A 1,029,425-nucleotide genomic window follows, 5' to 3' on the forward strand; every position below is an offset into this window, starting at 1 on the left:
GCCTGGAGAAGAGAAGGCTCCAGGGAGACATTATAACAGCCTTCCAGTACCTAAATGGGGCTACAGGAAAGATGGGGAGGGACTCTTGGTCAGGGAGTGTAGTGACAGGACGAGGGGTAACGGTTTCAAACTGAAAGAGGGTAGGTTTAGATTAGATATTAGGAAGAAATTCTTTACTGTGATGGTGGTGAGGCACTGGCACAGGTTGCCCAGAGAAGTTGTGGATGCCCCATCCCTGGAAGTGTTCAAAGACAGGTTGGATGGGGCTTTGAGCAACCCAGTCTAGTGGGAGGTGGATGTTGGAACTAGATGGTCTTTAAGGTCCCTTACAATTGTAACCATTCTGTGATTCTATGACATAACCCTCCTGGCCTCCGACATGCTGGTCTGGGCACAGATGGTGGCTGCCAGGACACTCTGCAAGGCAGCGGGGAGACTTCGTGTTGCTGTTTATGATGTACAGATGAGGCCAACATCTTTTGGACTCAAAGCCCAGTGGGTTCGCCAGGAGTCGCAGAGATGCTGGTGATAAACAGGGCTTCTGACAGTACAGCGCTTGGTTAACTAGCGGGGTCCACCAAAACAGTCTGATAAGCTTCCATGTACATCCTGTTTGACAGCACAGAGAGAACAAACAACACAAAGGACATCAGTCGCACTACAGTGAGGAGCCACAGCAGCTGTGGGTACGGGAGTGCATATGGAAATGCAGGAGATTCACTAGATTTGCTCCTGACAGTCCACCATCATGGAGCCAACAGTCACCAGTGATTTCAGGGAGACATTTCTGTTTCAAACATGCAATTCTTACACCTCCTGTTTGGCTGGGACACACCCATTAAGTGTCTTGCTGATAGTCCGGAGGCAAATTGGTCAGGAAGCTTCGAAAATCGATTACAGTGTTCTTGCTTGTGCCTTCTCAGCAGAGGGCAGCCATTGAAATCTCATTGGAGTAATCAACTTCGTGGCTTAACTGTTTCGAAGTCAGATGCCGTGTAGAAAGATCTAAACTTAATGAAATTTCTTGTTAACTTTAGGAGTAAAGAAAAATGCGTAATATATACATCAAAAATATTGAATATACTTTTCAAGAAAGAGATGCGCTCTCTGAGGTCAGTCACTTCCTACACTAGGTAGGAGCTAGGAGAAGGAATACCTTTTTTGAGTTACACATAGGCATTTTAGTTCATGATCCTGTAGACTTTAATGACTGAAATCCACAAAGCTGTTTTCAAAACACTGGGCTTTTTGATTAAAAGCATTTCTGAAGTAGCAACAAAGGAATGCAAATCTTAATGAAGCCACACATTACCCCTGTGAGGTGGACAAGGATAAAGCTCATCACCATAACTCCTGGGGGGGGACACTGCAGTTGTTAAATCAAAGCACAAAGCCAAGACATGCAACAGTTTACAAAAGCAAGTGATAATGTTCTGTACAGCTAAACCTTGAGGGAAAGTTTAGAGACACTAAGAAATTACCTAATTTGGAGCTGAAATGAGGCTTCTGCAGTTGTCGTATCTGCAGTCATAAAAAGATTCAATAAGTAGTAACAAATCTCAGTACTTAAATCTCACTGCTCTTCTAAGCCAGTACCCCTAACAGGAAAATATCACCTAACACTTTTCCCAGGGCATTAACAAATACTGGATCAAGAGGAATATGTTAGTTATTGATTCCCCAATAGTACTGGTGACCACTTTACAGCCTTGCTCCTTCTTTCATCTGGACCAATATAAGCATGGCATAAAAAGTGGCACGTCTTACGTACTCATGTAACAGGAGGGGCACTGTTCATCTGGGTTTGAACACAGTTGTGTACCTGCATGGACAGCAAAAGGAGTCAGTCGTCCATAACTTACTTCCTTAACTTCCCTTGAGTATAGAGCAATCTTACGTTCTTATAGGACAAATGAGGAAGTGGAGCAGACTGGTTGTTTGCTCACCTAAAATCTAATGCAAAGTAAACTGGACTTTCATCCAGACCACCAAAACCATAATTTCTTCTATTGCAGCAGAATAGCCTGGTTCCTCATGGGAGATGAAGAGGCTCACAGAGCAGCAGAGGACACCAAGGCCTAGGTCTCCAGAAGGACCAAGTAAGCAGACATGTGTTTGTCCCAGGGGAAGAACTGTGGGGCTGCAGCCACTCCAGGAGACTGAAAACACACAAGGGACAATGTTGCCACACTCAGACAAGACGTGAAAGTTCACAATACCTTCTACAGTCAACTCCTCCTTCAGGAAATATAAAGCTCACACTCTACCTGTAGTCCCTTAATCCAGTGTCACCCCACCCCATGCCAGAACAGGGAAGCAGCCATGACCCCGACCAAGATTTCCCATACCAATATGCATGCCACCCTCATTTAGGAGGCTTTGTTTGGTGTACTCAAACCCATCAGATGTAAGGCTCACCGAAATCACCTCCAATGGGACTACCAGAAATGGAATCACACGTTGTCACTGTGCCCTTGGCACAGACAAAGCTGGCTGAATGCATGCACTAACATAACAGCAAGGCTTTTCTGTGTGGAGCTTGACTGAGTTTTTATATCCCTCATGGGGTGTCATTCTTCTGTTAGTATCATCTTTCTGCTGATTTCATTCAGCCTGAAATATAACCAAGTCTACTCATACTCATGGCATACGAATTCAGTACAATTTGTTTAAACACAAAATGAAACATGCAAAGACACTTCCACTGGCTTCAAACAACAGCTTTGTTACATAATCAGCACAGAATATTTGCCTCAGACTGACTCCCCATTGATGCCTACAGATTTTAGACCTTTGCTTTTGGAATAAAACTCAGCCAGAATAAAATGCTGTACAAACAGCAACTAATCTTCACAATCTCCTTGCCAGAGCAGATACATATTGTAAAGTCTTTTGTACATATGGCAACACCAAGAGGTTGAATGACAAGCCCAAGATATAATCAGTAAGGAAATACAAGAGCTGGATGTTCCTCCAGGCCAGCTTCCCTGCAATGGAAGAGGCAGCATCCAGAGGAGACCCTACACTTCAGAGGACAGCCCGGTCTTGCTGAACTGAGTGGCATTGCCTCAGAATAATAGTTTGTGACTAATATTTTCATGGAACATTCTGTGTAACTTTTTTTGAAATGGAAATAATTCGCTATTTATGAAATATTTTTTTTAAAGGGGTTGCTGTTACGTCACAGTACAAATTCAGTGAGTATTGCTCATTTCTAAGCTACAAAGGAATGCAAGTGCTTAGGAAGAACAGAATGAGCATCTGAACAAAGAACATGATGTTTTCTGTTACATTTGGACCAGCTTTACCTGCTGAAGCCCTTTCACAAATCACATCGGCAACAAACTGATAATTTATGTGCCAAAGTTTGCCACCTCATGAATTAGAATGAGCTGATTTTGTATCGCTGACAGTTATAGTCAGTATGGAAATCACATGCGAGTTGTGTTACTACTATTGTTACTATTCCTAAACCAAAATAGGATTCTTTCTGCATTGTTTGCCTAAGAGTGGACAAAATGCACTTCCCGTTTAGCCAAGGATTTTAATGAGGGATTTTCCAGCATTTGGGGAAATGTGTGATTTTTTTTACTGGAACAGGAGACTTAATCAAAGCAATGCTAATCACACAAAATCCTCCCTTCTCATTCGGAAAAGTTAGATTCAGTTTCAACTTCTGCTGATCAAGGAAATGCTTGAACTCGCTCGAGCCTGAGCTGCCTCATGAGGTCTCTCAAATCCGGTCATCCTGGCCTGATGCAGTTGTGCAGCTCTGGTCATGATACAGTCCCGTTCTAGACCACTCGTTTTCCCATTTCTTCCTCACCGAGTTTACACCCCAGGCCCCTCGCTCTGTGCATTTCTGCTCCGGAGCATGGTCTGTGGGGAGGGCAGCGGGACTGCTGCTCGTCGGAGCTGCCCGAGCTGGCGGGCGGAAGGGACGAGGAAGAGCCCGGGGCTGGCCGGCTCCTACGGCTCTCCCGGCCCGGGGCAGCCGCCGCGCTGCCCCTGTGGCTCTCGTCGCCCCCGGAGCCGCCCTCGTCGCCGCCGCCTCCCGCCCCGCGCTCCGGCCGGGCAGGTGCGGCGGAGGAGCGGGTCTGGGCTTGCCCCGACGGCCAGCTCACGAACGGGAAAACTGGCTCGCCCCGCGGGAGCCGCGCCGGCGGCTCGGGGCAGAAAGGCTTCCCCGAGGATGCGAAGGGGAACAGCTACAGTGATGCTGACTCTCCCTGCCGGCGGGTGCCTTGAGGGACGGAGGGGCGGCAGCCGGACGGGGTGGCGGCTCCCCGGTCAGCCTGCCCCCGTACAGGTAGATGCCGGAGGCAGAAGCCTCCAGATGCCTGGACGCTGCTGGCCAGGGAGGGAGGGAGCACCTTAGACCGAGTCAGCCGTGCACAGGAAAGTTTCCGTCATCCTCTTGCACATACCTCTCCGGGGTGTTGTTATATACCGCGGTTATCTCGAAAGGCAGAGTCACAAGTACATACTCACCTGATTTTTGAAACACTTTGCTTGGGGCAAGATGCGAAAGAAACATCTCGCACACACCAGCCTATTCCTTCGTCCCTCACTAGCATCTCGCTGGAAAGGGGACCCGGACGCCCCAGGGCACAGGTCTCCTGGGGCATTTCCCTCAGTTCCGCTGAATTGGCATTGCGACGAGCAAGAAAAGAAACAGTCCATCTGGTGCTGGCTTCCAGAACCCCCTGCGAAGCCGGACCTCTGCAATTCTGAAGCGTCACAGAGCAAAGATGTTTAAGACTGTAAAAAAAAAAAAGCCAAAAGGTGGGCAGACTAAGGGTTTGCTGATGGCCAGCCGGGAGAATGCTGTTATAGAGACCTTGATCCTGCAGCGGTTTAGCTTTGTAACCGGGGAAGTAAGTGCCCTCACATATATAAAGGTTTGTGGATTGGCGCTAAAACGACGCACAGCAAAGTCTTCCCTAACCTCAAGCGTTTCAGTGACCCTGTGTTTGCCCCAAAGCAATGCCGCTTCCTTTGTTCAAAGGTACACAAGTGCGCTCTAACCTGCGTCTTCCAAAATCATTTAAATTGTGATTTATTTGAATCGATCAACTAAATCAAATACATTTTATAAGATAAAAAATGCACACAGGTTGAGTCATAAATATTAATGATGTCTGATTTGTCACCTCCTTACTTATGTAAAGAAAGCTGGCCTTCATTACAATTACTCATTATAATTCACGTTGTCCAAATATGGGTTTATTTTTGGAACTTTGGTATTTGATGGTTTTGCACGGATTTTCAAATTGCTCGGGTCCAGTTCCTACTCCCCTGCTCCCACCCACCTGAAGTTAAGATCCCTGGTATGAAAAATTATACTACAGACCGTGTAAACATAATTACATATCGGCAGTTAAAAAGTCTGTCCCCAGTAGAACAGACTGAGGGGTTTATCAGATTTTGCAAGTTACGCCGTTACACGGAATCCACACTTAAAAGCTGTCGTTATAATTATCAAAATGCCAAGGGGGTTGCTTAAGATAACTTTCAATAATCCTCTTATTTTTTACCCTAGTATGGGTTGCCCCCAGTCCACGCTAGAATGATTAAGAAGTGCTTGGGATGTGGGGGTGGGGGTAAGTGTCAAAGAAAAATCGCCCAGCCACGCCAAGGTCCACCCACTTCCCCCGCGCTGCTCTATAAAAGGGAGCGGTGGAGCGCAGCTCGGCAGTGGTTACTTCAGACACACAAAGAAGGAGTTCTCGCTCCTTAGGAAACCCTGCAAGTTCGGATCGCTACTATAAGAACATTTGTGTCAGTGGATTATCCTCACTGTCAGGTAAGAACTATTTTTTTTTTCCAACAACAACAACAAAAAAGATACAGGGGAGGTGGAGAGGAAGTAAAAATCTACTAAATCTGGACTGTTTTGAAGAGCTTGGCGTTATGCTGCAGAGCCTTGCACTGGCTCTTGGCATCAGCTTCAGTTTACAACATAAGATCCAGAACAAGCTGGTTCTGCGTGTGAAGTGGGAAGATGAGCTAGCAGGGGATAAACTTCCAGGCAGCAAAACACTTGCTGGAGTTTGGAAACGATGCGTCTGATAGCCAGCTCTCTCTGATCTCATGGGTTTGCTAAATCCTAGTGCAAGCCGCTGGGGGTATTCTGGAAATCCTGCTGGTTTTCAGCTGCCTCTGCAAAGTAAAACTCTCGACAAACGTAAACTTTGGGGGCTCTGTTATTTACTTTGTGATAAGTTGTTAAGCAAATATTAGCTTCTGGTTCATATCGCACACAAAGTCCCCGGTAGCCTGGGGGCTCTCCGAGGGCAGGAGCTCTCTGGAATCACCAGAAATAAAGGACAGACCTTACTTGACTTTTATTAACAACCATGCTTACAATTCTTCTCTTTTCCCTCCACCAGGAGTCCAGCCAGAATGAAACTAGTTCACGTAGCCCTGCTCTGTCTCGGCTCTGTGACCTTCTTCGGGGTGGATGCTGCAAGGGTGGACGTAGCGACAGAGTTCAAACGAAAGTGAGTATCGGAGCGCGTCCTCCTGCCAGCGCCCAGCCCCGCTCGTGGAGCTGCGGAGCCTCCGCGCCCCCGCTCCGGGCTCCGGCCGTGATCAGAGGGACTGGATTCCCTGCGGGAATTGCACCGCTCCTTAAAGGCCTCATGCCCTTTCAGGAAACATCCAAAAAATAAAATAAAAAAAATCTCGGCGCTGGCAAGGATTATCGCCCCCTCGATTCTATTTGGTTTGGCTCCCGCCCTGCAGACTTGCTCTAACAGGCTGTCCTCTTCCCTTGCGCTCCTTTCAGATGGACGAAATGGGCACTGAGCCGAGCGAAGCGGGACGTGAAGCTTTCGGGAGCGCTCCGAGGGCTGGGGGCAGCCGCCGACGTGCAGCTGCTCATACGGACCCAGGACGTAAAGGAGGATCCCCGAGTCTCGCATCCCAGGTAAATTCCAGCCCTTTCTGGGCTCGGGCACTTACTCGAGGCGGTGGAAAGTTTCAGGGTCCCCTCGTTTCTGTGTGGCTAGGCTTACTCTCGCAATAGACCCCCCAAGTCCCGAAGACAGGTCCTGCCCAGGCTGCACATCGCGCTGAAAGCAGCCTCCCGCCCCTCTTTCCCCGCGCTCTTCAGCTGGCGGGAGATAGCAGCGCCTTTGCTGTGAAAGTCAAATATAAATAGTAACTTGAGCTCTGGATCCATAGATAAAGTAACAGCCATAAAACGGCGGGGCCTCTCCTGCCATCGGCAGCAAGCTCTGCTCTGCGACCAGATCGCCGCTCTCCCGCCGCCCGGCGGAGGGCAGAGCCGGGGGGTGGTGGTGGGGAGTTTTGCACCGCCGGGACGGGCCCGCCTCCAGCCTGGGGGCTCCCTGCCCTCCCCGCCCCGGGCCCACCGGGTCCCCTCCTCCGGGGCCCCACTACGCTTTTCTCATGCCCGCTCTCTCTCTTCCTTCCTCGCAGCAGCCGGGAGGATGCTCACATCCGCGTCAAGCGCTACCGCCAGAGCATTAACAGCTTCCCCCACTTCCAAGCCATCCGCACGGGGTGCCGGTTCGGGACGTGCACGGTGCAGACGCTGGCCCACCAGATCTACCAGCTAACCGACAAGGACAAGGACGACGCCGCCCCCGCCAGCAAGATCAGCCCCCAGGGCTACGGCCGCAGGCGGCGCTCCCTGCCCGAACGTCGCAGCCGGCCGCGGCGCCCCCGGACGCGGCGGGCACAGCCCTTCGCCCCCGTCCTCGGGGTCTGAGCGCCGGGCTACCCGGCCGAGGCCGTCTCGGACGGATGGACTGAGACACAGACGCTCCGGAGTTCCGCCGCCGCTCGGGAGCCGCCGCCAGGATTCGTGGAGAAGCGCCTGCCCGGGCGGGACCCCGGCGCGCCCTCCCTGGGCCGGGGCGGTGGAGCGGCGGGCCGCGCCGCCGGGGCCCGGCAAGGGTAAGGGGCGGCCGGTCCCGCGGCCCGCGCCCGCGCGGGGAAGCTGTGAAGGCCGCGTCCTGCTGGGACTGCTCCCCCCCGTCCGCCCCAGCGGCGGCGCGGCCACTGACTCTTTACCCTCCCCGGGCGAAGCACCGCCGGCTCCCGCGCCCGCCGCCGCCTGGGACTGGAAGGCGCCCGGCCAGCGGCCGCCCGGCCCGCGGCCGCCCGAACCGCCGCTGCTCCGCCGGCCGCCATGTCGCCCCCGGCCCCGCCGCTGCACCCGAGGCAGGGGCCGGGCTTTCCTTGCCGGCGGGCTGCGCTCAGAGCTGCCCCGGCCCCGTCTGCCCCGAGGAGGGGCTGCTCAGGGGAGCCCCGCGGCCCGGGGGACCCGCCAGCGGGCGCCGGCCGCTGCGCGGCACCCCTCGGGCCCGGGGTCCGCGGCCCCGGCCTCGGCCTCTGCCCCGAGTATTTGAGGGTTTGCGTTCAGCCCTCGGCAAGGACAGGTCGCCCACATCTGCTCTACCCTCTGCGTTATCTGCACCCGGCAGGGAATCGGACACTCACTAGTCCCTGCGGGGACTGCGATATACTTGAACGTCACAGAGAGGAAAAGTGCAATTGTACGTGGTTTTTGTTAATTATAAGTGCGGTGTGTGTGGATCATGAGATACGTATCGATATTTAAGATTGTCCTGTGTCATGTCCTGTTTGTATCTTTTTTTTTTGGAAAATATATTTTATTTTTATACGTTTTATATATATATATTGCATAAGGGCATTTTAAAACATTGTATCCCCTCTATTTTTCATATCGTGAATGTCAAATGTTAAACTCTTTTTCCATACCTTTTTTAATCTTGCATTCCAGACTGGTGAAAGATGTAGAGAATGTATCAGCTGTTCTCCATGGGTAATATGTGAAATAAAATAAACACTATTACATAAACCAGTTCTGTTATGTTGTCTTTAGTGGGGGCAGGTGGTCAAGATGAATGATTTCTTACTTTGTTCAGTCTTACCCTTACTGACCTAGCATGGCAGTTCTGTGACAGACTAAAACTCTTCAGTTACAGACTTTGTTAGTAGCCACCTTATCTAGGCAAATCAAGTAAACTCACAAGTAAGCATGCGTCTTAAAATCCCAGGGCAGATCTGTTGGGAAGGCTTTAAGGCCTTTTCTGCCCACATGTTCCAGCCAGGGCTGAATCGTGTCACAGCTTGGATTGATAGTGCAAGTTTATTTTTTGCCCTAATTAATCAGAGAAACAACTGCACACTTCAACATTGCACAACAAAGTAACAGATTTATTGAGGGAGCGTGTTCCAAAAATGGTCATGGCAGCTTCCAAGGTTATTTATGTTGAAGGATTTCCTGGGCCACAGTTCAGGTTAAAGTTAAACGGTGACCGGTTCAGTGCGGGCAGAACATCTTGGATAAAAGCTTAGCATTAGGGATTTTGTTGTTTTGTTGGTTTTTTTTTTTTTTTGTTCAAAAAACCCCCAACAAATTCCAACCGCAGACCAGAAAACAAATGTGAAACTGGACCTTATTAATGTACCAACAGCACCATCTATTGGTGTCTACTCTTTGCAAGCCAAGAAAACAAACCTAAAATCTAAACCGGTGCATTTGGATAAAACATACAATTTCTCCTATTTTACAGTGTCTCTGAACATAGTTAACATACACAGGAGAGGCCTGGGGAACAGCAGCACTAAATGCTGCTACAATAAATGAAGTGGGCATATTTTTTTGCCTAATACTAAATGCCTAGTGAACATACATTTACAAGAAAAATTCAAAAGAACTGGCAATTACGCCTTTCCAGGAATACTGCTGCAAAAATCTTGGGTAGGAATCCAGCTGACTAGCTACCTGGCATACATTCAGAATTATTTTTCTCCCTGAAGTTTTGAAGTTCTGCTCAGAATTGTCTATTTTTAGTTACTTTCCTAAACATTTTCAACTAAGAATTTTAGTATCTGGAGAGGTAGGTTTTCCACTTGAAAAGTTCTTTTTTTAAAAAATGCTTATATAGTGACACTTTCCAGTTTTAATTACCATCTCTTTCTTAACAGCTGGAAGAGAATTTACCTCTCTACTGCTGATGGCCTTTCTGATCCAGATTTTGTACTATGTAAGGGGTGACAGCAAATGCATGATCTTCAGCACAGACTATAGCTGCCAGCTGAGAAACAAGCAGGTGGCCATTCTCAAATCATGAAAGATCTTGAAATTAGAATAGTTGCTGCTTATAAGTTTTGGGGTGCTTGTGGTGGGAAATAAAAATGTATAGGTGAAAGCATGATCCTACTTAAAGTATATAGCTCAACCAAAATGACTTCAACAGAACCATACAATTAAAATAGCTAAAATATTTTACTTATGGGTTACACAGCTATGATCTCTGTCATCTAAACTTGTGGCATAAGGCTGGATTGGGCTATAAGCATGGTTAAGCATGTACTTGCCAACTAGCTACTTCTGTTTCTATTGATCTTTTCTTCATTTACTGCCAAAACCCAGTACCCACTTAAAATAGCTTTTCTTCTCTCTGTTCCCTTGCACTGTCAGAAAACACTTCACCCAAAGCTGAAAGATCCTTGGACTAACCCGACAAGGCTAAAACCAGCAAGCTGGTGCTGGATGGCATAATGCCGACACTACTGGAGACTGGTAGTTCAAAGTTCCATATTTCTGTCTGGAAGGATCAAGAGCACCACCTGCCGTGCTTGTAGGGAGAATCAAAGCTCCGTAATTGCAATAAACAGCAACTAAAGAAAAGAATTTTATTTTTTTTTAATTCCCTCTATCCCCCCAAAAAATCTTTGAAACGATGTCTTTTAAAGTGTAAAGACCAAGCTCTTTCTCTTGCCCATGCAGGAGACATCATTGAAGAACTTTGGCTAAGCATCTTTTCACTATGAACATCCCTCAAAGCAAAACGTTGGGCACTAACCTTTAAACAGTAGTTGAAATCTATACTGAACTAGACTAACATCTCTGAGGAGTGCAAGGATTTTGAAACCCCTGAGGTTTCAGGGAGAACAAGACTGTGAAACAGTATCAGCCCATGAAAGCAAGCTTCCTCTTAAAGTCCTACAAGTTCAAGAAGAGCTGTGTGCTTAGGTCAAGACCAGATTATGCTCTAATTTGACAGATGGGAAGTGGAAGATGTTCTCAAATGCCTCCAAAACCAGGAGCATCCGTTTACACACCTTAGTTAAAGTATTTGTTTCTAAGAACAGTCTGGTGCCTCAAAGGCCAACATTTCAAAGGCTGCTTAAAATATGACTGTAAGTTCATTTCAAACAAGGTTCTACATTAAAGTTAAGTTTTGCAATGGTAAAAATGTATCAGAGCAGGAATTCATCCTTGTCTACCAGTCTGTTCAGGAGCAGATGCCAAAGGAGTGGTCACCATTCTCAGCAGAGCCTCCACAGTGAAGTGTCAGGAGAGTTCATGGAATATTCTTTATGAGTTATTATTTTGTTTTGTACCTACCCTAGAGACACCCTATGGCAAAGAAAAAGTGCTTTACTATAGACAATTTTTTATTACCCAAATAGATCCCAAAGGCTATTTTTAATCTCAGAAAGATTTTTGTGGCTCCATTATTAGTGCTATACGGAATGGTGGCAAGGGGCCTAAAATGCTGATATACAAGCACTTTCCCATAAAGTCCTAGTGCAGGTCCCCTAACCTGGAAGAGGGAAACAATTCGTTTTCTTTCTCCAATTTGTACCACAAAACTTACTTTTAAGCAGCCACATCACATGGAAGACTGCAAAAAATGCTTGTTCTCCAGTTACATCAGAAAGTGGTCAAAGAGTTCTGCCACTGTTACCTAGGAACAACTTTTACTGTATCCAAAAAGTAGAGACACTGGTGTACTTTCAGATGATTATCAAAATCTGCAAAGCATCTTGGCCCGTGCTAATAAGAACTGCAGTCAGGTGCCAGATATAAACTTTTTCTGCAAGTACAATGACAGAAAGGGGAATACTAATGAATACTTTGGCACATATGAAGCCTTTTCTGGCTCATTTAGTACCCAAAGGACAGCAAGTCATAATTAAAGCCAATAATGGCAACTCCAGACAGCCATCCAAATATTTTCCTTGTGCCGTCAATACACCGTTTTATATTATCTCACATCATACTTAAGTAGTGTAGAGCACACAGGCATCAGGAGAAAAAATTCCAGCATGACTGAGTACAACCAATAACTAAATCCAATTACGCCTAACTAAAATTTGTTTATTGTGTTCACAAGGATTTGCTTTTATTATCCAAATATTTCTTAAAGAACAGTGTTTTTTCACCAAATAATTTGTTTCAGCTCTGAAATATTTTTAATTTTTAAATACTTAATTCTTTGCAGCAGGGCCATGTAGGAGAAGGACCATAATTTGTTCATGAGGTAAAGAACTTTGCTATGTAAAAGCCTTTTTACTACATGCTATATACACTGGTCAAAATGCTCTATAACTATAATGTCTCCAAATGAGAAACAAATGGTACCATTAAGACTAGAATCAATGTTAATGATTGGATAAGACTGGAGTGTTTTGCTTGCAAAATTCCCAGCAACAGCAACAGCAATGAGGAGGCCAAATGAAATCTTTTCACTGTTTGATTCTGTGATAACTTTTACCAAACATTTAACTAGACCTCCTTGAGTCTCCCGTCCACTTACAAAAGCCTGGGTTTTTCCAAAGTCAGGAAAGATCAGGCCAACCTAGCTGAAGGCAAATGTTTTATAATAAATTCTGACTCGCAGAATAGGTTTGCAAAATAAGTATTCCTCCAATATTTTCAGTCAACTATCACTTCCCAGATCTGTCAGTTTGCAAATTACATGTAACTTTTCCAGCAAATATAAAATGGTTTATATTTTCTTCATACTTTGCTAACATGGTGTTAAAATAAACAAACAAATGTCTGGGTCTAAATCTCTGGCATCCAGTAGTATTGGCAGAAACAGGAGAACAAACATAACGGATCTTATCTGTTAGTTCAGGAGCAAACTAAGCAGTTCATCAAACAAACATGATTATTGTCCTTTTAATAGGTGGTTACTGTCACAGGAGTTACATGAAACTGAAACACTCAAAGACTAAAAGGCCACCATGCAATTCACCCCACTGCTGTTACAGGAGAGGACAAAAGGGTGTGTGGGTTCCTCATTTCCCCTTACATGACCTGACTCTACTGTGGCTCTCTGCTAGAAAGCAGTAAACTCTCAGAGGCCACCACACTTCCCTGCCTGTATATAAGGACTCAGGAGCAGATCTGAGTCTGCACGCTGGAAGAAGACAGCTGCACCCTGTAAAGTAAATTTGTTCTCTTTAAACACAAGGAAAAAGTGATGGATTTCTAAGTCACTTTTTCTAAGACATTTTTTTCCTGGGGCAGTGCAGCTCTGCATCTCATTCTGCATAAGGAACGAATTCATAGTCTGGCCCTTTATTGATAAACAACATGAAAAATATGCAACTGGCATATATCATTAGTCTCCTTCCTGCCTACAGACATCAGACGTTCTGGTGGTGATGAACTGGTGAGCCAGATAGGAATCTCAACACCAAATCCCAGGCCTGAGACTGATCCCATCTAATCGAAACAAAATTTCTACTGAGTTCATCAGGAAAAAAAATTTAAGCCCCAGCTTTCTTTCAAAAACATGTCTATTTTTATACTGAAAGATTGTATTGTAAGTTTTGCTTTATGCTTCATTTATTCACAAGTTCTGAAGACTGAAGAAACTACTAAAAGGTAGAAGTAAGGGACTGGAACTCTATCAAAAAGAGGTAACTCAAATCCAGACTCTCAGTTCAGTCTGAAACGAGTTCAGCAATTATGATCATTGCTGCTCCTCTTAAGTGGATGTGGTGCTGCTGGCAATGACAGCTTCAACAAACATACATGTGTCAAGTGCAGCACTAAATGTGTTCATGAGTGGGGATTGAATCCCAGAAACTTCCAGTGTTCTCGTCCAAAACCCAGACTTCATTTTTTATTTAATGTCATAGGATTTTGTAGTGGTTTAAACACTATGACTTTATGTAGTAGCATTTCCTTCCTCCTCTCTCTCTTCTCTCTACTTTAAAAAAAAATAATCTCATCACCTATTTTGAGGCCTCAGAAAAGGTTGTATCCAGACAACTAATTCAAATGAGAGAGTAAGTGGTGAACATAGTTCACAGCAGAAATTGTCAGTCAAAGCTCCTGTATCAGTCAGAGTGTACGCGCAGACAGCCTATCACTTTGTGGTAATATTTGCACAAGGCAATCAGTATCTATTTAATGAAGGATATAAAAAGATCTGCAAAAAGAAGTGATTGCTAGAGACAAAGATGATTTACTGGGTGATAATTCACATAATCTCATCCCAATCTGATTTCATTAACTCCTGGTAATGGGGGAAAAAAACCCCTCACATTACAAGTGCACGAGGGCTATTAAACCTGATTTATTGTTTTAACCACACTGCAAGACAGTCAGAAACAAATGATACGTTTTTTCCATGGAATGTTGTTAGAGTACGTGTACTAAGATATTTTTCTTCTTCTACTAGTCTGGCGCATCTGTACAACTTTGCTGCCATCTGCTGCCTTCTAAAGAAAAATAAATCACTCTCATATAAAATTATTGCTGGATGTCAAAGTGGCACAGTGCTGCTGCCTGCAGGGAGGCCTGTGTTTAAAAGAATTTTATATCTGGCCTGGGCTGGTTGCTCACTATGCTGAGTAAGGCAGAGACTCACATTTTTCATTCCTCCTGGACTTTACTCAGAAAAAGCAGGAACAGCACAATACCTTTAGGTATTCTGAGGAGATGGAGAAAGGAAACTATTCTATTCTTTCTGTTGTTCTGAGCAGGCTCAGGGGTTACTCTTTGCCAAACAGATGCCTGGATACTTCTATCCCGATACCACTTTTGCCACTGTGGGCTACCAAGAGAACAGTGAACATAGCGTTTTTTGAGAAAATGATGTTTTCAAGGTGTGACATGAAGGGACCAAAGGAGAACACTGGCTCTTGTGTGCTACAGGAATTACCTACTTACCTATTTACTGACAAATAAAGAAGGCTGAAGTTAGAAAGACCAGTACTGCCTTTTCAGGACCACTCATAATTGGAGATATGTACATATGCTCTTCATTTCTAGACAGAGAGCTTTTTAAAAGGCAGGAATCAGAACAGTGTGATTGACCTGTTTCTCCCATCTATCTAAATAAGACATATAAGTCATAAACAATGCACCACCTCAGTAGTAGTTAGGTGTGAGCTGTTAGCTTCTACTATCAGAGAACTGAAGTTGTTCCTCTAACTGTTACAAACAATGCAATGACATTTTTATATTGGATTGAAATCACAGTTATATTTACTCTGATATAATCATGTAAGCTACGTACTTAGTATAATACAAGTATTCTTATTTTAATAAATAAGCTGCTGCAAAGTGTTTTATTATAACACATAATCCAACAACATTTACCTAAGAAGGAAGTAATATATCGGGTATGAAAGGCTTCTTCAAATTCTACCTGACGAAGCTAAAGACAGTAGAGATGACTTGTAAAGATTGTAAAGATCTTGTCTTATGTCAAGGATTTTTTAAATTTTATTTTTAATCCTGCTGAGTAACTCAAACAGGCATTGAAATATGAGCCTTCCATCAAAATATTTCTTTTCATCTCTGTGATTGTAGAGTTTCTTCAAAAAATCGTATACTATATGATGCCTATATACAACATTCAGCTCTTTATTCACAGAATCTTCATGGTTGGAAAGGACCCTTAAGATCATCGAGTCCAACCAAACAACCTACAATCTCTGCCCTTCAGAGCATGCCCTGAAGTGCCACATCTAGACATTTCTTAAATACCTCTAGGGATGGTGACTCAACCACCTCCCTGGGCAGGCTGTTCCAGTGCCTGACCACTCTTTCAGTAAAGTAATTCTTCCTAATATCTAATCTAAATCTCCCCTGCAGCAGCTTCAGACCATTTCCTCTGGTCCTGTCATTATTCACCTGGGAGAAGAGGCCAACACCCACCTCTCTCCAGCCTCCTTTCAGGTAGTTGTAGAGGGCAGTGAGGTCTCCTCTCAGCCTCCTCTTCTCCAAGCTAAACATGCCCAGCTCCCTCAGCCTCTCCTCATATGACCTGGCCTCCAGACCCCTCACCAGCCTGGTAGCTCTCCTCTGGACACGCTCCAGCACTTCAATGTCCCTCTTGTACAGAGGGGCCCAGAACTGAACACAGGACTCGAGGTGAGGCCTCACCAGTGCCCAGTACAGAGGCACGATCACTTCCCTGCTCCTGCTGGCCACGCTGTTCCTGATACAAGCCAGAATGCTGTTGGCCTTCTTGGCCACCTGGGCACACTGCTGGCTCCTGTTAAGGTGGCCGTCCACCAGCACCCCCAGGTCCTTCTCTGCTGGGCAGCTTTCCAGCCACTCTTCCCCAAGCCTGTAGCGTTGCTTGGGGTTGTTGTGACCAAAATTCAGGACCTGGCACTTGGCCTTATTAAACCTCATACAGCTGGCCTTGGCTCATCGATCCAGCCTGTCCAGGTCCCTCTGTAGAGCCTTCCTACCCTCAAACAGATCAATGCTCCCAAACAGATCAATGCTCCCACCTAGCTTGGTGTCATCTGCAAACTTACTGAGGGTGCACTCCATCCCCTCATCCAGATCATCGATAAAGATATGAAACAAAACTGTCCCCAAAACTGAGCCCTGAGGAACACCACTGGTGACCAGCCGCCAAGAGGATTTCACCCCATTAATCACAACTCTCTGGGCACGGCCATCCAACCAGTTTTTAACCCAGCACAGAGTACTCTTGTCTATGCCAAGTGAAGAGTACACTTATCTATACCACGATTCGCCAGCTTCTCCAGGAGAATGCTGTGGGGGACGGTGTCAAAGGCCTTACCAAAGTCCAGATAGACAACGTCCACAGCCTTCCCCGCATCCAGAAGGCGGCTCACATGGTCATAGAAAGCGATCAGATTGGTTAAGCAGGACCTCCCTTTCCTAAACCCATGCTGGCTGGCCCTGATCCCTTGGCTGCCCTGCACTTGTCATGAGAGCTCACTCAAGACGGTCCTCTCCATGATCTTTCCTGGTATTGAGGTCAGGCTGACAGGCCTGTAGTTCCCTGGATCCTCCTTCCTTCATAATGGGTTTAGAACAAGTAGTTGAAATGGTACATTTTTTATTTACCTCTGTTTTGGAATCAGTGCTGGTTAAATTTTCTCTATACTGGATATACAGTGATTCACTAGTTGGTTCATTTAGCCCACCCAGCTTACATATTACATACTCTATCAACTGTGAATGGTTACAAACACAGGAGTGGAAATGTTGTATGAATGGGGCACACTTGGAGCATGGACCTTCAGCCAGGAAGTTACTTTTGCCTGCATCTTTGCTTCCTTGCCTCAGGACAGGCAACAGTTATGTTCCCAGGCCAGAAAAGCAACTTCCCTCTGCCTAAATCTGTAAGGCCCCAGGTATGGCTGCAAATAAGCTGAGGCACTGCAGTTAACTACTGGCAGTTCAGGCAGAGGAGTGGGAGACAAGACTAATGAACAGGGTGAACCACCATTACCCAATAGGTGAATGCGTACACACAAATATAGATCATGGAAGCAAAGAAACACATATGTGTAAACATACCTACCCAGTAAGGCATGCCGTAGGACTGGTGGAAAAAGGCTTGAGAAACTTAGGCCTACTGTCACCTACAGGACACATCATTAGTAATAACCACACAATTGACAGATGTAGAAGGGCAAGAATCAAAGCTATTGCCAGCCCTCTTCCATTAAAGGCTGTTTACTGGAAATCACGGGAGGCAGGCCCCTCTGTGAACAAGCCCAACAAGACTCTAAAGAACGGCATAGAGCAGCCAGGGCATCCTTGCTACAGTCTTAAAACAAAGGCTTGTGCAAAAACTAGTCTAAACAGTTCTTGTCCTGCACAAATATCTGCTAGGGGATGCCAGATCTCAGTCCAATTACTATTTTGAAATAGTAACTTTTATATATATGTATGTTTGAAAAGGGCTTCAAAATGATATTCCAAATTCTGTTCCACATCCAGTTTTGGTTTCCAGTAGGATTATGTTCTGCTCTCTGGTTAAAAACACAGCACTTTGAAGCTACCAGTCACTGAATTAGTCCAGACCTTAACTCTAGCAGCTTTCATGTATTCAAAGTAAATGTGACTGGAGAAAAAAACCACCAGAACCCTCAATGGAGAAAGGGACTGGAAAAGCCCAGTGCTTTAAGAAAGAGAATCAGCCAAATCAGAGATGCTGGGGGCGAAAAAGTGATCTTTCGTCTCAGTGTTCAGCAGCAGTCAGAAGTCAATATCATAGAATGATAGAATTGTTAGGGTTGGAAGGGACCTTAAAGGTCATCAAGCTCCAATGCCCCTGCCATGGGCAGGGACACCTCCCACTAGATCAGGCTGCTCAAAGACTCATCCAGCCTTACCTTGAACACTTCCAGGGATGGGGCTTCCACCACCTCTCTGGGCAACCTGTTCCAGTGTCTCACCACCCTCATGGTGAAGGACTTCTTCCTAACATCCAGTCTGAATCGTCCCATCTCTAGTTTTAATCCATTCCCTCTAGTCCTACCATTACCTGACATCCTAAAAAGTCCCTCACCAGCTTTCTTGTAGGCCCCCTTAAGATACTGGTAGGCCACTGTAAGGTCTCCTCGGAGCCTTCTTTTCTCCAGGCTGAACAACCCCAACTCCCTCAGTCTGTCCTCATAGGAGAGGTGCTCCAGCCCTCTGATCATCCTCGTGGCCCTTCTCTGGACACATTCCAGCACATCCATATCTCTCTTGTAGTAGGGGCTCCAGGATTGGACGCAGTACTCCAGGTGGGGTCTCACGAGAGTGGAGTAGAGGGGAAGAGTCACCTCCCTCGACCTGCTGGCCACGATTCTCCTGATGCAGCCCAGGATACGATTGGCTTTCTGGGCTGCTAGTGCACACTGAAGGCTCATGTTGAGCCTCTCGTCTACCAACACCCCCAAGTCCTTTTCTTCAGGGCTGCTCTCAAGCCAGTCACTGCCCAGCCTGTATCGGTGCTTGGGATTGCCCCGGCCCAGATGGAGGACCTTGCACTTGGTCTTGTTGAACTTCATGAGGTTGGCATGGACCCACCTCTCCAGCCTGTCAAGGTCCCTCCGGATGGCGTCCCTTCCCTCCAGCGTGTCAGCCGCCCCACACAGCTTGGTGTCATTGGCAAACTTGCTGAGGGTACACTCTATGCCACTGTCCATGTCGCTGACGAAGATGTTAAACAAGGCCAGTCCCAGTACTGATCCTTGAGAGACTCCACTTGTCACTAGCCTCCACTTGGACATGGACCCATTGACAGCCACTCTTTGGGTGTGGTCGTCAAGCCAGTTCTTTATCCATCAAACCCATATTGTATCAGCTTGGAGACCAGGATGTCATGCGGGACAGTGTCAAAGGCTTTGCTCAGGTCCAGGTAAATGATGTCAGTTGCTCTCCCCTTGTCTGTTGATGTTGTGACCTTCTCATAGAAGGCCACCAGGTTTGTCAGGCACGATTTGCCCTTGGTGAAGCCGTGTTGATTATGCCCAATCACCTCTTTGTTATTCTTCTGTCTCAGCAGCGCCTCCAGGAGGATCTGCTCCATAATCTTACCAGGCACGGAAGTGAGACTGACTGGCCTATAGTTCCCTGGTTCATCCTTCTTTCCCTCTTTGAAAATGGGGATTATGTTTTCCCTTTTCTGGCCAGTGGGGACCTCACCAGACTGCCATGACTTTTGGAATATAACAGAGAGCGGTTTCGCAACCTCATCCACAAGTTCCTTCAGTACCTGTGGATGTACCCCATCAGGTTCCATGGACTGGTACACTTTCAGGTTCATCAGGTGGTCACAAACCTGATTTTCACTTACGATGGGCAGTTCTGTCCAACCCCTGCCATTGTCTTCTGTGACTCTGGGAGTGTGGCTGGAGCCCTTGCCAGTGAAGACTGAGGAAAAGAAGTCGTTGAGGACCTCGGCCTTCTCCATATCACTTGTCACCAGCTCCCCCGTTTCCTTTCTGAGGGGGCCCATGCCCTCCCTAGTCTTCTTCTTACCATTAACATACCTATAGAAATTTTTGCTGTTTCCCTTGATCTCGTTGGCTAGATTTAATTCTAACTGAGCTTCATCTTTTCTCACCAGGTCTCTTGCTGTTCAGACAGCTTCCTTATATGCCCCCCATTCTAGCTGTCCTTTCTTCCACTCCTTATAAAGTTTCTTTTTGTGTGACAGTATGTCCAGGAGCTCCCTGTTCATCCAGGCTGGTGTCCTAGCATTCTTTCCTGCCTTCCTCTTTTTCAGTATAGTTTGATCCTGGACACGGAGAAGGTGATCCTTGAATGCTGACCAGCTGTCCTGGGCCCCCCTCCCTCTAGAGCTTTGTCCCATGGCACTTTGGCCAGCAGATCCCTGAAGTTATCAAACTCTGCTTGCCTAAAGTCCAGGGTCATAAGCTTGGAATATATCCTCCTAGTTGCCCTGAGGATCTTAAATTCTATCACTTCGTGGTCACTGCAGCCAAGGTTATCCCTGAGGGTCACGCTGGTCACCAGCCCTTCCCTGTTTGTGAGAACGAGGTCCAGCATAGCACCTTTTCTTGTTGGTTCCTCTACCATTTGGAGGAGGAAGTTGTCATCTATGCATTCCAGGAACATACTGGATTGCTGGTGCCTTGCTCTGTTGTCTCTCCAGCAGCCGTCAGGATGGTTGAAATCCCCCAAGAGGACCAGGGCCTGTGAACGTGAAACCACTTCTATCTGCCTATGGAAGGCCTCATCTGCTTGGCTCTGCTTATCAGGTGGCCTGTAGCAGATCCCTACTGTAACATCACCTTCCCCTGTCTTCCTTTTAATCTTAACCCATACACTCTCAATAAGCTCCTTGTCCTTCCCCATGTGGAGCTCCATCGATTCTAGCTGGTCACTGATGTAGAGGGAAACATCTCTTCCCTTCCTACCCTGCCTGTCCTTCCTAAAGAGCTTGTATCCGTCTATCCCTACATGTCAGTCATGGGAATCATCCCACCAAGTTTCAGTAATGGCCACTATGTCATGGCTTTCCAGCAGCATAGTGGCCCTTAATTCATCCTGTTTATTTCCCAAGCTGTGTGCATTCGCATAGAGGCACTTCAGCTGGGCTGGCCATGTCACCCTCTTGCGTGAATCCCCCTTGATTCCGTTGGGGTGTCCTGGTGCATTGTCCCCAACTTGCCTTAGGGCAACAAGTTGAGAGCCCTTACTAGGACTCCATCCCTCTGCCCCTGATGTGCTGCCCCACTGTTTTTCACAGGCAAGCATGAAATTATTGACCCCTTCCCCCTTCAAATCTAGTTTAAAGCCCTATGTTGGCTTAATATGTTGGGCATCTTCAGAAAGATTACTGAGAATGTGACAGAGGGGTCACTCTGGAACTGTATAAAACCTCAGTGTACCTCTACCTTGAGTTCAGCACACAGATCCGATCTCTACATCCCAAGAATGACAGTGGATCTACAGAGGGCAGAGAGAAGAGCAATGAAAAGGGTCAAGGGGATGGAGTGGCTGAGGAGAGCCTCTATTTGAGGAGAGACTAAAAAGGCTGGAACTCTCCCATTTGGAGAGGTGAAGGCTGAGGAGTCGTTTACATTTACAAAATCATTAAGGTGCTAGATAAGGTGAACGCAGAAGTGCCATTCATCAAAGCCTGCAATATTACAATGGTGAGGGGGGTACTCACTAGCAGGAAATTGGTTTAAAATTGATTAAAAAAATCCTTTTTTTACACAGCAGTTAATGAATTCCTGGAATTTCTTGTCCTGAGAGGCTTGGAAGTAGACAGCATTAAAAAGTCCAAAAAAAAAAAAAAAGATATGTCCTAACAGTATCAAAATGAATACTATAGGGAATACGCAGATGTATGCTCTTTAAAATCCTTAATCCAATGATACAGGGAGAGTATGAGGAGAATAGACCACAGGAAGTGGCCGGGTTCACATGATGTCCTAAACAGTATGACCTTTCACTGCAGGAGACAGTAGGGGCAGCACATTGGCCTAGACAGACTACTGCTTTACCCAGTCAGACATATTTTATGTTATTATGAATAAAGCTTCTGTGTCGAGAATCCCCTCCATGTGAGAAAAGCCACTCTATTGTGCTATATTGGGAATGTGAATGGTGCCAGTGCTGTAGCAGATGACTGGAAAACTGGCTAATGAGAGCATACAGGTATAGAAACATCCGCACAGTAAGAGGTACCAACAGGACTGTTCAACCTATGTGTACACACACCCTCCAGCAGCAGCTTGAAACTCTCTAGGACCACAAGGTTAGAAAAGAGTTAACTCTGTGAGGCCTTGCTGTGTAGATAACAAAAGAGAAAGACACACAAAATCTCTGGACATGAGGCAGAACAATTTGCACTGAAGGGCCAGTAATTGTAACTACTATCACAAGTAGTTGGGAGGGTTATAGAAGCAACTGACCAGTTTAACTACTTCAAGGGTGCTGCAGAGTGGAATAAAACATATTAATGAGAACTATTGTAACCATGTTCTGCTTTCTCTCAATTGCTGCTTGTTTGGTAACAGTGGTTTAATACTTTTCTTCTTGTCAACCACTGTAGCAAGAGAATTTTGACTTCAGTTAAGAACAGCAGAGGTCTGCAATGCGCTCTATGAATATAACTGAACTGAATGATATTCAATAAAAGAAAAAAAATGCATGGGCAAGAAGCTTAGTCTTTGCTTTCATGTGTCTTGCATATTTTTGAAGACAAAAGTTTTTGTTGATTAAGGAATTTTACTTTTACCCTGCTTTCTCACCAGCCTCTCTGTTGATGAAGGATGAATAGGGAAAGTGTTGACCTTTCTCTGTATGTTCCAGTTAATAAATACAAATAACACTTTCTTGTATCTGTGCCCAGTTTGGATAAAACAGAGTCTAATAGATACTGTATCCCAGATGTTACATCTGATAATTAGGCAGCTTTAAAATGTAACATAGCCGAATGTTATTAAAACCACAAAAATAAAATTAAACCTTCATCCCTGTCATATTTTTTTTCTGCAGAAAAACACAGATTTTCCCTTGAAAAGGTCAGTTTAAAGAAGAAACATAATGATTTAGAGGAAGGTAACTTTCAACTCTAGCTTGTCTGTGTTAAAATACTTTGCAATAAACTGCTCATCAGTTGCTTATCATAGGCAAAACAGTCAGCTGGTAAGCTCTGTTGCTTTTGTGTATTCTAACACACTTCTAGTATGATCCAGAAAATCCAGGCAAGAGGTTATATATGTGATCACATGACTTTTTATCTTAAATGGTTTCATATGTGGTATTTGCTCTAGTTATTTGACATGACTCAAGTTGACCTCGTTGTTTGTATGCTTGAAAGGGAACAATTATGCAACTACTAAATGGTATGGAAGACAGCAATGCCATACATGACAGAAAAGAAAGTAGGAATGTAATGTCTACCAAACTGTCAAAATGTTTTACACCAGCATAATAGGTATGTTTTCTTTGTATGGTCCTATATTACAGAACAATGAAAAAGCTAACATTCATGCTGGTAAATCTGGGTTAATCAAGACATATCATAGTTCTTGTAGTCATTTGGAATGTACAAATTTTGTGGTTCTCATTTATATCAGAACCTGAATATTTTCAGACAAGTTCCATGTTTCCCAGAATAACAAAAATTAAAATAATTAAAACAGGCAATAGTGGCACTAAAAAAGCATCTTGTGACAATGCTGTCAAATTATAACAAACATAAATGATGCATATATATCTTCAGTTATGAAGTCTTTATACATACTTAATGTGAGTTTGGCAACATCTTGAAGGAGGATGTTGAAGCAAGTACATCTGTAGTTTTATCAGTGGTTTTGTGAAAATCACTGGTGAAATAACATAGCATTAATTAAAGCCAAACAACACACAAACACTATAACTTTCTTTTTCGTACTGACCCTCTTCTCACAGAAGCATTGGTATTAACAAGTTACAAAAAGAAGGATGGAGAAGTCCTGGAAAATTCACTGATATCTGTTTAATCTGATTTTGAAGTTCTGTATTTTAGTTTTCCTGGCACATATTTCAAGTTTTTGTAAGCGAACACATGTAATATCTTATGAAACTGCAAGGCATCCTCTGAAAACTATTTTTCTAGATTTCAAATCACCTTGAAGTCTTTGCAGAGGTTTTTGTTGAGCAGACAGAAGTTACAAGACAAAGACGTTCTATTGTTCTGAAACCTCTGACTCCAGTCTCATCTTATCAAATGTCAGTAGCTAGTGAGTGACTGAATGGACAACACCCAGCTGAACTAGCACAGCAGGCAGCGTGCTAATGCTTCAGAAGGGTGAGCACTTTCGGCTGATTCCATAATGAACCAACTTAAAATGGGTGGCCACAGGCTGCTGGAAGTACTTTAAGACGACATTAAACTATGCCATAATTAAAGAGTTTATTAGACATTCTGTACTGATTCCAGTGTCCTCACTAAAGCACACACCTGAGGAATTGCATGCTGTATTCCCAAGTTATTCCTTCTGTTTCAGTATTCTCTATTCCCCATTCTACAGGTCTCTGGGGATGTTATGCATGTTCAAGAAAGTGCTCCAGTGAAGTCCTGGAGAAAGGAAACTTCATAAAAAAATAATAAATATCTTTGGCTATTGCACAAATGCTCAATCGAAAATATGTGCCAGTTTGCTACCTAGCATAATAATCTTTCCTTGTCCTACTAGCAGAATTGTTGATGCATACTGAGAGGACAAGAGCCTAGAGAATATGACAAAGTATGCTTTTGGAGCACGGAGGCTGCTGTTGCCAGCTCTGAGGGAGGCAGACATTGGTGCCTGAGGTTTTATTAAAGTTTCCCCGGATGCTTGACAACACGATCTTGCCTCCAGATACCGTGTTTCTTTCAATATGTGAGTAGGAAGATCAGTTTTAATTAGCATGACTTTAAAGCTGACCAAAGCAAATACCAATTACTGTCAGTCAGCATGGTGATTACAGCTACCTCAGACACACTGCAACAGAAGAGTTGTTGCTTTGTTTATGTGTTAGAAGTGGATGCAAAGGAAAGCAAACATCATGTTTTAGCTTACAGCCTCGGAATCAAGAGGAGAAAAATATTTTTTCTTACCATGACACATTCAGTGTTTTGTTCTGGATTTCTCGGAATTTTTCTCAAACAGTGTCACAGACATGAGAGAGAAAAGTAAATCATAGAATCACAGAATTGCCTAGGTTGGAAGGGACCTTTCAGATCATCTAGTCCAACCATCAACCTAACTCTGACAAAAACCATCACTAAACTATATCTCTAAGCACTATGTCTACCTGTCTCTCAAAAGCCTCCAGGGATGGTGCCTCAACCACTTCCCTGGGCAGCCTGTTCCAATGCTTAATAACCCTTTCAGCGTCAAAATTTCTCCTAATATCCAGTCTAAACCTCCCCTGGTGCAACTTGAGGCCATTTCCTCTTGTCCTATCGCCTGTTACTTGGGAGAAGGCTGAGCAGAGTGCCTTTGTCCCCCAAATAGCTGGTATGGAACTGTATCAAACTGCAGTTTTCACAGCATAGTCTTAGAGCCTTGTGTTCTGTTCAGCACAGTCTGGTAGTAACTGTTCTCAGTTATATCCCTCACAGCTGCTCTTTCCCAGTCTGAAAGTGATACCGCACTTTGGAACCACAGTGTTTCCCACTGAGCCCAAAAGCCCACATTGGTTCCCCGAGGTCGTACTGCCTGACAGTGTTATCCTGAGCCAGAAGGCAACTATGTTCCCAGGCACACGCTGTCAAGCTTTTCCACTTAAAATAGCATTCAGCCTTTTAGGGCTCTTGCTCTGTAGCAGCAATGAGGGGAGTATCAACACTTCTGCACATTTGTAGTGCCCATTAGCCCAGGTGTTCTCTCCTAAATTCACTGCTATCACACAATCCATTCCTTGTTGTAGGTTTCAAAATTATTATCCCAAGTAGAATACCTTGAGAAGGTAATGGTTTTCCTGCACATGTCTAGGTCATTCTGACCTAGCCCCTTTCCTGTAATATTGTCAGACAACTGGCTAACTGCCAATGTGCTCAATGAATTTAAAATGCCATTAAGAAGATTATGGTCTGTGTTCAGTCCAGATTTCCTCCAACTCAAACCATTGTGAAAATGCATGGAATATTTAAATTGTACTTGCTTGTACTGTGCTGACATAGAGTAGGATTTTTGTTTCTGTCGAATCCTGTCTGAAAAGCTCCTCCAATCCCTAAATTATTTTCATCCATGTCTAACACGGAAGATTTTTGAAACAGCATGTAGCTAAAAAGGGAAGATGACATAAAAGTGTATGACAACTTTCCAAATGACAAATTACAATTACTTTCTTGCCTCACTGCCACCTATGAAGAATGTGGCTACAAAGATAACCTAGAAACGTGAATATTAGTCTGCAATACAGCTGCACTCAACTAGATATTTAAGTAATTACAGAATTAGAAAGCTGAGCCTGTATGATGGCACAGTCTGTGAGCTTGTGGGGACAGCTCTCTCCCTGACTTGTTAAGTTGCCCCTTTTAGCAAATCCTTACTCTTCCTGGGTTTGGTGACAGATTGTTTTTTTTTTCCTGTACTACTGTGTACCTGACATGCATTTTGTAAAGTAGCAGGACTCACTGGGCAAGGAAATAGTTACCACTAATCACATTAAGGCAAGAGAAGGAAACAAGGATACTCTGGGGAATTTGGGAGCCAAGAGGCTACACCTTCATGGATTATGTCATCTCCTCCAAGGAGCAATCGCTGGTCCCTGAGCCAAGCAGTTTTATGTGGTTCATGCCCACTCCGCTACGTTGCCATGCAGCATGGTTGCCTATGCCTGTGCTGACAGTTGGGGTGTGGTTGGGCAACTGGGACTATCTGGATTAAAATCATCCAGGGTTCAGTCTCTAAATGAGAATATGGAGACTCCAAAACAAAAAGAGCTAGGAGGGGTCAAAGACCTGAAGAGTGGACACTGGTAGCAGATAGGCAAGGAGAATGAGACAGGACAGACATAACACAGATTAGACAACGTGTGGTAGAAGTCAGTTCTCAGGGGAGAGACCCAGGAATTCATTAGACTGTAGGGGAACACAGTGTGTTGTATACACTTCTACAGAACAGCAATACAGGTTTCTTGTGCAATAGAAGTTGTGCAGAAAAATAAATGCAAATAATAGCATACACTATGTATAACAGTGCCTAATCCAGAAGATCTAAGAAGTAGTTAGGAGATGATATATGTGGTTAAAGATAACTTTTATTGATAACAAAAATTAACTAACTTTATCTAAGAAATTATAAGATGTATAGAATCCCAGAAGATCCCCATACTTAATATTAAACTTATTTAGGTGTGGACTTCTCTATAAGTTTGTGGAATGTTCAGCTAGAGACATAAATGTCTATCTTCATTTGTTTACTGTCTAAGAACAGCATCTGTGCTCCTAAATGGATTCCAAAGCACATAGTTGCTCAGAACTGACCTTTGAAAACCCTAAATGAAATCTGCATGTGTATGCCAGTGTTTAGGTGTTACTGTTTAGCTTTGGAAAAAGCTGGTTGGAAATTTAAGAAAATGGGAAATGCATCAAGTTAGAATCTTTTTCCTATTACCTCTTGTAGGAATCTGTAGTCTTTGTGAACTCATGTTTTTCTTCAACAAATCTGCAAATAATTTTCAAGGAAACCAAAAATACTGTGTTAAGGTTCCAGGACTATCTGTTTCTATTATTTTGTTTATTTTCCCTCTATATACAATTATTAAAAAAAATAGGTATATATACATGGTTAAAGAGGTTAGGTGGTGCATGCAGATATGCCCTCGCTTGGACAGAAGACTTTAAAATTCAAAATGCCTTGAAAGGCAAAGTGGTAAGAGAGAAATAACAGTTCATAAAGACTGCTATATATTACAACAATATTATTTTTAAAAGTCATAGGCTTATGGTTTACCTTGCTGAATTAAACAGAATTAACAAAATGGAGCTCAGTATATCTCCCACAATCTTCAGTTTTTCCCCAGAAAAGTGCCTTTTCCTGCTCCCATGTTTCTCTTTTGTTCTTCACGTGCCATTTGATGGATATCTTGCCTGTCTTTTTTGGTTACTAGAAGGCACTAGTATAAGAAAAAGTATACTAGGAAAGAATACAGATTATACAGAGAAGGACTTCCTGGTCTCACTGCAATATCAAGGCACACTTTAGCCTTGATCAGCTATGGCAGGGAAGAGGCAAAGCCTTCACTTCACCTTGAGAGCTGTAATCTCTGTTTCCCCTGCCACTAGCCGCTGGAAAAAGCCCGTGGCTGATACTCTTTTCTTCAGGCAGCATTGCAGTTTGTCTAACAGTATTTTGCCAGGATGGACATTTTTACTCAAGCACTAAAGAGAAACGTCTATTGCCTGCAAGCACCTTTCAGTGACATGTTTTCAAGCAGTTAGGCAAAAAGTATCAGGGAGTACGTGGGTTTTCAGAGGCTGCCAGGCAAGACAAACCACCCCCTTCCTGAGGCTCTGGTGACTTGCTTATGTCCTGCTGAAAGCTCTGCAGGAAATGATGAGACAGAAACCAATTTCTTCTGGCAGAGAGCAGTTAACCTTTGGAAATCTAACTTGTATGTTATAGCAAAGGCTTTGACTAATATGGTACTTTGAGGGAATCTTTGTGAACACAGACACAATGCAGTCAGTTAAAAGTCTTCAATGCCAACATTGACAGACTCTTCTTAGTTGTGGACTAGAAGTCGCCCTGGGCTCCTGAAGCAGAAACCCAGCTCTCTCTGTCCTTATTCTAGTTGCAGATATGTAGCTTTCCCCTAGTCAGTGCTTCTGGCAAGGAAATTGTTACTCTTGCAAGAGTGGAAATGGGAAAACTTGCATTTCTCCAAACTTGTCTGGATAGTCAGGAGGACTCTTCTAACAGACTGCCAGCTGGACCAAGAATAATGGAGTTCCAAGGTTTAAACAGTGGTCTGCTCTGGCCATTCTTGACGTAAAAAGATACTTTTACTCCCCTCCAGTTCAGTCCTCCCACTCTTTAATTTTTTGGTTCCCTTTCTTGGACTTCTACAGATTAAAACCAGAAAACAAACAGCATCCCTTCCCCCACTTCAGAAGAACACTTTTTTCTGCTTTTCTTGGCTGAGTGCTCCTTTCACACTCAGCGGGTATCCTTGGGATATCTCCCAAGGCAGGCTCTGCACAATGGCCCAGCACCAACAACCGTGGCTATCTAGTGCCTAGCAACACTGGCATGACCTCGAGGGGCTTAATTTTGTAATTGCTGTCTCTTAGATAGTATCCGAACTCAAACCAAGCTCCAAGACTCATAACCACACCAAAATCTCCTGAAAGGAACAGACACTCTCACTGGCCTCAGTTCCCTTTCTGAAGGTTCCAAGATACAGAGCCCATTTTCTTTGTTTTTCATTCATGCAATAACAGGAAATCCCAGAGAACAGAACAAGAGATTTCATTGTTTCCCAGAACTGGTAGCACCTTGATGGTTAATTTGGTTTAGACAGAATTAACTAAAAAAACCCAAATAACCACCCCCCTCATTCAGCTCTATGGTCTTATTATTAAGCAGCAATTGCAAATTTACATTGACCTCACCGGCGCCAAGATTTCATCCCAAACACATTATCACTGCAGATGACTATGCACCACTGCGCTGGAGATCTGTGATCCATATTCTCAAATTTTTCCTAAGAGTTTGAAATCAGAGATCACTTGCCACGAATATATTCTGAGTAACATCGGTGAGGAACCACAGTGTTCTAAGGTAGTTGATCTCCTTCACAGTAACTGATTCACAGCGTAGTTAATTTCTGGATCATACTAGTCATTTAGATACCTTAGCACTATTTCAAAAGCTGGCAACTTGATACTTGAAATCATATAATTCGTAAGTATTAGGGGAGCATATTCTGGTAGCACTTCCAACTTCTGACCAACAACTGAATAGTTTGGCAAATGTCCTTTAGACACAGAGGACAAACACAGAGTTTGGACAAGAACACACTTCCGTTTCTTGGCCATGTCATGATCTTTACAGGAATAAAAATGCATCAAGCTTAAATGAAGTCCATCACAACATTTCCATAACATCTGTCCAATAGCGTGGTGGGTTGACCTTGGCTGGCTGCCAGGTGCCCTCCAAGGCACCCTATCACTCCACTCCTCAGCATGACGGGGGGGAGAAAATAACATGGAAAAGAACTTGTGGGTCAAGATAAAGGCAGTTTAATAAAGCAAAAACAAAGGCCACATGTGGAAGCAAAGGAAAACCAAAAGATTTATTTTCTGCTTCCCATCAGCAGGTGATATCCAGCCATTTCCTGGGAAGTAGCGCTTCAGTATGCATAGTGATTGCTCTGGAAGACAAATGTCATACTAATGAATGCCCCCCTCTCCTTCTCCTTTCTCTTAGCTTTTATCCCTAAACAGATGTCATATGCTATGGAATATCCCTTTGGTAGGTTTGTGTCTGCTGTCCTGGCTATCTCCCCTCCCAAGATCTTGCCCACCATTAGGGGTGAAGAGGGATGTTGGAAAGACAGCCTAGGTGCTGCGGGAGCACTGCTCAGGAGTAGCCAAAACACTGGTGTGTTATCAACACTTTTCCAGCTACAAATACAAAGTACAGCCCTATGAGGGCTGCTATGGGGAAAATTAACCACCTCCCAGCCAGACTCAATACAGATAGGTTTGCCAGTTCTCTGGCCCTTTAGAATTTTGGAGGCAATATTCAACAAGTAACCAAACTTTTGGTTACCTATATTGATTTGCTGCAGATGAATGATTGCCAGTTGCCATGATAAATGTTAGTATTTTCCTCTAAAGTTTGCTATTTGCCCTCTCTAATATGTGATGGTGTTGACTCACAAACACGGGCAGATTTAACGAGCAGACAGTGGCGTTCAGCTGTCTATCTTTATGTCTGTTCTTTGCTTTCCACAACAGGGAAATGGATTAATTCATCCAGCCATTTCTAAAGTGTTCCACTATAAAATCAGGACTGATTCTGATTATGTTATAGAATGTGGTGATTTGCAAGGATTTTTGCGTGCAGTTCAACTGTCCCTGCAGAAGAGGTGACAATCTTTGGAAAAAGCAAGTCATAGGTCCTGGGAAGGCCTTCACATCCAAGCTGAGTCCCACTGTGCTGAATCCCACTGTGTCACTTTTGGGTGTTATCAGCTGTCTTCATTTCTATACAAGAAATTAACAGCATATTGTTTATGAATCTCAACAGAGGACCTACTTTCTCCAAAGACTTGGGATATGAATAATACCTCTCTGTGACAGACCAACAGTGACAGTCATTCTTAGACTATTTACAACATACATTGGCATTTAAAAAGCAGTGGGCAAGTGTTGAACTTATGCTATTCAATTGTTAATTCAAAGTGAAATACATCACCAGATCATTCTCATCTAAAACATAAAAAATATACAACTGGACTATTGCAATTCAGCTTATATCAGTATTTGAATATAAACACAAACTAGGTCAAAATTGTTTTAAGCTTTTTATAAAGGATCTTTGCAACATTTTAACCACATAACCTAAAGGTTATCTATAACTAAGGTTTATAATTAGACTAGATATAGTTTTCAGATTTTGTTAAGCCTTAGTTTATTTAATGGAAAAAAATACCCACAATTAGGACTGGACCATCACTTTGTAATCTGCCCTGAACAAAGTAGTAGCATGGAGTTTTCTGGGTCCTCAAACTAAGAAAACTGCTGTAGTCTTGCATCAGATGAAACTGAAGTCTCTTTAGTGCAATGATCTTAGCTAATTGTGGAATACAGTGAACCAAAGCCTCCTTGGCAGTTCTGCAGGGCCTGCTTTACCTCACTTACCTGTAGGATTAAGCTCAACAGAGAAATAAAGGGGACACTTTACACTCACTTACATCTCCATGTAGGGCCATGATAGTAGACCTTAAAGGACAGCTCATTAATTGACATCAAGACATCAAAGACATGGTTGGTTCTTAACAGCTTTTGAGTGATTAACAAGGCAAGTTGGGGATTAGAACCCACATCCCCCACTGCCCATCCTCAAGTCCTAAACAGAAGAGTTGTCTTACTGTTCATTTACATAATAAATGAGGTTCTGGATCTCTCTTTAATCAAAATTTAGAATCACACAGCTTATTTGGAATTATGAAGAGAACTGGGGGTGTGATTGATCCCACGTGCATATTGGGAAGTACATAACATACTGCAAAGTTATAAAATACCTGGTGATTTCTATTTGTTTTAAGATTAGGCAATATGTGTGTTTGATTAACATTCCAACTTAAAGCCCAGTAAGCTCACCGCAAGTTATGTAAGAATAATTTTAAAGTATTTAATGAAAGAAATTATTCCCCATTAAAGGAACTGGGAAATTTCTAAATGCCTTCATATGTCAGACAGCTAAAAATATTTTATCATAGGAATCACAAAACTTACCTCTAATGTTCAGGAATTCATGTTTATTTCTTCAGTAAAATGTCATTCACAACAATACCATATTAATGAAATATACTACTAATTTTCATAACAAAAAAGTACATACTTATAACTAAATTGTAATTACATTGTATTCTTTAGCATTTTGTTGAAGGCAGACTATTTTATAAGCTTTCATTATTAATGAGGTTAATTTAGCTTAATTTTCCCATCACATATAAATGTATCTTAATTTTTTTCTATTCAGATGTTGAAGTAATGGGAATTAATCTTCCAGGATCACATTCAAAGGAGGCTTACTCACATTTGCAGACAGGGACAATAAAAGTGACTTTGGCCATTCTCAATGCCATTCCACATGATCTGGCCCAACCCAGCCATGAGGCTTATGGCTCCAATAGTAGGAATGGCTGAATTAAATGCATATCCACGCCTTCAGCAGTCTCAAATTGAAGACCGATCCTTTCAAAGATAAAACCAGAAGCAGGACTCACTAATACACCCATCTGTAGCTGAAGTAGAGAACACTACCTCCATTAAGCACTTTCTGCCCTAGGGACTGTAAACTCCAAGAGAGGAAATGCATTTGAACAGGCCATCTCTCAAGAGTTTTTACAAGAAACCTGGGGGTATTCTGACAACTGAGGTACACCTATAAATTACTGCCACAGTTTGTGACAGCAGATAAGCACGAGTAACTCAATTTACAGTCCTGTCTCCAGCCTCTAGATCTCTTTTAGTTCCCCCACATCTCTGAATTCCTGTCAGCATCAACTTAGAAATGCCTCCCCCTAAGTGATGTTATGTTCTGAGTAATTCTTGCTGCTCTCCTGGCAGCGTTGTCACCCTCTGCAGCTGGTTCCCTTTCCCTCTGCTCCAGGATCATTATCCAGGTCAACCCTTTTCTTGCTGAATGGACCTTGCAAACTCCCTACATCACGCTGTGGCAACTAAATCCACTTAGGAACAAGTCAGATACATCCCACAATATGCAGTTCCTGTATTGCCTCATGCATCAGATACAACGCCCCTGAATTGCAAGAGCAAGAGACTTAATTGATTCAATTTTAATTTGGAAATCTCTTTCTAGTCTAATTTTCAAAAGGTCATATTAAAACAAAATCTAAGATGTGACTGCTGTTACATAATGGTGTAAGTTTGCTTCCCTCCCCTAAATAGCCTTTTAATTTCATTGGAATTAGTTGCATAAAGCAAGCTGGACTTAGTTCGAGTTCTCCCTTCTGTGGATTTTTAGCTTTAAATTAGATATCTTGTGATTTTTTCCGATGGGTATAAATATGAAAAATAATAAGTAAGAGCTATCGAAGATACTTCAACAGGATCAATGAGATGGTAGGTAAATGTTGAGTTGAGTAGGAAGAACTTATCATGAGGTGGTAGGCTGAGGAACTATTTCTTACAGGACTGAGTAGAGCTCCGTTCCTGGGATTTCTAAAAGTAATCTCAGTGCAGGAGCATAAGACTGAATGGGTCTCAGCAGTTAGGAGAGCACATTACACATTTTTTGGAGTAAAGTTCTAGCATATTCTGTTATTTTTATCAAATGATATTTGCTCTCAGTTTTCCAGCTAATTAATTTTATTTAAAGGTAAATAAAATGTTCCATGTTGCTTTGTTTGTTTTACCATAGCTCTGTAATTGTTGTGTTTGCTAAAATGGTGTTGCGTTCAAGTATCAGTGAGATGTGGACTGCATTGCTTCAAACAGAAGGGCTACTGCTCACCATCTTCATGATGTGGTTTGCATTGAAGAAAAATAATTTTGGCAGGATAAGATGACCCAAGAGGCCTATTCTATTTTATTTTTCATTACTTGATTTTTTGTAATGCATTCTCTCCTACAAATAGATACTTAACTGGATTTGGACCTACATTTAGCATTAGTGGATCTCATTCCCTTTACTTTCTCTGGTGAGATCAGTATTCTGCTGTGATTCACAGAGCTACATGGGTGTGAAAGCAGTTTGAGAAAGAAGAGTTGTCTCACAGAAGCTGAAGGAAAGAAAATGCCCAAATCTGATTGAAACCCTGTGAGAGCTAAGCCCCAGACTTTGGTCCTGCTGTTCTTTTTTTTTTGCCTTTTATTCCTTTAGAAAGGAATTCAAGGACCCTGGGTGGTAGGAAAGCAGAAGGATTTAGAGATGACCTCTACCTCACAAACTGATGATTACTGGAATGCAGAGAAAGGGTGACTCAATACCTGCCTTGTTCTTATGCACTTATGTAAACACCCGTTAGTTTTGCTTTAGTTGCTGTGATGTATACTAACTATATCATAATGCAGTTCAATGCTGCTGTGACCAGCCCACCAGTTTTTATAACAAGACACTCTGATATTAATCTAAAACCAGAGTATAAATCAGTAAACAATGTAAAATTCACAACCATTTTCACTTGCAGAAGTATTCACTGGAGGACAGAAACCAATGTGAAACCCTTAAGCAGGACCTTCCCTAAGTGATTTTGCAGGGCAAAAGAAGGAAAAAAAACAAATGCAGTATATAGAACAGTTCACATCTTGCAGATATATCACATGGATCCACATAGACCTTGGGGATGCATTTTTGTGCAGAGTCCCTGCACACCACAGAGCCCTATGACCTGATTTGAGGAAGTCTGTGTCTGAGGCGTGTGATTTGCTCAGCAAATAACAATTGAGCTGCTATTTTTAAGAGAGATTTTCCCCATGCTGAGGATGCTACAAGAGAATCTTAGCACTGGACCTATCAGCATTTCTGCAGGGCTGGTGGAGGCTGCACTACTCTCCTACAGAACTGGAGTGATTAGTGGAAGGGACCACTGCTTCTGTTGGGCAAAAGAGCCACTCGATAGCTAAGTCGGTCCTCTGTTCTACCCCCTCTGAGACCATCTCTTCCCTTCGCCGTTCCCTCCAAATCATTATTTTTCTCTTCAAGGACTGAATTATGGCGCCCTGCCTGTGTCCTTGTTAAGATCTCAGCTAGAAAAACGCTTTTGCTTAAGCAAATAACATCACGGGAAAGGCCATGGCAACGCAAACACTTGTTTTGCCAGAACACATTTATAGTGGATGGGTGGGTAGTTCAGATGGCCATGAACACTTAATAAAGCTCATTTTTCTAGTAATTCCCCAAGGCACTTTCTTCAAAAAAACTATTATAGACAGGCATTTCAGTGGAAACTGCCAGACTTAGAACAAATATGATTACCTTCCTTTCATAATTTTTTCCTGTCACCTTAGCAATCTAGGGAAGGCAATTTCTAGTCTAAATAAATTGGATCATATTATGCCTTTTCAACTACTCAGACTTTTCTAAGTTTTATTTTTGCATCCAAAATCCTAATAACAGCCTGTAACACATTTACATTCCTGCATTCTTGCCTCTGTTTTGTTGGGTACACAGTATTCCTTTTTTTTTTCTCTCTCTCCCTTTGGTAATATAATCATTCCTCATTTTTCCAGATTTGGACAAACAGAAATGTTTTCAGCCTCAAGTTAGTGTTTAAACAACAACAAAAAATGCACCTTTGGCCTTCAGGCATGAATTTAAATCATTGAACTGAAGGCAGAAAGAAGCAATATGAAATCTAGGATGAGGAAGTCAAAGCTGTCTAAGAAATTTCACAGGTTCAGAGAATTTAAGGCGAAGATGAATCAATAGATCTCTTAGTTTGACTCCTGTTTGTCAAGGCCATTACGTTTTACCCATTTATTATGGTATTGAGATCCACAACTCTGTTCAAGTGAAGAATTGCTTCTAGAAAAGTACACTGCTTTGTAGTGAGAACATCAAGAGTTAGAAAATCAACAACTTCCCTGACACAGATTAATCATACACACTGTTAAAAAGCACACCTGACTTCTCATTTGAATTTGTATGACGACATATGGCATGGAATATCCCTTTGGTCAGTTGTGGATCAGCTGTTATTGGGCACCAAAGCCAGATCAAGTCGTGTCCCTGCTGCACTTGTACTGCTTCTTGTAAGGCTTGCTCTCCATTGGTTCAGGTAGTTCCTGCTATAGCAATTCCTATAACATGCAACTCAAATCATGAGTTACAACAATTTAAAGGTATATCTATTACAATCTCCACCCCAGTCCCTTTGGGCCAGGTTATAGGGTTTAACATTGCAATGAATTCCTCCCCATGCTCCTAGCCTGGCTAGCAACAAGGGGTTCCGGCAACATGCAACCCAAATCCCAGGTTTAATCTTGCTCACAATTTCTCTACCTCCTCCCCCAGGGTACTATTTTCTAGTACTTTTACGTGCTTGAGTCCTTTCCACTTCATATACCCATTTATACCACCTGGCTTCTTTGGGTTTCTTTGTTGAAGTTTCATTCCCCTGCAGAAACACTTGGAGTAAAAGGTTCATCTAACCTCCTTGACTAACTGTTTGGTGAAACTATAAGATTTAAAACAAAGGACTCCCTTTTATTTCTAATCTCAGATAGAAAGGCTTTTTTAGCAAATGTGGATATACATTCATACAGAGGCATTAAAAACACACCTAAACATTAAAAAACAGGCAAAAGTTTCCATTACATAGATAATATTTCCTCAATTATTACAACTATGATTAATTATATTTTTTGATCAAGGTGATATTTTCTCAGCTCCTGAATTATGAAAATAAAAGAAGGAAAACTTCTGTAAAATCACTTCAGCTCCTGATCTTGCAAGGATGTGCAAAACCCATCCATGAATTGTGTGGGAAGCTGACAGATCGGGGGCACACCTTCTCAGTTAGTATCTCAGGGCAGGTCTGATAGAGGTGGCTCTGCTTCCCTATTCTGTCCTTATCGGCTCTTGTTGCACAGAACAGGTCCTTGCCATTTCACCTGTTTGACAGCTTGTGCCACACGTGTGGAAACAACATAGAATTCTATCACAGTATTTAAGTCTGCTAGAAAGACAGAAGTGTCTGCTACAGGGAGGGAAACAAACAGCAAGTTGCTTTGTACTGTTCAAAACAGATAGAAGAAACACTTCTTTCAAAGGACAGTTGGACTGAAATGTCACAGAGTTGGGTTTTGACATATTGTGACTAAATGAAGCAAGTAATGAAAAGGCTGGCAGAACAAACATGGGCATGCAATGGAGAAAGTATTGTCTTGGCTTTGGGACCTACGTGAGGGAGGTGCAAAGTCATTCTGCAGAGAAGGCCAAATTCCATGTTTAATGACTGCTTGTCTAAATTTAGGACTATATGATATGCTTATCTACAGCAAGATGCACACTGATATCAGTGGGGTACTGGCATTAAGATCAAGGGGATAAACTATCCTTTTGTACTGTGGTAGGTAACTCAGGCTTACCACCACACTTGTTTCTCAGTTGAGGAAACATTCCCACCTTGACCTTCACTGTTATTTCTGCACTTTGATTTTCTTCTATACAGTTTTCCTTTTGCTGCTATTAATTCCCTTTCAGACCCCTTTTCCATTTGTTTTTTTTTTTTTCTTCCATTCCCCTTGGAGTTTTCCTCCCTGTAATAACTGCTCTTTCTTCTCATGTTTAATTCTAATTGCCTCCAATCAAAAAGTTTTGCTAAGTATTCCAAATCATGCCATTAAATTTAAAGTTACCTGTTCAAAGACAGCTAATGCCATTCAGAATATTATTTCAAGTTGCCTATTTGTAGAGTCCTGAAGAAAATGCTGCAAAAGTTTACAATGAGTTCATGTTTAGAATATTGTAATGGATTTTTTTCTCTCCAGGGAAAGTGATGGGTGTAACCACCGTAGCATAAGCTATTCCACAATAGTTGCTCTTAAATAACTAGTTGCAGCTTTTAGAATAGCTAAGAAATAGCTTAAGCCATGAGAGCTGTATCAGTCAACTTCCTTGTGTAGACAAAAGCTTTTGTAAACAGGACAGCTTGGCACATGATCTACTGTAATGTAAACTTAAATTCTGGAGAAACTGGATATATCATGGGTTTGTGCAGTACATCAGCTGGGGAAAATAGAAACACTCCACGGACTCAGATAGGTCTTTTCTTGTCTCTGTTTTCTATGAACCACATTGTTGGCTCTTCTCTGTCCCTAATTGTTGTATTATGATCTTTCTGGCCTCCAGCTCTTTGTTCTAATGATTAAACAAGACTAACATTTTTTTTGAGGTCATAGTGATAATATGATAGTCCCTTTGAAGGGATTCAGTAAACAGAATACAGCAGTAATGCATAGTGATATTTTCAGAACCTTAATTTTGACTTTTGGCAATATTATCAGTGAAGAAACCCTAAGTATTTTTAAAAACTTTAAATATATAGTGGGCAGAAAACCCACCAATAATAGCAAAATAGGTTTATAAAGCACAAGACTCACTCACTTCCCTTTCTTGAGCAATTACAAGAAAATTTCACTGGGCAACTACAAAAACAAGTACAGCTGTTAAGTGATTCCTTTAAAGGACAGCATTCTTATTACATAGTCCCTCCTGTCTAAGATGGCCATCCAGAAGTAGCTTCCAAAATAACTAATATAATTCTGTCTCACTTTGAGATTCCTGGTAAGCAACTGATTTTTAGTAGTTAGTGTTGGCCATGTGGAATTCAACTCGAGAATGCTTGACACCAGCATTCTTAGGCACGTATACGGACATCAAAAGAAAAGGGTTTTTTTGACAGTGTTTGCTTCTTCTCGTGGACTGTAAAGAATCTTAGAACACTGGCTTAGATTTTGACAACTATCTTTCAAACATCTAAAGTTAGGTCAGTTAAATTCCCGTGCCTGAAGCATGTTCTACCTTTGAATTACACATATGCTAGATTTAGCAATGAACATTAGGATTTAAATGAATCAGTGCATGCTGCCTAAGAAAAGCATACTATTAGACTAGACCTGGACAAAGAAAAAGAAGAAAAAAAAGAAGGAGAATGATTATGGGACAATGATTTCTGACATGGACCTGGGAAGAGGTGGTTTGTCTCAGAAATATCAGTGGCTCTTCCTGGTGTGACCTCTTTTGTCCTCTGTTCTACGTCTCCCATGGCAGCAGAAGCTGTTAAGTTGTCTCAGTCATGGTCCCAGCTCTGCTTTGACCACAGTTTTTTCTGTATAGGGCAGCAAAATTTTGTTTTGCCTGTTTGTTGAGCAGTCATTAGTTGATCTGCACTCACCTTCTTAGGTTACATTATAAGAACAAAGCCAGCCCAATTATTTAGACAATAACTATAAAAATCATGTTTCTTTTTCTCTGGAAGTTATCCATAGAGCCAGAAAATGACAATGTGAATATGTAATAAGGGAAATGACTGTGGATGACAAATGTTGAGCAATTATATCTGATCTCACCATGAGAAATGATGAGTAAAAAATCAGTGTGAATTGTGTACTTGTCTGTTGTGTGCATGCATGCATGCATGCATGCTGATTACGAGGAAGAGAGGTAACAGCCACTGAAGCTTGTTGCAGCATTTTGAGGAAAAAAGTAAGAAACCTGCAATGTGGCCTTTTCCCAGCTTTCTGACTGACTCCAGAGCACTGCATTGAATTTGATATGCCAGACTGTCAAAAAGAAATTTCACAGAAGAAAGGCCACACTACAGAAAAGAACTGATGAAGTATACACCCCTGAAGCAGCAGGCAGCAAAGGAGCACAGGTATTTGAAGAGTTTAAATGCCAAGATGAAATGAAAATGTATAACTAAAAATGTTAATATGAAAGTGGCAGAGGCTAAGTATCAGAGAAAACTTTTTGACTAGTCTTGGGTGTCTTGGTGAAGTAATACAAAGTAATACAAATCTCCACATACAATTTTAACACTGTTAATTCTAGCACCAATAACTGTACAGTTTGTAAGAAAAAAGAACTGTCAGGGACTAACAGGAAAGACTATGAGCTGTTTACCCTTTCTTGACCATTGAGATAGCACCTAGATCTTGCTCTAGCCCACAGAACTCCAAAACACACAAAACTGTACATTTTTAATTTAAACACTAGGTGGCTCTGTTGGCTTTTTTAAGTACAGCATTTCCCAAATCTGCACCAGTTTTGAAAAGTAGTTGCGATTCAGAGACAGTTCTCCATTGACAGTCATTATGGACTACGTAACTTTTTCTAGAAGAGCCTCTATTGTGAATGATCACAAGGAAACATAGATATTGTATATATAAAAATAAATAAGTAATTTGTCTTCAGCCTTTGATCAACTTGGAACTGACAGCCAGCTCAAGGGACAAAAAGGCACCGGTTTTCAGTTTCTCCCCTGTGTTTTACTGTATTTTCACAGTTAATTGTGCCCACAGGATGCCTGTGTGGTGACTAAGGAGGGGGAAATGAAGGCTACGGATTCTGGCTCCATGCATGAAGAAAGTTGGCAAAAGTGGGTTTAAACTGTTGATATGCTCTTCCAATTCTTGAACCACTTTGCACCCATTTGTGTCCTATTGGCAGAAGAAAAACTCTGTCCTTTTTGTCTTGAGCTGGTTACAAGTAACTCAAGACACTGCTAAGGCAGCTATGGATCCCTAAACCATGTAAGCACCTCTTCCTTCCCACAACACTGCAAAATGCTGAAAAATTGTCCTGAGGGATTATCCTTGGGATCATTCTTCCAAAGTGATCATCCCAGAGCTGTCCAGGCTGACCAGTAGTCAGATAGCTTCTTTTCAGAACAAGGGACCCAAACCAGCCTTAATTTGGGGGAAAACTGATTCCACATTATCAATCAGCAAAATTAATGACTAATTTCATTTGGGACCGTGAAAACATTTTATATGTCTTTCAGAGGTGTTGCAGATATGCAATCCTTTCTCCGCTAGTCTTTAGCCACAAGTAGCATACTTCCTCATGTCAGAAAAGACATGGATGCATTTTTTTCTTAGCAACCTTGCAACTGTCACCCTGGACTGGGACATAATAGTTATGCCTCCTTTAAAACTTTTTTGTTCTTCCCTGTTGAATTAATGAATGGAGTATTCATCACTGTAGAATTCATCACTGGAGTAGTCCTTGCAGGGTATTTTGTCAGTCATCAACAGCTATTTTTTGTATGAACAAATTCAGTACATCATGAACTGTTAAAGCATATCTGGAAAAGCAAAGAGACAGAATGTATGTGAAGTTTACACTTGCTTTTTTATCAAATATCCAGTTTCAGTACCAGATTAATAAATGAATGTTTGCATACAGCAAATTTACCTTTACCCATTATTTTGGGGTAGCATATATATAACAGTTTAAAATTTATATTTAATTTATATGAAATAACAACACAATCTGAGTTTTGAAGAAAGACAAAATCAAATTGAAAAAAAGCAAAGTTGAAGAAATATCAATGTGATGGTCTCTTTTTTAATTATCTACTAATTTATGTTCTAAATTCCTCTGATATTTCTGTTTTGTATACAAAAGGATGACAAAATTCAGAAAGTAATTATTAGGGAAGCCAGCCAATGAGTTTAATAGCTCTTTATTTCCCCCACTTTTGCCTAGACCTGAGAAGACTGGCTGTTCCCCTACTCTCTGCTTATGCCCACTGGACTGTACAGAGATGACAGGTACGAGCCATTCAAACAGCTGACTAATCTAGTGGATCACCTTTCATTTAATACTTTCTTTCACCTGCTCCAGTCTCTATTGGCTACCTGAGACTTAAAGAGATTTGTCCACATTTGAGCTACTCCCTGTAGAAAATACTTATTTTTGGCTGCGTGATCTAGCCAAGAGTTTATTACGTACAGAGACCCTCCCCACAGGTCCTTTGTGTTTCCATGGTAGCACAATATGCCTGAGTGTGGTAATCTACGGCACATTCCTTTGGCTTAATAGTGCATTGCTATGACCTGTCTAAGCATCAGTTAGAGGATGTCTTTGCAGTATAGTGGGAGCAGACGTGAGCTTACGCTGGCTGTAGTCTTAACCAACAAAAGCTAAGAGCTCAAAGAGCTGTGCTATATCCGGTCATACAATTTTTGGATCAAAGGCAGATGGATCAAAGCTGGCTCACATCCCCCTGGCTCGCAGTGCACAATGAAGCTGTAGAACAAGCTCACTACCATAGGATGTTGCGGACACCAAAATAGACATGGTTAAAAATGGAACTGGACTCATTCTTGGAAGACATTCACTGACTGATGACAATCAGTTAGGATAGTCCAGATTCCACCCTCAGTTCATAAAGATTATAATGCAACACAGCAGGTGAGGCACAACAGGAAAATGATTGCTCTGACACCATCTACCTACTAAAGTTTCTGGTCATACTGAATTTTTCTTATAGGGCTGGCTGGGCATTAGCAACAAATGAAAATGGAATGGGGTATGAAGGTGTACGGTAAAAAATGTGTAAGTAGAGAACCAGAGCAAAACCCTAAGCAGAGCACCCCTGTACACCAATCTTTCAAGTTATCCATGGAATTCAAGGCCTTTGCAGGGAGAAAAAAGGCTAGCAGAAAGGGGGGAAAAAAATCAAACTTATGAGGGGCACTAAATCAAAAGGGAAAGGTATGTAAGAGTTGCAGGATCAAAAATTAGGATAGAGGGAATTGAGTGAGGCATCAAGCATAGAAGCCCTGACAGCATCTACCACTCCTTGAAAGTATCCCAAGTGTACACCACCTGAAGATGCTCTGCTTATACACGAGAGGACAAGGGAACAAAAACAGGACCCACCATCTCTGGGATCTCTCCTAGTATCTGCTAGAGAGAGTACTGAACACAGAGCTCTTTTATCTAGGCCTGATGGCACCAAGTGACTTGGAAATCTAACTTTGCACACAAACATTGGAATAAGGTCCTCTGATTGCAGCAGCAGCTGAAACATAAAGCTTGAGATACACAGAACTTTATTTCCCTTTGTCCATATTGGATTAAGTTCACTCTTCGCAATAACTATGAATCAGTAAAGCCTTTCTCAGACCCTCAGAAAAGGGCACAAATATGACTTAGGTATGTGTGCTGGTTTTTTGAACAGAAGCGAATTTCCTCCAGGTTAAGGAAGAGATGGGAGTTTCACAAAATTGCCTGAGTGAAAAGTACCACAGCAGCAAACAGGCCATTGAAGTCACTCTGGAACCAGAGAGAGATATATCTCTAATAACGCAAACACTGCTTTTCCCTCCTTTTAATTCATACGCACTAATGGCACAAATAAAGAAGTCTCTGATAGGAACGAACGGTTATGTAAGGTGAAACCTGCGTTCCTTGCGTCGCCTCTGTTGACATAAGGCCGGCGCGGGCAGAGGCGGCAGGGAGGGCGGCGAGCTGCCGCCGCGCCGCCGGTGGTGCGGAAGAGCTCGGCCCAGGCCCGCCCGGCCGGCAGCGGAGCGGAGCGCAGGGCGCGTCCCGGTGTGTGACAGCGGCGAGCTGGTGGTGCCCTCCGGCGAACCGCAGTTACAAACAATGAAATATGTTATTTTCCCACTGCCTAGAGGGTAGGAAAAAATGACGGAAAATTTCCCAAGCTGTAGATTCCCATACCTAATATTTTAGATGAGCTTTATGGAAAGAAGACAGGCTTTTCTGAGTCACTTTGTGTATAAGCATAGGCCTGGCTATAGCAGTTTTTACTCAGGCAGGTTGGATGAAAATAATAAAGCAATTCCTACCCTCCCCCGGGTGAAAGTTTAAGTTTCTACATGAAAAAAAGAACATTTTGGGTTGGCTTTCTTGCCAACTATGCCTGCTTAGCACTACACAAGCAATATAGAGAAGGTTTATTTGGGCTGTAAATGGCCAGTAGGAATCCCCATGTACAAATGAATTCCTGGCTTTGGAGGTTTGCTCACACTTGTAAAAGCCAAGACTTGGAAAATACACTTGAAAAACAAAGAGAAGATGGGGGATGTTCTGGGGACAGGGAAGACTGCAGTAGCAACACCTACCCCTGAGTTTATTTAAAGCTATCTAACCTTTGTGTAAGGTTATGTCTAAACTATATCTTGCATTTCCCAGTTTCCGGGCACAATTGTGTGCTCAACCTGCATCACACAGATATCTGTTATTTGGGAAAGAAACTTCCGACTTGAGGGCCAAACAACCCAGATGCAAACGCTTGTCACAGATCATCATGAAAACCATAATGGTCATCTAAAAGTAGTACATATAAAGAACTGAATATCACTTAATGGAACTTTTGCATTTCCACTGCAAACACAATATGTAAGCCAATTTAAAAAACACAGTTTAGAATTGAGTACTGTTTTTTGCAGAAATTGAATGATTCAGAATACTTTTTACTTCAGGTGTTTCCCAAATACACCCCAGAGTTCCCCTTTGTGAGTTGTAATTACACTGTTTCATTATTTATCATGCACTATCAGTGTCTAATTTATTACACTGTTGCTTGCTGAATATTTTATTCTATGTGCATTCTGAGTGAATAAAATTCCTCTTAAAACAAAGCTGAGTAAAACAGCACTGTACATCAGAGTGGTGGTTAAAACGCATTTCATCTGCATATCACATAGCAGATGTGAAATGTAACTTTCAGAAAATTCTCCTTTTTATAAATCAGATTAAAGGTCTTTTAGCTCCATATACAGGTTTGTCTAATACAGTCAGATCTCTCTTTCTTAGAACAGTTCCAGAACTTCAGATAAATTTTGTATAATGTCAGAGGAAGGCAGTCTTCCATCAAATATAAATACTTGCAAAGTGCAAGCTAAGTATGTTTGAGATAAACTGGCTTTAAACCAGCATTTTTACATGGCTGTTGTGACCAAAGCAAGGCAGTTACTGGATGCCAGCAAAGAATTTGCCAACTGGCTGGAAAGAAAGCTTTCCAAATATCCAAATGACAGCTTACAATTCCAAACACAACAAAGCGTCCCATCTTGCTTGTAAACCTTTCTTGTGCAACAAAGTATTACAGTATATTCCATTTATAAACTCATGGAAAACTTCTGTTATTTCAGACTCAGATTATTAGGACAGTGCAGATACTTTCCTAGGTTATTTTTAAAGCAGTGACTGAACAGTCACATCCTTTCGTAATTTCTGTATTTCACACTTCCATTTCAGCTTTTCAACAATCAGATTTGTATTTGCACACTATATTTATTTTATTTTATAATATACTACAGGACAATTATACTCGCAGGCATCCTTTCAGAAAGGAGAATGTTATTTGACTGAAAAAAAAACCCACCAAAACAAACCAAGAAACAAGATTCCAAACCTACTATCAGTTCTAATGTCAGTGCAAGTAATTTTGAAAATATTTTTCACTTTATATATGCATCATTGTATCGTGTATGTATATACTCCGAACACCCACAACTATCCAAGGTGGAGTTTTTAAAAAATTGGCCTAATCAAAGTTTCTCCTCCCTGTTGCCCCTCTCATATACTTTCTCGAATGGCCTTGAGCAGTTTCCAAAACACAGAAAATTTGCTACTTATATCTAGAGTAGGAACCAAAATTTTAGATTTACAAATTCTAGTTTAACTCAATACTGAGAAAGACATGATCATCTGTATCAAGAGTTCTTTAACTGGGTCTAATTCAAATACAGGACTCATATACACGATAAATTTCTACAAGCTTTTTGAAAAGCAATGGGTAAGAAAGATGATGCTTTTTGATTTGCTGATTTTATAAAACAGAGAGATATGATTTGCTTTGTATCATTTCAGTCACTCAGTGGAATAATTTCCTCCCTTTTTGAATGATTACAATTTTCATCTATCATTTTGTTTAAAAATTTGAATCATTCTTCCTTTCTAGTAAAGAGCATTTGATAATGTGACTCAATTACCTTTCACATTTGATACAAACTTCCCCTCCAGCTTTTGGAGATTATTTTATTTAAACATGTTTTTTGACGTTGGAATATCAGTTACTCTTCAGTGAGTAAATGCATGTGTGCCAAGCATATCATTAACTGAACTGATTAAAGATCAGAAAAGCAACTACTAGCTCTAATATTGCTTGGATGCCACTAAAGGGTATGTTATATATTGAAATATTTCATTTGATCCATTAGTTGTTTTGTTATGAATATCAGAGTCAGCAATATGAATCTATTTTTAAAAATGATTTTGAAGTCCATTAGCTTTTAAGACACTGTTCAAATGAAAGCAGATGATTTATAACAGCTGAAACAAAGTCAAGTGAGAATGAGACCATTGCCTAATTTTGATGAATGTGCATTCCAGCTTTAATCATTTCCCAGACAAGATTTGTCTGTTTCTAAGTATAAATATTCATAATACAGATGTATATTTAGGGTTTTCTTTATTTTACTCCATTCCTCAGTAGATGTTGACATCCAAGCAAATCATCAAAACTTCTACTGCATTTCCTTTTGTTAAAATAGACTGACTGTGAAAGAGCAATCCAAATACCACGTACACTGGAATAATCATGAATTTACTACTGCCATCAAAAGAATAATTTCTAAAGTAAGGCTTAAAGTGAGCTGAACGCATAATAGAAATACAGTATTTAAAAAATAATATAAAGAAACATAATCATTTGTAACTTTGTAGTAAAAGGAAGGTGATAAAGGATAACTTTTTCTTGTATAATAAGATTAAAAAGAAAAAAATAAATATATTTTCACATAGTGCAAAAATTTACCTGAGAGAACTACTGCGTGCTACACAAAAGAAGTAAACTGAAACATAGATGGCTTCGGAAAGTACTAACATTTTATAACAGGAATCAAAACATTTAAAATCACTCTGGAGACACTTGCACTACTTTCAATACAGTGTATAAAAGTATAATCTACCCACAGACTGACCAGGCAGGAAGACTCCTTCATGGGACAGATGGCAAGTGTTCAACAAGGTGTTGACTGACATCACTGGGGTGTTCCAAGTCTGTATGCAAAGTTTAATGCTTTATGTTTGCAGGTGCTAATAGAAGTGTACAGCAACACCTGCTTTTGAAAATATACTATTTCCTTGTTGTCAGCTTACTGTTACTTCCATTTCCCACAGATATATGTGAATTGTTCATTATAAGAACAGAGATAGGACATGAAAATAGACCCACTAGTCAAGTGAATATTCTGAACGCATTTTGTAAAATAACTGATCATAGTAATTGCTTCTGCAAAATGTGAGAGGACCTGAAGTATTTTCTTGTTAATTTATTACCATTACGCTATTCTTACAATCCATCCTGATTTTATTACAGATCTTGCAATGGTATTTTCTTAATGCTCCAATTACTATAGATGCATTTACTAAGTTATGATCTCAGTTTGCCTTTAAAGGTTTCCAACTTGTTACAAAAGGAAAGCTCATTTAAATAGTCATGGTCACCTAGAACAAGTGTCCTACGTCCTTATGGATTTGTACTTGCTTATAGAAGGTTTTTCTTTGTTAAGGCATTTTTAAGGTCTCCCTTCTGTGTGAATTCTCTGGCCTTCATAAAATGTGAACTCACATGCAATGTTTTCTTCACTTGGGGGATACAGAGCTGCCTGTTTCCATGAAATAAAACTGTAGAAACTCAGTTATCTTTGATACTGTTATTTTTGGTGGTTGGTGGTTGGTAGAAAGCCAGCAATAGCACAAGAGGGAACTCTTCCAGGCCCTTGCATTCCATGGTTAGAAGAGAGATTAAATCAATTAAGTCAAGAACCATTTGCCAAGATGAGAAGAGGAATCCAAGAAGCCATGTGATACCTGAGTCCAGCAGACAGGGTACAGTTATGATTAGAGGGACACTAAGGAGCCCAAACTGCCAGGCAAACTCCATGATGGGAAGCAGGCAAGTTTGGGCAAGTTCAGGCAGGTGGTTGGGAGAAGGACTTGGGGAACAGGAGAAAGGAAGCAGGACTAACAGATCAGCAATCAACGGGCGTACTGAATGGCCAACAGCAACAGGTGTCCTTTACTCATATATCATGTGGGTAGGGCAACCGTGAGTCAGATTTACAGACACCTACAGTATGTAGTTTCCTGGGTGGCAGATGGCTTGTCTGGGTGTAGCCTGGCAGTAGCTGATGAAGACGTTCAGAGTTACTGTGGGAGAAACATGCACACACAACATAAGCCTTTTTTTCCTACCTAAGAAACACTGTCTATTTTTTTAGTATTATTATTAGTATTATTATTATTTTAAAATACTTCTGAAAATTATTTTGGATGGCTGACTCATTTTCAAATGCTTTGGATTGGTACATGTCTCATACAATAGCTGCAGCCATAATTCTTAGCTTTTTTATGAGCACATGAGGGTGATTGTGTTGATACTAGTGTAAGAGTCAAAATATCTGGCCACCTTTGTAACTCAGATTTCACAAACTTTTGCAACTCTTCTTTGCAACTCAAACTTTGTATGGTCACCTACTTTCTTTTCACATCCACTTCTTCACTATCTGTGTGAAGTAAAGGAATTTCTAAAGCCAAAACCCCCTGAGGGTTATGAATGGAGCACTTCTTCCTTTACCAATTTGGGAGGGCATAAGGGGGACAGCACACTTGCCACAGAACTACCTGATCCTTCACACGTTCCATTCATCTACCTTTACCCTGCTTGTCTTTTTACACAAAAGACCTTGTTCTTCAGTTGCTACATTCCCAGTACTTCCCTGCACTGAAAAGATACTTTTATATTTAAATGTCTCCAGATTGGACTCCAAGTATTGCAGCCCAAACTTACCATAAACCTTAGGATCCTTAGGTCCCTAGACCTTTCAGCTTCAGGGACTGATATCTCTGACATATTAAGATCCTCATTCCTGCTGAGTCATGCTTGTTTTGACCTTCAGTTATTTTTCTTGGGCTCTTTACCTGGTAAGTTTATTTTAATTTTTTTGTTTGTTTTAATATATACAAGCACCTGAACGGTGTCACTATACTGAAGGACGGACATCGTTGAAAACACTTCTGACAGGGATACACCGTCAGCAAACTTATTTGTCGGGTGTCATCTCTGTACCAGCCTCAGGACGTTCTGGTCTCGAACCAAAGTTTTCTACACTAACGCCCTTTCTGAGGAGGAGTTTTGAAATAGGCGCTTGCGAAGGCGGCACTCGCTGAGGCGAGCTCAGGCGGACTGAGGTGGGTCGGGGCCGGGCCGAGCCGGGCCGGGGCGGCGCGCTCCGAGGTAGCTCCCTCCCACGCCGGCGAGAAGACATGTGACAGCGCGACTTCTGTCTTGAAGCCTCGGAAGGGGCCGACTCGGATCCTCCGGCTCCCACCGAGACCGCGGCCCCGCAGGTGCAGCGCCCGGAACGGTTGCCTCCTTCCGGGAGCAACAAGCCCCGCGAGTGCGAGTCGCCTCAGAGAGGTACGGTCGCGGCGCGTGCCCCACCCCGCCCCCTCAGGGCGACCGTTAACGGCCCCCCGCACGCTCGCCCCCCGCGCCAGGGCTGGGCGGAGCGGCGTGAGGCGGGGCGACCTCCCCCCCCGCGGGTGCGGCGGGGCGAGGGTCTGGTGGGGGCTGTCCCTCACAGCTGGCTCTTCGCCCGGTAGGAGGCTGTTAGCCTGTACCCGCCGCAACCCCCCCGTCTTAGCGCCCTTCTTCCGCCTGCTGCCTACCCCCCCCACCCCGGCCCCACCTGCTGCGGAGCCGCTCCGGGCCGCGATGCTGCCGCCCAGGAGGCAGCCGGCCGCCCCAGCGGGGCCGGGGGCGCGGCAAGCGGGCTCCTCCACCCGGGGGCCGCGGCGGGCATAAAGGGCCGGGGAAGGGGCGGCGCGGCACTGCGGTACCGGGGCGGCCGGTCGGCGGGTGAATGCGGCAGAGGGGAGCGGCGGCATCTGGCGGGAGCAGCTCCTCCCTCCCTCTGCCGCCGCCGCCGCCTCCTCCTCCGCAGGCGGATTCTGACAGAGTCTTTCCAGACGGCGGGAGCGCCGGTGGCGGGGCCCGGCCCTGCCCCAGCATGGCTTTCCCTGGGGCGCTAGGTAAGTCCCGAGGCAGGAGGCAGCGCCGTGCCGGGATGGCCCGGGGTGGTGGTGGTGGTGACCTTGGCCGCCGCCCCGGCGGGGACGGGCCCTGGGCGGCCGCGTCCGGGGCTCCTGCGTCGGGAGCGGCCGCCGGCCGGGCCCCGCGCCCGGCCCTGCCCCACCTGCGCCTGGTGACGGGATGCGGCTCCCCGCGCTGCCAGACACCGACCGCGGGGGTTTGGAGGCGGCTGTTGTTTTCATGGCGTGTGCTCATTATATATTCAAGCTCATTGAATCCCTGATCGATAATTGCTTTTTAAATAATCATTCCATCATTCTTTATGCAGCATGTTGTAAGACAAATAGCTTTCTTGTCTTCCACAAAGGTGCAGAGCTACAGAGCAACCAAAGCAGCCTTTCTGTGGGAGAGAGAGATATTTAGGAAAAGAGCATTTGCTGGGTGCTGCATTCACACCCCCTCCCCATCCCATGAAGATGTGTAGTTGTCGCTCTCCCAGTCGCTTACCTTGGGTAATGGACAGCACTTCTATAGAAGGATGCTGGATACAAGATCTTCATCCCTCTTCCAGTTCAGCATGGCATAGCTTGCATGAGTATTGCATGAAGTGCCTCATGACTATTTTAGGTTTATTAAATTAATTTCAGTGACATAAGCTAGCAGTGATGTGGGTGAACCTACCTTTCAGAGACTTTTGTGCCTTAATCTCTTATTTGCTTGAGTGGGGAACATGAGATCAGGTCCTGTAAGAAAGAAAAAAATCTTTGGTCTCAGTAGAGGATCATACTTGTATCTATACATTCTGACTCTTCGCTATCTTATTGTAATGATTTAAAATACAGTATGGTTTCTTATGTCATGTATTTCCTACTGCATTTCTGTTTCTGATCACAATTCTCTAAGAAAAAGTTCATTTATACTAGTAAAATCCTCAGCCAATGATAAACATACAACCAATTGATTTTTTTCCTGTCCTAGTCAGCTAGTACTGAAAATATTTTAATTGCTGATTTAGCAGCAGAAGAAACATTATTATTCCACATTTTACGATTATAGCTAGCACTCTTATTATAGTCGAGTAACTATAAAGACTGCTCTTGCCTGGCTGAAGTGGTCCAAAAGGCCCTAGTTGCTGGCAACTGTATGTATGGCAGTTACTGTTGCTGACAGCTGTGTTCATTGGGGTCAGTGGAAAGACTCCTATGACTTCACTGTGGTTTGAAATTGAGAAACCGAATCTAAGTTTGGATGCTTCTAAGACATCATAGTGCATTGTCATTGAATCATTCAGCTACATGTCTATGTATTTTTATATTTCTTATGTAGTTATACTTGATTTTTATGAAGACTTAATCCCAAAACAAATACTCTCCAGACAGAAAAACTGCATAGAGTCAGATCCACAGGTCTTTAAAACCAGTGATGTTTTTCCCCTGGGCTGTGAATTCATTATAAAATAATGCAGGTGATCACTAAATTGTCATGTTATGGTCCAATGTATCTCTCGTCACCTTTTCATACTATATTTGCTTTTAGAATAAAAGCAAAAATGTTCTCAAAGCAACTGCGAAAACAGGTGGACATTAATTAGAATCTTTTAGGCTGAAAACAACAGGATCACATATCAAAAAGGATCACATATCAACATGTGAAACTTGCAGCATGCCTACAGAAATACTGTGATGGTGGCCCTGATAATTTATGCTTGGAGTGATTAAAAACTGCCATGCTCCATGCTGACTTTCAGCATACATCATGATTTAAATGAATGTTATCTTATAAAATACATTTGCATTATTGTAACCAAAAAGGATTCTGAAATGCCAGTTTTGGACCCAGACTTCTCATTCTGGCAGCACTCGTTGTGACATGTTCGTTGCTATTTTTAACTTATGTTATAAGTATTTAATCTTATTTGTTACAAACTCCATCATACTGAAGGCATTCAAAAAGCTTTATAGTACATAATAAATAATGCTGGTCAGTAGCTTACAAGGACTGTATTTTTTTCTCCTCCAGAATGCTACTAGATATGTCACACTTTGGATTGTATGAGAATGAAATATAAATAAAGCCATGAAGCTACAGAAGAAACACTAAAGATAGTATTTTCAGTAGTGCTGCTGTAACAAAATGGAACTATTTAGTGATGAAAGGCTACTTAAATAAAAATATAAAACATATTTTTTAGAAAAATAATATTTAAATTCCAAGTAGAAATTAAAGTCCATATCCTGTCTCCTTTCCACGTACAATTCAAAAGCAGGATATGAACTACTGAAAACAAATGGGGGGCGGGAAACAAAAAGCCATTGAGTGAACTACACCATACTTGCTCCTGTTGAGCAACCATTTTACTTCACAGCAGCTCCATGACTTTCTTATTTGTGGAGAGGATGGGGTGAGGTAGAAATGTGAAACTGTCTTTTCTAACTTGGTTTAAAGTCACTGAGCAGGGAAGAAAGCAAGCAGCTGAGTGAATGTGATTTCTAAGTTCAGAGCAAGTACATACAGCTACATTGTATCGCAAATAATAGTCTGTCTGGTTATGTGAGTAAGTGGAATCTACTGGCAAATGACTACATACATATTTTAGGATTTTGATGACTATACCAAGGAGTTCCCAATTCACAAATTGGCATGGCTCCATAAGTAAAGATGCTCGGTGCATGCCTGTGGTTCTTGTGTACTGCATACTAGTTTAAATCCTGTGTAGCTGTTCTACGTTATTCTGCTTGTGCTCTAAGCTCTTAATTTTGATAGCCATACCATGAAAAAAAACCCCAGTCTCTTTATTATGTTATTCTCTTTGGTATCTTTATTCTTCCTGTAGTTACAACTTTTTCAACTGTTTTCCTTATTAGCCGAGATGCCCAGACAATTTCCAAAGCTGAACATATCTGAGGTTGATGAGCATGTGCGACTTCTAGCAGAGAAGGTATTTGCTAAAGTTCTCCGAGAAGAAGACAGCAAAGATGCCTTGTCACTATTCACTGTGCCTGAAGACTGCCCTATTGGGCAGAAAGAGGCCAAGGAAAGGGAACTGCAGAAGGAACTGGCAGAACAACAGTCTTTGGAAACAGCTAAAAGGTTTGTTCAGTAGTTGCTTTCTTAGTGGAAAATAGTCTTTTGAATGAGTTTGAGTTAATATTGAACTATCTGGCAAGTAACATTCTGCCTTTTATTACTTCAGCAGAAAGGTCAAGAGCAGGTACCAAGGGCACCTGTGGGATGTCCTTCCTTGCTGTACAGAAGGTGTGGGGATGGGCCCTAGGGAGCTTGGATTGGTGAGGTTGTCTCAGCTGCATTTCCAGCAATAGCATAGATATTGCTTATGCAAGTTTAACAAACAGCATATGTGAGTAGAAGTGAACACAACCCTAAGACTCTTTAATGTAAAAAGAGTCAGAAAAAGAAACATTCGTCTCCACCCCACCCCACCCCCCGGCCTTTATTCTAGTTTCATTCAGAGAAATGGAAAATTTTAATACAGTGAAGATGACAGTGGTAAGTTACTTCTTTTAGTCTCTGTAAAAATAGATGAAAGCAAAGACTTGACATTTAACATCAAGGAAGAAGGTGAAAAGTATTGGCATAAAGAGGTTATTAGTAGGTTTCTTTAACTCACAGAGATAAAAATCTAACCACCATCAACCATGAGCGCACATTTTGAGTTTCCTCAAAAAAGAAAAAGTACAGTCCACCTTTAAATTGCCCCTGAATCAGTCGCCTATGAATCTAATGAAGTCAAACTTGATTTGCTTTATTATTTTCTTCTGTCAGAGAAGTAGCCTTACCCTGATAATTAGCCCATTCTAGTATCTTAATTTCAGTGGACTGGCTAGACTATTTCCTAGAGTCATGCAAGCGCAGCACCAGTCTGACACCAAATGACTTGGATGTGTACAGACTCATCAAAAAGCAGACCAACAAGGAAGCTTTTGAAAGTGATGGTTAACCACATGTGCCCAGTTAGCTGCAGACAGTCAGTTGGGTAATGCTTGGCATCATATTTCTGGAACAGAAGGGAGAAGAGTGGGTTTAGTTAGATTAAGGTATGATGCATTGATGATATGAGCTGAGACTTTTGGTTTTAATTGTGCAAGTGGGTTTCCCAGTTGGCATGTTCATAAGCAAGCATGGAAGGGAAAACTAGATGTTTTCAAACAACTATTTGGTATATCTTTCATTCTGAACTAATAAGCTTCACTTTTAATTTGGGAAATTGTCTTACAGAAATATATCCTGTCAAGCTGTACCTTAAGTTTTGCACAAGTTTAACTGTGGGAAGTGGGATATTATATGTATATTGTTTACATGTGGGAACAGAAGAAGTATTCATCCCTGCCCTACAGGACTGAAGTGTACTTCAAGAGCAGTTATATGGATAAAACTTGTGTTGTTTTCAGTTGCAGTTGATCCAACACTGCCTTTCAAGAATTCCATACTGATTTCAAAGGTGGCTACAACTACTTAAGAGAGGATGGAATTTGGTCATAGGGTGTTAATTGTACTGGCACTGCATGTTCTTATTCTTCATAATGTCACAGAAGTAATACGCAACTTCCAGAGAGTATTCCAGTATTTCGTTTTCTTTGCTAGTGGTTCTTACTAATGTTTTAAGGCTTTGGCATCTAGTTTATGAAATGAGGGAGTATTTCCACACTGCAAAAGAAAGTGATATCACAGGTAGTTTATAACATTATATTTATTTATTATATGAATATTTAAAATACATTTAAATACATTTAAACTGAGTAAGGAAAAGTAATTAAATCTTTAGAAATATTGCAGAACTTCACTTGAGGGTATTACAATTACTTCAGTGAAAAATACAACATTCTTTTTTAGCTGGTTTGTCTGAGGTACACACCTATAACAGTTTTGCTGAGAAAAGACAAATGTTTTTAAATCTAAGGGGGTTAGCCATTTAGTGCTCTGAGGGGAGGAATGGACTTGTGTATCAAAGCCATGCTATGTTATTACTCTGATAACCAACATTAGCCTTTTGCTCAAGCCTCATCAGACACTGCCTAAGGAATAACTATGTGCTCATCCTTTTTTCTTACAAATCTAACTGAATGACAATGTATGAAATTTTGTCTGACAACTAGATGAGTTTTTAAATCCTGCATGTTTTGGAAAGAATGGAAAGTGTGTGTAATAGCATGATAACTTATAACAGCTTACTCTATGTAACATTCACTTGTTTCTGGCTGATACTTCCTGATTTCTGATGCTGCTAGTCTCTAAGAATCAACTCCTGCTAAAGTATACACTGTGATGGCATCTTCCTTCTGTACAGTGACTTGCTGAAACTGAGTTTGTAAGAAGTGAAATAAAACAAACCTTAGGGCATTTTACAGTGATTGTAAATAAATCATGGCATATTGTATTTGCGTGGAGCGTAAGTGCAGTTGTGTGTAGCATACATGATGTGAAATGTCAATAGAAAAAAAAGCTAAAAACACAAATATTTTGTGACCAACATTTTTCCTGTAGTATGAGAGATTTCATTTGTAAAAACTTCTTAGGGAGTGATTTCTTTGCTGTAATCAGTTTTCCAGAGTATTCAATATTTTATACCATGGCTTATTTTATGCTTTATACCATGAATTTGTAGGAAGAAAAGTTTCAAGATGATTCGATCCCAGTCTTTGTCATTACAAATTCCATCTCAGGAATGGAAAGCACCATCATCCAATCCTGTTCTGTCTCCTGCAACACCAGTTCTTCCAAGTGCTTTTCTGCCAGTCCAAGTGCCATATGATGTACCAGAGTTTCAGAGAGTTTCAATTAGTGGGGACTACTGTGCGGGGGTAAGAAACCATTTATTTTTTTTTTTCCCCTTTCTGTATCTGGGGAGTCCCAAACGACAAGCAGTTAATGTATAAAAAGTGTGAAATGCCAGTATATTATGGCTCTCTGCAACAGACTGTAAATTGCTTTGTGAACACATTGATTAGTAAAACAGGTAAAGTCAAGGTCAGGTTGTTTTATGCTTTTTATCATAAAAAATAAATCAAATAAAAACCTTAGGCATTAAATAAATGGGTAACATATGGTAGGAGAAAAAAATTTGCATATGTGTGTTTTGTGCATTGTATTTGGACTCTGCTTCTGTCATTGGCTCTTTGAGACCTTGGGTAAGATCCTTATGGTCAAGCCACATACACTTACATTTCTGGAAATTCAGTCTCCTTGTTACCGGTGTGGATTCCGTTTGTTGCTAAAACTGCTGCTTTATTGTCGTCAGTATTTATCCAGACTTTCCTTTCAGGTTACAGTTGATGATTATGAACAAGCTGCCAAAAGTCTGGTGAAAGCTCTTCTCATCCGAGAAAAGTATTCACGTCTTGCCTACCATCGCTTCCCAAGAACAACATCTCAGTATTTGTGTAGCATGCAAGATGAAAAATGGAAGGTTGAAGATGAAGTGTATCCAGGTGAATATCCTTTTCGTTCCTTATAAAATACAAAATTAAACCCATGCACTGCCGTAGTAAAGGTAAGTTGGATTTTCCTGATGATCTCTTCTGAGTGCCTTTGCCTCTGTAATCTGTTAGTAAGTGGTAGAGAATCACCGATGGATCTAAGTTATAAATCCTGTGTCTAATTTGCAACTTTGAAGCTGTCAAAAGCTTAAAAAAACCCCAAACATATTAGACGCTCATTGATTTTTATTTTTTTTATTTATTTTTTTTTGGCAGCAAATGGGATGGTAAACAATACACTTGTGTTCCTCCAGGAAAAAGATATATGGATATGGTTTAAAGTGAAAAGTCATTCCTCCTGATCTTGGCATGCCGAAATAAAAGGGATTATGAGCTCATCTACATTGTACATTGAAGCATGATACAGACATGCCAGTTAGCAAGCCCTTAGTCAGTAATTTCATAGGCGTGGTACGCTTACCAGGTCAAGACTGGAAGCTATATTTGTTGGGCATTCTGCTTGTGTTAATAAACTCTGATATCAATGAGGTTTATTAGGCTGAATGTGTTCCCCACTGTGTATGTCACAAATGATGCTTGTCACTTAGATAAGCTGTGTCTTGAAAGCTTTGCTTGTGCACTAAACTGTTTGCACTGCTAGTTTTTGGATTAGCCTGTAAGGAGCAACCTTTGATCTGTACGGATATGCCACTGTAGATGTGTCCATGTGGACAATCCAATGTATTCTTAGCCACAAAGTGACATTTAAAATCAATTACCCTCTAGCTCAGTGGTTGAAAGAGGGTGAATTGTTTTCAAGTGTTTGTTATACAGAAGGAGTATAAAGAGGACAGTGCATTGAATATTCAAGACAGGAAAGATATTTTGGAACAGCTGCCAGGGAGATATTTCCAAGTTATTATTAGGTTAATAACTTTTTTACAGTTATGATTTTAAACTTACAACATAAAAAATAAAATCTCATTACACAATGTCTTAATTAGCAGAAGTTTGCGCTGGATAGTTATGAATATTACAGATTATAACATACATTCAGTTTATAACATACATTCAGGTGCTCTAGGTGAATAAAAGGACTGGTTAATTACTTTTCTGCCTTGGCTTAACTGTACAGGTAAAAGACGAAATCTCAGTGATAAGACTGAGCCCAAGAATGTATTTCAGTTGACATAAATGAAGTTGAGACACTTATTTTATGCTAGTTGCATTAGATACTGTAAAAAAAGCAATGAACGCTCACTAGCATGAGTCTTGTCATGTTTGAGTCTTCACATAAGCTGAATCTCCCAGAAGTGTGTGTGTTTACCTGATTCTCAGAAAAAAGAAATTGTAATTTTGTAAAGGGATTATAAAACTGTACTGAACAAATTCCAACTGTGCTTCTGGTACTTTCTAATTTTGGTCATGATTGGAAGTCCAAGTGGAAAACTAGAGTTGTGTTGTACTATCTCTGGCTTCTGTGCTTTTGGTTCTATTCAAAAGCAATTAAGCATAAAAATAAGGAGTTTTATTTACAAAAAACCCTCCAACTAAACAAAACAGAAACAAACAAAAAACCCCACAAACAAAAAAACCCAACCCAATCAAAACAACAAAACCAACCAACCAGCTAAATCCCAAAAAACCTTCAAACCAACCACTGCCTTGGTCAGAGTGAGAGCACTGAGTCTTAAATTATTACCTGCTCTACCATGAGCTGAAGTGTATTTGCTGCTAGTTGAGGGAAAGATGAAACAGTGCTAGTAGGTATGTACTAGTCTAGCTCATTGGATTGTGGGAAGGGCAGAGGGTAAAGAAGTAAAGCACAGCCTGTTCTTTTCTGACTGATGTTTCACTATGAGAACAGCTGCATTACTATGTGCTTAAATACAAACTTCCAAAATTACTATGGTGAGTCAGAAAGTGAAAAGAAAATAATGAAGGTGGGTATGAAGTCAACAACTGTTTTATTGTTCAAAAATCTCAACTGTATTTTCAATCATCCTAATTTAAATACTGCTGGAAATTTATTCTGAAACTTGTGCCATCATACATTAATAAAGAGTAGTATTAAATCTATTTATACATTGGTTCAGAGAACTCTAATAATGTATAATATTTGAATTAAGGTAGGCACTTTGCTTAAGGAGGGACTGCAATGACAGCATGTTAAAATAAAACTGTGTTGTAACAACAGATCTCTTATAGTAACTGAAAATGTGATTTTAATGAAAGTATTAAGATCCGCTATAAATGAAGCATTATAGGATCAGAAAGTCCTTTTTGTAATTATTTTGCCTTTTGTGTAAGTTATTTCTTCTAAATGGAAATTTATTTCCAGATTTCCATTCACCCCCAGAAGAAAATGAAGATCCTTACAATCTTGATGATGCACCAGATAATCTGGATTATGTTATCAAGATAAAAGGTGGCATTCCCTTTGTTTATGATAACAAAGAAATGATGGAACTCAATGAGCCTCGGAGTCTGCCATATCCTGACCTGGAGACCTATACCCTTGACCTGAGCCATGTTCTTGCTCTAATTGCAGATGGTCCAACGTATGTTTCTCTTTCTTTCTTCACTCCCCCTTTAGGCTGATGGTTACCTTTAGTTTGATACTTCTCACTTTTGTGATATTTAATTCCTCAATGTACTCATTCTACAGTAGTGTTTTGTTTCACCCTTTTCAGACATTAATGCATCATGGAAAGACTTAAAAGGAGAAAAAAAAATGACAGCCAAACCCACATATGCCTGTATTTCATTTCTTTAGTTTCTCTGCATCAGCTGTGGCAAAATGAGAAGCAGTTAACAGAAAAGCAAGAAATTTGCCAAATGTTCCCATTTAAGTCAAATCTGACACAAACTTCTTGAGGCATGGGAACTGCAACTTGAACCTCACCTCTTTTATTTTGTTTTGGCCTATACTGAATTTGAGGTTTTTGAACAATTGCCTGGAATTCCTTCAAGTCTGTTCTGCTTTTGCTGCATGAAGAGAAACCCTGCATATGTAGAGTATACAGAACGACTCAGCAACATTAATATTCAGCCTGATTTATTCCAGATGTCAATTAACTGCTTATGTGCTGCAAAACTGATCCATGCATGCACAATTAAACTAGGTCTGAAATTTCCCAGAACCGTCAAACTCCTGGGAAATCTCTAAAACCCAGAAATGCAACTACTCTAGTACAGTAGCTGACACACTCATAACAAAGCAATGTCCTTGCCTAGTGCATAACAAAACCACATGCGTCCAGTTTTTAAGTTTACTTCACAACTGAGGACTGGAAATGTCAATGTTTCTCGTGGCCTCAACACTAGAAAAGATTCCACCTAGGATGGAACAAAGCAGGAACCTGGATTGTTCTTCTGAACTATTTGCCCTGCCTGCCAGCACTGCATTCCTAGTCCCTTGGCCTTTGAGAGATCATCAGTTCCATTGTGACAAGTTAGTCGCACCTGATGCATTCTTTCCCCTTTGAGTCTGTGTCTGACACCTGCAGCATATTCTGTCTGCCTTGTGCATTGATAGTGGCAAAGCAGATGGGCTGACCAGAACTGTCCTGTTCCCTAAGCATTTTTTCAGGAGCAAAAGCCTATGCTTCCACTAGCATTATCAGCACTCCTGCTCCAAATCAAAGCTAGCTTGAGTATGCTTGTTTACAGTATGCAATGACTAAATGCCTTTGCAGTTTCTTTTTCCATATTCCAGAAGGCAGATGTGGAGAAGATTAAAGGACAAGGAGGAAAAACTTGAAACAAAAGTCATACTGAAGACCTTTTCTTTTTCAGCTTTTGGTAACAGTGTTTATCAGGAAGCCCTAAGTAAGAAGAGCCTTGGTAGGATGTTAGAACACTCAGCACCTTTGTGAATGTAGGAGCAATCATCTGCTCCTTTCACTTCTTCAGATTAAGCTTTTGCACGCTGATTGACACTCCCTGATAAATACACACAAACCAAAAGGAAAAAGTCTTTTCAGTAATCCTGTTGCATAAGCTCTTCATAGGGTATTGTTTCCCTGTTTGCAGCCAGTGCTGTCCGGTCATTTATGTCTACCACACGTGGGGCTGCTTGGAGATCAAGAGCCCATTGTTCTTTAATCTTTGCTGTTCTTAAACTGGTGAAATCTCACCCCTATTCCTCAGTCTTCCAGTGTCATGAATAATAACCCAAAAAAGACTTCTTGCAGGGGGAAAACAGGTCTTGATCAGTATCAGATACAGTGAGACTGTGTTTGAATTGGACTTTCAAATCCATAATGGGATTTGTGTCCCACTGAAAGGAGATTGTCAACAATAAAGCAGAAAAAAGAAGGCTATTACATTAATAGTGCTACAAAAATATTGTAGATTCAATAAGAATTGACAGATGGTCAACATGTTGTTGGTTAAAAATAGAATGAGAAACCTAACAGAAGATGAAAGTGAAGACAGAGGAGTAGGCAAGCAGGAACAAAAAAGCATTATTTTTCTAAAAAGATCATAAGAAATTATTTTGGAAAAAAGTATTTGTACACAATATATGTGTTTTTAAGGCATAAAAAAGGAAAGTATATTGGATATTACCTTGGCTTCTTATATTCACATTGAAAAATAAACTCCAGGGATTTCTTTTTTTGTTCATTATTTTCATAGTGAGTAAATCTGGATTATAGCTTGTTTCTGTTATATGTGAGAAAAAAAAAATATATGTATATAAAAATATGCCCTATTGGAGGTATGGTTTCAGAGTAGTAGCAATTGACATCACATTTTATTATAGGTTTTATGCTTTCTCTGATCATCATTACCGAAAGAACTGCAGTGGTAACAATACTCGGACAACTTAAAGGACATAATATTGTTATGTAGAGTTCTGTTTGGGGTTTAACTAATAACTTTGGTCTGAAATTATATCGGACATTGACTTATATATTTGTTAACCAGTATGATAAGAAGAATAGATTTGTCTTGGTCTTCATAAAAAAAATAATATTTGTCTTTACTATGAAAACTCTCAAGTTCTTTCTGAACTTGAAATGCAAATATTTTTAAGTTACAGTTAATTTTTTGTGTTTTCTTTTACAGAAAAACATATTGCCATCGGAGGCTTAACTTTTTAGAATCTAAATTTAGTTTACATGAGATGTTAAATGAAATGTCAGAATTTAAAGAACTAAAGAGCAATCCCCATCGAGACTTTTATAATGTGAGAAAGGTAAGTGTGAAAAGGATTAAAGGCGTGACATTGTTTTTAGTAGGAGTTTCGGTTTCGGCAATTTTGCTTTTCTTGTCTGAGGTGTAGGTGATATGCATGAAGTGGTGTGTGCATACCACTCAATTGAATTACGTTATTTTAAGACTATTAAATTTTTTCTACATGGGAACACTCCAGGAGAATTAACTTGAATGTAAGTGGGTTAAATGAATTATGCTAAACTCATCTGCTAGAGTTATTCAGAATCAAAGGGGCTTAATTGGATATAGATTGCTTTAAAGGAGTGAAACAGTTAATCAAATGAAGCTCACTTGGATTATGAATAAAAATATCCATATGGAGGCTTAATTCATTTTAATTAATTCACTTAAAGACAGTTAAGTGCATTTTCCTGCTTCCGTGCAGGTAAGTCATACTAGACTGTAGTAGGAACAGCTGTATATATTTTGGAGAAAAAAATTCACTTCATATAGAAAATAGGTGTTTAAATACATGTCAAAAGAAAAAAGACCTCCCACAGAAACTGAACGGAGGGTTCATGCTGACATCAGTATCTGATAAAAAATGTCTGTGAAATATTAAGTAAAAAGATTGTTATTTGAGTTGTATTCTTAGCTGCCTCTGAGATCCACTGGGACGTAATTAGGAGGCAGGTAGGGTAGTTAAGGAGCTGATTTTGTTTCCTGACATATTCACACCCAAGGGAGCTGCATTCTGTTCAAAGCGTGAAAGCAAGAGTGTTACGCTGCTTCATTTGCTTCCCTTTCCTGAAGTTAAAAGGAAGTTACTGGAGAGATAATGCTTCGGTTTGATAGGTGAGATTTCTTCACAAAGCAGTAAATGTTGCAGGTGGTTTTAACCACTTCAGGTCCATTTTGCATTGTTGGTATATGCAACTGGAAGAGGTGGTCCTTATTTTGTAACTTCAGGGTTCAGATCAATACTTCAGTCCTTCTTATAATGTTTTGCTTAGCGCTGATACATCAGAAAATCCTTTTGGCTTTTCTCTATAGTGTCCAGTGTGCTGGCTAGTGAATGTTTGTTGCTATTGTGGTAGTAAACTGTCAAATACAAAATCTGCTAAACAGAAGTGTTTGATGAATGTACCCCTGTCTATCACAAGGCTAGAAGCAGATGAGTTTTTAGCTAAATTCTAATGAATTTCACACATTTATCTGTTAAGCGTATGGATGGGAAGATCTGTTAGCTAATTCACTTAAGCAGGACTCAAGTGGCAGAGACTTGACTCCTAACTTGGCAGTTTTCTTGCATAACCCTGAGCAAAATATTTACTCCATGCCACATTCAGATAAAACACTTCACTAGCTGACAGAAATTAATAATAAAATACATGGTGTCTGAGAGGTGTGAAGGACAGAGTTTTGAATTGGGTAACTGCCTAGACAATCAATTTGATTACTGAGAAGCTGTAATTAAGAGGATGGTACTTGCGAAGTTGGAGATTGTGATTTAAAAGCAAATGTTTAATGTCTCTGGGCATGTCTTAATTATTTTCTAATTATCTGCTATTAAACAGGCCAATCTGCAAATGGATTCATGTTATTCAAAAGCCCAAAATGTGCATAACTTCCCCTTTGGCAAGACCCAAATTCAAAGCAACAGGAATAAGCTTGCTCTTCTCTGGCACAGATCATTCCTACTGCTAGTTGTTGCTTTAAAAATTCTTGCTGCACGGAATTAATCTTGCTTAAAGTAGTATTTTTATGAAGCAAGCTTTCAAGCAGTATTTTTATCAAGCATTCCCTATGGAAAGTAGACTTCATTGTAGATAGACTTCCTGTAAGCCCCCAAATAATCTTGTTCTTCCTATGTCTTGCTAACTCAAGTAATGTTTGGATCTGTAACCTCCTGGAAGTGTTTCCTCCCTAATAACAGTATCAGCAGCAAAACTTATCATTTGAAACAGGTACTTCTAGGGCCTCTATTTTCAGGATGTCTCTCTGTTAGTCAGTCCTAAACAGTATGTACTGAAAAGCAAGAAATCAGAAAAGCAAGAAATAAGATTCACCTCCCAAAAGAGCTGTTAGTGAAGTTGTCTGTTACATCCCTCAGACACTAGTGTAGAGATCCTGGTACGATCTGTTTGCTTATATAAAAGAGCCAAAGTAACGGATGGAAGATGCCAGAATTATAAGAGTTATGAAGGTAGTGGCAAGGTCAATCAGTGAACATGTATTACTGCATTTAGAAAGGTACAGTAGAAAGCTGGCCAGCATTATTTGCTGGCATGACAATCAAAAGTTACTGGGTTTTCTTTCCCCTTCTCTCTGTGCCCTTCCCGTGTTTTTTTTTTCCTGGTTTAATAGGAGTTCTCCTTCAGTGAGCTCGTCTAATAAATCCTAGGATAAGGCTCCTATTAAATAAGGGAAATGTATGTGTATGTCTTATATATTGGACTTAACCAGAATGCAGCCAAAGGTACGCTTTGCACTGATCAAGCTGGAACGGGAAGATTGCCCTATAATAACCAGACAAATATTTCTCTAGACAGACAAGAATCCATAGGTGGTAAGACAGTGTGGCTGGCCCCACTTGGCTCCCTGCAGGAGGTGGACAACTGTCTGTGTAGGAGAATGCTAGCTTTAGAGAATACTCTTGAGTCTGCTATCAGCAGGGCTCTCCCACGTTCTCCAGCTCATGCATAGCAAACTGCAGTCAACACAGATTCTCCACATAACTCCTGGGTTGCCTGCATTAAGCATGAAATTCAGTAATAAGAGTTTAGCTTTGCAGCACACAAACTCAGAACTGAGTTTTAGCCTTTGCCTACTAGGGTCTTGCCTTCCAAAGCAAGTATGTGCGGTTTGTTTGAGCGGGGCTTCCGATAGACCACTGTGCCCTACAGCCTCACATAATTCAAAACCTATAGTTCATTTTTTTAGCTGAAATACACCTTCGTAGTAAAGGACCTACACCTGAATATTACTTTACTTTTATTAAAATGTTACTAATTGCAGGAGGCATTTACTGTGCTTTCTTGGTCTTGGGGCTGTTGTTACTGAACTTTGGTTTGTCTCTATTGTTCTTTCTAGGGGGGAGGTTCTTGCCTTTTTAATTTTTTTTTTATTTTTTAAAATGAAGCCAAGATACTTGTTTACCTAACATGTATTTGCTCCCTTTATGACATATCTATGTACTGCCTTGGCAAGTGTCCTTCACTGCAGATAGCTTTGATACAGTTTTCTAAAGATGAAAAAATGCCAGCCTAAGCCTCCTTCCATATTTTTTCTCTCTCTAGCCATTATTTCAGTGTGTCAGCAAACCAAACCTGAGAACATGTCATAGCAGTGACTATTACACATCATATTCTTCTGCTGACAGCCTCAGTAGCGCAGATGCCTAGCCTCGTGTGGCAGCAGAGCTTTGGCTCAGGCCAGGGTAGCTGCGTATGGAAGATCACAGTTTCTGGAGTGGCTTACACAGCCCTGCTGAATTCTTTGTTGCAATAGCTGGCTGCTGCTTTAAGATATCGTTTGATCTAGATTGTTGCAGCTGATTTTTTTTTTTTTAAATATTGGTTAGACAAAAAGGAAGTAAATTCTAGCTTTTGATTGTTGACCATAGGGTTGAAATACCACTCATTACTTCCAAGAAAAGAAGTTAGAGTGAGTTTATGTACTTCTAAATTCTATAGATCTCAGAAAATACTGAATTAAATTAACAGATGTCTGCTTTTTAAATGTATGATTAAAAGCATCCTGAGTGAACAGTGAATCTATACCTTAACTTCCTTGAAATTTGATTCATTCTGAGGTTGCTGCCACCCCCTCCCCCCCGCCGAGTAGCTACTTACTGACTTTGGTGATGAAACGGAAGTGATACTGAATGGGAAGACTTACGGGTTAGCGCCAGTTTCAAAGGACAGGAATGGCTCTGTGCACCTCTGTTACCATTACCACTGGGCCTTACCACTGTCAACTGGCGGTAAAGCTGTATTTTTGTGCTTTGAACATACTGTGCATACTACTTCTCCCCTCCTATCCTGCAGAGATGCTGAGTTAAATTCTTATGTCTATCCTCAGCCTTGAAAGTGAGCACAAAATCATCAGGCAGAAAGACATCAATCATTATAATGCAAAAATTCTGTAGAGACCATAAAGAAAGCTTTTCCTCTATCCTTTCTTTTAGTAATTAAAAGAAAAGAAAAATAGATTTGTTTCTCTTCATAGCAGTTTATTTCTGTATTTGTGTAAATACAAACATTATAGGGCTTGATCCTGTGCATTTTGCAATGAGTACAGCCAAACAAGAGGCCGGAGTCACAGGGGTTTGCATCTCCTGTCTCTCCTGGTTTCTGGGTTGCCTTGGATGGCATAAGTATGATTTAGACAAGCTCCTGAGGGGCTCTGCACAGCTCTATGGACTATTTCAGCTGCCAGGAGCATTACTGTGCTACCCTAGGGCAGAGTATTTTGTGTATTGTGCCTCTCATGCCTATTACAGAGCTGCAAGGAAAGAATCAACCTCATTGTATAAAGCTGTTGCATCCTATCTGAAAAGCTAATGCAGTTTGGTGAGCAGGGAATTTAGCTGTGGGATGTGGAATTATTTCCCTTCAATCCAGCATTGAGGTAATGGCTGCAGAGGATTCAGTGTCAAGTTCACAAAGCCCATAGCTATGGGGATAGAAGTATTTACGAGTTAAAGTCCACGTGTTTAGAAAATCAGGTAGTTTGCAGCTGTGGATAAGACTAATCTATGCAATGGAAAAGTTCAGTATCATTAAAAGGGCTGCCCTCGGCATTTGTTTTTGCTGTATTTATCATATTGCTCTGAATCTAGAGGATATGCCTAATGCAGTGCAACGTTCAGGAAGTGTAATGATAGGATGAGGGGTAACGGTTTCAAACTGAAAGAGGGGAGATTTAGATTAGGTATTAGGAAGAAATTCTTTACTGTGAGGGGGGTGAGACACTGGCACAGGTTGCCCAGGGAAGTTGTGGATGCCCCATCCCTGGAAGTGTTCAAGGCCAGGCTGGATGGGGCTTTGAGCAACCTCATCTAGTGGGAGGTGTCCCTGCCAATGGCAGGGGGGTTGGAGCTAGATGATCTTTAAGGTCCCTTCCAACTTGAACCATTCTATGATCCTATTTCTGATGTGCATAGATAAGCATCTGTAAAATAGATCTCTGATGGTATTTTGTGGAGATTTGAGAGACAGTGGGAGGGAAGAGAAGAAATCTGAGAATGTGAGGGAGACAGAGTGGTTTAGGGAAGTTGGTGCTGGTGAGACGTGCTTTGGAGGGCAATGGGAATTCCTTCAAGCTGTAAATTGTACACAGATGTAACCATCTTGACTGAGAAGTACAAGCACTTAATCCACAAAGCCTGGGGGCAGAATGGCATGGGTGGTCAGGTCAGTAAGGAAAGGAAAGGGATAGCCTGAAGCGAGAAGGTGCAGTGGAAGACAAGCTGGCTTCATTACATGGCAAATTGCTGAGTGAAGGGAATTCTACCATCCTTTAATTGCAAGAAAACTGATTTCCACCGTTGCTTGAATGAGATGATGGAATTAAAAGAATTAATTAATTAGCGCCAGTTTCAAAGGACAGGAATGGCTCTGTGCACCTCTGTTACCATTACCACTGGGCCTTACCACTGTCAACTGGCGGTAAAGCTGTATTTTTGTGCTTTGAACATTGTGTTAACAATTAATTTGTTAAAAAAGATGAGTTCTCTGAAGGCGTATTATGTGTTCCAAGACAGGCTTCTGTCAGTCATTGTGTTTCTTCTTTTCATTGAAGATTAATGTGACCTTGAGTAAAAGGTTTCCTCCTAGGGGGAGGGGAGAAGAAGAACTGCAACAGGAAATTTGGCTAAGAGCATGCAGATGAGGTTTTTTCCCACTAAGAGGAAACTGGGCTGGAGTGGCCCTGTAACAAATGCAAGCAGAATGTTTGCAAATAGAAGCAATAGCCCCTGCTTGTGGCAGGGGCTTGTTACTCATGGCCCAGAAAAGTCTGAGCTTACTTTATGTATTGTATGAAGAACAAAATAATAACAGCTTAAAATGGGACTGGTTTTGTCTTTTTTTTTGTGGGGGCACAAAAAGCAAAGAGGGCATTTGTCAGCCTTATATGAAAACCTGTTCAAATTCTTTTAGTAGATGCCTTTCATAATAAATAACAATGAAATTAGCAGCAATTTCTTAGCATGATAACATTTCAAATAATAATAAAAAAATCCCTAACCAAATCACACCATATAAGCTATGTCTAAGGATTCTGTGTTTAGATACTTCATTTAGATAGTGAAAACGCACAAAAGCATACACAGGAATTAATTATGTGCTAGGGTAGGTCAAAGCTCAAGTCATTAAAACGTTCCAAAAAGTTGCATTGCTTCTAAAAAACAATGAAGAAAAAGCTGTGTGATAATCTAGAAGACTTTTGTTGTTATTGCAATTGCTGCTTACCTAAAGGTCAAAATATACTGGGTAGTTAAAAAAGGTAGCCAAAGTACTGCATGTTTTCTGGAAAAAGCATGAAAGAGACTCCAGGAAAGTCTTTTAACTGTCGGGAAATAAATATATTTAGGGAGAGGGAGGAGGGGGGAAAAAAAAAGGAAAGGAAAATTTTGGTTCTCAGAGAATAAGCCTGATGTGGTTAGCTCAGCTACGGAGCTGTGTGTGTAATATGCTTGTGGGGACTGGAGAAGATTTCACAGGAGCTTACTGAATTGCGGGGGCACACTTGGGACAATTATTTTTCAAAGGGAAGCAGAACTTTAAAAGAAATGTGGTTATTCCTGTGTCATGTGATCCTTGCATACAAGCAAACAAAACGTCTCCTTGCTTTCCATCCCTGCCCTCCTAACAGTAGTCAATTCATGTTGATTTAAATAAAGAGGAAGTGTTGGGTTTTGCTTTTTTTTAATCTCATTAATTCCAGTAGCTGAGCCACCACTGGAACTACTGCATTCTGAAATTCAATAAATTACACTTATTTAGGTTCCCTATACCTGGTATTCTATGCTTATGACTTGCTTTTCCTGAATGTTAAGAGCTTATAGCATCTATTAACTGTTATTTCAGTCTCCTATAGAAGCTGACCAAGCCTACTAGTTTGTAGTATTTCACTGGTCCAGGAAGAGTTTATAGTAAACAATATTTGTTTCTAAAAGAGAAGACCTTTATTAACCTGAGTAAGCATACATATAATGCACTTGGGTTCAAACGTCTATACAACTACGCTGAGGAGTGTAATAATATGTTAAGCGGAGCTGCTTTTACTATTTTAGACACAGCATTGTTTACTGTGGATTAGTAATGTACTTCATGTTGTGTACTTCAAGACAGTAATATGTTTCTTGCTTTTTCATTTAGCTTTAAAGTGTCTAGCATATTTGAACTAGGCAGCGATTAACAATTAAATGTTAATATTTATATCCTGGTCTTTAGTCATGCTATTAACATTCACATGGAGACAGATGTACCCTTAGAAGGCTGCAACTACTTCTGTATGTATAAACTGCAAATTAAATGACTATATGCACCAAGTAAAACATTGGCATTTCTGTGGGCTGTACGTCATAGCATAAGATGAGGTTTACTTTGCAGGAGCATGGCTGTTACTTACTCAGGTGCTCCAGGATCTTTTTCCTACTGATCCTTAAAAGCAGATCAGGATGTCAACTATTTTTGGTGTTGGAATCTGAAAGCTGCAGACATAGTCACTATGCAAAGGGGAACGCGCTGGTCTCGTGTCGTATGTGTCCATGTTTGCAGTTTCTTGGACAGAGGAGTCCTGGATGAGAGCCCTTGCTGAGATGTAGGTTCAGTGGTGCCTTACAGCTGGTTTATCTGAGAATTCCTTCTCATGTGACTTCCTGGATACAGGCTACGTTGGTCTTGTTGGGAGAGTGTCCCTGGGAATGCTTAGTTACTTGCATTTTAAAAAGCACAGTGCAGTGTGTTCAAACTGTTCCAGTGTAGTAAGTATCTTTAGGAACTTGTATCTAATGTCAGCATCCAACCTTCGGATCTTGTTATGTCATTGTTTGTGAGATTGAAAAGCCCACTGTCTGTCTTATGGTCTCTTCTGGAGGTACAAATACCTGTGTACAGTTGATCAAATTAACTCTCAAATTGCACCTTGAAAGTCAAACAAGTTTCATTTTTACAGTGATGTGGCAGTGTGGATTTTCCAGCTCCTATTTCTTTTTGTGACATTTAATAGGATTGTTGTCAGTATTTGGTTTATTTAAACTTTTAAATGTAGACAGCAAAACTAGGTGCATTCTGACAGCTGCATTACCAATGTTATGCAGAAGCAAGATTATTTTTTATTTCTGCTTTGAAGCTCCTTTCTTACTCTGTATGAGGAGTTAGGGCAGCCCTTTCCACTACAGTTTCACATAAGACTTCATGGAAAAGCGTTACTCACAATGATTCTAAACAATCTCCTACCAATATGTAGGACAGTACTGTGTGGTGCTTTTTAGACTTATTATCTGAACCATCCTGTCCCTGTTATACGTCATCTTGAGACTTGCATTACAAACTGTCTTGATTCCTACTCCTTTGGCAGAACCATTCTGCCAGTTGGTCTTGTAAGACTTGTCTCCAGTTCACGCACAAGGCCAATGTTAGACATAGTGAAAGCTGGTGATTGCTTCTAACCACATGCCTGCGCGCACGGCCATCTATGTGCAGGTAGGGCCTGGGCTGGAGGAAAACGGGAAGTTCAGCAGACAGGCTGCAGCACTGCCGCTTCGGGGTAAGCTGAAACTGCTTCTGCAAGGATTTGTCAGTCTGAACTTGAAGGCAGTTTCAGAGTCTGTCAAGCTGTCCCCAGGGCTGTTGTGCTCATTGTCAACTGTGAAATCTAATCAGAACAGTCGTTTGGTTTGTTTTGGTTTTAAATTGATAGGAATTTATTGGTAGAGTAACTTCACTGTTTTGCCTAGGACATGCATTAGGCTGCTTTGTTGTTCAATCAGAATTTCTCAAGGAAATTCAAAGCAAACGGACCCTGGAGCAGCAGCTCTGCTGCTCCACGCATGGGATATTGCTGTGCTGTTACATTCCTTAAGGCCGTTATCCCAGCTAAGGCCTATTCTTCCTTTTCACGTACTTGGTCCTTAGGACCTGCAATTAGTATTACCTGTCTTTTCAAACAAGAAGTAGTTGGGGAATATACCTGGTTTTCTTCTATACTTTATGGGTGTAGTTAAGATAATAAATCCTTGACTGCAAGGAACTGCAACAGATTAATTTTACGTACCTGCTGGAGGCACCTAAGGAATTACACATATTGAAGGGAAAACCTAAATCAACAAACCAACTCCCAGGTCTCATCAGTTGTTTCTTTGGTTTATGTTCTAATACAGGCTGCTCAAATAGCAGTGCAAACTTCTGAGCAATAGAAAAGCGTACCTGTGGAAACCATCTGGTTCTTGTCAGGAAACGTAATCTGAACCCAGGTTCTCCGATTTGCACTTATAATGTATCTTAACTTGTTGAAAGTGTTCTTATTTAAATAGGAAACTATTAATAATTGAGGGCTATTTTATTTATAGTTCTGCTTATTGAATAATCCCTTCAACCCAAAACCTCAGGGTTCTAAAACATTTTGACTTGCTTAGGCACTAATCCATTTTTTACTTAAGGAATATTTTAGAAGGCTTTAGTCATTGTTGTCACTGACATAGATACTTTGCTAATTTAAGTTTATCCATATGAATGATGAGCATGATTAACCTTTTGATTTTAGGTTGATACTCATATCCACGCTGCTGCTTGCATGAACCAGAAGCACTTATTGAGGTTTATTAAGCACACGTATCAAACGGAGCCTGACAGGATTGTTGCAGAGAAAAAAGGCAAGAAGATGACTTTAAAGCAAGTCTTTGAAAGCCTTCACATGGACCCTTATGACCTCACTGTAGACTCTTTAGATGTCCATGCAGTAAGTTTATTAAAATGACAAAATAAACGAGAAAAAGCTAAGTTTTCTAAGTGTGAAATTCTGATTTGTGCAGTTTTTGCATGATAACATATTAAATCAGAATTTGAATTAATACGTTACTTTGCATGTTTGAAGGAAGTTAGAATAGGCTTTTTATTTTTCTGTGCCTTTTATTGCTAGGCAATTTATTTTATAAATTATTTTGTGTACTTAAACCCATGGTTATTTGTTTTTTTTTCCTCTCCAGGGTCGTCAAACATTTCATCGATTTGACAAATTCAATTCCAAGTACAATCCAGTTGGTGCCAGTGAGCTGAGGGACTTGTATTTGAAAACTGAGAACTACATTGGTGGCGAATATTTCGCTCGTATGGTCAAGGTAAATAAGTGTCAAGCTTTTCCAGCTGTAGAGAAATGAAGGTTTGTAAAAGATTTGTAATGCCACAATTGTACCTACAGCTAACACTATGGTTAAACGATTCCAAGTGTTGGACTTGCTGTAGCAATTCGTCAGAGACAGACCTCTGCTAAGTCAGCCCTTGCTGCTTTCTAAATAATTTTATGACTTAGAAACTCATACGCGTAACCTGTGTATGAGTTCAAAGCAGAGTTGTGTGCTGTTTCAAACTAATGGAGAGCAGCCAAGTGTCAATTCACTGGCTTAATATTTTGTTAGGATGTAGCTGGCTCGTGGTAGCTGCTAGGGAAGTGCCTCTGCATAAATCTATCTCTGCACATGCATGCACAGGCTTCAAATTAATTTCTTACAACAAAAGAATTAGTAGTTTTCATGAACTAGATGTCAGATCTTAGATGTAGAGAAGTGCTTGTCTAAATTTAATAGCCTTAAAATTGCTTACTACCACAGATTCTGGGTCAGATTCTCCTTTGGTCTGCATATTTTATGTAGTCGTTTACTGCAGTTTAAATAGTATGATTCTGATTTACCAATTTTAAACATGTCTTACAAAAGTGCTAGTAAGAACTGCACAAGAATATTGTCCTCTAAATCTGGGTGTTACAGTTAGCTATACTCAAATGATATCTGAGGTGGCTTGCCAGGAGAATATTTAGATGCCTAAAAATAATGGATTAATAGACAGGAGATTCCCTTTATCTTTAAAGGGTGACAATACAGTTATGTCTGGTCTGAGGAAAAGACAATGATAAATATACTACTAGCTGTAAATGATCTTCAGTGTCCTTATTAAAGCAAATATATTTATTACTCAATAGGAAGTAGCCCGTGAACTAGAAGAAAGTAAGTACCAGTATACAGAACCCCGCTTATCCATTTATGGACGGTCTCCAGATGAATGGCTGAACTTGGCAAAATGGTTCATTAAGCATAAAGTTTACTCCCCTAATATGCGCTGGATAATTCAGGTTCCCAGAATCTAGTAAGTAATCAGGAGCTCTTGGTAATTTTAATAGTTTGAAATCATACCAATGATTTGTTTTAATTTCTGATATTTTTTAGATGGTTTATGAGCTGTCCTGTAGTTCTATTTATAAGCAACAGCCTGGGAAATTTATTCTTGACCATTCCTGCAGTTTTCCTGACAGTCTGGGGGTGGAAGACAGGAGATGGGGTTTGACTCTACTCTTTATAAAGTTATTCAAAACTACTGTGTATTATTTGTAAGTCTGAAGATACTAAAACCAAAAATTACAACTGGGTGAAATTAAACTGCATTCAAAGGCAAGTTAAAATATGATTTAGTAATGAAAATAAATCCACTCTTGAATTCCATAGAGGAGTAGAAAATGCTCTGTAAAACTGTTATCATCAAACTTCCTCAAGATCAGTGACTAAATGACAGTGAGCTTGGAAACGAAACCCAGATTGCCCATTTGCAAGCTTAAATCAGTGTCAGTTTTTCTTAGGTGCTTATGCATCCTTTGGGTGTTTATTAAACGGTTCTTTGTTTCTAATGCCATATATTTTAATACAGTCTTCCATGACGATTTTGTCAACCTTAATAGTGGAGCTTCATATTTTGAAATCGCATAGTTGGAGTATGAGTAAAGAATGAGCTGTCATGATCACATATATCCCCCAGAGTGTGTTTCTCATTAGGGAGAAAGTTTCTCTCCTTTAACTTCTTAGGTACATAGCGGAATCAACACTTTAATTAAGTCATGCACTTAATGACACACTGAAGTGCTGTTCCTCTTTTCTGAGAGTCTCACTAAAGCAGAACATTCTACTTTCATTTGGAGTAGTTACAACTTCGGAAAACAAATCTTTCATGAGAGGTAATTCCTTATTTCCCCTATTAGCACTTGGATTGCTGTAAAGGAAGGGGTCACTGTTCTTGAGACAGCATCTACCCCTGCATACTGTCTCTATTTTTGGAGCACTTGGGAGCTTCAGCAGAGCCTGGATGAAGCAGGGTGCCAGGCAGTGCAGGAAGCAGAGCACAGAGATGATCCCTGCCCTGACATAAACTTTGAATTTCTGGATCCTGGTAGAACTGAAGCTGTAGAGTACGTGCAAATAACAGAAAATAGTAAAGTGAGGAAAAATATAAACTGGTTAAAGAATGGTTACAACTGTGTATATTTTTTTTTTTCCATTCAGTGACATATTTAGGTCAAAAAATATTCTGCCTAGTTTTGGGAAGATGTTGGAGAACATTTTTCTACCTTTGTTTGAAGCAACAGTCAATCCCAAAGACCACAGAGAATTGCACCTTTTCCTCAAATACGTAAGTATGTTTGGATTTTCTGTGTCACATGAAATCGATCCTCTCCTACTCATAAATTTTGTTTCTCCACAGCTATTTGTGGACATTAAAAAAAGCTTCCCTCTTCATATATTACTTGCATTATTGTTTTAAAGCCCTGACATACAATTTAATAAAAGCCTGGGTAAGGTCCTGTTGTCAGGTAGTTGCCATTTATTTCCTTTGAAACAGCTCAACAGCTATTTATTTTTCCTCTCAGTAATCCTCTCTATAAAGAATGACCGAAAAACGTTCACATGCTCTTATGCAGAGGGAACGTCATAACGCAGGATGTGTGTTTTGAGTTTGCCTCTGGGACTGGCCTCCAAGAAGGAGGCAACTGGAAGGAAGCGTTGTGTAGATCCTGATGGGACTCAGGAGAGAGGTGGGGATGTAGCTGCTGGGATGTGATTAAAAGAGATATTTCTGAGTATGCCCCCAAACCATAACTCTGAGGATTGCTGGGAGCTTCTGGCCTCCAGCTGCTTTTCAAATAACAAATCAGATGAGTTTCAAGGATTGTAATCTGGATCTGAGGGAGTCTTACGGGCCTGTGCCCCCCACAGGAGTCTGAAGGCTTTTGTGCACCTGGGCCTCCTATTTGTCTCAGCAGAAAAAAATGGGTGAAACTTCCTCTGAGAAAACACGTTATTCCTGCTGTCTGCATGGTATGGCAGGAGGGCAGAGCAGCAGGACTGCTAGAGTAAGGAGGGAAATGAAAGACTAGACGCTTTGTACAAGCAAGTCCTGAAGCAAGAGTCAACAACGCCAAAGTTTGCTTCTTGAAAACACTGATTTCTGTGAATCTCTTCTCCCACCAGGTGACTGGCTTTGACAGTGTTGATGATGAATCCAAACATAGTGGCCATATGTTCTCTGACAAGAGCCTTAACCCTGACCTCTGGACCAGTGAGAAGAATCCCCCGTATAGCTATTATTTGTATTATATGTACGTGAACATCATGTTGCTAAACAACCTGAGGAAGTAAGTAGTCATTTTTCTCTTTTACAAGCTTCCAGAAAGAAAAATCAATGATGTTGGTCTCAATCTAAGTCAGCGTCTTGATCACATATCTTTTGAAGCAAAGTTTATCTTGAATTATTTTAAAAAGTACAAGAGGAGTACATGAGTTATTTTGAAAACATTAACTGCAAAATGAATTCAAAGGAAATATTCAGAAATTGTAAAGGCATGTGCTAATATCTTCATTTGACATTTATGTATCTTCTTGTTTTGTGAATTCCTTAAACCTGAATATATCAAACAAAGCAAAAGAAGAAACCCCACAAAATTGATTTGACCTTTGCTTAGATTCACAGTGGATTTCCAAATACAATGTACCTCTTGGTAGCTTGTTATCTCCTGGTAATTTAAGAGATACAAACTTACGTTGTGAAAAATACTGGTTTAAGGGCTGCTGCTGTTATCAAAGATGGACAGAGGAGGACGTAATTATAAGCTGCATGTCTAGCTAACTTACTTTAGCATGCCTGCTGACTCATTCAGTTTTACTACTTTTGAGACTGATGCCTATGCAAGTAATGCAGGGAGTTATGATACTGACTGTGAGATCATGACTGTAAAAGCAGATTTTGGCATCAGGCTCAGTAACACCTGAAATTCAACTTGAGGTTCTGTTCCTGACTCACTGTGTGATCTGCACAACTGACTCAAATTGAGGCCCAGTAAGGTTATCCGTTGGTATTACAGTGTCATTGCTTACCTTGCAAAAATGTGGTTCATTATTATTTATAAAACGTTTTGGGATTTTCTTATAGGAGGTACACAGATTTATCATTTTCACAGGTCTTATCCAAATTAACATTTAAAATTTTACTTCTTCTCTCCTGCTGCTACCTCAAGCACTTCCTTCTCTACCACACTATATAATCAAAACTCATAATAAAAACATCCACTTTAAAGTACATTGTACCTTCAAAAAACAGGCCTAGTTGTTAGTTTTAGTTCTATAATGGAAAGGACACAGTTCAGCAGATATCTTTCTCCTGACTTCCTTTACATTCTCTGTAGTCTACGTTTTTTTTTCTTTTCCAAAGACAGAGATTCTGACAGAATTTACGAGTTTCTTTTCTACTTCAAGATCATTTCAACTACTCTTTGAAAATATCCCTAGATAATCACTAAATATTCTTACAGCGAGGTGACATAATGACACAGTTCATCAACGAGTCAGTATAACTGTTCACTCTGTTAAACATACTATTTGAGGCATCACAAGACTCTTTTATACTTTTGGTAGTATTAGTGAAGTCAGCAAGGATGGATTACATCCTCACATTCAGTGTTACTAAACATCCATCCTAGAACTGCCTTACACTCTAGTAGTCCTTGTTGAAATTCTTTGTTTTGAACATCTCCAAATACTTACGGGACATTTGTCTGCACTGAATAACAGGGTCCGCTTTAACCTAAAACCCAGCTTCATTTTTAATATAGATGATAAAAATAGTTCTAGAAATTATAGTGTGAAATCTATTGTAATAACTAACACTTCTAGGTAATCTCTGTGCTACTGAGGGTGTGGTTTTATGCTACACTTAACCTGGTGAGATGGCAGGTTGTCGTCACACTAGACAGTGTTAGCTCACCCTTGGCAATGGGCTTCCACTTCTTCCCTCATTTTGAATCTAGGAATGATGCAGCCACACGTTGCATTAGTTCACTTAGCTTTCTGACTGCCAGTTTCCTCACCTGAAATCAGTTAAATAACTGCTCACCCAGTAGCTAAAAAATTGCTAAATGAGATGTAATGAGGAAGGAAAGAAGGAGGAAGACACAAATATGTCAGGTGGCGGAAGGGGCTTGGATAAAGGGGCCTGCCCCTTTTGATAGCAGACCACAGGTAGGCTGGATACATGTCATGTCAAACTGTATGAGAATGTGTAACTTTTTTTTTTTTTAAATTCCCATATTAACAATAATTTTGTACAAAACAGATGAAGAACAGTGCACTTCTTGTTAGTGGAACTTGCTTTTAATCTCCTTAGGGAAAGAGGCATGTGTACTTTTCTGTTTCGACCTCACTGTGGAGAAGCTGGGTCTATCACACACCTTGTATCTGCCTTTCTGACAGCAGACAACATTTCTCATGGATTGCTCTTGAAGAAGGTATTGCTTTGTTGCTCACCTAAACTGATCACTGTCTGCTTGGACATCAGTCACTGGTTCAAACAGCAGTCACCAAATTGACTTTATCTGGGCAGTCCCAAATTAATTTTCTTAGCAAGTTACAAGTAATTCTTCGCTTTGATCAGAAATAAATAAGCTCAGCTGAACTTCCTGTTTCTTATTTAGCCTACAAAAATAAAACTGAACATTTTAAAGCTATGTCTTTATAGGGAAGATCAGCTGTTCAGATATGTCAAGGACTTCATGGCACCTGTTTTCGTTTACTCTAAGCAGAGCTAAAATTACATGGAAAAACCTGCTTAGAATTGTTACTACTCTCTGGTTTAGGTCCCAGAAGAATTTAAGGAAAGCTCTAAATTCTTCTGTACAGGGACAAAGGTAATCTTCCCTGATCAGATCCCTGTATTTCAAGGTTCATTCACAAGTTCATTAAGGTTTTGATTATGTCTGTCTAGAGTAACTGGGATCACTTGATCAAGAAAGTTAACATAGCTGTATAACACAGCAATATTTTTATACACACCTTGATTGTTGTGACAGGACAAATGTTATCATTCCTGGCATATCAGTTAATAAAAAAAACATCATGCAACTCATCCACAGGCCATTGTTTTGTAATTAAAATAATTGGTCAGTGGGTGGCAGACTTGAACTGAGTGTATTGAAGTATTTTGGAAAGAGTTCTCTTGTAAGTTGGATTTTCTGGTTAATATTGGAACATTCTCTCTGTATTTCTCAACATATCCAAGAACAAAGAAAAATTTTCCCTAAAATCACGTCTGATGTTACATTCAGCACCAGTAATTCCTAAAATTAGACCCAGACAGAGCACTACTAGGGCTGTATGTGACTGAAGTATTCTCCTCTTCACTGTCTCCTGCTTAGCCTGGTGCCATAACCTGGCATAGCAAGTAGTAGTAGTAGTAATAATAATAATAATAAAGAACAATGGCACTTGCTCGGTTCACAGGCTGGTTAAGCCAAAAATACTAATAAAGATGAGGTGACTACAGATTATTTATATTATGTGTAACAGCAATAGATGACTTCTAATAAATTAGAACTAATTCTGCTCCTAAAATTTACCTATTGGATTGCAGTTTTGAAAATAACAAATTGCTTAGCAGTTCTTACACATCTCTTACCTGTGACTTTCAGGTTTTGAGGGAAGGTATGCAGTCAGTATCAAATGCAGTGCCCTTAGTAGTCATATATACTTACTAATCTACAGTAATATTAGTTACTGTATTTTTAAAAAGATAGCATATATGTTGAAAGATGTAAATTATTTTTATAAAGATTAGTAATGCTTAAAATTCAGACTATTAAGTATTTTCTAAAGAAGTCAGCATTTAGCGTCAACCTCAACTTTGCTGTTTCTGTTTTATCTAAGGGAAATCCTTCTTTTTTTCATTATCCCATAGTACTATTAAATGCTGATTGTGTTTTGTTTTGCAGAGTCCCGTCCTCCAGTATCTTTATTATCTTGCACAAATACCCATTGCTATGTCTCCACTCAGTAACAACAGCCTATTCCTGGAGTACTCAAAAAATCCACTACGGGAATTTCTACATAAGGGACTTCATGTCTCTCTCTCCACGGATGATCCTATGCAGTTTCATTATACAAAGGTAAGAACTGCAAAAAGCACTTGTCTGAATTTGGCAACAGTAGCACATAGGCCCAGAATGACCTGAAAGCTATTTTATATCATTGCTTAGGATATCATGTCTTTCAGTCACTTCATTCATTATTCTTCCTCATTCTCACTCTACTACTCACTGTTAGGTTTCAGAGGGAAATGTCTGATTTCCTAATTATGTTTCTTTTGTACTCTTGCTTCTCCAGTGTTGGCTGTTGAAGTATAGAATGAAGGATGAGGCTGAAGGGAGGTTTGAGCCTTCATAAACAATCCTCTAGAGTGCCAGGAAAGTCCAGTTTCCTTACTAATAAATCTGGGGAAGTACATTACAAAAACACAATGTGGAATCTCTGAAGATGACGTATGAGCTGTTTGCTCAGTGAAATGAAACTGATTCTTGCCCTTGGGAGGCCTGGCAGGACTGAAGTGCCTGGTCACTGGTTTTCCTGCTCCAGTTTTGCGGTTGGCACTGACTTGAGTCATGCTGTGCCTTAGAGCGGCCTGTACATTGCTCAATTGTCTATGTTCTGAAGACAAACTGAGCTCTGGTGTGCTTCACCCAGGCTTGTTCTGGCCCATGACACGTCTCCGCTAGAAAAGACAGAGAGCTTTTGTGGGGGCTTTCTGCACGGATGTAATGCAGCACCAGCCGAGTTGCACATAGCGTGGGAGATCTCAGCTGTGACAGCCCACTAGAGTCAGACCCAACTTCCATGTGTGGAAGGTCAGAAGTGAGAAACTGCCCTGCTATCTGTGTAGTATTCATTAAAGATTTACGACAAGATCCTCCAAGGTGTTTATATACCCTGGGATCTCATTTGAAATTGCCTAATAAATGCCTCTAAGGATCTGGACTGCAGGCTGCAATTTCTCAGACTCAGATAACCCAGTGCCTATCACTTATTTAACAGTTGCCCTTGGGAAATTTGAAATAAACAATTCTGTTCGTTAGTAATTGTGATGTTAAAGTCTTAAATCTCTAATTTTTCACAGCTATCTAAAGAGCATGTATAAATGCCTTAATTAGTAATGAGTACATATGCCATTTACATCTTATTTACATATAATTTAATATTAAACATGTTTTGGTGATACAGGAAGCTCTCATGGAAGAATACGCTATTGCAGCCCAGGTGTGGAAACTAAGTACCTGTGACTTGTGTGAAATAGCAAGAAACAGCGTATTACAGAGTGGATTGTCAGATAAGGTAATTATGGCTGAAAAAAATCTCTTTTGTGAATGTTAGGGAGTGTAGGAATTGGGAAGTCAATAGCCTAAAAATTGAATAGTAAGTGCTTATGTAATATATTTGTGCACATTCCTGTCCTCTTTTCCAGAAATATTCACAAACCATCTGCTATGCAGTTGTATATTAAAAAAAAATATTAATGCTACCTTTTTCCTCATTAGCTTTGCTTTGGAATTCCCAAAACAGGCAGAGAGACCAGGTGCCTGTTTATACTCAGTTCTGCCTTCAGTCCCAAACCTTTAATTATTTGGGTGGTATCCCTTTGCTAGGAATTTTATACATCATGTCTTGCATTGAGTAAAAACAAACTGCCTGTCATAAGCGAGACGTGTTTTTGCTTAGAAGGGAGTACTACAGAAAAGATTCTGGTTTACACAGGCAGTCAGATCTGATTAAATTACTTTTTGGCTTTTAAATTCTGTACATCCATGGCTTTCTCTAGGACTTACTTTAGAGCATCCTCTCTTCTATGTCACTTTCAAACAAAACATTCCTCTCAAGGAGCTGGTACGTGAAGGGGCTTTACAAGTATATTCTGTTGCTTCTTCCAATATTCTCTAGAGAGAACTACTAGTTTTCCTCTTTTGCAACATTTAACTAGCAAAAGAAACATAAGCCTCTTTTTGACCTCTCACGTGAAGGATGTAGTAGTGAAGACCGAGCACTAGCACAAAGGGTTTTAGCAAGCCAGACTGAATGCGCTGCCGAGTAATTATATATATAAACTTTGGCCTTAAAATCGCCGAAACTGGTTAAGACTCTGAGGTAAAGTTCAGCGGCCAGCTGGTTGAAGCTGCTCTTTTTGCTTGCACTGGAGTCATTCAACTAACAAATACTCAGTTATACAATAAATCAAAGCAGTTGAGCTGACTTCTTCCTTTCTACGTTTAATCCTGTTCACAGGAAAAACAGAAATTCTTAGGGGTGAATTACTGTAAAGAAGGGCCTGAGGGAAATGACATTCGAAAGACAAATGTTGCACAGATCCGGATGGCCTTCAGGTACGAGACACTGTGCAATGAACTTAGTTTCCTGTCTGATGCTATGAGAACAGAAGAGATTTCTACTCTGTCAAAGTAGTACACACTCAAAGAATCCAGAACGTTTAGCAGGATAAGATGCTGATTAACATTGAATCATCTGTCTTTGATGCTACCAAGACATAACTGAACAGTACAGAGAAAAATAGAGTATCTATGGAAGGTAAACAGCGTTTGCTGTTATCTTTTATGGCATTATTCTCATTGCAAGAATTTCAGTTTCTACAACCATTAGGCTTTGGAAGATTGCTGTAAATATTAAATGCAAACTCAGAATCATGTAATATTTTGTTCCATGCTGCCTTCACTGTGCACTATATTGTAGTTTGGAAAACAACAGAGAATATTGATAGCGCATCTGTGATTCGCACGCTAGGATTCTGCAGATGCTGACAGTCTACATACACCTGGTTTTGTCCTGATAGTTCAGTAGCAACCATGGCATTTAGCACTCGTAAGTTTAACCCTTTATTCATCAGCAGTTTGTATGGGGTGCATAATTTTGCAGCTACCCTTTCATTCTGGAAGGTGTTCTGACACAGTTTTTATCTTAATGTTTCAGCAGTTATACTGGAAAATAAGAAAAACCAAAATCCTATAGTCTTGCTTAATGACTAATTAATTACTTCCTGTTGTCACGTAGGATGTCTGTGAAAAACAGCAGATTAATGCTTTTTAATCTCGTAAGTAGAAAACATGGTGTCAAAATCATCACTATTGTACATTGTAATAATGAGTCTAATTATATCATGAAAACTTTGCCTTGAAAGTTGAGAACACTTTTTTTATTGCTTTGTAATGGGAATATGTGGATATGCTGGTTCAAATTACTTGGAAATTTATGCAGATAATTTTGGTTGCATGTAAAGAGAAATTTTTTACTTGAACAAAGGAAGTGTTCTTATGAATCAGTGGTAGAAACTCCAGACCTGGGTTCTGGTCCTACTTCTGACATATTTTTACACATTTGTGTTAGTTTGTATTTTAGTCAATTAGAGTTGAATGAGAAATCAAACTATTTATACAGAAGCAAGCCCACTTGAGATATGTCATTTCAAATCATGTTATGTTAAACTTTTTATTTATGACGGAGCAGATAGTAAAATGCAGCTACTGGAATATGTATCACTTTCCATCTTTTTTTCTGCTTGATCATCCTTCTTAAGACACATTCAGAAAGGATTAAAGGTAATAATATGATAGCATCTATGTATTGTACATGCTGCATGTTTCACACCAAAAGAGACCTGAGGCAAGGGGCAGCAGAGGATGTTTGATGCCTGTAAGTCCAACATGACACATGTTAATTTGAAGGCCCGTAGTCCCTAAGGTGGGGCTGGAGCCTGTGGTTAAAGACCTGCGTATCTAATATAATACATAGAGAGGTACCTCAGAACAGTTAATTCAGAATTAATGCATAAAAAGCAAATAATGAATACTGGCCGATCAAGCCTCACTAGCACTAGAACCCTGCATGGTCTACTACATCAGATGTCTCGTGCCACTTGTACTTCTTAGGCCAGACCCTTCTTCTGGGGCTTGGACACCTGCATCCTTCCCTTCAACAGCTGATCAGGTCTCACTTTCCCTTGTAAATGCAGCCAGAGGTAGCAGTGGTGACATCACCAGTACCAAACAAATCATTAATAGCATAAATGTATAAATGCATTGAAGACACATGCTCTTGCCTCAGGCTGTGGCAGTTCAAAGCAATACCTACAAGGACACTTTTTTAATGTACCTGTTGTCCTGAATGGTGATTGCAGGGAAATGGCACCAAAGTAATGGAAGGAGGAATTCCCTGTCACCTCCGACAGCTCTGCAGCCCTGTAAGAGCCCCATAAGTGAGATTAAACCTAAAGCAGCCTGGAAATAAGGCCACTGCGAGGGAGACCGAGGCACAGGAATTCTGCCCATCCAGGTTCCATTACAGGCAGCCAGTGTCACACACAGGGAGCTGCAGTCGTTGCACATGTTCTTCATCCAGAATATGGCTGCAGGCCGGGTGGGAGACCTGACTTGAGCTCTTCAGTGACCTAGCCTAATGTCTGCAGTGTTCAACTAGTGCCAGATTTTGTATTCCTTGTGCAGCTAAAAAGTGTGTGAAACTGTGCTACGCTGATCAACTGTATAATAAAATTGTCCAAAGTTCTTAGTCAACAATGCCTGTTGGCCTCACTGTTAGAAACTTTAGCAGCTCATGTAATGCATTGTCAGAACTGGCGACTGTAATTTTCTTAGGATGAAGTCTGAAAACTGGTTCAAGCATTTTAGCTGCATAAAATGCAGACGTCTTGTTTTCATTAGTACAGCTTACTAATAAATGGTTATCAGCATAACATTGTTTACCTGAGAAAAGCATCTGCATCCAGGCTAAATAAAGAACATGCTTGGTTTGAAGAATTTAAATTGTAAGTGTTGTTTTCTGATAAACGTTGCTTTACTTGGGTTGTTTCACCTGAACAGTGCTATTAGTGCTGCTTTTGCTGTCACTTAGATTTATTTTGTTTTCTTTATGTTATACCAAATTCATGTATGTTTCATACCTTTTAAGCTTTCTTTACCTCAAACACATCAGGTTCTAATAAGTCTGTAGGCTGTATTAAAAAAAAAAAACAAAACCTGGATTTGAGTAGTCAGTTAATGGACAGTAATCAGGATTTTGACAACAATAATAACAACATACAAGTGGCCATGACCACAAGTTCTGCTCTCTGTGCTTCCTTCTGTGCTGCTTTTCAGGATAAATTGGGCTAATAGCACTATAATTTAGGGAGACAAACCAACATCCTCTCAGGCTTCCACCATGACATCTCTTTTGGTCATCTTTTAATTAGGCAAAAGTTATTCTCAAGTTCAGTTCAACTTCAGTTTCTTTTCTTTTTTAAAGTTGCACTTTGGTTCTAATGTATGATGGCTGTTCAAAAGAACCTTGCGGTCTCGGGCTATGTATGTAATGAAGGGCAGAGCCAGTGTTGACGTGCTGCTGACACCCGCGTTACTGTTGTGCACAGTCACTCAAATGCAAGACAAGGCAGTTGCCGATTCCCTCCCCCCCACCCTCCCTGTGTTGAGATCAAACCTCAGCTTGTGTTTTACTCAAGCGGAAAGGGACTAGAACATCACTGTAGGTGGTGATTGGGGCAGCTGTTGCTTCAGAATGGGAGAATATCCTATTTTCTCATCATTTCATTGGTGTTAAGGTCCAAGCATTACTCAGGACTTTCTTAAATCTGTTAGAGCATTTTATTTCACCTAAAATGGTTAATTATGGTTATTTTATGTCTACAACGTACCTCTCTGAACAATTTCTAGTGATGCTCTTGCATTTTAGCAAACTTAAGGCAATACAATTTTTTTCTCGCCCCAGAGACACCTTATCTTCTTATATCATTGTTCTTTACTTGTGGCTAAACCTTTCTGTTCTATTTGCCTAGTTAAAATCTAAGTCTGAAAAAGGTGGGTTGGAGGGAGAGATGTCTGTAAAAACTGCTTTTTCTTTCTGTGCCTGGATTAAATAATGTTTATCTTTTGCCTCTGGTGGAAGCACTAAACATTACACTAATAAATAAATTATAAAAGAATAGGGTTAGGGTTTTTTTTGTGTGTATACCTCTTATTAAAATTGTTAACTGCTCAGAATCTCCACATTTAAGTAGAACTGAAAACCTATGCAATTAAACTGTTAGCAGTACAGATGCCTAAACCAAAATTAAGGACTACCACAGCCTGAAAACTGAAAAAAACCCCAGTGGAGATAGAGAAGATAATAAGCAAGAGAAGGCGCTAAAAGCTTAGCCGACTTCAAGGAATTCAGTGTTAATGAAAACCAACTGTTCCGATTTGTGCCAACAGAGGACCTGGCATTACATCCTCAAGTGAAATTGTACTGCAGGGCTGCCCCCGCTCTCTCCTGGTGCCCTGGCTCCCTGCTCATCCACACTGGGCATCAGGGTAGGGCATGCAGCCCCTCTTCCTCATCCTGGAGCCGCAGCTTGATATTAAACTGAGAGTCAAAACACCTGAATTTGGGAGCAGGAAAGCAGTTCTGACACTTACAGTTGAAACAATTTAAGCAGGACACAGAACAGCTTTATCTGACAAGAACACAACTAAGAAGGCAACAAGTGACAAATTGAAATAGTTACGATCAACATAGACATTCTGCTACAGTCAGCATGAGTTTTGAGGAAAAAAGAAGTTTAACACAAATTACTTTCTTCAGTAGGAAATGTAATGAAGACTTTTAGATGAAGATTAAAATGTCTCTTTCTGTACACAAACCCTTTATTTCTGTACAGGAGCAGCACTCATGGAGCACAAGAGTACGGATTAATCTGTACCTGAAGAACATGTATTTCTCACCCATACCTCTCAAAGCACTACAGACCAATGTTAAGCAGCACAGAGAATAATGTATGTGACAGTGAGACACCAGCACCGCTAATTCATTAACTGTGACTAATGGGTACCATCTCAAAAAATATTTTTTGGAAGGTCTATTAAAGTGGGCTGGAACCACATTAGCATAGCAGCATAGACTGTTGTATCAAAACCCTACCTTGTGCTACATACAGTCAAATTTCAGAAGGGCAGGTTTCTAACTTAAGCTTAATTCATAAAAAAACCCTTGTATTTTTAAATAGCACTTTGAGAACTCAGAGAAGAGTGTTCATTTAATTACCTGCTGGATAGCATTCTTCATTCCACCAGACTTACAGTGCGCAAAGTTCCATCCAAGTTAACAAAACTGATTTTTTTTTTTTTTTTTTAATTTTAGGCCTATAAAACCCATGCCCAGTGTTTAATATTTTAACCTTGATAGTTAGGTTAGTGAGGTAAGCAATAGGTAAGCAATCATCTGCTAATTAACATCTTGACAAGTCAGATACAAAAGCAGAATGTGTTGTCAGATCCCTCACAAATGTAGCATTCATTGGAACATGGCTGGTTCACAGCAAAACCCGATCCTACACAGCAGTTAGCGGAAAAGAACACTGTCCCATTCCGGTTAATTTCAGCTACATGTAGCAACAGGAAAAGAATGTTCAGTCCTTAGAGCATGCTGCCCTACCATAAATTCTAGGCCTTAGAACCAAAAATCTGAAGTGACAATTAAAAAAATTCAGTTTTGAAATTACTAATTTTTAAGACACACTTATAAGAAAGCAGAATTCCATTTACCCACTTAAAATGGGTGAGGATAAAACCTTATGATAAGTTATCTTCAAGAATGATTTAACATCAGAAAACCAAAGAAAATAATTAATTACTCTGCTATTAGTCACAATAGAATTACTTCCATTGCAGAGCATATGTATTTAGTGGATACAAAATTAAAGAATTACCTATATACGGTGTCGAGAATTAAGGCCAGACAGGTTAACATACAGCTCCCACTAATATCAAGCATCTTTAGGCTCCCTGAGGAGGCTACTCTTCCAGGATCCAGCAGGACACAAAGGCCCACAGCTAAGCTGTTCCTTCTAAAAATGATGCCTTTGGCACATCTAGCTACACAGGGCGGGCATTTAACAGTTCAGTTCAAACCTATAGCACAGAGATCTCACTGGTTGCCTTGTGTTTCCAGAACTGGAATGAGTATGGATTAGACAACCTTTATAATTCTACACAGAATTCTCTTCAAAGGAAAGATATGTAAGTTAAATATGCCATTTCCCACCAAAAAAAGAAACATGCACAGTACATTAATACAATGTCTAAACTTGAAACTTAGTAAATATAAACATCTGCTAATTCCTCATGTATGCCTACCTCCTGGCGTGTCAGTCAACTGGCAAGTTTTCCAATTTTAATTTCCTGATCTGTTAATTAATTCCTTTCCCGTTTCTCACTTGGCTTCAAAAGATCCAAACAGATAAACCAAGTAACTAGACAGAGGAAACAGTGACATTAATTATATACTTCAATTCTTATTAAAAACCAAGAGAAATCTGAGAAGAATACTCCAATCCTTAGCATTCTTAAGCTTTAAAATACTACCAGAAACATGATGGAATAACTTGGGTAAAAAGTAAATCACACTTCTGAAAATAAAATATTAAAAAGTCCTTTCCTCAAAGGAACCCGCTCCTCAATACTGTCCTTTTAAGTAGAGTTGTTTGTTTGCTTTTTCCCATCACTGCAAAATATTCCAATTTATTTGTTTTGACAACCAAAAATAGAAGAATCAGAGTCTTTTTTGCAGAACTGCATTTAAGCTGCCTTGCTAATACACACTTCAGAGTTTAAGAGACCTGGCATGCTTTGAACCACAGCACCTGTACGATGGAATTGTATTTAGATTAAAATTCATCTTCCAGACTTCTGTGGTATTAAAGCCAAGAGATTCCTTAAGCTTAAAAGAACCTTGATATTTCTTCCAAAGTAACTTTATTGCACAATTCAAACACAAAGTTTAATATACTGGAATGTCCTTAGCTATTAACACAATCTATAAAGTTTAAATTACAATTTCACATTAAACCTGTAAGAAATCTTCACTTAACGCAAGAAAGTTTAGTTTGTTCTAATGCCCTCCCGCAACAGCTATTCATAGTAATTCACATTTTCAAGGTCTAGCTTCTGGAGCCCATCGCCATGTCCCTGCCAGTGCGATTCCTTTTCCAAAATTGTTTGCTAAATGTAGCACTTCAGACTAGGTAATACCAATCAGTACCAAATTACTAGCTTTTTAGTGTTAATGTACCTATTATCCCATATAACATACAGTACATATATTTTACAAGGCACACATTACAGTACCTACATCACAGCAGTGTGAATTACAGCAACTTAATTAAAAAAAAGCTGTACAGAATACAAAGTTTACTTTTTCACTATTTAAATAATTTCTGCATTAGTTTATATTGTATTGCAAGTGTCATTATGCTGCAATTAACAACCTGTTTGCATCATTACAAAATTACATTTTAAGAAGTTCATGTAAGTGCTCAGCAGAAAGTCAACTTATAAAATCTCACTTCAGGAGTATAATTCTTGAAATACTTGAAAAATAAAGTTAGCTTGAAGCTTTAATTTAGATGCTCTTTCTGTTCCAGCGATACAAAAAGTTTAAAAAATTCAAAGGTTATTTTAAAATTGTGAACATGGACTAATGCAAGCTCAAAAAGCAAACAGAAACCAAACTGGTATGCGATTAGGAATATTTGCAAATATTTTAGTGGAAAATCCCTGACCATTAACAATTTTCAGCCCAAATAAGAACTGCCTTTATGCAACCAAACAGTCCATATATTTCCTGAAGAATATCTCCTTGATATCAAAGGATTAACAAAGGGAAAAAATTAGTTCCAAGCTATATACATTCATAAATGGATTTTTCAATAGTTAAATACAGATTTACACACTAAGCCATACTGGCTTTTAGATGACACACACCAGGAGAGTACATTGTTTATCTGTCTTAATGTCTATGATAAATTTGACAACTGTGCCATAAGTCAAGCTCAAATAGGTGCCATATGCTATGCACATTCCTTAACAAATAGAAGTATCACACAGAAATTCCCAAGATCTGGTCCCCAACATAATTAAATTATTTTGTAGAATAAATAACCCAAATGTGCACATCTACCTGTGCCCACATCTTTTAGTTCAGAACCTGTGATAAAAGGCCTTAGCCTTATCGCATCATCAAATTTTAACAAGTATGGTAATCAAAAATGCAGTCTTACAGGAAGCAAGATTTATGCTGATATTCCCTTGAATGCTACACTTAAGTACTTCTCACTCAATAGCCTCAAGTTGAGAGAGTAGTATTTGTTAATATATAGTAAAAAAAACCCATTAATTAATTCTCTACAATAGTTGATTTACATAACACTATTTATGCAAAAGAGGCTTAAGATAAGTTTCCTGAATACTAACAATTTATTTCAGACTGTCTAAACTCAGTTCTTTGAAGATCTTACTCTGCTAGACGCAAAAATACACTGTTGCACTCCAGTTGTGATATCCCTTTTCCCAAGTTGCCACATGCACATCTCACTCCAAGCAACATTATTAAAGTACAAGTTTCTCTCTGCTACATAAAAGCATATTGCACTTGCAGATATAAAGCACAGCACCCTTACTTAGATTATTACCTTATATAACTCTTAGCATACCTTATACCTCTCATTTCATCACTTCAAAAACCTCAAGGGAAGCAGACAAAACCACAGCATCAAACTAAACTACACCTTAACTACTAATTCAAATAAAAGTCATTCTCTTCAGATATGCCTAATGTTTAACAATTATTTTGGCTGTTCTTGATCAAAAAACTACAAAGAAACTGATTTGCTTTTTTAAGGTTGTGTATGAAACCGTATAATGTTTCCAAGCTAATAAGACTATGCTAAATATCATATTTAAAAAAATATTCTAAGATATAATCTTGTTAGAAGAATAAAGGGAAGTGACAATACATTTACAGAGCTGCCTATACTGTCCAAAACAGATTTAAAATAATTAATACTAAAACTCCTAACAGATCAGATTGAAATCAGTATCTGTAAACACTAAAAGCAGCAACAATTGGCTACTGAAGAACTGGCAGTAGGACATCTTCAAGTTTCAGCAGTAAAATTTCAAATTAATTATCACTATTGCTAACTCATCTTTATCCACATCTGTCACGAAACTAAAAGGGACTGCTTTTAAAGACAAGAACTGTGAGGTTGAGCCATCTGACATGGTTCATCTTCTGTAGCAGTGCACTGTGATCTTCAAACAGCAGTTAGCAGTCGTAGTTGTGCTGTTATAAATTGCTTCATTGAGTAGTCAAACTGCTAATTAATAGCAGAAGTTGTTGTTAAAATGAACTTTGTTAATGATCAAAGAGTTTACTGAAAGTACAGATTAATAATTAAAACTGCACACACATAGATGTCTCATATACCCCGTGTTTTATAAGAGCAGCGTAGATTCACAGCAGCCAAGAAGAGAAGTAAAAGACAAGACTGTGGATGAACGACAACGAGAGGTAAAAACAGACGTCTGGGAAAACGAAAGCTTCAAGTGCTGCTGCTATTATCAGCTTGTTGGCCAGTGTCAGGGTCTGTGAGGTTGGCCCACCTCATCTACCATGTTAAGTATGTAAGTAGCAACATCATCTTCTGTAGGTGCATCTGAGACCACCCAGGAATCACTTGCCCCAGTCACTTGCCGACGGCAGACAGGGCAGCTTCTGTGACGATCACTCCTGTTAGGAAGCCAGAGAAATGAGTATTTTTCATCGACAGTCTCTTCCTGGCCAAAAAAAGCCAAAAGAGCCCCCAAACAACAAAAGAAAAAACCCAACAAACAACCCAGTAAGAACTTCAAGAATGATCGGGTTAACCAGATTAGACCAACAGTACATTTTTTTGTTTGTTTAAAAACTTTTTCTTTGCGAAGAAGATTGGCCAACAATTCTGAAAGTAGCTCCATTCTTTAAGTGATAAATTAGGCATCATGTTCCTTATAATCAGGTTTGCTCAGGTTAAACAGAATGCACCTAGATGTACAGAAAGTTGAAATGGAAATCCATGTCTAAATTAATTCTTCCTATCTTTACTTTAGATATTCAGCTGTGATACTTCAGAAACCAGTCCCCATAAGCTTCCTGTATACAGAGAAAAAGAACCCCTTTTCCTGGGTCATTCAGCCCATTAAATAATTTAGAATTTAGCCCATTTAGAATTGGTCCCTCGCGGTCCCATCCCCCTCCACCGACTAACTCAGGGTCCCAAACAATCACGCTTCTGAGCTGGGAGCCTGTTTTATGTCTAGGTTAAGAATAGATGAACCTTAAAAATTGAATACTGAAAAAGAGTGGTATAACTGGAACTTAGTTAAGAGTTCAGCTGATTCATTAGCCAAAGTAGAATATAATCTGCTCTCCACCACAGTCACTAAACTAAGCACTGTATTGCTGACAGATGTTAAGATATTTTCCCAGAAAGGAGAGATAAGTGTGTGTATATATATATACATATATATATACATATATACACACACTCTGAGATCCAGTGATTTTTACTAGGTTTTCCTTGTGGGAATGTAGTGTTAAGAGTAACTTCCTCGATAAGCCTTTAAAAAAGCCACAAACCAAATTCTTATGCACAAATTATGTGACTTAAATGCAAAATCATTTGCATTAACTAGTCAAAAAAAGCCTTTAACTGAGAATATCTGTATAACCTAATGCTAGACTGCCAGAACAGCTGCCCAATCCTTGTAGGTTTTCTGCATGGTCAGAGAAGAGCTACTCTCCTCCACAAAGCAATTCTCTCTCAGTTTTCCAGCAAATGGTGTATCAAACAGATGCAGAAGCTGAAAAGCTGCTCAGTTTACTACGAAGCTGAACATACATTGTAAGACACATGTTATACATAAATTTGAAGGTGTTGCTATTGAGAAGAAATCTTTTCCTGGAAAAGTCGGATATATTTAAATTAGGAAATTGTATGCTATTTATTTCAAGTGAAAGCATAATATATGGAAAAAAAATCGCTCTGACAGTTATTTCCCAAATAAGTGATAAGACAGTCCAACTTGTCTTCATATTTGCATGGTCTTAAAAACTATTGATTTTTTTCCTTAAAAAGCTTTGGTGAGATTTTGTGAAGCATAACATGCCAGCATCAACATATACCTTTGTTTTCTCTAGTTTCTGAGCAAGAATAATTTAATTTTACAAGAACAGAGATAAGAAATTACAAAACAAATGCTAAAAAGCACTCTCACATCTCTTTTTCCAAGATGAAATTCTTCATAAGATGTTTCCAAATTCTGAAATCTTTCTTTCCTTCTGCTGCAGTCTGATTTTACTCAAGCTTATTATGTATCATATATACATTATCCATCCTCAGACATTAAATTGTATAGGAACTAAGGAATCTGTCAGACCAAACTGAAACATGTCAGATTACCAGTACATACTATAAAATAATGAATATCCTTTTATACGTATTACCATTTATCAATGCATTTCTGGCAGAAACTGTGAGCACATGGCAGGATTAAATCAGCACGCCCATCCATGCAGATACAACATTCCTCTTCATCTGTCAACTGTTTAACCCTGCAGAAGAGAATACAGTATTTTCTCCCAGATAACTAACAGGTTTTATATTTATGCCCTAGCAACCACACTAGTTACTACATTTTTCATAATAATTACTGATGGGCAGAAAGGAACACCTGTGCTTATCTGCAAGGAATATGTAATTTTATGAATGGACTAGTTACATCATCCCAGCCTATGTCAGCAGACATAGCCTCAAGCCACCAACAAACAGCAGTAAATGAACTAAACTAAGTTAGAATATGCATTTATTTTTTTGTGTCGTGGTGCTTTTGGTGTTGCAAGGGCTTATGCAAACCCTTTTTCATATCAACATGGAAGTGTAAGAAGTTGTAACCGTTACATATCCCGTGACTGGCCAAAAGAACAGAAACACTGTTTAATTTAAAGGCAGGAGAAGAATCTGTCAGGCTGAACTATTTCACAATGAACTTTGTCACATTTCTGTGTACTGGCTTATATCGTACATAAAAACATGCATTTCAAGAGGATCACTACGAGAATGCATGTTCACTAATTCCACATGCCACCAAAATGCCAAGAGCTAAACTGCTCATTAGATTGAAAAGGCTGGTTTTAGCTTGCAATACACTCCCCATGATTGCTCCTTCAACTTAGGACTCTTTCTCAAATTGACTGTTACCACAGGTCTTCCAGTTAAGCTTCTAGGTGTTCTTGTTGGAGGGGAAAAAAAAAAAAAAAGTTAAAAAATTAGGTCACTCCCCAGGACAGACATTTTCATTTTATCTGTCTTCATTTTTTCCCCCAGATAATAGATATCTGTACCAAAAGTTCCTAACAGTAGTATCTGTGTAACATATGTATATATATTGCACACTTTACTTCTCAAGTGTGAAAAGGTAGAGAGACTCCTCAGTTTTCACTGCTCTAACTAGACATGTAAAGTTCCCTGATTTTATAGTCATGGCTCACTTCCAAGACAGCCAAGTAAGTTATGAAAATTTTACCTTTTTGAAAAGTCCTGATTTGGGAATCCCTTCTGTGACTTGGGGCACAGAGGTAGCATTGTAGAAAGAGTGGCATTTCAGGAGAGAGAGAGTCCCCCTCAATGACTAGTGACCAGAGCGCTTTCGCTTAGGTATCTTGGGAGCTTGTCAAATACAGAGTAATTTTTTAACTGTACAGATTAGCCAGCTAATGAGCAGCAATTAACATGCTGTTGTTTTATTCTTCAGTAGGTCCTTGGGGTTCTCCTTTTCAATTTGCTTTTTGAGAAATTACTTTAGAGTGCTAGGAGGGTTTTTTTTGTAGAATTACAGATGGCGATTTGCATATAGCGAGGACAACAGTTTCCAAAAAACCTATCTTTTGATTAGCTCACTATGTTCTTTGGACTTGCTCCCTTTCGTTTCCCTTCCCCATGCAACTCTGGGTACTAACCTTTGATAACACTGAATTTTTGAGATTTGCTGGTGTATATACAAACAATTATACTTAAAACGGATGCCCTATTTATAAAGTTTCTGGAACCTAAGATTTAGACATAGGACTAAGTTTCTAAAGAAATGATAAAATACAAGAGTGACAAACTAAGGAAATGCTTGTCTCTTCATTATCAGAAAACGTAAAACACTTATGGATATTTTGGAATGCTCCAAATAGGAAGTGGATGTTCTGGAGAAATGGGGTATTATTCCAGTGGAAGAAGTTAAGATAATAAGAAGAATGAAACAGATAATATTTGCTATTTTTGGACAGTAACAGCTAGCTCTTACAGAGCTGAAAAACGTCTAAAGGTGAGAAGAATTTAGCAAATGGGAGGATGTCATGGAAAAACAAACACAATATTTCCTTGGTGTAAAATACTTGAAGGTTCTTCAGCCTGTATTTTCCTTAATGACTTGAAAAACTTGAATAAGATACAAGTTTACTAAATTCCAGCATATCACCAGCATATTAGAAAAGTATACTCTTTTTTTGTTGTTATTTCTCACTACTACTACCTCAAGCAACTCAAAGTGTGAAAACTGAAAAAGAAACTTACCTAGGAAACCTTACGTCTACTCATTGACTTTAGCAATATATGAAGTTGTTTTGCATAGGCATCTGGGGTTTTTTTGTTTTGTTTGAAGTAAGAGACCATTTCCAGATATACGTGTGTTCTAGCATAACTCTATCTTTGAGAAAAAGCAGGAAAATATGCTTTCCCAAACACGTCTGCAATGTGCTAATTCTAGCATTTTAATAATGCAGAACAGCCAATAATTTAAGATTATTTATTCCCAAACAAGACAAATAGGAAAGTGAATGAAAAGAACACATTCTGCAATCCACTGACCTAGAAGAAAGACTGGGCTCTATCTGTAGAATGTCAACACAGCTGACCTCTTTCTCATTCTAACAGCTGTACGGTTACATTTTGAAGACAGTTAACTAGCTCAGCAACTTGTTTTGTTAAAAAAACCTGGCTACCAGCTCTTCCCTGGCTGATAGAGAGAACTATACTACTTACTACTTTTTCTTGTAAAACCTATCTCTACCTCACTTAAAACCGAGTTAAAACTCTGAACTAATTCAGAAAGTTAAAATTAAAGAATTAGTGGTAGCAACATCATTTCCCTGTAGGGAAAGAGTGACAAGCTTCTTGCTGTTACGTTCAGTTTGAACTGAAGTTATTGCAGGTGTTGACCTCAGTCTTTTGCTTTTCCTATAGCTAACAAAGCAGGATGTCAACATGTGTGAGACAGTTCACATTTTTCCAGTCTTACAAGTTAAATTATTACTATAATTGATGAGTTTCTAGTGGCAACAGATGGGAACCTTCGCATGCCAAAATTTAAAGAGGAAGAGAAAGTTTAAGTGGAACAATAACAAAATCTGTTTAAACAAACACTGTCAAACCTCCTGGATTTGTAGCTGCAGCTGATTCAATTTCCTCCTGTTTCCTTATTCAGGAGATTCAAATATACCGTGTTTATATTATAACTGATCATTAAAACAATTGTTCTTAAACTAAGGTATGGTAGCACAACAGAATTTCACCCAAGTACACCACAGCTCTCGTGGTACAAGAGACAGTGTGCTATCCATTTTGTGATGATACAAAGTCTGCATCTGCCAAGAGCATGCAGTTTTGATCATTAGGTGTTCGTAGTTCAGGTTTTACACAAAACTTCCAAAATATTATGTGATCAGAAGCTAGAGCATATCAAAATACCTTCCCATCCACAAGCTGGCCTGACAAGATGACACAGACATCAAAGTCTCATCAGCTTCTTCAGAAGTACCACTCTGTGCAAGAACTCCTGCTGCTTGACTGGTGATGTCTTTATAAAGTTGAATGAACTGATACAAGTTCAAGATTCTGGAAGCTTCCACGATGCCACTTGTTTTATTTATCTTAAGATATAAGAATTGTGTACAATTACATATCAGATTTTTACTTGACATTGCTCAAAATTCTTTTAATACACTGCAGTTCTCATGGCAGTAGTCACCTTCCCAAGTGTCCATCACTACGTTAAGCAAATTGCAGTCTGCTTCAATAAGAGTTAAGACCTGCAAAAACAGCTGTTTCATCGTGAAGAATACCACACTTAAGATGACATTTTTAGGGCAAGACAATTACCATCACTACTCAAATGTACTAAGTTGTGAGTAGTGAGCGACCTAATGCCTAAAAAATTGGCCTAAACTTACTGTTAGTTTCAAACAAAGTTTGAGAGCTGGCTTGACTGAAACTGCATGTTCAGATTGCTCAGTGGATTCAGGACCATTTAAGGATGTTACTTGATAGGATACAGAGGAGAAAAATCTCCTCATCAGAAAGAGCAAACTTAGTTTGAAGACGATGACAAAACTTACCGAGTTAAACATTTAACTTTTAGATTGGTTTTCTAAGGAATCAGAATATATACAGTTACACTGTCTCAACTAATAATGCTTGGAAGTGCTGGCTTACTTCTACTACTATCAAACTATATAATTCCCAGTTTGTTGTACTATTTGATTACGATCAGTTGATCTCACAAGTTATCTGAATTCATAACTAATGGGCTGTAAGCACTCCACGGGAAGATATCACTCCTTTAAACTTAGTTACGAAAATGTTTTTGTTTATCTGCTTTTTGCAGAAACTTAGAATTTAGACTTAATTTATGTCAAATAGTGTCCACGAATACATCATCTGTATCAAAATATATACTCAAAATATATGTAGCAGGTGTTTGATTTTACCAGCAAAAGTGACAGTCCTCAAATATCTGTACACAAAACCCCCACCAAATTAAAATTTTCAACAATCTTACTTTAGTACATATTATCCGAACGATCACCTTCCAGAAAGCAGAAGAATCAGAACCAGGCTGCACTTCAAACAACAGATGTTTGTCTTGTCCAGAAGCCAATTTTGCAGTACTGTAATAAAGAAACATCAGTTTTACATCATGTGCTAGACATGCAAAGATCAGCAGCCTCTGCCACTGCAGTATTATTTAATGTTCAACTATGTGCTCTTTATACTTAAAGAGATTTTATCAATACTGCCCAGAGACGTGAAATTAAACAGTAATGAAGACAGCATGTCATTAAATATAAAATACAGTCCCTTTCACTTCGAATTGCACAGTAAATTTCAGAAAATGATGTGCAAGTCTTTTGATCCAGCTTCAGCAAGCAAGTGTCCTTTATAGGCATTTTAATTTATATATACTTTCACTGTTTATTACAGTAATCATACAATCTTGTAGTCCAATCTAAAGTGTTTATTTCCTTACCACATATGTAAAAAAAAAAAGCATGAAAGTATCGAAACATGCAGATGAGGTGTATTTTTGTTAGTATATATTAATAATGAAGCGGTCAGGTGAAAGCTCCAGGTGACCCTGAGATTTTTGGCTTTTTGTATATTTTTTTAATGGAACATTGACATAAAAGTCTATTCCATAAGAATCAGAACAAGTTATGTTAGATTCAAGCTGAAGTAAATACTGTAAAGAAATAAAAAAAACCCTTGAATAACAATGATATTTTGGAGCTAATTATACTGATATACTTAGATTTTCAGGCAAAACATGAAGTAGCGTGCTTCAATATCTATTTATGTGTCTACCCAGAAGACAGCTATCTGTTCTTGAAGGTCATTCATAAAAGTATGACACCATACAAGACAATTTCTAAACTGAATACAAATTCACATTATAGTTAAGCATCAAACACTACCAAAAGCCACACACTACAAAGCCCCTTTTCAGCGTGTAAGTTTTCACTTCATATCATTTTATACCAAAAATATTGAGTAAAAATGACAACTCTGTTTTTTTGTTAATGTCTTTTTTACCTTCAATATATCAGTCAAACAAGAGGCAGGCTATGAAAAATCTTACTTATGCAGCCTTTTGTTTGGGATTATCTTGGTCACTAGTTTCAGACAGTAAGGCATGTCTCATCTCTAATGAGGAACAGCACTGCACGTCCACAGGGGTGGGAGAGCTGGTCACAAACACTTCTGTCTCAGGTACTACCTTCCTAGTGCAGCTGTACTGTCTTTATAGGGCTCATATTGCTACCTCCTACCAAAAGTGATGGGCAGAGAGGAAGCAGCTTTGCATCTTTAGGTGGTTGGTAGAGGCAGGAAGAGTAAGGGAGACAGGTAACACTAACAAAAATACACTGCTAAACATCTACCTCCTATGAACTTCTAAGAGAGAAGCAACGCTTGCTGGAAGAAACGTATTGGAGAAAAGTGAATTTAAGGAGGAGAAATGGCTTTGGTTTTGAAGTGTAATTACAACCATAATAGAAATTTTAAGAACTGAAGGAAACATTTCAAAACCAGATGGCCAGTTCTGGCTTAGCCACCATAGGAGAATATATTGCATGCAAGGTCTCTGTAAAACATGAAAAAAAAGAAGGAAACAAAATAAGGCTTACACATCATTAAGTTCAGCTACTCTTCCCAGAAACTCTTCATACGTTAGGAAACCACTTTCTTGAACCAAAGAGGCATGCTTTGCTACTTTTTCTGGCAACTTGTTAATTACAGTTTGCGTGTGGTTTGAAATTTGTTGACCCATGGTAAAGTCTTCACCTCAGTTCCGTAGACAGAAGTTCTCATTCACTTGTAGAGTCTCTGCTAAAAATATTTTAGAGAGTTACATTTGTGTGTTTTATAAATGGCTACTCCCTCATTTTATTTTATTGTAAAAGTTTAGCTGCCCACTAACCAGTCTGATTATTCTATGGTAACACAACTTGAACAGTCAACCCAGAAACAAAGCAGAACACTTAGAAGAGACTGGAATGTGGCATTAACAACTTATGACAAACATATTATTTTGCTTTCAGCAATACTTATATTAAATAGAGATCATTTTTCAGGCAGATTTTTCAGCAACTCCAACACACATATAAATACATCCAATGGAATGGAGAAGTAAATCATAAAATGAGAAAGGTAATATATGACAATCTTTGTTTTTCCTAAATATTTGTGTATGTGAAAGTCAGAATGTCTACAAATAAGCATATCAATGTATGTCTATACACAGACATTACATTAGGAATTAGCCTTCCTACATCAGTCTGACATTAGCAGATCAAAAGAACTCCCACAGCATTCTTACACTAATCCAAGGAATCCACATCAGTAGAAACCAATTTAGAAATCTCCCTTCTGCACAAAACGCTCAACTTTGGGATGTATTACAGAACCCCTCCAACTTATTTCACCTTTCCTTTGCACTCGTATCTTTTTCCTCAAAAGTCTGCATAAGTCTTTATCTTTTCCTCAAAAGTCTGCATTTGAGTCTTTATCAATTTCCTGCTCTTGATCCCTCCCATTTGACATTCCCCCAAAATTTCTCTTCACTCTTTGTCTTGAAATAGCAGAGGCATGCAGATTAAGTCTTTCTGTACAGTGTTTGTTGCTTGTAATGCAAACCAGTAGTCTCACACTCTTTTAAGACTTCTACAGATAGAGATCTGTAATGGCAAGCTAATCGCAGAATATCAGCCTTAACTTAAATATGTAATAATCTGAATCTAGGCGCATTACAAACACCTTATGAGAGATATCACAGAAAAACAGAACTTTATCCTGCATGTATGTATAGCTGCACTGGGCATGAAACTGCTCAGGAACCTGGTCTACAGCTGTCAAGATCTTGCTGCAGCGTAAGAAGAACACAGCACATGTAAAGTGAGTTCACATCAGAGCATTCTATGAACTATTCCGGTGTTTCACACAAGAGAATAAACTTCCAATTTAACGTTTGACTTTTGACCAATTTCTATTCTCAGACCGTCACTTTTCTCCTTCCAAATTAGCCTCCAATCATCTCCTCTTCTGCTATCTAAACCTTGCATGTGGTGAGCACACGCCCATAAGACACACTTGAAGCACAAGCTCTCCGCAGCACACCCTTTCACCCCTCAAACACTGCTCATCCCTCATCTTCCAGCTTCGGTGCGTTCCCTGTAGCTGAAACGCAGCCTTCCTGAGGGAGCAGGTGCCTCAGGGCGTGCAAGCCTACTGTACCACAGGAAAGTTTGGACATAAACAACCCTGCAGCGAGGTCTGCCGAGGTGTTTCCTTTCGTATATCCTCCACGCTCGGAAAGACGGAGACAGCTCGGCTGTACCACGACGCTTCCCAGCCTCTCTGGAACAAGCCGAGGAGGGGCAGGGCGCTGCCGCCCGCCCCTGAGGGCCGGGACACAACGGCTGCCTCCACTCGACCGTTGAACCGTCCTCAACGGCCCCGCTCGAGACAGGCCGCGCGCACGACCCGCCTGCGTCACGCCCGCACGGCCCGGCGCGGCGGGGGGGCGGGGCGCGGCAGGCTCCCCCCTCCGTTCCCCGTGCCCGCGGATAACCGCCGCTCGACCCTTCCCGCCCCGACGGACGCGACTCGCGGAGGGGGCGGCCGGGCTTTCCTCAGGGCGCCCGGGCCCAGGCCTTGCGCATCCCCCCAGGTTGCCATGACCACGGGCGGCGCGGCAGCCCCCGAGGGGCCGCAGACGGAAGGGCCCCGCCAGCGACCTCACCCCAGCGCCCCGGCATCCTGCTCGCCGCCACCGCCCGACGGGGACCGGAGCCAGGCCGCGCCCCGGCAGTCGGCCCGCGGCGCAGGCGCAGAGCGGCGGCTCCCGGCGCGGCTCGGTGACGCCAGCGCGCGGTTCGCGCCGTTGCCAGGAGACGGCGGACGCCGGGCCCGCTCCGGGCCTGCTCCGCTCCGGCTGCAGCAGCAGGGCGCGGGCGGGCCGGGGCCGGGCGGGCGGCACCTCCGGGGGCGGGCGGGCGGCACCCGTGGGACCGCTGCCGGCCTCGCTCCTCGCCCGAGGCCATAGGCGGCCCGGCCCCCGCCCCCGCCGGTAGCGATCCGGGCTGGAAGAGCGTTCAGACGGGGAGTGGAGCGGAGCGGAGCGGAGCATGCGCCGCCCGGACATCCGGTCAGTTCTGCAGTGGGAACGGCGAACAGAGCTGTTCTAAGGAAACTCCTGTAATAGCTTGAATGACCAAAGTGGGGTAACTTTTCCGCAGACGGGCCTTGCTGCAGCCTCAGCAGATCCCCACTCAGTGCTGCACAGCGCAAGGTTCCCAGCATCTGAAGGGACGGACATAAGACTACCTGTACCACTCTCTCTTTCCTGTTAGCTCCGATAAATAGCAATTTAAATGATACTGAATGGAGTCCAAGTGCCTGCCTTGGTGGGATCATCACAGGCCATCACACTCCCCAACCCTGCAGCGACAGCCAGGGTGGGGGGAAGAGAGCGCCAGGTCGGGTCTGCCCAGAGGATGTGGGATCTGGGTGCGTGTGGCAAAGGCCGATGCTCACTGACCTTTTTACAAAAAAACCCTAACATCCATAACCAATAACAGGCCATTTAGGAACAGAAATCGTAGAACATCCTCTAGGTCACCCACACCCTGATGCTTCAAGGTTTAATTCTAGAAGGTTTTTTTGGCTTTTTTTTTTTTTTGTTTAATTTAAAGAGGAGAAAAGGAGTAGTACTTCCCCTTCCTGCCCGCTTCTGTTCACACATAGACACACGTACTTCCCACGATAAAGGCACCCCTGTATTCCAGACAGGGATTGGGCTGGACTGGGAACCTCGCTCTGTTTCCTGCGGGCCAACCACCCCTTGCGCCTAAGGTCAGCAAACATCTGTGGCCTCAGTGTGGGAATCTGAGTCGTGTTACTATCAAATGAATAATACAAACTGTGATCTCCTGCTAGGTGGGATGAATTATTTGTCCGAGATACTTGAGCATAATGCAATTTCAGAGACATCAAGGAACTTCATGGCTGTTGAGAACAGCTCATAAAAAAAAGCATGGCACTTGAGAAAAGTCAGAAACATAATGAAGAATTTCTTTTAAGTTTCTGCTGCTAGCAGTTAAGGGCTTGGTTTTTTGACACTTTCTGTCTAGAACTTAAATAAATGTTTCCTGCTTGCTTTGTAGTGGTACATCCCTTGCAATTCTATTAAACAATGAGCAAGAACGTTTTGTACTTTCCAACTCGAATGTGACTGAGTAGTACTCATTACACACAGGCACTATCAAATACAGTACTTGTTTATTAGTCCTTATAGCTAGCTTTTATTACATACAGAACAGTCTAACGGGTTCCTTTTAGCCTTTGTAGTATTGGCATAAATTGTGTAATTGATAGGTGGGGCAGATCAAACTATGTGCATTGGCCAGGTGTCAGTGTGAAGGTCAGGGTGAAAACTATCTGAGTTTTTAAGACACATCAAAACCCAACACATTTATAGGTTAAGGCAGTATCTTATTATTTCAGATAGTATAGATTTTTTAGAAAGTAAACACTTCAAGGGGAATAAAAGTCCTTATTTGTATCTAAAACAGAAGCCAAAAACTTCCAGGCAGAGTGGAATTAGAGAACAATTTTCCAAAGTTCTTTAGGTGTGAATGAGAATCTGAGAGAAAAGGAAGTTGATACCTGTGGAATAAAGATAATATTGGTAGGAGAGTAATAAAAGATAGATAATTATCTCTTGGTGGTGGGGAAAAGAACAGAGAAACAGGTAATTTCTAATAAAACATGGAAAAGAGGCGGAAGGGAAATTATGTCACAAAAAAGTCCAAAATTACCTGGAATCCACTAGTGTTGCCTGTGTCCTTAAGCCCGTTTGCTGTTCCGACACCACCTTGAAAAGTATTGGCTGTGGCCTTGCCTGATGGCCTTATTTCTGCTGTCTACTCTCTCTGCTCACACGGCACAGAGTGCTTTCATTCTGGTTGCCAGGAGAGATACGTGTCATTACTGCAGTATTTTGCAAAGAGAAGAATGACTTAACTGACTGAGAAAACAAAAACTTACTGTCTAGTGGAATATATAACCACTGGGCAATTTTTAAATATACGTGAATCAAAAATATGAAAGTTCATAACTCAGTATCCTACGCTGTAGAAAACACAATATAGGTGATCAGTTCTATTGCTATTTTATTTATGTTTATTATGTTTTTCAAGCTGCTTGATCTAAAAAGAAACTTCCTTTGCCATAATAACCTCATGCGCATATAAAAATAAGTTATCCAAACCATTTATTCACGAAAATATTTGATAAATTGCTAGCGTTGTTCTTTTCTAACAACTAATTGCTGCTGTAACATTAAGGTTATCTGAACTCTTTTTACTGTGAAACAGTTTGCATAAGAATAAATTGTCCAGACAAACATATCTACCATACTTTATTTTTTTACAAAATACTGTAAACACCCCATACCACTTGAGATCTTTATTATGAAAGCCACACAAATATGTACAAAAGATCTTAAATATAACTCTTGAGATGGTTGGGGTTTTTTCCGTGTCAAATATCTGATGCAGAAGAATGATACAGGTTTTAATAAATAAAACAGTAAATTATGATATGACGAAGATATCTAAGAACGTTATTCATTGCTGTATATATATATAAACATCAGCATCTTTGTACCCTTCTTGGGTATTTGAATGACAGTGGGTTGATCCTTTGATTTTTTACTCACTTGTAAACAGACTTCATTTCTTCTGTTTGTAAACAGACTTTTTAAAAACAGTATGCAACTACTTAATGGAAATAAACTAATCTACATGAGGAAGAGCTACAGTATCATTTTATTTTAGACATTAAGTTATTAGACATTCTCCAACCAGATAAAAAACCCCCTTTTCATTATACATTGATCTGAATTCTGTGCAAATAGTTAACACATTGCATGTCGTTAAAAGCACATTCCTAATTACTTCTTTATTAAAGACGAAAAATGAGCTGTAATATGGATTTTATTTATTTCAAGTAAATAAGATACCATGTTCTTCTGCAAGAGCATTTATAGCTAATGATGTAATTATTAAAAAAACAAGTTTTCATATGTTAAGATAGAGAAAATATTCATTCATGAGTATTTACAATCACCCATGTTTAAAAGCGTTGCTAAGTTCTGTGTGCTTCGTTTTGTATTTCTGTCAAGAAGTGTACATGCTTCCCCTTAAACTTCTGCTTCTAGACATTTTACTGTGGCCTCAGGCTTGGCTTTAGACTCTTCTACCTTTTTTCCATTATTCTTTGTTTCCTTTTCAGGTGTTTTGTCATTTGACTTCGCCTCTTTGAGAGCAGTAGTTTCAACCATTTCTTTTTGCTGATTCTTGTTTGAAAATTGGAAGGTTGTCTTGTACCTTTAAATAGAAAAAAGGATAGTAAAGCAGAAACACTGACATAGTTTGGTAGTATCACTCAAGAAATAAAGTGAAAAATATCTAGAATTAACTTCCTTTGCTATATTCAAGCAAAAGTCTCACAGAGAATAGTGGCATGTTAGATCATTGTGCTTTTTCAAGAATTTTTTGTTTTTTTAAAAACAGACAATGTGTATTCAGGATTCGTGGTACATAACGATGAAGCTTTCTGGGCTAGGATGTGAGAAATGCACACAACTTTTTGATATGATTTAATGATGCACTATGTTGAAGATCTTTATGCATGACAAATGAGCTCAACAACTATTTTTTCCTGAACACAATCATAGTCCAAGAATAAAAACTTCTACCTTGGGTCTGACATAGAAAGAAACAAGAATAAAACTGTGTAAACAGCTTATATACAAACAGACGCACATTTCAGTGTTGCTATTTTGGCACACTTGGAAATTTTTCGCACTAGGTATGATTGACTAATCAAAAGTAGGCAATATTTATCTTTGGTTCCTTTTCTAAAGCAGGGAATGGTAAGAGAAACAAGATACTTTATCTGCACAATAACAGGGTTTAAGATCTCATTCTCTGTGCTACACTGTGATGCCATTGTCATCACATCTCTGCTCTTCAGCTATATATCTAAAGTCTTCACTGCTTGTACCCTAGGAGTTAGCTCAGTCCAACATAAAAAAAAAAAAAGAAACAACTTACTTTTTGATATAGCAAACTGCTAGAACAACGGAAATAATGAAGAAGATGACTGCCAGTACAAGAAGTGCAGTGGGGACACCTAGAGATAACAGTGAAGTAAGCATAGACTTTTTGTATGTACTTAATTCAGACTTTCTAAAGGTTCATGAGCATAAATCCAGATTCTTCTTAAAATAGCCTAGTATAAGAGGTACATACATATCAACTCAAGAACAGAGGTATTAGAAATCTCAAAAGGATAGTAACTCCTACTCATTTTTTCAAGAGAGACTAAACCAGGTATTTAGGCAATCCCTGACAGATGATTGTCTAATGTGCTCATTGGAGGGTTTTTACAACCTGCCTACAGAGCACATTTTTGTGATTACTATCCTTACTGTTAGAATGCTTTTCCTCATATTAAGTCTGTTTCTCAGTTGCTGTATATTAGGATTACTTATTCACACCTCATATCTCGAGAACAACTCCATATTTGGAGAAGAGCAATTCTCCTTGGCTTCTTTTAAGAGCCTGCTGAGTTTTCCATTACTCTGAGCACATAGTGTTTGCTAAGACTCTCTCAGAAATGTATTTACCCCAAATCACATTAACCAGAATGAACTTCCACTGTTTAATATTAAAATATTATCAAAAAGTATAAAAAAATCTTACTTCTACTTAAAAATTATTTTAAAATCCTCTGCCTTATAAGCTTTGCTTTTGCAAAACCGTAACACTCCAATTCTCCCTCCAGGTTCAGGTATATCATAACGGATGCTGGAGTAGCAAACAAAAGAGCAGTAAACAGTTTTACTACTAACATCTATGTAACTAGCTCTTCTGATTAAATAGCTACCATATATGGCCTTTACCTCCAAAGACAGTGGCATCGTTCTTAAAGGCAGCATGGGAAGTGTAGTTAGGAGAGTCAATTGGTGAGTATTCCTCTGGCATTTTTGTAGTAGTCCCTTCTGTTGGTAATATAGTTTCAGTTACACATATTACACGAAATTTTATATTTTTCAGGGATTGTTCTGACTCAGTCACATTGGGCACTGCTGTGATGTTCTCAGTCAAATCAGAGCCTGAATATGCAGTTAAGTCCATTGGTGCAGTTGATGAAGGTGGTATGGCTGTAGTTGGATCTGGTTTACATGAATTAATCTGAACATCTGCAGCATGGAAAGGAAATACATAAGAGTTGTGTTGTATGTTAGTTTTTTACTTACTGTACACACATTTATTGAAATTGTTCCTCAGTCATTCCCTTCTGGAAATTATTATTTGTTTATTCACAAAAGGTTTACCCAAATCAGGCATGCTTATTTCAAACATGTGGCTACAACCCAGATTACACACCTTTTATCCTTACTCACATAGTTAAACACTTTTTTGAGCAAGTGTGGTGCTCTTTTTGTAATTGCATACCAATGACAAGATTGCTCCCCAAAAGTACTCAGAGTAATAATGCATATAAAAAACTATAATATGACCTCCTGCAGAGCAGGTGACTTAACTGCAGATCCATGATTCAAAAATATTTCTACTATATTATGTATATGTTCAAAACATATGCGTGCACTGTTGATACCTGGAATGCTACTTTGAGTTCCTGGAAACAAAAGTAGCCCATAAAACTTTCACATAAATGAGGCACCAGTGTGCGATAAGATGACACGATTCTAATGGGGGCTTAAAAGAAAGAAACTTGAGGCACACTCAGAAATTAAGTCATTTAAATGATGCGAGTGTTGTCTATATAAAACAATGGGTGCAAGTGGACTTTTATGTGTAAATGGAAAAGCTGAGTTCTGAATCAGGCTTATGTGAAAATTCTTTTTTTCTAGTGAAGTTCTATATTCTGTAAAGCTATAAAAATTACACTAAAGTAACAAGCAGACTACAACATAAATAACAGGGAAACGACGTATGTACTGTTCTCCAACTGAATCCCCATGGGAAGTCTGATGACGCAGTTACATTCACAGAATAAAAAGCTAAATGGCAGGGGCTTTTCACTTTTTCCACTACAGTTTTCAAGTGATTTTGGCATTTCTTTGGCACAAAGAAAAAATATTCTGCCAAATGTTTTGGAAAATAAATGCCTAGAACAGGCAACAGTTTGGCAATTAAGATAAAGAAATGCAGAATCATATAAATGTTAACTATAAATTACTTTATTTTCTAACCATTCAGCAAGCCTTTCTTCACATGCTGTAACAGTATAATTTTTTTGGAATTAAAGCTAAACAAAGCAAATAATTTGGAATTACTTGCTACCTCCTTAGCATTACCCAACCTAATCAACATTTCTGATGCAGAATGACACATATTTCATGCACTGAAACACCATGTTGCATAGGAACAGAAGAAATAACAGTACCAATACGAGCAGCTTCTTTTAGAGCATGTTGCCTGAGTACTAATTCACCTACACATTCATCAATAAAAGCTATAGACTGTAGAGAAAAACTCTTGGTCCTTTTGCAAGAAAATACACGACACACAGACACCCTGGTTAAAGATTCAATTTACTGTCTTTCACGTTAATGTGCGTAAATAATCAAATCATATTAAGAGCATTGTGTCAACATTACAGCAACTATTCTTCAAGAGCTTTGGTGGCAGCACCAAATTATCAATGCAGATTAACCGAATTGACCTTTTGTATTTCTCAGAAGCTTTTTTCCCCCTACAGAGCTAAGTATGGCTTGACAACATTTAAGACTGGGGGGGGAAAGGGCCAACAAATTATGAGAACTCACTCATTTGTTATGATTTTTTCATGCAGATATTAAAAAAATTATAAAAAACAAACTAAAGCACAAAAAATGTAGTTGCCATGCTTACATACCTGAGGAATTGAAGCAGTAAACCTTAAAAGTTTTAAAGAGTTCAGCATGCCATGGCACTAGTCCAGTGTTGCCCTTACCACATTTCTGGTTGGATGTTATCCGAGGAATGACAACCAATCCATCTTTCACCCATCCATAGCTACAATAAAAGGCATCAGTCCTTTTAATATTAGATATATCACCAGCCTCAGATGCGGGTAAAGGCTTTCATAAAAGGTAATGAGACACCAACTGACGTCATATACCTGCACGTTTCAAAGCCATGTTTCAAAGCATTTTCAACTTGGTCTTTAGTTGCCAGTTGTAGATTCAGTTGATTACATGCATTACTTGCTTCTGAGAAATTCACTTTCTCCTCAAGGTAAAGTCCTACACCTGTTATCCTGCAAGGTGGAACAATGGAACCTGTAATTTAGACACAAATATTCAAGGTTAGTATTTGAATATTAACATTTAATCCTCATGAAGAATTTAAGATCACATTCAACTGAATTCAATATTGTTAAAAGTTTCTAGCTTGAGGATAGCAGAAAACTAATTTCTAGCAAAAAAGACATATTTTAAAAATAGAATATATTTCCTTAACACAATACTCTAGAAGCCTTTCAAGAGGTTTGGCTATTAGACTAAATGCATATTCAGTTGGCATTTGAGTCATTACCTGGGTCACTTTTTTACTAAAGACACTCTTATTTGTCGTACTTATTAATGCAAAATGGGAAGAGAAATCAGAGGGTTTTTTTCCCCCTTTTTTTTTTAATTAACATGATGAAACTAGCAGTTGCACTAAGGCACTGATTCTGTCATGACTCTTACCAATGTGAGTTCTATCAAAGGTATCACACATAATTTTTCATTGAATTAATATACCAATAAGAAAATACACCTATAAAGATTTCATCATTCTTTATGTTCCTTGTTCCTCCTAAGCTTATTATTTCTTTTCTTTTTCTCTAGGTTGTCATGATGATTCCACCCTACAGCCACTGTCAAGTGTTCAATTTACTGAGTGCTTGGCAAGCAGCAGAAAAAGAAGGGAAGGGATAGGCTGGGTGAATTTATGACGCTTTTCCCCATTCCTCCTCCATATGCAGTTCATCCAGCATTTTTAGATAGCCACAGCTGGCACACCTGCACCAGGAAATGCATAGCTTACGTCTGATTACACCTCTAGTTTCTCAGCCTATGTTAAAGACATAGGACAGAATTCAGGATTTGACACAGAAAAGGAGAAAGGATATTGCTCATTTGCCTCTATATTTCACCGGAAGCATATACTGGAAAAAAGATTTTTTTCTTTTTGATTTACATACAGTAATTGCCATATTAAATGAAACATTTCAACATTTCATTGCAAACATTTCATATGACCAACAGCCATAGGTGTTACTTCCTTGCTCAATATGCTTTTCAGAGTGTGTGCTCACCGGGTATGTACACTAATGAATACTTCATAAAATCTACGCATCAGAATACAGGCAATCCACAAACTCTCGAGGCAGGATGAACAGATGCCTGCAGATCCACCGCATGACTTCTTAGCAACAGAGGTTAAATTAAATTTTATGAATGAAAAGATAGAACTAGCAGCCAAGACACGCCTATGATGAGAAGGGGATAAAGTGATGACTAAGCTTGTGTGGAGTGCTAAAAGGCAGGATTTTCACTCCTGCTCCCACTGGGTGTGGTGGGGTTGGAAATAGCTTCTGGTAAAAGATGCATCTCTGCTGTCTTTACATTGTTTAATTGGACTGATATGTTTGATAGAGCAATCACTGAATTAGGTGGATTTATCTCAGCAGCGATGGAAGCTGTGGCCTCCCATTAAGACTTCCAGATACCCAGTCACATGGCAGCTGAGCCACTGAACATTTGAGCAGTCCCCATAGACAAATAGTGGCTGCATCCAGCCCTGACTTGAAGATAAGACAAGCCCAAACATATTGCATGAGGATGCTCAGTGAACATGTGTGTGTAGATATCAAGGACCTCAAGTCTATCCAAGTAGTCCCAGTGCAAAGATGATTCACACTGTCAAATTTCTTCCTTTCAGCCAGCCTGTCTTCATAAATTTCCTCCTGTATGTCTTCATTTTTGCCAAAGTACTTCTGTGTCAGAGAGGTCAAACACTGGAACAGGCTTCCTAGAGAAGTGGTCGATGCTCCAAGCCTGTCAGTATTTAAAAGGCATTTGGACAATGCCCTTAACAACATGCTTGAACTTGGTAAGCCCTGAATTGGTCAGGCAGTTGAACTAGATGAATGTTTTAGGTCCCTTCCAACTGAAATATTTCTGTTCTGTTCTATTCTATTCTATTCCATTCCATTCCATTCCATTCCATTCTAGATGTTAATTTTCTTGATTCCCTTTTGCTAACAGGCAACTCTTCTGGTTCTGGGTCCCTGAGTAACTCCCTGTCTCAGCTGCTGAGGCACATTCCACAGTTCCACTTCCTTATTTTTCAAGACCCCACTCCACCTCTAGCGTTTATGCCTAATTCCTTTCTCCTCTTACTATTTTTTATGCTCAGATTTCATTCTTACTTTTATTGTTTATTTAGTCAATTATTTTCCTATATTTAGGTTTGAGCTAATACAACTTGCAGAAAATGTAACGTTGAGAATGAAAGTTTCTGAGTGACCAACTTGACAAATTTCAAATAAAGTTGAGCAGCTGACTGAATGGAATTTTGTGAAACCTTAGAAAGTTGCCTAGATAATTGTAAACTGTTACAGTCTTTAGTCATTCAATTACAGGACAAATATTTCTACATGAGAATTGCATGATAGATACATACCGTAACATAAAAATTCAGTACCAGAAAACTAAGTCTTAAGTGATAAGAAAAGTGACTGTAGGACAATGGACCAAAGTTGTACCTTAGAATTCGCTAAGCCTTTTAAAACAAAATGGTGTAGTCAAAGAAATGTTTTGGAAAAAGTTGTCAGCTTCAATCTAAATTCCAGATGGTTTTACAGTGTGAGGAAGAAATCCAAAAAGCGAACAGTAGCCTTTTAAAGTCTTTTTATCACTTCTTAAATCACCTCTGAACTCTGTTCTAAAGATGACTGAGTTTGTACAGGAGACAGACTAATCCTTTAGAAGCATATTATCCTTTTTGGTCCACAAGCTGCACATAGCTGTACTTAAAGCTTTGCTCTATTTAGTTAACCTACTAATAATGGGACAGTTTCCTCAGTATTTGGGTCTTGTGTGAAAAATCTGTTTTACTGAGAAAGGTGGGAAGACTTAAACAGAAGAATCTCACAACAAGACAAAGTTATCCTAGGACAGGAAGAAAATTGTTCAGCTTTTGTAAGCTATGGGTATTGGCTTAATTGTGCATTAGTTCTCTTCTTGCTTTTGGGGGGAAGCTGTTGTTTCTATCTCTTTGCCTTGTGCCAAGCCTTCACTCTGCTTTATTACAGAGAACTTCCTTTGGCTGCTGTTGTCAGGGAGCAGCAAGAACGAGGCTGTTCCACAAGGAAAGAGGAGCCAGGAGCTGAGGTTGACTGCAGCACAGACAGGACGGTGCCCTCACAAACCAGGGCACAGTCCTACAGCACCTGAACAGGACCACAGTGGTGACAGTGGCAGGTTTCACTGGCAGCCCCAGAGAGAGCAAGACAATGAATCAGATGCAGGGTTCATCCAGAAAGTCCATTTGGGAACAGCAGAAGATGATGCTACCTGTAACACATGCCTGAAATCCATCCTGGAGGCAAGGCTACATACAACCTAAGTCCAGAGTCCATCTGTGAAGCCCAGTCAGTAAGTCCCTACAGAAGGGGACAGGGCATGCTACAACACAGCTCGAAGACACAGATGGAGATCAGCCCTGAGCTTAACTGGAGCTCTTGGGCCAATGAGCAGAGGGTTCATGAGTAGATACACCAAGAGAGGCTTGTAAGGGAACTAAGCGGGGTCCTAGCAGCTGGAAAGAATAGTCTTAAGACGCAAGGTCTCCATTTCCCCAGTGAAAACTATTCAGTGGTTGGGATTGCTGGAGGAGACTACTGTTGTTGGGTACTCCAGTCCTGTGGAATTTCAACCGGACTTGAGTTGATCCTCTAATTCACTCAGTCCGGGTTCACTTCAGAAGCCTTTCAGAAGAAAATCAATTGTCTGCAACTATAGTGTATGTTCTTTTGCGTAGGTAGAACAAGCATTTACTCCTTGCAAATTACAGTGAAACATCTGGAAACATCTGATATACACTGAGTATCTGCAGATATCCTAGTAGCTACTGCAGTTAGAATAGACTGTGTCAAGTTGATTATGGAATTTGAAGGAGAAGACGTTCAAATTTCAGTAAAATATAGAAGGGGTGTTATATGACCCTGATTGAAAAAATAGGTTCATATAACAATGTTTGAGAATGAGAAATGAGAAGGGTCACCTAAGAACTGTGTGATAAAGTTGATGTTAGCAATTCCCTATGTTAATTTTTTCAAACAGATAGTTTATACAAAATAGGAACTTTTGCACTGTATTAACCAGAGACAGGCATTTCTGCCCTGGAGATGAACTGCAAGATATCTGCCACGCATTTCCTTCAATGTTGCAAATCAAGACAGTGTCGGGATATTGTCAAATCAGAGCAAAACACTTTGCATTAAATATAGCATTTTATCACAGACGCACAGAACTTGTTTCATGCATGTTTTGCTCTCTGAGGATTGTACAAAACTGTTTGCTGTGGTATTTTATATAGTACAAAATAAAATCACATTTCAATAGATCTGAACTTAATCCTAAATGCAATACCAAATCTTTAAACCAAGCAGCTCTGTAGCATTTAGACGGTAAATAAATTAGAGTAACAATGGAAGTTCCCCTATATGCCAGAGTAGTTTTGATTGCACCGTATTCTCAAAACCCTCTGGTTTCCTATGCCAGAAACATATTTACACACGCTCCCTTCCCCCTATTTTTCTTTGCAAATCTAGCTATTTTTTTCAAGTCTTTTACTATTCAACTAGAAGACTTTAAAAAGTGGAACTTTACATACCTGTTATAAAGTAACTTTGAGCCATGAATGTCATAACCCAGATGAAAAACACTGCGGAGGTAACTCCAAAATAAGTTGCCATTGTCACGAACTTCAAAAATTAAGAAATTCAAGGTGATTTGTCTCCTGTGCTAAGAAAAGTTAAGGTATTGGATACTGTCAGACCACCTTGGAGATGACTTCTTGAAAGTAACTACAGCTGTCACTGCACTGCTTCATAGAAAGAATGTCAGGGCAAATGTGTTGACTGTCCCACTCAGAAGTGAGGTCACTGACTGGAAATCCCTAATCACCCTTTACACTTTCTTTCATGTCGGGCTTGATGGGAAATTTAACTACTGCTGACTCAGAAAACACAGCTGAGGAAGGGAGATAAGACTGTTAGACTGCTAAGTCAGTAAACACTTTGAAAGAAGTTTTTCTTCTGTTATTTTTTCCTGTTTTACTGATTAACAGCTCATTACTCATGTTGTCTATTCATCTGGTAAATAAAACAAATTCTCTATTGTATCACAGCAGGCCAGGCAGGATTTTTCTTTTGGAATTGGAAAGGCATCCATTCACCACTATCCTATTTGTCTTGATGTAGTACTTTTACTTTCCTTTGCTTTAGAGTTCCAATGCAAAAATAGGTACCATAACACAGAGATAACCTGATACCTAGTTTTGAACATATTTGGAGATACACTACTGTAAATGGGATTCCTTGTGAGACTGTAAGGACAGAGGTGGGAGCCAGTCCCTTCACTGCTGCCTTTTGTGAAGTTCCAACAAACAGTGATTCCAATAGACTGATTCAAAACACAGATGATCCTCATGGCTATAACTTAGAAAACCTTCACGAAGTCAGCCAAGAAATGATTTTTTTGCAGACATTCCAATAAACAGGAACGGAGTCCAAGAGATCAGCTAGTTCCCTTTCTGTCAGTAGGATCAGCTGTATTTATGTTATTCCTGACAGATATGTGTCTAACATGTTCTTAAAGATTTCCAGTGATAAATTCCTAGCATTTCGACAAGCACTCTATTCCAATGCTTCACTGTCCTTTACTGTTAAAAGGTATTCCCCAGTCTAAACTGACTTACCCATACTGTGCTGTAAACCTGTAACTTCTTTTCCTGTTGGAAATGGACGTGGAAAAGAGTTTATTACCTTACGTTTTGCAACAATCGTACGCATTTAAAGAGTTATACCTTTGCTTACACTTTTTTTTCAGCTAAGAAACCCCAGTTTGCTCACTCTTTCTCTCTAGCTGAGGCCTTGCCAATGCCAAGTACTGATTAATAAATTACCTGCTTATGCAGCTCAGAATGGTATGAGCCTTTTTTCTGCAACAGGATGATTTTGTTACATCATGCTCAGTTTGTGATTCAGTAAACTTTCAGATGTCCTACATCCCCAGCTTGTTTTCAAGATCCTGTAAACACAAATGTAACAGTAGCTACCTCTTGAAACTGCGGTTTGCATTGTAGAAAGTTCCCATTTGATATATTAAGATAGTATTAATTTTTATCTGTGCACAGGCCCAATCTCTTACAGCAGTATTTAACATGGCTATGGGTATACTGTAACATAGACAGGCATCTACACGGCTGAGTGGAGAATGCTGTGAGTTAATGAAATGGTGCCTCCATTAGCCATAAAGAAATGAAACTTGGGTTGAGTTTGGGCTGTGGTTTGGAACTGAATGTTGGTAAAGCTTCTTGAGATCTTAAGACAACTTTCTTGCTCGAATTTCTATTCACTCCTTTGTGTTGTACTTACCTGCCTCTACAAAGTGATGGCAATCTCAAATACTGCAATCAGACTTACTCTCACTGAAGAAAGTTTTAAGTGGATTCATTTGCATTTACAATGTAGGAGCAGAAACTAATAGTTATTCTGTAGCTGTCATGGACTAGTAGACTGTGGCTGTAAAACACTGAGAATATTAAACAAAATCTTACCACCTCCATGCTTACCTTGAACTGCTAAGTATTTCCTATTATGAAAACTAATTAAAAGCTGGGTTTCCGACATTTTAAAATTGCATGCTAATTGTCCTTCCAAGTTTTAACACTTTGTGCTTATTATCCTCACAGTGGCAAAGTTCCTTCAGTCAAACTCTGTCCATGCTATTGATGTTTAGTAGGATTTTTAGCTGGAAAGATGAGATAAACACCTTTGTAACATGAAACAAAAAAATAAGCTCCTTCACATGGTTTTGTAAGACCAAACTACAGATTAGGAGAGGGAAGAAAGAACTTTAGAATGATGAAGTGAGACTGAAATAACCTTTTTTTTTTTTTTTGTCAGTTTCTTCCTTTTTATATTTCAGCTGTTCCAAAACTTTATGGAAGATCACTTACCTGGACTGTAACAGTATAAAAGCTCTTTAACCTGTTTGTGGGTCTTCATCTTAACTTGTGTGGTGAAAAAAAAGCAGCCCTGTATGTTTAATTAGCATTTGTCTTAAATACTTATAGTAACCTATAAGGAGAATTCCCAGCATCTCATGCCAGCATGTTTTAAAATGCTGATGAGGATTGCTAAACAGAAAACCTTTGATATGGGATAACAGACTTAACTGTTCTGTACAATGATTTCTGAAGGAACCTTGAAGCCTGGACAACTGGAGAGGAAACAGTTTAAAAAAAAAAAAAGTTTACGTGGAAAATACAAATATCAGGGTCTTCTCCTGGTAAGTAATTCCTTGCAAGGTTGTTGCTGTCCCAAAGTTTTTCTCCCTGACACAGACCATCAGATTCAGAAGTGACATTTCTGTTTTTTGTGGAAATTGAGGATTATCTCCTTCTCACTGGTCTGGCAGTTCAGCTCTCCACAAAGCCCAGGCTTCCCAGACCTCCCAAGCCTACAAGAACACAAAGCAAATAAAGAATCCTAACCTTTCACTCAGTCTCCTTTGGTTACAGATCTCCCTTGTGGCTTTCCGTGTTCAGCCTCCTCAGTGTCAGGCAGCCTCTCTCTGAAGCAGGAGTTAAACTCTCTCCAGGATATTTCAGTTTCCTCTCTCATCTTGTTTCTAGCGTATGACAGGGATGTCCCTGCTTACAAACACTTTCTCTATTGAAACAGGAATTTGCTTGCTTCTTCTACACCACTTTCCTGAAGAACTGAAAGACTAAGAACAAGATCTTTGGTATGTGTAATGTGGCACTACGACACACAAGGCAGTATGTGTTTCATAAGAACATAGCCATTAATGTGCAGACAGAGCACACGTAAAAAACAAACCTTTAGGGTAGCAACATTGAGGACTTTGAAACCATACTTTTATTTCAAAACTCAAGTATGTGATACTATACAGTACAATACCAGCACACTTGTGCAAAATCTTACAATCTTACAAATTTAAATATGATACACAAAAATAGTGCCCTTTTAAAATTCCTTTTACTAGAAACATCTGTGCTGTGCAGGAAAAACAATAAACGTGTCTTGTTAAAGCAGAAAAATAAATATTGCACCTCAAGAAAACTATTTCAGTGTTAATAGCATAAATAATAGATCTATTTCTTGTTATCTGATGTGATCTTTGAACACAGACGTTGATTTTTTTTCTAGATAAAGCAAACTAATATCCAACAGATAAAATTACATTTAGAATAGTTTTTGAGCTCAATCTAGTTTCCTATTAAAATAAAGGTGTCTCCTTTAACTAACTGAAATACATAAGCAAAAATATTTCATGTGCTGTTAGTCATTGTGGTTCATTATTTTTAGTGGACAGTTTTGCTCAAAGTAGTTATAAAAAGAACTACAATTTCTTTTTAAATAAACTTTATCTTCATCTTTTCATTGCCATTAAAATCTCTTGCCTCTTTCAGTCCATTCCCTACAATGATTAATAAATTTGTGTCTAAATTATACTTGCCCTAAACATGCAAGTAGTTCAGTTCAAATCAGTATAACTACTTACGGAAATCCGCCCTTGTGCACTAAGTCCACAAAAAGCCAGTCTGCTGAGTTCCAAGAGAGGATGGAGACCTCGTTCACCCACAGACCAAAAAAAACCCAACTTAGCGCATGCTTAACATTAAGCAGTTCAGGAGTCCTATTGGTATCAATAACTTTCTACATGTACTTAAAATAAGGTGTTGGACACACATGAGTGCAGATGTAAACAAGAGCGAATTAATTCAATGATAGGCATTGTTAATTATTTCTCCTCAGTGCAGCCCAACATTTCCACAATCCCATAATGAAATATGTGCCATAATTTTTTGGCATAGGAGTTTGTGAATCTTCAGGACTATTTACCTTCAATTTACCTATTTACCTTCAATTGCCTTATTAAGTTATCAATGCTATTTGTAAAGAATATTAACTTAAAGAAGCTGATTTTAATTAAGTATTCAAAGAGCAACTGACAGATTTCTTCAAATACTGAAAGTACGTGAAATGTCACAGTAGTTCTTCATAGTCAGATATTCTAACTGAACCAAACAGATACTAAGTAATTTGCAAGAAACCTTCTTCTGTCTTATTCTTTACCAATTACAATTTTAGACCAAATGACACTTTCCCATTATCCTTTTTGAACTTCCTTAAGCACATTATTCCTCAACAATATATACTTTAAAATAAAAAACAAACCTCCCAACTGCTTATAGACTTCCCACCCTCCAAAAAAAGGTGGTAGTGGTCTGCTTTTTCTTTAAATTATTATTATTATTTTATATTTTTATTTTATTTCTCCATATAAATGTCTCTTAAGAAACATGTGGCTAAAGATGTAACAAACAAAATTCACCAGCAGGATATTTGTTACTAGTGCCAGATACGTGAATTAAATTTCTGACTGAGTTAGAAACCTGTTTTCTTTGACAGTTAGCTTGAGGTTCAGTGTTTACACAAAAAGAAAACAAGACAATACTAACTTCATCTGAACTGAAATTACAGTACTTCATAACATACTTGTCCTTCAGTTGGTCAACAGACCTGTTAGTCAGAAAATGCCAGAAGAATGCAAGACACGAGTGCAATCAAGTGTCACACTGATTTTGATATTGTGGTTAGATGCAAGCATATAGCTATGGAAAGACAAACATAGATCATCTTCAATCAGAAGTGATGTTCAGCAGGTACATAAGGTATACCTTAAGTGACATGCATTTTGGTCTCAGCCCTAGCTGATGTGGTTCTTTATAGATAATGGCTTCACCATTTGAAATTGCTTGTCTAAAAATTTCAGGCTTTCAGATTCTTGTGTAAGAACTCACAACTCCTGAATAGGCAGAACTGCTAAAAAATCTGGGCAAAAGATTAATCTATCATGTCCTGATAGTTCAGCTTTGAAAGCATATCAGAACAGTTACATACTTGGCATCAGATTCTGAAAGGGAACTACTAAAAAATTGCAGTGATGTCTTCAAAGTCCTCATTCCCTTTATGTCCTGATTCACCTAGGCACTGGTAGGGTTTTGGCTGTGTGCAGAACTGTGTTCCTAGTGCAGATCTCAAAGGATATCTATTTCCAGTATTAGCAGTAGGGCAGAGTCCACTTAGTGTGAACGTCTATATACACAGGTTTGAAGACTTTTTTCTTTTTTTTTTTTTTTTCAATAAAGAATTGAAGATTTCTTCCAACATCCGAGATTGCTGTATTTTGGGCTTAGGCGACACATCCAACCTTCCAGACAGCAACTATTCTTTGTTGTAAATAGTGGTGAGTCTGAGTGGCATACACACACTTCTTGCAAAGTATGTCCCTTTTATATATCAGGAGTTCCCAGATTTATTTGACGGTATCAACTGTGTCACCTACACCTTATTTTATGTTTTGTTGTGCATCCCATTTTAAAAAAAGTGGTGGTCCCATTCTTAGAGTATATCATAAAACACATTTATGCATGTACTTAGTATTCCATTCAAATAATTATACAGTTAATTCCTCTTATAAAATTACTTAATCAGCAAGGCATTTGGTCTGATAATATAATTCTAACCTCCCATAGAAGAGCTTCTATTTCTACCCAATAATCATGAAAAAGGAAATTAATTAGAGTACTTCAACAGTCACCAATAAATTCAGGAAATGCAAAGTAAAGCACTAACTGCAAATGCAGGTTTTACAATTTTCTTCAAAATCATAGCAGAGATAGCAATGTCCTGTGCAAATCATTCCTTTAAATGTCTTGCTAGTTACTGCCACAACCTTATCATGATTCAATATTCCTTTATTTGTATGAGTCATTTACAATAAGAGGACAGACAGGATTATTTATGAGATTGTCATTTTGGCAAGGTATGTTCACAATGTATCCCCCAACCTGCTGGTGTGGAGTAACTGACTTGTCTAACAGATCACACTTAACAACCATAAGGATGACTAAGCACTACCTTTAACAACTGTGTTCTAATATGCATACTTGCTCAGGTACCATAAATACATGGTTGTTCCTTTATTATTCAGTACGTTGCTCATGTTGAAATCCTGAGTTCCACCAGGAATATTGATGGGCAGCAGAACAGCTGGCCTTCCCTTCAGGTCCCTCTGATTTTTCATCACAGGAGTTGTATGAATGGTAGATTCCCAACACCACAGCAAAAATGATTATCGCAGCCACTACAAGCCATACCACATTCCAGTGTTTACACAGTTTGGGGTACAGTATATGTAAATAATTAATGATGACTTCAAGTCTGCTGTAAAATTAAAAGAAAACTGTTATATATTAATCATACACAAATTTATTATCTTAAAGTTTTTAGTTTGAAAACTTTCGTAAATGTATGGTGCACCATCTTTCTTCCAAATACAAACACCCTGCCAAAGAAGAATCAGACTGCTAAGTTCTTTTAAGAAGAGCTGTACACTCAGACGTGGGTGATATTTGCAAGACGGCTGAAGACTGTAAACTTGACTTCTATTTCTCCCACCTGTCAACTGGCAAATCTCAGAACTTGATGTCATGTAAAATTCTGCACTGTTCATAGCTTGTGCAACTAAACTAACCATTTCTTCCTAAGAGTTTAATGACTAGCAAGATGGCTGCCCTTCTGGATATGGCTGAAATCTCAACTTAACATATGTTTATAACCATAATGGTTATGGAATGGAAATAAATTCTTATGGATCATGTAAGGATTCCTACCTTAGCTTGCAATGGTAGGAATTCAATATTTATAATTTATATTAGTAATATAAATTACTATTAATGATTATTATTAATATAGTAAAACTGCTAATAATATACATTATAATACTTTATAATTTATAATTTATTTATTTTATTTAATAAAATATTACTGGCTTTGGCCAGCATTCTATTCATCTGTAACGCAAAAGTCTCTTTACTTTTAACATGCAAGAAATTGCAGGTATATTGAATTGGGTGGTAGAACCACCAAGGAGATTCAATAATTAACGCTAAGAAAAGCTGAACATTTCAGAAAAGTTTTCCAGTTAGGCATTAAATGCTTCAGGTAATAAGCAGAGGATTCAAAAGTTCCCCATACAAAGAGCATCGGGTACAGATGTAAACATGTAATTGCTGAAAGGCAGGAACTCCATCACAGTGCGGTTCTGCTGCATCTAGACAGTTTCCAGAGAGAGTAGACACCTGCCTGTCCAAGTCAGAGCAAGTTCAGCATAGCTGAGGAGCTTGTCTTAATCTGCATTTACTTTGTAGATATACTGAAAGACTCACCTGTGAAGATCCTTTGGGAATGACGTATGGCACAAATATGGGCATCAGATTCCTGAATTACAACTTTCATGAGACAATGTATGCCTACTGAGACATATATTCTGGCATCTAAACAACTTTTGTGGAATTATTTTTTACTTCAAATGATAACCAAACCCCATCAAGATGAAACATCTTGATGTCAACATACAATTTTAGTTGAAATATCAAAATAAAAAATTTTGCATTTTGCAACTATGGTATCTCAGAATATGCCTTTCTGTGAAAATACTGTTATTTCAAATACACTTCCCTAGACTGGAAGAAAACATGTGAAGATAATAGTATAGAACACTTGATTGGGTACCACAAATAGAAAAAAGTGGCTCTTCTTGTAGGGACATATTACACCACTGTCTCACCTGCTTTTCAGGTTTTTTATCTCATCTTCATTTTCACTTTCTTCATGTTCATCATGACTTTCTTTTGGTATCTCTTCATCTTCTTCCTTCAGTTCCTGAAGTTCTTTGGTTTTCTTCAAGCCTTCCTGATAGCTTTAACAGAAAAAAACATTTTTCTTAGTCTAGCATGCTGTATAACTCTGTTCCTATGTAATGAAAACTTAGCTTTTTTTGTTACATGCAATAAAACACAAGTAGCAGTGTTGCAGCACTCAGATGAGTAAAAACTAGCTAAAGACCATAAGTATCGCACACAGAGAGCCACCCTTCCTTAACAGAAGATTTTATTAGCTCTGTTACCAAATTTATCATCTTAAAAAAGAAAAAGAGATTATAGTTCTCAGCAGAGCACAACTTTTGTCTATTGTAAAGGAGTTGGTAAGTATTTCTCTATTATTTTTCAATCATTTTGAACACCCTCTAGATATTTTATTTTCATGGAAAATAAGTGTAAATCAATGCTAAAGATAGATGGCTTGTTGGATTCTGCAGTAAAAGATCAAAATTTTTGTCTCATTCTTCACATAGTACAATGTTCTTTGCTTGACATTTAGAAACAGATCCCAAAGCTGTTAATTTCCCTAAAACATGCTGTGTAAAGCACTTGGTAACACAACCAACATGAGTTTATTGCAAAAGTGGATACCTACTCTTTACGCATTTCCATGTATGCTTTTCAGAATAAACATTTCAGAAAATTTTTTAGGATTATCCTATCATGAAGCTGAACACTATCGACTTAAAACCACCCATTTAGCTCTGAATCTCTGATATAACTGCTCTCCCACAGTTTGGCTAACATTAATAAAAGATGAATGTGAACAGCTATGATGCAAACATAATGAATGAAGCTCACTCACATTGTTTCCCAAATTGCTTCAATTATGACCATTTTCTAGGAGCTCATATTAATTATGTCACTCATTTTGCATTTAAAATTACATTTTAAAAACATACGTCCTCATCTGGTAGCACATATTTACAGATTTAGTTAACATAAAATTTTCCCACCCTTTGTTATACGCTTCCTCTTCTATCTTGGCTTTCGTTTCACGATTGATTTCTTCCAACCCACTCTGTGTCAGCGCAGAAGTAGAAGTTTCACAGTCAGGCTCTCCATTAGTCTTACCACTGCCAAGACAAAAGGAACAGACAAATAGAAAATAACAGCACTGAAATGTATTATATTTGGAGTATACTACTGAACAAGAACAATCACATGCAATTTTGTGACTCCTGATTTTTCTTTAATGTACATCAGAGAAATAAAACATCTTTCAAAAGAAAAAAATTAAACACTAAGCAAAATTTTAGTTTCAAAATGTTGCAATTTAAGAACAATAATTAATATGTTTTTAAGGTATTAAAACTTGCATTTTGCTGCTTCTTCTTTAAAAAAGAACAGAACATTTGTTTCCCAGCTTATCCATGGCATTTATTTACTGTTCTTTAAAATAATTCCCGCAACTTTCTAAAAATCATCTTCGAAATTGTAGCCTACTTCATCAGAGGAAAACAATAGAAATAATACCACATATTAATTTAACAGAACTTCTTTCTTATTTGCCTTTTAGGTACTCCTCTCTGCTGAGTTTGTACATTGAACTGATGCACAGGTAAACAAATACAAACATATACATAGCTTTTGTCACTAAAACTTTTCTTAAGTAAAAGCTTTTAGCAGTTAGTCTAAAGACAAGCCATTACGTGTTGCTGTCTTTCTGCAGTGCTCAGCTGTCCCTATTTATTTAAGTCTGTGACAGAGACTTTAAGTGATTCAGACATGACTTAGCAAATCTATCAAAGTCAAGGTTTAATAAGCTCAACAGTGGACTCTATTTCAACTTCTAGAATCTAACCCTTTTTGTAGGCCTTATTTTTCTGACACTAAAATCAATGGCAGGATAATTCATCCTGATTGATGCCATCTGTGGGCAAAGGAGTTTCTCTCAAGAAGTCATATTAACAGTAGACATTATTTTCACTTGGACTTTAAAGACATTATGAATATAATCTTGAAGTACTCGAATATACAAAACTCTGCTGAATTATGTAATTTTACACTACTATAGCAGCTGTCCCATGCATACATACTTACACTCAAACTTCAATTTCAAGTTCTACTTCTGTTACTTGATAACATGATTTGTTTTCTTAAGATCCAGTAAGAAATATCGATAAGGTGTTCCCTCCCCCCCATGAATTTCTGTACAGTTTCAAAGGATGGTCTAAATTTTGCAGAGTTCTGTTGAATTGTAACAACTAATGGCATAGTTCACTATTTTTTCCCAATTCTTGCATATTTTCATTCTCGGTAAAGCACAGAGATAAAAAAAAGACATAAGATAAATTTTGTCCTGCCTCAGCACTCATCTAAAATATGGGAAAATCAATATTTTGTACTGATGTGAATTCTACATATATTAAAGCTTTTAATTTGCTTGTTTAAAGTATCCTAACAAACTTGAATTTAAATTAGTATTGCAGACATTTTATTGTGGTTTGTAAACAGTCTGAACAACCAAAGTAGTAATAATACTAGTAGTAAAAACAACAACAACAAAAATCAATGTGATGTTTTAGTAAGTTTTACTTCTGAAACATCAGCAAGCAACTTCCTCAGAATGTGCAACATTTCCTGAAAGAGATAAGTATTTGTAAAGGTGACTGAATCTAGGCTGATTATACATATGAATAGACTATTTACACACATAGGTTTGCAAATGCAACAGTACCTGTATCCATAATGGTAACTGCTTACAAGGACCTTGGAGAACAGCTTGAGTATGTCTTCTGTTCTCATCCCAGTCTCACATGTTTTCATATTTCCCATCTTTGTGTTCTACTCCTACAGAAGCTTTACATTTCAAGAACTTGCATAAAATTAAATTATGTGTCTACATGTTTCAACTGTAATAACTTAAAAGGTCTTCCCAGAAATGTGCAGATGCACATGCTTTCCATCAGAGCAATTCTTTGCTTTCCTTGTCCATAAAACTATTATCTTGCTCCAAAAGTAGTACTATTTAAACCCATGGAATGACTTACAGAACTATTATGGAAAATGGATAACAACACCACACCTTAATCCAGCCAGGACATCTACACTAATGGTAAGTAATACAGAGTCAAAAGGGCAATTGTTTTAATGAAAAATATTTTTGCAATTTGTAGGTACTAGAAAACTATAGATATTTTGCTTGTTTTTAGGCTGAAAACCAAAATGTCCTCTTTTGTATCTCTATTTTTTAATTTTAAAATGCAAACTTCTCTGGCTGTTATAACTAAAATCTAACGTTGTTAAAACTAAAATCTCAAACCTAATGCTTTAATTTAGCTGAATGTTCATTTCATATTAAAAAAAGAATTACTACTCGATTTAATCATTGTTTTGACTTCTGTAAAATTCTGATGATCTACTATTATGATAAATTATACTTTTGAATTTCATATAGTTATGTTAATTCATATAAATTTAAAAAGCTACATGATGCTGGATATCATAGTATTTCAAAGTACGACTCTTACTAGATGGCCACACATTGAAAAGGCAAGGGCAGAACACAAACTTCTGTTACTGGGATAGTCAAGTTAAGGAGTATTCATACCCAGGGTTGCTGATGGCCAACTTAGATACAGCATTAATTCCTTCCAGGAAATATATTTTTAAAAAAGCCACATGCATTGCATGTAATACTCTTAGTTTTGTCAAGTTCTGAAGGCAGGCCTACTCAAATGTGTAAATGTATGATCTTCTGCTGCAGTTTTACTTGATGAGTTCTAATGATTATAGCAGGCTCGATTTAGTTCTGATACTGCTTGTAAACTCTTTGAATATGAAAAGAACAATATGATGGTGACATAGTAAAGAACAGTTACCAGATCGTAAATCAACGTAAGCCAATATTGTGTCACTGATTTCAATGCCTTATGCCTTAGTACAACTTCTGCCAGGAAAGATAGGAATTATATACCTTTCATTTCATACCCGGATTTAATAGGTAATGAGATGAACTAGAGAAAACTCACTTTTCTAAAAGTGCTGGCAGAACAGGAGTAGCTGTTAGATTGCTCTTTCCATTACTAGGTGATTCAGACTGTAAGTGAAAAACAGCAATAAATGTTACATCCATGAATTAATTTCAAATGAGTCTTCAGTAAAATGACAAAGTCAATGTGCTGCTTAGGTTTCCTCCCACACCCACGAGCAAGGTGTCTTTAACACAGAGCTTTCAAATTACTCCTACTAACCACAGTAAACAATGGACTTACACACTAAGAAGAATTTTCTGCAAAATTCCCTTCTACCCTGCTTATTTTTTCCAAGAAAAGTCTCTCTTTACTCTATTGCTTCTCTCCATATTAACCTAGGAAATGTATTTGTTAGCTAAGTTCTCAATGGAAAATTTTAAACAAAAATAAATAATAATAAATTATGGTAAACAAACACACTTGGTTCCTGAAACAATTGACCCTGAGTACATAATAACTAAATTGCACAAACAGATTGTTTTCTTAAAACTAAAATGGATTTAGCGTCTCAGCAGCACCTGTCGTTTAAATAGCCCTACATTTTTAACAGAAAACTGCATAATTTCCAGGTTATGTGCCATCTTAGCTCATCTCTGAACCATTGGTATCCCTTGCAGCTTTCTTTCAAAGCATTTATATAGATTCATTAGGTTAAGATTAGATTCTCATTTAATTTATGAAAATTTTATAAACAAAAAGTCAAGGCAAAGGGCTGATAGCTCCACTAATCTCAGAACATGACAGAACTTCTAAATTTGTTCCACATACGTTTCTGTAATTAATTACATACTTTTATGTTTAGTGGACTTTTTGGCAATGAAGAGAAGCAGTCCAATCATCCTCTATGCATTCTAGTTAGAACTTCTCTCCCACAGGGGACAACCATTTTTACTACTTCTTTCCAGTATGTTACTACAGATTAAAGGCAAATTGTGTAAGCTAACGTCTAATGGCTCTGAATCACCAGCTAGCCCTCTTCAACTCTGTCCAAAGTGGATAGATTCTGAAGGCGTATGTCCCTTACACAACAGGAATCACCTTTGTCCATCCTCTTCACTAGGACGGAGTCAAAATAAATTAAAACAATGAAAGAGCTTACATTTTTTAGTAAATTTAGCTTGGTCCTGTGCAAAAGTGGTTTAGACAAAAAGTAGTATCTTTAAACTGCGGGGTTTACTTACCAGGGAAGGCATTGAAGGTATAGGTGAAGCTGTTGGTGACTGACCAGGAATGTTTAAGGAGTTAAATTTAGGAACAACAGCAACACTGACTCTCCTCCGTGGCATATTCTGTGACAAACAACATTTTTTTCTATCATACAACAAGATAGGCTGAAGAACATTCTACAAGTTAATAGGTGTGACAAAGATGTACGTTAATGTCCCTTGGGGGAAAAGAGAGTTAGGAACAAAATTAAGATAAATGGCTGTTAGGGCTGTGGTTTTCCCCAAAAAAGTACTCTAGTACTGTCTGGTATGGCAAGTGCTTTGTGTGAAAAGAGGTGGTGTATTGGGATGCTACTCTTTTCCCTCCACACTGAAAGCCTTGTTAAATTTCATCTTTTTTTTGGACTTCTGTTTCAACTTATCTGGTTCTCATTCTGAAATCCAGTCTTGCCCTCAGCATGCTCTGTACTCCAATTCTTTCAATCCAGCACTCAGAGGCGCTAAAGAACTACAACCCAAGCAAATAAAAATATGAAAAGAAATAATAGAAAGAATATAGTGCCTTTGACCAACAAATTTCATAATGGTTACATTGTGATTTGGCTGTCTCAAATCACTAGTTGTTTTAGGAAATTTTGTAATAAACGATCTCCAACACTTGGAAGTTTTGCAGAAATGGAACACTGGCCGTGTTAAAGTTATTAATTGATCAAGCCAAAACAATCTTGAGATAATCTCTCACTCTGAAAGCTTTGTCAAAACAAACAAGATACTTTGATGCTAACTGAAAAATGAGCCCCACTTAAAAATAACCATTTATATCTAAGCTACTCTGAACATGATATGATAACGATAACAAAAGTGGTATGATCATGGAATCCTGAATGATACAGTAAGTTTTGATCCAATGTTCAGCTTCCTCACTGAGGAACTAGAATAAAGCACAGGATATAAGTCATTCTCTGGAGCACAGGTATGTGGCCTGGAATACAATCCTTCTTAAACAAATAGGTCCCTTTATTATTTATATCTTCCCAGCAAGCATTATTATTGAACAAAGTCATACTTAATCATGTATCCAAAATGACAAAGCACTTGCACTAAATTACATGAACAATATTGAGAATTTAACAACACTATGTTTTGAGAGTGTATGTAGACAAAGAAATTTCACTACATAAAATGTTCACTTCATTTTCTTTATATCGTAGAAATACCTTTCCAACAGTAAGGGACATGGATCTAGATGAACGAGGTACTCCATCTTCTGCATAAAAACAGCAGATAAAGAACAGTCTTAGACTATATGAGTATCTATAAATAATATTAATAGACCCCTAGCTTGTATTTCAAACTCAGATATAGTATATTTATACAAGATCTGTATTGACTGCATATTTATCTGTCATACAGTTCTGGTCTCAATTACACTTGCAAAAGAAATTTGAAATAATTGCAAAAAATCGAACCATTACTATCTTTACTAAGATCAGGCAAAAGCCCACTATTTGCCTCCATGTATAAGTTTTTGCTTTCAGTTTCAGTTTCCAGAAAACTAGCAAAGAAAAGGTTTCATAAAGAAAAAATCTTTTTAATAATGAAATTTTGCCATTATCTGTCACCTAAGAGGTAGCTGTGTTAAAACTGTGCAAACTACGTGTATGTACCTATGCATAGGCCAATGGAAATGTCATTGGATCTCATCAGAATTGGGTAAGCAATAGTGATTTTATGTTACTGTACCGTAGCATTAAGTATGGCTTATATTAAATATTTTAACTGTTATATCTATAACTTTTTGACATCTACTCCTGTAGATCAGAACTTCATTAAGAAGTTTCATGATATTTCACTTTTTATCATTAATAGCACCAACATCTCTCTGTACAGAGGCAAGACAAACCCTTAAATTTTGTTTTTCTTTACCAGATGCACCATAGCTTCTGCTAGAATTCTGATTGGCAAGTTTCTTGAACTCCATTAGTTCAGCATGATCCTTTTCATATGTTCTTTTCAGATTTTCCACATACTGCATCATTACTTCTGTTGCCTTTGACATACGCTTCTCCTAAGGAAGAAAAGAGGGGAATACTCAGGTAACCTCTACGGTTCTTAAATAAATCATTTGCCTCTATGTGTATGTTCCCTGTCAGGGCTAAATCTGGAATAGTTGTTGTTATAGAAATATTGGTACCTCCATGATTGAAAATTCCTAAGCTAACTGGAACACAAATGCACATGCATTCATATATATACACAGAATATCATAATTTATTTTGTCATATATTTATACAGTCTGTCTGTGTGCCTATCTATTAGTTATGTGGTATACGTACATTTGTTTTCAGACCCTCAAAGGTCTTAGTCACTGGCATCAGTCTAGTTACTTTAGTGGGAAGAAGCAACAGTCTTGAACCTAGGAGGTATTGCTGTGTTCTCATTTATACTTGCTTTGTTCTTATATGCTTTATAGTTCCCTGATTAAGCTATTGCCAAAGGTAGGTGACAACTAGATGAGCTTTTCGACCCAAAAAAGTTTTCTTATTCATTCTGCACTGATTTTAAATAAGTTTCTTGTGATGTAGCTATAGTTCTGAATAATAAATACGCTCCTATTGTACAAATGTTGAATAGCTTCATGGGTAATCTTCTGTTCGAATTCTATTTCCAGACTGAAATGGTATCTTATCTGACACTATAACAAACACCTTTAATCTGTCATAATGGTAAATAAAATTCAAATTCATATAACCTCCAGCTATGGCTGAAAAAGAGAAAGAGTGAACGCGTGCAGCCAGCATACGTGTTAGACACCAGGATCTTCTTACCTGGCGCACAGCTCCAACCATCTCAGCACGACTAGATAGTCTAGCAGCTAAGCGCCGCAGAACAGCAATATCCTCCAATAGCTTCTGGTAAGCTTCTCTGTGTTCATAGTGATGCCATAAGTGAGCTGAAGACTGAAGTGAAAATACATAAGCTTTATCATCATGTCTTGCCCGTTTTAGTTCAGATAAAGTAGCCTGAGCCACATAAGCAGGGCAGAGACTGCCCTCTGTCTAGGCAGAGCTACACATTGACAAATTAGCCCCAGAGCAGAGCCATCACTACCACCAGAGATAACCTAGAGAGTGTTGCTGCTCTGTTTCAGACTGATGCTTCACTGCATACTGCAGGCACACTTTTCAAGGAGTTAAAGAGGGCTAAGCACATTTGCAATACTTTTCCTTTTGAAATTAATGATGAATGATGCCTCACTACCTGTGAACTTTACAAATGCCAAGTTTATTTGAACTAGTACTTACAAATGATTATCAAAACACAAAGAACATTTTAATTCACTGTGCACAAGGTGTTAAGAAGGCCATATGTTCTTTCAGTTCCATGATACTTCACTTATTTGGAAAGTAAGACATTATAGTCTCAAGAATTCCAAATATAAAAAAGTAATAAAAATTAATACAGCCTGTAAGTCAAACGGTAATTGCAATTTCTTAACCATTTTTTGTCAATCAATACATATATTTATGCACTGGATTAGTATCATCACTTTGATTGATAGCTCAGATTAATATTGGAAAGCATCAAAGCATATAACTTCCTTGGGATTAGTTACCAAAAGCAAGAGTGAATTTAGATGTTTTATTAGCCAAAACCTTAGTGGACACCTCTTCACTGAATGAGTTTTGAGTTCACAGAAAAGTTTGATATGAGAAAACCTGATACAATTTAGTTCAGACTCACAAGCAGCCTTTGTGATACTGGATGATTCCTATATTCTTAAAGTGCACTTTCAGGATGCCCCAGTTTTGGCAATGGGGTTTTCTTAAGTAATTAAATCACTGTCTTACAGTTCACACAATTTTCCCTCCAACCACCTGCATTGTGCCCTAGTTCTCTGCAATCCCTCACTTGTATTACTGCAAGCGTAAGTCAATGCATTGAAGTGATGTGTGAAAAGAATAATCTCTCCTCCTCCTCTTTTTCGCTCCCCCCTTTAAAAGAAAGGAGTGATGTCCAGTAACTTTGAGAAACTGCATTCGTAGTGCAAACCTTTGGTGCAGAAACACAGCCAAGAGACTGATGAATCTGGCAAAATGACAATTGCAACAACAAAAAATTCTTATCTATCGCTGAAGCTAATAATGATATGTGATAATAAATTGCATCTGAAATTTGACTGCAAGACCCAAGAAAGCATAAAGGAATCTGTTTGAGAAAAACACACACAGAATTTCGGATTTTCATGTTTTTCTTGGCAACTGTAACTTGCTTATTTTCTTGAACAAACCTGAAGTTCATGTAAATCAGCTTTCTCTTGAAGTTGGGTTTTTGAATAAAACATAAATTATCACAAGATTGACAAAAAAATCATAAAGACTGGTAAAACTGTCATTGACCCATAGAACATGTGCCTGTCCTACAGAAATGATGATAGCCTCCCACTGAGATTGGAACAAGTCTATCTAATATGACACAGATTATACAGAGGCCATCGCTTCATTTAATTGCTTGTTTGTTTATTCCATTGTACAGAACAAAAGCTTTTTAAGAATGGCAGTTTCCACTTTGTTATAAATTAAGTAAAAAAGCTTGTAAAAGCCAGACTAGTGTGTGAACTGCATAAAGGAGGAAAAAGCTGATCACATTTGTCCCATGCTGGCAACATGGTTCTTGGTGCCTGATTAACAGAAAAACAGGTCAAATCTAATAGACTTTTTTTTCAGTTTTAAGAGCCTTTACACACTAGTTGTAAAAATGTGCATGTATACAAAATATTATAAAAAATAAACACCTGAGATTTAATAGGTTGTTTCTGCTTGCTCTTCAAACAAGAACAGAGGGAAGAGCAGCAAAACATACAAATTTTTTTTTTTTTCAGGAACGATTAATCTGGAAATGCAGATTTGGAATTTCACATGAAATGATGTAAACACCACAATTTTTTTTTTAAAGTGTATCCTTTCTTACCTGATGATGTTCTTCATAAAGTAAATGGGAGAATCATATGTTCTCCTAACTATTTCTCAAAAGTATGGCAGCACCTCTTATAATATGCAAATTGGGTCTACAGGTATTTCATTTATAATCATGATATCTAAGCATCCCTTCCTTTTTTGCACAAAAATGTTTGCAGCACTTAGGTTGACACATCTCAAAGATATATTTGTCATTTCAGCTAGAAAATCCAGTGAAGGCTGGCAAGAAGGACTGAAAACTACTGTTGGTAAGAGAACATCAGAGGCAGCTCGAAAGAAAGTGTATTCGGGCCCATAAACTGATCCTGAGATTGCATGTATCCCTTAAGTAAAACTTGCTGTTTTCTTTCCTTTCCTATACTGCCTTCTGTTATTTGCAGTTAAGGGGTTTTTCAGGCTACAAATCTCAGGACTCAGGCTTCAGATCATTTCAGTATCTCTCCTAACTGGACACCTCAAATTTACTGCTAAAGAAGGTCTTGCCCAGGAGAGCATGGATCAGTGCTCCAATTGCAGTTCTGAATGCTCTTAGGTTTGTCACAGGCTTATTCCAAGAACTGAACAGCAAATTCATACGATTTTTTCCTGAAGTCTGTCAGATGTAGGGCAACATCCTCTATGTATTCCCAGCAATGGTGGCCCACTCTGGCAGAAAATGCTCTCTCTTGTGTAGAGTGGTAAGCAGCTTCAGCAAGGAGTTTGAACAGCAGAAAATTTAGTTTTGGGGCTGAATTTACAATAGGTACAAGCAAGCATGGCCACACAGGCTTCAAAATTGTGTGCACTTTCATGTACACTATAGTTCGGAAAAAACACTATTGTTGTTTTCTTACCGTAATGGCTGCTTTAAAGTTTTCCAGTTCCTTCTCAGCGTTCTCTTCAGTAAGATTTCTCTCTCTCTCTGCTTGGTTAATTCTAGATTCCAAGGTGTAACTATCATTTCTAAAGGCCAAGGAAAGTTGTACAAATACATTCTGTTTGGATTAAAAAAAGGCATTTTTAAATAAGTGTGACAGTAATGTAAACTTCGAATAACAACTTATGAATAAGGTATGTGTTTAACAAACTTTGGTGCTTAAATAACTATTGAAACAGAAAATTGAAAATATTTTAAAATTAGATTGTTTCAAATATCACTTCTCTTTACTTCCTCTAAAATATGAATAAATCTGTTGCTGCCTTTTTTCCTGAATGTTTTTCTGGGAGATCAGTAGAGCAGAGACAAAATGAAGGAAGTAGCCTACCAGAAGTATCAGAATCACAATGGATCTGTTTTCTAGCTGGACTTCCTCCAAGGGTCCCCAAGGTTTTTAAACAGATAGTCTGTGCAGAGGAAGTCCAGGGATGAGCTCACCATTAGCATTGTTTTACCTAAGGGATAAACACCTACCACTGAAGCCAGCAAAAGATTAAGTGCTAACATTTTTATTCTCTTGCACCCTGCTTTTAAAGATTGTTTCTTTCTTTACCAGATGCATTATTTCTTAGGATTAATACTTCGCAAAGCACAGACACCAACAGTTCCATTAGATTGGAGCAATGTAAATAAAGAACTTTTTCTTCACTGGCATGTGAAAAAAAAAAGAAGAAACACAGCCAGCAAGTTAAAGAGCAACCTACAAAAAAAATTATTGGCTTGAACTGAAAAAGTAAAAATTATGTGAATTAACTGCAAGATATCATCAAAAAAACTGCCCCAAAGCTCCTATTGGCCAATACAAAACCACAACTTAACTCATTTAGTTTCTGGTCTCATTTAATCTCAATTTTTAAATGACTTTAAATATATTATAATTATTTCCAAAATGAATGCATATTTTATTATGAAGAACGTGCAAACAAGTGTTTTGCTTATTTCTACTCTAGGCCTTTTTACAGTTTATGTTGCCCGGGACAATTGCACATATTTCATAAAATTGTTATTTTGATTGAGCTCAATATGGTTTTTTTCTGAGAAATATTTTTGGACACACCTCCCTCCCCATTGCCTGGTTCTAATAACCACCCTTAGACTTACAGTAACCACTTGAAATTAAGGCATATGTCTAAAAAAATGAGTTTAAGGACATACTTACCTCAACTTCTTTTTCAGTAAGTGGAGGGGAGCTAGAAATAAAAGAAAAAAGTCACATTTTAATTAGTTTTGCCTCTAAAAACAAAGCTTGTGTAATATTTTATTGAAAAGAACAACAAAAGGCAACCTTTAAATACTTTATGGTTTCTTTTAGTGAAACCAGTATTTAATTAATTCAATTGTACTTGTTGTGGCTAAACCCTAGGGTGTTTTTTTAAAGCAACAGCACAGTATTACCTGAGTATTAACAAAAACATACCAAAGTTTCTGGCAATCTGCACTACATTGTGATAAACTACAAGTACAAGAGCAGTTGAAACCTCACGATGATGATCACAGATAATCACAGATGGCCAGAATTCAAACCCCAGCTCACTGTATACTAAAATATCCTGTTTTGCCTGCTAACTTTGTTAGGAGTTACCTAACAATGATTCTGACCTTGATCCTGACACTGACAAAATACAGGTTTTGAGTTTTATGAGTTTTCCACCACAAGAATGGTTACTGACTATACAAAAACTAGAAAAAGTTACCAAAATGCAGTTTCATAGAATACTATAAAAGACATGAGATAGACAGACATTATATTGCAAGTTCTCACTTAAAGGCAGTCATCCCATGTGTTTGAATTTACAGGTTCTTATTCCCTGCAATTGTTCCACAACATCAGAGAGCTATTCAGTTTTATGCAAGTGAATAGAGACGAGAGACATCTGAAAGAATTGACAGCAGCCGTATATACAAATTCTAGTGGATGCCAGAGTTGGGGTTGGCAGTATCATGCACTGTGCATGATATTTTCAGAAAATTCAAATATTATTGTAATATTCATTGCACCATTAATCCCAAATATAGAAATCAATGCATCTGGCATCAATAAGCAGCAGATTTTTCTTGTTGGGTAGAATAAGAGTTAGAGTAGTGACTCGAAGAAAGGAGGCCAGTGTGTCCCCTGTGTTGGAAAATCATTTTGTGCCTGAAGTATTAGTACTTATGTTACTTACTGTTATTCTAGGAGGAAGCCTACTAGAAGGAGCAGTCCTTCTAGAAGGAAGTTCAAGCATCCATATGTGTTACGTAACACAACACACAGAATGAAAAAATTTGTGCCTTTCCTTTGGCTGGGAACATTCTGAGAAATTTATAGTAAGAATCAAAAGTTACGTGTGTATTTATTCAATAGGTTAAGCCAACTGGTTAAAGAATACTACCTGAAAAACAGAAGATCTCTATCTTATCTGATCCTCAAAGCCAGTTCAGCATTTACCCATTTTGTACTTAGCTATGAAATTACTTTTTTTTTCAGTATTTGATTGCAATCAAGCAATGGTCTCTTAGAACTTCTTCACCTCATGCATTCATTTATAGAAAATTTTGTATATAACAGTTCCTTCACAACAAATATTGAATATTAATTTCACCTGCACAGAGAACACATATTGACTGCTTGCAATGACTGAAGGCCTCTGGCATTTATAGTATAAAAACGCATGGGTGAAATAAGGAATAGTTTTGATAAAATATGTGTTTGGAATGGTTTTAATGCCCAATAAGCATTTTTGTGTTATGGTTTTATTTCTTTCGAAGAAATATGGAAGAAGCTTATCTTTATTCTAATCCAATACAAAATACAATATTCTCAGTCTTTAAAGTTATCAGTGGTGTAAGGTATGCAAGGCATGTTGTAATAAATGCGTCGTTTGAGCTTTCTTCCCTGTATTTCTTGGGCCAGAACAAAATACTTTCTGAAGTTATAGACTTCTGTATCATTTTAAACATAAACCTCCCCCGAAAAAAGGAAAACTCCACTTAAATCCTGCCAGGAATATGTTAAGTTTGCATAGTAGTAATCTCAAATCAGAATGAAAATTAGTGTTTCTAAAGGTCTGGACAAACACCTGGCAGGTATAGTCTATCATGACTCCACTGCAGAATAGTATGGACCAGAGGATTCCCTTGCTATAGTTACATTGCCTTGTGCAACAATAGCTCTAGTTTCAAATGATCTCTTGTATGGTGCTACCCTAGACAACCTTAACATGCAGACATACTGTTTCAGATTGCATAAGGGGGAAAGGAGAAAATCTTAAACCATGGGAGATGTTAAGCAATCTGTTGATAAATGCCTACTTGCACAGGGAATTCACGAGTGAGTCCTTCAACTATGTTTGCAAAATAAACTCCATTTGCCTGAAAAATCACCACCTCCAGAAAACCTGCAGAATTCTCACATGCACAAATTTTACCATTGGAAAGCACTATCTGGCCTGATTATTTTTCGGGGGAGGGGTGGGGTGGGGTGGGGGTGGGGGGGCAAGAAATACTAACATTTTCAACATGATTTTATATCTGCAGCAGGAATCCTGAAAACCAGGAGTGGACAGACTGATAGAAAAATCTGTATAAAAAATGAACTTGTAGCATGCAAGTTAGGTTTCAGGCTTTTATGTAGAACTTACAGTCTAATTTAAACAGTTGGCCAGTTACTCGAAGTTGGTGCACTCCCCAAAATTTTTCAGAAAAATCTGTGTTGCACATGTTAAAATGCAGCAATTTGTGTACTTATATGGATCCCCTAGGAATGGAACTCCATAAAGGGAGTTCACTGGAAACCATTAGTGTGCCTTCCCCCAGATGATGTCTTTCTACTTCTAATGAGCTTTTACCTTCCCGGAAGCGATTTGTGCACACGTAGTTTTCGCAGCAATACATCAGGAATGCTGGGCATGACATCAGAGCTATTCTTTGTCTCTTCCTCTTCAGTGGGGGAGGGGAGAGGAGAAGGGCCTAGAGACATTTTCAGATAAAAAACTTTTATGTTATTTGAAAAGTCATGCATTAACTATTAATGGTCAGCATCTCAGAGACAAATAGAACCTTTGAGCCTGTCTCCTTTTTAAAGTCAACGAGGATTTCACCCCAATTCTGGGAGCAAAACTGAACAACACGAAAAGGTCCATCCCTTCATGCAGAATGTTACTTCCTTTATTGCATATGGTGATACATCACTCATTTCTCCTTTACTGCTAAAGTAAAGATCACCTGTCTTCCTTTTGAGCAACGGCAACAAAAGTAATCAGTAAAATTGTCATCTTTTCTGTAGAAAGACTGAAATAATACGTGCTCTGACAGTCTCTAATGCACTGAAAAATAATTGTTGTATTAGTATTTTTCCTAGAATTCAAACTGAAACCAAATGCATTACTGGTACATCTAACCTAGTATTTTGCACTTGTGTTTTAACAGTACAGTTACACTACTTCCGGAATACTTTAGCTTAGATTTTGTAATAGAATACTTTATTTTCTAAGGCTTTTAATGCTACCTGCCAAGATGAAGTCTAGTATAATGTCCCATACCACAGACTTTGTGGTAAAAAATCTACAATGTACTTGTTTGCACTACATCTTCATTGAAACAGGACATAAAAGTTATAATTGCATTCTCTACTTCTCAACCTTGTATTTAAAATATATTCATGTTACTTAACTTTTTTATTTTCCTTTTATTTCACGTATAATAATCCCCTTATCTCCTACTATCTTACCAGAATTTAATGAAGGACTCTCCTATAGGAAAGTCAGGTTCCCCAGTCTGAATCTCAAACTCGGGAAGATATCTTTGTACAGCTCTCCTTTTCATCTGGCATAACAGAACGATTCTTAGACTTGCAAAAAAAAATGTGTGAAAAAGCTCAAATTTTGTAAATGTGGTGAGCATTAACATGAAAGACAGAAAAGAATAGGAGATTCTTTCTAGCTACATTTTAGTTCTGTGCGTTTCCTTTATATTTAAAAATTCCAGTATTTACTTAAGAACAGTCATGCGTGTCACCATGAAAAGCCAGCCTGACATCACAATGTCTCCAGACCTAATATATCCCACTTATCTAAACTTCTGTAGATGCAAAGTTGTGTTTACTAAGATAATCACAATAACTTGGCATTGATAGCAAAACATGATGGAGCCAGTATATTTGATTCATAACTGTAATAATGAAGTAGCTGGCTATTTCCTATTGTTTAAGCAAAATTACTACTCCAGTTAAAAAGCACAGGGTGGCTTTTATGACAATGTAAGGAAGTAAGTCTCCCTAACAAATTAAGGATTTGACCCCTTACTTGTTTTCCCCACTGGGGACAAGGAGCTGACCCTTGATGTTCTGGCTATCATTTAGATAAGTTAATAGACTTCAAAAAGCTTGTGATGCTCATGAGATCTTGATTGAAAAGCTGGATAAGATAATGCCTAGCTTTTCATAATGTTTTCCTCAAAAGTTTCAAATCTGCCAAAATTATTTAACAGGCTGGTAAAATGGCAACTATTTTACACTTTCAAACAGAGCCTGTTAAATAATTTCTGGGAAATGATATATTAGCAGAGTGACAGAAATAATATTACCATATCTAAGAATCCAAAGATATAGTCACTAAATACAGAAAGAGGACAAGAAGTCTCTTTTAATCTTGTTTCATTCAGACTGAAGATGAGCCTGTTTCCAGAGATAACATGAAAAGTAGTATCTCAGACATTGCCCTGTGTGAAAGAAACTTTAAGGCCTTATGAAACAGTTCCAAAGCAAATCTATGAATTAGCTAAATGAACAGCTTTAGGAAAAATGGAAAATGTCTTTGGATCAAATATTGGACAATCAGTTTGAGCGCCTTTCATATTAACCATCTCCATTTCAGTTAGTGATGTGGCCTTGAAAACACTCTGAACAAGTTCCAACTTAACTACTTCCAAACAAATACACAGTTGTGGTTTAAATATTTTCAATTCATTGCTCAGCACTTCTGCTACTTAGTTCTTCCAGTTATTGAATTGTCCTCAGGATTATATCTTTGCTCTTTATTTCCAATCTGAATCTTTTAAAATACAGCCTACAGGCGTCAAATCTCATTTGCTTGTGTTAGATTGAAAAAAACATTTAGTGCCAGATTTCCGTTTCTTCATTTATGTACAGTTTTAAGCCTTTTTCTTATGAAAAAATCATACAAATTGAGCTATCCCCCCTCCCCTCCCTTATTATAAGGGACATTTTTCCAATCCTTCAATCACATTTATGTCTGTTCTCTGGCCTTACTCTTACCTATCCACACTGACATAGAGCTGTGGACCAGAATTGAACATGCCATTCCAATATTTGCCACACATATACTAAAGTAAAAAAGCAGGAATAAAACATTCCATCTTTTATTTATACTTTCAAGGATCAAATTTATTCTTATGGCCACAGTATCTTGCAGAGGTCACATCCATTCAATCCATCACTGCTGAAATGTTTTTTCAGAAAGTCACTGAAACTTGAGATTGTCCTCCATCTATTAAGTACAAGCTAGACTCTGTTCCAAGTATGTATCTTTTCATTTGGTTGTAATAATACCTACAGTTCCTTCTTGGTGCAGATCATCAAGAAATTCAGGTAGTTCCATTATTAGCCTCGCTCATTCATCATTTACTACAATCCTCCATGACTGCTTCATTACAACTACTATTGCAATTGAAGAAAAAAACCTTTTCCCCCCCTCCATATTAGTCAATTATAAAAATCAGCATATAACAAACAAACACTCCTTCCAGCTTTTATGATACTGCACCTTTTTCCTGTTCAGCTGCTTCACTAAGTTCGGGAAGTTTAAGTCCAACTAAATTTTGATTTCTCATCAAAATATGCTCCTGTTAAGAAAAACAGTAACATTTCTAAGTAATTTAACTAGAAATTTCAATTTAAATATCCCTGCCATGTGAACACTAAATATAACATTTACTTCAGTTAATAAACATAATGGAGATATTTATATTAAGTTATAGTCAGATGCTACGTTGCATGGATACATGTATTCACACACACACTCTTCAATATTACACATTTCAAATTTCACAGATGCCTTATTTAGAAAAATTCCAGGTCATGCAAACAGAGATTTGCAACATGTGCCCCTACTCAAGTAGAAAAATTGAGTTGTGGTAAATGAGTGTTTTAGTAAATGAGAGCAAAAAAAGTAATTTTGGATATAGCCATGGTAGTAAGTAAATATCCCAGAAAGAAGAGAAAATTCAGAAAATCAGATATATGAGACTTTGCCACTTTGCCGCTACTGAATAAATTCAGTAGAATTTATTCACACTGAAGCGTAGTATACTACAGCTGCACTGTTACTGTACTTTGCCTCTACTCCTTACAGGTAGGGAAGAATTTACTCTCAAGGATTAAACCTTGTTATCTTATTTCTCCTTCTATCATCTCCTTATTTTCTAATTTCATATTCTCAAATATGTTAAAAATTCACAAACACCTGCTTTTGTTTATAAGTAGACAATTCCCAATGGAGACAGAGTTCAAATATCACCCTATTATATATCATGTTGTATTAATTTTCTGATTCTAACTACTATTTTTGCTTAACACCTTCTAGGACTTTCAAAATCATATGGCTCAAGTGTCTCTAATCAAAACTTGCAGTACATATACACTGAGAATATGTGTGTTATATAAAGAGGAAAAGATGCCACCAAAAAAAGCCACCATTCCCAAGCAACGCAATGGAAATGAATTAACCAAAGTACAGAACTTGAGGTCCTCACCTGTCAGCCCTGTATTCACCTTAAAATATTAACGGCCAAAGAAAATATCCATATTAGGCTGCTAAGGAAAGTAACTACTACTTTTTTTTTTTTTCTTTCAAAGGTCATTTTTGCTATACACACGTGGTAGTTGTTTTATGATGATGGTTTATCATTTCATGACATTTCTACTTTTTTCAAAACACTGCTCAATTAATTCATAATTAACTGGGCTTAATTCTTAATTTTTACCAATCATTTAGACAATTATTTAACAATAGATTAGTTTGTAGATTTTGTAGTCCAAGTCTGTCCTTCAAGAAGCCGACATATTTGCACTGTGTTAGAATTAGGAACTGTAAGTTTGGCCATCCTCTACTTGCCTCTGCTCTCAGAGACACCCAGTTTTAAAACTCTGGACACTTTCAGACATTTTCTGTGAATTTTCAATAAGCAAAAAATCATACCAAACCAATTTCCTGCTTCCTGATATCTTGCTAATGTAATGTTGTTGCAAAGACTAGTAGTATTCTTGGATGACAGGATTACTGCCCTTGGAAGGGAGAATAACAACCAGTACAGGACTCAAAAAGATTCAGCTGAACAAACTAAAGGTGATTTTTAAATCCAAAGAAAGTTCACAATATGATATGCAGAGGCTTGTGAGCCATTAAACAAGAGTACAGTAATCATCTCCAAACTTCAGTTAAAGATTTCTGTTCATACGTGGGTCTCAGTCCACTCATACAGAAATCAGTCACTTAGTCAATATATTGTGAGAGCCTGTGGATCTGAGGACAATTCCGAAGGAGCAGAAAAAGCATAGTACAGGGAAGCAAAGGAAGTAAAAGAGCACAAGTGACCCTTTTAAAGAGAATGTTGTTACATCCTGAGGAATGAAAGATTCTTCAGATCTAAAATTCTCTTTAGAAATTAAAATAGATCATTTTACTCCCAAGTACATTTTACAAATGACATGATTGTTAATCAACTGCTTCCTGTTTATAGATCATGTAAACGATGCAAAAAATTAGATATATTGTGTTTTAGACCTTTCTGTCACAACAAAAGCAATTAGTACTTTCTTGACACCAGTATTACAATTCTTTCTGGGTCCAAAACCTGAATGCACAAGAGTACACGCACATGCATGTGTGCATACTGAAGAAGACCAGAGTGCAGCTGATGCATATTTAAAGAGAACTAAGGATTATTCCATAGAATTTAGTTACAGGATACAATTTACTAAAGTTGCAAAGGAAAAACACGATACAATACTGTATTGATTTTGCTAAAACTGTTTCCCATTATATTACTGTGTTTCTTGCAATGATAAAAATACTGCTAAGCAAGTTGAAAGTCTAGTAAGACATGAAAATAACTTTAAAGCAGGATACAATCGATGACAAGGACTCACCTCTCTGAGCTTTGTCAATTTCTGCATTCGAACGGGTTGAACTTGGATTTGAAGGTCTTTGAATGCTTTTAATTGGTTGGTGGATTTATTACCAACAACAAAGCTTTTATCTTCCTCAGATGGTAATTTTAAAGGTGTTTTATCTTTCTGTCCAGGCTCCAAGCTGTCCCATGATACAGCACGTAGTAGAGGAGGACGCAGCCCACACAGTTTAAATTCTGGTTTACATGAAACTTTATGGTCCCTCATTTCTGGAACAGGAATTTTTACCTTTGAGTCTATATTTCCTATTCCTGATCCTGGTAGATGGGTTCTTAAAGGAACATCATTTTCTTTTGCTTTCTTGAGGAATGATTTTCCAAGTTCATTTTCACAAACATTCACGCAAGTGTTAAGAGACATTCTGCCACCATCACCACCAGAAGGGGAGCATTTAGGTAAAGTATCCATATGTTTACGTGGATCAAAGTTTTCTTTTTGTTCTGAGAGCTTCTCTTTGGAGTTTTCAAAACCAGCAGAACGAGGAACCAACCTTCCCTGAGAAATCTTTCTTTGATCATTCTGCCTTCGATCGGTTAATCCTTTTGCAGCATTCTGAAAGTAGAGGGACACACATAAAACAGAGAAACAAGAGCAGATTTCTCTTTTCCCCTGCCCAAGCACAGATTTTCACTGTAAAAAGCCATTTCCTTTTCAGGGACTTTTGCTTTTAAACATGTGCTGTTGACGAGAGAAGTAATTTTCAAAAGGCACCTGAAGGAACACTGAATTGGGAATCTCTTCTCTGAACTTTTGAGATAACCTTCTCCCATTCCAGATTCCACTATAGCAATCCTCATATAGCCAAGTTTCTCATCATCTTCATGTAAGATTTGTCTGAGTACACGCCTTTTACCCTATAAAATACCCCAGTGTATCTTACAGCACTGTTACTTTCCTTTGATTGTTTTTCATTAGTCCCTCACCTCCCGAGGGAAAAAAGCACGGGCTTGTACAGAAAATTAAAGCACATATTGTAATTTCTCCATTCTGACTTTGTGTGCAGTACTATAGATTATAATTTGGCTGCCATCTCTACAGGAGAGCTGGCAAAAGAATGTGTGCCTGTATCTTGGCTACTTTGGTACAGAATCTGTATTTTATCTAAGGGCATCTGTGTCAGCAGTTTAAGGCAACCAACACATAACCTAACTGTGGGCTCTGCCTTAGATATGTTGCTACTCCTCTCCTTTACAATTACTGCTCTAAAATTCTGCTGCCATACTGGTTTTCCTAAGTATTGCCTAATCCACTCGCAGCAAAATCTCTTTAAAGGGCCATCTGATATTACCTAAAACAAACTAGGAGGCATTCATATAAACTGCTCCACCAATAGTTGCGTGGAGCAGTAACATCCCATCAGTGGTGTGGAACACGAGGTACAGTAATCTCTTCCACTGAACCTAAGGGGTTTGGAAGAAGATGTCTGTCTAAAACAACAGTATACACCAAAGTGGCTATAGTAGATATTTTTACTTTACTTATGAAGTTATTTAGTATATTGATTTAAATTGAGCTAGAGCAGGGTGCATGATAGGATGTAAAAGCTAGCTGTAACCATTGTCCCCACTACATTTGCAGGTGCTTCACAATTTCTTAGAGCAGTATTGTTTTTCTTTTCACTCAGTGAACAGTCTTTTAGGCTTTTTAACCACATAAATAAGTCACATGTGTGCTAAGACAAACAGGCAGATTTTGTTCAACACTTAATGTGAAACACTTACCTCTGCAGTTTGTCTGTCATCCTCTTTCAGAGTTCTGTTATTCTAGCAAAAATGGAAGGAAAAAGTTGCCTTACCTTTCACATCTATGCTGCAAATGTTAGATATAGATATTAATGGATGAACTTTGAATCTGATTTTTACACTGCTTTTCACATTTATTTATGAAGTAATTCTAGGGATTAGTTCTTTTCCATAGATTAGGATTATATTAGATTTTTTCCGTTTTCTACACTTAACGGGTATTTATGATCCTTCAGTGCTTGTTACCTCATGGATTTTTGTCTTCAGAGTTAACATTTATTAGTCCCTCACTCTGCAGAAAAAACATATCAATAATCCAATCTTGGTATATAAAATGGTATTCAAAACATCCCATTTTCCTCGGGAACTAACAGGACAGCAAGTGTAATACAGTACTGTAATAACCAGGTTACTGTGCAGACTATTCAGCTCTTTCTTACCTGCCCTGGAGATACTGACTCAACACTAGCAGCTGTGCATACATCAGATCCTAGGAAGACACAGACATAATTAGGGCAAATCCTCATGTTTTGCTCAAAGTTTTTACTACTACAGCATCAGCAAACAATTACATGCACAGTTCCATGTAATATATTAAGGACAAATTTAAAAGTGGAAAATAGAAGGAGAAAAAAAATTATCTAAATGATAGTAAGAGAAAGATCATTAAAGCTTGTCAAAACTCCATTATTGAAAAGAATAAAAAAGTACAACATGTAACCTAGTAGCACCACAAGAATAAAAAATAATAATACAAAATATAATTAAAAAAATATAAAAATATATATTGTGGCCATTCATGAGCTTTGTCATATTCAGGAGGAGATGCTTGAATCTGCAGATTCTGACTTCTCCTCAAGAGATATTAAAAATACATTTTTAGTTAGCTTTTATAAGTTAAAGTTTGAGCCTGCATAGATCATTTTACCTGATGGAACTGGAAGAGTGAGAGAGTTGCTCCGAGATGCTACTGGTGAAACTTTAGGACTAAGCGTAGGGGAAACTGCTTCATTAAAACGAAGACAAAAACAAACAAACAAACAAGGTAATTTTACTTTGTAGGTTTGTAGCTTTTGAATTGTAAAAATTCAGATAAGATTAAAACATGAATCTCGTAGTCATCAGTCATCTGTTTATCCAGAACCTGACAAGTCATTTTAATTGCCAAGTTGTACTTGGCAATTAGGAACTTAGAGCAGGTTTTATGTCGTATATCTGCCAGAAACTAAAACAATTCTGTTGATACACAGAATCCTTATTCTACTCAGTTTTCTGATACTGTAAGCACTGCAGAGAAGTAGACACAAGAGAAGGATTCACAAGGAATTTAGAAAGAAAAAAAAGGGAAAATTTAATTTTAAAAAGGATAGTTGTTTTTTTTTTCTCCAGAAAATGTCAAACCAATTTTAAGATAGAACTCTGTTTTGAATTGGTGTTTGAAAGCTAAACGAAAGTCCTACTTCATGATAAAAAGGTATTTTGTCCTAGTTTTCGAACACTTCATATGAAGGGAAAAAAAGTAATTTCAATTGACATTCTAGAACAAAATATTTTATTCTGCTGCTTTTAAAGGAGGATCTGGTCCATTTAGCTTAGTTTAGAACAATGTTCAGAATAAAAGTCTGTGTAATTATGTCTGGGGGGATTGTTTTTTTAACAGTTCAAATCTTGCCGTTAAAATTTCATTTTATGTACAACAGGAAGTTCAGGAAGAAAATCTTCACAAACAGAAATGTGTGACCATTTTTTATATTCCAATGGAGATACTTCATGCTTTCCTGTTACAGTGCTTGCAGTGTATCATTCAGGCACTTAAAAACTTTATGCCATCATCCACTGTTACATCTGAATATAGAGACTGGTCATTTATGCTTTATATGGAACTGTAAGGGCGGGCAGAGGGATTCTGACCTTCAAATTAACAAAGTGTATGTATACAGTAGCAATATATGCAGTACAGTAGATGCTTGTATATGCCTCTGCAAATCTTTGAAGTAGAATATAAAATCTCATTTTCAGAATCTGCACTGACCTGTCGGTGACTCCGGAAGGCTGCTTCTTGACTTTCTGCCTCTGCGCATTAGAAACCTCTCGCTTACTTTCTTTGCTTCTTCTAGTAATTCAAGGTTCTTCTTTTTGTCTTCCTCTGATATTTTGACATCTGGTAGCTGATCATTTACCAGATCAATCACATGACCACTGTTGTCTGGGTAGAAAGTATCAGAATTAGAGCTGTATCTCATACTTCCAGAAAGGTCGTGGTATTTCAGAGTAACAAGTACAAAACATATCTATAAATTTAGCTTTGAGCTTACCTTTAATAAACATTAATGTCTACCAATTTCTAATGTTGCTATATTCTCAAATTTAGAGCAAGTCCTCAAAAACACAAATAATCCACCAAGATTAAGTCACTATAATCAAAGATGCTTTGATATGGGAAACGGGCTTTCACAGCTGTTTCTCCAATAGTTTTTCTAGTGCAGCATTTGGAAGTATAAAGATTTTTTTCTATGCAGATAGAAGAGCTTTTCCCACAAATGCAGAAGCAACAGTAAGGATGCATCTGGTAAAGCTGAAGGCAGAATCTGAATAGCTAAAGCCTGAGAATTATAAAGCTATTTTAGAAAGCAAATCAATCTCTACTATGTGGTGGACCTGCAAGAATTTTCCAAAGGAATTGCAAATGCCATTAGAATATCCAATGTTTAAAGAAGGCATTGTTAGAGATCGATTTTCCTCATGCCCACTTATTGATACGTTAGATACGTGACCCAGGAGAATGCATGGACCACGAACTGAAAGCTGCTGCCCTACACTTACACCTTTAGATTAATGTGCTGTTTTCTAAACAATTTTTAATTAGTTGTGTAAAGAACTCATTAATCTCTGTCTTCCACATTGGTCAAAACCACTAAATTTGAGAATTAATTTTTACAATTCTCCAGGCTTTGATTAAGCAAAGAATGTATCCTGTTGTTGGAAAGGCCCCTTCTGTGTGAGTTTGTGTGAATGGCTTCTATAAGCATCTGGGCTTGTATGGAAAAACAGTTACCTGAAAACAACAGGCCAAAGAAAGGAAACATATACACTGACAAAGTGCATGTTTTTCATGGGTTGATAAACTCTGCAGACTAGTGAGGTTGTTGGATCTGCAAGAACTGATAAATAGATCACAAAGAGTCTGCTCATTCTGTACAAGGCATCAACAGACTGCAAGTCAGACATTTAGTCTCAGGTAACTGTGAGAAAATTTGTGACTATTTGAGTGAACTAACGATATGAGTGAATAAATCATTGTGTTGTGTGAAGAGTTATCTGGTGTTAATAACAACCTCATCACATTAATGACAGCTTAGTGAATAAAATGTGTTCTAAGAGTGACTGTCTCTCTCCCCAGCTTGATGCCTCTATTAGGGAAGAGGGAATTTATAACACTGTTTTGCAATAAGAACTGAAGAACAGCTTGGGTGAGGGGGAGGAAAGTCATCAGGTAATAAGGGAAAAATTTGACAAGAGCCATTACAGAACAATTAGTCTTCAGAAAAACTAAAGACATAAACAAGCAGCAAAAGCTCAGGGGTTTTTGGTTTGTGGGTGTGGCGTTGTTTGTTTGTTTGGGGTTTTTTTGGGGGGGTAGTGTTTGTTTTGTTTTTAATTTCCATAAATTTAGTTCGATTTCAAGGCTGTGAAAAAGCATGCCCACAGCTTGGATATTCTTAAAGCAATCTACTTTAATGAAATACCTGTTTTGTTTCACACTAAATTTGTGTGTTGAAAGTTTGAGAGAAGGGCCTCCCATAGCACTTTCCTTGGGCCAGCAAAAGAGGAGAACTGCAAGGCATGGTAATTTCTATCTTCCTTGAGCAAGTAAGTTCTCTCTAAATTGCAGCACTGCCCCGGAACATATAGTAATTAATCTCCCCAATTTGGTTTCATATGCTAATTTGATGAGAGTGCGCTCCATCTTCCTCCAGGTCAATAAAGATGGAAGGCACAACTAATTTTCTTGAATGGGTTTCAAGACATAGTCAAAGGCCAGCCACAGCAGCTGCAACAGAAAGTAGACTTGAAGCAAAGCTCTGTCTTCAGCGGAATGACATCTGGAAAGGTTTGTTTCTTTCAAAGAACCCTCTCCTTTTGCTAACATCTAGGGAGCATATGAGCAATCAACCAGTCACTACCCTCCGAGCCATACTATCCAACCTATATTTCACCTGTCCAATTATCCACCCATCCAGATCATAAAGTCCTAATTTGGATACCAGATCGGGGGTGGGGAGCAGCTCTGCATCTCTGAATATGGAAGGATAATCATTATTTTGTGTAAGTCTGATTTCTGTCAGTATAGTTCCATAACTTTATTTAGTTTTCACAAGTTTAGTTACCTCTAAAATCAACTGCTGGCAAGCAGGATAGATTTTAAGTGTTCCAAGCTCCCTTAAGCGGATCTGAGCTGATTTACATGGATCTTATCTCCATCTTAGTTTTATAGGACATATAAAGGAAGTTCCCTTTGAATGCAAGCAGCCAAGAAACACATTTTACTCATGAATTTAAAGGACAATCACAAAACTGGAGCAAATGCATGAGAAGTCACAAGGATTTGAAGCCTCCTAACAGTCTTTCAGTGGGCTTTCTCTCAGCTGCGTTTTTATAGGCATACTAATGCAAGTGAGTAGCCAGTATGAAAGTGTCAGAATCACAAACTAGTAAGGATTAGTTCTGACTGTTATTGATACGAATACTCAGCATCTTCTCTCTGAATGGCTGAGAAGCTAACTGTAGTGCAACAATGGAAATACTACTTACATAAAATATTTTATTATCTTATTAAGAAAAAGGCAATATTAAGGATGTTCTGTGCTTCTTAAGGATGTATGTGTGAAACTAGCCCAGGATCCCAGGTGTATAAAATTATTATTGTATATTTTTCATGTCACAAATATCAAATTAATTCCAGCAAACTAACCCTCATAAATCCTCAAAAAGGGAAATGAAATGTGTAATAATACATTAAATTCTGCTGGAAAGGGTTCTGGCCTCCCTGTTTTGACCACCAGAAAGAAAAAAAAAAATAAGGCATATACACTGTTAATAGTAGAGAGAGTTTGGGTTACTTTCAGAGGTACCAATTAATTTTTTTCTTCACGTAGTACCTCTTATATAAGAGAAAGTAGAAACATACCTATAATTTAGGGAAAATAGTCTTAGCTGTAGCTATTTTTCAACCCTAGGGATGCGTGAACTGCTATCATCATCAGATCAGTGCTTCTTAGAAAAAATAGTTGCTGAGACTGTCAGAAATCCCTTTGCTATTGGAAGATTCAGAAATATGCCCCATGAACCCCCATGCCTATGTTCAATACATTGATCAAGAACAACTCCACACATCTGAGTTTCTTAATAAAAACATGTAAAGAGGACTTATTAATCAGAGCCCTATATAAAATCTCAATTACTAAAAGCAATCTGAGTTGATAAAACAGAATTTTCATTCTGAGTATTTTGAGTATCAGAGAGGTACCAGGGCTCTAATGTTTGCTGGTGCTTTATTAAAGAAAAAAAAAAGATACAGATGCATCTGTTTCAAGATGCCTAAGAACCAGGTTTCTTAGTGACAGTAGAAAGGATCCTCCCCTTGAAAAGCCTCTGGAAGTATTGGAATAGTCACCTGATAAGCTTGGCTTTAAGTCTCTCACAAAACCAGTATTTTTATTTTTTTTTAAGGTATGCAACAATCACACAAGTCCATGATTTTACAAGAAACTGTTTTCATGAGCAGCATAAAGCAGTGATAATTGGCTCAAGTTATGTTAATGGCTGGGAGAAAGTAACATTGTTGTAAAGATAAAAAGAATTTTCAAAATTTATTCCAAGACAGATTCTCCCTCACCCCCCATTTTGGTAGGAGGACTCTCTTCAACTTTTACTTTACAGGAAATACATATATAGAGACAAATAACAATCCAAATGCAAACATACCAAGACTAAGAACTGATGGGCGCTTTGCCACTGACTTAACAGGATGAGCATTTATCTGTTTGTAGTATTCACAAATCTGCATCCACACCATTATTCCCCTTGAATAACAATTTACTCCACAGGTAGCTACCAGAAAACTAATAGAAATAATTATGTAGCAAGAGACTCATTAGCAAGTGAAGAAATAAAGAAAAGCTACCCCTGGGTAGCTTGTTTTCATTTAAGGTTTAATCTGATACGATAGCCAAACTAAATAACTTGAGACTTAAGTGTCTGTTAAGATCCTTGCTAAAAAAATTCCAGTTGTTCAAAAGTAACAAAAGCAGTATTACTGAACAGTATTTTGCATACAACAAGAATTTTAAGCATGTATATCTCCAGCTTTCTAAAAACATTAAGCTAACACACTAATCTAATAACTTTATGAAACTAAAAATATGCATATTTCCTGGATCTGTCTGCATGCAATCCACTTATGAACATAAACTTATGATCCCAATTCAACAAGCTAGCAATATTCCCTGTGCATGCATTACAGACAGTATGCACAGGAAAAAACCTGTAGCCAATACAGTCAAACTCTATATTTAAGTCTTTATTGCATGTCACATTTTCTGAGAAAACACCCTAGCTTAAATGAACAATCACTTCTTACCAACAGAAGTCAACGAATTTGTTGGATTCTTAGTGGTACGGTTAGAATGTCTCCTATGAGGACTACGAGGCCTAGAAAGAAAAATGAACAAACAAAAATTATGGGAGCATGCCACCAAAAGAAGTTCTACTTCTCTATAAAAATTTAACATTAAAAAGAAAGCACTTTGATTAAAAAAAGTGAAAACAAAAAGGTTTTATTGCAATTCCTCTCATCTCCAAATAACTGGAAAGCGAGGAAGATTGCAGAAAGAAAAAAAAATTACAGAAATTGCTCTCACAAAGGAGTTCACACATTTGCTGACACTTATCCCAGTTTCCAGGTGCTACAGAAGTTTATTCTGCAGCTTCACTGAAACAGTATGGAGGACTGACCAGATACAAGGGAGGAAGGGAAAGAAGAGAGCTGGAAAACAAGCCTACACTTGCTGCATCTGTTTTTTAGATAGAAAATAAAGTCCAGAAACTCAATTTCCAATACTTTCAACTCAGGACTCTAAAAGAACTGAGCATATCTTATTTGGCTTTAGAAGAACATTTTAAAGACGCTGGTTAACAATATCATGATATGCTAATATCTCAGAATATTATCCTATGACACAAAGTTAGCCAACAATGCCAGACCACCAACAATTTTTGTAAGGAAAGAAACCATATACAATAACAGTAGCTTCACCAGCATCACCTGTTATATAAAACAGTATGTGGTTTAAGTCAATACCAAGATAATATGCATATGACTGGAAGGTAGATTTATCCTTAAAGATACACGTAATATGCTAAGCCTGTCAAAAGAAGATAAGAAGCATTTTCAGCAGCTCATAAAATTCTAAAATGCTATGCATAAAAATAAAATACTTGCAAAAGCTATTAGTAAAAATTTCAAAGTATTCTTATGATCATAAGCCTTCCTTGGAAATTTTCTGCCCCCACAAATAAGCCTTATTATACAAAATGTCATACATTGCAGGTTCATCTTTTGCCAAAAACCTTCCTTCTTCAATAATACACACTTTAGTAATTCAAGGATCATGTAAACAGATTGGTTTTAAGAACAACATAGTTTGTTGCTGCATTTTCCTTTCAATAGACAAAACAATTACAACAGATTGCAAATATTATTGCTACAATTATTCAGCTAATATTGCAATCTACTTTTCAGCATGATACTAAGAATATTGTAATAAGATGATAATATAGCTATTTATTTCTTTAATTCAATAGGGGAACAGACAACACAGGCCTTGTAAATAAGATACGAATTTGCGAGAGTCAACACTGATGGCTGAACATACTTTGAGGAACTTACATCTTTAGTATTAAAAAAAGTATATTTTTTTTAAGTCTTACAAGGATTAATTTCCTAACTCTACATCAGTCTACAAAGTCCTTATTGGTTCAGTGGAAATATTTATATGATTAAAAGCAGCACTACTGATGTACAGATATAATTAGTAGACCACAATTAGGGATTTACATACTGAACTGAAAAATTTCAACAGTGGGAAATACTTCAGGAAACACAAAAATGCTAAGTTGTACTTTTTTTGGTCTCAGTTGCTCATTGACTTGGTCTAACTAAAGGTTAAAATTTGGACAGTATTGTGAATTGCCATGCACAGAACATGAGGAATCCAACTGTTAGTCATCCTTGTAGCAGATGTATGACTGTAGCTCAGACATGCACACCACTAACGATTTGACCAAGCAATTTTTTCCTCACCAGGACATATTTTATTTGCTAGGAAAAGCTAGCAAATTCAAATGTTACAGCTTTTAGTCCAAACTATGTGAAACTTAAATTTACATTGTTGTTTTAGTTAGAAATTACGCTATTCTGAAAGATAAGAAAGTTCATGTAAATTTAAAGTATACTGAGTGAGGCTGGCAGTTATATTCAGTTAGTATCAGTTATATTCCTGTTGTTCCCCCCCCCTCCAACTTCCCTGCATCCAAAAAATCATCATCAAAATGCAAAGACTCTATGATCAAATTGCAAATAGAGATAGAGCAATAATATTTTAGTACAATATACATTTCAAAGCAATATTTTAGAAACACAGCTCCTGGAATTACTGTACAATTTATGCATAGATTGTTAATGTATTATATAGTACCTGTTAACTAGATTTTTATCAATTTCTACATCTGGCGTAACAGCATTCTCTGGAAGAACAATAGAAGGTGTACTGCATGTTGTCCCTTCAACAGTAGTGTCCTGAATGGTTTGTGACAAATATAAAAATGTAGTTAAACAGAAGTTCAAAACACTGAATATTGATGCTCTATGTGGAAAATAATGTGTATTGCTCAATTTAGCTAAAAGAGAAAATGACCGAAGTATGAATTAGCTCTTATTCGAGAAAACAAATGTGATTTAGCAGTCTATACTTAAATTACTAAAAAGACATGATGGATACCTGGAACATCTGTTTTCTTTACAAACTTTTAATACACACAAGCTAAATTCAATAAGCATGGAACTAATGAGAAAGCTTTAAAATGGTAGACAAACTGATTTTTTCACACCATCCCAGCAAACTGTTCCTTTACTTTCGGACATGTACAACTTAGTGAACTTAGGAGCCGAATCCAAGAGTGAAAAGCAGCTATGTATAATGGGGCTAAACTAGGCACACTAAACCTCCAAATGGTACTAGTACGCAACAAAAGCTTGAATAAATGCATTATTAAGTGTACACATGCTATAAAAAAAACCCAGAAAATAATTATAAGGTAATTTTGTAAGTGTTCCACTTGGTTTTCCCTCCCAATACTTGGAAATTTTTTTTTTAAATATAACTGCAATATTTAATAAAATACAATATAATTTTTAGATAACGAAAGAAACTGGCACTGAATATCAATGTAAGCTTGCCTTCTTAAAAAATACGAGAACTTGTCCTGAGAACTTAAGCCCAAACCTGCTATCACAGTGATGCCAATCAGCTGAAGAGAGGGAATCTGTTTCCTGTGAGATGTCTCAATTGGAGATGCATCAAGTTGGAAGAAAGAACTCTGGATTTCTCATACATAGTCAAAAAATGATTACTTCTACCCCAAGCACTATGTTCAGATTCACAAAAACAAAAATTAAATATATAAATAAATAAATAAATCAAGCCCTGTACTGTTGAAAGGCTACATAAGCAATCTGGTGTTTACAGTCAGTCAAGAGGCTGAAAAAAGTGATGCACAGAATCATGCAGAGTGGGCAAAGTGTAGGCATGTGCTAGAAGTTGCAGTTTTTCTTTTCGAGCACAATAATGAGATAAATAGAACATATCACAGCAGTGTGAGTATTTGTAGCTAGAGGGAAAGCTCCCCAAAAGTGGTACAGGACTGCCATCAATCAACTTGTAAAATTTAAAAAATAATTTGTAAATTCTCAAATCCTAATTGCTTCTGCTAGGTACTGGTATGTACAAGTATTTTATTTTATTTAGTTATTTGGAGTCTAAATTTTTTTTTTAAACTACATCCCAAAGTTTCATATGAAATTTTTACTTCAGTTGTCATTGGACTAGAGAATAGAATAGAACAGAACAGAACAGAACGGAACGGAACGGAACAGAACAATTTTCAGTTAGATGGGACCTACAATGATCATCAAGTCCAATACCTGACCAATTCAGGGCTGACCAAAAGTTACAGCATGGTATTAAGAGCATTGTTCAAATGCCTCTTGACACTGACAGGCTCGGGGCATCGACCACCACTCTAGGAAGCAATGCTTTGCAATTCTCTAAAAGGGCACGTTTGCTGTCCATGTCACAAAGCCAATTACATTCAACTGTTATAGATATAATTTTGCTTTCACAGAAAAAACATTTGCTGTCAATTTTGCTCACTCCTTTTAAGAATGTTTACTTACTAGATGTTGATACAAGTGTAATGAATTCAGAATAACATTTATTTTAGTAATATTCATTAAATAGGCAGGTAATAAAAAGCTGTTGAAAAAGCACTAATTTAGGTATTTACAGAATGAAGCATGTAATAGCTGACAGTTTAACAAGTCAACATTTTAGAACAGAGAAAATTAAATTATTTCAATTATTTGAAACAAAGGCCATCAATGAATAAGCCTTTCAGTCATGTACTGTCATGTGGAGATATTAATGTAGTCATAAGGTTTGTTACAATAAACAAGTAGCCAAGAGTATAAATTGAAATGGAATTATATACATCCAGAGAGCTAGCAGTTACATGACTGCTAATATCTATCAGATACAATGGAGCTCCTTTCAACGTCGCTCCCGGTGCTGCATTTTACTCCTGCTGAAATAATGTATTTTCTGATCAATTCAAAGAATTCTAGAAACATTTTGAAAATGGTATAGTATTGAAGTATATAGTATAACCCTTCTTCCTTCTCAAAGGCAATAAAATATGCTTTGGTCTGGACATCTGATTTAGGATTCTTGATTCTGTTGTAAATAGTTTCTTTTTTTACTAAAATAAATACATTCCATGGAGCTCTACACTTCCATACTCATAATTCTCATATGATGTTCCTTGGCAGTTCCTTCTCAGTCACAGGAAGGCAGGACAGGAAACATGCCAAGAAAATAACATGAAGGTTTAAGTTTAAGAAAAATATCTTTGTAATACTGGGAATGTTAGAATGTAAAAGCATAATCTATTGTGATGCAAGTGCACAACCGACATTGTATGATAATAGTTTGAAAGCAATTTTTAGTAGTATTCTTGAAAATGTTATAATATATTTTGTCTAGCAGCCAATGACAAAAATTCAGGGGACTGCCTTGCCCTGCTTGTAGGGCAAAGCAGCTAAGTACACATGTACATTGTTTATACTAATCTCATGACTGCCAAAGAGCAAAAGCTTTGGAATGACGTAACATCAGCCTTAAAGTCACTCAAGTCCATTTTAGGACTCTTAAAACAAGCTCATTAAAAAGAAAAGGAAAAAAAAAAAAAGAAAAAGAAAAAGGCTGTAGCCAAGGCTAGTTCAGGTCAGGTAGAATACATTAAATCATGGTCAGCAGCTATAGCAGTTCAACAGAGGTGAAAACTAATGCCTCCTATTGCATTACATTTGTACAGGAGAGGGGCAGGAAGAGCTAGAGCATGAAGCTCTTTGCAGGGCCAGCTGGTTTGAATAAAAAGAAATCTTTATACTCTGAAGAGTACTCAGGCTGCTATACGCCTGTCTTGGAAGAGAAGCTCTAACAGGAAGCTTAAGCTGTGTCACAGTTGTACATCTGCACAAAGATGATACAGAAGTTTTCCATCTCCTCCCATTGCCTGCCTGTAACTGCCCTCTCCGTGTTAGCTTCCAGACAAGTCTGCTCTTCAGCTATTCCTGACAGCTGCCTCACCTTCTAGTACCAGGGATTGCCTGCTGCCAAGTCTTTGCTTCCTTATTGTCCCAAGCCCTTCTCCCATAAAAATGTAGGGTAAAGCTGCCTCCACCTCTATGGCTCAGGTGGGACCTGATCCACATGCTTTACAAGGATGATCCCGTGCCATCTAGTCTTGCAGGGAGGCTTGCACAGGGCTGAGCAGATGGCATATGCAGTTCGGTCCATAACAGAAGAACCAAGAGGTTCAGCAGGGTGGATAGGTTATGCAGAGATTCTGGCTGTTAAGCTCTAGCAAGCCCTCACTAAGCATACAGAAAAATGTGTTTTAATTTAAAAGTTTTATAATCCAGCCAAATTTGGATAGATTTAAACAGTAATGCGGGGAAATAATCTCTCTGCTAAAAGAGCTACCCTGCCAGGACAGTCAGATGATAAAGCTTTACTTTATACCACCTGAATTCTTTAAAGCACTGGGAAAAAAAAAATATCCTCTGCCACCTGGTCGTATTCTTAGAAATTAATTAACGGTCTGGACTGAATTTCAGAACAAATTTGGCCTGAAACAAATACTTACATGAAAGGCCTCAAAAAGTTATGCATCTCAGAGAGAAGTCTTTTGAGTGAGATGGGGTTTAGCTTAGAGTTTAGCAAGTAAGGTAATGAAATTCAATTGTAACTGCACTTAGTTGAAACAGCCAGAAGACAAAATAAACATGAGGCATCTCCTTCAGAACAAAATAGATACCATGCAGTGATCTGATAAAAGTACAGCACAAATTTAAATAGGGATGATAAAAAAAAAGAAATGCAGAAGCTTGATTTGCCCGGGGACAGGACAAGAGGTAATGGGCACAAACTTGAGCATAGGAAGTTCCACCTAAACAGGAGGAGGAACTTCTTTACTTTGGGGGTGGCAGAGCACTGGAACAGGCTGCCCAGAGAGGTGGTGGAGTCTCTGTCTCTGGAGACATTCAAAACCCGCCTGGACGCGTTCCTGTGTAACCTGCTCTGGGTGACCCTGCTCTGGTAGGGGGGTTGGACTAGATGATCTCCAGAGGTCACTTCCAACCCTATGATTCTATGATTCTATGAATGATGGAGTAATCAGTGTATGAGAAATATTATGAAGATCTGAGACAGATTTTTCTCATCAGTCAGAAGATCCAGTAAAATAGTGTTTGGGATACAAAGAGAGGAGAAAGCTGGAAACAGAAACAGGGATTTTTGATTTAAAAACAGGGAAAGATGTCAGCTCACAACCAACCCTGAAAGTATAGGGAGATTTATAGGCCGCTATAAATCTTAACATAACTGGTAAGGATGTAATTTTCTTTGTTGCAGGTATACATTACACATATAGAAATTACATTTTTAATACTAAAAACCTGAAATCAGTTTTTAAGGGTATCAGTGAAAGCTTATTATAATATCATATTATTCTACATGAAATTAATTAAATTAAAATATGGGAATGACTAAAAATGACATCTGAGTGAAGTAGTTCTATGATTTATGGTGGGAGAAATAGTTCTGTATAAAATATAAAATGTTCAATACTTACTGTAACATGACAGCACACAAACTAAGAGTTCAACAACATACTCTTAATTTCATTAACATTTCAAACAAGGGGATAAAGTTCTTTGAATTAGGCTAACTGCCCTCACACCTGTGTTAATGGGAATTTCACATCTATTTCCCTCAGGAACACTGACCTAATGAATACTTTGATGAATGTTGTTTAGAGGTGGTCAGAATGGCGAACATTGGCTGCTGTAAGAAATACTGAAATGGAAAACCATATTTGTTTTCTCAAAATGAATTTGAGCAATATAACCCAGGTCTTCCCTTCATGTAAAAGATACTTGAAGTGAGCAAGAAACTACATGTGATTTCAGGTGCATTTTCTTTTTCTCAGAACTGTTTTGTGAACATGTGGACATTTGTGCATGCAGGGAAAAGGTGGGGAAGTATCTCCTGAAACAGAATGAGGAAGTCTGACACCAGACAGCACTTTAGATAAGATGAGATTCCAGGCTTGGAAAGCTTTGTTCAATGGCAGAAGACATGTCTGCCAGTTGTTAGTTCCTTTTGATGCCCTCTCCTTGCTTGCAAGTCTTTATTACACCATGATAAGCTATTTTACTTATTACATAGTCATGCTGTAGAACTTGGACTGCAGCAAGACCCAAAAGTGGTAACAGGTATGAACACGATCAAATTCTCACAACATTGTCTAGTTGCAATCCGTAATTTAAGTAGGCTCATGAGCAGTGTGTTGGTTAAAATCCTTCCACTGTTGCTTTGTGCCTAAAACCAACGATTTATCTAAAACAAAGAATTTTGCACAGTTAACTGATTCATGAACTATCACATTATCATAGTTCATTTAAGACCTACCTCTAAAAGGTCTGTATAATGCATTAAAATATTACTTTTAAATTTTTTTTCTTAGATTAGGTGGTTGAAATTCTTCATTTCCCCCATTTGACAAGCACGTTTAGGATTAGATTCATTGATGTCTGCTAGCTTTTTGTACTTGTTCTGTTTGGGTATGTTTTACCCAGCAAGTCTTTTGTATTAAAATACTATTCACATGGGTGAGGTAAAACAAAAAATCTTCTTGACCTAATATACGTTCTCAGCTATTAGTCTAATGAACTTGCATCCATCTGGGGTGTTTATCTTAAGCCAGGAAACTAACACTCAGCACAATGTGCAATTTAGATGGAATGCATGACAAATCAGTGTAGGGCTCACTGTTGACAGTATTTTCCAACAACGTTAAAGTAGCGGATGTTTTCACCTAAACCATAGAATACAATGTCCTCAAATCCAGTGACAGTGATACATTTTTAACTGAGGATGTGCCAGATTATAAATCCTCTCTTTCTTTACACCAGTTTGCATAAAACAGGATGATCTGGATAACCTGTGATTTTGTAATCACAGTAAAGTTCTTTACTTCAGCTAAGCTAACAATTAAAAAAAGCCCTGACTTTATTAGAACATAAAATTACTTTTTATCAGTGGTATAAATTCTTGAAAAGGGAGAAGTATCATCTCTTATTGACTTTTTAAATTTATCTGCAAATAACACATGTAGATGCTGGAAATTTGAGTAGCAAAATGATGAATATGTCTGGGGATCACCCACCCCTTCTCTGTATAGTTCCTGTACATGTTCAGCTACTACTATGGCAAATTAAACACTGAGAAAGTGTACAAACCAGAAAACAGTTTTCCATCTGGCATACACACGTGAATTGCACAGCATCTTCTGTAGAGGCAACACTAGATGTTTCAATACTACTGTGAACTACCAGCCTAAGCTCTTTTCTCAAAAGTTAAAGTTTTCTGTAATAACATCACAAAAGACGTTTTTGGACAGCTTTGATATAAATGGTTCAGAACAGACAGACATATAAGCCTCCAGATTAAACTGATAAACAAGTGCTTGAGCAACTTCAGTTCTCATTCCTTAGTCTATAAAATATTTGAAGAATTCTAAGAATATCAACTGAAAGATTTTGCATAGCTTCATCAATTAATCAAAAACCACCAACACGTATCAATGAGTAGATGTTATTTTATAAACTCCTAAATATACACAAAGAGGTTTCAGACTCAGGTTTCCAATAAGTGTCAGAAAACACATTTGCAAGAGTGCTTACTTTGGCTGGAGGAGAACTGTTGTGTTGTGCCCCTTTTGATTGTCCCTTGTCTTCAGGTAAGGTAGGCATGGTGAACAGTGTGAAGCACGTGGAACTGCAATGCGGATTAACAGGACCATGCACTGCTGAGAATATCTGTTTCAAGTTAGCCTGAAGGCATAAGCGCTGAGAGGCCTTGTGATCTGCAGGCTGTTAGATGCCAAAAACACAAGTAAAATCCGTTTAAAACTCTATGCTTTAACACTGAGACCACTTTATAATAACAAACAGTATTAAGGTTTAAAATTAAAAATGCTATCTTGTGTTTTATTAACTAAAGCTTTCAAGATCAAGTATAACATAGTAAATACATTCAAAATGGACAACCTTCCATTCTTGTTGCTCTTTCCATCTCTCCCCTCCATTTCACAGATTATTTTTTTTGTTACTATGACTGTTTCGGCTGTGACTAAACTACCCTCTCTAAAAATCCTCTAAGAAGAAAACAGCATCCTGAATATCTGTAATATGCCTTTTAGTAACTAACAAAGTCCTAATGCTATAGATTGTGATCTCAGATCTCAAAGAAAGGAGTAAAACTGGAAACCCAGATGGTGGCACTCTTCCTTTGAGCAAAAGCAAGGCCTGGGTGAATTGTGCGAAGACTTTGTGTCCATCTGCACAAGACAACACTGTGCAAGACAATTCTGAAGCAAATCAGCAATAATGCCCAAATGGAAAAAAATAATTAAAAAATCACTGCCTATTAGCTGAAAAAAATATTGTTATTAGTATCAACGGGAGCTACAGCCTTCATAAGGGTATTACTAGCATTAAACCCTGTACAGTAGTCTGAAGATGAGAAATGTTAAGTACTAATCCTTATAGCTACGGTGTAGGCATTACAAGACTTACTATGACACCTACCGGATAGTTAAGGAACAATCCTCATAAATAAATCATTCAACTCCTTGGTGGTGCCTACAGACGACAGACAATGCAGTATCAGAGAATCAGAGACAATCTGGTACGCAGTTTCTGCCAGGACTAATGAGTGCTAACTATATTCCCTTTACAGTTAATTCACAGCTGTGTGAGCTATACACTCAAACGGTAATATAACAACTTCAATAGCATGCCAGGGAGATAAATATACCCAACAAGCAGAGGTTCAACCTCAAAAACACATTATCTTCTCCCAAACAGGAATTACTAATCTCATCTCCATTCTTTTACTGTTCTGGAAATCAAGACAGATGGAACAAAGTGGCTGAGACGGGGAGATGATTTGAAGTTGAAAGGACTTAGCAGCGTTGTAAGATTAACCTTCTGCAGTTTTCCTTTCTGTTTCAGGGAAGAGCAAAGAAATGTATTCAGGAACATGTCGATTTATTGAGGCTAACACTTAAAATTGTTGAAATACTTGTGTTAATTTAAAAAAAAAGAAAGAAAAAAAAGAAACAAAACCATTCACAGGAAATACTGAAGCAGCCTCAGTAGTGACAAGTTCTTCACCTCAGCTTTCACAGAAAAAATTCAGTGTTGTAAAACCTACAGAATGTGTGAAAACTTTGGACCACAGAAGCAGCTAAGGCCCATGCTTTTATTAGATTTATTTCACATTATATTGGAAACTTACTTAATTTTCTCTTTTACTAGAAGATGAATAGAAAGCCACCTAACATGAAATTTAATGCAGAACTACTAGATTGCAACAATGATCTCTATACAAATATTATTGTGTTCAGAAAAAAATAATTATTTCATTGAAATTCTTTGATAAAGACTGTGGAAAAGATGCAGCATATAGGACATCATTATGAAGACTAAAGTAAAGACTTTCTTTGAACAGCGAGCATGATTTTTTTCAGAGAGTACATGCTGCAGGAACAGCATGTTTCAAGCTTTTGTAAACTTTATGAACACATTACAGGTGAATTTATAGCTCTAATGGAATAATTGAAAGCTCATGTTTGTATCGTGATTTTACCCACCTCTGACTTCAAATAAGAGTAAACTTTCTATGAATAAAAAGAAGATTTAAAAATGTTTATTAAGGCAAAATATCTTTAAAGTCCCTAATATGATGGAAAACAGACATTTATGATTATATATATTTTAATAAACCCACAGAGATTAGGCAGATAGCAGTAACATTAAACATCTGTGTGTTTCAACAGTTAAGTATTTTCGTATCAAACAACAGTCACCAACTATTAACAACACATGAAGACATGATAGGAACAAGGTAACTAAAAAAAGTGACATGGACTTGCTTTTCATCTCTGTAACAAAATCCTGGCATCCTATGCAATTTCTGAGTTTGCAAGAACTCAAATTAAAACAAAAACAAAAATGAGAAGATACAAATTTGGCTGTTTATCTAATCCCTCTTCGTGTTTGCCTTATGAATTTATAATGGTTCCGATTGGCTCAACTCAACAGAATGCTGGGCCTGAAAAATCAGGAATGTTTCAAGTCATGGCCAAAGCGTATTTGCAGTCCTACATGGAGTTGTATAAGCTATTGCATCAAAGTGGTTTATTACTGGTTTTAGCTGAGTTCCTAGTACATACGAAACTTAAAAAAGCAATGCAAGTCATATTGAAACAAGAGCTATTAAGCACATCAAGTTTCAGTTCATTTTTCAGATTTAAAAAAGGAAAAAAAAAAAAACTTTAGAAGAAAAAAAAAATTCAACAGGCTTGTCTAAGAATAGAAAGGGACAAATCCCGAGCTGTGTTGTCTTAGAGATGCAGCACAGAAAGTACAGCCAAGGGAGAATGGAGGGTAGAAAGATGAATTTCCGCCACCTTAACAACCCCCAGATTTGGAGGGGACTGAGTTCAGTCCATCTCTGACACAATTAGAACCTTACTCTGTCTTCCTTAAACAGCTATCCTGCAAATAGGAAAAAGCTCCAAGCCTTCATAGTGCTCATCAGTAGGAAAATTTCTTCTTCTGACTTTCCATTTTTTCCTAATATCTCTCCACAAAACTGCAGCACTGAGGACTGTATTGGAGCAGCAAAAGCTTGCATATATTTATTCATATTCTGAGGCTTCTTAAAACAAATGCAGTCTTTGCACACCTTGACTACACAGCTGTAGTCGTCTAAGGTGCCAAAGTAAGGGCTACTACTTATTGGTCTTTCAACAAAATATACAAGGACATAGTTCAATTCATAAGCTATATGATTTAGAACTCCCGAATTATTATTTTTTCAATCTAAAAGCTCGTTTTTAACCTGTGCAGAGTTCTTAAAACCAGATCCTTTAAAGACTTTATAATGCTTAACCAGTACAAACATCACATCTTGTAAATGCAAATGAATATAACCAATGGAGCCACCTTTTTGATCCATGCTTTGCAGGGAGTTCTGCCATTTTCTATATCGATTACTGCCTTCTGATACTAGTAGGAAAGGCAAAGGTTTTTGCCTTTCCTATGGATGGAAATATGATGGAATCTTAAGACACTAGTGAATAAACGTTCTTTTTCCATCACTGCTGAAGTGACCTTATACCTATTTGATTGGGCAATGAAAATAGCCCTATTAAATGTCAGTGAGAGTCAAAATATATAGAAAAAGGGGGCTTCATGAGAATACTCTAACAAGAATTAGAGTAGCTTCTCTGCATCTCACAACTGTAGGAAGAACAGGAATGTCCTTAGAAAATTTATTTCCCTGGAAGTTAATGTTTTTTTCTTCTTCAGTAGAGCATTAGGGAAGAGTACAGCCCTGGAACCTACAGAAATTCACACCTCTATCTACAAAAACAGTTTACAGCCTTACTGAACCCTGAGCCAAAGTGCAGAGAGCATGACTATTCTAGTTCTAAGCCTGACTCATGTGCTAGCTGAACTGCCTTTGGAATCATCCTGCCATTAGCTTTGCCAGCTTTATCTCCTTTCCACAAGCATAAACATGTTTCAGTCAAAGGAGGAAATGATATGTTAACAATACACGCAATACAGTGAGATACCAACTGAAAAAACTGTAATTATTGTCCCTGAAGATACTGAAAGGACAGATTAAAAAATACATCCGCACTTTAAAAAACAGCCAAGATGCATACGCGCATGTTAGCATCCCAGTCACCAGGACAATGTCAAGACTCTTTTGTTCCTTTTGTTAGGCATTGATCAAACTCTGTCTGTCCTACCTCTATCCTAGAAAGGATGTAATGAGATTATTGCAGTGTTTTATCAGAGCAAATGACACCCCCTCCCCCCAGAAAATATTCCAGTCTTTTAGAAATTGTAAGAGCTTCAAAATCACCTTTTAAAAATTAAATATTTGCAGAGATTAACTCACATGTCATAAGAAGAGTGGATGTGGGTGAAGATCTACAACCTTAGTCTGCACGAGTGTTTTGCACCTACAAAATGAGTTTTAAAAAAAACCAAACAATAAATTACTATCCGATTTACCAGATTCTGCTTATTCCCATAGTAAGATGTAAAGAATGTAAAGAAATGTAAGAAATGTACATTTCTTTGTACAATGTACAACGTAAAGAAAAAAAGTAAGAAAAAGAAAGAAGAGAGGATGAAGTGCTTTTTAACATTTTGGTCTGTTATTGTAAACTTACTGCTTAAAATAGTTGGGAAAAGAATGATCCCCTGAGCTCAAATTTGTAGTCAGATATAGATCAGTGAATGCAGAGAACTTTCTTTAACCACTGTGCAGGCTTAGAGTACAATCTCCAGGAAATGGTGATCTGGGAGCTCTATTCCATAAAAGGGAAAAGTATTTAGAGGCCCTTGGCTTTCAGTGTGCTCTCTCTGCAACTCATTTTACCATAGTAGAGAAAGCTAAGTATAATCAGTTAACTTACCCTCTCTGAGTCACGGCTGAGGACCGTGTTAGCGAGGGCTTAGATAAAGGTGCTTTACTCCATCTCCACTGATAGCTTGGCAGTTGACCTCAAATGCTCTGTCACATCACAACAAGGATATATAAAAACAGCAGAAATAAACAGTTAATAAAGCATCTTATTAATATTTCTTGACCTCATACTGCCTACAGTCAAGTCAAGCAACTCTCATTTATCAACAATGGGAGTTGCATACTCATGAACACAGCTGAACTGCACAATTCTGAGCTGCTTTTTGCAACTCTTTTCTTTGTCGTCTTGCAAAGGGGTTGTAAAACATTACCATATTAGAAAGGTATCTTTTTGCACACTTTTTGTATAGCTCTAAAAGCATATAAAATTCATGTAGCATTTTGAATTAGGTTTTGCAGCTTCGAAGTACATAAAACCCACTGAACTTACTTCATTCAAACCAAGCATGAGCAAAACAGGGTGTTTTCTTATGTTTGTACCACAGAATAAGTTTTCAAACACAAAGTGTGGTTATAGTATTTAAGATACGCAAACAAAGTTTGTTGGCATACATTAGCTATCTCAAAAAATTTTTAAAAAACAACACCACAATAAAAAAAAAAACCCAAACAAGACCTATAAAACCAGATCCAGAATATCTTAATAGAAAACTTTTAATATTTTGCACTAGGACTTCAAAATTTTTGTATAATAGAAACATTCACTGGAAAAGAAAAAAGAGAAAACCACAATTACAGTTGACTCATTTACATCCTTACCCTATGTGGCAAGAGATACTACATGGAAACTGGAAGACTATTTATTGTCTGCAACACAGAAAAAAATTGACTGTTTCCTACTGCATCTAACTTCTATGACAAGAAAGTGGTTTTTCATATTAAATACTTAAGTTTGCAAGATATTAGGATACTTCTTCAGTCAGTTTCCCAAAAAACATAGTCATAGCCCCAGGACTAATATAAGGCATCTCTGTGATAACAGTAATGACCTGAGTTGTACCCACATTAATATTCATGCAACTGTACAAGGTAAAATCTGGAAGACAAAGTGGTGTTTCTGTCTATAAGATACAGACCAATGCCGCTGGGGCATGCGAAGTGTATGCAACTACTACGTGAATTTGAAGCATCTGTTTTCATTCTAAGAAGTATTGAGATTAATTCTTGAGCGACTTAAATACCTCTTGACAATCGGAATGCTTCCAGGTTGCAACTCCATAGACAAGTGGTAAATGTGAATAATTCTGTCACAAAAATATTTTAAAGGAAGAAACTAACAAAAGCGTGAGAAGAATACAGCAAACATCCCCCAGCTTCTAAAAAACTTCTGTCTCAAACTCTAGGTACAGTCTTCCTCAGGACTACAAGCTACCCACATAGGACTTGCTTTACAGAGCAGTGTGACAGGAAAGAATCTCCTTTTCTGCTTCCTGTTTTCCTCATAGCTCAGGAACACATAAAACTTGATGGTTATCAATAATCTGCTTGAATAAGAGAAAGGAAAGGCAGAAAGTAAAATGTTCTTTTGATGCATGTCTGGCCTGATCTTATTGGGAGCACTCAGGAGAATACCTCTAGTAATGGCTAGTTATGACACTCTGCTGAGACTGAAAAACAAAAAGTTTGGGGTGAGAGGTGGTGATGGTCCATTACCAACAAGAACAACTCCTACAAGAAGGCATTTGGTTTGATTATGTATCTAATATTTCATATGAGAGTTTCAAGAAATCTAATAACTAACTTCCACAGAGTTAATGGATAATGTTTTCTGGGAGTTATGTACTTAATTGCAATAGAATCCATTCTGGTCCCGGCTTTAGGCTTTTCCCTGATACATTAAGAGAAAAATCAATTGGACCAGATTTCACTAACAAACAATTATTTTAACATAGTTAAATGGAAATTTAAGACTTACTAAAAGATCACAACTGTATCTCAAAATAGCATTTTTCCTGTGAAATACTTTCAGCCAGCTTTATTTGTTTTAAAAATACTTACAATTTTTGTTTTGTTAGCAGCCAGTGTTTAGGTTTACTTCCCTTGCAGCAAAGCAGTCAGAGGAGTCGCTTACAATCTTTTTATTTTTTCAAGAATTCTAGGCTGAATTTTATGCTGCAGACAATCAGCAAACAACTGAAGAATGTACCTATTTCAGAAATACTAAGGACCAGTATTTCACTAACTTTTTAGACTACTAAACCCAGATTAAAAAAAAAAAAAAGATAGGATTTTCTTTTAAGGTAAGTGTATTTTAGGCAGCCTGAAAGGTTCCTGATTCCACTTTTTTTAGGGGCAGTTAGGATTTAACATTGTGTGAATCAAACTTTTATAAATTACTCTGGGTTTGGATGCAGTCTTTGTTTTCAGGTATTGTTTTTATTTAGGACTAAAAAGAATTTACGGAAATGAGGTTATAAGTAGCATTACCTCCCTGTGAAAGCAAATGGGTTTAAGAATTGTACACAAGTTTAAAAAGTTCACAAAAAATATTTTCTGATTCATTTGTAGTTTTTATTCATTCTGGGGTCTTCTTTGAACTAATTGGCTTAAGACAAAACTCCAATAACATAATTTTATCTGGTTAAATATGTGCCTAGGATACTGGACCCAGCTCTCGTATGGAAAGGACAGCCAACGGGAGTTATGGGGAAGGACAGATCTGCCAGGTTCTTCGAGCAGAGGCTTCTCCCCGGTTACGCCACTGCAAGAACCTGGCACTCCCCATATCCCATGCTGGAGACAGCAGGACAGCTGTCGCAGGAGAACAAAAGGGAGGTGACACTTCCTCAGGGATTCCAGACCTGAAGGCTTTTACCCATATGTTCTCCCTCGTTCAATGGCTTGCATCCAGCACAAACTACAGATACATTAATTTAACTGGCAGCTGTTCCCAGGGTCACTTAACTGGCAGCTGTTTCCAGGGTCATTTTTAAGACATTCTCTCCAGAGTAGATGGCCAAAGACTATGTGGCAAAAGAGAACAATGCATGTATCTCTCTCATTTCTTTTTCTTTTCTTTTTTTTTTTTTTGCTATCTACACCATCTGTTTTGTTCTTTTATTGCTCTCCAAGTACTTGCGCATATTTCTTAGCCAAAAGCAAACAAGGTTCTTCAGAAAGTAGAAGAAATTGAAGTGAATATGAAGCCATATTTTCACTCCTTCAAAACATAATAGTGAAAGCCACATATATATTTCACTGAGTTTACTAAATATTTATGCTCAAATCCTTATTTAGAGAAAGCTCTCCAACAATGAACTGGTTAGAGATTTACAATTTTAACTATGGTAGATCTTTTACCTCACAGGAAATTGCCTTCCAAAGTCACATAACCTACACATGAAGAACAAAGTGCACAAGCACGCTACATGCCAGACTAGGTCATAAAATAGTCATAACTGCCTAACAGATGTTACCACCCAGAAGTTTTCAGATATGCCTCCCACATTTTAAATTTCAACTAATCACTCCTAAACAAATTTGCTTTTATCATTTCAGCAACTTTTTCCCCTTGGTTTGTGAAAAAAAAACAACAGAAACCACCCAAAAACCTCCACACACCACAAAAACCACAAGCAAAAAAGCCCTCACAATGCAACCCCCCCACCACCAGTCTAAAATTTATAGATAGCTCTTTCCATAAGTTCTTTTAACTTGCAAACAAAAATTTTACCTCATCCTACTTCTTACTGACCTCATTTTTTTTTTCTATTGGTGGGCTTTCAGCTAGAATGACAAGAACAAGACAACAAGCAGCAGAACTCATCCAGATGGCCTCTAGGAAACCAGCTGGGCTAAACTTTGGGGTACTTAAAAAAAATGCTGAAAAAGATAGTACATGTGATATTAAGGCAAAATCGGGCCACGATTTATTCAGTATTATGCACAAGTTAAAGAATTCAGCCTGCAGTAGCAAATCAGATGACCAGAAGACTGTCATATTTCAAGGCAGAGTTGATATGTTTCTTAACTTGCAGATTATTTTTGATAGACTTTAAGGAAAAGCAGTTTAAAGGAAGAACACGAACATGGAGTGGGTGGATATTTGGCATGGAGAATAAAGATTTCTAAGCATAAGGAACAGCATATAAGAAAGTGTGAAATAAGAGTGGGAGAAAAGTACATTAAGTGTCATTCAGGAGGGTAGTTCACAGGCAATCTAGAGCTAGGAAGTAGCTGGAGAAAAACCTATTGTCTTATAACATAAAGGCAGTGACCTTAAAATAGGGGAAAATCAAAAAAAAGTTGAAAATGATATGCAAGTAAAAAATGTTGCTCTCTTCTCCTAAAAAACTTACTATTTGAAAGAAACATGCAAATTTTTTTAGGAGGCAGCATCAATCTTTGTTCCGTGGTCCTGAACAACCCCTCTGATGCAGGACTTGTGCATTGATAAATTGCCCAACAGAAATTGCTAGTGATAGTAGTATTAAGAACACCAGGAGATAATATTACCACCAAACATGCTTCTGCCTAAATGAGCATCATGTACTTGGTAACACAGTCATTTGTGTTTCTTTTTCTTCGACTCCTCACAGATTTGGAGGAACCTAGATATGTTTCTACTGTCTGGACTGCATGTATTATACATCACATTCTAGTTACACGTTTATTTTTGTCTATGATGTAGGCAGAGTTGGGAACTTGAGACATTATTTTCTCAAATTGCCACTTGACTATATTCTTAGTTAATGTAAAAAGAGAACAAATTTGCTTGTGGGAAGGGGAGACAGATAAAATCAGGGGGGAAAAAATATTTGTGTACTTTGGCGACGATTCATTCTTGTTTAAGAAAGACCTTAAGGTTGTTACGTGAAGTAATATTTTCAAATGCAATTTTTACACATAACCATTCTATAAACTATTCTGTTTTCCAGGACAGCTGGATATCAACTTTATGTAATTTGGAAAAAACAACTACCAAAAGCCTAACTTAGAAACATAAATAAGTTGAAGGCAATTAGGGCAGAACACTATTGCTTAGTGACCCAAGAGTCTTGCTGCTAGTCAAGCAAAAAATTTTCCAAATGAAGATATTAAACAAAATTCTTTCTTTCCCAATTACAAGGGGTAATCCCAGAGGGCACACTTTGTTGAACAAACCAACAATAAACAGCTTGCTTTGGGATCCTAATATGCAACTGAAGTCTTTCAAGCAGGGAGATTATACTAAGCCCTCCATCTTGCATAGATAAATGGCAAAGCAGCAAAATAAGTATTTTATTTTTATTTTATGCTTCCTGGACAAAATCCAATTCACAGTTGCCTACTTTAGTGACACATGTACACATTTTTGTTTGTTGCACTGCAATAATCAACACACCCAAAAGAGAGCATAAATGCGTCCCACTTCCTTGTTTATGAGAAAAGAACTATGAATCCAATTCCACTGAGTTTTTAAAAAATATTGCTGTACAACAGGAAAGGAATAACTATAGTACCAACTTATTCAAATACTCAGGCATTGTGTGGACTTTGCTGACTGCTAATTTGACTACAGTTAACTTATGTTCCTGTATGATGGCCAGACTGGAGGATCAATTCCAAGAATCAAGGAATTCTTTAGGTTGGAAGGTCATTTGGACCAATCTCCTCCTTGAAGCAGGGTCAGCACTGAAGCAACTAGATTAAGTTTCTTTGGACTATGTCCAGTTGGAACTTGAGAACTTCCAAGAACAGAAATTGCAGAATTTCTGGTAGATCTGATCCAGTGTTTAATTACCCCCACAGTAATTCCCTCCCACCACCACCCTGCTGATACATCTGGTCAGAACGTCCCTTGTTGTGCTTCATGATCATTGATTCTCATTCCACGCACCTCTGTAAACCTTTAAGCATTGCAAGACTGCAACTAGTTTCTTCTCCAGGCTAAGTTCAAGGAAAGTTTGTTCCCTCATCATCCCCTCACAGGATGGGTGCCTCCTCACTACCGTAGTGGCTCTCCCTGGATTTACTCAAGTTTTTCAACATCCTGGGGGCCCAAAACCAGTTGTGGTAAACCACATCTGATGAGAACGTACCCCTACTCATCCTCCACATCCACAAATCCACAAATGGATAGATCCTCAACGAACTTCACTTGTAATGCCAGGTGATATGAAATGCCAGTATTATGAACTACATTATTTGAATCTAATTTTTCAGCTGCTTTTTCCACTGATCATGTAGTTCACTCATCTAGATGTAATGTCCCAACTTGGATACAGGGAGGCTGCATACTAGATCACAAGAATCATTGCTTTTGCTAGGAACTGTCCAATTTTATCCCTGGATTACACATTGATCATACAGGCCTAGCTGTCTGTGAAGAAGGAAAAACAACATATATACCTTTTCCCTCCTGCTAACATATAGAACTGTGAATAAGCAATAACATTTAGTAATGCCATCTTTTAGGCTCTTTTGCTGGAAATAGAAAAAACTTGAAAGCCAGCAGCTGCTCATTTCTCTTGTCAATATCTAGCTTCAGAAACAGGTCTTAATAATAATAATTTAAAAAAAAAGACTAATCGTAGAAAGGATAATCGTTCATTTCAGTATTATCCAAAGAGCCGGGGGGAAAAGTTCTTACTGTCTCTTTCAGGTATGATGTCAATGCAGAATCAGGACCAAAAGCCCTGTTCTTGTGCAAAAGATCTACTAAAGTAATACAAGATTTTGCAAACATACTTTGCAGAAGGTATTTTGCCTTTATTGCTGAATCATCTGCTGTTTTCTGTGGGCTGTGTTATTCCTTGCTACTGAAAGTATGCTTATGAGACCATATTAAAAATACGCTGAAGAGTACCTTTCAGATGTAGTCAGACAGTATTATTTTCACACTATGAAGTTCTTACAGTAAGCATTCCCTAACTGATTTGTTTTTAATTTAAATGTAATATTTAAAAGGTGTGATGGGAAGAGGCAGCCTATTTACTGGACAGTTTAACTTACATACTATATAAAGTCAGACTTTCAGTAGTTCAGAGGAAGCTTTTTTTTGTACTGTGATTTAAAAACAAAGACCCACAATATGTAGAGACAGAAAGACCACTCTGTTACTGCTGAATTTAACAAAGAAATTCAATGTGCATTTTATTGGCCAAGCTAGCAATGGATGGGATGACTCTCCAATGAGGTATATTAGCTGAAACAGCAACAAATTACTCAGAGTTGTCTTTCCTCTTCAGCTAATTGGGCTAATTGAGACAGTTGTGAATTTCAAGGTGAAACCAACAAAGAGTATTTGATTTAATAATTTGAGGGATGCATAGATATTCTCTCAGATAGAATGATGTAGTAATTAAGACTGAGGTAAAATAAATACTCCAAACTCCACACTTCATGCAGAAATAGTGTGTTTGCACAGGAACTGTTCCATTAGGTATGCTCATGACATGTCTGTTCTTCTATATTATACAATAAAATATTCATTTGCATTCTTTAGAAGGGTATTTCATAAATGCAGACACAGTACTGATTTAAACCTCAATCATAAATAACATTTGGTGAGCTTTGTGAGATGAACCCTTTTGCATGCAGCCCCTGTTATGGCTTTCCATCCTTTGTTCAGATTTCTGATATGAATCAGTGCATGTTCCCAACTCCCAATGCAAACAAGTCCTTGAAATAAAAAGACTGAGGGCAGCTGAGTTCTGACTGAAACTTTTAATGGAGCAGTAAGTCATATTAGCATTACGACTAACTACACAGGGCCTTCAACCGATTACTTAAAATTAATGTTCTGCCTACTGTTCCCAATTTGAAAATATCAGTATCCCAGGAGGGAGACTTAATTTCAGGTAGCATTTTCAAGCTTCTCTCAGGTAATCTCTGACTGTATCTCCAACTGACACTTAACAGTCCGAGTTAAGTGTCATGATTCTCTCCTGCCCTTAGATGCCAAACTCAGCTACTTGGCCTGAACTGTAAGTAGTCTGATCAAGGAACAGAAAGTCTACCAGAAGGAGAATTCCCAGTGGCTGCAGTCTAGGACCCACGGCCAAAATTACAGGAGAAATAATTTGCCCTCGTTTATCTTTATTTGATATGTAAATGAGGTAGCTTCAGAAAAAATAAACCTGAGATCTTTATTTTAATGTGGGGAAAAGGGAGAAATCATACTGCTTAACACTTCAGAAAGAAGATATTTGCTGACTTGCACAAAGGATGGTCAGAATATGAAAGCAAACAGTTGTTTGTGAGAAAAGAAAAGCAAATTCCCATTTCCTGATCTCAAAGCTCTGCCCTTAGGCTTCATCGGAATCCAAAATGAGGGATGAGAGATTACTGCTAGTACAAAAAAACCACATAAATTCCAGAGCTGCCTTTCCACTATATCTACCACACGAAGTCTTTACCTAGAGAATTCCAGGACTTGGAAAACATGGTAATGCAAAAAAGTGACAATTCAACATTTTATTTTGCAGGTGCCCTTAGAGTAAAGAGCTCTCTTAGACCATCCACTCCAATAGTAGTTCAGTCATTCTATTGCTTGACTTTCAAGATATTAACACTGACGACTCAAAGAATTTAACCAGCTACTGCTGGTTTCCTCACTTTGAGGAAACACAGATGTGTACTGAACAGGAATTACATCGAAATCAGCATTTTCAAATGCGCAACATCAAAGCTAAGCTCCTAAAAACAGATTTAAGTGCATGAAGTATATAATTCCTCTTACTTTTAAATCCTTCTCAGCAGGATTTATGGGTATTCATATGAAAGAAAATGAGGCCTATTTTGGTTACTGGCTAGAGTTCTAGATGCAGGAGCTTTACAATTTGCACTCTAATTTGGAAACTATCCTCATTGGCGAGAAAGTATGGTAAGTCTGCTAGAAAGTATGGTAAGAAAAACAACACCTTTTCATTTTCTTTAGGAGCTACCAAATACAAAACTCTAAGTCTTTAAGGACAGATGGTTTGCTAACTTTATTTTTGCGTTTTCAATGATTGTTCTCCAAAACCAAGAACTAGAAAAGTTAATAATAAAGATCAAAGCTATCAGAATAAGAAAGGAATTTTTATGGATTGACTGGCATGTATTGTACCAAAAAGCCACATTTTTCTGGGTAATTAGTTCAGAACAGAGCTTTGAGGCAAACAACAGCTCTGCTCTTCTGGAATAGCACAAGCCGAATGTAGCAAAATGTTCCTCATGTCCAATTTGTCAAAATCTATCCCTGATAAAATTATTTAGCCAACACCATTCCATCACTGATTATATCCAGGAGTTCATCCAAAAACAATGTACCAGCTTTATGCACAATCTCATCTCATCAACATCTAAAAAAACCTACACTCACAGTTTTATCAGTGTTGCGCACATGGAGCCCCTAGCAAAAAAGTGAGCTTAAACTAGAGAATTACTTCTGCAGGGAAAGAGAATTCTAGACTTCCGAGTTTACATTTTACATACTATGTTTCAAAATTTTGACCTCAAAACCTAAAACGAAAATAAGGGAGGTGAGGAGTGGGTAAAAGGGGCAGAGTTACTCATGGAAGAGTCTTTAAAAGAGAAACAGGACATAACCATGCGTCAAGATTTGCAATAGAAATACAAGATCCCACTCCAGTTGTTCTTGGTCTCCTGTCTCTTCCAGAGTGCAACATCTCTATAATAAGAGCAAGTGAATAATGCACATACTTGCCTTCCAGTCACCTCAGTTTGCAACCAGCAGTTTAGCTCCAGATGCTAATGACTGAGGTTGTAGATATGTCCTGTTCCATTGTAGGTGCTAAAAGTTTGAGAACTCCTGGCAGAGGAGCAAGTTGTCACTGTGGGGGAGAAGCACTATTCACATCTTGATACTGAGCTAAATCTACAAGAGCTCATCTTTCTTAACCCTGTTTCATAGTGCTTTATCAGCTATGCTAGAATTCAATATTGCTATTGTCATCACTGTCTTAAGAAATTGTGATGTATATCTAATTATATTCATTTCATGACTTTATATATACATCAGACAAAATGGTATTCTGTGTTTGCCTACTTATAAACAATTTTTATACAATAAGTATATAGTCTGTATAGATTGAGATTTATTGTCTTACCATTTTTTATTCTTTCCTTATACTGAATAAACTAAACAAAGATGTATTAAAGTAATGGAATGTGGCTACTTTACTTTAAATTTAAAACAGTTGTAGAAAGTTATAGAATTAAAAAAATTCAATTATTCAAAAGATTAAAATATATTATGAAATAAAAAATACAACTCAAGGTAAAATATTTAGAAAATGTGTCTTAAAAGAAGATATAGCAAGTCATCGTAATTTTAACAATACCATAGAACTACACAGATAAGACTAATCTAAAACAGAATAGATGCTGAAATACCAGTGCTTCAAAAGCTTTATTATAAATCAAAGTTATGGGGTTTTAGAATGCCTCTGAACAACATTCTGGCAAATGCGGAGACAAAAAGCTACGTATTAACTACCTGAGGTAGCAGAGGGCAAATAAAAAACCTTATAAAGACTGAGATAAAGGCAAACAATATAAGCAATGGATGATGCTCATTCTTTCCAAACACCTCCTTCAATATTTTGATGCTGACCTTGAAGTGCTTTGCTATTCTGCCAAAACAAACCAAATCTCTCATTTGAGGACTGATTGCTTTATAATTTTATTATTACTTAAGGCTTTCATCCTAGTTCCTAACTTTAAGATAACAGCTGTCCTACATAAGAAATTAATGTAATATTTTATTACTAAATAGATTCAGATATGAGAATAATAAATTCACACAGGGCTGTTCAGCATTGCAAACTTTGCTATTTTGTTGGATTTCCTTACAGAAGTCAGCAAGCATTTTAATGCAAGCAAGTCATATTTTGAAAGACAGCTTTTGACAAAGTTCTCTACCAAACACCTTAAGGAAACTCTGCTCTCACAGGGCAAGAGGGAAAGTCCTCTTGCGTTTTAAGGAAGAAAACAAGGGGCAGGAGTTACATGTCTGCCTTTCTGCTGCAGAGATTGTATTCCCACAGGGGCTGTGGTGTTCAACGCAGTCATGAAGAATCTGGAAAAGAGGGTGTGTACAGCTGATTAAAGATGAGATGGGATAATCTGATCTAAAGCAAGCCAAGGCAATTTAAGAGATACTGAGCAACCGAGCAATAAAATGGCAGGTGAAATACACTGCTGAAAAATGCAAATCAATAAACATGGGGGAAAATAACCATAAAATATACTTAGCTAAATCAGAGCTCATCATTATGTTTTACCAGGCATGAAAAAGATCTGAGTCATTTTGGATAGTTCTCTGAAAATGGCATTCAGCAGCAGCCAAAAAGGCAAAAATCTTAAGAATTAGTAGGAAAGAATAGAAAACAACATAGATTATGAGGATACTATGCCCAAATCTTCAAAACAGTTCTAGTCACATCTCAAAAAAAAAAAAGCAACATAAGTACAAAGGGTACATAAAAGAAAGAATGGTCAGAAATTGCAAATTATTTCCACACAAAAAAGACTAGAGCATTTCAACTTCAAAAAGGGACACTTACGGACAGAAACAGGTTAGAAATTTTTAAAAATCATGAACAGATGGAGAGAGTGGCCAATTAATTATTTGCTCACAATTCCTCACAGGACACAAGTATGAGGGTGCCCAAAGCAGTTATTTGGCAATAGTTTAGGGACAAAAGATGCTCCTTCAGACAGTATATAATTAAATAATTGAATTTGTTATCACAGGAATTTGTAAAAGAATTGGAGTGAGTTCAAAAAGGGATTAGACACATTCAGAGGAGAGGTACAGTGGTAGTTATACAGCCTCTGTACCGGGAAAGCCCTAACCTGCAGATGGTTGAAAACAGTGAGGGTTAAAGAATCTTCCTGCTTTTGGCATGACGTAAACATAATCCTCATGTGGGATTAGGTGAATGGTTTGCATGATCTGGTAATGCAGTTCTAATGTTCACTGGTAGAAGCAGGTTCAATTTCTGAAAGAAATTGATTTAGAGAAAGGGAACAAAGGAAAATTGCTTTGATGCCCATTACGAGTAATTAGCAATGTTGAAGGAAGGGATGGATAGAACAACTGTTTTTCTTAAATTTTTCTAGCCAATACAAGACAGTACATGCTGAGACCACAGCCAGGACTAAGATCCTGCTGCCATAGGATGGTACTGTGCTGGATTCCTAAGTAGCCTTCTTGAAGAAGTAAATATGTCTCAGTCTGAAGAACGTCTGGCATCTCCCTGCTTTGTCACGTTTTAGATTCTTGCATATGAACAAACTTCAGATGTTTTTAAGAAGCTATTTGGGTGGCAGGCCACTGAAAGTATTTTCAGATCTTTAAGATTCATCATACAAGAAGTACTGGATTTCATAGGAGAAAATATAGTGAGCCAGCACTTTTCAAACTTTTCAGTCTTATGTATACATACACACAGTTGCTACCACACACACTAAATAACATTCACAATTTCATAGCTCTGTGAAGAAAACTTTGTTTCACTGCAATACTATTTAATAGAAGCGACAAGTGAAAACCAGTATAGAATCTTCTTCCTCTCCTTTCCCTGGAAGATCAAGAAACTGAGACTGGCATGAAGGCTTACACACCCCTTGATTACAAAGGATTACTGCCATTCTCCATCCTTTTTCCTTCTTATTATCTTAGCCAACCAGTTTCTTCCTTAGCTATCACTTATATTCAGTTGCACAGTGCTGCCTACGCTCCTGCTCCCAACACCTCACATGTGGCTGAGTCAGAAAAAAACATGAAAATAATCTCTTCTCAAATCTGTGGTACAAACTGGGGGAACATTTTAAGATGCTCTTCCAACTCCCACTGTTTTTCTCCCACAGAATCTATACCAGTAGAGTGCAAAGGAATAAATCAAACTCTCTGAGATAGAGGCTGGAAGAATCTCTTCTCTTTCTCCAATTAATATTTCTTTCTAGTTCAGCCAGTATAAAAATCAGGTCTCAGTAAGCAAGGAAAAAAAAAAGATTGGTCTCATATGATGGATGGCCTTCCCCCCTGAGGTTTTCAAATTTTGAAAAAGAAATCAGAAATACTATGTATCGGCCACATGATTTTACTACTCTAAAAGTTATTTCATACTGTAATTAATATTTCTGTTGTATACCTAGTAAGCAGAATCTATAAGAGAAATTCCACAAGGAGATTGCTTTAACACCAAAGAGATATCATTATAACTTTTCATGTGCTATTGCTAGATTCTACATCATAGGCTAACTGTACATAGACAACTAACAGTCCCTGCACAAGATCAAAGCAGACAGACTATATTTAATTCTTGTCTACCAAACTTTGTAAGCAACCTACTTTCTTTTCCAGTAATGAAAAGCACAATCAAAGCTTCCACTCACTACAGAAAGGCTTTGAAGAGACAGACTGTACATTTTGTTTGCTTCTAAACTTCCAAGTTTTCCCTGTTGCTGCAACAGTAAGGTAAATATTATGCCTTTAACCTTAGGGGGCCAGATCTTGCCCTCCTGTTGTAAGGCCTGCAGGACAGGACTAAGCAAGGAAAGCTTACTAACATCAAATTTTGGGAGTACAGACAAGCAAGGAAACATGATACTAAGCAGGGACTGACTCTTGTTGTTAAAGAGCTATTATGCTTCATGCATGGTCTCTGCATGCATATTCCACAATTATCTTCACCCAGAAGACAATTACTCAGAAAGCTGCAAGCACCTGTCTTTTGGGGTGGGGAAAGGGAAGCATCTCTTAATATAAGCACAATAATGGTCCATTAAGGAACTTAAAGTAATTCATAATTACTAAAATCAAAAAGCTGAAATTCTTACCCACTGACATCACCAGACCTTTGCTTGACTACTCAGGATATAGCTAGTATGAACATTTGAGGAAAAAAAAGTCAGATCTTGATAACAGACTAGTAAGGAACTGCAATACTGCCTCCTTTTCAACAATTTTAAATGAAACATCATGTTTTCTAGAAAATTATGTCATTTTCCATGCTTTTACCATATACTTGGGTTCTGTTGTCTAGTATTGCCCTTGTTATCTTGCAGAACATCTCCAGCTACATATCAAAGTGCATACTGGTAGCTACACCTGAAACAGCTCATGAAACTAAGTAAAGCTTTATTTTGAGAAAGAAACCAAACAAATCTTTTCAATCCTGGTAACAATGGTTTTAAAATTTATCATGGAAGAGAAGAGAAAAAGTGGAATAACAGTTAGTATTCATGTAGAATTGGTTTGGACAGGAATATGCTCTTCCAGTTCACTGCCTCTTCAAAGAAGTGGGTCAAACACAGGTTGTATTATATCTATATGGCACACAAAGTATAAATTTGTCAGTAGTGAGAATCTGTCCCACAAAACTGTAGCACTCCTAACATAATACTGATAAATGAGGTCAGACAGGGCTTGTTGACCTTTCTTGCATATGCATTCTCAAAATAGAAATTGCAAATTAATCTCTGAGGATAGAGAATAGCCTTACGTCACTAATTTATTAAAAATTATTTGCTTCCATTAGAGTTTTGCCATATTCCCTCTGTTTGGCTGTAAAAGGAAATTGTTTTAAGAATAATTCCATAAACTACTGCATAATTTTTATATATCATTAAAGCAACAGATTTATTGTAAGGGAAATCGATGTAATTTCAGTCTACCTTTTGTGATTGCTTCCATACTCAGTTTTACAAGTATGCCTTTTCTTATTTAAAAGATTTTATTCCAGTTCTTATCTTTGGCCCAGGGGGCAATTGTTATGAAATGTTACTCATCATCTTTATCACAGATGTATTACAAGTTCAAAGCTTCTGTGATACAAACAGAACACTTTAGTATTGAGCATTTAAAATGGTATATTTTCTTCCAATTAAAAATCATTAGGATTGAGAATTTTATCTAAACAAAATATATCTACACACGTTTGCTACAAAGTAGGAGCAAAATATAACTTCTTCATTTTGTCACTAAGAGGACAATTTATTCAAGGAAAAAGAAGAGGGTTTTGAAACTTTTTTTTACTTTGGCACATAAAAAAGCATTAGAGAACTTTTCAAAAGACAAACGATTTTTCCAATATCCAAAAGTTAAATTATCATCTCAGTATCCCTCTTCCCCATGAAGCTCTCGTGTTCGCAGTTTTGCCTTAGAAATTGTATTTTGGGACCCATTATGAAACTTTCTCCAGTTTACTTATATCGCTTTGTCAATTCAGTTAAAGCAAAGTGAACACTAGCTTTACATTAGTCCTATTATAGTTATTAGAGTTGATATAAAGAAAGCAAAACTTAATAAGCTGAGGAAGTGATTTTATCCTTACAGACAATGCAAATCTGCTTGTACTTGTCAACTGACAATGCTGTTTTCATTCAAAGATTCATTAATTTGGTTATAGCTGGATACAGTTGCTAAATACTGATCTAAGATTTCTTTCAAATGTTTCTACCAAAATCAGTAACACCAAATTTGATGTTCTTGTCAGGTAAGGAGCAAGAGAAGAAAGAGCCTAAAACTACTCCATTCTGTACATCAACTTCAAGAAAAGTATTATTATAATACCACTTGCCTTCAACAGATTGAGAGGCATGAGAATATGTATAAAGGGGACCTTTCATGGAGACTTATTTTTATCCTAGGGCCATTTGTCTCCCTAAATTTTCTGGTTGGTTGGTTGGTTTGTTTTTTTGTTTTTAAGCCACCTTAAGTTCCTGCCCAAAATTCAGGAACTCAGTTTAGTCTGTCTGAATTGCACTCTGGAGGAACCTCTCTCTTCCCAGCTGACTGCAGGGGAAGCCTGCGGAGACAAACTTCATTAGGCTAAAATTAACCTTCTTTTATATAACCCCCTTTCCTGAAGTGACTTACTTCAGATTACCTTCCAAACAAATTGCTTGGGGCAGGGGAAGGAACAGTGGGCTAAAGAGAGATAGCTTCTATCCTTCTCTTAATCCTTAATTTTATTGGCTAAGAAATTAAATTGTTAATAATTATAATCTTAATTCTCTTTATTAGTCTTCTCTATTATCCAAATCCCAGGCTGTAGTTATTGGGAAACCATCTTCCCAATAGTTTTGCCTCACGAATTGAAAGAAATAAGAAAACTAGAACTAGAGTTACTAGGTTTTCTATAAACACGTAATGCATGTTCTGCTAATCTTTTTTCATATCCTTCCTTTATTTCTTCTCTATAATATGTATCAACTGACTACAAACAAGTAACACTTGCCAAGCTAGCTTAACAAACAAGGTATATAATGTCTCTATCTATGCAAAAAAAATATAAATTTAAATCTATGATACTGTTTGATCTGCGTAAATAAGATGATGTCAAATTGTGTTGAATGTGTTTCTAAGGCATGTAAAGATTTTTTCCAACACAAACTTTTTTGTTGTTGTTAATGTTTCTTAGTTAGAACAATGTTTATTTTAATTTCCATGGTGCTTAATGGCAACCCACAAATTAATTTTCTAAGTGTTCCCTACAAGTGTTTTGTTTTTAACTCTCTAGGAGAAAAAAAAGTATATTTTTACAGAACAAAGAGGATAAAGTTACTAACTGAACATGCCATTTTTGTGTTTTTGTTAACGGAAATATTTAAATTTAAAGTAGAGCCAGCTATGATTTTTTTCCAAAATTCTCATTATTCAGTTAACTCAGAAATGATTTTCTGAAGAAACAACAGAAACTAGAAGATAAATAAACAGGGCAAATACAATACTTTCCATAACAATTCATTTGCCAACCTGAGCGAATGGTACCACACTTTGCTGTCACCCATGTGAGAGAAAATCACTTCAATTCTAAATCCATGTTAAGTGTGCTTTTGAACTAAGTTGAAGCAAAAAGAAAATTTCATATGGCTTGTTTTAGTTACAACCAATACCCTTTCAAAAGACCTATTTAAGAACCTCAGAACATTCAAAATACTAACAACATAAATTCTTCAGCTTTTTCAAAGAAACACTTGCTAATATAGCTAAGATTTACCACTGTGAAGAAAAAATTATCATTCCAATCCACTTAAGTGAAACCGGCCTCTGTATCTCACTTCTTCACCTGAACTTGCATTTTTTCGCATGTTGGTATTGTGTAATACTGCTTCAGAATAGGTCCTAATTATTAATTCACTATAGTAGAACTCATCATGTTATCTAATAGTAGCTTCTAAACTAAATCTCACTTTTGTCACATACCCAAACTATACTGCACTTTCTGTTAGCAAGAACACAGTTACATACTGAGTTTTATGTTTTAACTTCCACCCCTGAACATCCACCTAGGCAGAGCACTGAACTCAGTGGGAATTATGTTTGATCATTATGGACAAAAATATAGCTTTTGAACATTAGTTAGGCAACCCACCAATGATTTTTATCTTCTAGTTCATTAACTTCAGTTTCTGATCTGGACTGCAAAGGATTAACATTTTCTCAGACAGTAAGCTATCACTGTTGGCCTCAATAGAAGAGTTATGAACACAGAAATTGGTCTTACGTAAATGTTTTCTTAGCGTTCCAGATCTTCTCTATAGCTTTTATACTATAACTTTTATACCATAACTTTTATACCATTTTTTAATTAACAATTTAATTAAAATTCGTTTACAAAGAGCACTTTAAAAACTAGCAAATGGCCAACATGCATGTTAATCAACCAAAAATTGACTGAAATATTTTTTAAAAATTGTCAGAATAACTAGTAGATGACCTATATAAATCTTATATGCACAAGACGCCAGTTAACTTCACTGGATGAGACCTGCAAATGAGAAATTAGCCCAACTATTTCAAATAACCAAAGTAAAATTTAAAATGCAACCAGAAAGCTAAATATTACCTATCAGAGGAATTTAAGGTCTGGAACTGTCATGGTCAGCATAGTGCTCCGTAGCACAAATGAAGAAAGGATAGTGAAAATTCAGTAGGCTGATGGTTGGAATGCTGTAGGCAGGATCTTCCTGTTTTAAACATAAAAAGAAACAAATTTAATGTTATCTAGATAGAAAAGGGGATTTTTGTTTGTTCAAGCAAAACAAACAACTCCTCCCAAACAGATGATCAAGCAAAAAAAAGAGAACAGGATGCTACCACAGGTTAATTTCTTTCAAATAATCACAGAATAACTAATCAGTGACTAACAGAAATAAAGCATGTAGTCAGTTTGCTTAAGAACAAATCTTATTCTGAACATCTTATTAAGAACATCTTATTCTGCCATTTTTTATTGAAGTTAACTTCAACAAAAAGGGCCTCTAGGAATTTCTAAAGTGAACTGAAGGATGTTAGAGGAGGAGTTCTTTAACAAGATTACCATCTTTTTTTGGTTTTGTGAGCATCTGTTAGTGTTGCTGGCTTTCCCAGTGTTATTTAAAATCCATGAAATCAAGAGGGGGGAAAAAAAAAGTGAAGCACACCTGATCTGACCCATAAAAACAATATTTGCATATTCCAAGTAATCTTCAGAGAAAAAGTGAAGTCTTTTGCTGTATATTTTCAAGAAAAAAAATAAATCTATGACAGGTGATTAAAAGGCTACCTAAAGGAGAAGGTGCAAGTGAGCAGTGTCCATGATGTGGAACTCCTGGAGTTTTGTCAGCCTTAAAGCTTGCGTACTGACCTCATATAGGCACAAACAAAGGGACATCATTAATGGTGAAACTACTTCAGCTGCAAGGAAATTTTCAGAGAACGGACTTTCTTGATCCTCAGCTGCCTTCTCCAAATGACCAGAAAGCAGATGAGGGCTGCTGTCTCTGGATATTACTTTATTCTCCCTGGCTGAGCTTCAAAACATCTGTTATATAAGGGAAGTCTAATTAGAATTGCTGCCTCTACCCGGCTGGATGACATTTATTCTCCATGGGAAGAACCTGTCCGCTAACAACATTCCCATGAGTCTGACTGACATGCTTTAAGAGCAGACTGAGTAGAGTCTATACCCTGTTCTCAATGTCTGCAGAAACCTCAGATCTTTTCCCTTTAGGCATTGCATCCTTGATGGAAAAATCTGCAAAATAGATGAAGGTCTGTTTTAAAATCTAACAGTGCTCTGCACTGCTTTGGAAAGATGACAAACATATGGACTGCTACCAATTATTAGAACTTAGTGTGAAATCACAGGAGAATTATCAGCATGTAGCTTTCATTATCTGTTTCACACATATTTGCAAAAGTTTTCCAAAATAAAGTTAAGATATCGGTGCAAAAACAGTTAGTTTTTTAACATATTCTTCTCTACATTCAGAAGCAAGTTGTTTCTAAGTACATCAGCTGAGAAAACCTGTTCTTCAGGTATTTTATTTTAATGATTTTGCATCTTATCTCCTTCATCATAATAAGCTCACTTGTCCCCTAGTCTCCTGCCAGCATGGAGGGACAAGAGGCAGCATTTAAGCTTCACACATGCCAGGTTGCCAGCTGGCAGATCAAACAGAATCAATTATGATTTCAGCTCACAGTGGTGCCTCTCCCCCTTAGCAGCACTCAGTTGGGTCTCTCCTCTCACCACACCACTGATTTTCACTTATAGGAACGTAATACTTTTGAGACCCTCTCTTGCCAAATTCAGCACATTAGACAAGTTCAAAGGCTACTGGGAGGGAATGAAGGGAGGGCAGGGAAGAAGAGGGAAGGACAGTTGGCTGACACCCAGAATAACAGCACAATCTTTATTCCAAGGAAAACAAGACCAAAAATAGATTTTGGAAGGAATAAATACACAGCTAACACTTAGAGAAGGCTAGTGGACAATATATAATGAAAAATAACAAACAACCATATAATTATTTTTTTCTTGTAAAAAGCTTATGTAGCCATGCTGTCTATTCTACTCTCCCCTCTTCCCCCCTGCACTGCAATAACTTTTGAAGCTGGTGATCACCTTTAACCAAAGCTGACCCAGGGAATGGCATGTATCAGACAGTTTGCATTTCCATGGCAGATGCAAATTCAGGGGTCCAGCATCTGAAAAGGAGACTATACAGAATAGCTTTGAAATATAGAATAAACTGATGTCATAAAAATCATGGTGATGGTGCTATTCGTATGGGACACAGTTCTAAGGAAAATCAGGTTTCTGTATTTCAAGTATTTGACAGTTTCATGAAATAAAAAAGCTACAGTTTATAACTTCCACACATCTCCTCCCATTGCCTTCTCTCCCTCCCCAATTAGGTTATTCATATAACCACAGGTTGTCAACAGTAAAAGTTACATTATTGTAAATGAAGCATAGATGTGCTAATTTTACAGGCACGCTGTATGTAACCACAGAAGCACCTCCCAATCTTGACATAAAAGATAAACACTGGAATTCTAAGAAAAATGTAATAAACAAGTATCAATAAATATTTATGGATCTAACATTTGGACTCCTCTATGAGATCTGTTCAAAAAAACCCAAACAAACCAAAACCGCGATCAGTCCTGTTGACATTTTTGTTTAAGAACAAACCCATTTAGAAGGTGATTTTCCAGCACCCCATGCAGAACAGTTGAGAAGAAAAGTAAACAAAGAATCTGTATAGAGGAAGAAAAAAGTGCATGCTTCCATGTGCATGGAAGTTTGTGCAGCTATAAAGCTACAAAATGTCGAATTTCTCAAGACTTAAAAAAAATTTGAAAATTAAATCCCAAAGATGCTCAAAATTTCTTACAGAGAAATACTGTAATGAAGTTGCAAATACAAGCTAATCTGTAGTAGAATTGAGAGAGCTGCTATTATCTATGCAACACTGCAGCTCTTAGTTTGAGAAAAGCTATAAGCCATGTATAGGGTAGTGGTTTCTTCAGACTTTTTACAAAAGTAAAGTAGCCCAAATGTACTTAGAAGTATTGGAGGATTTAGGTGTGCCCTCAAACTACAGAGTACCAAAGTGCCTCTAAGAATCACTTCAGCTATATGTTTACCAGCATAGTGAACCTTGAAAAAGAACATTAATCACTATCTAACGACTGAAACAAAAAGTAAAAATGGGTATTTCTACTACTGATACATTGTTGATATCAGATCTCTCAATTGGATTGGACTTCAAAGCATATGTTAAGGAAAACACTTGAAATAATTATCTGACTGTTGTGGGTTACCATATTCAAACTAAACAGCACACTGTTACGCAGTTTGAGCCAATCTCATCTGAACCTTGAGGATTCTTCAAGCAATTAGGAATAAAGAGAACAGAACAGTTATATTGCTTTCAAACAAGGTCGAATTTTTCCAAGTCCTTTTTGCTTAACTTGTTCCTCCTCAGTAAAAGAGAGAACAAGGCACAGAAATGACTGAAGTAACAACTGAATTCTGCAACTGAATTTATAGTCGCCAAAATAACATGCCTTCCTTTACTTGCTATGTTTTATGAAGGAAGTTGAATTTCCTGCTCTGTTCAAGAAGCAACTGAATTTTCAAGGCTTTGAACCCCAGAGAGATGCTAAGGATTCCATTAGCTATTATTTCATTTCTTTTCTCTTTGATAGCAGGGTTCCCATAGCTGCCTCAGGAGCAAGGGCGTTTCAGACTGACTATTGTAACATTACACAGAGGAAATCTTCACAGCCTGATGCGCTCTGTATGCGGATTTTCACACTTAATATCATGGGACCGGAGGAATTCTTAAAGGTCAAGATTTTAAGCAACTTCTCGTGCAAGGAAATGGGAAGTTGCTCCAAGTATTGAACTCTGGCACAGAAGTCAGGAAGAAGCAACTGAATTAAGTAGGGATCCAACTTTGACACAGCCACTTTGGGATTTATACAGTTAGGCCACATTTTGCTCACCGATAACAACACAGGGCACCTGGAACTATGTGGCAGCTCTGCCCTCTAATATACTGAACATCTTTGTCATATTCTTAGTCCCACAATCTCCCTGTCCCAGAAAGGGCTGGTAATGCACTATGGTAATTCGTACATGATTTTTGAGATTTTTATTGCTATAGCAACTGAGTGTAGGCATTTAAACATAGCAACAGACTATTTATAGACTTTCTTGGATGTCAAAATGGCATGTTGTTTTATTTTCTAAGCAGATGCTCAGAAGATAAGTACACAAGATGACTGTACAGTACCCATCTTCAAAAGGAAGAAAAAAACCTCCCAACTTCACAACCTCTGAATCATATAAACAGGCAGATAAGCGTAGGGCATTTTAAAGGACTTTGTTCTGAGAAAGCATATCACTAACTACTACCTGAGAACAAGACTAGGCAAAAAACTTTGTTGATTTGTACCTATTTTGCAAAAAGATGTGCAAGAAATTTACAAGGTCCTGCTCTGATCAACTCTGATCTTTACCTGTTAAGCAACAGAAAAAGGGAAACTGTCTTCATATTAAGTGAAGCCAGATTCTCAGGAGCGATCAAAATCCACTGAGACAGACAGTTCATGCACACAGGCAAAGCTCTGCACATTCCTAACACAGCAACAGTGATTTACAAGAAGTGAGAGTTTGACCTGATACGTGGTTTGAGGAAATACAATTCATCATTTTCATAATAAGAAAGGCTAATTTTCTCTGGTATAGTATTTTTCTCTGAGTCCTTTAAGTTCTGTATCATTTCTACAAGCGATCAGTGAAAAACACCACTTGGTGTTTAATATAATTTCTAAACACATTTCTAGCCATGGAAATACCAAGCAGCAACAGGACAGATTTCCTGGAGGATCTTTAGGTATTATTCACCTTTCTGTTATGGTTATATGTCAGTTTTGTATAAAGTGGGATGGTTGATGTTTGCCATTTTACCAAAAAAAAAAAAAAATTTAAAACCTGTTAAACAGGAAATGTCAGACTTAAAAAAATGAATCCAACAGGAAGTGTCAAGAGATTCTTATAAGGGTACAAGGTTGTTAATATTCCAGGGAGTCTTCCATAAGCGCACAGTATATGTTTTGGAAGGGACATTTTAATGGTGTGTTTTATGCAAGAGAGATTCCAAAACAGGTCCCAGAAGCTCAGCACAAGCATAGAAATTGATTTTTACATGTTGAGGTTTTAGAATATATACCACAAGTTCTTCCTCCCTGTCTATAACATATTTTCACTTAATTCAGTGAACAAACACAGAACAGTTTTCAAGTCTCCCAATCTTAAGCTTTAAGTATCTAAGATACTTGGGAATTCTGATTCATGTGCTTGGTTTTCTACAGTCAGCTCCACTGACTACTGCACTTACTAAAAACAGCTTTTAGAGCAATGCTAATAATGATACCTAACAAAGAACAGGAATGGTAAGTTTATTAACTGTAACAGCCCTTAGGGAAGTCAAGATGATAGGCACAACTACACTTGCATAGGAAGCTAAGCACAATATTTAGGTTTGCTTACAAGATTTTTCCAGTCTGAGATGTGCAGAACATCAACTTGTCTTAGCACCTCCTCCTGGGGCAAACTCCACCCTCCACTGCCACTAGGCCCCTAGTCATATCGTGCTGTTTTCATGAGCCCAGGGGTGAGTCACATTCATTCACTATTTGAAAAGACAAATATGGGAAATTCAGTGCTTGAAACTGTGAAGCATGTCTGCATTTTTATACGCTATTAAGTTATTTCCCTTCCTCTCCACAAGCTCTTCAATTTATGGTTAGACATTTTATTTGTAATTTTTCTGTTCAGCAGTTAGAGCACAGTTCAGCACAACTTTGGAATTTTTAACAGGAAATGTTAATTGACATAGCATGCTTTATTATATTCTACTACCTGCACATATACACCTCCTTCTAAAAACGCCTTTTCAGAGACATTTCAGAGAAACTGAGGGAACATTTGAAAACTAAATAATGGATATTTCTTTTCCACAATTTCAGAAACAGATCTCATTCTACGGATCCTACCATTTCTTAGTGCCTCCCTCTGAGTCCAAAACAAGATGGGCAAAAAGGGACCCACTGCTCCTACTCATCTTCTCCTAGATTTCAGACTCTTATTTCCCGCTAACTAACATAGCCTTTACCTTTGTGGTATTCACCAAGAGCCTGATCTGGCACCACTAAAGTGAATGGAAACTTTGCTGCTGATTTCAAAAGCAAAGGCTCAGAGCCAAATTCCCCATGTATAACTTCAGCACTACAAAACATTCTGCAGACTAATATAAACAGTAATAATTTTACTCTGAAGGCAAGCCCCTAGCCCAAAGCAATCGCTATACTTGACCCAGCAGCACAGAATGTGTCTACCATGTGTCCACTTCCAGGATGCAAAACCTTACAACTGGTAACAAAAAAAGTGCACAGCTCCTACAGAAAATGCCTTTCCACCCCCACTGTTTGTTATATCAACTTTTCAAATCCTTTGCTTTTTGCAGAAATTGCAGGAACTAGCCCAGTGGATCCCATTTTATAGCCATGAGATAGCGACTCTGTAAGCGTATTTGCACATAAATTAGGGGACAGCACAGGGATTCTAAAGTATAACTTTATATCATGACAAAACATAACAGAATATGCTTTAGCATTAGTTGGGGCAAGAAAATTTCAGGTTTACATGCACACTTGAAACACGTTACCTGCCAAGTTTGCATGTTTCCCTCCCTGCCTCTCTAATCCTCCCCTCTCCAAGCAATCTGTGTTAGCATAAAAAAAAATTCTACAGGCCTTACTTGTCCAAACCTACAGGTGATCATATTTACAATATTACAAGTCCCTGATGACTTGTGACACCTAAAGACTTTGGGTTTTGTACATTTTAAGGGCAGGTAAAAGTTCTAGCAGATGGTAAGGTATTCTTGATTTCAGGTATTAGTGGTGGGTGGAGTTGGTCATCATTGTTGGGTTTGCTGTTGTTTAAATCTTTCAGATACTTAATACATTTGTTAATTCCTATGTAAAACTGAATTTCTCAAATTATTTTCCAGATTGTAAAATTAATGATAGACACATTGAAATAAACAAAGTAAAGAAAAATCAAGAAAAAGCCTATTATATCTACCTACTGAAGAGGATTAAATCCCAAGATGCTGTTAGAGTCCAAGCTCTCCAACAAAACTTGAGGCTACAAGTCCACTTGCTCTAAGTAACAAACCCCTCTCTCCTTTTCAGAATTCTTTGGACCTGCTTTCCGGGGAGGGAAACTAAGTTGTTATTTCAAAGTGCTACCATAACAGTCACAGTCTTAGTTCTCCACTACACGTGTACATAAGCAATAATTCATCTCTTGAGTCACTAGTTTATAAGCTTACAAGGATCCATCACCCACTCAGATTTCCTTTCTGTCAGTGATACTGAGATCCAAAACATCTCTTTGACCCACTTTTCAAAGGAAGTACAAGCAGAGAGCACATCACAAGGAAATTCTTATGCTTAGTTTACAGGAAGGCTGCAAGTTAGGACAGAAAAGAGATCTTTCTCTGCCCACAAATCCCCCAGATCTTTAAATAGCCCACAAACCTTAAAACAGCAAGAGTTTTTTCCCTTTCCACTCGCAAGCCATTTGATGCTTCTTTTTCCTGGACTTACAGACTTCTCTAAGAACAGCATCTTAGATGAGGCCAGAGAACTCCATGACATGTAAGGAACATATATATATATGACCCTTGAAATGAGAAGCTTTCATGTCCGTCTCTTCTCAGTACCAACTCCCTATACCCCAGTTTCCATACTCTGTCTTATCCAGCTTTTCAAAAAATTATTAGACACCATATTATCATTAAAAGCTGTTGGAAAGCAGATTGATCCAAAGGAGGATGGAAGAAGCTCGTGCTAAAGATTGAAGCTATGAATCTGACTGCCAGATAATCCTTAACTTCTGCTGCTTTGGTCCCAGATAAATAGGACTGTAGTTATTAAAACTGACTGAAACATATAAAAAGATAGGAGGTGGGGAGGTTTGTAGGTTTCATGCCCACAGCCAATTTAGAGCTTAATCCAGAAGGATGTAAAACAGATGGATTTATGTAGGTTAAATACATTGATAATCCTAGGTACTTTATCATAGTGTTAATGTTAACACACAATTTTCACTATCTACAAACAAGCAACCTGTACTTTTTGTATTAAATTACACTTATTGTCATTATAACGTCTTTACTGAAATAAATTTAGATACGGGCGCTATATCATATATTCTAAGTTACAAAATAAAAAAGGACTGTATAGAATAAGAACAATAGTTGCGGAAATGCTACAAGATATCATATATTATAAGTATACACTTAGTTCAGATGTGGAGGAGTTAGACACAGATCAGTTACTCCAGTCTATAAACAAATTTAAAAATAACTTATTAAAACTTAAATGCCTTCTAAATACCATCTGAAGTTGCACATCCTTGCACAAGTTGAAGGGGTACAGAAAATCTCACATGTAAAGTAACACATGCAAGATCAGCAAATCAGAATGAGGGCCTCTGGAGGCTAGAAAATACAAGAATATTAAAAGAGCGAGGATTCTCTAGTACTCAGCATTTAATATATTGGACTGTTTCTTAATTTCCACTGTTCTAATAAACTCAGATTTCTATGGGTTGTATCGTTAGATTATTAAGCTCCAAGTTTGGTATAATTGTTGATTTGGAATAAAATTGTTCATTTAAAACATGAAGGTCAGCTAGGAGATTAACCTAAAAGTAGCAAGCTGTTCGCAAATGATAGTCCAGAGAAAAATAAAAGGAAAATTAAACACAAGTTTTGCAACCAGATCAACAATGTTCTAACAAGTAAGGTTCATTTATCTTTTGACGCTGGAAGAAGTTAACTTCCGTTAAAGTATACAAAACACCTACCATATCAAATATAAATGCAGTAACTGTTAACACTTGCAGGAACACAGTCTATGTTCAGAACTCTAAATTCACCCAATCTTTGCATAGCATAAACTAAAACCTGTCTAATCACTCCACAAAGATGGAAATCTGCTACTGCTGATTGCAGAGAATTTTTCACCAAATGAAACCATGCTATATACAATTTGAAAAATCAACTCACTAATGCGAGTTTTTACTAATATGCATTAGTAACAGAAACCTGATTCTTCAATTTCAGCTATCATTTCCTTGTAATGACCTAATTCTTTCATATTGTTTACATACTGCTGTCTGAAAAAAGCTTAACGTATACATTAGTAAGACAAAAAAAGCGTTTTAATTTGGCAAGAAAATAAAATACACTTCGGTGCAGAGTACCTATCAAACAGCACAGATAAAACTGAAGACTGAAATATCAGTGATTTTTCATACTAAAGAAAACATGCTTTAAAATTTGAAGGTGGTTTGTTTTTTTTTTCTGTACAGCATTTCAATTAGACACAGCTTCATGGTATTAATTTACCTCTAATAGGATTAAAAGCAAACACATACTATATAAAGAAATGGCTGTGGAAGTGTCTTTTTAAAAGATAGGTTCCAGACACGAGTAAGTAATCCATCGAAATGAACAACTCCAGCACTGTTAAAAGCAAGCATGTGGGAAGGAAAGTCATACAATTAAAAAAAAAAAAAAGAAAAAATAAATCTGTTAAATATCTATTTCCCTATAACATGTACTGCTGCTAACTAAGACTCTCTAATGGTCAGCACAATACAGATAATAGCATCTGTGAATCAGGTTGCCTTGAATTACTGACTACGTACCTTGATTAATCAAGTCTCAGTATAATTAACACAGCTTTTTCTTTTTCATTCTTGTATATTCCCAAACAGTATGTAAGAAGAACTAGGTTTTGTTAACTGCATCCACTTTTTAAGCAGCTAAAATTTCAAGAGGAGGTAGAATTTGAAGGGAGCAAGGGGGAAGAGGTAGAAAGAACCAACTATTCAGTATCATAACAACAAGGTACTGTACCTTTAAGGAGGAAATATGGTTCCGTTCTGTTTCACGGCTGAAAAAGAGCTTATTCTCAGTTATAGAGATTACTTACCTAAAACTTCAGTTATTCCTCTTTTTCCCCTCAGGCCAGCCTCTCTTTCACTCTTGGGAGCTTTTACCATTTAAGGTCAATGTTACATCTGGCTCTAGTAACTAAAGCTGAAGCAATTTTTAACTCAGAGATCCAACAGGCTGTCTAACATTAGAATGAGAGTTTAAATTTAAAGTAACTCTTCAGAAAGCCTCGTTCTTGCCTCAGAGAATTACAGAATAAAAGGCTTTCCTATTCTGGCATAAGTACTCTGAGCACAACACGATGCAGACATCCCATTAGCATTCTTCAAGTTCACTGCATATAAGGCTCTACTTACTCATTTCTGATTAAAACGGGCAAGTAGGAAGAACACATGAAATAGTTTACATCATGTTATGTTAACCCTTAGAATTTTTTACTGGAACAGCTGCTACTATTTTTCATTCCCCGCTCCTCCTTTGTTTGGTCAGAACGATTCTAAATTACAGAGCCAATACAAGGCATGTGAACTTTTAAAGAATGCTGGCTCCAGTCCAGTCATGGGCTCTGCTCTCCACTTGCAAAATATGAATAATTCCCATTGAAGTCCACCAAAGTTGCTTGTATCCCATGAGAGAATGTAGCTGCAAACGGAGCATGAAGAGGGGAAAAAAACCAACCCACAAAACATTTAGCACTCTGTATTCAAGTACCTGCAGGAGAATCACATGCATTTGATTCAGAGCTCAGCTCTGGAATGGACATAGATCGTACTCCGGCCCTTTAGCCAATTCAGATTATTTATTTATAAGTATTACAATTACATCCACGGATCCTAAACTAAGAATTCTGCTTATGTCAGGTACTGTAAAGTTGTTAAATATAAGCAAGCCAAACCCTGTCCAAAAAACCTTTCACAATTCAAGTAGAGACAAGAGAGCTGAAGGTGGGAAATGTCAAAAAATTGCACCACAATGTACATAAAATTATTATTGAGTTTGGAGGGGACATATTAGGCTTGCTTTAAGAGAATGGAGCAAACGATGATACTAAATTAACTTCCTTTTGATAATGGCTAGTAAGAGCATCAAGGCAGAATCAGATCACACAAAGGAAAGTAAGGATTTGATGATTTGACTTGGAAAGCACACTCCATAGGGGACTGATGCATGGAAACATCAGGATGCTTGTAGGAGAAGTGGGCAAAGTTGAGTTGATTGCAACATAGCACAGTCCCTGTAACATAAGGATATAAGAAGCTGGGCGCCTCATTTGTGCCATATCAGGCTTGAGTGTGTATTAGGAAGTCTGTTATTCTACACGTAAAACATTCTTTGTCCCCAAAATCAACATAGTAAAAAAAGTTCTGAAAAACTTCCCTAACATTGGCATTTAAGCTTGATCCCAAAATCATGAGAGTAGATAGATGTTTCAAAAACCATTTCAGGTCTTGATGTCCTTTGTCCACTTACAGTCCTTTGCACCATTACTGGATCTCTGACAAGACATTTTAACATATCCACTTTAATCTTTTTGAATTACTATTACCCACAAACTTGAGTTCTGAAATATTCTCTTGTAGCTCAGCAGGTGTACAGTCTTTCATCTAGTTATCTGCAACTACAGAAGTCTTACTAGCATCTGTAATTCATCATTTCTCAGAATTTCTAGGCAACAAGTGTTAAATGTTTCTTTTGTCTGCAATATGTGTTTCTTTTAAATCTGCACACATCCGTTTCACAGCAAAGACTGCTTTAAACCCAGTTTCGGCACGAACAAGTTGCTTACTGCCTTTTAGCACTACCATCCTCTGGGAAGAAGCTTTTTGATTAAGTTGCTCGTCCATTGGTCTAGCACCCTATAACCACAGTTAGCCAGATTTAGCTAAAATTTGTTAAAGTAACGGAGGTATCAAAATATTTTAAAGTTTCTAGAAACTTCATGAAGTCAGCAGCTTGTAAAGGAGATTTAAGCTATTGCCCCTGCTATGTGAGAAACACAGAGTGACAGAGTTTTGGTTCTCTTTTGTTTGACCCATCCACTCAACACCACACAAACATGATCCCTGCAGTTTAGGTAGTAAACAGAAGGTGCTCATGAGAAGGGGAAAATGATGCTTCCATCTTCAGCTCCTGAAACTGCTTGTATATTTTTGTATCCTATAGCATGCTCAATGCTTTAGCAGATGCTTTGCCCAGAGGTTTGTTTAACATGAATGATCTCTGGCCAAATGAAAGTGAAACTTTCTAACTAAAATACAGGTTTTTGAATGAGGTAATCTTAGCATCTAAAAATTAATTATTTTAACTAGATTGTTACCATTGTATAAAGAAGGCACAAGGACATGTAGTATGTAAGTAAAACTTTTCATACCTCTTTTTTGTTTGTTTGCTTTGATCTTGTTTTTTTAAGATCTGGTGATACCAGCTTCTTTTAAAACATCCTAATACAGATGGCTGGCCACATACAGTAGCAGCAAACTCTCCTCCCCTTTCCAACATAACCCAACATATTTATGTTGCCAGTATTAGGGTAGTGTATTCCCCAGGAATAGCATAAAGTTATTCTCTTATAAATATTCTGAAGTATCTCAGAGTAGGTAGATGTGCTTCTGTGGGGGATACATATGGCCTGGCAGTGAGATGTATGTGCCCCCACCAGCCAACTTTCTTTTGCTTTTCACAGCTCTGGGACTTATGAAAGAAGTAGTGCAATATGTATCTATGCTAAGTTACATGACTTGGGCTCCCTAAATTTAACAATTTTTACTTTTGCCTTTGAAGAGATGAACACAATCCCAAAAATACTGGTCATATGGAAATAATTGAGAGTTCTGCCCCTAGGCCTGAAGTGCAAGTAATGTTTCATGCAGGATCTTTGATTTTGGGGCACAACCATTTTCAAGTGTAAACTTTCTTTGAGCAACAGCAGACAAGTGATCTTGCTACGCATTTTTTTCCTAGTTTTGGCTTTAACTGGGCAGTCTGGGATATAAGAACTCTAACTCAAAGGTTTATTTGGGTAGACATATTTGTAGGTGTATACATTTGAGCTTTTGATAGGCTCAGGATAAAGCTGTAAATTCTCCACCATATGTATAGAGTACTGCCTAGAAAATAATTTTATAAAAGAGAATTCCCATATTATTTTGAAGAATTTATGCTTCAGGACTTTAAAATACATTGTATTAAAAATGCTGCTTATTATCCTTTCTGCCCATACATAATTGTCATCCGTGTGATAACAAAGATGCATGCTATAGCTGACAAAGTGTAAGTGGCAAGACATGATTATATGCACTATTCTTTATTCAGTGACTAAAGTATAAAGATTATTAATCAGGCAGGCTAAAAATTTGCAGCAGAAGTGATAATATTTGCACTTAAAACTGGAGTCCTATGACATGATTTTTCACATTTCATTTTAAAAATATCCAAAAGTATTTTTACCAGTTAAGACTTTTGTCCTACCACATCTAGAATGCATTTCTGTCAACCTCAGGTTCGCTTCACAAATGCCAATGAGCACTGACTATTTTGTTTATTGAATTAATTGTATTAGCCATACTCATCCTCTTATTTCTCCTCAACTGTATGGAAAAACTAGTTAACTGAGTCTAAATTTTATGCCCAAGATTTCCTGTGTGCATTCATTTTCTTGAACAGAATTTTTTTTGTTAATTTAAATGTTTGATACAGTATCAGATTTGTGTTTTCTGTGGGTTTTCTGGCTTGTATGTTGCTACCTCTACAGTGCACACAAAAGTCATCTTATTTTATGCTGGTGTCCGTTATGCAGATCTCATTTATGTATGCAACTCTAACACTGTGTGGCAATCTTATCTGCCAGTTCATCCAGACAGGAGAGAAAAACAAAACACGAACAGGTCTGATAAGTAAATACATTACAAAAAATATACAAAGCAAAACATGCAATAAACTTTCCACATCTGGGACTCACTCATTCTGCTGAATACTAAATCCCAACTGGAAAGTAAAATATTTCACCTAAAATGTATGCTGGTTCAACAGGATGGTATTAGTCAATATTCACCCTGCCAGCCAGCTGAGCAGCTATGCTAGATAATTAATGCAAAATGTAACAAAACTTTATGGTACTTCTCATAACATTTATGCAGCAACTTTTCTAGATGAGTCTTTTGAAAGACGGGAGTTTAGCTTCCAACTTTCTACAGCAAAAGCGAAGCACTTCATATGAATCAGAAATGTTAAGTTAAAAGAATATGCCATCGCAGAATAAGAGCCTGCAGAACAAGGAGACATATGCTAGAGTCCAGTCATCTTAAAGAAAACATTTATATTGAAAACAATGTTAATAAAGTTTGCTTTGAGGTCATACAGATGATCCTGTAAACTAGTCCATGTTATGTGGAAAGATTTGAAACCATAGAGAGAAATACTCAAAGTCCTTGCAAAAAACCTACTAATTAAGCCATAACAAGTCTTTTTATTTATAAAACTAACATTTTTCTCAGTCTCAAAATAGCCAGCTAATAGTCTCTATATGAGAAACAGACGAAGTCCAAGAAACAAAATGTCAATCTGTTTACTAGCATTCATTGCCAGATAATCAATAAAATGATCCAAACTGACAAACACAGTTTAAATGGCCAAGTCTTTCTGCAAAAACGTTACACAAAGCATTTACAAAAAACATTGTATGGTAATTTCACATATTCATGTTGTGTCTTTTTTTTTCTCCTTCCTTTAAGAAAATGATTTTAAAAATGAAGTTCCAATAAAATCACCATATTAAGACGTTTAGAATAGTTTACAGGAAAAGCAAAACAGTATCAGAAATTTAAACCTTTGTGGGTAAGAATGTTATTCTGTTTCCATGCCCTTAAAATCTAGCCTGCCAAGAAGCTAAAGATATTACATACTTTTTAGCGCACACAGAGTATTCCAAGGTCATCAACACATTTCACTTAGTCTAATGAACTGTTTTCTAAGGTTCAGCTTTGATTTCTGCTAATAGCAATTGAAACCTTAGCATGTGTACAAGTAATGCATTTAATATATTCTTAAATGATCATCCTGTGTTCTATGGAAAAAACTTTTGGGAAGATGATCCAAATGAAAAAAATGCAGTCATATTTTTGAAAAAAAAAAAAAAAAAAAAAAGTTTTTCAATCAAAGACAATACTCCAGAAGACTTTGACATAATCATGGCCACTGAGTGACAAATTATCCATAGAGAACACCTCCCATCAGAGCCCATTTTCTGTTTTGATTTTGGGGGCGGGGGAAGGGACAGGGGGGCTTGAAAAGGGATCTGTAATAGCTGGATTTCGGGAAAACAGGAGGGATGAAGCTTTACAATAACTTTTCTGGCAATCTTTTTAGAAACCTGAAGAGGTTAATATGCACTATGACTAAGCTCCATCTTACCTTGCCTGTGAGAAGTCAGACAGAAGTGAAGATTTAGAAGAAAAAAAATCCAAAAGCTGACGGGCTTCTCCTTCCACATGGATGTACGCACATATAATAGCATACTACTGCACTCAAAAGTACAAGTGAAGGAGACTAGTACTGCACACTAATCTAGGTCGAAATAGTAAATTATACTTCTTCCTAAATTCAGTATTGATATTGAAGTTTGGACTTCCTATCATATTCCAGTCTAAGAAAAGGGAAATTAAAATATTGCAAGAAGATACTTTAATCCATAGAAAGAAAATAATGACTTTGCTTTTTCTTAGGAAAAGACCACAAGACAGATATTTTTTAGGCTTTAATCTGACATTCCCTTGCTGAATTAATCCTAAATAATAATTCTTACTGCCCATATTGATCCAGAATGCTTGCAGACTCAATTAACAGCCTTAGGTTTTAAGAATTAGTTGCAGGGTGAATAATACATTTACCACATAGTAAAAATAAACTTACCAGGAAGTAATGTGGGAAGCTTTTATCAGGGCCACAGTAACTGATCTCCATTCCAACAGCAGAAAATAAAAATAAGTACAAACCCTGGCCAGAGAATGACTTTGGTTAATACTTGTTTTCAGTGCTGGAATTCCACTCTTTGTCATTTATTCTAAAATTTCCAAGAGCTTGTGAAAAAAAAATAAGGATAGAATACTTATTCCACCTCTACCAGTAGAATTCTAGAGAAAAGCTTTTAACTCACATTTTTGTTGATTTGATGACTGCTGCTGGCAGACTGTTGCAGGGTTCATCAGATGGTTTGTGTCTTTGTACTTTTCCTTAGAGAAGATTAAAGTAGTGCACTGCAAAAAGCAAATAAAAAAGAGTATCAATAGGGATGTCTATAGATAAAACTGTCTGTCACTTGTAACATTGTAACACTGCGGTTTTGCAGTCTCAGTTATTTGAGATGTGATAAAATTGTGATCATTTGGGTTAAAGTGATTGGCTTCAAAAGACTGATTTTCAGCCAGCATGGTTCAACTGTTTCCCAAAAAAAGAGTAAAAATTGTTATATATGCTGAATATATGTAAGAACATTTTTGGAAAATTTGAAAGAAGTTACTTGATGTTTTGCAGAAAAGAGATTCAATCTGTGGATGCAACCATGACTTTTGCTTGTCCCTTTGGAATTATCCCATTTTTAAATTTTTTTTTTAAGTCTCAAGTAACACATTTCTACTAAGTACATGCTAAGAGTTTGGCAGTTTTGGAGTACAACATTCATTAATTTTGTATGTTCAGTGTCACCATATGTATATGTACATAGCTAAATGTTTATCTGCCTCAAAGAAGCATTGTAAGGAGAAAGCTGGGATTAAAAGAATCATTTATTCAACTTTTTCCTAGCTTCTCATAGAAATAGCTGTGGGGCGTAGGACCGGTGCCTCATTTTTTGCCAACGTTCAAAAGGATGCATTTCCAGTGAGAATTTTTACCAGATCACCCTTAAAGCACGCTGCATTTCTGTCATGCCTCCAGAACTGCCTAAATCACAGTTTTATGACTCATTGCAAAGATATACCAGTATCAACGTGAGACTCTACGATATCTTTTCTCTGCTAGCTCCTTTCCACACCCCGCTTTCCATCCTTCCCTCTGATCTAGATTGTATCACCTCAAATCTAAAACCTAATACCCCTTCCTACATTTCTTCTCATACTTCAATCTGACCATAATTTCCTGGTGGGTGTATTTCCTAATGGGCAACCAGGTGACCTATTTTTCTGTATGTTCTCTTCCTAGGATTCTCTTCAAGGTGGATGTCCTAGTTTTAAAAGGCTGGTTCAAAAACACCAGCAAAGTCAGGGTTCTTTTGTTTTAGTTATGAGCAAGACTTTCTATTTTTCATAGACATATAAAAAAAACAGACATAGACATTAAAAAAATAAATGTTTATCAGTTCTTTTAAAAGAAATCTTAAGCCTCTAAGAGCGGTCTTGTATAAAGAAAATAAACACCAAAAAATCTGATAAGCCAATACCCTATCCTGTATTTAAATATATATATTTTTAAAAAACTAATCAATGTCACCTTATGATATACTGAACTTTCACAAAACAAGAGACTGACATGCTTTTACTAGGAAATGCATATTCAGAGTTGGATCATCTCATACTGCAACAAGGCAATGAAACATTCATCAGCGTTGTGTTTTAATCACCAGAGCAAGTGATTCTGCTTTTTGTGATAGTGTTTGCTTTATTTAAAACACGCAATCTTCATCCACAACTGCTTCAGTCCTTTCTCTTACCTACTACCCTGTAACAGAAAAAAAACCACAAACAAACAAATCCAAGCCAAAACCAAAATAACTGCAATATTATTTAGAGATACGTACCTGAAGAAAGGGAACATATAAATAATGGGATATGTGAGAATCACATAACTTTGATGAGATGCAATGATCCTGGAACTCAGAGAGATTAACTAAATATTAAATGTATTAATTAGCCCTGAGTACAGCTACTTTGTATTCTGATGCCGTTGTAGTAAAGTTTAGTAAGAAAAAAAGCGTTACATATAACTATGCCAAAAAGTACACCCATGTATATAAGGGTGTGTCATAGTACCATGCTTTGAAGTAAATGTTGTAGTAGAATGTACCAATATTAATAAGTGCGCTCCTGCAGGTCCCAGGCTGGTAGCAAGCTCATATTACCTCCTTCTCCCTCCAGTAGGATTGGAACAGACTGGAAATAGCTTTTCTGTTTTTATAATAGAGATCAAACGGGGCATGTCGAAAGCCATTCCACTTTTTACCTCCTAGCCCACAGATGTTCATCAGAACATCTGGGCTTTTACCAGAAGGACAAGAACAGCTGGCAGCAGCTTGGCATCTAAAGCCCCCTTCTTTCACCCTGAAAGGGATTCAAACACAAGCATGTGCTCAAATCCGCTGTACAGTGCACTATACTCTAAGGAATGTAGACACAGCATGGACAAAAACATGCCCCAATCCTCCACACAGTGATGGAGATGATGGTGGCATAGGCTTTGACAGATTAATGTTTTCCCCAGAACACGCTGCATAGCTTTTACCAGGGGAGGGAAGAAAACTATTAAGTATTGCTTCATCATCCTCTCCTGACTGACAGCACTAGTTGTATTTGCAGAGGATTGCTTCAGTTAGGAAAATGACTATCAGCATTCCTTTTCCCTGGAAATACTCCCACTGTTTCTTGAGTTAATCACATGGTTTCACAGCAGTTTAGGTGCTGTCTATATTTTCACAAAAAGCCACGTACCTGTCCTAGGTGCCTGCATCATTCTCAAAAGCAGCTTGTCAATCAAAGTTTATGACTCCCCTTCCTCCCTGACTGTGAACTGCAAAGCATTTCTGGTTTACCTTCCCTCTGAAATCTGGCTACTGTACAATACAATTCATTTACACGTTCTTTGTGGAAAAAGCTGAAGAACAAAAGGCAGCTGCAGGCAGAGAAATAAAGCAAGGAGGGGTATCAGTTGTAAAATAGCCAATTCCACAGCAAAAGTGCTGAGTTGTATGACATTATGAGAGAGACAAATTATATCACTATAGAATTATAGCATTCCAGGCAGCCTGAGATTTAAATACAATTCACCATTCTCCAATCTGTTGCTCCAGGCTATGCAAATAACTTCACTTACTTGACATATATTTTTTCCCCCTCAGTTGTAAGTTAAGATGACATTTGTCTTTTGAAACAATACACAATTTGAAAAACAGTTATTTCCTCAAGGAGAATATTCTACCTGACAATTTTCATCCCTCTTCGTGCATTGAAACCCATATTTCTTTTGAACAGTTCTATTAATACTAGAAGGTATTTAACTGTGCAGTATAAAGGAACTTGCTCAAGACACCAAGGAAAATATTTTTTCTTGGTTGATTCCTCAAAATAAATACAATAAAATAACCTCTATACAATATACAATAAAATACGCTCCTCTATAAAAGTCACTCTAAACAATGAAGTGTAGTAGCCCATAAAGAAATTATAGTATATCCTTTAATATTTTCAGATGGGTTGGTGAGGAGAGGTAGTAAATCACAAATTAGAAAATGGAAAATAAAGAAAGCCCCCAAACCCTTTGTCTCTTGATTCACAAACATGAATCCTAATTCCCTACTGAGAAAAAAGCCAGGGAAAATAACTAATGCACAGAGGTAAATATAACCTGCTGGTTTTTTTGTTAAAAATAGCCACTAAAAGTTAACAACCCCTTCTTTTGAAATTTTAGTCGTCTTGGAAAACCACGCAGTTGCAGTTTTGACAGAGGGCAACTATCATTTTAGATAATACCTTTATATCAAAAATATTAATACCTTTAAATCAAAGGTATTAGGCACAAAAGTTCCTGCCCCCCAAGCCAAACAGGGCTTGGGTGAAGAAAAGCATGCTAAATATCATGTTTTACCCATCTACCTTTTAGACTATAGGGACAGCTGCTTTATATAGACCTGAACTACTGATTTCTGCAAAGCAACATTTGGTCCAGAAGGAAAACAACAAAAAGCATGCTGAACAAGCACATGAAAATACTGGGCTTCAAAGTGCTGTTTGTTCATTCTCATATTTGATTCCTCTTTGGGGAAATGCAGAGTTGGGTAATACTTTCTGATAAACTTTTTAAAACCTGCTTTCTATCCTGCTTTGATGCCTCATTAAAAAAAACTACAGTGCTCATTTGGTTTTATTCTAAGACTTATGTTCTTGATATTTACATTTCTCAGACTTGTTTCTTTTCAGGTTTTAGTCTCTTTAGGCTGCTAGTCCTTGTATTCTTGAGTCTATGCTAGACTCTTGTATTTTCTTAACTCCTCAAAGTCTGATCATGTCAAAATGTGTATTGGTATTTGTTTATGTAACTATCACTGTTCTACTTTGTAGAAGAAAAATGGAATGCTGTATCTAGCAGATACATTTTTCCCAATTGATTCAGATGTATTTCTATTTTGACAAAATTTTATAGCTGAAAATATAAAACAAAATCCTTTAACTCAGATTTCTCTTTTCACACATGGTTTCTTATAGTGACTGAGTTTACATCCAACTGAAATAATAAAACTCTGAAAACCTTCAGTAAAAAGCAAACAATTGAGAAAGAACTGCATGAATTGGGGGCGATTCAGTCGATAAGACAGTGAGGTGCAGACAAGCTATTGCAGCTACAGAAGAGAATATGCACAATTATTTGATATCAGGCAATTATACATATAAAAAGTTAGGATGTAAAATCTTATATGATCAGCTTGCCATCTTAAAAAAAAAAAATAAATTAAATCTTAAATGAGCACGTACAAATACCATGCAATTTTACAAGCTACAGAATTCAGAAAACAGAATTACAGAATACAGAAATATAGCTAAGTCAATGCTCTGCATAACTCCAGTCTTTCCCTTTGGTAAGGATACATTAGATAGAGCTAGATATAGCTATATAAATAAGTCTAGAACTACACTGGACTTCTGTAGAAGCTTCAGTAGAATTTGATCAGCTTGAATTTCATAGGGATTCATTCAAATCTGGAACAAAAAAAATCTTTTGTGTTCTGAAATGAAACCAAAAAAACCCAGTTAGAACTCTATTATATAGGTAACAGCAAGAAACAGAAGAGCCTGGAATTCAGCCCCTACCTAAGCTCTGCTTTTCTGCAGTTCTAGATTTTGGAGGGATGGGAAAAGCAATTGCAACAACCACCACCTGAAACAAACAAAAAACCCTAAACACACCTAGCAGCATTTTCCCTGTCAAAACAATAAAACTTAAGAACAACTGAACAACAGGTTCTTATCTGTACGCTCTGGAGAAAATTCCTCTCAAATCCAAATTTGGCAGCTAGTTTAAGCTGCGTAGAGTGACCATAACTAATAATCTATATAAGCCAATTACAATCCATTCTATCACTAGATGACCAAACTATCCTTCCTATACTTTTTATTTTAAACTATACAAACAAAGCCTGCCAGTACTTTTCAGGGAGAAAGAAGCTCACCATCAAATAGAAGAGGCAACAAACAGATGTTTACACAAGTGGCTTGGTGAGTAATCTTTTAAATCACCTGACATCAGGAGGGGGCAGCAAAAAGTGTGCAAAAATCACACAGACATACCCATAGTGATTTGAATTTTACACACAAAATTCGAATAAGATTCCTTTGAATTGTGGAAATAGGCCTTCTTACCAATAGGAACCCAACTGGAGTGATGTGTAATTGTTTTTGCATCATGGACTGGAAAAAAGGTAAATTCATGACAAGCAAAAAAGGCTGCTTAGAAAGTCTTTTCAAACTTTTCAGCTACACTTTTTACCACAGATCATAGGTACACATGCAAATTAAGCGGAAGTCAATGGCACATATGTAATGATTCAGGGAACTCGTCTATGTAACAGTGAGAAATAATAGATCATACAATACTATCACTATGAAAATTGCTCTATCCATAGAATAAGTTCATTTCTGCTAGTACAGTATATATTCACCAAGCTAGGACCAATGGAAAATGCTGAAATTTCTCCACTGCTCTGTCTAAAAAAGTAGAATGTTAAGGATATTGGCTAGAGTTAGAAAGAGCTACTACTTTCATCCTTCTCAGGGAGGAGGTTTGGGGAAAAAAAAAAAAAGAAGGAGGAGTCTCTCGGGAAGAAGTCATGCACTAAGTCCACAGAAACAATGAAAAGGCTAGCATAAGCTTAACAAATCTGGGAAAAGGAAAGACAATAAGAAACAGGCAAAGTAAGCAGCAAAAACCTAGTCAGGATAAAATGTACTAAGCTGAACGAACTTCATGGTTTAGAAGACAGTAACAATGACAGAGATCCTTGACATCTTTCTCCCCCCTAGACTGTTTCAGGCAGATGAGAGAAGACAAAGGCAAAGGCAGATTTATTTCTGTTTTTTCAAAATGGGTATTTTTCATGCCATTAAATAAAGCTTCATGTTGTTTTAGGACTCCCTCAAAACTATTGTTTCTTGCATTGCTTCTATCATTTTTGAAAGGGTTGAACTATAGCCCTTAGACAACGTATCTATGGAGTAATGTGAGGAATCTGTTAGTCAATTACTTGCCCTCAGAGACAAACAAGACAGAAACCCAAACATTCAGCATGTTTCCAAAACAGCTGGGATTTAGAATCCTACTACTGTGAAGCAGCAGCAGAGGAAAAATGCCAGAGCCAAAGGAGGCAAGCATGTTAGTGCATACTGAAATCCTGGGAAGCTTACTGCATACAAGCCCCGTGGGCTCAGTACAGAGTCTAACAAAAGCCTGAACAAGAAGAGTATGACCACATTTATGGCACAATTTCAGAGCAGATTATGTTTAAAACGTTACAAGCAATAAATCATAAGGTACCTCATTGAAGTATATCGTTCGCTAAAACATGCAGTGAATTCCAGCTTATTTCTCAGGTTTTCCAAGAATGAAAAAGACCTAAGTTTCAGCATGATTAAAACCAAGCTACGCTTGCACTATGGAAAAACAAAATGATTCCCTTATCAGAACAGTGCCGCATAAACAGAAGAAAACTCCATAAACCAGAAGTGCTATTTGAAAAGTTCCAGGATTTCCTCAAGTAAAGTTTAGGATTATTTCCCCTCTAAGAGTGACTTAACAGTTACTCACCATTTTACTATCCTTTTTTAAAATACATTGTTCAAAAGTCTAGGCATGCCTTTGGACAAAATAGAATTATTCTATATCAGGTCTGGTTACCAGCAACCACCTCATGTCCCATTTTAGTATGGTAATATTGCCGTGCCTGTTGTGTACACCTTAATTTGCTTGTACATTTTGATAATACATGTTACAACAGGTAAATTTTGTTGTATAATGGGTGACTGGGTCTCCACCCACCTGCAGAGAAATCAACGGTAAGAATGTACTTATCGTTTTCATGTTCAGTCCCTCTACTTAGTTAGATCAACCGATAATCCAATGGATTTTATATGCTGTGTTCTTATGTAGTATTATATGTATGTATGAAGTATGAAGTATTATAACATTTTGTTATCGACACAGTTCTTATAAATTAAGAAAGCTGTGGTACAAGAGGTACTTTTTTAAAAAAAGATTTTTTTGCTAAACGGCTTCTTAGAAGTCGGGGCATAAAATCTTCTTCAGCAAAACTTAATCAGAAGCACTTAGGAAACTGGTAGCTGTCACCCATGCTGTCTCTAGGGCAGAAGCTGGCTGCGAGGATAGGTGCCATTTCTTCACTACCCATACAGTAAAGTGTTTTTATGAAAAACCTCATCCCATCTTGCTGTTACTGGCAATGACAAAACATACCCTTCACCACATGGATATCCCAGTGCTGTTGGAGGGAGGCCAATGTGAGACAGGGAAAAACTACCCATTTACAAATTGCAGCAGAGACAGAAATGTGAAATATTGATACACATATGTACACAAATACACAGGAAAAATTAACCTGCATGTAGAGTACGGTAGATGTGGGTGAAAAAAAACAAAGGTAAGAAAGCACAAGATTGGAAAGACTGAAATATATAAAGATCAGAGCTGCCAAGCAATAATTTCACAGAATGCAAAGCTTGAGTGTGTTTGCTGCAGGAGAATGGCAATCCCTCCCTACAACGAATAGTAAAATTTGCAGATATGTTTGCATTTACATTTGATTTTTGAGCTTGAGATTATTTTAAATAAGGTTCAATAGTTTCTCCACAAAGTCCAGAAATTATGGGGGTTTGTTTGGTTGGTTAGTTTGGTTTTGTGGGGTTTTATGAAGTTTCGTGGTTTTGAAGCTAATTCCCCTCCTCATACCTCTCTTCCTTTAATTGCTTTTTAATTTAAAAAAATTAATTTTCTCTGCTACATTTAGTAACCTTCTAATTTGTCTAGCAAAAATTTCGCCTCCATCTTCTTCCCCAGGCCCCAGTTACCACAGCACTTTTCACAAAAGATGTTCTGCCAGGAGATTTGAGTCTTTGCGCTGACCCATAGAGGGGATGGGACAGGACTCCTACAGATCAAAGGTGAATCCTTGTGACATGCTGTAGAACTGAAGATAAATTGTGGATGTCTATTAAAAATTACTTTTTCCTAATGCTTTATAATGATCAAGCACATTTTCTGATCACTGGCATTAACTTAAAAGGCTTCATTTTGCTATTGTCTGCCACCCTCTTCTCTTTCAAAGGTGAAATAACACAGTTCAACACAGCAGTTGGAAGCCTGGGTGAAAAATTTAATTTGTCTTAATGTGTCTTAAAACCTACCCCCTTGTTTCTTCACACTATCTCTAGGCCAGATTGCAAGATTCCTCTTTGTTCTTCATGCAACTTCAGACTTGGACCAGTACTTTTTGGTGGGCTAAAGATGCAGCAAACTGTACAAACCCCACACTTCACTTTGAAATCCCAGGCTTTCAGGAGGAAGCTGCAAATCTCTCACCAATATAGAGACTCGTCCACAGAAAGCCTCCAAAACAAAACCCCTCTGTTTTCTAGATACTGCATGAAAGGATTTTTAGTGCTGCTAAAATACATATGTACACATACAAGCATATTAACTATAAAATGAGGTCTTTAATTTCATAATTTTGTTGAAAGATTTATTTTTTTTTAAATCTTCTTTTCACCTAACCATGAGAAAAGCTTTATGCTAATAAGATGTTATTTCTGAGCCAAATCACAGGAACCTTAGGACAACTCTTCTGACTGATAGAAGAATTTAACTCTCGCAGGAAACAGGAACAAGGAATGGGGAAAGAAGGGTTGTTTGCATATGCAGTAATGCAAAGAAGGAATGTTAAGCAGACATTGCTCCCAGGAAAGTACCTGAAGTTATTAAAAATCCTGACCACAAGTTAACATATTTAAAAAACAGGGTTACGGAATGTTTTACTGATGAAACATTTAAAGAAAGAAAAAAAGAAATGAAAACCACTTCAGCAATATAATTATTAACCAGAAGAGGAAAAATTTAGAAATCAGTGAAGTCGGATCCAAATATGTATCCCCTAAACCAAACTGCTGAAAGAGAGTTCAACATTTTCTACCCTGAAGACAGATTTTATGCTCTCTTTATTTAATCATTCAGAGAATATTAAAGAAAAACACATGTGCTTTACATTCAAATGATCTGTATATTGCAAATATGCAAATTTAAGAAAGGGAAGTAAGAAATAAACTAAAGACAGTCTTTTTAATGCCTATTAGCTTTTGAACACAGGTGCTGTTTTATCTGCTACAGGATAACTGCATGTTTGTCCTGCAGGAGTAACTATTCTTTTCCCCACAAACTCAATGTCATTAATTAACTTCAAAAAAAAAAAGTCTGAACCTGTGCAGTCCTAATGCTCTAGGCCAAATATAACTAAGCCAACTTCAAGTGAAATACTGAAGACAGTCTGGGCATTGTGATAACTGAATTAGATTTGTGCTGCCTTTGCTGGGCTAGTACTTAAACTAGCTCATTTGTGCTGCCTTAGTACCAGTATGTCACACTCCAGCCTACAGTGCACAGGTGCCACAGTTTTATAAATTCTTACAAGGCAAGTCATCTGAAGAAGCAGCCTGAATTATCCTACTTCAGTTTAGCCCTTGTATAATCTTGTATTAGTCTATAAAACTCTGAGATTTGGTGGAGCAGTATGCTCAGTTAATGACCTGAACATGTTCATTTTTTCAAGTATAAAACCAGAAAGGAAACAAAATATCTGTCTCAAATTTAATCTCTTACCTTGCTGAGGTCTCTCTTGTGTCTTTCATCTATGATGGATTCTTCACATACAGAATAGCTTCTCTGTTCACATTAAGAAGCAGAGATAATGCAACACTTCAAATACACAGATATGACTATTAAACAGTATTTTTGAACTGCATGAGAAATGCTCAAATGGGAAAACTTTGCAAAAATGTTGTCATCCTTATACTCTGTAGAAGCAAGAATATAGCATCTGCATTTGTCTTCTATATAACTCAGGCAACAATATCCTGGCAACCGCATTTCAATGGAACAAATCCAGGTAATTAAAATTACTACATCTAGCATCCATCTCTCTTTATCATCCCACTTGATAGGCCAGATTTACTTATTTGGGAAGTGATGGTCAAAAATCTGCTATATACATTTAAGTAAGATGTTATCTGTCTCTGAGATAATAGGACCTTTAATTTTGTTTGTGACTGTCCATTTAACTGTCTCGTTCACAGCACTATCTTTCTGAGAACTTCAAAAATGAACTTTACTGGTTTGGTACATGTACTACTTTTTAGACATATGCATAGTTTGGTGGATTTCATTAATACTTTACTAATAATCCTGTCAAGCTTTGTATTTTATGTACAAAGCTTAAAAGGATTAAATTCAGTGCACTGATGAACCAATTGATGCATTCATCCTGCATCATGTCCACTCACTCAAACATTTTAGTAGATTCCTAATACCATTAGTCAAAACCTTGGCTTCCACACCTCTGCAACTGCACAACTTAATCCCACTTTGGAAGCCAAACTTCTATTAAATAAAACTATGGAACATGAGTTCAATAATAAAGAGCTTTTGGATTTGCTTTCATTCAGTGGTCTTGTGAGCAACTGCTATGGCCTCTGGGGACTTCGGCAGTCACACTGTTTCTCTGAAAAGGACAGTGAGACGAGAAGCAACTCTGCAGCAAAATACAAATGAATGACTGTTGATCTAGTTCATACCACTCGATCAAAACTGACTTCAAACTGACTGTTGTACGAAGTAAAAAAGTGATCTTGCACTTTGGTTTTTGGATGCATAAATTTAACTGCAGGGATGTATTTTATCTAGATCTCAACATTCAAACTCATTATCTATAAGATTCAATTCTCAACATTAGATACCATGCTATGACCTCACTGTCCTGAAAGAAACACTAGAAGAGATGTTAAGAAACGGGCATTATGGTGACAGCACCCTCATAAGCAGGCACAACAGAGCTGGTAACCCACATCAATGCTTTATGTTTCCTTGCACCATATCGCCACACACCTACCCCAAGTTCCCATAGTCTAACCTGTTACAACTACTTCATTCTCTTCCTAAAAAGTAGCAACTTCATTAACGGAGAGGAAGTTCTGTTCTTGCTTTTTACATCTAAGGCTGCTGGTACTTCCACAATAAGCCATTTTAGCAAAGTCAAATACCCTGTGGAATCTCATGGGGAAGTAAGGAGGGAAAAGAAAGAACTAACTCCCTCTTTCAAGAAGGTTCACTCGTCATTCCCTTTTTCAAGCTTACCTTCACAGCCCTACCTATCACGTTAAAATAGGTTTAAATGCACAATATGAAGTAGATTGGATTCTCTTAATTATATTTTGCCTGGTTAAGAGACTAGCCTAACACAACAGGTCTTAAGTATGAATAAATTTGGCTTTGAATTATGTACAAACCATAGCTTTGCAAATACACACAGATACACAGTGACAGTTTTTTCTCATGGAATCACAGACAAGACACAGCTTTGGAACGGTCTTTCCACATCTGTCCACACAGTTATTCGCTTTTTCTTCTCAAAATTTATCTTACAGTTTACCTTGCCAATAAAGCAAACTTTTTTTTCCCATTTGATTACATGCTCACATTCTACTCCCCCATTACTGTGCTGAAACCCAAGATAGGAAACTGGGAAAACCTTATAGCATTTTCAAACTTACAGCAAGAGGAAAACACACACATACACAACATCCCCTGCTGCCCAAGTGGACAAAACACAACATGCCAACAGAAACAAAATACATTGCTATCAGTTTCTGCACAGAGGACGCCCTTCTAGCGTTTGAAATGGGCAAGAATATTTTCCTTACAAATCATAAAGCAGAGCAGCTTTTGCTACAGATCCAGAACAAATAGCTCACAGTTCCCTCATTTCATCTCTGTAAATACAAAGATTGCTTGAAATGGCTGGGCTGTCTCATCTAAAGAGACCGTAATGGCCTCGCAAAAAGGAATAGATGGGAGTTCAAGGATTCCTTTTATACTTCTACAAGGCTACATTTAATTTAGCTTTTAGAGCACCTTATGATTTTCTTTTCAATAGTTTTTTTTTTTATTATTTGATTTATTGGTCTCATTTCTTTACAGAAACTCTAGTGTTATGATAGTTACTGTCAGCTGTTCTGCTGTGTACAGGCAATTCTTCATGTGGAAAATGAACTGCACTAATCTGACAACAAATGGGCTGCAGCTACCCAGCATGTACATAGATCAAACAACAAAAGAAAAAAAGTGGCAGCACATTTGCAAAGTCCAGTGCAGCAGACGGGTCTTAAATCTATCTTCTTAGAGATTACTAACATATATAACAGACCATGCATTAAAATTAATATGTTAAAAAATTAAAGTTAATAAACTCATATTAAATATGAGTGTAGTAGACAACGTTATGTTGGTTATGCACCAAGTATTGCAATTCTTTAACTACATTTAACTGAACCTACATAGCAGTCCCTGCAACATGCAAAAAGAACAAGCATTACTTAATGAACTTTTCAACTGTTGAACTTTCAACAAGAAGGGAGCAAAAGCTTCCAGTCTGGGAAACATTACTTTTCTTCAGCATTTCAAAGACCAGGAAAAGGCCAGTGAAAACTGGCTGTTAGAACTGTGGGACTCAGTGATCAAAGTCACAATGATCAACAATCACATTTTAAACTTGCTGGAAGTGAAATTTTATCAAGGTTCTCTTAAACAAGTGACGTAATACAGAATAAGCATATTGGTGGTACTCTTATTCAGAAAAGAACAATGGGTAAAAAGGAAGCACCACAAGAGTGGTGCCAAGAGATTGCAGGTAGTATCCAAGCTGTATCCAGTATCCAATAAGAAGGCCAGTTTCTGTTATTATCAGAGCTGAGTGTGTATTCAATAAATATAAATAATAATAATAAATTCAAGATGCAAATACTATTTTCTGTCTACTTCATGAAAAAAGAGGCTCTCAGAAGGAGAAATACAAACATTTATAAACTACTAGCAGTAATTCCCAGGAGGTAAAACTGAGTCTTCTACTGCCACAACACTCTACTAAACTCTCATTTTGATGAGAGCTACACAGCTAAAACTACCAGCAACCAGCTATTGCCTCCGTGTACACTTGAAGAGGCACATTTGCCTGTTGTTTCTACATGTCACTGTGTAGTGAGCACTTCCAAAAGCAAGCCAGAGAAAAGATTGAACATACAGCTGAGTCCTTAGGAGAGAAGTCACTGCTTCATCACCTCCTTGTAGTACTTGCATTTCTCACAGCAAGTCTGACATTCTTTTGAGACTATAAAAGGCAGCAACAGATAAATTAATGCAATTTTTAGAACAGAGCAATAAAATGATTTGAAGTAGCAAGCAACTAAAAAAGGAAATTAAACACCATTACATCAGATGAATTACAAAATCATCTGAGAACGGGTTCAAAATTTAGCCTGCCATATTCTTATATGAGAATATTATTCAGATACATGTTTAGTAAAAAATTTTATTGATTTTTACAACATTTCAAACTTCTTCTAAAGCCTCAGTTCACAGGAAAAAATGATTACACATAAGTCATCTTATATTTTAATGAATGATCAAATATCAGCTATACCTCATTGAGGTTTAAGCAAAGTGTTTTTACCTCACATGGTAGAAATATGTTTCAATATCTGTTTAGCTGCAGGTGAGCACATACTTCATTACTTCTAGCAGCTGATATGTGACAACTGCTGTGTGTTTGAGCCTTGAGAGTTGCCACCACATGCTTTTCAGCCGCCTTCCTACCCAGTCTTCAAACTTTTCAGACAACAGAAGATAACTTTATAAACTTCATGCATAGCCTCGGAGGTCAGGAGTCTGAAACAAATAGCATAAATTCTACAATACCAAATATTCCATCTCACTGACTTGGCTTTTTGGCTTACATTACATTGGCTTACATACCACATCATGTATTCCTTCATTAAAGACGTGTCTCCAAATAAGCAGCACATTAAAAAAACCCTAAGGAATGGGCGAGCTACAATGTCACTGTACTAATTAACTCTACTTCAGATGTCTTCAAAGACATACCTTTCTCCTCAACAAGAGCATATCACTCATATCTTCAGCTCAGAAAAACATGATTAGAAACTACAGCCTTCAATTGTTGCTAATATTGCTTGACACCTCAAACTGTGTTCCATTTTTTGGTTTACGTAATTCTTCATGATTTCATCTATCTTTATGTCCCTTTTCTTAGCTTTCTAACTATTTTCCTCAGAATAAATAACTTCTTTGCACTTTCCAGACAACATGGTTTTCAACTTTTGATTAAATAACTGTTTTTCCGACTCAAAATCTAGAGCTCACTGTTAAACTCAGAACTGTGACTTCTCTCAGAAAATGTGAAAATTTGTTTTGACACTTAGCTATCTATCCCCAGGGGGCTAAAACTGCTATAAGCAAAAGGAGTACTTACTGAAGTAATTCTGAACCATTATGGCTTGCCTGTTTCTTATATGGTACTGTTCCAATAATTAAACCATTTTACATGCTAATATATCGGTGCCTCCCACAGATACAAAGCCAATGAGTGGACTGGGTGTATTTACTATGAACAACACCATAGACATGAAAGTGCCACTGTAAGATAAGGAGAAACTGAATACTTGGGCATAAGATGATAAGTATCTCAGAAATCTGAAGTATTTGCTAAATGGCATTCTATTACTTTGCTTCACAAATTAAAACCACACTGTATTGCTAAAATTGCTTTTGTAAGGCAGAGATTATAAAACTCATTTACATTTGTTGCAAAAAGATTTTACCTAAAAGATACTTGTAAGAAGAAAGTCACATGAAATTTACTCTGCACCACATTTATGCCTCCTCCAGCACAAACAGTTAATGCTAGATCTCTTCTTTCAAAGTGGGCATACTTTAACATTAGTAAGTGCTTTGAAAATTCTACGTGAAATATGCAAGTGCTAATAAATGTGCTCTTTGTTTACAGCATGAAAACAGGAGCTAGTCAGATTTCACTTTATATTACAGACTGCCTTTAACTCAAGTGAAACTGAAAGAGTTGATGAAGAAAGTTTTATTTCGCAACTACAAGCGTGATTTCTGAAAATACACCTATTGAAAATAGAATTATGAGACCTGTCTATCAGGTTGCTCTTTTTTAAAAACCTCTATTATTAAGGGATACTGCATTTTATTGATTTTACTTTCCAGGTTTATTCATGTTACGGAGGATAATGATCAAAACATAAAACCAGCAGTCATTTAAATACTTAGGTTTTGTGCCAGATCCCCAAGTAAAGATTTTATTTTAAAAGTTGTGAATGTCAGCTGCGTAAATCCTCTTCAGCTGAAAGCTGAGGGATGAAAAACATCAGGCCAAGATGTTTTGAAAGACAAAGATATGATTAATAGAGTTTCTTTTTTGGCATAATGCAAGAAAAACTAAGCAAAACCAAAACTGTAAAGTCACTTTTGACGTCTTCTAATTGTAATTGTTCATAAAATTCAGGGCACTGATATAAACTATACAACACATATACAAAGACAAGTTTTAAACTGCACTAGTTAACATCTGCTTAAGAGGCTTTAAGCCTCTTAAGCCTTCTAAAGATCACTTCCTAACTGAGGGCCTAATTTTACAGTCTTTGATTTTTTAAAAAATAGGTTTTGTTTGATAGTTTTTGGGGATACAACTATTACTAATAACGTGCAATATCTGTGAAGACCCTTTTGCATGCTCATGTTCAAAGGAACCATCTCCAAGGGAAAATTATTATAGTATTTGTCACCTGAAAAAAGTGGGTTTCATAATAATTTAAGCCTCACATGTCATTATATAGTTAATAAGAAGCAATATTTTATTCATGCTAAGACAGGAAAAAAGTATTCCCACTCAAAGAATCTTTTCCTCTATTTGCAAAATTCTATATAAAAGTCTTTATACAGATTTAAAGTTATTTAAGTTTGATGAGTATTCTACCTGAAACATTTCAGCACATTAGTAATTTCTAAATTTATTCATTAAGTTGTTTGCTCCTTAAGATATTACGACTTCAATGAGATCAATGAAACATCTATTACCTATTCCACTGCATGCATAATTTTAATTTATTATAGCTAAAGTCCTACAAATTTACATATTTATCAGGTAGTGCTTTTGTGGACGACTTATTTCTGCATCCCACCTGCTGAACACCTGCTCTCCTTTCTCATTGTTTTGAAAAGGATTTAGACCTTTATTGGGCATTATGGAAACCCCTAAGTTTTCCACTATCAGAAAGCCGCAACTGAGCTGCTTGAACCATTTGCATCCTAGTCTACAATTTTCCTTCTACTGCTTTAAATACTTCTCCTAAATTTCTCTACCTGGTATGAAATAGAGATGACACTTGATCCTCGATTTTGGTTTTAGTTTGAAAACTAAAGTTCACATGGCCTGGGAAGATGGCAGAAATAAATTATTCTTACTTATCACAGTCTCACCAATGGTTGGATTTTCTTCTTTTCTTCTACATTGTTTTGACAACTCCTTTGTTTCCTTTGATTCTTCCAAGAGCAGAGGCTGTATTTTGAGATCTTTGCTGCTGTATAAATAGAACAATATTATTTATCAATATTTACTTTCAAGAAATATAATTTATTAACATATCTTCTTTCTCCTTAAAATATAAGGCTGAGCCCTCTGAGCACAGATGCTTACTTTACATCTAGAATGCCACCTTTGCTAGTATTTTTCAGATGTCTTATTTGTTACGTTGTAGTTGATTAGACTTCACACAACAATATCGGAGTCCTTACTTCTATAAACTCTAGGTATTTGCGCAACCTCCACTGAGTCATGCATAAAGAGTCTGCTGGAGACTGAAGCAAGTAAGTGTCATTTATGTTCCTTTGATAGCTCATCTTCATACTTTTAAATATTTAAAATATCTGCTTGGTAAAATTATTGGTAACACTTGGTAAAATTATTTAAATCAATTTCTCCCGAGTTACGTTTCTGACGAAGTATGTCAAGAGGGAGCATGTTTGTACTGCAAGCTCTTCAGGACAGACACAGTATTATTTTTACTATGTCTGGAACAACAATGTTAGGATTTTTGTGCTTTACTGCTAATTAAATAAGGAATTCTGTTGCAGAAGACAGATAGGTCAGTATGATCAAAAGTTAGCATTTTGCCTGTTTCTCCTTGTCCCTCCATTAATTATTGAAGTTGTTTGGATTTGTTTTAAAAAAGCAACAACAAAATTTTCTAAATATATTTTTTGCTGAAAATGACTGAGGAACAAACTTGCATAGCTTCCATTTACTTTAAGTAGAAGCAAAGCTGATGAGAACAAAAAGCCATTTCTGTTAAAATTCAGACCACATATTTTATCATTTATGTGTAGCTGTCCTAACGAAGTCTTTTTAGCAAAGCACCATGCTGGTTATCTTATATGCCAAAACAGTAAAGATGGAAAAAGGCAAGTATATCTTAACAAAATTTTCCCTTTTGACACTCCCCTTTGAAAGTAAATAACCAGTTTTTGCTGCTAAACACTAACTTACATATTCCACAAAATTAAGGTAACAAGAAATTTATTTAGAGGGGAGTTCAAATTTTATAATATGTGGTTACAAATTATGGCAGTAATCCTACATTTAAATGAAATCAAGGCAAAGTCATGCTAGGAATATAGAGATACATATGGTTATACTGACTGGATGTAGGCCTTTTGCATCTGAAGCAGAAGAGAAGGAAAAAAATAATGGTGCTTAGAGCTTAGAAATGTCACAATTCACATTTTCATATGTAGGTAAGACTACCCAGTCTCTACAGGGAAAAAGAAAGGAAGCATTATCCCCCATTACAGAGAAAATGCATACATCTGAGGTCCCATACACTTCAGTGAAGTCTGCAAGAATTTTGCCATTCACTTTAGTAAGAGCTGGATAGAGCCCCAAGTGACTCACTACATGAAAATTACTGTCCTGTTCACAGATTTATTCGCAGTTCACTGAAAAAAAAAGAGACCTTTCAAGATACTCGTTACAAGAAGGAATGCCTGTATTCCCTATTAAATACTTTGATACTGATTCTCACGAATTTACCAAGGAATGTTGGTATAAAATGTATTATTCTCAACAGCCAGATCCTAAGACCAGCATGGTACATTTTGTAATTATTATTATCTATTGTGAGCAGCTTTTATTTATCTTATTCTTCCCCTGCCTTAGCGATGACTCATTTTCTCCTCTCATAAAAAAAAAAAAGCAAGAGTAGTTAAACAGTGGATTAAGTTTCTCCCTTTTCTGCTTGAGATGGTTACTATCTATTAAACCACTTCCTTGAGAAAAATACAAGCACATAGATGTCATGCTAAAGAGTGTGTGATAGGACAACTAAAACATAAGTGTAAAAGTGTGTTTTATCAGCTACAAATAAACTGTTTGTAACACCAATTAGCATTGTCATCACTATGGGGTTTTGTTACACTTGCTGTAACATGATGTATCGCTATAAAAAAATCATCCTGTGATAGTTATGAACAGGAGAAATATTAGTCTGCTAAACAGCAAGAAAACAGGTACAATTCCCTCCTGGGAAAACACAAACAACAAAAAATATTTATGCAACAACAAAACCCAAACCAAACAAAAACCAACTAAACAAACCCCCTCTTTTCTATAAACTAACAGTACCTGATTTCTAAAATTCTATTTAATTATAATTTCTGTCTTTTTCTATCAGCTTGATACATAGACAAATCCAATTGTTACAAGATCTTAGGTTTGAATGTGCTACAGATTTTGCAGTTCAAAATCAGGCTAAATAAAAAAAAAATCAAACCAAAAAAACAACCACTCAAAAAAACCCCCACACAAACAACTTCTCAGAAAAGGACTGTCTCAGGAATCCTACTGTAGTTGGATTCCTTATACATCCGATGCTTTGCAGCACTGTGCTATTAGCAGACTGTTGGACACTTGTTCTATTTCATCTCTGAGTTTCGTCATTGAAACCCAAATGAAGTCAACAGAAGTGTGCTGAGGCAAAGCTTTTTTGGCTCATTTACTAGTATCCTGCTAAGTGGTAATGTCAGGAAGACTATGAGCAGGGGGGAGGCAGGGGAGGCAGCAGTGGCAGGGCAGATAGCTAAGCATTAAATTATTAAAATATGTTTACTTAATCCCATCATGACAGGCTAAACAAATGCTTATAATTTGCTTATAAAGTTTACTGAAACTTAGTTATAATTCTAAACCAGTGAATTTCATGTGAAAGCTTTAAGAATTGTCTTGACAAAAAAGATAGGCAAAAATTTAGAATTTAATTTTATTGCAATATATTTTCAGTTTTTTCTGTAGTTTCTTTTATTTGTTTTGTGTTGATGTTTTCATTTTTTGTTTGTTTTTTTTTACAAAATATTGAGAATTAAACCACTCATGAATAGCCAGCAAAAGGAAGAGGGCAATCAATACAACACCCAGAGGATCAAACTTGTATCTTAATTATGATTTTATAAATTACTGCTTTTTATTTGAATATTACAGTGGCTAGGTCATACAAGGTAAAGAAAAGGCCACAGAAGATTTTAATTGGATAGACTGACATCTTTCATGTGCCATTTGGTACTTGGAAAGCAACTTCTTAGTCGTAGTTCTACTATTCTTCTCTACATATTTCACTTAATTGTATCATAAGTTGTTATTGTTATAAATAGCTTACCATCTGAGCATCTGCTTCTTCATCCACACCAACTGCTTGCAGATACTGTTTCATCTGTCCTACAAGGTATTTGATTGTTCAGTCTCATCATCTTAAAATCCTTGTCTGACAAATATCACTTCTAATGAGGATTCTGGACTTTTTCCCCTATTGAAAATACAGTCAGCTTTACTAACTCTGCTGGTATTTTGGACTCGTAAATGCTTCAGTTACTACTCAATTTCCTATACAGGACATATCTTATTACACTAACTGATAAGTTAGAGGAACACAGATAAGCCTTCAAGCATACAAGCACTTCTCTTGGTCTCTGAAAGCCTTCTCTTTTTACACACATCAGTATAATAAGAGATAATGGTTGTAAAACTTTTTGGTAAAGTTTGAATAAGTTTGCATAACCTTAAGCTTTCATAGAGGCATTACCATTTTTCAATGTGTGTTGCAATAACTTTTTGGTCTTACAAATCACACCCCAATATGTTTGAAAGCAATTTCATCTATATGTAAACACCTTGAAACTGCCTTTCACTGTTTATTATAAAACTGAGGCAAATATCTTTAAGCATAATCCACAATTGATTTTGTCTTGCTTATTCTTTTTCATAGATGCTAGCTGAGAGGATAGAGTTTACTACATTATCACTCTCCCTTCTTCCCCCATTGCCCATCCCTATACCCTCAAATCTTCTGTATACCTTCAAAGACCTTATTGATATAATTGAATCCTTCCATAGCATCCCCCACCAGGCCTAGACCTCTTTTTCTTGCAGTCCTGGAGAAGTGGAGAAGACACAAATCTACAATTATTAAACACTGAGTGCTTCTGAAACTTACCAGTATTTTTCAAGGTCTTTGTTCCTAGGAGATAGCCTTCACAAAATTTATGTATTATGCATTCTGTTTGGTTAATGAAATTAAACACCAGTGCACCAGTGCAAACACTGCTTTCACACACATCTCTATAGATTTACCTGTGCCACCCTCAAGGTCTTAAGACTCTTCACTTTGTAGCCCAGAAGATTCTACTTCTTTCCTCCATTCAGCCATTACCATTTAATCCTCACTAAGTAGCCTACCCCAATATATTTGGAAAAAATCAGATTGCTTAAAAGGCTCTATCAGGACTAATGCTCCTTTGACATCCATTTAAAGTTCTTAGATGTTTGCAAAGACAATTATAAGTATCTTTTTAATTAAAAAAAGAAAAAGTCTTGTAGTCCCTCCAGGTGTGACCTTAGAGTTCCCTCACATGTTATCTTCAGACAAGTGTGCTCACAAATGAGAAAAATACTGTACAAACATAATAAAAATTTACAAAGTCCAGCTTTGTTGAGCAGGACTAACATACAGAGATTACAAGGACATAGTTCTGAAAATTTTTCTTTCTTTTTTTAATAACAACTCTGTTGTTTCATTTTCTTCACAGGCATTTAGAAGTTTGAAAGACTAGCTCTCATCTGTTTTCTAGAACTGGAACTAGGGGCATGGCTGCAGATGACAAAAAGGACACATATGAAGGACAAAAAGGACACATATGAAGGACAAACGCAGATGAGACAAAGAAAAGTGAGAAAAAATACATAAGTTTCTGCAGACACCAGATGAGGAGGATCAGCTCCTTCAGAGGGAAGCTACAAGAGGAAGAAGGGAACAGAAGTCCTAAAGATGCTTGTTTACATTTCAACTAATATTCACAGGTCCCCAGAGGTGCTTTCAGTGTCCTGTGCAGCCTCCAACAATTGCAAATTCATGATTCTATAGTGCAATACAAGCACTGCCAGAATTTAATCCATTACTGCTCCACCTTTCTGCCCTTCCAGAATGCCAAGATAATTCTCTGGAGGATAAAAGCGCAAAAGCAAACCTGTTCTGTGCATTCAATATGACATAAGAAGGAAAAATAAAGTTTAGAAGACTTGGGAGAACATCAGATAGCAACACAGCCACCTTCACAGTTCCCCTCTTAGATTTGGGCAAGTATTACTGAATTTTCCATGTTAAGAACAATGCATTCACATGGGCTATTACCATGAAGCAAATATCTGGCCAGTTGTAAGTTAAATAAAATTCTATGCTTGTGCTAGGCACTTGTTTCCTGCTTAACCACAGGACTTGAGGCAGACAGACACTGCTAAGGTATAAGTTTAAAAAAAAAAGGAGGGGAGAGGAAAGCAAACTACTTAAATAAGCCAATAAAATGGCATCCCCCAAACTGGGAGGCATAAATTTTCACTTCAACTGCATTAGTTAGCAGATAATTGAATGCTGATGATATGCAGTCCTTAAAATGGGGGACATGCAATACCCCTAGTTTGTATACTTTTTGTTGTTCTTTTGCTATAGCCTTACCCAGAAACTTCAGTCAATTAAAAAAAACGCAAAAACAAAACCAAAAAAAACATGAACACAAATGTCCCATGCATTTGCAGGCATGTCCCATGATATTTTGTAAACCATGAGGCAGCACATGCATTAGCAGACATTTACACACTAGTGCCTAGCACTCACATGAATAGAAATGGCAGAATCAGAAGAGAGGCTAGGGCTGTGGCATGCCATTTATGCTTTCATAGGTGCTTCATAACTGAACTGAAAATTCAGTTTCCAGGGTTCATTCCAGGGAAAAAAAGGCACAGCCACAAAAAAACAACAATAAACAAATAGACAGACCCCAGACATTCTTCTGTTGATTTTTAAGATGTAACATGGGACAAGGCACAGTCTGCCACAAGCATACATATAACATTTGTGTCCAACTATTTTCATGCAAACATGAACACTTACAAGAACAAAACGGGTATGGCAGATCCTGTCTTAGAACAGACCTAAATTTCTAGGCCTGAGATTCTAAAAGTCAAGCCCTCAGCTTCCCAAACACATCTGACAAAAAACAACATAAAACAACAGGGGGGCAATCTCCCAGAACAACAACAAAATCAGTTCCACCATGCTTCACCATCTCCCTGCACCACCCTCCCTCCATGTCCTTCTTCAGCAGACTTTTCCTCCTCACCTCCTTTTGCCTGTCCACAAGAAACCAGACTCACCCTCCCATCCCTCTTCAGAAAAGACCATCTATGCTATTGCTTCGTTGTCGCCTTCTTCCAAGCTTTCTGCATCTGGGAAACAAAGCCATTTTAAGAAGTAGTATTTGTTAAACCACAGCCAGCCTCATTCCTCAGAGCTGACCTAATGAGGGAGTAAACATGGTCCAGACAAACAATACAACAGATGCCACTACTGTGTATATTCCACAACGTTGCCTCCAGCTTCTTGCCTGTAGAAGCAGCTGCCTGTGACTTCCTACCCTCCAGCATGGGCATTGGCTTAAAGCCACCTTCATGTAAGAAGTTTTGCATTTAGAAAACTGATTTAACAAACTGGTTAGCATTTCATAAGCATAACAAGAAGGTGTGTTATTTAAACATTCAGCATAGAATTTCATCCATTTCCAGGTCCTTTTTCCCCCCCTTCATCTGCTCGGTAGTAGGTTTGTACTTTTCAAACAAATACACTGTTTGCTTGCAGCACTGCGTATAACATTGTATGCAATAACTCTACAAAGTTGACAAAAGTTTGTGAATATGCTAATAAAAACTTCATTATGTTTGCTATCATAGCAAGACAACACTGATACTGATGCTCATGAGGTACCCAGCTTAGTTCAGGCATGCATTTGGTTTTTAGAAGCTGCAGTAAATTGTCCTACAGTCCACAGCGCTCAAGTCCCATGTAAGCCCTTTTCTCACTCAGACTGCAAAGCATTTTGTATTCCTAATCTTGCCCCCAAAATACTGATCCTTTCCATTACACGTAACGTTTTGGTTGTTCTGATGTCACACAGAACATATACTGTATAGAACATACTAAGTGCATTAGCAGAAAGTATATACTAAATGAGTCTAAATATATGCTAAAATTATAAAATTACTAAAAAATATATACTAAATTAAGTCTAAGGCTTAAGTACTGCCTGATCATGGTCCTATCTTCTTCACAAGTAAGCAGGGTTAGCATTGGCCTTTGAAGGTTTATGGTTTTGAACTGCCAAGTTGAGATACAGCATGCTTGCTGGAGGGTCCTTGAATTACTGTTCTTTCCAAGTCTTCAAACACAGACATGAGAAAATGCTAGAAAAAACATAACAACTGATTTGGCTATCAATAGTCTGTAAAAGTCAAGCTTACTGACACACAGCAAGGTAAGGTAGCCATTGCCCACTGCTCTAGTTATGCGTAAGCTATCCAGACATTCAACCACTAGAGAATTTCAGGTTTATTTTTTTCCTTTTTACAGAATCTCAGGAATAAGAAAAATAATACAACTTTACTTAAGTAATATCAACTCGCCAATCATTCCTCAGTACTGTACCATCTGCTCAGTACTAAATCTCCATTACTACTTGCAGTGTTGCAAAAAATGTCATTAAATATCTGTGAGCTGAGTTAATGGTCAAGAATTTGACTCAAAGAACATAGTAGAATTTACAAACCTTAACCAAGCTCAGAAGCCCATTAGGACAGGCATTGTACGGAACCGAGTACAGACATACTCTTCACTTTTGGAAATACAGCTGTTAAACTAATTTACCATTTCTTAAAAAAAAATGTTGAATGAATGAAAGAAAGACAAAAGACTGGCTTCCTTCCTTATATGGTTGCTATGTGTACATTTCATTAGTAAAAGAACCCATAGATAATCCACTGTTAGCAGTGTCAGTCTTTCCAAAATAAATGGAAAATTCCTACCAATTTTGTTTCCAGACCAGAGGTAGAGCACCCGCATAAAACTTTTCTTATGAGATATACTGATTTAATTTGTTTGCTTTTAGAAAGTTTATTGTAGATAATTAGCTACATGGATTTGGGAAGAAGCACTACATACAGTTGCTTTCAATTCCAGGAATCCAAGAAACATATGTTTATAAATGCCCCTACAAATGTTTATAAGAAATTCTCCCCCTACCCCCAGTTTTTTTTTTAAAGGTTCAGAATAAATTTGGCGAAAGAAAGGATTTTAAATTCACTCTAACTTGTTCTACAAAACAAGAAGCATTTAAAAATCCTTGACAGTAAATTCCACTGATGTTATTTTAAACAATGTTTTTGGAACAAAACTCAAGTTGCCAAAACAAGAGCAGCACCTTGGATGTCATTCTTTTCTGTATAATAATGAACTTAACTCTTCCTAGAAAACTACTAAGGAAACATATGGATGATTTCACAGAGATGTGTCACAAACCAAAGCCCTACAGAGGAAAGTAAAAATAAACCATGTCTTCTCTCCACTCATCCCATTAGAACAGTAAGAGAATATAAACTAAGCAAGAGTGCAATTGGTCATCCTCATGGAAAAGTCACCAAAAGAGTTGCAACTAAATTTTACAATATTAAGATAACAGAAAAGATCCCAAAACTCTCCCTAGAATTTGCTTCAAAGATGAATTAAAGCTTGTCATGAGAAATAGACAATTATGTGCAATTTTTTTTTTTTTGAAAGCATATACACAATAGAATCTCATTTTGCAAGTACAAAACTGCTTGGCAGCCATTTGAGGGCAACATGCTAGGGTTTGGGGCAGGGGGAGAGGAAGAGAAACAGCAAAACACAGGATGTTACGTGAAGGATTTGTAGTGCTATATGCTTGAGTCTAATCAATCAGAGTAACTGATCTCACAAGGTAGTGACTAAAATCAATACTTGGGTTTTTTTAGATTTAGTACGTACTTCTGAAAGCACTAGGGATATGTTCCTTTTGCAGTCTACCAGGTATAATTCAGCTGCTTTCCCATATAATTTCACGTATCTCAACTTTTTTTAATTACTGGATGATACAATGCATGACCTCGCATTCTTTTTCATCAAGGACACTCCAAATACTCACTGCAAGAAGGATTGTCAGCAGGAGGGCTAAAAGTGCTATTGTTTACAATGGTGTTCACCACTGTAGCTTGGGAGTTAAGAGCGATAATTTAAACAAAGGCCATTCATAACTTCCATGTTGTTAAGGCTTCATCAATCCTTCATCATTGTCCTTGATATCCCTTTTGAGCTACATTTTCTGCAGGAGAGACACATGTTTACAGTAGGGGCCCTTCCCACATTAGCACTGCTGGGACTGCCAAGTTGTGAATTTTGTGCTGCTTAAAGCCCAGCTATTATATAGTCTCAGTCAGCAGTCAGAAAAGACAGTATTTGTCATTAGCAGTTGTCCTAAAATGATTTTTTTCTTTTCTGTGCTTTGCATGGCCCCAAGTCTTCCACACTGTACACCATTAAAAACTTGCTACAGAAGTACTTTCTCACCTCCATGCCATCATCTTCCATCACACTCGACTATCATATTACCTTTACAGATATTTATGCCTACCTCTGTTCTACAGCTAGTATTACACTTCTGCATGCTGAATATATAATATTATTGAAATCAAACAGAAAAATAATTCTCTGCTGATGTTCTCTAAACAAAAAATAAAGAAATGTTCAGCATTTTGAAATTAAGAATATTTGAGAATTTTTTAAAATAGTCTTTTTTTTTAAATAACATACTAATTGGCAGAACATTTTCTGACTTTATATTATTCCGATGTGACAAACATTCCCACCCATCAAAGACAAAAGCATCTTATCAGTAATCAAAATATATTGTCTACTCATTTGGATCTGTCTCCAACTTTTAACAGGTATTTTAACAGCAGCACAAAGAGCAGTCTCATGCTGCTTCAGGAACTGGAGATACTGGGAAGCACAGCGCTGATATGCAGACTGGGCCCACCCAAGCTGTGCAGGCCTTGAAGCAATGTAACTGTGCTTATAAAACATCATATAATCCTTGTCAAAATTCTGATCACAACCAAAATATATACCATACCCGAGCTGTGCTGGGTACTGATAACAAAACAGTTCTGGCCTAGTCTGCATTCACCTCAGGTTCCAGCAGCACTTTCTAGCCTTCACTGAATGTCACATCAACTGGTATTTCCTCTTGCAAGAATATATACACAGCAACACTCAAAAATGCATGTGGCTCATGAGGTCATTTGCCTGAGTTAATTTAAACTAATTTGTTTGGATAGTTGCAGGAATCTAAACTGCTGATTTAACTAAACCCCACTGCTTATGTTAAAGGGGTAGGTAGCCATCTGAGAAGAGCTAGAATTTTAGTCAAACAGCTTTCGAACCCAGTTGACTTAATTGGGAGGGAAAAGTGCCTTTAAGATGCCAACAATCTCTTTATGAGTTGTCCCAGTTTATCATCAACAGAAGTAGGCAAACATTTGTGTTACTCCTAAGAGTGAATTAACAATACTCTTAGTATTCACTTTTCTAGAATCAAAAAGAGAATTTAAAAAAACAGATGTTCTCCTTCTTAGCAGTTCTATTTAAAAAACAGAATCACAAATATTTTGTCTGAATAAACATTGTAACTCTTTGTCAAAAAAAGATTGAAAACTACAACACTGAGATGTAACAACATTGCCTCTCAGACTGAAGACAGGAGTAACACATTTGTCTTAAAGTCAATTATACAAATCATTAGTGCATCTAAACGGTTTGAATAAATGTCAGAAGTGCTTTTATGTGACATGAGTGTCAGTAAACTCCCTAACATAGCATTGTTTAGCATCTTAAAATAGACGTGTTCCACAGCTCAGAAGTCTGCAATTTTGTCTCAAATACACTCTTGAAAAGCATTGCAGAATTCACTAGTCTAAAGGAAAATGCTGTATCCTACAAAATTCAACAGTATGCCATTTTAGCCAACAAAATTTTAGCTAATATAAGCAAGCAGACTGAGAAAAGGAAATGGAATTAATTCAAGTAATGATGACGGGCTAGAACTGTGTTTATATTTAAAAAGGAAAATTTCCTTAGTAAAACTTACTGATTTGGAGAAGCCTCTGATTTCTATAAATCTGTCCACAAACTCGATACAGCACATCTTGAAAAAAAGAAGCAATAGTCACTTTTGCAAATTCTTCCTGTTCCTATCTATCTCAGCTCTCCATCTCCACCCTAAAGATGCAGGGAAAAAAATCATACTATTGAGTAGCAAATAGTATAGAAACTTAAACAAAGAAAAGACATTGTTTCAAGAGAAGCTACATAAATATAACCATGCTGGTCAATCTTGCCTTGCAGAAGAAACAGACAAGATACTCATAGGACTTATTTTTTTTTCCAAACTCTTGCCTATTATTATTAAAGTTGATGAAAACACATAAGAGCAATTGTTAAAAATTGTCTGACCTTGTAAACAAAAATGGCTAAACATTTTTTTTTCTAGTATTATTCAGACCAAATTATTACACTTCAGCACTGAGCATGCTTTGCATCCAGTCTCACAATGGGATATAAAAGTGATTTAGAGAGAAAACTAATGTGACTGCAGGTTATTATAGAATACCCAACAATGTAGACACATTACTATGACCATACTGATTGTATCTAACTTTGAATTTGGCTCTCTGAGACATGGATTGACCCAATGACCTTCAGAGACCCCTTTCATCATAAATTATACTGTGATTCTATGAAGGAGAACTGAAAACACATGGCAACACTTTGTTTAATTTCAATTTATTATTATTCTATTTATATCTCAATACTGCCCTCTGCTGATGTTTATACAGTTTGATTATTAGCACAGAAAAATTGTGAGGCTATCTTATGTGAATACTGGGAAGGAAGGAGGGAAGGAAGGAAGGAAGGAAGCAAGCAAGCAAGCAAGCAAGCAAGCATTTGAGGAATGTTCTTATTCACTAATATTCAAATCAGTACAGCAGGCTGAATCTCTAGGTTTACAGCAAAGAACGTTAAGTGATCAGTTTGGAAAGTGTATATATATTCAAGGTCAAAGTAGGTATCTTCTCCCTCATGCAATAAAAGTTTAGGATACCTCACAGCAGCCTTCAGAGCTACAGAAAAACCCTACCCAGGGCATGTAAAAAGCTCCAAAGAGAACTATCAGCCTTCCTTGCTACAACAATAGCAAATACATGCAGGTAACTTGAAGGAGGAGATTAAAAAGGGTATGATGGATAAGCGTCCCAAACCTGGAAGATCAGAGTGATCAGAAGAACTAGCAGCCATTCATCTCTAGATGCCTGAGCTATAGCTTTACCTGTACAAAACCGTGCAAGTGACAAAGAGAACTTAGTAATCTTATTATAATCTTTAGTAAAGAAAAGATTTTGATGTAATTTATTGTCATTAACTCTTGGCAGGTTCTGCTTAGGAGGGCAACATCAAAAATGCTTTTAAGACACAGTTAATATGGATGCATGCAAAAACCAAAACAATACAACACACAACAAAGCCAGATTCTCCAAGCACTTTTCAGGATCATGACTGGCATTTTTAGAAGTTTCTCAGTTGTGTGAGAATTAAATTTTATTAAATCTGCTACAAAGCTTTGCAAAAGGAAGTCAAAGTCTTCCCTTCAAAATTTTCAGTCTACTTAAATTTAATTTCTAAGCAAAATTATTATTTTCTCCAATGCTTACACAAATGTCCAGTTTTTTGAAGTGTTCTACAGAAGTGTTTTGTCTTATTTTAGACATATGAGTGCTAAATTTGTGCATGAGTTGTTTTTTTTTTCTTTTGTATTCCTACAGTCTCAATGGCCTAGTTAATGAGTAATAATAGCCTGTTAGAAATAACCATGACTGAACTTTTCTGAGAGGAAGTAATACAGGTATTTTTATATTTGAGTTAAGATATTAGGAGAAATGTTTGCAGAAGTGACATCACCGATTACATGTATATGAATTCAAAGGATTCATGATTTTCACATCTCCTATGATGATGTTTAAAGCCTTTCAAAAAGCAGCATCTGTTTACAAAGAACAAAACAGGCTGCTCCATTTACATGCCCATGGTAAAATGCAAATTACCCTGAAGGAAAGTAAAAAGACGTATTTTTCTATGTACTGCTGAATGGGACATAACAGCATTAAATATCAGCAAAGAAAATTCAGGCTAAACTCTGAAAAACTTTAACAGCGAAGTTAAGCAATGAAATTAATCAAAAGGGTTGAAGGGTTTCCAACACTACAGTTTCAGACAGATTAATATCAGTATTGTATTCCTTGTGTACAGCTTCTGCACAAAATGTCAGCTAAATTAAGAAAGAAGCATATGTTTTTAAGATTACATTAGAAAACACAGCCATTCTTGGCACTGTTAAAAAAGGACTCAATATTAGAAGTACATATGACTAAAAAAGTGAGAATCTGAGGCATACCTGTCCTTCAAGACTTAAGTCACACAGCTGCCAAATGTACTATGCCTACCAATTTTGCCTACAGGAGTTGCCTAGTTTGTTGCTTGAGTTGTGTTACATTGATTAACACAAAGGATTTATGCCCAAACAATATTTAGTTATTAAGTAGTTAAAAGTGTTCTCTTAGAAGTTTGTGCTTCCAGCACATTAGGAATTACCATACATTCACCTTGAAATTGCAAAATAATTTGCTGAGGTGCAAATGGGAGTCTCTCTTTACCCACTAAGATAATAACCAGGAGTAACTTGTGAAAGCTGCATCTTCCTTCATTTAAATGATCTGATCTGTATGCGTGCATAGTCACTTGACTGATATAAATAAACTTTTACTCATACTTGCAGAGGCAACATAGTTCTGGGAGTTTCTTTACTGGCTTCTGAATCAACAGAATTCTTGACTAAGTTCCAGCAGCAGCTCTATTAGTGGTGATGTGCAAGCCGGAAAGAACACAACTTGACTTTACATCCGAGGCTGAGCTTGAAGATAGAAACACAGTTTTATTTATAAGAATACTGCATCATGGAGGGCAATTACAGCAACAGAGGACTACAAGACACTAACAGTACCATTACTGCCCTTTGGCAAATGAAATCAGCTCTGAACTCCAGGCAGACACCCATATGCAGCTTACTGAGAGAGGCCAATTTCATTCCTCACACTATTCAATTTTACTCGCTTTGAGGATGATAGATATTTTTCTATTTATATGCAAAATCAAGAATTTCCAGGCAGTTTGCAAAACAGCATTTCTAGCCTGATAGCTTGCTACTGCTGCGAACTGTGGCCTAGACTCCATTAACAACATGGGTTGAGAATGTGACGTCCAATATCTCCCTGTATAACCATCCTGACATGTCAGGGAATACTGATTTTAAAAGATACCTCAAGAAGCGGGAAAGGAATGCTTGAAAGCTTACAGCTGTACATTATTTTTCTTTCTAAATGCTGTTACCTGCTTCTAGAAAGTTACAGTTAACAGGTACTTGTTCAGTTAAATTACTTTTAATTAAATATTCATTGCTGCTCACACACCAGTGTTATCCACTTGCCACATGGCTTCAGAAGTTGAGCAAGAAAGTATACTCAGAGCAATACATAGAAATAGGTTCCAAATTGTCTAGTGAACCAGTGCCCAGAACACCTCATCGCATCTTAAAATAACATATGCTTCTGGCTGATAACAGTTACTGGTTGCCTTCCAATCTGAGGCCTTAACGCATGAAGATAGCTAGGCATACGCCTGGTCAAGTTAAGAATCAGTGGCTCTACTTGCATGAATCAAGTTAATTGTAAACTTAAGTTACATGTTGATAGGAGGTATGAAAGCAGTCTTCAAGTATGGCATCCATCCACATTACTTCTCAAATAACTGAACAAAATGTCCCTGGCCTTCTAAGAAAAATGTGGAAATAAACATATCAAGTGCTAGACAGAAACACAGAACAGACATTTCTTAAATAAATTATTAGCTAGACACACATTGTGCTATTCCACTGGAGTTCTAAAGTAATCTGATTTATGTTTTTCATCCACAATGTAGGATGACAAAAAATAAAGTGTTTTCCATTATTAATAGTAAGATGCATCTTAAGATATTATATAGAATCATTGGCATAAAGTTCAAGTTTTAAAAGTTCACTTTTTCCTCTTGGGATGAAATAAATTACAGAAAAATATACCTACTTCACAATTAGTAATTAGATCCAGTAGAATAATAGTTTCCATCTTGAGGGGGGAAAAATTAAAATTACTATTTTTTTTACCCATACAAAGATTATTTTTATCCATATAAAGATTATTTTTTTTCCCCAGGATATAAAGTTATTAGTGTGCCCAACAAAAATTACTGTCAAAAATTAACAAAGAGATGTTAAAGAAACATTAGAGAAGGTGGGAGGGAGGAGAAGGGGGGCATGAAGTTATATGAAAACACACTGGTGAGAACATAAAGTAAATCTTAAAAAAGTCCCAACATCTCTGACAATTAATGCTGTGGTTAAGAGTAAATACTGTTCAACCTGAAGCTATGTATTCTAACGGTGTTTATATTAAGGTCAAAAGAAACATCCATGAAATCTAAGTTCACGGATATGTAAATAGGCAGAAGAGCCAGGTTACTTACAGTTTATATTTTAAGTATATGATATTACACATTAAATAAAATGTACACGTGTGTAAGGAAGGGGAAAATACATATCTCTGTGTACATATACTTCATTTCAAAATACAAGTATTTCTTTATTTTGACATTCCTCCTTTAAAAATTGATCTCAAAAGGTTGTGGAATAAGGTTTTAATAGCTTTAAATGTTTACTCAGAAAAATATTAAAAAGGTGAGTTTCAAAAATCAACACAGCACCCAAACTTCCAAGCTTGGGTCTCCTGTTTACATTTTCAACTGTACATATTTAGAACACTTACACAGGTAGGAATTCAAAGCATTTATGAACTAAAATATCATACCCAGCTTCTGCAACATCCATGACATTCAATCTTCTCCTCATGCAGACTTGGGATTTTGCTCTCCGTGTTTTCAAGCACATTAGAAATAGGCTTTAAGTTTTCAGAAGAATTCTATGTACTGCAAAGGAGATTTATATCAATTTCTAATTCATTATTTTTTTAAACTAGATCGGGGGGTATTTGCAGTCACAGGCTATTGAATAGATTTTTCAGATCTCATTTGTCAGGACAGAGCTCTGCCCACAAAAAGTTAGGGCACCGATCTGCTTAAACATGGTCACTTTAAGTGCTTAAACAAAAGTGGAAAGGGTTCTGTAGAAGAAAAAAAGGGAGACACAGAAAAGTAAATCATCAGAGAAGAGACTATGGATGTTAGACATCAAAATTAATTGTTTTTTCTATTTAATTTCTATGTATAGAAGTCAGTATATAGTTTATATTATAAATCACATTAATGAAAAGGACGTTGAAAACAACCAGCCACCCCCAGGAAACAGAGAAAGATTTGTTGACATGTTCCCAAAAGCTTTATTCAACTTCAGGCTGATTCTCAGGCTTCATCCTTCCTGAGAATTTCAGCACAAGTGTTCATTGTTATTTTTGGAACTCATTTCTACACTCAAGTACTCGCTTGTATGATGTGTTTTCCTTTCCTTAAAGCTTCTGTTAAAAACTTGTTTTTTAGAGAGCATGCACGGATTTCAGAACTAATTGTCTTAACAGAGATACAAAGCAAGGAGGACATATCTTAAAGAAGTCATAGTCCCTCCACTACTTTCATAACATTTTTGAAAAGTGCAATTATAGTAGCAGAATATATTGATTTCTGTACCTATTCTGTAGTCTTTTCTTACCTTCATTTTTCAGTACACATTCAGTACACATTTTCAGTTCTCCATTGAATATGGAGAGCATATTTTATTTTAACCGTTTTATGAAAAATAATTGTCATTATTAAACATTTTTATTATATGTGAAAGTACCTGTCAAAAAAAACATTTTATGAAAAAAATTTTATCAAAAAGACTAGAAGATGGTGGAGATGCCAGATCACAATGTTCTTGGGTTAGCTACTAATATCTCTGTTAGGTCATTTTGATCTGTGTGTTGAAGAATTTCATTTCCAATAATGTGGTATCAGAGTTCAGGAGTCCTCCTGAAAGAAAGTTTTGGCAAAGAATAATCAGTGTAGTCTCCATCTCAAATTTTTTTTTCTTTTAAAAACTTTTGCTCTGTATACATACAAGCTTTTATAGAACTAAGTATTTTAAAAGAGACAGAATACAGAATGGAAAAAGTCCTGAAGTTCATTGTAAATAAGAAAAAATTCATATCTCTCTCTAGGTCTAAATCTGATTAAAATCTGAAAGACACTAATTCTTCCTAGCAAACAGTCTATACTAGAAATTAGTGATGCTTTAATTCTTTACAGCACTTCAATGTCATCTGATACCTCTACGGTCTTTTGTATAATCCTTGCTTGTCCTATTAATTGCTGACATGCATTTTAAATCTGTAATGCTATTGCATAATCCCTGAAAAAGCCTTCACGGGGGGGGAGGGGGGGGCGGAAATAATCTGCTTTTGCTAAGTAGCTGATTGTATATGAGATATTTGTCATTCAAATAAAATGTATCCTTGAACAATTAGGTGTTTATCAATCACAGCTTCCTGGAACAAGTAAGCGTATTTTCGACATGTTGGAACATACTAAGGCCAAAGAAAAAACCTGACTTCAATAGGAAAATGCAAGGCTGTGACTAGAGAAAATACTAAACTTAACTCCACAGTATAAACCCTAACTCTCTGTAAACAGAATGTTGGATAGTGACTCTGAAAACAAGTCGTTCTTTTTGTTGCCTGAAGGTGGCAATAATGATACCATACTTACAAAGTATTTAATTGACAGTTTTATATTTAGAAACTTTGTGGGTTTAAGCATTAAAAAATTAACTTTATAGAACTGCACTTGTCTGCTAACTTTTTATGGAACTATTTGTTTTCTATTAGCCCCACAGAGGACATAATGAAAATCTCCTACATCCTATAGCTTCCTCTGTAGAGTTTTCTAATAGAAACTCTATAAAGCAAGGCAAAACCAAGACTGTACTGTTTCTGTGGTTTTGTTTGTTTTTTTTTAAACACACTTTTATACCTACTAATCAAAGCTAAGTGCACTACACAGAAGGTAGAAGACTATCAGTGTAAAAACTACGCCCCTGAGAAAATATCACCCTTTGAGAACCAACCATGAACCGTAACGGGGCCAGACCAGGTTCTGCATCCACAGAAAAATAAATAGAAATGCTTCCCTACACACCACATGAAGAAGGATACTGAAAAGAAATGCAGCTATGGTCTCAGCTCTACAATATCCTTGGGTACAGAGATGTTACATTTTATGCAACCCAGGCAAACTACAACCAATGGTATAGTAAATAGAAGTAGACCTGTACAAAGCTGAAATGTTTGGCACGCTAGTGCTAGGTAAGAGGATCTGCAGGGTAACAGCTTTATGTCTCTCAGAATATACTAGAGTATTTAGAACAAGTCTAGTGTTACACCACTTTTTGTGAAGTTACTTGCACCTTTTAGGTCTGCAAGGCACAAGAGAATTTTTTAACACTAGGTGATGATGTTAGAAATTAAAATTCAAGTTACTTTGCTGTTAGTGTTTCTGATGCTAGGAATTCAAATAAGCATATGGTTAATAGAAATGAGAGTGCTAATAAAGGCTAGCAACCAGTTAATTGACAAATAGGGATTAGAAAGAAGTCAGTAGTACAGTTAAGCATGAAGTCACCATAACGAACCCCCCATAATCTGAGCAATCTGATCTAGTTAAAGATGTCCCTGCTTACTGCAGGGGGGTTGGACTAGATGACCTTTAAAGGTCCCTTCCAACCCAACGTATTTTATGATTGTATGATAATAAAAGGGGAAATGGTTAGTGAGCTACTACACCACTTAGATGCACATTAGTCTATGGGGCCGCATGGGATCCACCCAAGGGTACTGAGGGATCTGGTGGAAGTGCTGACCAAACCACTTTCCATCATTCATCAGCAGTCCTGGCTAACTGGGGAGGTTTCAGTTGACTGGAAGTTAGCAAATGTGACTCCCATCTACAAGAAGGGCCAGAAGGAAGATCCAGGGAACTACTGGCCTGTCAGTCTGACTTTGGTGCTGGGCAAGATTATGGAGCAGATCTTCTTGAGTGCCATCACATAGCACATACAGGACAACCAGGCAACCAGGCTCAGTCAGCATGCTCAGTCAGCATTTATGAAAGGCAGGTCCTGCTTGACAGACCTCATCTCCTTCTATGACAAGGTAACCTACTTAGTGGACGAGGTAAAGGCTGTGGATGTTGTCTCCCTAAACTTTAGTAAAGCTTTTGACACCGTTTCCCCCAGAATTCTCCTGGAGAAACTGGCTCCTCATGGCTTGGATGGGTGTATGCTTCACTGGGTTAAAAACTGGCTGGATGGACAGGCCCAAAGAGTGGTGGTGAATGGAGTTAAATCTAGTTGGTGGCCAGTCACAAGTGGTGTTCTCTCAGGATCAGTATTAGGGCCGGTTCTCTTTAATATCTTTATCAATGATCTGGATGAGGGGATCTAGTGTACCCTCAGTAAGTTTGCAGATGACACCAAGTTGGGCAGGAGTGTTGATCTGCATGAGGGTAGGAAGGTTCTACAGATGGATCTGGACAGGCTGGATCAATGGGATGAGGCCAATGGTATGAGGTTCAAACAAGACCAAGTGCCAGGTCCTGCACTTGTGTCACAACAACCCCATGCAGCACTACAGGTTTGGAGAAGAGTGGCTGGAAAGCTACCCGACAGAGAAGGACCTGGGACTGTTGGTGAACAGGCAGCTGAATATCAGCCAGCAGTGTGCCCAGGTGGCCAAGAAGGCCAACAGCATCCTGGATTGTATCAGGAATAGTGTGGCCAGCATGACTAAGGAAGAGATTGTAATTCTGTACTCAGCACTGGTGAGGCCCCACCTCCAGTACTGTGTTCAGTTTTGGGCCCCTCATTATTGGAGGGACATTGAGGTACTGGAGTGTGTTCAGAGAAGGGCAACAAAGCTGGTGAGAGGTCTGGAGAACAAGTTTTATGAGGAGTGGCTGAGGGAACTGGGGTTGCTTAGCCTGGAGAAAAGGAGGCTGAGGGGAGACCTTATTGCTCTCTACAACTACCTGAAAGGACATTGAAGAGAGGTGGGAGTTAGTCTCTTCTCCCAAGTAACAGGTGATGGGACAAGAAGAAATGGCCTCAAGTTGCATCGGAGGAGGTTTAGATTGGATATTAGGAAAAATTTCTCCACCAAAAGGGTTATCAAACATTGGAACAGGCTACCCAGGGAAGTGGTTGAGCCACCATTCCCGGAGGTATTTAAAAGACATATAGATATAGTACTGAGGGACATGGTTTAGTGGTAACTTGGTAGCGTTAGGTTAGTGATGGGACTCGATGATCTTAAAGGTATCTTCCAACGGAAACTATTCTATGATTTTATGTATAAACATCTCATGATTTTGTACTTTAAATAGAAAAGCATTCTCACTCCATCTTCAAATACACAACTTGCTTGCAAAACACAAACTATCACTCCTTAAAGCTTTTGCTTGCAAAGCAATTCTTTAGATTTAGGGGACTATCTAACTGAGTAGGACATAATTATATTTATCAGATATATAAGGCAAATACAGCCATGTGAGGAAGTATGAACAACAACAAAAAAGTTACTAATTCTGGCAGCATAACATAATACAGTTTTTAGTAGCTATACAAAATGCTTCTTGGTCTGTAAAAATACGACACCTTCAAGTAAAACACTAACATATAGCAGTAGAGACCAACCATTCTTACAACTCTATCATGTTACATCTCACATTGTTTTATTAAAAAGAAAAGAACTTGCTTTGTAGGAAAAGAATACCTACAGCATTGCTCAAAGTACATTTAACAGAGCCTGCGTCAGCATTCCTTGCCAGCAGAAGAGGATCTCTTAACTCCTTACTGTAGCAAGTTTGAGATACACAGCTAATTCAACAGCTTGTTGAACTAGCACGATATTAAACCATCTAATAAAACAATTTATATACCTATTAACTCCATTTTTAGCACTTTCTAAAACAATCCACCCAACATCTTACTAAATCTGCTTAGTATCTCTTCAAGATGCACACACTATGTCAGGGCCTTAACTGTATAATAAACTTTAATGGGCCTGACCAGCCCCACTTGGTGCATCCCTGCCACACCCCTGCCTACAGCCCAGGAGCCCCATTTAAGCTCAGCCCAGGACCTACAGTCCTGGTCTGAGTTACACTGTAAAAGTGTTAGCTCCATTGTCATGGTCTGGGCTGGGTTGGTCAATGACAAGACAACAGATGCTCTGCCCTACCTCTCACTCAAAGGACAGGAAGGAGATAAAGAGATCTATGAGTTTAGAAAAAACTAAGCTACTTTAATGAAATATTAATAATAAAATAAAAAGGAAATAATTAAATAGATAAAATATACACAAATATACACAAAATCATATCAAGTTCCCAGGAGATGTCACTGGGAAGTGCTTGTCCCAGGGCAGGCACTGGGGAATTTCTAGACTGGACTCAGGATGGGAACTGGATTCCAAAACACAAAGAGCAAAGAGGGTCTTCCTCAGACATCAGTCATTGAAGAAAAAGAACCACCAAAGAAGAAACCCCAGATCCTTTGATCCCTCAGCTTTTACACTGAGCATGGCAGATGGGATGGAACACCCTATTGTCAGTTTGTCCTGTTCACTCCTCCCCACAGGCATGACCCCTCCACAGGGTAAACAACGCAGTCAGCTGACCCTGGCTGCCACAGCAACAAGTGTAAGCAGGAGCCTCTCTCACTGAACAGAAGGTTGCCTCTGCTTCACCCCAGAGCAGGACATCCAGCTAGGTCCCTACCTACCCATAGATATCCTCCTGATGTAGATCTTTGAGGACTGATTTCTCCCTTGACCTTAGACTTGCCCTGTCAGCAAGGACCTGCCCGGCAATTGCTAGGCTGTGTTAGACCCTGCCTCACTGGCGGCACTTCCAGCTTGACCTCAGACCTGCCTCATCACTGTGGACGTGCCTAATGTCTGCCCTGCTCAGGTACTCTGGGCTGCATCTCAGCTGGCAGAGCCCTTGCTCACCTCCTGGGTTCCCTCCCTGATGGAGCAGTGGCCCCCACTGCTCCCTTGACATAGACCACTGAGCTCTTCAAACCAACAACATAGTATCTCTTTCCTTTTCTCCCCTCCCCGCCCCCCCAGCTCAGAATGGGCAGGTCAACAAGTGACTAATGGAGTGATAGTTCTCACTATTAGAATGGAATTAATTTGCATTCTGAAGATTTCTAAAACAATACCTGTCTTTAAAAAAAAACAAACCAGACCTCAAGAAAGAAGTTACTCACTCTGACAATCAAAAGTAAAGAAACTTTGCTACTAAAATACCCTGCTCTCACCACCCAACTATTCTAAATGGAGGCTTATTTATTTAAGCGTACACATCTCAAACATAAATGGTACTTTGCTTGCAAAGCATAGTGGTCAGGTACATAAAGGACTTTTTTATTATTATTAAAGTAGCTTCATTAAGATTAATTTTCATTCCTCAAAAAAGCTTAAAATTATATGTGGTGATGAAGTTTTTAAATATTATTTTTCACTGTCTGTGTAACATATCACAAGTGGAAGATCAATTTGCTATAGATTACTTTTTATTTATATCAGAAGTTTTGATAACAATCCAAGTTTAAAAGTAGTAATTTAAGTTTTCACAATAAAACATTTCAATGAAATAAAAAGACTGCAAGAGGAAAAAAGTTTCTTCTTGAAATACTCCTAAGCAGTCAGAAAGTAAAAAAAAAAAAAAAAAAAGCTAGAAAAATATTTTATACATTAAAGAAGTTCTACATACCTGATAGTGATTTGTTATCAGTGTATATGGAAAACTGCAATTTTCCTGCTTCAAACAATATAAAAGTCAGTAGTTCGCATAGTTGCCTTTTCAGTCCAAATTGCTTCATTAAAATGTTTAAAAAGATGTTTCTTTGTGAAAAAAAACAGCCTATAAATCAGAAAAGTAGGCTTAGGAACTCTATTAATTAGCATCTTTCTCTGCATAACGTTGGTTTTGGCTTTTTCAACAAAAAAATGCATACTTTTTCACTCCTATTAATTTCAACATCATTCCGCTTTCCAGCCACATGCAAAAGTTTCTCTACAGAAGGTATTTATGGCACATACCTCCTCAAAGACCTATATGAGTAGGAGAAATACTAGTTACACTTCATTGGACCAGGTAACTCAGTTCAGAATGAGTAATGCATAAATAAAAACCAGAAGTTGAGATTCAAAATGTTAAGTAATTAAAAATACTACTTGCTTTGGCTTCAGAGAATGGGTAACACTGCAAGTAAGCTAGTCATTACTACTATAATATATACTACTACGGTAATGCACAATTAATTTTTTAAATCTAATTGAGTAATTTAATGCTTTATAGTTGTGACTATCAGTTCAGTCAAAATTCTTGTTATGTCGGTGGTTAGCAATAGGACAAAATCAAGTTTGCTTTAGGGTTTAACAGGCTGTGTTAAGAAATATATCATGGATTTTTTTTTTAATCTTCTTAGTAGAAATGTGCCAGAAGATGTTTTAGTTTTACTACCCTTTTTTTTTTTTCTTGGTACAGCTGCAAAAATAACTAAGATTGGTCACATGTTACTATGCATGCTGTATTTTATCCAAATACATCAGTGCATCTGCCACCATAAGTAGAAAAAACAATTTAGGAACCCAATTTTGCAATGTCTTCTTTACTCATGCACCTCCATGTGGCTGAATGCTTCACACAAAACAAGTTCCAGGATCAGAGCCTAGGTTCAAGATTAAGAATTTTATCAGATTCGGTATTTGTAATCAAAAACACTTAGATAAATTGAAAATAGTTGGTAAACCTGTCATGGTTTGGGCCGAACTGGCCACTGAGATGTAGCTAAAAAACTGTAAATATGTGTTAATAATATTACACCACCTAAGCTAGTCAGGTAATAGGTATTTGGATTTACATGTTATTTGTTTTCTCAACATTATTTGTTTTTCCACAAAGATTGGGAAAATGCACATATTTTAATGCATTTGGTTGGAAATCTTTAGCAATTTTAAAATGATGTGAGGAGAGACATAGCTGGAGGGAGTTGTGGTCTCAAGACCAGAGAGCAACTAGATGCAAACCTATTCAATTTTATCAGTGTGCGCATGTATAAATACATGGTATTATCTCTCGGTATTCTATATTCTATATGTAAGTATGTGATATATATGTATAAATTAGCGGGACTAATACCTGTCTGGAAGTCCCCAGTTAAACCCTCACTCTGGCCTGAGGAGACTGCTCACATCTTAAGAGGCCACCACACAGAAGACCGCTGTGAGCAGCCGTACGGGAGGTCACACAGCGCAATACGTAGTGCTCCGGGCCGGGGCCGGGGCTGGCGGCTGGCAGCGGCCGCTGGCCCGGCCCGCCGGTGCCTCGCCGCTCGCTGAGGGGCGCCCGCGAGGCCGCCGTTGCCGCAGCAACGGGGCCGCGCGCGCCGGGCCGCGAAGCCCTCCCTCCACCTCAGGCAGGGATTGGCTGGTTGCGCCTCGGGGGCGGAGCCAGCCCGCCTCCCCCCGCCCTTGGCCCGAGCACGTCCGGGTCAGTCGGTGTTTGTGAGGGGAAGTGCGCGCAGGACGGGCCGTTGCGTGGTGGCGGCTCGGCGGACAGCGGTGTCGCCATCATGTCGCGGGGGTCTATCGAGATCCCTCTCCGGGACACCGATGAGGCGAGTCGGGGGGCTGGGAGGCGGCGGCGCGGCCTGCTCCCGGGGAGGGGGAAGGAGGGGGTACGCTGTGTGATGCGTGCCGGGGCGCGGGCGTTTGTCGCCTCCTGTCGTAGTTTTGTCCCGGGCTCGAGAGGGAGTGTCGGTTCCTTCCCTGAGAGGAATGAGTTTTTGGGGGTCACAGGTGTATCGCTTTGAGGAAAGAAAACCCCAACCTGCCTTAGCCGGTGCCCCTCGGTGAACGGTGTCAGCCCTCTGCTAGCCATAACCTCGCTGTCCTTGCCCAGTGGCTTGCCGATGAAGGAGAGCCGCTGGTAACAGGCAGGCAGCGTCTCCGGGGTCCTTCGGTACCACACGTCTGTGAAGAAGGAGCAGCCTCTTCTCCCACAGTGCGTGCCTCAAGCATATGCAGCCCTCAGGAGCAAAGACCCTGTTGGGAACAGTATCTAATCTTTAGTTTGTGCTTGTCTACGGTGGCCTTGTCCAGCTAAATTCTCTCCTTAGTTAGTTAAATGCAGATTTTTCTGACTGCACTGATTTGTAAGCAGAGTGTGTGTTTCTAAATTAGCATATAGACACAGATAGAGCAGTTTGTCCACTCTGTAAAGTCAACATGAGTTTAGAACTTTATTCAACTTTATTTAAGGTAGACTAGCACAAGTCAAAGTTAAAAAGATTTAAGAGAAGTATTTGGAAATTTACAGGGTATTATAAAGTTTGCAGTTAAGTCGTTCTGTAGCAGATACTAAATTAATACTGTAGTTAAATAAGGTATTGAAACATACTGCTTATAGATTGAAGAAAGTATTTTGTGAACATATGTATCCATACTCTAACAAATTGCTGTATGACTGCTGTTGAGTTTTTAAGTCTTGCAAAAGGTTCTTTGCTCTCTGTGGGTTACGCGTTGGAGGGCTTTTTTCTCTGACAGAAACTTCTGTCTAAGGTGTCAGCATGAATGGTTGGTGCTGCCATTCAAGTTACCGCTAGGACTACTTGGATCCTGAAGTTCTAAATTAATCACTAAGGATTGCTATAAAATGCATTTTATTTTTTTTTACTGCCCTTTTTTACTCCCGTATTTATTTGCTGTGTTGGTAATATCTATTTCTCATTAATAACTATTTTGGTTTGTAGATGAGGGTTGCCCAAATTTAAAAACGTCATTATTTGTCAAAAAGGAGGTACTGTGCAAGAAAAGCTAAAACTAAAAATATCAATAGTAGCAGAAGTATTTTTGCTGATACTCTCAAGTTCTGCATAGTCAAGATTACAGCCCTTATAAACTGGATTGCTCTAATCCGGTCTTCAGAGAAAGAGTCCCTGCATTGGTAATCAGGGTATAAACCTGGGTACAACTGCACCTCTTCCTTGCTGTAAAATTAAATTATAACACAGGTGACTAATATTAAAGGCAGCATGACTGGGTAGCAAGTGAACTAACAGGCAGTTAAATTGTGGTCCCAAACATCCCACCTTGGGATTATCTGTTCCTTTTTCTTCACTTTCCATATCAGAAGGTTAGACCAACATGGGAAAATAGTACTTACAAAATAATGCTTGTGTGATGAAAAATTGATGCCACTTGCTCATGATGACTATGATTGTTAATGTTCAGAAATTTAGTCTGTTCTTTATAATGTTTGCCACTTCAATAATCTCATCATTTTCTTGGGCATAAAGATGACTTTACTAATGTTCAGGGCTCTGAAATAAGTTTTAGGTATTGATTATCTGTCTGACACCTGATTACTTGGAAGATTTTGACTGTATCCTAGATCTTTGGATTACCTGTAGGAAAAGTTTCAGAATTCAACAGTGTGCAGTCAAGTTGGTTATTAGCTGAACTGTAAAAATTCTAAGCCTGAAGTTTATAGTGAAAAAAGCTGAGTTAGCATCTCTGCTTATTCTCCCTGACTTGTATTTCAAACACTGGGTTGCCTTTTCTGTAATATTTGTGAGAGACCGTCACTTTTGTCTTGTACGGAATACAATACATTATCACTTCTTTCTTTGTCCATAACCTTGTTTAAACACAAATTGTTATGTTTTGTGCTCTGAAATGTCCAGCTTCCTTTGACCTCAGTGATAGGTAACATTATTCATGCTTTGTGAAAATAAAATCGATATTGTTTGGTTCTAGGTGATCGAGCTTGACTTCGATCAGCTACCTGAGGGTGATGAAGTTATAAGTATACTGAAACAGGAACACACTCAACTGCACATATGGATTGCCTTAGCGGTTAGTATCTATACAAACTGTATATTTAAATATTCTATTGAGATAATCAAATAATAATTTCCACTTCCTTACTCTTATGACCAGGGATAACTGAATTCTGAACAGGAACTTAATGGGCTTATTCAGTCACTGATTCTAGACCAGATATTTATAATTTGACATATGCATATTAGGGTTTTAATTTAGTATTTTTTCATGAAACAAAGCTGCTAGAGGCCTGCTTTCTGAGATATTTTTTTTTCTCAATCTGTAGTTTTCCTGGTTTGTGTCTTTGATTATGCATGTCATAAAAAAGGAGGGGGCAGTATCCATACTATAGAAAATATGGTGAAATGTGCAAATAGTTAAAGAAGTTCAGAGGACAAACAATTGATTCTTCACCTATAAATAGCTCTAAGACTTTTGTTTCAATGTAAAAATACTAATTTGGGACACCTAAAGCATCAACATGACATGTTACTTGCTGGGGTAGTATTGTCTGTTAAAACTGTATGTTTTATAGCTGGAATACTACAAACAAGGAAAAACAGAAGACTTTGTGAAGCTGTTGGAAGCTGCCCGCATAGATGGTAACCTGGACTATAGAGACCATGAAAAAGATCAGATGACGTGTCTGGATACTCTGGCAGCGTACTATGTACAGCAGGCTCGAAAGGAGAAGAACAAAGATAACAAGAAGGAGCTCATTACACAAGCTACCTTGTTGTATACTATGGCTGACAAAATTATTATGTACGATCAGGTAAAACCAAAATCTGTTTAAAACTCCATATTTGTAAATTATTTAGTGGTTGGAAAGAAAACAAGTACTGATTCACTGAAGATAGAAACTGCTCAGGCTTTAAAGTCTGTTAGTGTAGTGCATGTAAGCAAACCTTGTGACTATCCGAAATGTGTGTGGTGCCACCAGGAATAATTATCTCTAGCTTGGGACACCTGATAGAACTGTGTCAGTCAACTTTTGGGAGTTGGGAAGGAAGGATTGGTTGTTACTCTCTTGCTTGATAATATGTGAACTTTAGAAGTGGATCATAAAGACCCTTTTTGTTTTATTTTTCTTCCTGATGCAAGAGGAATAAATTAATTGTAGAAAGCCTTATAGCAAAGCCAATTAATCTTTCACATAGTCTGATCTTCATAATTTACAAAGATAAATGTATCAAAAATTTTTTCTCCTTATCTAGAATCACTTGCTGGGAAGAGCCTGCTTTTGTCTCCTTGAAGGTGACAAGATGGACCAAGCTGATGCACAATTCCACTTCGTGCTCAACCAGTCTCCAAATAATATTCCTGCCCTTCTTGGTATGAGTTTATGGGTATTTGTGTGAAAACCTGGTCTCTACAATTGAATTTTGGAATGAATTACATGCTTAAGAAGAGGGTACATACGTGAATAGGGAGAAAGAATGTGATAAGGAAGTGTGCGTTTTTGATCAGAAACACATGACATTACCTTAAGCTTGGAAAGTAGACATAGGTGAAAGAGCTGGGAAAAAATATAATACTAGCTAGCCTCTTCTGAGACCCGTAGGCATACAGCCAGTCTAACTACTTATATTTTCCTGATGATGCCAATGAAGCTGTATACTCTGTCAGAGGTGAAGATACTAGTAGTAAGGGGTCATCGGGCTGTAACACTTGTATTTTAATTTGTTCGCTAATTAGTCTAGTCATAGTAAGCGTCTTTCCTCTGGACCAGGAAAGAATTAAGTTTTTACAGAAAATCATGAAAATGTAAATTTACTGTGTTCCCATGTTTGTTTGGGTTTTTTTCATATAATTGACATCATCACAGATAGCAAAAGTTGTAGTTGTCTGAATTTTCTATTTAGGTTTTTAAGTGTAACTTTTGAAAATCAGCACAGCACAAGTTTACCAGATAATACTTAGGATTTATAACTACTTTGTTTATGTTTCTGATTTATTCATAACTGGTATGTTACAACAGGTAAAGCATGCATTTCTTTCAACAAGAAAGATTATAGAGGAGCCCTTGCCTACTACAAGAAAGCATTGCGTACCAATCCAGGTTGCCCAGGTATGACAGACAGTATTTGCTAGTGGAAGTATTTGCTGTGCTTGCAAGCTAACTCAAGTCTTCCTAATTCAAATACCTAAGGGCTTTTTTGTGATCTATGTCTGTCAAAAAAACGCCAGCTCTCATCATAGAGGAGTTCAGGTATTTGTCGACTTGAAGTGTTCCGTAATTGTTAGAGAAGGAAATTGTGTTTAGGAAATACTTTCTTTTTTTTGCTCATTATTACCTTTTTAAAGAGCTACTAGAAAATGAGAAGTTGCATGTAAGAGAAGTTATAATTTTTTGGGGAGTGAGGGAACTGTTCAAGACTTTTGCAGAACCTATCTGTGAGCTCTTGGAATAAGGGTTAAGAAAATGATGTATTGGCATTAATAATGAAACAAGACATGAAAAGTAAAGTTCTACCTATAGTGCATGATATGCATTTTCCTGGTGTATGATTTTCATAATGGAAAAATCTGGGAAAGCTATTGGTAATGACTATAAAAGCGATGAATGTGATTTAGAGATATTAGTTCAGGGTATTTGGATTAGGATTATAAATACTGCAAAGTCTCTTGAGAGATGTGGTATACTTTGCCATAACCTATCTCGAAAAGAATTTACTACAAAGTTGAGAAGTATTCTGTAGTCTGGTTTAGCATAAGAATCATGGCTGCAAAAGTGGCTTTAGAAATGCAAGCCTCACTTTTAAACATACGTCTTTCATTCACTCCCCTTTTTCCCACAGACACAATGTAAATTCTCTGTGTTAGATCATGGAAGTTAGAGGATGATAATAAATAGCATTTTCTTAGCAGTAGGTCAGTTGATCATTTGAGGAGAAATGTCTAGCTAACTTCTTTGTTGGTCTGTGTTTTCTGAAGGCCTACTAGCCTTTGGTGAACCTACCTAAGAAATTTCTAACCCTTTCATCTGGCAATTTTTTAATGCTTTTCTCTTATTTTTTAATACATTTCCATAAAAGCTATTTTTTATTTTTTTAGTGTCAGAGTCTTTTGGAGATATGGACCAATGTTCTGGGGTGTATGGAGAAATAAAGTCTTACTGATCTGTTAAAGTTTGTTTTGCTGTCAAGTGTGGGAGGCTGCCTTTAAAAACATGAAATCTTTAGATGGCTTTACAGGCTTAAAAGAAATGTTTAAAATTCTGCTTTCACTTTAATTGTTGTCCAGAATATAAAAAAGTCATAAACTTGAAATTTTGGGATTCTGAATGGTGTCATCTTGTTCTCTAGCCGAGGTTCGGTTAGGAATGGGCCACTGCTTCGTGAAACTGAACAAGTTGGAAAAAGCTCGCTTAGCATTCAGCAGAGCTCTGGAGCTAAATTCAAAATGTGTAGGAGCCTTGGTTGGACTGGCTGTTCTGGAACTCAATAATAAAGAGGTGGGTCTGACTTAACAAGAATCCGTACTCACTTCACTTTCTTCTTATCTGAAAAAGCAAACTTTTTATTCTTTGAAAGGTAGTCCATTTTTTAAAAGGGGTAATAGCTTTTGTCATTAAATCATTTTAAATCTGTGTCACTGTTGAATGATGTTATAGATATGTACTTGTGTTGTGAGCAGCACATTCTGAATAACTTTCTCCTGTTGTTAACAATCTTCAACTCTGTTGCTTATAGAGGTGTTAAGTACAGAAAAACAGTCCTGGGTTAACTATTTTAATTAAAATAATAAAAATCTTTGAGATGTGAATGCATGTCCAGTCACCTGAAAAAACAAAAAACGCTGGTTTCAAAGTCTTTCTCTAATGAACAATTGTTGTAATATGTGTAATAGCAAGCCTTACTTCGTCATTTGTGACTCTGGGAAGGTTAACTAAATGAGTTTGTACCCGGGATGCTCTGAAAGTCCTCAAATACTTGGAGACCTCACTTGCAATGGCAGCTCTACTCCAGAGCATCAGGAATTTTTTTTTTTTTTGAAAGAGCATCATGCTTGCAGGAAGGTCAAGGTAAAAGATGTAGTTCCAGGTGATTAGGCCTGGGCTTTAAGGAACATAAACTTTCAAATAAGTGTTAAAGTTGTATTCACGCTACCTTGGCATGCATACCATGTGGTAAAACAAAAAGTACACAAGAACGAATTTTAACTAGGCTGATGAAACTATGATAAAGTGGTGATCTTCCCTCTAGACCTACCCTCTAGATGTTGTATCACTAGAGAAATACATATTCTTATATAGCTTAATTGGGATCATAAGATCTGAGGTGGTTAATCCACGCTAAGAAATTTATCAGTGGAGGATGGAACCTTTAAGTGTTTCTTAAAAAAAAAAATTGTTACATAGTTGTATGTTGCTAAAACTTAGTGTTATGCTATCTGTAGAACATGTAGAAAGATCTTTTGGTAGCACAGAATGGCTGAAAATTACTTAGTTTACTAGGTTGTGGGAAAAAAAATAACTGTTAAGACTTCCGAAAGTCTGAAGAATCCCGAAAAATGTGGGCACAAGAGTTTTCATTTCTAAAACTACAGAGACAACCAAAAATATTTTGAAGTCGAATTTTAATAAATAATTCCATGGGTGAGAAACTAATGAAACTTGGTATCTATTTTATTTTTTTTTTTCCCCTGAAGGTCTTTTGACTAAAGTCAAGGGATGAGCCCACTAACCTTAAGCTCGAAAAGCTGTAATTAAAAGCTGACCCACTCAAATGCCGGTTTTGTTTTTTATAAGAAATTTATCATCTGTGCTTTACTTCAAATTTTTTTTCACAACTTGCACTGCAAAGTTAGTATGACACCGAAGAGTTGCCATGGGGGAGGGAAAATACTTTCTCTGTGGAAAAGATTCTCTCTGAGTTGCAAACTACTAATGGGCGTCTTTTCTGTGCTTAGATATTTCTAATGTTTCTCCCCCCTAGAATATGTCCTGATGAGCTTTGAGACCTCTAACCATGTATTGGATTTGGCTGAAATTGGATATGAGGCTCAAATTATCAGAGAACTTAGACCTATACATAGTGTGATTATAAACCCTCTTTGCCTTTGAAAATTAAACCAAGAATTATTCAATATCTCCTAATCAAGGTATATTGTTATGCTACGTTTGGAAAGATAGTGCCTTTTCAAACTGAAATTGTGGTTTTTATCTGCCTATTGGGCTTCATCTTGTCTCAACCTCATAAAACCTAATCTGTTCAATAAGATAGCTTTCTGCTGGTAATAATTGCAAAGTAAAGCACAGGTGTTACATGATTACTAGGTGCTGTTTTTGGTGTTTCTGTTCAGAAACAAATACAGATTTAAGTTAACATGTTTGTAATATGGATCTCATGGGTGTCCCAAATAAATAGCAATTATTTTATCAGTTATAGATTTGAACTTGTAGGTAAGTCTAAATTTGTACCTATGGAAAAATTTCTTTGAACTGTAAAATTTCTTTAGAAAAGAGTAAGTTGACATAATGATTTCCGTATGTAAACACCACAAACTTCTACCACTTTTTTAATTAGAACTTAAGTTCTAGTAGCTCTTAATTCAACATCTGAAGTTCTTGTTTAGAAAATGAACATAAGAATATTTTCATTTCACTGTTGAACAAATTATGTAAAAGATTGAAAAGTAAACCAAACAGGAACTGGTGACATTGAACAGTAGAGGAAGGCTATCAGGGTGTGAGTGTGAAATGTCAAAGGACACCAAGTATTTATTTTTTTTTCCTTGAAAGTCCTGCTCTGTTTTTTTCTGTGCCTGTGTGGTGGCTTCATTTCACATTTTCTGTCTGTATGCTGCAGGGAAAAAAGCTAGAAGCTGAATTTACTTTTTTTTCTGTGAGCCTGGCAAGATTTTCTCAGAATTCCTGCAGCAGCCTAGACTGAAGAATGGTTTTGAACATGTAAATAAGATACAGCTATTGAGATGCTGCTGATACCTTTCAATGTTTCATTTAGGCTGATTCCATCAAGAATGGTGTTCAGCTCCTCTCTAGGGCTTACACAATTGATCCCAGTAATCCAATGGTATTGAATCACTTGGCTAATCACTTCTTCTTCAAGAAGGTAAGAGGTCTGTGGAATTTTACAGTTAAATACTTGATAATCTCCGAACAGCAAGGATTCTGGTGTTAGATTCAGTCTTATTTCATTGGGCTAAGGGGTGCCTAATGTGGAACTGTTAATCCAGACGGACAAGTGTAAAATTTTTGTATAAACTTTTCTCAAGAAAGCCAAGAAAAGCTACGTTTATGTCTTAAGTCAAGGTCACCTTTGTGTCCCCAAGGGTTTTTTGTTTTGTTTTTATTTTCCCTCTACCACCTCTTCCATGCTTTAAAATATGAAACAGATAAAAGAACAGTAACCACTAAAACTAAATCTGTTGTTATTAATTTAGTCAGTACTATGGCTAACGCTTTCTTGTATTTTCCATCTGTCCTTGTTTGAATAATAGGTCACTTGACCATAAATAAAGTGAAGGATTTCAAATTTCATTTAACTTCCTTTTTTTTCAGGACTATGGTAAAGTACAACACCTGGCTCTTCATGCTTTCCATAATACAGAAGTTGAAGCAATGCAGGCAGAGAGTTGTTATCAGCTGGCTAGGTCTTTTCATGTACAGGTAGGGCAGCTTTTAAAAGCCCCCTTTGAGGTGACACTTAAAAATCTGTGTTATAAAAGTTCATACAAAGCTTACCTGTGAAAACACTACCTGTTCTTTATTTGTGTCTTTTTAATTAGGAAGATTATGATCAGGCTTTCCAGTATTATTACCAGGCCACTCAGTTTGCCTCATCTTCTTTTGTACTTCCATTTTTTGGTTTGGGCCAAATGTACATTTATCGAGGGGACAAAGAGAATGCATCACAGTGCTTTGAAAAGGTTTTGAAGGCCTATCCTAACAATTACGAGACTATGAAAATCCTTGGATCTCTTTATGCTGCTTCAGAAGATCAGGAGAAACGGGATATTGCGAAGGTGAGTTTTGCTTCTGCCCGTATCATACTTTTACATACAATAGTAGAACTTGAAAATCAGACTGTAACTTAAGTTGCATAAAACTCAGGGTTACTCCGCTGTAGGTGTAGAATGTTCTATACTTGCCGTCATGAGAGATCCTCCTAACCATGGAGAGTCACAACTTCTGGACAGAACTGAGAGTCCTACTGGGCTCTGGCTAAAGCAAGTCCAGGAATTTAGAGGAGCCCCAGCCTCACATCTGTATTTGGTACTATGAAGAGGGCAGAATTCTTCCCATATATGTTAAAGTTCTCTGAAGTTAGCTAGTGATTTCCAGAAAACACTTCTCTTAGCTTGTCTGGAAGGACAACGTTAGGCTTTTTTTAAATGAAAGGGGTTTTAAAGCTAATGTTGGGTAAATAAATGCAAAAAGTGTTAGATGTCACTTTTCTGGCTTCTCGTGTTGGTGTAATAGTTTCTACTTCTCTTTAAGCAGGTGTTATGTTCTGTAGAAAAGTACAATAAGGAAGGAAACTAATGCAATGTTTTTTGTGACCAAATTGTGCAGATGTTTAGGATGTTTTCTTTTGCAGTATGGTATATCTTTCTAGTGTTAAGATTAATACATTCACTCTTTCTTTTGATTTTTATTTATATTTTTTAAACAGTTTGTTTGTCCACAAAGAGGCATAATTATTTTCTGCTGGTTTTCAGGGACATCTAAAGAAAGTCACAGAGCAATATCCTGATGATGTAGAGGCATGGATTGAACTAGCTCAAATTCTCGAACAGACTGATATACAGGTACTATTAATATACACTTGGTGGGTTATGTGTGTGCTTTTCATAAGAGCACATAGAGCACATTCTCTTATTTCTTTCGTCTGCTTTCTCTTTGTTTGTAAAGGGTGCACTGTCAGCCTATGGTACAGCCACACGCATTCTGCAAGAGAAAGTACAGGCTGATGTCCCACCAGAGATTTTGAATAATGTGGGTGCTCTGCACTTCAGGCTAGGAAATCTGGGAGAAGCGAAGGTATGTAATTACTCAAAGTTTGAATTGAGTTTCCTGATCACACAGAAGTTTTTCTGTAAGAATATTCTGGAGTGCTTTATTCCTTTTTTCTTTTTTTACTTTAGAAATATTTTTTGGCATCACTGGATCGTGCGAAAGCAGAAGCTGAACATGATGAGCATTATTACAATGCTATCTCTGTAACAACGTCCTATAACCTTGCCAGACTATATGAGGCGATGTGTGAATTTCATGAAGCGGAAAAGCTGTATAAAAACATTTTAAGAGAACATCCTAATTACGTTGATTGTAAGAAACATTTGGTATTTCAGTTCCACAGTTCTCATTGTAATACCAAAAATCTTCCCATTTACAGTGTGTTCTAGTCTCATTATATCTGTCTTCACTTTTCATAGTAGTTTTGAGGCCTGCTTACCTACCCACTGTTTTACCTACGTTTTTTGTTAAAGGCCTGCATCATCCTTATAGTCCAATCTCCAGCATTAAGCTTTCTAATTATTGGTAAATTATACTTCTAATTATTGGTGAATTATAAAAAAAAAAATCTAGCAAAACTAGCTTATCTAGACTTGCATGCCTTTACTTAGTTGCTCCCCGCCAGAGCCTTAGCATCTCAGCGCTTAGGTGCAATCATGGCCATCCACTTGATACGCCCAGGTTCTGCAATTCTGCCTGCATGGGTGGAAATAGAAACTGTTTGGGAGAACCACTTTCTACTGGACCTTGGGCTTCCACCAGGGAAGAAGGGCTGTTGAGGGTGTTAGCACAACTTCTATGGGACATCCTATTTTTTAAGTAGCTGACCTGTGATATTTGCTGTAAAGGTGAGGTGGTAGCCCTTCCTCAGCAAGCTGCAGCACACAGCGTGCCCCGGCCTAATCTATAGCCTCTTCCCTGCTTGTTCTCCATTGTCACCTGCTAACTGATACTCTTCCCAAAGCTTGCGGAGACAGAACTGTTTGAAGTGGAAGGACAAGTATTATGTAACTGATTTATCCTTCTTGGTTTGAGGTTTCTCATTCTCAATCTTTAATTTATGAAACCAATTAAAGACACTTACATTACTTTAACTGTTAGAAATCTGCAATTTCTGTATCACCATTGTGGACAGACGTTTCTTTTCACATGGTGTGTCTCATTATGAATAGAATATGAAAGGTGTCTTAATGTTTGCTGTCCTTAGCAGATCAAGGAAAAGATTACTTTTGGCATTCATGCTTGGCCAATATTTTCTTTGAGATAACTTTAACCTGTTTGCTCTTTTTTAATTTTATTTTGTATTTTTATTTTTAGGCTACTTGCGCTTGGGAGCTATGGCTAGGGATAAAGGAAATTTTTATGAGGCTTCTGATTGGTTTAAAGAAGCACTTCAGATAAATCAGGTTTGTAAACCTTTAAGTGTTTAAAGTTAAAACACTTGAAATATTAACTTAGCTTAAAATTTTATTTTCCTTTTGTTGCATTTTCATTTTGTTTGTTCACATAAACTAGGGGAAGAAGAGAGAACTACCGTAATCTGCTCTCTGTGTGTTTTGTTTGTTGGTTGTTGTTTGGTTGGTTTTTTAAAATATGTAATTCTAATCAAGAAAAATAGCATTTTATACTTGGAAAAGTAACCTTGCAAGGGAAAAAATAGTACTTTTGCAACTTACAGTGAATCTTTATTTAGGACCATCCAGATGCTTGGTCTCTGATTGGCAATCTTCATTTGGCTAAACAAGAGTGGGGTCCAGGACAAAAGAAATTTGAAAGAATATTGAAGCAGCCCTCCACACAAAATGATACTTATTCCATGCTGGCTCTTGGCAACGTCTGGTTGCAGACTCTACATCAACCCACAAGAGACAGAGAAAAGGTAATGGGTATCTGCCTGCCCTGTGTGCAGTTTTATTTATTTAATTTTTGTATGCTGTTAGCTACTTAGAGCCTTTTCTTGATGCCTATTTGGCATCTTGTAAGCCATAAAACTTAGGGGTAGATCTTTTAATACCCCATTATAGAAATGAGTGATCAATTGGAATATTTATTTCTGCAGGAGAAGCGTCATCAAGACCGTGCATTAGCGATCTACAAGCAAGTACTCAGAAATGATCCAAAGAATTTATATGCTGCTAATGGCATAGGTGAATATTAGACTCTAATTTTCCTTTCATGCTGGAATATAGAATTGGTTTTGCAGGGCCTGAACGCTATGTACTAGAGCACAGGAAAGAATAGCTTTCATATGGCAGCTGTGTCACTTAGTTTTTGATGGGGAACTTTAGTCAGGCACTATTTTGTTTTCTTTGGTAGGAGTACATAGTACATGAACCTGGAAGCTTACGCTGTACATATTACTTTCCCCTTAGGAGCTGTCTTGGCGCATAAAGGATATTTCCGTGAAGCTCGTGATGTTTTTGCCCAAGTGAGAGAGGCAACAGCAGATATCAGTGATGTGTGGCTGAATTTGGCACATATCTACGTAGAACAGAAACAGTACATCAGTGCTGTGCAGATGGTAACATCTCTAAACTGAACTACATAATATGTTGGGGTAGATGACTTCTGGATCCTTCTCTGCTGTCATAGCAGCTGGAAAAGCTTCTGAATAATATTTTAACAAGTTATAGGTCTCTTTTGAGCATGCTGTTGGCTGTCAAGCCTAGATTTAAAAACAAACTGCCAAGTGTGGGTAAGGGGTAACAAAGCACCTACTAACTTTTGCGCTTTTTTTTTTTGGTAGCAGAATTAAAACATAATTGGGTTAGAACTGTGCTCTTGGAATTAATTTTTAGTCAGAGAGGTTTCAGTCAGTGTAGTTACTGTATGCGATTTACGTTCAGATGTTACTGCAGTAAGTAAATGCAATTTGGTGCTGGGATTTTTTTTTAATAGCAACACTTCCTATTTTCGTTTTTGCAAATAATTGCATGAATAACAGTTAGAGCTGTCTGAAAAGCTGACTATGCCATGATCACAACGGTTAACATCACCAGGTAATTCATGTTGGAAGAAATCTGTTGAGGTCATCTGCTTCAACCTGCTCAAGCAAGCTAACTTCCAAGTATCAAACTACTCTAACTAAATTGACTCAGTTGATTAAAAACATATAAGTAAACTTTTTAAAAAAAAAAAGCATACATTGGACAGGGTAGAAGCTCAGAACAAACTTGTTTCATTATGATTGAGTCCACATGGAGGCTCAAAAATACTTAATTCAGAACTACTTGTGATGGTATTAAGGAAGAGATACTGGGCCTTTCTTACCTGATCAAAACCTCCTTAGTTGCTGTCCTCCGGTGAACTACTGTTCACAAGCTTTGGTAGCATGGTCAGATTCATTCTGTTGTTTTGAATGAGGTCTGGTTTCTTTAACACCTGTTTTTATTGACAAAAAGCCTAATGAAAATCTGATTTTTAGCAATTGTTTAAGCAGTGAATTACAGTGGGAAACTGGGTATCATTTTCACCTTTTGATTTGTCAGAAAAACATTGTGCTCATTTGCTAATATATTTAAGTAGAAATGTGTTTATTTACTGAGGTGTTTTAATGTTTCCTGGATTCTGCTATGCAGTTGGTACAAGCCACAGTCTGAAATACGCGATATTGGGCTCAAAGGGTGACGAATTGAATTGAATAGCCTAGCTTACTTCAGCCACAACAGTTATTCTAGTGAGTTCTCTACCATAAAGCATACAAATCCAAGGCAGACTTAAACTAATTACAAAATCTTTAATTCTAAAGATGAGTGAAAATTGGGCACTCGCAACACAGTGCAATCCAAGAGTAGTAACTTCAGGCATTACAATTCAGGGCACTTTATGTATTTGAGCTGGAAATAAAAATTACTTTGTATTTCTTACTATTTTGGAGGTTTAGAAAGGGTGAATGATTCCTTGAGAAAAGGGTATGTCAAACAAAAGGCGCTCGTTACTGGAAAGGATAAGTTTCGTAACTGTTTGAAGCTTTAATTCTAGACCGACAAAACCTATAGTAACAATTCTTCTTCTACACTTTAGAACAACCAGATATGCCTTGGTGTGCCAAGTTATTCAGCTAGGTGGACAGAACAAATTTGACAGTGAGTTATCTGAAAGATGTGGATTTTCTTAACTAATTGCATCAGATATTACATTATATATACATCAGATATTTCCATTTATAAAATATCTTGTATTAATAAAGAAAATAGATTCCCCCCTACTGTGGAGAATAATTGAGTGCTTGTAAAATGAGTCGTGTTTGTTGGACTTCATTACAGTAGATGGTACATGCAAAGTATTCTGTTGTATTTTAAGACCTATGGAGCCTCCTGGACTGCTGTCAGTTTCCAGAAAAATCAGGTACTTGCTATGGAATAGCAGAAAGAATTTTCTGATTAGTGAAAAGGAGGCATCTGTGTAGCATGACACACCTCTTTAAAAAAACAGAAGGCATATTGTCAATAATGCTTTTTAGGAATAGAAGCATTTGCTGGAGTTAGCTAACCGAAAGAAATAACCATTATCACATCTTCATTTGATTTTTTTTTTAATTTTTTTTTTTTCCATTTCAGTATGAAAACTGCCTCAGAAAGTTCTATAAGCATCAAAATACTGAAGTATTGTTATATTTGGCCCGGGCGCTCTTCAAATGTGGCAAATTACAGGAATGCAAACAAACTTTGTTAAAGGTACAAGTATAAAACATCATATATCACAGAATAAAATTACTGTAAGTTGATGCATGTTCGTCTCTTTAAATTCAGTAGTCTGGGATTGAAATAATGGTACTTATTCTCTGTATGTCACTTCCATATACCTCTGTATCATGTTGTAGCATATCTTAAAAACATACTTTTTATTTCCAGGCCAGGCATGTAGCGCCAAGTGACACAGTCCTTATGTTTAATGTGGCTTTAGTGCTACAAAGACTAGCTACCTCTGTCCTGAAAGATGAAAAAAGCAATCTAAAGGAGGTGCTTAATGCTGTGAAAGAACTGGAGCTAGCACACAGGTAAAGCTGACTTATTTCTAGTCATTATAACTTATTTTGTTGTTCCCTTACAGTAAATTTGCAGTATAGGCCAAATCTTGTTAGAAGAATGGGCAATGATCTCCTGGGAAACACTGTATGTAATTCTAGAGTTTCTAGTTGGAAAAGAAAGATTGGGCCTCACAAAATTAAGTATCTAGACTTGGCTCCAGAGCCAATTTTGTTTGGCCAAGCAGCCAGTATCTATTTCTTAAATGGTTTTGTATTATTACGACCAAGATGCACATCTTCCTGGAAGAGCATAGTTAAAAAGAATGTTGAAATTATTTTCCAAATTTATTACTTTTTCAATTGTTTCTTTAAGAACAACCTATAAGGCTCAAAAGCTAATCTGTTTATATTATATGAGCCTGGTTTTAATGACCAGTAGTCCTTGAAAACTAATTTTGCCCTTCTGTAGGCAAATAAAGCCTTAAGAACAGAAGCAGTTTCTTAAGTGCTCGTTAGATCTTTTACTTCTCTTAAAATTTAAACCAAAATTCTGGACAGAAAACAGTGTGATTAATCTGATCCAGTCGTCACTGTCTTTGAGAAGAAAGCATTCAACCATTTATTCTGTTCCTAGGCATTGCTGGCATAGGTGGTGTTTGCTTTATGCTTTCCTAGCTCTGCTCTTATGTGAAGGATAGATGTTGCCTTTTAATAATTTTGCCAACTAAAGCAAGTCTTTCATACAAGTAAACACTTCACAATTCTGGTGCTTTACATAACGCAAACTAAACATTTGAACACAAATTCTAACTTAAATTCAGTTAGAAGCCTGTTATTTATCGTTTTGAGAAAGTTGCGTGAAAACGTTTTATTTTGTACCCGGTAACTAAAAATTCAGATGCCTGTCACATTTTGGAAAATATTTTCCATAATCTAAAACTTGAGCAAGGAATTGCTTTTTACGTATTCACAAGAAATAGAGTTCAATATAGCACAAAATCACTTAATTTAAAACGTCTCTGGAATATGGGAAGAAACTGTGGCAACCTTGAAAGTTACAAAGTCGATATCCTTTAAATGAATTGGAGAAACTGTTTTTGAAACACTGATCGTCATAGCTTATCCATGTACCTGAAGGTAAGTTGTATTCGCACGGGCCTGTCACCTAGGTTCAAGGAGGCTGTTCTGGAAGGATTTTTAAAAAAATAAGTTTTCCTTCCTTTTCTTATGCTGGTTTCAAGCACTTAAGCTGTGACAGATAAGGAATAAATCTACTGGGGTCAGCAATGTACTTATTGCTAGAAGCCAGTAAATTAAATCTTACAATTCTCTTTAGACTTTTTCTGGGTTTTTGTTCCACTCTAGAGTGGTTTTAGAATGTTTGAAATTTGGAGAACTCTCAATGTACTTTTATACTGTTGTATTAAAAGGGGCTGCACACAAAGAAAATTCATGAGGTTTCCTCATCTGTTGAGTTTTATAGGATTGTAATTCAGGAGTAAATGCTTTGTTTTAAGGCAAAACTATAATAAATATGTAAGTAATGCTGGTTTTGCTTTGTTTTCTTTGTTGTTTTTTCCTCCAGGTACTTCAGTTACTTGAGTAAAGTAGGTGATAAGATGAGATTTGACTTGGCACTTGCTGCTACGGAAGCCAGGTAAAAAAAAAAAATCAACCACAAAATCCAAAACACAAACCCATAAATAAATCCAGGCGGAATCTTTTTGTTGTGTTTTTTAGTAGTAAAACTGGATTCCAAAATTTCAACTAACAGTTTCTTAGAACAGTAGAAATACAAGTGCAGGGTTACTCCCTGTTGCTGTTTCGTTCTTTTCCTGTCTTTGCTTTCTAAGGTTTTTCTGTAGTCTAAAACTCACAACATGTGGTGGCTGCCATTAGCCAGAGCCTGCAAAACTTCAGCTGTATTAATGGCAATTTTTCCATTGGTGAGAGTGCAGTGACATTTATTTCAACATCTCTACCTCTCACTGTTTAGACTTTAAACGTAATAATCTAACAACAGGTTTGCTTTCATGGAGATTTTTTTGAGGTAGTTCATGGGTCAGTTATTGAAACATGAAAAAATTTTTGTTTTTCAGAGTCTAGTCTGCTTTCACTTTTGCTCAGGGTAATGAGTTTGTACGCAAGCCTATTCAAATCAGTTTCCGTGTAAACTTATTTCTGAAGTTTTCACTCAGTGTGCCCAGAGTTTCATTTATTGCATGTTATTCCAAGATTTTTCACAGCTGTATACAAATATGTCTGGCCATCGTGCACTGTACGTCTTAAATGGGTATCATTAAAGCACTTTGTACAGAGAAGAAAACTTTAATCGTAATATTAGAAGAGATGTCATTGTAACATTAGTTAAGAAAGTATTGAAAGCACCTTCCTTTAATGTTCCATGAGACTTGATCACTTTGTGCAACCTTAACTCTTACACTACTGGTTCTTTTAAGATAGAATTTCTACCTACCTTTCTGATGAGGTTTGCCAGTATGTTGTGAATAAATTCAAGTTCTCATTAACCATAGTTCTGAAGCTGTCCAAATTAGTTGGGATGATTCCTTTTATGTTTGTGTGGGGTTTTTTGTATATGAACTGGCTAAATTTTCAGTGTAAAGCAATACGTTCTGAAATGCTATATTGCAATTTAAAGATAAATTAGCTTACTAGCAAGTGCTTTAGTTTACTCACAAATCTGTAGTACTCTTCTATTGTACTATTTCTAGTAGCTTTTTTTATTGGTGATATGAACGTACTGTTGTGATACATGCCTGTTATAAAACTGTTTCTTCTTGTAGTATGTGCCTGCCACCTTCCTTTACTTGAAAACATTGCATGTTACAGGCAATGCTCTGACTTACTGAGTCAAGCCCAGTATCATGTGGCTCGGGCACGCAAGCAGGATGAAGAAGAGAGGGAGCTGCGTGCAAAACAAGAGCAAGAAAAGGAGCTGCTTCGCCAAAAGCTACTTAAAGAACAGGTTTTATTCTGTTACATTCTGTATACTATATTTTTTTAAAAGTATACTTTATTTTTAAAAAGTATACCTATCAACAATGTATATGCCCCTATTGCTCTGTGGTGGTACCTGGTATTTGTGATAAAATGTCTGGTAGCTATTTTTCTTAGTTGTAGTTCGTGCTAGCGGACTCACTCATTCTTCCCCGTAGCCTCAGAAATAGATTTTTATTTTTATAATGAAATAAAGTTTGTGCCCCGGAAGGTCTGCCATAAAATTTCTGTACTGACAGGCTGGATGAGAAAGCACTTGGTGCAACAGTTCTTTTGGACTCTTGCCTACTCTAGCATAGACTTGTAGAAAACTTTTTTTTTCGCCATGTGGACCTTCTGCTATGACATCGACTGTCAAAAGTCAATTTTCCAGTTTCTTGTCAGCAAATGATTTATCCATTTGCAATTATAATCAGTGCAATGCTGCAAATACAGTAGTAATGGTTGGTTTTCTCTGTTTCAGGAAGAGAAGCGCCTAAGAGAAAAAGAAGAACAGAAGAAACTTCTGGAACAAAGAGCTCAATATGTGGAGAAAACCAAGAATATTCTGATGTTCACTGGTGAAGTAGAAGGATCAAAGGAGAAAAAACGTGGTGGCGGTGGAGGCAGGGTAGAACAGATTTTTTTTTTTTAATTTTTTTTTTTTAGATCTCTTTCGTTTTCCCCTTTTGACATCTGGTCTCTTGCAGTACCCCAGGTTTTTAATTTCAAGCTCCTAGGCTCCACTGAGTGAAATTGCTGAGGTTTAATACTCAAATGTAAAAATCGGAAACTATACTTTAAAGTTCCAAGCATGGTAGCATCACCGAAATCTGTTCTATTCAATTGTTAAAATAACAGAAGATGATTTTTTTTTTTATTATGTGCCAATTTGGAATCAGTTTCTTAATGACATCGATCTAGAGATTATGGGGAAGTTGGCACAAGAAGGTCTGTATTTTCATATCTTTGAAAACATGTTCAGATAGTTTCGATTTTGAATTGTTTTCTGGTAGCTTTTTATGTGGAAGGTGAATAATAGGCTATATTGTGAAGCTTTTATTTATTACAGCGTTCCAAAAAAGGAGCAGGGGAATTTGATGAGTTCGTCAACGATGACAGTGATGAAGATCTGCCCATGTCTAGAAAGAAGAAGAAGAGGAAGGGCAGTGGTAGTGAACAAGATGGGGAAGAAGAGGAGGGTGAGAGAAAGAAGAAGAAGAGGAGGAGGTAATTGATACTTCAATGTTAGACTCCCCTGAGAAACAGTATGGCTTTTAAATAGATTGTCATGCAGTCCTTCATAAAGGTTTAAAATATGAACTGTTGTCAAGAGTTCACATGATTAATTTTTATTTACACATGCAGATTTTAAGACTTAAACAGCCACTCTGCAAAAGAATTATGAGTAACATTTGATCAACCTGACATTTCTTGAGATAGGTATCTTTGTGTGTTAAGTTTTTTTTTTTGATGTTACGCTTTACATCATATAAAATATGTTTCTGTTTAAGACCCCAGAAGACAGATGAGGGGAGTGATGATGAAGAACATGAAAATGGTCCAAGACCTAAAAAACGACGTCCACCCAAAGCAGAGAAAAAGAAGGCTGTAAGTTAAACCCTGAATAACCGCATCACTTTCTAAATATGCATTTGGAGTTCAGCATTACTCTAGACAAGAAAGATCTATTAATGTTGAAAATTGCACAAAACTTTTTGTAGCAAACTACCTTTGAGCTTATTTTTGTCCTCCTCCCCTGTTGCTATAGCTGCTTCAAGGATGAAAAGGATATTTCTGAAGCCATCTAGAATTAAGTGATAGTAAATGGGAGATTTTGATCTAATGACTTCAGAACAACTCTTAAAAGCGTGTCTGGTTTTCTGAACATATGTTTCTGCATTTCGGCACTATGCTTAACCAGACACATGAACGGATAACCATTTGTTTTTTCCCCTGTACAGCCCAAACCAGAACGTCTGCCTCCTTCAATGAAAGGAAAGATCAAATCAAAAGCCATCATTTCATCAAGTGATGATTCTTCTGATGAGGATAAACTCAAAATTGCTGATGATGGGTAAGAACCTTAATTAACTTTGTATGTACTAAAGTTTAAACACGTGCTTTTAAGAGAAACTGCAGTGTTAATAATGAGATAACGTGAAGATAATAAGAAGCCTTTCATTGTACTCACAACATCACTTTCCGTTGCAAATTAATTCCTCTTATTCTGATAAGCTAGCATTACTCAAATCCTGGTGTGTCATTTCATTTTTAAGCTAAGGATAGCATCTTTTAATACTGGTTTCTTTTTCTTTTCCCTGCAGACATGCTAGGAATAGCAACAGTGATTCAGATGATGGGGAACAGCAACACAGTAAACGCATTGTTTCTGATAGCGATTCTGATAACAGAAACAAATCTGGTAGCGAGGCAGGTAGTCCAAGGAGATCCAGTGTCCGCCCATCTGAGGAAGATTCTGACAGTGACAGGTCAGCTAGGAAAAGGAGGCGGTCAGATTCGGAGCAGTCTGACAATGAGTCTGTCCAGTCGGGGAGAAGTCGTTCCGGTGGTTCAGAAAATGAATCTCGCCCAGCTTCTCGCAGTGCTGACTCAGACAGAGATTCTGAGAGAGGATCTGACAACGAGGGCTCTGGCAGAGGATCTGGTAACGAATCCGAACCAGAAGGATCCAACGATGAGGGGTCTGAAGGTGGTTCAGATGACAGTGATTAGACCTAAATTACAGACCATCTTTTTTCAAAATGTTCTTGTAAATATATTTCAGTTACAGGGAAAATCGAATTTTTATATTTGAAAACTGTGACTTAAAAAAACCTTAATGTTTTAGTAAACTGTTGTGAGACCTTCCTGTGATTCTTTTGATTAGCAACTAATGGATGTTTCTCTAAGTTGGCTTATGATGTATTCTTAAATTGAAACTGCTGTAGATGAAGAACAGAATCCCTGTATTATAATCAGCACGCCAAGGATGGAATGCATGTAAAAACTATGGAACATAAAATCTCTGTTTAGGTGGTTCCAGTGTGGCTAAAACTCTATGTTCTGTGCTTACACATGCATAGATGGATCTTAAAATCCTACCAAATGGAAGAAAGAGCTGTGGATATTTATCTTTTTCCTCATTCTGAATAAAGGTCAGTAGGGAGGTTTTTCTTACTTTCTATTAAAGATTACATTTGCCATGATGCAACTCCTCTTGTTTCCAAGAGTTTGTTCTTCTGTTTTTGTGTTGAATCGGGTGAAAAGATGCAGATATTAAAGAAATTTTATAAAGTAATGATGCAGATGTAGGTGAAATATTTAAATTGTCAGGTAAAAAAAAATAAAAATTTAGAGAACTCAGTATTACTTGAGAAAGGTGAAGCTGCCAGTGTCACAATAAACTGTTCCTGCTTGTTTGCTTGGAGTGATTAATTTTTCCCCTTACAAGTTATAAGCAGAAAACCTGAAAATGTTAAATTAGACAAAGGAATGTGTTTTGAGGAAGTAGTCTTATACTTTATTTTAGCTTAAGTACATAGCTTTTGAAATTAAGTCCTTTCATATAATGTGTTCAGGAACAACAATGAAAAATTGGTATGTTGTAGACTAAAGTGGATCTGATTTTTTTCCCCCTGCAGTTCTGAAAATATCAGTATTTTGCACCAGTCCAAAAAACTCTTTTTTCTACCTTTTTCATTGGTCATCAAGTCCTGTGTTAAGCATTTGCTACAAGAAGATTATGTAGATCTGAGTAGCGTATTACTACTGTTTTTAATAGACTGTATAGCCTAAACTATGTTGCTTTGTGTTTAGAAGGTCCGGATTGTCACTACTGATAGTTCACTTCAAGTGCTAACTGCAAGTTAAGTTTCCCATGCTGCTATTTCTGGTTTGCTGTGAGCATTAGCTGTTCTCATTGTGTATGTTTTTTTGATGTGTTTATGGGCTGTTGGTAACCATAGCAGACAAAGCAGAATGTAGAACAGTTGAGACATCTCTTCTCGTGGCCGAGTTTGGTATCGAGCTTCTATATGTGGTCTTACCTAAAATTTACATGCTTGATAACATTCTGAATAGAAGAATAGCTATCATGTTGTTGGATTAGAGCAAAACTGAATCTTAACTCAGTCTTCCTGTTCATATAATTACTTAGGTGGAAGATTTGCTACAATCCAAGACTGAAAGCTAGATAGTTTTGAAAACAAGCACTTGAGGAAAACTTGTAGCCCTTGTAGAAAATTATTCTCCTAGCAAGAGAATCATGACCCAGGTGCTCACCTCTTTCAGAGTCACAAGGAGGCAGTGGATAGATGTACATATGCTTGATGTCACACTGCTTCACTTAGGAAGCTATGAAGAAGTGTGAGGAAATTAATGCAAAATGCAACTAAGGAAAACTAATACAAGCAAGGTGAAACAAGGGGAGCACTAGCAGCAGTGGCAGGTATGACAGTAACCAGCGTTTAACAGTAAGAAGGAAAACCAAAATGTACAGTGCTTACTATGGGATCTTTTCTGCCTCAAATACATCTCCACTATCATAGCCTTCTCTCTCCTGTTACTAATTGTATCTTCCTTCTGAAAGGGCTGAAGGTCTTGGTTTGATGCTATATGTAGCAAAATATATTTTCTGTAGGTAAAATTTAGCTCTTTAAAATGCTGAGTGGGTCTTCAGGTCTAACATCCAGTTGGAGAGAAATATTTTCAGTAAGTGTAAAATAAGAGGTTCCCATACATCTATTGTCTGAGGAGTAAGTGCATTTTTTGAGCTTTCCACAGGCAGAAAGGAGGCTTTTAAGAACAGGTTATGACTTGAAAGGGCTTGAAATGCATGAGGCCAGTCAGCAGGGAAAGAAAGAGGACAGGATGCTTTCAATTCCCTTTTCCCCTGCTTTTACAGAGCAGGAAGGGAAAAAAAAAGTCACCTTTTCTTTTTTTCTTTCCTTTGATGAGGAGGGTTAATGGGAGGATTAAGGTTATGTAAAAAGTCGCATGTTGCTGTAATTGGAGAGAAAGCTGTGTTTTAGCTCTAACTCATATTTTCTAATGCTTGTTTTTTGAAAGCGCAGTGGTGGAATAATATTGCCGTCATTCTCTCTTGGCAGCATTCCTTGCCTTCTGAAGTAGATGGTTGGCTTGAAGCTATTAAATTCCTTTATTTATAGCAGTAATCTATTCCAGAATAAAATGCAGGGAGTTAGAAGTGTAATACTGCCTTGCTATGGAAGTGTTTTATTCCTAGTTTCTGTTATGCATCCAATAACAAGTTGCATGACTGTATGAAAAGAGTGTTTCCTGTTGAGCTCTATTGCAGCTTAGCATTTTGCTTTCCTCACATGTGAGCATGTCTTCACTAGAATACAGTAGAAAAGGATCATGTAGAATTTGTTGTTAGCAAGCAGTTGATTTTTTTAAAAAAAAAAAGTTTTCTCATTCCCGAAACATATACACTAGGCCTTTCACAAAACAAACACTTCAAATGTAAGTTAAAAAAATCAAAGTGGCAGAGTTCTTGTGTGGTTTGAGGGATTCTTTTGTGGGTTTTTGTGCGTGTGTATGTGTGGGTTTGGTTTGTTGGTTGGTTTTTTTGTTGTTTTTCATTGTTTGTTTGTTTGTTTTAATCCACCTACTCAAGTTTTTTTTCCTTTCAAAAACTTTTACAGGTCAGTACTTGGTGGGAAGGAGTAGCTGTCACTAGTAAATAACAAGGCATCTGTGTGTAAACTGATTCATTCACTTTCTAAATGTCCACTTCTGCTAATTTAACTGTGAAAGCAACAGTAGTCTATCTGTATAGAAGCAAGGTGCAGGAATATATTTAGGAATGTACTGCCAAGGAATGCTTTGGAGAAGGCAATACTCCAGGAGCATTACAGCTAAAAGTATATCAGTTCTTTTTATAAGGAAGGGCCGCTTTCTATAGGTAAGTTGCTTTCCATGTTAAATATTTCACTGTTTAGAGCAATGTTTGTTGTAGCAAGGCCTTTTCCTCCTGCACGGATTTAAACTGTTACATTAGGGGTTGATTAATACTGTTGACATACTGTATTAAAGCTTGCAGGCTTTCTGAAACAAGTTTCCTCCCTACTTTTCTTTTGGCAGTTTCTTTGCTCATACGATGTAGTGCTCTGATGATCTACTTGTTCGATAGTAGTAGCTAACTCACAGTAAATGAACCTTGAATTCAGAAGTTACCTGGAAAAATTCCTGCAGCTGGAGCTGCAGTCAGCAAGAATAAATTCAGTATTAATATGGGTAACAAAACAAATTGACAAAATGGTTGTGAAAAAGGGTATGTAACCAAATACTTATTCTTCTCATAGTAGTACTTACCACTCTCCTAATAATAGTCTTCTATTATTTAGCTAAACGCTGTAGTTGCCCTACAGAAGAGGATTTGAATTGGAGACAGAATTTAAGGGAATACCAAATATGGGGATACTTAGGAGAGAAGTTCAAAGTACGTATACTAAAAGCGTGTCGTATTTCTATCCTATCTGTGAAATTTAGTCTACACATGCATTCAAACTTTGTGTGGTTTATACAAGAAATACTTGAAAGTTTAGGATTTTTTTAGTCTCGGCAGAACTTATAGAAGTTACAGTTGCATAGTCATGCAGCTCATAAGATGTCTTTTTTTTTTTTTCCTTTGGTCCATTAACTACTAGAGAAGTTAAGGATGCTCATCATAGTTACATTCTTTGAATTAAGCTCATTTTATTGTCAGGGATAGACCTGTCCCTCTGGGTTGTTCTCTTCCCATTTTCTAATTTTTCCTTTACCCTTAGGCAAAAATGCCTCCTTTCTCTGCAACCTCCAGAGCTTGGGCTTGGCTAAGTATTTGGCTTGCAACCTATGTCCTACTGGCACACTTGATTGACTTTACCTTCTTCCAGCTCCATTTGAAATGATACACGCTGAAGAGTCCATATTGCTGCTTCTAAATATGTGTCATCCTTATCTTATGTATGTCCCTGTATCCCACCCATTGATGAAAATTACAAATACCTTGCTTTAGCCAAAGAAACAGTTTCTCTTTAGCGCTGTAGAGTGAGTGTCATGGGGTGTTTTCTGTTGCCTAGAAGGGTCCAAGTAATGCTCTAGCTCTAAAGGTTTTTGAACCCTTCAGAGTTCTTGGTGGATGACTCTGCTCTCCTGCCTTTCTTTAAGGCTGTGTAAATACCATATGCGAACTGCAACAGCCAAAGCATTCTTGGGCTCGTTGAGGAATATCATGGGTCCACTCTGTTTTTTAGGGCTCAGATCACTAGCGTCCTGTCAAAGGTGCAGTTTACTGGCCACAAAACACCTTCAGTGACAGATAGAGTCTGGAATGTTCTGGCTTAGACCTCTTTTATGCATAAGTGACTTCATAATTTAGGTCACAGAGCTAGTAGTAGAGACCTTAATCTTTGCTAGCTGCTCATTCTCTAACAATAGGACAGAGGTGGAGGTGATGACTGTAGTTGAAGAATCTCTTGCAATGCTATATTCCATCTGGCTATTTCCATAAATTTATTCAGAGAAAAATGTCTTCAGTGTCTTCTTACCTTTGCAGCTCAAGGTTCTGGCTGTACAGGCACTGCTCAATCAACAGACTGCTTTAAGTGGGACTCTTTCAAGCAGAGGCAAGATACTAATAAATACCAGTCTTGATTTTCCTTGTACTGGTGACAGTTTGCTACCAATTTTGAAGATGTGACCATGAAATGATAGAGTTTTTGATTCTGCGAGAAGCAAGGAGAGGGGTCAGCAGGACTGCTACCTTGGACTTGGCTTTTCAGGAGCCTGGTTGACAAAGTCCCCTGGGAGGCAGTCCTCCAGGGCAAAGGAGCCCAGGAAGCCTGGATGATTTTCAAGAAGGAAGTCTTAAAGGTGCAGGAGCAGGCTGTCCCCATGTGCCAGAAGACAAGCCGTCAGTGAAAAAGACCAGCCTGACTAAACAGGGACCTAGTGTTGCAACTTAGGGAAAAAAAGAGGATCTATGGCCTCTGGAAGGAAGGGCAGGCCACTCAAGACGACTACAAAGAGGTAGTGAAGCTATGTAGGGAAAAAATCAGGAGGGCCAAAGCCCAGCTAGAACTAAACCTGGCTTCTGTTGTCAAGGACAACAAAAAAAGTTTCTATGAATACATTAGCAATAAGAAGAGGACTAAGGATTATCTCTGTTCTCTAGTAGATGGGGCCGGCAATGTAGTGACCAAGGATGAGGAAAAGGCTGAGGTACTTAATGCAGTCTTTGCCTCAGTCTTCAGCAGTAGGACCAGTTGTTCCCTGAGTACCCAGACCCCTGAACTAGAAGACAGGGATGGGGAGCAGAATGAAGCCCCTGTAATCCAAAGGGAAACGGTGAGGGACCTGCTTCAGCACCTGGACGTGCACAAATCTATGGGGCTGGATGGGATCCACCCAAGGATATTGAAAGAGCTGGCGGAGGTGCTTGCCAGGCCACTTGGTATCATTTATGAGCAGTCCTGGACAACCGGGGAGGTCCCAGCTGACTGGAGGTTAGCAAATGTGACACCCATCCGCAAGAAGGGCCGGAAGGAGGATCCGGGGAACTACAGGCCAGTCAGTCTGACCTCCGTGCCTGGGAAGGTCATGGAACAGATCCTCCTCAGTGCCATTACACGGCACATGCAGGAGAACAGGGTGATCAGCCCAGTCAGCATGGGTTTGTGAAGGGCAGGTCATGCCTATCAAACCTAATATCCTTCTATGATAAGGTGACCCACTTAGTGGATGAGGGAAAAGCTGTGGATGTTATCTACTTGGATTTTTGCAAAGCTTTTGACACTGTTTCCCACAGCATTCTCCTGGAGAAACTGGCTGCTCATGGCCTGGACAGGTGTACTCTTTGCTGGGTGAAAAACTGGCTGGATGGCCATGCCCAGAGAGTGGTGGTAAATGGAGTTAAATCCAGTTGGTGTCCAGTCACAAGTGGTGTCCCCCAGGGCTCGGTGCTGGGGCCAGTTCTCTTTAAAATCTTTATCAATGATCTGGATGAAGGGATTGAATGCACCCTCAGTAAGTTCGCAGATGATACTAAGCTGGGCGGGCGTGTTGATCTGCATGAGGGTAGGTTGGCTCTGCAGAGGGATCTGGACAGGCTGGACCGATGGGCTGAGACCAATGGTATGAGGTTCAACAAGCCAAGTTCCGGGTCCTGCACTTGGCTCACAACAACCCCATGCAGCGCTACAGGATTGGGGCAGAGTGGCTCAAAAGCAGCCCGGCAGAAAAGGACTTGGGAGTGTTGGTTGACAGCCGGCTGAATATGAGCCAGCAGTGTGCCCAGGTGGCCAAGAAGGCCAACAGCATCCTAGTCTGTATCAGGAATAGTGTGGTGAGCCGGACTAGGGAAGTGATCATCCCCCTTTACTCGGCACTGGTGAGGCCCCACCTCAAGTACTGCGTTCAGTTTTGGGCCCCTCGCTACAAGAGGGACATTGAGGTGTTGGAGCGTGTCCAGAGGAGAGCTACCAGGCTGGTGAGGGGTCTGGAGGACAAACCCTATGAAGAACGACTGAGGGAGCTGGGGTTTTTTAGCCTGGAGAAGAGGAGACTGAGGGGAGACCTTATCACCCTCTACAACTACCTGAAAGGAGGCTGGAGAGAGATGGGGGCTGACCTCTTCTCCCTGGTGACAAGTGATAGGACGAGGGGAAACGGGTTCAAGTTGCGTCAGGGGAGGTTTAGATTGGATATTAGGAAACATTTTTTCACTGAAAGGGTTATTAAACATTGGAATAGGCTGCCCAGGGAGGTGGTGGATTCACCATCCCTGGAGGTGTTTAAAAAAAGGGTAGATGGGGCACTTAGGGACATGGTTTAGAAGTGGCTCTTGTCAGGGTAGGCTAAAGGTTGGACTCGATGATCTTAAAGGTCCCTTCCAGCCTCAGCAATTCTATGATTCTATGATTCTGTGTATCAGAGAATACGAAACATCTCTTTATCCATCTCAACTTTTTCAAGACAGATAACTCTCTTTTGTTCGAACTTTCAATAGAGTTTGAACTGCTCTAAATTGGCTCTGCTGTCTGTATCTGCCATGCTGTACTAAATTATGTCTAGTACGCGTCCCATTCTCACGGGAGTCCGTCTAAGCAAAAGGTAACATTCTTCTGTCTTGTGGGAAGCTGTCCTGGACCAGCTGGAGAGGAAGAATTATTGCCAGCAGCTATTTTCTAGCACTAAAAAGGGAAGGGGAATTATGTCTCACTTGGGTTTGCAGGAACTAAGCATATTCATGCACAAATTCAAGTTGGTGATTTTAGTCAAAATGATCTAGACTTTCTGGAGACATATGTTTTTAACCTCCAGCGTATCTAGTCCTAAATTTCAGCAAGGACATACTTGTTAAGAATACTTGCACTTAATGGTGGTTACAGACTGCTTGTGGGGCATATTTGTCTGATGCCCCTGATGACACACTCATGCACCTGATGAGCTACAAGAAGTTGGAATTTGTATCTTAATATCAGATCTTATCTCTTTCAGAACATTATCACTTAGCTGAGTTTCTATTAAATGCGTCTTATAGATGAAGGCTGTGCTGGTTAGGCAGTAAAAAGCACTTCCCTAGATGTATATCTGGATGCACTGGGTTTTCTGCCCAGTATTTATACTAGTCCTCATCTTCATTCGTCTGTTTTGTTTTACGGTCACGGCATCAGGGGCATGAGTGTGTACTTGCAGCAGTCTTAACCCATAACTCCTTCTTGAAGTGTTACTCGTCCTTTCTTCTTCAGTCTGTAGGCTGTTCATGGTTTGTGCAAGGCGAAAGAGCCTTACAGTCATTAGCGGAGTTACGGATGTAGGGTAATTAGGTGTTGCCATATAAACAAAATGGTGTTACTGTAAGGGATAGGGAAGGAAAGAAACAGAGAGAAACTATGTGTCAGATTAGTGCTTAAAATAGATATTATTTATGGTCTTGCTATTTAATTACTTGTGTCTCCATATCACTGCCTTGGGTCTTCTATCTTGGCTTTCTTTTGCTCTGCTCTGCATTAATGCCCAAAGAGACACTCGCTCTGCCCATGAGTGTTTCAGTTTCCATTGTCTTTAAACAGTGCAGGGGAAGGGATATTTTTTTCAGTGCATATGCAAGAGCTATTGATCTATCCAACCGTAGAACCAGAGAGTGGAAATTCCAACAGTAAAATCAAGCAAAATATACTTTTAAAAAAGTAGAATAAATGTGTCCCAAAAGACATCATTTAGAGACAGAAAATAATTCACGCAGAAGAACAGTGCTCTATGATTGCAGTTGCGGAGTTATTGTCCTGTAATAAGCAGCAGCATTATTACTGGAGTTATCTGCATTCCTAATGGAAAGTTAAGTTTTAATGCGGAGAAAAACATGCCTTGACCCCCTCTCTCAACTGCCACGGGACATCTACATCATGGATCTAAACGGATTTGTCCAGTTCAGTCCACAAAAATCACATGATCCGTGAAGAACCCAAGGCTCACATCAGCTGACTGCAGTGCAAGCTTGTACATAGGAGAAAGGTTGGTAACACCTATAGTATTTACATAGAAATGATTCTCAGAAAAAAATAATTTTACATTTTAACTTGCTCACTGTCTAAATTGCCTACAAATCTTAGCAGTTACCTCCAATTGTCCTTTGGCAGAATGTCCCATTTCTTTATTCCAGATGAAGTGAGGTTAGTGTTTCTATTTTCAGACATTTTTGTCTTTGATGTTACTTTTAAGAAATGTGTAAGAAAGTGGACAAAGAGGTGGGCTACAAATTGTATATCAGAAGACCTGAATTTCATGTAGCGTGTTCTTACTGATATCTATGTGCGGAGGAACGATCACTCAGTCTTTTTTACCCCTTTCACAATTTGTGTGACTTGAATAGAATTTAAGCCACTTTGGGCCAGGATGGTTTCTGCCTGAGTTGGACAGTACCTGAAATACTGGAACCCAGACTTGTTCACATCTCCAGCTGCTGTTTGAAAATCATAGTTTTCACTAATTTTTATGATGGTTGTTTTTAATAATAATGCAGTAACATATTTTGCTGAACTATTGTACTCTTTGTAACCATTTTATTTTCTTACATTTAATTAGATTGTTGAAAGAATGTGTAGTCATTACTGTGGCAAAAAGATATTACTTTACAGAAATAGAATAACACGGATCGGGTTAATGTTTTTCACTCAAATTCTAGGTGACTTGCCCCTTTTTAACTGTTAACTCACAACAAGAGAATACAGTCTCCTGTAATTCACGTCAGACTCTTTGTGTCTGATATGCAAGATCCTTGGAGCATAAATTGTATCTTACTTGATTATAAAATGGAAAGTATCGTTGCCTGATTAATAATAGGATACTATCTCTAACACATACAACAGCCTCTTTCTCCTCCTTCAAAGTAGAAAGGCTACTGAAAATTATCTGGGTTTGCTTTTGAATGGTTTAATTTAAAAAGAAAAGAATATAAATACATAATTTTACTGAAGCCCTGGCCAAGAATATGACAAATGACTAGAATTGTCTCACAGAATGAAACCTTTATCGCTAATAGCTAATCTTCATTGTTGATCTCCACATTGAAGAGAGAGGTTTTGGGCCAGGCGGGCCTTGATTCAATTCCTGTCTCAAGTAAACTGCTACGAAGCTGCTTTGCTTTTACAGAGTACTTTCTGTAGGCAATTAATCAATATCTTCTAGAAAGCTGTGGCTATAGTTGCACAATCACTGAGGTTGCCAAATAATCACATGTGTTTATTTTGTTTGTGGAAACTTCCCATGATGATTTGCTTAAAAAAAAAAAACCAAAACACCACCACCAACCACCAACCCACAAGTAAGTGGGTTGTTGTCCATTGGGGGGGAATAGGACGTGGAACCAAAACCCCACACAAACCCTCCCAAAACCCAGATGAGTGTAAGCGAGCAGCTTGTAAATCACTGGAAGACTGACAGCTAACTTACTCTAACAGGATTACCATGCTGTATTTAGCTATTCTAGTGTCTAGGGAAAAGAGAAGATACTTCCTTGGTGCCTGAAGCATAGTAAGCCTTATCTGGGGCCTGAGGTAACTAGGACTTGCAAGGTTTCAGTTGCTCGGGGGTTGGCACCTGTAACGCTCTGAATGACTTTGGAGGCAGCCCGTACAAAGGGTTCCAGTTGTCCCCGAGTAAGCCTCGTTCCCTGACAGCAGGGGACATGACAGGCGTGTTTCAGCTCAGATGTTTCTTTCAGAATTTCTTGAAGAAGCTCCCCAACTAAACAACTGCCTAGGAAATGTCTTCTCAGTATTTGACTTGTGCTTGAGGCTGGGTTATGGAAACGTTCATCTCCTCTTTTGGACCTCTGGTAGCTGAGGCTGAAGCTATACGCTTCCCAGCAGAAAGCAGAGCTGCGGTTCCTGCATAGTGGAGGCATCTCTGGCTCTGGCAGAGAAATGCTGGGCAAAAGCTCATGTCCAGGAGCAGCAGTGTCAAGAGAAAAAGGAGGCAGCTGTGCTTGAGACAGTTTAAAAGAAGAAAACTTACAGCTGAACAGGTACAGTTTCACATCAAGAATATTTTCAAACAACTGGTAGATCCTGACGTAACTTCTGTTATGTGGATTACCTGGAGAAGCTTCGTTAGACAAGCCTACAAGTTCACAGAGGATGTAATCAGTGGGTCAGAAGTGCAGTCGATGCAATCTAGTGAATGTCTTTCCCTAGATTTACGGGATTATTCTAATATTTTGTGTCCTTTCCCCTGCCCTCCGATTTGATTTAGTTTAATGCCCAATTGTAATCTTCTTTGCTATAAACTTACTAGTCAACTGTCTTATGATGCTGTTAATTGCTATAAGTGCATCCCTTCTAGTAATAGGTAAAAGGATGCAATTCTATGATCTCTTCTTAAGAATTAGTAAATCTGATACGACTAAAATGAGGTAGTGTTACAACTTTTGGTGTATAGGAGAAAAGATACAGCAAGGATGTTTATTCCATAGCCAAGAGATTTCTTTTTCTGAAAGAAGAAATCCATTTGCATCCATCTGATGGGGGTGACCCGTGGAATATGCTCTTTTGTGCATGCTCTAAGTAGCACATGGCGATATATACTTAAAACCAAAACCAAACAAAAACAAACAAACAAAAAAACAACACTGTGAGCAGCATGCAACCGCAGTTTTTCTTTTGAGGGGGCGGGGGGAGCAGGAAGTTAGAGGAAGACACACACTCGCTCAGCTTCTTCCCTTTCACGTGTGCTGGCGTGCACCCTGCCTTGAGAGACAGAGTGTTGTAGCCCCTGGTAGTAAATATGGTAAATCCGCACTTAATCTTGGGAATGATGTTTTCAAACTTGTTACTTGGCAATTTTTTAATTTTTTTTTTTTTTTAATAAAAGCAATCAGTAACAGTAATTTGACAACTGAATTGCTATTATACGACTTCATGTTAACCTATGAAGTTCAGAGATGTAAAAGGGAATGCTCTTGTCACTTTAGTTAAAGGAATTACAGCCACGATTAACGTCAAGTGGAAAAGAATTATTTTGGAAGCAAGTTGGAGTTGCACAGAATAACCACAAACAAAGTTACCTTCGAGAGCGGTTGTGTAGAGCGTGAAAAGAATTAGCTAAAACTCCAGCTGAGAGAATAAAGGGAGGACAATTCTAAATTTAAGGAAAAGTAGGCTTCTCAATTAAAAGGTATTGATATAGAGCTAGTGATTTTTGTCAGATTACAAGATGACTTTACCTACTGTCTGCTTCGCAGGAGTTACTTTTGATTAACACAGTTGTACCTGGGAAGAAGAGTGTCAAGCTTGTGTATTCAGTATTGCCAGCTCGTTTGACCCCCACGCTTGTTTTACCTGGTGCTTTCTCTAAATCCCACCTGCAAGGGTTTTTTTTGTTGTTGCGTTTGGGTTGGGTTTTTTTTTTTTGGTGGGGGGGTGGGGGTGGTGGGAGACAGGTTTTAAAGTGTTTAGCCCTTGTGTTGCAGTGTCAAGTTTGAATGTCCGAAACGAGGTCCCGCAGAGATGCAAAACTGGAAAAGCAAATAAAAACAAACCAGTCTTTATTATGCATCAAGATTTCTAACGCAAACATTCTGGATTTAGGTTTTGATGGACCCATCTCACATTTTTGAATAGTTGGTGTTGAAAATGAGAGAGGAGGAGGAGGGTGATAGCACATGTATAGGGTGATGCATGGAGAAGGATGCACGGATTTATTTGCCTTTGCGTTGATTCTGAATTTCATGAGAGTTGTCTCCCTTGGGCTTAGAGAACTGTGTCAAAGCTACAGGGCGGCAGCAGGTGAAGAGGCTGTGGGGAAAGCCACGGGGCAGAAAGGCAGAAACACTTACTGAAAGATGGAAAAGAAGAGAAGGGGAAAGAATGTGGGTTGTAGATGCACAAATACAGTGTTTTCCAGAAACTCCTGAAGTCTCCAGAAGAAGAAAAACCGATAATGAAAAACAAGAAGACAAAATAAATCTGCATATAATGATTACCAGTCCGATAAAATGAGCATTTTAAAGGAGGTATTTAAAAATACTAATTTTAGAGACATTGAAAGACATTATGGTTAGGTTTTTTAAATGTATATTGCTATTTTTGTTTTTCTCATGTAGATTTATGTATTTCCTGCATCACATCTCATTTTTCTTACAGGTCACCTACCTAAATTTAAAATGCCAATTACAATGGGTTACTGTATAGAGTTCTGTATAGAGAAAATTCCCATGTTGAGTTCTAAGTTTCTTTCCCAAAGATGAGTCAATCTTAAGACTGTCATCAGAAAAAAGAAGAGAAATTTAGGGTTGGATCAATTAGATTCCTAATTTTTTCTTTACCAACAAAAGTGACTAAAAGTTGAAGATAACCTCATTTATGCAGGAAATAAGGTGCAAATTTTTAATAATGAAAGTAATTGAAAATTGGTGGAGATTAGCAAAGTATGAAAGTCTCAGCGTTCCTGGTAGTCCCCTCAGTGGGGTTTAGGCTTTTTCAGAGCACAAACTTTAAAACAAATGATAACTTCTGTGTATTAACCAAAGGGACTAACCCAAACAATTTGAACTTCTACCAATTCTAGAAATCTAGGCTTTTGTATTTCTAGAACGCTGCTAGAAACAGCAGTTTCAGCTGGTTCCACCACGACAGTTTTAAACTGGGTTTCCCCATTACGTTCTCACATTTTATTTTGTCCTATGAAAACACAATAAATGTATTTTTAAAAACTGCGTCTTGATGAACCAACAGGCACCTATTGATGCTAACGCTTTTGAGTTTCAGTTGTGTCAGAACATGGATGTGCCTCATCACGGCAGAGCACCGGGACACCACACAAATTGTGCACTGTGCAATTATGTCTTAATACGGGATTATGGCAAATTTTATTTGTGTAATATAGCCAGGTGATTTAGATTAATTTCATTTATCTTCAGACATCTGAAAATTAGCAGTCTAGACGCCTTCTACAGACCCATGGAGGCCCATGGACTGGCATCCCCAGAGGGCAAATCATCCTGTCCTAAGATAATTATCTCAGGGATGTGGAATGAATCACTTTCTGAGGAACCTGTTTCTGTCTGTTGCCTAAGGAGTGTACAGATGTCTAGACACTCAACATTTGGATAGTTACATTTGAGTAAGAGGAATCCCACCCAGCTACAGTGGCTCAGACGTTATCTTTGTTATTCATTTGAATTAGTTTCCAATTTTAGATGTAATTTACTCCTCTCCTTCCCACCCAAGAACAATTGGGTAGGATTGAGTTTACATGAGCCTTGATCACACTCTAAAACTTAAAGGGAAATTTCCAAGAACAGGTTTGCATATTGCTGGTATCCATCTACCAGTTCCCTTCATATTTTGGCTTTTATGAGAATTTTTTTTCTTTGTTACATTCAGGGTTTTTCCAAATTGTATTTTAGGTCTGCTCTTTCAGCAAATGTCAACACTGAGCTTTTTCTTATAGTGTCAGGTGAACTTAAGAATTCTGGCGCATCTATGAAAGTACCTTATGAACCAGCATCTGACAAAGCAAGGTGGAACGCTCAGAAGTTTCGCGGTAAGTACACCGCAACAGTGGAGTGTGTAACTTCCCCAAACGGAGAGTGTTGCAGTGAGTGTGGGACTCTCCCTCGATGGGTGTAACCCACTGGTACCACAGCGGCCTCAGGCTGATGTATGTGTAAGAGGTATGCGATGGGTTTTTTGGCTTTTATTGCATTATGATCCCTACCAACATTGTAAATCTACGGACCTATTTATCCAATTGAATTTATGAATGGCCTTTCATCATATCTAAACACTTCGTGGTCTTGGTACTGTCATTATATCAATTCTATAGATGGAAAACTATAGGAAATTGCAGGTCACCATGAAAATATTCACTGGAGGCGAAAATGAAGCTGTTGTATTGATCTCGTGAGTAATGTAACCGCAACTGTCTCTGTCCTCCTGAAAGAAGTGCAGCACATCTACCCCAGCTCTCCTTACTGTCACGCTTGGCACTTCCTCCACAAGTCTGGCCAGGGCTCTACTTTAAAACAGTTTTCTTTGTGAAATTGAGACAGTCCTACGCTGCTCTGGTTGGCTCGTGTTTCAAGAATATTTAAGGTTAAAATGTTGGCTGTAGCCCAATACACTTTGAGGTGGTTTTTTTGTGTTGATACTGGGAAGGGGGATTAGTATTAATGCTTCTACTATTAATCAGAATCTGAAACATTAACTCAGCAAGCAACGTAAGCTTAAAATAATAGAGTAACTGAATGGCATTTCTCCAAGTGGAACAAAAGGAATACAAATAAATGGGGATATATATATAATATGTATATAGTGTACATATACACATATACGTGTGTATATAAACATATAGAAAAAAACAAGGCCTGCTTTATGCATCTGGCTCAGAAGGAACACAGAGGTGGCCTAATGCGCATGCTTGACACCTGGTTTATTACTTTGCTGTAGAGACCAACCATTTTCTACACGAGCAGCTATGAAATGATTCTCCAGACTTTTATTTGTATGATGTCACCTTATCGCTGAATCATAATGGCAGTGCAGTATCACAGGAATCTGCAAAATTAATTTCCTCAGAATGTAAATTCCCAACACAGAAGTATGTTAGACGTTAGATTATAATTTGACTAATATATAGGAAAAACGTTGAGACCAATTCCAATTAAATATGTTTTCAAGTATCTGATCACACCCTGAGTCCCTGAGCTGATGCGGGTGACAGTACTAGTCCTGGCTAACAGCAGGAACAAGTGAACTCTAACTAACTTTGGTGTAATTTGGAATTATTTTAAATATTTCCTTCCAATCTGCAAGATCCCTCTCTGAGAAAGGCTGGTCAGTCAGTATTTCACACTCTGAAGTGATTAAATCTTCAACTGCCTATGAAGCCTGAAAGAATATGCAATCATTCCTTGGAAGGTTAAACAAAATCACCATAGAAATGCAAATCAAACCTTCACCTGTATTTCAATTTTAACGCTTATGTTCTTGCTAACTTACCCTTCATTTCTCAAATTTTACTTCGCCCTACCAGAAAGAAAAACATCTGTTTTATAACAGAACAAACTCTATTAACTCTTCATCCTCCACATACTTTTTCAAACCAGTTGAAGGACGGACACAGACTTAAGTGTTTTGCATAGCTTCTTCAATAATAAAATAATACAATTCTGGGAATACTTCACACATCAGGTCCTTCAGGCACTTTCACTGATAGCATAAACAAAACTAAAACTAAGATTTATGTTGTTTATAAACTTCAAAATATTTGAAGATAAAAATCCCACTCAGATGGCTGCTTTCCTCACTCCAGCCTTGTATTTACGCCAAGTGTTAACTCTGTTGTCATGGCTGCTTAGTCAACTCATTAAAAATAACATTTTGCTACTCTCCAACTACCAGCCGTGTGGAATCTGTCAGAGGAAATGGATGGGGGCTCTATAAAATGAATCCAGATGAGCCTGTATCACTTCAACATCACCACGCTAAAAGCTACACCGTTCCAGGAACTCCTTCTAACCTAAAGAATCTTATTCAGTCCCTGAACCTCAGAGGTAAAAGCCTGATTTTGTTCCAGAGAATTCTTGGTCATTTAGAAGTGAAGCTTCTGTAATACCTGGATAGGAGCGGATCTAGGGAGATACTGCAAATGATTTGTATCTTATTAGATCACAAAGTTTTCCATGCAGCTGTTTTTGAAGCAACAGCAAGCTTTCTTTGGATGTCTTGCCTTGGTTGTTCTGGAAGCAGATGCAGAAGAACCCTGCAGAAATCTCAAAGCCATATTGATATAGTCTCCTTTAAGTTACTATTACTAGTTCTATTAAACCCTAATACCTACAACTGTAGATCTGCTGTACAATTCTTTTTTTCCTTTCCTGTTACAGTGAGCAGCTTGTCTTGGCCGCATATGGTTACTTCTGTTTTGCGTTTGAATATATGATATACAAGTAATGTATGAATATGATAATATATATTATATAATGTACAAATATAGATATGCCTATAGGCAGACTTCGCCCCCCTGTACTGAGAACATATCTGCCTGTCTGCTGAACGCTTCTGGTCTCTGGCCAACATCATTCCAGATAAAAAGCAGCAACGTGAAAGTTACAAGATACAGCAATTTGTGAGGGATAATGGAGCACTGTGTGTGACATCTTCACACGTTCTGCCACTAGTATCACATTCTGATTTCCATTTCCCATATTCGTTCAAATCAGAATTGAAGTCACTGGTTTCAAAACTGGCTTGTATTCAATGCAACTAATTACTTAAGCAACTCTTCAAAATTAACATATTTAATATTCTCACGCAAGATGAGAATATGCAAAAAAATACTGGCGCCCAGGCCGTTTTAACTATGGTGTGTACACCTATGCCTCAGCAATTCTGTGTAATTTCACCATAAGGTGGCAAACATCCCCTCCTTTTCCACTATAGCCTGTTCCCTCCTTCCAAGAGGGTGCAAAGCGTTCATTCCTGCTTTATTCTCTCCCAAACACCCTGCCTTATCATCCCTGCCTCCCTAGTTCAGTGTGGTCCCGTGCCCCACCCAGCCCTTCCGCTCTTCACCTGGGCCAGACACCAACCAGTTCCAGGGATCTCCTGCAACAGCCCCACAACATTCTCCAGCCTGAAGGTGATGAGGTGGAACAGGGAACACGGGGAACAGAAGGAACCGCACTACTGCTATTCATCAGCTTTCAAAGCATCAACCTCTTCCTGATTTGTTCTAGTTTAGGGGAAGTGACGTTTTGACAGACTCCAAACCCCCTGCACACAGGGAAAGGACACTCCAACTCACTTGTGTCTGCAACAGTTACAGCCTTAGATGAGCAGTGTTTGAAGCAAGCACTGTAGCAAACAACAGGTAACAGACGTACGTCTCTCCAGGAAGGTGTAAGAGTAAGCTCTCCCCTTCACTTTGCCGCACCAGGTCTCTGGTAACAGATTTTAGAAAATAAGCATGAACTGGCAAGAAACTAATTTTTTATCAGTCACTGCAGCTGCTAGCCTGGATTGCAACATAAACTACGACAATTCATGTTTCAGATGCATTCTAAAAATTTACAGCAACTATTATTCAAGACTGTGCTGAAATTAACTAATCATCTTTTGGATTTATTCACTGCTTTGGAAAAAAACTCAAAATCCAAACAGCATTCGGGGGAGGCTTCCATCTGCTAAAAAAGGAGGTCAGCTAAGTCACACTCACAAAAGTTTTTTCTGTACCCAGCCTCCTCCCCCATGAGGCTTCTTCCTGCAATTTTTCCCCCAAGAAAAATTAATGCCCATGCAGAGCTATGAAGATGTTTTGACTTCTAGAAACTGATCAAAATACTTTAGTGAAATATCCAAACTTAATATGACTAAGCAGCAGGGATAACTGCAGCTTGAAAAACAGCTCTAGTCTTCCTCTGGCATAAGCAGTGACAATAAAGAGCAGTCCAACTATATACAATTATTTCCTGGAAAAGGTGAGAATTCACAATGACTGGTCATTTTCAATAACCAATTCGTAACTTCTCTTGCAGGAACCATTAAATCTGGTATGGACTGACTCATTTAAGTGGCCATGCTGCCAGGTACACCAGGCAACTCCAATACCTGGAAAGGGAAGTTCCCTGAACGGTAACTCCAACCTAGTTCAATATTTCTGAAGGTAAACTTCGTGACACTAACTGGTATGAAATGTGCTCAATACATAAGTTTTTGAGAACCCTCCTGTGAATGTAGTTACGTTATACCTAACATTTAAGTAAATTAATACTAATAAAAGCCATTATCATTGATGAGTTATATTGGTTTAATTTTGACAGTGACTTTACTCTTTGAGTACACTCTATTTACATTTAAAGTACAATGCAACTCATAGTTAAAAGCCACACAAAAGTTAGACCAACTAAACACCCATCCTTTTTTCCAGATTGACGTAGTCACAAGCACTGTAGTCAAGCACTAAAAACTTAACAGGTAGCCGAAGATCAAGATGCTCCCTTTCCTTATCTATGGAAATACCATTTTAATGCACACACTGCAGTTACAAGAGCTATACCAGTTTCAAGAAACCAGATCTGTTCACACTAACTGCATGTAAATTTTGCAAGTGTCTCATGATGGAGAGCAATGCTACAGTTCAGTGACATTTTCTACTGCATATGTTCTATTCCTTTTCGTCATGGTTCTTACAGTTTACTCTTCCCTAACAGGGTTCCTAACTCAGTCAGTAGTTATAGACAAGCCAAGCAGCAAAGCCTCCATGCGTAAGTACGTAAAGATTGTAGTAACTGCATTTTAGACTGGGCAAGAATACAAGGCTTAGTTATGATATTCCAAGGCTTAGTTATGCTATTCCAACCACCTACAGCTGCAGCTTAGCCTTCTCCAAAACTTTGGCAAAAAGAGTTAGTTGCAGGTTCTGGTTCTATCCTCCTGAAGTTTTCAACAGAAATTGTTTTCATTTGCACTTCCTTCTACTATTGCCTTTTTCTCTCACCTCTACAGCAAATTTAGCTGGAAACTAACAGTTAGGACTGTTGTTTTATGACTTGTGGTTCCTCTCTGTCTTCAGCTTTCCAGCACCAGTAAGTGAAGTACACAAGAAGTAGTACGATAGTGGCATGTACCACTAGACTGATCAGCTTGAACAGCAAAGTTTAACACAAATGAAACTAACAACAGAAACACAACCCCGTTATTGAAACAGTATTAATTTTCACTACACTGCATCCTACTACACTCAAAGTAGAACTGCAACTCTGAAACAGCAGAATTTGGAATGAATTAGGAATAAGTGAATCTTGAAACTACATTTGTGCTCCCCTATCCCCATAAGGTTATTTAACTGCAGAACTTTGAGCATACAGGACACCCACTTGAGAAACATCTACCTGAGAATAGACGTGAAGTGACGGTAAACCCTGCAGCCTCTGTAGGTCTGGCATCGATATTATTCTACAGATAAGAAAAGAAACACTTCCATAAATTGAAGTTTGTTCTGCATCATGACAGGGAAGGCCACACCATTAAGAACGTTTTTGGCAGCCCCACCATGTCACTGCTTGCCACTGTTAGACAGAAGTTGCAGCTACATCAGAAGCTGCCAACCGGCTTGAGGTTGGGAGCTAAGTGTAGTCAGCGCTTTCCTTTCTCTCCTAATAGAATCCACAGAAGTATCCTGCTCTCCTGTTTACTGCCAGATATACCACATTTCTAAAACGCAGAGACAGTGTTTAAGCATCATGGAATTTTTGTTAGCAATTCCACAAGTTAAATGCCCGTTATGAATGTCATTTGGTTTACAGAAGCACAGTACCTTGATTTACCAGGCTGCACATCGTACAGCAAGATACTGAAGCATCTGAAGAAACTCACTGAGGGAATCAAACTTGCAAGTCTACAAGAGACCACCACTTCCAAGCGTAGGTTAGGAAGTTTGCCCTGCACAGCAAACTGCCAGCAAAACAAGAGCAGATGACCTGCTTCCCCAGTCATAGCACTTTAACATGCATAAATGCCAACTATCCTTCCTCCCCTTAAATCCTTCCTCCCCTTAAAACAAGCTGGGTTTTGACTTTTAATAGTTTTCTTGTGCTCCACTTTTTCATCTCCCAGGATGCAGAAAACAGTATGCAGTCTAAAGCCCTTCCAGCGCTGGCCAAACCAACTTTCAGTCAAGGAGATGCTATTCTTCTGCTGTTAGAAGTACACCACCATGCAACAGTTAAAGTCTGAATTATCAACAAGGAAAAAAAAGATTTCACTAGGGACAAGGTTCTAGGAAGTAAGGTATGTTGAGTATTTAATAATGACATTTTAAGCCTGTACAATGCAACATAATTAACTTTTGTTGGATTTTTTTGCCAAATTGATTTGAGAGACAGGCAGCTCATAGTCAGCGCCACTTGATTAAAAACATGCGTGTGACCTGGGGAAAATTCAAAGTTAAAAAGCACATACTCACTGATAAAGCATACATTGGACCACAAGGCAAAGTCCTACCATTTCTTCAGCAGAATTTTTTAATTTTCCTCCTGTCACAGCAAATGCGTAGTGTCTAATCTTGTCTGTGACCTTATTTAGAAATAATTTGCATGTTAAGACAACTATTATAAATAGAACCTTAAGATGGTCCCAGGCTAAGTCAACTCCCACTGATGTTTCCTCCCATAAGTAAACTAGCTGTCAGTCAAAGCTTTTCTACTGGGAGACATTCAGAAACAAGTCAAGTATCACAATGTTTATTGATAGATACAAGTATATAAAATCAGGGCATGAACATGTCTTGATAAATTAAGTAGACTTAATTTCAGTACTATAATAGAGGGACCAATTCAAATTTCTCACCATGTCATGTTTCACACCCACAAAAAACACCTCTTCCAAAGGGCATTAAACCACCACTTCAGCTGATCAGTTTTTGTGCAAGTAAACTGTTTCTTTTAAAAAGACTTGTGCACTTGCCCAGGCTCAAGGATATTAAAACCTAGCACATAAAGCCCATTACTAGAGGTAGAAATACAGGCAATATACTATTACGGCAACAACCATCGATTACAGTTAAGGATTCTCTGTAACAACCAAATGGATAATCAAATATTGCAACAACTCAAGTATTACACTGAGCAAAGTGCATTTCTACAGTATTCAGTGTTGCTATTCAGTTTTCTAACTTAAAAACAGCCTATGATAACTGGCAGCAAAGAAGACCCTTGCAACAGACTGCTTCTGCTCGAGAACTTATGATGTAATTATTGCATGCTGCTAATACACTGTTACCTAAACATTAAGGATACTCTAAAATATTTTTATTGTAGACTATTAAGACATACTACAAAAACCTTTTGCAGAGGATATCCTATTGACATACTTCTGCTTTAAATATTGTGAAACATTACAGCGGAATGAATTTTCGCAGTGGTTAGGTCAAATGCAGTTACATCATAGCAACAGTATGTTTGCACAATTTAAGGCTTTGGCTGGTTCTTTAGTCAGCTTCTTCTTCAGATTCTTCTTCTTCAGCAGTTTCCAGCCAGGTTAGCCATTGGTTTACCTGCAGTTACATAAAATTGATTTAAGGCAGCAAGAATTATTTCCTGACTAGGTATTTCTACAAAACAGTGTTTCCCTCCCCACCCCCAACTCATTTTAAAAATCTTTCAGCCACACATTGCACTACCACGTATGTCTCCAATAAAGAAAAAAAAATTTAGTCTATCTTGCCTTACTCCTTCCTGGTGAAATACGCCATGAAGTTTCTAGATATTAATCAATCTTAACCACTGTTTCAAAGTGCTCTCAAGCACTCCAGCAGAGCAGGGGTCACAAAAGACAAACTCTAATACTAGCAAGTTTACCTGGAATAAAGCTTTGCCTTTCCCTGGAAACTCTTGAGTAATATCTTCTTTCCATGCCAAGAAGGCTTCTTCTTCAATGATCTCCATGTCATAGAAATGGACAAAGAAGCGCAGTAACATGCCTATGGAAGTAAATTTAAACTTTGTTAGCTTCATAACCTTCCAAACAGCTTACTTGACTAAGAAATGTAGTGACAAGTCTGAAAGTCATACACAGGACAGATGCAAGCAAACACAAGTTAAGTTTTAAGTTTTGGAGAGCATCTTGATGCACATACCTTTTGGGAAGTTATTGTTGTAGCAGTGCACCTGGAGTGCATATAAAGCACTCACTTGCAGATCAACATGGTCATGGAGGAACTTCTGCATTACTGGCTTGAAGGAAAGAAGCAGTTGTTTTTCCTGCTCTAGCTGCTCTTTCGATGGAGCAGATGAAGAATCCGATTCGTCACTAGGTGGGTTTACTTCACTAGAAATATACTGCAAGAAACTGGACAAAAAAAAAAGGTTTAAGTTCTGTAAACTGATAACAGCTAGATTTCATATTCTGTAACAGTAAGATAAGTACTCTTCAAGTTCTGTTTGCTAGCTATTACTAAAAATACCCTCCCTCCTGCTTGTATTGGCAGTTAAGCAAATGCGCAGTGGGTTAGTATTGTGGTTGACTATGCACCACAAAAATCCTAATTTTGCTTCTGTCTCAAACATTTTAGGAAAAAGAATACACAGGTCTAGACTTCTCTTTCCCAAGCAAAAGCAACACTTCACGCTGATGCAAGCTTGTAGACTTGCTTTTGTTCTCAAATACAGTGGGTGTTTAATACAGGGGAGGTTCACTCAGAGCAGTTTATCTCCCTTGTATTCTGCACAGAGCTACACGTCAGCCTTTACAGAGCCAGTGACTTATTGGTAGCTAACAAAAACATGCGCCTAAACTACATCAAAATGGCATCTCACCTGGTCATCAATATATTCACAAATCCCTTATCTACATGAAGTTTGGGTGAAATGTTATCCTTAATCCACTTATAGATGGCTTGAGGGGATGGATCCGATTTTATTTGCTTTAACAGTTCCTTCTCCAGTTTCAGAAGTGGGAACAAGAAGCTAAGCCCCTTCCCTTCTAAGATCTCCAGCATGCGGTCCTTGTTCTGGTCAATTTCTGACAAGTAAATAAGAGAGACACACTTAAGTGCTGGTGCTAATCAAAGCCTACAATCAATGAATGGTTCATGGGTCTAACCCCCTCTTAAGAATCATGACAATTGATAGCATCAAAATAACCTTGTATGTTATTTTACTCTGGTGTAAAAAAAACTAAAAGAAAAAACATCTTGCACATACTAACATGAGGTGTCGTAAGAACTATGTGCTAACTCTTACCTGGTAACATTTTCTGCATATTCACTTTGCTTTGTTGGAACAATTCCGTTAGCCATTCACGATCTTGTAACTTAGCTAACTGTTGAAGGCAGAGCAGGAAGAGAGGGAAATGGGTGCCACTTTCCAGTGGTTGAGCCAGCTCGGAAATGCTCACCAGTTCTGAAATAATGGCACGGGCTGCAAACTGCGCTAAGTAGGATTTCACCAATGGGATGTCCACCTCCAGTTTGGGGCACTGGTCCAATACGTTCAGGAATGCCTAAGAAACAGTAAACGCAAGTTGAAATTCTGAAGTAATTTTTTTGTTGTCGTGTACAGCAATACTCTAACTACATAGAAGCCTCACATTTCTTTTCTGCACTGAGTAACTTGCTGAGAGGTTCCCCATTTCCAGTTACTGAAATCCTGTACCTACACTTTTTCCTTTCACTTATATCCCTCACAGGTTTGTATGTTATTTTTACCTCCTCAGATCAACAGGCCTTAAAAGTTGCACACTGCCTTTATGCAAGCTAAACATCATGAACAGCCAAGCAGCAAGGACTATGAGCCTATCAGACTGCAGTACCTGCATGAAGTTGTCACTTGTGGCTATTCCCTCCTGCTTGAGTAAGCTGATCAAAGTACTTGCTTTCTCTTTGTCTTCATCTGATCTATCTAGGGACTGAATGATTACTTTGCTCAACATCTCAGGAATGAAGTGTTTTGGAGCTCTCATTTCTCTCACAGTATTGACAGCATCATTAGCATTTCCATTGTTCAGATACTCAGTCACAACAGCTTCCTAGAGGAAAAAATGAGTAAGAATCTAGAGTTAAACAAGCATTTGTTTTTGAAGAGCATGTACCAGGCTTCAGAAAGCACCATTAAATGCTTAACTTACAGTTTGTTTAAGTAGCTCTTCTTTAGAAGGAGGTGGTTTCTTGGTGGTCTTTGCAGGCTTTTCTTGTATAAGCGGTGGATTTGTTTTAAGACCAAGTTGAGGAGGCTGAAAAAGACAGTATTGGGATTTGTTTCTTTGCATCTATATACATTTATATCAAGTTTAAGAACACTAAATACGTACAAAGGCGGATGACAGTCAAATTAGGTTTTCACATATTATTTTTGTATATTTTCTTCATTTTTATGTTTACCTGTCCCAAAGGTGGTGTCTGAGTGCGTGGTGGTTGAGCACTGGGAGGAATCATAGTTATCTGGGGCTGAAGCTTTGGCACTTGGTTTTTATTCATTAGGAAAGACTGAGCAGGTCTCAGGCTAATCTGTAAACAGATCAAGTCAGAAAAAAACTCAAACTGTTTCCAAGTATTCTGACCAAGAACACACAAGGACTCACACCAACTGATCCCACTGAAGCATGACTTTTCTGTTTTTACAATGTTAACACTCAAATACAGATTAAACCACATGTGCACTCGAATTCCCCCAAAAGCACGACTCAATGAATCACAGCTTGCTGCAAGTTACTGATATTTAGTTCCACCGGTTATCAAGATCTGGAATTGCTCCTTTTAGATGCAGTATGTTAAAGACCCAAGAAGATACTTTGCACGTTTGCTGATTTATTTTATGGCCAAGATAAAACTCTACCAATTGCTCAGAAATCAGGATACAAGCCTGGTTAACACTCAAAATAACAATGCTGTTTTCCTTTGCATTTAACATTTTGCCTATTAGCCACTTCTAAAAAAAAAAATTTAGCCTGGTCCAGCACTTCAGGGTTTCTCAAGTTCAGGATTTTCTGAAGTTTTCAGTAAATGTATTGTTATCAATATGATGCATGGGAACTGATGTCAGAGTAGTGTTCTTGGGGAGACGTGGGGGAAGGAAGGGACACCCCAAGAAATTGCCCTCATATCTCATTCTTGCTCATAGGACGCTGGATACCCTAAGGAAAGTGAGGGGTAAGGTGAAAGAGGAAGGGACAAAGGAGGAGGAGGAGGAGGAGGAGAAGGAGAAAGAGTTCCAGCATTAGTCCTCATAATAACGCGTCTTGCTATAATCATTGGGCAATATTTAGAATAGGCTTTAAGTAATGTAGGCATGTAATGTACCTCATCTGCATTAAGCTGTCCTTTCTTAGAAAACCGAGGTGGCATATCCTTCGACTGTCCTTGTTGCTGGGATAAGAGTCCCTGATTCTGGTTATGGTAGAGCTGGCTTTGCCCCTATTTCAGAAAGGGAGATATAGAGAAAGAAGTGCAGATGATGGAGTGGCGTACATCATATGGTAAGTAGTACCAGAGGGACCAGAGGAACAAAGATTCTATTTGCCAGGAAGGGAGAAAGAAGGAGCAGGGGTGGTGGGAGAGTAGCATCTATCCCTAAAAACAGGGCTATCTTTTAAATAAAACACACCATTCTGACCCACCAAAGCCACATGCACCTTTTCTTGCAGTAAAAAAAGTGTATTCCTTGCATCTCTTGCACAATTTAAAAAGTGGTTTAGAATTTTTGTATCAGCTGAGCATCAGTTCTTATCAGATCAGATCAAGTCTTTTAACATAAGCAGACTATAATCCATAACATACGCATCTGTAGAAGGGCTTCTAAACATGCTGAAGTCGCCCTGTGAACAACATCTTCCTTACCTGACTTTTCAGAAAAGATTTGCCTAGTTCTCCAAACTGGGATTGAGCAGAAGGCATGAGGTGACCCCCATGGCCATTGAAAAGTTGGTTTGAACGATGGCGTCCCATGGTGGGTGAAAATCTATCCTGAATAACCCCTGGACCAGTACCAATTCCGCTACCTGCATTAAGGAGACAAAAGACAATTTTAGTTCTTGTTGAATACAGTACAGCCACAGTCATTGCATCAGCCTTGCTGTTTCAGCGTACCTGGCATTTGTCCAAACATATCAGCAAGCCCTCCGAGTGGGTCCCTGTCAAGTTTCATCCTGGGTGGCATAAAGGGTCCCTCCAGAAAGAAGTCGCTTCTCATCCCTTGAGACATAGGAGCAGGAATAAAAACTCCCAGATCCTTTAAAACAGGAATTATAATTTTGGTCAGTTGGGAATAATAGTCCCTGGAAGAGTCAAGTTTTTAGCCCTGAACTATAGAAGTCCAACTGATTTTAACCTGTAACCCCATATAGCCACACACCAAGAACCACTCGTAAGTGCACAGCATTAGGTTTTGTGATGTGGAGTAAACAGCACTAACGATTCACGTTAAAACTCTTAAGCAAAAGCCCAGCACAAGACTTCACATGCAACACTTACTTTTACTGCATCTTGACGGATTTGATTGATAGTCTTTGGTCCATTGTCAAGAAAAGCTTTGCGAGGAACCCAGTTGTGTTCTCTCAACTCCACAGTATCCTTGGAACATAATGAATTATTAGGAAAACATTCAAGACAACTTCGCAAGACAAAGGAAGCGGTAAGACATTTTATCATCATACCTGCAGCAGGAAACGAATCCTTGCTGGCAATTCCTTACTTGACATCAAGGAGCGCATACGGGCAAAGTACTGATCCATTAAGGACTGGGGGAACAAAAAGTGGTATTACAAGTGAGGGCTAATTTTATCAGCATCTTGAGTATCTTTTCAGGAAAGGTGACCATGTTCATGACATCTAAGATCGAGTAATAGAACAGACTGCCCCTTCCTGCCATCTCAGTCTCCTTGACAGCAGCAGAGCTTAAGGAAAGCTAATGCATCCAAGACACAGATGAAAACCTGCCAAAATTCTCATTACTATGACACCATTTCAAGTCTACATTCAGAACTCCTAAGTCAAGGTCCAAAACATATCTGTTGTATCACTCAGTTGTGGTCAGAACAGTTCCTGACCACACCTTTTCATGCATCAGTTAAAGAAACATTCTTACTTTTATGACTTCCCAATGACCCTACCTGCATTCTGGAAAGACATGTAAAATCATTTAAAGAACTGGCTCCTTTTGCTATTAAGGGATTTGATGCAGGAGCAGTTGTTGTCACTCTTGTTCTCAAAGTCAGACCTCAGTTTTGTACTTGTGAATAGAACATTGAATACAGAAGGTTTGGGCAATTTAAGTCTTAGCCATAGAATTAAACTAGTTGACTAATGACTGCAGTGGATATGCACATACCTTGGCTTTTGCATGGTCTAATCTAGGTCCCACTGTCCTCATTATCTGACAGAGGCACTCCAAATCCTCCCCCATATCTTTGAGTTGGACTCTCTTCTTCTTTTCCAAAAGCTGAAATATTAAAGGGGAATTGGGCATTTCAATATATTATAAGTGATATTAGTAAGTGACAACTTTGTACACAGGGACATGCAGAAACATTTCATCTTGTTCTGAAGACAAGAGGACTTGAAAATTAGGTTTTAAGAATTGCTAATTGAAATACTTATTACTCATAAGCTCATGTACTTTGAAGTACCTGTGATACTTCTGTCTAGGCCAAACTACATCTTCACTTGGGTAACAATTCCCATGGCTTTCAATCAAGCCAGTTTTACTTTTTAATCACACCAGAAGACTGTTTATTTCAAACAGCAGGGGGTAGATAATTGACAGAAACATTTTTGTGGTATTTTATGTTCCAAGATTCCCAAAGCAGCAAACACATTTTCATTTTTTAGTTTAAAAGTCCTATTTTGCTCTTAGCCCCCACCCAATCTGAATACTCACTGTTTTGATGCACTTATGAAGGATAGATTCATGAATAAGATCAAGCTTGCCAAGTTCTCCAATGAATTTGATGTTCCCCAGCATCTTGATCTTGGCAATGGCTCTCTGTTCCTCCTCCTCAGGGAGGAGGGGACCATCATGCTTATCATAGACTGGAAAACAAAGAAGCCAGTTTAACAAGGCTGTAGAAAAAGAAGATAAATAAATTGTGTATTAAAAAGGTTTTAAAGCTTACTATCAACATTTCTGGTTCGGTTCTCAAATTCATCTTGAAGTTTAGATATTAAGAGGCGTCTGAATGTCTAAGAAAAGAGAAGAAAGAAAACAATTAAGCAAATCAGTGCAACTATACATACTAGCAAAATTTACATTCCAGATCAAGAGATATACACTCACTGTGCTTTGCTTCTGTCCTGGATGACTCTCTGCTGATGGGCCATCAAAGTTGGGTGCATCTTCTGCCAGTCGCAGACATAGTTGAGCATACAGTGAGCTATACTTGGGCTCTTCAAGGGCTTTGTCTACGATCTAAATAAATTTAGAGTAAGGATGCACTCTTTATTAGGGAAGTTAGTTGCCAGAGACACAATGGAATATCATCACTCTTATGTGATCTAGGAACATCTATTTTCCACTATTTCATCAGACATACAGAAATAATGGATATTGTTTTTACATTGGTCTTAATGCTGAAGCAAAGGAAAAAAGCTATTCTATGGAATCATAGAATTGTCTAGGTTGAAAGGGACCATTAACCTAAAACTGCCAAAACGACCGCTATATCATGTCCCTAAGCACCATGTCTACCCATCTTTTAAAAATACTTCCAGGGATGGCAATACCCCATCTTGCTCTAAGTGCCTTTCATGTAGTTCTAGAGAGTGATAAGGTCTCCCTTCAGCCTCCTCTTCTACAGGCTAAACAACTGCAGTTCCCCCATCCACAACTGCAGTTCCCCCATCCACAACTGCAGTTCCCCCATCCACAACTGCAGTTCCCCCATCCACAACTGCAGTTCCCCCATCCACAACTGCAGTTCCCCCATCCACAACTGCAGTTCCCCCATCCACAACTGCAGTTCCCCCATCCACAACTGCAGTTCCCCCATCCACAACTGCAGTTCCCCCATCCACAACTGCAGTTCCCCCATCCACAACTGCAGTTCCCCCATCCACAACTGCAGTTCCCCCATCCACAACTGCAGTTCCCCCATCCACAACTGCAGTTCCCCCATCCACTCATCCTAAGACTTGCTCTCCAAACCCCTCACACCAGCTTTGTTGCCCTTTGCTGGACACGCTCCAGCACCTCAATGCCTCTCCTGTAGCGAGAGGCCCAAAACTGGATACAGCACTCGAGGTGTGGCCTCACCAGTGCCAAGTACAGAGCGATGATTACTTCCCTAGCCCTACTGGCAACACTACTACTGATACAGGCCAGGATGCTGTTGGCCACCTGGGCACGTTGCTGGCTCCTATTCAGCCAGCTGTTGACCAATACCCCCAGGTCCTTTTCTGCCAGGCAGCTTTCCAGCCACCCTATGCTACCAAAGAGCTTCTGTAATCCTTAGCCAACGAATAGGACAAATCTGAAGTTCATCATCAGAACATCAGTTAGTATCACCGATCTGATCTCAGATTGAACAAAGTGACATAGTTAAATTGGTGCAACAAGAGGTCACCTGTGGTGTATTCTCCAAGATCATTACGCTTCTTCATCAGGAAAACAGGAACAGGAGGGTCAGAGAAGCAGGACTGCTAACTAGCATCTTTGATTATTAAAGAAAACGAACAAAAGACCCCCCTGTTCATGCCTACGAATTCTTGAAGACTTCTAGAACAGGAAGTTAGAGCACTAACTCTACTTCAGAGCAGGAATGGTATTTCTGTATGTTTGAATTATCAAATACCACATTAGCCACATTACTTCTGTATCCCATCAAAACCAGCCAGTATCTTTATTTTTAACATGCAAGAAAACTGTAGCTAAAAGAAATACAGCCAGCTTACCAGCAGTATGACCCCTTTTAGGATGAGCTTAGATTCTACACCCACATTGAGGAGCTCAAGGCATAGCTTGTCAAACTTTTCAGGAGTAAGCTTATTTAGTATGCTAAAGAGAAAGAAACAACAATAAAAATCCAGATTACAGATATTACAAGCAAGCTACAAATAGTTTTAGACCAAGTTTACCTTTATTTCTTAAGACTATTAAGAAAAATCGAAAAATGCAATCTTCCATTCAACTGTTTTTTGAGAGATCTTTATAATTTTAAGCATTATTAAAAAAACATCCTCTCAAGAATTACTTCAAGTTTTTGCTGCTGCTGGTATTATCAGTTTCTGCCTCCTTCCCTCCAAAGGGTACTGCATGCTGACACCCACCATCCCCCGAACTCAAGACCCACATGTCTTCCTTTCCTCCAGCCCATTTATTAGAGATGTATATTGCTAAAAAAAACAGTAAAGAAAGAAAACAATCTTAAAAAGAACTTACCCTCTTACTTTCCTGAAGATTGCATCATGTCGTTCTTTGTCGTTTGCGGAGTCGTCATCTCGTCTAGTGCTTCGTGAAGGAATCCATTTCTGAGCGTTTTGCCCTGGGGTTTTCCCCAGGAACTCGCTGTAAAAATTTTAATATGATTGTTAAACAGAAACAATTAATTTCAAGAACTGCCCTTTTAACCTTCCAGTATTGCCTTACTTAGGCTAATTCTGTTACTAGCTTTAAGAGCATGCACCTACCCCTACCAACACTGCAACATCTGTTGTATAGTAAAGTATTCATTCACTCAGCAATAATGAAAAAGGACACCCAAGAAAACCCTCTGGACCTTTTAAGTTAAATGCACGAAAAAGTCTGTGCACCTCCTATCACTTATGACACGCTTTCAAGAGATTATATTCTATCCTGCCACAGACTGGAAGACGTTAAAATGTCATGAAGTCAGTAAACATTTCTTGTGCAACTTCAAAGATACTCTATTTTCAACTCAGTACTCACCATCAAGCATTCTCTGCCTTTAAAATCATGTCAAATCGAAGAGCAAGATGACATACCTGTTGCTGGCAGTCTTGGGATAGTGCTGAGGTGCACCCCTACCACCTCCTCCGCCTGAAGAAGCACTGTTAAAAACAACCATGTAATCTTGTGTGAGTTCAAAATCCAAATGCTTTCAATTACATGTCAGTTTTTAAGTTCTCCTCAAAGGACAGTTTCCACTGCTAAGTGTTCACCAAACTAAGTGTTCACCAAACAAAAAGCACTGGTACCTGAAACGAGAAGCACCCCCTTCTGCAATCGCACTCTCCACTTTGGCGGCTTGACAACGAAGAATCTTCAAAAGAATAAAATTAAATTGACGGGGTGGGGAAAAACAAAACCTAGAAAGACAAATTAAGTATTCATATTATAGTTGTTATACTGTCAGCCATAATATCTAACTTATAATAAACGCACAAATGTTTGTTAGGAGAAAGGAAACCTTCAAACACTAAACTTCATAAAAGCTAAGAAAACTCTTACTTATATACAATACTCGGGATACCCACAGAAAGGCAAGTTTCATCATTATAACCATGGGGTGAGAAAGGACAGATAAGGGAATCATGCACTGAGAAAGTAAGAGCCTCGAATTTACCATGTCAACCCCCCAAAAACACTTGTAGAAAAAAAAAAGGGGTTTTTTTCTGCTAGTACAGCATAATTAAATAAATCCTTTACTGATACGCTTTACAAACTATGATTAATTATGTCAAGACAAAGTAGTCAAGTTTCAAAGTGGGAAGTAACAAACCACAAAACACACACTTAACATAGTTAGCGGGATGTACTCTACATCCAAGTCTAAATGGCCAATTAAGCTATTTAATAATGGGGAAAAAAATATCGCCCCTCCACACCTCAAATTTTAACTTGCAAGACAGCAGCAGGAAGAAAATTTTCACTGCACTGCTCACGTAGCAGAAAGCTAGTCGCGGGGGCAGAAATGCTTGGGGAGTATGTTAAAAAACACCAACCACACCAACCACCCACACAGGCATTTTAAGGCTCCATCACAGATTTGCTCCGAGACATTACAGTACCGAGTACAGAGTCACCTCCTCGGAAAGCCGGCCTGAGAAAGCCCAACAGAACGCACCCTGACGGGGCGAAGGCGACGGCTGTTACCCCCGCGCCCCGGCGGATCCTCCGCACCCCGCCGGCGCCAGCGCGGACACGAGGAAGGGCTCCCAACATGGCGGCCGCCGCCGCCGAACAAAAGGGCTGCGGGAGCAGGAGGGGCGCCCCCCGCAGGAGGCAATCGCTACCCTGCCGCATGGAGCTGGCGGCTCCGGCCGCACCAAGCCGCCTCCCCTTCCCCCACCGGGCGCCGCCCGCTTCAAGGCTCAGGCGCCGCCAGGAGCCCGGCCGGCTCTTTGTTCTCTGCGAGGGAGACGAGCGGGTTCCGCTCCTTCGCCGCCGGCGGAAAACGGCGCCCTCCGCCCTGGAGGAGGTCGGTAATCTCCCCATCACCACCCCCGCTCGAGCGGCGCCTCTCGCCACCGAAGCCTGAGCGGGAAACACGGGCGAGGCGAGTCTGCTGCCGACAGAGACGGCTTCTCAGCAGTCCGGTCCCCTTTCCACGAGGAACAGTCAGGAGAGTAAAAAACAATAAAAAAAAAAAAAAACCAAAAAATCCTCTCGCCACCGACTCTCGAGAACAAACAACTTCCCCCTCACCGCTCCCTAACAATGCGGATCCTGCAAATCCTAAGACCGCAGCCCGGTACGCGTACTAGAGGCGACTCCCCGCCAAGGGCAAACCTCCGGGGCAGCCGGGGCCCTCAGAGACCGCGTCTGGAGACGAGGATCCTGCAGCCGGTCTGATCTCCCTGAAGGGCAGAGCTAAGAACCGGCACCCCTCGACCCCATCTCTCTCGCTGTAAATGTGCGTCTCTAACCTCAAACGCTTCTGCTCAGGTTCCCCTCCCCGCCTAGCGGGGGCTGCCGATCTCCTCTACCCCTTCGCTTAGCATCCGCAGTGATCCGAAAGCAAACAGGAGAACCGGCCATCGACCCGAGCCGCCATTTTGTGCGGAAGACAGCGAGAAGAAGCCGACGAGAAAATGGCGGCCGCTTCGGGCAGCCGCCATTTTAAGCGGCGGCCGCAGCAGTACCCGCTCCTTCCCGGCCCCAGATCACCATACCGCCAATCCCGCGTTTCTCACCTTCCCTAAGGCCTTGTCAGCTTCCCCGGGTCCCGGCGGCTACCAAGGGCAGGGGAAAAGGCAAGAGAAGGGGGGGGAGGGGAAGGGAGCCGGGGACCGGGGCTGGGGGGGGGAAGGGGGGAGCGCGCGAGACAGGGCGAGCCTCCGAGTCACCACAGCCGGAGCAGCCACGGTCCAACGCGTCCCTCCGCCACCTCCATAGAGAGCCGACCCGCTGCCGCGTCTAAGGCGCACTGAGCCAGCCCCACTAACTTTATTACCCTTCACGCAACCTACCCCACCTCCCTTCGTCAGCCGCCAATCGCCGCGGAGGGCTCCGCCCGTCTTGCCAATCACAAGCGAGAAAGGGGGTGGCCTCAACGGCGAAGTGGGCGGAGGAGGGAGGAAGTTTGGTTGAACTGTGCCATCGCCGCAGTGCAGCATCGGTATTCGCGAAAGCCGTTACGCCACATGGTTGGCGGTAGTGCTGAGGAGGGAAAGGAAACTTGCGCAAGTGGCGTACTCGGTTAATGGCGGCGGCTTGGCTGCCTCCTTCCTCCGCTGTGTGCTCCTGTGCTTCAACCACCACAGAGCATCACTTCTAGAGGCCTAGAGTGTGAGTTACAGTTGATTCTGTCACGTTCACAGAAAGGTAGTTTAATATATGTATTCTCGTAAGTTTTTTTTGGCTTGGTTTTGTGGTTTTTGGGGTTTTTTTAATTATTTAATAAATTTATTTAAGCCTAGGTTTCCCTTCAGTCAGACCACGTTTCAATTTTTTTTGAGGTAAAAAATCAGCTGATTATGGACTGTAGTCCTGAGCTTGCAATCAGATCTGAAGGAGGAGACTTGCCATTTGAGCTCCAAGAGCCTTGTCTGTATGGATCCAGTTTCAGGATTGCTTTCCGGGTTTGGAAACTATTTCTATTGCAGCATGTGCGTTTAGCTATTAACTGGCTTGTCCGTGGCAGGGCGTCCTGCAGGCGATCCATGGACAACCAGAATTCCTGAGAGACATTTTAATGTATTTAGCATGCTAAGCACACAGCTGGTGGGGTTTTCTTGCTGCTGCTCAGTTAAACAAAACAAAGATGGCCAGGCTTTGAGCTGTAGGTGGAAGTTTGAGTCATGAGAGACTTACCAGTGTGAGGTTTTATCCTGTAACAGTCGGGTCACAGTCCCAGATTGTCACTGAGGTAGCAGCTACTTGGACGTTCCAAAGATTCGAAGTTATTTGCCTGAGATGGGGCAGAACAGAAAACAAGAGCTAAATAAACCTGACAACAAACTCCACAAACATCCACATCTGCTTTGTTCACACATACGCCTTCCACTTTCGGTTTGTATGACTCACCCTTCAGATGACTGGGAGAAAGCGATACATGTAACAACTCTTGAACCGTATAGACGGCAAGTCCAAACAAATGATATTGCAGAACTTCCAGTTTCACAGAGCCAACCTCATTCCTAATGCTTTCAACACAGTGTGCTGCCATGTCCCAAGGGTTATATAAGGCCTAAAGGGTGCCATCACACAGGAGTTCTTGTGTCGCATCTTATCTGGGATGAAGTTTGTTCAAGACAGCTTTCCCCATCTCATACCCATAAGCCTTAAGGACAGTTTACCTATCAGACTGTGTTTCGGACAATCTTGAATAAACTACCTGAAAGTAAGTTTTGAGCACATACGTGTTGCATAAGGGTGAGCGTAACTTGACAAATACTTGTCATACCAGAATTTTTATATAATGACACTTCCCTGCATTTATCAATATTCATATTACTGCAAGAGCTTGGACCTCACATGTGAATCTGCAAAAACAGATTTCTGTGCAGAACTCTCTTGAAATCAATGGAATCCAGTTTGAAAGAAGGAGTCAATGGGCAGACAAGCAACAGCAAAGCCAACAAGATTTAAAACAGTATTAAACCCACTTAATATTATTGAAATAAACATTCTCAGAGTAAAAAGGGTAATAAAAATACTTGCAAATCTTAAAAACTGAAGTGAAAGCAAAGATTTTGTTTTGCATTGAATGACAGAAGATTCTCATGCAGTGTTTCCAGCATAAGCATTCCAACACTGTTTAGGGCAGAGACCGCACAAGTGAAAATTAAGTAGAATTTATCTTTTTTTTTTTTTGGGGGGGGGGGGGCATGGGGTTGGGAAGGAAGGGGAGAAGAGAATGGGAAACCTGCAAAACATGGTGGGTATATATTGACAGACTAAAGTATCACCCTTTTTGTTTATTTTAAAAGATACTATAAAATACTTATTACCATAACAACAGAAAAAAAATCCAACATTTAGTTGGTAAGAGAATAGCAGCAAATTATCATTGTTTTCTTAAAACAGTGATTGGTTTTGGGGGACTCAGTCCTGCATTATATTAAGACCAGCAGGATATATGCTATTCCGTAGCTCACACTGATTTTGGCAGGTGGGAACCTAAGAAGTTACTGCGCTTGGCTGCTCATAGCTTTCCCTCACATCTGTGCCACACTTTGTCAGCCTCATAGACCAGCTGCACTAGTACAATTGATGAAGGCAATGAACTGTAGTACAGAGGACAAAAAAGACTGTGAAATGCCTTCTATTTTATACATCTCACCTACTTCTTAAATTCCATAAACTAATGTGGAAGACACCATTATTCATGTCTGAGAATGTATCGGCCCAATTGTTTATATCATTATTCAGCAACAAATTTGCCTAAAGATTTTTTTTTCAATTTGTCCCCTTGACTTCACCAAAAAAAAATAATAATCAGCAAATGGAATTTAATAGCTATCAGTTTCAGTATCACCTTGCACTCATCAGTCACCTTACTGCATTGTCCAGACTCCCCCTCTCCCCGCTTTGTATTTTCCCCCCTCTCTCTCTTCCACTTGCCCTGAACACCAGTGATGCTTTAATTCAAATAGGCTGTTTTACAACTGACATAGTGGTAGTTCTGGATTTGTTTCTGCAAGTCTGAACTTGCAGAATCTATGCATAATTCCAATTTGAGTGCACTGCCACTGGAGGAGAAGGGTTGTCTGTAAAGTGTCATGAGGAACCTGCTGTGTTGCAGACTGTGGCACAGAAACAGGAGCTGCTGGCACAGATGCAGCATCTGGCTGAGAGGAATACCTCTTGCTGCACATATGGCATAGCTCAGAGCCTGGACTGGCTGCTGTCGTCTACCAAAACAACCCACAAAATGTGGGAAGGGAGCTATGCAGAACTGTGAGTTTTTCCCTTACTATTGCCAAGCTGGAATCACCGTGACTTACCCTGTGTAGTAGGTTGCACTGCAGTGATTACAGAGCTGAGCCCTGCTGGGTGGAGATTCCAGACAGAGTGCTGATGACAGGGTAGCTGTAGCAGTGTGGTACTATACCATCTCCAGTAAATACTGCATCTCATCACTGTACTGGTTGTGGATCTGGCTAGGTTGGGTTTTATGCAGAGTGGCCCATTAAAGTTATAAAGACATGCATATAATATGAACAAAAACATCCATGTAGAAAATTACTGCAGAGTAAGTAATTCACTGAAAATTCACACCCTAGTTTACTCCATGCTAATTTCTCCAGCATAATCACCTCCTGCACCTTCTTACTTTCCAATCGTTTTTTTTTTGTCTGCCTTTTCAAGTGAGCCTCATTTTTCTCCAGAGCCATGTATATATAGTTGCTGACCCACCCCATGAATGAAGCAGCTGGCACAAACATTTAAGCAAATGTACTCATACTGTTTATCCTGTGATAGAAGCCTGTCTCAAGGAGATCTGTACTATAGAAAAGGGGCCTGGGGGAAAAAATCCCCGACAAAACCCAAACACCTATATTTTTCATTTAAACATTTTTTTGGCACTTCTACTGAAGCAGAACGCTCTTACTGTCAAACTCATTTTTGCTGTGCAGATGCACTATTATAAGAATTGTTTGCATTGTCTTTTGGAAAAATGCGCTAATATATTGCTTATGTGCTTAATGTGTAAAATATAGCATGGATGGTGTGAAAGCATTGCAGAAAGCTTTGTGATTTTTATCTACAGGATATTAATTGGCAGAATATATATTGGTATTAAACTTCTGAATATCTGTAGAGATGACTTTTAGTGAGGCTGATTTAACAGTCCTCACTGAGACAAGAGCATTCCAACCCTTCTAAACAGTGGTGGGCTTCTAATCACCTGGGAGGCCACTTCTCTTTTCCCTTTCTTTGGAAAATTCTTTGCAGTAGATTTCAGTGAGTCTTACATCTAATAAATCGAATGATTTTGCTTTCATCCAGTTGTCTTCTGAAATGCTGTTCCCTATACCTTAGCTCAGCTCCTGGATTTCCTGCTGCTCAGAACCAGTCCTTTGTACTTTTTTGAGATATATTTAAAAAAATAATTAATAATTTCCTTATTCTCTATTTAAGACCCTGAAGACTTGCTAGATTCTTAAGTATAACAATTAGTCTGGCAGTTACAATTGCATAGGACTATTACAGTGGTTCTTTGTCAGAAATATGGGAGGTATTTGGGGTGTGACTTTATCGTTATCCAGTGAAAACTGCCTAGAATACTCAAGTGTCAGAGATACTGATACTTAATCAGGGAATATTTATACAGACAACTAAGGAAAGTGAGGCAGTGCCCATAACAGTACAGCTTGCTTTGCTTTCAGAGTCCTGTTTAGAACAGTGAATATTTTTAGCTGATATAATTGTACTAATGCATAATCATCATAACTTTCAAAGAGGAGGATTGCACGTGTATTCCCAGAATGGTTTAAGAAAAAAAACAAACAACCAAACCCCAAACCCAACAGTGATTCTTTTCTCAGCAGGTCTAGTTCAATGAAAGCTGTAAGCTGCAAAATTTTTACGTTGTCTAGTCTTCTAAAATGACAGATTTGTTCATATTCTTTAGCATCAGCAGAGTGAGTGTGCAGTACTGCAGTGTTCTGTTTCTGACATTGGTTAGCACCAGCTTTACAATAAAGTAAGAAAGCTTTAAAATTTATCATTTTCATTATTTGCCAAGAGAAGAGCTTTTCTTTTTCCCAACCAGTGCCAGTTCATGTTTGAATTACCTTGAAGCATGTCTATAATTTATAATTTTTATAGTTACTAGTATTTCAATTTTTATATGTTAATGTCTAATTTTGACAGCTTTTAGGCCTCTCCAATATCATGTCTTAGTGAGTTCTGTGGTTCAATTGTATGGTGTTTAAGAAGTAATAATCCTGTATCAGTTTTAAAATGTATTGGCTTGATTCCATTGTAACCTGCCTGTTTAAGAGGTTTTGTGGCAGTCATCTTCTATATGAAATACTTACCATATTCATAAACACCTACTGGAACTGAACATTAATTACAGTTGATTGAGTTGGAAGAGCATTGGAATATCCTATAGCTGCATTGCATTACTCTTATATTTATAAAAATATATTATTGATGAACTCATAAGCATGGATAGGAAATTACTTACTATTATTAAAGTGCTGCGTCACAACAGGAATACAGCACAGAACATTTATGTACTTTTAGCTGCTTGTAGAAAAGGGCTTTTGTTGGATGTAGTAGCGTGTCTTCTTACAATTTAAGGTAATATTCCCATATAATAGTTATCAATGGTTGCTGTTAATACAGTTTCTATTAATGGCAAAGGATAGCATTAATACTCTGATAGGTTTCTGTAAGACCAGATTTTCTGTTGTTTAGGGATCAAAGATCCACTTGAGCTATAAAAAGGATGAGGAAAAGCTACTTAGCATTTTCAGTCATCAAGAGAAAGCAAAAATACAGGGAAATCAGGCAAATAGTTATAAATCCAGGTTAACCTTTTGGAAGTCAGTGAAGTCCTCCTGTTTTCCCTTGTTAACTGACTGAAAAGTTCAAAACCTTTCCTTAATATAAAAAGATGATTACTTGTACGTATGAGCATGTTATTACAAACCTGTATTTTTAAATAGGTTTAAGAACATTAGACCATTACATTACAATAAACAGCATTTCCATTGTTTGACCTATGGTTCCCTTTATTAAATCCACTCTGCTTACAGTGTGTTAAAATAGTTTTGCATTTCTGTAGAGTATTTTTATATTGGCATTCTTTATTCCTTAATCCATTTAAAGCAAGTGCAGCTTCTCATTGAAATTATGTGATTTTTTCCTATTTTAGTGAAATTAGTTTGGTTTCTAAAGAAATTGCATAAAGGAGACTTTTTCCCATTTGTACCTAATTGTTGCTTATACCTACTTTGGACAGAGAGATGGGAGAAGAGAACCAAACCCACTATCAGAATATGACCTAAATCAGGCCAAACATCTGAAGACTCTCAGATAGTAAAAAAAAAAAAAAAGCTGGATCTGACTCTGAAGCTAGCTTTTATTAGCCAGTGGGTATTTCTGGCCCCATGTGGCATGATTTTGTCTAACAGTAGAACTTAAGCAGGTCCAGAGGAGGGCCACAGAAATGCTCAGAGGGCTGGAGCACCTCTCCTGTGAGGGCAGGCTGAGAGAGTTGGGGTTGTTCAGCCTGGAGAAGAGAAGGCTCCAGGGAGACCTTATAGCAGCCTTCCAGTACTTAAAGGCGACTTATAAGAAAGATGGGTACAGACTTTTTAGCAGGGCCTGCAGCGATAGGCCAAGGGGTAATGGTTTTAAACGAAAAGAGGGTAGATTCAGACTAGATATAAGTAAGAAATGTTTTACCATGAGGGTGGTGAAATACTGGAACAGGTTGCCCGGAGCCCATCCCTGGAAACATTCAAGGTCAGGTTGGGCAGGGCTCTGAGCAACCTGATCTAGTTGAAGATGTCAATTGAAGATGCAGCTCATTGCAGGGGAGTTGGACTAGATGACCTTTAAAGGTCCCTTCCAACCCAAACTATTCTATGATACTATGAAAATGTTACATGCGTTCTGTGGACTGAAAATATTTAATTCTCTGGGGCAATACAAGCCATTTCAGCACCATGGAATTATTTCCCATTAGCCAGCTTCATATGTTTAGTGACTTTAGGAAATGAATAATCATTATCAAAAGGTAAAAAGGACTTCAGAGATATACTTGAATAACATGATCCCAATTCTCTGGATTCTCTCTTGTGCAATTTTGAGTAAGAATGGAAGGTCTGAAAAGAAAAGAATATGAAAATTTAGTTCTTTTGCAAGTTCTGAGCTAGTATGGCCTTGCCACCTGGCAACAGTCTCACATGCAGCTGTGGGAATAGCAGGAGTTGCTATTTTATGGTTGGTGAGCAATCTCAGGAAAGGTTACAAGGTGAATGGGGGGTGAGGGTAAGCTGTATGTATGCTTATTGTAAATATCTGTAATCAAAAGAATATCCAACTGGGACATTTTTTCCTGGATTTCCTTGGTAAAAAGGAAGTGGTTTTGTTTCTATTTTCAGGGGGTTGGTGTGTTTTTGGTTGTTTTGTTTGTTTGTTTGGTGGGTTTGGTTTTTGTTGTTGTTTTTTAAGTGAAAGAATACAAGTAAGCATAAATTCATAATTGGTAGTTATTCTGGTTGCTATAAATGGGTTACTGAAATGATTTTAATTTTGCAAGGCTTACAGGCTTAGCATTTGCATGCTGTGTGTCCAAAATGGAAGTCCCATGAATCCAAGTTAACACATCTCCCTACAGACACGTGCTTGTTTCAGATGGAAATAGCTGGATCCCTAGATTGAGATGATATTGGGTTGAAGTACAAATTTTTCTAGAGATTAAGTTCCTAGGTAATTTCTGGTTTCAGCATTGTTTAGATACTGTGAGAGATGAGCCTGCTGGGATCAAAGTATTTAAGAGTGACATAAAAAAACCTCTTCAGCTAATCAAAAGCCCTTATTCTTTCCATAGACTTATAGTACTGTATTTTTTGCAAGTGGAACTCCATTTAGGCCCTAAACAAACACAAAAGGACATAGCCTTGTAACTACTGACTTAATGGTAGTTTTAGTAGAGATTAATTTGACTCAGCATTTTATCCATATTGTATATTTTATTGACTCATTTATTGAGTGCAGCAGCTCTCAGAGAATTAGCTGAGAGAAGAGGTATAGCGTGCTCGCTTCAAATATACTAACTCTGATTTTCCTCTAGCTCCATTAGAAAAAAACAGGTTTATTACTGTTGTTTCCTAAATAACATTGGTGGAAAAGCTTAAGAAAAATAGGAGTCAGTAATTTAAGTTTAAAGCCTGTTCTATTTAAAGGAGCCAGTTTAGTTTGTTCACCTTTGCAGATTAGAAGCTACAGTAGAAAACTTCAGTAAGAGCTCAGCTTCTTACTCCTCTAAGGGGCTAAAGTACCTAGAGAAGCCAAAACATATACAAATTATGTCAAAACTATTCCTGCCAATGGGTATTTCCATCCTCACTTAGCTTGGTAAAAGCTTTCTGGTGTTCCTTATGCTTCTCCTTCTCTTCCTTGGTCCTGATTTTCCTAAGTAATAATACATTTTTAGCCAGCTTCCCATTCATCTCGCTTCCAGCAACTACATTGTAAATATACTCACATTACGTCTTTTAGCCAAACAGGTACAGAATTGTGATAGCACTGTGGCAAATAGAAAAAGTACAAGGCTGGTGGTGTGTCAGCAGGAGAACACTCTGGAAGATGAGTCCAAATGCAGAGTTTATGAATTAATGGAAATTAGAACTTGGATACTTTCAGCCAGGTATCTTAAATTGAATTATTAAATCACTAAGTAAATTAAAAAAAACAAACAGTTAAACCAAATTAATTTTGAGCAATAAGAATGTCTGATTAGAAATACAGCACAGTTTAATAAAAAGATAAGCCACAGAGAAAAGTTCAAGTAAAGCAGTTCACCTCATATGGGTAAATAAGGACTAAAGCTTCTACCTTTAAAGTGGAGTAAAACAATAGCAATATTCAGCGAGTATTTATAAAACTCTTTTCCTTTTTCAGTACTCTAAGCTACGTTTTCCAGTTTCACTTTTCATGTCAATCAGAATCCATACGGAATTGATTTCAAATAGAATATGTACAGACAAAAAATATGCTTATTTTGGTAACACTAATGCTTCCAAAAGGGACAACAAATGGTACATTGCTCCTGCACAAATATTAGTGACATAGGCTACGGTGTATGTGCTAAAACTGGAAAAAAGATCATTTGTGCTGTATTTAGCAGGGACTTCATTTTTGTTCTGTCTTTTTTTTGTTTTACGTGACTTACATTTTCCTCATAAACAAAAGATACGGCTTCCTCATTTTCATATTTTTGCCCTTCAATTAACAGTAGAAGCATAATGCGCATTTGTTTCTTTAACAACAGATTTGGGCGGCATCCATGGATACCATTAATTTCTTCAACGTAAGCATTATTTTCCAGAAAACAGATACTGAAGTTTAGTAGGCAACAGGTGTAGTCACATCAGTTGACTAAAATGAGGAAGAACTAGTACAAACCTAGATTATATTAGGGGTAGGAGATTATCTATTGTCCTACCTGTAATCAACCAAGATTATACTCTTCCTGTTTAACACACAACTGTATCTACAGATAACACATTGCCAAGAGGGTCGCTCACAGAAGTTACTTGCTTTAAGAAGACTACACTTAAAGGGTCTGATGATTGCTTTGCACTCTGTGCATTGCTAGCAGCAGTACAACGTGAAGAGTCAAGGCAAAGAAAGATGCCAAGAACAGTTATACTCCATTTGAATTGACTGGAGGTGAACTTTGGGTGCTAACTGTTTTTTGTGTTGGCAAACGTTGCAAAGCAATAGAAGCCAAGTTATAGAAGACAGATTTTATCTGTAACAAGCTTCATCCTGCCCAAATTGTATCATAACTACTACAAAAACATCAGATAGATAGAATATAGACAAAAAAGCCCAACCCACCAGGGCATGTACTCTACCTTCTAGCAGCTGTGTTTCAAATACTTCTTCTGAAGTTCTTTCTCTACTCTTACCAAAGTTCCATGGACCTTCTAAAGGTTTGAGTGTTATCTTACCTAGATCAGGGCAGCCTCTTTACCCTACCTTCAGCACCTGTGTGAAAGCAGAACAGGAATTTTAACTCTATACTTGCTGGAGATTGTTGACACTTCTCAATGGAAATAAGAACAAAAAGTCTTTTAAAAGAACTCGTAATTCATGTTCAGGTCCAGTGACTGCCCAGATCTGCAGAAGTTCTGAGTAAGATACAGCATTTGAAGATCTGATATGTGTGTTGCTGATATATTAAACTCATTAGTGACTTCCTTCTCTTTCCACAAATCTTTGCAGGACAGATGGGTTTCAGAAGTTATGAGTCTTTATCAAGATCAAGGATATTTCAACAGAAAACACATCCTAGTCAGTATGGCAAAATTTAATCAGTAAATTATTGCTCCTTTATTCAGTCAATTATTGAGCCTTTATTCAAACTGCTGTTACATTGATTTACATGCTTTAGGCAGAAAGAATCTCAAAGAAGACTTAAGGCTTCTTAAAAAAAAATTTAGAACATCACCATGTTATTCATGTTTTCAGATGTAAATTCATATCAAGAATATTATATATTTATCATAGCTGATTAATCTTAATACCTCTTTTTTCCCCCCCACAATACCTGTAAATATTATTGAGAAGTATTCATTGTTTTCTTTGGGGTTTAGCCAGCTACCAAGAAAAAGTGAAACGCTTCAGTATTTATAGCTAGGCTAGCAAGGTTTCAGAATCAGTGAACCTCAGGATTTAAAAGAAGCTTTTGCAGCTAGAAACTTTACTGGAAAGTAAACAAACAAAACTGATGTCAGAAATCCTCCTCATCAGTCTTGCTAGAGCTGTTCTTAAAAGGGTTGGCACTGATGTTTCAAACCGTCGGTTCTTTTACAAGATGCAGAGTTGTCACTTCTGCTGTCCTCGCTCAGAATTGCTGAGCTCTTGAAGGGAAATCACTACTAATGCAACTAGGTCTGCCTGGAAAAAAGAGAACTGAGAATGCTGTTGGCCTCCTTTTGATGTCAGTTGATGATCTGGCCTCATATGATGCCATCTTCTCTGGATGGTGTTATAACCTATTACAGATAACAACTAATTAACTGCAATCTAGAAGATTATGGTGAGACTACTATAATATTGATTCTTGCTATCATGGACTGTTTTTTAAGAGGGAGAATTCAAAGGGATTCGCTTGAAGGACAACATCTTGCCTCACAGGCGGGATATGCCTGAGGTGTGCCTGGCTAAGAGAACAACAAACACAGAAAGTGGAATGGATATTTCCTCCTTACAATGACGGAGTACAACACTTGCTTTATCTCAATTTTAAGTATGGGTGCTTAGACAGGGAATGTAAGTCTCCAAAGCTTTGCTTGCACCAAAAGGTCTTTTTTGTTATTCAGTTGCAGGATTTATGCAGGCCTTATAATTACTAATTTTTGAAAGGAATTCTAGAAATAGACAATGAAAGCAAAGGAAGAAAATAAGACTGCCTAAAGCAGTGTACACCATACTGCCATCTAATTGAAGAAAGAGTAGCATTACTGCCTTGATTATGATACTGTGAGTAGAATTTATGGTGCATTTAGCTTGATAACCCTTGTTATTAGGCCAGGCGCAAAAATATTTTGGGCTACATATCTGTGTAACTTATGTTTTATTATCAAATTTAATTGCTAAGACAGTTTCTTGGCTACTTGCTGGTGTATAATTTAGATAAAAAGATAAAAAAGAGTAGTCACACTTCATACACGGGGTGTATAAATACTCACCAGAGCATCTCCTTTTGATATTCTCCACACTGGAGTAACCATAAGTAACCTGGATCTTGGCTGGGAACACGAGGTATTTTCCTTTCTTGTGCAGTGTGATGTGTTGGAAAATGTCAAATGCAGAATAACCTGGTACAGTCACAATACACCAAGTAAGACACATTGTCTTGTGCGTTGGCAACATGGTTCTGTTTGCAAGCAGTAAGTATTCTAAGTAAATATGTTCATAAATACCAGTTCCTTTCAATTCATCTTACAAATTAGACATGATCTTTGCTGTGCAATTAGCAGCAGATATTTGAATATTGTTTAAGACAATAGTGACATGGAAATATGGAAGTGGGGTAGACAGTGTACTACTTTCAGAATGGAATTAAGAGTTCAAACATAGTATGTTACATTTCTCGTGACTTGTCAAAAGGGATCAAAATAAAATGGAGTGAAGAACAGAGCTCAAATTACAGGTGCACGTGACTGAAATTAATAGCTCAAGCTATTATTTCTTATGACATAGGAAAAAAAGTAAAAGTTGGATTCTGTACTTACTTATAATATCAGAATAGATGCAAAGATGACCACATTGCCCCGGATGAGAAAACTAATTACTTCTGCCTTGGAGGTTTCTATCCAATTTTTTCTTTTTCGGAAACTCTCTGAAATCACTGTTTATACCACAGAATGTGTATGAAACTTGTGAGAATCAACAAGTGATCAGAGCCAACTCTGTGTCCCTATTGCCTCTACAGTTTTTTTCCAATGAGATTATGATTTTTTATGCTGACCAGATGGTTTTCCTCAGTGCCAGATTATTGTGGGGATCTGTGAGAGAGATGGGTAGAGAAGGCTGACTGCACATTTTTGTACAGTCTCAAAATGTCGTATGTGTATAGACAGACCTAAGAGCAATGCTTTTCATCCCAGACCACCTATTCTTTATTGACAGATCTCTGTAAACAGCAAGTATTTTCTGAGGGATGTGTGCAAATAATTACTATTGTCTCTTAGCTTTTTTTAGCATATAGGTGATAGGAGCATAGGTCATCAATTATTAGAAATCTGTAAATGACTATTATACAGAAAGCCCTGTATTGAAACATCCAATCAATTTGCATCTTGGTCAATTAACATGGGATGAATTACCATTATTCATATGTCAAAATTTTCACTTGCCTGTCCTTCATTTTTATCTGCTTTCGCTTTTCTAGACATTTGTGTAGTTTCTATCACTATAGTGTCTGAACAACGTAGAAAAATCAGTAATGTAAATTCCTGTTTTATTAAGACCTTTCATGTAGTAAATACAATTTATGACCCGTTTAAGGGTGTTTCACACTGCTATAACAAAGACAAAGAAGCCACAGTACAAGACCAAATAAAGATGTAGTTAATTAGTCTGTGTAGCAGTCTCTGCAATGGGGGAATGAAGATTAAGAAATAAAGGCATTATCTTCATGGAAAAATGAGTGCTGTTTAAGTACAAAGTTATGGGCTATTCTGTACAAATGTACATTATGGACAGTGAAAGGGTATTTTCATGCCAAAGTGCAAAGCTGTACACAGTATCTCAAACTACCCCTGAATTAAATTAGGGAACGTGTGAGAAGCAGGATATATATGACTAGATGGAAGACATGCTGCTTCTGATACTGCATCTTTATTTTTGTAAAGCACTGCATTGTGAAATGTGATTACACCTTTGGATTTTACTAGGACTGTCTTTGTTCAAAGTAGTTTAATCCATATTCAGAGTGGGAAAAGCTGCCTTTGCTTCCTGTGTAGTAAGAATGTTTATACTGGGAGTTAGTTCTGAGTTGGTGCTGTGCTCTGAATTGAGGCTAGTTTTCCTTTATGCGTGCTTCCTTGTGTAGACAAACCCCGAGTAAGTGCGTCACACAGGATGTCTGTGGAGTTACCCTAGATTTATGCTGGTGTAACAGTACACGAGAGAAAGTTTATGACTTTCTGTCCCAAGCAGACAGAATACTGTTAAGTGACAGCTCCAACAGGATCAGATCTTGGGAAGTACTGTTTTAGAGACTTTGTTAAAGAAGAATGTTTTAAAGAAAGGTCAGAAATAGCAGAAAGAGGAGTCACGTGTCTTCTTTCAAGTTTTAATAATGCATGAATAGTGCATTACAAGTCCACACTGCTGGAATACTATCCAGTGGCCTCTGTTTTCTCAGTTTTAATGTAGACTAATCTATTTAAATTGAGATTGTAAGGGAAAAAGATCAATGTCAGTACTGCTCCAAGAAGTGAGTACTTCCAATCTGTGCTGGACTTGTAGTGTGCTACCTGTCCTTGGCTTGTGACCTTCCTGTCCTACCTCTGAAATACTGAGAGAAGAACATTTGTAATATTGAAAGAACTGTAAATGTCATCAAGTTTTCCATTATTATCATACTGTGTTTTCCAATAAGAGAAATGCCATCGTGTTCATCCAGTTCAATTTTTAAAAAGATCTCTCTCTCTCTCCAGCTTCCAAACCCTATTGAGGGGGCTGGACAAAGTTAAACACAACAATTCAAAAGCCAAATCCATTTTCTAAGATGGAAGTAGACTTTCTGCTAAAGTAAGAATGATGAAAAATATTGACAGAGTGAAGAAATGGAGACTTTCTTTAATTTAGATACTGTAGTTTCTTCATATCACGTATTTCCTGAATAGATTTCACTGGATAGATTTGATTTTTTTCTGACCTAGTATTTCCCTTTCTTCAATAGCCTTATGTTCCTTTTTGTATGATACATTAGATACATTAAATAATTCTATTTCATTCTCTAATCAGTATTTGTTAGCTTACGGGAGTCAGATCTTATTGCTAGGCAACTAAACAAGCAATCTCCATCTTTGTATTAAGCAGTTTGCTTTATCCATGCTTGACCCTATGCTTATCTGTACATACATCTACAAAATTATCTAAGTGCAGCTGTAAACGCCAAATGTAAACATGGTGCATATATTAAGCATATTGAATTTATCTTGAAACTGAGTTCTTAGTAGTCAAAACAGCTTGGAAAAAGACACAGATTTTTCCCTCCCCCTTCTTAGATGTATTTTCCTCACATGCAACTACCTTTAAGGGCAGCCTTGGCGCTGAAAATTACTTTCGTCTCTTGGGATATTAAAAGAGGAGCTATTTATATATTAACCACCACAGTCTATATCTTTTTACATCAAGATGCCTCCATAGTTTTATTAATGTCTCTGTAAGATACTGATTACTGCAATTCTTTGTTTGCAAGTTTTCCAAAGGAATTATGAGACAGATGAGGTAGTTTGAAAAACTAACAGCAGGGCTTCAGCAGATTGTACAGACAGCAGTCTTTCTGCAGTTTTAACAAAGCTTGTACGTTTAATATTTTAATGAGTTCATATCTGCCATCTTGGTGCTTGATTGCATTCCCAGTGCCATTCAGCTTATTTTGTTGATCTTCTAATAAGAAGATGTCCTCAATAACATCATAGCCTTATTACTAAGGCTTTATTCTTTTCTTCAGTGTCATTTTTGTAGCTAGAGTATTAGTGTTCTGCCATAGAGAGAAAGGCTTCTGATATCACATATTGGCATGACCTTTTTTTTTTTTAAACTATTTTATTTTCATTTTTAACCAGTTCATCTCGTGCTTTTAACGCGTATATTTGTACGTGTGATGTGTGAGTCTCAGTTTTAGAATTGTAGATTTAAGATCAGAAGGGACGTGTGGAGGTCATCTAGTTCACAGTCCTGCGCAAGACATGGTTAATTGGAGAGGTTCAGGGCCTTGTCCTGTTTGGTTTTGAACATCTCCGCAGATGGAGTGTGCGCAGCCTCTCCAGGGCCTTGCTGAAGTCCTCAGCCACTCTCGTGGTGAAGATTTTTCTATTGTGCATAGTCAGAACTGCCTTTTGTTCTTCCCCTGCACACCTCTGGAAAGAATCTGCTTGTGTCTCCTCCCTAACTGCACTCTAGGTGGTAGGAAACCGTGTTTGGGTTCCTCACAGCCTTTTATTTTTTACTTGCTTAACAAACCCAGTTCTCTTAGTCTCAGCTCATGTAATGTACTGAGTCCCTTAGCCATTGGGGGAGGCTGCCTCTGGACTCCTTCCAGTTTGCCTTTCTCTCTCCTATACCGAGTGCCAAAACCAGAGACAGCATTCCAGTAAAGGATACTGTGGATGTGGCCTCACAAGTGCTGAGCGAAGGGGAGTAATAGCTTCCCCCCGTATGCTCGCTATGCGTGTGCCAATGCAGGCGGGTGTGTGGTTTGCCTTCATTGCCGCAGAGGTGCGTTGCTGACTCACCGTCAGCTCCCTGCCCTCTTCTGTGCCCGTGTTCAGAAGCTCCCATCCCTGTCAGGGCCTTGCTGTGCTTGGGACCGCACAAACACCATAATGTCACCAAGGTGACAGAGAGGCGAATCTTACAGGCGTTGCTTAGGCATGTTACTGTCACCACCCCTTAGATGAAGTCTTAATTTAGCTGGCCGAATTACTTAGCTGGTTTTCTAAGTAAACGCTTTGGAGAGAACAGGTCCCTTCCAATACCCAGTTCTGTGTTTTGAATTACACTTTAAACCAGCTTGTGATCCTCAGTATCTACAGAAAGAACTTATGGATTCTCTTTTTTTTTATTCTGATTCACTCATATAGGTACACCTAAAGTTGGTTAGTATAAATAAAGGAACTGAACTGATCCATTTTCTGTTCTAATTTTGGTTCAGCTGTGATTAAAGTTGTTCCGCTGTCCTTCCTGTTCAGATCAGAAATAGATTGGTAACTGACTCATGTTAGAAAATATAGCATTTAAAAATAGAAATGATGGCATGCTGGGGGTGAGCCCATGGAATGGGGCTTCAGGTGGAGGTAGGGTTTAAAGCCTTTTTTCTGCTTTGCTGTCATCGCACTGCTGTTATTTGTGTTTCCCACACAGCACCACTGCTTTTCTCACCTCTTCAACCTCGCTGGCCGGATTTAGGAACTGAGGCAATATGGCAAGTACAGTTGAGGAGACGGAGAAAAGCTGTAGGACTGCACTATACTTAGTATTTTAGTGGTGCTGTCGGCTGTGCCAAGGATGTGGGAGGCCGGAAGGGAGATGCTGAAGCCCTCTCAGTCTTGCTCCCCTGTAAGTATGCATAGACAGAGGTGTTTATACTGTGAGACATTGTCATTTTTCTTGAGTGGAGGGAAACACGGGCTGGTGGGGCCGAGCGGGCACTGCCAGTGTGCTGGTGACAGCGATAGCACACTATTGCTCAGGCCAGCCCACCTGACAGTTTGTGGTCATCACATGCCAGTTGTCTGAGTGCACAAAGAATGCAGAGTGTGTAGCACAGGACACAGAATGTGTGGAAATAGATGATCTGAACGGTCCCGTCCTACCTAGGCAATCCTATGATTCTAGGAAATAGAATAAGTTTCTCCCTCCTTTTCTGTCAATTTAAAGTGAAGCGAGCACTTCTAAAGAGGAAATAGTATCTCACTCTTACGTACCTATGCAGCAATTAGCCCCTCCTTGAACTGCAAAAATAGGTGACAGATAATGCTGGTTGTGGTGATGTACGTCTCTGATGTAAACAAAACCGACAACACAAGTGTATTGCATATAAGCCACCAAATAGCTTTCACGTTAAAGAGAGACTTGCATTCTCCCATTAGGAATCCACTAAGCTGTCCAATAGCCACAAAATGATGCTATTATATTTCATATTGTTCACTTAAAAATTTCAGTTTAAATCCCAAGTTGCTACATCTGAAGCTGTATCTACTATAAATATTATTCTTAATATAATATTGTATTATACACTCGCTATTTTCTCTTACTGGTTCTAGCCAGTCTTTTTTTTTTCCTTGTAATATGAGATTTCTGTTGCAGAGTAGCTAGTTCTAAGATATTACAGATGAAAGCATGAAAAGAATAAGTTATTAAAATAATTACAAATAACACTTGAAATGTTAATAATAATTTTTTTTTTTATGCTCTGAGAAAATCCCATATTTTTTGAGTTTAGCTTGGTTTCACTAAAAACCCCTGCTGATTTTGGTTTCTTACAGGACAATTTTCTTAACCTACATCACCAAATCACTAGATTATAAAAACTTGTATCTGTATTTTCTAGGGACTAAGATTCTGTGAAGATATAATTGGAACAGGCTTCCTAGAGAGGTGGTCAATGCCCCAAGCCTGTCAATGTTCAAGAGGCATTTGGACAATGGCCTTAATAATGCGCTTTAACTTTTGGTCAGCCCTGAATTGGTCAGGCAGTTGGACTGGACGATCATTGTAGGTCCCTCCCAACTGAAATAATTCTATTCTATTCTATGCTATGCTATGCTATGCTATTCTAAACATTTGTTTTGCATTTTGTTTGACAGAAAAATTGGGGTTATTTTCAAAAAACAGTTCAGTCTAATAGTTCATCCACGCTTCTCAGCCTTTCCATGGTGCTTTATAAATAGCAAAACTTATCTCAATCATGAGTTCGTATCAAGACTAAATAAGTGCATTTTATTAATCTATCAGATTTATTAGTTCTCTCTCACTGATTAAGATGTGATTTCCAAACTTGCATTTTTTAACAGTGCTTCAATGGAGACATGAAGCTATTTGCCACAAAACATTCTGAAATAAGTACATAGGTCTTTAAACTTCAGGTAAAATGTGTTGGAGTCACAGTATAAGCACAGATTCTAAACATGATGAAAAGAACTATGTAAAGCAGACATTCAGTATATTCGTCGTTGTACACACAGATAACATGCGCGTACATGCATGTAACATGCCAGGCTGTGATTGCTAGAACTTGGAGTTTCCATCTTGAACTTCCTGACATACGTGAATCTAACTTGCATCCATTCCTCCTATGCAAACAAAAAGATATATTTTAAAAACAATTTAATCAAAGGAAATTTTATTAACAGGAAAGCTGAGTTAGAAGAAGGAAATACATCCTGCCGTACAAAATTTGGCTCCAGCCTCCCCACCGCCCTAAGCTAATATTGTCTGTGTCTAAATTAGCAAGTAGCGTTGTGCCGTAAGAGCCAATCTATAGTTGGTGCCGAGAACCTGATGTACACATTATATGCAAGTGGGGGGAAAGGAGGGAATCTGCTTTGAACTAGCTCCAGTTTGTTCCTGCAAACTGAAAGTCCATGAATAGTTGAAGCACATTAGATGGTCTGTATAGTGCGTCTTTCAGCTTTGTTTCATTTGGGAGATATGTAGCTGTACTCTCTGAGCTGTGCTGTATGAAACAAAGGTAAGAGGGAATGAACAGGAGATTCACTTCAAAAGTATACTCCTGATCTGAACTTCAATACCTATGTAGCTGCATCCATTGATTGGATGATTTGAAAAGCTAACATGTTCAGCCAGGCTGTAGGGAATTAGTACCTTCTCCCCTTTGAAAATAAATTATCTTGACAGTCAACAATCCCTATGAAAATTATGCCAGTATATATTCTCTGTGCTAGGATGAGAGAGAGGAAAACATAATAGAATATAAGGGTGTTCACAGTGGAAGCTACTTGTTAGGTTAAAAACAAAGGACTAACCTGGTAAGTTATGACATTCTGTTTCAAAACTAAAATGGAGGGTACATAGACAGACATGTATCTTCTATATATACGATTTTACTATTTGAAAGCCTTCACTATTTACCTTTTTATAAAGCTATAACTAGGAGAACTTTCCCTGATTTCAAGTTTTTTATTCTCCATAATCTGAAAATAATAAATTTAAGACCTTGCATGAAGACCAGTAAACCACTAACTTCTGTAGCATTAGTTGCAGACAATAGAGTGAGACTATTGCTGTTTTTATTCTTCTGAGTCGTTACTGTAAATACTACAGCAGTGAATACAGAGAAATATGATAGTTCTGTAATAATGGTGGAACTGAAGAAGGTTATGTAATTCAAACACTTGTGAAATTAGTAGAATTATGGATTTCTTGCCAAGGCTTGTCTTCTGAGACTGCGGTTGTTTACAGAAGCTCTAGCACAGAAGCCCATGAGGAAAGACGATATGAGGAGGCTGATTCTGCAGTCGTATTCAGATGAAGCAGGACGTGCTCTGAGCAATGAATGCATTCATTTTCATGAGGTAGCCTAATAATGGAATACTAAAGCATGATGGAATCGAACCCTGTATCTTAGAGTTCCAACTGTGTTTAAATAACGTTACACACGATGCTTTCTTGCACTTATGTTTGGTATGGTTCTCATTGGAAACTGGGAACAAAGTATATACCACATAGGTAAAAACAAAAGGACAGAGGCCATTTCATTTTTTATGCAGACTTTGCTAAAAATAGGTAATTGATCAAGTGAGCAGAGGTAATGAGCCATACAGAAATTTGTTACCAAAGCTTTTACAAGCCTTGGCATGATAGCTGCAACATTCATGTAGCTTTAAACATGAGTATTAGTGGCTTTATGTAAAGGAAATCAATCCATAACTAAAAAATCATATTTAAAAAAAATACGTGTAAATGAGCATTCTTTAAACTCAAACTTTCTTTCCTCGTTTCTGAACCACTATGTGTTGGTGTTCCACATGTGGTACTTCCTTCAGCGCTGCGTCAGCACGTCTGCTGGTCAGTGGGAGTTCTGCCAGAGGACAGTCTAAAGCAGGTTTTGCCAACCCACGATTGCAGGTTATGAAAGGCTGGCAGCAGAATGAGCATGGGGTTAAGAGCCATAACGTACTGAGGGAGTTGGCTAAGAGAACCAACATCTTCTTCAGAACTCAGCAGAAATCCCAGATTTGGGAAGTCCCCAGCAGCAATCATACTGCTGATTTTAAGATCATCTGGTGAGCAGCGCTTCATCTGTTTGAGTTGGAGGGGGTTTTAAATTCTGCTAGGTGTCTGTCAGCATCCTCAGCCTCTCATTTGGGAATGAAGAGTGTAGTCTAGCACAACACATTTGAAAAGTCTCTGACCCCTGAGCATTTGAGCTTTGATATCTTACTGTGAATATCTACTTTTTTAACCATACTTAAGGCCTGAGTAATTCTAACCATTGCTTGATTATTAAGCACTACTTGGTCCCTCAGGGTTGTTCTTTGAAAAAAGGCTATGGCACATGTAAGAATTAATTAATTCCCTGCAGGTCTTTGTATTCTCTTCAACTCCCAGTCTGGAGTTCTGGGATTTTCTGGATCTTTCTGCATGTTCATATGTATTCAGCAGCTAAGCAACTATGCTTAAATAAAAAAAAAAAGATCACTGTAAAATACCAAAATGTCATTTCCCTCCTCCAACCTTTCATAGGATAACTGCAACAGAGAGGGTCAGGAATTTTACTGCCAGCTGATTTGAGAGCAAGGACAAAAAATAACTACACAATGTTTTTTGCTTATGTAATCTTTGTTCATTATTATTGACTGAAATGAAGCTTAAAAGTCTGTTTCTTCTGAAGCCTTTTGAAATTGGTGGTTCTCAACACAGGTTTAAGGCTGGAACATCTATCAGCAGCACTGTAAAGATGGTGAATTAGTGCTGCTGAAGTATGTGTGAGACCTGCGAGAGCTCCTCAGTGTGTCTGATGGCGAAATCAGAGGTTACTTTAAAATTTTGGATACAGATAGAGGATAAGAACAATTTCTTTGTGATGTGGCAATTTATGAGCAATGAGTAAGCGTAATATGCAGGTTAAAAGCACCTTTTTTGAGAAAGCGGCAAAGAAAGTATAACATTATGTACCAAGGTCTGACTCCACAAATACCTTTACAAAAAGTATTCGCTGAGCAGTCTTGTAGAACTCAGAGAGGCTTTCCTGGGGAAAATCTATTTGTGCTTAACTTCACTAGTTCCAGAGGGTTGTGATCTGATTATTCAGTTCCATAAAACTTATTTAACTTCAAATATAATTGGATATAATTCCAATATAATTCCATTTGTAACTGGATAATTACAAGTAAAAGCAGAAATAATCAAAAAAGGTACTCAAAAGCACATCAATAACTATATCCTGGACAAGTGAAGTCTTATGGCAGATGTGACAGATGTATAGAAGTAAAGGCAAAGTAAAGCTGTTGCAAACCAGAACACATTTGCTAATTGTTCCACTGTGTATTTTGGACAAGAAAAAAAAACGTGTTTGAAAGTAATTACTAATTTTGGGGGGTCTAAGACAAATGTCACTGCAGTTTTTGAAGTACTCAACAGGCAAGATCACTGAAAGTTGAGGATTTTAAGCACTTAAGGAAACAAACTTGATATTTTTGGAAATCAGCTTTTTCATATGTGCCTAGTACACTTTAAAATCCTAATTTCACTCACCTCTGAGTTTTTTTTGCCCTAACCTTAACAGAATGACCATAGCCTATAATCTGAAAATAATATATTCTGATGATTGATTGTTTTTTTCTCAGTAGTAAAAGACACCATATTTTATGTGCATTTTTTTTTTCTTCAAGGTGATATTTGACATCTGTCAAGTTGAAGGTCCTGCACAAGAGTGGAAGTTATTTTACCAAAAATCAAGTGTTACAGAAATAATTGATTTCCAAGTGTATGGTCATGTTTATGAAGTCTTGAGAAGACCATTTTCATTAATTTCTGTTCCAGAAGGCAGCTGTACATATTTAAGTTTTAAAAAAAAAAAGTGTGAAGAAAACAGACAGGTATGTTCTGGTAATATATACAGATTATAATTACTGATTTGGTTAATGTATTATGTACAAATAAACTGTAAACTCCCTTGAAGTAGAACAACAGCTTTAAAGATACTCTTGCAATCTAATTTATGATATTCATGAATGTTATCATTGAGGAAGTAGAAAGCAATTTTTCCTGAACTTTACCTCCATGAATAATTGTTGACAAAAGGCTCTTCAGGATGAAATGTCACATCTTTTCTTTCCTGGGGCTTGTGATAAGTCATACAATCAAAATGTTAGGGTGACTAATTTTTTGTTAGGAAAGAGTTTATTATGTCTACATGCCCAGAAGGTTTTTCAGATCTCTAGCTGTAAGGCCACAATATGTGATGGAAGTAAAGGAAATGGAGGTAATATTTGTGCCTGCTAATACAAACACTGCTGTACCACCATTTACTAGTTAGATAAAAATTTTGTCTGTGAAGTTCAGATCTGGAACTAAATATCAAAGATGACTGATGTCAAATTTCTTGTTTAGTTTAGGTCCAGTGTTTAGTTCTCTACCATAGTTTTCTATGCTTACAGTGGCAATCCTCACTTGCATAAAAGCAACTTAAAGAGATAATTCTTTTGTTTCTACAGCTTAATAAAATAAACTCAAAGGCAATTTTCTTTTCTCCAATACAGTTATGTCTTTATGGAGTGCATTGCTGCATGAAAGTGATGAGTAGGGTTGTGATTTTTTTGTCATCCTTATAGCCAACCTGGCTAGCATGGCAAATAGTGTAAATTGTAGATCAGGCCTTATTGAGGATTTTTGCAAAGATTGAATTAATTTATTGCAATACATAAAGCAAATGTAATTTTGACTCATCCTGTGTATAAATCACTTCTGTAAGGTATTAGATTGTTCTCAATTACTCAAATTGCCCATATGTTTCTTAGGTTATAAACACATTTTTTTAATATATATAAAGAAGAAGGAGGATTGATTCTGACATTTTCTCAGTTGTGTGCAATGACACTTTTGAAATTGTAACAGTCTACTGCCAACTATGGATGTTGACTCAGGCATGATATTTTCAAAAGGCATGCTTACTTTAGAGACTAGTTTATCATGTTTCCATCTGTTGGATAAATATTTTTTTGACTAAGTGTAAAATCCCAAATACATGTCATCCCAGATGCTCAAGAAAATTTTCATCTGACTGCTGAAAGGCAACAAGATGAGATGGAAAATCCTTTCAAAACACCTGCCAAGCAAGACTGTACAATCCTGTCTCAGGCAACTAGAAACTCCTTCAGACTACATTTGGAATTGTGTCAGAGGGTAGTCACCTGAAATTTTGGACTTCAACAATCCAGAGATTAAGAACAGTAATCCGTGCGACGGTGTGAACAAATCTTACTGATAGATAGCGTATGATTACCCAGCAGGTGGGAGATGTAAATCAGCAGCCTGGAGAGAATCAGGAGTTACCAGAATGGCAGAGAGTTGTACGCTCAAGTGCGTGCCCTCTGCAGCTGAGTTCCAGGAAATCTGACCGTGGGTTATTTTGGATGCTGGATGATAGAAGCCTTTTCCTTGCTGTCTGAGCACTCTGGATGAAGAAATTTGCATTGCTGCTTTTTGCATTTTATCCTACTGGCATTACCAGACAGGATTGACGAGGGCAGGTGAGACTGAAATCCCGTTGTTTAAACTCACAGAGATTTCTCTGTCCCTCACAGCAAGTAGTTGGTAGATAGATCTTGGGATATGTTCCTTCAGGGTTCTAAAAACAGTATGTTCATTTGTAAATACACCTCTTTTTCCCTTCCCCCATTCGCTGAGATAAAATAATGCTCTGGTGGTACATTCTCTATAATCTGTTTGTGGCTTCACTTGAATAGATCTGGAGGGATCTGTTGCTGAAACAGAAGCCTCCTCTGCAACACCTTTCATTGATACTCTGCTTTCATTGATAATGATTTTTTCTTTTCTTTATATTGTGTCTATTGCTGTATTTGCCTAGGAAGAAGCAAAACCAGTTAAAGTAGAAGAGATTAAGTGGGTATGACAGAAGAACAACTTTATACTGTTGACTACTCAACATCAGGTTTGATGAGAGCAGGTAAGGACAATTTTTTTTTTTTTGAGTCAGTTGTGAGTTTTACTTGATGTAGCTACTTAGTGACCCTATGACCCTTTTTGGTGTTATTTTAGTCATGCAATTTTCCTCTTTTCTCTGTCAGGGTAACCTGAAAAGCAGGTTTCTTTTCTTTTGTATTTAAGTTTGATTCTGACCAAGGCAGTGAACAACTATGGTCTTGGTGTAGGTTGCTGCTGTTACTTTCCCAGTCCTTTCCCAGTCTCTGCCTGCAGAATAGGAATGTGAGACTGGAAGTGACTGTTCAAGATCACAGAATCCACCTCTCTGCTGCAGCAGGCATTACATCTCATAAATCACGTTAAAAACAACCAAACTCAGTCTTGAAACCACCCACCTCACCTATACTGAGATATCCTACATTGTTTTAAAAACGCTGTTCATGAACTTCAAAGGCCTCAGCTCTGCTCAGTGCTAGCAGAGAAGGCCTCTCTTCATAATAAACTTCCCCTCCTCTAACAGCACTATTGCTAAGTAAGGTTTTTTCAACTGATAAAATGCAGGGTATACATTAAAATATGGTGTGCAGGTGTTTGTTTCTTTCCAGTTACTCCTGCCAGAATGCTGTTGTGGGACCCCACTGATTAGAAACCTGATTTCTTTGTCCAACGTCCGTGGCTAGTCAGCCTGTGCTTGAGAGGTAGTTTCCCAGCTTATAAACTTGATTGTGCAGTTTCTTGGGCTGTCAAAACTCTTCTAGGGAGGTTTTTTTAAAGCTTTGTTTAAGATATGTCTAAGATTGCTCACTGAGGTGAGTTCTGGGAATGCACAAACTATTATTTTGTCAATATATATTCTGGAAAGAATGTAGGAATAGGGTGGAAGATCTGGGTTGCTAAATGATACTATAGTAGGGGAAGAAATGCTTGGCTTTTCTGAGTGTTACAGGCTGAAGCAGATTACAAAATCCTTGTAAATAGAAATATTTCAGGACACCTCGATTGTGTGTTTAAAGTCAGCATTACAGAATTCTTATCATCCATAGGGAGGATTTAATTTTAGAATGCATTGAAAGGTAGTGTTAATGTCTCTATGGCAGCTTTTCTAATTCAGTGAAAAAAAATAATTGAAGAATGATTCTATGATTTTGTGAAAGGAAATAGCATGAGCCAAGCCTATGTCTTTTGGCCAGAAACAGGAAAGAGAAAAATCTCCTTAGAATTTCTGTTTTCCAGCTTTTTTTTTTTCTGATTCAGAACTTCCATTTTCTTCAGTGATTATCTGAAATTAAATTCTAAACATGTATATGTTTGTCCGTCCTTAGCCGTGCTATTAAATTGTTCTCTGTTCTTCCAGTTCCATCAGATTTCCCGGACTGATATCAGAACAATCTGAATTGATTCTATAATTTATGACTAGTATTATAACTAAAGTGGATTGCTTTCTTTTTAATTTTTAAAATTAAGGTATAAGTAGATTCCATCTTCATCTGATATTCTAAGGATTTATTAATGGCCTCTGACAAGGGAAATAATACGGATTTTTTGGTGAGAAAAAGCAGCATAAGCCATATAGTTCCAGAAATACCTGTCTAGCACTATATTTTTTCTGTTTATGCGCTAGTGATCATGGAGTTGTTCAGGGGAGATTTGTCTGATGGGATAGGATGGGGCTCTTTTCTGTATTCCTTGGGTTGCGTATTGGTGCAGGTCACAGATGCACCAGTTACAGCTGTTCTTAGGGCATTGTCAAAGACAGTTTGATCGAAGTGTGTAGAAGGGTGAAATTTAACCCTGTAAATGGGAGTGTGTACTTCTAAAATTTTAAAATGGCTGCTTAGCGCTTAGTAACTGAGAAACCTCCTCTGAGTCCAATTGTTCATCCACACCTTTGTAACAGAATTGCAGATCGTTTTAATAATCCTGTCTTTCATCCTAATGTCAAATATTGGACATTGCTTCTACCGTCACAGAGTCTGTCAACAGTATTTAATATTTCTGGCTGCAAGGGGTAGCAGCTGTAGGCGGGGCGGGGGAGGCGCTTGAGTGTGGGAAAGTTACAGGATCTGTTCATATATTATTCTGCCACATGATGTCCTCCTAACCTAGGTTAGAATCATCGAATGCTTGCCTCCAGTTTCAACTGTGAAATTCTGTAACATTCAGACATGTATTTACATAAAAGGTATCAATCTTGTTACAGACTATTACTCTAACCATGTAATCTTTTTCAGTTGCTGTATATGAACTCTGAACATTCCGAGTCTGAGCATTATAAATACAGCCTTATAAATACAGCCTTATAAATACCCGTATTAAAATCCAAACCTTAAGTAGCTTAAGCATTTTCATTTTGTTCCTCTGTAAAGAACATAATGCAAACTGTGTTATTTAGTAGTTACTCACTACTTTATACAAATATTTTGTGCTAGTTGTGTATTTTTGCACCAAGGCGTGCTTTGAATGTTGCACACATTATGTGAGAGATGTAATTAGTCTTGTTATGAATAAATGACTTTGAACAAAATTTCTAGTACTTGTATTTGAGGTACGGCACAAATACAGACTTTAAATTTAGATACAGCGTACTACTTGTCCTTTAATTTGTGCTGTCTTATTTCTTAAGTAATTTTTTGTCAAAAACCGAGTATACCTTATAATGCTAATGCAGCGTATTTTTGTGTACTTAGGACTTCATGAATGCTAGTTTTCTACCGGCTGATAAAAGTTGAGGGATAATCTCACATCCTCCTCTTCCAAATAAAGGAAAATATTTAAACTAAAGAAGAATCTCAGGAGCCTTAAGAATTTCGGTGATAGTGGTGAACGCCTGCATCCAGCGGAGGTCAGTAACGCGCCTGATGCAGTGTGCCGCTCAGCGTTGACGCCTCCCAGCTGTGTCACAGTGATTAAATCTAGTGCTTCAGAATATTAACCCAGAAAAAGGACTTGAAAAAACCCCCTGCTTTGTTAGCAGCAAAGTCGACAGATCTGTTTTCTCTCCGTACTTAATCCACGTGTATCTGTGTATATTAATATATGTGCATAGATATGTATTTCACACTGTATAGAAACCAACAGAGATACAAGTAAAACTTACCTCTTCCTGCTCATCTGATCTTTTACTATGGTAGGGATTTACATTGGGCATAAACCATTTTTAATAACACACGTTTTACAAGGTGGCTGGATAGTAGCAAAAGGAAAAATTTCCAATACAGATACCTAAATTTTTTAAAGTTTACTTGGAAATCTGACTATTACTGTGTCCCCTAAATACGACACTGAGACTTACGTCACACTGCAGGGCTCTCTTCTGATATGGAACTTAAGTTTGATCTAAACTTCAGTTTAGAATTTTTAAGTGAACCCATTTTTCAGTTAAAAAAGGAGGAAAATGGTTAAGTAGAATATTATTAGGGAAATTAAATGAACTGTTTTCCATGGAATACTCAGTAATTGGTCCATCCCTCTCCCCTAAATGCACCCAGTACTATTTAAAGTAATTATACTAATCATCACAGTATTTAGACACACATTACATTCATGAAGAAAAATGAAAATACTGTTCTAGCATACCAGTGAAATCTGCTTTGACAAGTTAATCCAGTATTTATTTAATTAAACAATGGTAATAAAATATTTAATTGCATTTCAAGATTTCTATTTCTGTCATCCAAATAGGCAAAAAATTCAGAACTCAATGTATGTCAAGCAATGAAAATGCGTCAAGCACACACCATATCACCATGTTTTATACATTAATGAAAGAAACGGAGATGCAATGTGCACAGGTATAAATAGTTAATTATTTAATTCCCTTTCTGCTATTTGAGGCTAAAGGAAAATGAAAGTATCGCTCTCCTCCCCCAACCCAGCCCTGTTTGTTTCTGAGGAATGTTAATCAGCTTCCTAGTGCCAGCAGGCTACAATCACCAACTACTAATTACTTTTAGATAATGATATTGGTAATGAGCCTCTGGTTCCTCAGAGGCAGTAGACTAAGCTTGACTCAGATCTATTCAGTTATTTATCAAGAATGTTATTGTGACAAGCAACGTGAACAGTTTGAGCATTTTAATGCCAAATATTTTCCTTTAATTTAATAGTATCAACACACCATTTTTTTAGATTTTGCTGAAATAACAGGTGGTTTTAAATTAGCTTTCCATTAAACAATGCTAGTATTTGTCTCCTCGTTAATCCAATTGTTTGATTACTCTCTTGGACATCTTTACTACTTGGGCAGTTATCTAATCACCTGAGGTAAGAACACTTAATTGGGGAAGATTTTTAAATGAACTTCCTGTTGTATTGCCTCTTTAGGAGGTCTGTAATGTCAAACAATCATCTCACACGGCTCTTTTTATGGGATATAGAATTCTCTGGTTTGCAATTAGGTAGGTATTCCGCAAGTGAGGTTATAATGTATTGGTGCTGCCAACTCTGAGGGGTGGAGAGACTAGTTCAGTCTCTGCTCCATGTAGAGCTGTTGCCACAGTTGTCAGATGTGGGCTTATTTTGTATGTTCCAAAAACTTATCCTTAAAATACTTTTCATTGTTATGGCAGAGAAAGAGTACCGTTACTCAGCAGATGATAAGGAAGAATGCTGTTATCCAGCAGATGATAAGGAAGAATGCTGTTATCCAGCAGATGATAACAAATATTGTGGAATGATTTCAAGTCAAGCTGCAGTATGGAAGCAGCAATGAAACATTTTATCAGTTGAGGATGTCAGTTTGTGCTGCCTTTCTCCCTGGTAAGTTTACATTGGAGGAGGATTGTGTTTAATGGGTAGGTGTGGAAAAAATGCTATGCCTGTTTCCTTGTAGCATTGTGCGTTGAAAATGAGACTACAGAAGGCAGAATTGTAACTTATGTGCTTCCTGACTGACCCGTCTCTGCTCCTGCTAAACATTATAGGACTTATTTGACCTTTAATCCCTTAAAACACCAAACCTCTGTCAGAAGATTAACAGTGGAAGACTGTAGCATACTGAAACATTCTGAATTTTGCACTCTTTTTGTCTTTCCATGATTGTCGTCTGCTTATATGAGTTCAGTGTCTTAGAGTGAAAGCCTGAATCTTATTCCTGTTATCAAAAGATTAGGTATATAAAGGCATCATTTTTGTCAAATTCATGTTTAAATTGCAGTTCTGAAAATGCTTGCAAGTGCCTTCTGGTGGCACATGGAGTCTATTTTTGTTTTGCTGTTGTAGTTGAAAGCTCCCTAGTATGACTAAAACTTTCTCAATTTTGACCAGTTAGGCATTAGAAACTAGTGGAATTGTTATTCTTTTGTGGAAGTATGTGGTGAGCAGGCTTCAAGGAATATGTAATTTTATTTATGCCACCAAGAAAATGTGTGATATTTTTGTATTCCACTCAACAGAGCATCTGTCTGAGAAGAGGAATATCTTGAGGCTTTGTTCTGGCTTCCAGTAAAACTTCTATCACTAATAACAAATGTAAGAATCATTAATGAGACACTGAGTTGCACTCTCTCACATGATCCTTCTACCTAGCCCAAGAAGTCTTTAATTGTTTTCCTTACAGTAGTGTAGCTTCTGCTGAATGTTGCAGAATGGTTTCCAGCATGCTTGTTAATACGTTCTCCGGGAAAACGGAAGACATGAATTTGAATTCCCTCATTCTGAGGAGAAAATCAAAGCCAACCTTTGTAGTTCATAAGTGACTTCTAGGCTCTTCCATGAACAATAGAAACTTTTCCTCAAGTTGTGTTTTTCAAGAGTAGAACAGCTATTAGTCAGCTCTTTAAGGAATCTGTGTCTTTCTTAGGGGAGGGAGATCTAGGCTATGGATCTCAGTGAATGAAAATGCTTTCCATCAAACCTAAAAAGATATTTAGAGACGTACTGTTGTCTATAAAACAAGTTTTGTCTATACTATCATTTGGCAATGCTCCTCTTTTCCTGCTGACTTAAGTTCCATCCCTTCTTGAGCCCTGTGTAGGGCGTGTTGCAACTTCTCTGAAGGTCATGGACTTTGATTTGAGACCAAGCACCAAAAGATACCTATTACAGCATCTGTATATAAGCTTTTTAATGTATTTATCACTTTATTCTACTTATGCTTTAACTATTCTTACTTACTGTGGAATCTTCTGCAGCTGCTGTTGAATTGCTTTTATCTTTTCTGTGTCATGATTTTCAATACCCTTCCTCACAGACTGATCTGTTGAAATTGTGAGAGGATAGTAATAAGTAAGTGTTTTAAAACACAAAACACACACCCCGCCAACCCCATAGAGTCCACTCATCCACTTAACAAAGATAGGCTTAATTTAAATTGAAATAAAAAAATAGCAAAAATTATCTTGAATTTCTAACCCTCTGATGACAAGGAGACTTAAATGAAGGTTTCATAAATTAAGTATGAAATTGGAAGTGGTATTAATAGCACTTTGTACTGCTGTTCTCTGTATGGGAATTCTGTGGTAAGCAGCAGTGTTACAGCACTGCAAATGTTGGTACAAAAGAATGACAAATTTTTCTGAGTGTATGAAGCATCCAGCTTTTTGATTTCAGGTTATACTATATCCTCTGTTTGGAAGAACTGCAAATGGAAAAAGCTTGGATTTTTCTCTGTCCCTTTACTGAAAAGGAAACTAGAAGAGCTAGTCAGCAATTTGTATTATTATGAATATCAGGACACATATTACTACATATATAACCCATTTCCTTGTGTCCTGTTGCTGGTCACCAGAGAGAGGAGATCAGGACCTACCCCTCTGCTGCCCCTCTTAAGGAAGTTAGACTGCCATGAGGTCACCCCTCAGCCTTCTCTTCTCCAGACTGAACAAGCAAGGTGACCATTCCTTGTTAAGTCTTGCCCTCGAGGCCCTTCACCATCTTGGTCACCCTCCTCTGGGCATGCTTTAATAGTTCAATGTCATTCTTATATTGAGGTACCCAAAACTGCACACAGTACTTGAGATGGTGCTGTAGTGTAGAGTGGCACAGTCACCTTCCTTGACCAGCTAGCTATGCTATGCTTGATGCACCCCATGACATGGATGGCCCTTTTGGCTGACAGGTCACACTGTTGACTCATGTTCAACTTGCTATCAACACAAACCCTCAGGTCTCTTTCCATCAGGATGCTCTCCAGCTTCTTGTCCCACAATTTGTACATATAACCAGGATTGCCCTGTCCCAGCTGGAGAATCCTGCGCATGCTCTTGTTAAATTTCATACAGTTGGTGACTGCCCAGCTTTCCAGTCTGTTCAGATCTCTCTGTAAGGTGTCTCTACCCTTGAGGGATTCCACAGCTCCTCCTAGTTCAGTGTCATTGGCAATCTTACTTAATGTATATTTTAAGATCGAGATCAGCTGGAAATTTATCATCCCCCCCCAAGTCATGGTCTTCCAACACAAGGCTCTGGGGATCCCAGGGCCCATCATCCGTGTTAAAGGCAGAGGCAAAAAAGGCATAAAATGTCTCTGATTTGTCTACATCCCTATTTGTGAGGTGACTGACCTCATAAAGTAACAGACGAATGTTATCTCTGATCATCCTTTAGAGGAAAGAAAGGAAATGCATAATACTGAGAAATCCAAGTATGGGGGTAAAATGGGAAGACGAGAGGAATGAGGGTGAAATAAAGCAGTTTGGTTCTACTCCCAAAGGTCAGCTAACTTTCCCTTTTCTGCTTGTAAGCGCATAATACACACGGACGTTTTTTCTATTTATGCCACACCAATTTTCTGCTTCCTTTTATCATAGAAATATGAAGTGATTGCAGCTTAGCAAGGTGACAATAAGCGTGTACTTGTTCAGTGAAGAGCTGATGTTTTATCATTTAGGTGTGCCATATTGTTGTGTGTCACACAACATCACCCCCAAGAGAGTTATGATGTGCTTAAATGACAAATGCATCACTCTTTGCCAAACTCCTCACAACTTGAATTTCTATATTTGTTCAGCAAAACCCCTTAATGATGGTGATTTATATTTTAAGTCTTCTGTCAGCTTCAGTTCTCTTCAGCCTGTCTGCTGTGTGAGAAATATAGATCACGAACTTGTCAGTCAGGCAAAGGCAAGGATGTTTTACAGCCTTTTAATTATTTGAAAAGAAGAAAAAAATTTCTGTACACACATTTGTTCAGTAAACTTCTGAGGGTAAAGTTATCTTTGAAGTCTGAGAAGTATAAGAGAGCAAGGTAGTAGCAACTGCTGCGACTTGCAGGAATTCTGCTGATACTTATCATAAAGAACCTATTTAAGTTGACTCTCAAACTTGCATTGCTTTTCTGTTAGCTACCTAAAGGTATGAGAAATTTCTTTTTTTAACCTTCTTGTTCTAGAGAACTGTATGAACCAGATTTACAAAGCTTGCAAAAATTTGTCTTGAGTTCTTTTCTTATTTCAGTCAATGCGTGAATTTTAATAGAACTACTGAACTGGAGCTCTGTTTGACATTTGCATGTGTTTCAGGGGGAAACTAAAAAAAGTTAGTGTAGCCAGGAGTGTATTCTATAAATATGAAAAGACAAAGGAGTAAAGAGATTGCTAGTCACATGAACAAACCATTAATTTTTGTATCCAAAACCAATTATGTAACTTACAGAAAAAGATTTCCATTAGAATATTTTCTAATGATAAAAAGTGATACTATTAATGGGATTTTGAAACTTTTCATATGAATATTGCAAAAAACCCCGGATTATCCAAACAGTGGAAAGAATTTGAATTCCTTTTACAGAAGGTTGAGAGTAGTGTAGCAATGAGCTAAAACTTGCACCAATACTGAACTTGCTGAAATGTCTTTGGTCGCTTTAGCAAGCCACAATGGAACACTTCGGTTGTGGGAACTGAAGTTTTGGATTTCAATAACAATTTTCCCCTAAGGATTTTCAATTTAACTATTGTTGGGATGAGCAGATCTTTAATTTCCACTGAACTGAACTCTGAATTCTGTTTGAAAAGTTTCCATGCAGAGCTAAGTTTTGATACGTTGACCAAGAAAAAAAGAATGTGATAGTGACTGGGGGGTGGCATCTTATTTCTATCATAACTTACAATATTTGAATTCTGCTGTTCCAGTGTACTAGCTCATGAAAACTGTATTTCAGTGTCCTCGTTTTCCCACTCTGTCTTCAGGGCATGATTTTCTTTTTTTTTCTGATATTATTCTCTTGTGGCGAGAGGCTTTGCAATGAAGAAGAGACTAGCCCATAAAAGTTACTGTCTGATTGATCGGGGAACTTGGCCAACGGTTTTAGCGGAGTGTGACAAACCTGTTAGACATCATGGTAGTATATTTGACTCAAGATATCCTACTTTTTATCTAAAAACCAGTTAAATTCCTTCCACCATCCCCCAAAATATTTTTGTAAATAATTTCAACAAAGAGCTTTGAATTGATAAGGGTATGAATGGCCAAGGCTGACAGCCATTTCTGGTTTCTTTGTTGTTAGAAAATATATGGAAGGTGATGCCTTCCAGAAAGGCAAAGCAGAATGCTCTTTAAATTGAAGCAACTATCTCTTTTGCCAGAAGACATGGTGTTTAGCCCTGGATTCCTAAATATGGTATGTATTTTCTGAAATCCTGTAAGATAACGCCCCCCCTTTTTTTTTTTACTTCATTGAGTAAATCTTCCTGATAAAGAAGTACCTTAGCTATTTACTAATGTTCCTAAATGTGTCTTAAAAACTTCTTTTAGTACATTGTGGTGTGTAAGAACATTTATTTTATCGTGTAGGAAAATAAGTAAAATTGTGAAATAAGTAAATTTCAGATGTTTTAGTGTTTTTATGTGAACGTCTCAGATGGCAGATGTCATACAACATGAGATACTACACTTTTTAAAATAAGAAATTAAAAATGAGTGAATTAATCCGAATTAGGATGAAGAGAGTAGAACTCAATGATTATCTGTAAATTTTTTTTTGGTATTATATCCTGAAGCCTGTGATAGCTTGATGACATACTCTCAGTTAAAGGCAGTTTTTTCCAACCTTATTTAAAACATTTTGAAATGTAGAGTAGCTGAAATGGAGATGGATGAAGTTCATTTGACAGTTCGGTCTGGGTGGTATATAAATATTCAAGCTCAAACTCAAGTGTACTAATATTTCTGTCCAACTCTATGCTATGCTATAGCACATATCAGAGTTGTTTTTATGGACCTGTGCAGAAAGCCAGTTTTTCAAAGCATCCACTGTTCTCCAGCTCCTTCCCGGGCTTCTATGACAACTTCTAATGCTGTCTCTTCTCTTTCTCTTCTCTATCCTTTGTAAATTTTATTAGTAGTATTCTCTTGCCTCAATCTTTGTATCCCAGGAGTTGCAGAGATTGGATTTAAGAGGTGTAAAGAAGCATTGCTTGACAACCCATTTAAGAGAACAAAATGACGTCAAAAGCAAAGCAAAAACCCCATGTCTTCACCTTGACAATTGACTGAGAGGCTAAATAAATTAGGACTTTGGCAAGCATGGTTTGCTTACCTCCTTCCTCAAGAAGGTAAAACATATTTTTTCATAGTAAGGCACTTGTGCAAATCTACACTTCATACATCTGTTTTTCTATTTTTCAGTATCTCCTGATGTTTCAAGTTGTTTTTTTCTTTCTTGCCAGAATAGTATGAAATATTTTGACCGTTTTCCTGAAATTGGGTTGTCAATGTTGGAATTTCAATTTTTTGATTTCTGTAAGCATGCATGTGTCTATCACCAACATGCATATCATGTAGAGAGCACTAGCATGAAACGTGGGAGGTCTGGATTTAATTCTCTATTCTTCTTGGTTCAGAGCAGTTTATCTTGCATTACCTGCAATCAGGTAGAGCATGGACTTAAATATGGGTCGCCTGTTTCAAACCATGCTGTTAGACAGGTTTATCAAGCCAGAGCACAAGTTTATGGGAATATATACATATGTATGCCTCCTATGGTATATCTCTGTGCAAAGAATGCAGTGTAAAACAGCATCTTGTGCTAAAATTTCATTTAATCAAAAGTACTCTGTCCATGTCTATGCATATAAATAGCAAATAATTAGTTATACTCAGAATAACTCATTAAAAGTCCATTTAAAGCCATTAAGGTTAATCTGGGCATTTAAAAGGTCATTATCAAGCAATTAGTTTGCTTTCTGTTGAATGTTGGTTTTTTTTTTTTTTTTTAAATGCCTCTGAAAGGGGACTCTGCAGTGGAAGAAACTTTCAGACCAAGCAACAAAAATAAATAAAATGACTTGATGTCTGGTGAAAAGAACCCTCCAGAAAAGCAGATACTAATTTCCAAAAGTAGGCTTTCTTTCTGATAGCCTGTTGTTCCCTACCCCGCCCAATCTTAGCTCTGCAGAAAAGTTATACTTCTGTCACTTTTACAATTTACATTGTGGTTACATTGCAGAAGACCTAATTATTTCCAAGTGATAAAATGGGGGGGGGGGGGGGAAATTTACGTATTCAAATGCTAATCACCAAATTCCAGCATTCTGTGCTGGAATGTAAGGTAGCGTCTTAAGTCCTTATTTCTCACCATCACAGTCCTGCAGAGTAGTATGTGTTCTACGATGTCTTTACAGTAAAAGCATCTCATCAGTGGATGATTTCCTCAACTTGATGTTTGTAGTGAAATAATTAGCAGGAAAATAGTGATATTGATATTTTAATTGTATAAACCTTCAGAACTATCACGGAAGTCAAATGCCTGTGAGAGTACAATGTCAGAGGGACAGCCATTGCGGGGTCTCTGGAGACTCAGTCCATGTATCACATTTCAGTACTTAACTTTTTCATGCTTGGGGTTAGTAAAAAAAAAAAAAATAACAAAAAAACGCCAACGCTTTAATTCAGGAACACAATTTGATGGCAATTTGAGTTACAATAAGATGTTATTAAGCAAACATGAAGTGTTTTGGGCACTGAGTGTGGTAAGAAAGGAGACAGATAGAAATTAGTGTGTTTATACACTGATAGTGCTTTCATATCACCTTCCTTTTTTAAAGATGAGTTTAATCCTGCGTGGAGATCTTTTTCTCATTCTTCTCCAAATTTTGCTTATTAAAACACTTAAATTCTCTAAACGTTACTGCTTTGTACTCTAGAGTTTATGTATGAATGGGTCTGTAAAATAAAATATTTTCACTGGTGTCTTCATACAATAGCATAATGGTATAGTCTACTAAAATTTCTAAAAGTTTCAGTCTGAAAAAATTGCTGGAAGTCCTTGTGAGATAAAGAACATTCTGCCTGACACTTGGACCAAATTCAGCTAATAATTTGGATTTTCAGTCTTATCACTTGTCATGAAATCACTGAAGCATCAACTTCTTTCCCAGATATTTTACTCTTATTTAATTAGTTTCGTTGTGCTGCCATGATGGGAGTGAGTGGAGGCCAGCGCTCTCTTGATGACTCCTCATTGCCATAGTTGGCAGAGGCACACTGGTTTTCATCTTTGAGAGCCGGGTGTCTGACTCAGTGTTGTCTGTGGCAGGCCTTGGTCACTGACTGCGTTCTCTGCTTTTATTTCAGTTGTTTCCAATCTGTTGTCTTCAACGTTTTTAAGTGGAGGATGAGACAAGGAGCTGGCAAGTTAATTGGAAGGGGAAGGCAGACTTTTAAACTTTAAATTCTAGGGAAAGGAAATAGATGTAGCAGTGAAAGAGGGAATCCTGTTAATAGCTTTTAATTGACGTCTTGGCCACTGAGATCAAATAGATGGGTACTACTGCCCCCCGCCTTTCCCCATCCCAAGGAGATAAGTTATATTTTGGAGAACCTGTGTCTGGGAGCAGAGAGGTGTGGGCTGTCCCATGAGGGAGAATGAGCCAGGAGCCGAGAGCAACCATAGCACAGGGAGGACAGTGCCCTTATCGACCACAGCGCAGTCCCACAGCAAGGTCCCTGGGCCCTTGGGCAGCAGCTGTGTGGGTGCAGGTCCCAGGTAAGGCTGGTCAGGGCATTTAAGGGCTGTTGGTGCACTCGAGGCCCTGATGGAAGGTTTATATAGAAGAGATGTCATTGGTGAGCTGGCAAACTTACATGAGTTTTTGTGCAACTGGCCTCTGGCACACTTTGGAACAAGTTAAAATGGCTTAAATTCTCTCTAAGGTAAGAGAAGTATTCCCACACACATACAGATTAATGGAATACACTTTTGCCATTTCTGATACAACATAATGTATATTCTCTCTGGTGAACAATGACTGAGTTAATAGACTGAATATAAAGAACTTAATCTATCAGTGTTCTTCAATATTATTTTTTGCTCTATTATGCAGAGTGCTATGTTATTATAGTCAGAAGATAAAATCAGGCGTACTGTTTAGTCTTCAGAGTTTTTGGCCTTAGATTTATTTTGAATCACAAAACTTATGATTGCAGCATGGATCTTCTTTTAAAAATATTAGAACATCTGATGCCCTCACTTCAATGGTTGAATACAATACAGAGTATTTCAATTCCTTACCGCATAGGCTTGTCAAAAGCTGCTAAGAAAAGAGTAATTAACATTTAGAGTTTTAAATGCTTTCTCTATAATTTTCAGGTCCGAATAAAGTTTTGGATCTAGATCTGATGTTCAGCCTCTGTTTTATCTTGTTGTACAAATCCACAATTATTAGTATGTATTAGTTAGCTTGAGTAAAAGATTTAGGAATTGGGTTTCGGGTTAGAAATAACCAGTCCTTGAGAGACTGTAAACTGGCAGTTTAAGGGGAATCTAGGCTGTAACAAGGCAAATATTAAAATGCAGATGCCTCAAAAGATGATTAAGTACCAAATTAATTGGTACTTTCAATAGTTATGCTATCAATTTCTGTGTGCCTCCTTAGTGTTTGTTCTATCCTGTAATTATGTCTTGTGTTAAATGAGATTATGATTTTTCTGAGTAGTGATTAAGCATAGAACTTAAAAAAAAAAAGGTACTTTCAGCATAATTAAAATGTTTTGCAGAAGAAGTCTGTTCTGTCATGTGTTCATGCCAAAAATGAAACCTGTAACATTTAAATGAAGATCTGAAATCTTTTGAAGACAAACTGTGACTACTTTTTTGGAACTGCTTTTACGACACTTTTCACAGGAGTTACCTCCCCTCCCATTTAAATCAACTCTGCATGGAACTATTTCTTTGTGAATGTTTTGCTGTGCAGGTCTAATGGAGCTATATGCTCTGATGATACTTGTAGATGCTGCTGCAATATGTATATAAGAAACCCCAACAAGATAAAACAAAACAAAACCAAACAAACCCAACAACAAAAAATGAAAAAACCACCCCAGCGTGCCGAAACTTCTTGACACCCGTATGATTCTCACAGAACGCATTAACCCGGACTGTTAACTGTAAGGCAAATACAGATCAAGGCTGTTATTGCTATTTGAATTAATTTGATTTTATTTCAGCACAAGCAATCTGCAGTGACTATTCCTGTAATGGTATTTTCCAGAGCACCTCAGAGATGCTCCCTTTGATTGGCAGTGCCGGAGTACTGAGTACTTCTGGAGAATTTATGCCTGTTACAGCAGCCACTCAATGTTGTTACTTAATGTGCAGTATTCCATCAGGGCTATAATTCACAGCAAATTGAACATATTTCCCACTCCATTTAAAGACTGTTCCATTGTTAGAAGGCTCGTGTCCTCTTTTATGTTTTGTTGTTATTTTTGTGATGGTTTTCAAGCTTTTCCTGGTACCAGCGGCAGATTTATCTTGCTGCTTCTGTATTTCATTATAGTTCCAGTGGAATTCTTGCTGTAAAAGAGTAAGTCTGACTTGCATTCCCTCTGAAGCTGTTTTGACAAGTAAAATACAATGACTTTCTGCGCAATGTTTCAGGCCACGTTCCTGACACAGGGAAAATAATTGAGAAAGGATGGACACTTTAAAAGTTCTCCTTCCTCCTGTTTTTGTGGTGAGTAGTTACAGGGACCCTGTTCAGATTTGTGTGTCATGCCACATGAGGTACTGTGAAAACCTGAAGCTCTGAACTTAATGACTGCTTGTCCCTTAAAGCTTCGGAAGCTTGAGTAAGGATACACAGATCATACTTACCCAGAACTTGTTTTAGCGATACCATAAACTTGCCTTGAGAGTTGCATCATATTTTCTGATTGTTTTTTTTGTGCAGGCCATGAATCTTTGTACCCATTTTTCCTTCTCATATTGTCAGTGCGAGCTAGTAACTTCATGGAATTGCCTTCAGGGACCCTCATTTGTTCTTTTTACCAACTTTGCAGTACAGTTGTCTTATTTAATATATAGTTCCTTCTTTTGGTTTGTCTTTAGGTGGTGTGCTTTGCACTGTGAAATTAAGTTATCTTTTAATATCAAATTTTTAAAATCTGGTTGCACAACTCTTTCTCTACTTTTAACTTGCTGCTCTCTGTCCCATATAGTTACTCTTTCAATTTTTTGTCAGCTTTTACTGACAAACCACTGGGTATATAAAAGCTCAGCCTGGGTTGATGGAAGTTTGATGCAGACACAGTGATCTTTCCTCTCTTTGCTCATTGCAGCATTTGGACCAGAGGGAACCTTATTATTCAGTTGTTAAGAGAGATTTGAGGACCAGAAGCACGCCGTTCTACCTCTTAACCTTTCTTATTCTGTTTACTTAGGAGACTCCAGTCCCTTGTTCTGTGCTGCCTATGTAAGTTATTGCTAATGTCTTGTTGCTCTGTTCCTCTGTTCCGTTCACAACATTGACTTCATAGGAATGGCTGTTGATTTAATGTCCCGGGTTCAAGAATGGGTTATCATTGTTTGTATCTTGAAGCCTGTTTAATCTGATGTGTCTCTTTGGCTACTCAGGTGGCATCAGCACCCCGTTTGTGTAATTTTTCCCAATGTGGTAAGGTAACACATCTAAACACCAGTTTTGTCATCGACTGCCTTTCTGTCTAAATATGTCAAATTCTTACTTCAATTGGTGCAGCATTCACAGCTTTATTGATTTAAATGGAACTATGTTGCTTTAAACCAATGAAAGAATGGTCCTCTGTTTTTAATATATTTTAGTGATTCTTAAACTGTAGCTACAACATACAAAGTAGCCACACAAAAATGTCTGGGACTGTTTGTAGTGTCTGCAATTTAACACAGAATCATAGAATTGCTTAGGTTGGGAGGGACCTTTCAAAACATCTAGTGCAACCATCAATCTAACTCTGACAAAAAACATCACTAACATGTGCTCAATATTTTCAGTACTGGGATCATAATGTCTTTCTACTTTCTGTAACTACTTCTGTTTTTGAGAAGTAGGACTATTTTTTCACTTTCCAGGCTGCTTTTAATTGCAGTGAGACAACAGTAGGCTTTTCACAAACTCTATCAAAAACGCAGACTTATGCTTCTATCCTTAGAAAGACTCTTTCTTGAGCTGTTGCATAAATGTGCTAGATATTAAGGTTGATATATTTTCCACTGAAATGAAATCTTCCACTAAAATAAAGGTGTAGTACAAAAAGAATGAATGCCTCTTCATGCAGCTCCAGCTGCAGGACTGAGGTATAAATGGATGGGAGAAAAAAAAGTGACGATTTGCTTTCAAAGGGTTCAGTAATCAAGAACTATTTTTTTTTCTATACTGAGGAAAATTGCACGCATAATTATAGCATACCCAGTGCATCAGTACACGCCTTTCTATTTTTATCTAGGTTGTCTTCAATGTTTCCTATCCAAAATGTCCTCATAAGACTTATAATCATTCTCAATTATTATAGCCACTATTTCTGTCTCTCAAGAAAGATCTTTCTGATATTTCACATTTCTAGTCATGTTCCTGGTTTAACCAGCCCCATCTTCTCCAATGCAATAATTAGAAGATCTACATGCTTTCTATTTGTTACAGGGGGATATTTCAGTGTTCTGTTTTACTTGATTTCTTGTGTATTTTAAAATACTTTCTATTATGCAATATTGCTTAGTAATGACACTTATTCCCACAGCTGGTTGCCCTTTTAGGAACTGTAATGTTATAAGAAGTGCACATACTGATTACACATGAGATTCTGTGTATGCAGATGCGTACCGCCTCCTCTGTTGCGTCTTTGAGAGGTTGGTCCTTTATGCCTACAGGAACTGCTTTTTGTGGAGTGAAATTCTGCTTTTGGATACTGCCATTTGGTTAGGCTTCCTTTACCACCCTAGTAAGCTCCTACTATAAGGAAATTGGGAAGGAAAATAATTTTACTGGTTACTTATGGAAAGAATATTGTATAGGGTGATTAGGTACGCGCTTACACTACAGTACCTGATACTATGCATATTGTTATAAAAAAAGAATTTGATTGAATATAGTGATTCTCAGTCCAATAAGCCCCCGTTAGATTTTACACATGGAAAGCCAAGCACTGAAAAGGTGTCTTTCCTAAAATAAGGCATGTACATGTTCTTGATTTGTCTTATCTTTTTTTTTATTGAAAAATTTGGAATAATACTCACATTGTAATTACTTCTTTTGATACATGACATCTATTGCAGAATGGTAGAAATATAAAAGTTATCTTTTCTTTATCAATGCTTATTTGATTTGGAAGCCAGGGAATACACTGGGAAAATTACTTGAAGATGTAACCAGAAAAAAGGTAGTGCTTTTGAATATTGTAAAGATGACTACACCAAAGGAAGAATGTTTCTGCCATACCTTATAGGTAGTTATTGTTAAACCTAGGAGTTAAATACTGTAATTTTTATTGGAGAGGCAATATTGTATGTAGGACGATGGTAGTGAGCAGGTGACAGAATAAGAGCTCCTGATTGTGGATTTGAATTTGGCTAGCACTGAAACAGTGTCTAATTATATTGAGTGTGGATTTACTTTGCAACTGGGGTTAGAAGGTAACTTGTAAATTTTTTCAGGAGCACAGAAGTCTTGCAAGAAGCTTCTTACACTCAGCACGTGGTTAATTTGTCTACTTTGTCTTCAATCGGTGCCTGTTAACAGCTAAGTACCTTTATTGACAGGGGCATGGAGACTCTCCCATGCCTACCAGACTTTTGCAGCAGATGCTGTCTGTCTAACAAAGAGATTTTGACTAATTTTTAACGTGAGTTTGCAGAGGTGAGACCTGTTGTGGTAAGAGCCAGTAGTTGAACGGGTATGGTGGAAAGCAAATGCACTAATTATTTCCCCCCCAACCCTTTCCCTCAAGCCATGTTGAATCTAAGATCAAGCAAGGTAGGAGGAGGCAGAGAAAGTGAAAATGGAGCCAGGGTAGTGGGAAGATTTCTTCCCAGTTCGGTCAGACAATAAAGGAATGAGAAATAGTGTGTTGGAACCATTAGGAGCTCTGGAGAGGAAGGGGGAGAACAGCATCATGGATGCTTGTTCTTCCTCCCTATGTGTATAGGAAAAAAGTAGGGAAAAGGATGCTGGTGACATGGAGCACATCTCCCTTTGCTTAAGTAGTCACGTCTCTCACAGGTCACAAATGCAGAGAAATGTACCTGGGATTTTTGGTTTTTTGTTTGTTGGGGTTTTTTTCCCCTTCACTTCCTTCTGTGTATATCCTTTGGTTAGGATACACAGAAGAGTGTATATCCAAAGAGATTAATTGGGGAAACAATCTTGATCACGTACAAGGCATTTGCTTCCATCTTCTACAAAAAGAAATTAATCTCATCAACCTTTGCCTGGCTTTTTCACAGTTCAATTCCATTAGATCAAAATATAGCAGCTTCCATGTTTATAGTATCTCTCTTTCCTCATATATTAATTGCCATTAGGAAGTTGGATAGAGTATTAACAAATATAAATAGTTATCTCTGATAATAAATACCTGTGACAATGTATTATAAGAAGCATGTTACTTTTTTATGTGAAATCTTCAGTCGCTTCCTAGTTTAATAGTTAGCTCTAAGGCAGATAATTTGTTGCGGTGAAACAATGATGGGAAATTTGTCTCTTGTGCCACACCTTGATTCACTTGGCCTAACTTTCAGCCCTGTGGAAATCCAGGGCTATTTGTCATTCTTGCACACCTCTGCCATCGCAGTGACATCTGTAATACAAGACAGACATATCTTTCTGAATATTCATAACATAAATGTGTTATGGTAGGTTTTATCTGAGCTAAAGCTTTGTCCACAAAAGCATGAAGAAAGAGGAGGATATGGACTGTCTTTCCACTGGATGTCACTCTTAGCTTAGATCTATGGTAGCTTAATACTAAGCCATTGTCTACATAAACCTGATACCTGGGGTTTTTTTTGCCTTTTTTTTTTTTTAAGATGGAGTTTTAAAGAGGTTTATTTAACCTCATGGCTTTATGAATTTTTTGTAAGGGAAAAAAAAAGTCCTTAAAATGTTAATGATGATCTGTGTAGTTAGTTTTTACTTGTGTGATTCTAGTGTATTTCTGAATAGGGGATGAATTTGTGAAACGGTAGGGTAGAGAAGCACTTGGGTAAGACTCTCAGGTATCAAGAGTGTGTATTAATATGAGTTAAAAAGTAAATTAAAACTTCCCTGTGCTTGGTAGACCTGATACTCCACAATAAATTTTCTTTTTCATTTTATATTTAACCTTTCCTTATTTAGTCTCTTTGCTTTTTCTTTTTTAATAGAGCTAGCTAATAAAAAGATGTCTGCTAAAACATCATCATTTAGGTATACAGATGTGGATACTAATGGAAAACTTAGTATTGTCTTAAAGCTTTATAAAACTCTGTTCTCATGAATTCTATGTGCTTTTAGCCTCAAAAGATAGATTATATGCTGTATTCATTAGTATTTGTTCATCTTTACTCTGTTTTTAGCAGTGGATAAAATAATGTGTAATAAGAGAGAAAAATGTTACTTGTCTGACATGCCTTTTAGAAGAAAAATCCAAATCCACTGAAGTTAAAGAATTACTTCCACCCTCCCACTCTCCACCCCACTCCTGTGAAAATTGAGGGAAGAAGTCTGGGCATTAACTGGATGTCCAAGGATAGCGCCTTTTTTATTTTTTTCCTGTCTGGGGGAAAAATGTTGCAGCCTGCCATACAGTATTGCCATTCACTAATCCTTGACACTGAAATTCCCAGTTTATAGCTTGCAGAATGGCATCCAGTGATTGCAGGGAGCATTATTCTGTGGACCCAGAAGGGGCATCCTTCCCTAGATAAAGGATGTTCCAACACGCCAATCCTATTTCTACTTCTTACTGCCCTTGGAACAGTAGGATCTCTGTGGATCATAGTGGGATACTGTGGGACTGAGAGGATGCCAATACAGCGTTTGCATCTCCTAATCCTCTGCAGAGCCTTGGCGTACACTAGTTTGTGTTTATCTGTTTCATTTGGAGCATGCACAGATAAAGCCATTCCTTTCTCCAGTGTGAAGTGACATGTGGGAGATGTAGCTTTTCTACAGTCCTGAGACAGAAGTGGCTGGCATGGAGTGGGCAAAATTACGTTCCTTTCCATCATTTGCTTCCCATTTCATACATTCAGTATACAAGAGAGATCTGACCCGAGTAAATATACTCCTGAAAGTCATTTTAGGTTGTGCCAGTGAGCTAAACTGCTCATTAATTGATGTTTTGTAATGCTCCATTAGAAGCAGCAATTTAAAATATATCACACGTAGGTTTTGTTTGCCTGTGTTCCATTAAGTTGTCACAGGATGCTTCTGGATCTGTGGTGTTTTGCACTACTCCTCAGGGTCACACAGAACAGCACACAGCTGTCCCTCTATAATTACATTTCAATGACACAACTCAGATGTTTGACTCTTTGGCTTGATACTAACAATGTCAGCATATATTTGCCACAAACGAGCTTTGAAATTAACATTCCTTTAAGGTGATTTGTGAAGTTCATGTCTTTGATACTTAAATGTCACATTAGTTTGATTCAAAGTCAGAGCAGAGGGGAAAAACATTTATATGGATGCAGGAGCCTCCTCTCCCTTCCCTGTGATGGCACATTACAGTAAACACTTACGTGTGCTGAAAGTGAAGCACCATGTCTGAGTTTGGAAGTTCCATGCTATGATGGCTTTTGCTCCCACAGAGCTAGTTTGAACCGCCGATGCGAATTTGAACAGCTAGAAACAATACAGAGATTAAGTATGCCAATCTGTTTTAACTTACAAGTTTTTCAGTTGTTGGTAACATTTACTCCATGTGTGTCCCGTGGATGCCAAATCAGTGTGTTTGTATTCCAGTCTCATCTGTGAGTTATTGTACAAACATAAGCAGGTCTAAATTATTGCAGTTTATACATGGCCCTTGGCCACCTTCCTCGCCTTGGTCTTTTAGGCACTGGCAAGGCTTTTTTCATGTCAGTGTCTACTAAAGAGATGGATGACAGTTCGTGCATGGTCGCCTGACCCTACATACAGTCTCTGGATGGGGAACAAATGAAAGGATAATTAAAGAGCAAATGGGATGTAGAACCTGTGTTTGTAGAACATCTGCATGAACACCCAGAAACATCCCACCCAGAGACCAGCAACCTGGATTATTTGTTGCAGTATCTGCTCGACTAAATGCAGGGAGGAATCTAGCATCTTTTTCTTTATGCCAAGTGAGGTGGGTTGGTACTGTGGTACTTTGGTTTCATGTTACTACTATACAGACTTTTTGTTCCTGTTTGGAAGAATATACTTTTAATATTTATATTCAGTTTTCTTTGAGTTTTTTATTGAAAATGTTGGCAATGATTAATGTACTTGATGATACTATTTGAGTATTCAGGGTCTATAATTACACCTCATAACCTATGATTTGAATCATTTTTGAGGGGCTATTGGTAAACTTTGCAGCACTGTTTTCATGCCTAGTCTCCTGCTAAAAAGGAGTTGTCCAGTTTAGAGGTAAAAGACAGTACAAGGCAGCTTAAACAAACCATTTTTCACTTAAACCGTTTATCCTCTCTTGAATCCATTAGTTTTCAAAAAAATGTTATACTTTGTAGAAAGCATAGTCTTTCGCATTCATTTTGTAAAGCTCACATTCCCTAGAAGCTGCAGGGTAAGTGACCTCCCAGCTCTAGCTCTGCTCTCTTTCTTGGAGGAACTTTTCAGCAAAACAGTGGCTACCAGTGGTTGAGTCTTGAATTCTGGGCATAGCATATGTTCTAAATACAGATTATTTATAAGGCAAGTTTAACTTTTTAAATCCTAGTTGTATTTTGAAATACAAAATAAGAATTTTATCTTGGAACAGTTATATTCTGAACAGGTAAAGCCTTCAGAGTTGTGCTCAGAATGCCCATTTGGGTCATTCACTAATAATGAGAAGCTAACATATGGTCTGATCAAACAGGCATTTACTGATGAGAAGAGACACTTTGAATATTTAGGCCTTTTTATGCAAATGGAAGAATTACCCTCCTCAGTTTTTTTAATCAGACATTTAATCTGTATAATAGTAAACCTAAACCCCTTCTCTCTGTGTCCATCCATAATTGTTTAATTCTCAGGATGTGTGGTCATTCCATCTTATCCTGAACATATGTTTGCATTAGGCATTGAAATGCAAATTGTTAATGGGTTTGATTGGATGATTATCTCATAATATCAGTTGTCATGATTTTCCTGTTGAAAGGATGAAGTTTGTAAGCATGATCTTCCCTCCTTTTCTCACCTTCCCTCTGGCAAAATAGAGAAACGTGAACTGAATGGCATATTATAGCTATACAAAACAGTTTTTGTATCAATTTTTATAAAGGGAAGCTCTTGAGGGGCTATTTCTGTTGTGTTCACAATACCAGCTACATTCATTTATATGCTCATTAAAACTTTTAAACAAATTATTGTAAATTTTTTTCCTTACATTTCTAATATTGAAGACAAAACTGCACGCAACTGATGGTAAAGAAAAATGGTGTGATTTGAGGGTAATAACACAGATTGTGCTTGGTATTTGCTTCTGTGCTGAAATAGCATCCCTTAATGTATGAATATTGTCTGAAACTTGCCTGAGGGAAGCCTAAGGAGCTGATGGATTCATGCAGGCCTGGAGCTTAGCTGGAGATACAGTGATGCTTTCCAATGCGATCATGTAGATCAGTTGTTCCACTAAATACTACTCATTTGTTAAGTAGCTGATTTGTTACTTTTTTTTAAACTGGAAGAAGTTGCACTCTGTTTTCTTATGTTTGGGGATACGTCTTGCAGTATTTTTGAGTGTGAGTTCAGATGTAGTAGTAGCAACAGTGGACTGTTGTCTAGGCATTGGGAAAAAAAACCAAACCAGATAAACAAAGGCCTGGAAGGGAAAGAGGCTGCTTAAATACAGGCTTAAAAAGCTTCTACAAATAGATGCTTTAAGGAATGGAGAACAGTATAAAACAGTATATACAAAGGACTATGTCTTATGTCTTACTCTGGAAATTAATGGCAAGAATCTCCTTGAATAGCAATGGAAACTAGATTTATGGTTTTTTTTTTTTCCTTGAATCCCACAATGATTCATAAACAAATACTGGAGAGGCGTTTAAATGTTTTTACACTATGGTGACACGTAAGTTTTCCTCCCACAGGTAGTGATCCAAACACAAGGATCAGTAGCACAGTGGGTCTCTCTGCTAGGGCAGGAGTTTGTTGCTAATAGTCACACTGGAAGGTATTGATCCAGCATGCTGTCCCAATTCACGGTGGGAATCATTTTAAGAATGAAATGTACTGGTCTATGAGAAGTGATTTAGTTGATCTCAGAAGAAAACATTCATATGAGGAAATGCAGCACAGTGTTGCTAACCACATCTGTGCTTTCTAAATCATATAAAGAAAGGCTGATGCAATGGTAACTGAAATATCAGATAATTTCCTGGATTGTGTGTAGGAAGAGACTAATAGTTAAGCTATGTTCATGGTACTGTCAATTTGGGCTCTAGGAAATGTGAAACAGAAGGGCACAAGAAATGTGTGTTTGACACGATATTAGGGTATTTAGACACTGAATGTATTTGCAGGCACCTGTAATCCTGTTCTGACTAGCACTTTTAATGACTTCAAAGATTAAACTATTAAAATTAAACTGGGTATAGATGTCAACTTAGAAATGCTCTCCCTGGGCCAGGATTAAGACACATGGGTTTCCCTCGTCCAATAATCGGGTCATTTTGTCATAGGAGATCAGGTTTGTCAGGCAGGACCTGCCTTTCATAAACCCACGCTGACTGGGCCTGATCCCCTGGTTGTCCATTATATGGCTTGTAATGGCACTCAAGACGATCTGCTCCATGATCTTCCCTGCTACCGAGGTCAGACTGACAGGCCCATAGTTTCTTAGATCCTCCTTTCTGCCTTTCTTGTAGATGGGTGTTTTTATTTGCCTTTGCATGCATTCATTTAGAAACAGTCTCTTTTATTTGATGTTTCAATAGCAACAGGTTTTTTTTGGGAGTTGTGTTGTTGTTATTATTATTATTATTTAAACATTACTTGTTTTCTTTTATAAGTTGTCATCATGAAAATTTGTTGACAACCTACTAATTACTTCATGCTGTGGGAAGGTTGTCAGTGGAAAGAGGAGGAAACAGCTTCTCTATTTTGTAGTGGACTACAGAACAAAAAACAGTAACCTTACTGTACCAACATTATTATTTTTCCTAAGATATGGATTTTTTTTTCCCCCTTATGCCTCCAATGAGTGTGGAATTAAATTAATAGTGTAGTAAGAAAATGGCTGAAGGACCACTACTGAATCAAGATTTGTAAAATCAGTTTGCTTAATCTTCTGTCTGTGTTGCATTTCTATTGTTTTCTTCATAAGGAACAGTTAGCACTTTTGTTCTTACTTTATTATGTCATCTATCTCTGGTTACTTTGCTTTATATGTTCTGCAGCAAGTATCTCTGAATTTTTCTCTGTGGTTTTTCTCATTAAACAGTAATCATCAAAGCTGTGTTGCGGAATTAGGGTGTAATTTCAGAGCTTTCTGTGTGTGGTCTTTTAGAAATGCAGAAGTACCAACTGACATAAACTCAGAAGTTTTAGAATCCCTTTCAGGAAAGCTATCAACTTTCGACATTTCTAGTTACTTTTTTTACAGCTCAGAAAGAGATTTGACTCTTCTTTTTGCAGCTCTTCAGTCAGTGTTCTTACAACATTATCTTCATAGAGTTCCAGAGAAAGATAGTCTTGATTTGTTTGACTTTCCTAATTATTTTTTTTTACATAAAACTGTAGGATTTTTTGTTTTTTCTAGCTGACTCAGCTCATAAAAAGAGATTGCCACTGTTCCTAGCCAAATGAGTCAAAAAGCGTATACCACCCATCCTGTCTTCACGCTAGAAGAATCTATCAGTTATCAAAGCAACTTACATATGATCTATAATTTATTTTTTGCTAGTGTAGGCACATGTGAAAACCTACATTCCTGTCTTGTGACTTTAAAAAGAATATTTGTTTCCCCATTCAAATACTGTTTTTCAGACAGCTGTTTTCTGTGTGTGTGTCCCCGAGTTTATCTCCCATTTTTAACAACAAAAAAAATCAAACTGGAGATTCCCTGGAAAAAAAATCAATCACTACTTGATATATGATGCACAGTGGAGGAGAATGTTTGAATGTAAATCCTAGTTGGCATTTCTCTGACATTCTGGGGACATGATTTAACCACTGAGCTCTTCTTTTTACACCTTCAACTCAAGTTTTTCAATTGCCTGGTTTGTAAAGTGACTTCCCAGACAGTTTCATTAACACAGCGGAGGCAGGAGTGAGCATGGGTCAAAGGCTGGTGCAGAAGGATAGGGTGAAGTTTTTAAATGGTGGAGAAGAGAAGCCGCAACCTTTGTCCTCACGTATATACAGGACCAAAATTTCTCCTTATACACAAGGAAGTCCTTTTTCGACAGAAGTTTTATTAAAAGTATGGAAAAATCTATGGATTTTTTCTGATCCCCCAGCCTGCCCAAACATAAGATTTTCTGCTGAATTTTTTTCTTGTTGAACATTTCCTAAACATTTCTGATACCAATCTATACAGCTCAAAAGAAAATGCAAGTAGTGAAATTTGTTTTTATCAGTCAAATGTTGTATCAGACATTTTCACATGAATCTATTTGATAGTGCGTGTGGGGAAATAATGCAGGATGTATTATCTAATTTCTACTGATGGGCAGCAGGAACACTAAGAAGTTTTTACAGTGGTTATAATCTGTAACTCTGGTTATAAAGTAGCATTTGTCATGGTGAGAGGTAAATTCAGTGTCATTGCATTGGTTATTTTACTGATTTTAGTGTTGACATTTCCTTCATTTCCTTCTGCTCTGGTGAGACTTCACCTGGAGTACCGCATCCAGCTCTGGAGTCCTCACCACAAGAAGGACATGGACCTGTTGGAACGGGTCCAGTGGAGAGCCCTGAAGATGATCAGAGGGCTGGAGCACCTATGCTATGAGGACAGGCTGAGAGAGTTGGGGTTATTGAGCTTGGAGAAGAGAAGGCTCTGAGGAGACCTTGTAGTAGCCTTCCAGTATGTAAAGGGGGCCTAGAGGAAGGATGGGGAGGGACTCTTTATCAGGGAGTGTAGTGATAGGATGAGGGGTAACAGCCTCAAACTGAAAAGAGGGTAGATTTAGATTTGATATCAGGAAGAAATTCTTTACTGTAAGGGTGGTGAGGCACTGGCACAGGTTGCCCAAGGAAGTTGTGGCTGCCCCCTCCCTGGAAGTGTTCAAGGCCAGGCTGGATGAGGCTTTGAGCAGCCTGGTCTAGTGGGAGATGTCCCTGCCCATGGCAGGGGGGTTGGAACTAGATGATCTTTAAGGTCCCTTCCAGCCCAAACTATTCTGTGATTCATTGATTGATTTACTTGGGTTATGAAGCTGGCTTGCTGCAACAAGATATTTGCGAAACAGACAGAGCTTAGTAGGATGTATAAGACTCTCTGTGTATAGGGAGGAGGATGTATACTAGACTTCCCCGAGAAAAAGTGATAAATGGCCTGCATTCACTAAGCTAAGCTCACACTTGCGCTAATACACATGTAAAATTGGAATTGTTAAAAACTCTGTAAGAAGCTGGACCTTGTTGTTGAAGTTGCATTGTTTTTTGCGTGAATAGGAACGTTAAAGAACCTAAAAGGTTTGCAAGGAGCTTCAAGAGAAACTTGCTGTCATGAAGATTTTGTGGATATTCTTGCGTGCAGTGATGCATGTCTGGATTACTGCTAATGCTGTAAGAAGCACAATTGAGTCAACTTACATTTTCCGAGTGCGTTGAACCAAGGGACGTTAGCCAAGCTTGCCTGCTGACAATAGCATTACAAGCTCATTTTTCTAGTTAAGATTTAACAGTATTTGCGTTTTCCTTGGCACTATATTAATTAAACAACTGTGATGCTGCTTAAGCTGCAGATCAAGTCCAGCAAACAGGAAAGAAAGTGAATCATAACTAGGCTATTAACTCAGATGAGAGTAATAAGACATTCTAAGCCTATTTCCTATTTGAGTGCTGGGCTTTGAAATTCTTGTTGAATCAGAACAGGACTGAACCGTAACCTTTGCTCTGTATCAGGTAATTCTGATTCCAGTATAGAATGCCCTAAATCAATTAACGTTAACACAAGTAACTAGAAGAGCTAGCTTGGATCATATTTAGAAACTGAAGAATTGCTTGGGCCATAATGACTCAGAAACTGCAGGTGCTCAAGAGACTGCTTGTGACAGGAATGACCTCCTTTATCCCAAATGATCCCAGAAAAGGTTACAGGCAAATGTAGGACTCTGCACTGAGCTAACTAGCTTCCATGTCAGTGGAGTTTAATCAAGTTGAAAGAGCGAGTGCGCAGCCAGGCAACTGTGAAAAGCTTCCTTAAACTTGTGAGATTCATTAACTTCAATGCTGTTCCTAATGGTGCCACTGACAGGAATGACATTGCTTAGATCACTTAATTTACTTTTATAAGAGATCCTTTCATGTACAATCGCAAAGAGTTATTAAAAGATTCTTGTCTCTTACTGGTTTGTAGTGTGCATAAGTAGGAAAAAGTTAAGCTAAACTCTTATTATTTTTATAGTGATTTACATGGCAGACCCTCATGCTACTTTAATGGACGTGTATATGAATATAAATCCTAGAATGATCTATTTCCACCTGAAATACTTTTCTGAAAAATAGTAGTATAGAATCTTCATGGTTGGAAGGGAACTTTGAGATGATCGAGTCCAACCATACACAAAAAAAGCCCTCACAAAACCCAAAAAACCCCCTTAAAATCTCTGCCACTAGAGCATGCCCTGAAGTGCCAAATCTACACACTTCTTAAATACCTCTAGGGATGGTGACTCACCCACCTCCCTGGGCAGGCTGTTCCACTGCCTGACCACTCTTTCAGTAAAGTAATTCTTCCTAATATCTAATCTAAACCTCCCCTGCCACAGCTTCAGACCATTTCCTCTGGTCCTGTCATTATTCACCCGGGAGAAGTGGCCAACACCCACCTCTCTCCAGCCTCCTTTCAGGTAGTTGTAGAGGGCAATGAGGTCTCCCCTCAGCCTCCTCTTCTCCAAGCTAAACATGCCCAGCTCCCCCAACCTCTCCTCATATGACCTGGTCTCCAGACCCCTCACCAGCCTGGTAGCTCTCCTCTGGACACGCTCCAGCACTTCAATGTCCCTCTTGTACAGAGGGGCCCAGAACTGAACACAGTACTTGAGGTGAGGCCTCACCAGTGCCCAGTACAGAGGCACGATCACTTCCCTGCTCCTGCTGGCCACGCTGTTCCTGATACAAGCCAGAATGCTGTTGCCCTTCTTGGCCACCTGGGCACACTGGGGTTGTTGTGACCGAAATGCAGGACCTGGCACTTGGCCTTATTAAACCTCATACAGTTGGCCTTGGCCCATCGATCCAGCCTGTCCAGGTCCCTCTGTAGAGCCTTCCTACCCTCAAGCAGATCAACACTCCCACCTAGTTTGGTGTCATCTGCAAACTTACTGAGGGTGCACTCCATCCCCTCATCCAGATCATTGATAAAGATATTGAACAAAACTGGCCCCAAAACTGAGCCCTGAGGGACACCACTGGTGACCGGCCACCAAGAGGATTTCACCCCATTAATCACAACTCTCTGGGCACGGCCATCCAGCCAGTTTTTTACCCAGTGAAGAGTACACTTGTCTATGCCATGATTTGCCAGCTTCTCCAGGAGAATGCTGTGGGGGACGGTGTCAAAAGCCTTACCAAAGTCCAGATAGACAATGTCCACAGCCTTCCCCGCATCCAGAAGGCGGGTCACATGGTCAGAGAAAGAGATCACATTGGTTAAGCAGGACCTCCCCTTCCTAAAGCCATGCTGGCTGGCCCTGATCCCTTGGCTGCCCTGCACTTGCCGTGAGAGCTCCCTCAAGATGATCCTCTCCATGATCTTCCCTGGTACCGAGGTCAGGCTGACAGGCCTGTAGTTCCCCGGATCCTCCTTCCGACCCTTCCTGTAGATGGGCGTCACATTAGCCACCCTCCAGTCATCTGGTACCTCCCCTCTTGACCAAGATTGTGGATAAATGATGGAGAGAGGCTTGGTGAGCTCTCCCACCAGCTCCCTGAGTACTCTTGGGTGAATCCCATCCAGCCCCATAGACTTATGTGTGTCTCGGTGCAGAAGCAGATCATTGGCTACTTCCTCCTGGATTATGGGTGGGTTGTTCTGCTCTCCATCCTTATCTTCCAGCTCAGGAGGCTGAATACCCTGGGGATGGCTGGTCTGACTATTGAAGACGGAGGCAAAGAAGGCATTAAGTATCTCAGCCTTCTGCTTGTCCTTGATTGCAGCTTTCCCCCCTGCATCCAGTAAGGGATGGAGATTCTCCCTGGCTCTCTTTTTGTTGATGTATTTATAGAAGCTTTTTTTGTTGTCCTTAATGTTAGTGGCCAAGTTGAGCTCCAGCTGGGCTTTTGCCTTCCTAATTTTTTCTCTATATAACCTAACGAGATCTCTGTACTGCTCCTGAGTTGCCTGTCCCTTTTTCCAAAGGTGGTAAACCCTCCTTTTATTCCTAAGTCCCATCAGAAGTTCCTTATTCATCCAGACTGGCCATTTCCCCCACCCTTTAGACTTGCGACACTTGGAGACAGCCTGCTTCTGGGCCTTTAAGATTTCCTTCTTGAAGAGCGTCTAGCCTTCCTGGACCCCTTTGCCCTTCAGGACTATCTCCCAAGGGGCTCTCTCAACCAGTGTTCTGAAGTAGTTGGGATCATCTAAGGTACTAGGTATATATGAATCCAAAATTCAGTTGTTTTCTGATAGTTTTATATGCATGAATTTAATTGTCATTTTTTGTTCTGCTCTCAAAGTTCTTTGCAGTGTTGCTAATGCTGTTTTGTCCATGCTGGCTTTACTGGAGATTGAAGCCTATATTGTTAGTGTGTAGTAGCTCGTTTTTCATTCCATCAGGTGGTCTTGGTGTGACTAAGAAATAAAGGAAGTAGTATGGAATGGGAGAATGGGCCCTAACACTTTCAAGTATATATTTTTAAGATAAAGATTTGGGTTTTTTTTAATATGGTAATTAAAACTAAATAACCTTTAGACTATACTTGAATCCATTGAGATTTGATTTCAAAGTTACTTTTAAGGAAGTTCTGCAACTTAAAATATATGTTCTGTTAATTTAATGGTTTAATACATTTAAATTAACCAAGTAATTCGAAAGAAATTACTTTGCAGTCTCTTTGAAACTTGCTTCCATTGGTTTCTAGTGGGACTTGAATTCTTTTCCAGATATAATCTGTTTCAGGAGAGTGGCTTCATGTTGCAATAATCCTTCTCATTACATTTCAAGGACTTAACTCCTTTTTTCCTTAATAACATACTCTTGGCAACTAGTACAGAGCAGTTTCTCATTTCACTAGTATGCTGCTTTTTAAAAATAACACTGAAGCTCTGTGAAGTTTGCCTAAGGGCACTTCTTGGTGACTAAACTGAGGATTATTGCATATCTGCGATGTTTTCAACATGCAAAAGGGATCCCAAAATCTCTGGGTTTGTTTGTATCGTTTCCTGGACATAAGAAAAATGTCTAGGGGGTTGGAGATCAAGGATGAGAAAACAGAATTTTTTTATTTTTCATTTTTAGCACCAGTTGTTGCACTAAGCATTTAAAGAAAGGCTGAGTAGAGCTGCAGTAATGGTCATGTCAAGAAGTCTGTAATACAGTATTTCCAGATTGATGGTTCAAAACCCTGCAGTACACCCTCGGAGAAATCCTGATGGTTTCTTGCTATGTGAGAAGATTGTTTCCAGTGCTTGATGCTGGTGCATAAATGTCTGTTTTATAGTGTCTTTACAGTGACTACTGTTCCTCAAACACAGTGGAGATGGTATACCGTAGTGCTTTTCTATTTCAGTGCTATTTTAAAAACTGCATTTAAGTAGGTGTAGCTGATTCTGCAGTGTCTGAAAGGACTAAGCCTGCAGGGTATCTCATTAGACTGTTTATGTGGTTTTGTTTGGCTTGGAAAAGCAGCACAGTGAAAGGGGATGTGACAAACTTGCCTGGAAAGGCAGTTGTCAAGCTTCCGATAAAATGAGCAGTCCGCTTCAATTAAGCACTGTCAGAAAACAGTCTTGTTCCATCAAACATGAAATATTAATATTATTATGTTACCTTTATTAATTTGGTCTGTGTTTTTCTACATTGTTTCATTTAAAGAATAATGATTGACAGCCAAGTATGACAGAAAAATGACTGCAGAAGGTGTGAAGTTGGTTACCACTCTTAGATGAATTTAGAGAGAAGCATTTTTTCAGTATACAACTTCTTGATGAGCTGCTCTGTATATTCCTCCATTAATTTAGGAGTTTGTTTTAGCTATGTTCTCCTCCTTCTGAGGTTTTCCCAGATTTCCTCATTCTCCATCCCCCTGCCCCTCAACATGGTTAGGCTGCCAGCCTTGAAGCTAAAGCACGACTCAATCTTTTTACGTCTTCCTGTTCAGGTCAGGCCCAGCTGATTAATGAGTTGTGACTAGAGGATCCTTGGTGGAGGCTATGATTACCGTGATAGCTGTGTGCACTGATTAGAGGAGAAACAGCTGCCTTCTGTGTCCTTTGTTCTGGTGATCCTTTAAAGATTGGCCCTGTGTCAGAGCCTGTTTGCATGTCATTGCTTAGGTATCCTAAAATAGCTGGGTGCAAGCTCCTAGCATACTTAATGGTTTGTATTTGCCTTCATTTAAATAAAAAAAAAAATTAAAAATTCTCCTTTTCAGTTAACCCTGTGTGCTTGAGTTACAGATTTCTATTGCTTAAATTGCTGCATTGCATATGGTTTGAAAAGAGGCTGTTAGCCAAGAGCAGTCTACATTATGGAAAGTGATTCTTTCTGAGCAAAGTGTGAGAAGGGTATCTTTCAAATCAGAAGGTATTTTCCCTATTAGTATCTATCAGTTCTGCAGTTACATGACCTGTGATGCAGATGCTCACAGATGTATTTATACAAGCTCCTTAAAACAGGTCGCTCATAAATGTAGCGAAAAATGTGAAATAACTATGAATATACACATATGACCACTGGCAGTTCTTACTGCTTCTGAGAGTGAGAAGCAAAAGAGATTCTTACTAAAAATCCAAGTTAGAGACTATAAATGCCAATTAAAATCGGCATTTATGTACAGCCAACAACCACGTCAGATATAACTGGATGGTAGAATGCTAAATTGAGCCAGTAGTTAAAGTCAGTGCTGTGATGAATATAACATATTGAATTAGTCATATGCTTTGTCCGTTGAGAGAAAGTGTTAATCTTTAATCTGAATTAGTTCCGAGTATCTCAAACGCATCTTTAGACTGTTTTACAAATCATGCTGTAAGGACCTGGAGTAGCCCTCTTCCTGGTTACAAGGGTTTTAGCTAACAGGGTCTTTATATAAATGGCATGCTCTTGCCAGTAAGTGATGGGGTAACTCTCCTCTAGTTGCAGTGCAGGAAATTCCAAACTCTAGATCAAAATTATTATAAAATTTTTACAAAGAGTTGCTTGTTTTCCATATGGATATATGCTTGCAAGTCTTGGCTTGCATTTCAGACATGTAATCATTCAAAAAAACCAAACCCAAAAATCCAACATCAATTGTTCTGAAGGGAGTTCTGAGTTCTAAATCTGCTTGATGAATGTGTTTTTGCTCTCATTTCATTTTGGGTAACAAGCTTTCTAAGACCTCTGTTCATCTGATAACTCATGCACTGGGTAAAAGCAGCATATTTTAGCTAGTTTCTGTATTATAGTTGGATTCAGCACATTGGAATAATTGCCACAATAGCGTTTAGTTCCCTGACAGTGCCAGGACTCGTAAAACACTCATTAGTCCCTTACAGAAGTGATACTGTTCTGAGGTGGTGGGTAGGGTTATGTTATGAGGTTGCCGGAACGGGCAGAGTCACAGCAATACTAGCATGCTTGAGCTGTCCGTTGGGATGTTCCCTTGCTCACCAGGGAAAGCAGTCATTTCCTCCTGTGTCTCCTAACCACGGGAGTTGGTTTGGGCTGTGTGGCATGGCCAGAACAACAGGTTTTGTTTTATTGTATTGATTTAGGCTGAGATGATTGAGCACAAGGCTTCCCAGCAGGCACCCCAAGGCAGCATGGCGTTCATGCCTTATTATCCCTTTTACCATCTCCTGGCACTCCTTTTTGCTGCCCACATACCTCCCTTTCTCCACCTCCATCTTCCCTTCCCCCACCCCACCTCCCTAATTACTTTTTCCCTGTTGGTCCCAGTTTTGCTGCTTCTATACCCAGATTTGGCACTTCTGCTATGATTTCCTAGATAATCTCAGCCTTTTGCGGTGTTACTGATATGGTCACCTGAACGCTGCTGGCGTTACACAGCTCTGCAGAAAGTCCCCGACACTCTCCTTCACTTATGGATGGAATTCATTTATTCACCTGTTTTTCATGTAACTTCACGTTACCACCTGTGAAATGCAGTCATTCTTCATGGTGCTCTCTCTAACTCCTGTCAGCTTCTCACCTTTGGCATTTTTGCTTGCCATGTTCGGTAGCTTTCCATGTCTTCTGCAGTTGGCAGAAGCTCATGCCAGGGCCTAGCTGGTGACCTAGTCCTTTTCCTGCAGCCCTGGTAGGTATATAAGAGAAACTCTGTGCTTCTGCCATGCCTTTTTCCAGGTGGCAGGACTTCTTGGGGAAAGAGCATGTTTTTTGATCATGCAAGAGTCTACAGAAGATTTTCTGTTTGCCCAGCAACCTGGAGAGGTGAAATAAAACTTTCATGGCATGCCACTGAGCACTGAAACTCTGTGCAAACATCCAATTTGATCTGTTGTCCTGGAACTTGCTTGGAGTAGATATATTGGTCTGTTCTTTTGAACCTGCTGGGCATTTTATGGGAAAATCAGCACGAGTATTTGTGTAATGCTGCTTCACATTTTTATTCTTGCTTCTCCTAAAAAAAATTTTGTAGGGTCCCCGAGCACCTTTGGAAATCAGTTCTTTTAAGAATATGTAGGGTTTACATTACGAAACCTAAACAGACCACATTTGAAAAAAATATGATTTATATACCTTTTCTTAATGTCAATGTATCAGCAGTGACCTCTAATTGAGAACAGTAAATACAGAATCTGACTCTTTAATGGGAATAAGTGTTCCACAAATGGCTAAAATGGGCTAAAGCTTCTCTGGTACTTCATCACTGCAGTTTATTTATTTTAAGGAAAAGCTTAAAGGTTTTGTGGCTCATGGGATTCCTGTTGTTTTAAAAGTCATGCTATCATTTCTACAGAGACGGTTGGTACTTGTTGAAAGATAGGATCAGCGTTCCAAAGGTTTCGCAGACTAAGGCAATGATTCTTTTGGGTGTTCATGAAGATCAAAAGAGGTCTTTCAGAACAGCAGGCAAGAGAAGGATCAGTTACATTACTGATAAGATGATCTGGGTAGAATAAAGGTACATTAATATTCATAGGAGTAAAAAATGAGTATTTAAAATAATTGCAGCAGTTTTACTCAGACAGTACCTTTTCAGCAACTTCAAAGGGAGCAAGATGAGTCCTCTTCAAATTAGTGGACTTTCACAAGTTCGTGTTTTGGGTGTTTTTTTTTTTTTTTCCCTTGGGCACAGACTGTCATGGAAGTCATAGGAGCTACTCCTAACAATACTTGGAGGATGTAATGTTAATCTGTATTTAATGTAATTTGGAAGTAACTTGCTATTGCAATTTGGGAACTGGTAGATTATAGTGTTGGGAGACATTATAAAAGTAACATTATCAATTTGAATAGACACAGATTGTTGTAAGTTTGGTTTGTTTTTATGCCACAAAAGGTAATCATAGAATCGTAGAACGTTCATGGTTGGAAAGGACCTTTGAGATCATTGAGTCCAACCATACACACACCACCAAAAAACAAACAAACAAAAAAACCACCAACAACCTACAATGTCTGCCCTTCAGAGCGTGTCCTGAAATGCCACATCTAGACGTTTCTTAAACACCTCTAGGGATGGTGACTCAACCACCTCCCTGGGCAGGCTGTTCCACTGCCTGACCACTCTTTCAGTAAAGTAATTCTTCCTAATATCTAATCTAAACCTCCCCTGCAGCAGCTTCAGACCATTTCCTCTGGTCCTGTCATTATTCACCTGGGAGAAGAGGCCAACACCCACCTCTCTCCAGCCTCCTTTCAGGTAGTTGTAGAGGGCAATGAGGTCTCCCCTCAGCCTCCTCTTCTCCAAGCTAAACATGCCCAGCTCCCCCAACCTCTCCTCATATGACCTGGTCTCCAGACCCCTCACCAGCCTGGTAGCTCTCCTCTGGACACGCTCCAGCACTTCAATGTCCCTCTTGTACAGAGGGGCCCAGAACTGAACACAGCACTCGAGGTGAGGCCTCACCAGTGCCCAGTACAGAGGCACGATCACTTCCCTGCTCCTGTTGGCCACGCTGTTCCTGATACAAGCCAGAATGCAGTTGGCCTTCTTGGCCACCTGGGCACACTGCTGGCTCATGTTAAGGTGGCCGTCCACCAGCACCCCCAGGTCCTTTTCTGCTGGGCAGCTTTCCAGCCACTCTTCCCCAAGCCTGTAGCGTTGCTTGGGGTTGGTGTGACAGAAATGCAGGACACGGCACTTGGCCTTATTAAACCTCATACAGTTGGCCTTGGCCCATCGATCCAGCCTGTCCAGGTCCCTCTGTAGAGCCTTCCTACCCTCAAGCAGATCAACACTCCCACCTAGTTTGGTGTCATCTGCAAACTTACTGAGGGTGCACTCCATCCCCTCATCCAGATCATCGATAAAGATATTGAACAAAACTGAGCCCTGAGGGACACCACTGGTGACCGGCTGCCAAGAGGATTTCACCCCATTAATCGCAACTCTCTGGGCACGGCTATCCAGCCAGTTTTTAACCCATAATGCACTTTTTAATGCATAAATAAGGAAGGTTTGGGAGAGAAAAATTAATGCTTCTAAAAAGAAAGAGCTTCATCCTTTCACATCTCTCAAGGCATAGTCAAAACATAAATTTATATATTTGTGTTTCTCACAATCACCATCCAACACTTATGTTAATGATTAATTATCCAGACCTTTATTTCACTGTCTGCAACTACCTGGAAGGAAGTTGTAGCGAGGTGGGGGTTGGTCTCTTCTCCCAAATAACAGGTGATAGTACAAGAGGAAATGGCCTCAAGTTACGCCAGGGGAGGTTTAGATTGGGTATTAAGAAAAATTTCTTCACAAAAAGTGTTATCAAACATTGGCTGTCCAGGGAAGTAGTTGAATCGCCATCCTTGGAGGTATTTAAAGTATGAGTGGATGTGGTGCTGAGGGATGTGGTTTAGTGGTGGTTTTGACAGTGTTAGGTTAATTGTTGGACTCACTGATCTTAAAGGTCTTTTCCAACCTAGATGATTCTATGCAGACTGTTACTTCTCTTGATCCCAATATGAATCATAGCACCATGGAAAGACCCATAAGATTGAGTCCAACCTGGCTCTCAGATCTCCTTAGGTTGATGGAAACTATAAATCTCTGAGAAATTCTCAGAAATATTTATGATTGTTCCTTATCTTCTATATAGCTCTGTTGTTTTTCCTGCTTCCTAGAATGATTTTAATATGAGTTGACGTGTAAAAGAAGAGATTAATTTATTAATTTGATTCAGGGCAGTTGTTTTGGGAAAAAATACTGAGGTTTGTCATCTGAAATGTCACAGTTTCTGTCTTGGGAATATTGCCAAGCTCTTATTTAAATGGCAGAGAGGTAGCTTTGCAGCCTGTAGGAATGGGCATCTTCAGATGCAATTCTTCCATAGACTAGATTACTGTTCTCAGCTGAGTGAACTTCTAAAGAGTTATTTTTTGTTGTGTGTGTTCTGAGGCATGTGAGAAAATACATTGTTTAGTATTATTTAGAAGATCAAAATGCTCCAAGGTCCCTACATGTTGGTGATGGTATATGGTCTGCTGTTTAGACATAAAGCCATTAGAAGTTCCTTTAAGAATAGAACATTAATTTTTGCATGGTTTTATTATGTTTTACTACCTTTCCTGTATCAAAGAACATGATGTAGAAGGAACCTTCTTAGCAAATCTATTTATTTTAAGTGTCTTAGCTTGCATATCAGCAAGCAGAATGCATGCCTTTTGGCATATGTTTCCTAATTAGTTTTAATTATTAGGGGGTACTCTAGAAGTTTACTGCCTAGATACATGACTTCTAATGTATTCTGGTAGCACTCATAAAGTCCTCTAAGAGTCAGGGTCTTGCTTTGTGTGCCTACTGGCCTAATGGTTAGACCGTATGTGAAAGGCATGAAGTCTAACTAGACAGAACAGCTGAAAGAAAAAGATTCTTCTTGCACAGATGGAGAGAACAGGGTCACGGGGGAACTTGGTTGCAAAGCTGGATATTGGATTCATATTGCTATAGTGTTAGTACCTTTTCCATCAAAAGACTCCTCTATTTTAGTTCATTTTAGACAAACGTATGTCTTAACTGAGTGTAGAAGTCAGAACAGAGTTCTGTGACAATCATTGTCTATTTTTTTTAAATGATAGGAGAGTATAAAATACACTAGTTTAAATGGCTATAATTACTGAGTCTGTTGCAATTACTAGGAATTAGAATTGGTTTTTGTCATAAGAGCAAATCAGTTGGCTGCATTGATACATATTTTTCATTTAAAAAAAACTCATTTCAAGCTGAATAATCAGTTTTGAGCATGAACTTTACAGTATTTTCAAAGATCTTTAATCTCATGTGATGTCTTTTTCTCTCAGAATTTACTACAGTCAGTATTTTCTTTTTTTTTTTAATGGGCTCTGTACTCAACTTCTAAGGCTAGATACATAAAATAACTCAAGCCAGAAATGGTTTCACAGTCATTAATAATGGATTTGTGCACTGCTAGATCACTTAACCACAAATTTGATCTGGATCAGGCATGAGGAGAGCATCACATTTGTGTTTAATTATTCAGAGCAGAAGATAGGCTATCTATGCCCACAGAAGTCTATGGCATCTTATTTTGTCCCCTGTAAAGCACATATGTCCTGTATGCTTCTTTCTCCAGTGTGTTATGGTATGCTTTGCCTGTTTTGCTGGGAGGATATTTTGAGGTTAGTCTTGAGGGAAAGTTCCTGATGGAGTTGGTGAATGATCTCATGCTGGGGCTAAAATTCAGTACTTGGAGTTGGTTAGGCAAAAATTGTGAAAAAGATACAAGTTGCTTACTTAGTCCATAGTAGATTACCAGATGAAAGAGAACTGCGTCAGGAGACAGACGTAGAATTGATAGATGCTGGAACAAGGTAGAAAGGACTGGAAGATATCCATTCCACTGATACTGAAAGAGTACAGAAAAACCCATGTCTTTGTGCCTGCCACAGTATTGCGGATGTGAAAGCTGATTGAATTCTTTTTTTTTTAACCTCAAGCCTTGATGAATTTCAGATCACAGAATGGTAGGGGTTGGAAGGGACCTCTAGAGATCATCTAGTCCAACCCCCCTGCCAGAGCAGGGTCACCCAGAGCAGGTTGCACAGGAACATGTCCAGGCGGGTTTTGAATATCTCCAGAGATGGGGACTCCACAACCTCTCTGGGCAGCCTGTTCCAGTGCTCTGCCACCCTCAAGGTAAAGAAGTTCCTCCTCATGTTTAGATGGAACTATTTTTCTTAAGCTTCCAGAAGTCTCCTTAACAGATATTATGCCCTTCTTGGGTGGGATTGGTATTCAGAGGTGAGGTGAGGTAAGACTTGCTGATCCTGTTAAAGCCATGTCTCTGCAGAAAAAAAAGCAGGATTGCATGGGCTAGAGAGGGAAGGATGCCTGAGCCCATATCCCAGTGATGAAAGCCCTTACCTGGAAGAGAGCACGTCTGGTTTCTAGTCATTTCTCCACAACTTGTTTATGTATTTTACACTGAATATTCATTGGGTAAAATGCCTGGAAATAGATACCAGTTAGTGATTCTGATGGAGTAGGAGAGATCAGGCAGACTTCAGAGGAAAATTTCAGAGCCTGAGGGGAAGGAGGTTGCTTTTAGTTGGCACATTTGTACGAGATTGGAGAGTTGGGTGCTTTACTGAAAAAAAATCTGTCCAAAAAAAAAAAAGGAAGGCATTTTCAATAGCCATGAAGGGTTTTAAAAGGCTTGTAATTGTGCTTCCAGTGAGGATTAGTAAGGATATTTTATTTTAGATGGGTTCTCAGGTTGTAATAATAATTTACATTTTGCAATAGGAACAATTAACTGCCTATATATGATGACTTTGAGAGACATTTTCAGAGACATATAGATGCCTTCCTTGTAATAGCTGAAGAGGCATATTAAGGACATAACATTAACATCTCTTACAATAAACAGAGTCTTGCAACCGCAGAGCTCAAGGCTGCTTGAAGTGCAAAGCAGGCGCTACAGTATGAGATGTCATGTGCAGCCCTGCTGGGCACTGATGAGCAGCAGTGAGAATTGGATTTCATTTGTAAGGGTACTCCTAGGAAGGCACTTCTCTCTTTCTCTCAGGCTACTAGGCTTATGCACACATTTCAACACAGTAAGTCTTTTTCAAAATGAAATCTGAGAGAGATATGGGAGGGCACCCAAACCTCTCTCTCGTGATGCTGCAAGAATTCCAATCACATGCGAAATGCAAGAAAGATTGAGCCATAGTTCTGCAGTTGATATATTGAATTTCTGCATGCAGAGTGTACAGGGTACCTGACTGCGTGTAATCAAATTGTGTCAGAAAAAATACAAAGTTCAGTGCACTTTTGGATGAGGAGAATCTTCCTAAAGAAGGACCCTTATGCTATATTTCTTCAATTACTCTAATTTAGTTCAGACCTTCAGTTTGTTTAGCACTAATGCAAAAGGCATACTTGAGATAATCATACCTCTTTTTTCAGGGCAATGAAAGTTTGCCTGTGTTTTGCAGTCAATTTCAGATCACTTCAAGTCTATCATGAAACTGGATTTATTATTGAAAGAGTTTTCCAGCAGGGGATTGTACAAATCAAATACGAAATCAATGGACCAGTTCCTATAACAGTTAGCACAGAGAAGGCTGGCATTCTGTAAGCTTTCGGGGGCTGGAGGAAGAGTTGAGAATATGGTGATTTTCTGGAAATTAGTTTGGCAAACAACTTATGAGTGTGTTTCTGTGCAATTCTTCTCACTGTGGTGGCTAGCCTATTGCCATGCTGTAGTTTGATTTTTATAACCTGTGTGTAAACATTGACTTGGCTGTAATTCTGCATACAAGCTCTTGGACTGCCAAAATGCTTCTTGCCATTAAAAACTGCAGTTTTATCAGCTGCCTGCTTTTCAAGACTTCCCACTTTGGAAAGGTGAATTTAGGGGTTTAGGATTCCACTTGGAATCATCTTTATGCCTATGATACTATTCTTATAGAAGAAGAAAGATAACAGCATGAAAGCCCCTAACCTTCTCACTGACCTACTGTAGAACTGACAGAAAAGATAATGCCTGTGCCTGGGCTGTTGCTACACTCTCTGATGTTTTTTACCATTGAAGCCATCAGATCATGGAGAAAAATTTGTACAACAGGTCTGTATTTTCAGTCCTTTCTTAAAGCCTTTGTAATGTTTTTCTTGGGGACAAATTCCATAAATAGCTACATTGTCTTGGCCTTAGAGGAGGTTTGGTGTAGGCAGCTTACTTGGACTGTTCCTGTGTATTACTGGAGGCAGTCTGGACACCCTGTCCTCAGATTTGGTCTCTTTAGGAGTTATTGTAGTCTACCAGGAAAAGTGACGTGGGCTGTGCTTCTGTGACCTTGCATGACATAATCTTGTCATCTCAAGTACATCCTAATTGCTAAAAAATTCCGTGGCGCAGACAGCGCTTCCAGCTCTCTTTAATGGACTGATCTGGCCGTTGCATCATCAACTGCTGGGATAGTTATCTTTAATAGTGCTGTGGAATGTCAGGTGAGAGTCTTAGGGTCTTTTCTTCCACGCTGGGATCTGCCTGAATAATGGACCAACAGTACAGCTTAGTCCCTACCACTGTGTTCTCACCCCCTAGTGTAGTAAGTAGTTCATACAGAGCCATTTCCCACTTGTGTCAGCTGCTGTGTGGTGCCTTCTGTGGAGCTGCTGCATCCCTGAGAGCATGCCTTTTTCCCCTTTTGTTATCATAACTAAATGTTGCTACCCTGAAGTTCAGCCGAGCTTTTCTACTTACTTCCCTGATGCACAGTTCTGGGGAAGTTATGTTATGCAAACAGGTCATGCCTTGTTTTTCCAGGCTTTTTCTACTTCTGTGCATTGTTTTCTGCAGAATGCTCATACAGTACCTTCTTTGGACTACCTCTGAGGTTCTGGAGGAGGATGAAATTTTGCAGAGCCTTCAGAGCATGCTTGCTCTTTCCAGTACTGAATTAGCATAGGGAAGGTAGAAAATGCAGTGTCAAGTGTTGACACTCTTTGCGTTAGCCTATCAAGTTATGTGTCTGGTAATACTAAAAAGTGAAAGAAAGGAAAGAATTTCACACAGAACTGGTAGTTTTCTAGCAGAAAGTTTGTCATTCAGATGGTTTCCTTAATCTTTTCTTCTGCTGTTCTAAATGTAGCAGCTTCCATGCCCAAACTTGTTTGCCATGGGACTTCTAAAAGTCACCGTCATTACACCGCTCCAGTAAAAGAGAGAGATTGTTCTTGTAAAGAGCTTACAAATAACCGTGATCAGTTCATGGCTCTTCAGATAACGGATAGCTCTGTGATTTCCCTTTTCCTGAAAATAGGGTGTAAAGATCCGGAGATAGAAAGTTATAACTTGGCTTTCTGCAGTATGAATGCAAATAATCACTCCAGTTCTGAGGTTACTTCACTGGTACGGATTATCAAGGCCATTCTAGCAAAGACATGTACTTGTACTTTTCTGCATGAGTCTAGAATGTTTTCTGTTACAGAACAAGTGTCAGATTATAATTCTGGTTAGGCTTTGAATACAGCTTTGATGCTAAGACAACTTTTAAAGCAGATAAACTGTACATACAGAGGAAAGAAAGTGTTTAAACTGTGCTTTTTAATGGAATGTATGTGTGTCTAATGGGCTGGGCTTTTATTCCAAAATGTCAGCTTTTGCTATAGATACTCTTCTTTGCAAAATGCTACAGTGCTATAGTACATACTTTCAAAGTGATAAATAAAGCAAAACATTTTATATGGATTAAGCCTGGCTTCAAGCTAAGTATTGCCAATATCACGACTAACTGGCAGAGAGAAAACATACTTGATTTGCTTTATACTTCTCAAATGATTTTTTAGAAAGTGTGCTTTGCTTTATCAAAAGTTTCATTGTATAGACAGGTGGTACTTTTTAAGTTGATTTTTCAGGAACTTGAATTTTCAGAAGCATATTGGGAAGAATGCGTTTATGCTGTGAAGAGGGAGGCATAAGTCAGCCAGTTTGCCAGGAGAGTGATGCAAAGAGGCTTGGAGTTGCCTTACTTTGTGCTGCCAAGACATTCACCTAATTGAAGCCTGACTCTGTTTGTCTCCCTATATTCTCCCTTGTGTTCAGCTTACATTTTCTTTTTGTAGTGATGGTTAGATACTGTGCTTTTGACCTTGTTTGCTTTTTTAGTGTAAACTGAAGCCATCATAAGAACAAAATCCTGCAGCAGTTAACAACACTAATTAGCTAGATGGGGTGGGAAAAGTCTTACTGTGTTGACTCTGGATTCATTTTTGAGTAAACTACCTGATAGATGTTAATATATGTTACCATCTGTGCCACAAAGATATATGATTATTCAGTGCAGTCTTCATCTTCCATCTGAAAAATATATTTGCCTACTCCTCCAAAACTCGGCCTATATTGTATAACATCCCAGATGGGTGTTTTGGATGCCCATATGCTTTGGGATACATGAACTGTATATATATATTGGGACTTCAATTTTTCCATCTTTGTAATAGCGCATCATTACTGTTGTAAAGTCATTGACACTGGGGTTTTGGATTGCTGCCCTATGAAGCACTTGCAGTAAAGCTGTAAGCCACATGAAAATCTTGATTTGGATGCTCTTATGAAGTAGGAATGTATTTCCTGAAAGGTGGTGTTGCTGAGAGTTGCAAACATTTGTGTGATGATGGTGTACAGTAAAGCTTTACACTGAAATAGTGCAAAAAAACCCACCTCTGGTTGAATGAGTTTAGCACTCCGAAGTATGTGGGGAAACTAGCCTGTATGAAAGGGAACATCCTAGTCCCATCAGATGCATATGGAAGAAATCCAAAAGATAACAGTAAATATATTGTAGGTGGTATGACCTAATAAAATACAGCTGAATAATATAGAGCTTTCTAATGTAGTGTTGTTGCTAACAAATAGTGGAGTGAGGGCATAGGGTCATCTACTGTGACTGGCAGAAAAGGTGGCCTGGAGGTTGAGACAGCGGAGTCAAGGGAGCAGAGCAAAAATTAACCAAAAATTTCATTTAACAGCTGTTCTTCCTTAGACCCATGCTGGCTGATTTTGAAAGAGGAGATGGGGAAGATGTTGTCTCCCCTTGTGTCTCTTTTTCGGATGGCTGCCACCTGCTACAGCTCTGGCCTTTTTTTATCCTGAAGGTTAGAAAGTATGAAAATGGGATTATTAGTTCCTCTATCTTGGTACAAATTTTACCTTAAATTGTCCCTGTTTCTAAAACTCTCAGTGCATCAGGATCTATGAAAAATTATATACTCTATGGTGTAACAGTGTCAGATGTATGCTCAGATATAAGTAAATAGTATTACTCCTCTGCGTGCTGTAACATTAGTTCTACTGCCTACTAGTTTGTAGTCAGTAGAATCCAGCTACTGGAACAAAATAATTGGTAGAAAGTGCCCTGAAGAATGAAAATGCTTGCATACAGCCTATTCCAAAACAATAAACAGTTTTGAATCCCTTCTTTTAAGACATTACTTCATCTCTTATTGGATTTTTAATCTTTCTATACTTTCTTTGTACATATAGAACATGTAAAGGAAAGAATAAGTCGATTTATCTCTTGGGCAGTATGCTAGGAGCACAATGGAAAGTGCAATACAATCTCATTCATCACAAATGCTTTCACATATTGATGTATGGCTGGGCCCAAGTAAAACTTTTTTCTTCTGTTGATAAGCAAGTAAGTTAAGTGAGGTTGCATATGTTTATTATCCTCATCTAGAAAAAAAAGTTATCTTAACCCAGAAATTAATGTAATTTAATTCCCTTTGTTTTTGTTTTTTTTTACACATATACTGGGCATTGCTTTTTGTTGCTGGTATTTCCTATATAATTTTGAACCAAAATATCATAATGGGGAAATCTGTCTTCTATGTGTCTTGCAAGATCAATATAACCCTGTACCCCCTTTTTAAACTGCCTACTATAGTAGGGAGCCATTTCTTTGTCACTGTCAACATGCAGAAAGACTACACTAGGGTCCGTGGCAAACTGTATGATGAGCTGTAATATTAATTAAAGAACAGATTTGTTTCTAGAACTCGTTTCTCAGGATATTGCTATTAGTAGGGAATAAAATTTCCCTACTATACCTTGTGTTCCACAGTGGTTATTACAGCAGTTGCCATCTTATTCCTTAAGTTTAAACTAGTATAGAAAAACAACTTGAAAACTGTGATTGATAAAAGAGCAAATTGAAGGGGAACATGTCTGCTCTCCTAATGTTTCAGTCTTCTGATTTGATTTCTGTAAGAACACTCTCCACTAGTGACAGGTAAATCCCCAAACTAATTTACTTACTTTGTCTTCAGCTACTTCATTTAAAACTAATCTTGTTTTGGTTTCATTTTTGTTTTGTTTTTTTCCCCTAAAGGAACTTGTGCACAAGTAAGTATTACACTGGTGGTTTCAATCTTGACCCTTTGTAATATGATGCAAGAGAATGGTTTCTTAACAAAAAAAGAAATTACTTATGGGAATGCTACAAGCAAAATGCTTTCATTTTACACATTGACAATTCAGATGTTAAAAGAAAATGTGTTTGTTTTAATTGTGCTTTGGCTTTTTAACTAAATCAATATGTAGTCTCCACTTGCGTCCTACTGCTGAAAGAAAGAGAAAGACACAAAAACATCCATGAATGGGTGTAATTTCTGAATTTATTCAAATTCCAGAGAAGGAGATGGGAATCAAGTCCTGAATATTTTAGAGAGTTTACTTAACTAATGGGTGTGTGTTGAAAGTGAGGATGGTTCTTTCCCTTTTATTTCTGTCCAGTTCCTCTTCCACAAAGGAAGAAGTTAACTGATGTTCGGCATGCTTTTATGCTAAGTGTTTGGCTTTTTTTAGACAAAGAGATATTGGATAAAATTTGGCTCAACATCTGAACTTACAGCTGCTGTATTTGAACATAGGTTAAGACTTTTTGAAAATCACAAGCTAGTTCACAAATGCTTCTCTCAAGTCCCAGCTGTCGGATTCCTACCCATATTCTTATCTTTATTTATAAATGAGAACTATTTATGCATAGAGTCCATGGGCATGAGATGTCTATAATCATATGATTACACTGAGATATAATGTATGTACATGTTTCAAGTTTAATACATTAATACTGAGGACTAATAAAAGACCAGAAAATTTCCTTCAAATCGAATCTTCATGTATAGGCCTGTTTGGTATTCTAAAGTCTCTTTTGAAGAAATTTTAAAATTTCTCGACTAAATTTAAAAATTAGCTTTTCTTTTATAGGTTACAGATGCATAAATAAAAGGATGTGCTGGTTGCAGAGGTAGAACACTGCTGACATTTTAGGACTGTTATCAATTTGAGAACAACTATTAATTCTGCCCTCTCTTGTCTTTTAAAGTTATTCTATGCATGTACTATGCAGAGCTTTCTACGTATTCATCTATTTATCTCTGTCTCTAGACATGATAACAGTTACTTAAACCCTAGAATTTTAATTAGTTGTGGGAAACGAAAAAAAACACATGTGTATCAGTTACCTCAATTTCAGCAGTGCAATCTTATTGAGATGCATAATTTGCCTCAGTGTCATCTGTGTCAGAATTCAAAAGGATGCTGTAATGTATCACGGTGTTATACATAAAGAAACAGGATAAGGGGGAAAAGGCACTATCCGTGTGTATAGGGACATTAATAAAATTAGATAATCACTTCTCCATGAAGCAATTTCAGAATGAAAAATATCTCCCTCCGCTCTTGCTTCTATTATCCTGGAAGTTACTAAGTGATTTAACTTGTCTTTGGAGCACTTTGTATGTGACAGTAGCTCATCTCTTGGCATTAGCATCCAGCTGTTTCTTGGGAAAATAGGTGACCTGAGCAACAACTAGACTGGAACCCTCTGGCAACAGCTGAGATAGTCTACCACCTGAGCCACAACGCCTAGGATCACTAGTAGATATTAAAGGGGAAATTACACTGTACTTAAGGCATGTATTTCAGTATACAGATTTGTACACTGTGTGATGTATTGTATTTTAAAATGCAAAGGTAAACTTTGGACAGAGATGAATTCTTTAAAACCATATACAAAGGCTGGGAGGACGTGACTGCTCATAAGGTTCACCACAAGGAAAGCTAAGCATTGGAGCAGCCTGCTCACAGAGGTGGTGCAGTCTCCGTCATTGGAGTGTCTGGATAACCACCAGAACAGCCTGGTCTGATCTTACAGCTGACCCTGCTGTGAGCTGGAGGCTGGGCCATGAGATCTGCTGAGGTCCCTTCCACCATGAGTTATTCTGTAGCTCTGTCGGAGTGCCACAAAGTGCTCATAGCCTGACTCAATGCATCAGCATGCAGTTCTTCACTTTGAAATTCTGCAATGTTTTTGAGGTGCGTCTAATTCTTAGCTTTAATACTTCATTGCTGTGACTGTCTGTGCATACACTTAAAGGAAATCAACCCAGACTGTGGGGAACACACAGAGTTCCAAGTTGAGCATGTGAATTTTAGATGGTTGATAACTGAGTCTTTCTGGGCCTTCAGCCTGGCTATGAATTTCACACCAAAGGATGCAAAAACACTGGAACAGACTTGTCTCTCGATTTCTCAGTCTACAACCGTTGATGTGACAAAACCTGTAGAGAGGTTGCTGGAAGCCCTTAAGTGCTTGTTAGCCTCCAGGAGGTGTTTTCCCAGAGAAGGCTTTCTCATAAAGGACTTGCTTCGTTGATCTTCTAACCTCTGCTCTAAATTTTGAATGTAAACCATTGGAAATTGTAAAATTGCATTAATTCCTTCCCCCATCCCCCCATGTCAGTAAAGCTTTTTACCTTTGAGAATTTCTTCAGTCTTTTGCAGGTGGTATATGCTTGTCTCTGATTATTTTACAATTTCCCTCTTCAATACTGATTTCATTACATGGTATAACTTCTACTTTGTCAGCATTATTTTGTCAGTACCAGTGTATATTTCAGATAAATATATCACAGCCCATAATCGTGCATCAAAGAATTCTCAGAATATGTCAAGGATAGATATAAGCAAGCTTTCAAATACCATATTCACTTAGAGCTTGACCTTTCAAAGTATTCCTGAAAGTATTTGTATTTCTGAGCATATTTGTATTTCTGCATGCAGGCATACTTGAAAAAAGGAGGCATGAAAATGCAATGAAAAGCCATCGGGAATGACAAGATTAAGTAAAAATACTTAACAGGTGGTAACTTTTTCTTGAGATTGTCCCCCCCAGTGGTAGATCTAGAGAACTAAAATGTCTCAGAAATTTGGAAACACATCTTCCATTTCAGTAATCCCATTCCTTCCCAAAACAGTCCAGTTTAAGAATGTTCTGTGAATGTCTCTGTTCTGTATGAGAAACTAGTATCAAAGTTACCAGGTATAGAGGAACTTTAAATTATAAGGGACCTTACGACATGTTAGATACTTTTCTTAGCCTTTACAGGCAGCCATATAATTTGATCGTATTCACGTGTGTTTTTGAAGGTGGTGCATGTAAAGTCAGTGTGTCTTCCTGGAAAAAAGGTTGGGCAGTCATGTTTTGCTTGATTTTTATTATTTTTTTAACAGTACCTTTTTCATTTCCTTTCATGTAAGAAAGATCTTAGTCCTGCTTAGTACTATCACTCATTTAAAAACTACTGCTGATGTAGTTAACTCCCTGCCTCTGTTTAGTACTTGTAGATAACGGAATTATTTTGTTTGCCTTTGTTAATCCGGAAACCTTGTATGTGTACAGCTGTAACCCCTGAAACAATCCCCGACTCAGTCATGATCTTGTGTGTCAGAGGAAGTTACTGCAACTGCTAGGCTCTGTGCTGTTCTTTTGGAGGGGAAAAAAAATGCTGAAGGATAAAAACAATGAAAAAGTCAGACAACAGATTAATTTGAAGTTTCACAATTCTTAATTTTGTCCGTTTTCACTCCCTTTTGGTTTTTTTGTTTGTTTGGGGTTTGTTTTTTTTTTTTTTAAATGAAATTCTGGCTTCCTAGGAAAACTAGTTTAAAAGGTTAGTGGGCCATCAGTTCACCCCAAATCTGGTGTCCTTCCTCTGGCTCCATAATGATTCTGAAAATTTACAGTAATTCCTTTTGAGCTGACAAAATTTAAAAGGCCATGCTTCAGACAGAGAAAACTTGTTATAGATCTCATCACACTAGTTTCATTGTGGTAAAGAAGTATTAATCGGAAATAAATTCCGTTAGGGAAAGTAAGATCAAACCCTATGCCCTTTATGCAAGTTCTGTCTGATGCTCTTCTGCCCAGTGCAAAGGATTAATAGTGTGCGGTTTTGTTATTTTTCTTTTTATTCTCTTATTTTATGGAATTTCTATTCTGTCTCAAGAAAATGTCATTATGTCAGCTGCTAGCTGCTGCATTTTTGCTTGCATGCGTATCCTTGGGACCTTTATGTATTTATAGCACAAAGCTAGATTCCCTTTGCTCCCATTTGTATGTGACAGATTTCCATTCATATAGTCTTCTGTTGTAGTCTATTATATTTTCACTCCAGCATGCAGTGTGGTAAAACTAAACAGTACAGGCCACAGAAACCAAGTAGTTACACCCTGTTCTTGTAGGCATCCCTTACAGTTTCCAAGGAAACTTAAAAATGCTAGATAACAAGACAACTCTACTTAAAGGTTACATACTTCCTTTTCAAGACACAAAGAGGGCATCAATGCTTTCAGCTTAGGGGTATTCAAAAGACTGTATGTACAAAAGCTGTTATTTATTTGCATGGCCATAGAAGTTACATAAGGGCCATAATAGAAAAGTGTCATTTACAAATAGTTGACCATCTAGGTCCATACTTGAGACTGCCAAATTAAGAAATTCACTTTGTCATCCTCCTACTAATTCTTGGTGGAGTTTATATTCAGATTCAGTTTGTTTGTGGTAAGGATCTTATTACCTGAACTCAGTTGGGTTGTTATTCCAGCTAGTTCAAATGAGAACACTGATTTTTCTAAAGTTAAAGCACTATATCATAGAAAAATTGAGTCGCCTATTTTGTTTGCTATGATTTAATTTAATTAAATTACCTCTTTGTAGTCTTTCTTTTGTGTAGGGACAGCAACTTCAAACCATCTAGAATTTTTTTTATACTAATAGAAAATATTGTTTTATTTGGAATGAACTAAGTAAATGTAATGTGATGTGACTAAAAATTCTGAACTTCAGAGATACGAATATTTGGAACACTTCTATAATACAATCAATAGTGCCAAAAAACCCTAACTACTTTTAGGATGGAGTTTAATCTGTTTTGGAATAAAGTATTATATTATGGCTCATTGGTTATGATAGCCAGAGATCTTTCAATTCAGTATTCCTGTCTTTGTTGTTGATCTGAAAGTAGTCAGCAGCAGAGATCAGTAGTAGTGGAGCCAGGTAGCACTGTTAAAATAGATGAGTTGTAGCTCATCTAGTGTGGCATTCGCTCTTCAGTGGAGAGCGTAGAAGCAGAAACCAGAATGGTCATATATATATATATATATATATATATATATATATATATATATATATATACACACGTGTGTGTGTATATATATATATATATAAATATATATGTATATGGCATTAATTGCAGGAAGAAATCATGAAAAAGTAAGAAAGTATTGGAGGAAACTAGAGGAGCAGAGTCCCAAAGTGCAAAGAGCATGTAGATTAAAAGCATGTCTGACTGCCGGAACTAGATATCAAACAGAACGTGGAAATACAGAATAGAATTCCTGGACTTAATCAAATAGTAACCGTGGGGTAAACTGGGTACTTGGAGATTGGATTGCAGAGAATTAAAGAAAGAAACCCAACTTGCCATGCAGTGAGAGCAGTCATCAAGTCAGTACTTCTGTGCAGACTCATAGAAGCAGCAGGAGACACAGAAGAGAATGAAAAGGGGACACTGAAGGGAATGATAATGGGAATAAAAGAATGGCCATAGAAAGTGAGAAAATAGCGAAGCCGTGGTAGCACAAATGCCCCCTGCAAGGTGCAGAGAGCATCAAATACGGTGTAAGTAAAAAAGGTATTGGACTATAGGACGTTATTCTTCCAGCAATATCCAGTTTGAGGGCAACTAAAGCATAATCTTTCAGATTCATACAAAAAGAACTAAAAGAAAATAATTGCAACTCTATTGCAAAGTCAGTTGATTGTACCTATGCTAAGCACTTCAATGTATCTGTATGTAATTCTACTGCATTAGTAGAAAAGCTTTAGTGGCATGAATGTTGAAAAAAGTGAAGTTATCAAGGTTTTAGTAACCTGCACTCTTTTAGATTTAGCATTTGCAACTCCTAAATGTACATTTTGCTTTCTGCTAGACCATTGTAGGTATAACAGGATCGCAACTAAAAATACATTCAGAAAATACTTGATTTGGAATTGATGTTAGATACTCTGTTATTGCAAGGATATATCTGATATTCTTTCAGAATGAATGAAGTAGTGACGTAAATTAAATTTATGTTTGAAATTCTTGAAATCAAGAGACTTGGTAAGAGACAGGGTGCATCTGTATTTTCAGAATCCTTATGTAGACAACTTTTGTAAACTCAGAAGTGAATGATTTTATTCCTGTAATGTTCTCATTCACATGATACCTTAAAGAATTTGTTTCATGTTGACTTTTAAAAGGATTGATGTAACTGAATGCTACTGATAATATCTTTGCTTACAGTAGGTAAAACCATGCTTTATAGTCTAATTAGAGACTACAAGTCATGTTGTGCTTGGTTTAACATGCCTGCCTGCTTCTCATTTGGAAATGAGAATGGAAATGGAAATTTCAAACTGAATGATCAGTTTGAAAGTTTAAGTCTATGTTGAATGTTCTTGGCTTGTTGTCCTTTTTTGAAAAAGTAAGAGCCCTTCCTTGCCTTCGGTAACGTGTTACCGGCACTAAGAATGCCACCAGCGCTCCCTGTAAGCATGTGGAGATTTTGGTTGTAAGGTAAGGACTATGGTCCTGTGTTACTGAGGAAGATAATGAGAAAGCAATAGGCAAAACTGGAGGTCGTACCTTCCTCCTCTTTTTGGTCCTCCTCCTGCCCTGGTGGGCTTGGTTTCACTGAATGTAATGCCCATAGGTCCCCTACTCCATAAAATTTTCCCCCATTAGCTGCCAAGCTTCACCTTAATTGTATCACAGGCATTACTATTGCATCTTGCTTCAGGTTTCATTGTTGTTCATTTACTCGCTACTCGTAATTATTACAGTGAAAACAATATGGAAAATGGCTAAAAGGAAAAGCTCACCAAGCTGAAGGGGAGGAGGAGCAGAAAAAAAAGAGACATAATGAAAAAATGGCTAGATATGTACCACAGACATTCATATATTTGCCGTGTTTATTCAGGACTATTAATTGAATAATGAGACATTAAGCGCTCTCCCGCTAAAAGACGTGGTAGTTTGAGGTTTTTTGTTTTGTTTTTTAAATCAAAGACTTTTTGTGGAGAAAATGCATTTGTAGGGATGTAGTTAATTTAATGATACATGCAGCTGGTAAGAATTTTTCCCAAAAGAGAATGTAGGTGAGTTACATTGTGTGTTTTAATATGAGTTTGTTTACAGTTAGTTTCAAGGTAGCAGCAGAAATACACCCCTATGCAGAAGTCTGGAATGTTAACAGTGACAAGCTATAGCAGAGCTACAAAAGCCTGTTGAGGCAGATAGGAAATTGTGCATCACATATACACTACTTTGAAATAAACCAATCATTTTTGGTTTGAATTATTTGCACTTTTATCTATCCTGCTGTCTCTGATGCCTCCTCAAGTCAGGAAAGGAATGGAGAGGGCAGCGAGTGGGCAGAACCTTGATGAGACCAGGCTGCCTGCAGGCTTCACACTGTAGTTCCAACAGCAGGTCAGACACCACGCACAGGGTGAAGAAGTGTGATAGACTGTTCTTTCCCTGAGGAGGATGAAGATAATCTCAGATCTGGACTTTTTTCCAGCCGTCTGGAGACAAGACGGCTGAGGGGGGATCTTACCAACACGTATAAATACTTAAAGGGTGGGTGTTGGGAGGATGGGGCCAGGCTCTTTTCAGTGGTGCCTGGGGACAGGACAAGAGGTAATGGGCACAAACTTGAGCATAGGAAGTTCCACCTAAACATGAGGAGGAACTTCTTCACTCTGAGGGTGGCAGAGCACTGGAACAGGCTGCCCAGAGAGGTGGTGGAGTCTACACCTCTGGAGACATTCAAAACCCGCCTGGACACGTTCCTGTGTAACCTGCTCTAGGTGACCCTGCTCTGGCAGGGGGGTTGGACTAGGCGATCTCCAGAGGTCCCTTCCAACCCAGTGATTCTATGGTCTCCTTCCTAGTTGCTCCACGGGCAACAATAGAATGATTTTTTTTTTATTTATTTTGGACCAGTCATATGCAATGCAGGCTGTTTAGCCCTTAATAACTGTTGTTAATTTATCTGATAGTTTTGTAGTTTTTGTATATAACTGCTGCATTTTACTGTAGTTTTTTGTGCAACTCTTGGCGCACTGAAGTGCCTTCAAATCCCCTTTAAGGTATGCAGTTTTCAAACAGAGCAGAAGCATGTAGGTTCTCTCTGTGTCCCGTCAGGAGCTTATAGAACAGTTACATATTAAAGAGTTATTAGGTTCTGTTTTCCATACGCATTTGCACAGTGGAGAAGGGTATCCTTGAGCCTGTGTGCTGCTTTAAAGATGGCATTTTGGATAAGCTATATGGTGGAATAAGTTCTTACAAATCCACCACATCAAAGATCATTGTAACTCTTCTTTTATCTCACGATTTCACTTTTACTTGCAATCTGGAGAGAGCAATACCATTTTCTTGTCATCAGATGTAAAAAGCAGTACAATATGCAGCAACTGTGCCATCAGGGAGCTGGAAACCTCAGATATTGGCATTCAGAAGATCTCCTCATAACCTGTTTCACCTCTGTTTCATTGAAATAATTATTTTCTTATTATGATTGGATACCGTTGTCAAATGAATCTGTGTCATAGAATACACAATAGATCAGTTTTTCTTTGGAAAAGCAACTTTACTCATACAGTAGGATACTCCATTTTGATGTGAGAAATAGACACTAACTTTTCCTCCGCTGTTATGGATCAGCAGAGGTCTCTAGTAGGTGAATTTGCTTGGGATTGATGAAGGACTATGGAAAAATGTCTTGACTGCATTCATATTTCTATGGCTTTTTCCAGCCATGGCTGTAGAAGAAAGCTGTTAATTTCCTTTTTCACTGAAGTTCCTTGAGAGAGGAAAGTGGCTGTAAGTCTGTCTGTGTGGCTTTGGGGGTGGCATTTTACAAGTTAAGTCAGGATAGGCCTGAGGTGGTGCAACATATTTTTCTCAGAATATGGAAGACAGTGTCCAAAACTTAAACAAGATTTCAGAAAATCCATGTCTGCTTAATTTTCAAACTCTGTTAGAAGGTGACAGAGTGAGTGTAATGGGAGGAAGCTGAGGAGGAGAGATTATATTAAATGTCAGAAATAAACCTCTGTACTATTTTGGAGCAGTTTCCCAAGGGAAGTGTGGGATGCGTCATATCTTTGAAGTTGTGTTTAAAATGAGACAGGGCTAGAAAACATAGTATGGTACAGTAAATGAGTAATGCATCCTGCCCTAGGTGAGAGAAGGAAAATGGGCCTGCTTGGTGCTTTCCAAACCTGATTTCTCAGACTATATGAAATGAATTAAGAAATTTTTTAAAATAAAAATGCTTTATCTGAAAACACGTTCTGCATCCATTCACAGAATATATATCTCTTCTTTGCACTTGTAATTAGTCTAATCACCCATTCCATAAAAGCCAAATGACATTAAATGTTGTTATAACATCACTTGGGAGATTATCTAGCAAACAAGATTGTATCTGTGACAACTCTGATTGTTAGTTTTCAGAAGATGTGGAAAAAAAAAAATCAATCAGATGTTCCTCCTCTTTATATTCGCAGCTGAGTCAACAAGCTGCCGACAGGGTGTTGGCACACGTGAATAAACAGTTTGGTCAGTTATGGCCAATCTTCTCTGCCTGTTTGAAAGCCCTGGGCCCTGACTTTGCTCGTGTCTTTCTGTGGTTGTGTTTCTGCACTTACATAAACCCTTGGCTACTTTAGTGTGGCTTTGTGACTACCCACACGCATCTTATGGCTTTGGGTTGGATTGGAGTTTTTGGAATTGCTGTATTGCTTAAAAAGCTTCAAATCACACTTTAAAATATCCTCTTAAATGGCGTAAACTTAGCTTGCTCCACTAGGCAGGGCAGGTTAGACTTGATTCATGGGAATCCTTTTGATTCTGCCCAGCCCTTGGAGACACCATGCTACTTTATAGAACTTTACAGAATCTTCCTTTTTTTACGCCTTGAGATGTCTACTGGCTTCCTGTGTGTTTGCTGTCCTTTACCTCACGTATGGGTGTATTTTGAAGTATATTCGGTTTGTAAAGGTCATTCACAGGTCTACATGCAAATGTAAAATGTTATTTGTACTTCATACTCTTATTAGACTTCCTAATTACACGAGGCAATCAAAAAAAGTGGAGGCAGAGCCTTTAATCGATACTTATCTCAGCAATAAAAATGTATTGCATCAAACCTATTAAAAATAAATAGTAAAGGTTAGCTGGCTGAATTCAGCATCAATAAAATTAACTTAATCTAAACCAAGAACGCAATCAGTAAATGAATAGCACTTCACACAAACGCACATGCAGATGGGCAGTAGAATTAAAAGTAAGCATATATTTGGCACCTGATCGAGCTGGAAGTCCTCTTATGCTCCCGGCTTTTACTTCAGCTTTATTTTCATAGTTTCTATCCAGAATTTTTATTGTTCATTTTGCTAGGTGAATGTGAATGCAGTTGTGGCTCAATGAAGCTTCTCAAAGATTCCATGAAATCAACTTTTTTCAATTTTTGTCTGCTTCCCAAACATCCAAAATAGAGCAGTTTTTTGTGAATGCGCTGTGATTTTGTGGTGGTATATATTGGAAGCTTTACAATGAATGGGTTGCCTTGCATTGCCCTATTTATTTTTTTTTTTTATTGGCTCCTCCCACTGATATGGAACAACAGATGCCCTCAAGGTTGATAGAACTGGTATAGCAAACACCCCAGCACAGTATGTTTCTGGACTAATAGAAAGCCCAGTTCCTTTGGGAGCTGAAGATGCCATGTATTTTTTGAATCAAATAGCTATTTTCTTAATTGCTAAAGTTAAAACATGCAAGAGGGAGAACTTGTTAGTTAATATAAAGTCTTGAAACAAGTTTTAATAGCTTTTGTGTGCTAAATTATGTGTTATATACCATTCTTCATGAAATCAGAGTCAGTTTAGTTTTGTATCTTTGCCTTGGGTCGTAGAGGTTTGGACCATATTATTTTCTAAATTAAAAAAAATTTTTCATCCTCCTTATTATATTATGGAAGTTCCTCTGCATATCTGTAAATATGATTAAATGACTTCAAAAGATGAATTTAATCTTCTGGGACACTGACATTGTAAATTCTTGATATTCTTTGAGTTAGCAGATCCAGATATTTTTCCAGGAACGTGGACTTATTAAAGATTTTTTTCCCTTAGCTTAACTGTTCTTTTCTTTGTATGAGGACCATAGTGTCAGACATTATTCAAGTAAAAGATGAGCTAGGCAAAACCCTCTGAACGTAATAGTATTAGAATTAGATATGTCTATGGGATATTGTCTTTGATGCTATGTTTTGAAGGCCTGACATTGTAATAAATCTTTCTGAATTCTGTCCTGTTTCTTTATGAACCCATGCTGTGATAATGAATAGATAGAAGACTCACTAATTTGTTTCAGTAAAGAAAGTAAGTAAAAAAATTAAAATTAAATGAAATAAGTTAAAATTGAAGAAATTAATGAAGTTTCTTTAGTATGTTTCATTAAAGAAGACACTGCATAAAATCCTTCTGTTTATATATAGAATGGAAGGAGTGGGGGTTAATTTTGTATACCCGTAGCTTAATGTAGAATTTTCTATTATATTTTATTTGATGTTCTCTTTTGGGACAGTTTTCAGTGACCTTCCAGGAAGAAATTTCTTCCTAGCAGGAATATTTGGACAAACCTTGAGCTGACCAAATATTAACATGCTTATCCAACACTGCTTTCTTGTTCAGCAGCTAATTAAAGACCTCTTTTGGAAAGGTTTTGGTCAGCAAATAGAAACAGTGCAGTTTATCATGAGGGACAGAGGGCTTGAATATTGCTTTAAAATTACTGAATGCACTGAAATTTATGTATGGTATTTTAGATGAAAGTAGATTTTATTGAGATTTATGTTAAATCTACCACTGGCCTAGCAGGGGCGTTTCAGGAACTATTCCATTATTCTTTATCAATAGTTTTACCAAATAATGATATTTTTGAATACTGGCTCTTCGTTACATTGTAAATCTTTATGAGAAAATGCCAAAATCAAAAAACAGTCTGATGTTTTTCATATGAATGATGTGGGGCTGGTACAAGGGCTTGTTACGAGCTACAGAGATCTTTATTTCCAGTCCAGGTCTGGGATTTGGGACAGCTTGGTCATGAATTCTGATTAATACATGTGAAATGAATTTATTTCCTCAGTCTAAGTTCTACTGAGCCAATAATGGGGCTATTTGCAATATGACTGACTGTGATCAGAAATGGAAATCTGCATAGCTATCAATTGTGATGGAAATGCCTTTAGAAATGCAGCCAATAATATTCTAGGGGAGACTTGTGGTATCTTTTGGAAATATCCCTAATCTCTTATTTGCTTACTTATCAAATATCAGAAATGAGTTCTATATCCTGCTCTAATTCTGTCACTAAATTAGTGCTTTCAGAAACTGATCTGAGTAAAGTGGCTCTTGTTTACGTCACCGTGGTTCAGTATAGAATATGGACCGTTAAAGTTGATGGGAACATTAGTGACACACGAGGGTTAAACATAAACTCCCATTGTTACTGGAGATCTTTTGATAGAAAAAGTGTTGCATAAATGCTGAACGCTTTTCTGTTAAACTGGAGATGCTTACCAGCTGTGCTAAAATAGGTTCTTAACGATAGTGGTTATCTGTCATATTTCAAATGGAAAATAGGTAGAATCAAGACTGGGAAAAGATCATAGGAATTAGATGAAGATTGAAGTTGCTATATCTCTTTTTTTAATTAACATGGTTTTACTTCAAACTGAATATTTCGTGAGGATGAAGTGAGACAAAAAATCTCACTTCTGAAGGTATTTTGGCTGTCAGGAAAAAAAATACTCAGTCCAAGTTGTCTTTATACAAAAAGGAAAAATTTGGGGTAACATTTTATGAAATGATGTACTGACACGGTGGCCAATCCTGAGATGAAGCATTTATCCCTGTATTTGAGGTCAGTTTGAGCTGTGGGAGCTCATCAAATGTTTTGAGCCAGTCTGGACTGCATGTTTAAAAAACAGTGCCAATATAGGGCCATAATGGACTAATCAGTAGCCTGTTTGTATGGTAGGTATGTCAGAAGGGGGCAGAATTTTATTAAATTTATGTACTAGCAAGTACTGAGAGTCACGTAATTTGATTACAGAGCACATAAACATTAGGAAAATTTCTTAAAATTATTTGAAGGCAAAAAGTACATCTATTGTTACTCTAGAACAGTTATACCTACAGATTTTACCTCCAATAGTTCATATTTATTGCATACCATTTAACTTGATCATTGAGCAACTGATTGACATTTTAGGGGAATATCTGTGAAGGGATGAACCACTCATTGTGAATCATAGAATCATAGAATTGTTAGGGTTGGAAGGGACCTTAAAGATCATCTAGTTCCAACCCCCCTGCCATGGGCAGGGACACCTCCCACTAGATCAGGTTGCTCAAAGCCCCATCCAGCCTGGCCTTGAACGCTTCAAGGGATGGGGCTTCCACCACCACTCTGGGCAACCTGTTCCAGTGTCTCACCACCCTCATGGTGAAGAACTTCTTCCTAACATCCAGTCTGAATCGTCCCATCTCTAGTTTTAATCCATTCGCTTTAGTCCTACCATTACCTGACATCCGAAAAAGTCCCTCACCAGCTTTCTTGTAGGCCCCCTTAAGAAACGATTCTGACAACATTAGGGCCTTGGATAAGTGATCTATATCAAATATAAGTGTCAGCTAGTACTCATGTCTTCATCTGACTAAACTATTTTTCAAATGGTTTGTGCTTTTGGGGGTGGGGTGGGGTGGGTTAATTAAGAAATCTGCTTGAGTTTTATCACTTATTTCAGTCACTGTCCTGATTGTCCAGGCAGAGCTCAGACTTCAGAGGGCTCAATGTGGTTGCACGAATTTTTGTGTCTTCGATCTTTTAAATCATTGGCCTTGGTTCTGTAAAAAGATCCATACAGAAAGAATTTGAGATATGTTCTTCTGGGCTACTGCAGTCAGTGGATATAGTGTGCTGAGAATGAGGAAAGCAACGCAGGTCTGGCTGTCGGATGGCTGCCCCTCCTGTAGACCAAAACACAATAAATAGAGATAGCAGGTGAATAGAGCAAATGCAAAACAGGGGAGCCTTAGAAGTGAAGGGATTATTTGGTTACATAAACTAGGTAGCTTGATGGATTTGAGAGATGAGAAGATCTTTGTATATTTGTGTAAATAGAAGCATTAGATGACACTGTAAATGAAAAGACACTGTAATGCAAAATTATAGGACAAAAGCAGAATGTTAGACAACTCAGTTGCAGGAATGTAACTGATAAGAAGCATTAGTAGTGACAAAAATCAGAATGTCTTTCTGTGCATTAATGTGCCAAATGCTGTTTGAATCCAGACTGTTTTTGCAGAAAGTACCTATATGTGGTATTTAATTAGAAGCAAATATAACATAAACTCAGCAAGTGACAAGTTGATTTGGTTACAAAGTGATTTAGTTATTGGGAAGGGGAAGGGAACTACATCAACTGGCTTTGGGTCAACATGAGGAGGACCGTGAAAGACAACAGCAGTGACTTTTTTTCTTCCACCTACCCACCCTCACTGAAAGGATTGTTTTGTCTTAACGGAGCAGTTCATTCCTACGTGTAAAAAGCCTTCTTACTGTCCTGCATGCAGTATTGTGTTTGAGCTGTAAATTTCTAATCCCTGTCTAGGATCTTTATCTATCATCTTCAATAATATGGTATATGTGCAGCCCAACAAATGTTATAGTTCCATCAGTGAACAAGTCTTGTTATACTCACACAAAGTAGCATATTGTTTAGACAATTTTTTTGTGGCAATTTCGACTTCAAATAATAGAAACTCAGCATTTGGTACGTTGTCAGAAGGTGTGTCTGAGAAACAATCACTTTACTGTCTTTTGAACCAGAAATAATTGTCATGCTCTTGTGCAGTTTACTGTAATGATTGCATCTGTGTATTAAACATGCATGGGATGCAAGTGGGGGAAATGTACATTATCATTAAGCTGCTTGGCCTGCTAATTTTACCCTGTGATCTTTAAAATAAAGCTTTTACTAGGCTGCTTGTTTCCTTGTGATGAGCATGGCTGTCTCTTTTCCTAAAAACAGTCACTCACAAAGAGAAGTCCAAACTTTGACCATCTCATTTGTGTCTGAATTCTGTAAGACTTGAAGTTTAAAAAAATTATTATTTCATTTTTTCAATTTAACATTAACAAAAGTAGTATCTTGACTGTTAAAATAACAACGTAATCTGTAGCCTACATACTTGACGCAAAATGAGAAGAAATAATTGTTCAATAGAGTAATATTTTGCTCTCATACTGAATCTTGCAGAGTTAGTTATGTCAAGTGATGGTTACTAATGCTGTGAGAATAGCCAAAACCACTGCATGCTTTCTCTTTAGGCTACTAGTCGTGATAAAAAACATATAGTAAATTTCACAGCCTCATAGTTCACCAAATTTGAGTAGGCTCCAAGCACAGAGAGAGCAAGCATTTGTAGTTTCCTTGAGAGGTAAAACTCATGTAAATACCATTGACAAAGTAATGAAATTTCCCCCTCCCCTTCTGCAACAGGGGATGATACTATGTGCTGAAGTTTAATAAATACATTGATTAAAACCAGCCTGGACATTTCAGTCTTAGTCCCTCTAGGTAACTATTATTGCATTTTTCATACTCACAGCTTTAGTTACTGGAGTTTAAAATGCAGCACAAGGAAGAAAGTACTGATGGCTTGCCCTTGCAAGAGATTAATTTATAAATTTTTAATTCAGGGAGTTATTTCCTAATATAGCTCATATAATGTTAGAAAAGTGGAAAAATGGGTATTTGTGGATATACCAATAGGTAAAATACAAAGAAAATACAAAGGGACAACTGTTTTAAATTACAGTATCTAAAGTGAAGGGAAAGCTGATTGGGAAGAGGGTAATAATTTTTTTTTATTTAAGACTTGGCTGGCCATTAAGTGGTGAGATGTGACTTTATAGTACAAACTAATGTTGGGTCTGGAAGAGGCCATATAGCATCTTATGGAGCCACTTATCGACCAAATTCCCTATTCCCTTCCCTACTACGTAACTGGAAGGTGTCCCACAACTAAAATGCAGTTGTTCTTCATGATCTCCTGAGAGCTGCAGACCATGTGTGGGAAATGCCTGCCCTTTGGATGGGTGAACTTACTGTCCTGTGCTTGGCGAGAGGCTGAGGGGGCCTCAAGTTAAAAAAGCCAAGCAGAGGCTGAACACAAGATCCAGTATTCCAAGAGACTGCAAGTGACCCATAGTGCACATGTTTGATGCCTTTTGTACAAAGCAAATACGATCTTGAAAGCCATTGTATAAATGAGAGATTCCACAACCAGAAACTAGAGGATAAATAGAGTGAAGTCTACATAAGCATAATGATAATCGTATCCAAAACAATTTTAAATGTAGAGTAGATTTCTGTAAAGCATACTATTGTTTAGCCCCGCCCCCCCGATCTCTGTACTCAGTCAGATTCTGGATATATTCCACAGAAAAAGTTTATCTTTTTAAAAAGATATTAAATTCTAATTCCTCTCTAAAATTCTAATTCTCTCTAAAAGATAATTCATTATAAAGTGAAAAATTCAGAATTCAGGCTATTGCATTTTGGCCTGGATATTAACCAGGGGAAACTGAAGGAGCAACATCTACACTAAAATAAGTCAATTAAAAGCATTATTAAGCAATACAATAGCTAGCTCTTGTCTGCTTGAAATTTCCTTTGACAACAGATTTTTTTTTTTCTTTCTCTTGATACTCTGAGATACTTACATTTGAAGAAGAAATTAAATGATTGATTGTGGACAGAGGACAGTGAAACTGAGTGCACATCAAGCGTACAAACCAAAGTGCAAGAATGTGTATTGTAGGGAGAGAGAAAAAGCAGGGAGCATATCTTTCATTGGTTTTAGCGATGATATTGCTAAGACATATCTGTTGTTCAAGTGATGATAGTGTTTTGTAATGCAGATATCTCTTCTACTGATGGTGCTACATTTGGCACTCAGTTTTTTTATCTGCTCCACACAAATACATACAAATACGTTGACACCTCATGTTTTTCAAATGGGTTGTTGGAAAATCAGCCTCAGCTGCCCTCCGTTTGAAGTGCAGATGACTTTTGTAGCATCCATCTCAGAGTGACACTTTATATGGTCTCTAACAAGTTAATCTGTTGGTGTAGAATTTTAATGCAGTGTTGTCTTTGTGTAGTTTGACTGATGTTTTCAGAGGCTGATAAGTCTTAAGCAGAAGGAGCCCTCAAAGGAGGAAGGTAAAGATAAGGTGATGAAATCCAACACGCATAGATATGTAAGGAGTAGGAGAGATAGTGGAGGCAAAGGCGAACTCAAGGGCAATATTGAAAATCCTTTAGCATATGCACCAAAAAGCATTTATCTTCTTAGCTGGTATGAATATGCAATAGGCCCTTCCCAAGGGAGAAAAAGCACCATTTTCTACTGTAATATTCAGAATAGTCATAGTAAAAGCCTTATAAAGCAAGTTCAACATGAAATGACATTTATATTAGGGTACCCTTGTCTTCTGCTCGTCATGCTGAAGGTGGATTTGAACTACTTTAAGCTGCTGAAGACTAAGCCAAATACAAGGCAGAAGTTCACCATTGGATTCTGTCGTGTTAGATCATCATGGCATCATTGACTTGGCAAAATTTAAATTTTTTTTAAATTTAAAATTAAAATTTAAATTTTTAAAATTTAAAAACTTTTACGTACAGAAGAAGTCACAGAGAAATGATAGAATGAGAAAACAGAATACTTTAACTCGTATTAAAAAGTAGATGGTGGAGTGGGGTGCCTGTCTCTCACTAGGTATCTGCACTGGCATGACAATACCAGTACCATTTGGACCAAAAAAGGAAAATGTATTCTGACTGTAAATGCATGGAGGGGACAGTTGAGTGAATCCATTCTGATTAGAAAGGGGCATCTCTGAGATCTCATTTCTATTATATTACACATTTCCCCTCTTATTTTGAAGAGGAAATATATCATGGAAAGTAACTAGAACCTGTTAACTTTAGAATAGTTAGAAACGTTTAATTCCATTACCATCTCTTATCTCTGAAAGATTATCTACTCACGCAAAATAATTAAATGCAGTTCCTATCTAGTTTTTGTCCTGGGGAGTTCACAAGAAAAAAATATTTAATGAAATAATTTTAGAAATTCTGAAAAAAGTGGGTTCTGAATTTTACATATGCTGTGGGAAACCTTAGTAGTATGTATACAGTGTCTGGTTGAGAATTCAAGGTAAGTAGTATGAGAGAAATTCTCTTTCACAACCCAAATTGCAGTGATTAAACAGTATCATTGTTTTCTGATAGTTAAATGGACTTCACGTGGTGATCATCAATCATTTGCATCTTTTCCATATAATGTAAAATTGTAAATTGGCAAGTTGGTGATCAGAGGAGATAAAATGCTGTAGTAATACCAAACTATTTGAAGAAGCATTTTAGACTCGTGAAAATAAGTATATTGGAATATCTGTTGGGTAAGATACTGGCACGCTTATCTATCGGAGCTACTGCCACCTTTTTTGTTGCTACATTTGTTGCTTTGTGTCAAGTTATGATGTCAGTAATTACACATTCCTAAACTCAACTGTGAAACTCGAGTTCTCAATTTCCAGCCGAAAGGTTGAGTCCCCCAGACATTTTGTGTGGCTCTTACTTTGTTAAGTCAAATGGTGACTTGTAATTTTGATTTGTAATTCATAGTATCTAAAGTGCGAAGTTGTAGACTGAAGTGGAAGCCATTTGATTAATCTATAGCTATTCTGTGTTAGATGCTATATAACTTTTACTATAGTGTAATGGTAAGGCTTTGTAGTGTCCTTCCTAGAACCATTTCTATGTTACTTTTTGTTTTAGCTACCTAAGCATTTTTAAAATTATTTATATCTGTTTTTCAATATGTATATAAATATTTTCCTCTTCCTTAATTGGAGAAAAGCTTTGGTGGACAATGGAGCATTTGTAATACATTCTGAAGTTCTAGGGTAAATTTTTCTTACTCCTAACTACTTTTTATGTAAGAAATTTTAAGTTTTCACATCAAGACTCAGGATAATGAAGAGCAAACTGGGCCCTGGATAAAGGATACATGAAACTCTATAATAAATAAATTCCTGGATAAAGGGATACACGAAACTCTGTAATTCCACCTTTGCCATGTGAAGGGCTCATCCGTCAAGTAAAATACTCTGCATGATGATTTTGCAGCTGATGGGACTATATGCCAGATGCCATAGGAACAAAAAAAAAAAAAAAATAATGGAGGCACCTATTGCTTTCTGACAAGTCATATTATCTGGAAATCAGAATAGCGGTTGCTAATTGCTAAGGAGAATACTGGAAAGCTATAAATACAGATACAAGTGACACAGCTGTGTGTCCCATTTTTGCTCTGTTATGCCACTGTGGTGAACAATGCTAGCTAAGGCTGCTCTGGATTTGGTTCATCAAGTAGTTAGTCTAAGTTTCAACTTCTCCCTAACTCTTTTCCAGCACAAACAGCATGTGTGAACCTATTAAGTCACTCATGTCCAGATTTGATTTTGGTGAGCTAGTGTTCTAGGTATTTAGGAGACTCTCACAAGACTCTTATTTGTATTTTAGGTATTGGAATACTTTAAAAATACAGTCCTTTGTATTACTGCTTATTACAGCTGTATTACAACAAACACCTCCCCTCCCCCTGACCAATCAAAAAATCACCCTCATCCCCCAACAACACCCACCTGCTTGACTTGAAAACCTTAAGTGGAGGCTAAGCTTGAATATACCATCACACTCAGCAAACATGATGCATCTTGCAAATGGGTGAAACAGTGTGCAGTAGATCACACAGGATCATAGAGTATTTCCAGTTTGAATGGACATCAGGAGGTCTCCAGTCCAACATGCTGCTACTCAGACAACCAGGTTGTTCAAGTTTTTATCCAGTCAGGTTTTATACAGTCTCCAAGGATGGAGACTGTACCTTAGGCAACCTGTTCCAGTGCTTCACTGCTCTCATTGCGGGGGGGAGTTTTTCATTTTCATATGTCCAGTCAGAGTCTCTCTTGCTTCAGATTATGCCTGCTGACTTCTACGCCCACTATGCATCCCTTTGAAGAGCTTGGTTCCATCTTCTCAATGACTTCTTCATCGTATGACTAATGTTGAGCTGATTCGAACTGTTTGACTTAATCAACAAGGTTAAAATTATAATTTTAAGTGATTCAATTTGGAGAGCACAGTGCTTGAGGGAGCAGAGAAAGGAAATAGTTCAAGTACCTGATTTTGAACATTTCTGATACTGTCTGTGTCCTGCTAGTGGAAGGATAGAGGTCACACATTGAAAGAAATCAGTGGAAATACGAGCTGGGAGAACACTGGTCTTTCTTTACTACTTAAACTGAAAACACAAATAAGTAACAGGGCAACCAACGCCAGTATTGATCCTGATAGTTTTTCAGAAATGGCTTGAAACCATGGCAAACTCGCACCAGGTGGGTATTAAAGAGCTGACAAATAAGCTTTTCTAGTGACATTTTTTGTTTATTGTTTCAAAAGTTCATATTGCAATGTGATGGTTTGGCAATGGAACATTGCTCCCCTGTGTGCTTGCCGCTGCTCTGGCCATGCTTTGTGTTTCTCTGAACAGGTCATGAGAAATTCAACTCTCAGCTATAAAGGTATAAGATCAGTGCTTTAGCACTAATTTACTCAAGATCTGCCAAGTTAATAGTATACAAATAATTGTAAACAATTAGATAAATGGATGTATATATATTAATCCAGTGTTTCATAGACTTCTGGGTGTAGCTGATGGGGACTCAACCTTTTTTTTGGGAAAAAATGTGTTCAAATCCTACTTTGAAGCTGGATCCAACAGATGAGCCTGAGGGTTCATCTCAATGCCCGCCTGGGCATTGGTGGGCTACTTTGTCTAATGACTTTGGTGATTAGTACCTTTAGATTTCTGAGTTTCAGGAACACAGAGTATATTTAAAGAACACTACAGAGTCTGTAGAAATATTGTGGACCTTTGTAAAGAAGATGTAAATGATCCTGGAAATTTCATCTTCTTTACCTTTGTTTTCAAAATTAAAATATTGTAGCCTATCTTCAGTTGAAAGTGACACGGAGGAGCATGTTTTCAAATATGTTGAAGATTTCATAAATAATCCATAGGCTGAAGCACTGGCTCCAATACTGCTCAATTTCTGTAAAGAACTTAATAATTTTCACACATTTTAAAATATGCATAGCTGACATGTGGATAGACTCTTCTCATTGTACCCAGCGACAGCACAAGAGGTGTTGGGCACAACCTGAAACACGGGAGCCTCTGTCAGAACATGAGGAAAAACATGGGGTTTTTTTTACTGCGAGGGTACAGGTCACCTCCAGAGGTCCCTTCCAACCTCAGTCATTCTGTGATTCTGTGGTCAGCTGTATTACGCTTCTTAATTCAGTCAAATATAATTACAATTTCACTATTTCTCTACTGGATTGAAACCAACCTTAGTGAAATATTTCTTCTGAGTGAAACATTTTTTTTTCATACCTCTACACAATTGCAGGAACAAAATAATATTTTATGTTCTCTAGCTTGAGAACTTGCAGTATTGAAGTTTAGCCATGTACACACATTTTTTTTTAAGACTGTCTTTCCTATTATTATTCAATATCAAAACCTTTCTCTTGAGCATGACATGTCTTAATAAAAGAAGAGGGTAGGGACTTAGGTAGGCAAAGCTTATTGGTCATTTGAAATCTTTCCAAATTTGAGTGCAATTTAAGATACGGAGATAGTGGCTAAGGAAAAAAAATGTCTGCAGAGACCTGACGTGCTGATTTTAAAATGCCACAGGATTTTAAATGGTTAAAGTATAGAAACACTTCTATTAATTGAAACCGTCAAATAAAGTCATGACAATATGTCATGCCGAAAGAAGTACAAGGACAAATCTGTCTAAACTTGAGCAACAGAATCACTAAAATAAAGGAAAGCAGCTTCAGCATAAAACAAACTATTGAAATACTACTTTTGCTATGAGACAAAGGTAGAAAAGGTGCTATGAGAGTTCAAATTGAGGCTCAAAACAGAGTTGGTTGGTTTTTGTTTTGTTTTGTTTTTCTTCTTTTTAAAGAAGACTAAACAGGGGGAGAAGAGCTACGGAGGTAAATGTAACATGAAAAGATCTCTCTCAGTTTAAAAATGTCACTTTTTAATGGAGGAATGACTGGTAAAAAGAAAATAACAAACTTGCACCTCAACTAGGAAAAAATTAAATGAAAATACGGGGAAAGCATTTAGTGAGCTTTTCTTTTATTGTATCTGGCACCACTCAGTCTAGCTGTGACTTCACAGCACTGCTTTTTTTATTCCATCTCTAAAATGTAAACATACAGGGATGTTTTTCCTTTTGCACTGAGATTCCAGTGCTGGCCATTAGCACAGAGTGATTTTTAGCAAAGGAGAAAAATGGTGGTTTTGAGTACCATCTGCAAGTTGTCAAAACTAACATGCAGTTGGATATAGCCAGTAGGAACAGGAAAAAAAAAAAAGTTACTTTTTTCTGAGCAGTTGATGTTTAATATTTAAGGGGCAAATCTGAAAAAACCTAAAGTTGATAACTTTCATCTAACAATTGATAATTATTTGCCACCACGTGGTCTCTAATTTTGCTTAATTCATGGTTTCTGCAAAATTCTGGGAAATAAACTTCCAAAGTGGTCTTTAGTAGTCACTGGTGGTCTTTTAGTCATAATAGCTGTATCTGTAGTGGTGGTCCTGTAAAGCTGTTAGGTTTAGACTGTGCCCAAACAGGTAGTTCAGCCTTCTCTTCAACTTCAAAAATGCCTTAATTTGCTGTGTGAACTACTCTAACTCACTTAAAACTTAAGTTCCAGCTCTTAATTTCTGATTTTCTGGGAAACTGGGTTTGCACGCAAAGCCAGACTTCCAGCACTCCGTTTTATGTGGAGCCAAAAGAAATTTTATGTGGAGCCAAGAATTAAGTCTTGAGCAGAAGTGCCCGCTTTCAAAGCACGCTTTGACACTTACAAGTCACCCAGACGCCTAGCTGCATTTGGTGTTCTTCTGATCTCTGCATGGTGATACCTTGCAAGCTACCTGTCACTTTTCAGCTGCTTACAGTTGTTTTATCCTTTTTAACTTGTTCAAAGTGGAAGCAAAAATGCAAATCCTTCCAAAACTTCCTCTCCAACTAGACCTATAGATTTCCTGTGATAAACAGTAGCTTTCTCGTCAGTACAGTAGCATCTAGTCTTCAGAGGGTAACTGGAGAGACCAGGAGCTTGCTGGCCCAAAACACTCACTGAATTGTCTGCTGGAAGCATGGCATTCTCTTTCGTATCTTTTTATCTAAGGACTATAAAGTCCGTTGTGCTTCTTAATGATGGTATTATTGATGAGCTGAGCTTAGAATAGCATGTTACACAGGTACAGTGTTACTGCTGGCATTGCAAAATCGTGAGTTCTGCCAACAAGCTTAATACGTGATTTTCTGACGCTAAGAATAACATTGTGTGAATATTAATGTAGTAAGTTTGAAAAGTGAAAGCTAGCTCAAATCCTGTACAGTTTATGCGTACATCTTTCCACTGGCTTGTTCAGAGTAAGTTTTTCAACATGGTGATTTCAGGTGCAAATAGCCTGCATGACTAGCCAAGAGTGACCTGGCTCAGTTTTCCAGAAAGGGTTAGTTCTTGCTCGATTGATTTCATTTGAATTATGTACTAGTTCCTGATACTTTAACTTGTGCAGCCAAAATGCAATTGAAGCAGGAGGAATTAAGCCAGATAGATTCTTACCTCTGACACTTATGCTATTAGCTGAAATCAAAATGTCTTTCTTGCACTCAGGAACAGCAGGAAAGTCACTTGAATACCATCCAAATACCTGAGTGGTTTTACATTTTAGGGTAGTGACATGCTTCTATGTTGCTTTTGACAGCTATTTAAATGAAGGATGAGTAAACTGTCCAGCTTCAATAAAGTTTGGTCTGATACCACGGGTAGAGACAGGTTTGATTCGTAATCTAGAGTATGGGGATTCTTTCTAAATGGTACGCCAGAGATTGTTATTAACGAATGCCACGTATGCCCTACAGCAGTTAAACATACTATATTTCCCTAATCTGCACTTTTGTGGGTCACAAGATAGAGCACTGAAAAAAGTTGAAAATGTGTGTTACTTCCCATTGAAATAAGAGTGGATTTTGAAAGTTGGAGTGCTTTTCCTGTTTCATTCTAAGGAGAACTCATGGCACAGCTTCTTAGTACCACTTTGAAATATTGCTTTAGTACTCACAAAGTCTTTGAATTGCTACCAGTCCTTATGCAACATTGCAGCTGTTGTGTGACTTTGCTTGTTTGAATACTAAGGGTAGGTAGCCATTCCTTTACCGTGAGATTTGAGATCAGGTTAGCCTTTTGTGTATGCCGATAGGTGAATAAAAAGCTTTTTTTAGTTAGTGACAAAAGCATTTTTCAATGATCTGGTAATAGCCCTTCTTCTCCAAAGACAAAGCTTGAGTTTTATTTATGGGCTATAATCTTTGGTACCTCTGCACTTTGTTATCTAATAAAAGAAACTGTAATCCCATCATTGACAGTAGCACAAAAATAATCTACTTGTCATTTGTTTTTGTAAATGCAAATTACAGATTATTTTTTCTTTAAATCCTCAATACTCTTCAAAAGCCAGAGTTTCCCCATTGGTCATTTATTCCAAAAGCTTTTATCTACTTAGAAAAGGAAATCTCATATATGACCAAAAAAAAATTTGTTGAGAAGGCTGTTTTCTCTAACAAATAACGCTTGTTTCTAGTGGCTGAACTTGTCCTGGATGGAAATAAAATTTAACCGTTTGTAAGAAGATCATATTGATTTATTAGAAACTCTTAGCTTTCAAAATAGATCTGTAGACTTGTATGTACTGTTTCCTGAAAAGCTTGTCTTTAATTCCGGAAAACTAAATTACCATTTGAATCAACATGTCTGCTGAAGGGGAGCTAGCGTGGTGAATCCACTGCGCTGTGCTAGTGAGGTCAAGTGATGCTAGTATAATATGGCAAGCAAAGTGTTCAGAGAAAATACTAGGCTCTTATGTTGTAAAAGCTAGTTTCTGAGGCTGGCCTTCCTTAATTGTTAATTGTCTGAATCGTGTTTCTCTCTCAACCCCTGTGCTTTAGTAAATTTCCTCCCGCCTCCATACTGACAATGTCGTTAACGTGATCTCGCCAATGAAGCCTTTTGTATATGTACTGCTCTATACCTGAACAGATGCCTTAATGATGCATGATCTATGCTCTTAAATGAGAAAAGCTTTTCATCATTCCTGAAAAGTCATTCTCTCCTCCTTTGATTAATTCTCCTAATGAGGTTCAGGCTTTGCCTTACTTCAATGTGTCATATATTCCAAAAATAGTTTAGGCGCTGAAACAATTCTCATACTAAAGTATTTGCAGCTCCCTAAACAAAGGTGGAGAAAAGAAATCCACTGCACAAAACCTATTGTGAGTACACCATTAGAGGCTGGAAAAAACAGCAGCGTAAGGGCAGCAGCTGATCTTACAGGGTACGTTCATTAGTATAAAATTAGCTGTATGACGATGCAAGAATCAGTGGAATAGGAGAGGCAAAGGAAATAATTTGAAGAAATACATTAGAAGAAAGTAATTTTTTTAAAGCCCTTCTATGCTCATTTTATAAAGTTGGTAGAGATGGTTCCGTCTTTGATCAGTATCATTTGCAAAATTGGAATTGGAGTATAGGGGTAGCAAAGGGGATGGTACTGGCCTAGAGATGCAAAGCTAATTATTAATTAGAAATTTGAAGGGTTTTTGAAGTGGTGTGAAGACTAATAGACATTTTAAATGGATTTTCAAGTGATGTAGTGAGCAATAAAAGTCAATTAAAGCCTAATGACAGACTGACCAAAAAAAAATAATAATCCTTTAAGCTCTTTCCATCCCCCCCACCCCCCCGTTTTGTCTGGAAACTAAAAACCAATGATCAGAAAGGTGAGAAGCTGGCAAGACTATAGGAGGAAATATATTGCAATACACTGTGGTACACTACAGATATGGGAATTGACTTGGGCTAATTTGGCTGTCAGACTAAACACAAAAAAGCCCTCACAAATCCCCAAAACCTCAAACATTCCCCCTCTCCCTCCCCTTCCTCAGGATTCCTGAACCACTTTATGGTTTGTTCTGTGGTGCTCTTCACATAACGATTTTGGGGATATAGGTAGCCTTAAGACATGGTGAGACTACGGAGGCTTGAACAACCATATCTGTAACAATCATCGACATTCAAAATTATTAGTATCCATGGCAGGCCTATAAGAATGTGGAATTTTAAGTCTTTTCACGCAATGGTCCCAATAGGTCCTAGAGATAAGCAAATATTTTGATCTGCAGCAATATTTAGTTATTCAGCGGGGATGTTTGCTTGACCTGTAATTGAAGTATTATTATTTATATTTAATATACATAAAAGACAACCTAGATTCACCCTATTCAGAACCTTCTTAAAATCTGATTGCTGCATTTAATAATGGTGGTTTAAGACTCTACTCACCACATTTCATGAACATGTATTGAGCATTGAATAGACTATGTAAAAAGAATGATGGTGTTTCATTCATATTTTGCGGCCAAGTAAAGCAGTCCTGATTTAATTTTGATACAAAAGTATTGTAAAACAAAAACTACACTGTACTAACGAAACAGCAGCAACAGCGTTGGAAGAGTAATCTGGACTTCAACTGGAAATTTTATCCCATGGATAATACTTTGTTATTTGTTAGGAATGGATACGAGTGGAGGGAATGACAGATCATATGATATGAACTATAGTTTGCATGAATGGATTGTTGTTTCATGTTCTGAAGACAAATTTAGTGGTTATGAAAGAAGCTACTAGGGCAAACAGCCAACACTGAAGTATATTTAGATGTATCTTATAAATTTTTTGTGTCCTGTTTTACGTATATATTTCTTGTCACTGAGGCATAGCCAATGTAATTAACTTCTGCTGTTGAGAGAGCTTAAGCTCAGAGTCTAGAAGTTTGATCTTTGTTACTTGAAAATCTTGATGAGGAAGCCTGCTCAATGGACTGTCTCAGCTTGTTTGTAAAATATTTGTTGAAAAAGCAAACAGTAACAAATCAGAGAGCAGCAGGGATTAATAGGTCATCTTTGGAGAAGAAAACATTGCAAAAAGGTTTCTGGTTTGAGAGATATACACTTCATTGGGGTGTTTTCAGGCTCACGAAGTGAGGATCATAATTTACAGAATCAGTGTACTTTGCGGTTTCTTAGACTGCTATGCTTGCTACTTCATAACAAGTACATTCCGGAGATGAATACTTTCATACTTTCTGCAATGAGAAAGAAACACGATGAATAGGCATTGATTTTCATCCCCAGTGATGGCATGCAGACTCTGTTAGTATCTTTTCCTCCCATCTTTGCGTGCTCAGTCTCATTTTTATTTTAAGTTCTTCGTAGCCATGTGAAGGACTTCGAAGTTTACATGTGTATATCTGTTTGTACCAGCATACCATTTCCTCTGTTGTGAGCAAAAAGACCAAATCTTTTCCAAACATGTATCAAAACATCTTTACACATTGAATGATGCAAATATGGCCAACATGCAAGCACCCTGTGGGAATTTCAGGATAGATGAATTTCAGGATAGTTCAGACTGACATGTTTCTGCGGATATGCTGAAACTACATCATTACATCTTCCCTTCAAAAAGATCTCACATGCAGAGTGGGTTTTTTGTTTATTTTCCACGGAAAAATCCTGACCTTTCTTATAGGGAGGATTTTAAAATGCTTTAGGAAAACACTGAAATGTTCCAGAGCAGTATGAAACAGGCTTGAAAATGTTCTATATGTGCCCTTCTTCTAAGGAATGAACTGTCTAAAGAAAAAATTAGAGGAAGTTTTTGATATATAGGAACGGCCTGATCATTTTTGCAGAAGACAGGAGAAGCTTGATGATTGCCAGATGCCACTGGCCAATGTTATTGGGATTTAATGTAAAAATCCCATAGAGCTTTTATGTTGATGCTGAGTTCCCTGTCGCCCGATTCCTACCCAGTAGACTGTGTTCCATTTGTGTTATGGAAACTATAACATTGTCACAGAAACTGAGGTCTCAGTCATCACCTGAAAAGGTCTGAGTAGTTTTATTTTACATTAGTGTCGAAAAAAAGAGAAAGTAAATTATCTGACTGTTCCATTAATTTCTTAGAAATGGCCTCTGGATTTTGTTTTAATGAAACCAAAATAAATTTAGTTTACTCTCAGGCTGACTAGTAGCCATTATTCAATATTGTGTATTTCCCACTTAAGGAAGGAGGAAATGAGGGAAAGATACTGCGTAATAGAGGAAACTTAAAACAAATTAAGCTGGAACTATAGTGCACTGATTTGCCCTGAGACTCATTTATATTGTGCAAGAGGACTGGTGGTTTGCTGGTGCACTCTCTGGTATCACTTAAGTCTGAACAGTTTAAGGCAATGATCAGTTTAAAGTTCAGGCTATTTTCTGTATGTTCTGGACCTCTGAAACCTGGCAGTGACATCTCTGTGGATAATGGCACATAACCATGGCTTGTGCAGTTGGGCTGTGTATTGAGTATCTCACCACAAAGAAGTTAATCTGAATCTGTTCTGTCATTTCTGGTGTTTTGCAGTTTGGGTCTTACACTCCTGATCTTTATCTCACATAGTCAGCACTGAACCTCTGTGAACCTTGATGCTTCACCATTTTGGATCCATCTAGGGCATCTAATGTTTTGTCTCAGAGATTGTGAACTTAATTTGACTAATATGGTTGTAAATGTTAAAGCAGTTTCCACAAAATTTTGTTTGAGGACTAGAGTGCTTATAATTTACCATAAAGTTCTGTCACAACACTTAGAAAGTGTTAGGCTACCTGCCAAAATCAGTTAGTTGAGTTAGTTGCTAAATTAATTAAAATGGGACCTAACTAAAATACTAAAATAAAGATTTGCTGTGATATAATTTCTAGTAACTGCATTTAAGTTACTCATTTTTTTAAAAAAAAAAACCCTCTGCTTGCTCTGAGTCAAATCCTGAAATGTTTCTCCAAGACAAAATATTATGTGCTGATGGCAGGTTTGAGACAATGACAAATTTATGAAACCATTGTAAATGTTTATTTGGACAGTCTTAGCCCATCATATGCTTTTACTATGCAAGGACTTCTAAACATACTGATGTGAGTAAATCTTTTTTTTCTGTACCTCAGAGTGATTGCTGTGCTCGTGTTCTAGCAGAAGGAGTTTTGGAGACTTGCGTCCTTTCTCGAAGAGAAACTGTGCTGTTTTGCCAGCCTTGAAGCTGATAAATACGGTCGGTGTTGTTCCTGAGTTCCTCTGGGAGTGGTGGACATATATTTATTAAGATACCAGTATTGCTTGTACTATGATTGTCGGTCAGACAGGTCACTCTTCTTGTGACAGTCTGTTCCAAGCAGGTCTTTTAAACATACTAACCAGTGGAGGCAATATTATATAATTAATTTTCTGGGTAGATTTAGCTTAGTTCCCCAGCCAGACCCTGTGTTTCAGCATCAAAAATGCATGGCAAATTTTATCAAAAAGATGCATTTCCTTTGAGCTGTTACTGTGTTTACAGACATTCCTAAAATAATTAACTCAGATTCATAATGCCTGTCACAAATGACAAAAGTAATTAATTCTGAAATTTGGAGTATGGGCCTTTATGTGGAATGCTTACCTTCAGGGGATTCCGTCTGAAAAATATTTTGGGTCATCATTTATTGTGTCTAATAGCATGCCGGGTTTTGTAAGGTTTCAATTATGATGTTTGAATAATGTAGGAAGCAAAGAAAAAGTAACAGTTCCATGTTTATTATATTAACGTCAGTCAACAGAGAAGGAACGCTGCACTGGGTGCTACAAACATGCTAACTGCAATATTCCACGAAGCCTCCAAACAAAAGTAGGTTACATTTTCAAAACTGGGTGAAAGTTGCTCATGCAAACAGGCAGTTAAAGAAATCAGTATGACTTGCATGCTGAAATACAATAAACACACAGCTAAAAGTTATTTTTACTCCCTTCTAATTCTGCCAGACTGTTTCTAAGACACAAACGTGTATGCAGTGTGTTATGTTTTTCAGGTACTAAATTTATAGTAATGCTTGAAACATGTGGCCAAAAGGATGAAGTCCTTCATAAGCAAAAATACGAAGTTGTAATTTAAACTACTTGCTTCAGACACTGCTATCTGCTGTAAGCACATCTCGGAACAAAACAGAAAGCCCATGTCTGGCTTAAGAAGCAGCTTGATACTTTAATCTTTGCTAAGCAAATTTTTGTAGAGGCAACTGATGTATTTTTCAAGCACCAAAGTGGTTAAAACTGTATGTGTGTGTGTTTGTTTTTCTTTCTGTTCCTGAAGACTCTGAATAAAGTCTGTCTATATTTGCTGTCTATACTGTGATGTATAATTTTGGAGATCTGGATCCATGAGACGCTAGTAATATTGGAAGATTTTTGTAACTTTGTTTAAGAACTGTGCTACTAGAATGGCAGGAAACTTTTCAAAAGCCCGGAGATAGTATCTCCTAATTTAATAGCTAGAGGCAAAGATTTTTATATTATAAATTAGGAAAGCTTAGTCTAATATGACCAACTCATAGTCTGACTGTTTTTAAGTTGGAATAGTTCAGTGGTATTTGCTTTTCCTATGCTTTTTCTTTTCTTTTTATTCTAGACCACCTTCATATTACCAAATTCTGTGGTTTTTTTTTTATTACTAACAGTTGATTTTAAATTGTGATGGATTGTAAAACCTGATTTATTGTCTTTATGCAACAATAATTTAACATGTAGAAATCTAAAAGTTACACCGAGTCTCTACATTTCAAACATGATTGCTTACGGGTAGAAACTTTGAGCTGTGTTCTACTGCCTGAATAGGTGACTTTAACCAGCTAATGACACCTTTTCTATTTTTACCACTTCGTGTACCATTATTAGTAATAGTTGTCATCATTATATTGGATCAATTGCTGACTGTAGGTGACCATGAAACTGTAGTTTTCAGTTCATGAACCAGTGATCACTTGTGAAGGAAACTGCCAGTGTGCAGCTTCTAAATCTTTCAGAACAGCTGAAAATATCTGGCTTTCGATACTGCATTTAGACTCTTAACAAATGTTGCAGCAAGATTTATGTAGAGAAACATTTTTTTTAATGAGGATGACAGGGAAAACTCTAAACAAATATTTTGAAAATGGTTACGTAAAATTAAATAAGTAACTTAGGGGTGAGTTTGTTCAGTAATGTGCTTGAATAAGTAAGTCTGTGATTGCTCGTCCTTCTGAAAAGAATGTGCCAAAGTGCCATTTATTTTATCAAACTGCAGTACAGTTCATGAACTCCAGATCACAAGTACTCTCATGTGAGAAACATGGAAGCTATTTGGTGCAGCTTCTACTGTAGCATTGAAGTCAAAATATACTTAGCAATTGGAAAATAAAGGAACTTCAAATAAATTATTTTAAAGATAACAGACACTAAGAAATGGTTTCCAGCTCTGCAGTAAATTAAGTGGACAAAGAGGAATTTATGATGGATGGTTTGATGAGATGCTGTGTCTCTGGAGTATTAAAAAAAATATAAATCAATGAAAGGATATTAGAGACCATGCAGCAACCATCCTGTTGTCTAGGGATATAAGCTATATGACCCAAAGGCTCTTTTTTTCCTGACATGTATGATTCTGGCTTTCAGTAACTAAACCTATTTCCCTTATGTTTCTCTAACTTTGCCCTGATGTTTTTTCTTTTTTGACATAGGAGTTTTACAAACGCTTCAGTTAAAAGCAGGCAGAGTTAGTGAGAGAAAAAATGTTGTTTAATTAATTTATTTATTTTAAATAGATGAGACTTTGTGTGTGTGTGAGTACCATAGTAAATGCTCAGTCTAAAAAAATAAATTGTGAACACCAAGACCTTTACTTTAGTATGAAACCTAGACAGCTTCACATGTGGGAGCCCACAGAATAATTGTATGCCATTGATCACTAAGAGAATTCGCATTGGTTAAGTGCTTTCCTTCAGTCAAAAACTGGCTCCAGGTAAACCTACCTAAAGTTCCTTTTTTCTGAAGAACAGTTATTCCCAGGGTACATACTTTACAATGAGTATCTTTGGTGTGGGCAATTCCAAGATGAGAAAGTTAGGGGCTAAGACAAGAATAGTCTGCCAATGTCAGCATATTAAACTGCGGAAAGGGCTAACAACGTAACTGTGGCTTCTGCAAGGGATTGTCCATGTGCTGCTTCTAAGTCTTTCTGTATAGGGTAAATAAAAACACGATGCTAGAAAATATCTTGACCCTGTATCACTGTTTTTCTTTCAGTTAACAAGTGAACTAATGCAAGGCCTTGAACCACAGTGAAGGTGCAACTGTATCGGCTACCACCATCCTCAGCAGTTTGTGAAGTTGATAAGCCTCCTACAAAAGACTGAAGAGAATCATGTGCTTATGCCAAAAGGGAAGTAGCAAGTCACTTACTTATATGTTGGAGTATGTAAGAACATACCTGAGTATAAATTTGGTATTTTACCTTCCTTGGGGTTGTATGAGTTGATTGTGGCCCTGTAAATTGGGTTTTTTCTTTTGCTTTGGGCCACCAAATATGCCTATAGTAACTGCCTCAATTCTTCTAGGAATCTAATGGTATTCTAACAGGCTGCCGTTAGAATGGAGGGATGCTTTCTAATGGAGTGAGGGGAAAAGCAAAAGTTGCAATGCATACATATATATATATATATATATATATATATATATATACACACACTTACCTGTGCTGAGCTAAGCACAGTCCATTCCATGGATTCATGTGGTAAAGTGAGAAATGACAGGGAGAAATCATTACTATGACAACCCCACAGTGAGTGTAGGGAACATATGACTCACTGCAGCTTTTTGAGTTCAGTGAGTCAAATCCATAAGCAGCTGGCCTTTTTGTGTAGCTCTATGGGTGAAATGGAGTAACAGTCCATTTATACTCCGGAGATTGCCTGATGTGTTTATAGCAAAAAATATCCAGCGTGTGCGCCTTCACATGACTTTTTTTTCTTCTTTTAAGCATGTACAAGGTCAAGTGATAGAAACAAGATCATGGAATTGCTATATCTTTTTTTCTGTCCGTCCCCCCCACCCCCCCAAGCAGTCCTTTTTTGTATTTTGGGGCATCTGGAACTCTTTCTCTCTGTTAATGTGCCTATAATTTTCAGTTGTCTGATGTTATCCATGGCTCAAATGCTAGAGGCTATTAGTGTTTGACACTGAGTAGCAGATGATAGACAAGGGGGCAGCTGCAGACATTTTACAACAGGAAGCCTAGGCAGCCACCATTTCTTCGTTACCCGTGTGGTAGAATTTCTAAGCAGAAATGTGATGCAGATAAAATACTGACTGTGAAGTGGGTTGTGTACTGTCTGCCTTTTCCGGCCTGAAGAAGGTGCCACACGTGCTTGGAGTCCTCTGTTATTCCTTCCTACTTGCAACACTTTTGCATGGGAGGAGATTAAGGCATGAGAGCCCTTAATTTTCATTTATGAAAGTATTCTTTGACCTTCTTTCAGGTGCCCTTATCCTCAGCCAAAAGACAGTTTTTCTTACATTTTGTTTTAAACAACAAGTAGAAACTTTAAAAGTGCTGTTAAGGACTTGCTGTTCACCTAACAGCCATTTGTCATCAGGGTCATTGTGGTCAATTTGCAACCAGCAAAATACTGACTTTGAGATACTACCTGCAGATTTACATTCCAAAGTAGAACGACTTTGTTCTGAATAAGGAAGCCCGTGAATATATTTTAGGTTTTGTTCCTTCTCAGCTGGAGACCTGTGTTAAAACGCATTGATGGGATGCTTTCTTAGATGCTCTCCTGTTAATTAAATTTGTATATGATTTTTGTCTCAAGATGCGGACGGTAACCTTTATATCAAACGATCCTTTAACTGGGAACTATTTCAGATGTTTAATGACTCTTGGAGGTGGCTGGAATCACCTTGAGTTGTAGAGATGGAGAAGACAAATCTCCATGTAAGAGATTGATGCAGCCTTAATACTGAAGAAAATCTTAAAGGCTTTCAGTGGTCAGATCAGGGTTAACTCCTTGGGACTGCACTGATGGCACTTAATGCTTTGCAGCCTCTGGTATTGACAATTGCATCCACCTTTGGCACAAGGATTTAGTAGTTAAGGCACATTATAGGATGCCTGTTTTAATATCAAATCCTGCTTTGATGTAAAGTGAAGAATTCATCAGCAAAAATACTGTATCGTGACTGCGCATGCTTCTGTACTCGGCCTCTGCTGTACCTGGCCAGACCTGCTGTCAGAGACAGGGTGTAGAATAGATCATTACCACACTTGGTCCAATTTGGTGATTGCTGTAAAAGGACACCAGGATGTGGTAGCAACTTCTCTGCTGCTTTCCTTGGTGTGTGCTGTAAAAGTCTATTTGAGGACAAATTTAAAACTCTGGTAACTGTGCATCATGTGGGATGCTCTTCCATTTTACTTTTTAGTATCTGTTTGAAAGCGAGTAAATGACTCAAAAGAACTAGATTCAGGGATAAAAGCATCAGAGGCCTTGTCACTCTATTCCTTTCCTCTCACTGGAGTTATAAAAAGTGTTATTCAAATGTGATCTAATTATCCTGCTTTACTGTTTAATATGTTCTGCTGTCTAATTTTTGACAATCTTGTCTATGCAAGTATGCTTACTTAATAAAAAAAGCAAAATCAGCGATGAAGAAGGCTCTTAACCGTGCTGTTCACACCTTCAGGGTAAGGGGCCGAGACGTTTATGTCAGTTAATCCTTCACTGAGTGTTCAACAGGGTGCAAAATAGGCATACAGTGCAGTAATCTAAAAGGAAATTTTTTTCTCCATTTACTATTCTGAAAGTAAATGAGTTTATTTTTCAGTGAATGCGGGATTCATCTGAAATTTACATGCAGGGCCCTTTTTTACATAAAGCAAGTAAAAATCCTGAATTATTCATGGTTTTCTCATTTCTTTCAGTTGTTGGTTATCCCGGAAGGAAGGAAACTAGAATTTATTCTACAGGCACTATCTCTTTATTGCTGTAATGGGAACATTGCACTGGTAATTATAGCTTTACTAATTATACTTACTCATTTGTTTAATCCTCATAAGAAGAATATTATTTAAGTCTGGTTTGCTATTTGATGCTGTAGCTAAACTATGAATTGTAAGCAGGAAAGAGGTTAAGTCTGTGTGATCTTGGCCCTGGTTCTCCGTTAGATTTCTGGGAGGTTCCTTCTGAAAGACGGCTCAGTCAATTTTGAATAATTCAAACAGTCAACAGACCTTACGCTTGTACAGTGCAGATACACACGTTACAGGAAAAAATTGTAGAAGGATTTGCTAGTCCTACTACTGGTTACATCTTGCTATCACAGTTGTTTTGTTTTATTGCTTCATTAATAAAATTGTTAATGTCTTCTTGACAAGTTAATTCTCACTGATAAATGTAATGGACTGGTCTGTTTTGTTCTGCTTAGAGATAGTGTTTTCTTTTTTAAAGTAAGAAACAGGCTTGTTCTTTCTTCACAGAGAATACAGAGCCAGATCCAAAATGCTTCTAAAAGGAGAAGGCATTCTCTTTGTTGGTTAAAGCCAACTTTGTATCAGGCTTGTTACTAACAAACCTCAGAATTTGAAGACATTTGAAGACATTTGAAGACATTTGAAGACATTTGAAGACATTTGAAGACATTTGAAGACATTTGAAGACATTTGAAGACATTTGAAGACATTTGAAGACATTTGAAGACATTTGAAGACATTTGAAGACATTTGAAGACATTTGAAGACATTTGAAGACATTTGAAGACATTTGAAGACATTTGAAGACATTTGAAGACATTTGAAGACATTTGAAGACATTTGAAGACATTTGAAGACATTTGAAGACATTTGAAGATTTGAAGTACTAATCCCAATTCTAGATTGGCATCTGATTCCTGTAGTTTTCCTAGGTGAGTTAAAACGTTCTACTCATGAAATATTGAAGGTCAAACAAAATCCCTTTAATTGCTTTAAATTTATATATACACTTGCAATTTATTTGAATGTTTTACTGTGTGCGAACTCAGAATGGCTGACAGTGGGTAAGACAAAGCGCAAGTAATTATACAATGTCATTACTAATTGTGTAAAGTTCAGTGAATTTTAATAATTCTTAAACATGCAAACCTAAATGTACCCAACAAAGAATTTGTTCCATAAAAACCACCATTTAGCACATATGAAAAGGCAGGAAGGGTTCCATTCATGTAACATTGTCCATAGAAATTGGGTAACTGTTACTACACACAGTCAATGTTATTAATAACAAGTCTTTCGTTAGTTGTGACAGGAATTGATGCTGAGACTGCAAATAATTAACTTCTGAATATCCACTGGGCATAAGTTTCAAAGATGGTAATCACACATGAATTTCTGTGGTAACTTTTTAACCCCAAAAGCTTCTTTTCATATTTGAAAGGAGTCAAAATTTTTAAAGGCCAGTTCTTTTATCTGGAGTTAACCTAACCAGTGTTCAGAACACTGGTTGAGAGAGTCCCTTGGGAGATAGGCCTGAAGGGCAAAGGGGTCCAGGAAGGCTGGACGCTCTTCAAGAAGGAAATCTCAAAGGCCCAGGAGCAGGCTGTCCCCAAGTGTAGCAAGTCTAAAGGGTGGGGGAAATGGCCAGTCTAGGTGAATAAGGAACTTCTGATGGGTCTTAGGAATAAAAGGAAGGTTTACCACCTTTGGAAAAAGGGACAGGCAACTCAGGAGGAGTACAGAGATCTCGTTAGGTTATACAGAGAGAAAATTAGGAAGGCAAAAGCCCAGCTGGAGCTCAACTTGGCCACTAACATTAAGGACAACAAAAAAAGCTTCTATAAATACATCAACAAAGAGAGCCAGAGAGAATCTCCATCCCTTACTGGATGCAGGGGGGAAAGCTGCAACCAAGGACGAGGAGAAGGCTGAGATACTTAATGCCTTCTTTGCCTCCGTCTTCAATAGTCAGACCAGCTATCCCCAGGGTATTCAGCCTCCTGAGATGGAAGATAAGGATGGAGAGCAGAAGAACCCACCCATAATCCAGGAGGAAGTAGTCAATGATCTGCTTCTGCACCGAGACACACATAAGTCTATGGGGCCGGATGGGATTCAGCCAAGAGTACTCAAGGAGCTGGCAGGAGAGCTCACCAAGCCTCTCTCCATCATTTATCCACAATCTTGGTCAAGAGGGGAGGTACCAGATGACTGGAGGGTGGCTAATGTGACGCCCACCTACAAGAAGTGTCGGAAGGAGGATCCGGGGAACTACAGGCCTGTCAGCCTGACCTCGGTACCAGGAAAGATCATGGAGAGGATCATCTTGAGTGAGCTCTCACGGCAAGTGCAGGGCAGCCAAGGGATCAGGACCAGCCAGCATGGGTTTAGGAAAGGGAGGTCCTGCTTAACCAATGTGATCTCTTTCTCTGACCATGTGACCTGCCTTCTGGATGCGGGGAAGGCTGTGGACATTGTCTGTCTGGACTTTGGTAAGGCTTTTGACACCATCCCCCACAGCATTCTCCTGGAGAAGCTGGCGAATCATGGCATAGACAAGTGTACTCTTCACTGGGTAAAAAACTGGCTGGATGGCCGTGCCCAGAGAGTTGTGATTAATGGGGTGAAATCCTCTCGGTGGCCGGTCACCAGTGGTGTCCCTCAGGGCTCAGTTTTGGGGCCAGTTTTGTTCAATAACTTTATCAATGATCTGGATGAGGGGATGGAGTGCACCCTCAGTAAGTTTGCAGATGACACCAAACTAGGTGGGAGTGTTGATCTGCTTGAGGGTAGGAAGGCTCTACAGAGGGACCTGAACAGGCTGGATCGATGGGCCAAGGCCAACTGTGTGAGGTTTAATAAGGCCAAGTGCCGGGTCTTGCATTTCTGTCACACCAACCTCAAGCAACGCTACAGGCTTGGGGAAGAGTGGCTGGAAAGCTGCCCAGCAGAAAAGGACCTGGGGGTGCTGGTGGACGGCCACCTTAACAGGAGCCAGCAGTGTGCCCAGGTGGCCAAGAAGGCCAACAGTATTCTGGCTTGCATCAGGAACAGCGTGGCCAGCAGGAGCAGGGAAGTGATCGTGCCTCTGTACTGGGCACTGGTGAGGCCTCACCTCAAGTACTGTGTTCAGTTCTGGGCCCCTCTGTACAAGAGGGACATTGAAGTGCTGGAGCGTGTCCAGAGGAGAGCTACCAGGCTGGTGAGGGGTCTGGAGACCAGGTCATATGAGGAGAGGCTGGGGGAGCTGGGCATGTTTAGCTTGGAGAAGAGGAGGCTGAGGGGAGACCTCATTGCCCTCTACAACTACCTGAAAGGAGGCTGGAGAGAGGTGGGTGTTGTCCTCTTCTCCCAGGTGAATAATGACAGGACCAGAGGAAATGGTCTGAAGCTGCTGCAGGGGAGGTTTAGATTAGATATTAGGAAGAATTACTTTACTGAAAGAGTGGTCAGGCAGTGGAACAGCCTGCCCAGGGAGGTGGGTGAGTCACCATCCCTAGAGGTATTTAAGAAGTGTGTAGGTTTGGCACTTCAGGGCATGCTCTAGTGGCAGAGATTGTAGGTTGTTGGGTGTTTGGGGTTTTTTGTTTGGGTTTTTTTTTTTTTTTTATGTGTGGTTGGACTCAGTGATCTCAAAGGTGCTTTCCAACCATGAAGATTCTATGGTTCTGTGACCTCATAAGATCGTGGGCTGGATCCTTTATAGGAGCAGAATGGCAAGACTGTTGAAATTGGTGCGAATGTGCTGAAGCATACCATTTGAGACTGCAAGACCTAAGCTTCATAAGAATGAGATTCCTATGATGCTGTCATTACTCTGTCTACTCCCTGTGGAAAAAAAGCTTTCTTTATAAAGGAAATCCTAAAATTAAAAATAACAATCCACGTCTCTTGATTGCTATGGGTGGACAGTACTAGTAGATGAACATCGGTCTACTCATTTGATGAAAAAAGACAAGTGCACAGTTCATTATTTAATAAAGCACAACAGTCTTTGTCAATAAGTTTTGAGGCTGTTTCTCAAGAAGCTTGAATTCGTCCACTGAGTTGTATCATATTAGATAGGTAGACTTCTACTTTCTCACTGCAATATTTGCCTCTTAAGGAAACTAGCTGAATGACCACTGGATTGCTTCTTTTCTGCCAGTCATATTTCACATCTTCCTGCAGTAGTGCACTCTTGTGTATGGCAGTTATCTAATTGTCTGTTTTAAAATGGAGTGTATTTATTATGCTTCATATGTTAGTGGAAATGCTTCTTGTATTGGTGTTTGGGAATGTTCTTTTCCCTTTACTTCTTTCATCAATGATTTATCAACTCTGTTATTGCTTGCATGGTCTTTATTATGCCTCCCAGAAGATTTTTCTAGAACCCTCTTTTGCTTAAGGACCACAGGAAAAAGACGAATGAAGCTTAATATTTGATCAGGAATTTACTTTGTCTTTTAAGCAACATTTTGTAGCCACTGGCACATCCTTAATAGTCCCAGAGGGAAACAAAGAAGGTAGCTGATCTAAGTTGGATATGCATTTAGTATCTTGTAATACGCAGTGAAAAGTACAGACTCAGGAAACCAGCCAAATACTTTTCCTAGGAAATCTTCAGAATATGTGACAGCAAGGCTTAGACTTGACAGTACTTTTCTTAACTTTGAGACTTGCATGACCCTCAGAAGCTTCTAACTCTCACTGGCTTGTGTGTCTTTATGTCCTAATTTGTTACAATTGCTGATGTAACCCTATACTTTATCTTGTTTTAACTCCTTCATGGTTACTGCACACGTGGTTTTGCCACTAAAGAAAATACTACAAGCAGTGGTGCCCCTGGGTCCTTCTGCGTATGGAGAGACTTCTGAATGTGTGACTACTCAGAAGAGAGTTGCTGTTTTCTCAAGATCTATCAAGTATTGTAATTTCTCTGGCATGGACTTCCTACTGGCCCATAGTCCTTCTTGTGAGGTAATCCCTCGCTTTTTATGAGGGGAAAGCTGAAGCAGTTATTTGTTAAACCACGTAGAAGGAACTGGTGTCAGAGCAATGCGAAAAATTTCGGATGACGTGTCACTCAGATTGACAGGTGCCACCTCTTCTCACAGAAATCAGACTGGAAGTTGTGCTGAGCATGCTGTCAGAATGGCACAGCCTCTGTCTTTGATGGCATTGTCTACGATGGTGAGAGCTGGGATAAGAACTGCAGGTCACTGGGGGTGAGTGATGTGAGCTAGAGGGGTTCTTTTGGGTGCGAATTTGCATCGTGCCTGTACAAGAATTGCTGCTCTGTGCACCGGGGTGCATCGTATTTTTCTTCCTGCTGGCACCAAGTCTGAAGTGATGTTAGTGGGGTGCCATTCAGGCTGCTCTGCCTTTGAGGTAAATGAAGGTGCTCCATCAGTGAGCTCTCTGCGTGCACGGACAGTGTGCACCTAGGATTGGCAAGCGGCATGGACTTCATTGTGGGTAAAGATACAGGGTGGACGTGTGGTCCTGGAACCATAATGCATACCAAACCCCCACCCCTCCTTCTTTGCACCTCACTACTTGATATTGTAAATGCACAAAATAGCCTGGAATTTCTAGAAGGTATTAATTTCAGATTATGCATATGTGAACAAAAGTGTGTTCTTAAAATTAATTTAACGATTTGAAAAGTTCCTTTGTTCAAATTATGTAGATACTTCTTTTCTGTTTTTCATATTATAACTGAATGACTTTAGGACTTTGAATGCTGTAGGTTTACGTGTTTTCTTCCAAAAACCTGAAGTGGAAGAAACCAAGACTGAGTTTTGAAATAGCGTTGATGAAATATGCACAATAATATTCTTTGGGACAAATTAGGAAAAAATCCCTTAGCTTTTAAACACTGTGGTAACAGTACTAATCAACATGACATGCTGTTGAGACACTCCACAGGACAAGGTTTGCTCTTCTGGATGAATGTACAGAGCTTTATTCCTCAGGTATGTCAATGTATGTGCATCTAGTCCCAGACCACGAGACAAAGACACGCATCTTTCCTCTATCTGTTTTCATTAAAATATTGTTACTCTGTATTTTGATCTGTTCCATGCAGCAGGACAATTTATTTCCTTGTGGGCTTTGTAGCTTTTCTTACATCAGATCCATCTTGAGTGACCTGTTAGCACTTACTCAGTTTGTGCCTCTACATGACCATCACAGTAGTGAAAAAGTACTGCTTGGTATCCGGCACGTTTGTCTAAATTTCCATGCTGTGATTTGCCAGAGGATTTTCTTATAGTGGGGCACTCACCATAGTTTTGGGAACTATGAGAAAGAGAAGTGGATTCAGAGAACTGAGCCCTGATATAATGTGAGGAGGGTAACAGTATCTAATGGGATCATTTCACTGTATAGTATATGTGATTTCTGAAGAAGTGAGGAATGCCCCTAACTCCATCCTGCTTATAGAATATCAGTCAAAAGATCACTACTTGCAACCAAGCAGCAATGTGAGGACATATTCTTTATCATTGTCCTGTGTTTCCACATGCCAGTTTCTTCCCTGTCTTCCACAATCCTGCTGCGTTATGTTCCATTTTCTTATTCTCATCCTCATCAACTGTTCTCAGCTTATCTCCAGTCAGCTTGTCATTTAAGCTTGCATGCTGCCTCCTCCTTGGTACCCTGCCTCTGATTTCTTCTTTTTGAGTCTTCTACTTCCGTTTTTTATATGCTTTAAGGAGAGAAACTCTTACTTCCTGGATGTGGCTCACTATGAATTTTAAGTTGATGATAGCATCCTTTTGAACACCATTACAGATCTAGATGTGCCACCTTCTTCCTTGTGGTAGGGATTGCGAGTGCTGCACAAGCCTTAAAAGAAATTCTATGCCCAAGCATTTGACAGCAGCAGCATTATTAAAAGTAATTCACCTAATGGATCACCTCTCAGGAGCGATGAGACTAAAAGTAATGTAGGAAGTAATCTGTGCAAGAAAGGTAAAAGATCCAAGAGAATGAAACGAATAGCATCATTAAAAAAAATTCTGCTTCAGTGCCTTTAGAGATAATTTGTAAAGAAAGCAGGTTAATGATAATGTAGACAAAGGGTGAGATGATATTGGTTTCTCTAATTAAAATCCTTGCCGTGAGTACAAAGCCGTAGAAGTATGTCAGATCAGAAAACCTCAGAATCTTCAGTCTTTGTTTACTCACTGAACAGGAGCATCATGACAGAGCAGTTTTCTGCTTCTTGTCTCCTTGGTATTCCTTGACACAAAGCTTAAGAAGCCAGCTTGTTTCTCGTGTTTGCCCGTGAACAAATTCTATCTGTGAAAGAAGAAGGTGGAGAAGGGTGGTATTTCCAAAGTATCTGCTTAGACTGCTAACAAGGCTGCTGAGTCCTAGGAGGATAGGAATTACAGCTATTTCCTTTGTCCTGGGCCTATGGTCTGTGCTGTTATTGGCCAGGATTATTGAGAGACGGGAGATTTTTGGGTACCAAACATCTTGAGCATTGTTTCTGAGATGCCCTTTAGAGGCCTAGTTCTTAGAAAATGCTGGATTGCTGCCTTTTCATAGCATCCTGTTCTGTGTACTTCAGGACATTTCTCATGGCTTTACTGCTCATAAATTTATCTTACACCTAGCTACCAGTCAGAGCTGGTTAGCAAAAGTAAAGATGGGAGAACCTAGTGATGCTTTGTCTTTAAACCTCTTCATACAATTCCATGTGATTGGGGAATTGCTGTGTTAAAGGATGATTCATTTTATTTTATTAGGATTTAAACTCTGCCTTGAATTTTTATAGCACTCTTGAATAACACCACTTTTTGACATGTCAGAGATTTGGGATCCGCTCAAAGCAACAATTTGATAAGTTCTGAGCTTAAGCTCTTAAAAGAAAAAAGACAAACATGTTTGTATACTAGGAGAAAAAACTTGTATTTTAGTAGTTCTCCTCTTCTAGCATTTCAGAGCTGTCATAGCTTTGCTTATCTGCTGAGCTTCATCCAGGAAAGAGAAACAAACAGTACTTTCTAGATAGCCTATTATGTGAACAAATACCAGAAGGAGAAGGAAAGATTAAGTCTGCTTCTAATCTTTTACATTGATCATGCTTTCATTGAAGCTGTTGTAAGAGCAAGTTCCTGATGATACTGGTTTGGTTATCAGGTATATAGCTGTGATTATATACGATTTTCTGAGTGGCATCTGCATCTATAGCAAGCTCAGTAGATGACTAGACCTTTATAAAACATAAATGTTTGTTCCTGTGTGCATGCACGTGGGTGTATGTATGGGGAAAAAATATTCTTTAAAGTAAAATGCACTTCAAGTCCATTGTGGTAATGCTGTCCTACCAAGTAAATTTTTAATCCACAAGACTGAAACCAAAACATTTTAATAATTAATTCTCCTGTAAATCTCTGCTTTTAGGAATGGACATTGAGACTATAGAGAAGAAGTTTATGTGTGTACAGTGATACACTATTAAAATTGCAGCACCCGCTGTACTTCAAAGACAAGCTATTCTAAAATTGAATAACATTCTAAAAAAAATCTGTCAAAATGTTTTCACTTGACTACATGTAAGAATTGCTGCAGAAAGGTTCCTATTGTTGTTTTCAGAATTTCGAAGGGGCTTTTAGGCATTTAGATGGGTATATTCTGCTTTTAGTTATATTTAGGGATTGGTGGAAAGAGATGCGTATTTGTTTGTATAGTTTTCTGTGGTACCAATGAATTGGGATTTCACATTTGAGTACTTTGCTGAATCAAGTCTTTTAGAGTAGTTTCTCTTTTCTAAAATGTTAGCAAATGCTAGCTTTGTGCTAATGGAAGCTAGACATTTGATTAGCAGGTTTTCAAAAGTAAAGTGGTAACGCTTTTCTATGGCTTTATTGAGCTAAAAGTAAAATCTGACATGTTATTGCTGCAGCATAAGATCAGAGGATTTTTTTTTTAGCTGCATTTGTTTTTAGGTACTCTGAAATCTGATCTGACTCCATTCCATAAAACTGTCTAGTACCGTGGAGGAAAAATAAATATCTATAACTATTTAGGCATATATGAATGAGATTAATTATAGTTTGTAAATGTAGAGCAACTGGCCGGAGTGTCCTCTTGTACTTCACCTGTCTTGAAAATGGTTTTTCCTATACTGACAGAGCATCAGCATCTCCAATATGCAGTTATAGCTTTCCCCAACTTATTGCGGCCTTTCAATACTTAAAGGGAGCTTATAAGATAGGTGGTGACAGACTTTTTGTTAGGGCCTGTTGTGATAGGAAAAGGGTTAATGGTTTTAAACTAAAAAAGGGTAGATTCAGGCTAGGTATGAGTAAGAAATGTTTTATGATGAAGGTGATGAAACACCGGAACAAGTTGCCCAGAGAGGTGGTAGATGCCCCATCCCTGGAAACATTCAAGGTCAGGTTGTTTGGGGCTCTGAGCAACCTGATCGAGTTGAAGATGTCCCTGCTCATTGCAAGGGGGTTGGACCAGATGACCTTTAAAGGTCCCTTCCAACAGAAACCATTCTATGATTCTATGATCTTTTCTGCCTTTCCTGGGCTTTTGAGTATATTTAAGTACGAATAGCTTAATTGCCTTTTTTTTTTAATGGGACTACTAGGAGGCAGACCTGAAAAGTGGAACTTTTGTACAGATGTCTATTTCGTAAACTCTTGGGAACTGAGTCTATTATAAAAGCTTTTGTTATTGACGTGGATTAATGTTGCTTTTGAATATTTTAAGAAGTATCTCTTCATTAGAGATGCACTAGAATAACATTGAAAAGATTTTATATAGTGAATCAGCTATAGAATATGTTCTAATTCTTACTAAATACTCAGATTTTATTGCCGAATAAAAATGTCTTAATGGTGTAGTTTGTCTATACTTGTTGTATCTGTGACAAAATCTAAAAATCTTTAAAAGACTGTTTAGATCAGTGTATTCTCCTGGGACATAAAGGAACTGCCTATACTGAAAGCTAAGCAGAATCTTTTTTTCTACTCTGCAGAAGTTCAAAGCTGTTTATACAGACAGAGAAGTAATTTTGTCATTAGCCTGTCTCCTGAAATTCCTTAGTATTTTCTGCTGTCCTGTGGAAATGGAAGATTTCTCCCCTTTCACATTACATCTACCAGCCTGCAGCCATGTAGTCTGTACTGACTTGTTTCTCAAGCATTGTAGTCAATGTTGCCTGTCCCAAAGGGTGTGTAGGGAGAGGGCAGTGAGGGCAGTCTAAAACTGGTGGAGAGACAGGAAAAAGAGGGTAACAATTTTTATAGGTCTGTTCCTCTTCATTCTCCCTTCCCCCTGCCACCACAACGTGCATTAGGACACTTCACCATTAGGAAATATTCACTGCTGAAAGTTGCGTTTCCTGGTACACCAGGGATATTTTCTTTTTTCAAAAACACTCAGTGATTTTAGCGATTTGCTGTGTTTTTCAGACAGTGAGGAACTGTCATGAGGAATGACAGTGTCATTCAGGCTTTTTGTGTGCTGTCCTGTAAAGGTACCAGAGTTAGCTCAAAGCTGTCCTTTGTGGTGGTAGCAGTCATGGTGTCAGCGTTTGAGCTAACTACCCTAAAAAGAAGCTTCCTTTTGGTGTCATGGTTGTTGGCTCTTCTGCTTGCAAAACTGGACTAGTATTTTGGAGACATACCAGGTAATTTGAGGATTTTGACAGATGGACTTGGGTGATTTAGTGGGAGCAGTTAGGAGTTCTGCTGTCGCCCTTCTGCATTCCAGTCCTTGCCAGAAATGCTCGCAACAGAAGTTCCTGCCCCAGAAGAGTGAGCTGTTTGCCAGCACTTCTGCCACTCTTTCACAGCTTTCCATCTCAGTTGATGTTCAGTTGATACTAATACGCTATGCAGTGAACTTGGGGAGCAGGGCTGCATGCATGTACCCTGCTATGCACTGGTGTATGGGCAGTAATTTCCTGCAAAGGGATGAGATGGACACCTGGGAACCTTATGTATTTTGAAAGTGGTCCTTACCCACTTCAGTTGCTTAGCTGGAAACCTCTTTGCAAAATATTTATCAAAGTGACAGTATATCATAGTGGTTTTTGTGTGTTCACTATTGCTGTCTTGTAGGTTAATAAGGAATACTAGAGAGAGAAGGTGGGGAGGTGGATGGGGAAGGATTGGAGCACAGAAAATGGAATGCTAATAAGTACAAATGGTGATGTTGGCAAAGAGGTGATGTAATTGCACTTTGATAAGTGACATTTATGGGTTATGAAATATTTGCAGAAAATCTCAGAGGAATAATTGAACCAGACATCTTTCAGTTCTGGTGATCTGTGAGAAAAAGATCCAATACCTTGTGGCTTATAAAAGAGTAAGTATATGCTTCATTGTATAATACAGATCTAATGATGATCTGAGTTTCAAATTATACAACATGCAATTTTGATACATAGATATATAGACTGAGAGATTTTCATTCTGAATTTCAAATTTCTAGTAGCTTTGGATTTCTGCCTATCTTTGTCCCTGTCTAATTCATGTTGTTTCTTTTCCCCCTAGAGACTTATTCCTTATTAAAGACTATAAAAGACCCCAAAAGAGTCATATATGCCTAGCTCCTCAGAGAGGATGAAATAAGAGCAAGGTAAGTGGAAAGATTTCTTTATCAAACTAAGTAACAGACAGACTCAAATTAGGAATTGAAAATGATTTTCTAGAAACTTGCTGCTGTGAGCTGTTGACAGCATGGACCCACCAGCTCCCTGCTTATGGCCAGTAATGGCAGCAGAAATTTTAGAATAATTGGCATGAATGAAATGAAGAGAGTTCCCAACCAATTACCAGAGAAAAATGGAAAAAGCACATGTGCTTTTTCTGTCTGCGGTATTTCAGACTCATTTATTTTCTTGGTATAACACTTCCATTTTATTTCATGGTAACATGAATTCTCCTTCCCTCCTCTTCTTGCAATTTATAGTTAATCCTAAAGTTTTAGTTACGTTCATTTTAAATGCCTCTGGAAAAATCTTGTAGATTTGGATGAGAATCAAATACAGTTACTGTTGAATTCAGTCTGTGGGAGCAGATAAGGTTTTATAAAGCATACTTTATTGATGACACAAACTTCATTATTTTTTTTTTTAAATGCTAATTGTAGTTGACCACAGCTAGTAGTCTAAAAGAAGCACTGTTTCTCATCATTTTCAAGAACTGGATCTATTCCTTATTTGCTAAGAGATGAAGATACAACAAAGTGATAGGTTTTGAATACTGTCCTATGTGCAGTAAATTTGTACAAGGGAACTATAGATCTATGGAGAAGCTTTTGTGAAAGCCCTGAATTTAGTTTCTGTGTTCTCAGCCATTCCTAGTTTCTGGGATACATTTAAAAATGGTAGATATCTTCACCCTTCTATTGGCTTAATAAATGCTTCTGTCCCAAACTCTGAATATGACATGGAAAGCATGCATTTCCTTCACAGCCATTTACATGGTTGTTCCTGCTAGAGTGTTCAGTATTTGGAAATGTAAACGAGTCATCTGGTTACGTGCCAGTTTGTTGATACTGATGGAACATGCCCTTTTCAGAGACAGATGATGCCTTCGTGCTTGTACACCTGTTAATGTCCCCTCAGTCTTCCCCTGGTGTAGTTTCACTGTATTACTCTAATCAGGAACCATTCATTTTGCTCCTGGCAGTGCTGAGAAATGCAAATAGTCAAATTTGACGTGGTAGCTTAGATACCTACATGTTGCTGCCATCTCAGGATATAGCCCATAGGCGTGTCTGAACACTGGGGATAATACAGGGAAGAAAATGCGGGTGCGTGGAGTGTACATCTAGAGAGTTCTGGAGGAGTAGGACTGTTACTTGCTGCTGCTTTCTGTAACTCAGTATATCATTCAAAGTAACACTATTTCTGTTTAAAACCTTGCTAATGCTACAAATGGGTTTTCTGTTTTACCCAAGAAAGCAGTTTAGCCATACATCGTTCTGACGCTTTTCTTCTTCACAAGTTGATCCTCCTAATAATTTGAAGACATTTTTTTATGCTTTTCCCTAAGCTCTTTAAAATTGATCTATTTCTACTCTGTGATCAGATCCATAGTATGGTGTATAACTGAAACTGTAGCTGGCTGTTTAGAACTAAACCAGTTTATTCATTCTTCAAAAGCTGTATGTATTTACCATTATTTATTGACTTGGGAATCATTGGTCCTGATGCACTTTTGAGAAGCTGAACATCAGCTTCTTATTTCATACATAGATCACTGTAGATCAGTCTATATATGCTTATTTGTAGACAAAACCATGGGGTTTGTTTTATTTTGGTTTTAGTTTTTTTTGAATTATAATTTTAGAGATATAGTAGGGCCGAGCAAATAAGCTCTGTTTTGAAATATGTTAAAAGTTTACCCATGTGGGGACACAAGCTTATTTCATTCTCGCCTTCTAAACCTGTACTTGTTGGAGGCTCTTTTTAAAAGAAAAAATTAGTTTGAAAAAATTCAGCTGTCTGTCCTTCAAACTACTAAACTGCTAAGTACAGACAAGAAAGACAAGGGGAAGCTGCTTAGATTTAAATATATTCATGAAGGAAAAGCTGAAGAAAGCTGGGACTAGGAAGCAGGCTAAAGGAGAACAGCGCTTAGTTAAATACTCATATGGTTCCCACAGATTATTAAAAAGCTAAAAAGGCTTTGTGAGCTAATAGTCTGTGTTCTGTGGGTTTGTGCTATTAAGCAAAAGTGTCCTGGGAAAGGGAAGGGAAACTGAAGGTTCTTTTCCCCAGACTGCAACTGCCTGCCACTAAGCCAAGCTTGATTTTATTCAATCTGACTATTGGCTTGGATTTCTGAAAAGGAAATTTTGGAAGCTTGCCTCGTTCATCAAAAATAATTTAAGGTGCCACCACAGAGGCAGGAGGGCTTCTCATTATTGTTTCCTGTATTTTATGATGTTGGCACTCTCCCTGAAATAATTTGAGAATTGCAGATATAATAATATTTTGGATTGTAGAAAAATAGATCTCAGCAATTAAATTCATATTTTATTTTATCTAGGTTTTGGTAATGTGCCTCTTCCTCAGTAATACAACTTTTTCTGGAAACTAAATCCTTACCCTGAACAGTTGCATTATTATGTCAGGCACTTCTGTACATGATTCTTAAAATAAGCAACTTGAACATTTCTGTGTGACAAGAAACATTTTTTGTTCCTGCAGACATTTTCCAACTGAGCTTGCCAGTGAGAACTACAGGAAATATTTAGGAGGTGGGCAGGTATAGAATAATTTAGGTTGGAAAAGACCTTTAAGATCATAAAGTCCAACCATTAACCTAACACTGCCAAGTCCACCACTAAACTATGTCCCTAAGCACAACATCTACCCGTCTTTTAAATACCTCCAGGGATGGTGACTCAAACGCTCCCCTGGGCAGCCTGTTCCATCGCTTGGTAACCCTTTTGGTGAAGAAATTTTTCCTAATATCCATCCTAAAACTCCCCTGGTGCAACTTGAGGCCATTTCCTCTCATCCTATTATTTGGGAGAAGAGATTGACTGCCACCTCACTACAACCTCCTTTCAGGTAGTTGTAGAGAGTAATAAGGTCTCTCTCCCCTCAGCCTGCTTTTCTCCAGACTAAACAACTCCAGCTGCTCCTCATAAGACTTGTGCTCCAGACCCTTCACCAGCTTCATTGCCCCTCTCTGGACACACTCCAGCACCTCAATGTCTTTCCTGTAGTGAAGGGCCGAAAACTGGACACAGTGTTTGATGTGCTGAGTTCAGGGGGATGATTCCCTTGTCCTGCTGGCCACACTATTTCTGATACAAGCCAAGATGCTATTGGCCGCCTTGGCCACCTGGGCACACTGCTGGCTCATATTCAGCTGTCTTTGACTAACATTTCCAGGGCTTTTCCTATATGTAGCTTCATCCCTAGATAAGTAGCTGCTTTGGGGAGAGGGACCCTGACAAATGTAGTCTTTTTAAGTGTTTCCTTTTCTGATTCTACAAATGTGACTCATGCTAAGAAGCTTAATTAGAAATGAAAAAAGTCCTGCTGTGTACTTTGCAACTGCCAGTAGTCTGAGAGTAAAGCTATTTAACTTAATCGCAACAGGCCTGAATATTTTAATTATGAGCAGTCACCAGCTGAAAATAAAGCATGGAAAGCAGCAATAATATAAGCTTTGAATGCTTTAAGCTTAAATGGTAAAACTATTTAAAATCTCTTTTCCCCTGACTGAGAGTGTCAACCTTTTCAAAAATTGAACTGAAACTGGAATTTTGGAAGGTCTGGGAGCAAGACACTGAAGGTTACTGAATCAGAGATTCAGTGATGACTCCTGGGGTGATAAAAGGGAAGCAGTGTTTTCATTCTTTCTCCATGTCATTTAAGAAAATAGTAATGACCCTGTTGTGCCACACTGAAAGTTCATGTACATGAGCATCTCTGACCAAAAGCGAAGGCTGTAAGAATAAGTAAAAGCGGTATTAAAACCTTCTCTGAGTCTTCTCTCTGTCTTCAGCAATTTGCCAGATTTATATAATTTCAGTAATCTTCAATGGCTTTCCATTTCATGAATTTATCCAATCTCACATAAACCTTGTTTTGAACCTGTGTTAATGTGGTATGATTGCTAACGTTAACAACCTGCTAATTAGCAGGCCATTGTCTGCGGCTGGTGATGTAAATGAAAAAGATTCCATTGACATTTGGTACTGTGCCCACTGACATAAACAGAGAGCTTTCCTCAGTGTTCTTAAAAAGATTGAGTAGAAACAACAATCACTCAAAATACATATTTTGAGATGAGGAGACCGCTTCTGGCATGAGAATCGTACAATGTTTCTATAAATTACATAATCTGGACCTGGTGTATTGACAAGTCTGATGAAGCTCCTTTCATGATTAATAGTAGAGAATATAAAATCAAGTAAACTTCAGAAATTCCTCTGAGAGACAGTAAAACAAGTTGTCAAGGAATTCTTGCAAACATCTACTTTAGATCCATGAAGTTCTACTCTATTTTTAAGTACCGCTTTATTAAGAATGCTAATATGTTTTAAGTAACCCCCTGGAAGTCCTCGGTTAACTTGTCGGTAAGAGTGGTGCCGGTTTCCTTGTTTGGGCAAGTCAGTGTGCCATTCTGACATCTGTAATAGAGCCAGAGACAAGGTGTTACTCTAAAAGTATTGGTCTCTTTTGAACCAAGCGACAGTTCTAAGCTTCTTAAGGGACAATCTGGAATTTCTTGACTATCGTGTTACAAGAGAACCACTTCTCATGTTTTTTAATACAGGTAACTTATATGTTAGAGGGCCTTTGGAACAACAAACTATTTCTGAACTGACTCAATCTGACAAAGTTGTCATCACCTGGGATCCAAACTGCATCACAGCAGAGGTGGAGTTTATGGGTATGCAAAGAAATGCCTGCAAAAGATGGGCAGTAGCTCAGCATGAAGAACAACAAGCACTATTTAAAATTCAGCACCTCTTATTCCTTTGCTCAGTTTAACAAGCTTACTTTATCAATATATAAATTAACTAAACAGAAATGGCTTTCAATGTTTAACTAACCTACCTGATGATGACTACTTACATGTGTTCCGTGTTAGGAAAATTCTCTGGGAGCCCCGAAAATACAAATTACTTGGTTCTTGTTGCATTTATTACAGATGAACCATAGGATTTTGGACAAAAATAATAAGAAAACTCATGCTTATTCTTAATTTAGAAAGAGTAGTGCATTTTAAAATATGCTTATTCATGACAAAAGAAACTTAATTTGGTCCTATCTTAATTCTTATGACTAGAAGGTGTTGATTCATTAAATGTTTTGTGGTTTAGAATAAAAAAATCCTTCAAAACCTTACAGATGCCTCAATCATACCCTAATAAAAAGAGGCTTTGGGTAGGATTGTCATTTTCTTGGTTACTTAAAAAAGAGTTTTACCGGTCATTCATTTTCATTAATAAATCCAGTGTATAATGATACCAGAAAGGAAATCTGGGCAAGCACTTGTGGATTCCTTCAGTTCAAGGTTTTATCATTCAGACTTCATCTCTGTCTCACCCTGTGTGTGTCCACTGCTTTTTACTTCTTACTGTTAATGTTGTAAAACAGACGCCTGGAAAGGGAAGCTAGAACACATAAGTCCTGTTAAAAATAGCTCTTTGGGCAGTCAGACTTTGAAAAAATAAAAGAAAAAAGGAGGGGGAAAGTGGAAAAGACACATTCAGGGCCAGTAATATAATCATAGTGTGAAATGGAAATGAAAGCCAGCATTTTAACTGAAGTTCTGTTTTGTTTTCTGTTTTCCTGCCTGCTGTTTTCATCTTTATCATCAAAACATCAAACATGCTCCACTTCAGTCACTCTGTAACTGTGATAGCCAAGGCAGGGTGTCTTTTTAACCAAAAATAGCAAACAGATTGGTTTTTATATATCACTGGAGCTGGAATAATTCATTAAAGAGTGAACGCGCTGGCCTCAAACAGTAAGTAGTATGCATGATTTGGTAACCATTCTATTCTGTATCTCATGGAGGTCAATAATACTGAATCATCTGTCTCTGAAAACACATAAAGGACACAGAGTTCAGTACTTAGACAATAGTACAAACAGTAAGCAGAACCATAGCATAAAAACAAACAACACAAAAAAGGGTGTAACAGATTTGTAACCTAGCTGCTGAAACATAAATAATTACTTGCAAGAAACCTTCTTGTGCCTAGGTTTACTCAGTGTGCAGAGCTCAGGAGATTACAGAAATTATGTCAGATGCAGAAGCTGTAAAGGCTTGTGACTTTTAGATTTTGTCCTAAATGGACTAGCAATAATTATTCTCCACTGCAGTCGGGAAAATTCATGGATTTTCCCACCCAATAATTCAAATGGCATAATTCCACCACCATCATTCGTGAGTTAGTTTTGCACAGTGAATTATTCAGAGACAGTAGATGACAACCTCTCCGGACTGATGAAATACACTGTCATGTGGGAATGGGCCCTGTCAATACATCCTGTCAATTTATGAATTTACTGTGCAGGATTATAATCCGTATTTTGGATTTTCAAGATCTTTCTGCTGTATGTACTACTTTATTCTGGGAGTTCCCTTAATCAGGAATTCCTTTTCTCGTGTTTAGAGCAATAATAAATGTTTCAGTAGGACTAGATAAACTGGATGGATTTGTCTGAAGCCAGATTTGATGACGGCACGCTAGATAATATAGTTTTCATACAATTTTTATTTGCTAAGACATTTTTAAGTAAATCCATGAAAACAGTCTTTCTTCGTAAGAAAAAAACCTGATAAGATTAGAAAGCTGGAATTCTGAGGATGCTTTGTGTTTTCCTCTATGCCCCTTTCAAGATGTTGATGATAATCTGTCTTCAGCCAACTATCTACAATAAAATTCTGTCTTAATTTTAAGAATCCCATTAGTGTATACAAACATGTTATGAACCTGTGACTGTCAGACGTTTTGTTCAAGTGTCAAAGTAACTTAGTTTAAATCTCATTTTCCAAAGTGACGTTGGCAATGACCTTGCATCCCATCTTTCCCTGAGACTTAGAACTCATCTGTAGCTGTGTAAAAGCTATGTGGTGGCATAATGACTAACTTAAAAAGCCATATGTCGTAAAGTGTCTATTTTTCATAATAGAAACAGTCATAACAACTTTGGAAAATGTTGTGCTCAAGTTTTTGGATACTAAGTGATGGGGAGACGGGACAGAGAGAGGGATGGAAGGCAGAGGAATTTTATTTTAATTCTACCAAAAATAGATAAAATTTAGGCTACTTGGTCTCAACTGTTTTCCATTAATATAGATGGAAGGCATAGGACTGGATGTATATCACAGCATTCAGCTGGGGATGATGTGAAGTATCTGTTAGCATATTAACTAAATTTTTTAGGATAAGAGAAGCCTGCTGATCTAACTTAAACAAAGCACAAATATAAGTGATTATAAAATATGTTGTTTTTCCCTTTCCTTGTTTCCTAGCTAATGTGGTGATTGTTATCTGTTCTTAAAATCTAAAAAGAAAAATTTTTATTTGCTTTTAGCTTGCTCAGGCCTGTTCTAAGAGCAATTTCACAACAACTGATTGAACCTGGAGTCTTCCATCCCGTCAAGCACTGATTCTCAATGTGGTATGACTGTATCTTCTGGAGACTGACTGGCCTTCGCATTTCTCTTCCTGAAGACAACCAAAAGGTAAGAAAGGCTATCTCCACATAGCTTCCCAACTGATGCATGAAATGGATAGCTTAGGCTAGCTTCTATAAAGAAGAAAATATCTTTCGCTGTTAGCCCGTAAAGCTTTTTATGTGTGTTAAGATATATATGGAAGTACATGGTCAGACTCTGAGGGTTGCAGAATGATGTTTAGTATTGGGTGTTCACTGAAAGAAATGAAAACTAGAGAAAATTCCTTCGCTGTGCCCTAGAAGATGTTTTTTATATTTTCTGCTCCTTCTGGAGGACTTCTCAAAGAAAGGAAGTAATTTGTCACAAAGCAAAATTAGGATGAGAGAATTACTGTAGGAAAAAGGATGGATTCGCTAATGCTTTGATTTAAGTCAGGAAATGAAATCCTAATTTATTTTCCAGTACTTAGTTTTAAATCCAGTCATGGTTTTTCTGGCAGAACAGCAAGGCCTTGAAAAATGTTGATTTAACAGACACGTATTTTATGTCAATTCATCAATATTTGAAGGGAAACTGGACAGGTGAGCCAGCTGGCATCAAACAAGGACATCAGGCTAGTTGGCTGGGAGGCTCTGTGGTTATCCAGAATGCAGGTCCCTAACTAGCAGCTGTGCGGGCTCTCCAGCGCTGCAAGTTGCCTCCTGTGCTGGCTGCCTGGCTGACGGGGGCTGTGTGGCTGCCCTGTTGCAGAGCAGTGAGGCTCATCAAAGCGATAATTTTTTGTACTTACAATTTTCTTTGTCTGAGGGATCCTTTTGAATGTGAAACCAGCAGGTGCATGCTTAAATGGAGTAAAATTAAATTTATTTTTAAAAGGTGATAGATTAAAGCCAAGTAAAAATATAAGAACAGCATTTTCAATTAGAAATACCTACAGTAGGTATGATGGATTATGCTTATTCTGGCAGTGTGCTTTTCTGTTGTCATTAGACTTCTTGTGGTGAAGACTACAATATATTTTAAGAAACTGGAGTTACTAGAAAAGACACATGAATTTGTGACTAGTACCATTGAAATCAATACAGTGAGTCATAATCTCACAACATCTGCATATATATTAGTGCTTCCTTGTGTTAGATTCAGGGAATTCAAATTAAATAACAGGTGTAAGTGATACAGGAGAAAAAAAAAAGATCCTTAGCCTTGTAAGCTGAAAGCATGTAAGATGCACAGGAAGGTCTTTGAGAAGGAAACATGGTATTTATGCTCTTCTTTTTATTGTATTATTTTTTCCCCATTAAAAAATTCACAGGGCTGGTAGTGAACATTTAGAAAAGCTAAAAGTAGAATTCTTTCAATACTGGCTAAAATGCCCCAATATTACATACAAAATATGTAGTTAAAATTGATTTTGCTTTTCTCTGCTTTGTTAAATCTTTGAAATGGAATATATATTCCTGTGGTTTTGGGTTAAAATAGATATATAGATAGATATGCTCTTTCTGCTGGAATAGCTTTCAAAGAAAATTGTGCATGGTCTTGTTTAAATATACAAATTGGATTCTGTTTCCTTTCAATTTGAAGAAATTAGTGCTGCTCCAGTAGTCATAGAAACTGCAAATCAGAACAGACTGTTGAATGTAACCATCAGCAGAAATTCTGACTATTGAATAATTTTCTTCAGTTCCTACCTACATAGGAATCTAAAAGGACATTTCAGAAGAAAACTTTGTTAGCGATCTATCACATATAGCAGCAGCAATTTGATTGTTACTTAAGTCTTAGTGGTAGCAATTGTTAGGACTTAAGTAAAAGGCTACTCTGCATTTGCTGTTCACTCTCAAATGAATATTGAAATGTGTTATCTGACATTAAGAAAGATCCCTCTGATTTGTAACACGCTACCATTTATGTCTTACAAACCAAAGAAAGATAAAAGTTGCAAGTACTCTTCTACAGTTAGATGGAAACCTTTCTTATGAGCATATGGCCTTATCTTAATACCTTATATTTATCACTGAAGTATAAAAATTTGATATTAAAGCTCTTTATTAAGTATCTGTATAGACTGTCTGTAAAATATGTAAACAAGAATATATGAAATTTGTAATTCTAAATACTGTAGCTACAGACACCGATGAAGTAATTGCATATGAAATTAGTAATCATATGATTATGTGGAATTACCTGATCTGATTTGTATGCTTGACTGAAGAATTATGCACATGAATCAAGCTTAGTAAATAATTCATATTTTATTCTATAGCGAACTAATTTAACATCGCTTTCTTTTTTGCAATTTATGTAGGAGTGCAGTATTCTCTTGAAATTAGCAGTCTTCCAATAATAATTACCAATATCTAGGAATACATTCTGGTTTGCAAACTTCTCAGTGCATAGTAACTGTTACTCATTCAATATTTGAATAATGTTGGTTAGTTCTGATCGGTCATGCAAACCTCCTCCTTTCTCTGTTTTTCTCTCCTGATTAAAGTAATGCTTGGGTTTAGAGTACATGCTTTAAAAACAGGTTTTTTGCATATATTTAATATGCTCCCCTTGCCTCTAAATCACAGCCTTTGATGTCCTAGAGAGTCAAAATAATTGATAGTGGGGAGGGAAACTAAAGATCAGCAGCTTGACTATTGTCCATAGTAAATACCTACAGTGAAAATTAGTACCAGAAAAATGTTTTCCTGTGTTTAACAGTATAATTTGGCTTCAGGTAAATAATTAGATGCCAGTAAGGTTCGCAGTATTTTAGGGCTCCTACTGCTATAAATTGTGCAATTACTGGCATCTAATGATATTGCAGAAACTGCAGTGAATTTATTAATAGGGTATAGGGTTGACTACTGGGGCATGTCAATAAAAGAGAAATCTAAATGAGACAGTTCACTAGCAAAGTGAAGGAAAGTGTGTGAAAAGCCCTTCCATGTCTATATTTGGAACACCCTTCAGAACCTTGGGGTGAAACGAAAAGAATACTAAATGTTGTAAAGGGTTAAATTTCTGTTCCGGAAGGCTTGAAATGTAAAACTCAGCCTTTTGAGAAACCCCTCGCAGTGTGGTGCCGAGTCCTTAAACCTTGGAAAGCAGATGCAGGAATTTGGGTTACTACCTGGATTATTTGCAACATTTTCATAACCAGGAAATATGTCAAAGTGGAATTTGGTGTTAGGTAAGTAAGTAGCAGGATGTTAATTTCTCCCTTGGTTAGATATTGCATTTAATGAGAACTGTATAAACTTTTCATCTTGGAATTCCATATTTATTTCTATCACAGGTTGTCTAGCTAGAAGAAATGCGTTCCTGACAATCTTTTTAAACTGATCCAGAACACAGTCATCTTTTCATGGACTGAGACTGTCCTCATGGATTAAAACTCTTAGTATCATGAACTAGGGCTGCTTCTGTACCAACAAGATACTGTCTCAAGCATACTTGAATTTCCTAGTGAAAATGCAGCCAGGAGTCAGCTGCTTCTGATGGTCTGGTATTCGTCAACATTGTTAAATTCAGACTTGACTTCTGTTTATGCTGGTCTGGAAGCAGACTTCAATCTGTACAGCTGGAAGTATGAAAATGCTGAAGGTTTATTGACAAAAGTAGTCTCTAATACTGAGGTATCCGTTTTTCTGGCTGGCAAAAAGGGCTGCATAGACCTCAAGATCCTTAAGAGGGCGTGGATGGAGTCCAGAATAGGTTGGGATATGCCAGAAAGGATATGTATCCCCACAAGCTATAGATTATTTTTTTTTTATGAGTCAGCTGATCTAGTTGCAATAATTTCCCTCATTAATAATAAAAAAAATATAAAATGTTATTAGTATAGAATTTCTCTGAAAAGGGAAGGATCATTCATTACTGGGAGAGATATTTCAAGTGAAATCAACATTCAGACAAATTCAACATTCTCTTAATGAAATGTATGTTAGCTTTATGGAGTTATAAGGATTTTTGAAAGAAACGTACAAGCAAGTTTTGAAATAACTTTTTAATCTCAAAGAAGAGGTGAAGGAATAATCCCAGAAAAATCTTCAGTTTTGCTGTTGCAGTTCAAATAATGAAGAGATTAAAGAGCTTTTTATTGTGTATCAAAGGATTGACAGCTTGGTGCTCAGACAAAGCTCTAAATTCTAATCTAAGATTAATAAACATGCAAATGCTCAATCTTAAATAGAAAACTTGTAAAAATCCAAGCCTTAGGCTATGTAATTGAATGCTTGTTTGAAATGACTAGCATATTCCAACTTAAGTTGTCAAGCTGTAAAAGTTGTCAAATTTGGACCACTTACAGGCTGTTGCAATTGGAAGATATTTCAGCAAACTACAAGTTACATACATGTGCTTTTTTTGAGATATAGAACCATTCTGAATATCAGGTGAAATAAAGTAGGTCATAAATATGCAAAGTTTAAATTATTTATGGCATAGAATATTTTTTAAAGAGCATGTGCCCACAGCTGTGGCCTCACATACTTCTCTTTTTCGAGCACTGCTGGTCACTACTTCCTATTCTGTACAAGAAAAGAATGGCACTTAGGATTTGCTAGTGCTCTAGATCTACAAATGGCTTTCCAAATGCTACATTAACTCACACAGGTTCTCTGTGATGTTAAATATTTGTTTATTATAATCTCATATTTTTCAAGTAGGAAGGTTCAGTCACTCTTCGAGAGACAAAAAGGGAGAACGACTTGGCCAAGATCACAGTGAGAGCTAGGTTAGTGACAGTAGCACAAAGTGCCACTTTTCAATGCACTTTCTCTGGGATGATGCTTAGAGGTATATAAAATTGGCATGTCTTTTACACTAGGAAAATCCTATGCATAATATAGAAACCTAATTTGCATTTTACATTTTCTTTAAAATAAAGTATCTGATGCAAAGTCATCCAGTACTAGATGGTTTTTTTGCTTTTGAGTATGAATAGATCTAGTTGTGAAGAAAGATGTCATGTATGTTGCAAATATCTCCAAGCATTTTGTTGTCATAGCTGTTTAGCTTGAAAATAGGCATTTCGTTAACAAATTTTATCAACTCTCCAGGCTACAGTCAGGAAGTTCAGCAGAATGTAAGTGACAGTTATGGGTACTTTTTCTTGAGGGAATGTATTCTACCTGTGGTCTTCATTCCAAGGTGTCATTCAAGAAGTTTCTTTAAATATATGAAAGGTTTTAACAGTTTGAGTCCTGGTTCCCTCTGAGATTACACTCTTTCCTATGGTATAGTGGCAGGATGAAATACTTTAAATATGGAGTATACATAGAGCAAGCCAATTTGTAAAAATATTACAGTGCTAAGGATATTATAGAGAAATATTTTGTTGTTTGGCATTCCCATAGAACAAGAGGTCTAACTTCTTCCTTTAGTTTAAGAGGGAGGAAATACTTTCAATTTTCTCAGGTTTCCCAGTTTAGTAAAGTGTGTTCAATTTTATGAAACCCCCCAATGCTTCTGTGAGCACTTTGAGTAGGTTTTATTATTAATGCAAGTCTAATACTTTATTTATGTTGCTTGTTATAAAGCTGCTTGAGGAACAAGATGTACATACATTCAGTGACAGTCTGGCTTGTTTATTTTCAATTTTTTTCTTGAGAGGAAGAGCGAAGGGTGAAAAATCAATTTGCGGACCTTTTCACTAAGAAAATACTGCAGAGAAATTATTCCTCTGCAATCTAGTGCTCATGAAGGGAAGCAGTTTAGAGAAATCTTTACAATGAAGGGAATCTTAAACCCAATGAAGCAGGAGGCTATTAAATCATCCCTAGGTTTGAAAAGGAGGCTTATAAGATTGGAATTTCAGTTAAACAAGTTTGCTGTAAGTTAGCAGTTGAATAATTTTTCTGAGTTTATGAATTTTGGATCAAGAATGTAAAAATTCTGCCTTCCCAAGAGACATAACTGCTAGTGTTGTAGATTCAGGGTTTTTTTTCTGTGTTCCCATTTTGCATTTTTAGAATTCCATTGGGACCTACTCTTCTTGCTGATCAACAACCAAAACATCTGGGTAGTATCAGTTCTGCCCTAAGAGATCTGCACAACTGATCGTTAGCCTGAAACATAGATGTGTCTCTAGCATGTTTCGTGCTTAAAATGTGTGACGTTATGGTAGCCCTTGGTCACAGGTGTGGAAAGGATATTGCTATCAGAAAGAACACTAAAAATGGGGTTGAGTACATTACATTAGCACTTGTCTAAGGACATCGGTTGTAGCTGTGTCAGACCAGATAGGCTGCTCAGAATAGAGAAGTGATGAGCAGTTGCATTAGTTTATCCTCCCTCTGTTTTACAGAAAGGCTTAGGGCTGGAGGCGAGCTGTTAATGCAGCTGTGAAATGCAGAAATCTGCTGACTCTGAATTGTCCAGTTAAAATTTAGGTGGGTAACATTTCCAGTCAAAGCTTGACATGCCCTCTCTTAATTTTTCTTCCCCGTCCACTACTATTAAAGCTATAAAGACCTTTCAGACGTTTTCCAAACACAAACCGGCTTATATTTAGTCTGGGTCATTTCAATCATCTTATTTACAGTGTGGCTTCAGAACCAGCTGTGTCACTGCAGCTAAGAGGAGGGAACTGAAATGCAGCGGGAGGAATGAATGCTCAGGCACAGGAATATCAGGGACTTGTTAACCCAAACTCCAGACGCTGGAGTCAACATCTCAAGACAGCACAGCTGTCACATTTTGTAAGTCACTTGATTTGGCAGTAAATCTGTTTTCCTTAATATATGTAAGTGAGGCAGGGTGAGGATCCTGACCCATATCCCGCCCTCTCTCCTTAAGACTGTAATCTCCTTAGAGAAGGACTTTGTTTCACTGTGTGCTTAGAACAAATTGGGAACTCAGTCTTCTCTGGAGTCTCTGTGAATTTTAACAGATCAAGGAGAATATTTATCTGGGATGATAGATATTTGGGAAATGTTATACATAATATTAATAAACCTGGTTATATAAATATATTGTGGTAGCTTTATGAAGTTGGTCAGTTTCTTTTTGTTTTCCTTAAAGGCAAGCCCTTTATTTAAATTCCAGTTTTATGGGAAAACCTCTTGTAACTGCCCAAGCACACTTCCCAGTTGGTTTCTCCTACCATTTTCCACTTCTGTTATTTTGGGTGACTTTCATCACACCTATTCTTAGAAAATGACTCAACTATTGACTATAAGCTTGTTTTAACAAATAGTGTTTCTGTTGAATCTTTATAACTTTTTTTTTGGTTTTGCAAAAACATGCACCAATGTTGTAGGAGATGTTAGTTTCCTTGTTACAAAATCTTCTGTCTGCTCCACTCCAGAAATGTTTATAAGGGAACCAACACAGCTACCGATGTGCTTCATAGAGAGATCATTTCAGTTCTGTTAGTTTGGGCATAATTTGTTAGAAACAAGGCTGGTTTTCTGCCTGTGTTTCCTTTACCTCTGAGGGGAAAGTGATGTATGCAGAGAAGCATTTCGTATTAGAAATTATTCCTGGTTTTCAGCTGACTGGTTTGAGGCTTGGTACTCTGTCATGATACAAAGATGAGAAGATAAGGTTAAACAAACCTCTCTTTTAACAGCAGGTAAGCCGATAAGCAGCACAGTAAAGTAAGATGGTGACTGCAATGTAAGTGGGATTTTGCATGTGGTGAAACAATTTTTTGACAGTTTCCCCGAATTTGAGAAACAGGCAAGAGAAATAGTGGAAAAAATATCAAGCTTTTTCTATGTACTTTATTGTCAGTGGAGAAGCTATTCCTTATCGTAGTTGGAAAAAAACCATATTCCTGCACAAACTTATGCATTTGAAATTGAACATGAATTTTGAATAAATAAACATGCAAATGCTTAATCTTAAATAGAAGACATGTGTGAATCCAGTCACTAGCTTATGTAATTGAATGTTTGTTTGAAATTACTAGTGTATTCCAACCTGTATGATGCGTTTTGCTGTGTTAAATTAAACAAGCAGTGAAATGAGATGAAGTAATGGAGGACCACTGGTAAATGAAAGCAGACAAAAATATTTTTCATACACCTTGAATATTTTCAAGATGTTAAAATATTTCTCCTGCTACATCAGGCTGAGATTTTCAACATAAAAGTGAGAGGGGATAGCCAGAATGTGGCACAGTGGAGATTTGAACTTTACCATCCAAGGGGGATGGCTCTAAGGTAGCCCAAGGCTTTTTAAATACTTTTTTTTCCTGGCAGTCCTGAGGGAAGCAGAGGGATGAGGAAAGGCAGGGCCTGACATACTCATGCTAGTGCTGAGGAATGGAGGGTAACGTTCTACTGGTGGTAGAAGTCTTTCTATCCCAGCTGCTTGATGAGCTCCTCTTTCACCCAGTGTAGCTTTTCCCTCCCTAGTGGCGAAGGCAGGAGTGGGGAGGGAGTCACCTGGCACTGTGGCGGAGGGGGCTTGGGCCGTGCGCCCTGGCTAGTGTCTTCCTCCCATCACTCCATAGCACCTGCTTTGTCCATCCCTAGAACCAGCCTTGGTTGTACCAAACAGATGCTTTTCTGTTCTCCCTACTCCTGCAGATAGCTATCTTTCTCTATGACCACACACGGAGCATTCACTCACTTTAAACTTCAGTAAATTGAAAAAAATTATCCTTAAAAATCAGCATAATCCAGTATTTTCTGACAAATAAAACCAACCATCTCATTAAGTGGCTCCTGAGTGGTATAGACATGGTGTTAGGTGAAAAGTGAGACCGCATGCAAACCAAAGCTCTGGGGAGAAAAGGGACTGCTTGTAAGATCTCAGATGAATGGTATTTGGCCCTGAGCTTGTATGGCTGTATTTTTAAAAAGGCAGAACAAGTTATGAATGTTAGATTTAAAGCCTTAAATATATGCTTAGCTGTCTTCCTGATATCAGTGTTGACTTATTTCCATTTGCTGATTACATGACTAATCAACATAGCAGCTATTTCTAATACCATGCTGAAGTTTTATTTCAAAAATTTGCTGTTGGCTGTATGCAGTTTGTAAGCAGAAGAGATTCAGTGTTTTAGCAGTATCTTCTTAAATATTAAGTTTAAATAATTAAGTTACATATTTGCGGTGTGGAGTCGTGTATGAATTTTGTGAAATCTGCATAAATCTGGTACCTCAGAGTGACAGTCAGGCCTATTAACATCAGCCAGAGATTTAATTTTTTTCTTGTACAGAGATTTTTTTTGTGGAGAGGTCTAAGTTTTCACACTGCTCTTTCCTCTGATTTTTGAGATGAATGACAGTAAGAAATGCATTCATTGTTTTCAGTCAAAAGGTTCATTAGGAGATCCATATACTTTATTTTCTGAATCCCACTGTTTCATAGTAGCACCTAACCATTTAACAAAAATGTAACATTTCCTTAGAACTAAAGCTATTGGTATGTAAATGAGAAAGGGGAAAAAGAATTGTGTGTCATCTTGCCCCATGGCCTTGTTTGAACTTTGGTGTATTGTGGTATCGCACGTAGTTCATCATGTACATTGCTATTAACTAAATCTGCAGCCAGGAGCAACTTTCATAGTCATCAGCAGTAATTTGCAGAACTGACTGAAAATTAACTTTCTTAGCAGTTTGCTTTAATTTGTTCATTCACATCAAGCAATTTCAACAACACTTGCATTAAGGAAGTGGTATTTATCTCTCATCCTGTTCTGGACAGATTATTATGCAGTTTGACTAATCTTGTAATTCATGTTTCACACACCCATCTTGTCTGAAGATCAGCAAATATTCTTCAGGAAGAACTCAGATGTGACAAGAACCAACAAAGCTGAAAAGGATACACTGTGAAACAGCAATGTGATAACTATGCTTAATTTTCAACAATTGCTTATAATCCTATGGCTTTCCATAAATACTAATAGAGCTGATTATGAATTCATCACTTACTGTTTTGGTTTCTAATTAATGTAAGCTAATATCTTCAGTGTGCTAACCTACAGGATAATACAAACAAGAACTGAAGTATTCTCTATAGCCGCAGGGATAAGAGACACCCCACCCCCCCGTAGTCTTCTAGTAGTTTGCAAAATTTCCAGAGGCTGTAGGATAAAACCTCTGTAGATGTTCATCATAGAGCCTGTCTGTGAAGAGACTAAACCAATTTAATTAGAGTATTTCCAATATGGTGAAGTAAATGAGAGATTAAGGAGGACACAAATGGTGCAAGTGACTCTATGACCATGAAAAAATAAGGAAACAAAGAAAACCAGACTGAATGCGTGGCAACTCTCACTGCTTGAAAAGTTATTTTTGTAGGACATGAGGGCAGTAATACAATTCCTGGAGACAGAGATGCATTTCAGGCTGAAAATGAACAACGAACCTCTTAGTGGTAAAAAGACTGATTCCTTGATTTGCTGTAGAGGTGATCAGAATGTTTCCTGTGAACTTTTTTCTTCTTTGCCAGTGGCCTTTTAATGGAAAATGCCAATATTTAACATTTTAACCATTTTCTTTTTTCATGTAATATCGGTTGAAAATTCATAGTCATTACCCCAACAGTCAGGGACATTCTATGATTCAATGACAGACAAAGGATTTTTAATGTAATTTCTGACCTTAAAGTGATGATTCAGGACATAATTATGATATCAATTTTCATATAAACACAAAATGATTTGATTACATTGATTAATTTGAAACATTGGTAATGTTTCAAAACATATATTTTTTTGAAAATTGTTTTTTTTTAAAAGAAATATTTCTAGTTCATTCACATGAAGCAATTTCAACAATGCTTTCATTAAAGAAGATTCCACTCCATTAAGAAAGACTCCTTTCCATTTTAATTTGAAAAGATAGATTTCTTTTGAAAAGGCAGCGGGTGACAGAACTGACACAGGTTTCCTGGAGAGGTTGTGGAGTCTCCCGTCTTTGGAGATATTAAAAAGCTGTCTGGACATAGTGCTGGGCAACCTGTTCTAGGTGACCATGCTTGAGCAAGTGGACGACAAGATGACTTCCAGTCATTCTCTACCTCAACCTTTCAGTGATTCTGAATTAATTCGTCATCATTGTTTCAGAGTACTCAAAGCAACAATGCCTAAGTGCATGCTGATCATGTAGTATAGTTCTTCGGTTGCATTTCACAGGCCACTTAAGGTTTTGGTTTTTTCCTTCTTTCATTTGTCCATTTCTTTTTGTCTCCATTTTTTTTTTCTGTGTGCCCATTATTTTCCTTCCCTTTCTGTTTCCTGTGTTTCTTTTTTTATTGTTTTTATTGAAATGTGTCTTCTGTCTCTTTCTGAATGCGGTAAGGCTTGTGGCTCTCCTCTGATAAAGAATTTAAAAGCTTCCTCCTGTCAAAGACCAGTCCCATCCTTGCAAATCTCATTCTTGATTCTGAAGAGCTTCAGGGTCTGCTGCTTTGGGAATTAAGGTTCTATCCCAAGCTCACTGAAAATTAGTGACAAAGTTTAATGACTTCAAATGTAGGATCAATTAATCACAAAAGGCAGAAGGAGAGTGATACAGCGTAGCTATGTCATTCCGAAAACCAAAATTGATTTAATGTAAATCCCTTTCTCTTTTTTCCTTATTTTTTTTTCTTCCAGGACATTCTTAAAATTAGAAAAAGAAACAGTGGTCAACTTCCCAGAAAGCCTAATGAAGCTTGCTTTTGAATAATTAATGACAATGGCTGGTATCAAAGCTTGTCAAAATTACAGCCTCCATTCCAGGCTTGGTATACACCTTCAAATAATTTAAAATAATATCAGAATTTGCAATTATCATTTAATTATGCTATTAATATTACCATAAATTTACTGCTTTATCAGTATAGATTTGTCAGTCTTAGAAGTAAAATTAATTTGTTTATACTTTCCTTCTGATTCTGTTTGTTTCAATAAATTGCAATATGTGAGCCTAATCAACCATCAGGCATTCAGCTCAGCTGCATTTAATTTCTTCAGTAGAGCAAGCACCCTACGATAGCTGATGGGCCAAAACAGACGTTTTATTAGTTTACATTCTGAATGCACACAGGATGAATAATTATAAACTCGGTACAGTGTGAAATGTCTAACAAAAAGTGTTGTTTCCCAAAGAATATTGGAAGAGGCAGTATAATAACCTTGCAAATTTATTCCAAGAATTGAATTTTTTTGTGTTCTGTACAAGCATGGAGAGTTGGAAGAGAAAGCTGTAAAAATTGTTCCATACTTACTTCCCTTTTCCTTCTACATGCCTAATATGACAACAGAACATACTTAGATATGAAGAATATGCCTTGAAAATTATATAAATGCAACCAAGATGAGGCAAATCATATATTTGTGAAATAAGCTTCTGCTTATTTTCCTCAAACTGCTCTGCATACTGGCACAACACGATGCTAGACATAAGTTGTTCTAGAAAAATTCTATAATTTCTGCAATGAAATCTATGCAAAAAATTATTATTTTAGAATAGATGTATTAGATAATTTAGTCAGTTTGTCATTATAACTTTTAATAATTTTATAGGCATCTGCCTGTTCTAACTTTTAGAAATTTACTGTAGACTGTTATGATACTTAGGTATCTGATGATCACAATATGATCTGGTGCTGCTTTTAATCAAGAATTCTTTCAGTATTCCAATTTCCTTACTTTATGCCATTTTAGGAGCTTTACTGACTCTGTCTGCTGTAGAAAAGCACTGTCACCTTTATACTATCCAGAAATAGACCCACTAAGGTCACCCTAAGCAGCCAATAGATTCGTAAGCACTGAGTAAGTACTTACAAAAGCAAGACCTTTCAAATAAGGGTTCGGACTGTGCTGTAACTCTTCGTTCTTGTGCCTAGCAACTCTAAGAAGTTTTAAACAGCAGATACCCTTTAGCAATATGCAATCTACAGGTCAGGCAAAGAAAAACAGAAAGGGTTTGTTTCATTCAGTCTTGCTGTGGCAGGACTGTATTCTTCGGAGTATTTTGTTTATGATATGTTGCCTTTGGAGGCAGCCAGCTTCCCTTTGCTTGTGAGTCACTTCTTTTCTATGAGGCTTCCATCTCTACATGTGGGCCAAGTTGGACAAAGAGCAGATGCTCTGAGAATGGTAGGAAATAGGTCGATAAGAACTTTCTCTTAATTTTCCCCTCAGGATTTAAGACTTATGTGCACATGGAATGCACCTTAGTTTTCAATACAATAGGTAAATGTATAGTGCATTAATTAGTCCATGATAAATATGTATATATATACTCTGACCTCTGGGTAAATGCAATGTCACTATCACTGTGGTTGATCCGCTTCACATTTTCTATGGTACTAGAATATGAAAACAGACTGTTACTGTCAAGTTGTTGGCATGCTGTCAGTCCCTAGGGGTCAAGGGCAATGTATGTTTGGAACCTGTGACCCTACTGATTCTACGTTAAAAGCAGTTGAGAGCTACTTTAACCTTGGCTGGGTGTGGGCTATATGCCATCAGTGGCCTGCTGTCAGAGATATTCTGGTCTCAGCTGGTGCTGAGTAGCTCTTGGCTGCAGGAGAGAATCATCTGAATTTCCAAACCTGAAGGACATGGGGCTATTTTGACATTATTATATTGTTTTAAAACTTTTTGTTTGTTTACTTAGCAGACTGAGACAATCCAGTTTAGTTTCTACAGATAACTGCTTGCTGAAATGAAAACTAACGGGTTGTGGGACAGTCAAGAGCCTTACATTGGTATGGCAGTACTTGCCACTGACTCTTCTTCTCCAAGAGGTTTGTTGGCTGAGTCCTGTTTCTGACTTTGAGGACAAGTTCATTTTATTTATTTACAGTTGTAGTTAGTTAATGGACCAAATTTTGTCCCTGTTCAACTTAGTGAGACTTTTGCCATTAGCTTAAAGGTAGCAGGATTTGGTGCTGTGCTAATTATACAAAAACTCTGGAGCTTTTTGTGTGGTGGAGCTGGGAAGAAGGAGAGTGAGGTCTCCTGCACAACAAAAATTTGGTAGCTTTAAAAATACGAGAGCAAAAAAGTACTGCATGTATTTGTCTTTACTATTCTGATTCTCCAAAGAGACAGACTGAATCCTTCAACAGTCGCCCCAGTGCAGACACATACACCCAATACAACCTTCATTGACAACCACAGTTGAATCTTACACAACTGTTAAAAAATGTACCGTTCTTGGTAAAATTTCAGTCAGTTTCAGCGAAGTGATTTCTTTCTTTATTCTTTTAATTTATTTAAATATCAATCTCTGCGTTGTTATGTCACAGGTCTGGAAGGTTTCAATTGGTCAAAGTAACAATGAACAACATGTAGTGTATTTATTTTAACCTAGTATTTTTACTATGTGACACAACTTGTCATTATCACTTCTAAAATTTGTGCAAGCAGTTGAAGTAGTACATATGTGTCTGTGTGCATGTACATATATATATGCTTAGTCCCAACCTGGTGCTTTATGCATAGAAAATTATTTCTCTCTTACCCATGAGGTTATTCAACAGATTATTTATGGTTAGATTGAATAAAATAACCAGAGTGTACGTCTTCTCTTCCCTTTAAAAGTGCCTACAGCATGAAAGATACTGTAATGGATGATGTTTGTGCCTTGCAAGATGCAGTATAAAGTAAATCCTTAACTGGTTTTGTAGATCCACACATTTTTTAATGTTTTTACAAAACTGCAGCATCATCTATTGTCTGCACATCCAGAGAATTAAGACAAAAATAACCTCTTAATCACACTTCCACTGAATCTTTTTTAGTGTATTTATAAACTGCAGGGGGATGAAGATCTCTGTATCTTCTCTTCTCTGCATAAAAGCTGGTAGAAATGTCCTATGTTATTAGCCACTCTAGCATTGCATTTACACTGTAATTTATTTTCAGCTGAGAGAAGGGAGATGATATAAGATGATGTTTTCAATTTGTCAATCTTACTGGTCAATTTGACAGTGTGAGGAAAAACTTCCCTTACTCTCTGATAGCCACTTCAAGGCTTTATGATGAAACAATGCTACTAATGCATCTGGAGCCCTGTGCATTATATTCATGTTACATCTGTTTAACTCCTTGATGTGAAGTGTGGTTAGGAACTTGATTTTCCTGTAAATCAAAACCTTGTTATATTGCTGGAGAGATGTAAAATATTATTCATCCTGGATTAATGTCCTCTGTGGCATCTGTGTAGACTTCTATACTTAAGACACCATTATCATAGAATCATGGAATGGTTTGGGTTGGAAGGGACCCTAAAGATCATCTAGTTCCAACCCCCCTGCCATGGGCAGGGACACCTTGCAGTAGACCAGGTTGCTCAAAGCCCCATCCAGCCTGGCCCTGAACACTTCCAGGTGTTTATAGTTGAACAGAGAGAAGTTGCTGAGGAGGACAAAACTCTGGAAAACTGCTGTCTCATCATTACTGCCTTGCAGGTGCAGGAAGGCCATGGCTGGGCATGCACAGCTGCATCTTATGTTTATTTTGTTTTGCTTTCTACCGGCATTCCATGGTTCTTGGCTGTCATTCTGGTTGAAGCAGATCAGACTGAGAACGACAAATTTCATATTAAAAATAGCTTTTAGACTGCAGGTGAGGAAAGAACCTCTATGTTGTTCTGAGATGTTCACAAGGCACATGCCAAATTAAAGTAGCATGCATGGATATGAAAACGTATCTTTACTTTGCCACTTTTTCCTTCAAAAAACTTTGTGCAGCCTACTTTAGAAGGGTGAAAAGTCTTTGAACTTAACGATTGGTTTTTGGGAGAAAAATGTTCTTAGAAGGAGGAGTAAATGAAAAATTCCTGTAGGATTTCTCGATGTAAATGGTTTGAATTAAAATCTTGAAATACTCTGACTCAGTCCAAAGGAGAATGATGACACTAACATAGCTGAAGTAGTACAGAAGTAATGATAAAATAATACTCTTTGGCTAAGATTAGGGCTTTATTTAACTCTGTTTTGCACATCCTTGCCTTATGATAGTTTTTTAGCTTGCTGTTTCACTTCGCTACATGTGCAATTTGGTATTCTTAGCTGAGTACTATAAGAATTTAGTGGGAAAACAATTTTTAGTCTTATGAAGTCAAAAACCATTTTTTTCTGAATATTTGAATGGACTTCTCTTCTGCAAAAGTAGTTTTCAGGACAGATTTCTGCTTTCTGGGTCTCTGTCATTTTAGCTTCAGAGTAAACAAGTCATAGCTATTATTGATTTATTTTCAAAAATATTTTTTATAGTCACAAATGCTCAAATTTTCTAAATCAATTCATTGATGAAAACATGCATTACTTAATATATAAATTCTAGGAAATATGTGACAAAGGTTTAAGATAAAAAAATACTCATATATACTTAAACTTTCAATCTTACTGTAATAGCTGCTACATTCTGTGTGTACTAGTAGGAGCATATGCAATCCTGCAAGTCATCGTGCACATATACAACTTTATACATTTAAGTAATTGTATTTGCTACAGTGGCATAATTACATGAGTCAGACTATTTGGCTTCCGTAAAAGCCTTTGCAGGGCTTTGATCAGCCCTCAATGAAGTCTTCATAGCGTGGTTCTCATTGAAAGTAGTGGACACACTTCGGTTTCAGCATAGATTAAAAAAAAAATTGGGATGAAAATTTTTGAGATCTCAAGAGATTATAATGTTCTGCATTTTAAAATCTTGCCCTGGAATCTGCACTGCAGCAGAAATTATTATCTATCTACTCCGACACAGAGCCTGAACAGAAGTATACATGCATGGAATTACAGTGAGGAGACTGCAAAAACCTAAAATGCACCTAGGATATTGGAGGAGGCGGAGGGGAAGGGCACATAAGGTCCTCAGTTCAGTAGTGCTGATTCCAAACATGAGCATCCCCTGAGCCAGCCTTCAGTTTCTTAAATATTTTCAGCTCTTTAGCTGCCATATTAATAGTTTATGTTGCCTAGTACTGCAGTACAGTGACTCAGATTTCCCCTTCATTGTAGATACATTCCACTTGACCCGAATTAAATGATCCCGAATTTGACTGCATCAAAATTTTCAATACTTGTGCCATGATCAAATCTGGATGTAATTAAATTAGCTCACATTTTTATATTCTTAATGAAGCAACAATATTGCTCTCCATGTGTGGCTTTTGTTATGCATTTCTAAGTGGATTAAATAAATTCCAAAGTCATTACAAAGATTAGACTAACAACAAACTTGAATCCCCCTCCTGTATGTTGTGGTACTGAAGAAAGGTTTGCATAGGACAAGAGGGAAAGAACAGAACAAGTAAGATTAGAAAAAAAATTCTTCTAACTGGATTGATAAATAAGATATCATTCTGACGGAAAACTTAATATTCTAATGACAGACTCTGTGGGATGCTTACCATATGTGAGGAAAGCATTAGTCATAGTTCAGATGCTTTTTCTTATCCTAATCAAGGATGATATTGGTGGAGACAGGAGATGGAGAATTGCACAGACCTAGTACATTTGGTGCCATCTTAAGTCCTTAAAACATGGGACTACACTGAACTCCTAAGATCCCTCTGTAAAGAAACTCCTTTTCAAAATTAACATCATGAGGAGTAACTAAAAGTGTTTATATTTTCTTAAGGATCTAAAGAGAGACTAGATTTTGATCTGGCTGGTTTTCTTGTTTTACAGTTGCCTGAATCAAAAGGAAATAGCAAATATTTACTGCATGGGGGCATTGTCTTGACAGCAAGTGTTATTTCCTATGTTCAAAGAATGCTGTCATCTAATTTAGGCCTCCGGGGTTAAAGGGAGGACTTCAGTGATCATGTCCCTTACAGGGGGACTGGATGTGGAGAGTTAAGTTATTTATTCAATGTTTTGTATAGTTTAATATAGCCTTAATGCCAATCCCATCTCAAGCCCTATGTTGGCAGAATCTGTCAGACCCTGGTTTATGAAAGTTCTGCAAAAGGGCAGTAAAAGATGGTAAGATTCCCTGTATTGTATGGCCTTAGATGAAATATGTCTAGAAAAGACATCAAGAAATCATATAGCCTATTCCTTTTATCTAAGGCAAGATGTGCTATTCTTAGAGACAGAAATCTGGTCTGCTCTGTAAAAACCTGCGGCTGTGGAAAAATCACAACCTTGCCTTTTACTTCCCTATTCTTTCTATTACTAAGTTTTTTATATAGCATGATTTTAAACACAACCCCTCCCCCTTCTTGCATTTGAAACACATTCTTTCCTGTCTATCTAAGGAGGACATGAAGATTTGTTAATCTCTATTCATAAATTTGAAGTCTTGTCTTCTCTCATTCTTGCCTGTCTAGACTGTAGAAAGACCAGTGCACTCAGTCTTTCCACGTGTCATGCAATGTCTTCTCTTAGGATTCCAGTGCTTACTTCCATTTGGATTTTGTTTTTTTTTTTTTGAAGTCTGGTTCTCCAAACAAGACACATTACTGTAAAAAGCTGGCTGGATTTAGCAGACTGTGTTTAGTGTTCCAATAAAGATCAGCTTAAAATTACATTTGGTTGGGTATATTCCATAGCTGGGGCAATGATTAGTGAAGCAAATGTGTCCGAAGTGGCTGTATCCTTTCTTGGATTCTTTTCCACATTTTGGACTATTTTGTTGCTTCTATTGTTTTGAAATTTCGGTTTTTAAAAAAGTGAAAGTCTGAATATTTTATTTTCTATTTATTTTTTATTTATTCTATTTATATTCTATTCAAATACTCTTTGCATTTTTTAAAAAACGTTTTGCTTTTATTTCTGTGTAAAAGGTCCTATTGATGTGATACTCTAAATATTATGAACTCCTTGTTCTTTGCATTAAAAAAATGAATTTCTTTTTGGTCCTTTTTAATCTCTCATAATCTCATATTTTTCTTCCCAAATAGATGGAAACATTTTTGCTGTGTAATATCTCTGCAGCCAGACTATTTGATATTAAAGATTGATTTGATAGGTCTTCGCAATGCTTCAGCACCAACACGCCTCCATTTGGCTTGCATACTTTTTTCATAGAATCTTCTTCTTGGAACGCATTTGCTTTTTTCCCAGGCTTGAGTTTAACAAGGAAGTGTGTGAGGTTTCCTGGGGAAGCCAAATGCAAGTGTTTGACAAATAATCATACATCAAACAAGGTAAATATTCCCTCACCCCCCCATCCATCCCAAATCTTTAAGATAGTTTGCAGGCTGATTTCACAGCAAACAATAGCATGTCTGTAAAGGTAGCACTTCTGGATAGTTCTGACAATATGTAGAAACAATGAAACTGAATGTTCAGATGTCCGGTAACTTCAGTAGATTTTCATAAAATGTGAAACTATTTTCTGCAGTGTCGTAATTCAGGGTATACCATCTTGATGGCAGTACTATAACAGAGTAGAGACTTTTTATTAATTTTTACTCAGGTAAAATTCATAATGGAATCTGTAAACCACATTCAGCCAGAGCAAGAGCCAGCAACGCTGTGTCAGGAGTGAATTCAGCCTGTAGCGTCCATGGGTCTGTTGGCATTGCCCTCTGGAGAATGTTCAAAGGACAGGTTTTCCCAAGAGCTAACTAGCGTCCAGCTCTTTACTGTTTTCTCAGAACAAAACAGTGAGAAAGAAATAAAATGTCCTTCACATTTGGAGCCCAGCAGGTCAGTATGTTTTGTTTTGGCATGGTCTTTAACTGTTTCAAAATCAGCTAAGCAGTCTGTGATTTCACCTCTGAATACTTTGCTGCTTCCAAAGGAAACTTTTATGAGTTCAAGTTCATGGAAAACCAACCCGAGGTGCAGAGGACAATTGTTTTTGTGATGAACCACATTTCAGAAATTGCAAGTTTTTGGAAGGCAGAAATTACATTTTCTTCCTTCCTTGATTTTTAATCTTTGTTTCAGTCACCCTGGAATTAAAGGAAAATTGGAAATGTTAACAGGCTGGAACAGGATGGATGAGATCAGTATACATTTCACTCCTTGCCTGTGTTATTTTACTCTTCAGTTTCCTTTGATTCTTCAGCAGATACTGATGGAGGTGTCAGATGTTTCTGGAATTTACGTGGATGACAGAATTAACACAAGGGATACCCAATAGATAATACTCAAGAATTTCCTCCTCTTGACAGTAAAACAGTCTTATTTATATTGATTGGTAGCACATTATGTTCTAGTATCAAAGACAGGCTCTGTTCTGAAGAGATATTTAATATTACTATATGTTGTATTATATCATCAAAGTGACTTTGTGATTTAAAGCAAAACCTCAATTCAGGTAGTGCACTAATTAACCACTTTATCATCAGGCACTATAAATTATGTTATGCCTGATGTTGGATCTATTTGTTTTTGGTGGTGTGGGTTTTGTTTGTTTGTTTTTCTTTTTTTTTTTTTTTTTTTTTACAATAGCTAATCCCGTAAAATAGAGGTACTTCTGGTCATCTGTGCTTATATGGTTGATTATCTCTTTTGTTAATTTCCAAGAGTCAAGGCTCTATTGATCAATAGAAATAATAGAATTAAAGCAATAGTAATTTTTTTCCACCAGAGGCTTAATAAAATGGTGTGGTTTTGTTTTCGTTTTTTTTTTCTTTTGCTAACCAACAGCTCTAGAAGTGTGTATGTGTTCAGCGTAAAGCAACAGGCCAGTTTTTACACAGGCAATATATACTGTCTGGCCTACGATAGAAACGGGTAATATGAGTCAACTCCTGCTGAGATCTTTCAGGTGAGGAAGGGACACTGGTACTTTAATATTACAAGAAGCACTGTAGAAGTGGAGCCTATTGGATCTACTGGAGTGAAATTTGTCTATTGGATTTAGTAGCACTGATAGAAGCATTCTTTTGCTCAAGCTAAAATCTTTGTGAGTGTCTAAATAAACCAGATGACCATACGTTTTCTTTTCCATGTCTATGCTGACTTGGTTTTATAACTTTTAAATTTCCATGGCTGTTCTGGTAAGTATCATATTGAATGTTCATGACAAATGCTATTGGCTTTCTAGTTGCACAGCTTTTCACAAGTGCCGTATCTGCTGAACATATTGGCTTGTTTGATCCAAAGTTTAAGAACTTCTTGGTTGAAGATATTTGCTATTCAAGTTATTATAACTCTAAAAAGATTAAAGCTTTAATAGGAATACCTTTAGAACTGAGAGAAGATAGTTCTTTTGAAAGCAGCCCATGCCCTAGAGGGAAGGTCTAAAAGGTTGCACATACCAGTTGGTTCTGAAGACTAAAGAGAGACTGCAAGAAGGGGAAGGCACCTTAAACCTTTAAGTGTATTTTAATTTTTTAGTTGGATGTCTCGATTCCATCCAGGTCAGGGACCTGCATAGTTATGCACTAGACATATAAGGAAGAATTTTCAGTCTTCAACAGATACAGTCTAAACAAGTAGACAGAGCAGATTAATGAAACCAACAGATGGAAGGAAGTGTAGGAAGAGAACAAGGAATAGAAATAGCTGTATATTTTCACATAAATGAATTGGATTCACTGTTCTTGACATATCATTGTCTATGACTGCAGTAGCACTGCATGTTCAATGTAGGTAATTAGTTAGCATCTCTTCAGCCACTAAACCAAAGTTCACATGGCATCTTTCGCTGTATAGCATCCTTTAGTTTTACATTTTAAAATGTTGCTTTGTCCTCAGTGCCAACACGAGTTGCTGACTTTTGAATGTAAAAAGTAATGATTGTGGAAATTTTTAGCACTAGCTTTTGATTTACCTGAAAAATGTCAGCTTGTGTTCACGAAGGGGAACTGACTCTCTGTTTCCAGCTGAATTTGCAGTTCTGCTTTCAAGTGTAGTAAGATACTGTCACAGGATGCTGGATTCATGCCAAAGACCTGAACCACTGACAATACTTCGTTATTTGTACTATTATTTAAGTGACCAAAGAGCTGTAAATCGTTGTCTGATAAATAGAAACACATTAGAATGACGGATATTTCAGTGTTGAGCCAATGTATTGTAACAATATGCAATAGCCCAACTTAGGAAGTGATTGAATCCAAGAAATTCTGCTGGAGATATAGAATACTGTTCTAGTGGAAGAAAGACTGGATAGGCACACTGTTTTATAAGCAAGCCATGCTTTTATATAGAAGCCAGGTTTTACTTGTATGTAGCCTTATATTATTGAATATCTAACTAAACACAATAATGTCAGCAAAAGCTGACAAAATGTAAGAATATTGGGAATTACCTTCATCTGAACTCATAAATTGAGTGTAAGTTTAATGAAGCAAAAAGTGTCAAATCTGTATTCTGTGATTGCTTTATCTATATACACAATGTGAAACAAAATCTGAGTAAGTAGTCCAACGAGTTTTGGTCTATTAGGCTTGCCTTTGAAACCATGAAGAATATAAACCTACCTAGGAAGCAGATATTCCTGTTTGCAAGCTCTTACTTTCAAGAGCAGTTTGTTGTTGGTTGGTTGGTTTTGCAGCTTTTGCAACAGGCACAAAGGATTCCAAGGACACCAGCTTTCTGTTATCCTGATTGCAAGCCTTGCCTATGAAGGCAATAGGATTGTATGCATTTTCTAGGTTTAATTCTTCATATACTTTCATGCCATGTCCTCTTGCAACTTCTCTTCAACCGACCACCCTTGCACCCTATTTATAAAAGTCCTTACATTTCTTCCCATTGTACTAAGTGTCCATGTCTTGCATTCTGTATATGAAGGAAAATAATTGTTCTTCTTCGTCTGAACTTTTTGCCTTAGTTTGCTTTCCAAGCTGTTATGAATAATTGTTCCTTCTTGGTGTTTAAACTAACGTGATGATATTTTTGGTTGTTGATTGTTTAGTAACCTGTTTAATATCTCTTCATTATGACAACAGCTACACTCTTGATCTTAAGTCCTACTTTTCTTCCCCCTTTCTTGGAGCCTGCATAGTATTTTCAGACTTCTAAAGCAGGCAGTTCATCAGCAAGTATTGGCTCAATCTACTTGAAATCACCCTGTTCTGAAAATGACATAGTGACGGCCTTACTTTTTCTATGGTCATCTTAAAGAGTATCAAGGATATAATTTCCTCATTATTTTCATACTGGTATTAAATGAGACGAATTTTTACTTTCTCACACACCAATTTCTATAAACAAGCAGTGGTGCAGTCTCATTATATAGCAATGAATCTTTTAATACTCTGCTGTGATATAAGGACTGTTTCACAACATATTAGGTTGGGGTTTTTTCCTCCTGAAAAACTGTATGTTCTGACGTGTTCGGTTCCTTCCTTGAATCATGAATTTAAAACCTGTTTTTCCAGCACCGGACTAATATGTCTGTAGTTCCAGACTGAGATTCCTTCTGTCTCCACTTCATGCCCTGTTTATTCAGTGAGATGGCAGGAGTCAAAGCTGCCTTCCTGTTATCTCTTGAGATTCTGGACAGTGCATTTGCATTTGTATCCCGAGTCAATAATTATTGTGGAATTTTCTGGATACCTGTGCATGCTTGTGAAAGTTTTAATTAGAGATTATGATATTTTTCACAAGTGTAACTTCAAATATAGTGAAACTAATCTTACCGTGTTTTCGTTAAGTGCATCATGAAGGACGTCATTTGCTAAAAGTTCACTTCCATGAACACACCTTCCTTTATTTTGCAATGTAGTCACTTGGAGTAATTCTTATGATGTATCCTGGGCATGTTCATTACATTTGTTCAAGTTTTTTACAAAACATTATAAGGTACGGAGAATATGTCATCTTTTGTTTCTTCCCTGTAAATATATTGATGTCATCCCGTCTTAATGGGTAGCACAGTGTCCTTCCTTATAGACCTTAGAGCTTATCTGCCCTAGTCTTTCCTCCCTAATAAAAGAATCTAAATTTGCTAATTTTGAGAGGCTCAATTCTCAAAATATGCCTTTTTTTTTTTTTTTTTTTGGCAAGGCTATGATATGATACGTGTTGCCTCCAAACTTTGGAGGGATCAAAACATTGATGCGAATATCCTAATTGTCATCTCTTCTTTTCTGGTGCTTGCTTGAACATTTCTTAAAAGTTCTGCTTTTCATAAAATAACCATTCTCAATTTCTGAAGTTGGGGACAGAGTAGATATATCCGTAATCTTTCCTGTGTTGTTTCATTGTCCTGCTTGAAAAAGGAAAAATATCCATAGGCTGACCTCTTTGAATTAGGAAAAAAAAAATCAGCATCATCAGGAGGCGAGTTACGAGAGGAAAAAAACAACATCCATCATGTTTATGTAGTTTCTTGAGTGATCCTCTATAAAACACCGAGTGTATGCCAGTTTTCATGCTTACAATATCAGGATTATACTCAAGGGCACAGAAAATATGTAATTTCAGGGCTTCTAAAATTTCATATACTTTTAATTAGGACCCATACAAAAATGTGGCAATTCAATTAGAAATATAACTAGATAAGTAAAAACCAGGATGGGGAAGTAAAGCCCCATTTCTGCAATTGTTACTTCACACAGAGATCCTTATGCCTGCACCAAGATTCATGGAGGTCCTTGAGATTCTGTGTGTATTGAACAGAAACAGTCTCAAGCTCTAGAGACTACTTTGATTCAGAGGTTTACAGAAAAATTATGTATGTGTGCACTTCTTGTTCATTTGAGTTAGAAAACTAAACATAAAGCCAATTCTTTCTAATTCCGAATCAAGTCAAGCGGTGCAAACTCAGTTGAATGAATTTTCCATACAATTAGCTTTATCTATGAGACTGTAATGTAACACTACTTTTTGTTATACTTAACACTAAAATGTATCTGCTTAATACACAGGAGTAGTTATGTGGTTTCAAAATTAATAGAGAGAACCTCATTTTACAGAAATCATACTGTATTCTGTTTTGTGCAAGATGGCAAATATTAATTAAAATGCATCAATGTCAAATAATATTTCTGTTAAATTTTATGGAAATAATTTCCTTAAATATATTTATAACTGAGATGTATGCAAGGTAAAAACTATGATTTGCAAACTCTTTGCTCTTTTGAAAGTGTTGTAAACCTTACTGACAGGTTCTAAGCTATGTTAAAGTCATTGGTACTAAGAGATGAATAACATTCAGCTCAAGCACCTTCGAGAGATCCAGGCTTCTGGCATGATTTGTATATAGAAAACAGAACTGACCAGAAGTGCCATTTTCTACCTGACTGTAGTATGTACATGCGTTACTGAGTGATGATTGTTGACTTCAGTGGGACAATCTGCATGCATCAGGTGGGACATAAACTTAGTGTATCAAGTTTCTAATGTGCCACTGAAAACTAAGAGGTGGGTGAGTATTGGAAGGTTGAAGACTAATGTAACAGCTAAACATGCACATCTCAGTTGCTTTTTTTTAGGGAAAAGAAATATGTACGTGAAATACATAGTTCTTAAACCTCACCAGTTATTTTTTTTTTACCACAAATGAACTATTTCAGAGGCTGAAATTTTTCACATTTGCTTTTGGATATACTATATTAAAGCCTTTGTAAAAATCTTTCTATCCTGTATCCTTTCTGTCTGCGTGAGTATTGAGACTAGTGGGCCCGCCCCTGCATGGGTTTGGCTTTGCTAGAAGCTTCCTCTGTTTTTCCCATCACAATTTTTTTCCCCCAGATGTTATCTAGTTTGTTGTTGTTGTTGTTACTTGGTTAAAATTTATTTTCTATGCCAGCTTCCTTATATGGATTTCCTCAGCAGGACACCTGGTTTGAGTCAAATTATACATAAGCATACAGTAGGCTTCTGATTTCCTGGAACAGCTCACAGATGATTATGCTAAACAATAAAATCTTTAGGTTGTGAATAATTTTAATTTTCTGCATTGGTTAGAGACAGTGATTATTTTAATCAGTGAATTGTAAGAAGCGTTTGACTGAATTGATCTAAAAATAACATCTACATATCTTCTGCAAGAATATAGGGACATATCTCAAGATTCCTTTGATAGATTTATTTTTTTTGGAAGATGAGAGTAACAAGTGGTCATATTTTTAGTCAACACTTTAGGGCTTTTTTTCTAGATGTGAAAATAAAAGTATGTAGATAAATGAAGGTAAAGTGCTCAGAGTGCAAAATAATGAGAAAATGATAAAATATGGACAATTACACTAGTATATACACTAGATAAGGGGAGTGGGTAACTTACCACAAGGGCAGTGACTGAGCACTCACTTTTGTCTTTTAGTCCATGTGTGCCTCAGTGTTCTTCCACAGAAGGAGTGCAATGATTCTCTTACAATTTGTCTGTTCCATGCACATACATCATAAGCTTTTCCGTGTAGGGTCTCCCTCTTTCCTATGTGCAGCATTTGGCAGAAGGATACAGTGAGACAGAAGGCCCCTGCGTGCACTTAAAGCCCAAAGATATATTAATGTTTTAGATGGAAAATCTTCATTGAACTTAGTAATAAGACTTCACAGAATCTTACTCAGGATTAGTGTTCATGCAGTTTTCCCACATACATAAATGTATGCATGGAGGGGTCAGCACATCTATGTTCTTTCTTTGCATTGTTTACAGCCTGGTTAGGTCACCAGTCTCTGGGCAAATATGACACCATATATCAAGCTTGTTGTTTTTAATGATAGCCAGGAGTCAAAAGTGCTTTTCTAAGTGGCACAATGAAATGACAGATAGCGAGGAAGCAAATCTGAGAAAGGCTGAGTATCTGAAAATCTGATTGCTTTTTTTCCAGCAGTTACCATAGAATCATAGAACAGTTTGTGTTGGAAGGGACATTTTAAAGATCTTCTAGTCCAATCCCCATTCAATAAGCAGGGACATCTTGAACTAGATCAGGTTGCTCAGAGCCCCAAACAACCTGACCTTGAATGTGTTGTTATCAATCAGTATAAGAAAAGATACTGCCTCTTCTAATTACTCCTGCCTGACTACATAGGTATTCTAATCAATAAAAAATTGAACACCACCTTTTTTGGCAAAGTTGTCACAAAAGCAGAAATACTACTTACCCAAAGATAGTTTGCAGTGCCAGCAATCATATTAAGAAAAGAATGATAAGTCAGCAGATTATCTCTTTCCACCGAGATGAGTTCATGCTGACTCATTGACAATATTGTAACCATAGATTCACCCATTATTGGAGCACATTGAGTTACAAGATGGATCAGAAATAAAAAAAAAACATCTACGACCTTGTTTCTCTGCTCTCACGGGAAAGAAAAACTTCTTTCATTATATTGCTCCCCTGTAGGTCAAATTCTCATAGAGTAGATGTTCAGCAATCTGCAAAATGTCAAGAAAGTATTCCCAGGTACATTTCTTGCACCAAATCTGAAGCATCACTAACAATGTAGAAGCCTTACTGGGACATCGATCACAGTTTCTTTTTGTGATGTAGATCCCATTTGGGTGATCATATTTCACAGCATTACAAGTTTGAAGCCAGATTTTGATTCCGTATTTTGTTAGTTTACCCAGGATATTTCATCTAAAAGGCTATTGACATTGAAAAGGTGCCAGCTGTTCCTCAACAGTTAAACCTGCCCAAAGGTATAGAATTTCAGAGTGGCAGCATAAAAATATGCCATATGTTTTGAAACACAGCTAACTACACTGGCACTGCGTGCTGTTATTTTTGGCTCTTAGGTGCTGGACACCCTGAATCACTTCAGAATCATCATTGCCAGTGAGAAGGATTATCCCAACAGAGAACTTACAGTTCCTCTGATGCATGCAGCAAGAATTTAATCTAAATTTGGTCAAGTAATTTCCATTCCTTAATTTTGCTTGTGTATTAGTTATTCCATTCTCTGGGTATGCAATTTGCATCTCTACTTATCTCTGTTATCACAACATGGAGAATGTCTGTTGAAAGATGCTGTTTCTTCCTTTATGAGCTTTATTGTTCATTCCTAACTGTGAACCCATAGCATCCTCACATAATCTATAACTAATTGTGCAAGACAGACAAGCACCATATTCTATTATTCTTGTTCTAGCAATTAGGATATGTAAATTGCATTGTTCATGGGAATAGAAGTCTTCTCTAGTGAGGGAAACATTTATTACTCTTACAACAAATGTGTTCTCACTAAAAATAAGTATGCATATATGGAAGTAATAAAAATACACTGTAACAGTGTAATACATGTTAAGTACATTTGTACTTGTGTCCCTTTTTGATACAGAAAGATTGTTTTTCAGGCTAAGAGGGCTGGAGCACCTATGCTGTGAGGACAGGCTGAGAGAGTTGGGGTTGTTCGGCCTGGAGAAGAGAAGGCTCTGGGGAGACCTTATAGCAGCCTTCCAGTACTTGAAGGGGACTACAGGAAGGATGGGGAGGGACTCTTTATCAGGGAGTGTAGTGATAGGATGAGGGGTAACGGTTTCAAACTGAAAGAGGGTAGGTGTAGATTGGATATTAGGAAGAAATTCTTTACTGTGAGGGTGGTGAGACACTGGAACAGGTTGCCCACAGAAGCTGTGGATGCCCCATCCCTGGAAGTGTTCAAGGCCAGGCTGGATGGGACTTTGAGCAGCCTGGTCTAGTGGGAGGTGTCCCTGCCCATGGCAGGGGGGTTGGAGCTGGATGATCTTTAAGGTCCCTTCCAACCCGAACCGTTCTATGATTCTATGTATGTCTGTCTACATGGCAGTGTCCTGAAACAGCATTGAAGGCCACTAGTTTGTGCGTTAGTGTAACAGGTATGCTTCTGGGCACACAAAACAATTCCCCAGAAGTGGCTTAGTAATCACTGGCTGCTCGTGTAAATTCAGGTTGTCAGTCTAGCAATGAAAGACAGCTGCGCAGAGCAAAGAAACTGCTATCATGGCTGGCACCATCTGGCCCTTTGCTTAAGAACCTATTGTTCAGGCTTACTAAAATGCAAAACCAGAAATGTTATTTCTTGCACCATGCTTAAACTAAAACCTCGGTTATTCAGAACTGTCACACTCATAACTTGTGGTCACTAAATGATTTCTCAAAAAAAGAGGTAACTATTACTTTGAAATGTGCTCACAGAATTAATATTATAATTAATACAATATTACATTTATTATTACGTTAATAGTGCAGTGACAATCACAAAATCGTAAAGCAGATGAGACCGGACAAATCCATGTGCTTTTAGAACAGCAATATGCTGTAGTACTTCTGTATTTTTCACCTTTTTTCTGATGCAGCTGTTATGGTTTACAGAATAGATCAGAGGTGGTACAAGTGCATTTTCCATGCTTTTTGTTTGAGAGGCTGGTGTGCAGAATGAGAACATGTTGGGAAACCCATGCTGTACGCTACACATACTAGTGCATATGCCATTGCATTTTTAAATTGAGATATAACCCAAGCTGCAGAAATACCTTCTGGTCTTCAGTAACCATCGTGTATCCAGAATAATTTTACTGGAGTTAATTTTGACTAAAAGCATAATTTGGCTTGTAAATTTGGTACAAGATTTTTAGTGGAGATACTTGATTTCACTTTCACCGATTGTTTATTTTGAACCTGAGAGGCAGTTTGGTAAATACCTATGGTACAAATTAAGGCCTATATCCTTGATAGCTGTCAACGGCTAAAATTATAAGAGCAATCTGTTATCAGCTGAAGTGTTTAAACTAGTAGCATTCAGTACCGGTATTCTAGAATGCTGGAAATGGCTTCTGCGTAGCTGACTTTGACTTCAGGCAGAGAGATGGTCTATATGACTGCTTGAAATCAATTCCAGACCATTTTTTTTCATGATCTGTTGCCTTCTTGTCTTCCCTGCAGTGGCAGAAATGCATATTTGCTGCTACTACTTACTAGGAGAACATGTTTTCCAAGAAGTTCTGATCTTGTATTCTGTGAGCTATCATAGCAATGAAAAAAATAGAGCTAGAGATATCTGTAACAGAAATAATAATGATCCTGATTCTTGCATCTTTGCTTACAGATATGGGATGGTATCAAGTAATATAAGCTTCCCATTGCTGGATTCCAAAAATGGTATTTAAAGTTTTGAGTAATGTCATTGATCTCAGTATTAATCCCATGATCTGAAAAAGTTTTCTGATCCCAGAAAACACCCAGAAAACTTCTGAATAATTTTACATAGGAGGGAAATACATGCTATTTTTGAAAACTCATTTAGAGCTAAACTAAGGAAAAAATTAGTTTGTGTTCTGATGAACTTTGAAGCGGTTGTTGCCGTGATGTGTACTGTGGATGAAGCTAACAATATATGGACTGACTGTGATATGTCTGAAATTCTTGGTTTCTATTCTGTAGAAGACTAGCGTATTTAAGACTGTTAAGTTCTGTTGGGCATGTCACAAGTTAAAATCCAGTGTGTTTTCAGTTGTTTACTAACGAACTTTCTAAGAACATGCTTCATCGGGTTTCTGCACTTTGTGTGCTCTACCCTAAGCTCCTCAGTGTTGTGACTGGGAAGAACGATGAGCAGGAGCAAGGAAAGGTATGTTGAGCCTTTGCCCACCTTCTTTGGAGATCTGGGTTTCAGCTTTGCCTTAGCTACTGGGCAGTCTCAGGAGAAAGCAGTAGGCTGTTGAGGCAGGCTTTAGATACTTAGGCAGTGTATAACTTTTGATGTAGCTCACATACAGTTAGTGGCATATACGGAACATTTTGGAAAGCCCTGCACTACAGCAAACAATGTTGTGGCCAAAGGGTCAGATTTTCAAAGGCTGAATATTATCAATCCATCTTTCACCATCTGATGGTGTTACAAGCTACTCAGACTCTTGACAGTGAATTTATGTGGCAATCTGCTTGCTTTTACTTTGTTTCTTCAAGGGGAGCTTAACTCTACTGACTTTCTGGATCCTGGATGTAAACATCTTTCTGAAGATCCTAGTTTAAGCCTTTTGACATACCAAGGATATCTCTTACTTTTCCAGGGTTTTAAAAAAAAGAAAGTGAACTGGCAGAGGAAATAAGTGGAGACAAAAATGAATTAATTTGTATATCCAAATGGAAATGTGTATGGCACATTACTACTACTAGATTAACTTTTCGTAACACTATATAAACCCCATTATTTTTAATTTATTTTTAAAATTTTTCTGGTAGAAGGTAAAGAAAATCAGATAGGTGCTTGTGTGTGCATACATGTATATACGCAAAATGCATCATTTCTGTTTTCTGAAAGTGATTCAGAATGTCAGCTGAGTCAGCACAGACTGAAAGAATATGTTTAATATACATTAGTGCCATGTACCCTATATATAAGATGATGTTCCTAGATCACTCCAGAATTCCTTACTGAATCCCAAGTTTATATGTGTTAGTCAAAAAGCTAGTTGGAAGGAAAAAACAGTGTCCCACCTCCCCTCCTCAAGGAACCTGTGATAACTTATTTACATTTTGATCACATAACTGAAACATGTTTGTGTTCTGTTTTGAAGAAACCAGACACTCCTGCAGAATTTCTGAGAGAGAATTTTTAAATAACCTCATTTAGGACCTTTGTTTTCAATGTGGAGCTAACAAATAATGTAACGATTCTATGTATTCCATAGTTTTTAGAAGAAGGGTTTACACAGACTAAGTGTACACCTAAGAGTACATCATGTATATCTACATTAGCAACTCAGGGTGAAGTAGGGATATTTTTTGGTACACCTTTGCATTGTGTCACTACTGGGATATGCATTCAGCTGTGTCAGTGGTGTGCTCAAAGTGGTTTCATTCCTGGTAGAGCTGAGACTGAAATTGTGTATCTGGTTGCCACCTGGAGGAATCACTTGAAATGTGGATGCGGGGTTCTCCAGCAGTTAGCTGTCATGCAAGGTGTGCACTCGGGTATGCAGCATCCAGTCTAAACTCTTTCCTAGTAAAGATGCGACATGGACACTCTGTCCTGGAATCGTGATAGATTACAGAAAAATGAGCCCTGATCTGTCCCTCTTTGGATACCTCACTCAGTTATGCGGATGCACCATATGTGATATTTAAGTCATGGAATCACAGCATGGTCCCCTGATGGCCGTTACTGGCTGCTCTGAAACACTTCATGGCTGATAAGAGAGGCATTAATGTAGCAGAGTCCAAGATCAGGGGAGGATAAACAGCATAAACAAGTAGCCATTTTCTAAACATTATCTCTATAAGCTTTTGAATTTAGTCCAATAAGCCTGTTAATAAAGACAGGACCTTACAGCATTTTAGAATTGGGTAATATGAAAAATCAAATTGAATCAGTTAAAGGCCTGCGGTAAAAACAATAAGCTACTGTAGAGTTAATATTATTTTCAAGGAAAGTGACTACATTTGACGTGCCTAAAATGAAATGGCGAGGAAAGTTTCAGTTCTAATGGTCTTTTCAAAGTTTCCAGTATGGTCAGAACTAGTTGTTTAGATATTTAGTAGGAGAAAGTAGAGGTTTGTCCTCTGTAGTTTTGAGTGATGTTTTGTGTAATGGATTTGTCAAAGTAGAGGTGAAATGGTAATTACAGGATGAGAGAAAGGAAAAGAGTTGAAGGAACAGGACAACTAGGTGCCAATAGCACAAAGAAACACAGAAAAACCTGGTAACTGCACGTTATGTCTGTTGTGACTGTATGTCCTGCTACTTCAGTGCTAAAACTAAGTTGGGAATTAATAATCTTGTTCCTAGAAAACTGTATAAGGATTATTTCTTGAACAACTTCCTTGTTTAAAAGAAAAAATTCTGACAAAAATGGGTGAAAATGCACAATGAAAGCTCACATTTAGTGAAAATACTTCTAATTCCTTTTCACTTCTGGAAAATGGACAGTTAGATAATATCCCTCTGAGGGAAGTAAGATTCCTTAGCTCTAACAGTATGAGATAAATGACACGCAAAAAAAGATGCATCCTCAAAAGCTTTATTTCCCATCGCCCTCACTGCAGACAGTATAAAGGTTCTTTTTCCCGGTAGGGCTACTTCCACACAGGAAAGAGAACAAGCCCCCTTTTTTATTCTTTAAATCGGTGGAGCTCGGTAACCACTAGGGCATTTACCACTCCAAAGCTGTTGATAATGACTGTCTGTGTATGGCTGCAGAAACCCTCCTTGCTGTAACGTGCTCCATCTGCAGACCAGCCCTTAAACAGCTGTCGGCCTCTGCCTCTTTCTCCAGTTATCTATCATAACCCCCTTGTTTCTTTTTTCTGTGTTTGGCTTTTTATCTTCCTCTTGTCATTCCAAGATTTATTCCAGGTGCCATTTTCTCTGCCACCTTGTTACAAATATTTCTCTAATCTTCCTCTCTCACATCTTCTGTTTTTTTGTTTTTTGGTTTTTTTTTTTCCTTCTCGTGTATGGATTTGCTTATAGTGATTTTTCACTAGCTTTATCACCATAAAAACCTGCTGTGATTGCAGCTGGTACACAGTAGTATCTCTTTCACCATGTTATCTTAGATACCGCTGTGTGATAATCGAGGGTAGATGTTGAGTTTTCGGAGATCATTGTACCTCATGACAGGCTACTAAACTGGTGTTTCAGAAAGGACTGACGGATGCTTCTGTTTCTATACATGGTTGTCAAAGCTGCAGGATCCTGGCAACTGCAGGACACTGGCAGGTATTCAGATGAGACTCAGATGAGAGTGACTGGAGGAGTCAAGCACTTCCCATTATTGGGATAATTTCAGATGGATCCTCCCAATTTTAAGGAAGGAAAACAGTCCCTTAAAAAAAAAAAATCTTTACTCTTAAGATAATTGTAGCAGTTTATCCATTTAGGGCAGCTGAAAGAGAGGACTGGTGAAGTGTGTTCTTAGGATTCCAGTAGCATTCAAAGTAATTATATGGTAAAACTTTTGGCATCTCTGTATTGTGGCATCCTGGGACAGGTCTGCAAACTTCACTGTGTATTTATCCATTAATTACATTGTGATCTATTACTCTTATCAAAAGAAACAGGATGAGGACATGTCTGTTAAACAAACAAAACCCCAGTATCAAACGAAACAGTTCCCTGAGAAGAAATGCATTTGGCAATCCAAAGGATAACATGGAATTCATAGTAAACAGAGCACACATTTCTCAGCAATAGATTAGCCTAAATATACATAGGCAATTCACATTTCACTTCGTAAGTGGTATTGTAGCTGTGCAAACTATTATGCAGAAAAAGACAACACAGTCTTGCTGCAGACAGAAATAAATAAAGCATTTACTTTGGCTGCTTGTAAATAAATGTTGCTGGATTTCCCCAGTGCATTTTCAGAGTTTATTTCTAGAAGATGGTTGAGGTTTGTTTGTTTGTTTGTTTGTTTTTACTGATAAACATTAATACTGGGATTAGAGATGCCAGTTTATTGTCACAGAAAAATACCTTGAGCACCTTGTAGTGTGGGGGCTGCACTGTGGAATTAGGAGTCTTGGGATCTTTTAGTCATTAATCTGCTGTTTGGCTTCAATAAGTCACTTCTGTTCTCTACATTGTGCCTGGTTTTGCTAATTAAGGAGAGAGCGAGCTGTCTTCTGCTAGGTATTAACGTACTACATAACATCTATAGGGCAATGTTCATCTTGGTTGTGACGTTAGTGCAACAAAATAAAAAGTAATCAATTAATCAGTCTATTTACCAGTTAACTAAAGTAGAGGATGACCAACTAATGCTGTTTTTTCTAGTCATTATTATGCTGTAAAACTTGGCAGACCATTGTTGTTCTGACTAGTTAGATGCTTAAGGTACAGTAAGGCTGATAAGTACTGGAGTCTAAGTTATAACTTTGACTTGCAGCTTATTGGGCCATCCTGGCTTCTGTTGTTTGAAAGTTTATCATTCTAATGGCCTATGACATATATAATATAGATACTTGAATGTGTCTTCACCTTAAAATAAACATGCAGAGACTAGACAGGAGAATGTTATTTTACAAGTTGTGTCTTGAGACAGAAAGCCCACAGACCTTAGGTAGTGTAGTAATTGAGTTCAGATGTTGAGAAAATAGTCTAATATTGTGTCTTTTCATGCTGCATCTCTGTAAAAATACCATGATTATTATAATAATCATAAAAATAAATGCAGTGTTGCCATTGTTTAGTAGACTCTACTATCTGCAAGAACTAGGCAGTAAAACAAATTTCATCTGAGGTAGAATTCTTTGCACAGTGAATACAAGCATTTCCATTAAGGCTGAAGATGAGCTACTGTGAAATCCATTTTAAAATATAGATTACAGTTTATGCTAAATTCTTCTGGTTTTACACTTTATTGTTTTCCATTTCTCAGAATCTGAAAGACATGCATCAGGGCAGAATGCCCTATAAAACTTCCTGCTTCAAGAATTCTTGATGGAATTGTTCAGTTCTGCCTGTGCAGTTTCAAATACATTTATTTTCTAGCTGATTTTAAGACAAGTCCACAAAGAGCTAAGCCAAGTGCAGTAGAAAGCAAACTTAGAACTATGTCCTACCTGACTGGTGACTGGGTATCTTGCTGTACAAAAGAAAGTGAGAAATACTTTCTTAAAGCCTTGGTTTGTAGTTCTAATATATTTGTCAGTAGGTAATTTCTGTATTTGGTAGACTCTGCAGGAATACATTAGGATGTAAGGATGACCTTGGAAAATGCACAGCAGTTGGCCAAGAGAGTTGATTGGTGTCAGTAGCCTGGGTTCGAATCCACTGAGTCCTACCTCCATGAAGAGATGTATATGACTGACATAGAGTTCAAGGTACACATATCCTAAAATGTAGAAGGCAGAGAATACAAGAAGCCTGTGATAGACACCCCTGCAGTGCCCACCTCTTTCGATTCTCATTTTGGAAGAAAGTTTGAATACTCATTCTTTCCTTTGGGCCAGCATTGAGTTACTAAGATAAAGGAGAGCATAGAGAGCGCACTGGCAGTAAAATTGAATGGAATGTGCCTTTTTTTTCATTATAGCATGATGATGGTAGAGGCTGGAAAACATTACTGAAAAGAAGAACATGCCAAAGCAACTTTTAGGTGTCAGAGCTCTACTTTATGCCAGAGTTTTAACTAACCGATGCTGTGTATCCTGTGCAGTCAGTGCTGGTTGTGATGCAAAGCTCTTTAGGAAAGTACTGCCTCCCACTATTAGGTAAAATACCATTCTTCTCAACCTAGCAACCTTTCCAGATCCTTTCCAACTCAGCTGTGTGTTCAAGTAAGTGTTGGAGCTGTTCCTCTGATTCTATTATAGTATCATACATTTAATTTTTGAGTGATCTATGAAATTGTATATGATACCTGGATCTGCTTTGCATTCTCAATGTGTTTGGATGTTAAAATGCAGCAGGGAAAATTGTGTTCACACAGCAAGCAAGACCTGATGTATCTTTAAATAATGATTTGTATACCTAATAGCATTATTTGACAAAAAGCTACCCTAACACAATATTTCAAACTTTTTCATTGTACATACCTCTGAACATTTTTCAGTGATGATCTGGGTCTCAATTAGTTAAATCTCATTGGCATAAGCTTCTTTCCTTTGGTGGTATGTCTTTTAGACATGAAAAGTAGTCCATGGATCCTCAAATATCTTCAGACTACAGGCTTTAAAAAGTGTTTGGAAAATAAATTTGTAATTAGATAAAGGATAAGGTTTTCTGGGCATTTCTCTTCAGTGATTGTTATTGTCTCTGATCATACTAGGTGGAAGCAAGACTGGAACTAACGCTCATGATCATGAAGGATCTCACTCAACCTTCATGAGCAGGAAAGTAGCTATTCTGTCTATAGTCTAGACAACTAAACCAGCTATTTCTTGTTAAAGAGAAGGGAAAGCCATGAAAGAATGGTCACACTTTCGACTGTTGGTGCAATACAATGAAGCACAATTGGTTTGATGTGCCCTCCAAAACTCTCAGGTGCCTTTTCACAACCTCCTGCTAGAGCGGCAGGTGGCTGTGATGGAAGTTCTGACTGAGCCTCTATATGCCTGAGGAAGGTGAATCTTAGCTCTTACTCTTTCCTTCCTGCTGTGAGGCACAAGTTGTAGTTCAGGCAGGCAAAATTGGCTTCCACTCGCAAATTTTTTCCCATTTGTTCAAAGACGGTGATTTAGGATAGAACAGTGAAAAATTATTCCCTTCCCCCTGTTCCCCTCCTTCCCTTACAGGGCAGGCAAGATTTCACATGTCTGTCTTAACGACTGCCTTTTTCTGAACAGTAGGTTAGCAAGACGGACCACAGATTCTCAGAACTGTAAAATGCACTCAGTTATCTGCCTTTCTTACCTTTAACAATATTGCATCCAGGAAATATTTAGGGATTCTCATGTAGTTCCTCAGTACTGATGCAATTTGAATTATTAAAATGCATTTTGAATTATCTCTGTGGAAGGTGAGAAGGGATAGGATAAAGTCCTTTATTGCAGGAAGCTTTATGTTGGGCTATCTTTGTGGATATCATTTTCAGAGGTGAGCGTGCCCCATTTCTTCTTTTATCTTTTGTTCTTGAGCTGCAATGGATTCACTGTGTTCCCAGAGAAGGCACAGCTGAGTTTCTCTTTGATGTTCAGCCACGCAACCTTTATCCGTGAGTTTTAAAATATGGCAAAACAGAGCAGATGTTCCAAATGCTGTTCAGAGCCTTTTGTTTTATCTCCCTACCTATTCATCACCATCAACTGCACTGGGAAGATAAGAAGAGTAAGAACCCCATCTTTATACCAGACACACTAGCTCTTAGCAAAGCAAAGGAAAAAGCAGAACTTCGAATGAAGCAAAACATTATCTAGCTCAAGAATGCGTGGGCAGCCTTACTCAGAACACCTGAACTGTGCTCTTACAGCTTCTCTGTGCCTCCATTTCTGTAATGGTTTTAATTGGCAGATACTAATACTTTCCTGCCCACGGGAGAAATATGAAGATTATTCAATGTTTCTAAAAAGCTTTGAAGATGAACAAAGTTGCCCCTGCAGAGCTGTCTGTGATTTCATTAGGATGGTGCAGCAGGGCTGAAAAAATTACCGGTTTATTTTGCTGGCAGTTAGAATAATTTTTGCTGTTCACTGGACAAAAAATTTGGTTTTCCTCACTATTGGATGGGCTGGATTGTCCTGTGAGGCTTGAACCAAAGCAGGAGGTATGTGATGCATAAGCTGTGCTATATGGCAGGTCTGCCAGACAAACTGCGTGTTCTCTGAAGAATCATTCCTGGCTCCCTACATGACCCATTCATTCCTGGTCTTGTAACACCAACAAACTAGGACATTTCTGTACTAGTCCATGCAATGGAAGATGAAGTTAAGGCTCTAGTCTTTTCACTTTCCTGACCACTGGTCTTGTCTTGGGAGAGACTTAAGTAGCAGATCATATCTAACTATTCCTGAAGTCATGCACAAATTCCATGTGTTTGTCAAAAAAAATAACAAATTTTTCTTCTTTTTTCCATCAAGAGATAGAACAGGTTATAATCAGAGCCAAAGTGATCAGCAGATATCTATCCCCTCTTAGTAATGGAGAAAATCACCACCCAACTGAAATATTGTGTCCTTAGAATTCCTGCGGTTGGCTGTGCTAGACAAGCTTGTACTTCTTCATTCTTTCTTTCATTTATAAAACTCTTGTATAATCTTTGTGAGGTGTTTCATATCATCACTAAGCCAGACTCAGATCCTATATTACCGCGGCCAAACTACCCTGCTGGCTGGGTTGGTAGCTACTTGGAAGTACTTATCATAATTGCTCCGAGACACACAAATGTTGCTTGTTTTATATTTCAGGTAGTTGAAATTTATTACTTGGGTTGATGGCAGCAAAGAGTATGAAGTATCAGTGCAGAAGAATATAGTACAGAAAAATATGCTAGCACGTAAAGGTGCAAGCAGCTGTTGGTTTATGGATAGGAAAAGAGGCAGTATAGTTATCAAAATGAGTATAAAATGAGATAACAATGAAGGCAATTTTGATTCACAGATTCATTTAGGTTGGAAAAGACGTTTAAGATCATTGAGTCCAATCATAAACCTAACTCTGCCAAGTCCACCACTAAACCATGTCCCTCAGTGTCACATCTACAGGTCTTTTAAATACCTCCAGGGATGGTGGCAACCACTTCCCCGAGCAGCCTATACCAGTGCTTGATAGGCCTTTTCTTGAAGAATTTTTTTCCCAATATCCAATCTAAACCTCCCCTGGTGCAACTTGAGGCCATTTCCTCTCGTCCTATTGCTTGTTACTTGGGAAAAGGGACTGACCCCCACCTTGCTACAACCTCTTTTCAGGTAGTTGTAGAGAGTAATAAGGTCTCCCTTCAGCCTCCTTTCCTCCAGATGAAACAACGCCAGTTCCTTCAGCTGCTTCTCATAAGACTTGTGCGCCAGACCCTTCACCAGCTTTGTTGCCCCTCTCTAGACATGCTCCAGCACCTCAATGTCTTTCCTGTAGTGAGGAGCCCCAAACTGAACACAGTATTTGAGGTGAGGCCTCACCAGTGATGAGTACAGGGGGGACGATCACTTCCCTCGTCCTGCTGGCCACACTATTTCTGATACAAGCCAGGATGCTATTGGCCACCTGGGCGCACTGCTGGCTCATATTCAGCTGTCTGTCAGACAACACCCCCAGGTCCTTTTCTGCTGGGCAGCTTTCCAGCCACTCTTCCCCAAGCTTGTAGCGCTGCATGGGGTTGTTGTGACACAAGTGCAGGACCTGGCACTGGGCCTTGTTGAACCCCGTACCATTGGCCTCGGCCCATCGATCCAGCCTGTCCAGATCCCTCTGTAGAGCCCCTACCCTCAAGCAGATCAACAGTTCTACCCAACTTGGTGTCATCTGCAAACTTACTGAGGGTGCACTCAATCCCCTCATCAAGATCATTGATAAAGATATTAAACAGAACCGGTCCCAGTACTGAGCCCTGTGAACACCACTTGTGACTGGCTGCCAAATGGATTTAACTCCATTCACCACCACTCTTTGGGCCCAGCCATCCAGCCAGTTTTTTTTGAATTGAAGGCCAGATTGAAGGCAAACTTCTGGTTAACATTTTGTGCTCATAGCTACCAAGAGGCAGCAGTGCCAGTGTTAGAGACAGCGTAAAAACCTTTTTTAATGTCAGTGGCTTGGTTTGTCCAAGAAAGAGGCTTTGGTGCAGAATGAAGCGACAGACCTGTTCAAGAGGTGAATATCACTGTACATCTAGCAAAAGTTTTATATCACTCATACCTATACGGACAATCTTGTATTCCTCAGTTAGGCTCATCTGCCTCCACTGTGGGCTACTGTACTTGACACTGAAGGACTTACAGTGACAATGGTGATTATTCCATCCCTTTTGAGCCTTTTTGTGTGGAAAAAGAACACATAAATTCTTGTTGCATGTTTTCCTCATGTTTCTGCATTCAGTTGCAGTACAAATCTTAATTTAGGAACTCAGTATTCCAGAGACACCAGCTTTTGACAGAGCTATCTGCAGAACTGCAATGTTGCAAAAAAACAGTGGGTAGCATTTATTCTACATTACAGTGTTTTTACTCAGCAAAGCATGAGAACCTCCCTGCTAAGAGTAATGCCGTGTTTTGGAGTTTGAGTAATGTTACCACATAAAAACGTGCATTAACAATCAGTTAGCTTACAAGTGGGGAATAAAGTAGAGATCTGTTATGATATTAACTCATTGGCAGTAATAAAAAATAATTATTCATTATTGCAATCTCTTCTTGACATTTCTGCTGCTGAAATTTTTAGTGGAAGTACAAAATGTTCTCAGATATATTTTAAATCTGTTGATGGGTGTTCAGTTGGTATCAAGCTCTTAGAGCAAGCTGCTCTTCTGGATTGCTGCCTAGTTAATCGGTGATTAATGAAAGCTACCATTTTGTATATGAATTTGGAAGCCTGTGTTCTTGGCATTGTTGAAGTATGTAAACGTCTTCCTCAGATAAAACATGACAGACAACACCTAATATACAAGTGCTTTGTTCTGCTACCTGTCACATCAAGGAAAAGGTCTGGATTCTTAAAGCTACGAATTTAATTGGGAGAGGAGATGAACAGGCAAATACTCTGTACTCTGTTCTTTTTGTGACATCCTCACGAGTCATTTTGCATAACGAAGGGCAAAACCAGCAGATGAGATATATTGATGTCATTGTCCAAAAATATAGCACCTTTGTAAATAAAGACCTGCAGGCTGTTTAAAGTAAACATGTTTAAAAAGCAAATACTGCTTTGTATTTAAAAAAAAAAAAAAAAAAAAAAGAAAAAAGCAAATGACCTTATCAGGTACCTGGCCACAGGTATGGGTGGATATCTGAAAGATATCTGAAACTTCAGAAGAGAGTATTGGTTTTAAAAAAACTCCAGTTACTATTACTGGGTGAAATCCTGGGTGGTCATAATTGCTGGCAAGGTCCTCTGAAATTACTGGGAATTGTGGGTAGTTGACACTTCCTGAATTTGACCCAGAGTCTGTAGGAAGGGCTTCTTTTAACTGTTGGTAATTAAATGGTTATTCTTGCAATGGATCTGCAAGCTGAGCTAATCATAGTGCTGCAATCATTACCTTGCAATTTATTCTTCTTTAGGGCTTTCAGAAGTAGCTCTTGAAGCTGACAGCTGCAGCCTGCAACAGATCAAGTGCTTTATATAGCTACTTTAATGAAAACTCAGATGAGTGTAAGGTCAGTCCCTCCACAGTATGTTCTAATTAGATTTCTACTTTCCTTTAAAAAGTAGATCACATCTGGCCCAAAGACAGAAGCCCATTGTGCCAGACGCGTAATGGAATAGGTGTTGTTTTGTACTTCTCATCTCTGAAAGATAATGACATGGAAAATTCATTCTCTTCAACTCTTTAGTAATCTTCCATCTGTTATTGTATTTGTGTGTGCAACTGGATACAAAAGCTAATCACAAACCTCTGCTTTAGAAGAGTTTTTTGTTAGCTCCCATGACAACATTAGCTTATGCAGACGAGGCTGTTGAAGCAGAAATGTTGCAAAGCGGTGTGGAACGTCGCTCAACTGTATATGCAAGACTGGATTATTAATATCACAGCATCCATATAAAGTAGTTGCAACAAATTTCCAGGCCATTTTCATAGCTTATTTGTCTACTTTATTGTGTTCTCCTCTAGTTCCTTGTAAAGCTGTCTTCACACTTGGAGCAGAATGTTAATATTTCTATCTCATGGAATTTAATCTGAACTCACAGAAGAATTTGGCCCAGTGGTTTTCTAATATTCCTTTCTGAGATGTGCAATTTGGAGAAAGTATTTTTGTCACGTGTGGAATAGCATGTGTTCTAACCCACAAAAGAACAAAAACTGCTTTTGTAATTTTGGAAGAGGGGGTGGAAGCATGGAGGTGGTATTTGGAGGTGACATCACAGACCTGATGGTGGATCCAGAGCAAAAACAAGTGTGTACCAGACTTTTCACTCAGTAACATGTATTGCTCTTTGACGCCAGCCAGCTGCAGAAGCTGTAACAGCAAAATACTAGTTCAAAGAGTTTGTTTTGTGAACAAATGATGCTCTGGAAGGCAATGATTTTATATGTTTTTTCCTAATACTTTGTGTAAACATACTTTGATTCGGGAAGCCTAATTGAAGCATGTGAATAGTTCTGTTGAAAGTAATAAGATTAATCATGCTGGAAACCAACCACAAGGTTAAGTATCTTCCTAAACAGTGACTTCAGAATCTAGAACAACATTGGCTCAGGCTTCCTTGGGGCCCTTTTGTTTTGCTGTAGTACCTCCAGTGGAACAAATATACATAATAAATTAATAATACGATTAATCTTGTTGCCTCCCATGAATGCTGTCCATAAGTCCCCTAAACATCAAAACTTTGTTAGCCTTTTTGATTTTATTCCTCAGTACAGCCATCTCCTCCATTATTTTACCCATATTTTTAAATAGATTCCAGAGCTTATAAGAGTGTTTAATAGATAAATCATCAGTTATTTGTAGGTAAAGGTAAAAAACAGTGTAAAATACATATATACCTATCAGAATGCAGAAGATATAAGTAAAATGAATATGTTGCTGCTAGTTGGGAAGGTAAGTAAACGTTTTACTTATCTCATGCTAAGTTTTATTGTCTGTATCTTTCGTCCTAGAATGTACGTGAATATAGCTTCAGGTGTTAGTGTGGATAGTTGGCATTCTTTGGTAGAAGGGTCTGCCTATCCTTTTTCATCCATTAGATATATGCATGATTGAGGAGACTGTTTGCTCTGCAAAGAACAGCCTCTTTGGAGAAATACCACAGAACCACTTGTGTTGGTGTTAAACGCATACGCGTTCCATACACAGGTAACAGAGAAAGTATTCTGGTTTAGTGGGAGCTGGACAGTTCTACTGTAGCCATCCCCCTTCAAATCTTAGTTTTGTTTTTTGTGAGCATATTCAGTGCGTCTTTATTCTAACTTTGTGCCGTGTGCCTTGATCTGTTTCCTACTCTCAGATTTACATTCATTTCGTTTATACAGTACTAATAATTTAATCAAGAGAACATTCTATTTGCATGTAAAAAATTCAGAGTTTAGGCCTGTGCTGAAAACTTCTAAATACTGAACTCCCTGGGGTATGTAGTCTCCTTCATATGAACACCCTCCTATTAGCCATAATGGCAATGGTGTTCTTGAATACTGTACATCACTTATACTTTAAGATATACATCACTATAATACTATATAGCACAGCTTTGAGTCTTTGCATATCTGCTACATTTTCAAAAGAAAATGAAAGTCCCAGGTTTTAAAGACCCAGCGAGGCACATCAACTTCATTCTGTCATTGAAGACAATGAGGTGTGAGTATTTCTAGGCAGCATTTCTGACCTGATGGCTTGTGAGTCCCAAACTGGGGGTCAGGAAAGGGCATAAGGTATTGAAAAATGATACCACTCTGTTTCTGGCAACTTTTATACATAGATATTTTCTGTCACAAAAGTAACAGGTTATTTAAAAGTTTGAATTGTAAACAGGTAGTCGACCTGAAAACTGTGTAAACCATGCCTAAGCTGTACAAGGTATATGCTTTTTAGGTTAAGTTTGGTTTTAAGTGAAAGGAAAGCTCATAGCCAGTTTGGAAATTTGCGTTTTTCGCAATTTCACACAAGAGTTACAGTTTGTGGTCTGGGCCGAGCTCTCCAGAGGAGACAGACTGAAGACAGAGTCACAGTTTGTGATTCGTTTCATTTTGTGGCATTCTTTTGGCCACATGAAGAATTTTCTGATGGTTGTGCTTCAGTGTTTATGAATCTAACAGTGAGAAACGTACCTAAGGAGCCTACTGCCCATATTAAGCACAAGATCTACGTGACTCACAAGCAATGGATGAGCAATTAATTTTGAGTCAGAAGTAGTTATGGTGTAGGAGAGAAAGAATGTAATTTGCAGTAAAGCTTTTAATTCAATCCTCAGAATATTAAGTAGAACTTTTGTTTTATTTGGCACTTTCAGGGGTCTCCCAGAGGAAGACTAATGTTCACAATTCAGCAAGGTTGTTGATCACCAGTGAGAAGAGCTGGTGGAATAATGAAAGCACAGGAAAAAATTTATTAAAGAGGAAGAGTTCCAGGAGCAAAATCTACTTAATCTATCAAGTTTCAGGTGAAAAGGTGGTTGTAGTAGTCATTATATGAGAAATATAATTTATATGTTCTCATAATGTATGAGAAATTTAATTTTCCTACAGAGGGCTTTCTGAAATCTATCAGATGAAGATAAAGCAAGTTCTGATGTTTGAAACTGACAAATTGAGAATCAGGAGATTAAATATTTTTTTAACAATTGGACCCCCATTTGCCAGGGAAGCCATGGATTATGCTTCCCTGGCCACATCTTAAATCAAGACTAGATATTGCTTCATAAAATATGAATTGCTGGATGACTTTTGCCTTTGACTCTCAACTTTGTACCCCTGCTTTTTCAGTTTTGTGTTATTCTTGACAAGAAAGTAAGTTACAGGTTGGTTACAATGGTTTTGGGTGTGGACTAACGGCCTTTAATGTATACTTGTTTTTCCTTCATGTCCTATTAGGCTTTAAAAAGTCAATTTCTAGAAAGAAGTAGCTAAAACATTCCCTTTTCCTACTTAGGAGCCAAAGCACAATTGCACTGTTTTCTGTATTCGCTGAAGGTTGTGCTAGATGTTTGACAATTTTAATTTAAAGTGGGTTAAACTTTTGCATATTGTTTACAAATTAGGTTCTATAAAACATCCTGTCAATGTGGAAATGGCAGTGATTGATGTGATGTAACATACACACAATTAATACTGACTATATTGCTAATTACAGGATTGACATCTCATTTGCAATGAGATGCTGCAGGTCTCTTGCAAGAAGAACTGGCAGTGTTGTCATGTTATTTCTCCGTTTCCCTCAGCTTGTAGTTTGATGCCCTGTAGTTAAAAGTTTGATGAAAGATGCATTCTCATCTTGTAAAAATCTCTTGCAATGTAAGAAGAGCCTCAGGATGAAAAGCAAAATGGTCACCACTCCCCAAGAATTAAATCTCTCCTGACACTTTCTCTTATCAAAGGAGATAAATTGTGCTACACTATTGTTACTTGCTTTATTAGTTACACTATCTTTCTTACCCTTTCTGCTTTATTTCCCTGGCATGCAGAAAAAGTAAATCATGCTGTTACAGAGGTAAGTTACACAGGCATCTGGCTTGAAAGGAAAGTGCATTTGAAATGGTACATTTTATTAAGAAAACCCCTTATCTGGAAAAAGTAATATACTAAATTTCAGAAGCTGTGTTGTGGAGTGGCCCTTAAAACTGTAGTTACATATAACAAATGCTGGGGTTGGCAGAAATAGACTGGCCAGATGCAATCTCACAGATTTAGTATAGCTGAGCATCTGCTGATTGAGGGAATCCAGTCACTTTGCCTGGCCACGTGTGTATATAGAAGAGCATGGCTATGCAATGACCAGAGCAGGATTATTTGTTACAAGGTTCATAAGGTTTGAAAGGATTTTGAAATAAATACTGTGGTCTGGCACGTGCTGATTAGTGGTGTAGGTACAGAAGAGGGAACAGTAACGAAGCAGAAACACAGAATGACAGCACTAACACTGACAACAGAACCAGAAGCTGCAGGGGAACCGTATGGGATGTTCCCAACGCTACAGAACTGCCACTGTTTCTCAACGGCCTTAATGAATAAGGAAGCCAATGGGATGTAAGCCCAGCAGTCTTGCAGATTTTGCCTCAGGCTTTTTCAGAAACAGAGACCCTATTTGTGTAAGGAAGGAGACTTTTGGCTTAGGTCATTTCAGAGGTACATGCAGACTTTTTGGTATGATTCCACCCTTCATCTATTAACATAATTAATTTAAAAGAGTGATGTATGAACTGTGCTCCTTGTAGCTTATAGAGAGGATCAAAAAAGGGCTCAGTCAAACTAAGCAGAGTCCAGAAATGTCTAGGAGTCTGAAATATGAGGACAGTCAAGCAGAAGCACAAAGAAGACTGAGCTATGCATGGATATCCTAAGGCAGAAACATTTCTATACCTCCAGGAATAACACAGCGTGCAGAGAAGACCTCTGTATTCCCCCAAGCATTCTGCACATCTGCCCTGCATGCAAGGAAGAAGATTCAAGCATGGCTCTTAATCACAAGACCTGCAAAATTAAAAGTATTTTTTTTTCAAGAGATAGAAAGAACCAGCTGCATTACTATTTGCATGGCTTACTTGAAACATTTAGTTTCAATGAAAGCTCTAAGTGTATGCTACCCAGTGGAACAGACTTAAAGCTATGCTTTCTTTTGGCCTTTCTGGTGCTTGCAGCATTACAGTCAATCTTGCAGGATAGTCTTAGCTTGGACTGCATCCTCAACTTGGGTGCTTCCATTAAATGGCTGAAGTTAGGAGGGATGAATCAATGGCTTCACGAGTAGGTAAAAAACCCCAACTCTTTAAAAGATCCTGAGTGTGTTTTTAATAATTGAGGGAAAAGAGTCAGTAGATGTTCAAGTCATTCCATGCCTTACTTAGGACTGGTGGGAACAGTGGGGCACAAAAATGTTGTCTTGCAAGTAATCATTCAAACAGTGGGTGATGTGGTAACAGCTTATCACTCTGATTGCGCTATTTGCTTACAAAATCGATCCAGAAAGGAACTGTGTTTTATACAGGAAACATATTGGGTGTCAGCCTCCCATGTCGTATAACCTTCTGCCTTTCGGGTTCAGTGGTGACAGGAATGGAAAAGAAAAACTTTGGCTTCTCAGAGGCTATTTCACTATTCTCTCTGACAGAATCTTAGTAAGTTCAAATTCTTCTGAGATAGAAAAGTAACTTAAAATATTTTTAACAGCATAAGGTTTGAAATAAGAACAGTCTCTAACAATTGTTATCCTTTACTGGTCTTCCTAATAAGATATGATATGACAGGAATGCTAAATGCCTTCAGCTTAGCAAACGGGCCTCTAATTCCTTCTTCAAAAGTATCTGGTTTACTCATTCTGACAGCTAAAATGTGAAAATAGCCAGTAGGACATATACTGATAGCATTAAAAAATGTCTTCCTTTCCCTTATAGCCAGGATCTGCCAAAAGAAGAATGTACCCTGTATCCATCAGTTCTTTTACTGTCCTTATTAATAGCATAAGGAATGGAAATACCATGGTGTTCAGTGAATTCTCTAGATTAAAATATGCTTACATAGCTGACATAGACAAGAGGTATTTATTAAAGCTAGTGGAAGAAATATGACACAAAGAGACTCAGAATTCTGAGTTTTTGAGTAATTTTATGCTAACTGAACTTTCTGTCCAGTCTTTCCCCAGATGAAGTCCAGTGGAATATAGCTTTAAGATCAGAGGCAGGAAGATAAGGTGCTTATGTTTGCTGACTAGAGTTGTGGATATTTTTAACATGGTAGACTGACATGTTCTAGCCAAAGTAGAGCATAGAAGCTCTGTTTTCCATACATTAATGTTGCTGAACTCACAAAAGCCATACAGGCCTGTCAGGGAAATCACCACTTTTCTTCTTCATACTTTCACAACAGCAGCATGTCATTCTTTTAATCCCTGTAGGGGGATAAATATTTTATGGCAGATTAGCTAACATGACATACCTAATAAGTTACTAGAAAACTAGGTCTGTGGCTGGCAATATTTATGCTAAGCATAGTTTGGGTTTATGATAATGAAAGTGCCTGATGGGGGTGGACCACTGCAAGGGACGTTACTGTAGGCTAGCAGTGACGGATGAAGGTGCAAGAGGTGATATTTAAGAAGTAGAACTGATTGCTTGACCTGAAAACAAACCTATCTCCGTCCCATAAAAGTGAAATGTTTTTCTACTGGGGCCAGCAAATGTAGTATGATCAAGCCTTCCTGGTAGAGGCAGTTTATTATGGTGATAAAAGGAACATAAGAATAACAGTAATAATAAGGAAAAAACCTTCAAATGGAAAAATACAGGTGACTTACAAATAGCAGACGTGAGTGATCAATCTTCATGTTATTTTTGCAAAGTACTTGTGTGCATTACATGTGTGTATTAGATTATTAATGCATGCATGACACATTGTCTTTATAGGCTTGATTTTCCAAAGACTCCTGTGAAAATGCCTACAATTTTAACTGAAGTTACTGAGTAAACTGAAGCTGAATGTGAGTCTGTGTTTGGAGGATGAGCTAAAACAGTGAAGCATGAGAATTAATAGTTTTCTCTATTCTGTTTGGAGACAGCAAGAACCTGCTTTCTGCTACACAGCTCATGTTTGAGGAGAACAGAGGACACGAGCAGTTTTTACCTGAAGCTGTGTTTGTATGTTAGTATGTGCCTGTGTGCAGGTACAAACAGAAAACCCATGTTTTCATTCAGTCTAGCTTAATAAACGTCAATTGGAGCAGTGGTAGTAATGAGTTTGTCTCAAAATTAGGTTTTTGGTGATTTTTTTTTGTACGCTAATACTTGCAAATATGCAGTATATTGAATTTATATACACAATTTTTATGTATGAGTAGAGATGATAGCCCAACATTATGTAAACTGAAGGAGTAATTAATTAATAACAAATAATTAATTTTTAATTAATAATCAATAATTAAACTCTATCTCTAATCCTGACTCGCTTGTTTGAGGAAGTAGGCATTCCAAGTCATCCAGTTTAAATGGGGATATACCGAAATTAGAGGGTTCAGACCTTTCAGTGCTACCCTGTCTCTAAGTGGCCTACTAATCATTTATCTTATGAACTTAGAAGATCTAATTTGTAATGTATGTGTACCTAATTACTGGCAATATGCAGTTCTGGATGCAGAACTGTAAAAGGCAATGAGGCCACCTTGTGCACACATTTCACAGAATGCATCATAGATACAGAAAACCAGCGTATGTACAGCAGGTGTAATGTACGGAGGAACCAGGATGCGACAGAACTTCGCTGTTTGGCATTGTGTTGAGTCATAAAACTGCTTCAGATACACACTGTTCTTTACTTACTTATTAAAAATAATTGCCTTTGAGGATCACACACTTTCTTTGCTCATTGAAATTTAAGACCTAATTGTGAAGAAAGACTGTGGCCAAGGTCATCAACTGGTAAATGAATCTGTTCACATACAATAAGGAACCAACATATTTTATGGAAATTAAAATATATTCATAAAATTAAAACGTTTAAATTATTAAAAATTAGTGGAATTAATAAAACCTATTATTATTATTATTGAAATATCATTATAAAATTATGCAGTTATTTTACAATATTTAGGTAATGATGTAATGGTCACATACAACTTCTAAAAGGATATTTCTAATTAGAATCTTGAAAAAGGGCATTTCTAATTGTAGCTTTTTCTGGGCAGCATGCTTTCTCTTGGAGAATATACAGAAATTTCCAAAGCTTGAAAAGCTACTGAACAAAAAAATGGTAGGATGACAAAGAGGGCTGCTGTCTGCCATCACTGGTACATTCTTCTCTGGGAACACAATTAGGGGCCAGTATACAAGAACGATGGGGAAACTGCTTCTATGATATGGGGGTTAAATAAAGCATTAGGTTCCAGGTCCAGCCTTCTGTGAATACAACAAACGTCCTTCATAGCAGAAGGATGGAGTGTTGAGATACATATACCAATGAAAAATGAACACACTGGTGAACAGATCTATTCCTGAAAAGAATTTCTTTATACATACTATGTAGTAGAAGAAAAACGAGACAGCACACTTCATCAAGCAGTATTAAAATACATATTCATCTAGCTGAGAGTTTTAGGGATGCATTTTTTTAATAGTTATTTCAGTATTTTATCATTTTACCACTGGCTGGTTTGATTTGCCTAACAGGTTTATTTTTTATCTTTCTCTTTTAACAGGTTTTCACCGTATAGCTTTGATCTGGGATAACTGGGACAGAGCAAAGTTTTTAGCAGTGCTTTTCTTACATTGTAAATGGCATTTCTTTACATATAGTACATTCATAGATATATTAAGACACCATTTTTATTAGGTCTAGCCGCATAACAGAACTGGAAGCGCAAGTACTCAAACTGTATAAATTATGTAGATACACGGACCAGCTTTTCTTTCCATTTCCTGAGAATGACTATTTTGGATAGGAATGGCAAATGAGCCAGTGCAGCTTACAGGAAAATCTACTTAGCTACGTGCTATGAGTGGTTAAGTATATCCATACCTATAGTACTTCAGGTCTATGCTTGATTCCCATTGTCCTCAGTGAGACAAAAATACGCTATTTAGTGTTTTGCTGAACTGTGCCCAGCTTCGTTGAAGTGTTTTGCTTCCGAGTTTCTGTGTAAGTTATAACTTAGTGTGGATATCGAAAGGAGTAGGAGGCTAAATATTTTGTTGAATGTGAACTATAATGCATTTGAGTATGAAAGCATTTCAGGGACCTTTCCTTAGTAAAGCTAAAGTTGAAAAGAACACAAGATATTCTCAGTAAAATGAAAGTAGGTCTTAAAGAACTAAGTACCATTTCTTGTTTATAAACAGATGACTGAGAATGTTTCAAAGTTTAAAAATTAATTCCAAGGGCAGAAAATGACATATTTCCATTTTCTCTTTCCTAAAGTGCTAGTTCAGATATAGAGCAAAATTGCTGGGGGAGCAGAAGGAAACACTGGTTGCATATAAAAGCAAATACCTTTGCAACGCTGTAAATGGATTTTTGAGAAATGGAGAAACGGTTACTCAGAGCATACTTTCTCTTAACAATTCCCAGTTTGATGCTTAGCTAGGCCATTTAACATTTTTTAAAGAGTCATGATTAAAATAATAACTAGAAAGGGCTGAATAGTAGAATCTTTCCCAAGGGAAATGCTATTTCAACGTTGTTTTCACCCTGAACTAAAGAAAAAGTTCAAGTATCAAAACTTTTTGCTGAAAGGCTCAGTAAAATCTCAGTTTGACAGTATTAGAATAAAACCCTCTAAATTGAAACGTTTTGATCTTTAAGTTGGTGTCTGCATAGAGAGAGTCCCTGGGACATGATGCTGAGGTGCGGGAGACAGGCTTAGCGTGGCTACGCCGTCAGCTGGCTCAGGAGAGCTGGCATCCAAGCCCACGGGCTGAGTAAGTAATCCTTGCTAGGCTGAGGTGAAATTAAATCATTCTTAGGGTCATAAAACGTTTTGGCCAGGTCATGAAAAAGGGATGGCTGAAAACCCTCCGTCAGGCAGGAGATACAGCTCTGAATCCAAATATCCCCCAGTGCGTGCATGTAAAACTGTAGTTTCTCAACAAAACTGAAACTGTAGAATCGACAGAAATTTTGCTCCATAGTGATTTTTTACAAAGGGTTTACTACAGATTTAAATGTCTTTGCAAATAAGACTTCCAAGATGTTATTCTGAATAAAAACATGTAATTCATGAGGTGATTACTAACACCAAACAAAAACAGTGATAACTGCTTAAACCATTAGCTCAGACCACTGGTAGTGTCGCTGAACTTTCTGAAAAGTATTTTATAAACGGGCACTGTTTGGATATAAAGGTTGCCTAGGCACATTTTTTTTTGTGTCATGGTCTGTTGGAGTTCAGAGAAACGGATGGGGATTGGAGCTGCAGCTGGACGTGGGATGCACAGAGCGAAGGAGCTGCTGCCAGCACCCATCTTTGCCGCTTCTGTGAGGAGACATGGGCCCAGAAATGCAGCTCCAGCTGCCCCGCGGCCTCCTCCCTGCCTGGCGGACATCGCTCGCGCACTGAGATGTGCTGGTAATGCTGAGGGCCGAGAGCTCTTTGGCTACTAGGCCCGTACGCCTTGTTGTAAGAGATTTAGGCATGGACAGAGATAGGAAGCAGCTCCGTGTTATTATCCCCTCAGGGCTGATGATGACCTGTGCTGGAGAGCCTAGCAGAGCCGCAGCTGTGAGGAGAGCAGGCCCCTGAGCAAACTGGGGAGCTGAAGGCAGGTGCGGCTCCCTGCTGAGGGCTGCCCTCCCCAGGCGAGCGCTGGGGACCATTCCGGAAGGTTCCAGCAAGGGACATCCCACCGCAGGTGGCAGCAGACCGCCCTGGGCTGCTCCGGCCAGGGGCCAGAGGTGAGTGCTGAGGGTTTTGTGGCTCTTCGGCCTTTCAAAAGGCTGAGAGCTACCCAGGGAAGTGGATTCAAGCCTGATTTTACCAACCTGAGACAAGCAAGCATGCTGCCTGAGCCTGTATGTAACGTAGGGGTTTGTATTAAGAGCACTTGGGAAATTACTGTAGGAACAATCAGTTCCTGTGTCAGTGTATTAAAGCAGGACACAGGTGGCTGAGTGAGGCAGCCTTCAGCGTGCTGTGAGGCGCGGGGAGTCTGTACGCTCTGTGCACTCTGGTGTTGGCATTTCCTGTTAATAAATCTTCCCTCAACAGCCCCCTATCTGATGCTGCCTCCTGTGCTGCCCTTAGTTATTGGAAGCTGGAGGTAGGCTGTGGTTCAAAATGCATTTGTTGCAAATAGCCATATTCCTAAAAACTTGTTTGGTATGACTGTAAGAGTCCCCAGAGGTGATGGCAGTGTTCTGTCACTGAGCCCACAGGGCCACACGCTGCGGGCTGCCTTCTGCAGTCGGCTCGGCCAGAAAAGTTGTGCTTTATACCCTCCCAGTCCCACCATGTCTTTTCTTTGAAAAGGCCAATTCCTTTGGTAATCGCAACCCTTTTTTTAGACTTCTTTATAGAGCAAAGACTATTAATTAGCCCACATTCGTCTTTTGGAGCATACAGTGTGGCTATAATTGCATGTATGTAGTAGATAGGTTACTTGTCATTTTATTGCAATTAATGCTATTGGAAATACATATATGAAATACAGAAATGCTGCTTTGTTTTATCTGTGGAGGTATGTTAATATCTTTGTGGAGTGACATAGTGGCGTCCTGGATGTAATCCTCTGCCATTCTGGGATTCAAGATCAAGGTGTGAGCATATAGAATTGTCTGTAGTTGAATAGTCTCTAAAGAGAAGGGGTGTTGTGGAGCTGAGCTGTCTCTAGACATGTCTGTGATAGTGAGAGAGGGACTTTTTTCTTTTTTTTTGAAAGAAGTAGAGCAGTAACTAATTTTCCTGTAACTGTTGTAAATTGTCCTCTATAGAATTGCTGAAAATATTATTTCTATTCTGGACTAAATATTTTATTTTAACCTCAAATTTGAGATGTGGTTTGAAAGTAGTTTTATTCATGGAAGCTATTTCAGTTTTATTTGCAGCATTAAAGCAGAATAGAGATAGTAGTATCATATTTTGCCATAGCTGTGCAGGGAGGCAGTCTCCGTGTAGACCAAGATCTTCCTCTTTAACAATGGTAGTACCTTCTGACCTGCTTACCCAAGGATGATGAAAAACTGCATAAACAATTGTATTTACTGCTTCTTGTATGCATAGTGATTTGTTGCTAAGTAGGGATTTTATGGACATTGGGAAAAATGTTGATGATGAAAATAGGGGATGCTGGAGGGGTTTGCTTTTCTCTCCCCCTTTAGAAAGAAATATGTATGTTTTGTAGCATTTCACGTCTTATTGCTTGTTTCTCTAAGCCATTTGTTTCTGTAGGAGTGCAAAGCATTCAATTGTTACCTGCATAGTTGTAGACTGAGTTATTTCAGATGGTTCTGCTGAATAAAGGAAACTGTAAGGTTTATAGGTACAGCTTCTAACAATTCACTGTCTACTGTAATGGAAAGAAGCCTACGGTTTAGTGTATTTATGTATTACCTCCATTCTCCCAGCTTTTAAACTGAGGGTGGGTTAGTGCTGGCATTCTGCAGCCTTTCTATTTTGGCAGTACATCAGAAATGGAGAAGTGACTTTTCACAGAGAGGTTGCAAGGTGGGAGGTCTTGCACAGGCAGTGTGGCTTCAGGAAGTAGGTGGCCGGAGTGCGTTGCGGTAAGGCATTCTGATCACAAATTAGGCTGCTGCTTTTGCTGTGGCTTTAGCGTGCAAGTGTTTTTAAGTTGTAGCCCAAAGTGATGCTGACTTGAGGCAACAGCACAAGCGAAGATGCAGCAAGAATTTTGGCACGGGTTTGTAGAAGGCCCTCAGGGCTAGCCTGAGCCTTGCTTTATTGTCTCAGGATTATTTCTTCTTCAGCAATGGCACCACTTTTTGAGGAAGATAACTAGATTTTTATGGGGACTTTTATTAAAAGGCAAATAGTCAGTTGCTATATGTGTATTTATGTTTCAGGGCCTTGGGTTGATCTTCCCTTAATGTGCCTCAAACAGCATTTTGATGCAGTCACATATAGGCATTCCTGCACAAAGTCACTCTGTATAAGTTTTTTCTCCGATTCTCAAGTTACCTTAATGTTTGCTGCTGACAAATTACTTTTTTCCTCAACAGCTTGATTTAAATGTGTGTTCATATGTCTTTAAAGATACTGGGTCCCTGATGATGTCAGTCTAAATCTACATGTGCAGATCAGATATCTGTATCTGTTTATGTGAGCTTGAATATGTCTATATTGAGGCACTTTGTTTAGTCACTAGGATTCAGTCTGCATTTCTCCTCTTTATGGTGCTGTAAGATTTGTTCTAAAATGTTTGATCTGTTCCCTTAATCATTTAGCTGCAGAAATGCATAAAGAGATCACTGCGGCATTTACACGTTTTGCTAGTACAGCACATGCAAAGAACATGCTCTTTTTTTTGTCACTTGCTGTCTGCTCTGTTGTTTGTACACCTCTTCCCTCAGAGGAGGCAGAGGTTCATTATGATAATGTGTTCATGCATCCAGAGCTACAACTACTTTTGAAAAGAAATTGGCTTTAATTAGGAGCTTTTGTTTCCAAAACATGCAGTAAGTTATTAGCAGCCCTCATGAGTAAAGTGAAGCATGGATTTCCTAGCGTGCTAGTATTCTCTGTTTAACTGCCTATGTGCTTGGCTTCACCTCGTGATTAACATGATGTTTCTTACCACAGAATAGCAGCATGTCTATGAATAACTAGCTGAGGTGCTATATATTACATTCATACCTTACTTAGGTTGTGATAACTTTTTCAGGTGACCGTATCCTTACTGAATCATACAATTGTTACCATACTGAATCTAACCTATTCAATTATTTGAATTATTATTTCATTTTCATTCTGGTTCTTCTTGGTTTGTGCTTTGTAGCACTGAACACATTTAAGAAAACAAGCATTTATTTTGATAGATTGGGAGCTGAAATTTTCTATCCTAAAAGACAGTTCTATAATTCCCCAAGGCAATGAGCCATTGTAGTTCTGGGTAATCGGTTTAGTTCTGTGGAGTTTTTTTTCCTATATTGCAGCACATTCTGCAGATTCTGCTTGAACATTGCTTTATTCATATGATTGGTTTCAACAAAAATGTTTGTGATAGACAGTTACTGTACATTTTTCAGCTCAAATAACGAGTGAAAAACCTATGAAAAGGAAGCCATTTATAAAAAGCAAAACCCAAACAAACAAATAAGAAGACCTAACAGATTTTAGCATGGAGTAGTTAATAGACTCAGAAAGTGTCAGGAAGTGTCACACTCACTGTTACAAATTTGAGACTGGTATTTCATTTGATTTTGTCTTAGCTTCAGTTGTTGATTGATGTGTTTTTCTATATTTGTGGGTTGGTTTCGTTTGGGGTTTTTTGTGGTTTGTGGTGGGGTTTTTGTTTATTAAGAGCCAAAACATCTCCTCCTTAAGGCAGGGTAACGAATGAATTCAAAACAGATTGCTCAGGGCTTTATCCAGTCTGGATCTGAAAACCTCAAAGGGCGGATATTCCACAAGCTCTTTGGGCAATGTGTTCCAGTGTTTGACTATCCTCTAGCTGAATACTTTTCTATGTGACAAGTTATGACCATTGTCTCAGCTTCCTGTCATTCACCTCAGTAAAACCTGCTTTCAGCTTCTTGATCACTTCCTCTTAGGTATGGGAATAGGGCAAAATTACTTGAATAGGAAATACAGTCATCAGTAATAAGTTCCATAGTGATGAAATCCCATTTTTTCTGCCCTGCACAGCTGCAGCAGGAATGTCTTGAAAGAAAATGTGGTAAAAAACCCCAAGATACAGATTTTTGAACATTGATGCATCAAAAATACTAGCATTTATCTGGCATTATGACAGCAGTCATCCTACAGACACAGACAAGAATCCCAGGCAAAGCTCATGTACACTGGCTGTGCAGAAGTCTGGAGATGTGTATGGTGGTTTTAAGCTAGCTAGTTCAGTCACCATTAATGATCATTCTGTAGTGGGGTAGTGCTGGCTACATTGTTCTGCTCAGAGCTTTACTCTGGTATAGTTAATGGTGGGTTTGGGGGGATGCTGTCCATCTAGGTAGATATTTTTGTACAAATTTGAATTGTAAAAAACCTTCAAACTTTCTATCTGTATCATGCTTAAGTGTCACAAGATCCCAATGAATTTCTAACACAGAATGCAAACCAATCTGCTATAGTGCAACAAGTATAGAAAAAATTTGCTATGAAAAATATGAAAGTGCTGAACTGAAGAATAATAATGTTAAGTGTAATTTTCCCAAGGCTACTTCTTCCACGAAGGCAGAAGTCCAAAAAGGGATTAAAAGTAAGCCTGCTTGGTTTCAATTTTGTGATCAATATGTAATAAATTAATTTGTGTGTTATATTGATGATACTCATAGTTCCTCATACGTTCTTCTATAGATATTTTCATGATTGTTTGAAGGTCTCATAAAAAATTCTGCATACATAAGTATATACTATAGTTGGTGCATTTCTGAGAGAATCTGAATGGGCAATCTGAATGGAACTCTTTCTGGATGAATATGTATCGTTAAGGTATCACTTGTATTTTGAAAAAGTGTGTCATAACCATAAGAAAATAAACATCATAAACATAAATGAATCTTTATCATACAATCATAAAGAAATTGCAATGTCTAAGACAAGAGCCAATAACAAGAAGGCATTATAAGTAGGTTACCATGTGTTTTTTCTTAATATTTAATAAAAGCTGTTTATGATAATGTCAATATGCAAGCCTTGATAATTCAAGAAGGATTGTGATATTTTTGAATGGAAAAAACAGAGGTCTGAGAGCACTTTAGAAAGGGACAAATGCATTTTTTTTTTTAAATGGAAAGACAAAAAAAATTCTCACTCCCAAAATATCTTTGGCAAGGTCCTTTCAAGTGTTCTTGTAGGGGTACTTGAGTACTGCATTGCAGAAGTGGGAGCTCTGTTATGGACAACAGAACCTTTTATCTGAAAAACACACAACAAAATTCTGGCTCTTAAGCAGAAGAATATAATAGCCCACATATATTTTATGAGGATGGACAGCGGTTTCTGTCAGCACAGGAAAAAAGTTCCTCAAACCCCTCGATTTGCACTTGGCAGATCTCCAGTTTGTGCTGTGTGGCATGACTATAAGACTGTACTAGGGATATTTATTTTTAAATATCCAGGTTGCTGCCAGGTAGAATAATGAATGGATCTGCAGTAAAATAAGCACAAGATGCCTTTCATCTGATGATGTATGATGGGAAGACTGCTGTCTCCGTAATGTTAGAAAATTTCTGTGCTACTTTGTCTGGTTTTATCTCAGCTGTGCAGAAGGAAAAAATTAATAAAATGAAAGATGTGGCTTCATGTTTAGTCACCCGTCAGTCTTAGCTTCAGCTTGTGAATTTCACACATTCTGGATTTTTTTTTCTCCATCTTTTGCTCTTATGGAACATTTTTTTTCCCGCAAAAAGCATTACTCTTCTGCAAAGTAGGCATATTGGTGTTTCATTTTAATACAGCAGCACTTTCTGGCCATCATTCTGTGACTATATTGGAAGTCACAATCAATGGGCTACTCTAGTAATTAAGCAGTGAAAATTGAACTATTTTGCTCTGTCTCCTTCCTTTTTAGTTTAGTTGCCTTCCCTTTCTGCTGCAAAGGAGGCAGAAGCTGAAGGGAGCTAGTGCTATAGCATCAGACACCTATTTCTTCCTTTCAGAAGGGAGCTCTGTAGCTGATGCTGTGCAGTTGTCTCTCCAGTGCATCTCAGGACCTGATAGGAGAGGTAGGGCAGAGTAGGTACTGATACTGTTTGGTACAAACATGCAAGTGACATGCAGCTTGCAGTTAGCCTTTAATCAGAGCCCAGAAAGTTGATTCATGGATGTTTCAAGTGCTGTCACAATGAAAGCAGTCCTAGAGTAGGGAGGTCATGTTAGTTGAAAGAGTAATCATGCAGTATGTCAGGATTAGTATGTACCTGTGCTGCTAACATGTTTAGCAATGAGTTAAAAAACATAAGTTTGTGAAATGACATCACAAAACACATCTGGAAATTTAGTTTTCTTAAAACTTCTGTGCAGTAGAATATTGTATTGTACTGTAGTCACAGTAATATGTGATTCTGTAGTGTTAACCTCCTCATTTTTGTCCTCTCCAACCAAGTATATTTGTGCATGCATAGTCATCCATGCTGCAGGTTAATGTGGTGATCATAAAAGTGCTCTATAGCTTCAGACTTTCTCTGCCTGGGGAAAGAAATGTATGGTGTAAAGCGTATTTTATACCAGCACAATTGTGGCCATTTTTTGATGTTGGAGTAGTATATCAGTGAAACATCAGTTTCGTGAGTAGAGAAGTCATACCAGTCCCAATTTGTACCTGCAGACTGATGTGTTTACAAAAGAGGTGCCCCTAGCACTTCTATTGCAATTTTCATTTAATGTTTCTCAGATAGAAAGCACTTAATACAAGAATCTCAATTATGTTGTCCCTGGTCTTATTTATGTGTTGAAAATATGAGATTAGTGTTTGTCTTCTGAGAAGTACAGATCATTCCTTTAGCTGAGGAAATGAGTTATACTACCCTTCTCCCTTGCATTATCTATCTATTTATTGCTTTAGGTAGGTTAGACTGTGTCACTGTATTGTTATAACAGCTTTTAACACTTTTAAAAAATCTTTTGATTTAATATTTCAGTATTCAGAAAAAGTCTGAAATATCTTCCTTTTCAGAGGAAGAGCCTAGGTGGATAAAAAACATGACACTTACATTTTGTGGTGTTGTGATATTAGTGCTCTGAATGCCTCAATGTGTGTATTGTAGGGTGCGAGCTTTACTTCTATCATCCATTACCTTAAAATTGAGAATCATTGTTTTGTTTTTATGGCAAACCTATTATGAGTTTATATAATATTACATTTTTAATCATCAGTGCTTCAGATGATACTCCAGCTTAGTGGTAAGATCTTGCTTTGGCTCAACCGTTATTTTCCCAGAGCATATATTAATGCACCTACTAATTCAAAGTTACTGTCACACTAAGAAGCATAATTACAGACTGCATGGAGACTCTTGATAAGAAAATGGGAAAAAATATATCAGCAAGATCAAAGAAGCACCTGAAGTTAATTATAAATTAGCACTGAAGTGTAGCCATCAAAATGCTTTAATTATTGTTGGAGGTTAAAAAAACAGTATGAACTTGCATGTTCATTAACTTTAGACCAGAGTCCTTTCATTGTTTTCATTTACACCTAAGGTAACTGAAAGGTGAATGACTTCCAGCCTAAAAGAAAGACACTAGAGATGACATTTATTAAAGTTTTCTACTGCACAGGAAGGTTATATGTTTTTAGATATTCTTCACATCATTGGTGCCTCCTACAATGAAGGTGATTAGAGAAACTGCATTAAAGTAGAATGCATGACTGATGAGTAAAACTGAATTACTCTGTTAAAGTGTTTTTTTCCATGCCAAGATCAGGAAGGTACCTAAAACCTTATCATCAAGTTTGTTTCAAAGCTGAAGCCTATCAGAGAACAAGTGTCTCTGCCAGCATTGTTCACTGCATCTCGTTACTCACAACCAAAGGTACATAGTGATAGCCAGACTCCAGTGAAGGTCAGAGACGTAGATAACGAGGCAGCCCTTAGGTCAAGGGTTCATGGAATCATAGAATACCACGTTGGAAGGAACCTCAAGGATCATCTGGTCCAACCTTTCATGGCAAAAGCATGGTTTAGACAAGATGGCCCAGCACCCTGTCCAGACGAATCTTAAAAATGGCCAGTATGGAGTAATTTGTACCTGTGTTAACATTTGCTGTCTGATGCCATGGTACCTTCTCTTATGTAATTAGAGAGGTAATTAACCTCATAAATTAATAAGGATTGATGATAACTGAGGAGAAAGCTTTTACGGTTTTGTTTTGTTTTTTAAAGAGGTTAATTCTGTGTCCATAAAGTGATGCTGTTATCCATAAAGTCCCAGTAGAAACTTGAATAAATCCAAGCATTCTGTTTTAGAATCTAGCTTACCAAGAAAGAGATCTATTTCTTTGATAATTTTTCATCACCTTCATATTTAAAAACATGCTTTCTTTCAATTTAAAAAGTATGGTTTTATGCTCATGCTAAATGAATTATTCACAGAGAATAATTTAGCTGATGAATATGGAATTTTTTTCTTGCTTATGAATCTGCAAACAGGTTATAGTTAGAGATTGTTGAAAAATTTTGAAGAAATCAAAAAGTTGTTTACTCTGTTCTCTACTACTGGTTGTCCATAAGATTTCAGTGTAACTATTAAATTTTTTTTTAAAAGTACAATCTTACACATTCATTACACATGAAAAAAAGTGAATAGGGAAGCAAGGATGAATAATGATTTGTAGATGTCTGTTCTTCATGGTGCCCCTGATGGATTTGCCTGAAAAATATTATTAATAAAGAACAAATGATGGACTTAAATGCCTGCAAAACGGAAGAAATTTGACAACTTGACAATTTTTACAACTTTATGCCTCACAATTATTATTTGCTCTGATTTTTGGGGAAAACATAAAAAAATGTGTCTCAAAAATTTTTTTTATGTGAAAGGGGAAGTAAACTCTCAAACTGCACGTCTGGTAAAATTGGAGGCCGACTTCTTTATTTACTATAGAATGTAGGGCTCTTACAGTAATAATATAGGATCACTGTAAATAGATGTAGACTATTCCGTGGATTAGAAACAGAAATATATATAAATAGCCGTACCAGAATGTGATTACTTTTGTGTAATCTTTGATCTCTCTTTCGCTATCTTTTTATCAGCCCAATGCTATCTGAATGTCGTAAAGCTTGTTTACTACCATGGAAAAATCAGCTGTGGAAGCATTAGAATGCCACTCAATATATCCTGATAAAAGGGAGAAGCGTGGCCACTGTGACAGCTCGTTGATCTTCAGTTGCAAGATGCAAGTTACTAGTGGAGTGTTTGTAGGAGATTTGTAAGTGTCTGTGTAAACAACGCATTTAAACTGGTGGTATAATAAACAATGTTCCCATGTATCATAGGTAGTAAGCTACTTCCAAATGCATGGGTGCAGAGTACAACTGGCAGTGCAGCATGCTTTAGGACATGGCTACATACTCTAAAATACGTTCTTCTTTAGGCTAATACTTCTGAGCTTCTGATTTATCACTGTCTCGCTATCACTTATGTTTACAACTCGAGCAGTTGCAGATAGTGGTGTACAATGTCTTTATGTTGTGCCGTAATATTCATAGCAATCAACTGACATGGAATCATGCATCAGATTGAGCCACACTGCAATAAAATCTGAGCAATATATAGTAATAATTCTAATAGCTGAGCTCTGTTTTTGTTTCATTTGACCAATATTGCTAATAGAGGAAAACATATTTTTATTTATTTCTGTGGAACTAGTTATGCACACTTCTAAGAGTGGGATAACTCTGTTTCTCGGTCCTCGCTTTGTTTTTTGTTTCTGGCATTTGCTTGCAACAGCAGTGAGTATAAATCTGCCAGGTGCCCACCTTCTGGCTTTGTGGACCATTTTCACAGTTGTCACTATCAGATATCAAACTAGTCAACTGCAAAAGTGCTACAGATAGGAAAGAACTAGCTACTGCAAAAGAAGCTGGTTTGATTACCATAGATGTGAAAACTGATAGCTCCTAAACTATACAAAACTGAGTTATCTCTGATTTACACTAGCACAAAATAGAATAACTGCAGCGAAGTCAGTGGTGGTAGTTGAGTATCAAATCAAAATGAATGCAATGAGAAGCCCTCAACAGTACTTCTTTCCCTTCTTAAATCCCTGGTGGCCATCCTGAACAAAACTTCCAGTGAAAGCTAAAGTCATTAATATTTCAAGTAGAAAATGTACCTGCATCTGCCTGACTTTACATTCTAAACTAGGGTGGAAGGATGAAAGGTAAATTAATTTGTCTGTATGTCGGTTGATTCACAATAAATGTGCAAATTTGTGGATGCTTGTATTTCAAAACTAAGCAAAAAATATCCTGAGGAATGTTTCTAATCTTCTCAATGTGCCTCTCTAAATTTCTCACCATCTTTGGTATCCTCTGGCTATACTTGTGTCATGCTTTCTTTCTGCAATTTTAATCTGCATTGGTAAGTGTCTTATAATTATCTCGGCAATACAGGCATAGTCATCAAATTTTACTAAAAAGATTTTAAAATAAGAGGTTTCTGAGGCATAGGATGAGCTGCTTATGGTATAAACAAGGCTACTGTATCAAGCTCGTGCTGGCTGCTCTTTCTGTCCTCTCTATTCCTAATTCCTGTAATTTTTCCATCTCTAAGTAGTGTTTACTGAAGGGATTATTTTAGTCAGATCCTTATGCATGTTTCTTTGCCTACTCAATGGCAAGCGTTGTATGCCACATGCATTGGCTTCATTCTCAACATGTTCCAAGTCTTTTTGTCTACTTTTCAGGATGATTTGGTAGATGAAAGTTGTGTTCTTCTGTGATTAATATTAGAATTTGTGAGTGGTTTTTTTTCCTTATTATATTTAACTTTAATTTATTATATTTAATTATTTCTATGGCCACTTTAGCTTTTTGAAACCTATCTGTAAACATTTTAGGGGTAGCAATTTAACACAACTGGATTAAGAGACTTGGACATAGCTTCTAAGTACATCACATTTGAAATAACAAAGACATTTTTTCATTTCCTTCCAAATATCTATGATAGATACACAGAGAAATTAATTGTTTAGAATTTTAATGAATATCATATTCATTTTTCAGTTTGGACAGATTTTTTTTCCGTTAACAAATAACTTACCTTTTTATTAAAAATCTTTAATTTTAGTATTCCAGGCTCGAAATAAATATGATTTAGTTTAATTAATGTGACATATTTAGTTATGCTTGTATCAGGCAGTTATGTGTCCTGGAAAATAGCTTTTAGCAGTAGCATATAATATTATACATTGTATGATATGTAAAAAGCATGTTGCAACTGTCTGAAACACTTAGAGACCCTGATAGATAAACGTACAGTTTGAACTTAAGCTGCCAAATGCCATAGATCTGCAATATCTGCTCTCAGAATGAGCTGCTGCATTGTTTTCTGGTGATTTAGTGCATCCCTTCTAATTAGACAGCTAAATTTAATTCTCCTTTTGTTGTACTGTACACGTGCTGAAAGCTGATGAGCAACAATCAATAGCACTTTCTTTAGCGTAAATGCTTTTAAGGTAATTGCTCTGGAATCTTAAGGGGTTTGGGGTGTTTCATTTAAATCACAGTCTTCTATAGGAGGCTGATTTAAAAGAAACTGGTTTGTGCAAGTGATGTTCTGATAGGCAAGTTTGCTGACATTTGAGGCATGTAGTCAGGACGTAGTGAGCTCTTCTCAGAAACAGTTGACTTCTGTGAATCATAAAGACAAATGCATTCATTCAAACTTAGCAATTTTTCTTTCACCGTCTCCACCCCATTACTTGCAGGGACCAGAGCATCCAGGTTTCATTACAACAGTACATCTTTGCCAGCTGGGAGCAAGGGGCAAAAGAGCAACCAGCAGCTTCCACTTTTCTACTGGAAAGCAGAGGGAAACTTTCCAGTCCTTTCCATGGTATAGTGGAGAAATTCCCTTTCCTTTTGCTCCCTCTTCAAAAATAATAGGACAGATTAACCTTGCCTGGTATTACAGTGGTTCAGTTAGCCCTTAAAGCCAAGTACAGTTATATAGAAATTAGCCTTTGAAGACTAATGTTTACGGCTGCTAGTGAAACATATGAAGAATTTCCAAAGTTTACCTGAAATTAATTTGAATCTGCCTATAACTGGTGTAAATGAGATTCAGTTAGCATATAAAATGAGAAAATTTTGGGGTTTTGAATTTTAAGTCAGGTTGAGATTGGTTCATAAACTGTGGCTCATCACAGCCTACCTGATCCAATTATAACATCAAATAGACTGAGGTAGGCTCTACTTCTACTATGAATACACAAACGTTACTGCCATTAATGAGTATAAATCCCTGAAATGCTTTTAAGTACTCCAAAAAGCAAAAGCTACTTACTGCAATTGACTACTTTGCACGATTTATTGCATCCTCATCCTAAACTAATGACATGTATCTGCCAGTAGAAAGTCAATTAACCATCTCTCAAGGTACTTTCTGTCAGGCAGTACTTTCTGTCACCACAGGAATATGAGTATACTTCAAAATTGGAAGGGACCTGAATGAATGTGGTTATTAGCGAATGCTTACATTTTTATGCATTCAAGATCATGTGATGTTGTAGCTATCCATTAATAGCAAGTAGTATGCCCAGTTTTGTGAAGTCAGTGCAAATCCAGGAAGACTAAGGTGATGAAAGAATCCGCCATTGACTGAAGTTTGTGGGGACTTGATTTTGAAGCATTTAAATGAAGAGAAGGTAGTAGGTTCACAGCCTCCAGATAACTGGAAGGTGTATTTATGTTAACATAGTGGGATTACCAAATGAAGACAGTGAGGCAGCAGGATAATCACAGTGCAGGGCACTGGAGACAGGACTCAGCTTCTTCATTTCCCTAGTACGTGAAGTTACACGGGTAACATGATACAGAAGGGCCAAGGAAAACTATTTAGAAGAGAAAATCTTGGAGGATGGTGTCGAGGTCATGTAATGACATTGCTGATAATCATGATGTCTAGTTTGGGAAAATGGCACCTGACTGAAGTGCTAAATACTCTTTAATCTGGATAGAGTCTGTGGAATTTCAGAGTCCTGTGAATGACCCCACTAAGTAGTAGATCTTGCAGGCTAGTGCCTGTCTGCCTCTTCTGAGCAAGTAGCTTGCTTGGGGCAGAAATAGTTGCTTCAAAACAGATGTGCAGAAGTGAGGAACAAGAGTGCAGATTTCTTTAGGAACTACTGTGAGATCTTAATCCTCTTGCATGTGAATTTTAACTCTCGTGACATAGCTGAAGGCAGCAGGACACAAAGCAGGTAGAAAGAAGAGAATAGTTTCCAGTGTTGTGGGGATCAATTGTGAGGAAACTTAATGGCCTCGTAATCTCTTTTCTGTTTTTCCCTCTGAACATGTGAGGTGTCCTTTCAGGCACTATGAGAAAGAGGCATTGCATCCTCCTGGTGCTTCCTGTTCAGATAGTCAGAATCACATTAAGAGGTTTCTGCCTAAGATGCAGCTGGCTGCATATATGTAGTGTGAGTCTGATACAGAATATTTTTCAAATGATACAGCTTACTACGTATATGTGTGTGTGTGAACAGAGGGAAGTGTAGGATATAACAAGTTCTTGCTTGCTTCAAATGGTATGCATGTTCACATTAATGAAAAAAAAACATCGACCCTTTTCTTTTTCTCAGGTGCCATCTTTGCTTTTGTTGCTAAGGACACAACAAATCAATCCTAATTAGAAGCCTAATTGAACAGTCCAAGGAGTAATCAATATTAAACCAAATGCTCTTAATGGTGATCTGTCAGTTTTCTTTTTAGGAAGCTGCCAAAGTCATATCTTTAAATGCTTCTTTTGAAGTGATTTATACAAAGATCTTCCTGCTGGATTTTAAATCAGGACCTGCTGGAGTATCTGTGTCCTTCATCAGAAATGAGTAGCCTTATTAGTAATCTGAAAGCCAAAATGACTAGGGTGACATCTACTAAGTAAATGAAAACTGCAGGGTTGAAAAATATTATTTAAATATTTAAAAAAACCCAACTCTCTCATTTCAGCTAAATCCCAAACTCTCTATGGGTCAAGGTTTCAGCTGATTTACACCAGCTGAGGATGTTGTGCTTACAGGAGGAGGCAAATTATGAGTTTTCCTTTTCTTCTCTAAATAGTTTACACTAGCGTGTGAAGAAAAGCTAATATGAAGAATACTGTAGTAGTCAAGAATTGAAAGAATGATGCTGGAAAATCTCAACAGTGGTGTCAGCTAACAATCAGTATAAAAAAGCAGTGTATTGAAAGCTATGCATTGGTAGGATAAATCCTTTCATTTTGAAGGAAATTAAATGGAAAATTCCATAGGACTCTTAAATTGTCCTATGACAATTTAAATTTAAAATTAAAAAAAAAAAGGCAGCTGAAATTTTTTCTTAATTTCTTTGAAGCCAGATGTGTGGCAGATCCTTATATCTCTGTTATAGGTGGAAACAATGAACCAATGTCTTGTGAAGAAAAGAAACAGTAAGACTCTGCCCCCCAGCCCAAAAAGCAAGTTCTAAACTTTGAAAACATTCATATTTGTATCCAATAACAGGATTGTTATCAATACCTAAATAGTATGTTTGCTACAGCAATTTTTATTATTTTTGTCATTAAAAATGTGTTTAAAGCTTAAAGAAAGAACTATCCATAGAATCATAGAATCATTTAGGTTGGAAAAGACCCTTGGGATCATCGAGTCCAACCATCAACTCCACTCTACAAAGTTCTCCTTTACACCATATCCCTTAACACCACATCTAAACGAGTCTTAAACACATCCAGGGATGGTGACTCCACCACCTCCCTGGGCAGCCTATTCCAGTGTCTAACCACTCTTTCTGTGAAGAATTTTTTCCTAATGTCCAGTCTAAACGTACCCTGCTGCAGCTTGAACCCATTCCCTCTTGTGCTATCGCTAATTACCTGTGAGAAGAGACCAGCACCAACCTCTCTACAATGTCCTTTCAAGTAGTTGTAGAGAGCGATGAGGTCTCCCCTCAGCCTCCTCTTCCTCAAACTAAACAGTCCCAGCTCCTTCAATCGCTCCTCACAAGAGTTATTCTCCAGGCCCTTCACCAGTTTCTTTGCCCTCCTCTGCACTCGCTCCAGCACCTCGATATCTCTCTCATATTGAGGTGCCCAGAACTGGACACAGTGCTCAAGGTGTGGCCTCACCAGTGCTGAGTACAGGGGGACAATCACCCCTCCCTACAACTGCTGGTCACACTATTTCTAATACAAGCCAGGATGCCATTGGCCCTCTTGGCCACCTGGGCACACTGCTGGCTCGTGGTCAGCCGCTTGTCAATTAGAACCCCCAGGTCCTTTTCTGCCAGGCAGCTCTCCAGCCACACTTCCCCAAGCCTGTAGCGATGCATGGGGTTGTTGTGGCCCAAGTGCAGGACCCAGCACTTGGCCTTGTTGAAGCAAATTATTAATGGACAATCATAATATTTAAATGATAAAGTAAAAAAAATGACAAAGTCATTTGTTACTTTCTTATCTTGAGCATTTTAAGAAGCAGTGGAGTGGCAAATGGGGTTGAAATGTGAACACCATCATGTGTTACCCTTTAATGGAATTACAGCATCGTGCTCTTTCAAAGCTGCCATTTTGAACTTGATGTTAGAGCTCTGAGACATTCCTTGCTGCATAGTTAAGTAATTTCAGAGTGGTTCTAGCTATTCAGATCTTTTTCAGATTTTTGTGTGTATGTGAATCATGAATCACTGCAGTTTTCAATGTTGTAAGAAGAGATTTTTTTTCTTATGCTGTCAAGATCTTGTTCCTGTCCTCTACTAAATGAATTAAATCAAGTTATCACATAAATCTAGTAAATATTTAATCAAGTAAATCAAAGTAATATTTGACAGAACAGGTGTCTCTTTCATAAAAGTACAACGAAGTATTAATCTGACTTTTAATTATGTAGGGCCCTGAAGTTAGTAACTGTAACTTACAAGACTAAATACTTCTGCCAACTTAAAATTTCCAATATAAATGAGTTTCCTTCATTCAGTAAGATTCTTATGAAGGGCGGGAACAGTATGTTCATAACAGCTACTGATATTCCCAAAATACCCTGACTCTGATTTTGAGATGATTCATAATGTGCTACTCGTGTCCAAAGCAGGCTTGAGATAATGGTGACTCATTGAGATCTCTTTGCTATAGGGTGGCATTTTGTGAATGTGATACTTACATTCTTCAGTTAAAACTATGGAAGAAACCTGTTTCGTACTGGGTTTGTTTGTAGTATGATTTTACCTAGAGGACTGTCAGGGAAGAGTTACACAGGTATGTTCTTTGTGACCTTAATGATTAAATCATTAAACTTTGCTAAAACACAGTGAGTTTTATAAAATGAATTATTAAATATGATAACTAAGAACAAATCCATAACCAAAATGATTTTTTTTAATAAAGTCCTTCCTCGAGAGACAGGAAGGATGACAGTCTGCAAAAGCTTTCAATATGTTTAGAGAAACTGGAAAAGAAAGATAATTTAATTCACATGTGGTGAAGGTAATGGAGATGTGGTAGACATCTGGAAAGAAAGAATGGCAAATGCTCGAAATTCTGCTGCTATATCAGGCAAAACCTCTGTACAGGGAAATTAGAAGTTGAATTGGTCTCCAGATGAAAAAATAAGTTATGTAGTAGAAATAATTTTGGAAAATGCCTTTTCATTCATTTAATAGCTCTGTACCTTATGTGCATAAACTGTGTATTGCAATAATATTCAGGGAAATGACAATTATTCACTTATCTCCTTAAGTTTTGGTTTGTTACTGACACTTGTACAGTGTCCTGGGCACTGTATGTAAGTATTTTGATATAAACATATTTGGTAAAGTAACGTGTTAGATTATGGCCAGCTGAAACTTGGGAAATGTAATAAATAAGTCCTCCTTGCCGTTTTAACTTGGGTGAGGCAGCTGGGACAGAAGAATATAAAGGACCCGGAGCCTTGCATCTTGTCAGAATGAGAAATAAGCAGCAGCAGAGGTCATGCATTTTGGTTGCAGATTAGGAGGATGATGGGAACCAGACGTAAGGGACAAAGGCCAGTGTAAGAAAAGTGAAAAACGAGTTGTGCAATACTAGTAAAGACCAACAGGAATAGCAAAATTAAAATGGTGGTAAAGCAAGAGAAGACAGGTCATACAAATTTACACTGAAATCCAGACAGAGTCAGTTGCAGAGGAAGGCAGTGTACACCAGGTTTCTGAGCTTGGCCTCTGTGGTGGGAGTCTAATGCACTATGAAGGCAACACTTCATTGAATCAAGGATTTTATTTTTCATCAAAATGTGATATGATGAACTTTCATCCGATCAGACTGTGACATCTGGCAGAAGGTTGTGTATGGCATGATACCTAGCTCCAGCGCTGGTTTCTTAATCACAATAAACATGGGGTGGGATGGCAGTGGGAGGGGACAAAACTCTCTCACTTTTTCTACTGCAGAGAAAAAAAGTGGGTATTTATGAATTCGATTGGGTAGTTTTCTCAAATAGAGGTAAAAGAGAGAAGATTTAGATTTTTAAGGAGGCTACATGCTTCCTACTATCTCACACCTCGTATTATACAGATGACCTTGTCGGGTGGCATAATAGTGGACTGCAGTGTCTGTCCAGCTTACTGTGTTTGTGAATGTAATGGAATTCTGAAGTTCCTGACTTCTGAAAGATTCCCGCTGTTGGTCCTAGAAGACTGACATTTTCAGACACTCTAAGTAGGGGTTATGGAGGATGGAAACTTGCATGAAAATATAAAAATTTTGCTATAAAAAGAGCGTAGAAAGAAAGATTTTTTAATTTTTTTTTAAAAAAAAAAAAGTCTTGAACCTGTTGTTCAGGGTTTGAGAATTGGGGTGAGTTTATACATCGTTTGAGTATTTTATCAACCTGAAGCAGAACAAATGTATTATGGATCAGAGTTTTGGCCAGGCATATCTGTAACCTGCCAGAATGTGGCCACAAAACATGAGCAGCAGAAGCTGTAGGTGCCAGTCTTTTTCTCATCTTTCTCTCCTCTTCACTGTGTACTTTTTCTTAAAAGTATCATGTTACATGCTATCAGAATCTGACCTTGTTTTCCATCTGTGAACTTGATGTCACATTTTTTCATCAAGTGAAGGAGGAGGCAAGACAAGGATACTGGTCTGACAAAAAGGTGATGTTCTTTCTTTCCTAGGTTTAGCCGCTTTTTTTTCTCCCCTCTTCTGTATACATTTCTGAACATGGAAAAGAATTTTAAAGCACAAGAATGCTAACTCAGCTGCTCAGTGTCAGTACAGCAAAAGGTGATGTTAACTGTTTCACTTCTTGTCAAGGCATGCAAGAACATTCTTTCACTTCAATGTTAATATTTTCCAAAGTGTGTGTAGCAGGAGACAGGAGCAAAGGACTGAAAGACATGCGTAGCATTAGGATGTCAAATGGCTCTGGGAATCAAAGGAAGAACAGGAAGCAAAGCAGTGATTCAAGAAGGTTGCTCTGGTGGCAAATGCAAACTACTCCAATACTGTCCTACGGTGCTACAGACAACTCTCTGGCCTATTCTCATTCCCCAGCACTGGGGCCGTTGTTTAGCTGGCTCACTACTTACCTCACAAATCCTGGCTGAGACACCTGGGCACCTGCTTCTGCATGCATGCTGATCTAGAGAGTGGGACCTATGGCGCAGATAAAGGACTTTGCTCTACTTTATTTTTATCGCCTCTTTGAAGGACATGTGGCATTAGAGGCTCATGGGGATAGTAACTGATGGAATATCAATAAACATTGGTTTTCAATGTTTTGGGCAGCTGATTTTGCACCAAAGGGAGCAGAGAGGAAAGTGGTACTGAGCACTGTGCTCAAAGATAGCGAGCTATGTGCACTGCTGAAATCTTGCCTGCAGGAGTAATTGATTTTCTGAGACACCTATACATTCAATAAACTTGGGCCTTTGCTTATACCTTGCATCTGAAAACCTTTAAGTCATTTAGTATCAGCTAACCATTCACTTTCAGTCATTCTCTACATATGCCTCATATTCTCATGATTTGTTTAGTGCTTATTCTTATGTGTTACCCTAACTGTAAATATACCTCTTGATTTTTCAAGTGTCTCGGCAGTTAATATACTACTATACCTATGAGAGACATTTTCATAAACAAATATGTACAGCAAATCTCATATTCTGCTATATCAAGATATAAAAATATTTACTTCATTTGTTTAAATTCTGTTCAGAATACATTCACTGGGACAGCAGTTGGAGATTAAAGAAATGCATCTGGGGAAATAAAGAACTAAAATCTACAAATCTGACAATGGTACACACCTAGTAACTATTGCAATTTTGACAATGAACAGTAAAGTCACTAAGCAAGAAAAGTTGTGTGTCCTTCGCTATCCATTTATCCATTTGTCCTACTCCTGTGTGCATAGCAATGAAACTAAGGGATCTTTGTTTTCACTTGAGCTTTTAAGAACCCTTTTGATATGTGAAAGCAAACAGTATTTAAGGTAACAGTTGTTGTAACCCATTATAATCCAGAATTCTTTTAAGTAGTCTTTCTTTATGATTTTCTTTATGAAAGCAGTTTGTTTAGCATATATTTATTCTTCACATGTGGAAAAAGAGAAGTGTCTTGTAGTGAAGTAGAATCAGGTAACAGTATCAGTTAATTCCTGAACACCAACACAATACTTGTTGGACTTTCCCTTATTTCAAGGCACATATCCATAGAATTTCAAAACTTTTACAGACCACCCATTGATGCTTATCAAGTTTCTCCTCACCTTTGTTTTCTCTTTTGAGCCAAAAGAGATCCCAGGAAAGAGAGACTCCCAGTTGGTGTATGTTTAATGCTGCAGTCATGTTGCCTTACTGTAGATGCAAAGTCCCGGGAAAGCATTATCAGGAAACATGATAAACTGAGCAGTAACTTAAGGATATATGAAAGCACCTCACTTACTCTGTGCCCCCCCCCCCCCCCCGCCCTTCGTCCCTCCTAGTTTTTCCAGTATTAGGTCTGTATCAAGGTTTTTGCATTTTGTATTGTGGCATTCAAGCTCACTCAACGCTGAAGTCCTATTAGTAGTGCCATCTCAGTGCTTCCTTGCTTACTGTGGTGGCTAAGAAGCTGTTAATGCCATCACAATGGAAAAAATAGTGTGGAGTAGGTCCATGCTGCAGTTAGCAGTATGGTTTTCTTGGTGTGAATTGATTTCCCTTCAAACTATTTCAGTTAGTTTTGTGACTAAATATCTATCTCAGGCAATATTCCTCAGTCATCTTTACAGTAACTCTGAGACACATACAACATATATCTATTCTTTCCACATGACCTTTAAAGGGCTGAATTTTATGCTAATGAACCATCTGGGGAACAGGTTCCTAGAGCAGATCTTTTTACTGAAGAAACCAGGGCTGCAAAATGGTGTGAAGCATTAACTGTCAAGAGCAGCTGCCTGAATTCAGGCCAGAGAGCACAGTCTCTCCTCCACATATTCTTGCCTAAAGCCATGAAGTCCCAAGGGGTGGCTAGAACTGGCCTTTTCTTTCTATCCAGTAGGAGAGGGGCCAGAGGAACTGCAGTGTAGAATTTTTCTCCTTGTCATGCATACTGTAGAGACCTTTTATTTTAAGGTAGTCTTTTTTGTTTATTTCTTTCCTGCATTAACAACAAAGTCTTGTTTTTTTAACATATTTCTTATGTTTATGCCAGTTTTAAGGAGAAGATTTTGAAAAAGCTTTATCCTATAAAGCAAGTTTTTTCAAGCATAAATCGATGCTGGATACACTCAGGTGAAACAGTGACAGATATTCATGAGACGACACTTTCTTGAAGGGATCAAGGCAGCTTTTAACCATCAGTGAAGGGGGTGGAGATTTTTAATGAATCTTGAGTAGTGAAAGCTAATGTACCTTTTGAAAACTAAGTGACTGAAACAGATTGTGCTTGTATGAGGTGATTTATGATTTTTCAGGACTTTTATATAGAAAAAAACCCTAAACCCTCCAAAGAAACAACAAAAATCCCCCATCCAAAACCAAAAAACCCCCAACCCCCTACCTTTTCTCTAGTACTCATTAATCAATGGTATTCACCTAAAGAAACATTGCTTGAATGAAATTTAAATGAGATGTGACCACCAAATATATATATTAGATATGTTACTTATTGATATTCAGCTTCCTTTATTTTATGGTGCTTTTATTCACTTATGATGAAATTGATTATTTACTTAATGTGATGGATTTTTGTGCCTGAAATCTTTTTTTCCAGCTGTAGTAGTTGGCTTAATGGAAGAGACTGTGTTTTTCTACATCCATCACTTCTCTCTCTAAAGTTATTTGTCTAATTGAGTTAGCTGAGGGGTGACTGGAGATAATAATCTGTCCTATCCTAAGAAAAGTCTGAATCTTTAGGGTGGATTGCCCTCTCAATTTACCTGTCACTCCTCACTGACTGTAGAGGAAATACTGGTGGGTGACTGTGATTCCTGAAGTCAGGGGACAGGAATACCCCCAGAAGTGTTAGGTAAATGAAGCCTCTCTACAGAGTGGTCACTTCCTAGGAAGAACAGCAACAGATTTTAAACAGTACGTTTCTGATGCCTGGATCATTACAGTTTGCTCAAGACTTCAACTTTCAGAAATGATTGGTTTTTTCCAGCTTGTGATTGTTCATACTAAAACCCACAACAGAGCTGTGATTCTTATTAGAAAGCATAAAGCACTTACCCTTGGAAATCAAGGCCTCCTAAGGGTATTTCAAATTAGTCATTCAAAATCGTGAATTGTTGCGGGTAAGGACACACTTACCATGTTTCATTTCAGTTACTCAGCAGTTACACATTTAAGTCCCAGGTATTCCAGCGTGTACCCAGGAGCTGCTCCTAGGAGTTTCTATTTCTACAGAGTAGAAAGAGAGGAGAGAGGTTCTTTTGTTATTAGAAATACCTAAAAGTAATATAAATAAAGGTAACGTTGTGAATAATAGATTGGAGTAAAAGGTATTTTGTGAACTCTAGATTTTCAGAGCAGGCGTCTAGTCACTCGCCACATAGTTCTAAGAGCTTCTGAGTTGTCATCAATTTAAATTTTGGGATGTTTCTTTGAGTATCATTTCACTGTCTTCACATGCTATGTTATTTTCAGACTTTGACTTACTGATCCTAAGTACAGAATTGTATTAAACTGCAATGTGTTTGAAGTACAGTTGACATCAAATGATAACATTCATCAAGAGTTCTCTCCGACACTTCTTATTGTATTTCAATGGTCACATTTAACTTCAGGTAGTATTTAATTAGGTTAGATGTTATGGGGCCTGAAGAAATTTAAAATATTGATTCATTCTAAATATTTTCGAAATCTCTAGGTTTTCTGTAAATCAATATAACACTTGAAGGAACCATGTCTAATATCTGAGAAGTATCTTATCAATCGCTCATAGGTTTATATCACTGCAGAAACAGGCTTACTTTTCATAATTTAGAGGAACATCTGTGGAATATGATGTCAGAATCTCATTCCTTATTTAAGGTATCTAAACTTGGAAATGCATCCATGTGCCGAGCAAAAGGCAGTGCATACCACATGAAAGATTTCTTCAGAAGGTCCTGTGTCAACATTATACAAAGCTCTCCAATATATTCACGAGGTCTGAACACCACAGTATTTTTACCTTATCTTTCTGTCTTAATAACATTATTCACTTTAAAAGTTAATTTTACTTTAACCTTTTTTTTTTTTAAATTAGAATCATAGAATCATAGAATCATAGAATCATAGAATTGTTGAGGTTGGAAGGGACCTTTAAGATCATCGAGTCCAACCTTTAGCCTACCCTGACAAGAGCCCCTTCTAAACCATGTCCCTCAGTGCCCCATCTACCCTTTTTTTAAACACCTCCAGGGATGGTGAATCCACCACCTCGCTGGGCAGCCTATTCCAATGTTTAATAACCCTTTCAGTGAAAAAATGTTTCCTAATATCCAATCTAAACCTCCCCTGACGTAACTTGAACCCGTTTCCCCTCGTCCTATCACTTGTCACCAGGGAGAAGAGGTCAGCCCCCATCTCTCTACAACCTCCTTTCAGGTAGTTGTAGGGGGTGATAAGGTCTCCCCTCAGCCTCCTCTTCTCCAGGCTAAACAACCCCAGCTCCCTCAGTCGTTCTTCATAAGGTTTGTCCTCCAGGCCCCTCACCAGCTTTGTAGCCCTTCTCTGGACACGCTCCAACACCTCAATGTCCCTCTTGTAGCGAGGGGCCCAAAACTGAACGCAGTACTCGAGGTGGGGCCTCACCAGTGCCGAGTACAGGGGGATGATCACTTCCCTAGTCCGGCTCACCACACTATTCCTGATACAGGCTAGGATGCTGTTGGCTTTCTTGGCCACCTGGGCACACTGCTGGCTCATATTCAGCCGGCTGTCAACCAACACTCCCAAGTCCTTTTCTGTCGAGCTGCTTTCAAGCCACTCTGCCCCAGTCCTGTAGCGCTGCATGGGGTTGTTGTGTCCCAAGTGCAGGACCCGGCACTTGGCCTTGTTGAACCTCATACCACTGGTCTCAGCCCATCGGTCCAGCCTGTCCAGATCCCTCTGCAGAGCCAACCTACCCTCAAGCAGATCAACACGCCCGCCCAGCTTAGTGTCATCTGTGAACTTACTGAGGGTGCATTCGATCCCTTCATCCAGATCATTGATAAAGATATTAAAGAGAACCGGCCCCAGCACCGAACCCTGGGGGACACCACTTGTGACTGGACACCAACTGGATTTAACTCCATTTACCACCACTCTCTGGGCACGGCCATCCAGCCAGTTTTTTACCCAGCGAATTAAATAGAGTTTGTTTCAAATCAGCCTGCAGGAATAAGAGTGTACATGTATTTCTGGCATCTCTTATTTGCATAGTAATAAAAGATGAGACAGAATTAACTACTACTTGCATATCTTCAGTGTGATGGTTGGTGCTACAGCTAAAGAGAGGAAATTGGTCTTCTGTTGTATTGCTACGTGCTTTATTCCTCAAAGAGTGTTGGTTTTCTTTCTTGAAATCTATCCAAATAGATAAGATAGGAAAAGTAACTAGATGGGTGAAATCCTGAATGTAGTTATACTGATAATCAGTAAAGAATAGACAGTTCTTTATTCGAGAGAACATTTTTCACGTATATCGAATCTCAGACCTCCCATTTCTCAACTCTAAACCTCAATCTTCAAGGGAGACCTACAAAGTGCTTTTAAAGTCTAGAAAGTAAAATCTGTAACTGCTGCTTACTAAAAAACCAGGGCAGCAACAGAAACATTTGTGTTATGGCCCATTTTAATCTACTGATCCCTCTCTGTTGCAAAGATGCTGTTAATTATTTTCTTCTTTTGTTTTATGGGCCTGTTGGATCTTCCCTTTTTAACACCAAGTACTGCTTTGAGCGCTACCTATGTTCTTGCTTTCCTGGTCTTTTTGATTAACCTTAAGCTAGCAGCATAATTCCACCTTTTAGTAACACCAGTTCCACCAATGTAACATCTCATTGACATGAAAAGGGAAGGGCTTTTTTATATTTTCCCCCCTTTCTCCCCCCATTCCTCACTTCGTGCATCTAGCATATACCTTGTGTCGGCTCTGGAATTCAGGTACCCATTCCTGGACAGATATAACTCAAAACCGGTGATGTGGCTTTATTCATTACATAGGGAGAAAAGTACCAGAGAAGAAAAATAATGGACAGTTTCCTGCCATTTTAATGAATTTAGTTGGTGCAGAGAAGGGTACTGGAAACAAAAGAGCCAGGTCAATGAGGGCAAATGGTATAGCAGTGAGGCAGATGAGTCAGAATGTGGGAGGCAAAAGAGGAGTAAGTGGAAAGCTTACTCATTTTATTGCAGCCATCCATCAGATCAAATTATCTTAAACTATAATTTAAGAGTAGTTGCAATCTGGTTAAATAACTTTTCATTGGAATTTAACTTCTTTTTGTCGGCTCTAACAAAGGGGTTCTGTTCTATGTGCTGGACATGCGTTTAAAAAAGAAACTATATGTTTCTTTTAAAAGTGCCTTTTGATAATTTTACATTGCCTGATGTTTTGTGTTATGGGATGGTATTTATTCAGACAGATTATTTTGGCTACATGAGGTTTATTGCTTTCTGAAAAATGTTTACTTTTGTTAAAGAAAAGTCTAATGTTTAACATTTTCTCACTTGAGTATTTCTACGCAAAGTTCAAATTGATTCAGTGAAAGATTGGGCAGATACTCTTCTGTCAAATCTTTTTCTCTCTGAACATGGTTTAGCTATTTCTGTGTTTGGACACACAGAGGTCCATTTCATTTTCAAAAGAGCGGTTAGACTTTGATTAATAATACACACTTACGAGGTTGAAATAATACAGTCATATTTCTGCCAATCTGAACAATATGAGTGGAAACAGACAATAAAAATCCATCATACGTATTTTTGTTACATGTGCACAAGTGAAAAGCAATTTCATGCTGGATCATGCATATGACACTCCTTTATGGAATCCAGCTGGTATCCAGCCCAGAAACTCGGTCAACATTTAGAGAACTTCCTGCAGATTGTTCTGCATGTCTTCCATTGCTGGTGCTGATCTCTTGGATACTGCATTGCATTTTCATGAGCTTATCAAATTGTTTTTTTCTTTTTACACAACAAATCTAGGGTTCTCTTCTATTCTGTGTAAGTAAGCAACTGTGCACCAGAAGATTCTAGTTCTGTCAGTTGTCTTAGGGCTATCAAAATGAGAATTATTCGTTACTATAGACAATGGTATCAGCATCTTTTCTTCAATATTAAACTTTCAAACTTTCCTTTGGAAGTATACATTTTGCAAGCCACGATTATGTATGACAAAATACATATCTTTTAGAGAGTTGCATGCTGAGGAATATGCTTTTAAATACCCATTCTCTATTTTTTCCAGTGACAATGGACTAGAATATAGGACATTTTCCAACTCCTTTTATCTGCTGGCCCAACTCACCCAGTTATGGCTGGATCCTGAGGTGTAGATGAGACTGTGGCAGTTTTCTTCAGTCAAAGATAGCCCACCAAAATAAAAGGGAATCATGGGCTATATTCAAAGTTAGATACGGTGCCAGTCAAGCTATTGCTATACTGGAAGTAGAACAAATATTTGGTGTTCCATTTATTAATGAGTTTAGTAGGTGAAAACCATTGACAGTTCCTCAACAGACAGTGATTTCAAAAAGGGGGAAAGCTGCATGGCAGTGAAGAGTCAGGTAGTAGTTCAAGCTTTTACAAGGTTTTACTGCTGAAATGCTGTTTTAGCAATTTCTTTTTAACCTTTTTATTTAAAAAATAATTAAAGCGAAGGTTGAGCTAGTAATCTTTTACTTCAGATATTTCACACAAAGATGGCTTCATTTCATTTTTGTGTTCCTTGTCACAGATCAAGGTAGCTCATCACAGTTTATAAGAATGAACATTGCATTATAATGCCTGGTGCTGCTCAACAATGTACTCTGGGTAGGATGTTACCCAGGCCAACAAAAGTGCAGAGAAGATCCACAGAAAGCTTCTGTATCCACTTGACCCTTCAGGCTTACTTTGGGCATTTTGTTAGTTCACAGGAGACACCTGAAATAGAAGATTCTGACTCTATCCCGTTTTCTAGAGTGGTTGTACTATTCTAAGTCAAAACAGAAAGGGCTTGGAATGAAGGCACAGGACTTAGAACATGCTTAGTATGTCCTGAGACTGGGCACTCTCAGCATAGTATACACAAATACCAAAAGCTGCTAAAAGAATGTACATTTAAGGTGAGGTCACTTTAAAATGTGTCCCTTCACTTCTTTTCGCTGCAAAATTGTGATTCTTCCTTTACGAGACGTGTACCTGATAAAGTCAGGAAAGGAAACTGGACTGGAGTCAGGAGGCAGGAACTTGTATCTTCCCAGAAAAAGTAGACCTCAAGTAAATTATCAAAATAAAACGCTTTGTTTTGCTGCTAGCAGGTATTGCTTGTGGAGGTAACCTCTCACCTGTGTTCACCATTTCTTTTGGAAGGTTTCCCATATTTCAGTGTATGTTTTTAATCATTTTTTTATTGCCTTTTGAAAGGAAACAAGCTCCATTCTTTGTGTGCAAGTAATTTACAATGTGATGATCTGGACACTGACTGGACCCCTGATTTTCCCTCATGCGCATCCTCTTTATCATGCCATATTGTTTCTCCAGAACTGAATAAAAAATAACATCTGATCTTTTTGACTGCTCTACAGACTGTGCAGGAAAAAAGTTTTTTCACATTTACAAACATGAACCTGCCTACGATATTGTGCTGTTATCTGTAATTTCACTTTCAGGGTAATTGAAATTCCATATGATCAATGATACGGTCTCTTTAAAAGCCTCTGGTAGCTGTGTAAACATTGGCAGATTTCTTTTTTGATCCTGCGCCAGAGGTCTATAACCACTTCCATTCTATTTTTTTACCATTTCATCTGTAACCTTAATCCAAATTATCCAACAAAGTTGCTAATTTCATGTGTCCTTTTTTTTATTAACTTATTAATGTCTTTGTTCACTTATGCTGCTCCTTTCTATTCCTTAACAAGTCTGAGTTTTAGCTAATACATGTTGAAGTTGGAATATCCTAGCCAACTTTCCAATTGTGTATTTGACTACATAATCCATTCTTAAAGAATAAAAATTTCACCACTGCAAGTAGTGTCATAATGAGCCAGTCAACACCATTGAGTCACTATATATACATCTAAGATACAGAATTTTATTCTTCCGCCTTCTACAAATGTTTTCTCTCAGGTATTGTAAATATATTGCATTCATATATTTAATTTGTTTACTGAGTGCTTCTGTACTGTCTTTGTTTGCAGTCCTGCAATGTTCTTACTATACTATACTTTGAGAAAATAGAACTCAGCTCTTTTTAGGAATAACTTTTAGTTGCAGAACTTGGCAGGAGGGAAGGCAGCACAGAACAGAGTGACAATTGTTGGGCTATTTATGTCTCCATTCTCAATTTGTATAACTTTTGGACTTGGATTTGTGGACTTTTTTCTTAGAGAATGAGCCCAGAGAGGATTATGTAGAAAACATGGTGAGTCAAAAGTGCTAATTTATGAGCAGAATCCTGATGACAACTAAGTGCCTGTCCTCTGTTCTCTGTATTTGTATACATAAGCAGCAGTTTCAACCAGAAGAAGCAGATGTTTAAAGCAAAACGGAGTTGAGGACATGACATACTGCCATACAATTTGCCAGTAACTTCAGCCTGGTTCTAGTGACTGAATGCCTATTTACAACTGTAATAAGTTAGATGACCTTCTGAAGCACATCTCCCAGTTTATTTTAATCTGAAAAAGTCCATTTTATGAGCTCCAAAGACTGTTCCATAATTCAAGCTAAAACACCGTAAGTGGGAACAATTGGGATATTTGCTTCAAAAGTATGCTACTGATTTGAACTAAAACATTGATGTAGATGCCTTATTGTGGGCACATGTACACCAAAATCCAGAGGTGTAACTGCTACTTGTAAAGATGTGTCTAATACTGCAAATTTCACTAGAGCACTAATAGTGCAGGTTTTGATAATTTTGAAGTACTAAAAACTTGCAATGCCTACATAAAGGTTTTATTTGTTCCATGTGGTTGACTGTGCTGCCACAGTGGTTCTTTCGTAATCACTTAATCTAGATAGTGATTAAGATGACTAAGAGATGGGTATGTTTGCAGGAATTGCAGATTCACCTATAAATTGCAATGTAGACAAATCTGGAGTTTAACAGTCCTAAAACTGACTCATGCATTAGCCTTTATTCAGCAGCTCAGAGCAGAGGTGCCTTAGAAGACCCACCAGGGCATGCCTACAGTGCTGCTGCTCTTGTGGTGTCTGTTCAGTGGAGAATGTATTCAGGCTTCAGTGCTGCCCATCAGGAATCTCCTCTGAGCTCTACAGGACACATTTTAGCTCTCTGTGCATACAGTAGGTAAGTCTTCCTGCTATTGTCATTATACGGCAGATGTGCTAGCTCTCTATTCGCTCTCTGAATGTGTGGGTATTGGACTCAATTATGGGATCAAGCCCTGAGTATTTAGCTCCCTTATGAATGTTTGACAACCTCCTAGTACGTTGTGCCCAGAATCATGTTTTTTCAACCCAGCTGTAGCACATCCATCAGTCTCCTGCATCTCTTCTGTTCTTCACTGTCTCATTAGCCACTTTAGGTCATGTAACATGCTGCGTCCAGCTATGACTGGCTGTGTACCCAAAATCGTCATTTCGCTCCATTGCTGCAATTCTGAATTAAAATATCTGAACATATTAAATGCTGTCTCTGCTTTCTCTGTTGCTATTTATATGCAGAAGGCATATATGTGGTTAATATGCAGAGTATATATACAGTACCAAGTAGATGAGGAGCTGGTTCTAGTGAGGAAAGTTTGAAGAGATTTGACACAGGATCATCATCAGAAGTAGAACTTTTGTGAGGGTCTTCATCTTTTGTTGTAGGAGATATGTCTTCTACCAGGCATACTGTGAGGGTACGTTTTTAAACAGAGTTTATTTTCCTGGACATGCTTCTAAGGTTCTTATTATGGCATAGAAAAATATAAAAATATTAGGAAACAGTCACCTGAGTTGGATTTCCAGTTAAAATACAAGTCACATAATAAAGTCATAACAATATCATGAACTGTATTACTTTCTTCATAGGAAGGGAGACTTCAGGCTCACTGCCTTCATAAGAATCCCCTAAAGAAATTATCCTTGGTGAATTTCCTCAGACTATCAACCTTACAGGATGTATCTCCCATACACAGATGTTTTTACTCACTGAAGCTGTGTGCCATAGATAAGTATGCTGGACAAAAGACCTTAATGATATGTTTGTTTGTAAGCATTATATGAGTGGCATCATCATTCAGATGAGTATCCAGTGCATGAATAATGTTGGGGACAAAGCTAGAACAGTGTATGTGGAGGCTTCCTTGTATGTATTTCTTGGAATGGGTGGCTTTATTGGGCAGATTGTGATTTCAGAGATAGACAGATAGCCTCCATTCTGCACAGTTCCTTCATGATGAGTCTCCATTATAGCTGCATTTAGAGGGCTTTCTCCAGAGGAAACCAATTTCTGCAAAGCAACTCCTAGCTTCAAGGAGGGTTTTTCAAATTCTAGAGCCTGCGCTTGTTTTTATAAGGAGAGAGGTTAGCAGGGCTGTGATGTAGCAGCAAGCTGATGAAAAAATTGAAGAGAACAGATGTGATGTGCTAATGAACTACATCATTGAAGAGGATGGGCTATCTCACATATAAACTGTGGAGGTGAATTGTGGTTTGAATACAGGATCATTTTTGGAATAAAATCACCTTATTTACCAATGCAAATTTTTCATACATTTTTCAGATACTAACCAAAATAATCATCTGATTGGTAGTAGTATTTCACTTTGAAATCTCAACTATGTCTGAACAGACTGCAGAGAATGCCAAAAAAAGAGGTGGAAGCTTCCAGAGGAATAAGAAATTAAGTTTATTGCAAATACGGGAAAATGGAGAAAAAGAAAACTAAAACGTTTCCTGTTCTACTCTATGATTTTATGAGCATTTTAATATCTTTTCTATTCTCATGTCTACTTATAAAGTCTATTAATGCTTAGGGGAAAAGGCAATACTTCACCAAAGCTGGTAATATATTCAGGCACTTTTGATTACTACTTCTTTTATTCCCACCTACAAGAAACAAAAAACCCCTGAGGAAATAAGCAGTGATTTCAAGTGCTAGTAAAATGCCAAAACTACAGGGAAAGCTATGGAAGTTAGTGACCAGTGAAGCTGCAGTCACATTTTGTTTCGGATTCCTACCTCCCCTCCACCCCCAAACAACCTCTACAAACCCAAACCACACCTATATCAAAAAGCCCCCTATTTTTTCTCCCAATATAAAACCCTTCTCTCCCAGAGTAATCCCTTGAGTGCATTTAGTGGGTTTATGATGCATACGCTGTTTGCATTTCTTTGAATATTTTTAACGATGCCAAAGAGAATAATCAAATAAATTGAGTCAATCTATTCACGTAGCTGTATAGTTAAGGAAAAACAGGGTGAGGGCTGCGTGAAATACAATCAGTACATCTGAACAGGAGTTGAGCTTGGGATCTGAGCTCACATTTTCATCTTGAGATACCTTGCTGTGCCACACCCTTCCTAGAAACAGTGTTGCATTCTTTACATGATTTTAATGTGCAGGAAATAAATTATGGCCCAGTTCGTTTCTGCCCCAAGATGCGGGCAGCAGAAAGATATCTATGCTGTCTTCCATGGGCACAAGAGAACATAATCTTTTAGTAGTCTTTTAGAAAAATAACCTTTCGGCTCTGCACAGTTCTCTATCCAGCTGTGAGCTAGATGTTTTATCATTGTCTACACATCTTGAATCTATAGCTCAAAAAAGACAGGATACTCCTATCTTCTGTTAACTCCATAAGAATAACGTTGGCAGTGTCCTTTGAAAGCTTCATATTTTGTTGTCATTAATCATTATGTTGTCATTAATCATTATGTTGCTCTTAACCTTAATTGCTGGGCTGAGGTGGAAGTCCACAGGTAAGATTTTTGGGGAACTATCAGAACAAATAAAGTACCTAGGGAAATACGAAGTTGAGGGTCAAAGATGGTAAAGAGGGAAGAAGCACAAAGGACACAAGAACAGAGAAAACTGGGACAGGGACAGAGCAGAACCTTATGGAAGAATGCAAGCCTATATACTTGCTGCCCTTCAAGTCCCGATATTTAAACTTGGAAAAAAGAGTTGACCACAAACCGTAGTTGCAGACCATCAAATCACATTCTTGGCCAGTTCAGATCCACATTTGAGTTTGTATCTGTCTATAAAAAGCTCAAAATGAAGCCTAGAATTGAATGTACAAAATGTCTGTAAGGTTTCATGCAGATAAAATTCTCAGGGTTTTTCCTCCTCTGACGATTTTCAAGATTCCTTAACTATTTATTGTACCTAGAGTTTCCCCAAGAGAAAGAGAACCTTTTATTTCTAAAAGGCAAATAATTTTCTGCTTTAAAACATTTATTCAGTGGGACGTAAGCAAAATTTTAGATTAAGTGCATTCTTAAGGTCTTGAATTGAAGCCTGTACGTATGTACTTTAATTGAGTAAAAATGCTTTTCTAATCAAGAATTAAATACATAGTTATGGAACTAATAGTGATCTGGGGTTTGACTTTGTTGACTGAAGAACACTGTTAGTACCATTAGTAGTAATTACACTGGTAGTTATTGAATAATATATTCTTCTGGATTGCATGAATGCTGTACTTTCACTATTCAGATTTTTCTACTGAGATTTAATTAATTTTTTGTTTATTTTCTTTATTCTCTATGTTTTTTCAGGACTTTTCTTCCTCCCCTCTCTCTTCCCTCACAGCCCAGGTCAGCTGATGCTTATATCCTTGTCTGTGACAGAACACTCTTCCTTTTCCGAGAATGACATACTTTTACCTAATTAATGACTATGGGAAATATGTAACTCCTATTTGAGGTTGTATTTTGCTAGTATTTTGGTAAGATAAAGAATACAGAGCAGAATTTTATCTATTTATACAGACTTGAAGAAGCTTTCCAATGCTGTCTCAATTGTTTTAGCATTTTTAATATTTAGTATTTTACAATACTTTTATTCAGAATATGAAGACTATTAGAAAAAATTTAGTAGAAAAGCAAGATTCAGAAAGATAGAAAATAGGCTTTAAAAAGTGATTATGAAGCAGGAATACAAGGTTCCATTTTAGATTCTGTCGGGCTTAGTTTGATATGACCTGATTATTTAATATATCAAAGGAGGTATTCCATGTGGATCTTTCTTGCTCTAAGTTTGAAGAAGTCAGATGTCTCAACTAGTCTGACCTATAGAAACTCTTACAAGCTGTTAGAAAGCCACAGCAAGAGGATATTTGTCTGGGGCAAATGTACTTTCTCTTCACAAATGTTATACAGACTGTGCCAGAGTTGAATCTAATTACTGCAGTATGCCACTCTCAACCTATTTTGTCTGTATTTGTGTCTTCTTGTACTGTTTTGGTGACGATGACGGTCCTTCAAAATACAATAGAAGTACATTTTGTATAGTTTATAAGCACACAGTAGCTGCTGAGACCAATTTGATTATTACAATATCAAATTATGATTATTACAATATAGAAACAGGAAAATGGGGGTAGTTATGCGAATTATACTATTACCTCTTTATAAGCTAACTACTGACAGTAGGACCTTCCACTGTGTTACAAGTTAGCTTTTAGGATCTGTGTCCTTTTGATAGCTCATTATCTGTCATTCTAGTTAATTCAAAGGTGGTGGACATGTTTATAATTTACTTTATTGTATTTTATTATATTACATGAAATACTGTAGTATTTTATACTTTTTCTAGAAATTTTCTAGCCACTTTCTTAATGTCAGAATAAATGACAGCATTGGGAAGATCTGTGGTGCTGTTAGTTTTGCCATGCCAAGGTTCTGTATTACAGCATTGTTTTTATGGAAATGGACTGTACTAAAAGCCAGAAGACATTTTATTATTTTGAACTCTCATGAGAACAAATTCTAAGATCTGTTCTTTGAGACTAGGTTTTGCAGACAGAAGATATTCTGGAAAGAAGTCATGCTAGCATGAGGTCTTTCAGTCTATAATGTTTAGTTACTTGAACCTGAAAACAATTGCATATATCTTATTAATTCCCTCAGTCGTATACATTAAAAATAATATTATGAATCCTTTAGACAGTCTTGCACAGGCTCTGCCTATCCAGGTACAAAACTGCTATGGCAGTGCACTACATGCCAAGGATTGGCACTTCTATTTGTTTTACTACTATAGTAATTACATGAGGAGTTATTAAAATTCTACTGCTACATCTACTGATGTTCCTGGTATTCTCCTCCCTACCTCTAGGGAGTTATCTAAATCTTTAGTATTTTTTTAAAAACTGGAATTATCATCCACTTCTTCACATAAAAAGGTCTTGTATTGTAAATTGATAACTATTCCTAAAAGGGCTACATGAAGCATACAAATTAAAATAAAATTGCAAAGTAGTCTCTTTTTGTTAAAAGTTAGTTGTGAGTTCAGAAGCAGATTAGAAGAAAATTGTAAGTAAATGAGGTATAGGGAAGGTAAGATTGTGGCAAGCAGGTCGAGGGAGGTCATCCTCCCCCTCTACTCTGCCTTGGTGAGGCTGCGCCTGGAGTACTGTGTCCAGTTCCGGGCTCCCCGGTTCAAGAAGAACAGGGAACTACTGCAGAGGGTGCAGCAAAGGGCTACCAAGATGATTAGGGGACTCGAACACCTCTCTTATGAAGAAAGGCTGAAGGATTTGGGTCTTTTCAGCCTGTAAAAAAGACAACTGAGGGGGGATCTTATCAACGCTTATAAATACTTAAAGGGTGGGTGTCAGGAGGATGGGGCCAGGCTCTTTTCATTGGTGCCCAGCGACAGGACAAGAGGTAATGGGCACAAACTTGAACATAGGAAGTTCCACCTAAACATGAGGAGGAACTTCTTTACTTTGAGGGTGGCAGAGCACTGGAACAGGCTGCCCAGAGAGGTGGTGGAGTCTCCGTCTCTGGAGACATTCCAAACCCACCTGGACGCGTTCCTGTGTAACCTGCTCTAGGTGACCCTGCTCTGGCAGGGGGGTTGGACTAGATGATCTCCAGAGGTCCCTTCCAACCCTATGATTCTATGATTGCACCTAAATTACTAAAATATTCCTTTAAAATTATTCTTATTTGAGATTAACATGATAATAATCTCCTTTACAGAGTTGTAATTTAGTGCAAAGTGCATATGAATTGCTGAAATTAATGATATTTGCAGTCTCAGGGACCTATCAGAAGTCATTAGGTGTTTAATTTTTCAATAACCAAGAACACTGTTTTGTCAGATTATTTCAGTTTAAAGGAGGTGAAAAAACCCCAAAGCCTACAAATCCCTTCAAGCTATTTTTGAACTATTCCCAAAGTGGCCTTTTAATTAAAATTTTCAGTAGAAATGATAGCCTGCTGGAAATATTTGTGGAAATAGAATGCATTATAAAATTGAGAGGCCATGATTCTGTTTGCCACTACCCAGAATTGCAGAGTATCAAACCTTACTAGCATTACCAATTTAACAGTGAGTTTCAACTAACACTCAGCTATTTCATTTGCTGAGTGACTAGTACACCTTGGTCTGTATGACTAAGGAAGTCCTGTTTGGAACTCTTCATAACAAATAATTGTGACTTGTAAATTGTATGTCTGGACAGAGTATTTTGACCATGTTTGATAAATATCTTACCTGGAATTTAATAATAAATGTCCGGTCATTTTTAAGTTGGAAAAAAATAATAAAAGCAACATATTTTTCGGTAAGTGTTTGAGGTCAATATTCACACAGATGGTTCTGAATGTCTCAATGGCTGGATTCAGGCTGGATTGTTCTGATTTCTTAGAATGACACCCATTACTTCTGTTGGAGTAGCTGGCAGTTGCAGACCAGTTTACTTCAAGAGGAGTAAACAAGTAATCAAATAAGCAGGATGAATATAAGGATTAGTTTAGACCCTGAAGTCTTTATCCAGAAGAGGTTATCATGTAAATAGACAAGACAAATTGAAGTAAAGACAAAGGGAGAAATAGTATTTCTGTTTTAGAAAAGAAACACAAATGCAAATATAATCAGCACTTTACTTACTTAGATTATTAAGTCTCAATGTCGTTGGAACTATCTAGACAAGTTGCTTGCAAAGAGTATTAAGGGTTAACTGTCTTGTCCAGTAGACTTTTCAGAGTCACCCTGGACACTTGTGATAGCCTGGAGTGTAACTGAGATCTGTTACCTCGTTGAGTGCTTCTCTGAACTGTGAAATCATCCAGCTGTGAAACATTCCTGCTATCTATAAAGCAATGCACAGCATGGCATTGTTCAGGGCTCCACTACCATGAAAACCCAGTAGAGAATTACTGTGAGGAAGGGAACAGCTGATCAGCTTCAGGAGGGAAATGTCCAATTTCTGTGACTTTACAATAAAATGTTCACAGAAAGGTAAAAAGGAAGTCTTAAGCCTGTTGTTTCAGAAGGAGAAATGAAAACTGTGACAATGTGATTTTTTTTTCCCCAGAGATATGTTCAAATTTGGGTTTTAAATTGGAAGAAATTAAAAGAAGAATGTAATGAAGGATGTAGTTTTATACTTAAGAGCTTTTTTGAGAGCTTTTTGCGTTTGATGTTTTTAATCAATTTTCCAAGGAACAATAAATGGAACTAAATTAAAAGATACATGGAACAATTTTTTAATTTGATTAACCAAAGTAACTGTGTGATTAACTATTGTCACTTTTTCTCATGCTCACCATCAATCTCCCTTAGGTACTTTCTCTCTTTCCTGTTACATTCCCTAGTATTGCAAAATATGTTGTCTGCTTCAAAGGCGCCTTAATATGTGGGGCCCGTTATTTTGAACTTGCTGCTAATGCAATAGGAATACTAATATTTCCTGTGATCTGTCATTTGATCTTCTCATTTATTGCTCTGTATTTAAGTTATAAGCTCGCATGGGAATGCAAAAAGCATTCAGAGTTTTTTTGGCACTAAATAAGTGAAATATCAACAATAAATCACAAATATTTGCAAATCTTTCAAGGGATTCCAATAGCCAAAAACTGAAGTGCAGCTTACAAGGTCCAGTGCTAATAAGTAGCTGGTTCTTCAAAGCCGGTACAAGCGTAATGAACACTTGCAATCTGCATTGCAAGCTTTGAGAAGATTATTGTAACCTGACAGCGACAGTTATATACTGCAATTTGCATTTCAATATATGAATAATTCCTTTTAAATATCTGTAAAAAATCTTATCTTCTAAAAATTCGAGCAGTGCCTTTTCCAGTGGTGAGCAACAGCAGCATTTTAACTAGCTGAGTCTCACTAGCTCTGAGACCTGTTGATTTCTGTGGCATTCCACTCACGGTGGGTTTGTCTTACTACCTTCTGGAGCATTTAGGATTTGCTATATCAAGATGACAAGCTGCATAATGAAATTCTTCTGGTCATTTAAAAACATGGACAAACTTTTAAAAATTGTTTTTATGTTCAGGAAATGAAGCAGTATGTTTAGCTTGAGCTGCTAACACCTACACAGTAAAATGAGGCAGTTTTCTTAGTAGAAAGAGAAAATCTTGGACTAACACCTTTGAAAATTACAGAGATGTTCTGAAAAGATTTAAACTGGAAATTGTGCTATTTCTTAGCACAGCTCAGGCATTTTCCTGAAAGTCTTGTATGACCAGTTCCACTGAGCAGAGCGGTCATATGAGGAATGACAGTGTGAAAAACAACTGCCGACCTGCAAACTGTAGTCTTGTTCATTTTCCATTAAACCATCTGATGCCCTGCAATGAATCTCTCATTAACGTACTGTATTTCCACTCAAGAAGGAGCAATGAATGGCCTAAAATCAGTTTGTATCAGTCATTCAAAACAGTCTCATTTTTACTACCAATTCACTTGCCCATAGTTGTAATTTTAAATATATGTTTAAAACTCTGTAAAAGCTTTAAAGAGGACTTGGAGTCCTGTTTATTTTACAGTGTCATCTAAGGCAATACTGTTCCTAATATGGCTCTGAGACTCGCTTATTTCCTAGGCGATAAAGCCTTTTAGATAGGTAATTCAGTCATCAAACGGATGCTAGGATTCTGTGTCAGAACAGAGAACTTTATTTCTGGTGTTAGCTCTTTTCTTGTTTGGGGGTTGATTTGAGCGGTTTCTCTTGAGCATGTGCTTAGTTACTTTCTTGGATCAGGACTGGTGTGTAAGATTTACAGCAAAGCTCCTTTGGTTCTCTGTGAGATTTTGCAGTTTATTTCAATGAACTCTGGGTTAGGCCCATTCAGCGTCTGGGACAAATACTGTAAATACAGATAAAGAGGATGCAGGTTTAATTCTGACCCGTTCCTTTGACCTGCCAGAGCAACTCGCGCTGCTTTGAAACTAGCTCTTACTATTGTGTCTTTCTTTGTCTCTGTTTCTCTAGCTGCAAGCATGAATGATATCTGTCTTGTAAAGTGTTCTGAGAGTTACTAATGTATTACTGTTATTTATTATTGTCTCTGAATTGTCCCTGGTGAATTTCACCCACATGTTTTCATTAAGTCTTCCAGAGAGTTTGACCACTGCAGTCAGAGGGCCGGTGAGAATGTTCTGGAGGATCTTCCTTCTGTTCACACAGTCCTGACATCAGATAGACCAATGCTCTTGGTGCAACCAAATATCCATTGCCTTTCCTCAGGAGTGGAATGCTGGATCTTGGATCAGAAACGTTAGTATTGCAGATGCATTCAGTTGTTGTTATAGTGCAGCAAGTTCGCTGGACTATTATCTGTGTTATATTCATATAGAAGTGTTTAAAGTGATATACACTTTGCTGCGATATCAAATCTGACATAGGTTAGGATTAAAAGTTTCTTGTTACAAAGATCCACAGATGTTAATTTGTTTACTTGTTCCAATAATGAGAAGCTTTTGCTATTCTGGGTGGTGAATAAAACAATAGGTCTTGAAATATAACTAAGGTAATTGTTTTTTATTTATATTATTTTACTATTTAGGCTCAGGTTATGCTCAGAAAAGGGTTTAAACTGAATTAACCTTCTCTACAGTAACTCAAGGAATTTGAATAATTGTATACATAGTTTTTACAACCATCTACACTGAGATGACAAGATTCAGCCCTCTATGCATGATTTCTCTATCAGCCACCTGATACAGAAATGAACGTTTCTGAAGCACACAAGCATCAATCTGAGTTTGCTACCCTTGAAGCAATTGGGAGCTTTTCAGTCAGAGCAGATATAGTCTACAAAATTGAGGAAAACAAGCTCCATGTATACTGAACCAAGAGGACAGAAAAAGTATATGTTCAGTGATAAGTACCGCTGAGGCAAAGCTTCTTTTCATTGCTACTTCTGACCTTTTGTATAGGACCATCTCCCTATAAGCTAATTGCATCAGCTGGCCAGTTTAACTAACAATCTGAATGGCAGCCTATGAACTCCAATTTTGTCTCTGTTTAGGTACTCCTGCCAGACAGAAGAGCAGAAACGTATGTTCGTTCTCACTTCACTTTGTAATTTTGTCTCCTCAAGATGCCTTTTATATGGTAGTGTTATGACAGCACAGGCTATCCTGACAACTGTAATGTGCAGACAGAAAAGATGTTAATATTTTCAAAATGAAACCCTTTCTCTCTTCCCTTAAAAAAGCCAGCATAGATGAAAGAAGTAGCTTGCATGGCTGTCTGTGATGGATTCAAATTGTGATGAGTATTGAATGAGCTGCCAAGCCCTGTACATCACTGACTTGTCTTTGGTAGCCAGTTGCCTGGCAAACTAACCCTATCATATTATTAACCTAAAAGGTATATGACTTGTTGCTTCAGTAAGTAAGCCATAATATTGTGAAAGGTTCCAAAATATCATTGGAAAAGGTCTGAATGCTGTATTTGAGCTCATGTAAAACATACAGGAATTTGATTTGGAATCTAAATCCAAATTTCTTGACTGACCTGTTTGTAAAGGGTTGGTCCCAGAGAATTTTGAGAAAAATGCAGCTAGACAGTTGTTTTGCATCTGCTCTGGAGATTTTCTCTTTTATTTTTGTCTGCTTATCCTGACACTGCTTTTGTGTTCTGTTTAGATGCTTACAGAGGCAGCACATCCCTGTTTTGCAAGCTGTTCTCACTGAAGCTGCCTTTTGTTCATTTTCTTAAGTCTCATCTGAGTCATTAGGCTTATCTTTTTGTGTCAAATGATATACAGAGTGATGACGAAAGGGAGTAATTCAACACTTGTACTTGCCATTTGTCATGTCAGGCAGTTCTCAGCATTTTATCTGTAAGTACAATGAGATTTTTTCAAAAGCAGTCTGCATTTGCCTGAGTCTGTACTCTTTAAAACCAATTACACTTTAAATTCTTCCCACACTATAGAGGCCTTTAGCTTGTATATATTTCTTTATAAATATTTGATATTTTAAAATTATGCATAAGAAACTTATCAGGTTTTTGTATACAGAAGAGTATACCTGCAAAACTTTATGAAGGGATAAAATATATTTCTTTGCCATAGTCTAGAACAATATTTTTTTGTTAAATGAAAAGCTATTTTGAAAAAAAATCTACTTCCTGAATCCTTTTTTTTTCTTTTTGCCATGCTTATCCCACAGAAATCTTGTGCTATGAAAGATAGCTTTTAATTATTTTGCTGTGTGGAAATTGCTTCTTGAAACTGGATGGTGGAATAAGTGCTAATATTTAATTTCTTGTGATCTTAGTTGAAATCTTGACTTAGGTAATAAGTAAAAGGAAGTTTGTTGACTATACAGTAAAGGAAAGGAACTAATTGGTTTGAGGGGAGAACAATCTCTTTGAAGAAGCTATTAAAATGAGAATGGGTAGGTGATAATTTAGCAAAATAGGTGTAGGTATTTGCTCTGATTGAATGAAGTAAGTAGAGAATCGTTCACCGCTAGAAGTTTTCCACCTTTCTATTTGTTTATTTACTGTGAATCCAAACCTTACTTCTAGTGTAAACCATTTTCGCTAGCAAGGAAAGATAGTTATGCTGTTCAGACACAAGGCAGGGGTACATGGCTACCTTTTCCAGCTGTTACAGATTTTCTGTAAGAAAAAGGTAACTCCTATATTCTCTGTCTCTGATTATCCCATTTGTAAAGGAAGATAGAACCACACCGTTTGCTGATGTGGCAAACTCTTAATAGAAGGGACAGTCATTTACAGTATGTTTTTACAGTTTTTTCCTAAGGCTGATCTTCCACCACTTGGAAGAGGATAGGATAGGATGGTGGCTGCCCCTATTCAGACACCACTCCGTGTCCAGAGAAATGAACTCGACCTGTGAGTAACTAAAATAACTAAAGAGGAAAAGGAAACACTCTGCTTAAAGGCAACAGAATGTCAGTGACTACTCTGAGAGTTAACTGACTCTCATAATCAGAATATTCTCTGTGAAAACTGGGATTTTTAAGAGAACAAATTTTCATTTTTTTCCTACTGGTAAATCTGAATGCTACGTTTTGCAAACGTGCCCTTGAAACGTTGCATTTCAAATCAACTAAATAGCAGATGAATCAGAATTTCCATGTTGAGGAAATTGTGGTTTACATCCCTCAAGCCTGAACTGTCTCAAGGATCTTTGTGAATTTCCATTTGTCCTTACTTTCTGCAGTCATAGCATGTTTTGATCGTAAGATAGGTAATCTGTCCACGGAGCCTGGCCTATATGGGAAAAAGGACACAAGAAGTTTCCTAAGTATTCATCTAGTTGTGACATTTTGCATCTAAACAGTTAACTAGATTGAAATCAAACAGGTGGATCCCTTGCTGAAAGTTTAATTTTCATTGAAAATGTTGAAATAAAACTATTCAGTGTTTCCAAAGCAAAATTTTTGAAATTGTCATTCATTAAAAGCTTTGAAATTTGTAGGTGATTGGTGATGGAAGAAAGAATTGAGACGATCATAGGTGGTGCTCCTTTTGGGAGAGATCACATAAAATAAGTATTGTGCTATTTGTCATTTATTTTTTTTCCCAATGTTTGCCAGTACCTCTGACTCACGAGTACTGTTGATCATTTGGTTCTGCAATGGGAATTTGTGTGTATACATGACTTGACTTCATGTAATTTACATCTTTCTCCAAAATAATCTTTTAATACTCTTACTGGAGGCGTTTTGAGCTCCTGACTATCGTTATTCTGTAGAGTTGCCTATGGTATAGCTGTACTCTTTTTTCTTTTTCATCATAGCCTCGTGTCACAGTCTGTATGTTACAGTATTTGAAATAAGTGAAACAGTGTGTGAGGGAGGAAACCTAAGTTTAATCATGCTTAAGGTAGAGCAGTATAGAAATGTCTACAAAACTGCCTTTGTCTGTTAACAGGAAATTGTGTTTATAAGGGTAAATGAGCAATTTTGTACAGGCCTCGGCAATTTCTTGACCTTCGTATGACATTGTTCAGACATTGGAGGTATTGCTGTTTTGTGAGAAGTGCTGTGGCACAATGCCAGGCTGTGAACTGTGCAAGTATCTAACAAGAAGTAGACCTGAGGGAGACAGTTTTAGGGCAGGCTGAGATTGAATCTTACCTCATCCCCTTGAGCCACAAGTATAATAGTTAGATAAAAGACTTTCTTTGAGACCCTTTCTCCTCAGAAATGCTTTGTGAGATGTGACTAGAATCTGTCATTTGGTAGGTCTTCCTTTACCATGTTTTTGATGCTAAGACCAGTTTTCCCTGGTTGAAGACCAACTTCAGCTATTTAATTGTCTTGTCTGTGAAGCAACGCACACTGTCACCTGAGGCTGTCACACATCATTTCTGCTCTGGAGGACCACATGATGGCGAAGGGCCACAAAAAAAGGCTGTAGTCCAGGGAGCAGACTACTCTGAGGAGTGACTTCTCTCTTATTGCTGGATTCCAAGTCCTAGACACAGCTGAGGTGCCAGAAATATGTGAACTGATGGTGTCATGAGGCAAAAAATAGACAAAGAACAAGTGAATGAGTCATATTTTTTGTTTACAAAGGTGATTAAAATCCAAGTATGTTGCATCTTGGAACAGGTCAGCTTACACGAATAGATTCCAGAAGATTCACATTTGTTAGCAACAGTTTTCTTTTGAATGTTATTCATGAGGCAAAGACTTTACTTGTTGATAAAGAGTTTTTTAAGGCATACATTTAATCTGCATTCTTGTGACTGCCTTTTTATTGAGACAAAGTAATTTCTACGTATTTCCTTTTGGTAATTTTTAATATTCTTCTGGTGATTTGTTCCTTATTTCACATGTTGTCCAATGAAAAGATATAGGACTAACATGGGTTTTATTCCATGCTGGTAAAATAACAAAGTGGGAATACTGTTCATTATTTCCTGTGCACAGCTATTGAAATAGATGAGCAAAGAGAGGAGAGGAGCACTTTCCTTAGTGAAGTTCTGTAAATGGTTTAATCGAAAAAATGGCAACAATTAGAAGGGGACAGCAGAGTTTTAAACATTCATAATAGCAGGCTAATGAACAGAGGGACAAGAAGGGGTTAGAAAAAGGATTAACTTTGCTTATCTGGACTTCGTGAGTGCCATTGGAAATGATTACTTCTTACTTAGTTATCTTTTCTCAGGAATATAAGCATATAGTCAAAAATGTCCTGGAAGTCTGTTATCTGGCCACAGAAAGAAGGTGCAGTGGAACTCTAAAGATTTGAGGGCCTAATCCATCCTCTCAAGTGGTCCAGAACTACTCCCTAGCCTTTAATCTGGTGGAGGTCTTGGGCACCTCAGCTGCGTCTAGATCAACTGAAGAAACTTGACATTGCAGTCACCAACACCTACTCCATCTCTTTTGTACATCCCAATCACTAAGAGGTAAAGCCCAAAATCTCTTCTGTATACAATAAGAGAGAAAGGGTAAATTATGTCGTAATTAAACTCTCATCAGACCAGGAAACAAATAGTGTTCACCATAAGTGGAAGGCATGATGGGTTATTCTGATGGGTTACCTGAGAACTCTTTTTTCCATCAGGGTCATGTCCTCTATTCAACAGAAAACCAAATAGAAATCAATTATTGAGAAAGTACCCTGGGTCTAATGAATCCTAGGAGGAACTAAGACCTAAATGGACAATCATAAATGATTACTGGTTGGAAAACTTTTCCTAAAAAAGCCTTTCAGTGAAGTACTTTAGACGTCTTATGATTTACATGATCAAATATTTAGTACAAAATCTCAAATACTCTTCGCATAATAAAATGTAAACTTCCACCATCAAAAGCTTCGGTGAAGTTTTCATGCCAGTTGAATGGACTGCTACCTGTTTTCTCTGTATGCAGGATTAGTTTGGTGGAGAAAGATCTGTCAAAATATTGAGGAGGATGCTACCACCTTTTAATGTCAGGAAGAATTTGAGTTGTTATTTCACAAATCATTGATGCCCTGAACAAATCTATGCAGCACAAAATTTCCATTGTTGCATGGATGCAGTTGTTTGTAAAGTTGCAAAAGCATGTAAGGCTTTTAACTAGTCAACTTATGGCCCGGTTCTTAGAACTTAGATAATGAGAAGAGATAAAGTATTCCAGTACACCTTCAGTATAAAACCTGAAAACTCTATGCTTGGTACACTAGTAAGTCAAGATTTCAGATAGATTATCAGTGAAAAGAAAATGCTCGTCTTATCACATTACTTTTGCAAACTGTAATTATGTATCATGGACTATGTGTAAAACCACCTTTCATCACATGTATTTGTCCTTTTTTGTACTGTGTGGAGCCACTGATTGCCCTTTTTTAATGGGTCTTCACCACGGCTGTAATGCTCATAGTGATACTTTTCAACTGGGTTGTCATAATAATGAAGGATTAGGTCCCAAAGCAGGAGAATCTAGGTCCTAAATTAGTATCTAGACTTTTTAATTATTACAGCTACTTTAAAAATTTTATTTAATAAACACACGTGTGCAAAGGTGCCAGCAGTTAGTCTCTGTGATGGGTAGGTTTGAGGCATTTTTCCATTTAATCTTCGGTTTGAACCATACTGTCTGCGGACTTAAAAATTAAATTCCTGTCATGGTCATCGCTGGATGATTATCATCACTTGAAGTGAATTCTTACTGTAGTGAGGAGGTAGGAAATAGATAAGAAAGCGGTTTGACTCTAAAGAGCGATTTCATGCCAAAGCCAGATTATGATGTACATATTTCTGTTATGCCTAACTTGAGAAGTGAATTAAAACATAGATTAAGGTTTAGATCAATATAAATTTGTCAGCCTCTGGCATTGAAGGTTTTTGAGCCAGAATTGCCAGTGACCATAAAATGATAGCCCCTCTTGAAAAATATTAGATCACATGACCTAGTGGAGTTATAATCCAGTGCCTCAATGTTTCACACTGCTAGTTCTTCAGTAACATTTTGGTGTTTGTGCTGCCTAAGGAGCTAACAACTATTATATTGTCTTAAACCTTTTTAACTTGCATTCTAAATATTTATATTGTACACATATGAACAGAATATAGCTGGTCTTTTCTGAGCATTACTTCTAGATTTAGAAAAAGAAAACCAGCGATCACTGTAGCACTGCAGCCCCAAATACAGCTCCCTAAACATGCAATTTGCAGTGCCTATTCTCGTTTAACCTGGTGAGACGCGTAAATGTGAATTCCCTTCAACTGCTTTCTCTGTTGATATTGCTGCGCAGAAGGCAAACTTGGCAGCTGTATGACCCAGATGCCAAGCTCTGGAAGATTTTCCAATTGTAGAATCTGTCTTGATTGCTCATTGAAAAACAATAACATTTTATGTTGCCTAAATTTTAATTGAACTGTTCTGTGCAGGTAATTATCATGATCATCCAATGTTTTTCTTTAGTAGTAAGTGCAACCATAAATTATTACACTAAGTGTAGAACTTCTCAGTAAACAGGTTATATTATAGACTGATATTATGCAAGAAGTTCTGCAGGATGCTCTTCTGGCTTCAATCAAAATGTGTAAAGGATATGACATTGCAACACTAGCTATTTTAAATGACACTTGGAATAGTCTTTGGTATCATTTGTGAAGGTTCTAGTACTGTGCAGTGCACCGGAACTGAGTAAAGTCATCAAATGATCTGCAGTATTCATAAACCAGATCGGATGGCACTCTTGAATCCCTAAATTTGAAATTATGCATAGATAGCGAACTGAATCTTGTTTCTTGTTTAAATCTACACCTTATGTCAAGCACCTTTCTTGCTGTCTACTTTCATGCCAGGAAGAATTTCTCCCTCAGTACATATATAGACAAGTTTATAGGAAGGTCACTGTTTTCATGAATTATTTGCTGTGGCAAACCTAGTGATTTAAAGCTGTGTAATATTTTTACCAGCAGGTTTCTTGCATTGTTAAGCAGAAAAGAAGAGGAAGGATAAAAAGTGATTGAATAAGTATAAATTGGTGTCTCACAGATACGTGCTGCTGGTAGTTCTGATGGTACAAGGCAGTAAGCATGTTACTTTTCATGTAGATAAAGCGGGTTATTACATGGTGAAGTATTTATGCATATCTTTTCATGAAGATACTATGTTGAAGATTTTGTGTTTTATCTTAAAAGTGCCTATTTTTTTCTGAAAAATGTTAAATGTTACCTCATTGTTGCTGGTAGGAAGTGGAAGGTCTTAGCTATTCATATACTCAGGAGTATTCTCACTCAGCCCAAATTACTCTCTATATTTAAGTGAAGAATACATGGGATCTTCTCATTAAGGTCATACCTCTGTTGTATGTCTACAGCATTATTGAGATAGTTTGTGTTTCGTTTGATATAAAAGTTCCCTTATTTATTAGTAATTCTGTTGATGTTAACGTTCTTTTTGTTCAAGTGAATCCCATGAGATGACAAAGAAAAGCACAGTTCAGGAGAAGCAGAGTAAATCTTGCTGTGAAGTGGGTCAGGTAAGAGCAATGTGGAATCACTGCAAAGTAAACGGAGACTGGAGAACAAAGTCTGTTTCAAAATAAAGCAGGGTTTCATATTATGTACCTATTTGACATGACTGGACCTAGAGCTTAACTTAGATTCAAATATGGTAATAAAACAAAATGTTGTTTATGGGTACGTTGTGGCCAATGCTATGCCTTTTTCAGTACTTTCTTAGTAAAAAAAGTTCTCTATTCTTAGGATAAAAGTAAGAGATGTTCTAGGTCAGGTCGGTAGTTTAAAAAAGGCAGGGAAAGCAGCTATTATTCATGTGAACTTCATTAATAAATGACATCAGCAGTATTTGATCAGTAACAAACAGTGAAATAAATCAGTGCATTGGTACTGTAGCTCTAGACCTGAGCACTCAAAAACTAAAGTGTAGATATCTATCTCTGAGAACTATTAGCTTGATAATCGATAGTGGATGACAGAGAAAGGTTGACAGAGTCCCTTCTGCCAAAAAATCTGGACGATTTCTGAACTGAAAGCAGGTGAAAATAAAGATGAATGTGTGTGGCTCACGTCCACCTTTGACAGAAAATCTCTGAGTCTGATAATGAGCTTGACTGTTTTTAGAATGCTGAGACAGGATGAAATTGTACCAGTTCTGGGTGGAGAAAATGCCAAATACTTTTCAACCAAGTTAAAAAAAATTGGGTGGCCTGTTACATATCAGAATCCACTGATTAAGCCCCTAAATACATTACCGTTGACCCTGAAACTTAGATCCAGACATTTTAGAAAACACCTCTGTGCAGTGACAGAAATATTCAAGGTGGACCTAGCATGTCGCAGTTTCGTTTTGATACTTCTGTATCCAGTGAGAGTGATAAATAGACAAATTAAAGGTGAAAAATACCTGCTAGGTTGTACATTCTATGTATGCTCTCTCAAGACAGAAAATACAAGAAGAGTTATTAGTGGTGTAAAACCATTTTGACCTTGTAGCAGAACTTAGCACAAGATCTGTTCAGTAGGATGCCCTATGCAAAGCAGCTGTAAACAGTTTACATTATTTCTGGGGCTCCCATTCACAATAGGAGACTGTAATTTAACACACATGCTAGTAGGAGGAGAGCCTGGTAAACTCATCTTGTCATGAGTTTGGTGCCAGAATGGAGACTGTGTGAGAATGGTTTCGATGTATTTTCTTCTGCACGTTGTTCCATTTTTCCAAGTGGTGCCTTCCAGGCTGAGAGCTTCAGCACATAGTGTGGTTATGTGGCACCTGATGCACGTTTATTCCTATGTAAATATATAGAGATGATAAATTTCTGGCTGGCTGGCTTGCAAAGAGTAACTTGATTTCATTTCACTGTCTGCAAATTACTAACTGTTGCTAATTTATTACTAGATTTATACATGGCAACACACAGCTAGCCCTTCAAAAATACCAATCTTTGGTACTATGTGGAAATATTGTGCTTGTCTTAATAAATTGCAAGCAGAGGGAAATAAATCCATTTGGCTGTCTGAAAATGGTACTGGCCAAAGGCCTACTAGAGTAAATGCATGGATGAGAAGACATTTTATGACATTTTATCATTACAAGGACTTGGACATAAAGTCCTTGCCTTCTAAAGGGAAAAGTAAATCTAAGTTGCAAGCAATTTTTATGCACTAGGCAATAACTGAGATCTGCTAAGCAGATCTAGCATAACCTGTATTATTTCTGATAATTAAGTGGAGAGACTTCTCAAATATTTTTCTAATATTTGCAACGTAGTTTCAAAGGTCAGTGGTAACAGTTGCAGAAGTGTTCAGAGAGGCAAAGCCTGCCCTGAACCATCCTTTCTCTAAAGCTAGTTACCTTATGTAGCTTGGCATGTTCTCTAGGACCAAGGACTCATTCAGATATGCTTTATCTCCAGTAGACCTTTCCCTAGCAATTAATGAAATTTGAAGGAAATACAAAAACATCTCAGTTTTGAGGGTGGATTGTACTAAAGGGGTTTGATTTGTGTCCCCAAAGTAAAGCTGGATTTTTGCTCCATCTTTCTCATTCCTCCTTCTCTTTCATTCTACCTCTTTTCTACTCCCCAGGAAGAAAAGAAAATAGTATAACCGTGTTACCATGCAAACTAATTTTCAACCATCCAAGTAGCAGCCTATACTACACCGTAATAGTCACATATCATTATAAGCTGTCTGCACTGACGAAAGGGTAATTTCACTTTGCTAACTCAGTCATTTATTGTGTTTCTTCAAGTGTTAATTTTTATAGCACTCAGAAATGTGCTAGATACTTCACAGATATGTATAGGATTAAACGATAATGTAGATAACCCAAAGCACTTGAGTATAAAGAATTTTGCTATATAAACACAAAGTTCACAAGAACAGTTTCTATGGCTAAGAGAAAATGAGAAAAAGAGTTTTTTGTCTTGCAGTGTTTCTTTTTTGGGCAATTTGTAAAGTTCAGATTATTCTTTCTGGGAAAAGTAGCTGAAATTGATGATTTTTGCTGCAAAACTGTGACATTTCCTATTTTCTGTTCATGACTTATTACAGTAATGAATTGACTTGAATTTAACAAATAATAATGAGTTGATACAATTAGATACAGAAGTGTAAAAAGTACAGGAACTGCATAAAATGCAATATAATAAAAGCTGTTGTCTTTCAGAGACTGCATACTAGACTAGGTAGGCTGTTGGAGCATGAGACTTTTACACCCTTTAAAAATTTAAGGCTTGGGTGAAGTCTTTTAGAATTGGATGGGCTAACATAAAGAGGAAAAGTGCAGTATGACCTTTGCAGGAGAATACATAGATTTGTTGCTTATATATCATGTATTACTCATGGAGATATGGTGCTTACTGATAGGCATTGCTAAGCCTGAAAGTCAAGATGGGGCATCAGAAAAAGATTCTTGCACTAGTTATTGTGTTTAGACCTTTATATGGAAGACAGCAAAACAAGGCCCTGACTCCTTTCATTTTTGTTTATGCAGTATGTAAAAATTATGCTTGGAACTACATAGAGTTTACAGCAGAAAATGGTTGTTTTGAACTGAAATAATTCCATCAAGAATTGTGAGAGCTTCCCTTTTTCCCACCTAAAAGTGTCAATAGCCATTTAACCCTTTGCTGGAGAAATAATATGATTTTAAATACACCTCAGGCAGAGTTAGACACCAAGACCAGATTTCCTCTTTCTCTGTAAAGGTTTTAACCACTTACCCAATGAATAAGAAGAGAAAAAGCATCAAAACTTTCCAAAATAAAGCTAGCCCCAGAATATTGAAGAAAAGCATGGTTTGTTGCACCAAAATCTCTTCTAAGCTTTTCCTCATAGCTACCTGAAGTCACCTTGCTCAGCCTGGTAGCTTTAGTGACCTAGTAGATGACACCCTATTCTCTTCACTGAGATGCATGAAAATCAGGAATATTCCTTGAATGTTATAAATCCTACCACTAGCAAGGCCCTGCTACCAAAGCACACCAAAGAACAAGGCCCTGTGATACCTCTGTCTCCCATGAAGCCACCTGTGTAACCTTAAGTTCTAACTTACCTAGACAGATGTGTCCAGATAGCTTGATTGTTCATCAACTCTGATAAACAGAGTTCTGCTAAAGAGAATTGAGGAATTCCGTATGCCTAGCTTTCCCTATGTTTCTTTGTTCTGCGCAGGAACAAAGCTATAGCTGCTCGTTTCCAGTTGAGCTGACAAGTGACGTGACAGTTTGTTTCAGTCAGTATACATTCTGTTTATTCTGTGAGAAGTTAAGTATTAGGCAAGATTTTTCTCTGTTATACTATATAAATTCAGAGATACTTAAACTTAACATGACAGCATCATTTTGCCCTCAAGTCACTGCACTCTTGCTTTGTTTCTATATTGGAGACACCTAAATTTCTTTTCTAGGAATACTAGTGTGCCTTTTGGCATTAACAAGGTTATAATGTTTGGCATCATTAATTGAGCTGCATCACTGCTAGTAACTTTCACGTGTACCTGAGATAATCTATTGTTAGTAGGACCCATTAATTAAGTATGCCTATTTGTTTATAATTAACTGAAGAAATTTATGGCATTAGAGAAACTATTACAGTAGCTGATATAAACACATTCAGTAATGATAGCATTGCTAAGTTTAAATGCTTCCAAGAAGAATTACTGATATTAATACCACAGTGATCACTATTTATGTTTGACAGCACTATGTAGATGTGGCAATTATTAGTTTTATGCTCTCTTAAGTCTACTTTAAATATCAAATTGTACAGTATTAGTATCTTTTAAAAAATGTTGCAGAAAACCATTACGAAGCTTTAAAACTTCGTAGCACAAAATATGCACGCTGCATAATAAAGAACTCACCACACTCAAATCAAAGAGAAACACTTGGATTTATCTTGCTTGTGCACATTCTGACATTATTGTGCACTTAAAGATAAGGTGGGGAACTGTGCTTGTGAAATAACTCATACTAGTAAATGCTGAGAACAAGAAAAAAGAGGAGATCTTGGCTTTAAAAGTGTGAAAAATGGATCTTGCATTTGAATGTATAAGTTGGATTTTTTTTTTATAATTTGCTCATTAGGCAAGTATTTCTGTTTTATCTCAAAGGTAGCAAGAAAGCAATCTTTCATTGTGCTGCTGAAAAAAAGCAGACATTTCAGGAAAGAGAATTACTGCTTTGCCTATGTCTTATCTAAACTAGAAATATGTTTTCCCCACCTTTCCCCCACCCATCTTAATTTACTAATAACCTTAGGTTTGTTACATCACCTTAAGATTTTCAAGTTACTCTTTGTCATGATTAGTGCTTTTAATTATCTTCTGCAAGGACCACAATCTAGCTGATATTTTTAAACTTTGCAGTTCACAGTGATAATAACTGTTAAACATGAATGTAAAATAATTAATAAATGAAACAAATGATTGATGAAAAAACACAAAAAGGAAGCCTACAGAGAGTGGAAGCAAGGACAGGTAACCTGGGAGGAATACAGACAAAATTGTCCAAGCAGCCAGGGATCAGGTTGGAAAAGCTAAAGCCTTGATAGGATTAAATCTGGCCAGGGATGTCAAGGGCAACAAGAAAAGCTTCTACAGGTATGTCAGTGATAAAAGGAAGACTAGGGAAAATATGGGCCCTCTCCGGAAGGAAACAGGAGACCTGGTTACCAAGGATATGGAGAAGGCTGAGGTACTGAATGACTTTTTTGCCTCAGTCTTCACCAGCAAGCACTCTAACCACACCACCCAAGCTCCAGAAGGCAAAAGCACAGGGACTGGGAACATGAGGAGCCACCCACTGAATGACAAGATCAGGTTTGAGACCATCTAAGGAACCTGAAGGTGCACAAATCCATGGGACCTGATAAGATGCATCCATGGGTCCTGAGGGAACTGAAGGATGAAGTTGCCAAGCCACTATGTGTCATATTTGAAAAGTCGTGTCAGTCCGGTGAAGTTCCCGCTGACTGGAAAAGGGGAAATATAACCCCATTTTTAAAAAGGGAAAAAAGAAAGACTCAGGGAACTACAGGCCAGTCAGTCTCACCTCTGTGCCCAGCAAGATTGTGGAGCAGATCCTCCTGGAAACTCTGCTAAGGCGCATGGAAAATAAGGAGATGATTGGTGACAGCCAACATGGCTTCACTAAGGGCAAATCGTGCCTGACAAATTTGGTGGCCTTCTACAATGGCATTACAGCATTGGTGGATAAGGGATGAGCAACTGACGTCGTCTACCTGGACTTGTGCAAAGCATTTGATGCTGTCCACATGACATCCTTGTCTCTAAATCAGAGAGACATGGATTTGATGGATGGACCACTCAGTGGTTAAGGAACTGGCTGGGTGGTCGCACTCAAAGAGTTGTAGTCAATGGCTTGATGTCCAAGTAGAGACCAGTGATCAGTGGCATTCCTCAGGGGTCAGTATTGGGACCATCACTGTTTAACATCTTTGTTGGTGACACGGACAATGGGATTGTGTGCAAGTCCTGCACATGCATCAGGGAAATCCCAAGCACAAATACAAGCTGAGCGGATAATGGCTTGAGAACATCCCTGAGGAGAAGGACTTGGGAGTGTTGTTTGATGGGAGCTCAATGTGAGCGAACTGCATCCTGGGCTGCATCAAAAGAAGCATGGCCAGCAGATTGAGGGAGGTGATTCTGCCCCTCTGCTCCACGCTGTTGAGACCCCACCTGGAGCTCTGGAGCCCCCAATATAAGAACATGGACGTGTTGGAGTGAGTCCAGAGGAGGACCACAAAGATGATCAGAAGGCTGGAGCACCTCTCCTGTGAAGACAGGGTGAGAGAGTTGGGGTTGTTCAGCTGGAGAAGGCTCTGGGGAGACTTATAGCAGCCTTCCAGTATCTTAAAGGGGGCCTATAAGAGAGATGGGGAGGGACTCTTTATGAGGGATATATATATATATAGCAATTGGACGAGGGGTTAAGGTTTTAAACTGAAAGAGGGGAAATTTATATTAGATATTAGGAAGAAATTCTTTACTAGGGAGGTGGTGGGGCACTGGCACAGGTTGCCCAGCAAAGTTGTGGATGCCCCATCCCTGGAAGTCTTCACGTCTAGATTGGGTGGAGCTTTGAGTAACCTGGTCTAGTGGAAGGTGTCCCTGCCCATGGCAGGGGAGCTGGAACTAGGTGATCTTTAAAGTCCCTTCCAACCCAAACCATTCTATGATTCTGTGATTATCCTGAATGCTAGAAATACTGGAACTGAGCAGAAAAAAATCAGGCTATAAATTAGCAAGATTTCTGTTCTGTTGGTCTTCATAGATGGGAAAAGTCATGATGTAGCAATACAAAGGTGAATGTGGATTTACTGCTGTCTTCAAATACATTTGGTTACTGGTATCTAGTTTGCAGGCAGATTGCAGAGTTTACACACTTACACTCTTAATTTTTGGCCTGAATTTCTCAAAGGTGTAAGTGCTGCTAATCCTACTGATTTTGAAGGGATCTGTTCATAATCATCAGTTTTGAATGTCTGATCATTTGAATCTAAAAGAAGCACAGTTAACACTGCCTACAGGAAAGGCTGAGGGTTTTTAGTGGCTAGGCACTTGGGTTTTTTTAGTGTTATGAACTATATCGGACAGTATTGGACATAGTTTTTAAATAATATATTTTTGGAAATAAAAACCAGGCATAAAAATGTATGAATAAGATGGGAGAGATTTTCTTTCCAGTGAATCAGTACTAAATAGAAAGCATATGTCTAAGTTTTGAGAATGTATTTCTGTGTCTATACTTGCATGGATAAGACTAATTATGCCTGTTATACAGGGACAAATATGCTATCTATCTATGCAACAACAGTGCTTCGGCTTCCAGCTTGGAATTCTGTTGAGGCAAAATGAGAAAAGTAAATTCAAAGGCTTAAGGTTAAGTAATATCTCTTTCTCTCTCTGCTATGCGTAGAAACAGTGATGAAAAAGGGAATCTTCTAGTGTTTCTAATACAGACAATTTGGCTATGACACTTTTTTCTGGATTATAAAATGAAAGCCATGTAGTGTACACTGCCTAGAAAAGGAAAAGTGGTTATTGGATGCAGTAGTGACCATGCTTGAAAGCAAAAAATGCCATTGCCTGTTTTTCTATTACCTAACAGCAATAACAGCCATTTCTTAGAAGGACTCACTAAAGAACAGAGCAAGCCAGAAAAATGGTAAAAGGAAAAAAAAAAACAAACCCTGTATGCATGAGACAAAATCATGCAAAAATGCATTGAGATGTTGTGAACTGGATAAATGATTATGTAAATTGCAAACTTAGATTTAAATTATTTTTATTTCCTCCTTTATTCCATAGTTACAGAAGATTATTACCAGTTGTCCAGTTGAAAAAGTCAAAATCAGTATTTTATATGATCTCAGAAGTAAGCATTTGTTCTGTTTTTAGCCCTTGGTCATGCTGTCTTCTCTTGACACATGAAAGGAAAGCTGTTGAAGACAAAAACATGGAAAATTCTTATGTCACAAGATATTTCTCATCTGTCTTGCCAAGGTGTCTATGCAGTTGGAATCTAGAATTTAGGAACTCAACTGAGGAATCAGATTTAACTCACTGGAGAGGAGTTTATGGGAAGCGTCTGATTAAACTGCAGTGAGTCACAGAGGTGGAGGCACCTCTGTTCCTGGACCTGGGAATACCTGGATTGTATGGCTTCACAGACATGTGTCAAGATATTAAAAAATGGAAAAGAACCGTACTGCACCTCACTTAGACCAAGGAAGTCTTCAATTCAGATGGTTCATATGCTTAATATCCCCATAAGCACTCAGTTTTCTTACTTGGAAGTCTGTTACGGACTGTGACTGCAGTTGGGTGTCCCCAGCTGAAGCTGTAGTCTTTCAAGGCATTCAGAAGCCAGCTTCACTCAGTTGCTCTGGGAGAACAGTCTCCCACTTCATAGCCTCGCACTCATGATGGAGCAGAGGACAGGTTTTAGTCTATATTTTTTACTTTCTTTTCCACCTGTCTTCAGTGTCTCACTTTACCTGAGAGGACTTTTCTGATGGAATTTTCCAGCCTCTTTTCAGTGATTCAGCAGCTCACAGCAATCTGAAGAAAATCTAAGCATGTAACACACATCATCTTCTAGGGTTGTCCCTTAAATAACAACTTGAGGGTACACTGTCTCTATGATCAGAACATCCTGTTGTGCCCCTACGCTGATTGAGAGGCTGCTTTATATTTTTACCTTTGTTTAGATATTCGCTATGTGGAAAAGGCAACAGGCAGAAAGAGAAAGTTAATTTTATTCTCTGGAGTGCAATTAGTGAATAGACTGTGATCAAAGACCTAGCACAGCTGCACAAAAGGCTTAAGAAGAAATTTCATTTTTGCATCCTCAAGCTGATAACCCATGCAGAGGGCATTTTCAATATTATGCTGTGGACAAGTGTCATGCCATCTTGCTATGTCCTTCAATATCTTCAAGACTAAATCTGGCAGAAGCAAAATCCTGTGCCCTTTCTTCTGAAAGTTAGTTAAAAGGGAAGGAGATTCATTTCCATTAAGATAGCATCCATTAAGATAGCAAAAATAGGAAGGCACACTCTGGAACCACTGTGCAGCTGTACGCAAACTGACGTGAGGTCTCACGTTGCCTCTTCTCCAGATGTCTCATAGTAAGATCTTGTTTGCTTTGGTTTCCGAACTAAGAAATTTCACTGGTTGAGAATTCCTGCTTTCCTATTCTGCTATCCCATTGTTATTCCAGGGACTGAGTGTTGATGTAGCAAACTGTCCTCTGGCTTTTAAGCACAAAGATCAACCAGTCTACAATTAAAAACACACACAGCATCATGATAGATAATGGCCAGGATTTAATTTAGTTCAGCATATCAATTCTGAGATATTATACATTTTAGAGTTCATTTACAAGTAATACATAGTGCCACGCATAGAGATAACTTGCTAAGCAGGTTATTTCAAGGTCTGAAAGCTCAAGTCACTTCTCATCTTTGGAGCTGGTTGTCATTGCTGCTATCTTTAAGCAAAGCCTAATATCTGACATCACTTATCATACCTAAATAAACAAATGATGAAGCAAGTTCAAGGGGGAACATTAATATTAGGTTCATAGAGAAGCTGAATATATACTGGAGCAGTAATAGATGATTCTTATTTATTCCACACTGTCAGTGGAGATAAGCAAGTTGTGAATATAGCTGTATATGCATAACAGTTACAGATATTTTATTGCTGCATTCACAGGATATTGATATATAACCACTGAAAAAGATTCTGGCAGTGGAAATGAAATTCATCAACTAATTAGCATCAACATCACTTTGGCAAACTGGTACTGAATTATTTTTATAGTGAAGTTATATAAGTAGGGTCGTAGAATCATAGAACCATAGAATCATTTAGGTCAGAAAAAACCTTGAAGATCATCGAGTCCAACCGTAAACTTAACACTGCCAAGTCCACCACTAAACCATGCCCCTAAGTTCCCTAAGTGCTACATCTACACACCTTTTATATACTTCCGGGGATGGTGACTCAACCACTTCCCTGGCCAGCCTGCTCCATTGCTTGATAACCATTTTGGTCGAGAAATTTTTCCTAATATCCAGTGTAAACCTCCCCTGGTACAACTTGAGGCCATTTCCTCTTGTCCTGTCACTTGTTACAGTGGAATGTTTCCCTACCCATGGCGGGGGGGTTGGAACCAGATGATCTTTAAGGGCCCTTCCAAACAAACCAGTCTATGATTCCTTGTGGTGTATTCAGTCTTCAAAGCAAATAAAAAGCCAGTACAGGCTTGATGATTTATATCAGCAGCAAAGCTTATCTAAACTAGTGTTTACTATAGTCAAAGGCAATCATGGGGTGCTTTTTTGCTTATGGACAACTGTATTTCACGGAAAATGGCCTGAGGGAGAAAATGATTCACTGTAAACATCTTATTACAAGAGGAAAGAAAGAACATATAGATACATATATATATATATATATAAATGTAATATATAATCTTTCCCAAAAGCAGCAGCATTGTCTAACAAGTCTATGTAACATCTCATAGTGATTATGCTAAAACATTTGAAAAAGCACGGGAACAGCAAATAAACCAAAAAAAATTGGAAAGGGCCTGTCGTCAGCCTTATTAGAAAGCAAGTACCATTTTCTGCTGACCAACATGGTAAAGAATTACTAGGTAGCAAACTTAGCACTTGGATAATTTCACTAGTATCAACGGAATTTTATTTGCTTATAACTGGGTTGATTTTGGCTCTTTAGTATGTAATGTACACAGACTAACTGCCAGTGGAGAACTTACTGCTGCATTAGACACAAAAATAGAGTGACTCAGGAGCTTACATTAAGCAAAAGAGTTCACAGTACATAGTGAAGCTCTTCAGCTACTATAATGAATGAAGAGAAGTTATGCTAAATCAACACATTCACCACCCTCTTAATTTCTTCTGAAGAGATTAGTCACAAAGACGTATTGAATGTCATTTGTTTTATTTTGCATTTACAAAAAAAAGTCACCTTGCTAAGAAGCAGTCTAGCAGGAGGGCTGACACTGCATTCTACCTGCAAAACAGAGAACACCTCTTTTGTATGGATGTAGCGAACAATTCTGTTATTACAAACAACAGGCATAATTGTTTTCCCACAATATTGGAAGACCACAAATACAGAACAGTAACAAAAAACCCCAACAACTGAGGTATAGTTTTTCCTCTTCAATATTATCCATCCCTCTTTCTCAGGGAGTCTTAAAGTTTAATAATTTTCTACCCTCTCAGTGAGCGTTTGTATTGTATTAATGTTGGGTTGCCACATAATGTTTTATGCAACTTATTATGCACGTTCCCTCGACTTGTTTTCATGCACCTGATGAGCTAGGAAATATATGCACATAAACTTGGTGCCAACACAACCGAAGTCATAGAGAAGCTTTAGCCCCCCGCATTAATTAACTGTTGTGTCATCAAAATGGACAATGAGGAAATAACTTCCTGATTGAAAAATATATGTTGTTAGTGCTGAATGTGTCTCCTCAAATTTGTTGTATGAATAGATTTAACAGTTAATCTTTGTATTCCCTTATTTTTATTTATTTTTCAAAGTTTCTTTTCAACTAAGATTAAGATATACATGTTCATCTTATGAACTTCTTGAGATTCTGGTAAAAAGATATGACAGATATAGAATGTTTTCATTTTAAAAATAATTGCTCAGTCTTAACAGTGACAAACAGCATATGTCTGTCTATATACTGTTAGACATTAATCTTTCCTTAACCTTACATTCCACTAAATCTTTATTGGCCTGCACACTGAATTCATACCAATAGATCATCATTTGGTCATTTTGTCAGCCAAACAGTGCTTTGTCTCTTATTCCCTTGTCAGCCTGAGAGTTAATTACACTATTGTAGTGTGTTGTTACTTTTTTGGTATTTGTGCCTCATAAAAATTTAGAGGCTAAAGCAAAGCAGTAGTTTCTGTTCCAAAAAAAAGGAGGGACTTCACACATTTAACTGCCCTCAAGTCAGTTTAGTTCTGTTGGAGTCCTGACATGAGTAACACTGGTAACCAATGCGGGTACTTGAACAAATATGGCTGTGTGGCAGGTTGACCTTGGCTGGACCCCCCGGTGTCCACCAAGCTGCTCTATCACTCCCCTCCTCAAGTGGAGAGAACAAAAGGCTCATGGGTTGAGATAAGGACAGGGAGATTACTCACCAATTACCATCACAGGCAAAACAGACTGGAATCAGAGAAATTAATTTAATTTATTGCCAGTCAAAAGTCAGAGTAGGTTAATGAGAAATAAAACCAAATCATAAAACACCTTCACCCCACCCCTCCCTTCTTCCTGAGCTCACCTTCTTTTCACCAGATTTCTCTAACTCCTCTGCCTGAGTGGCACAGGGGGATGGGAAATGGGGGTTGCCATCAGTTCATCACACATTGTCTCTGCTGCTCCTTCCTCCTCCCACTCTTCCCGTGCTCCAGCATGGTGTCCCACCCATGGAAGACAATTCTCCACAAACTTCCCCAGTGTGGGTCCTTCCCATGGGCTGCAGTTCTTCATGAACTGCACCACCATTGGTCACTTCCATGGGATGCAGTCCTTCAGGAACAGACTGCTCCAGCATGGGTCCTCCATGGAGTCACAAGTCCTGCCAGCAAACCTGTTCCAGCATGGGCTCTCCACAGGGTCACAGCATCCTTTGAGCATCCACCTGCTTTGGCATGGGGTCCTCTGTGGGCTGCAGGTGGATATCTGATCTATCATGGACCTGCATGGGCTGCAGGGGTAAAGCCTGCCTCACCATGGTCTTCACCATGGACTGCAGGGGAGTCTGGAGCACCTCCTCCCCCTCCTTCTCAGCTGACCTTGATGTCTGCAGAGTTATTTCTCTCACATATTCTCACTCTTCTCTCCAGCTCCTGTGGTGCAGCAATTTTTTCCCATTCTTAAATATGTTATCACAGAGGTGCAACCACCATCGCCAACTGGCTCCGCCATGGCCAGTGGCTCTGTCAGACATAGGGGAAGCTTCTGGCATCTCCTCACAGAAGCTACCCCTGTAGCCCCTCTGCTACCAAAACCTTGCCACAGAAACCCAATACAAACAAAAATATCACATATAAGCCAGTGCCTTCCCCTGGTGTTTTTTTTTTAACTACTGGTATCACAAAACATTAAATAATCTTGAAAAAAATATTTTCCCAGGAAAATCATCATATATAGACAGACAAACAAAAGAGGCTCTGTTAAGTAGTATTTTGTAGTCAGATTTGCCATTATCTTTCAACTGCAGACCTCAAATAAAATTCTTTAATAAAAATATAGAGATTACAGTGACATATGATTTTTTTAAAAGGGTTTCAGGGAAAGCAATAGTAATTAACTTTAAAAGCCAAAACAATTCTATCCACATAGAACACATTCTTGCTTTTCAGCCCCTTCTAGCTTTAGACTGTAATGAGTCTGACCTACACACTTATATTATTTCTTTTCAGTAAAGTCTAGCAGAAGGGAACATAAATCACTAATGGGTTTCTTGTACTGACCTACCCACTTAAATTCAGAAGTTGGGAGGTTCTTAAAAGCAGCAAGCTCTTTGTTGGAGTAGACATGAAAAAAAATTTCATTCCTCAGTCTCTCCAAAGAAAGAGTTCTGTAAGGTATCTCACACTACTGCCTGAACACAGGAAAACTTCCCTATGCACCTCTCTCATTATAGTAAAACAACGCAGATTAACAACATGGATTGCAAACTGCAGAGACCTCCAAAAGTAAGTTATGAAGCAGGGGGGAAAGAGGAGAGTTAAGAGTGCCCCAGGTGTAAGGAGTTAGGTATGATGGCACACAGCTGGGGTGAGGCCACCTGCAGGCACAGCTGCAGGAGACAGTGCACTGTTATAGAGACTGGAGAGCAGTGCTGGTGTGGTAGAACTTTGAAGGAAAAGGTATGGCATGAGAGAGAAAAATAAAGTGTTGATCAATGTTTGTCAAATGATGCATTTGTAATTGTCACTGCTGGTGTGACATAGTAGTGGGTATCTTCTAGTCTTATATTATTCTAAAGCCTAGCTGTCCTGGAAAGAAGACAGGGGATTGGGTGACTCTCTCTATTGGTGCTAGTGACTACAATTAAGACCTCTTGCTCTGGGAGCAGCAGAATTAGCTTAGTCGTGAATCCTCTCCAGTTGAGCCTACTCCAAGACTGAGATGTACATAAAAGGTAAGTGTCATTAGGGCAATGGGGTAGTTGTTACTGAGGATTCCTTTTCTTAAATTTGTGTGTACTCTTATGCTTCTGTTTGTAGTAATTTTCTTTCTCCTTGGTCTGGCCTTTAAAAATGGTATTTCGATTAAGTACTGAGTGATGACCATTGTGTTTCTAGGAGCTGTTGGTTGCATTAGGTTTTTTTGCATTCTTTCAAGTTGAGAGCCTGCTAAATTACTGAGAAGGTGCTGCTTTGTGAGGAGATTGGAGAGAAAAAATAAGATTAGCGACTGATCAGTATCTGGGTTTTGCTTATGTTTGACTGTTTTTCAGGCATTGCCTTCATAATTCTGTAAGTTTCAGAGTGCACTATGAAGTTTGTTTCTTAAATAATGTAACAACTGCTATTGTGTAAAAGTATGCTGAGGTAACTTAGAAAACTTGTAAGCACTGGATAAAGTAGCCATTGTATCAAACTTTAAAAAATTTTTCTGTTATATGCACAAGAAGACAAAAAAATTAGCACAAGTTTCCACTTTGGGTTTTTGTCTTCTTATTCCTTTACACCTAGTAAACTTCTGAAACTCTAATCTACTGAATTACTGCCCCAACAGCAAGCTGTTCAGAGCTGTGCTGTTGATCTTAATAGGGTGATGACCCTGTTATTTGTGGTTCTAGTTGTCTCATCCTAGGTAAGAGAAAGAGGAGATGTTGGCCCACAGCCATTCAGACTTTTTCTTGAGTCTCTGATGAGTACAGAAGTACAAGATGAATTTAAGTATTTAAGTATACGAAGACAAATTCATACATCCAATTTGCTACTCTATTGTGAGAATCTCATGTTTTCCTGTTTCTTTTTTTTTTCCCAGAAGTCTTTCTCTCTCTCTCTTTTTCCTTTTTAAGCTCTCTGAAGTCATCATATTTGTCTTCAAAGTCTGTGATTATGACTACTTCAAGGAAAAGGCTCAAGGAGGGCAAAGATTCTTTAATCTTTGCAGATGCACAGCTGCTGGTCGCTAGTAGGCTTGTACTGCTGATACTGTTATTTTGTACTTATTACGAAAGCTTAGTTTAGGACCTGTGACTTCCTGGTTGGACAATTAATTTAGAAGTAATGAAATACTACTGTAGTACAACATAGGGTTTTAAGCTGTATAAAATTTAATATGTGTATAAAACTATGTCACAATTCTATACTGCTGCTTCTGCATTGGTGCTTTTATGATGTAGTAAATTGTGAGATCAGAGCCATTATTCAGGTGAAATAAATAAGATAGGAACCTTTTTTGGAGATAGCGACTTAATACTGCTGCTATGCATTAAATTAACCATTTACTGACTTGTCCCAGGATGTCTGCTTCAGGTTTTCAAGTGACAAAAAGAAAGTGGAGATTATTTCAACCTGTGTTTTCACGGCCATGTACATGATTTAATCATCTGAATCAAAATGTAGAAGGAAGAAGTTAAATATGTTGCTACCATATTTGGGGATTTTTAACCTACTTCACAGAACATCTGGTAGTGACATGCTCTAACTCCTTTATTCTACAATTTTATCTCAGCTGAATAACAGTTGTGTACATGGTCATGAAAACATGTGAGAAGGAACAATTTTGTTTTAGACTGCTCTGAAAAACCCCCAAACTTATTAGTATGACTTCTTAGTCCAATGAGAAAAGCCTAAAAAATTATTCTTTTTTCAGTTTATCATAATCAGTATATTATGATATATACAGATATACATATATATGATATATATATGTGTATATATGTATATATATTACATATATATGTATATATGTATGTGTAGATGATATATACACATATATATGTGTATATACGTATACACAGAATTTATTTGTTTTACTTGTTTGACATTTATGTTTTTGTGAAAGACAAGAGGAATTAGAAACACAGTGTCTCTTTGAAATAACTCAGCACAATATCTGGACAAAACAAATACAGCAAATTTTCAAGACTTCTGGCCTTGGTAAAGTCATGGTGTTCTAACGGTCGGATGGATCTGATAACCACAGACACAGAGATACCAGTGAAAATGGGCATGATTTGGCCAAATATCTTCTGCTACAGTGTCACGGATGGAGTGATGCACTTGTAAAAGAGAAGCAGCAATGTATTTATTGATATAAAAGTGATTTTACAAAGTTTGATAGTAAATGCGACAGTGGTTTAACAAGATTTGATGCCAGGTACACTTGGTGATTTACTGCGTAGAGGACAGGATCAGACAAAACTCTGTGAGGGAGACCATTCTGCTGAGTCATAAGGTTCAGAAAGGACCTTCTTTGCTTTCTGAAATCCTTCTCAGAGAGGAGTCTAGGTGCAGCTGGATCCAATGCTAGTCCCAGACTTGGTCAATGGTTCATGTCTAAAGTATTATATATGTGCAATCAAGCCTTTATGTTATTTAGCTAAGATTTCAAAGTTTAGCATACCTTTAATCACTTACCAAGAATCTGTTGCAGCAAGGAATCTCTCAGCCTTGAGGAGTAATCTTGAGAGGCGTCCTTACTCAAGAGGAGATGCTGGTGTGCAGCCTGCTGGTGTGCAGCCTGCTGCCATGCAGGAGAGCTCAAAGGGCTCTTGGGATACTTATTATTTATGGGGTAAGATTATTGACTGGTAGTCATATTTGCATACTGACTACTGTAGATGTTAGTTTCTTCCAAATTTGGCTTGAGTCGGATATTGACCAGCACTGTGGTTAGGTGAGTGCATTGCCATGAATTAGCCCTTGGCTATTGTGTCATTATCTGTCTCCCCTGAATCCACTTTGACCAGATGCATCCATCACGACAGTCACTGATGGTTATCGCTCAAGCAGGGTTACGGGAAAAGGTTAGGCTGGGGATGGGGAGCACACCATCGCATACGATCTCCTGATGTCATAGCTCATAAAGCTATTTCTTGGCTTCTCATTGACCCTGGACATATATGAAGGTGCAGGTTTCAGAAATACTTTTTTTTCTAATCAGGCAGTCATTGCTTTCTGGAGACAAAGACAATGAACTTGGTGGTCTTTCTCTAGGTGGCTGTTCCAACGTGTGTGTTTCTCTGTTTATTGGTGGTTTCAGCATGTCCCTTCTACCTACTTCTTTCTCTTCTTTCACAGGCTTCTTTTTTCTTTTCTACACTAAACTATGTATGCTTTTCTGTGTTTTCTGGGTAATATAAAGTATGTAGGTGTGTAATTAAATGAATTAATATTGAGCTCTGTGAGAATTTTAATTTCATTCTTGAGTACCTCTTTCACGTGAACTTAAACGCTTACTTACTGTAAGAATTAAAAGACAAAGTTACAGTAAAATATCCTGGATGCTGAGTTATGGTCTCCAATTTTCTGTGTATCAGAGTTAAATAATGTACAAACATTTCCCTAGACATCTAGGTTTCTGCAAGACAGAGTTAAAGTATCAAATAATAAGTAACTTAACCTTCTGGCAGTAATAAATTCAATGACCCGTCTCAACAATTCATGGATTATTTGGGGAATATGCTGAGGCTCATTAAGAGCGAGTGAGTGATTCCTCTACATAGCTCATTGTGGTAGACTGCAGTTCTCATATGGAGGACTGTTTAGATTTTACAGATACCAGCTAAGGCAGAAAGCGATAATGGACCCAGAGAACTGACCTGCACAGCCGCTGCCTCATGTATTGTGAAACTAAGGAGTTTGGGGTCCTATGAGAGCAGATCAAATAAATGCACACAGAGTTACTGTTGAACAAGGAATGATGGTAATTTTCTGACCCTTGCATAGTTTGCATGCTAAACTATCATTTCATGTAACTTTGGCATAGGAAAATTTCTTTTTTCACGTAGAAAAGTTAAGACACATGAATCCTGTAATGTGAAATGATTCATGAGATGACAGCAGTATTCCATACTGAGTAGTACATGAATTCTGTGAGAGAGATGCCCTTGCATTATTTAAGGCATGAATCCATTTCTTAACTATAATGCTGAATAGATGTGAGACACACTTGTTTGTCTGCCAGTTTCTGGCGAAAAGTTTTGCCTGACCGGATAATGCAGGACTCAGCCTAGAATTGCTGCCACAAAGTAGAGCGTAGAATACAATGAACAGATGTAAAATTCCAGTCTTGGTGGTCTTATGTTATCTTCTCAGATTTTGTAAGCCTCAAGGAAAAGCTTATTAATAAGTGTATTGAATTTTTCTACTGTCTCTTGTTTTGGTTACAAATTTGTTTATGTAAAACTGTTAGATTTACTTGTTGCCATTGTAAAAGCTGGGCAACACAGAAAGGTTCATGTGCTCCAGTTTGGAAAACTACTCAGTCACTTCAGGTATTTTTTTCACCTTTCTCAATCAGAAACTATATTATGTTCATATAATTGCCACGTAATATTATGTATTATGTTCATATATTACCATGTAATAGTAACTCACATTAGATTGACTCGACGTGTTTATAACACTATGTAAAGTTTAATCAATTTTTTATTGAATAAGAAAGCAAAAGCAGCACTGGGCGGCCGGGGAGTCGCAGCTCCGCCAGGCTCGCAAATTGCAAAGAACACGGGTCCCCCTTTTATCTTCGCAGGGGCGGATGTCGCGGCTGCTGAGCACATCTTGCTGTTCCGCGTACGTGTCTCTTTCTAAAGCACAAAGTTAGTTAATATTTTACATAAAGATATAGGTTGAACATACTCCTTCTTGCAAAACAATTTCTTAGGCTCACGCGTGGTCGCACAAGGGCCCCTATCTCTATGGCAACATTGTTCCCTAAACCCTTAGTTTACTCCGTATAAGGCCTAAGGTTATCGCGAACTACAGTTGTTGCCGCATCATTGATCGAGAAATTTTCTTCTCCGCGTCTAGTGGTCTGACCAGGTCTTGCCAAACAGGATGTTCTAATTCACAAGGTAGTTCTATCATGTCACAGCCCTGCTCAGTTTCTATCTTTCAGCAAATTACCCTTAGATATCCATTACAATAGTAACACCTAAACTGTGAGCAAAGTCATTAAACAAATCAACATAAGAACCATGAGCCCTCTTCCAGATTCACAAGTCCTTTGGGTTAATTTAAAAAAACCCCACTCTTCCAGTGTCAGATGATAATGGTGTTCTTTTTAATTCGTTGTTATGTCAGTAAAGTCTTTCAAAGTCTCACCTGAGGTAGACATCATAAGGGATCTCACTTCAAGTGTAAAAAAAATTAGTTTAGTTTATGGGCTGAAAATGTCATTATTTTCATTATGAATGCAAAATGTTTCTACTAAACTTGGAATGTATTATCTAAAACAAAGAATATGGCTAATCTCTGGGGTGGCTCTCACTGTTGGAAGTATTACAGTTTATGCACTACTTAAAAGACATTGCAAAACTCACTTTATTGAATATAAGTTTCAGTTCTCTCTGTAATTGCAAGAAAACTTCAATAATTATATCTCATATGACTTCAGTTCTCCTTCCCTGGATAACAATATCCGGGATTTTTGTCTGGCATATTCACAAGGGACTTCCTTTAGGGGATTTCTCATTATCCTTGTATCTGAAAGCATGTAGTTATATAAATATGGAGACTAGAGTTCAAGCAGACTGCTTGGAAAATACGCTGACTCTGTTTCTTTTAAATTCTTGATTTGACTTTTTATGTGCCTGGAAAAATAATTTGGATGCAAAATCTGCTTCCCTTGAGGGATGTATTTTTTGCTTGGTTTTCAAGTGAAATGGGTGAAGGAGGACAGCTGAAAGTGACTGTTGTGTGCTCATGCAAGTCAATAATTCATTGCAGATTGGCATTGTGTTTTTTCTTAAGCATTAGAAAAATGCAATTTTCTGGAAGACATGCTTTTGTTTGCCTAAAAGTTATGGCTTGGATACGAGAATCATCTGGAGAAGCTCTGTATTCTACATCCTGTTTATCAGAACCGCTCCTTAGGCCCTTTCTGGCATCAAAGTCTGAATTTGTATTGCTGTGAAGAGGATTAAATCTTTCAACAGAGAAAACAAAATCTCAAAAGAAGAAATATTGATATGTTAATTTAAAATAACTTTTAGGTATTTCTTTAGAATTTCTATATAGTAGAGCATAAAGAATGTCATTAGCCATGGTATGTAATTGCAAATAGAAATACTCCTGCAGTGGCACAGTAATAGAGAAGTAATAGGGATTAATGTGGATGAGGAAATGAGATTAGTCCACCTAGAAGAGTATGGAAAAAAAAAGGGATCCATTCAAAGCTGTGAAGGGAATATGGCAAAGTACCATGTTTCGCCTTGTGTGGTACCCCTGGAGAAAGAGAAAAGTCTCTCAAAAGAAGTGTATCTTTGACATAACTCATTAGACCCTAACTCACAGAACTGAGTATATCTTGTATAGCTGAGCAAATCTCTGTTCATATATGCAAGTTTGAAGCCATGAAGTAGTTGGATAAAATGCACCTGTTAATATCAGTAAGTGGCAATGAAAGAGCCACCCAAGAACTCTAACAAAAAGTTTATCTTTTAGCTGAATTAAGCTCTGGATCTAAATTTGGAGAATGGCATACTTGTTTCTAATAGGGAAAGGAGCATTCAGTGCAAATTTCCTTGAACTACAGTCATGCAGTTGTAAAATTTTATAAGTAATACTATAAGACGGATGGATAGTATAAGAGTGGGGAACTTACAAGAATGATGAAAGATATTATTCTTGCCTCTTAGAGTCTGGAATCCAAATTAAACTGACACAACTCGTTAATAATACCTCCAGTCTAGATTTGGGCACAGAAGCGGTTGGTGAAGATGTATGCATTTGTTGGTTTGGGTTTTGTTTTTAAATAGCTGAGGGAAAAGTGAAGGTAAAAAAGATGAAGGGAAAAACACTCTAGACTCATCAATTTAGAAGGTGGTTCAGATAATAAGCCCAGCCCTGGGTATTTTGACAGCATAACTTCCATATACTTCCCTTTCTATCTAATGTTCATGCTGCAAAGATGCTGCATGATGATAATGTATATGGCACCATAATCCTAGAAGGACCCACCTGTCAGTGCTAGTGAATGGTCAGCTTGTAAGTTTTTTCTCACGTGTGCCCTTGTGTTTTGTATTGCTAGGGAATCTGCGTAAAAGGAAAACCTGCATTTCTGAATCAATGTCTTCCTTTTTCCTTTGAAATCATTATCATTTTTTATAGAGTAATTTGAAGTGATTAAAAAATTAGTTCAGATAGATAACAGGCCAATGATTCAATGGTGTCCCTTTCTTTTAATTCAGTGAGTCAGACTCTTCCTCCTGCAAAACAGCATCTCAGATTATTTCTGAAAGAACATATCCTTTTTAGGCCACTGTTTAGAGCATGGCTTAAAATATTTTAGTTAATGTGTGCAGATGCCACACAAAGTCTTATACAGACAAGACATACACAAGACATACTGCTTTAACTTTGTACTCATATTCTTGTTTTAAGGACTACTGAGGAGCTCATATTTTCCTTTCCTTTTAATTTAATTTTATATTAGAAGCCTTTAGAGCTGAAATGGTGGCAGAGTCTAAGCTTCTCTTCACTGTTTTATAAATATTAACATTCATGATTGAAATATGCTTAGTAATAGTCAAATAGTTCTTTTTCTTAAGTAATTTAGTTATCAAATTGACTCTTGACTATTGAAGAGTCTATCGACTCTTCAAACAGTAATGCTTGTGTTTAGTTGCAAACATAGTGCAGCCAAAACAATCCTGGAAGCAATTACATTCTTTTTCTTTACCCAGCTATTTCATTGCTTAGGTGCTTTAGTGTCGTTCATTTCAGTTTTAGGAAGTTCATGTTTGTCATTGCTTTTATTAACAGTAGCATCTCATATATGAGTGTTATTCTGCATCAGACTGGACAACTACTTGCTGATGATTCTACAGTCAGCAGGAAAGTGTGTTGGTTTGGGGTGGTTTTTTTCCTCATGAATAATCCAACAGAGGGAAATCAGGTAATATCATATCTGTTCATCTGGTGGGGATCAGGCAGTACCATTGAGATGTGTTATCAGTCTGTCTTGTTAATGTCTGGAGAACATTGTGCTTTGTATTTTCCATTCACAGAAAATAAGCCATATAGTTTTGCTTTGAAAAGCATAGTTTGGAATAAGGGAGACAGATAGGAAATGAAATAGGGAAAAATATATTCAGGTTCCATGAGAGAAGTTGGTGACTGTTACTCATTCTGTCAGGAATCTTAAAATAAACTTCAACTGGTGAGCCCTATTGCCGGTAAAAGGATGGACTTGTAATCTATTGAAAGTACAACTTGGAGTCTATGCTTAGAATTCTATATGTCACGGAAACTTCTCTAAACAAATCAGAATTCCTACATAGGCTCTAGTTATTGGGATGCTTTTAGATGCCCCTGCCTAAAGGTTAATTTTGCATGAGAAAAATAATGACAATGCCACTCTCCTGTTATACCTAAAATTAGAGGCAGCCTTAATTAAATGAGAACATGCACTCAGTGCCTTCAGCTTTCCAATGTTATCTTTCATTGAGGACTGGGATTTAAGGAGCAGAACATGCTTTCAAACTTCAAATGAATATACTTTCATTTTTTAAAAGAATGCTCTGCTCTTCTGAGCTTTACTAGACCTGTTTTTCAACTTCTTTGTCAGAGCTGAGGATTTTGAAGCCATTAGTATAAGCCAGCCAAGTTTAACCCCTTATGGGAATGTGCAAAGACTAATTAAGCACAAAGAGGAAGAAGCTAAGGGAATCATCTTTCTTTTCTGTTTGATTGACAGTGTAGATACTGGGACCTGACTTTGTTCAGTTTTCCATTGAGAGATCATCAGAAAACTCTGAAAAAGCAACAACAGTAGAGTGTTTGCTCCAAGCAGCTAGGAGATCAGTTTTGTCTGATGTAAGAACATGAAAAGGAAGGAAGGGGGGGGGAGGGTGCGGCGCACGGGGGAAGGAAAGCTCTTTTTCCTCTTTTCTTGAAGTAGTTTCTAAATGATGCTTATAGTATAGTCTCTCAGTCACTTAAAAAAGGTGCAGATGGAATTTTGCTGAAAGTGAATGGGCCCAAATCTCTGGTGTATTAGTTTCCCAATGACATCTAGGTGTGTCCGACTTAGTTCTTTGATTTTTGTGTTGCCGTAGGGGATTTCATTTTTTATGTTGGCTATGGACAATTCAGCTGGTCTGTTGCTGTTCTGAATTTGACAGTATGTTCAGGGGAGCAAACGATGCTCCCACGATAAGCAGCTATATGGTTGGGGTTTTTTAAGTGAGTAAAAATAAAAACTGCTAAAGATAGTGTTAAACTTGAGGCTTTTCTCCTTGGAGCCTATTTCTGCAATGTTGTAGGCCTACCAAATAGATCTAAATTGCTAAGCAAGGCTCGAGTGAGGCAGGCTGGAATATGGTATATCTATTTCATGAAATATTTGAAGGTGCCTTAGAACAAAACCAAGACTTTCATAATTCTGTGTCAAACAGAACATTGACTGATCATAGATAACTTGTTCTTTGATCTGATTTTGCCCAGAAATGCTATGCTAAAGCTGATATACTTTGTGTATAATAATTTTTCTTTAAATCAGAGTTTCTAGAAACATTAAGGTTCTTCTGAAGCAACTTTATTCAAGTGTGTCTGTTTGTGGGGTGGGAGGCTAGAAAAAATGTCCTTAAATGCCTTTGAGAGCAACTGTAGATCAACCCCTGTAAACTATTTATCACTGAGTCCTAAAGCCCTGACTAAGAACTGGTCTGTTGAATCTGCAGCTCTCCTGACATACAGAAAGGAGATAAATGTATTAAATGAATGACTGTTCTTCTCACAGTTGTCAAGCAGATAAAAGGAAAATAGTAATTTTGAACACTTGATAACACCTCCAAAAACACACACCTTTTAGAATCTAAGTATAAGCAATTTTGTTTTCTTGGTTATTTTCTGAGTTCAGTTAAGTGTACATTGGTATTTGCAAAGGCAGCATAAATCCTTCTCACTTCATCTCTTACCTTTGCAATGTCATGCACTTAAATAAAATCCAGTTCAGTCATGATCTTTCAGGGATGCCAGCAAGAGTTGTGAAGGCATCAGGCACTGTTTATACGGGCGGTGCTTTGGATCCAATTTGAAGAGTTGGAAGAAAGGGGAAGGAGGTGGATTCTCAAGAACAAGAACTCTAACTTCTGTTTTTCTACCAGAAAAGAGGCCTACACTCATCTTTTACCACCAGTTTTTCTGTTTACCATTTAACTTGGAGTTAAATTTTCACACACCTGTAAACCCTGGATGCAGTCCAACTGACTTGCTGACGCATGTAGTTGTAGCTAGGAAAGAGCTGAGCCTGCAACAGGCAATAGGGCCCTCCCTGAAAGGGGGAAGAGTCTTTCATAATTCCTTTATACACAAATGGTCTGAATTAGTATTTTATGGCTGGAGTGCTTCCTAAATATTTTATTCGGAATTGGAATATTATTCTTGCTTTAGTAGTGTTGGGGGTTTTTGCTGGATCTGTTAATGATCTGATGAAATTTTCTAAGTCCAATTCAGTGTATGTAGTCAAAACCAGTAAAAACTGATGTGGAATGACCTCTGAGAAAACAGATGCTTAGCTAGTACGTTAAAGTAGAAAAAGTGAGGATTAGATTAGTTTGGGGGATTGCTTTGTGGGGTCTTTTTGGTTTGTTTGTTTGTTTTTGGTTTTGTTTTTTTAAATGCAAGATGTTCAGAATGTGTAAAAAGTGCCAATAAGAGACTGACTGACAAAGGCCTTTACAATTTTTTTTCCCCCTCCTAATGCATATTTTAAAAGAATGTCAAGATGGTACCATATAGTCATACTGTACTTACTAAATATAGCACCTCTTATCAAAGTAGCAGGATAGCAGTCAGGTCAGAATGAGGAAATGAAATATATAAAAATGTGGGGCAAAGAGCTTGTTACAGCCTTTTCTCTCCCTTCCAGATGTGATGTGAAGCTTTTTCTGATTCATCTCTGTTACAGCTTCAGTCATGACATGTAGCTTGGTGTTCATTATTGATAACTATACAGGGATAGATTGTTGCTAGGTGCATTTTCAAAAGCACAGATGCGATCTATCTCGCCTTTTTTATTTCATGTTTTGTAAGTCTAGCATGAGAACATAATTAAATATGCATCATTATACCAATCAAAGCTAAGAAAAATGAATTGTAAATACTATGGGAAGAGTCTGGGGTCTGCTTTTTTTTTTTTTTTTAAATTAATCTGAACCACAGAGTTCAAAGATGTGGCGTCTGAGGAGCTGCGCTCTGTTTTCTCTACTATTGGTTGTACCATTTGTGTCTCTGAAATGAGCATAGTTGTTACCCTTGTGAAACATTATTTAGATTAATTTTGGAAAATCTTAGAATAAGTGCTAAATATCATTAATATTTTAGTCTTCTCATTTTAGTACACTGAACTGTAGGCTGGTATTTGCCAGGTTTGTCAGTATCCTTTCTCTGACTACCCTTCATGGTGTTTCCAAACAGATTACTATTCTGCTTATTTAACAGCAACCAAAAAATGCTGCACTTAAAGAAATGGAAATAAACTGCTGCTATATAGCATTTGGAATATTCTGTAAGAGTATTTGATACCTATACTTAGAAGCTTCATTGGAAGTAATACGCACTTAAAATCAAAGGTAGTGGGAATTCAAATGAATGAAGGCAACAGTTGAAAATGATATGTAGCTCAACAGATGCATGCTTTTCTCTAATTTGAAAGTATTTTAATAGAAATACTAGGAGAGGAAAATCCTGTGTCAGGTGTAGAATATTTCTTTTAAAGAAAGTTGTCAGGATCATGAAAAAAACATAGTTCCAATATGTATGTGTGTGTGTATATAATATAGTGTAAGCTTGTTGGAGTAGTATGTTTATGTTGGGGAAGAGCAAGCTGTTTAAAAAAAAAAAAAAAAAAAAAAAAGGCCAACAAGACTCCCACCAAAACCAAACATTAAAAAATTGAATTTTTGTCTCCTGTGTCTTTCTGAAAGTTCAGTTTGTGATTTGCTCTGTGGAGATCTTCACCCGCTGCACAATATAGGGAAGTACATACCCAAGTGCAGTGAGAACATCTCTTTGTTGATAAGGTCTTAATCTCCAGTGGGAAGTAGCTGACTGGACAGAGATATAGTTGAGGAGTAAGGATTTGCATGTAGGTCAGCTTACTCTGGGGGGCTTTGGAACTGCAATTCAATAAAGGGAAAGCAGGGTCAACTGGACACGTGGGAGTCCTGAGGGGTCAAGAAAATGCTGTTGCTGTGTAGACAATCTTTTGTCTTGATGTGCCCTGAATTTGGAGGATCTACAATGTTGGCTTTTTTGTACTTAAAAAATAGAATTAAAAAAAAGATAAAATCAATCAAACAAACCAAAACCAAAAAACCTTTCCTAAAATGTCACATTGGTTCAAATATATTTTTGAGCTGTGGTGGCAAACTTTTGGCTAACTGTATTGATATCTGCGTTGAGCTAAGTGAATAACTCCCTGCAGAATTGAGTTACACTCTCTTTAGATTGGCACGTAAGTGGGACTAGACTCCCTTTTCTTCTCCAATGGTGTCTTTTGCCCCAGGGTCCCCTTCCTATAACTGCAACGTTGTTGGGCCCAGCCGTCACAGTGATGGATCAGTATGTGGAACTGATTTCGCAGAACCCTTGTCTATTCAGCTTGTATGAGAAACTGGATTAATTAATGATACATCAGCACTTCAGAACTGAAGGCCTGTATAAGGTACTGACAAGGGGCATCCATGCGTGTGCTCAGCATATCCTGGGAACTAACTAAATCTGTGAAGTCTCAGTTTGTGCAGCGGAGATCACTATTATGATTTTTGGGGTGATGTTACTTTATTTGTGACACATCAAACTTAACTTATACCAATAAGAATTGCTGTCTTGCATGTGATTGTAACTAATTTAATCTTGTTTTATATTTCCAAAAGAATGGCAAGAGGCCTTGTAAGGTCAGAAAGCTGTCCCAGATGTGATCTGGGAGGTTTAAATTATAATTTCTTCTGGCTGAAAGAGAGGAAAATTAAACTGTCAATGAAACTGAGATCCATTGCTTGGTTATTTTTTAGAGTGAAACTCCAGACAGATTATATCATTGTCTTTTCTTGCGCTATGCAGAGTTAATAATGGAAAAGCTATTCTTGAGCTATGAGCTACCCCAAAGTCCTCATGAATGGTGTTCATTGGTTCATGTGTAGTCACGTACCAAGTTTCCTTGACTCCCTTGCTGTATCTGCTGCTCTCTATTGACGGGAAAGTGTAATTCATTTCACTCTAAGGTGTGCTTCTAAAATAAAGTGCATGGGTTCCCCCCAGAAGTGCATGTAGAAAACTAAATGAGATGATTAATGTCCTGTTTATCAATGTTAAAATACACATTGTTTTCATCTTGGCCAGTGAACATTTTCTTCTTGTTAAATATAGCTGTCAATTGCGGTGTTCTGTTTTTCTTCACTGGAAGCATTGTCAACTCAATGAAAGTAAGCGTCCAGATCTCAACTGCTTTTAGTGAATTTTGGCTCAAATCCTATCTGAGGTGAGTAGCAAATCTTTTAGATTCCTTAAAGACATGCAATAATATGCAGTGAGAGAGTTTGAACTTGGCGTGTTCATGTTCTTCCTGCATCTAATCCTCTGTTTAATGCATTACTAGTGAAGTAGTCAACAACCGACAAATGAGAAGCAATGTTCTTCCTGTAATCATCAATGGCCTATTCTGGCAATGAATCTGTTCACTTTCTGTGAACTTTAGGCATTTCTAGGTTTTTCATTTACACATCTTTTATCCTTCTTATTTCTGTTTAAATAAATAACATTTTAGTGCTCTCATGGGCAGATATTTTTAGTATGTCAGCATAGACATATACACAATATACATGACTGCAGCATTTACAGCAGCTTGGTTTATTAAGCTAATTGTTTAGGAAGCTGGAGTCCTGGTTTTATTTGGCTCTCGCAGTAAGCCTGTGAATAACGATTTCTGAAACGCTTAAAAAATAATATCAAAACCGACCCAACCAAATAACACAAAAAAACCCACAACCAAAGCAACACAGTTTTGTTTGAAGCTATTACTATTCCAACCTACTTCAGAAGGAAATTGCTGTTTTCATTCTGTGATCTCGATGGTATAAGGCACATCCATTGGCAGAAGCACCACAGTTCCCTCCTGAAGTCCTCAGCTTTGTGATGTGGAGTTGTATTGGTGGTGGCAAAGATTAAACAAGTTGTGTGGGTTTTTGTGTTCCAGTACAACACAGCCTCCTGCCAAGCTGGCTCTTAATTACAGCTTGGGAAAACAGCTTGGTGCCTGTTCCATTTTTACAACTTTGAAGCTCTGCCTTGGTTTACATGGCAGTGTGTGCTTACTTAGTTTTGTTTTGCCTTTTTTAAAAAAAAAAAAAAAAAAGAAAAAAAAAAAAAGTCGTGATGAGATATTAGAAAATATTCTGGAGATGCTTTTAGTTTGACTCCCTATACTAATATACTCTAGTTTTAATATGACAAAGCACTGTTTAGATATCCCGTGGTGATATCTTAGAACTGTGGCACTGTCTAAATACTTTTAAAATTAAAAAAAAAAAAAAGAAAAAAAAGAAAAAAAAACAGAAATAGCTATGATGGGAAGTATCAGAGGAGAAATATGACTTACATATGTGGCAAAGGGCTGTTTTTTCTGAAGGACAGGATCATTTTCAATAAATGCACTAAAATAGGATTTTCACCTTGATACGGCAGAAGTGATATTTATTGTATTTTATGAATATTGGTTTAGTTTTCTGAGCAGGTTGCTTCTAAACTACATAAGAGTTTGAGTCCAGAGATTTGTACTCTAGTGAATAGTTTGGTTTATATTCAAGGTTTTTATTTATTCATTCTAATGGAGTAATAGATTTCATATCCAGCAAGGCTAAAAAATGAGGTCAAACAACAAAGAGTTGAGCTAGGTGCAGACTTGGCACAGGTGTATTCAGAATACAGTATGTGGATTTTGCAGTCTGACTTCATTTCTGTTCACGAAGAATACATACTTCAGACAGTGTATAAACTTTGGCATTGCCACTATTCTTTATTTTTCTTATAATACCACACGTTATAAACCAAAAATCAGGCCTTGATCTATGTGCTCTTTCAACTTCCCAGTGTTAAAGTGTTTCTCTTGGGAAAGTGTCCCACTTCATTGCAGCAGGAAATGGCTTTTATTTCTTTTCTCTGGATCAACTGCTGAGTTCTGTATCAATTGTTCTGCTTTTTCAACCATTTAGGCTTATGAGTTACCCTCTTTCTTTCTCTTTTCTCAGAAATCAGAGTTGTGGCTTGCTTTCTCAAGAAGCTTAGGTAGTTTAATGTTGGAGGCCGTGCAGCTAGAACTCCTGGTTTTAATGAACAATTCAAAGAAAACACCTAGCCAAATTGGGAGAGCATTGTATCAATATCTCTTTTTACCAATTTAAGACAATTTAGAATTAGCCACTGGCATGAGACTTCAGTGAAGCAAGCTAGTAACATTTGGAAGACGATTGTGTAGAAGTTGTGATAAACCATTGCAGATTCTTTTCTTAAGATTGTATTTGCAGAAAACATTAACCACTGACCATTAGTACGTCTAGTCAGCCTAAGGGACACGTTCCAGTGCAATGTGTATACTTCCAATCCAATGTAGTGTATATTTCTTTAGGTGTGACGGAAATAAAGCTTGCTTTCTGTGGAGTATCTCAAATAAGGAAATGAGATACTGAAGTGAATGGTCTGTTGACTTATTCTCCAGTAGTAGTACATCAGTAATGAATTTCACTTTTTATACCTGGAACAACTCCAGGCAGCTAAGGCTGTTGTTTGGGTTTTTTTTAATATATATATATATAAACACATATATGTTTGTTTATATATGTGTGTGTATAAATAAACATATATATATGTTTTATATACTTATATCTAAGCAAAAAAGACATATATTCTTAACACCTTAGTTTTATTTATTGGACAATAGAGGCACCAATATATCTATCTATATATTCAACACTTTAAGGAAATTTTTGAGTCTTCATCTATTTGGATTTTTACCATATCTTTCTTCTAATATTTATATATTGAGGAAATAAGCAGTGCCAGCTATTCTAGACAGATGTAATGCTTCCTGGATGTAGCAAAAATTCCTTATCTGAAAAAATATATTTTTAAGCTAAGAAGCTTCTTTACCAGAAACACAGCAGTAATGCTTTCTTCCCTACTATTGGAGTGTCAAAAACTGTTGTAAACTGTAGCTCATATATTCAGGCCAAGAGTAACTCTTAAGAGTTATTGCATGTGCCCATCTTTCTCCAAGTAATTGTGTTGTATGTTGAGGTCCCTGTAGGCTGTGGTCAAAATGTTTACCTAAATAAACGTAGGTATTTCGTTTTCAGTTTTTGGAAAGCTTTCATTAGATTCTACATATTTCTGGGCTAACAACATCTCAATGAAACCTTGAAAAAGTTTTGAAGAGTATCTTGGATGTGGAATTATAATCTACTGTAATAAATGTGAGGATTTGTTTTTGGAGATTAGAGACTGTCCTCCATGAGCTGACTGATGCTGAAACCTTGCAGTCGTAAGCAGCTAGACTCATGCCTACTCTCCAACTCTGACTCTTCCACAAGGAGAATATTTTAGTTTATTGGGTTTTTTTTTTTTGTTTGCTTGGTTTTATCCACAGGGGAGGGGGGGGAAGCTGTTGGGTTTTGTTTTTTTTTTTTTTTTTATCTGAACAAGGCTCTGTCCAGGCGTGAACAAGGAAGAGTCCCAGCAGAGAATTTGTCACATGGAAACTTCACATTATATTTTCATTGCAAACATCTACTTTTTCCTCGGTGATTTCCAGTCATTCTCTCAGCAAGATAGAAGAGATCCCACAGAGTCCCCGTATCATGGATCTCTCTGACAATTGTTAGTTGTGGTGCAAAAAATCTAATTTGTAATTGTAATTATTGTGGGTGAACAAGGCGAAAGAATCACAAATGTAGGCATGTGGTAGAATTAGGTTTACTCTTTGTAAAACACAACTGTGGCCACTGATTTGTCTGATTTCTCCAATCAGTGTGGCACTGATTGTCCCATTATTTGATGGCTATGTCATGGAAATTGGAGCTGGATGACTTTTTATGATGCTTCAGGGTAAAATAAAGCAGCTTAGGAATGGTGTCATTATTCTCCTCTCATACTGCTGAAGCTCTAGTAGGACTATAACAACTGAACCTTGATTGAAGATTTTGACAGGCCCATCATCTGTAAGAGGAAAATGGACACACTTCAAATTCTGACAGTATAATAAAACTGTCAACTTAAGTAATGAAGAGGGTCATGCCTTGTCAATACTGCAATAGCATTCGTATTCTGTGGCAGTCAAATCAGTGTCTATGGTAGTTTAGCTCTAGTTTTCTTATGGAGCTATGGGGTTTTGTTATTTAATTTTATGACACTTAAATGGAAATGAGGCAGGTAAGAAGGTCTTTCTGTGTATAAGAAGTGGAGATGGTCTTACTTTGATTTTTCTTGGGCCAATGCCTATTCTTCCAGAAGATGCACAGAGGTAGAGGGCTCAAAATGTCTATAATCTGTTTATTCCCTTTTACGTATAGCTGGGAAGGAAACGGTCTTTTCATTTCAGGAGAGAAAAATGAGACTTTCTTTTCTTTTTTTTTTTTTTTTTTTCCTTTAAGCAGTGACAAAATAATGGAAACTTGAAAATTCACAGATGAGATCCACAGTATTTTTTCTCAACATTGAAAGGCTTTTTTATTAGTAATATCTCTTGGACACTAAAAGCTGTACTGAGCTCAGCAACAACAGACAGAAGCAACTGTAGTTCACATCTGTTTTGTACCTCCTTATCTCTAAATACCAGTGGCATAAATGAGCAGATTCTTGTTCTGATTAAGTTAAAACTGGACTTTTTTTTTAACTACTGTTATTCAGAAGAGGGCAACCACAAAAAAACCTGTCCATTTTCAGTCTTTGGGACAAGTTTATCACAGTTGATGCCTCTGACTGGGGAAGGTTTTAGGAAATGAGAAATTTCTCCCAGCCCCTTGCCTCTGAAAGGCACTTATTTCCATAGTTTCTCATTTTCTTTGTCTAAGGAACTTGCAGTATTATAAAATAATAAAAACAAAAAAAATATCCCTGGGGCCTTGCAGATTGCCCTGTTTTCGTCATGTGTAATGCAGAGGGTTGTGCTGTGAAGTCACAATGACTACATTGGGCTGTACGCTTTATACACTTTCTATATTCTATATGTTTTAGTTTTGATTGCAATATTGATTGCCATCTGATCAAAGCCTCGGTCACAGTGTTAGTTAACCCCATCACCACTGAAAACACTCTTGTCAAGAAGTGTACCTAAATGTGCAGCTAAATTTATCTGTTTATGGTGTGTATTGAATTTGTTTATGTTATTTGCTACATACTCTTAGTCTATTCAAATATGAGGAATATTTTCCCCAAGCAGGTGCACGGATGTGGTATTTAGTTTAATCTTTATGGAGTGTGGTTAGGCTTTTTTTGTGAGAAGGAAGGGACTGTCTGGAAAATTTCGTAATGGGGTCTATTTGATTTTTATCTGTTTCTGGAATTAACATAGAAAATAATCTTCAGTGAATTGCCCTGAATGTAACGCTGCTCTATACATTTGTCTGAAACAGAATTTTGTCAAGGGACTGATGAAAGATGAAAAAGGGGAGGAGGAAAGAGTAACTGGCATGGCTGATCAAAGTGTATCAATTCATAAATAAGGAATGTAGCAGGTTCTGAAGATCTGAGCTTGTAGCTCGAACCCCTGGGAAGACTGAGCTGCCATGAATGGCACAACATCTTGGATAATAAGCCAGCATGGTAAAGACCCTGTTTTATAACAAATGAAATGTTCTATGCTACCATGTAGCAGAACTAACTTCTGTATTTTTGGGACTCCATTTCAAAAGATGCATTGTATGCCATTTGTCTCTGCTATACATTCAGGTTCTTATTGTTTTCTCCTCTTCTAATACAGAAAGGCAGATTTGGAAGAAAATTCTGTACTGAATCACAGTGATGAGCTATAGGCTTTAGGTTGTGTATTTGTGTGTGTGTATGTATATCATGTTGCTGTTAATACAAGAGTAGAGATATTATGTCAAACTGTTAAGGCTATTGGGCAGCTACTAATATTCTTCCTAGAAACTACCAAGTATTGGAAAAATATACTTTCCTGTCTCTCAGTGTTTGCACATCTCATTTAAATCTCCTGTGTCATTGTGGGAGCAGGGACACTGTATTAAATGGCAATAGTTAACAAACCCAGTCTGTTTATTTGATATCCCTGTATTGTTTATAAAGACCCGTCACCCCAATTTGTTACTATCTGCTGTGCTTTGGAGTCTTTTTCTTTAAGTGGTGTTGATAGGATTACAGAAGGATAGTTTGTGACAAGAATGTTATAAAAATTATCTCAGTAAGTGTGGATTTTTTAAAAACTTATTCTCAGCATTTATGCAGAGGAGCCTTTTATTTGCTTTAATATACACAGCAACAGAAAAGGAAATGGTGGTGAGCGGTTATGGAGGGAAGGCTCTTAACCATTCTGTACATGTAATGCCTTACTTGGTTTTTAGAGTGTAGCGGTGATTTATTTTGGTTTTGCACATGTCAAAGCATTTCAGTGCTGCCATGTGGCATATGAATAGAGCTAGTTTTGTACAACATGCCACAAGTACAAGAGTAAGTCAAACTTGGTTTTGTGATATCCTCACAGACTGAGCTAAACCTGCATGGCTGTTGTGTACACTGTTTATCTTAATGTGGTTCAGACTCGAATGTCATGCCCTTTTTTTCCACCTCTTTTTCTAACCATATTGTGTATTAAATTTCTGTACTTGTCACCAAGAATGCGTTCATAAGTGTTCCATTAGCCATTGAGTACGGAGATTCAGAATGGGGGCGGGGGGGGTTAAGTTTGGTTTGGGTTGGGGTTTTTTTTGTTTTGTTTTTGTTTTCTTGTTATTAACGGCTTATGTTTTGTTCTTTCAAGTAAAATACAAGCAGCGTATTACTTCTAAGGGCTTAGTGTCTAAGAACAAAATGGTTGCTCTTTGTATACTAGAAGAGTGCTAAAATACAAAGATGCTGAACACAGAAAAGAAGAGGTTTAACATGATACTGATTCAGCTAGTGTATTTCAAGGAGTTCAGGAGGCGACAGGGAAGAATGAGGAGAAGGGCTGCATCTCAGCATTTTAGCAAATTGTAATTGAGTGTCCTAAATGGGCCATTTATTTATTTGAAGGCTGTGGTTAAAAATTTCAGTAATACCTAGTGACTTAAGATTTTCTTTTGAAAATAGGTCACTTTGGTTTCCAGGTTCAGGGTAGGTTGTAATTGCTAAAGTTTTAGTAAAAGACTACTCTTACCTGGTTGAGTGTGCGGGAAGCTTGGAAAGGTGGTCTGTAACAGCTCGGTGCACACGCTTTTGCTTTTTCCTCTAAAACAGGGAAGTTTTCATCATTGGAGGTGGCATAGACAGTAACTTGTATTTTTGTTAGTTTTGTAGTTCCTAAAATGAAGCAATTTCAGAGCCGTAACATCACTTACATGAAGATAGAGCTGATAAAGACAAACCTGCAGTTTATCCATCAGATTTATGGAGCTGTTTGAAACAGTGTGTAACCCCACCCAATAGCACTCTGTAGATATGGATTAGTGCTTGCCGAAGTGGCAAAGATTTCTCCAGGACTCTTCAAAAGTCAGTATTAATTTAGAGCACAGAATCATCCTGAATGCTAGCTTTCCATTAAGAAGAGTTTTATACTAATTTCTGTATGAAGTTCTAAAGTTCAAACTGATCTTTACTTATTTCCTAGAGACTATGCAAGACTTACTTAACTCAGCTATAGGATTTTGCAGTTCATCAGAAAGAATAGTTGAATTGCTTTCAACTGGAGATCAAACAAAAATTCTGCTTGAAAGATTATGTGGGTTTTTCCCTTTATATTTTAGTATTCTATAGAAAGTTCTCGTCTTCCACACTCAGCACTGGAGATATTAGAGTGCCCTAGTACTGATATCACTTGTGTATGTGTGTGCTTTTCAGAATCTTTGTCTTTTTCTGTGTAAAATATTTTTACTTCTCAAGTTTTGATGTAGAAGTCTTACTGTTAATACACTGACAAATGTAAACATTAACAAGACACGCTGGCCTGTAGCACATAGAGTATCTGGGTTATTAATTGACAAGGAAAACTATTGGTCAGCAGAATTCCTCAAAAATGCATTATGAAGCTTTGCTTGGGGATTATATAGCTACTGGTATGGAATCAGAGTCTGAGGATTACAGACTCTGTTTCGATGCTAAGAATAAAAGAGGACAGATGAGTTTTATGTCTCAGTAGCAGAAACATTCCCATAAGATACAAGTTTACTGAAACATGTTTAGAAACTTTGCATTCTTCGCACTTCACAGGATGATACAGAATCCAAAATGAAATTATCAACCAAAAGTCTTATAATGCACAGTACTTTCTAGAATCTGTGTTGAATAGATAGGAAAAGAAAGATTTCTGGGTTGTTTTTTTTCTTCTTCATGTCCTTGTTCATTTAGAGATGAAAGATATTGCCTGCTGTGCCATCCTCCACTTAGACGGAATTGGTTAGGGGCTCACAGAAGGGTGATGAATATTAGAATCACAGAACCATAGAATGATTTGGGTTGGAAGGGACTTTAAAGATCATCTAGTTCTGACCCCCCTGCCATGGCAGGGACACCTTCCACTAGACCAGGTTACTCAAAGCTCCATCCAACCTGGACTTGAACATCTCCAGGGATGGGCCATCCACAACTTCGCTGGGTAACCTGTTTCAGTGTCTCACCACCCTCACAGTAAAGAATTTCTTCCTAATATCTAATCTAAATCTACCCTCCTTCAGTTTAAAACCGTTATCCCTCATCCTACCTCTACATTGCCTGAAGAAATGTCCTTCCCCCTATCTCCTTTAGGCCCCCTTTAGGTACTGGAAGGGTTCTATAAGGTCACCCTGGAGCCTTCTTTTCTCCGGGCTGAACCAACCTCAACTCTCTCAGCCTGTCATAGCATAGATCCTCCAGCCCTCTGATCATCTTCATAGCCCTCCTCTGGACGCACTCCAACAGGTCCATGTCCTTCTTATGTTGGGGGCCCCAGAGCTGGGTGCAGTACTCCAGGTGGGGTCTCACCAGGGCAGAGTAGGGGGGGAGAATCGACCTGCTGGCCACGCTTCTTTTGATGCAGCCCAGGATACAGTTGGCTTTCTGGGTTGTGAGTCCACGTTACTGGCTCATGTTGAGCTTCTCACCAACCAACACCCCCAAGTGCTTCTCCTCAGGGCTGCTCACAAGCCATTCCCCACCAAGCCTGTATTTGTGCTTGGGATTGCCCCCACCCGTGTGCAGGACCTTGCACTTGGCCTTGTTGAACTTCATGAGGTTCACACGGGCCCACCTCTCAAGCCTGTCCAGATCCCTCTGGATGGCATCCCTTCCCTCCAGCGTGTCAACTGCTCCATACAGCTTGGTGTTTGTCAAGCTGTTAATTGTCAGCCTGACGGGTATATTGGAGGTTAGGTCATTGTAGTTTGTAGAGGAAAGGGAAGTCTTCCAGTGGAAGACACCACAGGAGCACAGAAGTAGATCTTCAATTTAAATGCTGCAAGACAAAGACTCTGGGTTTTTATCATCAGTACTTGAGGGTGTTTTCCTGAGGGTTTGGTATTCAGAGCAGTACACAGAGTATAATAAGTAATTTTTCTGAACTGTGAATCATGCATTTCTATCTTCTCAGCTTCTTAGAAGCTGCATCTTCCTCCTGTCCTTCATAAGTTATCAAAAAGAAAATTAAAACTATTAGCCAGACGGAACAGAAATGCTAAAGCAAAGCATGTGTTTACTCTGTTTCTTATCATAGGTAGACTTAGTGCTGTCTGTTCAACTGTCTCCACCCTTCAAATGTCAAGTCCTTTTGCAGCAAACATTGGCAGATACCAAATTGCCAAAGGCTTCGTAGCTGAATGAGGAAGGAGGAACTGGTGTTTAGCAGCTGTTCAAGAGTGCATGAGATTCTCAAGACCTGTGGTTTAGAAGTCATGGTCCTTGTACAGATGGCATTATTGCTATTAAGTCATCTCCCAAGAGTATAATATAATGCATTTCCCTTGATGCCATTCCAGCATATTTATTTGTTTATCTTTAGTGCTCCTTGGATGAAGAAAGTTTTTCCCACAGAATTTTTTTCTTCTTTCCCTTCTTTCCTTCCTCTGCAAATGCACAGTCTCCATCCATGTGGTTTAGAAGTCGTTTTTCAAATTCATTTATAAAAAAGCATTTTCAAATTCTTTCCTTGCAATTGTACCTTTCTTAAATTCTTTAAGGACACTTCTTGGAATAAGTTGTGAAAATACACATCAGGAACACAGGAGAATAAAGCCGATACCTTCATAAATTAGGGCATCATATGGAGGGTCACTGTCTTCAAGTGCATGTTTTTTTCCTTTCTGGACTCCTGTCAGCCTCCCTTCTGAGTGTTTCTCACTTCAGAATAGTGAAGTTGTATTTACATCTTGCTTTAATACCAAAGGCAAGTAAAAGCCTACATTTCTTGCCTGCCCTGTTCAGATCCTATTAATTTATGGAATGAATTGCATAGGAAATCCATCATAAACTTTCAGGTATGAACACAGTGTTTTGTTTTGGTTGTTTTTGCTCTTTAAAAAAAAAGGAGGGGGGAGAACTATTTATTAAAAGAGTAAATTGGAGAGGAATAGGCTATTTGTTTTGTTCCATGTCTCAGATGAAAATAATTGGCTCATTAATCACAATATCAGCTTGGTCATTTTAGGAAGGTCAGGCTGATGAATGAATAGAAACAAGGCACGTCATTTTAAAATTTAAAAAGCAGACATTAAGAATGTCAGTGAAAGAAACTTCAGTAAAAAGCCCTTGACATCTTGTAACTTAACATAAGCAAAGTTTTAGGATTAAATGCCTTTCACGCTTCTCCCACCTTCCCCCTGCCACCCCCTCCATCCCCAGCTCATTTGGAAATACACACTGAAAAAATATATGTATGTATACACACCTATACATTGAGACAGTATCATGAAAAATAATATTCATTTCTTACCTTCAAATTTTTCTGCATGAGTAAGTGTTCTTTTGGCTTTGCTACCTTTCCATGCATCTACTTTTTCTTTCCGAAGCTATCTTCTATTACCTTTGAATGCAAGTAACTGTTGCTAAAGCGGGGAGAAGGCAGAACAGAAACCCTGAAAGCTTTCCACTCTTTAGGTTCCCCTTAATGTTTCAGATGTCATAATTTCCTGTGGAAGGAAAAATTTTGTTTTATTCTCAGCTTTGAAATATCAAACTTTCAGAAGAATATTTTATTATTTTTATATTTATTATTAACTAAAAAAAAGTACTTCGGAAATCTCATCTGAATATATAGAAGCCAGATAATTTATACAAGTGAATAGCTTTTTATATCATGTTTAAAACTAATGTCATGATTTAGAAAGCTTTCAGATGGGGAGGGCCATATCATCTGTCTCTCTCTCCTTTAGGGGATCTAATCTACCTGTGGTTTCTCCCCTGAATGTACACCACATTATTCTCTGAAATCATAGTCTCTACAGCAACATCAACCCCAGAGCTGCAGCACCACAGATTTCACAGCATATCTCATGGTTGCTCACTTTTGCTTACTACTTTTTTGGTAAGCTCAGTACCTGTGTATTTGGTGGCATTTAATTTCAAAGGATGACTGTAGACATAGACGACATACTAGCATGCAATAAGCCAGGGTAATGGATGCCAGGATGATATCCTAGTTCTGCTATAGCCAGTAGGATTTTGGGCAGACAGAATTTTCCAGTTGATCAGTACACAGTGGGAAAAGGTTTTTTTTCCTTTTATAATAACTTAATAGACTCTCTGGAAACACTTGTGCCACAACGAAATATAGTCTTGAGGTATAGGCAGAAGAGGTGGTTTCTCTTAAATTACTGCACACGTGCAATCATGAGAACAGATACATATGATTAAAAGCCTACAACTTTGACATTCATTGGATTATGACTGCTGCTGACAGGTTCTGGAACCAGGTCAATTAAATAATCATTTTTTTTCTTCTTAAACTATGTGTAGCTTCATGGGATTAAGTTATGCATAGCTTCCCTGGTTTTTTATCTGCATAAAAGATTATTAACTAATGTTTTAAGACTAGGTAATTCTTTGACCCCAATTGATGCATGCTTAAATACACCATGTAACTTTCAGTGAGGTACACAAGAGCATGTGCTTAAGTCCTATGCATACTGATATATCCACAACTTCTTACTTGATTGGGAGTGAGCACACTCTAAATTGGCTATTTTTTTTTTTTATAAATTCCCTGAAAGAAAGGCCATTTCAAAGATGAGGGGAGTTGTATTCTGTTTATGGAGCAGCAGTACCTATACACCGCTGTAAAGATACCGTGTTCCTTAATGTTCCCCTAGACAAATCTAAGTGAAGTCCAAGGCTGTCCTATTTGATATATTCATTTAAATTGCTAATTTATAGGGGGAAAACTACAAAAAAGCTATGTACGGTGTATATGAAATGGTGGTGTTATTGATGAATCCTGTCAAGTTAGTTTATGGCACTATACCTGCTATTTATCTGAAAACTAAAGAGAAAACAATTGATAACCTGATTTTGTATATATCTGTGCAGAATAATTGTTTACTCTGTATTTGAAACTTGTGAGTCCCGTTATGGATGGAAGTGGGTAACTGGTGCCATATTTGATCTGAGGAGCTAAGAAGGTGGTATGATATTGTAGAACAGAGGTATGAGATCTTCCTATGGTTAATCCATTGATTCTAACTGTCACTAGTCCAGCTGCAGGGTTTTGAACATGTTAAAATAGCAAGTTGAAAATTAGGCTGATGTGGGAAAGGCCTACTTCTGTACTAAGGGCACAGAACATCAGTGCATGAATCAGAATCTTTGTATTCTGAGGCTTCAAACAGCTTTGCAGGTGAGCCATTTTTGCAAAGGATAAAAGGCAGTTTTTAGTATCTGATTTATAGATGAATCAAGAGAGGATCATGGAGTTAGATGAAAAGAAGAGATATGGGAATTTTGCAAACAATAGTAATAATGATGTTAGAATTCCTGGGTGAAGTGGAAGATAACCTGTAGAGCCTGCGATGAAGAGTTCTGCTTTATGCTCTGCTAAATGGCAAGGGAAAAATATTCACCTTTTGATATTCTCTTTTTTTCAGAGAGGAAGGAAAATGCCTAAAATAGGACATACGATATGAATTACCCTTTGCAAATGTATATAGTGAATTCTTTTTTGGAAAAGAATGCGAAATGGGCTGATTCTCTATCAGCTGCTGAAAGTAGCTCCAACAGTGAGCTAACTTCTCTGCTGTGTAACGCTTTTCTCCCTCCTTCCATGAGAGTCCAGAAGTCTATTTCTGATGTGAGAATTGCTCTGCTCTTCACTGCTTGGAATGTCAGACTTCAGTTCTTCTCTGTTAATGAACCAAGCTTAGTTTGTGGTAGGATGAATCAGCTAGTAATGTTGGTTTTTTTTCCTGCATCTGCAAGGACTATAACTTGTTTTCATGACTCCTCTCTTCTTTTCATTTTTGTTCTCATGTTTTTCACTTCCTTATTGTCTCTCCTTTCAAGCATATCTCAAACAAACCTGGTGAGGTTGTCCCATGTCTGAAGGTTCATTCACTCTTGCCTGTGGTATCACTTAGTCAAGAAAACATTACCTTTTCCTTTACTAACCTTGCTTGAAATAAAGTCATCGAGGAAAAAAATACGTTTAATGTAACCTTTATTTTACTCAGAAGCAAACCAACACAAAAATGAGATGAGAGCCTAAAAATCAGGGTGATTTACCCTTTACTTGAGAAATCTAAGTTAGAAGTCTGTTTTAGAAATTGCTGAGTACCTATTGCCCCTTAGCTGGTGATGGCTAAGGCTTTAAAAGCTGCCTGGACTTCGTAATATCAAGGAACTTTCTATGTAAGTGTGAATTTCACCCACAGTGAAGTCTTCCAGGCTTGATGACTGCTCTGGAAGGCATTGCAGAGGCTTTCCCACAGTGTGGAAAGAAGGAATATGTGGCCCCCTCGAGTAAAACACATGTGAAATCAACACCAGTTCTGCTGAAGCTGAGCTTGTAATAGGATTTGCCAGTTCAGGTACGACAAAGTTGGTGGTATTTGGGTCAGGCCAAAGCTTATGTTATTAATTCTTCATGGCTTTGTTTTTCAAACGCTTGGTTCTCTCTTATTCCATTTACCTAACTTAGGACGCTTCTAGTGTATGGACCTTAATTATCTATTGTCACCTAGTCTTCAGTTTAGAACCTACATAAGGACAAAATCTTGGCATGAAGGAAAAGTACTGTTTTTGTTTTCCTCCTCCTTTCTCCTTTTAAAGGCAACTTGTAAGTCTGGAATATTTAGAGCATATGGATTAAGGCCAAGGAGTTCTGACAGTTCTCTTTGCAGGTCCCCTCTCAGTGCATCATGTTTGACAAATTACTCCAAAATGGGACGGTGCGCTTTTTATTTTATCCTCTGGTTCACCATTTACTACTGTAAATCTAAAGAACTCTTTTTGGCAATTAGTTCTAAGACATGCAAATAATAAATTGCTGTAGTTTACTTTAAAACCTTCCCTATCACATTCGTCGTGTCTGGATGGAATATAAACCCATTGAAAGTATTGAAAAATAAGTATGTCTCAAATAAGCTCACTACAGTAAAGACTCTAGGGGGACCTTTCAATTCTTTATTAATAATGGCTGTTACTTCTGATGAAGGAAATCCTGTCTAATGACAGGAAACTTCATATTAACAAACTGGTTCCTCCTTTCTGATTTTTATTCAAGACTACTGTAGAGGACAGGACTGTATTTAGCAAGAGATGTCTATGCACATAAATCATTCAAAGAAACATCTGGAAATGGTCAACATGGATTTACCAAGGGTAAATCATGCTTGACCAATCGTATACCCTTCTATGAAGGTATAACTGTTTGGCTGGATGAGGGCAGAGCAGCAGATGTCATCTACCTTGACTTCAGCAAGACTTTTGACACTGTCTCTCATAACATCCTCCTTAGTAAACTGAGGAGGTGTGGACTAGACAAGGGGACAGTGAGTTGAATTGAGAGCTGGCTATGTGACAGGACTCAGAGGGTTGTGATTAATGGAGCAGGGTTGAGTTGGAGGCCTGTGACCAGTGGTGTCCCCCAGGGGTCAATACTTGGACCAGTATTGTTTAACATATGCATCAACGACCTGGATGAGGGGACAGAGTGTATCCTCAACAAGTTCACTGATGATACCAGACTGGGTGGGGTGGCTGACACCCCAGAGGCCATGCTGCCATCCAGCGTGACCTAGACAGGCTGGAGATCTGGTCAGAGAAGAAGCACAAGTGTAGGGTCCTGCACCTGGGGAGGAAGAATGTCAGGCACTAGTATAGGTTAGGGGCGGACCTGCTGGAAAGCAGTTCTGAAGAAGAAGATCTGGGGGTCTTGGTAGACAGTAAATTATCCATGAGCAAGCAATGTGCCCTTGTCGCCAAGAAGGCCAACGGAATTCTGAGCTGCATAGGGAAGAGTGTGGTCAGCAGGTCAAGGGAGGTCATTCTGCCCCTCTACTCTGCACTGGTGAGGCCACAACTGGAATACTGTGTCCAGTTCTGGGCTCCCCAGTTCAAGAGAGACAGGGAACTACTGGAGAGAGTCCAGCATAGGGCAACAAAGATGACCGAGGGATTGCAGCATCTCCCTTATGAGGAAAGGCTGAGAGAGCCGGGACTCTTTAGCCTGGAGAAGGCTGAGGGGAGACCTTATTAATGTTTACAAGCATCTAAAGGGTCAGTTTAAGGAGGATGGAGCCAGACTCTTTTCAGTGGTTCCCAGTAACAGGACGAGGGGTAACGGGCACAAGCTGGAACATAGGAAGTTCCGATCAAATATGAGAAAAAACTTCTTTACGGTGAGGGTGACAGAGCACTGGAACAGGCTGCCCAGGGAGGTTGTGGAGTCCCCTTCTCTGGAGACTTTCAAGACCCGCCTGGATGCAGCCCTGAGGGATGTGCTCTAGGCAATCCTGCTCTAGCAGGGGAGTTGGACTAGATGATCTCTAGAGGTCCCTTCCAACTCTGAAATTCCATGATTCCGTGATTTCGTGAAATTTTAAGATCAAAGTGTTCCAGCAATTGTTTAGCCAGTTTCAATGTAAACATTATATTAGTGTGTTTTGCCATTGGTCAGTATAATGAAATGGAGATTATTAGAAAAATACTTAGCTGGTTTATATTCATTCTGAATTGTGTTTGTCACTTCTGTTGATGGACTAAGCATTCAAAGTTGGGTCCTCAAGACCAATTTCAAACTAGATTTTTTGATTTTCTGATTTAACAAACTTTATCTGATCTGTTCTTTGGTGAAGATCTTGAGAATACATAGCTGATTCTGTTTGTGCACCCAATTTCTTAGACGCAAAAGCTTGAGTATTTAGATGACTTTATGCCAAGAGGATTTACGTCGAGTACTTTAGCAACTGGGCAATTTTTCAGTAACTATATGGCTAACATATGGATTCTCCTTGAAGCCTCAAAGTTAATGTTTTTAGATTTGGATTTTGAAAAGACTTTGAGTATGTCAGGTGTTCAGACTGAAGCCCCAACTTTCACATTACCTGGCTGTGCTCAGACTGGCTGTGAGTTTGAACAAGCATTCTCTATCTGGGATTAAGTAAAGTAGGTAAGGTATACCTGTGCCAAAAGTTTTTTAGTCAACCCTCTTTCCTTAAAGTGTATACATCTCTCTGCACTGTGTCATAGCTGATGTATCCAATAGACATTTTAATACTAGTAATTTTCTGGGGTTTAAGTGCTCCGTTTCTCAACCTTCATTCTGCCCTTTTTTTGCATGGAAGGTTAAACCAGGTGTCCATGATTTATATCCTCAAAGGGTCTGACTAGAAGTAGGAAACTGCTGCTGGGATAACAACAGAGCATTCACTTTTAAGATTTTTGTTTGTATACGTGTTCTGGGTTGGTTTGTGGGTTTGTTTTTGTTTTTTGTTTTTTTTTTTTTCAAGGTGGGGGCGAAATACGCAATTTGTCAGGTACAGGCAAGCTTTATCTTTATCCACAGTCATATGCATTGTCCATATACTGCACTGTAGTTCAGAGAAATTCATCTTTGATCCCTTTTAGTCAAGGAGTTTGATGGCTGATGTAGTGTCTGTAACTGTATTTGGTTTTATATAGCTCAGCAAGTCGAGACTTTATGTATGGCTACTGCAAGTACATCTACAGGAGATATTATTTAAGTAAAACTTGCATTCCGCTTTCAAGTATGTGTTTGCCTAAATAGACTGGGGTGTTATTTTTGCTTCAAAGTTATAGTTCAACTATGTATTTTCAGATTGTGTTACATCTCCTTTCATTCCTGCAATTACCATTCTTAAGAAAAACAAGAGATGTCTAATGCCAAATTATTCATTATACAAAAGTTGGGAGAGGAGGCTTGCTCTCCCACCTTTGTTTAATTTGGAATCCTTTTGGACGAACTGTGTTATGGGGACAATGGGCATGGTCCAACACACTGAGCTTGCTGAGCAAGCTTCTATTCTGCGTTGCCCATGGGCATTCCCTCATGTCACATCTCTAAGTCATAAATACTGTTTTCTTTGGAGGTTTGTAATGCTTTGTATGTTTGTGTTAAGTCCGTGTTGTTGACGCTTGTCCTTTTTAGGATTGCATTGAGTAACAAAATTTGAGTTTTTCAGGGGAGGAGAAAACCCTTGGCTTATCTTCTGAGTCCAAGGAGCTGTGAAAAGGTGCAGTTCAAAGATCAATAGCTCTAATCGTTAATGAGATTCCCATTTCCCTCAACAGTGGAGGGCAGCAAGAGTAAATAATTTCTTTGCAAAAGTTCCTTGTAAATCCAGACAGACCAATTTGGGTTTGAATAGATTGAGTCAGACTGGCAAGTGCTGATAACGATGATTCTTTGAAGACTAGATTTTACAGATAAAGGGGAATATGTATTTCTACACATAAAAAGAACACTTTGAAGAAGCCAGTAGTGGTGATAACTGGAAGATCATGCTACCTGGGAGATGGCACACACAGCACAAGACAGAAGTAATACCACAGGGAGATTTTCATCATGCCATAACAATAAATAAAAAAAAAAAAAAAATCAGACTGACAGTGTACATTTGCTACCAATTTTTCTGTACATTCACTATCAACTTTTCTGTCCCTGCCTTATTTATGTTCTTCTGCAGTTACTAGCCTGAATAAAGCATAAGGACTGCAGTTTGCACTGATGTATAGGGTTCGGTCATGGATTATGGATTTATTAAGGATCCTAGCAATAGAAAACATTCAATCAGTAAACTCGCCTTCTGTTCTGAAGTTCCCTTTTTAATCCCTGGAGGCGTTCAAAATAGTGATGATCAGTCATCCACTAACCTATATGAATTTTAATCAATTAGTTGTCAAAGACCATGAGGGAAATGTTTTTAATCTCTCTTTTTAAGACGTAGGAGCTGAGGGTAAGGTAAGCCATGTACATTGTTTGAGGTCATATATGGTCTTTGACAAAAACTCTGCTGAGATATTTTCTCCTACTTCTGGTATAAGGTGGCAACTATACTGCTACTGTAGCAATAAGACACACTAGGCACACTCTGGGGTTTGGTTTTTTTTTAATGGTGGGGTATAAGCAATAAAATGTTTTGGCAAAAGTCTATTAACATTCTTGCCTATGTTAGAGCAGTTTGAGACCTGACTGAATTTTCTTTTTATTTCTCCATACTCTCCCTTCTATCTTCTAACGGTACCCACTTCTGTTTTGGAGGGCTGGGCAGGCTTTTTCCAAAAGAAAACATGAAGACAACTGACTGACAGTACCATTTTACTGTTGAATCCCTTGTAGCTGTTTTGTGGCTGTGCAGAACAGCATAATGAATGAGAATGCATAGTACTTGTAAACTCTGTTTCTCTGACTACCTGGGGTAGGCAACAACAGAAAACATGAAAAAGAATAGCGAAACCCATTTTAGCTTTGTATTTTCTAATTATTAGTACTGGGATGCAACATTTAGCTTACAGGAATTAAACTGCATGAAAACTGGTTTTCATTAGAGTTCAGCCTATGCACTGTATCAGTGTTGTTTGAAACAACTAGGGAAGCAAAGTCCATGAGAAAAAAATCAGTGTTGTTTGTACTAGTTCTCATTGGACTCCTAATGATATGTTATGATTTAAGGAAAATTGTAGTTTCATGTTTTTATCTCAGCAGATATTTATTGGTGCCTAGGATATTGTATTATGCCATGCTACATTTATGTGTCAGAACATTGTTTCTTAGTTGTACCTGATACACTCTGCATGTTTTATTATTTAGGATGATAACAAGTGACTGCCTTCATGACACAGTAAAGTAGAACGTGTAAGATCATAGACCAGCAGGTTTTCAGATTCTGTATATTTGGGTTTTTTGATAGTGACTTATTAAGAAACCATACATATGGGAAAGTAAGGATGAGTGAACTGTGGCACTCAGGTTATGCTTTTGCTTTGTGTTTTATTTTTCCCTTCAGTCCTATTGTGTCTTTGTGTGTCACTGATTGTGTACAGGCAAAAAAAATCAGTCAGGTATTTCGTTTCACTTGAGAAGCACCAAGTTATCTATTCCAGCTCTCAGAACTATACAAAGCAGTACAAACTAGACCTTGAACTATATTTTTTTACTTAATTATTTTCTTATCAGCATTTTAAAGTCTCATTTATAATGTTCCGTGTACCCAGGCCAGCCGTTCTCTCCCTCAGATCCTTGTTCTTGTCCCACAGGTCAACACCCTCAGCTCTCTTTCTCTGCTTTCTGTGTGATCCCGCACCTCATCCTTCTGCCTAGTATGTTCCTTGGAACAAATAATGGATGTGTTCCTATAGTTGCTCCACTTTCCCTTCACTCGCCTCCAGCTCCCCTCCCTTTTCTTTATATTTTGTCAATTTATTTGTGCATTCTTGACCAGCATTTTTCAAATTAGGTGTTCTATTCTTCAGCTGACCTGTGAGCCCAATACAAGTGCAAGTAGATGAATTGGGGCCAGAAACACAAACTGGGGTACTCTTGGGGCAAGTGTGGAATATTGATACATAAAGGAACTTGAAGGCATGTATTTAACCAGAGGGAATTCAGAATCTTTTGTTTTTAGAACCAGTGACATCTCATCAATTTTTATTCTTTTAAACAAAACCCCAAAAAACAACAATGCAACAACAAAAACGGTCTGAAACTAATGAATTTCCTTCCTTGGTCTTTCATCTTTTTATTCCCTTACATCTCTTGACACCAGAGAACTTTTAATCGAAGTTGCCTTTACTTCATTCTCTGTCCTATCATCCTATTTCAGCAGATATAAATAACTCTTTCAAAGGGCTTGCCCTGAGCAATAGCATTTCCTCTTGATCATGCAGGTGCCTGAATTGCTCATCCTGGTTTAATGCTGGGCAGGGTCTTTGTATTTGGGTCTAGGTTTCTCAGCATAAAGGCTCGTGCATTACAAATACTAGTAGACTCTGTCGGGCTGGTGCTGTCAGCTTATTCTCCGCTAGTCCTGCCTGCGTTCAGTAGAACCATTACTGTTTTCTTCTTGATACAGGTCTTGACAGGCTACTATGGTCATAATTTGCTTTCTTTGAAACCTGAAACAACATCCCAAAGATTTGTACGCCATTTCTGCCTTTGTTACCATATTGGCTGGATGTACTCTTCTGGTTTTGTTTCATTGCCCAAGTGGTAACACTTATTTAGAAATACAAGGGCAGGGATGGTTTGTGGCTGGGTATGTGTATGCCTGCCTGCCTGCAAAGAACAGCTGAGACTGCACGACCCAGCCAGCGCCCTTCGTTCTTTGTGTATATGGGGTTTTTTTCCCTCTGCTTTTATCAGCCTTTCAAACTGTAAATTCTTCAGAGCAAGGATGATGCCTTCTTATGTATTTGGAGAGCAGTGGGCGTTCTAAAGTGCTATTGCAATAATATATATTAGAAGCATTTCTCCTCAGACTGAACACCCTGAGACGAGGCAATTCAATGAAGAATGCACTACTTGTCATCTCTGGAAGGTACCAGAGCTCTCCAGTTCTGGATTTCTTGGTGAAATACCACTGGCAGCCCTTTCCCAACAGGCCTGTGCAGTCCATTATATGCCGTTGCTCTGTGACAAAGCAGCGCTGGCTTACAGTGCCGTAAATGCACCGGATGAGTGCACGGGCTTTACAGGCTTCCAGCTGTCTGCAATAAGAATCCAGCACAAGTTTCCATGCACTTCTTACTTGATCGTAAGAGCTTTAATCTATTGTGTTAGCTCTAAGAGAGGAAAAAAAAAAAGATCAAAAGTGCCATACAAGAAATAGATAACCGTGTAACTTTGTATCTTTCTTCTTTCTAATCCCCCACTCCTAGGCCTGCTGCCCCCTCAAAAAAAAAAAAAAAATTGGTGCAAAATTGCAGCTGTCTCCCAATGTGACAGGAGTGAGAAACTATTGCTTTTTTTCCCCCTGGGTTTATTTTCAAAGTCACTTACAAGTTTAGGGTACATATTTCTATGCTCTCAGGGAGGAATTTGACAAATTTTAGTGCTGTGCTCCTGTCTGATTCTAATTCCCATTAATAGCGAATTACAAAATCATTCTGTACTGCTTCACTTACTTTTTTTCCCAACGAAATATATTTGGATGAGCTTGTCTGTCTCTTATCCTAGCAAAGTGTGATTTTTTTTTTTAATTTTTTTTTTTTTTACTTATGTTTCTATCTGCATAATAGAGCATGCTTGTATTTCCCTAGTCAGATGTGTTAACTGATAAGTTTTTTCTTAAAACTCTGGTTTACTGCTTGTAGATGAAACTCAGTATCTATATATTTGGAGGGAATATTAAAATATTATGGTGATGTAAACTGAACATACACTTCAAAAATAATAGTCTACTCATTTCTTACTCTGGATTAGTTCATAGATTGCTGAATGGTCTGGACAAAGTACTTCTCTATGCCTCATTTTAACTTGTTGTACAGTAGAGATAAATTAGTTACCTATTTCATGGGAATGTTATAAAGACTAATAAATTACTTAGGCAGCACTTTAAAGCACTGGTATAAGTAGGTGATGAGTATTAATGGTGAAGATATTCAGATGCACAAATGGCATTTGGAGACTTAACAGCCATTTCTACTTCTGGAAAATTTTCCCCTGGCGATTGGTGGTAGTGATTTGCTATAGCATGTGACCCGGGGGAAGCTACTTAACTTCTCTGCCAAATGGGAAGACTAACGATGCACCTCAAAGGCGTTTAATCTGCAAAAAGCTTTGAAATCCTCAGACGAGAGGGGCACTGTCAGTGAGCTTATTAGAGTTGTTGTAAATCATCGAGATTTTTTTGAAAATGTTTCAGCCTGTGCTTCATCTTGCATGATAAGGATGCTTTCTGTTCCAAATATCAATTTTATTAATTAATTAACATATCCTATTCTATTCTCTGAAGTTGCTTGGCAGAGAACTGGACATGTGCTGAGGATATGATCCACACTTGCCTTAGAAGTGACATTGTTTTATTCTTCATGTTCTTCTTATGTGACAGCTACACACTGTATGGTAAAGAAACTGCAAAGTCAAGCATTCTGGTACTCTCGTTTCAAGATGTTCAGATGAGAAAACTACACCAAATGTCTTATTGGAATTGGAGGGAAAAAGAATTTGTTAAATATTCATTTAACGTGCATCTTAACACACAACATAGCAGCCACTCAAATGTTGACTGGCTGCTGACCATGACTAAATTTGATTACGATGGTTGACAAACACTGTGAGGTCAGTTGTTCAAAATACCTTAGAAGATGTCCAGATCAGAACTGAAAACATTTGGAGTTAATAGAAAGGGGCCAAATTAGCAGCAGCATAACCAAGAGGAAAACTTTCCTCAGCATGGATTTTTGTTCTTCTGGCCAAAATTGTACTTTGAAAAAAGATGATCAGAGAACTTTCCACATCTTTAGCACAGCGCTCCACCTGCTGGCCCCATAGCATCAATTAGCTAGCAGTGTAATTCACAGAATATCAATTGTGTTGATGAACAGATGTTTTGGCATGGTGATGATAGGAACATGCTGCCAGTATTCTTAAAAAGTAGGGCCCCTGAAACCTTTGGCTTGTGATAATGTGCTTCACCAAACATCTGTGGGTTAGCAGAGATGATGGTGGCAGAAGTGGCTTTAATTTTTCTTCTATTGCTTCTATTTCCATCTATTTTTTGAGTAGTGACTATACCTTTATGAGGGTCCGGAGAACATACCTGGTCACATCTTCAGGAATTATATCCTGTAATTCTGTACCTAAGAAATTTTTGGTGAAGCTGAAGCTTGAAAAAGGAAACAGATGCAGTAGAGACATTTTTTGTTTTTAGAAAGATGAGCATGTACTAAGCAAAACCTATGTCAGGGCAGGATTCAGTGTTTAATCAACTATTTAGTGAATTAAGCACTCTATTTCCTTTGAACTACTCCAAACCTTTGTTTTCCTAATGTTTTAACATAAACTTTCACTGAGTTTTTCTTTACAAATTTCCTTTCAAGTCCTTGTAGACTGACAAATTCCGCATACCAAAACCTGCAAGTGTTCTACATTTGGTTTTGCAGAAAGCCTGTAAAGCAAAGTTGGCCAATAGACAATAGTGATTAAAATCTCAATGAGAAAATATTTCACTTAGGCTTGAGTAGCTGTATGTGCCAAGGTCTTAGAAGGAATTCAGAGCAATGAAGCTTGATATTCAGATGTTCTTTGATTTTTTTATTTATTTTTAAACTGTGAGGCCCGTTTAGTACTTCTCCAGAAATATTTTAAACCATGTAATGTCATATAATGCAGCGGTTTATCAACAGTCTGAATTTTGGAAAAAAAAAAAAAAGAGAAAAAGCTTTTCTTTTTTTATTTCTCCAGTCTCTTGACTCCAAGGTTGAAACATTGCTATGTGCCCTTTTGATTGTTTAATCTATGCTAAGTGTAAATACTTCATTATAATAATATAAAATTAAGTTGTGTTTCTGTGGAATTGCTGCTGTACCAAAATGGTCAGCAATTACAAGGTATCATTTCTGAAAAGGTAAATGATTGCTAAGTTCAAATAGCAGTCTCATTTAACATCGTTACAGACATAATTATATAACATCATTAGAGACTGAATCCTTATGTCCATCCTAGGTTCTTGCCCAATCTGTCTGTAGGAAAACTCTGAATGACTATTTGTGTATTGCTTATTTACAAAAATGTGGTGTTCTGATTCAATAGCATATAACTGGAATTAGGGATGTTGACTTAACTAGTCTGGATGTATCACTACAGAGGAATATTTAGAAGCAGATAATTTGGATGTTTAGTAGATACAGCTCACAGAAGAGCATTTATGAAGTGCTTTTGATGCAGAAGGCAGTGGCGTAAGTAACCTAGCCTGTCAGTGCACATTGGACAGCATACAGAGTAAATATAAGCAAGCTAAGGAACCTCTTATTAGATTAGCAGTGTCCATTAGATTGGCTACTGGGAAAAGGGGTTTGTAGAAAACAGTAGTTCATGCATATTGTGTTGTTGTCTCTTCAAATGTATTTGCAAATGCTTTCCTGTATACAGCAGCTACTAATTGCTCTATGTAAATATATATAACAGTAAGACATAATACATCCCATGAAACAATTCCTTGGGGTAATTTGTTGGGGAGTTTCTCCCAGAAGACGACATACTTAAATGCATAGGCTGTGTTTAAATTACCAGTTTGCAGAATACATTTAAAAAAAAAAAAAAAAAAGGCACTGTTGTGAAGTTGTCCAAGCACCTGTGGGAGTGAGGAGAGCAGGGCTAGCTTCGAATTACCAAGTTGTCAGAATGGTTATTTGCGGAACTGTGATGTTACCTACTTCTAGTAACAGCTGGAAAAACCAACTGGATCCCCACTGTGTATAGCTAGTGGCTATGGCACTTGCAGTTTCTAAGGGACATGGAATTACTCATTTTCTAAGGTGCTATGAGTAAAACAGAGTGCAGCACTAAAAAGAATCTGCAAGATGATTACAGATAATTGCCTTTGGAACACTAAATGAAATAATAAATAACCAGAAGGCTGTGCTAGCTAGTTTTCTAAGTGACCAGCTATTAAGCATGTTATATTCTTCCAAGACTTTGCAAAAATTTGTGTGCAGCCCCTCTCTACACCACACGCATACTCACATACTGGAAGTTTTTAGTCACCTTAAAGTGGACTTCGTATTCAATGCACTTTGTATCCACTGCTTAGACCTAACGCTTCACCCTCAGCACCCTGTCTTATGTGTGGCACAGCCTCTGGTAGGCAAGGTGTGAGACTGAATGAGAATCCTTCCCACCATTAAGAACTGTGAATCATTTTGTGGTTTGCGATCTAGGAAGCTGTCACTCCATGTTTCTCCTGCAAGACCTTACACTTCAGAGGACAGATTTGTTACCCCTGTGTGTCTCTCACCTTTTGCCAACAAACCGGCTTCTCCCCTCAGATCCCTCTCTCTGACCCTTTCTAAGTAGGAGGAGTGAGTGTCTGCAGGCGTAATTGTATGTGATTCTCCCTTCCTGGTCTGTTGCAACTGTTTTCAGGCCAAACCAGCAGCTGCGGTAGGATTGCCTGATTGTGTAGAGTGGATTGGGAACAACTGAATCCCTGAAAAACGCAGTCTTCAAAAACAACATAAAGCAAAATTCAGCCACTGCCCCCATTTTATAATCTGGTCGATAAATAGATAAAGGAAAACATTTTGTGCTGTTACTGACCTACTTATGTAGAAGACAAAAATGGTCTCAAGCAACCCGTGAAGTACAAGCAATGTTTTCCTACCAACAAGCTGATGGATGTTATCTCTGTTTCAGTAGAGCCAAATTTCATTTGCTGAAAAACTCTTGTATATACGTGGGCTGAAAGTTGGAGAACCATATACAGGACCTAAGGTATTAATTAGAATTGTTATTTTTTTGAACAGCAAATGGCCATCCCCCTTTTACTCTTGCAGATCTAAAATATATGCTCAAGAGTAACAGCTGCAAAAGAATTCAGCTCTTTACAAAGGTCTACTTAGGAATACTAAAGATATTGCTAGTCTGTGGACAAAAAAGAAATTTTATTCCTAACTACAATTGAAGTTAAAAGCAGTTGTTATGGCAACTATTGCAGTATCTTTATTGGTATTTCTACTGTACCGTTTGGGAGAGGCAACAATGCTGATCTGCATGTGACTGATAGAATGGGAGAACGAGATGCTCCCCGTTGCCAAGTAGTAAGATGAGGATTCTGGTAATGTGTTTTAAGTTAACCTCCCCCCGTCCTGAGGGAACAGGGAAGCAAGGGCTGCCCATAAATGCAGACAGATTGCACACAGATAGACACAGAATCAGAACACTATTTCCAAACCTCTCGGTACCCAGAAGGCCTGGCTGAAAGTACAGCCAGATGGTTTCACATGTCAATCTTGGTAGGGAAATCTCTCTGTGCTGCGCCCAGGGAAGTGTGATGTATGTTGTTTATTGAGTGTCTAGAGGTCCTATCCAAATATCTGAGAAGAGTCGGACAGAAACTGTTGCCTGCGTACTCTAAATGAGTAACTTAAGAATACTCTGCAGCAATGTTTGTATTGCCTCTGTGGATAGTCCCTCAATTGCAGTACCTTCCAGTTGTGAAATTATGTTTGCATTTGGACGTTCGTCTGCAGTTTACCTGCAGACTTGTATGTGCTTGTTGGGCTTCTAGGTTTGACTTGGACTAAGCTTTGTTCCTCGATATTTTTTTTTTTTTTTTTTTTTTCCCTTTATAGTTTTCAACTTTGGTTTACTCTACTTTCGTGGTTGTTATTACGGTAACAGTAGAGCACCTGCAGAGGTCAGAAAGGTGTTATATAAACCATTGTTGTTTTGCAGGCAACTGTTGGCACATATCATGAGAGAGGGATTTCTGCTCAGTTTTTAAAAGCAAGGGTAATACAGATGCTGTTTCTGAGTTAAACACTGGACACATGGTGCAACGTGGAAAAACAGCTAGGGTCAGCATCTGCATTGTGGTGCATTTCTATCTTTAGCATCAGGAGTTCAGCACTTAATGATTGGAAGAATGATTAAAAATGCGTAAGTTGCAGAGGTTCAACAGCTATATGAGTATCAGCACATGCCTGTCTCATCATACATGTTTTTATGCTGTCTTTTATGTCAGGAAATAAACTAACTTTGAAGTATTATATTCTGTCTTTAGGTAGATGAGAAGTTCTAGACCACTTCAAAGACACATATATCATGTTAGTACCACTTTTATAAAAATGATAAAACATTCCCTATGTGTTTCTTTTGTCATATGCTGTGTGCTATTAAAGTTTTCTGTTGGATCAGAGAACTAGAGAGTGGTCTCTGATAATACACCCCAGTTTGGGAGCCAGATACAAAATTTTTCACAAATTATGCTCATGAAGTCCATTTTCTTGAATGTTTTAGAAGGCAAAAGTGAGCTCTGGACTGCAAGCAAACGTCCTTGTTCATCCCATGGTAACAACATCTCTTTAATGAATAACTATGGACAGATATACAGAACCCATAAGTAATGTACTGAAGAAGTTAGACAACTTAAAACGCTCATGTACATGATGGGCATAATGAGGGGAAAAAAACAAAGCTTATTCTGAGCTGTAAAGTTTGGCTTTGTGAATAGGCTATAATATTGAGCAGACTTTAATTTTCTTGTTCTTCAGTATTTGAAATGAAAATAACTTAATCACAAACCAAGGTTCCTTTAGTACAAGAGGCAGAACACAATTAATTACATTAAGGCTAGCATGTTCCTACTTTGATCTGGAAAGATAAATTGATAAAGAAAATTGGAAAGCAAAATGTGCAACACTATATAATCGCACAAGGAGGAAACTGTAGTTGCATCCAGGGATTGCTGGGAGTTGCACCATGGAGCAACCTGAGTCTGTGTCCCCATACCCTGTCCTATTCTTCTGTGTCCCCATACCCTGTCCTTCACTTCTTCGTGAAGTCCCAGCCTGGAAACAGAGGGAATTGCTAACAGATTACACTCCTGCAGCTTCCTTCTAGCAGTCACACTATCAAAAAGGCAAATTAGTGGCCATGATTATAAGAGACTATTGAACTCTGACACAGTTGATAATTTTAAAAATTTTCGGTGATATGTATGTATCGGAAAGTGCTCTGTGGGGAAGTGTGAGGTGTGACTTGTCAGCAAATCTGCTGGAAAATTCAATTTTCTTGCACCTCTGACTCAATAGTAACTTTAATAGTCTGTAGATTCTACAGTTCTTTTAACAATGCCAGACATTGTATTAAGGTAAAAGAAAGGTATGGATCAATAGGCCATAATTCAATTAACAGTCAAGATTCAGGTTTTAATAACTGTGTTCCCCTAGTAAGCATGTGACTCTTCAAGTGATCCCACAGAAATTGACATACAAGAAAAGATGACAGCTCTCTAGCTAATTTGATTATCTAATAATATACATCTTTCATGAAAGGGCATGAGAATGTTTTCCATAAAAGAAATTATCGCTTCTGCAGACAATCTAAAGTTGAAGTGAATAGACAGGCTTCTGAGACAGGCATTGTAAGTGAAGATCAGGTTCGTGACCATCTGATGAACCTGAAAGTGAACAAGTCCATGGCACCCGATGGGATACACCCACGAGTACTGAAGGAACTGGCATATGAGGTTGCTAACACGCTATTATATTCCAAAAGTCATGGCAGTCTGGTGAGGTCCCCACTGACTGGAAAAGGGGAAACATAATCCCCATTTTCAAAGAGGGAAAGAGGGATGAACCAGGGAACTATAGGCCAGTCAGTCTCACCTCCGTGCCTGGTAAGATTATGGAGCAGATCCTCCTGGAGGCGCTGCTGAGACAGAAGAATAACAAAGAGGTGATTGGGTAAAATCAACACGGCTTCACCAAGGACAAATCATGCCTGACAAACCTGGTGGCCTTCTATGAGAAGGTCACAACATCAATAGACAAGGGGAGAGCAACTGATGTCATTTACCTGGACCTGAGCAAAGCCTTTGACACTGTCCCGCATGACATCCTGGTCTCCAAGCTGATAAAATATGGGTTTGATGGACTGACAATTCAGTGGATAAAGAACTGGCTTGACAGCTGCACCCAAAGAGTGGCTGTCAATGGGTCCATGTCCAAGTGGAGGCCAGTGACAAGTGGAGTCCCTCAAGGATCAGTACTGGGACTGGCCTTGTTTAACATCTTCGTCAGCGACATGGACAGTGGCATAGAGTGTACCCTCAGCAAGTTTGCCAACGACACCAAGCTGTGTGGGGCGGCTGACACGCTGGAGGGAAGGGACGCCATCCGGAGGGACCTTGACAGGCTGGAGAGGTGGGTCCATGCCAACCTCATGAAGTTCAACAAGACCAAGTGCAAGGTCCTCCATCTGGGCCGGGGCAATCCCAAGCACCGATACAGGCTGGGCAGTGACTGGCTTGAGAGCAGCCCTGAAGAAAAGGACTTGGGGGTGCTGGTAGACGAGAGGCTCAACATGAGCCATCAGTGTGCACTAGCAGCTCAGAAAGCCAATCGTATCCTGGGCTGCATCAGGAGAATCGTGGCCAGCAGGTCGAGGGAGGTGACTCTCCCCCTCTACTCCACTCTCGTGTAGACCCCACCTGGAGTACTGTGTCCAATTCTGGAGCCCCTACTACAAGAGAGATATGGATGTGCTGGAATGTGCCCAGAGAAGGGCCACGAGGATGATCAGAGGGCTGGAGCACCTCTCCCATGAGGACAGACTGAGGGAGTTGGGGTTGTTCAGCCTGGAGAAAAGAAGGCTCTGAGGAGACCTTATAGTGGCCTACCAGTATCTTAAGGGGGCCTACAAGAAAGCTGGTGAGGGACTTTCTAGGATGTCAGGTAATGGTAGGTCTAGAGGGAATGGATTAAAACTAGAGATGGGACGATTCAGACTGGATGTTAGGAAGAAGTTCTTCACCATGAGGGTGGTGAGACACTGGAACAGGTTGCCCAGAGAGGTGGTGGAAGCCCCATCCCTGGAAGTTTTTAAGGCCAGGCTGGATGAGGCTTTGAGCAGCCTGGTCTAGTGGGAGGTGTCCCTGCCCATGGCAGGGGGCTTGGAGCTAGGTGATCTTTAAGGTTCCTTCCAACCCAAACCATTCCATGGTTGTATGAAACTACATCAGTAAACCTTGACTTGTGCAAGCTTATACATGATACACAATGTTCTTTTCAGATCTTTTCAGATGATGAAATCTCCATGTGATTTAATCTCTCCTAGGAAACTTCAGTCAAGGATTTAATACCTGAAAGCATCACTTCTAAGAAGCAGAATTATTTCAATTTGCCATCCTTGACAGCAGTTATTGATTGTGAGACCAAGTAGACAAAGTCATGCTATGGAACAATACAGTGGTTTAAATATGAACTGTTTTAAGTCTGAAGTGTCATCTTGAATATTTCTGTCTCTTTGCTATAGAATTTGAGAGTAGAGAGCTTTTTCTTCAACTTTTTTGACTACTAAATACACAGAAATCATAACAATAAGATGCCTCGGCAATGTATACACAGATTGGAAAAATGGAGGTGGCATGCATTGCATTTAGCTGCAGGCAGAAGGATTAGGAATATAATATGTAGCCAGCCAATGTGGCTTCAAAGTAATTCAGTTTAAGTTGGGACTATTTTTTTAGAATAGGAAACTAAGACAGATTAGAAAAGTGATACCTGACAGAAATTTGAAGTTACTACTGATAATGGTTTTGTGGTTTGGATTTTTTCTTGTGTGATCTCTACCCAGGTAAAATGTGCTCAATAGCAAAGCGTGTGAGGAACAATAAAAATCCAGGTGATTCACTTCTCTAGCATGATGATGATCTTGCGTCATCTCTTAATAAAAAAAGCTCTCTCCAAATGGCTGCCAATCTGATTAGGTATGTTCAGCATAAACACTTAGAGCACAAATCGGCTTTGGAGAGTTGCTGTCTGTAGGTAACTTCTAATTCTTGTCTCTGCAGTGCTTGTTTTGTACTTTTCAACTGTTTAGAAAGGTGTTCTCAGCCTCCAGTTTGTTTGGTATCATTTTTTGTGTAGGTTTACAGTGCACGTGTGAGTTCTGAACACCATTAAACACGTGTATAAACAGGGGTTATTTGTTGAATTCAGCATGAGCCTTGCTTGAGGGGTACTTTGGGGACCCAGGCCAATTCCTCATAATACAGACCTGGTGCTGTTCCTCAAAGTCAGTGTATGTGTGCTAACTTATACTAGGTGAGGATTCATGCCTGGTACCTCAGGTGTTGGCACAGCAGGTTGCATAGTATTTTCACGCTAATGTTTGGCTCTGGATTTGAGTAAGAACTGCTCAGTGATCTTCAGACTGTAGGAAGCAGCAGGACCTTTCAATTTGTCATTCGTCACTGGTTTTTCAAGACTATCTGTAGACATATTTGGGACAGAAGTTTGGGATGTGTTTTTAATATCTTCTTTCTAATTGTGAGCCTTTCCAGAGCATTTGGAACTCAAGTGATAGAAGACTTGCTCTTCACTATATAGCTGAACAATGTCTAGGAGAATATAGAAAATGATAAAATAATGGTAAGATGACAAAAAATACGATACACAGAAAACCATTATTAACAGAGGCTGGAGATAAGAATGTAGCCTTTGGTGATTTGCTTTGAATTGAAATGTCATCTGCAGCAAAACATTCCCAACTGTTGTGAGAATCACTGTCACAAATGGGCACTTCAAATGCCGGTATTTCATTTCCTGATTTGGGTTTGGTTTGGCTTGTTGTGTCCCCCACTGAGTTTAAAGGTGGACTCAGTCATGGTTTAACCCCAGCCAGCAACTTGGACCACACAGCCACTTGCTCACTTCCCCCAGTTGGGATGGGGGAGAGAATTGGAAGAGTAAAAGTGAGAAAACTCATGGGTTGAGATAAAGACAGTTTAATAAGTAACGCAAAAGCCACGCACGCGAGCAAAGCAAAACAAGGAATTCATTCACTGCTTCTCATGGGCAGGCAGGTGTTCAGCCATCTCCAGGAAAGCAGGGCTCCATCACGCGTAACAGTTACTTGGGAAGAAAAATGCCATCCTTCTGAATGTGTCCCCACCTCCTTCCCCCAGCTTTATATACTGAGCATGACGTCATATGGCATGGAACATCCCTGTGGTCAGTTGGGGTCAGCTGTCCCAGCTGTGTCACCTCCCAACTTCTGCCCTCCCAGACTGCTCACTGGCGGGGTGGTGTGAGGAGCAGAAAAGGCCTTGACTGCTTAGCAACAACTAAAAAGATCAGTGCACTATCAACACTACTCTCTTCCTAAATCCAAACATAGCCCCACACCAGCTGCTAGCAAGAAAGTTAACTCCATCCCAGCTGAAACCATGACAACTCTTAATACTTCCATTTAGATCTGAGCAGTTGTCACCTTCTAAACTGTGGTTCGCAGTTTCCTTATTCTATTCTTCCTTTTGAAAGCTGAATGAAAATTGCATTTACCTCTAGCCTTTTGCAAGTAATAAATATTTGTTGTTTTTGTAAGATGGAAACACATATATTCTTTTAATAGAAAATTCTGTCCTATCATATATGCACTTCAAATGAGGCTCCTTCACCGGAAACAATATATTATGATGCAAAGTATATTTCTGTGGTGTTACAAGAAGTTTTCAGATGGTTTGTCACAAAGATCCCCTTCTGAGACTATGCATAACAAGACTGAATTCAGGTAAAATCGTCACTTCCACCTGACAATGCTAAGCTAATTTTAGTCAATAAACAAAAATACATTGCTTTGCTGTTTCAGAATACAGCTGTGAATGATGTTCTGCACTTTTAAGTATTTTCATGATAAAAGCAAGGGGGGTGTGTGGGGAGAATTTAAGAAACACTACAGCAATTCAGTAGAGAATACATTCTTATTCAAAAGCCTTAATGATTGCCTCCTGAGCTTTTGTATTAGCACAGCTATTTTGTATTCTGGTTTTGAGAAGTTATTTTGACTTAACCCTGTGGAAAACCTTTATCGGTTATTTGAGCAAAAATTTAAATATGATGAAGTTGTGTTCTGCTTTTTTGTCTGTGCTAAAAACTGAAGTAGTGCTGAAGGTATTCTGGATAGCACAGTGATAAAATTGTGATCCAAACCTTTCCTTTTGGTGTCTTGTTTCCATGTCTTTAAGACTGTGGATTGGTGAAGTGCACGTTAACATGGGTTTGGTTGTTGTGGTTTTTTGTTGCCAGTAAAACAGTCAGTATGTGAGTTTGTACATGCATGTTTATGTTTTATACAAAAATTTATATATATACACACATACACATATATACGTAACTTAGGGTATAAAAGAAAATGTGATGCATTATATTGATGTGTGACCTTGAAATCTCAGTTTCCCTTTGTATCTCCAGGATAGCATGACATCTGACAGCTACTTGCTTTTAGTTATCATTTTGCAACAGCCTCTTGATGAACGTATATAGAAAAGGCTCAGTGAAGGGTGTTGACTGATTAACTTCATTTTAGCAAAGACACAGAAGGTAGTACAACTCAGGCCTGATGTTGGTGGATTAAATGCCTCAGATAAATTTTGGTCTTTCAAAAGAGAGAAAACCAAAAATAGTTGCCTCTCCCATAGCAAAAGAGGACAATGCTAAGTCCTGTTCTGCACAGTTACTCCCAAGAGATGTTGGCAAGCCTGGAAAGACCAGGCAGGTGAGGGCACTCTTGAATTCTCTGGTCAGAGGTCTAGCTGGGAATGAATAGGTATGGTCTGTACTCCGTGCTCCTCAATGCCTCTAGCTTTGTAAAAACAAATAGGTAGGAACCTGGATCTCTTCTGAAGACTGTACAGCCCAGTTCCAGAAGTATACCTAGGGATCTCTGATACAAGGCAGACCCTAATCTACTCCCCAAGGATGTGAAGGTGTTCTTTTCTGCGTGTTGTGGTCACGTTGTCAGCACAGCTCCTTTTCTCCTTGTTGCTGGTGCTTTGCCCCCCCCACAGATGTTATGAGAAGACACATAATGGAATTCCTACAGGCGTGACAAACCACTGTATATGATATCCTGGTATGAACAATTTGGCTCAATGATAGCTGAGGAAGTACAGGAAAAATAAATATATGTAATCTATAAATATTTGAAGAAGTACAGTAGGAAGAGGGCTTATGGTTACTTGAAACTGTCAAGAAAACCTCACCAAAATATATTTGGAGCAGTTCTACAGCAGAAGAAGGGAGAGGGAGCTGACTGGATCTTTCTGGTCATCTTCGTCTCTGACCATACTTGGGTGAGGAGGTATGTGGCTCCTGGAACCATGTACTTCTTCGCCCTTAAGTGCTAGCTTTCCCTCTTTAAAACAATTTAAAAAACTTCAATAACAACAAACCAAACAAAACCCAACTATTGCAAAGGTAGATGTTTTTGAGGCAACTGATGATTGAATAATATTCTACAGTGTTCCAGGAAGTGAAGATGAGTTTTATTTTTCACTTAGTATGGTGATTACTTGTATTTTACAGTGCTGCTGCTATATCCATATAATTCCTGTGTATCCAAAAAGGAAAGTGGCAATGAGGCAGTTCATGACTAAAAGTGAGCACATGTCTAGCAAAAGATGGCTATGTCCTTCAGTTATGCTTGTTCTGCTCTGTTTTTCTCTCTCTTCCAAGATAAGAAGCATGTAAAAGAAAATCTGTTCTGAGGCCTTAGGGTCTCAGAAAGCGCATAGCAATGGTGCTGCTTAGAGATGCTCATACTTTCTACTATACCATTTTAGTAGACTTGGCCATAGATTTAAACTCATTTCCCTTTTTCAGTAAGTTAACACAGAAAAATGTTTACTCCATGATACAAAACAAAGGTAAAAGCATATTATAATGCATGTGTTTTACATATAGCTGGATTGTTGTAGTATAAAGTAATGTTTCAAGTCTGGATTTATGGTGGGTTTTTTTTTTCCCCCTCTCAATGTTTATTTTTCTAATTCTGCAGTAGTTACTAGAATTGCAGTGTGATCATATTTAAACCCTTAGTTACCGTTGAGGCATTCCTGATGATGTTGTTCTATTTTAGAGAAGCTGAAGAAAACTGTTCCTCAGTGCAGGCCCCATGGGAATCAGCAGCAGCATCAGAGCTGGTGTGTAGCAGGAACATATGGCTGGATACCACCAAACATGGCTTGGCGAGACTGCACGGCTCATTTTGAGGGTTTTTTTTTTTTCCACTTAGCAGTGAACTTGAGCACACTGCTGCAATGTAATCAGGAGTAACTAGTTGTCTTTGAGCAAATGCTAGATATTCATTTTGGTATGAAATGAGACAGTTCAGAGCCCAGCCCCTTCCTTTCACTTTTGTCAAGTCTTTGCCAGATTATCTCCCTCTAGGGCTCATCAAAAAAAACCCCAACCCACCCCAGAAAGTAACTGCTCAGAGTGCAGCAGGCCTGTAAGCATCCAAGGAGGCCGGTGTGATCCATACTACTTGTTTCTTCTCTTATGGCTGCAACTCCATCCACTGAAGTCTCAGTATCTTTGCTGAAAGGAAGCTTAGTTTCTCTCATGCTACTCTGTACAAGTTCTGTGCTTTTTCTCTGTCTGAACATGCAGTTTCCTCCTCATTCGTCTGGAATGCCTGTGAAAATAAGTCCAGTTGGTCAGTGGCGGAATTTGGGAATGCTCGGAATTTGTGAAATGGCTCTGCATGCCGTGTACCGAGCCTTCTCACATCTGGATACTGCACATACTTCAGTGTGCGGGAGCATTGGCTCATGTGTGTGGCAACGTGTTCTCTCTACAGGGTGAAATTAAAGCTGCTTTATCTTGTCCAGCTGTGGTACCCTGACACTCAGGTTATTGATGTTCTTTCAGGGTTCTAATTTTGATGGGCGTTTTCACTCAGACAGGCCTGAGGGACCTCTGAAGTTGCTCAAGGTGCAGGTGTTAAGCCTGTCTTTATTGGCTGTTACCGTTTCCCTGTTGTCAGCTCAGCATTTTCTTCTCTGAGAAGCAGATGTATGGTAACTATATACAGCAGAAGGTTGAACACATATAATTAATGTGCTATGTGACTTATTAAACAGTCATGAGAAACAATACTGTTAGGTGGTCCTGAATGTGAAGCCAGTCTGTAAGACAGTTTGGCACATAACCAGCTCCAAAGGAGGTTATGACTGTTACTTAAGATAACAAACAACAGAATAAAAAGAACAAATAGAGTAATAAAAAAGAGGGAATTTACATGCAAATAAAAGCAGCTGGAAATAAAGCGGCCCGTAATCCTAGTGTTCTGGTTTATCTCATCAGACTGTTTGTTTCTTCCTCTCCTCATCCCAGTTTTAGCTGAGATGAAGTGATATGGTGTTGCATTCACACCTACTGAAAGAGAAAGGCAGAGTGAATTCATACTTTTTGCTGTGCTCTTGGATGGAGCCATTTTTATCCAAGTCTGTGGTACCCAGGGAACAGTGTATTCAAAAAAAAAAAAAAAAAAATTGTAAGAACTACAGACAATTGGAAGGGAAGTGCAGTCATTGAAATGGAGCCCAACCCATTGAGAAATGTCAAGGGTTTTTTTTTGTATTTTTCTTCCAGTAGCTGCCGTCCTTCTCTTGGAGCTCTTTTACCTTCTTTTTAATAAATTCTCCTCCCTGCCTCACTTGAGCCCTGGGGTTCTCTCTGTGGTTTTACTTAGTAGGTACTGGTAAGGAAAAGTATGGGGGAGTGTATTATACACCCCCGTGCCCCCCACCCCCATATCTGCACACTGGCAGCTACAGTGATCTAGACAGCAGGGAGAAAGGAGAAAAATCCTCCCTTGCTGTAGCTGCTAGTGTGCAGGCGGGACTCTTTACCACAAGTCTGAAGAATACTGATTCTCAGCAGCTACTTGCCAAGATCAGGCTTGGGTTAATGAAACTGAAAACAATGAAACCACCACTTAACTTCCAAACTGATTTCCATGGAGACAGCGAGACAGTAATAGTGTTTGGACTTTTTTATTCAATAAAAGTTTGAGTTATAAATATTCTCCATTTGTTTCCTATTTACAGTTGTAAAATATTTTAGGATAGCCTACCCATCACCTGTCATTCAACATCCCTATAAATGCCATGAAAACATCATTGTGAAATAAAAATGTCTTATTTTCAGCCCACAAACCCAACTTCCACACACTCACAAAATAAAATCAAAGGGACAAAAAAGAGGAGAGAAGGAACCGGGGGGGTGGGGGGCGAGAGGAATACAGTACAGCAGGCAACAATGCAATATTTGCTACACAGTAGCAAAAGAAATGGGTAAAAAATTTAGTCTGCTATGATGACAAGCTTTTCAGGACATTTGTTATAGACCAACGTTGTCCAGTGCATTTCTGAAGGACGAGTTGAAATCCAAATTCATTTTCATTGTTTTCCTGCAATTCCAGGCAACGCTTGGATTTTCTGTTCTGGATTGGACCTCCCTTTAAAGATGGGGGGGGGAAAAAAAGTGTTTGGATTAAACATTGTGAACTTGTTGCATTGCTATTGTGTGATAATATAGAGCACATTCCAATGTCCATCTACTAAAGTCCACCGCTACTGTGAAAAATGTTTCAGTTAGAGACAAGCACTAGGTTGGCTTTGGAGTGAAGGTTCCCTTTGTCACAGACTGCTTTAATCTCTGATGTAATTTAGAATAGCCTCAATTGCTTGGTTACCATTTCAGCAAATGGAGTTTCTAGAATTGAGCTGTGTTTCTGGCCGTGCTTTTTAACCATGAGCCAAAAGCCTTCCTCTTTGCTTCCGTTACCTGGCTTAGTGGCTCTGCTGCACCTCTGAAACGTCAAAAGCAGGCAAAAGAGAACCCGTGCTTTGGCCAGGGGTGTCCTGCATGTAGGCTAAAAAGCAAAAAAATTTTGTTCTTTGAATTCTGAAATGAACTGTTTTTTCTAATCTTATCTTGCCAGTCCTCAGTGTTGACTCTCTGTTCAATTCTCAGCTTAATACTGCCATATTAAAGTCCTGTCTTTACTGTTGAGTTGCAGCAAATCTTAAATCACTGGGGCTATCACACAATAAATTACAATTAAATCATCATGTAGGTGACAAATTACTTTTTCCCTTTAGTTTTGGTTTCACTTGGTTCTTTCAACCCTCTCTCCTGTCTAATAAAGATAATAGTTAATTTGTACACATCGGTGTCTGGGAAGTTTCTTCCAAGTTATACAGAGTAGAGTAATTTGCACAGAAGTCTGAAAGTCTGTCTTCCTCTAGAGTATCTTGGACTTGTGTAGTAGAGAATCAGTGGCTTAATCGCAAATCGAAGAATGGGGTGTAAATCAGTACAGATGAAGTATGGAAAGAGCAGCCACTTTAAATTACTTATTTGTACAATGGGGAAAAATTAGTTGCTATAAAAAAAAACAACCCCAAAATGCAACCACCCAATACCATACAAAAACCCCACCTCATCTGTGTTACGCCTTGCATTAGGAAGTCATAACTGTGAGAAATTTCTATTATAATCACCAGGATGTTAGCATAAATCCCATAGAAATGCTAAGTTTGATTTTTTTCAGAGAAGGCAAGGGCAGCTCATGCTTCTGCTTCATTCCAACAGGCGGCTGGGAGGTCTCCTCTCCTCCTATCCTACCACTAATAGCTAGTAAGTACTTTCTCTGAGAAGTGGCTTCTAAAAACATTTTTTGGGACTGGCTAATGAAATGCAGAATTAGGTTTGAAAGGTGTAAGTCTTAAATATGGGTTTGGGTAAGAGACTGTTTTTCTAGAATAATCCACAAAATTCAAAACATGAGGCTCCCATAATACTCCTTGGTAGGGCTACATGCAGTCTAGATACAGTTTTCACTGCTTAATTTACTAGACACAGGCTTACAGTAGGCATTTTAATATACCTCCATAACAAAATGCTGAGCGAACTGTATTTTCCCACCGCTGTGTAACTATTATTGACACTTATTAATAATGGTAGTTAAATTTGGGTGTCTGATGGGAGCATAAACTCTAAGCTATCTATAAGCAATAAAACTGCTTGATATACAAGAAAGCAGAAGAAACTGGTATGGGAAATTAGTCAAAGCTTCATTATATGCTATTTGTTCCCTTATGCTAAACACGCACCCCCACTACCCTCCCCCTCCAAGTTACTTTGGCCTTCTAAAGCTCATTGTGGTGAGATTTTTTTTCTTTTTTTTCCAAATGAACTCAATGAGCTTTCAATTAGGTCCTTCAGATATAAAACTCTAAGGTAATGGGTATTTTCTCAAAAGAAACAGTTGTTTTGTTTTGTTTCCTTTTAGCAAAACATACGGTCTCTCTTAATGAAACCTGTTGATTATGGGTTTTCTCTGCATAGACCTAGTGTTGCATGGCACCCAGGGTCACCTCCCTGTGTTTAAATTGGGAATTACAGTTTATCACAAGTGTTTCTGCCTAAACCCAAACTGACGTCAACTTCCTTGTGCTTCCAACTGATGCTGGAGAGGCTTGTGTTGCTGTCATTCAAGTTAACCAGTTCTGTATCTTTCATTTATCAGTCAGTCCTTCTCTCAGCTCAGACCTTGCGCTAAGGAAGCAGGAGGAAGATGTTGTCCCGCTTTCTGTCTTGTCAGAAAACTAACCAGCTCTGGGAGACTTGTTCAGCTCCATTACTTGCCTGATTTTCGTACGTGGGATATGAATCTGGGTATAGTACTTTTAGACCTCTCCTGTCATTTCTATCTTATTAGCGTAAGTGAAGGAACATAATTAATTCTCTCCACAGCTAAATCAGAAGCATTATCCTAGTACAACTCTTCTTGCCCGAACTCTGTGACATGAACTCTGTGGTGTCCATCTTAAGAACAGCTTTTATGTTTATGAAGAAGGATGAGCTAGGATGCTCGGGTCTAGCTGGCTTTCATGTCCAAAAGAGCTAAAAATCCACAAAATTGAGTGACTATGACAGCCTGCTCTGAAACCATGGCAATGGGAATGGAAAGTCCCTAAAACAAAACCCCCAAAAGCATAAATAATCCAATCTTGAAGTTAGCCATTGTTCCAATAGGAACCCCAACAGAATAGAAAGTTAAACAGTAACCTAGTAGTAGCTGATAGGATGAAGGTATAGCCTCTAGTTACCTTAGATAATTTTAATACTAAAAATCCCACCTCTAGGAGATTTTATATGTAAATGTAAGACCACCTTAGTACACCGAGCCAGACAGAAATCAGGACATGCACAAACGAGTTTTTGTTATATAACTGCAAGTGACCAATCAGCTATTTTAATGTGGTTTTTTTTCCTTATTACCTTTTTATATAAAAGACCCTACCTGTTTCCTACGAGGTGTGCTGGCTGCCTTAGATCCCTAGCACCCGAATCTGCAGAACTGAAATAAAGACCAATACCTCCACAGAACGTGTTGACTGGCTCGTGCACACCGGCTGAAGAGCCCTTATATTTAGGGTCAACAGCTTCAGCAGCTGGGCGGGGGCAACCACCTTGTTTGTTGTCTGCACTTGGTGAATCCCGTTCTTTGGTGCCTATTTTTCCTCCCCAAGGACGGTGCATGGGGCCTAGTCACCTAGCTTAGCGCACTGTTAGGCAGAGAAGCCACAGCACTAAGTCTTAAATACTGCTGTGCTGAGTTGGAATTTCTGTCCGCCTAACTCCCCTTTGTATCAATGGTCAAGGGTTTCTTTCGCTGGAATGGGCCAAATGCCATCTATTCCCATTGTGGATTTCAGGGTAGAGGAAGGAGGATGTTCACAGTGGAGACAATGTTTTTTCTCTATTCTAAATCACCTAGGTGATTTACATAGGTGTTACAGTAAATGTATTCATGCGAAATACTTTAATAAAGACAGCTACAAAACCAAAGTGTAAACTAAGGAAAAACAAAACAAGCAAGCAACCAAAGAACCACACAACTCCCCCCACCTCCCTCCTTTTCTTCTCCTGATGTGCCCCCCTGTGAAATTCGGCTTCTATTTAATAGAAACAAGTGACTCGGGAGATAAAAAAACTGAGGAAGCTCTTTTTGATGTGCAGCAAAGCACTCTGCAGTGGCTGCTGAAAATCATCCTGCTGAGTACACTGGAGCTGCTGTCTGGAACATAAAAGAGACACCAAAGTTAAGCAGTGGCTAATATGTGTGAATTGAGTGGTGTAGAGAGCACGGATGCTTTTAGCAGCATGATTTTTTTTGCCCACAAAAGAGAAACGGGAAGACTCAAGTCCCGTTAGAAACAGAACAGCTTGGAGAGGTGAGGTCTGTACAGAACCACGGCTTAATCCCTCAGAGAGGCTGCAGTCTACACAGCTTTGGTTCCTTTCAGTAAGCATATAAATGAAAGAACTGCTCTGAAGTACAAGCAGAAGGGTTTGTATAGTGCTTACTTACAATTTCCTGTTGTTAGCCTAGGTAATTGTGTTCATTTTTTCCCCCCTTCCTATGCCTAATGCCAGCCTGTGATAGTGGTACTGGTCTGTTATCTCTAGGGTGATGACAGTGCACCCCACTATATGTTGCAAAGCCTGAACTAGCCATCTCTTAACTCATTAAAGCGCATGAACTGAGTAACTCCACTGAAAGCAAAACAAGCAAGCAGGACTGACGCACTGAAAGCTAACGCTACATCTTGCTGCTCTGACTGGCCTGGCCTCCAAATTGCAGTATTCCTGAGTGGTTTCTGCAATCCGTCATCATTGCTAGCATTTGGAACCCTAAAGCCAAACGCAGACAAAGGTGTCCTTTCAGTTAATTCTTTTTTTTATAACCATTTAGTAAAACTCGTATAAAACAGTCATGTTTACGGCTTGCTCAGCAAAATGGTTTATAGTAATACTATGCTTCAGGCAAAGTGAAAGGCAAGTTGTTTATCTGGTTCGCTTTCCCCATCCTAGGTAAGACCTCTACTTTCTAATTTAAAGGCAAAAAATTGATAGCCTAGGGTAAAATCTTTAATCATGATACATAAAATATAGTTCTATAGGCTGAAACAAGTTAAAGAGGAATTCTGCCCTGAACAGAATTAGGATTAAGATTGTGGATGATGAGAAGGCAGCTCAAAGGCATCAGAAGTCTCAGGAGGATAAATAAATATCCAGGTCAACTATTTTATAAAAATAGACTGCACGTGACAGCACTAACAACTTTGACTGAAAACTTGATGGGGTTTGCAATGCAAATTGAAGCAATGCCTGTGAGAAGCACAAATACTCTCAACTCCTGCTGGTATCCTTAGACACGCATAAAACTTATGGAGTGTTTCATAAGTGTACTTTTAATGTAAATGCTATCTCAAGTCACGCACCCTGCCATGACCAATAGCTATTGGAACGTGCCACAACACGCACAGGGGAAAGCAATACTTTTGACTTCCTTCAGAATTATTGTACATTCTGCCTATCTGCCATGTGTAAGCGATTTCCTTTCAAGTCTTTCACTAAAGCAGAATTTATCCAATAATAACGGCATCTAAGAATACCATTTGATTGTGTCCACAAACCACTGCAGTACAAGGATGGGTGAACGTGGTTGGCAGGGAGGCATTCCCATGCGAGTCTGTAGTACGTAAAAACCAACTTGCTTTTAGAAAGTGTGACACGTTACAACTATATACTTACGTATTCTAGGTTAGAGCTGGAGTGCTAAGAAGCTGTGCAAAGCAGTTAGACAGTCTTTGCTGAACTGTTCTATGGTTTTTGTTTTGGTTTATTGGGTGGTGGTAGACACACAGTTCCCAAACCTCCCCATTGCCATAATAATGTAAATAAACCAGGCAATAAACCAGGATGAGTCCTCTCTGGAATACTGGTCCTTGCAGAACCAGGCTTAGTTGAAAGCTGTCATAAAGCTTCTCTAATGTCTAGAAGGCCTCCTATCCAGAGGGCTACAAATAGGACAAAGCTTTGGTACAGCTTTGGAAATACCAGAGATGGTAAATACAATTTTTTTGTAAAGAAACCGTGTAACCTGGAAGTCCCGCCCCTCCATACCATTGCTACTGCAGAACTGGGCTTATATACCGTGTTATGCTCCCACAGCTAAACAAAGCATGTTCTGACTTCATGACAAAAGATGCATTAAGAAGTTTCCGTAAGCATATACCCAGCCAAAAACTTCTGAACTCATGGGTTTTCTTGCCAAAAATGTCACCTTAGGGTGACATATCTTTTGTGATGAATGATAGACCTTTTAATCAGATGATATTTTACTGGTCGCAGTGTAAAATCTTTTTTATTTCTGGCTGTATTTAATAGACATTTAGCATTATATTTAGTCTCTAATTTTCTTCAGTAAGAATTCTCTTCAGCAAGAACCAAGTAGTTTTCTGTTCTTTGTTACTTGAAGTTAGATTGCCAAGGTTGTGTTTTGATATATGAACAAAAAAGCACTCATCAGGAAAAGACCAGAGATGCTACTTCACGTAGTTTAGGTGTTTTAAAGGAAGGATTCTAATGTGCGTATGTGGCATCATTAAAGCTGAACAAGTAATTTACAGCATCTAACTGACTTGGTCAATTTAGTCATTGTTTGTACTTGGCACATCTGCTAGATATGATCCATGACATTCCGGTCGTTTAGATAGGTGTGATGAGTTCTGTGAGCTGCAGAAAAAGGAATGTAGAAAGGGAAAATGGGGAAGTGAGGTTGTTGCTTTCAACTAAACCAGGGCCTCAGAAGGTAGTAAAAGCTCTGGGCATAAAACTGAAGACAGGGTTTGATCCCTTATAAAAATGAGGGTTACTAAATGAATGCTGGAGGTTGTCAGCATTACTGAAAATCAGACTGATAGCTCTTTTTAACACGTTACTATAAAGCATACGCTTTCATTACAGGGTTTAAACCTAGTTTCTGCTCATCACATCAAAGCTCATGTTATTCTACCTAAAAGAAGAAGAAAAAAAAAATATGGTCCTATCAGCTTGCCTAATCATGGCTATTTCAGAAAAAAGTCTTACAAGGTTAATAAGTATATCCAATCTTGGATCATGTATGCTATATAGACTGCTGCATTCACTAGTCTATAATTTTCTATTTGTACCTCAGTCAGTGACCTCAAATGTTTACATGTTCACTCTACCTTTGAGGCAGAAACTCTAATCTTCACTATTGCTTTGATACGTTTGAATCAAAGAATTATGCTGAGGTGTATATAACACAGATAATCTCCACTCCAAACGGAATGCACAGTCTTCTCATTCACTTCCCCAGAATACTGGGGTAAATTTTCAGTGACTTGTTAGCACACCAAATTTAGTCTAAAAAAAAATTATTTGATTTTTACAATTCATTTTGTCTTTTATGTGGTCACTTCTGTGTGGATGTTGCTGCAGTGGTCACAGGAAAAAGTGAATAATTTATCCCATACAGTAGTTAATGTATTTTCAGTATTGCCTTTGCTTGGAAATATTGGATAATGGTTTTGAGCTTAGAATTTCTGCTTTATAATTGCATAAAGGATATAGGTACGTGTAACGGTATATATAGGTAACTGATTAATTCCTTCTCAATTCTAAAGCAGTATGACAAATTTTCCAACTCTTTGGCGAGCAGGTGCTCTGTAAGTAAAGCAGGCTCTACAGCATACTCTTTGTTGTTCACATCTTTCAAAAATTAATTTTAACTATTTAAATTAAAGTATTCCTCAGTGAAGTATATTATTAACTGTTGCTCTACTTTAAAGGCACTTTGTTCCTAATGTATTTGTTACGACTACTGTGAAAATAAGGTGCATTTAGCTGCTATTATTGTATGAAATATTATCTACAGTACTGTTACATATTAAAAAGGTGTTTTCTGTCAGCTATTAGGATCACTATTTACAGTTAGATAGGCAAGTGAGAATCTTTACCAGACACTTTTAAAATGTGAATTTATTTTTCCAATACTAACCAAAACTAAGTGCTGTGCACAACATGAACTTAGATGGACTTATAACAGGGATCAGCCAAACCATTTCTTAAGGAAAAAAAAAATATATTTTTTTTTCATCCTCCTCGTTTCTCCTCCTGAACTCAGGTTCTGTTGTCAGGCAGCCGTCCGAGCTCTGGTCTTACATCCATTTACTGGTACCCAGTGAGTACGTACTATGAAGCATCATCTGACAATGGAATTAGATGCATCATTCAACAGTTACAACTGTTTAATGTCTATGTCACAGTTTATCTCATTCCACTACCGAGACTTCTGAGTGAGTGTTCAGATTTTACGTAATCATAAATGCTAATTTTTTATATTGCTGCAACAAATTTTTAATACTGTAGCTGTGACAAATCAAATGATGCAGCCTTATCTGTATGTCCAAACTAGGTTTTAGTAACTAGTGGACTGTGCGATCATTTTCTGTTTCGTTTAATCTAGATTGGCAACGTGACTGTGGAGCAGTCTAGGTTCTGAGCGCAGCCCTCTAAAGTTGTAATAGTTAAATATTCAGGATGTGGAAATACACAATATTGCTAAAGAAAATATTTAAATAAAAGCAATTAAACGTGTCAAAAGGAAATGCAGTTTCATACAGAGGATGTAATTGGAATAGAAAACAAATTACAGAGAAACAGCATAAAAATCAGAAACGGAATGTATAGATTTATATCTATCAATAGTATTTTCCACATAAATAGAAAATTTTACCACAGATTTAAATCGGATTACAAAGGCCCATTGTTAATAGCAAGATTAAGAAATAATACCTTGCAAAGAAATAAATTCAAGCCTCCACTGAAATACAATGAAGCTATTCAGGATATGATAGCTGAAAACACAATTTGCTACAGAAAATGATGATAAAACTAAGAAAACTAAAGTGGGCTTTGGAGTAGAATACATTAGCCAGACTAGAAAGATCATTAGGGTTTTTTTCAGAAAGTAAACACAAATCATGACTGTATCAATCAGCAGTGGCCAGGAAATCTTTCTGACATATTATTAGAAAAACATCTGCAGAAACAAATATTCTAGATCTACAATATGATTTTTAAAATTAATTACTGAACACTGTTTCTGGCACGGGGTGGGTGGGAAGTAGTTTAAAAAGGGAATCTTTTATCCATACCTAGCCCTGATGATTATGGCAAAACACAAAATCTACAGCTGAACATATTGTTTGGTTTTGTTTTGGCAGCAAATCCAGATGATGATGCATTATGCTGATCTTCTGATAGCTAGGATTACCTAATCAGTCCTTTGTAGAAAAGGAAAAATTAGCTTTGTGCTATGCAGCTGATAATGATGCGCGTCGCTTTCCTGACTACAGCTGCTGTCCTGAGTAACAAGTTGAACGGACAATTCATTCAGAAATAAAGGGAATGTCTTTTCGACAGTCATAAAAGAGTAAGCTCCAGAAATGCATGTTGACATTTTCTGAAATTTTTTTTCCCTCTGTTAAAAGGGGATGCTGCTTGTGTCTCTCGTGCATCCTCCTTTTGCCACATACTGCCTACTGTCCTACTTGGTAGCATTCAGAAAACTGTAAATGCAGAACCCGCTACGCTGAGTAGTCGCTGGCTATTTAGTGTTCTAACTTCAATACTCTAGAGTTCTGAATTAGAAATTAAGATGTGTTTCTGCACTACGTAAGTTAACAACAACAGCTACATTTTATATCTGCTTCTACTAGCAGTAGTGTTAGATATAGGTAAATCCTCTGTTTCTGAACATCTCTGGAGTCTTGAGTGAAACCTGGCCTATAGAAAGGAATCCAGAGTTAATGCTCTGCACCAATGTTTTCTGCAGGGTAACATTTTTTCTTATACAATCTTTCTTTTCATGGGTTGTCCCATACAGTAGCTGCCTGTGTAGAGAAACAATATTACGGTATAACTAGGAAAAAGAGGGGAGTGCTGGATACATTGGCTTTATTTGCATGTTTTACAAATAGAGTTTGTGAAAAGCTTAGAAAAGTTACCTTTTTGTCTTTCATTCTGAGATTACATATAAACGACTTCTGCAAACAAGTCAGGCTTGATTTATCTGCCTTGATCTAGGCTTGCTTCAAGATGTCTAAAGTAGAAGACAGAGAAAGGCAACAAAGATGCTTTAAAGTGGATGGAATATTAAGATGATGGGGAATTACAAAATATACTAAAATATACTAAAATGAAATAAAACCAGCACTTTGCGTAGGATGTAAATGACAATTTACAGTGGTATCGGACTTCGGTGATCCGATGTGTGATGTATGAATCCGATTCATACATCCGATGTATGAATACCTGTGAATACCAGTGTGAAACTGGTAGATTAACTTTTTAAGGAAAAAAGGATTGTTAGAGGTTGCAAATTTGCAGCAACTACTGTGATTTATGCGGGTTTAGGAAACCTGTTGAACTCATTGTTGCAGGCATCAGTGTTTGATGGCTGCGAACTCATATTCACAGGCATCAGATGTTTTTTGTGGGCTGGGTTAATTTTAAGAGTGCTGATAACACAACTTTTTATAGGCATGCAGAGATGATCATTCAGACAAATCCAATCTTGGTCTTCATGAAGAGAGCACATTAGGGGTCAAGAAGGGAATCCTCCTCCTGGTGTTACGGTGAACTGCTGGCTCAGAATAGAGCTCGTTTCTGCGAAACAGGCAGCGTTGACCATTGCCTGAAGCAGTCTTCTAGATGAGGTAATTAATCTAGTTAATTAATTTTCTGATCTGTGATGCAGGAAATTGTGTATTCCTAGGTTTTGCCCTTTTGTTTGGTTTTGAAGCTATCATCACTTCTGTTTATAGTGCTTTCTAAGGCTTGTTCTGCATTGTTTGTCTGTGCAAAACTCTCATTAACATGTCTCCCCCCCCCTTTTGAGTGTGCACAAAATGCAATGTTAGTTTGCTAATGAAAATCCATTCACAGCATGCACAGCGTGAAGATCATGCCTAAGAGCACTTACTGTCTTATTCTTTTTCTCTTTATGGATGAAAATGTTGTTCTAACAATAGCATACCTAGAAAACTAATGTAAAGAAGAAAAGTTCACATTATATTTTCCAACCTTAGCTTGGCTTAGGGAATACCTCGTTATTCATCTTCAGCCAGAAAAACAAGAAACTCCTTTTGGCACAATTAGATAACCTGAGATTTTTATGCTTTCCCTAGGAAAGACAAGATGTTTTCACTAGACAACTTAACATTTTATTATTTTTACATTATATTTATTGGTTTTGGATGAGAGAAAATACACATTCCTATTTCTTTGCGAGAAGTGAATCTTACTAAAATGTAACTCCTTTGGAAAACAAAAATACTGAATAACAGTTTTATTCCTTTTGTGTTGTGTGTGGTGTAGTCAATTAATCTGGGTTTTCTAATCCGAGAGCTCAATATGAAGGCGTCCTAACTCATTTTAACCCAGAAACTGAACTGCTTGCATTGTCATTATATGCTTATGATTAAACCAATCTCTAGAGACCAAGAAATAAATTGAGTGTCAACTGAAGAAAATTAAGAAATGAATTTGCACTAGTATTTCAATCGATCTGCATATTCTAACATGGGAATTTAAGGTGGGCTCTTTGGGACTTTGGTCACAGTACCTAGCTATTGAAAATGGCTTTTTCCCTCATAACAACACAAATCTGTTAGCTGATTATAATTGATATTGGGAAAGGAATGTCCTTGCAGCTGCATCACAAACTTTGCACAGTTTACTCAGACAATAATGGAAATAATCTCTTTTTTGTCGGTTATACTGGGTATTGTTACTGTCAGGTTCAGGATACCAGACTTGATGGCCTGAATCATCTCACCAAATAACTAACCCTCTTTTCTTCTCACAGACACCATTATTGCATCCTGATTTAATTGCCTTCCAAGTGAACGTTTTTCTTGAGTATTTGCATCTTGGATTGTAGCGTGTTACTCGGTAGCCGAACCTCGCTTACATACATATTGTTCTTGTCTCTATTGGAATTAAAGGTGTGACTTCTACTGACTTGATCAGGACAGAGTTTTGGTTTTGCCTGGGAAGTTAGAAATAATAAAAGATGTATGCTAAAGGTGAAAATACTTCCATCCATCTTGCAGCTGAGGAATGCGGAACTCAAGAAGTGATTGGTCCAGTGATGCAGATGAGGGACCAAGAACAGAGCTCAGATCTCCTGAAACCCAGCCACGTCATTTGGTAAGTGTTGGTTATCAGTCAAATTGTAGAAAACATTCTGGAATTGGCTGTTCTTTTGCATGTCTGTCATTATAAAGCTGTGCAGCACCTTGTCAGCAGCAGCTGTCATCTGCGATTTTTGGATGGAGCCTATCTGGACATCTGAAATTAGGAAAAATCAGGTGGAACTAGAACAAATAATTTCTTTGTAAATAAATTGGTGTTTAAAATTATATGCTAAAATATTCAAATAGGGTATCTGTTTTGAAGGAAAACATGGGTATATGTTAACTTCCTTCTAAATTAATTCAGCACAAGTGTCTTTGGAGCTTAAATGTAGTCCTCAGGAGAGTAAATACTGCATAATGTGATATGCTGGAAAAGACTTGAAATGCACCCACTAAAAGCTCATTTTACTGCTGTGTTCACACACCAACTTCCTAGCTGGCAAATTCTACACCTAATTTGTAAACATTAAAACTTGCTATTAAAAAATTGCTCCAAATATAAGACTAAACTTATAGAATCATAGAACGGTTAGAGTTGGAAGGGACCTTAAAGATGCAGCAATAACTGCGAAAAAATTTAATACCGTTGTTGAAACAGAGTATTATCTAGTAATAGTTGTATTTAGTATTTTTTTCTGCATGTGTTTTGCATATACATTTTCATAGTTAAGTTGAAGTCGAGTAACCAAAATGGAGAAAGGCCGAATGCTTACAGATTTTTGTATTTCTAAATAATTCCATTCCGCATAAATGGGAATAAAGAGTTTGTAGGCTTATAGTAAGACATAGCTCAAGAAGCCCAAAACCCAAATACTCTAATACACCTGTTTTTAAAAAGTGTTTAATATGACAAAAATATTGGTTAAATTGCACATGAATTAGGGACAAATTTACTAGAGCAAAAATAAAATTAAAACATTAGCCATCACTTTCTCATGTCTAAGCAGACCAATGGTTCCAGTTCCTTGTCCTACAGCTATTAACACCTTCTGCAGTTATCCAGTTAGTTAAAATATTAAGTACAGGCAAGCTAGGGTAATATTTGATCAAAGACAGGCAAAGAGTAGCTAAGTATAGAAAAAAGTGCTGCTGATGCACTGGACCCATGCACCGACCCTGCACTGGGGCCCCTGGGGCTTGTGGAAGTGCTCTTTTGTGGTTGAGTTTGAAACGGAACATTTGGCAACAGCAGCTATTTAAAAACCAGATAGCCTCACTAAAAATATGGGGCTTAACCCAGTCTGTTGGCTCAATTAATTGAATAATTAGGTTCTGATTTTCTTTATATTTCTCCTGCAGGATCAAAATCTGTATTTTTTTTAACAGGATCGCAATCACTTTCTGTTCTGAGCTGCCAGGCAGATAGCACTGCATAATTACACAGCAGTATAGCAGTACCGCGTGTCTTACACTGCACGTACATATTGAGTGCATGTGCATCTTTGGGGCTAGAAGTACAGCATAAATTCAAATTCTTGATAAAGTAATGATGCTGTTTTTCTACCCCGTGGCTCTCATAATGGAAGAATCTGAAAAAGATCATGGGGACAAATGTTCCCGTGGTCACACAGCTCTACTGAAATTAATCCCTCTTGTACTCCAATGTCCTTGGCTAATGTATGGGCTGAAAACTAGGAGCGGACATTAGAAGGAAACGGTCTGCTGTGTAATGGTGTTAGCCTCCACTTCTGCACTGTGTACGATCAGCAAGGGGGCACATGAAATCAGTACAGAGATTCTCTGCTTGCTTCGCAGGCCCCCCGTTTAATCCCACCATGCAGTCTGCCCCTGCACTGCCTTACTTGTTTGGGATGTGGTTTGCGTAATGGTTCTAGCTAGCAGTAGTACTGCACATCCTTTCATTTCATAAGATAAAGACAGGTAAGAGTAATTCAGAATGACTGTCTGGAGAAGGCCAAAATCTGTAGGAGGAACAAGATGTAAATGCTTTGAGTAATTTTAATGTCTATTCTTTCTTTATATAGCTACATAGAATATCTATTTAATCTATCTATTATCTAATAACTGTTTAAATGAGATCTGAATCATCATGTTTGTCTGTGGAATACTGTAACAACCGAGTAGTTAATTTGCTCTCGTCTGTCTTCCTTTTCCTTCCAAAGCAATTCTTACTATGTATTTGGGAAATTATACATATGGTAATTACAGTTGTCAGCAACAAATTTCATTTACAGCTTCTCAGGATAGCATAAACCACCCCTCTGAACACTTCTGAACTGGAAAATTCCAGCACTGACTAGAATCACAATTGTCCGTAACGTGTAAAAGCAACATTAGCATCGCGGGCAGACGTGACTGCTGGTGGACGTGGGCACAGGCCAATGCTGAGCAGGGGCTCCGCACAGCCTCTCCCTCCCATGAGGTCTGCGATGAGTCTCCATCGCTGTAGATGCACACTCTTCTTACCTCTCTATGGCAACCACACCGGAAACTGAATTACCAAAATTAACAGAGCTTGCTGTACTGAAAAGAATTCAACACGGAACAGCCTTAAAAGGATTAATCTCTTAGGTTTTTAGCTCTAACCTCATGCTCTTGTTTATACCTCTTTTTACAAAGAGCCCTCACCTGTAACGGTTCTCACAACAGCAAACAGTGACAGCGTCACTAGTTTGGTTAGAAGCATAAGAAAGTGTCACATGCCTATCTGACAAAATATAAACATTAAGACACTTCAAGATAAAGAGTAATTACAGAAAAACTTCCTCCTTTTGCCTTTGTTATGCTGCTGAAGGAGTCATAAAGTGCCTTAAGAGTGCTTTCTGGATGGCCTGCTGTCACCCAGGTGATGTATATAGAGATGAATTTCACTTGTAGGGTACTCATTGTGTCACAGCAATAAATCTGAGAAATCAGACTGGAGACAGAGAAAACTTCTTAAAAAAACAAACCAACAAACACCCCCCTTCCAAAAAACCTGACTGCAGCATTTAGAATGTACCATTTCTTAGTACACAGAACAAATTTAATAGTATCAGATAGTCAGTTCAGAAGAGCATGGTTTTGGCCATAAGCAGTTTCTACTGAAAGACGTCCCAAGGAGTTATCTGTCCAGATGCACTGGCCTCCATCTCCCACCCCTCTGAGCCCCTTCTCTGTCACCCAGCAGACCACGTAACGCATCACTCCAGCAGTCCCAGGGAGAGCAGCTTCACTGGGCACCTGGAGAGTGACTGCCACACGGGTGTGATGCTGGCCTGATGCTTCCCGCAAGCACTGGGTTACCCTGGGGAGCAGACTGCTGCTGCCAACACGCTGCACGTGCACCTCCTCCTTGCCTGGTGTGCACAGGATTAATCGTTTAGTACTAAATAAGGGGAACTTGGTGGCAACTGTGGTTAGTTTTTGCTTTAATAATGGTTCATGATGCCAGAGCAGCTTCCTTGATATCATGTTTAAATTAATATTTTAGTAAAATTGTGACCATTTTACTACCATGTAATTCTTGAAATTCCATCCCCTCTGCCTCGTGCAATTTCTGGTGATCACTTACTATTTTGCTATAAGGTCTAATTTTGTTCTGATTAAAGTAAAAAGTGGTGAGACAGACTGAACTAGGTGAACTGTCAAACATCTAGAAGACTTTTCAGCATAAAAGTATTCCCAAAACAAGCATTTCCCTTAGAGAAGACTTGACAAGCAACCTGAACAATAAAATTCTTGAACGCTACCCCGTTGATGGGAGTCTTTTCAGGACTAATTTACATAATTTGACATAATTACAGTTATAAACACTTGAAGAAGCCTTGGAAGGAAGAATGTCACTGAAGCCTACATTTTATTGGGTCTCTTGCATTTGGCAGCTGTACAAAACTGTGGAGCATGGAAATTTGCTCAGATGGATCCTGATTATACAAACACATCATACAAGATTTGAATGCCCAACGCAACTTTGTCCTGTACAGAAAGATACCACAAAGTCTCCCAAGGCCTCTGTCCAGTCAGCCAGCATGATGGATAATGAAAACAGTTTGAGGGACTGGTGGTGGCTCCCTCCACTATTTTGTCCACCAGATCACAGTGGACATCTGAGTGTCTGACTCCAATTCCCTACAACTGAAGGTAGCCACATAACTTAAAATTTTAACATCAAAGTAAAAGGAAAATTAAAAAATTCAATTTTGATAAATATATATATACACACACGTGTATATATGTGTATGCAGACACACACTGCTAATCAAAGATGCAAATTTAGAATTAAGTAATTCTGTACTAGATCTACAGAAGCAAGGAGACCATTAGCTGAGGATGACCCCTATTTTCTACTTTTGTCATAAGGATTTCTCTCATCATGGCATTTCAACAATGTAAGGGAGGAGGAAAATGTTATCTGAAGAATACTGTTTCTAAAGAGCTGTACAGTCTTCTGTCAACCAGGCTCAAGTCCACATCCCACCACAGACTATCATGGTGCCTCTCAGAATACAGTGTGTTTTGCAGAAAAATGAGAAAGTTTCCTCATTCAAATTTTAAGATACATGTCTGTAATGCAGGGCAAACACTGATCTATGTGCTGCTCGGGGAAATCTAGTTCAACTGGTTTATCCTGCTCTGGTTGGTTAGTCTTAATGCCATTCCCTTTCTGAGACAATTCTCTACTTGCACTGCTATATTTTTAATTACCTATATCATCAGACATTCTTGTCGAACGGCTTGAGAATCCAGAGAGTCAAACCATACTTGCAGCCAAAGGAAGCTGCTATAAAAAGCTATGGCCAGCATCTACATTTTAATTAATATTTCACAAACTTCAAGACTAATAATGCAATAAAAAAAGACTCTTTTCAGATAGACAGCTTCCAGTGTATTCACAGAAAAAACGTCTTTTCAACAGACTAATGGGAGCATTTCAAATGCAGGTGATCAGTTGATCTTGGCAAGCCTTGATTACTCTCATTAGCTTTCTTCCACCTTACAGAACTTACAAGGGCCTGCGCAGCATGCTGTATGGTGAGAAATAATGTCATTTTAATTGCATTGGGTGTTAACAAAATCCTTTTTTTTTAATTATTTCATTTGTCTCTTAATTTATCATAAGGAAACAACTAATTAGCTTTCACTTCTCCAGGGTTTCTTTGTAGAAGACTTAAGTACAGTCCATAGAGTCTAGGTTAACAGCATTGCACCTTCATTGGGAGTTTGTATTTGGAACACAGAATGGAAACAGACAGAAAACAAACCAAAAGTAGTTAAATACTATTTTTGAAGCTTTTAATAGTGAAATTACCAGTGCATTCTACTGCTGTCCCCCAAATCACATCTAACATAATCAGTATTTCAAAATAGCAGCAATGTTCTGGAGTAGAAACCATTAATTGTCACCAACAGGCTGGGGTATGCAGAGCTATCACTGAATAGGTGGCCAGTATTAAAATGTTACTGAAATACTATTTAAATAAATACGTTGATTATACCTGTTACAACGGAACTAAGAATCGAGTGCAGAGATGGCCACAGTGAGGGCTCTCCTCAGGACAATACCATTGTTACAGTTGGAGAGAAGACATAATTAAAACTCTGCCCTTGAGGGGACTGAAAGTAAAAGCTGAGATGTCCTTCCAGGTTAGGGATTTAAGGTTTGCTGCTTGAGAGCTACCCTTTAAACACAAAGATCTTACTTTCAAGTATAAATACAAATTATGTTAATAGTATGCTTTACTGATTACTGTTCAAATGCTCTCTGCACTAATGTAGATGCTAAATAAATTGTATTACTAATGTCCTAAAATATACTGATCATGGCTGTTGAAGTTAAAGAAAGAAACTAATGAGTTGGCAGAAGAGGAATTTGCAAACCCACATGGATGTTACAGAAAAATTAAATGCCATAATAAAATTACCTTAACGGTGAGCCTCAGCCTGTGGGCTGGAGGACACAACTACATTTGTAGACTCAAAATGCAGAGGAGCAACTGTGACCTGTCAAACTTGCACTAGTTATTAAATCTTTCCCAGAAGCTAAATCAGGCACTTGTTTTAAAAAGTATTGTAATTTGTTTTATTTATCAGAAGCAACCGACATGTCACTACCTGACATGGTAAACTTCCAATGTCTTAATTCTTACCTTAGAAAAATCTTACCTTCCTTTGAAAGACCAAATTTAACTATCTTCAGCTTCCAACCATTGGAATCTGTTTTGTCTTCAGGAGATAACCTATGTCCCTCTGGAAACACTGATATGCTTTGAGTCACCCTGCCACTTCCTCTTAGCTAAACCGAACAGTGGTTTCCATAAGCATTATATCACAGAGCATGTTTTCTAGCCCCAGAACTTTTGTGGCTTCTTTAAAGCCTTGATTTCTAAATCAGTTATGAAGTGTGGACACCGGGCCTGGACTCAGTGTCCTATCAGCATTCTCATCACTGTGAAATCACTTCTCAACCTTTACTTGCGCTTCTTTTTATATCTCTCTTACACTCACTCACACATAAAAGTATTTGTCTTTCTAAGTAAGTAACTGCAAAAGTAGCTCATTATGAGGCCGTATCATCAGTGACCCACCACCCCCTTTCTCTGAGTTGCTACTTTCAAAAAAAAAGAACAATAAAAGACCTTTTCTGTTTCTTGTTCCTAAATAGGTTACTTTGCATTACACTCTACTAAAAATAACTTTTTTTTTTGATTTAGATAATTCTGTAACAGTACTCTACCTTAGAAACAAATAATTTATTGTGAACTCAGAAAACATAATACAAGTTTTATAATAACCTCCTGAGGTAGATGACATTGGGATCAAATGTAAACATAGCTTCCTGGCTCTGTGCAAGGAAAGCAAGGATAAATCTAGTTCTGTTCTGTTAGTAAACAGATTACTCACACTTTGGATACAGAAACAGAGCTTTGGAAGTTCCTGAAATGTCTGCCGAGTAACGATTACCTGAGTAAACTGCCAGTAAAGCTTCATTCTCTTGGCTTTGGCATAATTGCATTCAATGAGCCTGGGCCTGCTGTTCACATCCACCAGGCATCTGTTGTCATCATCGTCGATAGTGGGACTCAGAACACCCACATGGAGCTGCTGATTGCTTGTGTAATAAACATTCTGCAACAGGAAGCACAAACAAGATTTGTGGCCTCTAGACAGATGCAGCACTTTTACCAATAAGATAAATATGCTGAATAGCAGTAGGCTGACCCCGTAGTGGCTTTTAAATCATTTCCTTTCACGCAGGAGGCAACACAACAATTATTTAAAAGTTGTTCTAAGTTAACAGTTAACTGTTACCAACAAGTAAATGTTGGTTAACTGCTTAATAGGAAATACACAAACAAAACTGTTGTTTCATCGTGTGCCTTTTCACTTCTGTTTGCTATGGTCATGCACAGTGGGTCCTCAAAAAGCAAGATGTACGCCCTCTAGCAGGACGTGGGGGTAGTCTGAACATTGCCATCAACTCTGCTGAGGCTGTCATCTGAGGCTGACACCTAGCTGGAGAGGTAAGAAACTAAACAGCAGCACAGCAGTTCAGCTCAATCTTTTATATGACAGACAGAAAGATAAATTAAGGTCTTCTACAAACAACTTTGAGGCAGCTAATCGGAATCCAGGATATACAATAAAATGTTATTAGCAGTTGGTGACAGATACACAGCCAGAGAGAGAACAGAATGGCCATGTTTCAGGCCATTTGTTCGCATTTTATTTTGTGTATGTCAATGCACACAGACACAAGAGACTGGAAAAAGGGACCAGACACTGGCTGCGCTGGATTTGTAGCAAAGGAGTACACTCAGTGATTACACTTATGACTGAAGGCATGAGACTATTATAGTATACAGATTCTTTCCACTCTGTTTGACTACAAACACATAAGTGTGAGGTTTCTCTGGAAGAAAGAAAAAGAAGGGGAAGAAGAGAAGATAACAGGTTACATATAAGCCCAGAAAGGTAAGACAGGACTATGCCGGGATTGTCTGTTTGCTAATCACAAATAGAATTTATTTTGCTAAAATCAGACCTTTTTCTTGAGAGGACCACGAGAAAGACGAAATAGCAACATCATGCTTTACGAGTCTCATCTGGTAAGGGTAGGTGTAAAGCTTTGACAACTCAATGGTATCAGAGTTGCAACAGACGAGAGCTGGACAGAAGCACCAAATTAACGTCCCCATCACCTTACTGTATCTATTCTATGTGTCTGGAACAAAAGGGGAGCTGGAAATTATGCTGTGTGTATTTGGGAATCCTTTCTGTTCCTGGAGGTGGATAGTACTATCTCCTGCTATCTGTTCCTTGGTGATGTAGCTTGTTTTGTATGTGCATATTCTTATTTGTGAAAACTCTGATAAAATATTAATTGCAAATAGGAGAGAAAGCAGAGAAAGAGAACAAACCAGGACTCAGGAGAGATTTGGGAGCTTCATGTAAAAAAGCCAACTTTGAATGCTAAAATCAGTCAATGCAGAGATTAAATACAGATCAAAAGAAATGGTGGTATTTCTGCACAAGACAACGTCCTCTGCTGACCCTCCTGGAACACTTCCAGGGCAGATCCACAGCAGATGTAAAATGACATAGTTGCATAAAAGTTTATGAAGTTGCCATTAATGTTGTATACTAATGAAAGGTTTGACCTCCTTCATCCATTTAATTTTTTTCACCCCACGGAAACGGTAACAGAAATCTGAGCTGGCTGAACTGAGGTGAGTCGAGGTTTTAAGAGTATGAATAGAGAAAAGTCGAATAGTTCAGTCATGCCTTACAGGAGAAGAGAAGGGTAAATAAAAGGACCCAGCAGAGCACATTTCCTAAATGGCTGGTTATTACTGATTGAAGTAAACCCTAAGAACTGTGGAAAGACTAACACAACCCCACCCCGATGGACTCCAGCCGTAAGTTAGATAATTAACGTTCCTGCAAACAAAACTGATGCTTCAGAATACCAATAAACATTTAGAATGTGCTTTGTAGAAGGACCAACAGCAACTATTTTAGATATATTTAAGATCTTTCCAGATGCCTTTTTTGGAGAGAGACTGAGGTAGTGATAGAGCAAGGCAATAAGATCAAGATGATCTTTAAAGGGGATCGTTAAGATACATTGACCTATAGATCAACGTTTTCTTGCAGCTTGTTTGCTTCTTACCTAAAATTACTACTAGAAAAATGAGAGCGAAATTGTCAGTTATTTGTATTTTTTACTAATAGGAAGTGATTTGTTACTTCCGTTTTTTCAGCACATTGTCACCACAGAAAACACGTTAGAAGAAAATCAAGGGGGGGGTTGCATTTTTTTGTTAAAGAAAGATACACATCAGTCACTGGAAACAAATGAGCGGGCTTGGCTGGAACTGAGAAGAGCACGCTCTAGCACTGGGCTGCTTGTGCAAAAAAAAGTGGTGTACCTGCAAACCCTCAGGGCTGAGCTGTTTTTATTAGCTCAGTCTCCTCGGCCTTTCACAGAGTGGCCTGAAGGCTCCAGGTAATCTTTTCATCTTCCTGGATAAAGCAATCACAATTCCTACTGCAACTCCACCAGCTTTTTTTTTAATGTCAAATCAGCAATAGTTCAGCGTGAGCATCTTTCTGGGCAGAAGCAGAATGATGGCTCTGGCTGGGGGAATTACCCAATTCTGTTTGTTGGCAAAACTGTGCAGAAATAGAACAATCAAATGCAATTATGCTTAATAGACATAATTAGCAGGTTGTTGCTTATCTTTAATGAGCTCACCCTGCCTGCTAATATCACTTCATTTTTCATTGTGGACCAGTTTAGCAAAAGAGGTGTGAAATCCTGCATTCTCACCTAGTATTGGGAAAGGCACCTTTCAGCTTTTAAGCAGCGTGTAAAAATAAGTTCAAACTGAAACCGACTGTGGTAAGGTGGCAGTTAGTCCTAATTACGTTCTTCCAGGACGGTGCTTTGCTTAGCCAGTAATATGGATATTATTTAATTATTCTCGATATTAATTATAATAAATATTATAGCATCTTATCCAATAATACCATATCTTATTCCAGAATTGAAAACATCACACAACCTGGTAGATTTGACTACGGTGTTTTCCTAATGGACGTATCACATGAAAAGCACAGACCCTCTACAAAGTCTACTTGAGCAGCACGCTAGCAGACAGCAAGGTAATGGTTTGTGTTGCATGTGGTCAAAAAAGTTTCCTTAAAACCTATGGACAGTCCCTGGCTCCTTTCCCCCAACCCCAGAATGAATTTTTTTGTAGTTTGGTCGTTGGTTTTTTTTTTTTTTTTTTAGTTTAAAGATGGTACACAAATTACCGTTCTGGAGTGGGCAGTAGGAGATTAACCAGCTGAGTTGCATGAAATGAATTACCATCTCATAACACTTGTTAGGTATGCACATATATGACTTTCTATTGATCATATTTTAAATTGACCTGCAGGTAAAATACAAAAATAGAAACTTGCAGATTAAAACCACACTCATGTTTTATCATCTTATGTGTAGCCCTGTAAAAACTAGTTTGCATTTGTGATTTAAAGAAGTTGTTAATGAGATAAGATAAATGCCCACAGCAGTACTTCTTCAAGAGGATGCTTTTAACAAGCATCAACAAGTACACTAGCTGTTTTGCACGCCACTTCAGCACAAAATGGACAACTGAGGCACTTTTGTTTACAACCCTTCAGAAGATACAGGCAAAACACATTTTACCAGTACATTTGTTCCTGCGATATTGCAACATCATCATCAACTAACACAACAGGAGAGAAATCTTGCAGTAACTTAGAAAAGTTATTTTTGAACAATCACTTTAGTACTTTCTTGGAAGTCCAAATGACTGAATATTGAATATGGACTATTAAGTCATTAGGGTGACTTTGAAAATTTTACTGGGAACTTGGACCTTTCATTTCTGTTACAACAGCAAATGTCACAGCAGTCGTTCTTCAAGGGACTGGAGACTCAACAGCCAAACATTTGCTTAGCTCCACTGAAGTCAAGACGCTTGACAAATCTATGCTGATTTACAGCCTTCAAAGTTCCTTTGCATTCCCATTGAAGACACAGCCTTCGCAAAACACAACCACACATTTTTAAATCACCATCATATACATAGTCCCGGAGGAGCTACTGAATTTCCACCGGAAAAATACTGCCTGGATGTTAGTACCAAAGCACATGATGAAAAAAACCCAGCTCCCATATTCTGTAACAAAATAAGCCTCCTTGTGTTTCCTGAGTCTGTTCTAGTCCACAGCACTTTACTATCTATTTCTTTCGCTATAAGAGTATTGATGCACAACGATATCTCCTGGCTAACTGGAAGGGAGCACCTTTGTTCAGGAAATCAGTTAGGTTCAACAAAAGGCACTTATCTTCACAAAAAGTGAAACTACAAGGATTCAGCATTACTGTCAGCTAGAAACTCTGTAAAAAAGTATGCAGGATTTGTGATCTGCAAAGTGTCAGCGTCAACATGGGGCCTGAGCCATAGGCACTGCCACATCTCCTTCAGCCACGCTCCCACCAGGTGCTTGTCAAGGGTGGATGAGCGCGTTCGCACAAGCTGACAGGCTGGTTCCGGAGGCTGCCACTTGCTGCCTGCTTTCCCTGCCCTCACTCCAGGTCCAGCTGTGTTCAGTGTCCTCACGAAACTTCCTCCAGAAGCCTGGGGCTCACAGCAGATTCAAGTGATACCAAAAGAAGTTGTTCAAAACAAAACCTGGTGTTATTAATCTAACAATTTGCAGCAAGCAAATGATTAAAGTAACAAAAGCTTCATACCTGGGCCTGAAGAAAAGCCTATCGGTTCCCTTCAAAGCCTGACATAGTTCTCTGCCACAAGGCTTCTGTTTCAGTCTCTCATGTGTTCTCGAAGAACAGCCTCATAACTCGTCACTTTCATAACTAATCTTCCTCTGGACAGTAAAAGGTGAGCTTTTTTGGTGAACCGTTTCCAATTTTTTGCAGAGCTGCTGAGAAACCTGGCCTGCAAATTTCCCTGTGCTTATAAAACTGCATCTTCCAACTAAAGGACCAATTATTCGTTAGCTATCTTGAATTTATTTTCCTAGAGGTGTCCCTTCTAAGGCCATTGCTTCATTTCCCATTTGCTCCACCTAATAATCTGATTATTCACATTAAGACAAAATATAAGACACGCAAAGTGAGATTGGTATTGCATTAATAAAACTAGAAAAAAGGTTCACAAAAATCTTCATAAGGTGAAAAAGTGAGATTTAGTAACGGCATATTTGCTATTTGTTCTAAACAAATATTTTTTTTAATAACAAAATTTATTTGCCCTAAAAAGACATATAAAAGATGAAGACACAAATGAGTGGGAGTTGAGAGCTTCGTAATGACTACGAAACATTAGACAAAACTTGGTGTCCTAAATACTTTTCCCACCTGCATTTCAGATGAACTCATTTGCTGTATGTTGGCTTTTTCTATTTAATATTCTAAGCCTAACTTTTCCCAAAAATTTGCTTGACTATCAGGAAAACTTACAATACAATACAGCGATAAAACCAAAAGTTGTATATAGTACTACTACTCAGGTCAACTCCAGAATAAAGCACAAGCAGCTTCACCCTTTATTTGCCATTGGACCAAGCAGATACTTCTTTCCTGGTGTTAGCGATCATCTGACAAGATTTGGTACCTTTGTTTACACGGGGGGAACGATGCTAAGCACAATTCACAAAATCCCATTAGTACTTCAGTTCCCTCACGATGGCAGCGAGCTCAGCCCAGCCAGCCAGAACGGGCCCAGAGCTTGGGACAGACACCACTGGTACAGCTCAGCCGAGGCAGTCTGGGCCTGGCAAACTGAAAGGTGTCACTGGTCTTTCTACAAAATTACCAACTCGATTGCCACGGCAGGTTTCCTGGAGGGCTAGAACGATAATTTTGGTGGGATACTCACATCTCGTGCTGCGTTGCAGTGGTGCAGCACAGAACACATCCTAAATCTGCCATGAGAGCAGTGAAGGCCCAGGTAATTCAGACAGCTTTTTTTTCCCAGTGAAAATATTTCAAACAACTACATGAAATAAAACCTGCACCAAAAAAAATGTGACGCTGCAGAGTACAAGGGAAGGTCAATGAGCTCTGCTTACCTGGACACAAATACGTGCCTTTGTCCTCACAATGACGTAATGGAGTTTCTATTCACAAGAGGTTTGCCCTAAAAGGTCAAATAGCGATTCCCATAGCAATTAACACTGAAATTCCACTGACTTTAAGCGCAATGAGATTTTTGGCTCCAAGTTTATTATTAAGCTTTGAAAAGCCACCAGAGTTGATAAAGGCTTTGGAGCTCAAGTGGGTTGCCAGTTGCGGTAAATTATTCATAGGAGCTGGTTTATCATGTAGCAAAAAGTTACAGTAAGATGTTCAACTTAACACAAGATGATTATCTGAAGGATAAATTGCCAACTCCCCACTGGAAGTTTAAAGCAATACACACCAATTTTCAGGCTGAAAGCCATTTGTAATCCTTATGGCAGTGTTCCCAGGTGAAATCACGCTGGAGCCTGGTACATGACTCTGCATTTATAATGAGCAAACTTAATGCTCACCACCAGCAGTATTTATTTGCTACCCTGCTTTTGGCATAATAACTATGAGGGATAAGAAACCTGATTCACCACTACTTTATTCCATCTTTGAACCGTATTTTTCTTCATATTAATCCATGAAGTCACTTATTGTCAGGAGTAATATATTAACATATTAGGTCCCAAGTCTCACAGCAGATTCACACTTGACTACAACTCCAGCTAAAGAGCACAGTCTGGTGGATTCCAGTAAATCCAGACTTCACTAACATTGCTGTTACTTGGCTATTTATATTGTTCCTGACTTTTATTCCAGCGGTTCTTGTTACATAAACACATCTGAACGAAAGAACTTTCCAACCCCGATAAGAAAACTCAACAGAATCCACGTTCATTATGAGTAACACAAACAAAAACATCACTAGATAAAAATCAAGTGTATTTCCATTTCCTATTCTTGTAGGGACAGAGAGGAGAAGGGGGTGGGGGGGAGCTGTGTTGTTCTGTAGCCACGATCAACAGCATCACTGTGTCCCATGCTGCCCTAAAAAAAGTACTGCTGAAGAAGTACAAGCATAAGGCTGAGAATTACAGAAAGTTACCCCTGTGCCACAGGTCAACCCTTACAAGATTCATGTTATTTTTCTGAGGTAGGTTTTCAGCTGGTGCAGCCTGGTGATACAACTTTAGAACAACTGTAACCATATCCATGCTGAGGATCTATTCACTATGAAACCTGTCTTACTGATGGGCTGACCAACACCACAATTTAGACTTAAATTGTAAAGTGTGTAAGAAGGAAACTACTCACTATTTCACTTCAGTATTTAGATTTGTATGTACTGAATTAACCCACCAGCATACTGATGATCTGACCTACTTGCTCTTCTTCATGCCCGTGCACTAATTAACTTTTGAATTCTAAAGCAAGAATACTTGATAGCAATAAAGCCAAGGTGCTCATAAACTTTAAATAATATAGTGTGATGCTATAAATGCAGGCTTAAAGACACAAAAATGTTATCGTATTATTTTAATAGAAAACAGAGAGGAACTCAATGGCAAACTTTTAAATTTAAATTCATGAACCTATATTGCAGCGGAATATCTAATTCTGCTGTTGCCTACTTTGGTATTCTGCTTTAGTTTTATTTAAAACAAGCAAAGAGAAATCCTCTTACTTAAGCTCCACTTTTTAAATTGAATGGAACTGTCAGTCGTTGTTTTTACATATGCTTTCAGTACTTAATTCCATAGTTCTCCTAATGCTGGTAACTACAGAATTAACAAGACCTGGATAAATTAAAATTTTACTTGATTCACTTCCTAAAGGTTCTCTTGGTTTTGCTCTTATCTCTACACAAGATCTCTACAACTCTTCCAAGGCAAAAAAATAAAAGGTAGTAAAAAAATAAAAATCAGAACCATTCTGGCAGAGACAACTGTCCTTTTTTTCAAAAGCATGCTGTCTTATGGCTCCTGTGACTTTGCCTGTCTGAATTTTCCTTTTCCCCTCTCTCACAAATCCCTCTTTACCCTTCACGGTTTTCTTTGTGGATTCCTACAGAACCCCACGTCTGTCTTACCCTGTTTTCTTCTCCTTCAACACATACCCACCTGCAAACAAACTCAGCCATTGTCCCCATATGCTGATGCTCTGGTCCATCCTTGACACCAGAGTTGACTCCTCCTGGCCAAATTAAAATCTGAGCTATTTCATTGCCAGCTGTGTATAAGCTTTTGGTGGCTGAGCATCAACAGGTTTAAAAGCAGACTTTTTACCTTTTCACAGCTAGACCCAAGCGCTTCACATTACTGTCACATCCAGGTAATCGCGCATTTCTATAACGCACGTCTTCATCTCGAACCTCTTCCAAAGTCATCAAATCTTGTTATACAGCCTTTTTTTTTTCCCCTGCAGAATCTCTAAAATACACCTTTTCCACTCAAAGTTGACCCTTGCTGGCTTCCTCACTGATACCAACACTCATGCCCTCTTCAAATCCATCCTGAATGCTTCTGAAAATTTGGTTTTCAGGTTGCCTTTCAGGAAGGCAACATCCTCGCACTTGTGTTTTACATGCTGCATAAACGGTTTGTCTTTATTTTCAAAGCCCTTCTCAGCCCCTCCTCTTTTCACTTATCAGCCTAGCAAGTATAAACAGGTTATCTTCCAGCTCCTAATTACATCAGGATGCTAACCTTCATTGGTCACATTTTACAAGGAAATATTCCTGGATGCTAGGAGAAGTACAGCTGGCATCTACCAAGGGACTTATCTTCCTCTGCACGTTCCACGGCATTTCCCTCTTGCTCAGATGTCTCAAAGATTATAAGATATTTATCTATCAAACAATAATTTTGCTGATGTACCAAAAGCATTACCCAAGAATGCTATGTCAGTACCTCACGGCATTCCCTTCTCCCCACTGCCACAATCTCCTCTTCCCAATATTCTCTTTGTAGAATTTAGCTCTTCAAATCAAGGACGTACTTTTTATTATGAGGCTGTAGAGCAATTAATATAATAGATTTCTGGGTCATTACTGGGATGCCCACAACTACAATAATAAGCCTAACGATAAAATAATATGGTGCCAGGGATGATTCAGGTAGCTCACCACTTCTCAGAAAAAATGTACGTGTTTTTCCTAGTGGTATAACCTTCTGAATGTTTGTTAAAATAAATTGTGTTATTTCTACTATTTTACCATTTTCTGCACTGAATTTGATAAAATTTTGTGTCTGCAACTAATAAGTCAAGTCAGGCAAGTTACAAGCAAGTGCCACACCTTCTTAATTAAGGTACTCTACTAACATCTTGATCTCAAGGGTTTGGGAGTTTTTTTTTTTTTTTTAAATGAAGTCCAGTCGTCTTTAATCCTGGATGGTAGTGAGCAATCACTACGGATACAGAGGTCCTTAATTCCTCTTGGCTTCCACAAGTGCTGTGCACTTCCGGCATTTTGTGAAGGAGACAAAGTAAGGTAGTTACATGGACACCTTTGAGAAGAACTCCCAGCTCCTTAAAGACATTACTTAGTCTCTCTGCCTACTGCCTCTCCTGCCTCCACTGAAAGCAATCACAACCTGTTTCTAATTTTAGATGAGCCAGATCTCACCCGTTCTTCTTAGGATCATGCATACATTTGATTTAAGGTTTCCAGAGGTACCACATTGACACCAACATATGCAAACTACAGGAAAAATTGTCCAAAAATTAGTTATTTTGGTGCTGAAGACAATAAAATACTGACATTAAAAGTGAGGCATTATGTACAGAAAGGGAAAATAAAAAGGCAGCACATTTCAACCTCAGCTGGTTAGTGAAAGTCGGATTATCTTTTGTTTGTTTACGCTACCAGCAGGAACATACTTATTTTTCCCAGCAAAACAAAACACTCACAAGAGTTCATCAGTCAAACTTAAGTTTATAAAGCAACCTTCTTGCAAGCACCTTTGAGAGAAGAACAAACTGAAATGCAAACCAAACTGCTCTTAATGTCTTAAAAAGTCTCAGCAAACGTGGTGATTTTGTAGTCCTGCTTCTACAACACGCAAAGGAGTAAATCCCATAGCAAGAAAAATGGGGCTTCAGTCATTCACAGCAAACCTAAAATAAGTCTGATGTAATTCCACCGAAATCAGATGAACTGTCAGGATCCAAGGGAATCTTTCCCCCTCTTTCTTTGCATGTGATACAGTTTATAGATGATATACAACAAGAAGCATCAATACACTGTCCTAAATGAAAACATACACTGATTTGACTCTACAAAGGCTGCAGTCAGAACACGGGTGGAACATCTTGTCGAGACTGAGGTGACGCTGGAAGCTAAAGATCCGGTAGGACTCACTGAATGTAAAACAGTGAAAGGTGCTTCATACCGAGATTTTTTAAATCCCCCCAGGTTTTATGGGAAGGTGGGCTACCTGCCGTTAGATTTAGTCTAGGCTAGCAGAGTGGCTGAAGCCAAGCTATAAAAAACCCACTTAGAGACTTAAATTACAATGGACTAAACATGCTGAAATTAATATGCAAATTAAAGTTGAAGTAATAGCCTAGGACATCCCACAGTCTGTCATGACTCTCTGGCACCAGTGACAAAAGGGAAGCTCTGAAGGTTTCACCTAGTCCTATTAGCAGTGTTTCCCCCAGCAGCAGTTCTAACCTCCCACTTGACTTCCTAACCTCTCGGTGCTTGGTGTATAATCATTATACTGTAAAAGTCTTATTATGCGTATTATTAAACTCGTGAATTAGTTAGGAACGCAATGTGGTGATCCATGAGGAGAGCAGCACTAGCTCTTTGGAGTACAGTGACTAGTTAGAAAAACCTCTGCAGTGCAGCAGAGGACCTCAAAATAAACACCAAAACAAGGAAAAGAATTTTACTTTGTTTAAAGACAGAAGTGCAAGAGAAACTCGGCACAGATGTATGGCACTACCCTAGGCAATTTTCTTCAGGTTTTAGTCTCACGTGGCTTCGGGAATTGTACAGCTGAGATTGTGACATACTGCCATCTGAGAACTCCATCTTGAAGGCTTATTACTTGCAGGTATATTGTGCATTTCCATATACAGAACGCTTAGTGTTGCAATTTCAGTGGTAAGTGGTTCTCTTACCAAGCTCTGCCACTTGAGCTACCCAGTGGATGCTTCTGTAGTCCTTTCCCAGGTTAGAATTAGTCTTTTTTCAGAGTAAAACCCAGAGACTATTAAAGTTTGCAGAGGTTTTGCCTCAGGTTTTCATGTCATATACAGTCTATAATTACAGAACAGGCAAATACTACATATGGCCAACTTTCATGCTCAGTAGCATTATTTTATTAAACTACTCTATAACAAATGAAATCTCTGCCAGGCTTAGCAGCCATACATTTAGTATTTGAAAGAACCAGTGGCACTTCTGATAATATGAATAAATTTTCAGACATCTGATGTCTATGCTGTGATTTCCTTTTCTTCAAATGACTTATGTGACTTAACAGCCAACTTCACAACAGTATATTAATGGAGGATGAGTGAGTTAGAGTACTGATGATGCAGACATGACTGACTGATAGCCACCAGAGAAAACAAAGAGCAGAGAGCACCTCTACCATTTTTTGTTGGCCATTTCTGTCATCCATAGTTGAGCTTTTCTCTTCTTATAAAAGGTCAAAGCATCACTTACATTTCACTTCAAGTTTGTGCTACTTGCTTTAGTAGGTGAGGGACTTTGGTGTGGTTATTGAGTGGATAGGGGTGAAAGGTGCAGACTGGTGCACCTCTCAGTCCCGTGGAGAACGAAGGGAAGTTACTCAGCGTTCCCACCCTGACACGTTCGGTAGTATTTCCCCTCTTAAACAAAGTTAAGCCCATTGAGCTGAGGAAAAGAATTTCTGATATTTTAAATGGGCAGCATCAAAATCAAAGCAAATCCTTAAATACAATAGCCTACAAAAAGTAAACTCATTTTCCCTTAGCTGTAGAGGGTGTATTTCAAGTGACAAAGTCTATCACTTCAACTGATTTGTTTCAATCTTTATTGTTGGTCTCTCTGTAGAGACTGTCAGAAGCTCATGAAATTTTATCCAACCCAATTGTATCCTAAACCAAAATTTCTTTCCTGAAACGTTTTTAAGCCTTCCAAAGCAAATGGAGAAATAAATGTACCTTAATAGAAATGGCACTTTTCCTGCCCACCAAATGTTCTGAAGTAGTGGCTCCGCTGTTTGCAGGGCGACAGCAAATGACACTCAGAGAAAAAAGTCAGCATCTGGAATTTAAATGAGGAGTCTGTATACTATGACCTCATGCAAAAACCGCAGCTTTGATCCTGCCTGTGTTCATGAATAAATTGCAAAGTTCACAAAGCTCTACAAAGAAAATCAAAACGTGTCTCAGGCTGGAATACTGTGCTCACATCCCAGAGATTCCTCCTTTCTTCTGCTCTTCTGGTCCCCAGGAAAAGGGCAAAGAAAAGTATCACCTGATACATTTTCATCCCTGAATGTACTTTTAGTGCTAATGACATTTTTAAAAGGAAAGATGGAAATGAGGAGGGACATTAGAAGTAGCATTAGCAAAGATTTTTTACCATGAACACTTCAGTCTTAAAAAGACTGTCTAGACTAGCAACAAATAAATAAATAAACAAAGCTGTTTAAAAAGCAGAAAATTGCTTTCATTAATGCCAATTCAACTGTCCCAGCTGTGTGGGAAGCCTTACTGTGCTTGACCGAGTGAGCTTCATTTCGTCTATGACAAAGAACACTGCCAACTTCGTATTGCGCCCCTTGCACAAGTCAGGCTGTAAACCTTGGCCAGAAATGGAACAGTAAATACTGTGATATGCAAAGGCACGTTGCTTAAGTGTGCAAATAGTACGATACCTCCCCCCCGTTTTCATTCATTAGGGCTTGATTTCTGGGGCCTTCCATCATACTGTGAAGGCTCACATATAAATTAGTTAGGCCTTACAGGTACCCACAGGCCAAGTAGAAGAGACTCAGCTTTTCTGAGTAACAGCTCATCAGGTGGGTGAGGCAGCACAGTAAAACCAGCAACTCTAAACCCAGGTTGTTTAAATGACCTTCAAGTACAACAGTGAATAGCTAAAATAGCTATGCTAAGCTCCGGGCTGCCGAGGTATCACTAGGCTGTGAGGCTAAGCTGCTTTCATCACGGAAGGCAGATTATGTCACAGATTTTCCCCTGCATTTTCTGCCTGTCTTAGGAGCCTTTATTTTATTATCTGAAGTAGATTATCCTCTAACATATCTGCAGGACACAGACCTAAAGAAAAAAAGCCTTCTGCCTTGCTGTTTAGAATACATACAAAAACTAGGCACATCAGTCACTCATAAGTCACTGAATATTTGCAACATAAATAAAAAACTTCTTTCAGGGCTCTTTTAAGTAAAATCATTTTACAACATCCTTTTGATTGTTCTAAAACAACAACAGTTACTGCTGTTAGCAGCCTCCTAATTTGCGTATGAACAAAAAGACTAAGGGTTATTACATTGTACGATAAACTACTTAAGTGTTTTGTACTATTTTGCACAGCTGATTCTCCCCAAAGCACAAATCTGGGTCCCCACATGGCCCCTCTAGGACCAGATCCTCCCTAGTAGCGCAGGGGTGGCAGTACCCCAGTGGAGCAGGTGACCGGAGATCACGGGCTCTGCAGTCTCCTGCCGTGGGTTTTGGACACCTTACCGTTCTGTGGTAGAGCCCTGCTGGCCTCACGCTGCTTCAGGGAAAAGGGAGATTTCTCCTACACTGAACCTCTGCTTGCAATGAGACTACTACATGGGGAAACCTATTTCACTGAGTGAAATTATGTTGGTCTGTGACATAAATTAAGTGTAGCAAAACCACAAAAGAGCATTTCCAGAGCTAAATTTAATTCAAAGCCACATTAATTATACTTAGCTTTTCCCCCAAACAAAACCAGACTGGAGTAAAATGTTGGATTTTCAGTCAACAAACTGCTGTTCCAGATCCTTCCTTGGTACGCATCTGCAGGACAGAACTACAGCTAACTACAGGCTATTTCCTTCGGCATGCTCCTTTCCAAAAGCGCTGTTGTTATCCTGATAACCAGAATCACAGGAGAGCAATTTGTCAGAGAATCTCTAGTACAACTCACTCCGTGACTTCTACTTGTCAGACTCACAGTAGGAAAGAAACCTGAAGAGTTAAAAATTTCGCTACCAACTTCTTGGAAATTCCGAATGAAATCTCATGGTCTGCTTCAAACTAACAGAGCCCTCTCCATGTGAACCAAACCACATCGGCCTTAAAAGCAGGTACCAGAAAATTTTATTCCTGCAACATTCAAAGAACAACTTGGGAGATGAATGAATGGGAAAGCTGAGGTGACAGGCTACATCCTCATCTGAGACACTGAACCAGAATAATGTACCTGATCCCGATATGGTGTCGAGTGCAATCTGACCCGTTCAGATCTGACTGTAGAGATTTATTATAATTTTGTGCTTGTAGTCACTGAAGGGAAGAAAAATGTTTTGAAGACAGGGCAGAAAAAAATCTGAGTCCATGCAGACCCATCCGTTTTCACATCAGAGAAGTGAAAGCGATGTGTTCACATCACTGATCTAGCTTTCCAGCTTTTAGTTCACAAACCTGGATAAAAAGTTCTTCCATTTTGTAAGATTTGAACTTCAGGCAGGCACAACTGCTGCTAAGCACGCCTTTTCATATACGTTAATGTGCAGGCACATTAACAAAGGAAACCTTTTTATCACAACCTACTACGCTAATGCAGTGGTATTTAGTAATTTCTATTTGAACAATGGGAGATTTCCTCATTTGAACACATTTGAGGACAAATGAAAAATATAAGGATTTGGTTATGCGTTAATATAAAATAGAGGAGTTGACTAAAACCCAAAATCGAGTTGACATTCACAGCTCTGACTTACCATCATCAGCATGATCTCCTCCTTACATCCTGAGTCCTGTCCCTACCCTTTGGTGACAGACCTCTATTCTAAACGCAAAGCAGCATGATCTATAGAAATTCCAGGTTTAATGTGGTAACCTGTCTCTGTTGTCTCCAGTTTTTTATTTAAACTTCATGTTATTTTAACAAAACTTGTGAGTTCATAAGCGGTACTGCTATTTTTTCCTTCCAAAATTGATGCCATTAGTGCGTCAGTCAATGTAAACCTCACAATGTTAAGGCTAATTTCAGAGTTTGAAAGCACTAAAAATAAATGCTGAATGGAATATGGATGCTGAATAAATCACTACATCTTTAACACAGCAAGTGCAACAAAGCTCCAATGTTCACTGTACTGCAGTTCCCTGCTAAACAAATACAAAGTTAATATTGTAGTAACATCTGAATGACTTAAATGTATTCATCAGCTTTTTCACTTGATTGCTCTAAGCCTTTATGGACAGCCAGCTGAGCAGATAGGCTTGGCATAGCAGAGCTATCCCTGTTGAATTTGTTTAATCACACTTTAAAAGAAAGAAAAAAAACACAACAAAACCCAAACCAAAAAGAAACAGGAAGGCAAATAATTAAAGAAACTTTTAAGCAACTTTTTTAAAAGCTATAAGTTTCTTTATGTTACAAAAATTACCAATTTCTTTAAAGGTATATCACTGTTCTTTAACATTTGGTGTCATTTCTGTACATTCTAAATTGAATCAAAATTCAAAGAAGTATTAGCTGTGATTGCCACTTAGTTGGCACGTTAGTAGATTTAAGAGCCAAAGAGGACTATTAGTTTTTTTTACTTTGATCTTCCATATGCCACGGGCTATATACTTCCACCTGCTTACCTCTAAGTCCAATAACTTGTACTGCATTAAGTTATAGTTTCCAGAATAGTGTCGGCTTTGATGACCAGTTGTTACTGTCACTGCTTCTTATGACAGCTATTCATCTGCTCTCACAGGTATATACACTTTATTCCTAATTTGCATCCAACTGGCTTTTATTTCTACCCATTGGTTCTTGAAACAATGCCAAATTAAAGTCTCTAGTATCCCATATTTTCTTTTGGGGAAAATACCTCTACTCTGTAAATATAACTAGGTTTAGATTGAATCAACTCTTGCTAAGAGCTAGTTTGATTGCTGATTTCAAATACATTATCTGACAAACATAGCTCTTTTCTTGCCTTATAAATCAATGCAATTTTTTTTTTTTTCAGAGTTACTCATAAATATTCAATCAAGATTTTATATGAACAAATAATTTCTGATATTTTCTCTGCTTCCTGATTGGACAAATGATGGTTAATGAGCAAGAGTTAAAAAAATCCCTTGTTCAGAGAAAACACACTGTGGACACAATCATTCTATAAACATTTCTGCAAATAACCCTACTCTGCAAGTGGTGAACAATAGCAGCGAGAAACTAAGCTGAAACAGAATTGCTGATCAGAATTTAAATGAACGCTGTGAAAGTAATATGGCTCACGTAATTACAGAGGGAGTTAAATACGCTTTCATGGGGACTGAGTTTGGTCCATGAATTCTAAATGAGCCAGTGGATGACTTCAATTAATGGCATGACATAATAAAATTATCAATAAAACTAAAGAAATTATAAAGTGAATCTTCCATCTACTGTATTAACTACCTTCTCTAACAGTTAATCACATACTCTCAAGAATTGGAGAAACAAAAATCTGACCTTCAGAACTTTGATGAAGTAACAGATGAGATGATAGTATAACATCAATCAAAAGAATGTTTAAATTGACAACCATCCGACAATTACTACAACATCAATCTTCAAGTGCTATACATGTGTTCGAATAACTATGTTGGTTTTATGCTGAATTTATATTGTAAGTGACGATTGGTTTTAAAAACCGCTGATTGAAATGCCAATTTGCAATGAGAAGACACCTTTAAAATATGGATAACTCTGGTAATTGCTACATACTATGCAACTCTGATCTATTTCGAATTAATGCACTTACTAAATGTGAAATGCTCAAATGGTATTAGATTATGAGACACTGCAGGTACCCAACACAGCTGTTTTATTTCTCCAAAAGCATTAATTAAAAAACATTTTCAACTTAGCAAAGGAAAGCCCTGTCCTTCTTTTCTGATTGTACTAGATATTTTTGAGATTAAAATCGACTGAACTATGGACATTTTTACACCTATTCTACCTGGCAGAGAAAGACTGTTAACAGGAAATGGGAAGTTAACTTCAGTTTTAAAAAATATTTCAACTCAACACTAAGGTAGCATATGGAATATCAGGGTACTGTGACTCTGTGGCCTCAGAATAGCCACTTAATACATTTTTCTTATGAGAAAAAAAAAATAAAATACATGGACGCTTGTGAAGTGCCACTGAAATGATTAAGATATAACTGAATAAGATGGAGCACACCTTTCACCAGTCACATCACGTCCAAGGCCAGAGACAGCTACCACTTTCATGTGTGGACAGGACGTACGGCTTCTAGCAGTTCTCAACTGCTTTGCTGTTGACAACAATGCTCTAGCACAAACAAGACCTAAGAGGAGTTGTTCTGTCCGGACATCAAAAGCCACCTCTCGGTGGAGTAAAGCCAGCTCCACCCCAGGGAAGCCAGAGCGTACCGCACCTACAGCCTGCTAACAGACGCCCAAAGCTGGGTGCTCTGCAGGACCCCGCCGGGTGCCAGCACCACGCAGCGCAGCACTGATGTGCTGTCCCAAGGCCAGCACTTCTCTGCTGAAGAGATCACCAGGTGTTTGCAGCCTTGGTGGTACAACACAGCTGATGGTCTCATGCCAGTGAATAGAGCTAGAAGCCATATTCCTTTCTGAAGATATTTGGTCCCTCTGTGGTATCCCTTTATTACTTTCAGAGGGTCTAGTACCCACGGTGAGGGAACAACACTCATCACTCCATACAAGTAGTGCTCATTTTCAAAGTGCTTGAGTGAGATTTCTGAGTGGAACAACTTCAGGCTCCAAGATCAGGGTACCAGCCAACCATTGCAAAAGTCAGCAGTAGCTTCAAAAACACAACAGCCAGTATATCTTGGGGGTCTTAGCTCCAAAGCCCTTTGGCACCAGCTCACTGGGTGTATGTAATAGACTACTGTAAGCCTACACCCCTGAACTGAACCAAGTCTGAAAGGCAGTCTTACGTCTAATCGGCTTAGTGTTCAATGGGAAAAGCACAGAATCTGAATCCAAAATCCAGTGCCAGGCTTATCATCTAGAAGCACAGCAATATTTCACCTTCATGTTTCCAAATATTTTGATGTTTTAACTTGTTGAAATCCTTTCAGCCAAAACTATCCATACCAAAAATTACATACTCTAACACAACAAAAAAATGCCTGGAAATGTATGTGCATTTTTATTTCCCAGATGGGATCAGTTTTGAACTATTGTATAATATTCAAGCTAACAACTCTAATCTCTTCTAAATTAAAACACTACATGAGAGCTTGAAATGCTCTGATAATTTTAAATTCTTAGGCACTGCACTCGCTCACAACAGTTTGTTTCAGTTAACATTTTCAATGCAGTTTTTTTACTACAGATATTTGGGGCAATTGCCTTAAAAACGTGAACTAGGGAGGAAAGTTCTTACAGTGACCATCACAAGCTGAGTAACCACGATTTGAATGCTATAAAATGCGAAGAAATCAAAAGAAGATGTTAACTTCAAATAGCCTGAAACCCAACTCCTTTGATATTCCACTTACCCTCTTCTCCTGCATCTGCCTCACCTATTTAATAAAATGCTGAATAGTTTCCAGTCGAACTATAGAGACAGCAGATGTAAGTCTCTCTCCTCCTTTATCAATAACAGACATATCAACAGCAGACGAGGTAACCAAGACAGACTATAGTGATGCCAAAGCAGGATTTAGTCATATAGAAAGGCAACAGAATTCAAGATGAAGAGGATAAGCCAAGGGCCGAGAGGCAAGTAGAAAAATTAAAGCAATGTGGAAAACATGCAAGGTAATGATAACATGATACACAAAACACAAAGTGGAAATACTTCATAAATTATTAAAAAAATTATGGGAAGAACCTTCTATAATGTACAGTGGTATCAACTAATTAATTTTTCTTAAAACAAAACAAAACAAAAAACCCCAGCAAACTGAAAACCCCCAGCTCTGTCAGCTGTACGATACAACAGGGGAGAACAGAGGTGTTATTAATCCTGTTGTTTCTGTGCACAAGCTCTCTCTGTGGTCCCCAGTGTACTTCTCCATGCCCTCCACAAGTTTGCTTACTACTATTTTTTGCTGAGGTGATGCATTATTCTTTTCTGCAGTAATGTGATGAAAGCTGAGTTTATCAAGTCTAGGTAAATGACATCAGAATTTTTGCCAGTTGAAGTTTCTATTATCTCTATGGAAATTCTGCTTTACTAGGCAAAAGCTTTCTAACTGTGTGTCTTTGATAGCACTTTCTAAGTACCCTTCTGACATAGCTTGTGATCAGCATTTGCAATCTTTCCTCCCATTAAAGGTCAACTCATGCTTCTGTATCTTTTCAGCACATCTTGTAATGTATGTAAAATTGCACCAGTATCTCTACTGCAAAATATTAAATAGTACAGCTATCTTATAAGAACCTTTATCCATTCTCCAGGATTAGCATTTCCATTTTATTTAGAAGAATGGATGATTGAACAGATAATGGCGTATTGCAGACAACCGCTTTTATTCATTCCTGTTGTATTTTGTGGTTTGGTTTTTCAAACACAGCAGTCATTGGTGGCACTGGCCAAATTACCTTTGACTCTTCTGCTGCATCTACCTGCATAAAACAAGCAGCCCTTTCTCAGTCAAGAAAATGTTTATTGATTAGCCACTATTAATTAAAAAAGACCTTTATTGCCTTAGAGCCGCTTTGGCTCCAAGTTTTCAAGTAATTCAAGTTCTTAATGTTCTTCCTTCTGGTCCTAAATATTCACAGCACTCAAAAGAATTGAATTAATTTTTGAATTCTTGCTTTTTAACTGCAGTTTAGGTCCTGGACCCTGAATGTCAAGATTTCAGCTTATAGTTCTATAGTAATATTTTCCTTTTTCATTATTCACGCTCACCTTCAGCCGTGATCCTGTACACTAGGTGAGAATATAGATTTCAAAAGCATCTAAGGCATTTGTAAGTCTTTTAATCCTAGGCCATCCTATTGAAACAAAGAAAAAATTTCTTCAAAACAGAACCACTTCTCCAAGAGCACATAAATGCTGTATGCTCCTAAATGAGCAAATCAATGTTACTCTTCGGAAAAAAATGATAGCTTTTCAACTATTTCATTTCACTATGGTTGGAGTTTCAATTCCAAGCGATCAGTTCTTTCAATTCTCGCAGGCATACACAATGTTTTTTACACTACATAGTTTCAAACACAAAAACAAATAAGCAGCAATATCCATTCAGTTATTTTGGGGATGTAGAAGATACTTCCTCTGATCCAGAATAATGTAGTTCTACAGCTTTTTTTCATTGCTTTTGTTTTTAATCAGTGAAGTGCAACACGCAAAAGGCCTGTTCTATCCTAGGTCTGAAACCCAAAGGAGGACCTCTTGTGCTCATTCTTTTGAATTCAAGTGTCTTTAAACCCTGTGAACGGAGAATGTAGTTCATGGTGTCTGATACTTCCATAAAATGAAGAGACATTGTCGTCTCTGGTCCTACGATCATAAAGACCTACGGTCAGCTGAAAAACAGTCTACAAATCACTCCCTAGTTTATGCTCAGACAATGGACCAAGGGATCAGATACATACTTGTAGTTTACAAGCTAATAATTCAACACCACTGATCTTCACCTGGGAATGAACAACTCTCTTCAGTTTAAGAGAATCTCTCCTACCCGGCAATAGATACTGAATCTGAATGAGGTAAGCAATACAGAATACTGGGTAACTGGCCATATGATCTGTGGCAACAGAAAGCCTCTTGAATCAAACCACAGCAAGTACAGAAATAATATAATTGTAGCAAATGGTTTGTTAAAAAAATTTGTACCAAAACTAGAAACGATGAGCCTGACTCTGGGCTCTGTCAGAGGCGGGCTCCGGCAGGAGGCGAGGAGAAGCACAGACCCCTCTGCAGGGACGCTGGTCTGCAGCGTCTGCAGAGAAAGGCTGCGAGGAGAAAGGCTGCAGCGCTGACAGAATCTCAGCAGCCACACCACAAACCAGGCAGGGCCCAGCGCAGCACCCCGCACAGTCGGAACTGCTCACCAGCGCCAGGGACTGGGTGATGTCCGCTCTTCTGTGAGAATCGGGCCAACCAGCGAAGCCGCATCTCTGGATGCAGCCGCTTCACTTTGTATGAATAACGTCGCACTTGCTGTGGCTGTACAAAGAGAGGAATGGCTGCCCTCTCTACCACACCCCGAGACTTTTTCACTGCGAAGCATCTGGACCAAGATGCAATTGAATGTTTTGTACAGGTCATTTTCCGTACAGCACTCTGTATGTGTCTGCACACATAAAATAATTATCATAAACCAGGTAATTGCTAAATTCTGACCAATGCCTCAGCAGGTCCTTAGAAAGAAATGGTACCACACAGGGCAGATGTCAGATCAGACTGTTACAGACAGACGTTGAATGTGTCTAACGTTTACCTTGAAGACAAGCATGAACATCAACCCTAAGTTTGCATGTGAGTGACAGCTGTTAAAACAGCTGCTGTGCTTCTTTTTATTGCTTAGAAAAGACTCCCTGACAATGTTTATTGTAGACATCTCATCGTCAGGGCAGTGATTTTTCAAGTTTGAAGGGTCAATCATTGATCCACATCAGCAGGTTTTGTTCTGTTCTTCCTTATTCCCCGAGAACCACTGAAGCGGCTGCTGGATGTGGAGCCTTCTGTCTAACTATTGCCTTGCACAGAGCCTTGGTTTGCAATGCTTACTGTGTTTTACACACACGCTTAAGAACAGGGTCCTACTTCTAAATAACAAAAGAACTCTGGTTTTCTGAAATGTATGTATTTCATAGTAGCTTCCTAGAACACTATTTTTGGCCTAAAATAATTACAATTTCACTGTAAGTTTAGTTTTCAGCTGTAGGAGAAAAAGAATACGTATTCATCCATAAGCCAGGCTCAGGATCTGAGTTGTTACAGCTATACGCTGTTCCTGAGCTTCAGAAACTCCTTTATCTAAAACTTTACAGGACAGCAATATAGTGGCACTCTGTTGGCAGCACAATATTCAGTATTTGCATGATTTATATTTTTTAAAAGCAAACAGAAAGGTGTCAAGGAAAGCCTAACCTGTAGTAAAAGACACAATCACATGCTATCTATTAATTTCTCCTTATAAAATGGTATATAACGCTTCTTGGTCAGCATACTTCACATGCACAGAAAGCCACTCCTAAGGGGGCTACTCTTTCTTCTTGGAAATTCCCTTCACACTCCTCCTGACAAAGCACATGGTTCTTCTCCCAGCCTTCCTGGCATTGAGGATTGTCTAATACAACGTGAATTTCATTAGGCGGAGGAATCTAAAGAAAATTTTTAATATTGGAACAGACTTACTCAAATTTAGGCTCTCTTAAAACTCAATTTTCAGATAATTATATTTGTAATATCTCAATAGCCTGAAGATCAAACTAACTTTGCTCTAGAGATGTCTAAATTATTCATTTAAAATAAACTGACAAATTTATTTTTCTTTTATTTTTTTAAATTACTCGCAAATCTATTTTAATTCTTTTGATAATTTTTTGCTGAACATCTCTGAATTGTTCCCTCTCCTAGTTTTTGGAAGTTGGACTGATAACTATACGGTGTTTGTGATCAACCCTGTACTTTTTCACTGGAATATAAATGCCTTCAGTGATAGCTATTTTTACTCATATATGTTCTTGTTTACAAATTAACAAATATCTGTGTATGAAAAACCACCATGCTAACAACTTACTTTGAAGAAAAAGTAGTTTTTATGGAAATATAGATAAATAACATTTAAAAATCAGCACTCGTGAATAATACAGAGTTTTTAGAACTTCATGGGAGTTCTTGTAAGTGCTGTTTCCCGTACTGCACACACTGTGCTTAGAATACAAGATGAAGCTTTCGGGTCAGAGTCTCACACAGTGTAAACTGGCACAGCTCTGCTTGTTGGCACGACTTCCTCTCATTGCCGTCAGCAGAGGTGCAGTAATTCACACCAGACAGGGCTGTAGTCATCGGTTTCGGAGGGTCAGTTCTGCAATCTCTTGCAAGAATATGAAAGGATATGAATGGGTGTCGCTTCTCACCTGCATTTCTTTTCTAGTAATGCTCCCAATCTAGTCTTCTGACCCTGGTCTTCAACTTGAATTCTGCAAAATCTAACTGTTTTTTATTGACTTTCACACCCCTGGATGAGCTTCATGGTTTAACTGCTTATAAATTGAGAAATATATGAGCCGGAAGCTATTGAACAAGGGAACACAGAACTGCCCATTATCCCCTCAATCACAAGCACTTTTCAAGGTAAATCCATACTTAAAATTGACTGATGGTACTTGTTTATTATACAATAGTTGTAAAGTCTCTAATAATGTGGTGTTTCATTCTCAACAAAGAATCTTCCAAATTATCACTCAGGAGTAGTTTTCATGCAAGTGACAGACTGTCACCAGCCTGCCTTCAAGATTACAGGCCTGACTGAACCACAGTCTTCAACACCACCCAGAATTAAGAAGAGAACGCAATCAGGCTGGGGGCATGTACTCACTGCAGCCACAAGCAGCCATCTTTTCCACTGAGTATGGGGACACTGCTGGAGATGGACCTTTTAAAGCCTAAGAATATAACTGAATTGTAGCTTTGCTTCAACAAGTTCAAGAATTAAAACAGTACTTCATTTTTTTCTGCATGAACCACTTAAACCCAAACCAGCAAAAACTACACAACCTCCCATGAACTTTATGTTTTGTACTGTTCTGACAATACTATTCTTCTCTCTTCCCTTCTTTCCATTTCTCTAGCTTACTGCCAGTCTACCTCACCTCCCAATTTTCCCATTTCCCTCTGTTTTCACACTGAAAGGGTGCTGCTTCCTCACACCCCCAGCTGCCTCCAGTGTAGTCTCTTTGGCCAAGAACAACTGGGGGCTGTTATGCTTTGCCTCTGAGCTGTTCTCATGCAACTAAAGCAATGTGATTTCTACCACCACTGAACAATGTAGTAGAAAACTATTTTAATGACTGTTAACTGTTTTACCATGTTCTATCTACTATGTGAGATATTTTCATAGTTGCAGAAGTCAGTTCCGTTCAGCTGTTCTAAGCAGCAGCAGCACTGCACAGCAGAAGAGGCTTGATATGACAGGCTGAGACATACACTAAAAGCGCCTTCCAAACGGTTGACCACCAGCACACCAAAGGTACCAAAACCACCTCATGGCCTTACTTCATGCACATGTAATAGCTGCCCAGTACCCAGGGTGGCTACGAGAAGTAATAGATGCTCAGGTGTAATAGTGACATTTGTGCTGACCAGGTCTGGGGAGTTATGCCAAGATACTGCGTGTTGCTGTACAGATGGGGGTAGTAACGGCAGCGTTGGGTTTGGACAGATAGTGACCAAAGGCAGAAATGGAAGGATGTGATGCTTCAGAAGCAATACACTCCAGCAGCAGAGTAGGGGGAGGATGAGCAACTTAGAAAAGTTATGCCATTCAGATGCTACGACTTAGAAAGACAAAGAAGTTCTCAACAAAATCTGTAATTACCTGGGCAACATTTTGTAATGAAATCGTTCTTCCTAAAGATAAAGTAATAGCAATTCTTCCCTTCAACTGCAAGATCGCCAGGCATTTGGTTATTTTCACTGGTTGAACATGCAAGTTGCACTACTCAGTGGATGGTATCGTAACTCCTGACGTGTCCAGGCTTCTGGGGACCAGAACAAAATACAGCTACCCTGGGAAGGACTCTCTGAAGACAGAAGGAGGGAACAAAACATACCTAACCGTGGACTCTAATTTTTCGAGTGCCCTTTGCCTTTTCAGGCCAAGCCAAATACCCTGCTGTGAGAAATTCCTTCTCATTAGTAATACCAGAGGACTGAGGAAACAGACGGATTATGTTCTGATTTTCCATTCCATCTTACTACAACCAAGATTTGCATCAGTTTCTGTACTTGTAGAACAGTACTACAAAATAAACACAGGTATAAAGCACTCTAAGATACTTGCAGAAATGAACTATGAATATGCTAATGTTAGTTACAGTAGACATACGGAGTATATTGCTGAAAGGTTGGGGAATCTGATCACAGAAATCTTACCATCACTCATTCTGATGTCTACTTAAAATGAAACTCAGGCACTGCAGGGAAAATTATTTCTGATCATTTCTTTGCAATATTTGAGGATATTTCCTTGTAATTTTCTACAGCTTTGTTGCGTGAAAGGGGCAATTGTGAAGCTACACACGATGTTCTTGATATCGTCTGCAAAAAATGGAGCATGGATTTTTAACATCAGGTATGCAGTTTCCTTTCTGTTGACTGCAGTGATTTCCGTCTTGTATAAAATACGCTAAAAGGAAACAGTAGCCGTATGGACAATTCTGAAACTATTATTTGATGTCACACACATCATCTAAGCCATTTCCCATGTAAAAAGATGAAAACCCCAAAACATCTGAAGGAGATTAGTGGGGAAAAAAAAAAGGGAAACTACCCGATTTAGAAGACAGGCCATAGCAGCAACTAAGAACAGCAACTTAAACTGCGTATGAGGGAATGGTTCCTGGCAGCCAGATATATTAATACACATCTAGATGCAATTGTGCAAAGCCCCCCACGGTGGCAGCTCTAAAACTGTAGAAGGTGTAGCTGCAGCAGTAAAACTTTGCACCGGAGCTAAGAATGGCATCACCAAAACCCTCGGGCACACATGCAGTCCTGAATCAGGGGACTAATCTTTTTGACTATTTCGATAAGGACTGCCACGTGGGCAAAATAACCCCCTTCATACAGCATTTCACCACTGCTAGAATAAAATTAGCATCTCACCAATATCTTTTGTGGTTACTGGCAAGTTCAATAAGATTAAAAGGAGTATTTATTCAAATATTTCCAATATCCTAGTGGGACTGTACATGGCTGCAGTCTGCTTAAGCAAGAGAAGCCGGATGTGCAATGAAGATCTCGAAGAAGTATGCCGAGTAATGTTTGTTGGTGCTTTCCCTCTCAATAGCATAATCCCTAACACAGAGAAAGTCTACTCCTCTTTTAAAGAAAGTTCTTGCTCGCTACTGGGATCTTACTTGTATGGGCCTTTTGGGGGTTGTTTTTAACATCGTTAGTTATAAAATTAAATACATAGGAATGGGAAGGAGACACAACACTAATTATAAAAGGAGCAGAATCTTGTCAATGAAAGTTTCCCTTGGCTCTTTTCCCTCTGTCATTTATTTGCTGCTATCTCGCTTATACAGAACTTCAGCTGATATACAAAGGTAGTTCTTGATCTGGTGAATATTCAACTGTGCTAATTAAAGTGACTTTTCTTATTGCTGTTAGTTTTTTAACTATAATTAAAATTTCTAATTGGAATTTACAACCATGCCTTTAGTGTGGTGCTATCACAGATGATGTGCCAGAAGAGAGTTATGGTGCCCTCCCAGAAGATGAAGAATAATGGCTCTGGCTCACAGGTGAATTACACAGTTCCTCAGTGAAGACTGAGGATTAGCTTAAAAACCTCCTGGAGGCAAACAGTGGTTACCACATAATTATGTGACAGACAAGCCACAGCCCATGCAGTGAGCCAGTCTGATGGATGGGATTTTCAGATATTTTTGTCTTCATCATTCATAATTTACTCAAGCATGATGCCACTAGTGATCAATATTAAAGGCCCTCAGCGAAGGAAGCCGGCACAGAACACAGTTGCAGCGTGTGTCACTTGGGAAGGAAGTACAGAATCTTATCTGCACTTCACCAAGCTCAGGCTTCCAGTTCACTATGAGATCCAGGCACAGAGGACAAGACTACCTCGTTGCTCTATGTTTATTTCTGAGATATCAGGAGGATTCACTTGCTGTATAGTCAAATCACATAACTGACAATTCCATGGGTAAAACCACATTCCATAACTTAAGTGGAGCATAGTAGGGTCCTTTTGAGAAAGCAAATTGAAAAAGTAGCCAGAGAAAAAGATGATTCAAACTGGAGGGATTTTCAGTTTCTCCAATCACTCCCACAAATACATCCATTTCCTTTACGTCTCACTTTTGCTTATGTTACTTTTTAGAGTAAGATAATCTTCACATTTGTCTTTGACAAACACGTTCTAGAGCATGTAACATTATTTTTACTATCAAGATTTGCTTAGAAACACTTTCATCTACGCCCATACACTTAGCCACCTGGGGAGATAAAATGTCTTAACCTTCTTGTTTGCCAAGTTAAAAAATCCAGCTGTTGTGTAAGAAAATAGAAAGGTTTGGGTAATTTGAGTCTTTGGCACACACTAGAGTAACAGGACAACAGCACAGAAAGAAAAAAAGGAGCTTTAGAAGAAGGGCTTTCACAAGAACAGGGTTTGGAATTTGACACAGCTGTATGGTGTGAAGGTACATTGCAGATTTGTGAAAATGAGACAGTATATCAAGTAAAAAAGATGTTGCTTCAGATAATGTATAAATAAACTGTGAGTATACATATGTATGTATGTAAAATGTTTTAAAATGCATTGTTTTATTTATATGACATGCACAGCTAAAGATCAGAAATGAAAGCTTTTATCAAGAAATCTGGGTCAGTGCTGACTCCTGTATTCCTTAAAGTCTTTCAAAACGAATAAACAAACTTCACTGTCAAAGTGCTAATATACCAGTGATTCACAATTTATGGCAGAAATAACGTTCTAGGTTTCTACAGAAGAGCTACTAACCAGCTTATGGAGGTATTGTTGCAGGAAAACAATAGTAGGTACAAAATGGTTCCTCCCACACAGTCTACTACGAGCAGCTGCAATACCAGAGATCATTAGACAGACTAACCTGTGGTGTCATTCCATGGCAGATATACATGATTGGGATATTCTCCGTGTCTGGCCCTTGATCAAGGCACAAATCACTTTTCAGGGAATTCTGCAGCTAAAATAAAGAAAAAGAAAAAGAAATCAAGCAAGTCTTCCCTGAGAAAAAGATGGTGTGATTACTTTCTTTTCTTTGCAAAAAAATCATACATAGCTGAGCAAGGAAATATGCAAAGTTAAAGATACTTGTTGCAGTGAAGATACTGAAGAGAAACACCTGGACTAAATTCTTCCTTGTAGGTAATCTAACACTACTGATTTCAATAATGTTGCACAATGTTTCAAGGAGGGTACATTCCAAAAAGCCTTCAGAGATACAAGTAATTTTTGATATAAATTTTTAAAATATTAAGTCTAGTGAGTCTCTGGTACACACTATATACAAAAGACAATTTTTTACCAGGGCAGCTAGCTGAGCTTTATGGATGGAGCTTCAAACATAGGAGAAAGCCCTGTAATTAAACAGCTTTTCAGAATCACCTCAGGTGAGTCTTCTGATTTCTGGAAATAATTCAAAAAAATCCTTTCTGCTGACACTTCAGAGACTTCTGGCCAATTGGTATGCACTAGCTCTTCTTTGCACTATTCTGAGCTAACCCATGCCCAGCAACCTAACTATGAACCGACTGCAAAGTTCTTGGCCCTGTTCATCACAAAGCCCTATATATGACCTGTGCAACGCTGAGACAGGATTTTCTGAAAGTGAAGAGCTAAATTAACGAGCACAGATAGCTGGAAGGTCTTTTTAGAGTGTGAGGCCAAAGATGTGGATTGCATACCCATGGGCATGTATAAAGGTGTTCAGCGGTGTAAGATCAGTTCAGAGAACACGAGAGAATTGTCGGATAGAGGGGATGAAGAGGCGATGTGGTTTGCAAACATGTGTGATTAACTGATCAGTCCTGTCAGCTGTGTACAGAAGCCTCCTTTGAGGAAAACAAATTGATATGCTTAGAAAGGAAGTCTAGAAGTGCGCCAGTATGTAAGAAGTGTGGACAACCCAGAGACTGAAGTCAGGCAGTGAATAAAATCAAAACCATGAACTCATCTCTACAAGATTTTCAACTCCAAACCTAACTCTAAATTCAGTAACAGACAGGACAAATCTTAACATTAAAGGGAAAATATGCATTAGGTATCAATACTGGCCTTATTCTTAGCTTCAAGCCTTGAGATTTAAATAAAGTTTCCTCTCTCAAAGCTTTGTATTTCTTAGCCATAAACGTAACGACGACCATGACTCTAATCATAATCAGACATTAGGCAGCACTCTCTATCCAAACCAAGATAAGTATCAGCCTTATTAATTCATGCCTGGATTCATCATTTCCTTCGGCTTTTCAAAACCTCTTCCACAAACTCAAATTCTAATGCTTGTCCTAGCCCTAATGTTATAACCTTTTCCACAACAATCCCCATTATAAAGCAAGCAAAAAAGTCTGTCTCGATCAACATCAGCATGTGACTTAGCTGGGAGGGCTGACCCAGCAGTAAAACACATACAGAGAACTTCAGAGTCCCAAGCTCTAAAAAAAACCTGACATTAACCCTAATAGCAACTGTCTGGTGATCAGGCGCTACAGAAAAAGAGACAGAATGGTATATTCCTTTTAACACCAGTCCTCTTCTTATGAACCTTGAAAACAAACAAAAAAGAGCTCTTCAGATTTAATGTCTCAAGCTTTTATCCCAATCACAACTCTAAAAATAATTTAGAATATCTGTAGAGAAATGATCCCTACAGAAAACAGAAAAACAAAAAAGCCACTGGCCTGTTAACTAATCATGCTGTTTCAAAATCTGAGGCCCAGGCTCTTAGGAACCTTCTCTTTCCAAAATCTAGTGGCTTTGTGGCAACCAACAATTAACTTGGGTAATGCAGTTTTAGACTACCAAGACTTAATTACAACCCAAAATATAACCAGGTCACTAATCCTTACTCTGAAAAACGGAAATAATTAGTCAATGCTGCCATTTGCTCCCTTTCAAACTTAAAGTGTTGCAGCATACAGAGATAAAAATAGACTACTGAAATTTCGAATTTGCAAAATTATCTCAAACATCAAGCTGAAATCAGGGAGACAGTCCCTGCACTAAATACATCAGCTTCTGGCCCACCAACATCACTTTTTCCTAACTTTAAGCGTACTTCAGAAAGAAATTTGGTTCCCAACTCTTTACTCTGCCACCAACCCTAACCCTAGCTATATGCCACAGCATAAACTAGACGTGAGTGATACAACTATTTTCCTAACTCTCACAGAACAGAAGGAAATTTAGAATTCAAGAAATAAATATGGGTGCTGACACTGTAGATGCCTATATCTAACCCTCACCCCTATTCAGATAACTTTCATAATTACTCAGTATTTTTTTTAATTAATGGTAATGCTATAGTAGCAATATATCTTTTTTTCTACAAAAAAATGAAGACAGTTGATGAATGGAAGCACTTAGAGAATCAGCAAGCAGCTCACTTGCTTTGAAATATCACACCTTTCTCCATTACAAGACAAGCAAGCGAACAGGAAAGCAGACATGATGGAAGATTAGAGATACAAACAATTCTTTTACTAAAAAGACTGGGGCACTTCATCTTTTTGTTTCGTACAACTGTATTTATAAACCAGTAAGCTGTGTATTTCATAAAACACTCCCCCTTTGCCTGTACAGATAGGTTGCCATAGCTGTCCACTACTTCTGTTGTGATAGTACAAATAATGAAACAAGGACTAATCCTCACATCTTTCTTAGCTGATGAGGCTGCCCTCACACTGCAGACAAAAGACTGCATCGCCTGCATTATTATGCGGTACCTAAATATGCATGTTCTGCTGACCAGTGAGTTCAGTATTTCTGCAGATTCTTTTTTTTTTTTTTGTATCTTGCCAGCAAGGAACCTTCAAAGGCTGACGAAAAAGTCTCAGCAGAATATAAAATCATAGGGTGCTTGTTCACTGATTTTCATTTTGACTTACCTGATACGGAGTTAACCCTGAGACTACACAACAAGTACCTTAGCTATTCCACTGTCTTCCTTTTTTATCTAGTGTCACTTCTACCTGCACGCAAAGACTTTTTAGCCAGAGGTACCTACAAGCAGAACCCTGCACCTGTTAGCTGCTACGCCTCCTTCTCCCCAGGGAACTCCGCTCCTGATTAGATCACGGCATCGCTGAGGGCCATTCCACCCAGTCTATGGGAGAGGCTCCCTGCACACAGGTGTGATTTTGGCATTGTTCTGAACTATTTCGGAAGGTAACCATGATCTCATGCATTTAACAACGACTGAAACCTTTGTTGGAAGTGTTTTTCTTCTGTTTTTGATTGTATGAAAAATCAGCACGATAATTTTAACTGATCATCAAAGGGGTCATGGAACTGCATTTGCCAAAACAGAGCAGCTGCTCTACGGCACCCTTAAGGGTCTTCTCAGAGCTGTACTGGCAAACCACACAACTCAGATTTCTGTTTGAGGAGGAATGTCTCAAACCAAATCTTTCACTCGTATGATCTGCTCTTAAGTGTTACGTTTCCTAATTGGGACTTGTATGCAAAAGGGCAACTTTAATTGAAAGGAATCCATTTTTGTGAATATGACACGGGACAGAGAATATAAAAAGGACGTCCTAGCTCTACTTGCTTATTATGGCCCCATATTAACCTGCTATGCTCATCTTCCATGTCATGCACACCTGCCCTCTCTTTTTAGATTGCTGCTTTTCTAGGGGCAAGAATTGTCTCTGCTTTAATTAGCACGGTACAACTCAAGTGTAATTTCAACATAGACAAGGGTACTACACAAGTAATGATAATGACGATCCTAAAATACAGGCATTTGAGGTTCTAAATTAAGATCTGGCTACAGTATTAAGAAGCTTGCAGTTCAAATACTGAGCCTATTTTGTTAATTCACGTGCTGCCGCAAACCTTCCAACTGACAGCTCCAACGTGTCTAAAAAATCATGCCTTGAGTATCTTTGAGTGAAACGCAACCCATGGAACAAACAAAACCAAAACAATCAGGGAGGAAAATACCATTCAGAATACCTCAGCAAAAACTACAGCAGAGCAGCCGTCTCTGTCAACTAACCAGTCTAACAAATTATTTAACTAGTGACTTCAAGTTTATCTGATTCTTCTACTCAGAGTTTTCATGAATTATTTCCACTATACACGTTTCTCCCCCACCTTTTTAGAATGGGAAATGCAAACAGATCCTTACCACTCCATAGGCGACAGTATCTGAATACATTCTCATTTCTGGATACACGCTGACAAGATACCACCTAAAGGTCTTGCACTGGAGCTTTTTCCTCAAGGCCTTCCTCTCAGAAATATCACCAATATCAATTCCGGAGTCCTGCACATAAAACAAAGGACAGAAAAAGCAGAAAAGACATCAGTGATACACTCCCGTGTAAACTGATCATCCAGGGGCTCCCTCATTGCAAAGATGACTATGACCTGTGATAAATACCAGCTTTGGGTTGCAGAGTGAGCCTGTCACCCACAAACACTCCATAAATGCCCCAATTAAATATGATACAGGTCACCGTGGCGGGGTCTCTTTCAAAGTCTGCTTTGGTCAATGGAACTGCTCCTATTGACTGCAGTGGGGTTTAGATCTAGCTTCCAATGAATATCACTGTTGTTCTCTAATTTCCTGGCACTTTCCAAATCCAAAAGTAATTGGCAGTAAGTAGGAAGTTGCCCTAGAAACAACCTTGTTGCCGGCATCCCACTGTGGCCTAATCACTAGTATATGACACTTTCTGGCCATTTCTGAAGCCTGGGTTTACTGCTTCACTGCAAAGAACAGAAGCTCTGCTCACCTTTCTGAAATAGCACTTATTAAATTGCTCTTGTAACGTAAAAAGAAAAGTTGCTATTTTTGTTAAAAGCAATTGCAGAATATTCTCTCCCCTAATTTTTATTCTCCTTTACATTTCTGGCTAACCTAGTTTCTACTTATCATAAGAGCAGATCATAAAGTGTTAGTTTCATAAAGTCCCTGTATATAAAAAAATCAATAATTTATCACACTAAAATCACACAGTGGAAATTTTTAGAGAAGGATCTAAGTGCAAATCCATGGCTGCTATTTGACAGGAAGTAAAATGAGACATTTTGCTCCACACTGTGCACTACCACTACTGCCTCAGAACAAAATGGGGGATAAATACATTTTCACAGGGAAATCCTACAATCTATCTACTTAAAACAACAGCCCTTACTGGGCCTTAAACACCCCAAAGATTTTGTCTGACACCAGATATGATTTAAAAATAACATTGGAAGTATTGAATTTTCTTAAGTTACACATCAAAAAGGTATCTTTATAAGTATGTAGCTTTCTGACCTGCTGAAGCAATGACTGCTTCTTACAACCCAAAGCACTGAATTAACGTTAACCTGGAACAAGTATATTTTATTATGGAAGAATTTTCTAATTAAAGTAAAACTGACTTACAGATTAGCGAAGTATACTAAAAAGTCGGAAACTAAGGCATAACTCAAGTTAATCATTAAAAATGATGACTCCCCCCTCAAGCCCTACATCATAGAACTTCATGTGGAACTACTCCTTAACCAATCATTTTTTCCTGACTTTTCTAGGAAGTGACTAGATAAAGGAATGTGCTGTGTGGTGCTGTAAGACAACCAACTGATCCCGTGGAAACTCCTGCTCATGCACGGCTCTATCTGCACTTTCCAGTGTATCTGCCACTTGTGTGAAGGAAAAGGAGGATGCCAACACTCAACTTCCAGCACTAACAAGGCTTCCTGGGATCAGGTACTAAATTGGTCCAGTGCATCCCAACTCCTTTCCATGAAAGCCGGCAGTCACCAATGCTTTTTCCCTCATAATTAATTGTCTAAGGTAAGAAAGAGCATCCAGGGCCTCAGTAATCACATCCTCCCATGCAGATGGAGAAGGAAAACAGCTCAAAAGTAGCACACTGGCTTTATCACCAGCAACAACTCTGTGTGTTCCCCAAAGCTGAGAATAAGATGGGAGGAAAAAAAAGAAAATAAACAAACCCCAAAGCATAGGGGAGGACACATGGAGAGCACAGTTCTTGCTTCTGGGACTTGAAAAATCTCTCCTTCGGGTTTTAATTGCTTTTTCTGAATCTATTTCTCTAAGTAGTTTGGATGCAGAAATCACCATGGTATCTGAGATCCCCATTTGAAGCCCTCAGTACCTCAGAGCCACCCACGGAGATCCCAAGAGGGAAGTCACAGCACGCCGACAAATGAGTCTAACTCTTTTTTATTATTATTAGCTCTCAAAGACTAAAACCTTTGGAAACATCTGACTATGGGGATTCTCAGAGATCTGGAATTCCTCCACGGAAAAAACAGGTCCTGTGGTTAACAGTTTGGAATAACATATTTCATGGAAAATCACGACTGTTATAACTGAACACATTTCTATTACCTACACTGTCCGTTACCAGTGCGCTATTTCATCAGCTTCCAGATAGAGAATTACTCCTGCAGTTATCCACTTGTGCAACAGAATTTGGCCTTTTGCTATCTGTCTGGCCTCTCTGCATGTCTCCCACAATGATGTTTCGCCATCTTTTTGCCTAAGCTGAACCTAGGATTGATTTGAAAATTGTCCCTCTTTGGTATTTCACCTTTAATTTAATGTTGAGGTAAGCAAAGATGAAACAGAGATACTGCCATCCAGTCTGATATCTAAATTTGACTTAATCCATCCCCAGCCTTTCTCACCCACCATCTCTTTGCCCCCTGCCTACTGGAAGTCTCTATTACAAGTGTCCCACCCACAAGCTTTATGTTATTTTTTTAGGTTGCTCCTTTACACTGAATACTCCCTCTTTCTACTGATGTTTCTATACCAACCAGAGACTGCATTGCTCCTAATCTTTTGATGTATAAAAGAGGACTCCCACTAATAATGAAGGTTTTCTTTACACTGACTGATTCAATTACAGTGTTTGGGAGCATAATTTCATACTGTATTTTCCTCTTTCCCTTAAAAGGCCAGAAGCTTTCCTTAAACACGTACTTGTTTCCCACTGCTCTCAAATCACTTCAGTACTCACAAAGTTTATCACGGGAAAGGAAAACGAAGTCCCAGTGCTTTGGAGCTCTTCCCCAGATTCTTGCCACCAGGCCTTGCACAATGAACCCAAAGACGCTTAGAACAGCTTCAAATAACACAACTGATTTGGGAAACTGGAGCACATGCCAGGCTGTCAGAAAAAAACAGAGCCCCAACACTCTGCTAAGTTCCTCTCTATTTTCCACATGCTGGGTGAACAACACTTGAATGTACCCAGCTGTAAGTCACAGACCCCATCTGACAGAAAAACCTTCTGATGGTCACAAAGGTGCCACACTGTCCCTGAACAGCCTGCAGCAATTACTAGGTAATGAGCAGATTCAGGCTTTATAGGTGTGTGACAACTGTGAAAACTAAGCTGTCTCCCAGTATGTTTTAAATAAGTATGTGGGCATGTGTGTGTTTATTTGATTTCCTACAGTGGTGCGAAATACAAATGAAGGTTCTTTGTGCTACAGGTTCCGTACACACACAGAGTGATAGATTTCTCCCTACAACACAGGCATCTCATTACATTGCAGAAGAGGCTACCGCTATTAAAATCTGATTTAGCGCTTGCCATTTCCAGCGTTTAAGTCTGCACTACGGTTTGACAGCGGTAGCCTTTGTGAAGATGAAGAGAGAATATAATCTGCATTGCAATTTATTCGAGCAGTTCAGTGCAATGATTAGTACATTTGTGGTGGGAAAATGACTGGAGATTGAAGTAGTAAGAAAACTTGCTATTCCTCTTCAAAACTGTGAACAGAATCAGTTTTCAGTACAAGATCTACCGTGCAAACACCTTGATGCACTTTGTGACCTGAAGAAATCAGTCGAATCCACGCACTACATATATTTTTCCTTTGTTTAATAAAATATATTTGTTTCCTTTGCTTAATAAATGAGTTTCAAAATTTATTATAACAGGCTTATTTTTTTCTGACCTATCGGCACAGTCAAGACTGTTATTATTACTTGTTAAATTTCCATTTAACAAGTAACAATAACAACAACTTCTCTTTGTATTCTCCATGAATTTATTTCCAAATTGCATTCAAATCTCAACTTTGCACAAGATTAAGCACCACCACCATCATATCTGTATGAATATTATACAAAACCGAGTATAATACTGTATATCCTGGTTAGCAAAAGGAATTTCTAAATTCTGTCTTAATGCTATGTTTGCATGTCAAAGGATTGAATCAATGAAGATCAACCAGTCTTCAGGAAAATAACTAACAATAAAAAATAAAAACTAAAATTTAAATCTATCAGGTTAATCTCAAATAAAATTCATTTTAAATTGTTTTGATGTAAAATAAGTAACCTTATCTTCCAGAAATGTCTTTATTCTTGTATGCACTTCCGTGTAATTACTCAATACAGGGACACTTAAAGGGTAGACTGCATTCTGTGAACATGGGACTACCTTCCAGAAAGGTCTTCTCCCTCTACCAGATCATAAAGGATTTTTTTTTTCTTGGTGCTTTCATGGTGTTTTATGTGGCTAATTCTGCAACCTGAAAACAGGACAATGTTTTCCCCACTTCGCCAAGAAAACTATTGAAAGCAGCTGAATTAACATCAGCATTCATGTACCTAGCTGGGTTTTGGTTTCTAACCTTTTTTCCATATTAAACTAAAGGAGGAGAAGTACAGCATTTTATTTCTTGAACCAGAAATCACACCAAAACCAGTTTATCTGAACAGCTGCAAAATCACTCAAGAGAGATTGTACAGAGATTTTAGTAAAGAAAAAATAAATTGCCAAAATCCATTTATTAAGTCTTAAATATTTGCCTTTGCTGTCATGATGAGAACTGCACACTGGAAGTCAAAACTGAAATTCAACTACGGCCACAGTTTTCAACCCCTAGGTGGAAACAACCTATTGTACATGGATCCTGAGTATTTTCCAGAATAGGTACAGTCGCCTTTTATCAGAGCCCTATAGCTCTTAACAGTTCATAGCTTAAAAACCACTGACGACAGAAGAACAACTAAAATCCGATATCAAACTGAACTCTCAGGTTAGCCATTTGACGTTACCTTTTCAATACAATGGACCAACCACTGCTCATCTATGGAAAAGAAATCTGAACAAGAACGCCCAAAGGGAGGCGCCAAAAGGGAGTTGCAGCTAGATTCTGCGATATGTCATGACAGCCACCCTTACTCTGATGTGAATTTACTCAAGAGTGACACACCCACACTTGAACTGATAGATGTCAACACCCCTTGCCCTCTGGCAGAAATCCCCTCACAAATCTGGTGGAATTATAGCTCTCTGTGATGGTAAATAAGACACTTAAATTCAAAATAAGATATGTAATATAGATTTGATGCTTCTTTTTTCCACATTTCTGCAACTACTAGATTAAAATCTCCATGAAGAATCATCAGTGAGGATGATGAACTTGACAAGAAATTAATTTTTAAGGAACCTGAAGACAAAGAAATTATTCTAGAATAAGGCAATATATATTTTTATATATAAGCATGTATGTATAGGCATACCTTATGCCTATACGTAGGAGATAAATACATACACATGTGTATACAAATAACAAAATCCTAGCAGAAAAATCAATATTCAGGGAACCAAACCCAAAAGCATCTAAGGCCAAAGCTTGCAAACACTGGTCTTTGTGACTCACCTCCTGGGGTATGTTCCACGCCATATAGACATGGCTCTTAAATTCATCCATCCAGACTTCAGCCACCCTTAGTGCGTTTCTCCGGACATGAGCAGTTAAATCTTCTGTGTATGGTTTATGTGCTCTTTCAATGTGGGCAATCCTGGAGCAGGGCAGAACCTCAACGCTTCCTCCACATTGCCATACCTAGGACAAAAAAAGATTATTCTGCTAGTGAGAGCTCCCTACACCACTGCTGTCCTTTAGTAAATACACTGAAATTGTTTTATTTCTATGCTTGTCATTGTTACAAAGGAGAATAACTACTTGAGACTTATTTGACTATACGGAGGGGTTTTTTAGACAGTTGCGAGAGGAGAGAGTTATTACCTTGACTTACCATGAATTATTACTACTACGTAACTTTACTACAGAATTATTACATTACCAGTAGCCTCTCTTTGCAATCTTCCTGGATCAATTTAGCTATTCTCAAGATTATTAATAGAATTATTTATAGGGCATCCAAAACAATCACGTCTGGGTTCAAGTTTTAATGCCTTGCAGGCATTTCTCGAAGATTGTGCACAGTCCATCTCAATGCATACACGCACTATTCAGAACCTTGACCTAGCCAGCCTTACGTAAAAGGGAAACTAAGCTAATCCACTTTTTAAGATCACTAAGGTTTCAGGTTCTAGGAAGACCGGGAATATAAATGCATCTTATGCTTTGCTTCAAACGTAGCTCAGGAAGGATCAAGTTTATTTCTTTTGAGAAGGAGTTAGAAAGACTAAGACTGCATGGTGAAAATGTTCTATGAACAATTTCAACACACACTATTCTTACAGATTATAATTCATTTATAATGTAGGTTACTGTACCTGCTCAAGTGTGTTTCAGTTTTGCCCACTACCGCAGCTGGGAACGTCCATAATGTTAATCGTAAGTATTGCATCCATTTCTGATTTTCTCTCTTTCTGCTTTCAACAAGAGAGAAAACCATCTTGGCAGCCTTAACAGTCAGTGAAGTACTTAAATTATTCTACATACGGGTTCTTTTACTGTGTGTCTTGTATTATGTAAACTTCCTAACAAGGTCAAGGCAGTCCATTCATAATGGTTGAGTGGATGCTGCTCAGGTGAAAACCCAGATGTACTCAAACCATTTGATCCTGCTGAACAAGTACCTCAGTGTCCCAGAGGCAGATGTACTCACTGAGAAGTGACAAAGTTTGCCTTATGATACTGCTAGCAGAGATTCCTGAGGCTTGCTAACCAATACCAAGACAGCAAAAAATGAGAGCGAGCGTGCTCCTTCCTCATACAGCTCATCCAGGAGAGAGTATATTTTGATCTCCCTCCTAGTGGCCGGGGATGTGGGCTGGCAGAACATCATGTTCTGGAGCTGACCTCAGACCCCTCAGGTTTGTCCATCCTATAGGCATATGCTCTACTAAGGAGGCACTTTGTTCAGTCATTCATTTTATATATTTAGACATCTGGCTTGAATACAGCATTTAGGCATTTGGCAGCTCCTGAGACCAGAAAATGTGGCATGGATTCAGAATGTTTACAAAGCCTTTTCTGAACTGGTGCCTAATTGCATTCAGCATATGCTGGGAGAAGAGATAGAGCCTTGGTTTTCAGAGCTCTCTGGAAGATGAGCTATCCCATGAACCTGTACAGTCGAGAAGGGAGCTGAAAAGACTTCAGCATGTCTTTGTGTCCAGAACTCGGAAAACCGTAAGAGTAAATAAACATAACCATTACCAACATCAGGGCAAAACTGAGATGATCACAAATATTTAAAAATAAATGGGCAGTTGATCTGGCACAAGAATAAATAATCTGGAAACAACATTTGTGTCCTATCTTTCTAAATATCATATAAAGTGGGAAATCCAGCTTAACAATCTAACAAAAATAACGGTTTGACAAACATTTAATTCTAAATGGTTCAGCTACATTTCCTAATAAAGATTAAATGTGAAGTATCATCAGGCTTTGTTCACACAATGCCTGCTTTCAGTCCAAGCCATTTCTCAGTACGGCATCAACATCCAGCTGTAAATGGTTTCAGAGTTACTCATGGTACACTGTTTAAGTTAGTGTCATAAAAGACAAGGAAGATATAGAGAGGGTCGTAACTTAGCCTAGGACAAGACAATTCACACACCCGCATGCGCTGCCTGCTCTGCCTAGCCTTTGCTCATTTTAACTAGGGTAGGCCTCAATCCAAGTCTAACACGCGAACACCAAATCTTTTGTGGGATTTTCAGAATTAGGTCTGAATGCCATCTTGACAACAATTCACAAAAAAATGTGAGCCAAAAATCCACAGTCTATAATGAACTGAATTTCCAAGTAAATTTCTAGGATCTGAAAATCTGAAGAGTGGACTCATTTATAATTTTAATACTGATTCAGTAATCAGTGAAATCTAATTTGACTTTATAATGAAGTCATATGTGTTTTCAAAACACATCCTGAGATGACAAAGTCTTTAATACAGTCTGTAAATAACAATTACCCACTATCTGAATAAACATCAATTAATCAAATCTGGTGGCCACTCCTTTCTCTCAGGCACTGACAGTCTTTGTTCTATTTCCAAAGACTAATTAATTACTCTACAAGAACCACGGATTCACTTAAAAACTTAATGCTAAGAGGGAGTTGTCAGCATAGGTGCTGACAGAACAGGTTGCATTAAACAGCTTCAAAACCAAATCCTATTATTTCTAAACAAAAATCTCCTGCAATCCCTGAAAATGTGATAAGCATACACCAAAACTGGACTAGAGATACACGCTAGTAGTTTTCATATATCAAGATGAATAAAAGTCCTTTAATTAATGACTTTTTAAAGAGGAAGACACGAGAAACACATGTGATCTGAAGACAGGGAAAGCATAAGTTACAGTGTGTGCAGAGCTTGCAGTTACAGCGCTGCAGAAGCAGCACTGCCCTAAGCTGCAGGCCACAAAGCCTTGCAGAGCACTCGCAGAGTGAAAGCAGACGCAATTCTTTATAAGCGCAGAAAGCCCAATCCTGACTTGCTCAGCTGGTCACATCTAGGACAAGCCACAGTACCTTTCCCTCCCGCAAGCGTTCTTCGCCAGTGGGATTACAGTACGGTGAGAAAGCTCTTTTCTCCAAACGTTTGATCGCACTTAGGGAGAGGCCAGTCGCACAGAAAGAAAACGTAGGTAGGCATTAAAGTGGGATTTTCAAATGGGCATGAAACTCTCCTGGAGTCTCAAAGGACTCTGGATTCCCAACTCCCCAAAACGATGTGCAAAATCTCCAGACAAGGAATGAGGGGCTTTGCTAGTCATACACTAAATATTGAACACTGTAGTGAACAGGATACATGAATACTAAACAGTATAACATCATTAACTGACTGCTACAGAAAGCGTTAGCTTTTTTTAATATTCTTCCCTGACTGTATTTAAATAAGGGAATTTCTTGCAGCTCGGTCAAAAACACCCATCCATTTTTTCTTTCTTTCCTTCTCAGACAAACTGTCCACATGAATCTGACCGCTCCTAGTTCCCCCCATCTCCTTTACTCATGCAAACAAACCCCTGGTACTCCAACCATTGCGTTGGAGCCATTGTGGATGGCTGGATGGTTTTTCAAGACATCTATGAAGATGTAAATCTCACACCAGAAGTGCACAGGAGAGACTCATTAATTACTCTGAACCAACACCTTTTGGTCAAAGACAATTTTTAGATTTTTTTAATTAATATTTTAATACTAAGAAATATATTTTCTTGAAGACTCAACTCAGAGGGAAATTGCAAAGCCTTTTAGAGCAGTTTGTTCTTCATCTAATAAAATTCCTGTAGACAAGAGATTGTCTTTATAGTTGAGAAATAGGAATAGCAATTGAGGGGTCAATTCCTCACGTCTTCACATGTTTCCCCTGTGAATTTCACAGCTCTTTTTTTGCTGTCACTAGGAATCTTTATTCAGGCTTCATCCATAGTGAATAGCACCTTTCTAGTTCTCCAGCACTGTTATTTTATGTGATGGCTATAAATAAATACAAAGGTTTAAAATCAGTGAAGCTTTTCCAAATTATCAGCCATGACTTTAGTAGGAACTCTAAAGATAAAAGATCTTCAAAGACTTTTTTTAACCACATGGAATGGTTTGAAATAAGACATTATATCTCTAAGCATTACTGCAATCAGTAGTAATGACAAACCCACTTGTACAAATTGCAAGGAAGAAACCTGATGAATTTCCTGAACTATGGTTAAAAGGAAATGCAGCAGCTTTTCCTGTTGCCCATGAAGATGTTTTACCCAAGATACCAAGAGGTGGAAATTGCTAGCAACAGTCTCAATTTCCTGCTAAATCCCTAAACATACATATACTCCATATGCTTCCATCATTGTGATACAATAAATAGCAACTCACGCTTCATTCTGTAAAAGCATCAACTGCAAAATGGGTCTCAGGCTTTGCCTTAAGGCCTTAGAAAGTTTTCAAGTGTGAGAGACTGCGTATCTTTGGGAGCACTTCTCATGGTTGCTGTAGCCCCAGCAAGGCAAAAAGTTTGCTTTTCTTTGGAGGAATTTCTTGAGGTTCTGGTCCTGCTGATTCACTTCAAACAAACAGTCTTTTAGAAAAAGACCAACTGGAGTTTCCCTTCCAAAGAGCTCTCAGAATCCACTTCACTGTGTTTTCATGCTCCTTTCCAAGAGTACCTTAGAAAGGGCTCTTTATTCTTGAATTTCCTGAGGAGGTTCATATATTTGGTATAGTCCCAAGCAGGGCTTAGAGGGCTTCCTCCTCTTGAAGGGTTCCTTCATCACTAGCAAAAGTTAGTAAAATTCCTTTAAAAAATTAAAGGTGTAAAGGGACAGTAGCAGTGTCCAAGGCAACTTGTACCAGTTAAAAGGTGAAAGACTAAAGTCAGTGAAGCCTATGACCTCAAGTAAGCAAAACAAGTGGGAGATGGTAGGAACATTAAATGAATACAGCCAATCAAGTTGGGGGGAGGAGGGGGGAGGAGTGGGGGGAATGTCCCTTTTACATCTTAAGTTGTTAGGACTTATGTTGAGAATTTGTTCAAGTTTTAATCACTTCTTACCACTAATTTACTGAAGGTACATTTACATGAAAGCTGTAATTGTGGCCCTACATGGGTGTGAATTTATGTTCACCAAGGTTGAAGTTGCCCCACAGAGCAAACAGAAAACACGTGCTTCCCATTGGAAGCGCCAGCAAAGCAGGGAACACGTAAAACTGCAGAGAGAACGTGGATGGTGGCAACACAGATCAGCTGCAACTTCCACTCTGGTAAAGGAGTAAAGGATGGAAGTACTGGGCAGCCCAGTGGGACGGCACAAGTGAGGCAGCAGTAACGTGCCAAATGGCTTCCTTAAGCATTTTGCAAAGGCGTCAGCCCTAATACCGCTGTGCTGTCATCCCTCTTGGTCCCACCAAAGCGATGGCAGTAGTGACAGCATTTGCACAGCCTTCAGTGTGCAGCAGAGACGGGTGACACACATCCTTAGAAACGTCTAAATCAACCTGGTCATAACTCTTTTTAAGGCATATTCCATGTACATCTGGAAAATCTGTTTCACTAGACAAAGGGTCTCCATTTCTATTTAGTTTTATTTTTATGTATGCATCCTTGAGTAAAACCTTTTCAATTGCATTTAAACATATTTGAATTTGCATATTTAATCAAAACAATTACAATTCTGAAGCTGATCCCTCTCTCAAATATTTAATTTATACTTCATTATAAAATGATACAAGACATCTTCATTAAAAGTGTTTCTTTTTATCTCTTTAATCACTGAGTGTTCTTTTCATGTTGTGGAAGCTTAATCTAATAAAAAAATAAACCCTACGTGATGCTAAGCAGTTTATTAGCATGTACTGCATTCATTAAATTTACACAGATCATGCAGTTTCTCCGAGAACTGATGTGACCTTGTTTGAAACCATCACTTCATTTCATCTGCAAACAAAACTTTTTAATAATTAAGTGATTTCTCAAAAGGCGGAAGTAATTTCTGGCTTCTGTGAAGTCTGTGAATGACAAAATTTGAAGAACTCATTAAAGATGCCCTGAAGATAAAAAAAATAGTCAGTGTGAATTAACTACTACAGTGGATACAAAAAAATAGTCACCAATATCTTTAAAATACATTTTGGGGAACAATTTAATGCAATATTTGTGAATCTTGTTAGCCTTTGTCATTACTATTAATTATTTACTGATAACCAATAATGAGCTTGATGCTGTACAGGCAAGTATGAATAAAATATTTTTATTCAATACCACGAGCTAGCTAAGTTTGTGATCATTTTGGGTCTGCATTTTTACTTTGCTGTCTCGACAGGTGACTGAAGAAAGGACAGTGAGAATGGTCAGACACAAAGGTCACTGAAATCAACGTTCACATTTCCAGAAGCAATCAGTAGGTTTTGAATGGCACCCTGAAAGTTTTTGGATTGTCATGTACATTTGGGTATCTGTCTCTGTAAAACCAGAAACTATACACACTGAATTAAACACGTTAATCTTTATTTAGGTCGTATCTCCACTGAAGATTAGGTCATAATCTTCACTAAATAATCGCAGTAGTGACAATAAGTACTGATGGATTTAGCTAACTTTCCCCAAATTCAGCAAGAAACCATGCACAGCTTTGCTTATTCCACTGGTCCCAAACAGCTTCGTCTCACAGCAGAAGTCTACCCAAACAGTAGAATTAAACGCAGAATTCTGGCCTGTGTCACATAAACTCAGGATTAGAAAAATCAGAACATAGGTGGACAAGAGAGAAAGAAAATACACTGCTTACTGAAGCTATGATTATGGTTTACTCCCTGCTTCTAGATGCTGAATGGGTTGGAAAAGAGAATCATGCCATTGGCATGTAGCCCTGCAGAGTGGGAAATCAGGGTGTAACTTAGTTTCAAGAGGTGACTGCCTACAGTCATAGCTCAGAACAGTATGCGCAGAGAAATCAGAGACTGAAGAGAGATTTTTATTTTTTTTTTAAATTCCTTCATATATTTTACTGAAACTCTGTGAGGTTTTTTAGGTTTTTGAAGACTATTCTACTTCTCATCCTCATACAAGCCCATCATAATTTTAGGTAAACTATCTATTTGTGTGCAAGAATAGTTTTTTTCCGTAATGAAGCTGATAATCTTAATGTGAAACTGTAAGCAACCTACAAAAACACACCCCCACAATCTAAAATACTTTTTAAAAGGAAATAAAAGGCTTTAACATAACTAGCTGCTCTCAATTTTAAAAAGTAAATTATCCCTTAAATCTTACTTTTGAAGTCATCGTTAATTGCCTCATAGGCCCCATTTTACATTAATTGTGCCTTTATAAAACACTCTAATTGAAAAAGTAATACATGAAAAGATTCTTTCCATATTAAATTGTCAGTAGTTTCCTTCCTCTTTTAGCTGATTGCTTCATTATGTACTTTTTAAATTGTTTTGTTCTGCAGGGATTAATTTTGCACCTATCTTCATGAGCTGTGAAACTTTTACAATGTATCGTTAAACTATGTATGTTATGTTGCTGGTTTACAATTGCAGGAACTCCTCTATGCCTTGTGTTATTAGGAGATAACGTGCTTCGAGGGTCACTGAAGGCATATGGCTTCATTCAGTTCTCTTTCAAATGTGTCTGTCGTTGCTAGGCACAGCAAATAACTGACACATACGCTACACTGCCAAGTTTAAGTCATGAATAGGAAGTAAAAGAAATCACTTTTAATCTTAAAAAAGCAGCAAACTGAGTAACCAGATCACCACGGGTTTAGTACTCATGGAGCAACTTTGTGCACTTCCCATCTTTTATATTTTTACCTTTCTCTCCCTTACCACAGCTGTACTTAGCTTGATCAGTCTTGTTAATCTTGCACTAATCCTAAAGACTTCATCAGTACCAGAATACCATGCCAAAATAGAATAGAGCAGAGGAGAGGAGAGGAGAGTATTTTCAGTTGGAAGGGACTTAGAATGATCATCTCATCCAACTGCCTGACCAGGGGCTGACCAGAAGTTAAGGCATGTCATTAAGGGCATTGGCCAAATGCCTGTTAAATACGGATGGGCTTGGGGCATTGACCACCTCTCTAGGAAGCCTGTTCCAGTGTTTGGCCACCCTCTTGGTAAAGAAATGCTTCCTAATGTCCAGTCTAAACCTCTGCTGGCACAGTTCTGAACCATTCCCACATGTCCTATCACTGGATACTGGGAGAAGAGCGCAGCACCTCCCTCTCCACTTCCCCTCCTCAGGAAGCTGTAGAGAGCAATGAGGTCGCCCCTCAGCCTCCTTTTCTCCAAACTAGACAAACCCAAAGTCCTTAGCCGCTCCTCACAGGACGTTCCTTCCAGACCTTTTACCAGCTTTCTTGTTCTCCTCTGGATGCATTCAAGGACCTTCCATCCTCCTTAAATGGTGGGGCCCAGAACTGCACACAGCACTCAAGGTGAGGCCGCACCAACGCTGAGCAAAGTGGGACAATCAGCTCTTTTGACCGGCTGGTGATGCTGGGTTTGATGCACCCCAGGATGCCGTTTGCTCTCTTGGCTTCTAGGACACACTGCTGACTCGTACTGAGCCTGATGTGGACCAGGACCCCCAGATCCCTTTCTGCAGGGCACCTCTCCAGCCACTCCTCTCCCCATTTATACTTGTGCCTGGTGTTACTCCATCCTAGGTGCAGAATTCAGCATCTGGGCTTGTTAAATTTCATCCCACTAATCATTGCCCAGTGTCCCAATTATCTAGAACCCTCTGCAAGGTATTTTGTCCCTCAAGAGAGCCAACAGCACCTCCCAGTTTGGTATCATCAGGAAACTTGCTGATGTTTCAACACAACAACACGTTAGCATGCTAATAATGCAACTCTTGCATCCAGACTGTTGATAAATATATTGAACAGAATTAGCCCTAAAACTGAACCCTGAGGAATACCACTGGTGACCGGTCACCAGCCAGATGTAGCCCCATTCACTACAACCCTTTGAGCTCTGCCCTTCAGCCAGGTCCTTCATCCACTGCACCGTGAACCTGCTCATCCCACAGTTGGACAACTTGCCCAGAAGGATGCTGTGAGGGACAGCCTTACTGAAATCCAGAAAAACTACTTCCACTGCCTTCCCTTCATCCACTAGGCAGGTGACCTTAAACAGGACTTCCCCTTTGTGAACCCATGTTGACAGTGCCTGATGATTGCATTATTCTTTAAAAGCCTTTCAACAGTACCCAGTATAATCTTCTCCGTAATTTTTCCCGGAACTGAGGTTAGACTAACAGGCTTGTAGTTCCCTGGGTCTTCCCTCATGCACTTGTAAACTGGAATAACATTGGCTAGCTTCCAGTCAGCAGGGACCTCCCCAGACTCCCAAGACCTTTGGTAGATGATCAAGAGTGGTCCTGCCATAACATCCACTAGATCCTTCAGTACTCTGAGATGAATCCCATCAGGCCCCATGGACTTGTGAATATTCAGCTGATAACAGCTGGTCCCTTACAATTTCAGTGTCCACAAATGGAAAGTCACCGTTCCCACACTCATGGGAACACTCCTCTGACTCAGGGGACCAGGCAGCCCAAAGTCTACCAGTATTAACTTAGTATAGTATATATAGTATATATAACTTAGTATAACCTTATGAAGAACGACTGAGGGAGCTGGGGTTGTTTAGCCTGGAAAAGAGGAGGCTGAGGGGAGACCTTATCACCCTCTACAACTACCTGAAAGGAGGTTGTAGAGAGATGGGGGCTGACCTCTTCTCCCTGGTGACAAGTGATAGGACGAGGGGAAACGGGTTCAAGTTACATCAGGGGAGGTTTAGATTAGATATTAGGAGACATTTTTTCACTGAAAGGGTTATTAAACATTGGAATAGGCTGCCCAGGGAGGTGGTGGATTCACCATCTCTGGAGGTGTTTAAAAAAAGGGTAGATGGGGCACTGAGGGACACGGTTTAGAAGTGGCTCTTGTCAGGGTAGGCTAAAGGTTGGACTCGATGATCTTAAAGGTCCCTTCCAACCTCAACAATTCTATGATTCTATGATTCTATTATTAAAGACTGAGGCAAAAAAAGCACTGAACGCCTCTGCTTTTTATTCATCCCTATTAGTCAGATGACCATCTTCAATAAGTATCTTTCCAATGTTTTCTTTAAGCCTCCTCTTGCTATTAACGTACTTTAAAAAGCCCTTCTTGTTATCTGAACAACGCTGTCCAGTTTCAACTGTAATTGAGCTTTGGCCTTTCGTGTCTTCTCCCTGTGTATACAAACCAAAGCTCTGTAATCTTCCTGTGAAGCCTGACCTTGCTTGCAGAGATCATAATTTTTTTTTTTCCCTCTTGAGCTCCACAAGGAGTTCCCTGTTCAGCCAAGCTGGTCTTTTGCCCCGCTTGCTTGACTTAAGACACAAGGTGCTATGACACATGTAAAGGTATTTGGCCTTTACAGTTTTGACCCAAACGTGCTGGATCCATCCTGGTGTATCCATCCCAGTCATCTACTCAGTTCTGTTACACCACAACAATCTCTTGCTCTCCCACACTGGTCTTTCTCTAATCTTTGTTAGATTACTAAATCAGTCTTGCAGTACTAAAAACTCTCCATGAAATTAAGTTCTAGAGAGATGTCACCTCAGTATCATGTTAAAACAAATATGAAATCTTCACAGACTAGGCCACGAAGAACTGTAATATCAGAAGCTACAATGGCACTGCTACCATGCCATGACTTGAAGTGCAGAAAGATATTAAACATAAGGCTATCTTATAATAAAGCCCTAATTAATTTGCATCTCACTCGAGTCCACTGATTTGTAAGTGCATATTGACTTAAACTGTTTTACTTCTTTCCATACCACTATAAATAACAATTTCCTATCATAAAACATCAAGATGTCTATATTACTGCCCAGTTGGCAACACACAACCACACAGGCACAACCAGAGAAAAAACATCTGTGAGAAATCTCCAAGCGCCTCATCCTCCTTACTTGTAGGGAATAGTTATGCCACGTATTAGCTGATGCTGTATCAATCATTTGCTTTCCTGTGGGAGCAGCTAATAAAATGTTCTCTCCCCAGAAAGAGCAAAAACACAAAAATGATTCACTGGTAATGTTGTCTGTATAATTGCACATGCTGTAGCTGCAGGTTACCTGCTGAGGCATTCGTGGGCGAAAGGGGGGGAAAAAACCAATTATTCTACTGCAGGTTTGACACAAAACCAGAAAATGCCACAGAAAGCCAGTTTCTGTTGATGTCATGACTGACACACATTTGGAGGCATGACAATTTACTTATTTTTTTCCCAACAGAGTTTTTTTTGTTTTTTTCTTATGGAATTACAACTCTGTAAATAGAGAATTCTAGTCTGTGTCATCTTGGAATTCAGGTTGTTAACACAATGAGGCAATAATTCTGGCCACACTGAGAAGCCACTACTGGTTACACAGGGCGCTAGGCAAGTACTTGCACTGTACTTACACTGCCAAAGAATCATTTTTGTCTTGGTGAAAGCGTGGGCTATGAAAAGCATTGGCTACATCTTGTAAGAACTAACATTTGGGTCAATCTTTACAAATTTTTCTTGCAGAGTTCAGTCTAGAAATGTTCCCTTCTGAATTCACAAAACGGATAAAAATAAAATAGACATGTCTATTCAAAGTTTTAATGTAAAGTTAAAAGACAAATCACTATCTTAAAAAGCAGTATTTAAATGTTATCTAAAAGTAGCAACTAAGAACATGCTTATTCTTGCAGTTCTCAGCCCTTCCCTTCAACTTCATACTGTTGAACAGCACCTGTGATCATACACTAAGGATGTTTTCTGTACAGCAAATCATCCCCTACTAGGAAGGGCTATGGTCTACTTATTAAAATAAAGTTAAAAACGAGGCTTTAAGACCACGGCAAGTGAAAAAATGGGGGACATCTGCATTCATTTTCCTGAAGGGAATTTAGGGAAGATCTACTTTGCTCAGTGGAGTGCCATGAAAGGGGACCCGGCAGCAAGGACAAAGAGATGCTGTGCACACATGACACATCCCACTGCTCACTCTCTGTGCAAACAGTCCCGCGATACAGCAGCTCGGCGAGAAATGCCTTCACTTTCCTTGTTCCCTCCTAATAATTTCTACCTCTTGGCACACCAGCCTCTCAATTTTCCTAACACAACGGTTTGTGAGGCAGCATGGTAAATCACAAACTGATTAACATTAAAATTAACCCTGCAGTTTAAAAAAAAGTTACAATGTAAAGGTTTACTTCTGAACTGGAGGTGTTCTGAGACAGCAGGTATGGGGCAGCCATTCTGACAACTATGCTGGCAGAGCCAAAGCACGGGTGTGCTGCAAGAGTCAGACCAAGAGGATGGCAAGAAGAAGGATTCCTCTAGTTCTCCACCGACAGAAAAAGTGTCAGCTTCATGTAAGTTCTATAAACAAACCACCAGACTAACAGGAAATGAAGCATATACATTTATTATAATGTTATTTTATTGCAAATACAACTAATTTCACTATGGCAACATACCGTATAAAAGTAGTGTGCCATACTCAGTCTGAACTATAAACGCCACTTTCCTCCTGGGTCAGCTGATATAAAGTCTTGATATATCACTTAGTGGCAGCAAGATCCGTTCCTTTTCCCTTAAAGAGCTATTACCTTCTAACAAAATCTCCTCCTACCCATTTAACAGGGCCATTATATTCCTGTGAACACAAATTCAGCTGCGAACACAAAGTCTTTGTGACATACGTAATTAGTCCAAGTTAAAGCCTGGGCTTACATTCCCTTGATTCTGATGATGACTTAGTCTGTGACCCGAGGCAAATCACCGAATATTTGTTCAGGCATCCCTAAAAGTGATACAAACACCTTCGTGGTAACAGATATTTGGAAGCTTTATCAAACACGTGGGCTGCTTTAAATGACAAAATGATCGCTACAGGCTTGCTCTTGATAGAAAATCTTCCGCTGACTTCAGTAGGAATTGGAATAGGCCTTTAAGAAGCCTACTGAAAATTAGACTTGAACCATCTAATGCAGGATCTAATTGATTGCATCTAATTGATTGCAATGGATTTGTAAGGGCTTCCATAACTACAAGTACTGCTTGTGCAAGCACAACCCAGAAGCAGAGCCCAAGTAAGGGTGAGAAATGCCAGCCTTGCGCTCACATTTTGTTTCTGCTATAAGGCAGTTACCAACACAGTTTCTGTTTGGTCTCTTGGATAAGCAATGTGATTCCAGTTTGCCCTCCAAATGCAATCTAGTCCCTTAAGAGCACACTTCAACTGGGAATGATTGAACACACACCAAAAAGAAGCATTATTCATCCTAACGTGAATTTAAGAATATGATTCTGAGGCACAGTAAATGAGTCTTTCAAAAATCACAGATAAAGTGACCAAGCTGCTCAGAAAGGATGCTGTCAAGTCTTGCAGCAACCAGCCTGGCTTTATTTTCTTATGGAGCAAACAAATAGCTTTGCAAGAAAATACTTGCTTGAGGAGAAAATACAGCGTTGCTTCTAAGATTCAAAATGCATTCATATTTTGAACTCATCTGTCAGCTTCTAGCTCAAGGCAACAGAACTCCATTAATATTTATTTAATAATATATGTTTAGTATTTTACAAATGTTATTACACAGCCAGAGACAAGAGTAAAAATCTTAGAAGTTAAAATAATACACCAAATTAGAGACAAATAGAGCTGAGTAGAGAAACTAATTCATCAGAGTCAAGAGAATAATCCTCCAATCAAAGACCTTTTTTCTGTGGCTTGTTACGGTTTACCAACAATGGATGCTTCAGATACAGTTGCCAATAGTTGGGGATTTTCTTGCACTCATGTAACACAAATAACTAGATATTTGTACAGATGATGCGGTGACAAAAATACCTCCTGGGAGAGGATACTGAAATAAGTCTCCGTTTCGTCAGGGTCTAATTCCTGTCCCCGCACAGTGAATGTCCCATCAGTTCAGCGGAAAACAAACCATTTCAACATTTTAGAAGTCACAGTAATGGTTTCTCTAGAATGAAAAGAAATCCTAAATAGGCAGACTTTGCTGCTCAGAACCATCTCAGCTGGGAGATTAAATCTTACCTCACATCACTGAAGATGCAGTTGCTAAAAAAGCAAATGGAGACTAAGGCTGTGACTCTGTGCACGGGCAGAGAAACAGTGATTTACCCAGTCCTGTCATCACATGATGCTGCAGCATATGAGTTTGGCTCACAGTAGCATTACATCCTCTGGAACAAAATTAGTAATCTAAGGACAGAAAACCATGCTCTACTGAGCGTGTTTAAGATAAACAGGTAGCTCAAACGATCCTAACTCTTGCTGCTATTTCTGTAGTTGAAAGTAACCTCTCCTGTTCCTGTAGGTGCTTCCTCTTACACGCTTATGCATAAAATGTCCCAATGAAAGAATTGACTTCCAGGGCCTAAATATTGCGAAGAACAGGAACAGGTTGTATTAAAATTGCTTAGAAACTCAAGCCATGAAAAAAATCAAGGAAATTTCATTAGACATCAACTCCATCATATTAGAGGATGTGACACACAGCATATTACTTCTTGGCTAGCCTGGATACCAGGTCAGTTTGGGCACATGGTGTCTGCTTCTCCACCCCTACATGAGAACGCGTATTACACAGCAGAATACTAGATGAAGCTAGGTACTTCTTAAAAAAGGAAAACAGCAATGAAAGATAAAGCATAGTGAGCAATACATAGTCATGGATTGGAGAGCATCATTTTAAAATGGAAACATTATTTATTGCACTGGTACTGTAATGTAGTTTTTGTAGAACAGTTACTTCTTTATTAAGTGATTTATCGTAGGCCTCACAGTTGAAAGCAACGCAAGTAATCTAGAGATGACTATTTGCTGCTGTAGAGACGAAAACATAGTTGAGCAGCAGAGACAGACCATCTGGCCTGAAATCACCTGCTGAATACAGTTTTCCATGTAGTCCTACCCAAAGGAAATGAAAGGCAGCCCCTGGGAGCTGCACCTCTAGGGATAAGTGCACCTGAATGACATGGCCGTCCACCATAACAGGAGAGCACATTTGAAGCAGCCACCTGTATTTTGCCGAGATGTGGTGCATGGCCCCAGGCGTGTGCCAGAAGCAGGTGGCTGAGGGAAGGAGATTTCTTTTCAAGCTTAACATCTGTAGAAATAATACTGTGCTTCCTAGAAGCTCTAATATTGCACTGTACATTAATATTCATCCTGGTATTATCTGGGATATGCTGCGAATTGTAAGAAGAGTTGGTAATAAACTGCTGCAAAATCTGTTCATTACAGCTCAGTAATTTGTTTTGATACAGACTGGAACACAGATCCAAGTCAGGATAAAGTTAGATGAGGCAGCATGCATTATGCTACCTTGCACACTACAATCTGTTACAGATGAAAGTATTTTATGTAGGTCAGGCTCTGCTTCCCTAGAGACAGACAGAAAGCCATAAGGAAATCAGAGCAGTGCTGGGCCTTTTTCCAGTGATCCAGTCTACTCCAAAGTTTCAATTATGCAGAGATTTGTGTCTCTCTGGTCTTGTCCATCAAAGTACTCTTCTCAATCAACTTCTGCAAGGCTAAGTATAGCAGACTGGACAGCATATATCTCATGACGCAAAACCAGATAAAAACTCCTCACACTCGCAAGGAGACAATAGTTTTGTCAGTTCAAAAAAGAAAAGAAAAATCAAAGTGACACTAATTTTCAACTCATCGTAACACTGAGCTGCAAAATCAGTTTTCAGGAACAGAAGGCGGCTCTCTGGCCCTCACAGTCAGGAGAACGGTGATATTAAAAGAAGCAGTCTTGCATTTCTCTCTGCCTTTCCTTAAAACTGTGCTCTAATGTAACTGAGAAGGGACCTGCCCTTGCTGCAATAACACTTTATATCTGACAGGTGGGAAAAAAGAATTTCTGGAACCCAGAAGTAAAAATGAGTATTCTTTGTTATATCTCACAGTCTCAGCCGAGGACTGTGTATTTTTAAAATAAATTCTTTTTTTTTGCTATTGTATAACAGCATGCTTTCATTCTGGCAACCAAAAAGCACAAAATACAAGCTTCCACTAACATTTCATAGCAGAATTCAGAGTTTAATTTTCTAACACTTATCATACCATTTTTCATTACCACCTTTCTATCTAAGAATTTCTATTTTATCAAAAACCTGAAAGATTCTCAAACAGAACAGCACTGTATTTTCAGAATGGTATTTAGCTGTGAAGAGATACAGGAAGAAGTAGACGTATCACACACAATACCGCATCTAGTAAACAGGTGAAGAGTGTACGACGGAAGAAGAAAATATGTGCATTTATGCACTTTATTGATATCTTAATTCCCCTCCAGAGGGAAGGCAGCATAAATGCCTATATATTCCAGTTTACTCCACAGTGGTTTTTCTAATTTAAATAAATGAAGTAATATAGAAAGGCTTTTCCCATTACACCGATGAGAAATCATCCTCCTTACTGAGTCTGAGATCATAGGTAACAGGGAGTTCTGGGTATCATGTCTGCAGAATTCTAGCATACTCCTTCTAGCATATTCTTCCTAGCATAGAATAATACCAAATTCTGTATTTGTATCCCTGTCCCAGATAAATTCTTTAAAAAGATATAGGGGCTTTTTCTGTCTTTTTTTCCCTCCCTCCTCAAATACAATGACCTATACTACTACACAGCTGTGGGTCTCCTTTGCATGCCATCATCCATACATTTTTGACTGTTTTTTCCCCTGTAATAAGAAGCACGCTGTATTTTAAATGCAAGCCACCAGTGTTGGTTGGTTATGCTCCTTACCCTGATTCCCAGCTCCACATTCTCTCCTCCGTATACTTCCATGCCTTCATCCAGTAAGCCAATCTCTTGGAAATATTCTCTATCTACTATGAAGCATCCAATCAATGCAGGACTTCTGGAAGAATAAAACAGCAGCAACCCAAATTAACAGACAGAATATGAATAATTTTATTATTCAGAAATAGATTATAATTGCTGTGTCAAATGGTGCGTCAAGACAGATTCTTAAGGAGGTGTTTCTCATACAGATTTATCTGGCTTTGTCTTCTCATGTTCTTGATTCTATAGTGAAATAAGCACCATTGAAGGCAAATGGACTCAAAATGATAGGACACACATATTCACCGGAACAGGTAGGATTTCAGTGCTTAGAATACTAGATCCAGGAGGCCCAACTTCGTTTCTGAGGCACCAGCCACTCTAGTCTCTGTCCCTGCTAAGTCCTCACGTTTCTTGTCTGTGATAATTAGCAAGGATATCCAAAGATGCCCAGTTTTGCACATTTAGCCAGAAGCTAGGTTCTACAGGGAAGAAAACTTGTGTCTACATGCTCACATAAAAGAAAAGATTATTTCTTGAATAGGAACTTCCAGGTCAGGTTTTGCAATACAGAATCAAGAAATGTCTGCCCTTACCAGCGTACTGCAACACTAGTTCATTGTCCTGAGCCAAATTTAAATGTCACATATCTTTACCGAATAAATAAGCTATATTTATGTCATGACCTGAATTAGCCAACCTCTACTATGCAGAGCCAATCTTAAGAAGGTAAGAGTTCAGGCACAGAGAGTACAATTTTACTTTTTTAGATGCAGCGGAGGATAACACAGAGTAATTTAGCCTTTTCATTTTCTCCTACCTTACAATCCACAATAACAAGAAATAAAAATGTCTTTTCTGATTATTATGCTGGTATCAGGAACTCTGGTAACAACAGGATATTAATTAGCAGTACAGGGGAAACCACTCTGCATTTACTGGGAACATTCAAGCTGCAGGAAGAGTAGACATCTGCTTTCAAACAGATTATAGGATGTCTTAATCACAAATTGTACAATTCTACAGAAATCTACACATTCATGCCTTTAACTTGAAGTGCTATAGCGCCCACTTTGTAACAACAAAAGACTGTTTGTGATGTATTTATTAATGAAGAAAATAGCAGTTAATCTCACTTCAAAAACCATGCTTCTTTCATGACAAAGTACTCTTGCTTTTGGTGTTGCTTTTAAAGTATTTTTCAGAGTACCTGCTTCCCTTTTTTATAATTCTAGAAGCATACTGGAGCCATGATAGAAGGCATCAATCAATACATGTGGCTTTTTTTTGGTTTGTTTTAATTATCCAGCACACACATACTGTGTATTGCACTGAATAAAAGGTGCCAGGGAAAGGGCTAGGGAACAAACCTAAACATCCAATATTCATAAAGGACATTCACTCCGCAATCTTCACATAGAACAGAGTTTTGGGGTAAAATGGAAAAGTAGATTTGCTCTTTATTCTGAGTTTAAATACTTTTAATTTAAAAAGTCATCATAATTAATATTGAGGGTTTGCTTCCCCAGGACTCAGTAGAATACTTCAAGGTATTTTCATGTTAACAGACCTCATTAACACTGAGAACCACTCCTAATGATGTGGAAATTTCCACCCCTTTTTACTTATGTCTGTAGCAAACCTGTGACTTTTTATCTCCTACTTTCCAATTCTGAGGCCTGTTCTAATGACCAGCATGTGGGTCAACGCAGTTCAGGGTGTCTCAGCTGACAACTCACGATAAAAGTTGCCTGTCTGAAAAGACAGAACTACTGGATGAAAGATATCCCTTACACTGACTGCACAGAAACTGATCGGCAATGATGACCCCCTCACGCTGCCACTGCTATTTAAGGTTCTGCTTTGTAGGTGGTGAGAACAGTCTTCATACTTTCTTTCTGCAGAGAGCTAGAGTACAGGCACCAGTGACCTCCTTGGTATGAATGCAGAGCTAGAAGAAAGGCCTGGAATCTCAGCAGAGCTGCTGAGAGGATTCAGAGGCACCTCCTCCTCTCCTGGAGACAAGGGTATTGTTCTGTACCAGGCTAACAATACTCTAGAGAGGATAAGAAAGTACGGAGATAGATTGTACCAAAGCAAGGATCTAATACAGTCTTTGCTCACACACTAGTGGACCAGCATTAACTCCTAGGGCATAACACAGCTGTAAAGCTATGTGACAGTATTATAAAGAATACAGCTGTCACATCAGTTCTGTTTATATAATGCATTTGTAAAGAAAATTCTGTTTCTCGACCACTACCACTAAATTAGCAGGCAAGGCTTTCGGAGAAAGAAGTGCTGCTGAGCATTCAAGTCTACCATTTCACTTCAGCTCTGTGGTTTGCCCCAATTAACAAGGAAAACTATTTCAAAAGATCTACTGGAAACAACAGTTTTCTTGATCTGTAGGGTTGTAGGGGTCAAGGACAAAAGCTGACGCAGACAGCTCAAGGACACTTAACTAATTTAACATGAAATTTAACATTACAGTCAGTAAAACCTATTACATAGCTGAGACCACTCACCATCTGTCATACCTAAATGAGCACTGCCTGCGACACACTAACGTAGGTGACAGTCGCATCTTACCTTATTGGAGCAGTTGTGTTCTCCAGTTTCCACCATGACTTAGGAGGGTTCAGGTATCGGCACCACAGCTCCCAGTCAAACCCCTGCGCTGAGAGGGGATATTCCTCTATTTCAAAATTATCATACTTAATATTATCAAATGATGGAGAAATAACTCTTTTTCTGTTTTCTTTTATCCTAGTGAGCACCGGTTCAGCCCTAAAAAAATAAAAAAAAAAACCATGTTATGACTGCATCTGTAGAAGCACAGCACTGATGGAAACAGCAGCTTATACTGTATATTTCAGGAAGGGCAAAGTCTATAGCTGTTACCCATTCAGAGCTCCCTCTGCTTCGAGATGGGAGTTTTGACAGAGCCAGATCTGCCCCAAAATAACATTCCGCAATATTTTATCTAGGATGCCCTTTTATTAACCTTGATGTGAGCTGCTGAATGGAAGAAAATAGTATCTGCATATCAGAGCATTTACACCCTTGCTAATAAATAATGATAACTTCAGGCTCTAGATATTATCAAGGACTTCAAGATCAGAGCTAATAATAGATCTATCCTAGGGACCAAAGCTCTTGCCTTTTACCATCATTTTTACTCAAGAAGAAACAGAGATAGTAAATCCAGACTGAACAAGTTAGAACATGTGGGTTTAGTTCTGAGCTACTTTTCCACAGAGCAGCAACCTCAGTGCCAAAATGACACTTCTTTGCTTACACTGTAGAACATAAAAGACACATAATATTTTTAATTAAAAGAAGATAAATTTGCTCCTATGGGCAAAGGGCTACATTATTGGAGGAGGTTTTTAACATGAAGTTTTCCAATATAGTTTAAATACATTAGACCAGCAGATAAGTTACACTATAAAATGGATCTAGATTATGTTACACAGCACAAATACAATTTTCATGCTTGTGTCCACGATTATGTCTGAATCTTCATTAAAAATATCAGAATGCTAATTCACCCTCTATTTGCAAGATAAACACCGTTCAGTAATTTATAAACAGCGCTTGGAAAAGGGCTCCTTTGGTCAGAGAAATTCAGACGCACATACCATCCCACATTAAATTCCACATGGGCATCAAAGAGAGCGACTACTGGTGCTGTGGCTACTCTCCATCCACTAACTCGAGACCGAATCAGCCCCTCTTGTTTGCTGTGTCGAACCACCTTGATGAAACCAGGCTTACGGGCATTCACTTCATCAACATACTTCTTTAGTTTCTCCTTGAGTTCTTCTGTGGAAAGGAAAGAATTAGAAGTTACCAAGAAGTATCAGCTCAACCAGATGTAAAAACCTGTTCTTTCAGCAAAACAGGAGTCTTCACACACGGAAATACTCCCTTTCGATTTAGCTACTAAGAATTCTCAAATTGTCAAGTCTAAAAGGAGGCAAACAAAAAGTAGAAGGATCATAAATTATATAGTAATAAAAAATTCCAAGTGTAACTACTTAGCCTACACAACTGACATCAGAATCCTACCACTGTTTAACATTAACATGCCACAAAATCCTCAGTCATGAAGTATCATAGCTACAGAAGTGCATATTATGTTACTGTAGCAACAAAAAAGCTAACTATCTTATATCTCCATAAAAATATGCCCAAGTATTGTCAATGAACTTTCTTTACCAGTATTTCAAGAAAAATAATTAAGAACAAAATGAATTACCTATCCATTTTCCATTTTTCTTTCTAAACCTTGACAGCTCTTTTCCATCTCTACTAAAAAGTCCCATGATTTCTGTTCTTTTCTCAGGAGAACAAAGACCAGTAAAAGTACTGAAGGAGAATCATTCCTAATTAAAATATGATAACTTTTTAATCAACAGCTATCGTATCTATGGTTTAGAGACCATTACATGAGAAAACCCAATAGGTAGATCTGAAATATGCTGTTCATTATTATTACTAACTGAATACGCTGCTCACAATTACTCCTATGTTCTATTTATGTTATGGTACCACTCAGAATTCCCTTGGTGTTATTAAGCTCCCTTTCTTCCTAATCTCTCCACAAATCCAGAAATATCTTTGCTGTGATGCAGAATAATGCCCCCGTGGTAACGATGCTAAACTGGATATCATCAAATCTGCACTAAAAGCTCAATGCTGCCTAGCCCTTTCTGTGAAATCTTGAGCAAGCCACTTAACTTCTCCATAATCAATTCCCCTTCTTTTCAGTCCATTTAGACTTTACACTCTAGAGAACAGCAGTTTTCTTTTTCCCTGCACTTGGCCAGTACCTATAGCCCTGGGGCACTGAGCTGAGGGGAAGTCACGTCAGACAAGGGATGGCACCAGAGCCCAGCAGAGGAAGAAGCAGCACCCAGTAGTCAGTAGTGTGGGTGGGAGTACAACTTCTGTCATGTCGGCTGGCCCAAAATGCTTCCCAATTAAATACAATAGGATTTTTCTTGAGACTTTCTCTTCAATTGTCTTGCTGGCATTAGCGGTGCAATCTGCTCCTAGCTACACATCAGGGGGACATTTCTGCATTGAGCCCAGTTAGCTTCTCAACAGGATAAGCCAAACACTCTGAGAACTGATCGTCTCAAACAGGTCTGGACAACACGCACACTAGAATGGTTAATGCAACAGAAAACTAAAAGCAAGCACACTTTATTAGCCACATTAAATATCCTTGGAAAGAAGGTGGATGCGTCCTCCCTTAGGCTGACAAAGCAGAACAGAGCTGGTTCACAAGGGGTCCTCTAACCCAAGGACTGTTACAACCCATATGACCTTAGTGGACCTGCTTCTCTGAGGATATGGAGGAAAGGACAAGACGGTCAAGTACAAAGACTTACTAAATTTACCCCTCTTTGTAAAGACTCTCAGATAGCCACCAGGCATGATGTTCTTGCAGCTGGTTCCACTGATATTGCAGGACTGTGCATGCTACACGCCTTTGCGTAAATTAACTCTCTACATGGAAGCGAGAGAATACCAAAGAAAAGTGCTGATACTTACAGTTTTTCATAAAGAACAAGAATTACAAAGAAATAATCTGATGACCATGTCCCTCACAGTCCTTAAACTGCAGCGATGTTTTAGGAATGGCCTCAATATATTCCTCGAATTTTCCATACTATATTGCCAAAATCTATTCAAATTGTTTATCTATGACTGCGTCACCTTGAATAAACAGCATGAGGCATTAAGACACATATCACAGAGCACTATTCTACTTTGTGTTATATTTGCTGCGCATTGATCAATACACTTTTTTTTTCCCCCTTATGAAGTCAAAAAATCATATTCAGGTTTTCTATCGTGCTTGTGTAAAGCCACATGTTACTGTTCATCCCCTAACACACAGATCCGTAGCAAGAACAAAACTATCAAACCAACCTCTAGCTAACAGCACTTTAAATTTAGAAGATGACATTTATGTTATTGAAATTGTGCCCATCTAAAAATAGTGCAAAACAGTCCTCTATTCCCAAAATATAACATTGTGGAGGGTGAATACCAAAACATGAAGATCAAAGCTTTGTTCTCAGTGTAAGTGGCTAAGTGGCTGTTCATAGCTTCGCAACACCAGGAAGCTTTATTTGCCACAACAATGCAGCATCACCATTGAGCATAATATATAAAAGGAAAGCAGGCTCTAACCAAGGAATTGAAAATCAGTACCCTTGATGGAGTCACTGTTCTCTCAGTCACCTTCGCGTTTAGCAAGTGAGGTATTCTTACTCCTGTCATGTACTTTTCCTAATGTGGACTGACTTTATAAACTTGATTAAACACAAAATCTTTTTCATAGCTAGCTGTAGTATGGAAATAGGTGGAAATGGAACAGAACCCAAATCTTGGCTTGCCACCAGCATGACTTCAGCTGCACATTACAGCTGTGACATTTACAATACTTCTAAATTTCTGGTCACACTGCAGCTTTTGGAAATGAAGTGGCCTGAAAGAGTCTCAGGGGAACTTTGCAGGCTTACCCACGATCAGGGACTATGAAGGAATCCTTCCCTGGACTTCATTATCAGCCTCAGGAGGTGGAGGAAAGTGCTGCATTTTACCTAATCTTCAAAACTGGCCCATAAGCAGTGACTTACTCTGTAGCATGTACTCTGTAGCACAGTAGACAAAGCAGTATTTTGCAGTCAGGCATTTTCTGGCCTTTGTTATTTAAAACAGATTAACCTTCCTTTGCAAAGGCGGAGTGCTGAGCAGAGCATTTTGTGCACCCTTTGTCTTACAAAACCTATTGGGCAGACTCTCCCAGAAGAAAAGATAAGTCTACTAAAAAAATGTATCATTTTCACTCAGCCACAGGACACAACAGACGTAAATGAAGCTAAAAAAGTCGCTATTTTGGGAAGAACATTAAAGATGCCCTAGCAGGATTTTTACGTCAGGATTTTTGCATGCATTCCCTGTTTTCCTGAGTTTTACATGAGAAATCTGAGTTCAATTATCTGTGACATTTTTAGAGCACCCCACCCAACTGGACTGAATGATGGGACTCTCCCCCTAGAACTGATACACTTTGTGATGGCACTGATGGTCTTCAGCAATATATTTTTAACACATGCTCTGCTTTTTTTCCACTGCAGATTCGTTGCCTGAATAATAAGCAGTCTTTTTCATTAATTATTGTGCTTCACTGCTTTATGCCACCATAGGGAGAAGAAAGGGAATGAGCAAATGTGTCATCTTCAATACACTGCTGATTCGGTTTCTAATTATGGAAACAAACAGGCTTATAAAGATAGATGTGTTTGCCTTTCAGGGCAGAATCTCTCAAATAAGGACTCAATTTGACTAAGCTGAATGAGTATCTACAATTGGAGAGAAAGAGCAGCCATATATGGAACGGGAAAACGGTGCCGATCTGGCGCTTGGAAATCTTGCACTCTACCACCTGTCTCTATATGGTACAGATGTCTGGAGAGCACAGCACAACTCTCCTCATAAATGTAGAAAACATAACGAATGTGCCATAATTATGTTTAATATTAACATAATTAAGTTCTAATACTTCTAGGAGGTTGTTTGTTTGCTTTTAACAAATCCACAAAGATTTTGTTTGTCAAGTTTTCCCATTTGCCAATCAAAGCAGTGATAAAGAATTCAGGCAACTTTGCCTTCAGAAGAAAGGGCAGAAGCAGGGAGCAGAGGAGTCAGAAGTTGTCAGCCGTCCCACAGCTCCAGAGATTGTACGTGAAGGGATCATTTAGTTCGTGAAAATCCCTTCACAAGCCATCTTCCCTTCAGGATATGGTCTGAGAGAACAGTGGTTTGAGAGAGGCCCTGGCAATGGAACTGCTCTCCTTGCAGCGCTGCAGGCTGTTTGGCTGGTGTGAGTGGCCAGTTCTAGCTCAGATGGGCTATCTGGACCACAGTCCTGCCTCCTCTTCAAATGCTGGGGGGTTGTGGCAGGCAACACAATATGTAAAAGATTTCTCACATATGCCCCAGGGAGTTGCTCAGAAAGAAAACCATCTACAGATCATGCTCTTCATCCAGTGGCATGCAACTCATCTACATTTTGAATGTCTCTACCCTCCCTAAATTGGGAAGTTACCAGGCTAGATGCTCAACTATGTAAGGTGCCTTGGCCCCATGGGACTCCAGTGTCCTACAGCAGCTGTGGATCTGTCCCCAGACTTCAAATTTTTAAGTTATTGATACAAACAGTGTTGTCATAAATAAGGAATTGCTGCCTCACATTCATAGAGAAGTAGCTTAAAGAACGACTAAGCCTCACTTTCAGTAACTTCCTTGCTTTAATGTACTCCCATTCTGAGTGCTTAAACGAGTCCTCACATCTCTCAGAACAATTACATTTGTAAAGTCTGACACTCATGATTTGCTGAGACAGATGCATTTTACTGACTTCTTTTTCTTAGCTGTAAGTTTGCCAACAGAGCTAAAATAATAAATAAATAAATAAATAAATAAATAAATAAAAGCTCTCTCATAAGTCTATGCATTTTCTAAAGTCTAAAAGTCCCCGTTGACTTCAGTGCAGCAGAATGCACGCAGGATGTTACTGTCGTCTCTGCAAGGCTTGTGCTTTTACCTTTAGGGAAAAATTTACTTCCATGTCAAAGGCCCAGGAATTACCATGTCCCTCTTTAACCTTAGCATTTGGCACAAACATGGCTTCTTTTACTGTGAAGGGAAAGAAATTATTCTTCAATACAGAATGGAGTGTAACGTAACAATCGTCCTCCCCTGTGCCAGAAACTGTGGATTGACACGTTACATGAAAGGGGCAAAATCCTGCCAATTCATTATTTTTATGCTCTAGCTTTGTGTGTTCATTGAGCTGCTTAGAAGGCACACTTTGGTCCCCAGGTAAAGAACAATCAATGTTGGATATTTTCTTGGATCATAAAGGACATTTCTAAAGGCAAATCATTACAGCAGCTGCAGGCATACAGCACAGCTACTGCCTGTCTTGGAGCCAAGGGACCACTGGTCAGTTTGCTCCTGGCAACAATCCCTGGGCCTTCCTGAACGCCCTGTGCAGCAGGTCAGAATGGATCCACTGCCTTGCACCAAGGCAAAAGAGCCAACTGGCAGAGCACAAGAAGTGGGTACACCATGAGAACTACAGCCATACTAGGAGCACCTCATCAGGTACATCTTGCTTCTGCAGGAAAGGCAGCTAAATTGGCACAAAGACAGAATTCGCACAAACCAACTGATTTTAAACCAAGGTTTTTCCATCTTCTTCATCTGACTATTTGTGGTCCAAAGTCTTAGGAACAGGAAGAATGGTTTTTCCACTCTTCCAATAACAATTTTATAGCCTTTAGAAAAGCTGAATGTATTAACGTAGCTAACTTTCTTTTTGGCAAATAAAGAAAGCCTGTTAAACCTGGTTTGCTGCAAAAAACCTCCCTGTCACTTCCCTCTCAGTCACTCTGTAGGCATACAACCTGAATTCATGGCAGCAGCTAGGCATGTAATAAAAACTGTTTGCTCCACTTTATCTAATAGGCTTGTACATCAGATTATGTCACTTATTTTGTATGCAGCTCAGTGCTTCATAATTTTTAGTTTCCTTTCCTCTGGCCCCTTATCTTTCATGCTCAAGTGATCACCTCTCATCTCTGTAGCAGAAGCAGACAATTCCAAATGGAAAATATTTATAACCAGATAGAGGCATGTCATTTGTAATGCACATGTGTACATAGAATATTTGCAACAGAGGGCAACAATGCACACACAGATAACCAGGGCCTGCTGTGCACACGTATTTAATAACCTCATGTTATCTGGTAAAAGATAAACCACCCAAGGGAAATTACCAATGTGATACAAGGAATTGATTTGGACAGACCTCAAAAACAAAAAAGCAGTATAGTCCTTTTCCTCCATTACTACACCTAACTTGTATTGTTGACAGAGATGCACAATCTAATCTCAGAAATTCAGGCTATCCACATGTAAAGCCAGATAGCGTAATGAACTCTCATAGTCACAACCTTTGCATTCAGCAATCCAAAGTCTCAGCTGCTGTCAAACCTCTCCAGGTCTATTAAGATAAATGAGGCCTACAATAATTCATTCCAGCTCACACCTCGGACTACAAGCCAAGGATTTATTTCGTTTAGCACATGAACGGCACCCTTCTTGCCACAATAAAGGCAGAAAAAAATACACATTTTCCCTCTCAGCCCCTACACACAAAACACACACTCTTTCAATTGCCCAGAAGAATCCTTTCAAAGGGTTCGACGGGGGCCGCTTTGATCTGTTCTCTCACAAACACCGTGTCTATGCATGGGAAGAGCTTAGGTGGACATGTCACTGAATCCTCTTGCTGGTTGTAAGGTCCTGGAAATCTGAGAGCATGAGAACCACGTATCAGCAAATAATTCCACTTCAAAAGAGTAATCAGTAAACTAGCACACCTCCCAACACAAAACAGGCTTTGCAGAAGAGACCTGTGCCAGCAACAACTCCTTGAGCGATCTAGCAAACATGAACACTACTTGTGTTTTGTTTTGGTTTTTTTTTAAATGATGCATAGTTCCAATCCCAGCCATGAAAGTGAGATACCACCCTCCAGATCATTAAGTCCTACCTAGAAATATTGCTGCATCTTAATAAATCCCAATAGTATGAGAAAAACAATGAAAATCTTTTGGAAACTGTGGCAGCTGAATATCACGTTATGGACTGGAGAAAGAAATATTACATCTGTTACTTTTTGTTAGTGCTATTCTCTTGTAGTAATGTCTTTATAATAAGGGCTGTAAATCCCTTTTATTTCCCTTTTATTATTTATTGAATACTGTTCAAAGGGAGTACTCAATTTCTGTCCTAAGGTACATCCTGTTCTAAGTATCAGCGAGCCCACATTCTAGCAGCAGAGTGTCTCTCAACACTTTGCAAGACAGAGAGATAAATTGAGAAGCCAGATGAATCTGCAAGGTCACATCAGAAGTTGCAGATGGGGAGGAACAGAACCTGGGTCTTCCGAATTCCAGGGCAGAACATTAACACTGCATGACTTCCCCGAGGCTGTGATTCTGCAGTTTGAGCCGTGGCCCATATGGAGCCCAGAGAACTCTGTGCAGATGCAAGAGCTCATCCACATCACTGGGTCAGGATTAAGAGGCAGCTGGTATCTGAAGCTCTTGTTAATGTCAACAGAAATGCATTGCAACAAAGGAATTAAACACGGCCCTTACGTTCCCCTAACAACAGGAGAGACTCACACGCTTACCTCTGAGTACAGAGTACAGCTTACCAAGGGTAAGCGTTAACATCAAGAGAGGAAAAGAAAATAATTCTGCTCTCAGGTGAACATTCCTTTGAGCTCTTTAATGAATTTAAGTGTATGCAGCAAGGCAGGACTAATAAAAAAAAGTACAAAGTGTTTTTTCTTAGATTACAAAATTACCAAATTAGAAAGTTCACAACTGACAAAGAAGCCAGTTGGGCGTGTATGTGCTTATAGCAGCAAACGTGCAAACACAAGCTAAAAGTAGAACAGGGACTTCCCACGCACTGTGAATAGTTAACCACTGCCATCCAAACAACAAAGCAAGGCCACAGAGGCTGCTACGTATCTCTTCGTGGCAATACCTACAACCTTTTCAATGGAAAGGTGCTTAAATCTTCAACATATCTTTAAACACAGACATGTAATTATATATTCTTAATTGTTCCAATCAACTTACTGATTGCTGGATGCTTGAATTAATCTCAGCAGGAACACTATTCCACTCTGGTTTACTGTGTATGAGTGATTCCCATTTAGGGACTGTTACTGGATATATTATGACTACAAAAATGCGATCACAACAATGGTTAAACCTGGTCAGAAACAAGAACTATCACTGAAATCAGGTATTTGTATCACATCTGATGCAAGAACAACTTCTGGTGTTTATTTGGATACAATAGTTTTAGAAAGGGATCATAAAGTGAGCACTACACAGGCATCAAGTCTGTGCATTAGAGGTGACACCGTGAATACAATACACTACTGAAATAACCACTGCCAAATTCCGAGTTCATAATTCAATTTCTTAGTGTTCCTGGATTCATTTGTAAAATGACCTTTAAACGTTAAAAAGAAGTGTCTGAGAAATGCATTCTAGCCCCAGCTGGAGAGCAGCTGTTTCCAGGAATCTAAGTGCTTTTTTTTCCCAATATACAGTATTTAATTCTAATCTATTTCTTGGACGCGTATGGAACAGAAAAATCACTATTCAGAAAAAAGAAACTAAATGCCTGAACAGAGCCAGAGCAGACTGTATAAATCTAGAAAAATACAATCTAAAGAGCACATTAGAAATAATCCATATTTCTATAACCATAAGATGCAGCAAGCCACTTGCCGTACTGTAAACTTGAAAAATAATCGTGAGTCCAAGAAACAGCGTGGCAGTTCATGTTATTATAACAGATTCATAAGGAAAAGGAAACTGCCAATTAAAACACAATAGTCCAAGTGTAAGCACTTTATTTCTGGAGTGGATTCTGAGTAAATAAGTTGCATTAAAAATGGAACATGCAAATATGCAGTCAGAAATGTAAGGAACAGAGCTGCTGTCTGAATCAAACCTCTCTCTAACAGCAGGGAAGTTGAAAACAGGACTATAAAAGGAAGAGGAAACAGAAAGTAATCACAGATTACTTCTGGTTGGAAGGGACCTCTGCAGACCAAGTCTTGACTCAAAGCAGGTCCAATTAATCAGTATTAAGTAACATTCATTATGCCAGAGAGCATTAAAAGATAGGTTTTGGTTTTAATAAATAGGACTTAGCCTTGCATGCCACATTGTTTTTTATGAAAATCTTACTTTATATCAAAAATTATAATCCAACCATATACTCATTGAATAGAGCTACTCCTTGGGAGCAAACCAGTAGCCAGCATGCACCAGACCTGATGATACTGTGAGAGCATCCTTGAGGGTCAGGACAGTAGTAACGCTATTTCTCCTTTTGAGATCTCACTCTACAAACTAAACTGCAGTTAAGGAAAAACAAACCACAAAAACCAGCGCCTGTTTTTAACTACATCCAAATGTAGAGTTACCAGCTTTTCTTTTGAATGATTGAATCTTACTCTACCAGCCAGCCCTTACACATCAGATGCAAAATGCTCTATCCATACTCCAGGTCAGAAAGACTGATTTCTTGCCTACCTGTGATCATGTGTGTGAATGCAACATCACAAGTGACATGATAGCATGTGCAAGTTACAATTAGCCCTTGTAAAAGCCAGCTCTCACTTGCCCTCATAATATACCACATAGCCTTGAAAAATTCTGCCAAACACAATGTATCACATCGCACATCCATCAGAGTCTGCTAACCTGTCATACAGAGAAAAGGCAGGACCTACCCCATCACATACCAAGCAAGCAAAGAGCCTTTAGTGTGCACTTCCACTACAACCACAGAAGGAATGTCTCCTCACAGACCACTGCCAAATTCATTTGGGACAATCTGGGAGCTATCTGTTGTGCTATTTAAGTCGTGGGTTTTAATCACATCATTTGACTAATTTGGAAGTTACAATTTCTCCTGTTTGAAACTTCCTAAAAATATGGACAAAATCCAAATAGTTCTTACTCCCGTAAACCACCCATTTAAATCAGAAATTATTTTTGTTTGAACACCGAAAGAGCTGCAGGATTTGTTTCTATCTAAATATAGAAACTGGTTTTTTGGAAGAATCAACTGTGTACATTTCCAAATTAAAGCAACAAATTCTGGCTTGCTTCTTTCCCAGCATATTTGATTACTCCTTGGGAGTAACACAGTGCTGGGACCGTGCCATTTGGTAGCTGTGGAAAACCTCTAAATCTGGCACGTATGATCTCCAGGTAAAGGACTGCTTATTATAATAGTTTATCATCCACTGCTTCCTAAAAATCCCAAACTCCAAGTCTTAATAGAACACAATAGCATACAATTTGCATCTTTAGATGAAATACATCAGCATACAACAAATTATTCCAAGCCTTTCCTCAGCTATTATAGAAAATTTCTCTGTGGGCATCTAATCACATTGTATCCATTAGTTTTAAAGAAATGTTTGGGGTTTAATTGTTATATTACAAGTGTTGTTCATGCCGTGCCTTTCTGCATCAGAAACATGCAAGGGACAGTAGCAGCAACCCTTATGTTTTCTAAAAAAAAAGGGGAGGCATTAAAAATAACCCAGGCATTACCTTGAAACTAAAATTCATAATACCTTTTCAATTCACAATACAAGAACAGCATTGTTACTAGCATCCTACTGCAGCCTGGGAAAGATTTGGTTAAATCCTGCTTCATTGGAAGTATGTTATTTTAAAAATACAGTATGTTAATCTGGCTATTAGTATGCCTCCCAGCAGGGTGGAAGCCTTGCTTGCACAAAACATGCCCATAGAAGAACATACATCAGCCTTTCCTGCTCCCCAGAAACAACCAGCAGTAGCGTCAGTGTATTTTAACATTATAAGCAGGAAAAGTGTCTTTTTACTGTGCTGAGATAGGACAGAATCCCACCAGACTCCCAGCACTTCCTCCTGGAGTGATCAGCCAGAGGCTCAGGTGACTGGGCTGCTCCAGGTTTTTGCTTCACACCGCAGATGGCTGGAACTACCAGGGAAGGACAGTACCTGCTCCAAACTACAGGAAGCAGGCTGGGCTACCAGTTCAAGTTCTCATCTTGTCAGCAGAGCTGGTTGGCGCTGTCTGAGAAAAACCATGAGGAAATGCACAGCACTTCTGGATCTGCTGCCTGGGATTGAGCAGGGAGCGGTCCTCTCTGCACAGGTCACGCATCAACGCCCGACACTGCCGAGCGCAGCAGCTCCTGAGATGCTAAGGATAATGGTCACAGAAAATGGACTGAAATCAAAAGCATGAACTGGGCATTGAAATGACTTAGATCTTGCGAGATCCCACTAAAGAATATTTCCATAGGGGAAGGCAATGCCTAAATTTAACAGTATCATTTAAACAGCTTCTAACTTTTTTTTTTCATTGAGTATTAGGCAAAAAAGAGTCCTGAAGAATATTCTTGAATTACAATTTCTCTTACTAAATTTAGATACATTACGACAGGTTTGTTCATCATTTGTGTTCTGGTAAAGATTACATTAATTTTAGTTTGTGTCCTCTCTCATTATTTTGTGTCATTTAATTTTAGCTCTTTCCTTCAAAATTTACTTTCTAAAGCAATGCTTTAACACCTATGGTCAAAGCAGGAGAACCTCAGGACCCACCAGCCTCTGCCCAGTAAGTACAACTAAGGATGTGTCGGACTTACTGTTCATGTGGAAAACTACGCACGGAGGCATTTCTATCCAGGCCCTCCCCACCACACTTTTCAGATAGCTTCATTTTCTCAATAAATACAGTAAATTTTAAATGTCTTCATGAAGAGCTCCCAGCATAATCTTTATTGACATTATTATTTCTTATACACATTATACTTCTGAATCCTGACATTTATATAAAATATTGCTTGGGAATTTTACGGTCTTTTCCAGGAGATCTTTTTATGAAGGACTGTTAGCACTAAGTACTCTCTGTATCTCACTTAGCTGTGATGTGGTCTGTAGCACCGTAAACCTACCAGACTCCGTTTATTATAGGGATTCAAAGGCTTGAAACTATCACCTCCTATCCAATTCTTCCAGTATACCGTTTGACCTTTCATTGTGAATAACGATTTTGCACAGATAGAGGCTAATTTCGTTGGACTGGATTTTGATTTGCAACGATTTGCAATTTCATTTGCAGTATACCCACATTTTTCAGAATAGTTACTGGCTGACTTCTCAGGTTTAAACCTTTTCACATCTTCAAAAGAATGCTTCTTGCACAGCTAAATTTCATAATGAAATTCCGTGATTAAATTCTCTCCAACTATAAGTATTAAATTTCTACCTTGTCTGCATATTGCAATATGTTGTATTGAAAACCACTTGACAACTTCAGACTGGGTAATGATCTCAATTTCCTATATGGCATTCATCTTAGTTAACCTCAGAGGGTTATTATACAGCTATATTCTTATTAGCGTGTTGCAGAAGGAGACTGCTCCAGAAGGTAGTAAACTCAGAGTTATAGTATTCAAAACTTTAAAATACCGAGCAGCATTATTCCATAGAAATTTTGGTGATCTTTCCAAAGCTCAAAAAGCCCCAGGCATGGGTCTATTAGAAAGCTGGAGAGCAGAAAGCTCCTCCAGGCACGTGACTCTTCCATCTTCAAGGGCCTCACATCACCCCCCCCTTTCTAAATCTGCCCCGCCATGAGAAGTTACAAATGTGTAAATTGTAGTCTACATCGCAAACAAGGCCGAGCTACCTATGTTGGAAAGAGTTAAGTGGCCTAAACAAACTGCAAGTTAACATAAAATTTCTGTGATGTTTTGTGAGTCAGACTAATAAATGTACATGCATGTGACACAGCCAGCCAGCCCAATGCATTTTCCCAGGTTCTCACTCCCTGTCACCAGCACTGGAGATAACAACTATAGCCACCGTGCCACACCTGGAGAAGGCAAGACAGATCAAAATAACATGGACATTTTGGACCCTGCCTTGATCCCAAGACCATCACCTCATCCATGACATGAACCAGCAGGTTACATGGCATCTGATGAAACCAAAGGAGAGCGCTGCCTTGATGTTCACAGCCCTACTAGCACTGGCAAGCTGCTACTTCAATCTATAAGGCAAAAAAAAGTCTATGTAACAACACGTCTACTTACTAAAGTTGGGGTACAATTACACCCAATTTACTGTCATGCAAATCTTTGCCATTGGATAGCAAAGTGGCCCAGCTTTATACAGTCCTTGACCACTTGCATTCTGCATAATATTTCCCCTGAAGAGGTTTATATGCCCCTCAGAAGAGGATGTGCAAAGCTGTTGTCAAAGGAACTGGCAGGGTTTTCTACCAGAGCTACATTTGCAGTCCATATGAAGAATGGGAACCTGACCAGATGCTGCAATTCCAATTAGGGAACTCGAACCAGCAAAAATAAGAAACTCCAGTAAATCTCATAAACATAGAAAGACAAAATGCTTGAGGAGGTAAACAAGAAGTGGTCACAGTTCAAATACTGCAAGCTGAAGACTAGTCAATGTTCCCATCTTTCACCACAGGCAAATTAGGGTGATTAGAACAACTAAAACGCAGAGAGCTAGCAGGTTTCATAACATCTCTTTTAAAAACGTGGCAGATAGCTTTTTCCTCAGTTAGACCAGCCAGAAGTACAAAAAAACCCTAAACCTACTACACAGCAAAAGCAAATAACCTTCTGAAACTCAGAAAGATGACCAACTCTCAAGAAGTTACTCAGTCTTTTTACTGCATGTGAAAACTGTCAGATTTGCTTTTTTTATTTGCTATCTGAGTGAATCTTCTCTGTAGCTAAAAAGTAAACACTCTGGGTGTTAATTGGAAGCATTGGTGAAAACTAATTAAAATTGCTGTGCTACAATCATGCTTCAGAAAAGGTTTTTTGTATCAAATCCTAATAAAGATCTGTTTATCTTGTACATGCTTTGTTTAATCCCTTCAGGTAGACAAACAAAGAACATACCAGCCGTATCTTAACAAAGAGAGGAAGCGGCAATTCTCTTCTGATTAAAGGACTTTCTTTACAGTTAAATCTAAAGCCATTAATTAGGGGCCTTGGTACAAGTTATCCCCAGATACACACAATTCTTAAACAAAGGGATGTCACGATAAGCACTGGGAAAGCATATTCCTAGGAAAGAGACTCATGCAACACCACTTTTGGAAAGGTATCGGCGTGTGCCAGAAGCCACACAAGTAGGTTGGCTCCAGTTGGGAAATAAGCTGTTGCTACACCTTGTGATCAGCTACCTCAAACACACCTGGCAGGTTCTGAAATACTCCACTGATGTCAATTTTTGCTCCTCGTCTCAAAACAAATCTGTTTTGTGTATTGTTCCAATACCAACCCATGTGACCACTGCTTCCATGTGATCATTCCCTAATGAACTACTCTTCCCTGTCCTTTTGCTCTCATCAAGACTATCCTTCCCTAATGATGTGAAACAGACCTGATATTTGATATATACTAGCACGCGCAACACCCTGGCATCAAACGTACATAAAATTGGATTAGCTACGTCTCTTTTTCCTCTCGTCTTCATCTAGATGTAACGTCTATACTCATCAAACAACGCCTTATTTTTCTCCACCCTTCTGCTACTTTGCTTTTGCAACTCATTGATCCCTTTGATTTGATTTACAATGCACTGAACAAAATCAGGAGCAGTACCAGGGCATACCTCTTAAAGGTTCTTCACTATGCTCTTCACTAAAATCCAGTAATTTCTTTCTCTTCATAAACACTTTGTATTTCACTACTACATGACCAATCACCATTAAACCATCTCTATTTGAAAGTGTAAAATATCCACTAGCATAATATTATCAAGTATATGCAATTGAGTTTTACCAGTCAGCAAGTAAAGGCTCTGTCCTGTGAGGACCAGGCACCACAACACGCAAGGACACAGCTACAGTGTGCAGTTCACAGCACACACAGCCACCTGAGCTAGCACTGATGAACTGCTATGTCTGCATACGGAGCGCCGTGCACATGCACTGCCTCCAGGTCTGGGAGCAGTATGACTGATTTACTTGCAAGACTGAGCCTACAGTACAGGAGAGGGAGGAGAGTTTGTAGACATTTAATGTTTAAGGTGGCAATGACAAAGAAATAGTCTTTCCAGTATAAGACGAGAACAGTAACATTTGTAATAGCAGTAGTTCACAGGCAAGTTCACCCTACAGGTTTTGACTGCGTTTCCCTTGGAAGACTGTACTCCAGCCAGACACGTGTTACAGCTCTGGCAGAGAGCTCTGTAATGCCAGAGGAAAGGACCTGGCAGCTACAGTCTTGTGCCTGGAATGCCGAACAAATATTTAGCTATCCTGGACCCAGGCCACGCCGCACACCTTACAGATAAAGGCTGAGACCTCAGATCCACTTCAAATTGTTAAAAGAAGCTCATGCAGAGAGTGGGATGGGCTGCTATGTACAGTATGACATAGCTTTGTGTCTGAGGAAACATGCTGCAGTGCTCTGAATTAGTGGCACTTCCCTTAGATGCCAACCCTACCTGCCCATCTCGCACTCCAGCTGCCCAGCCACCGACTGACGGCGCTGGTGCCTGTGGCGGAGCACACCCTTCAGGCTGACATTACTTACCCCGACCCCGAGGCATGGCATAAAACCACCTGAGTTGGTTCACGCACAGCTACTTCAGGTGTCGTTTCCTTGACAAGTGCAGCATCACTTTAATTTCTCACAGCAATATGTCATTCTTAACATACTACTAACCATTCTCTTTGAATCTGTATTTCTAACAACAACACTTTAGTCGTATGATACACTGCTCTGAAGCTCTATCCTTTTAGTTGTTGAAGGGAAGACATTTTTACAAATCCTTAGCATCTGGCCATCAGAAATACTTGTGTGAATTAAGACAAGAAGAGCAGCTTTGGTGAGAACTATCCAGTGTCTGAATGAAGCAAATACAGTCAGTGAGGCTCAGCTGGGCTCACAGAGCAAAAGAGGTTACGCCCACATATAAAAACGCAGTCAAATTGTTCTAACTTTGTATTTCTAGCTTAAATTTCCAGTCACTAAATCTTTTTCACTAGTATTACAAAGATACTACTGCTGTTGGAGATTTTGAAAACCTAACTGGACACGGTATTGGGCAACTTGCTCCAGCTGATCCAGCTTTGAGCAGAGGGCTGGGGCTAGATGATCTTCAGAGGTCCCTTCCTACCTCAGCCATCCTGTGACTCTGTGATAAGAGTTCACATCTGCCTTGGGGAGAATGCATTCATTTCTTTTGATGCACACCCATCTTCTGATAAAATAAACAAGCAGCCATAGAAGAAATGATACCATTGAGCAGATGGTTTGAGAGCAATACAGGAATTGGCATGCGTATGATTTAGCCTTTGAACTTTTCTGTGAGCTAGCAATGTCCAGCCATAATGACATCAAACCCAAGATTTTAATAATAATATATTTTCAATCTCATAGACAAAGTAAAACCTTGCCAAGAAATCAAGTGAACGTTTCTGAAGCTGTAGGGTCAAGGTTTTAGAAACAGATACCTGAAACTTGACTCCTAAGCCTATGTTATGGGAGTGAATAGAAGTTTTCTGATTTTCATAGATCTTCACAGAGACTAAACACTACAGCTTTCAGCTGAATGAACAAGTTCACCAGTAGTGAGATAATGGGAGTGTGTGTGTTTCACTAATGTTTATGCAACTCTGCGTATCAGTGACCAAGTAAAATTATAAAACCTTTCCACTTTAAAACTATACATATCAGTTAATAAATACAAGTCACACTGAAGTTATTCCCTGTCACAAGTCTTCCAACAGCAACAGTTTGCTAAACAAATCGAGCTTTTCAATTATTTGTTTGCAGATGGTAAATGAGAAAGCATTAATGCGAAGGAATACGGTGGTCTTACGCACCATGGGCTGTTATGCAAAGAAAGGGCTGTGAACCCTTTTACGTATCTTCTCCATATAAAATTCAAATGGATTGCAGAGCCTGACTGTTTGTTCTTTCATATGCAGCAATCTCTGCTTAAAAGCATGTCTCAAAAATTTAGTAGTGTGGACACAGTCAATGTTTACCAACTGTTTTGAATATTACAACATGACAGACACTAAAGATATTTCTAGTTCTGCCTACTGGCAAGCGAACATTCACAGCACTGTTAAGGGCTTTCATCAGAGGATCTATTTTTTCCATATTTGTCTAAGCCTCACAAATTTTGCGGTTAGAAATCATTTACAGTAGAATAAAAATAAATCCACCTAATACAGAGAACTTTCTACTACTGGTTGCAACTTTTCCACCTTCCCTTCAACAGGAAGAACAGTTCCTGAGATATTTTTATGATGGTCAGAAACTGTAACAAGCTTGTTAGAATACGAAATCCCTGCCCTGAAAATCCACATGCTGACTAATGACTTATAAACTGAACCTTAGAGCTCTTCCATTTAAAGACCAAAAATAGTTTGATGAATAGAGAATCAAAGCCTGCAGCGCTGAATGGACTTTGAGAGATCGCCCAGTCCTTCTTCCTGCCCCAACACAGAGCGAACTATGTTTCGATTAATCCTAACAGAAGCTTGTCTCATCTCTTCTTAGGTTTACTCAGCAAATACTGTCCCATACTCTTCATAGATGAATAAAATGAAGCATACAGTAAAGACAAATATATTAACAGTATCCATTAGTTTGTTATCTGGCACAGTTAAAAATCAAAATACCCCAAACCTATGGTGATTAAATCTAGATACTTGCATTTGAAACCATAAAAATAACTGGCTTCACACTAATTACTTCAAAAGCCATGAGCCATAAAACACAACTCTTTCCACAACTCTCCACCGACAAGAATATTTTTCCCTCATAAATCTGAAGACCAAGAGGAACTCTTGAGTAACAAGCCCTTTTGAACATTCATAAATATTAACATATTTTGGAAGGAAAAATCACTGCAACAACTTTGCTTTTAGGGTTGATATTTCAGGCTCACCCTTCGATGGGGGAAATGTAATGACAGAGAGCAATATCTCCCATCACCAAGCCGGAGGGTCTTTTTTTTGAATAGAAGTTCACTGGGAAATGCAGTATCCTCCCACGAGCAATACTGAACAGTCACAGCAGCAGGCTGTGGGGGGATGATAGCTCTAACAAGCTGGCAAGACGGATAGCTGGCTCTAAACACTACACAGTCATCAGTAACATTTAAAAAACAGCTTTTATACAGAGCAGGGAAAAACCGTCCAAATTTGCTCACTGCCAAATCACTTGAACACAACCAAAAAAAAGCAAAGAACTAGTTTGACAAAAAACACTTTAAATACTAAACTGCAGAAGAAATACATGGAAGGTGTTAAGCTATAAAACTATCAATTTCAATAAAAGGAGAAAAAAATATATTTTAAGACTTAGAAGTTAAACCAGAAAAAAATCAAATACAACAAATCACACCATGAACGTAAGTGATTCAGGGAAAGGTATTTTACAGCCAAAAAAAGTAATCAAAATCTACTAAAATCAGCTGACTAAGAATGAGACTGATCTACCACCTCAGACAAAAAGTCAACAGCTGTTTTGCGATTTGCATTGATTTCCCTTTCAGATAAAAAAAAATTCGGTTATTTCAATTATTCTCTATTATGTTAAAAGGAACAGGGTGACAGGAATCTGTATCTTGTCTAATAAACATTCCAGGCAGTTGTCACAGCACCTACAGTCCCTTGGAATTTTTTTTTTTCCCCACGTGTATACCAAATCTGTGGTAAACTAGCACTGTGTTCAGGGAAGCCAAGACATTGATGCTCTTGTTCATGACTTACAGTATCATATGATGTAAATATTTTCATTGACTGTAATGGCATTAAGGAAGATGGGATCCATTATGAGTCTAGCTGCTAAACAGCACCTTAACCAAGGAGTACCTCGCTGTTTCCATAATATAAATCACACAACTACATCAGGCTTACAATCCATTATAAATAGACACAGTTGGCTGTAAGCAATTAGTTAGGCTTAATGATTAGGGTGACACAGTGTTTAGTCCCTAACGAAGAAAACAGGACAGTTAAAAGGGTTAGATACTTTTCAAAAGGGGACTAAATTTTAAGTGAGATTGTCTTGAGCAGACTTGTTCCCATTTTTGCATCTGTGCCAGGAACAGCACAGTAGCAAATGAGTTTACTGACAGAAATGCCAAATAAACACATTGAGAAGCCTGGAACCTGACTCCAGGGACAGACCTGAGCAAGCAGTATAATTCCTCATTCCTCCTTCAGAGGAACTGTGATTTGGCACACTTCGGAGAGGCATTTATTTCCTAGGGAGAAAGGAAAGAATACCTGCATGGCCACAACAGCTGTCTGTCATCACTCCTCCCTGCCCTGGGACGGCTCACCTATTCCAAGCAGCATGCGCAGTGCAGATCCATACCCTGGCGCTCCTGGCCCTCCTGCTCTGGAAGCATGTCCTGCATACTCCTGCGCGCTTACTTCACTTACTAGGTAATTTACCCACAGAAACACGTAAATTTTTGTCTCCTGGAGGAGTTGAACAGTTGGAATCAGAATTGTATTAAAGCACATGTTGCAGAACGTTTACAGAGAAATCTGACAATTTTTGCAAAAGAATACCAGACAGAGCACAGGTGGTGCCTCATGCTACCAAAGAAACACAGAACTATTAGGCAGCTTTGCAGGTACTCTTGGGATTAATGCACAGTACTTATAGTGGAATTTTTAGAAGTGAAGTGCCAGGCCAAGAATCTGTTCAATACTCCTTTCAAAACTGTATGTTTATTCTATATAATTTGTGTATTTCTCAGCTGTCACTAGTCAAGCCCCTTTTGGGATGCTACTGTGCCCTTGGGCTGAAGCTTATGTCAACAAGGGTTCTGCTGTTAATAGGATAATGCAGGCAGTCTAGCCCTCAATTTCAACAACATCTTATGCAAATTATCCAAAACTCACAAACGATGCCCATCCATTTCTAAAACAATTCCTTAAAAAATAGGGACATATTTATTTTATACTTACTGATGTTTTCATGGGCCTTTTTTAGTCTGGAAACTACTGAACAGATAACTGATTACACAGGTAACTACATGATACAACACAAAAGCAGAGAAAACACTTTTTCCCTATCATAGCCAGTTATATAAATCACAGGAATGTCTACTGTAGTGGTATATATGGCACAGACAGAAGTGCAGTTTTTGCATTGATATGAACCTTTAAAAATTGCCAGAATTAGAAATCCACCTAGTTTAACTGGAGATGGGTAGGTAGGGCAAGGTAAGCCAGCAGCAAATTTGGCTTTGGTAACCAAAGTAACCTGCTGCGATTAAAAGTTTCTGAGCGTGGACTGAAACTTATTTGAAATAAAATCCATCTCCAGCATACAGATTTGCCTACTCGGGCTATATCTGGTATAAGTTAAGTGATCAGTGTTCTGGATTAAATAAATCACCCCCATTACTGCTCTAATAAAAAGAAGAAAGTCAGCCAGAGTAGCAGCATAGCACAGGATAGTCCATCTGGAGAGCTTTGCATTTTTCAAGAAAATACTCTATATGAACTCTAACATATACGACACTGTGCAGCACCATAAAAATTAATGCAATTTATGGAATATATTTTGTCATATATCAGGATTAAGTCTCAGTTCATAAGATCCTGTTTGAGAGATTTAAATCACGCACTGCAGTTTTTCATGTTACTTTGATAACATTGATAATCCAATCCCAGGAAGCCAAATGAACTATTGAACATACAGCTTCTTTTACTGTTCTACTAAATAATTCCTCTACTTTCTTCCTGACCTAACGTTGATTGAGCTATTGTGCAGTAATCCACAGTTGATTAAACTCAGTTTGATATATTCTGATACAACAGGCATATTTTTCCGGGGCACTTTCCATTATAAGGAAAGCTGATCATACCTTTTTTACCATTTTACTGTAACCAAGTCAGCTCTCTCAGTGTTCCTAGTTTAGCGCCATAAAATGAAGGTTAGTTTAACAGACCATTTTATTAACTTGCCTCCCCTGAGGTTTTTCTTTTTAGCTACTTTAAAAGACCCATGACTTCCTAATTTTTGTGCCTTATTAAAAGAGTGCTAAACCCAACAAATATTGGACACAGCTAACCTGTGCTGAGCATGCAGTCAGAATTACGCATCTCTGAAAGCAACTCAGGCTTAGTTTTGCATTCTTCTTCATGGTAGTCTCTGCAGGGCAGTCCCTCAGACGGGAGCTCCAAGGAGCGGAAACTTCTGATAAGAACTGACAGGATCACAGTTACATCCATTTAGGAAGACAACTCTTTCTTTTAATGATGAACCATTTCTAGTTCAAGGAGGTGGGATATGTGAGCATCTATACTGACCTAACATCACTGAAGGACTGGCTTTCATTCATTTTGTGGTAACATTCTCAACTAGTTATATGACTTTATGGATAATATTTTTCTATTTCACAAGAAAGAACCTACATCACACTGTAGAACGCAACCTATTAATGAAAAGGGAATTCCTTAGAGGCAGTCAACATCTTTCAAGATCAGACCTTAAATTAAAAACAAAACCCAAAAGCTTTGGATGTTCGGTAAAGCCGTAGTGCTGACATAAGCAAAGAGCAAAAAAGCTCTTCCTATAGAAAAAAAAAAAAGGAAAAACAAACCCCAGAACTTTTACAGTAAGGAAATATCCTCTTTTTTCCTCTTCCATTTTTAAGAATAATTTTGAACTGAGAGCTTTCATGTATCTAATCTTGTTCTTTAGATTTGATATCATGCATGCCTAGTTTAATCACAGCATCTTGAGAAAGGCGGAACACCACAAGTTAAAAAGAGCTGTTTGTGATGGAAGCTTGAACACTACAATTACTGTACCATTTTCACCTCAGGGACTACTAATGTACATCTGCAAAACCAACAGAAAATCCAATTCTACAGTGTGTAGTAAAATGGTAATTTTGACTGCCTAAAACTGGATTTACTGATCCACCTTCTGCTGAAGTGCTCATGCCTGCATGACGCCTGAAGCTTTGTAGAGTATTCCAGGCTGTTGTAGGACCATCTAATAGGGAAACACAGAGAACTTCACATGCCCAATGTATTTTCAAGGATATGAACTACCAATATTTCCTGATAGCAAACTCTCTCCAGAGCTCCTACTGGAGCATACAATAATAGAGCCACTTATTCAGATTGCATATGTGAATTCAAAAGAAGAGGGGACTGGTGAGAGTTTAGTCAGTGTTACATAAAACACTGCTACATTTCAGGCTCAAGTTAATATCAGGGAATATGTAAAGTACTGTTATATCACTGTATAACAACTGATCTTTTCAGGATTGTAGGATAAAACTGAAGTACAAATTCTCTTATTTTATCTGACATGTTTCTCTTCCCATGATCTATGTAATCATTCTCCTGGAACACCATCTATGTCCACAAGTGATGATGCTCTTTTCACCAAGCCACTGAGGTTCCCTGTAACTTCATTATTTTCTGCTTTTCTTCTCTTCTGGAAGACATAATTGCTGTAGCAAAGAGACAAGCTAGAAAAAAATTTCAAAAGTCAGGCACTGCTTACTTCAAATAGCTCCAGCAATGTGCAGATCTAGACAAAAAAAAAGGGGGGGGGGGCAGAGAGAAATAAACTTGACAGTGTTTTTCTTGCCCTTACATAGTCTTTGGGCTCCCCAGGAGAAGGAAATTCTGGACAAGGCTTTGTTTCTCGGTCGTAAAATCTCCCTTTCTTTTACACAGCCTACTTTTTTTCTTGTCTACACTATAGCTAAACCATTCCCCTCTGATACGAAAGCATGTTGCATAGCTTCTGCCTACGGCCTCTCCCAATCTCCCCAGTTTGCCAAAACAGCAGCTATGAATTCCTAACATCTCTGCTCAATTTCTGGTGAAAAGCTTTCCTCAAATCTCTTTTCTAATACTGGACTAAATGGTTTAGATTTGTTCCTAGCTGAATGGGAACCTTCATCATCTAGCAGTTCTCCAGCTTCCCATATCTTGGAGACAGTGTTCCCAGAGACGACAATTTGATGGTCTCAGCAAGAAGCCATCTTGATCACAAAGCATTCCAGAGACCTTCTATACAATTCCGTGCAGTTTTCTCTCACATCAGCGCTAGTCTCAGCACATAAGATCCTGAGTGTGAGACATAAATCATGCACACAGTCACACAACTTTTGCCAGTGTATTCCTTAAGCTTTATCTATTTGTATGTGTGGGAAATGGTTAAAGAGAAGAAAGGTTCCTTTGGAAACTGAGAGGTATCTGATGAGAGAACACAAAACCAGAGCCAGCGCTACACAGTTTCACTTGCAGGTTCAAAACTGATTGTCGAAGGCACAAAGAAGTTTCAAGCGCACAAATACCGCTAAAAAGTAAACTTAGACATTTCATATAAGAGGTAGGCTACAGGGAAATGTTTTAAACTTGTTTCTCATACAGTAATAATAATACTACAAGGCAGGGAGACATGGTTATTTGACACTGAGATGTTAAGTACATTTTTCAGGTACTGACAATGCACTTGTTCATGGTAATAAAAAATGGAAATCATTGTTTATTTGCTGGCACAGAAGTTGTCAACTTGTTTATTTGCTGGTAAATGAGTTGTCAACTTGTTTTCCATTTTAGAAGACCTTGTTTTTCTCTTTCCACTTTGTGCACATAAGCAAGGATTGAGATTAGAGGCAATAGGTCAGTAGGAATAGTCATTCCATAGCATGTAAAACTGATAGACAATGTATTTAACCATAGAAATATCTTTAAAATTCCTAAAACTTCACCGTACTTCGATTATGTATATGGTATTTTTTTCACATTCATAATGCATTAATGCTGTGTGCATCTCATTTCCTTGTGTTTTTTATTTTATTTTATTTTACTTTATTTTTCCAATTATTTCTACTGTATGCAAATCTGCTGGTATTTGTACTGCTTGAAAAGACTGCCTCAAATAGAAGATGGCAGCTTTTGAAACATTAAACAATGATTAGACAGGCATTGGGCCAAAGGAGTGTGTCAGGAGCAAAGGAACAATACAGCAGCCGACAGTAAGCTATCTTGAGAGAACTGAGAGCGCTTAGCAATCCCATCAAGATTTTCTCTGCTGCCAAACGAAAACAACGATTCATGCTGCCATATTATTTAGCATTCATCGTGATTCTAAATCATTTATTGGAGAGTTTACACTGCAGTGCAGACAAACCCTGTTAATTTTAATGAAAGGCAAATTGTCCTTAAGTTGGCATCAAAAACCATGAGAAAGCTTTGGAGCATGTACCATTCCTCTCAGATTAAATTTGAGGGGAAAATAATATTTTAAAAAAATAAATCATCTGTTTATTCACAAATTCCACTGCAAAATGCCATAGAGGTGTGGCAGGAGGCTACCGGGAATACAGCTCCATACAAGTCCGCCAGTCAGAAGCCTTTGTCAGACTGCCAAGACAGCAAGGTTTGCCATGTCCTCTATGAAGCAGGTTGCAGAATTTACTCAAAAAACTAACAGGCTTCTAGACATTTGTGAAGACCATAAAGAACATGAAGGGTGAGTTTTTAGTATACAACCTGTATCTCCTTCCATATGGACTCTCATCTCTATTTCTCTCTATCCAGACTCTCAAAACAGACTTCCAGTAATTGGAGTCAACAAGGACTCTTGTTACGGAGGCCCAATAAAAACAAAACATCTTTTCCAAATAAACTGTGTGAGGAAAAACAAGCAGAAATTTTCACTCTCTCACAGCCTAACCTTTAAGTCTTCATTTTCCCCATGTTAGTTCTATCATTGTAAATGGAAATTTTAGCTTTTATGTCCAGTTTCATCACAGTTTCCAAAAAGTTTTAAATAGAACTTCCCCAAAGCTTTCCAGGCTGCTGCTTAAAAACATACTAGTTACTTTTCCAGTGCAAAAGGAAAGAACATCATTTCAGTAACAGCCCCACAAATAACTAACAGTGAATGACTGAAGTCAAGTAATTTAAAATGTGATCATCCAATATACTTGGAGAACACTTTAAAAAAATAAATGCCAAGCATATCTACAGAAAAAGTATGCCAAAAGAAAAGTCAACATGAATTGATTTTTTTTATTCACAACAAGAATTCCAATATTCTTTGATAAAAGGTTCTGTACTTGAACTTTAGACTTACAGTAGGTTCTGCAATGTCTTTGAAACATCTAGCAATGCCTATACATGTGCCTTTGGTATGCCTATTGGGTGAACATAGAATAGCCTGTAATTTATTAATATATTTTTGCTAACTGATTTTTATTATTTGCTGATACACTCAAATACCCTTAAATACTTCCTTAGGCAAATCTCTTATCATGTCTTGGACACTTCAGCATGTTAAGAATTTTCAGGTTCTATCACAAAGAAGTTATTAAAAAGTGTTCTGGTGCCATATATATATATACACGTACACACACACATACATATATGCACAAACACCTTCCGATATCGCACTGAAGAAGTGTTTGAAATTATCAGCTTTGGCAGGAAGTTTTACCACCAGCTTAAGTCAAGAAATCAGCATTAAATTTATGAAAAGTTATCTTCTTATTCATTTTTCTTTTGAAGAAAAGTATGCTTGGGTTAGGAAGAAAAGGTAAGTTTTAATAAAGTTCATTTAAAAGGCAATTTGTATTTCTTACTTTATATAGGACACAATCTTTTAACTCACTTGCCTAATGCTACAGAATATTTTCCCCATCCCCTGTGAAACTCTCACAATTGTAAGTACCAGAACATCTCAAATACAAATTCTACTGGATGCAAGGAGATCTCAGGATACTTTACAGGAAAAGATGTCAAAAGGAAATAATCTGATCAAACCAGAGTTACCTTACTGACATCAACAAATACCAGCACTTCTCTCACAAGATCTACATGACAGTCACTGCACCGGATCTATACTTATGCCTGCTACTTAGATTTAGTGAGATGTGTTTGAGAATGTTATCAATGGAAAATGTTCAAGCATTCCTGAAGGCAAAACAATCCCACAAATGTGAGAGAGGGGAAAAAAAGCAAACAAACAAAAAAGTTTTTCCAATCAAACAATTTCTCAGAGATCTCTAGTAATTAATTTTAAGGCTAAAATCACAGTGACAGTACTGAGAAGCGGACCAAGGCGGCATTTATTCGCTGTCATTCCCACAGTCAGGGTGCCACCAGCCCGTAGCACTTCCAGTGTGCATGGGGTGAATACCTCATTGCTACCAGAAGAGCTTAAAACTAACCTGTTCTTACTGAATTTGACTACAGCCTCCAACACTGTGGGCCACATATGTTTTCTGACTCACACCTGACACAGGTGATGGTATGTCCTCTATGTTGCCCCAAATTGTTCTTGTAAAAGAATCCAAAATGCCAACATGCAGCTATTTATCATCACCTACAAACTTCAGCTGTACTGTCTGCATTGTGCTTTGATATGATCAGTAACCTGAGAGCACATTTGACCGTGCTCAAACTAAGGATTGTGTCATTAGGGCACATCAGAACAGACGCAGGGATGAAGAACAAGAAAATACTGACTGTGCTCTGCACCACCTGACATATATAACTGCATAACTGAAATAAATACATAGATTGGTATACTGGGATTCAAGCAAAACCAAAACCATCATGAAAAACTGCCAGTATAGCTTTCAGTTTCATTTGCTATATGAAAAAAAGAGAAGATATAAGAAAACTGTAAAACTGCAGCTGAAATCATCCCTGGATTTTGTCTGCTAGCTCCGGTTTTTCAGCATTTCCAATATTGTAGTTCAGATACTCCACTTTACTGCCCTCCATTAGGATTAAACATGGCTCGTAGATACCGCTGAGATGACACTTAAATTAGTTCCTCCCACGCTGAAATCAGATACATTGTTATTCCAATCCTAAAGCTTAGTTTAATGACAATGGGCTTGTCTTTTTAGAAAAATACAAAAAAAAAGGCATTATCTGGTGATAAGGTTTGGAATTGCATAAAATAATTTTTTCTCTATTCTGCTGCCTCCATTAAACTGCCATTATGGAAAATGCTGGGTTTAGATGCAGGTGCTCTGTCCTATCGGACTTGCTATACTGATTCTGACATAGAAAAAGGTATTTGGTTAGACTGTAACACTGCAAGCGTATTAGGACTGAATGAGCTAAATTACCTTGCAGATGGAATAAAAGATGACCATATATTAACTTTCAACAACTGCTGGCTAGGGAAGATTCATTTCATAGTATTATATCAACATTTGAATAAAAAACTCTGATGTCAGGGGACTGCAATAAAAGCTCTGCTGCCCACTGATGACCCCGATGTGGACACAGGTTACGCTATCAGCTTGCACGCACATTGAAATTTTGCTTTTCCAACCATACAAACGGACTGAACTATACTACACTGCAGGTGAGTAAAATAACTGGTTCTTTTGAAAGGGCACTTTGTCACTGCAAACACCAAGTGAGCACAGGCTTCCACAGAGGACAATGGTCTAACAGAGGTGGGAGTTCTCTGGGATGCACCAGAAGAGCCACACTTAGGTGCAGCGGTCCTGCAGCCCCACCTCACTCTCATAGCGCTGGAGCTTCCTAACCCTCCAGAAAATGAAGGCAAGGACCTTCCACATCAGTTATAAAGAATGGGGAGCATGACATTTCCCATCATAAAACTAAGCAAACTGCATGCTGGTTATCCAACAACTTTCATACAACTATAATTACAATGCTACAAAACCCAGAGTCTTGCCTCCAGTGAGGCACCTACCCCCACGTGTGCCTGAACACAAGTCAACATTTGACTCTGAGACAGCATGGAGTTCAGAAATGGGAGAATTAGAAACACTGATCTAAAAGAATACAACGTAATTGTTTTTTAATGAAAGCAAAAGAAAATGGAAAAACATGTCTGAAAAGGAGGTGTCAGAGAGAAAAAGAAGAAAAATGGAAGAATGATAAAAGTGTGCCGCAAGGGAAGGAGCAGAATACTCTGGGGGGAGGAGGAAAGGAGGGGAGTAGGAAAGGGGGTAGGAAAGAAGGGAGGGAAGGATGGGTCAGGTAGGAGTTTAATTAATGTGGCTAAAGGCAAGGGGGAGCTGAATGATGAGATGAGAAAAATGGAGGCGTGCAGTTTATGAGAAAGAGTAGCAAATACTGGGGTGGAGGAGACAGGGAGAAGATAAGATGAATGCCTACCCTGGAATTTGAAAACATGGACAATGGAGACACTGACTGAAGGACACAAGCTCGTTTAAAGAAGGACGAGGTGTATGGAATGGACGTGAGGAAGTAAATGTCCCAAAAGAGCAGACTGCCAGGGTGGAATGAGGAAAGGGAAAGCAGACGAAGAGAATAAAGACCAAGGATATAGACCACCCCGGGCGAAAAAAAGAAGGAATGAACACAGGAGGTGAAAAAGGTATGAAGAGTGATGAATCAAAGCAAAAGAGGGGCAAGAATAGTTGGAACAGACAGCCGCCTTCATCAGCAGCATCCCTCTCTCTTCTGCTCTGTTGCTCGCTTCCTTTTGATATCCTACTCCACAGCCTCTTCCCTCTAAAGCACGGATCAAATACAGTGTCACAAGGACTGACAAGTATGAGGAGAGAACGGTCTGCAGCCACTCTAGGGCACCATCTTCAGGATCTACTGTCCTTATAAAATTCTCACAGTTCCTTTACATTATAGCGGTTCTTGATTTTTTCCACAAGAGTTTTGAACTGCATGGCCAGTCATCGATGGAACATGAAGCAAAGCATCCACATACTCCACTCTCTCACACCTCAGAATAAGAACAACATTCCTCATTCTGCTAACTTCTGTTGACTGCTGAAACAGATGGCCAGCGGACTATGTTTTGCTTCTGGTTATTTTCTTCTTACATATTTTCAGATGCACCCACAGTAGCTGGCACACACGCCAAGACACATCTCATTGCAGCCCTAGCACCAGCACAGAACATGTAGCAGTAAACATATGCTCAAAGAATTGTCTTCATTTATTCAAGTTTCAGTGCTAAATGTTACTATGCAAGTAAAACGCATAGTTTGTAACAACAGCTAATGTTGTTCTCAAATCTACAACACAGACAGATCTCCTGGTCTACAGATGAAATAAATGCTTTTTAGCATCTGATTCCTAACTAGCATTACACAGCCCTCTTTCATGTAAATCCCTGCCAACGCTACTGAAAGTTTGCTTCTGTAAAGACTGTGCAATAATAAGGATTTCAGCACCAAGACCTTTAACTAATGGGAGGAACGAATGCAGGCAGAAAAAGCAAAGCCTTCACAATGCATAAACCATGGCCCAAAAGTGAATGCAGTTTTGAAAATAGTTTGTCTTTTTCCTTGTTTTTAAATGTTTTTATTTGCATTTTAATTTTGCTGACATTGAGGTAAGAGCAGAACAAGAAGCCAAACAGAAGAACAGCAAATCCTAAAGTTTTTCCTAGGAGATTGTTACTAACAGGTTTTTAAAATCGAAATTCATAGTTGTCAGGTCCATAAGTAAGTCATCTTCACCTATTGCTGTAATATGAAATCTAGCATGCATTTGGACAGTAATTTTTAGGTTTATTCATCACTGCTTTTGTCAAGAAAAAAAAAAAAAAAAAATCAGACAATGTTCTATTCCCACTATCTCTCAAAAATAACCACAGAGGAAATATACCTTTCTAATGACAAGGTCTGGATACTGTTTGAAAAGCTTCTTTTTATTCAGTGTTTTGAGGACAACGTTGCAAATCTCTCAAAGGTGATTCAGTCACATCTGACCCACTTTCTACCACTCTGCTAATTCTCTTCCACACTGCAAGTCGTAAAATTAGCATCCTGTGATATCCAGCATTATTACTGCAATTCAACAGCTGTATTCATGGAAATCTCAGGACAAAATGAGAATCGTTAAACTGAACATGTTAGAATATTTCATTCACGAGTAATGATTCAAAGAAAAAGGAAGAAACCTCATGAAATTTGAGCCTCTTTTGCAACATTTATTACTAGCTTTAACATGAAGAAATGTCATAGAGGATGGTAATTATTGCTATAATATAAATTTTTGTAAAGCATACTCTGGACACATTAATTAGCGATGGTTTTTGTCAGAGTTAGGTTGATGGTTGGACTAGATGATCGGAAAGGTCCCTTCCAACCGAGGCAATTCTATGGTTCTACGCTTACTGCCTCCCCATGACACTGAACGCAGCATGGCTCACAATGAGGTTTTTAGAGAGATTTCAAATCATCTTGAAGTATCTTCAAGAGGTGCTTCATAATCCAGTGGGACTCAATACCAGAAAGAAGACTCAAAAGCAAAGACAGGACTCCAGTGGCACAGAAGGTCACCACCCTCTGCCCAGAAGGCAGGATGCAACAAGCCAGAGAGTGAATGAAACACTATTTCAACCAGGCAAGGCTTTTTCTAAATACATTTCTGACGTGTAATTAACTATCAGCAGATGTGGGCATCGTCACATAGAAGTTTTTTTAAAGCCTCTTCTCTGCAAATCCCTCTCCTCAATTGCATTAAGTCAGTTGGAAAACTCTGCTTCTGAAGGCAAAAATGAGTAAATTATTTTATTGCCAAGTTATAAACTAATGAGTGTACTATCTCTGAAAAGCAAACAGTGTTCCTGAGGAGAACGGGAAACATTTTCATCTGACAGACAGCACTTAAAACTACAGTAAAACAGCTGAAAACAGTACAGTTCCTCTATTTCACGCCGATGTCACTGAGACCCAAATGAGGTCCAAGTGAACAACACTGATATTCGGTTTGTTTTTTTCTAGTAAATCTTTTGTTCTTATTATACAGCACACATGCAGTCACTGAAATGCACTTTTTTAAACCTTCAATTAAATATGAAACATTTAAGGGTTATGCTTATCAGAATTCCACCAGAAAAGATGGTATGGTGAAATGCGCACATTAAGCCATGCAAAGGATCAAAACTTTGTGACCTGCAAAATCTATTTTCTGTTTTTAAATGGCAAGCATTGGCATTTTCACATTTTCCTAACTCGAAATATTTATTTTTAAAAGAGAAATTCACAAAGAGATTAATTGGATTCTCCTGAAACATAATTGGGAACTTGAAAAACTGCACTGAGGTTTAGAGAAAGTCATAGATAATTTCCTTGACATACCCCGAAGGGCACAAAATAAAATACTGTAGCTTATATTGTTCAAGACAAATGTACAGACTTCGGCCATACACTTGAATATATCGTTTCTTAAATCAGCCTTCTGGAATGTTAAATTTAAATTTAATTTTAAAAAGCAACTAGTTGTTCTACTGTTCTTTTCTGAGACGGAGATCTACTGAAATTAGGGGTGAATTCAGATGTTCATTACTAGATTCAGAATTTGTCCCACAGCAGTTTACTGTAATTTGCTTTGTTTGTCCCCAGTTTACTGTAATTTGCTTCCCCTCAGAAGCAGGAAATTTTGGTGCCCTCCTCTAGTGCCACTCATCATACCTGCTTTTATTCTAAACCACTATGCTATGTGAATCAACCAAATAGCACAAGAGACTCCAAGTAAAACCCATGTTCATTTGCAGTCTGTCTGATCTCTGTTCTCACTTTTTCTTTCTAGTCACTTCCCATAGCGCGATGTTTCTTGCCTGTGAAATCCACGGCTGTGGCGTCACAGAAAAAAAAAATCTTATATCAAGTTATAAAAGTTGCCATCCCCGGCGAAAGCCTGAGAGTAAACATACCACTTATAATTAGGATTCTGACAGGTCTCTGTGAGAAGCAGAGCCTGGAGCCGGATGCAAGCACAAAGCAAGCCTTTCCCCCTCAGGTAACATTACAGGGAAACCCAGAGTAACCCACTTACCTTACAAGCAGCAACACTCGCAAGCTAAAGAGCTACTAACAAAAACACAGAATGACACTAAACATAAAGGATTAGTTTCAGCAATGCTAGAAGGGAGAAAAAAATTGAATATAGAATATTGTAAAAGCAAAAGTAAATTGTAAAATAAATATTTCAAGATTTAAACTAATAATAGAAAAGCCCATAAATCATCTTTACAATCGCTCCCTTTCCTACCAAACATCCATCCTCTACAAATGGATGCCTATTACCGGGTCTTCAGCATACATTATGGGATAAAGAGGACGGTAAGAATCTAATTTACTACTGCAGGGAAGACATGCCAGCGAAAGGGTTAGAAGAGCAGCAGAAAATCCTGGGGAGAGCTGAATTTTTCTAGGAGACTAAGTATCACTTTGCACAGTGTGATTTTGTAGAGAATGACATGAAACACCAAGCGAGGAAAGCCAAACCAAAGGTTACCTTCCTCTCAATTTCTGTCTTCTGTTTGGGGCCAGGATCCTAAGGATTTAATGCACTGGAGAGTAAGAAAGGCAAACCTGAATAAAAGGCACAGCCAACTATAAAAATATGATACTGCACAGTACCAATACTAATACTAACACAAAATGTGGCTGAACAGGTCATCCTGAAAGATGACGTGGTTCCTGTGATATCTTATATATTTCAGGTATGAAATACTGAAAAAGAATAATTTTGACAAGCCCACAGAGCACAGTGCAAAGTGTATTTGTTAGTGAGCTCGTAACAGTGATGACAGGCTCTCGGAAACACTGATATTTCTGATATTGCTCCGCAATGTGCCCACTGGAATAACTGCCTGTGAATTATAGAAAAATCAGACTCAAACTCTAGAAACCTCTTTTTTCAACCAGTTTATTTTTCTTCTTTTATAGCTGCCTTGTGGCCAGTTCCTCTGTGTCCAGAGGCCTCATGCCCTGCAGCACCAACAGCCATTCAGATTCACTGAGCTCCTGGCATCACATTAACTGTACCTGTCTGAAAGATGCAGGAATGAATTTCTACAAACACATTCCAGAGTCCAAGTGCACCAAAGTTACATTCCAATTTTTTTTTCCTATCAAACTGCTATGTATTGCATGAGGGAGTGCACAAAAATTAACGGCAGCAAGAGTTCACCAGTAAGACCATGTCAAGTGACTGAACTACTTGCTGAAGCAAATTAAAAGTCTACCTCCGTTCACAGGATGTTTCTGAATCACATATATACGTGTGTGTATGTGTGTGCAAGCATCTTGGTTTTGGTTTGGTTTTTTTGTTTGTTTTTTAAGTTGCTCATAGTTTACTGTTTCAGGTGATTCTTCATTTACTTCACTGCATTGCTACATCATAAAATGTGCCATAAATTAAGAATAACAACTCATAAATCTTGCATACCGATTTACCCACACTATTCCATGAGCAGGCGTTTCAAGAAAAGCTTGGTCAGCCCTGGGTAACTCTAACCATAGTAGTATTCACCAGGACTGGAATTAGATTTGACATAAGCCTACATCAAGTTGTTGGGGTTTGTGCGTACTCGAAAGAATCAGGATTTTACTTTTTCCTTCATTGACAGTCAGCAGAAGACGAGATGTTAAAGTGCACAGCCTAGGGTGGGGAACTTACTTACTTGTTTACCAAGAAGTTTCTTTTCTGTACAAATCTTAGACACATTTACGATCAGCAGTGAGTCACAGGATCTAGCTACAGGGATCACGTAACAATGATGGCAAGGATAAGGGAAGCCCTTTTTTCCGCTCTTTCCTTCAACAGGATCAATTCAGATTCGTCCTGTATTTTAGGAGTTCAGAATGAAATCACCAGCACAGCAAAATTTTTCTTTAAGTTCAGAATCCTGTGCTTATTAAAATTTCATCCCTAAAGTTGACAGAGAATAAGACTTGTAAATAATGTCCAGCATGGCCTCAGTGACAAACACCTAGGGCAAGCACTGAGCAACCAGACATGGGCAGTCCAGTCCTTCAGATCACGGAGAGCAAAATCTGAGTACAGACAGTAGAAAAGCAGCAAGGAGGGGAGAGGAGGTGAGGTGAGGGGAGGGCAGGGGAGGTGAAAATCTAAAGAAGATGTCTACGAAATACAGAAAGATGTTTTACACAAGAGCACAGAAGGCATATAATCTTGAAAGCACTCTAAAGTATTAAAACTTCTTGGGTCTTTAATCTATTGTTACACTCAAAATTCTGCTTAACAGACACCTTAAGCATATAGAAACAGCATCCTATCTTTGTACGTGCTCCTTTTAACATGCCCCATTTGTGCATATTTGAAGACAGCCCAGCAAGACTGTGGGATGAAGAATGGAGAAAATACACTAACAACCTTTGAAATGCCATTGGGATGAGGAGGAGCCAGTATTTAAGGATTCTCATGTATGACCCAAACTCTAGGGAAAAAATAGAAAAAAAAAAAGGAAAAAAAAAAAAAAAAGAAGAACCAAAACCTCTTACCATTATTACTGTTATCATCAACTAAAATAATCTCTTTGAGCAGGTGAGCAGGAGTCCGGTCAATGGCTGAATGAATGGAGCGCAGAATCACCGAGAGAGCTTCATTAACAAATATGAATACAATGCTGACCTCAGGAAGTCTGTCAGGAAATGTAAGGTTTCTGCACCTGAAGGAAAAGGTAAAAAAAAAAAAAAAGATGTAAACAGTTAGAAGTCACACAAACTGTTTCAGAGAAATCTATGCCCAGCCATAAGAATGATAAGAGAGCTTTTGTAGGCATGGATCAGAACGTTCCCATACGTGTTCAGAGCACATACAGGCAAGAACCAGATGAATTTCTACCTAAAAAAAGGAATCCCTGAAAACGGTATCCTGAATCTGCCTATGCAACCAAGGCCTAGAGTGAGCTCGCTTTTCCATCCAAGGCCCAAACCACTGAAAATTAGTTTTCAAACCAAATGTAAACGCTTGTTTAAATCCAGCTTCCAACAGCAATTGTTCACAATGTCTTTCCGGACAGTGCAGACAGGAATAAACAGAGTTAGTCCCTTACTGTAAAAAGCACCTTCTTAATAGCCACGTTAATCATTTTTGCTACAGAATCTACCACCTACCTCAGTCAAAATCACGGCCTTCTTTCTCAACTCAATAGTGAAAGATCCAGCTCCAAAGAACATCCTGCTACAAAAGCTCAGACAGACAGTGTAGCCAGAAAAACAAGTAAAAAGATGGAAAACTTATCTGTAAGCTCAGTCAACAGGTTTAATCAGAATGAGGAATACTCTTGTAACCTGATGGATTTTTCTGTGCTTTTTAAAATGTATATATTTTAGCCACATTCCAATTTGCTTATTCAAACAGCCGTATGAGAGTGCCACCCACGACTTCAAAGTTCCTTAATATCTATTTTATTGGGGTTTTTTCCCTCCTTATTTAAAAAAGGATTCAAACTTTGTAATTTTATGAAGAATAGAAAGCCCTTTTCCCAATTTCTATCTTTTAAACTGTCAGGAAAATATTTGCTTTTTATAATAAAGCCACAAGTTAATTAAGTAACGCTAACCATTTTTCTCTGAAACTTTTAGTATTTTAATGCAATGTTTCTAAACAACAGTTAATTCCACCTTTTTCTCAGATCTGAGACTATTTACTAAAATGAAATTAGGCCACAGGCTGACCCAGGCATCATTTCCAGACAGGCTCTGTGGATGGAAATGGTTGATGCTAACGCTCTTCTCTGCCTCCTGACAAGACTGACGTGGCTATCTTCTCTCAAGACGCCTAGATTTGCTACATCCAGGAACTCCTTAAAGCTATGGAAGGCATTACTAACAGCCGATGTTGAGCATACAGAAAGCACGGATGGAGTCAGGATTTTTAAATCATGCTTGAATGTGACTCCTTAACTAAATTTGTTTGAAGAGAAAGCATAGCAGTTTTTTGGGGGTTTTTTTTGTTGTTTTTTTTTTTTAATATTGAAAATTCATCTGGTCAACCAATTTTCTCAATTCAGTGATTAGTTTGAAATTGACGGAAATCACATTAAAGAAGTTATTTAATATTTTAGGTACTTTTCTCTCTGTTACTATATGACAGAATTATATAGACATGTAAAACAGAAAGTAGCCTTGAAAAAGTAACAACAGTTTTAGTCTTAAATAAGATGGTTCATTCATCTTTCAGAAACGAATGAACCTGTTCACAGAGATCCACAGCTTTTTGTTCCACAGCAGCAATACAAGAGAGAAACAATTAAAATGGTGTTTGGATTTACCGATTCCCACTTGTAGCTTGATCTTTTGGCAGCATAACAAATCAACACTTACTTTCCAAAACCAGTTTATATTTCTACTGGCGTGTTAGTTCCCTATTTTCAGGGGTAAGACAGCTTGAGCTTTAAGCATCAGACTGAAAAGTTTTTCTTGAAGCTTTCAGGAGAGCTGAAAGCATGTAACTTTTTTTTAATTTTTTTTTTTTTTTTTTTTTTGAGTACCACTGGCCAGCAGATCAAATACAACAACCGCTTCTGGAAGTGTCATTGTGTCATTTATAATCAATGGCACCCCCATCCCCCTATCCTTTTTTTTTTTTTTTTAACTGAATGCCAATTCATTAAAGATGACTTGTAATAAAATTTCACTACTCTGAAAATCAGATTCTCAAGAAAGCTTACATTTGGACATCTTCTATAACTGGCCTTTAAAAGCAGGTGCAGTCATGATTCTTAGTGGCTTCAGGAGTTTTTCTGGCAATCAAGATTTTCTAACAAGTACTTATCAATAGATTCATGAAGGAAATCTAAATAAAAATCTACATATTGCATCTTTCAGCAGAGTGATATGCAACCCGTAAAGTACACAGCTGCTCAGAAGCACACATACAAAACAGGAAAGGAGACGCTGCCTCCACGAAGCGCTGTGGGCCCTCTGAATGAATCAGAGCCAAAGTATGTTCCTACAGATAGGAACTTGAGTGTTCTTTATTGAAAATAAGACACCATAACAAGAGGCAGAAGGAGCTGCCTTTTCTTCCAGAAGACAACAAGTGCAAGGCAGCACTGTTTTTCTCTTTTTAGCCACTAGTTCCGGAGTTAAAACCTTCAAGCACGACAGAAGAAGTGTGAGTTCAATCTTCTCTTATCTCCCCAGAGAGCTATCTAACTACGTGCCAGCTTGGTGTGATTATGTTCAGCCCCCCTTTTCAGAGGCATTCCACTATCTGTGGAACAATTAAACGTACATTAAGTTGGAGTGATACCAAGAAGTCTCTAGTCTTGTGTTTAGGGCAAATTCCTTGGAGGAAGGACCTGGCTTGCAGTACCCGTTCCAATGGATGTTCATGCATTTTAAACACTGGACTTCACTCATTATGGCTATGTCCAACCTTCCAGATTATAATGCCACAGTAACTCCTGTGATCACTTTTTTCTTTCGTTTGCAAGCTAATATTTATTGTTTTCATTTAAGAAAAGCTGCTTTGGCTGAAGGAATAAAGGCATTTCACAGAGTCTGCAAATCAAGTGTCAGGGCACTTCATTGGGAAGCAATACAGAATCACAGAATGGTTGAGGTTGGAACGGGCATCTGGAGGTCAACCTGTCCAACCCCTTGCTCAAGCACTGTCACCTAGAGCCGGCTGCCCAGGACCTTATCCAGACAGCTTTTGGGTACCTCCAAGGATGGAGACTCTAAAACCTTCCTGGACAATCTGTGACAGTGCTCAGTCACCTTCACAGTAAAAGAGTGTTTCAGTTTGTGCCCATTGCCTCTGGTCCTGTCACTGGGCACCACTGAAAAGAGCCTGGCTCCATCCTCTTTACAGTCCCCCTTCAGACATTTATATACATTGATGACATCCCCGCTGAGCTTCCCCTTCTCTAGGCTAAACAGTCCCAACTCTATATACACACATAAGGTTTCAGATCTTCTTACGGAGAAAAGATAGCTCTCCACACCTGCCTCCTGTACCCTAGAGTGAGTATTTTAACCTCTGAAATCATACATTAAAGAAAGCTCATCTTCTGTGATGAACAGTCTCTTAAAGCACTGCTTAAAAACACTGCCTTGATGACTGACTAGGTGGAGCAGGCACAAATTGCCTTGGGGCTCAGCACTGTCAAATCTGAGGTGAATCTTTGGCAAATGTGAATTTTAGGTGCCACGAGGGTGAAGTGCCATCTGAAAATAGGATTTTCAAGGTGTATATTTCAGGCTCAAAGTGTCTGGGAGGCCCCTGTACTTATGATCATACTAAAATTTTTAAATACTAACCCTCACAGTTTTCCAAAAGATGCTAAGACCATTACAGATCCAGCTCCTTGAAGAATATACCCTATTCATGGCACAGTGTGTGTGGCGTGTGCATGCCATTCTGCATTGACAAAGAAAATTCCATATATAATCTGGATACTATTATTTTGTGGATGTCAACTTATATGCAAGTTAGATGTACAAATTTGCATGGGCATAATGAGAGATTTTTAACAAAATTATAGTCTCCTATTCATCTTTATAAAGCTAGCTCAATTCTGTTTCATGTAATAACTGAAATTTTATCCAAGTTTTGAAAACTGTGCTTCAAACAGACTATGAAGCAGTTAACAGGCTTAAATATAATTAAATAATTTTCAGTATTAGCCTGTAAAGAACCTACAAAACCTGTTACTTAGTGATTCACTTGTAGCCAAAATGCATAGAGATATAAAATGGTCCAGTAAAAAAGGCTACAGCCAATCTATCTTTTAGCTGTCTAGCTTAGGCACAGTAATACCTGTTATCCTCAGCCATACCAATGTACAAAGAAGATAAAAATGAAACTCTAGGAAAAATGATAAGATATGTCACCTATCAGATAAAAAAAACCCAACACAATGATTTTGGAAAACATTTTAAATGGCAATGAAAACACACTGAAAATAGTTCAGGGAAGTTGCTTCCTTAAAAACTAGTTTTTTTCTCCTCTGTCACTTAAGTTAAGGTTGAGATATATGTAAAATATACTTTTGCAAGAAATTAGTGACAAACTACTTTCCAAAAATGTTTATGACAAAACCAGCCCCACAAAACACTGCTTTCCTACCATAAATCCATGCATAAACTGAAACGTTCAAACAAAATTTCTGCTTCTGACATGTTTTTGATCCATTTCAAGGAAACTATTTGTATTGTTTTTCCTACCTGCATTCATTTAAATCTTTTCAAATCAGATCACACTGGAGAAGATTTTTCATTGCCTGACACCTTGTGCAAGACAAGACCAAAGTGTTTAATGCTATGAGTGTCATTTGACTCCCTTTTTTCTCCACCATTGTGATGGTGTGCTCCACCACCAACCTGACCTTTTTCTCCTGTAACCCCATCCAGGCGATAACCACCCATGGTGGTCATAACGGGTGCATCTAGTCGCGATGGCTGCATCAGGCTCGACGTGTTTTTGGGGAGACAGATGACAACACAATAGCCAAGGGCTAACTTGAGCAATGTGCCTACCTAACCAGAATACTGGTACTGTGGTCGATATGCAAATATTACTATAAGGCAATCATCTTACCCCCATAACTAGTGAACTGCCCAAGAGTCCTTTGAGCTCTCCTGCATGGCAGCAGGCTGCACACCAGCATCTCCCCTTGAGTAGGAATGCCTCTCAAAGTTACTCCTCAAGGTTGAGAGATTCTTTGCTGCAACAGATCCTCAGTAAGTGACTAATAGCATGCTAAACTTTGAAATCTTAACAAAATGGTATAAAGGATTGATTGCGCATATATAATCCTTTAGACATAAACCGCTGACCAAGTCTGGGACTAGGATTGGATCCAGCTGCACCTAGACTCCTCTCTGAGAGGGAGTTTAGAAAGCAAGAGGGTCCTTTCTGAACCTCATGACTCGACGGGAGGGTGTCCCTCACAGTTTTGTCTGACCCTGTCCTCTATGCAGTAAATAACCAAGTGGTGTGCCTTGCCAGCAAATCTTGTTAAACCACTGTTGCATTTACTATCAAACTTTGCTAAATCCCTGGTTTATACCAACAAAAGTATCACTGCTTCTCTCTACAAGTGAAGTGCATCACTCCATCGGTGACAACCATACATTAAAAGATAACTACATATGATACAACAGAATAGAATTAGGCTCCCATTGTGTCTAATTTTTTTAGTCTTTTCAAATGGATTCTTTTCAATGAGGGTACATTCCTAAATTGAGTCCATCTTTTCTTTTTTCCGTTCAGGCTCATTTATCATCTTTACTTCCAGCTTGAATTCACTTATTTTTTAATGTGTGTAGAGTTTTTTAAAAATGGATTTTCTTGCCTACATTATTTTTCATATCAGATGATGACAATAAAAATTACCTACTTTTTTTTTTTTAACACAAATCAGAATTAAACACACACACCTCAGATCATGCACAGAATGCAGTGCAGTTTCACAAGTATGTCTGTCTTCCTCTTTATGTCAAGTTTTATGAGGAATAAAATTCCATAATTCTAGGAACAAACAAGAAATAGATAGAATCATAGAATCATTTAGGTTGGAAAAGATCCTTGGCATCATTGAGATACAGAGAAAGGGTGCGTCTATATGTATATAAAACATAGGTGAAGGGGGGAAAAGGGAGGAAACTGTATGGATCAAAATCTTGGATCCATTAAGCCCTAAGAATTGAACGGTTGCGTGGCAACCAGCATCACCCAAGTTTCAATGACAGCTCTGCTTCGGACTCATGTGGGGGCCTCGGACAAGACCGCTAACCTGCCCCTCCACAAAGTGAGGCTCTTGCTAAAAAAACCAAATCCACAAAGTATAGAGCATACTTCATAATAATGACTAAGTGATTTTTAAATATATATTCTAAATATTATTTAGAATTACAATAACGAGTATCATCCCAATGTAGCTAAAAAATTACCTCTAGCAACCTACTCCACTAAATTACATCGGGCTAATAACACTAAAGTAACAGTTGTCATGGTTACCAGAAATTTAGAGAAACTCCTGGTGTTCTATTTCAAGCACAACTCTGGTAAGCGGAGGACAGCATACATTATGAATCTTCTTTCAAATATTTGTCCACAAGAAAATTACATTCCTCTAGAATATATGCATTGTGATAAGACAATTTAGCCAGTCACATTAATATTAGTTTAGCATAACTATGCAGTAAGAACAGAGCAAGAATGATTTCCTGTATTAATAACTTACCTCTGAGACTTTCTACAAATATGTATATAAATTATGAAAAAGAATTATTTTCTGCAATTTTTGAGAACCTTTCACCATGAGTTATAGCGGTATCACATCCAACAATGGCAACAGAACACGGTTTTTGTTCTAATCCCTAAATTATGTCATTTATTCCACATTTTTATAAAAACACAGGATGCAATAAAGCATATTACTAAAACATTTGGGGTTAAGGTATTGTTTTAAGAACATATGTGGGACGGAGCTTTAATACCAACAGAGTACAAATTTCGCTGAAGCACAAGCAGAAATAGAATTGTACTTTCTTCAAGATCTGGTAACATTTTGTCATCAGACAAAATGGCAAACGGAAATTCAAGATGTATGGGAAGAAAAAAATTTCCATTCTGGCATAAATAAAATAAATAGCACTAAAACTCTTGCAAAAGAACTGAGTCTTGTAAGAATACCAGCTCAACTTTTTACGTTTATAATTCCATTTCGTGATCATTCTTCATTCTTTCTTTTGCTATTACCAGTATTTTAAGTGTTAACCGAATTATGCTAACAAGGCTGGCATTGAACAACATATAAAAAGGGCTTTTTTCTTGATCTCTGTGGATTACAGTCCATTACTACAGAACTACAGCCAGTAAAACAGTACTTCTGCTGGAAATCAAGATATCTTTGGTTTTGGTCATCATCTTCTGTTATAAGGGAGCAAAGGCAGGCACACAATTGTGTGAGGAATTTGAATATAGAGTTACCATATAACTATAAGCGAACACGGCTAACTTTTTTTTTTCCTCCTGGCACCAATCCTTAAAAACAAACAAAAAATTTGTAATAAGGAATTATTAGATAACAGACGGGGAACATGCAGATAAGTTCCAAGATTGTAACACAAGAGTGATTAGTTCTCGGTCTCCTAAGCATCTTACAGCATATATTTAATTGCAACAGACAAATTCCCCACTCCTTTTAATAAAAGCTATAGGTCCATTTTTTCCTTGGTATTTAAACCCAAGACCCTTCTCTGAATAAAGAAATAAGAACAGTAAGCTGGGAGTTGATGATCTTGATAAAACTAATTTTTGGAGGAACATGAGAAGAATTCTTTATAGGTATTTGGCCAAAAATTGTTAGCTTCCCACAGTATTATGCCATGGATTATTCTGAGTATGTTTTAGTGTAAATGTGTGCCAAGTGAAAGAACATCCACATGTTATGACACATTAATAAGAGACTGAGAGAGAGAAAACGAGAGAGAGAAAGAGGGAGGGAAGGAGGGAGGAAGGGAGAGTGGGACAGAGAGTGCAAGTGCAGATTATCACATCGCATCTTCTTTCAGTTAAAGGAGACAATAGGGAAGATCAAAACCAACGAGTGCACATCATTATTAACTTAGGTTATTATAGCAGCTTGGAGACTGCAGCTGATTTGGTAACACTGCTAGTGGTATTAAATACTTCTAGAGCAGCCATTTGAGGAGATAAGTTCAGACAGGGCAAACTGAAGCACGGATCAGAATCACAGAGGGTGGCCACTCAGGCAGTACACACCACTGCTATGAGTCCATTTGAAGGCACGCAAAAGTGAGGTAAGAAAAAGAAGGATTAAAGGTAGAGAGATGAGTAAAAGAGAGCAGGAAATATGACAGAATTAAACATCAGATATTTAACACGAATGCTGAATAATTTGGCAGTTTTAAGACTTCCGTCCAAAACAATACAATAGGTAAAATACCAGGCTTTTGTGCTCGTTTTAAAGGATTCCCCTGAAACATCAGATATAACATGCAATATTTATGCTATCTTTCATGAGTAGAAACAAAAGAACTCAGTCAGAAATGAACACAGAGCCATATCTGTACCTAACATAAGCCCAGCAAAACAGAACTGTTCCACTGAAACATCTGGAAGCAAATGCTTATGGAATGCAAGTCTGTAGGAGCTGGCTTTTGGGGAGAAGAAGAACTAACATGCAAATGCCCAGCCTGAACCTCACAGAGGTCATGTTTTTCTTACACCAGTTTTAAGGAAAACCGACAGATTTATATAAATGTGACGTATTGTGCACTACATCCAGGACCACCATAACACTGATGGACATTTTGGACAGATGTACACGCATAAACAGCTTTTGTCCTAAAACACATCACTCTCCTGAACTGAATGCTTAGTGTTTCTCCCTTGTAGTTATATTTGCATTCAGTGGATATCCTGCCTGCTGTTCGTGCCCACTTTATCACAAACCTAATTCTGCTGCTTTTCAAGACTTCTACTATTGTCCCTTCCCGAACTGAGCCTCAAAGTAATACAATTTGGGACTGGAGAACTGTTTGAAACAAGAAGTACTTACAAAATGGCCAGAGCCTTTTTCTGCACAGGAAACGAGACATCTCCTCTGCACTTGTCTAGATGCCAAACAGCACTGACTCAGCGAGGAAAAGGGCAAGTCTGGTACAAGCCAAATGCTATACCACACTATTTAGCAATCTCCAAAGAAGAAAAAACATCTGAGCTTTAAATGCTGTTTATCCCACTCCACCTTTCCTGCCTTTGCTTCTTCATACATATAGTGTTTTTACCAATGCAGAAGAAGTTTGTCTGACTGCAGTTACACTGAGTGAAAAAGTTGCTTTATGCCTACTGGTCAGCCCCTTCATATCACACAGGCTACGCAGGAGCAAAACTCTGCAGAATAGTTCCTCTGCCGGGATCCTGCTGCTCGCCTCTGTTTCCATTACTCCTCACTCTCTCATCACATAAGCAAAGAAGAATGTTATCTCTCTCTCCCACATGTGATTCAGCACAATGGATCAGGTCACAAAAAATTTACAAGCCAACGAAGTAGAATCCTAAGTGCATCCACTCAAAAGGAGATTCGGTACACAGCTTTGGGATCCCTAAACAACCTAAGTTTTAATAATGTCTTTCTGTGTGAGCTTGTTCAACATTTCACTCACGACAAGCTTTGTGGGTACTGCCTGCCCTACTTAAAGTAATGAGCGCAACAGAATTATAACTAACACAGAAGTATTATCCTGTTCCTGCGCACAGTAAGGGCAACATTGCCTTCCTCAATGCTTCCAAGCTCATTAGAGCCAGTAGTTATTTGTTAGTCTGCGATGTAGATATGTTACAGGCTAACAAATGCACATAAGGGTGATAAACAGCAGAGCACGCAATTTCAGCAGCAGAAAATAAATGGAAGCCATGGAAGAGACAGTATATGCAATACTCCACAATACTTCTTGTACTAAGCACTGCGAAAACAGAGCCTACTTCAGGATGGGACAACGACTTCAGGAGGCTAGCCTATCCAGGGGAGTTATTATAATCTGTATGCTAACACATTACTTTGGACTGTGCTGGGGACTCCACAGTGCTAGTGCAAATACTGACAGTGAACAGTAATCAAATTATGCATGATTTATCACAGCACATGAGGCTCATGGCTGTACAGAGGGTACAAACCACTCTGCAGTACCTAAAACATGAGAAGGTCCCACTGCAAGGTGTGACAATTGCCACAGCCTGACTCAACTGCAATCTGCTGGACTTTTCCATCTGACTGATGGTAATTTTTTTCCAGAGAAGCCAGAGTTCAAGGGCTTGGGCAGAGTGCACTGCCCTAACTACTAAATGTAGTCTCCCACCTCTGCATGCCACCTGCGATGGAGGACTGGGCAAGGCCAAGAATTTGCACTCTCCTCCACATGTGTTGTGTCTAAGCAATCTCTAATTGTCTTCTCGTTTTCTCATGGCATTAAACGTTGACAATATCAACCCTAGAAAATCCTCTGCTATAATACAGGGTTATTACATACTTGGAGTGGCCTTTCTCACTGCAGAACCTTGCAAAGAAATGCTGAGCTCCTCTGCTAAGTTATTTTGATGTGAATCCTCAGAGGACTGCAGGCAGAAAGGTGGTCAAGGCTGAGTCATAGAATCTTCATGGTTGGAAAGGACCTTTGAGATCATCGAGTCCAACCAAACAACCAACAATCTCTGCCACTAGAACATGCCCTGAAGTGCCACATCTACACACTTCTTAAATACCTGTAGGGATGGTGACTCAACCACCTCCCTGGGCAGGCTGTTCCACTGCCTGACCACTCTTTCAGTAAAGTAATTCTTCCTAATATCTAATCTAAACCTCCCCTGCCGCAGCTTCAGACCATTTCCTCTGGTCCTGTCATTATTCACCTGGGAGAAGAGGCCAACACCCACCTCTCTCCAGCCTCCTTTCAGGTAGTTGTAGAGGGCAATGAGGTCTCCCCTCAGCCTCCTCTTCTCCGAGCTAAACATGCCCAGCTCCCTCAGCCTCTCCTCATATGACCTGGTCTCCAGACCCCTCACCAGCCTGGTAGCTCTCCTCTGGACACGCTCCAGCACTTCAATGTCCCTCTTGTACAGAGGGGCCCAGAACCGAACACAGTACTCGAGGTGAGGCCTCACCAGTGCCCAGTACAGAGGCACGATCACTTCCCTGCTCCTGCTGGCCACGCTGTTCCTGATGCAAGCCAGAATGCTGTTGGCCTTCTTGGCCACCTGGGCACACTGCTGGCTCCTGTTAAGGTGGCCGTCCACCAGCACCCCCAGGTCCTTTTCTGCTGGGCAGCTTTCCAGCCACTCTTCCCCAAGCCTGTAGCGTTGCTTGGGGTTGGTGTGACCGAAATGCAGGACTCAGCACTTGGCTTATTGAACCTCACACAGTTGGCCTTGGCCCATCGATCCAGCCTGTCCAGGTCCCTCTGTAGAGCCTTCCTACCCTCAAGCAGATCAACTCTCCCGCCTAGCTTGGTGTCATCTGCAAACTTACTGAGGGTGCACTCCATTCCCTCATCCAGATCATCGATAAAGATATTAAACAAAACTGGCCCCAAAACTGAGCCCTGAGGGACACCACTGGTGACCGCCCGCCAAGAGGATTTCACCCCATTAATCACAACTCTCTGGGCACGGCCATCCAGCCAGTTTTTTACCCAGCACAGAGTACACTTCTCTATTGCCATGATTCACCAGCTTCTCCAGGAGAATGCTGTGGGGGATGGTGTCAAAGGCCTTACCAAAGTCCAGATAGGCAACGTCCACAGCCTTCCCTGCATCCAGAAGGCGGGTCACATGGTCAGAGAAAGAGATCAGGTTGGTTAAGCAGGACCTCCCTTTCCTAAACCCATGCTGGCTGGCCCTGATCCCTTGGCTGCCCTGCACTTGCCGTGAGAGCTCACTCAAGATGATCCTCTCCATGATCTTTTCCTGGTATCGAGGTCAGGCTGATAGGCCTGTAGTTCCCGGGATCCTCCTTCCGACCCTTCCTGTAGATGGGCGTCACATTAGCCACCCTCCAGTCATCTGGTACCTCCCCTCTTGACCAGGACTGTAGATAAATGATGGAGAGAGTCTTGGTGAGCTCTCCTGCCAGCTCCCTGAGTACTCTTGGATGAATCCCATCCGGCCCCATAGACTTATGTGTGTCTCGGTGCAGAAGCAGATCATTGACTACTTCCTCCTGGATGTAGTGGTGGGTTCTTCTGCTCTCCATCCTTATCTTCCAGCTCAGGAGGCTGAACACCCTGGGGATAGCTCGTCTGACTATTGAAGACAGAGGCAAAGAAGGCATTAAGTATCTCAGCCTTCTGCTTGTCCTTGGTTGCAGCTTTCCCCCCTGCATCCAGTAAGGGATGGAGATTCTCCCTGGCTCTCTTTTTGTTGATGTATTTATAGAAGCTTTTTTTGTTGTCCTTAATGTTAGCGGCCAAGTGGAGCTCCAGCTGGGCTTTTGCCTTCCTAATTTTCTCTCTGTATAACCTAACAAGATCTCTGTACTCCTCCTGAGTTGCCTGTCCCTTCTTCCAAAGGTGGTAAACCTTCCTTTTATTCCTAAGACCCATCAGAAGTTCCTTATTCACCTAGACTGGACATTTTCCCCGCCCTTTAGACTTGCGACACTTGGGGACAGCCTGCTCCTGGGCCTTTAAGATTTCTTTCTTGAAGAGCATCCAGCCTTCCTGGACCCCTTTGCCCTTCTGTCCTGAACAAGCCAAAGTCCACCCTCCGGAAGTCCAAGGTGGAGGTTTTGCTAACCCCCTCCTTACATTGCTACGAATTGAAAACTTGACCACTTCATGACCACTAAACCCAAGACGACCTCCGACCACCACATCTCCCACTAGTCCTTCTCTGTTTGTGAACAGTAGGTCTAGCAAGGCACTTCCCCTGGTAGGCTCATGTCATATCAGTATGATATAAAAGGGGCTACTAACACCACACACTCCTGTCAGATCACTTAATTCTCCTGGTCTCAACTGGGGCGAAACATATATGAATTACATTAGACTTCGGTTATGTGTATACTTCTGTTGTCTTTCCAACTTACTACACTTCATATATAAATTCAGATGATAGACCAGACCTGAGCCCAGACACGATATGAATTCCAGTCCTTTAGCTACCCGCCCACAAGCCTTTGCTGGGATTCCAATGTCATGCTGACTCTTGCAGAACCGCTGCTGAATGCAGGCTAATGAGCTGGGTTAGACCTGGGCTGACTCCATCCAGAGCTATTGTGGTACCTCTGTCATATCTGTGCTTTCGTGCATTTCTAGTCAGAACAGGAATACCGCAACCAACTAAGGTCCAACAAAGTTGGTTAACTCTGTCTCCATGCCACTTTCTATGTGCTCTCTTCAGACCAAGCTGTCCCTGGCTTTCGTGCTGTGCTGCTTGAGCCTAGTATCTGCCCATGGATAACTTAAATACATCTATATAGACTCTGGAAGTGACTAATGCAATTGGCTTTAAAAATAGGTGCTACAAATCCTAAAAATTATTATAGTGGAAAATATACTCTTGCTGGGTAGGGGTTTTTTCCCCACAGTAGTCATGTGTGTGCTCTCACACAAATGAGAATTTGCATATCAGGAGTGGGAATTCTTTTTTCAGCAGCATGATTTTCAGAATACCCTGAATACCACAGGGTGCCATATATACAGCAAACAGTGTAGGTATTACCTGACAACACTCCTCATTTCCCTCAGTATCAGAATTTAGTACATTTCAGTGTCAGATTACCTACTTGCTCCTGAACCATGATAAAGGATGCGGGGAGGGGGGAGTCTTCCTGAGCTACCATAACTAAGCCGTTATTTTGTACGCATACATCCATAAATACATTGTAATGTCTAACACGTTTCTGGCAGATAGTTAACTAAGGATCAAAAATTTCACAAAAATTAGGATCGTGATTCATTTCTAACTGGAGTTTCTTTTAAAATCCCAATGCTAATTTATTTCTTTCAGCTACAGTAACATTCATTTTCTCTGTCTTTTTAATTTTTAAAACCCATAGCTATAAAAAATTTAGATTTAAATCGTTCAGGAGAGTCATTTCAAAAGAGATATAAGAACAGACACATTTCTGTCATTGATGTCTTGTTACTTACAGAAGATTTATTTTTCCTCTGAATTAGTTTACAACAAAAAAAAAAAAAAAAAGGAAGAGTGTCCTTACAGACAGTGCTAAACTAATTTAACCAAAATACAAATATAACTGTATGGACCTTGATTTCCTTAAAGTCATAATTTCAGCCAATCCACAACATAAATATTTCTAAACTGTGATATATAATAATATATAGCATAAATATATTAAAAATTGCTGAAGTGTTGCCTGGAATAGCGTTCATATCTTTTCATTAATATCAGACAACTTAATACAGGGTAAAACATACTGCTTACTGCTTAGTTATTAAAACATTTGGTTAAAGTAAGTGATTAAGATCACATCTGGATTGCTTTTGGAATTGGCAAGGAACTAAGAAACCTTTCACATCTTGGTTACTGGTTCAATTCAGTAAGTACCCATGATGTTTATTTTAAAGATTTTTTTTTTTTTGTGAGCTGCAAAAAAAGCAGTTTTCCCTCCACTCATTTCCCCATCCCCAGAGCTGCTGTTTGGTCAAAGGATAAGATGTATCACCAAGGCTGAAAAGAGTTGAGCATTAACTGTCTCTGTAAAATGGTCCTACCAGAACAGGCCTCAAATGCACTAAAAGGAAGGTCGTTCACTCCCTTGGTCCCATCCATCTCACCAAGCCACTGTGGAATAACAGTGGATGTATTTACCCTGCCTGACATGCATGATTCCCAGCAGAGAACAGCCCAGTAAAGGAAGCTCCATGGGCTTTCAGCCGCTACACGCTGCTTGACTAAACGGCACATTTCATCACTGGAGCTTAACAGTTTCACCTGCTTACTGATCTTTATCAGACAGCTGGGGGCTTTCAAAAAGAGCACTTATTATTTTCTTGTGATAAAACTGAAATTTAACATAAGAAGGTTGCTCTTTTAGCAGTAAAACACTTGCTGTGTAATATAAATTGTAGGTGAGATTAAGGTTCCAAAGGATCTTGGGGAACTTTTTTAATGGATACTTAGTGGGATTTTAATAGGACTTAATTTGGGCACTCCAGTGTGTCAGGAAACATTTGAAACCTCCAACCTTCATATAGTTGATAGAAATTACTTGTTCTGGCCATCGTATGTAAACTACCTTCTATGTGATCACACAATACAAGACCTCCTGGTGAAAAAGAACTAACAGACTCTACAACTCAGAACCTACAAAAACGTGTTGAACGACCACACTTACCCGTTAGGCCTAAGGTCAGGCAGGGGCCTGTCCAGTGGTAAGCGATCGCTCAGGTAAGCGTTGTAGCCGTAATACTGGAACTGTTTCAGTGCGATACGTCTGTTTTCAGGACTGAGATCCTGGCCCCAGTGAGCAAAGAGAGATGAGTCAGTGAATGCTTCAGCAGGATTTTCTTCCAGTTTTGGTGGAGCTTCTACAAAAGACAAAGACAAAAAGAAACAATTTTAGACTTTCATTCCAACAGGCTCTAGGGTACGTTACTTTAAAAAGCGTGACTTTAGGGAGAACACCACACAGAACAGCACATGCTGCCGGCTTACAGCAGCCTGTAAGTCTTGACATAACATGTCCTTCACCTCTTGTGACAGTGTTAACTATTAGCACTTAAGGCTCAAAATTTAATATTCAAAATACAGTTAAAAACAATTATTTTTCATTACAATCACACTGAAGGCCGGGACTGATAAATCTAAATGAATTAAATTTCAAAAGGATTCTTATCAGACAACAAGAATGTTATTCTGGTTTTATATACAAAGATGAACTATTTAATTTCAGCCTGAATTATCTTGCCAGAAAAAGATTAAAGTTTTGAAGGGGAAAAACAAAGACAAAGGAAGAGAAGAGAGAGTCTGTACAGAACACACAAAATGGCTGCTGAAGTTTTTGTGCAAAATAAGTTCTTTGAAACTACATGTTCAACAGAGAGAAAAAATTCACTGCACTTGGCACCCATGTTTAAATAGCAAACCAGTTTCAGTCACACAATAATTTTATGGTCCAGTTTACCAATCCAGGCTATTTGAATTTACGATGATACTACTGGGATTGCCACTTTTTAATATTTGTGTCATTATAAAATGCTTTTGTTCCACAATGCCACAGATCTGGCTTCTGCAACAAATAGAGAAGATGGGAAATTATATACCTAGAACTTAGTTTAAGAAGATTTCCAGTACAATGAAATCACAGCACTCGTTCTCAATACTGAGTTGCTCAAGAAGTCTGTTCAAGGTGACTTGTAAGGATCTCTGTATCAGTGCTATCTCATCCCTCCAACCAGCCCTTCAGCCTTTACTCGGGTGACTACAAAATCTAACACAGAGAAACCCCCCCTCTGTAAACGCTTTATGATATACAGTACACTAATAAAGAAAGATCAAATGCCTTACTTGACCCCAGTTTGTCATCAGAAACTATTGACTCACAAAGAAAAAAACCCTTGGTTTTCTGGAAGTCCTAACTATTTATGAACAGTCTCCATGGCCATTAACAACTAACAAACTAAATAAAAACTCTCATATCCGAAGAGCTAAATTCACAAACCACAACTCACAGAGACTTAGGTAAATAAAAGAGAATCTTTGAAAAGTCTTCAAATGGGTCCAACAGGCAGAAACTGTGTGCAAAGTCCTCCTCAGTACCCACACAATCACCTACAGACCTGAGAGCTGGCTTAAGGCAGCCGCGTGGAAACACCTAAAGAGAACAGCGCATGTACTAATAGTGCATACTACCAGAATTGTGACGCCCAAAGAATGCCACAAAGCACAGTCTTTGATCTCTTACTAAAAAGAACCCAAAATGCAAAAACATAAATTGAGAAGATTAAGTTGTTTAATCTATTCAAGATGTTTTCCTTTTCCCCCCCGACAATACTGACAGGAAACTAATGACATTTCCTTCCCTGCATTACATTCCAACCTCTGTAAATAGGTAATGTTTTTTTGCTTGTCTAAGTACGGCCTCCCAGCCTGAATCCTGGAATTGGCTCCAGCTCTTCAAAGATGAAAGACACGCCAAACCTTGCTATCACACAGACAAATGTGACAGAGTGGAGCTTGGGAGTTTACATACAACTTTGCAATGGAAACTGAGAAAGCTTGATAAATTCAGATCATTTTAGAAGGTCCTAACTTGAGAAAGGCAGAACAGTTTTTAAATACCAGTCCAAAAATCACAGCAATGGAGAAAGTCACAGGTACCTCTATCTGTTCTTTGACAACTATGTGGTCTCCACAAAACCAACCTGAATTTACAAAAAGAAACTCACAAACTGTCTTCACATCATACGAGATATTTAGATCAGGTATGTTCCCAATCCTGGTGCGTAGAAATTAATGTTGCTTGGCACTTTTCAAGAACGTGTACATTCATGCTAATCGAGGAAACTATGCAAATATTTTTTCAATCTATTCTGTATCTATTGAGTTTTATCTAATCATTTTGTGGGCAAGAGTATTTCTTAAAGTGATCTACGAATCTCTTGCTGCTTTCTGATTGAAAAAACTCTCAGTAATCCAGGTTACTGGACTAAGATTTTCCAGAAATGGATATCTGTGAATTTAGTTTACCAGCTCTAATAAACCACTTGCCAAATACAGCCATTTTTTGTATACTAAGCAAACATGTTATTTCAATACGTTGCTCTACAGGAAAAAAGCATTAGCAAAACTTTTCAATTAAAATTCTAATCAATGGAATTAAGCACACATCTCTGATGACAAAGTCTTTCTTGTCTTTATTTGTCTGAAAACCCTTGAGGGAAGTGACTTTATTCAGGAGGTCTCTCACAAGAAATAAAAACAATTATTATAAGACCATCAGCTGCCTTTTGACTAATCAAAAAGCATACTTGATGACTTAGTCTCTGAAAACAGATCTTGGCCTGAAGTCTCACAGTCCGTTCTTCTTACCACTTGCTTCTACAATTGCAGAATGATCATGGGAGGTTAAGGCTCAAAGGTGAGCCAGTAAGTAGTACTGCCTGAAGCAATACTAAGGTAGGCACATTTATCTGCTCAGTTATTACTAAAAACAAAAGATCAGTTCCATTTTTCCTGTGGGAAGAAAGCTTACCACCCACAGTACGTTGCTGCAAAAGCTAACACAGGGTCTTCTCCACATTAACTTTTCACACCATGCAAAGAGGAGCACTCTACACAGACCGGAGGCTGGTATTAACTGACGCTTTCCCACTAAATCAATCAATTGGTACCAGAGATAAATCACCCAGATGTCAGCTGGCTGGACACCTGGGCTGAGGAAGTCTCCTTCCAGAAGCCTGGCTGGTCATAGCATCAGCGTGGGGTTGGTCACACACTGCTTACCTGAGTGAAAAAAACTCATAGCTTGTTTTCCATGAGCATCTGCATGTCTTTAACTCATACTTTACGGATCATGTTTACTGGTTATGCAATTAACATTATTATGAAATCTATTGCTTCATCTGATCTCATTGACTGCAGCCTCCAAGATGGAAATTCACTCTCCTCTTCCTATTGCTCATTATGTAGACTAAGTCAGAGACACCAATCAGAAGACACAGATTGTACATGACATGGAACCAATTCTCTCCTAGTAATAAAAGATATTTTTATTAGAAATTGAAGCATGAATTAACTTGCATTAATAGTGCCCTTGTAATGAAACACCCAAATGCACCGATTTCAATAGTCTTTTCTAGTGTGTTAGGCACAAATAGCAAGGTTTGGGTTGCAGAGGGACTGCAGGAGTGGCCTCTGTGGGAGAAGGTCAGGTGCTGCCCTATGTCAGATGTAGCCACTTCCCCAACAGACTCACTACTGGCCACTTCTGTGAAAAAACAAAGGGCAGAAAATGACAAGGCAACAAGGGTACAACGGAGCTGCACAGAGAACAACAGAGGAAAGAAGAAAACGAGAGAAGACCAAGGTCAGGAGAGTTGGAGGTGCCCCAAATTGTCTTTGTTTCTTAATACCCAAGTTAGTAATGAAATGTTTGTTTTAATTGGTAATAAATTAAATATATGCTTTCTTCAGAGGGTGTACAACCAAGCAGCAAACTGACAACAAAATGTCTATCCCTTATTATTAAGAAACTGCAGACAAGCAATGTGTCAGAAGTAACAAGACAGACCCTATTCCATCAGAAGTTACGCATTTCCTTTTACTAATCTGTGTGTTCTGCTGTAGTGCACCAGTGTATCCCTTTCCTTCCTCTCCCTTCCTTCTTTTGTTATCTATTTATAACCTATGCTTTGTTAGTTTTTCTCAATACGTCTTTGTCTCTGACAGTTTTCATAAGGCAACTCATACAACTGTTATTCAAAGAACAATATGATTAAAAAAACCTGATCAGACAGTAAGGAACTTAGGACAGGATTTTCTTGATTACCACCAAGCATATTTATAGCATCATTTGATAACAGCTAATAACGGCACAGAAATTGTTCTACCCACCATGAAAATGCAATTATTTCCAGGGTAGTTCAGAACAACCACTTAATTTACAACAGCATTCTTAAATTGCGAAAGGAAGGAAATGAAGACTATTGTATCCACTGTAATTGTAGCAGTCTTCAAGCATCTTGGCAAAATATAATTATTTAATTACCTTTTGCATAATGTAATTATTTAATTACATGGGGATGTTTTCTACCCAACAAATGCATCTCTCTGTTTCAGAACCAAAACAGCACCGATGCATTGGCTATGCAAAGGTTTAGCAGTGGCCTTTCCTCAGTTTTGTCACCAGTATAATTTTATGTTGCATCAACCTATTTCTTGTATATCTGCCATGTAAGTGCTGATCCTGCCCATTCATACTTCCTTATCAAGAATTAAGAAAGAACATGAGAACATCAGAGGCTGCTTCAAGCTTCCGATGGCCTTAACTAATAAGTTCGTGAACTCATGTAATAACATTAACAGCTGGCATTTGGTAGATTAAATGGGTAAGAAACATTGCTGTATTCAATCTAATTTCAGTGGTACCTAAGGCACAATGATACTAAAGCATCTATAAGGAATAATTTTTAAAGCAATTTAGCATCTAAATCTATAATTGGCACTGTGGCTGTTCGTATTGTATTATGATTCATCTATAGAAGCCTTTAAGCTTTAAAATAAATCAGTTGTCCTCTCTTCCAATACAATATCTGCAATTAACAACTACTTGGTTTACAGAAGAGGTCATAAAGACAGCCTTAAACAGTAAGAGTTCAGTACTTCACAAGTCAGTAGACTGCATGTGCTTTATCCTCCTCCGTGTTCCTTAATTTGGACCATCCACTGCTACCAGTAATACACTTTTTTATCTCTTTTTTTTTTCTTTTATTTATTTTCCTAAGCTGTACATTGCATAACTTTTCTCCAGGTTATGACTGATGCTAAATTGTCTCTGTTGTAATGTTTTTCATGATTTCTCATGCCTGTCTCTCCTTGAAGTTTCATCATACAAGAACAGCCCCCCTAGCTGTTAAGAACCATTCTACCAATAGAACCCCAAGGACTTGATGTAAAGAACCTGGATCAAAATATGCAACAGAAAATGGGAGCAGAAAGGCCCATCCCTAATGACAACTGAGAAAATTCTGGTAACATAGTTACCTTATGGTAACTAAACGAATATGGTTCTGCATAATGAATTAGTAATTTTTGTAAAAAAGCCCCTCACTTACATGCATATTGCATACCTCAAAAAGAAACTCTCTTCAGAACAACACTGCTGAGAAAGAAGGGACTAACAAAACAGACAGCTTCAACAGAAAAGCACAATGACATCATTAGCTCTATCTCCATAAAAACCTTTCAAGCTCATTAAGAAGTACTCATTTTTTTCAGCTTCATTCAGATTTATTCCTAGCAAAGGTTACCATGAACATGTTTACAATTAAGAGAAAAGATCAAGCCAGAAAAGGGTTGCAAAAACAATTGCAGGGACAGATTCAGAGATTACTTAAGATTTGTTTTGGTTCTACCCCTCATTTGACTGCAGGCCTACTCACAAAAGTGGCAGTGTTTCATATCAAACATTGTGAAAATGCCTTCCATGGTCTCAGAAGTACTTTACAAAATCTGCAGTGTAAACTTATATGCTGATTTCAGTAATTGCCAGTAACAAGAAGGGATAGGCAGTAAGTCAGCAAAAATACCCCTATGTCAGCTAAAGACATGCAGAAGGCATCAATAATTGAGCAAAACTACACATGCCCAGGTGTATCAGGTCACTCACAAAAGAAAAATGAGTCAGAAATGATGCCAGGATGTAGGCAGAAAGGCTTTGATAATGTGCTCTTCTGAGTTCTCCAGTGCTTGACACCTTGATTTACCAGCCTAAAAAGGAAGGAGCATGCAATGATTGAAGAGTTAATGCAGTAACCACGTCTTACCTTACAAGATGGATTCACGATGCGAATCTAAGTAGACTATCATTAAAGACAAAATAAACCTCAGCTCTCTCTGATGTTCAGCAGCCAGATTTTTGCAAAGTCAGGATAAACTAGTAAATGCTTTTATGAAAGAGTACCATAATTTGATGACTGACTTTCTCACACAACCTCAGCAGCCTTCAGATTCTTGAGGCAATCACAAAAAAGCTCACAGCAACTTTATGTGTTAGATTGTCTCTGCTGGTACTCTGAGAATCATTTCAAGATTTTAAGATTTTAAGTACCAACTTTTTCATAGGCCTAATGACCTCGGGCTCTGTCTCCCAGCACTCAAAAACCCTGTATTCGACTTCTTGCAGGTAGTAGCATTTCAGCTTTCTGTGGAAGAAAGGATGCTTTCATCCTTTTCCTCTACACGTGCCCTTCATCTGTTAGGTAATCTATACCCTCTTGCCAGCGGCTGTTTCTAATCCCAGACTTCCATTGGGTCATAGAGCCGAGCCTTGATACAGTTTTTAGAAGTGTGAAAACTTTACCTAAATTTTGTCACACAGGAAGATACACAGAGGGAAATCCTAATTTCAAAGTCTGTTGTAATTAATGCAACATGTTACCAGCATCCTTAATAATTACAGTCTGACAATTCCTGCCTTGGAAGGCTGATCCCATGCAGGACCCTGCTATAAATCCTCTACCAGATGAATAAACCTCTGAAATGAAAACACTACCTCCTGTTTGTACAGCGTGATTAAACACAAACAGGCAACAGCAGAAGCAGCTCCCCAAGATGCAACACTGCATCAGCCATGGAGAAAAGTATACTCAGAAGACAAAAATCTGAAGTTACAGAGCTTCCCGCAGAAAGGTTATTTTAGGTATTCTCTCACCCCTCAAAAAAATCACAGTACTGCTGACAAGGTGTCAACGTTAATATTGTTTTGTGCTAAAAAGTGAATTTTACTGTTTTGAATATTCAAGTTAATTCCTCTTGTCAGAGTCTAGTTTTGTTCCCAAAGAACTGACTTTAACGAAAGTGCACCTAAGAAAAAGTGAAATATCTAAGTGAGTTAAATTCTGCTACCACTGCTTACTTACAGCTCAGTAAGTCATACTGAAGTTGTCAGGGTTCCTCAAAGAGACTGACAGAGCCTGTCAGAGTCTGTCTGTACAGAGCACGAAAAGCAGTGAAGCCCTAATCTTAAAAAAACATAAATGTGATCCAAACTACATACAAAACACACAACCACCCTGAGAGGATTCAACTCAATACCCAGTCTTTGCATAGTCCAGCACACTCTGTAGTTAGTGTCCACACTGGACAGATCAGACAGACGGGGAATGGGAAAAAAAGAAGCCAAAAAAAAGGTGATTCTTTCTTGAAAAGCTAACTGTCAAGAAACCATGATAATACTACAAGTAGTATTTTCCCTGTATGAATGACACAAGTAGATATAAACTAAGAGACAGAGAGAGGTGTCTGGAATCTTTACCAGGATTCACGCCCACACCAAAGTGCTCTGTGCTTTTTTCCTCTTTCATTTTTGGCCAAACAAGCCATCCTGGAACCCTGCAGAAGCCTGGAACAGATCCAGCTGGGTCTCCCCCGGCGCCACACGTTGACACCAACGCACCCAAACTCTACACACAGAGCCTGATCTGCTCCCCAGGGCAGGGCTGCCATGTGTCTCCACAGCATTCTCCCCTGTATTCGCGTTACCTAGATTTTCCCATTGACTGTTCACTAGACAAGATCGTGGGGAGGTATTCATTTATCAAATGCACGCTCATAAAGGGATTAAGTTAATTGTGCCACATATTCTCAATAATGTACTGATTTGTCATTTCCTTTCAGGCTCCTCTCACAATCATCAGGGTATATTAGCTGTCTGCTGATAGAAAGATCCATGAGATCTTTGAATTCAAATTACGAAGTTCATATTATCAAGTCTTCTCAGATCTGAAATAATGGAATGCGTTAATATATTGCAAGAGACTGAAAAAGGGATGCTAACATGTATTTACTGAAATTCAGTGACAGGAATTCAAGTTCTTACACAGCAAATGGACAGCCTGGGTATGGCAAGTTTGGTTTTCAAGTAATACAGGTAGAGTAGCAACAGAACGGGAATTGTTGCAGTGACAATCCAGCTCCTGAAAATGTCAGAGGGCAGCTCGCTTCTGGTAAAGAGTCACCTAAGACTCGGCTTCACGTTGCTCAGCATCAAGGCACTTGGAAATGTAAGAGATCCAGATGCTTCTCCCAAGGAGGAGACATGGGGGAAGCCACTGGTCCCAGAAGGCTGCAGGTGACTGGTACACAATACTGCAAGACCTTCCACATACCCGGGCTATGTGTCTCAAACTTAATTTTATTTGATTGGTGTTTGGCGGAGATGTCAGGCTGCAAACATAGGCAGCTTTCGGGTTTTGACAAATGGATGTTTGTCCCATTTCTACAAAACTCTGCCTGTTCTACTTAATATACATGTGGGTATGTTCACCCAAAAAGGACAGGTGTTCATGTAGAGAAAAGTTAATCGTTTCCTGCCTTGGCAGACTTTGATACCCTAACAGTTCCCAAAAAGTCACTACACAAAAGTTACTTTACACTGAACCCAGATGTTTGAAGATGACTCTGAAAACGTGCTCAGCGCTAGAGGGCAGCGTAAGAAACAGGAAAATTTGTCTTCTAAGAGAAATCTGAAGTTTTTAAGACTTAAGAACTTGCTAAAGAGCTCTCAGAACTGCGAGCAGCAAACTTATGAGCTGCTAATTAACCAGCAAATTCTATTACAGTTGTTATTTCCTAAGGGTAAGAAAACATATAGGAGAAAAGTAAAATTATGTCACCAAGCAAACACTAAACTATAAACAACACTTTATAGGAACAAGGTCTTGGTAAGGGCTCTATATTTCTCCCGTAGACACTAGAACTAGGCCATTCTGATCTGAATACTCTATAAATCCTGGACATTGTTGTTTCTACCAGATACCTTCTCACTACTAGCCTATTAAATTCCCCTCTAGCCATAACTTTGCCGTGGATATGAATCAGGCTAGACAGGTCCCTGCATCATTCTGGCACAGTTAATATAAAGTTACTACAAGCCTGGACAACCTGAAACTGAGTAAAAGCTTTTAACTTACTCAAAAAAGATTATCAAAGGAAATACGTACTTTCAAGTACAATCAATTTCCTCTGATAATATTTACCAGATGAAGACATAGAGCTCTCTGACAGGTACCAATACTGCACTTGGAAGTATCCCCTGCACTTCCTGTATCCCTTGACGCCAGTATTTTGACAGAAACCAATTTTGTCTTCTCAAATGGGTAAAAGGCTGATTTTCAAAAAATACATTATAAGGATATTGAAGATTAAGGAGTACCAAGTTCCAAATCTTCAGACTTTCTAAAACACATTTTTAAGATTGTCCAAAGTAATATCTCTCCACATACTTGGAAACCAGATTTTTAAAAAGCATGGGTTCATTTAAGGTAACACGTCATTGCTTAACTACAGGCCTTCAAGATAAAGGGTGGTCAGAAGAATTGTTTATTGACTATCACTTAAAGAACTACTGTTGTTTCATTACAAGAAATACATTTTAAACTGCAAAATTATTTTTCTCATTTCAAACAATCCTGTACTTAAAGCGCTAAGTTAAACTCAACCAGTAGGAAAACATGCAACAATTTTTGGAATAATAGTCTAATGATACAATAATAATCTGCCAAAACCTGCCTGAAAATTAATTTGGTGACCTTATTTCATTCAGTTTGTGATACATAGATCTCAACATTAGAAACTACAGTGCAACTGTCATGAACTGGTAGTGGGACCCGTAATCGGAAGAGAGGAATAAGATGGGCACAATTACCAATCTAATTTTTTAGATAAGCAGCATGATAGTCTTGTTCCAAGTCATGGTTCTGGTTAACAGGAATAAACTCCCCTGCAATGCTGACTAGATCAGATTGTCAACTAAAGTGCTAAACCAGTTTAAGCTCATCATCTCTGGTGTCTGTTGCTTTGTGAGAGTTACGGCACTGGCCTAACACGTTTCTTGGCTTGGACCAAAGAGACAGCATGCTATTGCACAGAATGGCCACTTTTTAGTTATTTGTGACAATATTTTGCAAAATTCCCATCAAATTTCAGTATAGTGAGCACTAAACAAACAAACACAAAAGAATATACAAATTAAAACTTAATTTTACAGAACAGCCAAACAAACAAATTCCATGCCTACAACCTCATACTTGCCTAGCAGGCCGTCATTAGGTAACTTGGTTACACTGCATATTTTTTTTTCCAGGCAAGAGTGGAAGACAACAGAAATTCACAGACGAGAGACCATTTGCACTGGGGAAACAGAGAGCTGCCAGAAATAGAGACTGCTTGTATTTGATGCTCAGTAACAAAGCCGAATTTCTAAAAATTACTTTTCTCACTTCCTTATTACCATGGAATAAATAAGGGAAAACACGGGAGATCACTTTTGGAAGGCCTAGTATTATGCAATTGCACTACTGCCTTTACAAGCATTTTTTATTTGTAAATGGATGTGAAACAACAACTGAAATATCATAGAACTTTTGTGGTTTTGTTTGGCTTTTTTTTTTTTAAATTCAGACTTGGCTCAGTTTAAATTGGAGTCAGATAGGATTAATCAAACATTCTTGGTAAAACCAGTAACTAATGGTTACTGGATTAAAGCTATAAAGATTTTTGCTCAGAACGCACACCATTTTTGCCACTGGATGGAAGAGGATCTCTCATACAGTACTGCGGCAGGAGTTTTTCCACATCTTTACTTCTCTGTAATTGCCACTGTCACAGAAAACAGTGGAAATGTCATCACTGACCACTGTAGGATGAGTGAGCAGTGGACACAGAGCCCTCTAAAAATCTCATTTCAAAGATGACACTCAGATTCTACAGATACTTCATATTTAATATACACAACTTCTAGATGAAATTGTCAATGTTGAAGCTTGCTGTATTATTTAGAACTTTCACTCCCATGCCCATTAAAATCCATACCTTCTTCTTTTATTCTTTGTTAAGGAGCTGACGTGTTGGTCACAACAAAACCCCTACATGCCGAAAGTCCTCCTGCAACTGGCATTAAAAGTTTTCCCAACTTGCCTAGTTCCGTTCTTGCACATCATGGAACTTCTTGTGGAACCTTGCACATTGGGGAACCAACCAAAAGAACTGCATTTTACAACAGGCAATTTTATCATTACTGGTAGAATGGTTAACGAATGTAAAGTTTGATTCAAAATCCAGCTTATTTTGTATTTAGAACTAACATAAAGTTTAGATGATAAATAACTTTTGGTCGGGGTTTTTTTGTTTGTTTGTTTGTTTTTTGTTTCATTACCATGGCTTAAGGACAGCTTAAGTCATAAACAGAGTGGACAGCTGCCTGGGGTGGCAGATCACCTACTTTACCTATTCAAAAGGAAGGGGATGACTTTCTCCACCAGTGGCCCATTGCGTGGTGACAGGTTACTGCAATTATTGCTCCTGACCAAGACTTCCCTCTAGCTTCCTGATCCAACCCTGTCCTGCAGCTTTCCTCTCCACTCCTCCTCCCAGCAAGCCAAAAGGGTGTGCAGAGGTCCTCTGAGAGAAAGGAGGAGGAGAAGCAGTAGCAAGACCATGGACCTCCAGATGGACTGATGGGACTGAGTGGGTGGGGAGGCAGGGAAAGAAGTGGCCATTCCAGGTTGACTTCCAGCCCCCTCCTGTCTCCACAGCAGCACCCGACTAATTCCTCCCAGCCTAGCTACTAAAATAATGAAAATACTTGTTCATGACATCCTCCTGTCACCACAGTTGAATAAATAGTTGCATACATTAGGCACTAGCAATCCTCAGCAAGTATGGAAAGGTTTGTAAAGCAAGCTTGAAGGGTACAGATGTACAGTCAATAAAATCTACATATAAAGAGCACTGTGCAAAGGCAACAAAATAAACCAGGTTCCACCGTAAGGCTTAGGCTTAGAGACCTCTCAAAGACAAGCACAGTGAGTTCCAGTGCAAGAAAGGAGATAAAAAGATTTGGCATATTCCACAGATTGTAACTGCACATGTTCCTAAATTTAGGCATCTGCTTATGTGCTTACTAAAAAAGGAATCTCATCTGCATTTAATGAATAGCAGACCACATTTTTCTTTGGGATTAGTGGAGTTTGCATCTACGCAGCTGAGAGGATTTAAAAGCTCAGAGTGCTTTATATCATAAACCCAAATCTATGTCACCTGAAGTAAACACGAAAGCACTTAACTATTTTGAAAACTTTATTTTGCCAAGAGCTGTAAGGCTGTGACGCTAATTAGAGTCATATGTACAGCTTTTACTTTTACATAAAACTGAGTAGTTACACCAAAAGTAAAGTCCACATAAGGAAACGGGAACTAGCTCTCTTCTATACTCACCCAACTCAAAGCACCAAAAATAGGCTTCCTCTTTCAGTAATCACATAAAATGAGATTTTCTCTGCTTACTGGGCCGTACTGAGCTTCCTCAGATTTGTTCTCCTTCACCAACTTCCATTCAGTCCTCGAAGCAATTTTGTTTGGCCCCTTCTTCACAAACACAAAAATTCTAGAGAGCAGCAGCTCCCTGACTCAAGACAGTCTTTTCTCTTTTCATAAATGCTTTCAACATTACGATAAATGCTGTAAGCTGTTTCACCACTTCCACCAGAGTGTATCACTGGCATCTCAGTAAACAGCCATTTTGGCAAGTGGGCCTGTGCTTGGCAGGGCTCCTATTTCAAAAGTAGTTTTCAAACACTTGCAGATATAACTGTACATGCTTGGAGTTAGTTCACACATTCAAGATCTTTGCTAAGCTACCCCAACAGATAGAGATTCAGATTTAAATGAAACCTGACGAAATCTGAAGAACAACAGGGCGGTTTTGAAGAAAAGCCCACGCACACTTCTGTAAAAGCATCTTCCGTCCCCATTTGCCATTGCTCTTATCATTCTTAAAGCACTAGACATACACAAATGTAGCAGCAGTAACTACATTTTAAAGATTTGCAAACTACACTGCAATAGAAAACAAAAACTAAGCATAATATAGCTTCTCTGCAGAAAAACATGAATTACCAATTAAAAGTACTCCTCCATCTTTGATACCAAGTATTTGTGCTAATGTTAATAGCCATAATAAACTGAGATTATCAAGACATCATGAATTCTCCTTGAAACAGTAAGAAAAAGTAAAGAAAATTAAATCAAATTAAGTCCTCAGGTTTAACAGGTATTTGGTAAACACTGTAAGACTATACTTATCTTTAACTTAGTTTTGGAAAAACAATAGTGAATCAAAAACATGCTAAAAGAAGACAGTAAGTCATGCAGACAACAAGCAGTCTGCATAAACAGAAGGCAAAGAGGATTTTCTAGATTATACCCAGCAAATACTTTGGTTTGTTTACTGTTCTCAGCTGTATGAACTGTTTATCCTACAACATGGCACTGTGAGAAATAGCTACTACCTGAGGTTTTATCCTCTTCTGTGCTATTTTAAATACTGCAGGTAAAATTACTTTAATACTTAAAACATTCTGCATTTCCTTTGCAACTTTAAAGTCCAGAATAACTTTTACAAATATGTTTTATTTGAAGCTGGATTAACTCTACTCTTCCCCTGCTTCAGCTGTGTGAAGAATGGAAGCATCTGACCAATGTCAGCTCTGTGGGCTTCTGCTCCATTAGAAAGATTGTACATTTTCCTGAGTTCACACAAATATTTCCAAAATTTGATAAATACATTAAAAGAATGAAGAGGGTATCTCCGCAGTGTTATCCACTGTCACGGTCATGAGATTCCTCTAAAGACTGGACTGTAATGAAGAAAGAATGATAGTGGAAAACTCCATAAGCACTGTTATTCCTCAAGACAAGAGGCAGAAGATGCGCTCGGTTCTCACCAGAGCATACGACTGCCCACGGACTTTGGTGACCATTACATGAGGCAAGAACTGGACACTGAGTGTCATTCCACATTAAAGCATATGATCTTCAGATTAAAGGAATACAGACACAGTTTTTAAAAGCTCTATCTTTGTATCCACAATCAGGTCTCTCTCTGGAAAATATGGCAATAAAATCAGTAAAACCAGCAGGACAGCAAGGCTCAATGATTTAATATTTGTTAAGCAGTTCGAAGAGATAAAATTGTATGTTTTATACTTTTCTGAACAACACGCCAGGTTGATTCCTCAGAAGAAATACTGTACAGTTTTATGGACAGGAAGTTACGAAGCCGTGAACGATCATTACGTGGGGAAAAAAGGTGCAGTGACATGATCGTTATTGTTGAAAGAGATCTAAAAGATTACAACATAGGAGGAGCTTCTTAAACAGGTGCTGATTGCTACAAAATGACAAATTCCACTATGATTTACACTAGAAATTAAAGACATACAGAGACGGTACATACAGAAGTGGTCGGTTGTTTTTGTTTGGGGTTTTTTTTTGGGTTTTTTTTTTTTTATTTTTTTAAAGTCATCACAGTCCTATCAGAATTTTAAGAAAAAAAATTATAGCTAGATCAAAAAATGAATCAAACTTCCGTTGAAAACAGAAATTCTGTTTTAAAATAAAATAAAAAGCAAGAGAAAAAGATGAGGAATCCAAGAAAAACTGAAAATGCTGCCAAAAAAAGGAAACTGAACAAAAACCAAGGAAAATTCAATCTATTTTACAAGACACAATGGGCACTTCAGTTAGCAATTTTTCACCATAGAACTACAGATTTCCATGCAGATCTACCACAACTACAGTGTGAGAAGTATTATTGAAAAGGGCAGAAATTCACAAATCAACCTCTTTTAACTGTGCTAAACCAACACAGAAGAAAGATGAGACTTATGTTTCTACATAAGTAGAAACATCTCCGGAATTTTTAATTTATCACCTTTCTTGCAATGTAAAACAAAGTTATAGTTTGCCAAAATTCAGCCATGTCGCTTTTCTTTTTGTCCTCTTCCCACACCTGTAGATCACTTTCTGATAGTCCCACAAAGCAAAAAGGACAAGGGGAAAAAAAACCCCAAATCTTAGTGGGCATATATTTTGAAATTACACAAGTACAAGAATTTTCTAGTTTTCTATTTCCTTCTAACAACCCTGCGTATCGAACATCCTGAAGGGAAATACAATTGTTAAGATTAACAGATGTTCATTTTGTCCAAGATTAAAATCAAGACTCTGAAAGGAATGTTTACAATCCTTTCAATGGTGCTCAGCATTACTGCACCCCCATTTAAGCCAGCTGTGCCCACTGCACAGCACTTCCAAAACCATCAATATCTTATTGAGTTACTCAGAAAGACCGTTACTTACCGAGCTAGCCACAGTACTTCTGCAGAAAGCCTATTCTTCAAGTTATGCTTACCACCAATATGGTCCAAACCTACCATTTACCAGAGAAACACTTGACAAAAATCACAGATGGACATCTTATCAAAGAAATGCATGTTTTTTATCGTTATGTAACTTAAATTAATCAAGTTTGCAATATGCTTCAAAAAGATGACTGCACTCTGCAGCAAATGCATTTTTACTCTCAAGTTGCTTCTCTAGAAAAATCTTTTAAGTGCTTTGATAAACATCATTACATTTAATGTTCTCTTGTGTTTTCCGGAAAAAACAAACAAGGAACAACAAAAAACAAAACAACCATCAAAAACCATACAACACAAAACAGCCTGGAAAGGCATTACTAATAGTGACTGAAATAGCTTAACTACTAGACACTTAGGGATCTTACCACACTCATACCTTTCAGGCGGGACACAAGCGACACTCAGATGTCAGCATGCCCATTATGAAACCACTCAGGCAGGCAAGAGAAAATGTAAGGGGCCGAGAGCTTTGTCTTGACTACAATGACTCACACGCTTTCTGCTGCAAGGAAGTACCTTCTTCCACTTGTGATTCACAGCTCTGAACGCTCTCCTGGATTTACATGTCCACACGTTCTCTTAAAACAGCCCCACAGGTCTGACCTTCCTCTCTAAACAGTTCAGAAAAAGTCCTTCCACTTTACCCAACATTATGCAGTAAGAGCATCTCTACACAATACAAACCATCCGGGTTTACTTCTCTCTCCTGTGTAAAGTGATCTGAACCCACATCAAGGCTGTACTGGGACCCATGACAAAGCTGCTTAAATGAATGAGAGCACAAGTCCTGCTACTGATTTGTACCAGATAAAGATCTAGAAGAACATTTTAAAATAGTCTATTACAGGATAAATTGTCATCTCAGCTATATTAAAATGGATGGGAGTAGAATTTGCCTAAATTTAAAAATCTGCTGAAGGATACCACAGTTACATTTCAGGTAATTGCACAGAAGTATTTTCTACAGGTTCTTCTGTTCCACTGTAAAAGAGAGCAGAATTGGACCTGGATCCTACAGTCTGTGCACTAAATAAAGGAGTGCATTTAGCAGATATCTCCTATGCATATAATCCCAGACGGGTGGTTACTAATCCTAGCTGTTCTAAATAGAAACAGAATTATCTGGCAGTGTTAGCATACATCAGCAAAATGACTAAAAAAAAATGAGTAACGAAAACTGACTTTCACCAAATTTGTGGAATACCTTTAATAATAGAGGACCAGAGACTTCATTATTATATTATTTATTATTGTTACTTTTAGCCGAGACTATTAGGTTAGACAGTAGAAGAATATACTCTGATAAAACACCAGAGAACTGTGAGACATTCAGATTTGAATTTACATATTGCTTTTAGGAATTGTTATGCGCGATAACAGATTTCATTAATCCTGAGGTTATGTACAAAATGAAACACAGTGTTTTTTTCATTTGCTCCACCTGCCCAGCAGGTGTTTGAAATCTGCAGGGCTTGCAAGTTAATTACTGATGAGTCACTAGGGTGGGATGGGCTAATTAAATTCTTTTTGAAAAAGAAAAGAACGGACAAATCATTTTACAAAAGGAGTTAGAATATTAGCTGCAGAGTAGTAGTGAAGGAAGACATTCCAGAAGCAGCCAGCTCTGAAGAGAATACTTGAGAGGAGCTGATTTTACTCTGGAATAGCTATTCATCAATGAAACCAAAGATTTTCTACATTCACAGTGGAAATAATTTTTTTCTAAGAGCAAATGAAAATTCTTAACAGTTTGTTTCCAATTAAGCTTCACTCCTGGAGAAAAGCTGCCCTTTAATACTTTGAGGCTTAAACACAGTTGGCATAGATTGACAAAAATCAGTAAAGGCTCCAGGAATTTTGTAAACAAATCCTTGCTTGTGGCAATGCCAGAGAATTAAACGTCTTACCTGGAAGAAATGGAAGCCAGGATATTTTAATACAATGTTTTGTTTTACTCGAGTTGTTTTCTAAGTGCAATCTCTGAAAAAGGAATAACTATGAGAGAAATTGAAGCCAATTAGAAAGTGGGAGGTAATTTCCCCGACAGGAGAACTAAAGCTCATTGTGTTAGTCCTAATCAGCATCTCCAAACCCTAGCTGGAAAGGTTTCCTAAAGAAGTCCCCACCCAGTGTTTCATCGTGTCACTGGGGAAGAGTGATTGGGGAAGCCTGCTGAGGAGGCATGGCTTTCGCCACGAGCAGAGCTACAATTTGGCTGAGAACATTGCAATGAATCTGCTTCTCTTTCCATCTGGCTTTAAAACGCGCACATGGAATCCACCTCTCCATGTTGTTGACTCAGCCTTTCTCAGCGTGATCTTGAGATCAAAAGTTATGTCAAGGTTTGCTTCTGTGGCCCATACTGACATTTAGTCAACGGCCATTGTCTGAAAGAGGTCAGCCAGTGTACAAGGCAGTTGGAGATTTAACTCCAGGGTCACTTTTGTATTTTAAGGTAATTCACCAGAAAAAAAAAAAAAAAAAAGTCTCTTTTTCAGGAGCTTAATGCTCCCAGATAGCAAGCTTCTGTTATGCTACCCAGGGCCAGTAAGCTTGCCAGTGATTACCCAAACACTGTTGCAAAGAAGTAGAAACCCATACCAAGAGAACTCCTACACTGTCATCCATCCTAGTTTCAGAATAGTGGCCTCCTAAAAGGTTCAGCGAAGGAGTGCTTCTGACTGTTATTAGCGTCTCTGCAGCTGTACCTAAGCCAATGCAGGAGTTTAAAAATACAAGCAAGGAAATATTGATGAGACCTTTCTCATCTCATATAATTTCCACGAGAGTAGGTTATTCAGAATCAGAAAACTGAGCACAATCTTGAATGGTTTCTTCTCCAGTGAATGTTGTTACAGAAGGTTCTGTTCCTCCCTGACATATATTTGCTCTGATAACACTTTCTTAAGTACTTCTCTGCCAAAGACCTAGCAAGTTGTGGAGGAACAGATGTCTGTTTTTCCACCATCACTTCTTTGGCTTCATCTACCACCAGATTCTACAGTTTCCCAATGCTCTCAGAAACGGAACCGCAGGTACCAGATTTCCACTTATTTAGGTTGTTAGCTCCAACTACAGTCAGTGGAAGCTTTGCACTGTTATTTTCCCATATACTCTCCAGTCTAATTTTACATGATTTTCATAAGTAGAACTTCCTATTTGTGTTGATGATGCGTTCTCAGTATTTTTCGTCTGCTCCTCCTGACATCTCAACTTGCTGACTCTGGCCAGCTTTCAAACTGCTGCAAAGAGTAACAACCTCTGGGCACGTGGAGCGTGCAAAGCTGCCTAACACTGGGTAAGTACTTACATACCGAAACAACTCCACCAAAAAAAAGTGCATAGCCTTCAATGCAAAGAGCTATTCCTAAGATACCTGTTGCCTCAGACCAGAAGAAAAAGAAGAAAATGCTGAAACTTAAGAGCCAAACTGTCCACAAGCACATCCAAAGCCTCCTGTGGAGGATGATGGTTGCACTGGAAACTTACACCAAGGGTAATTTTCTCCTGTTGCCTCTCAAAGTATCCTTCAACAAAGGTAAAGGAAGAAGAGGATTTAATTTTCTGCCTAAAATAATTCCTTAATTATCTTTGTACAACTGAGCACTTACAGAAAAGAGAGAACGTTCTCCCCATGGATCTCATTTTCCCATTGTAAAACAGGGATAGCATTGCTTCCCCTGCCTGGGAGGAGTATTAAAATAAAGCTACACTTCTGAGCTACTCAGTACCAGCCATCACTGAAATGCCTACAAAAACAATAAAAATCCTCTTTCCTCTCATTAGCAAAGACGTTAAGAGCAGCCATTTTTTACAAATTCCTCTGCATCAGCAGATAGTTTGCATCACCAACAATCTTCAATTACTCGCTGTCCCTGTCCCACAAGAAGTTAATACTGAAGATGCCGCTTTCGCTGTTTCCAAGCCACCTGCCTCTAACACTCGCTGTATTACAAGAAGCAGATGTTTACTACAGTTCCATTTCCTTAACTAGTAACAGCGGATTTGTTTTGTGCGTAAGGAGATTAACTAGATTTTCAAACCTCTTTGGAGCTCGGATTGTGAGGAATACTTAATATTTCAGTAGAACTATCTTCCCCGCAAGGAGTCACGTGGACCCAGATATAAATTGTCTTACAGCCTGATAAGAATTTCCTTCTGTGAACAACAAATGTTAAATTGTTACCAAGAGGGTATCCATTCCCAACTGACCTAATCGTACAGCGTGTAAAGAAGCAAAAATGCTAATTTTCAAGTTAGAAGATATGGCATTGAAATGATTTTGTTCAGGCAAAATCCTTTCTTTAAATTATACCTTTTAGCCCTAACAAAATGTGTGCTGCTTTGCTTAATTATACGGCCTGCTTTACCCCTCTCTTTTCCCATTCCCCCTTTTTGCTTTTTCTTGCTCAGAGGTATGCAAACCATCTGTGCAGTTAACATGGTCTAATAACCGCCTGCAAATCTGTTTCCCTGAAAGTGACATTACCGGAGCTGGAAGGCCAAACAGTACCAGCTGCTCGCAGGAGCGCAGGCTTCCACAGCACAAGGTCTCTTCCATTTGCTCGCTCTCTGGCCTTTCCACATGGACAACACATGAAAATATCTTAAGACTCCACGGGTCTCGTACTTCTGCTTGTGTCAAACATGCCCACACAGTTAATAATTTTATAATACCAGAGCATAGTATTTGAGTTTAAATGCCAGTATTTCAAATAGTTATCTGGTTTTCACATCTCTCATTTCTTTGAGAGACAATGTCCAGTAGGCATCAGACCCATATTGAGAGAACTTCTGAAGAAGAGTTTTTTGCACTGACTTTAATAATATCTATTTTAAATAGAAATATTGGCACTTATTCTCAACATAGTGCCTGGTACATATATTTTCCCTACATGCTGCACTTTGCTAATATCTGCTTTTTTTAAAACGACTTTTCTTTTATTGACGAAAGGGAAAAATCTTCATCTCAAAAAGGCTAATAGAAGTGTTATGATTTGTTCTTATAATGCTAGACCATTAGAAACTTTTCTGAACTTTTACTGAAAAGATACTTAAATTTTATTCTCATGACCTGCATAATATAGAAACATATGCTTATTTTTATTGCTTTTTAAATAAGATTTAAGTGATAGGGATAATTAAAACAAACCAACTCCAAGGGATTTACATTCTCCATCTCTGAAGAGGAAGATTCCAGGGTCAAAAGAATACAACCTTGGCCCACAAAAAACCAAAGCATGTTTATATGGCCACTGTCTTCTTTTAAATTTTTACACTGTTTTCTCTTAGATTATATTTGGGAATCTGGTTCAGAGATTTACATTAAATACTTCATGTTATTTTTTAAATTAAATTAGCAAATGTAGAAATTGTATATCTAAAGTGACATGTTACACAGTCACACCACCAGCCAGAACACTTCTTCAGTAAACAAAACTATTTTTACTGAAACACTGACATAATCTTACTTTGAATACCACTGGCCTAAAGATGACTTGCAGCTTTAGAACAAGTACAAGTGTTGCAACTGGAGCAAAGACTTACTTTTGACCAAAGCTAAAACCTGTATCACAAAAAGAGCCCTTTTTTCCATGTTGGGCGGGGGGTGTGTGTGATAATCTAATTTAAATACACTCAACTCTAAGAAGCTTCTTATTAATGGTATTTTCTTCTGGTAGCATTCACACATTAATGCTCACAGGTTCCAACCCTTAAGAAACGCCATGTTGGATATCTCTTAATACATATCTCACGATATATTGCTGCCAGTGTAAAGAACGGTAGAAGCAGAGGACAGGTAAGAGCAAGAAGAGAAACCGCTTTCATTACATTCCCTCCGATGTACTAACCAGCAAAGCAGAGCTAATGCGTGGAAAGTAGTAAATTATGCAGGGAAAAAAGGCAATATAAATCTGTTTTGTCTTGGACTAAAAGTATACTCTACATGCCACCGTGTTGTTCCTTCTTGAGTTTTCAGCAATGACTACTCAGATCCTCCTACCAGGGACCGATTCAGCCCTTGCTAATTTTTAATTTAACTAAGTACTAATTTCTAAACCACACCTTTGAGGGAAACAGTCCTTAACAGAGAATATAAAACATAAGGGGATATTGGAACAGTAATCCCTACCTTGTTTTACCATTTAAGGAAAAGGAGTTATTCTTTCATGAATACCAGTTAAATGAACAGCTTTACATAAAGTATATTCAGAGTACGAGTCTTAAAATAAGATACAATATATCTTCTCAATTGGTAATAAGACATACTGACAGAAGAAAATAGTGCTGGAAACTGGTATAACCCAAAACTTTGTTGCACTTGTTGACTGACTGATGAATGATCATGTCTTCCCGATGCTTCCCTGGATTTCCAAGGTCTACCTTTTAACACGATCAGCTGTTTATCTTCTAGTCTTACTTGACAAATAAAATTAAGTAGTTTGGATTTATGCTAGCTTCTTCACAGAATTTCCATTTATAAACACAGAATTCAAATTTCTTATTTAATATTTCCCATTAGAAAAGGAGAATGAGGAATGAGATTTTGTCGTATTTGTCATATAATTCTATTTGATGTCATTCCTCTTTCAGTGATTTCTATCTGCATAATTTAATAGTTCATTATCATATTACAGCCACTGAATCTCAAATAGCTGGTAACGATCATATTTCAGAACCTGTTAGCATCCACTTGCTACAGTCCTGTTCTTCCCACCGTCCATCTGAGACACTTCCAGGTGGTCAGTGGGGCGGAAAAGTATTAATAGTTTTACAGTAGCAGGGAAGAAAACTTGCATCGTACCATCCAACATCCAAAATGTTCAGATGGATGTTTCTAACCACCCTAAATAGCGTTCTGTGCAACTTTTAGTAATACTTTACATTAGACTCCATGTGCATTATTTAAAAACAACCATATAGGATAAATGTTTGGAGCTTTTTTCTTTTCATCTTTTCAAATATTTAAAAAAATGCCTTTCCCTGTAAAGGAATTAGCTCTATATCTGGATCTAAAATCATTAGTATTTCTTTTATCTCAGATGCTGCCCAAATCATACTCTACTTATTAAATAAGAACAGTATCCAAAGTCAAGCGTATAAGCACAGTCAATCGAGCATGAAAAGACACATGGATTCCTCAGCCAGGAATCAAGCTGGATTTTCTGTCCCCCAAATCATTTTTCCCCCTCTTCTTCCTCAGAGTAGCTTCCATAAAAGTCACTGTAATAAGCTGAACTATTTCTCCTATGCTACTTTGTGGAAAATTAGCTCCGGAGGACTGAAAGCCCCACAAGGACATTTCATCGTAATGGCTGCTGATTCTCTGTAATAAATCCAAGCAAACTCAGGATTGCTTCCAAGGTCAGGGAGGCCAGTCTGCATTATTATTAAAGATTAATGCATATTTACACAAAGTAATATCTATGAATCTATTCCCTCAGATCAAGAAAGCTAATGACTCTGTAGCTCATAAAAAAACCCCACAACTGTCCACAATTTCTCTGTTATCACAAAGGCCAACCTAACCCCCAGTCTTCATCTTAACAGCAAAACCAAAATTGCGTGCCAGGGCCTCGTGGGTCTCCAGTTTCCATTCAAACAAATATTCTTTGATGCCCAAACTTACCCTTTTCACAACTTATATTATACTCAATATTAATGCAAAATTGACTTGGATATGTTTTCCTATTGCAGTCCTAGAGTAACTTTTTTTTGTTAAAAACTATTTCATAGAATCACAGAATATCTCAAGCTGGAAGGGATCTGTAAGATCATGAAGTCCATCTCCCTGCTCCTCGCAGGACTACCTAAAACTAAACCATATGACTAGGGGCATCATGCAGACTCTCCTTGAACTTGCTTGGTTCCGTGACCACTTCCCCGGGGAGCCTGTTCCAGTGACTGATACCTGTGTTTACCTTATAGAAAGTGACTTTGCAAAATGCAATTTGTAATTCTACATGTGTCTGAATCTGTAATATGTAGAAAAACGTGACTATCAGGTTGTCTTTACTACATCTTACAGACTGCCATGACCTACGGCCTTGTTGAATCTTAGTTTCTTCATGATGTGTTTCCATCAACACTGAAATGCAGCTACTTACGAATGTCTGAAAAAAGGGGACATCAGGTAGAAAGGCACAAGAGAGCTTGTTCTAAGCAAAGAAAGTACTGTAACCAAAGACACTGGAGAAAAAAAACTCAGATGAGAGCCACAAGGAAATATTTTTTTTCATTACTAGAAAGTCTCAATTTTTAAAACTACATATATTGGAGGCCTATTATATACCAATTTAAACGCATACTAATTTATGCTTCACTGATTAGGTGTACCATAATCCATTATGATATTCTAGTAATTAAGAAGTTTTGTTACCTACATTTTAAAAATGTAATTTGGAATAGTAAAGGGTAGGTATGACTGAAACATTCCTACAATGTCTACAATATAAACATTTTTCTAAACAACTAAAATTCACTGAAGGAAATATATTCATGCAAGTGTTCAGTTTATGCATAGATGGGATTAATTATTTGGATGAAAATTCAAAAACTTTCAGAAAGTTCATTACTCTTTCTGTGAAATTAAATATCAGATTGATCTCTTAATATATGGAAGCCTTCATGAAAAGCCAATAATAAGCTACTGAATGAGAATTTAGATTAGGTTTGAGAATTTTGTCTTCAAGTTAGGAAAGCCGTCTGCACTCCTAACAGCCACCAGCACTATCAAGCTCATTACTTAACAAGGGCAATCTAGACAGTAAAAGCAACCAGGAACTCAGAAGAAATAGCTCTTTAAGACAAGAATGCTCTCTGGTGACACACTACTGATGATGACTTGTATGTCAATGGCTACAAGAGATGTAAAAATGCAAAAGCCAGAAATTTTATCTGCAAGGTTGGACTATCGGATGTACTGAGTACTCCTCAGAATACAACGGAAAAGATTACTTGATTTTAGTAGTGTTTGAGTGTAATTATCTATTCTGTACCTTGCAAAATTTAAAGTGATCTATAAAAAAAAAGTATTAAAAGCATCTTCCATGAGTTTGATGATGCTATTTATGCCTCTTTTTAAGAGCCCATAAAGCAACTTGTGAAACTATGGTCTCCCATACTGAGCAACTTCGTGATGATGCTGACACATCAGTTTACTAATTAGCACATACTCTGCAATTGCAATTATGCTTTGCTTCTTTTTAAATATCTTTGTACAATGGAAATATCTCTATAGCTCTGTGATGTTCTCAATATGCAGTTAAAACCTTTATCATACTTATCTATTTATTAACTATCACAAATACAATTTGTCACAACAGTCTTTCCAAAGAATATTACTGTTAATTTATATTACTCAAGCCCAACTCTGCCTTGAAAATTTTACTTGACAGACATTATATTTGGAAAGTTGATACCTATTGGGAGAAAAGTTTCATACCATTTTAAAAGATTTGACATGGTAATAAGTAAGCACAGCTCCTCTAAACAACAAGCTATGTTGGTACTTTCCTGTAAAGTACCAAACTAAACATCCTATAAAGTACCAAGATTTGAAACAATTACGTTTCCCTCCTAAAAGCAGAAAAGCTGCTTTTATTGTCCTTCAGACGTTTCAGTGAAAAGTTCTCTCTTTTTCTCTGCAGCTCTGAATACACCACCAGGATGCCTATTCTTCCATATGCACTACAGAACCACCATCCCACCGTTCTCCCACCTACTCTTCAGTTTGCAGATATACTTCACAGGCACAATATTTGTTTATAAACTTCCTTATCCTCTCACCTAAACATCTGTCCTCCACTTGAAGCTTACCTCTTCACAAATACTGCTCTCTGCAATAGTCTCCTCTGCTGCACGTACCACCAGTTAGGCTGGCTTTCTCATGGTTCTTTTCTTTGACTCTCTTGTCAGGTTTCCCGTCTTCTTTGGAATGATGTCTGTTTTCCCTTGAAGGGATCAGGACCTTATTTTGGTACTTGTACACCATTCAAAAACATAGTGGCTATTATCTGGAAAGGGTCAGAAGAGATTTCCAGTGTCACAAAAACAACACAGGAAGATGATAAATCCTCTGACCCCAGTACAAAGAGACTCTTAGACTACTCCAGCTTAAAGAAATCATTTTAGAGCAGAGAGAAGCACAGACTCAGTGTGTAAATTAAGGGAGAGACACATTGACTTCTCTTTCCCTTCAGGCTCTGTCTTCTGCAACTGCTGTATCCTCTAAAGGAACCACCAGTGAAAACAGCTCTGGGTTTTTTTCAGCTCTTGTGCACACTCCTGCCGTCTGCAGTTCCTCCTTCCATGAACAAAAGTGCCTTAATATCCACTGCACCATGTGGACAAGGACAGGTGCAATGTGATATCAGTTCTGTCCAACTTGCCAGAACATCTTGTCTTTACATATGGACAGAACTTTCGGGGTACCATTCTGAAAACTCAGTGCAGCTTGTAAAAATATTCTGCCAAATGCCACAAGGCACGCCGAACCCAGTACTGAATAAAAAGTAGCATTAAGAGCATTCAGATGCCTTTTATAGGACCAGTTATCGATTGTGCTTACTTGCAAAAAGTTTTTTAATTTATTACTTCCACTGATTAAGAAGATGGGAAATGATTCATATTTTATTATCTGCTTAAATTTTTGCAGAGCCATCACTCTTGCTAGCAAACAAAACCTGTAAAAAATAGCTTTCAAGAAGGCACTGGCCAACTGAAAAAGACTGACAAACTGAGATAAAGTGACAGCAGAACGAAGCTGCCTTCCACAAGATGCATCTAGATTGTGAAGCTGTGCCACAAATACACATCAATTTGGCAGGTGGGTAGAAGAAGCAGCTGATGCAGACAGATAACCTATTAACTCTTCCAAAGCATCCTGAAGGTCAACCAAATACCACAGTGATTTTGAGGTGTTTTGATAGGTAGGTAACCCTCCTGCAGGGAGCAACAGCAGTGACCACAGCAGCATCAGGTCTTGACACAAGCACTTAACAAGCAACCTTGTTTTCAGAGAACACTAACTGACATGAGTGCAACTTGTGTAGTCAAGTTTCCTGGGTTGGATTCCGTTTTGATCCTTCCAACCCACAATCCATCCATAATAATAAATACAAGTTTAGCGTTATACCAAAACATTTCCACTTCCACACAAAAAGCTGAATTCCCTCATTACCTGTAGCATTTTAAAATCCTCACTGTTCAGTGACTTGATTAGGAATGCATTTTGGCAAATGCTCTAAGGAACAACACATTCCAACGCTTTCTTATAATCTCAAGTATCAGGACAGACGTTCTTAGTTTCTCTTCATCAAACATACATGCTAGCTACCTCTGTACAGCTCAGCTGTACTTGTGCTCCTAATGACACCCACTGGGAGCTGGAAACACGCAGCCTCGTCCAGTATTCCCTACAGCAAAACAAAGACATTGATTTTCCAGTTCAAGCAATAGCAGCAGGTTGCCTCAGTTTCCTGCCCAATTTCATCTTCAGCAAAATGTTTGCATCTTTACAGCTATTAACCTCATCACTCCATAACATTAGATATTGCTTTATTTTTCCTTTTTAATAGAAAACTCTGTGTTTCTCTAATACTTAGCTTCTTATTCTTTAGCGGTAAAATACCATCTATCAGGTGCTCAGGTAAACAAAAGAGCTTTTCTGTTCAAGATCCGTTTTCTAAAATCTATAGATACGTTTGGCATGTGATTCACATATTGTAAGTGATCAAAACACAGAAATGTCTTCAGCCTCAAGCGGTAGACAAAGCCTTCCAAAAATGAAGCCCGCAGTTGCTGCTGAACTGACTAATAATTAGCACGTGATATTGGCACTGATAAGGCAGTAAATTTAAACCCTTTAAATAAACAATGTCTTTAATATGGTCTAGAAAAGGGATTTTTCTAATTTAGTTTATCCTGCTCCTGATATTTATGTTGAAAAACTAACCTGGGACCAGAAATAAAGAAGAAACACTGAAAGAGTAAATGAGATACAGAAACCAAAATGAAAAAGCCTCAAGCGTAATGCAGATGTACCTACCTAACAGCTCTCTTCTCAATCTATTGGACTCTGCAAGGCTGTCAAATCAAAATTTAGCATCTTCTAAGAAAAATCCAAGAGCTCTCTTCATATTTGGAAATCAAATTTTTAGCTGAGCCAATATGCATATTTACAGATTTTTTTCTAAATGCCAGGTTTGTTTAAAACATTGTCATCTGCAGTTTGCAGAAGATCAAATGGAATAACAAAAAACTCAAGAAAGACTATCATCAGCCCAGAGACTTTACAAAACGGAAAGTGAGTTGTGAGTAGAGGAGGCTATAAATTATACAGTGGTTTTTTGATTTCACACCCTGAAGAATAACCTTAATCAGATTCCTTGCCTGCCAGGAACAGAAACTCTGGCTCTGCTTCTTGACAGACACAGATGGTAACAGGCAGCCTCATCTCAGCAAGCCTTTCTCCAAATGGATTCCTCTAATATTGACCATCACCCAGCTATGGCATCTGCTAGCTCCACTCTATCCCAAATTCCCTTACCTTGACGAGCTGAGCTAGTCCTAAACCACTGGAAATCTATACTAGGATCAGCCTCACAGAGACGCCACAGTGGTGATCGATAGACTGAAGTGGGATTTCAATCCTACCCACAGCACAACTGCGTACTCCCCATTCTCACTTATTAAAATACCTTCCTAGTTATTATATAAACATTTTTTTAAAACTTCTCAGTATCTAAAGCGTAACCCCTGAGAAGAAAATAACACCCACCCCCAGGAATACACACAGACTTTTCTGCTGTATTCTTTTTAGACTGTATCCTGGCAGTAGTGCTTTGAGCATGCTTCAAACAAGGCAGTTTTGCTTAATAAAGGCCACACAATATAGAAAGCCTTGATTCTACTCCAGCTGTGCTTCATCCATGCCTCTCTTGTCAAGAAAAGAAACACCTGTGAAACATGACAGATACACCCCTTCCCAAACCAGCAGATCATCAAAACAGATCACCGCTCCATAGTAACAGACATAGGACTAAGCTTGCAGAAAGGCATCTGAAAGCTGAGCAGCTCAGAGGGTGTTTCCATTCTCTCCCCCACCTGTTTTCTGGGTTTTGGGGTGGGGATTTTGTTGTTTTTTAATAACAATTCACAATTCCAGACAGGTTGACAACTTACTGAAAATGGTTATTCTTCAGAAAAGTGTTCATCACTTACTGTGTACTGTCTTTATTACATCGATACTGACATTTAACACTCAATAAACCTGCAGCCCTTCTGTGGTGCTCTGCCTTACCATTAAACTCAGACTTCTCCTTTTTCTTTTGATACTTGCTGAGGTTTTCCAGGAACCAGGAGTTGGTTCCATATCTAGCACTTAATTATCATACAAGCCACTTGCATACACTCCTTCCCGCTGGCAAGATAAATCAAGAAGAAAGGGCGAAAAAAAAATTGTCCTAAGCACCTTTCACAAAATTTCACAGTTGTTTTTCTCTCAACATGCAAAATCAAATTGCATGCCAGTCCATTCAGCTGCAGTTTGTAACTTCCTCAACAACAGCCATTGTGAACAGACTGAAGAAGACTGACAGCTCTCCCAGCTAGATCTTCTGGTGTAAGCCCTGGTGACCCTGGGGAGGGGTCAGGGGACGCTGCTGATTGATGGCTGTCTCTCTCAAAATGGGGTGACATAATAACTTCTCAGGTAAGAATTCCTGCACAGAAACAACCCTGTGAGGCGAGGAAGGCAGAGCAGCAGCACGTCACGGCTAGGAGGGTTCCAAGAGAGAGGGTTTTTATACTCCAACTCAGAATCCTTCTACCCTGGGGGAAACGTTCAGATGACTTTCAACTGGCAGCAGAACTTCCTCAAGCAGAGCACTACACAGGGGGTTGCAGCAGGGCTCAGTGCTAAGCGCTCTGAATTCACTGAGATTTGCCAAAAAAAGAACTAAGTTGACTCACTTAAACTGGGAGCACACAAATGGTTCCAGAAGACTTTTTATTCAACACCTAATTAAGTTATTGATACATGTCGACAGAATTAAGCTACAGAGGCAATTCCTTTCAACATTTTTTTCATTTTCTTCTAGATGTCAAAAATTAGTTACATCCCATTAATTTGATCTACAGTGGATTTTCAGGGAAGCCTGAAGTGCCTGAAACAGAGGGTCTGTCCCCTTTAGAGGCCTGTCAAACCATCCCATCTCAACAGATCTCCTTTGTTAAGACAGGTGTACAAAAGGTCAGCAGGCACAGTGGTGGTGGAAGCTGTCTACTGTCCCTCACAGAGCACGAAGCAAGAGGGTTCTCATCAGTTTACAGAGAACGACGCTGGAACAGAGCACGAGCCCACTGGAGGCTGCGCAAGGGGAGCGGCGCAGGGAATACTTCCTGCACAGGTTTAAGATTTGGAATAGAGGTGGCAAACCAGAGAGCAGAGGTTAACAGCGTCAAGCCTGGCATCTCCAGGCCTACAACAATGACCAAAAGAAAGCTCCAAGAAGAACTGTATTTAAAAGGAAAGGTCAAGTGTGCAATCAGAGGAGGATAAGGGGACAACTTCCTCAAAAATGGGGAGTGATTAGGAGTAACAGCAGCGTGTTGATACGCTGCAGCGTCAAACAGGCTGGATATCATATCACAGCGCCCAATCGTTATGGGATGATACAGGAAAAGGGATCCTAACTCTTCAGCTACTTTGATTAAACAATATGGAAACTTCTTTTTAATACAGACTTTAATAGACATTCTGCTGATGATTCTGAACCAATAGGTTGTTTTAAAGAAGCTCCAACCTTTCATCTTCTCTGTCAGTTATGAACCAGAAAACCTCACTTCTAGATTCTTGGCTGTTGGAAACTGGCACTGCTCCAGCACCAGAAACAGCCTAATTCCCGCTAAGACTACAGATGACGTGACCCCTTCACATAGAGGATGACAGTGAATGAAGACTGAAATGTGACAGACGATGAATTCCTTGGGGTTAGTTTCCATTCCAAGTCATAAACAAAGGATACGTAGTGCTTCATAGGCATGCAATGTATGATAGGCAGGAAAACCAACTCTGGTTTTATTGCAAGCTTTCTATTCTTTAGTAATGTTTCTTTGAGCCATGAATACCTAAATTCATGACAACTGCAGCTTCCCTTAAGAAGAGACAATTTCTAGCACTCTGACTGCAGATTAAATCTGCAAGACCTAAAATGTGTAACAGAGAGCTCACAAATTAAAATACATCATGGAAACTCAGTATCTTTAAATCACACCTTTTTCAGTCAATCTTGTGATTCAAGTATTTGACTTAAGAATCCTTACATTTTATAATGCTATCCTCATTAGTCATAATATTTCATTTCTGCATACAACACGCTTACACTTTAACACCAAATTTGACTCTAGGTTGTAAAGAAATTAAATTTAACTATGCTCCCTGCAGAAGCCATTTCTAGCTTTTAGTACAGTACACAGCATTAATATGCCATTACTGAGATGTGAAGCAGTTACTTTCTTCCTTGGAGAGACTCTGTAATTCATTTTCTGAAACAAGAGCATGACTGTAACAGAGAAGTTTTACATACTGTTGTCATCTTGACTATTTATTCATTTGCCCATGCCAGATTTCCTTCATATAAGGGACCCCATCGTTCTCCCCTGCTCCCACTGCAGCAGTACTTTGCTACCTCTGCTCTCCCCCAGTCGCTCTTTAGCCATACCTCTTACCTCAGGCCAACACCGAGGGCCATCTGGTGCCATGAGATCAAGAATATTGCAGCCTTTTTGTTCTCCCTGCCAGTCCTCATCTCATTTTTGTCAATACCTATCTGTGCAGTTCACAAAATATTTGGTAAGAACACAATGATTTCCTGCCTGGTTCTTTGTTATTTATGGTGCAGTAAGACAAGCAGTTCTTCATATACAACTAAAGCCCTGACTGAAGAATACCAGTCTGCTGGCCTTTTATACCCATTTCACAAATTCAAATGGCTGCTTTGGATATAAAGCAACAAAATAGCAGGCCATTTCATAATATTAGAAGTCAAACAACGTGAGCAAGTGAGCACCTGGCCCAAGATGTAGAATGCAACATTAAAGGCTACCTAAGCCTTTAATAATGTGTTTTCAATAGCAGTACTAAAAGTATTCCACTAGAGACATCGAGTCTGTAGACAATACAACATTTCACCTCGCACTTTTTGTTATTCATAGACATATGTGTACTCAATGCCTTCAGATTTTTCTCTAGGTTTCTACACAATATGCTTTTATTCTGGAATTGGACAAACAAAGTGGTGACTGAATGATTCATTCAGAATCATAGAATAATTTAGGTTGGAAAATACCCTTGGGATCATCGAGTCCAGCCATCAACTCCACTCTACAAAGTTCTCCCCTACACCATATCCCTTAACACCACATCTAAATGAGTCTTAAACACATTCAGGGATGGTGACTCCACCACCTCCCTGGGCAGCCTATTCCAGTGTCTGACCACTCTTTCCGTGAAGAATTTTTTCCTAATGTCCAGCCTAAACCTACCCTGCTGCAGCTTGAACCCATTCCCTCTTGTGCTATCGCTAATTACCTGTGAGAAGAGACCAGCACCAACCTCTCTACAATGTCCTTTCAAAGTAGTTGTAGAGAGTGAGGAGGTCTCCCCTCAGCCTCCTCTTCCTCAAATTAAACAGTCCCAGCTCCTTCAATCGCTCCTCACAAGAGTTATTCTCCAGGCCCTTCACCAGTTTCTTTGCCCTCCTCTGCACTCGCTCCAGCACCTCGATATCTCTCTCATATTGAGGTGCCCAGAACTGGACACAATGCTCAAGGTGTGGCCTCACCAGTGCTGAGTACAGGGGGACAATCACCCCTCCCTACAACTGCTGGTCACACTATTTCTAATACAAGCCAGGATGCCATTGGCCCTCTTGGCCACCTGGGCACACTGCTGGCTCATGGTCAGCCTCTTGTCAATTAGAACCCCCAGGTCCTTTTCTGCCAGGCAGCTCTCCAGCCACACTTCCCCAAGCCTGTAGCGATGCATGGGGTTGTTGTGGCCCAAGTGCAGGACCCGGCACTTGGCCTTGTTGAAGCTCATACCGTTAGCATTGGCCCATCGGTCCAATCTACCCAAGTCTCTCTGTAGAGCCTCCCTATCCTCATGCAGATCAACACTCCCGCTTACCTTCGTGTCATCTGCAAACTTGCTGATGATACACTCTATGTCCTTATCAAGGTCATCAATAAAAATTTTAAAGAGAAATGGTCCCAACACTGAGCCCTGAGGGACACCACTTGTGACTGGCCACCAGCTCGATTTAACTCCATTCACCACCACTCGTTGGGACCGCCCATCCAGCCAGTGCTTGATCCAGCACATCATATGCTCATCTAGGCCATGAGCCGCCAGTTTTTCCATGAGAATTCTAGGGGGGACAGTGTCAAATCCTTTTCGAAAGTCTAGGCAGACAATGTCCACGGCCTTTCCCTTATCCAATAATCTGGTCATCTTGTCATAGAAGGAGATCAGGTTCATCAGGCAGGACCTGCCTTTCATAAACCCACGCTGACTAGGCCTGATCCCCTGCTTGTCCATTATATGGCTTGTAATGGCACTCAAGATGATCTGCTCCATGACCTTCCCTGCTACCGAGGTCAGACTGACAGGCCCGTGGTTTCCCGGATCCTCCTTTCTGCCTTTTTTGTAGATGGGCGCTACATTTGCTACCCTCCACTCCATTGGGACCTCCCCAGTTAGCCATGACTTCAGGCAGATAATGGAAACTGGCTTGGCGAGCACGTCTGCCAACTCTTTCAGCACTCTTGGATGTAACGCATCCAGTCCCATAGACTTGTGCGCATCCAAGCGGTGTAGCAGGTCACTGACCACTTCCTCTTTAATTGTGATGACCTCGTTCAACTTCCCCTCCCTGTCTCCTAGCTCATGAGGCTGGGTGCCCAGGGAACAGCTAGTTCCACTGCTAAAGACTGAGGCAAAGTAGGCATTGAGCACCTCACCCTTTTCCTCATCCTTTGTGACTATGTTTCCCTCTGCATCCAGTAAGGGAGGGAGATTTTCCCTAATCCTCCTTTTGTTGTTAATGAATTTATAGAAACACTTTTTGTTATCCTTAACAGCTGTAGCTATGTTGAGCTCAGCTGCGCTTTGGCTCTCCCAATTTTCTCCCTGCATAGCTTCGCTATATCCTTAATAGTCTTCGTGAGAGACCTGCCCCCTCTTCCAGAGGTCACAGACTCTCCTTTTGTTCTTGAGGTCCAGCCAAAGGTCCCTATTTAGCCAGGCCGGTCTCCTTCCCCGCCTACTTGTTTTTCGGCACACAGGGACAGCCTCCTCCTGTGCCTTTAAGACTTCTCTCTTGAAGTATGTCCAGCCTTCCTGGGCTCCTATATACTTCAGGGCAGCCTCCCAAGGGATTTTGTCCAGCAGTCTTCTGAACAGGTCACAATTTGCCCTCTGGAAGTCTACGGTGGCAGTTTTACTAACCCCTCTCCTTGTTTCCCCAAGAATCAGAAATTCGATCATCTCATGATCACTGTGCCCTAGACAGCCACCAACCTTTACTTCCCCAAGTTCTTCCCTGTTCACAAGAAGCAGGTCCAGGAGGGCACCTTCCCTGGTCGGCTCACTTACCAGCTGTGTGAGGAAGTTATCTTCCACACATTCCAGGAACCTCCTGGATTGTTCCCTCTCTGCTGTGTTGTATTCCCAGCAGATGACCGTGAGATTTCCCCCAGCTGCTTATAGAAAGGTCACTGCTTTGGTTGGGAGGTCTACAGCAGACTCCCACAGCGATATCAGCTTTATCGGCCCTTAACCTAATCCAAACACTCTCCACCCCATCATCAGTATACTTGATTTCCGAGCTCTCATAGCATTCTCTAATATACGGGGCCTCTCCTCTGCCTCTCCTTTCCTGTCTGTCCCTCCTGAAGAGCTGGTAGCCATCAATTGTGGCACTCCAGTCGTGTGAGGCATCGCACCACGTTTCTGTGATAGCCACTATGTCATAGTTTCCCTGGTGCATCATGGCTTCAAGCTCCCCCTGTTTGTTGTGCATACTGCGTGCATTGGTATAGATGCACTTCAGATGTGCCAATGACTCCAGCACCTTTTTGTGAGTGTGGGCCCCATTTCCCACCAGACCCCTCTCAGGTGCTTCCATGATTTCTAAGCGTCTGTCCCTTCTCTCAAATGAAATAGCAGAGTGAGAGTCCTCGCTCGCTAGTCAACCGTCCTTCAAGCCCTGGCATGCCTCCCTTGGGTTTATTCCTGACAGGCCCAGTTATCTCCCCTTCCCCCCTCATATCTAGTTTAAAGCCCTGTCATTGAGCCTTGCTAACTCCTGCCCCAAAATTCTTTTCCCCTTCTGGGACAGGTGCGTCCCACCTGCCACCAGCAGGTCAGGTGACTCATATAGCAGCCTGTGATCAAAAAACCCAAAGCCCTGCTGATAACACCAGTCCCGGAGCCACAAGTTGACCTGTTGCCTCTTCCTTTTAATTTCCTCATTCATGATTGCCACTGAAGGGATAGAGGAGAATACAACTTGTGTTCCTGATCCCTTAAACCGCCGCCCCAAGGCTCTAAAATATCTTTTAATTGATTTTGGGCTCCTTCTACCCACTTCATCACTACCCACCTGAAATACTAAGAGGGGGTAATAGAGGAGTTTACTAGGGCCAGAAGTTTGTCCAAAACATCCCTGACCCGTGCCCCAGGGAGGCAGCAGACTTCCCTGTGAAGTGGGTCTGGACAGCATATTGGCCCCTCCTCCCCCCTCAATAGAGTCACCCACAACAATGACCCATCTGGTTTTCCTTTTGGAGCCAGTTGTGATGCTGGGTCCATGGCGACTTGGTCTTTCTGACATTTCTGGCCTGGGTGTATCATCCTCCTCTCCAACAGCCAGTTCCTCCTGCGAGGCTTCATATCTGTTCTGCAAAGGTAACTGGGAAGGTGGAAGGGGCCAGGAAGGGATTTGCCTGCTTCCCCGAGGAGGGACTTGTTTCCATTCCCCGTCTTCTCTGCGACCCCCTCCTATCGCCCGGTGACGAGAGGGGAGGGGGTCCTCTGACTTGTGTGGGGCCTCACCCTGTTCCCTTTCTCTCAGGGAGTGGGTCCACCAGTCACTCTCCCTCTCACATTCCCTGATACTCCTCAACCTCTCCACTTCTTCCTTCAGCTCAGCCACCAGAATGAGCAGATCATTTACCTGTTCACATCTGACACAGGTGTTGTCTCCGCTACCCTCCATCGCGAGTGCCAGGCTCCGGCACTCTCTGCAGCCAGAGGCCTGGACGCCCATATGTTCCCGTGGGGCCTCTGTCTGTGTGCCCACAGTTTTTTTAACAGCAGCCTTCGACCGGGTAGCAACCATGGCTGGATCTCTACACACAAGTGAGACCTTGTGACTCGACGGTCAGTTGGGGGGAGCACTGGTTGCTCTGTGGCCAGGGAGTAGCCCCTGCCCTCCTGGAGGCTTCTTATAACCTAGTGGCTTGATCCACCAGGGGAGGTGCTGTCTCTGCCCCAGGCTCCCTCAGCAGCCTGCCCAGCAGCTGACGGCCCCCAGCACAGGCCGAGGCCCTTTGCCGGCTTCCAAAAGCCCCAAAAAGAGCTTTTCGTCGGCCCTTTTCGCTGCAGATCCCTTCCCCAGCACCGTCTTACCTGCCCTGAAGCTGGTCTGCGTGGCAATCATCTACCATTACACAATTCAAACATGTAGCACAAGACACAATAAAATGACAGCACTTTGTTCATTTTCAAAGACAGAACTGACACTAAAACGCAAGAGAAAATACTTAACTAGTATGACGGCACAGTATTAATAAAGTGAAGTAATAATTTTCATTACCTTTCATTTCACCTTATAAAAGAAATAATCTACAGATGCATCTTTCAGCAAGACAAAATAATTTTTCCTTAAAAAAAAAATCTTACATGCATTAGTTTATTTTCCAGTACGCATAACCAAGGCATTGTGCTAGATTTTTACTTTGAAGCATGCTAATAATGGAGACAAAGCATACAAATGGATGTTTATTGACACTCCTTTTGGATAGTAACACCACTGATTTTACTGATTCATCTTGCTATCATTCAAGTAGGTTTCTGAATGCTAAAATCTGACATGTTGTCAAAGGAGTGAGATACTGGGTATATTCAAGTAATCAAAAAGCTTGCCTACAAAAGTCTAGCACTGAAGTTTCGGCTACATACCTAGGCAGTCCAGATTTCATTTTAACTTAATTTTGATGCACTCTACAGGATCACAGTCAAGTGCTGAATTTCACATTACACACCCAGTTTCCAAGGCAAACTCCGTATGGCAATACAGAATTTGTCTATTTTTTATAATTTTATAAATTGTTACAGACTATACAGTTTGAATTGATTTTTCTGATTTGACTATCTTCCCTAAGGACTACATAAATGAAATAAACCTTCAGGCTACATATATGTTGCTACTGTTTTCCTTTTCTAAATGCCAAGTCTTTGATGAATTTTATTCTGATTATCACACAAACTGGAGCTCATCCAAAATATGAACATGAAATACAAAGATTGTTTCATTGACCACAAAAAAAAAAAAGTAAACCATTAGTATTCCCAAAGTGAAAGCCACATTTATGGAGTTTCTTCTTTCATTAAATATTTCAAGCAGTCTAACAAATATATAAGCTGCTATTTTACCTTAAGTATAGTCTATCAGAAAATTTTCAAAAAAAATTTGTAGTAAGACAATAATGAGTAACCAGAAAGAACTAAAACTCCTGAAATACATTCAGTCATAATACTCCACCAAGAATGATTTATGAGCTCTATGCTAAATTTTCATTGAGACCCAAAAAATGTTTCAACCCTAAACTGAAAGAAGAAAAAAACAAATATCAGAAATTCAAAATTGCATCCCGCATGACCACCATGACTACCGGTTGGTTACCACCCAAAGAATCAACCTTTCTGTAACTCCTTTTTAATGATAAATGCCCAAACTCTTGAAAGTCGTTAAAATGAAAATTGCTGCAATCCCTGAAAGCTTCTGGTAATGAAAAAATTGACTTCTGCATAGCTCTACCCATACAGTGAAAAATATTAAAGGGAGGTGTGCTAGCAGATGCCTCTATATCCAGTTTAAAATAACGTTGAACCCAGTGAAATAAATCTCTTCTTAAACAGCAATGCTTTAAAAGCTAAATTACAGCTAGAGTATGTAATGAAGAGATAAAACTCTCTGAATAAGAATCAGAATTAATATAAAGAAATTGAGTTATAATTGCTTGAGAAGAGGGAACTATCTAACTTTATGAGATAGTTACAAAAGACAAATCACAGCAGTTTCACGAAACTCTTGTTCAGAGCCTGCGTTTCTTCTAATCTCAAAATTTCTGAGGACCCACAGCAGAATCTGTGTAAATTTTAGCACAACACAAAAAACCTGATCCCACCATATCAGATTTTATAGTGTGTCTTAATTTTGAAACAATTACATACTTTCCAAAGCACTGAAAACACTCCTACGGGGTACGCATGAGTAGAATAAATTAATTTAGGAAGTCTGTTAAGCAGCAGCATCTTTCCTATTGCCGAGAAGAAGCAGCAATGCTCTGTACCTTTATGTATGTTATTTTAAAGATCCAATGTACCTACTTTACGGATTTTTCAAGGTAATGAAGCTCAAAGAAAATTATCCTTTTTTTAACCAAATGCATCTGCTTTTCATAAATGCAAACAACTGCTAGAGAAATAAATAGAACAAGATATGAAAAATGGCTATGGTTCTTGAGACTTGGGTGTCATGTATTTCTCAGTTACACTAATGCCACATCCTCTGGCTCAAATTAAATCATGACCTCTCACACATAACGGCAGTAATGGAAAAGCAATTTGTGAATTTTCAGCTTAGTACTGGGTGGCAGGCCAGCACCTGCCAACTGGTGTTAGCATCAGGCTCTGCATATGCAATACAGTATGTATTAATTATATCATTTGAAATACATAGGCTGCCTTGAAAGGTAGACACTCATCTAGGCATACTACTACAGGTTTATTCTTTCTCCATAATACAGGTCTAAAGATGATGTATTTCCATGGATGAATTTGTTCAAAATTTGTATTTGATATGTACTGTTCTAGTCCTTTGTCTTACTAAAAGGTTGCAGATGTCAGAAAGTCCCTGATCTGAACATTGTTGCATTGAATCAACAAGAATGACTGGATGCAAATCCCACTGACAGTAACAGAAAAATTCTTAGGTGGTGTTGAGCACCGAGCGCAATGCAAGATGTGAATGCTTAAGAAAATAAAAACCCACCCAGTGGGACAGCCACTGAAGCTACACAGCATCTTTGGATGCTCTGAATTACCAGCTAACATCTTGCTGACACTTCAAGGCAGAATGAATTCAACTTATTATCACAGTCACGCCCTACAAAGCTAGGCTCCTCAGGCAAATTTAGAGCTGCAGCTCGCAGTCCAACTGAGAACCAGCACCCTGAAATATAAGGCTCCGTTCAATGTCAGCTTATTTCAGTCTTGAGAAATGCACTACAATTCAGGCAGCTCCATTGCTTCCCTTATTGACTGGCTTAATACAACAGCTCTTCTGCTTTATGAATGTACGTACTGTTTTCTTCCAGCAACTTCACAGTTGTATGATCAAAGAAATTAATCTAGACCATGTTTGCCACAGTAAGTATAGATCCACAGTAAGTACAGTCTTCTTAATGGTAGGGCAACATTTCAATCTCGCAGCCATAACCATGATCACAAGAGATTCTCTCTCACCTGATACACTGTTTTACCAAAGCAAAATTCAATTGCACAGGGTTAGATACCAAACCCACAGTCTGCAGTCTGATGGAATATCTTCAGACAGACCCAAAATTAATCTTCTAGAGAACAGCAGCTTGGAAAAAAACAATGGAATTTCATTCTCATTGCAGAAACTTATACAGGCTGTGCTGCATCACAGGAACTAGGTGGACCTTAAATCCTAGCTTCCAAGATGGGAGAAAAGGAAGAAACTTGTAGTGAACGTTCAAGTGAATTGAATGTCTGCATTCAGTTCTTCTGATACATAACTGTTTTGCTTGAAAGGGATCTGTAACCTCAGAAAATCGGAAGTAGTTATTAAAATCAGACCAAAAAAAAAATATCTAATTTTCTGCCAGTAGATGCTAACACTACAGATACACATATAGGGATTAATCTGAAAGTATCTATAAAACAAGAAGAGGGGAACAGATTTTCAAAAGACTTCTGTGATGAGGTAGCTATTTCTGGAGAGACAGCTATTTTCGTAAGTTACTTTCCTTTCTATAGCTTTTGTTTCTCTGCAAAACCAAACAGTTCTTCTATTAGTGTTTTTTCTTTTCCATATTGCATCTTTTTTTCCTCTCTTCTCCTCCTCCCAAAATGTGTAGGCCAGAGCTTTCAAAACAAAAGGGAAAGCATTCTCTCACATTTGAAAAAGAGACAATGTTGGAATAAACCCCTAACAACATAAATGAAACTTTTAGATTTTCTTTGACAGTTTTCTGGATAAAATGTTAAAAAGCAAGAGAAAAGTACTGGTGAGCTGAAACAGAAGGAGAACACTAGAACTAAAGTAAAATGAAAACATAGTTACTTTGTTTTCTTTTCCCATAACCTCAGCAGATAATTGATATTACCAGTTTAAAAGCTTGAAATTGTACATTTTCCTTTGTTTATTGGTGCAGTAATCCAATGGAATGAGTCTGCCTAATTGTAAACAACACATGTGAAGTTTTCCCTTGTTTCCATTTTCTGCAAGGAATTGGAAATATCTAAGTAGCCTGAGATCTCTGTAAAGCTCTCTTTTTTTGACTCTGTCCATTCACCCAGAATGACGGTGGAGCGAGAAATCAGTAGTGTTGGGATTACAGATCAGAAACTGCTATTAAATTTCATGAGTCCTGAGACAAGACAACAGAAATGACAGAATTCAGGGCTCAATTTTAGGGCCAGTGCTCCTTAATGTTTTTATAAATGATGTGAATGCAGGAATCGGATGTACATTAAGTAAGTTCTCCGATGACACTAAACTGTGGATTCCCTCGAGGGCAGAGACACCTTACCGAGAGATCTGGATAGACTGGAAAGCCGGGCAATCACCAAACGTATAAAATTTAATAAGAGCGTGTCTCCCCCGGGACAGGGCAATCCTGCCTATACATACAAACTGGGGGACAAGAGGCTGGAGAGCAGCCCTGCAGAAAGAGATCTGGAGGGCTGGGTTGATGGCAAGTTGAATATGAGTCAACAGTGTGACCTGGCAGCCACCATGTTCTGGGGTGCATCAAGCACAGCATAGCTAGCCGGCTGAGGGCGGCGGTTGTCTCGCTCTACACTGCAGTGGTGCAGTCCCACCTCAAGTGCTGTGTGCAGTTTTGGGCACCCCAATAAAAGGATATCAAACTATTAGAGTGTGTGCAGAAGAGGGCAACCAAGATGGTGAAAGATCTCAGGTGCAAGATTTACAAGGAGCAGCTGAGGTCATCTGGTGTGTTCAGTTTGGAGAACAGAAGGCTGAGGGGTGACCTCATGGCAGTCTACAACTTCCTGAAGGGGGGCAGCAGAGGGGGAGGAGCTGATCTCCTCTCTCTGCTGACCAGCAATAGGACACGAGGAAATGGAATGAAGCTGCATCAGGGGAAGTTCAGCTTGGACATTAGGAAAAGGTTTTTCACTGAGAGGGTGATTGGACACTGGAACAGGCTCCCCAGGGAAGCTGTCATGGCACCAAGCCTGTCAGAGTCCAAAGAGCATCTGGACGACTCTCTTAGTCATATGATTTAGTTTTAGGTAGTCCTGCAAGGAGCAGGGAGTTGGACTCAATGATCCTTATGGGTTCCTTCCAACTGGAGATATTCTATGATTCTTAAGATTCTTATAAACAGAACAAAAACTTACCTCTTAATACTTATTCATCAAACTTAATGGTAAAATCCATACGTTTTTCTCTTCTAGGTGATACTTTGATTCCTTTTCACATAACTGTATTTCTGCCCACCATCTAACTCCACTTGAGAAAGACCATAAGGTACCATAATGGCCAGCATGCACGGCACATGCAAATACACTTGCTAGTACCTGGTGCAGTATGACAGTCTACAGTAAAGCTTATTTATTTGTATTTCAAAATTAAAACTCTAAATTTGGCAAGGATGAGAAGTCTTCCAAACTTTTGTTTCTTTTTTCTCCGTAGTTTTGAAGAAATTAACAGGCGTAAGCCTTTTTTTGACAGCGAGAGTCAGATATGCAGAAGCTGTAGCTGAAGTCCCAGAACCGTATTTCATCAGGAGAAGATCTGGCCAGAGAAACGCAAGCCCCTTTGTTACTCATGCAATGCTGTGCATGCACAAACTAAATGCATATAACACATCGGTTTTAAGTATTTACAGAGACTTAATTCAGAAAAATAACATTCTAGTCTTGTGTACTGGCCTGAAAGAGGCTCAATAAAAATGCATACACTTTCACTTTATCTTAAATTATTAGTGTGTTTTGTTACAGTAGTGAGTTCTAATTTAATTGTCTTTCTGTTACTCTGCACTTCAGCGAGAGGGAAGTTATTAACTATTCATAATAGTGAGGTGTTCATTAATGAGAGCCTTAGTAACGAAGCAAAATAAGCAGAGTATCACATGATCTCTTTCCAGTTTTGCACAAGACATCCTTTTGAATCTCTGTACTGTACCTTCTTAGTGAGTCTGTGCCAAAAAGTCAAAGCATGACAGGTATTAAAGAGGGTAATTAATACGATGCTTGGTTGTGCCTTACATTCTTTATAAGGTAAAACGTAAGGGCATGTCAGAAAAAGAGGTCAGCTGTAATCAGCAAGTGAGGAACTAATCTGCAGTATGTGCTGTGGTCTTTCCAGTCAACACAGCTTACATTAATCTGTGTGACCTGCCTGCAGTGACTCCTACCATGTGACACAGAAAATAGTCAGCACTGGGAGTCGCAAGAAGACGTCGTCAAGTTCCTGCAGATTAATGCTTTCACAGGCGGCGGGAGGAGAAGCACTCAGCACAACTCTTCACCTCCTAAGAAGTGGAACTGACAGCATAAATAAGATAGATTTCCAAGCAAAGTACATCTTACTGAATTTATATGTCACTTGGGTACGCTTGCATTCGAACTCAAGCCAACAGCAACTTGCTTTTATGCATTTCTGCATAGGACATTCCATGGGTCTAAAGACAAGTTTAGTAACAACCTCTAAAGGATGCAAATGAAAAACACCTCTTGTTTTCAAAAGAAACTGTCACCTCCTTCTTCAATAGAGGCCCACTGAAGGACGTACATGAATACATTTGGTTGTGGAAATCCCAAGGCCGTCGCTGTATAAACAGTAAGCACCTTTCAGAGGTGGTGTGTCAATAAACCTTTCCTTGTCTCCACGAACAAAGAGATACACACAGCCAAAAAGCTGCAAGGGGGGCAGTCACACACACAAGTGTGCTATTTGATTTGTATAAATAGCTTTCCGTTAAGTGCCATTAAAAACTGTCATAAAAAACCAGTTTATATTCCCGCAACGTGCTTCAATTCCCAGTTTAAGCTTGGTTTACACGTAAAAGGCTTTTTGCTCTCAGGCAAAAAGAGTGATAACTATCAGTTTCTTCATGGAACTCCACATGCCAAACCCTTTTATAACCCAGGGACTTCATTACATGCATCCTCATGCCAGAATGTGAAATTACTGATCTGAGCTTTCATTTTTTCTGCACTCACCAACCTCCATCTGAAACAGATCCAAATAGACAATGCTTTTCCATATTCAGCTTTTTCTAGGATCCAAGTTCCTTGGATACCACGTTCCAGCTGGGATTTATTTTTAGATCAGATGACATTTGTTCTAAGAGTCACGACAGGCAAAGAGACCTGGATGTAGTGTTTACTATAGAATAGAATCATAGAATAATTTCGGTTGGAAAATACCCTTGGGATCATCAAGTCCAGCCATCAACTCCACTCTACAAAGTTCTCCCCTACACCATATCCCTTAACACCACATCTAAACGAGTCTTAAACACATTCAGGGATGGTGACTCCACCACCTCCCTGGGCAGCCTATTCCAGTGTCTGACCACTCTTTCCGTGAAGAATTTTTTCCTAATGTCCAGCCTAAACCTACCCTGCTGCAGCTTGAACCCATTCCCTCTTGTGCTATCGCTAATTACCTGTGAGAAGAGACCAGCACCAACCTCTCTACAATGTCCTTTCAAAGTAGTTGTAGAGAGTGAGGAGGTCTCCCCCTCAGCCTCCTCTTCCTCAAATTAAACAGTCCCAGCTCCTTCAATCGCTCCTCACAAGAGTTATTCTCCAGGCCCTTCACCAGTTTCTTTGCCCTCCTCTGCACTCGCTCCAGCACCTCGATATCTCTCTCATATTGAGGTGCCCAGAACTGGACACAATGCTCAAGGTGTGGCCTCACCAGTGCTGAGTACAGGGGGACAATCACCCCTCCCTACAACTGCTGGTCACACTATTTCTAATACAAGCCAGGATGCCATTGGCCCTCTTGGCCACCTGGGCACACTGCTGGCTCATGGTCAGCCTCTTGTCAATTAGAACCCCCAGGTCCTTTTCTGCCAGGCAGCTCTCCAGCCACACTTCCCCAAGCCTGTAGCGATGCATGGGGTTGTTGTGGCCCAAGTGCAGGACCCGGCACTTGGCCTTGTTGAAGCTCATACCGTTAGCATTGGCCCATCGGTCCAATCTACCCAAGTCTCTCTGTAGAGCCTCCCTATCCTCATGCAGATCAACACTCCCGCTTACCTTCGTGTCATCTGCAAACTTGCTGATGATACACTCTATGTCCTTATCAAGGTCATCAATAAAAATTTTAAAGAGAAATGGTCCCAACACTGAGCCCTGAGGGACACCACTTGTGACTGGCCACCAGCTCAATTTAACTCCATTCACCACCACTCGTTGGGACCGCCCATCCAGCCAGTGCTTGATCCAGCACATCATATGCTCATCTAGGCCATGAGCCGCCAGTTTTTCCATGAGAATTCTAGGGGGGACAGTGTCAAATCCTTTTCGAAAGTCTAGGCAGACAATGTCCACGGCCTTTCCCTTATCCAATAATCTGGTCATCTTGTCATAGAAGGAGATCAGGTTCATCAGGCAGGACCTGCCTTTCATAAACCCACGCTGACTAGGCCTGATCCCCTGCTTGTCCATTATATGGCTTGTAATGGCACTCAAGATGATCTGCTCCATGACCTTCCCTGCTACCGAGGTCAGACTGACAGGCCCGTGGTTTCCCGGATCCTCCTTTCTGCCTTTTTTGTAGATGGGCGCTACATTTGCTACCCTCCACTCCATTGGGACCTCCCCAGTTAGCCATGACTTCAGGCAGATAATGGAAACTGGCTTGGCGAGCACGTCTGCCAACTCTTTCAGCACTCTTGGATGTAACGCATCCAGTCCCACAGACTTGTGCGCATCCAAGCGGTGTAGCAGGTCACTGACCACTTCCTCTTTAATTGTGATGACCTCATTCAGCTTCCGCTCCCTGTCTCCTAGCTCATGAGGCATTCATTTCTCAATAAAGCTTACCATTTAGGAATATGCTTGGTACAAAATCATTTCTGTGGACAATGTAGGATTGCTTCAGGAACAAAGGCATGGCATTTATGAGCCATCAACAAAAACCAGATTTTTTCCCTGTATTAAGCTTTAACAGATTTTCATGAAACTATATACTGAGAGTACAATAATTGTATTAATTTCTGAGAACAGACACCTGATGAACCACCAGGGTTAAAAGGGTTGGAATTCATGCCTTTTCAAACCTTCCATTTCCACTCCATCCAGCAAAATAGGATAGTGGAAACTTTCCTGCTAGCCTAGTTTCTCATGATTATAATTATCAAAATTCATTCTTTATCTCTTGCTGCACAGAAAACCAGAATATTTTTTTCTGTGAAAAACAATCGTGAATTTTCTTCTTCAAAATATAAAGCGACTGGAAAATAGAAGATGTAAATTGATAGAACTGTCAACTTCAAAAGACAAATGAATCCTATAGTGCACCGAGGAAGACTCTTCAGGGCCAAGACTCAGGCGATTTCCCTTTAAAGTATTCTTACGTCTGAATATGTCTTTGAAAACATTTTGATAAGCAGAGCAGGGTGAGGATTCAACAGATAAATCTCCTCTCCTGGGTTATGAGGGGTTGTCTTGCCTGCTGACACCTTGAAGAAAGAATTTCCCAGCCCTAATTTTAACCATTATAGAGGAAAGTAGCTCAGGTGAGCACAGGGAAAACTTGCTTGACAGCTTCCAGAGCTCACAAAAACTTTTATTCCATTAGAAATTGCTAAAAACAAGTTTGTCCTGGTGTTGCCACATAGGCTGCAAGACATTTATAAGATACATCCATAATTCAGAGGAAGGCAACAAGGTCTTGAAAAGTCCCAAGAATGTATTCAATAAGCTGGATTACTTAAGAGCTTCTTAAATTTCAATATACCATTTCTCTAGAAGCATAGCAGGAGTCAAGGTCAGTTTCTGTCACTGCTCTCAGATGCTGGGATTCCTCAGGAAAAAACCCATCTCATTGAAGATGACTTTGCGACTGCTACACTGCTCTGTGGCTAGATTCTTAGCTGGCAAAAGGCAGAATTGTTCCATCTAATTCTGTAAAACTACACAGAGAGCCTGAGGAGAATCTACTCTGTCTAAGTAAGTAGTAAATAACTTACGGTGTGGTGCAGTAAAAAGGTTTTATGTATATTTATCCGAAGTGAGCTTTACAACTGACTTCATAAATTCACAAAGTGAGTAGTACCCTCATGAAAATATGTACAAATTAATATTTTTCTTGAGAAATGTTTATGGTGTACACAAATATCTATGTGAGAAAAGCAAAACATACTGGAGAAAACAGATTAGAAACAATACTGGTTGATTAGATTGCTATCTTTACCTATGCAAGTCAAGGATTTTTATATCATCCATTTTACTACTTTCTTCTGGATTTAACAAAGCTGCTGTTAGGAGTTAAAATACCTTTCTCTCTCCTTTTGCAGCAGGTGTTTTATTAATAAATCAGACTCATGCATAAGAAGAGTACACATGGAATAAAGTCTTTTGCATCCCCAAAACCATCCTGTGCCTACCTGTTCAGAACACTGATTTTGGTTTAGACAAAAAATAGCCAATAAACTCATGTCTTTTTCAATCCGAGCCTATATTAAATCTTCTCCTTAAAGAACACAAAGAAACCAGGGTGAACATTTTTTGTCCAAACCGAGTAGGTCAGATAAATAGTGGGGTTTATCCAACTAATGGTAAAGGAAATGATGCATGAACAAGAAAATTGTAATGCAGCCATGGATCACTTCTGACACTTTCAATTACAGCTTTGTTTAGTTAAGCACTTAAAATTTTAATGAACGGTTTCGCAAAAAATAATTGATTAAAATATTTCCAGTTTTCTTAAACCGTCTGACTTCTCCATAAAAATGTGTTGTATTTGTATTTTATTGTTTTCACACATTTCACTCCTAGACAACTGCACTTAAGAGCAATACTAAGTTCTGATGCTAAATTCTTTCCAAACTAAGTGCTCTACACAGAGTTTGCTCTTCTTTTAATTAAAGATATTTGCACTTCAAGATTCTTAAATTAAAAACCATGATGAATTTGCATTATTAATGCAGAATTTTTTAATAATTCTATTTCAAGAAGGCAGGATTATTCCATCTACATAAATACATCTAGTAAGAATTGGAAAGCAACTTTACAACTGAAAGTCTCTCCATAACTAAAGCAGAACCTAAGTAAATGCCTATTGTGAACTTCAGAATAATAATTTCATTTGGTAATACCTTCCTGGTATTTACTGAGAATGTGTGCCACTATGATATAGGAAAAATCTTCATGGTATTTGCTATACTCATTTTACAGTAGTACTTGTAAAAACACCATATCTCTGAATGTGCTATTTTGAAAACTTCTGTTCTTTCTTTTCTTCCAACATAATATTAATTCCGGCTACTCTTGAATTGATCAATTACCCTCAGAATGAAAAGCCACCTGTTGGGGGCAGGTAGTGGAGAGGCAAAATGCAATTTTATTTATTCTCGGATGCATCAGACATGTAGAATGCTTTGTCAGTCACAGGCTGGTTTGAAAGCTGTTAATGAGATCCACCAGGAATGAGAATCATCACAAAACACAGGGCTTGAGATAATTTTGTTTGAGAAAAGGAAAACAAAACAAACTAAGAAAATCCTACAAACAGCAGGCCTGACAATTCAATTCATCCTGCAGCATCTCACACTGCATTTCCTTGGTCTGGAACCAACACGGCAGAACCAAAAGGAATCCACACCTCATGGACCGCATTAAAACTATGACTACTCTGAGAATAGAGTATAAAATGTGTATAAAAACACATACTTTCTTACAATAGTAGCTTATGATCTCCTGAAGATGCACACACGTGATAACTAAAACTCTCTAAAGCACCGAAGGTACTAGCGTTACGGTAGCAGAACAGGAGGTAACGCAGTAAAATACTCGATGACACTGAAAAGCCACTCTCTCTCCAGTAGCATATAATCCCTTCAAGCTTTTCCTAGACCTCAGTTTAAAGACTCAAAATTAATGGGAGTTACAAGGCTCAAATTAATTAATACGTTCTGTAAACTCACATCAAGATAAAGCTCTTGCGGCATGAAAGTCACTACACTGACAGATTAAGGCCTCAGTCTTACAATGTCACTAATGATATCCAAATACAATATCAAGCGTATAACTCTTATGATCAGCTTTAAGTGCCTCGGATGCGCAAACACCAAAGCCTCATCACAGAGATTTTCACACCTTGCTGTAAATCCTTAGCACCACGTGTTGTCATTTAATTCTGCCCGAGGAGATTGAATTGTATGCACTAAGCCCATTAGTAAGTATTTGCAGTATTATCTAAAACACGGAACTAACTCTATAATTAAAAATGTGCAATTATTGTACTTCAATTGCAATTTTTTACTTGAAAGAAAACAACACAAATTGCAGACATCCACTCCTACGGCATTTCACAATTTCAACATTTACAAACATCATTTCTTTCAACAAGGCTTAATGTCCCTCTTGAAGTTGTTCAGGAAATTTGCCCAGGTTTCATTCACTGAAAACACAGGGGATTTGAGTCATAGTATAAATATTTCAACAGTTTTGCATTTCCTATCAAACAGCAACACATTTCTATGCCATGCAAAACAAGAATAACAGAGTACCTATTCTCATCAAAATGGAGTATGGTCTTAAAAACAATTACTTCATTTTTATTCATTTCAATATAAACTTTAAAATAGCTTAATTAAATAGTGACCTACATTATCATACTTTCAAATTTACTTTTTTCTCAGTGTGTCTCAAACACAGTCTGAAGAGTATGCACGTTAAATTTGTAGGTTAAATCCCATTGATAAACCACAGTTAAAAAGGAGCGCTAAATTACTTTGCAAAATCAGAGATATTGTTATCTATAGAGCAATTAATTCAATTTCCCAAGAAACATGTTCCCTGCCTACATTCATGTCCATTTATGGGTTGTCAGACATTATCCTGATCTATCCCCTAAATCACAACTAAATACAATAAGTAAGATCCGAGGAAAAAAACCATCCTCTCCCTGTTTAATAGCTTAATGCTATTAGCAGCACTGCAGCCGTTACAGAACCAGTAGCATGTTTCGTATTTCAGAATCTCTGAGTACATTTAGTGCAAGAGAGGCACAGATTGGTGTCAGGAGGTACACAGCTGGGGGGGGGCGGGGGGGCAGGTCATGAACAATGACCAGCTTTGGGTCCTCTCCTTGCTTTTTCCCAACTGGGTTAAACTGTAGTTGCTTTGCAAGATGAGTAGGTAACACTTCCTCCATACACTATTTTTGGCCATGTTACTGGGCACATCATTAGTTACTTCCACCTCACATCTCAACAGACTAAGGATGGGCCAAAAGCCAGACACATAAATCGCTGGTGCTATACTTCAACCAAAGGCAGTGGAGGACATGGAGCTCTCTCACTTTACATAAGGGATTTAGAAAAAAAAACAAAACAAAACCAAACAAAGAAGAAAAAAAACCCAAACAATCCAAAGCTACTTACATCTTTCATTTTGGAAAATACAAAGTTTTCACAGGAGATAGATTTGGGCCACTTTCTCTAGTTATTATTTTCTTTCTTAGGAGCAGTAATACACTATACAAATATTGCAGAATTAATTCCGCCAGTAACTTTAAGCCTCCTGCTTCCAGCAAGGTTGGTTACGAAAAGGTATTTATGCTTGCTTAGAAAGCAGTAAGACACAGAAGAAACGGGCTTTCAAGTCTACAGAGATTTCACAACCATACCCACAGTTTGATGTTCTCTTTACACCGCAGCCTTCCAAATCCACCACCAATATAAAAACCCCTAAACTGAAAATTCCTTCTTCTTACCTTTGTGTTGTTCAGAGAATGATTCAACCTCTGTAATAATGCCTTCCCTTTGCTTTGAAAGATCATTAATGAAGGCAGTTAGCGCAACACCAGCCTCAGAAATACCATTAGAGCATATCTATACATATGCATAAGGTTGACATTCCAACTCTTATTACTATAGTGTGCTGTTTTGCTAGTCAGATTTTTTTGGAAGTGTTTAAAAACTTACTCAACAGCTGCCTACGGAAAGAGTTCACAATCATTTCTTATTCACTTCTCATTACAGTCCAAAATTCTAACTACACGGTATCATTTTGTGCCCTTTTTTAACCATCTAAGATAGGTTCCCAGTCTGAAATACCGTATCTTAGCTTATTTTCTGTTTCTGGGATGTATATTTTAAATAACTTATTCACTACCAGTGCCAACATGCTGACATAACACAGTATTTTTGCATGAAAAACAGTACTTTGTCCCTTGTGTTTATGCAATTAAGCATGTTTTTTTGGTTAAGCAGAGTTTTTGTTCCTTCCTATTTCTCACACAAATCTATTATAAAAGTTAGCCAGCACAGCAATTCTATTTTAGTTGATGTTACTCAAATAGAGACCACCAGACTAAGCAATGCCAGGCTCCAGGCAACTGAAGAATAGCTAACACAAACAGTGCAGGCTGAATGCCTTGTAGACTGAATAATACTTTGCTTTTTAAAAACTTTATATGGCCACACCTTAATTATCCCCACTCTAGTTAAATTTAACTCCAAATTATCTCTGTAAGTGCTTCTTGCATCCATTTACGCTTGCTGAAATCAACACCATCTTTAAGTACCCAGTATATCTACAATGACATCAAGCCACACTTTGAGTAAACTGGTTCATATTTGAAGGCTATTACCAGGTGACCATCAGAGATCAGTTTTCTTTGAAATGATCACTGGGGGTAAGGCAGCTGAGCCGCAACTTCAAAGTCAGCTGAGCTCATCTCCCAGTTATCCGAGGGTGTTGTGTGTCATGGCTGACTTTCTGATAGGGATTCAGCTCTGCTTCTTCCCTTAATCCTGAGCCACTGTAATAGCGTTACTGAGATGGAGTGCCTAATTAGTTCTGGAAATGGTACAGACCTCCAGGAAGAGCAGGTTGGCTTGTAATGCCCAAGACAGAGTCCATCAGAAACAGGCATTCTCTGGGTATAAGCTAGCTCACTGAACTAAGGAACTCAAAAACAGCCTGTGGAAATTAATGGTCTGGCACCCTTAAGCTGTTTTCAGATTCACAACAGCTGTTCCATAACAGCTGAATTGCCACCCTGGAACTGCTCAGGTGCAAGTGACCTCAATATTCCCCCATACCACATGAATTTTGTAGGCATTTGAATCTTACTGGCAAACAGGACAGCAAGGCTCTGCAACTGCCTGGCTGCTGGAAACAGGAGCCTCATCGGGCCCCTTCTTCACCTGCTTGGAGAAACACAGGCGTTTGCTTTGGAAGATCAACAGTCCCATAGAAGTCATCAACACAGCTCACATGCTCAGTGTCTACCTTTTTGTGGTTTTTTTTCCCTTTTTTCTCACAGAAGTGACAAGAACAGCATCCAGAGTAAAAAGCCTTAAGTTGAAATGGAACAAAACAGTTGCTTGTTATTGCAAAAATATTAAGAACAAGTTAGGCCACTCAACCAGCTCTAAGCTGCATATGGGTCCTGGGCTGATAAAAATGGCAGCTGGGAAATAGGCTGCCATTTGTTAATGACTTGAATCATCACTGTAAACTGACACTGCTCTCATACAAGTTTCAAGACTTTCAATATTATAAATAACACCTGAAGGAGTTACCGTATCAGACAAGACTTTTTGGTCCATCAGCTCCAGCGTGCTGCCTCCAGCAATAGCAAAGAAACTCATGCTTTGGAAGAAATCCAACTTTTGCCTGCAATGTACCTAAGTCAGGCTCCAGTTAAATCGCCGCTCACTACTCTCCGTGCTGACCACAAACAGACCCTCATTCCACTGGGAGCACTCTGCAATTGCAATATATTGGAAAAGGACTGTAGAGCAGGAACTTACAGTCTTTCTACAGCTCAGGGACCGTGGTCCTTCTGCATGCTGTGGATGGGGCAGATTAACTCCAAAATAAGAGGAAAGCGGCCAGTGTAAATTTTATTCCTAAGAAGCTAAAAGTGCATTCAAATAAACAGTATTTAGGGCAAAGCTCAACAATAAGCTCTTTTCAGACAAAACTTCCACATCTATTTCATTTCAGCTCTGCAAGCACTGGCTGACGTGAAACACCAAGTATTGCCAAACTATGAGGAAAAGTATTAGTAGCCTCACTAACTGTGGAAAAGGAGATACGACTTCCTAAAAATCATTTATTTTCTTTTTAAATAAGGAATAAATTGAAGCGAGACTTTACAAGCAGTTTGACTGAAAGTATTTACTAGCTTTCTCTGAAACACAGACTTGGTCAAAATTTATTTTCCCATTTATTAGACCAACCAGGTTTTAAGGACTTGTTACGTACATTACATTACGTCTAATCTCCTCCCTTGACTTGCATAGCTCAAGAGGTCTTTGAGGTCTACCCTCTGGAACACGATCTTCTATACTGCCGTAAAATAAGCACGTAACAATCAACAGCTTTAATCTGTGACTGATGTAATGTATGATTCTGACTGGCGCTGCCCTTTGGTTCTAACAAGATTTCACCACCCAGTGCCGAGGGCAGCACAAGCTGAGTGGCTGAACTAATCAGTAGGTGCTTTCACTTCATCAGCTTCACCTGGCCCAGGAAATGGCAAATAACAGCTACAGCTTTACCTGTGCTGCACACACCTCCTTCCTCAGATACCAGGCTCTGGCAGCAATGCATCCATTTAACAGTGTTGGGAACCCTTATTTGACACAGGCAATATAGCAAACTCCAGAAGAGATCTGGGACACAGATACATTCACAAAAATATTTTGTTCCAGTAGCTTTTTGATTAAGCAATAATGAAAAAAAACACCCATCAAATATGAATTAAGGACTGCTGCAATTAAGAGGATGATATATTTAGATAGCAATTCATAATTTCACTTTTCTAGCTATGCCCAGCCACATGCGGCTGGCTGTACCTTACGAAACCGAATTAAGTAGTTAATCTAAAATAGGGAAAATTAAAATTGGCCAGCAGGGTTGCTTCTGATGATTCCACCTCAATTAGACATAATTATTCCAGATCCTAGCACCACAGTTTGAAGATACAGATCTCAACTGAGTGATTCCCAATAGCTCACCAGTTTGCTTTGCTCTTATGTTTTATGAGGCATGCACACTCTGTGCACGGATGTCTGGGTGTCTTAAGAAAAGTTTCTCTTGCAATGCTCCGGCTGCAGGAAGCTGGCTTTTACCCACGGATGGCAGATGGCACCATCAAAGCAGCACAGCTGTACTGTAAGTAACTCCTACACTGAACGAATTACTGCCTCTGCTAACGGGAGTCACTCCGTCTCACAAATGAAAACAGCGGAATGCAAAGGAAGTGGAAAGGCAACTGGGCAGCAGGGGGGAGGACTGTCCAGTGCTGCTATCTTTTTCTAGCAACAGAGATGACACTAGCATCAGAAAACCACCGTGTCATTGCTAATATAGGATGGGATCCTTGCTCTGCAATTTTATTACTGCAATACCTATCAAAAATTTTCTTAACCACTGCTCAAAAGAGGCTCTGATGTTTCCAATACGTGACAAAGAAACTTCTGCACACCAGCATCCAAATCCCATTTGTGCATTCCACGGAAGACAGGTACAAAGCCAACACAGTCCACAAGATAAAACAGGAATGCCATACTACCCACGTGCAGTGTTTTCTAGGACCAAAACAGGCTGCATATTTGACATAGAGGAGAAGACTCTCCCAAGTCATCTATTCCAGTGCTCAAATGGAAACACACAGAGAAATTTCTGAATACTTTTGCCTTTAAAATAACAATGATGCTGTTAGGCATATGAGCTATACCTGGTTAAAACTGGTACAATATATTTACAAATGAAATGGCTAAAAGCTAGTTACTAGTATAACAGAAAGAAATGAAAGCTTTTATTTTACACCACAAAATATATACTTATCTGAGAGGCAAAGCTGTATCAGTACATCTTTAGAAATTATTAGGTCTACTCTTTTTGTGGTAAATATGTATTATTTAGCATTGCAAAATATCACCAGTCTGGAATAAACAGAACCACAAAACTCTCATTTTTTGCACAGCTGCAGAAGATGCTCCACAGAAGAGTATGAGAGGGGAAAAAAATAAGCTGTTAAAGCAGTGGGAATGAACAGTGAAATTATCAACTTTACCAGAGGATTCTGACTGAGTCGCACTCTTTTTCAAAGGAAGTTGGTCAGTGTGAGAGGCTGGGGTTAGGTACACAGGCAAATATATCAGACAAGTACAGACACAAATTCTCAGCACGCTACATTAGGCAAAAAAAACCTCAGACCAACAAAATACAACACAGAAAAGCAAGAGCCTTCCATAGGCTGTTTGCTGCACCTTCTACTGAAAAAAAAAAAAAAGCTACAGAAGGATTCCATGTATTGCAAACAGTTAAGTCCTGTGTCTCGCTGTTCACTTCTATTGCCTAAACATGTCTTACTGTAGGTTTTCAATCACAAAATAGTTTCAAATTTACAAACCTGAATAAATCTTGTAGAATTCCCTATCTGCACCACAAATCAATTTTTTCACTATTTTGTTGAACTTAGAATCACTTAAGAAATGCATCTCCTCTTTGTCCACGGCCTCTCTATATCATCTGCACACCAAATAAATAAGCATCTACTTTGTTTACACCTCTATCAGGAAAAAAGGTTGTCCTAAGTTTTTAAGTGGTGTGGTTTTAAATGTGACTGCTGACTGGAGAGAAAACACCATGTTAAATGCCTCACAGGCTTTATGACTATAGATTTATATTTGTTTACATAAAAAGCTCTATTTGCAAGGAAGAGGACAGAAGTTGTCCTTTATCAGGAGTAAGCAGAACTTCTTCAAACTTGATGTCAATATCCAACTCTGCCTACCATCCGAAATCTGGTTACAGTGACAGTTAATGACCTTGGCACATAATATTCTGACAGACCAAAACTGATCAGAATGGAGTGCTGACTAAGATTTTTTAAAAATCTTTTAATTCATCCAACTCATTACATGGAAATATTACAGCTATTACAGGAAATACTGTAAGTTTGCCCAGTAGGAGAAATGAGATAACATCCTTCATTAGAAGCACAATGCGCACATCTAAGAAAACAGAAATGTTCCATTTTTCCAATACTATCGTATTCAAAATCTCTGTATTGACAGGAGCAAGAAAAAAAGATCACTAAAAAGAGATCTTATCCTGTGGAAACAACTCTTTCTCCAACTCTCAGACCTGTACAGGTGGTGGTGTTTGGTTTTGCCTCTAATGCATCTGATCTATATCTGAATTTGCAAATTACATCTATTAATTAGCTACTTCAGAATATACTCAGATTATTTTAACACTGTTCTTAGATTACAATTTCACCCAAGTCACAGTATTTTCAAACATAAACTTGTCCAGAATCTTGAAAATGCATTCTATTCTTGGCACACCTTAAGGATACTGGATGCTAAAACATCTCCATTATGAGTTTACAAAGATTTCAACTTGACATATTGGCTCATAAGAAGATGAATTGCCCTTTCAACTCCGGGAATAACATACTTTCTCCAAAGATAAACTATAGTGCATATATTCTTACTAATTGTAATATGTTCTTCATGGAAACTTAATGCTTTTAAGTAGATTTGTGAAGAAATTAACTGGTTTCTGTTTGTAAACCTCCACAATCATACTTATGAGAATTCTTAATATAATAAAAACCTTAATATGGTCAAGAACACCTTTGAATTGAGAACAAGGGTGAAGAACTAACCTTCTCTAGCTTATAAAATACACAAAAAATATAAATTCTGTAGAATATGAACTAAGGGAATTATATGTTGAGATTTTTCCCACCACAGTCAACTGAACAGGCACAGAAATATACCTAATGGAGAAAGGGGACAGGAAGAAAACTTTCAGAAAATGGAACAGAAATTGCTCAGGCTCCTCCCTCTCACATCTCATTTCACAGAAAGGAACTGGGATTGAGTAAATATACGAAACTATCTATAATAATATGGTTTCACAAACTAATATAAACACAGAGCTACTTTGTCAGTGTTCTAAATGAATATAAATTGCTACTACTGCAGCTGGGATCAGAATCTAGCCCCTTAATGACGAGGAAGGTAAGCAAGTATTCAGCACTGATTAGTGCTAAAAAAGGGAGAGGAACTGCTTCTTGGCTCTGTTCTTCCCAGCTGGCTCACAGAGCACAGGTTATCCATCAGTCTTGACTGGTGGAGGTCACAATGTACAAACAGATTCTCAGGCAAAGTCAAGGACACCCCTCAAGAACACAGAAGGTACAACACCTCTGGCTTCTTATCAAATCTTTTGTAAGACAACAAACATTGATGGTTCTCTCTTTGCAGATACAGCAGACTGCTTCACAGTCTCTCGATGAGACAGACCAAATCCCCCGAGACCAATTGCCACACATTCGGCAAATATCCTTGAAATCTTGCAGGGGTTTTTTTGTTAGTTTTTTGGGTTATTTTTTCTTTCCCTTCTTAATTTAGACTACATTTTTATGTGTCTTTCCCCTTCTTTACATCAAAAAAACATTAAACTTATTAAGTACTTAATAATGTTCAAACAGGAGCAAGAACAGATCAAAGAACTAGCTGCAGTAATCTGAAAGTCTTGCCTTCGTGTCAAATGCCAGAAGATCAGGAAATGCCCTTAGCCCAGCACTGCTGGGCTGCTGCTTCAGAAGAGGGTACGAACTGCAGACTAAGAACAGTGGTACATAAGCCTCTTGCACTCAGACCCACACCTCTCCCTAGGACACAAACCTGGGGCAAACTTGCAGAAAAGTCAGCAGAGCAAAATCTAAGTTTGCCCATGATATATGGGAGAATCATGACATACTCCAAGAAACACGTGAATGAACTGAAAGAACTATATCAAGATGCTAAAGATAATAGTTTTCATTTTCTTTCCCAACACCAATGGCCTGAGCAAGAAAATCCCCGAGAGCCTGTTACTATCCTGAAAAAACAGAACAGGTCGTGAAACAGAGAATGGCTGAAGAGCTTTACTACACATATTGCAGCTTGGTGATCATTTATAGCTCTTTGTGCATCTCACAGGAAGCTGATGTCTCATAAGGCACTCCTATAGCTGCTCTGGGTAAATGTCATTTCAGCAATGGATTTGCACACATCTTTCTATGATTCTCTAAGCACCCAGATTTTGTACAGGGAGAGACCATTTTCCCACTTCCCAGAGAACAGAAATGTCTCAAATAGAATTAAAAGTTTAAAGTGATCAGATACATGGTTAACAATCCTTACACACCAATCTATATGTGCGCATGAAACTACTTAATAGAAGCATTGAATCATAGAATCTTCATGGTTGGAAAGGACCTTTGAGATCATCGAGTGCAACCATACACACACAAAAAAAACCCTACAATCTCTGCCACTAGAGCATGCCCTGAAGTGCCAAATCTACACATTTCTTAAACACCTCTAGGGATGGTGACTCAACCCCCTCCCTGGGCAGGCTGTTCCAGTGCCTGACCACTCTTTCAGTAAAGTAATTCTTCCTAATATCGAATCTAAACCTCCCCTGCCGCAGCTTCAGACCATTTCCTCTGGTCCTGTCATTATTCACCTGGGAGAAGAGGCCAACACCCACCTCTCTCCAGCCTCCTTTCAGGTAGTTGTAGAGGGCAATGAGGTCTCCCCTCAGCCTCCTCTTCTCCAAGCTAAACATGCCCAGCTCCCTCAGCCTCTCCTCATATGACCTGGTCTCCAGACCCCTCACCAGCCTGGTAGCTCTCCTCTGGACACGCTCCAGCACTTCAATGTCCCTCTTGTACAGAGGGGCCCAGAACTGAACTCAGTACTCAAGGTGAGGCCTCACCAGTGCCCAGTACAGAGGCACGATCACTTCCCTGCTCCTGCTGGCCACGCTGTTCCTGATGCAAGCCAGAATGCTGTTGGCCTTCTTGGCCACCTGGGCACACTGCTGGCTCCTGTTAAGCTGGCCGTCCACCAGCACCCCCAGGTCCTTTTCTGCCAGGCAGCTTTCCAGCCACTCTTCCCCAAGCCTGTAGCGCTGCTTGGGGTTGGTGTGACCGAAATGCAGGACCCGGCACTTGGCTTATTAAACCTCATACAGTTGGCCTTGGCCCATCGATCCAGCCTGTCCAGGTCCCTCTGTAGAGCCTTCCTACCCTCAAGCAGATCAACTCTCCCACCTAGTTTGGTGTCATCTGCAAACTTACTGAGGGTGCACTCCATTCCCTCATCCAGATCATCGATAAAGATATTAAACAAAACCGGCCCCAAAACTGAGCCCTGAGGGACACCACTGGTGACCGCCCGCCAAGAGGATTTCACCCCATTAATCACAACTCTCTGGGCACGGCCATCCAGCCAGTTTTTTACCCAGCACAGAGTACACTTCTCTATTGCCATGATTGACCAGCTTCTCCAGGAGAATGCTGTGGGGGATGGTGTCAAAGGCCTTACCAAAGTCCAGACAGACAATGTCCACAGCCTTCCCTGCATCCAGAAGGCGGGTCACATGGTCAGAGAAAGAGATCAGGTTGGTTAAGCAGGACCTCCCTTTCCTAAACCCATGCTGGCTGGCCCTGATCCCTTGGCTGCCCTGCACTTGCCGTGAGAGCTCACTCAAGATGATCCTCTCCATGATCTTTTCCTGGTACCGAGGTCAGGCTGATAGGCCTGTAGTTCCCGGGATCCTCCTTCCGACCCTTCTTGTAGATGGGCGTCACATTAGCCACCCTCCAGTCATCTGGTACCTCCCCTCTTGACCAGGACTGTAGATAAATGATGGAGAGAGTCTTGGTGAGCTCTCCTGCCAGCTCCCTGAGTACTCTTGGCTGAATCCCATCCGGCCCCATAGACTTATGTGTGTCTCGGTGCAGAAGCAGATCACTGACTACTTCCTCCTGGATTATGGGTGGGTTCTTCTGCTCTCCATCCTTATCTTCCAGCTCAGGAGGCTGAACACCAGTACGGGAATTCCCAGTTTACAAGTCTGAACTTCTATCGTCCGTGATAAGAAAGGTCGTTTTGCACTTCTGTATGTCTTCCAATCAGAAAGTCTGTGTTAATGTAACCTGTATCAGCCTTGTATAACACTGAGGTTTCCAGCACTTCATAAATTAACAGATATCATTAACTTCACTTACAGACTGAGAAACTGGGGAAGGTAGTAGGACAGAAATGGGCAGTGGCTTGTACACTGTCATGCAGTAAAACAAAGCATTTCTCTACTTCAAAAACCAGGAAAGTCTGCCTCTATTTCCTCAGTCTTCTTTTATGTTTTAGAATTTTTCTCTCATATATACCAGCACCAAAAAGACTCATTCATCTGTTCTTAGGTAAAGCGATCTGGAACTAGAAAATTGTACTTCAGATGTGCTGTCAACAGCTGCTGCTGCTCTGACTGGATGAACACTCATTTTCAATTTGCTGGATTCCTGGAGGAAAAAAAAATACTGCAGGAATAACTAACAGACCAGTTTAATTTTGTTGGATTAAAAAAAAAAAAAAAGCACAGCCAGATGCAAAGGCATGCATCTTAAAAAGCCATTATGTCTTCTGTAATTTCCTTCAAGGTTTTTGTTTGTATAAACTATTTACTTTTCAAAACTATTATGACCTACAGAAGTAACAGCACTAGAGCCATCCTGATGGCTAGGCAGACATTATTTTCACCATAAGTAACAACTCACCCAGTTTCTTCATGGCAAGGACAACAAAAGCAGTGCCTTCAATTTATAACATTGTTTTAGCAATTAAATCATTTGGAACAATGTAACCAATGTCCTTATACTGACCCAAGAACCCCTATTCCTGCAAAACATTATACTTCAATTTCATGCACAAAGGAATTTTATAGGAGTTCTTTATATTTGCAGGCTAAGGCCAGAAAGCCCCATTGCTCATTAAGCTCTACCGCCCACAAAGCAGCTCTCTAATCCCACCCAGGTTTGCAGTGACCCCAGTAACTTGCAGCGTACCTTGAACAGTCTCTCCAAAACTTAATCCAGATCAGGTTTTACCCTGCATTCTGCATCAAACCTTTTTACTTAAGAACAAAAAGCATTAAGGACTGAAGTTAAATTTAAAAAATACTCCTGACGTTTACTTTGAACATTAAAAATTAGTCTCTAATCTGAATTTACTTAAAGTTCAAACCTTTGCATCTTGAAATGCTTTTTATCTAATGAACATACAATTACCCCTCACTCATTTAAACACGCTAGTAAAGGATGATATAGCGTCATCCTTTAACTTCTGTTTTTTAATCAAAAAACAGACTTAACTTCAAGTCTCTGACTTTAAGAGACATTGCTAGTCATGGCATCTAGGCCTTTGGTAATCTCTAACACCAACACAGCAAACAAAAACACTTGACAAAAATCAACCTTGATATCATAGCTTCACCCCGAAAAAAAAAGCTTCATAAACAATACCTTGCATAGCAAATACGAGGCTATTCTTATACCACAGGCCTGACCGTGCATATTAAGAGGAAACAAGAATAGGTGAAAGCCTGACTTTGATTTATTTTTCCCTGCTAGCATTCCAAAGCCAATGCCAGTGTTGGAAAGAAAAAACAAACTGAATTCTCTACTGACCAATATTTCTTCAACAACGTTGTTAACTAGATTTTGATTGTTGAGCATTTACATTGGGAGACACACAAGCCACAAATAAAGAACCACCTCACTTGGCAAATCAGATTGTTGGCCTCTTCCAATAGCCACTTGCTAATTTTAGTTAAAGACATCAGTGTCAACAACTGATGCTTTCTCTTCCTACAAGAAACAATTTGCAACACGTGCAAAGGTATTAATCCAGTACTTATTTTCAAGTCACAGATGTAATGATGTAGAAATAGCTAGAGCAAAAATTAAAAGAAGCAACTGAATATCACTAGTTTGCTCTTTAGTTTGCGCAAATATTGGTGTTCTAACTGTAAAGCTAACACTGGCAATGAGACCCATCAAAATCTCTTCCTAACAATTCAGAAATACTCCATTTTGCTTGTAGCCTTTCTCATCCTAAGAAAATTATAATCAAAACCAAGGGAAAGAGAGTAAAAATGTTGATTTCCTATTATTGTTGTTTTTAATGTAACCTTGGAAACAAACGGTTTCTGTTCCTTAGGTTTGACATTGTGTATCTCTTATTTTTACATTATTTCCTTACTAGCAATTTTTCTTCCTGTTTAGTAAGCAACCAAAAGGTGATGACAAACTTTTCTACAGCTTCTGATGTTTCTTAAATGCCATGTTTATAAATGTAACTGCAGATACAAATTACTTTTGCCACCTGTCCCTTTAAAATGCAAGGCTGCCCTTTAAATGTTTATTTTACCTGAAGTTCATCCATGTTCTGGAAGTTAATGAGCCCCCTGAAACTCCTTCATAAATACTTTCCTTTCTACAGCATTTCTCTTCTATAGAAAGTGTTTGGGAAACCTCTATAAAGATCAGTCATATGTAGTAAGAGCTATAACCTTTTACCAATTTGCGAGTCTTAAAAATAGAGTGAGATTCTTTGTAGCAGTTGCATACAAAGTCTGCACACAGACTCATTGAGAAGTGCCATTTCTTTCCTATATTCAAAATACAAACAATAATAAGAAAATGTACAAGGGTGTTACTTTTACTTCCAGGATGTTTGTCTGGTGGCAGCAACTCAGGCTTGTACTCTATTGGCCTACTGAAGGTACGCATTCAAAAGCAATTCAGATCTCACAAGCAAACAATCAAAAAAAAAGCAAGCTGGAAACTTTACTAATTGTTCTCAGTGGAAACAGTTTAGAGGTATTTGTTTCATATTTGTTGTCAAACATTCTTTAAAAATAAAAAGACCTAAATTTTTAATGTCTACCTTCTCTACAGGCAGCATTCATTAGTACAAACGAGAATAGTACTCTAAACTGTACACAAATCCAGGGCGGTCTCATGCCTGCCAAACAGTTGGAAAGGACCCTACATCCATGTGTGTGCGTTTCTCCTGGAAGGAGGAAGATGTTGTTTGTGAATTCATAATTACACTTCATGAAGTCCTGTACATCCTTCTTTATTTTAACTATCAGAGATGCCTTCAAAGCAGAAGAATAATTCGATCACTGTTTTCTATAGCCCCTCCTTCACATACCCAAGATCATTTGGCAGTAGTACCATGAGTTACATGGTAGGATATCGCTCCTCAAGAAGGAGTCAGAGTTACTAGTACCTAAAATCTTGAAAGGCTTCCCGTCTCACTGCCTTCACCTTTGGATTTTACTTATTGAGCACAGGGGTGGAGGGGCAAAGAACAGCCCTAGGGGCTCTCATGAGCAAACCTTAAGAATTCCAGTCTGCTCATTAGTTGCTGCTGTAAATGAATTGGGTTTCAGAACCATTTTGCAATAGGAAAGAAGATGAGCATCACAAACCAGCTTCAGACTGTGTGTAAACCCTCTCTAAGTCAGCTAAATTGCCCTCACTTCCCTCAGTTCTGGACCAAAGACATGGAGATAAATTTTGCTTTTATCTGTGCAGTCACATTCCTTTCAATGGTACCACTTGGGAATAATTACACTAGAATTTGGTTCAGTGCATAGGAATCTCAAGATAATTTTTTTCATGTGAAGAGCCATCAAGAGAAACTACTTGTAAAGAACAATTTTGATAATATGCTTTTAATGGGAATAATGTTACAATCATAGGCCTTTCTCTTTTTTTCCCCATTATAACTTTGACAGACATCTTTCTGGACTGTAAGTCGCTTGAGAATATGTGCATGATGCTCATCGTATGAGTAACCCCACTGACACCAGAAACCTTCAAGACAAGCACATGACCAAGCCACTGAAAGGAGCGCTCATTAGCAACAAATCTCTTGGAAAGCAAAATGAGAAGAGAGATACAAGCTAAAGAAAAGCTCTAGGATTTTGGCATAAGTTTTGAAATAAGTATGAGTGTAACTTTAAGGGACAATACAACTACTACGGTTAGAGTGCATATCACAAAAATAATGATTATGATGTACTTTCCCGCTAACACATACCTAGTTGTCTTATAACAAAGTAGGTTTTCTGTTAGAGTCCTCATTCATATAGCACTGGTGAGACTACACCTGTAACCCTACATACCAAACCGAAGTTCTCAGCCACAGAGCTTACAATAGTTTACTGAAAACAGAAAACATTGTAACAAAATCAGAAAGTCGATTTCTTCCCCTCTGTAAAGTACAAAAGGAAGCAAATAGATTTGCTAAAGACAAGGTACAAATAACCCAGAGGAACAGGAAAGTTATATACCCACCAGTGATACGACTCTCTATTGACTTTAAAAAGGCCATTTGGTACCAGCTTAAATCCAAAGTTGACAGTCTACACAAGAGCAGCAGAGACTCCATTGCAGCCTCTATAGGAATTAGTTCTGTAATACACAGAAAATGAAGACTGTGTGTATGTATGTGGGAGTGTGTGAAACCAGAAAAAAAAAATGCAGATGCCTTGACCTGCCAGATGTGCACACTCTCTTTTTTAGAAGTATTTATGGAAGGGCAATTGAGGGTTCAATATTAAATGAGTAAACCTAGCTATGCATGTTAATTTATCAGCCCTGCATGTACAATGGTAACTCTTGCGTGTCCTCAGCACAACCTAAATCCAAGACTGTTTATAATTTATTAGAGACTAAATTGAAAGAATAATGAAAAAAAGTGAGGAGACTTGCTGAAGAATGGTTTATTAACATCTTCAGTAATACAATCTCAGGCCCTTTGCTCTCTATAAACTTCTACCTGCATATCACTCTCCACGAGATCTATTCTCTCTCTGGGCTGCTGTGGTGCTGCTAGTGAAGATGTGATTTTAAAGGGTAGTTCACAGAAAGGCCTGCTTCTTTCATGCTAAGATCCCAAAATAAAACACGAATGTGAGACACTAAATAAAACGCTTAATCCATATGTCACATCTAAGGTACTACTCTCCTGAAAATTGGGTACATTTAACAGACATTCAACCTGGTTTCGGCAATTCAGAAGATGAGTCAAATAAACAGCAAAAAAGATGAAAAGCTAGCATAAATAAGTGGGTACAGAATGACCAAAACTATGACACCTAGTCTCCCAGCACCTTCTGTTTGGTATTTCGATTCCCTAATAAGACACAAGCTCTAGCGAAGCCTGCTTGTCAGCCAAGGCACTGATGGGGTGTATGAGTTACGAGTGTTCAAACTCTTGTCCTCAGTGTGAGCCAACACTACAACACTTTCTGCAATAGGACATCAGGAGGCCATCCTACAGCTGTCCAACTATTTTCCAAAAAGAAGTAAGAACTTAAAACCTTTGAGATCTCCCCTTTGTAAAGTTTATTCCAAAAATCGATCAGCCAGGTTTAAAAGTTCCTATTAATGAACACACGTTCTTATACCCATAGGCAACCTTACTGCTTCAGGATATTAAACTGCATTTTATCTACTTTTCCATAATGGTGAAAAATAGAAAACTCTCCACCTTTTTTTTTTAAAAAAAATCCTGATTCCCATCATATAATGTGTTTTGCTATTCCAACAATACCATCTTTACAGACTGACTTCATGAGCACAGCTAAAATTGTCTTCACCTCTTAAACTTTGAAGTATAAATCAAATAAAAGAGGGGGGAAATATCTCTGTCCTCTACTTACATCTTAAGCAGACATTCTTGACATGGTAAACGTTAATGTACTTGGTAATTGAATTTGAAGAAGTGAAGAAGAGCTGAAGGTTAAATAAATGTCTTCTCTCCCACATCCCCTACCAGCTACACCAATAATATTTGCCATTTCCCTAGTGTATAGAATTGGCTAAGAAAGGGATAAAAAGGTGAGACAAAGATGAAAACAAGTCAAACCTGAAGGGGAAAAAAAGAGCCCACACGCTTGTCATTTACAGTTAAACCTGCAGAAGATAATGAGCCATTCTGCAGAGAGATCTGATTCATGTTCAGACATCTTAAGTGTTGTAAATAACAAGTTGCCCGTGTGTTGCTGGCTCTTGGTTCCAGGCTTCTCCCCACTGGCAACACATGCATTGAACATTGCAAAAACAACTCTTGGAAACTCAAGACTGTCAACTGCAAACATAGCAGACACTGCAAAAACACTACACGTTCTTTAACATTTAGCCTTTCAGTCTGAAAGCATGTAGCCCACATATTTTATCTTCCCTCAAACTATATTCTGCCAAGCAAACAGAAAGCAGACTCTAAAGAAAAGATGATCTGCAGTTAGAAATGCAGAACAAATCAGCTTTCTCCAGAGAAAAAAATGAATGAGGACAAATGCTAAAAGCGTAAAGACATCAAGTTTCTGTAACTGAAGACAGGCAACATGTTCAGGTGAAACAATCATGGACTGTAAGAAACACCTCAGTAAGTTTACAGTCTAACAGTATGCTTGTTAGTATTTCTAGTGCTTTGGTGCTCCAGATCAGAGACCCATTCTGTACACAGGAGCGACAGGAAATACATTTTGATCTTTCTAAATTAACCACAAAAGTATTGTAACACCACTAATGCTGCATTATTACTAAATTCTTCCAAGAAGGGCAAAATCTATTTAAGCAGCGTCAAGGGCATGGATTGGTGTGTGCTGAGGGAACTTACTGGCTCTCCAGCAGCCTGAGTAACTCCCTGCTCAGCAGCCAGGCTGGGCTCCCCACACCGGCACCACCAAGCTCTGCGGAAAACAGCTGAGAGAGGGGTAAGAGACACAGCCGAGCTGGGGGCCTAGGCTGAGGCGCAGCATCACATGTTTATCAGTACTGCAGCAGCAGCATTGTGTATCTCTAGTATCATCTCATAGCTCACATCAGAAGGCACAGTAGTATCACAATAGCAGTATCACTAACTGCTATCTCTCTGCCTCCAAGAGCCTACAAGTCACGCAGAACAGAGCAGGACTTCACACCACATACCTGTAAAAGCTGGGCCTAGAATCATTATAGCTGCCTCAAAGACAACCAGTTCCTCTGCTAAATATGTGACTCCCTAGCAGCTTTGAAACAAAAGCTGCCAGGGTAGCAAGAGTTTTTAGCCCAGAAATAATTTCTAGTGCAGCAAACTATCCCCACAGTTTGGTCCACAGCAACGTTTTGAAGCCAAAGACAGATCAGTCCTCAAATAGATCTAATTTAAATAAGGGCCTAACCCTTTTCAGAGAGCACTAAACAAAGAGTGGAAAAGCAGGATTTAAACCACCATTTGTCAGCCTTTGCTTTAGCTAACATACGCTTTGCTCAAGCATAGCTTTCATTGCAAATGATTTAATGACCCCTACCCTACCAGTTCCATACTAAGTCCAGTGCAGTCACAAGGCAACCTTCAGGAAGTCACTTTACCAGAAGGCATTCAGATACGCCTGTGGTTTAAAAAATTATTCTGAAGTATTATACACATATGGTTGGTTTTTTTAATTAAATTTATGAATAAAAGTAATAAGCTGAAAGAAACCTCGAGCAGCTAGAGGACTGGTTACAATATTAATTTTAGCCTCAAACTCTAAGAGTTGACTAATTGCCTCTGCAAACGTCTCAATCCAAGCAAGACTGGCATGGCTGCCTGATTAAATCCACAAGGTCATTGCTTCCACCTACCAGAGCTTCTCTGGAAAAATCATAACAGAAGCCAACATAGAACACCCAAATTGCCTTTTTTGTATCATTAATACACTAGTTTAAATATTCCCACAATATTGCTACAGTTGCATTAGTAGTCTGACTTGCCATGCCACTGCTAGATCATCATTTGACTCTGAATTTCAATTCCTATTTATCTTTGGTCTCTGTACCACAGTCCACCATAACATACCATTACAACGTTTTAGGCCTTACTTGCCAATTTTGGTAAGAAAGGTATCTTCATGCAGGGGTACATCAGTAACTGTTAATCATCACAGAGCACCTCCTGGACATGCAACATATCCAGGCAACTGCAAGTGAATTCCTACCAACGAGATGTACAGTTACTGGGAACTTACATTAAAATTTTTCCCATTTAAGATCATACTGTGATGCTATTACGGCTGGAGGAATGGATTCTCCACTGCTCACATCCCCTTCAATTTACTGGAGAGAGTCACCTCACTGTGCTCAGTGATCCTGAGAAGAATACAGATGGCTACTACCAACATTTTCAATCAAATGCCATCCACTTACAAGCTTTTAAATTATTAGCAGCTGGTCACCTGAGGTAACCAAGGTGCTATCCTGAAGTAACAACTGAATTTTCTATATTTGTAAAAGATGCTGAACGTGAGTAAAAAACTTGGTTAACAGATGCTTTTTAACTTTGATGCTTTTGCTCCCTGAACACCTCCAAATCCATTCTCTTAGTACTTCCATAAATCTCTTCTTTTGCCTTTTCTCATGATGTCCTCTATATTCAGAGCAGGTACTGACCACTTGTCCAGAAATCATCCTTCTTCTCTGCATCTCCCTAGCACCATTTTTTCATAAATCCTTCTTAGGGTGCTGACATCTAGTACGAGTGGGGTCTCAGCCTGACCAAGTTATTGTTTGCATCTTTGTTGGCCTTAACATATCTTACAGCAACACTGACTACTAACAGTAAGGATCCGGGTCCTTTTTATGCTAATACATCTTTCTTCATTTCTTCCAAAAGGTCTCATGTAAACTTGCGCAGGAAGGTACCTACTAACAACCCAGAGAACAGCAATCAACAGGTCACAACCCAATTTGCCACCTAACAAAATGAACAGAAACCCAAAACCAGATTGTGATCCAAGACGGTGTTCTGTTAATTGTCAACATTTGATGTTTCACAAAAAGAACAAAGAGAAAAAGTGTACATTCAAGCTACAAGAAGTTCATTCTTCCTCATAACACTGGCTGATTTTTTCTTGCTGCTTGAGATTAGTGTAATCCTTATTTTACTACAGTTCCTGCATATAAACAGTTAACACTTAACACAGAAATGATGCACTCTGCTCTTTCATAAGCTAAAAATAAGTTATACTGTAAAAGGCTTCATAAATAAATCCTGAAGACCCTCTTAGGCCCCCACTCAAGTACATTTTCTAGGACCTTAATAAGAGCATGATGCAGAAACAATCTAGTCCATCAGCTTCTGCTGTGAATAACAACACTTGAGTACTTCACCTCCTACAGTTTTTGAGCATGTTACAGGGGCTCATCCTCCCCGGTATGTCCTCCTCACATACCTCAGATGACTTGCTAATGATCTGTCCACTCTGTTTCTCTTTAAACTAGAAAAGTAACAAAAATTCGGAATATTAAAAAAATAATAATAAAAGAGGTATTTTGAGTAGGCACTTTATGTAACAAGCTGCTTTTGCTTAGTGACAATTATTCTTCTTAGCTGATTTTTCCACTTACTATCATAACACTGCTGCCAAATCACTGACAAGGAATAGCAGGAAAGGATAACTAAGCACACAGACAGAAAAAGAAGAAAGGCCTATCTTGAAATCATACCAGATCTTATGTTATTTCTTTGGGCTTCACAGATTCAAGAAAGATTTCAACAAAGCATAATTGTTCTAGTAATTTTGCATTACTAAAATAAGCCAATTTTTAAAGTAACATGTGGTATTGTGCACACTGATGCAATTAGCATCATTCAGAATACTTGTTCATAATGCTATACCTCTTCAAAATAGAGGGTAAAGGCATGAAGCCAACTACATACTGCATAAGGGTACATTAGCAAGACCAAACAGCAGTAGTTACCCAGCTGTATGCTATTTGTTCGTTGTTTCCCAGGCCTCAGTCCAAAAAACCTTTTCAATAGCAGCCTAACTTCATAGCTACTCATACACTTAAAGTCAGCAAAAGCACTCAGCTACCTCAAAATGGAAATCTTTAAATTTAATTTTACTAGATCAAGGCAGGCCAAAATCAACAAACAATTATTCAAATACCTCTATTTCAATCATCTCTAACAAGTTGCTTTCTGTAGTGTTGCTACGACAGGTTACATAGACCATCCTGGGAAAAGAGTTGCAGTTTTTGTTTTGAAGCCTGTTTGAAGGTGTTCAAAATATGGTTTTGTATGTTTTCTAATGTTACATGTTTTCCAATGTTTCATTTATCTCATCTGGGATATCAAATGGCAGGCATCAGAATGCCACAATAACATTAGTTTTTTCAAATCCTTTCCTCTCCAGCTCACAAATCTATAGATCAACAGTTAGCAGTGTCTTCTTTCACGGGATCCCATACTTAATAAAAATGGATCCCCAATACGCAGGATGCGAGAAAAAATGGCATTGCAACAAGAGCAGTGAGACGCTATCTCTGAATGCAAAGTCTGCACCGCAACCTGTCGGCCCCAGAATTATACATTCAGTGCATTGAGGCTTCCACATTTCTTTAAGGAATGAAGGGCAGCACGTTATTAGTAACGGCCTAAGGCAAATGGAATGACATCACCAGCATTCTCCTGCAGATACCACTGGATTCTCAATCACATTACTACTTACTTATGCTTTTGTTGCTATCTTTTGTAAAATTTAACGTACATTTAGATGAAATATGTACGATGGCCTTACACAGCAACATCTCAAGCAGGCTGTGTTTCTGTGCAAGCATTCATCTTCTCTACAGGAAACCTTTTAGGTGTATACAGACTTATCTTCTCATCTGTAGTGAAAACTCACCAAAAAAACCAGAGAATTTTCTTAGTTTTCTGGCTGATCTTCTTTTTATCAAATATATTTTCATCCTTTATAGCAGAGAGCAGGTTATATGAAAAGAATATGTGAAGAAATGCAATTTTGAGAAACAAAGAATAATAAAAATCAAACCATAAAAAAGCCATTTGAAATAGAAGTCTAAAAACATCTAGGAAAGACTGCAGCTTAACTTCATTTACTGTTCACTCCTAAGCTTTAGAGATATTTGAGACACACAGTTCAGAAAACAAATTCAGAGTACATAGTGATGTATATTCAAGAGTCACTGAGACAGTAATATCATTTTTATGTAATATAAAGCAACATCAAGAAAGCCACACTGAAGAGTGAGTCACCCTCCTTTGCATGCCATCCTTAGCTGTCGATGTTAGCATCAGCTATATAAAGATGTAGTATTAAAAACTTCATTTAAATTAGAGTTTCTTTGAGCAAAATGTGAATAGGCACAGGTAACACGGGGATGGAACATTGACCAAAAAAACCCAAACAAAATTATTAATACCTCAGATATTTTCACAAGTTAATGTGAAAAAGATCAGTGAAGTGCTTTTGTACAAAACATCACTGATTCTGAAAAAAGTGACCTGGCAGAAGAAATGCTATGCTATAGCTTAGCTTTGGAGGTGAGTGCCCAGTGTGGCAAGGAAAAGTTAGATTGAAGGGGACGTTGGACAAGTTCAGGGCATGGAAAACCCGGGTAATTATTAAACAGAGAAACCACACTTATCTCAGTAAATCCATGAGCTGAAAATGGCTAAAGTCTCAGAATGAAATGGAAGGAAGGGATTATCATGCATGCTGTTATTGTTCTTCCTTCTTCTTGCTTATAGCTGCTACTCAGGATGGGACATCTTTTGTTTGACCCAGTACAGCCTTTCTTCTCTTCTCAGGTAATAAAAAGTAGCATAACAGGAAAAAAGACTGGATAGAAATAGTACAAAGAGCACCTACAAAACATACAATCCAGATGGAAGTCCCTAAAATTCCCCAGAATCTGTCACCAAACAATATTTGATTCAAAATCGCTTTCAAATCTAATGAAAATTGGTGGCAATCTGACAAGGCTCAACTGGCCTCAGCCTATCACCATCTGAAGACACAGGTCAGGTGGCCTTCTGTGGGCTAACACAATTGTTGAAAGGAACTGTGCACATAACAAGGTCAATCATAAGGTACCCTCTAATCTTGTCTGCATTCTTTTCTGCCCATCCACTTACTTGTTTCATTTGCATACTATGATTTGTTTGTTGCACGGTAAATTGTTCAGGCCAGGAACTGTCACTGATGTTTGTAGAGGGCTTCATGCAATAGATAGCACTCGGTGGGAGCCTCTGGCCTCTACCAAAACAGGAATGACGGAAAATACGACAGGATAGCAGCTGAGGGTAATGGCATGTTGGTGTTCTTAGTTCTCTGAAAGCAGCATTAGACCTAAGTGAGCAGCAGAAAAGATTTACCTCCAACACATGGCTACATGGCTGACATTTTAGCCCTTTCTTAAAACTCACTTCTTCTGAAAGGTAATTTGTTCATGCTCCACAGCTTCACTTATTATGTATTAACAAAAATCAGCTCCAAGTTTAGCTTTTATTGTTAACTGAACGTTCATCATCTCCAGCAACATCCCAGTTTCTCTCCTGACTGCTTCCCTCTTCCATGTCTCTTGTTGCTACATTTTGTCTTCAGACTAACTGAATACATTAAGTCCATCAAATGGGCTCTTCTGTTTCCGCCTGTCAGGTAAACTTAAGAGCTGAGACACTGTTAATTCATTTTAATTCATGTTAATGTACAGAAGGCAATAAAATTGGCACAGTAACAGGGCATCACAGTAACACAAGAGGAGCTTTGCTGCCACTGACTCTAAATGAAGATTTTTTTTTTTTTAGTAGCCTCGTGTTCATAGCATTTCTAACTTCAATATTCTACAGTTTTCTTTACTGCTCATAGAAAAGTCCAGATTAGTGTTTCCTCAGATCTCAGTTTGGTTTAACATTCTTACATCTCAAGAAGCAAGTACAAAAATTAGCCAGGGAACATCGTTTTGTCTCTGATCGGAATGTTCAAAGACAATTTACAAAAGAAACACTATGGCCTTTCTTTAAACCACATCACAGGAAAACTGTGTTTAAGAAAAAGAAAAATCTTCTGGCTGCACATCTTAGTTTCCATCATAATATACTAAGAAGTCAAAATAACACACTCCTAAACTTAGCTACTCTGACAACACTGCTGATGCAACAGCTCTACTTGTCCTGGTGATATTCTTAGAAAGTCAGAGATGTGTTAATCTGCTTTAACTCTCATGTACCAGTGCAGAAATTAAGGACTCTTGTAATTTCATCTGTCTTTGTGGACTCACACCCATTCCCATTAGCTTTAAATCTGGCTTACAACTGAATGCCACTCTCTCATGTAGCTCTCAGATTTCTGAACACTTTTTCTTGCAAATATTTTCAAAATTTCATGAAGTTTCTGGGCCTTATTATTCTTCAAATCCCATCTGAGCCATATCACTTACATGTTACCAAATAAAAGTAGATTTCAACAGCTTTATGTTAATGTAACATCACAAAATCTTCTTGAAATTATTGTAACATCACAAAATCTTCTTGAAACTCGTGTTACTGACCCTATTCTCTATGTAAAATCAAACAAGAGTTGCAGAGCAGAGGGGAATTAAACTCTCAATCTCAGTTCAACAAAAACCAAATAATCTCTCTCCACCCTCTCTCCCCCCGCACCGCCCCCCTCACCCCTCTTTCTAAACTCAGATTTATGTACGAGTAATCTTTTGGAGAAGATCCATCAGAAAACCATTCTCAAATTCTCTGGCATACAAGGTCTGAAAATAACATGGCTAAAGAAAACTTGTCTGATATGCCTCCCTAACGCAACATGCTATTGTTTTTTTTCACTCCTACTCTAGTTTCTCACAAAGCTTTTTCTTTCCAGTGGCATAAAAGTTAGTATATATTCTTCTGTCATACACAGCATTTTTAGCATACTTTTAAATAACAAAGTGAGCAGAAAGGGGACTATTACATGAATTGTTAGTTATTAGCAGTTTGTAAATCTCTTTCTATTCCTATTCTGAAGACCATCCATCCAACTCTCTTAAGTGAAAGCACCTACAGAAGTAAAAAAATGGATCCTCCTCTTCAGATCTCAAGTCTTTACCTCTGCTATACAGTCTTTTTGTAACACTTTAAAGAAAAAAAAACATTTTTATTTAAAAAATAAAAGGAGATACTGTTTCTCTTTGGAAAGCAGTTACATAGCAAGAAGAAGCAGTCACACAGTCAAACTAAGCAACATTAATTTATGAACAACTAACTGGCTAATAAAATGAATAAAATGACAAACATAAAGCTTTTAAAGCAGTCATATTAAAGCCATAGAATATCTCATGCTATTAGAGGGAAAATAACAGCAAAGAGAAGCTTAAAAACCAAAAAGATGGGTGGATTATAGTTAACACTGACGACTTGAAGGTTATCGATATTTCCAAAATAAAACATAGTCTCACTTGATCTAGTGACACTCATGACGAACAGTAGTAAATAAATAAACCAAACTCTGCACTAAGCTTTCATTCTTCCTCTCCCACCTTCCCTTTCTACAAACGCAGAGCCCTAGCTCCCTCCCCAAGCTTGCCAAAGCAGTAACTGAAATTCATTTCTGAAGCCTCAGGCAAAACACTCACATGGATTTGTTTCCTTATGGTGGCAGAAACTTGGGACGGATGCCCTAACTGAGCACAGATTGCCAGACCAGCGAACACCCAGGGAATCTGCACCTCTATTTCACCGAGGAGTCTGGGGAAGCTTAGCTGACAATACAGATTGTCTTGTCTGCCAGGGGGGTGGGAACAATAGGCACCATCTGTCCTGTCTCATTCAGAAGTGCAAGCATCTGAGACGAAGGATCCAGTCAGAGCACCAGAAAATTATTGCAGCGGGGAGTTGAATCCATACTGATTAGCATAACATTATGGTTCACCTCATTTTGGTACTTACTATAGGCCTGAGCTGAGAGAAAGTTTCTATTTCAGACCAGTGATTTCTGTTGTCCTCACGCCATGCAGTAGGCTTCACCTTAATGATGTATAATGAAAATTCTAATAACTGTAATGCACTGCTTGCAAAACACTATTATAGCTGGTCTGTCACAAGAATCCAGTGATCTGATCAGATGTCATACTCTTGACAAAAATATATACAGAGCAATAAAAAAATCCTCTTGGCATTTATACATCATTTACGTAACACAAAACACTTTCATATACAGGAATTGTACCCATTTTATGGAGCTGCAAATTTACAAAACAGAATCCATTTGCCCCGTGGGTGAATACATTAAGGAAAAAGTGCATTTTACATAGATGCAACGACAACACGGAAGTCAAGAAATAATCCAGAGCATAACAACGCCACAAGAAAACTCAAACTTCACACTAACTACGTTTACTTGTTTCAGCTGCTGTCAAGCTCCTCAGCTTAAAATTAAAAACTGGTAATAAAAAATTATTATAAAACTCAGGAAGGAAAATGTTTATGTTAAAATAAGGTCATTTTAAGACTCGTCTGTTGCCTACGGCGTGTTCTTAAGCAATGTTATCCAACATATTTGGTAATTTGAAAAGTATTAGAAGACAGTCACTTTCCTTAGCCTCCCATTTCACCATAAAGATCTCCCACTGTAGTCCAGATGTTTGTATTGTAGCTTCTCCAAGGCAAAAAAAGCATATGGCCGAAGTATTCGGTCTCCGAACACGGATCTAACTGTATCTCAGCTACCAACGGTTCTGTCTCCAGCTGCCTGCTGCTAAGGAATGAAACATCAGACCTTATAAAGAGAACCAGAAAGATATTTTCAAACACCAGGCTACCTCTGCAGGGTTTTTTTGCATCTCCACAGAAAGTTTTCGATTTTCTCTGCACATGGGCATTCAGTACCTTTACTGAGATGAAGCAATGCAGTAATTGTGACATATTTATCCAACCAAAGGAAGGTAATTTGCTTTCATTTTTCGTAATGGAAGGAGAGGGGTAGTAAGTAAGGAGAGAAGTGAATACTGGCCCTGTCAGAACTTTTTTTTCCAAAACAATGAAAAAAACATTCTTTCAGAAAAATATGGGGTTGAGCCAGCAAACTTAGCATTTGCATAATAAAGTCCCAGCAGGTTACACACTACAGAGTAAATTGCTATAGGGAAATACTCTATATGGAGGATAATTTTGCTAGAATACTCTCTACAGTACAACTCAAAAGTGAAGATACATAAAAGATGTCATTATTCATAGAAATTATGTATGTATATCCACAGATGAAAAGAAATGTGGAGAAATACATGACAAAAATTTACATGATACAGAAAAATATATTATATGTCTGTATGAATATTATATTGGTATTATATGCATATTATAATATACATGTAATATATGTATTATAAATGTATGTGTATATTTATATATACACATTATATATGTTATATTAGTTATATATAAAATGTATGTGTAATGAAGAAAAGTGATGCAAAATTGCAGTCCAACAAGCAGCCATTTTCTAGGCAAAAGCCCAGCAGGTAAAAGACATTAAGCCCCAAGAAATCTTAAAGAAAAGCTCCAGTACATTTTTTCACACCATCACATTAGATTAGCAGTGTGAACAACTGCAAATAGAGAAAAGGGTGAATGTGGAAATCAATATTCTCAGTCAAAACAATAAGGAGAAACTATCAGGCTTATGGAATACAGCTGCAGCTCTGTATATTAATTCAGACATGCTGCTGCCAGTGTCCAGTGACACTGAAAACAAGGATTGACTTGTTTTCCTCAGCACTGTCAAAGACTGGCTGTACTTTACCTACTACCACTGTGAACCTTTGGGAAATATGCTTACAGGGTACCTCTTCTAGTAACTCAAAATCTGAGAAAGTCAGCTTTTCAGCAAGACAAAAGGATAACAGAATAATTCACCAGGGTATTTAATTAATATCATGTACAATAATAAAAAAAAATTCACACATCCCTCCTGTTATGTCAGGAATATGAATTTCCATATATTTTGCTAATATTGATCACAAAAACGTAATCAGCATCATCCTCAAACTATAGATCCAGTTACCTCATGGTAAACTTATTGAAGATGCCAGATGGAGTTCCCTGTTCCATTTTCTTCCTGAGCAGCATCTTGACACTAGGTGCTGCTTGGCACTGCCAGTTCTAACTGTCATGAAAATCCCATTCAACTCCACAGATCTCTTAAGGATTTCTGAGAAAATCTTTTGTGTATTTAAATCCCAAGGTTCAGTTTAAACACAGCTACAACTTTACACCATCACCTTTGGAAAGATTCTCATCTCTGAAACTGCGGAAGGGAAAATAACCCCATCACCCCTCCTGTCTTCACACTCCCTCCAAACCCAACAAACCCATCTTGACATTTCCAATTAATCCTTCCTTTCCTCAGAAGCTGAAAAACCACCAGTCATAAACTAATAGGGCGTTTATTACTAGTCTTCAGAGACAGAGTATGGAAGGTTTGCGAGTTCTCCAATTTTCAGAAATTTTTATGATGATTTGCGATTACCAAGTATAGAGTCAAACAGCAAATGAGTGAAAAAGTAGGTTGATTTTCTTCTTACTAATTGCTTATCAAAAAATTGCGTCCAAAACTAAATGCCACTGAGTAAGTACTAAAATTTTTATAGAAGCTAAATGGGACAATTACCTTTCTTATTTTGTACTGAAATTTTCATGTTCAGCAACTGAAAAAAGTTAAATAGTAACATCCAGCAAGAAAACATCCCCTTTTTTCCACAAAGTTTCTGTTTTGCTCTAACTTCAATTTTCACTTTGTAATATTTCCCAATAAATACAGTAAGAAAGAATACAACATTCTAACTACTATTCCCCAGCAAAAGTTGAAAACTAAAAAATGGACTGACCATTAAAAAATATTTTCTTTTAAAAAAAATTATACATGCCAAAGTATATATATATATATATATATATACATGCCAAAATGGAAAAGAATGCAGACCATTGGGATTTTCTACATAAAACTATTTGGGTTTGGGGTTTTTCTTATCTTTACCAAGCATGAAACATTTTTAAAATCTTTACCAAGCATGAAACATTTCACTCCCATTGAGATATCTGTATCATCAAACTGATTCCTCTCTTCTAATAAACAGCGTCAAGTATTTCACTTGCTGTGCAACTAACTTTGGGTAATTCTGTGTAGCCAGGAAACACACCATTACAATGGTATTTTGGAAACAGAAGCAAGGTTGAAGAAAAAAAAAACAACTCTGGAATCACAGAATGGTAGGGGTTGGAAGGGACCTCTGGAGATCATCTAGTCCAACCCCCCTGCCAGAGCAGGGTCACCCAGAGCAGGTTACACAGGAATGCGTCCAGGTGGGTTTTGAATGTCTCCAGAGATGGAGACTCCACCACCTCTCTGGGCAGCCTGTTCCAGAGCTCTGCCACCCTCAAAGTAAAGAAGTTCCTCCTCATGTTTAGGTGGAACTTCCTATGCTCAAGTTTGTGCCCATTACCTCTCGTCCTGTCCCCGGGCACCACTGAAAAGAGCCTGGCCCCATCCTCCTGACACCCACCCTCTAAGTATTTATAAGCATTGGTAAGATCCCCCCTCAGCTGTCTTTTTTCCAGACTAAAAAGACCCAAATCCCTCAGCCTTTCTTCATAAGAGAGCTCCAGTAAAGTCAAGATGCAGGTCTAGGAAGACTTCTTTCTTTCTTTGTAGTTATGTTTTGTTTTGAAACACCGGTGTAATAATGGTTTCCATTCAACTTGGTTGCGTATTCACTGCTTACTACACCTTTGATAAAATTACAGAAGAACACATAAGTTTTCATCTCCGCCTATGCCACTGCTCTATTATTTTTCACCACCATTTTCCAAACAATACAACAGCCAAGGAACATAACAGTAGGAAACGCATAGAAGGCCTTTATGCCTAAGCCTGTAAACGATCTGTCTGCTCACTGATAAGTGAGAGTCCTCCACATCCTTTCTCACCCGGTGCTCTGTTAGCAGTCAGCCAGATTCCAGAAAGAACGCCTTCAGGTAAAAGCATATATGAGTGGACTCAACTTTTCCCTGTCAGCTTAGCTCTATCCACATAGAGCTTCTGAAAGCAGAGCAACAACTAAGTTGCTGTAGCAGCCAACCATGCTCCTCCAGCCTCCTGTCCCCATCCTACACTGTTATACTTAGAAATGACTACGCACACGGGTACAACTGAGCTTTTTCTCCTTCTTTGCCAGGTAACATTGCCACAGGGAAATGACTGTAAAGTTGGGCAAAACCAAGCTGGTAAAAGCCAACTGAACAATCCCGGACTTGGTCCGTTAGGCCACACATTTCAGACTGCAGCAAAACACACGAGCGGTCAGTGCCGACTGTTCTGGATCAGTCTGCGAGGCTTAGCCAGGAACTGGGTTAGAGTTACATAAACCCTAATTCAAAAAGGATTTCAGCCTCATTGTCTGGTTCAGCTAACACAATTACAGAAGAAGCTTTGTCAATACACTGAAAAGATTTATTCTTTGCAAATGTTCCTGTTGCATTTAGAGTCAGAAGGGAATGAGGACAGAGACAAACGATCCCCACTGTGTAGGCAAAGTTTCCAAAAAAGATGCAGAGATGCAGAGGAGTTTGGGTTCATGCTGATACACCACGAATGATGAGGAAGTCAACCCTACTAAATTTACAATGGGGAAAAGAAAAAAAAACATTTTTTTTCCCAAAAAGCAGTCAGTTTTACTCTGTTGACTGAAATGCAGGGCGTACGAAATATAGCTTTGAAAAGTTTTTAGTTAAAGCTGCTACAAAGGCCTAGAGTAAATGGCCATTTACCTTAAACCATAAAAGCATTTTAAGCAAACTAACCAACTGATTAAAGAAGCACAACGCACACCCCACCCCCACCCCCACCCCGCCCAAAAAAAAAAGCTACAGTCTTGTCAGCTTTCATTGGTTTGAATGCCTCAGGAGGTCTGCAACTAAGCAAAAGGCATCAAAGAAAAATCTATAGACTCTCACAATACAGTATGCTAGCCAGCACACCTTCTTTGACATACCCATGTATACTGCCCCACAGAATTTGCAAACAGCATACTGCCCCACAGAAAACCTGGTCACCACTGAGTAAAGTAAGGATAGCTTCCAGCTTCAGCACGTTACTGGACTTCACAAGCTAAACCTAAATGTCTCCTAAATTTCCCACCTTTCACTTGTTCAAGGCACTGTCCATTCCACTGCAAGAAGGAGCTGGACTCTGCCTGCCTCACGTTACACAGACAAGAAAACAGGCAACAGCTTTGGTTAAAACTTTCAGAATTAGGTGAGATATAACATCAAGCCAAATAACTTTGATATTGAATATATGTTAATATTCAAACCCTTAATGCTGTTCTCTCTCACACATATTGTTTAAAAGGTATTTTGACTAGAAGAGGAGTAGTTGTACTCTTACGGAAACATACAATTGATTCATACATGCAAGGTCTGCTTGATGTAAGGACTTCTGGAGCACAATTTTGCAAGTAGGTTCTGAGAAAAAAAAAAATTATACCTGAAAAATCACGTATATCAATCTGAATTATAAGGGCTGAATCAGAATTCATCCATCTCCAACCTTTGGCGTATTTGAAACACACAGCATTGCTATTTCTAGTGATACTTCCAAGTGCTACTAATAACCTACGCATATTTATACATCTACGGAAGACAGAAATATTATTAACTGAGAACTACTCAGAACACAGAAATTGTTTCACAGCAGTTTGTCTTTAAGTTTCACATCTGCTATATTCAAATAATTGTCATGCATGTAAAACTGCCTGGCATGGCTCTCATTTGGGACCTAGAATGTGCTGCAGGAACACACTCACTCTTACAAAATACGTTACCACATTCATGATGGGTCTCTTGAGTATTCTTTCTCGGAATGTAAAAGACAGTTTTCAATTTTCACATCAAATACTTTTAAAATGATAAAAATTGATTAACATTCTTGCTCTCCAGTATTGGTCATAGCACAGCTTTTGATGACCACAAAGAGATTCACCCGTAGCATGCAGTGAAATCTATCTCCTATTTATTCATCACATTCCTACATTATTACTATTCTTTTCCAACCAGAACCATATTTAATAGACTTCTGATCAGTCAGAAGACGTGGAGGGGCTGAATGAAAAAGTGGAAACACAGAACTGAGAGGACAGTTAGCAGCTAACCACAGTAAAGGCACACCAAACCAATGAGCCCCATTAGGATAAGAATTTAGCATTCACTCATGAAAACAAGCAAAAATTTTACACGTGGGGAGTTCAGGCAGAGAGATCAATGACCTTAAAAGTCTATGGCAGAACACAGAACTGATGCAAACCTCAACACAGACTTTCTGTCATCACTTGAACCAACCTTTGGGTTTCTGGTTTTGGATATTTAAAATTCTTCATAAAAAAGAAAAAAAAAAAAAGTGGAATTGCCTGGATACCTCTGAGAAAAGTAGAATGACATGTAAGGCTTCTGTGGGAGTATTAGCAGATCCTGAGAGTAAAGACAAAACAAAAAAAAGTACACATTACTTTGAGCCTTAGAAAAGTCTGGATTTAACTCAAACGAAAGAAGGCTGAGAGTTCCTGGACACTGTAATGGAATGCTACGCTAACTGAAGTACAAAGACATGAAACTTGGTTTCTGTTCCCACCAAATCACACTGAAATACATTTTACCATGGGATGAAGTTCAGCTGCTTAATCTACAAAGCAATGCCATTATGTACGTACAGCCAAAAACATTGTCTACTTCATTTTACATTTTCACCACCCTGAAAGCTACAAGAAAGGAGAGTATCAACTTGAAAAATTAATGTGCTCAAAACACTTTGAGTAACATTATCTTCCGAGAAGAACAAAGCTTTGACTGCTTTTTTGGTTTAAATATGCCTGTGTTTGTTTTCACAAATCCAGTTATTTCTCCATAGTGTGACTTCACATACCCTGTGGTTTCAGCCACATAAACATATTACACGTATAAAATGCAGCTAATTAGTAGCAAACTACCCCAACACCAAAAATGAAAACAAAGGAGATCCATTAATAGTAAATAAACATGAGAGAAGCTTAAAAAGTAGTGGAGTACCAGGATTCCTGTGGAAGAAGCCTTAAAAATAAGCATGAGATGATAATTGTACTATGGATGGAGTCTCAGTTCAAGCATCAAACTGGGACACGTTAGCCATTTACTAAGGTAACGGTTGATCTCCAGAAGCCAAGTTTTCCCTTGATATACTGCAGCCTGTAAGATCAAGCTATCTGAATTTACTCTCAGAATTTTTAGCCTGAGGGCTTACTGGTGTCACAGCTATTTTAAAACAGGGATCAGCACTGCACAGAGATACCACGGCTGCAGCATAAACACCTGCCAGCTAAACTAACAGCTCTTCAAAGATGTCTCTGGACACCAATCCCAAAAGAGCTAATAGCAGCTGAGTTAAGCTGCAGGTTCACAAATGGGGCACATGAAGAGCCCAACGTACACAGACAGCTACCTCTCTCAGCCAAAAGTTTCACTGTCAAAAACGTTCAGAAAAACAAATTATATACGATCAAGTTCCCACAGTTTGCAAATAATTTTTCATATAAAATAATTACTCAGTAGAAGTCTACAAATCATGTCCTAAACTTAATTAACACACGCATCTTGATTTGTCAGTCATATCAGTATAGAAACACCAGTCAAGCATACATGTAACACAATATTATTGCTACATAAGCAGCCTCAACAATCACCACGACTTTCCTAAGCTAAATACAGACATAAAAGTAATGTGGTGTAATTTGATTGAGACCAGTGGTGTGACATTACATCCGACTTGAGCAATGAAAAGTATGCATTTTCTCTATTGATCTCAAAACATACCAGCCTATGAATCTACAGAGAAGTGTGAAATCAGAAATTAATCGTATCTTCTAGTTATACTGAGTAACTTGCTGCAAAAGGGTCATGCTCCCACTCACTGAACCCTGTTCTGAACTTTCCCTTAGCATTTTAATTAAATAAATAGTGACATCAAATTTAAAAAAAAATATTAAAAAAAATAAAAAAAATAGCAATTCGAACTAAATCAGCAAGTCCTCCACCTAACCACAACAGTGAAATGATAGGATTAGTGATGCATTCCCTGCCTTCTCATGCTTTTTGTTAATCAGTTACTTCACCACATGTAAAATGACACCACACTTCTTCAATCAACTCTTTTCTGAGAGACCACTATCTACTTAAAAACTTACGCAAGGCTACTGGGCTTTGCAATGGTAAAAGGTTTAGAGTACAGTAGAGAAGTCAACTGCAGGACTCTTTGGGGAAAAATTCACATATTTCAGTTATTACTACCAAAATAAGCCAAATGCACAAAGAAACAATTTCTTTAAGCCAAATAAATACCATTTGGTGTATATTTTAAAACAAATGGAGTCTTTAAATTATACACTGCCTTCTCTGTTTCTTTATTATTCCCCCATATTGATACATAGAGCTGGAAATCCAGTCAGAGCAGCACCGCTTCAACCGGGATGCTGTAAAGCGGTGTAAGCCAGGAAACAAAGGACTGGGCAGTACGGCAACAAACAAGAGACAATGCAGAGCAGATACAGAATTTCTCAGGAAAGATGCTTAAAAAACAAAGCCGTTTTCTTGGGTTCCTCCATGACACAGACATTTAAATACAGACAACTGGATGCTAATAACAATATGGCAGCAAAAATTAAAAAAAAAAGAGAGGCTGAGTGGCATGTAACTAAAGACCCACGAGGCAAGCTACAGAAATTTCTTATCTTGGAACAGGAAACCTAACCAACAGGGTCAGGAACAAGAAGCTACTGACAAACAGTACTGTTTTCTTACTCTGCCATGTAGCCAAATGGAATCTTGTTGCTCACTTTTATTTAATCTGGCAACATATCAAAGCATTCCATATGACTGGAAAAGTCCAGAGTCTTGCTTGCTATTACTGCCCACCCATAATGATTGCTGTAGCAAATGACCTGGAACACTGTGAAAAAAAAAGACTAAACAGGGCTGCTACTACCACCTCATGCAACCGAAGCAGAACCTGAAAATTTAGGTTTATTCCACTACTCTGAGGTACTCTACCACAGGTATAGTAGCTGTACATCCACCCCTTAATGAAAATAAATGCTGAAGCACATTCCTGAGTAGCTCAGCAAGCTGTCTGAACATATCTACTTGATGGTTAACATCCTTTTCTTTTATCATCTTCTGCGCCGTAAGTTGGACGATTCTGGTATATCAGGGCTCAAAAGAAATGCTGGATAACATGAAAAAAATAAACACGTAGCCATTTTAAAATTTAATGTCTTAGAAATCTGAGTTAATTTCATTAATAACAGTTTACATTTATTTATAAAAGTACATATGCAGTACAAACTCCTAATTAAAGTAACTAATGTTGCTGTGCTATCACTAGATGGTTTTTACGGCTCAGTTACAGCAGCCAAAATTCTCCACTGTGAGGATGTAACAACAACAACAAAAACCCTACATAGCAAAAACATTCTGTGCTTTTAATAGGTTGCTATGGAAATATTTTTCCTTCTGTAATATAGAATTAGCTTCACACATCCAAGCAGAAGACTGGTTGTTCAGTCATTGATTTGATTCACTTTCAAAAGCTTTCTTCATTTACAGGATGATAACAAGCTAAGACCCTCATTTAAACAACAACCAAAAAAACCCGTTACAACTTAGTATAAATAAATAAATTAATTAAAAAAACCTAAATTTTGACAACTGGGAAGATAAAGCAGATAAAGAGTTACATCCCAGAAAAATGGAATTTCATCAGCCAGAGAAGTTCTGCAGTTTGGTAGAAATCAAGTTCACAAAAGAGAATTTCTCAGCTCAGTGCAAAACGTGCATTTCAAGGTTAGGTTCTCAAGAACATCTAAGGCGGGAAAATGGAATACCAGATAACATACCTTGGCATGAGTCATTTCGTTGACTGCAAGTGCTCAGGTACATGCAGAAGGTTTGGAAAGCAACAGAAAAACAAGCTCACTTCAGCATGATTATGGTTTCACAGCAACACAGGGTAGCTCAAAGGTGGAGAGATGTGACAGCAATTAAACGTATCCGCCTCAGAGTCCAGAGACTTGGATTCAATTTGCAGCACTTTTACAGACATCCTCAGGCATACAACATCTATACCCATACATCTCTGTTCCCTATCAGAAAAATGGCAATAAACAGCATCTTCCTATTTCAGAGGAATGGTGTGAGGATAAATATATTACAAACACGTAACGAATTCAGAGATCATAATAGCCAGAGTAAACACAACCCTAAAACAGGTAGAAGAGTTTGTATTGCACATACATAGTTCCTTTCCCTTCCTAGACCTCTAAGCAGCTAAGCATGTTCCAGAGAGACGCTGTGTCTCTAAATATAGGGCACAATTCCACATTGTCCAAACTTCCAACATCACTTTCATTCATTTGGGCAGTTTCACTACAGAACAACATAACCGAAACTCACAGATAACTACTCCAAGATGGCTGAAGTGGTTACAGAACCAGTAGTTCTCCACATCTCTCTCCCAGCATTTGCTACCCCCAAAAAGCCCATGGTCTCTCAGGACTGGGCACATCTCCTCTTCCACCATCCCTGTTAAAAGCACAGTGACTTCCACAACAGTCAGGGACCATTACTGCTCCAGCTATCGCATCCAAATCTGCTCTTCAAAAATATAGGTCCTGTCTTTCTTGAGCTAACCTGAACATGACAGAGCAAGCACAGCTGCCCTTACTGCTGACAGATGCCAAGAAAACTGTCACTCAGAATTGGTACTAACCTTTCTGTCCCTTCAGTCAATCTGCAAGCTTATGGGAGTGCATATTTAATACCCATTAAAATCTTCTAGGAGTTACCCAACAGGAACAAGGTCAAATTCCTTTGCAAGAAACCTGTCTTACCTACTGGTGAAGGATATTTTGCTTTGATGACTCCTTCCCTCAGCAGTTTACTTCCATTGGTGGGGTGGAGGACTATCAAGATTTAAATGGAAAAAAAAACACCCGACCAATCAAACCAGAAAAAAACTCTGCATTGTTTACTTATGGAACTTACGGACATTTTCAGAAGTCAGACTCACAGATATCTGCTCATATAGCTACTATGAAGCCTGACAGACTAAACACCTTCTTCAGCTACCTTTTTTAATTAGAAATTGAAAACCTACACTAAGGGAACCACTGCATCAAATTTCAACAGAGTTTAATATGAAGAAATAATACTTTTGAAAAAGTCAAATATTTGCTTGATTTTTCAAATTACCGAGGACAAGTACAAGATTTAAATGTGCATTTTAATATATCAGAGGCAATATATTGATGATTGCCTAATATTTAACATACTTTAAATCAAAACAATAGAAAAATATATACCTTGGGCTCTAATTACATAGAGCAGTACACCCCATTAACCACTGAAATCTAAGCACCTTGACAAATGAAAATGCAAACAGATGCAAGAGAGCAGAAGGGAGATCAAACGGTAGCTTGGGTTTAACGTGCTCAGGTAGTGCCTCACGACTCCCTTACCAACAGGGCTGCTCTTTGGAAGCCCCAGAATTCAACTCTGCCCCAGCCCTTACGTTCCTGTGAGCATTTAATTCAGGCAAGTGCTTGCGAAGGTTTGAATGCGACTATCAGAGGTGTGGCCCATCAGTAGGAACCACAGTGCTGTGACCAAGCATCTCCAAAAGTCAGAACCTCAGTTTGTCTCAAAATACTTCCTAACTAAACCATGTCAGTCTGGAAGATCTGCTTCACCACAGGAATAAATGCAGACAGTTTTACAGATTTGATTCACAAATTGTATTGTTCCACAAGTTGGTTTTTTTAAATTATCAATTACCACTAAATTACTTAGGCATTTTTCTTCCTAATAATTAGCAAAACTGGAAGTCTGTGGCAGAAGTGACACGTCTACGATCTGGTTCAGCACTCACTGAAATACACAGAAGGAATTTTTTCATTCTTTCAGTACTCTTTGCATTATACCAACGGATGTGAGATAACAAGACAACAGCTAGAATTGAACTCACCACTAGTAATACAAGGAACATGTTTCTTTTTAGATGGCCTTCCATGGAAGAGAAATTGGAGATCCATAATCACATTACCAGTCTTACTCCAGAGTTCTAAAACAGCACTTTCAAAAGGGTCCTAAATCATCAAACCTACCTAATCATCTAGTTATACCACGTTGACTAAACCAAAGGCAGAAAAACCTCTCTCTACTTTTTTAGGCACAACAAGCAATGAATAGAGCTTAAGTGATCTTTCTACTAGAGACAGACGCAGATTGCAAGAAAAGTCTAAGTGGCTGTAGCTAATAATCTTTCCTCTATCCGCACTGACTGACAGCAGAAAAGCATAGAGCACGCTGTATGTATCACAATCCTCCAATAAACCTCTTCTATTCATCAAACTGTGTTTACACGCATTTTGTTGAGTCACCTCTGTGTAAACTGCTGATCAACTATTTAAAAGCGAGAGTGGTTTAATATATTGCCCTACTAACATTGCTATTGCTATCCCCGTCTTACTTAAGTGGAGTTTTTCTTTGATATTAACTACTTGAATTCTCCACAAATGGTGTAACACTGCCGTTTCTTAAAACGTTCTTCCTCTAGCCTTCAAGTTTCTACTTAGGATATTATTTTGTTTTATGTAGCATTTAATGTTTAGTTTGTATATAATGTATATATTTGTATTGTTAACACTTCAGATTTTCTTTCAGTTTCTCAAAGCCACCCCTAGGAAATAAGCAGCTTTGACGGTCTTGAAAAACATTTCCTCATGACTGAAATTCAACGTAAGTGAAAAACTTTAAAAGGACATTTGAGCAGAGTACAGAGATCATGCAGCAGAAAAACCTGCACATAGAGACTATTCAGCAGTTCTGAACCGCAGTTCTCTTTTTAAAGCCCAAATATAAGGAGTAGAAATCTTGACACAGACAGTATTCTAAATTGCAACACCCTTCAAAGAAGGTACATCTCTACCAGAGCTGGTTGAACGAATGAAGAGCCTTAAATGAATTCCAATTACATAAAATGAACCACGCAGTCATCTGAACCTTATTTTTCTTTTGCCCTCAAGATGTGTGTCTAATACCTCAGTAAATTCAAAGGCAGGCCTGGAAAATTGTACAGTACACATTTTTGACAAATAACACTGAACTGACACTTTCTTAAGCCATCTGAATCTATGAAAATGATTGCTGGTTGAATACAAACTAAATAAGTCTTCCTAGCACTGGCAAACTCTAGTACACACTCTCTTGTAACTAACGAATATCAGATAAACATATAATCTTTCACCAGAGCCGTGACTGTGTTAAAATTTTGTTCCTGGCCTCTGTGTTACTGCCTGCAGAAGATTTTTTCATAAAACCTTTCCATATCTCTCTCAGGCAAAACCTGCAGCTTGTTAACGACCTACCAGAAGAAACCAACTCCAAATTCCAGAATCTTACAAGTTGGATTTCTTCCAAATGTTCAGTGGCTTTCTCAACTAAGGTGCATCTTTCTTCCTTTCATACTATGGGGTTGATACCCATATGTAGTTCATAGTGTAACTGTTTATCCTGTAAAGACTGTTTATACTTACAAAATTAAATGAAGACCTTGGAATTATATAATGCATTTGGTAAAACTACAGATACTAGTATCTCTGTGACACAGGAAATGCTTGATTTATGAGATTTGTTTTCAACCCAGATTGGAAGTTGAATTTTAAGGCTGAAATAGTATTTTTCACTGAATAGAAAATTCAAATAAATTTGCATCAAGAATCACTAAAATGTTTGGCACTACAACTGTCAGCAGCTACTCTCACAATGTAGAGTAGTATTTAGTCCAAGGAAAAACTGGCACCATAGTGCAAAATTTGTCTAATCCTAATTCTTTAACTGTCCTTATTTTAAAAAAAGATTATTCTGGACAAATCCAGGGAATTTTTAAAACAAAGTATTGTTTCATATAAAAAATATGGACTGCGCATGCAATAAGAGTGATGTGCTATACTTCCTGTTTACTGTACATTTTTTACAAATTATCATTCTAGTTCTGTCCTCTAAGACCAGGAGGATGCCTGCTCTATATTCGAGCATCTTCTGCTGAGACTTAGAGTTTACTTTTGGTACAGTAAGATTTGAAGCTAGACTGCAGCAGAGAAAAATCTCCCACCGAGAGCTGGATTAGTCTTGAAGGTTTGAATCATTACTATCCGAAGGCCTAAGCAGGAAGCACAGAGAGACTGTCACATCACAGACCCATTTTCCCCCCAGGCTGGGCCGCTTCCGTAAGGGTCCCAACTGATGCCATCCGAGTGCTGTGCAGAAGGAGCCACTCCTCCATCCTAACCTCCTACCAGCAATGCTAGTCAAGCTGAAGTGCAGTCCTAGTTCCAATGCATGTCATTCTGAGCATCATAATATTTTTCAAAAAATAATATTAAAATATGTGTATGCCTATATGCATAATGTTTTGAATAACAAGTTTCAGCACCACACAGTAAAAATTAGAACAATTCCATGGGCTAATGTTATACAACATAGCCAACTTATTTTTTTAATTTTCCCCTTCAATTTACTTTGCAGTTCCCAGATGAAACAAAATTATTTCCTAAGCATGTAAATTTAAGAGAATTTCACTCTATTGGCTTTAGAGTAGGGTTATGTGGTTACTAATTTTATGTGGCGATGACCAGAAGTAAGAGAATTTGTAAGGAGACTGAGATGAAGCTGAATGTACAGTGATAAATTCAGAAGTAGAGATTTAAATTTAGGCAACTCCAAACAGGAGTTCCACTGTACAATTCTCTTTTTCCCCCCTCACTAATTATTCAGACATGCCCGATAGGACAGTATAATGTCAGCATTAATTTACATGTGGGTGAATGTGACGTATGCTCCTGAATTCAATATATGCACGTGAAAGGAAGGAATCCTCAACTCAAAACGGTACCAATGAACAGACAGACATCATTCAAAACCCAATCTACCAATACAGTACACTGAAATAATTATGTTGACCAGTTCTAGAACATCACCATCCTTTCACAGCTGTTAAGCACAATACAAGCATTTTTACTCTAAGCTTGCACACAAGAAAAAGCACAGAATGACCAAGCCCCTGCATTTCAAAGTAGAAATACTGGAACAGTGCAGAGGACAGCCCAGTAGCATAGCCAGCTTTGGCAACAGAAGACCAAACAGGTCGAGTACTTGCTACAGAACATGAGCAGAGTGAGTCAGAGGTCATGAAGGAAAAGCAGCTCTTCCAGAGGAGAAAACATTCCAGAACTCAACTCCAGGCAATCAGAGACCGAGTTTGGGCAACTCTGCTGAAGCCCAAGACCCACAGAGGATAATCTGGTCCCATGGAACATGCAACAACTGCAGACTCTTACCTGCGGGTTCAAGACTGAACCTCTAAGACATCTAAGTACAGCACACCCAGATCAGCTAATGTCTTTTTAATATTCAAACAGCTGCTACTGTGTTAGAAGTCATTTCTTCTGCATTATCTATGCTCTGGTATTCACCACCTTGTGCACATTTATCAGTAGAACACTTTTTACAAAGTTAAATCCACACAAACTCGTCTCTCTTCTGTTCCACCGTCGACACTAGTTGATTTGCACTTTTTACAAAACTGAATTCAGAAAGCGTTCAAGTAAAAAGCTTTCCCCTCTGAGCTAAAAAAACCCGCACATTTTAATCAAACTCCGGTCCAGTTTCAAGTTTTCTATTTATTGTTTAACATTCCATTCCTAGACAAACCAGGTCCTCTACAAACATCCATAAATTAAGTTGCAAAAGGTCAATCTCAAGCAGATTGCTACTAAAGCACTATATTGTAATCATGAGATCATTTCTCACCAGACTAAGGTCATAGTAGTAAAACGATTTTGTCACACAGGAATATTCCTAGAACATAATAACTATAGGCAAATGTTTACACATTTCATATATACATCCATAATGTATATATTAAATATTTGTAGAATAAAGGATATTACTAGAATTTATTTGTTCTGACAAAGTAGTTTCATTACGCATTCAGCAAAATATATTATTGCCAATTTTGTTTCTAACCATAATGTTGTGGTAGGACTGTACAAAGAGGTTAGGAAATCTAATGTCACAATAATATTAAGGCATCTGAAGGGAAATTCTGACTGATGAACTAGATGTTATGAAAAATACTCTCCATAGTTTTAATTGCATTTATAATTAATTTTTCAGTTATCTTTCAGGAGAACCATTCTGTCATTAGCAGCTAGCGTGTAGAACAGTTTCCATGATAACCTCAAGAACCTTGCTAAAAGATTTTTGGCATTGTAATAAGGAAATACCAACACCCTCAAACTTTTTAACACCTTGAATTTCTCTCTTCTTCTATTTTACAATTCAAAGCACTTCACCTACACTTAATCTGGAATTCCACTTTTTTTAATTTTTCACTGCCTAATGAAATCAAGATCATTCTATCTGTTTTGAATGCTTTAAATAAGATACTAATACATTCAATACAACAGGAAGCATCTGTCAGACTTCTGTTGTATAACATCCCAGCTAGACAAAAAGCTCTTCATATTTATATCCAATTTTCTTTTACTGTATAAAAAGGGATTCAGACTGCTTTAAAACCACAAATGAAAAGATCAGTCATTCATTCTTGTGTACTACTTCCATTGCAGGTGACAGTTACACTTCAATCACAAAACCAGACTCTAAGAAGACCATGTGCAAAGACAAGGGAAATGCAGGGTTCAAAGAAAACTGTCTTTGCTAAGGCCTCGCTGTTATTAAGCGAAGAGCCTGGGGTTTTAGGTACTAACCTAGATATTGCAGCATGTAGAGATTTATCTGATTTGCACTCTAGAAATACCAAAAATTGGCAGACGCTAACTGGGGACATTTGTTTTATTATAAGCATGATTAGAACCCAGGTTTTATTTTTGTGCTCAGAAGCCTTAGCTGCCAGAAGGATTGTGCCAATTCTGTTAATAAGAACAATGGTGACATTTTGCAAACAACTTGAACTTCCTTTAAAAACTAAATATGTAGTAATAGTTCTTTTCCCCTTGACTTTATTAATAATCAATACCATAAAAATACTAACAACTCCCAGGCTTTGAATGATTTCCTTGGAGAGGCCACTTCCTTCCTAACCCCATTCTGCAAATGGGAAGTATTTGATTTTTCGGTTTGCCAAAATTATAGCATCAAACTAATTTTCTTAGAGAACTCACACCTTCTTGCAGGTGAATGCAGATTGTTTGTTTAATTAAGGCAGGGGTTCGTGAACAGCAGGTGCTACAAGCTGGCACTGCCCACTTACCTAACCTAAGACCTCAGCAGTGAGGTGGGTATCAAGATACAGCAGTCAGGAGGAAAGCAAATACAAGCAGACTCTACATCAATCACAGCTTTTTTTTTTTTTTTTTACTGTGTCTATAGGGTCATTCATTATATTTTACATCAATTTGAAACTCAGAATTGATACTTGTTTTTCCAGGTGCTGCTGGGATAAATATCTCAAGGGCTTATCAACAATGAATATCTCTATACCCTGACAGTTAGCTAGGATGAAAAGGAAGGATGAAGGACAAAAGAAGGAGAAAAAGTGCAGAAGACATTAATCTACAGAAAATCCCATGAGACAAGGTCAGTACATTGGTCGTTGTCTGTCTGAGGTGAGAAATTCAGTAAATTCAGAGGATAGCAAATCTCCTGATGAATCTTTGTAACATCTTTCATTTCAACAACAACTTTAATGTCTGGCACAAGGTAAAACACTCTGTGATAAGCAGCTCTTGGAAAGTCCCAGACAACTGCAGTTGCCAGCCTCAAAATAACCAGAGACAGTTTGTTGCTTTGAAATGTCTACCAAAATTTGGCAATTCCAGAAGATTTTCACAGGAAAACCCCAACTGTGCAGAATTAATTACTTAACACAAATTGTTTATTTGTATCATGATACTCTCAGGAGTCCCCATCAGATTCGGGGAAAATTTTATTCTGTCATGTATGGCAGGTGAAGAGTAGCTACTCCTCCTTAATGTCATATGCAAAAAGCGTAACCTAAAGTACAGTTGCCCAGTTAATGCACAGACACACTTTTCTCCCCTTCCTACTTCAAACTAGTGGGGCAGGAAGCCTCAATTAGGAAACAAATAAAAGGGACAGAATTTAATAATCTGATCAACAAAACTTTTAAAATTAAATGAAGCCATGATGCCACATCTGCCTCTGAAAAACTGGCTGACTCTTTGTTTTCTCTGGGACTCGTTGCCAATTTCTTAAGATGGCCACAATTTCCCAGCATCAAACATCGCCACATACTTTTTTTTCCATTGATGCATCTAATGCTGTTTAGAGTCTGGAACACCATCAACTGAACTAATTAATTCTGTACTAAAAAAGTCCTGAAGAAAAAAATAAGATGTCAAAGGCTGCATGCTCACAAAACTTTTAGAGTAAAAATTTGGTAGCAACCTCTGGACAATAACCTGTGCTGTGGCTACATTTAAAAAGCTCATAGAAGAGTCCTAAAATTATTTTGAATTAATGTATTCCATGATGTCCATAAATTACATATTCTTATCAAATATGAAATGAATCCTATGACCAGAAAAAACTCCTTTATGGGTTAACATACGATATTTTGTTTCCCCCGTAGTTTAACCACCCATAATTAGTATCTTACATATAACAAGCATCAACTGTTTAACTGTTTGTACACAAGCACAGTTAAGCAGATGGAACCAACCAGCTTTAATTTGCCCAATGCCTCCAATTATATGTCCATCTAACTTGAAGGTATACAATGTGCAAGAATCTTGTTTCTCTCTGTGTGTTTGCTTTCTTTTTTTTTCGCCTTGAATCTTCACATTATATGTGGAGCCATTCTAGAATTAAATAAATATACTGAATAAAATTAATCTGACACAGAAAAACTTTAACAGAGACCTTCAGGGAAATAAAAAAAAAATACAAAAAATATTTAATAAAAAGGCACTGAGGTGAGACTTGTATGACCTTTGGACTGTCTCCTGTCATAAACACATCAAAAACTGTAATCTGACATCGCCAAGGTAGGCAATAAGTTGTGACAACCAGTTGTCAACTATGCATAATGTTATGCTATTCTAAAGCACAGGCTTATTTATATTCATCTTTTCATTACGCAGTCCAGCTCATCAGATTGTTTTATTTGTAGATTAAAAATATATATATACCTTGGAATTTCACTAAATCCAGGCTTTCTAAATTGCAGGTTAGCATTTTAACCACTGGAATCACCCTTTTTGGACTGCATTGATTTTAAAGGAGTATTTAAAACCCAACATAGAGAGGCCCAAACTAGCTGTGAACAGGCTGGTCACAGGTATAGGACAGGGCAAGGCGGGATTTACAGAGGCAGGGATAGCCCCCATTGGGAAAGCAGCCTGCCGAGGAGTCGGTCTGGTTAGTCCAGGCACACAGCAGCACAACCCAGCCGCTCTCCTTTGGTATCAGAGCTGCACAACCAGACCAGGTATCCTGTCACCACCGCATCGCATGCTGCAGCCTAAATTCTTACAGTGTGATTTCTGAATGCCTAGAACAAGGAGGCCTGACCCAGTTAAGGCTTCAATTTACCACCACTGAGATGACTGTAATAGAAAATCCTGATAATTAAAAAGGCAGACTGATTTACACTCAGCATAATGTATTCTTAACTATGTAGACTAAAATTTATTTTTCACTTGATCTCAAGAGAGCTGGAGACTATTTAAAGAATTTTAAGATTTGTTAATTACAGTGCATCAGCTGCTTCTAGTTCTTCTTTGTTTTGTGGGGTTTAATCCCCCTTAAAAACAATATGCACATTAAAATGCTAGCATATGGTATTGGCTTGAAGAACAGCTGCCCTTTTGGATCTCCAGTGGATAAGAGATGACACACAAAATACTAAAACAACCTTAAGGGAGGTTCAGGTGATCTGTGAAATAGTTCATACTTCAAGCTTTTTGTTCCATTTTGGACTTAAGATAAAGCCTTTAAAAATAAAAAAATTCCATAATCTTTAAATTACAAATTCCTTCTAAATGGCACCATTTAAATACTTTATTTTTCCTTCCATTTCTATTATTTTTCCTGCTTTCATTTTTTAATGGAATGAATAAATCATTTTGTGTTTTTGAAAGGCACCAGATCAGTAGCCCTAGAGACTCAAGTCTAATTAAGTTGTTTTCAGAGTGTGTGACTTCCTTTTTCTGTTACATAAACAGAGGATGGCAACCACCCAAATTGCACTGAGGGTACCCCATAACAGCCAAAATCTGCTTCCCACTGAAGGCAAGGGTCCTGATCCCTTGTGCTTTGCTTTTTCACTTTCCCACACTAGAAGAGAAGGGACCACATGGCAACTTCACACAGCCACCCTTTACCAGCAGAAATTATCACCTTGGTAAGGGAAGAGCCCTTCAGCTCTAAGCTACAAACCAGAAGCCCGCACTGTGGCAAAGCAGCAGGACACGCTGCCTCTGTCCCTGCTGTACCACTGACGAAAGACTTCCTATTCCTAGTAACTTCCAAAATAAAGAACAAAACACAACAAATCCCTCCTGTCCATGAATACTTCATTATAATATTGGGATTTTTTTAAACTAAGCTGTAACCTAACTGTAAGCTTGTAACTCAGTATGCTGAGCTGATCCTGACACTACTGTAATACTCCTGCTAGGCCACCACTGGGCTCCTATCCGTCTTACCTCTTGCATTAAGTTGGAAGCTGTCAAACTGTTGCTACTTTACCTGAAAGCTCTTCAGATTTCAAAGGATAATACCCACGATGAGGCGCTATGCACCTATTTATATATAAAACCCATGCCAACTAGCACCACAACAGCTTTAGGAGTCAAAATTAAAGAAGAAAAATAAGTGAGAATTCATGCCACATTTATCATCTCTGTGATGCTGCACTGAAATCTGCACAAAGTAAATGAATCCAATTTAATATTCCTAGTACCCAGTGGAACCAGCAGCTTGAAGGAAAACCTAGAACTGAAGCATTACTATAAATTGGTTTTTAGCGCTCGTAACAGCTTGTCGCTCAAAATTGCCAAATGGCAACAGAAATAATTTCCTATAGTTTTTATATAAATTAATGTCTCCAATCTGCATAGGAATATTTTGTTTACTTACTAGCCTCCTTTCTTATGTATTATTTTTTGTTCCAGATCCTGCAGCATTACTAGAACTGTGCAAGAGGGGTTTATTTAATGAGCCTTGGTATCCCAAGTAAAAGGCTCAATACAATGAAGAGAGTTAAATACCAGTGAAATAGCAGATTATTATAGATGCAACTAGAACACAGAGCCATTATGTCAATGCATTTATATATACCTTCACATCTACAACACACAATGATATTCATGCTAAAATACTGACATAAACATCCTGGGACTGTATTTATTTCAACAACACAGCATATATATGGCTGGTCGAGCCAACCTCAAAAGGCTACACCGCCTCATAAGAAGAGTTATCATATAACATAACACACAACAAAATATTGGTTAGCTCATACAGAGAAGAAAAAACAAGCTTCACTTACTTGGGAGAAGGTATAGCTTAAACTTGGCCTACCTCACACATGTAATTAGCTCTATTGATTACAAGAGATTTAGACTGACAAACCTTTAAAGTGGGGATCATTTCATCTAACTGTAACACAAAGTGGATCTCCACATGTGGGTTAGTCAGTTTAAGCTCCTTTTACAGCAGGCACCTACATGTGGATTATTAAACTTCACTCCCCTTTACAGTTTGTGGAGAGAAGCTGGTGGAGAGAAGCTGGTGCTTTTATGGAGAAATCTAGATGCTTCTACATTGGGTTGAGTTGAGCCTCTTCCTTTACAGGGAGGTTTGATACAAACTTTCAGCCAGCTAAATTCTCCTCCCACTCTCCATAACGCTCACATAAGGGGAATGGAAGTGAAAGACAGTGGTGTTTAGGGTTTAAGGCAAAACAATTAATACAATGCATAGCCTTTTCCCATTCTTTTCTGTTGTGGACAAAGACATCTCTGAGCAGGAAGAAAGATAAGCAGACCTCACGCTAGACCTGTGGAGGCCCTTTTAAAAGTATCCACTTTGGGCATGGGTCTGTGCCTTTTCATTCTGCAGAATAAAGACTGTTGCTGCTTCAGTAGAGTTCTGTAAAGCACTGACTTAAAACCAATAACTTTAAAGTTATCATGCAAGGTAATTACTCAAGCTAGACAAAACAGTTAAATGTTAGTGAGACACAAAGTCACCCAAACTGCTAACCAAAACCATATTAGAATGAATTTGAAGTAGTTAAGTATACCCTTCGTTTAAAAATTAAGCTCTTGGGTTTTATCTTCACTTTTTTTTTTTTTTCAACAAGAAATGAGGTTTTATCATTTGCATGATCTTTCCCATCTTCTATGCTTTCACACAAAATCCCACTATTTAGAGTGGCATTCAGCAGACTTGTGCAAGGAATTAGCAAAAGACCCAAGTACATGTAACTGTCACTGGAGCCTTGTTACAAAACTTTGCACTAAGGTAGGTTTCAGTCTCACAGAAACTTTTAGGAAGAAAAGCAAGAGACTACAGAGAAACAGAAGACCCTCTGCAAAACCGAGACTTCCATTTCTTCCTCTTTCCTCTTACTGGACAACACCACACAATGTGGAAACGGAGAGAAATACTCTGTTGAAACACTTTGTTTTTCTACTGATAATCTTAATTCAACACTTGACTAGAACAGCAAATCATGATGAACCTCATACATGCAAGCAAGAAAAGTGACAAACATTAAATGCATGCCACGCACAGAAAACTACTCTGTATACTGTTCCCAAGCTACAAACAATGACTCTATCATGCATTCACGGCAGAAGAAATTAAATTCAAAAGTTAACTCCAGGCTAAGTATACCTTTTAAAATATATCCTGGCCTTCATCAAGTCAAAGAAAGGAGGGGACGGACTATTGGCCAAGTTTGTGGGTTTGGTGTGTTTTGGGGTTTTATTCTCCTGAAGTTGTGAATGACCTAAAAACCTCAGGCAAAATTCTAAAAGATATCCCAGTACATATCACAGCAGAACTATTGATTTGATTCAGTAAATGCACTAGGACGGAAGCAAGCTCCTAGTATGTGTTTTTCTCCATTTTGTTGTACAAATACATTTGCATGTGGATATTTTTATTTTCTTCCTCTCAGCTGCACAAGTAAATCAAGATGTAGAAACACTGCACTGGAATTCTCTCTCAAGATGGTTATTTCATAAAAATGTTTTTCAAAGTTTACCTTGGACTTTTTTGCAAGGGAATAAATGCATTTGTCCCAAGGCGAATGACTAACGTTTGCCCTCTCCATCTTAGCTGGTACACAGGGATAAGCTGAACTCATCAATTCCACTGTTATAATAGATTTTAACTATGTTCTGCACACACATTCATTTTCTTATTCTTACATGGCTGAGAAAGGAAAACATGTAAGAAGGAGGAAAATACTACATGTTCATAATAATCTGGAATTTACAGAATAAACCACCCAGGCTTTTCTGTACTCATAAAAACTCAACAGTGACTGCTCCAGCCATAGCTTTCCAAAAATTACTCAAGAACAGGCTACAGATTGGTCTGGAAAAACAACAGGGTGAGAACAGAATTTATTTCTATTAAAATGCATAGTGGAGCAGATTATACTAGTCTCACTCATGCTGATTACTACTTTACTGACAGTAGGATTGCAGGAGCCACTAGGATTAAAGAAAAAGTACTACGTAATTCAGAAAAGAAAGTATTTTGTCTGGAAAACTTCCAGGTCCAATACAAGGACAATAAATCAAAGTAAGTAAATTTTAGTAGGGAATCGTGTATGATGGGAGATTAATCTAATGCAGAATACATTTTCCAGATCAGAAAAATCAAACATGCAAATCATGGATGCTTATATTTTGGAGCCATTATAGGAAACTCAATGTGTGGAAGAAGTGGATGTACAGAATAAGCATTTCCATTAATTAAATTCCTTTCTCAGTAAAGCCCATTTATTAAACTCCCTGAGCACCTAAAACTCAGTGAAATTTAGGGGTAGGTGCCCTTGACTTGGAATACTTATTCTGAACTGTACAGAAGCACTTCTGGAGTAAATCTGCAGAACCAAGAGCTGACACCCCTGACTTGGTTTGTACCTTAAGGCACACAATAAAGTCAGCTGAAGAATCAATAGCTTGGATCATTGCATTGGAAGGAAAGTGTTCAAGGAACTGAGGCTGTTAGCATAAGCTTAATGGAATTAAGATATTAACAGAGTAAATGGGATCCCAGGACTTCTATATGTTATACTGCAGGTCTGAGTAAACACTATCTTAGTCAGATGAAGGCATAAGAGCCAGTGCTCCAGGGATTTCAGAGGCAGGGGAAGGTGTTCTGCATTAAAGCACACATTAGAAATTGGTGATTCCTGGAGAGGGGTGTATTAATAATTAAACAGAACTTCTGGGTTGAAAAACCAATCAATAATATACATTAAGAGCAGATGTTCCTTGAACAATTGGCAAATGTGGGCTTCAGAGGTTATGTATTCACACATAAGAATTTCTATTTAGATCCCTTATATATGTCATTACTGTATCAAATTAATGCTAACCTCAAGACTTTTTAAACTGTAGTTCCTTACAGTGGTATGTTTAAAGCTTGTAGTAATTTACAAAATATTCCTAGTTACCTACCAGAATTTTATTTATTGTTCCTCTAGTCAGAGGTTTAAGGGTTTGTTTTGGTTTGGGGTTTGGTTTTTTGTTTGGAGTTTTTACTGTGATATACATGCAAAGAATTTAAGGAAAGTGAAATTTTAAAAGAAAAACAATTGTCTTCTGTCAATAAGTTGTGAGGCAATTCTTACTAAGGCATGAATTAAACTGGGTTTTACTGTGAAAAGTATCAGCTTAACCTGAAGAACAGGAATTCTTGTTTATGTATAGTACTACTACAGTTCTTAATAGCTTTGGTGCCTTTACAGTGATTTTTCAGACTTCATTTGAGGAAGTTCTCCTAAAAAGATATAAAACCTTTGTTACAGCACTAAATTAAATTACAGGAAATCATAGAAAGTATATGGTTTACAAAGCAACCACACTGTAGTCAGCAAGTGAAGTAAGATTTTTTAGAAGTTTGTCGTTGTCAAGACAATTCATAACTCTACAAAAGCTTGCTAGCTGAAATTTTCCCAACGTAATACAAAGTAGCAGAGTTGACAACACCAGAAACTGATGGACTATCAGAGTTTCTCTTGCTATGCCAGACTTTATAATTTATTTATTTTTTTCTGAACAGGACATGGTAACACTGCCCTGCAAATATGTGTGCTTAACCACCTTGAGATAGTACATAATTTCAGAAAAGTGGAATAAAACTACCTCTGTACCATAAAAAGCTGCTCTCAAAAAGAAACAGCACCTTTCTTGCAAATCCTTATTTCTTATTTACTAATTTAAAAGCTTAAGGTAGTACTCCTTGTGCAATGCAAAGCAAGAAAAGGAACTTCATCCAACCTAGTGACACAAAAGACCAAGAGAAGGGCCCCACTCCCAACAGGGCATCTCAGTGCCTATATACAAAACTGTCACAAGGTCAACTGGCACTTTACCAAAGCAGTCAGCGTATAACTTGACCATAAGCAAGAGGAGATAAATACGTTCTCTGACAAAGAAGATTCCTAACAAAAATAGGGAAAGAATTTGCATTATCAAAGTAAAAAATGCACTTATTAAAAATGTAACAACACTTATCTTCCTGCTGCAAACATTCTTTTAGCAATTCTGTTCATTGCAGAGGGCCCCAAACAGTGTCAAGTTTCTGTGCTTTGTTTCATAAAAATATTCATACACAGGCTGATTACAATGTATCCCAAACACAATTTGCCACATAAATATAATGACTGATTGGATTTGACAAGCCTCCTTCTAGAACAGTAAACACTGAAGCTTTTGTTTAGGGATATTAATCAGCTTAGCAAGCCAAACATGTCACCTGTACTAGAACGAAAGAAAAATCATCCCCACCTGCCGGCAGAACAACCACCAGTAATATCAAAAGGAGGCAGGACCATTAATTGAAAGAATTAATCCAGATTCACAGCTATTCAAAGTGGCAGGCTTTCATCATACACTCATCTTTCCTGTAATCACTCGATTAGCAATAATGATCCTGCTCTAATGGCTGCGGAGATCCAAACTGAAATCTAGAATAGCTTTCTGCAAACTAAGAACTGCAATTCCAGACAGAGGTTAGAATTTCCCTCCAGACTAGTTCAGGGTCCATGCCCTATAAAGCTGACCTTAATTTAAGAATAATTCGAAAACACAGATGTCAGGGAATAGTATCTTAATTTAAGAATAATTAGAAAACACAGATGCCAGGGAACAGTACATCAAACTTTTTAACTGCAATTTGGCCATCAGCAGGTCTTGTTGACATTCTTACCCTCCTCTGCCCAGTGGCAGTTAACATTACTGAAGATCTGTTCTCAAGTTCAGGTTCCTGTAGTACGGCAAATGTTTATGTAAAAATCAATTGGCTAACTTAAGTGAAGTAGTGCTCTGAAGTATGCCAAAATGCCATCCTCAGCTGTAAAATGCTAATTTATTACAGAAGGGTATCATACATGCTGAGTAAACAGGAAAAATCTTCAGATGGATAAAGAAATTACTCTCCATGAATTCAAACACTGAAACTTTATCTATCATACCCACCCAGGACCACAATGTGAGGCTTTGCAAGCCACAAAGAAAAGTAATTAATTGTGATAGTAGCTATTCTACCTTCTCAAGGTAGAATCTAATAATCTACACATTCCTACAGCAAAACAAATCCTTTCTAAAGTATTCTGGAGACCACTGAACAACGTATCTGAAGATTTTTTCCAAACTAGGTCTCTGAAGTTTCACATCTGTTAAATGTATGTTTTTACATAGCTATTACATATACACATATACTCACACATATAAATATTAATGTGGGCTTCACAACAGTTTCTGCACAGAATCATTCCTTTCATTTTCTACATCTTACCTACTACTCAGAAAACCTCCCTCCCTCCAGATTATATGTGTACGTACCATACCTATGCTAAAGATCTCTAGCATGATTGTCAAATACCTGTGAGATTCTGCAGCAACAGGTGTGTCTCAGCCTAAAGCCAGCATGGCCACACAGAGAATCAAGTAATTCTAAGATAATCAGTCCACAGGGACAATATGTGTTTTGAAATTTCCAAACTGGTAACAAGAAATACAGAAATGCTGGATCCCAACAACCACTGCACTTCCCAGTCACTACCTTTAAAAGACCATATGATCCCTTCATCATCAAAGGAAATCCTGAATCTGAGGAAAACGGATGATCAGCAGATATTCTGCACAATATATGAAGATAGCAAAATATGCTGTCACATTTATTAATATTGCTGCTAATTTTTCTGTGTCCCAGTTTTTTGGCCATCTGCAATCAGAAATCAGTTTAGATGATAAAAAAAAGCAAATGTGCTGCAATACAACCAGGAAGTTGCAGTCATATTAGGGGAATGAATAGTCCCTTTTCTGCACAGGAATTCTTTTCAAGAAGCTTAGAAAAGACCTAGGACACAATTAAATAAATCAGATCACTGAGCACAAGAACTGATCATGTCAGTTTTCCTTTGGACTTCTGGGATTACGTGAGCTCTTCCGAAAATTTTCCAATGTTCAGAAAATTACTGGGGGCAGGTGGGTATTCTTTTCCCATGCACGTTCTCTGATGGCATATATTAATACATGGAGCTTTTCAATTTGCGCAAGGAGAGTGCCTGCAGAGTCTCCCTCTATTACTTGTGGAAGACTCATATGGATATAATTATTTCCAAGATTTTGAAACTCTGATTTCCATCAATTTGACTACTAGATTCCAAAGTTACTAGAAAGGAAGACTGATGGACAAAACATTTTCTTATTAATTCAGATTCAGAAGACAGAAAGGTTATGAGATAACCCAGTAGGTATCTGATTCCTCCTTTTAATGTCAATATCGCTAGTAATGAGTTTAAGCAATTAAATAATAAAATAAATTTTATTGTGTGAATTCCTCAGAATTTGTATTAGTTGGTCTTTTACCTCTAGTTCTCTAAATAGGAATAGCTACACAGCATGGTAATACAGTACATTTACAACTTGCAAATCTGTGATAAGAAGATTGTGTTTTAAGTCAGCAAATAAGCAAGGAGTGAATGTGAACTGGCCATGGGCAGACACACCTCCACTGACACAATGGAATTATAACCCACTGCTGACACAAGCTCTGAATTTGTTCTAGAAAGCAACAATATTTAGTACAACTGTCAGCCCTTGTGCCCTAGAGAAACACAACCATGTAGATTTAATCACTACTGAGCCACAGTCCAGGCAGCTGCTGAGGCAGAAGTACACAGTCCAGCTAACTGTGTACTAACTAGACTACTGATAGCCACCAACTTCAGAGACAAAAAGCCCACCTTCTGTGACAGGGAAATCACTCATCTCCTGTTGGAGTGACACCTCTACTCCTCAATAATTTAGTCCAAGACAAACCAAATATCTGTCTGTAAACAGAAAGTTCATCGTTGTGTTACTAGTAGGACAGCAGTGGAATCTAATATTCCATGATATCACAGTTGTCCAAGGAAGCATCAACATCCTATTTAAATTTTTAAATTTTCTGTTTATTTAAAAAAAAAAATACTATGGACTATATACACATGTATACACACACACATATGTAAGAGAGGGAAGAAAAGTAAGGCAAATGGTATAACTACTGGGGATCTCTCTCACCTGACTTGTAACACCAGTAACGCATGTGGTAAAATTCTGAGGTATGCCCTAAGCAGTTTAAGAGATTACTTTTTTTTTCTTGGAAAGATAACATGCATCAAAGGAGGTTAAGCAGTTGAGGCTTCAAAGTCACTTACGAAAAAAAATTCGAAACATATCTAAGCAACCTATAGAAACTGGATTTACAAGTTTTCAAAAAACATTATACTGAAAGCCTGCTTCTCTGACAGCCGTAAGTTTTGTCACCATTTCTAATTTGAAAGTTTTTACTCACTATCTACTGATTGACTGCACTTTTTGTGTGAGATAAAAGGCAGTGCTAAAAAATGTCAAGACAATCGAGCCAATTTGAAACGTACACATAAACAAACTCATTCAAGAAGCTACACGCATCAAACAACTACGAGAACCACCTGCATTCAGATCGTGGAGTATTTGTTGCAAGACATCTATATGGGGCTTCAAGACTGAGGCATTCAAAGAATGGCATTCTTCAGGAAGCAAAAAGGAAGTGCGTTGGACAAACAGACTGCTTCCAAAGTTATAGAAAATGAGTTGTAACAGGAACATATGGAGACAAACCTTACCTTCAAACACACAAGAAACAGGAGTTCAGATTTTTAATTAAAACCATGAATAATGCAAATCCTGCACTTAATTTGCACAACTGGAAAGACCCATACACACACAAGCCAGAATAGTTTGACAGTATCACAATAAAGTCAGCTATTTTGTTGATGCCTGCATGAGTCCATCCTCCACAAAGTTAGGCAGGGGAGAGGGGCAAGTGCACTAACTGGCACACAGAATAAGGCTCCAAACAAGCCCACGTCCACCCTGTCCTTTTCTCCCTCTTTAGAACACAAATGAGTTTCCTGGTTAAGCAGCGCACAGTTACTCTGCCTGGCAAAGAACAGCAGGGGCTAGACATATTAGGAGAATGAATAGTCCCTTTTCTGCACAAGAGGGGCTAGACATTTATGTTACAAAAGCTTTACAGTACTTAGAAATTTTGTCTGTGAGAGAACCTGTCAAAAAGACCCTATCGATACATACAGCCTGTTTGTTCTATACGTAAAAACTGTGAACTGAACAGGGATTTAGTGACCTTGGAACAAGGAAAACTCACAAATTTTAAGGTAATCCTAAAACAGAAAATATTTTGAAGAAGCACAATTAACTTGAACACAAGTTTCACAGAAAGACATTCTATTAGAAGTCAACACTACAGAAAGATCATTGTCCCTCTGATGAGATTCTTCAACAGGAGCCTCCAGCACCCTTGGGAAGTCTGTCGCCATGTGCAAAGCTTAATCATTATTTCTGGGCTCTGTTTTTTTAGTGTCACGGTTTCAGCTGGGATAGAGTTGACTATTTTGCTAGCAGCTGGTGCAGTGCTGTGTTTTGGATTTGGGATGGGGATAGTGTTGGTAGCGCACTGGTGTTTTTAGTTGTTGCTAAGCAGTGAAGGCCTTTCCTGCTCCTCACGCAGTCCCGACAGAGAGCGGGCTGGGAGGGCACAACAAATTGGGAGGGGATACAGCCGGGACAGCTGACCCCAACTGACCACAGGGATACTCCATGCCATATGACTTCATGCTCAGTATATAAAGCTGGGGGAAGAAGAAGGAGAGGGGGAAACCTTTGGAGTTATGGCATTTGTCTTCCCAAGTAACTGTTATGCGTGATGGAGCCCTGCTTTCCTGGAGATAGCTGAACACCTGCCTGCCCATGGGCAGTAGTGAACGAATTCCTTGTTTCACTTTGTTTGCATGCATACCTTTTGCTTTATTTATTAAAATGCCTTTACCTCAACCCATGAGTTTTCTCACTTTTAGTCTTCCGATTCTCTCCCCCATCCCACCGGGGAGGAGGAGGTGATGAGCAAGCGACTGCATGGAGCTTAGTTGCCAGCTGGAGTTAAAACAATGACATGTAGCAAAGTGGATCAAGTTGATGGGGAAAAATGAATTTTCCTTCCCACTTATGCTATTTGACATTTTAAGTGCTCATTGAAATTCGGCTGATTACATAGTTGAACATACCTTTTAGCAGCCACTTAGTCTTTTTTCAAAAATCTCTTTAATATCTTTTTCAAAGAGACAGGCAGCACGGGAACTCCTACACATTTGTAAGAGACATCCTATGGCTGAACTTACCTTTTCCTAACCACTTTTATCCAAAATCTGCTAGCTGAAAACTAACTTATTGCGATACAGGTCCACAATGTTTAAAGAGTAGGGTTAATATAGAGATAAAAACACCACTCTTGGAAAACAAAGCAAGACATTATCAGAGTTTGGCAAAATGCAATAAAAAAAAGAAAGTCATCATGGTCTTCACTGGGCCATAAGCACATCCAGCCACATGGCACTGCTCCAGTGTTTTAAACTATTTAAATTTTCATACAAATTCCAATTGCTTGACTGCAACCTTGCTTGTATCTCTAGTTAACCTCTTTTAGTTTGTATTTTGGTTTTGAAGATTCTAAGGCAAGTTGTAACAAAAAACACTGCTAGACATGAGATATCTTGAAAACAAATATCCCTGACAGTGCTGGGAAAAGTTATGTGGCCAAAACACCATGCTCAGGTCTCAATTTTCTTAAAGGTAAATATCGCGATTGATACTTTCATTTGTCCACTTGAGGAAAATATACGACTTCCCCTTATGAAGTCTGAACTGAATGATGTGAAATGTAAACGTGTACGTTTCTTCAGCCAGGGCCTTCTACTCCCAGTGCTACTCGCACTGTTTGAGGTGGCTGCAGGCGCGGCAGGAAAGGAAGGGTTGTGCCAATAGCATTAGAGCTATGCCACAGTTGTTGAATACTTCATCAGTTTACCTCAAGAGGGCTAATTCCTGTCTTGCTGCTTTTCCTGTTCTCTGGTTAAACCAGGAATGACTCAAGCACTGTATTTATACAGGTGTGCAGTTCAGTGAGAAGAAACACCCTACAAAGAGGGAGCTTTTGTTTTTCTACCTTCCTAAGAAGCAAAAAAAATTTATGGTTTATCATGTTTTAATTTGAGTCTGGAGGAAATTATTGAGCTCTATATACTTTATGTACTGAAGAAGGGCATGAGTACCACTTTACAAACTTGCCTTTTTTGTCTTTTTTATTTAAAAAACATAGCTACTCATTCTGATGAAGTGAGTAGGATTTCTCTTGAGTTTATTTTAAATTTAGTGAAAAGGGTATTTTTTCTTCCACCTTATGTTGAATTGGCCCCTGTAGGTAAATTGCTCGAATAAGCCCTGCTTGTTGGATGATAATTGAATGAGCTTGGGGAATTTCGCCAGTTCCAGGTGTCGAGATGCTGGGAGAAAATAACATCTGTTCTCAACAAATAGCAGAAAGGCAAATTCAAAGTCACTTTTAATAAATTTGGAGCATGAACATTAAATAGGGAGTAAAAGAGTTACATTAAAAATGATTTTTAAGTAAAAATATGCTTTTTTAATTAGCTTAATGTAGTAAAGCTAAGCTGCTACATTCTACATTGTTATTTTGTCATTTTTTTCTGTCATACCTCGCACTGTCACTATTTGTCATTGTGGCTAAAACTCTTAGATTCTCTGCACCATGTTCACTGTAAAAACAGACAGACAATTATACGGCTACACACTGACATGCAAGAACAGCCTGGCGAGCTAGGTGCCTAAGCAGTACTAAGTAGTACTGTCTCAGACAGACAGCAGAGAGCACAAGAAGTATTCACCATTGCCTGTCATTTGGCACAGTATTTTACATAACCCCTTTAATAATTACATTGTCTTTTATACTTGTGGATACTTTGATTCTTCTTTCCCATCCCCTTCTTTATGCTTCAGACCCAGTTGCTTACATGGTGATACGAGAAAAGCAACTCCACAGATGTGAGGGAAGCAAGAGCCACCGTTCGCGATCCTGACCTGGCCTCTGGGTACTCAGGGCAGAATTCTGAGGCAGCAGAGAGAGGAGACAGAGGAAATGAGTTATTACTTTTTATACTGTTCTGCACAGATCATCCCACTCACTTCCAAGCCCCACAATACCTCAGATATATGAATTACTGCAGCATGGCAGTGACAGTAATTTATGTGAGTCCAGTAGAGGAAAAGAATTCAGAGCAAGAACGTCAGGTACTTTCACAGTGACTGAGAACTCAGTCCAGGGACCTTCTGTTACGTGAAAAGACTGTAATAATAACAGAAAAAAATTAATATCCATCAACATCTTAAGGTTTTTTATGTAAAGGAAAACCTCAAGACAAGAACAGCCCCTATCAGGACTTGCTTGTTCTCACTTTCACATAAAGACCTGCTACCTTTTTAGTAGCAGAAAGGGTGCAAATGCACAGTACCTGCATAGATGGCTTTACTATTTAAAGTTTGTCTTAACTGGACAGTCAAAATGATAATCAAATTGATGACGATGCAAATATCCAGAATTATCTTCCACTGAATCTGTGCCGATACACGCAGTATTTATTGAGTAACCCCTCCTCCCTGTACCTTCTTTCCCTAGGGCAGCTAATCGACTTTTTATGGAAGTTACATGGCATTCTTACCTGGCAAAACCATCCACAACAAAAGCTAGGTTAAATGCACAAGCTCTTTGTCTTAACCTGTCAAGAAACTCACTCCCTGTTTATGTCTCAACACTGCAAACATACCGAGAGTTCTTATTCATACAAGCATGTTCTCAACTTCAGCATAGCCGCTCACAGCCTAAAAGCTGCTCACACAAAGATAATAACAAAGCATAACCAGAAAATCATTGGTGAGCATAAGAAAATGTAATTAAAAAAAATCACTCTCCATGATCATGCCAGTTTTATATTTAGCACCTCATTATATTAACAAAACTTGGAAGGATCAGGATTACTCTATAACCTACACTTATGTCCATAGAGCTAGCGACTGCAATCAGCACGTTTCACTGCTGGCAACCGCAGAAAGAGTACTTCAGGATGAATGGCTGACTATCCATCAATTCCTGTATAACTGATACAGGTGGTAAACACACAGCCACCTGGGACAGAGTTTGTAATGAAACATACAATACATCACCTGGTACCCATGTGCTTTTTTGCTGTAGTCAACCTCTCTTTCTCCACGGTACAAAGACAATACCAGCATTTGACCAGATACAGTAAAAGAACCTTTTTTTTTCTTCTCTATCTCAGAAAACAAATAGGAACATTCTTTGAAATATATTTAGACTAAACTTTTTTCTTTTTTTTTTAATGTTAATTTTCAGGAATGATGCCAATCCATTTTTAGCAGATGGTTTGCTATTTAATGTCTTTAGGCAAGGCAGAAAAGCTTTAATCAATAGAATCAAAAGAAATGTTGAGAAATTACATGCAATTTTACAAAATCAAAGGCATTTCCTACATATTGTCAAGCAGACAAAAACATATTGACATGTTGCTACTGCAAGGAGTCAAGGAATGTTTCGCACATTACGACATTAAATTTCTTTTTACGTGGTTTCAAGTCTCACGGCTTCCTCATGACAAGGAATTTTACTCTTTCATATATTTAAAAATTCTCCAACAGTACCTTATTTTGTAATTATAAAAAAAGAATCCAGGGCTGAAAGCTTAAAAATCTACTCTCAAGAGCTAGAAGTTGCAACATAAAAAGCTTCACATTTGCTTACTTGTTCAAATCAGAAATCAATATTGTGGCTCCCCATTCCCTGTACGACCCAGTGTTATACCTGCTTCCACAGCAGTCAATCATCCTGAAAACAGTCTCCACTAGTAAGTGATGAAATGTGCAGGATTCACTCTAGCCATCTGCTATTACTCAATTACTGCAGAGAACACTAACAACTGTCTGAAAACCTGATTCTAATGCACCTCAGGCAATACGTCTGTCCTTTGCACTTCCAGACTGCAGGAGTCTGTTCCTGTTGCCACCATACTGAGATATTATGCAAACATGCTCCCACTTGCTCTAATCGAGTTCTTGCTTCAGTGCTTTTATTACCATTTACAAACTCTTCCATGTCAGCCCGTATCAGGCAATGGTGAAGATCCTTCCCACCTTCAAGACAAGACATATGGATGCTTAGTGTAACCATCAAAAACACATACATACACGTAGAGAGAGATATTAGAATAGAGAATATTAGAATAGAGAATGTTTTTAATATATTAAATATTTGTATATATATTTCCATATTCACTTGCATGCAAAGTTTTTCTCAATACTTAAGTGAAAATATAGCAGAACTAGCATTATTATAAAGGTGCTTTTAAACTGTTTCATGCAAGAAAGACAGAAGCTGTGCTGAAAAAATCATGTATGTTGATAGAATTCCATTTATATGAAGTATAACAACAAATCAATGAGATGAAAATGTTTTCATACCAAAAGCATTCCTGTTACAATGCCTGCGTTTAGAGAAATGAAAGCTGCAAGTGGGAATGATCTATCCAAACATAAGTCTTCCGTCATCATTTTGCTACTGCTTTTTCTGGCCTTGTTTCTTTTAGTGCAGAAATTCCCTAGTCTTCCTGGCATTATGTAGGGCTTTATACATCCCTTTGGAACTTGTGGGGGATTATTATTGTTGGTTTGCTTGTTTTATGTCTAACAGTTTGAAATTAATTTTGAATTCTACATCTTTACAATCATGTGAAAATATTAGCTAAACACAAGCTTAAAATATCTCATTCAATTACATCTAAGTTTAATGATGTCATAATCCTTTACGGCTGACATCATGTTGTAAAGTCACAGAGTACTAACTCCACCGCCTCTTGAAAAACCAGGATCAAAACAACAATATGTGATTGCAATATTTGAGACCAACAGCAATACAATTTTGGTGCCAAGACCAGCATCTCGCTTATGATATTCTGACTGTATGCAAGCCAAATATTTCTTGCTTCATTAAAGATACTACATGTTTTAAAAGCTCTCTATAAAACAGATTTAAGTCTTGCATTTTTTAATGCTATATTTGGTTTTAATTAACAGAAGCAAATATTTGTAACAACCTACTAGATGCGAAACTGGTTTTCAGAGCAACAAGAAAGTAAAAGGCTTTCAAAATAGAATCAGAAATGATGCACTGCTTCTTTCCACTCCATGGTAACTCAATAGCACTAGTTTCGCCAGTTTCAATAACACCAGTGGAAACTCCACAGTTTCCACTCAATAACTGTAGTTTCATGTTAACTAAAAAGGGAAAAAACATTCAGTACTCTCATGCAGCCCTTAGTTTTTTCTATACTTCTCTCTTCCCAGCCCCTCCTCATCCTCTGAAGTAAACACATCTTCTAATCAGAAATACCATAGAAATTACAACATGCTACTCCCCCACCCTTCACTTGAGCAACTTAAAATATTCCTGTTAGCACAAGTAGAGGAGGGAAATGCTGGCCTCCTGTGATCATGCAATATACAGCTGGTAAGGTTATAAATACCTCAGAGAAAAACAAACAAATAGAACAAAGTTATTTTAAAAACTACGCTGTACTCTCTTCTGCAAGCTTTATTTATTCTGTGCACATAGAAATCCGAAAAGGTGTTTTCTCTAACCATAACTTTATTGCAATGATAATCCTGTAATGGATGGGTACAGACTCACTGAATCTGCTGTGCTGGAAAAGTTTATCTGACAGTTTTTCTTTTACCTACGGCATGCTAAACCTTCTTGCAAAGCCTTTGGCAAGTCATAACTTGATGCAGAGAGAAAAGCTTCAAAGGAATTTGAATCCACGATGAAAGCAGGGACAGGTAATTCACTGTATTAGTTCGATGATTCATGAAATAGATCTCTAGCTAGATCCAGATTACATATGGGTAAGTAACACAGTCTAAAAATCTATAACATCTCCCTAAAATGAAGACTAGAATAACCATTTATCTATGAAGAAAAAAAACAGAAATACTATCTCTTTTTCTTACATTCTTCAGAAAGCTGCTTATAGAAATCCTCTTTTCTCAGAGATCACCTGTGACAGCTCTAATAAAAGGAAAATTCAAACATTCACATTTAAAATAAGGCGGTTAATTTAGGAACTAGGAAATGGCAAAACCAAAACTACAATAGGATCTCCACACCCCCACCAACATTACTGACACAAAGTCACTGAGATCATGATTTTTCAAGCTATAAGTAGAGAATTAGGCAATTATGTGGTATTTAAGATGTGCTAATTATAACATGCATGTTGGGAGGGGTATCTAATCTCATACTTCAGAACTCATGTTAGCCTCGAATTCGTATCAGTGAGGCCAAGATTTACAGCAGGAGAACTGATGTGGCTACTACGTGACACTGCGACATTTGCCTACTGCAGGATTCACACACTCTCTCTGGGCTGTTACTAATGGGAGAAGAGGAGACCTCCTGCCCGATTCATCTGAGCAGCTCTGGCAGTGAGTCAAACCTGCCAGCAACAGTTTGTATAAATTTGGCCATATCAATTCTCTATATTCCTCTCCTCTGCCCAGCTCCTTCAGATCTTACCCATGGAGACAAAGATCTCCGAGTAAAGGGTTCCACTACACGTTTGTACAGCACTGATCACAAGACAACTGGGATTTCAGCTAGCTGCCGCAGTGTTATTGTCATAGAAATCATAAAGAAAAAATTTCATATACTTAAGTAGAGAATATAGTAAGAATCCATTATGAACTAGAGAAGACACATTCTGGCATTTTAAAGGCAGAGTTTCAAGCTAGCAACTTGGACCTTCCATCTCCATATTAAAAAAAAAGAAATAAGAATATTCTTATTTGTTCATTTTCAAAGCCAAGTAGAGGAGATGTTGGGAGAGCTATAATAATTATAATCATAGTTTTGGCTCCTAAAGATCTCTGTCTTTGCCTCAGGAAGCTCAGGGTATCAACTTAAAAATAGCACCTTGGTTACAAAACACAGTTGAGCAGGGAAAATTTATGAAGAAAATGGAAACAACGGAAACATGGAGAACACATCTGCACTGCTCAACTGTAGTCAGAATACATTTAATGGTAACAGCAGCATGAAGACAGAGCATTAGGTTTCAGGTACCTGGCAATTTCAGTGTCTACTCGGTGTATCTGCCCACACGGTCCCACCAAACAGCCTGTTCCTGAGCTATTTCTCAAGCCCCTACAATAAAGGACCCCAGAAATTTCTAAAGAGGCTACAGAGGTAGCACTGGAAGGCCAAGGACAGCACAGATAGATTACTCCCCAGATGGTGGAAATTATATCGGACTCTGACCATGGTGAACAAAACAAGGAAGACTAGAAGACATTTTTAAAAATAAAAAATATGGGAAATTAAAAAGGAAAATAATATAGCAGTCAATTGAAAAAGAACTCACCTCAGAGGTGGCATGACAAGATATGAAGTCAGTTTTCACTTTTGCATTAGACAGAAATTTAATTTCATTGAAGAAGTAGTTTTGCTAGTTGTGCACCAGTAAATTACTTCACTTATTATCACCAGTCACGCAGTATTTGCTCTGGAATCAGGAGCAATCCCAAGACACCACAGCATGCTGCACTAAGTCCAGTCCCCAATCTCTGGTCCAAACATAGCTAACAGCATAACTCTTATGGTTGCAATACATGAGGACAGCTGTTAACCAGCTAAAGATGATTCACGTCCCTGTTATGTCCCTTGCCACACTCCAAACATTAAAAGCTGACGATCAAGTTCCTGGGCTGTTCTAATGGCAACCAAGGATCCCACATTATCCTCAGGAAGGCAGCTAAGCCATCTTCACAACTGCCTCCGCTGTCTCAAGATCTGAGCCCAATATTCACTTATTCACTTTTTTTAATCACCATGGATTTTCTTTACTTATCACGTCTCTAACATTCAGATGGATAATATTAGCTTATCGCATCATACCGCAGCTTATGCATGCTTTCATAGTATAACGTTGATGACAACCTTTCTGTTGAACACAGAATTAAATTAAACTGCTTCTGTGGCTTGTCACAGGTAAGGGAGCAACATTAGATAGAGGCAGGCAACAACTTCAACCTTTTGGCCCTAGAGATGATGGAGAAACCACATAGCCCATGCCAGGCTCAGTGATAAACAACTGCTTGTAGTCTCTGTTTTTATAATATAATGGAAAGCCTCATATTTTGCAGACATGCACTTGCAGGTCCAGATCCTGTACTACTGGAGGCAGAGGACTATTTCATAAGCACTCAGCTCATACAAGAGAAAAAAATAAAACTCCATCAGCCACAAACAAACAATACACCGGGATGTGATTCTAGAGTTCTGTCCTGTTCCTTTAACACAGAGAGTAAGTATCATTAGCATGTAGGAGCCATCTCTCTCTCAAAACACAGTCTTGAACTCAACGTACAGTAATACTGTCATGTTTGTTTCAGAAATACAGGGTGCACCTTGCGTACAGATGTGGCCATCTTTTTTTGACTCAGTAAACAAGAACAGAAACATCACATCATATGGCGACCTCAGCACCAGGTTCCTCTGAGCAAAGGCTCTTTTGAGTTTTAGGCCCTGAGCAAAGTCACACAGCTCTCTTTGCCTCCCCTTGTATGCACAACAGTTAATTGTCAGATCACAATCAACCCCAGACCACAATATGCCCAAGTGGAAGAATGGCTTTTACGTTGGACTGTTAAGGCAGATGTTGCCCTGAGAGAGCATGACGCGGAGACCAACCTGATCTCACACATAATACACAATTCCCAGCAGCTATGTGTATGTCTTGCTTTATGTGTCTTTTCATATGTATTTATCTATATTTCAGTCACGTAGATAAAATCACTCATTAGTACATGGGCACAACAGTCTAGCAGAAAGTCAAAAGACCTAAGTTTGAATCTCTGCACAGCTGCAGGCTGCTTGTGTCAACCTGAGCAACATTTTCCAAAGTGACACCTAGCCAGCACAAATGAAGCGCTGAGCTGAGTCCAGAACCTTAAGCAGAATAGCTATCTCCATCTCTGCACAGCCCATAAATCATCTGCTCAAAGATTGTAGCACACAATCCGCTCTTTCCACTGAAGCTGTGCCATTATGCAGAGATAACAAACGTCAACAAAAATGAACTTTTTCAGAGAGAAAAGGCAAAATTCTCCAGCTTAGCAATAAAAGAGCTTGTGGAGGGCATAAAAGTCACAGTTTCCAGCCTCTGCTCCTGATTCATTTTCTAACCTTTTGTTGAAGACTTTCATGTGAACTACAGAAATTGTCTAGATTGAAGAAAACAGAATCCAGGTCAATTCCCTTCACAACTATAAAGCTACCATTCACTCTCACTTGGTAGCCAAATAAAACTTTTCTTGTTTCTGGCTCAAAAGAGACAATTTCAAAAAAAAAAAGGCAACTGGCATGCTATTCACACTGTATGAACCTGAAGAATTAATAGAGCAATCTAGCTGACAATCAGGAAAGAAAAAAAAAAATAATTCATTCTGAAAAAATGACTTTAATCATGAAAGGAACCATTCGATGTCCAGGAATAAAATACAGTTACCTTAATAAGATCAGACTCCCACTTCTCAGTTTTGGCTACTGCATCCTAACCATGGAAAAAAAAATCCTTGGTGGAGGAACCATCACAAAAGAATATAATTAGAAAAGAAAAAAAGATATCAAAAGTACAAAAATGTTAACTTTAGTAACAGTAACAATAAATTACCAAGTCGTAGTCAACACAGCCAATATCATTAAGTCTATAGTAGATGGTTCTTGAAATACCCGAACCTCCAGCAATGTTTGAAAATTTACAGCAATATAAGGCTCAGTGTCTTCTCACTCAAATCACTATAGTAAGGTTTTCTTTAGTGCCCCCATTCCTAAGCGTGGAAGAACATGAAAGTCAAATTCAAATTAATCCACACTGACATGCAGCAATCGAGAATGACTTGAGAAGTCACAGCCTAAAGAGAAAAAATAATGGGATTATTCCTGCATGTCTTACATATCCAAGTAGTTCCTCCTCTTGCAGTTAGTTACATTGGGACACCGGGTCTCTTTGCTTGTATAGAGACTGTGCTCTGTAGCAGAGCAAGAGCTTTGTTCCCAGGGCTACTGTCTACTGCTGATTTGTTTCTCAGCAGAATAAATACACTGCAGTGAGTGATAAACATGCCTAATTGCTTTTGAGTTGAGGGAAACAAACTGGGGGGATTTAACAATAAATTATTCCCAAAAGGAAAGCAACGCAAGAGTAAGAGACATGGTGGAACGCCCACGCGAATCCTAGTGAGCTTGACTTTATGGAATCTGGCTAGCTAGCCAGGCTGCAAAGAACAGCTATTACAAACCAGAGGTTTATATACCACGTTTTTCTTCATGTTTGACATCAAGAAATAAATAAAGGGTAGATATCAAATATGGGGTTTACTTATCCAAACTCTTAGATGGCTAAAATTAACAATCTGGGTTGACCTAGTTCCCGAACTCAAAATATGCAATTTCTGAAAGCAAATCATTCCACCCTAACATCTGTCCAGGACACAGGGAATGAATCCCACACTGGAGACCTCTCCCTCCCGCAACTGACCACAGAGAGTGATTAGATATCCAACTACGGGATAGCTAACATTAGCTGAAGTAAATCCACAGAGCAAATCATTCTAAGCAGCAGGTTGAGAGGTAACACATACAACTCCTCTCTCACAAACTTTCCCAAATAAGTCCACACAGTGCTTGACATTCCATTTATGACAACAGATGCAGCAGCTTGAGAAGATGAGGGACCAAAGTCCTAGTACGACACAGACGTCTTAGCACCATCCATTGATCTTAACTAAGAATTCAAGCGGTCCAGAAATGAACTGTCTGTTTACAACTTTAACTTAGATCTACTCTGTGTATTAACTGATCTACTCTATGTAATTTATTAGTTCTATTTAGGTCCCAAGGCAGGGGGGGAGGCAGGGAGGGCAAGGAAGCAAGTTCATTTCATAGACTTCATAGTCCATAATCTTTTAAAATAATGCTTCAATGCAAACATCATTTGATTAAAACTAGGAAGGCTGAAAAATATTAAAATAACATTGCATAATAAGACAAACAGGATGGCATGCATGAGGTGTTTGAAGTGATATCGGCTTAACCACAGCACAGCTTTTCAAGACAAAGATTCAGCTCATCACCTATGATGTCCTAAAGCTAGGCTGCAGAACACAATAAATTGCTCCTTTCTTGCTAGTGTTTTTCCTCCTGTCATTGTTACAAACTAAGCAGCTGATTAAGAGCAGTCTGCCTGCTCACATGACCTTCCAACTGCACATGAAACGTAGGGCAGTTTTTTAGTGACAGAGCCAACGCATGATGCATTATTAAGATGAACGATGTGCTGTGATCTGTCTTGAAGCACTCTTGTATTGATTTTAATAAAATGAGAGTGTTTGGGGTTTTCTGAACCAGTGTGTTCCCTGTGAACTCAACAGAGCATACTGTTTTCAAATAAAATTGAGAAAAACTGATTTCAAACCCTAGGTTGGAACCACAGATACTTCACTTAACAAACTATTCATTAACCTTAGCCCTTTAAAGTATAATAAATATTTTTCTGATAATAAATCTCAATAGTATGAGATTATACACGTGCCACACACCTTTGTTAGACATAAAAATGGACTGCATTTTGCATAAAACTATCCATCTGGTCTTTTCCTCGAATTCTTTCACACACATAAAAACACACATACGCACAATTAACCTAAAAAAATACACCATCTTGTTTGCAAACTCAAAAGGAAGTGGAAGCTGGAAGTTTCACTCAGTGGATTGCCTGCTAGCATAAAAGGAATGGCTCCTACTAAAGACTGGAGGGGGGAAAGGGAGGGGAGAATCCGGGTAGCATTCAGATGTAATTAACACACTGACAGAGAAAAGCATGCAGGTCATCATCATTGTAAAAAGGTAAAGTGATTTGACCAAAACCATCTCGTGAACTGTGGCAGGCCACAAGCCAAGAATTCATGATTCCCAGGCTTAAGCTAAAGTTCCTGCATCATGCTTCCACTCCACAAAATACCTCTGTGGTCCCTATTGCCCGGGTAGACTTCAGTGCTGCCAGTCCTGCCCCAGACCGCCTACCACAGAAGTCAGGATACAGATGAATGACTCTTGCACAGCACGCCCATAAGCTACACGACATAAATTAACACATAATGAGGAAAGAAGGAAGCAGAGAAGTATTTCCAGCACCCAGAAAATGTGTGCAGAGAAATTATTATCCTTCAACATTTGCAGAAGTGTGGATACACAATGGTGTAAGATGTGCAATATGGCAGGTACATACTTGTGCATTCTTGGCCAATACCAGTACCCTTATTTCCCTTTACAATACTGTCCTTTCCGAACGCAACGCATGCATCCTTTCATTCTCTCTGAACTTCTCTTACCTGGAAATCTCTTTTCAGTCTGATACTTTTCTTGCCATGAAAATGTCTTTTTAAAAATACATACTTTAAAAAGTGTTTTATATGAAAGCATCTCTTGTTCCTTCTCATTTCCAGGACACTTGGTAAAATATTACAAGACTGCAATTTATATGCTAAAGAAATTCCCAGATGGCATCTAATTAAACAATTCAATCAGAAAATAAATTAAAATGAAATATTAGCGTAACCCCATGTGTAAAATGCAGCCGTTAAAGCTCTCTGGTATTTGCAGGATATCTTATGGAATGCAATTCTATTACCCGTGCTAATTTCATGCCTGTTCAGCACTGCAGAACATCTGAGCTATTGACGCCTCTCTCCAACATAAGAAAGAAGTGGTCCAAGGAAAAGTTCAATAGCTAACCCTTACAGATAACCCTTATAAACTCATCCAGAACCATTACGGCAGCTGGTTTACCCAATTTATGGCAATGAATCTCAAACGTTTCTTAAAGCTGATGTCCAAGCTCATCCCAAACCCAGTCAAGCTTGGGATATTCCTTCCAATGACTACAGTGAGTTTTGCACTATGACCCAGAATTCACAGCATCCCACAGTGTTAAGCAAAATCCGATGAAAATAACATCTTACTCTGCAGTCTCTGATATAGGAATTCCATGTGAACTCCAGTTATTACAATTTGGCAAGTAAAAGCACAGAAAATCCACTTAGGGATAATGATCTGTCATATTTATTTATTTATCTTAAGATTAAGTAGTTTCAATACAGTATGAGAACTTTGTAAACTTTATTTATTTTCCTTTAAATATATTTTAGTATTTATTATCAAACTGTTCAATTATTTCTAGAAGACTCTCTTCAACTTTTGTACAGATGTTATTTAAGGAAAGTATTTTCTTGTTTGGTTTATGCACAGTCACAAAAAGTCACAACAAAAGTTTATGCTCTAATCCGTGCTATACTCTGCCCCGATTTAAGTGTATCTTTCTTTACTACTCTGAGAAGAACCACTAACCAAAGGAACGTGACAATATGGACACTGTTATTTTCCTTGAAAAGAAATAAGAGTATCAGAGCTTCACAGAAACAAACCTGAAGGAATTAGGCTCCAACCTCATAAGGAAATTCAATTAACTTCATGTATCTAACTCTTAAGAGCGCCTTTTGAAAAATCCCTGCTTCATACATGCTTCCACAGTGCACTCCACTGGCACACAGACAAGAATATACTTCCTTTCTAAAATCCATTTCAGGAATCAAGAAAAAACTTAAGGACTGCTTGAGAGAACTTAAAACTTGGAGAAGCTGCTATACCTCATCCTCCAGAAAAAAAGTTGTATTTTACTAATTTACCCAAGATGACAAGACTATCTGAGAAATGAAGGCATATACAAACTGAATGGTGGTGTGTCATATTTTTAAAAAAATTAATACAAGTCACAGCAAAGTAGCTGTGCTTTAATAGTACTGCAAATTTAGGAGTATTGATAAGCAGGGGAAGCCCAGTTCATACAGAATCAGCCACCATGCCTGCTCCACCTTTCTTCATATTCCCAGAACAGTTGACCAAAGCTGCCTGGAAGCAAGCAAGATTTTGTGCACTGGTGATAGGTATTCTTTACCATATGGTTTGCTCTCCCTTTTCAGATTTAGGAGAGACTAGAATTGGGATCTGAACATTCAGTAGAGGTTATGCAGAAGCAGAGAAAGGCAGTCCCTCCAGATTTTGGAAGAGCTCTCACCTACCCCCACCCTCAGCCTCCTCACTATCCAACCCACTTAGCAGACTGAGGGAATGACTACAATGCCACGCAGATGATGAAAATACAAAGCAAGACAGTAAAGATCACCCAGCAAAGCAAAGTCATGTAAAATCCCAAACTCCCAGGAAATAATCATATTCTCCCCCACTGCTTGCCCACTTCAACTGTTCTCCCAGAGCTCCCATTGAAAGGAGATCAAATTAAAAAGGCATTACACAAATGAGAGATTGCCCCAGTTATAATCTCAAGTGGCTCCCAGCACTACAGCAGCACTAAGGGAAAACCCTGAGCACACCCGGACACACACAGACTCTCATCGTGCATTAGCAGAGTCAGGTTTACAAGGGGAGGAGAACAAAAATTCCCCTCGCAGCAGCCCATTTTGGAAAAGAAAAATAACAAATATGAAACAACGATGCTAACAGCAAGATGGGAAGCGGTTCCCCTGTCCTTCGCGCCGGGCCCTCCCCGCAGACCCCCTACTTTATCGAGACACAGACAGGCACGGAGCTCAGGTCACGTTTATTACAGCACCAGGCCGAGCCCAGCCCGCCGGGGCTGCCGCCGCTGCCCAGCACCCGGGCCCAGCCGCCCCGCAGCCCTCCGCCGCCCGGCCGCCCCCGGCCCCCTCCCCGCAGCCGACGGCCCCGGCTCGCCTCCCCCTGCGGAGGGAGGGCGGGAGGGGAGCGGGGCAGGTCCCCCCCGCAGCCCGCCTCCGCCGCCCCGCTCGCCAAGCACCGGGAGGGGACCGGCGGGGACTCCCACACGCACCGCAGCCTCCGCGCAGCCCCCGGGCTCTTCCGGGCTGAGGAATGGCTCTCCCCGGTCGCGACAGAAATGTCACAGGCACAGACAACAAACGCGGCGGGAGGGGATGGAGACTGCACACGGCAAGCGGCGGGGTGGGGAGGGAAAGCACGCGGGGGGTAAGGTGGTACCTTGGATGTGCTGCTTGATGACATTTTCCAAATGGTCCAGCCTTTCTATAATCCTTAAAGTGTCCCCTTTGTCTTCCTCTAACTTTTTTTCTGAGATCGGCTCCTGCACTTTCACATAAACACTGGCAATGTAGTTGGTGACCCAGCCCACGTACAGCAGGCAGACGATGTTAGTCATTCCACTCAAAATCACGCAAGTGGACACTAAAGTTTTGGTTTTCCTGGTGCACACCATCCTGAGATCCCTCCATATAGCTCCAAAAATCCTGTGATCCAGAAAACAAAAATAAACTGCGATGAAAATAAATCCTTTCCCCCCTTTCCCCGAAACGGAGACCACTCAGAAGTCAGTAATTTTCCATGCAAAAAGTTCTCTAATCCACAGAATAAAAATATTTGCCGCCTACCTAGAAGGAGAGGTGGGGGCGGGGAGGGCTGATAATTAGAATCCTGGATTTTAGTACATTAAAATAGCTCAAACTTTGCGATAGCAGTGCCGACAGGAGACCAGCAAGGCGAGCCAGCCGCCCGGCCGCCCCCTGCTCTTAAGCGCCAGCTCCTGCCAGGGGCATCACGGACACCAGCAGCCAAGTGCCCAAGTGTTGCAAACTTTGTTCCCTCCGACGCCGCTTCCCATCGCAACCGGCCACCGCTCCAGAATCAGACCTCGGGAGCAGCTTGCCGGAGAGTGGGGCTTGCTCGGCCGCGGATTGACAGCCCCTCCTCCAATAAAGAGCCTGCTCTGGCAGGGAGGTTGCTGCCATCGCCGTATGGCCGGCGGGGACCCGCGCGGGGCGGGGTTACCGCGGGGCCCACCTGCTCCTCGCACACTCACTCTCTCACACACACACACACGGCGCTGGGGCCCCTCCGCCGTGCTGCAGGCCGGGGCGGGAGGGCGGGGACGGCGGCCGCCCTGCTATTTCTGTAGCCGGCTGCACGGAATTTCCAGTCTCCATGGGAAGAAGCAGCAGCAGCAGCCGGTTCCCCCTTTGCTGCGAGGTGCACGCTCCGCTGCTTGGCTGGAGAGCGCAGCCGGTATCATTAAGCTACATGCTCGCACAGAAGGTCATCCATTTGCCGGGGGGGGGGGGGGGCTGAAACCGGAGACATGCCTTTGGCTCGTCGGAGCTATCGGTTCCACAGCTCCAGATACCCAGCGACCACCCACTATTACAATAGGTTTGTCTTTCAGCCTGTTTGCGTGCCCCTCATCCCCGGGGAGGTTACATTATTAAAAGCTAATTGTTGCTTGCATCTGCACTGGCAAGCCCCAGTATCCATCCACCGACTCCCACAGGAACACGCTGTATCAGAGGATACCCTGTCCAGAATTAGCTTCAGTATCAGGGACAGTATCAGTAACTCACAATTTACTTCAGTGTATTCATGCTGCTTTCCTCACCTCATATTTCACGTGCACTTTTGAAAGCACATTAAGAAGGCAAAATCCTCTTGATATGAATTCACAGTGATTTGGGAGAAGGTACACAATTGATTAATCTCTTCCATTCCCACTAGATAGGGACTTTTGTGATAAATTAGATCATTTTGGAGAGGGACTCTTTATCAGGGAACGTAGTGATAGGACAAGGAGTAACAGTTTTAAACTGAAAGAGGGTAGATTTAGATTAGATATTAGCAAGAAATTCTTTACTGTGAGGGTGGTGAGGCACTGGAACAGGTTGCCCTGTGGACGCCCCGACCCTTGAAGTGTTCAAGGCCAGGCTGGATGGGGCTTTGACCAACCTGATCTAGTGGGAGGTGTCCCTGCCCATGGCAGGGGGGTTGGAACAAGATGATCTTCAAGGTCCCTTCCCACTCTAACTATTTTATGATTCTATGATTTTCTTTGATAGTCTCAAGACAGAAATGCAACATTAGCATGACCAGTAGTAGGAACAATGAGGCACCTGTTAATTAACACACTAAAAATTATTTTAAGTGCTTATTATCCAGTGAAAGCAAGAAGTAACAAATGCTGTGGATCATACTGTAGTTTTACATATGCAGTAAAAATAAATTTATCTTACTTCATTAGTCACCCTCCACAACTGATCACTACTCTAGGATTGTGCTGTCTGTGTGCAGAAAGCACAGCAGATACCAGGACACGCTATTATGAAGCATACAAGTGTGAGCATTCAAACTCTGCAATACCTTGAATGTACATTTCAATATCTTAATAGAAGTAAAAATAGATGATTTGTCTTAGGGCTTGGGGTTGTTATTTTTAAACTAATTATAAGCAATACCCAGTATTCAAGAGGGAAGGCAGGCAACTGTCCTGCCAAAAGGCAGAATGACTTCTTCCTTTCCATCAGTTGGTACTCCATAGAAACAGTAAAAATTACGGATACTCAAACACATACAAAAACAGTGCCAAGAGAAGCTGCAGTAAACTCTGCCAATGAAGCTCAAAAAACAAACTGCTGCCTCAGTCTTCTAAGCCTCTCTGAAAACTAACTGAAATTTTGGCCAATTTATCAGTACTTCCCCAGTGATACACTAAAGGAGGCCGGCCCAACAGAACTCGTTTGGAAATCAGAAAATATAACTCAAGGTATTTGAATGTGAAAAAGAGTATACATTTACATCTTAAGAAAAAAAATATTTCTAGTAATACAGGAAGTTTGCTAGACAAAACAGTCGATGAAAAATTTCAAGCTTTATAAAAGACAAAATATTGACAGAAGATACTAGTACAGCTCCATCGCATAAGTCAATTATCCTGCTTGGTCTGCAATGAACATTTGTCGGCAGCATCATTTATGTCCCCATTTCCTATCTTTGTACTTCAGTGTTACAGCTTTGTGTCTGGTAGCAACCGACAACAGTAAACACGTATCACTGAAATCTTTAATTTATCTAGACTCGCTTTAATCTTTGTAAACTCTAAACTCTGCCTGCAGTCACAAAATACAAATTTTTCAGCCCTGGCAATTTAGACAGAAACCAGGACTTAGCCTTGGACTTCTCCATGTAAAGCAAAACTTAACCGAAAACAATCCAGATAAGGGACGAGTAACAACTATTAATAAGTCATATTTTCCATGGAAGTTTATAAAATATTAACAAACAACTAACTGCTTTTATAAACAAATATGAACAGTACTTGTTACTAATAACCTTCAGCATACCCATAGTGACAAAAAGGTTTACAAAAAGATGGCTGATATGTCTCACGGGCCTAATGGGTTACTTATAACAGCACATAATTGATTAACCTTTTATTACAGTGACTATTAATAGTTCATTAGCCCTTTGCTCTCAACAGTTTTCTGATCACGTTTAAAATATAGTTTCATTTATAACTACGTTCTACTACCAAAGCTGCACTCCTCATCAGTAGAACAGTAATTCTCAGTCTCCTCATCTGAGCCCTGATTTCACTAAACTAGTGTTAAAACTTTGACTTCATATAGTAAAACCTCCAGAGGCTTTAATACATGAAAAATACACTTGCTTTTATGTCGCTGGTAATAATATTCTGGACTGGCCTCTTTAGATGTCTATTTTTTTATGAGTTTATACAAATTTGTAGGCATTCAAGTGTACACCATTTAGAAATGGGTTGGTTTTGTCTTTTTGATTTATTGTATCCAAAGGAGCCCCCTTTGTGCAAGGTGTTATTCAAATACATAAGCAGTCCACTTTTATGATTTAATTGGAATAAAAACGGGAAAAGGAACAACAGGAGCATAGAAATGCTGCCAGCCTCACAGTATAGTGGGGGGGGAGCCCTAATTAGGTGATAAAAACTCTAAATGGTTCTTCTTTTTTAACATTTAAATTACGGGGAAGCACAACGTCTATGAAATTTGTTCTCTTAAATCACAATGGTGTTTTTGAAAGTTCTACTTCAGGTGTTTAAGCTTCAGGCAGTACAATCTACTGTGCAGGTCATTAAACTAGGTGGCTGATTTTATCCTTGTCCCGATACCGATCTGCTATGTCACGCTATGCAAATTATTTCACTTCTGTTTGACTCTAGATAATAGAAAAAAAAATTTCTTAAAATTTGTATGTATTACAGGCTTCAATATGAATTGCCCCCAAGTACACTACTGTAATAAGACACTATTTCAACCATTGCTGAGGAAATATTAACCGCATAACCTAGTAAATACAGCTGCCACTCATCTTGCATTAAAGTGTTCTGTAAAGAAAGTAATTCAATTAGTATTTCTTACCTGTCATTACAGTTCAGGGAAGGAAAATGATAGAAAAAAAAAATATGTTTAAGAACTAAATTTTTATTGTTGCATTTTGATGTGGGCTAAAACATTTTTATTAGTAAGAAGGTCCTTGAAGAAGGCAGTAGCAAAACATCAGAACCAATGGTATTTACATCCCATTTTACAAGAACGTGTTCCTTACACCTGATTAGAAAACAATGGAAAAGCTTAAAGTTTTAACATTATTTTGATTGCATTCTATTGAGATTCTCAGCTGAAATCCTATTAGTTTGTGAAGATATAATCTTCATTATTATCTAGTCTGAGTAGATTTTCTTCTATTATTCCTTCCCTCTCACCCACAATGATCACATCTTTTCTTTGGATGATGACAAAAAATTCCAGAGGCACTCAAAAAGCAACACTGCATTTTACATTGTGGAGAGAGATGACCAAATGCATGCAGAAAAGTCTGAATCACCCTGAGTAGGTAATTTTTTTTGAAGCTCTGCTGTCCAGGTCTGTACACATGAATCAAAAACTGTCTCTTGAGCAGAGATTACCCCTTCTGTAGATGAGCTCTTCCCAACAGTTCAAGTTATGAAGCTGTTTTTTTTAGCTCACCAAAAGAGATAGCTTTGTTGTATTTTGAATGTAAAGGTTATGAGTTCAGTCCCCACGGAAGTGATCTGATGATCTTTGGTATCTATTGTCCCTAGTCATCTCTCTCACTAAATTTAAACCAATCTTAAAAATTTTATTAAATCATAAAAAGACATATGCAGGTATCGCAGATACCTTTGCATGTTCTGTAGCTGGGTTTTGAAGGAAGGGGTTTGTTATATGGATGTTCCAGATAATGAACATGAACTGAAAAAAAAAAAAAAAGGAAAAGAAAAAAGAAAAAAAGAAGAAAAACAGGAAAAAGTTGAATGGATGAAAAGTGGGGTGGAAGAAGACAATAGAAAAATAAAAACTGCTTTTTCCTTGTTATGCTGGGATACATTATCATGATCTTTATTCCTCTGGCATTTTCTCTCTTCCCCACAACTCTTACTCTCTCTCTCTCTTGCCTTCTTTGAGTCCATATCTGTTCTCTTCATTTTCTGTTATTCCCATCCCTCATTTAAAAATCATTTTTAAGTTTACACTAGCTGTGTTACACATCACCCTTTGTGACATTTTTATGAATCAAAGTTCATTTAGGTTACGCAGGACTCCTCACTTTTCAGTGCTTGGCAAAGACTGCTCAGTAAAAAATGAACTACAGTAAAACTCAGTCTCCTATTGCGATACTGCAGTCTCCCAAGGCGGAAAGGTAGTATGGTGCCCAACTCACAGGCATTCAATGGCATGTGGATAATTAACATCCACAAAGCATCCTTTCAAAATCATTTACTTTGCACTGAAAAGAAGAAATGAAACAATACAGAAGATACAGAAACAAGAGACAGAGTGTGTGTGTGCTATTTCAAGCTGAAAACTGAACTGGATCCTGTCTTGTGGATTGAACTCTCACTGCACATAAAGCAATGAGGAAACACGTCATGCAAAGGGAACAGAACAGAGCTGGCAGAAACATTAAAACATCTCATGGAAACACGTACAAAAGCAACCTGCAAGAGACAGGGGCACATGAGTCCACATTTCTTCTCCTTCACCACCAGATTCATACCTTAGAAGACATTTGCTATCCCCCTTATACTTATGCTATAAAATTTATGTCTGTATTTTTTGTTTCCAGATGGCACTTTCCACTCTCAGTGTTTGCCAGGCTTACCTAGTCCATTTGTCCTTCCAAAATGTTTTTCCATCCGAAACATCTAAAATGACTTTATACTTTAATTGATCTCTGCTATGGTGTTTTATTAGTTACTTTTACGCACTGGCATGATTTATTTTTTTTCTGGCAGCATTACACTGCACTATTTATTTGCCGTAAAACTCTCAGTTAATCCATCTCAAGTGAATCACGTGTGACCAGCAATTCACCAGTATGAGTAAAATATGCAACATATGGCCCTTTGCAAGTGGCATGTCTACAGTTACTCAGAGAAGCATTATGTTCTGTTCTTTTCAAAGCCGTGATGCATCTACCCCAACACCCCAATGACAACCCTGTCCCTAAGCAACTTCAAGTATATTCGGTTTTGGGTGTTAAGCCTCATCTGAAACACATTTCCAGAGGTTGTGGCCCACCCAATCTCTGAATCTTTTTACGTTCAGAAGGAAAAAAATAGGTAAACACAAATTCATTTGTGATATCTAAAAATCTTGTCTTTCTCCACCCAGTTCTCAGTGCTGGTTTTTTTTCTGTCTTTAACTATAATAATACAGATCATTGTACTATGTCAAGCAAAAACTGATGTAGCTGAATATCCTATTTCCAAATACTGTCTAACTGATGTAGCTGAATATCCTATTTCCAAATACTGTCTAACATTTAGGGACAAGAATAGTCCTTTTGCCTGGCAAAGCTTCAACACATTTAATGACTTAAAGCCTTTCTGTGTCAGAGGTTGCAACCAAGCAATTGCTTACACTAGCTATGTAAGCAATTACAAATTCACAAATTAATCCCTTTTTGAAACCTGTACTTTCTCATATTCTAAGGAAACATGAACAATCACTTTGCATTCATCTTTCCATGTGTGATTGTACAGGCCTATCATATTCCTTCTCAGATGGCTCTTGGCCAATCTGAGTCTCTTACATGCAGTCTCTTCTCACATGAAAGGAACTCCATACTGCAATTACTTTGTCCTTTTCCGCTTTCACCCTTTTTTTTTTTTTTCATTTTGAGATGGGATGACATGGCAGCTCAGATTGATGCATCATTTCATACACCATCTTATTCTCAGCTCCCTCCTTTGTAATTCCTAACACTGTCAGCTTTCTCAACTGTCACTACGCCTGAAGTTAATATCAGCAAACTACTCACAAAGATCTCCTCCTCGGTTATATAAATATAAAGCCCAGTAATAAACTAGATGTAGTTTCGTTGGTCTTTCTAGGTGTAGGATGCCTCAAATTTTGCTATTTCATCAACTTGGCATCTCTAACCTTTTGCAGTTAGCTTTAGAAATTACTATAGTGAATAAGGTATCCTCACAATTTACATGCTTCTCTGAACATGTCTACACATGCTAAACAACGCAGACCGCAATCTCCACTTACTCATGACCACCCTCTTTTTGGGAACTAATGATTTCTTCCTATTCTTTGTTCTTTCTGTCTTCATCAGTTTTTAATGCATGAATGGAGTTTCTCCTTATGCATAATGGGCTTGGAGAGCAAACTCCTAGGAAGGTTTTGCAGCCCAAGTTCAATTAAATCCAGCATCAACCATATCACCATTATCCGTATGTTTTCAGATGTTTCAAAAAAAATTCAGTAAATAGGTGGAAAGTTACTTCCTTCAATTGCTCATAAGAGAACTATTTATCAAGATAAAATTCAGAAGAAATAATTACCCTCTATCTCATAGGAATAGCATTATATATTTTTAGGCTTTCTGGAGGCTTGGAGCTTCATTTTGTTTCAGAGGCATTTAAGCGCATTATGTCAGGTAATAGAAACCACTATTGAGTGAAGGGGTAGAACCTCAGAAGTGACTGAAAACTGAAAAAAGAGAACGGAACATTAAAGGAATTGTCCTTTTTAATCTGAATTGATGGTTAGAAAAAAAATGGATGACCTCTGAAGGCTCAGTTTATTGCTCAACCAGAAATTATAAAGAATCTGGATGATTCTTCTTTACTGGTTTAATGCTAGGTAGGACAGACACCCTTGAAGGATAATGCTGGTGAAATCAGTTGGTTTAATTCTTCAGTTTCCCAATCAATGTTATCCCAGCCTTTTTAAAGATGAGTTTTGGGCAGCTGTCCTTCAGCCAATGGTTACAGTAAATGCACAAGACCCTCTGTTGATGTTCTTTTGCCAAATTCACATCGAAGCATGCAATTCAGCTGAAACATGGATCCTACAATTTGAGACTGTTGAAACAACTTTCTGGAAAACACCTTCTTTCATCAGGTACTGCAGCCACAGCTTCAGCAAACCAACAATTTACATTTACATTACTAACTTACCTAGAGTAAGTTAGTAATTCATTCTCTTTTTTAGGTAGCTGAAAAAACCTTCAGTTTTTTGTGTGTTTTTGTTAGTTTGTTTTTGTTTTTTAAAGGATTTGATGATGTCCAGGAGTAAACTCTTCTCTGATCCATTGACTGGATCAACAATAACAACCCCCAAACAAACAAAAAAGCCCTTGTGCCACTTTTAAACAAAACTGACTCCACAACAAGAAAGCTTTCAGACCAGCTTAGTATGACAACAAGAAGTATGAGAAGAGATGGAAGTTTTTATTTGTTTGGGTCTGGAATGTCAGGCTGGTCTGTGCTGCTAGAAAATCTAACAAAAGTAAGCAACATATTAATACTTCCAAAAGATTTCCTTTTGTTTAAAAAAAAGAGAGACACTTACAAAAGTCATCTAAGTACTCCAAAAGAAAGCCCCCAGAGGAAGCAATGGATTAGAGTCATGAGTTATTTCAACAGCCAGTACAGCTCACCCCGTATATGATTCAGGAATTTTTATATATAATTCTTTAGTCCTTCAGGTAGCCCTCCTGATTTTAGAACTGCTGAGAAGAATATTTCAAGGAATAAAGTTCAGAAAAAACTTATAATCCTTTTTAAAAAAAAAATAAAGGAAAGGTTGGTACTCATAAAAAAATTTTTTTAAGAATCTCATATGTAGTTCCAACCAGATTCTTTCCTTACTAAATAACAATATTCCAGATGGTATACATTTGAGTCATATGCACATACTCTTTTGATATGCAGCAGTCACATTCCTTACATTTTGTTCAGTGGGATACATATGTTCTATGGTCTTTGGCACAACAAATCAAGCACACCCCCTTCCATCTTAGAATTGTTCAAAAGTATGGAAGTGTTGAGTTACAACATGGCAGTAAATTTCATTTTTAATGCAGTCCCGTATCTCAACCCGTCATCCTGGGGTAGGCTTGTATCAGTTGCATCTTCCAAAAGAAGGTCAGAAGAAGATTTAGGATTAGATTATATGCACAATAGGCTTCCATATAACCATTGGCTTCAGCATGCTTGCATCAGTTAAAGATAAAAGTTCCTAGTTTACATTTTCAGAATCTGTAGCTCTAAAAGCACTTAAAAATGCCATTAATTAAAACTTTCCCTCCTCTGGGAAAGACAGCAAATATTTCTTCTGTCACACCTTCATGGAGCCACAAATCAAGAGATCTCAGTGTTTGACACAGACAGTCATTAAGAAGTTCAACACAGGTTATGAACATCCTTCAACACGTTGAGATGAAGCACAAATAAGTTCATGTTTCAAGCATGAAGCATGAATGGTTCATTAATGTGAACTATTCAGGTTCAACATATCTGAACTGTTACTTGAATCAGACCTAGACCACCAAAATCTTAGCATTTACTCCTAAAAATTAAGTGTCTTTGTCTTCCTGAAAAGTCAGCTCTTCCATCCTACATCATACCTGGCACAATTAGCAGCAGACAGCCCCAGTACACCAAAGGAACAATAACCTTTGAACACCACCTGAAAAGAAAGTAACTACCTACTGAAAAGCTTCCTGAAGTCTGCAACGCAATTTGGAGATCTTACATCAAAACAACGACCCCATACGACATTGGTTTCAAAAATGAAAAACACAGCATAAGTGAGAGCTATTTGTATAAATGAAGAAAAGTCTGAGGGACCTAGGCTTGACTAAATCTGTGAATGGTCCACATAAATCAACAAATTCTCGGTTACCGAGACTATCAAAGCTAATCGGGCACTAGCAAAGGGATTTAACAAATCAAAGTAAGCTCAAAGCATAAAGTAGCATTAACTTTTAGGGAGACTTACTGTATCTCTGTGAGCCTAAAGAATTATAAGTTGGTCAAAAAGAAAAAAGCCAAGGAAAATACTTTGGTACTTGTAACATGAGGAAATGGAGCACCAGTTTCACTGAGATTTTGCTTAGATTATAAGGACTGGGCCGTTGAAGGTATAAGCACGAGAAGATGGCATGAAAACAAACTACATGAGGATTTTAAACGGAAAAGTTATGACGCAGCTGGAAATATTGCCATAACTGTGCAAAAACTCTGGATGACAACTTGAGGCCATTGTGAGTCATTGCACTTCTGTGGGTTGATGGTACAACAGGTAGAAATAAAATGCTATTATATAATTTGGAAGATTTCCAGTCTGGAAGCTGGCTTCAGATACAATCAATTCTAGGCTCCAGTTGTAACATTATTTACAGCTTAATTTATAGCTTGAATTTTTATCAGCACAACACACAAATCCACATCTTCTTCAGGCCAAATAAAAGCTACAAAATGTCTTTTGTAACAGGCACCATGACAGGATTACAAAAATGTTCAGCCTTTTTTGACCGGAGGACTGCAAATGAGAACATAATTTTTTTCCGTTGTTTCTTTTTTGTTGTTTTTTTTTGTTTGTTTGTTTTTTTTGTAATGTGCTCAAGTGGTTTCACCCTTCCTTGTATTGTCTTTCCTAGTCAAGTTCAAAACTAAACAGGACTCACTTTATGGCTACTGCTTTGTTCGTTGCCAAATTCATACCGGATGTCAGAAAAACATCAAACTATTTATTCCGTTCTTGGTCTTAAATAACCTGCGCACTAAGAAAAATAATTTTGTTTTATAAAATCACCTACTTTTATAAAGCTCAAGACAAGAAAGAGCATGAATTTCTATTTGCCTCTGCTAATGCCAGCTCACAGTATGTCCAGTTATAGAATAAGTTACCACCAATTAGCAATACTACAAGATCTTCTAAGGAAGCAAGCAGCTGAATTTCCCTGTGTAGGCATCTCAGTTTACCTTCCTGTTCATTATACTATTTACTCCATATGTGCTGTAACAGTCGCTTCCAGATTCTCTTCTGCCCTACAGAGAACTTCCGTAAAAACATTGCTGGCTCCTGGGGTCTAGAACAGAAAATGAGAGCTCAAGCAACTATTGGAATCCTTGCTGTTACTGAAATACCAAACACCACATGTTTAAAGAATAAAGAAGGAGTTTACTATGGAAATTGAATGAGAAAAAGATACTCAGAAGTAAAAATTTATGCACTAGATCTGTAGTACTAGTCAGGAGATGGAATCAGAAAGCAATCCACAACAGGAAGGGATATAAGACTTCAGAGATTTTTAAAAATTTTGGTTTTTCAGTTACCTCAAAACAGTCCATGTTAAGAGACACTGGTTCAGTTCCTTAGGTTGCCACAGCTTTGATGAATTAAATGGCAATTTTTGAAATCCAACAACCTGCCCAACTACTCATTTTGAAGTCTTAGAGGATATCTAAGTCATCATTTTTCAGCCACTGAGATGGCATCCAGACACTTTAAAGGCTGCTGTTGCTTGTGTTTACCAACCTATACAGTTTCAAAAAAGCTACAAGATAACATGGGTTGAAGAATAAGGTGCAATCTGTTTAAATCACGCCATGTCTCTTCCTCCCTAGCACCTCTTAGTTGTGTGCTTTCAACTACCCAGTTTTATGGTGTTAGTTTTGTTAGACAATTTCCTGTATAGGATTACATTCCATTGGCTTCTTGACAAAAACATTCAGGCTGGAAGAGCCAAAATCTTCAACCATCAACTAGAATAGCGTAGCTGACATATGTCTTCAGGCAACTGCAGTGTGACATCTACAAACACCACTGTGCTAAAACACAAATTTCACTAATCTTAAACAACACTTCATGTTGTGACTTAGATATCATTATACCAGCAATGAACATAGGCCAGAACTGTTGTGTTTAATGCCATCTTCGCAGCAGGAACTCAGGTTAACCTCAACCATAAAACAGTGCTAACCAAAACAGCCTTTTTCAACACAATGGGGAGAAGGGCAAAGAACTTCAGCTGAAATAAATCAGCACAGATCTGTTGAAATGATAAAAGAACAAGAGTCTCTACCAGCTAACAGTCCGAATTCCTTTATTTAATGTCCTGTTCATTAAAAGATCTTCTAAGTTCTTGTAGTTATCATTATAGGATGCAATTTGTTGCTTTATGATTTAGACAAGTCTTTAGTGAATGCAAGGTGTCCAAGCACAGGTGCCTGTGTTTCCAACTGGCAAGGTAGCCATAAGATGCTCAAAGTCAGTTGTATAGAAATCACAGAAACGCACTCTCAGTTTAGAGCCAAGAATGCTCCATCTGCTAATGAAGAAAACAAGACTAAGTTGAATCCTGCTGTCATCCTTTTCATTAGTGGTAACTACTGAATAGACTAGAAAAAGCTGATGAGGACAATTCACTAAGGTTAAAGACCTTGGATGGTGATTCTATCTAGCTGTTGATAAAGTGGTGCAATATAGACCATAGATATCCATTTGTAAAGTCTGGAAATCACAGCAGACACTGCTTCTCTATAGCTTGTAAACAGTATAGTTATTTTAGTGACAGAAATTCTGCTCAAGGCTCATGTGTAATTTAAAAGAGCCTCACGCTTTCCCCCCGCCCAGGATCTGCCTCAGCAGAATTCTGTTTCTTTCACCAGGGTGTTAGAAAGGTTCCGCTACGTATGTTTCGGAAATAAAGTTTTCAACTCTGAGAATTAATGTCAATACTTGGTGGGCCACCAATGCCATGGAAAAGTAGTGTAAAGTGCCACTACTAGTAATGTTCCAAATGACAACAGCACTTCCTCCTCCTGCATCTAGACTTCTCATCTGAAGTCCCTCAGGAACAAGATGATACAGAATCAAGATTCACATACTGATATGCATGGTAAACAATCCATACAAAGAACATTTTAAGCTCTTGCAGCGGAAAGTAAAGAGCAAAGGGTAGACAGAAGGTGGAGGATTATGAAAAAAAGACAGGAAAACCACTCAACCTGTAAGCAAAGGGAAAAAACAAGGTCCAATAAAAATTTTACAGGTAGTATTAAGCGTTCACCAGTGACACAAGGAACAACTCTATGCTTTATTTTTTCTCTCAAGGGAAGGACCACTGGAAAGACTAAAGAGAAGCATCTAATCTGCTGTTTATTTTTTGGTGATACGAATTTATTTTACTTCCTGCTGTAAAAGACTTGGGAAAAAAACCAACCATGTTTCAGAGTAATTTTTTCCCCCAGCTCAAGCAATTTCCACCAGTTTTAACTTAGATTTATCTATTGCATGCCAAGCATTATTTCATTAAAATGCTGTGTTCTGAGGATGACTCATCAGTCAAATAATATTTCTGTAAAATATCTGCAGAACTCAGTGATACCAGGCTGCAGAATACACTGCTAGCTGTTAAGAGCAGTAATAACTCTAGTTGCCATTTTTGATGATAGGACAAGTAAGTAGCCATAATTTGGGAGTTATTATCATTGCGGTTTTTGTTAAGCAAGACCTTCTGTTTGCTATGAAGAATCATCATTACCCGTTTCTCTCAGTAGGCCTGTTTTCATGCTTGTAAGTACATTCTGATCCTTTCTGATAATCAAATGGCATTTAAAACACTCAGCATACAGCAATAAGGTGACTTTGGTGTTTTGTGATAGGACATCTCTTGGTAACGGATACCTTTAAAACAGGTAACTGTTTTGAAGCCAGTCTGTAGCAAAGAGAACTCATGAGACTTCTATGATGCTAGCAACTTAGATTTGTTGCATTTTTCAGAAAAGTCAAACTGACATCATCCTATAATACCTCTACCATCTTGAAAGTTCAATTGCAAGGTCCTTTTTACAAGGCCTGAACATAGAAGTTAATGTCCTTAAACCTTAAAGGGCAATATAAATGCCAAGCTCCTCAGAAAACTTTGGAAAAAGTGAGCCAGGCCTCCTGGACTCACTTTTATAATTTTTATTTATTTTTTTATGAGGAATTATAGGAAATAGCTTTCCTTGTGATTTTTTGTTATTTTCCTTAAACCAAAACAACTTAATAGCTATGACAAATGCAAAAGGAGGAATAAAAGTAAAGTGCCGCAAGCTTCTTTCATTAAAGTCTGTTTTTCACTTCTCTATCTCTGGTAAAAGAGCCCAGGAATATCTCTACAATACCAACATTGCTTCATTGTTTTTGTTTTGTTTAAATGAGGCAACATACATCAATCCAGCAGCAAGAAAAAAAGAATTGTCTTCCTCCTCTGACGTGTGGGAATATGCAATGAAATAGATTACATTTTGGCTCACAAATCAAAATTTTATCATTAGCACTGTCATCATGAGATACAATACCACTTCGTTGATCAAAGGCTAGAGAATACTACTACTTAGGACAGTAGGAAGTAGAAATATTTCAAACTAATTCATGTCCACTGTTAAGATACTAATTTATTCAACTCAGTTTTTTAAAAAATGAGAAAATAGACCCAAATATGAGTAAAATAACTACATTATTTCTTTAAAGCCATTAACTTCAGGCAACATACAGGACAAATACAATTAATAGCTCATTGAGAAATATTAATTTCTTCCCTGAGAAAATTTCAACAAAGATGAAAAGCATTCATCTCCAATCTGACTTCAAAGCCTTTGCTTAAAACCTAGGTATGGGGGTTCCCCCCCCCCCCAGGTTTTCCACAGAAAGCATTCCTTTCTGTGGGAAAAGGCATTTTCATTAAAAACAAAATAAAATAAAATAAAATAAAATAAAATAAAATAATAATAAAATTCGATTACCAGCATGCTAACTTACATTTTTTTTCCGATTAAGTGGTATTTTTAATGCTGTATATTTATGCTGCATTACTTCTGAACTGTTCCACATTCTTACAGTGAAATAAAAAGAAATCAGTCAGTTAAAGGACATACTTGTTTGAAATAAAAAGAAAAGAATCTGTGGACTAGTTTAGAAAGAAACTAATCCAAGAGTAGGTTCACAACCCTGTAGGATATTAAAACTGTAGTAAGTCTATCATGCTTTTAAAAACAAAACCAAAACACCACCACAAAAAGAAAAAACCCTGCTCCTTTCCTGTATCTCAAAACCTAAGATTTTAGAAAATAACTGAAACATTTACTTTTAACCTTTAAGCCATCTTTAATGGATACCCTAATTCAAGACATAAGATGCCACATGATTCACATCCATCTTCATGAACTAGAAATAGGACACCTTTCATATCAGATAGGATACATAGTTCTTGCACTGTTTCTGTGTTGGGGAACATTATAAAGCCGAATACATTTTGTTCTGCATCTGGAGTTTAATTAGGTTAAATGAAGTTTATTTCCTTTTTCAGTTTATTGAACAAAGAATTATGACTCCTCTTATAGTCATAAAGCCACTCACAATCCACAGAAGGGGTCACCTCAGACAGGTGTTCCCCCATACCTGTTCCCTGTTACCTGATTGCCAAGCAAGGTATCTGGATCAGATAACTAAGGCAAACCCCTCTCTAATCTGTGTGTCGGTCAGTCCTTCCCTACTGATGGTACTGCCTCACAGAGAGATTAATGACCCTGCTTTGATCAACAAAGTAGGCTCCTCTCCCTCAGGCGGCAGAAGCTCGAACAGCTCAGTGTAGTTTCTGCTATTGACTTAGAGAAGGAGTGTTATATAGGCATCAGGGCACAAGAATAAGATTTCTTTAAGACAGACCTTACAACTAGAAGAAAGAAAAGAAAAAGGGCAAAGCTTCTCCAGATTTTTGACAGGAATTTATAGAGCACTGAAATTTGATGCTGCAGTAGGAAAATACACAAAAGCCTTGTTAAATGGGCCTATCTCAAGAAGCACTGAGGAAAAATTTATCCCTACAACAGAAAAAGGCCTTACTGAGTTCTACAGGCAACAGCACAAACCCCCAAAGTATTTATAGAGGTATAAAGAATGCTCACGGGAAGAGATGAGGAATTCCTACAACAAGATTCTCACTAAAGAAAGAAAAAAAAATAATCCCACTTTTGATAATAAACAGAAGAGCAATTAAAAAGCATCAATTATGACCATTAGAGAGAGGTGGCATCAAGATCGGAGAGGAGATAAAAGATCCTCTTACGGGCCATGCAGGTGCACAGTATGCTAAGATTCAGTCCAAACTAGAGTATTCAGAACAACAAAGCAGTGAAGTTTCCTTGAAATTTATTTGAATCTTCCAGTGAGCATAAATATTTGAACAGAGATAGAAGGGTGTTTTCTCTTGACTATACCGCATCGGGGAAAAAAGAAGGGCAGGGGTTGTCAAGGATTTTAATATTTTTTTTGGTGGTGGAGAAAGGAGGGAGCATGCTATTTTATGACAGCAATCATGGCATATTGGAAAACCCTACGAACTGCAACTGCTATTGCTCTTGGCAAAACCGTCATATTGGCATGAACAGAATCTTTTATGTGTTATTTACTATTGTCCATCAATGCCACTAGGGGGATAGGTTTCAAAAATTCTGGAACAGCAGAGAGAGGGTAAAATTCTTAAGCAACAATTCTTAAGGCTGACGCAGCCTTGTTAACCTGAACGGACCATTCCGATCTTAAACCAGTGGACATGTTCCCCCTCTTTTTGTGAGCTTTCACGGGGGGTGGAAAGAACACCAGCAGAAACACCCCAAATTGCAGAGATCACAGTAAGTGTTTCAGACCAATTATACCACCCACTATTCTGACGTATTCGTGGACACTATTCTGAGAGCACTTATTAAGGAACAACAGGGATGAATGGCCCCAGTTCATGATCCAGCCTTAGACACCGCTTACACAAACACTGTATTACCAAAAGGTCACATCTTTGGGGGGGTTCAGAATTTATTTTATTTTTTTACCTTTTTTTTTTGTAATTCTAATGTTAACAATGGAAGTTTCCTACCATAGAAGGCTTGATAGCCTCACATATGTAAGAAACCATGAATGTGACTATTTCCTATTACATAAATAAATCTTTGACTGTAACCCACTTATTACAAGAATGATACTCCAAACAAGATTAATATATGGTATACTAGCATTGTTAAATGTTCGGTAATTCTTTAAAGAGAAGAGAGTTCTAACACTTAAAATCTTAACTAAAGTTTTAGATACGGCAAAGAAATTGTGCTTAGGGTTTCAATTTCCCTTCAAAAAGATGGGGACTGCCCCGAAAATACTTGATCTGCTCCTCTCTCTCTCTTTCCTTCCTTTTGTCCACTTCCCCCACCACCACCTCAATGTTTTAGGAGTTTTAATGAGTTCCAGTTCAGCAGCTAAATCAGATAAAACCTAACTATAGCAATTACTATGCCAAGTGGAGACAAATTAAAATAAATAAACAAACCAACCCAAAAAACAGGGAAAACCTCTCAACCTCTGCAACTGCAATTATATCTACTTTCATTCATTAAATATAAGAACCACTGAAGTTGCTATAAATGCCACCTCCTTCCAACTTGTGTCACTGTCAGTGGAAATCTAGAACCCCTACTGAAATTTTGCTAGATGCTGTTGCCAAAAGCTGCATTTTTTTCTTTCTGCTAAATAAATGTCAAGCAGATCTGAAAGACAATACAGATGGAGGCTAAAGGAGGCTTAACACCACTAATTCATGCACCACTGCCGTTGGGCTTTGCTGAGCATTTCACTAGACTGCTTTCTTTCCAGTAGGCTAACACAATGAATCTGCATCAGAGACCAATAATTTAATTAACTGGTTGAAGCTGGTCGGGTTGGAACATGAAAGACTCAGCAAGACTGTAAATGAGAGGGTGTATATTTACACAGTTTTCTCCGAATGAAGTAGAGTTCATTCATAAAGAAACTTAATGGACAGTAAATTTTATTGCATCTATTCAGGGAAAAAAATTTTCCAAACATATTTAGCTGAAAGCTCAAGTATAAAGACAGGGACTCTGCAACCACTACACTGCAAAAGTACTATTCATGAACCTAAGGTTACATGTTTGTCCTTCACTGCTTACAAGAAAAATCTTCATCTTATAGCAGTATCTTTCCCAGAGGGCAGTTTCCACTAGCCACACGTAAACATGAAATCCATGTACACTGGCTGCAAACATTGCTGTTTTTCTCTCCTAGTTGCATCTGGAAATAGGAAGTTTTCTTATTTCAGACTAATAGAACTGTCTGACAGTTAGAGAACTGCAATATTGTTAAATCTGAGATTGCTGAGAAGCACCAAGGGGGCCCTGGTGGACAACAAGCTCAATATCATGAACAGTGTGGTGTTGCAGCAAAGAAAGCCAACGGGAAGCTGGGTTGCATCCACAAGAGCATCAGCAGCAGAGATAAAGATGGCATTACCCCACTCTACTCAGCACTCGTCAGGCCAAACCTGGAATACTATGTTCAATTTTGGTCCCTGCTATACAAAAAAGATATGGACAGGCTGGAGAGGGTCCAGATGATCAAAAGGACTGGGAAGCCTGCCACATGAGGGAAGACTGAGAAAACTGGATTTGTTCAACCTTGAGAAAAGGCAGCTTAGGGGAGACCTTATCACTACGTTCCAGTATTTAAAGAGTGGCTACAAAGAAAATGGAGACTTCCTTTTTACAAGGAGTCACATGCAAAAGACAAGGGGTGGTGGGTACAACTTGCTCCAGGCGAGATTTTTATTAGACACAAGAGGAAAACTCTTCACAATAAGAACAATCAGCAATTGCAAAAATCTCCTCAGGGATTCCCCAACATAGGAAACTTTTAAGCTTCAGCTGGACAGGGTGCTGGGCCATCTTGTCTCAACCATGCTTTTTGCCATAAAAGGTTGGACCAGATCATCCTTGAGGTCCCTTCCAACCTGGTATTCTATGAACCTATTTTAATGGAATCCCCTTTCAGATCAAGCCTATCATGTCATAGATTAAAACCATGACTCTCTTACCTTTTTACATGCTATGTTTCTTTTGTGACACTAAAGTATGTCTTTTGTGGCTATTACCCTCAAACCAAAAATAAGGATTTAAAAAACTTGCAAGGAATTAGAATAGGAAGAACATGTGACTACATCAAAGTTACTTACAAAAATGAAAAGTAGCTTCTCCTAGCTGTTGCTGTATTTGGTATTCTACACATTCAGGCACCAAAGCACTCATTTTTACTTTTGTTTGCCATAAAGCGTATTTGTGTTTCAAGTGCCAAAGGACACAGAGTATCCAGCTCTTGAACTAATTTTACACACACAGTAAGGACTGACCCTAGCTGACAAATGAGCATAGCTCAACTTAGTTTTGTTTACTTGCAACAGAAATTTTACCCTTTTTATTTAAAAGAAATAGGAAAATGAACACGTCACTCAAATTATATTTCACTCAAGTTAGATAGCTCTTGATTTTAAGATTCCCCTCTACCATTCCCTCTACAGTTCATTTTTGACAGGCATCAGAGGTAAAACAACCTAAGGGACTGTTAATAAGAATCTCAGGTTTATTAAAAAAAAAATAAAATCCATATTGAGAAGTCACTATGATACAGAGGTGACCTGTAATAACACAAGCAAAAATTGCAAAGACACTTCTCTCTGTAAGAGAATATTTCTTGTTGTGCAGGGGAAGATTTCAGTAGCTCCAGTTAACATAACGTGCGCTCATCGTAGACCCACAGCACAGACTCTCGTTACTTGCATGCGCATGCAAGTGCATTCACAAACATTTAGATTATTTCAGCACTGCTGTAGCCAGACCATACAGTGAAGTCGACTCCTTACAATGTGTTGGTTCTGTCTCAGATCTCAGAGACAGATTGCTTTATGTTTTCAGCCTACAACAGAGTAAGAATTTTCAGATATCATGGCTTAAGAGCTAAAGTTTGATGAGCCCTTTGGCATATTTTAACATGAGCTACTGAAAGCCACCCTTTCAGGATTTTTATTTATTTTACAGATGTCGTCTTTTCACCACTGCATATGCAGTTCTAGACAGAAAAAGAACAAACCAAAACTAGCCACAAAGGTCACTTGAATACTAAGAAGCTGATGAAACATGAGTCAGTATCATGAAGTTCCAAACAGTTAGCAAGAACATTATATAATAATATTTTTTAAAAAGAAAACTGCTCAAAGCCAATGGCATATACTATCTTTTGAATTTTTCCCAGTAGAATCACTTGCTTGTAACATAGCTAAGCCTATCCTCAATATTATGCTCTAAACACCGTCTCATCAAGAGAGCCCAAGTGTTTTCCATGAAAAGAAGCCCCCTGAAAGTCTTGGGTTCCTGGCCTCCTAAAAGCTTGAAGATTATAGCAATGTTTGCAGCTGGATCCAGCATCAATAGAAGTATATCACTAGTCTTGGTGAATAACTTGTAAAAGCACTGGTCACCACTTCAAATACTTGTTCGTTGTCAACTAAGTTCTCACTAAAATAATTTCAGGATTCGACTGGGTAGTGTTGTCAGCTTATTAAGATTTTAGCAAAAACAAAGACATTTCTTCTGTGAATTTTAATAGAACAAGTCTTTGAAATACCTTCCTTACACACAATAATGGGATAGAACAGCATGACTTTGCTGCCTTCTAGGATCTGATTTTGTGTTTGTGTATCTAAGGGAATCTGAGCCTAGCTATCAAAACTTAGTTTTCATTTGTGAAGCTGCCAAACTAGCTTATATTAGAATTTATCCTCTGAAACAAAAATTAAAAAATCCAAAAATTCAGTTAAGCCCAGGATAGCATTAACCATATAAGCATATTTCAGGTAACACAGCATACTTGTAAAGCAAAAGAGTGTGCCAACCACTTTGGCTGATGACTACTCTTACCATCAGTTCCTGCCTGCTTTCTATTATCACTTTATGCTATGCTGAGTGCAGATCTGTGTTGTACAAGTGTTCAATTGCAGGAGAACCATGGCAGCACATTGGGAGCTTTGAACGAGGGAGCCAGCATCTTGGGAGATTAAAAGGTACCTTATTCATCCAACTTCCAGTGCTTGATGAATCAAATCTTCAAAGGTTGCCACATCAACATGCCTCTCATGGCAGTGCCTTTACTTATTCCCTACTAGCATTCATAGTCCAGATCAAGGTATATACCTGGTTTTTGTCATAAAGAGGATATTACCACACCAGCCTTTAGAAAGGCAAGAAACAGAACATGCCCCTGTTTCCCAAAGACTTCTATCCCCAAGAACTATCCCTGCAGTGTCATGCTGCTTCTTCACATAGAGGGTTTCCGGCAAGTTGAACTCTTTGCAAGATAGCCATAGCTGACAATTAAAAAATCAACATGGGCTCCTCCCTCATCCTTCCCTCCCACTCCAAATTAATCAGCGGGAATACCTAGGTTTTGACATTATGATATGGCAATGACTGAAGTCTATGCATGCAGCTTCATTCATCATCAGGCAACATAAAATGAATTTACTGCGGTGAAAACAAGATGCGCCTAAGATATATTGAAGTTTAAGACAGTGAAACAGTTTCTGCAGGCTAGAAAAATCTTATTAAAAGATTTTGCCTTTGAAACCAGTAAATGTGAAAAAATTACTACTTAGCAGCCAATAATTAAAAGACAATTACACACTGACAAGCAAGATGATAGCATTTCATTGATGGTTTTATATAAAAACGAAGACAGAAACCCAAAGAACTTCTCCATTATTATTTTAGTGCTAGACTCAGCACCCCTTTTATTAATAGACATTTTTTCAGTAGATATTAAATGTGATAAATGTCATGTTCTTGAGTTACTGAAGTCTGCTTTTCTATCACTTGTAGATTAAGTTCAACTGATTGTTGGGCAGATGGTGAAACAGAGGGTGCATAATGTGTTCTTGATCTGACTGACATAGATTATACTCTTCAAGTAGCAATTGAAGCACTTTGATATACCATTTCTTCATCCAGGGCCATCAGACAAGGAAGGTTCCTTAGTTACATTGATGCTGCTTCCCTAGTAAACTGTATTTCAATTACTGTGCAAGTCACAGAAGTCTATTTTAAGATTCTTTGCTTTTATTACAGTACATACGGAGGAGGTTCTCTCCTGACATTTGAATAATCTGTCGTCACCTAGCAGGTGTGTTTTCCTTTCAGAATTTTTTTTAATAACCTCCTGAAAAATAATCAGGAGAATTGGAAGAGAATGAGCTAGAATTATGCTGATGGACATAAGCACTATGTTTAACAGTGCCCAACAACGGTGCCATACTAAAAAAAAGAAAAAGCATTAAACCCACATTTATGGCAGGGTAATCAAGTGAGAACATCCATGCATTTCATTTTCAGGTCACAGCTCCCATACTCTGCTGCTCCTTGTGCTAATGGTAACAGTCTAAGGGTTGAAGCAACCTTGGCATCATTCATTACTCCAACTAGAACCCAGCTTCTGGTTGCAGAGATCTCTTCAAGCCAGAATAACAGGGGTGCATGACTTCACTGCCTCAGAGGAACACAGTTACTATCAGACCGATGTTCCTCCTTCAGACATCCAGTGAAATGGATCCTCTATCACAGACAGCTAACATGCATTCTTCAGGATCTTAGAAGCATCTGGCATTTTTTTCTGGCAAGCATCTCAGAAGTCAGTGAACAGATCCCAGCTGAAGAAATATGTTAAGAAGCAAGCAACAGATGTAGTCCACATCCTGATAGAGCATGCTTGACTGCGACCAATTAGTTGTGAGGCTTCTTGTTCAAAATACAACTCACTGCATAGTCCTTCTGAAAGTGCACTGCAACTGGACGATTCAGACTGACAAAAATAGAAAGTAGAAAAAAGAAAGAGCTCAGAAAGCTCTGTAGAAAAATGAGTTTAGCTGGGGTAAGGGAATATACCATAGTTTTTTTATGAATCTAAGCCAACTTGATGAGATTCATTTCAAATAATCTCACGTTCAGCTTTATGACAACCTGTGACCTCCAGGCCTTGCATCAGTAGGTGGTTCAAGTAGGCTGAATAAGGAGAAAAATTCATAAATGATCTTTCTAGCTCAGAGCTTTGGCCATGTGCCCAGTGAGCTCTCAATTATTTTAAGTCATTCAGTTACAGCAAAGAAAATATCTCCTCATTAATAAGATAAGAACTAGATGTTTAAGTGCCAGTTTACAGTGTTAGGAAGGACAGAGTATCACCAATTTGCTGACAGAAGAAACACTGGAAATTGACCTGTGCCCCTCCTCTGAACATAATCAAGATGATCTCATCAATGTCCAAAGCCAGGAGACCAAGCAGACTGCATTCTTACGAGACCATTTGGGCTCCAAAATATCTACTTCCTCAACCAGTGGAGGACTTCATCATACCTGTACTATTAGCCAAACTGAGGTGAGTGGGTTCATTCCTTCAAGACGAGGACACTATATGCATGGTGACCATCATTATCAGCAGCACTAACACAGACGGTGGTCAGATTACTAAGAACTTGGGGCAACAGCAGGAACCTTTCAGAGGGAATCCTGGAATTTTTTATGCTTGGGATTTTGTACTCATGTTGAGGGGTTAAAAATCTGTAGACATCTTGCATACTGTAGACCTTCCTGCATCTCTCAACTTTGCACTGTCTACCTTTGCAAGACAACCACTGTGCCTTTTCTACGATCTCTGCCTCTCTATTTCATGCCAGATTTCAAGTGAAAGCTGTGCTTCTATCTCAATGCCACATTTATTCATTTGATGCTAGTGGCAACATGGACTCCTTTTGGGAACAACTTATCTGGTAAGTGATTGCAGCAGCAGGATCCTAAAGTAAGCACCTCCTCCTTTCAGAGATGATCTTAGGCTATTCCTAGATGTCATGTTTTGACACTTGTGCCTCATGACTTTCATGACTTGATGAGTATGCCTATTGTCTTCTATTTCACAGGTATGTGCAATTATGGAATCATAAAAGCATGCCCATCTTTTAAGGGGATGAAGGCAACACAGAATGGACAGGCCACAAAACTTGCAGATTTCAGTGCTCAAGGAAAGGCAAAGCCAGACAACTATTTAGGCAAGACAAGAACACAACGACTTAAAGTTCTGAAGATCTCAGAAGTTTTATGGTATGGTTTAGCTAAAACTAAGAAGCTGAACATTCACTGCATTTTCATTACTATAGGATATTATTAGCTGAAATAGAGGAGGAAAATAGTGGGTGCATTCTTTATAAGGAGTCATTAGCTGACACACAGGTAAAAACACAACTGCAGCTGACACTGTTATTTGAACAATTAGCCCTGGTTATGTAAAACACGCAGGCAACCTGTCAGGGGGTCTATTTTAAGAATGCTTGCTTTAAGAGTGAAGATTTCTAACCATGATGCTTTCAGACAACTGCACTTTCTCCTCAGGAAGAAAAGCTTACCTTCACCTCCTCCTAAAAAGATCCCCAAAGATATGTTAATTTTTCTTTAATGTATTATCTGTTCTATCACCTCAGCTGTCTTATCTGCTTTTTCCTCAAGGACTGATGCAGTGGCAAATACTTTTCTGCATCCCATGATAGATTTTATTAATGACATCAAGTACTGTTTCATGCTTTGCCTTGTTATTAAGTTCTGTGGTAGTAGCGGATATTGCATTCCTTTGTGTAAATTCTGTAATTTTTCTGAGTTTTGATAAGGCCATTAATCACAACATGACTACACTAATCCAGACTATACTGGTGTCCAAGACAACGCTAACAATAAACGCTCTTTAATAACCATTCTCTTTTGCCTAATACTTACCTGTACAGATTTTCTCTGCTTAGTTAGTAGCCTTTTTTAATAAATGAGAAGATGAGAACTAAAGTAACATGACTGTTTCAGTAAAATCTCTTCTGAATAGCCAGAACAGGGCTGACCTTATGAGCTTAGCATCTCATTATGTCCTAACTGACCTCACATCCTAGTGACTTCACTGGTAGTTGAAAATATTCAACATCTGGCACTACTTGGACTTGAATGATGTAAACCACTTGGAAATTCACAAATGAAAGGGAATATAAATAGCACTGAATTCTTTGCCCCTTTGTATGGTAGCCTGACACTGCTCCTTGCAGTATTTGTGCTCCTTGCATTTGCTAACCAAAATACTGTCTTCTTTCAAAATAGATTCTGAAAGGTCAACACCTACAGAAATCAGCTCGCCAAAGATAAAAACTGAGCAGCATTTGGCAGGCTGCTCTTCTCATTTCATGTTTTGCTCTTCATTTATCTGAAAGTTTTGGGAGTTTGCACTATTCCAATTGGGTACTGAGTACTATTGAGTACATTTCAGAATTATGTATTTTAGTATTACTTTACTGTGTACCTCACCACCCACAGAGGTCACATACATGCCTGTATGCCCATCCATATATAAAGCACAGGCCCTGTGTTACGTATGACCCTCAAAAAGCCAGGGAATGTAGTACTGGGAAAGCAAACAGACTGAATCCATTTCCTTCTTACAGACAAGGTTTGCTTCCTTTGTAGCACGTACAGCCACCTACTTTATTTTAGATACCTGAAGTACAGAGATTACTTATCCCTAGATAAAGTGCACTCAGCACTTCAGAGGATTGAAACCCAGCAGGTGTTAACTGCAGCAGGGTACAAAAAGAGCCCCTTGCATTATATCTGCATACAGCCAGTCTATGACAGGAAATCATCTATGAGTAAGGTAGTAGGACTCCTGGAAGTCTGACTCCTTTCCTAAGACCACTAAGTGTTCAATACACTGTATTTGAACAACACAGGTTCAAACAAATCTTTGACTTTGTACTGCAGTCAACAGCAAATAACCCAGAAAGGGCACTTATGGAGCATACAACAGAGTATTTTTTTTCCTCCAAAATATTCTTCCAGCATCCAGGGATTTATGGTAGGAAGAGTTCCTGAATCAAAGGTGCTGCTCTGGTGTCCTACATCCCTGACTGAATCTCCCAGAAATACAAGAAATTATTAAAATAACATGGAAGGTGGAGAAGATCCAACCCTTGACAAATTAGTTCAATGCATATGCACAGAACAGCTTCCCTTCTTAGTTCTGTTTTCTTCTCCCAGCCTTTCACCATCTGATGCATCTAGCTGTATTAGAGGACAGCCAGCATTCTTTAACAACCACCTCAGTCAACTCTCTTCCAACTTAGTCTGATTATCTCTTGTTCAGAGGACAAGGTTTAAGGCACATACACACATCTGAATGCAGGAACTGCCGACCCCAGGCTATGCATCTCAGCTCTTTTTCTAGAACTGGCACCTGTCTAACCCAACAAGGAGTGGGCTCAGGAAGATTTCTGGCAGACAGTTAAGCTCTCTGAATTGACTTGCTGCGGAGTCAGCCATACATTGGAGCCATTGCAAAGGAGAGGGTGAGACTGTATGGTGATGAGCAGCGACAAAAGCCACAGCAGTAAAAAGCTCAGCTTCTGTGGAACTATGTGGACTCAACCGCTCTGTAACCTGGCTGCTACTTCATATACTACGCACGAGGAAAACAAGCTCCCCCCATCAGGGGGTGGGTGGAAGTTACACAGCAATCTCAGGTACTAGCTTACAAATAATGCTAGGGTTGACCTTTTCAAGTGCGAAAAGATGTGTTTTTGCAGGTACAGTGTCAGCTACAGGTTTAGGGCAAGACAAGAAGCGCACTCATGACGTACGTTTATCACAAAAGTCTGTAACAGTCAACTGATTTCAGTGCTCTCTTATGGAGTAAGTATTACAGATTACTGTGCTTAGAAGCAAGCAATATAATTTCTGAAGTTTAAATAAACTTTATTAGTTACCCCAGATTTAATTTTTCTTCAAGGAGCTCCCTAATATCAGCTCATTTAAGAAGTCTCCTGATAGCCACCTTTGGTTTTGTGGAGAAGAGGAAGAAAACATGTTTGTTTGCTTCATTGTATGAAAAAGCTTACTATTAAATTGCTTCTTAACTATTAATAGCATTCACACATAATGTACCTAGTGTTTAACAGTATAACAGTTAAAAAACAGATCCTTCTCTGTCTCTCTTATGGCTGGGATTCTGTTCTTTGGCAGCCCAAAGTACATTAACTGTGTGACTGGAAACAGCACTAGGTATTCTGCTGATAACAAGAGTTGAAAACATGTCCTTCCTGCAGCATTTCATGACACTATCTCTCTGGTAAAGTTTAAGTAATATTACAATAGACTTAGGTTACACTAAGAGTAGGTGATACAAAAAACAAGGACAGAAGTCACCTGGACCTAGATGCCAAAGGACTGGGCATAACACACCAGGGAAGGAAACGGATCCAAACATCCCTGTTCTTTGTGTGAAATTTCAGTGCAACTATTAGAACGTAAGCCCGTATCTAATTGGATACAGTAACAGGAAAACCAACCAAAGATAGGATGCACAAATCTCCCAGAAATACAGGAAATTATCACAATAACCTGGAATGCAGAGAAGACACAACCCTGGACAACTGTTAGGTTAACAAGAATCAAGATGTGCTCCACACTGGTATCCCTCTGGAATGTTAAACTTGATAAGCATTTATACATGCTGGAAATCTACCCATCAGTTATGCAGCTCACACTTCCATAACAGCAATAACATCTAAAACAGAGAGAGAAAGAAAATCCTGAGCATATCCTTTTATTTAGAGTAGTATAAGTGTTTATTAGCCAAGTACTCTTTTGTGTAAGTCAAATCACCGAATGCTACACAGAATCAAGCAGAAATGACCATGACTGATCCTCCTCTCACTTCCCTTTCAGAATAATCAAACCTGTGCTATTTAGAACCACTTCTTAAATTTGTTAAAAGGGAAGGATAAGAACAGACCTCAGAAACCTTTACAGTTCTGAGCCCCCATCCCCAGGTACCCACGCAATCTATGAATAAAACCAAGAGGATCATGCAGTGACAGAACACGCAAGTCCTGGAACACACTTTTGTGAAAATGAGCCAGATTTATTCAAACATAAGCTAGAATTAGAAAAATAGCAGATGGCCAACTGCAGCACCACTGAAATTCCAACAGCTTGTTTTGAAATCTTGAGTTAATTCTTAAAATAAGGTTTTAAAGTCGGAATAGATTCTGTAGGGATGACAGGAAACTTGGTTCAGAAACAGCAACTCAGATTATTTTCAAAAATTGACTGGACACCATTAGCCAGCCGCATTTTTTCGCATTTTCCTCACATCAGGAGGCTGCTTTAGGTGTTCCTCTGGCAGGCATAACTGGAGATTTTTTTAAGCTATCCTTGCTTTAGGCCAGTTTCTCCTGCCAGCCTTGAAAGAACTCCTCACATCTTCCTCCCCAGCCCTACCATCCAGCTCTGAAGTTGGTTTTACTTCAGATGTAATAATTTCATAACCTCATTACCACTCTGCTGCAGGCCCCTACATTTGGGAGCTAGAGCCTTCATAAAGACTAAGGCATAATATTAATTTGCCTTCTAGGCCATATCCACAGTAATGAAGAGGATAAGGACAGGAATAAAAGAGATCAACTACAGAGATCCTTGGTAGAGACTGAATTCAGCCAGTTCCCCATAGGCTTCCTGCTGAGGCCGAACCACCTATTCAAACTGTCTTCCAAGAGTTTCTTCTCTTTCTTGGGAGAAACAAACCTTTTCTGGGAGCGAAGGGAAGAACCTAACTTTCCATACCTAGCTTTCAACTCTCTCAAACCTGTTAAAGAATTAAAAGAAGTTCTTTTCATTGCTCTTAGAAACTGAAGCGCTTATATTGTCAACTCTTTCAGAAGAATTTTCCTTTACAGCTTTAAGGCAAAGGGGCATTAGAAATGGAAGCCGAACCCAGAATCCCAGACTAGAAATCATACGCAGCGCTTTCAGTTCAGGTGGGTTGCGCTCATCCACGGTGCAGGAGTACTGCTTCCAGTGCTCAGAGACTTACCGTCCCTCCCGCCGAGCGCGGCGCCGAGCTACCGCAGGTCCTTCCCCGCTCCGGGCCAAGCTCCGAGCTTCCTCAGGCGGCACCGCCCGCCGGCGCCATCTTGCGGCCCTTCTCCGGATTCACCGGCGCCGGTATGGCGCGCCGTCGATAACGGCAGCCTGCCCGCACGGCTGCGGGCGTGCGGGGGCCGGGGTGCCTAGACCCCGCAGAAGGGTGACAGCCCCCTTCTGAGGGCGGCCCAAGAGCTATGGCGCCTGGGGACTTGCAACGGCGCGGGCAAGCAGGCAGCTGCCGCCTCAGGCACACAGCCTCGCCCCGGGCCCAGCGGCATGGAGCTGGAGCTGCCTGCCCCGGCCTCAACCTGCAGCCCTTGGCCCTGTTACACAGAGAAGTCCCGACCACAAAAGAAGTATCAGAATTTAGAAGCCAAACACTCCACTGTCACTCTAGGGATTAAAAGAGAGTTGGATCTCACTGCCCCCCATAATATACCCTCATCGCATTACCAGCAACTTCTCCAGGCAGCACTGCTGCTTTCTCTCTCTGAAATCACAGGTGACTCCATCTTTCTGTGTTAAAAAGATCCTTCTGGAGCTCCGGGCAAAGCAGCAAGATCACCAACAACCGTGCTTTTCAAGACCACACTTCTTTTCAGAGCAAAACCAATGGAGCCCTTCCTCAGGCAGGGGCAGCCCAGAGAGTTCTGGCAGCACAGGGCCAGGTGGGCCCGGCCATTAGCCCAGCTGCCAGCCGCTCCCCACAGAGGCCCAGCTGGGCCCCCCTGCACACAGGTGTGCACATTTTGCGTGATATGCCTAAGCAAACACGCAATGTAACTTAACTGCAGGTGAATGCAAAGCAAAAATAAAGTTGTTTTTTCTCTAGGGCAGTTGTTCAAGTAAGGGCCTCTCGCGCTCCACAACATGGTCCTGTTTGTATAGAATAAGTGTCATTAACACAGTAATACTGCTTCTTACTTCCAGGGTCTGGCACAGGAGAGTTTTAAGGCTTTCCCCCTCAAGTTTCTTGCTGTTTTGGTCCCATACTGGACTGTATAAATAATTATTTGTACATGCATTTTCTTTTTTTTTTGTGTGTGTTTCACTGCAGAGACAGATTTGTCATAGTCAGTATTTCTTAAGATACAGCTTTTTCAGCAGACAGTCAGCAAGACTAACATTAAAGTCAGGTCACAATTTCCATTACAAACACTGATTTCCAGAATCTTACTACCCTTGAATAAAAATGCCCCGCAAGCAGAAATAAAACTCTGTGGAAAGCAATTAAGGAACTAAAACAGAGGCCCAGTTTTGCACCTACTACCACTGGTTTTATGAACCTATTTCCACTTCTCACCAGTCAGTAATCTGACCCTTTAAAAATCGTATTTTTCCAGCACAAAGCAGACACATTGTGCAGATGACGTACAAGTGCCTATCGCAAGGGACTGGCAGCTGCAAACAAACCCCGGAGGCCACTGTTGTGCAGCAGGAATGGGACACTTTGTACTGTTTAAACAAACATGATAATGAAGGTTTGGTTTAGAAAAAATGAGAAGCATTTGAGCACCCTGAACATTAAATCCTCATTTAATGATAGGAAGTGTTGTATGTCCTTCCAACACCCTGTCGCAATGCCACAACTTTAACAAGCGGCTTAATTTTCTCTCTAATGCCTAAATATATGTGATGGACGTATGGTACCTATCACCCTCAGCTGGGAATTGCCTTGACTTTATTGTTTTCTGTCACAGTCTGTATGCTCTTCCAATATTTTAGTGATTGTGAAAGATCAGTAAAGAAGGATTACTTTGAAACTCTGAAAAGGAAAAAAAATCCACAAGGGAACTTGAAACAACAGTAAACCTGAGACATATTGTACAGCACAAAAGATCTCATGAGAAGGGGAAAAAGCCTTCCAATTGTGAAAAATAATGAGAGAGAGATGCCGCTGCAGGACCACTGCTGGAAGATGTTTAAGAAAGAATCAGAAAAGATAAGTACCCAGCGTTTGGGCAGCATTTTGTTCCCAGAGTCCCATCCTTGTGGATCGATACAGTACTTACGTTGGCAGAGATTATGAGTTACTGCTGTTGCTGTTACAATGAACATCTGAAATGCATTTTCATCAGTCTTCTAAATTAAAATCGGTGTGCAAAGAATGTGGTCCAAATTCAACAGGAACATGAGCAGCACAGTACTATGCATTTCCAGCACATTAATGATGAATAAGGATCCTTTGGGCACAGTCTCATCACGTGCATGAGGCCAGTGCTGGCCCAAGGGGCAGTATCACTCAGCCTGCTAGAGATTTCCATCCCTTCTCTGGTTCTAGTACCAATATTTGTCAATCGACCTGGCAGTAACTTCCTTTTTTCTGTCAAGTTTCACCCATAATGCAATATAAATGACAGAACTAGCATATGGGAGGCAAGTGTGAGCTAGGCCCCAGCTTTCAGCAGTAGCACAGAAGCCAGTTATGAAACTGCACTTTCTCATGCCTAGAAAATAGGAAGCAATGTTTGTCAAGGCAGATGACACCTTTTATTAAATGACCTAATGCAGCTGGGAAAAAACCTAGCAATTTCAAACACTCAAGCCTTTCTTCAAGAAGCCTGTCTGCTGAGGAATGGATTTGCCAGTCAGTTTAACACTGAGAAAGGCAGTTACCTGTCAAAACCAACCAAACAAAAACTTTGATAAGTCTTTGGGCCAGAAAGTGAAAACGAACCCACAGCTTGGTAGCTGGATGATTGTTTGTAAGACCAAATGCAGTTCCTGTTGCAATTAGTATTAAGTTATTTTATATATATGAAGGTAGTTCAACTGGAGAGCACAGAGAACTTGCAACAGAATATTCTTGATCCTACTTGCTAATTTACTCTCCTGCGAGGCTCAGATTGTCTTCAAATTGGATGGACAAGTGAATTAAGCTTCTCTTTTCTTATTGTGCCAAGCAGGTGAAACAAGCTTGTAGTATTGAGCGTCTATTTGGTGTTGCCACCTCCCTTGTGTTTCCAGGAGCTGTGCAAGTAGGAAAGACAGGAAAATATATAACTTGTAAAACTTGCAACAGCTTTCATTTGGTAAAAGTGCCATGATGTTCAAGCTATAAGCAGTTTTTCACATGAACAGTGACTGAAACTTAGCAGATCCTGACCTTGACTGGGTTATGTGGCAGCTACTGTCTCATAGGAGAAAGCTCTCACGAACAGTCTCTAAGTTCAATAACCTGTTCCCTCAGCTACTGAATTTAATCTCTTTTATCTTTGCCTGTCCTCAAGGTTATTCAGTTCCTCTTTATGGTACTGTAATTCTCTTGCACAATAACAATGTTTCCCAGCTGCATGCCAACAGCAGGTTTCATTAGCAAACTCTTCATTATTGCACAAAGGGCATTAATGAAAGCATCACGTTTAGCCCCAAGAAAATTCCTTTACGATCTCTAGTAGCAAACTCCCTCTAGCCTCATAACCCCTCTTAAGGAGATGCCAACCTCACCTTACATCCTTAAATCCCAAAGCTTCATTATAATACCCAGTGTGTGATTTATCTTAATCTCTTAAATGCAGAATTAATAATGCATTGTAATGCTATAGTGAGACTTACTTGCAGAAAGGTGTAGACTTCTCCAAATCCAGCATGTCTATCCTAATGCTGACATGTAAGCAGGAAAAATAGGATGGCCTAAGACAATAATAGTTTACCAGAGGACTAAAAGGGAAAACATTTGAGTTATATCAGAATCAGACAAAAAAAGATGAAGGGACCTCAAATACAGTGGTCCAAGTAAAAGCCACGCATAGAATCTGATTCCAGCAACAGTAAAGAGGTAGCAAAATACTTGTTATTCATAGAATCTTCATGGTTGGAAAGGACCTTTGAGATCATCGAGTCCAACCATACACACACAAAAAAACCCCCTACAATCTCTGCCACTAGAGCATGCCCTGAAGTGCCAAATCTAGACATTTCTTAAATACCTCTAGGGATGGTGACTCAACCCCCTCCCTGGGCAGGCTGTTCCACTGCCTGACCACTCTTTCAGTAAAGTAATTCTTCCTAATATCGAATCTAAACCTCCCCTGCCGCAGCTTCAGACCATTTCCTCTGGTCCTGTCATTATTCACCTGGGAGAAGAGGCCAACACCCACCTCTCTCCAGCCTCCTTTCAGGTAGTTGTAGAGGGCAATGAGGTCTCCCCTCAGCCTCCTCTTCTCCAAGCTAAACATGCCCAGCTCCCTCAGCCTCTCCTCATATGACCTGGCCTCCAGACCCCTCACCAGCCTGGTAGCTCTCCTCTGGACACGCTCCAGCACTTCAGTGTCCCTCTTGTACAGGGAAATTTATTGATTTGTCAGGAAATAATAAATAAAGAAAATGCCTGTTTTTTCAAGAAGCAGAAATCTATATGTATCACACATTTTTATTAAAATACAACAGTGGATATGGATTAATGAATTAGTCATCTGCATTAATCAAAGATAATGTTTTATTATTATCCAAAACTAAACAAAAGGCCTCGTTAGACTTGCATTGCATGACAAGTAATTAGCACAACCACCCACCAACTTGGCCAGCTGAAGAAGGGAATACTCACCAGCCAGAAAACCCAATGGAGGGAACATTTTTGATTCAGTCACCAACTGGTTCTTGGAGGTGTGCAAAGGAGTTCTCATAACCAGGGTGAATCACTGACCTGGCTTATCTGGAGCCCCTAAAATGTAATACCTTACTAGGTATCACATCACCCACTGTATGAAAATTATCGGAAGTACAAGACACACCAAATTTATTTAACAGCTACTGCAAGTAAAGCAGGAAGACTGAGTTCTTGCATTGCTTCCTGATGTTGTTAGATCAGGATCTTCTTCCCTCTGCTTTCTCCTCCGCTCTGTCATCATTGTTCACCCTTAGAGTTTCCTAGTTACTGTGCAGAACCCATTTCCTCTCTCCAGTCAAGAACTGTCATGTCCACCTTGGCATCAAGCCTTATTTCTTGCTTCTTGTGCCATATCACCTGTTCCCTTTTTCTGTTTGTTTTGTTTCATTCCTGGCAGATTTTTAAACCTGCTATTTAATAGCAGGTTATCTTAATAAAACATGGCTGATTTCTATTCACAGGGTTAGGTCTTCTTTCTAGTCTGTTGTCTGAAAGATACCTGGCAAGTTTATTTGGGGTATATAATCCTGGAAAGCACTGTTTATGTTGGACAAAATAATAAGTAACCCAAGACAAATGTAGCCGTATGCAAAACGTGTACTGGAAACTTTATTTCATTTGCTATTCTGTATATTATAAATAAATATATGCACCTGAGTACAAGAAAAAACATGCAGATCACCATTCAAAAAATGAAAAAAAAAGTAAACCATTAGTAAGAATACAGCATCATTAAGCCAAGATTTCTTAAATATGTTCATATATTACTTATAAGAAAAATTTACAAGGCTATGAAAAGTATTCTTATTAATACAATATTAATGTATTAGGAAATACGAGGATTAAGTCTGTGCATATTCATTATGATACACCTCTTTACTACATGCACATCTACTATTTCTTCTACATGACCCATGCCTTATTCAGAGTTAAGACAGATTGATTGCTCTCTTACTGAGCTGCTATCCACTATTTGATTTTCTTATTTGTTCACTGGGGAAAAGCTGGTACTGTACCCAGCAGACACTATTCCATTACTACTTTAAAGGAGGAATATTGGACTGTAGTGAATCTTCCTCCCCCTCGTCTTACATACAAATGATTTCATAGCAGAGAGGGCATGCCTGCACCATGCAACAGAGCATAATGCAGAGTTAATTCGACTATTCTGGTAACTCCACAGACAACACAGCTCATGCTGTCCACATCAGAGGATAAACTAAGTTCGGTACCAAAGGCAGGTTAGAGCAGCACCATGCCCCACACTGAAACACATGCCTCCTAGCACAGCTAATCAGAGCTGACATGCTGTCCTGCTTGCAGTGCCAAACGTGGCTGAGAAGTGTCTCTTGTGCTGCACACATATGGAGAGGGCTGACAGGCTCTTGTGCTCAAGCCTGGTTATTATAGGGAGGACGAAATCTACAGAAAGTTTTATCCCTTAAACTCTACCACCACACATCAACTTTGATACAGTTGACCCTTGCAAAGCAAAATATTTTGGGAAAAAAGCATTATTTAAGGAAGAGATCAGTATGCTTTTATTCAAGTGGTTTAATCCAAATGGCATTTCTGGTGGAACGGGTCGGATTTTTCAGTAGAGCTCTAGAACTAGAAAGACTGTTTTATTGGTCTAAAACACATTAAAAATTACTGGATAGACACTAGATAAGACACTTTGTCTGAATCAGGCCTCGAGTGACTAGCCCCAGATGCCCTTGACCAGCAACCCCTCTTCATATTACAATCTATGGTATACCACTGGACTTTTTTCTGGTAAATCTCAGAGGTCCTCTTATTAATGCAGTTTCTTAAAACAGGAACTTCTTGCTTCTTAATAAAGAAAGAAACATGCTTAAATGTGGGAAAGCCAATAGAAAATTATGATCTTTGGTGACATCTGATGGAAGTATCAAATTAAGTTTTTCTCATCCCATTCATTGTCACATAGTAAGGGGTCACACACCAAGATTTTTGACTCAGTAAGGCATGGAAGGTAACTGTGACATACAGACATGTCTTCATTGGCAATGTCTTTATTTCACATAAGTGAACATACTCATTTGTTAAAAGTGCTTGAGTTGGCTTTAAATAATAATAAAAGAAAACAGTGTCAGGAATGCTGTGTTCATGTTAAAGATATTTTTAAGGCCCTAAATGACAATTAGTATGTTTGTATACGCTCCATTTTTTTTATAAATATAATTTTAATTTATAGTATATTGTTTGAAAATAGGTACTGTTTGAATGAAAGGCTGTACTCAATAGATCTCTGTATATGCTAAGAGAACTGAAAGTCAGCCTGTAGCATCCAGAAGATCCTGTTTACTAATTCATGCAGTGTTTCACAGGCATGCTATAAGGATGCAATAGTAGCATTTTCGCTTCTTGGTATTCTGCAATGCTGGAGAGCTTATTGGATTTTTCTCACTTGCCTGTCATGCCCCAAGGGTTTCTAGATCATTAATGATCAATAGATCCATTTAGATAAGAATGTTAATTCAGACAATTCAAGAACATAGATGCTTCCTTGATGGTAGCCTGTGGTATTAGTTGCAAATAAATTCGCTGTTTGACCCTCCCCTGAGTAATAAATGTGTTATTTGAAGAGCAAATTTTAGAATACCGATGCTAGCTTTGATGATGCCATCATAATTGCAGCATAGTATTTGGTTTATTTGTCCAAACATTTTACAAATATGCTTCCTTTAAATTTATCGACTTTACTAAGATCCTGAGCTCTGTTTAGACCTTTTGACCTCACTGTGTATTTAGTTACTGCAGCAGCCTCTGCAGTTACAAATGTAAAAGTGTTCTCTCTTCAGGAGCTGCTCAGTGTTGTCAAAGGTTATTTTTAAGTCCAAAGCAGGCAAAACCCCAGATCCCAGAACACAAAGGCCTTATTGTCCATACACGTGAAGCCACCTTCAATTTCTGCTTTATGTTCGCAATCCCTTTAGCCCATCATCCATGCCTCCTGTATGCATGCAATAATGACAGGCACGGATCTGGAGTTAAACTAATTGTGAAAGAAGCAGGCCTGGGATCCTCACGAAATAGCCTAGAAGGCCAGGTGGTCAACTGCATGGATGAAGGACAGCCACAACCACCCTGCAACAAGAAAATACCAATCTGAGCAACTGCTTTCCCTCATATATTACACGCACTCCTTGCTCCTGCATATGCCACAGATAAACACACAATTCTGTCTCCATCCGTCCTTTCAGCTGCTTTGTTTCCTCCTATGTATGGGACACACTCTCCAAAATTCCTTTGCCATCTGGTTTATGCACCACACAGTCCTTCCTCACCAACAACATGCGCACTCTATGTCATTACACATACCCTGCTATTCACTCCCTTCTTATTTGACCTTCTTCCTAGAGAAACATCGTTATTTCCCTAGTGACTCCTGAAAATACAGATTTCTGTCTTGCTTTAGACTAATGAAAACAAAACAGACAAAAGTCATCATGGGTGAGACTGCGTAGCAGGTGCGAGTACCTAGTATAGAAACCACCAGCACCTTGACCCAATTCAGGTAACTGAAAGGGTGGCTGGGAAATTCAGATTTCTCATAAAACCCAGTTCTAATAGAGATTTTTTTTCCTGACAGTTTATCTACATGCTCAGTAATCTTAATCTTTTTTAGCAAGTTTATCATTTGTTGAAGGATGGAAGTCAGACTCACGATCCAGCATTCCTGGCATCCTTTCTAGAGCCATTTTTGTGGACAGGATGGACTTCTGCAATCTTCCTGCTTTTCTTATATTGAAATAACTTAACTAAGAATTTTTTGCATCCTATGCAAGGTGCTCCTCAAATTCTCTCTTAGCCTTCTTAATTTCCTAGTTACATTTGATCTGCCTGTTCTCTTCTGGAGGACAAACTTTCCATTAGAAATTCCAGTCCTCTCTACGTGATAGTCACCTTAATTTTCTACTGAGCCATATAGGGTTTTTACTGGACCACTCTGGTTTCTTTTCAAATTTCATCACAGAGCTTGTCTTGAGTTCTAATACAGTATTTTTAAAAAGTGCCTAGGCTACCTCTAGGCTTCTTGCTTTTTAGCCTGCTCCTCCCTTAATACTTTCTCTTCCTTTTGAGCAGTTGCCTTCATAGTATGCAGTTCCCTTTCTTTAAATTGAACACTTGTGTTCTGGATTTATTTTGTTTAGTCTCTTCTGCTGCAGTGTTAAACCTAATCATATTGTAATTGCTATTACAGATCAGCTCTCCTACATATTTCTTGAGCTGGTCCTGTGCACTATTCAGGACCAAAGCCAGAACAGATCTTTTCTGGGACTGAAGATGAGATGTTCTGGAAATCAGCTATTTACTACCTCCAAAAAAATTGTTTCTACGTCCTGTCATAGACGATGAGTCATTAATTCTATTGGTAGCTGAAGCCTCCCAATGTTAGTACCTGAATTTGCAGATTCTCTAAACTCACTTAACACTTCTGATCTCTATCCTCTATCTATTTCCTGATTGGGGGTGGGAGTCGTTATACAATCCTAATGCTACATTTTTATTATTACAGTATGATACTTACAACCACAGGGATTTCATACCATTTTCTTTTTCAACAATAATTTCATTCTGTTACACTTCATTTTAACCTTCAAAAAACAATGCCACCCCTCCACGTGCACATCTTATACTGTCAATTTGTGTAGTTGATAGCCTGGGAACATCACATCCATCGATTACTCTCTTTCTGCAAGGTCTCTGAGCTGCCTCTCTGTCAGGCTCATCATATGAAACCAAGCATCCCAGTTTTTTCCCATCTCGTTTTCCAGGCTTCTAGTTACTGGCAAGTTTTGCCCTTGGTCTGTTGCTATACTGGACACACTGTCAACTGACATAAGGAGTCTGATTTGCTTTCTGGACTTATTGCAATTATGCTGCTTTCTTCCCAGCCTTTTCAGACACGCACTGAACATTAGCCATGGCCGTTTCAGGGGATTGCAGCCACCTGACATCTGTGCTCCTCTACATCTGTCAGCTTCCTTACAGGTTTTAGCACTTTAAGTTTTTCAAGCCAGCAGCCTGGCTCCTTTCTAACCAAGGCTTCAACCCTTCCTTCCTGTTTCTCCTCTTCTGAAATATTCCACAGTTCCTAATGTATGTAAATCTCTTATCCTAATATCTTAACTAAATAATTTCTAACTGAATATTATATTAGTTTCTGTTCATGAACAACAATTGATCATCATCATCTTAAAAACTCCCCATGTATTCCAGATTAAACTGCTGCCAGAGCACGGAATTTCTAAAACATTTGAATTTTATGAAAGGTTATTAACAGGCAGCTGCCAGATTATTAGCAGGCAGCTCAAGTATCCTATTTATCCAGACAATAACAGTCTCAACACTGTAGTGCAAGCTTTACCCATACAACTCTATCAGTTTATCTCCATCATGCCCAGGAGAAATTCCAAGAGGGAAAAGGGATTGTAATGAGTCCCATGAAGACTCATTCATGCCAAGCTGTTACAGATAATGATTCAGAGAGGGAGAAAAGGATGTGGGGGCAGCATCCGGAAACTGGGGAATAATTAGGTGTTAAACAACCATCGCCTGTTTGCAAAGTTCAGATAAATACCAGGCAAAAAACCATATTCACTGGTGCTTCAGCTTCACTTCAGGAGGTAATAAACACACTCTAGTACCTGTGTAGAAGGGGAAGTTCATGTTAGTTGGTTAATATTAAAAAAACAAAAAGAGTATTCCAGAAATGGTTCCTTAAGAGCAGAGCGGATACATTTTAACCCACTGCACATCTGTGTTTTCATTTGGACCCCAGCTTCTGAAATCACAGGCACTAGCAGCACAGGGAGGACTGTTAGAGATATAGCATCTACACAAAGGCATACCAGAAAGAGTAATGACTTGTAGCCAACAGCAATTCAACTTTAAAACAAAATCCTATCTCTGCACCTCTTTAAAGAATTACCATTCCTATGACTAGAATAGGCAAGTTTATTTTGCCCCTCTTGTCTCTTTATAGTTTGACTTGTGGAGTTATTCATCAAACTGTATACAGTGGCATATCTGATTTACAATGTGAGAGGTATATGGTAAAAATCATCTTACTCAACAGAAAGTACACCATCTGAAAATGTCCAGTCACTTCCCAGAGCTGCTCAGTCATATGGTAACTACTATGGGCTAGATGAACACTAGGAATGAATAAATTAATGTTCCAGATCTGTACAATTTGTGGTTTGGAGTATCTGTTGCAATACAAAAAGTTTCCATATCAGTCAGATCAGATCAGTGAAAACAGGTAAGGGAAGCCAGAGCGGCAGAAAGCATTCTGAAAGACAGGTGAGACTTAATGGTCTCATCTCCACATCAGAGAAATGTCATAAAGCCTCCATCACATTGATATAAAGTAAGAATCAGAATGGGGAAAGGGTAAACCAAACATTGATTGTACTGTCTGGTGAGATAAGTGCATTACTCCTTGTAGGAATATGCCACAGATTCCATGTCAACAGTAAGAACAAAGATATTAATAACTTCAAGTCTGTGTCTTAATGACACAGTTTGCATTCGTGGGCCAAGGATAACTTCAAGAAGTTTTGCAAGAAAGTACTTCAGCCATTTAAGGGATTAGGTTTGCTTAAATTCATGTATGACCTGCAATTTGACAACGAATTTGAAAAGTGACATTTTCCAGGATGGTAAACTGCCAGCAGTGCTGGGTGCTTTAAGCAATGCTGAACTTGAAGCCTACAGTGCAGGAAGACGGATCAGTTTTGAAGTGCTCGTTGTGCATCAGGGAAACATACTTACTGATCCATAAAATTCAAATAATTATAATCTGTGCCCCTTCCCTTCAAGCACCACACATTTAATAAAACAAGTAGCTTGGTGAGTCTGTCATCTCTCAACTCTGTAAGGCCTGCAGACAGCATGCGTGTTTTGACTTCAGCATCATACCCATACATCATAAAGGAATTATTTTCTTGGATATATACATATTGATTTCAAAGAATGAAACTAATGTCTTAGAGTTTAATGAGATGAAAGTTGCAGTGAAGTAGTCAGTCATTCTGCAATATCCATTTTAGCCTCAATAAGCAACTCTCACTCTCTCAAAATTAAGTCTTTCTATCCAGATTTAGAGTTCTTGCATATCCCTCAAAATCTAAGCATGGTTTGCATGCTGTCTGTCCTGAAACTGATAGTGACATAAAGAAACACTGATATTCGATATACCGGATATTTTCACATATTTCTTCCCAATGCCTTTCTTCACCCAGCCAAGCACCATATTTTTCCTGACACAATGACACAATTTCCAGAAGCAAGATCCTGTCGCCTGCCCTTTGCCTTGAGCACGGCCACTCGGTCCCATCATCTCTAGTACTCATGAGGCTGGGAGGTGAGCTCAAGCCAATTAAACACTCCAGTTTCTCAACTTACTTTTCAGATTGTTTTTTCAGACTCTGCACAGCTGCTATATATAGGATGTAAGCTCATGCCAGCACAAAGAAAGCAACAGAATGAAGTGGTCAAGGCTAAATTCTCCTTTAAAGCAACAACCCAGAGAAGCTACATTAAAGAGATGAGTCACTACTTCATCAGAGCAAATAACATATTGTCAAATAACAAGATCTCAGTTTTACGAGTTCCCACCTGTGGAAACGGTATCTCCAGTAATGTCAGGAAGCAAAAGATTTTGTTTTAATAGCAGAACAGATGGCAAAAGATGCAGCTCATACAGGTCTTCGCACACGATGGTCTTCTGACAATTTCACTGGCAATGTGGTTGCAAAGGCACACCAGAACCTGGCAGGTTTTTAAAAAAATCAGTAGAATAGGGTTTCTTGTGTTTGATCTTCAGTGAAAAGGAATGATTATATAATTCACTGCACAGCATACAGGGAGTCAGTTTAGGACAGACAGTAACAGAGCAGCCGAGTGAAGAGACAGAACAGATGAGGGATTAAAAACCACTCACTCTCTAAAGATACATTTTGATGTAGTGGAACGAGACAGAATTCAAAATACTTTAGAATATTATCACAACTACAAATTGTTCATGGCTGGCTACGGAAAGCTAGACAGACTATTATTTATGCTCCTGATTTTAAGAAGGGCCAAGAATCTTACTGCTATCCCTGGAAGTTTTTCTCTACATAAGGACTACAAGATTGAATTGGATATTAAAGTCAAGCAAGGCTTGTTAATAAGTATAGCAGTACAAAACATCACTTTATTGCACCCAGACTTGAATTTGGATTTTTGAGGTGTTTTTCTTCTCTTCCATCTTGCCTCGTTCATCAGTGTATATACAGAATACATTTTGCAGTGAATATACAGAATAGATTTTGAAAAACCTAAACTTTTGTCGGAATCAAGTAGATTCCAAAAGTATCATAATACAAAGAACAAAAGGACGCCATCCCAACATTTGAATGGCTGCCTAGATAATGGAACTGCAGTTGCTAAGCTCACTGCTCCAAGCAGTCTCACGTGCTTTCTCATCTACGATACCGGCAGAACCCAATCTACCAGGAGACCAAGAGAGACGTTCCTGCTTGCCCTCTGCGATATCCTAATGGCACTGCTGAAAATAGCACTTACCTGAAGATGCAGATTTGTCTAATGCAGAACACTGGGGGCAATGACATGGGAAAATATTAGATAAGTGAATTATGTGTCAAATGCAAATAAAGGGCCAACAACTGAGTCTCTCACTGCAATCACAGGAAAATAATTATGCATATTACATTCATTTGTTCCCTTCAGTGCTGCTGCAGAAGTTATACAAAAGTTCTTACTAATTTTATTTAAATCTTATGTAGACATGAAAGGATTCATCCTGACATTATGATAAATGATGAAACATAACATTAACATAAACTTGTTTATATGAGAAATCCTGCTGACAGAGTACATACTTCTTCATTTTATGTTTTTGCATTGTCTCTTTCCAAGAGGCTCAGCCAGGTCTCCTGTCAATTACACCCATGCAAAAGAAGAATAACTTCAATAAAGCCTGTTTAACTTCATCATTCTAACTAAGAGGCAATATGTAATAGTAAGCTGATTGAAAAAACTAGTAGATCAGAACAACAAAATTTAAAACCAAAGTAATCTATGTTGTCTAAGGGAAAGAATACTAGTTTTAGCACAGATAGCGCAGTATATATGATTCTTTCTACTTGACTATGCTAAATTACTTGTGTTAACAGAAGGAATGCGGCTGTGTTTGTTTAGTTTAAGTTACCAAGAAGGGACCTTTCCTTTGCTGTATCTGTAATGTCCACTGTTAGACAACAAACTCCAACAAGAACTGTGCTTTCCCACAGACGACCCTCTGCTCTACTTCAGACCCTGGCACTCTTGTTCTGCAACTCCTAACTAGAGCTTGGAAGTGTCCTGCGCAGTATGGTGAACTCTACCAACTTGATCCAGGTAAACTCACTACTGTGTGGTTATAGGAAAAAAAAAAAAAAGTCTACCACAACTTAAACCAATGGCCATACAGTAAAGCAACTGAAGTACCACAGACAAAAGTCTCAAGACACTTCTAAAAGAATCACCTTGACCTTTTGTTCCAGAAGTAAGCATACACTCAAGGAAAGACAAACAAATCCCAGAGCACAGTGGTACGGCAACTTAAACAGTGGCAAAAATAGAGTTCTGTGTAACTCCCAAGAATATTTGGTTTGATTTCTCCCCTTTTGAAGATTAGAATTTAAAAAGCTTAACATGGACATTTTAAAAAAAAGTCTTTTATTACTACCTAGAGTGTAGTGCAGCTCTTTCACTAAATAGCAATTTAAAAACAAAGCAAGTTAAATATTGGATTAGCAGATGACAGCTCTTCAAAAATATTCTCATTAAAGTTGCTCAGAGCAACAGAAACAGGTTTTATGTTTTAAAAATTAAGTTACAGGGAAAGCTTCCTCCCTCTTACCATACCCTTGAGGACCTGCAAATACTGTTGTGGGTGGCAGTGTGTTGGCAAAGCAAATGCCAGCAAACTGTCTCCCCTCACACAAGTGATTGATTTATTAGTTTAATAGAGCTATAAATCGAGAAAAATGTTCCTCAAGCCTTAACAGTGAACTACAAGCAAATAATAGGTAACAAGCTCTGATGCAGAATTGAAAATATAAGTACTTGTGAAATACAGCATATGTTACATTTTCCTGTCAGCAGCCCACGGAAAATCTGACCGCTATGATTTCCAGCTACATAACAGTCCTTGAATTCTGGTGACAAAGCCTTGTAACATTAATGTTGGGTGCCCTTGCTTTCATCTGTGGTTTTTATTTTATTTTGCTCAATTCAAAACACAAAGAAGCCAGTACAAGGGAGCTAAAAACAGCGCTATAATGCACTAAAGCAAGAAAGGATTCTCCTGCCATATAGCAAACCCAAAATTCATTGCAGTCACTTGGTGCTTCCATATTTACAGAATTCAGAAAGCTACCAACGTCTATAATTGTACAAGATAAATTGCTCATAATGTTATAATTCCTCTATAATTCCCAAAAGATTTCTTAAATTTTTTTCTCTCTCTAAATACATCACTGTCATATCACCTGCCTTTTTTTTTTTTTTCTTGTTTGCAAGACTGTTTCTGGCATGTCATGCCATTTCTCTCTAGAGTTTCTCCTTCCCTCCTCCCACCCTTGCAAATTTAGCAGGACATTTGGTCGTTAACTCTTCTTTACTGTGAAATAGAGAAAGCAAGCTGTATTGGAAAAGGATAGATGTTACCTAGCAGCCTGCAGCAGACGATCGCCAGCTGCACACAGGCTTGAGCCTGTAAACATCTGTAAGATAGGAAACGTTTTCAAGGGATAAATTCAGTTCTCACTCATGATTAATATATTTGTATAACCCACAAACCAGTTTCTAAGTAAAATCTCAAAACTTCAGCCATGTAAGTATTCAAGATTCTGTTTTTAACAGTTATTAAAATTGGACAACTCAAGGCATTTTGGAGATAGAAGTTGGGGTGGGGAGAGTTTAACTTCAGGTGACTATTCTGTTTCAATTACCTGAAAACATTCCGTTTGGGTTTGATGCATTTTTTTGTTCCAGGTTTGCTTCAACATTGAAGCAAATAACATTTTTTCATTGCAAGTAATAGTGGGTGTTCATTCAAGAAGGGAGGGAGTGGATTTCAATACTAATATTGTTAAAAATATAAATTTCTTTTTTGTGGTTGAATAATTCTGTCATGTAAAAAGTCTAGTCTTAAATTGAAAAGCAAAAGCATTTAGTTGAAAAATTTCCAATCGTTTCTAAGTCTTAGACAACTGAAACACGAGAACTCTTCCATCTTTCACTAAATACTGGCAAATGCAGCAAGGAAAAGGCCAAATACTTATCGGGATTCAGCAATATCTCTGTAGGCCTTCCAATCCTTTCCCAGGAGCTGTGGCTTTAGAAACAAGTCAGGCACATCTTCTGCAACCTTGTCTGCAGCCCAGGAGAAATAAGACGATACCAATCACATGGGATTGGCTTCATAATGTTGGTCTTTTGTTCTTGTGGTTGTTTTTGTTTTTAAAGCTGTTGTAATAGTCAAGAACACACCACAGGATGGTCTTTGCCCTGTCTCCTGCTCCAAGGCAAGCGCAAGGAAACCAAAAAGAGCAGGCAAGAGTAGTGAGGGAAAAGTGGCTTCTGGCTTCACCCTGCCAGCATATCACATCCAACAGCTTGTTTAAATTCTGCAATGCCTTTTAAAGATCGACCTTCATTAGCCTTCTCACACCCTCTGACCTCTTGAAGGTCTTTAATATGCTGAACTTTATCAAGTGCAGTCTTTTCACTATGATGTCAACTCTCTATCCCTTCCTACCACAATTTGTAGAAATTTTTCACATGATATTTAATTAGAAGTCTGAGCTCTGCACTCACCAGAAATAGAAGTCAAATAATACTGATCTGCTTCACAAGAACAACTTGTTTTTACTACTGAACAGAACCCCAAAATCCCCAAAATGCAAGAGCTTCCAAAGTCCCTGTTCTTCTACAAAAGTCAGCAGTCCTGTATTTAAACGCAACTCAACATATTTCAAGAGTGCTAAAATGCTTCTTTCTTCTTCTGATAGTCGAGGCATGTGCGTGTGCAATGTCTGTCTATTGGATTAAATGCACTAAACCTTTAACATGCATTAAATATTACTGAAGAAGCAAACACTGAACTCTGGCACTTGACGACTTCGCCTCAGTATTTTTCTTACCTTGCCTTTGTCTGTTAGAATTAATCCAGTAGGCTGTACCCTCAGCCTTTCTTTTCTAGAAAATAATCAGACTAAAATTAGTTTTTCTATAGTGGAGATAAATATGATCAACTTCAGTGAGAAGACTACCACCCATGAAATTAAACTTGTTTACTTACTTCAGTCTTTTAAAGTATTGTAGCAGCAAATTTTAAAGTATTGATCCAGCAAACAATCTACCAAGCAGAGAGGCCAGACGCAAGTGCTGTGTGCCCTAGCTCTACAGTGATACAGTCTGCGTACGCCTGATGGCCTTGTCTGCTGCAGGCTCATAGGACCACATGCTACTTGGAAGCAGTATCTTGATGTAGCTAGTACTAAATTCTCTAGTTTCTCAGATTTTTGTCTCAGGAGCACGTTTAAAAGTAATTAGTTAATGAACTTGAAAGGAGAGAGAAACAGTTCATTCTAGGATCCTGTTACCATAAATTTAGCAGTTTTTAAGAAAAATGTCATTTTCCTGAATCAACTTACACACTGGCTAACCATTATAAACTTAGAATCTTACTTCAGCTTGAAAAAAATCCCAAACTTACTGAGTCAAGTCAATAAATAATGCTGTTCAGTATGGTCAATAAATAACCAATTTAGCTCCTTTCCAAATCCATTTACAAGTAATCATGCAGACATTAAGCAGTTTTATAACTGATACCTAATGGCTACATAATAATACGTTTATTAGAGTTAATAATTCCTGTTAGGCTAGTAAATGGACTAGCACGGTTCATCACCATCCCTAATAGTCTCCTTATGAACTAAGAGGGCGGCTGTCAGGGAGTGTTTGACATACCACGGGAACAAGGCTTAAGGCACTGTTTCTCATTTCTGGAAAACAGTGTTCAAACACAGATGTCATGGGCCTGTCACGTCATGTTATGACAGATTCATTCTCCCAAGTTTTGTCCGAAGAGTGCAGGGATTGCAGCAGACTGGAACATGGAGAAACCTAGGAATCTTTAAAAAAAGGTACAAAACCAAGATATTTTTCATACATACTACCCATCTTGAAAACTCTTTCTGCCATTTCATTTCCCATAGAAATGTGCAAAGTTAGTTTTTATCGGACAATTAAAGCTTTCAGTTCCTACACACACACTTGATAGCCTTCAAGCAATTTGTTTTGCAGTAAGAGATGGAGAAGAAAATGCTTCTATTCCAAATGAGGTGATCAGGACAGAAACTGAGCAGGAGAAAAGCAATTCTGAAACCCCCTTTGCGTTCCTTAGGCTGTGGGTGAGGCTGTTTTCGCCTAGACCCTGGTACAGGCTTAGTTAGCCCTAGCTTACACTTTCTTTCTCAGGAGCCCTTTCCAGGCCCTGGGGAACAGCTGCAGCACAGTATACTTCAGCTACATCCCCATCTCACCCTTGGGCTATTATTGTTCTTATACTGCCATATGTTGCTCATGTCAGAGCTGGGCTGGTGTGAGCCATTACATGAGTTACCCTCTCCTGTCTTTGAAAAACAGCCATGGGCAAGGATATTTGTTAAGCTGTTTCCTTCTAAGGTCCCTTTTATATTGCCAGAGCTGAGGATTTTGCATACAAGCCCTTGGTATTTCATTTTTAGAGAATATTCCTTGGCATTGATTATGTCAAGATCCCATTTTTCTCCTACTGCTTGCTAAAACTTCTTTAAAAATGCTTAAAAATCCTCCCCACTTAAGCTTCTCTTCATATATCGCAAAGTAGGAAAATGATCATTTTTAAAACAAAATTCACAAGCTTGGGGCCACTTACTAATATATTGAATGTAAAGAATATAGATGGGAAGATTGTTTTGTGTCTGCTATCCCCTATTGTTTTATCTATGGGCATCCCAAGCAGAAGCCTGTAACATCCCTTTGTGCCATCAATGCAGAACATCAGTGATGGACATCACTGAAGGACATCGGCTCCTCTAGCCATGAGTGGCCACTCCGCTGCGAGCAAGGAGAGTGACTCACCATCCTCTGGTGCCTTGTAGAACCACCTCTGGTGACTGTGAAGGGAATTATTATATTTTTTACTGACAAGGCATAGAAGATATGAGAAAGAAACAATACCGCATCAGTATCAACAGCAATAGAAGTGACTTGCTTAATCTGCTGGTAGCCTGAGGTAGAGAAAGTCACTGAAAGCTTACCTTTATAATATTGCATTTGCAGGAAAAGCCTTGTCAGTTGACAGTCTCATTTATGGTTTCATATCTCTAATCTATCACTGACGAAAAGTTTTATTAAAAGTAACTGACAATATCATTCCCTTCCTTGTCGCCACCTTAGCCTGAATCCCTGTCTGTTACGGATATTCTGAAATCATCTTTCTTGGGATAGCATTTTCTAAGGTAAAAAAAATTGTACTAACCCTGCCCACACCGCTTCTCCTCCTTCACCTGACTGTCTCTGAGTAACCATTCATAAGAACAACACTAAGCCAAAATACAGAATTTAGGGCCTGTTCATCCCTTGCTTGAGGAAGTCCCAGTGAGGGGCTATAACATGGGGTTAAGCACAGGCTTGCAGCCCCTCGCTGCAGCCCGTGCTCTGACAGGGACTGCCCCTCTCACTTGGTGGGACCAGGGCGACCACGGGACCGGCTGGCAGCACCCAGCCTGCTCTCCCTGCCAATTGCCCAGATGGATTTTAGTACAGGGCTGGCCTGTCTCCTCCCACCCTCATTGGCCTGGGTCACAAAGCTGAACAAAGACTAAGAAATTCAGTGTAAAGAGATGTCCTCAGTGTTCCTTCCTGTCTTGGGAAGGCAAGTAGGAGGAAAGGCTCCCCATTCCTTTTTTTTTTCCAGCTAAAACATAAATGGGATTTTGGCTTCATAATCTTTGCCAATCAATGTCATTAGTATAGATCAGTAAAGCAGCTTTCCTAGGGCAGGACATGGTTTTGCACTCACTAGTCAAGCTAACCGGATTTTGAGCTGAGCACTGCTAAGCTGAACTGATTTTGGTGGAAATTCTGCTCAAGTGAAGAATGCTGTCTAAGCCAAAGTTGAAAGAGTCCTTGTTTTACACATCCTGTTTATTTGAAGCTACCTTTTAATTAACCGTGATTAAAATATCAGAAGCTGTTAAATAAAAAACACAGTGATTTTAGCAAAGCACTAAAATATAGAAAACAGCTGAACACGAAAGAATATGAGCTGCATGGCAGACAAGGTCCACTCCATGTCCAAAACTTCTGCGATGTGATATTGAACTGGTGACTTGTGACTAGCATGTATTTTAAATAAGAGACTCCCTTTTTGTTTTAAAGACTGATACTTCTTAAAGCATTTCCCTCACCAGAAATGCATTTCTTAGGAGCTGAATTAATTTTTGCTGACTTTAACAAATAGTCATCAGTCACCCAAAACCTGTCCCCTAGAGAATCAAACAGCCAGCAAAACTTCACATAGCTTTAGAAGTTATGTGCTTAAAATATGCATTAAATATTTCAAACCAATCCGTGGATGTTTTAGACCATAAAGTCTGTTTTCAGCTACTGTAGATCATTGGCTCAGCTTTACAAGAAACATTGTTTTACAGGTTTATAACTCAGCTATAAAAATGTGCTCCAGGCTAAAGCTCAGTATAGAAAGGTCTCAGCTAATTTTCATTATAACTTTTCTCTATTTTTTTTTTTAGCTATTCAAGATTACAGGTGTCTTAAAAAAAACCTTCCACTGTAGGATTATTACCAATACGAGGGATTGATTTATACTCTAAACTGCAGGGAAGGGAAAGGTAATCCAGATTAAAAACAAAAACAAAACCAAGCAAACAAAAAAAACAACAAAAAGCCCCCCACAAATAATGGAACATGGTCAAGGGTTTACCTTTTTAAGATAATGTATTAGAACATATTTTTAAAAGAGCTGTAACTTACTGTGCACTTCAGACAGTGCAAAAAGATGTAACGTGATTAATGTATTATTGTTACATCCTGGGAGATTTGCGACAGAGCGCTCCATCAATCCACCTCTACATATTGACAGTTTGGAGTTCTTTAAGGCCTGGAAAAGAACCAGCTAAAGTTTTTCAGTCTGTTCATTTCAGCCAATGCAAATTTTAGAGGTTATTTGATCTTAATATAGAAATACATACCCGGGGTTAATAGGCCAAGCCCAAGAATCCAGTTCAGAGAGGTATGGCAAGTACCACGAGGCATGCTCAGAGACAAGGCTAAGCATACACAGATTGCAGATAAAATACAAGGTTAACTGACTATTGAAATAACTTGCTTGTGATTTTCTTCCAAGTCCAGATTTCATGCTTCATACGCAGGTGACCCAAAACAGAGAATATAATATTTCAAGATTTCTGAAAGATGACCTGGGATCCGTAAACAGAGAGAGAGAGAAACAACTCTGAGAAAAGTTCTTTGCATACAGACCTATGTTCAGAATGAAATCATACAATACTTCACTCAAATCAGAAACTAAACTCTTGAGATTCAATCTAGTACTGTGTGTAAAGCCTCACCTTTGCAAACATACACAATTTTTTCCATCTCATAGGCAACCACTTTTAGAAACATTTCCCTAAATATAGTTGGGAAGAAGACAAATAAGTCGGACTGAAATATCTGTGACCCTCCCAGTGAGCATCGCTTGTGCAAGCTCAGAACTAATTTAACATTCTCAGAAGCAGAAAACATTTGGCTCAATGATAATCAGTGAAGTCAGATTTAGAGCAGGCAAAGTTCAGCAGCTTGAGCTCTGTTTTACGTTCAACTATTTGGCTCATAAAAGCTAAGCAGGTGTTAATGCCTATAGGGAAAAATAAGAATCCTTAATATTAAGTTATATGAAACTACTGTAAAAAGACAGGCCTGGGGTTTGTTGGTTTTCTTTTTTTTGCTTGGTTTTTTTTGGTTGTTTGTTTTTTTTTTTCCTAATAACTGCAGAATGGGTATTGTTGGGGAAAGTAGACATATGCTTTTCCCCCAGTCCTATCCAGAGTGAGAGGAATTACTGTATTTTGCTAGGTTTCTGGACAAGCTGGAGCTGTACTGTTGACTGGAGGGTACTGCACAGCAAGTATACTCAGTGGAGAACATATTCCTCAGAGATCCTGGACATCCACAGCACATACTCTGCTTATAATACCATGTCCATATTCATTAAAGTGTGAAACCTTTTGGGCTTACTGTTCATTTACTACATAGTTTTGTTCTAGGCATAAAGGGTAGTTACCCTTCCTAGAAACATCAGAGCTGTTGCTTCTCCATTTAAGACAACCCAGATGAAACAATTCTAGTTCTAATGGTTATATAAATAGTTCAAATGCTGATCAGCTTCCTGTCCCATGAGCCTCACGAGTATTTTATACATCTTTCAGAATCATATGGTCATAGGTGTTACAGGACAACCCACTTATAAGCTGCTATTCACATTGTCTACAATAATATTTCCCTGATGTTTACTACAAGCCCTAAAATACCTGGCAGCCCACCACACACCATGATCATCATCTAAGCATTAACTAAAAATATAGAACAACAATAAGTTGCCATGGATCAGTAACAGAGTGCTTATGCCTTCTTAGACCAGCAACATTATGAGACCATTATGCACATCCCATTTTGCCTAGTGTAGTCCAAAACCCTAACAATTATACCAAAACATACCACAAAATCCTGTGGATAGCGTGCAAAGAAAATGACTTTTTTTTTTTTTTTTTTTTTTTTTTTTTTACGAAAAACTTTCTACTGATCTGTGGGATATTAACCTGCAAAACAACATTGGTGATGCTCCTTTTACTTTTTATACAGTCATCAAGCTTTGACTTAATAATTATTAACATATCCAACTAAAACAATAAATTTATTATCTATTAGTTGCTATCCACACGTGAATGACAACTGTGGTAATTTCACAAGTGGCACATGCCACACGGGATAGTACATCAGGATTTTCCCAAAGAGGTTAACTTTGTCTTTGGGTGTTCAAGAATTATAGGAACCGTATTAAAAGTTGAAGTCTACTGAAGTAGAAAAAAAAGTAGGGTTTTCAATGGCAATCTAACTTCATTCACAAGAATGAAATTTACTGATGATTAAAACTCGGGAGGAGAAAAGCCATTATGGACCATCCCTGGTTTCCACTTTTAAACTCCATCACTCTGGTAGCAGTTAGCTCTTACCAGTCCTGCTCAGAACAGTAAACCCATCATTTTTAGAAAATGTGGACAAACATGCACGACCCAGGTGATAACTGTGGCTCAAATGCCTTTGGTTAGAGCGGTCACTTCAACGTTCTCAGTGAAAACACTGCTCATACAAGTTTCACAGATTTATGTGGCACTGTTTCCACAAACAGCAGTGCAGGATAACACTGGGCAGAGACTCCCTCGGCATGACTAAAGAAGCTTAACTAGACAGAAAGGAGGAGTAGGAAATATTCCTCATTCATTTTATTTATCATTTCTGTTCTTTCTGTACATTGCATCTGGACAATGTTTTAAGCCACCCTGTTATTAAGCCTTTTTCTGTTCAGTGAGGAGGACACAATTTTAATCACTGGGATGAAGTTACAGTTAAGTTAAAACAGCTCAGCCCCGCTACAGGTGAGAAGCATTTATCTAATGATCTGCCACAGCGAGTTCTGCAAAACCGCCGCTCCCCTAACAACAGGGCTAAAACAATGAAGGAGCCCAGACTGAAATACACCCTTTCTGCTTAATTCAATTTCGGAATCTCATCAGGAATCAGATACAAGTACAGGCTCTATTTGTGCTAATGTGAACAGAAACGCACACAAAAAGAAATGACTCATAGGAGAGACTCAAGGACCTAGGAGAGATTGTAATACTGTATCTAATTTTGGAAACACTTGATGATTTGTATCTCCTCTTTCAATGCCAATGGAAATAATGAAAGCTAATACCAGGTACACCAATGCTTCCTGGCAGTTTTGACCTTTAAAAGAAAGAACTTGGATTTACAGATGACAAGATTCATTGGAAACGCATCGCACAACAGTAAGCTTCTGACTTTCGGACTCACTGAGATTTACTGGAATCCCCCAGCCCATACAGCAATATTTCAACACCCACAGGAAGGGAAGTTTTACTAACAAATATCCCTGCCTACAGTTTTTACCAGTAATTCCTGAGACCTTTTTCCACCTTTAAAATCATGTTAACCAACATGATGTAAATTTATAATATTTTTTTCCTCATAAGACTCATTAGCATTACACATTGCAAATCTAACACTAAGGCCTTTCCAGTGGCACATAAACATAGTACCAATATAAACACGAAGCAAATGTGCAATGCCTGATAATAAAGTCTAGCGCAATTAATGACTTCCGTCAGGCAAAAGTAATTTAAGCACTTATCCAAGAATTTGCTTTTCTATTGTTTCCTTTTTAATGCACTTACCTTACGAAACTCACCTGAGTTACAGCTGTAAGTATATCTGTACAAATGTATTGTATTTTGGAGGCATATATTCTGCTAACTCACGCTACAGTAGAACTTGTACCATGTGTAAGACCTACAGGTTCACAGTAGTTAAGGTCCAATTCTTAAATCCTTAATTTATAGCTAAGCATTTAGATTGCAGGTACGGCCAGCCAACTTTTTCAGCAACTCCACACTTTGAAGTATTGCTGTGGGGTTTACCCATGAGAATCACAGAATCATAGAATAGTTTGGGTTGGAAGGGACCTTTAAAGGTCATCTAGTCCAATACTCCTGCAATGAGCAGAGACATCTTCAACTACGTTAGGTTGCTCAGAGCCTCATCCAGCCTGGCCTTGAATGTTTCCAGGGATGGGGCATCCTCCACCTCTCTGGGCAACCTGTGACAATGTTTTACCACTCTCATTGTAAAAAACATCTTCCTTTCTCATAAGCCCCCTTTAAATACTGAAAGGCCCCAATAAGGTCTTCATGAAGCCTTCTCTTCTCCAGGCTGAACCACCTCAACTCTCTTAGCCTGTCCTCTGATCATTTTTGTGGCCCTCTTCTGGACCTGCTCCAACAGGTCAATGTCTTTCTTGCACTGAGGGCCCCAGAGCTGGAGGCAGTACCCCAGGTGGGGTCTCACGAGAGTGGAGTAGAGGGGCAGAATCACCTCCCTCGACCTGCTGGCCAGACCTCATTTGATGCAGCCCAGGATATGGTTGGCCTTCTGGGCTGTGAGCACACACTGCCAGCTCATGTCATTTTTCATCCACCAGTATCCCCAAGTCCTTCTCAGCAGGGCTGCTCTCAATCCCTTTATCACCCAGCCTGTATTGATACCAGGGGTTGCCCCACCCCAGGTGCATGTCTATGTGGCTGATGAAGATATTCAACAGTACAGACACCACTCGTCACTGATCTCCATCTGGACATTGAGCCATTGACCACTACTCTCTGGATGTGACCATCCCGCCAATTCCTCATCCATCCAATAGTCCACCCATCAAATCCATGTCTCTCCAATTTAAAGAGAAGGATGTTGTGGGGGACCATGTCAAAGGCCTTACAGAAGTCCAGCTAGGTGACATCCGTAGCTCTTCCCTTGTCCACTGATGTAGTCACTCCATTGTAGAAGGCCACTAGGTTGGTCAGGCAGGACTTGCCCTTGGTGAAGCCATGCTGGCTGTCTCGAATCACCTCCCTGTCCTCGACGTGCCTTAACATACCTTCTAGGAGGATCTATCTGTTCCACGCATCCTTGGAACCTGAGGGCCTCAAATCTCAGTGAACTGTGGGCCAGTTGCCAAGGTCCCCGTATTTATAGGGTCCAGAACAAATGGCAGTGAGATAGCTCATAACATCAGGAGGCCACCGTAATGGCAATACATGTGGCCAAATATGGCTGTTCTGGGAGCTGAGGGACCTGTGGCCTGAAAGATGGCCACCAGAGGGTCACCATTAATGTCAGTGGCAATAACGCAAAATTGTTTTAGTGTCAAAGATTTTCTAGACATGGTGGTGTCCTTCTATACCATTTTCTAACTATCACAACACCTGATACTGGTTCAGCAGAAACAGTTCATAGTGATATTTAGACACACATTCAACAGAAATCTTGGTAGTAAGGAAATTTCTGAATGTTACTAAAATGCCTTAAGGTAATGTTTAAAGAGATGATCACGTACCTAACGTGTTCCAAAACTACAGTGTTATTCCCAGAGCACACCATGTTTCAAAGTTCAGCAAAATATCTTGAAGAGACATGAGTTTTCAGAAGCAGTGTGCTATGTACCAGTCACTCCACAGGCTTCTGAATAGTAACACCTCATTGTAAAGACATCCAGTAGCTATTTTCTTAACTGACCTAACTATTCCTATGGAAAAAGCCTGTAGGATAAGGTGGATCCAATATCTTTTTCTGAAGCTTATCTCAAGAACTGAAGAATATGCTGCTTTCTAATCAGCATATATATATATATATCATGGTCCTAACTCTGTCACAGAAGCCTGATGCTGTTTTATGGAATCAGACTTAGAGTTAATCTGAGTCAAACTTCATTCAAGGAGTTACAGTAATGATAAGTGCTACGAACAATCTTTGAGCATGTGAGAAGCAGAAAGAATGTTTATTAACTTTTATTGATATTTGCCTATTTTTGCATTATAAAAATATTCCCACCATGTTGTGGGCCCTCCCTTCTAGAATAGTGAGGAAACACTTCTGTAGCAATGCTTCCAGAGTGGAACAAATAATATTCATTGTTTAATAACTTCCACTGTTTAATAAGTAATGAATAATACTTAATCCTGATTTGTCTGCATGACAGAAAAATCTCATTGGGAACCCTGGCTTGATCCTATTCATTAAGGAGCAGAATCTGCTCTCCTTAGAGATGAGTACAAGTGTTTACTTTTTGATATGTCTCTCTGACTGCAGGTAGTCAGAAAGACTATCTGTACTAACTGTACTGTACTGTTCGTATTCAGATAGAAAAAAAACACTGCTTAGTCCCAGACAGCATATAGCTCAATTAAATTTCACCCTAAAATCAGGCCCATGAAATTAATGAATGCCATTTGCACAATCTACTTCACCTTTTGTAACATGATGCACAGATCCACCTTCCTCTCTCTGGTTCCATGATACCCACCGGCAAGTAGAGATTGCTACAAGTGTAGGCCACAGCACAATCTTACTCTTCTCCCCTTCATAGTAACTTAGAAAAATAAAAAGCTATAGCCCACAAAGGTATTATTAATTTCTTTTATAGACTGAAAAGTAAGATACAAGGTGCCTAGCAGCCCCTGCACCACAAAAGAAGAGAGACTACTAAAATTAATGCAAGGACCAGCAATGAGAAACACAGAGTAATGAAACAAAAGATACAAATTATGGAAAGTAAAGCTAAAAATCAATATGCTGCTTTCCTGAAAGACTGTGTTCAGTTTTAAAAACAGAGGAGTTTTTGCTGAATGTTTAATTAGTTATAGATTGTTAAAGAAGGATTCCAGACCGTCTGGAGCCTATTCTGTAACTTGATACAGAAACCTGTAGCTCAAAAATAATCCCTGTGGGAAGGCACAAACATACATACCACAAACTCATCAGCAAGTTTCTGGTATCTATTTTAGATAAAAATATGCCATCTTTACCACCTGGGAAATCTGAGATAAAAAATAAAAACCAAACATCCCAGTGAAATACCAAAATACTAGAAACAATTGGAGAAGCAAGGTATCGTTTCTTAAAAGATCAACAGGAGAAGAGGGGGGTTTAGACCAAAAATCCTGATGAGCAGCTTCAGCTTCTAAACATTAAAAGATGCAGTTTTTCAACAACGTCAGATAATCGCAATAATGGTAAAGATACATCTTCTGAGCTTTTACAGGAAGCTTAAAACAAGACTTACAATATCGGCAGAGGAACAGAAACCCCCACCACACTGAGGAGAGAAAAAAAAAAAAAGAGCACCACGCAGAAACTGAACAAAAGTTGTCCTAAAATAGAACTCGGAATGATGCCATAGTTAATAGCTATAAATACAGAACACACTGACGTATTAAGCATGGTCTTTAAATACAGTTTTAACCAGAAGGGGAAAAAAAAGGCAAGTTTGATACAGATTTTGGTCATCAGCAGCAGAACAAAGAAAGCTGAAATCATTCTAGACAGTGACTAGAATTAGTCTTAAATTAGTCTTAAATTATGTTGGATCAGATTCATAGGCTTCTTCTCTGCTTCTGTACTGGGAATAGAAGAATTAACAAGATGTATCTTAGAACCAGAAACACAATTTATGTACAATATTTGAATTACAGGCCAGCTGGTGCAGTATCTCCAAGGGTGACCAGCAAATAATGTTCCGGAAATGGTATAAAAAGCCCTTATTAAGCAGTTGACATACAGTCTGTGTAAGAGATCTTTGCTGCTCCAGAGTATATTTTCTGTTTTTTAATAAAGATGGTACTCTAGGAATCTAAAGAATGAGAACTGAAAGCATAAGTGAGCTCATTTTGGCATTGGAAAGGGTTTCCAGAAAGAAAGTAAATGAAAAAAAGCTATAAAATACAAACCAACTATTTAAAAAACAAGATACAATCTGGAAGTCAGACATGAAGATGTATCTCTAACCTGGCCCATCAGTGAGTGATACGCCCAGGCAGAAACTTACCAGAGGGCAAACTTTCCATCCTCTTCCTTCCCAATAAGGAAGAGCAGCCTGCGCTCACAGCGTAACATACAGATGTGGTTACATATTTTCCCATTGAGACGGGCTACGTCTGGCTCTGCACATGGTGACACACAGTATTTCATGCACGAAATACATTTCCTTATAACCCTAGGTATGTTGTGAACTACAAATGTGGTATTTGGACCTCTTCAAGAACTGGGGAAACTGTTTTTAGTAAAGCCTTTTGAAAAATTCCCATTTTCACAAAAAAATATTAACAACATAATTGGCAAATCAAGATCCTTATCAAACCTCTTTCAGTGCTTAGCACAAATTCCAAACATTCCTATACTACAGCAATTCATCTGCATCTAAATGACCAGTTTCAAAAGGCATACAAATGATCTTTGAGGGATGAGTACATAGGAATAGAAGAACAGAGATGTACAAAGCAGAAAGTGAAAAGAGGGAGGATTCAAGCTATTTCTCCTCCAAGACCCCTGAGACTCTTTATACACGTAGGCAAATTTGTCTCAAGATTTTTAATATAAAAAAGATTTTTGCACTTCCTTCCACAATTTTCCTTACTGTTAAATAAGATGAAAAATCTATCACAGACATCTTTGTAGATTATTTTAGCTTCATTTAACACATTATCATGTGTAAGCATGATGCAACAGACACTACAGGCAAGTTCTTCTATGTCTTATTGCTTTGCAAGGATGATGCACATTATATTTTTTATTTATTTCCGAAATGGTTTCATGCTAATTCTATTTCCTTGGAAAAGTTCACAGAGGAAGCATTACATGGGTCATCCCATAGGGACCCTTTGTTTCCACAGTGCTCTGTGTATCATGCCACTAAGGATTCCCCATTTTACTCATTCTTTAATTTCTTCAGCAGTAACAGTGTCACCGCACCCAACATCTAAACTCGAAGAATTCACAGAACAAAAAATTCACACTATTCAAGCCCATTACTTACACCACATTTAACTCAGAGGAGGAGGAGAAAAGGCAGATTACTGCTGCTCTACTAAAATTCAAGAGGGGAGACAGTCATGAGCTATCTCCAAACTTGTACCAGTCTGAGCATCTGTTAGTTCAGCATAACACCTCAAGTAGCAAAGCTGCAGCTCTCAGCATCCCAGTCTCCTCAAGAATTCATGGACTGAGCTTCCTTAAGAGAGCAGCTCTTCACGAATCTTGCTCTGAAGCTCAAAAGAAACACTTTTGATCTGTGGCACCAATTTGCAGTCCTTCCATTTTAACTGGCATAATCAAGAACTGTGATGTCTGCATCACTTCACTTGCATAGGGGCTGTCAAAATTTGATCTCCCAACTGTTGCAGCTCCCAGACCAATATTTTAATATATAATATCATCAATGATGGTCTAACTTAATTATTCAGGCTAGGAACAGCAGCAGCCCAGAAGCCCACGCATGGTTCTTCTGCCACCTGAGCTGTGCAAGCTCCCAGCAGCTTCTGGTGAAGAGCTGGGAAAAATAACCTTTTAAATATCCCCAGCAGGAATGACCAGAGCTCACGAGAGAGCATGCCAACACTTCTGACGCACTTCAAGTGCCTTGGGAACAGTTGGAAAGAAAACATATCCTCAAAGTTAAGCAGCGCTCAATGTGGGGGCTGCAGATCTACATGTTCAACAAAGATGCATAAAGTGACAGTCAGATATTCAAGTGGCTGAATCAATGTGTATTTACCAGGGAGCCACTAGTGATTTTTCCTTTGTATTTTTCTCGTTTCTGTACTATCATCTGTAGGTATTGCAATTGCTTACTTTGGCTTTCCAGATACCTACTGGAAAGTTTGCATGGTTGGGAGCGTTTTAGAGAAACAGAAAGCTTCATTCACACAGTAAAACCCTGCCTACGACCTTAAAAGCTTACCTACTGCATCTCAGATCTGAGGACAAACGCCAGCAGAACTCACCAAGAGCCGTTCCTAGTTTATATTGGCAACACAGACATAAATACGGTGCAAAGGAAGCAAACATTGCTCCTTTCCTTCCTAAAAGAGCACCATCATTAAAAAAAATTGTGAACAGAAAGCTCAAATATTGGAACTAGCCTCATGTTACAAAGGTCCGTATCACCGGCATGATGAGACACCTTCATGGAAAAACAGTCTGACTGTAATCTTCTCTGCATTCATAGTTTCTCGTCCTTTAGTGAGTTACAGAGAATGTTAATTCGGTAAGATAAAAAAAGCAATATTATACATACAATATTTAAAGCAGTTTTATTTGGTTCAGAAGGAAATAAAATACTTCAACTTTTTAAAAGCCGTCTGCAAAAAGACAATGCCTACAAATAACGTAAGAGAAGAAAAGCATGGAACAAATGGAGCCTTAGGGTCATTGGCTTCTTGACTCACTTTTGAATCTTGGAAGAAACTGTTTGTTCATTTTAGAATTTATGTATCTATCTACGTATATTTCTATTTTAGTAAGCTAAAGTCAAATTGATAAATTCATGTGGCTTAAAGCTAAAGTAACACTAGGAAAAACTGCTAAGACAGTAAAATAAAATAAAAAGCCCAAAGCATCTCTCTCAGAGTGAGGCCAGACATTTTCTCCAGCTGTATCATTTTTTTTCTCTAAACATTTTTTTTATTGATTTCCTGTGCTTACAATGGATCTTGCTTTTGAAAAGCATTAGTCTTTGCAAAGACATGTTCTATTCCAAAAAGAAAGAAAAATATAGGAAGACCAAAAGTCATCACCCAAGTAACAGAAATGTAAAACATAAATGCAAAAATGCCTGTGAGGCAAACGATACTATTTTACCTACTTACCCATATCTCTATTTTTTTTATTACACAAATCAGAAATAAACAAAAGCACTATGACAAACGCAGCAACTGGGAACAATTCACAGCAAATGCTCCACACTCAGAAAAACATTTAATCGTTCAAGAGAGGCTGGTCATTGGATATTTACTTTTTATTCCTACCACGCAAAACTGAGCTTCCACCTAGAACTGTGCCTGTGCTTAGGAAGCTGAAGTCAAAAATCCCTCCTTTAAAATGGTGGTTGGAATGTACTGCAGCCACTTTTGATTTTAAATACTTAAAATTGTCCATTAAGGTATACTTGAGAAGAAGAAAATGTCCACTGCCTTCATTAGGTTCTACTAAATCGTATCTATTTACAAATACATCTCTGTGGCTTCTACAGCTCTGACATGCACTGAAAGGGACAGCAATACTCCCATGATCTAAGCTCACACTCTCTTTTTCTGTAATAAAAATAATGGACAATCAGCCACGTAATGCAAAGGTATAATTCTGCCAAAGGTTCTAGCGATATAAACCCTTAAAAAAAAGCCCTGGGAGCATCATTACAGTTAAGAGTATCTCAGTACTTTTGTGATAAACTCTGATGTATGGTTCGGGCATGCTAAACTGCAAGAGGCTCCAGCTTCTTCTAAAGGACAGACTAGACGTAAATCCTTACACACAACAGAAGAGCCACGAATAATTCAGATCATTTTGAACTGTGTTAAACAAAGAACGTACAGCTATTTCAAGGACATGGGCTTTGGAGGGAAGGAGACGCTGCTTCCTTTGGCTGCATACTTCCTGAAAAATGAGTGGGTTTTTTTAAAAATGAAATGACAGTTTTTCAGTGCAATTATGTCCACGCATACTTCTCAGCAGATGGTCAAGGCATCTGCACTGTTTTAAACTTGCTTCAAAATTTTAACAGGTTCACTTGATGGATCTGCATTCTTCCCTTTCCTTTGGCACACTAATTTCATCACTCCCAGCAATGGTTTTACTCAGCACTTCATAGACGTGCCACAACCTGACAGCTATACAATTTACTCTTACTAACAGCAGAACTAAATGCACTTACGTCCCATTATACTTACCAAAGTCTGTCTTGGCCTGAGATTATGGGAGCATTAAAATTTCTATTTTGCTGCAAAGGAGCAAACTCAAAATTGACTCTTTTTCTTTCTTTTAAAAGGATCTTATTTCTGATGCCTGATTTAAGGACCACTTTTCTTTTGTAAGGCAAGCTGATACAGACTAGCAATAATGATAGTTTGGTACAGTGCCTTTCAATGCATTCATCTTACCATTTGTTTTCTTCAGAATGTATGACAAATAAGCCCAAGTCCTGAGTGAGACCTTTACAACTAAACAACAGCAGCAAATAAAACCAGACCAAGTTCTTTGCAGAATGTGATGATACGGCTTTTGCCAGTGTCAGCGGAGCAGCGTGCATTTTCATCAGCAGAAAATGTAATCCCGTGTTTTTAGCCAGAGGACAGCTACAGGATTTAATGGGCTAAATAATACCGACAGTACTTTTGGTTCATTCTGTACTGGAAAGGACATTTTTGCAGGGGACGTCTTCCCAAGGCTACTATTCGTGCAGATCCCTGGGGCAAACATGCACCTCCATTTATTGTATAACAGCAGGTAATGAATAATCTCACATCTTCACTCATTAGGCTTACTGTATTTTGAAATAAAGTTAAAATGGAACTGTAAGAGATAGTCTATCACTCTTCTAAACAGTTTTTTCCTGTTTCAGTGATAGATATACAAAAAGTAGAAGTATCCTGGGAAAACTTTTACTTTTTTCATTTAATCTTAGCACTCTCTCAGCATTTTTTTTTTAAAAGATACGATCCAAACCTTACTAATTTTAACAGAGAGATTTCCGTTGACCTCATCAAGCTTTGAATCAGACCTGTAAATTAGATTCTGACCCCTTTCAATAGTATGCATAGGATTTATGGTCTATACAGCCTATCCCTGCAAAATTAGGACATTGTGAACTCAGTGGTTTATGCATCTTATAGTAAGTGCCAACAGATAGTGCAAACTATGCTACTATGCTGTTCATTTAAGCATATCCTTGAACCTGTGGTTATTTGACTATCTAATTTCACTGTAACCGACCCCTCAACCTTGATTATGCTTCCTCCATCACAGTAGTTCTAGGTTACCTGTCCTTCTGTCAGAGTATGAAGCTCAGGCACAAGAGAAGAAAAAGAACTGTTTGGCCATCTAGTCTCAGATTAACAATTTAAAATGTAGTTTTAGCAATTTTTTCTTATATTATATCAAAGAAAGCAAAAGATGAATTGTTAGCAACAGCCATCCTTGACTACTGTAATATGGAACATCTAGATAATATTTAAAGAATGTACATATTCATATTCAGAAAGAAAAAAATGACTGAAGTTTGACCAAATTTTTCCCTATCTCTCCACAGTTCAGTCATAACCTCAATTTATATCATACTCAGTGATATCATACTTGCTTCAAACTGAAGTGACCAGTTAAACATGTATCAACCCCTCAGCTTTACCGTTCACATACTGATTTAAGCAAATACTCCAAAACCATTAATTTTCCCAGAGTTAACATTCTTGCTTTATGACCAGTTACTGAAGAATAAGTCAAAGGAAAGACATAAATCATAAGTGTAGAACTTCACACTATCACGAGGAGAACACTGTAATCCCAGGCTAGGTCCACCTGAGCAGGAGCAGCTGGTTCACTACTCTGACTGTGGATCCTCAACATGATGACAGCAGCCATTTAGGGGAAACAAACAAAAACAAAACCAAACCCCCTGTGAATCACCTATTAGCTCAGCCTTTTTCCATTTTGGATCTTCCTCTAGCAATGAGAAAATTCCTCTTCCACCTGCACTTCTGAGCTCTAGTGTTCAATGCCAAGAGAAAAGGTGTGTGACTGAAGAAAGATCACATCCCGTTTACAGCCAGTTGCAGAGAGAACCACTGGAACGGAGAACAGCCTTGCAGGGGACACCCAGCCAGTGCCAGATGTCTGATGATATTATAAAAAGAAGAGGTAATGTTAAGCCATCTTCCACTAATTCACAGGCAATTCTACAATGTATATCCTTACTGAAAAAAAAGGATTACAGCCCCATGCTCCATTGTCACACCCATAAAGTTACTTGCCTCCATGCTACCACTGCTGTGGCCAAAGAGATGCTCTGATTTAGTAGCATTTTAAACACTCTGTTTGGAGGCATAAGTGACTCCATAAATAGTGAGGCAGTGAGATGTCAAGGCTAGCAAACTTATATCAGCATTTCTACAGCTATGTAGAGACTGGTATGTTTCAGCAGGAAGGCGAATTCATGTTCTAGTCACTAATGGCTTACGGAACCCATACTATACACTCAGACAGTTTTGTAGCACTCTTATTGAACCACATTTTTTACCATTAATATGATGTCATGTTCAGGGGAAAATGTATACAGAACAGAAGTTTTGCAAAATCCAAAGTTACTGAAAGAGAAAAAGAATAGCTAAGTACTTCTTGTTTGAGTAGCTACGTGACTGGTATATTTGATCAACCACACGACAGGATAAATTTCTATTTGGAAAATAAAACACTTTACTGGACCCAGCTGGCACAGTAAGAGAATTCAGGTTTTTTTTATATCTACTTGCAAATTACCGACCTGTCAGGGTGACTTTGCTGTTCTTTGATACTCTGCATTACCTTAGCTGCAGAGATTTTCATTGTTTTCAACTTTGAAGTTTACAGAAAGTTGCAGTGAGTTTCTGTATTGGATGTTCCCATCTGGTGCCTCTAGGTTTTACACAATGTTTTCTAACAAATAGATCTGATTTTAATTAAGAGAGGTAAAGAAACAGACCAGATGCTCTATAGTTATACAGATCCCTGGTCAAATCTTCTGTCAGAGGAAACACAGTGGCAACAAAACACCAGCTTAAAACTCACCAGCAAAACCCAATCAGGATTATACGCAGGGGGCAAAACACCCTCTTGGTTCACCGAGGTTTGTGATCCATTTTGATTCTCCTACATCTTCTTTAGGCAAAAATACTCCTTTACTAAAAGTCTAGTGATACACTGAACAAATCTTCTTTCAAATATGAATTATGCCTGCTCTTCTTTAAGGCCGTAGTTAACAAATTCAAAACTGATCTAGAATCTGCGCAATACATGCACCTATTTAGCATCTGAATAACTTGTAGTTAATTGCAAGTATATTTGCCTAATACAAACACTGTGATAAACTGACCAACTGATGGAATTTACACAAAAAGAATTACTTACATCTTTCCCAAAAGTAGAACAAGAGCAGGAGAACGATCACATTTAAAATAAATGTTGTAGCACAGAAAAAGAAATTGAGCTTATAGAGACTCCCTTATAACCAAAGTTTTCTAGGCAATCTTGACAGCTGTCTACTAGTGGGGATTTACTGCTATGTATGTATGGAGTGAATACATAATTTAACATTTACGTTAGTTTACATTTGTTTAAAAGTCCCTTTTCCTACTTGATTGACTGACATGTCTCTCCTCAGATCAGCCAGGGAGATGATTATTTAATTGAAAACAAACTCAATTTGCAAATTATTTGTATCTAATGGGGCTTTATTTCATTACTATACTGGCTGCGATTCCAAGTCAACATTCATTACTTGCATAGTTCCATTATAATGCAAGCAACTATGCAATGCTGAGAAGTTATTTATAATTTCCTAAATATTTCACTCTGGGAGAACATGTGCAATTTTGTTTAGAAAAAAGTAAGAAAAAACCTACGCCATTCTATATTATATGAAGATATAAAAATCTGAATTCAGGACTTCCTTGCCTACCATAATGTAGGACATAAAAATAAGGAGCCATCTATCCAGACAATATTATATACAATGAGGATGCACTATTTCACTTACACATCTGCTTCCTCACCATATCAGGAACCTATCTAGCCATGAACTTTGGTGACAAACTTTTGTTTGTTTTCTTCCCATCTTCAAGTCCTAAAGAGCCAATTACTGCAGGCTGTCATTAATCCATTTCCAAATTGAGCCATACAAACACTGGAGTCAGAACTAATTTCTTCCACGCTGCCGCAGGGGTAGATGAGACAAAGTACATCCTTCCATGGATCTGACTCAAATCCAGCACTTCTCCAAGTCCAAGCGACACATAACATCCTGCATAACCAACAGGCTGACATATTTATTGTTCTTTCATCTGTAAGGACAGTAAAAAATCCACCAACAATAAACCAAAACTAAACAGCTCCATGACGTTCACGACTACTTGCAACTCCATTGCATTTAGAGGCTGGATATCCAGCCAGCCTGGATAGTTGGCTTCAGGGCTGGCTTCCAGATTTCTCATAGGGATTAAGGTCTGTACATTAATCCAGAATCTGAGATGTCACCAGCTGTTTTCCAAAGTAGATTTTTGTTCTGTCAGCCTGCTTCCAGTCCTAAAACAGATAAACATTATTGTTCATTGCTTCCAGGTTTTGTCCTTGTATGGACAGCTCCTGTTTTCCACATTTAATTACATCTGTGTGGATTAATGCCCTTCAGCTCATATCCTGGTTCCTCTCTCCAACAACAGAAGCTCAAACCTTTACAGGTTGGTCTGTCCCACCCAGAACGGTTAACTGATAGAAAGAAGGCAGCTTCACCGCCCATGAACAATTAAAAAGTAACCCATTCATTTTGAGTGAGCATCGGCAAACACTCAGTCAGAAACAAAAATCTCATGGAATGCCAGAGGTTCTTTTCCATTTCCTGTATTTGGTACATTTCACACCTTCTAGAGGATGCTTATTTAAGGCTAGGACACCACCTCAAACTGCTTTATTAGGAGCCAGCCATTCAGAGACTGAAACTTTAGAGCCAGAATTCTGCAACCAGCAATTTCTAAGCCAGGAAATCTGAACTAAATAATTCATTCAGTAACAGTGTTAACTTGAGCAAGTGCACAAAACCACCAGAATCCAGACAGGAATTGTTTGCAACTCACCATGGTAACAATGCACCACGGCCAGCTAGCAAAACTCACCCCTCCCTACTAGATGATTTATTTTGCAGGAATAAACACAATATCGACAACGTTCTCCCTAACCCCCTTTTAATTCTAAAACAGATTTTAAAACAGATTTCATTACCATGCTTTGGAAATAACATGTAGGGGTTTTGTGGTGGGATGTTTTTGGGGATGTTTTTGTTTCGTTGGTTTGGGGTGTTTTTTTTTTTAATTTCTCTTTCTGTACTTAATTGAAACACTGAAGAGCTCTCTGTGTAGCCCCTATAAAGACCAGAAACAGGCCAAGCTTGCTCCCATTAATGTTAATAGAAGCCTTGCAATTGACTTTGAGGGGGAAGAGAATCAAGCCCTGTAGAGTGTGGTACTATGTTGATAAGCAGAATAATATTTGTTTCACCTTCACACATTTTAACCTCTTCAAAGGTTTAAATTTATGGGCAACAGTCTGCGCCTCTCCAAGGGGTTTTGCAAATGCATAGCATTAATCTGTCACTTGATTTTCCACTTCAGCTAGTATAGACAATGAGGCAAAAAGAAGCAGTAAGGTATGTTGGTAATGACTCACACTGATAAATCCATACATACTTTACATTGGAGTGTGACCCTTACACAGATTAGGCTTTTATTCCTGCAAAAGCTGATTTGCATCCAGTTGGCTTACTTCCAGATGGTGACCAGAAAGTGCACCAGGGAGACTTACACAAGACACCCTCAACATTATAATAGCTTCAATATGGCTTTTGGATTTATGACCAAATCATCCCATTAGTATACCGCTCTGTTGTAATACAACTGTAAATGTAATTACGTGAGATAAAGGCTCTTCAGCAAGGACAGCGGTATAGCACTAGCAGTTTATTCTTACCTGATTCAGCATATGTTATTTTATTCATGTATTTTGAAATAGGAAACAAGAAAAATTTCTGTGTCGCATCACACTATACATTAAACATCTGCTACAGGTTTTCTCTGATGAGTCTTCTTGCTCTGAGTCATAGAACCATAGAATCGCCTAGGTTGGAAGGGACCTTTCAGATCATCTAGTGCAACCATCAACCTAATTTCAGCTTTACCTTATAAACATTTCTGATGTAGTCATTTATTACAAAAAAAGTATTTCTATGATATCACATTTCCTTCTAATGTCACATCATCAAAGATGAAAGCAATAAAACAGGTTCAAGAATTGCAACCTTTTTTGCATCTATACACAGAATCTATACTTGCTGCAAACTGTACCTTCAAAATGTATTGCAGTGATTCTAGTTCAAGTGTGTTTAAAGTAATGCACCTATTAATGCTCAGGTATGTTTTTTCTGCAGGTAATTCAAATAAAACAACTTCTCTGGTTTGCTAAGGAAATGGCTGAGAAATATTTGACTCTCTCCTGCCCCTAATCCACCTCTTCCGATGAGACTGAAGAAAACGTCTGTCTCCCTACACTCTCTCTCAGATGGGCTCCCTGCTCCCAGGCAGTAGGACTGCAGTTCTGCTTTGCTCTTCCACCATTTCAGCAAGTATTCAACATGCCTGCACACTTCACGTGAGAGCCAAGAATTAGGCCCCAAACTTCTGTCAATGCAAGTGTTAGTTTGTGCTCCTGCTTCTCATATAAATGGCTGCTCATCAGTTCCTCACGTCCTGAGTATCCCTTGTTCCTTTCTTCCTTGCTGGCACTCACCAATGTATCTGACTCACCTAATAGATGCGTGATATAATAGTTTTCTCTTTGCAAGTATATTACTGCTCTGAAGCGTCCTGTGCAAATATATTTTATGTTAAGATGGCCCCTCTGGGCCGCTTCCATACTAGCCAGCAACTGGCTGTTATCTTCAATGCTAGATCACACTGCAATCATTCAAATTTTTAGCTCCCTCCTTAACTCTGCCAGTTCCTAAGAGAGGAGCTTGCTAATTCTCAGATTCCAGGAGTCCCTTTCAACAGAAATTATTCTGCGACTTAACTGCAGTGAAATCATTTATACCTCATCTGCAACATAGGTTCTTCCTGCTCATTTCATCCTGCTTCTGCAGTGTGGAAGCATGTTTATTGTTTTTAGTGAACAAGTATCACAGCCACCAAAGACCCGTTTTACTAAGCACCAGGATCATATTTTGCTGGTGATCAAATAAGCCTCATTCTCTCATTTAGGTTTTGGAACTAAGACATTTTTAGTGCTGCACCACAGGTTCTTCTCGGCTTCCAGGTCCCACGTGGTGGCTGCTGGAAGCCAGAGAAAAGTTAGGATTTAGGGTCATGCAAGAATAAATCCACCTTTGTGTCCTGTTCAGAGCTGCATGACAGAGGTAGTCTCTCCTGTTCACTGTCTCAGCACATTCCCTTAACAAGCACATCTGCACAGCAGAAGTTCATGCTGCTTATAAAAGTTATAAAAGAATTCATGCAAAGTATAAAAATAGAAAAAGAATTGGTGAAAGCAGAGCACAAAGAAATAGTTGCTTCCCCCCACCCCTGCCTAACTGCACTATGCTTGAATGTAGCAACACTGGCAGAGCTGGTATTACCCTACCATAATGCTCTGTAACCTCCTATCCAACACCCTAATATCACCTTACAACTCAAAAATTAACGCCGTACTGACAGAGACCATTAAGAAATTAATATGACTTTAAGCCATTCATCAAGTCACGCAATCCCTTGTTTTAATTAATGAGACATTTTGTATCAATTATGTAATTTTCAATATTCTTAATGTTCAAACATCTCAATAGTAGCATATTCAGAAAGTAATTCATATTCAATTAGCTCAAAGCCTTCATATTTGCATATTAATCTTTGCTTTCTAAATCACACAGAAAGGTATTTGAAAGGCTAGGAGTGCTTTGATCTTCTGGAAAAGTAAAAATGTTAGGATTATTAGATTTTTGAAAGCCTTCTGGGCAATAGTTTTAAGATCACTGATCCTCATATATTTTCTCCCTGGAACTCTAGTTCTTTTACTGAGAAATCTGACTTTAAACAGTTCGATTCTATTACTGGTGCCATCATATAAACCAGATTGAGGGTGTACAGCCTACAGTATTGCATAGCAAAGAAACACTCTAAAATGACAGATTTTTCAAAGCAAAATTTTAAATACATTCAGGATTAAAGCACAATATTGGTTTTGCTGATTGTTTGACTGTAGCAGAGACATTTCCTACCAGAAAAGGGGTGTAAATGATGCTGGGACTACCTTGATCAACGAGTTGAGTTTTACCTGAAGTCCTAACACTTGTAGTAAATGTTAAATTTTAATTTAACATCAACACCCATTCTGCCCATACACAACACAGTTGAACGACACTCACAGCCTGTAACGTATATCTTTAGTATAAAAGAAAAAAACCCCAAACCTTCAGACATCCAACAGAAATGAAGAACAAGCATATGTAGCAGCACTGTAAGTCTTCCACTCTCAGAGAGTTACAGTGAAGCTGTTGAACTAAGTCCAGGAAGTGAACTTTACTCCATAAAGCAGAAAAGCATAGAAAAATAAAAATCCCAACAAACTCTGCCAGCGTAAATAAGGATGAGAGGGTGGGGGGAGAAGAGAATTCCTCACTCCTTTCAAACCTGGCAACTGCAAGCCAGATGGCATTGCCAAGAGGAAAACATAAACAGGATCCTGAAAATTTCCTATAAGAATGACAGTATAGCACGTTCAGGCTCCCATCTTTAGTTCCCAGCAAAGATAAAACAAAGAAACAACAAATGTAATTATGAAAAAATAAGAATGCATGAGGGAGAGGCAGAAGAAAGAATCCTTCTTCAATCCTTCGGGTAATTAGTGGCAATCCTCAACTAATAGATAATTGATTAAAAACAAAAGACGCTCAGTTTAACAACTCGTTCAAATCCATTTGAAATATTCAAGAACATCCTAGCCAGCCATATGACTCATCCCTTGAATTTGTCAAGATCAATTTTCAAATTCTATGTTCCTTAGCCTTTTGCTCTACTTCAAAGTTAATTTCATAACTTCAGTTCTCCCGGTTACAAATTCAGCAGCAGTGCTGAAACTGCAGTGAAAACATTGCATAGATCACAGAATCACAGTTCTTTCATCCTTACTAATGGATTAGCTTAAGAACATTCAATAGCACAGAATATTGGAAATCTATAAACTTAATTATCATTGTATTTTACATTAACAAGAGGCATTTCATTACTATTAAAATTTCACGTATAGCTTCCAAACACTAGGTGACAGGACTATAAATGTTATCTGGAATGATGCTTTAAAAAGGGACCTCAGAAAGTACAAGATATTATGTAGAAGATATGGGTAAGAGCGCTAAGCAAAACTCCCCCCCCAAGGACCACACTGGTTGCCTTTTCCAGATAACAACCCAATCCAAAATAAAACCAAACTTCCCTATAATCTCTTCTCCACCAAGCCAACCAGGCACATCTATAAGCCTGATTTCTTCCCCTGAAGAGAGATCAGTATTATCTTAGTTTATCACCCTCATTGTTTTATGCTAGCTTTATCCTGAGTTGTAATGTTGCTACTCATTTCCCATTCCCTAAGTAAACAGAAAATTAGATTCTCAATGCAGATCCCAAGCCCTATTTTCTTTCTTTCCTGCCAAAAATAACTTGTTTCAGTGAGCGTGCTGGAATCATCACAAGGCTCAGATTTAGTAAGGCTCTGTTTTTATAGCCTGTTTAAACAACATATTTGATGGTGTCCCATCTGCAGCTGGCCTGAACCAAAGCAGAAATACTCACATGATTTTTGTTAAGCTACTGTCTCCACAGTCAGGAGCCTAAACTCTTTATATAATCCACATAGCGCTTCCTTCAGAGCACCTTCAGTGTTCATTTCAAATGCTTAACGAATGCCATCCTAATCAACTATATTTAGAAGACGAGATTTGTCATGAAGGCAGAATGTAGTTTGCAAAGTCTTTATTCCTCTTGAAACAAATTAGAAAGAACTAATTTTATTTTTGGTTCCAGCACTGAATTTTTGGCTGGTCAATGGAACAAATATGAACTGTGTATCAGAACAACATAATTCAATGCCATTGAGCAGCACATTTCAGGGCTGAACTAACAAAGTAACATGGAAACTACATGGAAGCTGTGTCTCCAGAAACATTAAATGCTTAAAAAAAAATAATCTACTTTATGTTCTATATAAATATCAGGTGTCTTAGGTCAAGACCCTGATAGTACATCTTAGCTCTATATGTCAGCATTAAGACAGAATTTCAGGTTATTGTATGCAAATACCATTGCAAAAGGTACTGAAGATTTCTTCTAGCAAGGTCTGAGCTAATACCACACATCTCTTTCACCACTACATGTTAATCATTCAAGAGAAATCATAAAGGTGCTACAGTCTTCTTAGGCCAATTCATTTCTTAGCAAGGAAACAGCACGTTACATAGACTGTTATAAACCGATATTGTATTATTCACCTAATACTTTTGAGCAATGTCTCAAAAACGTAAAGTCAGTTTGTAAATGAAAGGCATAGCATTTGCTTACTCTGTGCTGTTACACTGAAAGTTATTTCAGATACTGCACGATTTGGGGAGTTTTTAATCTTTCGGAAAAACACAATTAAAGACTTTAGATTCACAGCAGGTATTAGTGTTTGTTTATATTACAATACAGTCAAGGTTTCCGTTTCTCAGTTGATTGTTCTTCCAACTTTACTTCAAATATTCTCCACAAAACATGCTGCCTGCAAACTTTTGTTGTTGGCAGTACAAGTATCAAGGTCACACATCAATATACATCAGTTGTACACAGCTCCATTTCTCTCCCCTCTGTGCCTGGAATTACAAAAGCTCTTCCTACATATGTAGCACAGCTCTGTATCTTGCAGAGAAGTTTTGAGAGCCTACATCTTGTCTTCCTTTTAACAACATTAGCTTAGTTAATTATGCTAATGGGAGTTGAAAAACTGAAACAAATTCATGTTCAGCTTGTGTCAGAACGGTTGCCCTCTATGCTTGCTTCACTTCTCTGTGCTAAAACCAACCCTTTCCCTCCATTTCCAAGTGCATACAACCATGTGGTTGGGTACTTGAGACACAAATCCCAGCAGGGGAAACCCAGAAGACAGGAGCTGGGACAGCAGACAAGAAGAGTTAACCATAACTAACCGGAGATTAGTCCTGGGGAAAACCAGGGGCCATCCTACAGCTACACTGCAGGAGTGGATCCCCTCGAAATCAAAACACAGCAGGGGAAGATGCCAGAGGCAGGAGCGGTATCTACGTGGGAAAGTATGCAGTCTGGAACTGTTTGATGGTACGTTATTGTAGGAGTTTCTCCTAATCCATGAACACTCTCTGGGTTTATCTGGCCTCTTCTGACAGGCTGGGAAAAGTCTTCATGATGTGAAATCCTAGCAGGCTTTCCTTTGAGCAGACAGTAAGGATTTTCATGAGACTATGCTCTATGACAGTCCTTTTGGGCATCACACAGAGCATAACATTGTTTATTCATACATAGAATAATTATAACACCTTGGCTTATTCTCTCCCTTCTGTGCTGCAACTCCCTATAGTTACTTTTCATTCACATTCACCGTTCCATGACCATTCTGTTTTTCTCTTCTTTCCATTTCCAACAATTTTCTGATTCCCATTCCCATCCTCTTGCCTCTTACCCGTATTTTCTAATTCATCATTCCTTAACAGTTCAGATACCACTTAGTTACCCTATTTCTTCTATTCCAAAGCGTTCTTCTAATTTTCCTCCATCCCCTATTTCTAGTACCCTCTGTCTCTGAATAGCTGTACCTTTGCCCTTCACTTTCGAAAACATCTGTCCACTTAATCTTGCTGTTGGTAATGGTGGAAACTAAATAAAACAGCCTTCCATGCTTAGTGCAAGAAACAAATATCCTTTTCTCTTCTCTCTCCTTCTGTGTGCACCTAGTACTCACCACTTCTGGTGCAAATACCCCAAGTCATTTCTGCTTTTCAGCTTTTACTCCAGCACAGTGATTTGAGAAAGAAGCAAAGAAAGAACTGCCCCTAGAACACTGTAAGGCACATCCTTTTTTAGCCTACTTCAACTGAAGTGTTAGGATGCTGTCAGATGCTTTATCTCTATTTTGTCACCTGCAAGAAAATTCATTGCAAGTATCTTTCAGTGACAGGTATTTTTATAACCTAGGATTTCTGCGACAGTGCAACCGTAAACAATTAAACCATTGCATTCAAGTGTACAACTTCTATTCCTGCTCCAAATCTGCTGAGAACCCTCCTGCGATTCCTTAATACGTTGTTTCCACGTAGGCCTGCACACAAACTGAGCAGAATAATCTGCCCTTTGCTAGGATTGTATGGAGTTCTAAATGGCCTGTATTGATGCTGTGATGTTAAGACTTCATTTAGGTTAACATTTTAAAGACTGAAAGCTTCCTAAATATTCCTGTTTCCTTTACAGCTCTGCCCAGATTCATGAAAGCTTCCTAATATTCTCAAAAAATCCACCTTTTTTCCAATCACATATTCCCATATATTCTGTCCTCTCTTTCTATTACTCATGATTCATGCAGACACTTCTGCCTTCATCCTGCCTTTCTCCTGGTTTTATTTTTGTCTGCAAACTCCTTTATGACTTTTAATTTACTTTCTTCTCTATTCTGAGACCATTCAGCTTCTCCAATATCTCCCAATTTACTGTTATTCACAGTTAATCTGTTTTTCCTTCTCTCTTATACATACATTCAGTTGCATAGCTGAACATGATGTATCTACAATCTTTCACCTGTCAAGTGTGATGAACTATATATAAATTTAAAATATAATTTTAGGACACACAATTTTAATATATAAAATATATCATTTGTAACCTTAAAATGATGTCTTTTTTTATGGCTCCGATACACAAAGGTGTGTACCATAAAGAAGTTAGTCTGTTAGGAAGGCTTAATGCTTCTGTATCAAATAACAGCTCCTATTCCCTGAAAAGCTCTTCCACAGCTTACAAACTTGTTTTGCTTAATTTGTTATGAATTATTCCTCAATAAACAGCCCAACGATCTGATGACTTAATAAAGAAAATTTACTTTATACAGGCTCTTCTGAAGTAAACAAGCCAAACTGTTACTCAGAGCATTTTGCCCTGCTTTCCTCTCTTAAACAATCTTGTGTTGTATCTGAAAATGGGGTCTGAAGTAGCCCATGTCACAGATAAATGTCCTTTGCTTGAGCAAATCACTAAATTTTACTCTTCAGGACAGCTCTCATTTCAACTCTCTTGCATTCAAATTATTGTTTTTTATATGAGTAATTTAAATATTCATCTATGTTAACAGCCTATCCTTAAATGTGCTTTACCTTAATACTGCTGCTTTTAGGTTTTATTTAATTCCCTGCAACCTCCAAATGATGGAACATTACCAACTTTCTTCTTAGCAATACTGCATAAAGCATAAAAATTATTTGTTGTGCTACTTTCCAGGTAAGCCATTATAATAGACAATGGTTAGGACTAGGTAATATGTACTGAAGTTACCACATACATTACTACTTAAAAATGTATATGCACCAAATAGAACAGATAGTAATCTCAAACATGCCAATATAAAATCTCTGCAAGCAATAGCTCATGTTTTTCTGACATTTTTCTTCTTTAAGTTTATTCTATATCTATTGTAGCAGAAAGAGAAAGTGGAATCTGGCCCAAAGGCTACTTCTAATAAATCCTTTCCTTTATTAGTAGAAATGTTGTTATTCACAATACAACATATGTTGCTCTAATTATGTTTTTGAGCAAAAGTAGTAATAACATTTTGGCCATATGTCTACTTATACATTTCAGAGTAAGTTTTGTTTTGACACATTCACATTATATAATGGTCAGAAACTTTGATTAAAAATTTGGGGTTTCAATACATCTTATTTGTCGTCAAATAGAAGCCAAATGCAGAGCCATCCAATGATTTTTGAGCAGTACTCAGCTACTGAAAAGCATTTTTATGAACACTACAACATAACAGTGCTTACGAGTGAGATGCAAATTTTGGTAATCTGGTCATATTCAACATTATCTTCACAAATTCTTCCATGATTGATGTAAGGCCTTGAAAAAGAAGATGCTTCTAGTTCTTTGCATGTTACTTCTGATAATTTTTAGTCAATCAACATGGCTTTCAAGAGTGGCAAACAACTACAAAGCCATCCTAATAAAATTGCATGTATGGATCGTAATATAAACTTGGATGAATATTATTCTAGGACTGCAAATAAATAGGCCATAAAAATGAGAATAAAACCAAAATTCAGCATTTCATTAAATCATTTGAGATGCATATCATCTTTGTTACATGCTTTTCTATTATGTTGTCTGAATGCTTAGAGGGAATAACATCTTTCTTTTTGTGTATTGTATTAAGTATGTGTGAAAAGTACTGACCTTTGAGTCCTTAAAAATGAAATCTTCTATTTGTTTGTAGGTCACATAGACACAAATGCTTATGGAATTAACACGCGATAAAAGCTACATCATAAAAGTTTAGTTTTTATCTTACAAGTGCCACTATAAAGGTTAAGAGTACCTCATTCACCCGTGTCTTTCAAGTGTGCTTCTAAATAGCTTTGAAAAACACAGTAACAGCTAAACACATTTTAAATGCTTTCAAAAAAATAAATTGACTTAAACTTATGTAACATCAATACTTCTAAAATACAGGACCACACATGTGGTCACTAATGAATAAACCAGTAAGACCCATTTATAACAAGAGTTCTCATCCACTAGGAAGAGGAGAAATTCATGTCATGCAGTGTGCAAAAAAAATAGCTTGACTTTTAACAGTATGGGTTAGATTTGAATGCGATCAATATTGCATTTCATCACCAATAGCCTCAATTATTTAGTTTCCTTAAACAATGTCTCTTAATTTTCTGCTACAGGCTAGCCCTTGAATTATCTTCCTCTTTAAAGCAGAATGTCTTTCAATTTCCTTTGAAAGCTGATAAGGCCAGACTTGTTCTACTGCCAGGATGAGTGAGTGAAGAGGCAAGCATCAGAGGGGTCATGGAGAATATCACAGGCTTTACACGACCAGGAGGTTAGATTCACACTCTCTCTCTTTTTTAACCAAGAGAATTGGAATGACAGGGGTGTGCTGACCTGCAGGAGTCAAAACAACTTCCAGTGTTTGAACCTACTTTTATGAAGCTCTCGCACATTGCTATCCATCAGTGTTCCAGTTCAGTTCTTACAACGTCCCAGAAGATATGTTAAAGTGGAGACACCAGCCTCTACAAATGAAGATACCATCATGTACGTTTCTTCTACTTACTTAGACTCTATGTTGGGTTAGGAAGGAAAGAGCAGAATTCAGCATTCGTTATCACACAAGGGTCTGACTTCAATCTCTTAATATCATTTATATCCACGGCTTTCTTCCTTCAGCAATTTTAGAAAATATGTTCAGTGCCACAGAAGTAAATGATGCTAATGGTAAGTTAGTGTTTGGGAGCTTGTACTGTGAGTTGCTGGAAATTAGGAGAACTGCACCAATAAAAATCTCTAAGTACATTAAAGAAGAAATTAAATACTCAATTCATACCTTCCAGTTTGGGGAAGCATAAAGGTATGAAGAATTTTAATATCTCTAACCACTAAGTCAAACGACTTGGGCTATTAGTAGAGTTATACTTGCAGAATAAACCTACCTTAGTCCTAGAAGTGCAAACTAAGTTACCACCTCAGTAAAACCATATCTTAGTATGTTGGATTTTGAGAAATTAAAAGAAAGACAAGCTTATTTTTTTGTGCTCAGCATAAAATCTTCAGGAAAATTAACATCCAAGACTTTAAATCTTTTTTTTGTTAAAGTGTTATATCACCCAATATTTCCTTGAAATAATAACCATTGCTACTCAGGATAGCAAAGAGCGCTTTGTTCAGTACTTCAAGCATAAAAGACACTTCTCCAGGCAATCACAGAAAATGCTTTCCTGATTTAAGAATGAAAATGGTCTTGTTAGCATTTTTGCCAAGTGGGATATCTGAAAAGAGTTAGAAAACTGCTGTATGAATTAGAAAATATTATCCTTCAGCTCACAACTCATTCTGTAAAATCAGAATCACAGGCAAAATGATAATTAATAGGAAAAAATATGTATCTATATTCTTGGGAAGCTCAACTGCATCCAAGACAGCACAGAGAGGATTCCTGTACTTCCAAGTTTTTTATTCCTTATGGGTAAGGCCAAATTGGTAGACCTATTTTTAGAATCAGAAATAAACCTGACCTAATTCCTTTAGAAGTCAATCAGTGCTGCCCTGAAATCAAATAAAGGGATTGCCTGGAAGTAACTGAAGGTCGATGCTTCTAATGGTTCAAACAGCAGCTCTTTCATCATTCCCAATTATTTATATAGGGAACAAAACACAAAAAAAAAACCCAACCAAAAATCACTTTATTCACTTTTCTTATTTGCTGTTCCTATCTCCGTACAAGACATAACCTAAAATTCTGACTCAGGCATTGACTTCAGAGAAAGTAGGATCAAACCCTGAAAGAATAAAAGCGCTCAGTGGACAGCAAAGGAAATATATATCAATCTGAAATTAAAATTCCTGTAAGATATTTCTGCTTAGTGCAACTGAAACAATCCAGTTCCAGGTTTCAGCTGAAGTCTCAGAAATGCGATTACAGTATAGAGTATATACTATAGAGTCACTATAATAATGACAAAGAATCTAAATAATTATAGCGTTTCAATACAATTCACAAGACTCATTACAGTCCTGGTAGCTTATTTTCGTCACAAAGCCTGCAAACATAGCAGCAAATGAACAAACCTCATCCAGTCCCATGACTGATTTTGATATGTAAATTCAGATAATACAAATGAACAACTCTGCCAGAAATTCTCTCACGTACTGGATAAAATGGAAAGACTAAAAACTCCAAGACATCCTGAATAGTTCAGGCAATTTTATTCCCTGAAGCAATGCTGCCATCTTGTGAGAGACATGCTTAAAACAAAGTTTTAGTTTTCTAGATTTATCCTAAGTGACTAGGGGTTTATGAGACACAGAGGTAAGGAATCAACAGGGATTTGAACTGGAAACAGCCTGAGCCCAGCAAACGTTTTCTCTCCCTCCACATAAACAGGTCTTTGTCTGAAAACATACCGGACATGATAAGCAATACTGTCAAGAACTAAGAATTCTTAAAAGTAAGTTCTATCTTAGCTTAATTCAGTAGCAAGCAGAACATTCAGCATTGCAGTGGCAAATTCAAAACTAAGTGAACTTGCATTTCAGGTGAAAATGAAAGCAAAGGAACTACAGACAGCCCATGCTAAAAGTTGGTGAATTCGACTTCCTTTCTTTTAGCTTTCACTATGCAGCCAGTATCTTGTAGTGCTGGAGTGGAAAATCTGAGCAATTAAAAACAAAATGGATTTTGCAAGGTCAGATATTTAACTCAGTTCTCAAAGTTACATACATGCATCCTTGACATGAAGGGACGGAGTGCAGTTTAAGGGAAAAAAAGTCCTTTCTTAAGTCATTGACCAAATAGCAGGCCATTGTGTACAGAGAGATGCTTTCACTTGTGTTTTCTCACCAGGAAGTCACAAGTGTGTATCAACGTCCTTCCTCTATATTCTATCTTTAATTCCTAGGCACACACAGAGATTTCAAGACAAGAACTATGACCACCAACAGTTGGATTGAATTTAATAGCATGGGCTAAAGAAACACCAACTACTATTAAATCTAGAGAGAAATTTTCTAACAATGTTTTTACAGCTGAAATTGTCACTTCAACAAGTGTTACACACCCTCAGCAGGAATCTGTTCTGAAAACAAATAAGGTAGCTTTAATAAGATAAAAATATTCTGACTTCACCTTTGTGAATGGAATATTTCAATCCTCCGTTTCCATGTTTAAAATGCATAATGCAGAAAATAAAACTTTAAAATGTTTCATTTTATCAAAGTGAAAGTAAGAAGAAAATTTATAGTATTACAATGACCACATGCCATAGAGTCTGCATGCATATTCCACTTTCATCTAGGAATATTGAAAACCTCCTAAAATTAATTTTATTAGCATGCCTAAAGTTTTCCTTTGTTGCTAGAAAAAAAAAAAATCACCCGCTCTTTCTGGCTGCAAAATCCATGTCTTCCTGCAAACTCCACACATCAGAAAGAGCGTCATGCTATTTGGGTTTAAAGTTGTAGCTACACACAGTAACCTCTCCACTCTCCCAATATGTAAATTTGTTATAAGATGTTACAAGGGGTTATTAAAATAATTCCTTTTACAGGTTTTACTAAAATTAAGCTGTTCTTTTCCAGTTGAATCACCTGGCTAGTAGACAGAAGACTACTGTTTTCGATCATTGCTGCATAATGTTAAATTTTATTCTTGTTCTGTCACAGTCTATTACAGCTCATGGTCTTCATTTATTATTCCTTTGAAAAATAGTATAAAACACCATCTTGCTATGCGCATTTGAGTAACACAGCTATTTACACAAATGTAAAATGCTTTGGTGTCTCTGAAGGAAAGGCACTACAGCCTCTATTACCAGACATTTTGGCACTTACTAGTTGAATACTAGGTGTAACGTACGTATTAGTTTGCATCACCATCACAGCGTGCATTGGGTGAGTCAAGAATACCCTTTCTACTTCCCTGTTCCTACAGAAGGACAGGCAGATGAGGAAAAATTCTACCCTCGGCTTCCCAAAGAGAGTTCTTCACTGGGAAACTGCAAACCAGAAAATCTGGCCCTATATAATTAGAAAATGGTTTTGTTGTTTGAATTAGCAGCGGGATCTGCTCTTAGTAATTACTTGGAAGCATACTGAATCAAGAGACATATTCTACCCGCTTCTCTGTAAAACACATTGCCTTCTATTCACTACAACAATGCCCTCTAATTTTTTTTTTAATTCAATATACTTAAGGTGTCTGGAGTTTCTAAACTCTGTACTCAGTTATTTATTCAATCTGAAAACACTGCCTAAAACAAATCATGTTTAAGGAGGGATTAGAATATGCTGTATTTCTCCTCCCTCTGCAAAGTCGTCTTGAATTCATGGGTAATAGCCTCTGAATCCTTCGATGCTCTGCATCACCATTTTAATTCCTGTAAATATGAATGCTTCTGGCCCAAGAAAAGAGCAGGTATGAGGAGAGAGGAGGGATGATGTGACAAGCATGCATGAGCTTACCCATATTTGCAAACAAAACCTGCTTATTATATTTCCTGATACTGGTTACCCAGCTGACAACATGAGATCTTTTCTGAGTTTGAGAGCTCTTTAAAAAAAAAAAAAAAATGGACTCAGGAGATGTATGTATTTCACTTGCAAAGCAACCTTACATTGTCACCATTGACAATGTTCCCTAAAGTTAAGGGGGTTTGGTTTTGATATGTTTTATCTGCATATCTCGCTTCTGAATGTTAGTATACCCTCATACATTTTTGCCTCTCCTACTCACCTAAGCTTACTTTACTTTCTTGAACCTATTAAAAAAGCATTAGAACTACGGGGTGCAGAGGACACGTTTGCATGGTTGAGATGCTTTATAAAGCATAAGATTTCTGGTACTCTACACAAATTCACATAGCTGAGCAGACCAACTAGCCTTCTACTGAGAAACCCATCTATAGAAGTGGTCAGGATCTGCAGAAGACCTTCAAAGGAAGGGATAATTGCAGTAGGAACTTAGTAATAGAGACTATTAAATGAGGAGGAATTTAAGAAATAAATTCAAAGCTAATGATCTCATACATAGGATTTGACTTTCCTGACTTTTTGCAGATTTTCTGTTGATATGGAAAGACACATTAAAAAAATAAATATACCTATTACAGTATAGTCCAAACTAAGAATGTCAGTACTTCACTACCTTTGCAGTTAGGCACTGTTGTAACAGTCCAAGATGTGGCTCCTGGTACATACACACTGTGCTTCCTCCAAACATGAAGAGCCATAAAGCTTATCTAACTGTCAAACTCAGAACATCTCCAGAGTGAGAAAATAGCCACTGGAGGAATCAGCTAGTAGAGTCTGTCATTATCCATGCCACCCCACCTCTGCAGCCTTCAGTTCACTGTCAGCCCCAATACAACAGCATTCTAGAAGAGCCATTAACAGCTCTTACAACCTGGACAACCCAAAGTCTGCTCCAAACAGTGCCAGGAGTTTGGGTGCCAGAATAAGAACTGAGAAGTCCAAGTCCCTGAGCTCCTGCGAGCTGAGATGATCTTCCTACATGAATTCCCATGCTGGAACCACCTCTTTTTTTGGCAAGCAGTGAAAATTCACAACTTTGAAGTGAAAAGGAGCTGAAAAGACTGAGCTATTCCAGAGTTACAAAACTCTACTTCTATTATTTTTTTTCTTCAAAGCCTTTATTTTTTTTCTTTCTTTTGAAGGAGTGTCAGTTATGGCTGTATGTTCACTGGGGAGATCTACTAAAGCTTCTACAGGTTGAGTTCAGCCAAATATCCAGCACACCTGCACTGAGAAGCAACTACCATCAGTCTCTCAATCCATCATCAATATTCAAATTTTAACTGGCTGAGGTTTATCTAACTGGACTTCTTTATTATCAGCAAAATGAAAAATCACTTTCTGAAACTGGAAGAATTCTTACCACAAAACTGTTTAGCTAGAGAATGTTTCTAAGCATTTCTTCAGTAATGTAATTCAGCAATTTAAAATATCCGTGTAATTTAAGATACAGCTCCTTGCCCATCCAAAACCATGATTAATATGATGCATCTTATTCCAAAAGATTCACAGACTGCATTTTGAGAATACTGAAGTAAGAACTTTCCATACATCTATTATCTGTCGTATTGTGCATGTTGAAACTATTTTTAGCCATTTATAAGAGTATGGTAAGGAATGCAGAATTCTAAGAAGAATCCCCATGAGAGTTTCTGAAAAGAAATTATTTCCTGAATCAAAAGCTAAGGATTCTGATCTATTCAGGGTATAGTTGGTCCTCCCTTGAAGAATTAAGTTAAAATACTAAGTATTTCACCTTGCAAACATCAAGTAAAGAATGACTGCCTACCTAAACAGAGGTTTTAAAAGAGACCTCTTCCTACTGATCCCTTGAGCATGTCCACAATTGTTAATGTTACACACAGGCAATATCACTGCTAAAAAGAACATTATTTGCCCCAAATGAGATTTAAGAAAAGCAACATAGATTAAGAAAAAAAAGAAAGTACAGACAAAAGTTAAAAAAACAAAAGCAATTTATATTTTTGACCACTAGGCTGCTCAACGACATTGATTCCTAGAATAAATGACCATCACTTGAACTATTCTTCATACTTCAGGCTTGTACTACGTATTGAGGTACTTTCTCTTTATTCATTTCTCCTTTGGTTACTTTTCCTAGCTGCAGTAAATATTTCTGCACAGCAAGTAAATATTTTGAGTACACACAGCTAAATAATCACAGAGACAAAACTGTTGAAAGGTCTTATCACAGATGCAAAGGCAAAAGGAATCCCATATTACTTTAAATTTTGGGGAATGTAGGATATTACTTGCAGAACTTCTCTCTAAGAGTGGAGAATCTGCAGATAGCGCAACCCATCCAACAGAAGGTCTGCAGAATACATCAGTGGTGCTCAGGACTTGGCATCCACAGACTATATGCATTTGAAAAGACTGCTCCACGAAGTCAGCCAAGCAAGAGTGAATCGTAATAATTAGGAGATTTAATTCGAAAGCACATTCTTGATCTGAACTCAAACGTACACGCACCCTGCATATTTTAGAAATTTAGAAATTAGGGCATAGGAAGAGATGATCAAAGAAACTGTCTTTATAATACCCCTGTTCAGTCCCACCAGCGTTAGGTGGGAACGCATAAATGACTTCGTGTTGAAGAGACCATCTGGATGGTCCTCTTCTTTTAACTGAGATCTCATCTTTCTGACTGTTCACTTCAAAGTGCTACCAAATTAATTGTGCAAAGCCTCTATACAAAAAAAAAAGGGGGGGTGGGGTGGTAAATAAGCAGCCCTTTGCATAAGATTGGAGCGTCAAGCTTTTGCGGAATAGCTTAATGACTACTTAGAAAAACTGTTAGAGCAATAAATTCTTAAATTTATTAAAACTGTTACAGGACTAACTAAACATTCAAATTCCAGTAAGTTAAGTGCTAACTGAACAAAGGAAGAATTTCTACTCTGAAAATGTTGCTATATAAGAAAAGTAAAATATGATCTCTACATAAGAACTCCATCAAAAGCAGATCAAAAATAGCAAGCAGCTAACTTGGCACTGTGGAAGTGAGAAGAAGTGTAGAAATGTAAGAATGCCAACACCTTTTCTGCACTTTGATAGTAACTTTCCCAAATTGAACAGTATCTTCTCTTGCTGCCTTTATTTCCTGCGTGTTATCTTCACCTTACCTGTTTAATTAGGAACAATTCTGCTATCAGTGTTTAACCAAATCTGGTTCTGCTCAACTTTTTAACAAGTCTCACTTTCACTGCTGTTCATGAAGGACGTTTAACGCCTTTCGGTACGGCCTTGCTAGTTCAGGTACTCTTACTCCATTTTAAATAATAAAATGCTTATCATGTATCTGTTTAGACAAAAAAAATATATATATATAGTTTACCAGACACAGTAAGTTTGTAATAAAAGACTGTTATACAAGTTTGTATTTTGACCATCGTGACTATGCTACCCCAGGTATTCCGTATTCCTTCTACATACAAACATTGCACGCAAATCAGCAATAGCTTAGGGAACAGGTTACTTGCCTCAATAGGCATACAAAACCTGATTGAGATCACAAAACCAGAGCTATGAAAGTGCACTCCCCAATTGCTCCTTTTTCTGGATCCCTATGTTGCCTTCCCATCTACTCTTAACATCTGAGAAGTCACATGATTTCCCTTTCATAAGCAACATTTAATCTGACAGATGTATATCAATAGGAATCTGAAGTTACTGTATTTTACAAATTGAACAAAGTGCATTTAATACCTTATCCTTTCTTGAATATTTATTTGCACTTTCAAAACCAGTAGTAAGTCAGGCTAGAAAACACAAGCGCCTTATCATCTGAATAACAAGGTCTTCAGACTATGAAAAGTAAAGCACCCTGAGACCTAGAAAAGAGAGTGCAAAGTTAACTGAAGGGCAACTTACCACTGTTCTGTTGGAGCTATGCCTTAAGTATTTAAGGTTACACCTGAAGACAGTGTGTGTGTATAGATATATAAAAAAACCAAAATATGGGTCACGCAGATTGCCAGATGAAGGAGAAGGAATGTGTTCCCTGCATATAAATAAAATACTGAATTTCAAATTAATATAGAGCTCTGTAGAAAACACACAAGTACCAGTAAATAAGAGCTTTATTTAAATAGTTGCAGTGCTTAAATCAAAAGCTACTATGAATTCTTTTAATTAAAAAAAAAAAATTTTCCACAAAAATAAAAGATTAACAAGTAAAATGCTTACATAATACCTTTGTTATTTTTGGACTAATGTTAAATTATTTTTAAAAATAGCAAGAACATGCAGCATTTCTTTCTCATACTTTAAACGTCTTTAAATTTGCTAGACCTAAATCCAACAAAGTTTCATTCAGTTCAGCTTTCTGCCTCTTATTCTCCTTTCCCAAAAACAATGTCAAAACACTACTAGCTACACAGAAATACAAACTTGCCAGGTGTTCCTTGAAAATAACAAAAAAAAGGGTCTAAATATAATCTAGTTATCCTAGGACTTCAGAGATACCAAGATGCACACATGACATGGTAGCAAGGAAAATTCCTACAATATCATAAAAGAACAGCATAAAGGTTTTCCTACAGTGCTGACAAAATCCTTCCTTATTTAGTTGACCTTCCTTTCCAATTGCAGAACTTAACATTAACATTGAAACATGGTCACTGGACTTCGGTTACTCTGCTAAGAACCAAATTAACCTATCCCTATTTCAGAAATTATGAAAAGGTACATTCTTACAGCACATCTTAACTGGCTGATGACATAGAATAGAGCACAGAGGTGTCTGGACAATACTATGCAGGAGGTTTGGGAAGATTACAGACCTCAGTAAGGTAAATCAAGCATTCTTTATCTCTGCTAGAGGTGTAATAATTTCAATACAAGAGCGTATTTCTTTCCAACCCACTCACTACATTCTACTATGCTGAAATAATAACTCAGCCTTAACAACCTCCAGTGAATACATATAAATACATTCCTTTTAGTTTGCTCAGCAGTGGAACAACAAGGACGTCTTAGTCATATTAAACTCCTGGTGGTGTCTTTTTTCCCCTTGTTTTCTGGCACTGGATTCATGCACGGTGTTCTAGAAGACTTAGCATCTGAATCACCTTTACCGTAAAGAAACAAGATGAATTAAGCAATATCTGAGCATAGTTTACCTCATTAAATACCTCTGACTTGGTGAAATCATGATGTTCCCTTTCCTGTGAAAATATTACACCTGCAGAAGGATGTTTAGTGCTTCCAAATCCTCATATATCTTAGAAAAAATGTGAAACCATCACCAGTAGCTTCTAATGAGGAAGGCACTCCTATGTTATCATTACTTGTTCTAATTCTGCAAGGCGAACTGAGGTCTAGTCACTCTTTGAGTCCATCTGCAGATCTTTCCCTACTTAATGAAGAGGTGGCTAAGGCTGAAGAGCTGAGAGAGGTCTCTGACCACACTGTACACTCTCTTCTTCAGGAATTTCTCTTCCCTATCTTGATGTCATCCTGTAATGAGAAACCCGACTCTCTTCATCACAGGTTTCTCTGTCCAAAGGTCCCCAAGAAAACTGTAAAATACCTCTACAGCGCAGGGGAAGAGAGGTGGGGTTTTTTGGGAGGTAGAGTGGGGAAGGGTTTCAACTTCTGTGTTTGTCTACTGAAGTTTTTTTTACAGAGCGATACTGGCAAAAACAACTTCTGGATTTAAAAAGCTCTTGTCTATGATCAAAACTACCACATATTGCTTCGGTTTTCAAAGTCATATGACAAGCTCCCTTATCCCTTTGGCTTCCTTCACTGAATTCAAGGCCCGAGCTTTAAGTTTTCATCTCCAGTACTGCTAAGACTAGAAGACAAAAGAGACTCTGTACTGCCTGTACAGCTGTTTATTCCAGTGGCATTGGCTACTTGTAAACAACTAACAGAGACATCCTTATGCAATTTCCTGTTCTTCTCAACCCTCTCGCTGATTCCGCCACCAAAACAGCTCACAGCAGAATCACAGACCTCCTGTTTGCAAGGTTTCCGACACCTAGAGCTGCCTCTCTGATTCAGTAAGTTAGGTTCAGTTTTCTCAGCAAGAAAAGACTGTTGTGATAAAGAAAGGAGGGAGAGATGGTTTTACTCAACTTAATGTTTTAGCATTTTTATAATATAATAGGTTTTCTTATCAAAAGCTTTCTGAATTGTCACTATCTACTTCACTACCACGAAGTAGCTTTATTGATATTGCCTTCTTTCGTATCTTTATAGAAGTGTTTTGGTTCTTCCCAGAATCTCTTTGGATACAGAAACAAACAAACAAAAAAACACCTGGACTGTATAATGCTTGTTCTTTTAAAGACGTTTATTCCTTTTATGATCAGTGTAACAGCTACCCTTACGTCCAGGTTCTATTTTATAGAGATGAGTTTGAATTTTATTTTCTTCTCCATCTCCCATTCTTTTTCAAACTTTTTTGATTTGCCTTTCACTTTGCCATGTCCTTTTCTGGAGGGTTCTCCATCATCAAGCTAAGCTGAATGTGAAAAAAACCTAGTATATACAGTAACTTGCAAAAATTTAAGTGTCATGAATTACATCATGCATAGTAAAGTCTAACGTTCACATGCAGCTATGTCATGCTGTTCCAATACCTGAAATTTCCATATTAATTTCACATGCTTTCTGATGATATAATATTCACTATGCACAAGGAAACACTGTTAATATGATGTTAAAGCATGCTATTAAAATAAAAATAGTCTCTCTGCATATCCAGAGAGATGCTAATCACTCACATTAAGTCTCTTATGATAGTAATAGAGGAAGGTCTAATTGTGCTCTCTGGAAAATTTAAGTTGTTGGGGTTTTTTTTAAATGAGATCAAGACATGTTATAAATTCAAAGAAACAAAGGACATCATGCTGCAGTTAACATTTCACAGCAGGATTCTAACATCCAGCTTCCTTTAATGTATAGACACATCTAGTTTACAGGAGAAAAGAAAGTCTGAATTACTCTCAGTTTTAAAAACCAAAGATTTCCTTCTCTGGGTTCAAAATAACAGCACTCAACCACACTCTAATTATCTCAGGACCAGCATACTTCATACAAACTTCTATGTTTAGGTATTTCAGCTACAACAGAATATGCTTGCTAACCAGTACTAGGTAATGATAATAAATAAGTAGCAGCTTATAATAAAGTAAAAGCACTTCCTCCTTAAAAATGCAAGAAAATGCAACACAGCTAATGAAATATAAGTGGATAAATAATAAACTTGGGTATTTCCAAGATTCAAGGCTGCAGCAACACTCAGATACATTAAACATCTTATATACTTAACAGTAACAGTTAAAGACTCCTGAAATGTACACAAGCAAATAGTCATGGAAACAACATGACCAAACAACATAACCATGTACTGAAATCATACTTCTCACGCCTCAAGACTTTATACAGATGAAGCGAGTACTGCATAAGAAACACGGGCTTGTTTTTTACTTCATATCTAGCTCTTCAGTTCTGCCTGAGAATGCCCCACAGGTATTACGGTTTTAACAAGATTTCTTCATACTGCATATTAGTACCAAACTAACTCTCTGGTTGAAACAACATCTTACCTAACTATGTTTTACGACATAACATTGCCTAGAAAAAAGTCGTTAAGCAATCCAAGCACATTAAGTGGCATCATTCTCAGTCACATGATGGATGAAAAACAGTCAGTGCAGCACAAGTGACTAGTAATTGCTCTGAAATTTCCCAAAATACTCACTTCTGTGGATATTAAAAAAAAAAAATACCCTGTCCACTTTAATTCTTACTGCTTTCACTTCTTCCCCTTCCTCAAATTAAAAAAAAAAAAAATATTAGCTAGTTACTTCATCATAAAGTAAAGCCATGGTTTAAGCAAAGAACCAGAATCCAACTAGTAGTGAGGCTTTGAGAATTGTTTCTTATGCCATGAATTTCTCATTTCCAAAAGTTAAATCACAAAACATCTTCAAAACACCTTTTCACAAACATTACTTTATACCTTTTAACTTAGGAATTCTTGGTTTGATTAACTTACTAAAAGTTGGCCTTTCAATTTTCAAAAGAGGCACCATAAAACTGCTATTACTGCCGAGGAACGTACAAAAGGACCCTAAAGATTCTGTTAAATCTAGTTTGGCTGTATAGAAACGTGGCAATCAAACAGGATAATAGTCCTTGTATGCGACTGCAGGCAACAACTACCAACCCAAGGCTGCCAAGAACATGAATGTTTTTATGAGGTAGTTAAAGCTTCGTTAACCTCTTTATGCCTGAAAAATGCGTACTACATCCTGAATAAATTCAAAGACATGAAAATAAATAACATGGGAATACAAAGCACAGATTAACAAAAGGCCATTACAGTTCCAGACTCTCTTTGAAAAAAATCTGGAAAGAGCAAGAACAGGAAGAGGCTGAAGTAGTAGCAATGAAATAGGGAAGACCAAGGATGGTCAGGGTATTAGCAACAATTTTGCAGTTAGAAAAGTATGTTATAGACAAGCTTTTATTTTTCCTAGACTTCAGTGGTCAGAAGAGACAAAAAACCTAAAAGACAAATATGAGTGACTTTATCTTTGTTTATAACTTCTTGGGCAGTTTTGATGATAACCCTCTGATGTGAGGCTTGCACACTCCTCATTTCAGAAACTCTCCTAGACTTAAAAAAAAAAAATCTGTAATACAACCCAGATCTTGGATGCAGAAAAGGATGGGGGCTTTATTGCATATTCAAGTTGTCCTGTACACAGAAGTAAACCTACAACTTCAAAAAGTCCATGGATGCTTTTGGCTCACTCTTATGCTGGTAGACAGGATTCTCATCAATGAGTCTGGAATTTGATTTCCAGTAAGCATTTCCATTACTGGTGCTATCAGAAGCACAGTTCTGTATGCCTGTTAGTATTTAAAATTGGTTTGGGCTGCTTAACGTAAATCTTTTGTTACCATAAGGAAAACAATACCAACATATATTGTAAAGGCATAGGGCATGAAAGGCACACATTTCCTGCGCAAGGGGGGACACAGATTAATTCCATACGTAAAACACTGAGAAATACTACAGTACCCAGCCTATTATTATATCTATGAGCCTGGCATCGAGACCCTTCGAATTCACACACCCCTGCATTCCACAGATGCACCCTACATTACTCACCAGCCAAAGAAAAAACACCAATGAGCCCACTTCCTTTAACACTGCCATATAAAAGAACCCTCTGCTGAAGAGCTAAGTCTCATAAATGGATCTGGATTCAATCCAAATGATCTGGAATTTGTCTCTACCTATCTGGGCATCTCTGCTAGACAGGCTTACATCTAACAGGCACAATTAACAAGCCTGGTTTAAATCACAGGTGATAGGCAAATCAGTATGCATCTAACGTAACAGCTGGCACAATTCATTGCAAAGAAGTAACAGTTTGAAAAGAAATTTACTTCCCATGCTAACAGCAAATAGGGGATTCAAATTAGCATAATTGTGCACACATTTTGAAGTTCTGCAACCAACCCCTCTAATCAAAATATTGAGGAAACACACCTGCTCTCCAGAGACATCTTCTCACAAAGGCAATGATGACAAACAAGGTCAGTAGTTATGAATTTTTTTTATTATTTTTCCCCATTTTAATTCAGTCCAACCAACAGATGTATTCCAAACATTTAAAAGAAAAAGTGAATTTAAAACAACATCAAAATTGGCATATACCTGAACAAAATGAGATTGTTTTCAGAAATGACATTCTTAAGACTCTCACTAGGTCGGTAGTGCTTTGCCTTAATCTTTCACCCAGAAAAGAGACTACCAGTTTCACAGGATTCCTTTATCACTGTAGGCCCCACACTCTGACAGGCTACTTACAGTCAGGTCTGAATACAAAATGCAACAGTCAAGAGCCAGTGGCATTTCCTTATGTATCACCCAAGCAACACGGGAGACAACTTGCTGGGAGGTTTCAAAGGGCATTTTACCCACATCAGGATACTCTGTACCCAAGTCCCTGCCCAGCCTGACTCACACTGTGTCCACAGTGACATTGCCTGCATTGGCCCTGTGACAGCATTCCCCCTGCCAGAGCTCCAGCGCTGGCAGCTGCTCTGGACTGGCAGCTGACATTTTAAATGCTATGCAAGACCTCTGGCAGCTCCCTTTGCTGCTGCCAAAGGTAAAGCTACATTAATTCATGCAAGAAAGAGATTAGCAACCCCCCCAGTAGACTAGCCCTTAAAGCCCAAGAAAGCTGCAGAAGCTCAGGGGACAGCCTATTGCAAAATGAGGACAAGGTTGAGCCTGGAAAACCACAGAGGCAGCAGCAGGTTTTAGACCAAGCCTCCCAACAGCTATGCACATACTACCTAACAGCTACGTTAGAGCAACCTCATGGCAGGACAGTCTGTGCCCCTACCATTGTGGAGACACAATGTTTGCTATGCAGACTGCACAAGCAGGAAGGTACAGGGCTGAAGACTCATGGCCCTCCTGTCATGGACAGGAGGGAGGCCTGGCACAAGGAATGACCACCGATGAAGGGCAACTCCCCTCCCCCTAGAGATCCTAATACAGTTATAAAATAACCCAGCCCACCCCAACACTCCTTAAAATACATAGCTTCTCCCACCACCAGTGGAAGAAAATTATTAGTGAGGGCATGAGCAAAGCAGAGAGTGGTGTCAAGCCCTGTCAGTAAGCAGCATTCATGGAGAAATGGGAAGAGAGGCAACAGACCCCTTCTGCTTTCTGCTCCCACCCAGCTGAGAAGGCTGTCAGTGCAGACAGGCCAAAGGCAGACCACACCACAAGGCAGCCCAAGGCACCGATCCTGCTGCAGGTACTGCCCTTCCACTCAAAGACATGGACTGCACATTCAAAACATGCCAAGTGCTGCACTTCCCTCCATCTCCTCAGTGAGGGGAAGGGGTGAGGCCCAGGCAGCTGCAAGCTACTGCTTTACACTGATAATCATGACACATTACAAAGAAAATGCGAAGAAAACATGTCTCATCCAGGGGAAGGCCACCTAGGATGTTAAATCTGGGATGAAGGAATGTTCCCTATGTGCTAGGGCTTGCTGAGGATGGGAAACCACTTCCTGCTTGCCCAAAGAGCTGTAAGCAGTATAATTAGCACTTGCTTGTAATATTAAACGTCACCAGATTTAATCTGAAGGGTCACTGGGAACCCCTAATGCAAAGCTGAACTATTTAACTCCCCTGGACCCAAGGGCAGCTATAAATACTTTTTGAGTGCCCATACTGAGAGCAGCCCCATGTGAAGCTACTCTTGCTATTTTTGCGCATTACATAGTCTTATTTTGTGCTGCCTTTTACACTTCAAGAGTAATCCTCATGTGTGGTAACTGCTAATTCAGTGTTTTCAAATATACTGACTATGTCACTGTCCACTTTTTTTGAACCTCTGAAATAACTGAACCACTTTGGTGACTGACATTACCATCATGGTATGCATTCAAGGCAACTCTCGTTTCTGCTTGCTTTCCCACATGTAAGCCATTGCTATGTTGCTGGGTATAGAGATGCCTTCCCCTCTGCAACCCCCTAGACTTAGAGGAGGGCGTTAGATAACATACTATCCCCTGTTCCAGAAAGGATTTATGCAGTACACTTCACTAGTCTGCACATTTAAAAAGACAGCAGATTTCCAAGCTATTGCACACATTTTAGATAGAAGAATTACAGTCTGGCCATGAGCCTAAGACAGCAAACCCTGTGTGAGATTTGCTTGGATCTCACAAACTCTACATGATACCAGCCCACATCTGTTTCCAAACACCGCACAAAGTGGAAGCTGGCCTGCTAGAGCAGGTGTTTTACTCCAAATGACACCAGGAAGGTTTTGACAAGTGCATCAAGAGGTCAAATGCCCTGGAACTGTGTTTTGTTTAGACTATTAATGCTAGAAACTGCACCGTAGTTTTAAGTACACAATACTGAAAACCTTAAGTCAAGCTGACACAAGAATTCAGAGTTAATAAAGAAACCTATGGTCCTGCAAAATTCTCTGCAGGATTTCTGTTTCTCTTAACAATTGTACTTTCAGCTTCAAACCCATTCAGGAATTCATACAAGATTAATGCTATCATGGAAAAAAGAAAACTAACTTCTTAAGCTAACATCTGAACACTCAGTGTCTTGAAATCAGAGTAAGAAGATAATCCGTAACAAAAATGTCAATGAATCTTGGCTGCTGATTTATAATTCATTAAAATAATCCCCTACTGGTTTTGATTAAAAAGGTCTTGGCATGTATTAGTGTCAGAGGACAGAAAAATCACTTGCATGCTCATAAAGATTATAGCAGAAAACACTATTTAAGAACAGAACACAATGTTTAGCACTGAACTCTAAACAGAGCTTTTTTTCTTAATCTCATGAAGTTTAACTTCAGAGGGCTGCTTACCTACCTACTAAACCTACAAGACTATTTACTACAATTTACAAGCTAAAGAATACTTTTTCCATAGTAAATCTCCCACGTAAAGCTTTAATTTCCCACAGCATTCTCGACTCTTAGAAACTGATTTTTTTTTTATTTCCTATGCATACACTTCTTTAGGCATGGAAGACTACAATCTTTTTTTTTTTTAAATATACAGATCATGGAAAATTATTTAATGATACCTTATCTTTAAATTAATAGTTTGATTCCAGTCTTTAACACATTCATTAAACAGCCCAAAATGCTAAAATAGAAAAGCCCCTTTCTAATAACAGTTACAGAAGAATTAAAAATAATGTGTGTTCCCTTTTTAAAGATCTTAATTTGCATTTTAGCATTTTATTGGCCTGCTTCATATTTAGGGAGGTAAGATCAAAGAAACAGAAATCCAGCAAAAAGCACTTGTGAACAAGCAGAATTCTATAATTGTCCCTTCTTTACTTTGTACTAATTCTACTTGTTCTCCATAATAATTCTCCCCCCACCCTACCTTCACTCCATCCATATCAGGGCAAATTTTACTGATTTTTTTTTTTTTTCCTTACTGCAAGGACAGGATGATGCAGTCAGTAGTCTGCAGATTTTCAGAGAAATGCTTCAAAACTTCTTGTGCAATTCTAGAAAATTTACCTGAGGCTCAAACAGCAAAGTAACCAGCAGTGCAATGAACTGCTGGATTGTGATATCTTGAACTTTCACACATCTCCTCTTCTATCAGTAGGCACGGACTTGCCAAAGATCGAAAAGGGGAGAGGCCTTCAGCTGGTTTTCCTTAAAGTGCTGACAACGCAGAAGAGCTCTAAAAGAATACTGCATCAGCGCTAGCTACATTTCTACTGCTGGCAAATACAGAATAGCTATATCATTTTAATATTCATTAGCAACTTGCAGAGGGTTGCAAACTTCAGGTTTGGAGGGATTTGGGGGGGTTTGTTTGGGGCTTGTTTTTGTGGTTCTTTTTTGTTGTTGTTTGGTGCTTGTTTGGGTTTTTTTAACAGAACAATACAGAAGAAAGCAACCACTGTGATGCTGGCTCTAACAAATAAGACCACCAACCTCTGAAACGGGAAATGGATCTCCCACCAACAGCCTAATTGAACAATCAAACTGAAGTATTTCAGAGAAGACATCCCAAATCAATGGTATTAGTCTACACAATCCTCTTTACAAAGGCTTTCTATTTCAAACAGGTAGGATAATATTACTTTGGTAAAGACAATATTGGTTTGTATTCTGACATTTACCTGTTTTCTCAAGATTTTGCACCCCTAGAGTTCTCGGCATACAACTGCATACAAAGAGCTACTTGGCAGGTCTCTCTCCATTTGGTTTTTAAAACTTTTTTCACTATTCATCAAATCTTGGACATGGGTGTTGGGACAGGAGCGTGCAAATTCTTACCAAGGAGGAGAAATGATTAATGCATAAACTTAAACAGGCTGTAGAGGGGGGGAGGTATCCCATTTCCACAGACTAATTTAAAAGTCCATCATCTCTTATAATGAAGGCCTATTTACTCTAGCTTACCAATGTTGCACAACTACTTTTCCATTAATGCAACACATACATTACTGTGATAAGTACTGTATTGACTAAAACTGGCCAAGCGTCATTGACTGAAAATTGACACACTTTAGTTCTTGTGACACTCATTAATGCATCTCTAAACAACAGTTTGACAATCAACAACTTAAGAAATGTACCTGTAACTGCAAACACAGCACAATTTTTACTCTGAGATACCAATTTTTCTTCACACTAGTAACAAGTTAAATCTGTTATATGTTAAATCAGTCTTCACATAAGGCTAGGATTCCCTTCATAAAACTTGAGTTCTGAACATGCCTCTTTAAGAAGTCTCACATAAAGAGACTACTGTAGCATCCACAAATTACAAAAGATCCTGGGGATTTAATTATTAACTAGAGATTATTGCTCCATTAAAGATGTTTCATGCACACAGGCTACACTAGATGTTTGCAGTTTTAAAGGTTGGCAGGAGGATCTAACAAAGTACTTTAAAAAACAAGCTCCTGATTCTTATCTAGTAGGCACTTATTTCTGGTAGCTACCTCTTTATCCCGATAGAACAATACATTTTAATTAAAACCCACGAGTCCCACAGCTTTGCCCCTTGTTAAGCACAAAGGGCAGCAAAAAAAACCCATAAGAACATTAACACTTCAGAAAGTCAAAAGAACTTTGAAAAGAGGTTGTGGTGTGTGTGTGTCCCTGAAAAAAAAAGGGGGGGGGGGGGAGGGGGCGGGAAGTAACACCAGGCTCATCAGTCACATACCACTGTTGGAGGCTCCCAGCCAGTGCTTTGATGATTGCATATCGCCTTCTGTTGCAAGCTTACATCTCTGTTCTGGCTCTTCAACACAAGTACTTGCTCGCTAATCTCATGGATCTTTGGACACCACTGGACAACAGAAGATCACCAGGCTGCTGTGCTTCTTCAAGTATCTACAAATGTCAATAATGTTTTCCATTTCTTCTGCAACTATACCTTTTCTAACACCAAGATGCTTACAAAAGTCCCCCTCAAAAAAACCCAACTAGATCTCAAACCTTTTAATCAACTACACCTCTGATAAGCATTAATAAAAAACCCTCTCTTTTCTAAAAGACATGAGTTTATTAATTCCATACTGTCTTTCCTATTAAAAAATCCCAACTGTTCTACATACTTTTACCTGTAATGAAAGGGTAGCCCTGCATAACCCTGTGCTTAACATACAGTATGATTAAAAGCAAGGGACTCCCAGGTTCCTGCCTTGATACTTGATTTCATCATATTAGAGCTCAAATGTCTATGGTGAGTAGCTTTCAGGTGCAACATATTTTACAACTAGAGGACAAGAGCTCCTGTCTCAGAGAACCTCCTGACCTTTGCCATATAAATAACTTGATCTTATTAAGTTATGTAACGAAAAACAGGTCAGAAATACATCTGAAAACTGCTTCAAGTAAGTTTTCAACGTGGGGACTGGTGTGTTTAATTCGAGGAGCAGAACTGGAAAAAAACCCACCAAAACAAACAAAAAAAAAAAGAAACTTAGCACCCACCATAGCACACTTGAAAGACAAAAATTAAACTACTGATGTTTTTAATCACAGAAACTACTGCTTTGAAGCCTTTTTTAAAGTGTTAAAATACTAGAATAAATACTAGTAACATACCCTGACTCCAAAATGTGTTACTCATCTCACCTTTGAGAAAGCAGGATGAGAGAAGGGACCCTGAGATATCCATACTACACACTTCGAACGTTAAAATGTAGAAGAGGTCATTTAATTTTAGGAAATCTTCACAATAGATTTCCAATAACCTTCAGTACAATGGGCTTCAAAAAATACCAAAAACCAGAAAGTTTCTTGGACACCAAATCTAAAAGTATCCTCAATTCTGCACTTTTCCACAAGAGGACACTAAAATAATGAGAAAAATAGTTGCACAAAAACATACAACTACCATGTACCATTCTTCTTCATTAGCTAAGCAGAATATTTTTTTACCTTAAAAACTATTTTGCAGTCAAGTAGACATTAACATGCAATTACTTTTCTCCTAGTGTGTGTTTTAGCCATTCTAGTGGTTAGTATTTAGCTTTTAGCATGCCTCAGCTGACACAAAAAACTGATATATTTAAGCTTGTTGTAGACAGAAATCAACAATTAAGTGATGTCACAGAAATAGTCTTACATTTAATTTGAAAATGCACTAGTAACTCTAAATTTAGAGAAGCAAGCACATACTTCACAGTACGCTTTCAAAGAACAACTTCTGGGCACCTGTGCCTTGGTGGGATCAGGCCACACTTACCCTTCCACTCCTGCTGGTCCCCTAACCCCACAGCCACACACCAAGTTACACCCAGATGCGGGGGGGGGGGGGAGCGGGCACGGAAGAAATTAGTGAAATAAACTTAAAACTGTATCCCAGGTTCCTTAGCTCTGGCAAAAGCCCCCCAGGTGTGGGGTGAAGGGAAGCAGAGCCCCATAGTGCAGGCTAGCTCCTATTACCTCATGGCAGCAGCCTGGCAGGGAGCCCTGCTCTTATGAGGGGGGAAGGCCCACGGGAGGCCCTTATAACCTCTCCACAGCTGCAGGCTATGATTTCTGTATGTACTGCTCCTCGTCACTCCACTAGTCCAACTCCATTTTAATCACGTTACTCTCTTCCTGATCCACGCAGGCAGGGTACAGAGGCAAATAGCAGTGGTAGGGCCCTCCCAGCCTCCCCTGAGGCCCGTCCCGGCCTCCCTGCGGACAGTGGCTCTCTTGGGGGCAGAGTAACGTGAGGGAGGAACAGTGACAGCAAAGCACCGTTTACGGCCACCGGCAGGAGGACGGGACGCGGGGCTCTGCCCTGGCCGCCTGCGGGGGGGGGGGGGGGCGCTACACGCTACGAGTCCCACACCGCTCCTCGTCCCTAGTCCACAACTGCGCACCTCGCCCGGGCGAGCCGAGGGTCGCCAGCGCGGCTGGGGCGAAGGCGAGAACGGCGGCGGGTGACGATGGGGCTGTCTCGGCTCTCGCGAGAGTGATGGCGGCCATTTTCCCCAATGATTGGCGGTGGTGGAGGGGGCGGGCGCTGCCCTCGCCGGCTGGGGCGGTGGCGGAGGAGGAGGATGAGCCGCGGGCGTCCCCCCGCCTCCCGCTGCTGACGACGACGCTCAGCTCAGCCTGCTGCGGGCCCAGCGCCGCGCCGCCGGCCATGGTGCCCAGCGAGGAGAATCAGCTCGTCCCCAAAGAGGTGAGGCGGAGCGGGGGAGCGTCGGGCCGGCCGCCGTGGGGGGAGGTGGTAGTGGCCCCTGCGGCGTGCGGGAGGCCCGCGGTGCCGGGGCTAGCCGAGGAGGGGAGTGGAGGAGGCCCGGGCCGGCCTGGCTCGGCTTCGCTGTTTCGGTGCGAGGCCCGCCGGGAGGGAGGGCCTGTCTTTGTGAGGGGGCTAGGCAGCCCTTGGACCGTGGGGGGCCGGGGTGGAGGGTTAATGGCGCTGCGCGGGGCAAGGGGAGGCTTTTCCGTGTGTTGGGGGGAGGAGGCGGGGGCCCAGGCTGGGCTGCGCAAGGCCCCGGAGGCGGCCGGAGAGTTGCACCTGTCTGTGTCGCGGCATGCGGGGAGGCCGGCCTGCGTGGCGGCGGGGCCGGGCCGCGCCGGCGGCGCCTGCGCTCGGCCGCGGGCCGGGCCGCTCCCCGTGTCAGAGGTCTTGTGCGGAGCCCTCCGGGAGGGCAGCTCGCCTCCGGGCTGGCGGCGGGGGGTGGGGGTGGGGGGGTGGTAGGCGGAGGCTCCGTGTGAGGGCCCTGAGCTGAGGGGGCAGAGGAGAGAGTAGGCCCCGACTGCCAGGCGGGTCTCTGGATGCCCGAGGGCGTCTTCGGTCCGGGGAAAGGGGCCCGGCGTGCGAAATGGCAGCCCGGGGGGGCCGCTGCCGAGTTCGTGGGGCGGCTCCGTGTCTCCTCGGCGCCGGTACGAAGCGGTGCAGAGAACGGGCGAGTAGCGCCTGCGGTGGGTGCCGGAGAAAATGTGTCCCGGCTCAGCGGTGAGTTGAGTTTTCCTTTATTGTGGGCCTCTCATCGCTCCTCTGCTGCAGGAGGAAGGGAGAAGGCTTGTTTTTGGCCATAGGGCTAAAGATAAGAGCCTGCGTGAAAGAGGAAGACTAAGCCTCTGTCCTGCAGCGATAGGCAAATGACACGTGTCAAGCAAGAGCGATACTGTGCAGGGGAAGGAGTCTTCGAGCGATGGCGTGAAATGTTGGAAACGGTTATTTGTAGAGTAGCATTAGCAGAAGCTTTATTTCGTGAGCTGGTACGCTTACGTATTCAGCCAACTTTTCTGACAGTTTTACTATTCTGATAAATTACTCAAATCTTTGCTGTTGTTTTTCATCAAATGTCAGTAGCTTGTGACATCTACCTGTTCCACCATGTATTCTTACGGGAAGCTTTGTGAGTCAAGGACTTAAATTTTGTAGAGTTTAGCGAAAAGAGGTGATGATCCTTAAACAGTATCCTTGAGCAGAACTGTGAAAAAAATACCAATAGTGAATTTTAGAAACAAACATACAATTGTACAGGTAAGTATAGGATGTATGTAGGACAAAGGTAAACTTTACCTCTTGTTTGCTTTCTTAAAATGCTAAGGTTTAAAGGACTATGTTAAGTCTTTTTACAGGAAATAGAAATCTCCAGAAACTTCAAATGAGGGATGGAGTGTAGTAGTATGCTTAAATATTTGCTTTAAAAAAAAAAAAAATCTCCAAAACTGTAAGACCAAGAATAGAAGACAGTAGCTAGTGTACTTAAATATTTAATTTTAAAAACAAACAAACATAGAGATTAAGGAGACTGGCAGGAGAAACCTTGTGGCATCAGTTGCAGTTAACTGGAACCGACAAGGTGATTAATAAAAGCAGCTAGCTGAGGCTGTTTCTTTAGTTATATGTATTAATAGTATCCCTGTTGGCTTTAAAGTTGCATTCAGAATATACGAATGATTCAGATGTGTATTTTTAACTGACTCACTGGACTAGGATTTTGAATGTACTTTTATCTTTAGGGAGGGAAGTGTGGGTAAAGGAAGATGAATACATGTTATAGATATGAATGCCTTAAATATACAGTGTGAAATCTATGAACTTTGTACATTGCAAGTTGTTTTTTCTAAGCAAGTTTTCTCAAGCTCTTTATTGTGCCCCCAAGTGTTTTTTAAACAAAACAGAATATAAGAAAAATCAAATTGAAGAGGAAAGGAGATTAACTAATTGTGTTGGTCCTATCTGGTTATATATATCTTGTAATAGAAGTTTATCTTCAGCTTTTCCAATGTTTTTCAGTATGTCCTCATTTTTCTTTGAGTGATAGGAAGTTTAATAAATCTTACGCTACAGCATTCACATTAAGCCCTTTTGAGATTCATTAACAGTCTCATTGCAGAGAACACTGTGAGTTCTGGGGAAACAGAATTCTCTAGGTCTCTCAGTTCTCAACAGCCTTCTAAATATTCCTATTATGCCTTTCTGAGCAGCTGGCGGCACAGCAGATCGTTTGGAGTTTCAGTTCTGCCCTTTAGGGGTGGATAAAGGATTACAGTTCGTGTTTTTTGTCCCTTCCCAATGGACTGAGTATAGCTTGTATAGCTCACAGTCTTGTGCTATTTCAAAGATGAAACCTGGTTGTGAACCAATGTCTGCTAAAGATGAGTACAAAACCATATTTTTCCTTTGCATTCCAGCATAAAAGAGCAAGAAAAATTGTAATGTTTGCTTTAAGTCGATCTGGGGAATGACTAATTATCTAAAGGAGTGGATGGGAAAAGGAGTTTGGCTCTTGTCTACGAGCATACGTGATACTGTGAGAGATAGGGTAGTAGAAGGTGTCTGTAACATTAACAGCCTCTGTTTTAAGAATGGAAAGATAGACATTAGGTTGCTTATAAGTCTTCAGTTTGTGTTTGTATGTGTATATATGTGTGTGTGTGCTAACAGGCACTCAGATTGCTGTTTTTAAAGTATATTGCGTGGATTTTTTCATAAACTTTTGGAAAGAGTAATAGCATGTTTTCATGGGTACAAAATACTAGTAGTTTCACTGCTGCACTTAGAATATCTTTCAGTAGTCTCTTATGAAAGTTTTTCTTTTGAATATTGCATAGGTTCAGCTGCATCTCTAAAGTACAGGTAATCAGAGTCTTATTATTTTCTCTTGCTCATAACTTTGGCATAAAGTTCTTTTCCATTTGGAACAGATGGTATTAAAACAGTTTCTAATAACGCAGTGTTGGATTTCTTTTTATATTAAGATTTTTTGCCCAAGTTATACAGGCGTTTACTAAATTTGTTCTTGCACCCCCACCACTGCCTAATGCTTCCCCAGCTGTTTCTGTAATTGTGTCACCAATAATTCCTTATACTGGGGGCAGTGTTTGCTAGGTCTGGGGTTCAGGGTGAACTGGTCCACGTTCCTTTTTCTTCCCGTCCTCAATTCCTTTTCTCTTTTCATCTGAAAGATAAGCCATTCAATTTAGTCTTCTTTTATATCCAATAAAACAGAAGGCATTGAGAAACATACAGGACATTGCTGCGCTCTGGTAGTAAATGTTAAGTATGTTATTTAAAAATTGCTTTGTTATTAGGTGTCAATTTTTCCCCCATTAGTCTAGTAAAACAGTAACCCCAGGGAGGGAGGGGGAATAGTATAAGTAAGAAAATAGTGGAAATAAGTAGAAAATGGTGCAATTAGAAGGGAAAACAGTCTATGACTTCCAGTGTTTCTGAGAGGAAACGAGGACCTGAAATGTATTTTGGGCAAATCTACCTCAAATAGAAAATAATGAAATATTCTAATCAGCACAGAAAGTTAGATACATGTGTTTGTTTACTGGTAATGTAAGTGAACATTACTAAGACTTTTATTGAAAAATCAAGATGTGTCTGAACTTAGTGAGTATTGCCCAGAATTGGACAGAATATAAAAAGAATCGGTCAGAGTATAAAAAGTATGTTCTGCTATGAGGTTTTTGAAATGTCTGTGCTACCAATTAAATAAATGCTGTGCAGATACTTTCTCAACATGTTCCAGCCTGAACTATCCAAAGTACACCTGTCAGAGTAAATAAATGTATGCTTTGTACTTACTGCCATTAAATCAAAGAAGGTAGTGTGAGTTCTCTCTCAGCTAACTTATGTGAGTCTCTTCATCCCTACACTAATGAATCCATTTTAATCTTCTGTGCTGAACAAATAAAATATGTTTCTTGATTGGTATCGCTCTAACTTCTTCATTAGAAGAGCAGGAATCTGACGAAGATGTTTTGCAATTCTGTTTAGTAAAGGGATGCTGTTATTTTCAATGCTGATGACATCCTTGTTCTTTCATTCCTCTCTATTCAGAGATTCTACAAGTGGTTACAGCTTGTGTAATTGATCAGTTTTTCCTGCTTTCCTTCTGGTGTGCTCCATTGTAAAACATAAAGGTGTGATTGTGACAAATGGAGAAACTGACTACTTCATTGACTGAGCAGATATTCTGGAAATCAAATTTAGGAAAAAAAAAAACCAGAAAATCCATGCACAGTTCCACCAAGTCATGTTCCCTGCAAACAGACACTTTCTGAATGGTATTCAGGCAGTAATTTAGTTTGGTGAACGAGGCATGAGAGTAGAACACAAGATCTTTCCCTGCTTAGTTCAGCCACTGGGCTTCTCAGTCCTGGTTTAGTTCCCCATGCTATATTCATCTGGGTGTTTAATCTGTACTATGAGAAAGGTGATCAGGAGAATTATCTAATAGCAGCTTGAGATAATCTGATGAAAATTTTTTTCCTAAGAGGTACCAGCTACCTCTTAGGTAGCACTTGGTACTGGAACCTCACTCTTTACATGCTGCTAGTTGAAGCTATACTCAGTAGAATAAATCTGACAACTATATAACATACCACTTTAATTTTTATTACTGTGGTAATACATTTTGATTATTACCACAAACAAGAAATGCAATTTTCTCTGGTGTTTTGTGGGTCACCGGTGATTAAAATTTCTAAATCAAATGAGTACACTACTATAATCCTTAATTTTTTGTGTAGCTACACGCTGTTTCTCAAATTAGTAATGAACTTTTTCCGAAGCTGTGAAGGAGTTCTCTGGAGGCACAGGATACTTCAAAGATCTGTCAGTGTTATGTTCTACACTGTTTTCTTGAGCTCAGGATTTCAGTATGCAACAAAAAAGTTTCTAGTGCTTTGCTTGTTGCCATTTTTAAATAGATAAATTCCAGTAATTCTATTTTCTGTTGGTTTTAAAAACTAAGTAACTGCATACCTTTAGATCAATGTGGCCTTGTGTCATAATCTTAAAATATGAATTGTCCTACCGCAGAAATACTGATGAAAATCATGATTATCCAGCTTCCTTTTTCTGATATAATGTATTGATGTAAATATAAAGTTTAAACTTGTGGACACTTACTGAAATAGACCCGTAAATTGACTTTGTGTTACCTTTGACTTACATGTTTTAGTCTTGTCAGAATTAAACTTGGGCGGGGGGGAGGTATTATTTTAAACCTTTTCCCCAGTACATTACAGTTGATACAGTAATGACTAAAATATGTACAGATGTTCATATATCCAGTTACGACTCCACTCTTTCTCTTGCATTTGAAAATATATTGGGATTTATGTAAGAAACTAAGTGTGAAAGTTATGTCTCTAGGAAATTGAGTGATTGAGTTACATATACATATTCAGACTTTTTATTCAGTTTGATAAAGTTTTTCAGTCCTTCTGTGAACACTTAAAGCTGATGTTTTACACTTTGTCCCTTTGAGAATTAATATAGTATACCTTCATGCCAGCTGCCTGTTTAGCTTTTTGTTGGGTGTTTTGGTGGTGTTTGTTTTTTTTGTCTTGACCAAAATATTCTCAAAACAATGCCACTAGCAACTAAAGAACCAATAATTGAAAATACTAGTAAATTTTTTGTGAACTTCTGATGAAATGATAACCAACTTGATTATAGTTTCTGCCACAGTGAAGTGTGTAGTATTTTCTTTGTTTTTGCAGTGTTTGGCATGTAATCAACTTGTGCTGAACAAATGGTCCTGAATAGCATTGGCAGATGAAATAACTTCTAAAAAGGACATGTTGGCCATGTTCTAAAAACTTAAGGGGTAAAATCGGTAAAAAAAATCACTTGATTCAGTTTAATCTTTGAGATTGTGACCACAAAGATACTTTGGGTGCTTCTGAAAAGTGACAGCAGATTATTTTTAGATTGGCAGTTCTGTGAATATCTTAGAACTGGTTACCATGCTGCAGTTCAGGTGTGTCTTCTCAGTAATCAGGTGTGATGAAAGCCTTTTAAGTAACATTCATTATGCATGAATTCCATAGGATTGGTGAATGGTCTAATTTTGAAGCTGTGTGAGAAATATACTTGATATACTACAAAAGTCTTCACTGTAGCTAATGTCTGAAAACAGATGTAAATAATGGTTTTTTTGAAGAATTCTGGCAGAGTACTGCAGAAGCTAAAGGAGTGGAAAGCAGGTATGTTTACTGATTTGTATAGGTATTGTGTTGAGATTAGTAACAATGAATGAAGGAAAATAAAAAATTAGCAAATATAGCAACTTAAAGTAGTATCTGTTTTTTTGTAAATAAAATATTTTCATCATAATTTGATGAACAAACTTGAGCATAGGAAGTTCCACCTAAACATGAGGAGGAACTTCTTTCCTTTGAGGGTGGCAGAGCACTGGAACAGGCTGCCCAGAGAGGTGGTGGAGTCTCCGTCTCTGGAGACGTTCAAAACCCGTCTGGACGCGTTCCTGTGTAACCTGCTCTAGGTGACCCTGCTCTGGCAGGGGGGTTGGACTAGATGATCTCCAGAGGTCCCTTCCAATCCTGTGATTCTATGATTTGGAAAAATCATCTAGGTCCTTCCTCATATATCTATACCTTCTATGGAGGCATTGTGCTTCAGAGTTCTGTGATCTCCCTGGGGCCCTTTGCGGTAGTGGTAGCAGATAGAGTTTATGCCCGTGCTTTATGGGTGCTTACCTTCTTAACTGTTATCCTTCATTCTCTGCGATGTTGGTAGAGAACTACACAAAGAATCCCTGCAGACTCAACTTGTTGTTCAGCTTCTCTTCAGCCTTCTGCAGCAACAGGTGGACAGTTTAAAATTAGAGAGTTATTAAAGAGTTAAAAATTAGCCCTGTATTTACATCTTTTCACAGAATCGTAGGGTTGGAAGGGACCTCTGGAGATCATCTAGTCCAACCCCCCTGCCAGAGCAGGTTGCAAAGGGATGTGTCCAGGTGGGTTTTGAATGTCTCCGGAGACGGAAGCTCCACCATCTCTCTGGCCAGCCTGTTCCAGTGCTCTGCCACCCTCAGAGTAAAGAAGTTGCTCCTCATGTTTAGGTGGAACTTCCTATGCTCAAGTGTGTGCCTGTTACCTCTTGTCCTGTCCCTGGGCACCACTGAAAAGAGCCTGGCCCCATCTTCCCGACACCCACCCTTTAAGTATTTATAAGCATTGGTAAGATCCCCCCTCAGTCGTCTTTTTTCCAGACTGAAAAGACCCAAATCCCTCAGCCTGCCTTCATAAGAGAGATGTTCGAGTCCCCTAATCATCTTGGTAGCTCTCTGCTGTACCCTTTCCAGCAGTTCCCTGTCCCTCTTGAAGCAGGGAGCCCAGAACTGGACACAGTACTCCAGGTGCGGCCTCACCAAGGCAGAGTAGAGGGGGAGGATGACCTCCCTCGACCTGCTGGCCACACTCTTCTTGATGCAGCCCAGGATGCCATTGGCCTCTTGGCCACAAGGGCACATTGTTGGCTCATGGTCATCCCGTTGTCCACCAGGACTCCCAGGTCTCTTTCAGCTGAGCTGCTCTCCAGCAGGTCAGCCCCCAACCTGTACTGGTGCATGGGGTTATTCCTCCCCAGGGGCAGCACCCTGCGCTTGCCCTTGTTGAATTTCATAAGGTTCCTCTCTGCCCAACTCTCCAGCCTGTCCAGGACTCTCTGGCAGTACAGCCGTCTGGTCTGTCAGCCACTGCGCCCCGCCGCCCCAGGCTTTCTGTCATCAGCAAACTTGCTGAGGGTGCTCTCTATCCCCTCATCCAGGTCATTGATGAATATATTGAAGAGGACTGGACCCAGTACTGACCCCTGGGGAACACCACTCGTCACTGGTCTCCAACTAGACTCTGTGCCCCTAATCATGACCCTCTGAACTCTGTCTTTCAACCAGTTATCTATCCACCTTACTGTCCATTCATCTGGCCCACTCTTCCTAAGCTTCCTTGTGAGGTTGTTGTGGGAGACCGTGCTGAACGCCTTGCTGAAGTGAAGGTAGACAACATCCACTGCCCTCCCCTCATCTATCCATCCAGTCATGCCATCATAGAAGGCTATCAGATTAGTCAGACATGATTTCCCCTTGGTGAATCCATGTTGAGTACTTCTGATAGCTTTCTTTCCCTCCGCGTGCCTTGAGATGATGCCCAGAATGAGCTGTTCCATCATCTTTCCAGGGACGGAGGTGAGGCTGACCGGCCTGTAGTTCCCCGGCTTCTCCTTCTTGCCCTTTTTGAAGACTGGAGTTTTTAATCTCTAAACTGTGCAAAAAAATAATTTTTTAGTATACCTGTCTGTTGGTGATTTTGTAATGAAGTAAGCCTTCATTTCAAAATTGTCCAAAAAGAGAAAACTCTTCTTATTATTTTTGCTCAGACTCTTAATTTGTTTTTAATGCTAACATTGCATTTGTAACAATCCAGTAGAAAGCCTTTTAGAATATTATCAGCATAGGAAAATGTTTAAATAAAGTTCATGGTAGTTCTGTACTTGAAGGAGTGGAGGGCAAGTGTGAATGCACGTCTGCTGCTCCTGTGACTCCATAGGAAGCACATATTGTGATTATAGGTTAATATATAAAAGTGTAATAAGTATCTTGTGTTGTTCTTGCATTCCCTTTTCTCAGATTTTTTTTTTTTTGAAAGAAAAACAAGGAGCATGGTGATTAAGAAGGTGGAGACAAGATGCAAACAAAAGGAAGCTATATAAAGATGAGGCTGTTTCAAATCTGAGTGTAAAGTTTGTACTTTAATGAACGTATGGTGGCAGATAGTTTGCAAATAGAACTTCATTTACATTAATTCTCACAATTATTTTAGTCTGGTTACAAAAACCTTTGGAAATGAAATAATTCAGGGTTATATGATCAGCTAAAATTATAACCTTTAAGACTAAGAGAGTGAAATACTCAAAATGTCCAGTGGTTAAGAGAGAACTATTTAGATTTTAAAACTCAGTCTGTTACTACTGTGGATGTATTTTGTGTTACCCCTTAATTTAATAACAGGAAACTTTGTTAGAGTTCTTGTGTCATCTGTAGGCATGACCAGGAAATATTTGTACTCTTTCATTATTGACAGTTGCTATGTTTGATTTTTCTAAGGGAAGTAATTAATCTTGAACCACCTTAATTGACCATATTTAAAAGACCATTAGGAGATAACTGTAAGACGACTGGTTCTTCAAGGCATTCTTAAGTAAAACATATTTAAAGTATTGTAGAGTACATAACTTAGATGGAAAAAAGCCTCTGTAAAACTGAAAAGTAAATGTTTTGATCTCTAGTTCAGTTGTCCCCAGACACTTTCCCCCCTGCCATATTGTTTTCTATAGTCTTTTGAACACCCTGGATACAGGTACTTATCTCTGGCCCCATACCAACTTTTTCTGGTTGTCATTTCTATTCTTTTATAAATGCTTTTTACAAATGACCCAGTAATCCACAATAGTAGCAACAAACTCTCAAAGGTAAATGCTAGCCTTATATTATAACATACTCTCTATTTCTGAGGCATAGTGTTATTTTTTTGGACATGTTTAGAAAGTTGGAAGTATTAGACTTTGAAGTGTATATCTATTATAAAAATAATTCTTCCATATGCATTTTACAGGAGTGACAGTTAACAGCTGGCATGCAACGCTATTTCAGTGAGGCGGCAAACGCTTTTGTTAATGTTTTTTTTATTAAAATTTTTTTACTAGAGAAGCGTTTCTGAGGAGGTGGTCTTTGAAAACAACAAATGAATCCATGATCTACATGAGGCAGAGAAGGGGGTGAAACTGCTACCCCCTTTTCCAAAAAGAATGAGATCACAGAGGCCCTGCTACAGAATTTTGTTTTGTATCTCTTGTCCTCCTTTCTCATTGGGTCCTCCACCATGGGAGAGCATTCTTACGGTTCACTTAGCCAGGGCCGTTAGTCTCAGTATGGCCTCAGCCGCCTTCTGTGATCTCCAGCAGTTATCCTGTATCTACAGACAGCTGGAAAACAGCATGAGCATGGGGTGAAGGCAAAAGCAATAGGATTGCTGCAGTAATGACACTTTTTGCTCTTCTAGGCCATTCAGGGTAGAAGGGGGAGTTACTCCTCTTGTCCTGTGAGCAGCAGGATCATTCACACAGGATCATCACATACCTGAGGATGGAGGGTGTCGTTTTAACCTTTCAGGATAACAAGTTAGTATATCCAGTTGGTGTTGGCATTAAGTAATTTAAGTACTACTACATACAATACATGCATTTAAAATACTGCTACAACTCTGCTGGTACCTTTATATCACTTGGTCCATTTCCAGGAGAGTTAAGGATTCTGTAGAGAAGCTAGAGGGCTGACTCGGGTTAAAGTTAACGCACTGAAAAACCAACCAGAAATGATTAATTTTAAGAAGGATTAGCTATCTAAGCCTGCTCAACATGTAACTGCATGACCATTTGTACCAGCACAAGAAAGGGGACAGTGTGGGGGTGGAAATAAGCAGGTGGGAGCAAGACTGCTGCTTCTGGCAGCAGTTGCTGCTTTTCAAGCTTTTAACTGCCTGTATAACTGAAGCATTGCTGTGTTCAAAGTTTTTAGGCTGCCATGTGTGTGTGAAGTGTTTTTTAGCATACTGTAAATTCTGTGTTGAGTTTTCAACGTAGATGGGTGTGTTCATATTATTGTATAAGGGCATCATAATTATTTTTAATTGCATTAGTCTTAATGAGGTATCTCATTCAGGCATCAATTTCATTCTGTTAAAGTATATCAAATACTATGAGAGGAAAGCATAGCTAAATGCCATAGATTGAAGTAGATAGTAGTAGGTAGTATAACCAAGGACATAATGCTGCAAATGCGTTTAAGTGAAGCAGTTTGTGTGAACTGAAATAGATAAGTGCTCACAAGGTTGAAATGGGAGTTCAAGCTTTGTAATGGGGAACATAAATGGACTAGCCCCTATGTGGTTTTTAAGAGTCTCAGATTTCTACTCTGACAATTTTCTAAAATATTTTGTCGATTTTTATTGACTCTCCTTTCCTTGCACTGTCTTTGAAGTCTCTCTGACTGTAATTTTGGAGGCAGGGAAGTTGTTTGAAATCTTTGTGATCCATCAGAGGTGAATGGGTATTAAAAGTTGATAAGCAATGAGGATAATAACACAAAAAATAAAGCCACATTTCAGTTATGCCGAATTAAAACAATAATGATACTTCTTTCAAGACTATTTTTTTTAATTGCCCTGTTGTGTGTTAGACCTGGTAGGCAGCTAAGCGGCATGCAGCCACCCGCTCACTTCCCACTCCCAGTGGGACAGAGGAAGAGGAAAGGAAGAGTAAAAGCAAGAAAACTTGGTGTGAAGGCAAAATTGTCTAATAAGTGAAGGAGAAGTGGAAGAATAGAGGGGGGAAAAACCCAATACAAGGGATGCTAAGGCAATCGCTCACCACGTCCTATGGGTACATGAATGCCCAGACAATGGCAAAGATGGAACCTAACTAAACTCCCTCTTTTCCCTTTTGTTGCTGAGCAAGGCGTTACATGGCCTGGAATATCTCTTTGGTTAGTTTAGGCCATCTGCCTTGTTGTGTCCCCTCCCAGCCTCTTGTGCACCCCCAGTCTGTTCACTGGGGGGCAGAGTGAGAACTGGAGAAGGGCTTGATGCTGTGCAAACACTGTTCAGCAAGAGCTAAACCATTACTGTGTTATCAGCATTTTTTCAGTCACAAATCTAAAACACAGCACCTTAGGAGCGGCTATGAAGACAATTACCTCTACCACAGCCTGGCCCAGTGCACACCCTTTTGGTAATTTTCCTTTCTATTTTCCAGTCTTGGTCCTAGGCCTGAGGATAGGCTGAAAGGACTGCCCTAAGTCTTGTGAATCCTTGATATCCCATCCCAGGAAAAAATAAAGAAGGGAGAGAGCAAGGTTTCAGTAATTAGGAAAGTGGTCAGAATCAGCGTATATATTCTTGAGTGTGGATGACATTTTAGTCTCAGTATGAAGTATTTTTTTCCTCGCTAGTAATGGGACAGAAAACCTCTGTTGAGTTTCACTAGCTTCAAAGCACAGTTGGATTTTGCCTGAAGTCTGTCCAGGTATAATGAAGAATTTGAAGTTGAGGATAAAGTATGTTACTCAGGTGCTCATAAACCTGATACCACAAAGTCAGTCAGTCAGATTCAAAATAAAATGATTGTGTCTAAAGGTTGTTCAGAATTATTTTGCCTCGGGAAACGTTCCAACACAAGATATATCAAAGACAACAGCTCAAAATGATTCTGTTTATTGAGACCTCCTGGGATCAGTGTTTAGAAAAAGTGTATTGTTTGCCACATGTGTACTGTAAAATACTCCTTTATAAAGTATGTTTTGGTTCAGGCATTTGTAACAATTCTAAGTGCATTGTTTCCTCATTAACTCAAACTAGGCTGCGGTGAGGCACCAGTGTTGAGTAACAACTCGCAGTCCTCGGACAGAATTAGTCTAGTAAACTGTCTTTCAAAAAGAAGTTGCTTCTTTCCTCTAAAATAAAGCCAAATGTGAGTCCGACTTCTCTTTTCTTCAGTAGATGAGTAACCACAGCAGTGTCCAAAGCAATGGAGACCACCTGCTCAGTGCTCTGCTCATTCTGAGGATCTTTATCGTCCCTTTTTTCCGTCCCGGGGGAGTGACCTGCTCACCTGGCAATTTCAAGGAAGCTGGCCTTAGAAAAAGAGCTTTGCTGGGCTGGGGAACGCATGGAGTGTGACTAGCCCAGCTGGGGAGAGAAGGGAGTTGTGGGCTGTAAGAACTCTGAAGTCCATTGTTCAAAATGCGCAGGGTAGAGACAGTTTTTAGAGTGGAGATGGTAACCTAGCTCCCTGATTATTCTTCCCTTAATTGCTGTATATTTGCAGGGTCTTTAGCCTTTACATTTTGTGCAGAATGCAATGTTGTCAGCATGTATCCAGTGTAGTGTTTAATGGGTTGGAATTGGGAAAGGAATTCCTGAAATATAGTTGTGGTTTCTCAAGGAGACGGTTTGATAGCAATTTGTATTTGTCATAGCTGGGAAAGAGTTGAAACAAACTTTTGTTCAGTTGAACTGCAATTAAGGTCTGAATGTTTCTATGCAATGATACTTCAGAAGTAAAATGTGTAAGTGTAAACTACTTTTTTTTGTGATTGAAGCTACCAAATTTCACTTTATACTTGTAATTGCTGGAAATGCCGTGCCCAGTCGGTTACACAAACTTGGAACGTATACCCCAAAGTTTGACCAGCAGTAATGTAATAGGCAGTAGTCACTTGTGTGCGTTTCATATGGTAGTCTTAAGTTGCTGAAGCTACATGAAGTTTGAGAATTGCTGTCTTAGGCTTAATCATCCAAGTCATTTTGTGAATGTAAGCATGATGTCTGTCATTGCCACTTGCTACTGATCTCTTTGTCTTTCCTCTGTATTGCAGTGATTTTTGAGAATTATTTATAGGGTGTGGACGTGTAGGAAGTTCTCTACTGGTGATCATTTGAAGTCTCAATAGGCTATTAACTTTACTTGGCAGTCAAACTTCACACATCTGTTATTTAAACCCTTGACTTAAAACTTGTGATTTTACTTACAGATTCATGCTGTCAATATTTTTGCCTGTTGGAAATATTGGAATTTGGAAACCTTGGGAAGAATCTACATGAAGCTTGAGTTTAGCTTTAGGTTTCACTTTCAGTCTGTAGGAATAATAGTATAAAAGAACTGAGGCAGGAGTTAGTCTTGGGAGAATCTTCTTAAAATATGTTTGTATTGGTTTGTCCTCATAAGGTTAATAAAATGCTACTATAGAATTTCAATGAATTTAGTGGTTCAAAGCTGAAAAATAGCAGGCCACATCTAAATGCAGTGCTAAAACCACTACAGTTTTAGATTTGAATATTGTTTGTGATAGATCTAGTAACACTAATATTTTTGTTATTCTTATTTTCAACAAATACAAAACCTATATGGTCGAAGCTAGTGTCTCAGTCTTGCAGATGGCACTAATAGCAATGCTTCTTTTGTTAGTATATACAGAATTACAGCTTGAATTACTTCAGTGCTACAATATGCTTTCTGCGCTGCAACTTGCAGATGCAGATCTTTCATGTAAAAAAGATGAAATATTTTTTAGAAAGGTACATGAGGTAAATGCTTATGTACAGTGGTGCTCTAGAATATCCACCTGTGTCAGACCTGTGTGTTGATTGCATATTTGTATTATAAACAGTCTTTTGCAAGTTTGGTCTAATACATAGTCAGAAATTTTCTACCTGCAGGTTTGGGAATGCCATTTCCTTTCTAGAAATGGAAGAGTGTAAAAGATGGAGTGACTTGGGATGAAAGTATAGTGTTTCAATATTTTTAAAAGGTTAACATTTGAAATTACAATTTAATTCAAATTTTATTTATTTCTAAAATTCCTAAACGTCATATAAACAGTATAATGTTTAAATTTGATTTGTTTGATGTTTTATGTGGAATATTGAAAATCAACTTTTGCCATTCGGAATTTGTTTAGAGTTGAAGTAACTCTTGAAAATCTTCTAGCAGTCCTTTTCTGAGCAATAAAGAGCTGAGAACCCAGCATAAGAGAATTCTTGTAAAAGATGTAAGCTATAGATACTTGTGTTCAGATCAGGTGATGCCTGGAGCCTGTCCTCCCCTTCCACCCTCCACTGCATACCAAGTAAAATAGCGCACTAGAAAATGACACGCACCTTTGTGTAAACTGGACTTAACTTGCCTGTCTGTGGAGAGAAAGGAATTCAGGCTAAAGTAAGGGCTCTTTGGAGACACAGATTAGGAGGAAAATTGGAAGGTTTAAGTCTTCAGCTCAGGGCAATATACTGGTGATGATCATAATATTATAAATGAGCCATTTCAAAATTGTGCTCTCTATTAACCTTTAAGTCACTTTAGGAAAGTGTATGTAACTTTTAATTGAGAGCAGGTAAAGCTAGTAAGTAACAAAACATTTAAATTGTGGTGGTGGTGTTTGTTTTCTGGTTTGTCTTTGGTTTTTTTATTATTTTGTTTTTAAAACCTCTGTTAAATCTGAAATGACAAACTGTGTAAAGAAAACAATTGCTAGATACAATTACTAATCTTGGATTATTAGAACTTCAAAACCAGAACTTCAGTTCTCTGTATGTAAAGAAAGAAATGTCGCCTTACGTGTCATCCTGCTGAGAAATTAAATGCAGTGGTCTAATGTAGGCTATTTTTGTAAGTGGGGCAAATAGGGCAAGTCAGTAAAGATTATGTCAGTATTTCATGTTTTGATAATCTTGACTGAGGGCGCAGTTGAAGAAATTTGGAAAAAAGCAATGATGTTATTAGCATCTTCCTTCTCACTTCCTGTTTTTCCTCTCTGGAAAAATACAGAGTGCAATGCTTCGGATTCAGAAACTAGTTAATTTGATGTTTGTCCATAATCAAAAACCAGTTTTGTACAGGTGATGTTTTTTGTTGCATTTTGATGGTAAAACAGAGATACTAAGTCAGGCTTTAAGTGTTAGGAACAAGAATAGTCAGTAACTTCATCTCCTTGTATCTTTGGCTGAATACTTCAAAATGAGTTCATATTAATAAAAACTTCCCTACAGGAAATAATTTATGCATGAAGGAACAGTTTCATGTGAAACTGGATAGCTTCATAATTTATAAATACAATAGTGAACTGGATTGTAGGGTTATATGATAATATTGCACTTGAGCCATTTGAGGCAAAAAGTTTGCCCATGTCTGGAGGGTTTTTTTAATGTAATGAAGGAATTTGTTAGTATGAACTTATATCTTGAATTTTTGTTTACATTTTCGTATCCACTCTCTTTTTTACTTTATGAAATGTAGTCTGTCACTACAACTTAACTAACATTTTGTGTAACACTACTTCTATGATAATTTAAATGTTAAAATAGTGTACAGTGGGCTTCATGTTAATAGCGAATTTGTTAAAATATTTGGGGGCTATTCCTTTTAAAGTTAATGATCTTATATAATAATCTTATATATAAAAAATTACTATATATATAAAATATACTATAAAGCTTACTTTATGCAAAAAATTAAATTTACTATTGTAAAGAATTTTGACTTGTCAATTTTGTTTTTATATACTATAGGATATGTTTTGGAGTTGCAGACAAAGTATCTTTGCTGAAATGAAGAAGAAATTTTCACAGGTAGACAGACAAAATCGACTTTATCAAATGATAACCATGATACGTAGTAACAGCATGATGCTGTTTGTAGCTTTTGTTTATTTCTTAACGTGAGCATGAGCTGTTGAATTGCTTGTGCATGTTCTTGAATACAAAGATTATGTATGTATTAAATGCAGTCTTAACAGCAGAAGCTTCAAACCGAGTATGTGTTTACATGCGTTTACACTGGTGTGTGCATTTTTGGCTCTCTGTAGCTTTTCATAGAAAAATGGAATTGTGTAGCTGTCATAATATATCACATTATGTAATGATTAAAATTAAGTTTTGTGTTTACTTTGTGGACTAAACTAAGTCAGTTTGTCACAGTAGTTTAGAGGCCTATCACTGGTCAGTATTGCCTTTTACACTATTTTTATAGTAAAGTAGCCACAAACAAGATGTTTGCATTGTTCTCTGATAGTTCAGATGGTATATGTGAATGCTTGCCATGAGTAGGTTATTTTTGCTTTATCTATTTACTGTGAACAACTTGGAGCAGTGGCAGCATGAATGATGGCTTAATATCCTTGGCTGTGCTAACCCTGAGTTAAACCACTTCAGTCTGTCAGAATTACATCTGTGAACAAGGAAGAGAGGATTTGTCCAACGTGGAACAGCCAGCAAATCTTCTGTAATCTATAATTTGCTTGCTTAATGTCGTTTCCATCCATCAGATACCGTGTGTCTAATTATTTTCAGTAGCAACTCCGCTATGAGTCACAATTGATCCACTATCAAAGGTAGTGGAGAAAGCATGAGTAGGAGGCGTTGAATTTATAGGTATCTTCTGCAGAGAGGAGGGAAGTTAAGGTGTTGCTTATGTAAAGGCAGCAGGACAACAAAAAATCGAGTCTGCGGTGGAGAACTTCTATTCCTGACATGCTCATATACAGTAGCAGCTCAAGTTGTAGGATCAGTGGGAATCGTTAAATCTGAGTTAATTTACATTTTTTCTAGATGAAGCTGTATGAGTAGTAGGAGATGCCTCTTAACCTCTCTGCACTGTTCTATAGAGGAGGGTAGGCTTCCACCCAGAGCCTCTACTATTGCTGGGGCAGCTGGGTCATCAGGGTTGGTTGATTTTATGAGTTTGTTGGGTTTTAGCTGCTGCTTGACCTCTCTAGAAAAATCAAGAAAGTAGACCACTGACCTGGGCCACAAGCTTCATCTTCTCTTTTGTAACCACACAATGAAAGAGACAAATTGCGTGTGTGTTGTTTAGCCAAAAAAAAATTGAAGAATGAAGCTGTGCTGGGAAATTTAAAGGAAAGAACCCAGGAGAAGTAATCACTGGTGAAGTTTAATTTCAGTCTGCTGAAGTACAGCCCTGTGTGTCTCTGTGGGAGCTGTGGATGAAAATGAGTATATAATGTCAAAATTACTTTGACTTCTAAATTATGTTTGCTTCTTAATGTGTATTTAATGTTTCAGGAATAGTTTTCCTCTGTTGTCTTGGAAAGTCGTTTCTTTAGAAAGACTAAAAGTCTCCAGTAAAGGCTAAATGTATGAAGATAAAGTATTGCAGATTTGCTGGAAATAGTGCCTTGCATCTTTTTGCATCCAGTTAATGAAGATTTCCACACAGGACATGAACGTCAAATTTCTCTATGTTTATTAAATGTAAAGTCTTAAGAAAAATCACAGTCTAAAGCAAACTAGCGTAATACAGATCGAGGGGAGATCATTTGCCCTTCTGACAACTCCTTTCTGATGATGGTAGCAATAGACACTGCAGTTGTGTGAAGACTGTCAGCTGGTCTGGAAATTTTGTAAAACGAGGGGGTGCAGTATGAGCTATACAAGGGAGGCTGAAGTTGTTTAGATCTTCTTTGTAGTTCTTTATTCTCTGTAAGATGCTTATGACATGGCTGACAGTTTTAGCATGAACACAGTTCTTGCTTTTTATTAATGTTTTTATCCACTGAAAATCATGATAGCATTGCATGTATCTTTTAACCTTTTTAGGCGATGTGCACTTTAGCCATGGACTGAGATTTGGGTGCTCTGATGTGCATTACTAATGCTTTCTGTGTGTTACAAGTTGAAAAAGCTGAGTCCTTGGGGACTAACTAATTAGTCCCTTTACTGACCTGAGGCTTTCTTGTGTGACCTGCATTTAAATATTAGTTATTCCTGATGATTCTACAACTTCGGATAACTGAGAGAATTAATTGATTGTGCTTAGATCTTTGCCTTCCTGGGTATTCAGTGTTGGTGAAATACCATTTTCTTGGCTTATCTAGGTCCATAAAGTTTTATCACAATTCCATTGTCACCTTTATTCAAGATTCTTACTTGTCTGATATTGAAGTTGCTGTTTAAAGTCTCTTTACTTTGCCTAGTAGCTATTTGGCAATGTTAATTTTCTTACTGTGTTTAGGCAGAAGAATTTCTCCTGTGATTCACGCAGCAGTGGATTTTGTAGAAGAAAGTTGGTGGCTTGATGATGAAACTTTTTGTTTAATGGTCAGCTTCCAAGATTATTTGGAAGCTTGCAGGTCTTCTGGGTTGCATTTCTAAAAATCACAAAAGTTATACTTCTACCTCAGCAGGATTTACGATCACGTCAAAGCAAAATAGGAGCTTGAAATGGTGTTTTATAGCAGTCTACTATCTGCTTACTGGCTGAAATTCTGTGCAGAACTTGAGCAGTTTCTCTACATGGTGATCCACCTATCCAGTTCCTTCTTGTTCTATGAAAGTGGAGCTTCTTTTTACGTAGGTCTTCCAAAACTGGAAGGTTCTTAATTTTCTTATGCCTGCTTTCCAAAGTGAAGTTCACTTTTAGGATTCCTAGGTTGTAAAAGTATACCATGCTTTAGTGGTGAAATCTTGTTTTGATTTTTCAACTAAACTCAAAAATGTTCTTAGCTTTACTCATTAATTGTTGCCTGCTGTCATTTCAGGTGGAAAGTGCTGCTGAAGAACCGAGGGTGCTGTGTATAATACAAGATACCACAAATTCCAAGACAGTGAACGAGCGTGTTACCTTGAACCTGCCAGCTTCCACACCACTGAAAAGGCTGTTTGAAGATGTGGCTTCAAAAGTGGGCTATGTGAATGGAACTTTTGATTTAGTGTGGGGAAATGGAGATAATGTAACTGATACGGTACGGCAAAAGTACTTTTTATTTCCCCTTGATAGCAGACATTTAAATCTTCACATTATGGAACAGTGCTCTCTGTATTATCTAGTGCTCATTTAATTCCTGTAAAAATTTGTAGTTGGTGCACCAGTGCAGATTGATACCACTCTTGATTTGGCTGAATTTTATTTTGTGTTATATCTACATTTTAGTTTCAAAATATGTTCTTAATTGATATGTGTATTTAATCATTAAACAAAAGAAACTAATATGATCATTCCAATGTAATGCTATTTTTTCATTATCAGTGTGTATTTTTAGTAATAATACCCATAATTAATCCCCCTATTTCCTGTGGCCTTGTTTGAGAAATGTTTTCTTCTCAACAGAAGCGTGCTGTGTAGTGACTTTCTATGTTTCTGTTACCTATTTGAATTCTAATGCAAACCCAAGTATTATTACTGTTATTGTTATCAATTCTATACTTTATTGTAAATTGGTGTTGGTTTTAGTTAATATGATTTCTACAGATGCACCTAGAAAACATTTTTAAGATTCCTTAAGAAATAGACGTTATTTTATTTCAGGTCATGTTTATCCTTGCTGAACTTTTTTTTTTCCTTTAAAAAAAAAAAAGATGTATGCAAGCTATGTAGGACCCTAAATGGTTTGATGTCCTGCAAGAAACTTGTAGACCAGTGTCTTGACTCCTGAATATTTAACCAATGTCTAAGTATTAAACCATACTGTGATACTTAATTTACACTTTCTTAAGCTGTTCCCAGGTTCTTTCAGTATTAATGATGAGTGTATTTTGTTTATACTGGATAATTATTTATTTTCATTTCATCTTAGTGTGTCAGAAGCTACTTCAAGCAATGTACTTGGATGGAATCTCTTAATTGTATATAGATCTGTTACCAAAAAAAAGTGTTGAGTTTTTTGCCTTTTTTTTTTTTTTTTTTTTAGCAGACTCCAATAGATCAGAACAGTGACAAAACTATTCTTGATGCTGGTTTTGAGCCAGGGAAGAAGAACTTTCTGCATTTGACAGACAAAGATGGTGAGCAGCCTCATATAATGCCGGTAAGTAAAATCTTTGCTCAGCTACATAAGCTATAGTGTTCGGGGGAGAGAGGTGTATGTTCTGTGTATTGCTCATGAGAGATTAGAAAATGAAATAAAATTGGGCTGTAGGACCAATTCCATCGGTAATGATTTGCTGTCATTTTTCATTCATGCTTGTCAAATATTTGTGTAAAGTTTTGCTGTGAGTAATTTTCTAAGGTTATATAATTAATTAATCTTTGACATATTCAGAGATAAGTCTTAGCAGTACAGGTTTAATCATGTACCTAATCCTTTTCCTCTGAGTATATGAAAGCAATATTAGGCCTCTGTGGCAGCATTCTCAGAAACAGCAGTCCTGTATCAACAGCAGTTACCTACTTCCAATTTTGTCTTTACCAAAAAAAAATTATATATACACATACATAAAACAAGAGTTGTCAGTGTTGCTAAAAGCCACTGTCTGCCATAACAAATTATTTGAAATTTCCTATTTCTCAAATATGTGATGCAGTGAAAGATAAACGTAGCTGCGGTTTATTTAAACCAGGGATTGTATAGGCTAGTGATAACATTATTACTCAGCTCTCGTGTCAGCATGGCGCTGGCCTACTTAACCTTTGTTGTGGACTTAATTATCTGAAAAGAGGAAAAAAACCCCAAACCCCACATTTAAATAATTGTGCACAAGGTCAGAATTTGAGAGTGATTCTGAAAGAATATCAAATTGTAATTTTTATACCTGAAAAAAAGATTAAAACTCATTCTCTATTTCGGTGCAGAAAACTTGAGACGTAGGAAACGCTGAACTGCAGACTTGCTTGTTGTATGCATTTATGGTACTGTATTTGATTATACAGTATTCTAAAGGGCATTTTCTCCCACTAATGCGAAGAATGATTTCGGAGGGTCTTGAGAATTTGGAAGGCAGAATTAAAGTTACTCAAGCAACTGTGTATCTGCAATTTTGTCAAATTTGTGTCATACACTAACAAAATTGATTTCTTTGCTATGAAAGACATAAAACTTGTAGGTGATTCAGTAAAAATTTGTTGTCTAACTTTTGCATAAAATCAGTGTATTTATGTTTTTAGGAGGAGTCAGGTACAACAGATGACAGCGCGCAAGACAGACTTATAGGCCCTCTTCCAAGAGAGGGCTCTGTTGGCTGTACCAATGACTATGTCAGTCAAAGCTACTCTTATTCTTCAGTCCTGAGCAAATCAGAGACAGGTATAGTGTTCTCTCTTATAAAGGCAATGCTAATCTGTAACTTTTTTAGCATATTTTCAAATAGCAGCACTTCAAGATTTTTGAAATAAATTGCAATTTATTTTAAAAACCCACATGGCTTCTACATTTTTCCATCATGTTTCCTACCGTATTCTTGTATTGCTTTGGGAACAGAAGAGCTGTATCCCATCCTTTTCTCACTTGTGACAGTGCAATTCAAACTCTGTCAGGGCCCCTCCTTTTCAGTATTAATCTGCTACTGTGTCCCTAGCTGAGTAGTCAGGATTGTATTACCAGAAAGTATTCACCTCAAGCTGTGTGTACACTCGCAGCTTAATGAGTACTTCGTGCTCTGTTACAGAGGGGCTGTTGCCAAATCTCTGCACTCCACGTGTTAACTAAAGTCTTCCTTCTGTAGCCCCCGGTTGCAGTCTCTCTGCCTGCACCATGATTCCCCGTGAGGTTCATCCTCTGCTGCCTGGCTCCCCACCAGCAAGCAGAGACTCCCTCTGGAAGAGAAGTGCTGCTCTGCCTCGCAGAGAAGTGCCAGGGCAGGTCCTGGGAGGCTGCTGGGTGCCTTTGCTGCGCAGGGGCACAGGAGGAGACAGCAAGTTACAGCTCAGTAATGAGATAACTCCTCTGATAATAAATTTGTGGAGCAGACACAAATACCACATTCACATTACACGAATTCATGCATGTTCAAGATTTGTTTTGAGAGATAATAAAGTTTTATCTGTGACATAGCTTTTTTTTTTAATTATTTAATATAAGTGTGAAAAGATGATCTGTGTAGAGCAGAGTAATAAAATACGTGTGTTCTAACTCAGTCTCTTCATAAAAAATGCCTGTGTTTTGCATGGAGGGAGCTACCTTTCCATTACTAGTATGCAACTGAGATGAGTTTTTTTTAATGTTTACTAAGAGCTTCAGAGTATAAATAGGCATATTTACTTTCTTTATTACACTGTGCTTCAGGGTATGCTGCTTACTTTTCAACTGTTAATACTGTATATTTTGGAGAAAATCTGAAAATGACAGATGAAAAAAGTAAATAGTTCCGTCTTCAGCTACTAAAAATGACACTGACTTTTAGTAGCTGTTTTAATTGGTTATTCTGGGAGAAAGATTTAGAGGATACATGTGGGTGGGCAATTTAAAGATTTATTATTTTTTTTATTTATAGTTCTGAGATGATAGTACAAACCAATGCAGATAAAAATTATATTGACATTATAACTAGGGTATTTTAGTTGACATCAGACAATAAGTAAACTAGTACACAATGATTTCTTAACAATTTCTAGATTCTTCTGTAAAATATTTAAATCAACTGTTAAAATATTTAAAGTTTCCTGTGTCACTGTTGATGCAGTATCCAGCATTAAATATTGGTTATTACTGTGAAACTTAAGTCATGATCGCTAAAATAGCTTTGTGTCATTCAGGGAAATTATTTCTGTTGTGTAAACTATTATTCTCTGTTGCTCTCATGTTCCCTCAATTTTTGTATTGCACATAACAATAAATGGCAACAGCTGGATGCAATTCTTAAGTAAACATTATCACAGATTATTTTCTTATCAAATGTTTTAACTCCTTAAGCGATTTCCCATCTTTTTGCATTATTTCCATCTCATTCTTCTATTCTTAGGTTATGTGGGGCTAGTAAATCAAGCAATGACTTGCTACTTGAACAGCCTTCTACAAACGCTTTTCATGACTCCTGAATTTAGAAATGCATTATATAAGTGAGTATATATAATCAAAACCTGTTCTTAAATTTGTTCTGGTATATATTGGTAGGAGATCCTTTTGAATTTCTCCTGTCAAAATTTCCTTGTTTGAATACTTGAAGCATACTTCAAGTCAAGCTGGATAGACTGTCATAAATTATATCTGCTTAAAAGCTTCAAATTTTTAGTAAAATACTGAGATATGTTATTGGTTCTGGCATGAACAAGCTTTTTAAAGAATTTACCCCATCTTGAAAACATCAAACTTGAAATTAAGTTTGATGCTAAGTGTGCTTCATGTCTGTATTTGTGCAGTGAATGGCTACAAAACTATTCCATTTGTTTGTGTTAGGTTTGTACATTTGAACAATAGTGTTGTCATTTACTGCAGAAACGGAAAGCAATTTCATTTGACTTTGCCCAAGAAACAGAGCCTCAGTTAACCTCTGTAATATGGCAGACCTCTTGAAATGCTGTTTTAAATACCTTTTTGAGCAATGTTTTCAGAGCATTTTTAATTGTCAAATACATTGTGTTGTGAATAGATGGGAATTTGAAGAATCTGAAGAGGATCCTGTGACGAGTATCCCCTACCAGCTTCAAAGACTGTTTGTTTTACTGCAGACCAGCAAAAAAAGAGCAATTGAAACAACAGATGTTACCCGGAGTTTCGGATGGGATAGTAGTGAGGGTAATATGCAGCTATTACGCTTGTGTGATTTGCTTCAGCAGCTGCCTGTTAGGGGCCTAAACTGCTGTCAATGGAGAACAAATACCCGAGTAATTAAAAAAAATTATTAGAATCCACTTTGTTTCAGTGGAAACAAAATAGTCTAAATGGATACTTTGTGGTGTGTGTTTGATTTTTTTAAAGAAATTATGCCTGGGAGTTTTAGGCTGTTAAAAGCATTTTATTTTTGTAATTAAGCTATCATTATCGTTGTTAATTGTTTCTAAAGAAGTAGCTCTTTATGAGAAACTTGCATCTGTTTTGAATCACAGATGTCAAATGTACGTGTTCCACTTTGATAGAAAATAATATGGGTAATGCCATAAAGTCAAACACTGTGTTTGTCTTTCTGACACTTGTATAGTGTAATTTTGTCCCATAACCTGTTGATTTTTCCACGGAGAAATTGCATGATAATAAGCAGTTGCATTTCAGTGTCCTTACACTTACAAAGAAAAAAAATTGATTTTTAGAGAATTGGTATAAAGTGGGAAATAAGTCAGAACCAGTTTATTTTATAACAGTGCGTATCAGCACTTCTTTATTTTTTACATATTCTTGCTTATGTATGCAATTCTCGTTTATAAATAATACATTGTGAGCAAGCTGGCTGCCTATTTTTCTAACTGAACCTGAGAGGCAGCTGCTTGTGGAATTGAACACTGGCCCAGTAGTGAATATTGGGGGCTAATAAGATCTCTGGTTTTAATTAAGATTAATTTCAATTTCTGACAGCATGGCAGCAACATGACGTACAGGAGCTTTGTAGAGTCATGTTTGATGCTTTGGAGCAGAAATGGAAGCAAACAGAACAGGTAATTGCAGAAAAACTTTCCTCCATTTAGCAGTGTGGTTATGTTGGGTTTTGCTGTGTTTTTTTTAAGGATGATTGCGACAAATGTTAACTGAATTTTAAATACAAGATTATTGAAAGTCTGCAGTAGTTGCCAGTTTTCTTGTTTGATGCAATAGTTCAGCTACTATATTGTGCAGCTTTTAAGAGTGTGTTGCTTATGTTTTCCTTCTCCATTTAAAAGCAGAATATTCTGAACTCTGGATACTTAGTTTTTATTTGAAGAAATCACAGAAAGTGATTGTGTAACTCCTGTGATAGCTTCCTCGCTGTCAGTATTTATTAGGCTATGTTGTGGGCTCTTGCAGCTCAAGCCACACTTCTCGTGTAGGAGAAAGATAGGAATATATTCATAACATGTTACACATGCTACTGATAACTTCTGTGTAGTTATGCAGTTAAGACTTAATTTTAAAAAGGCATTTTCTTGTAAAACTAAAGAATTGAAACATGCTTTGTTTCATTTGCCTAAAGTTCTGTTGAATATCTGTCTGTTTCAGGCTGATCTTATAAATCAACTGTATCAAGGCAAACTGAAGGACTATGTAAGATGTCTAGAATGTGGCTATGAAGGCTGGAGAATCGACACTTACCTGGATATTCCTTTGGTCATCCGGCCGTATGGCTCCAACCAGGCGTTTGCTAGCGTGGTGTGTACTATTATGCTGACTAATAGTGCATCCATACACACATAGAATACATAATGCGACAGTGGTATAATTTGTTACATGGTAAGTATCATCCTAGATACTCCATCTTGGGGTGTTCGTCTTTGTGCAGTGAACCAGCTAGCAAGTTCTAGAAGATTTTTTTTGGCTTTTTGGGTTATTTTTTGTTTGTTTTTTTTTTTCTTTTGCCCTTCAATGAGTCCTACTGGTGCATGTATAAGGGGAGGGGAAATGCAACTTTTATTGCCTTAGGGCTGCAGTAATCAATTATTTTCTTGATAAAATCTTCAGCATTTACTTGAGATATTTTTATGAGACTACTAAGTTTTATTTGGTTTGTTCTCTTTATTGGCACATCTGCTAAATTTTCATAGCATTGTTGAAAATCTTAGTGAAAGAAAAGAACGTTGGCTTAGAGTTTTTAGTTTAATTGCCATGTTGTTGCTGTGCTTTTTAAAGTTCACTTCTCAAATACCGTATGCTTTTAACAAGCGATTTAATGATAACAAAAAATCCTATCATGTATCAATGTTCTTGGTCACTTTTGCTCCAGCATTACTGATGTTGGCAAGCATATATATTGCTTAGTAAATCTGTGGAAGTTTTTTTTTGTTTTATTATTTCCACCCCCCTGAAAAGAAGTGATTACAAACTGTGGAATTCCACTGTTGTGGCTTAAAATACCTGTACTATGGATGAAGTGTTGAAAAAGAACAAGAATAAATCAAACAAGTCGCAGTAAAGGTTGTTTTAAATGAACGCTTGTGTAATTGGCTTACCAGGATTATTTATTATATATAAAGTATTTTTCCCTTTGTATTTAGTATGCTGGCAATATTTTTAACCACTAATGGTCTGTAATTCTTAACAGTAATTCTGTTAAGAAAAGAATTGTTAGAATTAGGTTAAACTGCAGTGTAGGTTCAAAGTACTTCATACTTTAGAACTTTAAATACCAATCTAGAGAAGCAGTAGAGGAGGGACATGGATCTCTCAAAAAGGATTCAAGTTAAAGGCCTTTGAAATCTTTCTAAGATTGCATTAAAACTTCTTACAACCATCCAGCGAATTGAAGCTGTATTTTGAGCTACCATTCCATTGATACAGATTGATATTTTATGTAGATGACTTCCTTTTGCACTTTTAAAAACCAATTTCTAGAAACATTCCCTAAAATAAAATTTTTTATTGTTATTTTTATTCAATAATGAAATTTTTCTGATCTATTAATGAAAACTATTCAGTTCATGTAGTTGTATTCTGCATTTAACAATGCATTGTACATTTGTCTCAAATGAAAATTTTTTTTAGTAGAGAAGTCTGTAGCAGAATGCCAAAAAAAGTCTGTAGTTGTAAAAACACACAAAGTTTGAACAGTTAAGAACTTAAATATCAGATTACTTTTAGTAGTATTTGATATTCCTCCTGCAAATCAGCATTTACCGAGTTTACTACACTGAGGAAAATAATTTTAAGATTTTTGTTACACAGACTTACATGGTTGCAATTTGTATTGATGCTTCAATTTTTGAGCTTTTTTAATTCGTATTCTGATTATATTCAGTTGATTCTCCTCCCTGCATTTGTATTATCTATAGCAGATGTAATTTTTAGTTTTGTAGCCTTCAACAGTGGGGAGATATGGAGGATACTTGCTTTTGGAGAAAGGAAAAATCGCCTGTTTCTAAATGGAATTCTCTGAAGGTAGTATCCTCCATTGATCCATAGATGATGGTGATTTAGTAGGTGTAGGTAAAAGGGTATGAGAGATCAAAAACTTCACACATGCGCTAATAGGGCTTATAGAAGGGAATGTAAAACTTTTTAGACCTTGCTAGTCAGCTCCTGAGGGAACTTGCAGCAGGCGACACAACCCAAGATAGGGGATCTAAGGAGGATACTACCTTCAAAGAACTCTAGTTAGAGGTAAGTGATTTTCCATTACTTTCTAATAAGAGAGAATGGATGCATGAGCTTTAAGTAAGGTTAATCTGTAGAATGCCACATAAAGTGTATTATCCCACTGTTCGACATTGTGTACTATCAAAAAAATGTAGATACCTCAAATGTTGCATTGATCTATAAATAATATATGTATTGCTTCTTAAATACATGGGAACACTGAAGAACCGGGAAGGATACTGTTATGCTTTCTTTTTTTCCTAATACAAAGTAATTCTGAAATTATTCAGTGTGTTTTTAAGGTTTGCATTTTGAAATTTTTTTTTCTTATTCCCCACTCCATCCCCCAAGTTCATGTAGTAAGACTAAATAGCTACAAACTCATTAGGGCATTTCTGGAGCACTGAGATCTTGTCAGTATGTATCTCAAGATAGTTTCTGAAAAGGTAGTTATACTATCTGCATTGTTCAAGGGCATGGTTTAAAAAACTCTGAATCGGTCTTTTCTTGAAGCCAGTAGAAATATAGGCATATAGCTTATTTCAGGGAGGTAAACAGGAGCAGCAATTCATATGCTGATTTTTGTAGGTATTGGTATCTTTTGTGTAGATTTTAACAGAATTTAACATATAATTAAACAGCGTTAGACATAAGCTAAAAAGATTTTTTTGAGTGCAAAACATAAATTTTGCAAGATGAACAGCTGAGGGAAGAATGGGTGCAATGGGGAACGAGCTCACATGCTGGAAATTATGTTACTAGAAAACAGTGGAAATTGCTTTGTCATACCAGAAGACTAGGAATAACACAAGTATTCTGGAGATTTAGCAAGTACAGTTCTGTTTTGTTAAGTGTTGTTAGTTTTCACCACCTTTTGTATGTTAGCTTTTCTTTTGAGGGTGTAAGTATGTATACAAGTAGACTATTTTGGAGTGGAAATTAATTTGGACTTCTGTGTGAATTTACTTTGTGGTGGTGTTGCCAAACTAAAACTGTTGGAGGCAGTTAGAATATGGATGATGTGACATTTATTTTTTTTTTAAGCTAGATTGGTAACAAGAAGGTCTTGTATTTTCAGTTGAGCCTGTTCTTTGGGCATGGGAAAAGTAGATGAGCTCTGAAAATCTGAGATGGCATTTAGTTTCTAGCTTTTTTCCACTGACAGTTTTGCCTAATTGCTATTTATTGTGTAACTTTTCATAAAGGTTCTCCTGCTCCTGTTCACAGGTTTTATACAACTGCTTGCAGCAAGATACCTGTCAAACTACTGACTATATCATAATGCATTTTTGTGGAGAAGAGTGTGTCCTAAGTGTCTTATCTTTAGCCAGACAATAATTAGTTTGAACTGTTTGTTATGGCATTTTAGTCTAAGTGTTAGAAATCTCACAATCAGAATATTAAAAACTGGATATACTCAGGACTTGGCTGGACAAGTTGGACCTGCTTTGAGCAGAGAGTTAGGATCAGATGATTTCCAGAAGTCTCTTTCAGCCTATATTGTTCTTTTGTTTCTGTGAGGTATAATAAAGCTTAAATAGCCTTTGTCATATGAATCTATTGCTTGATCTTTTATGGTATATTTTGAGGTGTGTGTTGGGAATGGTGGAAATGCTTAGTAGATCTAAGACCACACAATAGTTACCTCTTTAAAGATAACTTCAAAGGTAATGTTTAAAGTAAAATTGCACAAAAATGGGGGGTGTCATGTGATAGGTTGTGCAGTGTAGAAGCTTTATCGCTGTTTTTGCTGAGTAAACTGTCAGTAGAAAATGGTGAACTGCATTAGAATAGGAATTGCATTAAGAAACATCCTAATCAGCAGAATTCAGTTTGGTGTAAAGATGACATAGGAGAAAAATGGAGGAGACATAAACAAGTAAACTTGAGGAACGGTATTGTTCCTTATATAAGGATTGAAAAAGACATGGATATTCACTCAGCTCAGAAACAGTGGAGTTCTCAAGAGTTTTAATCAGGTTTTTCAAAGCACAGCCACAGCTCACTGGGTGGTAAGCAGTGAAACCACAAGAGTAATGTAATAGTACTTCATTCAGCTTTTGGGGGTCTGAAGGTTCATCGCTTTTTTCCGTATGTGGAAATCTATAATATATTTCCTTGTTAAATTGCACATCGCGCAGTCTATGTGATCACTTACGTCCCATCATTCATATATTCCCATTCATGCATATTCAATTCAATCATGTTGATTCATGAATTGCAACTTTTTTCTGACACTCAAAATATATTTTTATTGTCTTAACTGGCATTTGATTCATAACAGGTAGTTCTGCAGTCATTATGTGATGTTGTCTAGGTTTTGTGATTTCTGTGTTATCTTTTTTGTTTTCATTCTAATAGTCCTGAATATTAATTCCTTAAACTAGTTTACAGAATGGTCAAAATGCAGTAATCTATTTCTTCACCTTTCTTTTTAAGCAGGGTTATAACTTGTTTAGTCGTCTTTCCTACCTTTTAGAATGAGATTCCTCACATCTCAGTGCACAACCTTACTAGATGTTAGCTATATGTTGCCCTTGAGTAAAAAGCAATTCAGCCTGTGTAGCATTTAGGAAGTAAATATGTAGACAGCAATTCACTTCAGACTCTTAAAATGTTTTCCCGTGCCTAGAGAGTCTCTCTGCCTAACAGCTGTGATTTCAGGCGTGTTCAAAGGCTTTTCTGGCTAGATCCAAAAATGGTAGTGTGTGACGACTGCCTTCAGTGTACAGTTGTTCTGTTGAGTTTGGCACATTCTTCGTTTGTGAGTAGTTGTTACCTGGAATACAGTCCTTTTTTGAAAGTCCTTTCTACTAGAACAGCAACTGAACTTTTGCAAAACATTTGTTGTATTATTATTACTGTTGTTTCCCTGAGTTCTCAGAAAGAAGGGAGAAGGGAAGAGTAGGGGACTTCTTGAAGAACTTGGCATATCCTTGATTTCTTCCCAAAGCGTGACTTATCTAACAACATGATTTAGATAGTAATCTTAAGCTCTGTGCCAGCCGTGTTGCAATTGGTGAGTTTACTATGCCCAGTTAAGCCCCCTCTTACTTATTCAGACTTCAGGGAACAGCTACAGTCCTCTGTAAGAGATGGTGATTTTACAAGGCATTGTTTCTGTTGATCTTTGCATTAAACTGCATGTCTAAATGTGCAAGTTTGTTTTCACCTCCATAGCTGAACAGAGAACTTCTGGGCTCCCCTTGGAGTTCAGAAACCCAGAGCCTGTCAGTTTGCGAGCTGACTGGGTTAAAGGTTTTAACTTTTAAAATCTCTGAGTAAAATTCTTTACTGAACCCATCTCAATATTCGTGGTGAATTTTGTTTGAACAAGTTTGTTCTCAAGTGTATGCAACTTATGCGCAATTGTTGCAAATTCTGTTACGGGGAGGACTAATGGTCAGTTTGGTTGTATTTTCAATATTGTTTGCTGTAGAGAGGAACAAAGTAGAAATCATTAAACTCCTGGATCTAAGCATTAGTGACAGAACTTTTAGGCAGCTGTCAGAGGACAAAATTCCAGTTATTGGTCAGTTGCCTCATAAGGTTTACTCTAGGAAGCTAGTTCTGTCTTTGTAGGAGATGGCCATATCTGATTCTCACTTCTCTGGGCGTGAAGCTCAAGTACTCTCCCTCTGTCACTTCCCCACCTTTCACTTAAAAGTAATATCTTCAAATGTAGTTTCCTAAGTCCCTTTGTAGAATTGTGACTAAGGCTGTCCTCAGGCGGACACTGAGGAACTGAGTAATGTGTTTTCCTGCCACCTTCCCCACCTCCAGTAAATATTGGATGGTATCTGTTGGGAAAAACTCTTCTTGAAATACAGAAGAACTATCTCAAAATTCTGGGAAAACAGGGCCAAAATGGGGTTAAAAAATAAGCTCGTTTTCACAGCAGTTGACTAAACAGACATGACTAAATGTGATGTGCAAGATAACAGGGGTAAATATCATTTTATATTGTATGTTTATTAAATCAAGACAATTTGGATTCATCAAATACTGAATGAAATATAGTTAGCAGTAATTGTGGTTTGACTGTTTAACCTTGGGCTGGGTAGAAAGGTTGGTTTCTCTTCATGTTTTACTGACTCTGTCTGGATCAAAGTTTATGTCAATCAAATTTTGGTTGTAGATTTAATGGAAGTAATTTGTATGTGTTTGGAATCTCATTGTAAATTTATTGTTCTGATTTACACCTATATAGTAAACATTCTTTAAAAATCAGGTAACATCTTTTTATTATTAGGAAGAAGCACTGCATGCTTTCATTCAGCCTGAGATTCTTGATGGCCCCAATCAGTATTTTTGTGAACGATGTAAGAAGAAATGTGATGCAAGGAAGGTAAAGACTGTCCAAATCATTTGCAAAAATTACTTTTGGTAAATACCAATCCTGACAATGGTAGCATAATCTTGTCTTTGCTTCATTTAGGGTCTGCGGTTCTTGCATTTTCCATATTTGCTGACATTACAGCTGAAGAGATTTGACTTCGATTATACCACTATGCACAGAATTAAACTCAATGATCGTATGACTTTTCCTGAGGAGTTAGACATGAGTGTCTTCATTGATGTTGAAGATGAGGTAAAGTGTTTGGTTTCAGAGAAAAGTCTTTATCTTTCTTAAAGTTTCTCAATAAGAAAATTAAAATGTTGGTGTAATAAACCCATTTTAACAACATTATTCATCTACATAAAATGTTCTTTAGCCATGGCAATGTTTTAATTTGAAGTTTTTAAATCTGTCCATGTGGATTTTTGCTAAATTGAAAAGAAAGTATGTTCTCTGATCACTACAGGGTTTTCATGTTTCCATAAATAAGCTTTTTCTGATTTCTTACATCTTCACAAGAGTGATTTAAAAGCACAGGTCTCAGGGCTTCTACATATGCTGCAAATCCAGAATGAAACATGTTTCTTAAACTTGTGGCTGAATCTGTTTTGGTCAGAAAAGGTGACGTAAAGTTTTGAAACTCTGAACGCTGAGCTTAGTCCAGAAAACATTAATGATTAATTCCTTCCCTCTGACTCACAGAGTTGTGTGTGCTGTAGAAATGAGATTTTAAAAAAATTTTGTTTTTCATGTGCGTCTTCTTTTGGCTTTTGACTTTTCTGGTTTTGGTGAAAATTCGTGTTGTGCAGTTACATTCACCAAAAAGTATTTAATATGCCTTCTGCATTAAAGACTAAATTTATTCTTCTAATTCCATTTCTGAAAACGTTATGTCACTTTGTTAGCTTGTAGTGATGTAAGAGAAATACTGCATTGATACGCATATGGAGGGGCTTTTCTGACTCTCTACAAACCTTTGGTTTATGAAGTGTGCCATTTAAGCAATTGATACCTCTCAAAGTATTACCGGGGGGGCTAAATGAGAATGGAGATTGATCTGAGAGAGTAGAACTTGACGCAAAATTAACAACTGTCAGAAAAGCAAAAGAATTATCCAGAGGAAAGAGGATCAGGTAACAGGTGGATATACTGACTTGCACTAAATGAACTGCATTCATAGTGTTGTTGACATCATGCTTTTATGCTAATAGAAGACTAATCAGTCTTACTGTAATACTTTGAGCCTGTCCAGTGAGTTGAAATGGAAAAAAATCTTTGACTGTGGATGAAAATATTTCCAGTCAAATCAGTTCTGATTAACAGGGCCGTGTTGCAATAGACTTTACTATCTGATATTAGACTTCCAGGTATTTAGTTGAATTAACTGGTAAATGTAATAGGCTAATAACAGATATAATCTTGTCAAGTATGAGATCGAGTAATTACCGTTAAGTTGCACACAAGACCAGAAAATACCGATCTAAGAGGTGGGCTGAAGACAGTTACAAACAGAAACAAGTCCCTTCTCGATGATCAATTGCAGAGGTCTCTAGGTTTTTGAGGAGTTTCATTGTTTTTCATTTCACAAAGGTATTGTTATTTCTAGTTCTGTGTGCCCTTAAGTGTTGTATAATATTAGTATGGATGTCTTATTTTTAAGAAGTCTCCTCAGACCGAGAGTTGCACCGACAGTGGAGCTGAAAATGAAGGCAGCTGTCACAGTGATCAGATGAGCAATGATTTTTCCAATGATGATGGAGTTGATGAAGGAATCTGCCTTGAAAGCAATAGTGCAGCAGAAAGAATTTCTAAAGCTGGCAGTGAAAAGGTACATTTACAAGAATGTTGTACTGGGTCTGACCAGGATGGAGTTAATTTTCTTCATAGCAGCTGGTATGGTGTTCTGTTCTGGATTTGTGACTAAAACAGTGTTGGTAGCACACCAGTGTGTTAACTCTTGCACAGCACCAAGGCTTTCTGTTTCTTGTTCTGCCCCTGTAATGAGTAGGGCTAGGGGTGGGCAAGAGGCTGGAAGGGCTGACCTGAACTGACCAGAAGAATATTCCGTGCCGTATTCCCTGCTGTGTAATGTCATGTTCAGCAGTAAAAACTGGGTGCTTTCCAAAGTAGCTGTTGCTCAGAGACTGGCTGGGCTTTGCTCTGCTGGTGGGAGGTGGTGAGTAATGCCTTTGCAACATTGCATCTTTTTTTTTTTTTTTTCCTATTTCCATCACCTATTAAAATTTCCTTCACTTATTAAACCGTCACTGTCTGCAACTGCAAGTTTGCTTGCTTTTGCTCTTCTGATTCTCTCCATCCCGCTTAAGTGGAGGAGTGAGTGACTAACTGGGTGAGGTGCTTAGTTTCTGGCCAGGGTTAATGCACCATAAATGTAAATGATAAAAATATAAATAATTCTGATATTTGGGGTGGGACCATGTGTTTCTATTCAAATTCCAAAGATTGACACTGAGTCAAGGAAAGCAAACAACTGATTTGGAGGTCTCCTGAGAATAAATGTCTCCCCAGCTTGTCAGACTGAGAATTTCCAGATAACCTGTTTTGGCAGCAGACCCTCAAATTGAACACTGTTTTGTCTTGTGAGCGCTGTTTTTCCTTTGAGGCCAACTGTTAAAGGCCTACCAGCTTGGAGTGCAAAAGTGTTTTGCAGTTTAGTAGGAGAAGATGGGAAAGTTTTGATCAGTTTCTGCCATCTGTTTCTTGTCCTTATAAAAATGGTCATCTAGATGAGGCTATGGTCTAAATGCTAAATATTCATTTCGTCATCTTGAGAATATAAAGGAATTGAGCAGCAAGTCAGTCTAGGATAGCAGCCATCCTTCTGTGGGACATAGATCTTCAAGACCTTCAAGAAGCCTGATTGAGTTTCCTTGTCAATACAAAATTCATCGAAAGTGTTGAGCTTTATGGTAATGTCTACAGTGTGTACTGCATGGATTGTTATTCAGCAAACTCATCTGAAACTTGGCCAAGAGCTTTTATTCAGACTTGTTAGGACACTGTTTGGCTGTAACTGTTACTTTCATAAATATTTAAAGGCTGACTTGCATTTTAAACTGCACATCTGTCCCTGTTTACATTTACCTTAAACCATTTGAGAGGGTTTTTTGATAAATGTCATAATACTGTCAATCTTAGCTGGGGAAAAAAGGAAAGAAATTAATAAATAGTCATTTGACTGGAACAGGGACAGAGTATTGTATCTGTAATGCAAGTGTCATGTCCTAGTATTGCCAGTAGCTTCGGCCAATTAATTCATACTGCTTGTTCGTAAGGCTAACTAGGTGTCAAGCCACGCTGTTAGCTTTTTGGTTTGGATATCTTAATAATAGATGCAATATATGCTAAGAATTTACAGAGCATTTCCTCTATATAGTCTAAAAAGAATTAATTCTTGTAACGCTTGTCTGAGTCAGTATTGTTCAGTTTTATTTTTTAATGTACACACAATACTGAAGGTATGTCCTTAGTACCCTTTATTTTCCATCCTTTCGTCTATGAAAAGAAAGGTTTAGGACAGCAAACTCGGAGTGCTGTGAGAGAAATTAATGTGGAGTGCTGATAAGCATTGAAAAGTGTGTTGCTGGTTTGCAATATACATTAAGGGGCCAAAAGCAATGTTCAAGAATGCAGAGAAGCGTGATGGCAAATAAACCTAAACTTTCTAGGTACAGTCAAGTTGGTCATTACTTTGTTTCTTGTGTGGAGATATATTTAATACCTATCTAGCATAAGAAGGTCACAAATTCAGAGCTTGTACAGAAAAGAAGTAACAGTAATGCGTTAAGCCAGTTCAAAAATGTTTCCATGGTTTTTTCTTAAGTTGTTTGGTGTTTTCGCTCTCTCTTTACACCAGCAAAAGTTTTAAAACTTTTAAATATGATCATTTGCTTATTTCTACTTAATATGTATCACACCTTTTTCTTCTCTCCCCAGAGTTCTTTACTGTATGAACTCTTTTCTGTTATGGTTCATTCTGGAAGTGCTGCTGGTGGCCATTATTATGCCTGTATAAAATCTTTTAGTGACGACCAGTGGTACAGCTTTAATGATCAGCATGTTAGCAAGGTAAAAATAGTATTTTCAGTTACCTTGTGTACTCATAGGTGAACTAATAAGTTTGTATTTTGTACGTGATTTTTCACTTACGTATAATGAAGTTGGTTTTATGTGCAAGTATTTCAAGCATTTACTTCGTTTCATCTTCTCATCTTAATGTCCTGCCATATACATATGCTTCCCTTGTTAGCTTAACTGATTTCTAGTTTTTTGTTTTGTTTTTTTTTAATTTATGTATGGGGTTTTGTGCATTGAGGGAGAGGAGTATTTCTTGATGGTGGAGGGGGTTGGTTCATAAAGAAGCCTTTATTCATGTACAAACCAGGCTGGAGTGATAATTTTGCCTTCTGTGCATATGAAGAAAACTTGTTGCTTAGAGAAGTGTATTTGTGGATCTATTACAACCCAGATTGTGCTGTTAAATCTGTCCTGCTGATGCATTTCAGATGTTATATGTATCCATAAGTGTTACTGCAATTAAGAACCTGAATAATGTTTTTCTAAGAAATTCGTACTTTAAGAAAAAAAACGAATCTGTTTACATTCATTGTGAAATGAAGAGACGGATTGCTTTGAAACAGATTTATTTGCAGTCAGCAAATAAGCAGAAATATTTTAAAAAATTGGAATGATTAATATTATGTGTTAATTACGTAATGCCATTTTTCCTAATAAGAATAAATGCATCTCAATTAGTGTGAGTTTCTCAAATAGTCATTAAATTTATTTTCCATTAGATAACTCAGGAAGATATTAAGAAAACATATGGTGGATCTTCCGGAAGCAGAGGCTATTATTCCAGTGCTTTTGCTAGGTTAGTAGTACTGTAATATTACTCTTCTTTCTGATGGTCTTTTAGTGTAATCAAATGGATGGCCAAGGTCAATGTGCTTAACATATTCGCTGAAAATCAATAGTAGATGCATCATATATAGTTGTAAAAACTATCCTGACTGCTGTTTCAGATCATTAAAATACCATGATACTTACTTTTTAAAATCCTTTTTGGTTACTGTACTACTTAGATATGTATGACATACCTCCTTACTGGGGCAAAAAAAACCCCAAACGAAACACAAAACAAAACTGAAACAATTTTTGAAGTCCATATTGTCCTCCTCATCTGATAAATTCAGATAACTGTTCATTTCTCCACCAGCTCCACAAATGCATACATGCTGATATATAGACTGAAGGATCCAACAAGAAATGCAAGTAAGTATGTTTTGTTTACTCGTAAGATTCTGTTGTACAATAAGGAGATGTGTTACATGTGATGAGTTTTAACTTGTGTAAGGATGGTAGTAATGGTATTTTTAGGGTAAGCTAATGTAACTTTCATATAGGAGGCCACCTTTTATAGTTTTTCATTCTCTTATAGTAAACCTTTACGGCTCACTAGGAGGTCATCACAAAATAGATTTTCTAATTTTTTAGTATTTTGGATGTCATGGAAATGAAGAGCAGGTATTCTGGGTGACACTGAATAAACTATAATGGAATGCTATGCTAGTGTCATGATTGGTAGCAGAATAAAAAAATTACTTTCTTGACTTAAAAATGAGTAAGGTCTTCATAATGACAAAGTCTTACACTTTATACCCAGCCCTTACCTTATTGTTTGTGTTTGAGTTGAGGTGAGACAATATGCTATAAGCTGTATAGTCAGAAACAAATCTTGTATTTCATTGTCTTCTATTCCCCTCATCTCTGATTTAGTTCACTGAGGCCTGGCCCCATGTAATAGCTGACAGGTTGGTTAATCTTTGAAATATGTCACAGTGGAAAATGAAGATTCTATTTGGATTCAGAACAAGAATGTTGGGTTGGAGGCTTCATTCAAGTATTGGCTGATTTCATAGGGTCTTAGACTGTTCAAATGACTAATAACTGTAAACTTCCAGGATTTCTCTTGTAGATTTTTTAATAACACTGTATTATTTGCCTGAAAACATTAATGTTTCTCATTTAAAATCAGAGCACACTAAGTGATGCAGTAGTAAATGGAAGATTTATAGAGCTTTTTTTAACTAATATCAAAAGAGAGGAAAGGATGTTAATTTGCTGTTTTCCCCTTCTTGTTAATCTCTTGTTAGAAGCACAGCTGTAGAAAGGAAACCAGAAGAGCAGTGGCTAGCCACACTTGCTCTTATCAGCAGTGTGCCTGGAAGAATCAAGTATTTTGTTAATATTCCAACTGGTTGAATTGAGCCAAGGATTAATTTGCTTGCGGTATCAAATCTGTATTTGTTTTTTTTCTTAAAGGAAAAACTCAGTAGTCTGCCTTTTTATAAAGGGGAATTTTTCAGTTTATAGCCTGGTTGAAGTTAGGCTGATAAATAGTATACATTTTTCTAAGTTTTTGGGGTGTGTATAGTTCAGTTGCCGGAACTTTAATGCCCTGAAGTGCACAAAAAATCCAGTCAGTGAATGATTTTTCCTAATAGCTTGAGCAGATGAAAAGCCACATAAACTTTCAAAGGCAGGGGGAAAAAACCTCTAATACCTCTGCATTCCTCCTTCTTTTTTTTTTTTTTTTCTTTTTCATTAAATGCTCAAGAGTTTGGTGTCCCAAAGAATAGATTCAAGCTCAAGAATCTTAAAATCATCCTTTGCAGGAGAGAATATTTTGATAGATGGATTTATTTTATTCTTAATTGGTAAACTGAAATTACATATTACTTAGAGTAGAATCTCACAACTGAAACCTTTGGCACCTCACATTGCGTAGTTCCTTTTGGGGCATACTCCTTTTTGAAGAAGTAGAAGTTCCTTTTAGGGCGTAGAAAAGAAACTTGCATACTTGAGAGAGTTTGTAACACACTAGCTTGTAACATGTCCAGTGGAAGAGGGAATAAAAGATCTTTGAAAATAACATTTTGTTTATGTTGTTGTGCTGCTGTAAATATTTTTAGGAGGGTGATGAGCAGTTTTCTGCTTCCTTTCAACTCCTCCTTTTGGGGTAAAATTTTGAATTTCACCATGAGAAACTGACAATGACTATTATCAAGAATAAGGAAAGAAAATAGCTGTGCAAGGATGAGTAAAATAAGCTTTAATGTTGTTGGGTTTGTTTTGTTTTTTTAATAGGAAATAAAAAAACCTAAGCTTATACTAAATTTTATTGAAAAAAAGAAACCAAACCCAAAAATTAATAAAAGTAGTCTTGCAACTACTCCTATATCAATGTATCTAAAAAGTGTTTTTTGATACTTTCAAACGTGTTATTATCTACTTTTCTACTTTTTTCTATTAATTTTCTACTGTTTTCACCTTAAAGTTGAACAGTAATATTTTCTTTGAGGAAATAGGAAGGGGAAAAACTAAGTATCTCACAAAATCAATTTTGGCTCCTTTTTATTTCTAAGAATTCATGATAATAGAGGGCTGCAGTTATAAAAATATATTATTTGGGTTTAAAATAACAGTATGTGAAGTAGATGCTTTATATAGCTTTGAAGTGGATTCAACACGAGAAGGATACTGTTAAAACCTTTTATCAACAAATAGACAAAGTAGTAAGTCTTAAGAGCCACTAAAAATAATATTGTTTCAATATTTGAATCATTGAAACAGTATTATTTATTCTGAACAAGTCATTGCAAATTATATAATGTTTAAGAATAAACAGCAGCCACAAACAAAGTCTATGTGTTAAGAGCTGTCTTTGGAAATAGTTTTTCCTGTAAGTCCTATGATTGTTAATTCCTCAACAAGCAAATAAAGAAACTGGATCTGCTACTTCAGATTTCTTGAACTTGCCAAACCCATTTCTAAGTCTGAAAAAATTATTTTTTTAAAAAAACTTGAAGTATTGTATGTTCTGTTTTTGTTTCTCTTTATGAAACAAAATCTCATGAGGTGCAATAATCTGTATTAAGTACAACGTTTATTTTGTCATGATACAGATGATATCTTGTGACTCTTACTGTCAGGTAATTCACTTTCTCTGTCAGAATTTACCTTTATTGCAAGAACAGTCTCAAGTGCAGTCATCAGTCTTACTGTATTTCTTTACGACAGCAAACCTTCCCTTACTGATACTGGAATATTAATCTTGTACTAATAGCATTTGCTTGTGTTGCTGATGAATAAAAGACTGACTTCAGTTTCGTTTAAATCATGAAAAAGAGAACAGGACATGGTATAGTGGGAAATTTGGGTGGAGAAGGGAGAGGGGGGAAAAGGCAAGAAAGATAACTGTTACATATACCCATAATTCCTAAGATGTTGCCCACCGTGGAAAAATTTAATTTTTAAAACTGTTCCTTTGTTTTTACTGGCAGAGTTTCTTGAGGCACATGAGTATCCAGAGCATATTAAACAATTGGTACAGAAAGAGAGAGAACTGGAAGAACAAGAAAAGAGGCAACGTGAAATTGAGCGCAACACTTGCAAGGTTAGAATTTCTACTGAATAAAGCACCAATGCATTTCTAGTAAGAAATGTTTCTACAGTAGATAGTAATTTTTTGCTATAATACAAGGACTCTTGTGATAAGTGTATGTTTATTAATAACTCTTTAAAATGAGTTGTACACCTATTGCAAGCCTGTAAACAGCGGAGGCATCTGTTAGAGGTATTCACCAGAGATTTTTGTTGAGTTCATGTCTTCTGTGTGAATTTGAATTGGTATTAAAACCAAAACAAGCCTATAGTTAACCTGACATCACTTGATTTCAGCGAAATGAATTCCAAGAGCATGTAGTGCTGTATGTTAAGTGTTTATTACTGTTAAATCTTTATATATTGTGACTCTCTGCTTTGTGAAATGATGTTTCTTAAACTAATTTTAAGTAATTATTTGGCAGAAAGAGCATAATCTTTTTCCAACCGTAGATTCAACAGTAACAAACAAAATACGACATCTAGACATCTATGATTTACGAGCATGACATTCAGCTGGTCTGCCTGTGGATCACATGATTGTTTTATTAGAAGGTTCCCTATGGTTGCTAAATATGTAACTCTATGTGAGAAAGGAGTTTCACATTCATTTTTCCTATGTGCGTTTTGTTTTGGGGGATTTGCACGCTGCCTACAGTTTAAAGATGTTCTGGTTATAGATGTTATACTCTGGCTTGTGAAAAGATATACATATACACACACTAGTGCTATCTACTGTGCCTTTGACTTTTTCTATCTGCCATTGTGTAACTAGCTGAAAGGAATCTGTCGTATAGCTGAAGTAGAGGTAAAGATGTATTTTATATTAGATTTGTTTGAATATAGGATTGTAAGTTTAAATGTATTCTAATATGAAAGGCGTTTGCAAATACCTTCAAGGTCAGTTTTCTTCCTTTTGTATTTCATAGATTAAATTGTTCTGCATGCATCCTACAAAACAAATAATGATGGAGAACAAATTAGAGGTTCATAAGGACAGGACACTCAAAGAAGCTGTGGAAATAGCTTACAAGGTATGCTATGCAAAACAGAAAGGTTTAACTGTTAGATGTAGTTTTTTCTGCTGTTGTGTATCTTGGTTTTTAAATGTCTAATGCTGTTGGGAGTGTTTGGTGGGAGTTGGCTTTGAGTTCGGGGGGTTTTTTGTTGTGGGGGTTTTCTTGGTGGTTGGTTTGGGGGTGTTTTGTGGGGTTTTCTTTGAGGTGTTCTAGCTGGGGATTATTGACTGAGTTTTCCATTAGTAGCCATCAGATGATTTCTGATCGGAATGATATAGCCTGACCTCTTAAAAGGCAGTATGATTTTACATACCCTCACTTCAAAATCAGACATGAGAGCTGCTGTTAGACTTGAGTAAGTTGAAAGAACTCTGAACGTTTATATTTGTATTGCAGTAAAATTTGTTGTATTAGATATGTAATAAGGTAATTCATTCAAGAAACTTCCTGCATAGCTAATAAAATAACATCAGTGGGCACTAAAGCATTTATTGGTCTTTGTCTTCCACGAACAGGTAGAAGACATATATTCTTGCTTACCTGCTTGTATTCTTTGGTTCTTGCCATGTGCGTCTTTGGCTGGGAGAGTTCCAGCAAGGCAGTTAAGATTTGGAGTGTGTTAACATCTCCTTGAGATGTGCAGAAGATAATTAGTGCATATTACTTCCTCAGGCCTCTAAGATTGCAATTGTTATAAACTGATAGGCTATGTATTCCTCTGAATATACTTCTGGGACCTGTCTTCATGTGCTTATATACGTGCTTTTCAAACTTCCTTCTTCTTTTCGATGTTGAAAATGCGTGTATATATATTGCACACGTGTATATAATATATATGATATATGTGTATGTTTTTTCTAAAACTGAATTGAAATTTGTGAATTCAAAGGATTCCTGCATGTACACGTACTGAGATATTTCTAGCTTAGAAGGGAAAAACTAAACTCACAAATAAACCATTATTAATAGTTTTGTTGTTGGTTTTTTTTTCCTGTGTGCATGTTCTAGCTAATGGATTTAGAAGAGGCCGTTCCTTTGGATTGCTGTCGTCTTGTCAAATATGATGAGTTCCATGACTACTTGGAACGATCTTATGAAGGAGAAGAGGATACACCGATGGGTTTATTACTTGGAGGTGTCAAATCAACGTACATGTTTGACTTACTGTTGGAAACAAGAAGACCTGACCAAATTTTCCAGTGCTATAAACCTGGTGGTAAGACATGTAACGATGTATAGACAAGGATAGACTAAAATCATATATTGCATGATGACATGAAAATAAAATTTGTAAAACATAGAACTTCATTATGATGTGTGAAAGAAGAAAAACTTTATTGTGATAAATTGTACAAAGTCAGTACTCCCAACTACATACTGTGCTGTGTTGCCGACTTGTTTCTAGTTCAAACAGTTCTAAGGTATACTAAAATTTGTCCAGCTGAGGAACATTTTTCCCTCTAGCATTAAAATTGATCTGACAAGGAAATTCTGAAATTGGTCTGCTTTTCAAATTCATTACTGTCAGTATGTATTTATTGCAACCCATTAATCAGTACATCAGACAAGCATATGTGTGTTCTCTTTGCCTTTTGAATTCTCTCTCATAAATATACATGTGGTCTTGTTTTCTTCTTCCCTACAGAGGTCATGGTAAAGGTTCACGTAGTTGACCTAAAGACTGAATCTGTTGCTCCTCCAATAAGCATACGAGCTTATTTGAATCAAACAGTTTCAGAATTTAAACAGCTAATTTCAAAGGTAATTTACAGTCATTAAAGACTTGTCTTACAAAGTTTTCATTCATTCTGACTGTAAAAATGTGTCATAATTTAAATATCTAAAATGAGAGCCTTCACTTTTTGCGGTTCGTACTGTGTGTCGTGTCTAGTAGGTTAGTTGTTACAGTTGAGCTTGTCTGTCTGGTCACCGCTGCTAAAAGCAGCAGTGTGCTTCTTGGTTCCGTCCAGAATTCTACCCTGACTTTTGCACAATCTTAGCTACTGTCTGGCCGTATTGCTTAGTAGCTTACTGGGAAGCTGAAGAGTCATGTTCTTGTTCTTTTTGAACCACCTCACTGAATATCCAGTCAGTGACAGAACTAGTGAACTGTTAACATTAACTGAACCAACATGTAACTTCCACCACTGGCTTCAGTAACTGAAATTTTGCATCCAAAGCTGTCCACATTCTCCCTACAAACCCTCCTTTTCATCCCAGCAGCCACTTGTTATTAAGATGCGGATTGACTTTTATATGGTCTTAAACCATGGAATGTTACTGCTTCCATTGAACTGGAAGACAGACATTTTACTCATTCTGTAAACTAGTAGGTACAGTGGTAGGTGTAACTTCATAATATTTGTTATGAAATGTGAGTTCAGTAATTTGAATTCGGTCTAGTTAAGAATTAAGTGAACAGTATGCAAAACCTGATGCTCGAGAATATTTATTTTCAGTTGGTTCATACCCTAAATAATAAGTCTGATTTCTTGTATTACTGATCACTAACAATTTGCCAGTTCTGTGCAAAGCCAAGCCGTTTTAGTCTACTGACCTTATTGCAAAGCTAACACTTGCTACATATCAAAGGATGGAGGAAAGGGACTGGATGGGTTTGGGAGGTTTTTGTCCACCTTGTCTTTTGCAGTTTATAAGTCAATAAACAAACCTTCTCCTTTCCCTATGAATAATCTTATAAATGAAATACTTGTTCCACTATTTGAAGTTACATATAATGTGCGTGTTACCTTATTGTCAATGTCTTATTTTAGGCTACGCACCTGCCCGCTGAAACAATGCGGGTGGTATTGGAACGTTGCTACAATGACTTGCGTCTTCTGAATGTTTCCAGTAAAACACTGAAAGCTGAAGGCTTTTTTAGAAGCAACAAGGTACGTGCTCTGGTTTTTCATTTGTTCATTTTGTGTATTTGTAGTCTTCACTGTTGTGTTGTAAAAGGTATGGATATCTGTATAGAATTTATAATGGATAACTGTCACATTTCACTTCGTACTGTGTGGAGGTTATTTTAACTAGCAAATATTGTGGTGCTGATAGAATACTATAGGCTATCTATGAAACCAAGTCTACGTAACAAGGTAGAGCAGATTCAGATTCAGCATCTGGTTAATACTCAGTGATCCAAATGATGGTGGAGTTAACAACCTTACGATGAAGTTTTTTAAGTGTCAACCCTTCTTAGGCCGCACAGGTTGGCATATTACTATGAAACCTGCCTAATTTGTTTCCTCAACCTTCTGAACAGCTATGCCTGCTCTCAGTATTAAAATTCTTAAGAAACAAATGTCAAAACTAAGAGCAAATTTTTGGCGGGTTTTTGTTTTAAATGCAGTAATTTTTACTATGCAAATTCCCCCAAGCCAAAGTCATATTGTTTTTCCAAAAAGAACTTCTAATAAGTTTCCAATAATAGTTGTATAATTCATTCAGAAAAAGAGTAACTTAGTACTTAAATAACATCTGTAGCATTGCCCTCTTTACTACAGTAGTAATAGCACATCTTTTAGCGCATTTTGCACATCCTCTGTCTCTGAAATTTAAGCCCAAGAACGCACTATCCTTGATGGAGAAAGACTAGCTAAGGCTTTGGTGGCTTATAGCTGAGCAAAACAATGGCATTGACTTGCTATTCAGTTATTTCAAGCCCAGTTGCATTCACATTGTCACTACAAGACAGCGGCCCTTGTCAAAGGGAAAAGAGAAACGTGTTCTTTTGTTCTCTAATTTGCGCTATTGCTTACCCATGTATACATTTAAAGACTTTTTATTTATGATGCTATCCTAGAAAATAAAGAAAGGCTGTCAGCTGTGGTTGTGGGGCTCATTACTACCATAACTAGTGTTGGTGTACAGGTGAAGGGTGCACGTGAAGTGATCTGTAAATACACTTCTGAACATAAAAGCGTTTACTGCAGCTGGTCAGTCTGGATACGGTTCACTCAAATGTTAACATGATTGTGAAAATAAGGAAAAGTTAAATCATTATTAAACTACAGACTCCTTAGTCTATCTTTTTCTGAAGGTGTATTTTAATTTTTTATAAAAGGTGATGTTTCTTAGTGACATAATTTTTAATGTGTGCTCAATCCCATGTGTTTGCTATTGTTGCTTTTATTTAAAATAACACTACATGATAAAAACACTGTTATTTTATGTTCAGGTATTTATTGAAAGTTCAGAGTCTTTAGATCGTCATGTTGCATATACAGACTCTCATCTATGGAAACTTTTGGATCGTCACGCCAATACAATCAGACTGTATGTTTCGTTACCAGAGCAATCACCTGGATCTCAATTTAGGCGAGCAGTTTATCAAAAGTCTAGTGGAGATTCAGGCAACTTGGATGAAGGCTGTGAAAGAGTAAAAGGACCTGTAGGTAATATGAAATCTGTAGAGGCAATTCTTGAAGAAAGCACCGAGAAGCTTAAAAGCTTGTCCCTGCAGCAGCAGCAGGAGGGGGATAATGGAGACAGCAGCAAAAGCACAGAAGCCAGTGATTTTGAAAACATCGAATCACCTTTAAATGAAATAGACTCTTCAACATCAGCAGAAAACAGAGAACTTGAAAACCAAATTCAGATTTCTGATCCAGAAAATCTGCAATCTGAGGAACGGTCGGATTCAGATGTAAATAACGACAGGAGTACAAGTTCCGTGGACAGTGATATCCTCAGCTCCAGTCACAGCAGTGATACTTTATGCAACGTGGACAATGCCCCGCTTCCCCTGGCCAATGGACTTGATTCTCATAGCATCACAAGTAGTAGGCGATCAAAAGCAAATCAGGGGAAGAAAGAAACCTGGGACACAGCAGAAGAAGATTCTGGAACAGATAGCGAATACGATGAAAGTGGCAAGAGCAGAGGAGAAGCACAATATATGTACTTTAAGTCAGAACCCTATGCTGCAGATGAAGGTTCAGGAGAAGGGCAAAAATGTATGTATTCTTTTATTAAGTGCCTTAAAATAATCCAGCTTTTATTGCTATTTAATTCATATTCCGTGTTAAAAAGTCTAATGACAGTATTGAAAAAGTTGTCAAATTAAAAACTAATGGAAGTGCAAAGATGGGAAGTTGTGTCGTGTTCAGCAAAAATCTAGCCTAATTTTGATCTTGTAATAAGTGATTACAAATTTGAAGTCTTGCTTTTTTTTGTTTAAGAAAATGAGAAGCTTCCTCTATGACACATCTGTTTCCTTATATTGAAAGTGTTTTCTGGAGAGCAAGCTGAGTTGTCTTCCAGTGAAAGGCAAATAGTTCCATCTGCTGCTGATGATTCACCTGTTTCAGAATGCAGTTATTTACTGTGGTTCACAGAGCAATAATTCTGTTAACATTTAGATTAACAAACCTGAAAACTCCTAGTCATTTGACTGTAAAGAAAATTAAAATATACTTGATAATTTGATTCAGTAGACTTGGTTTTCATTGACTGAAGTACAATAGAATCATAGAATAGTTAAGAGTTGGAAGGGACCTGAAAGATGATGTAGTTCCAACCCCCCACCGTGGGCAGGGATAGCTACAACGAAGTGTCTGGGTATTTTTGTGTCAGCCATACAAGTTCAGTGTAAGAGCCTAAGTAGTATTTTAATTGTCATAAAGATAAATCATTTAAACAACACTCAGTACCTGCGTATGTTTTATAACTAACAGAAGAATAATTAAGAATATTAGGATATAAGATAAATATCTTGAAAGGCAAAGGTTTTCCTCTCAAACCAGAAATCCTGACATACTAATAGTAGATAAAGTCTTTTTTGCTGGATTTTTTTTTTTTTTGTGAAGAAACATTTTCACTTTTAAAACCACAGAGAAATTTAATTGCAGCTACTACAATTTTAATGAAATTACCCCTTTAGCCTGGAAGGATCTTTCTTTGGAGCTGATCTTGAATTACTTTAATTTTTCCTTTTTTTTTTTTTTTTTGGTAGGACTAGTTGGATGCAGGAATTATTTGTTTACAGTAATTTTGATGCTTTCATAGCACACTCTATAAATGATTATCCTGAGGGGAAAGCTTTTATGTATCTTTAGTATGACAACATGAATGGATTTATAATTCAAATAACTTATTTGTATAGTTAAATAGTCTGAATAGCATTTTTTTTATTCTGAGTCATGATACAATATAATCATACTGTAGTTTGAGAGTAGTCCAAATTGAATATATTTAGAAACACAATATCTAAAGATAAACTATTTACTTTACTTTCCAGAATTCTGTATTACTACAGTGGCATTTCCTTCATTACAAAATTATTCCATGAAAAAGTCCCTTAATCTAGAGTTTAGCTTGCCTTGGGATATTCTATGGCCTTCCAGAACACAGCGTTAACCAAACGTTTTAATTCTGAAAGCCACGAGAAAAAAAAAGAAAAAGGTTTTGTGGCTTGTCCCTGACCCCACCAACTTGGAAGCACTTCTCTGTCTCTCTGGAGGCAGGGGAAACCTGTAGGGGGGTTACCTGCAAATGCTCCGTCTGGCGCTCTCTATTTCTTGTCTTGCTGAATGGAGAAGATGCTGCTTTGCTCCGCTACTTCGCCGATTGCAAAATAGGGCAGTTTGGAACTGCAGTGTCTTCCACGAGTAGCTACCCATAAACACTTAAAATACAGCGAAGCTCTTCAACGTTTCAGTAACACCCTCAGATAAAATGAAAATGTGGCCATTACCTGTAATTCTGACTTTTCAGTACTGTTTTGCTGCAAGTGATAACTGCAAATATATGGAAATAATACCCTAGAGTGATTTTTTTTTTTTGGTATTGTGGTATTTCATGCCATTTTTATCTTTATTTTTGCTTAGGGCTGATGGTGCATGTTGATAAAAGAATTACACTGTCTGCCTTCAAGCAACATTTGGAGCCTTTTGTTGGAGTTCCATCTTCTCACTTCAAAGTCTTTAGAGTCTACGCCAGCAATCAAGAGTTTGAGAGCGTTCGGCTGAATGAGACACTTTCATCGTTTTCTGATGACAATAAGGTTATTCAGAAGTTATTTTGAATTATTAAAAAATATACTGGTACAATATAGACAAACTTAAGAACATAATTTACAACTTTTTGTTTACTTCCCAGGTGAAATCATTACATTGGTCTTGGTAGTGTGTTACAAAATATAATTTTGATTTTGCTGTCAGTTCTAACAGATACTCCTTTTACCTTCTAGATAACTATTAGACTTGGAAGAGCCCTTAAGAAGGGTGAATACAGAGTCAAAGTCTATCAACTTTTGGTAAATGAGCCAGAGGTAAGGTGTTGAATATTTCAAGATAGACTCATGAAAATAGTAATATGTGCCTTGACCAACGTTTTTCTCTGAAATCTTGAATTCCCTCTTCTCTGTACATTTTCCTACAAGCCTGGATTTAGAAAGGGAGCTTGAGATTTCTGTGTACAGAAATACAATTGGGATGTGATCTACAGTATCTTCCTTAAGTGTGTCTATTTCTGCGGTGTAAATGGAGGACAAATTAAAATGATTGGGTTTTTTGTTTTCCTTAAATGTATGAAAGTCATGTAGAATTCTTTCCAAATAAGGAACTGTTTTTGCTGATGATTGTGGTTGTTAATAATATTGTACTGATATAATTTGTCTCATTCATGCAGTGCAGACAGTAGTTATCAGAACGTTTAGCTGGATAATAGTCCTCTCTGCATATGGCAAGCCTGAAACAAAAATGTCTCTCCCACATTGCAGCTCACTTGCTTGTCACATCTTTTGGGACATGAAAGTTATAAAAGTAATTTCACTGTATAGATTGCAGTCTTTAAAAGTTGACTTCACATGCGCCTTAATTTCGGATTTTATTTTTTGGACCGAACTGCAGAATATACATATTAATAGCGGATAAGCGTAAGAGACTGAAGCTGAATCGATATAGCAGGGAATAAGGGAGACTTAAAAGTAACTTCTTGTCATGGAGTTCTGGTCTGTCTGACAATGAAAGCCAAGAACGTGGCCTTTTTATTGTCGTATGGCTTATTCAATTTAAAAGTGCCTTTCAAATTGTTTAGAATGTTAATATAATGGTGGTAATTAGTAATACAGACACAAGACGCTATTTCTGCAGTGGCAGGCGTTCAGAGCGTTTGCATGACCCGTCAAAGGGCTGCCGCCACGCAAATTAGTTAAACATCATTTTAATCAATTCATTGCCTACCTTGTTTATGCAAAGCGTTCTAGTGGTCATTTTGCTGGGTGGATGGGACTGGTCACAAAACATGACGAGGTGGCAAATCTACTTTTTTCTGTTCCAAAAAATCTGTCTTTAATCACTTTCTATTTATGTTCACAGCCATGCAAGTTTCTTCTAGATGCAGTTTTTGCTAAAGGAATGACTGTCCGACAGTCAAAAGAGGAGCTGCTTCCTCAGCTTCGAGAACAATGCGGCCTAGACTTGACAATTGACAGGTAAAGAGACTGCAACCTGTTAAAGTTACCTGGTTAAATATTACTTTAAAATGTGGGGTTTTTTTTCTCTTGTGGATAAAGGAGATTTTGAAAGGAGCAGAAATAAGTTACTGTGGCCTTTGAATCAGATTGTGAATGCAAATGTTAGTTTAGCAATTCTTGGCTTTCGTCTCATGTAGAGTGATACAGGGAATAACATTTATGTAGAATTGCCTGTGCGCAACATGTCTACGGATTTAGATCTGAGAAATTTTAGTTTCTCTAAGGATGATGTTCCTCAGGAAGGAGAGCATTAAGTAAATCAGTTGACAAGAAAAGGCACCTTCTGTCTAGACGCAGGCTCAGCATAGATCACTGCAGCAGACTGTCTTGTGAATTATCGCAGGGTGTGTCTACAACACTGGTCCAGCGCTGTCTTCCCTTTACCCATAATCGGTTATCGCATCAAGGCTGAACTCGCTCTGGGGCCTTGGTTACGCATGTTCTCTTCTGTCAGTTACAAATGATGTGGTATTTACTGTAGAATAGCTGACACTTTGTTCACTGGAATGAAGAAAAACCTGTAAGATGCAGTAAGCAAGCTGGTGCAGCCTTGATACATGCCTAAAATCAACATTGGAAGGGAAGCGTTGGCCCTTTCCTATTGGGAAAAGGAGAAGAAACCTATATCTGGACGAGGTTTTTCTCTTTTCATCACTCTGACTGGGCCAGAGGATTTTTGATTGCCGTGCTTGGGTTATGTTCTCTAGTGCCCTACGATTGTGGGGCACATCACAAAATGTATGTCTGCTTCTGTGTGTGGAGAAACCATTAGGATTCAAGTTTTGTACTCATGTTTAGTCTCAGTTTAGTTGTTCATACCCTTATTCACCTCCCTACCTAAATCAAAGCTCATCCTTTTATATTGTGACTGGATTGATGCAGTAAAACTAAGTACCTAAACTGGACACCAGTCCTTCTCTAATCTTCCACCTCTCACCTCCTTCCTCACTTCCACCTCTGAAAAAAAAAAAAAAAAAAGCAATAAAATTGACAGAAGTGTTTGGGAATATTCTGTTTTCTTATCCACAAAAGGAAGCTGTTCTCTTCTTCCAAATCCCTACGCGTTTCTTGCAGGCTTGTTTTTCTAGTGCTCGTGCATAAGGAAGCAGTATGAGCCCCAGTGGTGGTACCTTGCTGTCAGGACTATTTCAGAATGTTAAGCTTATTCCTGATAAACCCAACCAACCCTCACATAAAAGAGTTGTATTTCAGTTTTGTCAGAAAACATTCAGTTTTGATCTCTGACAGTGGAAAGCGTTTATCAGCAGATAAAAACTCAGCGTTGTCTTTGTGATGTATTTACAGGTTTCGCCTACGAAAGAAAACCTGGAAGAACCCAGGCACTGTGTTTCTGGATTATCATATCTATGAAGAAGATATCAATATTTCAAGCAATTGGGAGGTCTTCTTAGAAATACTTGATGGTAATAATGATATAATGTGAAGAGAAAGTAAAGATAATGTTAGAGATTTTATTTTCTTTAGAGAACATTAGAAAATGTGCTTTCCCTTTTTTTTCCTTTTTGAAAGGCTGATGTTACTGATGTTTTAATGGTGTTTTATTAGAAAAAAAAAAAGGACAAAAAGCCTAAGAATTAAAAATAATAAAAGCTTTGCATGGAGCTGGGAGGGGATTGTGGAAGTGCAGATCTGTGGCTGCAGTGTACTAGAGGGCAAATAGCAGCACTGGTTTGTAGGCTTTGTGGAACCTTTTGGATGTGCTGCAGTGCTGCTGGCAGTTTTTTGCGTATGTGGTTTTTCATTGTACGTAAAAATAACTGTAGGAGTGCCTATACCTTATGCTTTCATTTGTTTTTAATTTTTGGAGTAGTCTTGGTGATGTTTGTAGTTAGCTGAAATATGTGTGTGTGTTTATATACATAATACATACATCGTTTGTTTTGGAAGTCAGCACAGCTGTTCAGTCTTCTAGTAGTTTTCAGACAGGAGTGAAAAACCCACTGTTTTATCATGAAGTGCTAAATTTTTGAACAGGCCCTGTTCATCAAAACAACTTTAGAATCAAATGTTAGAGAGCAGATTGTTTCTTAAGTTCTGCTTAAATATAATTAAAAATACAGAATTTCTTAAGCTATCCTTTGCATATACACATAAGATTTGGATTCTGAGTGCAAAAGCATAACTTAAGGGGGGGAAAGAAAGTAGGCCATGCTGGTTTTCCTCTAGATTAACAGGTATTTCTGTTAATGGATAGATGAGGAATGTGAATTCCATTCACTTGGGAACTTTCTTCACAAGCATACCTGGCTTAAGTCTTATTTAGCTGTAACTCCAGTATTTTGGCAGCTGTATTCAATCTTGATATTTTTAATTCTTAACAAAATTGTGCCAATGCAAGTACCAAAACTAGAAATGAACATGGGAGGTTCAGGAGGCTTCGGATTCCTATAGACATATGTGTCAGCTCGCACTTCAGTTAAAACTTAAGTTTTCAATATTTTTGGATTAGCTTGAGAATAGATTGCTGTACTGTTCTGTAGTGAGTAGGTCTTGGTACTACTACTTAGACCGCTGCAGCCCACCTAGTTCACAGACATGCAGTATTATAGGCTACAGGGCTTCCAGGTATTCTGTGATGTCTCGTATAGCTGTCTAGCTCTGCCCAGTTTAGCTACTTTAATCCAGTTGTAGAAGATGCAGCCGGATCCCACTATATTCTGCAAAAATTAAGTTGTACGTATCCCTGCTACCACAGAGGTTCTTGGAAGAGTGTAAAGGGAGCTGCTTTAAGTCAGGGTTTGTAAGGCCTCCCATCACCACCGTTGCTTTCATCTTGTTCTTCAGCTAAACACTGAAGACGTTAGGCGAGTAGATAATGCAACTTAGAATAATTTACAGTTAGGTTTCTTAGCATAGCAGCTTTACATCACACTGTTGCAGACATATTTATATTAGTTATTTTCTGGCTCTGAAGAAAACATGTTAATTGCTTCAGACTTGAAGTCAGTATCAAGAAGCACTAGGTGGCTGTATCTTCATTTCAGACAATAGGTCAGTGTTGAAAGGTGGCACAAGCGTGGTCATAGGGAAGACTGGAGAAGGTTTTTAGGGAGAAGCTTAACCAGTGGTCGTGGTTTCATGCAAAACAAGCATGTAATGGTAGACATAAATGTTTAAGCCACAAATTCTGCATGCCAAATTACAAAATTATAGACTGATTTAAAATAAAATCAGCCCTCTGATATGACTTCTGCTTATCTGGTGGTAACATTAACAGTATTACCCTGTTGACCAGAGAAAGCTGTTACCTGAAACTGGTAAAAGGCTGGAGGCACTACGTACTAAAGCTCTTCAAGGCGGCAGGTGTAAAGGAGGCTTTAATAACAAGTACATAGTTAGCGTGTGAAATTTTGGTGAAGGAAGTGAAGTGTGTGAATAAATACCAGATTGCTGAGGAAGGTCTCGCGCAAATGCAGGATCTGGAGGTCAGCCTCTGGTTAAGGTGTGCATATCTAGTGTGCAGTCTTCCATATTTGAGTATGCTTATGCTGTGGAAAACTCCAAATTTTAAACAGGATATTTGTGATGTCAATATAAGAAATTCCTCTTTTCTTTCCTAGGAGTAGAAAAGATGAAATCCATGTCACAACTTGCTGTTTTATCAAGGCGATGGAGGCCATCAGAGATGAAACTAGATTCTTTCCAGGAAGTAGTACTAGAAAGCAGCAGTGTTGAAGAATTAAAAGAGAAGGTAAAAGGTGTAACATAATGCAAGTTTCTTGTGGTATCTAAGAGCCTTATTGATGACCTCTGGGAAGCACAGAGATGTCACGGCTACAAAAATCTTGTTGTGTGGCAAATGTTTTACTCCACCCCCACCCCCCCCCCCACCCCCCCCCCGGAACTGAGAACCTGCCCCATCCTGTTACCAAAGCCATACGAATTCTAGGCTTTAGTTCTTACGTTCATATAGTGGTCTGGTATCAAAGTAGTCAGGTGAATGGCTGCAAAAAAATAAAGTAATATTTTGAAGTTTAAGAAGCACAATATTACCTGTGTCCCTTATCCTTGAAAAACACATGTGGAAAAGCTGTGCTACTGTCACTTTGGTTTTTCAAGCCAGTGTTTTGGTATTCCAAAATGCCAAACCTCTCAGCTTCTTCCTGTGGGAATTTGAGAGCTGTTGCTCAGGGACAGTGTAACTATGCCAAGTAAATTGAACTGTATTTTTGGTTGGAAAGAAATATGGCTTTGGTATGGTTTGTTGTTGTTGTTTTTTTGTTTTCCCCCTTAAGGCCAGAATGCTCTGATAGGTAAGCAGACATGTGCAGCCCTGGCAGAATTCTAGAGAAGCGTGTCCCGTATTGAGACTATTTTATTAATCCGGTATATCACAGAGTTCCGCTCTTAGAGAAATGGTTATTTTTATGTGGCAATGCCCTGATGTAAGAAGGCCACCTTGGATGTTGAGGCCAGCAAAAATCGTAGTATCAGTGAAGTCTGCCAGAGCCTTACCTAACTAAAACACTTGGGATTTGGAAGTTAGGGGTTCGTAGGCTGCAAAGAGGAACATTGTTCAGCTACCGTAGAATGCAGCAGCCTTGGATTTGTGTATGTACACAGATTAAGCTATGGACTGGTTTCTTCTATTCTTTGGGTAGAAATGAAGTTAGGACTATAGATTCTTGGGTGCAGTCTTCAAGATTTCCTCCTCACTTATATCTGAAGAGCGAGTTGGCTCTTCTTGTTTCCTTGTCTTAAGAATTGATGTGCAGGAAACAATTTTAGCAGCATTCTCTCCCAGAGGCCTTTATCTTTTCACTCCCACCAGTAATAAGAGAAATTTTGAACTTGACACATCTGTAGTAACAGATGTGTTCAGCCAAATTTTATTAGCAGAGTGTGGGGCTAATGAATTTCAGGATTTGTCTGCTTTTTGTCAGTGTGGTTTGTTTAGCCCAGTTTCCTAAGGAAATGAGTTAGAAAATTAACAGTGGCTGTTAGTCTTTTCTTACCGTCAGTTTATCTGTTTTAACAGTAAATTTGACGGAGGCAAGAATCTTAGAGAGGAAATCTCTTCAAGTTTGGGGGAAATAAGCAGCCAGAGATAAATGGAAATCGAAGTTGGTGTCTGCATTGCCATGGAGACCAGAGTGCAGCCAGCACTTGAGTTAAGGGCAGGGCAGTGATGAGCCTGCGGTGTGCACCATGAGACTGCTCAGCAGAGGGAGGGTCCACCAAGGCCGTGCCAGGCACAGCCGGGTGACCCTGTGACAGGCGCTGGGTAGGGCTGGGCAGCAGCGGCAGGGACAGGGGATGGATGATGCTCTCCGTGCACCGAGGAGGTGTGGGACAGGGGGCGGTTGAAAGGGGGAAGAGCAGCCAGTGGGGATTGTGGGGTTGTTACGGTAGGAAGTGCAGATGTACTGAGCTGGGCTTTGGTTGTGCATATTTTATGGCTTTGCCTGCTCCCAAGTTGACTTGGTAACAGCTTTCATTTCATGCAGGGAGACTGCTAACGGCTAGCTGATGGACCTGAAGGTTTAACATGAGGCAGTTGGTATCTTTGTATCTTGGAACTTGTATGTTTTTAATTAATTGTTTCTTTTAACTTTTTTCTGCCACCCCTTTCATCACCCCAAGAGAAGTGTGATGAAACACTATCATAGCAAGTAGCACTTGTGACACACTAGTAACTTCAGACATGTAAAAAATTTGTAACTTGTCACTGTAATTTTATTCTAATACTTTGGATCATTGGAGGACTTTCAAATATTTTAATTGACTTCTAGATTTGGCAGATCTGTTGACCTCATGTAGTCAGTGTGTAACATTGTGGAATAGTATTAAATCCAACATTTTTCTTCACTTTGCAGCTGAGTGAAATAAGTGGAATACCCTTAGAAAACATTGAATTTGCAAAGGTAAGTAAGATTTTGTCTGTTTTACCTTTTAATGGCATGGCTGTGTGGTTATGAGTTTTGTTTTATTCACTAAGTAATTGCTGCTTCTCAGGGCAGAGGAACGTTTCCATGTGACATTTCCATACTAGAGATTCACCAAGACTTGGACTGGAATCCTAAAGTATCTACATTGAATGTCTGGCCTCTGTACATTTGTGATGATGGTGCAGTAATATTTTATAGGTACGTATTTTATTACAGTATACTAAACCATGCAGAAAATCTCTGTATAAGACTTGAGCAGTGATGTAATCAACAGAAGCATAAAAATACTCTTCTAGTGTCCTAAAGGAAAGAGGGTTTAAAACATTGAGCTGAAATGTTTGTGCTTCTCAGCTTCCTAAAAACCTGAATCTTAATTATGGTTATTGTTTAAGAAAACAAACACCACACGCTTTTACTCAGTCCTCCCTCCCAAACCATTGACGACAATGCTGAATGCGAAGTTTAGTTGCTACGCTTAAGCATATATCTGGATTTAATCTCTTAAAATAGAACTATATCCCTTGTGGAGTCTGCGAGAGTCTTGCCATAGGTTTTAGAGAGCAAGGATTTTATTTTCTGAGTTTATTTCTTTGAGAATTAATATGGCTTCTCTGAAAAAAAGGATGTTGCGATAATTTTATTAGCGTGAAAATTGTTTGCCAGTTGGCGGCAGTAGCCCAAAGGCACAATTTGAGGACTAAGGGCTTGAATATTTTCATTTCTCTTACACTTGGTGGGTGGGGCAACCTCGTGAACTCATTTCTCCTACAGTATTTTTCATCATTACACACGAGTCTGGGGGGAAAAGCTGGTTGATAATGTGCTGGCCTTGAAAAAAAAATTATTTGGGAGAGCAGCTGGTAGTTTCTAGTAGGGGCTGGTGGACGTGCTGCTTCCAGATGTTGGTGCTGTGACCGAATAAAGAGCAGAGTTGTAGTTGTCTATAAAGAACAGGAGTGACCAGGTAGAAAGAGGGGTGTAGGCTTCTTCCCTGCTGCCATCCCCTGGGTCTGCTGTCAGCTAGAATGCTGAAGGGCTTCGGTAGAGTGTCTCTTAGTTTCTGGAGAAGAAGAAAATAATCTATAAGGGGTGTTACGCTTAGTTGTGTTTTGTTTTTTTTTTCCTAAGTTGCTCCAAGTGGAAAAAAAAATAATACAGAAATCTAGTTGTGGTTGTTGTATTAATCTGAATTTCCATGTATATTTACATTTTAGGGATAAAACTGAAGAACTAATGGAATTAACAGATGAGCAGAGAAATGAACTGATGAAAAAAGAAAGCAGCAGACTCCAGAAGACTGGACACCGGGTAACCTACTCTCCTCGTAAAGAAAAAGCACTAAAAATTTATCTGGATGGAGCACCAAATAAAGATTTGACTCAAGACTGATACTCGCTATAGCATTTTCCCTGGGGAATTTTTTTGTTTAAAATAAAAAGGTTCACTACTACTGTGTAGTGCCATTACGGCAGGACACTCATTAGGTGTAAAGCGCTGACACCAGCACTGATTGGGCTGCGTTACCAATCAGAAGCGCAGTGCCCCCCTTGGGTCGCTGTTCGACTTGGAATAATGTTGTGCACTATAGTCAAATGTACTGTAAAGCTAAAAGGGATGTGCAAATAAAAGATTAGAACTAAAAAGTGGGCGGGGAGGGAAACGAGTGGAAATTTTTGAGGACAGTGTGCACATAGTAGCTAGTGAAACTAGCCTCAAACAGGATACTCATAGCTTAATAATAAAAGCTGTGCAAAGGCCATGAAAGAATCCTTTTTTCTGTTTGTTTCACTGATACACGCATTACCTCATCAGAGAGTTGAAGTAAACGTTAACACTTTGGTTTTAGCAAAGCAGCAGCAAAGGGTTGCAGATGAAATGGAAGTGCTGCAAGTGTAAGGTTTTTAGAATATTCTTCCATAAAACAGGTAGTCTGAGAGGTGTCTGCAGGAAGCTGCCAGCAGGTGGTGGGTCACGTTGCAGAAGCGCTGTTGTAAGGGAAACTGATTTTCAATAGGTTACGGAAGCTGATGAGCAGCTCTATTCTATCGCGTTCAATGTGTAAATAAAATCTGCCCTATCCATTTAACAGAACTGCAGTTCAGCTATTTACCGTGGTATTTCTTTTCACATATCAACATTCATTGTGTACATTTGGAAGTATAGTTGCCTATTTAAATTTGTATTCATTTTCTGTTTGACAATGCTGGGTACTTTAGGGTTGTATTTCCCCTTGTTACTGAAGTTTCTGTTTTGTTCAGCTACTTTTTGTACATTTTGGTTTTGAGACTATTACAAGTTTGCATCTTCTCCACCCGCTGAAAGTCATTTTATTTTTCCCAGAGTTGATTCCGTAGCTATATGTAGTCAAATATCGGGGCAACATCTAACACCTCAACATCCAAACTTGGTAGTTCAGGTTGTGGTGCAAAGACTGATGCAGTCCCCGTGCTTTCATTGCAAAGCCTAGGAACAGCCATTTTTTGCTTTGGTCCATAAAGATCAATAGAGAACAATTCTCCGTAGTTTTTGGAAAACCACCTAATTTATATCAATCAAAAGATTTTGGTAAACTTTTTCATGCCAGATGCTGTTTACAACAATGAACATGCCAATAAAACATTTGTTCATTCTGTTGTGTTATTTTAATCATTAAATGCTGTGGTTTTTATTTGAAAAATTACGGAAGTATTTCATGGAAATAGACTTTCCCAGGGCAACGTCAGGCTTGTGAGGCTTTGTCTCTATATGTGTGTATATGCACACACACCCCCTATGCGTGTACACAGTATTGGAGGAAGTGTCTGCTGCTCCTCTTTATTTATATTCACACCAAGGTGTTTTTCCAACTCTGTTTCCTTTTCCAGCATTGAATTCCTCACCAGTGAAACCCCTAAGCTCCAGATATGATGGGCAGCTAAGTTCTGCTCCAGAGAGGAAAACACATCTTTGATAACTGGACGTTCAGTGCTTCCTTGCTGACCTGCAGCAATCGAAAATCCTGAGCAATCTGGCAGCTTGAGAAGCAGGCGCTGCCCAGGGGAATTCCCTCGTTCTTCCTGTTTGACCTGTGCCACCTCTTGTCCAACATAGGTGAGGTGGAAGCAGGTGCAAAGGAAGCATAGAGCAAATACCATCTAGTAGGCAGAGAACTTAATTAAACTACCATTTACATATGTGTATAGACTGCTTGAAGGATCCTTGGGGGGGATTCGGAAGAGAGAAAAAAAATTAACTATTAAATGGGTCATGAATTTTCTTCAAATTCAGACGTTTGGAGAAGCAAATTCCAGAGATGAAATAAAGTAGGGTTAAGAATTCCAAAAACTGCTTGCTTAATCTCTGTTTGGGAAAATTCTGTTGAGAACTTCTTCAAAGTAGTTAATTTTAAACCTGTAAGTCTTGACAGAAATCTGGATAGAGGGCTGAGGGGCATCCTTATCATGACATCCTTGTAATGACTAAGCGTGTACTGGAATATATTCTGGCTGGTTTGGGAGACATTTTTCAGCATCTGCTTTACATTCTGATCATTTCAAACATTTTTGAGTTTGACCATGGGTGTTTTAAATAAACAAAAAGCCGTGAGTTTCTAACTTGCTTAGTTCAGCAGAAATTTGGGACAGTTATTGCTCTTGTGAAGTATTTCTTTAACAGGAAAATTGCAATGTTACTTAATTCATTTTATATAGATGGACTGTCTCTAAAACACAGCAATTTTATTAGGGATAGAAAGGAAAGGCAAATTCAGTGAACTCTGTGCATGTCTTGGTGCGCGTGTGTTGGTGTACGTATTGGTGGTAAAATCAATCCTTAAACTAAAAGTCAGACTGTTCTGATGAAATAACCTTTCTGTTCATAATGATGATGCTTATTAACATTAATTCTGGTACCCAAGGAATTTGTTGAAAAGCTTTCATAGACCATAAGTGGTGAAAGACTTGCAGGTTAGTAGCAGAGTCTTGTAGCTGCTCTTGTGAAGTTACTGGTTCTCTACTGTTCCAAATCAGACATAAGCAGTACAGATTATTTGGGAAGAAGCTCCACAAAAAGTTATTTGGCTGGAGTCTTGCGTCATCTTTTACAATGTGCAATAACAGATGGTGAAATCTATATCCAAAAAAAATGTTAATAGTAGAAGAGCCATTGTAGCAAACTGTTGAGACAGCTGGGAGCTGGGGAGTTTAGTGGATCGGATTTTATTCTTAGCTTGTTATTGATTTCTTAAATCAATGACCTGTTAACATGGTAATGATAATCACACTTTGTAACATGCACAGATTGATGCCTTTGAAGTGTATTAAAAGCACAAACCATTTCTCAAAGAATTTTCTCTGGGTGTAATAGATTCAAGGAGGAAAAGCACAAGTCTCTAAATGCCAGAAGCTGTTTAGATTGTCTTACTGCTAAACTGAAGTAATGAATTTACATTCACTGTGTCTCTCGACAAGGGTAGGTGATGATGGAGTACAGTCAACACATCCTGCAATTGACATTAGCCAAGAAGGTATGTTCGTGTAGGGCACAATGGTGCCATATCTGTGGCACCGGTTTAGCTCTAGCTTAGGCACAGCCTTGTAATTGCAGCTGCACTATTCTACATATTGTGATTTTACACATTCATTGTACATCAGAGAGTCTGTATTCTTTGTATTCAGCCCATTTAGCTGTTTGTTCTGCAATTTTGAGTAATATATTTTGCCCTTGAGAGACAGAGCCTTGAACAGGCAAGTTGAAAGTTTCTATGTAGAAACCAATGTGTTACATGGATATAGAAGTATGTACACTTTGTTATTTTTATGGAAAACGTTACAGGCTTTTTTTTGATAGTATGCCCCTTATGTAGTGGGGGAGGCCAATGACCATTGTATATCAAAGTGTAAAACTCAAGGGATACTCTGGCTACTCAGTTCTTAAGTTACACTGGCAGCTGCTGCAGGACAGATGGCATCCATTGTGCACAGCTGAAAAGAAACTCTGGGTATATTCATCTAGAAGGGTAAGCATTCTTTATCTTTTCCATCCTTCCACAATGCGTGTGTGATGGGAGGGTTGTGACACCCAGAATCTCTTATGTTGCAGCTTCACTGATTATAGTCTCAAAAAAAAAAATCTGCTTAAGATAAATGATTGAAAGAGTCCAAAGTAGATGGTTTTTAGCCTAGAAAAATCAGTGATTCTAAACATAGGTACTCAAAAGTCACTTCTACAGTCACTGATAACTTAAGATAATTTATGCTTATGTGTATTTTTTTTAATGAGTACAAGTACTGATAAGTTTATTTCTAATGTACAAGGGGAAAGTACTAATCCAGAAGAAACAATGATGTATTTCTTATTTGTCTTTGACAGCAGGTTTTGTCCAAGGATTGAATGAATTCCACAGTCATTTGAACATGCAGGTTTGGTGCACAGAAAAGGATGCTCAGAGAAGACCTTGTTTATTGCACTTCTATCCAGCAGTATGTGTTTAGGGTTTATATAAGCAAGACACTAGACAAAAATTTCTAGAAACAACTAACTAAACTGTCTGGTGTTTGGACTTTAAATTTCATCTCCCAAAACCAGGTCATGAGCTGAGTCGGGCTCGGGCTTCAAACCTGCTTGGTCCTCCAGACTTTCTAATTCTTTACGCACTTCCTGAATGACACTGCTTTCTTCATAATCGGAAAGAATATCTCTAGGTATCAAGCTGAGAAATGGCATCTCATCCATGATTAAGGGATCTTCTTTTTCATTATTCCTGGTTTCATTGGCAGACAGTTCACACACAGATGTAGTGCTGTGGCTGTTGGAAAAAGAGAGATCTGGTCATATTGTATGTCTTCTCATGTTCTTTTACTTGGTCCTTAGTAAAATTCTTCATTCCCTCCCCACATGAAAGCGTGTTAAGTGCATAATACGGTCAGATCTACCATAGCTGTTTTAGTTGCTTGGCAGCTGGAGAGTTAAAAGATGAGTTGTCCACATACAGAGCTAGACCAAAGATCCTAATAGAAAATGTTTGCTACTAGGACACAAGATGGCAGTGGACCTCAGCACAACCTGGCTTGTCCTACCTACAAGCAATAGTGATGACTAGTCCTTTCTGTTCATGTCATAATACCAAGTTAAGAAACATGATGCTCCAGCTTAAAAGGAATGCAGAAAAAATATTGTTTGCCATCAAGCTGTAGAGTTGAGAACTTAAGCGTTATCTATTTAGTTCTAAATAGGATAGCGTAGTACCTGTAGTTGCTGCTTAGTTTTGAAAAGTAGCTTCAGTTGCCTGCAAACTTCCCACGCTTGTAGGAACTTTAAAAGGCAACAAGAATGATTTGTACTTGACAGGGGCAGGGGAAGAGAAGTTGTTGATGGTGCATCCACTATCCCTTTGTGCTACATGGCACAGAACAGGGCTATGGGGCCCTGTGACAGTGCGAGGTGATGGCTGCTTGTGCCAGGCACCCCTCAGAAACTGCCGAAAGCTGCAGCCTCTTTCACTTGAAACAAAGGGTAAATGGGCTAAAGATGTTCCTGAAGCTTATTTTATGTACATCTTGAATTCTTGTATGTTCTGCTTTCTAGGCGTTTTAAGGCTTCCATTTGGGCGGACTATCCCCATATTCGCTAGGATATAATCTGATAGTTTCAGTGTTTATCACTCACTAGTAACATTTAGCCAAGGACCACCTCAAGCAGAGATGGGCTGTTTCTTTTAGTAAAGAAAATGTTACCTGAATCTTTAAATTCACATGTAAATTCACAGAAGCAGCTTTATCTTACTGTCCATGCGAGCCGTGGGCAGGTGATAAGCACAGTGTTACTGTATTTGTGATAACTCGGATGAATAATTCGTGTGACTATAGCTGCACAGTTCAGTTATAGTCACACCCTAACTCCTTTCTGTGTTTCTATATCCTCTGCTGAAATGTTTTCCTTTACTAGACACAAGATTTGCTGATACACCTTCCCTGAGGTTCGTGGTACTTGAACATTAACTAAAATTTTGGTGCTGAACGGATGGGATCAACTCTGCTTGCTTACTTAAATGACGTTTATGAAACAAAATGTGATTCAGGTACTTTTCATGCATGAAAAAATGTAGAAACAGAGTTGGACACAGAAGAAGAGAGAAATAGTGATCTACATCTCTATCACAGCTATGCTGTCTTGTTGAAAGTTAATATAATGAAAATGGTAGTGTAGGAACAAACTTGGAGAACTTATAGCGCACATGTAAATGCTTTTAGTGCAAAACTGAAATGATCTCACTTTCTCACAATGAAATTGCTGATAATACAAATAACTGTCCTTTTAAAGAATTGTTAAAGGCACAATACAGTAAAAGGTTTAGAAAATGTGGAGTCAGCCTGCTTCCTATTCCATGATACTCAATGACACTGAAGAAATCTGCACAGTATGAATTTTTCAAGTATGAACAGCAGATCTTAAGTCAGCAGCAGGGAAACTGGCGGCTTGGATTAGTTCAAAACTGAAGGAAAGTGCAGCCAAATATATCTCTTTTTTTTTTTTTTTTTTCTTGTGATAGAAGTGACCTTCTGTAAAGCTGATCAGTAGTACAGGAACATGCCTGTTTATACTTACTGCATGTATTAAAGTGTCTTAATTATGTCATGCGTATGAAAGCACGCAAAACTTCTAACAGAAGCCAAATCTACCACAGAAAGCTGGTGGACAAGAGCTGCGTGTAGAGAATTAAATTGGGATGCTACATCTCAACAGCTGTTAGTACTTTCTGATGGATTAAAAAGCAGTGCCAGCCTGATACACAAAGTTAAATCATACAGGATTAAGGTGTTGCCAGACTCAATTACACACTTTATAGTGCAGAAGAATCTGCAAGCTCTATATCTATTTACCGTAGAAAGACACCCCTCAAAAATTTCAAGCAGTTTGCTTGCCCGGTTTTAGTCTTTACCTCTGAGGTTGGCAGATCAAGCCACTTGCACATGGGCATCGCTCAAGTACTCCATCAGGTTCCAGTTCCCAGGTGATGAGGTTGAGAAGTCTGTTTGAAGGATCATGGCAGGGTTCACCTTCTTCAGGTAATGGAGTGCACACAGGAAACAGCAGTTCTGCATGCCAGAGTAAATTAATTTTATGAGAAGTCGTTAACTGTCTCCTAAAGTGAGATGACCTAATCTTTAAGTCTACACAAAAAACATGAAAAGACAGGCTTGAGTTCTCTTTAAGTCCGCTTACATATTAGGGAGCTATAACTTAGTGTTCTTTCCACTAGGTGGGAGTAAGACATTTGAAGTTTATGCTTAATGAGCAAGATCAACTACAGCTTCACTAAGAGACCACTGTCAGTACAGTAGTACTGCACAATCCAGCCCTTGGAGATTTGAAAGACTATTCTAAAACCAAGAAAACAAAAATTACAGTGAATCCTTTGCAATGCACAGCATTAATGCTTTAAAATCTGAATAGAGAAATACCTGTATATTTTAGAACTCTGTTGTTTTTCCTATTCTATTTCTTTTCAGAGGTTACAAATACAGATTTTCAGAGACTGAATAATGAGGTTACAAGAACTAATACTCAGCCATTTTAATTTGTTACAGTAATTCTACAATAGGCAAAGCTGTTTTATGGCATTTGGGGCTTGGCACCCTTGTTTATGCACAGGGGTGAATGTCAACCTTAACATTGGAGGTCTACTATGTAATGCTCAAAACTGCCAAGGAAAAGCTGAGCTGTTGGAGCTTTCTCCTGTGTTTTCCTGAAATGCCCTAGTAGCGTGATCTCCCAGCAGGCTTGATGGCCGGACAGGCAGCTCAACTGTCAGTGAAGGTACAACCTCTTCTCTTCCTCATAGCGAGAGTCATGAAAAAAGTTATCTAGAGAAGTATCTACCTGATGTAGAAAGATGGCTGGAATTGTATCCCGTCACTACAAAATTCAGGTGAGCTATGATAAAAAGTGGTGAGGACCTAGTGGGTATAAAATGGTAGAAGCAGCTAGGCCCTGACCAGGCAGGATTTAGGACTTATTTTAGGCCTGATACCTTCTCCTCCTCTCTTCTCTTCTGAAAATCAAGTTTCATGTTCCCATGTGGACTGACAACATAACCTGAAACATCATTCCTCTATATCTCGTCTGTCCAGTCAGTATTGCGTAGTGTGGGGGAGCTGGAAGGCTCATATGAAACTCAGATGCAATGTATCTGCAATCTGATTCTGATGGCGTCTTGCTGATATGAAGGAAAAGCCACTTTCAGTAGTCTCATTTATTTATTTTGTACATTTTTAATTCTCTTATTTTTGTTCTATTGGGTGAAGGTTTGACACAGAGCTCTGCTACTTTTACATGTCTGAGACTCTCCTTTAGAAACAGTAGATTTTTGTGCTTCTCATGCTGGTCTCCTCTCTAGTGTGCTTTTCTCTAGTGTGCTCTAGGCTTTTCTTTCACTGTTGTGCACCCCTGTCAGACTGTTTCTCATTCTGAATTCTATTAAAGTTTTATAATGAAGTTAACACAGTGTTTTCCATGAGCCAAGGGAGCATGACCTATTGATTCTGTAGAGATTTAACCTCTTCACTTGGGCGAAAGAGCTAAATATTAACACGCCTGTATTATCAAATGAATAGGATAAAAAGCAAAACCTCTGTACCTTTCTGAAAAGCACAGCACATTCCAGGGTTGCAGTCATGTTGGTTCTCACAAATGGTGCCGTTCTCGCCTTTTGACGTGGATTTCCTGCACTCGCCCCAAACGCAAAGCTGGTCTCCACAGCATTCAACGTCCCGCGAGCAATGCTTGCAAATGGGAAAAGCACATGACAAAACTGTCACTCCAGCACTAATTGCATGTATCAACAGATGGCTAAACATAGAATTAGACTCTGGTCCTGAAGGTAACTGCACATATGTGTTTTAAATATATGCATGCCCTATTCCCAGTGTTTAAACAGAATTGCTTAGGTTCTCAATTTCAAGCATACATAAAACTATTTGCCAGACAAGAACCTCCGCAGTAGGGTAACAGCACTCCTACACTATTATACTTTCAATCTTACAAAACCTGAATTCTTATTTTAGCATTTACATCAAAATCAACAGCCAGACATCCTGCAGTGTCAGATAGATTTCAGGACAGCCTTTTGCAATCAAGGAAAAAAAACATCAATAAATTAATCATTATCAATGGAAAATGCTACTGATTATTTTCCATTGTTAAATGCAGTTAGGAATTTACAATTTGTTCAGAAGAATTGCTTTCAAAGAGCAAAGCAAAAAAAAAAATTTACTACAATCTAATTTTTTGTTGTAATAAGAACCAAATCTCATTTGGAACCTAGAATCTTTGAAAAAAGTATGTGTGAAGAAAAATTCTCTTTGCAAATCAGAAATGTGAATCTCTAGCTAGAGATAGCTTTGTATGACAATTGTCTCAGTGTTTCAACTAAACACACCTAATAAATCAACCTAATAAAAACGGTGTGTCACTTTGTTTCTTTTTTTAGGTAGTTTTATTAACATCTTAAAGATTCCTATTAGGTCAGCATTTTAACGGCTTTTTTCTGTCTGTGTAAAGCCCTGTCTGGGCAGCCATACAAAATCAGAATTTCTTTTCCAGTGGATCCCACAGGAAGTGCTTAACACAGGGCAAGAAGTAGGACCACACTAGCACTATTAAGACTGGCTAACTAAAAAGAAAAATGTTTTGTAATTGTGAGGATTCTAGGTCAGGAAATTGATCCTACCACCTTCAGTCTGAGCTCACTTTACAACAGGAATGTAGCTAGGACACAATTTTTATTTTCTTTATCCTACAAATGTTCTATTGAGGACTGTAAAGAAAAGGGGTGTGTGTGTGTGTGTAGGTGTTAGATCATCCCAATCTTGATTTTCAATTATTCCATGTTAACATGAAAAATTATCAGTTTGACATTTTCTAAAATACGAAGAATAAGCTTTCTTAATGACAGAAGCATATATTCAGGACTTGCGTTTAAGCAAGCATTCAGTCCACTGAAGACAACAGAGCTCCCTGAAGTTATCAAGATAAGCATGTAAATCATTTCAGGAACAGCCTGGTGCTTTTAGATTATAATAATCCTATTGATTACATGACTTCACAGCAAGGTTTGCTTGCTTGTAGACGTAACTGTTTGCAAGTGCTTTAAGGAATGAATTTGTTTCGTAAGAGGCCATCAGCAGAACTTAGATTAAAAGGGACAGTCAGATAAAAGGCCTTTTTTGAGAGACTGCTCTTAAGCTGAATTTTCACCACAGAAAAAGCCTGAGCTTCTCAGGCACCTGTCACCTACAGAAGATAATCTAACCATAGCTACTACCAAGAACATTTATCTTTTAGCTCAAAAGACAGGAACTGACTGCTTCCTGAGGTTCCCAGATTCAAATAATGTAAATGATCCATGTAAGAGGGTCATTTACAGTAACAACTGCACTACAACATTGTACAAGCCATCAATGAAGGCAAGAACAGAGGCTGCTGCAATTCTCTTTGTGAATCAAGAGCTGGAAATGACCAACTGTCAGCTGAGCCTTAGGACCTGGCACAGCATTTCCGCTTTGCCCATTCCACTGGCAACTTACACTGTGTTAAATTTACGCTGTCCTTACGCCACCGAACAAGTCGAGCTTGAGTCAGGAGGAGCGGAGTGCAGGTTTTAAAGCACAGGAGAACATAAACCTTAAAACTTAGTTGTGTTAACAGGCAGGAAAAACCCCAAAACCTACAATGCCAACCCAAAATACTTGACATCCATTTTTTAACCTCATGCAGAAACTTTGCTTCTTTTCTACCAATTTTGACTTGCTGACATTAGCAACAATAACTTGCATATTGAGTTTCTAAAAACCACATAAAATCACATCTTATTCAGAACTTACTGTATGCTGGGTTTTACAGAGCTGGCACTTGTATTCAAAGGTGGAGAACTGGCAGTATTTTCCTGTTTCACAGTCTTCGTCAATGATACACTCCTGAAGAAAAGGACAAAAGTATAATTTTCCACTGTGTGACAGAAATCCATACCTCTTCCTGAAATACCAGAAGGTCTTGATTGATTATATTTCTTATTTGGGAACCAAGGAAAAATGCTTGCTTTGGTTCTTCATACCACCACAGTTTTGCAATAGAACAATGCTATCTCCCTGGCATACCTGAATAGTGTGCCCTTAAAGTGTTTGGTGGCTTCACTTCTTGTGTAATATTAATACCACCAACCTCAAGAAAATAACTTGTCTTGTTCTGAAGGCTTTTTGGTGGGGTTTTTTTGGGTTTTTTTTGTTTGTTTGGGTTTTTTTTGGAGGGGAGCACTGAAGGCGTTTGTATTAAATTTATTCTTACTTGTATTAGAGTACAACTGTGATCCGTTACTTGTTGGCTGTTTTTCCGATGGGGGGCAAGACTGAAGGAAAGAGGCTACACCACAGCAGCTGCAGCAGCCAAGGGTATCTTTATGCTCTGTGGGAGACCATTCTGCACAGCTTTCTTGATCACAGGCCAGGTAGCTTTACACCATCCTCCCTCCTCTTCCCCAGCAACATTAGTGTTGACCTCAGAAACTCCACAGCGTTGTTAGCTTTCCTAAGCCAGCAAGGACAGCCTTCAGGGAGAAGGGAAATGTTTCCTTTTTCTTTAAACTGCTCCTCTGCTCCCCTTTGCAAGGGGCAGACAAATTCTTCTCAGACAAACGTAAGCATCTTTGTAGTGCCTGAGCATTTTTATCAGCAACAGCTTCTATGCTGAAAAACACAGTGCTGCTTTCCACAGGACTGGTAACATTAAGCGTTCCTGGGACTTTATGGTAACAGCAGCACTACCGTAAAGCCGATACTTCTGGGAAGCAGTAGATGTCATGCACCACTTGGTTTCCTTTTCCTGGTTGATGGCGTGCTTCTCATGTACCTATCACCATAGCCCATCACCTGCGAGCTCACAGCTGCACAAGTCTAAATACTTACACAAGTAAGTTGTACATCCTTTCTTTAATTAAATTTAAATATTGCAAAATATGCAGGAGCAGATTCTCAGCTGACATCACTCCTGCTGGAGATGGAGTTAATTTACATTTAGCAACATTCTAGTCTGCCAAAGAACATGATTTCCATGTCACACGCTTTTGAAATGCATGTAACAAACACAATGTTTCCTCCCCCCTTGTTTGCTGCATATGAGCATTCAGCAGGCAGGTTTGAACAGTAATTTAAGACTGACAACTACCGAAGAGACACATACATCCTAGGGAAAAAAACCAAACCCACAGTTCCCTAATGCATCAGCCTTTGCTACCCAGCTAAGACACTAGATTAGGCCTCACGCTAGCAAGGGGCTTGAACACACATTCAGTTTTTCAAACCTGGAATCATTTCATGTCCTTAACAAAAATGCTCATGTGAGAGGGACACCTGGTTTCCCATCTGAAGCACAGACTCAGACTGAAGTCTCTTCACCCAGAGGTCCCACAAGCACTGTGGTAGAGATGGCTCACCTTCCTCTCATGCTGCACAGGGTGAACATACAAACGAGTCGGAAATTCTTCCCAGGTATGGCAGTGAGCATAATACAGAGAGTAAGTGGATACGTTTGTGTACCCCTGATGTGTCTGGTTCACAGGGAGGGGGTGTTTTCTGTTCCCATCTAATGGTTACCTCTTAAAAATTGTGTGATTAGCTCTGTTCTCTAAAATGTGTTTTCTCCAGGCTGGACACAATCTAGCCAACAGAAGAATAAACCATAGCACCATTCTGAGTCACTTGTATTCCACCACAGATAGGTTTGTACCATCATAAGGTTGATGCTATCTTTTTGCTAGGAGCGGAGAGGGAGTGGGGGAGGGGGAGGGGGAGGGGAGGAAAGAGAAAAAGGAATTATACAAAAATCCCTGAATTTTCTGAAGAAACCACATGATTGCTCTTTGGCAGGTATTAATCTCACTTGCTGGAACAGATCAACTGTCATCTGTGCACCTTTTATTTAAAGTTTCCACAAAGCTTTTAATTTTCTATTTTTACTTTTTCAGATAACTTCTCTCCAAACTGCTGACTTCTTCCACCCTATCCCAGTTGAGTTTTGTGTTTCAGCTGGGCTAAACATTAGGTCAGCAAGAATTGTAAGTGAAGCTCTTAAATTACTGTAATCCCTGAAAGAGGAAAAGATTACACTGTGAAACAGCTACACTGTCTTCAGATCTTCTCCAGATTAAATCTTACAGAAGCTTCTTGCCCTGTGTGAGACAAGGCTGCTCTGTGCGAAGCGCAATGCTTCATCTGAGTTACCCATTTTGGCCACCTGAGATGTTTTCAAACAGTTCGATTCCCCAGAACATAGAGCAGAAGCCAAACAAAGTCTAGGGCCTGATTCTTTTCAACTCCATGACGTGATACTCAGGTTATATGTTTATAATTAAGAAGCAGTCATTTCAGCTATACTAAGACATTAGTTTCACCGACTCTAGGCTGCTAGAAATTATCATAATATTTTTGCAGTTTCATTATTCCAGTACAGTGTGTGTTCTGCTTGTTTGCTTTTGTGTTGCTACATAATCAGGTGGGTCAAAATCTAAATGTTATGTAGTATGTTTGAGGTTTTGTGGTTCCGTTAGGCATTTCGCTTCATCAGCCTTGCTCTTTCTGGCCAATTTTCTGTCTGTAGCTTTGTCAGCTTCTTTTATGAATCCCTCTGTATAAACCATACCCAGAATAAACTATACTGTTTCATTCCTCTTCCATCCACTTTCAGGCAAACAGCCAGGTCTCAGCGTAGTCAGTTTTTCCAATTGTACCTCTCCTCAGAGGAGAAATCTTGCCATAATAGTTTTTAAGCTCATGGAATAACTCTCTCTCTTTAGCTCTAAAGCCACCTAACACCAAAATTGCAATTCTCCAGTCACTGCTTTCTCCTGCACAAATGAGCGCCCTGCCAAAAAACCATCTTTTTTCCCCTCTTATTGAGTTGTGTCCCACCAGTTCAGACTTCCAGTTTTATGAGGGTTTTCAGCTGGGGAAAAAGTCCCTTCACTGTTTTTTTTCCTGGCATGGAAAAAGCTTGCTTTCATATGCTCTCTGTGAAATTTTGTGCCACGCTCCAAACCAACTTCCTTCACCCAGATATTACAATCCGTAGTCAATGCAGAACTCAGTAATGCTTACAGATGCAGATGTGTAACTGTTTATATTTTTTATCTTTTTTTTTTTTTTAATAATTTATTTAATCAGGCTACAGACCTTTTCTAATCAGGCTACCTTGAGACACAACAGTTGCTGGACAAGGACCAAACCTAAACATCTGCTGCAATAGATTCTGAACAATCCATTTTTTTCTGGAGTTCTGCAAACTGAGTTATTTCTCAGAATATTTTGTCTTTGCAGGAGTAACTGTGTAAACTGAGGAGAGGGGGTGCTGGCCTCTCATATGCAGCAGAGCACACAAGTTGAGCAGATAGCTTAAAGACAGAATTAGCTACACTTGTAAGGGTGTACATCTCTCTGAAATCTGTTACGATGTTATACCAGTTAATTTAACGTAGCAGCAAAGGAATACGCTCTCAAGAAGTGCTAAAGACTGGTGCAGAGTGAAAGCAGGATTGCCTATTTATTCATGGGTATACTAGGACCCGTAAACAACAGAAGCCAGGAGGGAGAAGAGCATGCTGTGTACCTGTAAGTATATACTTGGCATCCTGTGGGCTCTTATTGTACTCTGCAGTGAATATCCTGCAACACCTGAAAGCAATTTGGGGGTTAGGATCTGTTCCAAAACCAACAGGGGGGGAAAAAAACCAACAAAATACTGAAACTCCTAGAAAATGTTGCCCATATTATAAGACTGCCGTGGAAAGAAACTTCAATTTTCTTGTCTTTGGCAGATTATGCCAAGTCATCATTTGTTTTCCTAAAGAATGGTTAGTCTCCACACTTGAGAATAAAAAATTGACTGATGTTACTGATAGTGAAGTATGGTAGGACCACAACTACCAGAAAACTGAAACAGATGCCTGAATGCAAGATGGAGCAGAAGTGCACAGGTCAGAACTGGGGTAGCAGGTTTTGACAAGAGTACTTTCCTTCGGGCTGAATGTTTACATAGACATGGAAAGGCACAGAAGAAAAAAACCTCTTCTTTCAGTGTGGTATGACAATCTTCACACGCCAGCCAACAGCAAGCCTTTGACCTAGAAGGCGCTATGGGCTATTTTGGCAGACTGTACTTGACTGGTGAAGCGTAGCCAACCATGGTGTGGACCACATTATCCTCTGCCCATATAACACACTAAGGATAAAGAGGGAGAAGCAAAGCATTTCTCAGTTGAAGTTATGAAAGCAGAACTACAAGGCCAGAGTTAACCTACTTTCATATAGAAACCCACTTTAATTTGCAGCCTTCATCTGGTTTCTGTATCTCACTATGGCAATATTTTTAATACTCTGTTTCACTAGTCATATATTATGAACTACAATCATGCTCATTTTGCTTTGCTCTTTTTTCCCTTAATTCCTAATTAACACCCTAAGCGTAGGCTACAAAATATGCTCAATTCTATTCTGATACTCTCTGACTTTCAAAATGGAATCATTAATTTTAAATTCAAAATTGACATTTGATTTGTCTGTTCCCTCTCCCAACTCACACTCACCCTACCTCCCACATTCTAAAAAAGTTCTTCTTCAAAGATAACTTTAAACAAAACTTTCCGCTATTCATATTTTCAGCCAATATTTGTCTGGGACTGGCAAATGACTGTCTGGAACGAGCTTTCCTTTCCTTTTGGGCTCTTTACACTTTAGCTTAGAACCCAAGAAACTGGGGGAAGGTGTTGTTGATGACTTTATAGACAACTTTTCAATGGTGATTAATACATCTATCAAAGCCACACACTGCACACTGAGGGAGGCGGGGAGAGGGTATATGGAACAGCAATGCCCCCGCGGGTAAGGGGCAGCTGTAGTGGAGAAACGCAGCAGTGCTTGTCTGCCAGGGTCACTTACTGCTCTGACATGAGAACAGTAACTGGGATTCAAATAGGAGAACCACTTTTCCCCTCCTTGTCTAAGCAATATGGCCCAGTTCACTGGCTTACTCTGATCCAGTTGCAGTTTGTCTGCAAGATTTGACTACAAACCTTTTGAAACTGCCTAACGGCTGAAGGAGAGGCAGGCTTTTTTTTTTTGCCTTGGCACTGTCTGTGCTGTTGTAAGCCAAAACAGCCATTCCAAAGTGTTCATTCCTAACCCTCTATGGATTTCAAGTTCACAAGCCATCAAGTATGCAGGCAAAATTCACCCATTTCAGAGAGGTAAGGAAGTTTTGCCAGCTGGTACACAACATAGCGAGCAATGCTACAAAAACAGTTGGTGCAACAATTAGAAAATGATTTTTAGTAACAACTTTGGAAATGCATGGGGGCTGCTTTCACAGTCTACTGGGACAGCTAACTATGCTTCAAAAGCTTCTCTGAACAAAAAGGCTGTTTACATGTTTCTTAAAAGCTCCTGATAGAAAGAAATTTCCTTTTCAAAAACCTGTAACTCCAGTAAAACTCAGTGTTAACCTCCATAAATGGTAGCTCAGATCCTTCCCAAACAGTTCCAGAGCTCACCCAACTCTATCTGTGAGTCAATGATAATTTCAGCCATAGCTGAAGTGCTCCTGCAAAACCACTTGTTCGTTCTGAAACAGACATTTCTTAGCAATTAGCACTTCTAAGAGTTAATGTTTACTTCTGTGTTTACATATCCCCTTCTAGGTTTTAATTTCTACAAGTTTTTTCACATAGGGCCGGTCTCCATTACTGCAGCAGATGGCAAAAACTTATGAGTAGTAAGGAAAAAACCCCATAAAAACTGTTTTATAACCTACATTTACTGCATGTATTAGAAAAATGGCACAATTACATAAAATGGAATATTGTTTTATGGAAACTACTACCATAGTTTGAATTGCAGTAGCATTCCAGTTCCTAATCTCTTTGTTGTCTAGACAGGGCACATAATGCATTTGTCTTTAATGAGATATGAATTAATTTGCCTTGAAATACCGCAAAACCTCTGTAATACTTTCCAGCAGAGCAAACATCTTACTGTTGTCCTGCCAAGTACACAGCACTCATAAAAATAAGGACTACTGTTAAAAAAAGACATACTAAAAAGAGCAGACATGTGAGTTGCAAACTATGGTATTAGTCACATCCCAGTGCTATGTGGGAAAGTCAGCTATTTGTGTGGCTGTTCAATGAGGAATGTGACTTCTGAGCTCAAAACTAAGAAAACACAAATGATTCCCTTAGTTTTGTCTTGAACTTCTCCATATAACTAGTATCTCACTCGTTTCCTTTTCCCCTGTCAACAAAACAGAAACACTTTAACTGGAAAAACTTCCTTTCTGGCTCTCCACATGATGCAATATGAATGAATGGAAGTATGTCTACATGACATAACTGAAGACAGCCCAAAGGCACTTGAGCTTGGCTTTAGGTACCAAAAGCAACATAGCTACGTTAGCCTTAAGATGCTGTCAAAAAGCCTACAGAATTAATTGAGACAAGCTGTAGGCACACAATAAACTGCCTGCCACCAAAGCTGGTGTAAGAAGTCCACCCCCTTGTATCTGGCTATTCTCACCACAAATACAGCAACCCTGTCACTGATCAGACCCTTATGCAGTTAATGTTCCAGGTCAATAAATAAATAAATAAAATGACATATTATCCACAGCTTCAAGGAACTGAGACTTCAATGAAAGAGGAAACTAAGCAAAAAAGCAAAAAATGAAAGATTCCTGACAAATGCCTCAGGATAATGAGAAAAATGATGCCTAGATGCTCTATCAAATCATGTTCTGTTCACACATGGTCAAAATCTCTGTACGTTGTGTAATAGGCATAATCACGGCAGGTCACTCTGCAGAAGCAATCACTTTATTTTCTTCCCTCACCCCCTCTTTTTCTCAGTAAGCAATATAATAATCTGATCCTGGCAAGACTACAGCCTCTGCAAATGCTGCTGAGTAGGAAACAGTGCAATGTACTTATTTCAATCTATTTTGCAATGGTATCAGAGGAGGCACACTAGAAGAACTGTTCAAAGTTGTTAGAAACCCCCTACAAATTATAATCTGACTGGTAATTAACTTAGTCTGGAAACTAAGAGCTATCCAACTAAGAAAAGAGCAAAGGTCTGTGTATATGTATATATACACACATATATACATATGTATACAGCCATATATATATATAGGCTACTATATATATATACACACATATATATAGGCAAAGACTGTCTGCAATAGCAGAAGTCTCATCTCATCCCACACATTTGCCCCAGAGCAGGCAGGACAGGTTATAACATGAAATTTCTCTGCTTTCCTCCTGTTTGTTGGGTATACCATAGGTAGAGCAGGATAGCAGAAATTCTGACAACAAAATCTTCCCTTAGGCCTTCTGGAAACCTCGTGCCATGCTATACAGTCCATCCATGGTTTTTTTTAAATACACAGAGACTCTATATAATCTTCTATATCCATAATTAGACAGAGAAGGAATATTGTGAAGTTAGAGAACCTAGGACCAAAACCAATAGCCATGTTCTCCATGTTTGATTGCTCCTTGTTAAGAAAAGCTTTTTCACATAGTATGACATTATCAAATGAAGTCAAAATACTGATGCATGTTTATAAACAAAGTTTTCCTAACTATTTTGCAATTAATTGTCTTAGTAGAGAAATGCCTCTTCCTGTGGATCTATTAATTAGAGAACAACTGTTCTTTGACCTTTGATAACCAGAAGACATGTCTAAAACCTTGTGGTCTAAACCAGCTTGGGTTTTATTCGAAATGTCTAGAGATACAGTAACAGTTATGGAAACACTGTAAAACTGTGCTACAAAGCTCTAAATTATTTCTAAGTAGACAGTAATCATATAAAGATACAACTTCCATGTAATGGTGTGCCCAGGGGCTGAATTTTAACACAGGCATCACTTCTTTCTACAACTGGCAACTACAAAGTTTCCATGATTCACTACCTAACTATGTAAATTTTGAAAATTTATCAAAGCAAAACAACCCCGAGTAGCTGTACACAGCAAGGATGTGAAACAGCTGTGCAAAAAGAAAAGCAGTTGAAAACAAGATTTCTGTACTTAATAGCTGCTTGCTAATCTTAATCACTAAATTAAGAGTAGCACACTGAGAGTAAGATGCCAACTTGTGCCCAGTCCCTCACGGAATTTATTTCAAACCCTGAATCTTATGTTCTTTGGTCTTATATGATACACTTTTTTGGTAGCTCGCAGTTTCAACAGACTTATTTATTGTATTTAAGGTGTCAGCCAAAGATGATAACAGTAGAACAGAAACACATGGGTAAGAATTCATCTGTAACGGATTTTGCCTATAGCAGAGTTGACAGAGTGGGAGACTGCTGTTACTGCAGAGCAAAGGAAATAATTTATTTTCTGTGAGCTGGAGATGGAAGAACAAGGGGTTTAAATTACAGCAATAGAGACTTTGATGTGAGCACAGAAAAGCATCAGAATAAACAATCTCCAGCACTTAAGGATTTTGAGAACACGAGATGAATGTCTGCCAAAGGATGGAGTAGGCATCTGGGTGGTAGATGTTGACTTTTTGAGGCTTCTTCCAGACCTCCTCTTTGGGACATTTGTTGGGATTACAGTAGAGCCTTTTTTTCCCCCTTAACTTAATTCTTGGTCTAAAATCATGTGTCCAGAGGATATCAACAACATGAGCTAATGACTATTCAGGAATATTCATTGCATTTCCTGAACAAACTCCAATGAAAAAGAAATGAAAAAGGGTCTTCAGCATTCTCTTTATGTCCTTCCAAAAAGGATACAAGAATGTGAATGTATTACAGATTTTTACCATGTATGAAGTTTACAACAAACACCTACTAGGGAACCAAAACATTCCCTTGCTGATACCCAGGAATTATCTTGGACACAGACCACTAAGGTTCCCCTTTGCCTGACACCATGATGACAGCCTCTCTACATGCCGTAAGATGCTTCTTCCTCCCCACGGGATGAGTGGACTTTCTAAGGGAACAAGTTTGAGGGATTCCTCATGTGATGTAAATTCACAGAACAGGCTCTAAGTCATTTCCAGACAGAAAAACAAGTAAACAACTCCAAAACTCCCACCCCACCCTGTATTTATTTTTACCAAGTACGCTGTATTATGACATATTACTATTTGGAAGGGAGAAGTGGACTTGTTGTTAAGGTAAGAACCAGGACAGGTGGAAAAGTTGGAGGGAGGTTCTCTCTATAAGCTACACTGGTGAACAACCATGATTTGATAGCTAATGCATTCACTGGTGCGGTATTCCTCAGTGCTAGCTATCAAAGTGACTCAGTCCCTCAAAATGTCAGGCAGACACGCCGCAAAAGATGGCAAAATGCTGTTTTTGAATCAGATGGAAGGAAGGACAAAGTAAGACTCAGCTGACATAGAAATGAATTTCTCAAGGGAATACATTTAAAGCCACCATTCTACAGTGCTTTTTTCCCTCACATTTGCCAAATCTTTGATGAAACAGAACTAAACAGAAACAGAATTCAATTCACCACTTTCCTTCAACTTTCATGGTTTACCTTAGTAAACAGTAATACAAAACACCATCAAGCTGAATTAGTAGCATCTCACATGTCTTTCTGACCATAAACAACTGCACAGAAGGCCAAGCAATCACAGATCTCTGCTTACTCACTGCTATAAAAACAGTGTCATTCTAGTGATTTTGATGAATCAGGAAAAAGTTAGAGAACGCTTAGGCTCCTCATATATGGAACTACGTGTTACTGGGCCAGCCTCCCAGACATGGTGAATTGGTATCATTCTGCCACTTTACATATGACAATACAGATGTAAACCAGCTGCACATTTAGTCCATTCATCTGTACCCTTTGTACCTCAATCATTCTAAGATTGTAACAGATGTAAATAGAAAATAAAACCACAAAACATTTATGCTTTGCATCCAGTACCATAGCTAAAGCTTACTGCTTACTCAGACAACATGGTTTCAGCTAAACTCTCAAATAAGTATCTGCCGGAGCCAATGGATTAAACCATGTAATCAAAACCAGTGGAAAAAATTTCTCTTTTGCCTTAAAGCTTTTCCTATCATGTGATTAATTTTGCTACATGGGTCTGACCAGAGAAAACATTACAGATGAACTTTCTCTGTCTAAAGAGAGTCCATACTATGATCTCTTAACAGATATCAGTAGACCACAGAATTATTACCAGCCCACATACAAAATTCACTCTCCTGACTGTATCTGTTACCTTACAGAGAAGATAAAAAAAAATATTTAATTTCTCTTAGGATAAATAGGTAGATTTAGTAGAGGCAGAAAGTAAAGGCATGCTGTAAAAGACATTTGGACAGCCTTGGTTCCCTAAATTCAGCATGTTATGTGTGAGAAGACTAAACTAAAACCAGGGAAAAGGTAAACAACTGCTCTTTGATTTACATCACTCCCTTACCATGGCTTGTTTGCAGAAGAGTTGTATCAACCAATATGCAAACAAGCAAGAAGCAGGTAACTGAACATGATGCATACCTCCCCACAGATGAAAAGCTTCAGAATTTATTTCCACAACTAACAGGAATGCTGTAAGCTTTAGAAGTGATGCATGGCTCTCAGATGGATATTGATGAAGCAGTGGGTGGGCACTGACTCTCTGAGAGAAAGTCTGTTTTGTAGCCTTCTGGAGATAAACTTACTGGTTTACTGTTGTGCTTTTACTAACACAATCACCTAGAACATTGAATCAATTCTAGGCACTGTAACTGCGTTACAGAAATAGCTTACTTTTGGTTAGTAGAAGTTTATTCTAAGAAAATCTTTCACCCTTCAATATTTAACTACTCAAAGAGTAACAATCCAGATAGATAGATAAAAATGGTGAGGCAGTTCCTCAGCCAACATAATTTTGCATAAAAATATTCTTTTTCTTTGGAGTTTAACTGGAATAAAAATACATTATAGCACATAAGGATCTGGCAAATTTTAAAATCATTCTAAACACAGGCATAGACCTGAATTAGTAATGAAGAATGTTACTCTCAGAATATCAATTGGGACTACACAGTTTTGTTTGCCTAACTTGACAGAAAAAAAACCACATTAGACTAAGGTAGACCAATAGGAAACATGAAAGAAATCCTAGTCAGTCTCTTAAATTTTTTTAATTTTTTTTCGTTACTAGCAAAGCAAATTTATTAAATTTACCTGAATTACTTCAGACTCCCCCTGGTACAAATGAGAGCAGGCTTTGATACCTTAAGAGCAACCCTTTTGCTGTTGCATCAGTTCTTTGCCTGTAAATCCAAGCCACCATTTAAGACAAAAAAATGTGATAATGATCTGTATTCTCTGACCTTCGGTTGTTGTGTTTTCAGCTGAAACATCTGCCTGGTTTGCCTCACCTCTCAGCAAAAGGCAGCTTGCTTCTCTTTACTCTGATAAGTGTTTACACCTACTTGTTTGTTCAAAGTCACAAGGCATGACATCTGAGTCCATGGAAACTGCAGTCTCACTTTTCTCCGCACCATGGCCATTGCAGCACTATAGTATTACAAAAGCGTCTTATGTTCATACACACTACCCGTTCTTGATTCTCTGTGTGGATCTGTAACTTTCTACACAGCATGCTCTCTGAGAAAACAAGCCAACTCAGAATGGACTAAGTTCAGTAAATAAAGATGTGGACACTGAGCTGTATGACACACACCTCAGCTGGCAATTACAGAGATTTCCCACCTTCTTCCTTGCAGAAGTTTCTTCATGTACAATCAGAGGCGACATATTTTTCAAACTCCTTATGTCAGGTCTTTTCATCCACTGAGGCTAGCACTCAGATTTTTTTGGCTGTAGTCCAGTGAATATCAGATGACCAGTAAAAACTTTGTCTTAGATATACACTATGACTGATAATAACTCCATCCCATCACCCATGAGCTAACTTAAATCTCTAAATAGCTTTTGCATCACTAAGAAGCATTTGCTGCTTATGAAGTCAGATATGAATACATTATATGTGTACACAGATACGTGCACACTCCATCACACTTTTCATATAAGAAAGGTATGTCCCTTGCTCTACAACAAGATTCATAACCTAAAAGTATTCCCCATTAATAAGACCAAATCAAAGTACTAATTGCAAAGTTTTTCTCATCTTTGACTACATCCTCTTTCCCTTTGCATCCTTATCCACATCATTTTGTACTCTAACAAACACAAGGTACTTGTCCTCATGAGCTATTTGTACCTTCCCCTCAGCTTCATATTCTACACTGCCAAGGCTGAAATTGAAAAGGAAAAAAAAAGGGGGTTTCAGTAAAACGTTCAGAATGTCTGTGCCCTGGATCTCTAAAACAAGACAGGGGATGGATTTGCTTCTTTCAAAACAAGACACAGGTATTGATGTCTCTCAGGATCACTATCAGACTGCTTCTTTCACTAACTGGGCTCAAAAAGCTCAAGGTCTAGCTTCAGTTTGTATGGCTACTTTGTTACCTTTTCCAGTGGAGTAAGTATAGACTATGGGCAGGTTGCTACCATCAGACAGGTTAACAAACTTAAAATATCGGAAGGGCAAAACACACATCACGCTGCCTTGGAGAGGCTGTACAAGAGAAAGAACTAAGGGTAGATTTGCTAGTGAAAGCAATAGTTTTTCATACGTGTTAAGATAAAAAAAAAAAAAAATCCTATTAGTTTTCCTGAAGGACTTCAGGTGGATTTGGAACCTAGCCTACAAGACGTGCTTTGTTTTAAAATGTAAGCTATGACTCGCAAACACTTGAGATGTACTACTTAACAAGTATTAACTGAATGTGCAAAAGAGAGTGCAATAGCATGCAGGTATTCAGTTTACAAAGGGCTGGTGCAAATATGGTTCACTTTTTTTAACTGATTGCCATTGTAAGCTATTCATGCTTTTTTTTTTTTTTCAGAAAGTTCTAGCCTATATTATAACTGTAATAATCTATTCAAGTTACCACATAGCATATAAACTTTAAAAACAGTGACGCAGTTCGTTCAGATCTCTTACTTCTCTCCTGGAGCACTGGCTAGGAAGTACAGTTTGCCTTATCTACTCCTACAATAAGAACTACCTAAAGGGTGGGGTGTTTCGAAAAGAACTGTACTAATCAAGACATGATTCATGTAACAAGTTACATCAACAGAGCAGGGAGGACTGTTAACAGAAAAGCAAACTAAGAGTGCTAATGAATTAAATTAAGTATACGAAGCCCACCAGATTTAGATATTATGGGGTTTTTGGCTAGACAGAGACTAGGATTTCAACCCAGGAATGCACTTAGTGTGTCTATTGATAGTTTAAGGTTGTTGAGTGCAAGTCACCAGGGACTAAAAGATCCGTGAAAAATGAAACAAAAAAATTAGAACAAAATGTAGGACTGCAATGCCCAAAACAAGTGTCTTCCCTGAGACACTAGCATGCCAAAGGGAGTAGAAGTCAACGCCAAGATGCTGCATGTTCAAATTTCAGCCATCGGTTGCTCTCCTGGAGTGCTGCTAATGGAAAAATTGCAATTTCCATTCCATTGATGCTTCCCTCTCAATTTTCAAACCTCCTTTTCTCTTCAGCACTGGCAGGAACTCCTCTCCCTGGAGCAGTATAAAAGAGCAAAGAGAGCAACTCCAGTGTATGCGGCTGAGAACATTCTTAGTGAAATCATATAAAAGTTGCTCAAATCAAACAGTTACTTTAGCAGTTCTGGATATCTGCAGGGAAGTGGATGCTTGGTTATGAAGTGCTACAGCTTAGCCACTTAAAACAGATTTTTCTTTAGAAAAGGGGGAAACAGAACCCCAGAGATTAATGTTTAATTCTTTTACTATTCTCTTTTTACTATGAGACTAAAGATAAAGACTGAAAAATGCTTTAAATAAGGCCATTATAATGGGGATGCTATCCATTCTATCTCTACAGATAAACTAGTGACCTGACTGACAGTCACTTCCAGAACCTGCCAAATCAGCTCGTAAAAGCAGTTCCACAGTGATACAGTCCTCCCTGCCCAGAGCTGCAGGGACGCAAACTGCAGCCTCTAACCATCGAAATAAAGGCCTGGTATCATTGGGCCTCTCTCCTAAAGACCTGAGAGTGTTTGAAATTACTTACTAACCGGCTGTTCTATTTGCAGAAGGTGGGTGCCAAACACATGTGTGCATACAGGCACACACCCACCTTTGCAGAGAAAGAGCAAGCACCTTGCACAGAATCACACTGAAGGCACCTCTCCTTTCTCACCCACAAAGAAACTTTGACCTGCACTGTGTAAATAATTAGAAGGCACAGTCATGCCTTCAAGAGCCTCTACCATCAAGGACAAGCAAAAGAAAGGAATGTTTTTTATAGTGCCAAAGCCAAATGAGAAATGCATGACACTCTTCCAGTTCCCTGATACACCCTCCCTACACAATAGCATCTTTAAAAATCTTTTTCAAGAAACAGAAATCAAAGCAACCAGATGTACTTCTATTAAAGTTTGGAAAAAAACCCCACCAATTTGCTAAAGAGAAGCTGTTGCTATTTTTATTTATCAAATTCATACAGACAAGAAAAAAAAATATTAGGTACACAAGCTTTGAATTAGATGAGAACATATAAAATGCTACTCTGAACTCAACTGAGAAGAAATGTATCTAACCTTTGTGCAGCAGATCTTACCCGTACCAATTTTTTTTCCTTTTATTTTTCACACTTGCTTTTCATTCATTAGGCTAATATATCACAATTGAAATAGAACTAGTCAACAAGCCAGAAAACATTTTGATTTTCATATGATAATAAAGAGTGCTCTTACTTTATCTGTGTTCTATACTTTAGTTTACTTATTAATTCGCAAGCTAACTAATATTTCCTGGAGAAGCAAATTATAGAATATTTGAACCTTAAACACAAGAGCAAGAGGACGTAAAACCCTGCACAGACATAAAAACATGCACATCCAGCTACCTCTTGCCTGTATTTGCCCTCTTTAAAGATACAAGACTGTTGGATCAAAGCCTGACGTCTATGCTGGTGACTGTCAGTCCTCACTGACATCTGAGAAAGCGAATGTTAGTCTGGGAATGTAAATGGCGCCTCCAAATAATGCAGCACCTCTGAAGAACTGGACTGCATTGCCAGAAATGGCAAGCAGCCCAGTTCCTCTTCTGGAGACTTATAATACTGATAGTCTTCTGGCCATCAAAATACTGTCAAGTGAGTCTAAAGAGAATACTTTCGTGATACAAAGCCAAGAAGAAATACTGTCTGAGAGGGCAAAGCGTGTGTGTGGGGAAGATTATGCCTTATGTTTCTGCAATAGTGTATCGGCACTATATGGATGTGTATGTACTTATGTGTATTTATATGCACTACATATGTGTGTATTTATACCTTTTTGCAGGAGGACATAGGGGTGGCACAGGGACTGTGATTTAAAAAGCAGACACAACCCATTTTCCATGAAGCTGCTTCTCCATTGCCAAATTTCATTCCAGCCAGCATGTGGATTTACTATTACAACACAGACCCATTGCAAGACACATCTTTGCCCACCTGTGAGGCTTTTGCATCACGTCTCAAAGCCCAGAAATGTCACTGGAAAAACTTCCAGTGATTTCAGTGGCTTTTAACTCAGCTCAGAGAATAAATATGAACTGAGGGTTGTAGGGTTCCAGTTATTTTACATTTAGTTAGTTTACATTTCAGAGCAGGTGGTTTGCTGAGGTGTTTGATGAATTCTTGTATTTGCCACACAATTTTGTACCTAAAGAGCAGGAGCTGTGGGAATCCTTAACTTTTATAAGGTAAGCCTATAAACCAAACCTATGAAACAGGTTTAGCTTTCAGTATTCAGTTTCCCTACAAGCATATAAGTTGAGCTTGTGTGATAGCTTGTGCCTATTTCTTTTACTTGGCAGATTGAAAATAAGAACAAAAGTGCTGTTCCAAAGAGGCACCAATCTGAAGGCTACAAGAGAGGCTGGCTCCCCACAGCCTCTGCTACCAAATTCTCCATCCCCAGAACAGTCAGTATCGCCCTTTTCAAATGACTGTCAATACTTACAGCTACAATTATACAAACCTCCTGTTGCATTACACTACTCAGCAGGATGAATCACTGATGGGTATTAAGGATGTGTATTACAGAACAGCATATACTAGGCTGTATTTAGAGGTCCACTGAGATAATCTCCAAATAGATTTCAAAAGGTTTTCATTTTTGATTGCCTGGAGAACACAAGACCTATACATCTATTACTTTGTTGCTAACATTTAAAATAAGCAGTGAAGAAGCAGAATTACTTTTCCATCACCCAGTGGTCTGGGAAGCCTGCGGCCTGGAAAGTGATTGGGACATTCCACAACATCACATGACACTTCAACTATGAAAATTTATGTATATAAAAATGACCTAAGGGGCAGTGCAAAGTTTTCTGCAACTCATTTTACCAATACTTTTCTTTTAAGTTCACAGATCTAAGCAATAGTGCTTTTTAATTTGGACAATTTTTTTTTCTACTTAGCACATTTCACCTTGGCAGCATATTTTTCTTGCTGTAACTCAAATTTTCCAATTCTCAATCTTACGCCATTACTCCTACAATAATTCTTCACCCTTGTAGTACCCTAAGTAATTCGTATTCCTTCTTAATATTTAAAGTTTTCAATTATTTTCAGATTTACTTCTGTTAGGCATCTCTTAGTCAAATTAATATATGTGTGTTTGCCTGCTCTCCTTAAATAACAACCAACTACGTTTGTTGGTTGCTTTTCCCATTTAGCTTTTTCTCTAACTTGGCAACCTCTAAATAAGGTGTTTGTACCATGTGCATGCTGAAAGTTCAAAATGAGTGTGAGAGGGGAAATAAACATTAACAAACGTAGTTTTGTTTCAGCTGCTGCTGCAGTAAGGATGTTGACAAAGTGCCCTAGGCCTTAAATGATTAGGAGTTAACATGATCAGTTCTGATTGTGCTTACTTCATAACTGAATAAAGACTGCCACCATGAAGTTTGTCAAAAATTTGTATTCAGCCTTCAAATTCTTCAGCAGGAAGGCTAGTAACAGTATTGGTTCTGGATGCAGCACTGGCTTGGTAAGGGAGGCAACCTTCCCATAAGGAAAATGCAAATAATGTCACTTGATATATGAAGCTTATAAGGAACTTTGTATGAGCATTGGAGAAAGCTAACCTAGAAATATTTTTTACAACTGATTAGACACCATAAGCAAGCCAAATACATTATGAAACAACACCAGTGTTGTGTCCCAGTGCTAAGAAGGTTGAAAGGTTTGCCTTTGTACACTGGGTTTGAAGATCAGGACCATATTTGCTTGGAAAAAAACATTTGGATTGCCTTCATTACACATATCACAGTATTAAAATGCATTGTGGAATATGTTAACACTTTGTGTAAAATCAATCTGTAGCTTAGAATAGTTGCAATTTATTTTGTACCTTGACTTACCACTTAATCTATAAGCTTTGCAAAATAGTAAAAAAAAAAGATTTGTATCATACACGAGCAACTTTATTTTGCTACTTGCCATTCTCAAACTATATAGCAGTATAAAAATATGAGCTGAAAGAGGGAAAACTTAGAGGATGGTAGCAGAAAAGATGCACTAATTCCAGGTTTTATGTCCATTAAAAATAGGAGTGACCACCATGATTTTTTCTTTTTTTAAAGTTTTATGAAAGAGCTTCTTCTGTGAAAGAACTGGAAGAAAATTACTCTAAAAAAAGCCAGGGCATATTAAACTAAATTAAACCACAAACTGTTAGTCAGCAGAGGAAACACTGGCGAGTCCTGTCTTGGTAAGAGCATCAAAAAAGTGCATTTTGGTAAGACTATAACCGAAGAAAACCTAACAGTTGTTCTAAGTAGTGGTACATGCTGAATTTCTCAGGGGACTACTGATGTTTAGCAAAGGTACTTGTGTTTGCAAGACTCAGGTAAAGAATATTCTTGAACTTTTAAACTTTTTTGAGAATCCTTAAACAACCATATTTTCCAAAGGGAGGGGGATTTATTGTCCTGCCCCTTGCCCCCTCCCCAACCAGTTGTCCATTCCTAGGTTAATCTGAAAAGCAAATAGAGCCATATATTGTTCCACAGAATCCTCACGATACACAATCTGGGGTTTATTTTCTAGTGTTGGAAGTCTATAAAGCAATTTTTTGTGAAATCCAAAAGCACAGAGGGGACACACATTAAGCACCATTATACCAAGGGTTTATTCATACTCACTGGAAAAGGTTGTGTAACTATCCTTGCTATTTCAGTACAATATTTACATTTGACAGACAAATTGAATATTTAGATCAAGCACCTCAGGTAACCACAAAATTGAAATTCTGCTTTCAATTCATAATAGAATAGAATAATTTGAAATATAATATTATAGCAGAGATAATTAATATTAATAATTATATTAATATAGCAAAAACGTGTTATATGTTAATTAATAGAAGCATATTAATTAAAAAACAAACAACATTTTTGACTGCTTACCTCTAATTGTTTCATGTGTTTTAAAGCATTCAGAAATTTCGCTAGGTGAACTTTATCACCTTCTTCTGAGTGATGAACCCAAAATATTTGTTTAATATTCAAAAGGAAAAAATGCGTTCACTTACATGATTTCTTTTTTCTCCATCTTTTATAGAAGTAATAACTGTCTCAGAAAAAACTGTTGATCCAGTTTTGTTATCTGTAACCTGATACAGCAAAAGAACAAAATGTCAAACTATATTTTTTTATTAGTCTTTTGTTAGTCTCAGTCCTACATTCTGCAATAATTAACCCACTCCCACCCCCTCCTTTTTTTCTCATTTTGCTGCCTTTCGTATAAAATCCTAATCTGAGGGGTAAAAGTAGATGACAAGGCTACCTCCTTATCTGTTTAAAATGTCACTGTAATGAAGCTAACTGAACAGGAGATGGTCATTCCTTTATGACGCATGCAATAGCTGTACCTGTGTTCTATTTTTAGCAGGCACTTTTTTCAAAATCAATTATTATTTCACATTAACCTTTTATGACATGTGCCCATACACAGTGATTAGGCAAACATATAAAACAGAATAAAACCCCAAAGTAATTATCACCAGGAAAGTTTATGCTCCAAATTATCTTATTTCTCCACAAAATATGCAAAATGCGTTTTATTTTTGAAGCAAAGGTTGTGTAAGAACCAGTAGCTTGCTATACATGTTTTCTCATACCTTGTCAATTTCTTGATGAGTCTGAACAGTTTTGTTACCAATTCTGGTTTCTGTGTTGGACTCATTATGGTAGTTGGGAGGTAAGTTTTCAAAGTTTACTTCTGACAGTTTTTTTGCCCCTTCCTCTTCAGCCTCCATCTGCCAAATTTAAATAAACCAACTGAAAATTAGCAACAATTACACAAAGGCGAACAAGTGACGCTTCTTGCGCAGCCCTCAGTAATACCCTGTTTAATTACGTGATGCTGTTAGTACAGATTCCCCTGTATGGGAACGCTTACTCAGCTGTTTCAGTGACCACAGCAGCTCTTTTAATGGACTAGAAAACCAGTGGAGAGCTAAACCCTTGAGCTCTGGACTGTTTAAGCCAAAGTCACTCCCTGTGAGGAAAAAGTGTGTGAAGACTAGTGGCAATTTGGCATCCACACAGGCTGATGCCGGTAAAGAGCCCAGCTTTCTATTTTCCCCAGAAAACCACTGAACACTTAAGACAGACCTTCCCATCTGACAAAGAATAGAAAATATTTTGGCAGGACAGAGAGAGACAGCCAAAGACCCTTGATGTTAACAGCAGCAGTCCTATAGACCAGGGTGCACCACATCCAGAATTTCATTCTCTTTTTCAGGTCTTTGTTTGAAGACTCAACACAGAAGAGGAGTGCTCCCTGCATCAGAAAACAGAGTAAGCTCAGCAAAAGGGCATGACTCTTGTAAACAACACAAACTGAATAAGTTGTGTCACTTGTTTTTTTTGCAACTGCTGTAACAGAGCTAGGACGCCACAAGTTCATCCAGGCTGAACAACAGATTTTTTTTCCCCAAGACAAAATTTCTCTTGCTGGTGTGTCTGTTTATTTTAAACAACAGCTGCAAACCTTTTTAAGTGTAAAGCACTTATCTGCTAAGACGCAGCTCAGACAATCCACATTTTGTGCTATATACAGACAACTCCTCAATCCAGAACTGACTATAGGAAGAGTAAAACAGGCAGAAATTTTGACTGCATCCTTGTTTATAACTGAGCATATTTTCGGCATTGTAAAGAATACTTAAAAAAATGGTTTGTCTCAATGGGTTTGCAGTCTAAATGAAGTGGATGATGGAGGTGGATTTCAGCAACTATCCAGATGACAGCAAAAGTTCAGAAATTACGTCATTATAATAAACAAAGGTCTGTTTCCCCAGTGGGTTGTTAGTAAAAGGGTTTTTTTGGACTATGTATTTTTGAATGAGAGGAAAAGAGAACTTGGAAGGAAGATTCTTAACATGAAGAGGAATGGAAGATCAAGGTCTTTGACAGGGACACGAGACAATGGCTCGGGGTCTGGACTCGGTTCCTGGCTTTGAAACAGGTCTTGTGAGATTCCAGGCACGGAATTTGAGATCAAGACCCAGAATTATATCAAAAATGGGCCGCTTCTCCACACGTGTTTTCAGGACTGTCTTACACCTGTGAATCTTGGTTTGGTGAAACCTCTTGTGTCTTAGATCCTGTGGTACTAAGACAATGAAATGAATCTTCCCTTCACTCCTCCCCTTGCCACGCAATGTTATTTTCTCACTTTAGGATTCGGACAGACCATTTACCTGTGTTTTTCCCTCACTACCTGTCTGCATTGCTGCAAGAGGGTGGCTCCCCAAGGCGGCCCCCGGCGCCGCCACACAAACGGACGGACAGACGGCGAACCCCGAGCCGCGGGGACTCACACCAGCCGAGGTGCCCCGGGGAGATGAGAGAAGCGGGGCGGGAAAGCCGGACGGCGAGCAGAAATAGCGCCCGAGGCAGAGGAGAGGCCAGCGTCAGGACCCCACTCACCTTCCTGCCTCCCCGCCTGAGGAGGGCGGCAGCGGCGGACACCGAGCCGAAGGGATTTTTCCGCTCTCCCCTGCCCGGGGCAACGGCTCCTCACCGGGGGGGACGCGGGCAGGACCGGCCCCGGCTTTCTTTGTCGAAGGCATCGGCCCGGCGCCGCTGAGCGGACGCGGAGGGGCGGCGGCTGACAGAAATGGACAACGGCGCTGCCCGCAGGTGCGGCCCGGGGACTGTGAGGGGAGAAGGGGCCTCCCGCCCCGCCGGGTCCCCCCCCCTCACGTCCGCCGCCCCCTCACCTCCTGCACCGCGTTGCGCAGCTTGTGCTGCGTGTCCTCCATGAGCGCCTCCACCTCCCGCAGCATCTCGCCCAGGCTGGCCGCCCTCCGCCGGCCGCCGCCCCCCGCCGCGGCGCCCCACAGACACCCCAGCAGGGCCGCCAGCAGCAGCCATCGCCGCCGCCGCCCTGCTCCCGCTCCCCGCCGCATCCCGCTGCTGCCGTTCCCGCCGCTGCCCCTCAACGGGTGCGGGCGGGAGGCGCGGAGGTGGGGCGGCAGCGGGTGGCTCCGCAGCGCCGGCCCGGCCCCCGCAGCCTCCCGCCGGCCCACTTGGGCTGGCCCAGCCCACGCAGCCCCCCGCCGGCCTCACAGCGCCGGCCCGGCCCCCGCAGCCCCCCGCTGGAGAGAGGCAAGGCAGGGCCCGGGTCCCCGGGCAGAAAGCCTCGCCCCTGCGGGCGCGGGAAGGACTGAGGGGAGAGAGGCTGAGGAGGTGGGAGGAGGGATGCTGAGGGGAAGGAGCAAGAGAAGTTTCGCGTTTAGACCCTTCTGTTGATTTTTTTTTTTTTAACAGGTTTAATGCGAAGAGGATGGTGGGAGCTGTCAGACATCTCCATTGTGTATTTTGCTTTCCAGCCTTCAGCTTTCGAAAGATGCTCTCAGCTCCGAGGATCAGCTAGGTCTGAGTGGAGACGCGTCCTGCATCTGGCTCGCCAGCACCCCACGCTCCCTGAATGTTTTCTTTCAAACTTTTTTCTAAAAAATTTCAGGCAACATCATCATCATCTTGTATCCGTGTGCATCTTCCCCAATTTCCACATTATTTTTCCTCTTCATGCTGCACCCCTGGAATTTCATGGGCTGGTTTTGCTGCAGTCGGCTCGCGGCTCTGGGGCAACGTTTTGCCAAGAGGGAACTGACCAATACATCTCATTTTATTTTGGATCCTGGGTGAGAGGTAATAGTGAGTAAAGTATTTTTGCAGAAACTGTTTAAGTTCTGAAAATTTCCTGCAAGTGCTTTTTTACAATAATCACCAACATAAAATCCAGTGTTATTGGCAACCTGAGGCAGCTTCAGTCAGCTCTGACTGCTACCAGAAATGCAGTGGAGATGGGAAGGCCCTGTGTCCCTCATTCTCCCAGCCACAGCACATCGTACTTCTGTTCAGTGCCACAGAAGGTTTCATTCTGGACACACCATAAATCTTAGTTTAGTGGTACAATAGTTTGATTTTTTAAATGTAAACCTCTTGGACTACACAATTTAAGTAATAAACAATGTTAGGAATTACCTGGAATGAATTAATAGTCTAACTATGTTCCATCACATTGCAGGAATACGTCATATGAAACAATCGTGTACCAGCAGAGAAATGTTTAGACAACATACTCTTCCACCTCTGTCTTTATGGTTAGGTTTCCAGTTCATCCACTGCCTCAAATCAGCTTAATAATATTGACAGTGTACAGGTGACATTAAGTAACATTTAGAATTTTAGTTTTCTTCGCTTTGAGGAGTAGCTGGAGGTTAGATTGAATACAATGAAAACATTTAAAAGAAAGACCCAAGGCCCGAATTCCCAAAGACACTTAGTCATCAAACCCCCAAATAAATGGAATAGAAGCTAGTTACTTCTTTGTAATATCTTTGTAAATTTGGGTCTCAAACCAATTTGCCAAACAATCTAAACAATGTTAATTGCCTAAACACTTTAGAAGAGGTGGGACTAAGGAGATAAAGTTTCCCTCTCTTGCTGTAAGATGAGGGCAACAGTCCCAAACTCTGGCTTGCAGGCACGACCCTCCTATGCTGCCTTTGATGAATGTATTTAAAAAACCCAACCCTCACATTGACAGGGCTAACAAGATATAAAGTCATACACTGTTTGATCAATTAACAAGATACTGCAGCATATGTTTTATTCAGTATTGTTGCAGTGAATTAAGTCTACATTCATCTTTCAATATGGACAAGTACTGTGTAATAAGCTTACAATGCAATCACAGTTACTCTGACTGTTTTCATGGATTTGAACTCAGTTTTCCTAGCTCTTATGAATGAGCTTTCTTTGGACAGGGATTGAGCTGAGTGGTGACGGTGCACTTGTATCCCGGAATGGAAGATCTGCACCTGAAGTCTGTGCAGAATAGCTCTTCTGGTTTTCCACTGTCACCTTGGTTTACTTCATAGTAATTTCCTTGTGTACACAAGGCTTTAGACTGGCAACGTTTATAGCCAGGTGAGCCAAACGATGTCTTCTAAGATCAACCTGTAGCACCTTAGAGCACCTGCTTAGATTTGCATCTTGCCCTGGAGCTGAAGTCCCCTGCACCCATAACTGTGCCTGCCAGGACAGCCTTGGACATGAGGCTGGTGTGCCTTGCTCATGTGTTGAGCTGGCGAGACACAACCCACATCTAGTTCACAGTGACCCCATGTTGTGCCTGAGCTCATTAGCCTTAATGAAAGGCAGGTATATATGTTAGGGCAAGGTGCTATGCTAGCAGCCTGATGTGATTCCCAGCATGATTAGGTTCTTCTCAGCATTTGGAGCTAGGTGCTTTTCCCCCTCAGTATCACTTGATCTGCTGGGTACAGGGACATTGCAAACTAAGAAGGAAACATTGTCATAGATGGTAGTGCACCTGAAACTTACAATTTGTAATGATTAATCTTTATCTTCCTTCTTGGCTCACTCCAGAGTGCCTATGCAAAAAGGATTTTCTAGTTCTAGTTCTACTAGAACAAGTCTGTTCTAGTACCCAGGTACTTTTTTGATTTATAGTCATAGCAAAGCATGCAGCTAACATGAGAGCTGTTACTGGTTTATTTTTCTTTCAGCAGAATTTGAATGCCCATGTAGAAAATTACACCTTTATAGCTATGTGTAAAATAGTACAGAAAACAGCTACACTTGTATAATTATTTTGACATACCCCTAGATCAGGGCTTTAGGTACTTTAATTGCTTATACTGAAAATGTTAAACCTAGATTATCTCTCACTGAAAAATTCCCGTAACTTTCAGTGGGGCTTGCACTCTGTCTTTAAACAGAATTACTGAGGATGAGAAGGAGCTTGTAGTATTGGTAACCACTTCTGGTCATTTGTTCTACCATTTTTATCTTGTATGATTAAAGCAACAGTGACAACCACAAAAAAATCAAAAAAGATAAAAATTCATCTGCATTTAATGTAACAGAAGCCTGTAATCAGGTTATCTCTAGTGCATTTTTACAGCAGGAAGAAAGGCATGTCTGTATTGAAACTACTGTTTCTGTTTAAAAGTGTACTTCTGAGGATGTAGGATTAACTATGTCCTATATTGTGTGTTCTTATGTTGCACTGGTGTTAGGTATTATGTTAGGTAAAAGATGTCAGAGAATCTGTTTTGGACTATAATAAATTTTCATAGCTAAGGTACAGCCCAGAGAGCTGATATTTTTCTAAGACAAACTAACACAGCTAAAGAACTTCTCTTCCTGAACATATATATTACACAAAAAACCTACGTTACACAAAACCACATGTGATCTTTTTGTCAAGATGTAATTTATTCTTAGACATTAATTTAGGACATAATAAGCTGGAATAATTTGATCTGGAAACATACTTAGGAAAAGATATCCCAGAGATATTACATAAAAAGAATTTGTAAGACTTAGGCCAGCCTCAGTACAAGACCCTTGAGGTGGATATGAGCAAAAGTGGCCCCCTGTCATGGTGAATGCACTCTTGTCAAAGGCAAACATCATCTGAATCAGTGATTCTGGAGAATAGAAACCACCTTCTGGTTGGATGAGTTTTGAGACAAAAGACCACGTTCCTCAAAGCAGCGGGGTAGGGAGCTGTGCATCTTTCATTTATTTTTTCCCACACATTGTTTATTCATTTAAAGGCAGTATATTATATTCTGTTTTCTGTGTTTCAAACATCTGTTATTTTTCATGTTCATTTACCAATTAATTAATAGAGTTCTTTTCCCTTTCCAACAATTGTACTGAGAACAATCAATCAATTAGCTGCAGAAAAAAAGAATAGCAAGATGTCTGGCTAATGTACAACCTATGATATGAAAAGAAAAGGCAGCCTTCCAAAATATGTAAGTATAAACAACATCAAACAACTGTACAACAAAGACAAAATCTATCACCAGCAGGCAAAAATTCCAGAAACTGAAAGTCTAAATTCCCTGCTGAAGGGGAAAGGAGAGCATCAGAGAGGGAGAGCAGAGTTGAGAGAGGGAATTAACACCAGTGAAGTTTGTGGTTTCTGCCTTTTTAAGCTGTTTGTGTCTCGGCTGTTCATGGGAATTTCCCCACAGAGACTGCTATACAGCTGGAGTCGGGGTTCTGAGGTTGATACTGCCAAGGGATCTCCCTGCTCCTGGGCTGACCCTGTCACCTGCAGAGTGAATTTCTCTTATTCCCCTTACTCCCTGCAGCGCTCCTTTCCCTCACTCCCCAAGTATGCAGGACACCTACACCAAAGTACCCATTTGTGGCCCGTGATGGTGTTGGTATGAGGCTCACAGGAAAGCTGGCCAGTTCAGTGAGGGGTGGTCAGTGGAGGATCATAGTTGACGTCCTGTGGGAGACTGTTGTTCCAATGAATCCCTGTTAACAGCAGCTTGAAAGGCCAGGTGTGACAGCAGCCCAAGGCAAATGAAACTCAGTGTAGCTAACTGACAAAGTGGAATAACAACAAGTGACAAACCGAATAATTATGGTCTACAGTGAATTTATATATTGATACTGCAGTCTTGAAAAATACTGTTTAGCATGTCAGCAATAAGTTTAACTCTCCAGTGAAACTGATTGCTTTATTAGTACAGTATCAGTTAGGTGTCTTCCATGGGAGAGACACTATCCAGAGAGATCAAGATGTGATAACAGTATTGCTTGTCTACTCTTTTTACTGGCCATTTGTTTTATCAGATTGCTTGGATTTACAAAGCTCTGAGTTGTAGTAAAAATATTTTTTCTACTCACATGAGGTTTTACAGTATGGAAACTTGTAAATGTCAGGACTGAATAGCTGTAAGCATAAAAAAACCACAGAGTTATTTTGCTGGGTCAGCTCAGCGTTTAACTTTCTGACCATTTTTATACATTAAACATATATAAAATTTTTAAGATCAATCTGAGATCTAGGAGCTTTAGGAAAGACTTAGGAAAGAATTAGGGGTTTCAAAGCAATTAGAGCAGAATCATTTAATGATCATAGTTTTGTCAGGTCTTGCTCAAGTAAATAGGTGTTAAAGACACTGAAATGCTAACATATGTTTGGGAGAGACCTCACTGCAATGAGAGGAATATCAACAGAATTTTCCTGGAATTATGGGTCCTGAAAAATTCCCAATTTAATACTTTTTGGGAATAACTGTGCCTCATTCTAGTTTAATTTAACTTGCTCTGAAAGTTGATTAAATCACAAAGTAGCAAGACAGTAAGACCTTGTTTAAAAAATACAAGAGCGTATCACACATTTTTTATTATGAACAGTTATTGTATTTAACTTCGCACCTTGTCAGAACCAGAGTAATGTTCAGGTGTAGGTGAACACCTTGCAGGCCTTTATTTAACAGACTGACAAAGAGATTTGTGGTTTGCTCTAATTTTATTTTCTAAAAGAAGAAAGGGGCTTGTGTTAGTTTTATCTTCACAGCTGCAGAGTTTAGAGTGGAGCTCTATTATCTCCTTTTGGCCTTCTCATGGATGATCATAAATTTTTCTATATATTTTCTTATCTAAGTTAGATTATCATATGACAAGGATTTATGAAATACTGACCTATCAGCACACAGTAAATACTTGCCACTCTTCAAAGGCAGTTATCACGTGGCAGCTGTACTTTACACAGGAAAAATAGAATTATGCAAATACAAATATTGTTCAGTTTTAATGGCACATTATTTAGCAAAGTAGCAGCTATGCATCTGAAATATGAACATGCTTTGATCTCACTTTTATTTTCCTCTTGAGGTACTCCAGGTTTTAACTGGTGAAGACCTAACTAATTAACAATCCCTATTTTTTCAGCGTGCCTTATATTGTCTCAGTTACTCATGACCAGAGTGGATGGAGCAGTGAGTCACCCACCAGACGTTATTAGATCTGTGACAAGAAACCAGATGAAACCTCTGAACTGTATCTGCTTTCCAGACCACGGAAGTACAGCATATTGAATTTGCTTTGACTTACACAAACTGCAAAGCCTGGTAAGGACTCTTTTATACAATCACAAGGGCAAATTATGTACATAGGCAAATGGCTGTATTCTACTACGTGTCCTAGGCACTTTAAATGCCACTTGAAGCTATTGGCTCCAATTAAAAATAGTTCTGTGGCAATAAGGTTCTGAAAGTTATAAGAAAGTATTTCTTTGTAATGTGTAAATCCATGGCAGTGGATCAAAATCTTTTTGCTGCTCAAATGTATTGTCCATGTGCATTCAGACGTGTAGATGTGGCACTTAGGGACATGGTTTAGTGGTGGACTTGGCAGCGTTAAGTTTACGGTTGAACTTGATGATCTTAAAGGTCTTTTCCAACCTAAATGATTCTATGATTCTATACAATCAAATTACACTTTAAAACTTCTGCATGCCAAATTATTCCAACTATCCAGGAAGTACAATATTGTAATGTAAATTCTTTTTACAGAAGTGTACACATATGGTTTTTTTTTGGGGGGGGGGGGAGTGTTAACTGACAGTCCATAGCTACAGACACTCTCATGAGGACTGTCATAGTATTTCATGTTTTTAAGACTTGGTAGTTAAGAAAACTGGGAATGAAATACAGAACCTCTATGTCCTGATCTTTTTTAGAGTGTATTTCAGATCAGTAAGTAATGGTTGAAAGTTTTTAGTGATTCATACAAAATGAATCAACGTCTCCACTCAGTTTGTAGTAGATAGATATTTGGCAGCTTTGTTCGTACCAGTTCAAAAAAGCAAGAAGGCTGGGCATCAACAAATATTAAGACATTCTCTCATGATCAGAGGGGATCATTCCAGGCCACCATTGAATCGTATTGTCTGAATAGCAGAGGGAAGCAGGTCCCCTTTTGCTTAGAGGTGGTATGGGTAGAGAGCAGCTGTCCTAGAGTCAAATTTTTTTGTCTGTTCCATGACATTACTTGGTGACCAGTCCTGTTAGCTTCTTGTTAGAGATCTCATCTCCAGTTCCTCTATTCTGCTTCTCGAAATTGTACTATGGGCAAACATAACATGTATATATGAGAGTTGGGACAAAAAGATCAAGAAGTGGGCAAAGGGCTGCTCTGAAATCAGGCCAACAATAACTCATGAAGAAGCTGCCTGCAAGAGAAGGAATCAAATATAGTGGCAGATGAAGTGGATTGAAGTGAGGTAGATAGGAACTCATACAAGGAGAATTGAAAAGATACCCCCAAGAGCAGTAGGGAGGTTTTTTGAAGTGACAGTGAGAAGACTGGCTTGGGACATGGGAAGAGAGAAGCAGGGGGAAGGAAGAGCTGCAGAGAAAATGTGCATGGGAGTGATTGTATGAAAGTCACACAGACAAAACAGATAAGCTTTATCAGGAAAACAAAAAAGATAGTTCAGCAAAAAAAAAATGAGTAGGAGAAGGGAAACCTGAAGCTAGTTTAAAGGAGAATGAAAATAGGAAATGTGCTTGCATGGAATAAAGGACATGGGAGAAGAAAGAACCAAATGCATAGGGCGAAATGGAGAACTTTTATCATACATGTAATGCACAAAAAGAGACATTTAATTTGAGGAAAAAATTGCTTGCTTGCCTCTTTTTTTAACAAGACATAGGGAGTCTGATGTGTAATAATGCTTTGGTTGTGTATGAGGATAAACATTTTTTCATCCCTTGGCCAAGAATGTGTCTCATACATTGGCCAGTTTTCTCCTCTTCTGTGCTATAAATTGCACTTGCTGGTACCAAAACCCACAAAGATAATAGTTGTGTTAGGAAATATTATAGATCATGTATTAGCCATCCACTGATCTTTGCAGATTCTAGGCATTCAAGAAATCCCCCAAAGGTCACACAATCATTTATTACTCAAGCCTTTCTCAAAATGACAAAATACACACGAAGTTTGCAGCTTGGCAGCAACAGTTTCATAGGTGACTCACTAGCCAGTAGGTTGTCTAAGCATTTGCCTAATCATACAAGCAATCCAGTCTTCCCTTTTGTAGATTTAATGAAGATATGTCAATGTATTTTAAACATCTATGAAGTAATGAGAAATACAAAACTGTATATTACAACATCATCAAAAACATCAGGTATAATTGATTAAGACCTAACAAGGTAATTTGTCTTCTGTAAGGTATATAGCCTTGCTCTACCAGATTTCCACTTTCTCTAAATAGTGCATGATAAGTGAGCATCATTATTCAATTTTGCTGCTTTATTATGTAGTCAAAACTTAGTTTAATGTCATTGTCATTTCAAAATACAGGAAAATGCAAACACTGTGATAAAACCTTATAAGGAATTCAGTCATTCCTATATTCTAATTTTCCATTTCCTATTCTGAATATATCTTATGAACCTATTTTCCCATGTCTGTGTATCTAATATCACAGAGCATTATGATTTATTTATTTCACAAAAGACAGAACAAAATTTAAGCTAAAATTGGCCATTGTACTTTACTTCAACAGATTTTAGCAGATTTATCATTATTTATATCCATGTAAGAGGAATGGCTCCAATATTTCTGGTTTTAAAATTGCCTGCATTCTGAGTTATGGCATTTTGTACATCTTTCCATTATGGAATTGAAGTTTGCTTATATTAGTATTCCTTCAAGAATGGGTATTGCTGCCTTTTTTATTTTTCTTCTTTTTTTTTTTTTTACTGCTTCATGCCACACAATTTTAGCGGTTGTTATGGTGAATAAGTTTGTGTATTAAATATAATTGAACAGAAATCCCACAATAAAGGTTAGCCATTCACAGCTGGCTGCTTCCCTGAGGCTACAAAAACATATGAATCCTTCATTTTGTAAAGATCTGACTTTTAAAATTCATAAATTAAAGATGCACTAATCGATTTGCTCAAACTAGGACTAGCCAGTATTCTCAGTTAACTGTGTATCTTCAAAGTCGCTAGTGCAAGTACAAAGTCGTTGATGCACTGATATTTAACTTGCATATGGTCCTTGTTAAAGTAACCAAGAAAAAGCCATTGAATGATTCAGAACAAAGAAATGTATTTCATTAGGAAAAAATAGGTGCTCCCTTCATCTTGTCTTACTTGAGTTTATAAATCATATGATTCTTTTTTTTTTCTTAGGTATGTTTTTTAACTTTAGCACACTACTTCCCCACATCATCTGCTTTTCAAGATTGTTGTTGAAGCCAACAGAACAAGGATTCCTCTGTGGAAACCAGTTCATTCAATTTTTGTTGCAATTTTCCTTTTCTGGTGAGAAATGATCACCGGTGACTCAGATTCTCACATTTGAGGACACAGGAAGGGCACAGGGAAGGAAAAGGTGGTGGACCCTGGTAGCCCCCTCACAGACCATTGAGATTTGGGAGACACCCTCACTGTGTCCCTGCCTGCGTCCCTCCCTGCGTCCCTCCCTGCATCTCTTACCACACCCTCCTGCCCTGACTCTCTCCTGCAGCATTTCAGTTGCTGCTCATTGCCAAGTATGGGAGACATCTGATTGATTGAGATTTCACTAAAAAGTGACATTTGGGAAAAAGCAACAGTTCCGGCATCACTGGCTCCAACCTCCCTGCAAAACCAGCAACAAATAATTGCAGGAGCTGACAACACTTTCATAAATATTTTGAGATGCACTTTCTGAGATAAGATAAAAGAACACAAAACAGCATGCTGTCTTGAATGTGTATTCAGCTGCTATTTTCTAGCTTTTTTTACAATATTCTTCTGGCAAGACAGTTACTTTAATTCCTATAGAAATATCAAGGGCAAAGTTCATAATCCATATGGAATATCATTTGAAAAAATATTACTGTGTATCCCTCTGTAAATTGACATTATCTGCAATCTATTGGAGGTGTTATTATTATTTAGCTTGAATATAAAATTATTGTGCATGCCAAATATTTTTAAACAGTTTTCTCTTAAATTCAGGATGTTTTGAAATTTAAAGTAATGGACCGTGATATCTCTTGCAGATTTTGAAACCAAATTTTTATTGTTTACAGAACTGGGACTGGATCATCTACATGGAAAGTTTTTAATAAGCATCTTAATTTTTAAAAAATTGAATCCTTCTGTGTACTTCTGTGTACTTCAGTACAAAGGAGCATTCTGCTTTTGATGGAGGCCTGAATCCTATGCTATTTAAGAATCAGAAAGAATCTGGGAGCAGAGACAATGACCAAACTTTGAAAATTACAGCAAGTACTTTGTTTTGCAAGCTATTTTCAAGTACTTAAATGCGAGTGGGCCAGAGTGGTACTGTGGAGTGCAGATAAATTTTTGTGGTCACATTTTAGGAACCGGAGCTGTCAGCCCTGAACAAAATACATCTAGGTGACATTAACATCACAAATGACCCAAAGGAGAGGTAAAATGTGTTAGAAGAGTGGCATGTGGATAACTATGGCAACAAGAATTGCTGCATTGCTGCAAGAACTGTGAAAATAAACAGCAAGTGGTACCATGAAAGCAATCGGGACAAGACCTCCCAGAACGCGAAGGTTGTCATTGTCCATAAAACACTGTTAAAATCGATCATCTGAAACTACAAATAAGCACTAAAAGGAGATGCTTTACAAACAGCAGATGGTGCAACACTGCAGCTGGAAGGAGTGGCAGAGTGGTGACGCCAACCTCCTCGAATGGAGGAGTGATTTGCCGCTGTTGCCAGGTGCCATAAATGCTATCAGTAGATGTGTGGCTGCACAGCAACAGTTGAAGAGGATCACAGACTGTTAAAAAGTGTTATTGACAAGCATTTAGCTTTTGCGCTTAGTCTGAAAGTTACAAAAACATGACTTGCCAGGAAGGAAGGTGCGAGCACTGAAGGTATATTCCTGTTGCTCCGTCTCATATGGTGCAAAGATAGGAAAAGGAAGAATAGTTGAAAGTTTACATCGTATCACCAAATTTATCATTTAGAAACAGGCTGTCAGAAAGAAAACAAGATGGATGATATGACTAAGCTTTTAACAAAGAAAAAACAATAAAATCACAATACTTGCAGAAAAGCAACATGTTCATTAGCTGTAGGGAACAACTGGAATTAAAAGTACAAATTGTGGAAAGAGAGCAATTATTGAAAGAAGAGAGTATAATGATTTCAACTAAAATTTATCAAGAACTTCTCAAAAGCATTAGCAATGCCCACTTTAACACGGTCTTATGTGAGAGAGGAAGAAATACCCACAATTTGCCCCAGATGAATGAGTGGATAAAAGAAATAACCATTTGTGCAAAGTAACAAAGACAGAATCTGGGGGAACTGAGGGAACATTTATGATGTGTCTCTCAGAGCCAGGCAATCAATGACTGATTCAAACACAGACATACAACTATCAGTCATATTTTAAAATAAACTAATGAGTCAACATGGTTGTCAGCCTGCAGCAAAAGAAGTCATGGTAACTTTCTATATTATGCTCTAATGAGATGAGATAACGGGTACAGAACGGATATGAGACAAGGAGACAAGACAGTGCAATGAAGAACTCATCAGCATTGTGGCTTTGCCCAGGATGAGTGAATCATTTACTGGGCCAGTGACTCAAATCACATTCTTTTCACCAATGAAGTCCTTCAATTTTTGAATAATGTGACTTCTCTGGCTTTTGGAAGTGTGTTAGTCTTCCAAGAGCATACTTTTTATTTTAGCGCCTTTGAGTGTCTTTCTGGGATTAGGCTACAGGTTATACCCTTGTCCCTTATGGAGAATATCACTTGCTGAGGCTGTCTTATGATAAATAATGAATTAAAGTAACTGCTTTGTTTTCTTTACATCTCAACTTCTTTCAGTGTGCCATTTCACACGTGCACTGTGTCAGATATTCCTGTTGGGAACAGTGGCTCCTAATGGCACCTGTCAATGACACTGATGGATGTTGAAAGGGCATATATTACAGAACCTCTTCACTATTATACGCCATCTATCTGATGATAGAACAGTTTCCTACATTTATCTTGAACTTTTGCATTTACTACAATGGCTTTTTGCTAGCTACAGTGAATGCTTCAGGTTTTAATTGCCCTTCCAATTGCAGTATAGACTAATGATTGTGCAAAGCCTGTCCTGGGACAACAAGGAGTTTTGCATCTGCAGAGGGGGTTCACAGCTCCACAGATGCCTAGAAGCTGACTGACCTGTAAGGTGGCAATGGCAGAAAATAATTCCTGCAGTGCACTAATAAACCGTGAGGGCATAGCCCTGTAGGAACTTGGGTTAATTCTATTTTGTGTTGAGAACTTTTTCTGCTACCATCTCTACTCTGGAACTAAATTGGGGATGGAAACAAAAAGAGGTTTGATTTATTTGGGTTTTGGTAACGTTTAAACTGGACCATATTTATTACTTGATAATTTTATCTGTGTCATGAAAACACATCTTGCTGTAGGTACTTATTCAAGTAGAACAATTAATAAAGCAAATGCCCCAGGAAGAAATTTCAGCTTTCTCCTTATCAGAACAGAGTCCACTGAGCATGCAAACAATCTTTCTCTGGTTTACAATAATGATTTTTATATCCTTACATATTTCAAGGCCACTGCCTTGTGATTTGCAAGTTGAGTTTTCATTTTTTTTCTAGACTCGCACAGCCTAAGCTAGGCAGCCCTGTGGCCGGGAGCTGACTAGGAAGTTGTCACTGTTACTTCAGCTTCTATCTTTCACAAGACTGCATCCTTTCTTATAGCTCTGATAGATTGCTCCCAAGCCTCCAGTCAGACAAATACTTTTACAATGCTATTATCTGTCAAGTTCTGCAAAAGCAAAGCCCAATTTCTGATTGTGCTATATCCTTCATCCCTTCTATGATATATATGTGACACAGAAGTGGCAAGGAACAAACACATCTTGTTTCTCATTTCCCAGAAGGCTACACTATTGCCATCATTTAGGGCAAAAGATTTGTTATAAGCCATTTGTCTCAAGGTTTTAATATACTTTAGTAAAATTATACATAACACAAAGCACAGGTTTTCCTATGACTTTTTAACATGCATGTGTTTCTTTCCAGCATAATGCACACAATTTGGGTGGATTTGTATATATTGCTGCATCCACATGCATCTGTGTCAGCCTTTGAAGGAAAAGGATTTCATTGTGAGTTATCTACTTTGCTTATCTACTTTTGCAGCTCTGTTATTTAATCCATTCTGAATTGTTTTAGCAATTACCACTCTATACTTTTTTGCCAGCTCCTACATAGAGATGTTTCCATGGACTGCCCTGTAATTCCTGTATGTGCTTGTGTTGAATAAGCTCTCCTTTCTTTCTCTTGGCTGCTGCATTTGGAGCCTGTGGTTAGACACAAAAGGCATGCCGTTAAACTAGAAGCTGTAACATTAGGGTAGCATATCTACACTACTCACGTAATTAATTAATTTTCAATGGTGTGGCATCTAGTTCTTTATTTGATATATTCTGAAGTTCACATAAAAACTAAGAAACATGCAAACTCTTGGTGGTGATTTCGGTTACAGCCTCCCTCTTGTTTCTTTTCAGATTCCTTTTCAGGGCTCAGGCTGGCATGGACAGATGTGTCCGAAATTACAGTAGGAGGGGTGGGCTGAAGACTGATCAGTGGAGCACAGTGAGCTCATTCCTGGAACTAAGCCTGGGTCAGAACTGGGTCTGATTGTTCTGATATGATCAATATCTCTACAGCTATTCAGCTGGTGAGGTTGGCTTTTAAATGACAGTCAAAACAGTTGTTGTAAGCTCTGCACTTGTTTGATTAAAACTGTTTCATGCTCCTGTGGCGGCAATGATGTGGAAGCATAAAGATGTGTTTGTGTGATAAGGAACTGTGAAAATGAGAATTGCTGTTGAACAACACAAGCCATGATACTGCTAGCATTTTTATAAAAAGTTAAGAGAGGGTCATAATTGCAGCATGGAACACAACAATGCAGTAACAAAAGCATTTTCTAGTGACTAATATTTTCTTGTAAATGACAGTGAGAGTTAAAAAATAAATCATTAGAAATTATTGTATTTACTGTTGTTTCTGTATAATTTCATATGTTGGTTTGGGCTAGATTCTCAACTGCCTGTGCGTTACTCTCTTTTCACTCTCTATAGGGCTGGAAAACAAAAGTGGTTTTAATCTAAGGAATTCTGTAACCTCTGTCAAACTGCAAGGCTGAGCTCCCTGAGCATATCTCAGAGGGCTGCATGGCACCTGGGAGTCTGTGTCATGCATCTTTGCTTTAATGTAAAGGCTACTGAACTGTGTCCCTGATAGTATCATCCTGCCTCTCCCATGGTGCTAACCATGGACATGGTTTTCCTTCAGTCACAGCTGCTGGGCTGTGATTTTAATATTCTGGTTTAGAGTACAAAAAATATTTGTAGTTTATATCTAATACTGTCTACGTACTTCATAGCAAGCTTTCACCAATGGTATTTCTGTCTTTGGAAGGCTTTCACTCTACATATTTGAGAAAAGATCTCAACATTGCACATGCATGAAGTTAATTGAGGCATTTTTTAAAGGACATGCAACACCATGTAAGCATCAAGAACAAATTCTTAAATGGAGTTTCTGATTGTTTTCTTGCAATGGTGTGTACTCAAACTGAGATATACGATGTTCCCCACAATAGTTTGAATACACTAGTATTTTTTTAAGTTAATGCAAAATTACAGTTTGAAGAAGTATCTAGTTGATGATCGAAAAAGACACTGGGCAAACACTTCTCTGAAAACATGATTTT

General features: G+C 38.5%; 10 protein-coding genes, 1 long non-coding RNA gene and 1 other non-coding gene across 105 annotated transcripts; 5 read left to right on the forward strand and 7 right to left on the reverse strand.

The window, feature by feature from the left end:
* The first annotated feature begins 5,704 nt into the window (after positions 1–5,704).
* ADM (adrenomedullin) lies at positions 5,705–8,857 on the forward strand. Of its 2 annotated transcripts, none has more exons than XM_074585942.1 (4): positions 5,705–5,806; positions 6,393–6,503; positions 6,791–6,931; positions 7,447–8,857. In XM_074585942.1, exons 2-4 carry the CDS (start codon positions 6,406–6,408, stop codon positions 7,736–7,738), a joined length of 531 nt encoding a protein of 176 aa, XP_074442043.1. In that variant the 5' UTR covers positions 5,705–5,806; positions 6,393–6,405; the 3' UTR covers positions 7,739–8,857. The 2 variants fall into 2 exon arrangements, with proteins under 2 accessions (XP_074442043.1, XP_074442044.1); XM_074585943.1 differs by having other exon boundaries at positions 7,450–8,857.
* Positions 8,858–49,443: 40,586 nt separating this feature from the next.
* AMPD3 (adenosine monophosphate deaminase 3) lies at positions 49,444–84,102 on the forward strand. 6 transcript variants are annotated; one of them, XM_074585993.1, is made up of 15 exons: positions 49,444–49,705; positions 53,185–53,410; positions 55,944–56,139; positions 56,601–56,766; positions 59,096–59,315; positions 61,828–61,957; positions 71,692–71,886; positions 72,134–72,265; positions 73,123–73,286; positions 74,471–74,597; positions 75,437–75,600; positions 77,625–77,745; positions 79,225–79,398; positions 80,507–80,617; positions 81,563–84,102. In XM_074585993.1, the coding sequence occupies exons 2-15, from the start codon at positions 53,190–53,192 to the stop codon at positions 81,737–81,739; spliced, it is 2,298 nt and encodes a 765-aa protein (XP_074442094.1). In that variant the 5' UTR covers positions 49,444–49,705; positions 53,185–53,189; the 3' UTR covers positions 81,740–84,102. The 6 variants fall into 6 exon arrangements, 5 of the variants coding, with proteins under 5 accessions (XP_074442094.1, XP_074442097.1, XP_074442096.1 ...); XM_074585992.1 differs by lacking the exon at positions 49,444–49,705 and adding an exon at positions 50,024–50,319; XM_074585994.1 differs by lacking the exon at positions 49,444–49,705 and adding an exon at positions 50,733–50,832.
* Positions 84,103–88,075: 3,973 nt separating this feature from the next.
* On the reverse strand, positions 88,076–100,911 carry RNF141 (ring finger protein 141). Of its 4 annotated transcripts, none has more exons than XM_074586000.1 (6): positions 100,780–100,911; positions 98,666–98,867; positions 97,042–97,150; positions 95,952–96,133; positions 92,663–92,770; positions 88,076–90,907 (listed from the first exon to the last, which is right to left on the reverse strand). In XM_074586000.1, the coding sequence occupies exons 2-6, from the start codon at positions 98,806–98,808 to the stop codon at positions 90,757–90,759; spliced, it is 693 nt and encodes a 230-aa protein (XP_074442101.1). In that variant the 5' UTR covers positions 98,809–98,867; positions 100,780–100,911; the 3' UTR covers positions 88,076–90,756. The 4 variants fall into 4 exon arrangements, with proteins under 4 accessions (XP_074442101.1, XP_074442102.1, XP_074442103.1 ...); XM_074586001.1 differs by having other exon boundaries at positions 98,666–98,864; positions 100,780–100,882; XM_074586002.1 differs by having other exon boundaries at positions 100,298–100,800.
* A 1,391-nt stretch (positions 100,912–102,302) lies between these two features.
* On the reverse strand, positions 102,303–116,380 carry LYVE1 (lymphatic vessel endothelial hyaluronan receptor 1). 4 transcript variants are annotated; one of them, XM_074585998.1, is made up of 9 exons: positions 115,889–116,380; positions 114,965–115,143; positions 114,296–114,420; positions 113,003–113,128; positions 108,237–108,396; positions 107,991–108,130; positions 106,009–106,308; positions 105,158–105,236; positions 103,491–104,428 (listed from the first exon to the last, which is right to left on the reverse strand). In XM_074585998.1, exons 4-9 carry the CDS (start codon positions 113,082–113,084, stop codon positions 104,242–104,244), a joined length of 948 nt encoding a protein of 315 aa, XP_074442099.1. In that variant the 5' UTR covers positions 113,085–113,128; positions 114,296–114,420; positions 114,965–115,143; positions 115,889–116,380; the 3' UTR covers positions 103,491–104,241. The 4 variants fall into 4 exon arrangements, 3 of the variants coding, with proteins under 3 accessions (XP_074442100.1, XP_074442099.1, XP_074442098.1); XM_074585997.1 differs by having other exon boundaries at positions 113,003–113,133; XR_012586859.1 differs by lacking the exons at positions 114,296–114,420; positions 114,965–115,143; positions 115,889–116,380 and adding exons at positions 102,514–102,704; positions 102,857–102,999 and having other exon boundaries at positions 104,302–104,428; positions 113,003–113,716.
* Positions 116,381–117,704: 1,324 nt separating this feature from the next.
* Positions 117,705–207,791, reverse strand: IRAG1 (inositol 1,4,5-triphosphate receptor associated 1). 44 transcript variants are annotated; one of them, XM_074585948.1, is made up of 26 exons: positions 207,485–207,716; positions 197,499–197,598; positions 181,378–181,498; positions 163,581–163,678; positions 163,058–163,121; positions 159,667–159,720; positions 158,761–158,949; positions 151,874–151,974; positions 149,758–149,828; positions 145,150–145,323; positions 144,046–144,123; positions 143,558–143,607; positions 143,097–143,138; positions 141,334–141,927; positions 138,950–139,028; positions 136,016–136,136; positions 133,348–133,378; positions 132,106–132,246; positions 129,122–129,253; positions 128,220–128,361; positions 127,511–127,560; positions 126,309–126,416; positions 125,125–125,192; positions 122,107–122,226; positions 121,057–121,188; positions 117,705–119,651 (listed from the first exon to the last, which is right to left on the reverse strand). In XM_074585948.1, exons 7-26 carry the CDS (start codon positions 158,827–158,829, stop codon positions 119,411–119,413), a joined length of 2,544 nt encoding a protein of 847 aa, XP_074442049.1. In that variant the 5' UTR covers positions 158,830–158,949; positions 159,667–159,720; positions 163,058–163,121; positions 163,581–163,678; positions 181,378–181,498; positions 197,499–197,598; positions 207,485–207,716; the 3' UTR covers positions 117,705–119,410. The 44 variants fall into 44 exon arrangements, with proteins under 44 accessions (XP_074442049.1, XP_074442059.1, XP_074442051.1 ...); XM_074585958.1 differs by lacking the exon at positions 159,667–159,720 and adding an exon at positions 197,255–197,338 and having other exon boundaries at positions 144,046–144,120; positions 207,485–207,688; XM_074585950.1 differs by lacking the exon at positions 159,667–159,720 and adding an exon at positions 197,255–197,338 and having other exon boundaries at positions 207,485–207,688.
* A 31,142-nt stretch (positions 207,792–238,933) lies between these two features.
* On the forward strand, positions 238,934–260,656 carry CTR9 (CTR9 homolog, Paf1/RNA polymerase II complex component). The gene is made up of 25 exons (XM_074586005.1): positions 238,934–239,077; positions 241,218–241,316; positions 241,819–242,058; positions 242,501–242,618; positions 243,265–243,354; positions 244,592–244,740; positions 247,253–247,360; positions 247,810–247,917; positions 248,037–248,273; positions 248,970–249,059; positions 249,163–249,291; positions 249,396–249,579; positions 250,585–250,673; positions 250,961–251,146; positions 251,327–251,414; positions 251,640–251,788; positions 253,827–253,943; positions 254,121–254,266; positions 255,822–255,893; positions 257,087–257,222; positions 257,718–257,864; positions 258,306–258,463; positions 258,748–258,844; positions 259,198–259,310; positions 259,561–260,656. Exons 1-25 carry the CDS (start codon positions 239,033–239,035, stop codon positions 259,967–259,969), a joined length of 3,504 nt encoding a protein of 1,167 aa, XP_074442106.1. The 5' UTR covers positions 238,934–239,032; the 3' UTR covers positions 259,970–260,656.
* Positions 260,657–280,969: 20,313 nt separating this feature from the next.
* Positions 280,970–293,612, reverse strand: EIF4G2 (eukaryotic translation initiation factor 4 gamma 2). Of its 4 annotated transcripts, none has more exons than XM_074586006.1 (22): positions 293,324–293,612; positions 291,386–291,496; positions 291,173–291,238; positions 290,610–290,735; positions 290,123–290,225; positions 288,510–288,641; positions 288,349–288,415; positions 288,114–288,265; positions 287,565–287,675; positions 286,891–286,974; positions 286,709–286,807; positions 286,325–286,466; positions 286,076–286,236; positions 285,539–285,652; positions 284,621–284,746; positions 284,368–284,472; positions 284,053–284,268; positions 283,485–283,743; positions 283,059–283,263; positions 282,380–282,591; positions 282,102–282,223; positions 280,970–281,797 (listed from the first exon to the last, which is right to left on the reverse strand). In XM_074586006.1, the coding sequence occupies exons 8-22, from the start codon at positions 288,195–288,197 to the stop codon at positions 281,732–281,734; spliced, it is 2,106 nt and encodes a 701-aa protein (XP_074442107.1). In that variant the 5' UTR covers positions 288,198–288,265; positions 288,349–288,415; positions 288,510–288,641; positions 290,123–290,225; positions 290,610–290,735; positions 291,173–291,238; positions 291,386–291,496; positions 293,324–293,612; the 3' UTR covers positions 280,970–281,731. The 4 variants fall into 4 exon arrangements, with proteins under 4 accessions (XP_074442107.1, XP_074442108.1, XP_074442109.1 ...); XM_074586007.1 differs by having other exon boundaries at positions 291,386–291,450; positions 293,324–293,548; XM_074586008.1 differs by lacking the exon at positions 285,539–285,652 and having other exon boundaries at positions 293,324–293,564.
* On the reverse strand, positions 285,331–285,497 carry LOC141743229 (small nucleolar RNA SNORD97). The gene has a single exon (XR_012586996.1). It is a non-coding gene; the product is annotated as a small nucleolar RNA SNORD97 (small nucleolar RNA).
* Positions 293,613–293,802: 190 nt separating the features above from the next.
* Positions 293,803–636,936, forward strand: LOC141742801 (uncharacterized). Of its 18 annotated transcripts, none has more exons than XR_012586870.1 (21): positions 293,809–293,954; positions 315,422–315,628; positions 317,620–317,718; positions 320,384–320,538; positions 321,378–321,487; positions 322,265–322,454; positions 392,357–392,460; positions 395,502–398,265; positions 398,737–399,161; positions 409,737–409,821; positions 414,489–414,605; positions 415,564–415,688; positions 417,266–417,416; positions 590,965–591,140; positions 592,539–592,635; positions 599,975–600,085; positions 602,610–602,729; positions 625,003–625,091; positions 626,187–626,268; positions 630,707–630,878; positions 633,276–636,936. It is a non-coding gene; the product is annotated as an uncharacterized LOC141742801 (long non-coding RNA). The 18 variants fall into 18 exon arrangements; XR_012586867.1 differs by lacking the exons at positions 414,489–414,605; positions 415,564–415,688 and adding exons at positions 542,912–543,070; positions 543,775–543,886; XR_012586873.1 differs by lacking the exon at positions 415,564–415,688.
* On the reverse strand, positions 546,703–828,516 carry GALNT18 (polypeptide N-acetylgalactosaminyltransferase 18). 13 transcript variants are annotated; one of them, XR_012586860.1, is made up of 14 exons: positions 828,071–828,506; positions 827,664–827,929; positions 707,633–707,825; positions 692,295–692,461; positions 657,948–658,131; positions 656,896–657,093; positions 654,265–654,379; positions 637,398–637,583; positions 631,882–632,019; positions 627,619–627,714; positions 599,526–599,690; positions 554,513–554,708; positions 550,772–550,914; positions 546,703–547,614 (listed from the first exon to the last, which is right to left on the reverse strand). XR_012586860.1 is itself a non-coding variant. In XM_074586011.1 (13 exons), the coding sequence occupies exons 2-13, from the start codon at positions 827,896–827,898 to the stop codon at positions 580,879–580,881; spliced, it is 1,857 nt and encodes a 618-aa protein (XP_074442112.1). In that variant the 5' UTR covers positions 827,899–827,929; positions 828,071–828,510; the 3' UTR covers positions 579,715–580,878. The 13 variants fall into 13 exon arrangements, 10 of the variants coding, with proteins under 10 accessions (XP_074442118.1, XP_074442112.1, XP_074442115.1 ...); XR_012586862.1 differs by lacking the exon at positions 599,526–599,690 and having other exon boundaries at positions 828,071–828,504; XM_074586011.1 differs by lacking the exons at positions 546,703–547,614; positions 550,772–550,914; positions 554,513–554,708 and adding exons at positions 579,715–580,996; positions 591,407–591,468 and having other exon boundaries at positions 828,071–828,510.
* Positions 828,517–925,016: 96,500 nt separating this feature from the next.
* On the forward strand, positions 925,017–983,823 carry USP47 (ubiquitin specific peptidase 47). 6 transcript variants are annotated; one of them, XM_074586029.1, is made up of 29 exons: positions 925,099–925,385; positions 941,606–941,665; positions 944,593–944,796; positions 945,742–945,858; positions 946,935–947,073; positions 948,728–948,824; positions 949,355–949,500; positions 950,275–950,354; positions 950,893–951,042; positions 957,215–957,310; positions 957,401–957,553; positions 958,962–959,129; positions 961,259–961,390; positions 962,119–962,195; positions 962,541–962,596; positions 965,668–965,780; positions 966,697–966,801; positions 967,795–968,002; positions 968,432–968,547; positions 969,561–969,680; positions 970,970–971,747; positions 973,620–973,795; positions 973,982–974,062; positions 975,111–975,226; positions 976,574–976,692; positions 978,850–978,980; positions 981,106–981,153; positions 981,245–981,375; positions 982,392–983,823. In XM_074586029.1, the coding sequence occupies exons 1-29, from the start codon at positions 925,176–925,178 to the stop codon at positions 982,564–982,566; spliced, it is 4,302 nt and encodes a 1,433-aa protein (XP_074442130.1). In that variant the 5' UTR covers positions 925,099–925,175; the 3' UTR covers positions 982,567–983,823. The 6 variants fall into 6 exon arrangements, with proteins under 6 accessions (XP_074442127.1, XP_074442128.1, XP_074442130.1 ...); XM_074586025.1 differs by having other exon boundaries at positions 925,117–925,385; positions 958,965–959,129; XM_074586023.1 differs by having other exon boundaries at positions 925,118–925,385; positions 945,745–945,858.
* A 2,570-nt stretch (positions 983,824–986,393) lies between these two features.
* Positions 986,394–1,014,978, reverse strand: DKK3 (dickkopf WNT signaling pathway inhibitor 3). Of its 2 annotated transcripts, none has more exons than XM_074586030.1 (7): positions 1,014,549–1,014,978; positions 1,012,440–1,012,577; positions 1,011,852–1,011,932; positions 993,039–993,131; positions 990,794–990,938; positions 989,096–989,252; positions 986,394–986,962 (listed from the first exon to the last, which is right to left on the reverse strand). In XM_074586030.1, exons 1-7 carry the CDS (start codon positions 1,014,735–1,014,737, stop codon positions 986,719–986,721), a joined length of 1,047 nt encoding a protein of 348 aa, XP_074442131.1. In that variant the 5' UTR covers positions 1,014,738–1,014,978; the 3' UTR covers positions 986,394–986,718. The 2 variants fall into 2 exon arrangements, with proteins under 2 accessions (XP_074442131.1, XP_074442132.1); XM_074586031.1 differs by lacking the exon at positions 1,014,549–1,014,978 and adding an exon at positions 1,014,256–1,014,520 and having other exon boundaries at positions 1,012,440–1,012,599.
* Between the last annotated feature and the right edge of the window lie 14,447 nt (positions 1,014,979–1,029,425).

Source organism: Larus michahellis, chromosome 4 (assembly GCF_964199755.1).
Source record: "Larus michahellis chromosome 4, bLarMic1.1, whole genome shotgun sequence".
Lineage (NCBI taxonomy): Eukaryota > Metazoa > Chordata > Aves > Charadriiformes > Laridae > Larus > Larus michahellis.

Excerpts from the sequence above, each read along its gene's own strand:
- ADM (XM_074585942.1), top strand. The coding sequence starts at position 6,406 with ATGAAACTAGTTCACGTAGCCCTGCTCTGTCTCGGCTCTGTGACCTTC. Across the intron at positions 6,504-6,790 it reads GCGACAGAGTTCAAACGAAA|ATGGACGAAATGGGCACTGA; the intron begins GTGAGTATCGGA and ends CGCTCCTTTCAG. Across the intron at positions 6,932-7,446 it reads CCCCGAGTCTCGCATCCCAG|CAGCCGGGAGGATGCTCACA; the intron begins GTAAATTCCAGC and ends CCTTCCTCGCAG.
- AMPD3 (XM_074585992.1), top strand. The coding sequence starts at position 50,151 with ATGCGGCAGAGGGGAGCGGCGGCATCTGGCGGGAGCAGCTCCTCCCTC. Across the intron at positions 59,316-61,827 it reads CTAATTGCAGATGGTCCAAC|AAAAACATATTGCCATCGGA; the intron begins GTATGTTTCTCT and ends TTTCTTTTACAG. Across the intron at positions 72,266-73,122 it reads ATTTCGCTCGTATGGTCAAG|GAAGTAGCCCGTGAACTAGA; the intron begins GTAAATAAGTGT and ends ATTACTCAATAG.
- RNF141 (XM_074586000.1), bottom strand. The coding sequence starts at position 98,808 with ATGGGTCAACAAATTTCAAACCACACGCAAACTGTAATTAACAAGTTG. Across the intron at positions 92,771-95,951 it reads GCCAGCTTGTGGATGGGAAG|GGTTAAACAGTTGACAGATG; the intron begins GTATTTTGATAT and ends TCTCTTCTGCAG. Across the intron at positions 90,908-92,662 it reads CAGAAATGCATTGATAAATG|GAGTGATCGTCACAGAAGCT; the intron begins GTAATACGTATA and ends GCTTCCTAACAG.
- LYVE1 (XM_074585998.1), bottom strand. The coding sequence starts at position 113,084 with ATGGCAACTTATTTTGGAGTTACCTCCGCAGTGTTTTTCATCTGGGTT. Across the intron at positions 108,131-108,236 it reads CATGGCTTTGAAACGTGCAG|CTATGGATGGGTGAAAGATG; the intron begins GTATATGACGTC and ends CTTTTATTGTAG. Across the intron at positions 104,429-105,157 it reads GCAGTTTGCTATATCAAAAA|GTACAAGACAACCTTCCAAT; the intron begins GTAAGTTGTTTC and ends TTCTATTTAAAG.
- IRAG1 (XM_074585948.1), bottom strand. The coding sequence starts at position 158,829 with ATGCCTACCTTACCTGAAGACAAGGGACAATCAAAAGGGGCACAACAC. Across the intron at positions 129,254-132,105 it reads ACTTTAAAGCAGCCATTACG|TCTTCAGCTCACTTATGGCA; the intron begins GTAAGAAAACAA and ends TTTTCACTTCAG. Across the intron at positions 128,362-129,121 it reads TGGTTGGAGCTGTGCGCCAG|GAGAAGCGTATGTCAAAGGC; the intron begins GTAAGAAGATCC and ends TTTCTTCCTTAG.
- CTR9 (XM_074586005.1), top strand. The coding sequence starts at position 239,033 with ATGTCGCGGGGGTCTATCGAGATCCCTCTCCGGGACACCGATGAG. Across the intron at positions 242,059-242,500 it reads AAATTATTATGTACGATCAG|AATCACTTGCTGGGAAGAGC; the intron begins GTAAAACCAAAA and ends CTCCTTATCTAG. Across the intron at positions 251,415-251,639 it reads ATATGCTGCTAATGGCATAG|GAGCTGTCTTGGCGCATAAA; the intron begins GTGAATATTAGA and ends CTTTCCCCTTAG.
- EIF4G2 (XM_074586006.1), bottom strand. The coding sequence starts at position 288,197 with ATGCTGGGGAACATCAAATTCATTGGAGAACTTGGCAAGCTTGATCTT. Across the intron at positions 286,808-286,890 it reads GGATTCGTTTCCTGCTGCAG|GATACTGTGGAGTTGAGAGA; the intron begins GTATGATGATAA and ends TTATGTTCCAAG. Across the intron at positions 286,467-286,708 it reads TCCGTCAAGATGCAGTAAAA|GATCTGGGAGTTTTTATTCC; the intron begins GTAAGTGTTGCA and ends CCTGTTTTAAAG.
- GALNT18 (XM_074586011.1), bottom strand. The coding sequence starts at position 827,898 with ATGGTGTGCACCAGGAAAACCAAAACTTTAGTGTCCACTTGCGTGATT. Across the intron at positions 657,094-657,947 it reads GTGGAATTTAATGTGGGATG|GGCTGAACCGGTGCTCACTA; the intron begins GTATGTGCGTCT and ends TTATTTTTTTAG. Across the intron at positions 632,020-637,397 it reads CGTGGAACATACCCCAGGAG|GACTCCGGAATTGATATTGG; the intron begins GTGAGTCACAAA and ends TTTTATGTGCAG.
- USP47 (XM_074586029.1), top strand. The coding sequence starts at position 925,176 with ATGGCGGCCATTTTCCCCAATGATTGGCGGTGGTGGAGGGGGCGGGCG. Across the intron at positions 973,796-973,981 it reads CGTTTTCTGATGACAATAAG|ATAACTATTAGACTTGGAAG; the intron begins GTTATTCAGAAG and ends TTTACCTTCTAG. Across the intron at positions 981,376-982,391 it reads GGTGCAGTAATATTTTATAG|GGATAAAACTGAAGAACTAA; the intron begins GTACGTATTTTA and ends TTTACATTTTAG.
- DKK3 (XM_074586030.1), bottom strand. The coding sequence starts at position 1,014,737 with ATGCGGCGGGGAGCGGGAGCAGGGCGGCGGCGGCGATGGCTGCTGCTG. Across the intron at positions 993,132-1,011,851 it reads ATGGAGAAAAAAGAAATCAT|GAGTGTATCATTGACGAAGA; the intron begins GTAAGTGAACGC and ends CCTTTTCTTCAG. Across the intron at positions 989,253-990,793 it reads GTGCTGTGCTTTTCAGAAAG|AACTGCTGTTTCCTGTGTGC; the intron begins GTACAGAGGTTT and ends TCTGGCATGCAG.